At 39.2% G+C, this 879,071-nt stretch overlaps 12 protein-coding genes, 2 long non-coding RNA genes, 1 other non-coding gene and 2 pseudogenes across 39 annotated transcripts; 11 read left to right on the top strand and 6 right to left on the bottom strand.

The window, feature by feature from the left end:
• Positions 1 to 19,080: 19,080 nt before the first annotated feature.
• On the top strand, positions 19,081 to 75,560 carry BOLL (boule homolog, RNA binding protein). Its single transcript, XM_004262886.4, has 11 exons — positions 19,081 to 19,685; positions 23,374 to 23,517; positions 26,061 to 26,152; positions 28,214 to 28,268; positions 29,516 to 29,591; positions 33,101 to 33,228; positions 39,231 to 39,302; positions 43,750 to 43,797; positions 44,593 to 44,721; positions 50,022 to 50,120; positions 73,887 to 75,560. The coding sequence occupies exons 1-11, from the start codon at positions 19,665 to 19,667 to the stop codon at positions 73,908 to 73,910; spliced, it is 888 nt and encodes a 295-aa protein (XP_004262934.1). The 5' UTR covers positions 19,081 to 19,664; the 3' UTR covers positions 73,911 to 75,560.
• A 23,445-nt stretch (positions 75,561 to 99,005) lies between these two features.
• MARS2 (methionyl-tRNA synthetase 2, mitochondrial) lies at positions 99,006 to 101,307 on the bottom strand. The gene has a single exon (XM_004262888.2). The coding sequence runs from the start codon at positions 101,252 to 101,254 to the stop codon at positions 99,473 to 99,475; it is 1,782 nt and encodes a 593-aa protein (XP_004262936.1). The 5' UTR covers positions 101,255 to 101,307; the 3' UTR covers positions 99,006 to 99,472.
• Positions 101,308 to 111,244: 9,937 nt separating this feature from the next.
• Positions 111,245 to 173,086, top strand: RFTN2 (raftlin family member 2). The gene is made up of 9 exons (XM_012532604.3): positions 111,245 to 111,921; positions 124,677 to 124,860; positions 126,604 to 126,718; positions 130,428 to 130,707; positions 134,101 to 134,304; positions 142,990 to 143,111; positions 144,671 to 144,774; positions 158,495 to 158,573; positions 171,625 to 173,086. The coding sequence occupies exons 1-9, from the start codon at positions 111,783 to 111,785 to the stop codon at positions 171,895 to 171,897; spliced, it is 1,500 nt and encodes a 499-aa protein (XP_012388058.1). The 5' UTR covers positions 111,245 to 111,782; the 3' UTR covers positions 171,898 to 173,086.
• LOC101288857 (40S ribosomal protein S3a-like) lies at positions 170,019 to 171,263 on the bottom strand. Its single transcript, XM_033430686.2, has one exon. The coding sequence runs from the start codon at positions 170,840 to 170,842 to the stop codon at positions 170,048 to 170,050; it is 795 nt and encodes a 264-aa protein (XP_033286577.2). The 5' UTR covers positions 170,843 to 171,263; the 3' UTR covers positions 170,019 to 170,047.
• Positions 173,087 to 184,708: 11,622 nt separating the features above from the next.
• HSPE1 (heat shock protein family E (Hsp10) member 1) lies at positions 184,709 to 224,751 on the bottom strand. 3 transcript variants are annotated; one of them, XM_033430704.2, is made up of 9 exons: positions 224,613 to 224,751; positions 223,860 to 224,024; positions 207,431 to 207,493; positions 197,526 to 197,626; positions 193,982 to 194,024; positions 193,707 to 193,793; positions 188,386 to 188,465; positions 186,907 to 187,018; positions 184,709 to 186,775 (listed from the first exon to the last, which is right to left on the bottom strand). In XM_033430704.2, the coding sequence occupies exons 1-9, from the start codon at positions 224,613 to 224,615 to the stop codon at positions 186,644 to 186,646; spliced, it is 786 nt and encodes a 261-aa protein (XP_033286595.1). In that variant the 5' UTR covers positions 224,616 to 224,751; the 3' UTR covers positions 184,709 to 186,643. The 3 variants fall into 3 exon arrangements, with proteins under 3 accessions (XP_033286595.1, XP_004262939.1, XP_004262941.1); XM_004262891.4 differs by lacking the exons at positions 223,860 to 224,024; positions 224,613 to 224,751 and adding an exon at positions 210,965 to 211,112; XM_004262893.4 differs by lacking the exons at positions 184,709 to 186,775; positions 186,907 to 187,018; positions 188,386 to 188,465; ... (2 more) ...; positions 197,526 to 197,626; positions 207,431 to 207,493 and adding exons at positions 222,576 to 222,741; positions 222,821 to 222,910.
• Positions 218,902 to 235,527, top strand: HSPD1 (heat shock protein family D (Hsp60) member 1). Of its 4 annotated transcripts, none has more exons than XM_033430663.2 (12): positions 218,902 to 219,072; positions 226,213 to 226,388; positions 227,430 to 227,682; positions 228,306 to 228,388; positions 229,202 to 229,297; positions 229,700 to 229,793; positions 230,882 to 231,050; positions 232,589 to 232,688; positions 233,259 to 233,504; positions 233,893 to 234,067; positions 234,313 to 234,491; positions 234,902 to 235,527. In XM_033430663.2, exons 1-12 carry the CDS (start codon positions 219,027 to 219,029, stop codon positions 235,052 to 235,054), a joined length of 1,770 nt encoding a protein of 589 aa, XP_033286554.1. In that variant the 5' UTR covers positions 218,902 to 219,026; the 3' UTR covers positions 235,055 to 235,527. The 4 variants fall into 4 exon arrangements, with proteins under 4 accessions (XP_033286554.1, XP_049568267.1, XP_004262942.1 ...); XM_049712310.1 differs by lacking the exon at positions 218,902 to 219,072 and adding an exon at positions 224,762 to 224,900; XM_004262894.4 differs by lacking the exon at positions 218,902 to 219,072 and adding an exon at positions 225,126 to 225,282.
• Positions 235,528 to 240,400: 4,873 nt separating this feature from the next.
• On the top strand, positions 240,401 to 254,488 carry LOC125965020 (uncharacterized). The gene is made up of 2 exons (XR_007478461.1): positions 240,401 to 242,929; positions 253,807 to 254,488. It is a non-coding gene; the product is annotated as an uncharacterized LOC125965020 (long non-coding RNA).
• COQ10B (coenzyme Q10B) lies at positions 243,316 to 260,452 on the bottom strand. 2 transcript variants are annotated; one of them, XM_033430757.2, is made up of 5 exons: positions 260,068 to 260,440; positions 254,983 to 255,132; positions 250,542 to 250,734; positions 245,846 to 245,947; positions 243,316 to 244,427 (listed from the first exon to the last, which is right to left on the bottom strand). In XM_033430757.2, exons 1-5 carry the CDS (start codon positions 260,187 to 260,189, stop codon positions 244,260 to 244,262), a joined length of 735 nt encoding a protein of 244 aa, XP_033286648.1. In that variant the 5' UTR covers positions 260,190 to 260,440; the 3' UTR covers positions 243,316 to 244,259. The 2 variants fall into 2 exon arrangements, with proteins under 2 accessions (XP_033286648.1, XP_033286653.1); XM_033430762.2 differs by lacking the exon at positions 254,983 to 255,132 and having other exon boundaries at positions 260,068 to 260,452.
• Positions 260,453 to 260,493: 41 nt separating this feature from the next.
• Positions 260,494 to 322,483, top strand: SF3B1 (splicing factor 3b subunit 1). 7 transcript variants are annotated; one of them, XM_004262896.4, is made up of 25 exons: positions 286,505 to 286,660; positions 298,028 to 298,194; positions 299,532 to 299,636; positions 300,009 to 300,123; positions 301,958 to 302,037; positions 303,009 to 303,179; positions 307,114 to 307,351; positions 308,479 to 308,691; positions 308,947 to 309,068; positions 310,755 to 310,952; positions 311,038 to 311,139; positions 312,656 to 312,835; positions 313,525 to 313,611; positions 313,972 to 314,242; positions 314,533 to 314,678; positions 314,787 to 314,933; positions 315,075 to 315,200; positions 315,659 to 315,880; positions 316,179 to 316,361; positions 316,449 to 316,560; positions 318,039 to 318,159; positions 318,480 to 318,611; positions 319,800 to 320,072; positions 321,496 to 321,712; positions 321,996 to 322,483. In XM_004262896.4, exons 1-25 carry the CDS (start codon positions 286,633 to 286,635, stop codon positions 322,152 to 322,154), a joined length of 3,915 nt encoding a protein of 1,304 aa, XP_004262944.1. In that variant the 5' UTR covers positions 286,505 to 286,632; the 3' UTR covers positions 322,155 to 322,483. The 7 variants fall into 7 exon arrangements, with proteins under 7 accessions (XP_049568265.1, XP_033286636.1, XP_049568264.1 ...); XM_049712306.1 differs by lacking the exons at positions 321,496 to 321,712; positions 321,996 to 322,483 and having other exon boundaries at positions 286,504 to 286,660; positions 319,916 to 320,071; XM_033430741.2 differs by lacking the exons at positions 318,480 to 318,611; positions 319,800 to 320,072; positions 321,496 to 321,712; positions 321,996 to 322,483 and adding an exon at positions 317,573 to 317,642 and having other exon boundaries at positions 286,503 to 286,660; positions 318,039 to 318,080.
• Positions 322,484 to 329,414: 6,931 nt separating this feature from the next.
• On the top strand, positions 329,415 to 369,282 carry LOC117201798 (uncharacterized). 3 transcript variants are annotated; one of them, XR_007478353.1, is made up of 8 exons: positions 329,415 to 329,641; positions 332,531 to 332,671; positions 333,589 to 333,740; positions 338,431 to 338,619; positions 338,761 to 338,955; positions 339,332 to 339,449; positions 345,175 to 345,355; positions 365,796 to 369,282. It is a non-coding gene; the product is annotated as an uncharacterized LOC117201798 (long non-coding RNA). The 3 variants fall into 3 exon arrangements; XR_007478352.1 differs by lacking the exon at positions 333,589 to 333,740 and having other exon boundaries at positions 338,431 to 338,955; XR_007478354.1 differs by lacking the exons at positions 332,531 to 332,671; positions 333,589 to 333,740 and having other exon boundaries at positions 338,431 to 338,955.
• On the top strand, positions 366,867 to 366,939 carry TRNAE-UUC (transfer RNA glutamic acid (anticodon UUC)). The gene has a single exon. It is a non-coding gene; the product is annotated as a tRNA-Glu (tRNA).
• A 3,136-nt stretch (positions 369,283 to 372,418) lies between the features above and the next one.
• On the top strand, positions 372,419 to 700,923 carry ANKRD44 (ankyrin repeat domain 44). Of its 5 annotated transcripts, none has more exons than XM_049712129.1 (28): positions 372,419 to 372,627; positions 496,866 to 496,949; positions 534,632 to 534,710; positions 551,787 to 551,857; positions 567,707 to 567,907; positions 568,270 to 568,357; positions 570,818 to 570,960; positions 571,993 to 572,205; positions 580,825 to 580,903; positions 590,929 to 591,043; positions 599,985 to 600,067; positions 601,259 to 601,322; positions 603,544 to 603,612; positions 604,965 to 605,105; positions 606,734 to 606,814; positions 609,796 to 609,907; positions 664,471 to 664,542; positions 672,854 to 673,055; positions 676,958 to 677,045; positions 678,315 to 678,432; positions 679,711 to 679,927; positions 683,474 to 683,561; positions 689,473 to 689,556; positions 690,557 to 690,702; positions 691,182 to 691,264; positions 693,283 to 693,365; positions 694,229 to 694,320; positions 697,999 to 700,923. In XM_049712129.1, exons 1-28 carry the CDS (start codon positions 372,601 to 372,603, stop codon positions 698,055 to 698,057), a joined length of 2,982 nt encoding a protein of 993 aa, XP_049568086.1. In that variant the 5' UTR covers positions 372,419 to 372,600; the 3' UTR covers positions 698,058 to 700,923. The 5 variants fall into 5 exon arrangements, with proteins under 5 accessions (XP_049568086.1, XP_049568083.1, XP_049568082.1 ...); XM_049712126.1 differs by having other exon boundaries at positions 696,678 to 700,923; XM_049712125.1 differs by having other exon boundaries at positions 601,205 to 601,322; positions 696,678 to 700,923.
• LOC105747831 (eukaryotic peptide chain release factor subunit 1-like) lies at positions 440,523 to 442,078 on the bottom strand (annotated as a pseudogene).
• A 17,654-nt stretch (positions 700,924 to 718,577) lies between the features above and the next one.
• LOC101279736 (elongation factor 1-alpha 1-like) lies at positions 718,578 to 730,885 on the bottom strand (annotated as a pseudogene).
• A 1,547-nt stretch (positions 730,886 to 732,432) lies between these two features.
• PGAP1 (post-GPI attachment to proteins inositol deacylase 1) lies at positions 732,433 to 807,037 on the top strand. Of its 4 annotated transcripts, XM_004276957.3 has the most exons (27): positions 732,433 to 732,717; positions 745,059 to 745,212; positions 747,719 to 747,894; positions 753,198 to 753,369; positions 756,546 to 756,703; positions 760,564 to 760,616; positions 761,452 to 761,518; positions 763,335 to 763,440; positions 764,115 to 764,170; positions 765,618 to 765,701; positions 769,225 to 769,271; positions 770,261 to 770,312; positions 774,064 to 774,141; positions 777,997 to 778,072; positions 782,154 to 782,227; positions 782,334 to 782,385; positions 782,876 to 782,942; positions 783,374 to 783,482; positions 785,157 to 785,195; positions 788,633 to 788,726; positions 791,903 to 791,993; positions 792,812 to 793,009; positions 793,950 to 794,085; positions 795,353 to 795,403; positions 795,882 to 796,069; positions 797,469 to 797,573; positions 798,643 to 807,037. In XM_004276957.3, the coding sequence occupies exons 1-27, from the start codon at positions 732,571 to 732,573 to the stop codon at positions 798,779 to 798,781; spliced, it is 2,769 nt and encodes a 922-aa protein (XP_004277005.1). In that variant the 5' UTR covers positions 732,433 to 732,570; the 3' UTR covers positions 798,782 to 807,037. The 4 variants fall into 4 exon arrangements, with proteins under 4 accessions (XP_004277005.1, XP_033256226.1, XP_049568092.1 ...); XM_033400335.2 differs by lacking the exons at positions 732,433 to 732,717; positions 745,059 to 745,212; positions 747,719 to 747,894; ... (1 more) ...; positions 756,546 to 756,703; positions 763,335 to 763,440 and having other exon boundaries at positions 760,563 to 760,616; XM_049712135.1 differs by lacking the exons at positions 732,433 to 732,717; positions 745,059 to 745,212; positions 747,719 to 747,894; ... (2 more) ...; positions 760,564 to 760,616; positions 763,335 to 763,440 and adding an exon at positions 765,072 to 765,087 and having other exon boundaries at positions 761,483 to 761,518.
• A 12,790-nt stretch (positions 807,038 to 819,827) lies between these two features.
• On the top strand, positions 819,828 to 821,217 carry C7H2orf66 (chromosome 7 C2orf66 homolog). Its single transcript, XM_033400334.2, is given in 2 exon segments — positions 819,828 to 819,992; positions 821,038 to 821,217. Coding segments are annotated over 2 exon segments (300 nt in total). The 5' UTR covers positions 819,828 to 819,872.
• Positions 821,218 to 827,775: 6,558 nt separating this feature from the next.
• Positions 827,776 to 858,423, top strand: GTF3C3 (general transcription factor IIIC subunit 3). 4 transcript variants are annotated; one of them, XM_049712138.1, is made up of 18 exons: positions 827,776 to 827,909; positions 828,838 to 828,949; positions 832,771 to 832,961; positions 833,474 to 833,597; positions 835,589 to 835,780; positions 836,297 to 836,462; positions 840,021 to 840,168; positions 840,711 to 840,810; positions 841,620 to 841,723; positions 842,682 to 842,766; positions 845,297 to 845,499; positions 845,845 to 845,950; positions 846,603 to 846,734; positions 848,551 to 848,788; positions 849,367 to 849,557; positions 853,595 to 853,719; positions 855,456 to 855,608; positions 857,004 to 858,423. In XM_049712138.1, the coding sequence occupies exons 1-18, from the start codon at positions 827,808 to 827,810 to the stop codon at positions 857,124 to 857,126; spliced, it is 2,595 nt and encodes an 864-aa protein (XP_049568095.1). In that variant the 5' UTR covers positions 827,776 to 827,807; the 3' UTR covers positions 857,127 to 858,423. The 4 variants fall into 4 exon arrangements, with proteins under 4 accessions (XP_049568095.1, XP_049568094.1, XP_049568093.1 ...); XM_049712137.1 differs by having other exon boundaries at positions 842,682 to 842,853; positions 855,456 to 855,602; XM_049712136.1 differs by having other exon boundaries at positions 842,682 to 842,853.
• The last annotated feature ends 20,648 nt before the right edge of the window (positions 858,424 to 879,071 follow it).

The following is an 879,071-nucleotide window of genomic DNA, read 5'->3' as shown; positions in this document are numbered from 1 at the left end:
AGCCATTAGCCCCACCAAAGAGCCTGTGGGCTCCAGTGCTGGGTCACCTCAGGCCAAACAACTGACAGGGAGGGAACTCAGTCCCACCTATCAGCAGACAAGAGGATTAAAGTTTTACAGAGCTCTGCCCACCAGAGCAACACCCCACTCTACAAACCACCAGTCTCTCCCATCAGGAAGCTTGCACAAGACTCTTAGATACCGTCATCCACCAGAGGCAGACAGCAGAAGCAAGAAGAACTACAATCCTGCAGCCTGTGGAACGAAAACCACATTCACAGAAAGATAGACAAAATGAAAAGGCAGAGGGCTATGTACCAGATGAAGGAATATAAAAGATAAAGATAAAACCCCAGAAAAAAAAACTAAATGAAGTGGAGACAAGCAACCTTCTAGAAAAAGAATTCAGAATAATGATACTGAAGATGATCCAGGACCTCAGAAAAAGAATGGAGGCTAAGATCGAGAAGATGCAAGAAATGTTTAAAAAAGACCTAGAAGAACTAAAGACAAAAACACCTAGAAGAATTAAAGAACAAAGAAACAGAGATGAACAATATAATAACTGAAATGAAAAATACACTAGAAGGAATCAACAGCAGAATAACTGATGCAGAAAAACGGATGAGTGACCTGGAACACAAAATGGTGGAATTCACTGCCACAGAAAAGAATAAAGAAAAAGAATGAAAAGAAATGAACACAGCCTAAGAGACCTCTGGGACAACATTAAATGCACCAATGTTCACATTATAGGGGTCCCAGAAGGAGAAGAGAGAGAAATGACCAGAGAAAATATTTGAAGAGATTATAGTCAAAAATTTCCCTAACATGGGAAAGGAAATAGGCACCCAAGTCCAGGAAGCACAGAGAGTACCAGGCAGGATAAACCCAAGGAGAAACATGCTGAGACACATAGTAATCAAACTGAGATAAATTAAAGACAAACAAAAATTATTAAAAGCAACAAGGGAAAAACAACAAATAACATACAAGGGAACTCCCGTTAGCTTAACAGCTGATTTCTCAGCAGAAACCCGACAAGCCAGAAGGGAGTGGCATGATATATTTAAACTGATGAAAGGGAAGAACCTACAACCAAGATTACTCTACACAGCAAGGATCTCAGTCAGATTCGGTGGAGAAATCAAAAGCTATACAGACAAGCAAAAGCTACGAGAATTCAGCACCACCAAACCAGCTCTACAACAAATGCTAAGGGAAATTCTCAAGTGGGAAACACAAGAGAAGAAAAGGATATACAAAAAAAGGACCTACATTCATTACTGATGAATATAGATGGAAAAATCCTCAACAAAATACTAGCAAACAGAATCCAACAACACATTAAAAGGATCATACACGATGCTCAAGTGGGATTTATCGCAGGGATGCAAGGATTCTTCAGTATATGCCAATCAATCAATGTGATACACCATATTAAAAAATTGAAGAAGAAAAACCATATGATCATCTCGATAGATGCAGAAAAAGCTTTTGACAAAATTCAACACCCATTTATGGTAAAAACTCTCCAGAAAGTGGGCATAGAGAGAAACTACCTCAACATAATAAAGGCCATATACGACAAACCCACAGCAAACGTCATTCTCAATGGTGAAAAACTGAAAGCATTTCCTCTAAGATCAGGAAAAAGACAAGGATGTCCACTCTCACCACTATTATTCAACATAGTTTTGGAAGTCCTAGCCACAGCAGTCAGAGAAGAAGAAGAAATAAAAGGAATACAAACTGGAAAAGAAGTAAAACTGTCACTCTTTTCAGATGACATGATACTATACATAGAGAATCCTAAAGGTGCCATCAGAAAGCTACTAGAGCTAATCAATGAATTTGGTAAAGTAGCAGGATACAAAATTAATGCACAGAAATCTCTTGCATTCCTATACACTAATGATGAAAAATATGAAAGAGAAATTAAGGAAACACTCCCATTTACCACTGCAACAAAAAGAACAAAATACCTAGGAATAAACCTACCTAATGAGGTAAAAGACCTGTACTCAGAAAACTATAAGACACTGATGAAAGAAATCAAAGATGACACAAACAGATGGAGAGATATACTATGTTCTTGGATTGGAAGAATCAGTATTGTGAAAATGACTATACTACCCAAAGCAATCTACAGATTCAATGCAATCCCTATCAAATTACCACTGGCATTTTTACAGAAGTAGAGCAAAAAATATTAAAATTTGTATGGAAACACAAAAGACCCCGAATAGCTAAAGCAATCTTGAGAGAAAAGAAAAACAGATCTGAAGAAATCAGACTCCCTGACTTAGACTATACTACAAAGCTACAGTAATCAAGACAATATGGTACCAGCACAAAAACAGAAATATAGATCAATGGAACAGAATAGAAAGCCTAGAGATAAAGCCACACACCTATGGTCAACTAGTCTATGATGAAGGAGGCAAGGATATACAGTGAAGAAAAGACAGTCTCTTCAATAAGCAGTTGGGAAAACTGGACAGCTACATGAAAAAGAATGAAATTAGAACACTCCCTAACACCATACACAAAAATAAACTCAAAATGGATTAAAGACCTAAATCTAAGACTGGACTCTATAAAACTCTTAGAGGAAAACATACGAAGAACACTCTTAGACATAAATCACAGCAAGATCTTTTTTGATCCACCTCCTAGAGTAATGGAAATAAAAACAAAAATGAGGGGCTTCCCTGGTGGCACAGTGGTTGAGAGTCCGCCTGCCAATGCAGGGGACGCAGGTTCGTGCCCCGGTCCGGGAGGATCCCACATGCCACAGAGCGGTTGGGCCCATGAGCCATGGCCGCTGGGCCTCTGCGTCCGGAGCCTGTGCTCCGCGGTGGGAGAGGCCACAGCAGTGAGAGGCCCGCATACCGCAAAAAAAAAAAAAAATGAGACGTAATGAAACTTCAAAGCTTTTGCACAGCAAAGGAAACTATAAACACGATGAAAAAACAACCCTCAGAATGGGAGAAAATATTTGCAAATGAAGCAACAGACAAAGGATTAATCTCCAAAACATATAAACAGCTCATGAAGCTCAATATTTTTTAAAAAACCAATCAAAAAATGGGCAGAAGACCTAAATAGACATTTCTCCAAAGAAGACATACAAATGGCCAAGAAGCACATGAAAAGCTGCTCAACATCACTAATTATTAGAGAAATGCAAATCAAAAGTACAATAAGGTATCACCTCATACCAGTTAGATTGGACATCATCAGAAAATCTACAAACAACAAATGCTGGAAAGGGTGTGGAGAAAAGGGTACCCTCTTGCCCTGCTGATGGGAATGTAAATTGATACAGCCACTATGGAGAACAGTATGAAGGTTCCTTAAAAAATTAAAAATAAAATTACCACATGACCCAGCAATCCCACTACTGGGCATATACCTGGAGAAAACCATAATTCAAAAAGACACATGCACCCCAAGGTTCATTTCAGCACTATTTACAATAGCCAGGTCATGGAAGCAACCTAAATGCCCATCGACAGACAAATGGATAAAGAAGATGTCGTACATATATACAATGAAATATTACTCAGCCATAAAAAGGAACAAAATTGGGTCATTTGTAGAGAACTGGATGGACCTAGAGACTGTCATACAGAGTGAAGTAAGTCAGAATGAGAAAAACAAATATCGTATATTAACGCATATATTTGGAATCTAGAAAAACGGTACAGATGGAACGGTTTGCAAGGCAGAAATAGAGACACAGATGTAGAGGACAAACGTATGGACACCAAAGGGGGAAAGTGGGGGTAGGGGAGGTGGTGGTGGTGGTTTGAATTGGGAGATTGGGATTGACATATATACACTAATATGTATAAAACAGATAACTAATAAGAACCTGCTGTATAAAAAATAAAATACAATTTTTAAAAAAAGAAACAAAGTCCTTAAGTTAATCATATTTTTACTACTGTGGGGAAATAGAGCTCAGCAGAACAACAGAACATCAACAATCAATCAATCATTGAGCTCCTATTGAATGTAGGTTTTGTGTGCATTATCTCAATTAATCTATAGACTTTTATGTGCATTATCTCAATTAATCTATAGACTGTAGTAGTAAATGCTATCATCCTTATTTGGGGGATGGAAAACAGAGGTTATATAACTCTCTCCAGGGCACACAGCAGAGTCAGAATCCAAAGCCTCACCATCACCACCACTGGATCACTATATTATAACACTACCCCCTCAAAACTTGACATCTCCCAAACTTATCATCACATGATAGTCAATGAAGCTACTCCAGATGCTTAAACGATGGCTTTGAATTTTGGTTACCTCTAAAAATTTTCAGTGCTTCAAGGAGACCCAGGCTTAAACACATCCACATATATTGTGAAAGGGAAAATACAAATTTAAAATAAGAGGCTTAATTCTCCCTTCTGAAAATAAGGGAAGAGACTTCTCCCCTTCTCCTTTTTCTTTCGGACTTTCTTTCCCTGTGCTTTTCAAATGTATGTAAATCTGTATAGTGGCTAAATAAGCCTCTTGCCAGTCTCAGAAATGTTTCCTCAAGAACCATCATTTTTTAGTGCAAATTTTGGAAATTCAAATTTCAAGAGTTATAGCTCCCCTATCTCTCAGTTTCAGTAAGAAGGTAAGAGCTTAATTTAGGTGGTTGCCTGGCTCTAATTTGCAAAACTACTTCCTGTTACAAAGATATGAGAAGTTTGTTTTTCCTCTGGATAAAGCCAATAAGATGGTCACCCCAGTTACCAGGTAAATTTGGGATGGACTGTGTGTGGTGTAATGGGTTGTATATGCTTGGCTATATAAGGGGGTGGGGGTAAGATTCTTTTCTGTCTTTGCAGTCTCTTAAGGGTGGATTGCCTGTCATGGGTACCACAGGTCTCATGCTTATTCAATAATGAAATTGTTTTCTGTCTCTATCACTTTTGTGGAGAGGTTTTCTGGGTGCAAGAAGGTTTTGTTTTTTAATTATGTTTCCCCAGCGATAACCAATATGGATGTTTTCTTGAGCATGGAACCAACAGAGGACAAACTCACGGAAAGATATTTTCAAGCCTACAGTCCTTAAATACAATGTGCAACCTGGATTTTCAGACAATCTTAGGTTACTGGATCTATGCTACTGGTATTCACTGTGATCTCTGAGGTGCCCTCTCTAAGAAAAAAGTTTGAATTTTTCCTGGAATTATTGTTTCTATCATGTGTTCCTTCAACCAAAAGCAAGCAGTGGTAACTTGCTTAATCCCATTGTGGAGAAAAAGTCACTCAATAGTTATGAAGTTACTTTAGTATATGCTGTGGTGTGCCTAAATCCACTTCAGTACTGAGCCCTTGTTCCACCAGATGTTGGGAGTGTGGGTTGTTCTCAGCTCAGCCCCTTTCCAGAAGTTGCCATAAGCTGAAGAGAGCCATCATGCCCAAAGTCAGGTCTACTCCCTGAGAGAAGGCTGAATTCAGCGACTATAGACTGTAGGGGGCGGGGGGGAATCCTGGTCACTAGGGACAACTTTGAAAGTCATCCATGCTGAGGACTTTATTGCAACATCACAATTCAACTTCTTCTGCCCAGTTCTGTCTCCCTCACTCTTCTCAGGTGCTGTTCCCAAGCACAGGTCCGCAAAATACTCCTGCCTGCAAATCTCAGAGTCTGTTTCCTGAGGAACTCAACTTGAAACACTCACCCAGATGAAAATTTTTCCAAATGTCAAGCAGTTACTTATTTCTGAGAATGTGATAGTAAAATATGATGAATATAAACCAGTGTTTCCTGATACCATCTTATAATGTGCAGAAGCTATATTTAGGCAGGGCTGCAACTGACCCATTCAGCACCTTTTTATGAATTAGAAAAAAGCTCTCCCATTGAATGGATGGGGCCCTATGGCTACAAGGTGATGTGAGTGGAGCAGCAAGGACTGGATTTCAGCCTACTCACTCCTTTGGCCAGACACCCTTACGCACTGAATAATCTACACAACAGTACATGGTGGCCTGCCTTAGGTACAAAAGATCAGTGTGCACCAAGGCAACAACTGCATGCTACTCAAACAATGTAGTTGCTGGAGGAGAGCAGACCAGTGACAATTCAATTCAATAAATGTTTATACACAGATGTTTGAAAGGTCAAGGAGAGAAGAACACTAGAGACATGACATGAGTATTGCCAAGATGCCTAAGGGTGTAAGAAAAATTCATTAAGAGGTGTCATGATTGTAGCTGTGAAAATATCGCATGCATTTGAAGGAAACCAGAATATGTCACCCCAAAATATGTCTCTTTGACGTACTAATTATTTTAATTTGAAAGCAATTAAGAAGCAGTAAATGCAGAAAAAGCCCCCCTTTTTCTTCCTAAAGAAAGAAAACAAATTCTCCTATCAGCCTAGAAGAATCTGCAAACAAATCTTGTTTAACTAACCCTTATCTTACTAGTTACTTCTTCACCACTTACTATCTCTAGCCCAAACCCTTTCATCTTGTCAATTCCTTACAAATTTATTGTTTCTTTGTGTAAAAGGTATAAAAGCTTCCTGTTCTGGTCACTTCTCCAGGTCTTCATTCTCTTGTGAAGGCTCCCATGTACATGTGAAAATTCAATAAAATGTGTATGCTTTTCTCCTGTTAATCTGTCTTTGTCAGTTTAATTTTCAGACCCAGCCAAGGACCCTAAGAAGGTCGAGAAAAACTTTTTCCTCCCTTACAGTTCAAATCCAAGAATGAGATAAGAATGGGAAGAGAATAAAAACCAGCAAACTTAGTGGTCAGGAGGTGAGGCAAACACTGTAGGACTGAGTCTACAAGGGAACAATATGTTCTGGGTAATCATTCTTGTCCTTAAGTCTTGCTGTGGGTCTTTTTTTTTGTGTGTGTGGTACGCGGGCCTCTCACTGCTGTGGCCTCCCGTTGCGGAGCACAGGGTCCGAACGCGCAGGCTCAGTGGCCATGGCTCACGGGCCCAGCCGCTCCGCGGCATGTGGGATCCTCCCGGACCGGGGCACGAACCCGCTTCCCCTGCATCGGCAGATGGACTCTCAACCACTGCGCCACCAGGGAAGCCCTGTGGGTCTTATTTTTGTACACAGTAGTATGATTTGCTCTTAAGGAACTATCTGAGAATGTTCAAAGAATTACACAGGTGAGATGTTCCAAACATGAGGTCTTTCCCTAAAAAGCAACTGAAAACATGTGTATAATTATCAAACCATACTTGTGTGAATGAATCAAGAAAAAAGTTCTCTATGGACTTGAGGACACGGGGGGGAAGGGGAAGCTGGGACGAAGTGAGAGAGTAGCATTGACATATATACACTACCAAATGTAAAATGGATGGCTAGTGGGAAGCTGCTGCACAGCGCAGGGAGATCAGCGTGATGCTTTGTGACCACCTAGAAGGGTGGGAAAGGGAGGGTGGGAGGGAGGCTCAAGAGGGAGGGGATATGGGGATACATGTATACTTACAGCTGATTCACTTTGTTGCACAACAGAAACTAACACAACATTGTAAAGCAATTATACTCCAATAAAGATATGAAAAAGAAAAGAAAAGAAAAAGGTTCTCTGGCAATGATTGACTGTTCTTCACTCTCAGTCCAGAAGGAAGAGTAGAATAGTTAGGTGGAGGGTGCAGTGAGGGTTGTCTATTAATTTAGTCTCTTATTCTATAAATATTTATGAGCTCCTACCTTATGCTGCACAACAGGTTCTACATTGTATATTCTTGTGTCTAAGTAATTGCTCAAAGTAAACAGCATAATCAAATAAACCCATTAATTTTTATAAGGAATTTTCCAATAAATCAGAAATTGCTCTAAACTATCTCTATAATATTCTCTCTACATGGAAGTATTGTGTTCCTGGTAGAAGAAAAGGAAATCTTACCTCTTTGCTTCCTTAAGGCAGATTGTTTTTCAATCCTGTCTCTCACCTCTCCTATTTCAAATATCCAACCAGCATAGAAAAAGAAAGCACCTAATAATCCTCCAAAATACAACAATAGGTTAATAGACCTTAGAACAAGGAATAAATAAAATGGAAGCAGAGGCATCTTTTAAATATGTCTTTTCATGTTGTTCTATCTACCAAGTTAAGTCACTCCCTGGTCTGGGGTATCTCTGAACCTCGCAACTCTTCTATGCTTCCACTTAGCACACTGAGTGTATAAACATTCTATTTACTTAGCTCCTTTTCCCACTAGACCACAGGCTATGGAAGAGTGAGAACCAGGTCTTAATCATTGCCATATCCCCTGCCTTAAAGGCTGGTCCACAGGAGGTAAGCAAATGGTTATCTAGGTCTATAAGCTAGAGAAGCATCCAAAGGGTTATCAAGAAGAGGACTGCTGAAAATAGATATTAGGCATTAGAATCTGAAGCTAGCAAACTTAAGAGGCAGGAACAGGAGAACTGCCAGTAAGGGAAGGCAAACAAGAAAGAGGGTAAGCTTGGGTAAATCTCTTAACAGACTGTGTGAAGGAAAAAGTTGAGGGACACTGGGACACTAGCACAAAATATAAGAAAATGGGATATTCCCATTTTAAATCGCATCAAAGAGAAATAAAATACCTAGGAATAAACCTAGCCAAGGAGGGTAAAGACATACGCTGAGAACTATAAAACACTGATAAAGGAAATCAAAGGTGAGTCAAGAAAATGGAAAGAAATCTGATGCCCTTGGATTAGAAGAATTAATACAGTTAAAATGGCCACACTACCCAAAGCAATCTACAGATTTAATGTAATCCCTATCAAATTACCCATAACATTTTTCACAGAACTAGAACAAATAATCCTAAAATTTATACGGAACCACAAAAGACCCAAAATTGACAAAGCAAACCTAAGGAAAAAGAACAAAGCTGGAGGCATAACCCTTCCAGACTTCAGACAATACTACAGAACTACAGTAATCAAAACACCGAGGTACTGGAACAAAAACAGACATATAAACGGAACAGAATAGGGAGCCCAGAAGTAAACCCACACAACTATAGTCAATTAATCTTTGACAAAGAGCACAAGAATATGCAATGGAGAAAAGACAGTCTCTTCAGCAAGTGGAATTGGGAAAACTGGACAGCCTCATGTAAATCAATGAAGTTAAGACACTCCCAAACAACATACACAAAAATAAGCTCAAAATGGCTTAAAGACTTAAGACGTGACACCATAAAACTCCTAGAAGAGAACATAGGCAAAACATTCTCTGACATAAATAGTAGCAATGTTTTCTTAGATCAGCCTCCCAAGGCAATAGAAATAAAAGCAAAAATAAACAAACGGGAACTAGTCAAACTTATAAGCTTTTGCAGAGCAAAGGAAGCCATGAACAAAATGAAAACACAGCCTACAGAATGGGAGAAAATATTTGCAAATGATGCAACTGACAAGAGGTTAATGTCCAAAATATACAAACAACACATACAACTCAATAACAAAACAAACAAACAAAAATCAAAAAAGGGGCAAAAGACCTAAACAGACATTTTTCCAAAGAAGACATACATGTGGCAAACAGAGAAATGCAAATCAAAACTACATTGAGGTATCACCTCACACTGGTCAGAATGGCCATCATTAAAGTCTACAAATAATAAATGCTGGAGAAAGGGTGCAGAGAAAAGGGAACTCTCCTACACTGTTGATGGGAATGTAAATTGGTGCAGCCACTATGGAAAACAGTATACAGGTTTCTCAAAAAACTAAAAATAGAGTTGCCATATGATCCAGCAATCCCACTCTTGGACATATATCTGGAAAAGACAAAAAGCTCTAATTCAAAAAGATACACGCACCCCAGTGTACACAGCAGCAATATTTACAATAGCCAAGACATGGAAACACTCTGATATGTATATAAGTGACTATATATATATATATATATTCCATTTATATATATAAATGGAATATTAATATATTGTCCAGTTATATATATAAATGGAATATTACTCAGCCATTAAAAAAGAATAAAATAATGGAGGAGGAGACCTTCAAGATGGCGGAAGAGTAAGACGTGGAGATCACCTCCTCCCCACAAATACATCAGAAATACATCTACGGGCCTCCCTGGTGGCGCAGTGGTTGAGAGTCCGCCTGCCGATGCAGGGGACACGGGTTCGTGCCCCGGTCCGGGAAGATCCCACATGCCACGGGGCGGCTGGGGCCATGAGCCATGGCCGCTGAGCCTGCGCGTCCGGAGCCTGTGCTCCGCAATGGGAGAGGCCACAACAGTGAGAGGCCTGCAAAAAAAAAAGAAAAGGAAAAAAGAAATACATCTACACATGGAACAACTCCTACAGAGCACCTACTGAACTCTGGCAGAAGACCTCAGGCCTCCCAAAAGGCAAGAAACTCCCCACATACCTGGGTAGGGCAAAAGAAAAAAGAATAGGGACGGGACCTGCACCAGTGGGAGGGAGCTGTGAAGGAAGAAAGGTTTCCACACACTAGGAAGCCCCTTCACTGGCGGAGACGGAGGATGGGCGCAGGGGAAGCTTTGGGACTATGGAGGAGAGCACAGCAACAGGGGTGCAGAGGGCAAAGCAATCCTCCTACACAGAGGATCGGTGCCGACCAGCACTCACCAGCCCGAGAGGCTTGTCTGCTCACCCGCTGGGGCGGGCGGGGGCTGGGAGCTCAGGCTTGGGCTTCAGTTGGATCCCAGGGAGAGGGCTACGGCTGGCTGCGTGAACACAACCTGAAGGGGGCTAGTGCGCCACAGTTAGCTGGGAGGGAGTCTGGGAAAAGGTCTGCAACTGCCTACGAGGCAAGAGACTTTTTATTGCCTCTTTGTTTCGGGGTGCATGAGGAGAGGGGATTAAGAGCGCCGCTTAAAGGAGCTCCAGAGATGGGCGCGAGCCACAGCTATCAGTGCGGATCCCAGAGACGGGCATGAGACGATAAGGCTGCTGCTGCCGCCACCAAGAAGCCTGTGCGCGAGCACAGGTCACTATCCACACCTCCCCTCCCGGGAGCCTGTGCAGCCCACCACTGTCAGGGTCCCGTGATCCAGGGACAACTTCCTCGGGAGAACACACGGCGCACCTCAGGCTGTTGCAATGTCAGGCCGGCCTCTGCCGCCGCAGGCTCCCCCTGCATCCGCACCCCTCCCTCCCCATGGCCTGAGTGAGCCAGAGCCCCCCGAATCAGCTGCTACTTTAACCCCGTGCTGTCTCAGCGAAGAACAGATGCCCTCAGGCGACCTACACACAGAGATGGGGCCAAATCCAAAGCTAAACCCCTAGAGCTGTGCTAACAAAGAAGAGACAGGGAAATCTCTCCCAGTAGCCTCTGGAGCAGTGGATTAAATCTCCACAATCAGTGTGATGTACCCTGCATCTGTGGAATACCTGAATAGACAAGGTATCATCCCAAATTGAGGCGGTGGACTTTAGGAGCAATGATATTTTTTTTTTTTTCCTTTTTCTCTTTTTGTGAGTGTGTATGTGTATGCTTCTGTGTGTAATTTTGTTTGTATAGCTTTCCTTTTACCATTTGTCCTAGGGTTCTGTCTGCCCTTTTTTTTTTTTTAGTATAGTTTTTAGTGCTTCTTATCATTGGTGGATTTGTTTTTTGGTTTGGTTGCTCTCTTCTTTCTCCTTTTTTTTTAAATTACATTTCAAATTTTTTTATTTTTAATAATTACCTTTAATTTTAATAACTTTATTCCCTCTCTCTCTCTCTCTCTCTCTCTTTCTCCCTTTTATTATGAGCCATGTGGATGAAAGGATGTTGGTGCTCCCGCTGGGTGTCAGGCCTCTGCCTCTGAGGTGGAAGAGCCGAGTTCCGGACATTCGGCTACCAGAAACCTCCCAGCTCAGATGTTTGTAATATCAAACAGCGAAAGCTCTCCAGGAGATATCCATCTCAACGTTAAGACCCGGCTCCACTCAATGACCAGCAAGCTACAGTGCTGGACACCCTATGTCAAACAACTAGCAAGACAGGAACACAACCGCACCCACTAGCAGAAAGGCTGCCTAAAATCATAATAAGGTCATGGACACCCAAAAACACAACACCAGATGCAGACCTGCCCACCAGAAAGACAAGATCCAGCCTCATCCACCAGAACACAGGCACTAGTCCCCACCAACAGGAAGCTTACAAAACCCACTAAACTAACCTTAGCCACTGGGGGCAGACACCAAAAACAACAGGAACTACGAACCTGCAGCCTGCGAAAAGGAGACCCCAAACACAGTAAGTTAAACAAAATAAGGAAACAGAGAAATATGCAGCAGATGAAGGAGTGAGGTAAAAACCCACCAGACCACACAAATGAAGAGGAAATAGGCAGTCTACCTGAAAAAGAATTCAGAATAATGATAGTAAAGATGATCCAAAATCTTGAAAATAGAATGGAGAAAATACAAGAAATGTTTAACAAGGACCTAGAAGAACTAAAGAGCAAACAAACAATGATGAACAAGACAACAAATGAAATTAAAAATTCTCTAGAAGGAATCAATAGCAGAATAACTGAGGCTGAAGAACGGATAAGTGACTTGGAAGATAAAAGAGTGGAAATAACTACAGCAGAGAAGAATAAAGAAAGAATGAAAAGAATTGACAACAGTCTCAGAGACCTGTGGGACAACATTAAACACACCAACATTCGAATTATAGGGGTCTCAGAAGAAGAAGAGAAAAAGAAAGGGACTGAGAAAATATTTGAAGAGATTATAGTTGAAAATTTCCCTAATATGGGAAAGGAAATAGTTAATCAAGTCCAGGAAGCACAGAGAGTCCAATACAGGATAAATCCAAGGGGAAACACGCCAAGACACGTATTTATCAAACTATCAAAAACTAAATGCAAATAAAAAATATTAAAAGCAGCAAGGGAAAAACAACAAATAATATACAAGGGATTCCCCAAAAGGTTAACAGCTGATCGTTCAGCAGAAACTCTGCAGGCCAGAAGGGAGTGGTAGAACATAGTTAAAGTGATGAAAGGGAAAAACCTACAACAAAGATTACTCTACCCAGCAAGGATCTCATTCAGATTTGATGGAGAAATTAAAACCTTTACAGCCAAGCAACAGGTAAGAGAACTCAGCACCACCAAACCAGCTTTAAAACAAATGCTAAAGGACCTTCTCCAGGCAGGAAACACAAGAGAAGGAAAAGACCTACTATAACAAACCCCAAACAATTAAGTAAATGGTAATAGGAACATACGTATTGATAATTACCTTAAATGGAAATGGATTAAATGCTCCAACCAAAAGATATAGACTGGATGAATGAATACAAAGACAAGACCGGTACATATGCTGTCTACAAGAGACCCACTTCAGACCTAGGGAGACTTACAGACTGAAAGTAAGGGGATGGAAAAAGATATTCCATGCAAATGGAAATCAAAAGAAAGCTGGAGTAGCAATTCTCATATCAGACAAAATAGACTTTAAAACAAAGACTATTACAAGAGACAAAGAAGGGCACTATATAATGATGAAGGGATCAATCCAAGAAGAAGATTTCACAATTATATATATTTATGCACCCAACATAGGAGCACCTCAATACATAAGGCAAATACTAACAGCCATAAAAGGGGAAATCGACAGTAACACAATCATAGTAGGGGACTTTAACACCCCACTTTCACCAATGGACACATCATCCAAAAGGAAAATAAATAAGGAAACACAAGCTTTAAATGATACATTAAACAAGACAGACCTAATTGATATTTATAGAACATTCCATCCAAAAATAACAGAATACACTTTCTTCTCAAGTGTTCATGGAACATTCTCCAGGATAGATCATATCTTGGGTCACAAATCAAGCCTTGGTAAATTTAACAAAATTGAAATTGTATCAAGTATCTTTTCCGACCACAATGCTATGAGATTAGATATCAATTGCAGGAAAAAAATCTGTAAAAAATACAAACACATGGAGGCTAAACAATACACTACATAATAACCAAGAGATCACTTAAGAAATCGAAGAGGAAGTCAATAACACCCTAGAAACAAATGAAAATGGAAACACAATGACCCCAAACCTATGGGATACAGCAAAAGCAGTTCTAAGAGGGAAGTTTATAGCAATGCAATCCTAACTTTAAGAAACAAGAAACATGTCAAATAAATAACCTAACCTTACACCTAAAGCAATTAGAGAAATAAGAACAAAAAAACCCCAAAGTTAGCAGGAGGAAAGAAATCATAAAGATCACATCAGAAACCAATGAAAAAGAAATAAAGGAAACAGTAGCAAAGATCAATAAAACTAAAAGCTGGTTCTTTGAGAAGATAAACAAAATTGATAAACCATTAGCCAGACTCATCAAGAAAAAAAAGGGAGAAGACTCAAATCAATAGAATTAGAAATGAAAAAGGAGAAGGAACAACTGACACTGCAGAAATACAAAGGATCATGAGAGATTACTATGAGCAACTATATGCCAATAAAATGGACAACCTGGAAGAAATGGACAAATTCTTAGAAAGGCACAACCTTCCGAGATTGAACCAGTAAGAAATAGAAAATATAAACAGACCAATCACAAGCACTGAAACTGAGACGGTGGTTAAAAATCTTCTAACAAACAAAAGCCCAGGACCAGATGGCTTCACAGGCAAATTCTATCAAACATCTAGAGAAGAGCTAACACCTATCCTTCTCAAACTCTTCCAAAATATAGCAGAGGGAGGAACACTCTCAAACTCATTCTACAAGGCAACCATAACCCTGATACCACAACCAGACAAAGATGTAACAAAGAAAGAAAACTACAGGCCAATATCATTGATGAACATACACGCAAAAATCCTCAACAAAATACTAGCAAACAGAATCCAACAGCACATTAAAAGGATCATACACCAGGGTCAAGTGGGGCTTATCCCAGGAATGCAAGGATTCTTCAATATAGGCAAATCAATGAATGTGATACACCATATTAAAAAACTGAAGAAGAAAAACCAGACGATCATCTCAATAGATGCAGAGAAAACTTTTGACAAAATTCAACACCCATTTATGATAAAAACCCTCCAGAAAGTAGGCATACAGGGAACTTATCTCAACATAATAAAGGCCATATATGACAAACCCACAGCCAATATTATCCTCAATGGTGAAAAACTGACACCATTTCCACTAAGATCAGGAACAACACAAGGTTGCCCACTCTCACCACTATTATTCAACATTGTTTTGGAAGTTTTAGCCACAGCAATCAGAGAAAAAATGAAATAAAAGGAATCCAAATCGGAAAAGAAGAAGTAAAGCTGTCACTGCAGATGACATGATACTATACATACAGAATCCTAAAGATGTTATCAGAAAACTACTAGAGCTAATCAATGAATTTGGTAAAGTAGCAGGATACAGAATTAATGCACAGAAATCTCTTGCATTCCTATACACTAATGATGAAAAATCTGAAAGAGAAATTAAGGAAACACTCCCATTTACCAATGCAACAAAAAGAATTAAATACCTAGGAATAAACCTACCTAAGGAGATAAAAGACCTGAATGCAGAAAAGTATAAGACACTGATGAAAGAAACTAAAGATGATACAAACAGATGGAGAGATATACCATGTTCTTGGATTGGAAGAATCAGCATTGTGAAAATGACTATACTACCCAAAGCAATCTACAAATTCAATGCAATCCCTATCAAACTATCAATGGCATTTTTCACAGAACTAGAACAAAAAATTTCACAATTTGTATGGAAACACAAAAGACCCTGAATAGCCAAAGCAATCTTCAGAAAGAAAAACGGAGCTGGAGAAATCAGGCTCCCGGACTTCAGACTATAGTACAAAACTGCAGTAGCTTTGTACAAAGTACAGTACAGTAATCAAGACAGTATGGTACTGGCACAGAAATAGAAATATAGATCAATGGAACAAGATAGAAAGCCCAGAGAGAAACCCATGCACCTATGGTCAACGAATCTATGACAAAGGAGGCAAGGACATACAATGGAGAAATACAGTCTCTTCAATAAGTTGTGCTGGGAAAACTGGACAGCTACATGTAAAAGAATGAAATTAGAACACTCCCTAACACCATACAGAAAAATAAACTCAAAATGGATTAGAGACCTAAACGTAAGACTGGACACTATAAAACTCTTAGAGGAAAACATAGGAAGAACACTCTTTGACATAAATCACAGCAAGATCTTTTTTGATCCACCTCCTAGAGTAATGGAAATAAAAACAAAAATAAACAAATGGGACCTAATGAAACTTCAAAGCTTTTGCACAGCAAAGGAAACCATAAACAAGATGAAAAGACAACCCTCAGAATGGGAGAAAATATTTGCAAATGAAGCAACAGACAAAGGATTAATCTCCAAAATATATAAACAGCTCATGCAGCTCAATATTAAAAAAACAAACAACCCAATCCAAAAATGCACAGAAGACCTAAATAGACATTTCTCCAGAGAAGACACACAGATGGCCAAGAAGCACATGAAAAGCTGCTCAACATGACTAATTATTAGAGAAATCGAAATCAAAAGTACAATGAGGTATCTATCACCTCACACCAGTTAGAATGGGCATCATCAGAAAATCTAGAAACAACAAATGCTGGAGAGGGTGTGGAGAAAAGGGAACCCTATTGCACTGTTGGTGGGGAGGTAAATTGATACAGCCACTATGGAGAACAGTATGGAGGTTCCTTAAAAAAACTAAAAATAAAATTACCACATGATCCAGCAATCCCACTACTGGGCATATACCCAGAGAAAACCGTAATTCAAAAAGACACATGCACCCCAATGTTCCTTGCAGCACTATTTACAATAGCCAGGTCATGGAAGCAACCTAAATGCCCATCGACAGACAAATGGATAAAGGAGATGTCGTACATATATACAATGGAATATTACTCAGCCATAAAAAGGAACGAATTTGGGTCGTTTGTTGAGACATGGATGGATCTAGAGACTGTCATACAGAGTGAATTCAGTCAGAAAGAGAAAAACAAATATCGTATATTAACGCATATATGTGGAACCTAGAAAAATGGTACAGATGAACCAGTTTGCAGGGCAGAAATTGAGACATAAATGTAGAGAACAAACGTATGGACACCAAGTGGGGCAAGTAGTGGGGTGGTGGTGGTGGTGTGATGAATTGGGCGATTGGGATTGACATGTATATGCTGATGTGTATAAAACTGATGACTAATAAGAACCTGCTGTATAAAAAAATAAGATAAAATTTAAAAATTTTTTTTTAAAAATTTATGTGCTTTGCCCACTGCTGGGTACATGGCGGATCAATTTCTTTTCTCCCCTTCCCACTCACGCTAGTATTTCAGCTTTGACGGTGCCCTTACCCAGCCCTGGACACTGTGCTCCACAGTGCTGTTCTCTGTACTCCCACAGGCCTTTGATCATAGTTCACGTACCACTTACCCTATTTTGTATGTATCCTATTTATTATAAGCAATTTAGATGTAATTATTTTGAGTAATTAGTCTTTTCTCTCTTTTTAGATTAAAAACACGTCAAGGACAGAGGTTTGATCTTGTTCATCTTCTTATCTCTCACTGCATATAGTATTATGTACTGAACATAATAGGAACTCTATAAACGTGTACTACGTTGAATTGTATAATTCTACATGTTTTATGCAAGTTTTAAAACAAAAAAACGTTTTGCTTAAGGATTAAAAGACTTAGAAGGAGAACAGAGAATTACCATACTGCAAATACAGTATAGCCCCCTAGCACCCAACACGGGTCTTGAAATATACAGTCAGTGTTCCCTAAATTGTGTCGGTTAAATTGTGTGTCACAGACTGAACACCTAGTATGGTGAATACAGTGTTCAAAAATAAGTGTTTTTAGTCAAAAAAGACTTGGACAAAAGAGATGGCAGTAATATCTACTTAAACCCATCATTACTACTGGAAAAAAATGCCCAAAGAAGATCAGTTCTAATGGTATTGAACAGCAAAATTATTCTGCTTTGAAACATGAGTTTTAATTTTAATAGGTTTGTAGTCTCTGTTTCCAAAGAAACTAAAACCTGAGAAATTGAGCTTAAATTGTATGCACAAATGTATATTAGGATGCTTTAGCTGAACTGTATTCAATGAAAATAATTACGTTTCCCATTTTATTTGTGGTAAATAATATGAAGAGCTAATGTTTGAACAGATTAAAAATTAAATACATAATAATTTTTAACTATCTTGAAAGTAAAAAAAAACAAACTTTTATAATAGAGAGTACGAAAGTTATTACTGAGGTAACTTTTAACAGTCGTTGTTGTTAATTCTTTAAAAATATATGTCAAAATGGTTAAGATCATGACCTGCTGTCAGAGAGACACCCGGGTTACATCTATAGCTTTAGAACTTGACCAAATTACTTAACTTAATATTAATATTAACTTAACTTAATTAACTTAATTAACTTAACTTAATATTACTTAACTTAATATTTCTATTTGCTCATCTGTAATATGAAGATAACAGGAGCATCTATTTGAAGGGTTGCTGTAAAAATGAAATGATTAAATGATACTGATTGTAAAGCACTGCGCCTGGCACCAAAGTGAGGCCTTGATAAATGGTAGCCATAATCATCATCATTATTACAGAAGTTAACCTAGTTGTAATTATTTAGAACTTGGTTATATATTTTATATACATAAAATATGTGATATCGGTGAGATATGTAAATAAATCGCAGCTACCTTCTGGCAATATATTTTACGAAGCAGTCTTCTTCCAAAGGAGATCCCAAGGTGGCTAGAGCCACTCCAGCCAAGTGGCACAGTCCTCACCCCTCGGGCGCGCGGGTGGCTCTGTCGCGGGCCGGCTCCCCAGGCTGTGCGGCGGCCGGGCGGTGCTCAGCGGGCGCGGGCCTGGGGCGGGCGCCGGAGCCCGGACTGCGCGGCGCGGCGGGCCCCGGACAAGCCTCCCGCGCCGCCCCGCCCGCTCGGCTGGGATGAGTGACGGCGACAACAGGTGCGGCGCGGCGTCCGCGGCTTCTCCGGAGCCTCCGAGTTTGGGGCGTCAGGCCCCAGGGAGTCACACTTTGACTCTGCAAACTGGCCTCCTCGCCCCGCACCAGCCTTCCGAAGTCGCCCCTCAACAGGCTTCTTGCACCTTAGTAAAGCCTGAGGTCACCTCCACCTCTCGAAACTCACCAGTCCCAGAGGCCAACTTTTCTCCAAAGGGGAGAAGGAAAGGCGTGAAGGGCGTGCGGTGCATGGAACTCTGCATAACCGTTCGCTCTCTCCTCCCCAGCCGTCCGAAAACAGGCGAGAGTGGCTCCAGAAGGGAGCCCTCGCTCCGCACACTCCACGCCCGCCCCGACCTGCTGTACGCTCTGCCCCTGAAACGGCCCAGCTCGGCGACCACGGGCCACCGCCGAAACCCGCCCGCCCGCGCCCCTCCCCGGGCTGTGGCGCCCGCCCGCACCGCAGTCCACCGCCCTAGGCGACGCCGCCTGTCCCTCCTCACCCCCCGGGGTGGCAGGTTCAGGACCCGGGTCTGAGTCTCCGGCCCTGCAACTGCCACCAACGCCGTCGCCGCCAGTGGGAGAGAGTCTCCGTCGGCAAACGTGGTGCTGCTTCCTGGGTGTGAAGGTGCTTTCAAACCTTAGGTTTCTGTTCCTTTGCCCCTGGCTTTTGAAGAACAGAGAGGAGGATGGAGACCGAGTCCGGGGCGGTGAGTACGGCGGTCATGGCCCGGAGTCCTGGGCCCCGGGGTAGTGGGGAGAAGGAGAAATGTGGACTCCGTCTGTGAGGGGCTGGAAGGGCGAGTCTAGAGCCTGCGATTTTGTCGGGAAGTAACGTGGTCAGGTAGCCCCATCGACTGCCACGAAGAGCGGCCCGCCTGCAGGCCCCGTCGGGTTGTGTCGTGGGGTCGGGAAGGTGCGGCCACCGGGCCTGAACGGGGTGTAGACGGGCTGGGAGACCTCGGCAGCGACCGGAGGCGGTGGGTGGCTGGGCCCTGTGCACCAGGCCGGGCCCAGGCTAGAGAAATAGCTTTCCCGCCGAAATTAGGCTTGCTGCGTCTTTGACGCCCACTCCCACCGGACTCCGCCCAGCCGCCCCCCTGAGGCGTTGTCCTGGCGGCTGACGCCTCCTCTCCTCGACTGGTCATTGGGGACCAGAAGGCCCGAGAGACCTGGCAGGGGGCGGGGGCGGGGCTGGGTAGCGGGGACCTGTGCCCAGGTCGGACCGGAACCTCTACCACCAGGTGCGCGCCCAAGCCAGACAGGGCTGGGCTGGGGAGGGGCGGGAGACCGCTTAGGCCCGAGGGGCTGCGGCAACGTGCCGCCCCGCCCCGCGCGGCGCCCGCCAGCAGCCAATCAGCGAGCGCCATGCGAGGCTCGCAGGGCAGGCTGCACACTAGGCCGGCGTCGGGGTCGGTGCCGTTGAGGGTTCCCGCCACTGCTGCTGGCGGGTTTGCAGGGCAAAATTTCTCGCTGGCTAGCTTTCTTTTCCCTCCCGCACTTTGGTGGGGAGGGGGTGGATCCTCGAGACAGTGATCAAGTTCATGATGACCCGAGAGAACCCAAGGGAGTTGTCGCCTCAGCCATTTCCCCCACCGCCTCAGCTTGCTGGCTTCGGAGGGGAAGGAGCACGGAGGCCGTAACTGCGACGGTTAGCCCGCCCTTTTCCTGTTGTCTTTGTTGGCAAAGTAGATGATAGATTTCGAGGTTAATTTTAGAGAGGAGGAGGCAGTGGGGGCACATTACTTTGGAGGAAATTTTAAATAAACTAGTACTAGAAGTTTTATTAAGGACCCTTACTTCTAACCCCAAAACAGCACCAATCTAAGTGCTTTTCATACGTTTGCAAAATTATTGCCAGTAGAATTTGAGGCTTTCTTAATTAACTCAGTGAATCGCTAACCTTCTCTGAGGAACTTAAAGATCGTCTCTACCTGAGCCTTGCTACTACCAAGATTAAAATATTTTCTAGGCTATTATTCATATTGTAGTCTTCAGCCCACAACCTAAGGGTTGGCATATCGTGAGCAGGAAGAAATTACTCATTTATTCATTCGTTCAACAAATATTTATTGAACATGTGCTATATATGGTCCCTACTTTAGATGCTGCGGTGAACAAAACAGGCAAAACCCTCTTCCTTCTTGAACATTACATTATAGTGGAAAGAGACAGATAACAAACATAATAAATAAATTACATGGTATTACATGTTGGTAAGTGGTAAGGAGAAAAATAAAACAGTTGGAACCCACAATAGAACAGGAGTCTTAGAAAATGAAGAATGAAGTGAGTGATATGTAAAAAGTTCATGTTTTTCCTTCCTCGGTATCATTTAACTGATTTCTCAAGATTGGAAGTAAAGCACTCTGTTCTCTTCCATTCAAGTCATTCCTCTCTCAATGAAAACTAATGGAGTTGACTTTTATTTAAACAAATTTGGAACAAAAGAGGTCATCCATTGAATTCATTTTGTTTTTAAGAAGAGAATTACATGAAGATTGATTTTTTTTTTAACTTTGCAAATAGGTAATGACTACATTCTGTAACCCGGCAGAGAGAAAAGATTGTGTCTACCAGAGCTGTTCTATTATCTCTAGCAATACAAATCCACACTTGAAAAGTAAAACTAAGCATCCCAGAATCATCCAGTCTGGGCACTATGTCTTACAAGTAAAGTGACTGAAGTTACAAATAACATCCAGATGCCCAGGGAGGATGCTGTTAGGATTCCCAGTTTCTTTAATTGGCAACTACAACATAGCAATTATTAAATATGATGACTCTGTGGTTTAAGAGATGTTTTTATGAACTCCCTTACTAGGGAGTGTTTTTCCCCCTTAAGACTAGATGGAGAATAGAGCCCATAAGGTCCAGCCTATAGCCCCATAGTCACTACTGGCCTAGTCATTTCTCTGTACATCTTGCAGAGATTAATTTAGGGATTATGGTTTTATTGGTCAATGAAGTGAAAGGAGAGCAAATGTGAAAAAGAACAACTCCATTATCTAAGTTGGAAATTCATTTTCATGAATTTGTTTTTCAGAGAATTTAAATCATCAACTCCAAGCTTTTTGAAGCACTCATTTAGGGTCTCAAAAGTCTGTTTCGTGTTCCCAGAAGGAGAATAATTAGCAAGTTCTTAAATTAGTTTCTCTTTAAAATTCTATTCTCAAGTCTTGTTTTTTTTCAGGTGTACCTGAGGAGTCTACTATCTTGCCATTGTGCGAAGGTGTATATGTTAATATATATTTATTAGAATCTAAATTAGGTCGCCGACTTAGAATTGTGAACATATGAATATGAACTCAATTCTTTAGCATAAAGAAAAAATTAGTATAAAAAATTTTAGTATAAAAATTTATACCTATGAGTTATAGGTATACAATTTTTTTTTTTTTTTTTTACTAAATCGGTCCACTTTTCCAATTGCCAAGTGCATTTTAAAAATTTGACTTTAGAGTTGAAAAACCGTGAACTTGTGTCGGAGTCTGTTTACTTGTCAATGCCCTTTAGCCAAAGACTACCACAAATACACCTGCAGTTTATTAAAGTTGGATCTTCTGAATTAACAACAAAGAAGAACATACACCATGCGGCCTCTCAGCAAGGTGTTAGAAGAACTTATTATAGGATTTAAGCTTATATTAAGCACTTTTTAGAGAGGGTTTAATGAAGAAAGCTTTACTCTGAATACGTGTTATCAGGAGGTGGGAGTAATTCTATAATTGGGTATGTTAATTCTTACCTAGGAGACAAGAAAAATAGATTGAAGCTAAAGCTGTGATTGTTAAAAAAAGGAGCAGTCTTATCAGGCAGGATAGAAGGACGTTTGGTCATTCTTGTGGTTTGGGTAATGCTTTTGTTTTTGTCAATGTACAGATACGATTATGGAGTGATCTTGTTTTTATCTTCATCCACCACAATCACAGAGGAGCCTTGCCCGATGTTGGTGTTCTGTTAACAAGAGAACACCACAGCCTAGCTGTGAGTTCCCGGCCAACTCCTAACACCAGGGCCTAGTTGGTTGTGCCAGGCCAGCTCCTAGCTGTCCAGGGTTATTCTTCTCTTTTTCAAACTTCTTTTTGAGTTTAATATTCCTTCTTAATGCTTATAATATTTAAATAGTACAGTTAATAATAACTAACATATGTATGTTTAAATAATATATTTAAGATTTAAGATCGTCTCTGTAGAGGAATGAATTCTACATTTCTTATATTTTTGTTGCCCCCAAAAGTTATTAGCTCTAATTATAATCTTCATAATATTAGCATAAAATTAAAGTCTGAAATACTACATTTTGTCAATGACTTATCTTTTTGAAGGATATATGCTTTCATCCTGCATCAAAACTTATACCCAGTACTAAGAGTTTAAAAGAATTTTATTTTACAGCAAACATCGAATCAGATGCAAACAGATTCATTATCTCCATCCCCTAATCCTGTGTCACCTGTGCCTTTGAATAACCCAACAAGTGCCCCAAGATATGGAACAGTGGTCCCTAATCGCATCTTTGTAGGAGGAATCGACCTTAAGGTACCTAATTATGCATGCAACATAGTGTATTCTTTGTATTAGAAGTGTTTTATTTCTCAGAAATTGTTTCTTCTTGCAACTTTAAAAATAACATATTTGCTATTTGCATAATGATTAGTAGGTTTCAAATTGTCTTAATACAAAGAATCTTTTCAACAACAATGTAGGTTAAATAGAGTATATATAATTGTCCAATTTCACATACAAGGAAATTGAGGCTCACTGACATATCTATAAGCTCCTAGCTACTTAGTGACAAAGTGAAAACTAGAATTCTGTTTTTCTGACTCATATCTCCACATGCTTTATTTCACCATACCACACTAATTATACTTTTTTACATAACACTCTAATAGCCCAAATAATGAGTGACTATAATTTTCAAAAGAAGACTCAATTAAGGAAAAAAAAAACAAAAACACAGCAGTTTTATGAAATCCTGTTTCTTTATCCCAACTTTCATCTTAGGCTCCTGAGTAACTTCCTAGATTTCTGTCTTTTGCAGGTTGCTTTCTATCACCTAATTTAGAATTTGGTCACTAAAAAAGGCCTGTGTCCTAGTCAGAATAAAGCATTTTAACAGTAATATGTTTAAATAATGTAATAGCCATTTCACTCTTTCAGAGAGGCATGGTTTTGTGAGATGTTTTGCAGCACCCCCATGTGGGTGGTGGTAGTTAAACACCTACAGGAAAGGCAAGCATGGATAATTTAGGAACACTCTTACTTCCAAGTGGATATATCGAAGGATTTCCAAGCTTCCATATTACATACTGGAAATTTCAGGGGGAGTTGTCTTAATAAAAAAAAAAAAACTTGTGCAATTAGGGTATGATATTTGACATTTAATACTCGCTATCTTCCAATGATCAATCTCTCACAATTTGTATGGAATTACTTTTTTCCTGCTCAAGATAAATGTTACACTTAATGTATTTGTCAAAACTGTGAGTCTTAAGCAAGTATGTGATTGGTTCACTAAAAATAAATTAAGGAAAATAATTTCTTATGAAATGCTTATTTTTAAAAAAAAATTTTCTGTTTCTGTAGCAAATATTAATAGCTGACCATAAATATTCAAGTTGAATACTCTTGTTCAGAATTTATATAATATTAGCTCAGTATACTTTTAAATAAATAATAAATGTAATAATTTATATGGCTAGGTTAGTGTAGGTTTTTATTGAAGCCAATCAGCTACAATATGAACTTTGGGGGCCATTGTTACAATACAGTCATAGCTTTAACATAACTGCTAGGGTTCTCTCCCTCATACTTACACCTTTCGCAAAACCATAGGTAATTTCCAGCAAGGAAATAGTTTACCGTAGTAGCAAGCAGTCTCAAACTTTTTAAAATTCTTCTTTTTAGAACCCTACAGCCCATCCCTTTTAATATTTAATCATCTTGACTTTCTGTGTCCTTACTTTTCAGCAAAGAAATGGAGCTGCAAAATTGAGCTAGTGATTTTTCTATCAGAGAATAGTTTGAATTAATTTGTTTTCAAGTCTCTAATAGAAACCTTATTCTGACGTTGATTCCATTTTGTGTTTATTGAAATGAGGCAGTCAGTTATTCTCAGATTAACTCAGTATTTGTCATCATCCAGTTTAGCAGGCTTTAGGTTACCAACTAAAAACCAGTAAGTAGTGAGGTAGCAGTGGAACTCAAGAAATATTGCTCTGCTGTTAGGCATGTCTTTTCCTAGATATATAAAGAAAAAATTTTTCTATGGATATTTAAAGTACCTCTTGGGGGCAAACACTTATAGCTGAACCAGAAAATGAAATTGCAATGAATTTAGTGTGAATACTCTAGAGAAAGGTGATATGGGTCTATTTTGAGACTATTTCAATTAAAACCAGATATGCCAAACTATCTTTGTAGGCATCTTGTACATGATAGTCTAATTATGACTCAATTTTTTTTGCATATCATCATAATGTCTGTATTTAGCTGACATGTATATTGAATACAGATAAAGCATCTAAAAACTTTAAATCTTGTAGCCTCTCTGTTGTTATCACAAATTGAGTTCAGGTACTTTTGGAAATATATTTCCTTCCTAAGACCTTACTTTTCCTGGGGACTCTGCTGATTAAAATAGAGTGACTGGTATAGGCCAGCATAACCTAGTTCCACTGCTATGACTGTGGGCCTCTCTGAACCACAAGAACCAATAGTAGTATGCCCTTAGTATAGTTATAGCCATGCCTAGTACATTTTATTAAAAACTGGCTAACTAGAGAACAAGAATTCCTTTAAATAGTGAGCTTTCTTTGTAGTTTTTTAAAAATTCAGCTTAAAATATTTTATTGCAGTGTAATATTTTATGACATAGTATTAACAACTCTGCATAAAGCAAAGTATTCATATTGATTTTAATAACCTAGTGGTTTCATGCACTGTTTTTATGATGAGAGGCATTCTTACATCCATATTGTTATTTATGTTACCTTTTGTGTCTCCAAACCAAGCATAGGAGTTGTTTCATCTTTTATCAATTAAAATGGTTTTTGTGTGTTTTCTTTTTATACCATTAGACAAATGAAAATGATTTAAGAAAATTTTTTTCCCAGTATGGGTCTGTAAAAGAAGTGAAGATTGTAAATGACAGAGCTGGAGTGCCCAAAGGGTTAGTATCACTATGGATAGTACATGGAATTGACAATTGTATTTTTATTGGATTACTAGGTTTTGTATACTAATTTACTTTGGTTCCATTTTTTAAAAGAGAGTTTCATGCCTTCTTCTTTCCTCCTACCTTTTGATTTCAGTGTGTGTGTGTTTGTGTATTTTGGAGGAATAGTGACACTATAATATTCCTTAATCTATTGGAAAGTTATTCTTGCAAAGGCTGAGGGACCATTCATTGTTCGGTAATAAGCACTTAATGTCAAGTAGCTCTTGTCCAGTAGCCAAGGCACCAGAAGCTAAAGGAATCTGATATTTTTGGAATTGTATACCTGCTTTAGACTAGAGAGAACTTTACCTGAAAAAGGCTGACACAAAAGAGCGTCCATAGGTTGTGCCTCAAAGACCTAATTAGGGGACTAATCTGAGAAATATAACTCTTAATGAGAATGATTTTTAATTGCCAAATCAAGGAGAATGAAAATTAAGGGAAAAAAGCAGTAGGATTTGTCTAGAACTGTCTAGTGCCCTTAGAGCTGTTTCAGTGGATTGGTATATTCAAAAGCCAAATACCAGAGAAGAAAACGGTAGTTTGCATAGGGTACTCGCTTAAGAAGTTTGACTGCAAAGTTAAAGAACTCGATGAAGGATTATGTTTGTTTTCTTGAAAAAAAGACAATATATACATACTTATAGGCATAAAAGAAGGGACCAATAAGGTGGAGGGAAAATTATATTAGTGGGAAACTACATGTAAGTATGACAGGTGGACACTTTGGAAGAGATGAGATCCTGCAGAGGTTATTTTTAAACAAATGAGATATTTCCTGAGACTGACAATCAATATTAGGATGAAGTGAGATTGTACCTCTTTTACTTGGCTTAATAGAATTTGTAATATACATTTTTTAATCATTGAAAAACACACATAGAAATGTAGAGTGTATTTTATGCTTTTTCCACTGGGTGGTATATGTGTTCTACCAAAAAAAAAAAAACTAATAATAACGTAAAAATATTTCTTTAGCCGTTGTTTAATGTTTGGGCAAAGAGAAAAAAAGAAATTCCTTTGTTGAAAAAGAAAATTCATATATAATACAGCAATTATGAATTGAAGAAACAGTAAATGTTTACTAATTACACAATACATAATTATATAATAGTAATTATGAATTGAGGAAAATAATAGTTTAGCACTACAAAGAAGAGTTTTCTTAAGTTATACAAATAGAGATTACATTTTCGGGGGATATACTTTTTATTTCTTTCATTCCTTTTTTTCTACCTATTTTGGCTTTTTGGACATGGCATACATTGTGTATTTGTGTCTTGATCATGATTTATACTCTGAAGGTAACAAGTATATATGAAAAAGCATATATAAAGTCTGGGTTGTACATATTTTTAATTGATTTTATTTGGGAAATATACTAATAGTTGCATTATCAGTTTATATATGCTGATAATAGTAAATAATATGTTTGTATACTCATTTACCCACATAAAAAATTTTATTATGTTGAAACTTTTAAATTTTTAAAGGTTTTTTTCTACTTTGATTTCTATTTAAACCAAACTTCTATCATTTTAAAAGGATATTAGTGCTCTGGACTGAAATTTATTGCATTCCAATTTGTAAACCAGAATACAAATCTCGCATGCTTTCCTGCCTTACTTACAGCTCAGGTCTGAAACTGTTTCAAGATCCCCAGGGTTTTTTTTTTCTTTTAGGCCCCTCCCTTTAAGAGGAGGTGACAGTGTTAAGCTGTGAATGGTTCTCCTAAGTTTTGCATACTGGTGCACCAAGGAAAAATGTTCACTCCTACCATGGCCCATTCTTTCTTTTTTGTTTTTTTTCTTTTTCTGGCTGCTTCTTGAGGCTTGTGGGATGTTCCCCAACCAGGGATCGAACCCATGCCCCCTGCATTGGGAATGCAGAGGCTTAACCGCTGGACTGCCAGGGAAGTCCCCCGCAATGGCCCATTCTTAAAAAAAAAAAAAAATTTAATCTTAATATATTCCAATGTAATGTTCTAAGATAATAATTAATGCATTTATTTAGGTATGGCTTTGTCACTTTTGAAACACAAGAAGATGCACAAAAAATTTTACAAGAGGTAAGATATTTTGGTGTATTTAACTTAATTTTTAGAACTTCTTTCTCTGAAACTAATCCTTTAAGGTATTAATTTAATAATAGTAGGGTTCCAGTACAATGATTGATTGCTAAAAAAAAAAAAAAAAAAATTTTATCTTCTTTGCATCTTAAGATTGACATTGGTCTCCAAAAAAATGAATTAAAAAAAAAAGATTAAAGAGAAATTTTATCTACAGAAAAACAAATTCCAAATAATTATGTAAGTATGGTTGTGAAGTTTGTATATAATTTTTCACTTTATTTGCTTAAACTAAGAATTTAAGGATGTATCTCTCCTGAAGTGTTAATAGCACTTTGAATTCCTAAAAAACACTACAAATGTAGATTCCTAGAGTGAGGTTATCTGAGATTATTTCCCTCCTCTGAAAAACTTTATATAAACTAAGAGCACTCATAGAAAAAGTCTATAGCCTGCAGTTCAATATATAATAACTTTAAATTTGGCAACTGTAACATTTAAATTTTTTAGGAAAAAATTTTATTTAAATTGTATTTAAGTCATATGCAGTCGATTCTCATTATTTGTAGTGGTGTGTTCTATAAAATCACCACGAACACTGAATTAGCAAATATTGAAGTGCTGCACCTAGAAGAATACAGGGCTAGGGTCCCACAAGCTTCTGCTCACAATATTTTCATCAGCCGATCAATACGTAACTTTGTCTTATGTGTGCTTCTGTTTAAAGATATTATATTTAATTTATATTTTTGATTCATTAACACTGAACTCGTGGCCAACAGCACTATAACTCATGCCTGAATTAAACCCAGCTAGCACATATTTTTCTCCATTAAGTCACATGACAGTCTTCTTGCACTTAGGAACACTAGCAAGCACTTCAGCACTACACTTGAGGGCCATTTTAAATAGCAAAAATACCAACATAAGTCACAAAAATGTGAAAAACATGACACTAAATAGAACATGAAAAGGACAATTGTTTACAGTATAAAAGATGGAAAAAGAAAACAGTGTCACCCTGTTTGACCTTAGCTGGGACCACGTGTGTAAGGAGACTCAAATTTTTCACCTCTCTGCTTACACACATTAATAACTAGTAAATTGTCAGATGAGGAATTAGGGCCAGAGCACTGGAACCAAGATTCACACCCAGATCTATTTAAATCCAAAGACTTTGCCCTTTCCACTATGCCTTGCCACTTTCAAAGAATGATAATAAAATAATTTATTTTTTCTTATTTTAGGCTGAAAAACTTAATTACAAGGACAAGAAACTGAACATTGGTCCAGCAATAAGAAAACAACAAGTAGGGATCCCTCGTATGTATTGAGAACTAATGTATTTTTCAGTATTTTTGCATGGTTCTTTTTTGAAATATTAGAGTTTTAATAGAACGTCATTAAAATATCAGCTTTCTTTCATTTAATAAAGTAAATTTAGTGAAGTTGGTGGTCAAATGAATATTTCTTACCACAAATTAAAATATATTAGTTTGCAGGGTAGGGGGGACTAGGCAAAATTTATATAAATAATGGTGTTTAACTATATTCCATATAGTTACATCTTTAAAGGAAAAATCTTTTATGATAAAAATATAGTTTAAAATTACAAAAGAAATTAAAAGTAGTTAATTACTATTTAGAAAATTTTCTAATTAACAAAGTAATTTAAAATTAGAGTAAAATTATAGAAAGTGAAAATATAGAACAAATATCAGAAACTCTGGTTGTATGGTACATACTGTAACCCAACCACATGTATCATAACAGAGGAAACAATCCCTAAAGCTTTAGGAACTGGCTAAGTTAGATGCCTTCCTCAAATTTTGGTAATGCTTTCGACTCTACTCTTTTTTTCCTCACTCTTCCCATTTATTAAGTTAGACATCTTTACAGTTAACTTTTACCTATAATATTTATTAAAATCTCCAACAGAATCTTTGGCTAGAAGGAGAAACTTCGCATAAAATTTGTAACTCAATTTTTTATTCTTCCTTAGCTGTGTCCTAGTGTCTACTGGGATGTTTAAAACATTAGGTGGATATTGTACATCTGTTAACAAATTAATAGATTGTGCTCATTTGGACTGTTCTGTTTTTGACTTAGAAGTTAACAGATATCAAGTTTAATTTTGACTTAGTATTTGTTAATTCAGAAGATAACTGAAGTGTCCTTAGTAAGTTGATACTCCAAAATGGAATGCAGTAAATATGGCAGAATGCTGAATATTTTCAGACTACTATTGTTAGATGCAAGAGTTAAGCTATAACATGTAATAGCAGTTCTTTAGCCCATTATCACCATCAGTAGGAACAACTAGTAATGTTCATATTATGACCCACAAGTTGCTAAAAATAGAACATAAATCAGCAGTATGCTGAATGCTTTCAAACAGATGTATAGTTATTTAAGAACTATTCAGCGCAAGGGTCAATGTTATGGGTTTTCATTTATTTCATTTAATCTTTACAGCAATCTGTGAGGTATTATTAGTTCTATTTTTGTAAATAGAAAATTCAGCTTATAAAGGTAAAGTCATTGTTTTAGAAACATTTCTGCTGAAATAATCTTAAATGTAGGGGAGAGTTAATCTGGTCATGTTGTGGGTCTTAACCCAATGGCACCATACCAGAATTATAAATTTTCTTTAAATTCTTTAATTTTCTTTAAACTGTCTTTAAAGTCTCATGGTTTATATAAAACTTCATGTGCAATTTGGATTCTGTTCTATAACACTGTATTGTTTATTAAAATGTTTCCTAAAAATAATTGTTTGAATAAGACTGATTCTATAAGAAGATCACCATGTTCAGCCTGTGCCTTTTCATGTTTCCTGACATAACCATGCTAGGCCCAAATTTGAGAAGTATGGGGTTAAATAACTTAACCAAATGGTAGCATTAGCCTTCAAATCCAGGACAGTTTGACTCCAAAGCTATTTTTACTTGTCTACAAAGAAAGGATAAGTATTAAAGATATATTTACAAAATATAAGGGATTCTTATCTCATTTTTTTTCAAATCTATCACTTCTTTTCCATCTCCATTACCAATATTCTAGACCCAGCTACCCACTTTTCTTGCCTTAATTTCTAGAAAAGCCTCCTAACTGGTCTCTGTGAATCCAGTCATGCTACCTTCCAACCTATCACACACAAGGCAGCCAGAGTGATCTTTCAGAAGTGCACATCTTATCATGTTATTCTCTGCTTATTTTGAGCTGTCCTTCTCTTTTCTTTCCATGCTTTAGCCATCTAGCCTTCCCTCAGTTTCAGAACATAACCATATTCCTGATATACTATTTTCTTTACCTAGAGTGATCTTTGCCATCCCATTCGTTCTTTAAAGCTCAGCCCAAAACAAATGTCATTTCCTCACAGATGCTACATATATACATATATATATATATTTGAAATGTTCACCATTGTACCCTATACTACCTCTTCATGTCTTTATCAAAATTGTATTTAATTAATTGTGTAATTAGCCAATGACTATCTTCCTTACCAGAACCTAACTTCTATGAAGATAGAGGCCATGGCATGCTCATTTTTTTCTTTTTTCTTTTTGGCTGTATCACTAGGGCCTAGTTCAATGCCTTGTAATAGTAAACACTCAAAATTTATTTATTTAACAGATAAACCTGTGGTTCCTTGATGATCTTTGGAGGGAAATTCATGGACCTTCTGAATTGCGTGCAAAATTTTGTTTGAATATATGTATTTTTGAGAAAAGGGTCTGTGGCTTTCATCAGATTCTCAAAAGCATTGGATTAAGAACCACTAAAATATGCTATAACAATACTAGATAAAATGTGGTGAAAATATAAAAGCTGAGAAGTAGTACTGCTATTTAGAGTGGCAGGCCAGTGCTGCTCACAGTGTGGTTTGCAGCCACCAACAGTTCACTTGGAATCTGTCAAAATGCAGTTCCTCAGGCCCTATCCCAGGCCTCCTGAATCAAAATCTCTTGAAAGAACTGGAATTTGTATTTTAATAAGCTGTCTAGCTTATTATAATGAATTTTAAATTTTGAGAAGCACTAGTATAGTGGAAGGAGGATTGCCAGTTCAGTAATTTATATAACCTGTTGGTCAAGTACTTAAATCTAACTTGGCATATAAAATTTTTAAAGTCTTTTTTTTTAATTTGGGGGGGAGGAGTATATATAACTTTCACCTAGGAAAAGAGATGAGGACCCAAAATTAGCAACATAAAGGTCTGTGGTCATGTTTGTAATAGCAGCAGTTGTAGCAAAGGGAGACTAGAGAATAAAATATAGTCATAGCATGAGTGAGTGCTTGCTGATAGTAGATCCAAAGAATTTGTAAGGTGGAACAAGTGTCTTGAGGAAAGTAGAATTTTGTCTAATTTCACTGCCTCCATTTTCTTTGGCCTTTTACAAATAGACAGTCTTACTAAGATCTTAGGAACTTCACTACAGTGTCTATAGTCTTCAGGAAACTCTAAATTGTATGTAATTTATATTTGTAATAATAATGACTTTGCTGATAATAATCTCAATTGTTAAGTTTTGTGTTTCATTATACTAGTATTAAAATCTGAATTGGTGAATTTTTAGTATTCCTTATTAAACTTGTTTCTTTTTCTTTCATTTACCTTAAGCTAACAAAAGCTCTAAGGTAGTGAGTTTGAAAATATATATTTCAAATATACTTTAACATATGGAATTTTTTAAAGAACTTATAACATTCAATTTTTACTGTAACTATATATATGTGTTAAGATAAACATCTTCCATTGTTCAGAAATTACATTTTTAAATGTCAAACTGAACATTTCAATTATTACTATTTACACTTTGTTTTAGGTCCCAGTGTAATGCCAGCTGCTGGAACAATGTATCTAACAACTTCAACTGGGTATCCTTACACTTATCATAATGGTGTTGCTTATTTTCATACTCCAGAGGTAGCTTCTGTCCCACCACCTTGGCCTGTAAGTAATTTCATTTTAGAAGGGTTTCCATCTATTACTATTAAATTTTTTATTTCTGAAATATTTCAATCACAGACAATTACAAATAATAACAGCCATGTAGCTACCACTCAAATTTAATAGAGGTTAACATTTTACCATATTTACTTAAGTTCTTTTAATAGGGGGAATAAAATATGACAAATTCAAGTAAACTCTCCTTGCCCCAATTATCTTACCCTCTTTTCCTCCTTAGAGGTTAACCAGAGTATCTTTTCTTTCCATTTTATATGTTTTTACTACAAATGTAGAGATTGTTAAACAATAGATACATAGTATTGCTTTAGGCGGTTTTTAAACACTATATAAATAATCTGGTTTTCCTAGTCAACATTATGTTTTTGAGATTAAACCATGTTGATTCTAGCATATCTAGTTCATTTATTTAAATTTTTTATAATATTCCATGGTATGAGTGTATATTCCCTATTGATGGACATTGTAAGTTTTTTCCTACAATCAAGACTACATTGAGGAAACTATACTCAATATTTTGTAATAACCTATAAAGGAAAAATTCAGAAAAAACAGTTATATATATATGCATAACTGAATCACTTTGCTGTACACCTGGAACTAACACAACATTGTAAATCAACTATACGTCAATAAAAAAATTTAGTAAGATGAAGTATTTTCAATGCAGTTTTGATATTGCATGTACTCTTTTTAAATTGCTTGTGATTTTTTAAAATTTAACCATCGAGGTCCTATTTTTTATTCTAGTCAATTTGCATGACAATGTAGAATCAAAACTTCATCATTTTATATATAAATTTTATACAGTATTATTTAATCTTTTTCATTCTTTCTGAGTTTAAAAGTTTTATAACTGAATCAATTAATTTTTTCATTTTACTTCATCACTTAAAATTTTGCCCCACTAGGGATCTGATAACTACTCAGATTTACTTTCTGCTAGTTATTCCATGATTTCATTTTACTTTATACTTAAGTCTTTAATCCGTTTGGAGCTTTCTTGGGGTACATTCTATGGTCATATTCCACAAGTTCAGAGAATCACGTGTGGAGTTTTGTTTTGTTTTTTTTCTGAACAAAAATGGGCAGAAGACCTAAATAGACATTTCTCCAAAGAAGACATACAGATGGCCAAGAAGCACATGAAAGCTGCTCAACATCACTAATAGAGAAATGCAAATCAAAAGTACAATGAGGTATCTATCACCTCACACCAGTTAGAATGGGCATCATCAGAAAATCTACAAACAACAAATGCTGGAGAGGGTGTGGAGAAAACGGAACCCTCTTGCACTGTTGGTGGGAATGTAAATTGATACGGCCACTATGGAGAACAATATGGAGGTTCCTTAAAAAAACTAAAAATAAAATTACCAAATGATCCAGCAATCCCGCTACTGGGAATATACCCAGAGAAAACCATAATTCAAAAAGACACATGCACCCCAATGTTCCTTGCAGCACTATTTACAATAGACAGGTCATGGAAGCAACCTAAATGCCCATCAACCGACGAATGGATAAAGAAGATGTCGTACATATATACAATGGAATATTACTCAGCCATAAAAAGGAACGAAATTGAGTCATTTGTTGAGACGTGGATGGATCTAGAGACTGTCATACAGAGTGAAGTAAGTCAGAAAGAGAAAAACAAATATTGTATATTAACGCATGTATGTGGAACCTAGAAAAATGGTACAGATGAACCGGTTTGCAGGGCAGAAGTTGAGACACAGATGTACAGAACAAACATATGGACATCAAGGGGGGAAAGCCACGGGGGGGTGGGGATGGTGGTGTGCTGAATTGGGCAATTGGGATTGACATGTATACACTGATGTGTATAAAATTGATGACTAATAAGAAAGTGCTGTATAAAAAAATAAAATTCAAAAATATTTTTTTAAAAAATGGGCAGAACCAACCCCTACTGATCTACATTTAGTAGGTCTGAGAGTGAAGAATATATATGTATGAATATAATTCTATAAATATAATTAATATATTGTTTATGATTATAATATATTGAATATACAAATATAATAAATACAATTATTTATTATAATACATTACCCCACTTAGAAAAGTTGCAAGTTGCATAACAGTAAATAAATAATAAACAGAGTATAAAATTTTTTTAAGCAGACTAAATTGAACATCTAGATTTTGTATGTATTGTGTGAGAGTTTGTCTAGGACAGTAATCTTCAAAGTTTTTTGCTTATATAGCCTCTAAAATTTTTTTGAAAAATTATGAATACTCTCATTTTTAAGTTGAAATCTAAAATTTACCATAATTTTAAATAATTTAGACATATTATATATTGTAGGTTTGCTTTAGATATATATTTTATAAAAGTCTGTAGCTATAGATTTCATTTAAGACTGGAAAATGTCCTACATGTAGTGATGGATGTTAACTAGACTCATTGTGGTTATCATTTCATTCTTTATATATGTATATAGTCATTATGTTATGCACCTGAAACTAGGATAATGTTGTATGTCAAATATCTCGCAATAAAAAAAAGGAAAAAAAAACGGAAAATGCCTGCTCTATAATTCAGTTAACAAAACTAGTCAACCAAATAAAATTAACCAATCAAATAAAACTTACTCTCTATTAGAAAATTCTGACTCTATTTTTTTTTCTGACTCTATTTTTAAGTTCAAATAAATGAATTAATATGTATCCCTGTGACCATCTTGTAATTTATTTTGTTCCCTGGATATGAAATAAGATACCATCTTCCCCTTAATATTTCTTATACAAACTCTTTTTGCTTTGCTCTTTCCTGTTTCTGAAGGGCATTGCCTTTTTGAATTGTCTGTTTGTTTGATGCTCTGTTAATGTTTACATTCCAGAACAAAGCATTATAGCAAGATCCAGAATGAGTGAGAGTGTGCCTTTCATAGTGAAGGGGAAAAGTGTTGTAAAAGGGGAGTTTTGAAAAGAAGAATCCATTGTACACAGATACATTCACAGACAGATCAAATCAGAAAGGAGACCATATGAAATATCTGAAAATTAATACTCTTAAACCTATTCATGCTCATGCACCACTGGAAGATTTTTGTGTTCTCTGACATTGGTCTAGGCTATGACATACGTGTACAAGTAGAATTTCACCTTTATAGACTATACACATCTTTGACTAAATGTTCCCAGATATCTTTCTAAAGTGTACCAGTATAAAGGTTAGATAACAGTTTATGAGAGCTTCAATTTCTCCATAATCTGCCAGTCCTTTAATTTACTAGATTTTTGTATTTTTGCCAATATTATTATGAAATGGTATCTTGTTTTACCTTTCATTTGCCTAGTCAGTGGTAAGATTAAACACATTTTCATATATTTATTTGCCATTTCAGTTTCTTCTATGAGCTGCCTCTTCATTTGTTTTGCCCATTTTTTCTGTTGGGATTGTTATCTTTTTCTTGAGTTCATTATATGAGTTCTATGGGTTGTAAATATGTTTTAATTTGTGGCTTGTCCATTAACTTTATGGTATTTTTTGTGATATACAAGTTTTTCATTTTAATGTTGATAGATGTATTAATGTTTTATGGTTTCAGCTTTTAGTGTTTTTTAAAAAAAAATACTATGCTGTTGCTGTTTTTCACATCTAGATTTTAAATCTGCAGTTTACATATTGACTAATCCATCCTCTTCCACTGTTTTGAAATGAATCCTCTGTCAAATGCTGAGTTTCTGTGTGTGGAGTCTCTTTCTGGGCTCTCTGTTATGTTCCATTGGTGTATTTGTTTGCCCTGCCCAATTCTGTTTTAATTCCTGTTGCTTTATAATAAGTTTTAAAATCTGATAGGGCCATAGTCTTACTCGGTTCTTTAAGAGTCCCTCATCTATCCTTAAGTCTTTGCTTTTATAAATATAAATTTCATAATTCAGCTTGTTCAGCTCTGTGAAAAGCCTTAGTTTTTGTTAGAATTGCATTAAATATATAGATTAACTTGGGACATTTAGGCATAATACTGAATTTTCCCATTCATAAACATGATTTAGAGTTTCCATCCATCAATAAAATTTTCTTTCTCTGTAAAAAAAGTTTGGCATATCTTTTGTTTGATTTATTCTTAGGTACTCTGTAGTTCTTGTTGCTTTTATGAATGGTGTATTTTTTTAATCACACTTCCTAATAGATTGTGACTGGTGTGCAGTAATGCTTTTGATTTGTAAATGTTGATCTTTTATCAGTAACCCTGCCAAACTCTCATATAGGCAATCATTTAGGACTCAGAATACTTCTGTTTCTTTCTGCTCTTCTGTTTCTCATTTTTTCTCATCAAGTTATTGACTGGCAATGTCTCTGCTACAGTATTTATATGACACTTCTTCTTAAAAGAAGAAATAAGTTCAGTAACTCACTATTAAGCTTTATATGAGTATCTTCCAAAACCTACATATATATGTTAAGATACTCTTAACCTTAACCAAGGTTTCTCCACCTCAGCACTATTGACATTTTGGGCCAGATAACTGATTCTTTTTTGTGGGAGACTGTGCTGTACATTGCAGGGTTTTTAGCAGTATCCTAGCCTCCCTACATTTATGAAAACCAAAATATTACCAAATGTTTCCTGGGGGGGGGGGGGCAGAGTCGCACCTGGTTGAGAATTATTGCCCAAAGTCAATTAAGGAAGTTACTTTTTATTCTGTTTACTAAGAGTTTTTATCATGAAAGGGTATTGAATTTTAACAATGCAATTTCTGCATCTGCTTAGATTATCATTTTCTCCTTTAATCTATTAATATAAATTACATTATTATTTTCTAATGTTAATCTGTGGTACAATTTTATTAGCACATGATAGTCTGAAAATTATGCAAAACTATGATACTTTTCTTCAGTTTTGGGGGGAGGGGTGAACATTAAAACAAAACAATGCAAATTAGATCCCATGTTAGAAACTAAATTTTAATTGCTATCATTAAAGCCTATTTTACCTATATTGTAATACAATTTGCCTGTTTTTCTAATGATCTGATTTTAAATAACCTATTTTGGGACTTCCCTGGTGGCACAGTGGTTAAGAATCCGCCTGCCAATGCAGGGGACAGGGGTTCAAGCCCTGGTCTGGGAAGATACCACATGCCGCGGAGTATCTAAGCCCGTGCGCCACAACTACTGACCCCACGTGCCACACCTACTGAGGCCCACGTGCCTAGAGCCCATGCTCCGCAACAAAGAGAAGCCACTGTAATGAGAAGCCCGCTCACCGCAGTGAAGAGTGGCCCCTGCTGGCCTCAACTAGAGAAAGCCCATGTGCAACAACGAAGACCCAACGCAGCCAAAAATAAATTTTTTAAATAATAATAATAAATAAATAAATAACCTATTTTGGGGTTTACTCCATTTGAATAATCAAGTGTTACATGTACTTTTTTAAGACGTAATAAATCACCTGTAAATTTATTGGATGACTATCTCATTTAAATATCAAAATGATAAAATAGAATTTAACAAATTCTTCAATAAATAATGTATTTGCTTTAATTGAATGTATAACAAAGGAATAGGATGTTGATTATTCATAAATAGTGGGAAATTAGTGGCAAAATCAGATATGATTATTCATTCAGTTCTAAATGCTATGTAAACATTATCTACTGCTGGTCTCCACAATGGAAATAGGCAGTGTCACCTTAAGTCCAGCTGCCATTTTTCCTCTAAACATTCTCTTAGAACTATATTTTCATAATATTTGGACTAAAAGCAACTTTTCTGGTGGTTGTTTTAGCATTACTATGGAAATGAAACCACATGGAAGTAGAAATACTGTGATAATTTCAATAGACTTAAAGTGGAGTTGTAATAATATCAATAAGAGGTGGAAAAATGACATTTCCAATCATAAGCCATAAGTTGACTGGGTTTAGGTAACAATGTGAGATAAATTTCATTATAAACTATTTTAAAGAATCTTGCCTAAAATAATTTTTCTTTTTCTTTCCTCTTATAGTCACGTTCTATATCTAGTTCCACTGTGATGGTAGCTCAGCCCGTTTATCAGCAACCTGCAAATCACTACCAGGTAAACATTAAATTACAATGAAGATCTTCTTTGATACTTTCAGTCCTTTTTTGAGTAAGTTTCATTTTAATCTTTCTCATGCAAATACTCTCGTAATTAAAAAGAGGTAGTTAAGCCTTGATAACAGTGGCATTCTTCTTTTTTGATGAGGGATCTAAACAATGTCATACAAGAAGATGGACTGTTTACTTCCTTTTATCAAATGTAATGAGGTCAGTTTTGCTCCCCTGGTTAGCATAGAAATAATTCCCAAAGTAAGATAAAGATGTTGGACCACAAGCTGATATTTGTTTAATGCTACTGTGACCATTATGTCAGTTTAATAAGTATATATTAGAATAAGTAATAGATTATGGTTTATATTATGACAGCCCCTTTTAGTTAACCAACACTCTTTTCATTAATTCTTGTGGGAGACTGAGGGTAAGTGAACTCTAATGCCAGACCATTTTGGTGTTTTGTAGATAAAGTGTAATTGGAACACAGCCATATTTGTTTACATATTGTCTGTGGCTGCTTTTGTGCTGCAGTGGCAGAGTTGAGTAGTTGCAACAGAGATATACGGCCTGCAAAGCTTAAAATATTTACCCTCTGGCCCTTTACAGAAAACGTTTGCCAACTTCTTGTCTGTAGCATTCACAAATAATATCGCATTCCTTTATACCTTTGAACTAGTGGAAGAGACTTTATTTCTGGGGGGGGGGGGTTCATTTTAGACTTTTAAAATAGACCCACATGAAATGTTACGGTTACTGGAATTATTTTTAGTGTTAGACTAGGTTTTGGGGAGGTCACTTATTTTTAAATTCTGTTACTATGCTAAATATAAAATTATCTAAAGTGTTTCATTCACTTAGTAAAAATGAAAGTAACTTAATGGCATTTATTTAAAGTATATATGTAGGGACTTCCCTGGTGGTGCAGTGGTTGAGAATCTGCCTGCCAATTCAGGGGATATGGGTTCGATCCCTGGTCTGGGAACATTCCACATGCCACATAGCAACTAAGCCCAAGTGCCACAACTACTGAGCCTGTGCTCCAGAGCCCATGCACCACAACTACTGAGCCTGCGTGCTGCAACTACTGAAGCCTGCACACCTAGAGCCTGTGCTCTGCAACCAGAAAAGTCACCGCAATGAGAAGCCCGCACATTGCAATGAAGAGTAGCCCCCGCTTGCCGCAACGAGAGAAAACCCGGGTGCAGCAACAGAGGCCCAACGCAGCCAAAATTAAAAATAAATAAAGTATATATGTTGTGTGACTATTCCTAATTCAAACTTTTGAGAGGCCTCAAAGACAACATTAAGTACCAGGCCATTTAACATGACAAGCCAAAAGTTGTGAAACCAGTTTTGGGACCCTTAGCTTATTGCCCATCTGGAGCATGTGAAAGGATGAGGTTAAAAAGGGAGATTGGTAATGAGGGCTTTTTAACAAGAGAGTTGTTAGAGTGCTATGGCATTTCCCATTCTCCTCAACCAAGTGAAGGTGACTTCAGAGAATGACTAAGAGAGTTTAATATTTGTCCCCTGAAATTTGTGAGACAGTATCACTTAGGCGTGACCTCTCCTTAAAAAAAGGCCTGAAGAAGAAGCTGGAGTGGTCTATGGAGGCAGAGCCAGAAGAGAAGCGCTACGGTAGGAATGTGCTGCACGTCTCACAGCAAGCAAAGGTTTATGTTTCCCAAGAGCAAGATACGAACCTCACAGAAGAGACTCTTTCCAAAAAACTTTAAGGTGACCCCAGGAGAGAAAAATATCTGTGTGAAGTAGAGTCCTAGAATCAAGGTCTAGATTTGCAGTCAGAAGTTCTCAGTAGGGAGATCACCAAAGGAACAAAGTACCTAACCAGAGTGTCAGCATTTGCAATCTGCCACACACCAAACAGTGATCTATCCTAATTTTTATCCAGGGGCAAGGAAAAACAGCTCAACACAGTGGTTTTTATTTGTTTGTTTGTTTTACCCTTTTCAGTTTATTTTTGTTGAAATATAGTTGATTTACAATATTATATTAGCTTCAGGTGTACAACATAGTGAGTCAAATTTTTTATAGATTATACTCCATTTATAGTTATTATAAAATATTGGCTATATTCCCTGTACTGTACAATATATCCTTATAGCTTATTTATTTTATACATAGTAGTTAGTACCTTTTAACACCCTACCTTTATTTTGCCCCTCCCCCTGTCCCTCTCACCACTGGTAACCACTAGCTTCAACACAATGCTTTTAAAGTGCCAGGGATGAGAAAGACTAAAGTTGCTTTCTTTCTGCTTGCACCTTGTGGAGACCAGCTCCTCCTTCATTAATTGATTACATATATACATACATGACATAGATGTATTCTGAATAGAACTCTGATACAATTTAATTTTATACTTTGGCTCTGGTTTTCCACTTGACACAAATTATAAAATTGGAAGTATATTACCTAGATATACTCGGGAAAGATTTTTGTACCAATTTGTAACATAGTATTTTGCAATGTAAGAAATAATTTCACTTCACATATTTCTTTACAGTTATATATTTATTCATCATCATTCTGCCCTAAAAATTGCCACTCTGATAATATCTTCCCTTGCTCTTTCTTTCTACAAATTCTGAGATTGATAGTTTTATCAATTTTTGTTAGTCAATATAAAATAGATAAATAGTGAGAACCTGCTGTATAGCACAGGGAACTCTGCTTCACTTCACTGTACAGGAGAAACTAACACAATATTGTAAAACAACTATACCCCAATAAAAATTTTAAAAATTTACAAAAAAATAATAAATAAGCAGCATCCTTTAGCAAGCAAAACAGAAATTTTTGTTAGTCAAATCAGATAATGCCTGGTTCAATCAGTATTTATCTCCTTTGTATTTCTTACTTCATAAGTAGATAGTGATTTTATTTATCTAACAAATCTACATATATGTCATTTTATTTCAGATTTTTTATTAAAATATTTTCTTAAGAGATTATACATTATCCTGCCTTTTTTAATATGGTATACAGAACATAGACCTCACGTTATCTTGGTCATCATTATAACACAGTGATGTAATCCATTAGAAATTGATGTGGTCAGCATGAAATTAACAGTTTAGATGGTAGATTCATGGTATCTTCTTTTTTTCTGTTTTTTTACTTTAATAATTTAAAAAAGCCTTTTTAAATGTGGAGAATAAGTTAAAAGTAAAACATTTATTATTAAGGAATAATACAACTAATTTAAGAAATAATAAGTCTATGTTCTATATTATCATGTTACAATAAGTACCTTAAGTAATTTGACCCTCTTTTTTTTAAATAACAGCTTTATTTAGATATAATGCACATACCATACAATTTATCGTTTCAAAGTGTACAACAGAGTGGTTTTTACTAAATTCACAGAGCTATGCAACCATACCACCAAAAAAAAAAGCTTACCCATTTGTAGGCATTCCCCTTACCCCTCCTCCCAGTCCTAGGCAACCAGTAATATACTTTCTGTCTTTATAGATTTGCCTGTTCTGGACATTATTTGGATATATACCGCATTTTGTGTATCCGTCTTACGTTGATGGACATTTGGGTTGTTTCCACTTTTCAGCTTTTACAAATAATGCTGCTATGAACATTCATGTACAAATTTTTGTGTGGACATACATTTTCATTTCTCTAAGGTCTTATACCTAGGAGTAGAATTGCTGAGTCATATGGTATCTCTGTGTTTAACCTTTTAAGGAGTGTCATACTTTCCAAAGGCTGCACCATTTTACACTCCCACCAGCAGTTTATGAGGGTTCTAATTTCTCCACATCCTTGCCAACACTTATTATCTACCTTTTTGATTATAGCCCTCCTTGTGTATGTGAAGTGATATCACAGTGTAGTTTTGATTTCCACAGCCCAAGGCTAATGATGTTGAATATCTTTTATATGCTTATTGGCCATTTTTGTATATCTTCTTTGAGAAAATGTCTATTCATATCCTTTACCAGTTTTTATATTGGGTTACTTACCTTTAACTATTGAGTTATAAGGGTTCTTTGTATATTGTAGATACAAGTTTCTTATCAGATTCTTATAATCTTATAAGTTTCTTATAATTTGTAAATATTTTCTCCAATATTGTGGGTTTATTTTCACCTCCTTGATGGTGTCTTCTGAAGCACAAAAGTTTTTCAGGTTGATGAAATCCAGTTTATCCTTTTTTTCTTTTGTTGCTTGTGCTTTTGAGGTCATAATTTTTTTAATTACCTGGTTCAAAGTCACAAAGATTTGCACCTATGTTTTCTTATAAGAGTTTTATAGTTTTAGCTTTTACATTTAGATCTTTGTTCCATTTTGAGTTAATTTTTGTATATGGTTTGAGGTGTAGGGGTCCAGCTTCATACTATCGCATGTTGATATTCAGTTTTAACCCTTGTTTATAATGTGGGTGGGTGTTTTTTTTTTTTTCATTTTAGGCCCCTGCACAGTGTCTACCAGGTCAGTGGCAGTGGGGTGTTCCTCAGGTAAATATTAATTTTTTTCCTTGTTTTTGTGAAGACTGCCTGAATATTTAAGTCAGGAGAACTAGATTTGAGACCTTCCTCTTGTATTTATTAACTGTGATACCTTTGGCAATTCATTTAATCACTTTATTTCTCAGCTTCCTCATTTGCAAAGTGGAAGTAATGATACTATATTGTTGAAAGTTTTCTCACATGATTTTTGTGATGGTCAAATAAGATCATGTAAGTGAAAGCATTTTATAAATAAGTGAGCGCTATGTAAACTGAAATGAAAATTTACTTCTTTTTACTATTAGTATTATTAGAAAATTTAGCATTTTTATAGCTTTACTTCAGATTTTGCTTGTTTTATTTATGCTCCTAAATAAGTATTCCATCTCCCAACTTTTGATAACAAATAGTGTACCATCAAAAAGATTGTTTAATGATACGTCCCACTTCCATGGGAAGTCGGAAAGCCGAGAATAGACGTTTATGACAATTTAAATACTATAGGTTATATTATTACAACCTTTAATTGTGATCTTAATGATTATCTTAATTTATATATAAGGTTCTAAAGTGCTAAGAAATTTTAGTACTTGTAAGTGATAAAGTTATTAATAACATCTACACAATTGGAATTTATAACAACCCAGAGTTCCTGGTTTGTTGCTAAGATACTTCTGTTCTGTCCCTGAAAAACAACTTTAGGAAAATGTGAAACCAATATTTCTCTTGTGTGTTGGGTAAGTCATTTGGTTTAATTGAAATAACCAATCCGATTTTAATTAGAAGTATGGTTTTGTGTTTTAGTCTCCTGCCTCTTCTGCTCCATTCTTACACCTGCAACCTTCTGAGGTTATTTATCAACCAGTGGAAATTGCACAGGATGGTGGATATGTTCCTCCTCCGCTGTCTCTGATGGAAGCTTCAGTTCCAGAGGTATGTGTTAGTCTCAAAGTAAGTTATCTATAACCACTTCCTCTTAACACTTATTTATTTTTCTTTTCTAAAGATATTTATTCAGGACCCTCATTGAGGTTGAACATCTTATGTTTTCTTTGATTTATTCACATCTCTTCCCCTTTTTTATATCTAAGAACGCTTCATCTTAGACTTCTTCACTAACTAATGCTGAACCATTTCTCAAATCTGTTCACTCTACTAGGCTATTCCCTGACTCAGTCCCCTTGAAAGAGTAAGATAAATGCTTCTCCTTCTGGTTTGCCTGTCAATCTGTATTGTTACTAACAGTCTGTCAATTAAAAGTGTATAAAAATGAAGTCAAAGAAGAAAATAATCTTTAAAAAATTCTTCCTTCAAAAATGTAAATCAAATTTATTTTATAACTGTAAACTGTAAATATTATCTTCCATGTGTTTAAATTATATTTGCAAACCATTACTAATAACCTCATCATCTATATGCCAGAAACTGTACATGGTATGTTTTAAATATGTTGTGAAAGATTGGGTACCTATTGGGTATCTATTAATACCCACGTCCCAATTTGAGTGTATTTTTGTAATTATTATTACAATTACTTTATAATTATTATTATTATTGCTAAGGTTTATAACATAATTTTTCTGGAACAATAATTTCCACAATTTTGGATCTTAATGTTTACTATCAATACTTTTACTATGATTTCTCCATTCTTCATCTCACCCTCCATTTATCACTTGGTTGACTGAATCTGCAAGCAGTCTTTGTTAAAGAAGGCTTATATGTGCTATATACTCTCTGAGTTTGTACATCCTTGTTTGTTCAACATGTTTGTTGTCTATAAGTCTGAAAGAAATTAAGACTAGCTATAAAATAGCTGCATCATACTTGTATAAGTTTGCTAAGGCTGCTGGAACAAAGTACATGAACTGGATGGCTTAAAAAATAGAAATGTATTTTCTCACAGTTCTGGAGCCTAGAAGTCCAAAATCAAGGTGTTGGAAGAATTGGTTCCATCTGAGGACTGTGAGGGAAGGCTCTATTCCAGGCCTTTCTTCTTGGCTTGTAGATGACCACTGTCTCCCTGTGTCTTCACATTATCTTTCCTGTTTCTAGGTCCAAGTTTCCCATTTTTATAAGGATACCAGTCATACTGTATTAGTTTCCACCCTAATAACCATACTTTAATTTGCTCACCTCTGTAAAGACCCTTTCTCCAAATAAGGTCATACTCTGACATACTGGGGGTTAGGACTTCAACACATAAGTTTTAAGAGAACACAATTCAACCCATAACAACACTTTTTTCTCTTAGAACTTCTATTCTACTGTTTTCTGATGTTCAGTATAGCTGTAAAGAAGTTTGAAACCAGCCTGACTTTACCCCTTATACGTAATTTGCTTTTTCTTCCTGCGTGCCTGAAAAGTCTGTCTTAACTTGAAATCACTTCACGAGGATATGTCTTGGAATTTATCAGTCTTTATAATATTTTTCCTGGGACACAGTTTGCTCCTTTGATTCTCAGGCTAGTTTTTATTTGTTTCTTTTTTCCTGTTAGAACTTTGAAAAAAAAATTTTTATGCCAGTGTGTTTCTTCTTCTTCAGGAACACCATTTATGTATATGTTAGATCTCTTTTTTGTCTTTCATATCTGTCATCTCTGAGGTAATTTATCATAGTAGTTTTTAATGTTGTTTTATATGCTTTTTCAAGACAATTATGACTATATTTTTCATTGTGTTTAGTCTACTTTTTATTATGACTAATGAAGATTTCATCTCTATTTTATTTTTATCTTTTTTATCCCAAACTCTGATGCTTTGCTTACATCATTGCCTGTAAATGTTGTCTGTTGGCTTAAAATCTTTTTGGAGCTCTTTATAGAGATCATGTTATTATAATTTCTTTAAGAGCTAAAGAATTATATTTATCTGAACTTTTCTACTATTTTCTGTAGTGATTTCTCATCTTTTTCTTTTTTTCCCCCTTTTTGCTTTTCCCTTGATGGAGTTGGAGAGGATGAGAAGAGTCTTAGGTTGCTTCCTTTTCCTTCATATCTTTACACGTCTTTAAATGATGCCAGCTATTTTTTGAAATACAGGGTAGGAGAAGCATGCTGTTATCTTAAACAGCCTACCACCAAGTCTGCTTATGTCTCCTGCTTGAGATGCTCTTCCCTCAGTTTTTAGCATTCTGGAGATCATTTGGCTCCTGGCAAAGTCTCCTTTTTTGTAGATTTTCTGTATGGGAGTGTAATAATTGTTACTTCACTTTCCACTTGCACCCTGCTTCACGTCCAGCAATGTTCCTCAGCTATAATGCAAGGTAGTAGACCACAAAATAGTGAAAACCTAATTTCTCCTTCAATTCTGCCTCCCCTGCTATTAAGTAAAATTGGATCTCTGTGAAGATCTTTCCTCCTTCTGCCTTGGCCTGACACACCCCTACACTTGAGACTCTAAAGAATCTTTGAATAGGCCTTTCAGAACATTTACCTTCAGGGAAATTATAACCTTCCTCAGGCTTCAGAATTCTCCCTTATATTGGTCCAAATTGCATAGCATTTGGCAGACATTCTACATTGTGATTCAGGATCGTGGACACTTCCTTGTTTACTTGATGATGGCATTTTAAAAATCTATCTTTTGTTCTTTTTGTTGTTTTCTGGTTTTCAAGGAGGGGAACAGTGAGGTAAGAATGCTTTTACATTAGGTTTTTAGCCACAATCTACTTTGGCACTGAACCATATTCTTAATTCCTGACATCAGGTAACTTACCAGGTTATATTTCACTATTTAGTGGACTCTAATAAGACTTTTCTGGAAATATTGCTTCTATTAGCTTATAACTTATACCATTAATTTTATAATATTTCCATACAAAATGATATAAGCATATTTTTATTTTAATATTGTTTCTGGTAGAAGATATAAGTCTAATATATAACTTAATAAATAGGGTGGGGTGGTTTATATTTTAAGTGTTTTTTCCCTAAAATTAAAAAGCACAGGGCTTGTTCTTATGAGTTTGATAGTTAGATTCCCTAAAATATAAAAATGAATTAACATTATTTCTCACTTATTTCCGTAGCTATTTCCCCCTTCACTCTTAGAATATAGTGCCTTCTACTTTGCAAAGTAAATAGAAACTACTTTGTGGAAACCAACTCAGCTTCCAGTCCCCAACATACAAACTTACCTGACTCATAACCCATCCTTAGCTTCTTATATTTTTTTAGTAACCTTTCTCTTCCAAGGTTATTTGTGCCTCTTTGCTCTGGATACTATAACTTCCCTCTTCCTCAGGGACCTCATTCCACTATTATCCTTCTTTTCTCATGTATTTTAAGACATTTTCTCTCCATTCGTTCATAGCTTCACCACTTACTAGTGTGTTTCTTTGAGTAATCACTTAACTCTTCACAGGGTTGGTTTTGTAATATCCACATTAATAACATAAAGACATCCGGAAAATCTATTTTGCAAGATTGATGCAAAGATTAGAGTTGTTGTATACAGAAAGTTCTTTGTATAGTGCCTAGCACCTGGTAGGAGATAATTACTATCCTTTGACACACCCCCACCAATGCCTTAATTCTCTTCTACCTTTCAAAGCTAAGCTTGAAAAATTACTCTACATCTAGTATTTCCACTGCCTCACTACCCATCCTCCCCTCACCTGCTGAAGTCTACTTCATTACCTTTCCACTGAAGCTGCCTTTGATAAAGTTCCTCAGTGATTCCCTAATTGCCAAATAGTTTCCTTTCTTTTCAGTCTTTCTTGACCTGTCAGAGACATTGGACATACTCCTTGAAACTCTTCCTACCTTTGGTTTCCATGATACTGCTCTCTTCTGGCAATCCTTTTACCTCCTTTCATTTTCCTTTGTAAGCTGAATTTTTGCTCCCCGTGATTTCATATTCGATTCTACATTGTTTCACCCTACATACACACTCTGATGTTATCATCCATACTCATCTCTCTAGCCCCAGCCTCACTTCTGAATTTTAGACCTGCACTCTCCAGTACAACAATAGCCATTACCACATGAGGCTACTGAGCACTTGAAATGTGTGGCTGGTCTGAATTGAGATGTGTTTAAGTGCAAAATACACACCAAGTTTTAATGACATAGTATGAAAAATGAATGTAAAATTTATCACTAATTTTATATTGAATACACTTTAGTATATTTTTAATATATTTATTTAAATAAAATATATTACTGGAAATTAATTTTACTTGTTTCTTTTTACTTTTCTAACATGGCTACTGGAAATTTTTCTTTCAGTTTTATTGAGATACAATTGACATACAGCACTGTGTAAGTTTAAGACGTACAGCATAATGATTTGATTCACATACATCATGAAATGATTATCACAAGTTTGGTGAACATCCATCATCTCATATAGATAGAAAATTAAAGAAATAGGAAAAAACTTGTGTGTGATGAGAACTCTTAGGATTTACTCTCAATAACCTTCCTATATAACGTACAGCAGTGTTAATTATATTTATCATGTTGTATGTTACAGCCCTAGTACTTATTTACCTATAACTGGAAGTTTGTACCTGTTGACTGTCTTGATTTTAATTAACATGTAGTTCACATTATTTCTATTAGTGCTGCTTTAGAGCCACATCTACAACAGCTTTTGATTGACTGTATACCTCTACTAGAAGTCCTACAAATATCTCAACTTTTATGTGTTACAAAACTAACTTCTTCTCTTTAACCCCCTCACAATAACATAAACATCAAACTTGCTTTTCTTATATTCCATATTTCACTGAATGGTGCCACCATCTGCTGGAAAAGCCATAAATCTGCTTTTGTGTGATCTGTTCCCTGCCTGTTACTCTACTGCCTCATCTTTCAGCTGTCATTCGGTGAATAATCTTCCTTCCAGCTGTACCAAACAACCCACACAGGTCTCCCAAATGAGGTGTGCTCTTAGTTGCCTCTCTGCCTTTTCACATAGTTTTCCCACCTTCTCTCCCTAATTCTTCAAATTCAAGCATAAACTCCACTAGAAAACTTCCCCTGACCCCCTCCCCAACTTTCTAAAGCTACATCAAGTAATTCTTTTCTTTCCCATGGATCCCTATATATGTGTCATAGGACTTAGGATAATTTTGACTAGTCTGTCTCAGATAAGTCTATAAGTGAATTAAAGATAGAGAATGTGTTTCTCCATTGTGTAGCAAAATGCCTAGTAAATTGTAATGCTGAATAAATATTTTTAATTAATAAATGGAAAACAATATTTTTTTCTTTGTTTTGTTATAGCCTTATTCTGGTCATGGAGTTCAAGCAACGTATCACCAGGTTTATGCTCCAAGTGCCATTGCTATGCCTGCACCTGTGATGCAGCCTGAACCAATTAAAGTAAGAAGTTTGTTTGGATTTTTTTCTGTTATTCTCAGTCATATTTCAAGTTTTCCAGATTTCTCTTCTGAAAAGAAACAACTTTGGATATTTATGTCACATTTGCAATCAGAAGTACAGAATTAGTTAATTATTTCATGTGAAGGAAATACAATTCTAAACTAGCTATAATTTCTATGAATTAGTTTTGAACAACTTATAAACCACACATGGTCAAAACTTTTTATTTACTGTAGTAAAATATATATGACTTAAAATCCTCCATTTTTAAGTGTACAGCTAAGTGGTATTAATTACATCCACATTGCTGTGCAAATGTCACCACTATCTAGTTCCAAACTTTCTCATCACCCCAAATAGAAACTCTGTACCCATTAAGCAATAACTTTATATTCTTCTCTCTGCAGTCCCTGGTAACTTCTAATCTACTGTCTGTCTCTATGAATTTGCCTAGATACTTCATATACTAAGATTTTTATTATGTTAATGGCATGTAACATTTATGGGGAGATGAAAACAGTTAATGATCTACTCTTCCAGTTTGGGAATTTTGTGCTCATGCACCTTAAATCAGATCCAGGCCAGGAGTGGTAATCTAGTTAGATCCATGTGTGTATTCAATATATAAATATATTAGGGAAATGTGACTATACCTCTAAGAACCCAAACTGATTAACTATTATGATGGTACTATGAATCTTGCTTGCAGTGTACTCTTTACAGTAAAATGATGGAGGTTAGCGATTTCACACTCATATTTTTGCTTCTGACCCAGACCATATATTGGAACTCAATACCAGGACAGTCTACTTTAAGGAGCCTCCACAGTCTTTCGAATCTCCTCACCCCTTCACTGCATTCCTTCACTGCTCTTGCCACTGTACTGCAAACATGGACTAAAATCATAATTTTGACCTAATACCAAAGCCTAAAGTGTTAGTAAACATTACTTATAGAGAGCTCATTATAGTATCAAAATCTTCTAAAACAAACTTCTCCTAATGTTAATACTTTCTCCAGATACACTTCTTTAGAAATAGCTGAAATAGCTATGCCATATTAGATAATCAATTGCAGATTATATATATATTATACACACACACATTATATATATATATAAACACAAATGATTGAAGTTGTACTTCTAAATAATTCCAATAGAGGATAGAGTGGTAGTTGGATAGGAGAAATTTCCAAAGAATATTAATGTTAAACATCCTTGATTTAAAGTTTAATTCTTCTAGTTTAAGAGTATACACTTTTCTACATTTTCTTAAATCTGTGAGTAGGTAATTCAGAAATTGTACAGAGAAACTGGTATCTTATTCTTTACCATATAAAAATTATACATATGTTGAATATAAGTCATAACAGTGGTGTGAATAGACACCTTTCTTTGTGCATATAAGCATAAAACTGGAATCAGAAATCTGCCTCTTGCTTGTCTGGAGAAATGCTGCTAAGAGGAACTTTACCCTTTCTATCCTGATACAGATCTTTGCTCTGCTGTGCCACAGGCTAAAGGCTAACAAAACCACTGACTTGTTTCTATTTGTATTTAATCTGTCTTGTTAAGGCTTATAATAATTCTGGTTTTCACATGGGATACATCCTAGGGAAGATTTTGGTCCTGACAGAGTTAAGATTTCAGGACTAGGGAAGAGTTTAAGAGCTATGAACTGTGGTTAACTAGCTTACTCCAAAGCCCACGTCTCACACAACTGTAATTAGATTTCATCGAATCTGAGCTAGCATGGATTATACAACACACCATTATTTTATGTATCACTATGAAAGAAGAAAAACTTGCCATCAATTGTAAATGTATACTGATTCAGAGTTTTTGAAATATGAAAAGATGTATATCTCAGAATCAATGAAGTTTGGCATGTTTTATTTTTATTCATTTATTTATATTTTTTGGCCGTGCTGTGCGGCATGTGGGAACTTAGTTCCCGGACCAGGGATCGAACCCATGCCCCCTGCATTGGAAGCACAGAATCTTAACCACTGGACCACCAGGGAAGTCCCTGTCATGTTTTATTTTTAATTTAGATATGCAGGATTGTAGGAAGCTTGAGTTAAGGGGAGAAAAAAAAAACGCAATTCCCCTTTTGTTAGAGATGAGGGGAAACAAAGAAAATTCAATTAAATAAACCTTCAAAATCAAAACTGCAACACAGGGCTTTTGTATAGAGTTTTATATTTCCTATTTTATCTTTCAAGGTTGAAGGTTCCATGTATTTTATACTCAAATATTTTTCTTTAGGTGATTTGATGGCACTCAATAGAAAATGGTGCCCCACTCAGCAACAGAAACTCCAAAACCAATTCTATAGTTTTCTAAAACTATACAATCTTGTAGACATACTTTACTATACAAATTTTGCTGTGTGGAAAATTATCTACTTTTGTTTATAGTGCATTTGTATTATAATATAGAAATATTAATCCACAAATGTTACTAAATCAATAGGAGACGATTGTTTCCTAAAATTTATTAAAGTAGACTAATATTAAAATATTGACAGTTGAAACATTAACCTTTTTTCTTCCTATGCAAATTTTCCCTGGTGTACCAAAAACGTTGGTGACTTAAAATTATAGAAAAGTTGGGCTTCCCTGATGGCGCAGTGGTTGAGAGTCCGCCTGCCGATGCAGGGGACACGGGTTTGTGCCGCGGTCCGGGAAGATCCCACATGCCGCGGAGCGGCTGGGCCTATGAGCCATGGCCGCTGAGCCTGCGCATCCGGAGCCTGTGCTCCGCAATGGGAGAGGCCACAACAGTGACAGGCCTGCGTACCGCAATTGTAGAAATACTCCTTGGAAGAATTTGAGCCTATTGTTTTTATAAAAAAGTGTAAGGTGTAAGTCGTTTTTAAAACTCTATTATAATTTTAAGGATGTTAATTGTATATATCCAGAAGTAGTGATTTCAGACGTCAGAACTATCTTAAAGCAACAAATCTAATCAATAAAATAGAGACCTTATCCAGAGTTCAGAGCACAAGTCTAACTGCTGTAAGTGACTGTTTGCCAGAAGCTACTCACTGACGGTAAGCCACAGGCTACTGTATTCTGTCAAATCAAACAATACATTGTAAATCAGACCAATATAGAAACTATTTATTAGATTAACATGGTATTAATTAGGGTATCATTCCCTAGTTCAGCAGAGTCACATACAGAATTAATTTTAAAGTCAATAAAGCAAAATCACATAATGTTAAAATTATCCCATTGAACTAGACTATAGGAAGGAACAAAAGGAAAATCTTTGTCTATTTGGGCATTTGAAGCTTTTAAGATGAATATCAGATCCCTAGGTAATAAGGGTGTAAGTGGAGAATTGTAAAGTATTTATGTTTCCTTACAGTGTTTTTCCATTTTTACATTAATTTAAGTGTCTAATAAGTTTATTCTTATGAGGATTAATTGAGATACTGGAAAGTGAGTAAATTATAATTTGAAATTAACCTTTAAGTTAAATGTTCTTTTTATTTAACTCCAATGTATTACTAGCTATTCATGAAAACATTTGATATTAAGGATAATATTTAACCACTTGCCAGGCTATGAGGAATTTCTTCTAATTAAGGCACTGATTGGGCTTGAATGAAAAACACAACTATTGGCCTGTTAGACCTTACTTGTTGGAAAGACAGAATGATTCAAAAGTAAATTGGAAAGGGATTTGACCTACTACCACTGTCTGTTTTTTTAGCTCAGAGACCCATAATGTGCGTTCACCTAAACATTAGCAACTATCTTACCTTACAGAAAAATTCTACTACTGTCTTCTTCCTAACCATTTCCTCATTTCAGTATCACTAACACTTCCTATAAAGCATTTAGAGATTAAAATTCCTTCATATTCAGCAGATCCTCAGGGTAGAGGAGGACAGTTGTAAAGTATTGCATTCTGGAGGGCAGGAATAGGAAAAACCTGTGCTTTGCAGCTCTGAGCATACAAGAGGGTAAAAATTTTCATGGACTGTGCATAGGTCTAACTATAGATAGCCTCAGAGGGGACAGAGAACAGTAAGGGGAGTCAAGGACTCATGAAACCAATTTTTAGAATTGTCATGGATCTCCATTCAGTGATGAATAAACAGAAAAGTACACACTGCATGGGTCTCATGAAAAATTTTTTGCATATGGCAGTACATTGAAGATAAGGATAAATAGCATATATATATATAATGTATAAGAACATATATAAGAGGAAATTAAATTAATTTTCAAAAATATATCCCATGTTCCTGGAAATTACAAACTAAAAAAGAGGAAAGATAAAATGGTTGCTAGCCAGTGTAAGAAAACACTGTATGAAACTATTAATATGATGGAAAGAATTAAATTTGTCTTTACTGCATGCTTGATATCACTGAGAAAAAGTTGGCTGGCCCTCTGAAATACCTACAGTGAAGCTCACTGACAAACCCATCATTCACAAAGAACTTCCCATTAGGATTTTAGTCTGCCCTATTAAATATGGGTGTGCAGTCACATTAGAAGAAAGCTTTCAGAATGAGAGACCAAAACAAACATAAAAAAAGAAATTCAGACGAAACATATAATTCAGGGAGCAGAAAAAAATCAAAGAAACTATAATTAATATCCTCTCAGAGATAAGAGAAAATTTATGAGAAGTGGTCCATGCATAGTCATCCCAGAAAACACTTTATTTTTTCTCAAACATCTTAGTCCTGGGCTTCCCTGGTGGCACAGTGGTTGAGAGTCCGCCTGCCGATGCAGGGGACACGGGTTCGTGCCCCAGTCCGGGAAAATCCCACATGCCGTGGAGCAGCTAGGCCCGTAAGCCATGGCCACTGAGCCTGCATGTCCAGAGCCTGTGCTCCACAAAGGGAGAAGCCACAACAGTGAGAGGCCCACATACCGCAAAAAAAAAAAAAAAAAAAATCTTAGTCCTTTTAATTTTTTTCAGCTTTGTATTCTGAAATAATTTCAGATTTACAGAAAAGTCACAGAAATAATAGTTTCTATGTATACTTCACCCTGCTGTTCTTTGACTGGAGGGCACTGGTACAGGAAATGAACCATAATACAATTCTCTTAACTATATACCTTCTTCAGATTTCACTAGTTTTACCACTAATGTGATATCTGAAATAAATTACATGTGAAAGGGTTAGACATTATAGGCAAAAGATTTTAGAAAACAGATTTTTAAAAGACAGAGGTGAATAATAATAGAGAAAAAGATAAAATCAGAAGATTAATTCAAGAAGTCAAATATTAATTCTGGAAAAAGACATAGAGAAAATGTTTTGGGGGAAATTAGGAAAAAATTAGTACAAGAAAATTCCCTAGGAAGTTAATGACAGGAGTGTCTAGATTAAAAGGGCCCAGAGGGAGATCATAAAGGTGGAGTAGGAGGATGCAGGTAGAGCTCACCTCCCACTACAAACACATCAAAAATATATCTACACGTGGAGCAATTCTCACTGAAAACACACTGGAAGTCATCTGGCAGAAAGACTCTTATACAACCAAGGTCGTAACAAAGATCCAAGATCCAGATGGAATTGGGTAGGAAGGGAAGAGAAATGATCAGGTCGGGAGGGAACAGGGAAGAGGAGAGGGATTACACAGGCTCACTCCCTGGGGAGTGAGAGGTTCAATCCACCTTTCAGGTATCCCCAGCCTGGGGGTCTGACACTGAGAAGACAAGTTGCCTTAGCAGGTTTGAAAACCAGAGGGACTGACAGCAGGGCTGTAAGAAACCTAGACTCCACTTGTGAAGACCACACACACTACCAAAACAAGGCAGAGGAAGCAGATAGAAACTGCCTGGGACTCTGGCCAGTTTCCTGCCACCACCCCGGTGTGCACCCCGGCCTGAGACAAACACCAACTCCAGCCCCACTTGCTCTGCAGTACAGCTTCACACTGGCTCATAGCCTTCCATGGCCAAGGGGAGTGCACAGCTCTGGGGGACAGAGCCAGCTCAAACACAGAAAAGCATCTGAATAGGGCAAGGGTGGCCATTTCTGGCACTAGTGGAGGCAGTGGGTCGGGAGTGGTCCAGAACGCTCACTGGTGCTGGGACTGCCACAGCTCACACCCCGACCCACACTGGGCACTCCAGCCCCACCTACTCTGTGGTGCAACTCCATTCCAGGCAAGGGCTACTGCAGCCAAGGGGAGTGCACAGTTTTGGGGAACAGAGCCGGCTCAGACCTGACACAGCATCTAAACAGGGCAAGGGCAGCCATTGCTGGCACCAGCAGAGTCAGCGGATTGGGAGCAGTCTGGAATGCAGACTGCTGCCAGGACCACCACAGCCTACACCCCAACCCATGCCAAAAGCCTGTTCCAGTCCCTCTTGTTCCAGCACTGCTCCCTTTTGGGGCAAGGGTGACAGTGCTGGGAGGAGGGAGAACACAATTAGAGGGAAGGGAGCCAGCTCTGACTTGACCCTCAGGACTTCTGCTCCAGGAACTTGGGACCTGACCCTTCCTTCAATAGGGTAGTGTTGGCCACTGAGCAGTGGAGAATCCCTGGCTCACACCTAGCTCTGGCTCTAGCTCTGTCCCCTCCATGTCCAGCCCCACCTCTTATCAAGGTGATAGCTGCTAGCATACCCTGGGGAAAGACGTAACTCATGATCACATCGGATCCAGCTTTCCCACCAAAGCCACTGGGCACGAACAGACTGTATAGGGACAGTCCCACATAAGGACACCCTTTCAAAACCACAATAGGTAACTGATTGAGCTAATTTCATAGAAATGGAGAAATTTAAGCAGAACGAGAAGAGAGAGCAGTTTGTTTCAAATGAATGAATAAGAGAATAACCCTGAAAAAACAACTAATGAAACAGAATAAATAATTTACCAGATAAAGAGTTCAAGCGTTAGTAATAAGAATGCTAACTGAATTAGGGAAAAGAATTGATTAACACAGTGACAATTGTAACAAAGAACTAGAAAATATGAAAAAGAATCAATCAGTACAGAAGAATATGATAACTGAAATGAAAAGAAACTAGAGGGACTTAACAGCAGACCAGGTGATGCATATGTGATCTCGAAGGTAGAATAATGGAAACCACCCAATCAGAACAGCAGAAAGAAAAACAAATTTAAAAAATGAGAACAGTTTAAGGGACCTCTAGGACAACATCAAGTGTGAAAACATTCACATTATAAGGAGAAGAGAGAGAGAAAGGGGTTGAAAATGTATTTCATGAAATTATGGCTGAAAACTTACTAAACCTAAAGAAGGAAAGAGATATCCAGCTACAGGAACCACAGAGGGTCCCAAACAAGATGAACCCAAACAGACCCACACCAAGACATATCATAAATAAAATGGCAAAATTTAAAGATAATGAGAGGATTCTGAAGGCAGCAAGAGAAAAACAAAGAGTCAGTTCAAGGGAACCCCCATAAGGCTATCAGCTGATTTCTCTGCAGAAACTTTGCAGGCCAGAAGGGAGTGGCATAATATATTCAAAGTCCTGAAAGGGAAAAACCTGCAACCTAGGACACCCTACCAAGCAAGATTATCATTTAGAATAAAAGGAGAGATACAGAATTTTTCAGACAAGCAAAAACTAAAAGAATTCAGCAATACTAAACCTACCCTAAAAGAAATGTTAAAGGGTCTTCTCTAAGTGAAAAAGAAAAGGCCACAAAAAGTAAGAATCTATAGGAAAGGAAAAATACCACTAGTAAAGGCAAATACATAGTAAAGACTGTGGAGCAACCACTTAAATAAGCTAGTCCTAAGATTAAAAGATAAAAAATTGTAAAACCAACTATAATTACCTTAGACAGTGAAATGATAAACATGAAATGTACAATATGACATCAAAAACACAAAACATGGACGAGGGGAGTAAAAAAATTTACATGGCCGCTGAGCCTGTGTGTCCGGAGCCTGTGCTCCGCAACGGGAGAGGCCACAACAGTGAGAGGCCCGCGTACCGCAAAAAAATAAAATAAAAATAAATAAATTAATTAAAATAAAATAAAATACCTAGGAATAAACCTAACCAAGGAGGTCAAACACCTATACTCTGAAAACTATAAAGAATTAAATCAACTACAACGAATAATCCTAAAATTTATATGGAACCACATAAGACCCCAAATAGCCAAAGCAGTCTTAAGAAAAAAGAACAAAGCTAGAGGTATCACACTCCCTGACTTTATACTACAAAGCTACAGTATTCAAAACAATATGGTACTGGCACAAAAACAGACACATAGACCAATGGAATAGAATAGAGAGCCCGGAAATAAACCTACACACTTATGGTCAATCTATGAAAAAGGAGTCAAGAGCATACAATGGAGAAAAGACACTCTCTTCAATACATGGTGCTGGGAAAACTGAACAGCTACATGTAAATAAAAATTAGAATATTTTCTCATACCACATACAAAAATAAACTCAAAGTAGATTAAATACCTAAATGCAAGACCAGAAACCATAAAACTCCTAGAAGAAAACATAGGCAGAACACTCTTTGACATAAATTGTAGCAATATTTTTTGGGTCTGTCTCCTAAGGCAAAGGAAATAAAAGCAAAAATAAACAAATGGGACTAATTAAACTTAAAATCTTTTGCACAGCAATGGAAACCATCAACAAAATCAAAACACAACCCACTGAATGGGAGAAAATATTTGCAATTGATATGACCAATAAGGGGTTAATATCAAAAATAAATAACTCATACAACTTAATACCAAACAAACCCCAACAACCCAATTAAAAAATAGGCAGGGACTTCCCTGGTGGTGCAGTGGATAAGAATCCACCTGCCAATGCAGGACACACGGGTTCGAGCCCTGGTCCGGGAAGATCCCACATGCCACGGAGCAACTAAGCCCGTGTGCCACAACTGCTGAACCAGCACTCCAGAGCCCGTGCACCACAACTACTGAGCCCGCCTGCTGCAACTACAGAAGCCCACATGCCTACAGCCCGTGATCCGCAACAAGAGAAGCCACCACAATGAGAAGCCCACACACGGCAACAAAGAGTAGCCCCCACTCGCCACAACTAGAGAAAGCCCTCGCGCAGCAACGAAGACTCAACACAGCCAAAAATGAATAAATAAATTTATTTTTTTTAAAAAAAATGGGCAGAAGACCTGAATAGACGTTTTTCCAAAAAAGAGATACAGATGGCCAATAGGCACATGAAATATGCTCAACATCGCTAATCATCAGAGACATGCAAATGAAAACCACAGTGAGATATCAACTCATGCCTGTCAGAAAAGCTATCATCAAAAAGACAACAGGGACTTCCCTGGTGGTGCAGTGGTTAAGAATCCACCGGCCAATGCAGAGGACATGGGTTCAATCCCTGGTCTGGGAAGATTTCACATGCCACAGAGCAACTAAGCCCGTGTGCCACAACTACTGAGCCTGTGCTCTTGAGCCTGCAAGCCACAACTACTGAGCCTACATGCCACAACTACTGAAGCGCATGCACTCTAGGGCCCACATACTGCAACTACTGAGCCTGTGTGCTGCAATTATTGATGTCCATGTGCCTAGAGCCCATGCTTCACAACAAGAGAAGCCACCACAATAAGAAGCCCACGCACTGCATTGAAGAGTAGCCCCCAGTTGCTGCAACTAGAGAAAGCCCACATGCAGCAACAAAGACCCAATGCAGCCAAAAAAAAAAAAGACAACAAATAAGTGTTGGCAAGGATGTAGAGAAAAGGGAACCCTCATGCACGGCTGGTGGGAATGTAAACTGGTACAGCCACTGTGGAGAACAGTATGTTTTCCAAAAGGAGGTTCCTCAAAAAATAAAAATAAAACTGCCATACAACCCAGCAATTCCACTCTTAGGTATGTACCAGAAGAAAATGAAAACACTAATGTGGAAAGATACATGCACCCCACTGTTCATAGTAGCATTATTTACAGTAGCCAACATATGAAAGCAACCTAAGTGTCCATTGACAGATAAATGGATAAAGAAGATGTTGTGTATTACATATATTTATATTTATTTATTTATTTATTTTATTTATATATATTTACACACACAATGGAATGTTACTCAGCCATAAAAAAGAATGAAATTCTGCCATTTGCAATAACATGGATGGACCTAGAGGGTATTATGCTTAGTGAAATAAGTCACACAAAGACAATTATTGTGTGTTATCACTTATACGTCAAGTCTAAAAACACAAACATACCAATGGCATTTCTCACAGAACTCGAACAAAAGATTTTACAATTTGTATGGAAGCACAAAAGACCCCGAATAGCCAAAGCAATCTTGAGAAAGAAAAACGGAGCTGGAGGAATCAGGCTGTCTGACTTCAGACTATACTACAAAGCTACAGTAATCAAGACAGTATGGTACTGGCAAAAAAAAACAGAAATATAGATCAATGGAACAGGATAGAAAGCCCAGAAATAAACCCACACACCTATGGTCACCTAAGCTATGACAAAGGATGTAAGTATACAATGGAGAAAAGACAGTCTCTTCAATAAATGGTGCTGGGAAAACTGTATAGCTACATGTAAAAGAATGAAATTAGGGACTTCCCTGGTGGTGCAGTGGTTAAGAATCCGCCTGCCAATGCAGGGGACACGGGTTCGAGCCCTGGTCCGGGAAGATCCCACATGCCACGGAGCAACTAAGCCTGTGCGCCACAACTACTGAACCTGCGCTCTAGAGCCTGCAAGCCACAACTACTGAAGCCTGCTCTCCACAACTACTGAAGCCCGCATGCCTAGAGCCTGTGCTCTGCAGCAAGAGAAGCCACCGCAATGAGAAGCCCATGCACCACAATGAAGAGTAGCCCCCACTCGCCGCAACTAGAGAAAGCCCATGCACAGCAACGAAGACCCAATGCAGCCAAAAATAAAATTTAAAAAAAAAGAATGAAATTAGAACACTCCCTAACACCGTATACAAAAATAAACTCAAAATGGATTAAAGACCTAAATGTAAGGCCAGACACTATAAAACTCATACAGGAAAACACAGACAGAACACTCTTTGACATAAATCACAGCAAGATCTTTTTTTGATCCACCTCCTAGAGTAATGAAAATAAAAGCAAAAATAAACAAATGGGATCTAATTAAACTTAAAAGCATTTGCGCAGCAAAGGAAACCATAAACAAAACAAAAAGACAGTTCTCAGAATGGGAGAAAATATTTGCAAACAAAGCAACTGACAAGGGATTAATCTCCAAAATATATAAACAGCTCATGTAGCTTAATATCAGAAAAGCAAATAACCCAATCATAAAATGAGTGGAAGATCTAGAGACATTTCTCCAAAGACCCAAAAGCACATGAAAAGATGCTTAACATCACAAATTTTTAGAGAAATGCAAATCAAAACTACAGTGAGGTATCACCTCACACTAGTCAGAATGGCCATCATCGAAAAATCTACAAACAATAAATGCTGGAGAGGGTATGGAGAAAAGGGAACCCTCCTACACTGTTGGTGGGAATGTAAATTGGTACAGCCACTATGGATAACAGTATGGAGGTTCCTTAAAAAACTAAAAGTAGAACTACCATATGATCGAACAATCCCACTACTGGGCAAATACCCGGAGAAAACCATAATTCAAAAAGAGTCGTGTACCACAATGTTCACTGCAGCACTATTTACAATAGCCAGAACATGGAAGCAACCTAAATGTCCATCAACAGAGGAATGCATAAAGAAGGTGTGGTACATATATACAACGGAATATTACTCAGCAATAAAAAAGAACAAAATAATGCCATTTGCAGCAACATGGATGGACCTAGAGATTGTCATACTGAGTGAAGTAAGTCAGACACAGAAAGACAAATATATGATATCGCTTATATATGGAATCTAAAAAAAAAGGTATAAATGAACTTATTTACAGAACAGAAGTAGAGTCACAGATGTAGAAAACAAACTTATCGTTACCAGGCATTAAGGGCGGGGGGCGACGGGGGAGAGATAAATTGGGAGATTGGGACTGACATATACACACTACTATATATAAAATAGATAACTTATAAGAAGCTACTGTATAGCACAGGGAACTCTATTCAATACTCTGTAATGGCTGCATGGGAATAGAATCTAAAAAAAGAGTGGATATATGTATATGTATAACTCATTCACTTTGCTGTATACCTGAAACTAACACAACACTGTAAATCACCTATACGCCAATAAAAACAATTTTTAATAAAATAAAAAAATGAATATAACAAAACAGACTCACAGTTGTAGAAAACAAACTAGTGGTTACCAGTGGGGAGAGGGAAGAGGGGAGGGGCAAGATGGGAGAAGGGAGGGGCAAGATAGGAGTGGGAGATTAGGAGGTACAAATTACTATGTATAAAATAAGCTACAAGGATATATTGTATAGCACAGGGAATATAGCCAATGTTTTATAATAACTTCAACTTGCGTATACTGTATAAAAACACTGAATCACTATGTTACAAACCTAAAACTAATATAATACTCTAAATCAACTATACATCAGTTAAAAAAAAAAAAACAGATTAAAACTAAAAAAACAAAAGGGTCCACCAACTACTTGGCACAATTACTGCAAAAGGAAGATTATGGTGAAATTTCAGGATAGGAGTGCAGTGGCAGGGGAGGGGTAGTTTCTTACCCTTTAACCACTCTTTGACTTTCAAAACTTTTATATATTACTTTAATAAAGATAAAAATTAACTTCAAAAGTACAATGAACACCAGATTGAGTGTTTTCAGCCAACACATGTCAGGCAAATGTGAACAACAGTAGGGGAAAAAAAAAACAGGATGACATTAATATAAGAAAGTAAATTTCAAAGTAAAAAGCAGTAGGCTTCCCTGGTGGCACAGTGGTTAAGAATCCGCCTGCCAATCCAGGGGACATGGGTTCAAGCCCTGGTCCGGGAAGATCCCACATGGCATGGAGCAACTAAGCCCATGAGCCACAACTACTGAGCCCATGAGCCACAACTACTGAGCCCGTGTGACACAACTACTGAAGCCCATGCGCCTAGAGCCTGTGCTCCACAACAAGAGAAGCCACCGCAATAAGAAGCCCTCGCACCGCAACGAAGAGTAGCCCCCACTCGCTGCAACTAGAGAAAGTCTGTGTGCAGCAACAAAGACCCCATGCAGCCAAAAATAATAATAAAAAAAACAAAGTAAAAAGCAGTAAACAAGACCAGTTTATTGTGATAAAAGTTTAAATCTATAATGAATAAGTCTAATAATGTAACATCAAAAATATAAAGTAAATCTGTTAGAAATACTAGAAGAAAGAAACGTAACTGTGATGGAAGACTTTAATATGATGATCATAACTCAGATTTGAATAAATAAGACCTAAAAAATATTATATATGAATAATACATACTGAATTTTGTGCCTTGCAATGAGAAGGCTATTTCTTTTCTAGCATCCATAGAACATTTCTAAAAGTTGATAATATTTTAGTCACAAAGTAAATCTCTATAAATACAGTAAATTGTACTGGCCATATTCTCTAATGAGTGTAACTCATTAACGAGTATATTCAAAGAAGAATATTGTGGAACAGTTATTGAGAGATTTTTGAGAGTTATTAACTCTCAGAGTTATTGAGAGATTGACTCCCTGGCAGGCATCCTTCAGGATCCTTCATTTAATCCTTCATTTCACCCTGTTGAAATGGCAAAATGGCACATATGGGTTGAGATAGCCTAGATGAAGGTGCCAAGTGCTCTGTGTCTGGACATGACACACCCCAACTCCTTCTCAAACCACAGCACAAGCTAGTGGGACTGGTTTGGCCCACTATCCACCCTCTAAGTATTTTTCTCTACCCCTGTATTACTATCTTAACTGATGATAATACCCTTAGGAGAAAACTGTCTCAAGGTAAAAATCCCAGAACATCTGAGAAGAACAACACTGTAAGTGACCAAAAAAAAAAAAAAACAGCTGAAATTTGCTATTCCTTACACATGTACTATTCCATATATATATATATATATATATATAAAAGAAGTAATTTTTTAAATAAATAATAAAACCATCAGCTTTTTGCATCTTTGAATTATCTCGACTTCACAATCATGTTTAAGTTTTTTCTCCTTTTTTGAATCTTATACATTTTTAAAAATAAAGTTTACAGATAACTTTTATATCAAATTTATGTAACGTGGAAATAATTACATATCTCAGTGGTCCACTTTTTTTCTTCATTAAATGTTTATTTTTTATAATGAAATATAATTGATATATAACATTGTATTAGTTCAGGTGACAATGTAATGATTCAATATATGTATATATTGCAAAATGATCACCACAATAAGTCTAGTTAAACATCCAAAACCTCACATAGTTACAGTTTTTTTCTTGTGATAAGAACTTGGAAGATCTACTCTCTTAGCAACTTTCAAATATACAATACGGTAATATTAATTATAGTCACCATGCTGTATATCAGTGGTTCACTTAGAAATGTCTTCCATATCTTTTGTATATCTTATTAAAGTAGTAATTTTCTGCTTACTTTTTCATTACCCAGACTTAAGATAGGAGTCTATGAATTTGAGTTTTTCTACACACAACTAAATCAGATAAAATATATATACGCCCACAAAAAGACAGTCAACTAATCTTTGACAAAGGAGCAAATATAATACAATGGAGAAAAGTAGTCTTTTCAACAAATGATGCTAGAACAAGTGGATATCCACACACAAAAAAGTGAATATAAACATAGATGTTACACCCCTCACAAAAATTAATTCGAAATTGATCACAGACCTAAATGTAAAAAAGAATATAAAACTCCTAGAAGACGACATAGGAGAAAATCTAGATGACCTTGGGTTTCACAATGACTTTTTAGGTACAACACCAAAGCCATAATCCGTGAGAGAAATAATTGATACAGGGGCTTTATTAAAATGAAAAACTTATGCTCTGTGAAAGACAGTGTCAAGAGAATGAGAAGACAAGCCACAGACTAAGAGGAAATATTTGTAGAATATTATCCAAAATATACAAAGAATTCTTAAAACTCCACAACAAGAAATTTTAAAACAATTTAAAACAAACCAATTTAAAAATGGGGCAAAGGCCTTAAGGGACACCTCACCAGAGAAGATACACAATTGGCAAAGAAGCATTTGAAGAGATGCTTAATATCATACGTCATTAGGAAATCGCAAATTAAAACTGCAATGAGATACCACTACACTACACCCACATTAGAATGGCCAAAATCCACAATACTGACAGCACTGAATGCAAGCAGGGATGTGGAAGAACAGGAACTCTCATTCATTGCTGGTAGAATGCAAAATGGTACAGCCACTTTAGAAGGTTTCTTACAAAAATTTTGTAAGTTTCTTACAAAACTTTAGGTTTCTTACAAAACTAACTATACTCATACAATAGAATCTAGCAACTGCGCTCTCAGGTATTAACCCAAGTGAGCTGAAAACATGTCCACACAAAACCCTGCACAAAGATGTTTATATCAGGCTTATTCATGATTGCCAAAACTTGGAAGCAACCAAGATGCCCTTCAGTAAGTGAATGGAGAAACAGTATATCCAGACAATGGAATATTATTTAGCACTAAGAAGAAATGAGCTTTCAAGCCATGGAAAAACATGGAGGAAACTTAAATGCATATTGCTAAGTAAAACAAATAATAATCTGACAACACTACATACTGTATGTTTCCAATTATATGACATTTTGGAAAAGGCAAAACTGGAAACAGTAAAAAGATCAGTGGTTGCCAGGTGTTGTGGGGAGGGAAAGTTGAACAGGCAGAGCCCAGAGGATTTTTAGGTCAGTGAAACTATTCTGTCTGTTAGTATAATGATAGATACATGTCATCATACATTTGTCAAAACCCATAGAATGTGTTAACACCAAGAGTGAACCCTAATGTAAACTATGGACTTTGGGTGATAATGATGGGTTCATCAAATGTAACAAATGCACCATTCTGGTACCAGATGTGAATAGAGGACGTTGTGCATATATGATGGTAGGGAGTCTATTGGAACTCTCTACTTTCTGCCCAATTTTCACTGTGAACCTAAAGCAGCTCTAAAAAAAAGTCCTTTTTTTTTAAATTATTAAGGTACCCAGGTTTCAACCCAGAACCTTTAACTATTGATTTTATACGTTAAGTACTACAGTTAGTTGTGGATGTGCCCAGTGTGAAAGAAAACATTGAAATAGTGTCAATAATCGTTTCCCATTAGTCCCTCATAGCTAATAATTATGGCAATCTTTTCTTTATACGCCTGTCTTCTAGAAAGGTAATATAACCTACTGTATAGCACAGGGAACTCTACTCAATACTCTATAATGACCTATATGGGAATAGAATCTAAAAAAAGAGTGGATATGTGTTATATGTATAACTGATTCCTTTGCTGTACAGCAGAAACTAACACAATATTGTAAATCAACTATACTCCAATAAAAATTAATTTTAAAAAAAGGTAATATAGTGACCACCTAGAGGGGTGAGATAGGGAGGGTGGGAGGGAGGGAGAGGCAAGAGGGAAGAGATATGGGGACATATGTATATGTATAACTGATTCATTTTGTTATAAACCAGAAACTGACTCACCATTGTAAAGCAATTATACCCCAATAAAGATGTTTAAAAAAAAAAAGACCTGGTGCAGCCAAATAAATAAATAAATATTTTTTTTTAAAAAAGGTAATATAATGCCTTATATGTGTATATTACATGTATCTATATATGCAGTATATATTATATATTTATATATAATATTATATAATTGTTGAGAGTTTTTGTTTTTTCCCACATAAATGGCAATTTATATCACCACACTTTACTTTTTATCTTATTAACACATTTTCAATGGTAGTATATCCTAGCTCAATCAAATTCTCTAAAACAATTAGGGAATTACATTTTTAATTAAGTTCAGAAGTTAGTTGCTGCTCTTAAGAAAATATATAGACCTGAATACTGTTGTCCTTGGTTTTCCTGAAATATTAAAATCTAATCTAAGATTGCCTTAAGAGAGCCAAACTGAATATTATGTCACTTTTTATACTTGAAATGTTAATGATGATAGTATGCAAGATGAGGGTCTATATGTTATTAAGTACCTTTGCAGCAAAAAGTGTGATATACTGATTCTTGATGATATTATAGAATAATCACCATGCCAATCATTTACATTTAATCTTTGAGTTCAAGGAAAAGAGATACTAAGATTCTGCACTGAGTTTTAAAGTTAATCTGCTCCGAAGATCCCCTCCTAAAGAGTCTGTAGATATGTGTATTACAGTATAGCTTGTTTCCCTTATAATCTTATGTATTTTATTTTAGATATTTAAAAACATGATTCTGAGAAGGGGTTCATAGGCCTCAGTAGACTACCAAAGAAGTCCATGGCACAAATATACAAAAACAATTAACTATTTATGAAGACCTCTATTGTACCTATAATAAGTATATAGAAAACAAACATTTTTAAAAAATAAAAACAGTTAACCTCTGTGTTAGAGTCACTTTATTTCATTTGTAACATAAATTTTAACAGGAGGAATTTCTTTAGCTACATGTTCACCTAATTCTAAGAGAGCTTTTTAGTCTTCCATACTAGTTGAGGTTATTCAACGAGATAAGCAGTGACATAGGAAGTAGGTTGATGAGGAATAATACCAACCAAATATTGCAAATACAGTTTACCACATTAAGTAAACACAACTTTCTACAACAAACATTATAACAAATGTAATTTTCTATTAAAAAAACACTAATAGTCTCAACGTTAAAAAGTCAAGGCCTTAAGAAGTATTAAAACTTTTTAATATTACAAGAAAGCTCTTTGTGCTTTTGTAAAGACTTTCTGACAGTAAAACATAGAATAACTGTTGTATAGATTTAACTTAAACACTGTGGTAAGTAGAGCACTAATATTTATCTCCTTTTTTGTTTGTTTATTTATTTATTTATTTGGCTGCGCCGGGTCTTAGTTGCAGCACGCAGGATCTTTTAGTTGAGGCAAGCGGGATCTTTTAGTTGCGACCTGTGGGATCTTTTAGTTGCGGTATGTGGGATCTAGTTCCCTGACCAGGGATTGAACCCGGGCCCCCTCCATTGGGTGTGTGGAGTCTTAGCCACTGGACCACCAGGGAAGTCCCAATACTTAAGTGCTTTAGGTACTTCTTATATACCTAAATATATAACCTAGTTAATCCCTGTTCTTTGTAGTCTCAAAAGCATTAGTATCAATAGCTTCTTCGTTTCTCTTAAGTTTCTATTAAACTTGTAATTTCTGATTTTGACTTTAATTAAGGTGAATCCAATATATTTGAGGGTAGTGATCATTTATTTTCACAATAGAGTAGATACACTCTTAAGGCACCTTATTAATGTTTTCTTTCAAAGATTTTCAGAAGTTCTCAGCCTGAAATTTTTTTTCCAGACTGAATAGTTTAAACCCCAGTGGTCAACAAACTTTCTGTAAAGGGTCCAATAGTAAATATTTTAAGCTCTTTAGGCCACATGGTCTCTAGCTCAACTATTCACTGCAATTGTAGCTTGAAAACAACCACAGATAAACAATGACTGTGACCATGTTCCAGTAAAACTTTATTTACAAAAACAGATGATAGGCCAGATTTAGCCTATAGGCTATAGTTTTACAACCCTTGGGTTAACCCACTGTCAGGTTCATGTATCGTCTTAAAGTGTAATGTGAAATGTAGTACAAATGCTTTGGTTATATTTCCATTTTTTTTATTGACCTATAGTTGATTTAAAATGTTGTGCCAGTCTTTGCTGTACAGCAAAGTGACTCAGTTATACACATATGTACATTCTTTTTTATATTATATAAAATATATCATATATTATATACATATTTATATTATATTTCCATTTTTAATTATTTGTTTTTGATCTATGTTTAACCTAACATGGATTATTTGACCCTTAGCTTCTAGACTGATTTAATTTCACATTGTCCATAAGTTCTTACCAGTCAGAATACTTAGTCAATGTGGGGGAAATGTGAATAAGGATAATTTGAGATATTTGGGGGGTTTGAGGGGGTTGTTTTTCTGTTTTAGGGGGTTTTTTGGCCACACTGCTTGCAGGATCTCAGTTCCCCGACCAGGAATTTAACCTGGGTCACAGCAGTGAAAACCCGAAATCCTAACCACTAGGCCACCAGCGAATTCGAGGTATTTGTTAATTAATGTGTAAGGATAGGTACTAATTGACACAGTATTCTGAGTAAATTTTGTGCTTCGTTTAGAGGGGGAACTCTGTCTCATTGTGTGGCACAATCCAATTACGTATTCCCATTCTTAGTTTTAGCACTCACTTCCCTTGCATTCTGAGTCTGTCATTCCCTCTATTTGAACATTTTTCCTCCTTTTACCCAATCTATTTTCTTTCCTCTTAGCACCCATACTACTTGGATGAGCATTTTACTTTCACGACTGAACTCATCAAACCTTAATACCTTACAGAATTGCTTCTGGAATTTTTTTTTTTTTTTTTTGCGGTACGCGGGCCTCTCCCGTTGCGGAGCACAGGCTCCGGACGCGCAGGCTCAGCGGCCATGGCTCACGGGCCCAGCCGCTCCGCGGCATGTGGGATCTTCTCGGACCGGGCACGAACCCGTGTCCCCTGCACCGGCAGGCGGACTCTCAACCACTGCGCCACCAGGGAAACCCCCTGAATTTTTTTGGATAACATCTTTCCCCACTTTGACACAGGGTAATAAGCAATAGGATTTTGTATTCCACACTTCACTAAAAATACTTTAAATTTACCTGTTTTGGAAAGGCATGAAGGAGGAATATAGGGGTATCTTTTTCACTCATGAAATTACTATTCTTTCAGTACTGAGATCTAGTCAAAGCACTTATCTAAGATTTATTGCCAAGATTTGATGATTATTAGCCAAACCGCAAGGGTCTTGTCCTAGTGCTTGTCCTCTTAGATTCTCTTTAATACAGTACTGTCAACTAACCTGTGCTCAAATTTTATTCATTCTTATATGTGACTCTCCTTGCACTCTGTTTGATCTTTCAGTATCTCTTTCAAAAAATATATTTTTTCCTTTTTTACCAGCTAATCATGGCATGATTCTCTTTGTCCTCTAAATTGTCTTCTCAGGGAGTTTTCCAGTTTTCTTCTGAATTTTAGTAGTGTTTAATAGTGATTCTGACCCTAGTGTTTTGATTCTGTCCCTATTTTAACTCTAAAACAACAACACCTGGATGGATGGTCACTACCTCCTCAAACTGAAAATCATGAATACACAATTTCATACATTTTATTTTCAGAATCCTCACCTCTTTCATTTTAGTTTGCCCATCTCCCTTATCCCCTGAAATCAAAACAATACCAGTGACTTTTTCTGACTTCTTTAAGCCACATGGTCTCTTTGTACTGTTTTGTGTCCTTTTTCAGATCACTAACTTGCTAAAAATAATATATTCATTTCTCTTTCCACTGCCAAATCCCTTTTCTAAGCTCTATTATGGACTAACCAGATTACTGTATATTTATTTCTTCAAGACTTCTCTATCTTCAGTTTCTATCCTTTAGTCATGCATAAAATCTGAATTTAGTTTTTTAATCTGTAGTTTCTTTTCCTCTTATCATTCTCATCAACTCTTATCCACATACTTCCTTGCCAAATTCCTTGCCATTGCATATTCTTCCTTCAATATTCCCATAATTATCGACCTAAATTATTCATATACAACTGTTTATATTTTTTTTCTTTGAGCTGTAATGAAGTTAGCTCCTGTTCTCTCTAGGCTTATTGAGCTTCAGTCAGGCAATTCCACATACAGAGAACAGTTTAACTTCGCTTCTCTTATTTTTTTCTGAGAGAACCAGGGCATATTGCAAGTAAAAGTTGATTAGGCATGAATAGCTATATATTACCACAGTATCTTTCATTCATTTACCAAATATTTGTCAAGCATCTACCATTTGCTAGCCAGTACTCAAGACACTGAGAATACAGCAGTGAGTTATATTAAGTGGTATTAGACAGTATTGAACAGGCCAGAGAAATCCTGGCCTGTCTATAGAGTTTAGCAAACCAGACAAGTTTGAACCCCTAGAGTCATGCTGTTCCCAAAACATGGTAACCACTAGCCACATGAGGCTAATTCCAATTTTAAATTAATTAAAATTAAATGAAATTTAAAATTCAGTTCCTCAATTGCAACTAGCCACATTTATTTTGTTTTCAATTGAGGTATAGTTAATTTACAGTATTGTTTTAGTTTCAGGTATAGAGCATACTGATTCAATACTTTTGTAGATAATATTGCATTATAGGTTATTACAAGATAATGGGTATAACTCCCTGTGCTGTATAATAAATCCTTGTTGCTTATCTATTTTATATATAGTAGTTTGTTAATTCCATACCCCCAATTTGTCCCTTCCCCCTTCCCTCACCCCTTTGGTAACCACAAATTTGATTTCTATGTCTGTGAGTCTGTTTCTGTTTTTAATATACATTCGTTTTTTTTTTTTTTAGATTCCGCGTATAAGAGCTATTATATTGTATTTGTCTTTGTCGGACTCACTTCACTAAGCATAATATTCACTAGGTCCATCCATGTTGCTGCAACTGGCAATATTTCATTCTTTTTTATGGCTGAGTAATACTCCATTGTGTGTGTGTATAATGTGATATATATATATATATATATATATCACATCTTCTTAATCCAATTGTCTATCGATGGGCATTTGGATTATTGTTTGGCTATTGTAAATAGTGCTGCTATGAACAGTGGGGTGCATGTATCTTTTCAAATTAGTGTTTTCTTTTTTTTTTCTGGATATATACCCAGGAGGGGAATTGCTGGATCATATAGTACTGCTATTTTTAGTTTTTTTAAGGAACCTCCATACTGTTTTCCATAATGGCTGCACCAATTACATTCCCACCAACAGTGCAAGAGGGTTCCCCTTTCTCCACATCCTCGCCAACATTTGTTATTTGTAGACTTGATAAAGGCCATTCTGACAGGTGTGAGGCAATACCTCACTGTGTTTTGTTTTTTCTAATGAGAAAGTATTTGATTTTTTTTTATTTTATTTATCTATTTTTTGGCTGCGTTGGGTTGTCGCTGCACGCGGGCTTTCTCTAGTTGTGGCGAGCAGGGGCTACTCTTCCTTGCAGTGCGCAGGTTTCTCATTGCAGCAGTTTCTATTGTTGCAGAGCATGGGCTCTAGGCGCACAGGCTTCAGTAGTTGCAGCATGTGGACTCAGCAGTTGTGGCTCGTGGGCAGTAGAGCGCAGGCTCAGTAGTTGTGGCACATAGGCTTAGTTGCTACGTGGCATGTAGGATCTTCTTGGACCAGGGCTCAAAGCCATGTCCCCTGCATTGGCAGGCGGATTCTTAACCACTGCACCACCAGGGAAGTCCCTCATTGTGGTTTTGATTTGCATTTCTCTAATAATTAATAATGCTGAGCATCTTTTCATGTACCTATTAGCCATCTGTATGACTTCTTTGGAAAAATGTCTGTTCGAGTCTTCTGCCCATTTTTTGATTAGATTTTCTTTTTTATATTGAGTTGGATGAGCTATTTGTATATTTTGGATATTAACCCCTTATCTGTCACATTGTTTACAAATATTTTTTCCCATCCTGTAGGTTGTCCTTTCGTTTTGTTTATGGTTTCCTTTGCTGTGCAGAAGCCTTTCAGTTTAATTAAGTCCCATTTATTTATTTTTGCTTTTACTTCTTTTGCCTTGGAAGACTGATCCAAGAAAATATTGCTACAATTTATGTCAAAGAGTGTTTCACCTATGTTCTCTTACAGGAGTTTTATGGTTTCATGTCTTACATTTAGATCTTTAAACCATTTTGAGTTTATTTTTGTATATGATATGAGAGAATATTCTAATCTCACTGTTTTACATGTGGCTGTCCAGTTTTCCCAGCACCACTTGTTGAAGCCACATTTCAAGTGCTAAATAGCCCCATGTGGCTACTGACTACCATATTTGACAATGTAGATATAGAACGTTTCCATCAACATAGAAATTTCTGTCAGATAGTACTTCTCTAAAGTAATTGGAATATGGAAAATTTTGAGCCTATACAAAATGTAAAAATATGTCATAGGACAACTTGGTTCCCTAAATTAGGAATAGACCTATGCTCAAAGTGCCAAAAAGGTGGTAGGGACTAGGTTGTTTCTTTGGCCCAAACTAGCATTAGCACAAAAAAATTCTCAGGATAACACAGATATATGGAATTACTCTGTTTTCTGTTTTCATAGGTACCTAAGTGCCTGTTCTACCAATGCCAGCTTGAAGAGTACTTTTGGGGTTTTAGACAACTTTCTAAATAGCCTTCTGCCTATCTCCACTCCCTTTTTTAGAAACATGTTTTTAAAACTCACCTCATAATGTTTTCAAAATAGAAGGAATGTTGTAACTCACTTGTTTCTCTGTTGACCTATTTCTCATTTTTATATATGGAACATTTATACTGTAACACTAGACTAAAGATTGTGTAAAATAGATTGTAAGCTCTCAGAGAGAGAGCAAGCCTTTCCTGAGTGCTGGACCCCTCCTAATCTCTACCCTCTCACTTCTTAACACTCTAATACTATTAGTACCACATGTTCTGCAAGTATTTAGTAAATGTTCGTGGATGTCCTACACTCATCTATTCTAACTTATTCTTTTTTTTCCCATTCAGGTTTTCTGATCTATGTTTTCTTTCTCTTTACTTAACAGACAGTGTGGAGCATTCATTATTAAGACAACTGGGCAGCTCTAGTCTAGCTCAACTGATTTCTTGTCCTATGATCCTTGTGTGGCCGAGACCCAGCTTCAACGAACCGGCTAGATGCTGCCCGTTGTGAAACTTAGGGTTAGTTAATACCTCGCCATACTTATTTATTCCACTATAAGCTGTCTAAATTTGATGAAATTTGCTTTTTCAGCTGTTCTACAAAATTATTTAGGTGGATGTGGCATGTTGGTTTTTTAATGTGTTGATCTAACTGTAGTGACATGTTCTACAACATGTTTTATCCATTCCATAAATAATAACCACGTTGGGAATAGTGAGGTATCTTTCATTTTCTCTGCTTTGTGTTATTTCTTTTCCTCTCAATCTTTTAGAAGTTATGTTTCATATTCTTTGATATTTATTTTAATATTTAGAATAAGAGTCATTTCTAATTCTAATAGAATTTTTAGTACTTTCATGCCTTTTATCACATATTTAATCTTAATGGCTCAGTTCTACTACTTTGTAATTCTGTCATTTTTTTGTCTATTTTTTTATTTATTTGTTACTGCTACTCCTTATTTAATTTTGCTTTTACCATGGTTTTCAGAATTTGCATAGTACTTATACTCCTTTTTAAATAACATTTCCAAACATTGGAAATACCATCAACATGATCAGTATTCTTGCCTTTTCATGTGATTAATTGACTATAGTAAATTTTTTCTCTAATATTTGAGATAATGCTCCAGCCTTCCTATAACATAAGCCATTTGGTACCAAATTTTATATAATATGGATCACCTAGTAGAGGTGTTTTGATAAAAGAAGGCTCACCTCTGACATGATCTCATAACATTGACTAATATTTTACTATATTTTGGTGTTCTTTTAATGTTTTAATCTTTTGACCTTTCCTTATGTTTTACCAATATATTCAGTTATATATGTTATCAGTTCTTAAAAGGACAATTATTTCCATTAAAAGCAAAATTATTTCTTACACCAAAGAAAAACTTTAAATTCTGATTCTAAAGCCAATTCTTATTATAAAATTGGAAAATAGGTGGGGAGGAGAAGCCGTTGTTCAAAAGTTACAGAACAAATCATAAGTGTTTTTATCACTAAAATTTATTTGTAGTATGAAAAAAGGCTTCTTCAATCCATTTGCAGTTCTTTCACTGACCTCCTAATTTTAGGCAAGAAGGGGAAAAGCCATAAATATTGGCATTACCCTAATAAATCTCTTTCCTTTCTTTTTCCATCCCCAAATATATTCCATGCTCAGCAACAGAAATAATAAGACTTGGACCCCAAAGTTTTTCCTCGTGAGTCAAACAGGGAGTTTCTTTTGAAACCGTAGTGAATGTGCTTGCCAGTCAAATGGTTTCATGAGAACAGCAGGACCATATGAAATATATACTAGCATATGAGGATTCCATGTACACTAATTACTCTCAGTTTTTAGAAATGTAAAAAGACTAAAGTCCCACAATGAAATTTCAAGTTTTTTGTTCTGTAAGTAAAAATTATTAACTACCAGTGTTAGAGATCTTCTTTTAATAGTACTATCCTTGAGAACAAAAAAAATTAATGTTTTGATTTTCAAAATGTTAAACATGATGCTAAACAAATCCTGGACTGTTAATAAAAATTAATGATGTATTATTGGATAAGGAATTTTGAGAATTATGCATACCCAGGCGTGTTTTTCTACAGAGCTATATAGATTATATGTATGCACACATCTAATATATATACATAATATGCATACACACGTACATATTTTATATATATAGTGCATATATAATTCATACATATAGACTTTCTTAGAATTTAGCTTTATTTTGAGAAGCTAATCAAAACTGTAGAATTTATTGAAACCTAAATATATGGAGGATATCATCAACCTTCTTCATGGCCTAGCTTGATAGCCCACACATGTTTTTCTAAAGACAGATTAGGAGGATGAAAATTCTCCCGACATATACTACATAAAGCTCATTTTATTTTTTTCCTTTCTGTAGGTTTTTTGTTTTTTTGTCTTTTGGGGTTTTTTTTTGCCAGCGCCGTGCGGCTTGTGGGATCTTACTTCCCCTACCAGGGATCGAACCTGGGCCACAACAGTGAAAGCTCCGAGTCCTAATTCCCTGGCAGAATTCCCTGTAGTATATCTCCTATAGGTAAATTTGAAAAGAAGTTTTTACTTACTTAGTACCCATTTTGAAAAGCCAATCTTAAGACAGCTGCAGTTCACTCAGTTTTAGAATGAAATGGGTAATACATTATTAGTCCCTGTACCAGAATCACAAGGGAATAAATTTGCAACCTATTTTCCTAAAACCTCTAATACAATCAGAGATAGAAAGATGGTAGCATGTCAAAAGATAAAGCATCTTGGAAAATTAAGACTTTAACTTCCTCTCAGCTGAGTTATCAGGATAGCTTAGAAAAAGATGTATGATTTAGTTGATAACATTGCTTTATAAATTTCTGCCAATAATTACAGTACATTATTTTCAAACACGTTTATACATGATAACTCCCATATGTTAGGAGTGTGTTTCCTGGATTTATGCTATATTTAACTATAAAATAATGAATCGGGGTCACACAAAAATTCTTTGTATTTTTTCCAGAAGTAGTGCTTCAATAGTATTAAAATATAGAATCAAAGAACTAGAAAAAATTTTAGGAGGGCATCGAATTCAACGTTGATATCATGCTTCAACATGCCCTATTGTTATAATAGTAAATTGCTGGACCCTGAACCTATACTTCGACTAAAATGTACTCTGAAATCCCTATAGACTCAGGGGGAAAGAGCCAAATTATACACAAAGGATGGATATAATATTCATCTTTGGTACTGTTTCTTTCAACCCTATTCCGTGTTTTCATTCCTGTATATAAATTCCTAAAACTATGCTATCAGCTTCTGTACTTGCATGTTGAGTACTACTCTCTGATTAACAGCTACAGTTATTGCTGTTGTTGGACCTGCTATGTGTGTTTCTGTCTCTCTGCTTTTATGTATTGCATAAATTTGCTAATATTTTCTGCATCCTCCTGGTTCCTCTCAGAAATCAAGTACCATTCAAGATCATTTATTTAACATTGTCATTATTTCTCCTTTCCATGTGACATAATCCTTCTTCAGTTTTCTATATACAAGATTCATGGTTATCTTGATGGTAACTGCTTTCTGACCTGTGAGGATCCACAGATATAAAATAGAAGGTGTAGATTTCAAACTAGTGAAATAACAGATTAAGGATTTCCCATTTTATCATTCTTTTTAGGCATGGTGCTTAAAATAGTATCAACTAATATAATGACAAGCCTGAATCTATCAAAGTAAAGATACATAGTAACAGTATGAATAGTCAATTAAGACATTTTACTTAGGCTAGTGAGTGATACCATATTGACATCTGACTTATTTTTAAAACATGTAATTTTAAAATTTTCCATTCACTGATTTGTCAGTTTTCCTCATTTGGTATGTATTTATTAGTTAAAAGAAGCCAATACTTGATTATTTACTCGTATTTTGGTGCATAATTTTCTTAGTGAAGCTAGTATGTTAACCTCAGTTTTGCATTTCTGTCAAGGTGTGTACCCATGAGTAATGGTCATTCAGTACTACTCTAAAGGTGATATAAGTCATAAATATCGTTGTGCACTTTCTCCCCTTTGGAAAGAAGGGGTGTAAGAAGCCACCTCTCTATACACAGGGACTAAAGTCCTTCTCTTCCTCCCCTGCTAAGAGTCTTTTCCTCAATTCAGCCCTCTTATTTGTTGGTTTTTGTTCCTCATCAGAGAAAACTGCGGGGACTCTAGATCCTCACACTCCTTTGGGATGTATGTACCTACAAGATTCCAGTACGCTCTTAGGCTTAAAGAGAGAATTTCTAAAAAGAGGTTTTTTTATTAGACTCTTAACTTTTTTCTTCATTTCTTTTTTTGTGGAATAGAGAGGGTAAAATACATCTCTGAGAGTTTTTCTTTCCTGGGGAAAATACACTTTCAGGAAATGGTAGTTCTTTTGTGTTATTTTGTTATTTAAAGTGACTCAAGTACAAAGGCTTCAAAGGAAATGTCTCAAAGTTTTTAGCATTTATTTTCCTCCCATTACTTACCATCAACAGGTTTTGTTGCATTCTCTCTAGGCCTTTGTCTTTAATAGGTTTCAGTGTTTTGCAGTTTTCCCTTTGGAAAATTACGAGTGAAAAATCAAACTACAATTAACCCTTAAACAACACGGGGATTAGGGACACCGACACACACACACACACACACCCTGAGTATAATGCATAATTATGGCCCTCCATATCCACCATTCTGTATCCGTGGTTCCTCCCTTGTTCCTTATCTGTAAATTCAACCTATGGTGGATTAGTACTGTAGTTATTTATTGAAAAAAATCCACCTACCAATGGAGCCTCACAGTTCAAACCTGTGTGTCGTTCAAAAGTCAACTATATATTCTTCCTGTCCCTTGAATTCCCTAAGCCTACCAGTTGTACTCTTTCAACCTGGAAACAATTCACTGTCTATTCACCTGAATATCTCTTTTCCAACTTGTTTGCCAAGTACCATATCCTTGATGTTTGAATCAATTAAAAAAAAAAAGAAACTGAGTGTGCTGGCCATGAGAAAGACCTCCCCCTCCATCTGGCTTTCCCCCTCTGGCTCTTAGCATTCTGAGGACCTCTATTTTCTATTTTGGATAGAATTTCTCCAAATTTTTAGGGACCCTGAGTCTTTTCTTATCCACCCAATTCAATTAATTTTCTTTTTTTTCTTTCAGACAAACATTTTTTTTTAATGCATGCTCTCCTGTCTTTTTATGGCTGCGTTGGGTCTTCATTGCTACATGTAGGCTTTCTCTAGTTGCCGAGAACGGGGGCTAACTCTTCATTGCGGTGCGCAGGCTTCTCATTGTGGTGGCTCCTCTTGTTGCGAAGCACAGGCTCTAGGCACGTGGGCTTCAGTAGTTGTGGCTCACAGGCTCTAGAGCACAGGCTCAGTAGTTGTGGCACACAGGCTTAGTTGCTCCGCAGCATGTGTGATCTTCCCAGACCAGGGCTCGAACCCATGTCCCCTGCATTGGCAGGTGGATTATTAACCACTGCGCCACCAGGGAAGCCCCCAATTAATTTTCATTGACTGAAAATGATAGAACTTAAGTATATTTTCTATGTAGTCATTATATGTACACTTTCACCTCTGCTTTCATTTTCAAATATGGCTCTAAAATGAAAGAAAAGAAAGCAATCAAGCATACTTAACTTTGGAAGAGTTTTGCCAAATTCCAACCATATTACTGATGATATTTAAATTCACAAGATAGTCCCAGAAAAGATGTCAATATTGGGCTAAGTACGTAATCTAATAATACTAACCTGAATTCTAGATTTGCGGAATAAAAGAAAGGGAGAAAAAAGGATCTTTCTCCTCCTTGACTTCCCTAAGAATAAAGAGAATGTTAGTTAATGCAAACACTCAATCCAATTTAGTAGAATTTCCAACAGTATAATGTAACATGAAAAAATTCAAGCAATATGGGAACGATGTTTTGGCTTAAGGAATCCAGCTTACAAGTAGCTAATTCATACTTAAGAGAATGTCATTCTTGGTTTTCACAGCTTCCTTCCTTCTTCCATTTCTGAACCCCTTGGTACTCTTTTTTTCTTTTTTTTGGCTGCATTGGGTCTTCATGTCTGTGCTCGGGCTTTCTCTAGTTGCAGCGAGGGGGGGCTACTCTTCATTGTGGTGCACGAGCTTCTCATTGCAGTGGCATCTCCTGTTTCGGAGCATGGGCTCTAGACACACAAGCTTCAGTAGTTGTGGCACACGGGCTCAGTAGTTGGGGCTCACAAGCTCTAGAGCACAGGTTCAGTAGTTGTGGCACATGCGGCATGTGGGATCTTCCTGAACCAGGGCTCGAACCCGTGTCCCCTGCATTGACAGGAGGATTCTTAACCACTGCACCACCAGGGAAGCTCCCATTGGTAATCCTTTTTTCTTTTTTTTTTTTTTTTAGCTGTATTGGGTCTTCATTGCTGCACGCGGGCTTTCTCTAGTTGCAGCGAGCAGGGGCTACTCTTCGTTCTGGTGCGCGGGCTTCACATTGCGGTGGCTTCCCTTGTTCCGGAGCATGATCTGTAGGCACACAGGCTTCAGTAGTTGTGGCACATGGGCTTAGTTGCTCTGCAGCATGTGGGATCTTCCCGGAACAGGGCTCGAACCCGTGTCCCCTGCATTGGCAGGCGGATTCTTAACCACTGTGCCTCCAGGGAAGCACCCCCCATTGGTACTCTTAAAGCTCCATATTGTTCACAATGCTTCCTAATAATAACAGAGCAAGCACTTTGGAAGTATGAAAAAAAAAGAGAGAACCAGGATAGCTTTTGCTTGAACGTGGAATGTTTTATCCTTTTCTTTCTTTTGCTTTATGTATTATAAACATTATAAAAGGAAACTTTGAAAGATGATGATCAACCACAGTTATGTTTGTGTCTAATTCCTAAAGATCAGATGAAATTAGAAATGATGATAGTTGACCAGAGGGCAGACAGCAGAAGCAAGAAGAACTACAATCCTGCAGCCTGTGGAACAAAAACCACAATCACAGAAAGACAGACAAGATGAAAAGGCAGAGGGCTATGTACCAGATGGAGGAAAAAGGTAAAACACCAGAAAAACAACTAAACGAAATGGAGATAGGCAATCTTCCAGAAAAAGAATTCAGAATGATAGTGAAGATGATCCAGGACCTTGAAAAAAGAATGGAGGCAAAGGGCTTCCCAGGTGGCGCAGTGGTTGAGAGTCCACCTGCCAATGCAGGGGACACGGATTCGTGCCCCAGTCTGGGAGGATCCCACATGCCGTGGAGCGGCTGGGCCTGTGAGCCATGGCCACTGAGCCTACGCATCCGGAGCCTGTTGCTCCACAATGGGAGAGGCCACAACAGTGAGAGGCCCGCGTACCGCAAAAAAAAAAAAAAAAAAAAAAAAAAAAAAATATGATCATCTCAATACATGCAGAAAAAGCTTTTGACAAAATTCAACACCCATTTATGATAAAAACTGTCCAGAAACTGGGCAAAGAGGGAAGCTACTTCAACATAATAAAGGCCATATATGACAAACCCATAGGAAACATCATTCTCAATGGTGAAAAACTGAAAGCATTTCCTCTAAGATCAGGAACAAGACAAGGATGTCCACTCTCACCACTACTATTCAACATAGTTTTGGACGTCCTAGCCACGGCAGAGAAGAAAAAGAAATAAAAGGAATACAAATTGGAAAAGAAGAAGTAAAACTGTCACTGTTTGCAGATGACATGATATTATACATAGAGAATCCTAAAAGTGCCACCAGAAATCTACAAGAGCTAATCAGTGAATTTGGTAAAGTTGCAGGATACAAAATTAATGCACAGAAATACACTAATGATGAAAAATCTGAACTAGAAAATAAGGAAACACTCCCATTTACCACTTCAACAAAAAGAATAAAATACCTAGGAATAAACCTACCTAGGGAGACAAAAGACCTGTATGCAGAAAACTATAAGACACTGATGAAAGAAATTAAAGATGATACCAACAGATGGAGAGATATACCATGTTCCTGAATTGGAAGAATCAATATTGTGAAAATGACTATACTACCCAAAGCATTCTACAGATTCAGTGCAATCCCTTTTAAATTACCAATGGCATTTTTTAAAGAACTGGAACACAAAATCTTAAAATTTGTATGGAGACACAAAAGGCCCCGAATAGCCAAAGCAATCTTTTTTTTTTTTTTTTGCGGTATGCTGGCCTCTCACTGTTGTGGCCTCTCACGTTGCGGAGCACAGGCTCCAGACGCGCAGGCTCAGCGGCCATGGCTCACGGGCCCAGCCGCTCCACAGCATGTGGGATCTTCCCGGACCGGGGCACGAACCTGTGTCCCCTGCATCGGCAGGCGGACTCTCAACCACTGCGCCACCAGAGAAGCCCCAAAGCAATCTTGAGGGAAAAAAACGGAACTGGAGGAATCAGACACCCTAACTTCAGACTATACTACAAAGCTACAGTAATCAAGCCAATATGGTACTGGCACGAAAACAGAAATATAGATCCATGGAACAGGATAGAAAGCCCAGAGATAAACCCACGCACCTATGGTCAACTAATCTATGACAAAGGAGGCAAGGATATACAATAGAGAAAAGACAGTCTCTTCAATAAGCGGTGCTGGGAAAACTGGACAGCTACATGCAAAAGAATGAAATTAAAACACTCCCTAACACCATACAGAAAAATAAACTCAAAATGGATTAGAGACCTAAATGTAAGGCCAGGCACTATAAAACTCTTAGAGGAAAACATAGGAAGAACACTCTTTGACATAAATCACAGCAAGATCTTTTTTGATCCACCTCCTAGAGTAATGGAAATAAAAACAAAAATAAACAAATGGGACCTAATGAAACTTCAAAGCTTTTGCACAGCAAAGGAAACCATCAACAAAATGAAAAGACAACCCTCAGAATGGGAGAAAATATTTGCAAATGAATCAATGGACAAAGGATTAATCTCCAAAATATATAAACAGCTCATGCATCTCAATATTACAAAAAACAAACAACCCAATCCAAAACTGAGCAGAAGACCTAAATAGACATTTCTCCAAAGAAGACATACAGATGGCCAAGAAGCACATGAAAAGCTGCTCAACATCACTAATTATTAGAGAAATGCAAATCAAAACTACAATGAGGTATCACCTCATACCAGTTAGAATGGGCACCATCAGAAAATCTACAAACAACAAATGCTGGAGAGGATGTGGAGAGAAGGGAACCCTCTTGCAGTGTTGGTGGGAATGAAAATTGATACAGCCACTATGGAGAACAGTATGGAGTTTCCTTTAAAAACTAAAATTAGAATTACCATATGACCCTGCAATCCCACTACTGGGCATATACCCAGAGAAAACCGTAATTCAAAAAGACACGTGCACCCCAATGTTCATTGCAGCACTATTTACAATAGCCAGGTCATGGAAGCAACCTAAATGCCCATTGACAGACAAATGGATAAAGAATATGTGGCCCATATATACAATGGAATATTACTCAGCCATAAAAAGGAACAATATTGGGTCATTTGTAGAGACGTGGATGCATCTAGAGACTGTCACACAGAGTGAAGTTAAGTCAGAAACAGAAAAATAAATATCATGGCTTCCCTGGTGGCGCAGTGGTTGAGAGTCCGCCTGCTGATGCAGGGGACGTGGGTTCGTGCCCCGGTCCGGGAGGATCCCACATGCCGCGGAGCAGCTAGGCCTGTCAGCCATGGCCGCTGAGCCTGTGCGTCTGGAGCCTGTGCTCCACAACGGGAGAGGCCACAACAGTGAGAGGCCCACGTACCGCAAAATAAAACAAAACAAAACAAATATTGTATATTAACGCATATATGTGGAACCTAGAAAATGGTACAGATGAACCAGTTTGCAGAGCAGAAATTGAGACACAGAAGTAGAGAAAAAACGTATGGACACCAAGGGGGGAAGCGGCGGCAGGCAAGGGTGGTGGTGTGATGAATGGGAGATTGGGATTGACATGTATACACTGATGTGTATAAAATGGATGACTAATAAGAACCTGCTGTATAAAAAAATAAAAGAAAATTTAAAAAAGAAAAAAAAAAAGGATGTTAGTTAATATTCATTTTTTTGTAAATCTGTATCATACTAGATTTCAAATGGGCTGTCCTGTTTCCTCAATGGATCTCATAAGTATAACCCTAGATAATGAAATACAGACATTTTGCTTTGTAGTTTAACAGATTTGTTTTTTTGTTTGTTTTTTTGTTTTTGTTTTTTTGGGTTTTTTTTTTGCGGTATGCGGGCCTCTCACTGTTGTGGCCTCTCCCGTTGCGGAGCACAGGCTCCGGACGCGCAGGCTCAGCGGCCATGGCTCATGGGCCCAGCCGCTCCGCGGCATGTGGGATCTTCCCGGACCGGGGCACGAACCCGCGTCCCCTGCATCGGCAGGCAGACTCGCAACCACTGCGCCACCAGGGAAGCCCCAGATTTGTACTTTTGAAGTTAAAAACTTTTTAATCCATTCACTTGCTTCTTGAAAATTACTTTCTAAATCATCACCTTTGCTTAAATTTTGTATACCCATTACAGAGAATTCAGCTTCCCTTATTTTCTTCTAAATGATGAATTATTGGGGAAAATATCCAAAATTCACTCTAAAGATCATCTCTTCATGTAAATCATCCAGTTGGTCTATTTTCTTTATTAAACATCCTTCAAACCAAACATCTTTATACACTCTAGGTAAAGGTAGCCAACAATATAGTATTCACAGACATGATTTAATCTCTGGTCATGCAGTTTCAAGACTCTTGTCTCTATTGTTAATAAATACAGTTTGTTCTAATAAGACAAGCTTGTCATTAGAGCTTGTCTGAATAAAGTCAGGTGTAAGAATGTAACTTCATCTTTTCTCAGAGATAATTACATTCTCAGCAACTTGTCAAGTTCCAATATGAATATCAGCTTAACCTTCTCTGAAATATGATTATATGGATTTAGAATTATGAGTCCTTGTCTCTAGCACTTATTTCCTCTTGAATCTCACTCCCACCTTCATTGATGAGCAGCAGACAGACTTGATTTGATTATCTTATACAAATGAAAGCCATTTACCTATAGACAAGATCCTCTGATGTTTTATCAATCATATCAAGTTCCATTTTCACTTCTGCTCCTTGTAGTAGTCAGAAAGTTCTTGACTTTGCTCATCTCTGCTCCAAGTTCTTACTAAATGATATGTTTATCATTCAAATCAGGACACTTGAAAGGGGACACCAAAAATAATTTAAATTACATAATTTTTTAAATATGTACTTATTGACCAACAAAGAAGTTTATCACATTAATAAATCCATTAAATCATTCTATTCAAAGGCTATTTTTCAAAACTTAAATTCTAATATTACAAAAGGCATAAACCTAGACTGTCCCCAGGAAATCAGAATGTAGGTAACCCTATTAATACATTAAAAAAATTAAGATAATATTAAACTAGGATCAAAAAATATAGTCTGAAAGACATTAAGCCATAAGGAATAGGTGTGAACTCTTCTATTACTTTAACCCTTGAAGCTTTATGGTTTCTGGCTTAGCCATTGATACAGCTATATAAATAAACTGAATTATGTTTAGGTATAATAAGCCTGTTTCCCTGTGTTATAAACATGAAATCATAGAATCATATAACCTAAGGACTACAGGGTCTACAACTGTGGAATAGCCTTACAATGTTAGTCTTAAAATATTGGTAACTTAACCTGTGTAACTAAATTTGCTATATAATTTCTAGGTAGTTCTAAAGAAAAGCTTCGGTTTAGTCACTGAAGATTGTTTAAAGTCCATGATAACATTCCTTATAAAAACTGCCTTAACTTTGTTGATGTTGATGATAATCTGCTATAAAATCATGCTTAGAATATCACGTTTTTGCTTACTATATTTTTCTAAGAATAACACCTCATATTTATATAGCACCTTAAAATTTACGAGCACTTCACATAATCTCATTTTATCCACTCAATATTTTTGTGACATAATCAGGCAACTTTTTACAAGAGAAGTGAGGCTTAGAAAGGTTAAGAAAATTGCCAAAGATGACATTACTATTAAGTGATAGAACCTCGAACTTCTGATTACTAATTGTCACCTGTAAGGAGGCAAGTGGGAAGTGGTTGGGTGGGGACCTGAGAAGATCCTTAGAGAACACAATATTTTTCAGAAATAATTTTTGTCTTATTCAAGAGTTATAGACCATCTATCGTTGAATCACTAAAATTAAATCTTAAGACACAAATAAAATGTCTATTCTAATCTCTTAATCATCTTGGAGTCAGGATCAAAAAATATTTCAATTCTAAAATAAATAAATTGTAATAAACCTGAAACTGCTTAATCACACTTTTATCAAGTAACCTAAGTGTGAACAGTTTCCCAACCAAAACAGGAGTAATAGAATTACCCTAGAATTTAATTTTTTAGATTGTTGGTCAAAATTTTTCTTTAAAAGTGTTGTGCAATTCAGCACTCTGGGAAATATAAGGAACACAAGGTGAGAAAAGCCTTCTAAGTATACCAGAAAAACTTTAATCCCTCTGAGAGCGAAAGATACCCACCTATAGGCAGTGCCATCTACTCTATATTTTGGGAACATGGCACATTTCCACATGTTTTTGAGAACATAAAGTCCACCAACAAAAACAAATGAACCTTTGGTTGCTTTTCTTCTTCCTTTCCATTCTTCTTGCTAGTAACTGCAATATAGGCATTTATCAGTCTTTGTACAGACCCTCCATGTAGTGTTTGCTATTTGGGGTAAGGGTTATTCTTGTTTAGTTATCTTTTTTTACATCCTAATGACAAGTACCAAACTCATGCTACTTTTTATACTGATAAAATGTGTGATTCCAAGACAAATGGATCACTATCATAATTGCCTACTGAAGTCTCCTTAGCTCAAAAATTCTAACAGTGCCCACAGTTAAATATAGCTTAATGTCACTGAAATGAATTTTCTCACAACACTTACTTTGGTAACTATCTTTTAACTTATTTTACAATACTTTATAAATGTTTCTTTTCTGGTTAGGAGACTATTTTGTACCTTCACAAAGTATCCTTAAGTGATACAGTAAACTCTTTGTGTAACTGCACAATTTTAAAACATTTTAAAATGTTTTAAACATTTTAAACATTTTAAACATTTTAACATTTAAACATTTTAACATTTTAAACACTTTAAACATTTTAAACATTTTAAAATGTTTTAAACATTTAAAAATGCACAATTTTAAAACATTTTAAAACATTTTAAACCCTAGAAGCATCTAGGTCTGATATGCCATTAAAATATTACCCATTGTTTTTATGACTTACTCCTGATAGTTAACTATTCTAGCGTTGGTAAATTGTTTCTACTAAATTGTTAGTAGACATGCTCAGTCTTAAGTCAAAAGAATGGCATATATGCCCAAATCCTGGAAAGTACAATAGGTAATCAACCATGCCTCTTTAGAGAAATGGGGCTTATCTTAGAAGCTTTAGTTCATTTCCCTGAACTAAATATAAATTGCTAGTTTTTAGAAGAACTACTAGAACACTTGTACCATTTCTGTTGTCACATTCAAGCTGGGCAATTGATTTAGCCTACATGCTACCTCCAGTGTTTTATTCAGCTTTATGAGATAAACTTGGGCTCCTTGATACATTCTTCTTGAATCACAATATTTAAACTCAAATCATCTAAAGCAGGCAGAGCAAATGATGAGTTTTTTTTAGACAAAAGGATTTGTCTAAACACTGATGCTCTGAAGTAGGCATTTAGTCATTAGAGATGCCTTAGCTAACATTTTCCTATTCTCAAGTGCATTGAGAAAAGCAGTATCTCCAGCAATCCTTATGTTCAGCAGTGAATGAAATAAAAATCATTTGTTGGGACTTATTCTATCCATGGAAGTTTTACTTAACAGTAGGAATGTCACTCTATTAACACAAAAGTTTATTAATAATTACCTGATTTTCTCTAGTTAGTCACTTTCTCAACCATAGGATCTGCCTTCTAATTTTGTATATCACTTGAGTACCTAAATCTTTTTTTTTTTTTTTAACAAATCTTTACCAAAGTTCAGGGCTGGCACAAAGAAGGAAGTATAACCTAATAATTTAGAAATACCATTTGATGTGGCTATTCTCAGATCCTTTGTAGTGAGTCTTTTTTATAGCCCTAAGATGCCTCCCTGTCTAGCAGTAGGTTATAAGGTAACCTACTCTTTCTAGTGGGAATTTCCTAAAGTACACCTTCTCTCCTCAGAATGCAGGACCAGTTAATATTATTTTTTAAATCTTCCCCTTAGGTAATAATAAAATAAGAGCCATTGAAAGTGCATTAAAACCATTATTTTCTTTAAATCTCTTAATAGGAACCAAGGTTACATTCTGTGAGAAGAAGCTTTTCTCAACCTTCATCTGTAGGTTTGAAACCTCGATATTCTCGAAGCCCACACTTTCATCCTAGAAAAGATTTCAGAGCAGAGGATTCAATTCTTACTCCACCTTCCTCTACTGATTCTGTTAAGTAGAGTCTTGGATAACTAGTTCATCCAATAATAGAAAACAACTAGCCCCATGTGTGGTCTGGTAACAAGTATGAGGTTTTGGATGTACTTAAGGTTAAATGTTTTTGCTTTTTTAAGGGAAGTAAAGAAATCTTAGTAGCCAGAACACTGGAGTTACAGGATAAAATCATGGTTTCCTTTATTAATTCACACACACTTAAGTAACACAGACTTATAATCTGTAACAAATAGAACAAAGGTTATATCTATAAAACAAGTATCTTGATAAAGTGTGAAAAATTTGGTCATCATCTGGCTATCTTATCAACATGATAATGTCATATACAACCACTTAAAAACGTCTTTGGTGTTTGGATTTTACAGTTTTATTCCAGATGTTTTATAGTTTTTAGACACAGCATGGCATATACAGAATATACATAGCAACAAACCATTTGTTGTAATAAGGTAAATTCAAAACAACACTATTTTGATAATTAGGGAGATAATATGTATAGAAGATTCTAGCTTCCACAGTACTTTGTTTTCAGTATATCTAGGTTTGTGTATATTTTACTTATATTAAGTGTTTTTGATAAAACATTTCAAATTCTAGGTTTACATTAGAAATTTTGCCAGATATTGATATATATATATAATTTGTATATATAATATCTGGAAATCTGTCATATTATGACCACTTATTTTATATTAATTACTATGGCCAAAGTTGATACAATTCTTAAATATACTTAAAGATATCTCCATATTTATTTCTGGCCCTCTTGTTATTCATACAAGAAGTATAAGGGTTCTTATAGCATCTTAGCAAGTATAAGCATTCACTGCATATATTATGTCCGATTCAAGATATATTTCTTCCTTTAACACAGTGACACTGTCAATATTCCTTTTTATCTTTCATTCAGGTCTTAGTTTGTGAGGTCTTTAGACTTTAAAAACATTAACTGTGACTAAATAAAACTTAACCACAACATTATTTTTCATCTTTTAAATACAAAGCTTGAAAAAAACAAAATACAAAGCTTGATTGCCTGCTCTTACAGAATTGGAAAAGTTTATAATTTTAAGAAGTGCCACATTAAGTAGAACTTTTTAAATTAAAAAATGGTCATGCCAACTTTTCTTTAAATGCTACCTGTTTAATATATATCCCAACTTTCTTCTGCAAAAACATTATATTCCTTTTATAGAAGGTTGGGCTAATAATAAATAAAAATTGTTATATAAGTAAGCAATATTTAAATTGACTACATGGAAATTATAGCATTTATTTAAATTTGATTGCACAATGCTAGGAGCCTTATTTTTTTCACTATTTTAATTTCATGTCCACTCAAAGAACTAGAGTTGGTTTGCACTTCTGTTAGGAAAGAATAAGAATTATTTTTTTTAATTATACTTTAAAACTTTCTTACAATATTAGATAACCCAGTTATAACTTGAGTTAATTTTTTTTAACCCTGTCTCATAAAGAATAATGAACTATCCATTGATGTATATATTTTTGGAGTATATCACCAAAATGTTTCTGGGCTAAAATATTTATGTTGAGGAATAAAATGTAATAGCACAGTTATAGAATAAATAATATAAAGAATATTCTGGTACAACCAAAGGCCAGTCCACCTATTGAGAGTATTTTATTTTGCTACATTAATTTTGAAAGTAGCATGCTGTATGTTATGGTCCAGTGTTCTATAATTAGAGCCCTAGTCAAAAAGATCATAAAACAGGGGCTTCCCTGGTGGCGCAGTGGTTGGGAGTCCGCCTGCCGATGGAGGGGACACGGGTTCGTGCCCCGGTCCGGGAGGATCCCACATGCCGCGGAGCAGCTGGGCCCGTGGGCCATGGCTGCTGAGCCTGCGCTCCGCAACGGGAGAAGCCACAACAGTGAGGCCCGCGTACCGCAAAAAAAAAAAAAAAAGATCATGAAACAATATAATACTCCACCTGTCTGGTGTTTTCAGTATACATTTTAATCCCATATTTATAATTCAGGCTTATTCAGTATATAACAAGGCATTTTTGTTCTAAAACTTTTATAAATTTCTAGAGTCCAAGAATAATTGCATTTTGCTTCAAAAAAAGATTTACATTGGTATTTTTCTTAGCTAATATATTGTAGGCAGTTGTGCTCTTTACCAAAATGTTTTGATGTATTTCCACAGTGCATTCATTCAATTCTGTAAAGATTATATTACTTCATTTTTCTCTCCAGATATAAAATACAGAAAAAATGGAGGTAGTATGAAAGTTAATGTACCCAAAAAAACCTGTTCTGCTTACATTGTGATGTTTTCCTCTTATTTTATAGCTAATATAACATATCCATGATAGCAAAAACAGCTTTAATAAGAGATCAACGTTTTAGGTTTTAATTATCAAGGTCCTTTTTATTATGCCCTGATATAAAAATGAACAAAGATAAGGAAACTAAACCCTCATGCTTAGCCTCATATAGTTCTGAAACAACCAATGACAGTACATAAAGGAAATAGTATTACCTAAGAAATCATATCTCTTTTTTTCCTTTGGTATTTTGGAGAAAACATCTAAAGGATAATAATTTTAAAGTATACACTAACAATTTGAGGTTATTTTTAATACTTTCAATGTGTTTCTTGCTAATCATATTTAGGATTTTTGTTTTTAACATGTCTAACTTTGGTACCAAAGCAAAGAAAGCTACACAATATCCACTTACATATTTTTAGCAACACATAGAGCAAACTTCCTAAAATCCTTATTAGTATCTGATCTATTATGCAAACTATTTTTTAAAAGATACTAATAGATGTAAATTTTTCCTACCCTATACATACCCAAATACTGACTAGTAAAGTCAACCTTAGGGTTATTTTATTCAGGCAATATCCAATTGTTTGTGAGAATGGCTCTCAATAAAATAACACATTTAATATCCTAATGTCTGTGACAAAGGAAAAATGAAAATAAACTCAGCAACAATCCTATGTTTACCAAATACATTTTTATGCCTGTGCCCTAGCTGTGTGTCTGTCTTTAAAGAAAGACTTGTTTAAAACTCAAGCTCAGACTTACCTGCCTTCACATATTGAATATTTAAAACACCTACCTCTACAAACTTACCAATGATGGGTTTTGATAACTTAGTTGAACTTGGCTAGCCCCCTTCACACTACATTAGATGTTAAGCAGTAAGTTTTCATTATTTTTCCTTTGTTTTTCTGTCTGAGATTAGGTTGATTTCCTAATTTTTACACTTAGCTACACAGTTATATATTTATACTGGTTTTTGTGCCCCATAACTCACAGCTTCACTTCTAGATGGTCTCCATGAACTATGGAAAAAGGAAGAAGTGCTATATACTCTCCTTAGGCTAGAAAACCAATTTTATGACATTATTTACATCCAAAAATGTTTTATTTAAAATTTGTTAGGAATTAACTACCTTCTAGAAGCTGATTTTTATGTGGACAACATTTTAATAAGAAAAAACTTTATTCTTTGAGGATTGATTATTAACTAATAGTTTTTTTTTAACTGAGTCAATGTCATAATGAATGTTAAAAATATTTCCTTTATACTCAGCAAAAAATACTCCTTCTAAATCTTAAAATGGTGTGAAAATCCAACCATCAGCTTTCATGCACTTAACTATATATATTTTCAATAATTCATTTTATTTTAGTACTTAATGATCTTCTATAACACCAAAATGGGCTTCTTATACATTGTAACTTGATTTATTTAATTACATTCCAGTAATGAGCTGTAAAATGAAACTGAACTCAGGACTAAAAAGTTTTGCTTTTTAAAAATGTAGCGAGTTTCCATAAAATAATTTTTATAGAAATTTAAATATAAAAAGTTAATGCAATAATTTCAGTTTACCAGGATTGAAGGTTCTTTGCTTTAGGAATGCCTATATAAATTCCTTCAGCAAGTGATTTTTAAAGGTAATCTTAAAAATGCTATATGTAGGGTATTTTTTATAATACATCAGTCTGATTCTATAAGCAAGTCATAATCTACCATGCAAAAAATACTGGAAAAGTACCCATCATGCCTTGCTAACTATGGGATTATATAGCTTGAATTTAAACAGAGTTCTGAAGAAATTATTTAAAACGTAAAATAAAGGTGTAGATGTTCTTAGCTTCCAAGTTAGCAAGGACTTTAATACCTTTTGATACATTTTTAAAAATACAATTCAGATGATAGCTAAGAGACCTATATACACATAGGTTTCATCCTGAACTTCTTCAAGGTGTAGCCCATGTCCAACTTTAGCTACATTTCATTTAAAAAGTAAAATATGACAGAGTATTCTTTATGCAATTCATAATAAAGTCTCTAATCTGTGGAAGTTAAAACATGTCTTGACCATCATATATGACATATATCAGATATAATTTACCAGGAATTATCCAGTATGTGGCATTTTAGCTAACAGGGTGGTATTTGCTTTGGTAATAACTAGAGTCAAGGGCATTTAATCTGGTTTCTGCAAGCTTGTTAGGAAAGATGTCATAAGAATATAGTAAGAAATGTTCAGTAAATTCATAGAACTTAAATTGTCAATAAATAGATGAGTCTTTTAATTAGTTCATTTGTATTAAAACTGTATGTACGAAATGAAAAAATTTCAGTGTTTGTGACCTCTAATAAAATTCTCTGGCTTATTGATATGTTTTCATGTTTAGAGATAAATATATAAAGTATTGATTAGTAAAATGTTATTTTTAAATACTTAGATTTATGAATTTATGACAACATACTTTCACTTAGGGAACTGTTGGATTCAAAAATTTGGAACACTTCTGAAAATAAGAAACACAATAATCTTAAGGAAAAAGAAAAATAGAGACTATAGAGTTATTTAAATTTTTAACAATTTACACTAGAACACATAAGCAGGCTTCAAATACAAAGGAAACTATTGAAAGCAAAAAAAGAAATATATTTCATGATAAGGTAAGCATTTTTTCTAAGTTTCATTTTTGGCACTCTTATGTTTCATAATCTAGCTATCAAGAACCAATTCCTCTTCTTGAAACACTGAATGTATTTTAATTAAGTGTTCTTATTTAGACTTTTCATCTTCAGATCTTTGGATCTGATTTTACTGCTTCCTCTTCCCCACAGTACAGCTCCTTCAGTATACACTCAGGGATTGTTGTGGTGTTGATGTTAAGGATGGTGCTGAGGCTCTGGCACTATAACAAGTTTGAGTCTAGGCTCTCCTGTTTTATAAGCTGTATAACCTTAGCCAAGTTACTTAATGTCTCTGTGTCTCAATTTCCTATCAGTTAAACAGAGTTAGAATAATACTTCATAGGGTTGATGGAAAAAGTAAATGAGAGAACACAAATAAGGAACACAGAACTGGTTGGTCCTCTTCCTTCACCTTCATTTATCTTCAATTAGAAGATTTCTTCAATTAGAAAATTTGGCAGAATTATGGCCATGGGATCCTCCCCTTTTAATAATCTAGAGAGGACTCATTGAACAAGTATATTTGCTGACATTTCTATTCAAAAAGCAAGTTATTATTTTCGCAGAAGCATGTATAGAAAAGATAAGGTTTTAGAGTCACAAAACCTTACCTGCTATAAATTTTTCATTTTTTTCTACCCTTAACAGTGATGATACACTTGGGTAGTGAGCATTAAAGACTGAAATGCTAATGTCTAGTGTAAGTTATTAATTTTTACTTTCTCATTGCCTGGTTTCTCTGAACTCACAAATGGCAGTCTCATTTCTTTCCAAATTTGAACACTTCTTGTCATTTTCAGTTTTAACTTTTTATATTTTGAGGCTGTTGTTAGATTATACAAGTTTAATTGTTATAACTTATTGGTACATTATTCCTTTTATATTAAGTCTCACTTCATCTTTAGTAATGGTTTTCCCCTCAAAACAGATTGTCTACTATTAATATTATGATACCAGCTTTCTTTTGGTTAACATATGCCTAGTGTTTCTTCATGTCTTATTTTGTTATGTTTAAGTATATACCTTTTAACTACATATAGCTAACTTTAAGCTTGAATATTGCTGTCTTCTGACAGAAAGTCCATCCTATGATATTTTGTTTTATTATAATTACTGATATATTTATATGCATTTCTGCCATCTTATTATGGGTTTTCTTTTACCATATTTTTCATTTTTCTTTGCCCTTTTTTTCACCTTCCTGTCTTCTGTTGGACTGAGTTTTTTAAACATTTCATCTGGCTAAGAAGAAATACATTCTAGTTGTATTATTTTAGTGATTAACTAAATTGTGTAATATTTACACAATATTTATTATTTAATTATTTAATATTTATTATTTAATATTTACAGGCTTTTAACCCGTAGACATTTCTAGATTAGTTCAAAGGAAGTCAGATTACTGAAACTATCATATTTAATGTGTTCCAGAGTAAAGGTTATTACCCTTTTAAAAGTATTTTAATCAGGAAAAAATGTGTAATGAGTCATATTTTTATTGAATGTATTAAATTAAGAGAATAGAACAATGATTCCAATCTGTAACAGTCAACCATAAACTAGTTTTTGAAGGTTCATCTTCCTGTTCAATCCCACAAACCAGTGACTGTCAACCAATGAGGGGGTATATGTACAAGGCATGGCCTTAAGAGTGGTAGCATAGGGAGGTTGGTACCATTTTACCCCTACCATACACTAAGAAAATTAGCAACATCCATTCCCACAGTTATTCCTAGAGCTGTCCCTCCAGCTTACCCAGTGAGCCTTCCAGGCCCTCTGCAGATGTTTCATCCAAAAATCCTTAATGAATTGAAGGCAGAGCTCATCTCTCCTTGGAGTTATTTTCTTCTTGCAGATCATACATTTGGTTTCCTGAAACATTCTGACATCTCATACCATACTGTTCTTAAGTGAGGAGCTGTGTGGACTTGAAAATCTATGGTGAGTAAACTGTGTCATAAACCAAATGGGAATGAAATAGTTCATAGCCAAGGATGGAACTTCTATAATATAGTCTCACCTTACTTTGGTGAAGCTCCAAGTAAGGCTGAAGCTCCCAGTAGCTATTCATGAGAAGAGGCACCGTAGAGAGGATATTGTTTGTAGTTGTCAAGGCCATAGGAAGATCCTCTTGGTGTGTACCTCTTCCCAATCCCCTTTACTCATCATGGAAATTTAAGTAGAAACTGATTAATGTGATATAATCTTAAGCAAGGTATTTTACATATGGTCAACTATTCCGTTAGATGGTTCCCCTTAATTCAGAGGATCTATAACTGGGTAACCCAGGACTACCTAAAAAATAAGTCAGTTTCACCTCTAAGGTTACACTAATGCAGGCCAACACTGGTTAGTCCCTTCTTCTCCGCTCAAAGTAGTTCTTGATGATAGAAGAAAGCAGCTTAGGCTGGGCTTCTCCTATCCTCTATCTCAAAAAAGAATAAGACCCTCTTCTTGAAAGGCGAAAATCCCCACTAATTAACCTTAATTAACTTGGTTGTTACTATTCTGGCCCTTCCAGCAATGTTAACCTCCAAATTTAGTGTGTTCCTATTGATAGAAGTTAACCAGTCCTATCCAAAGCTCCTACAAGAAGGGGCAGGGCCAGCTGTGTTGTGCTGAAATTACATATTTCATACTGTCTTAGTTTTGCAAGGGGCTCCAAGGCTTTGTTCTAGAACTGAACCCCCTAACTTGTACTCTTGGTTACCTCGACCTGTGCCCTAGCTCCCCCCAGGCTCTCTGAACTAGGTAACTTTCTCAGCAAAAATAGACACACGACTGCCAGTAGGTCCATACCTTTTCAGATCCACTGATATTACTCATTCTGGCAAAAGATGAGGGCAAGGACCCATCAAGGTTTACAGCGTCCCAGACCTTACCAGCAAGAACAGTTGTTCTCCATCTGGTAGAACTATGGATAGCGGGGGACTGCCTCTAGGAGGCAATTATAGATTCTCAGGCAGCAGCTTTATAGACCAAGTTTTAGTCAAGAGGCATGGCTGCTTCCCCACTGTAACTCAAGGTTACACTAATGCAGGCCAACACTGCAACTACACACTCACTTAGGGGTGAAACAGCCATCCAGGAAACCATCCCTACCATAATGCCCAAGGAGTAATCTGTTGAATGGTTGGTACTGCCACCTGCTACCCAAGCTACTTCATGATTATAAGTCTTCCTAGTTGGAGGCCCACAACCTGACCAACTTTACTTCAATTTCGGAACTTCCCAGATCTAAAGAGTTATGTGCCAATCATAGATACGGGTATAGGGGAAAAAGAAAAAAGGCCTGTGCCTCAGAGCCCATGTCTCAGCCTATGCCTTCTTGAGCGCATCAACTTAAAATTCAATTTATCAGGCTCTTCTCAGCCCTTATAGAGTCACACAGGTGCTTAAGAAAAATAATGAGGCCTACTTCCAGAGTAAGTGTGAGATTTCAATGAAATGAGACTGTAACTATTTCTTGTTCCTGCCTATTCTTGACCTCCACATAGCCATAGGTCTTCTGACTTCTGAGGTGCCTAATCTATGAGTTCACTTGTGGAATAGCCCTCTAATATACAATGGTGCCACACATATACATTGCCCACAACTTCTTGCATGACTTCATAGTAGACTGTAGTCTACTGGGTTGACAGCTTATTATTACTTTAATGTGACATTCCATGAACACCTGAACAGTGCTCTATCACTCATGCAACACTGCCTCCAAAAATACTCGGAAATGAATAGTTGACAGCCTTAGGGTAGTACTTGGGAGAAACTTTCTTTCTGGTCAAGGAACCCACAAGATGCCAGATAAGGTGTTAGCAATTCTGGAATAGGGGACTTCTTAGATGTCTACAAGTTTATCATCATCTTCTCCCACAAGTGGTTAGGATGTCCTCTCTTGGAAGTGCATCCCTGCCAGCTTTAAGTCTCGCCTATCCTCCACTTGCCACTCTTAAACTGCTGGATTAAATAACACATCACCTCGGTACCCAAAGGGTATTTGCTTTACCTGTTTTGCCTCCTACAGAGAATCCAACTGGTTCATCTTCCATATCACCACAGAATAAGTCATATCCAACTTACCACACTTCTTCACTCAAAATATCCTGTCTTCTGTAAAAATTATGCCCTCTCCTCTTTGGTTTCCCTGTTTTCCTGCGTCCTCCAGTACCACAAATACTCTGGTAGAAGTTAAGTGCCTACACAAATGACAGACTGCACAAAAGGAATTCTATTAACACCCAGCAAGCCAATGTCCAGTGTATTGACCAGCATTAGGCTATAGGTAAGATCATTCAAGTGGAAGACACTGTCCCTCCGTTCATGATAGGAACTGTAAGACTTATAATGGCACTTCGAAGGCAGAAGTTATCAATGCTGGTTTTCCAAGTCTGTTTTCCTTCATCCATGTAAACACATCCCATCTCTTTCACTACTCTGCTATCCAGTGCTGAGACATTACACTCCATCCTAGGTCCCAGTAATCTACCCTAGTAATCCCAGCAGGTAACTGGAATATGTCATATGGAAAGCCCAGGATTCCATTATGAAGAATAAGGAGGATCTAAAGGAACTGGTAGAAATGGTCCTTCCACCTTTAGAATGCCTTCAAGCATTCTTTTCTAAGCAATGTTTCCAAGTAACCAGAAATCTTTTGCCACACCAACTAATAAACAGAAATTGGAGCTGAACAGTAGCGCCCAGAATAAATCTGGGGGAACTACCAGCACAGTTTACTTCATGGTGAGCCCTCTCTGCTTGCTACCATGCTTAGAATGGATATCTCAAGGCAAGTTCTCATTTTAAACTTTGCCCTAGCTGTCCAATCACCTATGAGATATAATGCTGGCTTACTATGTTGTAGTCATTGTATAAGTTGATACCTTAACATCTTCTCTGTGATGTTCTCTTATGGAGCCTTGGAGAGATCCCTAAATCCAGTTTGAGATTCCTGGAGCATTGATCATTTCCTCCCTTCACCATCACCTTCAACAAATGCAACAGAAGAGATCTGGATAAGGTACTTAGAAACTTTTAAACTTTAATAAGTTAAAGGAGCAAAGGGAAATTAGAAAAAACTACTTGAAAGTAAATGTATTAACATTTATATTAGCTATTCCACAATTTCTATAGTGTATTATAGATCCTGATTGACCAAAAGAAATCATATAAGGTAAATTATGTATGTGGATAACAAAATTAAGACCAAGAAATATAAAGAAAATATTGCCCTTTTGAACTATCTACAGATTTTTAAAATCATACCTATAAACCTAATGTTATTAAACTTTAAAAAATGTTTAACATACCAAGTACCTCAAAAGAGCTTTATAGGGGCTTTCCTGGTGGTGCAGTGGTTGAGAGTCCGCCTGCCAATGCAGGGGACACGGGTTCATGCCCCGGTCCGGGAAGATCCCACATGCCGCGGAGCGGCTGGGCCCGTGAGCCATGGCCGCTGAGCCTGCGCGTCCGGAGCCTGTGCTCCGCAACGGAAGAGGCCGCAACTGTGAGAGGCCCGCGTACCATAAAAAAAAAAAAAAAAAAAAGAGCTTTATAATTCATCATAGTCCAAACAAACGTGATACCTTTACTTATTAGCTTACTAAACATTTAATAGAGTAAATGTCCTTTTTCAGTAGTCTGAAAAAAACTAAGGATTCTGATCTTTCTATTGCTTACTGTAAAACAGCAGTGGTTGCAGTTATCCTTATTTTAAGGAAAGCAATAAAATTTTTTCTTTAAATTTAAATTTTGCAAAATTAGGAAGCAGAAAACCTATTCTAAATATTCTGAAACCTCAATGTTAAGTAATTAAATGTGTGAGACTAGAGCCACCTACTGGTTAAAGTGTAATGTTACAAAGCACAACTACTGGATTATTAACTAGCAAAGCAGGGAGTCTTAACAGGGAGTTGTTAAGAATTGAGAATATAAACATAGGCAAAAATCATCTAGTCTAGGACACTGGTTTTTAAAGGTTTAATGAAACAACCTCTTTTTAACAGGAGACCCAACATATATAACAAAGTAAAAACTGAGGGAGGGGGCCTCCAACCCCCACACGCACTAATTTGCCCAGCAGAGGCCAGGCCAGTGACAAACAAGCCGTGAGAGGTAGTCTGGGCAAATAACTGTGGTTTGGACAGAGGCACAATGAGAAGGAGTAGTATCAGCAAAGTTGTCTCTTACCCACCTTTCCCCTGGAGACATCTTAGAGACACTGGGGTGCAAAGGACAGTGGTTAATGGACACAGAGAACTGAAGAGTAGGGAGTAGGCTCCTGAAAGGCTACAAACCTCTTTTCACAGGGACATTACTTATGTGCTCATTTGATGCAACACTTCAGAAAGCATTACTATAACTTTCCTGAAAATGAAAAATAAGAAAATAAGATGTTTGCTTTTTTACCACAGCTAATAAGAACTGAGTTTCTAGGTCTTATGGGTTTTTACCAGCCAGGCCCTGGACTGGTCCAGTCTTGGAAACAAGACCCCAGTTTCAGGTCCCAGCCTCCTCCCTTCAAAAGGGCATGGATGTCCATAGAATCGAGGCAAGAAATGGAGCTCTCCAAGGCCCCTCTCTGTGGCAGAGACCCCCAACCTAGACAGCAGCTTGTCAGCTAGGCTTGGGGTGACAGGCTGGAGCAAAGTTCCAAAGACTCGCAAACATTCCAAGGCCACATGAAGCACAGTACCCAGCCAGGGAGCATCCACTGGGCTCTCCCAGTTCAACTTCCATGGTGCATGCCTTTGGACAAAGCCATTAGTTTGCCGGACACAGCTGGATACTGCCTCCAGGGCCTTATAGATCTGAAAGTTATCATAGTGGTCTGCCACCTGCTTGGGCAAAGTGGCCACTGCGCTCACCAGAGCATAGTCCTCTGCCTGAGCACGACCTGATGGCCCCACCAACCCTGGCTCACTGGGAAAACAGGTAGTGCAAAAAGCCGGATAGGTCCCAGAAGGATTTATTCTGTTGGCAGTGCATCGGTTCAAGAGACCTCCCAAAGCAAATGCCAGCTCGGAATCCAACAACTTAACCACCTTTTCACCATAGTAATCACAGTCCCAGTTGGGGACGCCCTGACGAAGGAGAAAGTAGCGGAAGCCATCCACAGTATAGCGGTCAAGGCATGTCCTGGGATCCACCACGTTGCCCAAGCTCTTAGACATCTTTTGACCACAGACCGTCCAGTGGGAGTGAACATAGATGCGGTGTGGTGGGCTCATGCCGGCCCCTAAGAGGAGGGCAGGCCAATAGATAGCATGGAATTTGAGAATGTCCTTGCCTATGATATGAGAGGTGGTGGGCCACCAAGATTTGAACTCAGCGTTTGGGTAGCCAATTACAGTAAGGTAGTTGACCAAGGCATCCAGCCATACGTAGATGGTCTGCGAATCGTCCCCCGGCACCGGAATGCCCCAGTGCAAGTGGCTACTCCTTCGAGAGACGGATAGGTCAGGCAGCTCCTCTTCCAGCCACTGAAGGACTGCGTGATGGAATGGCTCCGGGGTGATGGCCTGAGGGTCGCCCCGCAGCCACCGCTGGAGCGGCTCCCGGAACTGGGAAAGCCTGAAAATGTAGTTTTCTTCCTTGGTCCAGGAGACGGGATGCCCGCTCTCCAGAGATACAGGACACAAATCCCCCGACGGGCCGGGCTGCCTGGTGACCTTGGCTTCAGGCAGGAAGCACTCGTCCGAGGCGCAATACCAACCTTCATAGAGCCCCTTGTAGAGAAGACCCCGAGCCTTCAGCACCCCCCAGAAATGCTGCACAGCCATCCGATGCCGGGCCTCAGTGGTGCGGATGAAGTCGGTGGAGGAGATGTCAGCCTCCCGGAAAAGCTGCTGGAACTGGGCAGAGACTCTGTCGCACAGCTCGGACGGAGCCAGGCCCGCAGCGGCTGCTGCCTGCTGAATCTTGAGGCCGTGCTCATCGGTACCAGTGGAGAATCGCGTGGCGGCGGCGCTGGGAACTCGGAGGCGGTGGTGTCGGCACAGGGCGTCAGCCAGTAGCGCCGAGTACAGGTGCCCGATGTGCGGCGCCGCGTTTACGTAGAAGATGGGTGTGGTGAAATAGGCGCGCGCGTCTCGGGTATCGTCCCGGACACCGAGAGGGTCAGAACTGTAGTGGCGTAAGCTAAAGTCCTCCAGGAGCGAGAGCCTACTCGCCCCCGTGCGTCCTAGCAGCCGAAAGGCAGAAATCCGCAGCATGATGCCTGCGGAGATGAAGCGGCGGTGGGGGCGTTCTGGAAGCACGTGTGAGGGGCGCATGCGCAGCCGAGCCGCACCGCCGCTTCCGTCCAGAGAGCCAATGAAGTCCGGCCCCGAGCGCCGGCCCTCCGCCGCTCCGCCCGCGCTCCCCCCTCCGTGGGCCTCGGTTACAGCGGTTGTGAAATGTGGGAGCGAGCGAGAACGATAGCTTAGAGGAACTGGCTGAAGGAGAGGTTATGAAGCAGATAAATCTTTATCTTTCTATATCATACTGCGTGTCCTGCTTTATAATTTTATATTTATGAATCTGGGTTTTTTCTCCAGAATGAGTTGCTTGTGGGCAAGAATTTTGTATTCAGGCATTTCTGAAACACCAGCCAGTGGCTGGCACATTGCAGGAGTGTGCCCTCTACGTAGGCTCTGGTAAACGTAGGGATCTGAAATATCATATACGTTTCCTCTCAGAGCTTAGTGGGCACAATAAATCCAGAAGGGAGGGGGGAGATGGGAAGGAAGAAAACCAATGACCTAAAGCACTTGAGTGAAGGATAAGAACTGAAAAAGTAAGAGAAATCCTTTCTCTAAACGCAGTTTTTGTTGAATCAACAAAAGAGGTAGGCTTGTGATGTTCCCAGTCTTTGCAAAGATTACTGAGATCCAGAAAGCTGGAATGCAGTACGTTGTCACTCTGCACCTAAGGAAAAAGCAGTCTTCAAATTTATTTCTCAATGTTGTTGTTAGTAATATTCTTTTTAAATGGTCTTGAAGTTCTTCTAGAGCAGTGTTTTTCAAGTTTGCTTTAGTAAGGGAACCCTAGCTCTTTTCGAAAAGGATGACTTGGGAGCCCAGAATTGGATTAATATTAACCCTTGCTTCTTGACATACTCTCATCTTTGGTCTATCTTTTTTTTTCCCCCATTTAACTTAATAATTAAAATAATAATAATTTAGTAATAAAATAATTTTATTTGATTAATTTAATAATAAAATTTAATAATAAAATGGAATGGAACGCCTGTGACCCCACAAGCCAACCTAAGAACTAGAAGTGGTTCTCTAAATGTGGTCCCAAAAGAACAGCCTTAGCAGCACCTGAAACCTTGTTAGCAATGCATATTCTTAGGCCCCACACTCCCCTCCTGAATCAAAAACTCTGGGGGTGGTACCCAGCAGTCTAGGTTTTAATGAGTTTTCTAGGTGATTCTGATGCACACCAAAGTTTGAGAACCACTGAACTAGGAGATTACCAGTGATTTAGATCTATGTGCTCCGTTTCTCCTTGTCTTCCTGTCTTCCTCCCAGAGGTCATCATTGTCCTGAATTTTGTACTTTTGCATTTATGTTATTACATATAAAGTATGTCTAAGCAACATATTGTTTAATTTTGCTTGTATGAAACATTCTAAAAAAGGATATCATGGGAATTCCCTGTTGGTCCAGTGGTCAGAACTTGGCAGTGGCTGCAGTAGCTAGGGTTCAATCCCTGGTCCGGGAACTAAGATCGCAGAAGCCACGCGGTACAGCCAAAAAACAAAAAAAGATACCATACCACGTATAGTGTATTCATGTTTTTGCCTGTAACTAGTTAATTCATTTTGACTGCTGCATAATAATTTATGAATTGAGGCATATGGTAAGTTGGATCTGATTTCCCTGGTGATATAGAAAGTAGACCAATCAAATGCTCTTTAGGAGTTACAATAGATACAACAAATATCCTTTGACTACTTAGTTAATGTGCTATTTGATCCAGCAGTTTAAGAAGGGCAAGAGAAGGATAGATAAAACTTAAAACTGGAGGGTATGTACGGTACCCTCCAGAACTACGAGACAAACCCAGTTTAAGTATCTGAGAAATCAGTTTCTCCAGAAATTATTTTTTTTCTCCCCCAATTCTTTTTTTCACCCTTGTCCATGGAATCAATTCTTCCGTGTACAAACATGCTATTTTTTCTCCCATCTTAAAAAGAAAAAAATTCTCAATCTCCACTACTGCTGCATTTCTTTCCTTTCCTTTATAGCAGAGCTTCTTAAAAGAAATGGCTGGTAATGCACACTTGAGTGGTTCAAGTTTTTTGCTCTTAGAAATCGTACTGCTATTAACTTTCTCATCTACATATATCTCCTGGTACTTATATGCTAAAGTTTCTCATGGGTGTATACCTAGGAGTGCTATTGCTTGATCATAGAGGATGTGAAAGTTCAGTTTCACAAGATAATGCTGTTTTCCAACATGATTAAACAAATTTACATTCCCATCAGCGACATACCCTTAAAGAGGTCTCCCTAATTCTTGATATCATCTACTTCTTAATTTTTTGTCAGCTCAACTAAGTATAAAATGAGTTATCTCACTAATATTCATAGAAACACTAGTCTCAATAACCAAAAGACAGAAACAACCCAAACATCTATCATCTGATGACTAGATAAACAAATGTGGTATTGAATATAACCACGCAGTGGAATATTATTCAGCCATACAAAGTACTGAATGAAGTACTGATAAATGCCACCACATAGATAAATTTTTATTTTTTTAATTTATTTATCTTATTTTTGGCTGCGTTGCTGCGCGTGGGCCTTCTGTAGTTGCGGTGAGTGAGGGCTACTCTTCAATGTGGCGTGCAGGCTTCTCATTGCGGTGGCTTCTCGTTGCAGAGCACAGGCTCTAGGCGCGTGGGCTTCAGTAGTTGTGGAACGTCGGCTCAGTAGTTGTGGCTCACGGGCACTGGAGCGGAGGCTCAGTAGTTGTGGAGCATGGGCTTAGTTGTTCCGCGGCATGTGGGATCTTCCCGGACCAGGGCTCGAACCCATGTCCCCTGCATTGGCAGGTGGATTCTTAACCACTGCGCCACCAGGGAAGTCCCTAGATAAATCTTTGAAAATAACCAGACACAAAAGACCATATGTTTTAGATTCCATTTATATGAAATATTCAGAATAGACAAATGCACAGAAACACAAAGAATATTAGTGGTTGTCAGGTGCTGGAGGAAGGTTGGAATAGAGAGTGAATGTTTAAAGGATATGAGTTTTCTTTTGGGGGTAATAAAAAAGTTCTAGAGCTAGATAATGATGATCATTGTACAACACTGTGAATGTATGGTTGACTCTTGAACAGCATGGGTTTATCCACTTGTATGCTGATTTTTTTCAATAAATACATACTACTGGGGACTTCCCTGGTGGCGCAGTGGTTAAGAATCCACCTGCCGATACAGGGGACACAGGTTCGAGCCCTGGTCCAGGAAGATCCCACATGCCACGGTGTGGCTAAGTCTGTGCACCACAACTACTGAGCCTGCACTCTAGAACCCACGAGCCACAACTACTGAGCCTGAGTGCCACAACTGCTGAGCCCGCACACCTAGAGGTGGTGCTCCACAACAAGAGAAGCCACCGCAATGAGAAGCATGTGCACCGCAACAAAGAGTATACCCCGCTCACTGCAACTAGAGAAAGCCCGTGCGCAGCAATGAAGGCCCAATGTAGCCAAAGATTAATTAATTAATTAATTTTTTAAAAATTATCTTTAAAAAAATAAATAAATACATACATACTACACAATCCACTGTTGGTTGAATTCACAGATGCAGAACGACTGATACAGAGGGGATACAGAGGGCTGACTATAAAGTTATACTCGAATTTTCCATCATATGGAGGGTCTGTGTCCCTAACCCCCATGTTGTTCAAGGGTTAACTGTACTTAACTCACTGTACACTTTAAAATAGTTAAAATGGTAAATTTTTTACTTGAATTTTACTGCAATAAAATGTTATCTCACTTTGGTCTTGATTTGCATTTCCCTAAATAGAAGTAAAGTTAAGCATCTCTTCATATATTTATTAACTACATATGTTTCTTTGCCGGTGAAGTGCCTATTTATATTTTGTGTCTATTTTTCTATTGGCTTGTCTTTTTATTTATTTGCAGGAGTTCTTTACATATTCTTGATATTGTTCCTTCAATGGTTGACAAATATCATCTACCATTTTGTATCTTGTCTTTTCACATTAAAGAGGCTTAATGAATAGAAGTTCTTAATTTTAATATAGAATTTATCAACATATATCTTATGGTTGTCACCTTACAATTAATCATTTAGGACTATTTTATGATTATCTTTTTGCCTTAAAAATACTCTTAGTACTCTGATGTCAATAAATATTCATATTTTCATATAAAAGTATAACAGTTTTCCTTTTGATGTTCAAGTTGTTTCTGTAGAATTGAAATTTTTATATATGATATGAGATGGGGATCCAATTTCTCCTCCATATAGATAGCTGATTGTCCCAGCACCATTTCCCCACCATCTGCCATGCCACCTCCATCATATGTTAAATTTCCACATACGTATGTTCCCGTTTCTAGGCTCTTTATGCTGTTGGATTGGTTAATTTGTCTATGCCTTGCTAAAAATAGCTTTAATTACTATGGCTTTATAATAAGTCTTAATATATAGAGAACTAACCTCTCCTCATTCTTCTTCAGAAGTATCTTGGACCTTCTTGGCCCTTTTATCTTCCACATAAATATTAAAATCAACTTGACGAATTCCATGCAAAAAAAAAAAAGCCTGTGGGGTTAAGGTCACCATTGTATTAAATCTATAGCTCAGTGACAGGTGTTAAGAGCTGAGAGGGAGATATACTTACAGTATTTTTTGTTGTTGTTGTTGTTGGGGGTAGGAGTTTATTTATTTATTTATTTATTTTTGCTGTGTTGCGTCTTCATTTCTGTGCGAGGACTTTCTCTAGTTGTGGCAAGCGGGGGCCACTCTTCATCGCGGTGCGCAGGCCTCTCACTATCGCGGCCTCTCTTGTTGCGGAGCACAGGCTCCAGACGCACAGGCTCAATAGTTGTGCCTCACGGGCCCAGTTGCTCTGCGGCATGTGGGATCCTCCCAGACCAGGGCACGAACCCGTGTCCCCTGCATTGGCAGGCAGATTCTCAACCACTGCGCCACCAGGGAAGCCCTGTACTTAGAGTATTAAGTGTTCCTAAAAATGACTATGCATATCGCTCCATACGCTTAAGACTCCTTTAATGCTGTTATAGTTTTATAATTTTCTAAGTGCAAGTCTGGCTTATATTTTGGTAGATTTATTCCTAGAAACATCATAGTTTATCAATAATGCAAATGGTGTCCTTTTCTGAAAATTATGATTTCCTTAATTGTCTGTTACTGGTATATGAAACTGATAAAATCTTAAGATATTCTGTTTGAAGAAAGAGTGGCAGGGGGACCCAGAGCCCTGCCTGCTTGGCCTCCCCACGTGATCAAAGCCTGTTCTCTTCACCAAAGGTGGCACCTCTTTGGAATCAGAAGGCTCTGTCATACATAGTTTCAAAACTTCTGATCTAGAAGAATAAATAGTCAACATGTTTTAAAGAATAATAATATTGTCAACTGCTGGACATTGAAAGATTATAAAGCCATAAAAAAATTTAATATGTAATGCTGAGAAGCCCAACTATAGAACAAAATGAAAAGTCAAAATATAATTCTTAGTCTATATAACTATTACATATGTGATGAGTGTAGGATTTCTAATTATTAAAGAAAGAATGGCCCTTTCAATAAGTAGTGCTTTCAATAAGTCATTACTTAGGAAGTTTGACTACATTATGAAACTAATAGTACTTTAAATAGTTAAAACTCAATGTTGGTTTGCTAGCTTGTTAATTCTGGAGAGCATAAACTGGCTTTTTCATCTTTGTGTCCATGTAGTGCCTTACTATATAGTAGGCACTCCATAACACTGTTTAATTTATTTTTTTGGATCAGAGCCACATAAAATAGATTGGATTCAAAAATTACTATTGTGCAAAAACTTTTTTCTGTAGGGAATGGGTTGAATGATACGTATTATCTCTCTCTTTTTTTTTTTTTTAGAAGATATTGGGGGTAGGAGTTTATTTATTTATTTACTTACTTTTACTGTGTTGGGTCTTCGTTTCTGTGCGAGGGCTTTCTCTAGTTGTGGCAAGTAGGGGCCACTCTTCATCGCGGTGCGCAGGCCTCCCACTATCGCGGCCTCTCTTGTTGCGGAGCAAAGGCTCCAGACGCGCAGGCTCAGCAGTTGTGGCTCACGGGCCCAGTTGCTCCGCGGCATGTGGGATCCTCCCAGACCAGGGCTCGAGCCCGTGTCTCCTGCATTAGCAGGCAGATTCTCAACCACTGCGCCACCAGGGAAGCCCCATATTATTTCTTAAAAGCTTTAAGACTTTGGTAAACTCAAGTGTTCCAAACTTGAGTAGTTACTATGAGAATAATATGCTACCAGTTATGGAGAATGTTTTCATAAGGTTCATTCATTCATTCAAGGACTAAGTGAGCTCATACTAGAACACAGATAAGAACTGGTACTATATCTCCATCATATCCAGCCACATAAGAGTCTGCACTTGGGGAAACCCCCTTTACAATACAGAACTGAAAGCTGTCCCTGAAATCTACAATTGGCAGCAAATGTAAATCAATACTGAAATAATGACCAATGTTAGAAAACATTTATTCCAAAAATTTATCCTAATTACTGTAAGTACTCAATATACGACAAGCCTGGGGACACACGATTAATAAAAGATTTTCTATGAAAACAAATGTAGTTGTGACAGCTGGATATCAGTGTGCGGGGGTGCGGAGAACAGACTTAGATCCACATCTTACCGTGTGTACTACAATTGCCAGATACATCAGAGTTAATTTAAGCAAGAAGTAAGGGTGTGATGAATAGGTGGAGCACAGATTTTTTTAAGACAGTGAAAACTATTCTGTATGATTCTATAATGGTGGGTGTATGTCAATATATGTTTGTCAAAACCCATAGACGGTACAACACCAGGAATGAACCCTAATGTAAACTATGGACTCTGGGTAATAATGATGTGTCAGCGAAGGTTCATTGATTGTAACAAATGCACCACAATGGTGCTGGATATTAGTGGAAGGTTGTGCATGAGTAGGGATAAGGGGGTATGTGGGAACTTTCTGTATTTTCTGCTCAATTTTGCTGTGAACCTAATATTATTCTAAAATATCAAGCTTATTTATTTAAAAAACAAAATAAAAAAACAGAAAACAGACATTTGTTTCAAATGGAGAAATATGTTATTGAAGAAATGTACATATTTCTGGAGATGCAGAAAAATTTTTGACTAAAAGTATTTGTCTAAAAATGTACAAGCATTAAAGAGGCATGGAGCAAATACATGTGATAACCAACAAAATCTTACTGCCCAAAATACAGTTTTAAAGGAAAAAAAAAAATCTGGGACTTTCCTGAAGGTCCAGTATTAAGACTCCATGCTTCCAGTGTAGGGGGCACGTGTTCAATCCTGGTGAAGGAACTAAGATCCCACCTGCTGCAGAGTGTGGACAAAAGAAAAAATAATAATAATAAGGTTAATATCTTAAACAGTTTATGGCCAACCACATATTTATGTAAGTAATGTAAATGAATTATTTACCCATTAGAATACATTTTCTCTGCTTATTACTTTCTAACTGATTTCCTTGTATGTAAACTCTTTCCTTTGACCATTTATGAAGTAAAATCTAAGTGTTTAGGAAATAATCCAATGTGGAGAAAAAAGTAATCTTTATAAAATTCTTTACCATGAAACTTTGAAAATAGCCAAAATGCTGCTTATTAAACATAATATTAATACAATGAAATCCCATATAATTGTTAAAATAGAGGGAATGTGTGCCATATGGACATGGAAATGTGTTTTAAGACATCATTAAGGGTCAAATAAAATTTTATTTTGTTGGATTTTTGGAGAGAAAAATGATTAAGTGATGGCTTAGTTGTGAACAAAAGGAAGTACAGTTCCTTTCACTAGAGATAAAAGAAATTCTTTAAGGACATAATAATGCATCCTATTCATTCATTTGTTCAGTCATCAACTCAACTGGACTACTGCAATACTCTCCTGAATGACTAGTCTCCCCCCATTCTTGCTCCTATTAAGACCATCTTCCTCAAAGCAGCCATAGTAACCCATCAAAAACACAAACTTATGTCACTTGCCTATTTCAAGCTCCTCGTTTGAATTTTCCATTGTATTATTTGATTCTCATTTGCTGCCTACAAAATAAAGTCAAAATTCCTTTTATGCAGCATATACAACCCATTACAACTGGCTCTTACCTCCCTTATAGCTTAGTCTTCTTTCAAAGAAGACTACTAGAGACATGTTCTAGTAATTATGTTACTAGATGTGTTCTAGTAATTATGTTACTTCTTTATGTTCTAGTAATTCTCAACTGCTTCATGTCCCTTCAAGTTCATGCCATACTGTTTCATGATTCCATAACATTGCTCATGCCTTTCCCTTTTCCTGGCACATGCTCCCCACATTTCTTTATCTATCTTATGCATATTCATCCTTCAAGACAGCTCAGATATCATCCTCCAAGCTGAGTTAGAGACCCCTTCTAGGGTTTCTATAGCAACCTATGCATACTTCTATCTTAGCAGCTACCAAATCAAATTGAAATTACCTGTTTATAAGTCTGTCTTCTTCCCCATTAAGCCTTAAGTTTCTTTAGGGCAGAGGCCATGTTTAGTCAACTTGTGTACCCAAACAGCATCTAATTTAGTGCCTGGAAAATAGCAGGTGCTTAATAAATATAATGAATATTTCATAAATAATACTCCAGGCTCTGCAATAGGAACTAGTGAACTTCAAATATTCTATTTCTGCCATCCAGAAGCTCACAGCAAAAGAGGACATGAAAAATGACAGGCATGGAAGCACTGGGAATAGTCAAATGAGTCACACTAGGTCAGAGTCTGCTGTCTTTTTAGCCAAATTTACCCAGAAATTGCTACCACCAACCATGCTCACCCTTGAGAATGAAGGACTATGGAATTTTCCTCTGTTAAAAAACACTTCTGAAAAGTAAATTGTTTAAAGACAAGGAGGTGGAAGGAAGAGACAAGAGGTCATAGTGATATACAAACTAAATAATCCATACCCTTTTGAAAGTTTTCATGTGCACTCTTCAATGTAATTGAAAAATCTTTCCAGGCTTGTGTTCTATAAAATCTGAAATGTGAGATTTATTTTGTAAATAATGGGAATGGTGGCAGAATCACTTCCCTTCTACTACTATTCTCAACACTGTTTTATAATGTAAGCACATTAACAAATTTATGCTATTGGCCAGGCATAATGTTAAGATATGAGATAAGATTATCTCATTCAACCTTCATAACAAGCCTATGAGGTAAGTATTATTATTAACTCCATTTTATAGGGGCGGAAATTGAAACCTGAAGAGGTCCAGTAAGTTGCCCAAGATCACGTCTCTAGTAGGCATTAGAAGCAGTATTTGAACCCAGGCGGTATGATTTCAGGGCTCACAGTTTTGATGGGTACACCACACCACATGACACGTAAATAGTAAAATACAATAAACACTCATTACAATTGTTCCATTAGAAATTGTTCTTGATTTCAGGTAAATAGCAATTTATAACACTGAGTGAATCAAGTTGTCAGTTTTGTTGTTGTTATTGTTGTTGTTTTTAATTAATGATACTCTGGGAACTGTGGAAATGTTACTAGTTATTATCATAAGCCTTCTAACGGTAGAGTTTTTTAAACTTTATAAATGTTAGGGAAACTAATTATCCACATTACTGTCTCTTCTTTGCAATTAAATAAAGTCTTTTTATTATGATATTTAAATATAAACATTTTATATGTGGCTGTTTAACTAGTACATGATTTTTCCAGCCAAAAAAAACCCTTCATTTGGAAAGAAATCCTCAAAAATGCTATCTAAAGACTAAAAGTGGGTTGTTGTTTTTTTAACTTTAACTTTTCTCCTTTTAGACTCCAGAAACAGTTTCCTGACTTCCTTTCTGGAAATGATTTTTGTTTCCAACCATATTGAGAATCTTTTTTTTTTTTTCCCCATTTTCTCTCTCTCTCTCTGTCTCTCTCCTTTTGCTTTCTTGGTAATAGCAGGGAGGAAGGGGGGGCAGTGGGCACAGGAAAAAGGGAAAAGAGAAAACAGAAAAAGAATTGCACACCACTATGTCTGAATATAGCCTCTACTTGTAGATAATTCCATCTGATTTGCACTTTTGCCTTTTTATTTCCGTTTTTGGACACCTCCTTTATCATCCAGCTAACTGGGATAGACAAAGCACTGTTGGTGCCCTGAGCGACAGAACTCTGGTAGGGGGCTGGCTGTAAATTGACGTGGCATGGAAATTCTCCGCTAAGTTGTAGCAGCTTGCATGTTTCTCCTAAGATCAAGCCCAGCCTCCCGGAGCTGTAGCTTAATCATCATGGGTTCAACGACTTTACAGAAAAATGGATAGAAAAATTCTTCAGCTCCTTTCTTTGGACTCAAATGTTTTCTTTTTGAGTATCTATGGTTTAGCTGAAAAAACCAAAGCAGTTAAGTCTGTAACTTTCTTTTTGCAGCTTAAACAACAGAATTTGCTGGTCTCCCTCCCCTATCCTGCAATTTAATTCCTTACAGATTTTGCCATGGGGTGCGGACTTAGAAAGCTAGAAGACCCTGATGATAGCAGCCCTGGAAAAATATTTTCTACCCTGAAGAGACCGCAAGTGGAAACAAAGACAGAATTTGCTTACGAATATGTATTGCTGGATTTTACTTTACAAGGTACTTTTTGCTTCTATTTTATTTGTTAAATGAAAGATTTCAGAGATAAGGGACTTCTAGTTTTTTTAAGTGTTGGTTTGTGGATTTTTAAACTGTTCCTCATAATCAGATTGTACAATCAATCTAACAATAATGCTTTGTTTCTTAATTACACTCTGAAAGATTTTTGTTCTGTTTGGTTTTTGTAAATTTGGTTCATATGTACTTTATAAAATTAGAAAAACTGCTTGGAAATAGTCCTTTCATTTTTAAATCAAATGCTTATTTGTAGAAGGACACATGAAAAATGTTCGCTTTCCAGCCAAATAGGTCTAGCCTTAATGACAGTTTGTGTTTTGAAAAAGATCTGAAAGGCACAAGAAGGTAGCATGTAGGAAATATTACTTGCATCATGTGGAAGAGTATTTGCTAAGACAATTCTGAGGTTTCCAACTGTGTTAATGTTGTGATTGTGGTAGTCATTTGATATTTTTGACCAAACTAAATTTGAAGTTTGAAAATACAGAAAAAATGATAGTCTTCTGTAAGATACTTCCTTTGCTTGCCCTGTCCCTAACAGAGAAACTCCCTGTTCCAGAAAGTTGGAAACACAAATAAACAAGCCCAGATGGCAGCCCTGTGTAAGGAACAGAGGCAGCTCAACTTCACAAATACTTTACCTCACTTCTTTTGGAAACTTTACTGTACAATCGCATTGATAAAACTGAGCTTTTAAAAAGCAGAACTATATCTTTAATTACAGGGTATTAAAAATGAAATTGAGGGTCCTGCTTGCTGTTAGAATTTCCAGATGTCAGTATTTTAAGTTCTTATCACAAAGTCATGCTTTTAATTCTAATAAGCCGCACGTTTTATCAGTTAATAGAAAATTTATACTAAGTAGATTATGTTGGATATTAATTCCTTGTCAGCTTAAACACAACTTCTCCATTTGTTTTGGTTTGCTCTGTGAACAGTGCATCTTTGTGCAAGAAGCAAGAGCAGCCCATTTTTCTTTGTCAAAAACTGAGCTAGCCAGCAAGCAAGCTCCCTTCCAGAGACATACCCAAAGTCTGCACATACACTTTTAACATACTTACATTTCCATTTTTACCTAAGGCTAAGGCTACCAAAGGGGAAAATGTCAATATTCTTAATTTTCTTTTTAATTATGAAAGTTAAAAGTAGATTAAAAAAAAATAGTAGATTAAGATAATGGTGACAATCAGAGAAGTAACACTCAACTGAATTTTTTCTATACTTTTTCAAAAAACATCATTTGAGAAAATATTTGTGATGTGGTCCTATGTTTTCTCCATTGATCGTCCTTGTCAATTGTCTTTTAGGACAAGTTTTTGTAAATCCACAGGATGCAAACACGTATTTTCCTTAACCTCAAAACCTTGTCTATTCATAAAGATTAGGCCAGAGCCATTTTGATCTGTGCTTTAAGATTTGCTGCACAACCCCCATAGGTTTTAAAGTAACTTGAATTTTTTTTTTTGATTTATTTCCACCCAACCATGTTAGCAATCTCAAACAAATTTGTATAAATGCAGCCATCATTGAATCAGAAGGATCTACAACTTTCTTCAGAAGTCATTTTGGTTTTATTATTATCAGAAGCCCTCTCTCTGTGAAAGGAGTAAAATTTCTACCTTCCACTCTAGGTGTGTGGAGGAGGTAATAGAGTATTACACTATAAAGTGTAAGTATGGGCATAATTTGCAAATGTTAACTCAGTAAGCAGGCACATATTTTAAAGTTGCACCTGGTTCCTATTTGGTCCAGGGGCCCAGTCTCCTGGTGTCCCTTTTCTCTACAATTCTTCCACATGTTTTTTGTTCTGTTTTGTTTTTGTCTTTGCCTTTGCCTCTGCCTCAGAAGCCAAGACTCTGTATCAGCCCAGCTCCACAAACCACCTTCCTCTCTTCTGTTGTCTCTGACGCCCACCTATTCCTCCAGTGTGTAGAGAAGTGAGTCACATGGGGGTTAAAATATGCCAGCCTTCTTCGTATAGTCCTGGCCATTCTGACCTGGGGTTGCTGTGAGGACTACTAAATAGTGGCATCTCCTGCCTCTCAGAGACCACGTGCAGTGAGCAACCTTTCAGGAAACAAATTGGTCTAGTGACAGCTGTGTGTGCTCACGAAGAGCCTGTCTCTTACCTTGTTTTCCTCTGTTTTTCCAAACAGAGGACATGGGACAGAGAGTCAAGTCCCAGTGGGGCAAGAGGAGACCCTTTGAAATTTCCAGTGCCCTGTGTTATGGTGGCTATAGTTATCTTGAACAATTTATTGATTTTCCATTTAGTTCCATTCTCTGTGTGCATGTGTGCATGTGTGCGTGTGTGTGTGTGTGTGCCTTTCCCACACTTTTTTTTTTTTTGGTGGGAGTACTTTGAGCCATTACTTATATATCTCTATGGGAGAAATAATAGCCTAATCATTAATTGCATAAGGCTCTGGAGTCAAGTTCCTGGGTTCTGAATCTAGGCTCTTTCACTCATTAACTTGGCAAGTTTATAAACTTTGCTGTATCTCAGTTTCCTCATCTATAAAATGGGGGTTCTGATGGTGCTTGCATAATAGAGTTATTTTAAAGATTAAAGGAGATTATACAAAATAATCTCCTTGAAAAGATACCTGGCACTTAGTAAGCACTTAATAAAAGTTAACTATCCCTCCTGGCTTTATGCCAGATCTACTAACCGCACTAGTGAGATTTCAGCACAATTTTTGTGATAAATTTTCTGGATTATTGTATAGTAATCTATACATGTGTATGTATGAGAGTGTGTCAGCATATATATGAGTACATCATAGAGTTTCTTGGTGAAAAGTTAAATTAACTCTGCAAATAATCCAGAAGGGTTGGTTTACCTTCTTGTGCAATCCCAGAAAACAATCTGAATAACCATGGCCTTAAGGATTTTTAGAGCATGTATAGCTTTATGATTAAAAAGAAATTTCTACAGTATTAAAAACCCAATAGAAGGACAGATGGTAACTTCCTTATTTGACTTTCTAATAGAATCATGTAAAACACATTGAGTAAAATTTTCCTGGCCCCTAGCTTGCTTTCTTATTATGAGAACAAGAAACTCTCATTGTCTTTTACCATCACTGTAACAGTAGTAAATACATTGATGTATGGATTCTGTAGAAGATGCTGATAAGTAGTGAAAACACAAAAAGGAATAAGACATAGTTTCTGCCCTCCAATATTTTATATTCTAATTGGTCAAACTGGACAAGCTCATGAACTCCTCAAGGTCAGGAACTATGCCACATCCACCTTTGCACTGCTGTGTTTTGCACAGTGTTTGGCACATGACCAGTGGCCAATAAGTTGTGTTGAAGTAATGAATGAAAAATTGCAATACGAGATACAAGAGGTATCAGGAAAAGGAAAAATCAATTTTGAATAGGATAAGTTGGAATTCAAATTAGGACTTTAACTGAACCTGAAGAAAAAAATAGGGTTTATATAATCAGAAAAAGATTAAGAGTTTGAGGTACTTTCAAGGGCTATTGAAAGGAGAAGTGAGGGGGCATCCCTGTAAGAGACATTACAAAGAGGGACTTAGCCTGTGGCTGGCTGGATATGAAGGGAGAGAAAGAATGAGGAATCCAAGATGACTTCCCTGTTCTGAGCCTGAATAACTGTGGAAATAATGATGCCTCTTACAGTAGGAGGGGCGTCCCACAGGGAGTCAGTTGGTGAAACAGCAATTCCATTCCAGGCACGTTGCATGTGAGGTGGCAGTGGAACATCCTGGCAGAGAGAGTTACAGGTGCACGGCAGAGATGATGACTTCCAGGAGGAATTGAAGTAGATAAAGTCTTAAAGAGGAGAATATGGGCAGAGCATAAGTGTCTTGGGCTGAATCATCAGGCATATTTAGCCATATTTAGGACAACTCAACAAAAATGAAATAGAATGAGGACAATTGCGACTGTATAGCACCAGAGAACACAAGGAAAAGGAGGGTTTCAAAAAGCAAGAAATGGTCAGTAATCGTAAATACTAGAGAACTTTCAAGAATAATGAAGATGCAGCACTGAAGAGAATGCATTTAAAAATCAACAAGAGATGAATAAAGTATCAGAAATGAGGGAAGGAAGGAAAGAAGGTCAGTCCAGCTAAATTTTCTATGTCTGTCTGAATCTAATAAGTTCTTGAGTATTTCCTCAAGCAGTCAAAAGATTTTCAAATGTAAAGTGCTATGTAAAAAGAAATTTATAATAAAGATGACTAAATTTACTCAAGCATCAACATAATCTCTGTCAGGTAAAAAAACCACATAAGGACTTTCCTTTATTTTTTATTTATTTATTTATTTTATTTATTTTTGGCTGTATTGGGTCTTCATTGCTGTATGAGAGCTTTCTCTAGTTGTGGCAAGCGGAGGCTACTCTTCAGTTGCAGTGTGCGGGCTTCTCATTGCAGTGGCTTCTCTAGAGCATGGGCTCTAGGCAAGCAGGCTTCAGTAGTTGTGGCACATGGACTCAGTAGTTGTGGCTCTTGGGCTCTAGAGCACAGGCTCAGTAGTTGTGGCAAATAATAAAACTTCACAATTTCGGACTGTTGGGGGAAAGAAAGATCCCATTCTGACCTGGGGGATAGGGAATCTCTGAAAATAGCAAACAGTTGACCCACTTAAATAAATATTGATGTTGGGAGAAAATACATTTCTACTGGCAATCTACGTTATATTGGGGGTTTTTCTTCCATCTGGGTGGACATTTATTTATTCTTTTTTAAAATTTTTATTGGAGTATAGTTGCTTTACAATGTTGTGTTAGTTTCTACTGTACAGCAAAGTGAATCAGCTACACATATACATATAGCCCCTCTTTTTTTGGATTTCCTTCCCATTTAGGTCAGCACAGAGCATTGAGTAGAGTTCCCTGTGCTATACAGTAGGTTCTCATTAGTTATCTGTCTTATACATAGTGTCAATAGTGTATATATGTCAATCCCAGTCTCCCAATTCGTCTATTTATTTTTTGAACTAACACTTACTGAGCACCTACTGAGCTCCGAGTGAGGAATAAAGCCTAGTCCTTGACTTCTGTGAACCTGCATCCTAGTGAGCTTCCTGTTGAGGAGCCCTGATGACTAATCATCTGTTTACAGTGCTTACACTCTATGCTGTGATACAAACTTTGCTAGAAGTCTGAGAGTTATAGAAGCAGAAAGAAGATCACCTCCACCTGATTGGTGGGATCCAGAAAGACTCCTTAAAAGAAGTGCCACCTCATCTGATCTAAAGAATGAGTGAGACTTAGACAAAGATTTATGTCCAGAATATACAAAATACAACTGAAGATCAAAAAAGGAAAAGACAACCCAATAGAAAAATGGACAAGGAACTTGGACAGGTGGCTGATGAAACAGGAAATCTAAATTGTCAATAGACATATGAAATGGTGCTCAACCTCATTAGTAATCAGGAAAAATTCATGTTAAAACCACAGTGAGAAACCACTACAAATCATCCAAAATGGCTAAAATGTCAAGCTAATACCAGGTGTTGGTAAATTGGCACAACCATTTTGGAAAAACAAAAAATGCTTTGTCATTACCTAGTTAGCGAAGATACATATACCCAGTGGAAGCGTGCACACGCATGCACTCTGCAGCACATACAAGAATGTTGATAGAAGTGCTATTTGTAATAACCCCAAAAGTGTGAACAATTCAGAAATCCACGAACAAGAGACTGGAAAAATAAATTGTGGTAAATTCATACAATGCAACACTGCACCACAGAAGTGAGCCAACGTATTCTGAAAAGGGCCAGATAGTAAATATTTTAGGCTTTGTGAGCCGTGTGGTCTCTGTCACAGCTACTCAGCTCAGCCAGTGAAGTGCCAACATACCACATGCAACAAAACAGGCCGTAGGCAGTACTTTGCTGTCCTCTGCTACACTGCAGTGAAAACGAACAAACTACCACTACACAAGCTGCCCAAGATTAATCTCACGACCTTAATGTTCAGTGAAAGAAAATAGACGCAAAATACTGTATGATTCCATTTATATAAAGCTCACAAAATTGGCAAAACTGAACTGTAGTGTTTGCTTGCATTCTTGCATAGTAAACTAAAAAGAGCAAGGAGTGAGGACCACAAAAGTCAAGGTTAAAAAAAAAAGTCAAGGTAGCACAGAGCAGGAGAGGGGGATTGTGATTGAAACGGGCAGGAAGTGAGGCTTCTGGCGTACCCGCCATTTTCTGATTTTTGAATGGATGGTGGTTACCAAATGCTGGCAGTTTTAAGTATGTTTTGTGCACCCCGTTTGTACGTTACATTTCTACCCCCACACAAGATGTTTTTAAAGGTTAAAAAAAAAGGCTGAGTAAGGAAGTGGGGGTAAGGCAAACAAGGCTGAAAGACGAGCTGTACAGACTCAGAAACGAGAAAAAATCTCATGGTTTGTCTGGGAACTACAAGTAAAACCGAACAGGCAGAGTGCAGCACATGCAGGAGACAGCGGTGAAACACAAGGCTGCAGGAGTTTTCATGGTCATAATGCAATCTTTGCATATCTGCCTGTAATTATGAGCTCTGTCATGCCTTGGAGTTTGAGTGCATTTCAAAACCACAGTTGTATGACTTCAATTAAATATATTAATGAGTGACTACAAAGATGGCACCTTTATTGAAAACATAAAATTTTATGTAATTTGGATGTTATTTATATAGTAGTTTATCTTTCTAAGTAACTTAAAACATTTTGATAAGTAGAGTAAACCGGATACTCCTTTTAATATCTATACATTAGATTGATTAACAATTTATAGTAGTCAAAAGCTTTAGCTCAGCTCATGTCTGAATCGTCACAAATTCTGAATTAGCAGTGATGCAAATCAATGAAGCTTTACTTTCTTGTCGGTGCTCGGATGTACTGGCTCTGGAGTCATTCTGTCTGGTTCAATTACAGCCTTACCGCTCACTAATAATTTGGGCAAGTTATCAAATCTCTCTCTTCCTGAGTTTCCTCATCTGAGAATAATGATAATATCTGCCTTGTGGAGTTTTTGTAAGGGCTAATTAAGATTAGGCATGTAAAGCACTTTGCATAGTGCCTGGCACAAAATATGTACTTGGTACATGTTACTTATTATTTTTTACTATAATTGCTAGATATAATATGGGGTTTGACAGTCTGTTCCCTTTTGAAAATATGGTAAAATTGCTTGCCAGTGTTTGTACATCGTGCTTTTATCTGAGGAAACAATGTTTCATAAATATTTCTAAAATACATACCAATCTTCAGAACTAAATTGGTGGAAAGAACATATATATGTCTTGGACTGGTTTCATAGTTACATCATCAGAGCAAACCTTTTGACATTGAACAAGTTCTTAGCTTTTTACTAGAATGTGACTTTTTTCTATTTTTAAAATCTGATCTTTGTCTATGAAGCTTTTAAGCAAAGGGCCATAAAAAACTCTACTGATATTTTATTTTGGAAACTATGAGGATGAATGATAGACTTGCTTAACCTTCAGCACGTTTCAGTTTTAATCAGAAAAGTCCACGCTGCATGTATATAGTTTTCAAAGCAACTACAAAATACTTTCCTTCACCAGTTCTTCACAATAGCCTTGTAAGGTGTAATAAAGCTTTTACAAATCGAGTAGCATTGATTGAACGGCAACCAACCCCACCCATTAATGCTGTCAACAACACCATTTGTTCCTTCTCCCAAGGAACTCGCAGCGGTTGAGGAGCTAAGAAGAGCAAGATGGCTTGCAGCTGCTGCTAACTGCCTGTGCTGTTCAGTTCTAGCCAAAACAACCACACCTCCCCCCTAATTTCCTGTGTTTAAAAAGTAATAGAGTCTCTGATATTACTGCCCCAGTGTAAGGACATCAAATCAAAGGCTTGGCTTCAAACACCAAGCCTATCTTGGAGACATAATTATTCACTCTGGTGAGCACTGATGAAAATGCCTCACTCTGTGTGCACAGCTTGCCCCTTCCTCACATCTCTAAGCTGAGTCAGGCTGCCAGTCTCTTTTCAGCACAGTTTAAAACATTATTAAGAATCGAGGGGATTACCTGAAGGGAAGTTCTCAACAAAATTCCCAGATTTATTTCACCTTTCCTTGCCTTTCACCTTTCCTTTACCTTTCTTGAATGACACTGGCATGTTTAAAATAAATCACAATGTAGGATAAGAAGGGCAATTTGTTAACAGAATGAACCCCAGCCCTCCTATCACCATCATCCTCCTGTCCCCACTAATGAGGAAGATTTGGATCACTTTCTGTGTCCTAGGATATGCTGAACACTGTCTAAGATGGTCCAGGTGGCCTGGCCTGGACCTAGGCAGGCTCTGGTCTGCAGAATCCCTGGGGCAACCCAGAGGAGAAGCTGCAAACCAACAAGACATGGGCCATATTCAGCTTTTAGACAGGTCTCGCTTGGTGTGTATAGTGTTAAGATATTTGAATTAACTGTCACTTTTTAAAGTTGGGAGATATTACATAAGACTCTGGATTTGGGGGTTTTCTTAAAAAAATAGAAGATCCAGCAACACTGGGCCGACATGACCACATGGCAGCACTGGACCAGGGCTGCTGCACTCTTGGATAAGGTATTAAGTCTTCCCCAGGTCCCTCCTTCAGCACAGCCCCTTTCCTTGTTTTATCAGGCTGATACCTTTGGACATTTGAGTCTGGGACTCAATGGAACAGATCAGCGTGAGGTAGGGACTGTTATTTGGAGTGAGTTGGCAGGGGGGACACCTAATCTATAGGGTGAGTTAGGGACCTGAGATCTAGAGCATGAGTTAGGGGCCTCTGATACAGAATTCTACAGATGGTGAGCCAGGCTGGGCTTTTGGAATAAATCCAGATCTCTACAATGATCTTCCTGGAGATTTTTTTAAACCAACAATGACATCTCGGAGGGCAACTTCATTCGAAACTATCTTTCTAAGCTGGGCCACCAACAGACAGGCACATCACTGATATTTGAGTGTTTACTTTGTACCAGGCCCTGGGCTCATGTTTTACAATTACTATGAAAGCAACTCTATGAAGTTAATACCATTGTTTGTCCCTGTCTCAGACAGGCAAATTAACTTGTTCCAGATCTAGTAAATGGCATGAGTTGAGCCCAGGTGATTTGCTTCCAGATCCTAATGCTCTTAGAATAGTGTGCTGCCTCTCGTTCCACAGGGGAGGACTTTATTTAACAAAGCAGTCAATAGTTGTATAGCACATGCTACATGCCAGATACTTTCTAGGAACACATATAAACTTATTTAATCCTAACAACCCTATAGAGTAGACTCTATTATTATTCTTACCTTGAAGATGAGGAAACTGAGGCACGAGGGTGCAAAGTACCTTGCCAGGCTAGTAAGTGGCAGAGCTGAGATTTGCATCCAGGCAGTCTGGTCCGAAGGTCTTTTTTTTTTTTTTTTTTTTTTTGGCTTGTGGGATCTTAGTTCCCCCACCGGGATTGAACCCCGGCCCTCAGCAGTGAAAGCGAGGAGTCCTAACCACTGGACCACCAGGGAAGTCCCCCTAGAGTCTATTTTCTAAACTACTGCTCCATGAGCAACCTGGAGCTCTGTTCACTGAATATGTTAATGTTACAACCAATTTTTCATTCAGTGGGTCCTTTAGCAAGTGTTTTTCAAGCACTTATCATAATTATCATGTCTATGCCGAGTGCTATTTATCAAAAGACACAGACCTCCAAATAGAAGAACATGCACATTTGAGACAGTTGAATAATTAATGTAAAGCACTGGGCCCAAAATGACATGATCTTTACAAAAACGTATGTGTAAGATGTGCTTATTAGTACTGATGTACAATTTTTTTTCTCCCTTTGTAACTTTACTGGATTTCTCAGTTTGTAATTCTTCTCAAAACTTCTGTGTGTGTGTGTCTTTGTGTTTCAGGCATTAACATTTCTTTTGCATTGAACTCAAGACAATAACCTTACTTTATTGAAAGTGCAAGAGGATGTAGATTAGACTAGAAAAGCTGGATTTGTTCCACTGACACAAAATTTCTCTGACATCACCAGAGAACAAGGTGTTCCTTAGAAATACATTCTCTACCTGAACAGGAACCTCTTTAAACACCAATGTCCTTCTGTTATAGCTATCTTCTTGTAATTCTATTTAACGTGTTACAAAATTCTGCCTTTGAGAACCTTGTTCTGAAACAATAGAACGGAGGGAATGATTTCATTATCATTATCAATCGGGCCAATGAAGTGTAGAAAGTCCTTTAAGAGACCTCAGGCTGTAAAGTTTTTACAGTTCTTTTATCTACTTTTATAATTCATTTTATTCCCTCTGATGTCATCTGTCCCCCTTGCTGCCATCACTGTGTCCTTGCTACTTCTATCCCAGTAGGGGTTCCAAGCCTCTACCAAAAGACTTAGCACTAGACCTGAGATGCTTTTAAGTTGTACACACAAACACAGAATTAATAACATTGAATCTCATAGTTGGAAAGCTGTGCCCTTTTCAGTTCTTTCTAAGCCTTCCAATCAGTTTGGAGTTACTACGTCTTTAACACCTCTCTAATGGCTAATTCTCCCTTTCAACAAAGAGAGAGCAGGGCTGTGGCTCAGTCCTTGGCAGATAACAGTATCCAGCTAGAATTTGATACGTATTTTCTTTTTGTTGTATTTATTTGTATGTAATTTTCTACTTAGGGTAAGTGATTCTGGTTTTATGCCTTTAAGGAATTCTCAGTCTAACAGCAGAGACAAACACATAAACAAGTATCTATAATACAGATTGATAAGGGAACTAGTAGAATGCACAGCACAGAGGAAGGAATGATTAACCCAACTTGGGGAGCAGGAAAGGAAACGAAGTTGTGGCAACATGAAACAGTGTGCCAGGCTCAGGAGCTCCCGTAGTTCAGTCCTGCCAAAGCAAGATGTACAAGGAAAAGGATGACAAGAGTGAAAGCTGAATAAGTAGACAGAGGCCAGACTATGAAGATTCTTTCGTATCATGCTAAGCATTTCCATTTTCTACAATAAGCAATGAGATCCATTAAAAGACGGAAATTTTCTTTAAAGTTTTGTAGGATTAGTATATAGTTCTAAAAATAAGTTTAGGCTATGTTTCATTCCTTAGTCTTAACAGTTTATTCTAGTTTATAGTTTTTTAGTTCCTTTGTTTGGAAATCAGGGTTGATAGTTAAAATACTAAAAAAGTAAGACCAAATGAATCACCGAGTGATTGCCACACAACCATGCAGAACTGGGTCATTTTGCAATGAAATCCAGCTGTTTCTTCCAAAACCAGGATCAGTCTCTTTGTTTTTATTCCTATTCATAATGATGAAAATATATTGTAGATTAGTTTAAATCCAAAAGAGGATGAAAATTTGAGTAACTGGATTCATGCTGGTTTATATAACTTTTCTTTGAGTGCTTTATTTTCATTTGAGAAGTTGGCATGAACCCACGTGAATCCAAGTGGTGGATTTCTGTTCCATCACGGGGATATTAATGTAAGAGGAGGTAGGGATTTCCTCTGACCCTTCTTCCTTGTCTGCTTCTTAACCTACTTCCTGTGTTTGGGCAATTAACAGCAGCTATTTTCTGGACAGCACTGACCACACTGACAGAAGGCCAACAGCCAGCACTGCCCCTACCTGGAGTTCATTTCATATGTTTTGTTATTCAAGAGATAGCCAAACTGCAGCTCCATTTCTAGTTATTAAGTCTTGGTTGTTTTCCAGAAAATGAGAAATATTGTCACAGAAAATGAAGTTGTTTTTAAAGTTAATACTGCTAGAACATTCATTTTCCCATATAACACACCCTTTTCCTTTTACTAAAAACTATACAGATTGTACTATTCTACAGTTTCTACAGATTTGCCCTGCTTCAAAGGAATGTTTCAACTGCATATAAATGTTGCGTTTAAATTTCCTGTGTATTTAGAATTCTTACTTATTAAGAAGAACTTCTGGTTGCCTTTACTTTTTCAATTTCTTTACTCAAGTATTTATATAAGTGCCATAAGAAACCATATTTTTACTTTCCCAGAGAAACTTAAAACACGATTTTTTTGAAATGTAATTAGAAATAAGAAAGCACTTGACAGGGACTTCCTTGGTGGCGCAGTGGTTAAGAATCCACCTGCCAATGCAGGGGACATGGGTTCAATCCCTGATCCGGGAAGATCCCACATGCTGCGGAGCAACTAAGCCCGCGAGCCACAACTACTGAGCCCGCGTGCCCTAGAGCCTGCATGCCGCAACTACTGAGCCCACGTGCTGCAACTACTGAAGCCCACACACCTAGAGCCCGTGCTCCGCAGCAAGAGAAGCCACCACAATGAGAAGCCTGTGCACTACAACGAAAAGTAGCCCTGCTCACTACAACTAGAGAAAGCCCATCGTGCAGCAACGAAGACCCAACAGAGCCAAAAATAAATAAATGTTTTTTAAAATAATAAAAAAATTAAAATGTGTCTTTAAATAAATAAATTAATTAAATAAAAGTGCCTTATTTGAAAAATATATATAGGGCATTGTATTTCTACTTTAAGTCATATTGGTAATACTAAATATCTGACAGCTGCTAAGATTACTTTTGCTTTTTCTGAAATTAAATTAGAAAATATATAATACCTGTTAGTATAACTTTATTTGAGATTAAATCATATGGATATGTTTCCTATTCATTAGTATTATCATACGTAGATAGAAATAATACGTAATTCAACTTTATGAATGTGCAAATCTCTCTTTGCATTTGATATTTCAGCTTCGCCTAACCCAGAAGTAATCAAGATAAATTCAATTCTGGATATAGTAACAAAAGTGGAAGACTACTATCTTAAAGGATATATTGTTGGGGCTATTCATCCTGTTATACAACCTGTTGGGCAGCAAAAACACCTGCCTGCAAGTTACCTATACAGGGTGGTGCTATCGCGCTTGAAATTAAGGTAAGCCTGACGCTCCAGAAAACTGTCATACTAAGAAGCTGTTGAGAGAGACAGTTTTCTTTGGCTAAAAGCAAAGCAAGTTTGAACAAAGTGATGGAGAATAAAGGATAATTCGGGGTTTTGGCTTAAGGCACATTTTCCAGCAGTTGAACCTCGATTGGGAGAAGGAAACTTAAATCTCCTTCCTTAAAACTTCTCATAGGGGTGGGATGGGGAGGGTGGGAGGGAGGGAGACGCAACAGGGAGGACATATGGGAACATGTGTTTATGTATGACTGATTCATTTTGTTGTAAAGCGGAAGCTAACACACCATTGTAAAGCAATTATACCCCAATAAAGATGTTAAAAAAAAAAAAAAAAAAAACTTCTCATAGATTTAGCCCCTTGCAGACAAACAGGTCCTAGGTAAGGATGTCAATGAAAAATGGGAAAGGAAAATAGACTCAAGAAGTACCTGAAAGCTGATATAGCAACTTCAGCAGATGAGGGGGTATCAATTAGCTATATCCTATCACTGGGCTAAAAGAGCTGACTGAACAAGTCCACTTTCACTGAGCGTTTTTTTTGAACTGTCCTGTATTGCTTTATTAATAGTGGCAACAGAAACTATCTCTAACTTGCAAAACTTTTACAGCAAAAAGGCCTACATGCCAAGTTCTCACAAACTGGATAGATCTCTTATCAGCTTTTTCCAAAAAATAGGATGGGAAAGCCAGAAAGCCATCCATTTTAGGTTCTTTTTTAACTTTTTTAATAGCTGTTTTTCCAAACAATACTACAAACGTTTTTGCCAACCAAGCTTGTATGTTTCATAATATTCAAAATACTGTTACTCCTTCCAGTGAAGAATGAAAATAACCAGACCAATGTCTTTGATTAACACATTAAATTTTTTTTACACAACTCTCCAACTGTATCAAAATCATCTCAAAGACCAGGGTAAAAACTGTGTTTTCTCTTTATAGCGACTTTAACTATGAAAGGGCTAAGCTGAGAAGGGAAAATGAAATAAGAGAAAAAGAGAGAAAACAGGAAAATTGGGAAAAAAAGGAGAGGCTTTAAAAAATCCCAGATGTGCTTTTTAGGGACACTGTCTGCTACTAAGTAACTAACTGCCCACTTACACATGTCTGAGAGGGCGTGTACACAAGCAGCTTTCACCATGACAGGGCACCTCATCAGATATTTACTAGTGCAAGCATTACTAAGTAAATATGCCATTTACCACACCATAGCAACACTTATGTCCTAATTACAAATCTTACAAACCAAGGATAAATTATTTTTCTCTTTTCGCATTACTTCAAATAGATTTAGCAGTGCCCTGCCAGGGCTAAGAATAATCAAGGGGTGAAGATCAGAAAAGAAGAAAAAGGAAAAAGACAGGACAATATTTATCTGCACTTAAATAGGATTGTTACTTGTGCTTTTGTATAATAATGAGATATAACAGTGATCTAAAATCGTTTCTCATAACTTATCAAAACAACAGACGCGGAGCTTTTCTTTCATGTTAAATTAGAAATTAAATTAATGGAGGTTTTAATTAAGAAAATCTAAATTAATAGAAGTTATTGTGTTTTTCCAATATTTTTACGTAAGAAGACAGCCATTAGAGTCGAAATAACAAAGAAAACGGATTGCCTTGAACTTACTTGTGAGTTACTCGCTCATTTTCACATGAGCATATTAGCTGAAAATCAGCAATTGGCTTCCAACCATAAACATATTCTCTGTTACAGCACGAAGCATTCGACAGCACCCAGTGGACAAAGACGCCCAAGGCTTGTGATTGAGGAATGTCCTCTAACTTTTGAGACACAAACAAATGACGTAGCAAAAGAACTGATAGAAAAGGTACTAAAAGTATACATTTTTTCATGGGATATTGAGAAATATTTCATATTTCTTCTTCATCAATTTCCTTTCCTACTTTAAAAAGAACAGGAAAATGATAGGTGACTTAGTCTACCAGAATTTAAAACAAATTGAAGCACAGGTACCAAATTGTAGAGTTAAAAACAGAAATACAGGCCAGTGAAACAGAATGGAAATGCCAGAAATAGATTTATACATATATAAGAAGTTTCATAACAAACCTGATGAAATAAAATGGGGGAACAACCATTACCGCGTAAGTACTGCTGGGAAAATGGGCAATTGTTCTACAGAAAATAGACTCCACACTTTTCACATGAGTTAAAGAGGTAATTTTTTCAAGTGCAAAAAATCTGAAAGAAAATGAAAGAGTGGACATATTTAATTATGACTAGATTGAGTAATTTGAGTTTGAATATATAAATATAAGTTATATACTAGGAAAAAAAGAATCGGGGGGAAATCTGCAGCAAATGTGTCTTACAGAAGCTTCATTTTCTGAATATATATGAAATGAATACAAACGCATGAAAGTATATTCAGTCTTGAATGGACAGACAGAATCCATGGACAGAAAGGAAACACAAATAATAAAGAGACATTTGGCAAAGGCTTCAACCTAACTAATAATTTTTAATGTAAATAAAAACTGAGAAGTAATAATTTACCAGTATTAACTGAGAAATTAAATTGAAAATATTAAATTCAATGTTGGAAAGACCTTTAAGAAAACATTCATATACATTCATATACAATGCAATTGGCATTGTAATAAATTAGTACAGTGTTTCTGAATACCAGTTTGGTAATAAAAGTCATAAATCTTGTTTTATTTTGTGACCCAGTAATTTCCTCTTTAGGAATCCATTCCAAGAAATTAATTGAAAAGGGAAAAATCATGTTTATACAAAGATATTTTAATCAACAGTGAATAGGGGCCAAATTCTCAACAAGTGGAAAACTGAGAAGGAAGCAATGGTCTATCAATATGATAGACTATTTTATGGGCATTGAACATGACAACTATCTTAACTGTTGAGAGAAAAAAGTCTATTCAATATAACTTAATTGAACCTTAAATGAAAAATTGAACACTATATGTATATTGATTAAAACCAAAAAAAAAGGAATTGTACATTCATAAGTATTCTAAACTGACAGGATTTGATGGTGAAAGTTTGGGTTTTTTTTTAAATTTTAGTTGCATTGTCATATGTGTAAGGTTTAGCTTTTATTTAAATGAATACTGCCAAAAACCTAAGGCATTTCCTGTCAAATAAGAAACTGTGAAATTTGTTCGCTGTTTCTATTTTTCCCAAGCTTTAAATGACCCTGTGTGTAAGATTATCTGTGGTTTGTGTTTAGCCAGTTAGAGCTGCCATTGATACTTCCCATTTAGATATAAAGTCACCATTTAATAAGGTTTTTCAGGAACAGCCTTTGAAACTAGATTTTTATAAACAAGGTACACATACTATTTATTACTACTATTCTGGGAAAAAAAATTTTTTTTTTCTGGGAATAAATCCACTCCAGAAACAAAAATCTAACTGCTAATTTAGTCTTAATAGATCATCATGAGAGCATTCGTTTTGTATTTGACTTCCTGGGCACAAAGATCTATTTAAACAGGAAAGTACTGTTATTTCAGCAATTAGAGTAATGGGGTATTTTATGAAAAGAAAAGCTTCAGGAAAAATAGCACGTGAAATATTTGAACATTGCCCCGTGTATGAGCAAGAGCAATAGATGAGTGCCAAATATTATTTTTGAACGGCTGCCTGATATAAAGAGTTGATTGTTAAACAGCTAGATTTTAAGTCATTTTAACATTATGTCAATGTTTGCTCTTTTTTTAAATTTAGATTTACAAATGTTTTCCCCAGGATTTTTAAATAAAAATCACATGAAAAACATCAATCTTGCAACTTAAAAAACGGAAAAGACAGTAATACTTTGTATCATACCAGCTTTTCCAGATAAAACTTTTTAGTAATAGAGAAAGTCTTCTGCAATTTTCCCCGCAAATCAACAAATAAGACCTAGAGAAAGCACTGACATTAAATTTACCGGTTTTTACCTTCCTCCTCACTACCTCCTTCTCCTCTCCCGGGAAACCTGATATAAAGGACAATTTATGGTTATTTTTAAGGTTTCTTGCAGTGTCACAGTCTTAATGTGTTAATTTATAGGAGTAAATGATATTGTGCCAGCAGTGTTTGTCCAAGCTCCATACACCCACACCCTCTGTCCGTCTCAGCTAAGTTACAGCAGCCTCCATTGCTGTCTGGTTTCACCCTGCTTCTTCCTGGCCTTTTTCATTCCATTTTATTGCTGACTATAGACGTTTGCACTTGCAACCTCCATCATAACTCTTTCTTCGCCTCCCAGGTGAATTTAAAACATTTAAAATGTTTAAAACAGTGGCCGTATAAAAGATGTTGCTATTTCTTCATTTTAACTTATTTAACGAGTACTTATAGAGCACCTGTAGGTACAAAACATTGCAACACAAAAGTGAGTAAGATAGTGCCTGCCCTCAAAAGAATGGTCAGCTTAACACAGGAGAAAGACGTGGACACAAAAAGAACAAAGAAATGATGAAAAAGCAGAGAAAGAGAAAAGTGTTGAGCATGAAAATAATCACTCTTAGGGTCTCAAATTATTTCACTGGCATTATTTCATGTGCTTCCGAACCCTATTCTTTAACTGATAGGACTGAAGCTAATCATGTGTATTTGGCCCAGAAAGGAGATAATAGTACCAAGATATAAGCAAATCAGAAACTTCTTAAGAGTGGTAGTATGAATTGGGCTTATGCATTATATGTATGCATTTGTCAAGAATTAGTCTTTTAACAGTTTTCTTTACACACAAGCAAACAAGGCTGTATGTTTTCTGCTTTTAAATTAATGTCCCTTCTTTATTATTAAGATGTATTTGGTTTTGTTTTTTTTTTAAATGGAGGAGAAAGAAAGAGTGGCTTTATTTCTTTGCCGGCAAAGAGGGTACACAGTAGCCTAGCGCCTCAAGAACTCTGCCCCCCTCCCTGGGGAATAGGAAGCAGTCAGTAATGTTATTTTTGAGGATTTCTTGGGATAGTTTTGAATTTTGCTTCAACTAGAGAAACCATTGTTAACAGGGCTGCAAAAATCATGCTATAGAATTATCAGTTCTTCCCAAATAGTAACCTCTTGGAGAAAATACAATTTTAAAATTAATTAATTAATTTACTTATTTGTTTGTTCGTTTATTTATTTATTTTGTCTGTGCTGGGTCTTGGTTGCGGCACGCGGGCTCTTCATTGCGGCGCAGGCTTCTCTAGTTGCGGCACGCGCGGGCTTAGCTGCAGTATGTGGGATCTTAGTTCCCCAACCAGGGATCAAACCTGCATTGGGAGTGCAGAGTCTTCACTACTGGACCACCAGAGAAGTCCCGAAAATATAATTCTTGTTTTCACAGTTTCTAAAATGTATCAGTTCTGTTTGAAGAAACCACCAACATAGTGTGACAGGGTTTTAGGATTCTTGCTATATTAGAGGTCATTAATTTGTTTATGAATGGGTCTTTACTGGTCCATTTACTCCTTTTCTAATGGATTTCCTTAATAAGCCTGAAGGTTAATTGATAAAGCAATCAATGCAAATGAAGTTTACATTTTGTTCTACCGTGTCTTTTTAAACTTCAGATTAATGGAGGTGCTAAAAGAGGAATGAAATTTGTTGGATTCATATCACAGCACTGTCCACCACTTAAATTCTGCAATGGAACCAACCAGGATGGAGATACAGAATCAGCACTACACGTGAGACACAGTTCAGAGGAAAACTGTAAAATTTGGAATGAAGGAACATTAAGTGGGCAATCATCTGAAAGTGGAATTGAGGAAGAACTACATCATGAAAGTGGACAGTGTCAAATGGAACGAGATGGCAGCCCCAGTTTCTCTAAATCAAGAAAGGGAGAAGGTAACAGACAAGATGAGTAGAAATAGAAATATTAGTTTAAATTTAGCAGAAATATGTTTTTAAGGGTTTTTTAACAAATATGAGGCAAATTAAATCTCTAATGATTATAAAGATGAAAAACTAGTATAAACTTGTCTTGATTTTTTTAAATTATTGCACCTGGAATAAGGTAGGGCAGTTTTCCGAACAGTTATCCCTAGCATGGTCATACAACACCATCCACATAACGAAACTTTGTGTTGAAAATTGGTTCCCATTTAGTCATACACCAACTCCTCTGTAAAATGGAGGCTGTGCATGTATACCAAAAAAGTGATTCTGTAAAGAAAGCTGTTCTGATTTATGTTTCTCCCTATAAACAGTGTGTGAGAATTTTAGTTTTGGCCTTTCCCATTTCATGGGCACTTTTCACCTTTGAAGTTAATTGGCTTTATTTGATCACCAGTTAGAATATTAAAATGCACATCATGATGAAACAACTAATATAACAATAGTGCCTGCATTCTTCTTTTTTTTTAATTTATTTTGGCTGCACTGGGTCTTTGTTGCTGCACGGGAGCCTTCTCCAATTGCGGCGAGAAGGGGCCACTCCTCGCTGCGGCACGCGGGCCTCTCATGGAAGTAGCTTCTCCCGTTGCAGAGCACGGGCTCTAGCCATGCAGGCTTCAGTAGTTGTGGCTTGTGGGCTCTAGAGCACAGGCTCAGTAGTTGTGGCTCACGGGCCTAGTTGCTCTGAGGCACATGGGATCCTCCCGGACCAGGGCTCGAACCCCACGTCCCCCATATTGACAGGTAGATTCTTAACCAATGTGCCACCAGGGAAGCCCGTGCCTGCATTCTTAAATAACTTTAAACAATAGTTTTATTCTTCTTTGCAGCTAGCAAGGCTTCCAAGAAGTTGAGAGTATTTTTTAATGTATTTCGGACTGTTCTAAGTTTTCTGATACATTTACAGACACGCTTTAAAAAGCACTAATAAAGAAAATCAAAGATTATGTACACCTTAGAGTTAAGAGTCTGCAGCCAGACTGCCTCAGTGTCTTTAATAGAAAGGGTGTTGTTGTGAGTAGACATGAGATGTCTACAAAGTGCTTAGCCCAGTGCCTGGCACAGAATAGACTATTAAGTTAGCTGCTGTTAACTGATCCTTTGATCAGTGTTGGTGCTAAGGCCACACACACTGGTGGCATCGGCTTTCTGGGTTATGGTGAGATTGCTCAATATTCGTGCATGGCAGAGACCCACTGGACCACGGTCAACACAGCCTCCTTAAGAAAGGACCCAGGGCTTCCCTGGTGGCGCGGTGGTTGAGAGTCCGCCTGCCGATGCAGGGGACACGGGTTCGTGCCCCAGTCTGGAAAGATCCCACATGCCACGGAGCGGCTGGGCCCGTGAGCCATGGCTGCTGAGCCTGCACGTCTGGAGCCTGTGCTCTGCAACAGGAGAGGCCACAACAGTGAGAGGCCTGCGGACCGCAAAAAAAAAAAAGAAAGGACACAGAGCATTTCCCAACTCATCATCTCACCACCTCACCACCACCAACACCCTCCCATTTTTCTACCAGTTCCCTAGCTAACAACCACGCTGATTTTCCTGCAGAGTGCAAAATTTAGGAATGTAAATTTAGGAATGTAAGAGTTGTTGGAGTTGTGGCCAGAGAGCTACCCACTATATTCCACCCACAGCTACCTATAAACTCCTGCTGGTTCCCATCCTAACTTTGATTAGATCAGGTGTCTGTTCCAAGTTTTTTAAGTTTCAAATCCAGTATGCTACTTAATTTAATTATCAGTCTTTAGATTCTGCTTTCTATTTATTTTAAAACCCTGTATTTTTTCATAACTTTTCTATGGCAGTGGTTGGTTCTTAACTTTTGGTGCTGGGGGATAGGAGTGAGAGCAATAGCAATGGGGGCTGGGGGGAGACCAACAAAAGACCTCTTGGAGAGTCTGGTGAAATCCATGGAGACTCACCCAGAAAAACACACATAACACACATACCCCTAATACTCTGTGACACAAGTAGTGTTAGACTTCCTAAAACACAACCATAAATGTGGGTCCATAGACCCCCAAGTTAAGAATTTGCTAACTTGTAAAGTATAGGATCCAGCAGTTCCATGTCTAAGTATGCATTCTAGAGTCACTCTCACATATGTGTCCAAGGAATGAATAATGTTTGTAATAACAAAAATTCAGAAATAATGTATATGTCCATCAACAGGAGAAAAGTAAACGGGAATGCTATATAGCAGTTAAACTAAATGAATAAGATCTATATGTATTAATTACACTTCAAAAGCATAATGTTGAACAGGAAAATCAACTTATAGATTGATACATACAGTATAATACCATTTTTTAAAAACTTTTTAAACTGCAAAACATTGTTTTTAAACTGCAAAACATCATTTATGTGTAAAGAAATGTGTATTAAAAGAATAAAAGAACTTGCATGAGAATAATAAACACCAAATTCATTACAGTAGCTATTTCTGGAGAATAGGATTAGGGGAGATACATCTTTTTTTTTTTTTTTTTTTTTTTTTAAATATTTTATTGGAATAATTATTCAATTGTTAGCATGATATTCACGATAACATTATTCATAGGGTGATTCTTTCCACTTTAAGGAGATCTATTTTTATTTTATTTATTTATTTTTGGCTGTGTTGGGTCTTCGTTTCTGTGCGAGGGCTTTCTCTAGTTGTGGCAAGTGGGGGCCACTCTTCATCGCGGTGCGCGGGCCTCTCACTATCGCGGCCTCTCTTGTGGTGGAGCACAAGCTCCAGACGCGCAGGCTCAGTAGTTGTGGCTCACGGGCCTAGTTGCTCCGCGGCATGTGGGATCTTCCCAGACCAGGGCTCGAACCCGTGTCCCCTGCATTGGCAGGCAGATTCTCAACCACTGCGCCACCAGGGAAGCCCAGGGGAGATACATCTTGAGCCTCAAGTACATCCATGTCTCATTTCCTTGAAAAAAATCTGAAGCAAACCTGGCCCAATGTTAACATTTGATAAAGCTGAATGGTGGATAATTTTATTATTCTGTATGCTTGTTTGTGTGCTTGAAATAGCTCATGATTAATTTAAAAAAAAAAAATTTTAGGGCTTCCCTGGTGACGCAGCGGTTGAGAGTCCGCCTGCCAATGCAGGGGACACGGGTTTGTGCCCCGGTCCGGGAAGATCCCACATGCCGCGGAGCGGCTGGGCCCGTGAGCCATGGCCGCTGGGCCTGCACATTCGGAGCCTGTACTCCGCAACAGGAGAGGCCACAACAGTGAGAGGCCCGCGTACCGCAAAAAAAAAAAAAAAAAAAAGAAACTATTTTAGGAATCTTTTCAATAAAATTATAGTTTTCCCCTTTTTTCTTCCTTCTGAACACCTATCCTCAGATAACAAGTTGTATACAGTCTTCAATGATTTTGAGGATGAATCAACCTGCTGGACCTATCAGGAAGGCATCTTGTCAATGAAAGTAACGAGAAAAGGCTCTGTCGTTAGTACACTTGATGCCGATTGGCTGGAGTTAACTACATTTTATTATAAACAAGGCTTGTCTTTAATCGATTCTTTTGTATGCTGGGAAACATCTAAAGGTAAGTTTTATATTATGATATGTTGATATCTAAAGAATTTGACCTTGTGTCAGAGTTGGTGGAAATGTTTTTGCCTCTCAAGTTCAATGGCTAAAAGGACAGATATTATTTTTTTGAATTTTATTTTATTTACTAATTTCTTATACAGCAAGTTAAAAGGACAGATATTATTCCTAAGAAAATAGATTCTAATTATTACACAACTCTGTAGCTTTAATTTAGAAGCTTAACCATCCTATGTGGTACTATTATAATGTGATATTTGCTGTTGGGTTGTGACTATCAGAAATGGACAAACCACTGTGTGATTAGTTAGTAGGATTTTCCAAATAAGATGTACTACAGCAGCCCAATCAGGAGGTTTATGATGACATTTGACAATTACTATCCAAATTTATTACACTAGCCCAATTTTGGAGACTACCTACCATGCCCTCCAGTCTAAACCTGACTTCTTCTAAAATTCGTATAGAAAAATAAACTTTGGTTCAGAAAATTATATTGATCTATATTTATTTATGCCTTCCCCTTATCTTTCATCTTTATCTAACCTTCTTCTTTTAGTTACAATGGGATATGTAATCATTCATGTCTATCATAAAAACAAACAAATCTTTCCAAAAATTATTTCTAAAGCAAGTGTTTTTTAAAAGAGATTAGTGCTGGGACTTCTCTGGTGGCGCAGTGGTTAAGAATCCACCTGCCAATGCAGGGGACCCAGGTTCGAGCCCTGGTCCGGGAAGATCCCACAAGCCGCAGAGCAACTAAGCCTGTGTGCCACAACTACTGAGCCTGCATGCCACAACTACTGAAGCCCACGTACCTAGAGCCTGTGCTCCGCAACAAGAGAAGCCACCGCAATGAGAAGCCCGCACACCTCAATGAAGAGTAGCCCCTGCTCTCCGCAACTAGAGAAAGCCTGCGCACAGCAAGGAAGACCCAACGCAGCCAAAAATAAATAAATAAATAAATTTATTTTTTAAAAATAAAAGAGATTAGTGCTAAAAAAAAAAAGAACAAAGATAGTAAGGAGACTGGAAAAATGCATTAGGAAGGATGGAGGTTATGAAAATCAGGATAGTTAGGGACCATGACTCGAGGTTAGAGGAAGGAATGAAAAAGAAAATAAAATGAGATCTCAATAAACCCTATTATTATTAAATAAGCCTAGTGATACCTTAACTAATACAACTAAAGACTTTGGATGATTATTTAAAATTATCGAGTCATGTTCCAATAGGTCCCTTTAAGTAGCAACCAAGAGTAAGGATCTAGCTCATTGGAGCACCCCATGGAGCACCCCAAAAAACATCACCTTGCATAGTGCTTGGCACTTAGCAAGTGCTCAGTAAATATTTATTAGTATTTTTGGTTACTGGAAACTTCTTCCAAGTTGATCTTTTATGGAAACAGCCGGACCTGATATGAAGCGCATGGACTTCAGCATCAGACAGACCAGGGTTTAAATCCTGTGTCCTCTACTTAGAGCTGTGTGACCTGGGGAAGTTAGTTGAGCTCATTGAGTCTCAGTTTCCTAAAAGGGGGATAAAAACACTCCTACTAACTGTTGTGAGAACTTAATAAGATATAGTACGTACAAAGTAACTCCCACGTGCCTTGCCCACTGTCAGAGTTCATTTTCTGGGGTTGATCTTTTCTCCTGCCACTTGCTAGATGCACTTACACTACTTTTTTTGTTTTTTTTCTGCAGGTTTTCCTTTTTTTTTTAATTAATTAATTTATTTTTGGCTATGTTGAGTCTTCATTGCTGCACGCAGGCTTTCTCTAGTTGCAGAGAGCGGGGGCTACTCTTTGTTGCAGTGCTCAGACTTCTTATTGCAGCGGCTTCTCTTGTTGCGGAGCATAGGCCCTAGGCATGCGGGCTTCAATAGTTGGAGCACACGGTAGTTGTGGCACACGGGCTTAGTTGCTCCAAGGCATGTGGGATCTTCCCAGACCAGGGTTCGAACCTGTGTCCCCTGTATTGGCAGGCGGATTCTTAACCACTGAGCCACCAGGGAAGTCCCTACACTACTTTTAGTATGAATCATCTCTTTAAAGGTCAGTTTATGCTTCATATATTCCCTCCCGCCCCATCTCTTTCTCTTCACTCCAAATACTCTAAGTTAGAGCTGTTCAAAACAAAGAGAGGGGGGCGGTGATTTCCTGGTGGTCCAGTGCTTAAGACTCCGCACTTTCACTGCCGTGGGCCCAGGTTCGATCCCTGGTAAGGGAATTAGGATCTCACAAGCTTCAAGGCACGGCAGAAAAAAAAACATCCATTCCAAATTTTGGATTGTGACTAACTGCTGAAGGAAAGACAAAAAAATCCTCCTTTGACAGTGTCTTTCAGGCACCCCTGCCTTGGGCCTTGCCTGATGATGAAAATAAAATTAGCCACAGCAGTTGCCAGCCAGAGACTCTAGGGCTTTTGTTCTCAAAGCCTCAGAAGCTATTTAGAGAGCCCGGGGGAAAGTCTTTCCCTCTCAGCAGCCCTGGAATGTCTCCTTAGACGTTCTGCAGGCCTTGCCAAGCCCTAACAAGCCACGAGCCACGGTCTGTAAAGTCTGGCAACTGGGTGTGTCACTCGGGACTTTCCTGGGAGTACACAGGGAAGCTGTGGAGGGGAAATTGTGACCAATGCCTGTGTCACTGTGAGAAGCAAGTCAGAGGAAGCAGGGCTGAATCGGTCGCTTTGTTCCGGGATATCTGATGCCTGACATCTAAAGCACATAGGGGACAATGCATATTTTGTTTTGTCTTGCTTCCATCCTCTTCCAAAATATTGTCAGAAGTCAGCCCACCATGAGGAATAGAAGTAAAACACCAAACGTTGCTCAGAAATTTAAATATATTACTCCACACATCTCATTCTATAAATCTCACTTTATAAAATTCTCTGGAGACAGAGGGGGAAAAAAACTTTTAAAAGTTTTCTCCTTCAGGAAAGTCATGGTGGAAAAGTTGTAAGGTTTGTGAAATTCCTCTTCAGTGCCCTTTCCTACCCATTTTCAAAACCTTTTCTGCTTTGAAAAGTCCCATAGGCAGAGGCACCCAGGGACCCTTTTGCTGTTCGTATGGCCTGAGGGTTCTCACTGCAGTGGCCTCCTGTTCCTGACCTTCTCCAGCACTGCCCAGCCTTCACCAAACTGGTCTGCAGCTGAATTCTCTGCACACTTACAAAAAGCTCCAAATGAACCCAAAGGAGGCTACAAGAGGCTTACCCAATTGAGCCAACAGAGACAAAACACTTTATTCTACCAGAACATATAGAGATCCAGGGGGGCAGCTGACAGGGATGAGATAAGCAACTTTGCCAGGTGATAAAAAACACACACACACACATACACACACAACACTTGAGGTTCTCACACTTCACTGGCCTACCAATGCCCCCATCACCCTCAGAGCACAGCCTCTTCCCACCTTTAGTATACCCACATCTGAAGGCTACATTTTCATTTTTTGTGAATTCTTTTCAGACTTCAATTGATATTCATTTCAATCTCTTCACTCCTATAAAAATGCTTGTGTGGAGTTGGCGGGGGAGATGTATCAGAATGAGCAGTTAGAACTGGAACATGTATGCGTTCATTTCACATATATGTATATGCCAGGTCCTAGGCCAGGCATGAGGGGTTTACACGGATGAGCAAAATGGACATCTTCCCTCCTCTCAAAAAGCTAGCCACGGGACTTCCCTGGCAGCCCAGTGGTTAAGACTCCACGCTTCCTCTGCAGAGAGTATGGGTTTGGTCCCTGGTTGGGGAACTAAGATCCTGCAGGCAACGCAGGGCAAGGCCAAAAAAACAAAAAGTCACATGGCATCAGGCTGTAATGGACATCAAAACATATATACCTAATTTCAAAATTGAGAATAGTGTGTGACGTTACCCAGCAGGATATTGTAATGAGAGTAACTGGGAAGAACAAGCTTAGATGGGTGGTCACGAGGTCCCTTCTGACAGGGTAACAATCACACTGAGACTGGAAGCCTGGAGAGGGCTGGTGTTCAGGAACCAGAGGAAACGCCCCCAAATGTAAAAAAACCCAGGATGCGAGAGAGGAACTGGGAAAGGGTCTGTGTCGCTGGTGCAGGGTGTACAAGAGAGAATGGCTCCCGACAAAGTAGGAGAGGTGAGCAGTAGCCACGCCACCTAGATTTTAACAATATAAATGATGCAACAGGCACTAACACATATTTGTACTTACTCTATGCCAGCATTGTTCTAAACACTTCACAGTTATTCACTCATTTAATCCCCGCAGCAACCCTATGGGGTAAGTATGATTGTTCCCCTTCTACAGATGAAGAAACTGAGGCACAGAGATTTTAAATAATGGACTCATGTTCAAGCAGCTAGAAGGGGTAGGAGGTAGGTGGAGTGTGTGCTCTTAACCAACTTGCCATCCTGTCAGGATTTTTATTCCAAGTCATTTGTTGAAGATTTAAGGAGGGAGTTATGACCTGACCTACATTTAAAAAATAACTTACTTGGCCTCACTTTTGGAAACGGATCATGGAGGGCAAGCATGGAAGTGGGGAGGCTGCTAAGAGGCTGTTGCAGTGATCCAGAGAGATGATGGTGGATGGGTAGCAGTAAACAGGCTGAGATGCATTCTGGAGACAGAATGCTCATAAAAGAGATACAGAATGAGAGTTCCCATATGTGCCTGCCCTCCACTTCTCAGACGTGGTCCCAGGCCCACCCTCTGGGCAGTTTAATGCCAAAAATGACACTTGGCCCCAAATACTAAAATGGGATGTTACATTTCCTCACATTTACAGAAATGTCAATGTCACATCTAGCTGAAATGAATGTGTAAGATCACATTTCCAGACAAGTAAACCATTCCCTGGAAATTCTTTAAACTTGTGCTTCGCAAACCAGGGTCAAAGTACCCTAGGGGTATGCAGCTATGTGCCAGGGAGTACACAACTTCACAGGATAAACCTCTTCCTAGAGTGTCAATATTCCTTTAAGATTGGGGGTAGGAGAAAGCAGAAGAGGAAATATTGCTTTTTCACGTCATATGAACATATTTGAATAGAATGCAAAATTTGCATGGGTTTTTAAGATATAACATTAGACTTTAAAGAAAGCTTATGCTTTGCCCCAAGTCACTTCAAACTGTACCTGGAGACCATCCTTCAGTGATACAAGGGTACTTTCCTTTGCTATTGATGGTATTTGGCCAAAAAAAAAAAAAAAAAATTTGAGAAGCAGTGGGTCAGACCAATGCTTTGTTACTTTTTCATATTATGCATACATAGCAAATGGTAAAATTGCAGGGCACATGGGTACAAGCGGAAAGGCTGCTCTGGGCAGGAGGGGGTGCCCTGTGCCTTAGCACACCTGTACACCTTCTAAGTACACCAATAGGCCAAGGCACACAAGGTGGGAAGCTCTGAGATAAGTGATGTTAAGAGATGACTCAGTTCACGGGACTTCCCTGGTGGCGCAGTGGTTAAGAATCCGCCTGCCAGTGCAGGGGACACGGGTTTGAGCCCTGGTCCGAGAAGATACCACATGCCGCGGAGCAACTAAGCCCGTGCGCCACAACTACTAAGCCTGCGCTCTAGAGCCCGTGAGCCACAACTACTGAGCCCAAGTGCCACAACTACTGAAGCCCGCGCGCCTAGAGCCCGTTCTCCGCAACAAGAGAAGCCACCGCAATGAGAAGCCCCCACTCGCCGCAACTAGAGAAAGCCAGCGCAGTAACAGAGACCCAACGCAGCCAAATATAAATAAATAAATCTTTAAAAAAAAAAAAGAGATGACTTAGTTCTGGACAGTTATTAAGTAATTGTTCAGAATTATCACCTCACCCCAATACCTGGAAGATTTAACACATCAAACACCCAAATGGTCACACCCCCCCCAGCCCCCATGAGGCCTTGCCTGCCACCCTCCTTAGCTGCCACTTCTGTTAGGGAGAATTTCTCAAGAGAGAAATACTCTCTCCTGTGGAAGTATCATTCTTCTGTGGCTCTAAGGACTGGCATGGTCCCTAAGAAAGCTAGCCAGGGAACCTGGGGAGCTCTAAAGTGAGAAGGCAGGTCTTTTGTTTTTAACTGAAGTATAAGATACATATAGTAATGTGCATTAATCTTATGTGTACCGCAGAATAGAACACAAATGTTCAAGATAAGAACATTTCCTTATATGTCAATTATATCTCAAAAAAACTGAAAAAAATGAGGAAAAAAAAGATACACAACATTTCCAAAATCCCAGAAGGCCTCCTCATGGCCCTTCCCAATCAATACCCTCCCACACAGAGACAAGCATTATTCTGAATTCCAGCACCATAGATTAATTTTGCCTGTTTTTGAACTTCATGTAAGTTGAAATATACAGTGTGTATTCTTTCTCATCTCACTTCTTTTGCTCAACATGATATCTCTGAAATTCATCCATGTTGTTGCATACCGGTGAGTCTTTCTTTTTTATTCTTGGTAGCATTGCAGTGTATGAGTCTACCATACTTTTATTCTTTTAAACCAAAAGAAGTTTAGAAGTACTAGGGACTCTCAATACCAAAAACAAGAAAAACACAAAGCCACAAAACCCATAGTTCTCCAATTATATAATCCTAAAGTGAATAAGAAGCAGATTACAATTAACTACATAATTATCACAGTATATAATTATTTTTAAAGTTTATACCCCCATTCTAAAAAAGGACTTGAGGCAAATATACATTTTTTAAAATAAATTTATTTATTTATTTATTTTTGGCCGCATTGGGTCATCATTGCTGCCCACAGGCTTTCTTTTAGTTGCAGAAGAGTGGGGGCTACTCTTCCTTGCGATGCGTGGGCTTCTCATTGCAGTGGCTTCTCTGTTGCGGAGCACGGGCTCTAGGCTTGTGGGCTTCAATAGTTGCAGCACGCGGGCTCAGTAGTTGCGGCACGTGGACCCTAAAGCGCACGGGCTTCAGTAGTTGTGGCAGGCAGGCTCAGTATTTGTGGCTCTTGGGCTAAGTTGCTCTCCACAGCATGTGGGATCTTCCTGGACCAGGGATCAAACCTGCACTGGCAGGCAGATTCTTAACCACTGCACCACCAAGGAAGCCCCAAATATACAACTTTAAAGATGGTCTTGTGATGCTCTAAACTTACAATCTAAAACAGATTTAGTTCCACCGGTCACTTTGGTATGACAGTAGACAAGTACATTAAAGGAAGTGGAACATATACTGTAATTAGAAAAACAATTCCAACAAGTCAATTAAACTTTACTGGATTGTTGGGGACCGCTCTGAATAATGTAAATTCTTCATGATATTCTGCCCTAACTGTAACTGATGTAAAAATACTAATAAGAGTGATTTTCTCTTAAAGCCTATAGCCCATTAATAAAAATGAAAACTAAAAATTACATTTAAATTACTTTTGTCTGTTTTATCTTTAAGCTTAATAGATCTTTTGAAAACTTTGTAGGTTATTATTTAGATAATTGTCAACAAGGGAAACTTTGATGTGACCTTACGCTGTATGAAACCAGAATGCTTAACCAGCACATGACCATGGGAAATTGTCTCCTATTGCAAAATAGGAGACAAAAGAACTTCCATAAAATCAGTTTAGTTTTGGCCAGCTGGTTTTTGTCAGCTATTCAAAAAAATGTCAGAGAGGCCCTCCCTTAAAACTTCCTTCCCAGCAGGAATTCTTTTGACAATGACTTCTGTTTAGGATCTTCCTGTTACCATTCTTTTTTTTTTTTTTTTTTAAGCATCATTGAAGCAAAGAATTGTTCTGTGTTTATATTTTTTTAAGTAATCTTACGTCACCTTGGTTTTAATATCACACCTGTAATTCCAAGGATTAAGATTTTTGATGTTGTTTCTCTTAATAGTATAATTAACACACATACAGCATATAGAACAGAAACCAAAATTTGATTTCAAGGTGAAGGTCATTTCCAGATGCTTTTTAAGCTTAGGAAATCCACTTGCTTCTCACTGTATGATATTATTTTATCTTGTTTTTGTTATTGTAGTCTTCATGTTTACAGTTTAATTTTAATTCAGTTAAGTATAAAACTATCTTGACCTTTGAGGGACTTCCTTGGTGGTCCAGTGGTTAAGAATCTGCCTTCCAATGCAGGGGGACGCAGGTTTGATCCCTGGTCGGAGAGCTAAGATCCCACATGCCATGGGGCAACTAAGCCCACCTGCCGCAACTACTGAGCACTCAGGCCACAACTAGACAGCCCGCATCTAAGATCCGACGCAGCTAAAAATAAAATAAGTAAATAAATATTAAAAAAAACAAACTGTCTTGATCTTTGAAAAAAAATTACCTTCAAGGGAGATGTCATAGATTCACCTAAAACAAGTGGGGGGTTTTTGAAGATTTTTTTTTTTGATATGGACAATTTTCAAAGTCTTTATTGAATTTGTTACGATATTGCTTCTGGTTTTTTTCATGTTTCGGTTTTTTGGCTGCGAGGCATGCGGGATCCCAGCTCCCAGACCAGGGATTGAACCCGCACCCCCTGCCTGCATTGGAAGGCAAAGTCCCAGCCATTGGACCTCCAGGGAAGTCCCCTAAAACAAGTGTTTATTAGGTGATATGTTTTTCCTTCAGCTTCCTACAAGGGTTATTTAAGGTTTTAGATGATCCCAAGAGACACTGAGCATTTACAACTCTTCTTAATTGTATGTTTTTCCTCACAGGGGACCATTTGCCGAAATCTTTGGAAGGATTCTTTATCTATGAAGAAGAAGGCTCTGGAGTTCCAGGATTCAGCAGGAAAGGAAATGATGCCATCGTAGTAGAACAATGGACAGTTATTGAGGTAAACTGAAGTTTTCTGACAATTTGGCTTTACTATTGCATTTAGTTTTACATGTTAAAGGTTTTCATTGCCTAACACATACAGTATTCTTCAAACACATTTTTATTCAATGTTCAGAATTTCATCAGAATGCATCACAAACTTTCAAATTTGTTTAAAGGTGGTTTGTTTTACTCAATGTTCAGCTTTGTTAAAAGATAGCAAAATAATTATCTATACATAAATAACAGTAGATTCCCAAAGATTTAGCATTCTAGTCCTAAACAAATTCCCCTGGCACTGAGATTCTCTTTACACAATGCCATGACAACTAGCTGAAACTGGAAAAAAAAAAAAAAAAATCAGTCAATTTTATACCCAAGCAACCAATGTGACTGACTTTTTTAACCATGTGAATTGACTTTCAAAGGCAAAAATATCCAAAGGTGTTCTTTCTCTCACCAGGCCAAATATGTACACACAGCATTGTCCTTCCTAATCAGAGATGACATTGCTGCTGTTGTTGTGCACTCTGAATTCAGATGTCACCGAATGGACTGCCGTTGAGGTGTACAGACTGAATTCAGGTATACTGTGCTGTGTGCACGAGGCCCTCACTGACAGCCTCTCTCAAGGACACTTCTGCCCTTTCTGGCCTTGCAAAGGTTAGAGAGACATAGGTCATTTTCAAAGAAATTGGAAATCCGGGGTTCCCTGGTGGTGCAGTGGTTAAGAATCCGCCTGCCAATGCAGAGGATGCAGGTTCAAACCCTTGTCCGGGAAGATCCCACATGCCACGGAGCAACTAAGCCTGTGCGCCACAACTACTGAGCCTGAGCTCTAGAGCCCGCAAGCCACAATTACCGAAGCCTGTGTGCCTAGAGCCCATGCTCCGCAACAAGAGAAGCCACCACAATGAGAAGACCGCGCACCGCAACAAAGAGTAGCCCCCGCTCACCACAACCAGAGAAAGCCCGCGCGCAGCAACGAAGACCCAACAGAGCCAAAAATAAAATTAATTAATTAAAAAAAAAAAAGAAAAAGAAACTGGAAATCCCATTGAGGGGGAAAAAAGGATTTGGGGTAAGAGATAAAGCTCCAAGTAAGAATCAATTCCAAGTGAGTAAAAAGCAGTGAAGATTCTCTGCTCTTCTCACCTTTCACTCCCCAGTGCTCACTCTCTATTCCTGTCCTCACTCCCAGCCCCTACACCAGTGTTTCTGAAAGTGTATGGACTCTACTTGGATCCAAATCACCCAGGGAGCTTTTTAAAATGCAGATTCCCAGAGCCCCCCCATATTAAAGTTTGATGCCCAAGCAAGACCGAGGGAAGGTAGGCCCCAACCTTAGAGAACCACATGGAAACCTCTCTCCGCTCCGATCCCCAGTGTTTCTAACTTGGTTGAATGGTTGGAAGGCAGAGGGAGCAGAAAAGAAGCCCAGGAAGACTGCAGCCGGTGAAATTGCACTTAATGGAGCGTGAACTCCCCTTGTCCTAACACTTCTCACCCTCATTGTCATCACTTGTGTAGCTGGTTATCTTTGTCACTAGACTATGAACTCTGTGCTTATTCACACAGGGCTGTGAAATCAAAACGGATTATGGCCCTCTCCTGCACACTCTGGCTGAGTTTGGATGGCTCCTGACAAGCGTGTTGCCCACACCTATACTGAGACATGACAGGTAATGCCGAAAGTATCCTGACACACTCTCATCTCCTTGTCAAATAGAGTTCATCTGTTAGATAATTCAACCTAACAATGCTCATTTAATGCCTACAAAAAGCGTTTCACTGAACTTCTAATCTGATTTCATGTGCCTTGGAGATCAGCAAATCTAACGCCCTCGAGTTATATACATCCCTCAGTATTCATGAGGGATCTGTTCCAGGACCCCCATGGATACCAAAATCCGGGATGCTCAAGTCCCTTATATAAAGTGGCATAGTATTTGCATAGAACCTGCACACATCCTCCCGTATACATTCAATCATCTCTAGATTACTTATAGTACCTACACAATGTAAATGCTATGTACATAGTTGCTGGAAAATTCAAGTTTTGCTTTTTGGAACTTTCTGGAACTGTTTTCTCAAATATTTTCCATTCAGCAGTTGGCTGAATCTGAACTGCAGATACAGAGGGCTGACTGTGTATGTACAAGCTATTAATTGCATCTCCTTCCCAAGGGCATATGAGTTCATGAGGACAGAGCCAGAGCAGGGGCAAGGTAGACCAACTCCCAACTCAGTGCTGCTTCCAGCACTCAGAAGGCTGCCTCTCCCCTCAAAGACTGTACTACTATACCTTCTTTTTTCCAACTTGAGATTCCGATTCTTCCCTAGCGTGAAGATTGGGCTGATGTGAATCTGCAAACAGAAAATGCAGCCCCTCTGTAGGACCCTTTGTCCTGCTCTTCTGCCCTGCGTGTGTGAAACTGTCTTCAGGCCAGCACGCAGCTGGGGTTAGGGAGGCAGCAAGGCCCAGAGCGTGGCATGGAGAGGCGTCAGTGCTTCCGCTTCCATTCCTCCCCTCCAGTGTGGGGGGTTAGCTTTCCCCTGAGGCATGGACTTGTCAGCTATTTCCACTAAAATAAATACCTACATTAGAGCCAAAATGCCAACACTTCACAAATATTGGCTTTTTCTTTTCTCCTTTTCCTGAGAAAGGAAAAGACTGAGTTGTTATTTTTTGTCTGTTTGTCTGGAAAGAGAGAGAGACCAATTAAGCCCTCTGTATAAAGTGCTTTGCTGTGCCTTGGGCTCAGAAATGTTCCCTCTGCCCTCTGCAACATCCCTCTGCAACATCCCTGCAATGTTCCCTCTGCAACATCCAGAAAATGACTGACTGCCAAGGCTGCCCTGCCTGGCTGGTACTACCTGCAGAGGACAGTATAGTAGAGGACAGTACAGTAGAGGACAATAAAGGGCCTTCCCTTTAAGCAGAGTCGACCACGGTTTAACATTGATTGTCACGTAGAGCTAAGGGAAGCAGCTCCCCTTTCCTCAGTCTCATCTACCCTTTAGTTTAGCAATTTTACCCCTGGCCAGTAACCCTACCTCCCCACAGACTTTAAAAACATTTGATGGACATGGCTCTATAATAAAGCCACACCTTCTTCAGGTGGAGAGAGGGATAAGAATGGATACAGAGTAAAGACACTCAAGCTTTAAAAGGAGGGGTTAGAAGTAAGCAAAGCAATTAATCTGCTTTTCTTCTCAGAGATTTATTGGTAACTGTTCTCAAACTGTGAGTGACAACTCTCTGAATTATTACCCAACTTTTAAAAATCTGTGACATACCTGTCAGATCACAGTACAGCAGTAATTCTCAAGATCTGGTCTTCAGACCAAGCTATATGAATGCTCTGAAGTACCTAGGAACACACCCATGCCAGAGGCTCATCCCAGAGGGACAGTCAGAAGCTTTGAGGGTAGGGTCCGTGAATCTCCATTTTCACAAGCTTCAGAAGCTCAGCAACATTTGAGGATCTTTGCAGGAGGGAGAGAAAGAAATCCCACTCCGCTGCCGCCCCTCATCTTCCCTCTGCCAAGCCACTGGTCTATCCCACTCCCTACCCTCCCTCCGAATAACTTGTGTATTTGGCCTCCTCACCTCTTTTCGGTGGTTCTCCTAGGTGTACATTTAGGGTTTCATTGGCCCATTACAGTTAACCGTTTCTAAAAGTGCTCTGAGTTCTGAACCTTTCATGTTCCTTTTTCCCCAATGAAAAATATATTTTTCATTCCTCCCTCCTATCCACTCAGGGCTTCTGTTCCCATGAGTCTAAATATTTCCTAAAGTGACGTGAATGACTCACTAGGCACTAGGTTAGACGGCAAGACTAACAGGCTGGATGCTGAGCCATAGAACACGGGCTGGCACTCCTTGAGCATCTCCTGCTTGGTTTGGGAATGAGAACAAGACTGAGACCAAAGGTGGGAAGGAAGAGGTCTCAAGTATACTGTGATGGGGAAGGGTGGTGGAGCCTGGAGCCATGCTTGGCTTGACCACCTTGTCCTGCGTGTCAAACTGCGTAAGGTCACAGGCTGGACCAAGTGATTAGGCGGCTCACTGGAGTGAGGAGTGGCTGTATGTTATCCTTGGAGCAGAGGTAGCACCACTGCCTCACCACCATTCCCAACTTCTTCAGTACCCCTGGTATCCACCAAGACACCGTGGAGGCAGAGTGGACCTTTCAGGCCCTCCTTGTGAAGACTCATCTTATGTGCAATTAAAATAGCAAAGGGGCAGGAATTCCCTGGCCGTCCAGTGGTTAGGACTCAGCACTTTCACTGTGGTGGCCCAGGTTCAATCCCTGGTCAGGGAACTTGGGTCCCAAAAGCCGTGCGGGGCACAGCCAAAAAAGAAAAAAAAAATTAGCAAAGGGGCTACCAGGACCCTCCAAGGCCCTGCAGCTAGCAGCCTCATCACCTAGCCCCACCCACCAGTGTCTGGCACAAGCCTCCACACAAGGCAGGGCCTTTTTATTCTTGTCCAAATATGCTGACCCTATGACAGTCACATGCTGGTCTTAGCTGCTCCAGTGCACACAGGATAGGAATCACCTTCAGCCAGGTCATCTTTTTTTTTTTTTTAACATGGGAAGTAAACATTTCTCAACATTTAATACCACTATATATAATAACTATAAAATAACCAATGATAAAAGGCTGATACATATTTTTCCAGACTCTTCTCTAATCTAGAAGGTTGTGAATTCTTAAGAGCCAGCATCCAGAAGAACTGACCCTGATACTGTGAACTATGGAACATTTTTCTGGTAAACTGCAAGAGTCCTGCCAGGGGACCCCTCAGGGATGCAGGGCTATAGGGCAGGTACCACAATACTTTCCACCACAACTTTTTTGTGCAGATGATATCAGGTAAAAAGGAACACCGAGGGCAACTTCTGGTAAACCCTTTTTTGCACCATAGTCCTGTCCTGCGGAATTTGGGGTTTGAGACATGGTTTTCTTCTCTTTTTCCTCTTCATCCATTTTGTCCCCTTGCTGCAGCTCCATGTCTTTATTTGTCTTATTTTTCCCTTTAATACACTCTTCAGATGGACTGATTCCTTCTTCAAAGATGGTTTATCATTTCTGTGAGTTCATGGACCACAACCAGCATTCTTTCATGAGCCAGGTCATCTTTAAATGTAAATAAAAATATTACGTGTGGGCTTCCCTGGTGGCGCAGTGGTTGAGAATCCTCCTGCCGATGCAGGGGACACGAGTTCGTGCCCCGGTCCGGGAAGATCTCACATGCCGCGGAGCGGCTGGGCCCGTGAGCCATGGCCGCTGAGCCTGCGCATCCGGAGCCTGTGCTCCGCAACGGGAGAGGCCACAAGAGTGAGAGGCCCGCGTACCACACACACACACAAAAAAATTACATGCAGTTCATCTTGGTCCAGGTGGGGGATATTGCCTGAAAGTTTTTAGTTTCTGAAACTAGAAGAATGGTCCAGGCTTTGAGCTAAGCAGATCTCATTTGAATTACACCTTCACCATTTACCAGCCATATGATTTTGGGAACCTCTTTGAGTCTCAATTTCCTCATCTGGAAAATGATACAATATCAACCTCACTGGATTATCTTGATGATTAAGCAAGATAATGCAGGGCCTGTGCATACTAGGCTAATAAATTAGAGCTATTAGACAGGATTTAATCCTTTCGCAGAACCAGAATCCCTAAGAAGTTGAAGCCAATTGTAAAAGCATGATGGCTTGGCCTGTCCTAAATCAGGATATTTCAGAAAATGTCAGTACTGTAGTTCACTGTATACAAAATCATCACTGAGTATTACAAGTCAATAAAAGGGACAGAAATAAATAATGATGCTATAAAGATACATGCTTACACGTTATGCTCATACCCAGAGAAACTAATGTTATCATCTTTCTTTTTGGGCCCACATGTCTTAAAACATAACTTAGAACTACTGCCAGTGAAAACTTTCTTCCTTAAATATTTTTGACTCATATAAAACAAAAATGTCTTAAGTCATTTCAATTTTTTCTACTCTTCTGTCACCTAAGCCAAAACTTGAATGGTCTCTACGTAATGTATTTTCCTCTCATTTCTTTCCTTACGCAAATATATCCTGTTAGATATAGAAAACAAACTTGTGGTTATCAAAGGGAAGAGGGAAAGAGGGAGGAACAAATTAGGCTTATGGGATTAACAGATACAAACTGTTACATTTAAAATAGATAAGCAACAGGGATATACCGTATAGCACAGGGAATTATACCTGTTACCCGAAAACTGGGTTCGCCTCCTGGTAGGTGTCAAGCCAAAATATACAACCAAGCCAAGATCAGGAGAAGGAAGGATTTATTACTTGCAGCAAGTAAGGAGAACATGGGGGATCTTTCCCAAAGCAGTGTTCCCCCGAACAGCAAAACTAGGGGAGTTTCAAGCTAAGGGTACATGTGTGTTCATGAAGGGGCTGGAGCAGAGGAGAATTCTGCATAGAATTGGGGGGAAGGTTAACCAGAGTTTAAGCTTTAGTTGATTGACATCACAAGAGTCAGAAAAGGTCAATGTCATCATTCCTTAGGTTCTGACCAGGCTGAGGTCATAGCCTGTAGTTACCATACTCCACCTGGGTGGGGCCTTAGTTCCTGCAGAACTCAAAGATCTGTATAAGATTGTTATGGACATCCCTTGAGGAGGACCTAGGACTGTTTTGTTGCTGAATTCTTGTTTCATGACTGCTTTTCATTTGTTCCTGCATTCCTTTTTTCCCTTAAGGTCATTATTTGCTGAGACCTGTTCAAGGGCAAGCATTGCGGACAGGCTTAGATCACAAAATGGCCTCTCTTATGTCAAGAAAGTTGTGCCTGGTTCTCTTTTTCTGGGGACCCCCCAACCACCCTATCTGCTCACATACTCATTATTTTGTAATAACCTATAATGGAATGTAATCCACAAAAACACTAAATCACTGTCTGTACACCTGAAACTAACACAGTATTATAAAGCAACTAGACTTCAATAAAAACAAACAAATACATCCTGTTATCAGATTGCAGAAAGTTGTTTTCCCAGAGTGTCCTTTAGGTTAAGGTTGTTGGCTCCATTACCTTAGGCAAGATCATACCACTGAGGTTTAAAGCTGTGTTACCATGGAAACATCAAGATGTGGTAATCTGATACCACTACCTTATTCAAGGGTTATTGTTATCAGCCCTGAAAACTTGCCAGAATCCCTTTTTAATCCTTATCACTATATAATTAACTATACAAATAGGCCCAATCCTTTTCAAAAAAATCAAGGTGAAAATTTACATTAAATTCTTCAGGGCAAATCTGGTAGAGGATCAAATTAGCTGAACAAGCAGCTAATATTGCTGACCTTAAAATAATCTCCAGAAGAAAATGGAAGGAGAAGCCAAAGTTCCCTCTGTTTGGCCACCTCAGATCAGCTCCCCTCTCCCCAGTAATAATCTGGGGTGGGCAGGGAATGGGGAATGTGCATTTTAACAAGAATACAAGGTGATTCTGATGCACGTGCAGAAATATGGAATTATAACCTAACATTGAAAGAGAAAGCATTTTAGAACACAAGATAGAAGAAAAGTGTACACCCTCATTTATATCTCAGAAGACAGAATTTAAAGGCGGGGGCTTTTGGTACAATAAATCAAGTTATACTGTACAGAGAATATTAAATAGCCTAGTCATAGGGCTTCCCTGATGGCGCAGTGGTTGAGAATCTGCCTGCTAATGCAGGGGACATGGGTTCGAGCCCTGGTCTGGGAGGATCCCACATGCCGCAGAGCAACTGGGCCCGTGAGGCACAACTACTGAGCCTGTGCGTCTGGAGCCTGTGCTCCGCAACAAGAGAGGCCGTGATAGTGAGAGGCCCGCACACCGCGATGAAGAGTGGCCCCCGCTCGCCGCAACTAGAGAAAGCCCTCGCACAGAAACGAAGACCCGACACAGCCAAAAAAAAAAAAAAAAAATCTAGTCATAAAGGACAAGATGTGAACAACAAAAAGAGAAAATCCTCTGCTCACTGTGGTGTCAGGCGCCCCGCCCCCTCTTCCATTTTCTGCAGCCCCTGAGGGAAAAGGCTCCACAGCTCTGTGGTCACCACAGGTCAGAAGCACTAGAAGTCTTTGCAGTTATTTGAGACACTTAAGTGCACAAATAAGTTCCTCTAAGTCCCAAGTGGCAGCCAAGGCAGGAATTGCTTATTTATATACAGTAGAGGGAGAGTCGAGGGTTTCACGTTTGGTCCATTTTCATGACAGTCTCTTCCCTTTCTAATTTAACTTCTGTGGACAGAGTATTATGTAATTCCATTGTGAGTTAAGCTTGTAGCAATCTTGCAGTGAGCAGCATTTTTATAAGGCCCACGTTTTTTAAGAAATAGTCAATTTGTCTATTACATATACTTCTAGTTACCACACTTCTTTATCTGAACTTAAATTTCTAACATTTTGTCAGGAGGAGGGGATGGGAGGAGCTAAATTGTGGAAGTGCCTTTTTTTGTCTTTAACACGTGCACTGATACCTGAGAAACAAATGAAGATCATAAGGCAAAGGAACTTGGACTAGCTTACAAAGGTGCAAGCTAAACTTTAATTTTATAATTCTACTTTTAAAAAGTAAAGTTTATTTGATATTTTTAAAATAAATTTATTTATTTTTAATTTTTGGCTGCATTGGGTCTTCGTTGCTACTTGTGGGCTTTCTCTAGTTGCAGCGAGCGGGGGCTACTCTTCGTTGCGGTGCGCGGGCTTCTCACTATCACGGCCTCTCTTGTTGCGGAGCACGGGCTCTAGGCGCATCAGCTTCAGTAGTTGTGGCTCACGGGCTCTAGAGCACAGGCTCAGTAGTTGGTGGCACACTGGCTTAGTTGCTCCGCAGCATGTGGGATCTTCCCAGACCAGGGCTCGAACCCATGTCCCCCGCAGTGGCAGGCAGACTCCTAACCACTGCACCACCAGGGAAGCCCTACTTCATATTTTAAAAGCAGGATTTTACTCATTTATTTCTAAGTTGTGTTACCGAGCCAAGGGCTCATGTGCCCATGGTGCAGAAAGCCAAGCTAACAGCAGATGTTTGCAGCAAAGTAAGAGTTTATTTGCAGGGTGCTAAGCAAGGAGAACATGCTCCAAAGACCCGAACTCCCCGATGGCTTTCAGGCAAGGGTTTTGTTTTGTTTTGTTTTTGCGGTACGCGGGCCTCTCACTGTTGTGGCCTCTCCCGTTGCAGAGCACAGGCTCCGGACGCGCAGGCTCAGCGGCCGTGGCTCATGGGCCCAGCCGCTCCGCGGCATGTGGGATCTTCCCGGACCGGGGCACGAACCCGTGTTCTCTGCATCGGCAGGCAGACTCTCAACCACTGCGCCACCAGGGAAGCCCACAGGCAAGGGTTTTAAAGACAGTGTTAGGAGAGAGGGTTGTAGGATGCATGATCAGCTCGTGGACATTCTGATTGGTTGGTGGTGAGGTAACAGGGCGATGTTTTGGGAATCTCAACCTTCTGGTTCCAACCAGTCTGGGGTCTCCCTGCTTGTGGTCAGCATGTGGCCACTATCCTCCACCTGGGTGGGGGGTCTTAATTTCTACAGAACAACTTAAAGATATGCATCAGATATCCCTTCTGGAAGAACTAAGAGTCCTGTGCCTCTTGTCCTAATCTTTAACTGCTTGTGTCTGATCTCTAGAACTCAGGAAAGACCTAGAAAACTAAAGCCTTTTGTTCTACAAACAAGAAACAGGGGACACAGAGGGGCTTTTGTACCTAAAAGGCCCCACAGGGTCCTGCTTGGTTTCAACCCCCCTTTTCTTTTTATTTTACAGATTTTATTTATTTATTTGTTTGTTTGTTTGTTTTTTGGCTGTATTGGGTCTTCATTGCTGGGCACGGACTTTCTCTAGTTGGGGCAAGCGGGGGCTACTCTTTGTTGTGGTTCACGGGCTTCTCATTGCGGTGGCTTCTCTTGTTGCAGAGCACGGGCTCTAGGTGCGTGGGCTTCAGTAGTTGAGGCACGTGGGCTTCAGTAGTTGTGGCACGTGGGCTTCAGCAGTTGTGGCTCACGGGCTCTAGAGCACAGGCTCAGTAGTTGTGGCGCACAGGCTTAGTTGCTCTGTGGCATGTGGGATCTTCCCGGACCAGGGCTCGAAGCTGTGTCCCCTGCATTGGCAGGAGGATTCTTAACCACTGTGCCACCAGGGAAGCCCCCCTGCCCCTTTCCTTGATATGCCTCAATCCTGAGGGGAACAGGGTTGGGACAAGAAAACGAATGAAGTTTTGGGTAGAGAAATTAATCATAAACTCAGTAAGGGAACTCAGTTTTAAACCATGGCAATTAATTAATGTATAAGATGATGCAAAACTAATCAGAAAATACAAATTAACCTAACAATTTTGTTTTCTCTAGTCTAATGGATTTTGAAGCCATATATGGAATCTGTTTACAAGATGTTTATTTCACAAGTGACTAAGCACTTGCAAATAAGCCACTCATTTGAAACCAGCTCAGTTTGTATTCAAACCGATTCACGTTCTTGCATTTTATTTTAAACAAAGTTCTTTCAGTTCAACTCAAATATTTATTGAGTGCCTGGTATGTATAAGGCAATATTTTACCTGCTCCAGGGGCAGACCCTGGCTTCCAGGAACTCATAATCTACTTGGAGAGACAATACAGTCACAAATAACGAATGTGGAACAGTGGTCTAGAGCATATATTCTCAATAGAGGTGACATTACCACAAGGGGGTGAAAACTGGTTATGGGGGAGGTGAAAAAATCTTAGATATTACAAAGGTTTGTGGCTCTCCAGAAGGTCACAGTACATAGACATATACATGGCATATCTTTGTTATTAAAATTTAATGGGGCAAGGGGAAGGAATTCGGGAGAAAATGTATAAAAAGTTTCCTTGGGGAAGCAATAATGAAAAAAGTTGAGTGTAAGGCAGGTGAATATGGTAGAGGACATTAGTGAAAGAGGAGAGGAGGTCTGTGGAGGCTGAGAAGTCTGAGGTGCAGGCACCGTTACGAAAGAATAGAGCTTCCAAAAGTAGTTTTAGAGAGAATATTTCTGGTGGCAGATAGGGCTAACCAGGAACAATAAATAGGTGTCATCTCACACAGCAGCACTGGTCTGTGGGTAGTGGCTGCCTAAACACCATAAAAACAAGGATTCTAAAACCAGGATCAGCAGAAAAGAATGTGATCAGTTAATGATGTCTGCTATGAGCACAGAAGATGTAAAGTGGAAGTATGAATACCACAAAGTATCTCCTCTTTCTGGCAACCATAAGCACATAGCATAGTCAGCAAAGTGCAGGATATATTCAAGGAAAAGTAGGTACAGGTGAATGAATTCTTAAAGACCTCTCCTAATTTAAAACTCATAGGTCTAACAAAAAAGAAACAGACTCACACAGATACAGAGAACTAGTGGATACCAGTAAGGAGAGGGGACGGCGAGGGGGAAGGGGGGGGGAGGGGCAAGATAAAGGTAGGGGATTAAGAGGTACAACTACGACGTATAAAATAAATAAGTTGCAAGGATATATTGTACAGCACAAGGAATATAGCCAAGTTATTTTATAATAACTATAAATGGAGGATAGCCTTTAAAAATTGTGAATCACTATGTTGTACACCTGAAACTTATATTGTACATCAACTATACCTCAATTTAAAAAAAAGTAGAATTCAATACAGATTTTACCAAAACAATAAATGTAAAAGGGGAGGGAGAATTTTTATCATGTATAAATCCACAACCATTCTCCTACATATCAGCATTACATATACTCTTAAAACAATTTTGTTAATAAAACACACATATAGAAAGTGCATAAAACACAAATGTGCATAATTATAATTCTACAAACACTTGCGTAATTACCACCGGGCAAGACAGAGAACATTGCTGGCACCCTAGAAGTACCCCATGTGTTTCCCTATCACACCCACTCCCTTCACGCAGAGGCAATATTACCCCAACGTTTAAGATAATCACTTCCTTATCTTGCCTAATAGTCTTACCACTCACCTTTGAATCCCTAAACAGTACGATTTAGTTTTGCCTGTTTTGAATTTTTAAAAATGGAATTATATATATTCTTCCACATGTTGCCTCTTTCACTTAACATTGTAAGATTACAAACAACTATGTATAAAATAAATAAGCAACAAGGATATATTGTGCAGCACAGGGAAATATAGCCACTGTTTTGTAGTAACTTTAAATGGAGTACAACCTATAAAAATATTGAATTGCTATGTTGTGCACCTGAAACTAACATAATATTGTCATATAATCAACTATACTTCAATAAATAAAATAATAAAATTTTAAAAATTCAATTAAAAAGAAAAGCATTGTAAGATTTATCCATGTTGTGTGTAGGTATGAGTTTCTCCAGGGTGTAGACCAGGAAGTGGAATTGCTGGCTCACAGGGCACTTCTTTAGCTTTATTAGATATAAATGCCAGACTCTTTCCAAGTTGAATATTGCAGCTAACTCTCCCACCAGCAGGATGTGAAAGTTCCCATTGCTCCAACAAAAAATTGGTCATACTTTTAAATTTTGTCATTCTGGTAACTGTATAGATAGTATGATCTCAGGGTGGTTTTAGTTTGTATTTACCAAATTGCTACTAAAATTGAGCTCATTTTCATATGTCTATTGACCACTGAGATTTTTCTTTTGTCAAGTACCTGTTTAAATCTTTTGCCCACATTTAAAATTGTACTTATAGGAGTTTTTAAATAGATGTTGGATGAGACTTAATTTATTTGCTACATGTGTTGCAATGATCTCTCTGATTCTGTGGCTTGTCTTTTTACTCTTTATGATGTCTTTCGATTAGCAGAAGTTTTTAATTTTAAAATATGCAAATATATCAATTTTTACCCTTTTTGGTGTATTGTTTAAGAAATCTCTCCCTTCACTGAAGCAATGGGGGGAGGCAAGGAGTGAATTGTTTTTAAATTTGGGCATAACATGGGACATTTTAATTTTTTTAATTAACATAAAATTTTGTAAGCTAGAGTTGTTATAGGCTGATGTGCCTGAGTAATACGTTTTGTGAGGAGGAGAAGGAAGAGCTAAATCTTAAAAGATTCATACTGAGTGTCAATGAGCTTCGCAGAGGTAAAAAGACCTAGGAAGCCTTTTGTCTTCTCTATTCTTGTGTCCCCTTTCCCTTGACTATTCTCTCTGGAAGATATTCTTAATTCTGAGATATTTTCCTCCCACTTAACCCACCCCACATTTCATTAAATGAATGGAGGAACTGGAGGGAAATCCCATTTGCTGTGCTCCTTCCAGTGACAGGCACGGTAGAGGCTCTTCATACACACTGACTTATTTAACCATCACAAAGGCCCTGATAGGAAATGTAAGAGAATTTTGAAACTTTGCCAAAGTCACCAGCTATGAGGTGGTATCGTCGGCTATTGTAGTGTCAACTGGAAAAAAAAACCCAACATGAAATGAGAGCTGTGAGTTTCAGTTTTATTTGGGGACTTACTAAGGACTCTAGCCCAGGATACAGTCTCTCAAAGAGCTCTGAGGAACTGCTCCCAAGAGGTGAGGCGGGCAGGTCAGTATATATTTGTTGGTTTGGAGAAGGGTCACGTGCAATCAGACACACATCAGGTAGAAGGTTAGTCATGAGGAACAGGTATCTCAGTTAATGACATTAGATCTTTTCTAAGTATGGGAAGATGTAAGAATCCAGGTTCATAAAAAAATTTCTCCTGAAATATTTCTAGCTATGTAAGGGCTTGTTTTTCCAGAGCACCGAGTGCCTTCACCGGAATTCCTTTCACGGTGAATTGTAGGTTAGCGGCTGCAGTGGCTAGTGACTTGATTCTTGTAGAACTGGGTGGTGGGCAACATTCTTTGTTTTACAGTAGAGTTGAGACTTGAACCCAGGGCTCATCTGGTTCCAAAGCCACTGGCCTTTCGAGTATCCTCCCAGCCTCCCAAATAAACCAGCCTGTTCTATACACCGCTAGTCCCTACCTGTGTCATAACTGATGTCTCCTGATGATTCAAGTTGTTCCCAAAAGTTAGGATATATTTCATAACAAGTCTTTTCTTCTAATCAGAGATTGAGTCAAACTAAAATAAGATTAGACTAGAAGCAGTCTTTTTAAAATAAAGATAAAAAAGAAGCCGTCTCTCATTACCACTTTGTGGGAAGATTTGCGGTTTCTCAAAATTCAATAGTATCAGTAAGTTTGGGGTTTTCAAATGGTGTGGGGTTGACCACTAGGGCCAGAGTTTCAATGTTGCATTTGTTTTCCAGAAAAGGAGCTCAGCATAAAATGCAGCTAATAGTGAGGTTTTGTTTGGGTTTTTTGCATAATAAAAGTCGTAACTGAGCAACATTAACTACAGACACTCCTCCCCATAAATCCATGGAGACTGTGAAAAGCATTTCAGAGAAATCCAAACCCCAAGTAGTCTTTGGCAAGGGGTAATTTGCCATGATGGTAGTTAAATAAGGAGAATATTGAGTAGCTGACTACAAAGAAGCATCTGAAAATGAAAATAGCTGTGGCTGAAGTCCCTCAATGGAAAGTGTATATAAAATTTCTCACACGTGGCAGCCCACACTGGTCTCTTCTTTTTATGAGACAAATTTGACAGTGCATACCAGGGAGCTTAAATCATACCCTTTTGGCCTAATAATCCCACTCCTGAGAATTTATCTCAAGGAAATAAGTCATAAAGAATAAGGAAGACTGTACATATTTTTATAACAGCATTATTTATAATTAGCAGAAAACTGGAAACATCCTAATTTTACAATAATAAAGGAAAGGCTTAGTACATTTTGGTATCTTAATTCTTTGGGATATCATGCAGCTATTAAGAATATCATCCTACTGTACAAACAAGAAAAAGGATAAGCATAGAATACAGAATGCAAATACGCAGAAGTTATAGACATGCAGAAATACGCATGTTGATAAAGGGTAGGAGGTGACACAAAGAGATGAAACTAAGTATGTTTGCACAGTGAGATGACAAGTTTTAAACGTTAAAATTTTCTTTTGTGGGGCTTCCCTGGTGGCGCAGTGGTTGGGAGTCCGCCTGCCGATGCAGGGGACGCTGAGCCTGCGCGTCCGGAGCCTGTGCTCCGCAACGGGAGAGGCCACAACAGTGAGAGGCCCGCGTGCTGCAAAAAAATAAAATAAAATAAATTCTTTTGTAACGACCATATTTAGTTTTTAGGGATTTTTTTCCCCTGTTTTATCTGCTGCAACTTATATAGAATCGTATTTCCTAGTTATTGTTGGATCAGAAGATTATTCTACAAAGGACACATGGGGAACATTCTAGCCAAGTGTGAAATATAGAGAGAATTACTAATTTACAAATACTAATGCTATTGTTTTAATTTGCAGTGAAGGGAATTTGGCTACAAAGCAGGTTGTGTTCCTTCAGAGACCAGTTATGTGGAATTCAGCCACTCAAACACCGGAAGTGAGTAAAATTGATGCTTTATGAACTAAATGTTACACTGAAGCATTTAAGCCTTAAACTCTCTTTGTAATTCTAAATGGTGAACAGATGAGGAAGTGTGGAGTTGATAAGGAAACAGTCTTCTGAACCAGCATACAACAAGGGAAATGTGCCAGCAAACAGGCATGTGAGACAGTTCTGAAGGGGATCAGAATATTACTCTAAAATATGCCACTTGGGCATAAGGGTTACTATTTTGAGCTAAAGGCAATTAAAAAACAGCAGACACAGGAGGACCTCTCTACCCTCTCCCTTTCTGACAAAAGCAGAGCATAAATTTCCCTTTTAAAAGGTGACAGAAATTTCCATTTGTAAAGTTGCCCCCCTCCCCTGTACCAGAAATGACTCTTATCACTGGAAACAACACAGACTGTAGTCCCCACAAACAAACCTTACTAAAGCCTTCTTTTCCCTTAGTTTCCCCAAATACTTGCCTTCCCACAATCTACTGTCCCTAGAAGCCCAAACCCCTTTTCCTTTGTCTAGTCACTTCACCACAATTTATCACCCCTTGTAAAATGATATATAATCTCCCGGTCTAACTGCCTGTTTGGGTTTTCACTTTTCTGTGCAACCCCCATGTGCATCCAAAACAAACCTTTTCTCCTATTAATCTTTTTTTTTAGTTTAACTTGCTGGTCTGAGAGACTGAACATAAGATGATAGAGGAAAAGTTTTTTCCTCTCCACAGTTATAAGCCTTATAAGTGAATGTGCGTGATATCTGTGTGATCTTGACTTCTGACAGCACTTTTGTATTGTCTCCTCAAGGTCATAATTTTTCAGCCCTTTGCTGAGCCTCAAGTCACCTTACCCTTAATAGACCCCTACTAGATGCACACCTAGAATAGTATCATTGAATGAAGCAATCTGTGCATTAATTAATTAAAGCATAACCTTCAAAACAGGAAGTTTGCAAATAGACCAGAAAATTATTTGCAGTGATTCTTTTTCTGTACATCAAGAAAATATTGTTTTAGAAAACTTTAAAGTTTTCTAAACTAGCAAAGCTAGACTGACAGTGTATGTAATGCAGCCATGCTACGTTGTCTCACATTAATTTTGGAAAGACTCTAGCTGGTTCCATAGGTAAGCAGGTAGAGAGGTGGAAAGGTGGATAGGATATTCCTCCCATGGGAGGAGAGCAGAGTGATCAAGTACACAGATTTTAGAAAGACTGAATTAGAGCCCACAGGTGAGCAGGGCCTCCCAACCCCGGTGAGAGTGGCTCAGGTTCACGAGTTCATTAAGAAATATTCGGTTAAGAAGAAGCAAGGTGGATCTATGTAAAGAATGGCCAGAAAAGGTTTTCATTCTTCTTTCTCCTTCCCCAAAGCAACTTCTCACCATGCTACAGCCTTTTCTTTTCTCTTTCTTTTTTTTTTTTTTTTTAACATTCTGCAAACAGCCATCATTTTTGAGAAAGATCAACAGAATTCATAGCCTCATGGGATTTTGACTAACTGAGGGCCCTGGAATTGGTGTTTGTGAAGATATAAGACCCAAATTCAGCTGCTTCATGGTCTCCCTTCTTAGGGTTAGATATCAGTTCTCTGATTCCCTGAAACTATTTGAGCTTTTTTTGTTTAACTTTAAATACCATTCAGTAGTCTAGTGGTAGCTTTTCTTTGGGTAATCTTTATATTTATATCCATTGTAATATAAAATTTCTGGCTCATTTATATAATAGTAAGGAAGTACATAAATGGTAAGTTTTCATCAATGAGAAGCCCAGGAGTAATATATTTTATAGCTTAGAATTCTACTTCTAAACGGATTTACTATTTCTTCCTTTGATAAATCTTTAATTTTCCTAGCAGGAAATCTCAGAGTATTGAGATTATTTCAAGGCAGAACATGTAGGTGGTTCAGTCTGGAGCTGAAGTATGTAATAGCTATAATAGAAAACCAATTTGTAAATTCTTTTAATTCTCTCTAGTGGAAATAATTTGTTATTTTATCTCAAGAAGGTAGTAGACTATCAGTATTGCCATAGAGTTAATTTAGCTATCTCGTATATATTTTGTGAAAGTTATACATTTATAACATGTCTTGAAAAAAATTTTTATGTAGTTGTAGGTCTGTAATGGCACTATTCTTTGCTTGTACCTTGAAAACAGTTGTTGTTTGGGAGGGGCTGATAAGGGGATTGCTTCATTTATAAAGGTTTTCAAAGAATTATTTCAAAGGTGTTTAGTTCTTTTTTATTTTTTTTATTATTTATTTATTTATTTATTTGGCTGAACCGGCTCTTATGCGGCAGGTGGGCTGCTTAGTTGCTCCTTAGTTGAACTCTTAGTTGCGGCATGCATGCAGGATCCAGTTCCCTGACCAGGGATCGAACCCGGGGCCCCTGCATTGGGAGCGTGGAGTCTTATCCACTGCGCCACCAGGGAAGTCCCTAGTTCTTTTTTAAAAACATAAATTATTTTATTTTATTTTTGGTTGCGTTGGGCACGCAGGCTTTTCTCTGGTTGTGGCGAGTGGGGGCTTCTCTTGTTGCGGAGTACAGGCTCTAGGCGTGCAGGTTTCAGTAGTTGTGGCTCATGGGCTCTAGAGCGCAGGCTCGGTAGTTGTGGCACACGGGCTTAGTTGCTCCGCGGAAGGTGGGATCTTCCAGGGCCAGGGATCGAACCCGTGTCCCCTGCATTGGCAGACAGATGCCTAACCACTGTGCCACCAGGGAAGCCCAAAGGTGTTTCGTTCTAAAAACCAGTTGGTGGAAATTTGAGACAATTACAAACATTGCCCTAGGATCGTTAATGAGTTTTCAGTAAAATGATAAATTTCACGGGCTGGTAGAAACTGATCTAGGGTTTAACCCTTGAAAAAAAGAGTTATCTCTTTTACTGAGATTAATGTCAAGATATATAAGACTTTTTGTAGTCAGCTGCACTCAACATAGAACAGTACTTTTATGTTAAGCAAAGCCATTTCATGCCTCTGTATAGGGGAGGGAATTGAGAATCACATGATGAAGAAAGCATATTGTTGGAATTTTTTCTTCTGAAGTTATAAAGACCTTTACGTTTGGAATTTGTTTATAGTCCACAAATATGTTTTTATACAATATTCTAGATAGCTTGAGAATTTTTTTAAATACGGAAAATATCAATTCAAAATATTTATACTCCCAATTACTGCCTCAATTTTCTTTAAGCTATTGAAAGATAGTTTGTTTTAGGAAAATTAGAAAAATTTTAGAAAAAAATTAATAGGAGAAAATCTTCTGAACTGGAGCTAAGCAAAGAGTTCTTAGACATGACACCAAAAGCATAATTCATTTTAAAATATTGATAAATTAGACCTTATCAAAATTTAAAACTTTTGCTCTGTGAATAACACTAAGAAAATAATAGAAAAGCCACAGACTGGGAGGAAAAAAAACCTTTGCAAATCACGTGTATGACAAAGGACTTGTATCCAGAAGGTATCAAGAACTCTCAAAACTTAAAAAATAAATAAACAACGCAGGTAAAAAATAGTTAAAAGTCTTGGACATCTAACCAATGAGGATATGTAGATGAGAAATAAGCACATAAAAAAACATTTAAATCATTAGTCATTAAGGGAAATGCAAATGAAAACCATGATGAGGCACTACCATACATCTACTAGAATGACTAAGATTAAAAAATATTGACAACACTAAGAACTAGCAAGGATGAGGAGCAATCAGAACTATCAAACGCTGCTGGTGGGGATGCAAAATGGTGCACCCGCTCTGGAAAAGAGTTTGGCAGCTTCTCATGGGGTTAAACATACACTTACATACGACCACCAATCCCACTCTTGGGCATTGACCCTAGAGAAATAAAAATTTTCGTTCACACAAAAAGCTACACATAAACGTTTATATGTTCTATCCATAATCTCCAAAAACTGGAAAAAATCCAAATGTGTTCAGCAGGTGTATGGATAAACGGCTGTGGTACTTCCATACAATGAAATACTACTCAGAAATAAAAACAAATGCACTCCTCGTATGCACAATGGCGTGGATTAATCTCACAAAGCATGCTGATTAAAAGAAGCCAGTCTCAGGGAGTTCCCTGGTGGTCCAGTGGTTAGGTCTTGGCACTTTCACTGACGGGGCCTGGGTTCAATCCCTGGTTGGGGAGCTAAAAAAAAAAAAAAAGCCAGTCTCAAAAGGTTATAGACTGTACTATTCTCTCTCTTTTTTTTAAATTTATTTATTTTTGGCTGCATTGGGTCTTTGTTGCTGCATGCGGGCTTTCTCTAGGTGTGGCGAGCAGGGGCTACTCTTCATTGTGGTGCGTGGGCTTCTCATTGCAGTGGTTTCTCTTGTTGCAGAGCACGGGCTCTAGGAGCTTGGGCTTCAGTAGTTGCAGCACGCGGGGTCAGTAGTTGCAGCACTTGGGCCCTAGAGCGCATGGACTTCAGTAGTTGCGGTGTGTGGGCTCAGTAGTTGTGGCTCGCGGGCTCTGGAGAACAGGCTCAGTAGTTGTGGCGCATGGGCTTAGTTGCTCCGAGGCATGTGGGATCTTCCAAAACCAGGGATCGAATCCATGTCCCCTGTATTGGCAGGCAGACTCTCAACCACTGCACCACTAGGGAAGTCCCTGTGCTATTCTATTTATATGACATCCTCAAAAAGACAGAACTGTACTGTGGATAACAGATCATGGCTTGCCAGGGATTTGGGGTTTGGGGAAGGGTGTGATAAAGGGATAGCATGGGGGGTTTTGAGCGGGATAATAGAACTGTTCTGTGTCCTGATTGTGATTTGTACACAAATTTATACACATGTATTAAAATTCATAGAACTTTACACTTTTACATATTTACTTTTAAATTTAAAATTTAAAAGATTGTATGCTTTATAATTTTATTTTTTTAATTTAAAAATAAAATAAAAATGTTATGAAAGATTGCATGCTTTATAAATCACATAGGCTATATTTTTTATACCTTTGTGCTTCAGTAAAAACTCTCCTTGGATAATGGAATTTTTATGAAGTATAATGAGATTGTTAACCTCCATTTCCTCTACATGAAGCTCTGTAGTATAAATGAAGCAAGGTTCTTTTTTTCTTTTTTTTGGTGGGGGGGCCTGTCACTGTTGTGGCCTCTCCTGTTGCGGAGCACAGGCTCCGGACGCGCAGGCTCAGCGGCCATGGCTCATGGGCCCAGCCGCTCCGCGGCGGCATGTGGGATCTTCCCAGACCGGGGCACGAACCCGCATCCCCTACATCGGCAGGCGGACTCTCAACCACTGCGCCACCAGGGAAGCCCCGAAAGCAAGGTTCTTTTTATCTTGCTCTTCCTTTTATCTATTTAAAAATTTGTTTCTTTATTTTGGGGGGAGGGCTCTTGATAGACTCAAGGAAGTGATTGCTACGCTAAGCAGGGTAAGAGACTCTGACCAGGATTTTACCTCCATCTATTAAATGTTCTCAATTTTTCTTCGAAGATCTTCTCTCTTAACTTTTCTGTTTCTTTGAAGACTCAAGTAAAAAACTCATCAGATTTTTCTATTACCTAAAAATCTTTATTTCAGTTAAATTCTTCAGCCCATTTCCCTTTGATAATTATTTATAAGAAACAACAGGTCATTTAAAAGTATTTAGTTTCCACTGACAGAGTAGGGTTTCCATCCAGTGGTGTTCTTAGGGGTAGACAACAAACCATGAAAGGGATTCCAGGGGATGGGTGTGTGTGTGTGTGTGTGTGTGTGTGTGTGTGTGTGTGTGTGTATGTATGTGTGTGTGTGTATGTGTGTGTGTGTACAGACAGCTTCTGCCAGGCTGTCCAAGCCTCCGTGTCCTCACCTGTGAAATGGACAATGTTAGTACCTACCACAGGGTTGGGAGGAGGATTCAGTTAGAAAACACGTAGGGGGCTGGGCACAGCACCTGGTCACATGGAATGTTGCTTTTGTTTTCATAGGAATGTTTTTCTTTCAATACTAGATGATTAAACACTAACTCTATGGAGAAACTGAAGAAAAAATCCAGAAACTCCTAATGACCCTCCATTTTCTCCAGCTAAAAATTATCTTCAGCTAATATGTAGGAATGTAGTGCATTGATGCTTTTTGACGTTCAAAAAAACACACATGAACATATATATATATTTTCATATTTATATATATATAAAGCAAATATGGCAAAATATTAACAAGTTTTGAACTAGGTAGTAGGTTCATTGTAGTACCCTTTAAACTTTCTGTATATTTGAAATTTTTCATAATTGGAAAGTTGGGAAAAATTAAGCTAAAAAGCATTAGTTGCCAACAATTTTTTTCTGTTAGTTATTAAGTGGTAACTAATTAGTTACTAAGATGCTATGCCAAAAAGACCAATTAGAATGATTTAAATACAACAGAAGGGTCTCTCTCATAATTATCTAAAGATGGGCAGGCAATCCAGGGTGGGCAAAGCTCTGCCTCATGACTGGTCAGCTCTGCCACCCTCAACATTTGGCTTCTGCCTCTGGACCCAGGACTGCTTCTTCACTCATTGCTGTGTCCAGCCAGCAAGAAGTAGGAAATTCCAGGCATGCTTCTAAGGCACTGACCCCCAAGTCACAGACATATTTCTTCTCACATCACATTGGCCTGAACTTTATGTCACCACAAGCATCTGCAAGGGAGGCTGGGAAATGTAATTGGGGCAACCATGTGCTTGTACCATAGTGAAATACTACATGCCCAGCTAAAAATTGCAAGGCATTGGTGGTGAGGTGGGTGCAGAGTTCTGTTATTAAAAGAAAGAGAGAATAGACCCTGGGAGACAGGAGTCAAATTTAAATGGTTCCAATTTACATTTGTTTTTCTCCTTTAGAGAAGTTTTGCATTCAAATTATTTTCTTATCTTTAAAATGTATCTCAAAACGAATGATTTCAAGTGGTAAAGACTTCTTGGGCACATCTATTGAATCATTTCTCTAATACAAACCCAGAAGTGAAGGAGCTACAGTCACAGAAATGTTCTGAATTAGATCTTTTGAAGGTAACTATAAATAAAATCACATGGGGACTTCCCTGGTGGCACAGTGGTTAAGAGGCCGCCTGCCAATGCAGGGGACCTGGGTTCGAGCCCTGGTCCGGGAAGATCCCACATGCCGCAGAGCAACTAAGCCCGTACGCCACAACTGCTGAGCCTGTGCTCTAGAGCCCGCGAGCAACAACTACTGAGCCCATGTGCCACAGCTACTGAAGCTTGTGTGCCTAGAACCTGTGCTCTGAAACAGGAGAAGTCACTGCAGTGAGGGGCCCGCTCACCGCAACAAAGAGTAGCCCCCGCCAGACACAGCTAGAGAAGGCCTGTGTGCAGCAACAAAGACCCAACGCAGCCAAAGATAAATAAATTCATAAATTAAAATAATAATAATAAAAAAATAAAATCACATGAATACTAAGAAATATTTAACATACACATTAACTTCTTTCCTTACTGCATGGTAAGATAATTATTTAATCAAACTTTGTTCTTACTTTTCCAGTCATTTGAAATTATTGGAAAGTCATAGGGTCATATTTCATTCACTAGCTGTTAGTATCCTCAATTGAAGCCTATGTGAAATCTAATTTGGTGCCAGTATAAATAGAAGATGTCAGGTACCTCAAAGAACTTCATGTATAGATAAAAATGAAAGCATTTTGCTGTTATCATTAATGAAGTCCTTCATCTAGGGAATGCTTTTCACTCAAAGCAAATGGGCTTCTTACTGGTGTGGGCAAAAGGGACGAGGGCTCAACCGCAGCCACAGGGCAGTGTTCAGGCTGGAGAGCAGCCCTCTTCTGGGCCACCCACACTTGTTTCCACATGACTTATTGGTGTCCCTTGGGGTGTAAGGGACAGAAACCCTGCTCAGATTAGCCTCTGTCCATAAGGGAATTTATTGGCTTCTAGGTGGGAAGGATTCTGGCATAGCTCATAATATCAAAAAGAGAGCTACCAAAAACAGTGCCTCAGGGACTGATTCCAGAGATTCAACAGCCCCAGGATGTTCTGTTTGTTTCAGCTTCTGCGTATGTATGTGCAGAGGGCTTCTTATGAGGTGGGTATGGCCACCTCATCAAAAAGAAAGAACTTCTTGAAATAACTCAGACAGAGAAAGACAAATACTGTATGTTATCACTTATATGTGGAATCTAAAAAATAAAACAAACAAATGAATATAACAAAAAGAAGCACACTCACAGATATAAAGAACAAACCAGTGGTTACCAGAGGGGAGAGGAAAGGAGGGGGAGGGGCAGGATAGGGGTAGGGGGTTAAGAGGTACAAACTACTATGTATAAAATAAATAAGCTACAAGGATATATTGTACAGCACAGGGAATATAGCCAATATTTTATAATGACTTTAAATGGAGTATAATCTATAAAAATATTGAATCACTGTTGTACACCTGAAACTAATATAATATTGTAAATCAATTATACTTCAATTTTTAGAAAGAACTTCTTTATCCTAGAGTCAATATAGCAATCCCAGGGAAGGACTCTGATTGGATCTGATTGGGTCACATGCCCACACTGCAGTAGAGAGGAAGGTGGATAGGAAAGCTAGCTGGAAAGATGGTTGTCCACGACACCTTTTTCCCTTCCCAGGTTTGAATGATTTTGACATCCCCAAGCTTGGATGACTCAGGAACATATTCTGTGAGCAAGAAGGTTTCTCTGCATGATTCAAAAGCTCGGACTCTTCTAACTGGTACTGGAGTCACACTTAGTCTTACAGTGGCTTCCTATTCCTCTTTCAACCCTGAGACACACAAGGAAGAGAAATCTTGAATGTCCACTCCATGTTTTTATTACTTTATAAACCATATTTTTTAACTACTCTTCCACTCTATCCATCATAACACTGTCCAAGACAATGCAAAGTCTTACGATTGCTGGTATAATTCTGACTTTGTTCTTTTACTTTTGTTTTTAAGATGTCAGCAGTGGAAAATGAAAGATACATTGGTAGGACAGCCTAACTGAGACTGGTTTGTCACTGAGTCTCGTGTATTTGAAATGGGTCATTCATTTTTAGTAAATGAGGATGCTTCTCAGAAGTTGATTGATTTTATCAAAGGGTAGCATTAGATCTGCATGCAACTCTTGGTAGAATCTGCTCTCATTCTACAGTGAAAATATCAGAAGAAAGTGAGACCCTATATGAATAAGTCTGGCAATGTTGCATGAAAAATCTCTTTATTGACATAGTGAAATACTCAAAATATAGTGAGTGTTAAGTGCAAAAGTGAGCTAGCTGTACACATCCACGTGTGCATATGCAAATACATAGTAAAACATGCCAAATTTAAACAGTGGTATCTCTGTGAGATGGGATTGTGGGTGGGTTTTGCTTTTTTCTTTATTTTTGCCTGGTTTTCTACACTGAGTGTGTACTATTTTTGTAATTGGAAACTTTTATTTGAGAAACATACAAATCTTTGACCACAAATCTACTCATATTTTTGCAGAGCAGATAATGTGAAAAAAATAAGGTAAGACACTCCGGCTCCAGTTCAAAGCCAGCTACTCCCTGACCTTGGACAAATACCATCTTCCGTCTGGGTCTTACCTCTGTACAATGAGGGATTAAAGTAGATGATCTCCAAGGACTTGGTCATGTTTCAGTCTCCTACACTCTAAGTTATAAGAACATTGCAATTTGGTTTGTTGGAAAAGCTATTATTTCATGTAGAGTGAGGGAGGCGACATCACTGCTGAACATGTATTTATTAAAAGTCACTTGGTAAAAAAAGAAAAGAGTTTGTTCTGAAATCTTTTATAGAGTTAGGTATTTTGTCATCTTCTAATATTTAAATTTTGGTGGCTGTTTACTTATTAATACTTATTTAAAAGTGAATTACTGTCACTATCTTATTTAATACCCAATTTTTATTAAGAAAATTCTCATTGAGTATGTGAGAGCTGGCCTCTATTGGCTGATGTACAAGAAGGAATTTATTGCAAAATTCACCTTTGGCCCTGGGGCTGGTGAAAAAGGAAAGATCCAGGCTGCCAAGTGCTCCCAGGCTCCCCCTCCTTCCCATTTCATTCAGTCAACAGGAGAGGTCATTCAGGAGTGAAAGCATCCTTTGTGCCTGTGGGAAAGGAGCCAGTAGCTAGGCTTGAGAAAGGAGCAGTACCGGTCAGCCCTGCCTGCAGCCAAAGGCTATATCCTCACTGACCAGCGTCCCAATGCCAGGGAGAACGAGACATTCTCAAGTCCTCTACCCTGAGAGTAAGTCTGTCAGGTTCCACTGCTTGTATTAAATTCAGTACATTTGATGAATGGGAATAAAAAGCAAAAAGATTTGAGATCTGAGACTTGCACTTGATGAATGCAAATGAAAATGTCCCTACCATCAAGCTATGTCTGACTTGGGCTGTGAGAGTGGGCCTTTATTGAGGCAGGACCCACTGCAGACTTGTTCCTTTCAACTTGTCCAAGGACTCCAGTAACTCAGCCAAGAAAAAGATGAGCTGCCAACACACTCCTTTCAATGCAACACACTGAGGCCTGCATCTTCCTATACAAACAGTGCCATCAACCGTGGTTACGTTCCACAGTAGCCCGCAAAATTCAGTTTAATACCACTGTTTGCATGGTATATTTGCCATGAAAGCCAGTATGAAATCCTTTTACTTTTATTTTTTTTTAATTTTTTGCCCCACCGCACGGCATGCGGGATCTTAGCTCCCCGACCAGAGATCAAAGCCACGCCCACTGCAGTGGAAGCATGGAGTCTTAACCACTGGACCGTCAGGGAAGTCCATGCATTTCTATTTTATACACTATAGTTCAAGAAACCTATGGATTAACAAACTTTTGTAAGACTAGCCTAGGCATCTGACTTCTATATATTTTTCTGAGTTTTTTTTGAGTAAATTTAGTTCTCACATTTGAGAAAATGTAATCCTAGTTCCCAACTAACATATAAATGAGCTTTAAGCAAATAAACTCTTTGTAATCTGGGAAATTACTGGGCTTTTTAAATGTTTTTTAAATTTTATCTTTATCTTATTTATCCTTACTCAGCTTTTGTGCTTGAGTATATGATCATGATCTAATATCTGTCATGTTATCAGTATTTTTTTTTTTTTTTTTTTTTAAATTTATTTATTTATTTATGGCTGTGTTCGGTCTTCGTTTCTGTGCAAGGGCTTTCTCTAGTTGCGGCGAGCAGGAGCCATTCTTCATCGCGGTGCGCGGGCCTCTCACTGTCGCGGCCTTCTCTTGTTGCAGAGCACAGGCTCCAGAGGCACAGGCTCAGTAGCTGTGGTGCACGGGCTTAGTTGCTCCGTGGCATGTGGGATCTTCCCAGACCAGGGCTCGAACCCGTGTCTGCTGCATTGGCAGGCAGATTCTCAACCACTGCGCCACCAGGGAAGCCCAGTATTTTTTTTTTTTTTTTTTTTTTAATCACAAATGAGGTCTTTATTTGTCACCATTAAAAGTCTGATTTTTAAACAGATTCCTGGACTGGTGGCTCATGTCCATCAACTCGTTCAACTTTAGCACCTGCCTCGTCCCCAGTAGCTTTTCCAGAACTACTACCTTCACCATGTAGCTCCATGAGTTTTCCCAATTCAAACCTGGGCTTCTTCAGCATTTTTGCTTTTCTAACAAAGACATCATGGAGTGGATAAATAGATTGGCAGGCCTTTTCTATGTCTTTTCCAATGCTGTCTGGAATCAGTTTATTGACCACCTCTTTCAAGTCATTTGTCTGCACCTCTCGGGTCATGATTTCCATCATCTTCTTGCGGATCTGGCGGACCTGCTGGTGCTGGGCATAAGAGGTCTTCCGAATCTGAGTGTTGCATTTTTTAGTAAAACCCACCCAGAAGAGACGAAGCAAATAACCATCGGTAGTCTTGACATCAACGTGAGCTTCAATCATGGTCTGCCATTTTTTGACCATGAAGCACATTTTGTCACGGGTAAGATCCACGCCATGGAAATTAGTCAGGCAGTTTTTGCCCTGAACATCCTCAGTAATAAGCTTGAATTTTCTAAATGCAACTTCATCATTCTGCAGATCAGCAAGGCTCACTTCACACACACGACCCTTGAGGCCATCAGATGCGATTTTGGTTCCTTGAGTTCTCGTGACTAGTGTTTTCCCAATATTTCTTATATTGAACATAGCTGGCGCTTTCACATCATACCAATCTTTCTTAGAAAATGGGTCAACCACTTCCTTCTTGGCTTCCTTTTTACCGCCTTTCGTAAGGCGCTTGTTCCTTCCGACCGCCATGGCGCTGCTCCGAGAGCCAAAAGGATGTTATCGGTATTAAAGAAGCCCCTGTAGTCTCATCAGGAGTCTGAAGATCCACAGTTCTCTCCCTGAGCTCTCCTTCTGTTGACTTAGTTATCTTAGTTTCACTTAAGTTACCTTGGCGGAGACCACGTCTCTCTACTGCGAACCGCAGCAAGGATGAGGTCAGGCCTCAGCAATATTTCATAGTGAAAATAGCCGCAGCTTCTCTGACAGTCTGCAGAAGGAGCTGGTCCCGCTGCTGAGCAATCCCACTGTGTCAGGCAGAAGCGGCTTGTAGCAGGACAAGGAGAGGGGTCTGCTCCACCTAGAAAGGTGCCCCTTATTCCAATATGATCTCAGTCTGAATCACCTGTGCAGTCTATTCCTATAGAAATGGGGGAGAGGTAGCCTCTGGGGCACTTTTTCTGCTGCTCAGATCCCGACAAACACCTAGAAGGAAAATGGAGGTTTTAGCGTATCTCTCTACCTGCTTTGCTCCCCCAAGTAAGATCTCAGCAGGTCCCTCTCCTCAGAGGTGTCATTGAGGACCCAGACAGGGGCACACAGCCCGCCCGCCGATGAGGAGAACGATGGGCCAGGAAGCCACCAAGTGGTGTGAACAGAGAGGGGAGCGCACCTTCGCTTGGAGGGCGGGGAGGAGGGAACGTGAAGGGCGGCCCGAGCTGGCCCTTGAAGAGAAGCGGGCAGGGAACTAGACCAGCGGGACAAGGCGGTGCCCATTCTTTTTAACTCCTGGTTGCCAATCTCTTGTGTTTCAGAGGAAAGGCGGCCGGCACGTGAAAGGTGAAGACAGGAGCAAAGTCACGAGTAGGAGCGTCGGATTGGACACGGCCCTGTCACACCCTGCAGAGGGCTGGAGCCCGCCCGAGGCGCGCCTCCTCGCTCCTTCTCGAGAATGCTGGATGAAGGAGAAGAGGCCGGCCCAGCACAGCAGCTTCTCCGGGTTCAGCAACAGTGACAGTGTCCTGCGGGAAATAGATGATGGACAGTTTGACCAGGAAGATGGAGTAACTCAGGTCACTTGTATGTGAGCAAAGAAGGAACAGAGGCCTTGTAAATAATTATTAAAATAATTGCCAAGTTACTTTATTGTATTGCTTTATCTGCATTTATGGAATGCTTTGAATTTTTCCAGACTCAGGCTTTCCTCTAATCTACGTAAACTTTGGCTCAACCTTCCAGGCAAGGAAGAATAACCAACATATTTGTAAATTTAGAATCATGTTTACAGTTTTCTCAACTAAAACATCTGTTTAAGCAGATGTCTTATGAGGTTATTAACCAATATACTTCAGTGTCTCATGAATGTGTAAGGTACACTTTTCTTACAATTCCTGGTAAGACAACTAAATATCTCAACCAGTATTTTCACTTAATTAGAAAATTCTCAGGTTAGAGCCTTACTTAAGCTGAAAATTCTTTCTCTCTCTCTCTCTCTCTCTCTCTTTCACACACACACACACACACACACACACAGGGCTAATTAATAAAGTACCTATTTCCTGAATATAACAATTAATCTAAATTTTGTCTTTAACTATGGCAGGTATGTACAAAGCAAACCCTTATTTGTTAAAATATTCTTTGAAAAAAAATCCTTTTTGTATGTCTTTGGTTTTAAAGGGTCACCATGTTACCAACCTCGTACTAATTCAGTGAGCTTAAACTTTCTTGTGTCTGATAGCCTAGAAACACAGCAAAGCACCATCCTTTAAAATTCAATATGAGAAGAACCCACAATCTCAATATTTAAAAACCGTAATAGACAGAATTAATTTTCTTTCTTTTAAATTGTAAATAGTCTGAAAAGGGAAACATCAACTTTAAATGGAAACAAGTCTTTTATCAGCCTAGATATGAATTACGCTTTTATTTTGATTGCTAAAGCATGAAGAATGTGGAAACCCAGAATTTTCAGTCCTGCAGGAGTAAAAAGGTGCTCATAGCACATGCAACGTGTACAGTGACTTATCTGTTCCATCTCTGCTTTTCTTGCTCTGCTAGTAGGGATGCCTTTGCCTTGCCCAGCCTTTAACAGGTAAAGATTAAAATTTTACAAAATAGAGGATTTTCATTTATCTACGAAAGGCTTACTTTGAAATGTGGTTTACTTCAAATGAATTACAACTGTGCCATTGATGAGTTCAGCCTATTATATATTTTTATTAGCATTGGTGTTGACATTATAAAGTCATTTGAATAATAAAATGTCATTTGTAATTGGGCTATTGTTTTATTGAACACAAATGCTCATAATGTTTTACACATATGACAGATATGTATTACATGTTATCAAATATATAGTGTAACTAGGGACTTCCCTGGTGGTCCAGTGGTTAAGACTCTGCACTCCCGATGCAGGGGGCACAGGTTCAATCCCCGGCTGGAGAGCTAAGAACCTGCATGCCGCACAGTGTGGCCAAAAAAATAAATAAATAAAGTTTTTATGTAAATCTGTTATGTAAATGTAAATCAACCATATGGTTGACATGTAAATCAACCATACTTCAAAAAAAAATGTATGGTGTAACTAAACTATGTTGATCTCCATGAATTGTTGGTAGGATTGACATGGAATTATTCTACTTCTACCGTGCAGAAGCATTACCTTTATAGGTATAAAGGAACTGAAGAATATTATGCTCCGTATTATTCTATGGAAATAGCTATCAACAGTATTTGCAGAAGTGCTTTTGGTTTTGACTTTTAGATGAACCTGAGTTCCATATTCATGAGTTGGTGAATTTTTGGTAGAAATAAATACTACTTCTGGAGCCCACGAAATGCCATGAGTTATGAAACACAGGTAATGAACTCAGAAAGATCAGACAGTTTTTCCTAATGCCAGGGTCTACAACAGGCAGAGATTCTGGTATATTCTGTTAGTGTAAAGAAGGGATTTGAAGTATTAAAAACAGAGAAAGAAGGGGCTTCCCTGGTGGCGCAGTGGTTGAGAGTCCGCCTGCCGATTCAGGAGACGTGGGTTCGTGCCCCGGTCCGGGAGGATCCCACATGCCGCAGAGCAGCTGGGCCCGTGAGCCGCTGGGCCTGCGCATCCGGAGACTGTGCTCCGCAATGGGAGAGGCCACAGCAGTGAGAGGCCCGCGTACCCCCCAAAAAAAAAAAAAAACCAGAGAAAGAAATTTATATCAACTAAAGGAAAACTCAGAAATCTCTTTTAATTTTTTAAAAATTTGTATAAGAATACTTTCTTTTCACAATTTGTTTCTGTTATTTCTTCTTATTAAAAAAATCTTTTTATTAGGATAAACTTAGTGGTCATACCCTTAAAACCTATTTTATAAACAGTTACTCCAACGGTTACCCTTAAGTTATGTGGCAAATTTGTATGATAGTGAATAAATAATGACCAAATGGTTCTAGAGCATTTTAATTATATATAAGTAACTCTGAGTCTCTTTTAGAAAACAAAAAGTAACAAAACTTGGACTCTATATGCCTAAGAAGTTAAATGTGAGTAACCTTATCATTATCTACCAGTTGTACATTCAGTTCTTTTCATAACGCTGTGTAATTCCTTAGGGGCTCTGGCATGTGAATTTTTAATACCTATAAATTATGATGATGAAAAAATATGCAGATCATAGATGTGGGTGTGAGGTTCTGCCATTCCCCTTGGTACAGCATCTATGGCACTTGTCTTAGGTTTCCATAACCACCTGTTAGTTCCATCCCATTTGGGTTGAATGTCACCTGCTATCTCCATGGACAGCATTTAGCACCTAATTACCAGAGAAATTGCCACTGAGCTGGGGAGCAGCTCTATCAATGTCACTTAAAGACAACAGAAACATCACTCTTTTTAAGAGACTTGAGGGCTTCCAGGAGCCTTCAGACACCTATAGAAGCAGGAGGCAGGGCTGTGGTAAGTCCAAATCACAACTATCATCTCCAAATCATTTGTTTTATCAGGAGCAGGTGTTTGTATATTTGACTATAAATATACCAGTTGCATTTTCATTTCTTTCATTCTGGAACAGCTAAGGAACTGTCTCTTTTCCCAGCCCTTCCTCACTACCTTAACTCCTCGCTACCATTCCCTCTAGGCTAGAAGGACTGCGGCTCTTTCAGCATTAAGACTAAAAAGGATTTCCTTCTCTTGACTCCTCAGGGCCCCAGCAGCCGCCTGTATGGAAAGACTAAATTTCAAGTGAGCACTGAAATGGAGTGGTGCTAGCAATGGGGAGAGTCTATAACTAAGCATTTCAATTCAAAATACACTGGTGGGTATGTAGGAAAGCCAGCTAAATGCAAGCCATCAGAACCATTTAAATAATATTAATTATAGCAATTTATCATACCTTGAGAGTGAGTTTTACTTGTGCAATAGCCCAAAGTTTATAGAGCCAGTTCTGACAAATGATTATACATAAACATAAGATGACCAGTGGTGAGTTTCTTGGTTTTATTTTTGCCTCATGTATCTCAGACTTGGAAGCTGAAGAAACCAGCAATCAGGAAATGCCAATGTTGCAGACCAAGAAAACCCTAAGAAAAGCCTAGAAAGACGGCACATATTTACACAATAACTGTTCTACTCCAGCCAAACACCACCACAGAAAAACCTGTGACCTCACCTGGACCTACAACAGCACAGACCGAGTGGAAAGCCTAGATTTCCACCCTCACAAGGCTATACCAAAGGGGCCCAACACCGCGGCCAGGGTGGTGTCAGAGAAAGACAGTAGGGAACTGGGGATTTTATCCCCGCGGGCCAGTCAGAGGCTCCCCACCCTCACCGCACAGAGTTAGTGGAGGTCATGTAAGAAGTTTGGACTTCACCCCCATCCGTCGTTGTTGTATACCTAGACAGCAGCTTCAAAGGAAAATCAGTTCTGGTAAAATGGTAACATTTTTTTTCTTTAACTTCCTTTACCTGTTGAGTCATTTCCCTGCAAAACAGTATCTCAATTGCTGAAAATGAAGTTCCAAAGTGTACACTAAGGCATAAAAGGCCAGTGAAGCAAACCAATAAGAAATGGAAATCAAGTTACTCTTATCTTCTCATCAAAAATGTAATCACTAAATAAAACAGCTGGGGGAATTAGAAGATTTGCCTACATGGAAAAAAGTTTGAATTGACCCTCCATGTTTCAATCAAGTGTTCACTCTCTCCTCCCAGTTAATCACTGCTGTGCCTGAGCTGCCAGGAGACCTGACTCTGGGCAGACTAGCCAAGAACCACCCACACGGACACCTGGGAAATCTGAAGTCCAGGCTTTCTAATGTAAGAATTTCTTTGGTTGGTTATGCAGAAAAACTGTTAAATACACACATTTCAACTCCTTTGTGTCTTAATGGGGATACTAATCCTCAGGGACAGAGTCGTTTTCAACATGTTAAAGTTTCAAAAGGAGAACCACTCACATCATTGTAATAGATGTGGTTAGTAAAATGACTTTTTATTTAACACAAGAGAATATAGCATGTCTTCTAATTTCCGTAAATTAATAGAAAACTGAGACACACCAAATTTGGATATTTTACTTACATTTCCTTTATTCTTTCTCAGACTATAGGCATAGTTGAATGTTTATACAGCACACACAAAAAGTGGGTTTTAACATTTCAATATTTTTTCCTGTAAACATTAGTTCCTTAGCCACATGTCATTCTTCTGAATTTGTTCTTTTGGGAAACCATGTGACTCAAGATTTTTCTCCTTGTCTAACCCCCTCCAAAAGTATTAGTTAAGATTCCATTTTTTAAAACTTCCAGCTTTATGGTATAGCTGCAGACTGACATTTTATGTATGTTTCTCCCTTTTTTCCCACCTCTTCATGTAAAGAGCTACTGCCACAGACTTGAGTTAAAATGAATGGGATTCATACCTTATTCCAAAATATCTTACAGATGAATTAAAAATTAAATATAAAAAACAAAACTATAAAAATACTGTAATAATATATGAGCAAATATTTAGAGCATAATTCAAAACCCAGAAGCCATAAAGGAAAAGACTGTGTAAATACTAAGACTGCACATTTAAAACCTGCACACAGAAAAACACTCCATTAACATCATCAAAAAGTAAACAAAAAATTGTAATCAAGAAATGATCAAATAGCAAAGGGCTAATATTCTAAGTATACAAAGGATGTTAATAAAAAACAGATGTACAACCTAGTAGAAAAAACTGCAAATGACACAAATAAGTAGTTTATTTAAAAGTCTTTTTTTTTTTTTTTTGGCCACCCCGCACGGCTTACAGGATCTTAGTTCCCCAACCAGGGATTGAACCCAGGCCCTCAGCAGTGAGAGCGCAGAGTCCTAACCAATGGACCGCCAGGGAATTCCCAAGTAGTTTATTTTAAAAAGAAACATAAACAACCAATAAACATGCCCTGGTTTAAACTCACTAATAAAAAATTGCAAAACAACAAAAAAAGAAAATGCCTTTTTTTGTTTTAAATTGGGTTAGCAGTTTTCAAAAGATTGCTAATACCCAGTGTGGGCCAGTGTGTGCAGCCCGGAGGAGAGCAGCCTTCTTATAACCAAGAAATAGCCGTGAGGAAGGTGGCCATGCCCCAAGGATGGTGGGATGGAAAGTCAGGAAGAGCCTGGGACAGCAATGAAGGACCCTGGAGCCACTGCACAAGCCCAGGACTGCTGACCTCTGGCCTTGTTACAAAGAAAAGCAAAACCTTATTTGGTTAAGCCACTCCATTCCAACACATGCTGCCTAACACAATCCTACTCAACATAAGAATTAAAGAAGTCTCCCAAGCATAGGTAGCAGGCAATATTCAGAAACATATGAAATAGCAGATCAAAACAGAGAAGGCTGAGCTTTGGAGCCAGGACTGAGTGCAGACCCTGGCCCTGCTACTTGTTCCTGTGGACACTGAACAGCTACTTTGAAGCTCAGTTTACTTATGTGTAAAGTGGGGATAGAAACAAACAAATTTAATCGTATGAGGATTTAGTGCAATTATGTGGGAAATGTACCACAGTTCCTGACACCCGGTTAGGTGCTCAAGAAACTGAAACCATTATTTTTTTTCAAAAGGTCCAGTTTTAAGTTTGCAAAGTTCTTTTTAGTGAGGTGAACAATCCTATGTTTGGGGAAACTCCAGAACAAATACAGGGCATCATTTAAATATGAATATAACAGCTAAAGATTTAAATATATTTCTATGTGGTAAATCAAAAGATTCACCACTACTTTGCCAAGTATATTAGGTAGTAGTTCACAGGGTCTCCAGAAGAGCCAGAGACCCAAGACCGGACGCTAAGCAGCCATTATGTCTGCGGAAGACCATGCTGCTACCTCTACAGGTACAGATCATGCTAAAGGCAGATATCCAAACAAAAGGCAGAGGAGGGAGGATATATTTTAAGAATGCTTTTTAGTTTTCAGCGTTCAGTCTCTTGTCAGTGATGAAACCCTCCTCCTGAAACAGACATCCTGTGAGAAGATGCAGGTTCACTCTCTCACCCATTCGTTCCTTTAACAAATATTTCTTAACTCTTGGTCAGTCTTGCACTTATGGAATCAATAGGCTAACGGAGGAGAAAGATAGTGCATGAACAGTAATAGAAATAATTATGTAATTATAGTTGATGTAAATACTCATAGGAAGCAAAGTTTGCTAGGAGGGCATGTAACAGATGAACCTAATATATTCAAGGTCAGGGAAGGCTTCCCTGAGCAAATGATATTTGATAAATAATAATATTCTAGTAATAGATTGTGTTTGTGTTATAATATTATAAACAGATCATTTTAGTGAATTTTTTAAAAATACTTATTTATCTAGGCTGCTCCGGGTCTTAGTTTTGGCACGCGGAATCTTCACTGCGGCATGCGGACTTCTTAGTTGCGGCATGCATGTAGGACCTAGTTCCCTGACCAGGGATCGAACCGGGTCCCCCACATCGGGAGTGCAGTCCTACCCACTGGACCACCAGGGAAGTCCCATAAGCAGATCATTTTAAACTTGAGGACCTATGAACTTCTCAGGGGTGCTCCAAAATATTTGAGACGTGTTAAAAAATACATTGGGGCTTCCTTGGTGGCGCAGTGGTTGAGAGTCCGCCTGCCGATGCAGGGGACACGGGTTTGTGCCCCGGTCCAGGAAGATCCCACATGCCGCGGAGCGGCTGAGTCCGTGAGCCATGGCTGCTGAGCCTGCGCGTCCGGAACCTGTGCTCCGCAACGGGAGAGGCCACAACAGTGAGAGGCCCGCGTACCGCAAAAAACAAACAAACAAAAAAAATAAAAAATACATTGGCTCCAAAATATGAAAACTGCCAAACTGAAATATTTAAATAGCTGTAATAAACGTAATATATATAAAAACGTTATTTCCTTTCATATTCATAAAAATGTTAACTTTGAACGTAACTTGTAGATTAACTTTTCTCACTTCCAAGGCATATGTGATGATGGATGAGAAACACAGCCAATTGTAAACTAAGTGACCAATGGCGAGACAAATTCTTAAAATCAATTACAAAAAGCTGTTCAAATTTATATTTTTTCATATACAAATAATATTTAATGTGAAATGGGGATACATTTTAATATATTTGGTCTTATGTGGGGGTGGACTCTACTGCCCACAAAGGTCTGAAAATTGTCTGGTTTTAAGGTCTTGGGAAGCTCGGGGCAAAGCATCTCAAACCTCAAACCTTGCAGAGCAGCAAATGGTGTGCCAGGACCTGAGTGAGATTGGGGGTACAGATGGGCTCTTATCAATAGATCTAGGGTGTCACAGGCATTGGGAGAGAGTAGGAAATAGGGAACTCAAAGATGAAAAATTCTTCTTCTGTAGGTCGAGAGAACATCTGCATCAGGAGAAATCTATCCTATCTGTCGCTCTCCACCTGGCCTCCCTTTCACCATCATCACTGCCTTTCTAGGTCACATCTTGGCCCCTTTTCGCACTCCATTCTGATTCTACACGAGTAATGATTTTTAATTCTCAGTGAGTATATGAACCCTTGAATCTCACACATGAGTGGAGTCTGAAGAGTACAGAGGAAATGATATCTTGGGTTTGGAGGGCTTTGAGAGCCAGAAAGACACATTTGAGAGGCCTCTCCTTCTGACACTTAAGACCTCACTTCACAGACTGTGGCCTCTCCTAACACCCCAGAAATGTGACACCAATCAATATGGTCATTTTAATTGGTATTATCCTGCTAAATCTGAGCTTTCTACTCTGTACTGATGGATTCTTCCCATAGTGATTGCTCTATATCTGGGAACTGGTATTTAATTAAAATAACAAGGACTTAGTCTCTACCCTTGCCCTAAAAGTTGGCATCTTATTCAGAAATAGCAAACCCCACTCATTCCAGCCATAATCCTCTCACCAACAACTAAGCTCATTTTGCCATGCACCATAACATTTCCCCTGCCCCAAGCAATGTTTGAAAAACCCCTCTCCTCCTAATGTCCGCAAATCATCACGAAGTTATTTTAAATCCTTTTGTATTAACACATTTAACTATGTTCAGATAATCAAAATAACTACACATAAAGACAGCACTAAACAAAAACCTTCATTAATTACTAAAGACAGGTTGTGAATATAGCTTAGAAAAAACTTAATGTGAATAAGCAAAACGGATGTTTTCACAGATGTTGTTGCCAAGACTTAACAGCTTCTCTAACTACATATGACATTAATATAAGCCATTATTATAAAACACAATTTATATGTTATCCAGTGAAATGTTTTTAACTTTTTAGAGACAGTTTTCACAAAGTTAACACTAAAATGTAGAATTGAAGAACTAAAAATTGTAAGATATTCCAAATTTAGTTAGGAAGAAATTGAAAATCTATAGTTAAAGATGTACTTTTTTAAAGCTTATTCCTCTCCTGTTAAGGTCACAAACATCACATTTTCCTTCTTCTCCAGTAGTCTCATGTCTAGCTTCTAGAAAGCAGTGCTCTAACAGCTCTTCTAGAAAGCTGTTACCTAAAGTTTATTTTCTAATTTGCATCCAAAATCATACTCCTTAAAATGTTTCATCCTCCATCTCTCCTACTCTGCCTTTCACAAACTGGTAAGCAAGGTTTCTGAACCACAGAATGATCAGTTCTATGAGTCAACTAAAAGATCATGCCAAAAATTTAGCTATCAATGGATCAATACAAGGATGTAGTTAATGGTAAGCTACAAAAAATGATTTCAAGTTCAACTTTTTCAGTCAGAGACTTAAATCAAGCATGTGTGACTGGGAGGCATAAAGAAGTAGGTAACATGCAGGAAATAAAAAGAACCACCATCAGAGTAAAAGTTAAGTCCATAGCATGCAGAACTTTTTGACATTAATAATATGAATTCAAGAAGACTGCTGTGGTAGGCTGAATAAAGGCCCCCTAAGACAAATATGCTACTTTATATGGCAAAAGGGACTTTGCAAATATGATTAATGATTTTATTATTTTTTTTAATACTTATTTATTTGGCTGCACTAGGTCTTAGTTGCAGCATGTGGAATCTAGTTCCCTGTTCAGGGATAGAACCCGGCCCCCCTGCTTTGGGAGTGTGGAGTCTTAATCATTGGTCCACCAGGGAAGCCCCTGATAAATGATCTTGAGATGGGGAAATTAGTCTGGATTATCCAGGTGGGCATAATGATGCAATCACAAGCATCCCTAATTAGAGAGGTGGAGAGAGCTATCACTACAGAAGAGAAGGCAATAAGATTATGGAAGTAGAGACTGGAATGATGGGGCCACAAGTCAAATAATACCAGCAGCCTCCAGCAACTAAAAGAGGCAAGGAGCACATTTCCCCTGGAGCCTCCAGAAAGAGACGGAAACTTAATTTTAGCCCAGTAAAACTTATTTTGAGCTTCTGACCTCAAGAACTGTAAGAGAATAAAGCTGTATTGCTTGAAGTCGCTAAGTCTGTGGTAATTTACTAGAGCAGACACTGAAAACTAATATCATCACTAATATGGTTCTCAATAATCAGAATCCAAGGTCTGCATTTTTTTTGTAAAGTGTTTTTTCTTTTTTAAAAAAATATTTATTTATTTGTCTGCACTGGGTCTTAATTGCAGCATGTGGTATCTAGTTTCCTGACCAGGGATAGAACCCGGGCCCCCTGCATTGGGAGTGCAGTCTTAACCGCTGGACCAGCAGGGAAGTCCCTGTAAAATATTTAAAAATATAAAAGCACCAAATATTTTTTAAGTGATTTAAATACTAATCGAAATCAAGGCAAGAACAATTTCTCTCTATAAATATACACCAGGTTTTAAAACATGATTTTTTTTTTTTTTTTGTGGTACGCAGGCCTCACTGTTGTGGCCTCTCCCGTTGCGGAGCACAGGCTCCGGATGCGCAGGCTCAGCGGCCATGGCTCACGGGCCCAGCCGCTCCGCTGCATGTGGGATCTTCCCGGACTGGGGCACGAACCTGTGTCCCCTGCATCGGCAGGTGTACTCTCAACCACTGCGCCACCAGGGAAGCCCCATGATGACATTTTTTAGGGGAGTTAAATAAGGATTTACCCTCAAAAAAGATTCTTTTGAATTTCTGGAATTGGATGAAGGGGCTATCTCATTGCTAGTGCAATAACGATCATACCCAATGTTTCCTCTTCTCTGGGGTTGCCTTGTTCCTTGGACTCCCCTCAATCTATCTCTGAGGGAGGTAGGGGAAATAGGAGCACAAAATCCTATCATTCCTACTTCATTTACCCCCTTTTAGAACAAGGTATAAAGCATTTTTGTTGTTATTTTTACAGAAACTAACATTTTCTTCTAGACACTAATAAAACCAAAAATATTAAGATCAGCAAATGCTTACAAAGATGTAGAAAATTCTTTTACATAAAGTATCATATTAAATGAGAATGTTTCTTTGACATTGTTACAAAAAAAGGCAGAGAAAATCCTATTATCTGTGACAAACTACAATTTTTTTTGTTTTGTTTTTTTTGCGGTGCGCGGGCCTGTCACTGTTGTGGCCTCTCCCGTTGCCGAGCACAGGCTCCGGACGTGCAGGCTCAGCGGCCATGGCTCACGGGCCCAGCCGCTCCGCGGCATGTGGGATCCTCCCGGACCGGGGCACGAACCGGGTCCCCTGCATCGGCAGGCAGACTCTCAACCACTGCACCACCAGGGAAGCCCCAAACTACAATTTTTAAGTGAAGATTTACAATTGTTACATAAGATACAGATGGCTTACATGAGGTCCACTCAAAATAAAGTGGCAAATACACTATTTATGGAATTATAAACTACTTTTACCAAGGTTTATAGCAGAAGTCCAGATCAGGATAAAATGCTGATTTCATTTAAAAATGAATAAATATTTTACTAATTTTTGAATGGTGATGCTGTAATTAATCATGGACTCTATCTGACATAACATTTGACATACTATCTTCATAGATATAAGTTCAGGATGTCAGTTGTATTTCTCTTTTGGAAATTTGGGTTATTATGAAAACTCAGTAATCTCTTTGCTTAATTACAATAGGTTCTCATACTTGATATAAAGCGTTGCGTACTATAAAAAGAAATGTAAATAGCAGAAAAAAATCAAATAAATGAAGTATTGTAATTAGATTCTTAGCCCAGAGAAAATATCCATGCATCCCCAAATGTTAGGAGTGAGGCTCCTAATTAAACCTTTTAGATGAGTAATCTAACCCGCTAGTGAATTCACTTGGTAGTTACCTGGTTTTATAGTGTACCCTACACTATTAATGCATATTTTTTCAGAAAAAAAATTTGGATGTTTTGACAACCTCAAATAAATTGCTAAACATGTTGTACCGATACATCCATAGTTCTGCTTAGTGAACAATTAGCTGCATTCAAAAAATGAAAATCTTTCATGCCTAGCATGGAAGAACTATACCAAGAAACCTTTAGTACATTCAAGAAGTAGCTAAAAAATGAAGTATATAAAATGTAGCATTTAACTGTGCAATAAAATTATAGGAAGCCTGTAGGAAAAACTAGGGCAGAGTACCCAGGGAAAAGTTAATTAGTTCTATTACAATGAATTTGACATCAGTCAGTAAATGTGTTTGAGACCGTAATACAGTTCTTGCTAACAATGCAATTAATCATAGACTTTAAATTTTATGCTGATACTAAGTTAAAATTTTAGGGAACTCGTTAAAAATTTAGGGAACTCCCTGACAGTCCAGTGGCTGGGACTCTGCGCTTTCACTGCCAAGGGCCCGGGTTCAGTCCCAGGTTGGGGAACTAAGATCTCACAGGCTGGGTGGAACAGCCAAAAACAAAAAACAAAAAAACCCACAAATATATATATATAACTGAGAAACTTGTTTCTAGAAATACAAATTTAACACCTCAAGTCAGAGAAAAGAAAATGTACACACACAAAAGAACTGTAATACCCATGGGAACATAAATTATTAAAAATCAGCTACTTTCCCAGATATGATAGGGCAAAAAGAATGAGTCAACTATATGAGTCAAAATAATTTTATAAAAAGAAAATTTTAACTTTTGGATCTATACTGGGTAATCCAAACAAAAAGTGGAGCCTAACTTCCTTATTGCACAGAACTGTGAGTTTTCTATTCCCCCCTTCTTAGAACACTTACTTCATAAATCAGAGGTTTGCCAGGCTAATCAGTTTTTTTAATACCACCTAAGTACATACATGTATATTTTCAAAATTCTGTAATCAGTATTAAGGAAAAACTAACTGTTTCATTTAGGTCTTACCTAAAGAAGTGGGTCAACTTTACAGTGCAAGAGTATGAATGAGATATCAATATGAATACAAAAGCAAGACTACAAACTGATGTTTTCTTTGGGGGATTTTTTTTTTATGATCAATTCCAAACACACAGTACAGGGAAGATGGAATGAGTAAGAAAAAAATCATATTTTATTCCCCTAGTAACACCGAGTTATATTATTCAAAATATGTTTCAAAGTATTTAGCCAGATCACCAATCCAAGCCACTGCCTTAGTTCAAATGTTCACTAAGAAAATAGTCAAGCAACAGAAATCCATTGTGAGACTTTGTCTAGAGAGAACAGCTACATTATACTATATATAATTTATTAACTTAGTAGTTTAGTCTCCCAATATTTAGCAAGTTTGTGTGAAAATTACTATTCCCACTGGTTCATAGTAACATTAATATAAATGCATCATTTCAAAGTCAATATTCCTTTCACTGTGAACATAAAACTTCTTAAAAGTTAGTTATGGGTTGGGGTAATGACTGGCTGCTGGGATAGCATTGTTCAAAGCCAAATATACTGGCAGGATTGGAAGGCATAAATATATATACAAACTCTCAGGACGGTACTGTTTTCCACATTTTTGCTGTACATACTTGTCTCATAATATGGTATAAATTATTTCCTCCAATTTGAAAAAAAAATCAAGATGACTACATTTTAATCTTCATTTGAAAATAACCCACTCAAATGAAAAAGAAGTTCATTTGTTAATTCTGTTCAAAAGATGGATTTAAATATATTCTTCACTACATGTACAATTTTTTTTTTACCCTTAGTGCCTTGTTACAACCAGTTTAGCAATTAAGACCTCCAGTGCTTTTGTAAAAAATTGCATTCAGTAGGTAAGACTGTAAAATCTACAGTTGAATCCTTCTTAAGACGCTGAATTATAACAAAGTCCAAAAAACGTATAAGCATTCAGCAATACCTTTGGAACCTGTGAATTATTGCAAAAAATCTTACATGTGCATATAATTCAAACATAAACTTTGTGGGGAAGGGGTGTAAAATAAATACTACAATATTTTTCAACTCTGTTTAAGTGTTGCCTAGATGGTTAGAAGAAAAGATTAATATTACTAATAGTAAGAGTCAAACTATTTTAAAGACTGTTCTCCAGGTAGTTAGAACAATTTCACAAAGCAAAGATAAGCACGAGCCTATGCCAGTACATTTTTTCCTGTAGTGTAACTGCTAATATGAGGTATAATCTGTAGGCAATTAATACAAATATAAATAGGTATAAGCCACCACTAAATCACAGTCTGGTGAAAAGCTTCTCAGCTAATGTACTTTGGGGAGAGAGTTAAGGGAAATGAAGAGAAGGGAAGGACAGGGCAGGTTTCCAGTGGGAACATCAATTACACGCTTTTATCGTTATCATCTTGTATGTAACAGTCCACTGAACAGAAAGATAAATCCTTTCCAAGTATGCTGGTCTAGAATATACTTTATGTAGCATAGTAAGATTATTTAAGTATTACTAATGCTTCATTTGCATTTATATTTGGACATACACATAATCATATATATATATCAAAAAGTATAAACAGAATTTAAAAACACTTTTATCTCACTTTGGAAAACTTAACAGTTAAGACTGAACTATGTGGTACAGAATTTTCTAGAATATCAAAACTCAGGTATAAAACCAAAGGAAAACATTACTATCTCTTTAGTAAATGGCTTGTGTGAAACCTCAAGCTCACTCATCTTTTTCATAGATGTGTTTATTTGATGAGGATTGTGATCCAATGATTGTTTAGCAGCAATTTTACCAAACTGTAAATTCTTTTATTAACGGGCATTATAAACAGATAATACTAATCTTATTTAAAAACGATGAGTGCCACACCAGTGAATATACAGCTCATGAATAACTTAAAAAGTATTTCCCATTTTAAAAGGCAACACTCAGCATACAAAAACCTATACTAAACAAAGAAGCTATAATATGGATACGTGATTGATGTGTCTAAAATGATATATATACAGTACATAATTAATGTTAATTATGTGATCAGTACATTTTTTTCTATATGATTCCCTTCATGCTTCACTTTCCCCAGAAACTGAATTCTGAACTTCTTCTTCTAAAATTGGTACAATCAGGTTATCCTTGGACATCAAATTATATTTCATCACAAATTTAGTAAACCGATGACACAAAAATGTTTCATTCTGTAGAGAGGGGAAAAAAAATATGTCATTTCAATTTACTACTCAAAACCAAATAAATGAGACATAATATCAACATTTATTATTGTCATTCTGATAAGAATGTATCAGGACAATTAGTGAAATATACTTACTTCATATTCATCAAATATCTGCCGGTGATGAAAATAAGCATGTGAAAATATTCTGTAAATCCTACGGCATACTGATCCTAGTTTTGCTACAGATGATTCCTTTATGCTAACCCTAGAAATAGATAAGAAATCATAGATTTATAGAGCTGGACAGATCTTAGGAACAGTATAGTCCAATCTTCTCAATTCACAAGTGCAGAAACTGACACCAGAGAAAGTAAGTGACCAGTCCAGGTCACAGCACTAGTAAGTGGCAAGGGCAGGACTAAAACCCCTGTTCTTCACTCCTGGGGCAGTGCTCTTTCTACCTAACCACACTGCCCAAGAAATTCAGTATTATAGTTCTGAAACTTTGTTAAAGTTTAATGCAATTAAAACAAATCCTGACAAAACAAAACTTACTAAAATATATGTTTATGACATTAACACTCTGTCCACTAGAGCTAATTAAAACTACTGAAAGAATTATTGTTTTATTCTACAGAATTCAATTCTTTTTCGTGTGTGTGTGAGAAATAAAAACTGCCTACATATTACTGATTTTTAAAAAAATGTACATAGGATACCAAGGCAAAAACTGTTATTTTTTACCTGTTTTATATGAGCCCTTTGAAGTTAGTGATATTGGGGAAAAGTCTCCAAATCTATCCACCTGGTAATAAATATCTTAATAGAATAAAAGGCCAGTCACAAACCTCACCAATAATATATTACAGTATGCACACACTACCTCTCAGATCTTAAAAATCTGAAGGCAAGGATAAGGACTCCTTCAAAAATAAGCAGTCCCAACAGAGAAGAGACTGGTGGTTGCCAAGGGGGAGGAGATTAGGAGAGGGATGGATTGGGAGTTTGGGATTAGCAGATGCAAACTGGTACATATATGGAATGGATAAACAACAAGGTCCTACTCTATAGCACAGGGAACTATATTCAATATCCTGTGATAAACCATAATGGAAAAGAATATGAAAAAGAATGTATATATATGTATAAGTGAGTCACTTTGCTGTACAGCAGTAATTAACACAACATTGTAAATCAACTATACAATTAAAAAATACTCTAGAAATACATAGAACATACTTAGAAAAAAATATATAAGCAGTCCAACTTAGGAAAATCTGCTCTTTAGGCATGCTAAGAGCATGCCTCTCTCTACCACAGAGATTCAAGTAAGCAAGTGTGTAAAAATCCCAACTCTAAAGCATGAAGGGAGAGCCCTGGAAAATGATGCACAGCAGCAGGAACTGAACTGGCCTGTGAGATTCAGGAGCTGAGTCCTGATGCCTTTAGTTTAACCACAATCTTAATTTCAAAACTTGAATAATTCTGAACAAGCCAAATATATAATAGGTTAAAAAAAAACAGTTTAAAGAATACAATGTATTAACAAGCAAACTAGTTTTAGTTTTAAAAACAGCAATCTTTAAAATTAAATCCAAAAAGTTTAGCACCATGTTTAAAAGTTTTGTTTACCTGCTGGGAAAATATTTATTGCTATTCAGAAGACATGCAGCACCATCAAGTGTGTGTCTAGTATAGTCTATAGCAGGACACTATAAAAGAAAGGATATAAAAATGCATCAACAAAGAGCTCTACCTCTAAAATTAGGTATATTTATTACTTACGCATCTTATTCCGAAAACCCTGAGCATAGTCTAAGAAAAAGTTCCTTACAATATCAGAATGACTGTAAAACTCAATGTTATGTCAATAAATAAGGCTTTATTATCCCCTTCAACTATAATACCTGGCTTCTAGAAAATAAGTGAATCAGTCCCCCAATTTCTCACTCTCAATATTGTACCTAGAAGAAAACAATGCTTAGAGCTGGGAAGAACACCTGATTATCTAATCTAACCCTCTGGCTATGAGGAAACTGAGGCTGATCAGTTTGCAGAATATGCACAGGTTTCTTGCCAGATCTTAAAAGTCTATAGGCAAAGGTAAGGAATTCAAAAAACAAGCAGTCCAACTTAGGAAAGTCTGCTTTTTAGGCATGCTGTCTAAGAGGAGGCTGACTCTGTAACGAAAGAGATTCAAGTAAGCAAGCATGCAAATATCCCAACTCTGAAGCATGACAGGGAGAACCCCTGAAGAATGATGCACAGCAACGGGGACTACCCTTGACTATTGGTCAATGACTTATGCAAGATGATACAGTTAGGAAGAAGGACTTAAAAACCGTAACCCAGATACACCGATTCCTAGTCCACTGATTTATACTTTACCAAGTGGCCCAGCAGCCTCTTTCACTTCACAAATACCTACAGAGATCACTGCCTCCTTACATCTTAAAAAGCATGCCTTATTATGTTGCTGGTACCCTGTTACCAATCTAGCCGCTCTCTCAAAAATTTTCTTCCTTTGCAATTTAATACGAAATCTGAAGTTCCTTTATATTTTAATAAACCTGTCTTAGTACTATTTCATTTATCAGAAACAATGAAACCTATTTGTCTCATGGCAAATCAGCAAACCTATTAAAGGAAAAATAAAACTATAAAGTAATTCTCCTCTTTCAGTTCTTCTGAAGGCAGAGAGGGAGAAGCATCAAAAGAAAGGAAGACTGAGAATGAACCAGGGAACGAAGAAGGAAAAAAAAAACTAGAGAAAGAAATAAAAATGACTCTAGTTCTACCTAGTAATTAGAATATTTTTCAACTGTTGAGAATGAAACTGGTGTTTAAAAATGCAGTAACTACTAAATATGGCTTAGTATAGTACATGGCAAATAGATAAAGATTATCTAAACCAAAAAAAAAAAGTATTTTTCTAACTATACATCCACAGGAATTTACAGCTAGTAGACTCACTGCCTAAAATAGGAACATGAACAGTATTTACTGAAAAAAGTATCTTTCTCCATATATATGATTACAGGTGACTTGGTCAAAAACAAATATCCCAAGTCACTGTGTTTCTCATTCATATTGGTCATTTGGGTGTACCATGGGACACTTTTACAACCTTTAAGTCAGCATGGAAGCAAGCTACATATTTAATTTAAAAATTTCTAGGGACTTCCCTGGTGGCGCAGTGGTTAAGAATCCGCCTGCCAATGCAGGAGACACGGGTTCGAGCCCAGGTCTGGGAAGATCCCACATGCCACGGAGCAACTAAGCCCAAGTGCCACAACTACCGAAGCCTGTGCGCCTAGAGCCCACGATCCACAACAAGAGAAGCCACCACAATGTTCTAGAAGCCTGTGCACCGCGATGAAGAGGAGCCCCTGCTCGCTGCAACTAGAGAAAGCCCGCGCACAGCAACGAAGACCCAACACAGCCAAAAATAAATTAAATAAATAAATATATTAAAAAATAAATAAAGTGAGAATAATGCATCTTTACTATTTGCCAAAATGAAACTAGCTTTTTGGATTCAGTTTCCTAATTGGAATTATCACATCATTTACTATACTATGTAGCCAATTTCAGTGAATTATCAATGAAACTGCTATGATTTTCCCAGACGTAGAATGATACACAACCTTAACACTGCTTCAATTTATTAACTCAAAAAAAGTAACACCATGAGTGAAGTCAGTCTTAAAAAATAAGTACTACTAGCTTAGGTATCAGATACTTCTTATTTTGGAGGATTTGCCTTTTCAAACAAAAGAACATAAAATATTGATTTTCCAACTAGAGAATTACCTGTCTTTAAGCCTTAGAGGTCTGTCAATATAATGATCACTTAAAGGTCTATAATCCTACAGCACAGGCCTAACTTAACTATTTTCAATGAGTCAATGTCAAGCAAAAACTAATTACTACAGATTAAAAGGGAATGCAGATCAAAGGAAATGCAATGCATAGTTTAAACAAACCAGTTGTAAACGACACTTTTGAGACAACTAAGGAAAACTGAATGTGTACTAGGTGTTAGATAACATGAAGGAATTATTTAAAACAAAAAATGTTCTCTAAAAATTGCTACTTCCTATACTCTCGCCTTGACAAAAACTAAATAAGGAGAAAATAACATGAATAAGTTTTTCAAGGTAAGACCAATTATGGAGAGGAAAATCATTATGGTAGGTTTCAAATACGTAGTAAGAAATATTAATGAAATGTAGAGAAAAAATATTGACCTATAAAGTTCAAAAGTAACATTTCTACTTGACAGACTAAGAATCAACTAGTAATCACCAACAGTTATTCCTATCAAAAGACATTAAGACTAAACCAAAAATCTGAACTAGTGCATCTCATCCATTACACACCATATGACAGGTGTTATTCTGTCATAGCCAGTGAATCATAAGTTCTAGCCCATTCAATTGTCCAATTATGAAAAATGATACTACACAAACAAATGGAAAGATACACTGTGTTCATGGATTGTAAGAATTATTACTGTTAAAATGACTGTACTACCAAAGGCAATCTACATATTCAATGTAATCCTTATCAAAATACCTATGGCATTTTTCACAGAACTAAAACAAATAATGTTAAAATTTGTATGGAAACACAAAAGACCCCAAATAGCTAAAACGATCTTAAGAAAGAACAATAAAGCTGGAGATATCAGGTGCCCTGATTTGAATCTATATTACAAATCTACAGTAATCAAAACACTATGGTACAGGCACAAAAATAGACATATAGATCAATGGAACAGAATAGAGAGCCCACACTTACATGGTCAATTATCTATTACAAAAGAGGCAATACATAATGGGGAAAAGAGAGCCTCTTCAATAAATGGTGCTGGGAAAACTGGACAGCTACATGCAAAAGAGTCAAACTGGATGACTTTCTCACACCATATACAAAACTAAACTCAAACTGTATTTAAGACTTAAATGTGAGGTGGGAAACCATAAAACTCCTAGAAGAAAACATAGGCAATACACTCTTTGACAACCAGATTAAAAAATGGGCAGAAGATCTGAATAGACATTTTCCCAAAGAAGACATACAGATAGCCAACAGACACAGGAAAAGATGCTCAACATCACTAATCATCAGGGAAATGCAAATCAAACCACAATGAGATATCAACTCACACTTGCCAAAAAAGACTATTATTGGGGACTTCCCTGGTGGTCCAGTGGTTGAGAATCCATCTTGCAATGCAGGGGATGCTGGTTCAATCCCTGGTTGGGGAACTAAGATCCCACATGCCGTGGGGCAACTAAGCCCGCCACCACAACTACAGAGCCCATGTGCTCTGAAGCCCACACACCACAACTACAGAGCTTGTGCGCTCTGGAGCCCGCGTGCCACAACTAGAGAGCCCGCATGCCGCAACTACTGAGCCTACACACTCTGGAGCCTGTGCACCACAACTAGAGAGAAGCCCACACACAGCAACAAAGAGCCCATGCGCCACAACGAATGATCCTACTTGCCGCAACTAAGACCCGATGCAGCCAAAAAATAAGTAAATAAATATTAAAAAAAAAAGACTATTATCAGGCTTCCCTGGTGGAGTAGTGGTAAAGAATCCACCTGCCAACGCAGGGGACATGGGTTCCAGCCCTGGTCTGGGAAGATCCCGCATGCCGTGGAGCAACTAAGCCCATGCACCACAACTACTGAGCCTGCACTCTGGAGCCTGTGAGCCACAACTACTGAGCCCATGTGCCACAACTACTGAAGCCTGTGTGCCTACAGCCCGTGCTCTGCAACAAGAGAAGCCACCACAATGAGAAGCCCACACAATGCAACAAAGAGTAGCCCCCACTTGCCGCAACTAGAGAAAGCCCGCGCACAGCAACGAAGACCCAATGCAGCCAAAAATAAATAAATAATTTTTTAAAAAAAATGACTATTATCAAAAAGACACAATTGGCTATACTCCAATATAAAATAAAAAGTTAAAAAAAAAGACTTAAAAAAAAAAGACAACAAATAAGTACTGATGAGGAGAAATGGGAACCCTCACGCACTGTTGGAGGGAATGTAAATTGATACCACTATGGAAAACAGGATGGCAGTTCCTCAAAACATTAAAAATGGAACTGCCATATGAGCCAGCAATTCACTCCTGGGTACTTTTCCAAAGAAAACAAAAACACTAATTCGAACAGATATATGCACTCCCATGTTCACTGCAGCATTATTTACAGTAGCCAAGATATGGAAGCAACTTAAGTGTCCACTGATTAGATGAAAAGATAAGGAATATGTGGTATGTATACACACTAGCATAAAAAAGAATGAAATTTTGCCATTTGTGACAACATGGATGGACCTAGAGGCTATTAAGCTAAGTGAAATAAGTCAGACAGAGAAAGACAAATACCATATGATTTCACTTATACGTGGAATCTAAAAAACAAGACAAATGAACAAACAACAAAACAGAAGCAGAGTCACAGACATAGAGAACAAAGGTGGTTGCCAGAGGGAAGGTAGGAGTGAAATAGGTAAGGAAGATTAAGAGGTATAAACTTCCAGTTACAAAATGAATGAGTCACACAGATGAAATGTACAACATGAAGAATACTCTCAATACTATTGTAATAATTTTGTATGGTGACAGATGGTAACTAAACTTATCACGGTGATTATTTTGTAATGTACAGAAATATTGAATCACTATGTCATACACCTGAAACTAACACAGTGTAGGTCAATGATAATTTCAATTAAAAATTTTTAAAAAGATACTAATCACAAGAAACCCTAAAGTAGCACTGTACCAATGACCTTAAAGCAAAGAACTCTAAACCAAAGGGCAAAATAAACAGTGACCTAAAAAATCAAAAAATTTGTCTACCACCATCTTAAAGAGATTTAGGTTATGATGATTTTATTAGTCATTCTATTTCATAAATTCTCACCTCTTTTGGTGTTTTATGAGCTGCACAAAGAAAAATCCATTGTTCAGTTGCTGTCATCTGAGTGCATGTATCTGGATGGCATTCACTCTGTTAAAATAGTTACATTTATTAATATGTAAAATAATAATGAAAAAGTTTATCATCTGAGTTGCTACATTTCATGTAAAATTCTAGAATAAATTAAAAATTTGGGTAAGTCTTTTTAAGCACATTAATTTATAAAAACAGGAAAAAAAATCAGAACTTTCAATTATAGCTTTAACTTAAAATATTACCTGAAGTTTGACAGCAAGTCCATTTAGCTCAAGACAGAATTGCCTAAAAATGTAAATATATAAATGAAAAGTCTTATCCTCCATATTATTTTTAGAATATTAATTGTAAAAACAGAATCCCATCAGTACCATTCTTCCTCCATCATCATCATTATCAACACCACCTGAACTTACATGGCACATTCCTTACAAAAACATACACATTAGTAAACAAAACCCAAAACTAACAACCCTAACAATAATGTTCAATATCAGAGTTCAGTGAGTTGATTACTGTTACACACTGGAAATTGGTACAATTTTTCTGAGAAATACTTTGAAAATATTTACCAAGACCCTTACAAAGTATATATATTTTTAACTAAGTCATTCTCCTAAGAATCTATTCTAATGAAATAATCAGAACTGCAATGCAGACATATGTATAAAGATGTTCACTGAAACTATATACATAAAAAATTTCTTTGAAACATTATAAATGATTAGCAATTGGAGAGTAGTGAAATGTTGGTATTACATAAACATACAAACGATATATACTTATATTCACAGTAAGATTCCAGTTATGTAAAAATTCATGTGTGTGTACATATCTGTATACAGATAATCAGAAGAAAGACTAGACATTTTATATTCCTATACATTATACAGGTTTTATTCTGATTACAAACAACATGCTCCTTCTAAAAACTCCAAACAGGACCAAATACAAAATATAAAACAGGAAAGTCCTCCATACTTCCATGACCTCTTCCCAAAAGATAGTTATTGTTTACATGCAAATCTGATTTTCTCTGGATAGATTAAAATATATTGGAATCATATCATACACAATTTCACAACTTGCTTTTTCATCACTTAATAGATCTTGGGCATTTTTTCATGACTTACTTTCCCTCTAAAATTGTCAAACTGAGAATTATAAAGCCTAGAATAATGCTTGGATTGTTCCTACAATAGTTAAGTGCTCAAGAAATATTTTTGAATAAATGAAAAATGGAGCAAATTACATGACATTTAGATCATTTTTAGACAGACTTGCTATTTGATATGAAAAGACAATTAATCCTTTATGTCATAAAGATACTTTATGTTGTCAAAGTACTGAATGTGTTCCCTCTAAAAATCTATCAAATTAATCGCTATGTTTCCCCATCAAACAAATGAATACACTTTGGTTCCGCAAATATGCAAGGCTAAAACCTATAATTAGAAGATAAAAGAGAGTTCCAAAAGAAAAACAAAAAACCCAAAATACTGCACATATGTGAAAGGAAAACTATATTTATTTATTTATTTATTTATAACATACATTAAAATAGAAGAAAGCAAATTAAAAAACAAGGGTCAAATTTTCAGTTGTCTATAACTGTACTTCCTTTCCAGATGCCTAATAATGCTGTTCTTAGATTATACAAATAACACTATTTCTGAATCACCACATAGTCCTCTACTGCCCCATATCTGTAAGTCGCATGTTATGTGTTTCTGAGTTGTTTTCTACTAAGTGGTAATAAAGACAGGTGGTGATAAACACGTTTCTCATCTAGTCCAACCTACTTATGGCCAACAGGAAAATTAAGCTAACTGACTTGGCAGTGCTATAGGTACAATCGGAGGCAAATAGTGCAAACCTAACAGCTTCAAGTTAATTCAGTATAGGACTAGCACACATAGTTATGCAGCTGAAAAGACAAGCCAGAGCTGAAATCTAGTCTACACTCTAGTCACTAAGCCATGCATACTAGCATGGGATTACAGCCACTCAGAGGAAGGGGCATCTTTTCCTAATTACAAATATTCAGTAGGTAGTAGTGGGAGATTTGACTGAGGTCATGATTCAATTCCCATTAACATCATAATATAATCAACTGCATTAATCAGTAACAGCAAGTATTAAGCCTCAAATCAGTAACATTAAGCACATGCAAAAAAAAATCAAACTGCTTTTAAAACTCTTCTTGGTCAACTATAAAGATGTATACACTATAATAAAGAGACAAAAGAATATATATGTCATATATAATACATAAATTAGACAAAACAAAAAAAGTGGTTAATATCAAAAAGCCCCAAAGGTAATAACAATAGCACCAGGACAAATGGAATATGAATAAGAAAGATTTTACAAGTTTTGTATAATGCATATTTCATAGTCTAAGTTAAATAGGGAGGAAAATGTCTTTCTTAGATCTGAAATAAAAACCTTGTAAATTAAAATTGGGCTTCCCTGGTGGCGCAGTGGTTGAGAGTCCACCTGCTGATGCAGGTGACACGGGTTCGTGCCCCGGTACGGGAAGATCCCACATGCCGCGGAGCGGCTAGGCCCGTGAGCCATGGCCGCTGAGTCTGCACGTCCGGAGCCTGTGCTCCGCAACGGGAGAGGCCACAACAGCGAGAGGCCCGCGTAACGCAATAAATAAATAAATAAATAAATAAATAAATAAATAAAACGAACCCTCACTTTTTAGGAATTATGCTTACAGTGAAAAAAACACACTTGCTTATTTTCATCACTAATCCATAGGTAAGGAAGTAGTTATTTTCAAAGCTGATTAAAAAAAGAAAGAGGATATATTATACTAAAGTGCTCTCTATATTTATAAGAATGGCATAACATCTACATACTCATGCTTTCAATTATCATGCATCGAGATGTATTAAAAAAAAAAAAAAAACTCGATCAAGTAGTCAAGTGACTTGCCCAAGAAAATGGCAGATTACAAAGAAGTCTCAGCATCCTGAAACTGCTGAACGGTTATGACAAGACAGTGTCTTAACAATATCTAGACAAGCCTATAGCATCAAAACAAAACAACAGAAAAAGTACCTTGTCTACAAACTGAGGCACTCATCACAGGAAATGGTCTAATTTATTCAGGAAAAGTCATATCTCTACTCCACCTTATTATCTAAAAATCAACTCACAGTAACAAACTCTGATCAACACATATCTCATACAACATCCTCTTTAATGTATCAACTCATCCTAGCTCCGATTTACAATGGAAAGTTTATAACTTCAAGAAATAACCTAGTAGCTTCAGAATACAAGTGCTTCTAAAGTTAACTCATGATTCATTAGAAATCAATTTTCTCATTCAAAGGATATTATGAAAAGCTCTAAAACTTCTTACTTCAGGATAATTAATCTCCATTTACCAAACAAAAGACTGGAAGTTCACAGTAGTTACCAGGTAACTCGTCAGCTACCAAGTCTAGACTAGGACCTCTAGAGAGAAATAAAGTAGATGAATAGTAGGTAGTAGAAATGAGTAAGTACATGGAAATAATGCATCTGTGATTAAATGATGTAATTAAGGAAAACCATGTAAAAAGATAATAAGGCCCAAATCCATAAATATAGAAAACAATGAGTAAATAACAATGTTGAAAACTTTATAACGTAAAAACATAAAAGCTTTAGAACTTTGCTTTTTGGTCTGTAGTTAACTAATTTATGATTCATAATCATCATTAATATTAAAGGTTATTTTTTACTACTAGGAGTACATTACTATTTTGATACATAATAAAGACCTACCTTAAATGTTCATACTTCCATACACCTTCATCTTGGCCTTCAGGTGGTTCAAGAATTTTGTCAATATTGGAACAATCTGCTCTTATGTTCTGTTGAATATACTACAAACAAAGAAGTTCTTACAGTTAATTAAAATATACTACATGGTAAATCTTATGAGAGTTATTATTGTTTAACGGGTACAGAGTTTCAGCTGGGGAAGATGAAAAAGTTCTGGAGATGGAGGTGGTAACGGTTGCACAACAATGTGAATGTACTTAATGCCACAGAATCGTACACTTAAAAGTGGCAAAAATGATAAATTTTATGTTATATATTTTTTACCACAATAAGAAAAAGCAGAGTAAACACCGAACAAGAAAATCCAAAGAAATCCATGCTCAGAGGTAATCAAACTGACAAAAACTAAAGATAAAGAAGCCAGTGGGGGTGAGTGTGTGTGTGTGTGTGTGTGTGTGTGTGTAAAGAATCCAGCGAAAAGAGAGACAAATGACCTATAGAAAAAGGATTCAAATGAGTGCAGCTTTCTCACCAGAAAACACAGATGACAGGAGGAAATGGCAGAACACGTTTAAAGTGCTGAAAGAAAAGAAATGTCAACCTCTGTATCTAGCAAAAATACCCTTCAGGAATGAAGATAAAGATATTTTCAGAGGAAAGAAAACTACGGAGGTTTACTGAGCTCTGCCCACCAGAGCAACAACCAACTCTACCCACCACCAGTACCCGCCATTAGGAAGCTTACATATATTTAAGTGATATATTTAAAGTGATGAAAGGGAAGCAACTACACCCAAGATTACTCTACCCAGCAAGGATCTCATTCAGATTCGATGGAGAAATGAAAAGCTTTACAGACAAGCAAAAGCTAAGAGAATTCAGCACCAACAAACCAGCTCTACAACAAATGCTAAAGGAACTTCTCTAAGTGGGAAATGCAAGAGAAGAAAAGGACCTACAAAAACAAACCCATAACAATTAAGAAAATGGTACAGGAACATACATATCGATAATTACCTTAAACGTGAATGGATTAAATGATCTAACCAAATGGAATCAAAAAAAAGATGATTCTTTTTTTTGGCTCACTGAATGGATACAAAAAAAAGACCCATATATATGCTGTCTACAAGAGACTCACTTCAGACCTAGGGACACATACAGACTGAAAGTGAAGGGATGGAAAAAGATATTCCATGCAAATAGAAATCAAACAAAGCTGGAATAGCAATACTCATATCAGATAAAATAGACTTTAAAATAAAGAATGTTACAAGAGACAAGGAACGACACTACATAATGATCAAGGGATCAACTTCAGAAGAAGATATAACAGTTATAAACATATATGCACCCAACATAGGAGCACCTCAATACATAATGCAACTGCTAACAGCTATAAAAGAGGAAATCGACAGTAACACAATAATAGTTGGGAACTTTAACACCTCACTTACACCAATGGACAGATCATGCAAACAGGAAATTAATATGGAAACACAAGCTTTAAGTGATACAATACACCAGATTTAACTGATATTTATAGGACATTCCATCCAAAAACAGCAGATTACATTTTCTTCTCAAGTGCACACAGAACATTCTCCAGGACAGATCACATCTTGGGTCACAAATCAAGCCTCGGTAAATTTAAGAAAATTCAAATCATATCAAGCATCTTTTCCAACCACAATGCTATGAGATTAGAAATCAATTACAGGGAAAAAAACTTAAAAAACTCAATACATGGAGGCTAAACAATACGTTACTAAATAACCAAGAGATCACTGAACAAATCAAAGAGGAAATCAGAAAATACCTAGAGACAAATTACAACGAAAACACGACGATCCAAAACCTATGGGATGCAGTAAAAGCAGTTCTAAGAGGGAAGTTTATAGCAATACAAGCCTACCTCAAGAAACAAGAAACATCTCAAACAAACAATCTAACCTTACACCTAAAGGAACTAGAGAAAGAAGAACAAACAAAACCCAAAGTTAGTAGAAGGAAAGAAATCACAAAGATCAGAGTAGAAATAAATGAAATAGAAACAAAGAAAACAATAGCAAAGATCAATAAAACTAAAAACTGGTTCCTTGAGATGATAAACAAAATTGATAAACCTTTAGCAAGACTCATCAAGAATAAGAGGGAGAGGACTCAAATCAATAAAATTAGAAATGAAAAAGGACAAGTTACAACAGACACCACAGAAATACAAAGCATCCTAAGAGACTACTACAAGCAACTCTATGCCAATTAAATGGACAACCTGGAAGGAATGGACAAATTTTTAGAAAGGTATAACCTTCTAAGACTGAACCAGGAAGAAACAGAAAATATAAACAGACCAATCACAAGTAACGAAATTGAAACTGTGCTTAAAAATCTTCCAACAGGGCTTCCCTGGTGGCACAGTGGTTGAGTCCGCCTGCCGGTGCAGGGGACACGGGTTCGTGCCCTGGTCTGGGAAGATCCCACATGCCGCGGAGCGGCTGGGCCCGTGAGCCATGGCTGATGAGCCTGCGCGTCTGGAGCCTGTGCTCCACAACGGGAGAGGCCACAGCGGTGAGACGCCCGCGTGCCGCAAAAAAAAAAAAAAAAAAAAAAAATCTTCCAACAAACAAAAGTCCAGGACCAGATGGCTTCACAGGTGAACTCTATCAAACATTTAGAGAAGAGCTAACACCCATCCTTCTCAAACTCTTCCAAAAAATTGCAGAGGAAGGAAAACTCTCAAACTCATTCTATGAGGCCATCATCACCCTGATACCAAAACCAGACAAAGACACTACAAAAAAAGAAAATTACAGACGAATATCACTGATGAATATAGATGCAAAAATCCTCAACTAAATACTAGCAAACAGAATCCAACAACACTTAAAAAGGATCATACACCACGAGTGGGATTTATCCCAGGGATGCAAGGATTCTTCAGTTTACGCAAATCAATTAGTATGATACACCATGAAGAATAAAAACCATATGATCATCTCAATAGATGCAGAAAAAGCTTTTGACAAAATTCAACACCCATTTATGATAAAAACTCTCCAGAAAGTGGGCATAGAGGGAACATACCTCAACATAATAAAGGCCACATATGACAAACCCACAGCAAATGTCATTCTCAATGGTGAAAAACTGAAAGCATTTCCTCTACGATCGGGAACAAGACAAGGATGTCCACTCTTGCCACTATTATTCAACACAGTTTTTGAAGTCCAAGCCATGGCAGTCAGAGAATTAAAAGAAATAAAAGGAATACAAGCTGGAAAAGAAGAAGTAAAACTGTCACTGTTTGCTGATCACATGATACTATACATAGAGAATCCTAAAGATGCCACCAGAAAACTACTAGAGCTAATCAATGAATTTGGTAAAGTTGCAGGATACAAAATTAATACACAGAAATCTCTTACATTCCTATATACTAACAATGAAATATCAGAAAGAGAAATTAAGGCAACAATCCCATTCACCATTGCAACAAAAAGAATACAATATGTAGGAATAAAACCTACATAAGGAGGTAAAAGACCTGTACTTAGAAAACTGTAAGACACTGATAAAAGAAATCAAAGATGACACAAACAGACAAAGAGATATACCATGTTCTTGGACTGGAAGAATCAATATTGTGAAAATGACTATACTACCCAAAGCAATCTACAGATTCAATGCAATCCCTATCAAATTACCAATGGAATTTTTTACACAGCTAGAACATAAAATCTTAAAATTTGTATAGAGACACAAAAGACCCCGAATAGCCAAAGTGGTCTTGAGAGAAAAAAACCGAGCTGGATGTATCAGTCTCCGTGACTTCAGACTATACTACAAAGCTACAGTAATCAAGACAATATGATACTGGCACAAAAACAGAAATATAGATCAATGGAACAGGATTGAAAGCCCAGAGATAAACCCACGCACCTATGGTCAACTAATCTATGACAAAGGAGGCAAGGATATACAATGGAGAAAAGACAGTCTCTTCAATAAGTGGTGCTGGGAAAACTGGACAGCTACATGTAAAAGAATGAAATTAGAAAACTCCCTAACACCATACACAAAAATAAAATCAAAATGGATTAGAAACCTAAATGTAAGACCGGACACTATAAAACTGTTAGAGGAATACATAGGAAGCACACTGACACATATCACAGCAAGATCTTTTTTGATCCACCTCCTAGAGTAATGGAAATAAAAACAAAAACAAATGAGACAAAAAAAAAAAATGAGACCTAATGAAACTTAAAAGCTTTTGCAAAGCAAAGTATACTACAAACAAGACAAAAAACAACCCTCAGAGGGGGAAAAATATTTGCAAATGAATCAATGGACACAGGATTAATCTCCAAAATATATAAACAGCTCATGCAGCTCAACATTAAAAAAACAAACAACCCAATCAAAAAATGGGCAGAAGACCTAAATAGACATTTCTCCAAACAAGACATGCAGATGGCCAAGAAGCACATGAAAAGCTGCTCAACATCACTAATCATTAGAGAAATACAAATCAAAGCTACAATGAGGTGTCACCTCACACCAGTTAGAATGGGCACCATCAGAAAATCTACAAACAACAAATGCTGCAGAGGGTGTGGAGAAAAGAGAACCCTCTTGCACTGCTGGTGGGAATGTAAATTGATACAGCCACTATGGAGAACAGTATGGAGGTTCCTTAAAAAACTAAAAACAGAATTATCATATCATAGAACAGTATGGAGGTTCCTTAAAAAACTAAAAACAGAATTATCATAAAAACAGAATTATCATTGATAATTATCATATGATTATCAAACAAATATCATATGATCCCACTACTGGGCATATACCCAGAGAAAACCATAATTCAAAGACACATGCACCCCAATGTTCATTGCAGCACTATTTACAATAGCCAGGTCATGGAAGGAACCTAAATGCCCATCGACAGACAAATGGATAAAGAAGATATGGTACATATATACAATGGAATATTACTCAGCCATAAAAAGGAATGAAATTCGGTCATTTGTAGAGATGTGGATGGATCTAGAGACTGTCATACAGAGTGAAGTAAATCAGAAAGAGAAAAACAAATGTCGTATATTAACGCATATATGTGGAACCTAGAAAAATGGTACAGATGAACCAGTATGCAGGGCAGAATCAGAGACACAGATGTAGAGAACAAACGTATGGACACCAAGGGGGGAAAGTGGCAGAGGGGTTCATTGTGGTGGGATGAATTGGGAGATTGGGATTGACATGTAACACTAATATTTATAAAATAGATAACTAATAAGAATCTGCTGTACAAAAAAATACATAAAATTAAATTAAAAAAAAAAATTAAAGCTAAGGAGAATTCCTAGTCAGCAGACGGCTCTAAAAGAACTGCTAAAGGAAGTTCTTTAGTTAGAAGGAAAAAAATAATACCAGAAAGAAACTTAGACTATCAGGAGCAACAGCAATTATATTAATATCTGGGTATAAATATATATTAGACCATTCTTCTCTTGATCTTTAATATATGTTTGGCAGATGAAAGCAAAAAATATAATATTGTCTGGTGGGGTCTTCAATGTATGTAGATGTAATATAGATAACTAAAGCATAAAGGAGGAGAGTAAAATGGTCCAAATGATGACAGTATCTACATTTCAATTGAAGCAGTAAAATATTGACTCTAAATAGACTGAAGAGTTAAGCATGAACTTAGTAATCTCTAGAGCAATCATCAAAAAAATTATATGAGATACAATCAAAATCAGAATAAATTAAAATAGAATACTAAAAATGCTCAAATAACCCTTAAAAAGGCAGAAAAAGGAAACAGAAAAAAAAGAGGAAACCAAAAACAAGTAATAAAATGGTAATTCTAAATCTAAACATATCTATCAATAACCATATTCACATTAAATGGCCTAAATATACCACTTAAAAGACAAGGACTGTCAGAAAGAACAAAGAAATATGACCCAACTATACTGTTTATGAGAAACTTACTTCAAATATAATGATATAAGTAGGTTAAAAGTAAAAGGATAAATTTGATAATGACACTGTTTCCTGATAATAAAGGAACTGCATCAGAAAAAAAAAAAAAAAGTAAAAGGATGGAAAAAAATATATACCATACAAACACGAATCAAAAGAAAGCTGCAAGGAATGAAAGGTAGTTCAACATTTAAAAAAAAAAATTAACCAATGTAATACACTTCATTAATATACAGAGGAAAAAACACAAGCGTATCAATTAATGCAGAAGTCATCTGACAAAATCCAACACCCTCATGACAAAAACAGAAAACTAGGTATATGAGAGAACTTCCTCAATGTGATGAAGGGCATTTTGAAAAACCCACAGGTATGATGTTACTCATACTCAATGGTGAAAGACTGAAAGGTTTCCCTCTAAAATCAGAAATAAGGGGGCTTTCCTGGTGGCGCAGTGGTCAAGAGTCTGCCTGCCGATGCAGGGGACACAGGTTCGTGCTCCGGTCCGGGAAGATCCCACATGCCGTGGAGCGGCTGGGCCCGTGAGCCATGGCCGCTGAGCCTGCGCGTCTGGAGCCTGTGCTCCGCAACGGGAGAGGCCACAGCAGTGAGAGGCCCGCGTACCACAAAAAAAAAAAAAAAAAAAAATCAGAAATATGGCAATTCCTTGATGGCCCAATGGTTAGGACTCTGTGCTTTCACTGCCAACGGCCTGGGTTCAATCCTTGGTCGGGGAACTAAGATCCTGCAAGCCACACAGCATGGCCCCCCGCCAAAAAAAAATCATAAATGACACAAGGATGCCTGTTTTCACCACTGCTATTCAATACTGTACTTAAATTCCAGCGAGAACAATTAGACAGTAAATAAATGAATAAAAGGCACAGATGACATGATCCTATATAGAGAAATCCCAAAGAATCCACAGGAAAGCTCATAAAGCAAAGAAATGAATTCAGTGAAGTAGTAGGATACAAGATCAAAATACAAAAATCAGTTGTGTTTCTATACACCTTCAATGAACAATTCAAAAAGAAAATTAAGAAAGGAACTCCTGGGCTTCCCTGGTGGCGCAGTGGTTGAGAATCTGCCTGCCAATGCAGGGGACATGGGTTCGAGCCCTGGTCTGGGAAGATCCCACATGCCACGGAGCAACTGTGCCCGTGAGCCGCAACTACTGAGCCTGCGCGTCTGGAGCCTGTGCTCCGCAACAAGAGAGGCCACAATAGTGAGAGGCCCGCGCACCGCGATGAAGAGTGGCCCCCGCTTGCCACAACTAGAGAAAGCCCTCGCACAGAAACGAAGACCCAACACAGCCAGAAAAATAAATAAATAAATGTGGGGTTTAAAAAAAAAAAAAGAATTTTAAAAAATTAATCAAAAAAAAAAAAAGAAAGGAACTCCTATATATTGATATATCTACATCTAAATATAACTAAATCACCTTGCTGTACACCTGAAACATTGCAAATCAACTCTACTTCAATAAAAAATGATAATAAAAATTAGAAAAAAAAAGAAAGCAACTCCATCTACAATAGTATCTGAAAGAATAAAATACCTAGGAATAAGTTTAACTCAGGAGATTAAATACTTGCATACTGAAAACTTCAAAACTTGCATAACCTAAAGCAATCTACAGATTCTGTGCAATCTCTATCAAAATTCCAACAGTCTTTTTTGTAGAAATGGAAAAGCTGATTCTCACATTTATATGTAATTGCAACGGGCACCAAATAGCCAAAATAATCTTGAAAAGAAAACACAAGTTGGGGGCTTCCCTGGCGGCGCAGTGGTTGAGAATCGGCCTGCCAATGCAGGGGACAAGGGTTCAATCCCTGGTCCGGGAAGATCCCAAATGCCGTGGAGCAACTAAGCGCATGCGCCACATCTACTGAGCCTGCACTCTAGAACCAGGAGCCACAACTACCGAAGCCTGCGCACCTAGAGCCCGTGCTCTGCAAGAAGAGAAGCCACTGCAATGAGAAGACTGTGCACTGCAAGGAAGAGTAGCCCCCGCTCACCGCATCTAGAGAAAGCCCAAGCGCAACAACAAAGACCCAACGCAGCCAAAAATAAATAAATTTAAAAGAAAAAAGAAGAAAACATAAGTTGGAGGATACAGACCTACCAATTTCAAGACTTACTACAAAGCTATAGTAGTCAAAATAGTGTGGTACTGGGAATTCGTTGGTTGTCCAGTGGTTAGGACTCTGAGCTTCCACTGCAGGGGGCACGGGTTCAATTCCTGGTTTGGGGAACTAAGATTCCCCCACGCTGTGTGGCCAAAAAACAACAACAAAACAGTGTGGTACTGACATAAGGATACACATATAAACCAATGGAACTGAATAGAGGAACTAGAAATAAACCCTCACATATACAGTCCAATGATTTTTGACAAGGGTACCAAAACCATTCAATGTGGAAAGGTTAGTCATTTTAACCATTTTTAAGTGTACGGTTCTGTGGCTTACTTGCATTCACAATGTTGTGCAACCAAAGAAAAGCCCTGGACCTGACGGCTTCACTGGTGAATTTTACTAAATATTTAAAGAACTAACATCAATCCTTCTCAAACTCTTCCAAAAAATTGAAGAGAAGGGAATACTTCCTAACTCCACTACAGCAGCATTCCTAATACGAAAGCCAGACAAAGATACTCTAAGAAAACTAGAAACCAATATCCCTTATGAACACTGATGCAAAAATCCTAGCAAACCAAATTCGGCAGCAAATTAAAATTATACACCATGACCAAATGGGATTTATTCCTAGAATGCAAGGATGGTTCAACATACAAAAATTGATCAATATAATATACCATGTTAACAGAATGAAGGGAAAAAAAATACACAATTATCTCAATTGGTACAGAAAAAGCATTTGACAAAATTCAACACCTTTTTATGATAAAAACACTCGACAAACCAGAAATAAGAAGAAATTAACTCAACATAATAAAGGCCAAATATGAAAAACCTACAGCAAACATCATACTCAACATGGAAGACTGAAAGCTTTCTGCTAAGATCAGGCACAAGATAAGGATGCCTGCTGTTGCCATGTCTATTCAAAATACTACTGCAAATTCCAGCCAGAGCAATTAGGCAAGAAAAAGAAATAAAAGGCATCCAGACTGGAAAAGAAGTAAATTTAGTTGTTTGCACATGAAAAAATCTCATATGTAGAAAACCCAAAAGATTACACAAAAAAATTGTTAGGACTAATAAACAAATTCAACGAAGTATCAGGGCAAAACTCTACTTTTAAAGGGAAAAATATGTGCACATTTTTCCTCTTAATTTTTGCCAATTTCCAGGCATAGAGCTCCAGGTTTATATTTCTGTATCCTCCACAAGGCCTATCTCTTTGCTAGCCCATTAAATATTTGCTGATTGAACAATACATTCTTTTTTAAAATAAATTTATTTATTTATTTATGGCTGTGTTGGGTCTTCATTGCTGTGCACGGGCTTCCTCTAGTTGCAGTGAGTGGGGGCTACTCTTTGATGCAGTGCACAGGCTTCTCACTGCAGTGGCTTCTTGTGTTGTGGGGCACTGGCTCTAGGCATGTGGACTTCAGTAGTTGTGGCTTGCGGGCTGTACAGTGCAGGCTCAGTAGTTGTGGCGCACAGGCTTAGTTGCTCTGCGGCATGTGGGATCTTCCCAGACCAGGACTTGAACCCTTGTCCCCTGCATTGGCAGGCAGATTCTTAACCACTGTGCCACCAGGGAAGCCCTAATATGCCATCTTAAAATGAGGTTTGATAAAAGTTTCAAACAGGTATCCCATTAATTCCATGGATTCTGGTTTGTGCTAAAAGTTACAGGAATATTTAACTATGCCAAAAGAAATAAAATGCTTAGGTTATTAGAGTTGCAAAAGTAGCTATTGTTATTACCTGCTGAACAGCTAGTGTACTGTCCATTTCATCAAAGGATTCATCAGGCCAATTATAGAAATCCTATAAAAAAAATTTCATGATTAAAGCACGTACAAAGTTACAAAGAAGATGCAATACTATTATGATTAATTTCAATTCTTAATAAAGATCCGAAGTTATACCAGAGAAGAAAAGCCCTCATACGGTAAACAATGTGATTATTAGTGAATAAGTTAAAGGAATTTTATTCAATGTTTTAAATGAACACCAAGATTTTATTTAATTGAACTATAAGCTATACTTTTTTCAGTCACAAATCCCTCAAATATGGCTCCCATAAACCTCTCATGTATTACTTAATTGATAAGCCTATCATTTTTTTGTTTGATAGTTAAATATTTTTCTAAATGTTATACTGAAAAAAAACAATCTCCAGGCAGTAAAAAACTGAATCAGTTTTTACCCAAAGAGAATAGCTAGAGTTAGTAATAGTTACTACTCCATAAATATTATTTAAGACAGACATTATAAATTATAATTCCAATTCCAAATGGTGTTTTAAATTTCTAAATCAAAATATGAGCTCCATCAAAAAGCAGTCATCTAAACAGAATAACCTTCTCTTAAAGGGAATATTTCTGTGGATCACTTTGCACTGGTTCTGAATTTCTCTATAGATAGTTCAGTTCATAGACGTTCCCCTAAGTGGTTAAGAACCTTTCCATTTGACTGCTGAAATATATCCCTTGTATGTGCGCATTGTCCAACGCATTGTAGGTACTCAATAAATGTCTGAGAAAAGGTAGTAGTAAACCAACAATCCATAACCCTGTATCGATCAACATGGATTAAGTCTCCAAAGGCCATGAGCAAAAATTGGAGCAAGCTGCAGAATACAGTGCATGATACCACATGAATAAAAGTTTAAGAAAGTGCAAAACATACTTATGAATATAATGCATATATAATAAAAGTATAAAGGAAAAAAAAGGAATGATAATCACCATTACTGGCTGGGAGTGGGCAGAACACAGAATATCACAATACAGAGGGATTTAACTATATTAGTAATGTCCTAGTTCTTAGAGTAGGTGATGGGTATGGTACACCTTTTTAAGTGTCTTAAGCATTTCATATCTTTTTTTAAATAGTTGCCTTATCTGAATGAAAATGAACTTTATTTTAAAATGTCAAGAAATAAAAACAACTTTCTGGAAATTGTTCTAGGATGTCTTTTCCTAGACATCATCTACATATCACCAGAAAGTAGTTTTTAAATTCTTCCTTTCTGATTTGTAGTGAAAACTGTTTCTATCAATACGTTTTGCCTATTCTTTCGTTTAAAAAAAAAGAAAAGATAGTTTGTAGAATATTTTGTTTTTAAAATATTAGAAAACACATATAGTGGTACACAGAAAAGATGTAAAAAAGTTAATTGGAAATTAAATGCTTTGCCTCATCATAACTGTGATATACTTTAAACACTTAAAAGAGGAGCCAAGGGACTTCCCTGGTGGCACACTGGTTAAGACTCCACGCTCCCAGTGCAGGGGGCCTGGGTTCAATCCCTGGTCAGGGAACTAGATCCCACATGCATGCCGTAACTAAGAATTCACATGCCACAACTAAGGAGCCAGCGAGCCGCAACTAAGGAGCTTGCCTGCCACAACTAACACCTGGCACAACCAAATAAATAAATAAATATTCTAAAAAAAACCCAAAAAACAGGAGACAAAAATCCAGCCTAATGAACATTCTCATCTAATTCAGTTAAACGTTTACTGAAAACCAACTTTGTGCTTATAACCCAATCTAACCAATTAAAAAAAAAAAAAGGAGGAAGATACTCTACCTACTCTATTATAGTTCTAAATAAATCATTTTAGAATAGACCCCTTTCACTGAAGGAAATCAGTGTGATAGACAAGGGATATGACAGAATGCTGCTTAAATAGTCCTTTTTCTAAAAAATCTTAACCTTTTCTAATACATTTTATTTAACAACCTTGATCTATGACCATCTGGAAAAAAGCAAAGAGTTTTCTTATAGGTGACTTACTCATAACAACACAGCAAACAGGTGTGTTACAATATTGAGTTAAAATCTATGATTCTCTAACCTTTCAAAATTAAGAACTTTTGAATAAGTAAAAATGGATGATTCTCAGAATGTGAGTACAAAAGTCCATTTCTGAATTTAAAAACATAAAAGTTGATCACTTAAAAGAATCAGAAATAATGCTGCCACAGAAAAAGAATTAAAGGTATCTGAGAAAAGATCATTTATAAAGAAAGAAAGTTTAGAAACAGTAAAAGCATAAATAATATATAAATTCCATGTAGTATGACCACAAAATTGCCAATAGAACTGACACATGTGACTTTATAAAAAAAGGCTTCCCAACTAAACTCTAAAATTCAGTACTAGAAGCAACTTGTTAAAAAGAAAAGGTCACTAATGAACTAAGAATCGAATCTGGAGACTGGGCAACCTTGAGCAAATGCAGTCTAATCTCTGGGCTTCAGTTTCCTTTTCCGTAACATGCATCTAGGAAGCTGTCTGGATCTAAAAGTTCCCTTTGAAAGAACTCCCTTTCCAAAATTCTGTGCAAGATATTAAAATGTATTCTCTAGCATACTGTCATAGCTCTACGGTTGTTTCTGGTTTCCTCCCCCTCCGTCTCTTTTTCTTTAAAATTACATTTTTAACACATCTCTTCCGATTTTGGAGTCTGTACTCAATCGCAAGGCATTTTACCTGGCAGATTAATCAGATGAGGTCTACTTGATTTTTGTAAGAATGTGAAGCATCCCGTCTTTGGCAAATCCCAAGAATCAATACTGAAATAAGCACCAATTCACCCCAAGTACTACCCTACTAAAAGGTGATAAAATTATAATAAGTTCATTCCCTATGCTTCACATATAGTAACAAGGAAATTCACAAGGAATGGCATCTAACAAGTCCCAGCCTGATGATGAAAACTTGCTGGACCAGAGAACAGCTACGGAAAGAAGTGGTCAATGGCAAACAGCAGGAGGAGGAGGATAAAGTAAATTATCGACTCCCGGATCCGGCTAGACAAGCTGGATGGCAGAAGTCGGGCACGTCACAGGCCAGGTAGGAAATGGAAACCAGGACGAGGTAGGCTGTTGTTTACCCCTCCCACCCTGGCAGCCCCGACCCTCACGGAACCCCGGGGGTCTCCACCCGGCCGGCCGCGCCCCTCCCCGAAGCTGGTCACTGGGGATCAGGGGAGAAGCGAGGACAAGCAGTCACTGCTGACAGGCTCCCAGTCCCGGGCCTCGGCGGCCCCCACGCGCCCCTCACGCCCACCGTCCAATTGGAGCTCCGCAGGCCTCGCGGGCCGCCGCCGCCTCAGCCAAACCGAGGGGCTGAGGCTCCGGAAGAGCAGGCCGGGCACCAGTGCCCCTGCCCGCCCGCCTGTCGCCGCGGCCCAACCTCCTCGCAGAAGCATCCACCTTCCAGGTGCGGCGCAGCTCGGCACCAAGAGTTCCCTCTCCCCTCCACCAGAGGTGCAGAGATGGTACCTGGGCCTTGGTGCCCGGCCTGTTCCGCCTCAGCACTGCCGTCCCCTCCGCCATGACCATAGTGCCAGAGTCTGGGCGGCTGGAGTCGGTACCCGGATGTAGGGGACGGCTGCCTGCGCGGGGGGCGGGGCGGAGCGGCGCTCTAGGTCCGGGAGAGGGGGAGGGGCGACGGCTGACGGCACAGCCGCAGCCTGCGCGGGGCAGGTTGGGAGGAACCCGAGGAGGCCGGGAAAGGACCGGCGGGCGGAGGGAGGGGCACTGGAGAAGGAATATCCGACGACTCAATGGCGGCAATGTGGCGGGAGGGAAAGACCACGCCGCGGAGGCCGGGAGTGGCTGCGAGGGAGTTCGCAGGCCAACGCAGAGAGCCGCTGCGGGAATGCGCAAGTTCGGCGTAACGCGTTGGTGCATCTTCTTGGGCTTAACTGTAACGTTGGTTACCGTCGGAAAGACAGAGTTTGCACGATGGCGACCGTTTCAGTAAACTCTTGTGCAAGCAAATACCTAGAGAAGCGTAATTCTGTCCCGAAATCTGCCTAGGCGTGCAAAGTGGGAAACAGGCCAGCAGTCTGGGAGAATTCCACAGACCCTGCATGAAATCGACCCAATTTCAAATCAGACTCGGGCTTAAGAGTGTGAAATGATATTTCCGCTATCCACTAACTTCAAAACCAAGGGCTTTTCAGTATCAAGTTTGTGTAGACAAGAGACCCAGATGCCAATTATCTGAGATAGAGTGGACATCTGGTATTGTGTGTCAAGCAAACAAAATTAGCTTGTAAATTTTGCAAGTCAGAATCAGGAGGAGAAAATGAATGCCCCTTGATAGACAGTGGGAGTTGTGCATCTTACAGGATTTCAGATTTTCTTTGTTGCAAGTTTTAAGTGTTCTCTTAAGTCATGAAATCACAGTAGCATTGGCAAACTTTTTTTTTGTTCCTGCTTGGAAACCTTAAATCTTTGATTTGGGATGAGGGAGGCTATATGTTACCAGATGCGAAGATAGTTAAAAGAGTAAACAGTGTATATACAGTAGGGTGATTTCCAAGAGAGGAAAACATCAGGTATCCCATCAAGTACACATAAAGGTGTATTGAGAATGCTGAGAGATGTAGCAGAGGCTCCAAAGATGGAAGGGAGGAGTGGAGGACAGGTTGGTTAAAATGAGTGAGTGCAAAGCTGAATAACTCATGACTTGGAATTTTGTTCAAAAGCATTTAACAACGGGAAGTCTGTTTGCCTTTGAGTAAGATTCTTTCTATCGGGAAGATGTAGAGACTGGTAACTTTTTTTTTTTTTTTTTTGGCCTGCGTTTGGTCTTCATTGCTGTGCGCGGGCTTTCTCTAGTTGCAGCGAGCAGAGGCTACTCTTTGTTGTGGTGCGCTGGCTTCTCATTGCAGTGGCTTTTCTTGTTGCGGAGCACAGGCTCTGGGTGCGCGGGCTTCAGTAGTTGTGGCACCCGGGCTCAGTATTTGTGGCTCGCAGGCTCTAGAGCGCAGGCTCAGTAGTTGTGGTGCACGGGCTTAGTTGCTCCGCGGCATGTGGGATCTTCCCGGACCAGGGCTTGAATCCGTGTCCCCAGCATTGGCAGGAGGATTCTTTTTTGTTTGTTTGTTTTGCGGTACGCGGGCCTCTCCCTGCTGCGGCCTCTCCCACTGCGGAGCACAGGCTCCGGACGCGCAGGCTCAGTGGCCATGGCTCACGGGCCCAGCCGCACCGCGGCACGTGAGATCCTCGCGGACCGGGGCACGAACCAGTGCCCCCCTGCATCGGCAGGCGGACTCTCAACCACTGCGCCACCAGGGAAGCTCAGGAGGATTCTTAACCACTGCGCCACCAGGGAAGCCCCAAGACTGGTAACTTTTCAAGAGCAAGGACAATTCCATCACTACCTCATAGACAGCAAAAAATTTATTCATTCAACGAGTATTTATTAAGCCCCAGTACGTGTTTGGCACTGAGGTAAAAGTATGAAAAGGCGGCATCCTTAACCATAAGTTGCCTAGAGTCTAGCAATGGAGACAGCCGTGCAAATCACCAATTCTCTTACTAAATATAGTGAGGATCTAAGGCAAGCGGCACCTAAATACTGCCTCCCTAAGAGAGATAAGGGTGGGTCTGTAGAGAGCAGAGTCTTAGGTCTGGACAACCTCGCCTCATTTACTCCAAGGATTCAGTTAACATTTCCCAGATTGTGTGGTAGTCCCCGAGCTGTAAATATCAGTTACCTATAGTTGAAGGGGCTCATCTTAATGTTCTCTTAAGTCCAGATTTAATAATACTTAAGTAATACTGTTACAGCTCATCTGAAAAGAACAAAAGAAAAAGTGAATAAGTAGATGTTAAATTAAGGAACAAAATACGTATTCATCTCTTTGAAAAGTCTAATCAAGTTACATTGTGATGTCAATTCTGGCCTTGTTCACAGGAAGAACCTTTTTCTTTAAGGCTGAAATGTTTCTAGCTCATAACCTTCACATTTTAATTCCTCTATCAGTCTGCAGATTATGACCTCCAAGCAAAAAGTTTTATAACCATGATTAATTTAGGGGATGGGGGAAGAAGAAGAAGAAAAAAAAGCATGATCAGTACCATAACAGTTACATGTAATAATGGGTTACTTGAATATTTTGGTTAAAGAAGGAGTAGTCTTTTTAAAGGCAATATGGACAAATGAAAATAACTTTAGACTGAGATTCAAGAAATCTAAATTCTCTTGCTTGTTGACTGTAAGACTTTGAAAAATATCAAATAAAAGGGTTGGGTTTTTTCTTTTTTTTTTTTTTTTTTTTGGTAATGAAACTAGTGCACAGCAGTTCTTTCCTTCTGCCTCATAGAGTATGAAAGTATAAAAGTAAATACTCCTGGAAGTCTCTTAAAGTTTTAGAAGAAAATATTTTGTAAATCCAAAGAATCATAAGTAATTTCAAAACCATCTATCCAATACGAAATTCTCTTTGGGGAGTTCTAAAATCCAAGTAAAATAGTGAGTGCCCATTGTGTGTAAGGCACTGAGCAAGTGCTAAGAAACATGAATAAGATGTATAATCTATCCTCAAAAAGCTTAAAAATGAATGGGAAAGGAGGATATGTAAATTACTATACTACAAAGCAATATGTCTTAAGTGTTAAGCAGCCCCTGATGGTTGCCTACTTGCTATCCATACCCGTTCACTCATGTTCTTTGCAAACAGACTTTGATCTTGCTCAGTATCCATCTCTCCGAATTTGAGCAGAGAAAGGTAAACCCATCTCTAGCTGCGGGATAAATCCTCATTGGACTAAGCCAATGTTTAGTTAAAGGGTGAGCATGTGACTCCCTTTTAGCCTGAAGAGATATGAAAAGATATCTGATGGAGCATTTTAGGGAAGGGTTTTCTTAATCTTGACGAGATAATAAAAGAGATGGTCCCTTTTTTCTGCCAGTGAACCTTGTTAAGTCTGAGGCTGCATCAACCGTCTTGGCTTGAAGGAAGCCAGCCTAAGAGCAAAGCTGATGCAGTGAATGATGCATGAAGTAGTTGAAATGTGCTATAAAGTAACATTTATCTGTGGAGTTGCAGGAGATTTCATTGTGGGCCAAGTAAAGGTGAAGCAGCAGTGAAGTATGGAGATGTATGTTCATAGCTGAACAAATTAGTTGTATATGTAGCTTTATACATTTTCAATGTATTATTTGAAAATTAATTTCTCTTTATAAAAATCATTATAGACAAAATTTTTTTAATTTATAAAGTTCAAACTTAGACAACATTGACTACAAATGAGTGAGAGACTGAACTCCCACTGCACTTCATTTTTCTCTCTAGAATATTTGACCAATTAGTGATTGTGGTAGCCAGATGCCAAGATGGCCCCCAGTGATTATTATCTCTTGGTATTTACACCTTTGTGTGGTTCTCTCTCACGCCGAATAGGGCTGACCTGTTTAACCAATAGATTCTGTGAAAATGATGTTGTGTGACTCCTGATGTTAGGTGATAAAAGACATTGTGCCTTGCTCTCTTAGCTCACTTGCCCTGGGTGAGAAAGCTGTCATGTGTGAGGACCCTCAAGTAGCCTATGAGGGATCTGCATGGTGTGGAACTGAAGCTCCCACCAAAAGCAAGCATCGACTTGCCAGCATAAGTGACCATCTTGGAAGTATAACTTCCAGCTCCAGTCAAACCTTTGGATGATGGCAGCCTCATGAAAGACCCCAAACTAGGACCACCCAAATAAGCTGCTTCCAAATTTCTGACATACAGATACTGTGTGAGATGTTCATTGTTGTTTTAAGCCACTAAGTTTGGGGTGATTTGTTATGCAGCAATAGATATCTAATACAGTAGTTCCTGAATTTTCAGGAAGATGTGATCAGAAGAGACAAGTCACAACAGACTGTTATCATTTCCTCTTTTTAACAGGGGACCTCATGTCTTTCATGAAGTTAACGGCATTTTCTACCTTTATTTTCTTTTTTTTTTCTTAATACTTACGCATTTATTTGGCTGCGCTGGGTCTTAGTTGCTGTGTGCAGGATCTTTAGTTGCAGCATGAGAACTCTTAGTTGTGGCATGTGGGATCTAGTTCCCTTACCAGGGATTGAACCTGGAGCCCTGCATTGGTGGCACGGAGTCTTAGCCACTGGACCACCAGGGAAGTCCCTACCTTTATTTTCTAGATGACAGCAATCTCTATCTAAAATTATGCTATTACTTTAGTTGTTTACTTCTGCCTCCCCCATTTTATTCATCCCTGTATCTCCAGTGCCTAAGACAGTGCCTGACACATGTTCAAAAAATAATGAATTACTTAAAAATACTATAATAAACTGACCTTTTGAAATGACAAGCCAGATAAGTGAGTACCCATTCATGTTTTTTCCAAGTCAAGTCTGCAGGCTAAATGAGACTGAAAGAGCATTTTGTAAGAGTTTGGCTAAATTTTAACATGTCTTAAAGAACTAGGCTTAATCTGTAAGAAGAAAGAGGGTTTGGATCCATTCCTTATCTCTTATAACAGGAAAATCTCCATAGAAGCCAAGATTGGAAAAAAAAAACACCCATAAACTATAAAACCAAAAACTATAAAAATACCTAAAGAAACCAATGCAAGAAACTTATATCGGAGAAGACTTTTCAGAGTTTGAAATAATAACCAGAAGCTATAATGGAAAACATTTATTCAACTATACCAAAATGACTTCCTGCAAATTCAAAGCATAAACAAAATCAGAGCCAAATTGATAAACTGGAGGAAAAAAAATTTGTCACAAAGAAACAATTCCCCTGATAGATAAAGATATCAAATCATAAAAGGCCAGTCACCCAGTAGAAAAATGAGCAGAAGATATTAACCGTCAATAGGGACTGTCAGTTAACAGTAAAGGAAATAGAGATGGCTCTTAAACACATGAGATCCTCACCATCATTCATAATGATAAATTAAAATTATCAGTTTGGCAAAACATAAACTTTATAACATCCTGTATTATTGAGAGTGGGGAGAAATCAGCAGTCTCATACATTGCTGGTAGGACTATTAATTGATAGAACTTCTGTGAAGGGCAACTTGAAGGGGTGTGTGTGTGTGTGTGTGTGTGTGTGTGTGTGTGTGTGTGTACACATATATGATTAAAGTCCACATACCCTTTGACATAGCAATTACATGCCTAGCAATTTATCTTACAGATATGAAATTTATGCAGAAATTTTATTTTTTGCAGAACTGTTTCTAATAGCATAAGTTTAGAATTTAAATGTCCATCAATAGGAAATGCTTAAATAAATTTTGGTCCATCCAAATAATGAAATATCATATAGCTATAAAGAGAATGAAACTTTTATGTACTTTATAGATTAATTCCAAAGACAAATTGTTAATACAGAAAAAAACAAGGTGCCAAATGGTGTGTATGGAATATTTTATTTTTCAAAAGGAAAATGAATATATATGTATATATATTTCATATGCACAAGATACATATGTTTATACACACACATATACATATGTATGCATAAAACACCCCTGACAGGAAGAATATAAACTGTAACACTAGTGCTTCCAGGAATGGAACTTTGTGGCTAGGGCACAGGGATGGGAAGGACTCTTACATGCATATTATCTAGTTTAAAAAAAATTAAGGAAAAAAAAATAACAGGCTTGGGCTTCCCTGGTGGCGCAGTGGTTGAGAGTCCGCCTGCCGATGCAGGGGACACGGGTTCGTGCCCCGGTCCGGGAAGATCCCACGTGCCGCGGAGTGGCTGGGCCCGTGGGCCATGGCCGCTGAGCCTGCGCGTCCGGAGCCTGTGCTCCGCAACGGGAGAGGCCACAACAGTGACAGGCCCGCGTACCGCAAAAAACAAAAACAAAAACAAAACAAAACAAAAAATAACAGGCTTGACTCAAAATGTTAAGGGACGTCTTGTGCCCTCCTTTTACAGTTAATTCTTAAACTAAGAGGGGTTAGATGATTTGTCAAATGTCACTTAACTAGTATGTAAGTAACACGGGATCCAGAGCCTAGGTTTTAATGAGCTCTCTCATACAGATTGCTTAAGGGTAAAGAAAACATTTAAATAGTCTTCACATAAATAAATAAAAAGCTCAAAACTCCATTTCTGTGTGGGTGCAGAGAAAACAGCAATTAGGTTTCTGGATGAGGCATGTCTTAGTATCATGCTGGAGAACAATCTGGCAGTCCTTGCTGAGAAGCTTAAAAATGCTCACAGCTAGGTAAGTATTGTTGAGAGTAAATTGCTGTATCAGATATCAAACTTAAATATAACAGTTTATATTTATATTGAAAACACTGTGATGGAAAAGAGAGATCAATGAAACAGACTATCAAATCCAGGAATATGTTTATTTAAAACTTTAATGTATGATAAAGGTCACATTTCAAATTTGGGGGCAGGGGAGTGGTGGTGGGGAAGAATGGATAATGCAATAAAGTTGAGACAAGATAATCATTGGTTAAAAAAAAAGTCAGACACATATACTATACACTAAAATTATGGATCAATTAATTACTTACATTTCCAAAAGAAAAATGTACTAGAAGAATGAGATTTGACTAGCTAGAAACAAAACTGCACATCAAATTAGGAAACAAATGTGACAAGTTCACACCTCTATTATATAAAACCTTATGATCCATGTTGGTGGGAAAGCAGAATGGTGTGGCCACTACGGGAGACGGTGTAGAGGATCCTCAAAAAGTTAAAAATAGAACTACCCTACTTCTATTCAGGAATCCCACTTCTGAGTATTTATCTAAAAGAACTGAAATCAGAATCTCAAAGAGATATTAGCACTTCCATGTTAACTGTAGCACTATTTACAACAGCCAAGATGTGGAAGCCTAAATGTTCATCTGCTGGATGAATGAAGAGAGAAAATGTAGTATATACATATATTGGAATACTATTCAGCCTTAAAGAAGAAGGCAATTCTGCAACATTTGACAACATGGAATGAACCTTGAGGACATTAAGCTAAGTCAAATAAGCCAATCATAGAAGGACAAAATACTGCATTCCACTTACATGAAGTATCTAAAATAGTCAAACTCATATAAGCAGAGAGTAGAATGGTGGTTGCCAGGGACTAGGGGGCGGGGAAAATGGGGAGTTGCTAATCAACAGGCATAAAGTTTCAGTTAAGTAAGATGCAAAAGTTCTAGAGATCGACTGTACAACATTGTGCCTATAGTTAACAATATTATGATGTACACTTAAAAGTCTGTTAAGAAGGTATATCTCATGCTAAGTGTTCTTACCACAATAAAAATGAAAACAAACTTTGTAATCCCGATTTTTAAAAATAAGAACTTTTTGTAAAGCATACAGTTTCTGGAGCAATAGAGGAAAAAAATCATAATCTTGATAATGGTAATACTTTCACAACAGAATAGCTCCCTGGTAACTTTAATTTTATTCTCAATTTTTCATTTGTTTTTGTATAGAATTGTGGAAGGCAGACTTTGAAGTCAGACAAACCTGAGTTCAATTCCAGCCTATGACTTAAAATATATTTCACCTTGAGCAAGTTACTCTACCTCTCTCTGCATCCTTCACCTATGAGGCAAAGAACACCTGCCTCACAGAGTTGCTATGATTACACAGGTAAGCAAGATTATATGTTAAGTGCCTAGAACAGTGCCTGGCAAGAGGTAAAAAATGGTAATGTTATGAAAACTCTAGTCAGAATTTTACCTACTTTACCGTTCTCCTTACAATTGATATTTTCCTGTTGAACAAAAGGTAAATGACAGCATGCTTTTTTTTTTTTTTAATTTGTTTTTGGCTGCGTTGGGTCTTCATTGCTGCGCCCAGGCTTTCTCTGGTTGTGGCGAGCGGGGGTTGCTCTTCGTTGCAGTGTGTGGGATTCTCATTGCGGTGGCTTCTCTTGTTGCGGAGCATGGGCTCTAGGCATGCGGGCTTTGGTAGTTGTGGCACATGGGCTCAGTAGTTGTGGCACGCAGCCTCTAGAGCGCAGGCTCAGTAGTTGTGGCGCACGGGCTTAGTTGCTCCACGGCATGTGGGATCTTCCCGGACCAGGGATCTAACCCGTGTTCCCTGCATTGGCAGGTGGATTCTTAACCACTGAGCCACCAGGGAAGTCCCAACATGCTTTTCTAAAACACATGGGTCCACATCCCCAATACCCATATTTTTGGCCCAAATTTCTCATGCCAAAATCCTTTTCCCTATTAATTCCCAATATAATCTCACAATCTAAAGTTATTTCTTTAGCAGTTCTGCTAGACGAGGACAATTTCCGTGGTACAAAAAGAATTTTCCCGTCCTTCTGGTTTAGTAGGTTATGGAAGGAGCCCTGAAAATTTAAGTATAGCAGGTAACTCGAAGGATGAACCAAGGTTTGGAAACTCATCTTAGATCTCAAAACTTATTTGCTTGGGTCTTGGGGAAAAAAATCAGTAATAATGGGGAAGCCATAGCCTTTGACTGGATTCCTAATTGCAATTTACCAGCTACATGGCCTTGAACAAGTTTCCTCTTCCCCTCCGTCAGTTTTCTCATTGGTAAATCAGAGGGAAATATGTGCTTACAAGGTTATGACCTCCAAAGCCTATTAGCTGTGCCTGGGGCACAGCAGGAAATTGATGAGCCACTTGGGTTCTGTAAAAATAGATTCTTTTTATTTGTTTATTTATGGCTGCGTTGAGTCTTCATTGCTTCACATGGGCTCTTCTCTGGTTGTGGTGAGCGGGGGCTACTCTTCGTTGTGGTGCGTGGGCTTCTCATTGCAGTGGCTTCTCATTGTGGAGCATGGACTCTAGGCGCGCGGGCTTCGGTAATTATGGCACGCAGCCTCAGTAGTTGTGGTGCACTGGCTTAGTTGCTCCGTGGCATGTGGGATCTTCCTAGACCAGGGCTCAAACCTGTGTCCCCTACACTGGCAGGTGGATTTTTTTTTTTAACTTTTTTAAAATTTATTTTTTACACAGGTTCTTATTAGTTATCTATTTTATACATATTAGTGTACATATGTCAATCCCAATCTCCCAATTCATCCCATTGCCCACCCCCACTTTCCCCCCTTGGTGTCCATACGTTTGTTCTCTACATCTGCGTCTCTATTTCTGCCTTGCAGACCGGTTCATCTGTACCATTTTTCTAGATTCCACATATATGCGTTAATACACGGTATTTGGTTTTGAATTATTTCACTCTGTATGACAGTCTCTAGGTCCATCCACGTCTCAACAAATGACCCAATTTTGTTCCTTTTTATGGCTAATATTCTATTGTATATACATACCACATCTTCTTTATCCATTTGTCTGTCGATGGGCATTTAGGTTGCTTCCATGACCTGGCTATTGTAAATAGTGCTGCAATGAACATTGGGGTGCATGTGTCTTTTTTGAATTATGGTTTTCTCTGGGTATATGCCCAGTAGTGGGATTGCTGGGTCATATGGTAACTGTATTTTTAGTTTTTAAGGAAAGTAGGCGGATTCTTAACCACTGTGCCACCAGGAAAGACCAAGAGTTTCTAATCTTTTTACCCAAATATGACAAAAGCCTTATATACCAAATGGCACTAACGCATACATTAATGTAAATACACATACGTAATATTTTACTGATGGGGACGTGATCAAAAGTTGAGACCATTATTCCATGTTACTTAAAACTTCATCTAGACTTTGATTACACAAGAAAAACATGCAACACAACTTTTAAAAGACATGATCATAGACTAGTTTATAAGCAACCAAAACTAGGCAACAAATTTCACTGCAAGGCAGAAAGAGCTGGTAGCTGAGAGGTAGACATGTTTAGGGGTTGGTAATCAACTTTGTTGTAGGATTGTTTGGGTTCAAATCTTAATTCTCCCTGGCTGCTATAGCTAAATCAAGCTATTTATCCAGTTCTGTCAGTTTCCCATTTGTTAAACTCAATAAATTGTATACTAGATACTTAGCAATTGCCAGACACTTTTAGATAACCCCTCCCCTTTTCCATAGTCATTATCACCAGGACTGAAATGTGTATTAAGTACTTAGGATTGGCTGACAAAGTAGCAGAGGCCATAAAGGATGAAGTTTTAGACAGCATCTGAATGTGGACTACCTATGTCCAAATACTGGCTTTGCCACTTCCTACAGTGTCCCTGGTTATTACTTAACCCCTCTGTGCCCCACCTTACTTATCTGCAAGACACGAACAGTACCTGGCTCATATGCTGTTAAAAGATTAAACCATCCGCTATATGAAAGTACCTACAATGGAGGCCAGTACCTGGAAAATGCTTAAGAGTTAGCTATGGGGACTTCCCCTGTGGTGCAGTGGTTAAGAATCTGCCTGCCAGTGCAGGGGACATGAGTTTGAGCCCTGGTCCGGGAAGATCCCACATGCGGCAGAGCAAGTAAGCCCGTGTGCCTAGAGCCCGTGCTCCACAAGAGAAGCCACCACAAGGAGTAGCCCGCTCACCTCAACTAGAGAAAAGCCCGCACGGAGCAATGAAGAACCAATGCAGCCAAAGACAAAATAATTAAAACAAACAAAAAAAGGAGGCCATGGCCGCGGAGCCTGCGCGTCCGTAGCCTGTGCTCCGTGACGGTAGAGGCCGCAGCGATGAGAGGCCCGCGTGCCGAAGGAAAAAAAAAAAAGTTAGCTATGCCTGGCATATAGAAGGCACCCAGCCAGTGTGAGCTATTATACCCTACCTTCGAATTTTTGCTAAGTAAATTATGTAGTAGTGTTGTTTTAAAAACTGGAAGTGTTAAGTTTTTCAAAATATAACTTAAGAAATAAGACATATGAGACTAGATTTCATAAACAAACTACACTGAAATGTTTGATATAAATGAGGTCAGAATGTTGCTATTTGTCTTTACCTTCTTAAAATGTTAAGTAAGTGTAAATCTATGGCTTTCTATCAGCATCAACTATATATGTAAAAAGCCAGCTTGCAAACTGAAAACCTGTTTCCCTGAATTCTCTGCAGGTTATTTCTAAAAAAAAAAAAAAAAAGCCCCATAAACTAAAAACCATCTTTAAATCACTAAATAAAGATAAACCATTCATTTATATACTTTTATTTGGGAATGTTTAAATCAATACAGAGAAACTAAATTTCAGAGACACTGAATATCATTAGTTTGGATATCATTACTTTATTATAAAAGAAACACGGGAATTATTTACATGATGAAAGATTTCAGAACTTCAGTGGCAGCTTCACGTGATGCCATTTCAATAGTGACTTATTTTAGTCGACGTATTTTCCAAGAATGTCACCATCTCTAAATAAGAAATAATCCTGCAAACAGAGAAACGGTTAGTTAGGAAAACTAACAGCAAATACTTAGCCTCTCCTTAATAATATGAAGTTTACACACCTTGTCATCTAGAACTACTTTGGTGCCTCCATATTCTGGGAGAAGAACTTTATCTCCAACTTTCACACTAACTGGTTGAATCTCTCCACCCTTAAGAAAATAAAGATGTTTATTAGTAAAGACATCTAGTTGACCAAATATTTACACTTTTATTAATCAACTGTGCTCATTCAAATCAAATGTTAAAAAAGGACTTTGTGGCCAAATGATATAATTTATACAACCATAGTTCTTCACTCAAACATATCACTGTAGAGTTACACTTTGAAATAATGCACATGCAGTAGCTTAAACTAAAACCTGATTTCAGTGTAAAGGTTCAAAGAGTTATACTGGAAAAACTAACTGTAAGCTTTTTGATCGTTAAATATTAACATAACCTCTCAAGTATACGAAGTAAACCAGTTTTTAAAACTACATGTACAATGGTCATGTTTAACTTCTTTCAACACACAAAAACTTGAGTCTTCTTTCTGACTTTGGAACATACACTTCTTTTGAGATTCAACTTCTGTTCCTCCAAAGCAGATTTGGGGAGAGGGATTGAGGCAGAGTGCCCAAAGCCTTCCTATTCCTAACTCCAGGATAGCTCCTTGCTAGACCTTTCTTAGAGGCAACTGGAACAATGCAATTAACATATTTGACCCCCAAGGGCATTTATTGCGTATTCTAGTTGACACTTTCAGAGGTCTGAGGTCTAACCCTTAATTGGAGAATGACTACAATAGCCCAGCCAGCTCCTTTTATATGCTAACCAAGGCCGAAAGTGATTAAAAGGATTATGGCAATTTCAGTGTTAGAGGTTAGACCAAGAGTTCAAATTTGTGCCGTCTGATTTTAATACTGTGGAACTCCCCATCATATAAAAGAAGCGATTTTTTTTTCAAAATCATTTTTGCTGAAAGATGAGGTGCGAACCCACTAGGGACTGATCTTTAAAATAACAAGCTACCTAAAAGGCTACTTTTAACAATAACCAGTGTTTTCCCCCCCCCTCTCCTTCACATAAAAAATTAGTTCCATTTCAGTCCCCATTTACCTTTCCTTTAGAGCCTGATCCAACAGCTACTACCGTTGCTTGCAATACTTTTCCTTGTGATTTTTCTGGAAGCATAATGCCTCCCTTGGTTACAGTTTCGGCTGCACTTCTTTCAACTAATACTCGGTCAAAGAGGGGAAGAAACTTTCTAAATGCCTGTCCTGCCTATAGAGAGAAAAATGTTAGATTTGAAACAATGTATTCTGAACAGGCCACAAATGGCTTTCAAAGTTAACGACAAAACTCAGATTTTTTCATTCAAAGGCAACACCTCTGAACGTTCAGCTCTAAATTCCGAGTTTAATTTCCCATTCCCTATGTGTGTTAGGGATCACTGTTGCTCCTTTGGTCAGCAGCCAGACGAGCTTCCAGGACAACCTTAGTATCTCCCAAGGTCAAGTATTCTCCTTCGTCGGATTTTTCTGTAAATCGTCAGCAAACATTGAAGTCCCTCGGCCTGGAGCCGTGCTTTTTTCAAAGCGATTACACACCCACTAATGTCCCGCAAGAGACGTGGGTCGGCCACTGCGCGTGCGTCCGGATTCCCATCCCCTGACACACACGCTGCCTCACACGCGCGTGCAAAGAGCCCTCCGAGGTGGAAAGGGTCGGGGGGGGGGGCCCTCGCCTCTCCAGGGTTCGGGCGGGCGCGGGTCTCTGAGTGGCCCCTACCCCTCCCTCCAGGCCCAAAGGACTCCCCGTGCGCCCCAGGCCAACCCGGGCCCGCCGGCCTCCAGCCCACGCGGGACTCACCATGACTCGGGTTGCAACACTTCGTACTCTCGCTCTCTGGCCGCCGCCGAAAGGAGAAATCCGCAGTCCGACCCCCCTGCCACGTGAACTCGAAAAAAAGACCTCCTAGCGCGCAGGCGCGCTCGTCCTCGCCCCCGGCCCCTCCCCCAGAAAAGGGGCGGCCGCACCTGTGCGCGCCACGATTCGTTTCCCGGCCTCTGCGCAGGCCACTGACGCGCGGACCGGTAGGCGGAAGGAAAGAGGAGCTCTTTCTAGGCTTTTCTAGGCTTTTCTAGGCCGCGAGCCGAGGTGAGAGTACTTACCCTTCACCTCCCCTCCCGGAAATGACGTGATTTGACCCTTGACTCACACAGAGCCCGGCGCTTCCCGGAAAGTTCTGGAACGGCGCGCCGCCCGGGAACTAGCCTAAACCGGCCGGAGAGGGCTAAGCCAGCTGGCCTGGCCCGGCGCGGTGGGGAGGGGCGGGCCTGGCGCGCGGCGCGTGCAGATTGCAGGGCCCGGGCGGACTGGACGGGGGTGGGAGCCGCCTGCGCGCGCGCGCGCTGCGGAGGGGCGGGGGGAGCGGCGGAGGGAGGGGACACGGGCTCATTGCTGTGTGCGACCTGCGCTCTGTCCCTCACTCGCCACCGACGGCCTGTCTCGTCGCCCACTAGCCGTGCCGCTGCCCCAGGTACGCGGCCGCACGCGCCGTCTCATCCATGCGCCTCGGACCCCGGAGCCGGCCTTCCCCCGCTGCTCTGAGCGGGCTGGCCGGCGAGAGCCAGAGCTTCCCCAAGGCGCCGCAGGCCTGGGCTCGCTGAGCCAGGCCCCGTGGGTGCATGCAGGGGCCCATCACGTGCGGCGTGGATCGCTCGCCCGGGCAGGGCGCAGCTGGGAGGGCTTGCCCGGGGTGGGGTGTGGAGTCGGGGAAGTGTATTCACATGGTCCCTCCGATGGAAGCCACTTTGGCCGGGTGTAGGGTGCCGCGGGGTGGGGGCGGGGTGGTCGCAGCGCGTGGAAACGGCTTTTGGCCCCGCGAACAGATCGGGTACGGCGCATCTACCCTTGACCTTGCTGGGGCATCCTGATGGAAAGTCGCGTGGGGCCGCCCGGAGTGGGCAGAGCCGCCGCCCCCAGCTTCGCGGCCTTGCCTGCTGCACTGATGCAGTAGCCCCGAGTGGATACATGAAGACATTTTAGTAAGCGGATTTTAGCACCGTTAGGAATATTTTCATTCTCCTGGTCACTTGGGTTTGTAAATTGTCCCTTTCCTGTAGGCTTGGTTTTTCAGGGGACATTTGGAGCTGATTTGCCCCCAAGGCCATTTTAGCGCTGAAAGATTAACTCGTTTTTAGCGTCATGGGTAGGTGGCCGTGGGGAAGAAGGGTGTGCTTTTTGCTAGTGCTATAGGTCAGGCGTGGGGCGGCCACTTAAGGCTTGCGCTAGCAGCTGGTGTTTTGGGACGGTGGCGAGTTTCGAGGCCCAGCTGTAGTGGCTGGCAGAGGTCAGCCCAGCTCGCTTCTAACATTTCTTGTTCTGATGCACGGGTGTTATGTTTGTGTTGTAACACACCAGGGGTAGCGCTAGTATTGTACTGATGATCTGCTTGTTTCTCCCTCAGAAATGCTTCGATTGCCCGCAGTCCTTCGCCAGATTAGGCCAGTGTCCAGGGTACTGGCTCCTCATCTCACTCGGGCTTATGCCAAAGATGTAAAATTTGGTGCAGATGCCCGAGCCTTAATGCTTCAAGGTGTAGACCTTTTAGCTGATGCTGTAGCCGTTACTATGGGGCCAAAGGTATCAGTATTCTTACTTTGTTGTAATTTAGAGTATTGTTAAAGGAGTAACATTTTGTTGATGGCGAGAGTCACGGCAAGCTTTTGAACAGTGCTTTGGTATTCATAAACTGCTTCTGCCAAAGCAGAAGGAATTTTATTTTGTACAATGTGTGGTGTAATCCAGTGGTAACTCCTAGCTCAAGACGGATTGGTAAACTCGAGGTGGAATTAATCTCGTTTGCCTGTTTGAGTTAAATTTTGGATCCTTTCCCAGTAGTTAGTACCAGGCATAGAGGGAAAAATACAACGTCCACAATACCTTAAGTATGTGCTGGTAGGTGCTAGTTTAACCTAATGTTTTTCTACTGTCCCTTGGTTCCAAAGCACATTTAAAATTTTAAGTCTCACTTAGCAAGAGATTGATGAGTGAGGGGTAATAAGTAATTTGAGGAGACCTTTTTGAGGGTTGTGCACGGTGAAGTGATGCTTCATTTCAGGTTGAAGCCAGTACAAATATCAGAGTGATACAAACTATATAAAATATAGCATATGAATGCCTCACAAGAAGCTTTGGTTCAAATTCAAAAGCTGCCAATACTATTTGCACCATGTTTAAGATTTAATGTTGAACAACTCTGAAAGTGTGTATTGTACTTGTTAGTATTTTAGAAACTAAATTTTAAAACAAGTTTAAAAGTAAGTTTTCATAGTATTATTACAGCAGGTACTGGACAAAACTTAAGTATGAATTTTGTGAAGTCTACTCTGGAATTTCATTATAATCTACCAAAGTGGTATTGGTTCATCTTGTATCATTGTATAAGAAGACATCTTTTAAGTCTCTAAAATTGTTATCATCCAAGGTTATGCACTTAGCAACAAAAGTCATTTTGTCTGAACTAAGAACATTGATGAACTTGCCCTTTAGATTCATGCTGTAGATCTGATAAAAATTGTCAGATGTTGCATTAAGGCTTTGAAGTAATTGCCTATTGTGAAAACTGCTGTATTGTAGGCTAAATAGTACTTACAGTGTGTGACTCTGTTTTCTCTGCAATAGGGAAGGACGGTGATTATTGAACAGAGTTGGGGAAGTCCCAAAGTGACAAAAGATGGTGTGACTGTTGCAAAGTCCATTGACTTAAAAGATAAATATAAAAATATTGGCGCGAAACTTGTTCAAGATGTTGCCAATAACACAAACGAAGAGGCTGGGGATGGCACCACTACTGCGACTGTACTGGCACGCTCCATTGCTAAGGAAGGCTTCGAGAAGATTAGCAAAGGTGCTAATCCCGTGGAAATCAGGAGAGGTAGGAATATCTCTTCATTGTCACCACAGTGTTTTGAACTGTCTGTTAAATTGTATTAGAAAGTTGACTCTTTCTTGTTTCTCTTCTCTCCTAAAAAAAAATCTTTTAAAATCTTAAAAAAACAAAATCACTGAGTAGTGATCGAATTCCTATGTGGTGGGCACTGTGCTGGGTGGCAAAGAGGAAAATCTGACTAAGACGTTGCCTGTTGTCCACAGTCATCCATCCCTGTGTCTTTGTCCCCTGGTCCGCTTCTCCCACAAACCAAGGTTATTGGAAGTTACAGCATGTACCATTCACCTTGAAAGTAATAAGTTTAATGGGGATTAGAGCAGAGAGAGATGATACAGTTTTGATGTTTTACTTTAGTTATTTGGAAAGTAGGGCTAAACGAGGAACCAAGTCACCCAGGATGTCAGATGGGGTTTTTTAAAACAGTTTTTAAAGTTTCTGTTTCAGTGCATGCCATCCAACTCCCATGTGATTAGGAAAAGTACTGGTACAGAAGCAGTGCATAAGTGTTAAGGCATTGAAACACTTAACATGAATCAGAATTTTTACTTGATGTGGAGCCACGAGAGAATAAGCATATAATTCAAGAATAATATTTATTCTTGAACCAGGTGTGATGTTAGCTGTTGATGCTGTAATTGCTGAACTTAAGAAGCAGTCTAAACCTGTGACAACCCCGGAAGAGATCGCCCAGGTATGGATTTTTTATAACATTTTATGATAAAGTTAGAATTTTTTTCTAGTAACGTGATTTTATCCCATAATTACACGACAGTATCAGAATAGCAACATTACCCAGTCACCAACATTGGAAGCATTTTTCTTACTGCTAATGCATTTGGAAATTTCCCCGACCAGGGATGGAAGCCATGTCCCATTTAGTGGAAGTGCAGAGCCTTAACCAGTGGACCACCAGGGAAGTCCCCATAATTTGGCTCTTAATGAGTTCTCGTTTTAGTTCTACATGACTGAGTAAAAACTCATTTGTACGTGTAGAAAATGTTCTTTGGCCATTTATCAAAGGTGCATAATTTTGTCATGTTCTAATATTGCCACATTTGCCAAGGGGAAGAAAGTAACAGGGTCAGCTTCCTTCTTTTCTCTTTTTCTTTCTTTTTTTGTTTTTTTGGCCACACCACGTGGCTTGTGGGACCTTAGTTCCCGGACCAAGGATTGAACCCGGGTCCCTGCAGTGAAAGCTCCAAGTCCTAACCACAGGACCACCAGGAATTTCCTCTTTTCTGTTTTTGTTTAAAAGAATAATTGTGTGTTTATTTCATATCTTTCAAAAATAATGTGGCCAAATACTGGATTTTTTAAAAAATTGAAAACAGGATCAATACTTCATTACAATTATTATGCCATAAAATCCCCTCCCTCTTTCTCACTGCCACCATCACCCTCCCTCTAGCTTCCCACCAAGGATCTATCAATTTGGAAGTTACTGAGAAAAGGGAGGGGAGTTGATTGCGGACAGTAGCCTTACCTTTCAATTTGATTGTTTCAGGTTGCTACGATTTCTGCAAATGGAGACAAAGAAATCGGCAGCATCATTTCTGAAGCGATGAAAAAGGTTGGAAGAAAGGGCGTTATCACAGTAAAGGCAAGTGTGTTTTTAGTGACACATAGGAATGAGGTGTCTGATAATCTGAGTTTTATAAATATAAAAATTTGATCTATATGTGTTTCCAAAAGTATATTCCGTATAATTCTTTCATGTGTAATATTGGCACCTGTATAGAATAGAGTGCCTTCTGTATTCTGTGTGAAATATTAACCTTTGCCTTCGGGAGTAAATCAGTCCTAACTTAGATGATACTGCCTTCTAGCTGTAAAAATTAGTTCAAATGCATACATGTATTCTTGCAGAAGTGGAGTTGGATGCCCTGGGACATTTGCATATTCCTATCTGGATTCCTTATGAGAAGTGGGGACTGTTAATTGGTCTATACAGTTTTTGTTTCTTTAATGAAATTCACATAACGAATTCTCTGACTTTTCATAGGATGGAAAAACACTGAATGATGAATTAGAAATTATTGAAGGCATGAAGTTTGATAGAGGGTATATCTCTCCATACTTTATTAATACATCAAAAGGTAAGAGCAAATCAGTAACTAAGTTTTTTTTTTTTAACATAGTTTGCTATGTGACAACCTGAGGGCATTAGTGTCAGACCTCAAAAGTAAATTCATATGTTCCTCACATTTCTATGGATTTCTTGCTTATGATGCTGTCGACCACTCAGCATTTTCCCAAAGTCGAGCTCTGAAACACTAGTTCTGTAGAATGTGAGCAAGTTTCTATTCTATGGTAAAGTAAGTGTTGGACATGCTGAGTGAACAGAGTTAAACAATTTCTTACTGTGAGACTTCTAGAGGCTTAAAAATGATCGTATATAATGTGAGTTTCCAAATAGGTGATGTAGAATGTGGATTTTCTTAAACTTACTTGATTACAGAACACTTTTCTCATGGTCTTTCTCTTGGACTTAGAGTAATATGGAACACACTGGAAAATGCTACACGGCTGCACCAGTGTGGACTGGCGTGAGCAAGAAGTTAGACAGGTTTTGAGGGTGAGCAGAGAAATAGAAGTTTGATGTAGAATAATTATGACAAGATGATTCTGGAATAAGTTATCTACTTGGAACAACTTACCATTAAGCAGAAAGGAGCTGGTGCCCCTAAACTAGACCGCCACACATCCATTGCATCTGAACAGGGATGAGGAGAAAAATGCAAATTGGAAGAAAGCATCATCAGACACAATGGAAAAGGTTGTGATCCAACACCTTTAGAAGCAGACTGAGAGCTCACCAGGGGACTGGGGCAGTAATGGCAAATTCACTTATGTATTATTTATAATAGTTATATATTTATTTATTACTCTCTTCTCCTACTTGAATGAAAACTTCTAAAGGGCAGAGTTTTATTTTCACTTTTTTTCCCACAGATCTACCTCAAGAGTCTAGAACAGTGCCTGGCACTGGCACCCAATCAGTGATGAATAACAGTGAATAAATAAATAAAAGAAAGTTCATGTATATGAGAAATGAAAGGAAAAACATGAACTCATCAATCACTTTTAAAGTGTACTGGAGCTTTGGTTTAGAGGTTTTTCTAAATTGCAGTCATTTTCAGGATAATGTTCTAAAGTTGGTTAGAAATGTTCTTTGCTTTTGCAGGTCAGAAATGTGAATTCCAAGATGCCTATGTTCTGTTAAGTGAAAAGAAAATTTCTAGTGTCCAGTCCATTGTTCCTGCTCTTGAAATTGCCAATGCTCACCGTAAGCCCTTGGTCATAATTGCTGAAGACGTGGATGGAGAGGCTCTAAGTACACTTGTTTTGAATAGGTAATAGGCAGTGGTATTTGGTTTACGTTTCTGTGTGGAAGGCAGTTACTTGTATTGATGTTTGAAATCTCCATTATGTACCTTCACATTGAACTACTTGTGTTTGTATAATATTAGTGTGAATCATGAACCCTTAGTCCAGTTATGATTCTGTCTTTTTTGAATGGGGTCCCAGAGTCCTTAATGTTTTGTGCAACTTTCTCATAAGATAGCCTAAGTGTTTACAGTTGTTTTGAAGATAAATGACTTGAGTTTTATTCTTTTTTTTTACAAAAAGACTTCTGGAAAAAAATATTTTCACAATTACAATTTTTCATGGGAAGAGGTAAACAACTACCATTCTGAATAATCTGTTAAAAGGAAAATTTTGTTAATGAGTAGTCTGAAATAGAGAAATTGGTACTCAACCTAAAGTAAGTTGAGGTCTATTCTTTTAATTTTTTTAATCTATAGTTTAATGTATTACTTTTTACTTTAAGATAGATAGTGTTAACGCTATAAACAGAATTTTAGGGCATTGTGAAAATACATATTATTCCTAATCTTAGAACTGAGGTACATTAGAAATGAGTCTCCAATTTTCATTGTAATGGAAATGCACAAATGAAATAGGTATATATTAGAGAATTGAGTACTTTGACCTAAGTGAGTTTACTTATTCTGGAATGTTTGTAGACTGGATATGCTTTTGGGATTATGAAAAAGCCCTAGAGATTGTGGGATTTGAAGCTGAAATAGAAAAACAGTAGGCCTGAAGAGTTTTCATTGAGCCATTTTACTGGTAGCTGTAAAGTTGTATCTCCAGTTTACTTCGCATATCATCAGAGGTTAAGTAACCCTCTGATTTTTATTTGGCTCCTTAATAAAATTGACCAGTTCTTAGTTTGTACATTCCTTCCATTTCAGTCTGGTCTCAAATGGGCATTTTTAAAATGTATATTCTGAGTATTCATTACCTGATTAAAATGTAGGTAAGCTTAATGATACTCTCAGCAATATTTACATTTATAAACGAACTGAATTAAAAATACTGCTTGCTCGGAATATAGCCAGTATTATATAACTATAAATGGAGTATGTAACTTTAAAAATTCTGAGTCACTGTGTGAAATATATAGTATTGTAAATCAACTACAATAAAAAAGAAGAAACTGCTCAATCTTGACTTTAATAGCAACTTAATCTAATACTAAATGGAACCCATGGGTTAAGGGTAAATGCTGATTAGATGATCTCCAAATTTAATATATAGTAATTCTGATTTTCACAAACTATAAAATAGTTATCACTATTTACATGTTTTCAACTGGAAAGGTCAGCATGTAAGGTTAACAGTTTATTAAGAAGGTAAGCAGATACTGGCAAATATGGATAAATGGAAAATTGCCCTTTCCTGTCTCAACTTGACCAAAAGTTGCTAGGGAGCAAAAAATAAAAATCTTTTTAAAGTGTAGTTTCCTAAGTAACCTTAGTTGTCAGAACTTGAAGTAGACAGACATTTTTATAAAATTTAAATCTTATTAATAACTTCTTAACAGGCTGAAAGTTGGTCTTCAGGTTGTAGCAGTCAAAGCTCCAGGTTTTGGTGACAATAGAAAGAACCAGCTTAAAGACATGGCTATTGCTACTGGTGGTGCAGTAAGTAAAATAAATGTGATGTTGGTTTACTGAATGTTATTTATACATCCTGGTCTGAAATTTATAGGCAGAATTCACATTTTCATAGTCAGATACTACCATCTGAAATGTTTACTTAATCTGTGTTTTTATTAGATGTTTGGGAGGTAGAGATTGGGTTAAATAGTGATAAGGTCCCTTTTTAACTCGCCAAGAGTCTGGCCCAAGAATGGGCTTACTGACTAAACTGTTTTCAAGAATGTAGTAGAAAAGACATGGATGGGATCTAAGAGTTAGGCCTAGGGTCTAGTTTTGGTTGCACCAAAAGTATGGCCTTAGGTGAGTTTTCTGAGTTCACAGTTTTCTCAAAGTTAATAATTGAGAATTAAGTGAGAAGTTGGAAATGTCATGAAAGACTATATTCAGACTGTTTAGTCTAGCTTTGGTCTCGAAATCTCACATTTCAAAGAAACACAGTATTGCAAGATGTTTCTTTTATCAAAATACCTGTAGGATATATTACCAATGAACTTGGTGTAATGAAAAAACCTGTAATCTGTAATTTGTTCATTCTTTAAAATGTTTTTGTAGGTATTTGGAGAAGAAGGACTAACTCTAAATCTTGAAGATGTTCAGCCTCATGACTTAGGAAAAGTTGGAGAGGTCATTGTGACCAAAGACGATGCCATGCTCTTGAAAGGAAAAGGTGACAAGGCTCAAATTGAAAAGCGTATTCAAGAAATCATCGAGCAGTTAGATATTACAACTAGTGAATATGAAAAGGAAAAATTGAATGAACGTCTGGCAAAACTCTCAGATGGTGTTGCTGTGCTAAAGGTAAGATGCATTGTTATAAATAAGCTTCTTGGGTTCTAAGCCCAAGATGACTGTTTCTGTGGTATGTAACCAAAATACTTAGGGAATCAACTTCCTTGTGGAGATATTTATTATATAAAATTTCTTTACTGAAACATTCCTTCCTTAAAGCCAGAATTGAACTTGTAGTGGGTGAGTTGTGTGGGAACAGATGTTTTGTTAATAATTAGTCTAGAGTCTGACTTGTGAGACACTATTAGCTGTTTAATCACGTAGTTACTTGTAACAAATAGGCAACCTTTTTAAAATTGCTTTTTAAGTAAACTAGGTGCTTTTTAATGACTCTTTTGGCGGTCAGCTTCTTGAATGGGAGAAGACATGCTAACTGGAATTCTTTTTTAATCTTTAGGTTGGTGGGACAAGTGATGTTGAAGTGAATGAAAAGAAAGACAGAGTTACAGATGCCCTTAATGCTACACGAGCTGCTGTTGAAGAAGGCATTGTTTTGGGAGGGGGCTGTGCCCTGCTTCGGTGCCTTCCAGCCTTGGATTCAATAACTCCAGCTAATGAAGATCAAAAAATTGGTAAAAAGTTACCTTAGTAATGAGTTTACTTGTAGCCTGATTTTAGTCTTTCTGTTGTTAGAATTATATTGTTGCTGCCACTAGATGGAATAAGAAGTCATAAAGCAATTTCCAGAATAACAAAAGTAGAATAGCACTGATGTCAGAGATCTTTCAGCGGGAATCTGTACTCTCACAAGTAGAATTGTGCTATAATAATTACAAAGGAAAGAACTAAATTTGCTAAAAATTTATTTTCTTTATAGGTATAGAAATTATTAAAAAAGCACTCAAAATTCCTGCAATGACCATTGCTAAGAATGCAGGTGTCGAAGGATCGTTGATAGTTGAGAAAATTTTGCAAAGTTCTTCAGAAATTGGTTATGATGCTATGCTTGGAGATTTTGTGAATATGGTGGAAAAAGGAATCATTGATCCAACTAAGGTAAATAGTTCACCAGTGTCTAAAAATACTTTCAAGAACTCTTCATTAAGTCTTGTTAATTTATTTCTTTTTAATTAATTTATTTGGTTGCGTCGGGTCTTAGTTTTGGCACACGGGATCTTGCGGTGCAGTGCGCAGGCTCTTTGTTGAGCACAGGCTTCTCTCTTGTGGCACATGGGCTCCAGAGCATGCAGGCTCAGTAGTTGCGGCGCATGGGCTTAGTTGCCCTGTGGCATGTGGGATCTTAGTTCCCTGACCAGGGATCGAACCTGCGTCCCCTGCATTGCAAGGCAGATTCTTTTTTTTTTTTTGCAAGGCAGAGTCTTAACCACTGGACCACCAGGGAAGTCCCAAGTCTTGTTAATTTTTTACTAAGGAAAAGTAATATTTTATCAAAACTTTTTTCCTAGGTTGTAAGAACTGCATTACTGGATGCTGCTGGAGTGGCCTCTCTGTTAACTACAGCAGAAGTTGTAGTCACAGAAATTCCTAAAGAAGAGAAGGATCCTGGAATGGGCGGAATGGGTGGGATGGGAGGTGGGATGGGAGGTGGCATGTTCTAATTCCTAGAATAGGGCTTTACCATCATTAATGAGCTGTGAGAGGAAGCTCGAGGCAGCGTTCCTCACCAATAACTTTGAGAGGTCAGTTACAGGAGATGACTGAAGAAAAGGCTGGCTGATGTTTAAGAAAATCACTATAACCATCAGTTACTGGTTTCAGTTGACAACATAGAATGGTTTACTGCTGTCATTGTCCATGCCTACAGATAATTTATTTTGTATTTTTGAATAAAGACATTTGTACATTCCTGGTAAATGAGTATAAGAGCCATGCACCAATGTACTGCTTTCAACTTAAATCACTGAGGCATTTTTGCTACTATTCTGTTAAAATCAGGATTTTAGTGATTGCCATCAACAGATGAGAAGTTAAGAAGCAGCCTTTCTGTGGAGAGTAAGAATAATTGTGTACAGAGTAGAGCAATATCCAATCATGTGACAACCTTTGTGTAATAAAAATTGTTTAAAGTTAATTGTGTTAGCCTTTCTGTGATCTAGAGGATATGAGGAATGAAAGAAAGCCAATTGAAGAGGGAGGGGTAAGGTAAGGTTTGACCCAAGTGTTAAAATGTTATTCTCCCTATAGTTTCCTTATGTTTCTCTGTTTATCTTTGCTGCAGACTGGATTATATTATTACATTGGTAATGGGGGAAATTTTGAAAGGTGACAACTCTGAATGTTGTATGTGTTGAGGTTTGGCCATAAAGAAAAGGGGAGCTTGTTTCTTTTAAGGGTTATGGTTACTGTTCCGGAGTCTCAGCATCACAGATAAGCAGTGGGTTCCCTGCTAGGTACCCACAAGTGAGGAGGGCAGGGTTTACAGTATGAGTGTACTTCAGTGGAAAGGAGAGGTGTGCCATTCAAGCATAATGAATAGCAGGGAAGGGCATCCACAACTTGATAATGCACAGCCCAGTGTGATCACCTTTATAAGAACTTGAAATGGGTTTCAGTCTCAATGCACTTGGTCTTTATTAGATAAAACAGTATAGAAGTATGGCTTTTAAAACAGCTGTGTGTGCATCCGTGTGTGTGTGTGTGTGTGTGTGTGTGTGTGTGTTGGGGACAGATACTGATTGGCAAGATAGAAAGAATGTTGCTTTCTAATTTAAAGCACAAGATCTTATGCAACAAGAACATAAAGTTTTTTTACTTTAACCTGTGTCAAGAATGTAGTCTTATCTTGGAGCTATAGAATCGATCTGCTCGGTGGTAAGGAACTCCAGTCTGTTGCTCAGTTTGGCCCTGGGGTTGCTGCTAAGAGGTCTGGTATAAGGTAGGCACTGAGGCAAATGTTTCTACTTTCCTTATCTAGTATGAATAGTTTGGACAGGAATAGAAGGAAAAATAAAGTCCATCACAGATCAAAAGTCAAAATCACTTGAAATCCTGTACCTAGAAATACCTTCGCTTTGTTAACTTGGTTGGGTTAGAAAAAATGACAAGAGATTAGAGGGGACTGACTGAACGAATAAAAGACATTTTAAACAAAACTTGTCTAGACTGTACTTACGGTTATTCAAGTGGCAAAAGGCAACCTAGCTAGTAGTATCAAGGGTTGGAGGAAAAGAGAAACCATGGGGAATGGTTTTATATAGTTTGTATTTTAAAGGCCAAACGAAATGAGTAGAAGAATAGGTGTAAGAAATGAGAAACACTGGGACTTGAAAGATTTCTAGGTGCTTTTTTTTTTTCCTGGTTGCTGTTTGATCAGAGAGAATGACTAGAGCCTAAAGAGATCAACAGGAGAGGAAAATTTACTAGGTGTTATGTGCTAGGCCCTGGGCTAAGTCCTTGGATTTTTTTTTTTTTTTTTGCGGTACGCGGGCCTCTCACTGTTGTGGCCTCTCCTGTTGTGGAGCACAGGCTCCGGACGCGCAGGCTCAGCGGCCATGGCTCACGGGCCCAGCCGCTCCGCGGCATGTGGGATCTTCCCGGACCGGGGCACGAACCCGTGTCCCCTGCATCGGCAGGCGTACTCTCAACCACTGCGCCACCAGGGAAGCCCAGTCCTTGGATTATTTTAACCCTTAGAACAAACTTGGATTAGGAATTACTTATCAAGCCTATGCTACAGTTAGTAAACTGAGGCTCTGAATGGTTAAGTAATTTACACAAAGTCTCAGAGGTATTAAGTGGTAGACCCCAGATTTGAACCAGGGTTTAATTGAAGAGCTTAAACCAAAGAACAAGCCTGGAATGAACCCCTAAGCCAGGATCTAGGCAATTTAAAAAAACCCGAAAGCTGCAGCCAGAGAAATCAATACAGATAAATGGGGCAATTCCCTTTTCCCTTTGACTAGAATAACTGCACAAGGTGATGGCAGTTTTGGAGAGATGACAGAGAGGAGCAAGAGTATCAAGGATCAAGATGGTTCCTTCAGGTACCATTTGGTCAAGACTAAAATCCTGTACCTAGAAATACCTTGGTATAAGGTATTTATACCAAGAGTATCAAGGATCAAGATGGTTCCTTCAAATACCATTTGGTCAAGACTAAAGATGCTAGTGACTAGGTGAGGAAGCAGGAATGGTAGATCTCAGGATACCTGCACTCATGGAAATCCCTTGGGAAACCACACAAAATAACAATATAATGTCCAGGCCCCAATTGCCTTGCTGTGAAAGCGAGCAGGATTTATTTGAACAGCACAGGCTTTTCAAGGCAAAAATTTTGCAGGAGTGTGTTACAAATCTATGAGCCTGAGAGAGAAAAGGGGCATGGAGGGGACACAAACACACCCAATATTTAGCCCTGACCATGGAGGTGAACTTTTATAAAGACAGCCGGATCTGCTTTAAAAATGGATAAAGGAGTAATCAAGGAAAAAGGAATGCCACTATGAAGTCAGATCCTGCTATTTCAGGAAAAGAGTTGAGAAAATAGATTTTTTCTACTGCAACCTGGGCAGTTCCAGGTAGGCTTAAGTGTTAGAGAATCTCAAACCTAAAACACGTCTTGGGGCGCATGACTAGAGGTATCTCCCTGGTCCTTGCAAACAAGAGCATCTCTGAACTGATGATTCTCGAACTGGGTTAAATATAAGGGACTGTCTATATTGGAGTAAGTGGTTGATGAAACCAAAAATTTTAAGAAAAATGGAGTATAGTTAACTACCAAATTGAAGATAATCATTGTGAATTTAGTAGCCTTCAAAGATCTCTATCTTTGAAGAATTCCCTGGTGGTCCAGTGGTTAGGACTCAGCGCTTTCACTGCAGGGGCCTGGTTCAATTCCTGGTCGGGGAACTAAGATCCTGCAAGCCACAACACGCAGCCAAAGAAAAAAGGTCTCTATCTTTGTCACCAAAAAATGGCCTAACGATATCATTGACAGCATTGGTGCCCATCACCAATTCCTGGGCACATCCGTAGCACCTGATTTTTGTCTCTAATACTGGTTTCCACCAAACGGGAATAGGATTCTTTGAATAGCAGTGGAGTCCATGCCTTGGGACAGAAAAAAAAATCAGGATGAATCTGGAACACCCTGTCGCTGCCTGACAGCAAGAATACTTTCAAAAATATCCAGGGCAGTTTTTTTGTTTGTTTTTAAACTAACCCAAAGGGTTTCCACTGGCCAAGTTAGGACATTTTGAGTGTCAGTAATAACAGATAATGATAGTGAATTAGAACAAAGCCAAGAGTTCATGATGATATTCAAAAGAAAGAAGTGAATGTGAAGACTAGAAAAAGATACTTCCAATATAAACTAGTGAATATTGTATGTTTAATGCCCTACTGATGTTACGAAGCCAGAATATATAAGTATGTACCTGGTTATAAAGTATAGATTATATTTGTGTTTCTATACAAGTAAAGACAGGAAGGAGTAAAATAATAGAGAACCAAAGAAAGAAAGTAGGAACTGAACCAAGGGTAGGAAGAACGAGCAGTATTGGTAGTCTCATATCATAATCAGTAGAAGGGGAGTCCAGTAACCAACTAGCACTGGTCATGAATAATCAAATGAAAGAACATCCAAAAATGGGTTTTAAGATAATAAATTTTCCAAATTCCCCAGAATTTAAAATTGGAAGTTAACCTCCCAAAGAATGAAACATTGGAGCTGAACTCAAGAACCTCATGAATGTTGATACATTCGTGAGACATTTTCTATTTATACTGACAAATCGGGTCAAAATATCACAACACAAGTTAGGTACTGACAACCACACAAAACTTGAAGAGTACTTCATTTCCAGGAAAGATACCAAGTTTCTAAGCATTAAAATCTCTGAAACACAAAGGATGTAAGAACCTCATGATGTAACAAGTTTTGATACAAAAAGGATAAACAACAAGGTCCTATTGTATAGCACACAGAACTATATTCAATATCTTATGATTAAACCATAATGTAAAAGAACATTAAAAAAAGAATGTGTATGTGTGTGTGTGTATATATATATATATATATATATATAACTGAACCACTTTGCTGTACAGCAGTAATTAACACAGCATTGTAAATCAACTATACTTCAATTAAAAAAAAACAAACAGAATTCCCTGGTGGTCCAGTGGTTAGGACACCTCGCTTTCACTGCCGAGGGCCAGGGTTCCATCCCTGGTTGGGGAACTAAGATCCCACAAGCCATGTGGCACAGCCAAAAAACAAAAAAAGAAGGGACTCACCCTAAGATTCAAGGCTCAGAATCACATTGGCCTGTGCTGCCAGGTTACACATCCCCACCAAGAATCTAACAGTCGGTTACCAACATCCTGCAACCTCAGCTGGTCTAAGATGGTGTCTTCTTGAGTCTAACTAATATACTGAATGTCCAGAAGGATATAAAAAACTCTCAAACAGGCAACCTCAGGAGAAATAGAAATAATAAATATAAGAAGCTGAAATAGTAACACTCATATCATTTATGTGTAAATATTATTACTATATCATTATAACTGGGGGGTTTTCTGTCTCAACACGTTTAAGACATTCAAGAGAATCTGATATATTGAATTTGCAATTTTAATTAAATGCAATTTTAATTAATTAGAAGTCTTTGAATCTATAATATTTAAATGTTCAGGGAAATTTATTTTAATTTCATACACTCAGATTGATCAGTTATATAAGCAGTATGTGAATATCTAGAGAAATGCTATTTAATTTTAAAAGAAATTTCATTAATAAATTCATAGGTTAATAAATTAGACATTAAACAAGGTACAAATAAAAGTATTTTACCCCTTGCTGCAAAGCCCCTCTGACATTTAAAAGAACAACAAACTCAAAGAATGGTCCTTACCAACATGTAAGGAATTCCAGGGCAACTGAGGGGAAGGAGTAGATGAGGGATATCAGTGGATCTATAGGAAGTTAGAAAGTTGATGGATAAGTGATGTGACTTAGAGTTGATATAATTATAACCTAAGAACCTGAAGAAGTAATACAAGAAACAAGGTACTTAGTACCACAGAACTTCCCCAGAGATTTAGCATTTGGACTCATTGGATACTGGGAGTCTAGGGAATCAGGTAAGGCCAAGTGTGGGAGTGGAAATGAGGGTGAAATTAGCTGAAGGATTACTGAGATATTGGACTCCTAGGTCTCCTCCCGTTTCCCACACCACCAGGTAACTATTGCCTACAGTTAATTCTCTGTGGAAATTGAATAGGAATGAACCTCAGCCTGGGACACCAGAAAGAGCAGAGAGCTGGGGTAAGAGAGGGACCTAAAAGATTAAGGGAAAGCCTACATTCCAAACTGTGAGACCCTCAGTCCCTTACTAAACTTTCAGAATGCCAACAGCCAGGCATTATTTCTACTCCATCTGTCCCTCTTCCTATTCCCAGCCCCATATTTCTCTAGGGCAAGAGATAGAATCCTTATGTAGGAAAACCGTGAAAAAAGACCTCTAGATTCTGCCATTTGGGGAGTCTGCCAGTGAAAAGGCTGGCTCACCCGGTCACCTCACAGTGAAACTCACCAGTCAATATGCCCCCTCTTAATTCCAGTAAACCGTATAGTAACTTGCCTTCAAATATTAACGGACAAACAAGAACCATTAGACAGTCGAGGAAGCCTTCAATGTGAGAATAGCAAAACCCAGAAGGGGCCTAAGGGAAACTTAGTATCTTAAGAAAGATGAGATCTTGTTTCCTTAAAAGAAGAAAGCTATGAAATAAAGGAACAATTAGAAAACAAACCAAAAAAATCTTGGAAATTAAAACTATGGCAAATATAAAATTAACTGAAAGGTCTGAAAGACAGAATTGAAGAAATCTAAAAGGCAGAAGAAAAACAGATGGAAAATAGGAGGAAAGAAGATACAGATTTAACACAAGAAATAAAATGTCTAAATACTCAGGAATTCCTGAATGAAAGAACCAGAGAATATGGATAGGAGGAAATTATCAAACAAATAATTGAAGGAAATTCCCCAGGACTCAAAGAAATGAGCCTGTGACTGAAAGGATCTGTAAGTTGCCCTGCACAATTAATAAAAGACAGGGCAACACGACCGATCAGCATGCATTTCCAGACTACCCAAGTTAAAGAGTAGATTTTAAAAGCTTCTAGAGACCAAAAAAAGGATGCTAAAACGAAGTACTGGTTATAAGAATGGCATCAGACTTCTCAAGAGCAGCACCAGGTGCCAGAATACAATGAAGTCAGATTTTCAAATTATGGGGGATGGGAGGGATTATTTTTAATGTGGCGTTCTATACTCAATCAAGTGTGAATATAAAACAATGACATCTTCAGATACTCAGGGATTCTAAAAATTTAGCTCCCATTCGCCCTTTCTTAGGAAGCCACTAGAGGATTTCCTCAGCATTTTGAGAGTTAAAAAATAAAAAGGAAGCCAAAGATCCAGGAAATAGGAACCCCAAGAAGAGAGAGGTGAAGGGAAATCCTAGGATGATTAGGGAATTACACTTGCACAACAGCAACAGCGTGGAGAGCAACCAGTTCAGATTGGAGCAGGATGAAAGGGTGGCTGCAAGTAACTGAATACCTAACTCTAAGTGACTTAGACACTCAAGGTCTGTTATCTCATGTAACCAGAAGTGCCCACTACAAGGTTGGTTCATTCAACCCTTGATGTTAGGGTTCTGAATTGGCTTTTCTGGAATCATCGCCTTTTCCCTTTTTGTGAAAAGATGGCAGATGTAGCTGCAAACTTCACATCCTCACGCAACCAGGCAAAAACCAAGGAAGAGAAGTTTCTCTTCCAAGTTTCTTTCCACAGAGATAAAAATCTTATCTATCAAGTCCTATCCCATCAGTCTTCCCCTCAGATTTCACTGACCAGATGCCAATTCAAGAGGTTTATAAAGGTGGTGGTGTTTTCCCTCTTAAGATATGGAAAGCACAGATGCCAAATTTTAAGTCCACAGGTCACAGACTTCAGAGCAAACACAAGAGCATACATATTTGAGCCAGAATGCATGGGTTTGTCTCTACCACTTACCAAGACTTGTGTTCTGACAATACTTGGGGAACCTCATGGGTCAAAGGGATGGCTAGGTCAAGGCAATATTTGGGCATTCCTGGGTTCCCTAACCAAAATACCATGTACATACTATGATAATACCAGTCCAGTTACACCCAACCACTAAGTTAGATTCTAAACCTAAGTCTACTTTATGGCACTTTAAGAATAGTGGTAAAGTACAAGTTCTTATTTCCATTAAAAGTGTAGTAATACTGTACAGGGAAAAAGAGAAAATATCTGGGGTCTTATCTTTGCCACTTAAAAAAAAACTTTGTTTTTTAAAAGGTGCATAATTTTTTTTTTCTTTTTTTGGCTGTGCCGCTCGGCACGCGGGATCTTAATTCCCTGACCGGGGACCAAACCCACGCCCCCTTGCAGTGGAAGCGCGGAGTCTCAACCACTGGACCGCCAGGGAAGTCCCCAAAGGTACATAATTATATACAAACTACTTATGATCTGGGAAGATACCTCATTTATACGTGGAGAAATACTTTACCTGTGTGAAGGCATAATCAAGCTCCATGTGAGTAGACTGTAAGAATCCTTCACCACTGTATACCCACCATGTGGCAGAGAGCAGCTACTCACAACAGATTTACTGAACAAATTGATGCAAACACGCATTCGTGTAGGGAACGAACTAGTAAGTTCCCTTGCTGATCTGAGGAAACAAGGGAAGGGTAATTAATGCCAGAGTGTTGTTGGGTATGGAATGAAGGAAGGGAAGGGAATCAATATTGATTAAAGGAAGACTGAATTTTGCCCAGATTTTTTTTCTGTGAAAGTATTTTAAGACATTTCAATAACCAAAATAACTGTACAAAAAATAAACAAATTAACTTTATTAAGTTACCACTTCAATCCTTACATTGATTTGTTTACAAAAATATCAGTTTGAAATGCATTACTGAAAGTGAGTACACACAATAAATAGAAAATAAGGATGCATGGTGCTGGAGACATCTCAACCAACTTATCTTCATCTACTGCCCACTGTTGTAGACAAAATTGGACACCAACTTATCATCCTCATGTACTGCCCACTGCTGTAGACAAAATTTGACACGCAAACAGCATTTTTGAAAGAGCAGTCGAAGTACCGGGGAGAGGGCTGCAAACTATGAGAAAAGTAGCTTAAAACTCTGGACCACTCACCAAAAAAAAAAAAAGAAAAATCACTATCTGGAAGCTAACCTCAGTATAACAGCGAATTATCTACTACTACCCACAAGAACAATTTAAAAATAAGAAAAGTGCCACGGAACCTTCATTAACAGTATTTTTAAGTCAAAGTTTTTACTTTAAACATCTGATGATTACTCAAATATTCTAAGCCATGAGGCAGACCCTAAGACAATAAGTAATAAATAGTCTGAATTTAATAACTTAAAAGTGATATGGTTAATATAATACACACTGCATGAGTATCTCAACCAACCTCTTTCAGGTGAGGTGATAACTAAAAGGTTTAAATTTACAGTTTCAATTTCTGTTCAGAAGAGTGATGTCAGTATTCTAGCAATAGTGATGACATCCCATTATTGTAAATATGCTAATATACATATTACTCTGAATTACACTTGACTGAATTCTATGTACACGTGGTTCCATATTCCAAGTGCAAATTTTCAATGGTACGGGTTTATAATCAAAGCTGGTTTGACAACTGCTTTCTGACTTCTGAAAGCAAATGATGAAAGTACTTCCTAAAAGTGAATAAACTAGTTACAAGTAGGTGACCATTTCCTTTTTCTCTTTACGTGTGATGAACTTCATGAAGCATTAATTCCCGAGGTATATTTGTTTCTGGACCATACAGCTTACATGCTCTTCTTTCAAAGGCAGCTACCATCTGCTTTACAACTTCATCGAAAAACAATGTGGCAAGCTGAGAGTGTAGAAGTGAGCGAAATTCAAAAGAAATCTGTAGGAAAATGTTAATAATTATTTTAGAAAGATCTTTCTTTTACTCAATCTCCACTTAGGGTAATGGTGTTCACACTGTGAAATGTGTTACTTGGCCCAGTACCTAAGGCAGAGCTCTATGGGTCCATCTAGATGAGATTTTAACATCCCTCAGAAGAGGGAGATTTGTTTACTGCAGTAAGCACAACAGCGGCTAAACAATAAGCTTAAGTAAACAAGGCCAATGAATCTCATTTTGGGGCAAAGAGTCTGCTTTTACTAAGTTAAAGAAACCTGGAAAAAAGCTTTGCTAAATACCATGTTTATCACTTTGCCTTCTTATTAATACGCCCCTTTTCGAGCTACCTTACCTCCCAAAAGTAAATAAGGGAAATGATCCTTCTGATATGGTATTCCCATGAGAAGTAGTAGCAGAAAGATGAGATTAACCCACAAAATAGATGGTGAAGGTGGTTCAATCTTAAAGTAGACAATGATTTAGAACTAACTTTATATCCCCTCAAGACAGAATTCAAGGCAACCCAGTTTAAGAAATAATATCTTAAGGACCTTAAATATCCATTAACTTCTGAATGTTTTAATTTTAAAATAATTTGATTTATAAAAAAGTTGCAAAAACAGTACTAAGATTTCTCATACACCCATCACCCAGATTCCCCTATTTCAATGTCTTATATAATCACAGTACAATTAAAACCAAGAAATTAACAGAGAGAGTTAATATTACTAGATAATAATGCTATTATCTAATCTAGAGAGGTTTCATTCAAATTTCCCCAACTGTCGCATATATGCCCACTAATTTTGCAATGAAAGCAACTTAAGAGCTGAGAATAGCATACAGTAATTTACTCAAAATTATAACCATTTCTTCTTAAAATATTTATTTATTTGGTTGGTTGGTTGCACTGGGTGTTAGCTGAGGCTTGCAGGCTCGTTAGTTGTGGCACGTGAACCCTTAGCTGCGTGTGTCTTATAATCTATGGACTTGTAAAAATTAGAAAATAGAGAAGGGATGACTATTCAAGGTTTCAAGGAATAAAATAGAAAAAGAGGAAGGGTCATTAGCATTCTTTTCTTTTTTTTGGCTGCGTCGCACAGCATGAAGGATCTCAGTTCCCCAACCAGGGATTGAGCCTATGTTCCCTGCAGTGGAAGCACAGAGTCCTAACTACTGGACTGCTAGGGAATTCCCCTAGCATTTTTTCTTATAAAATTAGTGCAAAAAAAAAAAAAGTGCAGAAAAAGGTATTCAATACTCAGAAATTTGAGATTTTTAAAAAAATGTCTTTCAGTAATTGCTATGCACGTAGGTTATTAATTATGACATCTGGGTTCTAATAAAAATGGATTACTCCTTCTTTACCAACCTCACCTGATGTTTGGAACAAATAGAGGGCTTTATGAGAGACTTACTGAAAAATCCAAAGTACAAGTTCTTGGGTAGCCAGGAAGACCTGGGCTAAAACGCCATACAGTCTCCAAATGATTGAAGAGCTTCCCATCAGTACAGGATGCCTAGAACAAAATGAAAAAAATAAAACCACAGTTAAATACCATTTGGATTGTGTCCAGAATCTACAACTGAAGATGATTTCTTTGAGAAGTAAATATTTTTATAGGTCAGACCACAGGTGACAAAAACATCTCATTGTTAGCTTGGTACTAGGAAGTGATCTCTGGCCAATATAAGCCATTTTCCTTTCTCCTGGGATCCCCAAGATTGCCACCTGTTCTCTTCCACTGCTGTCACCCACTGGGCTACTTAGAGTTCTCCTCCCACAACAAAACAGGGAGTGACTACCTGGAAGTTTATTTCCAGCTCTGCCACTTATAAGTGATCCTGAACAAGTTAATTCCCTGTACTGTATTTCCTTAATCTGTAAAATGAGTATAATGCCTGTCTTATACCATCAGTACGGGATGGCTAAATTTAACATTTGTAAGGCATTTGGCACAGATCCCTAGAACAATTCTATAATTCTTCTTTGCAACTCAAAGATTTTCTATCAATCACATTCAGTCTTTCCCTAACTCATTATTCTTTATTTCTAGAGGCCTCTATGGTTCCAGTTTTCCTGAAAGTGTGGCCCTGACCCTTGTCCCTGACCCACTGCTTTCTGACCTCTCTTCTGTGCTCATGTTTATTTTACATGTGTGTGTACACATTGAAACATAATACACAGTAATACTATGTGCAGTGCATCCTGACATTTCCCATTCTATATCATTAAAAAATGTTGGTTGAGACCCATTAAAGAGTTGCCTCCTGCAGTGTGAAAAATGGTGGCCAGAACCATAGTTACTAGTCCATTGTTAGGACATGTTATGACCTTGAATGAAGTTCAGTTTCAGGGCTTCCCAGGTGGTGCAGTGGTTGAGAGTCCGCTTGCCGATGCAGGGGACACGGGTTCGTGCCCCGGTCTGGGAAGATCCCACACGCCGCGGAGCAGTTGGGCCCGTGAGCCATGGCCGCTGAGCCTGCGCGTCCAGAGCCTGTGCTCCGCAACGGGAGAGGCCACAACAGCAAGAGGCCCGCATACCGCAAACAAACAAAAAAACTTTAAAGAAGTTCAGTTTCTTTATTTACTATCCTAAGATGCCATCTGGGCCTTATTATACTAGTAGACAATTGACCTCAAGAATATCTATCACCTTCCCTCAGAAGCAGGCTATTTTTTTAAATTCTTGTTTCAGTCTACACTCCCCTCCTCAATTAAGCCTTAAGTTTTCAGCAATTCTGGCAAATCCTGGGGCCGATAAATGATCAAGCCCCTCTACCCCCTTTCTTTTGTATAAGTTATCCCCCTCAAGAATTTAGACTGTCCCTCTCCTGAGGCTACACACTACAAAATATATTGCAAAATAAGGACCTGCGTAGGTAAACTGTTTCCCCCAAAGTAAACAGTCATTTTTTCTCCCATAGCTATAGCCTACCTAAACACAGAATATAGGATTATTTCTCTGACTATATCTGGATCTCTCTAAAGATGGTTCAAACTGGGGGCTAAAGAGCTAAAAATCCATTTGCAGTTTATTCCTCACTTCCTCTTCATCTAAACCCTTTTGAATTAATTATCAGATGGTAACACGGTAGAATCATTATAAACTGCATCCATACTAAAATGCATTTAAAAAGATATGCTCTAGTTACACATTTATAAAAAGAACATATTATTTTAATTTTTAATATGGAAACCAGTGAATGTTTTAAAACTTATTTAGACACGATAAAATAAGTCATTAAAATACTAACTACTTTAATAGCTGATATGCTAAGTCACTGGGGAGAAGTAAAAATTTTCTTCAAAGAGTTTGGCTTTATATATAGTTCAATAATGGCCATCCAATTTTTAAAACCATCAAAAGTCTACAATAAAACCGTATTGTTTCAGTTATCCAACTTTGTTTATTTACTTTTTTTGTTTTTGGCCATGCCTCACAGCTTGTGAGATCTTGTTCCCCAACCAGGGATCAAACCCATGCCCCCTGCGGTGGAAGTCTGGAGTCTTAACCACTGGACCACCAGGGAAGCCCCTGTTTACTTTTATTTTTAATTTTTTTAAACTTTTAATTACCCAACTTTAAGATAATGCATTCCACCTTTCTTTACAACCACATAAGAAGCTTATAGGAAATTTAATAGTGAAGGAGAAACAGCTGTTGGGAATAATCACTATAATATAGCACCTTCCTCTGACCACTTTTTCACAAAATGTGGCAGTGCTATACTCATATCAATAATCCAGCTCAAGGACCCATGGATTTTTACTGGTTTTTTTTGATGTTGGGGGTAGGAGTTTATTAATTAATTTATTTATTTTTGCTGTGTTGGGTCTTCGTTTCTGTGTGAGGGCTTTCTCTAGTTGTGACAAGCGGGGGCCACTCTTCATCGCGGTGCACGGGCCTCTCACTGTCGCGGCCTCTCTTGTTGCGGAGCACAGGCTCCAGATGCGCAGGCTCAGCAGTTGTGGCTCACGGGCCTAGTTGCTCCGCGGCATGTGGGATCCTCCCAGACTATTGGTACGTTTTGATAGGGACAATACTGCCAAAGATCTCATTCCTAACAGAGATACTGAACACAGTAGGAAGGTTTCTGGCCATTACAGATTCAGGTAGACTAGAATCACTGACATGTTAAGTCACAGGCACATTTGGGGCAGCTAACAATTCACAGAAAATGTCACATGGCTTCTGCTGCTTCCTCAGTTATAATAATTTTTATTATATGTCACATATGTGTATCAGGTATTAAAATCCAGAACCTGAACCCAGGGAAAATTGAACATAGAGAGTTGTGTGTTATTCTCAAATATGTCTTTAAACAATAAACTAGCACACTAAGTGAGACAGCTTATTTTAATGGAAAAATAGTTTTGGAATCAGACACACACAGTATGAATTTGTGTAGGGCTCTTAATTTCCCTAAGCCTCATAAAATTGAGATAGCAATGACTATCTAATACATATTATTATAATTTAAAAAAATAGTTTCCTCCCTCCTTGGCAGTGTTAAAAGTTACTGAAATTATTATGAACATCTGTGGATCTACAATAACCCAAGAACACAGTAGTGAGAACTTCATAAACAAAGAGGCCTCATGACTCCTGTCATTGTAGTACTGGTGCTGAGGATACAGAGATGAAAAAGAGGATCTTCCATTCTCTCAAGTACCTCGATTTTGTCAAGCAGAAATACAAATGAAGAAAGAAATTACACTACAGAGTGATAAGAGAAATAAATAAAGCACGTGCAAAGCCCAGAGGAATCACCGAGGTAGAACTAGTCATCTATATGAAAGGAAAGGGAGAAAGCAGGTTGGAATTTGAAAGATTAACAGGCAAGGAATTTTCATTATAGGTAAAAGAGGGAACAATATGCAAAGGCACAGGGCTGTGGAATAAGCACTATATGGTTCATTCATGGAAGCCAGGGAAGGGAAGAAAGCCAGGAGGAGAAAATGAGACTTTAGAGTTCTTTTAGTTAGATGCAGGATATGTTAAGATCTAAGTTATGAGAGTCTGAATGGTAAGAGACTGAGGTCAGGGGACTCAATTTTAAGATTACAGAGATATTTGCTGCTGTCAGACAGACTAGAGTCTTGGCTGTGTAACCTTATCTAACTCTTCTAGGCCTTAGTGTACTCAACTATAAGATGGAGAATAAAATTTGCATCTCAAAGGGCTGTTGTGAAGAGTAATTCAAGTAAAGCACTATAAAGAGCTCAATATGTTAGCTATTTTAAGTGTAGTATAGGTGAAAACTCCAAAACTATGAGGCAAACAGGTGAAAACAGTCGTAATAACGACAGAGTCCCACAGTGGTGCACAGTCTTTTAAGTGGAGTTGAAGTTTTGAGATTGTGACTAGGGTGGACTCCAAGGTCTTAGCTTCACTGGACAGTATACTCTTTCTGGTATGAGAGTTGCTCCTCCTCAATGCCTGACAAAGAGGTGACGAAGGAATTTAGCTCTGGCCAATTACCAAGAAATGATACCACCACTAAATCCTGTGAGCACAAAACACAATTCAGCTTTGAAAGTCTTTGGTCATCACATCTAGAAATTCAAAAGAAATGGGCATTACTCTATGGAATTCTGCCTTTTTGTGTGTTGGAAGTCTGGGTACCTTTTCTAAATGTGTACCCTCCTCTGAGAAGAGTAAGATGCTTAATATATGCATGCAACAACACTTGGCATTTCAGTACCTGGTACATGGCAGGATGACTTCAATAATGTTTATGTTCTCCACATTTATATCTTTTCTACCTTTCTGCATCCTCTCACCACTTTCCCTTCCTTAACTTAAGAAAAAGTAGTGCAAGTATTAAAACATTTCTCACTTGTGCGGCCAAATCCTTCCTGTGGGTCAATAGTCCTCAACAGAAGGACAAAAGAAAAAGCTTCTAATTTCCATGTTCTAGTTAAATTTCTATTTGGAAAGAATAATGCTAATATTGTGTAAAATAACATGATTTAAGAGATATAATAAATAGTTTGTTTTTTCCCTCCTCCTATTAGTTTAGGGAAGTCTTCTTAATGCTATTATACTTTAACCCATTTAACATAATATTTGAGGAATATTTAAAAACAACAAAAAACAAAACCATTACCTTTACCAAATGTGGTTTCACCAAGGTTACCACTGATGTATAGCGCTCCAATACAGGTGGAAACCCAATTTCTAATCGTGTTTTGCAGTATCCAGATCTCCTTGATATTACATCTGATTTTTTGCACCAAGGAACAAAATGCTTGTAATCCTCCATTCCTGATACTACATCATACATTTCCTGCATAGAATATCTTAAAAAAAAAAAGGAGAGGTGTTAACTGCATCTATTTATATGGTATATGTACACTTTAAATTGAATATGAATAAGGTTTACTATGTATGAGGCAATAAATCATTTGGCACACATATAGAACCACACTCTGGGATGAATGTCTTTAAAACACAGAAAATAAAAGGATAAAAGGGAGCTAAACATATGTCTATAGCAGAGCTTACAATGTGGCAGACCACAGGTTGAATCTGGTTTGCAGATATGGTTTTTAAAATTTTAATTAGTAACCAGCATTTAAAAACTGAGACTTTGAGAGAAAAAAACTAGAAGCAACCTAAATATTTGGTTGATAAACATTAATAATTGCTTAATAATAAATGGTTGATGAATTATGGTACACTCATACTGTGGAACTCTATCAGTTATCTAAAGGGATTAAGATCAGATGTACAGTTGACCCTTGAGCAACACAGGTTTGAACTGTGTGGGTCCACTTATACACGAAGTTTTTTCAGTAATATTAGTACCTGTATTTTCATTTTACCGATCTTTAAATTAAATGTGAGGGAAAGTTTGTGTTCAATTAGAGATCACAATATGTGGAATCAAAACAACTAGGGTTTGAGTCTTGATTTTATTTTATTTTATTTTATTTTTTGAGTCTTGATTTTATCCAAACTGTTTCATCAGCTTCCTGCCTTTGGGTGAGTCATTTAACAATTCCTCGTTTGGAGACAGAAATAGCAGTATGCAGATTTTTTTTACTGTGTGGGGGTCTGCACCCCCTAAACACCCCACTTTTCAAGGGTCAACCGTATACTTTAGAGCAAAGAGGTTTACAATATATTGCTATGTGAAAAAAGGCACACTAAAGCAGATGGGATATATATGATTCTATTATCTATTTGAGAAATATTTTAAGTGTATACTATATTTCCTCAATTTTAAACATTCGGGATTTTTTTCGTGAAAATAATTATGTTAATAGACTGTCTGTAATGAAAACACATTGAAAAAGTCCTAGAAGGATACAGATTAAACAATTACCAGTTGTTAATTCAGGAAAAAGAAGTAGGAGTAAAAATAGACTAAGTCTTTTAGTATACATATTTCTAAATTGTTAAGTTTTTATACAAGTATGTGATGATTTTGTAATTAAGAAAAACATCTATTCTATACCACAAAAAAAGGAAACCTCTCATTCTTTTTATGAGCCAGCATAACATCTGCGAACCCAAGCCTCACAAAGCACATAAAAAACAAAATCTATAAACCCACATCACCTGTGGCAAAACTTCTACATATCAGCAGATATAATAGAGCAATATATTTTTTAAAAAATACAACAATCAAATGCAACTCATTTAAGGATGTTTGGATGGTTTAATACTAAGAATTATATTATTATAACCATATTAATTAGTCAAAACAAAAACATTATATGATTCCCTCCATAGATAAATACCAGAAGCATTCCTATTAGAGTTAGAAATAAGACAAAGGTGCTGTATATCATCATTGTTATCTGACATTTTTCTGAAAGTATGTCAAAATAATTAAATCAGAGCATGAAATATGAGGCACATGTGTGGAAAAGAATTAGGCAAAATTATAAATTGGCAGGTGATATGACTATCAAATCAGAAGCTAATCAATTCAGAATTTAGTTATGTAGCCTGTTGAGAAATATATAAAAAATAATATCGTTCCTATACTAACAAGTAGAAAACAGTAGCATAGAAATGCAAAATACATAGAAATACAACAAAAAACCATCAGGGTTTAAATGAAAAACCAAACAACAAAAACATTGTGGATACAAGTAAAAGACAACTGAATGAGAACCAGACACATATAATTCTTGGTTATAAAGACTCACACTGTTAAAACATAATTCACCTCAAAATGATATAGTAAACAACCACATTCTAAAGTTTAAAAGGGTATTTTTGGAATATGACAGAATGAGTGTTTATACATATTTAATCTTTATGATCATGAAATGAGGCCCACAGCAGAGGGGGGGAAATAAACCTACCCTCCCCATGTTCTCAGACATTTGGAAATAAATGCCAAAATAAGTCCCATGAAGTATGAAACCTGGTAGTCTGGAAGCTAATTGTCATAAAAGTAGTCTGCACTGACTAAGAAAGCAGTATAGCATAGCAGTCAAGGGGATGGACTTTGTAGTCAGAAAGTACTGTGTTCAAATATCAACTCTAAAACATAGTGAGTCATGTGACCCTGGCTAGGCTGCTTAACCTCTCAACTTCATTTTCTTCATCCATAATTGAAAAATACCTGTACAGGTGGTTTTTTTTTTAAATATTTATTTATTTCGCTGTCCAATCTTCATTGCAGCATGCAGGATCTTTCACTGCGGTGCTCCCTTGTGGCGTGCGGGTTTCTCTCTACTTGTGGCATATGGGTTTTCTCTTCTCTAGTTGTGGCACGGGCTCCAGAGTGTGTGGGCTCTGTAGTTTGTGGTTGAGGTGCGCGAGCTCAGTAGTTGTGGTGGCGGGCTTAATTGCCCTGCCACATGTGGGATCTTAGTTCCCTGACCAGGGATCGAACCCACGTCCCCTACATTGGAAGGTGGATTATTTACCACTGGACCACCAGGGAAGTCCCTACAGGGTTCTTTTAAGGGTTAAGTGAAATAGTTTTAGCATAATGCACAATGCTTACTAGGCACTTAATAAATGGTAGCTATTATGTGTTTATGTCAAATATGGGGGAAGATGAAGATCATTAGATAAGACCAATTTGTAATAAAAAGAATTTTAACATCAGAAAGAATAAGGAAGAAAGAAAGAATAAGTAAATATGGTGGGAAAAATAAGCTTAGGAGTCATGACACAACATAATCTCTCTGAGCTTCAGTTTCCTCATCTCTAAAATGGGAATAATACCTAGTTCACATGGCTATTGTGAGAATTAAATGAAACAATAAATATAGAGCCCCCAGTAGTGCCTGTCAAATGGCAAGTACACAGTAAAAGGAAGATGTTATATTTCTGATTCAAAAGGAAAGCAGACCAGTTCACTATTTGATTTCTCATCCTTTTGTTGCCATGTCTCTTTTCAACAGATACCAGCTGATGCAAAGATGTCTACCTATCCAAGTATTTACACTTGCTTTACGTGGCATAATTGCTGGCCACCTGGAGGCTACAATTACATAGCTGTAACATGACTAGTTCTTGAGAATAATATTTGAGAGTAAGCACTGGGTGTCACTTCCAGACCAATATGATTAAGAACCACGTGTATCTTTTTAAGAGACTCTGAAGACTAAGGAATTACAAAAGTCACAAGTTGGATGGAGCCTGGCTTCCTGAATCACTACTCGAGGATTGCTGCCCATGGATTGGGAATACCCACTTCAACTTTACATGAGAAAGAAATAAACTTTTGGGTTTTACCTGTATGGTTGCTAGCATTACCTTAACTAATACAGTGACTATCCAGTAATAACGGTCGATTATGTGACAAAAGTTATGAGTATGCCCAAAGTTCTTTACTGCAGAAAAATTAGAAGGGAAAAAGCAACTAAATAAAATGAATGAAAAGTACTTTTAGAAGAATTCATGTAATATTTAGTGGCTTGTTGGGAATTAAGACCCCCTTGTAGAAATTCCCATATGAAGGACTGCTTGATTTCTGGTTTAGCAGATCTGCAGACTCTCTATACTCTGCTGTATATACCCCTAGATGAGGGGCCAAACCTGGCCTGCTGCGTGGCTCTGTAAATAAAATTTTATTAGAACACAGCCAGGCCCATTTATTACATATTGTCTATCGCTATTTTTGGGGTACAGTGACAGAGTTGAGTAGTTGCAACAGAGACAGTATGGTCCACAAACCTATTTACTAACTGGCCCTTTACAGAAAAGCTTGCCAACCTCTGCTCTAGATGGTAGGGGCCTCTTAGCATGTTTATATGTACTTACCTAGGTATGTGTGTATGTGAGGGAGCTATACAGACATATCTGGCTCAACATATCAGTAATGTTGCCACTATAAAAAAGAACAGTGTACAAAAAATGCAGGTCATAAACAGTTTAATTATTTCCTTTAAATGTCAAGATTTAAATCTATCCTATAGAGTTACCACATGACTACATTCAACAAATATTTATAAAACGGCAAGGGCTAGAAAATTAGAGCTTAGTCTGTAAGAAGAGAATCCAGAAAAAAAGAGGCATGATGTTCTATAGAAAATTGTGAACACGCTCTTTTAGTACAACTATTATTTTATACAAACCCTATAATTCTCCTCTCTGAATATTCTTTTCTTTTGTTTATTAATGGTGCAGCAATTCTGAAGAAAGTTCTTGCATATATCTCCTTAGGCAAAACTGAGGTATGTAGTGGAAGAGTTCTGCTCATCAGTATACCACAGGAAGCTAAATATCTAAAAAGACAAAAATTACCTGATTAACATTGACAATTAAGAGAAAACACAAACTATAGAGATTGTAAAATAACTTTTACTTTAGAAGACTGTGCAACCTTAGAATAGTCCTGAAAAAATACACACACACACACACACACACAAGCTTCTAAAGCACCATAAAGAAACTAAAAAGGGACTTCCCTGGTGGCGCAGTGGTTAAGAATCTGCCTGCCATATATATGGAATCTAAAAAAAAAAAAGGTTCTAAAGAACCTAGGGGCAGGACAGGAATAAAGATGCAGTAGAGAATGGACTTGAGGACAGGAGGAAGGGGGAGGGTAAGCTGGGTCGAAGTGAGAGAGTGGCACGGACATATATATACAGTACCAAATGTAAAATAGATAGCTAGTGAGAAGCAGCCGCATAGCACAGGGAGATCAGCTCAGTGCTTTGTGACCAGCTAGAAGGGTGGGATAGGGAGTGTGGGAGGGAGGGAGATGCAAGAGGGAGGGGATATGGGGACATATGTATACATATAGCTGATTCACTGTTATACAGCAGAAACTAACACACCATTGTAAAGCAATTATACTCCAATAAAGATGTTAATAAAAAAAGAATCTGCCTGCCAATGCAGGGGACATGGGTTTAAGCCCTGGTCCGGGAAGATCCCACATGCTGTGGAGCAACTAAGTCCGTGCACCACAACTACTGAGCCTGCACTCTAGAGCCCATGAGCTACAACTACTGAGCCCACATGCCACAACTACTGAAGCCCATGCGCCTAGAGCCTGTGCTCCGCAACAAGAGAAGCCACCGCCATGAGAAGTCTGCACACCTCAACGAAGAGTAGCCCCCTCTTGCTGCAACTAGAGGAAGCCCACGCGCTGCAACTAAGACCCAACGCAGTCAAAAATAAATAAAATAAATAAATTTTATTTTAAAAAAAGAAACTAAAAATACCAGCTTACAGTTATGGTTAGAAGCTTCTAACAGAAAAGGTATCTCTCCCAGAAGTTGGCTTTTAGTCTGCAGTCATGTTTTACAACGTATTCTTACCCTAGGCTTTCTAGGATATTCATCATCCAATTTTCAACTCATCTACTCAGCTTGTTTTCCCAGCTGGATCCACTGGGATCCACTGATCTACTCTATGAGATTTGAAATTAGGTCTTGCTCTCCCACTGGATATCTGGCGGCCCTGTCAGACCTGCTGCTCAGTTATCTTTTACCTTCCAATCTCCATTTCCATGTATATATGTGAAAACATATGTCAAGGTAACTAGAATGTTAACTGTTTGGGTGCTTTGTAATACAGATGCCTGATATGCTCCTGTTCACCTAAATGTTTTCAGCCTTTATTCTAATAAGATTATTGCATAACTGTTTTACACTACTATTCGTGCATTATTAGTTCACATACTTATTGAGCGCCTATTCTGAGCTAGGCACTAGGGATATAATGGTGAATAAAACAAACATGAAGATTACATTCTAGTTGGGGATTCAAAAAGAATCACTAAAATAGAAATGGGTGTGGGGAGATGTAATTAAGACCTTCTTTAGACAGGGTGGTCCAGGAAGTCCTCTCAGGTTGTATTTCAGCTGAGAAATAATGGATAAGGAGTCATTAGCCATGCTAATAGATATGTATGTACATAATAAATGCGTGTGCACATATATATAAAATCTCTCTCACACATACATGTGTGTATGTACGTGGGAGGAGAGGTAGATACAGAGCATTTCAGGTACTAGGGGAAGAGTGTGGCAGCATCCAGACACTAAAACAGACTAACAGTGTAACAGCAGTATAGCAAGCCAGGGGGAGAGCACCATGAAATAATGTTAGAGAGACAGGTTGGAGCTGGATCATACTGGGGATTATTGGTGAGGATAAAGCAATTTGGAATTTATTCTCAATGAGATGTTCTTGAAGTGTTCCAAGTAAGAGAGCAATATTTCATTAAATTGCATCTTCAAGTTATTTTTTAAAAGTGTAATGGAGTGGCCTGGTGAAATCTCATGTTATCATATATGAAATTTGATTTATATAAGATATGATTTACATATAAATAAAATTTCTTTAAGGACACTGAGACCCTACAGTTTGGCGGGAAGAGAAAATCAAGTTAAAGAATGATTGAAGAAATTGGCGATATTCAGCCAGAAGATAAGAGGTGATACTTGAGACTATGGCTCCAAAAATACAAGAAAAAACTTTTGAACTATTAAAGCTGTTTATAAAAATTGGGTAGACTCATTCCAAAGGTAATGAAAGAAAGGTCAATGAAAATAGTTAAGCTAAATGCTTCATGACTATGGAAAAGAATCAAGCATATGAACTGTATGAATGAACTTAAGTCTCTTTTAAGACAGATTCATCTCCTAGAGAGAATAAGGGTGTCATGTGTTCCTAAAGATCTTTAAAAATATGATGTTATGTGAATTTTAAAGGCAGTGATAATATTTTTAAAAGCCTACTGTAATTTTTTTGAGTAAAGCTATAGCGTTTGCTTTAAAGTGGAATTATGCCAATAAAAGTGCCTGACAGTTATTCTGCTGAATGAAGCAGAACAGTGGAAATTAAATAGTTAGGCAGGGACTTCCCTGGTGGCGCAGTAGTTAAGAATCCCCCTGCCGGGCTTCCCTGGTGGCGCAGTGTCTTGAGAGTCCGCCTGCCGATGCAGGGGACACGGGTTCGTGCCCTGGTTCGGGAAGATCCCACATGCTGCGGAACGGCGAGGCCCATAAGCCATGGCCACTGAGCCTGTGCTCCGCAACGGGAGAGGCCACAACAGTGAGAGGCCCGCGTACCGCAAAAAAAAAAAAAAAAAAAAAAGAATCCCCCTGCCAGTGCAAAGGACACTGGTTCGAGCCCTGGTCCAGGAAGATCCCACATGCGGTGCAGCAACTAAGCCTGTGCGCCACAACTACTGAGCCTGCGCTCTACAGCCCGACTGCCACAACTACTGAGCCCACGTGCCACAACTACTGAAGTCCGCACGCCTAGAGCCCGTGCTCCACAACAAGAGAAGCCACCACAAGGAGAAGCCCACACACCACAACGATGAGTAGCCCCCGCTCGCCACAACTAGAGAAAGCCCGTGCGCAGCAATGAAGACCCAACACAGCCAAAAATAAATAAAATTTAAAAATTAATAATAATAATTAGGCAGTTAATTTAGCTTCCCCCTTAAAAAAAAAGGACACAAAATATAATTTAGAATCTCTGGTAGCCACACAGATTATAAAAACCAAGCTTGGTGTTCAAAATGCCTAATCACCCATTTCCCTTCTAAGACATTCTTTAGATGTCTTTAACTGTTTTAACAGTTTTATCTATTTCGCTCACTTTTCATATAGATACCTTCTTATCTATTATTGGAAGCCAATTACGTGGCAGATACTATGCATAATTATGAACAATTTTCTGATAAATCAGACCAGAAAAAGCAGCATCTGAGATAAACCTTTATTAAAAAAAAATAATAAGACCCTTGCTTCTGAAGAGGTGAACTGGGTGTTTTGGAAACTTACTTTTCACTGTATATGGTTTTGAATTTTGTACCAGGTTCATGTAATACGGTCCCCCTATCCCCCGAAAAAGAAACACACAATCTGATTATAATCATAAGGGAAATGCCTGTGTTTAAAGCAAGTTAACAGGCGTCTTCTGATCGGTCTGCATACTATGGTTACAATGCCCTGGACTGCCCATCTATTTTCACATATTATCAAGAACAATATGTCTTCAACTGCAATACGAGAACCATACAATCGTATATATGGTTAAACCATGAAATGAAAACTGGACCAGATGAAGGACAGTTTTTTGGTCACTAATCTTCCAATACTACATCCCAAATACTCTACTATAATAAAGGCCAGAATCTATGTTAATGCTTCAGCCTTGCAATGAACTCGTAAACTCTCTCCCTCTTCATTATCATAAACAGTAAATATTTTATCCTGGAATTTAAGCCTTAATTTGATCACTACAGCAATTTTTAGTTTTGTTTATTTGCAAGCCAGCATTTTATAAGAATAATACAAAGCAGATCTAAAGCATGATACAGTATGTTCTGCTTAAAACTTTTTCAACCAATAAATGTCTAAAAGGATTTGGAGTTGGTTGGGTTGTTGGTATTTTAAAAAATTCTTCACTGAATCTAAATGTCCTGGAGCTCAACCAGATTTGTGCTTTCTCCCTCTACCCCGTAGTTTACAACTAAATTAATTTTAAACGTTAACTTTAATTTTCGAGCATAGTTTATTAAAATGGCATTAATAAAAGGAGACTAAGTGGTAGAAGTATGGAATCTTTCGTGTCTCCACCTCCATCACCTACCGAAAAAGAACCAACCAGGAAAATCGAAGGCAGACTCTGGTTCAAGGTTACAGGACTTCTAAGTTACAATGGCATGGAAAAAAATCCAAGTCCCCGGCTTCGGTTTAGTTTAGCAAGCACCAAAGGGCGGGGGCAAAGACCGCTACCAGAAACTGGGAAAGCACGTCTGGCCATCGGATACGCTGGGGGAACAAAGGGGGCCTTACTGCCAGGCCACAAACTCCCACACGCCCATCAACCCGCAACTCCTGCGCCGCAAAGTTATCACTTTCCGAGAGCAGCAGCCGTAGGCCACGGGGAGGAGGCCGGAAGAGCCCAAAGGCAACCCGGCCGAGTTGCTTTATCAGCTGCTTCAAAGTCGCTTAGCGGATGATTCACCGCCTCTCGCGAGGGCAGCGAATCACTCCCGTGACAGGCCGGCGAGCCTCCGGCCAAGGGGGTGGGGGGAAACGCGCGGCCCTGAGAAGGCAGGAGACCCTTTCTCTCCAGAGACGAGGAAACGCATCCGGTCCGTCTGCCCCACCCTAAATACCCCCAGTCCCCTTGCTCAGCAGGCCTGGGCTGAAAACTACCCTCGCCGCTGAGCCCCAGTTGTTCATTACCTGACGTTCCGCGCAGGCCCCTGCACAGGAACCGGGGCTCCGGCCGCTGCCGCCGACTTCGGACGGCATCGCGAGACCACCTTTTTCAAGGCCCTCTGACCGGTCCGAGCTGCCATCATCATCTGACTAAAACCGGTCGCCAGTAAGCCGGGACCAGGCCCACGGCACCGCCCTCCTCCGGCGGCCCGGGCCACCCGGCGCCGCCGCCATCCAGCCAATCGGCGGGCCCCCTGAGCGGTCAGACACGCCCCTTCTCCTTCCCCGATTGTGCAAAGCTGACGCACGCTCCCACTACCGCAGGGCCGACTGTAAATGCGTTCGTCATCCTGCCGGCCAATCAAAGGGAGCGCAGGGCCGCCTAAACGCACCCCTCTCCGCCTGCGGGTCTCCACTTCCCGCCGCGCGCTCTGGCCCCTTACGTAAGAACCACCGTGACCTCTCACCTCACCTCCCGCGCTGGAACTCTTCCCCGGATTCGCCAACTGCCGCGGTTCTCTTGGGTGCTGCTTCCGGTCGCGAGGCCTGCCACGTGATGCCAGCCCAGGGGCGGGAGGAAGCCCGAGGTTCTGGCTGTTGATTATGTAACTGTCCAAACCGGTGAGTGCTGGGCGGGACCCGCCATCCTTGCCGGCTGCGAAGTCTGGCCGTCAGTGTTGCTGTTAGTGACTGTACCTGACGTGCTTACCCTGTGAGGTTGTTGTGAGGGCACCATATGGTCACGGCCTTAGGGAAGAGACTCGGTTCTATTTGCCTTCTTCCTGTGTGGCCAACATTTTAATTGGTGTCCGTGTATGGTTTGGGTTTCCCTTCCTCCATACAAACCAGACTTTGCTTCGATTTACCCATTTCAGGAATCATTCATCAAGTCTTGATATTTTTTTCCCCTTTGTTTGTTCCCAGGTACTTATTTAATCTTTATATGTCATAGTTTTCTGTAAACCGTAAAGTGAGAATAGCAATACTACTTTCTGCATTCTGCTGCTTAAATGTAGTCAACAGATATTTATGGAGCACTCACTGTTCGCTGTTTTAGGTGCTGGATAAGTGACCAAAAGTCTTTACTATCATAGAGCTTATATTCTAGAGTAGGGGAAATCAATATATTAAATCAATTAATATAATACAATGTCAGATAATCGTATGCTGTAGAAAAAAGTTAAGCAGGGAAAGGAGATGGAGAGGAGTAAGGTGGGGTGCTGTTTTATATAAGGTGGTCAGATGGGCCTCTGAGGAAGTGATAATGAACAGAGGCCTAAATGAAGTGAAGAGGTGAACGATATGACTGTTTGAGGGGAAAGTATCTTCAGGTGGAGGGAACAGCAAGTGCAAAGGCCCCAGACAGAAACATTCTTGCCTTGTTTTATGAGGAGCAAGGGCTTTGGATCACAGTGAGTGAAGAGAGTGGTAGGAAATGAGATCAGAGGTAGTGAGGGCTTTTTCATAGTACTTGGGAGGCCGTGGTACCAACTTCGGATTTTACTCTATGTGTGAAGGGAAGTCATTGAGGTGACTTGATCTGATTTACATTTACATAAATATTCCAGCTTCTGTGTGTATGTATGATTATTATTTTATACTCTTGCTTTGTTCATTGCAGTCATCCCTTACGAGATGCTTTGTGGAGTGAGTTGAAATCACCAACTACAAAGAACGTCAAGCACTTTTTTTTTAAATACATTTATGTATTTATTTATTTATTTTTGGCTGCCTTGGGTCTTCGTTGCTGCGCGCGGGCTTTCTCTAGTTGCAGAGAGCAGGGGCTACTCTCCGTTGTGGTGCATGGGCTTGTTGCGGAGCACGGGCTCTAGGCGGGCGGGCTTCAGTAGTTGTGGCGCACGGGCTAAGTTGCTTCATGGCATGTGGGATCCTCCCGGACCAGGGCTCGAACCCGTGTCCCCTGCATTGGCAGGTGGATTCTTAACGACTACACCACCAGGGAAACCCTGTAAAGCACTTTTCAATACAACACAGGATGTACTTGTTGATTGAGGTCATTCTGTAGCTGCATCCAGACAATTCTATATCAGATTACCTTCAAATACACAATCCCTGCTTTTCTTGCCTTAAAGCTTGAATATTACCAGTAATATCTTCCTTTAAAACACATCTTTACTATATTACTCCCCCACTCAACATCACAGTGGTTACAAGTTGCCTACAAAATATAGGCATTACACTTCCACATCCTACGAAGTTCTATTTCAAACTATTGGTATTGTTAACTAGAAAGCCTGTTAAACATATTTTTCAATACAATACATGATGTACTTGTGAACTTAATAGAAGGCCTTCTTTTATTAAATTTACCAAACATTTTCTTATTGAACTCTTCCAAGACATAAGAAAATATCTACTGAATTGGGTCACCCAATTGAACAGTTCCCCCCCACTAAAAGAAATTTTTTTAAGGCAGATAAAGGCATCTTTGCAGTAGATGACAATGTATGGTACTTACTGGACTTCTCAGCAAAGAGTAATATGTCAGAAGCTTAAAAGTGATAAGAAATTCTGGTTCAGTTTTAGTAGATGACAGTGCTTCCATAAATTGTGGGCTAAAAATCTGTTTATACAATAGGAAAAGATTGGTAGTAAATTAAAATTCAGCAGAGACCTGTGGGAAGCAGTACCTTAGAGTCCAGACCAGTTATGCTCCAAAAATATATTTGATACAATGCCACCTATTAAACATTCTTGCCAAAATAATTGAATCTGAATCTAGTCAAGCTTTTAGGTATGCCAGTTTAAACAGGAGATAGAAGAGCATGTTAAATGACACCGAGGGGATATAATCTGCCAAATACAGAATATGGGAAATTCTGTAGGACAAATGAGCCAATTTCTTCAACAAATAAATGTCAAGTAGAGAAGGAGGATTGGGGGTGGGGGGGATTGTTGTAGATTTATAAGATTTAGGAGGCATTGTTTAGATTTTGTTTTGAACAAACCAAATATTAAAAGACATATACAAGACTGGGAAATTCAACTGAAATCTTTACTTCAGTAAAGATTTGTACTGAAGATTACAGGTGAAATATGTTTGTGATTTACTTTAAAATGATCCAGTGGGGGTAGAGGAATAGAGTGTATGAAACAAAATTGATCATTTGTTGATAATTACTGAACTGGATATGGATAATTGGGAGTTTATAATAGTATTGTATCTAATTTTTGTGGATGTTTGAAATCTATATATATATTTCTTCTATCTTATGTGTATATATACACATATATTTAATGTGTATATTTAATTTCTGCCTTTCATGTGATCATTACAAATGAAATTTTCCTGATTGACTTCCACGTAGAAATATACTTTGACCTTTTGCTCACTTCAGAACCCTGAATACAGACTGAACAGAACCAGAAAGTCTTCAGGTAAATAGAGATGGCTATGACTTTGTGTTAATACGGTTTTTAATCAAGCCTCTGGTCGAAACAAATATAGGATGAATTTTAACCACAGAATAAGACCTTTAAACATCACTTATATTTCTCTCCTGAAATAAAGCAAGCTTTCAAAGTTAACATAATCTCATTATTGGCACCTTTTTGATCAATAGAATAATCTTCCCAGCATGCTCAATGATCTCTTACAGGGATTACCTTTGTGAAGTGTTTGGTTGAAAGAACACCTTCCTTGACTGAATCAGGAACTGAATTACGAGAGATTATTGTAATTACAGATGTTAGTTTCTAATAAAAATCAGCTATCAAAGGGGATTAACTAGACAGTTTGTCCTTACTGATTGGCTGTGTCAGTTAGGGACCAATCAGGGAAATTATACCAGTTATTTTAAACAAAATTTAATATAAATACATTGTTAAATAGTGATTGGAGAACTAAGGTGACATGCTTAAGTCTTCTGACACAAGTTCTGACAACATGTGTGAAATGTTGCCAGCCAGAGAAGCTGAGAATCAAGAGATTCTGTGCAGGGACGTCCCTGGTGGCACAGTGGTTAAGAATCTGCCTGCTAATGCAGGGGACACGGGTTCGATCCCTGGTCCAGAAGATCCCACATGCCATGGAGCAGCTAAGTCCGTGCGCCACGACTACTGTGCCTATGCTCTAGAGCCAGTGTGCCACAACTACTGAAGCCTGTGCGCCTAGAGCCCATGCTGTGCAGCAAGAGAAGCCACCACAATAAGCCAGCACACCGCCACGAAGAGTAGCCCCTGTTCACTGCATCTAGAGAAAGCCTGCACACAAGCAACGAAGACCGAGTGCAGCCAAAAAAAAAAAAAAAAAAAAGACCATCTTAGATTAAAAAAAAAAGACTCAGTGCAGTACCAGGGTTTTTACTGGGGGCTGATCACACAGGCACCCTCTACCTGGGTGCTAAATTTCAGACTCTCCAAGGAAAGCTGTTGTTTGGCATAAGCCATATTGCTTGCACAGTTTAGGCACAGTGAGACAGCCTTATCGTTTCTGGGAATGTTGGAAACTCACCTGAAATCCAAGTTCCCAAATGCCAGCGAAGGGCCAGCCTTGTAGGCAGGTCTTTCAAAGGATAGCAGGCAGGCCTGACTCTTTGCTGCTCTAGGGCTGGGGGAACAAGGAAGAAGTTGGTGTTATTAGAACTTAGAAACTTGGTGGAGGGGTACCAAAATGAAGGAACCCCAATCTCTAAGGGGGAGGGCACTGCTTGGCTGGTGCCAGTGCCTAAGAAGCATAAAGGAGACACACCCGCTACTCCCAAACCCCACGAACTAGGACTCAGATCTCTGAGGAGGAAGCACTAGTTGATATTGGTGTATCTGTGTTGGTGCAATGAGGCCTTTTTGATTCAGTCCTTCAGCACATTGACTAAGACCTTAGGAAACAGGTTTAGGGATGTTAAGTAACTTGCACACACTAGAAAGCAGCATAGCCAGCAAGTAAACCCTGTCTTTGACTTGAGTCAGAGAGCTGTTTTATCCTGCATGACGTCGTGAAAGATGTAGCAACAACCTTGTAATACTAAAATTTTAGATCTGTTTGTTTTGGTCGCTCCATGCAGGTTGCAGGATCTTAGTTCCATGACCAGGGATCAAACCTATGCCTCCTGCAGTGGAAGTGTGGAGTCCTAACCACTGGACCGCCAAGGAATTCCCATAGAACTGTTTTTTAAAACAGGTGAATTAGACTGAGTCAAAACTAGAAATTTGAGCAAGAGAAAAGAGGATAATTGACAACCGGGGGGGCCACAAAGGGTGACAGCCTAGTTTAGGGGCTCTTCTCAGCTTTCCAGATCCAGAAAGTTTTAGTTCAGGGCATTCAGAGTTTATCAAGAAAGCAGTTTCTTCCTGGTTATATGACCAACCTTCTGATCTGACCCTAGAATTCCCCTTTTGCTGCTCCCTGCCACATACTGTAGCATCTAGCCACATAGAACTGCTTCTAGATCCTCTACAGACACGGTGGTGTTTTTTTGCCTACACTGCCCTCTTTTCCTAAAGGTCCTCCTTCCTATTCCCACCCCATCTCCTCTATTCCCTTTCATCTGGCTTACTCCTTTTCATCCTGTGAGACTGACCCAGTGTCAGCCCACCTAGGAAGCCTCACCTTAGGGATTAGATACATCTATAGATAGCATGGTTTGATACTTCCGTACTATCCTCCTAAAATACCACAAACGTATCTAACTACTCTAACCATTTTGTATTAGAATTGTTTCTAATACAATTAGAATTGTAATTAATTACAGTTAGAATTATAATTGTGTCTATGTGCACTGGACTACAAAGCAACTGAAATACTGGGGTTTCTATGGCGTTTCTATAACACGTGAAGCCAATAGAATAAATATTTTATATTAGGATTACCATTTTAAAAATCTGAGACATAATGTCTATTCTCCTGTCTCCTCTTTTTGGTGTGAAACATTATTTCTTTAGTCAGTTTGCTTAATGTGGGTTTCAGATCTTTCATATCTTGTGTCCTCCATCACAAATAATACATTTTGTTGAGATTGCTCTTAAAAGTGCTTTTGGTACGTCAGGAAGTTCTTTTGGGATGTGGGATGTGGTTGGTTGAGGCCAGGACACCTGCCCTCACTTAAAGCTGTCAGGTACTCTCTTACTGTTACCTTGCCTCATTTAAATGAAGCCCATTTCTGTTTTACTCATATTTTTTTCCTTTTAGTTTTGGGATTATTTTTCTTAATAGAAAACAAAGAAACAAATGAATTGGGGAGTTCACTTTGTCTTCTGTTAGATTGAACCATCCACCTCAGAATTGGTTTTATTATTCTTGCTCCAAACAAGAGCTTTTTTATTTATCTTAGTATTTCATCATAAGCCTCAGCTCACTGAGAGTTTTAGCCTTTCTTACACTATTGTTATAGGTGTTTTTCTTTTTGTTTTTTTTGTGGTACACGGGCCTCTCACTGTTGTGGCCTCTCCCGTTGTGGAGCACAAGCTCCGGACGCGTAGGCTCAGCGGCCATGGCTCAGGGGCCTAGCCACTCCGCGGCATGTGGGATCTTCCCGGACCCGGGCACGAACCGGTGTCCCCTGCATCGGCAGGCAGACTCTCAACCACTGCGCCACGAGGGAAGCCCTGTTATAGGTTTCTGACACTTTTAAGTTTCTTTTTTTTCCACTCAAGAAAATTTTATTTTATCATCTTTATAAGTTACTAAGTTTATAACCTGCTAAACATTTTACCCAAGTATGGGAAAACTGCCTGGAGATGCAAAGCACAGTAAAATAATTACTTGAAAAGTACAAATGAAAATACCTGTTAAAGTTGCTGTAGGTAGCAGCACTTAAAATTGGTAATTGGTATTTTTTTTAAAGTGCATAGCTTAAAAGAAAAGTTACATAGCTACACGATGATTCATTGTTGATTAACTGTTTAGAAGTTTTATTTAAGAGGACACAATAGATTTAATAAATTGCAATTCAGTAGACAATCCTAGATTTGATTAATTAAAATGTAATTATGCACTTGATTTACTCTTTGGACTGCATCCTGATATTGTTAAAACTTTAAAACTATTAATATCTTTTAGCTTTCTTATGTAGAAGTTTATTTTCCACTCTTGGGGGGAAAAAAGAAGAATTGAGATCATGGTATACATTCAGAGAATGTTTTACTGCTTGATTACATTTCTTGGTTCACATTTAAGACTTATTTATAAGAAGTAAATTATGTAGTCTTCAATTTAAGAATAGATGAATGCAGAAACATCATGTTGGGAAAAATAGAGATCCCAAACTAAAAAAACACAACTAGTTGCACAGCTCTGAGAATTTAATAGTAAATCAACTTTTAAATCAGTTAACTCTGGCATCTGAATGCAAAATGTTTATCAGTATTACCTATATAGATGACTATTTAGAGATATGCAGCATTTTCAAAATCCCTGTGTGTCCTTTATATGCAAGTTTGTTACACTGAGTTCTGTGGTAATTGTACTCTTTTCAGCAATATATTTTTTCCTGTATGATTGTTTGTCTCCATGTTCTTGAGTCTCAGAGGACTCAGATTTCTGGCTGAGTATGTCTTCATTTTTGTTTTTGTTTTACCAGAGACAGATCTTCACATCCTCTCTGTTTTTCAAGCACCTTCAAAAGACAAGAAAACCTATAAGACAGGAATCTGATGCTTAATCTGAAGGGTGCTCAGGCCAAGATCTATTGACTCTTGACCCTTGAACACCTCGGGGGTTAGGAGTGCTGACCCTCATAGTCTAAACTCCGAGTATAACTTACAGTCGGCCCTCCCTACACTTGGCTCCTCTATATCCATGCTTCTGCATCCTCAGGTTCGAGCAACTGTGGATGTGGATTGTGTAGCACTGTAGTATTTACTATTGAAAAAAACCCAGGGCTTCCCTGGTGGCGCAGTGGTTAAGAATCTGCCTGCCAATGCAGGGGACACAGGTTCGAGCCCTGGTCCGGGAAGATCCCACATGCCGCGGAGCAACTAAGCCCATGTGCCATGACTACTGAGCCTGCGCTCTAGAGCCTGCGAGCCACAACTACTGAGCCCATGTACCACAGTTACTGAAGCCCGCGCGCCTAGAGCCCGTGTTCTGCAACAAGAGAAGCCACCACAATGAGAAGCCTGCGCACCGCCAATGAAGAGTAGCCCCTGCTCACCGCAACTAGAGAAAGCCCGCACGCAGCAGCGAAGACCCAAAGCAGCCATAAATAAATAAATGTTTATTTTAAAAAAAAGAAAGAAAAAAACCCCTGTAAGCAGACCCTTGCAGTTCAAACTCATGTTGTTCAAGGATCAACTGTACTTCAAACCATTCACTGATGCAGCCTTTATGATATATGCATAGACAAGGCAGTCGTGCTATAGTATCTCTCTGCTACAGGTCTTCAAGGCATATTCCACATTCCCCTGCATCTTTACTCAGTATATCCTTAGATTACCAGTTGATTATAGAAGAATATTACTCAGGAATATGGAGTCAGATGGAAGAAATGCTTAGGGCAAGGTTATGTGGGAAGGGACTTGAAGCGTCCATCTCGTTTTTTTTTTTATATATATATATATTTATTTATGCTTGCATTGGGTCTTTGTTGCTGCGCACGGGCTTTATCTAGTTGCGGCAAGCAGGGGCTACTCTTCATTGGCGGTGCGCAGGCTTCTCATTGTGGTGGCTTCTCTTGTTGCAGAGCACGGGCTCTAGGCGCACAGGCTTCAGTAACTGTGGTACATGGGCTCAGTAGTTGTAGCTCGCGGCCTCTAGAGCCCAGGCACAGTAGTTGTGGCGCACGGGCTTAGTTGCTCCACGGCATGTGGGATCTTCCTGGACCAGGGCTTGAACCCATGTCCCCTGCATTGGCAGGCGGATTCCTAACCACTGTGCCACCAGGGAAGCCCTAAGCTTCCATCTCTGAGTGTGCCACTCTCCCCAATCTCCATGTATTCACTGACCCAGAAGCTACTGATTTATTTTTCTTATGTAGGCCTCCTATCATCTTTTGACCTTTTTTAAAGTCTGATTTTATCAAGATGCTTCTTATTTATTCATACTAGCATCTTTGTGTTTGAACTCTTTCCTTTTTGGAATAATTTGTGATTTTATAGTATGTAATTTCTGCCAACATCCCCCTTCTTAAACAGTCTTCCTTTTAAGAATCTGGTGTAAAAATTAAATAATATATATACTGAATGTGTTTGTATATGTATAACATTAATTAATGAATACATAAAATACACTTAACCATTGGGGAATGAGACATGTGAAGTAAGGCTTTTACTTTTCATTTTATATATTTTTTGGGGGTACTATTTGAATAATTTATAATATACATTGTTTTTTGGAATCATAACTAAAATATTCATGACATTGGATTTGGCAATGATTTCTTGGATATGACACCAAATGCTCAAGCAACAGAAGAAAAAAAAAAGATAAGTTGGACTTCATCAAAATTAAAACGTGGAGAATCAAAAGACACTGTCAACAGGGTGAAAGTCAACACATAGTGAATTAGAAAACCTCAGTTTCCCACCTATGTATTTCTCCTGTGTGTCTCCTTTGCTACTCATACAAAACAATTCACTTTTTGTCACCAAATGTGTGGAGGTTTGTCCCACACCAAGTAATTCTCTTTGACACCAGCTGGGTGTCTTACAGTTTAACTCAATTCTAACACTGTCTACCCGGAGATAGTGTCAGATCTCACAGGCTAAGGGCTTAGTCCCACAAGACTGCACCCGCCCTACTTCATATGCCAATCACAAGTAGTAGGTTCCCAGGTTACCCACAACTTCTGTCTGGTTTGGCTACAAATCAGAGGTTCCCATAACCCTCTACTCAGGTTCAATTAATTTTTAAAAATTATTTTATTTATTTTCGGCCACATCCCATGGCATGTGGAACTTCCCCGACCAGGGAGCAAACCGTTGCCCCCTGCATTGGAAGCATGGAGTCTTAACCACTGGACCACCAGGGAAGTCCAACTTTGATTAATTTTTTTGAGAGGCTCACAGAACTCAGGAAAACACTTATGTTAACTAGTTTATTAAAGGTGTGATAAAGGATACAGATGAACAGCCAGATGAAGAGATACATAGGGTGAGGTCCTGGAGGGTCCCGAGTGCAGGAGATTCTGTCCTCATGGAGTTGGTGTGTGTCACCTTCCCGGCATGCATGTGTTTGCCAACCTGGAAGCTCTCTGAACCCCATACTATTGGAATTTTATGGAGGCTTCATCACATAGACATGATCAATTATTTACTCCATTTCCAGCCCCCCCTCTTTGGAGAAGTGAGGAGTGGATGACTGGAAATTCCAAGCTTCTAATTATGACTTGGTCTTTCTGGTGACAACCCCCAATCTAGTAGCCATCCAGGAGCCCTCTCAGAGTTGCCTCAATAGAATAAAAGATGCTCCTAGCGCTCTTCTCCCTTAGGAATTCACTAAAGGTTTTAGTAGTTCTGTTTCAAGGACACTCAAAGACCAAATATTTGAACAGGAGATGCTCCTAGTGCTTTTATCACTCAGGGTTTTACAAGGGCTCAGGGGTTTTAGAAGCTCTGTGCTAGGAACTGGAGGCAGATTTATATATATATATATATATATATATATATATATATATATGTATGTATGTATCTGTGGTTAACAATAACCACACACACAAAAAAAACCCAAACCCAACTCAATTAATAAATGGGCGAAAGACTTGAATAGACATTTCTCCAAAGGAGATACACAAATGGCCAATAAACATATGAAAAGATGCTAAACATCCTTAGCCAATAGGCAAATGCAAATTAAAACTACAATGAGGGGCTTCCCTGGTGGCGTAGTGGTTGCGAGTCCACCTGCCAATGCAGGGGACACGGGTTCGTGCCCCGGTCCGGGAAGATCCCACATGCTGCGGAGCGGCTGGGCCAGTGAACCATGGCCGCTGAGCCTGCGCGTCCGGAGCCTGTGCTCCGCAACGGGAGAGGCCACAACAGTGAGAGGCCCACGTACCGCAAAAAAATAAAAAATAAAAAAAATAAAAACTGCAATGAAATACCACTTCACACCTATTAGAATAGCTATGAAAAGAAAGTGTTGGTGAGGATGTGGAGAAATTGGATTCTTCATGCATTGCTAGTGGGAATGTAAAATGGTGTAGCTGCTTTGGAAAACAGTTTGGTAGTTACTCAAAAAACTAAACATAGAATTATGACTCAGCAATTCAATTCCCAGGTATATATACACCCAAAAGAATTGAAAACAAAGACTCAGCAGGTATTTGTACAACAGTGTTCACTGCAGCATTATTTATGATAGCCGAAAGGTGGAAATAACCCATGTCGATCAATAGAAGAATGAGAAGAATGGATAAACAAAATGTGACATTTATATATATATAAAATGAAACATTTCTCAGCCTTAAAAAGAATGAAGTTCTCCATGTTCTTGGATTGGAAGAATCAATGTTGTGAAAATGACTATACTACCCAAAGCAATCTACAGGTTCAATGCAATCCCTATCAAACTACAAATGGCATTCTTCACAGAATTAGAACAAAAAATTTTACAATTCATATGGAAACACAAAAGATCCCGAATAGCCAAAGCAATCTTGAGAAAGAAAAATGGAGTTGGAGGAATCAGGCTCCCCAACTTCACACTATACCACAAAGCTACAGTAATCAAGACAGTATGGTACTGGCACGAAAACAGAAATATAGATCAATGGTACAGGATAGAATGCCAAGAGATAAACCCACGCACATATGGGCACCTAATTTATGACAAAGGAGGCAAGAACATACAATGGAGAAAAGACAGCCTCTTCAATAAGTGGTACTGGGAAAACTGGACACCTATGTGTAAAAGAATGAAATTGGAACACTACCTAACACCATACACAAAAATAAACTCCAAATGGATTAAAGACTTAAATGTAAGACCAGACACTATAAAACTCTTAGAGGAAAACACAGGAAAAACACTCTTTGACATAAACCACAGCAAAATCTTTTTTCACCCACCTCCTAGAGTAATGTAAATAAAAACAAAAATAAACAAATGGGACTTAATTAAAATTAAAAGCTTTTGCACAGCAAAGGAAACCATAAACAAGACAAAAAGACAACCCTCAGAGAGAGAAAATATTTTTAAATGAAACAACAGACAAAGGATTAATCTCCAAAATATACAAACAGCTCAATATCAAAAAAACAAACAATCCAGTTAAAGAATGGATGGAAGACCTAAACAGACATTTCACCAAGGAAGACATACAGATGGCCAAGAGGCACATGAAAAGATGCTCAACATCACTAATTATTAGAGAAATGCAAATCAAAACTACAGTGAGGTATCACCTCACACTGGTTAGAATGGCCATTATCAAAAAATCTAGAAATGATAAACACTGGAAAGGGTGTGGTGAAAGGGAACCCTCCTGCACTGTTGGTGGGAATGTAAATTGATACAACCACTATGGAAAACAGTATGGAGGTTCCTTAAAAAACTAAAAAATAGAACTACCATATGACCCAGCAATCCCACTACTGGGCATATACCCTGAGAAAACCATAATTCAAAAAGAGTCATGTACCACAATGTTCATTGCAGCACTATTTACAATAGCCAGACATGGAACCAACTTAAATTTCCATCCATAGATGAATGGATAAAGAAGATGTGGCACATATATACAATGGAATATTACTCAGCCATAAAAAGAAACAAAATTGGGTTATTTGTAGTGAGGCAGAGTCTCTCATACAGAGTGAAGTAAGTCAGAAGGAGGAAAACGAATACCGTATGCTAACGCATATATATGGAATCTAAAAAAAAAAAAAAAAGGTACTGATGAACCTAGTTGCAGGGCAGGAATAAAGAGGTAGACATAGAGAATGGACTTGAGGACATGAGGTGGGAGGGGGAAGCTGGGGCGAAGTGATAGTAGCATCAACATATACACACTACCAAATGTAAAATAGTTGGATGGTGGGAAGCAGCAACATAGCACAGGGAGATCGTCTTGGTGCTTTGCGATGACCTAGAGGGCTGGGATAGGGAGGATGGGAGGGAGGCTTAAGAGAGAGAGGGTATGGGGACAGGTGTATGCGTATGGATGATTCACTTTGTTGTGCAACAGAAACTAACACAGTATTGTGAAGCAATTATACTCCAATAACCATCTATTAAAAAAAAAGTTCTGACATGCTGCAACATGGATGAACCTTGAAAATATGCTAAGTGAAATAAGCCAGACACAAAAGGACAAATATTGTATGGTTCCACTTTACATGAAATATCTTGAAAAGGCAAGTTTGTATAGACAGATTAGACATTGCCAGGGACTCAGGGGAAGGGGGAATAGGAAATTGTTGCTTAATAGTTACAGAGTTTCTGCTTGGGGTGATAAAAAAGTTTGGATATATATAGTTGTGATAGTTGCACAATAGTTTGTACTTAATGTAGAAATGCATCGAATGTACTTAATGCACTGAATGGTATACTTAAAAATGATTAAAATGGTATTTTTATGTTATACATATTTTACCACCAAATATAAAAATAAAGATGGCAGCCAAATATGGCTGATGGGCCAGAGTTTGCTGTCCCTTGCCATAGAAGACTGTGGCATGAGAGTCCGTTTAACCCTGCTTTAGCTCCACCCACCTGAGGATTCCCAGGACCATTTATGTTGACAACCTAATAGCAAGATACCTCTGCTTGTTATCCTTGCTCAATGTCTAAGTTAAGAGTCCCTCTAATAGTCATTCTCTCCTTTAGCCTCATTATTATACAGTTGAGTGCTTCCTCTTTCCTGATTTTCACTCTTAAACCTTTCCTTTATGCCTCTGGAAACTTTAACCTGTGATTCATAAAATCTCCTACTCCTCAATATATCTTTTTATCATAAGCATTTTTCTTTTATTTATATTTCAGTTAGGGTATTGATATTTCAGAATGATCAGGTTATATTCTCTATGATTTTTATTTCAGGAGAATAAAGGAGGTGTTGCATCCTGTGGCGTTGAGAACAATTGCCTTGGCTGAAGTTTGGCTCCCTGTAAAGCTCTTCTGTGCTTTTTCTCTCATATCGATGCTGCTTATTCTTTCTCACCCAAAGGCACATTTTATCTAAAAGTGGGTGGGGGTGGGTGGCTGCTGAACACTGGGTACATTTATTTCTCTTTCTGACCATGGAACATGGGAGATCTGTCTGCCTTCACCCAGAATTCAGATATAGATGAGAAAAGAGGCTTTGATATGCAGTGTTTCTCAATGCATGGTAGTAGGCCACCTGTAAAGATGATCAACTCTTGGGCTTCACCTCAAATTCACTGAATCACTCTCTGGAATTTTGGTTTATAACCTACACTTTTAAGAAGCTCCTCAGGGGGACTTCCCTGGTGGTCCAGTGGGTAAGACTCCAAGCTCCCAATGCAAGGCGGCCGCGTTTCATCCTTGACTAGGGAACTAGATCCTGCATGCACGCCCCAACTAAGAAGTCCGCATGCCTTAACTAAGAGTCCACATGCCGCAACTAAGAAGTCCATGTGCTGCAACTAAAGATCTCGCATGCCCCAACAGAGATGGTGTGTGCTGCAACTAAGACCCAGTGCAGCCAAAATAAATAAATAAATAAATATTTTTTAAAAAAAGAAACTCCTCAGGGACTTGAGTGCTCTTAGAGTTTGAGAATCACTGCATTAGTGGGAGAGAAAGAAGGTTTCAGAACTGAGAGCATGTGCATGTTCTCACCCCTCCAATTTCCACATGTAGAGACTCCTGGAGAGGCATAACTTGATAAATTGCCATGAAGAAAGAAAAATGATTTTAAAAATTATTTTCAATTAATCACCATTCCAAGAAAGAAGATGGTTTTTGAGAACTTTGGGAAGGGGCATTTGCCAACCCATCTACCACCTGTGTACTACCTGTGTACCTCAAGGTCAAGAGAGCAGGACCCTTGTGTCCATCACTCCTCACTACTGCTTTCAGACCATTATTTATCCACTTTTTGTGAAAGCCCAGTCTTCTTTGAGGTTCACATCCTTAGGGGATAGTGTCATCCTCTATCTGGCTGCATCATTGTCATCTCATGGAAGACACGTTTGTTTACTTGTAGTGGATGCTATAGGCTGCCCAGATTCCTTTCTCTCTCCTCTCATAACTAGAGCTGTTGGAAGTTCTTTGGGTGACAGCCCTCTGATGCATCCCTCTCTGGGTATTGCTCGTAGTTAAAAGAAAGCTGCCTCTCCCAAGGTCATGCCCTCTGCCCGGGGAAGCTCACATCCAAAATCATGTTGATATGGGAGTATAAAGCCTCAACTCCCTTGCCCCAATTTGGGACAACTCTAAAGGGCCAAAACATCTACAGAGTTCCCCATAGAATTGAGGTCTTTGTTGCAACTGAGTGGCAGTTCAGCTGCTGCTTCTGCCCGATTCTGATTCCCTCTGGATGCAAATCTCCATCTCAGAGTCTGCTTCATAGGGATCCCAACCTGTGATCCAAGAAAGAAGACTCTAAAATGGGATTTTTTAGATCTGGATCACCTGCAGTCTGGCTGACAATGAGGACCCTCTTACTGGTGGTAGGTGGAGCGCTAATAGCTCCTATTGAGATATTGGGAGACAGACACTGAAAGGCTGAGACTGATTAATCACTAAGAAATTGTTAAGTGTTAAAGCTGGAGGGCATCATTGGTAGTATATAAGGAGAGTCTCATTGTCTCTGTCTCCAGCCAGAGAGCAAAAAAGGCTGATGGTCAGGTCCAGGACTTAAGAGTGGCAGGGCTTCCCTGGTGACGCAGTGGTTAAGAATCCACCTACCAATGCAGGGGACATGGGTTCGAGCCATGGTCTGGGAAGATTCCCACATGCTGCAGAGCAACTGAGCCCATGTGCCACAACTACTGAGCCTGCACTCTAGAGCCCGCAAGACACAACTACTGCAGCCCACGTGTCGGAACTACTGAAGCCCACGTGCCTAGAGCCTGTGCTCCTCAACAAGAGAAGCCACTGCAATGAGAAGCCCGAGCACCACAATGAAGAGTAGCTCCCGCTCGCCACAACTAGAGAAAGCCTGCATGCAGCAATGAAGACCCAACACAGCCAAAAGTAATAAATAAATTTTAAAAATAAATAAATTTATTTTAAAAAAAAAAAAGTTGCAGAACTCCAGGAACTTCCTTGGTGGCGTTGTGGATAAGACTCCACGCTCCCAGTGCAGGGGGCCCGGGTTTAATCCCTGGTCAGGGAACTAGATCCCACATGTATGCTGCAACTAAGAGTTCACATGCCACAACTAAGGAGGCTGCATGCAGCAAGTAAGACCCAGCGCAACCAAATAAATATTAAAAGAAAAAGAGAAAAACTCAGCCATTTCTGCAAACTAATAATAATTTTAAAAAAAGCAGAGCTCCAAATGTGGACAAAATTTTCAGCCTCAGCATTCCTTTTATACAAAGTGAGGGCACTGATTGGGAAGGATTTCAATCAGGAGAAATAGGATCAGGGCATCTGGGTCAGTGCACCCAGGCAACTTGAAATCCTAGGTTCCCCTGAATCCTCTGGGCCTACAGATGTGGCCTAATCCTCTCTGTGAAAAAGCTAGTGCTCCCTCTTTGCTTGAAGAAGATACAGAAACCTTTGACTTATTAGAAGACAGGTGCTCCACTCAAGAATTTTCCTTCCTGGACAACAGACCAATAACTGCGGTTAAGTCACACATCACCTAGCCAAGGAAATGCTGGGCCTGCTAAGGGAGGAGAGGGACACCTCAAAGGAGTCAAAGGACCTAGCTAATATGTACCAGCAGGAGCTGGAGGATGACATAAGGAACTAACTTTTGAGGGTCTCAGATCAAGGGGTAGGGCTGGGTAGCAGAAGGTAATGAATAGGGAGGATTTATCAATATGGGAGTACTATCCCATTATATGGAATACGCTGACAAGGACCAGGGGAGGCAGTGCTAACACTCTACTGGGATGACTCACATTAAGTGGTGTAGAAGTGGCAGAACTACTGTGGAAGATTGTGGAAGAAGGGATCAAAAGGCTCAGAGAGGTGGGTATGCTAGAGTAGGTATTCTACACTAAGGCTGGAAAACTTAGAAGGTGACTGTGCTCCACGGGAAGGCTCAGAGGATACTCTTTTCCCTAAAGCAATAAGAAATGTGAAAGGGGCAGGCACCAGCATCACTGAACAGGATTGAGGCCTCAGGTTCAGAATTTAAGGGGGTGCCAAAAATCTCAGTAACCAAGATAAATAATATTTTAATATGGTATTTAAACAATAATACTAATGCAGAAAAGTGCATGATGAACAAATGTCAAAATTTTAAAGACAGGATCAATATTACTGATTTTTCCTTCTGCCTCAGACTGCAACATGGCTCAGCACAGCACTGTTACTCATGGTAACTGTCCTTTACAGGCCCCAGGTGATAGTAACAGAAAAAGTTACATAGCTTGGCTCCATGAAAGGAGTGGGGATGATGGGATCCCAAAATAGAGGCCAAGTGGTGATGCTTCACCCTCAGAAGCAAGGTGGGTACAATTATAATTAGCACAAGGTCGAAATGGCTGCGTCGGGGGTCCTGACCTGGGGAAAGATACAGAGATTGTTAATGCAACAGGGTGTCCTTAGAGGCAAGATTGATGGGCAGCCTACAACGATGTTGCTCAATCTATACAACCAAGAGAAATCAAGGTTGGATGTTCAGGAGCCTGAAGGCAGCTATTCCAGTAAAAATTTTTCAAAAACTGATCCTTTAATAGTTTCCATGCCTGAGCTAGTTTTCAGATGTAGAACTCTGATTTGAGACCATTTGATTGAAAGAGAAGCTAGGTCCCCAGGAAGCAGGACCATGTAACACTATGGTAAGGATGTGTTAATGAATCCCCTCGTACTTCTCCAAAGGCACCTATCATTTGCTCTGGTAACTGTTCATTGGGAAAAGTGGAATCACCAAATGTTTTGAGTGCTGTGGACCCTGTACAAGTTGACATTGATACCCAAAGAGTCGTAATAGTCCCTGTTAGAGTGGGAATCTAGGGTTATAAATGGAGTCTGGGCCCAGGTCTGGTTCATAGTGCCAAGTGTCATTTCCCAAGTTCCCAAATGTTTAATTGGAATGAATATAGTTAGAAGTTGGCTAAACTGTCGTATTGGTTCCTGGAATAAGAACATAGTAGGGAAGGCTAATGAACAGCTTCCCTCACACTCTGCCATGATGGTAGATAGAAAACATTATCATACTCTAGGAAGTATGGCAGAGATTAGTGCCTTAAAGACCTGAAGAATGCAAGGGCTGTGGTCCTCATCATGTCTAAACTGAAGTCTGACCCTTACAAAGGCTGCACAGACCCTGGAGGATGACAGTAAACTATCACAATTTCAGCCAAGTAGTAGCCCCAGTTGCAGTTGCTGTGCTAGAGGTGGTAGCTAGAGCAGATTAATGTGACTTCAAGTACATGGTAAGCAGGTACTGATTTGATGAAAGAGTTGTTTTCCATCCCTAACAATAAGGATTTATAACAGTATTCATTTTCTTGAACTGCACAGGAGTATACATTTTAGGTTTTACTCCTGGTTTAACTCTCCCATAATATGGTCTATCATAATAACTCTATTATAATATAGTCCTTTTTTAAAGTTTTTCTTTTTTAAAAAATATTAATTTATTTATTTGGCTGTGCTGGGTCTTAGTTGCAGCACGTGGGATCTTCATTGCCACATGCGAGATATTTAGTTGTTGATTGCGGGATCTTTAGTTGCAGCATGTGGGATTTTAGTTGCAGCATGCGGGATATTTAGTCGCTGCATGTGGGATCTTTAGTTGCGGCATGTGGGATCTTTTAGCTGTGGCATGCTGGATCTAGTTCCCTGACCAGGGATCGAAACCAGGCCCCCTGCATTGGGAGCACAGAGTCTTAACCACTGGACCACCAGGGAAGTCCCTATCATAATATAGTCTTAAAGGACCTGGACAGCAGAACGTCATATCAGTCCATCATATGGATGGCATTGTGTTAATCATGTTAATCAGACTAAATGACCAGGAAATGGTAGGTACATTGGAGGCCTTGGAAAGACATACATATTCCAGAGGGTAGGAGATAAACCCAATGAAAATTAAGGTCTGCTTCGTTAGTGATATTTTTAGGGCAGGATTTCCCAGGGTGGCACTATTGACATTCTGGGCCAGAAACTTCTGTTGTGGGGAGCTTTCCTGTGGAACTTATGATATTGAGCAGTATCCTATGCTCTAGATGCCAGTAATTGCTCACTTTACCTTGCTTTAGGTGTTACAAGCCAGTTCAGGGAGAAAGACACATAGAAACAATTATAATACAAAATGGCTAGAGTAGTTAGAGATGTTTGTGGTATTTAAGGACGAGGGCAGTATCAAAGCATGCTATCTATATCTCACTCCTCCGGTGAGATTTCCTGGGTGGGGCGACACTGGGTCAGTTTTATGGGATGAGGAGTAAGCCAGGTGAAAGAGAGTACAGGAGATGGGGGTGGGAATAGGAAGGAGGACCTTCTAGGAAAAGAGGATTAGGTTGTGACAACCAAAAATATCTGAAGACATTGACAAGTATCCCTGGAAGACAAAATCACTCCCAGTTGAGAACCACTGTGTTAGGGGCGTAGTGGCCTGGGGCATCCCTGGACATCCCCTCCAAAGTAAAGGACAAGCTATTGCATCTTGTACCTCCCATCACTAGGAAAGAATACTCTGCCTAGTAGGTCTCTTTGGGTTTGGGGTGACATCAAAAACTGCCAGCTTTGTACTACTATTGTTGTTATTACTGCCAACATATCTAGGTTGACTCTGGTACCTGCCTACAGCAGATCACCTGCCAGCTTTGTACTACTATTGTTATTACTGCCAACATATCTAGGTTGACTCTGGTACCTGCCTACAGCAGATCACCTGTCATTGACCTAAGGACCCTAGTCTGTCCAACATCCCTTACCCTCTTTCACAAATCCTGTTTCTCTGGTCCTGACCTCCCACCTCAGCCAGTTTCTTAGTTCAGCTAGTGAAAACAGCCATCCTAAGCTGAGTCATTAGTGACAGTGTTTCCTGCTCTTGTTTGGTACATCTATCATTGAGAATCCCGTAGCAAAAATTATGTGGCAGGTCTCTTTGTAAGCTAGCAGAGACAGTACAGAACAGGAAAGTTTGGCAGATTCCTTCATTCAATATTAATTTAACCATTCAGCAATGTAGTATTGCCAGGTACCACAGGTACCTGGCCTCATCTTATGCTACTCTTCTCCCCCTTACTCCACTCTAGACACACCAGCCTTCTTGCTGTTCTTGGAACACCCCAAGTTCACTCTCACCTTGGAACATTGGCACTTGCTACATCTGGCATACTCATTCCCATACTTCATTTAGGTATCTGCTCTGATGTCATCCTCACAGACATCTTGCCTTTTCTGTCTATCCTGCCACCCTGCCCACTCCCCCCTTACTTTGCCTTATTTTTCTTCATAGCACTTGATAGTATCTGAAATTATATAATCACACATAGATTTTTAATCCCTCTCCCTCAAAGAATCTGATCTCCGTGAGGAGAGTATCTTTTTATTTATTTATTTATTTAGCTGTGGTGTGTGGCGTGTGGGATCCTAGTCCCCCACCAGGGATGGAACCCGCGCCCTCTACAGTGGAAGCACTGGAAGTGTGGAGTCTTAACCACTGGAGCGCCAGGGAAGTCCCAGTGAGGACAGTATCTTGTTCAACATTGTATTCCCAGCATCTAAAGTAATGTCTGATACATGATGGGTTCTTGCTGAATATTTATTGATAGGTCTTCAAATATTTTTTGAATAAATGAATGGTGAAATTTACCTTTAGCATTTGTTTTAATGAGGGTTCAACTGGATAAACAGACCAGTAGGAGATACATATTAAGACATTTATTGCAAGGAATTGGTTTACACGATTGTGGGCACTGGCTAATAAGCAGGTCCAAAATCTATAGGGCAGGCCATCAGTAAGAGCAGGCTGGAACTCTCTGGCATAGGCTGAAGTTGCCATCCACGGATGGAATTTTCTTATTCAGGGAAGCCTCAGTTCTGCTCTCAAGACCTTTCAACCAATTGAATTAGACCCACCCAGATTATCTAGGACAATCTCCTTTACTTAAAGTCAGTTATTATGGACTTAAAGCATATCCACAAGGCCTTCATAGCAACACCAATGTTAGTATCTGTATGAATAACGGGACTGTAGCTTAGTCAAGTTGACACATTAGAAGACCATCACAGCATTCTAGGTATCTGATGCTTCTGAGACACAATCCTCTTAGCTATCTGGAACACCTACTTGACTTATGCTCTGAATCTAGGTATTTCACTACTATGAATCAAAGACAGCTCTCAGCTGACTTTTAGCTAGAAACAGAAGCTAGTTAATGAATTCACACATATTTTTGGGGGGCTTTTTTGCTTTTATTTTTTTAAACATCTTTATTGGAGTATAATTGCTTTACAATGGTGTGTTAGTTTCTGCTTTACAACAAAATGAATCAGTTATATATATACATATGTTCCCCTATCTCTTCCCTCTTGCATCTCCCTCCCTCCCACCCCTCTAGGTGGTCACAAAGCACTGAGCTGATCTCCCTGTGCTATGCAGCTGCTTCCCACTAGCTATCTACCTTACGTTTGGTAGTGTATATATGTCCATGCCTCTCTCTCGCTTTATCACAGCTTACCCTTCCCCCTCCCCATATCAAGTCCATTCTCTAGTAGGTCTGTGTCTTTATTCCTGTCTTACCCCTAGGTCCTTCATGACATTTTTTTTTCTTAAATTCCATATATATGTGTTAGCATACGGTATTTGTCTCTCTCTTTTTGACTTACTTCACTCTGTATGACAGACTCTAGGTCCATCCACCTCATTACAAATAGCTCAATTTCGTTTCTTTTTATGGCTGAGTAATATTCCATTGTATATATGTGCCACATCTTCTTTATCCATTCATCCGATGATGGACACTTAGGTTGTTTCCATCTCCGGGCTATTGTAAATAGAGCTGCAATGAACATTTTGGTACATGACTCTTTTTGAATTATGGGTTTCTCAGGGTATATGCCCATTAGTGGGATTGCTGGGTCATATGGTAGTTCTATTTGTAGTCTTTTAAGGAACCTCCATACTGTTCTCCACAGTGGCTGTATCAATTTACATTCCCACCAACAGTGCAAGAGGGTTCCCTTTTCTCCACACCCTCTCCAGCATTTATTGTTTCTAGATTTTTTGATGATGGCCATTCTGACTGGTGTGAGATGATATCTCATTGTAGTTTTGATTTGCATTTCTCTAATGATTAGTGATGTTGAGCATTCTTTTTTTTTTTTGTGGTACGCAGGCCTCTCCCTGTTGCGGCCTCTCCCGTTGCGGAGCAACAGGCTCAGGACGCGCAGGCTCAGTGGCCACGGCCCACAGGCGCAGCCGCTCCGCGGCATGTGGGATCTTCCCGGACTGGGACACGAACCCGTGTCGCCTGCATTGGCAGGTGGACTCTCAACCACTGCGCCACCAGGGAAGCCCATGTTGAGCATTCTTTCATGTGTTTGTTGGCAGTCTGTATATCTTCTTTGGAGAAATGTCTATTTAGGTCTTCTGCCCATTTTTGGATTTGTTTGTTTGTTTTTTTGTTATTAAGCTGCATGAGCTGCTTATAAATTTTGGAGATTAATCCTTTGTCAGTTGCTTCATTTGCAAATATTTTCTCCCATTCTGAGGGTTGTCTTTTGGTCTTGTTTATGGTTTCCTTTGCTGTGCAAAAGCTTTGAAGTTTCATTAGGTCCCATTTGTTTATTTTTGTTTTTATTTCCATTTCTCTAGGAGGTCGGCACACATATATTAATATATGCTCTTCTGTTCTAGTTAGGCCTGGTATAGCTGAAAGGAAGAGCAATCACCCAAGCTAGTTCAAGAAAAGCAGTATTATTTAAAGAATGAGCCTTTGGAAGCTTGGAGCTGGAGGTGATTCTGGATTCAAGGAAGTGGTGGGGACTCAAGCAATAGGAGTTCATGATTCTTCAGAGGAAGTGACAATTTCCTCTGATTCTTTCTGTTTCAATAGCAACTAGCAAGTTCATTTCATACTTCAAGTTAAAATTTCCAGGAGAAGGAATCTTGGCTTAGCCAATAATTTCCTTTGTTTATGGACAGGGTGTACACACTGTATTCCAGGCCAGGTTCTAGGTAGCTGGCCAGGTGCCTGTCTCTTCCAGAACAACCCAGTGCTGTTCCCCTAAATAGAGAGTTTGGTGAGGTCAGTTGAAGCTAGAAGGGAAAGTCAGGCATGACAGGCACATTGACTGGTATATTCAGAACTTGGCATATTCAGAAATAAAACTATAGTTTTGGAAGTTTAGACATAACTGAAAGGCAGATGGAAGTAGAGTTTTGGCCTGGGGTAGGTAGAGTCTGATGTCCCTCTGATATAGATTTCTGGAAAGCTCAACATTACACATTAAGATTGTGGTCCATTTATCCTGTGACAGTCCCTTTATCTCTGAAAAGATGGGCTTGATAAATTGTCACTGGTTTTCCAATAGCATGGAGCTTCCAGGCCTTTGTAGCTTTATCTCCAAAGGTAATTTGTGCAGTTACAGCTAGCACTTAACATTCTGAAAAATTATTGTATCTTGGTTTTTGTCCAGAAAAATTATGTATACTTGCTACTTTGCAATATTTTTTAAAAATAAATTTATTTATTTTTGGCTGTGTTGGGTCTTTGTTGCTGTGCGCGGGCTTTCTCTAGTGTGGCGAGAGGGGGCTACTCTTCGATGCAGTGCGCAGGCTCCTCTTTGTTGAGGAGCAGGGGCTGTAGACGTGCAGGCTCCAGTAGTTGTGGCTCGTGGGCTCTAGAGCCCAGGCTTAGTAGTTGTGGTGCACGGGCTTAGTTGCTCCGTGGCATGTGGGATCTTCCCAGGCCAGGGATTGAACCCCTGTCCCCTGCATTGGCAAGTGGATTCTTTTTTTTTTTGGGTTCGCGGGTCTCTCACTGTTGTGGCCTCTCCCGTTGCGGAGCATAGGCTCCGGACACGCAGGCTCAGTGGCCATGGCTCGCGGGCCCAGCCACTTCGCGGCATGTGGGATCTTCCTAGACCGGGGCACGAACCCGTGTCCCCTGCATTGGCAGGCGGACTCTCAACTACTGCGCCACCAGGGAAGCCCGGCAGGTGTATCCTTAACCACTGTGCCACCAGGGAAGTCCAATAGTTTTTTGAGATTAGGAAAAGCAAGCCTGCAAGTGTCCTTGATAAGAAAAGGAAAGGACTTTCCTTTTACTTGGGTGTCATCATTCTCAATGGTTTAGGTTATAAAAGGGAGGGGAGATAACCCCTTCTGACTTTTGAAATTAAGAAACCTTACCAGAAAAGGGTAGGAAATCCATTTTAAATAATATCTGATTATTATTTATTAATTTTGGAAATGGAAAGTAAAGGGTACTTATTAAAAAAACTCTTGTTTCTTACTGTGTAAAAATCCAAGTCATTCTTTTATTAAAGACAATTCATCTTTTAGAAGATTAAGAGAAGGGAGTCTCACTTGATCTTTGGCAAAGTCTCTCATACCTCACTACCCAATATATGTCCTTGCCCTACAAAAGTAACTTAATACCGAGGAACCTAGAGAAATATGCACATAATACAAAGTGGCCAGCAGGCACAGCTTTTATCTTGGAAAGACAAAGGACATGTGACAAAACATAGTGTTACAAATGCTTTTCATTTATTTTTTTCTGTTTATAAAGATAATACATGCTCATAGCGGAGTATCTGGAAAATACTAAAAATTATAAAGAAAAAAACACTCAAAATTCCATCATTCACAAATATCCACTATTAACATTTTGGTGAATTTCCTTTTCATATATTTTTACATGACTGTGATTGTCTTGTATAAACGAATTTAAGATAAAAAATCATGAATCAAGAAATGCAACATACCTGCAATCTTTTTGCCAACATGGATGAATTCTTTTAGCTTGTTGGTTATTGATGGACATATAACACCCTTTTCTAATTCATTATTTCTTATTCATTTTCTTTTATTATTTTAAAATATGCTATTTTGTATCTATAAAAGAATATACGTAATCTATGTGTAGGTTATAAACCATTTAAGGAATGTTTGTGGACCCTCTGACAATCCAAGAACTAGAACTTACCAACAATAGGCATAATCTACATGTTCCTCTCTTATCTCATCCCCTTCTTCCTCCGGCTACTGTTTAACCTAAATTAAAACAATTAAATCAAACAAATGAAAACTTTAACCCATCAAATTGATTTTTTCATTGATGCTAATAAAAAAATCTCACTTTTTTGTTACTAAAGTTTCTACTACATATTTGTATTGAGTCAGTCACACAGCAAGGTAAACTGTTTTCTTTGTGATAGCTATAACCTGACCCTTACCTGCTTTACAAGGCTGCTTCCAGTACCAACTTCCCTCTTAAGTTCTTTTGTTCTTCAGAGTCCAAGGCCAGTGTGACAATACAAGCTTATGCTCTGCTCGTATAGCTGATGCTTAGAAGAAAAAAGACCACTGTATTTTTTTTAGCATATATTTTATTTATTTATTTTTCACATCTTTATTGAAGTATAATTGCTTTACAATGGTGTTAGTTTCTGCTTCATAAGAAAGTGAATCAGCTATAAATATACATATATCCCCGTATCTCCTCCCTCTTGTGTCCCCCTCCCACCTTCCCTATCCACCCCACCGCTGTATTTTTATCTTTTAAAAATTCCTGATTTAGGAATGACGTTTAGGATTAAGAGAGGCATTTCATTAGTGTTAATGCTGACAATCAGGGCTTTTCTAAGAACTCAGAAAGTTTAAAGAGGCTTTAAAAGACTGGCAGAGTTCCTGCTGTGTAACTTAATAACTGTGTGATATTGCACAATTTATATATACCCCCCGCCCTAGTTTTTTCTCTCATTTCTTAAATGGGATTAGCCACAGTTTATCCACTTTATGGGATTTATGGAATTAGCAACAATTTACCAACTTTATGTGAATTTCAGTAGTGTTTGGGAACGTATATTGTAGACGAAACTCCTATCCAAATGGTATTTAGAAAAAAAGAAAAATGACCTTGAATTACAGCGCGAGGGATGAGACTGTTGTAACTGTTTCTGCAACTAAGCACTGCAACATCTGAGACATGCTAAAGAAAGCTTTTGTTTGGCTCCAGAACGCCGGTCCGGTGAATTTGGAGGAAGGGATTGAAGGCCTGAGGCTTCTCCCAGCCCTGAAACCGTAATGTTTCTTTCAGTGACTGTTTTTAACTGCCCTGGTATACCCTGGTGTAATCCACTTTACTCCAGGGCAGAGTTACTCACATTAAGGAACCAAGGCTCACCTAACCCTTTTCTGGTTTACCGGGAAAACCGCCTCCGGACCCCACCCTGGCTCCTCCCTCCACCCACAATGCACCTCTCTGTTCTATCTAGGTGGCTGTTCTGTCACGTGTCATCGACGGAGCGCGCTCCCGCTTGGCGCTTGCGTGGAGAGCGGCCCCCAGCTGTTTTTCTCCGTGGCAGCGGCGACGAGCGGAAGTTCTTGGGAGCGCCAGTTCCGTCTGTGTGTTCGAGTGGACAAAATGGCGAAGATCGCGAAAACCCACGAAGGTAAGCGGTCTTTTCCTTGTTACGTAGGTTCTCCGCTGCCCAACCTGCTAAGACTTTGGCTTCCTAGGTTTTTGCCTCTTCCTGTGGTTCCTTTTCTGGGGGCCCCAGCCCGCTCTTCAGGGCCCGCGTCGTCTGCTCGGCGCCAGCGGCGCAGGCCACTGCCCCGCGTAATGGCGTCCTACTCGTACACCCCCGACAGGCGCTTTGTTCAGTGTTCGGGAGCTGCTGCTTCAGCGTTGCTTTTTTTCTCTGACCCGGGGGCCTCGTTAAACGGCTCTCTGAGGAAGATTCTTGGGCAAGGGAGCGGGGAAGAGCGCGTGGGAACAAAGTCTTCCTCACCTCTCGGAACTGCCGTTGGCATAGTTTGTGCATGGGAGAGCCAGAAAAGCACTGAAATACGGCAGCCGCTTTCCGGGCAGCCTTCAGTCGAGTTTAGTCAGACTGAGGCCCATTACTCTTAACCTTGGTTAATCTGCATGACTTCAGGCGTCCAAGATACTTACCTCGGTTTTTTTTTGTTGTTGTTCGAAATGATTTGGGAATAAAATCTGGTAGTTTTTCCCTCCCTGGATCACTTTTAGTATAATATGGGTCGTTTTCTTCCTCCAAAGAAAGCAAAGGGCTTTTTCTTCCTACCATATTATAGGTGGAAGAGAGAAAGGCACGTTAATGGCCAAAGCATTTGAAGTAGTTGGTCGTTTTGTGGAATACAGAGTATGCATTAGGAAAATGTTGGGAATAGGCTGGAGTCCCCCGTCAGGGAGTATCCAGAAATGACAGGAAGTAGGGTCACTGTTGAGAAAAGATGAGGCATGGGAAGTTGGAGCTGCATTCCTTGATTTCTGACTTGGAATCTGAAATTTTCATCAAACACGAGCTTCCAAGAGTCACTATTTCACACATCGTTTCTAGGTTCCTGGCTCGGGGTTAGTCTGTGAGAGGTAATGAAGACTAAGGCCATCAAGTTTTACAGCCTAGTGGGGAAACAGATATGTATACATCTTCATTTTTATATGAGGCAAATGAATGCTTAAAAAAAGTATAAGCAACATGTTCTGGGAACCTGGGTAACGAACGGAGTAATTAATTTATACTTAGGGCTGTTTCATAGAGGAGGTGAGGTGTCCCTGGTCTAAAAGGATCAATCGGTTTTAAATTAGGGGAGGACATTTGAGTCCGAGAGACCATCTTGTACCTAGGCAGTGAGTCGTGAAAGATGTGTTTGAGTGGTTGGCTGTAGCAGGAAAAGAGAATGCAAGGAGGGAAAAAGTAGATGCATCTGGAAATGTTGGTTGGGGCTATTAATAATTGTATCACCTATGGGAACTGAAGTCTAGCTTTCTGCAACTTAAGAAACAGGCTAATGAAGTGGCAATAACTTTAATATTTTTATTATTCTTGTTAGGTATTTGGGATTTAAACAGTGTTTTAACCCTGAAGTGTTTTTTAGGCATTTCTGTCTTTAGACTATCTCAAACATACTTTTTGCAAAATAATTAGAAAAAGTAAGGATGTTGGCTATTCTTGTTTATTCAGGAGTAGATTATTTATTTGGGGCATTTTGTGGCTTTGATTACTTGTTTATTGGTATCTTTATCATAAGATACTTTTGGATAGGAAAATCAAAGTTATGATTAGTTTTCCTGCGTTTTAGAAACCCAGTTGAAAGTTTTGGTCTACAGAAGATTGCAATTCATTTACCAAAATTGCTCTTATTTGGGATTATGCTTCCTATCAATATGAATTAGCTGAGGCCATAAAGAAAGTATTGGAGCATTCAGTTTCACATCTGAATACCGTCTGTATACAAGATATTGTCCATCACTTAGGAGTATAATACAGTGGGATGAATGTTAGTGATGAATGTTACGTAGTTTCTTGCTCCTTCCTCATGACATTTTCCTGGAGAACGCTAGTCCTTCAAGGTCCATCTCTGTTTTCACTTGTTAAGCCATCTCTGATAACCTGGAGCAGAATTAGTTTCTTGGTGTTTGTTTTTTGTGCTGCTACTGCAGCACTCTATAAATCGTTATTACTTAGAATATTCTATTGTGTTAAGGTTTTCTCTTCCACTTTGAAGTTGTGTACAGAAAGTGTACTTTGGTATCGACAGTACCTTGTGCGTGATGAGTGCTGAATATTTTATCAACACTTATTGAGAGATTAATTTATACCGTAAGTATTAAGGGTGTCACAGAAAGGGGACACAAACTTGAACGATTGGGTAGGTTTGAATACATCTGTTTGGCTAAGATAGGTGGGAAGTAGGACTTATATTTTGGGAACTCCTGAGCTCAGAGGAGGAAATGTTAGGTTAGCATCAGATTAGGGAAGGCTTTGGACGCTGAGCTAGGTTTCGCTTTGGCCTTCGGATATCTACAGGATAAAGTGCCCTCCTCATTCTCCCAGGTAACAGATTACTTCTGTGATTTAGGAAAGTCATTGGTTGCAGAGTGAAGGATGACCTAAAGGGAGTAAGGGCAACTTCTTAGGCTCTTGAAGCAGTTGAGAGGAGGTTTTGAATGTGAACCTCAGTGGAGCAACTTTTTTTTTTTTTTTTTTTTTTGGGCTGTGCTGCTCAACTTGCGGGATCTTAGTTACTGCACCAGGGGTTGAACATGGGCCACATCAGTAAAAGTGCCGAGTCCTAACCACTGGACTGCCGGAGAACTCCCTGGAGAAACTTTTTACAATGTGTAATACTTGTTTAATTTTTGTCTTAGAGTTGTCTATCATGTTGCCTTTTTAAATAAAGATTATATAATCTTTTTGTTCTAAATAATGTTGCTGGTAAAGACATTGCTCTTGTACCTTATAATTTATTGTTAAATTAATGGCTGCATCAGTACTTTGTAATTGAGTCTTGTGAGGTAAGTAATACTGTCTTTAAACTGAAGTAGGTTATTGTTGTACCTTCCAATGTGGTTCTTTTCACAGACTATTACTTCCCATCATTGAACCAAACTGATAACTTTTTTTTCTTGTTGTCATGTTCCTTTCAAATATTTCTGTTAAGATCAAGCCTTAACATCCTCTTTAACCAACCCAATTTTTTTATCCTGGGTCAGTGTGGCTTATGCTTTCCAGTGTTGAAATATAAAAAGAGCTGGACTTATTCAAGTTGAATATAATCCCTTTATGCATGTTAAATTGTGTCAAGGGTATATAGTTATTAATGTGCATAATCTTGCCATTCAGCAGTTCTTCAGCTGTTGGTGATTTTGGCCCATGAGAGAATACACACTTTTCTGTTCGGAAAGGAAAATAGATGGATTATCCAGAAATCCCATATATTGGCTTGTTTTGCCACTATCCCTTGAATGGATTTTGGGGGGCATCACAAGGCTGAAAAAGTTTTCTCCCTTAGTCTCTTGCTTGCAGAATGGCTTGGAATAATCATTTTGTTACTCTGAATCTTCTGAGATTTTTATTTTCCTGTGTCCAGAATAGTTACTGTTTTGGTTTTGTAGATATTCAGGATGAATGTTGCTAGTCAAAATAAAAAGGAAAAGAAATTGCTTAAAGATTTTGAAAAAAATTTTTCCTGTAGAATTATTTAAGAATTAATTTCATTGATATTAGTTAGGAATTAATCATTTAGGAACTGTTATCTGTAGTGTTTAGTAAAATAATTTACCGTTATAGTTAGTTGTCCTAGTGGGGTTTTGTTGAAGGAAAAGATTGAGAGTTGGTATACAGAATATACTTTCTATTTTTCTGGATGTCTTTTGGAGGTCTCATATTTGAGAAATCCTTGCTCACCACCTGCTTCTGATTGGTGGAGATTAGATGTCACTTATGGGCCAGACTGAAAGGTGTCAGTGAGTGATTAACATCCAAAGGCTGTGTCTGTGTAACACATAATGAACAGTAATTAGAACGTTGCAAATAATACAGATTAAAAATGAGGAATAAAGATTATCTTTATTCCTCAGGAGGAGGAATAAAGGAGGAGGAAGTGCTGCAAGCTGGACTTAGCAATGTGTGAGACATAGAAGAAAGAAAAGGCACAGAAAGGGAAACCAGTAGAATGGAATTGGTGGGGAGCAGTTAAACAGGTGTATCAGATGTGACCAGTGGTGGTTTATCTCAGAGTTTGATATTTAGGTCTTAGTTTAAAATACAAACAGTAGGTTAGATGTTGCCCAACTTTTAAAAGACCCCTAGTTCCAGCAGTACTGTCTTTTGATGTGAAACTCAGTTCCCAGATAAAACATTTGAGTTATTTATGTCAGAAAAATGTCTATAATTTTAAATTTTAAGTTATCACATTTTTTGGATTATAAAAGTAATACAGTAATTTTTAAGTAAATGAAAAGTGGAAATTTATTTATTGAGTGAATTGAGATTTCAAATGGGCCAGTTCACAAATTTATTCATTAATTCACACTTAATTAATTTTTATCTCCTAGGGAAGGATTTGTTCTCTGATAGTTGAAAATATTCCTAGGATCAGAATTCCTCCCCAAAAAGAGGGGTTTCAATTGAATAATAACATTTATTTTTTGTAGCTCATTGGAGCAAATTTAGTTTTTAAAATATATATATTAACATTTAGAAGATTTTACGTTACCATCATTTGCAAGATCAGTAAGGCTGGAAAAGAAAGAAAATGACAAAGAAAAAGAATTGGAACTTTTAAGATTAAAGTTATTACGTAAAAGAACTAAAAAAAACTCTGTTTATGTGTAGCAGAGGACTCCATTTCAGAGAAGAGAGAGCTTTTATTTTCTGTTGCATGGGGTCAGAGGGTGTGGTTTCAAAGGGTTAGAAGAAAGGAGAACCAAGAATGAGGAAAAAGGGAGAAACTTAAAACTATGCTTTTAAAAAATTTTAACTTTTTATTGAAAATTGAAAACATATACAAAAATAGAATAGTAAAATAAACCCCCACGTTGTGCCCATCATCTAATCATCTTGCTTGAACAGTTGTAAAGGCAAGGCCACTTTTGTTTAATCTCTTCACTTGTCTTTTCCACCTTTCCCATTATTTTGAAGCAAATCCAAGATGTATCATTTTATCCATACATTTTTCAGTGTGTATCTCTAAAATGTAACAACTTTAAAAAATACCATTGTTGGGAGTTCCCTGGTGGTCTAGTGGTTAAAATTCTGTGCTTTCACTGCCGTGGCCCGGGTTCAGTCCCTGGTCGGGGAACTGAGATCCCACAAGCTGTGTGGCGTGGCCAAATAAGAAAAAAAAAAATACCATTATTGCACCTAAAATTAATATAATAAAATATCCATCAGTGTTGGGAATCAAGTTCCAAATAAAGTTCATACATTGTGATTAATCTTAAAATCTTTGTTCCTCCATCTCTTTTTCTTGCCATTAATTTGTTGCAGTATCTTTGTCCTGTAGAGTTTCCCACAGTCTAGAGGGAAAAGAGAAGATGGCAATAAAAACACTCACAACTTTCTCTTAGACTCTCCCACCACTACTGCTGCAGTCAAGGTGTCAGTAGGCCCACAAGCAAGGGAAGCTCCAAGAATATTATTGGGTTTTGAAGTGAGCACAGTTCTGAAATCATACTTCAGGTTTAGGTTGGACTAGCCATGGCAAGGAGCTCTAACAAAGGACTTGCAAACTCAGGTGCCCGTCCCATTATAATTTTAATGGCAATGAATATAATCTCAAAATTTTCTAATAAACTTAACTACTACCTGAAATAGTTTTTTGTGTGTGTGTCATTTTTTTTTTTTTTGGACTCCCAGTGATAGACATGCCTTAAAATACGAATACCAACTTAAGAAAAACCCCGTTTTGACCCCGGTCAAAACCCCTTGACCGTTTACCCTCAAGGATCCTCCTTTAGTGAGGCTCTTTCAGGCTCTTTGGTAAATAAAAGTCTAATACTTAACTAGTACTTTGATTTCTTGCCTAAGGCTTTTTTTTTTTTTAACCACTTCCAACTCTGGGTATTTGAAGGACTATGCATAATTTTAATTTTAGGATTCCAAATCTGCTGTCAAGATAAGGAATCCCTGCTTTCTTTTTAAGTGTTCAGCATTAGTAACCAAGAGTCCTACTATAGAAGCCTCCTTCCCCCTCAGTAGACTTTACTGAAGATGGGGGTAGGGTTGGGTGGAGAACAGAAGTGAGGCTTTCATTCAGATAATCAGATAACTTAGAAATCCATATTAGATGTTTCTACCTTCTGTTACCCTTTCTTTAACACCATAAAACTGTGGAATTTTATAATTTTACTTACCCCAGCTTTTCTTCATTTTACTTGTTCTCTTAATTCCTCTTCTCCATTTTATTTCTCAAAATTCTTCTGTTGAACAGAATAATTCAGTTCTCCTCTGTCCTTAAACTTGCTTAAGTAAACCAAGAGTTTGTGATAAAATGAAACAAATACTTGTTATAAGACCCGGCCATCCTGCTCATAGGTATTTACCCAAGTGGTATTAAAACGTGTGTTCACACAAAAACCTGTACACTGATGTTTACAGCAGCCTCTACAAACTCAAACAACTTGAATGCCCCATAGAGAATGGGTAAACACGCTGTAGTACAATGGAATGCTACTTGGTAATAAAAAAGCGCAAACTTGATGTGCACAGCATGAAGGCTGGAATATTTATGGTTTTGGGTGGATTAGAGTGCCAGCTCTTGGCAATCATATGTGTGGCCACTAGGCGGTCCTAGTCTATGGTGTCTAGCAGACAGTGTTCATTTTTTTAATTTTCACATCTGAATGTCTTGAATTACAGAGATGCTAAATTGGAAAGGGATTAGGTGGGGACAGATTAGCATAAACATTTCCTTCTTTGTTTGCCTCCTCAAGTCTTTTATTAAAAAAATTTTTTTTTCCTTTGTGTTGGATCTTCTTGCTTTGTGCGGGCTTTCTCTAGTTGCAGCGAGTGGGGGCTGCTCTTCGTTGTGGTGGCTTCTCTTTGTTGTGGAACACGGGCTCTAGGCACTCGAGCTTCAGTAGTTGTGGCACTTGGGCTCAGTAGTTGTGGCTTGCAGGCTTTAGAGCGCAGGCTCAGTAGTTGTGGCGCACGGGCTTAGTTGCTCCGTGGCATGTGGGATCTTCCCGGACCAGGGCTCGAACCTGTGTCCCTTGCACTGGCAGGGGGATTCTTAACCACTGTGCCACCAGGGAAGTCCAAGTTTTTTATTTAATATCTTAGACCTCTGGTTATTCTTTTGAATATATTCCACCTCATTTTTTTTTCATACTTGGTATCAAGTCTTATGCGTTCATCGTTTGCTATCAGAAATTATCTATTTGATTATTTTTAGTTCGTATTTTAAGAAAGTACAGGAATACCTGCATATCAGTAGCTGTAATTTAGTGTTAGCTTTGAAAGTAAGGAGTTAAAGACAACTTTTTTCTCTTTCCCAGTTTTTTATAAACCCTTGCTGGGAGAAAAATTAGAAAATTTACTTTTTTTTTCTTTTTTTTCTTCTTTTGCGGCACGCGGGCCTCTCACTGCTGGGGCCCCTACCGCTGCGGAGCACAGGCTCCGGACGCACAGGCTCAGCGGCCATGGCTCATGGGTCCAGCCGCTCCGCGGCATGTGGGACCATCCCGGACCGGGGCACGAACCCATGTCCCCTGCATCGGCAGGCGGACTCTCAACCACTGCGCCACCAAGGAAGCCCAGAAAAATTACTTTTAATGACTTCTACAGATTGAAAGTTACATTTTTATTATGAAATATAATACAGGGAAGTGTAGGAAAAAGTGTTATGAACATAGTGTAACGCATTGCCCAGCTTTACCAATTCTTAATATTTTGCTGTATTCCACAAATTTTATTTATTTTGGAAACAAAACAAAGTTACCTTATTTATGAACATATTGATACATTTGTTTGCTCATAAATATTTGATTGTATTGTGTTTGGTATTTTGGCACAAGTTTTATTAAGAAATAATTACAGGGTTTTCTAGTTTTTAATTCTGTCACTTGTATAACTGCTGAGTTTTGTGGAATCTATTGTAATTTTGTGGATAACACGATTTTTGTAAATGTGCTGCAGTTTACAATGCAAAACAAAATCCACTAGCTTTTTGGACTTTAATCCATACAGACAAAGATACAGAAATAGTAACTGGTTGAACTATATACATAACCTGTTGAAATTTAGTAATGAACCTCGCCCTCAGAATTTAACCATGAACAGCTGCCTAGCCCCATTTGATTCAATAAGTATCCAGTCACAGTTCATACAGGCTTTATACAAATGCTAATTCAATATTTGTGTACCTTTGTAAGAAAACTGTTCCTGATCAGTAAGGACATAAAATCAGTAGGTAAAATTCAGTAGATGAAAGTAGTTCTGAATAAATATATTATCCAAAAAAGGATAATAGCTATTGAAAACTTATAATGGACAAGTTCTTTAGAAGGAAAATAAAACTGATGTGTTGGTGGGGCAGCACACTGCACAATGATAGGTGTGGTGTGATGCAATTTTTGTGAAACAGTTCCCCTTCCTGGTTTTTTAGTTGTATGTGACCTAGAAGAAAGTATAAAATTGGTGATTCTGGTGAGAGTGGGCTGGGGCTGGAAATGGAGGGATGACGGGCTAGGTATGAGTTTCCTGGGGCGTTTATTAATAATGTGGAAGCCTGGGCTCATACATTGGAGGTTCTGATTTAGTGTGTTTGAGGCTTAGGAGTCTGTCCTTGTAACAGGTGCCCCAGGTGATTTCGATGTAAGTGGTCAGTAGACCACGCTGATGCTGTAGAGGGGAGATGGCATACTATTTGGCTGGCCTGATTGACCCGTTTATGTTTCTTGCCTGGATCCTGATGGCGGTAGCATTTGTGGTTCTTTAAAAGAACCTATTTACTTAAAAGTGATACATGTACCTAGTGGTTGGAAAAAAAAAAAGCTTCAAACATTGCTGAAATGGAAATGCTCAAAAAAGGAAAAAAAGAAGGGTAGATCTCCACTCACCCTTTAGCCAATCTGCTAATCCCTGAGAGGTTTCCTTGTATTATACCAGGGGAAAAAGTGTTCTAGGGGGTGAGGGAAGGGAGCAAATATGGGTTAGAACTTACATATATATATATATGTATATGTATAAATACTTAAAACAGAAGCAACAGTAGAGAGAATAGTAAAATGAATCAGCCAGCTCAAGTGAGGATATTTCTGTTTGTGATTAATCGTGGTGGAGGCCCCTGGCTGCCTGTGCTGCTGTAACAGTTTTGGGGAGAAATGCAGGAAAAATGCGTGGTGCTGGCGGTGCTGTGACACAGTATAAAAATTTTGAGATGTGTTTACAAACTGGGACTGCTAATTTCAGTGTTAACCCTATTGCATTATATTGAATTTCTGAGACTTGCTCCCACAAGCTGTGCCTCAGACTAGATAATGTTATTACATTTTCTACTTTAAACCACACCCCATCTTGAGGAACTAGAGAAGGTTTTCTCCCTTAGCTGGGGGAGGTGGTTGGCCATTTGTGCCACTTGAATTTTTTCCTTTTGGTCCTTGCAAACTAGTAAATGAGCTTTTAAAAGCTTTTTAAATGACTTAATTCAGTTGAAGGTAATGAGCTAGCACAAGCTAGCACAAATTGAAACATCTATTTGTTAGGCCACAGATCACTGGCAGTAGAAACTCTTTCTCTTTACACATGTATATGTTATTCATATTATTAAAATGAAACGTTAGTTTGTAATTTAAAGTTATCTGTTGTCTGGAAAGACTTAAAAAAAGGTTGGAAGACTAGTCAGTATTCAAAGGAGACTGAAGAGACATGACAACTAAATGCAATGTGTGGTTCTTGATAGGATCATGGATCAAAGAAGGGACCATCTATGAAGGATGTTAGTAGGACCATTGGGGAGATATGAAACTGGATTGTATTTTAGATGATGTCATATCTAGGTTTAATTTCTTGAGCATGTTAATACTGTTGTGCTTATGTAGGAGAATGTTCTAGATCTGGAAATACATGCTGAAATATTAGGGGTTTTAAATGGTTTAGAAAAGTTGCATGTACACACACGTATTTGTTTTATGTCTTATATACATAAACAGTTGATGAATGTAAGTGAAGAGTGTGGGTGTTCATTGTACTGCTTTAATTTTTTTCAGTCTTGAAAAATTAAAAAAGCAGTTGAAAAGAGTTGATACTTCATTCACCACATTTGCATCTTTTTTTTTTTTTTTTTTTTTTTTTTTTTTTTTTTTTTGGCTGCTTTGGGTCTTCATTGCTGTGCATGGGCTTTCTCTAGTTGCGTCGAGCGGGGCTTATTCTTTGTTGCAGTGCGCAGGCTTCTCGTTGGGGTGGCTTCTCGTTGCAGCACATGGGCTCTAGGCGTGTGGGCTTCAGTAGTTGCAGCACATGGGCTCAGTAGTTGTGGCTCCCGGGCTCCAGAGCTCAGGCTCAGCAGTCGTGGCTCATGGGCTTAGTTGCTCCACGGCATGTGGGATCTTCCCAGACCAGGGGTCGAACCCTGCATTGCAGGCAGATTCTTAACCACTGCGCCACCAGGGAAGTCAACCATGTGCATCTTCTGAATGTCAGACCTATGGCTAGACATGGTGTTTGGGGAGTGAGACATGGCAAGAGTTAATTCATTGTTAATTCATTCATTGAATGCTTAAGTGTTTCATGTTCATTATGTCCTTCAGTCCTTAAAAGAAAACTTTATGTTGTAGGAAACTGAGATACATAGGTTAAATAACGTATTAATTAGCAGAGAAAGAGCCTTTGAAGGCATACATTTTAAGTCTAAAGCTCAGACTCTTAATCATAAATCTAATGTGATGGTGGTTGCAGCCAAACTGTGTAGGGCTCTGTATTACGTGTTTAAGAATTTAGATTTTATCCTTTATTGTTTTGCTGTTGAAAATGTTTAGGACATCACCTAGGAGCTTGTTAGGAATGCAGAAACTTGGGTCTGATATGATATAGGCCTGCTGCATTCTAACAAAATCAGAACGTGTAGATGATTTGTTGCCCATTTAGGTTTGCGAACCACTCTCCACAGTACTGTTTTTACCTTTCTGGTAGTGTTGAGTTTAAATAATCTTCAGTGTTGTACTTGGTCCCTTAATCAACATTAACAGTATTATTTTTTCAAGCAGGAAAAGCTTAGAATTCAGCAGTAGTATAATGAACTTTGGTAACCCATTCTTAAGGTGAGAGTAACTTGTAGTTGGTGAAGTAGTAAGCACCTCCTCTGTGTGCATAAGTATTGTCTGTTGGGTGGAGGTGTATTAAATTTATTAAAAATCAATACTTTGTATAGTTACTCTAACCCCTTATGGAATGATTATTTTGAAGTTTCTGTATTTAGAAGAGTTTTTGATAATACTCAGTAGAAAAATGCATTGTGTTGAGTGCTCTTTGGAAAATGAGATTAAGAAGATTTTATTAATTTTGTTATAGATATTGAAGCACAGATTCGAGAAATTCAAGGAAAGAAGGCAGCTCTTGATGAAGCTCAAGGAGTGGGCCTTGATTCTACAGGTTATTATGACCAGGAAATTTATGGTGGAAGTGACAGCAGGTTTGCTGGATACGTGACATCTATTGCTGCAACTGAACTTGAAGATGTAAGTTACAAAGTATATAAACAGTCCAAGCATTATTTTGAAGGAGAGCAAGAAATATAAAGGAATCTTCTGTTTTGAGTCATCTGGTTTAATCTGGGGAGACATCTTAGAGATTGGGAGATCTTCCTTTGGGAGGATAAAACTGTTGAAAGCGTCCTTCTCTTCTAAGAAACTTCTGGAAGTGCTCAGTTCTGAATCTTTATGTTAAAACTAGTTTGTTTATCCAGCAAAGCACCTGGAAATCATTAACCATTGTAAACTAAATCCTTATTGTTACCTACTGAGCTCTATCTAGAGTAGCCCAGTGAGAAGTGACTTCATTTTAAACAGCCGTCTGTGCTTGTGACTTTTGATTTCTGACTTGTTTCCAAAAAACTTGGTGCTGTTTTTTCCCCCCTTGGCATCTTAACATGAGTGGACTCTTTCTTGTTACTCATATTAATGGGCTTTTCATGCCTAATTTAGTTACTCTGAAGGGGGACTGCCTCTCATTTTGAAATACATCTCTTAAAAGTGTTTTCATATAGTCCACATAGCTTATACTTTGTCACACCATTTTCAAACATCCAAATTTGGTGAAATAGCTGATCATTTTCGTGTGGTTCAGTAATCTATGTACATAGATTATGAAACTTGTTATTTTTATGAAATTCAAGCCATATTTAATTTTATGGTTAGAACTTTTTTTTAAGAAAAATTTTAAAGTTCTAAAGGCAAAATTTCTAGAAGCTGATCAGTCTTATATTTGCATTATCGTACCTTAATGGTAAGAGGCAGTGATGGCTCTGTGTTCCAGATGCTGAGCGGGAAGTTGTCATTTCATTTTTGAATAAAATTAATGAGCTGTTAAGATCTTGAGATCTATCCATTGTTGCACTTCTTACCTTAGTAAAATAATAATATAACATTGTTCTGTTTAAACGTACTATTAGGGAAATAAATACATTTATAATTAATTACATTTTACTTGTTTCTGTGGTTAAATCATGTTTTTTAAAAAAGTTAAAAAGACAAGGAAACTGGAGAGTTCTAAATAAGCTGTTTGTATTTTCCAAATTTGAAAACAAATTTCATCATGCGCTCTGTGAGAAGATGAAATGCTCAGGTTTTTCTAGTCCATACCTACTTTATTTACAGAAAGGATTCCTTGTTTAGTATTTTTAAAAGAATATAGAGAACTAAATTTCTTTATTAACTTTTTGAGTTGAAAAAAAAACCTAAGTGTTAACAAGTTTCATCACGTTGTCTTTTGATTTCATATTGAATCTTTGTGTGTTCTTTCTAGTTTTTAAGTTCTGACGTTTTTGTTTGTGGCTTTCTGGGGGCATTCGTTGCAGGATGACGATGACTACTCATCATCTACAAGTTTGCTTGGTCAGAAGAAGCCAGGATATCATGCCCCTGTGGCATTGCTTAATGATATACCACAGTCAACAGAACAGGTGATTTTTTTTTTTTTTTAAGTCAAAACCAAAGTTTATTCAGCTAAAGAAAACTGAACGTCTTAATTCCAATGGAAAGTCACATATTTTAGGAATCAAGTTATTACAGTGTCTGAGGAGAGTTGATTTGGGAGAATTAGAAATAGTAGTTTATTTCAAAAAGGTGATCATTTCATGAAGGATTGAACTATGGAAATTGTCTCATTTCCATATGCCTTATTTTTTCACATTAGCATTTATCTGAAAAATGATACATAATATTAGGTATTTATTAAACATTTTTACATGTTTTATAATGTTCTGATTTTTGTGTGTGACATTCTCTTTGGTTATTTAATAAGTGAGTGTTAAGTGAGACATACCTCTTTTCAGTATGATCCATTTGCTGAGCACCGACCTCCGAAGATTGCAGATCGGGAAGATGAATACAAAAAGCACAGGCGGACCATGATAATTTCCCCAGAGCGTCTTGATCCTTTTGCAGATGGTAATTCTTTCCCACTTTTCTATAAGTATTCAGAAATTTATTTGTGTTAAGTTGTCTTTAGCCCTTTGATTTTTTTTGGCATGCTTATGAATTTGCTTTTCTTTTTAAAAATCCCCCTTATAGATTTGTATAGATTTGGTTGAAGTCACAGATGCCATATTCTTCATCTTTATAATGCCAGTTTTCTTTCCAGGTAGAAGGACAAGAAACTAATGAGCCAATGCCATAGAAACGCAAAGGGTTAAAGGTTTTTCTTTTACTTTTGTTTTGGGTACGCTTTCTTTACTTTGAACAAATGTGTTTTTCTGCTCAAAATACTTTCAAATTATTGAAAGTTTTCATTCCAAGTCTTAGATTTTTAGGATTGTTACTTTTGAGAAACTGTTTCCACATTAGAGCTCCCCTCATATTGCTCTAAATATAGTTTAGTAAATGCACCTACTTTGCTCTAAGCATACTTAAAGTTAAAACAAAAGTATGTATACAAAGACTTTGATATTTTTAATAGTTGGAGTCTGTTTTGCTAATTTTAGTGTGCAGGTCAGCACAAGGGGCATAGTGAGCCTGATGGAAGCTTTCCTCAGGTGAGTGAGTTTCAAGATCAAAGTTAGGTGCCTGTTTCTTAAAATTAGATTCTGCTGCAGGTTTACAAATTAGACTTTCAGCCTGCATGAATTAGTAGGGATATTCTTTTTTTTACTTGCATAATTGTAATTGATTTAAACATGTATGTCAGAATTCACAGGCCCATACTAACTGTCCTTAATTTCTTTCCTACAGCAGTACTGCTATATGCCAGTCCTGTCTGCATTCTTAAGGGTGCAGTTCAACACATCCTCTCTAGATTATGGTGAAAAAGTATTCCAAAGGAAGTCTTATCAGAGATAGTGTCAGAAAGAATGACACTACCAATTGGGCATGATCTTCAGCATAGGAAATGTCTTAGACCTTTATTAGTTTTTCCTAAATTGTGATGCTATACTACTTGTATAGCTAATTATCACATTTCTAAAACGTAGTGTGCCTCTGTGAATCTTGTTATATATTGTTTGGGCTTCTTTAAGATATTTTGAAGTTTGAAAAGCAAATACTGAAACTTTAACCAAGAGACTAACACATCTCTTTGTACACCACTTTTTTTCTGTATGCATCATAATAACTGGTAGAAGTAATATATTTCAAGTAATATGTTTCCAGTTATTTATACTTTCTGAGAAAATAAAAATATGTTTCTGGGTCAACAAAAAGTAAAAATCATGAAGCCCTTTTTAGTAACATGACATCAGAATAAGATTAGAGGTATATTTTTAAAAATCAGATTTTCTAAACTATAACTGTTTTAGAACATTGTATGAAGAACTTATCTAGTCATAGTTACTTGTAGTCAGGATTTTAACAGCTTGCAACAGGTAATGTTTTGAATATAAATATCTTTCCAAAGTGTTACTAATGGTAAAGAGATAATTTTCTAGGCTTCTATTCTGCTGCTTGAAGTCAGAACTGCTGATGGAGACAAAGGCACGAAAGTGTACGTATTCCGGATTAGCAACCCAGGAACCCATCACTTCTGAAGACTCTAAACTGTGCTGTCATTTTGTTTTTATATGCATAAAATATTTGTTTTAAACTGCTGTAGATATGTTTGTGTTCAAACAGGTTAAATTGATCAGCAAACTCAATAAAAAGTAAGATGTGTAATTATTAAAGTTTTCCATCAAAAAATAAATTAAATGATTATGGAATAATGTAATATTAGAGCAGGGAAGATAAATCAGTTGAACCTAATTATCTTTTATTTATTGTACTCTTGTCCTGTTGCTGTTCTTTTCTGCAGGAGGGAAGACCCCTGATCCTAAAATGAATGCTAGGACTTACATGGATGTAATGCGAGAACAACATTTAACTAAAGAAGAGGTCTGTGAACCTGCTTTTTATTTTAATGGTGTTGAAAGAATGTAAAGAAAGTTGAGATTAAGAGACTTTCATGTTTCTTTTTTATTTGCTGCACAAGTAATATTTTAACATTATTAATAAAAATTAAGTTGAGAAAGAACCTTATTCAAAATTCTAACACCTCCCAAATTAAGCTTTTCATATTTCTATACTATCCTTTTCTAGTGCCTGGCCCCTTGGCCACAGGTATATGCATATATATCTTACAGTGGATATATCTGGGGGTGGATTGATGGTGTGTGCCTGAAGTCAGTGTGTAAGGGAAAAGTCAAAGAGTAAAATCATTTTTTGAAAAGCCTCTAATTCTTCCATAAAATTTAGTTTGAATATGGGTGGAGAATTCTAACGAATTCCTGCTGGCCTGCAGAGATTGCGGTGTTTTGTTCTAATAGTTAGTTTTCATAACTTTATTATAAATATATAATAGATTTGTTTGTTGGATGAATTAAATGCGGTAATGGAACCCTACTTTAAAATCATAGGCTAAATAAATGTGTATTTTTTGTGACTATATTATATATAATATTTCATAGTTATAACAAAATTTTGAAAATTTCACTTTTATTGCTTTTCTAACTTATTACATAGTCTTAATTACTATTTATATGAGTTTTATGTAAAACTGTTTTTCATTGGAAGCATTTTGGTTCACTACCATTGACTGAAGATTTTACTTCATTAAGTGTATATAAAGCAGTGCGCTCTACGTAATAAATTCTGTATTTGCTCATTTTATATACTGTGCGGAAAGACAGTATATAAAACTTGAAAATACAGGAAAGAGGGAAAATAAGGAATGGGTCCACCAGTAGCATAGAAAGGAGAATGAGTGAAAAATAAAATGGCATTATATAGAAATGACTCTGCTAATGATATAAGAATATATTGAAAATGTTTTAAAGATGCTCACTGTTTATTCAAATATTTTTCAGAGAGAAATTAGGCAACAGCTAGCAGAAAAAGCTAAAGCTGGAGAACTAAAAGTCGTCAATGGAGCAGCAGCATCCCAGCCTCCCTCAAAACGAAAACGGCGTTGGGATCAAACAGCTGATCAGACTCCTGGTGCCACTCCAAAAAAGCTATCAAGTTGGGATCAAGCAGAGGTAATTTCTTTTTTTTATTTTTTATTATTACTATTTTAAATTTATTTTTCTCATGGAATATATTAGTCTGCTTTTGTTGACACAACAAGATAACCACAGACTGGGTAGCTTAAACAGAAGACATTTTCTCACAGTTCTGGATGAAGGTGCCAACCGGGTTAGTGTCTGGTGAGAGCTCTCTCTCCGGCTTGCACACATCTGCCTTCTTGCTGTGTCCTCAAGAGGCCTTTGCACACGTGGAAAGAGCGAGGGAGCTCTGGTGTCTCTTTTCCTATAAGGACACCAGTCCTATCAGATTCATGTCCAACCTTGTGACCTCATTTAGCCTCATTACCTCACTAAAGGTCCAATCTCCAAGTACAGTTACAGTGAGGATAAGGGCTTCGACATGACTTTTGGTGGAGACATAGTTTAGTTCATAACATGGGGTAAAGGAATGTTCCTTTTGGAATATTAATTATGGATATGTAAGTATGTCACGTTATGTGGAGGTTGAGTATAACAGTGGTCTTCCTCATTTTTTAGATGGATTATTTAAGTCTCTGACCACAGGTGTCAGATACATAATGCTACTGCGTTTCCTTCATCAGTTGATTTTCCTAGAAACTTTTTTTTTGGTGGTAAAATGTATATAAAATTTACCATTTTTAACCATTTTTAAGTGTTCAATTTGGTGGTATTGATGACACAGTGTGTGTCAAGTACCACCATGATTTATTTTCAAAACTTTTTCATCACTTCAAGGAAACTCTGTGATCATTAAGCAATAACTCTGTCCCCCTCCCCTTCAGATGACTTTTTTATGCTTTTCTCTGTGAAACCTGTAGTACCTCCTTAGCTGCTGCTTTTTTGGGGGGGGTGGTGGTTCGCGGGCCTCTCACAGTTGTGGCCTCTCCTGTTGTGGAGCACAGGCTCCGGACGTGCAGGCTCAGCGGCCATGGCTCACGGGCACAGCCGCTCCGCGGCATGTGGGATCCTCCTGGACCAGGGCACAAACCCGTGTCCTCTGCATCGGCAGGCGGACTCTCAACCACTACGCCACCAGGGAAGCCCAGCTGCTTCTTTTTTAGTTTATGACTTTGCTCTCTATTTCCCTCTCACCCCAAATAAGAACAATTAAAAAGAAAAAAGTATACATATTCCCACTGTGAAATCTACTGGTATGCCTGTATATGTTCTCGTCTTTGCTTTTCCTTCTCTTATAATGTGAACTATTGGTACAGGTTGACCATCTAAAGCTAACCCATCTGCTTATGTGCCATTTCCCATCTCTTATTACTCAAGGACTCTCATGTAACATCAGTTTTTTTCTCTGTACTCTAGGTTATTATCATGAGCAAACACATTTTACTGATCTTCATCTTTAAAAACAAAAAACAAAATATCACAAGAAATCTTCTCTTGACCATAACTTCCCCTTCCAGCTACCATCCCATTTCTTGCTGTTTTTACCACAAAATGCTTTGAATGAGTTGTGTATCTATACTTGTGCTCTGGTGCTTTTGCCTGCACTGCTCCACCAAATCCTCTTTTGTCAAGATGACTTAACCTCCTCATTGCTAAATCCAAAGATAAGTCTCAACCCTCATATTACACAGCATATCAGTAGCATTCGACATTCTTTGATACCCTCTTAAACCAAAAAAAAAAAATTTATTTATTTACTTATTTATTTATTGGCCACGCCTCATGGCATGTGGGATCTTAGTTCCCCAACCAGGGATTGAACCCACGCCCCCTGCTTTGGAAGCACAGTCTTAACCACTGGACCACCAGGGAAGTCCCTTGGTACCCTTTTCTTTCCTAGCCTCTGAGCTTCAGTCTTTCTTGATTCTTGTAATACTCACTTCAGTGACTGCTGCTTTTTAGTCTTGTTTGCTGGATCTTCCTCAGCTTCCTAAAATTTGGGGTACTCTAATGCTAAGTCCTCAGGTCTCTTTTGCATCTAAACTAACTCCCTAGGTTCTCATTCCTATCTTTACATACTATATTTATAAGACAACTCCCAAATTTACAAATCCATCCATACTTCTCTGTTCTTCAGACCTGACACATTTACTTTGATATGTATTTGATAGGCTTTTCCGAATCAGTATTTATAATAAAATTGATTTTCTGTACTCACTCCCTCCAGCCTGCTCCCATGTCTATTGGCTCAAACCAAACCCTTAGAAATCAGTTCAGGGTCATCCTATACTCCTCTTATTCTCTTCCCTGGCATCCTATCCACAAATGCATTTTGTTGGCCCGACCTTTAAATATATTCAGGATCTACCCACTTTTCATGACCCCACCACCCTAGTCTAAGTCACTGTTGACTCTAGCATAGGCTACTGCAGATTTATTTACAAATAAGGAAAAATGTGTCAGGCCATGGCATTGTTTTCCCAAACCCAGAATTGAGATACACTAAACCTAGCACATAATTTCCAAACAGTTTAGTTTTAGATCTTGAGGAGTCTCCATTTGCTTGCTGATATATGAGAGGATTTGGTTCTGTATAATATGGTATTACTAACTTAAATTCTGTGGTTGACATTCACTGCAAATTTTAAAAACTGACATTCAGTGCAAATTTTAAAAACAGAGAAAGAGAAACTTGTCCTTTTGGTATCTGTTTAACTGAAAAGGAGACCCAAGAGTTGATGTCTATCTCATAAAAGCTATAGAGAGTCAGACCATGTTTTCTTTCACACTTCTCATTTAACACAACTCCATCTTAATTATGATTGTGGGAATTACAGCGGATACTAGGAAACATCTTTTCCTACCTGATTGAGCAGGAAGAGCAGTTGCTGAAAATGAGACTTTTGAACAATTTATGTTCTTTACTCATCTAATTGAGAATTTCTCAACCCTGAGTAATATATAGAATCTTTTTTTTTTTTTTCTTTTGCGGTACGCGGGCCTCTCACTGTTGTGGCCTCTCCCGTTGCGGAGCACAGGCTCCGGACGCGCAGGCTCAGCGGCCATGGCTCATGGGCCCAGCCGCTCTGCGGCACGTGGGATCTTCCCGGACCGGGGCATGAACCCGTGTCCCCTGCATCGGCAGGCAGACTCTCAACCACTGCGCCACCAAGGAAGCCCTATATAGAATCTTTTGAAAGGAAGAAATACTGAGTCTTATTTGCAAACATAAAGCTAAATAGAACTCTTGGGTTGGATAGAACATCCAACTTTAAAAGAAATATGTAAAAGTATACTACAAAACTTACAGAATTATTTAAATACAGATTTTGTTTTGCTTCACTAATTCACCTGCTGTTTTTGATATGATATTGTCTGCACTCTGCAGGTTCTTTTGCTTTCGTACTGTCTGATGTCCTACATTGCTCACTACTTGTCTCTATTCAACTACCATGGAACCTTCAATCATTTAAGTCAACTTCTAATCTTTTTTCACTAATCTTGCCAGCATCAGAGCAATAGTATTATAGATGTGATTCTAAATATAACCTCTTCTCAGGGATTTGAAATAATGTCGCAGTATCTAGTTATAATTACCCAGGTGATCCAAAACATGCTTAAATTAATTAAACACACACAAAATTGAACAAAAACAAAAATATTCTTAGTGGGAACTCATGAGTCTCTGTCTCTAAGACCCAGTTTTGAGATGTGCTGATATAATTAAAGGTGAAATTCTTGAGATCTTGACAGAGAAACCTTAATGTTTTCCCAAAGTTACGGAGCCATTAGTGGCATAACCAAAATACATTGTTTTTTAAATTAGGGCTTTTTTCATTGCTCCAAATTAAATCTTTAAGTTATTTTTTGTCATAAACATATTTGCTAGAAAGTAGGTATCTTTTAAGCAGAAGGATAATCTATTCTCTTAATCATGAACTAAAACATTTAATTTTTTTTGTTTGCTTAGCAGGTTTTCTAATTTTTATGTGGGTGTATGAAATAAATTTTTTTTTGCTCTGTTAAGACCCCTGGACATACCCCTTCCTTAAGATGGGATGAGACACCAGGTCGTGCAAAAGGAAGTGAGACTCCTGGAGCCACCCCAGGCTCAAAAATATGGGATCCTACACCTAGTCACACACCTGCGGGCGCTGCTACCCCTGGACGGGGCGATACACCAGGCCACGCGACACCAGGCCATGGAGGTGCAACTTCCAGTGCTCGTAAAAACAGATGGGATGAGACCCCCAAAACAGAAAGAGGTACTTCTAGTGGAGTTTGGGTGTGTACTTGGGTAAAATGTTGATTTGATGAGTGGTATGTTTATGGCCAAAATCTGTTCTCTCTGGTCCTAGGAAGACAGATAAATAAACAGATGCTTTTGAGACAGGTAAAGAACTGAGCAGATGATATACCTAATTCTTTTCCCTTCTTGAAGAGGTTTAAGATTTATTTTAGGAAGAACATTAGAAGAAAGTAAAGTTTGTATGCCATAATCTCTTTTTTATTGTAGTATAGTATATATAACATAAAATTTATCATTTTAACCATTATAAGTGTACAATTCAGTGGCATTAAGTATATTCACAGTGTTGTGCAACCATTACCTTTATTCATTTCTAGAACTTTGTCATCATCCCAACAAAAACTGTACCCATTAAGCAATAACTCTCCATTCTTACTTCTCCCAGCCTTTGGTTACCTCTCATTTACTTTGTCTGTGTAAATTTGCCTAAATACCTTGTTTTTTGTGTAAACTCTCTAAAGCTGTATTTCATTAACTGTTTATGAGATTAGCGTTGGGAAGTTAAGATTTAACATTACATCTGCTATATTAAAATTTTATAAAGAATTTTTAATGATTGGGCAGAGTGCTTAACATGAAATGTAGGGAATTCCCTGGTGGTCCAGTGGTTAGGACTCGGTGCTTTCACTGAAGGGGCCCGGGTTCCATCCCTGGTCGGGGAACTAAAACTAAGATCCCACAGGCCGCATGGCGCAGCCCAAAAAAACCCGGAAAAAAATACAATGGATGAGAGAGGCAGTATAGAATTGTACATGCAGAGTAATCTCACTCCATGGAGAAATGAAAAGTGGCCCAAGATACATAAACTGGCTGTCTATGGGTTGTATGTTGTGGGTAGTTGAAAAAATCCTTTGCTCTGTTTTCCTGTTCCTCGATGGTTATCATTTATTGTTTTTGTAATCCGTGGAAAAGATACAGTCAAGGAGAATAAATATGAAATGAAACATTAAAACTTAAATGTGTCTCCATTTTAGGAATATCCTGTTTCTGAAATTGATCAGTTTAAGTATATTAGTTGTCTGAAAATAGTCATTTTTTGACAGTGGTTAAAATTTTAGGCTTATTCACTCCTTTTCTTTAAAGATACTCCTGGACATGGAAGTGGATGGGCTGAGACTCCTCGAACAGATCGAGGTGGAGATTCCATTGGTGAAACACCAACTCCTGGAGCCAGTAAAAGAAAGTCACGTTGGGATGAAACACCAGCTAGTCAGATGGGTGGAAGCACTCCTGTTCTGACCCCTGGAAAGACACCAATTGGCACGCCAGCCATGAACATGGCTACCCCTACTCCAGGTAGAAACTTTATCATTGGAAATAATTTTTTCCCCTTGTTAGTATTTTGAATTTTTTCTTTGTGGTTTTTCTGTGTGCCATTAATGCCTATTTTTAGCAAGAATAACAGGATGTAAAAAGAAGTCTTGGTTTGAGTTTATAATATAAACAATTAAATGTTAGAATGGATTTTAACTATCTTATATCCCAAGGATCTGTGTAATGATAAAAGTCTTGCACTACATAGATTGTTACAGAAATTTGCTTTTTTGGTAGGTCACATAATGAGTATGACTCCTGAACAGCTTCAGGCTTGGCGGTGGGAGAGAGAAATTGATGAGAGAAATCGCCCATTGTCTGATGAAGAATTAGATGCTATGTTCCCAGAAGGATATAAGGTAAAAACAGTGAATATGAGTGTGGTGGTTTTTAGGATAGGGATTTTTTTTTGGCCACGCTGCGTGGCTTGCAGGATCTGAGTTCACCAACCAGGGATCGAACCTGGGCCCCAGCAGTGAAAGTTCCGAGTCCTAACCACTAGACTGCCAGGGAATTCCCTGGATTTTATTTTAAATATTCTTTGAAAATACTAACTGGTCAAGTTTGCATTGGCCTTGCTCAAATTTACTATTGCCGTTTCATTCTTTAGCTGTTTCCAGGTATATTTCATTTCCAACATTAGATCATGGTTATTTTACTTGGTGTCTCACAAAATCTTGTGTATTTAGTTCATGGGTTGCCAGTGGACACGAAGAATGTTATGTTCTCTCTTTACCATAGCAACTTGAAGTTCATTTTGAACTACAAAATCGTCTAGGTACCTGTTACTCAAGGACCTTTTGCTGGTCTAAAAGTGGTCATATAGCTGATGTTATAACCAGGGCTGGAACCTAAGTCATTTGATGGCCTTTACAGAGCCTTTTCTGCCAATGCCTATTGCTTTTTTAACAGTTTTTATGTATGTATTTCCCCCTACCCCCTCATTAGGTTTGTATTAGAGTATTTGTTTCAAGTATGCATGAACTTACTGCTTTATAACTTCTTGTACCCTCCGTGTAATGCTGTGGGTATAGTCACTCTCCAGCCTACTATTGACTGGCTAAGTGTCTGTTACAATTGCATTCATTGATTGGTTTATCAGTAGGAGGGGGAAAATCCTCCTTTGTGAATCTTTTTTTTTCTAATACAAGTTTTTTTCTTTTTTTTTCCTAAGAGGATAGTCATTACATCTTTTTAAAATTTATTTATTTTTGGCTGCATTGGGTCTTCATTGCTGCGCGTGGGCTTTCTCTAGTTGCGGGGAGCAGGGGCCACTCTTCGTTGCAGCGTGTGGGCCTCTCACTGCGGTGGCTTCTCCTGTTGCGGAGCATGGGCCCCAGGTACACAGGCTTCAGCAGCTGCAGCACGTGGGCTCAGCAGCTGTGGCTCGCGAGCCCTAGAGCACAGGCTCAGCAGCCGTGGCGCAGGGGCCCAGCTGCTCCGTGACATGTGGGATCTTCCCAGACCAGGGCTCGAACCCGTGTCCCCTGCAGTGGCAGGCGGATTCCCAACCACTGCGCCACCAGGGAAGCCCTCCTTTGTGACTCTTGAGTGAATTTTTTGGGTTTAGTCAAATGTTGTGTATTTACAGGGCTTTGGTGAATATTTTGGTTGTAGTTTTTATGCAGTCACTCATTTTTGTAGAACGACTTAAATATTAAGATTTGTTTTTGTAGAGATTTACATGAATTTTTAATTTATTATTAAAATATAATATTTTATACATTATGTGCACTTTGAGCTTATTTCAATTTATATGACATTGGTTCACCAACATGTTTATATAGACTAATGTTTGAAAGTGATCAGAATTTGTAAGCCCACTTTGTGTATCCTCATTTCCCCATACTTCTAATACACTTAATTTAAATTTGATGAGAAATAGTAATACTTGTGTATTTTAAACTTATAAATAAGATAGAAAAATGGGATTGTTAATTCTTGCCTCTAAGCAAAAAGCATCTTAACTGCAAATATTGTTCATTTTTGTTATTATTTACTATGTAAAGTTAAGAAAATCCTAAACTGTCTTTTAACTGTATTAGGTACTTCCCCCTCCAGCTGGATATGTTCCTATTCGAACTCCAGCTCGAAAGCTGACAGCAACTCCAACACCTTTGGGTGGTATGACAGGTTTCCACATGCAAACTGAAGATAGAACTATGAAAAGTGTTAATGACCAACCATCTGGAAATCTTCCATTTTTAAAACCTGATGATATTCAGTACTTTGATAAACTTTTGGTAAGTGATAATACCAGAAATAAAATATTACTTTTTATTTAGAAGTTACAGTATCTCCACTAACCTTTAAACTTTTTACTGTTAGGTTGATGTTGATGAATCAACACTTAGTCCGGAAGAGCAAAAAGAGAGAAAAATAATGAAGTTGCTTTTAAAAATTAAGAATGGAACACCTCCAATGAGAAAAGTAAGTACCAGTTTATTAAATCATCATGTTCATTATAATTTTAGAGATTCTCCATTTTATCATCAGAGCCTTTAAAATATGCTGAAGATTCTAATACAATTAGTGGAATTATGTGGGGTATTGTATTAGTATCATATGTGGCTTGAAGATGGTTGATCCTTTAGGAGAAGTTAAGGAGTTTTATATTATACTCTGTGACTCTTTCTATTAAATTACCCTTTTTTAAAATTTATTTTTTATTGAAGTATAGTTTACTTACAATGTTGTGTTAATTACTGCTGTACAGCAAAGTGACTCAGTTATACATATATATACATTCTTTTTCATATTCTTTTCCGTTATGGTTTATCACAGGATATTGAATATAGTTCCCTGTGCTATACAGTAGGACCTTGTTGTTTATCCACTCTATATATACCAGTTTATATCTGCTAATCCCAGACTCCCAGTTCAACCCTCTCCCACCCCTCTCCCCATTGGCAACCACCAGTCTATTCTCTATGTCCCTGATTCTGTTTCTGTTTCATATATAGGTTCATTTGTGTCATATTTTAGATTCCACATGCAAGTGATATCATATGGTATTTGTCTTTCTCTTTCTGACTTACTTCACTTAGTATGATAATCTCTAGTTGCATCCATGTTGCTGCAAATGGCATTACAGTAAGTCCCCTACATACTAATGAGTTCCGTTCTGAGGGTGCATTCATAAGTCCAGTTTGTTCTTAAGTCCAACAAAGTTAGCCTAGGTAACCCAACTAACAGAATTGGCTAGTTATGTAGTACTGTACTGTGATAGGTTTATAATACTTTTCACACAAATAATACATAAAAAACAAAAAATAAAGCAGTTTTAATCTTACAGTACAGTACCTTGAAAAGTACAGTAGTACAGTACAATACCTGGCATACAGGGGCATGTTTGCATCTTTGAAAGTTCACAACTTGAAGGTTTGTATGTAGGGGACTTACTGTATTTTATTCTTGTTTATGGATGAGTAGTATTCTGTTGTATATATGCACCACATTTTCTTTATCCATTCATCTGTCGATGGTCATTTAGGTGTTTTCCATATCTTGGCTTTTGTAAATAGTTCTGCCATGAACATGGGGAGGGGTGCATGTATCTTTTTGAATTATATTTTTGTCCAGATACATGCCCAGGAGTGGGATTGCTAGATCATGTGGTAACTCTATTTTTACTTTTCTGAGTAACCTCCATACTGTTTTCCACAGTGGCTGCACCAACTTACATTCCCACCAACAGTGTAGGAGGCTTCTCTTTTCTCCACACGCTCTCCAGCTTTCAGTTACCCTTTTTGAATTAACTGAAAACATTGAGCCTTTAGCCCAAGAGTTCAGACTTCAGAGTAATTTTGATGGGAATGAACTCATGCTATTCTATGTAAGGTGTCTGAAGTTTACACTAAAATATTCAGTTACAGAAAACCGTGGAGTAATTAATTGGCTCATGCTTATAATAAAGAAATATGCCTATTACTCTTTTCTCTTCCAGGCTGCATTGCGTCAGATTACTGATAAAGCTCGTGAATTTGGAGCTGGTCCTTTGTTTAATCAAATTCTTCCTCTGCTGATGTCGCCTACACTTGAGGATCAAGAGCGTCATTTACTTGTAAAAGTTATTGATAGAATATTATACAAACTTGATGACTTAGTTCGACCATATGTGCACAAGGTTTGTTCTCAATTTGTGTTTCTAATGGTTTGATTTTATTTATTTATTTTATTTATTTATTTTTTTGGTTTGATATTTTTTAAGTAAAAGGAGTTAGTGGATTTTTTTGACCAGCTTATTATTAGGTGTATTTGTGAAATTTAAAAATTCTAAAAAAGTAACAGCTGATGTTACACATTCACAATAAAAAGGGAAATTTCAACCCCTTTAAAGATATTCAGTTAACCAATGTTAAATTTACATGCCCTCCCAGACCTTTTTCTTTGCACAAGCATACATACACAAATACATGTGTAAATAGATGTAACTTTTTGCCATCTTATATAGTGGGTTCATATAATTCATATTTTAAAATTTGCTTTTATTGATATTAGAATGAGAAAATGTATGTTTCTATACCATGCCATTTACTACTAAGAAGCATCTTTTTGCTGATGGTAATTATGGTTTAGAATTGTAAAATGCAGATGGGCGTGTGTGTGTGTGTACTGTGTGTATTTTATAGTCTGTGTAGTTAACAGTGCTCCCAAATACTCATCTTTATGTGGGGTTTCAACTTGTGTGATTAAAATTCTTAATTTGTCCCTTGATTAACAAAGTCCTGGTAATTATAAATTCCCTTACATGTACTGTTACTTGAGCATTGCATCAGTAATTGCTGTGAAAATGTAGCTCCTTCTCTTTTTCAGATCCTGGTGGTCATTGAACCATTGTTGATTGATGAGGATTACTATGCTAGAGTGGAAGGCCGAGAGATTATTTCTAATTTGGCAAAGGTATTTATGTTTCTGGAGAAGAAAGTTTTATATATGTTGATAGGATTATTTGATTTTATTATTTTTTTTAATTTATTTTTTTTTTTTTGCGGTACGCGGGCCTCTCACTGCTGCGGCCTCTCCCGCTGCGGAGCACAGGCTCCGGACGCGCAGGCCCAGCGGCCATGGCCCACGGGCCCAGCCGCTCCGCGGCATGTGGGATCCTCCCGGACTGGGGCACGAACCTGTGTCCCCTGCATCGGCAGGCGGACTCCCAACCACTGCGCCACCAGGGAAGCCCGGATTATTTGATTTTAGAATGGAATGATTGAGGGTTAATGTTATCAACTCATGACTGTTGCTTTTTTCTTAAACTTTCAGGCTGCTGGTCTGGCTACTATGATCTCTACCATGAGACCTGATATAGATAACATGGATGAGTATGTCCGTAACACAACAGCTAGAGCTTTTGCTGTTGTAGCCTCTGCCCTGGGCATTCCTTCATTATTGCCTTTCTTAAAAGCTGTGTGCAAAAGCAAGAAGTCCTGGCAAGCAAGACACACTGGTATAAAAATTGTACAGCAAATAGCTATTCTCATGGGCTGTGCCATCTTGCCACATCTCAGAAGTTTAGTTGAAATCATTGAACATGGTAAGTTGTAGTATAACTGTCTTTTGTAAGACAGTTTCCTGAAATTTAGGCTACTGATTCTTGGAGAGAGAAATGGAAGGTAAACTACACAAACACCATATAGTTTATGATTGGATTTGTAATATTAGCTGCTAATAGGCTGTGGTTCATACTGGCTTTTGCCTAATTTTGTCTAATGGGAACAGATTCTGCAATTTGACTAAATAGCTAGATATATTTCTAGAATCTGCATGATGCTATGGAAGTTAGGTAATGTTGCTTAGTTAAAACCTGTGTTTGGTTTTTTATAGGTCTTGTGGATGAGCAGCAGAAAGTTCGGACCATTAGTGCTTTGGCCATTGCTGCCTTGGCTGAAGCAGCAACTCCTTATGGTATCGAATCTTTTGATTCTGTGTTAAAGCCTCTATGGAAGGGTATCCGCCAACACAGAGGAAAGGTAGATTTACCAGTTTGATTTCATTTTTCTTTTTATTTCTACTCATTGAAGTTCAAGTGACTTAAAGCTAATTTACTAAGTATATATATATTTTTTATTTTAAAATAGGGCCTGGCCGCTTTCTTAAAGGCTATTGGGTATCTTATTCCTCTCATGGATGCAGAATATGCCAACTACTATACTAGAGAAGTGATGTTAATTCTTATTCGAGAATTCCAATCTCCTGATGAAGAAATGAAGAAAATTGTGCTGAAGGTAATTGTTCCAAATTGTTGCTGTTCCAGATTTGTTAATCTAAATGTGTTCCATGGTTCAAAGAGAATTTTATATCATTTTAAAAAAACTTGTGTATTAAACCAGGACTGTGATTACTATTATTATTTTTTAACATTTTAGGTGGTAAAGCAGTGTTGTGGAACAGATGGTGTAGAAGCAAACTACATTAAAACAGAGATCCTTCCTCCTTTTTTTAAACACTTCTGGCAACACAGAATGGCTTTGGATAGAAGAAATTACCGGCAGGTAAGCTTTTATCATAAAATAGTTTCAGAAATTCTTTCAACTGATCCTTTAGTCAGTTTGAATGCATATTACATAAGTTATTTTTTGCCTTGAGAAACTCACAGGTTGTTTGTGTTTGATTGTGAAAGGAGATGGATTTTAGTCAGCCAGTTAACTTCCATTTTGCTTTTGTATTCTAGGATAGATAGCCAACTATGAATTGACATTTTTGTCTAGTAAATGAACTGCTTAATCTGGCTAGGTGAAGCATGAATACAATCGTAACCTTAAATCTCCTTGACTTAGACTCATGTTTAAATGTTTTTGGCCACCTTTTTCTTAAAGTTTTAATAGTAGGAGCCATCTGTCCTCAGCATGCTTACTAGCTAAATAGTATCTTTAGAATATTCCATTTTCATGATGTCTCTTTATTTCCTTGGAAAAGCAGTAAATTAAATGATTTTTCCTCCTCTTTTTAGTTAGTTGATACTACTGTGGAGTTGGCAAACAAAGTAGGTGCAGCAGAAATTATATCCAGGATTGTGGATGATCTGAAAGATGAAGCTGAACAGTACAGAAAAATGGTGATGGAGACAATTGAGAAAATTATGGGCAACTTGGGAGCAGCAGACATTGATCATAAACTTGAAGAACAACTGATTGATGGTATTCTTTATGCTTTTCAAGAACAGACTACAGAGGTAATGATACTAATTATTAGGCAAGTTGCCACTGACTTTCATATTTGTAAAACATATTTTCAAGTAAATATTATCACCAAAGAGTAATTAAATTTGAAATAATTTTTAAATGTTCATGTTCTCATGCAGTTGGCTACAAAGAAATACTCTTCTACCTCAAATTTTTAGGTTAGATTTTTGGAAACGGAATATAATTATATTTCAACTGTTTAGTCACAAACTGAATTCTTGTTCACATTGAATGTAGGTTTTAAATTTAACTTGGCTTTTTTTTTTTTTTTTTTTTTTTTTTTTTAAGGACTCAGTAATGTTGAACGGCTTTGGCACAGTGGTCAATGCTCTTGGCAAACGAGTCAAACCGTACTTGCCTCAGATCTGCGGTACAGTTTTGTGGCGTTTAAATAACAAATCAGCAAAAGTTAGGCAACAGGCAGCTGACTTGATCTCTCGAACGGCTGTTGTCATGAAGACTTGTCAAGAGGTAAACTTTTATATCAGATTCTTATTTCTTCACCAAAAGGAGTAATGTAAACAGTAACATTTCATCATCATCATTTTTTTATTACAGGAAAAATTGATGGGGCACTTGGGTGTTGTTTTGTATGAGTATTTGGGCGAAGAGTACCCTGAAGTATTGGGCAGCATTCTTGGAGCACTGAAGGCCATTGTAAATGTAATAGGTATGGAATTTGTTGGTCATGTAAGAATTTTTTGTTTTGTATTTTAAAGTTTCTTTGGTATTTTGAGAGTAAAATAGAGAATCCTATTTAGGAGTTGACTAATGAATGTCTGATACTTTTTTTTTAACCACTGAAAATTACAGTTAAGTTGGGATGTCACAAGAATCTTATCTCCCAAAGTCTATTTATATTTTACTTTAAAAGAGAGAAAGAGGGCAAGTTTAGGACCTGCAAGAGAGGAGGAAGTAGTCACAACTCAAAAAACTTTGAAGTCATGGGATAGAGGGCCCTAAAAAAATTGTGTGTCACCTGAAATATATGGGAGAGGAGGTGGTGGGTGGAGAGAACTCTAAAGTTTTATATATTTATTCAACCTTGAATTAGTAAATGGTTATGGTAGGTTTTCCTGCTTGCTATTAAGTTCAAGGAACAATAACCAGAGAGAAAAGTGAATTGATCAAGTGACCTCATTTTTATTTAAATCCAATTCTTTTAAACTGTCCTTTCAGTTCTTTATTCAGAGTTAAAACAGAGGTGTATTACAAACGCTCTTGGGTGTGGAGAACAAAGCTTTTCCTCTTTAAGGGCATTATGATGGAACAAACAAATGGTCTCCTGTTTTATCCTTCATTATAAGTGAATGTAACTATTGCAAAAGTAACTTCTACGGAGTTTAGAGGGACAGAAATAACCTATCAAGAGGTCGAAATAGCTGGCTGTGATAGCCACTATTTTTCTCATTTTAGTAAGGGGTTTTTATACAGTATAGGAGGTCTTCAAACCATCACATTTACATATAATCCCCAGTTCAGCCCTTTCCTCTCTCTCTACTTGGAGATACTTGCCAAAAATCAGTTACTTGGCCACTTGTGGGGCTCTGGTTTGCAGGGAATTGTAAACCATATTGTTGGTCAGAGAAACATGGGAAAAGCAATGGAGAGAGAATCAGAGCAAGCAGTTCTAGTTAGAGCAAGAGCCCCTGCCAGCTGCCTCCTTTTTTCTCTCTTCATAGGTGTAAATACCATCCAAGTATGCCCTGCATTGCAGGGAGACTGGAGATCTGTTTGTTTTGCAGTTAAAGGGTAAGGGGGCCCTTTCTGGAAAATTTTGCTTTAATTTACATGTCTACCTCTGGCTTATATTGTTGTGTATGGCCGGAACATAAGCTGTCCCCATATTTAAATGTCAGTGTACAAATACATTTCAGAACCAAATAAAACTTTTTTTTGTTGTTGAGTATCCATCATTCTTTAAATCACTTCACTAATTTCTTTCATTTTTATGCATAATCAGAAGTTGTTAATAAAAAGTTAAAAATTCTGCGTTTGATCTGAAGCTGGGGCTTTTTCTTTCCATAGGCAGCTGTAAGTTTGTATTTATGCCTAGTCACGTATATTACATTGTTAAATAAAAGGTAAAATGAACAAAGGTTGCAGTTCACGTGTTAATTGATAGTGTGTTTGACTTCTGTTAAATAGGTATGCATAAGATGACTCCACCAATTAAAGATCTGCTGCCTAGACTCACCCCCATCTTAAAGAATAGGCATGAAAAAGTACAAGAGAATTGTATTGATCTTGTTGGACGTATTGCTGATAGGTAAGCAGATTACCTAAACATTTTAATAAGCAGTATTGTGTTTCACATTTAGCCACTTTTATTCACTTTGCAAATTTGCTTATTGTTTCTAATGTAAGTATATATGGTCAGGCTAATATTTCAGTAATATTTTCAAATTTGAATGGTAATGAGGGAGTGGCAGTATATTTTTAAAACTAAACCATCCTTTCTGAGCAGTAATAATAATTTTATTTAATGCTTAAAATGAATTGGTAATCATGTTTTGAGAACTGAATTTGCAGATTTACCTTTTAAAACTTATTGTTACAAAAAATTTAACTTTTTTTTTTTTAAACTAGGGGAGCTGAATATGTGTCTGCAAGAGAATGGATGAGGATTTGCTTTGAGCTTTTAGAGCTCTTAAAAGCTCACAAAAAAGCTATTCGTAGAGCCACAGTCAACACATTTGGTTATATTGCAAAGGCCATTGGGTGAGTATTATTTACTTCTGTGTATTTTTTTTTTTTTTTTTTAGTTTGTAATAGACCCATTGTAGTGTTAAAAGGTGTTTCCATTTCTGTAGACTCTCTTTTAAGGCAAGGTATGAGTAATGCAGTTAGAATAGACTTTATTTATGTTTTTTAGAATAGACTTCAACCACTGACCTTCAGTTTTTGAAATGTTTTCTTAAATGTTAAATTGAATTAAAATAGATGGAACAGTTTAAAATTTCATTTAGTCACACTTCACTATTTTCAGAAGAGGGAAACAGTACCATTTCAGAATAATTTCAAATTTTGTTGGTCCTTTTAGGATATTGCTTAAAATATTAAGGCCAGTTCTTAGTAAAACAATTAACATAATTCAGTTTTCATGTTAATGCTTTATGTGTTTTAAAAATATTTTTCTAAAATTAATCCACAGACAACTGAATGATAGCTATTTTATTAGATAACCTATGGTTATTTGCTTCTGCTCCACCAGAACCAAACTAGAAGAAACAGTCATTGTAGAAAATGAGATACTTATGTATATGTGGCTTAATAACTAAATATTTTCAAGCAATAAAACGTAACAAAAGTTGGATTATTTAATTAGAGTCTCCCCACATGCCTTTTGGTAGCAATAATATTTTTTCATCTGTGATGTAGTTAAGAAGTTGGCAATGAATAGCTGTTGTTAACTTTTTAGTTCCTATGTCCCTTTAAATTTGTGGTAGAATAAATGCTTAAAGAAGGAGAATAAATGTGGTAAAGGTGTGTGGGAGGGAGGATTTTGGAAAACAGATTTTGTGTGTTGTGGCATTGGAGACCACAGTTTATATACTACTGTAAGGTTGCCTGCTCTAGTGGCCATGTTCTGACCACTCAAAGAATTATTCAGTCTAAACATTTAATGAAATTTCTTTTTGTTTCAGGAAATATACTAAAGACTGTAAATTATATTTGAAAATGAAGCCATTTGAATTTTTTCATTAAAATGAACACTTTAATTTAAATGAAGTTCTTAAGTAGAAACCGTAATGCCAGTGACTTGAAAGTATTGCATTTTAGCATAAAATTACTAAGTTCCCAGTAATTACTTAGCATGAAGTTCCATTCCTTTGATTATTTTTCTTCCCTCCAAAAAAATTTTGACTTGTAAACTAACAGTTTGCTGACACATTTATTTTTTTCCAGCCCTCATGATGTATTGGCTACACTTTTAAACAACCTCAAAGTTCAGGAAAGGCAGAACAGAGTTTGTACCACTGTAGCAATAGCTATTGTCGCTGAAACATGTTCACCCTTCACAGTACTACCTGCCTTAATGAATGAATACAGAGTTCCTGAACTGAATGTTCAAAATGGAGTGTTAAAATCACTTTCCTTCTTGTTTGAATATATTGGTGAGATGGGAAAGGACTACATTTATGCTGTAACACCACTCCTTGAAGATGCTTTAATGGATAGGTAAGTGACTTGAACTAAATGCAAGAAAATAGTTATAATTCTTCTTTTATTTTAGAACTTATGGAAGTAATTATTATATGACCTATTTGTTGTGATGTAGTTAAAGAAGGGACTATTAGTCTGAATTTTTATGAAACTATAAATAAATTAGGACTATTATCTCTAAATAAGATAGATGCTATAGTGGTTCCCCCAATTTTTTTTCCAAGTGCCCCCTCCCTGTTTTAATAGCCCCCCGCCTTTTGGCCACACACATGGCTCACAGGATCTTAGTTCCCTGACCAGGGGTTGAACCTGGGCCCCGGCAGTGAAAGTGCTGAGTCCTAACCCCTGGACCACCAGGGAATTCCTGATCAACTTTTGTTTTAAAAATTAAAGTCAAATATAATTAGAGGAAATGTTGAGCATGAGCTTATCGGTATGGCAAAGAGACCCGATCTTTTTAGCTTTTTGTTACGGCAGATGAAGCAGAGGTTTCTATAAGGCTTTTGAACTACTGAACATAGCCTGCCAGAGCCACACTATTCCCACTGCAGGCCCCCAGTTATTCAGGTGGTGACCACCGATAAAGTACTGCTTGAAGTGATTGATAGAGTCCTGATACCAAGAAACATTACTTTAGTTGGGAAATTTACTAAGGGGGAATACAGCTTCACTTCAGTCTATGCCTAATAGATTATTACAATAAATAAGAGAAATAAGGATGCTAGTAACTAAGTTCAGATGTTTTTTTCTCTTATACCTTTAAGGTACTCTTCCTGCCTTTGAGGGTAAAGAGTGTGAACTTGTTTTTATACCCTTCATAGACCCGTTATCTGATGCTTGTAGTCAGTTGAATAATTGTGGAATAAATAACTCAATGACTTGTCATAAACATAAGTTCATTTAAAACATTGGAGGTGATAGGAGTTCTTATTTCTGGGTTTGAAAAAATTATTGGTCCTTCTCTTCCTTTCCCTAAATTGAGTTCTTGAATGAACCTTTAAAAAAAATTGACAAGGGAAGAGATTTAGTCTCAATTTAGTTATCTGTTGTATTGAATTACTTTCAAAGGTTTTAAGTTTACAGAGTTTAAAATGAGATATTACTGTTAATCATTCGTATGTAAGAGTCATGTGTTCTCTCTCATTTTTAGTAGCATATAAAATGTACACTGTGCTCGGCTTTCTTGCTTATATTACTTTCAAAGAAAAATATGGTTTATTTTTGAGCCAGAGTGAGGTTTGAGTCGTTAAAGCAAAGTTCTCAAGTAGAATCATTAGTCACTCTAAAAGCATTCTGTATCAGATACATAAGGTGTGGGGATGACTCTGCATCCATTCCATGCACTGAATTTGTGATTTAGTTTCTAACGGGCAGGCATGTATCTTCTGTGAAACTAAGACTGTATCTTAACAAAGAGCTTTCTCCCCCTCTGTTACAGGGACCTTGTACACAGACAGACGGCTAGTGCAGTGGTGCAACACATGTCACTTGGGGTTTATGGATTTGGTTGTGAAGATTCACTGAATCACTTGTTGAACTATGTATGGCCCAATGTGTTTGAGACATCTCCCCATGTAATTCAGGCAGTTATGGGGGCCCTGGAGGGTCTGCGAGTTGCTATTGGACCATGTAGAATGCTGCAGTATTGTTTACAGGTAGGTCAAAGATTTTTAAAAGAGTACTCATTGAAAAAAGTAATTTTAGTTGAATTAAGTCACTGTTCCTAATTATCAGTAGGGTGTGTTTTTGCCATATGGGAGAACAGTTGTGAGGGGAGGGAGGGAGGATTAGATTTTGTCTTTGCCCTCTGCAGTTTTGTGCAATTGCCATCTTGTTTTCTCTCTCAAAGGGAAATGCTTGCAACCATATCTTTATGGTTTGTTAGTTGTCTTAAGGTTGTGTATTTCTTGAAGTAATGTAGCCTTTTAATTTTTCTAGGGTTTGTTTCACCCAGCCCGGAAAGTCAGAGATGTGTATTGGAAAATTTACAACTCCATCTACATTGGTTCACAGGATGCTCTCATAGCACATTATCCAAGAATCTACAATGATGATAAGAACACCTATATTCGTTATGAACTTGACTATATCTTGTAACTTTATTGTTTATTTTGTGTTTAATGCACAGCTGTTTCACACCTTAAACTTGCTTCGATTTGGTGATGTAAACTTTTAAACATTGCAGATCAGCATAGAACTGGTCATAGAGGAAGAGCTAGAAATCCAGTAGCATGATTTTTAAATAACCTGTCTTTGTTTTTGATGTTAAACAGTAAACGCCAGTAGTGACCAAGAACACAGTGATTGCACACACTATTCTGGAGGGCTTTCATTTTTAATTCATCTTTATGAAGATTTAGAATTCATTCCTTGTGTTTAAAGGGAATGTTTAATTGAGAAATAAACATTTGTGTACAAAATGCTAACTTGTGTGTGTTTTTTGAACATGACTTGTAAAATACGGAACTTTGATAAAGTACTGGTTTGTGTAGAATAAGTGGCTTTATATCATTTTCTGTCACCTGGTTTATAGAAAGTAGCAGAATACAAGTGATATAAAGTGATGGCATCTTTGTCAAAATTCCATTGTTCTGTTGATAATGACATTGAGAAGAGTAGCTTTGGGGGTGTTCACCTCAAACTAGTACAACCCTTCCATCACCATAGAAACTATAGCATCTTTGCTGAACTGTCTTGAATAATATTATTTTGCACTTACATAGCGCCTTTCATCTCTTGATTTCTCAAAATGCTTTATGAACATGCTTAAGGGAAGTGATTCAAGTCATATCCAACTCTTGATGATTCTGTGTAGAACGTGGGGCAAGTGTCTTTACTTTAAAACTGCCTTGTACCTATTGGGAGTGAGGCTACTACCTAAGTAATGCTAGTTAGAATAAGACAATCTTTGGGCTCTTTTCCCATGTCATAAGCCACTATTCAACAATATATTTAGTAAATACCTGTTAAGCACCTACTGTATACCAGCCAGTGTGCTTAGTTGTAGGGATGCAAAGGTGCTTTTGACATGCCCCTTGCCCTTAAGAAATGCAGTATAATGGAAAAGGGGAGACATCTAGTTACAGATTAGTTATGTACTGATATTATACAATGGTAGCAGCTGAAATGTCTAGGTTTGCTTAGTTTTGCATTTAGTAATCAGATAATGAATTGATCTGTAGGTGTCAAGCATAAACTGAAATGCCATTTAAATCTAGAGGAACCAAGCATTAAGGCAGTAATTTTTTATATATAATAAAGTATATCTTCAGTTTTCCCTAATTTTCTGGCCAAAAATTTCTTAGTCCTTCACTTCCCATAGCTGTTTTATTTTGTCTCCTTATGTAATAGTATTGAATACTTCTGTGCAGTCTAATGGGAAATGAGCTTCTGCAGCAGCCTAAGCATAGGATGACTCTGCCACAGTAAGTAAAACCAATATACTGAGACTAGGAGGTTTATTGATTGAACTGTTAATACTTAGGGCTCCCTGTTGTGGAGGCTTACTTGAGAAACAGCTTATAATTGGCTGACTTGTACAGAATTGATATTGAGCATTAGCTGACCCTCCAGGCAGAATTTGTAACTCGTTTCTTGTGTGACATAACTTTGTGACAACATGGTAATGTGTACTAAATTTCCAAAATTATCTTTTTAGAAGTTTTTGTAATAATAGCCCCCATACAACTTTAAATCTTGCTTTTCTCTGTATTCGATGTCAGATGACCTTCAGTAATTACTAATCATGAAAATTGAATACAATGGATTTCAAAGGGAAAATTTGGTTTTAAACCAGTCTTGGGGAAATTTAGTTACATTTTCGCTTCAGGTACTTGTATAACTTGAATTTGCTTGGGCCCTTGCTCTTTATGTAAAACATCTGTGCTTTGTAGTGGCAGTGTGGAGCAAAGGAGGCTTTACCTGTAAGTGACTTTTTACTGATACAAATTTGAGGACAGAGGTGAGGCAAATACTGAGGCCTACGATCTTGAAAGTTGGGACCAAATCGAGGCTCACAAATGTTTGGATTATTTTACATACTTATTTGAATAAGGAAAGCATTTTGTGAGGTACTCATGTGAAAGACGCTATGTGAAGTTTTAACTATCTTTCAAAGACTTTTTCTTTTGCACTTTCCTTTGGTGTTTCTTAAAGCCAGACTTAAGCAGGAAGAAATTAATGTTCTTAAGGGGACAGTAGGTGGGTCTTTCTGTGGGCTTTTGCTGGTTTTTCTGTGGGCCCTCTAATGGAAATGATCTCTTTGGCTGTTCAAGTTTTTTCTTATTGTATTTTTTAAATTTGTTGTATGGTGCCCTGTGAGCATCAAGTACCACCAGATGAATAAAACTTCTTATATCTAAAGTCTTAGAGCAGTTTTTAATCTTAGTTGACTTTGTATTGTTCCTGTACTACACTCTGTTGTGGTTGTGCCATTTTAATAATATTGAGCTCTTTGGGTTGTTTTCCAAATATGGGAACTTAGTATGGAAAAACCGAAGAACTTTTTCTTTAAAAGAAACTGAAAAAGACAATTGCAGTCATGTAGGCTCAGTTGTTGGGTTCTTTGGTGTTCAGTGCTTCTTAAATCCCACAAGGTTACATAAAGCAGGAACTACAGCTGTCACAGGGTTTTTCAACCTTGGCATTATTGACATTTTGGGCCAGACACATCTTCATCGTGGGTCACTGTCCTGGGCATTGTAGGATGTTGAGTAGCATCCCTGACTACCCAGTAGATGCTAATAGCACTCCCACCCCAGTAGTGATGACCCAAAATGCCTCCAGATATTGTCTCGTACTCTGGAGGACAAAATCTCCCTAGCTTGAAAACCATTTTGAAACTTGTTTAAGCAGGACTCAAATATGTCTGGTAAACAACAAAGCATGATATAAAAAGTGTTTCATTTTCGGCAGCAGTTACCTAGGAAGGAACTAGATTTAGTATTTCACAAATACTTAAACACCTACCTTGGGCAAATCTCCGCATCAGACCTGGGACCAAGAAGCTGAAAACATGCAAAATGTGGACTGCTTTCTGGTCCTCAGAGCATCTTGTGGCCGAGTTGGAGCCAGGTGCACAGCACTGGGGCAGGAGCGTCAGCTTCTTGGTGCTCTACTTTGAATACAGTTGTTCAGCGCCCTGGTTATCACCTGTGAGAGGTGGGGTGGGTGGTATGGCTGGAGGAGGAGGGCAGGCAGGAAACGGAGACCCTTGGTTCTTCTTGTTAAGAAAATGTGGATAGGAAGCTGTGGAATGTAAGGTGACTCATGGTGAATTTAGATTTGCGATGCGGTCATGAAGATTTAGTAAATGCGAGAGAGTAGGTCAATGACGTTTCTAGTGTTCGTGCTAGAAAAGCTAAGTTTTAAAAATTTATTCTTAACAGTTTTATCATTTTATAATACAAAAAGATTATAAAAGGACATGCTTGCATGTCAGGTTAGACAATAGACTTGTTAAATTTTTTTGGAAGTAAATTTTTTTGTTTTTTGTGGAAGGAAATTTTTAATGGGCAACAGGCTCTGGAGGGAATTTGTGTTATCGTGGAGTATCTTTGTGCTAGGAAAAAACAATAGGAGAAATTGTTAATTGTTCCTGTATCTAACTCCCCGCCAAGCTTAAAAATGTACAAATATTGAGAAAAGTTGAAAGAATAGTACAATGAACACCTGTATATCCACGTAAATTGAGTAGTTAAAATTTTGCTGCATTTGCTCTCCTTTTTTAAATAATGTAATTTCATGAAACAATTTTCTGTCAGTATTACTGCAGAGAAATTTGGGACCAGATAAAAAGGAGGCTGGTTAGCAAAAGAAAACAGGTAACTGAATGAGTTTCTGATGAGTTGGAAGTCAGGGCACAGATGGAGGAATTTTCTTGGACAGGAAGAGAAACATCTTTCCCTGAGTCCATAAGGAAGACAGCGATGTGGTGGGATGTAGGCATGAAAAGTTTGTCCATGGCGTATCAGAGAGCATCGAAATATAGAAGTAGTTTTACTGCTATTTTAGAAACAAGTAGACATAGTAAGGAAAATCAGACTTACAAAAAATGCAAAGCCCCCCAAATTTTAAAACCTGGTAAAGTTTAACAACTGGTGTCTGTAGTATATAATGTGTACACTGTGTAATATGCAACTGGGTGCTCTGTATAGTTTTTGATCACCGAGGCATAATCTACACACTTGGGAAGAAAATCAGTTAGCTCCAATATGGTCACCAAGGGAAGACTTCAGATGCCAGATGTCTAGGTCATTGCTACTGAAAGTGTAGTCTGGAGATCAGAAGTATCAGTGTCCCTTGGAGTTTTTTAGAAATACAGACTCTACCCCAGACCTCCTGAAAGGATCTGCATTTTAGTAAGATCCTGAGGTGACTTACATGTACATTAAAGTTTGAGAAGCCATAGTCTAGGGTACCACTCCATTCCTGATGTGGTAATGATATGGAAATAAGGACCAAAGTTCCTATTATAGGTATGAAAGCAAGCTGGCCTATAGACACAGATAGCCAAGAGGTGATCAGAACAACCCCACGATGGTACCTTGCTGAAACGTGGGTGAAATCAAAAGGGAGGGAATGAAAGAAGGAGAAATGTTTGTTTTTTATGGTAGAGAATTGCTTTTTCTAATAAGGCTGTGCTATGGACTGAATGTGTCCCCCCAAATTCATGTGTTAAAACCCTGATCCCTAATGTGATGGAGGTAAATAGGTCATGAGGGTGGAGCCCTCATTAATGGGATTAGTGTTCTTATAAGAAGGGATATGATGACACAAATGAACTTATCTACGAAACAGAGACAGACTTACAGACACAGACAACAGACTTGTTGCCAAGCAGGAGGAGGCGGGGAGGGATGGATTGGGAGTTTGGGTTTAGCAGATGCAAACTATTATATACAAAATGGGTAAACAACAAGGTCCTACTGTGTAGCACAGGGAACTATATTCAATATCCTGTGATAAACCGTAATGGAAAAGAATATGTGTGTATGGGTATATATATATCTGAATCACTTTGCTGTACGGTAGAAATTAACATTGTAAATAAACTACTTCAATAAAATAAATTAAAAAAATAAAAAATAAGGGATATGAGAGCTGACCCTCTCTCTGTCTTGTCAGGATGTAATGAGAAAATGGTTATCTGTAAACTAGGAAGCAGGCATGCCCTCACCAGACACTGAAACTTGCTCACACCTTGATCTTGAACTTCCTAGTCTCTAGAACTGTGAGGAACAAATGTTGGTTGTTTAAGCCACCCAGTCTATGATATTCTGCTAGAACGACAAAAACTGACTACGACAAGCCGGTTAGGTCAATGTAATAGGTGTATATCCATATTGCTTCTCCTACTTACTGGTTGACATTGTAGGAGAATCTTGACCTGAAGAGATGGAGGCTCACTCTAGAGGCCCATATGAGCTGGACTGGCACAAGAGCCAGACAGCCTGTTGAGAATCCTCTTGCTACCTTTACCATATTCTATGGGAAAAGTAGAACAGGGAATCAACATAGTACAGATTTACAGTTGGCTCTGGAGTTTATACTGGGACTTGGATTTATAACCTGCGTATGATACTTAGTGGCTCTATGACTTTGGGCAAGTTATTTGACCTCTCTATGCTTCAGTTTCCCAAATTCAGTTTCCTAATTTGTAGAAAGGGGATGATAATAGTACCTGTTCAATAAGTGGTGGACCTTGTGAAAATTAACTGAGATAATGCCTTTAAGGTAAAATGCCTAAGCATAGTGCTTAATAAATGTAACAGCTGTTGATATAATTTATTATTTTTATTATCACGAGGGAGGAGACCTCTTTTGTCATTGCTAAAATTGGAGGGGATGGAGATTGGTAGGTATCTTGAGGAGAAGACTTTGGAGAACACTTGAGGGAGAATGGAGACCTTTAGGATTTAACTGATAGCCCCACGGAATTGCAGAATGTTCTCTAGCATTGCTCAACAGCCCAGGTGGATGGCGAAGGTATTTGGTTGGATTGATCTCAGGTGCAGCAGAAAAAGCGAGAGGATTAGGGTATTGGCCTGAGTGCCGTTGAAGACCTGAAAGCATAGGTTTACTGTTCAAATCTTCAAATCATTGTAGAAGGAACTGGTGTCACTCAGTGGTTAGAATCACACTCCACTTCTCAAATTTTAATTGTTTGGAGACGGTGACATGCTTCTGCCTCAGATACTTAACTGATGAGATATGCAATGCAATACATTTTCATTTTCTGATGGCCATTTTTATATATTCATTGCATTAAATAACCTTGAACAAATGACCTATTTGGTTTTTAAGTTTATGAAAGCATGGATTTAAGGGGATTTGAGAAATGTATTCTCAGCGGTGTAAAAGAAGTATCTGTAACTTAAGTAACGAGTTCACTCATTCATTCATTCATTTGACAAACATTTACTAAGTGCCAACTATTACAAGGCCAGCTGCTTTAAACATAGTTGAAAAGGTCCTTCCCTTAAAGATGGTGAAGAAAATATTGACATAATGGTAATAGAGAAGATAATGCCAAAACAAAGCTGCCCATCAAGTTCTCAGTGGGTTCAGAGGACAGAGCTTCCTTCATGTGGGAGAGAGAGGAGTGCTTGACCTTAAATTTGAGGAGAAGTTAGAATTGCACATATGGTGTTGGAAGGAAGGATGAAAAGGTTTAACAAGTAGTGGAAGTTTGGGTTGTGTTGAAGAAAGTGTGGGCCAGTGGACGGCTCTAGTGATACGAAATAGTGGAAGATCAGATGTAGCCCCAAGAGGTTTGGGCCAGTATCTGATAATGTCTGCAGCACCAAGTATAGTTCCTTCCTTACCAGGTACCCAATACATATTTATTGAACAGATGAATGAAATGAGGTGAATTTTATCTCAGTTTAGGGAGAACTTCCAAGGCCGTTCTTTAAACTTTATAGACAGTGGGTAACCACTGACTATTCAACATTCATTTAGTCAACAAATATTTACTGAAGGTTTTCAAGTAGGGAAATGGCATAAATTTGAACTCTGCTGCAGGAAGATCAATATTCCTGGTTCACTTCCTGGATCTACAGCATAGATGTATATAAAGAGTTTGTCCAAGAAACATTCTCAGGGCAGAGTTAGTTCAAAGAAGACACTTAGACTGATTAAATCAAAGACCCCACCCAACACCTTTCTCCCACCTCCTTTACTGTGACACTGTGGCCCTGCAGGTCGCTGTCTCATCGCTAGCCAACCACTGCAGAAGAAATTGGCCAGTTGTGGAAGGAATTGATACAAGCTGGTTTCATGTTTTTCAGTTGCTTACTTGCTTGCTACTTTCTCTAGATGTCCAATCTTTAGGGGTCTGGAGGGTGTTAGAAAAATGATTTTTTATACCACAAAATAGAATATTCTGTATCTTTCAGGCAGAAAGGATTAATAGTGAACCTTCCGAAAGACTGTGGCTAATTTGACTTGCATGTTGAGCGGCTTCCTGGACATTTTCCACAGGAGAGTTGGGATTGATGAGCTGTCACTGTTATTCCTGGAGCGGGGCACTGAGGTGCTCTAGCCAGCCACCCCACAAGATCATGTACACATGTCATAAGAGGGTAAGGAAACAGAAGCAGTTAATGCTCTGCAGATTTTAATATTTCTCTGTCTCCACCTTGAAATTATACATGGATCCTACGTTTTAGTATTTTTCTTAGAGGAAAAAAATAGCCTCTTCTTGCTCTAATAAGAAAAATAAGTTTGTAATTAGCTGTTAATGGTATCAATCATCTCTGCCCAAGAAATATTATTAAAGGGGATCAAGCTACTTAATCCCTTTATTGCAGTTACTGAGTCTAGTCCATGGATGTTTGCCATGGCCTACCAGAGTTATCTGTCTTAAAGAGTCCCAAACAATTTGGACTTCTGCAAAACAAAAAAGTGGCCTGAAAAGGGATGGATAGTAATTACTACTTAATATTACTTTGGATTAAAAAAAACATGAAGGAAAATCCTTTTTGAATGCAATGCTGTTTTCTTATGTGCTGAAATTTTTGTCGTGCTAGTTTTAACAAGAATTAATTAACTGGGGCCTAGAAGAGAGAAGGAAATCATTCCTGATCTTGGCAAGGTCCTAAAACAGATATGGGCAAATAAAGAATGCTGTCATGATTAGAACCTTGGTGTTCAAAGGAAAAATTATGAAACCTGCATTTATTGAATAAACAATTATACAAGCCTTACATTTGATTAATATTTCATAATTTCCAAAGTGCTTTAGCATCAGTTTCTTCATTTGTTTCTCACAACAGCCTTATGAAGTAGGTATTTATTATGCCAGTTGTTCAGAGGAGAAAATTAAAGGTCAGAGAGATTTAGTGGTAGTGCTATCATTTGAACCATGGCTGGTCTGACCCCAAGCCGGTGCTCTCTCCACTGGTGCATGTATTCAGTGTTTGTTTTCTTTTTAATTTAAAAATTTTAAATACAATTATTGGCTGTATTCCCCGTGTTGTGCAGTACATCCTTGAGCCTATCTAACACCCAATAGTTTGTACCTCCCACTCCCCCACCCCTATATTGCTTCTCTCCCCCCACCACTGGTAACCACTAGTTGGTTCTCTATATCTCTGAGTCTGCTTCTTTTTTGTTATATTCACTAGTTTGTTGTTTTTTTTAGATTCCACATATAAGTGATATCAAACAGTATTTGTCTTTCTCTGTTTGACTTACTTCACTTAGCATAATGCCCTCTAAGTCCATCCATGTTGCTGCTAATGGCAAAATTTTGTTATTTTTTATAGCTGAATAGTATTCCACTGTGTGTTTATGTGTGCGTGTGCGTGTGTGTGTACATCTCACATCTTTATCCATTCATTTGTTGTTGGACACTTAGGTTGCTTCTATGTCTTGGCTATTGTAAATAATACTGCTATGAACATTGGAGTGCATTTATCTTTTTGAATTAGTGTTTTTGTTATTTTTCCGATATATACCCAGGAGTGGAATTGTGGGGTCATATGGTATTTCTATTTTTAGAAACGTCCATGCTGTTTTACATTTTACATTCCCATTCAGTGTTATTTTTAATGATTTTAACTATTGAAATTAGTTTTTGACCCTGTTCTTCTAGACTAATGAGAAATACATTTTTTTTTTTGGAAGGGTATCATTTTTTTCACCAAAATCCTTCAGGACCAATAAAGTCAAATAAGTCATTAGGAGACCAGGAGAATGGAAAACATCATTAAAGAGTATAGAAATAAATGTATATTTAATATTTGATAGAGGGTAAACTAAAGGAAAAGGAAAGAATAATGGAAAAATTTTGCCAAAAGACTTCTCAAAGGGAAAACATATGACTCACTGAAAGATGATGCACTAAATGGAAATGAGATAAATAATGGAAAACTAAATGATTAATGCCTTGGTACGTGTGTATTCTGACAAAGACAAAACTGCTTTCACAAGGTGAAGCAATATGCCCAGCACTGAAAGGAAATAGCGGAAATGAGCATCAAATTTTAAGTGTCTCCCGTAGGTTGTTTTCAAATCCCATAGATGATCACTGTTTTTTTTTTTTTCCCCTTGATTTTGCTTTCGGTTGTCTTGCGAAAAGTATCTCTGATCATGTGCAAGTCTTTATTGACAATTGAATGGCTTCCTTTCCCGACTCAAGTCTTGAGACAGTGTCCTTAGCTAGCTAACAGAATATTTCACCTCTTGTGGATGTAAATCAAATGCATGCAGAACACAAGGCAGATGCTGGTTGGATATCCTGCTCAACTGACCTCCTTGGGAATCCCTCTTGCTCTCCTTTGTCTTGAGCTCTGACCCAGCCATACTCTGAGGCAATGAGATAAAGTGGCTTCGCAGCCAGCAGTCATCAGGCAGAGGAGTGACAGCTGGGCTGCTGGGAGTAAGCTCATCACATAATTCAGTTCCTTTCTTGCTGTGGCCTGAACTTGCCACCCTCTTCTAGGCTTCCCTGCCCTGGCAGACACAGTTGCCACTATCTGGAAAAGCCCTTTGCTTTCTTCTTCTCTTGGCTGGCTCCTGCTCTTTCTTTGAGAATGGGTCCTTTTACTTTGTTTGGAACCCACTGGCTAAGGTGCTGCCTCGGTGTGCTTCCTCAGCACCTGGTACCCACACACCTCTCCTCACTCCGTGTTGAAGTTGTCCGTTCACTCATGTGTCTTCCCCAGTGGTCTGTGAAAGGCGTGAGCCTGTGGACTGGGCCCAGCACCTGTCTGCTACTCAGTGCCCACAGGCTGAGGGACTCCATTAGTGACAACCACCCCAAATTATTTCAGACAGATTATTACTGCTGTGATTATTATTACTGTTGTGAAAGAACTTCTAGACAGCAAAGCAAGCAGGTGCATTTTAAAACAAATTATTCTTTGGTCTTAATTCACAAGGCATGGGCATATCCTATTTTATCATGTGATTGAGAAAACCTTTGTTCAAAAAATTCTATTTCCTGTAACATCCCTAGTTTCTGACAGGGGGCAGCAGAGACCATGAAAACAAAGGCTGGCCCTTCAACTGGTAGCTTACAAAATTTTGGAGCCAGACGTTTTAACAACTTTCAGCAGGAACTAGCCCATGATAGTGGACAAACCTCACTGTGGAATAAAGACTTCAAGGTAAAGACTGGCTTTTATTAATAATATTCCTTGAAGGCAATATAAATAATTTACAGGTTTTTTTTTTCTTTTGCTGTACGCGGGCCTCTCACCGCTGCGGCAACCGGATGCGCAGGCCCAGTGGCCATGGCCCACGGGCCCAGCCGCTCCGCGGCATGTGGGATCCTCCCAGACCGGGGCACGAACCCGCGTCCCCTGCATCGGCAGGCGGACTCCCAACCACTGCGCCACCAGGGAAGCCGTACAGGGTTTTTTTTTAAAAGAAAAAATAATTTATTTTTAATGCAAATAATCATCTCCCTCGTTTTATTACTGAGTAGGAAAAACTCTCTTCCTCATATGTGTTTCCCTTTTACCACTCACACAGAGCACTTCACTTCTGATACTTTTGGTCACCAAATGTGTGTGGGTTTTTTTCCCTGCCCCCAAGCAATTCTCTATGACACCAACTGGGTGTCCTATAAATTCAATGCTGACATTGTCTACCTGGAGATAGCATCAAATCTCACAGGTTAAGAGCTCAGTCCCCACAAGACTGATGCCATGCTCCCAACTTCAGGTGCCAATCTCAAGTCTCATGTTGTCACCTGTATTTCTGACCGACTGGCTATAAATTTTTGTTCCCATGACCCCCTCCTTGGGTTTGATAATTTGGTAGAATGGCTCACAGAATTCAGGGAAACAATTACATTTACTGGTTTGTTATAAAAGGGTATGATAGAGGATCTAGATGAACATCCAGGTGGAAGAGGTGCAGAGCTACCATGCTCCCTCTGAGTGCACCACTCTCCTAACACCATGTGTCACCAGCCTGGAAGCTTCCCGAACCCCACTTACATTTGGGAATTTTATGGAGGTTCCATCACACGGGCATGATCAACCATTAACTGCATTTCTAGTCTCTCTCCCATTCCTAGAGGATAAGGGATGCAGCTGAAATTTCCAAGCTTCTAACCATGGCTGACTTTTCTGGTGACCATCACCCATCCAGGAGCCCTCCAAGCTTTGCCTTCTTTCACCCAGGAAATTCAAGAGATTTAGGATTCTGTGTCAGGATCTGGGGGCAAAGGTCAATATATTTTCTATCATTTCATAATTACAAAAATCTTTAAAAAGATAGGTGCTTATTTTTTTGCTAGTGACTTGTAAAATGATGCTAGAGCATGAGATATTTCCAGTTGGTCTTAGGGAGAGTGTCAAGATTTGCAAATTATTACCAGATGCTGGGGTTACCTTCCCTTTCCCTGCCTTGGGAAAAAAAGACATAAAGTAAAGAAGAAAACAAACAATGAAAGCAATTGAAGTAATAACTAAAGCAAATAGCCGGAGCCTAAATCATCCCTCCCCCACCCATCATGGCATGGGGGCCAGTCTCATGCCTCACGTACTTTTTATGTCTAGTGCCCGGTACAGGGCCTTTTTATGTCTAGTGCCCAGTACAGGGCCAGGCAGGTGCCCAGCAAACGTGTGGAACTGAACAAGCATCTCTGGCCTGATCACATGTTAGTTCTCCAGGGGAGTTTCTGAGTTGTATCTCACATCTAGTTGTCCCATAAATACAAAAGGTGAGGAATTGGCATTCAGAAAGGTGATCACCCTAGGTCTAAATTCAGGGACTCTGTTAATGTTCTGTTATTTAAAATCATGAAAAGCAGAGTGGGGGAAATAAAAGGAGCGAGATTCCATGTGGTTGCCAGATGGGTGTGCACAGGTAAGAAACATGCAGGTGGGCTGGGTCTGGTTGTCAGAAAGTTGATGCTCAGTCCACATGGTCAGCTTGAAACTAGGAATACAAAAGAAATTGGCCGTGTACCCTAAGGTTCTCTGCTGTCCTTCTCCCTTTTAGTCTAGAAATCCTGGGTAGTTCAGTTCTAATTCCCTCATGTCCCTCTTTCCAACATTGCTGTAGTACCTTTGTTAATTGGAGCTTCCCAATTTTTTATTATGATGGTAGTTAGACCTCTTCCCCATCCCTGTCTGCTAAGTTCTGTTTGTACTTCTTGGAGGCAGATTTGAAAGCTGGGCTCTTGGCAAGTAATAAGAGCCTGGCCTTTTTTTTTTTTTTTTTTTTTTTGCGGTATGCGGGCCTCTCACTGTTGTGGCCTCTCCCGCTGTGGAGCACAGGCTCCGGACGCGCAGGCTCAGCGGCCATGGCTCACGGGCCCAGCCGCTCCGCGGCATGTGGGATCTTCCCGGACCGGGGCACGAACCCGTGTCTCCTGCATCGGCAGGCGGACTCTCAACCACTGTGCCACCCGGAAAGCCTGCCTGGCCATTTCTTTTCATAATAACTCAGAGGCTCTTACATTGGCTTTCATGGTTCATACTGTTTGTAGAAGACAGCCATTCTCTTAAGGGACAGGACAGGTATTAGGAAACCTCTCCTACTAGAAGAGTTAGATGAGACTCAGAGAGGGGAAATCCTGGCCCTGTTGGTCACCTCGATTATTACTGGCAGAACCTGGATGAGAATCATCTCATTCAGACTCCCCTGGAACAGCTCATCATGCTCATTCATCAGTGGGGCCTAGTTTAGTGATGGGACAGGGGAGATCCTGAAACATGGGATTAAGGGAGGGCATGCGTACTCACGTTTAGCACAGTGTCTGGCTCAGTGCTGTCTTCAGTACATGGTAGACTGCTATGATGGGGATCATGGGGTGGCCCAGCCATGGAAGCAGTAGACAGTGTGGAGGATATAAGGGGAAGGCTTTTTTTTATTATTATTATCACATTATTTATTTATTTAGGCTGCGTTGGGTCTTTTGCTGCTGAGCACGGGCTTTCTCTAGTTGCGGTGAGTGGGGGCTAGTCTTCATTGCAGTGCACGGGCTTCTCATTGCGATGGCTTCTCTTGTTGCGGAGCATGAGCTCTAGGCACACGGGCTTCAGTAGTTGTGGCATAAGGGCTCTAGAGCAAGGCTCAGTAGTTGTGGTGTATGGGCTTAGTTGCTCCGCAGCATGTGGGATCTTCCCGGACCAGGGCTCGAACCCATGTCCCCTGCATTGGCGGGTGGATTCTTAACCATTGTGCCACCAGGGAAGCCCAAGGGGAAGGCTTTTACTGGAGGCAAACATTTCCACAGAAAGGGATATGGGTGGAGACATACCCAAGGAGATGGTGATCAGGGGAATATTCTTCCAGGGGAACAGGGGATCTTGGGGTGTCTTCTATTGGGCCAGGCCAAGCCTTATTTTATTCCGTTGCCACAACAGCCTTGGAAGTATTATTATGCCCATTTGTCAGCTGGGACTACAGAGTCACAGGGAGGCCAAGTAATTCCCAGGATAGCTGCCCTGAAGACCTCTAGGAACTCCATTCACATGAAGTACCATGTGAACAAGCCCCCTGGAATTATTAGAAGGCAGAGCTCACACCTAGGCTGTTTGGCTCCACAGCCCGGGTTCTTAGCACCTCTTCATACTGCATTTTCCAGACAGCCTTTTCTGGAAACCAGCATTACCCAGTCAGGCCCTCATTCATGTATGTCTCCAATCTAACAAGAGAGAACATTGCATAGGTTATAGCTGTTGGGGAGAAAAATGATCTCTGGACTCAGGGTCAGAGGCTGGGTTTGAGTCCTGGCTCTGCTCCTGACTTGTGTGACCTTGGCCAGTCACCTCACCTCTTCACACAGTCATTTGCCATCTGTAACATGAAGAGAAAGGTGTACACTTCTCTCAGGCTTACGGCGAGGACTCTGTGAGATTAATGAATGTGAAAGTGCTTTGTAAGCTGTGAAGTTCTGAACAAACGTAAGCGTTCGTACAAATCAAGGGAACGAATGGGGCCAGCAGGCAGCCATTTATTATGTGGGCTGATATGTATGCAGAGTATGGACTTTTTATGCTTCATTTGCTTCTGTGAAAAATGTACAAGTGACGATGTCCTGAGTCTGCAAACAGAGGATGGGGCCTTTGTGTGTGCTGCGGATGTTGCAGAGCCCGAGGTAGGGGGCCAGGAAATGAAAACCATGTGGCTCTGAGTTGGGCCTTGAAGCTTCAAGCTTCCCCACAGGGAAGAAGAGAAAAGAGCATGCTAGATGTTCTTGGGTGATAACAATGAGAAGTATGAACCCAGCCTAAGTTCCTTGGCTTCTTGTATTTCTCTTGAGCAAATGTTTCTGTTCTTGAGGCAGCTTAACAGCAAAATCACCTTTCATTTGTTGAAATATGACAAAATTGGGCAGAATCAGAGGCTCAGGATGCTGTAAAAACGAGCTATAAAATTTAAATAAGTCTTAAGTGAATTGGCCTCGGGCATTTCCTTGAGTTGAAAAGAAGAGGAACTGTGTGAACATGAATCTTGCTTTTTCTTACCATCCTCTACTATGGGGGCCATGACTGTATGCAAAAGAGCTCACGCTTACAATTCTAGTCTTTAAGGAGAAAGAGCAAAGCAAGTTCTTTTTAACCCATCATTCCCCCCCCCCCACTGTTATAGGAAGCATCTGGCTAGGTTGTCTAGAAAGGCACACTCAAAAACTTCCATCTGTAAAGATCTATAGTCTGAGGGATGCAAGGTAATGATGTTTATCAGACTGTGAATAAAGAAAACAGAATGGATACTAGTGAATCGGATGGAGCTACTAGGCAGGACGGAAGTCAAAAGATTTTTGACCTCAGTTTGGAAAACTGAATTAGCTAGAAGGATCATAACACATGTGTGCATATATATGGGCGTGGGGGAGAGAAAGAGAGAGAGGTTCCGGGAAGAGAGAAAATTTTAATAGCATACAGGTGCTATGATCAGGCATGAACAAAAAATAGCTCTCACATCAAAAATACTGAAGCAGAGGAGAAGTACTGATATTTGTCATGTGAAGCTCTCTAAACAGATGAAAACTACATCTCTGAATTAAAGGGGCAGCTTCTCAAACATCTACTTTAATAGAGAGCTTTCACCCCACGTGACTGAGATTAGCAGCAAACCCCTCGTAAAATCAAATTAATGAGATGATTCCTGGTTATTGAGAAAAGGAACTGGAAAAAAGAGGGAAAGTGACTTTTCTCATAGGAATGGTCAGTGTTGTTTCTTAATTTAATTTATTTAATTCACTTTATTTTTGGCTGCATTGGGTCTTCATTGCTGCGTGGGCTTTCTCTAGTTGTGGTGAATGGGGGCTACTCTTTGTTGCAGTGCACAGGCTTCTCATTGCGGTGGCTTCTCTTGTTGTGGAGCACGGGCTCTAGGCATGTGGCTTCAGTAGTTGTGGCACTTGGGCTCAGTAGCTGCGGCACGCAGGCTCAGGAGTTGTGGAGCAGGGGCCTTTTTGCTCTGCAGCATGTGGGATCTTCCCAGATCAGGGCCCGAACCTGTGTCCCCTGCATTGACAGGTGATTCTTAACCACTGTGCCACCAGCGAAGCCCTGGTCAGTGGTTTTACATTCGAATTTTTGAGAAAATTCATTGACTCTTAGGAGTTGGAATAATTTCAGAGATTCTTTCATCCAACCCCCCTCAGATGAGTAAACTGAGACCCAGAGAGATTCAAAATCTCACCCAAGGCCCACGATAGGAAAGGGGCTGAGCTAGCCCACGCTCCAGGCCTCTGTCTGCACCCTGGATAAAAAATCACATTGGCGAGGCTTCCTCCTGAGGCTGGGACTTAGGATGTGGGGGCAGTTGCTCTGGGATAAAAAGAGGCCTCTTTTAATATTCCTTCGTTTTAAAAGTTTGAGTTTAACATCTGCTACAGAGAGAGGAAAATAAATTCCAACTGACTTCCTTTTCCATTTTCTTTTATTTCTCATTTAAGAGTGGAGGTGGAAAGAGGGGCTCAAAGTTGAAGGCAGTAATATGAGCCATGAAAGCACTGTGTGATCCACAGTTAGAAAGTGAAATGCTTTACAGATGCCACCAAAAAAAAAAAAAAAAAAGGAAAGAAAAAAAGAGGAAAAGGCAGTCTTGAACCAGGGCACACCTCTTCACATTCCACATCAACCAGGTAAAAGGAATCAAATGCTAATAAACCACATGTCCACTAGAATCCTTCTTGAGTATTTATTCACTTGGCACAAGTGACAGTAGTAGACTATATGTAACATATGTTTTTTATTCAGAAGATTTCTGTGCTTCTTCATCCTAGTTCCGAGCTAATCAAAGTGGACATCTGTGTCCTGGAGGTTCTTTCTTCACAAATCTAGAATCAGACTCAGAATTCCAAGCATCTAGAGGGGCTGGTATGTGACTAGTTGCTGTCAAAGTCCTGGGACTTGAACTTGGCGCCCTAGTCAAAGCAGATGAAAGTTCATTTTTGGGTTTGTCCATCCCTTTACACCAGGTACTCACCCCCTCCCTATTCAAATTCTCCCTATAGTTAGCTATCTTTCTCAAAAGACACTTAAAAAAATTAAACCAAAACAAATCTAAGAGAAACCTGAAAGATCAGGATAGATGTTCCTTGATGATATCCTGAAGGGATTTATAGTATCATCGATATTTCCCAATTATTACTGAACTTGGACTGGTATACTTTGTTCATTTTAGATTACATCATAATAATGGGCATTTTATTTCCCTAGAATATTGGTGACTTAAAGTGTCTCAGTTAAAAATTCATTTGGCCACAAGTAACAGAAAACCCAGTTTACAGAGGCTTAAACACATGAGTTTCAATTTCTCTTTTTTTTTTTTTTTTTTGGCTGTGTGGTTTGCAGGATGTTCTCCATGACCAGGGATTGAACCTGGACCACAGCAGTGAAAGCCCGGAATCCTAACCACTAGGCCACCAGGGAACTCCGAGTTTCAATTTCTTACTCAACAGGAAGTCTGGAAGTAGGCATCTGGTGGTGTTTTGGTGGCTAAAGATGGTGGCCACTGTCCTGGTAAATCTCTTGGCCTTCCCTCATCGTTGCAATACATCAAATAGTAGTCAGCATGGCTAAATACAAGGCAGGAAGAAGCAGGGAAAGGGGAGGCCAGCTATGTCCAAACTTTTTTATCCAGAAAGCCAAATCTTTCTCACACCATGCTCCCAAGCAGATTTCTGCCTATGCCTCATTGGCCGGAAGTGGGTCATATGGCCCCTCCACTTGCATAGGAAGGTAGTAGAGGAAGAAAAGATTATAATGATTAGTTTAGGCCAATTTTGATCCACCTGAGACTCCTGGGTACATTGCTTCTCTGAACCAAATCAGGGTTCAGTCAGCAAGGTAGAAGGTGGAGGATGGTGGAGGATTTTGAGTAATCACTAGCAGCGAGGATCATAAATTGGAGTTCTAACTTAATACATTTGTAAGTGTAATTTTTACTGTTAATAGCGAACAAAGATATTTAAAATGCAAAGGGTTTTACTACATTATTTCCTCTTGCTTCTTTACCTCTGTCTTGATGGTCTTATAGTTTCCATATAATTTTCTTTGAAGTGGCCTTTGGCATCTACTTTCTTAAAAGAAACATTGTTGAGCCAAACCCCAGCTTTGCCTCCAGAGTTCTGACATGCGCAGAACTACATTAGTAGTACATATATCTTCATGAACAGCTGGAAGTAATTTTCAACCTAAGCATTTCGTATTTCATGGATGGGTGAAATTTACAATAACTTTTGAAGCAACTATTCTAAAGCTCATGCATCTTTGATTGGATGCTTGACTAATCCCATCCATTTCACTGGTGCTAAAATATTTTAAAACTCTAAAAATGTCCTTACATGGGTTGTAAAAGAGATACAAGAAAGGCACCAAGAAAAAAAAAAAAATCATGTCTTCTCTGGTGCCTCACAGTACATTCAGTGTATTCTCTACAAAACAGCCAAAGTGATCCTGCAAAAGGAAAAGTAGGCCATGTCACACTCCTGGTCTCAGTCCTCCAATGGCTTCCCATCATCTTTGATGAAATCCAAAGTTCTTACGATATCTTTCTGGGCTCTGTGTGACCTGGGCCCTGCCTGTCTCTCATATTTTCTATCCCTTCTCACTCTGGGTGGCTGCAATGTCCTTCTTTTTTGTCCCCCCAGTAAGCCAACCATGTTTTCATCTCAGGCCCCTGCCCTTGCCTTTCTTTTGACCTGGGATTCTCTCTTCTTGGGTATTTGTGTGGATTTTTGCTCCTACTATTCAGGTCTCTGCTCACATGTCACCTCAGAGAGCTTTCTCTTGACCGCCCTGTCTTAAGTATCACCTCCCTCCATCATTCTCTATCTGCGAACCTGCTTTATTTTTCTACAAGGCCCTTATTATAAGCTGACATTATATTACATATTTATTGGTTGACTGACTTATTTATTATGTGTTCCCTACTAGAATGTGAGCTCAACAAGGGTAGGAACTCAGTTTGGTTTACTTCTTTATCCTCAGTGCCTAAAATGGTATCTGGTACCAGTAGGTATGCAATAAATATTAATAAATATTTGTCGGATCAATGAATAGAAGTTTTAAAAAACTGGTTCTACTATCACATAGTCAGAAGACTAATGAGTGGGTCAGAGCTAGTTATGCAGTTATGGTTTTTTCCCATGTCTACACTGGTATTTTATTTAATTCGCAAATACAAAACTTAATAAAAATGCTCAATTAAATCAAAGGATATTACATTGAAATGTGGTTCTTCCTGAACCATTCACTCAGCAAATACTTACTTTGTGCCTCTCCTTTAAGGAAGTACCAATGATTTTTCATATTTTATGTGTTACCTATTTATTTCCCTATTAGAGTTAACTCTAAATAAACTATTAATAAAAGGGACCAGGAGAAAGGTTCCTGAGGACTCAGTTTTTGGCTCTATATCATGAACATGTTTTATTGATGACACAAATGAAGCTACTGAAGGCTCTTTGGCAAATTTAGTAAATGAAAGGGAACTACTTACCTCAGTGATGTTATAGAATTAGGATCCTAAAATGTCTTGACCAGCCAGAAGTAATGAGATATCCCACCAAAGAAAATAAATCAACTGATAAGAAGACTTGTAAGAGGTGAACTCAGATTTAACAGTAATATATTGGGAAAAGATTTAGAATTTTAATCACTGTGACTCAGTAGTGTGCTGTGGTTATCACTAAAATGAATGCAAGCTTAGACAACCAAATATAATCATATTACTGTGTTATTAATATCTAACATAGTATATGTATATTGTCAAAGAAAAAAACAAATCCAGACTTAGGAAGGAGACACTTTATTTGAAAAGGATTATTGCCAGGAGGGGAAAGAGATTACTATATTACAATAGGGAGAAAGCTTTGACCATGAGATCTGCAAGCTTCTCAAAAATCAGGCAAAAAGATTTTTCTTTTATAGAGAAAAGTAAGCAAAGAAACAGGTGTAGGCGAGTGAGAAGAGAGGTAGCATGATCAGATAGCAGTTCAGAGGATGTTCTGAGGCCAGTCTCTTCTTAGCAGGGGCTGTATGCTGGCTCAGGCTGAGGAGGGCTAAAGTTTGGGGCCCTGGAAGAAAAAGAGAAGCCTAACCAAAACTTATTTGGGAAGAGCAGTTCAGCTAATCATTTATGAGGCAAAGAAAGGGAATTTTGGGGGTCTATGTTTGGCCTTGTAAACAAGGGAGGGCATATGTGAGTCTTATTGACGTCGTATTGGGGAAAGGTGGTTCTTTGCAGTAAACTGTTCTTCAGAACACAGAGGGGAGGTTTTTTTCTTTTTCATAAAAAAAAATATATATTAAAAAATTGTTTATTGGAGTATAGTTGATTTACAGCATTATATTAGTTTCAGGTATGTGGTACAATGAAATGATTCAGTATTTTTACAGATTATACTCCATTTAAAGTTATTACAAAATAGTGCTATAATTCCCTGTGCCATACAACATATCCTTATTTCTTATCTATTTTATACATATCAATTTGTATCTCTTAATTCCATACTACTATCTTGTCCCTCCCACAAGAGGGGAGGTTGCTTTCCATGGTTACAGAGCTTAGGTAAAATTCAACATTTATACAATATATAAATTATATAATGCATAATGTACAAATTATAATTATAGTATAAAGTTATTATATAGAAAATATTATAAACTATACAAAACACAAAAACTTAATGCCTATAACATATAATATTATATATACATATGTATATATATATATATATATATATATATGCACAAACACATATAATAGCTAGTTTAATATAATGCCAGCTGCCTCTTTCGTAGCAGGGAGGTGACAGTCAGCTTTACTTTGGTCAGCTAACAGGTGGCTCAGAAGGGCAAATATGGCTTACATGCTCCAATATTATTTGGCCAGCACATGGGTTTCAAGTTTTAAATATGAAAGCCTTATGTCAGGGGTTAAGTCCAACTCCTATCACTCCTTATGTCTTTATACTGGGCCATAGCCACACATTTACGTTTAGTAGGGTCTGGTCCCTGGGAGTGTCTGAATTTGCAACCCCTAATCAAGAGCACTGTGGGCCCACCCTTTGAGGAATGTGGACAAAGTGGATCATAGTCAGGAAACACACACACATACACACCACACAGATGGCAAGGTATGAGAAGTTTGGAGATGTAGTCTAGAGGATATGAGGCAGGGAAGGATGAGAGAGGCCATCACAATTATCTCCAAATACTAGAATAGTTGCCATGTGGAAGAATTAGACTTGTTCTGTTTGGTTCCAGAAGGGTAATAGTAGGACAAGTGGGAGGAAGTTGCAGGGAAATAGATTTGTGTGTCAGCATAAGGAAGCCCTTTCTAACAGAGCTGCCTTCAGAAAGTGGGGCTCTCCCTGTCACTGTATGCTTTGCTGCAAAGCTTCATTGTGGAGCTGCAGGAGGGGATCTGATTATTGAATGGGTGTGTTGGAATAAGCAGTATTGAAGTTTCTTTTCCACTGTAAGACTCTCTGATTCTGTGAAATAAAGTAAAACCCCATTATTTTGGCCTTGATTGATTGATTGATTTTATAAATTTATTTATTTATTTATTTATGGCTGCGTTGGGTCTTTGTTGCTGTGCACGGACTTTCTCTAGTTGTGTCGAGCGAGGGCTACTCTTCGTAGCGGTGCGCAGGCTTCTCATAGCTGTGGCTTCTCTTGTTTCAGACCACGGGCTCTAGGCATGCGGGCTCAGTAGTTGTGGCTCGTGGGCTCTAGAGCACAGGCTCAGTAGTTGTGGCGCACGGGCTTTGTTGCTCCACAGCATGTGGGACCTTCTCGGACCAGGGCTTGAACCCGTGTCCCCTGCATTGGCAGGTGGATTCTTAACCACTGCACCATCAGGGAAGTCCCAAAGCCTTTACTGATTTAGAATTAGTATAAATCCTGTTAGTGGGGCAGGATGAATTTTTTCTTTATAATATTTTATGATACATTATTATTTTCTAATATATAAGAAGTGTTTTCTATAACACTAGGAAAAATGTTTTAACTACCTAAAGTCAACTAATAAAGTAATAGTTTATTGTTGATTATGATATATGACACTATTCTGGGAGTTTTATGGAGCAATAACAGAATACAGAGGGAAAATACATTCTCCTGGGAAAGACATGGTTATATGGGAAGATCTGATAACCCCATGAAGCAATAAGAGAACCAGAAATTATATTTATTTATCTCTTATATATTTACAACATCAAGTGAAATTAGACAATAATAATGTGCTAATTGTCAGGAAAACTCATTAAGAGTAAGAGGTGACCAGGTGAATATAGTGAGCATGGTTTACGAACAAAATATCAGAACACAAATCAAAGATTACTAAGTAAGTATTTGAAATCAGGCTGTTAGAAAAAAACAGTCTATAATAACTAAACAAACACATTGAAAAGAGTCATCATGGACAACTTTAAGTCGGAGGAACTTCTTGTATTTGTCCTTGACTGTTGGCTGTGAGAACAAAGCAGGCTGGAGAGGAGTGTAGAGGTGGGAATGAGGAGGGTGGGGATCAGAGATGTCGTGCAGATTGTCCACTTGAGAGAGGTGCACGCCCAGGAGTGGAGGGGGATAGGATTATTGGGTGGACTCCCTGTGACGTTGAAAACAGGTAGGGAGGTTTGTGATCAGTGCAGTAGGGAGACAAAAAATAAAATGATGTGAGAAATTTTAAAAGAGCAGTTTCTAGTTCATTCACCAGATATTCACTGAGCACTTTACTGCACACCAGGCATGTTCAAGATGCTGAAGATCCCCTTACCCTCAAGGATTTACAATTAAATGGGTGAGAATGACAAGAAAACAGCATTATAATTCCACGTCATAAGTCCTGGAGAGAGATCAGAGGCTGCACGTACTGCAGAAGAGAGTTGGATGGGGTTAGCCCCACTCCAGGTGGCAACTGGTGTAATGCCATGGAAGGCCTTCAGGTGAAATAATAGCTGAGCTGTGTTTTGAAAGACAGGCGTAAGAGGTTTGGAGGACAAGCATGTTAGCAAAGCGAGCAACACATGCAAAGTGACCTGGAGAATAAGTGGGGAGGGGCTGTAGTGCAGGACACGGTGGGGTGACTGGTGAGGGTGAGAGGTGGGCCGGCCAGGTGAAGAAGACTTACATAATACCAATAACAGTGAATTAGTTGTTTTTTTTTTTTCTGTTTTTTGTTTTAGGGTACATCAAGCCATAGGAGTGAATGAGACTGTGGAATGACTGAGAAGTGAGAAGGCAAAAAAGGGGAGCCTGGGGAGCCCCCTGGTTTCCTTTTATATACAGATAATCATCTCCTGCATACTGACCATCTGCTGTCAAAGCAAAATTCCAGTGGACCTAGCTTTAAATCTTCATACCAAGGTAACAAATTATTCATTTTCTTGTTTTTGTTTTTACTACTGAGAATTGGTAATATTTCTATTAAGGTTAAAATGCCTTCCCAGGATTGGTTAAGTAAATGTGGCATAGTCTTACACTAAAATACTTATTCTTAAAAATGATGCCATAGGACAATATCTAATGACGTGGGGAATCGTTCATGTTTTATAAGTGGAAAAAAAAAAGCTGCTCTCTATGATCTTATTTTTTTAAAAAGAAAAACAAACAAACAAAAAGATTACTCCTTCCTTCTGAGTCTCATTTTCCTCTTCTGTAAAATAAATGTATTAGATTAATGATGTCTATGACGCCCTCTAATTATAAAACTCTGTGACCTAGAAAGAATACCATGTTTTCCATTTGCCTTCCTATGGGTTCTCTCTTCTTCTTTCCCATTTTACAGATCTGGAAAATAAATAGTAGTTCAGTAATAAAATATTTATTTCATATAGCATTATTTAATGTTGAAAAATTCTGTTATCTATTAGTAGGTTGTGTGCTCTGTAGAGATAAGGATTTGAGTATTTATTGCATACTTAAAACTTTGCTAAATATTAAGAAGTCTACGAAGAAATTCTGCCTTCAAGGAGTTTATGACCCAATTGGAAAGAAATGGAGATTCATGTATAAACTGGTGAATAAAAATAATAAGTGATAGGGCTTCCCTGGTGGCGCAGTGGTTGAGAGTCCGCCTGCCGATGCAGGGGACATGGGTTCATGCCCCGGTCCGGGAAGATCCCACATGCCGTGGAGCGGCTGGGCCCGTGAGCCATGGCCGCTGGGCCTGCGCGTCCGGAGCCTGTGCTCTGCAACGGGAGAGGCCACAGCAGTGAGAGGCCCGCGCACCGCAAAAATAAATAAATAAATAAAAATAAGTGATAAAAAACAGTACCAAAAGTATACATTTCATCACTGCATAGAAACCAGAGAAGGACCCATGATCTTAGCACATACACAGATTTACTCCTGAGGTGACTTAATCAACAGAGGCCCCACCAGGACCACTGAAGCCCCACCAGCCCTCCCAAAGCTTTGAGGTTCTGGTGAGGATGGCCATCCCACAGGCTGACTGCCCCCCACTGCACAGTTGGAGGAAGCTGGCCTGGCCTGTAGGATACTCATCTTTAGGCCTCCTCACTCCCTGAAGAGGATCCTGCCTTCTGTATCTTCTCTCCTCCCAGCCTTACCCACCACTCCTCCCTCAGCACAAAGCCAGGTGTGGACCGTGCCTCTGGGCCTCCTGCTGCCAAGTGCTGAAGGATCTCATGCTAGGGAATAATAGTTGCTGATTTTTATGGCGTCATCAACCAAGAGCAGAGAAATACCAGCAAGGTCTGCCCTTCACAGGTGATTTCCCTTTTCCCTTCCCCAAGTTTGTTACCAGAAGGGCAGGGCCTATTTATTTACTCTTAGGCCAGCTCAGAGGAGCAAAGATTAATTACTAATAGCTCATTGGCTTATCTTGATTACTAAAGTAGTAATCTAAATATTGTGGCTAGGTCTTGTTAACCAGTACGAAATTATCTCAAATATACTCCAAACAATATATTTGAAACTAAAACATAAGAATGACTCTAACTTCTTTTTACCAGGCCAGATTATAATAGCTAAAATCTTAAAGTACCCACTCTATATAATTATATGAGTTCTTCATTTGTATTTATATTTATATAAGTAACATTTATTTATATTTATTATATATATATTTTAAAGTTTATAATAATAAAAATGCCAGAAGTCTGTAGAAAAATGAGCAAAGGACTCAAAGAGAGTGAGTAAACCATGTGGTTAATAAGCGAATATAAAGATGCTTAACTAATGAGGAACTGAAGAAATGCAAAATAAAACAAAGTGACATTTTCAACTACTGGTAAAGATTTATTTATTTATTTATTTTTTGGCTGAGTCACATGGCTTGTGGAATCTTAGTTCCCCAACTGGGGATCGAACCCCGGCCCCTGGCAGGGAAAGTGTTAAGTCCTAACCACTGGACCACCACGGAATTCCCAAGATTTAAATGTTGATGAGACTATGAAGAAAGATACTTTCATACACTATTGCTTAAATTATAAATTAGTAAAAACTTTCTGGAAGGCAATATATGTTCAGTTAAAAAAATCTGTATACCATATTTCCTAGACATTCTATTTCTAAGAATTTCTAAGGAAATAATTAGATAAAGGCACAAAGATGTAACTACAAGCATGTTCACTGTAATAGTATGTATAATAGTGAAAACTAGTACTGAATGAGCATTAATATAGGATGAAGAGGCATATTTTAAAGACACAGACAGTGTTCGGCTTACCCATTAGCTATAAATTGTGATGATATTTTCCATAAAAGCTTTGCTGAGCATTAGATAATTGGGGCAGAAAGGTCAGTGAGAAATGTCTCAACTGCTTTACCACGGTGACTATGTAATAGGCACTTAATGGAAACACAACTTGCCAAAATATATAACTCTCTCCCATAGTCCTAGAGCCTATTTGTTTTTTAATAAAGAACGTTTTCAACTCAGAAATGGTAAATTTAGTACAAAGCTTTCAGTTGTTTTGGAGGGGGAAAAAAGAAACCCTAAACGGATTCAAAGAACACAGGGACTAGAATTTCTATTGAAACCAGATGTTCTCATTGTGGTTGTATTTTAATGGTTATCAGCAGTCAAACCTTAAAACCCACATCTTCAACATGGCCTGGCTAACGTGAGTCATCCACTAATGACTGGGTAAGTTACAATTGCCCTCCGTATCCAGCGGTCGGCATCCATGGGTTCAAGCAGTTGGGGATAGACTATGTTAACGTTGTTGTTGACTTATACTGTGAGGTTAGGCCTACTATGGTTGTGTCTGTATTGAACAGGTACAGACATTTTCTTGTCATATTCCTTAAACAATACAGTATAACAACTATTTCGTAGCATTTACATTGTATTAGTAATCAGTTATAAGTAATCTGATTTAAAGTATATGGGAGGTGTGCATAGGTTTTATGCAAATACTATGCCATTTTTATAAGAGACTTGAGCATTTGAGGATTTTGCTATCTGTGGGGGGTCCTGGAACCAATTCCCTACAGATACTAAGGGATGATTGTGTCTTTTTTTTTTTTTTTTTCTGTGCACAAGAAACAGATTACTATACTGGCAGCTTTTGTTTGTGAAGAATTTGCGATGTGCTGGTCCCCATGTGTAAGCATCTATCCATCTTATTGCATTTAATTCTAAGAAAACTATAGGACCAAGTGTTTTCTGCCTTATATAAATGAAAACGTTGAGAGTGTGAGAAGTTAATGGCTTGCTTAAGGTGATCCAGCAGGGATTCAGGCCTATGGCAGACTACAGCCTGGCTCATGTTTTCCACATCGTACAGTCTTTCCACATTGTACAGGGAAGGACAGATGTAGAAGAAAGGGTCATAGCAGGTCTGATATTCAACTGGTAAACACCAATGTGGCCACAATGATTTTCTAAATGTTAAAATATTTCCATACTAATTGGTAAATAGCTGCTATTATCAGCCCCTCCCTGCCCCCAGTGCTCTTCCACTTCCCTCCTACGAGACCCCTGCCCCATCCCCCCAAACATGCAGCAACTAGAGGGGCCACACCTGGCCCAGGAGGGGGCTTCAGGGGGCCTTCTGTTTGGGCAGCATGGTGATTATTAAGTCTCTGCACATCACCCCTGAAGAGAGGAAATCTCTAGTGAGGATAGGGCAGAGACAGCAGCTGTAGAAATTACAGCTTTGTTTGTCACGTGCCATCTCTAGCTACTCTTTTTTTATACATTAAAAGTTTCCGGGGGCTTCCCTGGTGGCGCAGTGGTTGAGAGTCCGCCTGCCGATGCAGGGGACACGGGTTCGTGCCCCAGTCCGGGAAGATCCCACATGCCACGGAGCAGCTAGGCCCATGAGCCATGGCCGCTAAGCCTGCGCGTCCGGAGCCTGTGCTCTGCAGCAGGAGAGGCCACAACAGTGAGAGGCCCACGTACCGCAAAAAAAAAAAAAAAGAAAAGAATCTGCCTGCCAGTGCAGGGGACATGGGTTTGATCCCTGGTCTGGGAAGATTTCATCGTTAGTGTATAGGAATGCAAGACATTTCTGTGCATTAATTTTGTGTCCTGCTACTTTACCAAATTCATTGATTAGCTCTTGTAGTTTTCTGGTAGCATCTTTAGGATTCTCTATGTATAGTATCATGTCATCTGCAAACAGTGACAGCTTTACTTCTTCTTTTCTGACTTGGATTCCTTTTATTTCTTTTTCTTCTCTGATTGCTGTGGCTAAAACTTCCAAAACTATGTGGAATAAGAGTGGTGAGAGTGGGCAACCTTGTCTTTTTCCTGATCTTAGTGGAAATGGTTTCAGTTTTTCACCATTGAGGACGATGTTGGCTGTGGGTTTGTCATATATGGCCTTTATTATGTTGAGGTAAGTTCCCTCTATGCCTACCTTCTGGAGGGTTTTTATCATAAATGGGTGTTGAATTTTGTCAAAAGCTTTCTCTGCATCTATTGAAATGATCATATGGTTTTTCTCCTTCAATTTGTTAATATGGTGTATCACATTGATTGATTTGTGTATATTGAAGAATCCTTACATTCCTGGGATAAACCCCACTTGATCATGGTGTATGATCCTTTTAATGTGCTGTTGGATTCTGTTTGCTAGTATTTTGTTGAGGATTTTTGCATCTATATTCATCAGTGATGTTGGCCTGTAGTTTTCTTTCTTTGTGACATCTTTGTCTGGTTTTTGTATCAGGGTGATGGTGGCCTTGTAGAATGAATTTGGGAGTGTTCCTCCCTCTGCTATATTTTGGAAGAGTTTGAGAAGGATAGGTGTTAGCTCTTCTCTAAATGTTTGATAGAATTTGCCTGTGAAGGCATCTGGTCCTGGGCTTTTGTTTATTGGAAGATTTTTAATCACAGTTTCAATTTCATTACTTGTGATTGGTCTGTTCATATTTTCTATTTCTTCCTGCTTCAGTCTCAGAAGGTTGTACATTTCTAAGAATTTGTCCATTTCTTCCAGGTTGTCCATTTTATTGGCATAGAGTTGCTTGTAGTAATCTCTCATGATCCTTTGTATTTCTGCAGTGTCAGTTGTTACTTCTCCTTTTTCATTTGTAATTCTGTTGATTTGGGTCTTCTCCCTGTTTTTCTTGATGAGTCTGGCTAATGGTTTATCAATTTTGTTTATCTTCTCAAAGAACCAGCTTTTAGTTTTATTGATCTTTTTTTTTTTTTTTTTTTTTTTTTTTTGCTGTACTTGGGCCTCTCACTGTTGTGGCCTCTCCCGTTCCGGAGCATAAGCTCCGGACGCGCAGGCTCAGCGGCCATGGCTCACGGGCCCAGCCGCTCCGCGGCATGTGGGATCTTCCCGGACCGGGGCACGAACCCATGTCCCCTGCATCGGCAGGCGGACTCTCAACCACTGCACCACCAGGGAAGCCCCAGTTTTATTGATCTTTGCTATTGTTTCCTTCATTGCTTTTTCATTTATTTCTGATCTGATCTTTATGATTTCTTTCCTTCTGCTAACTTTGGGCGTTTTTTGTTCTTCTTTGTCTAATTGTTTTAGGTGTAAGATTAGGTTGCTTATTTGAGATGTTTCTTATTTCTTTTCTTTTTCTCTTTAAAGGAAGGAAGGTTTTATTTATTTGTTTATTTATTTACTTGTTTGTTTATTTACTTATGGTTGCATTGGGTCTTTGTTGCTGCGGGTGGGCTTTCTGTAGTTGTGGTGAGAGGAGGCTACTCTTTGTTGCTGTGCATGGGCTTCTCAGTGCGGTGGCTTCTCTTGCGCAGCATGGGTTCTAGGCACACAGGCTTTAGTAGGTGTGGTGCAGGGGCTTAGTTGCTCTGCGGCATGTGGGATCTTCCCGGACCAGGGCTTGAACCCATGTCCCCTGCATTGGCAGGTGGATTCTTAACCACGGCACCACCAGGGAAGTCCTGTTTCTTGTTTCTTAAGGTAGGATTGTATTGCTATAAACTTTCCTCTTAGAACTGCTTTTGCTGTATCCCATAGGTTTCAGATTGCCGTGTTTTCATTGTCATTTGTTTCTGGGTATTTTTTGATTTCCTCCATGATCTCTTGGTTATTAAATAGTGTATTGTTTAACCTCCATGTGTTTGTATTTTTTACAGATTTTTTCCTGTAATTGATATCTAGTCTCATAGCGTTGTGGTCAGAAAAGATACTTGATACGATTTCAATTTTCTTAAATTCACCAAGGCTTGTTTTGTGACCCAAGATATGATCTATCCTGGAGAATGTTCCATGAGCACTTCAGAAGAAAGTGTATTCTGTTGTTTTGGATGGAATGTCCTATAAATATCAATTAAGTCCATCTTGTTTAATGTATCATTTAAAGCTTGTGTCCTTATTTATTTTCGTTTTGGCTGATCTGTCCATTGGTGAAAGTGGGGTGTTAAAGTCCCCTCCTATGATTGTGTTACTGTCGATTTCCCCTTTTATGGCTGTTAGTATTTGCTTTATGTATTGAGGTGCTCCTATGTTGGGTGCATAAATATTTACAATTGTTATATCTTCTTCTTGGATTGATCCCTTGATCATTATGTAGTGTCCTTCTTTGTCTCTTGTAATAGTCTTTGTTTTAAAGTCTATTTTGTCTGATATGAGAATTGCTACTCCAGCTTTCTTTTGATTTTCATTTGCAGGCAATATCTTCTTCCATCCCCTCACTTTCAGTCTGTATGTGTCCCTAGGTCTGAAGTGGGTTTCTTGTAGACAGCATATATATGGGTCTTGTTTTTGTATCCATTCAGCCAGTCTGTGTCTTTTGGTTGGAGCATTTAATCCATTTCCATTTAAGGTAATTATTGATATCTATGTTCCTATTACCATTTTCTTAATTGTTTTGGGTTTGTTATTGTAGGTTTTTTCCTTCTCTTGTGTTTCCTGCCTAGAGAAGTTCCTTTAGCATTTGTTGTAAAGCTGGTTTGGTGGTGCTGAGTTCTCTTAGCTTTTGCTTGTCTGTAAAGGTTTTAATTTCTTCGTCAAATCTGAATGAGATCGTTGCTGGGTAGAGTAATCTTGTTTGTAGGTTTTTGCCTTTCATCACTCTAAGTATGTCCTGCCACTCCCTTCTGGCTTGCAGAGTTTCTGCTGAAAGATCAGCTGTTAACCTTATGGGGATTCCCCTGTGTGTTATTTGTTGTTTTTCCCTTGCTGCTTTTAATATTTTTTCTTTGTATTTAATTTTGATAGTTTGATTAATATATGTCTTGGCGTGTTGTTTCTCCTTGGATTTATCCTGTATGGGACTCTCTGTGCTTCCTAGACTTGATTAACTATTTCCTTTCCCATATTAGGGAAGTTTTCAAGTATAATCTCTTCAAATATTTTCTCAGTTCCTTTCTCTTTCTCTTCTTCTTCTGGGACCCCTATAATTCGAATGTTGGTACGTTTAATGTTGTCCCAGAGGTGTCTGGGACCTTTTCATTCTTTTTTCTTTATTCTGCTCTGCAGTAGTTATTTCCACTATTTTATCTTCCAGGTCACTTAACCATTCTTCTGCCTCAGTTATCCTGCTATTGATCCCTTAGAGAATTTTTAATTTCATTTATTGTGTTGTTCATCATTGTTTGTTTGCTCTTTAGTTTTTCTAGGTCCTTGCTAAACATTTCTTGTATTTTCTCCATTCTATTTCCAAGATTTTGGATCATCTTTACTATCATTATTCTGAATTCTTTTTCAGGTAGACTGCCTATGTCCTCTTCATTTGTTAGGTCTGGTGGGTTTTCACCTTGCTCCTTCATCTGCTGTGTGTTTCTCTGTCTTCTCATTTTGCTTAACTTACTGTGTTTGGGGTCTCCTTTTCACAGGCTGCAGGTTCGTATTTCCCGTTGTTTTTGGTGTCTGCCCCAAGTGGCTAAGGTTGGTTCAGTGGGTTGTGTAGGCTTCCTGGTGGAGGGGACTAGTGCCTGTGTTCTGGTGGATGAGGCTGGATCTTGCCTTTCTGGTGGGCAGGTCCACATCTGGTGGTGTGTTTTGGGGTGTCTGTGACCTTATTATGATTTAGGCAGCCTCTCTGCTAATGGATGGGGCTGTGTCCCTGTCTTGCTAGTTGTTTGGCATAGGGTGTCCAGCACTGTATGCAACTTGCTGGTCGTTGAGTGGAGCTGGGTCTTGGCATTGAGATGGAGATCTCTGGGAGATTTTCGCTGTTTGATATTACATGGAGCTGGGAGGTCTCTGGTGGACCAATGTCCTGAATTTGGCTCTCCCACCTCAGGGGTACAGGCCTGACACCTGGCTGGAGCACCAAGACCCTGTCAGCCACACGGCTCAGAATAAAAGGGAGAAAAAAAGAAAGAAAGAAAGAAAGAAAAAGGTAAAATAAAATAAAGTTATTAAAATAAAAAATAATTACTAAAATAGTTTAAAAATTAATAAAAAACAAAGAAAGAAAGAAGAGAGCAACCAAACCAAAAAACAAATCCACCAGTGATAACAAGTGCTAAAACTATGCTTAAAAAAAAAGAAAAAACAAAACAAAACAAAAAATATGGACTGACAGAACCCTAGGACAAATGGTAAAAGCAAAGATATACAGACAAAATTACACACAGAAGCATACACATACACACAAAAAGAGAAAAAGGGGAAAAAAAAAAATATATCGTTTCTCCCAAAGTCCACTTCCTCAATTTGGGATGATTCGCTGTCTCTTCAGGTATTCCACAAATGCAGGGTACATCACGTTGATTGTGGAGATTTAATCCGCTGCTCCTGAGGCTGCTGGGCGAGATTTCCTTTTCTCTTTGTTCGCATAGCTCCCAGGGTTCAGCTTTGGATTTGGCCCTGCCTCTGTGTGTAGGTCGCCTGAGGACGTCTGTCCTTCGCTCAGACAAGACAGGGTTAAAGGAGCAGCTGATTCGGGGGCTCTGGCTCATTCGGGCCGGGGGGAGGGAGGGTTACGGAGTGTGCAGCGAGCCTGCGGCAGCAGAGGCCGGCATGACGTTGCACCAGCCTGAGGCGCACCGTGTGTTCTCCCTGGGAAGTTGTCCCTGGATCATGGGAACCTGGCAGTGGAGGGCTGCACAGGCTCCCCGGAAGGGGGGTGTGGATAGTGACCTCTGCTTGCACACAGGCTTCTTGGTGGCGGCAGCAGCAGCCTTAGCATCTCATGCCCATCTCTGGGGTCCGCGCTGATAGCCGCGGCTCGCGCCCGTCTCTGGAGCTCCTTTAAGCGACGCTCTTAATCCCCTCTCCTCGCGCACCAGGAAGCAAAGAAGCAAGAAAAAGTCTCTTGCCTCTTCGGCAGGTCCAGACTATTTTCCGGACTCCCTCCCTAGCCGTGGTGCACTAACCCCCTTCAGGCTGTATTCCCGCAGCCGACCCCAGTCCTCTCCCTGCGTTCAGACTGAATCCCGAGCCTCAGCTCCCAGCCCCGCCCGCCCCGGCGGGTGAGCAGACAAGACTCTCACGCTGGTGAGTGCTGATTGGCACCGATCCTCTGTACGGGAATCTCTCTGCTTTGCCCTCCGCACCCCTGTTGCTGTGCTCTCCTCCGCAGCTCCGAAGCTTTCCCCCTCCGCCACCCGCAGCCTCCGCCTGCGAAGGGGCTTCGTGGTGTGTGGGAACCTTTCCTCCTTCACAGCTCCCTCCCAGTGGTGCACGTCTCATCCTTATTCTTTTTTCTCTGTTTTTTCTTTTTTCTTTTGTCCTACTCAGGTACGTGGGGAGTTTCTTGCCTTTTGGGAGGTCTGAGGTATTCTGCCAGCGTTCAGTAGGTGCTCTGTAGGAGTTGTCCCACATTTTGATGTATTTCTGATGTATTTGGGGAGAGGAAGGTGATCTCCGCGTCTTACTCTTCCGCCGTCTTGAATCCCCTGTCGCAAATCTTCTATGTTAATGTAATTAAATATTTTAATTTTTTACCTTTGTGTTTTGGGCTTTTTATGCCTTTTTTAGAAATCTCTCCTTTTCTCACAGTCTTAAAGATATTCTTCTGTATTGCTCTCTAATTTGTTTTAAAGCTTTGATTTTCTACTTGGATATTTACTCAACCTGGAACTGATTTCTTGTGTATGGTGTGAGGAAAGGATATAACTTCAGTTTTTTACTATACAATAACCAATTATTCCAGTGCCATTTATTGAATAACCAATCTTTATCCCACTGATCTGCAGTGCCACCTCTGTCAAATTACATGTTCCATAAATGAATGGGTCTATTTCTGGGGTCCCTATTTACTTTGTGAATCAATTTATCTGTCTCTTTATCAATACTATATTGCCTTAGTTACTATTATTTTACAGTAAATCTTGACATCTGTTAAGGTGTGTCTCCCTTCCTTGTTCTTCATAATTGTCTCAATTATTCTTAGCTTTTTATTCTTGCACATAAATTTTGGAATCAGGTTGGCAAGTTTCATGAAAAACCCTGTTGGTATTTTGGTTGGAGTTACATTGAATTAATAGATTAATTTGGGACTATTGAAAGGTCTGAAACATTGACTTTTCTCATCCATTAAGATAGTGTACCTCTTTCTTTATTGAGATCCTTATTGTCTTTCAATAACGTTTTACAGTTTTCTCCAAATAGGTTTTGTACAAATTTTGTTAGAGTTATTCGTAAGTGCCTTCAAGTTTGGGTTGCTATAGTAAACAGTATCTTTTCCTTTTAAATAATGTTTTCTAATTTTTCATCAATGGTGTGTAACAGGAGTTACACACTATATGGCCTGTGGACCAAATCCAGCCTGCAGTGTTCTTTTGTAAAGAACACAGCTGTGCCCATTTGTTTACATATAGTCTGTGGCTACTTTTGCACTATAATGGCAGATTTGATTAGTTAAGATTGAGACCACATGCCTTCAAAGTCTAAAATATTTACTACTTGGCTCTTTATAGAAAAATTTGCTGACCCCTAATGTATAGGAACACTATGGATTTTTGTATATGTACCTTATGTCCAGCCATGTAGGTGAACTCTCCTATTAGTTCTAAGGATTTTTGGGTTAATTCTCTTACCTTGTTTATGTAAACTATCACATTATCTATGATTAATGATATTTTTTTTCCCTTTAGCTTGACTCTTTTGAAAAATGTTGAATAAAAGCTGTGATAACTGGCCTCCTAGCTTTGTTTCTAATTTTAAAGAAAATTCTTTGCATTAATTAACAGGATTGCTTTTAATTTTTGGTAAATATCAAATATCACATAAGGAAGTTCTCTTCTAATTTTTTATTTTTAGCTTTAAGAGTTGTTTTGTGATCACCATTGGGTGCTGAGTTTATCAAATGCTTTTTTGTATCTATTGATTACCTATTGATCACATGCTTTTCTTTTGATTCTTTGACCATTGTGTGTTATAAATAGTATGAGGAATCCTTAGAACAAATAAAATATATTTGTATTTTTCTTCCTGTTTTTAAATTTCCTTTTCCTTCTATCCATCAACAATGAGATCTCAATTCTGTACAACCACACAAAATTATCAAATTAAAAGGAAGCTCTTGGTAGTAACTATAATGGATGCTTCTGGCTGTATCTAAACTGAGATAGATTAAGTAAATTGATAAATTCACATTCCACCACAGGTGGTTTCCTAGAGCCAGAGATGGGAGTGGGAGGATAGCATACTACTTGGCTTCCATCCCCCCAGCCCCAGGCAATAGTTGTGAACTTTTTGGAGAGAAGTATGGTATCTGCATTTCTGCATGGAACACAGCATGGTGTTGGCATGGTGCATCCTGAAGAGGAACCAATGGCACTTGGCACATTGAAGGTTTTACAGGTTTGGGAGCACTGAAGTCTGTGCTATGGGCAGGATATTTTCCCTGTGAGCTTCAGCAGAACATTGCAAAACAATGGGACTGGCAGCAGATTGCCAAAGCTCAGCAGACTCAGTGGATAACCAGCAAAGCCCTGAGAGAGAGTAGAAGCACCTCATTTGTGTTGATTCATTCCTGAATGCATGTGAAACATCCTTGTGACTTCCCAGAGTCACTTAGGGTCTGGACTGGAAGTAGGGGGCACTTAGCCAGGAATACATTTGGGCTTAAAAGTTAAGGTAACCTGAGGCTGTTGGGCTGAGGAAGTGGGGCTCCATAATCCTACCTGCACTATTCTAAGTGCCTGTTTACTTGGATAAAAGCTTTTGTATGACAAGAAGAGCTATTGTAGACCTTCATTAAGGCTCCCAAAGACTTGTCAGTGAACTATTTGGTGGATTTGATATTTGCTAGCTTGTTTTTCACCATGGCCCATGCACTGGCAATTACACTGCAGAGAAATAGTAAATGTAAAACATGCAAGCACATTTTTAGATTCTTTTGCTGTGTTCTTGATTTCCTTGTTAATGATGCATCCAACTGACAAACTGCCAGACACTAAATCTTAATTCTTCTCTGTTTCTACAAAAATTGAGGGTACTTTCCTATGGGTTCTACCATCGCTGTCTGACGGCTATGCGTTCTGCACACTGGATGGGAAAATCCAGCTGTATCTTTGTGTCTCTGAATGTCATTAACTAATTCTCAAATATTCAGTGAAACCACAGATAGACGAGGTCAAGCACTTTTCCCCCTGAGTTTTTGAAAATGTGCACATTTTAAGAAATGTATTGCATGTTTCTTATTCAGTTACTGCTAACTGTTCCAAATCCTGCATTGCAGGAGTTAGACACTGTCCAAAGAGCTTATTTTTTTAAATTAATTAATTAATTCATTAATTTATGGCTGTGCTGGGTCTTCGTTGCTGTGCGCGGGCTTCCTCTAGTTGTGGAGAGCGGGAGCTACTTTTCGTTGCAGTACGTGGGCTTCTCATTGCGGTGGCTTCTCCTGTTGTGGAGCACGGGCTCTAGGCGCGCAGGCTCAGTACTTGTGGTGCACGGGCTTAGTTGCTCCACGGCATGTGGGAATCTTCCTCAACCAGGGGTCAAACCCATGTGCCCTGCATTGACAGGCAGATTCTTAACCACTGCGCCACCAGGGAAGTCCCCAAAGAGCTTACTGAACCATTTTTGAAACTGTTCTTTTACAAAAACAGAAAGTCACAATATATCAAATGTCAAGTAAATTTGAACTTGAGAGAAGTCGGATTAGGTTCAAAACATTTGAATTCATAAACTTGAGCAGGTTCTAAATCAGAGCATTGATGAGTCCCCTGGTTTCTAATTATTTTTCCTCTTTTATGTTTGTGTGTGTGTGTGTGTGTGTGTGTGTGTGTGTGTGGGCACGCATGTTTGTTTATACAGTGCCTACTTCATATGTACTCTGAAATGCACTGATGAGAAGAAGAAATTTCTCTGTTTTGATTACATTGGATTTAGGGAGGCAAGAAAAACAATCCTGAGGCTTCAGACTTGGAAATTCAGAATGCATATTTAATCGTCTATGAGCGGTGTGACTTTAGTACTGTTCTTTTTTTTAAAATTGAAATATAGTTGACATACAATATTATGTTAGTGTCAGGTGTACTACAATTGATCATTATAAAATGATCACCATGATAGGTCTAGTAACCATCCGTCCCTATAGCAAGTTATTACAGTATTATTGATGATATTTATTATGCCATATATTACAGCCCCATAGCTTATTTATTTTGTAACGGGAGGTTTGTACCTCTTAATCCCCTTCATCTATTTCACCCACACCCACACCCTCTCCCCTCTGGCAACTACCTGTTTGTTCTCTGTAACTATGAGTCTGTATTCATTTTGTTTGGTTGGTTTGTTTGTTTTTATATTCCACATTTAAGTGAGATAGCATGATATTTGTCTTCCTCTGTCTGACTTATTTCACTTAACGTAATACCCTCTAGCTCCATCCATGTTGTCACAAATGGCAGGATTTCCTTCTTGTTTTTTGTAATTTTTGGCCCCACCGCGTGGCATGCCAGATCTTAGTTCCCCGACCAGAGATTGAACCTGTGCCCCCTGCAGTGCAAGCGTGGATTCTGAACCACTGGATCGCCAGGGAAGTCCAAGATTTCATTTTTTTAATGGCTGAGTAGTATTTCCTTATATATGTGTGTGTGTGTGTGTGTGTGTGTGTGTGTGTGTGTGTGTGTGTATACATACATATATATATGTATATATATCTCACAACTTCTTTATCCATTCATCTGTTGGTGGACACTTAGGTTGCCTCCATATTTTGGCTATTGTAAATAATGCCGCAATGAACATGGGGGTGCATGTATCTTTTCCAATGAGTGTTTTTGTTTTCTTTGGAAAAATACCCAGAAGTGGAATTGCTGGATCATATGGCAGTTCTGTTTTTAATATTTCATACTGTTTTCCATAGTGGCTGCACCATTTGGTCCTGTTTGTTGTCATTTGTTAAAGCCACTGAAATAGGGGACATTTACACTTAGTGATTTTTTTTTTAAGATATATTTCACAGATTACTTAACATATTATTGAAAAGAGTGCTTTGCAAAGATAATTAAAAAGTGTGTATGGTTTATTATTTTATATGCTAATCATATATATATATATGTATATATATATATATATATATTTGTTGTTGTTGTTACTGTTGGGGGACAGGAAGGAGACTTGGAAATGTTCCAGGACCTGAAAATGGCAAAAAACTGATATAACTGCTATGCTCTATATTTCTTTAGTGGCTGATGAATCTGTTCAAGGTGACTTAGAGAAGAATTTTTGGAGTATGAAAGAATTATCTTCTTAACAACATCTTATACATCAGAAGATATAATTTTAGTTCAGTTAATAAAAATTTGACTGAGTGAATATTATGGGACCAGGCACTGAATGTGCTTGAGATAAAAAGATGAATTTGAAATGGACCTGCCCACAAGGAGTTCACAGTAGAGTGAGATACAAACAAATCATCAATATTTAAAGTGTTAGACCAAGTAGTAAGAGGTTAGATAAAGTACAGGAATCATACAAAGGGAGGCAGGATTAAGTGTGTCTGGGGTGGTGAGGGATGATGGTGAGGGAATGTACAGCACCTGGCACTGTGCCTGGTATATAGTAGAGGCTCAGAAAATGTTAGTTCCCTTTTCCCCTTCCTTTAGATATAATATGTTGACCTTTATATGCAAAAATTATGATTCTACTGGCCAAATGTCAAGGGGATATGGAGTTCGAATTCTTTCCTTGTTAGTGTTAAGTTAGTATGGATTCCGCTGCATTAAAAATTTTTTCGATTCTTCTGGGGACTCGTGACCAATATTTACAAAATTGCTGACCAGTGCAACGGGCAAGCAAGGAGCAAAGAACAGACACACAAATCAATGCTCAACTATAAACTTGTGGTAAATGAACTGACCGTAGTTGCTGAAGATTCTTCTGTCTCTGTTTCATTTCAGCAGTATGGAAGCCTACCAAAGTTCTAAAAGCAGTACTTATTAAACTTTTCCTAAGCATCCCAAGAGCATAGCTGGGTAAAGACTTACTCCTAGGGTTTGGGAGTGTGGAGATTTGGTAGGGGGAGTGAAGGGAGACAGTGTGGGACTATTGTCCACTGGAAGTACAAAATGTTTGAAGTCTTAGGTTTATTTAAAAGATGTATGCAAGTGCTACAGTCCAAGCTATAACATACCCATTTATTTATATAAATATGAAAATACTGCTTCAGGTTACTTACCAAGTAAATGATTTAACTTCCTGAATCACCAAGTAAAAGTGATGTTCCAGGAAGAAGAACTGAGTTTATCCTGTGATTTCCTGAACCCTGGGTACACCATTATGAACAGCTTGGTCTTCAAGAAAGAAATAATTATTTGTATCTCACAGATCGTATGACCAGTTAATGAACTGATACAATGGCTTCTTTACTACATTCCTCACTTCCCACTTGTTGTCTCTTTGAAGCACTATGGCTGCTCGTTCTAATTTAAGACAAGGCACAGAATCTGTGCTCACTTCAGCAGCACAGGCATTAAAGTCTTACACATGATGGAGTGGAACGGTATGTCTCATGCCTTTCCTTAGAATCATCCCTTTCCTTGTCACTTTCTCTTTATGGTAGTGCCATGACAATTGTTCTCTCTCCCATCTCTTTATTTCTTTCCACTTTCAAAGCATTTTTCACATACATTTTGTCATATTGTTCTGTAAAATATTGAGGACAGACATTCTTAGCCTTATTTGACCAGCCATAAACTAAGGTTTAGTTAGGTTAAACGATTTACCCAAAGTTGCATTCATTCAAAAGTATTTACTTTGTATCTACCAGGTGCCAGACTCTGTACAATGAACTAGAGACACAAAAGTGAGTAAAACAGTCCCTGCTCTAAAAGAGGAGTCAAGAAAGTAAACAGACAATTATAGGATCAAGGGATAAGTACAAAAATAGAATTTAAGCAGAGGGCACTAAACATAAGCCTTAGGGAAATTCCTATTCCAAAACTGGGAGACAGTGTGAGTAAGGGAGAGCTTTGTTGGTAAGTGATATCTAAATTGAGATCTAAAGGACGAGTACAATTAACCAGATGAAGACGACATGGAGTTGGACAAAATTATAAATGGGAAACAGCGATAAGCAAAGGCTCAGAGTGAGGGGAAATACGATGTGTCAGGGAAGCTGCTTTTAGCACAGTATACGAAGTGTGAGAAAGAGGCGAGGCTGCCATGTTTAATCTCACAGGTTGTGCACTGCACTACTCCAGCAGTCATCATTCACATAGACCAGGATGGAAATGGCGGCTCCAGAATTGAGCAACCTGGCTTCCCTGCAAGAAGAAGGGTGGGTGGGGAGAGTGCAGGACTTTGAAAACCAAGCATGCTAAGGTGTTTGCCAATAGCCTGAAGGTAATGGAAAGCCATTGAAGGAGAGTGACTTGATTAGGCTTGCAGTTTAGAAAGATTGTACTGCCTGTGGGATGGAGAATAGATCCAGGGAAACCAGCTAGGAGGCTGCTCCAATAAGGTGGGTATACATGGAGACTGTCCTGAAGTGAAGTCCTGGAGATTGGGATCAGAATAAGTGATAGATTTAAAAGATATGACAAAACCAGAATTGATCAGACCTGGAAGAGCCTCAGCTTTTGTGTTTAGACCAAACTAGGTCCATGGTAGTGTCATTTACTGAGATGGAGACACAGGAGGAGGAATGGGTTTAGGGGAACATTATTAATTCTTTTTGGATATGCCGAGTATGAGGTGATTTTGCCACATCCGAGAGAGGAGTTGGATGGTATGGAAATCAGGAGAAATACGTTGCCCTGAGACACAGAAATGCATTCTGGGCCAAAGACAAAGTGTTTGTCAGCATGTGCCCGAGTGGAGCTGGTCAGAGCTGCTATGTTTTCAGGGGAGTGGCTCAGGGGAGTTGGAGAGGGATGTGGAGGTGAGGAAGGGGAGATAAGAATAAAGAGACGGGCTTCCCTGGTGGCGCAGTTGTTGAGAGTCCGCCTGCCGATGCAGGGGACACGGGTTCGTGCCCTCGTCTGGGAGGATCCCACATGCCGCGGAGCGGCTGGGCCCGTGAGCCATGGCCGCTGAGCCTGCACGTCCGGAGCCTGTGCTCCGCAACGGGAGAGGCCACAACAGTGAGAGGCCCGCGTACCGCAAAAAAAAAAAAAAAAATACAACAACAACAACAACAAAAAAGAACAAAGAGACATCCCTTGTGAGAAGTTTGGCTGTGAAGGAGAAGAAAGAGGGGCAGTTAACAAATTTTGTGAATTTGCATAATCATTTTTCTGGAGGAAGGTTGAGAATGGTGCCTCGGATTCTACGGCGTCCCAGTGAAGCTGAAGGACCACCACTGCATGTTAAAATGCCCCATCAGGAGTTTCTCTTTTTTTTTTTGCGGTACGCGGGCCTCTCACTGTTGTGGCCTCTCCCGCTGTGGAGCACAGGCTCCGGATGTGCAGGCTCAGCGGCCATGGCTCACGGGCCCAGCCGCTCCGCGGCATGTGGGATCTTCCCGGACCGGGGCATGCACCCGAGTCCCCTGCATTGGCAGGCGGACTCTCAACCACTGCGCCACCAGGGAGGGGTTTCTCTTTTAATGGAGATACCTCCACCGACTTCACCTCTTTGACATTTCTTTGCAGCTTCTCTTCTCTCCTTTATTGCCCATCCCTTTGTATTTTAAGGTGAGTCTTTCTCATCTTCTCTTGTTTTTGATTTGCTTTTCCAACACAGCTGTCTAAAAAAGTTGAAAATAAATGGAATTTTAGAAACCACAGTAAACAATGGAAGCCTTAACCCAGAGCAAACGCAATATTCATTGTAGCAACCCCTCACAGGAAAACTTTAAATACTTTGTTTCTAAATCACTGTAATAACTTAGCTCTTTCTACTTTGTTCTACATCTGAAAAGTTTTTTGTGTTGCTGACTTTTACACTTTGGGTAGGAAAGTAGGATTTTGAGTAAGTATTTAAAGAAAAAAATCTTAGTACATATTGAGTAGAATTACTACATTTGCAGCTATCATTCCCTCCACTTTCATGCTTTTAACATCAGGTAGTGTGCCATTATTTATCGAATTTGTACTTAGTAGCCAGCACTATAGGGCATACCGAAGAAGTATAAGCCATGGTCAGTGCCCACTAGAAGTTTCTAACATAATGAGGGAAACAAAACAAGTACAAAATAAAATATAAAAAGTCATTAGAAAATTGATGCTCACAAAACAATTAAATACAATAGATGAATAATAGCAAATAAAACAATGAAATACTACACTGAATGCTACTGATTACACGTGTGCTAGAAGGTCAAGGACAGTAAAGAACAAGAGCTGCGGAAGGCATTCCCTGGTCTAAAGAACATAACTTCCAATAAATTAACACCGAAAATAATTTTACAATATTTATTTTAAAAAACTACTATATTTCTTCAATTCTAAGATGTCATCTTTCACATTTTACAACAATAGATATCATGGCTAGCATTCATCTTGCACTGACTCTGTACAAGGTACTAAGTGCTTCACATGTGTTGACTCGTTAATATGGATCATTTAATGGGGTGGAAATATTTCATCTCCTCCCTGAAAAAGTGCTATTAAACCATTGGTACAAACATAAACCCCATGGCTGTTTAGAATCCAGGAAGTATGGTGTGTGCCGAAATAAATAGCGCTTATAAATGAAAATGTATAAAAATACACTGACAACACTTTCTAGTCTCCTTAGCCTCGACTGCTAGGCCCCGGGTTGTGCTCTGTGGGGATCACCTGTAGCCCTGATACCCTGGAACCTCCTGTAGCTTAACTGTTCCATCAAAGACCACACCAGCTTCAAAACTGAAAAGTCTCCACACTGACATAGTGAGGTAACCTCATTCAAAATTTATCCTCGTTCGGCAGTCATTTACACAGCTCTGCTTGTGGCTTTCACCTAGGCTGGGAGGGTGGCTCTGATTTTTTTACAAACAGGGGATCAACTCTCTAAACCACCAGCGTCAAGTCAAAATAGATGATTACATTGGGTTGGGTTTCTCAGGAACAGTCTCTGAGGTGGAGATTGGCATGCTGGGATTTATTGGTTTTTAGGGTCACCACCTGTGGGGAATGAGGGAGAAGCTGATCTGCTATGAAGTTGCAGCATAGGCCTCAGATGATCCCGGGGGAGCTCTGGGGCTAAAGTGTCCCACATCGAGGTTAGGGGGCTGGGCCTCTGTTCCCTTCCACTCACTGGATAGCAATACCTCCAGGGAGGTGTTGTAATCTCGGGTGAGGCGATTACACTGGGCTGAGGCCAGTTCTTATGGGGAAGACAAATGCAGGCTGTCAGCAGGCAACATTCTCAGGAGTTGGGGGAGCGAGGGCTTTGGTCTTGGAGGTAGGAACTGGGTGGCACACCACAGCGTCCACTACAGTGATATATATTATACATTCATATGTTTTGTATATTCACAGGCATATATATTCATATAGACATACATGGGTATATAGGCAAGCATATATTTATGTGTGTATTTATATTTACACAAGTTTAAGATGCATAAGTCAGGGGACTTCCCTGGCGGTCCCGTGGTTAAGACTACTATGCTTCCATGGCATGGAGCACGGTTCGATCCCTGGTTGGGGAACTAAGATCTCACATGCCACGTGGTGTGGCCAAAAAAAAAAAAAAAAAGCATAAATCAAGTAAAGAAAACAACCACGGTGAAATGTGACATAGTAAGTTGGGTGGATTTATTAAAATCATAGGTAGTGATCACTGCAGTACAGTAGATCTGAGGGTTGCCTCTTAGGGAATATTTTTGAAATTTGAGGGAGTGTATTTGGTTGTCACAAAGAGTAGGGAAGTTCCAAGCATTTATTTGGTGGGGATCAGAGATACTAGGTGTCATGCAATGTCGAATTTCAAATGTCCCACTGAATATTCATGTAGGTGAAAAAAATCTGTTTTTAATTATCTTAGCCTAGAGCTTAACCCACTTTACATGTAAACATAATATTTTTGTTTTGTTTTATATGGTTTTAATATTCAGTGATTTTTTTTAATTTCAGGGATGCACCTCTGTTGTTGTAGCAGACAGGATCTAGTCGGGAAAACAAACCACAGAAATAATTTAATATGGAGCATTGCTGAAACAGGTGTTGGAGGACTGAAAAAGCAAAGAGGGAAGCAGCGGCGTCAACTGGGCTGGGGAACAAAGGGAAAAGTTTAGTTACCAGAACTAAAAGTGTGCAAGACTCACACCTTCATTCCTGAAGGGTGTGAATCTACTTTTAAACTCTTTTAAAAAAAATTATAGTAGCTTTCCATTAACTTTTAGTATAGGACACGGAAGTGCTAAGAGGTATCACAGAAAATCAAGAATGCACCCTTTTTTTTTTTGCGGTATGCGGGCCTCTCACTGTTGTGGTCTCTCCCGCTGCGGAGCACAGGCTCCTGATGTGCAGGCTCAGCGGCCATGGCTCACGGGCCCAGCCGCTCCGCGGCATGTGGGATCCTCCCGGACCGGGGCACGAACCCGTGTCCCCTGCATTGGCAGGCGGACTCTCAACCACTGCGCCACCAGGGAAGCCCAAGAATGCACTCCTTTTGTCCCCATAGTCTTCCCTGTCCCCACTGTGAAGCAGCAAAGCCAATTTCCTCTTGGCAATTGGAACCAATCACCCCAGCCAGGACAGCACCCCCTTCTTCACCTGATTTTTTTCTATAGTATGAGGAGCCCAAAGTGCCGAGGTACCATCTCAACCTCAACCTCAGTGGAACCATAGTTGTGATCCCTGGTGGAAATATTCCTCTGTTGGGAAGTAAAATCTCCAAACCATCAGGGCTCAAAGTTACAGGAACTGGAAACAGAAATTGTGTGAGTGGATTATTGGGTATAATGATGAGAGGAACCACTTCCACTTTCCCCACCCCTTGATTCTTGAACCTGTGTATTTTGAAAGAAACAGTACTATGTATTGGCACTGACTCAAAGCATATACTGCATCCTATACAACGGAACTTCAGTTTTTAACATGTTATTTCCTAACTGGCACCAGAACTCAGTGGGCTATTCCATCATCCTTCCAGGAGCTTCTGGCTGGTGGGGCATATGATAAGACTAGCAAATTCCAGGGAATTCCCTGGTGGTCCAGTGGTTAGGACTCTGCACTTTCACTGCAGAGTACCCAGGTTCAATCCCTGGTCAGGGAACTAAGATCCCATAAGCCGTGCAGTGTGGCACCCCCCCCCCTCAAATTCCATTTGCACGAGTCCATTGCTGCATTTATTTTACTATGAAATGAGTTCCCTGGAAAGAAGTAATATGTAGAATATCATAACAGTGAGTAAGGTATAATGAGTTCATGGTTGATAATAATATCAGAAATATTCTGAGCATAGAAAGCAAATCTATATCCAAAATATGTGTTTATTCCAGTAAGACAAATAGCTGTCCCTTCCATGATGGAAGGGGTCCAGTATAATCAATCAATCTGTTACTAGGTTACTGGCTATTTTCTCCTGGAAATAGTGCCATATTGGAACTCAACGGGTGATCTCTGATGTTGGTAGATATGAACCTTACTGTGGGGAAGCCCATGTTCTTGAGCCCATGAATATCCTTTGCTCCTGACTGCATGGCTACTTTGTGCAAGCACTGCAGTAGGTGGAAAAAGAGGCCAACTCCATCAAATGTGTCATCCCCCTGATTTTGAAATCTGAGTGGATGCCCTTTGGTGTACACAAATATCCTCACACTTTGTGCCCACTCTGAGAAGTGCATCCATATACCTCTTCCCTAGACCTCCTTGTCATCAGTCTCCCAATCTTTTCTTTCCAAGTTATTCACCGTTCAGGAAAACCATCAGCTATTGCCCATGAATGAGTGTAGGTCTATACCTCTGGCCATCTCTCAATCCAGACAAAGTAGACACCCAATGCACTGCAGGACATTCTTTGTGCTGAGAGAATTTCCCTTCAGTACTACCATCAGGGGCATTCCTCATGGGAGTTCTAATGCTAGAACAGACCACTTCCAGCTTGTGCCAGTGTATTGAGGAGAACTGTATGTAAACCAGTTAACTGATTGAAGATGATGAGGAGGCAATATACCAGGAGTAAGAATCAAAGGAATCTAAGTCACTGGCTAAGGCAACTTGTGCTTTCTGGACCAGCTCAAGCTGTCTCTTACATACCACTTCCATTTGATGAGGGATTGCTCTTGTGCATGCCCAACCTTATGGGCTGATGGGTCAGATAACATCCAGTTCATAATGGGCAGCTGAGGTTGCATAGTCACTTGATGTCTCATGGCCAGTCATTCAAATTCAGTAGCAAGCTAGGTACAGTTTCTCAAATGGAGAATTGTTTTCTGCAGAAGAGGGCATGGCTTTGCTGTGAAACTAAAGAAAGCTGCATTGTGGATCTTCTATTAGAGTTTGCCAGTGGCAGATGTATATGTATATGTTTGCCACAGACACTTCAAGTATCATGGGATTCCTCTGGATCATAAGGTCCTGTTACAGAGTCTTCTTTTTCTTTACTCCTGATAAAAAATGCCAGCCTTATGAGTTACTGGGTAGATGGGTCAGAGCACCACACTCAAATGCAGTATTTATTTCTTCCAAAATCCAAAGAGGCCCAACAAGTATTGTGTCTCATTTTTAGTGGTAGGTGGTACAAGGTGCAGCAACTTGTTTTTCACCTTGGAGGGATATCTTGATATCTTTCAGATCACTTGGATCTCCAGAAACTTCACTAAGATGGTGAATTTTAAGACTTCCCTGGCAGTCCAGTGGTTAAGACTCTGCACTTCCACTGCAGGGGGCACAGTTTCCATCCCTGGACGGGGCACTGAGATCCTGCACATCGCGTGTATGGCCAAAAAAAAAAATAAAGTCTGAAGTATTTGTTACTTCCTGTTTATTAGGTCTAATCAGCTTGACGAATCTAACATAGTGATCAAGATCTCTGCAGACTAGATTATGACAGAGAGCAAAGGAGTTTATATCCCACAGACAAGACTATAAGGTATGCTGCTGGCCTCGCCACATAAAAGAAAATAGATTTAGTGCAAATTGGAATAGATGAAGACAGCACATATAGAATTGCAGTTGCAACTGGCATTACCATCTGATTAAGTTCATAACAATTCATAATTATTCTCCAAAATCCACCTGCCACTAGATAGGTCAAACAGGTGTGTTAAAAGTGGGAAGTGATAGTATCACCACTTTTGCATCATCCACATCTTTTATGGTGGTCCTAATTTCTATATCTCTCCAGGGATATGGTATTGCTTTTGGTTTTCTATCCTGGTAGCAAGAGGAAATTTCCAGAGGCTTCCACTTGGCCCTTCCTACTACAATAGCCTTCACTTTGTAGGTCAGAGAAATAATGTGGTGATTCTGCCAGTAACTGGGCATGTCAATTCTAATTATATATTCAAGAAGTAGGGCAGGGGCTTCCCTGGTGGCGCAGTGGTTGAGAGTCCGCCTGCCGATGTAGGGGACATGGGTTCGTGCCCTGGTCCGGTCCGGGAGGATCCCACATGCCGTGGAGCGGCTGGGCCCATGAGCCATGGCCGCTGAGCCTGCGTGTCAGGAGCCTGTGCTCCGCAACGGGAGAGGCCACAACAGTGAGAGGCCCGCGTACCGCAAAAAAAAAAAAAAAAAAAAAAAGTAGGGCAATAACCACAGGGTGGGTCTGCAAACCTACTGGATCCATGGTGATATATACTTGGGTGAAAACTCCATTTACCATCTGACTACCATAAGGCTGCACTTTGATTGGTGGACCCAGTGATATTTTTGGATCTCAGGAATTAACATTAATTCAGAAACAATATCAAATAATCCTTGAAATAGATGGGTACTTCCTTTTTCCCAGTGTATGGTCACCCTAATAAATGGCATCAGGTTCCCCTGGGGAAGGCTTGGATGAAGATTTGTAGTATATATTTATGGCAATGCTGCAAGATTCTTCTTCAAGGGGACCAGCTACCCTTTCAATCAAGGTCTGTGTCTGTGAACTGGCTGAGGTATGGAAACTGGATGAGAAGAATGATTTCATTTGATGGCTCAAGTCAGGTTTCAGGCAGCAGACCTAGAGTTTTACTTGTTAAAGAGATCAAAGAATATTTCAGAAGTCTCTCCATATATTTCATTCCTGTGGCCACCTAGGGCATTACCAAATATCCCTGTAGGTCAAGACCTTTGAGTACCACTTTGTCCCTGCTACCCAGTATAGTAAGTGTCTGCCTGGTCCCTGCCAGTTAAGTGCTGCCACTTGGCCTTTGACATCCCAGGATCCCACTCTCGCAGAAATCAGGGAGTCGTCTCAATGGAAGCATTTCCCACCATCATATCCAGTTACCACAGAGCTTTTCTGGTGCTCCCCTTACTAATGTATTTTTCTTTTTAAAAAAATTTTATTTATTTATTTTTGGCTGCGTTGGGTCTTCATTGCTGCACGCGGGCTTTCTCTAGTTGCAGCAAGCAGGGGCTACCCTTGGTTGTGGTGCGCAGGCTTCTCATTGCGGTGGCTTCTCTTGTTGCGGAGCACGGGCTCTAGGCACTCAGGCTTCAGTAGTTGTGGCACGCGGGCTCAGTAGTTGTAGCTCGTGGGATCTAGAGTGTAGGCTCAATAGTTGTGGCACATGGGCTTAGCTGCTCCGTGGCATGTGGGATCTTCCCAGACCAGGGCTTGAACCTGTGTCCCCTGCATTGGCAGGCGGATTCTTAGCCACTGCGCCACCAGGGAAGTCCCACTAATGTATTTTTCAATGCCTTACTGTAGGGGTTTATAGTTTGGGGGTGGGTATACAGTATGCATGATAAAATCACTCCAACATTCCCGTCTCCATAAACCTTTGGATTTTTTTTCCTGTACATTGTACCAGGGACATTCTGTCATCTCCATCTCATCAAATATAGACCACCACCTAATTTAGGTAGAGAAGTCAGTATCCTGTTCAGTTACAAAGCCATGCAGGATGATATTAATAAGTAGACATACCAACAACAGCACTGAAGAACTGCTTCATAGATGCAGCAAAAGCAAACTATTTTGTGTTTGAGGGAGGCCTTGGAGTGGAATTTTTTTTGTCTCTGTGCATCACTGAGGATAGTGGAGTGGAAGCCAGGAGAGTGCTTTCTTGGTTCCCCTTGCCTGTGTGACTGAATTCCAAGCCCATGGTTAGATAATAAATGGGAGGATACTAAGCAAAAGCTACCATCCCTCCTCTCCTTTCTCACAGAGACTCTTTGGGGAGGCTCTGAAAGTGGGGAGGAAGAGTCCACATTTGGTTTGTGAATGAAGGGTAGATACTGTGGTTTTGGTTTGCCGTTCAACTGTAGGTTTGTTCCATGGCATGCCAGGGGCACGTGGGGCTGCCTGGGAGCATCACCCCATACACTTGCCCACTTAACCCTTTCTCCTGAAGAATCTCAACTCTTGTCTCTTTCACAGGGAAGCCCATCCTCACCTACCAGTCTGGCCTGATTCCTCTGTCATGGATTCCTTCACAAGTATTATTTTCCCCCTGTGATCCCTTATCTCATTCTGTAATTACATTCATTAGTGATGACTATTTATGTCAGAGACCTCCTAAGACTAGGTATCTTAGATGTTTATGCTCCCCTTTACATACTGTGTCTAGCCAGTATCCGGTACAAAGTCAGCAGTCAGTACATGGTTGTTGAATGAATAAGCGTTTGCTTCAGATTCCACAAGTATTAACACTTTACTCTGATTATGACTATTACCGTTGTGCGTGTATCCCATGCTGTTTGACAGCTGGGTCTTCTATCTGTTGAAGAGCATGGTAACTGGATTTTGTAGAAATGAATGGGTCAGAACAGGTGGAAATCCTCAAAAGCCCAATTAATGCGGTAATTTAAGACCTCTTTTCTTCTCTGGTAACTCCGCTCCACCTCCTTCCTCCCCAAATCAACACCCAAAGTTTGAATTTAATGATGGGGTTCTGCGCGTGTCCAACTGGGAGGTAGCTGGAGAACAAGATGCAAGGGCCAGAGCCCTTGTCCCCACCCTCCAAATGTTTGACAAACACTCGCTAAAGAATTAGCGTCGGGGCCTTCCCGTATTACACAAAGAGAGCATCAGCATAGTGGCCCCTTGCCCAGGTGGGATAAGTTGAAGTGCTGTGCAGTCTGATTCCGGATTAGGGGGAGAGGTTTAGGGGAAGGCGTGTGATCCAATCTCCAGGGTTGAAGTTGGCTGCGTGTGAGTGCAGCCTTTCTTGTCCCTCGGGGTGTGTCCACAGGGCTTGCTCGTCAGGTTGTGTTTGTGGGTGTTTGTGTGAGACAGGGCGAGGGTGTGTGTGGGGGTCACGATCAGCCCCCCGGGAGAGGGGCCTCTAATCGTGCATGCCCTGGGTGGGGCAGCGGGGGCAGCCACGGGCCCCGGTCCCGCTCACCCCTGCGCAGAGTGCAGGTGCGGAAGCAGGCGACAGTCCGGCCCCACGGCGGCGCGCCGGGGGCGGGCGCGGGCGTGGGCGGGCGCCGAGGGCCGCGGGCTGCGAGGCGCGGCCGCGGGCGGCAGGAGGCAGCGTCGGCCCAGGCGTCGAGGCGGCAAGCGAGGCAGCGCGCGGTGATGTCAGTGGCGGCCCGGCTGGCAGCAGCCGGTACTTCCTGTATAAAGGCGGGCGGGCTCGGCTGCAAACCCTACTAGCCAGTGTCAGCCTCTCGGCGGGAGGAGGAGGAGGCGGCGGAGGAGGAGCAGGGGGAGGGCTGTCAAATTCGGGAGCCAGATTTTTTTTCCTTTCCCCTGGCAGTCCCTTCCGCTTCCCCGGCTCCTGGCGTGACATCTGCGGGCCGGGGACCTGTATGTGTGTGCGCGCCAAGGAGCAGAAGAATGGCAGTGCTCAAACTCACCGACCAGGTAGGGGCCGGCGGCGCCGGCGCGCGGGGCGGCGCGGAGCCGCGGCGGGGGGATGGGGGCGCGGCGCGGAGCGTGCCAGCGAGCTGTTTACTCGCGGCGGAGGGGAGGAGTGTGTGCGGCCGCCGGCTGCTCCGAAAGCCGGCGGCTGCAGCTCTGCTCCCCGGCTCGGTCCCCGCCCTGGGCCGTCGGAACTGCGCGCACGGCTCGGCGGCCGGGGCGCCCCAGGGGCTGGGGAAGGGGCGGCGGGGCTCCCGCTGGCGTGCGGAGGTGCGCGGGAGTGCGTTGTCCGAGGGCCCGGGCTGGGCAGGGGGAGGGGAGGCTCGAGGTGCTCCTCCGGCTCCTGTGGCGCTGCGCAGCGTGGGCTCCGCCAGCCCCGGTGGGCCGAGGGGAGGCTGGTCCGCGCCGCCGGGAGGAGGACCGTGGATGGAGAGGGAGAAGGGATGGCAGCCTGGGACAAGCCAAGAGACCCCCCAGCCAAGCCGGAGACTGGCCCATACCGCGGCTCTCGTGTGGTCGGGCTGTCTTTACCCTCTTGACATGACATCCTGACTTCCTCTTTAGTAGCCCAGAGGCTGTGTGTGCGTGGTGCGCGATGGGGGCCCTTGGCGCGGCTCTCCCAAGAGGAGTGAAGTCCGGCCCGGGGCTTCACTCACAGACTGTGGGCTACCGCACAGGGTAGCTCTGGAGTCCTTTGCTCGGAAAGGTGGGGCTATTTGCTGGCTCGGTTGACAGTCCTCACTTCAGGTCTGTGGAATGGAAACACCCTACCTTTGCGGACTCCGCTGCTCTGAGGGCATTGACACTCACAGGCGCCCAACCAAGTTGCATGACAAAACTCTGCAGCTCGTCCTACGAAAAAAGGAAACAGCTTGCTTTTTTTTCTTCTGCTATTTATTCATGGATAGTGAAATGAACATTGTTTTGCGGTCCTGGTAGGCGGCAAGGCAGTCTTGACTTTGACACACACGGTCAAACATGCCAGTCCTTGGTGTTAAACATCTCATACTTATCCAGTGGGTTGCGCCTCGTGCCTCGCTGTCCTCAGTATCCAGCCAGAACTTCCTGCGACTTAAATGCAGTCAGTCATCACGATAATTTTTCTCCTGCCTTTAAAGTTTTGCTTTGCTTTCCATAAGTATTTTCAGGCTTTTAAAATTTTCTTTTCTGTGTGGGGGAGGGATCACTGAATTAAAATTCACGTTATCGTTAAATTTAGCAGGGGGAGCACCAGCTGGTAATCGTGATGAATCTACTTGTTCGCATTGGTTCCAGAGCATTGAAGAGTGCTTGTAAGTTGATACTAGTTTAGGCTTCCCCTCAACCTTTTGGTCACATACTTAACAACTGTTAGACATTTGGTTGTTTTAAATCTTCCAAGTTTAGTCTGCCTTGGTCTTGTTATCTTTGCCAGTGCAAGTTACTATATTTCTCTGTTAATGCCTAAATCTTCATCTTCAGAGTACAAAAAATGCTTCTAATAGGCGTTGTCATTTTCACATACACAGAGGAATTTCACATAGAATTTTAGAGCTGGAAGGAATGCCAAAGACGATCTTCACCCAGATCCTTGATTTTTTAAATGAAGAAACTGAGGTATAGAGAAGGGAAGCATGTCTTCCTCAAGGACCCAGCTGTTGACTTGTAGGGTAGAGATGCACTCCTGGCTCCTGCCTTCCAGGTTCCTGTGCTTTCTTCTAGGGGTTAAGACACCTCCCTCCATCTTGTCATTGGATGTGTTGGAAAGCTGACAAGAAGGCATCCTCTCCTCAATCAGATCAACACTAGTGAAAAGTGTACTTGGTCTTAGAAAGAAAGGAAGTTATTCTCCAGGACTTATCACAGTAGGACTTTCAAAGATAGTTTCTCTTTTAAAGTGTTTCTGAATACATCCCAACCCTTCCCCCAACAAACTAGTATTACTGTGGGGGGAAAGAAGTTGTATGACCTTCATTTGGTTCCATTTACTGATGCATAAAGGGAAACTAAGGAGTTCTAAGATTCAAGAGCATCTACAAATTGCCAGCCTATCTTGGGGCAAAACCGCAGGGAGGTTGGGTGAGGAGGTAGACTGGGTGCCATGGAGTGGTGAACAGTGATGGTTTCTGCGAGGCTTTAGGTCCAGGAAGTGTGTGGTCTTTCTTGCCTTAGATGGTCTTACCTTTCAGTTTGAAACTAAATTCTTAGAAGCTGGTTCTTAACCTCACCAGAGGCTTCAAAACCCTTTGCTTAAACTCCTGTTGCAGGAGCTTTGCTTCACTATTGTGGGTAGGGAGCCACCTGCTTTGAATCTGGGCCTTAGAGTTTGTAGAAGAGTGCCTAGGTCTCCACTCAGCTGTTTGTAAAGCAGTCACTTGTTAATTGCCTCTCATCTGTTTAACACCCTATTTGCAAGGTGGATCTTATTTTTGCCAGGGTTCTTGGATTTTTAGTTTGAGGACACATTCTTGCTGTTGATAACCTGAATCACTAGTTGTTTGTTTTATTATTTTGGTTTTGTTTGTTTTTTTGAGTTTTATTTTGTTATTTTTTAAAGTGAGGTAACATTGGTTTGTAACATCATGTAAGTCTCACGTGTACATGAAAGCAGGTGACGTTTCCGGTCCCGCTGAAGCTGGGTGCGGGAGCTTGCTGGCGATGACGGTCAACACCTCAACAGTCAGTCCTGTGCTGACATCTCCATCATGCAAGAGGAGGAAAATGCCTTTTCCTAACTCTGTTTTGGGAGAGTAGAAAGAAAGGGGGAAGGGAGAGGCAAGTGTGGTGGTTTTTTTTTTTTCTTTTTTACTATGAAAAGGAACTGGGAGCTATTGCTGCAAACAGACTTCGCATTGAGTACTTCTGCATTTTAACTGTCTCTTCTGTTTTCCCCTTCACAAAACACACATCAATTTTCTTGCAGCTTTAGGGGGACCAGTCTTCCTGGTTTGCCAAGGACTGAGGGGTTTTCGAGGATGTGGGACTTTTGGTGCTAAGACCAGGACATTCTAGGCAAATCAGGTCAAGTTGATCACCCTATACAGCACAGCACACACTCACCTATGTAATTAACATTAATAATGTAATTATTTCCTCATAGATGGACGTTGGGAGGTTTATTTATATCTTTGGTAAAGTGAGGTAATTTTAAGTTTGGGAAAGAAAATTTCATTGCATCCAAATGTAATACATTTTGTTTGAAGATAGACGTGAAATTCTTTGCAATTTTATTTGATATTGAACTTTGCAGGGCTACGGGGGGTGTTCTTTATGTCATGTAGTGAAGGCACTGCAGTGATTTTAAGAGTGTGGTCATATCTTTAGCCTGGCCCCCCCAGAAAAGTTTTTCAAAGTTCTGAAGCAGAATGGTAAGTGCTATTGGACCTTTGAAATATTCACTCTTCTTCCTGAATTTGCTAGTGACAGCGGAATGCCATCTCCATCTCGAGGGTTGCCTGTAGACAAACTCTTTCTGCAGGGGGCCCTTTTTGGAGCTTCCTGCCTGGAGGCCTTTTGGTTTGGTGTCCTCTTGCCAAGTCCTATAGCTCACACTTGAGTCACCCACCTCCTTGCCAAAGGCAGTGGCTGGCAGCCGTGGCAGTGGCAAGAAACTAGAAATCCTGTAACTTTGAAAGAAGCATTTCTAGCCCGTAGTGTGGGGTCTTGGGACACGTTACATATTTTACTGGGCTGCCCTTGTCCTTCCGGGGCTCCTGGCAGCACTGGGCTTACAGCAAACTCTGTGTCCAGTCCTGACTTCAGCAGAGAAGAAGGGAAAATAAAGGCTTTATTCCGTGGACCCTTCTCTAGTTGTCTTGGGATGCAGTCACGTGGTTTGGGGAGGGCACTTGAGGACTGGTGTTTCATGGCAGAGACCTAATAATGGCTTACATTATTGTGATCTTATTGTATGCTGGGCCCTTGCCATGAATCGTCTGTCTTAATCCTCACAGCCATGCTAGGAGGTAGGTGGTTGTGTGATTCTTACTTTACAGATGAGAAAACAGGAATAAAGAGGCTAATTGACTTGTTGAAGGTCACACACCCAGTAAGTGATGGAGTGCAGTGTCCTACCCTGGCAGTCTGATTGCACAGGTGGGACTCTGACCACAAAGCTATACTTACGATAGTTGAAAGGGCAGTGCACCGTAGGACTCACAGATGCCTGTTCTTATTTACCGGGAAGGCTCCGGGTGAGCCACACTCCCGCATTCCTCCAGGCTCGGGGGCCAGAACCAGGTCTGGCAGAGTCAGGAGCTGCTCTGAGGCCTCTGCTCCTGCCACACTGGGGCCTGGCTTATCCCATTTGCCTTTCACCTCCCTACCCTGGAGAATGATGTGTTGGTTGGTAGCTTGGTGATTTTTTTCTTGGTCATTAACAAATAAACTGTGGTCATTGTAGAAAAATCAGAAAGCTAGATAAGCATAAACAGTTAAAACCCTCTGAAGTCTCTGTGCTCAGAGAGACCTACTCTTGGCAGCTTGATATATTTCCTTCTAGCTTCTGTCTAGGTAGCCAGGTAAGAATTTTAAACATTCCACATGATGATATTGGTATCTTTCTCTTGAGCATCAACGTGATACCTATGATGTCTAGACCAATGGGTTTTCCAAATAAACTGAATTTATGCCTCTCAGTTAACAACTGGCTGCTTTAGTGTAAATCCAGCAGTGGTGCACAAGGTCTAGCCCTGGATTGATTGAAAAAATTTTTTTAAGGTTTCAACTTTTACTTCTTCTTTTCTTCTAAACAGAGAGTAAATATAAACTCAGAAAGGCACACTTGTTTGTGCCAAAAATAGGCCTAAAACATTCTTTTTTTTTTTTGCGTTACGCGGGCCTCTCACTGTTGTGGCCTCTCCCGTTGCGGAGCACAGGCTCAGTGGCCATGGCTCACGGGCCCAGCCGCTCCGCGGCATGTGGGATCCTCTCGGGCCGGGGCACGAACCCATGTCCCTTGCATCGGCAGGTGGACTCTCAACCACTGTGCCACCAGGGGAGCCCAGCCTGAAACATTCTTTAAAAAGATTTCTATTTCAACAATATAATGTGAATTAAAAAAAAATTTTTTATTGGAGTATAATTGATTTACAGTGTTGTGTTACAAGCAATTATTTATTTAAATTTACTTTTGGCTGCATTGGGTCTTTGTTGAGCGCGGGCTTTCTCTAGTTGCGGCGAGCGGGGGCTACTCTTCGTTGCGGTGCGCAGGCTTCTCATTGCGGTGGCTTCTCTTTGTTGCAGTAACACGGGCTCTAGGTGTGTGGGCTTCAGTAGTTGTGGCACTCGGGCTCAGCAGTTGTGGCTTGTGGGCTCTAGAGCACAGACTCAGTAGTTGTGGCGCACAGGCTTAGTTGCTCCGTGGCATGTGGGATCTTCCCAGACCAGGGCTCGAACCTGTGTCCCCTGCATTGGCAGGCGGATTCTTAACCACTACGCCACCAGGGAAGTCCAATGTGAATTTTTATAGGCGAAACTATAACATGAAATTTAAAAATAGGGGCTACAGAGATCTTATAATCCTGTGGTTTCCAAAATTGCATAAGCTATGGCTCTCCTTTTTGTTTTTTCCCAAGGAAAATTCCGTATTAAAGCTCAATATATAAAAGAGGTTGATGAGAGTAGTGGTCCCTGAGGCCCTTTAAAAGATTATTTGGGTTTAGTATTATTTGAAAGTGTTTTGCAAAACTGCTGGTGACTGGGTCAGTGGTTCTTTTCCTGACACACTGTGTACTCAGAAAACAAATAAACATTTATAAGTGTTTGTAGGTGATTAGGAGGTACATAGAATTTGGATGACCATATCATGTTAATCCAAACTGGGACACCTTTGAGGATGATAGGGGGTACCATTAAATATCACACTGAGGAAACAGGTGTGAGTCAGGGCTGTCCCAGGTAAACCTGGACACAAGGTCACATCACATAAACTATGTTTGCTCACTTCAGTATTGAAATGACAGTAATAGTGAACTAGTTTGGCTAGTAGACTAGTCACTGTCTTTCCAGTCAGATTTACACGGGAGCTGGTATGATAAAGACTGTTTTATAACCTTATGCAAGGCCCGAGTTGCAAATTGGCTTCTTTCTCACACATCAGCTCTGACCAGTTGGTCAGGGGTTGCAGGAGCAATATGTCAGGAGCACTGTGGCTCTTGCAGCCAGAGATGGGGGAAAATGTGATGATTGATAATCCGTGTTTGCTGTGGGTATAAGATAAAGGAGAGGTAGCATATATTGTGCCTTAGCCAACCCTTGGCCAGTCAGATTACCCTCTGTGGGCCTCAGGCTCCTCTTTGTAAAATGAAGAGGTTGGACTGGGCGCCTTTCCAGTGCCTGGGCTCCACTCTCCCTCTGTGACCCACCCCTGCATGGGTGTAGTGGCTGAGAAGGGTGTGTTTGCAGATGAGCTCTAACTGAGCTCCCCAGGTAACGAAGTCAAACAGTTAATTTCTGGCTCCAGAAAAGAGTTTTAACCGACGTCAGTAATTCAGGAACTGATTCCTGCCCTGTCCCCCGCTTTCATTTTATAGATAACCCAAGATTATCTAAGATTCTTCATTTTATAGATTATCCATTTTATTGATTATTCCTTTACTACCCTTTTGCCAACATCATCTTCGCCCTCTGCTCTGCCGTTGGAAAGTTAGTAGAGCAGGTATTTTCTCTTATCAGTGTTGATGCTTCTGAAAGAGTTGGTCGCCCAAGAGGTTGAAATGAATGATTCATGACTCTAATTTTTTATGATGATATTCATAACTTTTAAGGATCCTTTCACTTGTCTCTCCTTTTGAAAACTGAAAATTTGTCTAGTACTCTATGAATTGGGCCAAGCAAAGAAAAGAAGCATGTAATCCATCTTTGGGCCATTTCAGGCTTTACTAAGCCAATGTTTGCTTGTATTTCTTGGTTTTCATTTGTCTCTTATCCCCTCGAACACACCCTCATGAGTCATAAGCACCGCCATGTAACTTTCTAAGGTATCTTCAATGCCAAGAGGCCATTTTGCCCCAAGGGAGCCCCCCACCCCGACCCCAGCCAACTCCTAAAATTAGAGGTGTGCAGAAACATCTGAGGCCTAGACACGCAACATTTAATCACAGTTCTAACCTGTTTCTAAAGATTTCCATGTTAAATTGCTTTAGTTTTGCTTTCACTTATTTTTAAAATAACACTTGATTGGGAATCCGAAGATCCGGATTCTACTCATGGTTCTTTTTCTAATAGTTGTGTTGCTTTGGGCAGGTCCTGGCCTTAGTTTCTTTGTGAAATGGGAGTGGGTGGGTGGAGAGTCCTCTAAATTCTTTCAGCATTCTAATGTTCTAAGAGAGCACCCCAGGTAATTTCAATGTCAACCTCTTCTCAACTCTTGGAATCTGGTTTCAAAAAGTATCTGCCTTCCATGAACTTCTGATTTTCCCTCCAGCACCCACAGTTCTGCTTGAGTCAGGGGTCCTTTCCCCCAAAGTTCCATCTTCTAGTGTCTCCAGGAGCTTGGTTTTGGGGACCCAGAACCCCTGGGGCTTTTCTCAGTGTGGCCTTTTGAGACTCCCTTGAGCATCTTGCAGGGCAAGGGGAGCAAACTTTCAGACCCCATGTTTGTCTGTTGAGAGCTGTGGTGAGCTGGGGGACCCTCTGTAGCCTTCCTCAGAGGGGCTGCTTTAGCAAACAGCCTGGGTTCTCTCCTTAATCCTGTTTTATTGAACTCCACAATAATATCTGGGTCTAAGAAGTCTGTTTCCCAACCATTGGCCCCAGATACTGGGTGCAGTTGACCCAAAGACCATCAACTTTCACAAGGAGGGATTTCTTGCATGAGATCAACATGTGTAGATACACTCCGTCTGTGGAGGAAACTTGTTTTGGTATCTAAGACTGGCAGAATGAAGAAGAAGCTAGGAAGTGAGCACAGGACAAGTGTCACAGCAGAAGGCCAGGCAGAAATTCAGGTGAACTGAGACAGATCAGCCAACCAATTTTTGTTAAACAGTGGCCTCCTAAAGAGGACGGGGGGCACCCCCACTCCAGGGGTGAACAGGATGCCTTACTTTGAGAAAGAATTTTAAAATTCTTAAAAATTTTGTTTGTGTGTACTTTTAATGTATATTATATGCTAGTACTATAAAACCCTCTTAGCTCTACTTTCCGCTTTTGGCCACCTTGGCCAAACCACAACTTAGATGCCTGCAGTGGCCTTCTGACTGGTCCTCCCCATCCAGCCTTGGCCCCCGCACTCTATCCAACATAGCTCTCAGGGTGATGGCTCTCAGATCATGTAGCTGACATCCCACAGTGGTGCCCCGGGCCCTCTCCTCCCAGTCCTGCCACGCACCTGTCCAGCGTGTCTCTTCCAGTCTCTCCCTGGCTCCTTGGCTCCAGCACAGCGGCCTCCTCACTATTCAGTGGATGTGCCAGGTGCGCTCCTGCCTCAGGCCCCGAGCCTCCTGCTTCCTGTGAAGCTCTTCCCCAGGTATCTGCATGGTCCACCCTCACCTCTCTCAGATCTTTGCTTGAATATTACCCTCTTGGTGAATTCTTTTCTGGCTGCTCCAGTTAAAATGCCCACTCCACACACTTCTTGCCACTGTTTCTTTCTTTTCTCCATGGTACATATCCTTTATACCATATGTTATATATATATATATATTATATACATATTTTTTAAATAAAAACTTACGTGTAGGAGAGCCACAAGTAACAGGGCAAAGATATATATTTTTTTCATTTCCTTCTGTATCTTCAGCACTTAGAGCAGTGTAAGGCACATAGTGAATGCTCAGTAAATATTTGTTAAGTGAATGAAATAAATAAGTATGTATGTGTATATATTTGTATGTGTTCAAATGTTTTTACTTATGAGGTACTCAAAGAAAAAATTTGGAAAAACTTCCGTACACAGAGTTTCTATCTGTACACTGGGATATTGAGTTTCCATTCAAACAAAATTCGGAGTAAATTTTTGGCCCCATCAGAAGATAAAAGATCACTTTTGGTCTTTTTTTTTTTTTTTTCCGGTTGTTTCCTCTCTTTTTAAATTGGGATGAAGATGGGTTAACACTGTATTTAGTTCTGAGCAAGTTCCATTTCTTTACAGGGGAAGTATCAGGGTGACACTAGGAAAAGGGACCCTAAATATGTTGGGAAGGGACACTCACACCCATGGCAAAGTGGATCTTCTATGCATTCAAGCAATTGAGGAGTGTTTAATGAACTCCATCTCCATGGCAGTGACTCAGCTGGAGTCCTCTCCTCCCCCTTTCCACAAAGCATAAGAACAGGTAAGACTAGGTACAATACAATAGAGACCAGACAGAGAATTGGTAATAAGGAGACAAGATAATACTCACGCTTTATGTGATTTGATCCTAACAACATATCTGTGAAGGAGTGGCTATTATTCTATTTTACAGATGATGAAATTGAGAACTGAGAGATTAAGTAATTATTCAGGGTCACATGACTCTGGGGTTCACATCTGGGCAAGCTTGACTCCAAGGTGCACATTCTTAGCCACTGTGCTTCTGGCCTCCTGACATAGGTGTAGCACCACAAGAGACCCTTTTCCCTGTGGAGGTCATGGTCTTGTTAGAGATGACTGTGAATGCCTTGTGTGTGGAAGGCCCACCTCAAATCTTTGTTGAATACATGTGGTATATGAAACAGCTCTCAAACCAGCCATAGCGCAGGTTTAGACTGTATTTTGGGGTACTGATTAGGGACTTCAGGAGTCCAGAGGTGGGCAGAGTTATTAAGAAAGGCTTCAGGGAGCTGGAGGGAGCCCAACTGGTCATTGAGGAAAGGAATGATTTAGGCAGCAGATGGGAGTGGAAGGTATCCCAGATGAGTGACGTGCCATGTACCTGTCGGGGTAACCTGAGGACTGTGAATTTACTGAAGCATAGGGTTCATGCTAGGAAGGCAGAAGAGCAAAAGGAAGAAATAGTTAACATGCAAACTTGGTAGGAGAGGTGTTTGTATATTAACAAATCTTTCTCACTTGAGTTCTTCTGATGGGTACTACGTGTCCTCTCCTGGAGACCTAAATTAATGAGTTTGTATCTGGACAGAACTCATTATTCCCATTTGTTGCTTAGGCATGAACTTTTAAAAACTAACATGTACCCCACCTTGTTCCAAAAAGTACTAAAGCATAAGGTAAGGTGTTACCTATGGGTTCTTCTGTCTCCATGACACCCTCTGCTTGAATAGAATGTTGCATATATTACTTGCATGGCAACATTTTGTGGACAAACATGTATCCTGGAGTAGCATGGACTTCATTGAAAGAGGCTGGGTGGTCATCATGCTGCAGGACATTGGTGGAAAAATGTAGTAGGTCTAGAGATGGCCTGTTTTTAACCTAACACATTTTTAAATTAAAAAAAAATTACTTAAAAAAATAGAGACTGTGGGGATTCTACAATAACAAGATCCCATTTCTTTAAAGAAAAATTGCAAGAAAAAAAAAGATGGAGGGGAAATATGTAGATTAAATGAGAATTAAGACTAATTGGATTCTGATGCAAACACACTTAAAAAACACACTTCTGAGAGACAGTTGGAGAAATTTGGGTGCTGACTGGCTGGTGACTTAAAGTATGAATATAGTATTGTGATTATGTTTAAAAAGAGAATCCTTATCTTACAAAACAAGAAAAAGCCCCATGAAACCTTAGCATTTGCCCAGGGCACTGAAATATTTTAGTTGACTCACTCTTTTTTGGAAACTGTTTCTCTTTCTTTTTACTTCTTCCTGCTCCTTTTGTTCTCCTCCAAGCCCTTCACTCTCACTTGATAGAATATCTTCAATAGAGTTTTTAGAGTCCTTTCTGATTGATTGTCAGAAAAGCACACAATTCTGCTAGTTCTGTTGCCTAAAGAAATACGCTTCTGAATTAGTTGTGAGGTTCACCCGCCTGTTGACTTAGTCTAAGCGGCGCTCATGACTCCAGTCAGATATTTGAGTGTCTGCCTTAAAAATCACATCTTGTGTGTGTAAGGAAGACCTGGATTTGGCTGTCCTTGTGAAATATTTCAGGGTGAGGTTTTTCCAGGGGAATTCAGATATTAGAGTTGCCAAGAAGTCATTTTGTTATATTAACTTTTTAACCCTGTTTCTATCTAGCCCGGCTAGTTTTTAAAAACAGCAAGCAGTTATAAGGTCTCAATTTTAATGACCCTGCCTCCTCCCCTCTCTTGTTACCTGAACAGGAAGTGGGTGTTGGTCGTTGTCCCAGGGATTTCAGTGTTGCTTTACGCATGCTGAAATATCTTCGTTTATTCCTACGAGTGTGAAAATCTTTCCATATCCTTCTTAATGGAGTCCAGATTTCAGACTAGACTGTAAGCTTGAGAATTGGCCAACTGCAGCTTGAGTAAATGATAGTGTCATGAGTTATTTAGAAGCCAAGTGAATAGGGTTTTAGGTGCCTTGGAGCCTCAGTACAATTATGTCTTGGGGCCTCTGAGGCGAGTGTAACGTTTAGTTGCTAATGCTCCATTTCTTAGCAGCCAAGAAGGAACAATCTTGTTTTGAGAAGCTCTGCTCTTTAGCAAAGAGTCTTAAGTCAGGGTGCTAGGGTACTCTATTACTGTGTTCGTAATGTTTTAAAATATTGTGGCATCTCAACAATAAATGCTGGAGAGGGTATGGAGAAAAGGGAACACTCTTGCACTGCTGGTGGGAATGTGAATTGGTTCAGCCACTATGGAGAACAGTATGGAGGTTCCTTAAAAAACTACAAATAGAACTACCATAGGACCCAGCAATCCCACTACTGGGCATATACCCTGAGAAAACCATCATTCAAAAAGAGTCATGTACCACAATGTTCATTGCAGCTCTATTTACAATAGCCAGGACATGGAAGCAACCTAAGTGTCCATTATCGGATGAATGGATAAAGAAGATGTGGCACATATATACAATGGAATATTACTCAGCCATAAAAGAAACGAAATTGAGCTATTTGTAATGAGGTGGATAGACCTGGAGTCTGTCATGCAGAGTGAAGTAAGTCAGAAAGAGAAAGACAAATACCGTATGCTAACACATATATATGGAATTTAAGAAAAAAAATGTCATGAAGGACCTAGGGGTAAGACAGGAATAAAGACACAGACCTACTAGAGAACAGACTTGAGGATATGGGGAGGGGAAAGGGTGAGCTGTGACAAAGCAAGAGAGAGGCATGGACATATATACACTACCAAACGTAAGGTAGATAGCTAGTGGGAAGCAGCCGCATAGCACAGGGAGATCAGCTCGGTGCTTTGTGACCGCCTGGAGGGTTGGGATAGGGAGGGAGACGCAAGAGGGAAGAGATATGGGAACATATGTATATGTATAACTGATTCACTTTGTTATAAAGCAGAAACTAACATACCATTGTAAAGCAATTATACCCCAATAAAGATGTTAAAAATAATAATAATAAAAAAAATATTGTGGCATCTCAATGAACAGTTTCCAAAAATATTACATGGGAGTGGCATAGTTAAGAGAACACTGAATTGATGTCTGGAGATCTAGGCTATAAGCACATCTCTTCTCCTAACTAGCTGTGTCATTCTTCCTGTGACATAACTTTTCTCGATTATAGAATGGGTATAATAATACTTGCTTGATGGGAAAGTTGTGATAATCAAGTGGGAAGAGTCTTTGTCCAGCAAGTGGCTCATGGTAGGAACTCAATAAATAGTCTTTGAATCTCTAGTTGGTTCCTCATTTGTCTAATTAAAGAGACTAGCTCTCTAGGATTAATTTCAGCTCTATAAGAATATGATTTTAGGGCTTCCCTGGTGGCGCAGTGGTTGAGAGTCCGCCTGCCGATGCAGGGGACGCGGGTTCGTGCCCCGGTCCGGGAAGATCCCACATGCCGCGGAGCGGCTGGGCCCGTGAGCCATGGCCACTGAACCTGTGCGCCCGGAGCCTGTGCTCCGCAACGGGAGAGGCCACAACAGTGAGAGACCCGCGTACCGCAAAAAAAAAAAAAAAAAAATATGATTTTAGGTATGTTTTGTTTTAAGTTTATGCCCATTTGTCTGGTCTTCCTTCTCTCTAACTTAAACAGCATTGGTAGAGAGTGTGTGTTTGTTTTATTTTTGTGTGAAATTTCCATCGGTAGGTTTGAATTGTAGCATTTTGGTCCCCCTACAACTTTAGGAGGTGTATTTTTCTTTCATTTCATTTTAAACAAATCGATTGACTTAGTTTATTTGACTGAAGAATCTTATGTTTAGATAGGAGAATAACTCTGCGTTTAAAAAATTCTGACGCATTTGCAGTCATTCTTGATTTAAGTTGTCAAAAAGAACTGAAAATTACTTACGAGAACGCCATTTCCTCTTCGCAGAAGTATATAATGGTGTCTTTTTGAGGAAGTAAGAACAAAATAGTTGATAGAGCAATCTCGATAAAAAAAAAAATCGTGGTGTAATTTCTGAAAAACATCAGTGTAAAACTTCAAGCCTTGAATGAATACATAACAGGATAGGAAACCCTAAATTTCTCTGAAAAAAAATGTGGTTAAAAAAAGTCAGATGACAGATCCTGTGTAAAAAGTCACTTTAGAGTCCTTTTTTTCTTAAAACTGCAGAATGCTATTTAGGAGAGGAGCTAAGTTAAACATCATTGGATACATGTGTGTATTAATTTTAAAGTGTATTTCAGTTTGAGTTTATACCCAGTGAAGGTGTAGGGCAAAATAAAAAGGGTCACAGGAAAATGAAAATAAGAATTGGTACGGAAAAAAAAGAAAAAGTAGATTAAAGAAAGAAAAATAGGAGAGAAACATATTTTAAAAAAAGAAGGAAGGAAGTAGGAATGGGAGGGAGGCTGAGCATGTTGCTTTCTGAGGTGAATGTTGGAGATGCTGTTGAACGTAGCTTGAGGTAGTCGTCCCTGCTCTCTCTGTTCTTTGAAATAATTTTTAACATCGATCTCTGCTCTTCAGCCACCTTGACCCTTATTTCTTGGAGTTCTAGAATCAGAGTAACCAAAGTGGAGGTTGTTACTTAGGCTGCAGAAGAAATGAGCAGAGCTATGTACCCAGAAGAGTGGAAAGAATCAGGCTGAGGGGTATCTGGCTCATCCTTTGGTCCTTGCTGCTGATATAGAGCCCTCAGAATCGGTGCAGTGGCCGGCAGGTGATAAGTTGTTTTACATAGTGGGCAGGCAGGTACTGAAGGCTCCTATGACTGGTGGCTAGTTTCCTGTGACGTCTCTGGTGTTAAGCACCCAGGGCCCGTCCGTGTGAATTGAACTCAAGGACATTTCTTCATCACTGCCATACCTTTTCAATGATCCTTCCCAGAGATCTAATTCTCAACTCCATTTCTCCCGTGAATTGGCAGGGAGACCCTGGCAGTCATCACACCTCTCTGGGCCTCAGTTTCCTCTAAGTGATGAGGATGTTGGCTTAGGTGAGCCAGCTGCCACTCTACTCTTCTATGACTTTGACCCAGAGGCTGGCAGACCACTCACTGTGCACAGGTCAGATCCAGCCTGCCGCCTGTTTACATGGCCTGTGAGCCAAGAATAGTTTTTACATTTTTAAATGGTTGAAAGAGATCAAAAGAATAATATTTTGACACATAAAAATTATATGACATTCAAATTTCAGTGTCCATAAATAAAACAGAACACGGCCTCCCTCATTTGTTTATGTACTGTCTGTGGCTGCTTTCAGGCCCTGAGAGCGGAGAGGAGTCCTTGTGACAGAACCTGTATGGCCCGCGACGTTGAAAATATTTACTATCTGGCTTTTTGCAGAAAGTGTACCATCCCCTGCTCTAACCTGAGCACACACTTGGGACTGTACTCTTCAGAAATTGAGTGCTGCCTTCTTACAGCCGTACTATTACCTAAACTGAACTTTGATCTAGACTTAATTAGATTAAGATGGGAGAGTCTTGCCTTTATTATTTTCTCCAGGAGAAAGTAGAAGCTTAGTTAGCTTTCTTGGTATGCTTTTAATTAAAAAAAAAAATCCTCTTTAAAACAATATTTTGTTTGTACTCAGACTTTTTTTTTTCTCCCTCTAGGAATCACTGTAGAAAAGGAAGCCGTAAGTTTATATTTTAAATCATTTGCCTTGTAAACTGGATTTTTAAACTCCAGATGTGGACTCAGAAACAGTTAAAATGTACTTTTGATGCTCTCAAAGAGCTGAGATGGGAGAGGAGAGCTTTACCACTTATATATATATTTTTTTCTTCTTTTTTTTTTTAACATCTTTACTGGAGTATAATTGCTTTACAATGGTGTGTTAGTTTCTGGTTTATAACAAAGTGAATCAGCTATAAATGTACATGTATCCCCATATCTCTTCCCTCTTGCGTCTCCCTCCCTCCCCCCTTCCCTACCCCACCCCTCTAGGTGGTCACAAAGCACCGAGCTGATCTCCCTGTGCTATGTTTACTGCTTATATTTGAGAGTGAAACAGAAATCTTAAGATTTTCTATTTCCCACTGTGTGCTGAAAATGCTATTTTTAGTTTCTTTGAGTAGGGACTCCATATTAATGTGGGGATGAAAATGGTTTTAATTTTTATGGAAAGCCAATTTAAACAAATACATTTAAAAGATACACTTAATTATTATACATGGAAATCATAAAATTAAGAAATAAATATCAATAGTATCTACTTATCTAATGTTTCTCCTTATTCTAGGAAGTTCTCTCTGAAGCTAAGTCTTGTAATTTCTGTGTGAGTTATGAGTGTGGGTGAGTGTGTGCGTGCGTGCGTGTGTGTGTGTGTGTGTGTGTGTGTGTGTGTGGTTTCCAGTATTCATGTCATTATAATTGTAACGAGGATTTGCCTCCCACTCTTGAGCTTCCAGAGTCATCTGAGTTATTCTAAAACTCCTCCTAGGCCGGGAGTTCCTTTTGATCTTGGGAGAAGATGGGTACCTTGAAGTGGTTAGTGAGGAGCAGAAGGGCAGTTAATCAACACACGTCATCTTTCTTCTAAAAGTGAGCTTCATTTTTCTCTTCTGAGCCTACAGAGAGAAAGAATTAAGACTGAAGGGACTTGCTGATAAAGATTTGAAAAGAAATTCTTGTAGTGTATAACTTTAGAAAACATTGACAGTGACTTCGTACCTAAAGTACCTGAAGACCTCCAGCATTTTCTGAACAATATTATAAATCCTCTGGGGGAGACAGGAGGCGAACACGAGAATCCCCATTTTTCAGAGGGAGAAACCGAGGCCAGAGGCTGTTCCTGGGCTTGCAGACTCTCAGTCGGGTTAGAGCTCTTGTTTTTCCTCTGGCTCAGTCTGAGGTGCATTTCATTTGCCTGTCCTGTTCTTAAACAGCACTTGTAAAAACATGTGTTGTTTCTACAGTTATATTTAGGATACAGCTTGAAACACTGCATAAACACCCCAGGATAGAATACTGAAGTCTGCTGCCTGGTAATTGTTATGTGGTTCTAGTGGCATGTTGTCTGTGTTATCCAGATGAGAACTGGATCACCCAGTTTTAAGTTGGTCTAGAAGAGGGAGCCCCTTGTGTACAGGGCCGAAAGGATATTGCCTCATGGTTCCCCTTTGGGTTAAGAACCTTGTGATATACAGAAGGCCGTGGAACTTCATCCTTGTTTGAAAACACTCGTAACTGGGAAAAGTGCTGAAATACTAAGGCTTTCCCACGCTCTGACCCCCAGAATACCTCCACAATGTGCTTTGTTTTCTTTTTTCGAATTTCCTGAGAAGTATCTGAAATTGCCATCTGAAGGGCATGTTTGTCACAGAACTGCTTAATCTCTAGCTGTGTCTAAATGCAGATGTAGTTAACGAGTACTTTCATTTTCCTTCTTACGTGGACAGGGGCGAGTTTCTTGGTTGAGCCTCTCACTTCTGGTTTCAAGCCATGTTTAGCTCCTTGATTAGTGTGCGGCTTGGGAAGGTGGGCGCTAAGCCGTTCGTTTACTCTTCACTTCGGGGGGGTGGGGGGAAAGTGCTTGCACGCCCACTTTTTAGTATGCAGGGCTCTGGTGAACCTGATATTAGGTTATCAGTAACTACTAACTGAATGAATGAATGATCCAGTGCCAGTTTCTGCTGCTATGTTTTCTCCTTCCCCACCATCCTTCCCAGTTCCTTAATATTTACTTTCTTTCCTCTTCCTGAAATCATTAAAATGAAGCCAGAAAGGTCAGGACATGATTAATATTTTGTTATATAAATAGCTCTAGTAAAAGGATTGGTGGTGGAAAATATTGTCAAGTTTTTTGGTGGATTTTCTTTCTTGGTTCTCTGTTAAATATGTATAATCAAGAATTGTGTGACTGATAGCTCATTGTGTCATGACACGAGCATATCTAATCAGCCTCCCTCACCCCCAGTCAAGGAAATAGCACAGGAGGAAATGTTCAGTTATCATTTTTTTTATAGTTACAAGATTTTAGATGGGCTTTAACTGAGACAGGTCTTTAAAGACTTGCACAGGGACTTCCCTGGTGGCGCAGGGGTTAAGAATCCGCCTGCCAGTGCAGGGGACACAGGTTCGAGCCCGGGTCCGGGAAGATCCCACATGCCGCAGAGCAGCTAAGCCCGTGCGCCACAGCTACTGAGCCTGCGCTCTAGAGCCCGCGAGCCACAGCTACTGAAGCCCGTGCACCTAGAGCCTGTGCTCCGCAACAAGAGAAGCCACCGCAATGAGAAGCCTGCGCCCTGCAACGAAGAGTAACCCCCACTCACTACAACTAGAGAAAGCCTGCGCACAGCAACAAAGACCCAACACAGCCAAAATAAATAAATAAATAAAATAAAATAAAGACTTGCACAGGAAGTCACTGTTAATGTGGGTGCTTGGTACCAAGCTTATATGGGCCCAAAGGAGGCAGAATATGATTCCCACCATTGATCCTGGGTGGACCAAAGGGAGGGCCAAGCTGGGCCATCTAACGATGCTCACGAACAGCTCTGCAACATTTTTTATCCTCAACTTTCACCTCTGAAAGATTTTTACAACTATGTATTCCCTTGCACATTTTTTAGGTTTTCATCATAAAGTTAGAAAGATACAAAGGATGTGATTACTGGCATAATGTAAATATTGACTTTTAAAATAAAAATGTTATATCACTGTTTAAAATGTATTGAATGGAATTTAAACACTGTTGTGATTTGATATGTCCCATCATCAAAAATACCTGAGCAAGCAGTTCTTTAATAGAAGGAACTTTTTTATTGTTCTTTTTTCTCCTTGAATTCATACTTTCATTTTACTTCCTCACACAGAATTTTACCCAAGTGTAATATGTCAAAAACCCTGATTATCCAATGATACTTTGCAATAAAAATATGATCCCAAGGTGGTAAGAATTATATACATTTCTGGATTGAGTTTATCTGTATAATAATTATTAACAATTTGTCAAACCTTAAATATCAATATAGTACAAAGTTGGATACATTATTAACAGAACCTGCAAAGTAAGACACTGTTTGAAATGCCTTTCTTAATCTCTGGATGAGGCTTGCTTTCTTGTTTTAAATTAGTTTGAGTATTTGTGGAGAATGTAACTTACTGCTCGGACGATACAGATGTTCTTTAAAGGAAGTTCTCCTGACCTGTAGTATTTTGAACGTGCCCTTTCTTTGGCACCAGCACGTTTAACACCTTGCGGGCAGTTCCCTTGGTCAGAATCAGAATGGCGGAGAGGTAAGTCTACCTTTTGTCACGTGGGAGAAGAAAGCTCCCCAGGAGAGATGCGTGAAAAAAGCAGCAGCAGGTCTCCTGAACCGATGCCTTTTAGGAAGGTGGACGTTTGCAAGCTGAGGCTGTGGATCGCGATTCCCACACACAGCCTGTGTCTGCAAACCCCTCACAAAGGCTTCCTGTGCTCCAGGGGGTGCAGGGCCCCTACGTGAAGTCACAGCTCTAGAGAGGCAGCCCTAGAAGAGCTGATGTCGTCCTGGAGGGCAACCTGCATTCCTGTGCCCCCCTGGAGTCCCATCAGTGGGCCAGCTGGGTCACCAGGTCACCTCAAGTGTGAATGAGACACATTAGTCAACTCTCATAGGCAATACAGATCTTCTTTGAAAGCTTGTGCTTGCAATTTTGAAACACTAGGCTCATATGTGTTAAAACTTTAACTTTTGAAGGTAAGGTAGAGGGATATGTAATAGGGCTTTAGATAAATTCTCACTTAAAAGATATTTAAAACTAATTCACCCAAATAACATTTCTTTCATGATTTCTGTGTTTCTGAAAGATAATTCTAGTAACTAGATCCTTGATGAAAAGTCGGTTTCATGTGTATGGATGTTTGGACAACTTATCCCTCCGACATGTGAAACTTTATTTGACGCTTGGGAAGCCTTCCTCTCAGATGTGTTGAATCTGGTGTCTATATAGTACCCCTCCTCATATTCCACTCTGTGCCATAATAATCATGGGATGTTAGCAATGGTGTTTCTCATTAATTTTTTTTTTTTTTTTTTTTTTTTTGCGGTACGCTGGCCTCTCACTGCCGTGGCCTCTCCCGTTGCGGAGCAAGGCTCCGGACGTGCAGGCTCAGCGGCCATGGCTCACGGGCCCAGCCGCTCCGTGGCGTGTGGGATCTTCCCGGACCGGGGCACGCACCCGCGTCCCCTGCATCGGCAGGCGGACTCTCAACCACTGTGCCACCAGGGAAGCCCCTCTCATTAAATTTTAAAATTTAATTAGAATTCAGTGTCTTGGAAAGCTCATTTCTTATATTTAAAGACCCAGATCCTGCTCTTATAAATGATTTTTGGCAAACCGGCTGCTTGTGGGAGGACATCTGACAGCTACTTTGGTTTGTTTGTCAGTTTTGGAATGAGCTGTCGAATCCCCTGATTCCCTAAGTTGGAAATAGATATTATATCTGGGCAGTTACTTTACCAGAAATGAGGTGAAATAACGAGACATCAAATTAAAAATGATGTATTGTTGTATGTATGTGTCGAATGGCTTCATCTGGCTTTTCTGTGCAGTGTTTCAGCAGCATCAAACATGGTTCTTTAGAGAGAATGCTGATCTCTGATGACTAGTGTTGCTGGTTCCTCTCTCGCTCATCTCTAGGCCAAACAGAAACACATCCTCTCTGCCAGGTATTCTGTGATGTCCCAAGGCAGGCCCGACAGCCCAGCGGCTTTTCCTTTTCTGGCTGCAGGAGGTTTAACCTCTTCCTCAACTCTTCTACCCATTTTTTTCAGTTGGAGGATACATACTATTACATTATTTAGGATATTCAGTACTGTTATTTCTTTTTCAAAAAACAGATTTTATTTTTTAGAGCCATTTTGGGTTCACAGCAGAAATGAGCAAAAAGTACAGAGTTCACTTACACTCCCAGTCCCCTACCTGTACAACCTCACCCACTCTCAACATCTGGAAACAGAGTGGTACATTTGTTACAATCCCCAAACCTGGATTGACACCTCATTATCACCCAAAGGCCATAGTTTACCTTAGGGTTCACTCTCAGTGTTGTGTGTTCTGTGGGTTCTGACGAATATTTAATGACAGGCGTCCACCATTATAGTATCATACAGAGTAGTTTCATTACCCGAAAAATCCTCTGTGCTCTGCCCATTAATCCCTCCTCCCTAACTCCTAGCAACCACTGGTCTTTATATTGTCTCCATAGTTTTGCCTTTTCTGGAATGTCATATAGTTGGATAGATTCTTTTTAAAAAAGAAATAATAGGATAAGAGAATTTGGGAACTTTAAGGAATCTTAGACTGTTTCCATTCGGTGGCCTTTTCATGCTTACCAAAGTTACATATTTTTTAACAGTTCAGATAAAAACCAAATGTTCAGCTTCACAAGCAAAAGCATACTTTACATTGTTTAAAGGCAAGTTAAATATTTCTAGGAGAAGTAAGGAGAAGCGTTAAAAAAAAAATCAAGGTGTAGGAAGTAGAAAGAGATTCTTTCCTTAAAAACTCCTTAAAGAATTCTTACACCAACTTTGGTTGCCATTTTGATAGCATTAAGGGAGATCTTTGATTAAATAAAAAGAGATTGCTTTCAGATTGAGAGAACTAGTATTAAATAGAAATATGTTCAGTTTTATTGCAAGGTGGAAATGGACTCTATTGAGGCAAAAGACGTTTGGAAAGGATAATGTGCTTTAATAGTGTCATGGAGAACTCTTGTAGAGTGGCAAACGACTATGTTGGCCAGCCAGCTACAATGACCAAATGGAAGAGTTCTCTTCCTTGTGCCAAATAATTGTCCAGCTTGCCCCTTTACTCTGTAAATTGTGGTGGTAGTGCTATCAGACTCACCCAGAATTAGCTCTGGGGTTCAGGCATTTAGTGTGGGAGGTGGTATTGTTGAATCACTTCCACTAGTGCCCAGTGATAAAACTGGCAGCCTTGATTTTGTCCAAGAGGTGACCACATCGACGTCTCTTCTTTTCTTTAAGCATCTGATACTGTATTATTTTATTCATTTCGTTAAGCTCTGTACAGGTTCTTTGTCAGCCACAAATGGGATTTTGTGTTTTCTTTCCTTTTTGTTTTTCTGTAATCTGTTTAACCAGGGTTTATTTTGCAGGAACTTGTGATAGGGGGCATATCTGAGACTAACAGGCCAAGTCTTTAGGGCTGTGACACTAGGCTGTTAATAGCTTAAGAGCCTCTTCGTTATGGAAGTAAGTCATAAAGTCACAGAAGGATTTAGTTTCTTGAGAAAGTAAAAATCTACTTAGCATGTTTATGAGGAAGGAGTGAGAGTCATTACCTCATTAGAGCCAAGCATTAAAGCTCCAACATCCAACTAGAATATTTCCCATAGTTTGGCAAGTCACTTTAACCCTTGGCTTCCTACACTTTGATCCTGTTTCTCCAGTTGCTCCATCACAGGCAGGCTACTGTGTATGGATCACAACCCAGAAGAGGAGCAGAGGGGAGCTTGATGCCACAGGTAGCATTTTATGGAATCACACATGCTCCATTGACTGACTCTTGGCTTCCATGGTTCCAGATGCATTCCTACAGCAGGAGGATTTGTGGAACTAGTTGATGGACATCTTGCAACTGGAACTCACCAGGGCCTACAGGTCTTGCACAACTCAAACTCCCTCACTTTTCATCGCTTCCTGCAGAATGTTTGTAGGTGGGCCTAGGGATTTCACTAGAGACTAGTGAGTGATATATTTGTTCAGGGGTTAAAGCTCCTGGGTGGGCTTCGAGGTGTGCATTGCTCAGAGTGCCACAAAATTGGAAAATCACTGCTTCTGTCATAAGAAAAAGACGCTGCTCAACTAGAAGAAAATATATTTCTATTGTAAGTAGTTAAAATTTAACAATCATTTCTAGAATTTTGTTTAAATACACACATGTAGTTTTTGAGTATATGTTGCCTTCATTTCTTGTGAGATCATGTGGTGGTAGGTGCTAAGATTTTAGAGAAATTAATGGGAAAACTTTAAAAGAATAAATGTCATATCTATATGACACTATATAAAATTATTTTTTTTCCTTCTAAGAATTGGGAAAAAGACTCCATTGTTTGGTTTTCATGGTGAGGCAACTTGGACCTGGTCATAGAACATGGGTAGCCTGAGGGACAGTAGTTGGAAACCTCTAGATCAAAATGCAGGGGAAATTCCGAGGAATCCTGGTAGCCTGTCAGAAGCCTGGGAGACCTTCGTTCGTTCTGCGTGTGCAATTCTTTGATATTGTTTGCAAATGGATCTCACTAAAGTGAGTTCCATCTCTTAATGTCACTAGGTATAGATGTCTGTCCACCTTTGGAAGTACTTTGGAAGATGATCTCATACCAAATGAACATGTTACATGCCTGTTCATATAAGGCCTGATGCTTTATTTTCTCCAGAGTAAAATGTAGATATTTCAAGATTGTAAACTCTACGAAAGCACTTCAGTTTTAGTTTCCCTGCACCCCTCAATCCAGCAAAGAGACAATGTCCTGGACCTTTTTGGGAGATAGTTGTCCGACTTTCTATTCATTTTCTTCCACATCACCAACTGGTAATTACTTCACGTAATTGAAACTGGAAAACCATTGGCAGCCCTCGTATAAGGCACCAGCCCCTAGGTAATATATTCTATACTATGAGACTTACTGGTAGGTGCTAGTTCTAAAGGTGTTCTGTCTAAAACCCTCTAAAATGATTCTGATACAAATACGGAAACTGCAGTGTCTACCATGTTTTCCAATGAAAGTCTTTACTTGGAGGCATTAGAGAGAAGAGGCTGCAGTGAGGGGCGGTTGTTGATGGTGTGCGTGCATCTTGAATGCCGAACTTGGCAGTTTATAGTATTGGGCTGGTACAGGGTGTGTGGCAGTGTATGTTTAAGAGTTTGAGGATGAATCTGGCATTTGGATATAGGTAAATTATTTTATTTTATTTTATTAATTTTTTTTGTGGCCATGCTGTGTGGCATGCAGGCTCTTAGTTCCAGGAACTAAGATTTCCTTACAGTGAGGCCTATTAAATTAAAAAAAACCATTATGATGAATTACCCTAGGAACAAACAGAATGGAATACAATTCATTTTCCACCAGTAAATATTTACTGAGTCCTATAAAATTTTACACCAGTCTGTGGGCAGAGCACTTTGATATGTCTTTCAATACCTGTTGTACTGAAATTTCAGTATTAATCTCCACGTTCGCATATAAAGCAATTCAAGTAAAAATTAAGTGAAACTGTCGCTAGCGTGATGTAGTAAATCCAAAATAATCGTAGTCTTAATAGAAACCTAACTGTTGAAAATGCGACAAGTTAAGTACCTGGATGACAATAATTATCAAATCAACGTATATTTTAGTATAATATCATATATGTTAATAATATATTTTAACAATTTATGGGATGGTTTCTTTAAAAAGTTTAATGTAACAGTGAAGTCATTGGAATCTCTGTTACCGAAGTGGATTTTTAAAATTACATTTCCCTCTTGCAACCATTTTACAGCAATAGGCAGGGGAAGGTAAGGCTTGGGCACTGCATCTGGCTGGAGTAGGTCAGGGTGCCGTCTGATAAGGGAGGGGTTTAGATTTTGGTGTGGAGAGATTTCTAGTGTTGCACTGTTTCAGAGAGTAGCTCGGTGGTATCGGTGTTCTTATACTTAAATGGGCACCAGATGTGGAAGGGTTTTATCAAAGGAGGAACCCCATTAATTACCTTTCCCGTTTTTCAGCATCTACTTGTGGACAGTACTCTGTATCCTCAGTTCATCGAAAAGAAGGGAATATTATTTTGGAAATATTTTTATGAGCTTAGAGAGACAGTGTTGTGCATAGAACCAGGGCTTAAGACTTTAGGGTAAAGAACATTCTAGTAGTCAAGAGACTTTATATAAAGAAAACCAAAATCTTAGCTGGAGAGATTTAGGAAGGTAGTAGCAACATAGAATACAGTGGTCCCCTCTTATGCGCGGGGGGGAATACATTCCGAGACGCCCAGTGGATGCCTGAAACTGCAGGTAGTACCGACTATGTTTTTTCCTATACATACATACCTATGATAAAGTTTATTTTATAAATTAGGCACAATAAGAGAATATCTGAATTGCCAGCATCACTACTCTTTGCTCTGGGGCCATCATTAAGTAAAATAAGGGTTACTTGAACACAAGCACTGCGATACTGTGACAGTTGATAACCCAGATGCCTACTAAGTGACTAGCTGGAAGGATACGTAGACAAAGGGATGATTCATGTCCCAGGCAGGACAGAGCCGGATGGTGCTAGATTTCACTGCACTACTCAGAATGGCGCTCAATGTAAAATTCAAAACTTACATATTGTCTATTTCTGGAATTTTCCATTTAATGTCTTCTGACTGCTGTTGACCTTGGGTAACCGAAACAGCGGGTAGGGGGACTACTGTAATGGAGAAAGAAAGGCTAAGTATGTTGGGTATCGATTGGTAACATGTGACTGTTAATTGGTAAGATTAATCTCTTAATTAGTGATTGACTAACATGGGTAGCTGTGTTTCTCAAGTGATGCTGCTATACCCCTGGGCAGCTGTTACCTTTTCAGCAATCAAATCAACTGCACAATTCCTGGTCCACCACACTGTCTTCAGTGAGGACCATGGATGTTGTCTAGCTGTTGTTCAAAGCCTCCACACTCCGCCCCTACAGACCTGAAATGGTGGAGTCAGCTTGAGATCTCTCCATTTCTGTTAAGTTTGTGGTTCAGGCACAGGTAACTGAAAACAGATGTGCTGAGTGAAAACTGCTAGTTTTCTTCTTGAGTTTTGGTGATTGGAGGCGGGGAGCTAAATCTGCCCCTTACAAAGCCTTTGTGCTTTCGTTTCATGTACAGTTTTCCCATCTCAGCAGTGTTTGCCCAGGTACTGTCCAGATGCTTGCTTTCTTTTTTGTTACTTAGAGGGATTGCTGACGGAGGTGGAGAGGAGCCATAGCCTACTTTTCCTTTATGCTAATCTCTTCCTTGTGTTGCCTGTTTCGTGTCTGCAGACCGAACATGGCCCTGTGGGACCCAGGGTGATTTTCCGACCTGGCAGTCGCCTCTTAGGATTCTTTCGTTAAACACTCATTAAGCTATTTGACAGTCCTAGGGACAGAGTGAATCGGCAGTCCTGTCACATGCTCGGGCCAAAAGAGAGGGCAGTGATGGGACAGCGAGGAAGAGAAGTAAGATGATTTACAGACAGAAGTATCTCATAAACCGTAAGCCCCAGGGAGGACCCAGATAGTGGTGATTGCTGAAAAGTGAGGGCAGCAGACTTCTCGTGAGCATCTGCTGTGTGAGGGGAGCAGGTGATGCTGGGGAAGTCGGTGCGGGAAGCTGTGCCCAGGAGCTGCACCGTCCACCTGGGGCGGGTTCCGGGATAAGGGAATAAGAAACCCACGATGCACAGCACGTACAATGCCAGCTGATTACTGTCATGGTAACTCAGGGAGAGAGAGAGATCCAGGGCAGGACATTTCCTGAAATGCAGTTTTGTGGAGGATATGAGTGTTGGGCTGGTTTTTACATGCCTCATGGTAGGAGCCTGACAAACTGGGAAGAAGGAGGAAGGGGGCATTTGGGACAGAGGTCAGCAAAGCAAGAGGAAAAAGGAAGCTCTGTGCTGGGTTTTCAGGAGCAATGACATCAGTTGACTGAAGCCAAGCGTTTGCACTGGTGACTGTGGGAGATGGATTGGAGAGAATGGGCAGCGCCCCAGAAAAAACACTGAGGAGTTTGGGTTCCATGGGGAGCCGTGGAAGACTTGATCATGGCTGTGATGTGTGCAAAGTAGTGTTTTAGGACAAATAATCTAACCACGATGTAGAGCACCAAGGGCTTATTTACTGCCTTGACTGTGTGTTTCTTGAGCTATCGCTCAGTTAGAAATGCATTTTTATTGTATGCAGGTGGGCCCCCTGGCATTGTATCAGGAACTGACCCTCATGATCTTGTTAGGAGAGGGAAATGTTTTTATTACCAGCTTCTCTTAAATCCAAGGAGGCAATATCAGTCCTTGAAGTGTGGGCTGAATGATGGATATGCAATCGACTCTTAAATACATCACTGCTAAGCTCAGCCCTGCAGTCGTGAAATATTATCCAGCCTGAAACCGTAAGAAAAAAACCCTCTTAGCCTGATCTACTCACAACACACAATATGAGAGCCTAGTCTTTGAAGGGATGTGGAAGAACTGGAGAACCGCTGACTGCATGCAATGCAAATGAGAATTCCATGTGGAGGGATTCTTAGAGTTGTGGAGGAGGTACATTCGTTCTCTTGAATGTTGGCTCCAGAGCACACCACCTGTTTGTTTCTGCTCCGAATGTTTCCAAGGCCAAGGGTCTCTGCCTCGCAGATTTGAGGCACTTGCTTGCTGCTGACCCACATGCCCTTCCTGAGGGAAGGGAAGAGGATGGAGGGGAAGAGCTGATGGGCAGAGAGCCTTTGGTCTTTTGGTTAATAAAAGCTGGGGCCACAAAGTAGTGCTTTCCAGAAGCATTTGGTCTCCAGACAATGCACCTGGCAGTTGGGGAGCTGTGGGAATGGGGTGTGGTACATTGGTGTTGCACCAGCTCAGCAGGAGAAATCCTCATTGCCCATGGTGATACATGGAATAATTGGTCCTGCCCCACCTGCATCGCCTCTGCCAGGTTGGTGAAGGCTGATCCAAAAGAACCTGAAGTTTGATTTTGCCAATGGGTGCTGAATCTCGGTCAGACCAAGATTTCATTCATTGCAGAAGCCTGGTCCTCTTCCAGCTGTGGACCCAGGGTTATCAGTCATAGTGGGAACATAGGTCGACACTGGGAAGGAGCAATGTAGAACCAGTGAATTTTCCTTAGAGTCCTGTAGACAGAGAAGTAACCACTCAGCTATCTTGGATCTGGGACCTCTTGTCCCTGGTGACGTATTCTGACTTCCCCTTTGATGAGCCAATCTCTTTTCACATCTATGAAAAGTGCAGGCCTCCACTGTTTTCCTTGCCATTTCGTCCTCATTCTCCACAGACATGTGGCAGCCATTATGCTATTGCTTATAGTTATAGCCTCTTTATTCTTAAACGAAATGACAAATCATTGGTTTAAAGAGTACATGGAAGCTTCCCTGTGTTATTAAGGGTACCCTCGGTCGCTTGCTGAGATCGCCTCGCTCCCTCTCCGCCCTTCAGCTGCTCCTTCGTTCTCCCACCCCCTCTTCCAAATGGCTCCTGAGGCATTCTGAGCAGTGGTTCTCACAGTGTGGTCCCCAGATCAGCAGAAACAGCACCCCCTGCAAATTGTTAAGAAAGGTAAATTTTAGGGCCCTACCTAGGATCTACCCAGTGGGAAACTCTGGGGGTGGGCCAGCCATCTGTGTTTTCACAAGCTCCCTAAGTGATTCTAAACGCATGCGAACTTCCCAGTGTCTGAGTTTGAGAAACGTTTGGCTTGGCTTACGAAGAGCCTTGATCTTTCCCTGTGAAGTGTTAAAAAGTAAGTTTTGTATCTACCTGGATGCACACCTAGGATGTAAGAATAAGAACAACCGGATGCATTTCATCTTCATTTCTATTCATTGTTGACAGTTTCTGCATTAGAATGGGGAAGCTTAGCACTTGCAATTTAACAGCGATAGTTAAAAACCACTTAACCCCTTAGCACTAGCCAATCGCTTTTCCTCCGAGCATGTTTCCACCCCCGCCCTTCCCACCAGTGCCCTGCTGATTGCTGCAGTCACTCACCATTAGGCCGATTCGCAGCTCTGGGAGACGGGGCCACGATGGCCCCCTGGTTAGGTGGGAATTGATTAAGCGGAAGCTGCTTTGTGCTGTTGCTAGATCAGGGGAAGCAACCAGAGAGCTTCTTATTCTGAGCCTCCTCCCATTTTGCTGTTGCCTCAGTCAAGTTACTTTTCTGTGCTTCGTGGCTCATTAGCGTGGTGACTGCTGAATGCCTGTTCTCCTAGGGTGTTTCCAGCCTTATGTGAATGATACGTGTTCAGAATCCCTCATCACGGTGATATCCTTTTGCCATCCTGAATGTTGGTGACAAGGCAGATAGCAAGATGGAAATGCAGCTTTTGAATAGAAATCATCCTTCTTGAAAATCCCTGGGCCCTCCCCCAAACCCACCTCCTTTCCCCTGGGCCGGGTCCCAAGTGTTAGCTGGATGGTTAAGCCCTGTCCTCTGGGGCTGCAAGAGCTGAGTTTGAAACCTTACGTTACCTGACTTCCCTGGGCCTCAGTATCTTCTTCTGAAAGACCTGGACAGGAATGATATTTACCCACAGGGTAGCCGTGAGTATTGACAGAGCTAATTTTATGTAAAGGGCTCCTGCAGTGATGCTCCCCAGAGATGAGGCTCCAGGGATCACTGTTTTTCAGATCCCCACGCCAGTGCGCCCTCTTCAAGACACCTCCCCCAGGCTAGCATCTCCCTTTCTTGAATTCCCATAGCACTTTGTTAGTACACATTTGCCGATTAAGTGCCTAATGTTATGGTTACACCTCCAGGCTAGGTGATGGCTTGGTGTCCCCTCTCTCCTCCATAGCTGTGGCTACAAAGCCTGGATGAGCATCAGAATCACTTAAGGAGCTTTGAAAAAATACAGATTCCTGGGTTCTAGCCCCAGAGAACACTGGTGAGTCTGGGTTGGAACCTAGGAACCTTGATTTTTTTTTTTTTTAAATAAATTTATTTATTTATTTATTTTTGGCTGTGTTGGGTCTTCGTTTCTGTGCGAGGGCTTTCTCTAGTTGTGGCAAGCGGGGGCCACTCTTCATTGCGGTGCGCGGGCCTCTCACTGTCGCGGCCTCTCTTGTTGCGGAGCATAGGCTCCAGATGCGCAGGCTCAGTAATTGTGGCTCACGGGCCCAGTTGCTCCGCGGCATGTGGGATCCTCTCAGACCAGGACTTGAACCCGTGTCCCCTGCATTAGCAGGCAGATTCTCAACCACTGTGCCACCAGGGAAGCCCGGAACCTTGATTTTTTTTATGAACGCCAGAGAAGTTTCTGCTGAGGGTGGGTCTCACACCCCAGTTTTAGAATCAATTCTATAAGCCATCAAACCTAACATCCCCTTTTATATATTTTGTAACATCCTCTTTACTTCCTGAAATGAAACTCACAGATAATAGGCCTCACTTACACACAGTATAAACAACAACAACAACATAAGCCTCTAACTGGAATATAGAGAAGTAACATGAAAATAATTCATAATAAAATAGCTTATATTTCAATATGTGCACAGTTACATTAGAAGACATAATGAGAGAGATATTTGCTCTTATAATAAATCAGTTTGGATTTAAGGGCTAATTCAATTGAATGTTATCAGAAATCATATATAAAACCTTAGAAATAAAGGCTAAATAAATCTTTTTGTTTATCACTAAGACTAAGATAGCTACAAATACAGACCAACACAGGTATATTATAGAGGTGACTCAATAATCGTAAGTGACACTCCTGAAACTGTCATGACTTTTGGAGATGATAAAAAAAACACTTGGTAAAGTCCTTAATAGAATAAAGTACACCTTTCCCTCGATTTATAGGATAATTGAATTCTTAGAAAATTCAGTGTATTTAAAACTGAACAAAACATTTTTATGAAATGTAGAGTTGAGATCTAGATTCAGATGATGATACAAACTTTTGTTCTCTTTTTTGAAAGTCGTGTGGGACATGGGACAATCCATTATCAAGAGGGACCTTCTGGAGCATTGTAGGCATTTAGCATTTCTGCTTCCCCATCTGCAAATGCCAGCAGAGCCCTGCAATCAGTGTAACAACCCAAGCTGCTTACCCAATTCCAAAGCCTCTAGGGACATGACACCCCACCAAGAGCCACACCAAGGAGATAGACATCAGCCCTAAACTATAATCATTACAGAGCCCTTGTGGCCCCTAGCAGGTTGGCCCCAGGACATGATGTTGTGTACACACGTGGTGAATATGAATGAATTACCAGACTTGGAATACTTTGAAATAAATGGCACATATGCAAAAAAAAAAAAAAAAAGTTTATGAGCATGATATATTTTTTTCTTCCTAAACCAGAATTGGCCTTTGCTCTTTGTCGCATTATGGAAGCTGTGAGGTACTGTAGACAGCCCAAGGGCTTTGTTGCAGGTTGGGTTCTCTGGAAGCAGATGCATGGAATTTGGGGTGGAAGATGCTCATTAGAAACTGGTACCCAGGAAGGGAAAGAAGCAGGATTGGGCAGAAGAAGGGGTTGAGAAGGCCTCAGCCAACTTGGTGGGAAACCCTGGGGTGAGTACTTGCAGTCATGGTGTCCTGCTTTGGGCCAGAACTGCTGGGCCTCAGTCATCAGATGCAGATTGTCTCAGGCCCAACAGGGAGGGCATGATCTCATGGGAGGCATCTCTCTGCCTGTGAGGAAGACCCTGAAGGAGCGGGTGGCTGGAGGCCTTGTACGATCACACTGCCCATAGTTGGGAGGCAAGTCCTTCCCTGAAGGGGGATCTGGGCAGCTCACCTTCGTCTACCACAGGCTTTCATGTATATCCTCATTTGTGTCTCACAGTAGCCCTAGGAGAGGCACAGTTATCATTCCCATTTCATAGATGAGGAAACTGAGGCTGAGAGAATGTTCACTAATTTCCATGGTTTAAGTACCTACCTAGTATCTCAGTGAGGATTGGATTCTAGGCCTTCTAAATGTCAGGTCCCCTCAGTGATGTCCACGTGAGCATGATGATTCTCATTCATTCTTTTTTTTCTTTTGTGGTACGCGGGCCTCTCACTGTTGTGGCCTCTTCCGTTGCGGAGCACAGGCTCCGGACGTGCAGGCTCAGCGGCCATGGCTCACGGGCCCAGCCGCTCTGCGGCATGTGGGATCTTCCCGGACCGGGGCACGAACCCGTGTCCCCTGCATCGGCAGGCAGACTCTCTACCACTGCGCCACCAGGGAAGCTCCATTCTTTCATTTATTCAGTCCCATTCATTTGGTTGATGTGAGGTGCCGTGCCCCATGCTGTGTGGGACAGGTGAGCTGCTAAAGCCTCTCCCGTTCATACTGTTTCTTTCATGGCTGAGTAGCGTACAGGTAGATTAGCACAGTGAGGTAGAAATATCTGAGTCCTTTTAAATATCTAGCTTTATCACTTGATCAGCTTAAGGAATTAATTAGAAAAATCCTTGATGTGCTGGAGAGCTTGTTTTGTGATAAGATTTTCCTTATAGGTTGTTTTTGGCAGAGACAAGGACCTTTGATTTAGGGCCTCTTGAAAAGAGTGCCTCGGGCCTTCCAGATACAGTATCACTTCCCAGTCTCCAGCCAAGTGGAGAATCGGTGGCTGGCAGCTGCCTTGGGAACCTGACATGCACACAGGAAGCTCTGGCCACTAGGTGCGCCGGCCGGGTCCTCCACCCTTTGCTCTCTTCCTCTCTCTTTGCTGGGCACCTTCGGTTTGGACTCTCAGTGGCCTATTGAAAAGACTTTCAGATTATTTCCAGGTCCCCCAGGGGGAACTATGGTCTTTAATCAAAGGCAAGACATTTCTGCTCCAGGGTGTTGGAATAATTTTGACTTTTTCACAGATCAAGTGGGAGATGACTAGGCTACGAGGTTGGCCGTAGGCAAGTCCAGTGAACCCTTAGGGTGGTCAGCCTTGTTAACCCCAGCAGGTGGAATAAACACAAAGTATGATAGTTTAATATTCTCGAGGCCAGAATTCTTTTAAAATAGTTTAATTTTTTAAAATTACAAAATATAAGCTCACTTTAGCAATGAAATCTCCTGTCCCCTCCAATGCCATCATACCCTTAAGGCTATCAGTATTAACATTGTGTACATTTCCTTTCCTACCTTTCCCTGTGGTTATTCAAACATGTGCAACTCTACGGACCACATGGGTTTTTCCTTTCCTTTTAAATGAAAGTATGATTCTAAATATTTTATAAATTGCTTTATCCACAAAACAATATATTATGGACATCCCTCCCACCCCAGGTCAGTATCTAGCTTCATAATATTCCACAGTGTGGATGTGTCATGATTTATTCAACCGTTTCCCCTATTGATGGGCTTTCAAGATTGTTTCCAGTTTTTGTTACTAAAACAATGCTGCAGTGAAAATTGTTAGTCCAAATAGTGCTTCTACAGGCATCTCAGAGCTGGGAATAGGGGGTGAATGAGAGAAAGGGTAGGGGGAAGGGGGAGGGAGGGAGGTGCTCCCTGCTTTCTAGAAGTTTACATTGTGGTGGTGGGGAAGCTATGTATAAACAGGTAAAGCCGTTCATAAAGTAGGAAATAGCAGAGAAAAGGGCTCTGAGTAAAATAAAGCAAGATTCCATATTAGAGCAAAGGCCTCTTTCAGGAGGTAATTTATGCTGAGACCACAGGACCAGGGAGACAGACCCACAGTGAGTGGTGCATGTGAGGAGGTTAGACTCGTATCCTAGGGGTATCCGTTACTGGAGCCTGCCACCATGACCTTCTGCAGAAGTTCTAGCAATGCACACTCCACCCAGCAGTGTCTTGGAGGCCCTGCTTCCCCATACCCTCCTTAGCTCTAGGGGGGTCTTTAGTCTTGCAACATTTTGCCAATCCAATATGTGAAAAATGGAAGTTTCCCTGAGTGCTGAGGAGGGCAGGCAGCTTTTTATACGTTCATTGACCTTCTCTGTTTCTCTTCCTTGGATTGCTTATTCACTGACTTTGCCATTAAAAAAAATGGGGTTATCTGGCCTCTTCTGACCATTTTGTAGCAGCTCTGTGTCTATCACAGTCCATTCCCTCTTGTATTTCCTGACTTGTTTTTCTCTTCATCTTTCTTCAGTCTCTCCAGACTTCTTTCCTTAAGCCCCAGAGACATCCAGCCTTCGTTAATCCTTAGGAATTATGAGCCTTGGTCCTGTGAGCTTTTCAAAGGCCTAAAAATATGTCTGAAATCAGGGAAAAAAAAAGAGTTTATGTCGGCCTCTTGAATACTGAAAGAAAACTTTAAAATCAAAAGTTATCTATTTTTGGGGACTTCCCTGGTGGCGCAGTGGATAGGACTCCACGCTCCCAATGCAGGGTGCCCGGGTTGGATCCCTGGTCAGGGACCTAGATCCCCCATGCATGCCGCAACTAACAGTTCACATGCCACAACTGGGGAGCCCACCTGCCGCAACTAACACCCGGTGCAACCAAATAAATAAATATTAAAAAGGTAATATATGTTTAATCAAATGCCTATAAAACGTAACATTTACGTCAATTAGTCACTTGCAACTCAACTCAATATATAGTTATAATGCAGATAAAAGTAATGTATATTTAATGTGGGAGGTGGGCATATTTTTACATGTTTAATATGGTGGGGAGCAGGGCTTCTAAGTGAAAGAATGGTTGGTGGTCTTGGAAGATTTTTACTCACCCTTGAATCTCCCAGAATTCTTAAAAAGAAAACATTTACCCCGTTCTGCTTTTCCTCCAAGTTCCTTGATCTCTCCTTTTTGTGTGCTGTCTTTGATTTCTCCGCTTTCTGTCTTCCTGGTCCCTTGGCATCCTGCACTCACACTTCTCCCACGTGGCCCAGGACTGATATAGTTCCTTCTCAGTGGCCTCAGGATGCAGCTCTCACCTTAGCCTGATATTCTCTGGGGCTCTTGACCTCATTGACTACTCCCTTCTGGAAGCTCTTTGGCTCCCTTGATTTTGCCTATTTTTTCTTAGTTTTCCTTTTACCTTTCTGGCCATTCCTCCTCAATGCCCCACCTCCCAACTCAGTGTTGGTTCCTAGTGAATCCTTCTCTGACTTTCTGCTTCCCTTGGTTAATTTCAGCCATTCCTTTGTCTTCAGCTACCCTCACTATTTTCTGTATACTGCCTCAAATTCTTTGTGGAGGAAAGAGAATATAAATTTTCAAAAGAATCTGCACACCCCTTCCACCACCGCAAACAAAACAAACAAACCTTTAGTATTGACTTACCCCAAGAGAGTATTTTAAAACTGTGATTTGCAACCCAGGAGTGGGTTGTGAATGTAATGGTCTGGGGGAAAAAAACTGCATTAATAAAATAAAATAGAACAGAAAATATAATTTTATATCGCATGTGGTTGGGAGATACTGTTTTATGAAACTTTGGTTAAAGGTATTTGTATGTGTCAAGATTGCCCTCATAATTTGCGGGATCCTGTACAACATGAAGATGGGGGACCTTTTGTTAAAAAATTACTGGAGATTTCAAGATGGCAACAGCAGAGCGCGTAACCAAGAGGGGGGCCCTTCTGAGCGCGGGACCCTGTGCAGCTGCCCAGCTTACACGCCTGTGTAGCCAGCCCTGGTGTGGATGTTTGTGTCTAACCTGGGTTCGGATGTCAAATTATTTTCTTACTGTGAGTCACAGGCATATAAGTTGGAAAGCCACCGTTCTAACACGTGCCAAGATTCGTGTGTAAGGGTGGCTGTAGACACTCAGCGACGGGGAGCTGGTTCCAAACCACCTGTATTCAGTCATTCCATCTCTAGTCTGCTCACCTCCACCGGCCACCTGGCTCTACTTCCTTAGCTCCTGCCTGCCTGTGCCTGGTTTCTGCTGTGTTGCCCACGTAGTTATGCCTGGCTCCAGGCACTCAGCTTTCTCATCTGCAGTTGCCCCTCTCCCTGGCTTGTTTAGCAACCTGGGGAACACTCCTCCTGGGGGCCCCTTGAGGAATGGCTTGGAATGGCTTAGCAAGTAAATGCTAAGGTTTCTCTTACTTCCAGCCCAAATGTCTCCCCCCAGCATTCGTCTATTTATTACTTCTTAGACCTTCCGCCTGGATGTCACTTGTGTGCTTCAGACTCCTTTTCCACCTCGCCTTCCCATCCCCTCCAGCCCTGCTCGGACTCCTATAGTCATCCCTTTGGTTAGTGCCACTACTGTTTACTCAGTTGGCCCAGCTTAAAACTGCGGGGGTTATTCTTTATTCTTCCATTCTTCCTTCTTCCCCACCTCCTCATAGCCCGTGAGCTGCCAAGTCTTATGGGCTTGGCCTCCTACGTAACTACTTTGAATCTGTTGTCTCTTCTCCACGTCTGGCAGACAGTCTGACTCCTTGGCAGGGATGCAAGGCCCTTCAGTCTGGTCCCCACCTGCGCCTTACCCTCAGCTCCCACCCTCCCACCCATCCCAACCCCTGCTCCAGCCACGCATCTGTTTTCCTAGGTTCTTGGGCTTCTCAGCTGCGAGCATTAGCACACCCGCACTCCTTGGTACCTTTAGAAATGTAGGGGGCGTTACATTAGTTACCGTAACGGTTGGGATTAGCGGGTAGGGTCAGAGATGGCAAATATCCTGCAGTGTGTGGGACATTCTCTCAAAGGGGAATTGTCCCACCCAGAACTGCAGTAGCCACCCTGTTGAGAAGCAGAATGGGGCTGTGTCATGCCTCTGTCCTTTGTACCTGCATTCCCTTGGCTTGAGACGCTCCTCCTCGACCCCAGCCTGGGGAACTCCCACATATTCTTTTAATTCTAGTTTTAAAAAGATGCCACTTTCTCTCTGAAGTCTCCAGCACCCATTTCATGCTGAGGGTAGTTGGTTCCCTGCTTTGTTCCAGGCACTGGTACCTCGAGTGGAGCACTTCTCTGAGCATGCCTTTCCCTGCAGAAGGGCCAGTCTTTTTTTTTTTTTTTTTTTTTTTTTTTGCGGTACGCGGGCCTCTCACTGTGTGGCCTCTCCCGCTGCGGAGCACAGGCTCCGGACGCGCAGGCTCAGCGGCCATGGCTCACGGGCCCAGCCGCTTCGCGGCATGTGGGATCCTCCCGGACCGGGGCACGAACCCGTGTCCCCTGCATTGGCAGACGGACTCTCAACCACTGCGCCACCACGGAAGCCCTAGAAGGGCCAGTCTTATACAGCTTTGCGTTTCCTGCATCTGGCATGGGGTTGGCAGGTACTACCGTGAGGTCACCATAAGGTAAAGAGGGCGGATTGGCTGAAATGAATGAATCCCAGAGCCTGGCAGCCAGTCAGTCGTTAGATGGGCTTTACTTGCTGCACTTGAATTTCATCTTCTCCTTCCTCCGTCCCCGCCTCTCTCTCTTTTTTCCTTTCTTTATTGCAGTCTCTCTAACTCTGGCATGCGCTTCTTCATTACTACAGATCTGCCGTCTTCCATAGTTACAGTCATCTGCGGTTCCTCGAGGCATCTAAGAATTGAAATAGATCTTGGCCATCTTTGCTCCTGAGGTGTGATTGCAGTAGTTACAGCTCCTGTTTCCAAGGCAACAGCCTTCTGGTTATGAGTAGAGTGCTTCTCTTAGTGGATCTCCATTCGGAGAGAGGAGTCTGAATGGCTTCTATCTCCATATTCAAACTTACCCTGCTTTATTGCTTATAAAAGGCCAGTTTACATTCGAATAGGGCGAGGATAAACTATTACTCTGCTCTGACAATTTTAACACTTTTTATTGAAGCATACTATACATATAGAAGAGAACACGTATAAGTGTATATCTCCATGAACGCACCTGTGTACGTAGCACCCAGATCAATAAACAGCACCTCAAAGCTTAATGATTTTTCATGGAACTGTTGGATTTTATTCTAATGTGCATTTCTTATTGATGTTTTATCTAAGAATCACATTTCTTTCCCAAACCAATACTAATCTAAGACCCTGTAAGATGGGGCCTGATTTAAGACCCCGGGCATTCAACCCACAGGTTACATAGGGAGCTTTAGGTCATTCCTATTTAAAATACCATTTAAAAATGCTAGTTCTCTGGCATTAGGGAGGTTCCCTGTGGATCAGCTGCTTCAGTCTGATGGACTCACTCTGTTCTTTGAAAGCAATGCATGCGAGGAAGGCCTCAGTGCAGGCTGTTTCCTCAGTGCAGGCTGATGGTTCACATGAAACAGATGCACACAGACACAGAGCCCCCTCTCCTCACTCCATTCCTCCATATTTTTCTCCCTTCTTTCCTCCCTCCCTCCCTCCCTTCTTTCCTTCCTTGTCATGTCTCCTGTATATCACTTGGTGCGAGTGGGATTTAGGAATCAGATCATTCTGGAATAAATCCCACCTGTCACCCATGCTGTGTGGCAATTCTTTTCAACCTCTCTGGTTTTCAATTTCCTCATCTGTAAAGTGGGAATAATATACTCCTCTTGTAGACTTAATGTGAGGAATGAATGAGATAATGTGAAACATACCAGCATTTTGCTTGGTTCACAGAAATAAGCAATAGTTCCCTCTCTTTTCTCACCCAAAGTTGAAAATCGTCAGAGCTTTCATCACGTTATTCCTGGATAACTGTTGTCACCTATGTGATCTCTTTGCTCCTGCTTCCCCTGCCCCAATTCATCTCCAATGCTTGTCCCTCCAGATTTATCTTTCCAAACCCCTACTTCCACTTTTGCTCTTCCCTTCTCAAAAAGATCAGTAGATTTTCATGGTATGTATGCTAAAGCCTGGCTTTGAAGGACTTCCTAAGTTGCCCCTAGAGCCTCTGGCTTATCATTCATAACTGCCATGTTGAGAACTGTGTTATTTCAGGGAATAAATGAGGTTACTGCACTGTAATGCATGTAGAGAAGTGTTTGAGTGACATATATAGTATGTTTGAGACAAATATAGGTGTTTGGGAGACATATGTAGCTTCCTCCAGGCTAGCCAGTTGTCCCTTTGGTGTGCCTTAGGTTTTCCTGCCCCTGTATCACCCACTGGCAATGCCCTCTTATAGGTCACCCATTTGGGCATATCAAACACAGAGGCCACTTTGCCCTGGGGCCCTGGAGAAGGTGATGCCTGTGGACCATGGAGAAAGGGGTGGTTGGCAGCCCCCTGCCCCTGTTTTCCTGACATAATCTGCTGGGTTCCTCAGCTTTGCCACAACCTGAGACATTTGACCCCTACCTGTAGGTCCTGTCCCATTTGGCTTTGAGGATTTAAGGAGCTTCAGCTGAACTCGGGGACGCTGTGTCACGTTGGAAAATTGGGCTTTTTTGTTTTGTTTTTCTAAATTTATTTATTTTATTAATTTTATTTTTGGCTGCGTTGGGTCTTCGTTGCTGTGCGCGGGCTTTTCTCTAGTTGCGGCGAGCGGGGGCTACTTTTCGTTGCGGTGCGCGGGCTTCTCACTGCGGTGGCTTCTCGTTGCGGAGCACGGGCTCTAGGCGCGCGGGCTTCAGTAGTTGTGGCACGCGGGCTCAGTAGTTGTGGCTCACAGGTTCTAGAGCGCAGGCTCAGTAGTTGTGGCGCACGGGCTTAGTTGCTCCACGGCATGTGGGATCTTCCTGGACCAGGGCTTGAACCCGTGTCCCCTGCATTGGCAGGCAGATTCTTAACCACTGCGCCACCAGGGAAGCCCTGGGCTTTGGTTTTGTTCCTAAGTTGTCATGTCTACCTTGCACCCGACTCTGATGACTCTTTCTCAGCTCCTCCCTTTTCTGGAATGACTTCCTCCCTCAGAACCCCAGTGTCGAGAATGGGGTTTCCACTCCTGACAGACAGGCTTCCCTGCACTCCAGGGGTTTTGTTTTGGACACCCCCATTCCAGCCCTAGACAGCTGCTTACTCAGATAACCACCAGTTATCTGGGGCCATAATTTCCAGATACCCTGCCTAGTGGAACAATCGCCTCTTAGCCCCTGGAAATGTCGTACTGAAGTAGCATAAGTTCATTTAAAATGCCCTTTTTGGAACTTGGCTTTCTGGCCTCTTACCTATCCAAAATAAGGTGGAGAGTCAGGAAGTAGTCTGAAAACCAGAGCTTGAGATCAGGCACACCTAGATATTGCAAGGTCTAAGGATTCTTTACTCCCAGGCTCTCACTTAGGGCCTTGTGCTTTTACTTGAGACATACTGCTGTGGTTGATTGCCTTTTAAGTGTGCAGTAACCCAGAAACAGCCAATTTTAGGCTGTTTACAATAGGGAGAAATGATAACCCAACAGAGAGCGAAAGTAAGGAAAAATGACAAAAGCATAAAATAACTGAGAAATTGCATAAAAAATGCTGGAGTGATTTAGTATTTTAAAGCATGCTAAGAACATCTTTGAAGTATAGGATGTATATAACGGTGACCTTCTGCTGTCGGCAAAGTGTGCGATTACTATCTTTATAATCTTTTAAAGAAGGTAGGAGAGGGTGCTACTATAGTACACATTTTAAGGAAATCTCCACCTGAAATGGCTAAAATAAAAAGCATTCCCACATTTATGAGGGCTAAACTTTTATTCATTTGTTCATCTAATATATAATGAGCACCTATTATGTGCTGGACACTGTTCTAGGTGCTGAAGATATATTACAAAGCAAAATACAAAATCCCTGCCCTCTCCCCTCTTGGAGATTAATCTAGAAAACTAGGCTATCCAGAGTGAATAATTCTCTATGACTTGAGAGGGCCAAGCCTTTTCCTTTATTATTTTTAATAGATTATATGGGAAGTTTTTCTATGTTGTAAATAGATTAAATGGAAGAGATTATTTCTAAGACTTTCAAAACTGGTTGCATGAATGTCATATACCATGTTGAAAGTCTCTTTGGAGCTTGACTTACCCTAGTTATTTTTCATCACAACAGGAAGTACGAATTGTGGTTTGTTTTTTTGCAGGTGGGGAAATGGCAGAATGGAGAGGTGTAATGACTTGCCTGAGGTTATACAGGGGTTAGTGACACTCTTCAATGCTCAGACTGGAAGATTTCCCACTTCCAAGTTCAAGTTCCTGGGTTGGGACCATTGTTCAGTTGTGTAAAGAATAAGGGGTAAAAAAAAAAAAAAATAAGGGGTAAAAAAGTCCAAATTTTAAATATGAAAGGTTAAAAAAAATGGAGTGATTTAACGTTCATGTAATCAGTCCTAAAATGAATTCCTCACCCATGGCTTGTACATTAGTGGCTTAACTGGATCTCTGAAGGATATAATTTCAAGTGTAATTTTCCTTTTGCCCCCCTTCCCTCTGGCAATGTTATAGAAATCTCTTAGCTGTTACTTGGGGCTTTCTAAATGATCAAAATGAAACAGCTACCGCAGCTTTTATTTTGATCCTTAATCAGAAAGAACTGAAAATGGTGGTGTTTGATGGAAAATTTTTTAGATGGTCACCTCTGGTTGGTCTCCAGGCAGCCACCATATCCTCAGATAGGTTCCACCTGCCCGAGCAGTCACTTTGCTGCCTTCATGTACAGCTTTTTCCTGGCCTGCATCCAGTTTGTGACTTTTTGCTTGGAGAGTGAGCATTTGATTTCTTTCTTCTTCTTTTTTTTTTTTTAACTAAAGTTCATTTTTTTTTTATACAGGGATATGTCATATGCTTTATGGAGTATAGATTCTAGATGGATTTTTAATTACCTCAAGCCAAATATGTTTTAAATTTTAGCCCTTGGAGGGTGTGATAAAATACTTTCACTACTGGAGTTCAGTTTATGAAAACATAGGTGGTTCGGATTAGAACTCTTCTGTTATGCTGCTAATAAAGCCAAAGGGTTGAAATAGGATTAAAAAACCATTTATTTTGTTTTTAAAATTTAAGTGTAGTAGATGTACAATATTAAATGTTACAGGCGTACAATATAGAGATTCACAATTTTTTTGAAGGTTATGCTCCATTTATAGTTATTATAAAATATTGGCTATATTCCCTGTGTTGTACAATATTGTCTTTTTTTTTTAATATCATGGAATCATGTGCTCTTTCAAATGTTAAAGAAAAGTGATACCTATTGGTTTGTGGTATTCTCATGGCAACATTTAATGTGCTCTGTTCATAAATGGTCTCAATTGCAGTACTCTCTGCATGTGAGATATCCCACACTTAGGAGTTAAAGAGTCACAGAACAAAACACTCAATCATTTTTATTAGACAAGGCAGGGGCAGTAAAGAAAAAAAAAAAGGAGACAACGCAAGCTTTCATTTTAAGAAAGCTTTTACTTAAGCAAGTGCATTTGCATTTCTGTGACTAAAATAAGAAAAAGCTATCTGGTGTGTGGAATGGGTTAATGATGTGTTTGCCCTTAGTTGGGTTTTTGGCTAGAGGGAGATTAGGGGTTGATATAGGACAGAACAATTCTATGAGGACTCAATTCTGCAGGAGTCTTACTGGGTTTTCTCAGTGTTTTTTTTGGCTGCTGACTCTTTCACCCTTCTTGTCATTGAGCCAACTATCATTTTCATTCTGTAAGTGGTAATGACTACTACAAATTTGAGAAAGTTTAGTTTCTTTTAAAGCAGAGTGTGTGTGTGTGTGTGTGTGTGTGTGTGTGTGTGTAGAGAGAGAGAGAGAGTTTTTTTTTTAAAGAGCAGTTTTAGGTTCATAGCCAATTTGAGAGGAAGGTACAGAGATTTCCCACATACCCCCTGCCCCCCCAACACGTGCATAACCCCCATTATCAACATCCCCACTGAGTGGTACATTTGTTACAACTGATGAATCTACATCGACATTATGATGAATTTTTATTTTTAAAGAACCTATGAAATCTGACCTGTTAACTTTATCCTAAGTATTTTGTCCTGTTATCTGGAGTCATGGATTTTGACTTCCTGAACTATAAAAAGGTGATTTTTCTCTTTACCCTCAGGGGTCTGGGAGAAGTTAAGATAAGGTTCTCATTTTCTAAAAGATGTGAAGGAAGTCCCCAGGTGTTTCCTACCTTTCTCGATGGAGGGATGATGAAGACAATATGAGATTCATCTTATATGGATGAGATGGGTGCCAGGTAGAAGGAAAGACTTTCTCCTTCTGAGTGTATTGTCATTCGTAAGTTGAAAGTCATTATACTTTCTTTAAACGTTCTTTTGTGGAAAGAATGGACTCATTTTGGCAAGTTGGAATTTTCACAGAGAATTTCCATTAGTGCAAATCCATATGCATCGAAGTGAGAAAAGCCTTCAAAGGACAACCTCTGGGGAATGGGTCAAAATTTTTCATTCGGGATGGGAATTTGATTCTGCAGTTGTTAGTGGTCTGTAATTAGGGCTGACTTGATTATGCAAATCCTAGGAATGGAGCCAAAACATTACAGACTCATTTATAACTCCCCCACCCCCTGTGAGTAACCATATTAATAAGTAATTTTAGGGTCTGGGTTCTAAAGTAATTTTATTAAAACATAAGAGTGATGTTTCTTGTTTTTTCTACAAGAAGATAGTGCCAGAAAGCTCTGCCGTTTCTTCTTTCTGGCTACTTCCTGTCTGGATTTTGCTTCCTGCTCTCTGCCCAGAATGCTCTATCAGAGGGAACTACTGTATGGTCAGGAAGGTTGGTTTGTATAAAAGTACGTGAATATTTTGTTCTTGTCGGTAGGAAGTGAGCCGTTGCTGATACCTAAATTCTTACTGCAAAGCCTGGCACATACCATACGTTACAGATTTTTAGTTGAGATTCCTAGTGGTGTGCGTGTTTGCATTTTGCCCTTGGGTTTTCTCTTATTTCATCACACACAGCAAAGGTGGTTTTGACATCTGAGCTTCAGATTCTGTTTTCCTCGTAAGGGTGAACTAGACTTGCAGGCTCTCTCTTCTGGCCATCTATGAAAAGTTAGCAGGCCTTTTCTCTTGTTTGATACGAGGCAAGTGTTCTTGCTGGCTCAGTAGTAGTATATATTGTGTCTCCAGCTTTGTTCTGGTCTTTGGTTTGGCCGTGAAGTTTCAGAGTCTCTAGGGTTCCTTGTTGTCACTCCACCTTAAACCTTCTTCAGGAGACTCAGCGGTAATGACAGCTACTACCGAAGAGACAGGGTATCAGCTGTCATCAAAGTTTCCTCTTTAGCATAGAGACTTTGGGTGAAAGTTTTTAGAAAAGACTGTCTATGTCTTTTTGATTGTTGTTGTTCTTACCAAGAAAGCCTTTGATGAATTTCCTTATAAAAGACTGTTTGGTTCAGGTCTCTGCTTCCAGGAAAGGTATTATTACCATTTTTCTGGGGAGGCCGCCGAGATGCTTGATTTTGCTCAAGGACCTATAAGGCTGCATGGCCTTTTTATTGCACCACATTATTTTTCAGTGAGTTATAGTATAAGTGACCCTCTGTTTATAGGTGAACAAAGAGTGGTTATAAGCCCCCAGAGATACTTGAGGATTTTAGGTAAAGTAGGAACCCAGAGAAGGCAGACATCCTCCATGGAGAGTCCTTGCTGCTCGCGTCATGGTATCACCAGCACCAAGCTCAGCCTCTAGCACACAGGGGTCTGCGGCGTATGCATGTTGCCCGTGGAATTAAAGACTGTGGATTGGAGGACAGTTTAATAAAGAAAAAGGAAGAGAAAAGATGTGAAAGGGAAATTTTCTCAGGCAGCCTAAAGACAGTTAGGTTAGCTTAGATGAAGAAGGGAAGGAGAGATTATTTATAGGATTTGCAGAGTCATGGCGGGCTAGACAAAGAGGGACCCAGATGCAGAGAATTTCACAAGGAGTTATCTCACAGCAGGACTTTTAATTCCAAGATCTTTTAAGTGCCTGAATTTGTCTTCGCGTCTCAGGTTTACGAAGTTACTTTTATAATGAGGAGGTTGAATCTATTGCTGGGTTGTGTTGTTAGGCCGTGGCTTTGGGAGGGGTGCCAGAGAATGCATGTGTGCACACGTGAACACACGCGTGTGCATGCATGAGCAGGAGCTGATCAACTAAGGCCTCGGGTAGGAGTAGGAGTACCTGACTCAGCACACCAGCCTCATGACCCCAGAGCTCTGGGCCCATCCTGCTTTCCTCTCACTCAGCTAGCTAGTTAATCTCCTTGACAACAAAGACATTATTGGCAATATAGGAGGACTGTGCTGTTTTACCTCGTCTTTAAGAACCTGGAAGGAATTTTTGGAAGTACCCTTTATGTCCAGGCCCCAGGGATTTGGCACTGGTTGAGACCTAGATAATGGAAACTTTGGCTTCTTAGTTTGAGTGTGTTGGAAGTTTTTCAGAGCTCCCAGAGCATTTCATGATTATCTACTTAGAGCAGTGACTACATTTCTGTCATATAGAAAGAGATACCGAAACAAAATAAGAAGACGTATTTTGAAACACCATTTAAAAGAAACTGGAACGGTCACTAATCACTGGGGAAATGCAACTCAAAACCACCATGAGATATCACTTCATACCCATTAAGATGGCTGTTATCAAAAGAAAACAGAAAACAGTAAGTGTTGGTTAGGTCACAGAGAAACTGCAGCCCTTGTGCATTGCTGGTGGGAATGTAAAAATGGTACAGCTGCTGTGGAAAACAGTATGGCATTTCCTCAAAAAATGTACCATAGAATTACCATTTGAGGACTTCCCTGGTGGCACAGTGGTTAAAAATCCGCCTGCCAGTGCAGGGCACATGGGTTCGATCCCCGGTCCCCGAGCCACAACTACTGAGCCCACATGCCACAGCTACTGAAGCCCGTGCGCCTAGAGCCCGTGCTCCGCAGCAAGAGAAGCCACCGCAGTGAGAAACCCAGGCACCGCAACGAAGAGTAGCCCCTGCTTGCTGCAACTAGAGAAAGCCTGCACGCAGCAGTGAAGACATTTGACCCAACAACTCCGCTTCTGCATATATATCCACAATAATTGAAAGCTGAGACTTGAACAGATAGTTGTATACCAATGATCAGAGCAGTATTATTCACATAGCCTAAAGATGGAAACAACTCACATGTCCATCGACAGATGAATGTATAAACAAAATGTGTATATACATACAATGGAATGTTAGCATTCAAAAGGAATGAATTTCTGAAACATGCCACAACATGGATGAATCTCGAAGACATTATGCTGACTGAAATAAGCCAGACAGAAAAGGACAAATATTGCAACATCCCACTTATATGGTAGTCAAATTCGTAGAAATGGAAAGTAGAATAGTGCTTACCAGGGGTAGGGGTAGGAGGCAAGGGGGAAGTTGTTGTTTAATAGGTACAGAGTTTCCATATAGGATAACGGAAAAATTCTGGAGATAGTGGTGATGGTTGCATAACAATGTTGTTAATGCCCCTGAATTGTACACTTGAAAATGCTTAAACTGGTAAAGTTAATGTTATGTATATTTTACCTCAGTAAAAAATATTTGTGCAAAAAATGTGTTTTAAGATACTACAAGAAAAAGAGCAGGAAAATGGAACTGAAGAAAGTCATGAGGGTTTTTTCCTAAAGATTTATAATAGTAAAAAGCAGACTAGTATTGTGTGTTGATTCTAAGTTTTATCAAGTAAAAATATTCTGTGTGGCTTTAACTTTTTTTTAAAAAGAATACTTCTTAAAACTATTGTCGAATCATGTTGAACTGGCAAATATCCAGCTTTCTGTGGGTCTGCATTGGTACCCATGTTTGGCTAACTGACTTCCTTTGCACAGTGACCTAAAAGAAAGCTGACTACCTTGACTGTAAAGAAATCTGCAGTTACTGAAGCTGCCTCCAAGCCAGTCCCAAAATCTGCTTAAGCTCAGGCACCTGCATTTTAAACCCTAAACCTGTGCAAGCGGTGTGCTTGTTTCTTAGGGGCTGGATTCATGTTTTCACTTTTTCCTCCATTTTTATGAAGGCAGGCTGCTCTCTGAGATTTGGAGACATCTACTGACTTCTCTATTTTCTACACCTCCTGAGGCACCCACAGCATGAGTCCAGTTTTTTTTTTTTCTTCCTCTCTTTGTATAGTCTTTGTCTTTTTTTTTCCACCAGAGACAAGACCATATTTATTTATTTATTTATTATTATCATTATTTTTTAACATCTTTATTGGAGTATAATTGCTTTACAATGGTGTGTTAGTTTCTGCTTTATAACAAAGTGAATCAGTTATACATATACCTACGTTCCCATATCTCTTCCCTCTTGAGTCTCCCACCCTCCCACCCTCCCTATCCCACCCCTTTAGGTGGTCACAAAGCACCGAGCTGATCTCCCTGTGCTATGCAGCTGCTTCCCACTAGCTATCTATTTTACCTTTGGTAGTGTATATATGTCCATGCCACTCTCTCACTTTGTCACATTCTGTGTTGAAAAAAAGAAGGTTGAGAAGGTTTGAAGTCCCTCACAGCACAGTTCACTGTTTACTGGGGATGCATGGAAGTCTTGTACTAGGGGCATGTGGCTGCTCAAATTTCATAGGAAATAATTGGCTCAGAATATGAGCTTCTCGATTTGTTATTTATGTGTAGAGCCTTATACCCCCTTCTTTTCTTGTGCCATTTTCTGAAACACCTAGGCCTTTGCTTTAAATCCATTCTACGGGAGATTAGTGATGTCTTCAGAAATAATGTTTTTTTTTTTAACAAAAAAGTCATTTAATAGAAGAATCCTTTTAAGTTAGGAGCAATTAGTATCTCCATTCAGAATGAGTCTTAAAGTGTATTTTTTAGAAAACTTGAGCCTGGAAGGTAGATGAACTTTAGGAAATATATATATATATATATATATTTCCTAAAGTTAAACATCTACCATATATATATGAATATATAAATATATAAATATATCTATATCTATCTATCTATATATATACATATAAAATTTCCCCTTTGTCTTCCACAGGCTGATTTATTTCCTGATGTAATGACTATAATGCACTTTGGTTTTGTTAACTTTGTTGTATGTAGAGGCTGTATTCAAACTGTCTTACCTTTGGCTCTGTTGTGCCTACATGTACCTTTTGTAAAACTGTTGATATGTGGAGAATATCTAAATGTTGGTTTTAAAGTTAAAGTGTCTTTTAAAGGCACACAGTTAAAGACACAAAGACAGGAATCTCTTCTACCGGTGCTGCTGACAGGGGCTAACTGTCCTAACTGTTTTAAGTTCACACTCCTAGTGATTTAGAAACCAGCCTGGTCCAGCCTGGTCCACTGTTGGGCATTTGCTAGAAACTCGTTCTTTATCTGAAATCTCTCTTTTTTAAATTACTTTCCCCATTTGTCTTATTTTCTGCTGTTTAGAACAATAAGTGAAAGTGGTATGAATTCAAAGACTCTGTATTTTAGATTTGAAAATGGGTTCAAGTTATAGGTCATCCATACATTTTCTCTCAAACCATGTGTACAAAAGACAGCCCCCATTACAAAAATATAAATTCAGAATATGATAAGAATTTCCTTCAGTCATTTTTCTTGATTTAGAACAGATGGATTAAGATTCCTTACTATCTTTTTGTGGTACGCGGGCCTCTCACTGTTATGGCATCTCCCGTTGCGGAGCACAGGCTCCGGATGCGCAGGCTCAGTGGCCATGGCTTACGGGCCCAGCCGCTCCGTGGCATGTGGGATCTTCCCGGACAGGGGCATGAACCCGTGTCCCCTGCATCGGCAGGCAGACTCTCAACCACTCTGCCACCAGGGAAGCCCCCTTACTATTTTTAAACTGTACTTAGTAACCACCCATTTAAAAGGTCTCCTGCAATGAACACCACAGACGCATGATGAAGCATTTCTCTGTTTGGTGGGTGTCCTTCCATTAAGCATGGTGTCTGCTCTGGCTTCCATGATGTGACTGGAGGAGGTGCACTATTACTCTTCATCAGCTCTCTAGCCCTGCTTTCTCTGGCTTTCTTGTGCTGGTGGACACGTGGCAGTCTGTAGTGGGGTGGCCTCTTTGCACACTGACGGTGCTGACAACAGCAGAGCACATAACAACCTGGAGAAAAGGGAAGTTCATAGATCTGCTAAAGACTAAGCACAGGCCTGCACTTCTTCCTCTTTTTAAAATTTTTATGCTCCCAACTTATAATTTATAGATTATCAATTCCAAAACTATGAAAGTTTAAGGCAAGGCAGGTTAGATTTGTTGCTTCTTGCTAGGTAAGAAGGAATACCTAATTTCTATCCAAATAGGAGCCTGTCCGGTTACTGATTTAGTTTTACTGCCTTTGTGTCTCTTTGTTTTAAATTTTTTTAAATTAAGAATTGCTGTTGGACCAGAGGGCAGACAGCAGAAGCAAGAACTACAATCCTGCAGCCTGTGGAACAAAAACCACATCACAGAAAGATAGACAAGATGAAAAGGCAGAGGGCTATGTACCAGATGAAGGAACAAGATAAAACCCGAGAAAAACAACTAAATAAAATGGAGATAGGAAATCTTCCAGAAAAAGAATTCAGAATAATGATAGTGAAGATGATCCTGGACCTCGGAAAAAGAATGGAGGCAAAGATCGAGAAGATGCAAGGAATGTTTAACAAAGATCTAGAAGAATTAGAGAACAAAAAAACAGAGATGAACAATACAATAACTGAAATGAAAAATAGACTGGAAGGAATCAATAACAGAATAACTGAGGCAGAAGAATGGATAAGTGACCTGGAAGACAGAAAGGTGGAATTCACTGCTGCAGAACAGAATGAAGAAAAAAGAATGAAAAGAAATGAAGACAGCCTGAGAGACCTCTGGGACAACATTAAACGCAACAATATTCACATTACAGGGGTCCCAGAAGGAGAAGAGAGAGAGAAAGGACCCGAGAAAATATTTGAAGAAATTATAGTAGAAAACATCCCTAACATGGGAAAGGAAATAGCCACCCAAGTCCAGGAAGTGCAGAGAGTCCAATACAAGATAAACCCAAGGAGAAACAGGCCGAGACACATAGTAAAATTGGCAAAAATTAAAGACAAAGAAAAATTATTGAAAGCAGCAAGGGAAAAACGACAAATAGCATACAAGGGAACTCCCATAAGGTTAACAGCTGATTTCTCAGCAGAAACTCTACAAGCCAGAAGGGGAGTGGCATGACATACTTAAAGTGATGAAAGGGAAGAACCTACAACCAAGATTACTCTACCCCGCAAGGATCTCATTCAGATTCAATGGAGAAATCAAAAGTTGACAGACAAGCAAAAGCTAAGAGAATTCAGCACCACCAAACCAGCTCTACAACAAATGTTAAAGGAACTTCTCTAAGTGGGGAACACAAGAGGAGAAAAGGACCTACAAAAAGAAACCGCCCAAAGTTAAGAAAATGGTCATAGGAACATACATATCGATAATTACCTTAAACGTGAATAGATTAAATACGCCAACCAAAAGACAGGCTTGCTGAATGGATACAAAAACAAACCCATATATATATGCTGTCTACAAGAGACCCACTTCAGACCTAGAGACACATACAGACTGAAAGTAAGGGGATGGAAAAAGGTATTTCATGCAAATGGAAACCAAAAGAAAGCTGGAGTAGCAATTCTCATATAAGTTATATATATATATATATATATATATATATATATATATATATGTATGTAGTTTGCTTGAGTGCAGTGTTTTTTGTTTTCTGTACTGAATTCATTAGCATGGGTCGGTATAAAATTTAGCATAGGTCAATATGTAATTTGTAAACTAATAAGGTCTTAAAAGTGAGGAATTAAGTCTTTTAAATTTAATTATTTATTGTAAAGAGCAGAATAGCATACATAAACAGGTGCCTAAGGAAAACTTGTATTCTAATATGGAACTCTCATGAACACCTTTTTTTTTTTCTTCTAACGGTATGATAGTAGGCCATTTGATTATTTTTATGGCTTTAACTTTACAACAATGAAATATTCGTAAATTTTAAAAAGTATTTTTCTTTATTTGATGCGGGTGGGATACTGGAGAAATGAAAGGTCAAACATCTATTGAGGAATCCATACTTGTCTATATATTGTGTACTTTTATTTCAAGAACTGATTTAAAATTCCTAAAAGGATGCTATAATAAGTTATTATGCCATTTTACAGACTGAATTAAGTGAATTTCAGGGAGGTATGAAACTTGCCTAAGGCTATCCAGCTACCAAGCGGTAGAAGTGAGAATTAAATCCAGGTATACCTATAAAAAAAAATTAAAAAAAATAAAAAAAAAAAAAAGAAGGCGAGGGCAGCACCAGGGTATGGGGTTGTTAGTTTTATAGGGGTGAGTAATTTCATACGCTGATGAGTGGGAGGAGTATTCCAGCTATTTTGGGGAAGAGGTGGGGATTTCTAGGAATTGAGCCACCGCCCACTTTTTGACCTTTATGGTCATCCTTGGAACTGTCGTGGCACCTGTGGGTGTGTCGCTTAGCTTGCTGATGTGATACAATGAGTGTATACTGAGGCTCAAGGTCTAGTGGAAGTAGACTCGTCCGCCATCTTGGACCTATTTTGTTCTAATCAGTTTATGTTGTGTCCTCGGGCTATGTAATTCTTTTAAAGGTTGTGCCCTGCCCCCTTTCCTCCTGTTTCATATTGAATATATAATATTTACCAGAGTATGTTTTAATAATTAATACATGATATATTGTATAATTAATTTATATATCATATATATAATGATATCTATAGGTATTTGTTCTAATAAGTCATTAAAAATAAATGAATATTCTTTTTCTTTCATAAAAAAAAAAAAAAAAGAGGGAGAAGGAGTTGGAATCTCTAAGAAAGTATTTAAGCTCCTGTCTAGACTAGTCAGGCCTTATTATTTACTGTTCATAGTTTGAAAATAAGTCTTTTCATTTCCTCATCCTAGAAAATTTGTAAAATACCAAAAATATTTAAAAAAGAAAGTTACCTGGTAACTTAAAAATTTCCCCTTCTTCTAAAACAAAGCAAAAAATTCTAGTACCCTGCAGAAATGTGGACAGTTCACAGGTGTGTTCAAACTTTTGTGAATTCTTTATATGTTCTTTACTCATTTTTCCTTGGAAGTGTAATGTGTGATTTGAGCAAAAACTTGCTCAATAAAGAGTGTTTTATGTGTTAAAAAAAAAAAAAAAGAAATAAATGAAATAGAAACAAAGAAAACAATAGCAAAGATCAAAAAAACTAAAAGCTGGTTCTTTGAGAAGATAAACAAAATTGATAAACCATTAGCCAGACTCATCAAGAAAAAGAGGGAGAAGACCCAAATCAATTAAATTAGAAGTGAAAAAGGAGAATTTACAACAGACACTGCAGAAATACAAAGCATCCTGAGAGACTACTACAAGCAACTCTATGCCAATAAAATGGACAACCTGGAAGAAATGGACAAATTCTTAGAAAGGTATAAACTTCCAAGACTAAACCAGGAAGAAATAGAAAATATGAACAGACCAATCACAAGTAATGAAATTGAGACTGTGATTAAAACTCTTCCAACAAACAAAAGTCCAGGACCAGATGGCTTCACAGGTGAATTCTATCAAACATTTAGAGAAGAGCTAACACCCATCCTTCTCAAACTCTTCCAAAAAATTGCAGGGGAAGGAACACTCCCAAACTCATTCTATGAGGCCACCATCATGCTGATACCAAAACCAGACAAAGATACTATAGAAAAAGAAAATTACAGACCAATATCACTGATGAATATAGATGCAAAAAACCTCAACGATGCAGAAATCCTCAACAAAATAAATACTAGCAAACAGAATCCAACAACACATTAAAAGGATCATACAGTATGATCAAGTGGGATTTATCCCAGGGATGTAAGGATTCTTCAATATATGCAAATCAATCAATGTGATACACCATATTAACAAATTGAAGAAGAAAAACCATATGATCATCTCAATAGATGCAGAAAAAGCTTTTTTTAATTAATTAATTAATTTTTTAACATCTTTATTGGTGTATAATTGCTTTAGAAAAAGCTTTTGATAAAATTCAACACCCATTTATGATAAACACTCTCCAGAAAGTGAGCATAGAGGGAAACTACCTCAACATAATAGACAAACTCACAGCAAACATCATTCTCAATGGTGAAAAACTGAAAGCATTACTTCTAAGATCAGGAACAAGACAAGGATGTCCACTCTCACCAGTATTATTCAACATAGTTTTGGAAGTCCTAGTCACAGCAATCAGAGAAGAAAAAGAAGTAAAAGTAATACAGATTGGAAAAGAAGAGGTAAAACTGTCACTGTTTGCAGATGACATGATACTATACATAGAGAATCCTAAAAATGCCACCAGAAAACTTCTAGAGCTATTCAATGAATTTGGTAAAGTTGCAAGATACAAAATTAATGCATAGAAATCTCTTGCATTCCTAATCACTAATGATGAAAAATCTGAACGAGAAATTATGGAAACACTCTCATTTACCATTGCAACAAAAAGAATAAAATACCTAGGAATAAACCTACCTAGGGAAACAAAAGACCTGTATGCAGAAAACTATAAGACACTGATGAAAGAACTTAAAGATGACACCAACAGATGGAGAGATATACACCATGTTCTTGGATTGGAAGAATCAATATTGTGAAAATGACTCTACTACCCAAAGCAATCTACAGATTCAATGCAATCCCTATCAAATTACCAATGGTATTTTTTTTTACAGAACTAGAACAAATCATCTTAAAATTTGTATGGAGACACCAAAGACCCCGAATAGCCAAAGCAGTCTTGAGGGAAAAAAACGGAGCTGGAGGAATCAGACTCCCTGACTTCAGACTATACTACAAAGCTACAGTAATCAATACAGTATGGTAGTAGCACAAAAACAAAAACATAGATCAGTGGAACAAGATAGAAAGCCCAGAGATAAACCCACACACCTATGGTCAACTAATCTATGACAAAGGAGGCAAAGATATACAATGGAGGAAAGATAGTCTCTTTAGTAAGTGGTGCTGGGAAAACTGGACAGCTACATGTAGAAGAATGAAACTAGAATACTCCCTAACACCATACACAAAAATAAACTCAAAATGGATTCGAGACCTAAATGTAAGACCGGACACTATAAAACTCTTAGAGGAAAACCTAGGCAGAACACTCTTTGACATAAATCACAGCAAAATCTTTTTCAATCCACCTCCTAGAGTAATGGATTTAAAAACAAAAATAAACAAATGGGACCTAATGAAACTTCAAAGCTTTTGCACAGCAAAGGAAACCATAAACAACACGGAAAGACAATGCTCAGAATGGGAGAAAATATTTGCAAATGAATCAACGGACAAAGGATTATTCTCCAAAATATATAAACAGCTCATACAGCTCAGTATTAAAGAAACAAACAGCCCAATCCAAAAATGGGCAGAAGACCTAAATAGACATCTCTCCAAAGAAGACATACAGATGGCCAAGAATCACATGAAAAGCTGCTCAACATCACTAATTATTAGAGAAATGCAAATCAAAACTACAATGAGGTATCACCTCACACCAGTTAGAATGAGCATCATCAGAAATTCTACTAACAACAAATGCTGGAGAGGGTGTGGAGAAAAGGGAACCCTCTTGCACTGTTGGTGACAATGTAAATTGATACAGCCACTGTGGGGAACAGTATGGAGGTTCCTTAAGGAACCTAAAAAAGAATCACCATATGACTCAGCAATCCCACTACTGGGCATATACCCAGAGAAAAGCATCATTCAAAAAGAGTCATGTACCACAATGTTCATTGCAGCTCTATTTACAATAGCCAGGACATGGAAGGAACTTAAATGCCCATCGACAGAAGAATGAGTAATGAAGATGTGGTACATATATGTACAGTGGAATATTACTGAGGCATAAAAAGGAATGAAATTGGGCCATTTTAGAGACGTAGATAGACCGAGAGACTTTCATATAGAGTGAAGTAAATCAGAAAGAGAAAAACAAATATTGGATATTAACACATATATGTGGAGCCTAGAAAATGGTACAGATGAACTGGTTTGCAGAGCAGAAATTGAGACACAGATGTAGAGAACAAATGTATGGATACCAAGAGGGGAAAGCGGCGTGTGGTGGGGGTGGTGGTGTGATGAATTGGAAGATTGGGATTGACATGTATACGCTGATGTGTATAAAATGGGTGACTAATAAGAAAAAATAAGTAAACATTAAAAAAAAAAAGAATTGCTGTTTGAACAAAGGTCGCACCCACAGCAAAAGTGATTTACCTTATGATGAACAAGGTCCTGGGTTGCCTTTTCCATCACTTTAGCTCGTGTTTCCCAAAGTGCAGTTCCCTGTGGCATGCTGAGGTGAACTACTCAGAGAGCTAAGCTTCCAAATTGATGGAGTCCAGTTCCAGGAAGGTTGGCCCCCCTGACTGGACATCTCGGGGACCCAGGTGGCATTTTCACTCTACCTCTCGCCTCTGCTTCTCTCTATTTTCTTCATTTGCTGCCTTTCTGAAGACCACATTTCTTGTCTCCTCGGATTACATAGGGGGACACGTGGCTACAGCTCCAGCCAAAGAGAGAGACGTCTTGCTCTCCATCTCCTCACATTCCCTGGATGGGGAACCTCCTGGTCCCCCCCTGGGCCTTGTGGTTCGGTTAACACGGTGAGGGCCTGGGGCAGCATATTGCACAAATGGCTCTCAGGAACTTGCTTTGTGGAGGTGGTTTGTAATTGGGAAGGGGAATGTTTTGAATAAGGCAGACAATCTGATGGGTGTGCACCTCACTGGGTACACGAAGTGCTGTAATACATCTACTTCCTCCTTCTGGAGTATCCATTTTTCCTAGAGTTTTAGAAGAAACATTATTTGCTATTAAAGCAAATGCATAAATACAACAGAGACTAAGATGGAACCTATACAAGACATCTTAAGATAACCCCAAGGGAGAGTAATTTAATTTTGTATTTGGGATCTGCTCCTCTGCTGTTAGGATGCTTCAGTAGGATAGTTCAGGAAGCACCAAAATTTCTGGCTGATTACAGGCGGGAGTTGAAAGCTTAACATGAAACCATGGAGGAAGATACTGAGTGCTTTTACCTGTTTTAGTTCAATGAGGCCAGAAGATTTGCAGCCTGCGTATTATAGAATTGGATAGAGAATACTCCCACTGGGGGTGGCTGAGCTCAGAAACATTAATCTTTCAAGGAACCCCTGCTTATTAATATTGTTTCTGGAATGAGGCTGAATAATAAGACTGAGTCAGTGCAGGAGGCCACGGTTAACCCTTTTGCTTGTCGACTGTAGGACCACATAGTGTTGCCCTTGTCTGCCAAGCGTCCACCTAACATAGTGTGACTTTCTTTTTCTTGGCTACAGAAAGAAGATAAAACTCTAACCACAGGGCCTTTTCTCCACCCAGCTGAGGCTGCAGCTGAAGTGATTTTCTGTGATTTAAATACCTATGTGGAAATACGCTGGAGAGTTAGTAAAGCACTGACTTACGAAGGCTTCTGCATTAACATTCTTCTGGTTTTCAAGTGCATCCAAGTTTCTCTTTATATACATATGTGGAATATATACATATAGAATAGCTGATATTCATAGAATAATGCAGAAATCAGCATTACTGAAGGCATTAATAAACTATCCACTGTGCTTTGGGACATCTTAGAATAAGATTCTAATAATGCCTGACAGCAGAGAGAATTCAAAAGGAGCCAGTGAATAAATGGGGAATGCCACCTAGGTTTTTTACGAATCCCCTTTCATTTTCTCCTGAAACATAAAAAATAACTTCCCCATAACATTAAGGAAAAGTTTGAAAAAATAAAATTACTTACGGTTGACTACCCTCATACAAGTTGATTTAGGTTATTTATAAACAAGCAAACAAAGAAAAAACAATAACAAGCCCTTTGCAATAGGACTAAGGATTCCTGAATACTTCCTTCAGGAAGCACTATGAGGGTAAATTGGTACCAGTGTTTGTCCTGGATACCACGTGATCCTTACCTTACCTTGCAAAAAAGGGCTGAGAGTCAAAAATGTTTGTCTCTGGCCTCTGCTCTTTCTTAGGTAAAAGGTGAATTAAGAGTGTAAATTATCTTTCAAGAGCTTTTTCCAAAACACTACAGAAGTAAATGCAGATCTTTTGCTTAGCAGGATTTAAAATCAATTTAAATATTAGCCTTATGGTTCTTGTTAAGAGTTAGTTTAAAATGAGATTTTTGCAGCTGAAAGATTTGGAAACTTGGGGAATATTTTAAAAGTATAGATTATTAGGCTGCAGCCCCGCAGATTTGGGGCATGGGGCGGGAATCTATATTTTTAAAAGGTTCTCTTAGTGATTCTGGTTTGAGAATAAATATTTAGGTAACAGAAGGAGATAAGAGGCAGAGTGGTAGAGTCTAAAAAAAGTGTTTATAACAATGTGCCTTATGCTTTTACTTTTTCTTTTTGTATTGAAGTATAGTTGATTTACAATGTGTTAGTTTCAGGTGTACAGCAAAGTGGTTCATATATATATATTATATATAATATAGATATACTTTTTCAGATTCTTTTCCTTTACCGTAGGTTATTACAAGATATTGAATATAGGTCCCTGTGCTATACGTTAATCCCAAACTCCTAGTTTATCCTTCTTGCCCCTTTTTATGCCTTTTCTTTTTTGCTAAAAGATGATTGAAGAGTTTATTGTATATGTTGTTTTGAGGAGGCTTTTTTTTCCTCTTTATATACTTAAGGAAAACAAAATCTGAAAATACTGTTTTTTTTTTCCGCTAGGGGTTTGCACCTACCTAGCAATTTTGGGATAAAAGGACAAAAGAAATCTTATAAAGGCTATTATCCCATAGTGAAAGAATGATCCTTTATCTGCAGAGTGTAGTTGACAATGAAAACAAGGATTGATGTATATATGTTAATATTACTCTTAGAATTTTTGAGTGTAGTGGTCTTAATATGTATCTTGGGGAAAAAAATAAGCAGTGGAAACATTCTTGTTCATATTTTTATCACTAAGGTGGACAGTTATGCCTCAGTTGTTGAAATCTAGGAATTCTGGGAAACAAGCTGGAATTTGGGTTCACCCAAGTGTAAGTCTAGATAAACCAGTCATTTAGTCTGCATGCAGTTTGCAGAAATGAAATTAAGCCAACTTTGTTTTGGAATATGTGAATCACAACAGCACTAAAACCCAGAAAGATTAATGGGCAGAAAATAGGAACAGGTTTTTTACAGGAAGAAATACTTGCACACACGCCTATGGGGAAATGCTCCACTCCAAATCAAAGAAATGGAAGTAAAAAAGTAATGAGAAACCATTTTATGGCTACTTAATGAATACAAATATAAATAAAACAAAGCTAATGTGACCTGAGAAAATGAGTACATTCTTACATTTCTGGCAGCAATGTTAATAGCTCAGTTCTTTTTGAAGCCCATCGACAGTGGATGTAAAAAGTCATACAAATGGTCAGACCCTTTGACCTGGCCATTCCACTTGTTGGAACCTATTCTAAAGACAAACTGCTAAAGAAGAAAAAAGCTATAAGAAAAAAAACCCATTTATTGTATTGTTATTTCTGATGGTGAAAAATTAGAAGGAATGTAGGTGGCCAACAATCGAGAGATAAAATTGGAATTTTCTTTTAGCTATTCCAAATGATATTCAGGAAGACTGGAAATGAAAAATATTTGGAAGAAAGCAAAGTAAAATGTATGTGTTTATATATTGTAATAAAATATGTAAAAAGATTATCAAGAAATAAACAGTTTTATTTTATGGTGTTGGCAATATATGTGAAATTTAAAACAAAAAATTTTAGCAATAAATAAAAGATATTTTAAGAGGAGCATTCTAAAGTGGAACGCTGGAATAATTTTTCTTCCTTCTTTGCCTTAATGCAGTAAAAATGGGTGAAATAAGAGTGAAATAAGATGCCTTTTATTTGAAATTTGAGGGGTTTTAAAACTTTTCTCCTTTTAAAAAAATATTTATTTATTTATTGGCTGCGTTGGGTCTTTGTTGCTGCACGCGGGCTTTCTCTAGTTGTGGCGAGTGGGGACTACTCTTCATTGTGGTGTGCGGGCTTCTTGTTGCAGTGGCTTCTCCTGTTGTGGAGCACGGGCTCTAGGCGTGAGGGCTTCAGTAGTTGCAGCACACGGGCTCATTAGTTGCGGCACACGGGCCCTAGAGCATGCGGGCTTCAGTAGTTGCGGCGTGTGGGCTCAGTAGTTGTGGTGCATGGGCTCTAGGGTGTGTGGGCTTCAGTAGTTGTGACTCGAGGGCTCTAGAGCACAGGCTCAGTAGTTGTGGCGCACGGGCTTAGTTGCTCCGCAGCATGTGGGATCTTCCTGGACCAGGGATCGAACCCGTGTCCCCTGCACTGGCAGGTGGATTCTTAACCACTGTGCCACTGGGGAAGCCCCTAAAACTTTTCTCCTTTTACTAGCTTACCACCCCAGATGAATTTTATAGCCACCTCAGTTGTCTTTTCTGCTTTAAAATTTTTGTAGCCACCCAAACCAAGCCTTTGCTGACTGTGGGGTCAGACTGTCTAGAAATAGGATTTCAGTCCTATTTCTATTACTTACCTGGAGAAACTATATGACCACTCTGTGCTTTGGTTTCCTCATCTGGAAAATGGAGATAATAATGGCCTCCCCCTGGTAAGAACTAAATGATATAATGTATAAACAGTGCATAATAAGGTGAGTGGTACTAAAAGCATTCAATAATATAAGCTATTCTTTATCCATCTTTGGAAGTGACTCTTGATTGCCCATCCCGCTTTCTCCTTTGTTAACAGAATCCCAATTTTGTTCAGGCATCCGGCTGCAATGTGCCCAACCCCAGGGGATGAATGAAGACCTCTTAGCAGATCATGGCAATGCTATTCCCATTTGGCACAAATTCGTTTAGAAGGGGTCATGTGACTTCATTCTGGTTCAGGAGATTTACTGGAAGACTGGGGGCTTCTGGGAAAGATATTTCTCCCTTATAAAAAAGAGAGAGGTTCAGGGAGTACATACTCCTTACCTCTCCCTGCCTCCAGTGTTCCTACTTTGGACATTCTTGTGTGATGATGTGTTGTTTGGAGCTTTTGCCACCATTTTGCAATCATAAGGAGGTGGTCACCAACTACCAAAGATGCAGAGCAAAAGGATGACATCACTGAACCACTGACCTACTCAGGCTAGAACAACCTACCTCAAAAGGTTTTGCTAAGAGATATATAAATGTCCAGATTGCTTAAGCCAATTTTAGTTGTTTTTTCTGATGTTTGCAGCTGAAAACATCCCAACTGATAGATAAGTTTAACTGTCATTGTCTAGTGTAGTGATTTTAAAGTTATGCCACCAAAAGAAATTGTTTTTCATGAGTAGATTAAAATTTCTGAAATAAGTCAGCATTCTCCTATTAGTGTTTTATTGTAGGTACAGATTTTCATTATGGAAAGAATACTTTTAGAATTTAACCTTAGTTAATACCTATTGTATATTTTGGGCCTAGAAACATCTTTGAAAACTACTTTGATAATAAAAGTGAAATGTATGGGGACTTGTATGCTTTTAATTATCCACATGAAAAATATCCTCAAAATAAATACTGTAGTGATGTAGACATTTTGGTGAGAATGAATGTAAACCTGTAACTCGACAATTGATGATCCAGCTGCAGCTGTGATAGGATTATGGCTTAAATATTTTGAATATCTGTTTAAAAATAAACTTTAGTGCAGCTGATGAAGAGATTATGTGTTTTAATGGTTGTGTTTGCTTAAATTACATATCTAAAACAAATAGGAAGTTGTGTTTTCCCTTTGCTCTGTCATAAAAACTTTTTTTGTTTCCCAACATACTGTTTGAATAAAAGTATGCTGGTGGCCACTTGATTATTCCACACATAGAGCAAAATTGGGAAGTTCTTCCTCTTTCATAATGTGAATCTTGTCCTCTTTTAAGAAGGTTAAATTGATAAAAATTGTCAAGTATGTTTTCTATTGGGATTTTTATAATCAAAGTGAGTTTTAGACCACATTTTTCTTACATATTATGTAATTTTCAAGAATAATAAACTTTCTCCTTGTATAACTAAAAATGTTAGTTCTCCCTAAGCAAAAATTTTCTCAATTCCAGCACCCCTCCCGTCATTCCTCAAAGTACATATACATCAGTACTTCCCTCCACGTGGACACCACATGCTCTCTCTGCTTTGAGTTCCTTTTCATCATCCCAGAGATCCTTCTTCATTTGTAGCAAAGATCTGCTCCCATAATATTCCACCATTGCCAATTGGTCCCTGTGTTCGTCATGGTTCTCCAGAGAAACAGAACCAATGGGAGATAGATATATATATGTATATATATATATCACACACACTATTTTTTTAATATATATAAAAATTATCTATATATATATGATCTGTCTATCTATATGGCATTTTTAATAAGGAATTGGTTCACATGATTATGGAAAGTCCAAAATCTGCAATGTGGGCCAGCAGCCTGTATACCCAGGGGAGCTAATGCAGCTCTCACTGGAATGGCTGCAGCTCCAGTCCCAAGGTAGTCTGCTGGAGAATTGCCCCTTGCTTGGGGAGGCTGGTCTTTCTGCTCTATTCAGGCCTTCAGCTGATTGGATGCGGCCCACCAGCATTATGGAGGGCAATCTGCTTTACCCAGAGTTCACCCATTTAAACATTAATCTCATCCAAACACACCCTCCAAGTTGACACATAAAATTAACCATCACAGTTCCCCTCCCATCCCCCTCCCCAGGTTGAAGGTAATGAGGCTCTGCTCTCTGCTCTTACTGCAGCATTGGGTAGGAAGCCAGGAGGGACAAGTGTGGATGTTGCTACTTTCTTCTTTTCTGCTTCTGGGTTGTTCAGGTATTTTGGGGAGCAGGGAGGAGGAGGGGGGACAAGGAGGAGGAAGGGACCCTGTCCAGAACCATTACTTAGCATGTACAGTTGATGGAGCCAATGTCTTAAGCCCGCAGAAACCTGTTGCCAGCCGTTTCCTGGTTCTTCTTGGGTGCCTCTGCTCCTCAGCTTGGACTCTTGTACTAAGTTGGGCAGAACCTTTCTTTATCATGGAAGAGGCTGTATATAGAGGGAAGGGTCTGTTAGAAAATAACTGCTCTTCACACCTGGGACCCTCAGGCTGGACTTGAAGAGAGAAGACTTGGTCTCTTGTCTTTTGTGTGGTTTTGGGTACATTACTCATCATCTTTGCACTCAGTTTCCTCCTCTGCCAAATGGGGAGAATAATAAGGCCTCAGAACGTTGCCATGGGGATGATGTCAGAGGTTATGTGTAAGTGGTTTGTATCCTGTGAAGTACTGTATGAATTAAGTTTGGGTTTTTAGTTTATCCTACTTGTTGGCACCAAGCAAAACCTAATTTATATAAAGCAATCGATTTTGCTCTAGGTACTCAGGATTATTGCCAGTATGATTGCCCTATGATAGATTTGATAAATTTTCTTTCAAGGAACAAAAGGGTGTATTGTAAGGAGTTTGTTTCCTGGATTGGGGACCCATATTCAACAACCATGCCCCACCCTAGTGTGGCTTGTAACACGTCTGGGTGTAGATCTGTTACCGCTGCCTTGCTTGGAAGCCCTTGCTGACAGTGAGGAGATGAATAATTAACCTAACACGTTCTTGTGCAATTTCTTTGTTGCCTGGTGTCATGTTCAAAGATTAGATTTCCTGGGAAGACGCTGAAACAATTTTTTCCCCGTGACATTGAAAATAAGGAGCATGTTTGAATGAAATAAAAACTGACTGATCATTCATTAGCTTGGACATTTCATTCAATCAACACGAATTCATCACGGGGACTGCATCGTGCTGTGCCAGGTAGTAAGGAAGAAACGAAAGGGAAGAGATGGAAATAAGACTGGAAAGATACGGAGATGCTTGATGGCGAGGCCGGAGAGTTTGGATTTTATTTTGTTGGTGTTAAAACATGGGGGTTGTGAGTGTTTTGCTGTATCCTAGCTGTGTAATTTTGGGTAAATTATGAAACTACTCTGTGCCTCAATTTCTTCGTCTGTGAAATGGAAAGAATGAGAATATAGCTCATAGCACTGTAGTGAGGATGAAATGAGATAATGCACGAAAAGCCCTTAGCATAGTGCCTGACCCTGGGGAGCTGCTGTAGGCGTTCGAGCTCTAGAAAATATGTGTCGGGAAGCAAATCTGGCAGCAGCATGAGGGTAAGGTGCTACAATGGGAAGGGCTGACAAGGGTGGTGATGGGGAGACTGTTACAGTAAAAGCGGGATACTTGGCAGCACCAGGGGCCCAGGAATTCAAGCTCCCTTTGTAGGCTGGCTGGGCGGAATGGTTTAAGAATGTAGGAATGGTTTATGTGCGGCAGGGCATACTTATTCGTGGCCTTATAACTGGACTTCATATTTTGCCTGTTCTCTTCCTTCCTTTTCCTTCCTCAGAGCCTGGCCTTCATCAGGGCTCATGTGGCTGCATTGTGTTCACGTTCCTGATGTCATTTTCTGGTTTGGGGACAGAACCAAACAGTAGGAATGGAGCATTGGGGGAGAATCCAAAATACTCCTCCCTTTTCCCATTTTTTCCCCTGTGTTTTCTATTTCCATTTCAATGAGATAAAAGAGGTTGCATGATCATCTGAGTGCCATATTAGGGAATATATTTTATTTCTCTTGCCTTCCTAGTTTTTAAGATGTTCCTGGAGGAATTTAGGTACAACTTTGATTTGAATGGCCTCGATGCTTTTAATTTTTCCTGAACGGGAAGACATTCCCGTGTCCTTAGGAGTCACAGTCAGTTGTGATGCTCCAGCTGCCTCCTGACTCGAGTGATGAGTACAGAATCGTCGTGCTGATTCTCATGGGGCGGCCCAGCAACTGCTACCACTGTTACGAAAAATAACTCCACAAACAACTTTGCTCTCAAGTTTCCTCTTCCCCTTGACCTGATAAAAAACTATAGCAAACAGCCTCTTTATTTTGTAAGGTAAATGAGCACCCTTGAGTTAATCTGTTTTGTAATTGGACATTTCCATAGATTTTCTTAAAACAAGCAGTGTGTGTAGCCAACCTGTGGGTAGCCAGCCTTCAAGATTGGCTACCCACAGACTTACCCACCTATCCATGTATTTTTACCAGGAATGGAGTGATCAATCATCTTGATAGAGCAGGGGGTTAGCTGAAGAGATAATGTGCGTCACTGCTTGAGATGTGGAGGTGGCTTTCTTTAAAAAATTGTCAAGCCAAAACTTTGTTGAGGGTAGAAAGCAAATAGTAAATAGTCTCTGTACATGTTGTCATTTCCCCCATTTTCTGTTTTTCTATCTCCTCAGCAACCGTTTCAATTAACATAAGAGACACACACGGTATTCTTTCCCACCTCTATCCTGACATATGCCTGGTGGCAATGAATAGAAATGCTTATTAGCAAATAATATTAGAAGCGTTCTAAATTCTTCAGAAAGACGGGAGTAAATAAAAATTACTGCCCGCTGCTTAGATACTGACCAATCTGAGGCTGACACATTCTTCTTATCTGCTAAATTAGTAAGAGAGTGGGAAGCAATTTTCTCCTAATGCTATTGTATCCCTTGATGTACAGATTTATCTCAATTTTCCCATTATACCATGGGTAGTTGCTTAAGAGAGTTGTGCCCAAGCATTTAAACAATTACCCTGTTTTTTAATGTGGCTGCTGACATGAGCTATTAAGAAACTTGAAACTTTAACAGCAGCTGCTTCCTTTGTCATTTATAGCCACCTAAGTTTTCTTGAATTTCTTTTCATTTTTAAGATGTGGCTCCCATGTGTGAGAAGCATTTGGTTATTTTGATATTTTTGCCTTGGAGTATACAATGTCAATGACTGTTCGCTAACTTTTATACATAGATCATTTCATGTCTGTGTTCGTGGGTGACATAACAATAGTTCTGTGCCTATTCATAGTGCTGTTTGATTTCTTAACTCCCTTGTTTTGGGCCCACAAATATTTCCTCTTTGTATGTTTTCTGGGCCTTCATTTATTTGTTTTAACAAGTGAGTTTTAGGAAGCCCCAACTAGCTTGAACTTATTAACATTGATTCAATTAACACAAAATTTAGAGTTTAGGCCCAAGTTTCTCTTACTTACAAAACAATTTTTTTTTCTTTTTTTCGGTCTTAAAAAGAAGTTGTACTTCTGAGGCACTGGATTCCTTGTTTCTTAGGCTCTCTAGGAATCCTTTTTTTTTTTTTTTTGTGGTACACGGGCCTCTCACTGTTGTGGCCTCTCCCGTTGTGGAGCACAGGCTCAGAGGCCGTGGCTCACGGGCCCAGCCGCTCCGCGGCATGTGGGATCTTCCTGGACCAGGGCACGAACCCACGTCCCCTGCATCGGCAGGTGGACTCTCAACCACTGCGCCACCAGGGAAGCCCTCTAGGAATCCTTTTGAGCTAGTCTTACAGACTTTCTTGCTGCTGTTGACATCGTAAGACAAATTCAGTAGCGTGAACTAGAAACACATTGCATATTTAGTGAATATATGTGTGTAGTAAATACTCAAAAATGGTAGACTTAGTTTATTTTTGTTTTGCTGTGGTTTGATTTGTGGAAATTTATTCCTCTAAATGGCTTTTCTAGTATGGTGGTGTGGGTCCACTTTATTCATTGGAATTCTTGCTCAGTGAAATTGAAGGAAATCTCAGCACTTTCTAGAAACTCTGTTCCAGCAGAGCTGTAATTAGAGCAGGGCAATATTATTTCCCTGAGCAAATAAGTTTGCTGCTTATTTGGCTAGTCACAAAATTTAGGCCTCTTTATTCAGGTCTCGAAGCAAAGGAACTTGTACCTATTTGTGGCCCTTCCATGTGTGATTAACCTGGTGGACTGAGAATTTCCACACTGGGGCTTCCAGCTGACATAATTTCCCTGGGTTCCTCCCGTTTGAGTTGTAGAGAGACTACACAGAGGTTTTCTGGTCTCATCGTGGGAGATGACATAAATAGAAGCATGTCCTTTGTCTCCCTTGATGGGTGAATCAAGTCCCAAAGTCTGCCTACATTGGAGTGTCCTGTTGACCATTCTTGACCTTCCCCCTAGCTGAGAGGAAGGGGGTCATTCCCAGAACTGTCTGAAAACATTCCATGGGAAGAATAGCCTGGAGGGGTTAGAAGAAGAGTTCTTTTCTTCATGGTGAACCTGGAGAGGTGGCTTTGCTAGTTTAACCTAGTCACTGTGGTTGTAACTGGGGACAGAAACGCCTTAACAAGTAAGTGGTTTGTAGAATTGCTGAAGATGGACTTTGATGCCTGGCTCCTCCTGTCTCTTTTGCTAAACGTGGCATAACTGGAAACGTAGGAAGCCTTAGGACCAAGCATACTGAAATTGTTTTCTTTTGGCCAGAATTAGAATTTGGTTTTACTTTTCTGGATAGTCCAGGTTACCATGATTATCAAACTGAAAATAAGACAAAGCAACAGATCATATCATAAAATATTTGCTACGTAGGTCTGTTATAACTTTAGTTACTCTATGCTAATTTTTCTCTTTCTAATTTTATAAATAGTATTAGATTTATTTAGATAATAACCTGCTAAAATAACTAATCATGAAGAAGGACATGCTTTCATGGAATTCTCCAAGAATAATCACGTATTTCCCAGTATGTAATAAGCATTTAATAACTTGATGAAAGAATGAATGATAGAGTTTAAGGGTCTATTGATAACGTTTTATTTCCAATTCAAGTTTTTATATATAGGGTACTGTTACAAAATAAATCAAGAGGTTATATTTAAAGGAGATCTTTTAAATGATTAGGGGGAAAAAGCACAGTAGCATAAATGTATATTTTTATATTGATATTGTACAAGTATTTTTATTATGTTTGCAGGCTTTAGTTTATTTATTAGCTCATAGTGGGAAGACCTTTGAAGAGTTTCTTTTCGTCTTTCAGGCTACTGGAACTATGTAGTGAATCATCAAAATAAATTCTTCCTTTTTATTACTCCTACATTAGAACCTGGCATACTGGAGGTATACAGTAAATCTTGAAGAACAATAAGCACCTCTGTTTCTTAAAAGAAAGAAAAAAAATCTCCCTTTCAGTTACTTCTGATTTTTAAAAATATTAAAACAATATAGATTCAAATGTTAGTTTTTCTTTCTCATCCTTAACTTTTTTCAGATTGTAAAAGCAATAGCAATTCATGATAGAGAATTTAGAGATACAGAGAATTAAAATTACCTGTAAACTTTATTACCCAGAGACAGCCCTGTTTAATCTTGATACATTTCTTTCCATTCTAGTATGTTGCCATGTATATTCTACAGAGCATTTGCCATATAAGATGAACAAGAGTTGAAGTAGAAGATCTGTCTACTGTGCCCCTCTTGGAGATCCATAATGCATATTGGCAATATTAAAGGCTCTGAGAAGGTCTGCAGGAAAGAAACCTTTCAGTTAGTGTTTCCTAAGCGTATTTGACTCCTAGCACTGTGTGTGTTTGTGTGCGTGCGGGCGCATGTGTAATGCCTATTGGCATCTTCACACATTGACAGATTTAATTCTATTTTCCTTTTCTCCTTTTAAGTCATGAGCTTTTCTGACAGACTTCCCTGGCAATGGGAAATTCTCCTCTAATTTTTCAGACCTGATGTCTTGGTACACCTCAGAAACAGGACCGAGATTCAGAAAGAGAAAATTTGTCCTGGAAAGGAGGAGTAATCTTCAAATGCATGACCATTGTGGGCTGTATAACATGATTTTGCATACCTCCAGTCCAAAAAATCAAATTTATTCATGGTCAAGAGGATGTTTCTGAGTCTTTGCCAGCTGTGGATTATGTATCTGGGGAAAGCTGATGGAGAGGGCTTTGATCACAGGCGGGCTTGTTGTAGAATTTCCTGACTGCAAAGAGCAGACAGTTACTTTTAAGAGAGGATGGGTGTGTGTTAGGGTGGGCTGGAGAATGGGCCAGAAAATTGTGAGGTTTGGTTATTATGCAGTATACCATGTCCTCGGATCTGTCTTTCTGAGATGACTTATCTGCAGTAAAACATTACCACATGCTGCTGTGGTTAATCAAAAAAACTTACTTTAAGACTGCTGTAGCCACACTAAATCTAAACTGGGCACAAAGCGTTGTTTCTCTCAGAGAAGGACTCGCTGGAAACAAGTGAGGTCGAATCTAGCAATTTTGTAAAGGTTTCCTTTACGCTTCTAGCAACTGTCACTGGTGTCACTAACGTGCCGTTTTTAGAACAGTTTCGGGGATTCCCATCTTGCTTCTTGCCCAGCTCTTCCTCTTAATTTCTGAAATACCTCGAGTTTAGTAGTTGAAGTCTGACCAACTTTTTTTTTGCGATACGCGGGCCTCTCACTGCTGTGGCCTCTCCCGTTGCGGAGCACAGGCTCCGGATGCGCAGGCTCAGCGGCCGTGGCTCACGGGCCCAGCCGCTCCTCGGCATGTGGGATCTTCCCAGACCAGGGCACTAACCCGCGTCCCCTGCATCGGCAGGCAGACTCTCAACCACTGTGCCACCAGGGAAGCCCTCTTTTTTTTTTTTTAAGAAGGTACCAATCTGGTTTGACTTACCTCTTGAGTATATTTTTCTATGTAAGTTTTATTCCATAATTAACAATTCAACCATTGGTATTTTAGGAAATGCAGAAGTCATATGACCCCAAATGCATATATTATAAGGGAGTGTGTTTGAGAGATTAGCAGAAAAATGAAAAGCCCCTCTTCTGACTGAAAACCCACATTGAAGCCATTTGAGAAGAATTAGACTGATTGTATTTGGTATTTTTTTCTCCAATATTCACCACATATATTTCCTCTTATGCAGTCTAATCTGAGGATGCCATGTAAATGGGTCACTGTGAAATGCAGCAATTTAATTTTTCTCCAATCGAACGATCTCATTTCTATTAACTTTTGAAGGTTTACAGCAGTGAAAGTATTTTTGCTTCTATGTATGAAGTTTAAAAACATCATTTTTTTTTCATAAAATACAAGAGCAGCCAATTTCACTGTCGAATAAAAATAAAAACTAGGATTTAAAAATTAGCCCAAAGTGGCATTTAGGAACTTAGCTGTAGGCTGCTGTGCTGATACCATGACAAACCAAAGTATAGGGTTGGGTCAGGTTTTGTTTCAGTTTTCTTTTCAATATCCAGTGCTCGTGGATTAAGTTCTAGAAATGTTCCAATTGTAAGGCAGGGATCTGTTTGGATTCCATCATGGGTATGTTCCTTGGGTTGGATGCTGGAGGGTGAGGCACGTTTCGCCAGACCCATGTCAACTACCTAGTAATCATCAAAGTCAAAAAATTCATTGTCTCCTCCTTGGTATTCCATTCCCTGGAAATCTGCTCGGTACTGCAAGATACCTCCAATTGCACCAAATCCTTTCACAAACTGGGATCCTTCTTGTGCCTTATCTGCGACAATTTCCAACATAGCTCCAATTTTTTTTTTATAGTTGTCAGCAAACCATTCCAACAGGGGCATCATGCTCATGTTCTTGTCGTGTCTGTCTGTAAAATGAGATTTATCCTTCTCTTTCTCTGGAGTTGATAGAAAATTTTGTCCTCTTCTGTGCTTTGCCAATGAGCAACATCTCTCTGGCTGACGTCATCAAAGTATCGCTCTATTAATTTCTTCTCTTGAATGAGCTTCACGTTGGAGAGGACTTCAGTAGATATCTCAATACCTTGGTTGAATCCACTTTTACCACCGTAGGATGTATCAACTAATTTAAAAACTTTTGATTGTAACCTCTGATCAAACATACCAGATAGACTTCGTTCAGTTTTAGTCAGCTGATCCAGCTAAAGCGAGACCAGTCACATTCACTTTGTCCCCAGAAATAAACAGCTGCCCCGCAGTCTGAGCTACTTTCCAGATAGAGTTAGGTCACTTCCCATTCTTAAATGGGCAAGATGCAGGCTGGTTGACCTCTTCCACCATGTTTCTTTGGGAGAGCCACAGTGAATTTGTGCAGGACTTCTCTTGTATTTCCTTGGAGTGTGCCAAAAAGTCACCACTACCATCTGTTACAATGATGCCAGCTGGCTGTCTTCTGGAAGCAGTGCTGTAAGAGCCTCTGGATGGAATTGGTTGTCCCACAAATACAGTGACGTTATCAATTGGTTTGAAAGGTTCAAAGTCAATGTTGACTTTCTTTTCCTTTCCCTCTTCTGTTACAGTTGTAGCACGGTAAACTACCAGGCCATTTGGATGTACTTCGTTATAAAACTTGAGTCTTTGTTGTACAGATGTAATGGCTCCCAGGACTGAAAGGCGGTTTGCTAGTAACTTAAAGTAACTTAAAGTTTGCTAGTAACTTAAGGTAACTTAAAGTAACTTAAAGTTCCAAACTCCTCTGCTAACATTTTTGCCACTCTTGAAATCTGGTCTTTGGGAGGGACGGTCAGTGATATCATGCCTGTGCCTTTGCTGCGGGCGGCCTCCAAGCTCTTAATGAGCTTCTTACCCTTCCAGATCTCCATGTTCCTGTCGGCAGCGCTGGGGTCATCTGCTGTGTTCTCGCTGCCGTCTCCCTCAGGGCCCACTCTTTGGTGGCACTTGTTTGTTCATATCAAGGCTCGAATTACATTCCGTTGTTGGGCATACAGGTTTCTTTCTCCCGTTTGGTCGGTCTTACTTGCTTAAATGACATTCATTTGAGGAGGGACCTGCTGTTACCAGGAACAGCAGACGAGATCCTCTCAAATATTTTTGCAATTTGTGGCAGAAACTACTGATTGTCTCCCAGTATCCAGCCTTCCTTTCTTTGTTATTAATATAAACTTCTTCTAGAATACAGACTATATTTTCTAGCTTCCCTTGCCTCTAGGTATGGCTGTATGACTGCATTCTGACTAAAGGACTTATGTGTGAAATTTCTAGAAAGGGGGAAGCCTTTTTACCTCTTTCTTTCTTACTGATGCCTAGAATTGGATGGGATGGCTGGACTTGAGCAGCCTTGGTGGATCATGAAGTAGAAGCATGAAGTAGATGCTAAGGAGAGTTTTGCAGCAAGATAGATGGAACCTGGGTCTTCTCATTGCAGATCACTGTAGCAGTCCTGGGTAACTTCGTATTTAGACCTTGTTTACAGTGAGGGAGAAATATGCATCTATCTTGTTTAAGCCACTGCTGTTTGGGATTTTCTGAACTACACTGCTGAACCTAATCTATCATATTATGCTATCCTTAGGACTAAACCAGTTCTTTGTCAGGGTCATGACCATAGCATAGATCAAGATAAACTAAATTCGCCAAGAAGAATCTACTTACTAGCACTATGTCAAGCTGATTGATCAGACAGTTTTCAGAACACTATTGTCTTCACTTCATCGTTATTTGGCCTGACCATTTATATGGCAGGGTGTCAGGACATGATGGGGTTTGCTTACTAAATTCATTCAGCAAATTGAGTGCCTACTATATTCCAGGCATTGCGTTAGGCTCCAAGAATCCAGTGAAAGCAAAACAGCCATAGTCTCTGTTCTGACAGGGCTTAGAGTCTGGTGTAGAAAGATGGATATTAGTCAAATAACACACACAGTTACATAATTACTCTGCAGACTGATAAGTGCTCTGAGGGAAAAGCACAGGAAGCTGCAAGAACCTATGTAACAGGGGCATCTCATCTAGATGGGACAGTGGTAGGGTGGGGAGGGAAGGGTGTTTTGGACAAGGGCCTTTTGAATTGAGATCTGGAAGGTGAATTGGATTTAACTAGGTGAGGAAGAGTGTATAGAATGTTCTAGACAGAGGGAATTGTGCAGAAGCTGTGAGAAGGGAGAGGGCTGATGCATTTCAGGAGTGGAAGGGAAGCCACTGCATTCCCGTGCATTACTGGTGCACAGTAAATAAGGGAAAACGGCGGGAATAAACTAAGCTTATTTGGTAAGGATGTCACTTTTGTAAGGAATTAAGTATTATCTTTTATTACAATATTATTGTAGAGGATCTGATCACTTAATTCCAAATCTATCACAAGATAGATAAAACAATCAGACCTTTTGTATCTTTGGAGGTGATGCTCTGGGACATGTAATTAAGCTCCAGGTTTTTCTGCATGATTCTCTTTTGCAGTGATTTATATATTGTTTATCAACTGTCATTTAGACATTTGCACAGGTGGACAGTAGACACAAACAGAGCCAGCATTAAAGACATCACACCCATTGACGCTTCTAATGAGAACACTAATGCTGTGAGATATTTTTAATGAGCATAGGCTCCCTTGAATAGAGCTTCATTCCTAAAAAAAAAAGGGAGAGGACCAGAGTGGCTTGAATGCAAGTGAGTTGATAAGTCTCGTTTTTTGAGAAAAATATTGCTGAAATGGTACCCACCCCCTTTTTTTTTTTTGCGGTATGCGGGCCTCTCACTGTTGTGGCTTCTCCCATTGCCGAGGCCCTCTCTGGATGCGCAGGCCCAGCGGCCATGGCTCACAGGCCCAGCTGCTCCACGGCATGTGGGATCTTCCCGGACCGGGGCACGAACCCGTGTCCCCTGAATCGGCAGGCGGACTCTCAAACACTGCGCCACCAGGGAAGCCCTGAAATGGTACCTTTTAAGTTAATGCTACTGAAAGTAAAAACAGCAGAGGCAGGAAAATATTTGTTTTCCAAACACATTTTATTTATAGGTTGGTGAGTTCTTAGAAAAGATGATTTAATAATTGATCCCTTCTTTGTTTTGAACAAATATAGTGTTTGGTGCCTTTCTTAAGCGCCGTAACTAGTACTGAAACATTCAAGAGTGCAGTACTATATGAGAACAAAGGTCTATTCTTAGGGGAAAAAATCAGCTATTATATGAGACTCACAATCGATGGCAAGCAACTTAAAGAAGTCGAATTTGCTCCAAAAATGAGTCTATGCTGCCTCTCATCAGCTCAGTTCTACACTGTTGCCATCTTTGCTGCTGCCAAGCCATCAAAGAACACTTTGTTTTGCCTATTTCCTTGGCTTCTAGTGAGAGACAGTCAGTAATGTCTTGCTTCTCTCTATTTTCCCTCTAGTATTTCTGAATGCTGCTATGCCTTTGCTGCTTCTGTAAGTCGTTTTAATTACAGTATAGTGTATTTCTTCTTACCATGTGCTCTGTACAAACTTGGACTTGATGTGGTACAGCAGTTCTCTTTTTCTCATAGCTACTGTAAAATTTCTTCCTTCCTTCCTTCCTTCCCTCCTTCCCTCCTTCCTTCCTTCCTTCCTTCCTTCCTTCCTTCCTTCCTTCCTTCCTTCCTTCCTTCCTTTCTCTCTCTCTCTCCCCCCTCCCTCCCTCCCCCTCTTTCTCTCTTTCCTTTCTTCTTTCTTTCTTTCTTTCTTTCTTTCTTTCTTTCTTTCTTTCTTTCTTTTTCCTTCCTTCCTTCCTTCCTTCCTTCCTTCCCTCCTTTATTTTTTTAGTCATTTGTTGAGGGGAGATATTGGCAGTTTGGGGCTTAGATCGAGGCTACCTTTGTGATGAATGGAGAAAGAAAATTGAAACTTATTTAAAAGCTCCATTAAAGGGATACATAGATAGACAACACTTCTGTCCATAGAGTTGAAGGAAACGACTAGGCCCTGTGCATGATAAGGCTCAACACTGTAAGAATCAGCGAACACAAGAAATCTTTTGTAATATCCTCTTTTTATTGGCCTACAGAAATATTTTTTGCATATGTTCTCCTGTTGCTCCTTTTTTTCAATGTGTTCAGGCTCTACTATTGATTAGCTGGGGAGGTGGGTTCAGTTGTTCAGATACTTGTGAACGCTTTCAAGGTAAGAACGATGTGTCTTCTTAGTCTGCTCTTAACTTAGGCAACAGACACATAGTAGATGCTTAGTGATGGTTTTTGAATGTATTTACATGCAGTCAGCCTTCAGGAGAGGAAAAGTGCCTACAACTTAAATTCTGATCCCGCCAAGAAAGCTTTGCAGAGATAGTGCTTTGCAGCCTCTTTGACCCATAGAAGGGGCAGGGGTTGGGAGATTCTGGATAGAGCTCTGGGTCTGTATTGAGCATCTAGGTGGCATCTTTTGGGTTTTCACCTATTGGAGCATTATTATGTCCTATTTCTACCAGATGTGCCCTTATACTTCTATTCATTTGTCCAGGAGTGTCTTAGACTCAGAATTACTATTTGATGGTCATGTAACAGATAGCCCTCATCAATTGACTCTATGTTTCAAGCCCTCACTGCAGTGCTGAGGGCCCTATTCAGACTGAATTGTGTGGTGTTACTCCCTTGATTTACTGTCCCTGAGAGCTCCGCCTGGAGCACCATTGCCTGAACCATTCATTTGCTCAAATGAATGACTTTGGACTACTTTGCATTGCTAGTTACTTGTTTTATTCCTGTAAACCTCACCTCCCCAGCTGTTTTATAGCTTCTAGAAGGCAGAGGTTGAATCTCAGACTACTTTTGATCCCCTCTCAGCATATAGTAGGGAATCAACAAATATTTGAATTTGGAAATTCCAAGTGAAGATAGTTTTTCTCTTGTGGAAAATTCTAGCAATATCATTCTATTTAGTTCTTTTGTAGAACCCAAGACCACGCTTAACTGGGTAAACAATTCCATATAGCTTACTAAGATTTTCACATGCAAGCCTTCCTTCTTTCGTCTTAGCATTGTGTGTGTGTGTGTGTGTGTGTGTGTGTGTGTGTTGAGGCTGAAGTTTGTAATGCTTAACATGGAAAGCCCGTAGGTGTAGGCCCATTCTCTCTGAAGGTGAAACGTAGGGCTAATTGAACAAATGCTGTTAGCAATGAATAAGGAATGAAGTTTGAAAGATTCAGCATTGAGTATAGACTGCTAACCCTCTCTTCAGCCTTTTCTTAAAATGACTCTATTGAAAGGAGATATTAGAACTTACTGGAAGTGGCTTTTAGGTGAAATTTGGAGAGAGGTAATCAAATGGAGATTTAAAAGTTTTAAAGTTTAGCAAAGTTTTGTCATTTTGGAAATCGAGGACCATTAAGGTTAAGTCAAGTTTGGGGTATTTACCTAACAGAAAACCATATGCTATTAAAAAGATGAGGTGGATAGGCATGGATGACATGGGAAAATATACAAAAAGTCAAAAGAGCAAGTTGTAGGACAGCTCTTAAAGTATGATCTCTATTATATAACAAAACAGAATAAGAGATTTCTGTATATAAACACATAGAGCTATTTGCAGAAAGAAGTCTGGCAGGATGCACACCAGACAGACTGATGGCTGATTACCTCTGGGGAGTGAAGATGGGTGGGTTTTTTGGTTTACTCTATATTTTTGTATCGTGTGAGACTTTTAAACAGATAATATGTTTATATATTATTCATTATGAAAAAAAGTACATCCAGTGGTCCCAAGACATTCCTCTGTCATTCCAGTTTTGTGGTGTCTTAGGAGAGAAAACTGAAAGAACAGTGTATGGTTTTGAATTGTTTCATTGCATTAGTTATCTTGGCCAAAGGTGAGTGCAGTTACACTTGAGTTATTGCTAAACAATGAGAAGCTGTGATATGAAAGAAAATATAAGCAGTTTCTGTTTATTCCCTTTGTTAAGTCAATGTAGAAATCATCAGATATTGGTTGAAGAAAAAAGTACAGCCCTTAGTTTAATAATATCATTTATGTGATCTAATTTGTACTTTCTAGCAGTTCAACCTTAGTCAGAGACATTCAGTGGCTGAGAGGCATATTAATCATTTCTGGGAAGAAGCTAGGTCACCACATTACAAATTGCTTTTGCGTGGTGTATCCCACTGGATCCTTTTAAGAGCAATGGATGAAGTAGCACAGGAGGCACTGATTCTGCTTCATATAGGAGGAGATGGTCCCAGAGAAAATGATGACATAAACTGAGCCATAGAGCTGGTAAGTGACAGAGCATCAGCAACTGGATGGAGCCAGGCTCTCTGGTTTCAAATTTTGTTCTCTTTCCACCCAGCATGAGGGTGTGCACCATAGCAGAGCTGCCCAGGGTAAAATATACTGGGACCATGTTTTGTCCCAGTAAAGCTTCAAACCACTGAAAAGTGTTGTGAGAGAATATTAGGCTAGAAAGAAGAGGATGAGGGTCAAATAAGATAACAAATATGAAAGAACTTTCCTGGAAAACGTTTTTCAAAGTGAGGTGGTGTTTTGGTGATGAGTGGTATAACAACACGTTCCATCTGTCCTTGACATGCTTTGAGATGTACCCGAGAGCTCTACTGTCTTTTTTTTTTTTTTTTTTTTTTTTTGTGGTACGTGGGCCTCTCCCGTTGCGGAGCACAGGCTCCGGATGCGCAGGCTCAGCGGCCATGGCTCACGGGCCCAGCCGCTCCGCGGCATGTGGGATCCTCCCGGACCGGGGCATGAACCCGTGTCCCCTGCATCGGCAGGCAGACTCTCGACCACTGCACCACCAGGGAAGCCCTCTACTGTCTTTTAGATTCAAAAGCTGATGCAGAGGATGGGGACAGATGAGGAGGGAAGAGAACCAGGAAAGGAACCTCATGGGATGACTTCTGTTTGGATCAGTGGACTCACTGCCATTAAGGGAAGCTACTTTCTAGAAGGAAGTGGGCCTTACTCCAGACCTTAGGGGCTCCTCTTCTCTTCTCTTGTGTGGACAGATTTTGAATGACAAACAGTTTTCTCATTGTGCCCATCCCCATGTGCTGTGATTGGAGCTGGAATGGTAGTTGCATATACGGAGCTCAGATCAAATGAAGTTCAACAGACAGCTGCCACATGGGTGCAACTTCCTATATCTTTGGGTCTGGATGAGGGTTTGTGAAGAGCTGACTTATGAAGGTGAGGCTTTGTGCTTCATTACCAGCCTCTAAGGCCATGTGCTCCTTTGAGCATTGGATTTCTTAAGGACAGACTGGATTATCACCTCCTTCTTGTTGTTTTGTTAGGTTTTCAAAATGGGAAGTCTTGAGAACCAAATACCTTCATTTATTCAGAAGGTGAGAGTGTGGGACACAGTGATTCAGGGTCATCCATCCATCTACTCATTCAGCATGTATTATATGCCTAATATTAGTGGACACTGGAGGGTGGTGATGGATACAAAAACCAATTCTGTTCTTACCCTGAACTCATAATCTGGTGGGGAAGGGGAAGAAGAGACATGGAAATAACTATTCCATTACAATGTGCTAGGTGAAGCACTGGGCACATACTAGGTACACAGAAATGGCCCATGAATGGAAGTATTATAATAGGTGTATGAACAAGACCCTAGATTCAAGGCCTAGAGCAGAGCTTCTTAACCATGGTGCTATTGACATTTTGGGCCAGGTAATTCTCTCTTATGGGGGATTGTCTTGTGCACTGTAGGATATTTAGCAGTATCCCTGGCCTCTACCTACTAGATATCTGCGGCACTCCTTACGCAACTGTGACTATCAAAAATGTCTTCAGGGGCTTCCCTGGTGGCGCAGTGGTTGAGAGTCCGCCTGCCGATGCAGGGGACACGGGTTCGTGCCCCGGTCCGGGAAGATCCCACATGCCGCGGAGCGGCTGGGCCCATGAGCCATGGCCGCTGAGCCTGCGCGACCGGAGCCTGTGCTCCGCAACGGGAGAGGCCACAGCAGTGAGAGGCCCACGTACCGCAAAAAAAAAAAAAAAAAAAAAAAAAAAAAAATGTCTTCAGGAGTTGCCAAATGCCCCTGACAGGGCAACATCACCCTTGGTTAAGAACCACTGGCCTAGAGGAACATGGGGTTACCATTCCATGTTTGGCAGGGCTAGGGAAAGGTATTCATGGTAGGACATTCTTAATTGATTGATAATTCAGGTTCAGCTCAGTTTACCCCCAAGAAGTATGGCTGCTGACAATGACTTAGCTAAAGGCATTTTTGTCCAAATCTGGATTGATTTCCTTCCTTCTCCTCACCGCAGAGAAAATATTCCATCAAACCCTGTATTCTTTTCTCTCTGGGTCCAATTTTCCAGTCTTCCTTTCAGTTGGGTGGGGCCAGGTGACTGAGCTCTGGCCAGTAGAACGTGGTCACTTTCTGGCCTCGTCCCTATAAAACCTCCCACATGTTCCTTTACTTTGTCTTTCATGGCTTGTTGACTGTAAGCACAGAATCCAGAAGAGGACCCTGAGGTCCTGGAAGGTGAGGGAAGCCCTGGAGGAAGAGGCCTGAGACCCTGAATGGCCACGTGGATCCCTGCCCTCTCCTAATCTGCATTGGACTGTAACACGAGAAAGAAACAAACTTACTGTGCAATAGTACTGACATTTAGGGGATGTTTGGCATAGTAGTTAGCTTTCTTGATTAATATACTCTCCCTTGCTCCCTCTCCTTTATTGGGCACCTCTCACATGTCATAAAAATACTACTTAATGTTACTTCTCTTTGGTCACTCGGTGACATGCACATGTCATAACCTAGGATATAGCCTTGTCTTAGCAGTACCTATGATATAGTTAATTGTATACCTTCTTATCTCTCATGCTTTTCCTTTTCAAAATCTTCCTTGGAAGGGATGAGTGTTTGAATCTGCCTCTAGTGCTCTCTGAGACTCCTGGGACCTGGTCATGGAATAGGAGTTTTGGTTGCAATCCAAGCAGAAAATTCTTCCTGAATGCTGAGTTCACATAGTAGCTTTATTCCCCACACGGTTCAAATGGTGACATTCTGAAGGCAGAGGAAGAAAGAGGACAGTCAATTCTTTTATTTAATTTTGGCAAGACTACGGGTTATGGTGCTCTGGGGAAATGCAGCCACAGATGCATCAACCTTTTTAAAAATTCTTGGCAGTTTAACCCTTTACGTCATAAACCTAAACACAGACAGTGCATCCTTGAAGAAAGCTTGTATTGGCTACATTTGTCAACAGTATCCCTCCTCCAAGATCATCCTTCCATCTGTGCTTGTGAAATGCAAGTTCTGTTTACTTTAATCAGTATTTATTTGCTACATTATTTGGGTTATGATTTTCAACATGTTGGACAGTTTTATGATTAGCTTAGCAATCCCTATTTTATATATCATTTGCTGCCAAGTTATAGATAAGCATAAGGGAGTTTTTTTTTTTTCTAATCGTGATAATATTGTATCTACAGTGACAATATTGTATCTCTATTTGAGAGGCAGCATAGCAAAGTGGTTAAGAACGTGGACTCTGGAGCCCTACTGCCTAGGTTCTAATCCCAGTTTAGCATTTTACCTACTGTGTGACCTTGGGGCAAGTTGCTTAACTTCACTGGGCCTTGCTTTCAGGACAATAATTGTACCCACTTCATGGAGCTATTATGAGAACCAAAAGGGTTAATTTGTGTATGGACTTTAGGTGTGTGCCTGGCACAATATAAGTGCTTTATAAATGTTATCCTTCAGTGTTTCTGTGCTCTGTATTTTTCATATATTTTAATTACATGGTAATCAAAAGGAGAAACTAGTTATTATTTAATTCATTAGGTCTTGAAACTTCCTCTATGCTTTTAAAGGACTTAATTAGCTAGAGTTATTACAACTCAGTTTGGAGAAAATTTTCTATTTTTATATATACACAGACAGGAGGAAGTATGAAAAAATGAATTCCAAAATTTCATAGCATCATCTCTGGGAGGTTTGATTATGGATAATCTTAATTCACTGAAAATTTTCTCATGTGCATTTTTCTAGTCTCTGCACATGAGCCTATATTACTTATAGAGTTTGTTATAACAGAAGAAGGACTAACATTTTTGACATTTCGTGTTCTATAGTCAAATCCTATTTTTAGGAATTTAGTACTCCTGAATGTTTTATCTTTTTATCTGCTGATGTAAGTCTCTTTTCATTTCCTTTGCTCTTCCCAGTAATACTTACATTTATGTGCAGTTTTTTTTTTTGGTACGCGAGCCTCTCACTGTTGTGGCCTCTCCCGTTGCAGAGCACAGGCTCCGGACGCGCAGGCTCAGCGGCCATGGCTCACGGGGCCCAGCCGCCCTGCGGCATGTGAGATCCTCCCAGACCGGGGCATGAACCCGTATCCCCCGCATCGGCAGGCGGACTCTCAACCACTGTGCCACCAGGGAAGCCCTTATGTGCAGTTCTATAAGGATTTCTTCTTTTTTTTTTTAATCTTTGGTTGAACCATGTACCATTCTAAGTGCTCTACATTACATATACTATCTCACATAATTTCCCAACAATACTACTACTATCCCATTTTACATATGAGACAAGAAGTTAAGTAACTTGCCCAAGATGACACACATATATATATATATTTTTCTATGTCATAATATTGACATTCAGTCCAGTAGTCCTCCACTGTAATAGCTTCTTTACTTTGCAGTGAAAATTGATTTGTATATTTTTTGCCTCTGAGTCCTTGTGGGATTTTTTTTTTAAATTCAAACAGAAAGTCACAAAAATTATAATCATCCTCATCAGTTCACTCAGTCCCATGTAATTAACTTTTTTTTCACCTTGATCTTTTGTTAGCACTTTTATGAATTCATCAGTTTTCCATTAGAGTTCTGAAAATGCTTATTCACTCAGTTCAGCAGTATAGTCAGTTACCAGAAAACTGTACTTGTCAGAGTCTTTTCCATGAATTCCTTGAAGATGAAACCCTTTTATAGGAAATGTTTGCAAAAGCATCAGAGTACACCCAGAACTGTCTGTAAATGATAAAAGACTTAAAAATGACCACGGTTAAAGATTTGATGAAAGTTCATAATAATGCAATTGACAAGGAAATTTAGTTATTTATGATATATACATTTTAAAGTAATAACTAGAATTATGACTTATGACATTATACCAGATTTTTAGAAATTTCATGTAATGTCTGAAACATTTATATTAACATATTTCCATACAAATAACCCAAAGAAAGTTTAGTATTAGTTGGTTTTTTCTGTTTGTATTTTTATACTGCAGATTCTTATTAGTCATCAATTTTATACATATCAGTGTATACATGTCAATCCCAATTGCCCAATTCATCACACAACCATCCCCACCCCACCACGGTTTTCCCCCCTTGGTGTCCATACGTTTGTTCTCTACATCTCTGTCTCAACTTTTGCCCTGCAAACCGGTTCATCTGTACCATTTGTCGAGGTTCCACATAATGCGTTAATATACGATATTTGTTTTTCTCTTTCAAATTACTTCATTCTGTATGACAGTCTCTAGATCCATCCATGTCTCAACAAATGACTCAGTTTCGTTCCTTTTTATGGCTGAGTAATATTCCATTGTATATATGTACCACAACTTCTTTATCCGTTCGTCTGTCTGTGGGCATTTAGGTTGCTTCCATGACCTGGCTCTTGTAAATAGTGCTGCAGTGAACATTAGGGTGCATGTGTCTTTTTGAATTATGGTTTTCTCTGGGTATATGCCCAGCAGTGGGATTGCTGGATCATATGGTAATTCTATTTTTAGTTTTTTAAGGAACCTCCATACTGTTCTCCATAGTGGCTGTATCAATTTACATTCCCATCAACAGTGCAAGAGGGTTCCCTGTTCTCCACACCCTCTCCAGCATTTGTTGTTAGTAGAATTTCTGATGATGCCTATTCTAACTGGTGTGAGGTGAATCCTCATTGTAGTTTTGATTTGCATTTCTCTAATAATTAGTGATGTTGAGCAGCTTTTCATGTACTTCTTGGCCATCTGTATGTCTTTTTTTGGAGAAATATCTATTTAGGTCTTCTGCCCACTTTTGGATGGGGTTCTTTGTTTCTTTAATATTGAGCTGCATGAGCTGTTTATATATTTTGGAGATTAATCCTTTGTCCGTTGATTCGTTTGCAAATATTTTCTCCCATTCTGAGGGTTGTCTTTTCATCTTGTTTATGGTTTCCTTGGCTGTGCAAAAGCTTTGAAGTTTCATTAGGTCCCATTTGTTTATTTTTGTTTTTATTTCCATTTCTCTAGGAGGTGGGTCAAAAAAGATCTTGCTGTGATTTATGTCAAAGAGTGTTCTTCCTATGTTTTCCTCTAAGAGTTTTATAGTGTCCGGTCTTACATTTAGGTCTCGAATCCATTTTGAGTTTATTTTTGTGTATGGTGTTAGGGAGTGTTCTAATTTCATTCTTTTATGTGTAGCTGTCCAGTTTTCCCAGCACTACTTATTGAAGAGACTGTCTTTTCTCTATCGTATATCTTTGCCTCCTTTGTCATAGATTAGCTGACCATGGGTGCATGGGTTTATCTCTGGGCTTTCTATCTTGTTCCATTGATCTATGTTTCTCTTTTTGTGCCAGTACCATATTGTCTTGATTACTGTAGCTTTGTAGTATAGTCTGAAGTCAGGGAGTCTGATTCCTCCAGCTCCGTTTTTTTCCTCCAAGACTGCTTTGGCTATTCACGGTCATTTGTGTCTCCATACAAATTTTGAGATGATTTGTTCTAGTTCTGTAAAAAATGCCATTGGTAATTTGATAGGGATTGCATTGAATCTGTAGATTGCTTTGGGTAGTAGAGTCATTTTCACAATATTGATTCTTCCAATCCAAGAACATAGTATATCTCTCCATCTGTTGGTACCATCTATAATTTCTTTCATCAGTGTCTTATAGTTTTCTGCAGGCAGGTCTTTTGTTTCCCTAGGTAGGTTTATTCCTAGGTATTTTATTCTTTTTGTTGCAGTGGTAAATGGGAGTGTTTCCATAATTTCTCTTTCAGATTTTTCATCATTAGTGTATAGGAATGCAAGAGATTTCTGTGCATTAATCTTGTATCCTGCAACTTTACCAAATTCATTGATTAGCTCTATAAGTTTTCTGGTGGCATTTTTAGGATTCTCTATGTATAGTATCATGTCATCTGCAAACAGTGACAGTTTTACTTCTTCTTTTCCAATTTGTATTCCTTTTATTTCTTTTTCTTCTCTGATTGCCGTGACTAGGACTTCCAAAACTATGTTGAATAATACTGGTGAGAGTGGACATCCTTATCTTGTTCCTGGTATTAGTGGAAATGCTTTCAGTTTTTCACAATTGAGAATGATGTTTGCTGTGGGTTTGTTGTATATGGCCTTTATTATGTTGAGGTAGTTTTCCTTTTTGCCCACTTTCTGGAGAGTTTTTATCATAAATGGGTGTTGAATTTTGTCAAAAGCTTTTTCTGCATCTATTGAGATGATCATATGGTTTTTCTCTTCAATTTGTTAATATGGTGTATCACATTGATTGATTTGCATATATTGAAGAATCTGTGCATCCCTGGGATAAATCCCAGTTGATCATGGTGTATGATCCTTTTAATGTGTTGTTGGATTCTGTTTGCTAGTATTTATTTTGTTGAGGATTTTTGCGTATATATTCATGAGTGATATTGGTGTGTAATTTTCTTTTTCTGTAGTATCTTTTTCTGGTTTTGGTATCAGGGTGATGGTGGCTTCATAGAATGAGTTTGGGAGTGTTCCTTCCCCTGCAATTTTTTGGAAGAGTTTGAGAAGGATGGGTGTTAGCTCTTCTCTAAATGTTTGATAGAATTCACCTGTGAAGCCATCTGGTCCTGGACTTTTGTTTGTTGGAAGAGTTTTAATCACAGTTTCAATTTCATTACTTGTGATTGGTCTGTTCATATTTTCTGTTCCTTCCTGGTTCAGTCTTGGAAGGGTATACCTTTCTAAGAATTTGTCCATTTCTTCCAGGTTGTCCATTTTATTGGCATAGAGTTGCTTGTAGTAGTCTCTTAGGATACTTTGTGTTTCTTCAGTGTCTGTTGTAACTTCTCCTTTTTCATTTCTAATTTAATTGATTTGAGTCCTCTCCCTCTTTTTCTTGATGAGTTAGGCTAATGGTTTATCAATTTTCTTTATCTTCTCAAAGAACCAGCTTTTAGTTTTATTGATCTTTGCTACTGTTTTCTTTGTTTCTGTTTCATTTATTTCTGCTCTGATGTTTATGATTTCTTTCCTTCTGCTAACTTTGGGCTTTGTTTGTTCTTCTTTCACTGTTCCTTTAGGTGTAAGTTTAGATTGTTTACTTGAGATTTTTCTTGTTTCTTGAGGTAGGCTTGTATAGCTATAAACTTCCCTCTTAGAACTGCTTTTGCTGCATCCCATAGGTTTTGGATCATCATATTTTCATTGTCATTTGTCTCTAAGTGTTTTTTGACTTCCTCTTTGATTTCTTCAGTGATCTCTTGGTTATTTAGTAACGTATTGTTTAGCCTTCATGTGTTTGTGTTTCTTACGTTTCTTTCCCTGTAATTCATTTCTAATCTCATAGTGTTGTGGTCAGAAAAGATGCTTGATATGATTTCAGTTTTCTTAAATTTACTGAGGCTTGATCTGAGACCCAAGGTGTGATCTGTCCTGGAGAAGGTTCCATGCGCACCTGAGAAGAAAGTGTAATCTGCTGTTTTGGGATGGAATGTCCTATAAATATCAATTAGATCTATCTGGTCTATTGTGTCATTTAAAGCTTCTGTTTCCTTATTTATTTTCATTTTGGATGATCTGTCCAGTTGTGTGAGTGAGGTGTTAAAGTCCCCCATTAGTATGGTGTTACTGTCAGTTTCCTCTTTTGTAGCTGTTAGCAGTCACCTTATGTATTGAGTTGCTCCTATGTTGGGTGCATATATATTTATAATTGTTATATCTTGTTCTTGGATTGATCCCTTGATCATTATGTAGTGTCCTTCCTTGTCTCTTATAACATTCTTTATTTTAAAGTCTATTTCATCTGATATGAGTTTAGCTACTCCAGCTTTCTTTTGATTTCCATTTGCATGGAATATCTTTTTCCATCCCCTCACTTTCAGTCTGTATGTGTCCCTAGGTCTGAAGTGGGTCTCTTGTAGACAGCATATATATGGGTCTCGTTTTTGTATCCATTCAGCAAGCCTGTGTCTTTTGGTTGGAGCATTTAATCCATTCACGTTTAAGGTAATTATCGATATGTATGTTCCTGTGACCATTTTCTTAATTGTTTTGAGTTTGTTTTTGGAGGTCCTTTTCTTCTTTTGTGTTTCCAACTTAGAGAAGTTCCTTTAGCATTTGTTGTAGAGCTGGTTTTAGCTTTTGCTTGTCTGTAAAGCTTTTGATTTTTCCATTGAATCTGAATGAGATCCTTGTCAGGTAGGGTAATTTTGGTAGTAGTTTCTTCCCTTTCATTACTTTAAGTATATCATGCCACTCCCTTCTGGCTTGTTGAGTTTCTGCTGAGAAATCAGCTGTTAACCTTATGGGAGTTCCCTTTTATGTTATTTGTGGTTTTTCCCTTGCTGCTTTCAATAATTTTTCTTTGTCTTTAATTTTTGTCAGTTTGATTACTATGTGTCCTGGCGTGTTTCTCCTTGGGTTTATCCTGTATGGGACTTGCTGCGCCTCCTGGACTTGGTTGGCTATTTCCTTTCCCATGTTAGGGAAGTTTTCGTCTATAATCTCTTCAAATATTTTCTCGGGTCCTTTCTCTCTCTCTTCTCCTTCTGGGACCCCTATAATGTGAATATTGTTGTGTTTAATGTTGTCCCAGAGGTCTCTTAGGTTGTCTTCCTTTCTTTTCATTCTTTTTTCTTTATTCTGTTCCGCAGCAGTGAATTCCACCATTCTGTCTTCCAGGTCACTTATCCGTTCTTCTGCCTCAGTTATTCTGCTATTGATTCCTTCTAGTGTAGTTTTCATTTCAATTATTGTATTGTTCGTATCTTTTTTTGTTCTTTAATTCTTCTAGGTCTTTGTTAAACATTTCTTGCATCTTCTCGATCTTTGCCTCCATTCTTTTTCCGAGGTCCAGGATCATCTTCACTATCATTATTCTGAATTCTTTTTCTGGAATGTTGCCTATCCCCACTTTAGTTACTTGTTTTTCTGGGATTTTATCCTGTTCCTTCATCTGGTACGTAGCCCTCTGCCTTTTCATCTTGTCTGTCTTTCTGTGAATGTGGTTTTTGTTCCACAGACTGCAGGATTGTAGTTCTTCTTGCTTCTGCTGTCTGCCCTCCGGTGGATGAGGCTATCTAAGAGGCCTGATGGGAGAGACTGGTGGTGGGTAGAGCTGACTGTTGCTCTGGTGGGCGGAGCTCAGTAAAACTTTAATCCACTTGACTGCTGATGGGTGGGGCTGGGTTCCCTCTGTGTTGGTTGTTTGGCCTGAGGCAACCCAGCACTGGAGCCTACCTGGGCTCTTTGCTGGGGCTAATGGCAGACTCTGGGAGGGCTCACACCAAGGCGTACTTCTGCTGCCAGTGTCCTTGTCCCCACGGTGAGGCACAGCCACCCCCTTCCTCTGCAGGAGACCCTCCAACACTAGCAGGTAGGTCTGGTTCAGTCTCCCCTGTGGTCACTGCTCCTTCCCCTGGGTCCTGAGGTGCACACTACTTTGTGTGTGCCCTCCAAGAGTGGAGTCTCTGTTTCCCCTAGTCCTGTCAAAGTCCTGCAATCAATTCCCTAGGCTTCAAAGTCTGATTCTCTAGGAATTCCTCCTCCCGTTGCCGGACCACCAGGTTGGGAAGCCTGACGTGGGGCTCAGAACCTTCACTCCAGTGGGTGGACTTCTGTGGTATAAGTGTTCTCCAGTCTGTGAGTCACCCACCCACCAGTTATGGGTTTTGATTTTACTGTGATTTCGCCCCTCCTACCATCTCATTGTGGCTTCTCCTTTGTCTTTGGATGTCGGGTATCTTTTTTGGTGAGGATCAGTGTCTTCCTGTCGATGATTGTCCAGCAGCTAGTTGTGATTCTGGTATTCTTGCAAAAGGGAGTGAGAGCATGCCCTTCTACTCAGCCATCTTGGTTCCTCTCTGGGCTAGATTATTCTATAAGGATTTCTTAAAATATAAATTATCTATTAAATTATCTGCTTGGTCTTCATAACCAACCCATCAGGTGTGATCCCAGCTTTGCCCATGAGTAAAATAAGCTACTAGAAGTGGACTTGCTCTGGGACTTCCCTGGCGGTGTAGTGGTTAAGAATCCGCCTGCCATTGCAGGGGACACGGGTTTGAGCCCTGGTCCGGGAAGATCCCACATGCTGCGGAGCATCTAAGCCCATGCACTGCAACTATTGAAGCCCACATTGCTTGAGTCAATGCTCTGCAACAAGAGAAGCCACCGCAATGAGAAGCCCGTGCAACGCAATGAAGTGTAGCCCCCGCTTGCCTCAACTAGAGAAAGCCCAGATGCAGCAACGAAGACCGAACGCAGCCAAAAAGAAAAGAAAGAAATGGACTTACCCCAACATATGCCACCAGTAAGTGGCAGGAGCAGGGCTGGAACTGAGGTCTTCGGACCCCTGGGCCAGTTCTCATTCTACTCTGCTGTGGTTCTGACCCCTCTTTCTCACAGGTCGGCTGTCTTTTTCTTCCTGCCCCAAGAGGATAACCTTTGGTTAAAACAAAAACATTTTCTTGTTTTTTGTTTTTTTTTGCGGTACGCGGGCCTCTCACTGTTGTGGCCTCTCCCGTTGCGGAGCACAGGCTCCAGATGCGCAGGCTCAGCGGCCATGGCTCACGGGCCTAGCCGCTCCGTGGCATGTGGGATCTTCGTGGACCGGGGCACAAACCCATGTCTCCTGCATTGGCAGGCGGACTCTCAACCACTGCGCCACCAGGGAATCCCTTTCTTGGTTATTTTTAATAGGTAAGCAGGATTGGGACATGCACATGGGATCAGGCAGGACAAGCAGAGGAGACTGCTTTCCAGGGGTTTTCACACCTTAAGTTGTGTGAATCAGGAGGTATTCATGAAACCCCAGGTGGGGTCATTGTGCTTATCCCTTTCCAGAATCTGGAAAGGGACCAGCGATGCCACATGACACCCAGCTCTTGAGTAGCTTGGCCCATTCTAGCTCCATACACTATTTCTGCAGTCCCGTGTCAGCTCTTCCTGAAAGCAAAGCTTCAGACCACCCATTAGCAAATAATTTCTTTTTTTTTTTTTTATCTTTATTGGGGTATAATTGCTTTACAATGGTGTGTTAGTTTCTGCTTTATAACAAAGTGAATCAGTCATACATAAACATATGTTCCCATATGTCTTCCCTCTTGCGTCTCCCTCCCTCCCACCCTCCCTATCCCACCCCTCCAGGCTGTCACAAAGCACCGAGCCAATATCCTTGTGCCATGCGGCTGCTTCCCACTAGCTATCTACCTTACTACGTTTGTTAGTGTGTATATGTCCATGACTCTCTCTCGCCCTGTCACAGCTCACTCTTCCCCCTCCCCATAACCTCAAGTCCGTTCTCTAGGAGGTCTACGTCTTTATTCCTGCCTTACCCCTAGGTTCTTCATGACATTTTTTTTTCTTAAATTCCATATATATGTGTTAGCATACGGTATTTGTCTTTTTCTTTCTGACTTACTTCACTCTGTATGACAGACTCTAGGTCTATCCACCTCATGACCCAGCAATCCCACTACTGGGCATATACCCTGAGAAAACCAAAATTCAAAAAGAGTCATGTACCAAAATGTTCATTGCAGCTCTATTTACAATAGCCCGGAGATGGAAACAACCTAAGTGCCCATTATCGGATGAATGGATAAAGAAGATGTGGCACATATACACAATGGAATATTACTCAGCCATAAAAAGAAACGAAATTGAGCAGATAATTTCTTTTTCAAGAAGTTGCCCCGAAGCCATTTCTTTACGTGAAAGCTTTTAGTTCTTCCCTACCCTAGAAATTCAGTTTACCACCAAATGAAGTTTTTTAGAGGCGGTTGTTATTATTTCTTTTAAAGAGAAGTATCAGGACAGGGGTTGATGGAAGCAATAAAGAAAACCATTAAAATAGATTGCGAATTAGGCTGCTGCTTCCTGGTGAAGATGGCAGCAGTGGGCGTTTTCCAGCTCACATGGTGATGTGGTTGTTATAACAGTAGCCAATGGCTGGGCGTCCAGGCCACAGTTAGACTGACTATTGTGTAGCTGGTCACTGGAAGCTCTCAGGGAATTGGGTCCAAATTGGGATCCCTTTTTAAAATCAGACTCTGAGATCTAATTTCATAAGGAGAAATAGAGTTATGAAAGAAAGTAATGTAATAGAGAAGAATCTGAAGACATGGATTCTAACTCCCACGTTATTATGGGCTAATTACCTATGTGACTTTAGGAATGTCACTTCACAGCTCTGGGCCTCAACTTCCTGACCTGTAGAATGAGGTGGTTGGATCACATCTGTGGTACCTGACCCTCACCATGCATCAGGATCACCTGAGGAGTGACTAGAAAAATACAGTACCCCAGCCTCATCCATAGAGACTCTGATTTAATTGCTGTGGGGTACGCCCAGCATCGGTATTTCTAAAAGTTGTGCAGGGGATTCAAATGTGCAGCCCAGTTGGATCAACTCTAAAATACCCTCTAGCCGTAACAGTCTATTCTAAAATATATATAGCTGGTCTCTTACCAAGGGATTTATAAGCTACACAACAGCTTGTAAATGGGTTTACTATAATGAAGAACACTGATCATTTTTGTCTTGAAAAACATAGAAAAGTTATTAAAGAGTCATTGAAGCTATGTCATTGATTTGTACAATAAGCTAATTCTGCAGGGGAAGCCATAAAAGTTTTCTTCTATGAGGCATGGAGGATAGGAGAAAGAGAGTTTAACATAGCCAGAAGGGAGGAATTGCTGTTTTTAGGTAACTGAAAGCGTTTTTCCTCAGAGTTTATGTTGGGAGAACTGGTTCATAGGCCTAGAAGAGAATGTTTGGGTTGCAAATTACTTTTAAGGTAAGCGCAGTAATTTCTAACTGATACCTCTTTTTAAATCCCAAGGCAGAAATCATCTTTTTATAAATGCCAGATTATTAGGTCTGGTTTGGGGTCAAAATTCCAGTCCTTGCTAAAGCAAATTACCCTTCCTTGGGAATCAAATTCCCCCAAACCAGATTTATTTTTAAAGGCATTGCACTGGAAAACATAAGATTAATTGAACATTCCTTTTATTTACTTAGTTTCAAATAATTAACCATATAGGAATTGGGCTGAATGATTTCCTAGTTTATACTTGGATATCAAAAGAAAAATTAAGAGACGTGGCATCAAATTTGATACTGAAGGTTTCCTCACAAGTACTTTCTGTTCAAGCCTTTGGTTCCTTGGATCCCCAAAGGTGGTTATCATCCAGCACATAAGCCGGTCATAGTAAATCCAAAGCCCAAGGTCACCTCTCTTCCGTCCCTCGCTCCCTCCCCACCACACACATAAAAAGCTCTGGCTATGTAATCCTCTTTTGTGTCAGAAGAATCTAGGCAAGATTGAGAACTGTTGTTTCTTGCAAACAGGAAGGCACCATCTATAGCCATGATAAACTTCACATTTGTTTTGAATTTAGAGCCTGTGAGCTATAACAATCCTATACCAGGAAAGGATAATAACTGACCTCATGTGGCATCGGGTAGGAACAGATATAATTAGATAAGAGGCACTTTTAAAACTATCAACGTTTCTACGTATTACTAGCCATTGACTCCTTTTCCTAAAAAGAAAATTGAGTTTGTATTTGAAAATTCTATGAGGCTTAAAAAAAAAAAAAATCAGGTGTTAGTTTTTTAAGTACAGAAAAGCATAATGAAGAAAAGAAAAATAACCCCAAATTCATCACCCAGGTAATCCTGTAAACATTAGAAACTCAAATGTCCAAAACGGGCACAAAAGACTACTCCTTAGATATCTACTTTTTTAAAAAAAAATAAGTATAGTTGATTTACAATATTCTGTTAATTTCTGCTGTACAGCAAAGTGATTTGGTTCTTAGAGATATACTTTTTTTTTTTTTTTTTTGCGGTACGTGGGCCTCTCACTGTTGTGGGCTCTCCCGTTGTGGAGCACAGGCTCCGGACGCGCAGGCTCAGCGGCCATGGCTCACGGGCCCGGCTGCTCCGCGGCATGTGGGATCTTCCCGGACCGGGGCACGAACCCGCGTACCCTGCATCGGCAGGCGGACTCTCAACCACTGCGCCAACAGGGAAGCCCTTAGATATCTACTCTTAATAGATAACTTTTTTTTAATTTAAAAAATGAGGCTAGAATATAATAACAACTAATTTTTTTTTTTTTTTTGCCCACTTAGGTGCCAATTCCTATTCTAACTTCTAATTCTCTAACAACTATTACAAGGTAGATACTATTATTATCCTCACCTTACAAATGAGAAAAGATGCTAAATAATTTATCCAAGGTCATGGTTAATATGCAGCAGGGCTGAGATTTGAACTCAGGTCACCTGGCTTCCAAGGCCCAACTCATAAACCATTTCTCTATGCTGTATATCACAGAATTTAGGGGACTTAAACTGTAGAAAGTTCTCATTATGCTTGCTAAGTAGCTAGACTGCTATGAAAATTGTGAATTATTATCTGAGGTTCTGAAGAACTCATCTCAAGACCATCTCCTTCTGCTCCTTTTCCAGAACTGCCCTTTGGGATCAGCTCAGAAAAGTAGAATTTGTTTTGTTTTGTTTTAATTGGACTAGAGTTGATTTACAGATTTTGGTTTTAATACCCGAAAGATTATGCAACTTTATATATATAGTGTTTCAGATTAAAATTAATATGTTTATAAGGAGGAAAATGCCAATTGTGCATACAGTGTATTGAAACTGATTTTCCTGTTTGTTCTCCTTCCTTTTTCATTTATTCAGTTTTTTCTCCCCCTTAATTCTCTTTAAACTATGGTCAGGATTTAAGCCATGGAGAACCACTTCCCTCAGAGCAATGACAGTGGTGGTGGTGGTGTTTCTTGTACTCTGCCTGTTGAAGCCTAGGATGAGTTGCCTTCTAGAATGCAGAATGTGCTCAGGGAGCAGTTTAAGGGACCAAGATCCTTTCTCTAGTTGTAATCAATATCTCAGAAGCCAATATTTCATAAATACAGATAGAACATTCTTTTCCTACATGCAGTCTATTACACATGTGGAGGTGCATCCCCCACTTTGGGGGGCTTGCTTACACATTTGTAGAGTCATAGATTTATTCGTTCATCAGACTTTTTTCTTTAAAATTTTTTTTGGAATTCAAAAACTTATTTGTTTTATAAGTAATAAGGGGAAGCGTGCATTTGTTGTATAAGTAATAAGTGGAAACATACAAGTAGACATAACCATCAGATTTACAAGAATTAAAATCTGAAAATAACAAATGTTGGAGAGGCTGTAGGTACACAGAAACTCTCACAATACTGCTTCTGGGAGTGTAAAGTGTTACAACCATTTGGAGAGTAATTTGGAGATGGTCAAGTTGAAGCTGTGTACACCCTACAACCTAGCGATTCCATTCCTGGGTCTATACCCATAGGAAACCCTTGCATCTGTGTTTAAGGAAACAAGTACAAGAATGTTCACCACAGCATTGTTTGTAATGAAAAACAGACAAACTGGAAACAAACCTAACTGAAATGGAGAACTAGAGTGGTTATTTTTCATGCAGTGGAATACTATACAGGTGTAAAAATGGATTAAGTAGAACTGTGAGCACCAACATAAGTAAATCTCCAAAACATTATATTGAACGGAAAAGGCAAGCTTCAGGGGTATATGGATACTGTGACTCCACATAAACCTTTAAAACATTATGTTGTTCATGGTTATAAACACACCCAGTAAATATTTTAAAACGTGTATGGGATTGATGACTACCGATATCAGGGTAGTGGTTTACTGTGGAGTGGAAGATGGGTGATGGGTGTGGGGCTTTACTTAACATCTGTTATGTTTCACTTCTTAAACTGGTTAGTAGGTCTGTAATTATCTAAATTGTTTTGTATGCTTTAAGTATGTCACAGTTTAAGAATAGTAAAGAAAACAAGTATCTTGTACAAGTACATTAATTTCAAAGTAATTTATACAGCACTGACTTTTATGCTGACATGAAGAAAAGTGCTCCTGGAATATTCCTCCTGTTTCTTTTTTTTTTTTTTTTAACATCTTTATTGGGGTATAATTGCTCTACAATGGTGTGTTAGTTTCTGCTTTATAACAAAGTGAATCAGTCATACATAAACATAAGTTCCCATATGTCTTCCCTCTTGCGTCTCCCTCCCTCCCACCCTCCCTATCCCACCCCTCCAGGCTGTCACAAAGCACCGAGCCAATATCCTTGTGCCATGCGGCTGCTTCCCACTAGCTATCTACCTTACTACGTTTGTTAGTGTGTATATGTCCATGACTCTCTCTCGCCCTGTCACTGCTCACCCTTCCCCCTCCCCATAACCTCAAGTCCATTCTCTAGGAGGTCTGCGTCTTTATTCCTGCCTTACCCCTAGGTTCTTCATGACATTTTTTTTTCTTAAATTCCATATATATGTGTTAGCATACGGTATTTGTCTTTTTCTTTCTGACTTACTTCACTCTGTATGATAGACTCTAGGTCTATCCACCTCATTACAAATAGCTCAATTTCGTTTCTTTTTATGGCTGAGTAATATTCCATTGTATATATGTGCCACATCTTCTTTATCCATTCATCCGATAATGGGCACTTAGGTTCCTCCTGTTTCTTACCTACACAATTATTTGTGTAGGTAAGGACAATAAACAGGGCAGCTTTCTAAAGCTTGTTAAAATAAAGGGAGTCTTTTCTGCTAAGCTTTTACTCTCTTTCGTTCCTTCCTTCCATATTCTCTAAGGCTTTTCCCTGCTTTAGGAGATTTGTCTGTTTGGCCTGATTCTAATTTCCTCTGTAGAATATCTTCCCTTGGGAGATGAGATGCAAGCTTCCTTTTTGTGTTAGTGCTTTCTCCTATTACATATATAAAAGCAAAGAATCTTCTTTTTAGCGATTTACACTACATGATCCATTTGGTTAATTGTCTTCTGGTCTTCCCAGACTCTGATTATTTTCAAGAATAATCAGGGTCCCATTTGCTTTCACAGTGCCAGAAAATTTTGTTTTATTCATTGTTTTTTAAAAAACCCTCATATCCTTTATGAATTTCTTGTATTTATCACTCTATACTCTGCATTTATTTATTAGTCAGGATTTTGTTGGATGCAAGTGACAGAAATCCCTCTCAAACTAGTTTAAGCAAAAATGTTACGTTTTGGAGACGGATGGTAGTGATGGTTGTAAAGCAGCGTGGATGTACTTAATGCCACAGAACTGTACACTTTATTTATTTTTTGCAGTACGTGGGCCTCTCACTGTTGTGGCCTCTCCCGTTGTGAAGCACAGGCTCCGGACGCGCAGGCTCAGTGGCCATGGCTCACGGGCCCAGCCGCTCCACGGCATGTGGGATCTTCCCAGACCGGGGCACGAACCCGTGTCCCCTGCATCGGCAGGCGGACTCTCAGCCACTGCGCCACCAGGGAAGCCCAGAACTGTACACTTTAAAAAAGTGACTTTATGGGCCCCCCTGTACTGGGAAGTCTAGAAGGGCTTCAGGAAACTTTTTTTTTTCATTTTATTCCTTGGACACCCAATGTTTAACTTCTCATCATTTCTTTTTTAAGTTTCAGAAGTGCAAGTTTCCTTCCGTATGTGACAGATTCATGTGGGAGGTGGGAGTGTACTGTGGGATGGGTCCCAGGTGATTTCATGGAGAAGCTGGCTACTGAACTGTGGTTATTGGCTTGGGAGCAGTTAAAAGAAAAGTTCTCAAAGTAAATTGATCAGCTTGAGCAAGGGTGTGAAGATGGGAAAATTCAGGAAAATAGTCCACTTTGGCTCTCAAATGCCCTGTACCATGTGTGCAGAGTGAAGGGGTGTGGTATAGCTGAGTTCAAGAAAGGTGGCCGGGAATAGCAGTGAGTCCCACTGGTATTTTAGACACCCCCGGAGGATGGAGGGTGAACACGAGGACTGGGATAGTGGCCTCAGAAAGAAGGCAGAGACTCCTGCTCTGGGGAATTTTTCAGGGGAAGGAGTGTTGGAGAAGGATCATCTCAGTAAACATTTTTCGTTCCTTCTATTCAAATGTCTTTTTTATGTTTTCATTTATAGGATAATCTTTCCATGTCTCTGCCATTTTACAGGATCTCTTTTAAAGTATCCCAAGCAAATAAGAATCCTTCGTCTTCTGGTGTCCTGATCTCAAGAATGATTCTTTCCTTCTCATTCTCGTGTTTTAACTCTGCCTGTAAATTTTCTTATTTATAACCTAAACCCTCATGCTATTGCTAATCTTATTTTATCCATCCATAGGAAGCAGAGGGAATATTTTAGTCTAGGAGTGGAGGGCTTTGTTGCTAAATATTTTTTTCCTTTGGGGACAATTACTCAGATGTTTTTCTGGAAACTCTGTGGGAAATGTGTTTTGAGTTGAACTGTAGACTCTTTAGATGTGGAAAAGACCTAAAAAACAAAACAAAACAAAACAAACCTCAAAAAAAAGCCCCTAAGCCAACCAAATGTAAAATAGATAGCTAGTGGGAGGCAGCCGCATAGCACAGGGAGATCAGCTCGGTGCTTTGTGACCACCTAGAGGGGTGGGATAGGGAGGGTGGGAGGGAGACGCAAGAGGGAGGGGATATGGGGATATATGTATATATATAGCTGATTCACTTTGTTATACAGCAGAAACTAACACACCATTGTAAAGCGATTATACTCCAATAAAGATGTTAGAAAAACCCCAAAACCCAAGCCATCCAACCTGCTCATTTAACAGATGAAAAAACTGGACCCCACAGTGGTTAAATAACCCTATCATATGTTTATTACCTCAAAGGATAAAAGTCTCAAGGGTGCACCTAGAGGAAGAGCAGGTGAATGATTCAGAGCCATTATTGCTCTGTCCCAAAGTGGAAAATACGCTCTCTGGACTTGTTATCTGCCTGTTTTCCTGTTGCTTAATTTCTCAATTGTTTTACACAACAATTTCAAGTATCTCTGAGGTACAGAGTCGAGTGTGATACTTTTGCTGCCTCTCTGCAGGAGAGTCTATTATGTCATTTAAGCAAGTACTAGACTTTCTCTGGTTGAGTCACTTGAAGTTTGGTGGGCTGGAATGACACTAATATTTTCTGTATTAAAGAACACTAATGTGTTCCCCTATTGAAATCTGTTTGGGGAGCCATCCAACCTTAGTGAAAATCTGTATCTCTGCATGGTTTTAGAGCCTTTGAATGAAGTCCTGGTGGTATTTACATCATATCTGGCACCCTGGATTTTTCTCTGCTTCTTTATGGGTTTTTACGGAAAAGTATATGGATCAGTCAGGAAACAGGAGGTAATGGTGATTATCTAGTTAACCTAGTAATGTGGAAGATAATTGGGCCACGAAAAAAGTGGAAAGAAAATGAAATGATCTCTATTCATCAGCAAAGCCAGGCTCACTTGGCAGTGATGAGAAAATAGTCATCACTTCTTTATCTTAGGCATGGGAGCTTTTACAGATCAGCCAGCTCTGCCTTTTTATTTGTGATGGTGTCTTTTTTTTTTTTTTTCAATCAAGAGTGATTTTGGTTGGTTGTTTTTCTATCAATGTACTTGCTTACACTAGCCACTGGCTGCCTTAGATTTCATGCTATTTCAGGGCAGTAAGGTAGTGTTTCCTAGAAGTTGATGCTTGTGATGGCAGCAGTGCTTTTCTGCTGGAAAAAAGCAAGAAAAGGTAGTTTTGTGTGAGGCGATGTTAGGCAGAATGGGATGTCTACTGTCTTCCAGTTAGAGAAGGGCAAGAGGAAGATGGTGAAACGTGCCTTTGCTCAGTGTCTTAGAGAGAGGTCACCCTTGTTCTCCTCCCAGGATCCAAATCAATTTCTAAAAAGAACTCTGACTGGTCAGCCTGCGTCATGTGCTTGCCCTGGTGGTGAGGACAGCTGAGGGAAGTGTTTTAATGAAAAATTTCATTGGAATCACAGGGATTTAGGAGGGACGGTTCCTAAAATTGGAGGAAGGTAGGACAGACTAAAAAAGGTCCCGGATTTTCCCTGCAGTGACACTGATCCTTTGGAGGGCATCGAATAGTTCACAGTAGGTAAGCCTCAGAAATTTGTTGGGTCACTTATAGGATGAGCCAAGGAAATAGTGTGTTTCTGCCCAAGTGAGAGACTTTCAGGGTGAAGTATCAACTCATCTTCTCTGTTGAGTGGAAGTACCATTCTTGTAGATTACTTCCAGATCAGGACAATAGTTTTTGAGAACGATACCAGACACACTATATTTTCAAGGATGATTTTGTGCTCTGTACCTTCACATGAGTTACAGCCAGAAGAGCTAGGTGATTTCCTCTCGGTTTTAGGAATAAAGAAACAGGCAACAAGGGGTGAAGTTTCAGAGGCGGCAGGGGGCTGAACAAATCCTTGAACCCAAGTCTGCGTGACTTTTTGTGTTCTTTCCTCTACACCCTAGCTGCTTGTCAGAGAACCGGTGTGTGCTACTATTAATCAAGATTGTGAATTTAAATACAAATTGAGACTGGAGTGTGGAGGAAACAGCCTCATAAATCCTGACACAGAAGTTTAAGGCTTTTAAAATACCTTCAATATGTCTTGGCTCTTAGGATCTCTCTGTTTGTTGTCACATAATTAGGACCAAAGACCTAATTGCAGGTTGATTTCTGAAACTGCATGCCCCTTGCCAGTAGGATTTATGTTGAGACATTTACTTTAATTAAATGGCTACTTAGTAACAGGGCTTAATATGTATCTTTTAAAGTACCAGATATTTTTTTCAGATACTTGGTCAACCAAGAGTATGTTTCTTCCTCATTAACAGTACATAGACATGTTTCTTTCTGTTAATTGAAGCCATGTGAGGCCATCATAATTATTTGGGGAGATGTTCTCTAATCTGTGTCTTTTAGGGATGGGTTAAATTGGAAACTGTGGATTCACTGCCTCACACTTTCCCCTTTCAAGTGTTAAAACTGAGGTATTGGTTTAACCCCGGCACCAGGAGACCCTTGTGCTGCCCAAACCTGAGGTTTCTGTAGTCCAGCTGATGCCAGACAAAATGGCCTTTTCTCACTCAAAAGCAAGAAAAAGCTTCAGTTGAAAAACTGGAGCTGACTATTTACTTCTTAGTGTTTTTCAGTGAACAGAGTGAAATAAGCTATCACATTTTGCTTAGATTTAATATATCACCCCAACATAGAAAGTTCTGATGCAAAACTAATGATGGCGTATCAACTTGCTTTTTTTTTTTTTTTTTTTTTTTTTGCGGTACGCGGACCTCTCACTGTTGTGGCCTCTCCCGTTGCAGAGCACAGGCTCCGGACGCGCAGGCTCAGCAGCCATGGCTCACGGGCCCAGCCGCTCCGCGGCATGTGGGATCTTCGCGGACCGGGGCACGAACCCGCGTCCCCTGCGGACTCCCAACCACTGCGCCACCAGGGAAGCCCCTCAACTTGCTTTTTAAATATAGCTGTTGGTTATTCTAGTCCCTGAATTCTGGTTTGGCCTGACTTGGAGCATCCATCTAGGGAGAAGCAGCCCTGATCTCTGGTCTGAGGCTTTGCTTCTGCTGTAGCTGTTGATGTCACCGGGCTTCTGTGTTCTAGTCACTCTTCAAAAATTACATTTAAATTGCAATTTCATTTAGACATCTGTTTTCATGTTTAGGGTTTATAATGTTTCTTTTCTCTCTCAAGTATATCAGTGATGGATATTAACTGTAAATTTAGAATATACACATGAGAAAAAGAAAAAAAGGAGAAAATAACTCATCTGTAATCTAATCACTAAGAGAAATACTATTGACTTGTTGATATTTTTCCTGTTTTCTTTATACTTGTTTATGTGTATATGTACTTTAAAATATAGGCTTGCTATTTCATTGTATGTGCTACTAAGTGTGACAAAATGCTTTTTGCATGTATGCCGTGTGCCAGGGCTTGGATATGGTTTTGTTTACCTTTTTTCTCAATCTTATATAACAAATATTTCTCCAAGTCTTTAAAAATTCTTTGAAATATAATTTTTGATAGCTGCATAGTATTCTACCATTTGGATGTGTGCCATATTTTATTTCATTATATCCCTAAGATTATTAAGAAGATTCCAATTATTTTCTATAATAAACAACGCCCCAATCAACATGTCGAACATAAATCTTTGTGCTCATCCCTGATTGTTTCCTTAGGGCATTTTCCCACAAGAATTACAGGAATAAAGGATGTGCAGATACGTGCAGCGCATTCAAGTGTACCCTTCAGCTGTAACCTCCACCTTATTCTATGATTCTTTGTCCCCTAAAGTGATGTGGATTGCTTTAATGTGATCCTAACACTTACATAGCATTAAAAAAACCTAAACTATGCTTTAGGAAAGATTCTGTACTCCCAAAGATACAAGCATTTAATCTCTTAAAGTGGCTGTGGTTGAGATATGTTTCTTTACTTAGGAATGAAAGTGTCCTAAGTTTGTTTACTCAAAAAGTCTATTAAAACAGATCATTAGAAGTGCTGGAATTGTCTTGTTTATGAAAACTTACAGTTGATTTCAATTGACCATTAAAAGATCGTATGAACCAGTCGCCAAAAGCTTAGCAATGTACGGGCCCAATTCCATTATTTGCTTAATAACAGATTTTTATGCTGAGGCTTAGCATCTACGGCTGATAATTGTGGCATCATAAGACTGCGTAGTGCTCAAGTGTATAATAAGCCTTGCTTAGCTGAAGTAGAGAAATATTTACCAGTGCTCTGCTAATGAGCTGTTCTTTATATCATTTAATTAGCCAGATTTATTTTAGCTAAGGTTAAATGTGTTTAATATATTTAAAAGAAGTTTTAAAATAACATGTGCTGAAATCAGTTAGAAGAAATGCAGAAAAATTCCAGATAGGCTTGCTGTGGAGTAGTCACCATGCAGATATTATTTTGGTTCATCTTAGAAAAACCAGAAAACTGGTTGGAAGAAAATGTACTGAATCCTAACCCATGCCAAAAATAATATTGTCTAGGGGTTTCCCTGGTGGCGCAGTGGTTGAGAGTCCGCCTGCCGATGCAGGGGACGTGGGTTTGTGCCCCGGTCCGGGAGGATCCCACATGCCGCGGAGTGGCTGGGCCCGTGAGCCATGGCTGCTGAGCCTGCGCGTCCGGAGCCTGTGCTCCGCAGGGAGAGAGGCCATGGCAGTGAGAGGCCCGTGTACTGCAAAAAAAAAAAAAAATTGTCTATATTATCAGCCCTTCTTTTTATAGACCACTTGTGGAAGCAGATGTCCAGTCCTCTCCTTTGGAAGGTACTTCTTATTCAGCCTACTCTTGTTGTGGGTGATGTATCGATCAGGGCTTACCAACTGAGTAGATTTGTGAGTGTGTATAGGAGGCAGAAGTCATGTAAAATCAAAATTACCCTTGAGAGTCTCTTTGGAAGGCCCCACCTTGGAGGCCAACACAGCCAGTTTTGCCTGCAGAGTTGGAATTCACTGCTGTTTCTTTGAGCACCAGACAAGCAGTTGGCTTGAGTGTAAGGTATGAAGAATATATTTCCCACCAGGATCCCGCTCAGGTCTGAGATGTCCACACTGGGAGGAACTCACTGGGATGAGACTGACTGAGGGAGCTGAGGAATGATGTTGCCTTCTCTTCCTTACCCTGGGGCGTGAGGTCATTGAGTGGGTTGGCTGGTGCGTGTGTCTGTCTGTCTGTCTCCCTCCCTCATGGTAGGTGTTATTGAATTCTTTTGAGAGAAAGCATGTGTGACGTGACACCACAGCAGTTGCCATGATGCAGAATTTTTACCCATGGAGAAGTTCTTCTGTGAGACCTTCCAGTGACCTTATTGTTCAGTACACACTATGAAAGCAGAGTAGAAGAGGAAGGAGGAAGGAATGTGTTACTTTGCAACTAACCTATAATAATACTATAACTTTCCTTTCCCTACATTCAGTGAGCAGAGATTTATTGAGAGCCTACTACGTGCTAGGACTTAGGGACACAGTGGGGACCATCCCTGCTCTTCTGGAACTTATGGTCTTGGTAGGTCCTTGAGAGCGTGCCTTTGCCTAGACAACAGTGGACTGACTAGATAATCATTACACCTATAAGGACTAAATATTTGGTGCAGAAAATGCTTATTTGGGGTTCTTGATTTGGGACTGTATGATGAACGTGGTTTCTTTGAGAGCTATCCATTACCTAAGCTTACACGGCTACTGACATAATAACCAACCTCAGAGGCCAGTTGACCTTCCTGTCTGATGCCAGTGTGCTCTCACTGCATCACTACCTACCTGGTTTCAAACTCAGCTCAAGTACCGCCTGATCTCTGGCATCTTCTGTGTCCACTGGCACCAGCAACTCCTCACTCCAGCTCTTCAGTCTCAGGATCTGCATACCTGTCATATCTCCTCTGCTTCTCCCTAAGTGGTGGTGTTAGACTGTGTGTGTGTGTGTGTGTGTGTGTGTGTGTGTGTGTGCGCGCGCGCACATGTGTACGTGTGTGTGTGAGAGAGAAGCAGGCTCAGCGAAGCACATTCCTGTGCATGAGAGTTGACTTGTGATTACTGAACTTTCATCATTAGAGTGATGGTTGCACACCTGGAGAAGAGGGCAAAGTGATTGGGTCCCCATTGTGTGTGTTCCTTTGGCTCTCTTGCTGTTCACCTTTCTTGGGGCTTCCTTGTGCCGTGTCGTCTCCTGCTTGCTGTCTCTCACTATTCTTCTTATCTGAGTTATGGTTTATAACCTCCAGTCCTTCTAAATGAACACCTGGACCCTCCAAAGTTGGTAAAGAAGGAGAATCTCATGGTGGGGTGGGGCAGCAGGACCGTGTGGCCCTGACTTGGTCCAAGATTCTTGTGTCCCTCAAGATGGATGCCAGGATGGATGCCTCAAGGTATGCCAGGGTCCACATAATCCACAGGATTAACATGATTTATCTTCCCAGGCAGTTTATTGTTTTTGTCAGTCACCTAAAAACATTATTTTTACATTGAAACAAGCATGGATATCTTAAGGTATAGACTACGAAATTTACACGAAGTTTTTAAAAAATTTTATTTATTTATTTCTGGGTCTTCATTTCTGTGCGAGGGCTTTCTCTAGTTGCGGCGGGCGGGGGCCCCTCTTCATCGCGGTGCGCGGGCCTCTCACTGTCGCGGCCTCTCTTGTTGCGGAGCACAGGCTCCAGACGCGCAGGCTCAGTTGTTGTGGCTCACGGGCCTAGTTGCTCCGCGGCATGTGGGATCTTCCCAGACCAGGGCTCAAACCTGTGTCCCCTGCATTGGCAGGCAGATTCTCAACCACTGCGCCACCAGGAAAGCCCCCTACACGAAGTTTAAGTTAAATTGTTTTTGAGGCAGACACCCAGAGGGATACGTTCACTCTTGTCTTCTGTTACAAGGACTTTGGAGGAAGAGTTGAAACAGGCCTGGCTGAACCCTGGCTCCTTGGTGCAGTTGTTTGAGATGTAAGAAGCTCACGCAGTGCATGTTGGTTGCCCTCCCTCCCTGGTCCCTGCTGCCCCCAGCTGCCCCCTGTGTTATCACTCGTGCCGGAGGTGCTCTGCTCCTTGTGTCACCCCTCGTGCATGCCTGCCCGGTCCACAAGCGCTGCGGACATTAATCCTGGGTTTCCTCGGACCTGCTCAAAGGGCAGATCCTGTGGCCCATCAGAATGCTGGACGCGAATAGTGTGGGAATGAGGCATGTGAAGAGGGATGGAGAGCGGCTGTGGCCAGCTTCGTGACATCAGAATGGGAGGCATCTGCCTCCTTTAGAGAAGGGGCCAGCGTCCCCCTGGCCCGACACCCTCTCTTGGCATCCAGGCATGCAGTGGAGCCTCCTGCATGTGACGGGGTGTCTCTAGTCCCTAGGTGAACCCACTGATGGAGCAGGCCAGGATTAGCTCATAGGCTACAACACAGACCAGAGCAGATTCCATCCTGGTTGCTTTCTGCTGCATCAGAGGCTGCAGGAAGACATTTGTCCCTTGACCCTTTCATTCTTCTCTACGTGGAGCTGAGGCCATGCTCAGCTTCTGTTTCTGACCTCCTTTGAAGCTGCATCTCTCCATGCAGGAGGAATGATATTTGAGCCGAAGGAAGCGGACACATGCCATTCCAGTCCGCATAGCCCTGGCACCCTAATCTCTCCAAGACAAGATGTTCCAACAGGTGGGCAATGCTTCTCTTTTAAGACCTATCTTATAAGAGGAGAATTTCCTTCCTTAATCTCTGGAAGAAGGCGATGCAGTAAGACAGGCATCAGCCTTAAGGAGAATTTCTGAGTGTGCCAAGTGTGTCTTTGATGCCATTCCAAAGGACGCAGCTCAGTGTAGTGGGAAGGGCGCCAGTGTTGGAACTGCACAGATCAGGATCTGGTCCAGCCTTAGTCCCTTGCTACCCTTGTGTCATTGGTCAGGTTACTTAAATTTCTGAGCCTCATTTGCCTCATCTGTAAAAGGATGATGTTAATAATAACTCACTGTTAGTGATGAGGAAGAAGCAAGATGATGTACGCAAAGGGCTTGGCATGTAGTAGCCAACTGAAAAGTGCCCCTCACGGATGCTCTACAGTCCCCAAGCCCAGCCTTGGGTACAGGGCAGCCCTTCTCAGGAGGCTCCAAATCACATTTATTCTCTTTCCTTGTCTCTATTGAAAACACTTATCCTCCCCTTACTGCTGATCTCTATTTCGGAGTCAAGGGGAAAAAAAACCTAAATAATTCTCCATAAGATGTGACTAAATGATAATCTAACTCGCTCAGAGGTGATTTCAGCCTAAAGGGGAAACTTTAACTCAAGGGAATTTCTGTTACTAAGAGAAGTCTTTCAGGTAGTAGGCGTGGGTTCCCATGGTTTCTGAGCAGTTTTCTGCTTTACCCATGTTCCCCCAAGTGAGGCCCCAACGTGCCCTCTCTCCCCTGCAATCCTCACCTTGTAGCTGTAGCCCTGTTTTCACTCCCTCTTGGACTAAAACTCTTTTTTTTTTTTTTTTTTTAAAGAAGATGTTGTGGGTAGGAGCTTATTAATTAATTAATTTATTTTTGCTGTGTTGGGTCTTCATTTCTGTGCGAGGGCCTTCTCTGTGCGAGGGCCTTCTCTAGTTGTGGCAAGCGGGGGCCACTCTTCATCGCGGTGCGTGGGCCTCTCACTATCGCGGCCTCTTTTGTTGCGGAGCACAGGCTCCAGACACGCAGGCTCAGTAGTTGTGGCTCACGGGCCTAGTTGCTCTGCGGCATGTGGGATCCTCCCAGACCAGGGCTCAAACCCGTGTCCCCTGCATTAGCAGGCAGATTCTCAACCACTGCGCCACCAGGGAAGCCCTGGACTAAAACTCTTGTCCTGATAATTGGTTCTCCTGATTCTTAGTCCTCCTCTTGGGCTGTGTGCTGAGGCAGCTTGCTTATCTATTCATCTTACAGAAATCAGAAGTAACAGTTTTAGCGTTTAACTCTTTCTAGCTTTTCATGGTGATTTCCATAAACTATTCCACTTCTTAGAGGAAAAGAAAATAAATAGTTAAATAAAAGACTGGTCAACTTTTTGTCTTTGTCTATCACCAGTGGATTGTCTAGCTTTCTCTTAAACCAGAGTGACAAACAGGCCAACTGTTGTTCTTGGTTGTTAATCATTGCCTGGGGTACTTGAGTGTTGAGAAAGCTTCTGAGGTTGTGTCTATTTGAGATCGAAAAACATGTCATGCTTGATTAGTGATGTCTGCTAGAGGCACAGGAAGGGAAGCGCAGTGCTGACTACATTATTTGTCATGCCTCTCTTCAACTCTCTAGACATTAGTCATTTCATCATTTCTCTCTTCATTTGCTCTCCCAGTTGAGTGCGGTTGGGGTATCAAAGAAGGTACTTGCAAGCCAGGTTTACTCTGGTAATGATTTAGCCTGGCTGAAGCATGATGCCAACTAAAACTTATTTTCTGTAGATTTCATAATTATCCTATTCTTGAGGCCCATTCATATGAATAATTAAGAGTTCTTATAAAGTCAGGGTTTTTGGATCCTGGGGTCCATAAACAGCATCAGGATTTGGTTCATTCAGAGAAACTACTCAGAAGATCTTGCCTTTTCATCTCTAAAGAGCCGTGAGCATGTGAACCGTCGGCAAGGAAATGAATTGCATTCATGAATCACTTGAACAGCACAAAGCAAACCAAAGAGCTGCCTCTAATAGTATTGGCTGTTGTATCCACTTTGCCTTTATTCTAAATGCCTGTTTTCCAGGTAGCCTAATGGATGAATCACACTATGTTCCGAGAGAAGCAGAAAAACAGCCTGGAGAAGATGGTTCACTTATGTGGGGTTTCGGGTTATTCTTCTCCAAGGTTACCATTAGAACCCATTTGAAAACATTAAAATGAAAGCCATTCTTGAAAAATAGGCACCCGGTGTGTGGTATGGCTTCGCTTTGCCCGCTCACCTCTCCCACTGGGAAACTGAACCAGTCTTTGGATGTTGAAAGTCGAAGGGCTTAACAGCTCTTCCCCCAAGTGTTGTTTATCCTCTTTTCTTCCCTAGGGTGGGAGGAGAGGTGGGGTGGATACTCAGATAAGTTTTTCCGTGAATTTAGGAGAAACTGGCCAGCTCTCTCTGACCTCCATTTTTTCCTGCACTGTTGGCATGTCTGTGGGTGGTTACTGGTACCAAGTGTTCTCCGCTAGGGTAACTGCAGGCAGGTTTAGGTCATACCTTGGTTTTGAGGCTCTTCTGTGGAGTTACTGAGAAAATATCTAAAATACTTAACAAATCTTGAGCATCTCTTTGAACATCCTCCAGAGTAAAATATATATTTAGAAAGTTTGAAGAAAGCAAATTTTTTAAAGATTATCAATACTATCCAAGACTACTGTGCAACGATAATCCAATAATAGCAACAAAACTCCCATCACCATTTGGCATCTCCTCTTCCTCTTTCCTTGCTGTATAGTGTATAAAAGGGGGAGGGGGACTTTAACATCTTACTTTTAGGAGTCTGATATATTTTTTATAAGCTGATTCTGCTTGGAGGCAGGCTCATAAGTACCCAGGGAATGTATACCTCATCCTCATTTCTGTTCTCCTCTAATTTGCCTAAATGTTGCCTAGTTTTCCTCTAAAATGCAGAGGTTAGGATTATTCAACCATATGGGGCACCAGTTCTTTCTTTCTGTAACATTTCTGGGAAAGCAGATTTTGACTCAGTACTACCAACCAGCAGTATATGAGCTCCTTTGCTGGTGGACCAAGGAAAGGTGTATGACAGGCATGAAAGATCATCATGGCAAAAGAAGAAACTACAAGAGGGCTTTCTCAGTGACCTGACCTAGGTGTGAATTACCTGAGCTGGTATTTAAAAAGGGAGAGGGGAGGGAACACATTCATTTGATAACATACTTTTTTTCTTGCTAGAATGCTAAAAGATCAGAGGAGACATCCGAGGAGACACAAAGAAATTAAAATCACCTCTAAAAGAGAAGCAGCTTAATGTGCCATCCACAAGCGCAGCTGTTTAAGCGAGGGTCATTCTTGTACTGGAATCAAGTAAAGGAATGAACAGAATGTCGTGGCTGTGACTTAAACCACAAGGGCTCTCTGGTAGGAGCGTCCTGACCTCACCAGTGACCTGAGACTGAGCAGACTTCTGGAGACCATGGGTCAGAGCATCGGGAGTCCCCTCCAGAACTGAAAGGCCCTGAGTGGGGAGAACCTTCAGACAACCCCCACCCCGTACACACACATACACACAAGTCGTGACTCTCTGGTGGCTTGTTCCGTGGTCTGTTTTTGGATAACTCCAAACTTGTTCCCAAACCACCTAGCATCTATCCCGAATACAACAAGAAGGGTGTTCATTTAATTTAGTATGAGGCCACATTTAGTAAATTGTTAATAATGCTTCTGATTTATTAATTTAATATGCCATTCCCATTTTTTTCCTCGTCGATCATTTCTGTTCAAGGAACGATGTATTAAAATGGGGGTAAGTTCTTCTTAACTTCGCATGAATGAAATACACCGAGAGTAGGCAGTCTGCTTTACATTCTCGCGTATGAATATTAGAAACATAATGCTGAAGAGTACTGGCTTGCTGAGGATATAGCTGTTTAGGGTTATCTTACGGGGCTCTTATACTTAATGACTCTTTCAGAATTGATGATGGAGGAGGGAGAAGGCAGCCCCCTAATGTCCTTTAACTATTATATTATTATTGATAACATACTCAACCAGTCTACTTTTTGTATATTATTTAATACTTTAGAAAATACTTCCACAAGCATCTTTTGCCCGGCAGAGGGTGAACTCCACGTCAGCAAGACTGTGTTTGTTTTTGCCCATCCTTGTACATCTAGCTCTGGCAGAGTGGCCAGTACATAGCCAGGGCTCTGTAATATTGTTTACAGAAAGAAGGAAGGAAGGAGGCAGGAGGAAGGAAGGGGCACAGTCATCTCTCTGCTTCACAGCATCTGCCCTGCCACCATCTTTGTAAGGATGACCATCCCCTCTTAGCTGAAATTATTGCCCCAGTCTTCCGTGTGGTCCCCCTGCCTCTAGTCAGTCCTGCTCTGCCAGTCTGTTTCCACACCACAGCCAGTCGGATCTTTGTTAAGATGTGATTCTGAATATATCACTCCTTTGTGTTAAGCCTCAACCCTTTCTGTTTCCCTGAGGGCAAATGATGAAGTCTTAGCGTGGCACACAAGTGCTTGGGGCTCTACCCTGCCCACTTGGCCAGCCCCAAGTCTTGCCACTCCTTTCCTTGCATCCTTTTCTCTAGCCACCATGAACTGCTCGCATTTCCCCACACGTGCTAGGCTCTCGCTGGCCTCTGGGCCTCTGTAGATGTTGCACCCTCAGCCTGGAATCCCTTTTGTCTGGTCACCTTAGGACTCTGGGTTTGATGTTACCTCCTCCTGGAAGCCTTCCCTGATAACTCAAGGCTGGGTTGGGTACCCCTCTCGTGTGACCCCCTAGTTCTCACTGAGATGTAATTGCTTACTTTTCTGCCTTGCTAGATTCCAAAGCTTCCTGAGGCTGGGGACTGTGTCTTAATCATTGCTGAATCCCCTCAGCCATTGCCCTGCCTGGCTCCTCAGGGGCAACTGAGAGATGTTTGTTGAGCTGGTGGAAGAGGGCACTGTGGTGGAGTTCAACTAGTATGTGAATCAGAGCCGGAAAGATCTTCTCAGTAACTAGCAGTTAACTTGGATCATACTCAAATTCCCCAAGCCTCGGTTTCTCTCTCTGGGAAATGGGATGGAGGACATCGCTTCTGACCTCCAGCAATCGTTGTGAAAATTCCATGAGATGACATAAGAAAGCATTTAGCACAGAGCCTGTCCTGTAATGAGCTCCAGTAAGTTGTTCTTCCTTCCTTCCGTTCCTCCCCGCCTTCCTTGCCAGCTAGGTCAAGCCATGGATTAGTCATAGAATTCCCACATCAGAGTCAGGTTCACGGCGGTGGTTCTAAACCATCTGCCAGGCGGCTAAGACACCTTTTAAAAGTACACACTCCGGGGCCTCACCCCATGGTTCTGGGATGGGGTCCAGGAATCTGTATTTTTTTCAGATTGCTGGTACTCAGCCATGATTGGGAACCTTTGACCTAGTCCAACTTGTGACCAATAACAGGAATCCCACTTACATAGCCCTTGCTGGAACACCTTGGGGATGGGCAGCTCAGTGCATTTTGGAGCTCTGTTTGCTGTCGGGCAGCTCCTTGAATGTTAGAAACCCTCACTTATCTACTGGGCCTAATTCTGCTTCCAAATGACACCTAGCCTTTAGTTCTGGGTCTGCCTCCTAGAGACAAATGGATTAAGTTCACACGTCTTCCCATAGCCATTCTTCAGATATTTGAAGTTACTACCATGTCCCTTCAAAGGTTTTTCTTTTCCAGGCTAAACATTCCTGTTCCTATAAACTGGAGTTTGCTGACTGGCGCCTGTGGGCTACATCCGGTCCACAGATGTGTTTTGTTTGGCCTGGGGTGTTTGAAAAATACTGAATAAGTTTCCAACGTTGAAAAATCAGGGCATTTGCCGAAAAGTCTGGAGCTCTAGCATCTCTCGAAAACTCAAAAGACCTGGAGCCGCATTTCCAGCTTTGGGTGGGATGTAAGGTCTCCAGATTGTTGCACTCTCAAACACTCCATAGTTTTGTCTCACCCCCGCTAATTAAATCATTACATCATGGGTTTTTCAGACCTTTCGTTACTCCTGTTACCTTTTCCTATCTGTGCTCCAGAGTGTCAAGTGGTCTCATTTTTTTTTAAAGTTGTTTATTTTTATGATTATAAGAATAATATTTAATAATAATTGAATGATATTTAATAATAAAAACAATAGGAAATTTGGGAAATTATGGAAAAATGTAAGACAGAAAATGTATCTGTCCACATACCCTGTGGGACAATTTTATACAGTTCCTTCCAGCGCTTGTTCTTCCGTGCATATTTCTATATTGTGAAGCTGGGATCACACTAGAAGTAGTTTCATAGAGTGCTTTTTCCATATTTTCCGCATCTCATTAAATTCCCTCACAAGATCAATTTTAATAACTAAAAGATGCTGTTTTATGTATTGTGCCTTTTTCTGATGGTGGTAAAATACACATAACATGAATAAAATGTACCATTTAAACCATTTTATTTTTTTATTTTTATTTTTGTGGCCGTGCCATGCGGCTTATGGGATCTCAGCTCCCCGACCAGGGATTGAACCTGGGCCATGGCAGGGAAGGGCCGAATCCTAACCACTAGGCCACCAGGGAGCAACCTTTTTAAAGTGTACAGTTCAGTGGCATTTGCAGTGTTGTGCCGCTAACCCCACAACCCATTCCAGAACATTTCCAAAAGGAAGCCCCGTCTCCGTCAAGCAGTCACTTTCATTCCCTCTTCTTCCCAGTCCCTGACAACCACTGATCTGCTTATTCTCTGTTTGTATTTGCTTAGTCCAGATATTTCATATAAATGGAATCATACAACGTGTGACCTTTGTGGCTTCTTTCACTTAGCGTGATATTTTCAAGGTTTGTCCATGTTGTACGATCTATCACTATATGTCATTCCTTTTTATGGTTGAATAATATTCCATTTTACGGCTATACTGCATTTTGCCTATCTATTCACCAGTTGATGGACATTTGGATTATTTCCACCTTTTGGCTATTGGAATAGTGCTGCTATGAACATTTGTGTACACGTTTTTATTTGAATGCCCATTTTCAATTCTTTTGAGAATACATCCCGGAATGGAACTTCCAGGTCATATAGGAGTTCTATGTTTACCTTACTGAGGAGCCTCCAGGTTAGTTTCCACGGTGGTTACACCATTTCGTACTCCCATCAGCCATGTTCCAGTTTCTCCACATTCTCACAAACGCTTACTTTTTGTTTTATTTTGCTCTAGCCATCCTAGTGTGTCTGAAGTGGTGTCCCGCTGTGGTTTTGTTTTGTATTTCTCTGATGACTAACGACGTTGAGCTTCTTTTTGTGTGCATGGTACCCATTTGTATATCGTTTTGGGCCTTATGTTTTGTAACTTATTTAATAATTTCCCTAGCTTTTACACTGGTTCCTTTCGAACTTTTGCTCTCATGAATATTGGTGTTATTAATATCTCTATATAAAAATTGTGTGCATATCTAGTTATTTTTGTAGGATGGCTTCCTTGAAGTGCGATTATGGGGTCAAAGGTGTGCTATTTCTAAGGTATTGATACGAAGGATCAGATTCAGTCCTGCGTGTTTGAGGAGCACATATAAGTTGCCTGGAAAGCCTTTTCAAGTGCTTTTGCTAGGATTTCCATTTCTGACTTACTGCATCAGGCTCATTGGGGTATGACCCACTTTCCCAGGAGATTCTGATATGCAACCCAGCTATCACTCATTAGCCAAATTTCTTCTGCACCCATGATGTAGGTCTTTAAAAAAAAAAAAAAAGAAGAAGCACTTGAGAACTCCACACTATTGACTGTCCCAGTACCCTGACCAGTTAGTTCCAAGCAGACTGGTCCTGCTATTTCCCCAGCTGTGAGCAACATGGTCCATTGGCAAAGTGAGCTTACCATCACCTGAACCCCCTCGGTGGATTTTTTGCCTCGTAAAATCTGGTCTTCCCCTTCTTGTTCTTTGGGAGTTGATTGTTTTGAACCCATTTGTTTCTGGTGAGGAAGCAGAGGTTTCTGTTAGCCTTATGACTTGCCCTAGTTTTATAACACCTACTCGCCAGAGACAAAGCAAAACCAGGCCTCTGGCTTCTCAGATAATTTTTCTACTTCCCTCAGTGACCTCGTTTCGACATTTTTGATTGGTCATGATCCAAGAAGTCAAATGTAGTCGCACATGCCAAATGTACTCAGAGTCTGTAAAAGAGGGAACAGGCTTCAGCACGTCTGGGCAGGCCGTGTCTGTCACACGAAACCCTGGTTTTACTGCCTTTGGCCAAGCCCAGTTCTATCCCTGGGAGGAAGAAGGGCAGCCAAAAGTCCTCCTCGGCTGGGACAGCGGGACTGTGATCTCTAAAGAACCATGATCATATGGTGCCTTTTAAACCACTGGAGCGTAATGTGGTAACTGGGTAACGGTTGCGAAAAGTTTTGATGTTAGATGTGCAGGGCAGATTCCCAAATCTAGATTTCATCTCCAAAGACACTCATGAGGTCTCCATAGCATTTAGTGCCAATGTCAGGGAGAGTGTTGGTGAGGAGAAGGGAGTGTGGAGGCACCAAGAAAGACACCACCTCAGTTACCGTCATTCGGGCCATAGGAGACATCAGGACACTGGCTGCCTCGCTGGTACCCAGACTCAGACCTCACTCAGTTGTCTTTGTGGATGGGCTGGTACAGTGGAGGTCAAAGGCTTTTTTTGTATTTTTTCCTACTGCTAAATAGAAACACACAGCAAATTAGGTTTTATTTAAACTCAATAATTCCCTCTCCTTGTTAAAAACCCTTATTTTCTGTGCTATGGCTGTCAAGATTATGTCTTTGAACTTGGCATTCAAGTTAACATCCTGGGAGTGAATCTTGTTTTCCTAAAGTTTAAAAAAATATGTTCAAAGCTAATTGTAGACCGGGAAGGGTAGTGAAAACAAAGAAAATTGTAGATGTCCCTGTGGCTCCACCTCCGTTAAAAATTGCTTGTAACTTTTAAATCTCAAGACTTTGAGATGAAAGGGACATTAATTTACGTATGCTGAATTCATTTGCAAAATTGTGTCACAGAGCCACTCATATTCAGTATCAAGGCATAATACCTATCTGGCATACACATGGAACTCTCAAATCTTAGTTACCAATATGATAAAATTTAAAACATGGTATTAGATATATTTTATATTTAGATGAACTTGGTAAGTTGCAAACGTAGCATTGTAGCATAGAGTCAAAGACTAACAGTGTAGTGGTCAGTTTATCAATAACAGCATTTTTTTTTTTTTCGCTACACGGGCCTCTCACTGTTGTGGCCTCTCCCGTTGCGGAGCACAGGCTCCGGACGCGCAGGCTCAGTGGCCATGGCTCACGGGCCCAGCTGCTCCACGGCATGTGGGATCTTCCCGGACCGGGTCACGAACCCGTGTCCCCTGCATCGGCAGGCGGACTCTCAACCACTGTGCCACCAGGGAAGCCCAATATAACAGCATTTTTAATAGGGTTTTTGATTCTCAAAAGAGCTCAGTTTTTGGGTTACACTACAGTCACTTCAACTTCATTATTACTTTCTTCCATGTTGCTCATGTTCTTTCCCAGATGGACAGGAACAGTTTAAACAACTGCTGTTGTTTACAGGGCACAGAACAACGTGGGGTGTGTGTGTGTGCATGTGCAGGGCTGGGGAGGGGTGTGTAGAGGATGGGGAGAGAAGAGACCTGGGGAGTATTTTCAAGCTTACGCTGGCTGGAAGTAGTACATTTAAATCAGTGTTAGTGTAGTGCTCTGTGGCAGCTAAACTTGGGATTTTTTTATGTCTTTAAGCAGAGGCTGGGTGGGCGTAGAGGAATACGAGAGGGCATGTTTGGAAATGCAGTGACCTAGAGAAGGGCCTGCTTACTGTCACTCTCCTGAGCATATACATGGCTCACGTCAGTGCTGTACCCTGGCTCATTTGTCTCTGAGATACAATTGCTTTTTCTCCATCCATCTAAACTGTTCTCAGGCCTTGGTCAAGTACTGCCTCCTCTGCAGATACCGCCTTGATTTCTTAGCCTTTCCTGTTTCCCCCTTTTCTGAATCAGAGACGCTTCCTAGAATGTTAGGGCTAAAGGGACCACCGAGCTATCGCTGTGCTGGAGGAAAACCTGGCATCCACTTGTGTGAAGTCTGTAGAACGTGGCTCAGTCCCGTCTTACACGGTTTAATTGTTCTGTGTGGGCTAGGCTTACTTCCTCAGCTATATTTGGCATTCTCTGAGGGAGGGACTGTCACACATTTCTTCTGCATATTTCATAAAAATAGCCTGTAGTAGGTCCTCAGAAAATGCTTTCCGCTCTGGTAGCACTCTTCTGTGAAATGCACTGGCCAGGATGGACACTGATAGAGGCTGTTTGCTGTGCCACCAATTAGAAACAGCCTGAATGCGCAGCCACAGGGGAGTATATTATGATCTATCCATATCGTGGAGCATCACATAGCTATGAAAAGAAATGAGTTAAGCCTATAGCTAGTGACCTGGGAGATGTCCTCAATATATTATTGTCCTTGCAAATACCAAGAAAGGGAAATAGTAATATCTCACCTTGGAGATAACAGTGTAGCCTCCTATATCTGTATCTATATTTTGATATATCAGCAAGGACTTGGGGAAAGATGTGGAAGGTACACATTAGGCTGTTAATGCTGGTGACGGAAAAGGTTATTACATTTTTTTCTTTACCCTGTCTTTGTATTCTTGCAACAGGGAAACTACTAATATTAAAAACTAGCAAATAGGGCTTCCCTGGTGGCTCAGTGGTTGAGAGTACGCCTGCCGATGCAGGGGACACGGGTTCGTGCCCCGGTCCTGGAAGATCCCACATGCCACGGAGCGTATAGGCCCGTGAGCCATGGCCGCTGAGCCTGCGCGTCTGGAGCCTGTGCTCCGCAACGGGAGAGGCCACAGCAGTGACAGGCCCGCGTACCGCAAAAAAACAAAACAAACAAACAAACAAACAAAATTAGCAAATATAAGACAAAGAGAAAATGCATACAGGTTTTTATGTATTAGAAAGTCCCTTTCCCGTAATACTTCTACTTTTCAAACTTTGCATGATTAAAAAAATTAGTTTTATTCTTTGACTAAATTTTAGAATTAGGAAATAAAGACAGCATTATACTTAAGTTGGGTGTTTTTTGTTTTGTTTTTTTTGCTTTTTGAGCTTATGACATAAAGATAAGTTCTCTTTTCACCAAAACCTAAACTATGAAGGTAGCACCAACACCGAAAGCCTGGCGCTCTGGTTTCTGTGGTGGAGTGGGGAGAGAAGTAGCAGGTTGGTTGTACCGATGTAGGATGCCAGCTGACTTCAAAGCCCTAGGAACTTCCTATCCCAGAGCTGAACAGAACAGAGTAGGCAACTAGAGATGCTTGCACAAGTGGAAAAGGGAAGGAAGCAAATGCTGCAGAACTTCCGGTGCTCCTCTGCCGATGGTCGGGGCAGCTCTGCTCCAGAGAGCCCTGCATGTCACCCAGGAAGTTGGTGAGAGCCTTTCTGAATGGAGACGGCCATGCTTGAGCTGGCTTGTCCTTGTTACATTAAAGGTGGAGGTAGCTCTTTTACCTTTTAGTCCCTAATAACTAAGGGACTCCATCCCAGGACCTCTCACCCAGACTGTTGTTGTGGTCTCCTAACTTGTTGAACCACTCTAGTCTTTTCTTCCAGTTCATCATACAATCCATTTCCAGAATGATTGCTCTAAAGCACAGCTCTTAGGTAAACTCCCTTGCTCAAAAACATGCATGGCTCCCCAGCTCTAGAGAGGAGAGTCCAAATCTCTAAACCTGACATTCAGAGCCTTCTAGAATAGGATCCCCGTCTACTTCTCAGCTTACCCCACTTCTCTCAGGCTCCGGCCAAATGAAAGTGTTCCTGTGCATGTTCAGTCTTCTGTTCACGTTCTCCTGAGGTGGGAGCACTCCCTTCCCATTCATCCATCTCTACCTGTTTAAATCCTCTCTAAGTTTCAATATTCGTTTTAAAGGCTACATCTTTCAGGAAGCCAGGTGTGACCTCTTTCTCTTTCTTCTTCATGTACTTCTCCTATGGTACTTACCTTACACTCAGGTTGTCTACTTCTTCTTGCACCTTGGTAATAACTTCATCAAGGGGGAGACTGGCTATAACATCTCAGTGTCTGAATTTCTTACCCTTAGTAAATTTCCTACATTTAATCAATCTTTGTTGACTTGAATTGAATGTGGTTGTTATCTGAAATGTACCAGATTAATTTTTAAAAAACACATCATTCATTTCTTGTTGGCAGGGTGCTGTGCAGAGAAATAAAGGAAATATGAACTGGGTTGGTGTCCCTGCAAGGAAACACCATGTGACTCTCCTTTTTTGCAAAAGTTCCCATTTTATATTATCTAATGTTTTTCAGTCTCTTGGACTGCTTTCTCCCTGCCGTCTTATCATTTCCCTTTGATATCTGTCACAGAGTGCCCTTGCCATGACACTGGATGGGGAAATTGGAAAGATGCCTCCAAGAAGACTACCCTGACAGGGTCCCTTATAGATTTGCATTCCTTGTAACTTTCCTGGTTTTGTGGGCAGCAGGGGACCCTTCAGGCATCTCAGGCAGAGACTAATGGAGGTCCTGGTCAGCCCACTGCCGTAGATTTGAGAGTGGTTTGAGCAGCCAAGGCCAGGAAGGTGAGTCCGTTTTGCACATCTCCATAATCCCTCACCTGGCTCCCTGTGGAGAAGTGGTGAGAGTTTAACTGCTGTCTCCCTTTCCGAGGAATGAGTATGGAATTCAAAGAAAAAGGATTACAGAAAGGAAGGAGAGGTTTAACGGGAAAATCTCATGGGCTTTGGAAAGACTTGATTGGGCAAAAGGTGGCTTTTGAGAGAATCCAGGTTCTAACGAATTAGACAAACCCAATTTGGAGTTTGCCCGAATCATGAAGAACTTTATGTGATTGAGTTAATTCATATATCTCATGTGTGGTCATTCCATCCCCCTCAAATAGAACAAGAAATTGCCACCTTCCTGATGAATGCCTTTTATTTCTACACATCGATTTTGTTTTTAAAGGCTGCTTGGATTGCTTTATTTAGCTTCCAGTTTCCAGTAATTCTCAAAAGTTATTATTACTCTAGATCGCAAGAGAATATTACTGTAATTAACCTTCTGTCATGTTTTTTCTTTAGGAATACTATTTTACCATTGCCCTTATGATAAGGGATGTACATACCAGATATTAATAAAAAGTTGTGTTTGTACAATGCATCCTAAAACTGAGAACCGCTTTCTGTATCTGAACAAAGAAATTACACTGAATACACTTATCACCCTGAAAAACATCTTCTGGCCATATATAATTTTTTCCCCACAAAAATCACTAAAATGGCTTTTATTGATTAACATTATTAACTCACCCCACATTAAAAAAATATTTGAAACCACATTAATTCAGTATACTCTAAGATACAGTTATACAAAGAATGTAAATAAAACACTAAGATAGGAAATAAAACCGCTATAAAAATTTCTCAAAACAAGAAACTGTTGTAGAAGTATGTTCTTTTTGTTTCACTAAAATTACATTGATTTAAATACGCTGCACACACTAACCTATTGGATCCAGTGTGCTCTTGCTTAAATTAACTTTTTTTAAAGGTTAACTCCTGAACACTGTTTAATTAACTTAGCTAAAGTTGAGATTTGGTCTCAAGCCATTTCGAGCTAGACGGAGTGAAAAAAGATGTGGGGAGTTGGCAGCAGATCCCAATACAAATATGGCATTTGGCAAACTATGTCTGTGCTGTTTTGCTTTGCTTTTCTCTTTATGGTTGTGGCCTATTTTTGAAATGCTATGATTTAAATTCAGTGCCCAAGTGACAAGTCTGACGAAACAGAACTTATTTCCCTGGGGGTTCTGTTGGGGGAAAGGTGGAAGTGTTCCAGGCACTAAAGGAAGTAACCTCAATTTCACCTGGAAACAGTAGTGTCTCGGGGCAGGAGATTTGGGCTATAAAGGAAAGTGGCGCAGCTGCTGAGCCAATTTTGAATCCAGGAACAGAGCAACATCAAAGAACTAAAAACAGTATCTGTCGTTTCCACTATATCCCTGTAAGTTGTAATCGGGGAGCCCGAGATAAATGGAGATCGGAAAGTTCTCTCCTGAGATGCCTTGGATTGTGGCGATGGTCTTCTAACTGGGTTCTCTAACTCCACTCTCCTCCTCCAATGCTCAGCCCACACTTTGGCCAGATAAGGGTTTGCAAAGACTCTGTGCTATTTTCTTGCTCAAGACCTCCAGTTCCTGTTTGCTCAGAAGATTAGGTTAAAACTCCTTCTGATTATGGCTGAGTAATATTCCATTGTATGTATGTGCCACAATAGACCTAGAGTCTGTCATATAGAGTGAAGTAAGTCAGAAAGAGAAAGACAAATACCGTATGCTAACACATATATATGGAATTTAAGAAAAAAAATGTCATGAAGAACCTAGGGGTAAGACAGGAATAAAGACACAGACCTACTAGAGAACGGACTTGAGGATATGGGGAGGGGGAAGGGTAAGCTGTGACAAAGCGAGAGAGAGGCATGGACATATATACACTACCATACATAAAATAGATAGCTAGTGGGAAGCAGCCGCATAGCACAGGGAGATCAGCTCAGTGCTTTGTGACCACCTAGAGGGATGGCATAGGGAGGGTGGGAGGGAGGGAGACGCAAGAGGGAAGAGATATGGAAACATACGTATATGTATAACTGATTCACTTTGTTATAAAGCAGAAACTAACACACCATTGTAAAGCAATTATACCCCAATAAAGATGTTAAAAAAAGATTAAAAAGAAACAAAAAAACCCCAAAAAAACCCCAAACCTCCTTCTGTTGGCTGCATGACACAGGGAGATGAGCTCCGTGCTTTGCGACCACCTAGAGGGGTGGGATAAGGAGGGTGGGAGGGAGATGCAAGAGGGAGGGGATATGGGGATATACGTATGCATATAGCTGATTCACTTTGTTATAAAGCAGACACTAACACAACACTGTAAAGCAATTATGCTCCAATAAAGATGTTAAACACAGATCTCCTTCTGCTGGCATGGAGCTTCCCCTAAGCCAGTTATTTATTTATTTCTAACCTCATCATCTACTATTCTCCAGCATGAAAGATATTCTCCACAGTCTCATTCAAAATCCAGCTTAATACCTATGTCTCCTTTCTGATAACTCAATCCACACGGACTGCCCCCCCGCCCCAAGTTTGAAAGATCGTAGCTATTTGTTTTCTAACTTTTGGCAAGATTGTTTTATTGTTAGTTATTTTGTTAGGAGTGACTGTATCTAGAAATACATATACGTATGTCGTCACTATATGGTGTATACACGCACACATAGAGAATAGATATGGTAGCATTTTCCCTTAGTGAGTTGTTAGGTGTAAATTTCTCCATAGAAAGTTCATGAAATTGAGGCTGAATTACTGGTTAAGAATTAGATATAATATATTCTGTATTAATTGTATTATATTGTATTTATTGTATTGTATTAACATGACATGTGAGAGAGAGAAAGTACTGAAGTGGGAGAATCTGGAAAACTAAATCCTGGTCTCAACTTTGCCACTAACAGGCAAATCATTCGACCCCCTCACAGCTCCAAACGGGATTAATCTCCTTTATGACCATCAGGAGAGCATAAAGGAAAAGTATAATCGTGCTTATTTACAATAACCTTAAATAGTAAAATTATGATTTCACGTCCCATCCAGTGGACATAAATATGCGGCACAGCGGATTAGTCAAGAGAGATGATGTATTGTTCAGGTGAGTTGCCGTTCTTTTGGTTTTATAGATTAGACCCCTGAGTACAGAGAGGTTGTGCACCATTTTTGAGGTTGGCCAGGGTAACAAAGGTCAAATCAAGCTCGGTGTGATTTTTACTCCCCTTCCTGTATGTAAACGCTTTTTTCCCCAGCATGATGGGCCCCTCCGCTTTACTGGTGGTGTTGAGTGGGTTGTCATCCACACTTGATTTATATGCTCTGTAATTTTTAAGGAAATCTCCCTGGATCCCTTATTTTTCCTACTGTAGGATGGATGGACATAAATGTACTTGTCTATGAAAGTTTTTGAGCTTGTTACCTCAAAATCCACACTGATCGCTATTTTTATTGAGCATTGGCCCTGTACAGGAGGCACTGCATATATTATGTCATTTCTTAAAACACATCTTATAAAATGGCTACAGTAGCCCTATTCTGTAGATGAGGAAACTATGGCTGAGATTTAATCCCAAGTCAGTCTGATACCAAACATAGGAGGAATCTCCCTCCTACGGCAGAAAAAAAGAGAGATCTCAGGTATGTAAAATCAACATTGCTTCCAGATTTCAAGTTAACCGATACTGTTGTTTCGTCATTTCCTTTTACCTAACCTTTTGTGAGTAACTAGTAGCAAAGTTGACACGCCTGGGTTTCATTTTCCCTCGGACCAGCTCTCCTCTCGTGAAGGTGCTAACGAGTGCTCTTAAAAAGCAGAGAAATAGCCAAGGAGGACCTCAGGAAAGGAAGGTGCGACAAGGATGTGAATTTTCCAAACACTGAATAATTGGTCCTTGAATAACTATATCATAGTCAATGCCTATGTGTTATTTTCATTTTGGAAAAGGTTAGATAAATTAATTTTTCCACTTTCTGATTAAATATAGTTCTTCTTTCACAGTATTTAAGTATAAAGTTAATAAATAGCTACCTATAGGGAGGGTATTGCTGATACTTGGAATTTTATGCTTCTGTTTTTAATAATCGGAAATATTATAGACACTCTGCAGCATAGTTTGTAGGAGGCATTTTCAGACATGTAGTCTTGCATTAAAAAATGTTTATGAAGACTCAGTATATTTTGTACAGTTCTTAAGGGAAGCAGATTTTGATTTTATTATCATCATTGTCTTTCTATGATGGAGTGAACTTCTCCCCAAGTAGAGTGATCTGTATTCAGGAAGCACTCAATGGCATCCTTTCAGTGGATCACACAGCAGGAGCCACATGAGTAGAGCTAACAAGTTCTGTCCGTTAAATCTAGTGACTTGAACAAATTTTTATTATCCTTTTGTAAAAATGTAAGCACTGCCTTACACAAAAACCAGTTGTTACCTAGTGAAGTATTTCAACATGTTCATATATGTTGATAGTTTCATACGGCCAGATTATTGCTGCATCAGCTATTAGCTACTAATAACATGCTCCCATCCTGCTCTAATGACATTCTGTACTCAGAATACTTAAGTGTGGACAGATGTTTAGGAATATCATTTTTCCCTCTTGGCTATTGATTGACTCCCAACACCCACTCTTGATTAGAATGCAAGATGTTTTCTTTTAGACTTGGAGTCTTTAATTACCCAATCTAATTAGAAAAAGACAGGCAACACACCAAGAATTTGGAATGTAATGCGGGAGCATCTTCTTGGGCTTCTTACCATGGACTGTATTTCCAGATGCTCAGTGACAGCCTTTGTCACTCTGTTTATCTTCCAAAGCCAAAGTGTTAGTAAAGAACACGCAGCTCTGACAAAGAGAAAGTGAAAGGCACTATACAGTGGTTTTAGCCAAAATCAAATTGTTGGTTTCATTAGGAGATTTTGGAGGGGTGACCCGCGACCTCATTGCAGGACAGGATGGAGTGGATCCTCAAACCAGCTGTGCTTTCTTCATAGAACCCCTGATGGGCTTTATTCCTAAACCAGTGGCATATTTGATGCCACTAGTAGCACTTTTTAAAAGTGAAATTGAGGAAATATTGAGTTTTGGTTTTTTTTTTTTCCTTTTTTTTTTCTTCCCAGACCGGGGCACGAACCCGTGTTCCCTGCATCGGCAGGCGGACTCTCAACCACTGCGCCACCAGGGAAGCCCGAGGAAATAATTGAATTGGGTTTTGCACATGATGAAAATAATTCTTTAACACCTGGGTTTTAAATGGCTTTATTCTTACTTCCTAAAAACCTGGACCCTCAGGAATCAATAGGAAAGGTTTTAAAATTTTTGTTTTTGGGTATAATAATGTTTGTGTTTACTTATTACTAAGTGCTCTCTCAGAAGCTTAAATTCTTTTATGTCTTGAACAAAGTGGATCCTCCAGCTACCTTATTCCGCAACCTGAACATTTACTCTTATCTCCCAGGTAACAAATTACCGTCTTGCTCCCCCTAGTGGAATTGTAACTCTACTTCAAAGTTTAAGAACACTGTTATCAGTACATGTTTGATTTAGCATCTTATTTTGGGGAATTGGATATTTTCCTAGTTTGTTCTCAAACACTGAGAATAAAATAGAAAAATATTGCATTGAGTGGGCCGATAGGGGATGTGGGTAGCAAAATTGGCGTTTTGCTGATAAATTTTCAGTTCCTAGTGTCAGCAAGGTTGGCTACTTCGTTCATAGTGGCTGCCAAATGCAAGCAGCTTCTGCTCTGCACTTCTGTCTTAGAGGGGTCACATGTCATCAGCCTGGAAGACAGTCACCTCTAGAAGGCAGCTGTTAACACTCCTGGCAGAGATGGTACAGTGCTGAGAGTTGGTGATATTGAAAGACGAGGACTGGTCCCATCTGAATGGTGACTCCCACTTGTGCCATTGGTAAAGTAGGCCCAGGAAGTATCCTTCTACCTTCTCGATCTACATGAGGGACTGTGCCAGTATCCACAGCACGTGGCAGTCATTTCCAGTGTACAGCTGCTAAACATGCTTAAAAAATTCCAGTAATTGAAGCTGAAATTACTGTATATCTCTTCTTATGAATTTAAGTTTCTTTAGGGAATGACAACCCATGGTTTCACCACATCAGAATCTCTTTTTCCTGCCCCTATTTGTTTTTCACAACTTTGACCCTTGTAATAAATTTGTGTTTATTCAAATTTGCACACAAAGCGCTCCTATTTTGTATATGCTAGCGTTGAAATGTGTGAAACTTCTAAAAAATTTTTGTACATGCCAAGGCTTAGGACTCTGTTCTTTTGCAGGTAAGGCCTTGTCAAGGTCAAGGTAAAAGGTGTAAAAGATACAGTGATCGCCAAATGAATAGTCAACAGAATATAAGTACTTGGTACTTATGAGCAAGAATATTGTATTTAGAATATCCCCCCTTTCTTAAAATCATGTAATAGCGACCGTATTTAGAAATATTTTTCAAAATATTTATTCTCAGGGCAAGTGTTTACTTAGGGAAAAATAAAAGAGCAGGATCTGATTAAAATCCCAACAAAAGGGAATGCCAAAGTGTTCTATGGGCATGTTTTATTTGGGAGTGTGGAGAAAAAAAGCAACACCTGTACTGTTTGTTTGTTTGTTTGTTTTTTAAATACCACTGGCTCAAGAGTTACAGAAATTTAGTTCAAGAACTACATCCATGCAAACACACGACTTCCATTCAAGCAAAGCATGTATCTGTGAAGTTCTGGTTTGGAATCTCATAATGCCTGGATTAACAGTTGTGAAGACAGAGATGTCACAGTGGCCGCACAGCCCAGCTGGGGTGGAGATGTCCATTTAGCAAGACTTCGGGCTTTGAGGAACAGGCACTTTTCTATTCCACAGGGAGTGTGAGGGATTCGCGAGTGAATCAGCATGTATCTCTGTGTATACGCACATGAAGGTAGCTACAGATGTGTACATACATGTACAAATGTAGGCATGTACATGTGGGTATATTCATGTATGTATGTGACTGCAGCTTTGGAAGAGTTACAGCAATGGCTCAGCTTCTTCCCAATGGATGCTAGGAATTCTGGGCGTTGACAATGCTTCCCAAAGCAGCTTTTAGCAGAGGGAAGCTGGGAGGCACTGGGGAAGTGTGCATACCATTCTCTGCTGGGAATTCTCTGCACTGGTGATACCCTTCCAGCAGTCTCAGAGACCGGGACTGGGAAGCTCCACATGCCACTCCCTGAAGAAGGACTGTGCTGGCATCTTTGTCTGGCAGCATTACAGGGTGGCTCTCCTTGGGAACATTCCAGCCATAGCTTGGAACCCTTGTCTTTCTCGAGAGGTGTGAGGACTGAATATCTTCACGCATTCCTTAGACTCATGAGTGAAGAGAGGCTTTGCTTCCCTAGCTCTGTTTCCTTCAAGTGACTGACTAGTGGTGCATTAAACTGGGATGGGTTTGTTTCTCAGGATCTTAACTTTTCAACTGTTGATTGACCACTGTTGACTCAACACTAAAATCTTGTCTGCCTCTGCTTGTCATCCCATGGTTATTGGGGTTTGTTATTTGCTTTCTCTTAAGGTTCAAAAAGGCAGAAAAGTATACACAAGCATTTGGCCACAAGCAGAGCAGATAGAGAATTATGAAATAGATATCCAAGGTTCAATATTTTTGTTGAAATCCTGACATTGTGTGACTGCCTTTTTTTACATGAAATATGGTCCTTGCCATGGGGCAGATAGCCTGGAGACGTGGTTAGCAGGTAGTCAGCAAGTGTGGGAAGGAAGTCCTTGTCTTGGGCAGAGTGCCAGCTGACACCAAACTAGTCAAACCTGCATTCTTTTCAAGACTTCTTTCCTGCTACTTAAGTGTTGGCAATTTGAGAAACTATCTTTGAATCATACACCTTGGCAAGAGGGTAGGATTAAGAGCGTATTGGGGACAAAAAAGAGATACAAATGTCCACTCGCTGGAAACTTTAATGGCAGAGGGAAAACTGTGGACAAATTCCTGGCCTATGGAAATATTTATCTGCAATTTAACATTTTTTATATAATGTTTCCTCAGGGAGTCTTACTATATTCCTACTGACAGTACTTATATTGGTCACCGCAAATAACAAGGAACACCTTCAAAACATGTAAGAGAGGCAACAGGCAGGTAAAAAAGAGAAAAGAAAGTTTGTAGGGAAAATCAGGACTTGGAGCCTCACATAGATTGCACGGGGAGAGGTTGAGGCAGGTAATGCTAACCATGTCACCTTAGGCCAGTGCTCTGCAGTTCCCAAGAACTAAGTGGGTGTTTTTTAAAAATCTGGGTTCTCAGATCCCACCCCAGAATCTCCAGGGAAGGGATCTGGGAATACAGTTTTAACAAGCATCTCAGGGGATTCTTAGCGTTGGACAAGTTTGAGAAACTGCCGTCATCCTATTGCCTACTAGGACTAAAATATTTCCAAAAGTTGTGTGTGTGTGTGTGTGTGTGTTATTGCCAAGGTTTTTAAAGTTTGAAAAAAAATAGTCAAATATTGCCGTATTGGCATTATAAACATTTCTTAGTGAAAACATCTGTTATTTGTGTAGGGTTGTAGAGTTACAGAGGGTTTTCTCATATATTGTCTCATTTGTTCCTAATACCAACCGTTTGAGGGGCTGGGCAACAAAGATCATGTTCGGCCCCAGATTACACATGGGAAGTGTGCTCCACATGTAGCTGGCAAGTGGCAGAACCGGCTCTGAACAGGATCCTTCACCATGTGGGCAAGCCCAACACCGACCTCTGAGGCCACGCCTTTTCCTCTTTTCCCCCCACACCCTGGTCACCAGGTTGATGGCAGCGTTTGTAACATGGATTTGCATACCCACACCTTTGCACACCACGATCCCTCTGCCTACATGTCCCTCCTTCCCTGTCTGCACACTCAAACCCATTCATTAAGGTGCCTTCCAGGAAGCTTCTCTGGATACTCTTCTCACCCTACCACCCAAGCAGAGACAGTTTGTCTTTCAGCTGGGTTTCCATCAAGCTTTACAAATCCTTCTACCATATGTTGGGTCTTGTTTAATATAGGTGAGTTCAATGATACCTGCTCAGTAATGCCTCCCTTCTTGCTCCCCACCCTGCCATTGTACCACTTTATTTATTTTTATTTATTTATTTATTTTTTATTCTACTACAGATGACAAACAGAAATGTTAGCGTTGAAGCCACTTACTTTAAATAGATGGGAAGTAATCACGTCTAAAACACTCAGTGCTTGTTGGCTAAAGCTATGGGAAGCATTCAGGAATGATTTAAAGGGTTGTCCAAACATTGACAAAGAATCATTCAGGAGGCCAGAAACGTGGCCATTAACATCCTCTAGGAACAGAATTGTTTCAAGGGACCAGGCAACATTGTCTACTGAGAGATGGGGGGAAGGACAGGGGACTCTATGCACAAAAGCATAGATTTGGTAGTTTCCTTGATAGGTAATTTAAGGGCCTTGCAAGGACATCTTCAACTAGGGGTGATTTTCATGTTATATTCATAGCCCCAGGTTAGATGTGACTGTCTGTCATGGCTTTCAAATCATATTATAGTTAGTTCTTTGTGCAAATACACCCCCTACTAGACTTCGAGTGAGCCTGAGCCGTATTCATCTTTGTCTGCCAATTGATAATTGTTGAATAAACTTTTGGGGGAACACATATCTTCTAGCCATCTGCATCTGAATGCAATCCAATTATTTAATTATAGTTCTAATTCAAATTCTCCTGTGTTTACAGCCACCATTGGTCCAAGCAATCTTCAGCGGTGATCCAGAGGAGATACGGATGCTCATCTACAAAACGGAAGATGTGAATGCTCTGGTAGGAGATGCTCTGGCTTTTCTGGCTCAGACCCTCTTATCCCTTTCTGTGCCATGGACCTCTCTGATGTCTGGTGAAAGCCCTGTCCTGCTTCTCAGAATTCTGTTTTTAAATGCACTACATAAAATATATAGGGTTCGAATGGAAATCAATTATATTGAAATTCAGTTATCAAATCAGATTTTTCCTATAATAATATATGTGTTTATCTGCACATTTAAATGGCAAGATACAGTCGGAGATCTAATAGTGACCATAATTTAAAAATAGTGGTGAGCCTGATGAATATTTTGTGCTACCTGCTACCACTCTAATGTGGTATGAATGTGATTTCTGCTGACACTACTGAGGTTTGCTGCCCGCATTCATAATGTGAAGAAACGTGGAGTTTCCATTAGAAGTTAGTGAAAATAGAGACAGAAAATGTGTACATCTAGAACCCTTGCCCTACAGCAGGGATTGACAAACTATGCTGTGTCACCTGTTTTCGTGCAGACTACCAGCTAAGAATGGTTTTGATTTTTTAAATAGCTGAAAAAAGAATGAAAAAAGAACACTTTGTGACACAGGGAAACTCTATGAAATTCAAACTCTGATATCTACAAGTAAAGTTTGGTTGGAGTACGGGCAGCGCAGCCTTCATACTGCAGCAGCAGAGTTGAGTCGCTGTGACAGAGACAGTATGTGGCCTGAAAAGCCAAAAATATTCACTCTTTGGCCCTTTAGAGGGAAATTTTGCTGCCCTCTGCTCTGGAGGGTCCACGAACCTGGAATCAGTGGATAGACGTGGCATTCTGTGTGCACCCTGAAATCGTGTGTAATATGTGTGTGCACTTGTGGACGTATTTTTTTCTGTGAAAGGGTCAAGGCATTTCATCAAATTCTTAAACGGGTCTATGACCGCCCCCCAAAAGATTAAGAACCACTGGATCTGGAAGTTCTTGAAATAAAGAAACCTGCAATGAAGAAAGGTGAAAAGAGTTAGTCAATCATTCACCCTGTTAATAGTTTTCTAGACCTAGATTAAACAGGCAATTATGTACAGTACATGCTACTAATTTTCTTAATGTAACTCAATTACTTAAATGCTCCAGTCCATCGGGGAGAGGAGTTTTCTTTGAAGTCTCTAGTGTTCGGTAGGAACAACAGAGTCAGATGCATCGGGGTAAGAAGAGCTTTGCCACCGGGAAATGAATTCTGTCTGAGGTTGCATCACTCTCCGGTTGGCTGATTGCTTTATTCAGAAGGCGAGTCATTGGTGCAGCCATTGTTCTGTGGCAGTGTAGGTTGCTGTGGCTTTTTGAAAAAGCTTTGGGCCACTTCTCGCCAGCTGGCACTGAAAAGAACGGAGCAATGTGCTGTGACATTTTTGCAAGGTAAGCACAGATGAGGCCAGGGCCAGACTACTAGAGAAGGCAGTTGGGCGCTTGTGCAGGGCCTGCGGGGCCCTGTACTTCTGAGAGGAGGCGAGGCAAGGAGGCTGATCATCTATGGTTCTGACATCACCAGAATTTGCCCAGCCTGTTTTGTGGCTTTTCCTGAGGATCATGAGTAAACAGGACTTTCGTTCAGTCATACATCCCAAGAAAGATTGGACTGTCCTCTGAATGGCCTTTATTTCTCCTTAGGAAAGTGACAAATGTCCGCTGGCTGGTAAAGATTAGGGGAGCCTAACTTGAGTTGTCACCTAACTGTGTGACTGAATTAGAGAGGTTTACTCCTGAACACATAGATTCCTAAAGTGTCTGATGGCTCAAACATAGGAGAAGGTCGATTTTCTTATGAACAGATGAGAGAGGTGGCTCTCTTCCACATAGAGTCCCAGGTATCAACATGTAGCTTCTAAGGTCACTCAAGGGGTTTGTCTCTAGTCCAACCAGAAGGGAACAAAGAGTGTGGAGGCAAAGCATGGGAGGATTTTCATGGGTCCGCTTGGCAGTGACTTAATCACTTCCACCCACGTCCCACTGCCCAGAACTCAGTCACATGCCAAACTTACCTATAAGGGAGGTTGGGAAATTAGTGTAGCTGTGGCCCCAAAGAGTCAGAGAACAGGGACTTGGGTGAACAATTAGCAATTTTGGCCACACCAATTTTTGGTCTTAGAGAATTCTAGGGAATACCTCTTACTTGTCTGTACAGTGTCTTGTTCATTCGACAGTTATTTACTGAGTTCGGACCCTGTGTTAGGTGCTAGGGATACAGCAGTGAGAAGATAGCTCTTTCCCTCATGAGCTTACATCGTGACAGAGAAGCAACAAATGAGAAATCATACCTTGGTGTATTTCTGAGGGAAAATCCAGGGCACTGTGTAGGGGCCTAATCATGAGCGATTAATGAGACTACTGAGGAAGTTGATTTTTATTTGTAGCCTGTTGGATGTGTGGCAGCAGAAAACGGTGGGATAAAGGGAGGAAGAGGAATATATGAATGAATGAGTGGTTGAATGAGTGAATGAACACACACAAGGGGAGCCTGAGTTCCTTATTTTGATCACGTGGCTTTTCTGGGTCCACAGCCCCTTTCCTCCACTCTCACCACTTAAGACTCCCTCTTCATGTCTCCCGTTCCCTTCTCTCAGGTGAGCATAAGGATCATTTGCTCCCCTACTCTGTTATCAGGTATGTTGGAGACACTGAGCTGTCCTCTTCATGTCACGATCTTCCTTTGCCAGCACTCCGTAGGGATCAGTCACAGGGACTGTTTGTGGGAGGTGGATTAGGCAGTTTAGGGGAAGTGGTTGTTAATAAAGGGCATAGGGAGATGGAAGATAAATAAGGATTAGAAATCTAAGCCTAGAGGTTCATTTTAGGATGCAAGAGAGGCTGCTGCAGTACATTTCAGTGTCAAGGAAGGGAAATAAATCGCCTCTTGTTAGTGGGAAGACAGTATTTGTCTTCCCTTCTCACCTTTTGCTTTTCTCTCTTTACCCCTATTTATTCACTTAATTTTTCCTTTCTGCCTTAGGCTCTGACTTTTTTGCCTTCTTTTTCCTTCCCCACCTTTCTGTATCTTTGGATGGGTTGCCTGTTCTTTGGTATAAATACCCTTTGATTAGCTGATCCTGATAGAGGAAGAGTCTCATCCAGCTTTGCCTCTCTGTGTGTTTCCAAACTTTACTTCCCAGTAGTCATATTCATGGACCCTATGCGTCAACCAAACCAAATTACTCAACCCACTGGTATTTTATTCTTTTCTCACTTCTCCACTGTTCCAATCTCACCTGTCCTTCCAGGCCTACTACTTCCTCTGGTAAGTTGGCCTGATTCTCAGCTTCCTTTCTGCCGCCTCTGTACCACCTCCCAACTCCCATAGCTCTTTGCACCTCACTGATCACTTGACTTGAGTTATTTATGTCTGTGTTTTACTTCTGAGAAACTATGTGTTTGATGACATGATTGCTGTGTCATTCATTCTGATTTGCTCAGTGGCTCAGTCCAGTCCTTGCAACACTTGTCGAGTGAATGACTAGGCCTGCTTTATTGCTTATGTTGAGCCAGTTTGTGGTTGCCTATTTTTCATTTCTGCCAATGAGGACAAGTTGCCAGATAGTTCTGGCTGAGTTAGTGGCTCTCAGTTCTCAGTTGTAAGATTGAAAGTTCTCTTCATAAGATTGAAAATCTGTAGATGGATTTGAGGAGCCACTGAAGGATCGGGAAGGGTACTCTGAGTCTTTTTTTGTGGTTTCTCTGGCCGGTGGCATGCCAGGGGCTGGAAAGGTGGGAAGACAGTTATATGTTCTGAGAAAGCCATTGGAGTTGACCCAGCTGTAGCTGATAATAGAAAGATTTAGAATCCTCCATCAGACTAATTAAATTGAGGTGGAGCATGTGAAGTCTAAATGAATGCAGAGAGTCTGAAAGCCAAAATTTGAACTCAATAAAGGCATTTTGGGGATCATGTCCTGACAACATGACATCAACAGACCATTTTACCAGGCACCGCACTGAAACAAGGACAGAGACAAATCGGTGCCCGTCAATAGCGAGGGGTGAAGACAGGGAAGGAACCATGCCCAGTGAGGAATGGCTGAAGAAACTGGTGATGTTTTAGACTTGGGAAGGACAGGAGAACTGTCTGAAATAGTTCAAGCACTGTCAAGTTAAAGTGGAGCTCTTCTTATATGTCTCGTGGCTGTAAGCTGCAGAAAATAAGATTTCGGGTCAAAATATAAGACATAACTTCATAGAGCTGTCTAAAGAAGTAATGAGTGACTTGACAAGTATTAAGTTCCCTGAAAGACCACTAGACTAGAGATTCTAAAGGTAGCTAGTAGTAGTAACACACGTTGCCCCATTCTCCTGTCTTGTGCCCTTGGCTGGCATTGCTAATGGTTCATGACCTTTTTTTCCCCTCTTAGTCTTAAAGGCCTAAATTCCTTCTCAGGATAGCTCTATTAAATTGGAATTGGCCTATAAATTGAAATCTTCTTCCCATGCCCGGACTAGGTGATGTTTATAGTCTCTTAAAACCGTGAAAAACTACAATTCTAAGATTTGTAAGTCCCACGTGATAGCAAACCCATGGAGTTTATTTCTTTTTTAAGGTATCACCAACAGATAATGAACACACACACACACATATACACACACACAAAATCATTGTCATACTAAATAAAATTCGCAATAATTCCTCAGTATCACCTAATATCCAGTGCATATTCAATTTTATTTTGTCCCAATAGTTTCAGGAATGCCTTTTCACAATTGGGTTGTCCCTGTGTTCATTAATTTAATGCATCTATTTTATACAAAAAAAAAAAAAAAGCTTTTGCCAAGCAGTTAATGTTTATTATTTGCCATAATAGGATCTGGCCCAAGTATAGTGGTGCATTTTGCTTACTCTCTTCAGCTCCAGGGTAGGAAGGGATGATGTGTGCATCTACTAGAATAAATCTTGAGATGAAAGCTAAGCTTATGTTAGCAAAGTACTTAAAGTGAAAAAAGGGGAGAAAAGCATTAAAGCTGTGGTTCTTGACTCTGGGCATTAATTCAGGGGATGGTGGCCTGCTAGTCTCAAGATCCAAGTGAGAAAAAAGAAACTGTATCAACATTGTATGATGAGGGGATTTTTTTCAATAAATAAGACAAATTATCAATAGTAAATTTATAATTTGTTCTCATGTGTGTGTTACTATACCTACAAAAAATACATCATACATAGTTACAAAAAAATTTTTTTATGATTAGAACTTTTAAGATCTACTTTCTTAGCAACTTTCAAATGTGCAATACAGTATTATGAACTATGGTTACCATGCTGTACATTACATCTGCACGACTTATTTATTTTATAACTGGAAATTTGCATTATTTCTTTTAAAAATAGAGTATATCTTTTGAATCCATCCAGAAGGCTGCAATCTGACTCTACCTAAAGAACTTTGAGTGATAAATTCGATGTCCTCTCTAAACTTTTCTCAGCTTCATTCTATCATGTCATGAGAACATGAGAAATACAAACTGTAGAGCACGGGCTTTTACACGTCTAGATTTTTGTGTATTTTCCCTCACCTACATATATCTTACTTGATTCTTTCTTTTTTAATCAGGAATTTGATATGGTAATAAAGACTTGAGGTGTTTTGTTAGCTTAGAGACCTGTACACCCTCTAAATTAGACCTAAATCAGAAACTGCTTGGAGTAAGGAGGCTGCAAGCAAGGGTAGGGGGACAACCCCCAAAGCAAAGTCCCATAAATATAGAAGCACACTGTCACTGGGGGTGATGACCCTCTCAACTCTCACTGAATGTTCCTGCACAAGAATGCAGGCGCAGCGTGGCCCAGACTTAAGTTTTTAAGAGAAAATACAGGAACTCTCTAAACTGTTAAATGTTGGTTCCAAAAAAATGATCCAACATCATTCAGGCCAAAGAAAACACATCTGTGGGCCAAATCCAGCTTGCTGGCCACCGTTTTGCTAACTGTGGATGAGATCAGCAAATATTTAGCAGTTAAGGTTTCTCTGGCCACCTGCATCTGGAAATCTAAAGCATGGTCCTGAGGCAGAGGGTCCGGGGTTCTGGGGAGAGCAGTGACCCGTGTTCTGCAAGCATGGACAGCACTTCTGGCTCCCTGGCCCATGGGTAGGCTGGCAGCCCCTTCACAGCTCTGGGAGGGGTGCTTTTTGTCCTGAGGGTGGGTGCCCATCTCTCAGCGTATGCCAGGCAATACTGTCACCCTGCTCCTTGTTGGACCACTGCCCAGGATGTGGGGCTGTGGTTTGGAAGTCATGACCTATGTCCTGTAGAGGATGATTCATGAACTCCAGACGGCTCTGAGCAAGCTGCAGCGATGTGGCTTCAGGGCATTTACGATGTGTGAAGGCGGGTCTGCTTAGCATCATTCCTAATTGTCCTCCGGGACGCTTAGCAGCTGAGGCCCCATTTCTCCAGCACTGGCCTTGGAGGCCAGAAAGCCATCCTCTGTGAAAGAGAAATCTTATAAGGGTATTCGACGTGCACCCTCCAGATAGTAGAGATGGGTATTTTGGAGCTATGGGAAAATTCCAAGTATAATGGCATTAGTATTATTTTACAGTTGCTAGACATTTTTACAGCACAAAAAAGTCTTGAATTAAAAGATGTACTTTGTAAATAGCTTGAAAATGTGAACATCTCTAGGATAAAGGGTTATGGTTTTCCACGTTAGCTGTTAAGTTTGGGGGAAGGATGAAAATGTGAATAAATGAGCTACATCATTCTCAGATGGAAAGAAGACTCACTTGTTAGAAATTAATGTGTAAATTCAGTGCATTTGATTTGGGTGGTAAGACTTGGATTGGGGAAACTTGACAAGATCATTTTAAACTTTATCCAGAGGAATAAATATATGAGGAAACTCTTGAAAAAGAAAATCAGTGAGGAGAGAATTTCACCAAATATAGTAAAACAAGTTACAAAAGTATAAAAATTAAAACAATGTGTTAACTGGCATAGGAATAGAAACAGTGAAACAGATATAGTGAGTCCAGAATTAGACTCAAGTGTATATGGTCATTTGGTATAAAATAAAGGAAGCATTTGAAACTACTAGAATGAAATGGATTATTTAATAAATGGTGTTGAGACAACTGGCTGGTAAAAAGCTGAATCCTTCCCTGATTTCTTATACCAAGATAAATTCTAGAGGTAGAAAATAAAAAGATGAAAGTAATGGAATACAAGGGGGGAAATACTTTTTTAATCCTGGTGTGAGGGAGGACTTTCTAAGCATAATAGCAAAGATAGACATCATAATGGAAAAGACATCTTTGAATATATAAAACCTGTAAACTTCTATATATTAAATCTCCATAAACAAGGTTAAAAGATAAACTAAAGGTATGTACAATATATGTGAAAAGTGTTAATGTTCCTAATATATATAAAGAACTCTTGCAAATTATTTAGGAAAAGATAAACACCCAAATAGAGAAATAGGCAAAGAATATGCAGAGGCCACTCACCAAAGAAACTGTAGATAGCCAACACGTATATGAAAGGGTGTCCAGTCTCAATCTCACCTGAGATCTAAGAATTCATATGACAGCCATACGGTGCCATTATTTACTTGTCAAATCAGCAAAGATGAAAATAAGATCTCAAGGAGGGTGTAGACAAAGGGACACTTTGATGCCTTTTTGGGGAAAGTGTGATTTGTACTAGCCTTTGGAGGGCAGTTTGACATCTGTATCAACATTCAACAGAGTATATCCTTTGACAGAGCAGTACCATGCTGGGGAATTTACCCTAAGGGAAATCACTGGACAACTATATATACAAAAAATGCTTGTTGCTCTGTGGTTTATAATAACAGGAGATTAGAAATTACCAGTAGTTTATTTCTGAAATATGTTACAGTATATCCATATGTGGTAATATCATACCATCTTTTAAAAGGGTGATTTGTATCAATTTTTACCTATTACATATATTTATTGATGGGTAAGATCTTCAACGTCTATTTTTTTTTTTTTTTGGCTGTATTGGGTCTTCGTTGCTGTACACGGGCTTTTCTCTAATTGCAGCGAGCAGGGGCTACTCTTCGTTGCGGTGCGCAGGCTTCTCATTGCGGTGGCTTCTCTTGTGGAGCACGGGCTCTAGGTGCGCAGGCTTAAGTAGTTGTGGCGCGCAGGCTCAGTAGTTGTGGCTCGCGGGCTCTAGAGCACAGGCTCAGTAGTTGTGGCGCACGGGCTTAGTTGCTCCGCGGCATGTGGGATCTTCCCGGACCAGGGATCGAACCCGTGTTCCCTGCGTTGGCAGGCGGATTCTTAACCACTGCGCCACCAGGGAAGTCGCTCAAGATATATTTTCGAGTGAAACAGCCAGTTGCTAAACAGCATATGTCATGTGTGCATATAAGTTTAAGAAGAGGTCCAAAAGGTTAATTATGGTTGAATCTGGCTAGTAGGATTTCCGCTTTTTTCTTTATTCCTTTATGTGTTATTAAGATTTTTTACACTGACCAAGTATTGTGTTGATAAATGATAAAGACTAATACATTTATATCAAGAAGCCACATGCACAGGAAAGCCAACAAACCTGGTTCCAGAGTTGTTCACATTTAGTATATGACTGCTAAAATGCACTTGTTTTATTTGTTTGAATAAGTATAGAGCATACTTCAACGGTGTGGTACTTACTACCCATAGTGATAAGCAGAGAGGTGCTCCCACCTTTTATTACGTTACAGGGGCCTTTCTCGTGGTGGTGGGAGATGTTGGCATCTCAGTGGAGTCCATTTCTTCTACCATCATGCTTCCTTCTTTGGAGGAATTTCAGGGAGGACCCCATTCATCGGCATTTAAGACCGGAAGTGTGTATGAATGAGATTCTAGAGGGCAATATCATATAATTTCATGTCTTTTTACTTAGGTTTATGAACCACATGTCATATCATAAATTACGGAAGAATAATTTTCGATTGCTAGTTTCGATTAGGGTAAAAAATAAAGTGAAAGTTTCCAGGTGCTTTTTGGGCTTCTTTATTTTCTAATTTCTTTTATAATTAGAATATACTTATAATCAGAAAAAAACATTGAAAGCTTTGTTGAAAAGAGCTAACTCATATTTAAGATGAATTGGGCAGAGATAACCATATGCCCAGATCATTCTTAGGAGATATACGCAAATTAAAAGGGTATAACATATATTTTAGATCAGTTAGTTGTGTCAGCTGTGATTTTTACCAAGGAGATATTGCTTTTGGTTTCAAATGTTAAATAACTATCTAATTATGACAGCCAGAGGACTTTCCATTTGTAGTTTTATAGATGTATTATCATTGCAACTGACTTGAAAAGAAAAGAAATGCAAAGAGCTTAAATGTATGTTTTATTTAATTAGGGTAGAAGCCTGGGGGGCTGGGTGGGATTTTTTCCCCAGGAGGTTGCATAGCTGGTTGTAGTCAAGTCAGTTGCCAACTTGCTGCTTAAAGAGATGTTCCTGGCAGTCAGTCTAGGGCAGCTATGGGTTTCTTGCTATGTACTTTCCGAAGTCACCCTGAGTGTAACACAGGCCACATTCTCCTTCTCCTTCAGCCCCTTCCTAAACTCCTTCCTGGCTTTCCTACTCCAACACGCACCTGATCAGAATTTTTGATGTAACACCTTCACAACCAACCCTTATATGTCCCTGCTTGATATACTTTATTTGTAGGTACCTAATCCCTATCAGTCACACCAAAATGCAACTGTGGTGTAGGGAAAAGGGTACTAAGTTTAGCTCAGAGGCAGAAACCTTGGGTTCTGTGTGTTTTTGAGTCAATTAATCTACTCTGGGCTCAGTTCCCTGTCTATAAAATGAGTATGATAACAAACTTTTTATAAGGTTTTGGTTGGAGAGATGCTATGTGTATATCTGTTAGGATTAGATTTGGCTGCATTAGAGAGAAAATAGATAATAGTAAAATGGTAGCTTGTAGTAAAATAAAAGCTTATTTCACTAAAATATAGCGGTTTTGAATAAAATAGAACTTTATTTCCTATGTGCAAGTACAGAGACTGTCCAAGACTAGCGTGGTACAGGCATACCTCAGAGATACTGCGAGTTTGGTTTCAGATCACTGCAATAAACCAAGTCTCACAATAAAGCAAATCACATAAATTTTTTGGTTTCCCAGTGCATAGAAAAGTTATGTTTACATTATAATGTAGTCTGTTAAGTGTGCAATAGCATTGCATCTAAAAAGCAATGTACATACCTTAATAAAAAATACTTTATTGCTGAAAAGTGCTTAACCATCGTCTGAGCCTTCAACGAGTCATAATCTTTTGCAGTAGTAACATCAAAGATCACTGATCACAGATCACCATGACAAATATAATAATAATGGCAAACTTCAAAATATTGCAAGAATTGCCAAAATGTGACACAGAGACATGAAGTGGGCAAATGCTGCTGGGAAAATGGCACCAATAGACCTGCTCAACTCAAAGTTGCCACAAACCTTCAATTTGTTAAAAAAAAAAAAAAAAGCAAAAAGAAACTCAGTATCTGAAAAATGCAATAAAGCAAAACATAGTAAAACAAGGTTTGCCGGTACTCAATGATGGTAGGAGCTAGTCTTTGTTTCCTTTTGTGCTGCCATCCTTGGTAGGTGGCTTCCATCTCACTGTCAAAAATGTTCACTTGAGCTCCAGCCATCACATCCAAATTCCAGATAGCAGGAAGGTGGAGGAAGGGAATTCCACCCCCACCCTACCCCAAGGGCACTTCCACTGAGGAAACAATTGCTTATGTATCGTCTACAACCTCATCATATGTTCATGTACTCGGCTAAAAATAATTGTTTTTTATGAAAGAAAGAGATGTTGGGGCAAACCAACAGTCTTTGCCATGACCTTTGAAAGACTTTTGTGACCTGGGAAATACTCTGAGTCCAAAGAACTACATTATTTATGTAATATGACTGTGAGGCAACCGCATATACATTCATCCATTCACCAAATATTTATTAAATACCTGCTAGAGGTGTAGCACTAGAGCTGACACCCCATATGCTTTCTCACATTTTCTTAGTTTATGTTATTTCCAAAAAAGGGTTTGAGAGATCCATTTAGCTGTGATTCCCTCCCTACTTCCTGCTTTGCTGTGCATGTGGGAACATAACGTCACTAAGATACCATATTCCTCTATTTGGGAGAAGGGAAGGAGAAGGGTGACATTGGAGCATGCTGTAAATGGCAGCTTTCTAGCTCACCAGTACAGACACTGTGTGTTTTCCCCTCCAGTTCTCAGAGGTCCTGTCTTTCGTCATCAGTGCTTCATGTTGCTTTACATCTTGTGTCCCTACTTACTTTGTGTATATGCCTTTCCCTCTATTTAAAACAGATGTGCTGGATTGTCTCGTTATCATCTGCCCTCTCCCTTTCAAACAGGGAACACTCTGTTTGAACAAGCCTTTGTTTTATTTGGGAGGCAAAGATGGATGGATGGATGGATGGATAGATAGATCAAGTAGTGGGCGGGTGGGTGGATGGGTATGCAAGTAAGCATGCATAACCTAAAGGCCAGGCAGCATTGTCCAGTACTGGGGTTATTACTGTTCTCAGGGGACCCCGATGTGTGCAGGATCCCTAAGGAAATAGGATCTGCAGTCACAGGCTCAAGATACTCCATTTGGAAAGGATCTGGAAATGTCTGACATCCTTCCTTGTAATCTTTCAAGAATTGACAGTGGTGGGCGGTTTTTTTTTTTAATCTTCTTGTTTCTTTTATTATGAAAAATTTCAAACATTCAGAAAACAACCACGAGCCCACTACTGAAATGGAACAAATGTTAACATTTTGCCATATTTACTTAAAAATGAAATTTTATAGCTGTAGAGTTTTCCTCATATAAACACATGCTCCTTGTGTCATTCATGTCTTTGCATTAGCACCACCTTATCTGAGACACCGTCCCCGAACTTCCTTTGTAAAAGAGCCTCGCTCCATCAGCCTCCAGCCTCTCTTGCTAGCACTTTCACCACCTGACATGTACAGTGCATTTTTCTGTCTTCTGTCTGTCTCCCTCCTAGCGTGTCTGCTCCGTGAGAGCTGGGACATGGCTTTGTTCCCATTGAATCACCCTCATCTGGCATCAGCTAGGATCAGATGAACAGAGATGAAGCCTCTTTTAGGCTTCCTGACCCATCATCTCCCTCCATGTCTCTCTCCCCAGGGGGAACCACTGTCCTGAAGTTTAAATACCCTTCCCATCCTTGTCTTTATATACTCTAATTTTATTTATACCTTTAAACCTGTGTGTGTGCATGTGTGTACATAGATGCCAGAACAATAGATGGTGTTGTGTATCTTTAACTACATTAACTAAGCAAGCTGTTTATATCCTCTGTAACTTGCTTTTTCTTGTTCGACGTTATGTGTTCGAGATTTATCTATGTGGATACATGCCCACAAGAATTTACTTCATATATTTCATATTCCTACAATATTCCTTCTAGGATTTTATCACAGTGGGTCCACAGCCTTTTAATAATGGCTATATTACCCTTCTTTTGTCAGGGACTCTGAATCTGAATCTGATCCATGGTAACAATTGCACAAATCCTAGAAATGGGCTAAAAAATTAAGATGGTAAATTTTGTTATGTGTATTTTACCACAATTTTTAAAAAATTTAAAAAACTTATTAAATTATACATTTAGGAAAAAATAAGTTAGAAGGGGCACCAATAAGGCTTGTATTCTTTGTAAAAGTAAAATCATTGTTAATGGTAATTTTAGAGACTTAATTTTACTCACCGTTGAATACATTTAATTATAACAGTAGCTTTTTCAAGGAATTGTGATTTTGTTCTTTATACCTTAGAAACTAGAATTCCCTCAAAGAAGACATACAAATGACCAACAGGTACATGAAAAGATGGTCAACATTACTCATCAGGGAAGTGAAAATCAAAACCACAATGAGATATCACCTCACACCTGTTAAAATGGCTATTCTCAAAAAGACCAGAGGTAACAAATGCTGGCAAGGATGTGGAGAACAGGGAACCAACCCTTCTATACTGTTGGAGGGAATGTAAGCAGGTGTAGCTGCTATGGAAAACAGTGTGGAGTTCCTCAAAAAATTAAAAATAGACCTATCAATATGATCCCGCAATTCCATTTCTGGGTGTATATCCAGAGGAAAGGAAATCATCGTCTTGAAGAGATCTCTGCACTCCCATGTTCACAGCGGCATTATTTACAGTAGCCAAGGTGTAGAAACAAACTTAGTATCCGTGGATGGGTGGATGGATAAAGAAAACATGTACATGTATGTATGTACATTGTACATGTATGTACATTGGAATCTTATTCAACCTTAAAAAAGAAGGAAATCCTGTCATTTGCAATAACATGGATGAACCTGGAGGACATTATGCTAAGTGCAATAAACCAGATAGAGAAAGACAAATACCACAGGGTATCACTTACATGTGGAATACAAAAAAAAGGTAAATATGTGAGGTGATAGATGTGTTAATTAACTTGATGGGAGAATCTTTTCACAATGTATATCTATATCAGATCATCTCATTGTATATTTCAAATATCTAAATTATTGTCAATTATATCTCAATGAAGCTGGAAAAAAATAGAATTCCCTCAGAGATAAATCACATATTTCAATATATAGTTCTCCCATATTAGAGAACCTTTAATGGCTTTCCTCCTAAGGAGAGAAAACTTGAGAACAAATATATTGAGTTGCCCTAAAGTAATAGAATTCTTGGCTTTTGACAAGATTTTAAATGTTCAGGGAAGTCTGTTTTTGCAACAGCATGACAACTTGACTTCACACATCGGTACAGATTAACTGAGTGCCTGGGTTTTCTTTAAGACATATTCAAATATTCTCTTTCCACGCTTCCTATTAAAAGCAGACTTGTTAGAGGACAAAGCTTTATTTGTAAAGCATTTTGCAGATATAATTATAGGTACAATTGGAAAAGTTAAGGAAGATTTATCACCCATAATTTTGAATAATGACTCAGTAGACCTTGGCTAAATGTGAAACTGTTCTAGAAAGATCACAAGATTGACCCTGTTTTTCATTTTGCTCATAAAAATCCATCTGGGCTGTCCCATGAATGTCTTGTTTCTAGAGATACAGTCAGATTTAATGAGCTATTTATCAGTTTCAAAACAGGTCCTGTTACTACATTTCTTAAATTTGATTGGTATATTTCCCCAAGCCCTACTAAACTTGAATACTTAAAAACATATTTGGCAGTTAAATTAACTATCTAACTGTGGCTGTTTCACTTCAGTTCAATCAGCAGATGTTTATTGAGCATCTACCATGTTCCCAGCACTGTGCCAGGGCTGGGACTATAAGATGAATAGAACAGGGTTCTGGTCCTCCTGGACCACATAATCAGGTGGCTGAGACAGATATTTATCCAAGTTATCAAAGGAAATGGTCAATGCTACAATAGAAGTAGAATCGTCCTGTTACTGCATGCTCCCTGTGTGGCCAGGACTCTTAGAGCAATAGATTACTACCCTCAGCAACAGTGCCAGGAAGTGCATGGGCAGGTGTGAAGGTGGTGATGGGAGGAGAGCTTTTAAACCTACCCACCATCTTCATCAACTTCCTTCTCCAAGCTGCCAATAATAATAATGACGGTAGTTTTTGATTTGGGCAATTGATCTTTTCTCAATCTTACATAAAGTATGACTAAAATCATCTATAGAAACTTTTATTTTATTGAATTAAAAATAGACTTTATTTTTAATAGCAGTTTCAGGTTCACAGCAAAATGGAGCAGAGGATACCCTCTGTCCCCACATATGCACAGCCTCTCTTGCTGTCAACATCCCCGGACAGAGTAGTACATTTATTACAGTCTGTGAGCCTGCACTGACATTCCCCTCAAAGTCCACAGTTTACCTTAATATTTACTCTTGGTGTGGTACATTCTGTCGGTTTTGACTAATGTATAAGGACATATATCTGCAGTTATAGTATCATATAGAACAGTTTCACTATCCCCCAAATCCTCTGTGCTCTGCCTATTCATCCTGCCCTGTCTCTGTTTTATTAAACTTCACATATAACCTAAGTAAGAGCAGTTGGCCTGAAATGCAAAAGCGGCTCCAACTAGACTGTCACACCAAAGCCCTCCCAAACACATTCTGGAGTCACTGCTATGTTACTTCCTTTGGTCATCCACGCCTCTACGTGAGAGCTGCTGTGTTTAGCGCAAATGCTCACAGTTTATGTTAGAGTCTGTGGCATTAAATTCTGCGGTTTCAGAACCATTGAATGTGGTAGATGTGTTCATGGTCAACTTTTTGTTCACCATCCTCCCTTTCCCATCACACTTTGACCACCCTTGTCTTTATAAAAAGGTTGGAAGTCTCCAAACAGAATCGCCTTTGTACTGCTGAGGGTTGGGGGTCTTCTGTGCTCCAAATGTCTGATTACAGTATAAACAGACCTATTTGCTTTTAGGGAAGCAAATGTTTTCTGTGTCCAACTGAGCTTGTAAAATTTCATTAAGAAGCTAATCATTAGCCCTGATTAAGTAAACAGTGGATGTTTGGCATGAATATTTTAATTTTCTATTTCCAGGCTGGCTTAGCCTTCTCAAGGTTACTGATGGTCAGCTGGCACCGATAATTTTTCAGTCACCTGTGCAGTTTTCCACTCCATCATCAGAGAATCTCCTCCCCTCCCCCATTCAACTGGGGAAGAAAACCAGGGCTCTCCTAGAGTCCCAGACATGAAGCTGGTTCTCTGATGCTCATTAGAGGACTTTTTTTTTTTTTTTTTAACATCTTTACTGGAATATAATTGCTTTACAATGATGTGTTAGTTTCTGCTTTATAACAAAGTGAATCAGCTGTACATATACATACATCCCCATATCTCCTCCCTCTTGCGTCGCCCTCCCACCCTCCCTATCCCACCCCTCTAGGTGGACACAGAGCTCTGAGCTGATCTCCCTGTGCTATGCGGCTGCTTCCCACTAGCTATCTATTTTACATTTGGTAGTGTATATATGTCCCTGCCACTCTCTCACTTCGTCCCAGCTTACCCTTCCCCCTCCCCCTGTCCTCACGTCCATTCTCTGTGTCTGTGTCTTTGTCTTTATTCCTGTCCTGCCCCTAGGTTCTTCAGAACCATTTTTTTTTTCTCTTGCAGTTGAAGTAGTGAATCTCATTGCTGCCTACTCCAGTGCAGGACAAGACACCAAACTCTGCTCTCTTTCTAATTCAACTTGAAATTGCCACCATTTCTATCCCTCCTTATTTGCCTTTATAAACATTTCAGGCTTTAACAAAGATCAGATTTCCTTTTACTGATACTTACAAATCAGTAGGAAGATGTGCTTAATATTACGCTTTTATTTTCAAATCTAGGAAAGAGCATAAAAGATAAAGATGAAAAAAGCTTAAAGCAGTTACCGCCAGTGACTCAGACGTTATTAATATCGCTGTGGGCACAAGGAATTGGAATGGTGTTAGAACGATTTTCTCCGGGGAAGAATGCATCATGACAACATTTTCCAAAGTATGTTTCTCAGAGGCCACAATAAATTTGACTAGTGTTTAGAAGGGGGAAGAAAGATATTTTGTGGCTAAATAAAATTGGGAAGCACTTCTACTGCAAATTTCCTTGTTTTAGTGATTTACAATGTGTATTGCTATATTAAAGGCTCTGGGAATTCCTGCCATAAAAACCTGTTTAACTTTCTTCGACACAGTGTTTCAAATTCACTTGGCTTCAAATGCCTACTTTTTTTTTTTTTTTTTTTAATTTTAATGTAACACCTGGAACCAACCCTCAGAGCCAATGGGATATACTTACACTTCGGGATATCATGTTGTAGAATGAGAGTCGCTGGAATAGTCTCTGTGGCAGTGGTTCTTGAACTTGAGTGTGCATTAGAATCCTGGAGGACTTGTTAAAATACAGGTTGCTGGGTCTCACCCCCGTAGTTTCTGATTTGGGAGGTCCAAGGTGGGGCTTGAGAATCTCTTTTTCTAATCAGTTCCCAGGCAATGTTGTTGATGCTGGTTGGGGGCCACACTTTGAGAACCACTAATCCACGTTCAAACTGGAAGGAAACAAAAGTTATGGGGGATGGGGGTGGTACCACAGGTGTGCTGCTGTACAGTATACGAGTTAGTGTACTTATGCAAGGTATACTGATCAAACCTGCTGTGTGTCAGGCACCATGCTAGGTGCTGGAGATGATCCTTGCCTTCAGGAGCTTACAGTATAGTGGAGAGATAGACAGTAAATGGCTAAAGGAAATGAGTCATAGGTCCATATGAATTGAGAAGACTTCTGTGAAGGAAGCCAGCAGTGTGTGTGCTATGATCCTGAATAAAAGGTGGTCGAGAAAGAGCTCTCTGAGGTGGCAGGGACATTGCAGCTGAGACTGGCCGTGAGAAACCGGGGGGCCATGAGAAGATGGGGATGATGTTTCAGTCTGGATAAAGCCATGAGCAAAGGCCCTGGGGGGTGGTGGTGGTGGGGAGAGAGTAGCAAGTTCTGGGAATGGAAAGAAGGCCAGGATGGCTGGAGGACAGTGAGAGAGAGAGAGAGAGAGTATGGAAGAAGAAGAGGTTGGAGAGGAGACCAGGAAGGGCCGGGTCACTGGAGCTGAATGAGGCAGTTTGGGTTTAATTCTAAATGCGAAAGGTTCTGGTGACTATTGTAAACAGTCACTCTGGGAGTTGTGTGAAGGAAGGATTGTAAGGGGAAGAGTAAAAGCTGTGAGACCAACAGGAAGACCATAGCTGGAGTCAGGGTAGAGATGATTTGCCTGGGGTAGGGCAGTGGTGGTGGTCAGGCAGCCACATACTCATGAGCTCTAGGGGGCGCCACTGACAGGGATTACTCGTGGCTGTTAGCAGTGGAGAGATGTAGATTGCTTCCCAGCATATCTCGGAGGTAGATCATCCCGGATTTGGTGATGGGTTAAGTTGTGAGGGGCAAGGAACAGACAGGTGCCAGGAATGACTCCTGAGCAACAGAGAAGGGGAAGAGCTGCAGGAGTAGGAACCAGTTCATTTCAGAGAGCGAGGAGGGAACTAAACAGTTACTTTTCAGGGTGACAGTGAAGTGACCACAGCCCATTATTCTGCAAATATAGTAATCGGCTGTTTGCTGGTACACAAAAGAAATGATATTGGGGTTTAATAAATACTCTTATGAGAGAGTTGCTCTATATGTTGTGTATCAGTGGTTGCCTGGTAGCCCAGAATTAGAAAACAAATAAGGCCATTTAACACTAAGCATAATGTTGTCTTTCTCTAATAACTCAGAGAGCACTTCAGAACCTCACAGAGACTGTTACTATTGCTGTGTAACAAACCACCTCACAGCTTAGTGGCATAAAACAGCCATTGTATTATGCTCATGGATTTTGTGGGTTAGGAATTCAGACAGGGCACAGCGGGATAGCTTCTCTCTGTTCCGTGGTGTCTGGGCTCAGCTGGAAAGACTTGTCAGCCGGGGGGACTTGACAGATGGGGGCTGGAATCATCTGGAGATGTCTTCACTCACGTGCCTGGCAGTGATGCTGGATGTTGGCCTGAGCACCTCCACGTGGGCTCTCCACATGGCCTGGGCTTCCTCACTTCTCGGCCCCTACACAATCGTTGAACTTCTGACATGGCAGCTCAGGGCTCCAAAGGCGAGTCATCATTGCAAAGATCTTGAATGTTTGAATTATACGAAACAGGTTGCTGAATTCATGTTCTGTTTAATAGAATGCTAGATTAGAAAGAGATTGCCTTGCTTGCATGCTGCCTCGGGGATAATTTGGGAAGAAGAGGCTGCTTTAGGGAAAGAGCTGGCTGTTTTGCATTAGAACAGATGACAAGGATATTCTCGCTTTGGCTGTGAGCCAGTCATGTGATAAACAAGTATTTTTCCAGCCTCTTCTACTTGCCCAGCTCTCAGGGGTGAAGCAACCGAGCATAGTTCATGCTTATCGGATAATAAGAGGATGTTTATAAACTAGGACATAGAAGAACTGGTTTGGAATTATTTAAAAACATTACGTGGATTCAGATTTCTCAAAACCTCTATTCATAGATCCATTCTGGTGAGTTTCATCCATGAAGTAGCAAGGCACAATGCTTCCTTAGAAATGGTTCTTGATGCAGATCTTGGGTAGCCCTTGATGACTAGAAGACACCAGTCTGAGTTGGATGGTCTAACCCTAAGATAAAATCCTTGGTCTAAGGCAGTGGATTCCAAAAAGGGGAGTATAGGCCTCCCAAGAAGTGTTCAAGTTGATCCATTGAGGGCAATGGAATACCTACCTCTATTTCTTAAAAAAAAAATTTAATATATATTTTGTGTGTGTCTTATAGAATATTAAATATGTAATGCAGGTATGAAATTTATGATTGGTTAATTAAAAAAATAATTTTGTGCTCAAAAAGTTGTTTTTTGCTGATGGAGGACAGCTTAAAGGCGTGTTTTATCACATTTATTCCTTGTTGCTAATGCTTTTCAAACTTTATTGTGAAAATCACCTAGAGAAACTTGATTTTTCTCAGCTCAGTGCAAGAGTGATTAGAATTTGGGGAATTGATTCACACTAAGCTCACAAGAGAATGATTTATCAACCAAAATGCCAAATTTATTAATTTCCAATAGCTGGGAAACTAGACCTATCATTGATACATGTTATGCTTTTATTCTTGGACAAAGTGATTTATCTCAGGATATGAAGTATCAGAAAGCTATGTGTCTTCTAGACGCAGAACTGCATTTTCTGAGCTTCTCTAGTTAGGACTCTTCTTACATATGACCTCCTGGTTACCACTTCCTATTCCTAGCTCACCTGGCTCACAGGTGCTCACCCTGCTCACAGGTGCTCACCCGGCTCACAGGTGCTCACCCACGGGAAATGAGATGCAGCATGTGACCCACTCGCTGTGGTTGGTGTTCAGTCCACCTTTCTGGCACCCTGGTAATTATAGGTGCCTGTGGCAGCAGTCAGATTTTGTTCACCAAAGATGGAAAGCTCGTCTGGTCAGCTCCTCTGTCAGGTGACACCTCCCGCCATGTTGTCATATTTTGATTTCGTTCATCTGATCCTGTGCATCTCCAGTCACAGAGTCTACTAGAGAGGATGTTTGTCTGGCCCTTGGACATCTTGATTACCCTGGAATTTAGGTGAGGCTGGGTGGGACACCTTATCCTTCCCCACCTCTGTCCCACCTGACTTCTTTCCCTCTTCCCATCAGCCAACCAGAATGGGGGAAGGAGTAAAAACATGGATTATATAATACAGGCAGTGTTTGTTGAGTGCTAACCATATACTAGCAACTGTTCTTTATTAGCATCATTTGATTCCATCTCACAAATTCCCATTTTACAGACAAAGAAATGGAGGCTCCAGTAATTTGCCTGAGACCACATGGCTCTGGGTGTCAGGGCCGGGATTGGAACCAGATCCCTCTGCTTCCAGAGCCCACTGTTGCACTGTCATCCTTAGAGATGGCTAAAATCCAAGGCAGAATCAACTGAGTACAAACAAATTTCAGGGACCAGGGAGGGGAGGAACTACTGCTTTTGAGAGATGTTGCTGGGAAGGCATTGCTGAGAGGGCCTGGAGGAGGTTGAGGGCTATGCCTTCTAAAGTTAAGACATCTTAGGGGTGGAGAGACGCGGGGGAGGAAGGCGGTTCTGGTTAAGAGGCAGGCCTGATTGAGCAGAGGTCTGGGGCCAGGAAAGCCAGTGCTCTGGGACTGAGAGGGTCCCTTGGCAGGGAGTAGGGGTGAGAGGTATGCGGGGGTTGGGGGGGGGGGCGGGTAGGGGCAGGCTGCAGGGAGGGGAGCAGTAGGAGGTGAGAGAATCCTGCGGCAGGGCGACCGTCACCCTCCCATAGAAAGCTGCCTCTCCGAGTAGGGATGACGTCATCACTGCGCATGCCCACTGTGGAGGCAAAGCCTGCCCTTCCTTCTTCCACCAAGAGACCACGCTGCGGGGAAGGGCTCTCTAGAGAGCTGCTCTTCGGCTGGAGGAAGTGCCTGACCTGCCTGACCCCACAGCGTGGCTCCGGAGAACCAGAACCGAGGGAAAGGGCTTCCCGTGTCAGGCCGCCTGGGAACTCCAGGAACACAGCAGCTGTACTTCCTTCCCTCTTCCCCACACCCTTGACCTCGTGCTGCCAGAGAGGGGTCTGATACCCAGACACAGCTGGTAGCATCTGAGACCAGACCTCCAGTGACCTGAGGAATGTGGAAAAGTCCCCGCTCAGCCAAGTTGGAAATCAAGTCGGTCTCACCCCTGAATAAAATTTCCCTAGCAACTCCGGTCCTAGCTGAGGGACATGGCTGGACTGGGATGTGGATCCCCCAATACACCTCAACCTTTTTGGGAAATCCATCCTTCTGGGAAATTCTTGAGGGATTGAGAAGCGGTGGGTACTACCTGTGACCCACTTCCTTTACTTGTCCTTCATAAAGCACTTTGAAGGACCCGCAGCCCCGCTGTAATCTCTTCAGCCGTCTCCTTTTAAGAAACAGTGTTGGTGTTCTCCGTCACCAGCATGCCTCCCCAGCACTGGGCCTGCACTGGCCTGTTAAGGTGACCAAGGACTTCCCTGGTGGCGCAGTGGTTAAGACTCCACACTCCCAATGCAGGGGGCCCGGGTTCGATCTCTGCTCAGGGAACTAGATCCCACACGCATGCCACAACTAAGAGTTCGCATGCCACAACTAAGGAGCCCATGTGCCGCTACTATGGAGCTGGCGAGCCGCAACTAAGGAGCCCGCCTGCCGCAACTAAGACCTGGTGCAACCAAATAAATAATAAAAATATATAAATTAAAAAGGTGACCAGCCCACGCCTTCTCCTTTCTATGCCTGTCCCAAACAACTAGATTTCCTATGCCTGGAACTATCCACACTAGTAGTTTCATTTTAATAGGAGCCTCTAATAATTTCATATACAGGTTTGGGTTAGCCAGAGACAAGGAAATAAATGTTCCACATTTTTAAAAAATTCAGTTTTGGTCCCCTAGTTCTACAAGCCACTGGGTTCCCAGGAACTGGTATTTGTGGACTGGCTGTGGACATGAATGTCCCTCTCTAGGTCTTATTGTCTCACAGAAACCAGAACTGCACAGCAGGCAGCCCTCACTGGAGGGGGCACAGGTGAGCTTTATTGATAAGAAACGACGCTAGCTGAGCCTCATAGCTTTTTGTTACCACCTTCTTAGCAAGCCTTCTCATCCACTGGGTGAGTGAGGTACAAAGTCAAGGCCCTATTTTGAGAGCAACAGAATGGATAGGAAGTCTTAAGGGCTGAGGGGTCCTGGGATGGTCAGGCAGCTTTGAAACAAGGCCAGCCCCTACCTGTGATGGACTGAGGGGGTTGCTATCTTCAGTCAGTGTTAGAGGTGGATGAGAGCCACAAACAACCATGCCACACACCCATCCAGACTCTTTGGCATCCCTATCCCCCTGCAGACAGCAGTTCTCTGCCTCACCACAGAAACCTGCAGGCTACCCTCATCCACACCCTTTTCTTGTTGGAGTTTAGGTTTTGATAGAGTCTAAAATAAATCAAGACATGACTCTCTCTTATTCCTCCAAGAAGTGTATATTGAGCACCTACTGTATGCCAGATGTGGTACTAGGCTGATACAGAAATGAATAAGACTATCTCTGCCCTGAGCTCACAGCCTGGTTAGTAGGAGTCAGGAAAAAAGGAGGGCAGACAACCAGCTGTAATGGTGCCACGAAAGAAAATTGTAGAATAGAGGGGGTGGGGTACAGAATCAGAAGAGGTTTCAGAGGAAAGGTCAGTTGAGCTGCATGTGAAAAGACTCTCCCAGGCAACTCCAAAAACCCAAATCAGGGGCTCCCTGTTTTGTGATATTAAAATAAATGTTGCCTTATGTTACGTCAACTGTCCCTGCTTCTTCTCAAGGGGGAATGTTTTGTGTTGACTGTCTCAACGCCCTCACACTTCCACATCCTTGCCAGCTCTTGTTATTTGTGGTCTTTTTGATACTAGCCAACCTCATGTCCTCTTTTGTTATCTTGTCATTATTTTATAATTCAATGGAAAAAATAATAAATTCTACACAATTTTAACGTGTAGACCGCTTTCAGAAACACATATGGTATGCAAAGCAAGATCATTTAAATTAAAAATCATTCCCTTCCATGAATACATAAGGTCAGTAGAGAAAAGATAACACTTGCAAGCAAGGAAACCAACCAAATATGTATTAGTGTTTAACCCATCCATGGAATGCCATATCCCCATGTCCTGTGGTGTTGAATAGGGTATTTGAGATCTTCTGGGGGAAGACCCCATTCTTGCCTTCTGTATACTCTCAGAAGCCAGATTTTCAAGTGAGGATCCTAAGGGGCTCTTAACTCATGTGAAAAAGTACTAGTTAGTCTGGAAATACTAAGCAATTTGAAGTTGGGGGAAAATATCCCCTATAGTCCACGGTTACGAAGGCCAGTTGTGTCCCCAGTGACCTTTTTCTCTGATGGTTGTTCTCAAGTGGTATGGGTTTTTTTGAGATTGTCCTGAAGGTGGAGCGATGCATCTTCTCTTTCCCTTGTCTCCAAGAAGTGCTGTTATGTAACCATCTCCACGTTCTGGGACCACTCACATCAGTCTCTAATTAGAGGGCTTGGGAGGCCTGCCATCTTGCAGCCTTCCCTCACTAAGCAGAATGCTCTGTACTGAATCATTGCAGTGTGTTTGGCTTTCCGTACTATTAGCTCAATTTAGGAAGGGCGTAGATGAGTGCTCCTTTGCTTTTTGTTGTAGAAAGTGGCCCCCTGTTTATTTTCCTGAGTACCTTTAATGATTCTGTGGTGGCTTTACTTCTAATAAGTTAGTAAGGGAGACTTTGATTAATAGCGTAGGTGTCTTGGATAGCAGAACTCTCCTGTCAAGTGTCAGAAAGGTTTAGTGAGCTTTCTAGCTTGGCGATGCCTTGTTCGAAGGTTTTCAGCTTTGGGGGAGGAGAGAAAGGGCACAGCATCCAACCCCCAAGGGCAGCTCCCATCTGTCTAGGTTGCTGACTCTGCTGAGCTACCGAGACTGGATGAGAAAGGAGGCCTTCATGGCAGCAGAGATACATTCTCAGCAAGGGTTTAGAGCTGCTGGGGGGTGGGGGGCGGTAGGTGTTTTAGGTGGTTCTACGAGAGGAAAAGACTCCACTGTGGGTCCCATGAGATGAAGGACGAATTATGCGAGGCCCGACTCTGGAGTCTGGGAGAAGCTTTGGTTACTTTGGTTGAGGTGGGACAGGTAACAATGGCCAAGCCCACCGAGTTGGCTGCTTTAGGCCGGAGAGGAAGCAGGCAAAGCACTGCTGTGGGCCAACTTTGAGCAGGCATTGCCAGCCCTTCTTCTGGTAAACAAATACCATTTCTTAACAGTAAAACTGTTTCCCCAGAAACTGTTCTGAATCTCCTTATTTAGTCTAATCACCAAGGGGAGCTAAAAAACCTAGGATAAGCCACAAAGATGTCAGCAATAATAGTAAGATGGCTGATATGTATTGGACATCTGATCTGTGACTGCAAGGGAGGTGATCCTGTTTTCATTTTACAGAAAAGGAAAATAGGTCTCAGAGAGGCTGATTTATTTGCCCAAAGTCACACAGCTCCTAAGTGGCAGAGGAGGGATTCAAAGTCAGGTCATTCTGACTCCAGAGTGTATGTTCTTTAGGCCACAGGAGGATGCCTCTAATGAAAGTGTGTGTGTATGTGTGTGTGTGTGTGTGTGTGTGTGCATGCGTCCATCCCTATCCTGCAGGTCACTTGACAGGAAAGGTCAGAGTAGGACCAAAGGTCCAAAGTGCCGTGAGGAGGGTGGAAGCAGGTTCTTCCTTGGTGAGGAATTCGTACCAGCTAGTACAGCCCTGTGTAGTATTGTGAGAGAACACAGAGAATGTGGAATCAGGACACCCAGAGTCACCAGAAGTTGGTGTGTGACGCTTGGCAAGTCATTCAACTCTCTAGGTCGGCCTTGATTGCTGTCCTGTTAAATGGGGATAACAATACCTACTTGATCAGTCTCCCTGACTTTTCCCGTGATGCATTGTGTAGGATGATGCTTTGGCGACTCTGTGGAGCATTATACAAATTACGGTTTTTCCAGGTTTATTCATAAACATAATATTTTGTCATTTGCAAAGAAACACATTTGCATATCAATTATTTAAAACCTTACTACAAGATAACGAAGGTTTTGGACAGGAGATAACGTCCAGTGCTTTGATATTTATATTTAATTACTTACAACTAGCTCTTGTTAGAGCAGGCCTGTTTTTTTTGTTTGTTTGTTTGTTTTCCTGTTTTGTTTTTTAAATAGGAAAGTCTTTCTTATTTACAAAAGGAATTCTGGTTTTTCTGTTTCTAAACTGTGTTAATATAAATCTTGAAATACAGGCAAAGAAAGAAGAAAGTGAAGAACACCCATAATATTCTTCACCCGGAGGTTATCATTGTTAACAATGATATTGTTATATCATTGTTTATTGTTATTTATTGTTATATCATTGTTTATATCATGGTTTATTGAGCCAATCTGATATCTTAGGTCCTGATAACTACATTGGTGATTTTTATAATCGGTATTGTATATTAACTCAGTTTCTATAATATCCACCTGGAGGCTGAAAAAAAAAAACTTGTAAAGAGATACTAATCATTTTAGTTAAGATGCTTTTTTTCTTTTTTGTTATGATGATTTTTTGTGGACCACAGAAACTGTTTTTATAAGCTTTTGCGGTTAATTCCCCTCCCACACCGCCAAATAAAAAAGAGAGATAGCAAGAAACAGACCCAGTAACTAAGAGTTATTGTTGTGTCCAGAGTAGCTTCCTTTGAGCATTGTCTCCTTTCATGCCACACTCCTTCTTTCTCTGTTTGCCATTTTCTAACACTGCCGTAAGTGTGTCTGCTCTTTGCTGATGGGTGTGATTAATCTAATATTAGTCCACTGTGGTAAATAGCCCATTGTCGTAAATAGCCTGGAGCCAAGAAAGTGAGATTCTTTGAGGTTCTGTGAAGGCAGGGACCCTCTCTTGAATGCTGCTGCATCCCAGGACTGAGCATTGTGCCCAGCACATAGTAGGCTCCAGTAGATATTTTGTCATTTGTATGAATGAAAGGTTCCACCACTGCCATTAACAGCTATGTGACTTCGGGCCAATCAGTTAAATTCTCTGGATGTCTGTAATACCCTTCCACTTTAGATATTTTATAATTCTAGGCTTCCTCTCCTGAGATTTTGATTCTGACACTGTGTGGTCATATACCTGATGACAAACTTTCACCATTGCTATCCCCTTAAAGATGTGAAAACCTAGCAACTGCCTTCTCTCCATCCTTTTATCAATAGGAGATAATTTTCCAAGTAATGAACTGATTTTCTTAGTTATCTGCCTCTCTTATTAGACATCTTTGTTTGTTGAAGAAATTGGTTAATGATCTAATTAAAAGAGACAGGAAGCCTGGGGTGGGGCCCTAACAGAAACTAGACTTCTCATGTCATTGGTTAGCTCATTGGAACCAAGGTCAGTTCCAAACTGTGGGCTCCCTTAAATATCCTTAGCAGTAAAACTTTCCCACCGTGTATACAAGAGTTATGGTTTCTCCATGAGAAACTATTTACCCAATGCATTAAGTTTAAAGACACTGCTTCTTCTTATACTTGGGATGCTGCACAGAGCATCTGTGAACTTTATTAGCTTTTAGGATGCAGGGGGAGGTAGTGCTGGGAAGATCTGCCTTGGTTTCATCAGAAGCTCTGGATGATTGCCTTTGCAGTGGGTGGATGTGTATTACTGTTTCACTGGCAACAAAACCCAAGCATGTTGGCCGGTTTTCCAATCTGTAGGACTAGAGGACTAGAACCCTTTTCTATGTTCTGTTTCCACTGACTCTCAAGAAATGTTTCTGGCCAAATGAAATCAGGGCAACAGAATAAATAGTTGATGCCCCATCAGTTTCCCCAGGCAGAGTCTGCCCTAAAAGGACTTCTGTCACTTGGAAATTTCTGAGTGCTGTGGTAAGATCCCAAGGGTGCTCTGGTCATCTGCTGGTGACATGTTGCAGTGGACCCACAGGTTAGGCATAAATCATTCACTTTCATACTTGTACTTAGTTTTCTAGATTTATTTTTCTACATCCTTACCCAATACACATTTGTCAAAGGTTTCATTGAGGAAATGTAAATGTCCTAAGAGATTTTGCAGAGAAATCTTGCTTGTGCCTGTTTTTAAAGCATATAGACTTTAATCCAACACCCCCTTCTTTTGCCAGAACTTCACTTTTATGTCTATACATGAGCAGGACATAACATGAATTGCCTCATTTCCTTTCATGACTTTGCCATTTCTTTTCTTCCTCGTAACTGAATTGTTGCGTAGGTGTATTTTTTTAACTCTTAAATTTAGACTTCTTTAGGTTATGCAGAAGAGAATATGTTTCATTTGCCTGCTTGTGTATTTTAAAAGCAGCTTTATTGAGATATAATTGACATACAGCAAACAAAAATTTGCAGTTTTGACATGTTTACACTCATGAAACCATCACCACAATCAAGATAATGAATACATCCATCACCCCCAGAAGCTTCCTTGTGCCCCTTGGCAACCCCTTCCTCCCACCCTTTCCAATCTCCCTTCCAGCCTCCTCAGGCAAACCCTGATCTGCTTTCTGTCACTGTACATTAGTCTGCATTTCCTGGAATTTTATGTAAATGGATTCATACAGTACATACTCTTTCTTGCCTGGCTCCTTTCATGCAACAAAATTACTTTAATTCATCCATGTTGTAACATGTAGCAATAGCTCATTCCTTTTAACTGCTGAGTAGTGTTCCATTGTATGAAAATACCACAGTTTGTTTATCCATTCATCTGTTGATACAGATTTGGATTGTTTCCAATTTTTGACTATTAAAACAAAGCTGTTACGACTTGTGGCTACCAAGGGGGAGGGGGCTGAGGGAGGGATGGATTGGGAGTTTGGGATTAGCAGATGCAAACTGTTGTATACAGAATGGATAAAGAACAAGGTCCTACTGTATAGCACAGGGAACTATATTCAGTATCCTGTACTAAACTATAATGGAAAAGAATATGAAAAAGAATATAATATATACATAAGTGAATCACTTTGCTGTACAGCAGAAACTAATACAACATTGTAAATCAACTATACTTCAATAAAATAAATTTTAAAAAATAAAGCTGTTACAGGCATTCATGTACAGGCCTTTGTGTGGACGGATGCTTTCTTTTCTCTTGGGTAAATACCTAAGAGTAGAATATCTGGATCATATAGGTCGAATGATCAATGTCATTGAGCATTACTTCATGTGCTTATTTGCTATCTGTATATCTTCTTTGGTGAAATATCTGTTCACATCTTTTGCCTACTTTTTGATTGGATTGTTTTCATATTAGTGAGTTTTGAGATTTTTGGGGGGTATGTTTTAGATAGAAGTCCTTTATCTGATATATACTTTAAAATATTTTCTTTCACTCTGTGGCTTGTCTTCTCATTCTCTCAACAGTGTGTTTCAAAGAGCAGAAATTATTATTTTTGATGCAATTCAATTTATCAATTTGTACTTTTATGGGTCATGCTTTGGTGTTATATCTAAGAAATCTTTGTCTAACCTGAGGTCACAAGGGATTTCTCCGATGTTTCCTTTAGAATTTTAAGTTTTACATTTAGTTCTACGTTCCACCTTGATTTCATTTTTGTCTAGTGTGCAGGGTTTGGGTTGGAGGTTTTTTGTTTGTTTTTGCTTATGACTATCTAATTGTTTCAGTGCCATTTGTTGAAAAGGCTGTCTTTTCACCAGTGAGTTGCCCTTGCACCTTCTTTGAAGATCGTGTGTTGTCCATATATGTGCCTTTGCACCAAGTCCAGATTGTCTTGATTACTGGAGCTTTATGATAAGTCTCAAAATCAGGTAGTATTCATTCTCCAACTCTATTCTTCTTGCCTACTAGTACTTTTTACTTATGAGAATTTTGTTCTTAGGTCTGGAGTATTAGGGCAAGAGTACCAATTCTAACAAACAATAACTTTCACTTTGTTTACTTATAACTATTCAGAGAGTCAGCAAGAGCATGAACAATGGAATCAGATCTGGTTCTGAATCCTGGTTCTGCCACTAATTAGCTGTGTGACTCTGGTCAAGTTACTTATCATCTCAAAGTTTCAGGCTCCTCCACTGTAAAATAGGGATGATAATATTTACCTCACAGTATTGTTTTAAGGAACAAATTAGAAAATATAAAAATCTCTGATATAATTTTTGCTTAATATACATTAATTTAGTTAAAAAATTAATGCAATAAAATATATAGTATTTAGTTACCTAAGGCACATATAATCAAAATGTCTTTGGCATTCTCATTTCTCTTATTTCATCTTTTTTTTTTTTGGCCACACAGCTTGCAAGATCTTAGTTCCCCGACCAGGGATCAAACCTGGGACCTGGCAATGAGAGCACCAAGTTATAACCACTGGGCCAATTCCCGCCAGGGAGTTCCTATATTTTATTTAAAGTCTTTTAATAAGACTTTAAAATCTCATTTTAAAGTCTTTTGAGTGATTATTGTTTAGTTTCTATAATTAGGTATAGTTTTGAGGTTTGAATTTGAACTTTTTTTTTTTTTTTTTTGCGGTACGCAGGCCTCTCACTGCTGTGGCCTCTCCCATTGCGGAGCACAGGCTCCAGACGCGTAGGCTCAGTGGCCATGGCTCACAGGCCCAGCCGCTCCATGGCATGTGGGATCTTCCCGGACCAGGGCACGAACCCGTGTCCCCTGCATCGGCAGGTGGACTCTCAACCACTGCGCCACCAGGGAAGCCCTGAACATTTTTGATATAGCAAAATGTACTAGTGTTTCCCATACATCTGTGTTACATTCAGATGGATGGGTTGAAATACCAACAGAGTGATAGTTGAATGAGGTTTTTCAATGGTGCGGGTGTATAGGGGCAGAGATTAACCATCACTTTTGAGGCATAGAAAATTCCAGCCAAGGAAAATCCAGCTCCATGGGATCACTCATGCATGGAAGAAGAATGACGATTGTAAATCTGAATTTTTCTCTTATGGTGACTTGGGGTAGACATTGACCCATCTCTGCTGTGTCTAGGTGAAGGCATAACGAGTTTTCATTGAAAGTTGAATTAAGCAATATTTTAAAAAACCCTCTGCACATCATAAGAAAAAGACTAATAACTGAATTTGGAAATGGATAAAGGATATGTACAGGCAGTTTGCAGTTGAAGAAGCCAGAACTTTTAGTAAACATATGAAAAGAATCTTAACCTCACTTGTATTTAGTGAAATATAAATCAAAGCCACAATGAAATACCATGTTAGGTATATCATATTGGCAAAGAGTAATAAGGTTGATAACAGCAAATATTGGCAAGGATATCAGGGATAGGAACTAATTAATATTTGACTGGTGGGAGTATAAATTGGTGAACCATTTTTTGAAAGCTATTTGGCAATACCTAATAAAGTTGAACGTGAATATTCCCTAAGATCCAGCCCTTTGATTTCTTGGTATCTGCTCTAGGGAAATTCTCATACATATTCCCAGAGACACATGTACAGAATGTACATTGCAACATCGTTTGTGGTAGTGAAGAACTGAAAACTGCCTAACCTAACATGTCTCTGTTTCTGTGTCTCTTTCTCTCTGTCTCTCTCTCTCTCTGTCTCTCTCTCTCTCTGTCTGTCTGTCTGTCTGTCTGTCTGTCTCTCTCTCTCTCTCTCTCTCTCTCTCTCACACACACACACACACACACACACACACACACACACACACACACGTTATTTTCAAGACCATTTGCAAGTCACAATACTCATGACATTTTACCCCTAAAGCTATTTTTTAAAAACAGAGTTCTGAAGCAGATGTAAAAAATGTTAACATGTTTGACATGTTTGATTTTGCTGGTGGGAACATATAGATCTGGTATTTTCTGTACTCCTCTGTATTTGTGAGATGTTAAAAAGAAACATGATTTTTGTTTCCCTCCTTTGCTTTCTTTTCTTCTTCACAAATTTCTTTTAATTTCCCACCTTCAGACGAAACATCTTTCCCGTTCTGCATACTGTTTGATTTAAATCTTTAATGTGTCTTTGGCTCTTTTCCTCATATGATTTGAAGTATCTCCAAGGTACCTATTTTGTGTCCAGAGTTCTTTAGATATCTGCTTGCTTCTAGTGATCTCCATTCAATATCACATACGCTGGTTGGGCCTAAGTTAGTTATTTCTTTGCTTCTTTGGTATTGGTGGGAGTTTGAGTTGACGATTGGAACTTAACTTTTGTATTTCATGACAGGAAAGGTTTGCAGAGTTTGTTTTCTAATATTGCTACATCTGCCCGTCTTGGTATATAAGCTATTTCTTTGTAGGGAGGGATGTTTGTTTTAGTATATGACAGATACTTACAATGAAGATTAGATCATGCACTTCTAGCTGAGAATTTCCAAAGCATGTAATAAACAGTTCTTAATCTTCAAAAGAGAGGCTGGGGGTGCCCTCTCAGTCGGCCTGCCTACACAGTATTTTCAGCTGCCAGAACGGACTCTCTGCCCATGTCAAGCTCACTTTACATGGACATACTTCTAGTTCCCTATTTTCTTTCATCTGCTTCTTTGGTAAACAGACGACAGAAACTTCCTCTGCCTGATCTTTCTGTGACATACTGCAAATTTAGCTCAGACGCCAGCTGGCTGTGTGTCTTTGGCTATTCATAGAAAGGGAGGGTTTACCTTCCTTCCTTCTGAAGAAACCTGATTTTTTTCCATGGGTCCGAATCTGTTTGCCAAGGGCTATTTGGAATGGGAGCTCCTGGGGAATGGGAAAAGATCTCTCTTTTTGTGGTACTTGAACAGTCTATTTAAAAACTACATTGATGAGTTATTTCTAATCTGTGCTTGCTTTTGAATTGTTTTCTCCTCTTGTATTCCTGGGTGTTGTAAAGACCTACACAACCATTCATGAGCTATTGGTCATCACAGAGAATCCACTTGGGTAACAGAAGTGAATGCAAATGGTGCAGAACATGTAGCTCGGCCACTCTGCCCGAAGGCTACTCTGGTCCTAGCCTGGTCCTAGATTCTGATTTCGATCCAGAAACTACCCCTAAGGCAGCCTATAAGATACAGGCTGGGCTCTGTGACTGACCTGCAAGTCTGACCCAGGGCTTCCAAAGTTCCCATTTAAGCTGGAGCCAATGGGGCCTCTCGAGAGTCCTGGGCAAAATTTGTTTACTTCCCAGTTCAGGAGAGACTTTTTTTCTTGTCGGTTTAGACTTCCTGCCCAGGTTTGGACAGGTTTTGGGGCAATATTTACTACAACATTTGTCTCAGTTTATTTTCACAAATGTTTTAACATCACGAGTATCAGTAATTACCATGTCCCTGCTTTTGTTTCTGTTCTGATGTCCTAAATTTGGAAGCTGGTAACTGGACTGTGTCTTTAGGGTGAGGACTGGATGTTTTAAATTTTCCATTCCTAACATCTACCACAATGTCTGGGAGATAATACCTTCTCAATAAATGTCTGTGTCTAGAAAATATGGCTGAATAAATGGTTGTAAAACATATCCCAAAGTCACTGTACTTATTTTATCCTTCTCCAATTTTCTTTTTTTACTTTTGTTTTCATCTCTCTTAGACCAAAGCCTTACATGGTTTCTAGCATCATTTGTACTGCTTCCTGTAACTCTTCCTTCATACCTCTTCCCCCAAATTTTGTTCAGTTAAAAAAAGAGAAGGTCTTGTTTTCTCCCTTGGGCTTTGTCCTTCATGTTTAAATGATTTTAGACATTACTCGTATCTCTGCCTGCTTCTTCTATAATATTATCTCAGGCTCTTGCTGGCTGTTATGCCTGCTAACCCTGGCTTATGGGAAATTAATTGTTTCTACGTGGGTCTGTGGTTTAGGCTGGTGAGCTCATCTGCAGCGGGGGTTTAATATGCGGGAATCCTGGATTGCTTGGATTGAGGGCACATCTGTCCAGATAGATTTTGTTTCTTCTTCTTGGCACCCTAGGGGTATCCTTGGCTTAGAACCAATTTTTATGCCGATTTTTTAGCTTGAAAGTTTCTAGACTACAAAGGTATTGTGAATTCAAAACCCCAAACCACACGAGGGCAGACTCTGGGGACGTGGGTGCTCAGCGGGGACACTTTTGTTCTTCCACCAAGAATCTAGGCCAAGGCAGCGCTTTGCCATCTGCCCATGGAGTGTCTGGCTTTTTCTCGAGCCCACCATTGTACTTCAAGGATCTTTCTTCAAGACCACTTCATGGGTCTTCCAGTTCCAGTTCTCTACCTCACCTCCCATCCCTGAGCAAGTGTTCAGTCCCAGGCTCCTGGGGTATGACTTCTCCCTGCAGGGCAGTAAGCTCATGTGCTTCCAGCTTTGGTTCTCACTTTACTCTTCATTTCTGGCCCCAGACTATTACTTTAACTTACTGTAAGCTCATTTAAATGAATGTTTACTATATGTGTGTCACATTTTCCCCAGAATCTCTTAGGGATTATAATGGAAAGTTTTTTAGACTCTCAAGGCAACTTCTAAGATGATGTTATTACTTCCATTTTTATAAAGAAAACAGTTTTAGGTTGGTAGCCAACACACCTAATTCTTTGACATCAGTTTGCTGTGTTGGGCAAGTCATATAATCTAGGGGTCAGATTCCCTATCTTTTAAATAGTGGTAACAAGACTTAACAACACAGTTCTGAAAGGTGTGTCTCCTCTGATAGGGATATTATGAGATTTAAGTAATAGAAGACATGAAAAGACATTTTGAAAAAAAATTAAAAGCCCTGCATAAGTACCAGATAGGTTTTTTTTTTTTAACATCTTTATTGGAGTATAATTGCTTTACAATGGTTCCGCTTTATAACAAAGTGAATCAGCTATACATATACATGTATCCGCATATCCCCTCCCTCTTGTGTCTCCCTCCCACCCCTCTAGGTGGTCACAAAGCACTGAGCTGATCTCCCTGTGCTACGTGGCTGCTTCCCACTAGCTATCTGTTTTACGTTTGGTAGTGTATATATGTCCATGCCACTCTCTCACTTCGTCCCAGCTTACCCTTCCCCCTCCCCGTGTCCTCAAGTCCATTCTCTACGTCTGCACCAGATAGGTTTTCTTTCTTCTTTTAGATGCCATAGGGGTATCATTGGCCTAGGACCTATTTTTACTAGTATTATTACTAGTATTCTGTTTTCCCCAGAGCCTTCCCCCTCCTTCTTCTAGCATTGCATCTCCTACTCCATTTGTCTAGCTTATGGCAAGTAGAGTGGCCCTATACTTAGGCAGAGGATGAACTGCAGTTGGTGAAACCTGGCTGGTTTCACCTTATTGGGTATGGTGATGAATGTGGCTCTGTTATTCACCCCTCAACTCATGATCCTGTACATCACTCGGGTTCCTTGCTAGAGAGCAGGTGTTGGTCAGTAGTAGTAATGCATTGTTATTTTGGATAAGGTCTTAATAGCACATGAAATGATTTATATGATTCTGCTGCTTCAGCGAACCAAACAACTACTTCCTGAATACAGATCTTCTCTGCAGTTACCTGTCTATGGCTTGTCACTGAAGGAGAGTGTCAGTTGGCATAGATGTTCAGGAAGCTACAGGAAACCTTTAAATGCATATTAACAGGAACACTGGGATTTACAATCAAGGAGTTTTTACAATATGATCTCATGTAACACACCCATTTTATAATATAAAAACTTCAGTTTGGACAAGTCGTGTTATAAAAGGGGCTGCAGAATGAGCAAAGCCAGTTGTATAATGATGGACCAACCAGATTTGGATATTGGTGTTTTCTTGGCTTTTATTTGAGGCCAAGTTCTCAAACAGAGCATTGACTTTGCTTCAGGTCAAATTAAAGTTATAATTTGCGTGGGGTTAGTCCTTGTTTAAATCACTTAGGTGAGGTTTAATTTTTGAACAAAACTCTGGAACCAGTTCAATTCACGAAAGAACATATAACTATATAACTTTTATCCTAAGACCCAAGAGATACTTTTCAGTTGATATAATGAGGATTCAAAGGGAATATGAAGCTAAAAAGGAAAGTGCTTGTAGAAATATCAATAGAACAAATAGAAATAGAAGACATTTGTGAAAGTCTGGTCTCAGTTATTTGTATAGTTCATTGCACAAATTAATACACTTGATTCTCAAAGAAGCAAACATGTTTTTAAATATTGAAACTTTATTTTCACAGAAAGGATGATATAGCAATAAGGGGGTTAACCATGGTTGTATATCTTACTGAATTTTCCAAGGCACACCATTATTTAATATGGAATAGTTAACATGACTGCCCTACTTCCTCTTATCTGTAGTGATTGCCTGCAGCATACCTAGACAACATAAATCCCCAGCCAACTCAAACCCCCTCTTTTGATCCACTGAAAAGTTAGTTAATCCATTCATAAAACCTCCTAACCAGACCTCCTAACAAATAGACGGGTCTGAAGATCAGTTCTTGTCATGTTCCCTGCCTGCCATCTGTTTTAGATATTAGTGAGTCATGAGATGCCTACAAGCTATGGTCTGAAAGAGACTGAGAGCAGAGGGCCTGAACTGTCCACAAAGAGAATAACAGAATCCTTAGGCTACAAAGACTGTTAGGTATATTGTCTAATCAAGTGATGATAGGAATAATGATTCAAATCAGTAGTGAATCCACAAATCTCGAAACTAAAATGCATGCTAGTTTCAGGAGAAACCTCTAAGATAGCATATAGGCTTTGGTTACTGTTGTTATGGGACAGTTGATGGAAGTTTGTGGAAGAGACCACACACATAGACTAGTTCAGTTTGGTCAGTTTATGCTGAGCACCTACTGTGCTGCTACTGTGGGGAGAGAAGGGAGTAAGACCTGTTCTTTACTCTATGAGAGTTCTCAGTCTTAGAGGGAAGATGTAACCAAACCAAACTTGGGTCTGCTCGCCTACATGCAGTAAAGACCATCTACTGATACTGGGCTGTAGTGAAGGAAGGTGCAGCGTTTATCACAAGACCAAGCAAGGGGTACTTGCCTTAGCAAGGGGTGGCTAATGCTCAAAATGCATGCACTCCTCAATGGCTTTCGGGGAAAGGTTTTTAAAGTCAGGGTGAGGGAGACGGTTTTGGGATGTGTGACCAGCTTGTGGACATTCTTCTGATTGGTTGGTGGTGAGGTAATCGGGAATCAACGTCATCAACCTTCTGGTTCCAACTTATCTGGGGTCTACGTGCTTGTGGTCAGCATGCAGTTAACTTCTTCCTCTTGGTGGGGGTTTCAGTATCTGCAAAACAACTCAAGGATGTGGCTCAGGATATTTCTATAGCACTTGAGGAGGAACTAAAGGTCCTAGACTTTGTTTAATGGCTAAACTATTATTATTTTCTCTTACTTTTCTTTGTTTCTTTCTTTCTCACTTCTTTGATTAGATTTATTCTTTGGAACTTGGGGAAGGCCTAGGAGGCTAAAGTTTTTCTACAAACAAGAGGCAGGTAGAGGACAGGGACGTGGGTCCTGTCCCGGGAAGGCCCCATAGGGTCCTGCTGGGTTACAGTATCACACAACTATCTATGCTGTGACGATAATGGCTACTACGGAGCACTTGCTGGGCATGCGCCAAGCCTCATGCCTGCCTAGGACTTATTTACTTACATTGTCTTGAATGTTCTTATCAGTTCTCTAGGGAGAGACTATCATCTCCAGTTTACAAATGGGAAAGCAGTATTTCTTCCCCTGCCTGTTAGCATGCTGCCTCTCAGCACAATATGTTAAGTGCCTTGCCGAGGACTGAGACTGGAATCTGACAGGCGAAGGTCTAATCTTGACTCTGCTATATACCTATGGGGTCTTGAGGACATTTCTTAATTTATCTGAGCCATAGTTTCTCATCTATGAAACAGTAATATCTACCTCACCTCTCAGCTTCAAGGTCAACATCCTCTGAAAGGCCTTACTCAACCACTCTAAGGACTCTTTTTCCCATCTCCCCAGTCACTTGATCTCATTATCCTGTTTTTATTTTGTTATGGCCTTTATCACCATCTGAAAGGATCTCATGTGTCATTGGCTTACATGACTATCGTCGGCCTCCCCACATGATTGTGAGTTTCATGAAGCCAGGGACTGGGCCTGTCGTGGTCACCCTCCCTGTCCCCAGAATCTGGCTTCTGGCACCTAGTAGGCATTCAATAAGTACTACATGAATGGGCAGTTGTCTAGGCAACAGTTGATGGAAAATGTCCTTGTGAACAATTCCACTAGGTTCTCTTAGAAAGAAAATAAATCATTGAAAGCTTTGAACTATGCTGTTAAGGTAGGTAGAAAGATTTGAATTTTTTTTTTTTTAACCATACTGAAGGTTTAAAAATAAGTTGAATTTCATCATCCAGTGCATGATGGTCCATCCTTGACCTGAACTGGGCTTCAATAAAAGGAGCAGGGAGGCAAATACGACACACAGACACAGAAATCGGGATCTTTCGTACACGTGACTGTGGGAGATGCTGAGAGAAATGTGTAACCAGAACTCACCTGAGTAGGTGTTTGGCCTTCACTCTCTGTCACAAGCATTAATCTCAGAGTGAGTGACATGTCGTACTATAACTACAAAAGATACCTCCGGCTGCCACTGACTTGTTTATCTTTGCCATTGTTTCAGGATTCTGAGAAGCGAACCCCGCTTCACGTGGCTGCGTTTCTGGGAGATGCAGAGATCATTGAACTCCTGATTCTGTCAGGTAAATATCAGCTGTACTTAAAAGTCAACTGCAGATAAAAATTTAAATGACCAATTTACTGGACTGACTACTACAATGAACCCAAACAAAATTTCTTTACTGTGCTCGTGGAAGTTTATTTGATCATGGAGTTTATCAGTAGACAAGGGACAATGCAAGACCTTCTTCTTATTGAAAAATGACTTCTCTAGTGACACTTTTATATTGCTTTGAGAGTCTGATTCCTGACTGTCTTACCAGGCCCAGTATTGTGAATGAATTCAGTACATTTGGATATCTTTTAATTTTTTTTCATTGTAAAAAAACAAAGAACAAACAAGAAAGCTGTTTTCTTAAGGTCTACATGAACACACGTAAATGTGTATGTGTATTTACATATATTTAAATTGCATTACAAAACAATACTATGTTTTGCTTATGGATACATGACTGTAATGATATAATCAAATAATAAAAATATGGAAGGAAAAGAAACATATCCATTTCTGGATAGTGGTTACCTCTGAGGAGAACAGCTGAGTGAGAGATGTCTTCAGAGGAGGGTATGAAAGAGACTATAACTCTGTAAAATCTTTTATTTTTTAAAAATTGGAGTAAATATGACCAACACATGTTAAATCAGATTTGTGTGTGTACTGGTCTTTGTGATATTATTCTCTCTAGTTTTCGATGTATTTTAAATATTTCATCAGATTTTTAAAATGTCAGTGTTTTCATTTTTGGAAACCTGTATGCTTGGTACATCTCACCAAACAGGTTTCCAAAACCAGTATGTGCTTTCTCCCTTGAGTATTTGCTAGACAAATCCCCAGAATGAATCTGAGCACGTGCACGTGTCTCAGTGTGGATTGTATGCAGGCCAGCTGGCTTTCTTCCTCCTTCTTTCGGTTTGGGGAGATTCGGATCTGGAGGCAATGCCTCTTCCCACAGACCATGCAAAAGGCCTATAATAAGGTTTTACCTTTGTATGTAGTAGGGAAACTGTAGAATTCTAAAGTCATCTATGCAAAGGTAGGAACTGACATGGTAATTCGAGCAGATGTGGAGAACATTATGAAAAAGGAGCAAGCATTGTGCTGTGATACACGAAGAAGACTCACGTTGCCCTTATTTTTGTTGAGTTTGTGTCCTTGAGGTGGGTTTTCCCAGGAAACAAATATTTTGTGCCTTACAATGTTTGTGCCCCGTGCTCTTGACAATCTCGTGGAACTTAAGTTAGATTCCACGTAGTACTTCTGGTGCTCTTGAGAACAGGCCTTCATTCTGATGATTCTAAAGATGTTTCAGGGCTGTGTTCCAAGCAGAACATGTGCTGCTTGAGGCTGGCACAGTCTATGGCTAACAGCCAGCGCACACCTGGCTGGTCGCCCCAACAGTAGAAATTTGGCCCGTGGAAAATTATAGGCAGAATTGGTGAGGGTGAAAAATAAAGAGTTTTGTGGTATGACACCTAATGGTCCCGACCCGCTGTACTCACCATCTAAATGTTGTATTAAGAGACAGATCTGGGTCTCAGAGGAATGTTTGATTCATGAATGTACAAATTCAAAACCTTGTTTTAGATCCCCAGCTTTGGTTTTTTGGTTTTTGGTTTGTTTCTCCACATTCGAAGGGGAAGGTTTTAATTCTTCAGCATGAAGGACCCATCTGTTTTTTTTTTCAGGCATCTGGGGCCTGGTGATCAAGAAACTTGATTTCACCTCCCCTTCATGTGGGCATGGAGTACACCAGCCTCTTTTAAACGGGGCTTATTCAGTAGAGCCGGGAGAAACTGTTCTGTATATCTAGATCTGTACACCTGTTCTCTTAGCCCAGTCATCTAGGAAGAATCACTGGCTATTAATGTCTCTAGTATAATTTTGGGTGGCACATGCTATGGAATTTTTCCTTCTTCCCTCATCAAATTAGGAAGACCAAGGGCATGGGAGAGCATTGGGAAAGTTCTTTAGAAATTTTATTCAGCTGTGGAAACTTAGGCGAATTCTTGGAATTCTCATGGTTTTAATTTCCCCAAAAGGTCCTTTATTCAATATGTATATATTCTAAAGAAATGTCATTGTAAGAGCAATGATTTCATCTCTGAGCTTACATCTGGTAGCTGACCCTTTAGGGAATCCAACCAAACTGTTTTCCAATTTAATAATGAATGAGGTGCTAACAATTCCCACGTTGGACAAATCACTTGGCTTTGCCAGAATTGCCCATTACAGCTGTGTTCTGCATTGTTGTATTAACTTACAGAGCACAGTGTAACCCAAGCCCGCTAAATTCCTACTGACATTATCTCCTGTTAGCCAGGCAGATGGAACCCTGAACGCCTCTGAGCAGACAGCGAGGAATTTCAGGCCTTGCAGATTTCCTCTTCTTCTAACTGTCAGTCCACATTCTGGCTTTGTTTTCCCCACCTGCTTCTAGCTTCTGTTCTGGAACTGGACGAGTCAGGATTAAGGCAAATACAAGGTCAAGAGCTTGCTAAATCGTTTGCCTGGAGATGGATGAATGAGATCAATGTGAACCAATCAGTGACCGAGAGTTAAGAGCCTAGGCTTGAGATATAGGAAACAGAGCGCACAGAGAAACAGCCACAGTAACGAGACCCTGTAGTGAAACTCTGGAGACATGCAAGGGTTAGAGAGTTCTGGGCTGAAGGAAGAAAACCAGAAGTACCCACCCTCTAAAATGGGAGTGTTTGTGAGGGTGTTTTTAATTTACTAATTAAAAATAGTAAATTTATTAGAACATAGGCCACCAAACAAGTGGTATTCCTGTAAAATTATTTCCTGTGATTGTTCAAAATGTGATTACTATTCCCAATGCAAATTGCCTCCAGAGCTGGTAGCAGGTCATTCTTTTGATTATCTCATGCATAACAAATATTCATCCTTTGAGGTTGGATTTGATTTTTTTTTTTTTTTGGTCTAGAGAAAGAGGGGTGATTAAATGAGTCAATGCTGATTTTGGCCTCCAATGTAGTGCAATTATAAAGTAATGGGCCATTTGCTGATGGATATATAAACTGGTTCCAAAGGCAGCTCCAAGGGGAGTTTTTAAAATGCTTTGGATAATGCTACATACATGGAATTATCATACACTGTTCCAAGGTCATTGCTTTGAAGGACAGTGCTCCTGGGCTGTAATAAGATTTGGTCTGTTTGTTTAAAAAAAAAAAATCATAAACAAGCTGATCTCACTGTATTATAATCATACTTCATATGATCTTTCTTTCATATTTCTTTTTCTTTTAAATTAATTTGTTTATTTTTTTGGCTGTGTTGGGTCTTCGTTGCTGTGCGTGGGCTTTCTCTAGTTGTGGTGAACGGGGCTACTCTTCTTTGTGGTGTGCGGGCTTCTCATTGTGGTGGCTTCTCTTTGTTGCAGAGCATGGGCTCCAGGTGCGTGGTCTTCGGTAGCTGTGGCACGCGAGCTCAGTAGTTGAGGCGCACAGGCTTAGTTGCTCCGCGGCATGTGGGATCTTCCTGGACCAGGGCTCAAACCCGTGTCCCCTGCATTGGCAGGTGGATTCTTAACCACTGCGCCACCAGGGAAGTCCCCATATTTATTTCTATAATTAAAAGCGAAACATTGGCTAAACCCTCCTTAAGAGTCAGTTGTTCTCTCTGGCCTGTAAGAGTTTTAGTCATTTGGTCTACCTTTTTTCTTTATTCAACTTCTTCCTAGATGACAGGGCTAAGAGAACAGAAATACTGCCTCTGGAAAAGATGCCCAGAGTTCTCTTTGCTCCTGATATCTATGAAAATAAAATCAAGTGTTAATAGGGATAAGATTAAAAAAAAAGGTACTTAATTTGTAATTAGAGTTTATGCCTGATAACTTTTAGTTGTGTCTTTGTTTCTGCAGAACCAGCATAGCCTAGTGCTTTAAAAAAAAAATGATAAGCTTTAAAATGTCCTTGGGGAAAAAGCATTTGCCTTTAAATCATGAGACATGCAGACTCTGTGTCCTTCAGTGCACAATGGTGCCCGACAGGCAGGTAAATAAAATGAAGCTTCCTTTAGAAAAATCAGTTATAAATATTCAACTCAAAACCATCTGATGTCTCCCTCTGACACGTAAACAAGACTCTCAGACAGACGGAGGAAGAGGATGAGGAAGCCGGTCTCACGGGATGACACTGATGAAATACTGCGTCCCCATTCAGATAACTCTGCTTTTGTCCTCATAATTTTGTTGTTCTGGGAGAGGTTTCCTTGGCAGCTGCCTCTTCAGCCTTTTGGAGGAGGATTAGTAGAGGAATGGAGGACTTAAAGAGTGACTGAAAGAATCTACTTCCTAGATTTCTAATTATCTTTCAATTCCTCAAGTGACCCCAAAGCTGCACGAACACAGTGCTGGTGTTTGTTACACACGGGGCATGTGTTGCTGTATGCTGCACAGCGAGCTCAGGGTCAAGGTGGAGGGATGAATCGGGAGATGGGGATTGACATATATACGCTAATATGTATAAAATAGATAAGTAATAAGAACCTGCTATATAAAAAATAAATAAAATAAAATAAAAAAAATAATAACAATACAATATGATTGTATACATATAAATTATAAGAAAAACATAGTAGAAAAATAGGAGAAATAGGCAAAGAATATAAATAAATGGTTCTCAGAGAATGAATTATAAATGACCAGTAAACAAACATATTAGAAGATGCCCAACCTCCCTGTTAAACAGGAAACACAAAAATGTGAGACCATTTTTCTCCAATCAGATTTGCACGATTTTATTTTATTTCTTTATTTTTGGCTGCATTGGGTCTTCATTGCTGTGTGCGGGCTTTCTCTAGTTGCAGTGAGTCGGGGCTACTCTTCGTTGTGGTGCGTGGGCTTCTCATTGCGGTGGCTTCTCTTGTTGCAGAGCACAAGAGCTCTAGGTGCGCAGGCTTCAGTAGTTGTGGCACTCAGCCTCTAGAGCGTAGGCTCAGTAGTTGTGATACACGGGCTTAGTTGCTCCACGGCATGTGGGATCCTCCTGGACCAGGGCTCGAACCCGTGTCCCCTGCACTGGCAGGCGGATTCTTAACCACTGCGTCACCAGGGAAATCCTGCAATATTTTAAATAACTGATAATATCAAGTGTTGATGAGAACGTGGGGAAATTAAGCAATCATACACTGTGATTGTGTACACCGATACACTTTGGAGGGTTCAGACTATGAAAACCAAAAGTGTGCATGACTGTTGACACAGAAAGTCCGCTTCTAATTATCTATCCTAGACAAATACTTGCACATTTGCGTAAGGAGTCATTTTCTGGATGTTCATAGCAGCATTGTTTGACTAGTGAAATACTGGAAACAATTGAAATACCCATCAATAGAGAGGATGTCTAAAAAAAATGTATATTTATATGTTGGAATACATGTGGAAAATAAAGAGAATGGACTCATTCTCTAAGTTTCAACATAAACAGATATGAAAAATGTACTATTGAATGAAACAAGGAAATTCAGTGTTATTACAATATGACACATTAATGTAAAAATATACTTATGAAATACTGCTATAAATTTTTAAAAATTGTGTAATATTTTAAAAAACAAGAAGACTATTGTATTGGCCACTCAGCTTAATTCTCTGATTTTCTATGGGTACACGTATTTGTATATGAAGACATAAAAGAAACCAGAAGCTCACCAACCAAACAGAGTAGTAGTTTTCTCCAGGGAGTGAAGAGAGTCCAGCATTGGGGATGATTCTCAAGGGGACTTTACCTAAATCTTTCTATCTTTTTTTTTTTTTTTTTGCGGTACGCGGGCCTCTCACTGCTGTGCCCTCTCCCGTTGTGGAACACAGGCTCCGGACGCACAGGCTCAGCGGCCACGGCTCACGGGCCCAGCCGCTCCGCGGCATGTGGGATCTTCCCGGACCGGGGCACGAACCCGTGTCCCCTGCATCGGCAGGCGGACTCTCAACCACTGCGCCACCAGGGAAGCCCAACAATCTATCTTTGAAAAGAAGAATGTATTCATGTATTACTCATATGATCAAAACGTGAAGTAAAATAGGTCTGCTGCTATTCATGGTGATAGGCACATTTTCATACCTCTGGTTCAAGCCAGTTCAGTTGAGGAGACATTGCTGGATCTCTATTTTAACCAGAAAGCATCCTTCATGTGGCAGCTGTTAACTAAGGTCTGAGCTCGACTCAGAACTGTGTCAATGGTAGATACCCCGGTCTCTATCCCTTAGTTCCTGACTCTACTTCGATAATAGTTAGCAAGCAAGTATACAGTGTTTACCATGTGCCAGGAAGTGATCTCAGGGCTTTTGTGATACATCCTTCTAGAATGTCTAATGTTTTTACAAAAATGGGTTCATTCATTCATGATGTTTTAGCACTTGCTTTTTGCGCACAACCATAGTTTGTGAACATCTGTCCACATTATTAAGCATTCTTACAAAGCATCGCAGCTACATCATGTGGCTGTATGGTAATTCCAACCCTTTGTCTAATGCCAAAGTTGTTTCTAGTATTTTACTTTTATGACTAACCTTTCTTAAATCATCCTTAAAGATTAGTCTTAACATTTACCTAAAGTTATTTCCTTACAACAGAGCGTTCTAGTACACACATACAAAGACAAAAATAGGTTGTGTATATGAGAGAGAGAGGGAGGAGGGAGGAGAGAGGAGGGGGAGACAGAGGGAGGGAGGATAAAGAGAGGAGGATGGAAGGTAAGATTTTGGGGGTTTTTTGTTTAACACCTTTATTGGAGTATAATTGCTTTACAGTGTTGTGTTAGTTTCTGCTGTATAACAAAGTGAATCAGCTATATGCATACGTATATCCCCATATCGCCTCCCTCTTGCACCTCCCTCCCAATGTCCCTATCCCACCCCTCTAGATGGTCACAAAGCACCGAGCTGATCTCCCTGTGCCGTGCAGCTGGGAAGGTAAGATTTGAACCTGCAGTGGCAAAAGCAGGTAGACACAGGTCAGGCATGTACTACACACATGTCCTCTGCCCTTGTCAGTATGCTGGCGGTTTGGCTGGTGAGGGAGCTACTGAGATGAGATGCTTAGATTCAAAATGTGGTGATAAAATGACATGTGGAAAGACAGCAAAAGATGCGCTAAGATTCTAGAGCCCTCGCACCTTTGGGTAGGCACAAACTTTTTTTTTTAAATTTTTTTTTATACAGCAGGTTCTTATTAGATTATATCTATTTTATACATATTAGTCTATACATGTCAATCCCAATCTCCCAGTTCATCCCACCACCACCCCCGCCCCCACTTTCCCCCCTTGGTGTCCATACATTTGTTCTCTACAGCTGTGTCTCTGTTTCTGCCTTGCAAACCAGTTCATCTGTACCATTTTTCTAGATTCCACATATATGTGTTAATATACAATATTTGTTTTTCTCTTTCTGAGTTACTTCACTCTGTATGACAGTCTCTAGGTCCATCTACATCTCTACAAATGACCCAGTTTTGTGCCTTTTTATGGCTGAGTAATATTCCATTGTATATATGTACCACAACTTCTTTATCCATTCATCTGTCGATGGGCACTTAGATTGCTTCCATGACCTGGCTATTGTAAATAGTGCTGCAATGATCATTGGAGTGCATGTTTCTTTTTGAATTATGGTTTTCTCTGGGTATATGCCCAGTAGTGGGATTGCTGGGTCATATAGTAATTCTATTTTTAGTTTTTTAAGGAACCCCCATACTGTTCTCCATAGTGGCTGTATCAATTTACATTCCCACCAACAGTGCAAGAGGGTTCCCTTTTCTCCACACCCTCTCTAGCATTTGTTGTTTGTAGATTTTCTGATGATGCCCATTCTAATTGGTGTGAGGTGATACCTCATTGCAGTTTTGATTTGCATTTCTCTAATAATTAGTGATGGTGAGCAGCTTTTCATGTGCCTCTTGGCCATCTGTATGTCTTCTTTGGAGAAATGGCTATTTAGGTCTTCTGCCCATTTTTTTTTTTTTTTTTTTTTTGTGGTATGCGGGCCTCTCACTGTTGTGGCTTCTCCCGTTGCAGAGCACAGGCTCCAGACGTGCAGGCTCAGCGGCCATGGCTCACGGGCCTAGCCGCTCCGCGGCATGTGGGACCTTCCCGTACCGGGGCGCGAACCCATGTCCCCTACATCAGCAGGCGGACTCTCAACCACTGCGCCACCAGGGAAGCCCTGTTGGAAGATTTTTAATCACAGTTTCAATTTCATTACTTGTGATTGGTCTGTTCATATTTTCTGTTCCTTCCTGGTTCAGTCTTGGAAGGTTATACCTTTCTAAGCATTTGTCCATTTCTTCCAGGTTTTCCATTTTATTGGCATAGAGTTGCTTGTAGTAGTCTGTCATGATGCTTTGTATTTCTGCAGTGTCCATTGTAACTTTTCTTTTTTCTTTTCTAATTTTATTGATTTGAGTCCTCTCCCTCTTTTTCTTGATGAGTCTGACTAAAGGTTTATCAATTTGGTTTACCTTCTCAAAGAACCACCTTCTAGTTTTGTTGATCTTTTTATTGTTTTCTTTGTTTCTATTTTATTTATTTCTGCTCTAATCTTTATGATTTCTTTCCTTCTACTAACTTTGGGTTTTGTTTGTTCTTCTTTCTCTAGTTCCTTTAGGTGTAAGGTTAGATTGTCTATTTGAAGTGTTTCTTGTTTCTTGAGGTAGGATTATATTGCTCTAAACTTCCCGCTTAGAACTGCTTTTGCTGCATACCTTAGGTTTTGGATTATTGTGTTTTTGTTGTCTTTTGTCTCTAGTTATTTTTTGATTTCCTCTTTGATTTCTTCAGTGATCTTTTGGTTATTTAGTAACGTATTGTTTAGCCTCCATGTGTTTGTGTTTTTTATGTTTTTTTCCCTGTAATTTATTTCTAATCTCATAGCGTTGTGGTCAGAAAAGATGCTTGATATGATTTCAATTTTCTTAAATTTATCAAGGCTTGATTTGTGACCCAAGATGTGATCTGTCCTGGAGTATGTTCCATGTGAAGTTGAGAAGAAAGTGTAATGTGCGGTTTCTGCATGGACTGTCCTAAAAATATCAATTAAATCTGTCTGGTCTGTTGTGTCACTTAAAGCTTGTGTTTCCTTATTAATTTTCTGTCTGGATGATCTGTGCATTGGTGTAAGTGAGGTGTTAAAGTCCCCCATTATTATTGTGTTACTGTCGACTTCCTCTTTTATAGCTGTTATGTATTTGCCTTATGTATTGAGGTGCTCCTATGTTGGGTGTATATATATTTATAATCGTTACATCTTCTTCTTGGGTTGGTCCCTTGATCATTATGTAGTGTCCTTCCTTGTCCCTTAGAAAATTCTTATTTTAAAGTCTATTTTATCTGATATGAGTATTGCTACTCCAGCTTTCTTTTGACTTCCACTTGCATGAAATATCTTTTTCTATCCCGTCACTTTCAGTCTGTATGTGTCCCTAGGTCTGAAATGGGTCCCTTGTAGACAGCATATAGATGGGTCTTGTTTTTGTATCCATCCAATGAGCCTGTGTCTTTTGGTTGGAGCATTTAATCCATTCACATTTAAGGTAATTATCGATATGTATGTTCCTATGACCATTTTCTTAATTGTTTTGGGTTTGTTTTTATAGGTTCTTTTCTTCTCTTGTGTTTCCCACTTACAGAAGTTCCTTTAGCATTTGTTGTAGCACTGGTGCTGAATTCTCTTAGCTTTTGGTTGTCTGTAAAGCTTTTGATTTCTCCCTCGAATCTGAATGAGATCCTTGCTGTGTAGAGTAATCTTGGTTGTAGTTTTTTCCCTTTCATCACTTTAAATATATCGTGCCACTCCTTTCTGGCTTGTAGAGTTTCTGCTGAGAAATCAGCTGTTAACCTTATGGGAGTTCCCTTTTATGTTATTTGTCGTTTTTCCCTTGTTGCTTTTAATACTTTTTCTTTGTCTTTAAATTTTGTCAGTTTGATCACTGTGTGTCTTGGCATGTTCCTCCTTCGGTTTATCCTCCTTGGGACTCTCTGCACTTCATGGACTTGGGTGGCTATTTCCTTTCCCGTGTGAGGGAAGTTTTCAACTATAATCCCTTCAAATATTTTCTCGGGTCCTTTCTCTCTCTCTCTCTTCTCCTGCTGGGACCCCTATAATGCAGATGTTGGTGCATTTAATGTTGTCCCAGAGGTCTCTTAGGCTGTCTTCATTTCTTTTTTCTTTATTCTGTTCTGCGGCAGTGAATTCCACCATTCTGTCTTCCAGGTCACTTATCCGTTCTTCTGCCTCAGTTATTCTGCTATTGATTCCTTCTAGTGTATTTTTCATTTCAGTTATTGTATTGTTCATCTCTGTTTGTTTGTTCTTTAATTCTTCTAGGTGTTTGTTCTTTAATCTTTTAGGTCTTTGTTAAACATTTCTTGCATCTTTTCAATTTTTGCCTCCATTCTTTTTCCAAGGTCCTGGATCATCTTCACTGTCATTATTCCGAATTCTTTTTCTGGAAGGTTGCCTCTCTCCACTTCATTTAGTTGTTTTTCTGGGGTTTTATCTTGTTCCTTCATCTGGTACATAGTCCTCTGCCTTTTCATTTTGTCTCTCTTTCTGTGAATGTGATTTTCGTTCCACAGGCTGCAGAATTGTAGTTCTTCTTGCTTCTGCTGTCTGCCCTCTAGTGGATGAGGCTATCTAAGAGACTTTTGCAAGCTTCCTGATGGGAGGGACTGGTGGTTGGTAGAGCTGGGTGTTGCTCTGGTGGGCAGAGCTCAGTAAAACTTTAATCCACTTGTCTGCTGATGGGTGGGGCTGAGTTCCCTCCCTGTTGGTTGTTTGGCCTGAGGCAACCCAGCACTGGAGGCCACAGGCTCTTTGGTGGGGCTAATGGCAGACTCCGGGAGGGCTCACACCAAGGAGTGCTTCCCAGAACTTGTGCAGTTGGTGTCCTTGTCCCTGCAGTGAGCCACAGCCGCCCGCTGCCTCTGTAGGAGACCCTCCAACACTAGCAGGTAGGTCTGATTCAGTCTCCTATGGGGTCACTGCTCCTTCCCCTGGGTCCCGATGCTTTGTGTGTGCCCTTCAAAAGTAGAGTCTCTGTTTCCTCCAGTCCTGTCGAAGTCTTGCAGTCAAATCCTGCTAGCCTTCAAAGTCTGATTCTCTGGGAATTTCTCCTCCTGTTGCCGGATCGCCAGGTTGGGAAGCCTGACATGGGGTTCAGAACCCTCACTGTAGTGGGTGGACTTCTGTGGTATAATTGTTCTCCAGTTTATGACTCACCCACCCAGCAGTTATGGGATTTGATTTTATTGTGATTGCACCTTTCCTGTTGTGTCATTGCGGCTTCTCCTTTGTCTTTGGATGTGGGGTATCTTTTTTGGTGAGTTCCAGTGTCTTCTGTCTATGATTGTTCAGCAGTTAGTTGTGATTCCAGTGCTCTCACAAGAGGGAGTGAGTGCACGTCCTTCTACTCCGCCATCTTCATCCCAAGAGGCACAAATTTCTGAGGTCCTGCCTTTCCTGCATGTGCTGACTTGCCTCTGTTCAACAGCTGGGGAGATCAGCGATAGTGATTGTGGGGAGAGGACAGCATGAGAAAAAAATGACAATAAGACAGCAAATAACACGTTGTTAACTTGAAATTTTCTTATCAAAATGGACTGTACAAATGAGGTCATCTGCAAATCCAACAGCAGCTCTTACTCGTCTTTCCTTACTCACCTTGGGTGAGCCTTAGGAAAGTCCTGGAAGAGACTATGAATGGGCCATTTTGTATGAAAGTGTCATTTTTCTAACAAGAAGGGCGACTAACCAAGAAAACAGTAGTGTAAGAAAAAGCAACTTAATCCCCCCTGAACCATTTTCATTAAGAGACATAAAACTTTAAGCGTACTAGCGTTCTTAAAAGTATTTTAGGGCTTCCCTGGTGGCACAGTGGTTGAGAATCTGCCTGCTAATGCAGAGGACATGGGTTCGAGCCCTGGTTTGGGAAGATCCCACATGCCGCGGAGCAAGTAGGCCCGTGAGCCATGGCCGCTGAGCCTGCGCGTCCGGAGCTTGTGCTCCGCAACAAGAGAGGCCACGATAGTGAGAGGCCCGCACACCGCGATGAAGAGTGGCCCCCGCTTGCCACAACTAGAGAAAGCCCTCACACTGAAACGAAGACCCAACACAGCAAAAATAAATAAATAAATTACTAAAACTCCTACCCCCAACATCTAAAAAAAAAAGTATTTTATTAGAAAATATTTCAAATGTATAGAAAAGTATGGAGAATAAGGTAATTAATACCCATGTATATAAGCTTTAAGAAATCTTAAGATTTTTCTATACTTGCATTATATCTTTTTGAAAAGGCAGTAAAGCATTGAAGACACAGTTGAAGCCCATTGTATCCTTTCCTTATCCTTTCACACCCTCCCTCCCTAGAGGCAACCACTAGCCAGAATTGGTAGTTGTTTTCTTTAGCCATATTTATTACTTTTTTTTCAATCTGTGCATCTATAAACAACATATTGCTTTGTTTTTGTAAATTTAAAAACTTTATGTAACTGGTATTAAGCCGTTGGTATTAATCTGCAACTTCATTTGTTCATTCAATGTTGTGTTTTTGAAGTGCATATGTTTATATATGTAACTTCAGTCTGTTCCTTTCCATGACAGTGTAGCATTCCATTGTACAAATATACCACAGTGTATTTTTCCATTTTCCTCTTGATCACCATTTGGGATCCCAATATCTTGCTGTTACAAACATGCTTCAGTGAATATTCTTGTACATGTATGAGAGTTTCTCTAGGGTATATGATTGGGTGGAATTGCTGGGTTCTAGGGCACACACATCATCAGTTTTATTAGGTAGCACCACCCTGTTTCCAAAGGGGGTTGTACCAATTCACACTCTCACCATCTGTATCTATGTTTCCCTGTTGCTCCATATCCTTGCTAACTCTTGGCATTTCACACTTCAAAATTTCCCCCAGTTTGATGTGTGCAATATGCTTTGTTAATGTTGCTTTCATTGGCTTCTCCCTGATGAATTTTGAGAAGTATCTTTTCACATGTGTCTTACCATTTGGGTTTCTTCTTCTTGCATTAGCTTTTTAAGTTTATACACAATATTTACTCTGTGAAAGACCATGAATAACAAAATATATATTTCTGTTCCATATTATTATAACCGGTGTTTGGAACTAGAAGGAAAAATATGAGAAAGGAGGAATGAAATCACGGGGGAATATATACATATGTATGAAAAATATATACATGAAAGTGGAGAAAGAGGGAGAGAAGAGTGACTCTAAGGACCGGAGAGAAAGATGGGGAAAATGGAAGGGAAATGCAATCAGTGTTAGTTGAATGCTGTGTGAATGTTGCTAGTTTTGAAGTGAGGCACACTGCCCTAGAGCTTGGCTTTGAAGTCAGACTACCTGGGTTCAAATCTACCATTTCCTAGCTGGGTACCTGGAGCATGTTATTTCTCATGGCCTTGGTTCCCTCATCTATAAAACTGGCATAATAAGAGTATCTCCCTATTAAATGGATTACACGTACGTTAGTATAGAGAGTCAGCGTTCAGATCACGTTAGCCATTCTTAACACGGCTCTTAGCAGTTTCACAGCTCTAATGGTAGAATCATAGCTCCTTAGAACTGAAGAGAGCTACTCAGGCAAACGAGTAGCCAAGCCTGGGCTCTGCCACCTAGCATTTAGAGCTGCGCTGTTCAGTATGGTAGCCACACTCCAGCTGTGGCTGTTGAACACTTGAAGTGTGGCCTGATTGAATGGAGATGTGTTGTGAGTGTGAAATACACATGGGATTTTGAAGCTTTAGCATAAAAAAAAGAATGCAAATTATCTCAATAATTAAAAAATTCAATTACACGATAATATTTTGGATATATTGAGTTAAGTAAGTAAAATGTATTACTGAAGTTAGTTTACTTGTTTTTTATACCATTTTTAGTGTGGTTACTAGAAAATTTTCAGTTACTTGGTTCACATTATATTTCCATTGGGCAGCACTGATTTAGAGGCTCTGAGGCAGAACTGATATGCTACCCATAGTGGGTATCAATCTGTCCCATGTAGCATTCCTTCCTACAAACGTACTAAAGTGTTGATAAGAACATCATGCAGACAGCCAGGTGAAAATTCAAACCCAGAAACAGAGGGAACTTATGGCCAGATGTTCTTCATCTCAGGTGACTGATTTGACTTCGTGACACGGAAGTCCCTTAAATGTGGACAGGGAATCTGAAGGGACACCCTGATACAGCCATCTCTACTGGTAGGGAATGAGGCTTGAATCCAGGTCTTCGTGAAATCTGGGTGATGTTTGTGACGTGTCAAAGAAACAGCCTAGGATTAAGTAACAAATATGCATTTGAGTTATGAGAGAGAATAAAATGTCCGTCTTCTGATATGCAGGTATAAGCACAATATGGTAAAATAGACATATTTATGACCCGGGTAAAGGCCTGACAAAAAGATGGGTAATTTTAGAAGGGTTGAATAGCTGAATGTTGGAAGAAGAAATACTAGGACCTGAGGGATAAATACTGTTTGTTTCTAAACCAGAAAGGTAGGCTTTGTAACAATCATCTGGTGCTCCCTTGGAACTAAGACTTAGGAGAGGAAAGCTAAAATTTGTTTTTTGGTAGGGAAAATTTTGTTTTAAAATTCACAATATTTTCTGCTCTCAATTACATCTGGGTTTCCTCCTCCTTGGCATTCTCTAGCATCTGAGTCTCTCTTAATCTTCAAAAGATACCTGTTTGTGCAATCTCTAGGTGATGGTTCTTTGCATTCTTTTTTTTTTTTTGTGGTACGCGGGCCTCTCACTGTTGTGGCCTCTCCCGTTGCGGAGCACAGGCTCCGGACGCGCAGGCCCAGCGGCCATGGCTCACGGGCCCAGCCGCTCCGCGGCATGTGGGATCTTCCCGGACCAGGGCACGAACCCGTGTCCCCTGCATCGGCAGGCGGGCTCTCAACCACTGCGCCACCAGGGAAGCCCTGCATTCTTAAATCTATATGTTTGACTTCCCCCTACTTTCCTGGGCAAAGAATATGCCTCTCACTTCCTTGAAGACCTGAGTCATAGATTTAGAAGTAAATATGACATTAGAGGGGATTTGGAAATAAGAACTGCTAATATTTTTCTAGTGCTTTGCAATTTACAAAGCACCTTCAAATTCACTTGATTCTCCCAATCACCTCATAAGGTGGGTAGAGAAGTATTATTATGTTGTTGTTGTTAGCCTCATTTTACAGAGTAGTGGCTTTTGGTAGCTGGGCCAGTAGGTGCTGAAATCAGAATCAAATCTGGGTCTTCTGACCATGAATCCCACTGTCCTTCCCAGACCTCATTCATTTCACTCCAGAGCATTTAGCCCAGGACATCCTGCTACTGGGGAGTGAGATGTCTGCTGCCTTGGCGTCTTAGCACCACCAAACTGATTTTGTTTGGTTCTTACTGATGTAAGGGGCTTGAACCTTTTCAGGTAAGCTGCCTGGATGAAGTTAGTAGAATTAGGATTCAACTAATTTTAAGCTTGATAAACTAAGCAACAATTTACCGGTGGCTCTCAATCTTAATAGCCTATTACAATAACCGTGGGTCCTGGGGAGTTTTTTAAAAATACCTGTGCCTGGTCCCACCTCCAACTAATGAAATCAGAATGAGGGGAGAAGAGACACTCTCTCTCTTTGTTTTAGGGATTATTATGTTCTTGTTTTCTATCACTAGTATGGTTGATGGTATTTCTTCTTCAGTTAAAGAGAAAAAACAGTGTAAGTTCTATGATTAAATTAAATTTCTAGCACACATTTATCCATGAAAGTCTCCTGCTGCCTTTTTGTCTTTTCTGAACACGGTTCCTGTTTTTTAGCTGTCAGCTGGCCTTGGCCTCACAGAGATTGGTCAGCCTCTGCTTACACTTGACTCACTTTCTCGGCCCTTGTCTCAGAGCCACCTCCTTTGCACTTCCCCTCCTCTGCCTTACTTTCTAGTTTCTTTGAGCTTCCTTCCTTGTTGTCCTAAGGCTGAAACAGGCTCCTCTCATTACATCTGCAAAGATATCATAGATATTTTCTCCTCCTCTCCTTTTGCAGTCCTTTTATAAAACTTTCCATCTCTGACCAGAAGACTGATCAAAATCCAGATTCCAAAAAAAGGAAGCTCATATTGGGTGTTGTAGTGGTTCAGTTGTAGCTTGGTGGACGTGTACGCATGGAGAACTGTGCAGGTGTCATGGGCGGAGGGCATACTCTACTTTCCGGGAATGTGTTCCTGTGGAGCTTCTGCTCCGTGATTGTGATGTGGCTCCCGGGGAGCTGAGCACGGGCACCTCCCTGAGTATGACCGGGCTCTGGCTCTTGTGTCAGCCTGTATGCCCACCCCATAGTATGAGCGAGCCGTGAGCAGCCTACATAGGCTTCATGTTGTGTCTGTCCAAAAGCTCCATGGAACCTGGCTTCTTCCTACCAAAGTATTTTGCTAGTTCCAGAGAAATAATTGGGATTCTTGGATAAAACGGATTTCTGCTAATCCCTTTAGCCCAGATCAAATCTCATCAGAACTCAACTTCACTGGCCTCTAATATACACTTGTTGGAAGGCTGCTCATCGCTAACAGTTTTCCAAGAAGGATGTTGTGTGCCCTGTGAGATAAATACGCTTAATGACTAAAAATAAAATAATGTATATGATTCTATATTTTATATTCAGGAATATAACATTCAGGAACACGAACACACACACACACACACACACACACACACACACACACACACACACGCATACACACCCCTGAAAAGTTCTTCATTCTTCAGAACCTACATTTCTATAGTTCTGGAGAATCTCAGCTTTCTTACAACTGTATCTCCTACCCAGTGAGACACTGTTATTTCTCATCTGGTCTTGGCCCGATTCTTGTGACATCCTCAGCTCCTGACCTTGCTCCTTCTACTGCATTCAATGTCTTCTCCTTGTTTGGTGGCTAGAAAGCACATGACTAACAGAAAGGAAAAAACAAAACAAAATGTGTTGGTTGTACCCGGCAAACGAGAGCACAAGTAATAGCATCTGACTTCACATCAGCAGAATTGCATTATGCTTCTAACCTGTGCTGTTTGGTTCCAGGAGCTCGTGTGAATGCCAAGGACAACATGTGGCTGACCCCGCTGCACCGGGCTGTTGCCTCCAGAAGTGAAGTGAGTGATTATCTTATTTAATCTAGCACCTCCAGTTCCTAGAAAGAGAAAAATGCTTTCTGCTGAATTAGGGATTCTCACTGGTGAGCAAGAGGCTTTTACTTCTAATGCAAGAGGGTTACCAAATTGAACAGCTGTTTGTTTAAGCACCTCCTGTGTGCCAGGCATGGTGCTAGGGGCTGACTGGGGTGGTCCAAGATGGACGGTGTGATCCTTGACTTCAGTGAGTTCTCAGTCTGAAGGGGGTGCAAACAGGTAAGCAGATCTGTACAGTATCATAACTGAATTGGAGGAGGAAGCAAATAACTGTCTTCTTGAATAGACGAAGTCTTCCAAGAAGACATGTCAATTGAGCTAGTCCTTAGAGGATGATAGGGACTTACCAGGCCAGGAAAAGGAGAGAGGGCTGAGGCAGGAGGAGAAACATGCTGTAGGACAAGGGTCATGGAAGTGATTGAATGGTGGGTTCAGTTGGATGTAGCTGGAACACAGGGTGTAGTAGAAGATAAGTCTGATAGTAGAGGCTGGGTCCAACAGCAGAGGGCTGGGTGTCCTCTGAGCAGCAGGGAGTGTTGACAGCAGAGATAAGTTGTGAACCTGACAGGATTTGGAACTTGTGAGGGTGAGATGGAAAAGAAGCCATTGGGTGAATGGTAACACCATTACCATTGGTAACCCAATAGAAGGCAGAGGCAAAGGAGCAAGGGTTGGGGAAGTTAATCATTTCTGTTTGAACATGCTGAGTTTGGCAAACATGTCACTGGAATGTAAGCACCATGATGGCAGGGATTTTGTTTTGTTTCCTGATGTAACCCAAGCCTGGTACATTGTAGGTGTTCAAGAAAGAATTTATTTTGAATGCTGGAAATTTGGGTGAGGATGGCAAATATGTCTTTTAATTGGAACATTTTGTCCATTTACATTTAAAGTAATTATTGATAGGTATGTACTTAATGCCATTTCATTAATTGTTTTCTGGTTGTTTTTGTAGTTCTTTTTTGTTTTTTTTCTTCTTTTGCTGTCTTTCATTGTGATTTGATGACTTTGTTTAGTGTTATGTTTAGATTCTTTTCTATTTTTCTACGTGTATCTGTTGTAGGTTTTTGGTTTGTGGTTACCATATATGTATATGTTGATGATCTCTTAATTTCAAACATATTCTAACAACTCGGAATTTTTACTCCCCCTGCTATATTTAATGTTTTTGACATCATATTTTACATCTTTTTGTTTTGTGTATCCCTTAACTACTTATTGTGGATATAGATGATTTTGCTACTTTTGTCTTTTAGCCTTTCTACTAGCTTTATAAGTGGTTGATCTACTACCTTTAGTTTATGTTTGCCTTTACCAATGAGATTTTTCCTTTCATAATTTTCATATTTCTACTTGTGGCCTTTTCTTTTCCACTAAGAGAAGTCCTGTGAACATTTCTTGTAAAGCTGGATTAGTGGTGCTGAATTCTTTTAGCTTTTGCTTCTCTGTAAAACTCTTTGTCTGTCCTTCAAATCTGAATAATAACCTTGCCAGGTAGAGTATTCTCAGTTGTACGTTTTTTCCTTTCATTGCTTTGAATATAAAGTGCTACTCCCTTCTGGCCTGCCAAGTTTCTGCTGAAAGTCAGCTGATTATCATATCCCTTGTACATAACTAGCTGCTTTTCTCTTGCTGCTTTTATTTTTTATTATTATTTTAAATTTTTTACTATATTTTTAGAAATTTATTTTATTGAAGTATAGTTGATTTACAATGTTATGCTACTTTTTGCTCTATAGCAAAGTGATTCAGTTATACATATATGTATATATATATACGTTCTTTTTCATATTCTTTTCCATTATGGTTTATCACAGGATATTGAATATAGTTCCCTGTGCTATACAGTAGGACTTTGTTGTTTATCCATTCTATATATAATAGTTTGCATTTGCTAATCCGAAATTCCCAATCCATCCCTCCCCACCCACTCCCCCTCCCTCTCCCCCAGCAAGCTATTGCTGTTTTTTGTTTGTTTGTTTGTTTGTTTTGCGGTACGCAGGCCTCTCACTGTTGTGGCCTCTCCCGTTGCGGAGCACAGGCTCCGGACGTGCAGGCTCAGCGGCCTTGGCTCACAGGCCCAGCTGCTCCGTGGCATGTGGGATCTTCCCAGATCGGGGCACGAACCCGTGTCCCCTGCATCGGCAGGCGGACTCTCAACCACTGCGCCACCAGGGAAGCCCGCTATTGCTGTTTTTAAGATTCTCTTTTTTTCTTTAATTTTTGTCATTTTAATTACATTGTGTCTTGGTGTGGACCTCTTTGGGTTTGCTTTGTTTGGGATTCTCTGGGATTCCTGGACCTGGATATCTGTTTCCTTCCCCAGGTTAAGGGAGTTTTTAGCTATTACTTCTCTGCCCCTTTCTGTTTCTCTTCTCCTCCTGGGACTCCTATGTTGGAAATGTTAGTACACTTGATGTTGTCCCAGAGGTCTCTTAAACTATCCTCATTTTTTTAAATTCTTTTTTTCTCTTTTCTGTTCAGCTTGGGTGATTTCCACTACTCTGTCTTCCAGGTTGCTGATCCATTCCTCTGTGTCATCTAACCTACTGTTGATTCCTTCTAGTATATTTTTCATTTCAGTTATTGCATTCTTCAGCTTTGTTTGGTTCTTCTTTATATCTTCTAACTCTTTGTTAAAATGCTCGCTGTGTTCATCCATCCTTCTCCTGAGTTCATTGGGCATCTTTGTGATCATTACCTTGAACTATTTATTGGGTTGATTGCTTATCTCGACTTCATTTAGTTCTCTTTCTGAGGTTTTGTCTTGTTTCTTCATTTGGAACATACTCCTCTATCTCCTCATTTTGCCTAATTCTCTGTGTTTATTTCTATGTATTAGGTAGGTCAGTTACATTTCCTGATCTTAGAGAAGTGGCCTTATGTAGGAGATGCCCTATGGGGTCCAACAGCATGCTTCCCTCTGGTCACCAGAGCTATATGCTCTAGGGGTGCCCCCATCTGGGCTGTGGGCCCCCCTCTGTTGGAGCGGGTCCAATTATTGTGGGTTTGCTGGGAGGCGGGGCTGGCTCCCACTTGGTAGGCTGTGAGGTTCTGCCTCATGGAGTAGCTGTGGGCCCACTGGAGGATAGGTAGTTTCCCCAAGCAGTTAGCTGTGCAGCCTTGGGGGTGACGGGCTGGTGCTGGTGGGCAGGTAAGTCCCCCAGCACTAATAGGCTATCAGGAGGATTCCAAAATGGCACTTGGCCAGTGCTGACATCATTGTAGAATGAACTCCCCCAAATGGCTGCCACCAGTGTCTTTATCCTCAGATGGAGTCTCGGTTGCCTTCTGCCTCTCTGAGAGGCTCTCCAAGAATAGCAAGTAGGTCTGACCCAGGCTCCTTTTAAACTACTGCCTCTGCACTGGGACTTGGAGTATGTGAGATTTTCTACATGCCCTTTAGGAGCAGTCTGGTTCCTACGCTCTCTGGCTCTCCTGAACACAAGCCCCACTGGTTTCCAAAGCAGAACTTCTGGGAGCCCATCTTCCTGATGCAGGATCCTGGGCTGGAGAGCCCAATGTGCGGCTTGGACCCCTTGCTCCTTGGGGAGGACCTCTGCCATTGTGATATTCTTCCCACTTCTGGGTTGCTGACCCAGGTGTATGGGTCCTGAGTATACTGCATCTTAGCCCCTCCCATCCATCTCATTGTAGTTCCTTCTTTATATCTAGTTGTGGGAAATCTTTTCTGCTGTCTTCAGGTCATTCTCATAGATAGTTGCTCTGTAAGTAGTTGCAATTTTGTTGTGCCTTTGGGAGAAGGTGAGTTCAGTGTCTTCTCACTCTGCCATCTTGGCTACATCCCATCCTTCCTTTTGTGAATTCTATCCTATAGCCATTACTTTATGCCTCCCCTAAAAAATAGCTGGGGAAAGGGAAGCTTGCTTGAGAGGGGAAGAACAGAGAAGGTTTGGGCTGGTCTTTTGGAGTTTTGCTACTAACACTTGCCAAAGAAGATACGTGTGTTCAGTAAGAGAGCTGGCACATCTGTCTATTGCTTAGACGGGGCAAACAGTGATATTCCTTACACAAATATGTTTTAGAAGCGATTTCTTCATTGAAAGGCTTATAAACTCTATATTGTCTTCAAAACCCCTGTGCTTCTAAAATGTGGGTAATTGATCTCTCTCAGGGCTTCAAGGTTCCGGGTTCAATCAGGGAAGCAGAACCACAATGAGAAATATAGATAAGAAATTTACTATAGGAATTAGAGCTTACACAACTGTGTGAGCTGCTGAAGAAGTTTATGTAAGGCTATCCCCTTGGTTTCTGTGTGGTCCTAAAGTCACTGTAGGCCAGCAGGGTCTGCAGTTGAAAAGAAAAGCTAAACATGAAATGGGGGAAAACAGGGATAAACTGGAACCCCTGTCTGTCTCTCACTGCCTCTGCATCGTGGATGTGGGTGCCTTGCAGAAGAAGCTGTGTGCTTCACCTCTGAGCTTGCATGCACCTGGCCCAGGAATGGGAGAAACTGAAGAAGATATGGCAGGATCTGAAGACGTATCAACCTGGTACTGCCCTTTGCCAACACAGTGGTGCAGCTGGTCAGTGACACCGTGCACAAGCTGCCTCAAACCTGGCACCCAACATGCCAGTCAGTCTGTGGTTTCACGTATGCCTTCCAAAACTCATGCAGATTTCTCCAGCACCAACCCTAAACGGAACAGTACAGCGGAGGGAACTCTGCAAAATGTTGCTCAGCTTGGCTAACTTAGCACAATATCAAACTACCATTGAAATTGTTTTTCTGTTTTAATTAAAAAGATCTTCTAGGCAGTAAGTTCTTTGCAATGAGTGGCATGCCTATTGCTTGTCATTGTATGTTTAGCATCTAGCCTGCACAGGAAACAATTGTTTTTTGAGTGATTCCTTAAAGACTGGGTTTTCCACTTAAGCTGTGTTAACCTGGTTCTCTGTAAAACTGCTAACGTGGAGCTAGTATACAGCACAGAGAACGCTGGTGGTAATCATCTTTCATGCATGCGAGGTAAACTAACTTGAAGTTTGTTTATGGGAGCATGGCACTAAAAGCAAGTTAAGCCACCGGATCCTGCAAAATCAGAACAAGTTTCAAAAATAGTGTGCAACAAGATATCAGGTTAAGTCAACGTTATCAGTATACGCCAACATTTCTGAGCCTTCTTTCCATCAGGCAAATTTCATGTTTGGATTTCTATGCCTGGAAAAATAATGTTCATTTGCTAAATTCATTTCCTGAGCCTGTTATTGCAATAGGAGTGTCAGGTCATAATACTGATTAAACATCCACCCATGCTTGACATTATAAAAGCTCCTCTGTAGACAAGAAAGTAGATCAAGAAATGGTCATATCCCTTAAAAACTGTCCACAATAGATTGGGTTGTGGAGATGAACCTTTAAGACTTAACTTGGCACTGACCAGGCTGCATGTGTGCTCCCTTCTAGGCCCAGTTCCCTCCTCCTCCCGCCACCACCTGCTCCCCATGCCTGGGATTCCCAGGGAGGAAACACCAAACAGATAATCGGAGCCCACCAGTGCTGTGTTCTCACTGACCCTCCCAGGCCACCATTCATCCCCCTCTTTCTCTGACTGCTCCCACAGCTGTGAAGAAATGAAGAGAGTCTCATGTGAAAGTATTAGGGAAACTTATTTTGCAATGCTAGATAACATACACGCGTAAGATTTGGGGCTGCCGGGGAAAATTATCTGAAGTGCTGCTGTGAATTATTTCATATCGTTTCCCCTGTTTAGCTTATTCTTGTTGCTTTTTTGTTTCCCGTGGAAAAGAACAGCTGTAGGGGAAAGGAATGAAATGCATACCAACCTGGAGGGTTTGACACATGTTTATTGAAGCCCACTCTGTGGAAGGCGCAGTGTTAAGTGTGGACTTTAAGGGGGTACAAAGTGTCCCTTCTTGGACACTGTGTGGAGGGCAGACAAACAGTACACAACCAGTACACAACCATAGAGCCTACTGTGGCCTGTGTCCAAATGCGTTTGACCTTTCACACATGCATTTTCTTCTCCAATGAACTGAGAGTAGCACCAAAGGATTTGCTGAACTTGTCACTTTTCTGTTCTGGAGACTATTTTGTGGTTAGAAATGTTGAAAATAGTTGTATCCTGTCTTTGGGGTGTAGAATTGAGGATATTGTGTTCAAATATGTATTGTCACGGTGAACATTTATTGAGCACTTACTGTGTGCTAGGCTTACTGTGTGCTAGGCAGTGTGCTAAGCACTTTCTGCACATTATTCCATTTTAGCCTCTGAATCACTCTCTGAGATTGACACCGTTATTAATCCTAATTTAGGAAACATGATCTCAGAGAAGTTAAGGAACAAACCTAAGACACCACAGCCAGCAAGTGGAGGAGGGTGTACCCGAAAACCTGCTCTCCTAACTGCCGTGCTCCACTGCTGCCCTCACATCACATGGGCACCCCTAGGGATACTGGTCCAACTAATAAGATCCATCTATTTTTGTGTCTGTGCAGACAAAAGTCTGACAGGTTAAAAATGTTTCCCAGATCTGATCAGGACAAGCATTTTATTTTATAGCTTAAATTTTAAACATCACATTTTCCCCTTCCCTCTGAAATACGTTGTCATTATGGTGGGCTAAATGCTAATAGACAGGAGAATTGGAAAAATTATATGGGAGACTTGAATGTTATTGCTTTCCATAAATTATCTTTCTGATTATAAAATGATGATCACATATAGAACATATATCGTACCTGGAATGGGAAGAAAGTAAGCATCTTATAACCTATTAGAAGGTAGATGAGTAGTATTCAGATTTAGTGTGCATTGAGATCATCTGCAGTGCTTGTTAAGTACCTGTTCTAACACTGCTATATATAAAATAGATAAACAACAAGGACCTACTCTATAGCACAGGGAACTATACTCAATATTTTGTAATTTCATATATATATATAGCTGAATCACTTTGCTGTACACTTGAAACTAACACAACATTGTAAATCAACTATACTTCAATCAAATAAATAAATAAATAAAATTATGCACACACACAAAGTACCTGTTCTAGAACCTCACCCCCCAGTGATTTTGATGAAGCCTGTAATTGAGCCTGGAAATCTGTATTTCAAAAAGAAGATTCTGATGCATGTGGTCTACATACCACACTTTGAGACCAGAGATTAAAGATTGGAAATACTTTAGTATCTGGCCTTCCCAATGTTTAAAGCCAGTGGTTCTTTTTTTTTTTAATACTTATTTATTTTATTTTATTATTTATTTTCTTTATTTTTTGGCTGCGTCTGGTCTTAGTTGCGGCACGCGGGATCTTCGTTGAGGCGTCCCGGATCGTTTTTGCTGGGGCGTGTGGGCCCTTCCTTGCGGCACGCAGTCTTCTCTCTAGTTGTGGCGCGCCGGCTCCAGGGCGTCTGGGCTCTGTAGCTTGCGGCACGCGGGCTCTCTCGTTGAGGCAGGCGAGCTCAGTAGTTGAGGTGTGCGGGCTTAGTTGCCCCGCGCCATGTGGGATCTTAGTTCCTCGACCAAGGATCAAACCCGCGTCCCCTGCACTGGAAGGCGGATTGTTTACCACCGGACCGCCAGGGACGTCCCCCAGTGGTTCTTGAACAGTTTGAATTCTTTCACATCCCCAAGTCTTCCCTTTGTACTCCTAGTTCTTAGAATAATTGTACTCTAATAATAATTATAATAATAAAGTGCAAGTTTAGTTTAATAATAGGTACTTTTAGAAGAATAATTTGAACAAATTAGGCACCAATTTATACAATTCTTACAGGATATGAAATTACTATAATCAGTAGAGGGTAAAATCCCCAACTGGTTATTATTTTACATTAATAGAGTGAATGCCTTCGGGACTCGAGTGCAGCCTCAGGGACCTTAGCCCATGTAAATGTCTTGTTAATTTTCCTGCTGTATATAAAAAAAAAGTCATGTTAGTTTTTGCATATTATTACTTAGAGAGTTTGCTAATGATTTTACCAATATATTTATTCTACCCAAATTTATTGAATATACATTAGGTGCCAGATACCTGCCAGGCTTTGTGGCAAGTATAGAAAATTGTATGAGACTCAGACCCTGGTCTAAAGCAACTTACAGTTTATACAATTTGACATTGTTTATGCCTACCAGGACTCTGTATAGTCATAAAGCATTACTTTTCCATGAGTAATTTATGATCACTTAAATGCAATGCACATTTGAAAGTAAGAAAAACAAATATTGGAGGCAACAGTTTTTAAGGCACATGTATCCTATTTCTTCTCATCTTTTCCATGTGCCACAGTGTATGTTTCTACTTCTTATACAGGGTTGGAGTGACCTTTTACAAAAGGAGAAAGTCATAAAAAGTAGAAATAAAATGACTGCAGATGCCATCTCCAGTTCCCTCCTGTGTCACATCCCGTGACAGTTCCTCCCTCTGTCTGTTATTTCTGTGTCTCATATAGGACAGCCTACTGTGGAGTGTAATCCAACAAGGCCTACAGTCCTAAGGGTGAATGCTAACTAGGCTGATCCCTCCACTCAGGAGAAATGCCGGAATCCTCACACATGCTTGTTCATTAAAAAAGAAATCAAGGCTTTGAAGCAGCATTGCTCACAGTGTGGCTTGTGACTAGTCTGAGTCTTTTTGTCTTTCCTTTTGTGACATGAGTGAGCATTTAGCAACTTTTAGAGAAATTTGATAGAGTAATTTCGTGCCTGCTAAATTAAATGATAAAATAATTGAGTTTATAATTTGTCTTTTTTTAATTTTATTATTCTTCTAATTACTCATGATGAATCTGAAATAATAATAATTCAAAAAAAAAAAACTGTCCCTTCACCACAGATAGTTTGAAAAGTACTGTTTTAGTATCCTTTCTTGATTCAGAAATTGTTCAGCTTCCCTTCCCCCACATTAGCTTCTTTTTAACCTTGTAAGTTTCTGTCAGCGCAAACTCCTAGCTGTTAATTTTTTTAGCCAATGTGTGATACAGGAAAAGAGAGACTTCTTTTGATTACAAAAATCAGTAATTCCAGCTACATGTAAAAGTATGAGATTAGATCACTCCCTAACACCATGCACAAAAATAAGCTCAAAATGGATTAAAGACCTAAATGTAAGGCCAGAAACTATCAAACTCTTAGAGGAAAACATAGGCAGGACACTCTATGACATAAATCACAGCAAGGTCCTTTTTGACCCACCTCCTAGAGAAATGGAAATAAAAACAAAAATAAACAAATGGGACCTAATGAAACTTAAAAGCTTTTGTGCAGCAAAGGAAACCATAAACAAGACCAAAAGACAACCCTCAGAATGGGAGAAAATATTTGCAAATGAAGCAACTGACAAAGGATTAATCTCCAAAATTTATAAGCAGCTCATGCAGCTTAATAACAAAAAAACAGAAAACCCAATCCAAAAATGGGCAGAAGACCTAAATAGACATTTCTCCAAAGAAGATATACAGAGTGCCAACAAACACATGAAAGAATGCTCAACATCACTAATCATTAGAGAAATGCAAATCAAAACTACAATGAGATATCATCTCACACCAGTCAGAATGGCCATCATCAAAAAATCTAGAAACAGTAAATGCTGGAGAGGGTGTAGGAAAAGGGAACACTCTTGCACTGCTGGTGGGAATGTGAATTGGTACAGCCACTATAGAGAACAGTATGGAGGTTCCTTAAAAAACTGCAGATAGAAAAAAAAAAAAAAAAAAAAAAAAACAACTGCAGATAGAACTACCATATGACCCAGCAATCCCACTACTGGGCATATACCCTGAGAAAACCATAATTCAAAAAGAGTCACGTACCAAAATGTTCATTGCAGCTCTATTTACAATAGCCCGGAGATGGAAACAACCTAAATGTCCATCATCGGATGAATGGATAAAGAAGATGTGGCACATATATACAATGGAATATTACTCAGCCATAAAAAGAAACGAAATTGAGCTATTTGTAATGAGGTGGATAGACCTAGAGTCTGTCATGCAGAGTGAAGTAAGTCAGAAAGAGAGAGAGAAATACTGTATGCTAACACATATATATGGAATTTAAGAAAAAAAATGTCATGAAGAACCTAGGGGTGAAACAGGAATAAAGACACAGACTTACTAGAGAATGGACTTGAGGCTATGGGGAGGGGGAAGGGTAAACTGTGACAAGGCGAGAGAGAGGCATGGACATATATACACTACCAAACGTAAGGTAGATAGCTAATGGGAAGCAGCCGCATAGCACAGGGAGATCAGCTCGGTGCTTTGTGACCGCCTGGAGGGGTGGGATAGGGAGGGTGGGAGGGAGGGAGACGCAAGAGGGAAGAGATATGGGAACATATGTATATATATAACTGATTCATTTTGTTGTGAAGCTGAAACTAACATACCATTGTAAAGCAATTATACTCCAATAAAGATGTTAAAATGAAAAAAAAAAATCAGTAATTCCCTAAATAGCCATAGAATTACTTCCTCTTAAAACCAAGTTAAAATGCTTACAAGATTAAAATTTTTGAAAGAGAAATGCAACTTTGAAAAAGGAAATTGTAGTCTTTTTAAATCAAAGCTTCGTTTTTGTGAAAATATTGTACTACATTTCTATTAAATGTAGGAAGCCAGTTTGTCAGGCTAAAACTTCAGAGTTTAAAAATGTAAATAACTAAGGAGAATTAACATTTCAAAGTATTTATGTCAGGGTGCTTGGCTGTTACTGTGTGCTGAGTAAGCTCTGACCTAGTAGAAAGTGCATGAGCCCTTAAACCCAGGCTGGCAAACCATCTTCAGCCATCTTCCCTATAAAATGAAGCTGCCTATCAAATAAGGGGGCAATCCAGATGACCCCTGAGGCCTTTTCTACTTCTAATATCTGGTATATCTGTGAATTTAATTCCATAATCATTTTATACTTGCATTTTCATTTTTTTAAAAAAGGTTAATCCTTGGAAATTGAATAAGAACCCCTCCTTTGTATACTAAGTATTCCTTGATAGAGTCCTTTCGTCAAGTAAGATGAAAACTGTTCAATTCACTATATAAGCAGATATAAAAGTAAAAATGGAGAATGGCAAAGTTAAAACATTTTATAAAATTGGAGAAATAAAAGTAACGGTCATTCTAGGTGTCCTTGAACTGTGAAAGTGAGTGTTGGTACAAAAGACACATGGTGTAGGCTTCCCTGGTGGCACAGTGGTTGAGAGTCTGCTTGCCAATGCAGGGAACACGGGTTCGTGCCCCGGTCCGGGAAGATCCCACATGCCGCGGAGTGGCTGCGCCCGTGAGCCATGGCCGCTGAGCCTGCGCGTCCAGAGCCTGTGTTCCGCAACGGGAGAGGCCACAACTCTTGTTCTTTCCACGTACCGCAGAAAAGACACGTGGTGAAATGGGCACTCACGTGGGAATTATGTAAAGTTCACATGGAAAGAAATTTATTAGAGACCCTACCCACTTCTTTTTTTCCTATCTGATCAATGAACTTGAACCTTTTCCTTTTCTAATTTTCTAGGTATAACCCAGATGTTGGTCAGGGGCATCTAGCCTTCTAAATGGATATGACTGACCGGAAACCACTTGTTCAAAGTCTGATATTCTCCCAACAATTCCAGAGAATTCCTGGAGATTTAAGTTTTGGTTGCCTGGCTCCACAAGCCTGCTCTTGCTAAGTTCATTGGGTTTATGCTTCAGCTTTCTCCTCTTCCCTCTTGGCCTGTTGACTCTGTTCCCACCCAGACGTACACCTCCTCCCTAGAATGCAGGGCCACGTCCTCTCTCCAGTCTCTCTGTCCTCATCCCTTCCTTCCTGCCAAGCTCTAAATGCTTCCCACTCTATTATGCAGAGCAATGCAACTCTGTTTGGCCCCCTCCCAAAATTCACTGTAGACCTACTATCACAGAGCAAGAGCTGAACTCAGAGGCCCCTGACTCTTTTCATAGGACCTGCCCTCCTTAAAAGACTATTTGGACTTAAAAATAGTATTTTTTCTTACTGGTAAATAACAAAATTTTATTTTAACCAGATTTGATCATTTATACTTTGTGGTAATTCAAACAGGGAGCTTAGTCCAGGGGGTCTGCAAACTTTTTCCGTGAAGGGTGAGATAGTAAATATTTTAAGCTCTGATGGCTGCATGTGGTCTCTGTCACAAATACTCAACTCTGCTGTTATCATTTGAAAGCAACCATAGATAATATGTAAACAAATGAATGAGGCTGTGTTCCAATAAAATTTTATTTACAAAACCAAACCAAAATTTATCTGATTAAAATATTTTTAGGGGCTTCCCTGGTGGCGCAGTGGTTGAGAATCTGCCTGCCAGTGCAGGGGATATGGGTTCGAGCCCTGGTCTGGGAGGATCCCACATGCCACGGAGCAACTGGGCCCGTGAGCCACAACTACTGAGCCTGCGCGTCTGGAGCCTGTGCTCCGCCACGGGAGAGGCCGCGACAGTGAGAGGCCCGTGCACCGCGATGAAGAGTGGCCCCCGCTTGCCACAAATAGAGAAAGCCCTCGCACAGAAACGAAGACCCAACGCAGCCAAAAATAAATAAATAAATAAATTTATAAAAGAAAAAAATATTTTTAGAAGTATTGTCTACTTAAGAATACATTTTTTTCCCCACAAACTCCAAAAGCACTTATTTATATATAAACCATAACTGGCATATGAATGTATATTTTCTTTGCTTAAAGTATTGCTGTGTGTACAATGCAAATCATTCTTAAATATTCGTTTAAAAGTAGGGCCTCTCCTAGGTAATATCTCATTCACCTAGTCGCAGTTACTCTAAGAGCAATCACATTTTGTTACCTTTAAAAAACAAATTTCTCATGAATTGGTCTTATAGTATAAAGTTGTGAAATGTTCCTGTACATTTTCTGTTTTGTTAGTCTATCCTGAATTTACATAATATTTAATGCAAAGCAAGAATCTGTACAAGTACAGTAAAATAATATACAAAGCAAAGGTATTAAAGAGACAGTATGTATTGTTATTTTGCTGTGAATGTGTGAAAAGGATATATACCGTTTTTTATAGTACTGCTTTTGAGATGGTTATCTCCAACCCTTTTGGCCACGTATCTGCAAAACGTTTTCAGCATGCATCTCCAGAATATGCATCTCATTTATTTATAAATTATATATAAGAACTACTATCATTAGATAATATTTCAAGGCACAGGTGAAATGTTAAAGTGAGGCTTTTCATTTGTCCTAGTCTTAAATAACCATATAGATAATAGACTTTTGTTTTATATATAAATTTATTTGTTTATTTTTGGCTGCATTGGGCCTTCGTTGCTGCACACGGGCTTTCTCTAGTTGCGGCGAGCAGGGGCTACTCTTCCTTGACGTGCGTGGGCTTCTCATTGCAGTGGCTTCCCTTGTTGGGGTGTATGGGCTCTAGGCTCATGGGCTTCGGTAGTTGCAGTACGTGGGCTCAGTAGTTGTAGCTCATGGGCTCTAGAGTGCAGGCTCAGTAGTTGTGGCGCACGGGTTTAGTTGCTCCATGGCATGTGGGGTCTTCCCAGATCAGGGCTCGAACCTGTGTCCCCTGCACTGGCAGGCGGATTCTTAACCACTGTGCCACCAGGGGAGCCCTAGATAATAGACTTTTGGTGATTTCTCTGTTTTTGCCAAGCTCTTGTCAGATCTGATTAAATTTGTCATTACTTTTACCTTGTAATGTAGGTGATAGAAAGCTTTTACGAGGAGTAGAGGTGTCAGCTCTGTGACTTTCACATCATTTATGCTTGCATTAGTATTATTATTATCTTTAATCTGTGGGTTCCTTGCATAAATCTTGTCCATTTTAGGGTGTTTTAGGTTAAGGGTACGTATTACAATCTGTAAATGGACTCGGCAGGCCATCACTCTGTATTTCAGTGCACTCAAAGTGAATGAATGGAGAGGGCAAGCCCCGCCCCCCCAGCACTGTGGAAGCCCCACCCCTCCCTGAGGGCATCTCCAACACTGTGAGGCAGGATCTTCCATGGAGCTAACTGAGGGCAGGACGCCAATCCAGAAGTTAAATACCAGCTTAAATGCTTTCCTTTTTAAAGAAATAAAATATAAATGGAGGTTCCAATATTTTCTTCCCGTATCACAATTGACTGCACATCTACATAAACTGCCTAATTTATGAGATGAAAGTTGATAAAAATATTATTTTTCTCTTATTTAAATCTTAATGCTTATATTGTGATCTAGCTTTTCTTTTCTTTTTTGTTCACCCACCTAGTTTTTAGGATAGAGACTGACTAATGTTTCCTTCAATCTTCCATAGTTCTAACAGTGTTTTTTACATAGTAAGCGAGCATTAATAATACGTGTACACATGTTTCACTCTAAAATGGGCTCAAGGACTATTTAATAGTCATTATCATCAGTTGTGCTGAGGATGGGTGGCATATATCTTTTTTTTTCCTTTTTGGTAATCTTAACAAATTGATTGTTTGCCTGGATCCTATCAGTTTATTGCCCTTTATTTATAGCATCTAAATGGAGCCCCATTGTTTTCTTAAAGTGTATTCTCTAATTTGCAAAGTTAACTTCTTTTTGCTCTCATTCTACTGTTCAAGTTAGCCATTCATCTCAATATGTTGCCACTACTGATTCATGGAACATTTTTTTTATTTCATCCTATATGTCCCTGGTTAAAATGTTAATTCTGAGAGTTCAAATCATCTACTTTTTTGCGATTCTTTATACACCTGCATGATAAAGTTGATAGACAGCCCAGGTCTTTGGGGATTAAGGTGGACACGGGTAAGTTCTTTGTCCATGAAGGGTGGCAGGAATGTGGTACTAATGCCTTTCATTGGTCTGTTGATGCCACATTGACAAGGTGTCCATAAAGGAGCCAGGGACATCCAACTGGTCTCAGGGATGTCTCCAGACATAAAGAGAAACAACCGACAGCCGTTCCTTTCTCTCGAGAGAAGCTATGTCCTTTACTTGACTAAAGAGAAGAGTGTCCTCAATCCTGGCTGCATAACAGAGTCCTCAGGGAGCTATACAGACATTCTGAGGCCAGTTAGAATCAATACAGAACCGTCACGTGTATTTTTAAGAGCTCCCCAGGTGATTCCATTGCACAGCCAAGGTGGAGAGTTATAGTTCAAGAGGCTAATAAGATGATTAGGTCAATAGAAGGAAAATCAAAAGTGGGAGGCTCAGGAAGGGTGAAGGGACTCAGTAGCGAAAAAAAGTCTCATTTTAACATAGAAAAGATTGGGGAAAGAAGGAACAATTTCATAACTTCAAGTTGATGGTGGTAATAGACATCCTCTACCCTTGACCGCTTATTGATCACACAGGGAGGGTTGAGATTTGACCAAGAGAACCAAAGATTTATAAATTGATCCAAGAATGTCTGGAGAGCTTTGGGGCCTTTGGCTTTGGAAGATGGAGGCTTACTGACCAATATGGCTAACCTTGGGGGATCTTTGGGGGCCCTTTGGTCTATGGCTGTTGTAACCTGCTGTGCACACTTGCACATGAGTGCTCTCGTTTGGCCTAAAGATACCTTATATTTCGTAAGGAAACCTTACACTTGGAAGTTTATTTGGTTTTGGAGTTTTGCCAGGGCTCTTGGCCTAACAGAGAAAGGGAGAGTGAATCTGTTTTAATCTGTGCCACTCTTTTCATCTTCATCCCGTATGACCTTGCTTGTCTCAGAAGAATATATGTCATGAGCCAGCCTGTCATGAGCCAGAAAGGGAGCCTTTCCCTTTCTGTAGTTCCAGGGTCTGGTGAAGCATCTTATACGCAGTAAGGATTGACTGAGTGTGTGTCAGTGACCCCTGCAAATTCTGCTTTTGTTGTAGGAAGCAGTGCAAGTGTTGATTAAGCACTCGGCTGACGTCAATGCGAGGGACAAGAACTGGCAGACCCCGCTCCACGTGGCAGCAGCCAATAAGGCTGTCAAGTGTGCAGAAGTCATCATTCCCCTGCTGAGCAGCGTCAATGTCTCTGACCGAGGGGGACGCACAGCCTTGCACCACGCCGCTCTGAATGGCCATGTGGAGGTCAATGTCCTCATCATTGAGAGCAAGAATCCTCCCCACAGACCCTCTTAGCCCCATGGGGAACCTAATCTCATTGCTGAGGCTTTTAGATAATGTGACAATAATATTTGTACACCAAACTTTAGGCAACTGTACCAATTTTTAAATTTAGAGCCACAATGAATTGAAAAAGTAGCCGACACCTCAGTCTTTCCCTCTGACACACATGCCGCAGGTTGGCCGTGGTGTCTTCCTACTTTGAACTTCAGATCTCTGACCCGCCTTTAGATTGGACATTAATTTGGCTCACATCACCTGCTGAGGGTGAGGACCCCTCACCATTACAGAGTATACGCTTGATTTCACTGTCGGTTATCTTTCAGATGGTTAATTTACTCTTGGCCAAAGGGGCAAACATCAATGCGTTTGACAAGAAGGACCGGCGTGCTCTGCACTGGGCAGCTTATATGGGTAAGGATTCCATGAATGGAGAGCAAAATGCAGATAACTTGAACTAAAAAAGCCCCGGGTTTCTCACTGACCACGCAGGTTTTCTCTTGGGCGAGCCTGACTTCTTTTCAAGCTTGGGATTCAGTAGAATTAAGATTCGGTCCTTGTACTGGCATGCACAGAGCACTCTAATTGGGCAGTTGCTTTGTCAGAGATTTATTTATCCTACAAAGAGCAGGAGGGATGAATCATGGCATGGCCTTCATTGAATGTGTTTCAATCTGGATTGGAAAGCGGCACAAATTGTGCTTATTTTAACTTGTTATGGCAGCAAAATAAGGTGTTTAAAGAGAAAGAAGGACGGGCTAGCAAAGCAAGGATGTAAATTTCATTTGTCTTTTTATTTATAAATATTCCTGAAAGAAACAAAAAGGAAGGAATAAAGGACAACACCCTGACTGTCGTGTAGGTGGAGGTGCCCAGAGTCACTGTGGGTGACTTTGCTACTGCACTGCCGACAGAGCTGGGGCTTGCTCCCTGTTCCTGCCAGCTCGGGTGCGGAAGACAAAGGAAGACATTACATTTCTATGCTTTTCCTCTTCACTTTTGTTGGCACTAGTACCACTGACAAATGAGAGCCCTCATAGAGTTTATTCTCAGTGTTGACTCTTGGGAAATGAAGAACTAAAAGAACTAAGATCCTTCCTTTGTGTTTCTAATTGGAGAACATCCTGCAGTTGGAAAAGCAGAAAAGCAGGATTCTATCAGCACCAAGTTATAAACACCCTGACTGCCCATCACAACACAGGAGATTGTGAAAGATCTACACAGTGGGACACTATGCAGTAACTACAGTGATGATATCATTAGTATTTTCTTAACATAGAAAGTTTCTGTGATATGTTAAGTGAAAACAGATCATAATACAGTATGAATAATACAATCCTCATTTTTGTTAAAAATATCTATAAAATGAAAACAACCTGGGTTGTATTAAACACTGAAATTATTAACTGAGTATCTCAAGGGATTGTGGATGATTTTGGTTTCCTTTTAACACCTTTTTGCCTTTTCTGAATCCTTTTTAATAAGCCTACGGACCTTTTATTATCATAAAAAATAATAATGTTAATTGTGGGGAGAAAAAAGAGAATGGGTTCGGGCAGGGATGAAATAAATTCTGTGGCTATAGATAGGCCTGAATGAATTATTGGACTTTAAAAAAACAGAATCTTAAGATTTTGCACGCATTATCCTTTTTTACAAGGGGACATGGACTTTCGAGTTGTTTGAAGCAGGTTGGATGTCTGCATGGTCCCTGCGGGACTGGAGCCAGTGAGCGTTTGCCCCATGATGTTTAGGCAGAGCACACACTAAGCTAGTGTGACGTGGGACTCAAAGAACCTGGAGTTTCACGTTTGTTCTTTGCTGATACATGGCTAAAACATATGTGTAGAATTGCTTTAAAGCAGTAAAGTTACATTTTTGTGTGTCATCGGGATACATGTAGGAAAACATATACAGATGACTATCTTTAGGGACTAATGGACAAAACCAGGGCAAAGAGCTTAAGATAGCAGCACCAGTAATTCAAAATAGTTTTTTTCTGTACATAAGTCTTCATAAAACTAGCCAAGACAAAACTTTGTCTCTTTTGTACACACACACACACACACACACACACACACACACACACACACACACACACACACACACACACACACACACACACTTTAGGCCCTGGAGCCAGTACTCATCTTCTACCCTTCAGTTATCAACAATGTTTAGAGCAGTGATCTTGAAGCATCGAACAATCTTTAGTCAGGAAATAAAGGTCAGATACATTTATTGTTGTATATGTAGCAAGATAGAGAACAAAGGAAGATATTCTAGAAAATATGCCAACAGGAGTTGAAACTAGAAGGGTGTTCAGTTTAGCCAGCAGCTCATGAGAACTTGAAGTTGAACCATATGAAGTTGCCATTTTTGTGGGCCCAGAAAAGGGTCAAACAGCAGCAGTTGCATATGATTTAACAATAATCTGGAGTTGTTCTGATTAATTGATCTTTTTTTCTTTCATTAGTTTTTCCAAACCAAATTGTCATTGTTAGACTTTTCAGTGAAGAATGGCAATTGGTTTCAAAAGCATTGCTTTCATTTGACGTGATTTTTTTTTTAGTCTCTGGTTCTGACATATTGGCAGGACCTCCACATTATTTATTTGTAAACAGGCATCGATCTCCTTAAAGAGAAGCCTCACATGTGAATCATCTTCTTTCTTCCCACAGCACTTACATGATGCCTGACACATAGTACGTACTCCCTAAATATTTGTTGGATATTTGCCATGAAGCAGCTTTTTATAAACAGCTTAGCAAGATGCTGGCGGCAATAAAAGCTGATGGTGATAATTCAGGTGGAATGAATTGTCAGATTGTCCTATAAAGGCTAACGATGTTTTCTGCTGCTTTGTTTCTACAGGCCACCTGGACGTTGTGGCTTTGCTCGTTAACCACGGCGCGGAAGTGACGTGTAAGGATAAGAAGGGCTACACGCCCCTGCATGCCGCGGCCTCCAATGGGCAGATCGGCGTTGTCAAGCATCTCCTGAATCTGGGGGTGGAGGTGAGCTATGATTCAGGCATCACCCCATGGTGCATTTGTGGGTTTTCTGTTGTTCGGAAATGAAATCCTGTGTCTTTGTGGGTTTTCTGTTGTTCTGAAATTAAATCCTGTTTGCATTTTAATTCAAGAGGGGAAAAAAAAACAACCCTCATTTCTTACCATCCTGTCTTTTTTGAGTTTACATGGGCAACTGATGAAGGGCAATGGGGCATATGCTAAGTCGTAGAAAGCCAGAAACAGACTAACTTTCTATATCCACATAGAGAAATATTTTAACATCTAGGATATGTATCCACCAGTCATTTTTAAAAGACTGGCGAGGTTTCATCATCCCACCTTTAGAACCTAGCCTTCTAAATCGTGGCTTCCAAGCAGAAATGAATGACAAACATGCTGAGCTGGAGAAGTAGACCTCACCCCCTTCTCCTTAGGTAGCAGGGTGGGAGCAGTAGTGAGGCTGTCCCGGAGGAAAGGAAAAGCGAGCTGCGATAGTGAGATGGTGATAACAGCAGTCAGGGCAGGTCTGGGAGAGCAAGAGGGAGCTGGGGGCTAAATGACCAGGGCAGCTCCACAGCCCAGCCACCAGAATGTGGCCTTTTGAGGTGTCAGCAGAGCGGGTTCTGAGTTCAGGCCCCACAGCAGCTCCCTGAGCACCTCCCACCCTTTCCTCTTCTGTTCGCTGTTGAGATCCGGGCTCGTTTCTTGCTCCCCTGATTCAGTTCTCCTCTGGCGTTTTGAGGCAGCTTTGCCTCTCCCTTTTTGTCCCTTCCCTAGCTGAAAGATATCTTGCCACAAGTGGAAACCTCTCACTCTTCCTCCCAGCTCACTTTTTGTCACTTTCACGTTTTGCTGAGCTTTACCTCTGCGTGAGAAGCCTTCCCAGGATGACCATGCTGGGGCAAGAGTAAGCTCTGAATGATCACACTGACAGATGGGTATTTCCTTTCTCCAGCACAGCCGGTAGGCTTTTGGTGGGAAATGGAGTACATTGGCTTCAGTGCTTTTAATCACCCATGTTGGACTCATTTGCAGATTGATGAAATCAACGTGTATGGAAACACGGCCCTCCACCTGGCCTGCTACAACGGGCAGGATGCTGTAGTCAACGAGCTGACCGACTACGGTGCTAATGTGAACCAGCCCAATACCAGCGGGTTCACCCCGTTGCATTTTGCTGCTGCCTCCACACACGGTGCTTTGTGTCTTGAACTATTAGTAAACAACGGGGCGGATGTTAACATTCAGGTATGACTCTCTCTCAGTCTCCCTCTCTCAGTGTGAAGTACCTTTGCGTTGAGCCTCTGTTTGAGCAAACTCACCTGCTGTAAATTACAATTAGTGAATTGTAACTCTAAGCATCCTGATTCTTGCGGACTTATCCTATATTGTCCTGATGTGGAAACTTCTGCAGCATTGGTGGTACCAGTGGATGACACTGAGGTTCTAGCCACGTGCCCTCGGTAGCTTAGTGAATATATGGGAGCAAATACTGGGTCTCAGGGATGTGGACTTGGCCGAGATTCTAATACTGAGGTGAATGTTGAGCTGATGGGGCAGAGATGCTGAGCATGAAAAGGAAGCCTAACCTAATGATCTCAGGTCTGTTTCCAACCCGCAAGGCCCTCCAAGGAGTTTCTCAAATGGTTTCCTGGAGTAAACCCCAGATAGTGGCTTCAAGTATATGATATTAATCTGGTTTTAATGGTAATTCCTTTACCTAGCAAACTTACTGAGGACTACCTAGTGCCCTCTGTTTGGTACTGGGTGTATACTCCAAGGTGCCCTCAAGGGATTTACGATATGGCAAGGAGATGATGTACTCAGATAATCATGGGGCAAGAGAGAGTGTCATGAGTGGCGTGAGAAATGAATAAAGTGCTGCAGACTATAAGAAGTAAGTATTGACTTGCTTTTTGCTTGGGCATCAAAACTAGAGATTGCTTTTGAGCTGCAGATTGATATCAGTTGAGATGAGGAGGGATAGAGAGAATTTGAGAGAGGACATTCCAGATACATAGAATGGCAAGCAAAGGAGTTGAGAGGTCTCGATAGGTAAACTTTAGGTAACTAGTCTGCTCACTGTAACAGATAACCAAGAGGAGCTTCTGCAGGTAGCCTTCATGATCCAGGTTACATCACTTGGATGCATTTAGATTGTAGCACAATATCCTGATTTATACCAAGTGACCTTGTTCGCATCCTCAGCTTCCCTTCTCCCAAGCACACAGGAATCGTAAAGCAAGGTCCCAGTGTATTCTGTCTCTGCTTTTGAAAAATTGTTATTTCCAAGATTTAATTTCAAGAATATTGGATCAGTCTATTTTAATGATCTTCTCTATTCACTATTAAAGTCCTTTTATATTTTTTCATTTAATTTATAATAGTGGGGAAATATGAGACAAACTCTCAGAATAGCGATTTATTGTGATTGGAGTACAAATCATATGAAAGAAAGGAGCCAGGAACAAGCTGAAATGTGACCTGACCAAGAATGAGCACTTATCTACTGCCCAAGGAGTTGGGGCCTCTATAGGGTGTGGGTCCGCTAATCATTATAGAGGCCACATGATCAGAACTGAGCATTAGAAACGGTAATCTGGCCACAGAAAACCAGAGACAGAAAACATAAAGAAAAAAATGTATATATGACTACATAAAATTTTTAAACTTTTATATAACAAAACAAAACAACAAAAAAGACAAAAACAAAAACCTTAACATAAAATTGAAAGGGGAGCAACTTGGAAATTTTTCTGCAATATACATATAAGCAAGGAGTTAACATATTTAATATGTAAGAGCTCATAAAAATCAATAAGAAAAAGTCTGATAGTCTACTAGAAAATATGGGCAAATGCAGATCACAAGAGAGAGAATACAATATCCATTAAACTTATGAAAAGATATTCAGTATTACTAGTCATTAGAGAAATGCAAACTAATACGTTTATAATACTAATACATTAATATTTGCCTTTAAAATTGGCAAGTATCAAAAAGACTAGCAATGCCCAGTGTAATCAATGAAAAATTAAAATGCAATAAGTAAATATGATCCAGTTTTATAATTTCAAAAAGTATGTGTCTATGTATGTGCATAGAAAGAGAAATATCTGGAATCTACATCAGTATCCTAGCAACAGTTATCACTCCAGCGAGGCAAAATTATGATTTGGATTTTTAGTTGCTTTTCAATATATTTGTTTTAATCTTCTTATTGTGATGCCATAAGTATGTGTTATTTTTATATCCAAAAGAAAAAGAAAAGCTATTTTCATTTTTATAAAAAAAAAATTTCAGATATAGTGGACCTAGGGAGGGGACAAGTAGAAGATAACTGGAAATCAATGAAATGGGTCTGGATAAGAGGTAATGACGACAGGGGGATGGGGACAGCCAACGGAGGGAGAGGCTTTGCAGAAAGGAAATCTCTGGGATTTCGTTGGACAAGAGATGGAGGAGATAAAGATGAGTATAAGAATTGAAATCTGGGCTTCCCTGGTGGCACAGTGGTTGAGAGTCCACCTGCCGATGCAGGGGACACGGGTTCGTGCCTTGGTCCGGGAAGATCCCACATGCCGCGGAGTGGCTGGGCTCGTGAGCCATGGCCTCTGGGCCTGCGCGTCCAGAGCCTGTGCTCCGCAACAGGAGAGGCCACAACAGTGAGAGGCCCGCGTACCACAAAAAAAAAAAGGAATTGAAATCTGGCTGAAGAGGTAGTACAGCATAGTGATTCAATGTCCAGTTCTGTGTCTAGACTGCCTAGATTCTCATCCTTCCTTGACTTTTAGTAATTATATAATCATAAACAACTTCTCTGTGTGTCTGTTTGTTTATCTGTAAAATTAGGGAAGCAGTAGTATCTTCCTCATGGGACTGTTGTGAGGATTAAGCAAGTTATCTCACATAAATTACTTAGAACAATGCCTGCCACATAGTGAGTACTCCATAAATGATTATTGTTATTAAGAGGGATGTCAGGAGAAAGAGTAGGCTTAGAAGGTAAAACCAGTGGGTTTAGTTCTTAAGAGACTGATTTTGAGCCTTTGACACAGCCAGTCTGAGAAAACCAATAGTGCAAAATGTGATTCTCTAGCATGGGAGAGCAGTAGAGAATAGAAGAAAACACCTAGGTTGTCTCATTCACATAGAGGTGATTGATAGTTGAAACTGGGACAAAAGGATGATGAGATCACCCATGGAGAGAGTACCTCATAGCATGAGTAGAGAAGGGGCTGTAGGACTCCAGTAACCCTTCACTCTTAGGATCAGGAGGAGGAGGAAGGCCAGAGAAACGGATGAAAAAAGAAGAGTTAGGGGGCTTCCCCTAACACAGTGGTTGAGAGTCCGCCTGCCGATGCAGGGGACACGGGTTCGTGCCCCGGTCCGGGAAGATCCCACATGCCGTGGAGTGGCTGGGCCCGTGAGCCATGGCCGCTGAGCCTGCACGTCCGGAGCCTGTGCTCCGCAACGGGAGAGGCCACAACAGTGAGAGGCCCGCGTACCGCAAAAAAAAAAAAAAAGAAGAGTTAGGGAAGATAGGAAGGAAACGAAGGGGATGGAGTGTCTTCATGAAGGTAGAAAGCAGGCAGAAATCAAAAAGTAAACTAGCTGAAGAGAATTTCAGAGTTCCAGATCTTGTAAGGGGACCCCATCCAAGGTCCTACGTGGAGGTAGGATGAAGGTCTTTAAGGGCAACAAAGCAACCAAGGTGGGGAAAGAGCCAACATGTGGGGTTAGAGTCTAAGAGGAGGGTGGTAGAGGACAGGAGGCAAACAGGTGGCTCAACCGTCAGTGTCCCCAAGGCTTGTGACACTTTTCTTGCCATCCTAATGTCTGAGGGACACCCTGTGGATCCTCTAAAGGAAGGAACATTATTGAAGTTAGATAAAGTATCTCTATTTACCAACCTTAATTAATTCACGAGGTTATCTGATGCTTTCCATTTCCTCTGTAAAACATGCCAACTGATGCTTTCAGTGTGCCCGATACTGAGGTTAGAAGGCCACTTTCTGGCATACCTACCTACTTCTCCCAGGTAACTGACTAGCAGCCAGTTCAGATCGGATAAGAGGCTTCAACTAGGTATGGTGCCTTGGTTTATGGCAGCCTTCTCTTCTCCCCCACAAAATGGACATGGAAAGCATAGCTACTTAATTTTAATAGTTAATTTTTTCCTGTAGACTGCTAATCATCAATAGAGTATAAGAAGCACCATTAAAAAAAAGTCTGAGACTTGGGTTTACGTATTACCTAATCTGTGTAAATGGGATTTTGAATCCAATCTAGACTTCTCCCTCAGTCTCCCCATCTACTCTATCTACATCCTAATTCTCTTGAATCTTTATGAGTTAACTCTGGATGCATGGATCATCTAACATTTCTGTGGAGCCATTCGGTCTGACTGGAGGTTGTTATCTCTCTGTACCACATTGCCCTTGGATTTTGAAAGTGTTTGTAGATTGCAAGACAATTTGTATTTGTTTAGATTTTCCAAAGTTAGAAGAAAATAGCAGATTGAAATGTAGCCAATACCTACTCACGTGTTCACTTTGTTTTCCTCTGTCCTCACAAAACACAAAAAGTGACATCTTCATGAGAAATTGCAAGATGATGGAGAGGGGAGGAAGGTTATGTGTCCTGCATGCATTTTACAGTCCCTCATTTTGCTTAGATTGACCGTGGCCCTGTCCTTGATTTCGAATATTGTGATATCACAAAGTTTAATTATTATAAAATAATAGAGACACAATACTTAATACAATAATCTGTTGAAAGTTTACTTTTTTTTTGCAAATAGGAAGAGCATGAGGAAATATGAAATAATTTCCCTTCTCCATCAGAGACCACGTTGTAATTTTTGTAGCATCTCAAGGCTCTTTTTGGAAGCACTCAAACTAAGCATTAAAGAAGACAGTAAACACGTGGCCATGCTGGATATGACTTAGAAAGATAGATTCAGAAATTACCATTGCCTACCTAACATTCCGCCTGCCTGTGGTCTCAGTTCTTTTCTGTGCACGGGCCCTTTAGATCACTTAACCCTAAGAGACTGGAACTGAAGCCCATCACACATTTACTGAAGTGGACCAGCTCCCTTCTTTGTATGTACCAGGACCAAGTTATATTCTATAATTGCATTGCAGAGGTTGAAGATGAAACTGGAATAGGCAAGAGTAAGCAGTAATAGCGACATGGCCCTTGGATCTTAAGAGAGGAAATGAGGAAAGGAGGGGGGTGAATGTCTGAGCCAACCACGTGCCATCTCCAGCCTTTAGAAGCATTAAAAAAATTAGACTATATATGGCTTTTTGCACACCAGGGTATTAGATTGCTCTTCCATTGAATTAGGAAGCCCTTTGGGGTTTCTGGCTATATTTATTTTATAGAGACTTTATTGCCCTCCACCAGAGCCACTGAGCTTTGTGGCGCCAGGGGGCACTGTGCCACAGAGAACACAGTGCCTTCACCTTCCTGGGGAGTAACTGTATTTAAGTTTAGAGAAGGTTTATGGGAGGAGGAGGAAAGAAAGCATTAGAAGTGGAAGAAAAGAATGAATGGATTTCTGAGAATGGAAACGCTTCATTAATTCAAGGATTAATCTTCCTTGGATGATGGTGAATTCTGCCCTGAAAGAATACTAATATTTGTCATAAAGTATTCTTAGTCCTCACTGGTTTTCTTTCATGACTATGGCTGAACCATAAGTCAATAGGAGAGCTATTAAGCAAGTTCTCAAGGTCACAAAATTTTCCAAGCCCTGAATCTGCTCTGGGAGAATGCACCTAGCAATTGGAAGGAGGCTAGAAATGAAGAAGTTCTTCTAAAAGCAAAGCTTTGAATAAGTGGGAGAACTGATCATTTCTTCTCCTTTGAGCATTCAGGGAATGTTTGGTATCTGAAGTTCTAGGGCCAGCAGCAGCAATGGCAAGTTCCCCGCCACCCGGCCCCACCCCCATGTGAAAAATTTCTCAGGCAGATAATGAAACTCAGTAGGATCCTCAGTCTCAACCTGAATATTCTGAGTTCTAACTTGTAAAGGCTAAATAAAAAGTACTAGTCTTTTGACCTTCATTGGTTTTCAATGGCTTTTTGAAATGAGTTCCCTTTACACCTATACCATATAAACAAAGCTGCCCAAAAATGACTGCTATGATACCCTTAATGCTTCCTGTCCCCAATTCCCGACCTCCTGCCACCCGTATCCCAGTGAGAAAAAAAAAAGTCAGCTAAGGTCTGTCTTCAGTGGCATGTGAACTCAGGCAAAGATCTGCAAGGGTAGATCTGAAGCAAGCATCACCATTGACCATATTGCCATCCTTTTCATTTAACCTAACTTTGGTCATGTCTGTTTGTCCCTTTACCAAAAGCACAAGCACTCCAAGGGAGGAAAAGGGTATGGTGTTTACTGTCCTTGAAATGGGACCAGCTTTGTAAACTATATACTGTAGAAACTGGTGACGTCTGCTTTGGCTCTCTGGCTGCATTTAGTTAGTGACCACCAGGTTGGTGGTTACTCCTAGCCTTTAAGCTCTTTTCTAGGCATGGAAAAGTGCTTGGTTAAATATTTAAAAAGATATTATCTAAATGCTGAAATATTTACAGCTTTATATATATTTAACTAAATGCTAGTAAGTTATGTTTTCATCTTAAATTTAAGAGAAAATACTGGAGCAAAATTTAAAGAAATAGCACCATCTAGGGACAAATGAATGTCAGCTCTGCAATTTCTGTTTTCTCTCTCCTTAAGAGCCTTGGGCTGTCATCACTTTTTTGTTGGAGGGAGTATGTCTTAACTCCTTATTCCTAAGTGGTTCCCAGACTTTTTAGTCTTTTGAATTGTCTGCATTTATCCCAGCTAAGACCCAGGCTCTGGAATCAGAAAGCTTTTAGGAGCTCTTCTTCATCATGTCTTATGATTGGTGATGGCATCATATCCTCATTTTCTTGACTAATTCTCCTTTTCCCTAAAGACGTAATTTCAGTAAAGCTTCAAGCTTACTTCCATCTTCCTTTCCTTTCTCAATCTTTTCTAATTCAGGTTATAATCATACAAGATTAAGATGGAGAAAAAAATCCTATTTTTTTCTCCATCAGCCTGAGAACCTTTCACTATAATGATTATTTACTTCACTCAACATGCAGTTACCACTCTGACTAACTCTTCCCTTGGCACAGATTGTGCATAGGTCCTTTCTTAAGTCTAAGGAATAGACTTATAGGATATAATAAATATTCTTCTGTTAAACCTTGTGGTTTCATAAGCCATTCCAGTGGCTCCTAAACTTTAATGTGCTGTGAAAGTTAGAAATGAAATCAATTCTGATTCAGTCTAGGTCTGGGTTAGGGCACAGAATTCACATCTCTAACAAGAATCCTGGGTGATTCAGATGCAGGAGTCTGTGGTTCACTCTGAGAAATATTTAAGTGATTATTTGTTTTCCATCGTAGAGTTTTTGAAAGAATCATTTTAAAGCACACGTATTTGAATTTCATCACAAAAATGAACTTGTGTTTTTGAAATCTCATATTTTAACCTCAGGCTTAGGGAAACGTTTCTTCTGAGACTTAGAAAAAGAATAGTTACATAAATTTCTTTATTTTCTTTTCTTTTTTAAATAATATCTGAATGAAAGAATACATAATATATTCTCTCAGTTGGGGATACTTTGGGTCTTTCTTTTCTTTTTTAAATAATATCTGAATGAAAGAATACATAATATAGTCTCTCAGTTGGGGATATTTTGGGTCTAAAATAACAGTAATATTTTTGTTTGGATATCACTATTTTTAGAAGAAATTCTGTAAATGATTATTTCTTAATCAAATGTGTAGGACTTTGGTATTTGGTGTAATGATGACTAATGTATGGATTCTGTACATTTTTCATCTTTTGGCTTAATCTGTGAGAGAGAATGCCATCATTTATATCTTGAATAATAAAGAGATGTATAAATTCAGCGCATATTTCCAGATAATCATTAACATGGCAATTTGCATATCTTAATCCTATGATTTCTAATGAGTTAAGTGAAGCAAATGTTTCTCTTTTGGAATAATCGAAAGTGGTGTTTCTCTGTGGAATTAGAATGTAGAGAATGGTGGAGGATTTCAGGTCAATTTTGAGAGTTGCAGTGATTTATAGCAATTTAGTCACCTTCAGGTCAAACAGGGCCAAACAAGTTAATACATCATTTGTCTTTTTTTCATGTACTATAGACAAAAGGTGAAAAAAACACTGTAATAAACCATACATATACTATCCATTATACTGTATAATGGAAAAGAATATGAAAAATAATATATAATATATATGTATAACTGAGTCACTTTGCTATACACTGGAAACTAACGCAACATTGTAAATTAACTATACTTCAATTTTTTTTTAAAGTTGAAAAATAAAACAACTTGAAGGAAACCTTCACCAGTAGATCACAGGAGATGAAAAAATGTTTTGGATGATTTCCTCAGTTTAAACCAGGGTAGTTTAAAAATTGTCCGTGTAACTAAAAATTTCCCATTTCTTCTCTAGAATAATTTCCACGTCTCGAAGCTTCTTTAAAATGTGATGTTATAGATAAATAACAGGACCTACTGTATAGCACAGGGGACTATATTCAGTATTTTGCAATAACCTATAATGGAAGTGAATCTGAAAAAGAATATATATATGTATAATTGAATCACTTTGCTGAATACCTGAAACTAACACAACATTGTAAATACTTCAATAAAAAAATGTGAAGTTAGGCAGTAACTTGCGATATCACATACACTTTATTGAGCATTGCTGGCAATGTCCATAGGAATGTTTCAGATTGATGTCACTGGCCCATTGTTTCTCTCTCTCTCATTTTTTAGAGTAAAGATGGTAAAAGTCCTCTGCACATGACAGCTGTCCACGGAAGGTTCACACGGTCACAAACCCTCATTCAGAATGGTATGTGAGATTCTTCTGCAGTGTCATTACTGGAACAGTTTCCTGATGTGACTGAGTTTGGTTGTCCGTCATTTGAATGTGAAATATGATGCTCCGTTTTAGAGTTTATTAAGCTTGGATTTGTACTGTCCTTTGATGAACTTTGCTAAAAGCTCTTAGACATGTCATCACCAATTCACTTAAGAGTGAGCACATAAAAAAATAAATAAATAAATAAGAGTGAGGACGTAGAGCCACTAAGTTTCACAGTCAATTCCCAGTCAGTCAAAGAACATGTGAGTTTTGAAACTGGAAATGATCTACTTATATAGGCTCAAGATCCTGCATTTTTCACTCTGAAACTAATAAAAATAAGTATCAGACATTTTCTAGCAGCAAATCTGAATTATTTAAAAATTTTTGAATTCGCCATAGTTCCATAAGTTAAAACTCGTTAAGCTACTTGGGCAAAAGGTAAGAAAAATGAGTGACTCAGAGGAAAAACGGGTACGTACATGATATAAAGGATCATAAAATCACAGGCTTGATAGAGACCTTGGAAAATCACATAATCTAGTAATTTCCCAGGCTTACAATAAAGGTGTGTTTGAACCACTGGGTTGTCTCTGCAACCAAAGTACTAGGGAGTGTCACTTCACAGCATGGTTCACGTTACTATTAGAGGGTCATGGCCAGAATCTGTGAGTGGATTGACTCTGACAACGCAACTTCTATTCTTTTAGCAAATGTTAAAGACAATTTTAAAAAAAACAGGTTTAGTTCAGATTTTATGCTGACATTCCAGGTGAAGCCAGCAGTTCCTAAACTATCTTTAGTTGACCCACATTTCTAGTTCTCAAAATTCTGGCATTAGTCAGTTTTTTTAGACCTATCTTTTTCTCATCTGTAAGAATACTGGATGACGTACACTTGAATTGTCAGTGGTACTAAGTTATGTCTTAGGCACTGAAGTCGTAAAACTAAAAAGTCATTTGACATTTGGATGGAAGACCAGCCAGGGAAATTATGCTGAGGAAGCAAAATACCTGCAGCAAAGCACAGGAAATTTATAAGCATTTCAGTGAAACTGTAGAAGAAAAGAAATCGCAACAAATTTCCAGTGAGCAAATGCAGGTAAATGAAAATGAACTGTACAACACCCATTAATTCTAGTTTGAAATATGTGATATGCCTTTGTCATTTACTTTATTGAAAGGCCACTTTGTTTTGTTTTGCTTGAAGTAAAGAGGAGGTGGGGAGGGACCCTAGCATCTCTCCTCTGCACGCTTTCCTCATCCCACTGTATTTCTCAACTGTTTTTCAGAAACAGTGTCCACTGCCTTAAAACTAAACAAAACTAGGGAGTTATTTGGTATCCATTTTTAAAAATTTAATGTGAACATCATCACCAGGGCTTAGCTCTGTGGCATTAAAAAGCATTGCTCCCTGTTAGAATAATTTCAAGCACTAATGACCAGATCAGAGAAAGAGCAGTTTTTCACCTTGTAAGCACTGCCTTCCTACAGGTCCATCCCCGCGGGCCAGACCCGTGTCATGCTAGTGTGCTTACAACAGTCTTGGGGGTGCTGCTGGCTGCTTTGACCTCTCTAAAAACCATCCCTGTGGACTTGAAGACTTCCATGCCCTCTCTGGACATTCTTGCTAGACTTTTGAGTTGGGACGACCCCTGAAAGAGACCTGATGTCTTGTCCTCTGTGATCAAGGAGCTGGTCTCAGAGCCTATCTCATTCTTGGCTGGCCTGGCATCTTGCTTGTGGGTTGAGTGGGATCCTGGGTCCTATAATGCTGAGGATATAGTGGCTATAATACATAACTTATGTATAATGATAAAGCTAACATTGGTTGAGTGTTCTTCACATTGTGCCAGGCACTTGGCTAAGCACGCCACATAAATCCTTCCAACCACCCCATGAGAAAGAGGTGCTATTATTATCTCCATTTCCAAGATAGGGAAACTGAGGCAGAGAGGTTGTCACTTCTGCTGGGATACATGGCATGTATGTTGAGGAACAGAGATTAGAACCCAGGAAGTCTAACGCTGGAGACTGAACTCTCAACCACTCTTCTCTGTATGAACAATGACAGGTTAAAATGGTTTTTAACTTGAATTCTATTTACTCTAAGAGTCGCTTGCATTTGGCAGAGTTATTTATCCCTGTATAAGGATGATTTGGCATTCTCTTCTCTCAGCCGACAGTTCTTTGCATTCATTGCAGATGTGAGAACTGCGAGTTCTTCCATTTGACTTTTTTTAAAAAATGCCCTGGGGCTTCCCTGGTGGTGCAGTGGTTGAGAGTCCGCCTGCCGATGCGGGGGACACGGGTTCGTGCCCCGTTCCGGGAGGATCCCACATGCCGCGGAGCGGCTGGGCCTGTGAGCCATGGCCGCTGAGCCTGCACATCCGGAGCCTGTGCTCCGCAACGGGAGAGGCCACAACAGTGAGAGGCCCGCCGGGGGAAAAAAAAAAAAAAAAAAAAAATGCCCTTAGGGACAAGAATAGGAAGCTCTTTTCTTTCCTCCTGTTTGTTGGTTTCTTTCTGGGAAAAGCCCAGAGGCTCACACCCCCAGGGCCTGGTGTCTGTCCTCCAGAGTGGGTAACCACACCACAGGACCTGGAATGCCCGTCCCCCATGGGGACATCACTTGGCTCTTAAGACCTGCTTAGGAACATTCTTGATGTTTATTTATTTGTTTTGTTAAATGGCTCTGATGTTTGGACTTTGTGCAGTATTTCTCTGCTTCTCTGACTGATCTCTAGTCAGGGTTATTAATTCTTCATAATGACTTTTTTTTTCAGAAGCATTCAGCTTTGGTAAGGTGATCGTTTAAGACAAAAACCCAAAAGACTCTTTTCTTTTTTAAGTTAATAAGCAAAGACTACCTCTGCGGTTCAGTCACGTTGTTTGTTGTCTGAAGCTGTGTTGTAAGAGCCAGAGAGGGAAAGAAGTAAACGAAAACACAATCTGATATCAGAAGGCATTTGATCTGGCCTTTTGCACAGGCAGCTGCCTCAGATGCTGTCCAGCAGGTTACAAAAGTTCAAAATGATGTTTTTATTTTCACAGAAGCTTTAAAAATAAAAGTTTGAGAAGGAAGAGTGAAGTGATAGGATGATTCATTGTGAGGTTTTTGACCTTTGGGCTCACAGACTTTCTGAGGCAACTTAATAAGATAACTATTCTTGTTTGTGCAATGAAAAACTAATTTCAGATGAATGCCTAGATAATGCTACATAAATCATCCCTTCTGACATGCTCTGCGTATGTCTAAACTCATGATATTTATTTTCCTCACTAATAATCAATGATCGATAACAAGTTGCAACCTTCAAATGAATAGTAAAGATATTTAATTTGCTAAAAAAAAAAGATAACTAATAAGGACCTGCTGTATAGCACAGGTTGCTGTATTACATTACTCTGTAATGGCTTATATGAGAAAAGAATCTAAAATAAAGAGTATGTATATGTAGAACTGATTCATTTTGCTGTACACCTGAAACTAACACAATATAGTAAATCAACTATACTCCAATAAAATTTTTTAAAAAGATATGTAATTTGCATTCCAAGCAAATGAAGACGGAAAGGCTTCAGGAGTGACTATAAGATAGAAATTCATTCATCTAGAGGTCCTACTTTAATATAAAACATATTTCTAAATAACAAATATTCTCTTTTATTTTTCTACTAAGTTATGATGTTTTCTAGAAGTATATCTTAAACGACCAAGATAATTACCCATATTTTTACAGTTTTAAATTGACTTATGAAATGACAGTAACAACAGGAAACTTTATCAGCTCAGACCCTCTGTTCCATCGTTTCCAGTATTTTTCACTCTTCTCTTTTCCTATCCAATTTTTGGCATATTTGAGGCTGGTAAACATGGAGCCCCTACTCTTGGCTGGGAAGGACATGAGCAATGTAGTGTTTGAAAGACTTCTTTGAAGTCTGGGGATCTGTCTCCCACAGTTCCCCGCATCAGCTCCGTGGGTGGACCTTTCAGGCTGACCACTGTGGGCAGCTCTCACATGGATACATGTACCCTGGATTGCTCTGAGGTATCCATGGAGACCAGGTGGCTGCCTTTCCCCAAGGCATAAAAATGATCTAAATTGGATACTTCTAAATTTAGGTTACTGTGAACTAGTTCTTGAGTCCCTAGAAGTTTTTAATAACTAATTTTATTTTAATTTTTCTTGATTATAAAATTAGTACATGCTCACTGTAGAATAAAATTATTAAAGAGATTCCCCCATGACCCCCATCAATGTGTCTCCGTAACCCCACCCCAAGAATTTCTATTGACAGTTTGGTGAAACTTCCAGATTTTTCTGTATTTAAGAATGTATATATAAAGATACATAATTATTACTTTTACAGAAATGATTGTAGTCCATTTATTTGAACAACTGATTTTAAAAATCACTACTGTGCCACAGACACAAAGATATGAGGAAAGATCAGCATTTGTATTCAAGTGGCCATTTATATTTCTCTGTGACAAAGTTAAAAAGGGATTACCTTTTTGTAAACAGCTATTAAGTTGCAAACTCCAAATGTGCACATTTATTGGCAGCAGCTAAACTCTACCTGCCAAAGTCTTGGCTGCAGAGTGAAGCATCTTAAATCCTGTGTAAACATATGTACTAATTGGAGTTTGTTTTTTTTTCTTAACATCTTCCCCTTCTACAAAGCTCACACATATTTGTAATTATTTCACTTTTTAGGAGAGATTCTCGTTCATTAACTCTGTTGTGCCAGTACACCTGGCTAGAAAATATATTGTTTGTTGGAAATAAATCTTAGGGAGTTGGTGGTCATAGTTAGGATTCATTAGAATGAAGGACCATACAGATATTATTGTGAAGATGTTATAATGGTCATATTATAAGAAATAGTGTCTTGGCCTGGAAGTTAATGCTTTTTCCTCAGATCTGAAAAGACTCTCAATGGCTTCCTTTTGGTACTCAAGTATACCTCTGATGGGTGTGCAAATGGGCACAGCCTTTCTCAAAAGCAATTTGCCAGTGTCCATCAAGAGCCTTAAAAACATTCATACTTGTGATCTAGTAGTTCTACTCGTAAAAATATTGCTGAAGGAGATCGTCTGAAATGGTGGATAAAGATTATGTATAATTATGTTCGTTCCTGTGTTTTTCCTAATGGCAAAATTTGGGCATAGCCTAAATGCCTAGTAATTGGGGACTTGTTGAGTGAATTCTCTAAATACTGATATCATGTAGTCATTTACAGTTGTGTTAATGAAACTAATTAATGACGTGGGAAGTGTTTGTGATATAATATTAAGGGGGAGATGGGGATACAAAACTCTTTCTACCCTATGATCTCAACCATGGGAAATGTCTTCACACACAAATGCACACACACATACAAACAACTGGAAGAATATATCCAGAGTATTAATACTGATTATCTTGGATAATCAGTGAATTTATAGATGACTTCTGTTTTCTTCTTTGTATTTTACTGCATCTTCTAAATTTTCTACAGTGAGAAAATTACTTTCTCAGTAATAAATATTATTTAAAGTAAATGCTTAATATCTTTTTAGATTGATCTAAGCCATTTATATAATATTTGCATTTCTCAGGATTTTGTATTTCTTATTCTGGAATATATAAATGTGTATGTGTAGTTTAGATATATAAACTAAACATTATAGTATTAGTATCTTAAAATTATGTATTTTAGTTTTAAAATATCAGCTTACTTTAGTCCAATATAATTGATGATGGGAGTAAAGCTTAAGATTTGACCTATTCTAAAGTACCTGATATCTAAGAGCATGAGCTGACAATTCAATAACTTAACTGCTTTCCATAATGATGCAGAGATTTGTTTATGAACAGGATAGTCAGGAAATAAAACCTTAGAATAATTTATATTCAGTGCCCCAATATCCTAGGTGCTTTCTTTTATTAAAAGCATAAGTGTGTGTGGGCTTACATAAGCAAGAGTACACACTATGTGATTTTTCTCCTTGGTGTGCTTCCCTGTCCTTTACTCCCTCCCCTTTTCCTACTTTCTTCAGGCCCTTCCTTTTTGACTGGGATGTAATTCATATACTATAAAAGTCACCATTTTAAAGTGTACAGTTCAGTGGATTTCAGTATTTTCACAAGGCTTTACAACCATCACCATTATGTAATTCCAGAACATTTTCATCACACCCCTTCAAAATCTTTATCCCAGTTAGCAGTCACTCCCCATTCCTCCCTCTCCTTGATTTCTCCTTATTTCATGATTTTCAAGGACTCTTAAACTACTTGGAAGCTTACCCAATTATCACTAATGCATGTAGCAAATATTTTCACATATGTCAGTTTCCTTATTGCTAGGATATGGGGAAAGCCTTTTTAACTACAATGCAAAATCTAAATACAATAAAAGACATAAATTACGAAAAAGAATTTTTTTCAGGGTAGAACACCAAAGACAAATGAAAATCTAGGCCAAAAATATTTGCAACATGTATTACTGATAAATGGGCAATCTCCCAAATATTTTAAGAACCTTTAAAAATTAAGGAATAAAATCTCTCTCTCTCTCTCTCTCTCTCTCTCTCTCTCTCTCTCTCTCTCACACACACACACACACACACACACACACACACACACACACACACTCTTAGAAAAATGGGCAGAAGTCATGAAAAAATGGTTCATAGAAAAAGGTAAACAAATGGCCCTTTAATATATTAAAAGATTCTCAACTTCCTTAACAAGAGAAATGAAAAGACTACAGTGAGATACCAGTTCTCACTCATTACGTGGTATATTTTCAAAAGCCTGACAAGGCTGGGGAGGAGAAAAGGCACTCTCATACATTGCTTGTGTGAGTGCAAAATTGCACAGCACCTAAAGAGGGAAACGTGGCAAAATCTAACAAAACCACATACTCATTTCTGTGACCTAGAAATCCCCTTTCTAGGAATTTATTCTGAAGATAGACCCAACAAATACAAAACACTTGCAGAATGAGGTTATTCACTACAACATTCCTGATATTAGCGAAATGATTTTTACCACCTAAATGCTCAACCATACCCGACTGGTGTACTTAACTAATACATCCATGCAATGAAAAATAATTAAGCTGTACAAAAATGAGGAAGATTTCCAAGAAGGGATCTCTAGGAGTGAATTCGAGGGTATGTTGTTAAGTGAAAAACAACAAAAGAAGCATGGTGTAAAAGATTCTATTGTGCTTGTTTTTGCAAAGAGAAACACAGAAAGCATAAACCAAAACTAAAGAAAGTGATTAATTACTATAGGAAGTGGTTGAGGGTGAAGTGAAAGGGATAGAAATGAGAGTGGGACTTTTTAAAAGTGTAGAATTTTTGACTTTTGACACGTGTGTTACATATTAATAAAATAAAATTAAATCAAAGCTGGTAAACATTTTGAAAACAAAATCCAATGAACCTGTGTATCAAATTGATAATATAAGCACACAGAATAAAGAATTCAGATAACTTTTGAACGAAGTACTCGCTGTATATGCTAAAATCATTATAGGAAACTTTGTTGGGAAATAGAGTATTTGCACAGTCTGGAAGTATCGCCCACAAATTCCTTGTTAATTACAAAAGGGGAAAAGACATTTGTACAGTGGAGAGTGCTGGCCGGCATCTCTTGTATTTCTTATTCTGGAAGACATAAATGTGTATGTATAGTTCAGATATACAAACTAAACATTATAGTATTAGTAGCTTAAAATTATGTATTTTAGTTTTAAAATATCAGCTTACTGATATTTTCTTACTGATAATCAAGCCTTTTTTTTTTATTGTGGTACAAAAACTTTACCATTTAAACTACGTTTAAGTGGCACTAGTAAGTACATTCACATTGTTGTGCAGCCATCAACACTACCCACCTCCAGAACTTACTTTTTCATGTTCCCAAACTGACACTCTGCACCTATTGCAAGTAATCAAAAGTTGCATCACCCAGTAATGGAAAAACTTGACCTTATGTATGTGCTGTGGAGATGTGATGGGAAGTGCAATTCAACTCTGGGGTATTCTTGCCAAAATGTTTAGCCTGAATCTAGTAATGAGGAAATAATCAGACAATTCCAGAATGCAGTATATCCTACATGACTCCTGGCATGGTCTCCAAAAATATCAATGACATGGGAGATAAATATATAAATACATAAAAGGCAGGAGGATTGTTTTAGATGAAAGGAAACTAAAGAGACATGACAACCAAATGCTATCCGAATCGTTGACTGGATCCTGGATTTAAAAAAAAACAGTTATAAAGCACATTTGGGGGAATAATTGGAGAAATTGGAATATGCACTTATATTATGTAAAATTATGGTATCAGTGTTATATTTCTTGGATATGATGATGAAATTATGGTTGTGCGGGAGACTGTCTTTGTTCTTAGGGGTGAAATGTCATGATGTCTGACTTATTTCTAAATGGTTCTTCAAATGAATGAATAGACTACTTATCTTTCATTATATATTATATATAACTTTTCATATATATATGAAAAGTTGAGGGAAAGAAAGAAATGTAGTAAAATAAAAATTGGGGAAAAAGAAGGCAAAATAAAATAAGATGTTTACTGTGTTACTAAAGTGATGGTTAATGTTATAGTTTTAATAAATGCAGATTTTTCAGTTTATGGTTGATGCTTTTACTCATCAGCATTTAGATAATCAAACTACATAAAATCTTTTCCTGAACACTCTATTCCTTCTGGTTCTTATGTTTTAGCATAAGGTTTATTTACATAGGTCTTTAATTAAGCAAGTAAAACTAAAATTGAATGTGTCTTCAGAGTTACATTTTGTGGAATTTGATTACATTATTTATTCAGAGGGAATCTAGTTGTAAGATTTTAGAACCTTAAATAAGACAATGTGAAAAGGTTTTTTTTGTTGTTGTGTTTTTTAATTTTTTGTGTGTGGAAAGGTCTTTTAAAAGCATTTCTTTTTGTTGTTGTTGTTGCATGCATCTTTTTTTTTAGTAGATCTTTATGGGAGTATAATAGCTTCACAATACCGTGTTAGTTTCTGTTGCACAGCAAAGCAAATCAGCCATATGCATACGCATGTCCCCATATCCCCTCCCTCTTGAGCCTCCCTCCCACCCTGCCTATCCCACCCCTCTAGGTGGTCACAAAGCACGAAGCTGATCTCCCTGTGCTATGCAGCTGCTTCCCATCAGCCAACTATTTTACATTTGGTAGTGTATATATGTCGATGCTACTCTCACTTAGCCCTCCCACCCCATGTCATCAAGTCCATTCTCTATGTCTACCTCTTTATTCCTGCCCTGCAACTAGGTTCATCAGTACCATTTTTTTTTTTTTAGATTCCATGTATATGTGTTAGCATACGGTATTTGTTTTTCTCTTTCTGACTTACTTCACTCTGTATGACAGACTCTAGGTCCATCCACCTCACTACAAATAATTCAATTCGTTTCTTTTTATGGCTGAGTAATATTCCATTGTCTATACGTGCCACATCTTCTTTATCCATTCATCTGTCGATGGACATTTAGGTTAGTTCCATGTCCTGGCTATTGTAAACAGTGCTGCAATGAACATTGTGGTGCATGTCTCTTTTTGAATTATGATTTTCTCAGGGTATATTCCCAGTAGTGGGATCGCTGGGTCATATGGTAGTTCTATTTTTAGTTTTTTAAGGAACCTCCATACTATTTTCCAGAGTGGTTGTATCAATTTACATTCCCTCCAACAGTGTAGGAGAGGGTTCCCTTTTCACCACACCCTTTCTAGCGTTTATTGTTTCTAGCTAAAAGCATTTCTCATAGACTTCCCTCCATGCATATTTAATAATACTACTACCTCAGATGGTAACTTGTCCCCTTAAAAAGCATTCTTGTCCTTGAGAGCAGAGATGCACAGAGTAGAAACGAAACCAACACTTGGTAACGTGAGTGACTAGCATAAAATGTAGTATCTGCGTCAACCTGAATCCTTATGTAATTCTGTATTAAAACGTCTTTTTCAGGAGGTGAAATTGACTGTGTGGATAAGGATGGCAACACTCCTCTCCATGTGGCTGCAAGATACGGTCATGAACTTTTGATTAACACCTTAATAACCAGTGGAGCTGACACAGCCAAGTAGGTTACTGCAAAAATATGGTGGAATAATTTCCACATGTGGGAATACTGCCAAAGGGATTCTGCCATGCCGTAGATAGTTCCCATTTATCCAGATTAAGTAGATCTTCACCATTGTGCTAAACACAGATTAAATTTGAACTAAATTTAGTGACTTTTAATGACAGTTGCCAGGAAGAACCAGTTTTATTTTTCAGCTGTATCAGAAAGAGGCCTATTTCAGTGGTTTTAATTAAGGAAACTTGGACTTTGTTCCTAACTCTGCTTTCTAATATTCTTCTGTTTTTTCCAATGTGCAGTGTTAGTTAAACAGGAAAAATAAAGCATAATTGGGCAAACTCAGAATTTATTCAGGGTGCTGTTTTGCATGTATTAATGACCCATATTAATGATACGCTTATACGGTGCAATTGAGTAAATCTGCCACACCGGGAAGGGGGGACCTGGCTTCATTTTGTACTTTAATTCAACAAGAATATATAACGCATCTATATGAGTCTGTTGCAATGTTAGGTGCTGTGGGAAATTTCAGAAGTAAGTTAACTGGTTGGTACCTTCCAGGAGCTCATAATTTTGTTGGAGGCCCAAGGCCCACTTAAGACAAAGAACCATGCAAGATAGTATTTAATAAAGTTCAAAATGAAACAGGATTTTAATGGCAAAATGTTTGATGTAGACAGGAAGGATAGAGCTCAAAGGTGGCCACAGTTGTCAAGGAAAAGGTGAATTTTAGGTAGGCTTTGAAGGATAAGAATTATGTGAGTAGAGCAGAGAGTGGCAGACATCCCAAGCAGGGAGGCAAGCAGGAACAGACCCAGCTCCGGGAGGAGCTTGGCCTGGCAGCCCTGTTATATCAGTGCGGGGGACCCAGGCTTTCTTGGGCACTAGCTGGGCTCCAGTCCAAGCTGCCTCACTTGTGAGCTGTGTGACCTTGAGCCTGTTGCTCAATCTGTCTGTGCTTTGGTTTCCTCTTTTGAAAAATGGGAGTAATAATAGTACCTACCATAGGTTTGTTATTGAAGATTAAAGGACTTAATCACCATTAAAACTCTCTGGTATATGTTAAGATCCGTGTGAGTATGAGTTATGTAAATACATCTGCTTAGGTTATTCAATAAGATAATCCACGTTGAAAGCTCTTTGAACAGTGCCTGGCACATAGTAAGCTATCAATAAATGCTAACTATGGTTTTACTACTTCATAATAGGCAGGAGAACCAAATTAAAGAGGGCCTTAAATGCTTAAATAGTTTGGCCTTATTATAGAGACTGGGGGTAGCAATAACTGAATCTTTAGGAAAGGCAAAATATGAGGGCAGTATTACATTAGGAATTCTAATTTATTTTGTCAAGGGTTGTGCAACAGAATTGAAAATCTTGGTGGAGAATGAGCCAAAGTTTAAATGGTCCAGGGAGGGCGTGGTGGGTTCCACTGGCCCTCGGGGCTCCCAGTCCAGTGGTGGAGATACGATCAAGGGCAAATGTGACTGCAGCATCATGAGATGTGTTATGATGGAGGTTTGGATAGGGCAACACTGACTATCTCTAGGTTCTGCAGAAGAGGTGACATTTCATCAAGAAGGATGGATAGGAGTTTGCCAGCTGGACAGAATTGTGTGAGATAAAAAAGATAGAAGGGGAAGCAAAGAAGGACATTCCAGGAAGAGGGAACAGTATTTACAAAGGCACAAACATGTGAATATGTTGAAAGCAGATTCCCAAGGCCGGGTTATCTGACATGTTAGGGGGAGTGGAAAGAAATGAGGTGGAAAGATAGGAAGAACCACATTTCAGAGGACCTCGAATGTCTTGCTAAGGAGTTAGATTGCATTCTGAGGCATTCGGAAGCTGTTAAAGAATTATAAGTGGGTGTAGGGTAGGTTGTGTCTAATGCTCCCGTTTGTGTGTAAGAAAGATCGCTCTCATAGCAGTCCAGACAGATTGGAGGTGGTCCAGGCTAGAAACACTTTGCAGCCTCTTGCAAATGTCCAGAGAAGAAAAGATGAGGGCTTGGGCTAAGGACAAGACTGAGGGTGGACAGAGGGGAGGGGGCATACTGACAAAGAGCAAGAACAGTGGGTTGTCTCAGAAGAGAAAGGAATCTGCTTCAAGCCAATGGACCTTTTTGACTGGGAGGTTGCAAATCAAAAGAAGCAGTTCGGGACCTCCCTGGTGGTCCAGTGGTTAAGACTTTGCCTTCCAATGCGGGGGGCACGGGTTCGATCCCTGGTCGGGGAGCTAAGATCCCACATGGCTCGTGGCCACAAACCCAAAACATAAAACAGAAGCAGTATTGTAACAAATTCAGTAAAGACTTTAAAAATGGTCCACATTAAAAAAGAAAACAAAAAACCTTGAAAAAAAAGAAGCAGCTCAGTTTCCTGGAAAGAGCCGTGTACTAGGATTCAGGAGGCTTTCACCAGATTCTAGAGTTCCCAAGCAGGCCATGGCTACCCAAAGCCAGAGATTTTAAACCCTCAGTGTCAGTTAAGCAGAAATAAAATATTAGGCACAAACCAGCTTCACCTATGGTATGTTAATATTTTCAGTGATGTTTTTCTTTCAACTCTGGGTTATTTGGGGAGTTTTAGCCAAAGAACCACGAATTTATGATTTTCTTTCAGATTTGAACTCGTTTGAGGGATAGAGATCAACTGGGCCCAATACTTACATAAAATGTCTGAAAAAACACATTTAACTCAATAAACACAAAGTCTGTTTCCTCGTAATTATTTTCCCTTCAATTTATGTGACTACAAACTTTGTGGCAAAAATGCCTTAGGGATGACATTGTTGTTCAAGTAGCCTTTCCTTCCATTGACGATGCTGTGTCCTGGGGACAATGACAAGGGAAACATTGTCCCAGACTCAAAGAGCCACATACATATGCTTTCTTCTGTCACAGCGTTATCTGGGGTTAAGGCATGCTCCCTTCAGTAACAGTGGTTCCTTAAAGCGGCAATTGTGTGTGTGTGTGTCTGAGTGTGTATAGTGTGTGGAAAGGGAAGTCATCTAAGGAAAAAATATCCAAGTGAAGGGGAGGAGAGTTGGAGAAGATTAAGTTTGCTAGACTCCCCAGAAAGTCACTGTTTTCTGGGCTCCTTGTAGATTTATGTAGGGGAGCTCCTTAAAGAGGAGAAAAGCAGGCCTTTCCTTCTGTAAATAAGTGAACAAAGAGCATTTATGAAAATAACCCATTTTCATTCATAAACAATATGGCCAATGTATTTTTAAAGATCTCTTTATGACAAGTTTTATGGTCATTACTTTCTGATGAACTTATTTGCATCTTATTCTCAGGCCTTGATTGAATGTTCTTTGTTATTCTTTTTGCTTCTCTGAACTTTAAGTCAGAGAAGTTTCTGCAGCGTGACTCAGTGCTTACGCAACTTCACGTGGTATCGGAGCCATTGGGTTTTTTCTTCTTTAACTTTGTTAGGTTTGGGGTGCTTGTCTCTAGGATTTTAATTTGTCTTCCATCTTACCAATTATGCTCTCACTGCTTTTTCTGCCTCAATTGCAGCAGAATTAGCAGTATTGTAGTTTTACAGGTAACTGGTTCTGACATTCTTATATTCGCTAGATATCTGTTGATAGCTTGTTAAGTGTCACCCACTGTGTCAAGTTCTGGGGTCACAGAGCTCCCTGCCAAGGAATTGATAGCCTACGGAGGTGGGGGAAAGAAGTAAACAGGCAATGACAATCACACGTGCTAAGTGTGATGCCAGAACAGTCGCCAGGTGCCCCTGGGATCCAGGAAAACATATCTGGGAGATAGCAGGGCCAGCAAAGCTTCCAGGAAGAGGGATGTTAACTTGTAGGACAAGTAGTGATTAGTTACGTCATTGAAAGTCTTTCAGATCCCAAGCATCAACTTAGATTATTTTTATTATAATGTTTGAATATGTATAAATATAAGACTAGATAGAAACTCCTTAGGCTTTTGACTCTAATATAGCAATAAATCAAAAAAAATTACAAAATACATGCAAACAGAAACCACCAATGTTCACATTAACTGCACGGGACAACAATAGTAACAAACACTCATGAGTGCTTACCTATGCTACGCCCCACTCTGAGAGGTTACATTTAACTGTCACAACAACCCCATGGGGTAAGGGCTATGATTATGCCCATCTTACAGGTGAAGCAAAGGAGGCACAGAGAGGTTCAGTTACCTACCTGAGGTCATAGAACTAGTGGGCAGAAATGGGGCTCCATCCTCGGCTGTCTGGATCCTGGGCAGGAGGCTTGCTGCCCTTCTTTGTAGTGGATGATGTGCTATTTCACATTTTGCATGGGATTATGGTCCTGGTGGCTAAGGTGCTGAGTCTTTAGGATCCAGTACACACCACGGGAGTGGAGGTTTTGCAGTGACTTACAGTGGTGGGCAGTGGACCCGTCACATGGCGCAGAGATCTTTACTCAGACTCCTGCCAAGTTCCGCGCATCCAGGAGGCTCAGTGTGCTACATTATCATTGGCCCTCCCTAGACTCAGACATTTCATTTTCTATTAAGTCCACCTTCTTTTCTCATTAGCCCCTGGCAATTAAAGTCGGACTACCAGCACAGCTGTGATCCTAAGTGCAAATGTGGGCGCTGAAATTTGACAGAGGTGTGTGATGATATGGTGGTCCTTCAGATGAGCTGAAATATGCTTTGATGCCGGCTGTTTTAGATTACCATCAAAAGGAAAAGACAATTTAAAAATTGCCACAGAGGGCTTCCCTGGTGGCGCAGTGGTTGAGAGTCCGCCTGCCGATGCAGGGGACACGGGTTCGTGCCCCGGTCCGCGAAGATCCCACATGCCACGGAGCGGCTGGGCCTGTGAGCCATGGCCGCTGAGCCTGTGCATCCGGAGCCTGTGCTCTGCAACGGGAGAGGCCACAACAGTGAGAGGCCTGCATACCGCAAAAAAAAAAAAAATTGCCACAGAGACCTCATAAAAGCCCTAAGATATTTCCAGCAACCCTCAGAGATGCACTGACTAGTTTGAGAAACACTGGGAGAAGCAGGAGAGAATGGGAAGAGTTTCAGGGGGGCCCTGCATGTGAAAACCTAGGGCTGGGCAGAGCCTGGCTCTTCCAGGAGGAATGAACAGAAGGTCACAGAGATTAAGCAACAGTCAGATCCAGAAAGGGCCTTGTAAGCCACGTTAGAGTGTTTGGACTTGATACAGAAGGAACCACTGAAAATGTCTGTAGGTCGTAAACAGCAAGGACCAGGCCTCATTGTTGTCAGTTATCCCAAGTGCCTATAACTTAAGGGTGTGTGATAAATACTTGGAATGGCATAGATAAAATTAATAAGAAGTTTGTTTTAGGGTTTGGTGTGATCAGTTGAGTAAGAATCATAAAATCATTTGATGATCGAAAATCATCAAATTTTTTGTCTCGCCCACTTGGTGGGCAAAACTAAACCAATCCCACCTTCCCTGGGAGAGTTGAGAGATAAGTATTGTAAAGCATTTTGAAATATATAGAGAGAACAGAAATGCTAGTTGATCACACTTCATTCTTGGGTTTTAAGGAGTCACACACCTGATTTTAAGGAAGTACAACCTGATTACCACTTCAAAACTCACAGACTGCTGGTTATCCAACTAAGCTAATAATAATTGCAAGGGCAAAAATACCACTAACATGTATGGTGAAGGCTTAACCGTGGGTCACATGTTCTATTTAGCACTTTATGCACATTATCTCAATTAGTCCTTACAATTGTTCTATAAGATTGACACTGTTATTATCTTTAGTTTCCAGGTGAGGGAACCCTTATGTATTTGCCAAAGATCAAATAGCTAGCACATGGCAAAGCTAGAACTGAAACCCAAAGGTTCTGACCCCATCACCTTAACCACAGTGTTTTTTACCATATGGCCTAAGGGAAGGCTCTAGAAAAGCCTGGATATGGAAAGGGACAGCCATGTCCCCCGATGCCAAGGGGAAAACTTAAAAAAACTGATATTCTAATGGTGCAGAAACCCGTTCCTCACCTCTGATGGCTCTCTACAATTTATTCTGACCTCATTTATTCTGAGATAACTGGGTAGGAGATGCCAGCTAACAGCTAAATTAGAAATAGCTAATACAAACATGTTCCATTAATTTTATGACTGCTCAAATAAATGTAGCAAATTAACTGGAATTGGTCTTCCCTTTCCTGTAATTTATGCATTGTTAAGTTTAGTGTTATCTGACATCTTTATTTCTTGATCTTCCTTGATGTAGACCTGATGAAATCAGAGCGATGCTTCTTATTTGACTGAGACAGCCAAATCCTAAGTTTCCTGCTAAAGGTTTTAAGATCCTTTCTTTATAAGCAGTCTTATTTTATAACAACAAAGGAGAAATTTTATTTTGAAACGCATGAATCATTTCTGAAGTGATTCAGAGATTCTGAATTCTACTTTTACTTTCTTTCCCATCTCGGCCTGATACTTAGTTTTTCTCTTTGAACCAGAGCATCATATTCAAGTTCAAATGCCAATAGTACTTGAGTCTCAATTAATATGTTTCAAAACCTGCATTGAGGTAGTGACTTTTTATTAACTGTGGAATAAAAAATATATATCAAAGAGAATTTTTGTTAGGCCTTTTAGAGTTCTGCCTCCCTTACCTTCTCAGGTTTATAAGTAGCAGCAGAAAAAAATGAAATTATTAGCTAATGTAGAGTGTGACAAATTACCTAAAGACAATGGTGTTAAATGGTAAGGTTGGTTAGAAGTGTTAATAATGAAGTTTATGAAATATGTTATACTGAGGCTGTTAAAATATCTCATACTTTATGTTTTTCTTGATTGTTTTATTAGAGTTTGATACTCTTCTCTAATTCATTTGCTTGTATTATTTAATATAAAGTTGTATATTTTATGTACCTATATAAACTATATCATAAATATTGTGTCTATATATGTGTGTGAGTATGTGTATGTGTATAGAAAATATTAAAATATTTAAAATACTAGAAGTATTTATATTTTTATACATATTAAATATTTGTGTATACATGTATATAAAGAATGAGGAAGACTCAAAGAAATCTTGACAAATCCACTCCTTGTTTTAGGCATGTTCTTACAGGAACTCACAACCATCCTAGAAAATAGTCTATCCATTTTCTTCTTGCAAATGTCCAGAAATATTTAATCAAAGATTTTTGCCTTAACTCCCCCAAACAAATAAAATGGTTAGGTAAAATCCCATTAGCTTAAAGTTCCATTTAGTAAAGAGCTTTTAAAACATGTTATACATCAAAAAAAATTACTGTGTTTCATTGGCATAGGGAGGGAACAGTATAAATAGCAGCAAGAATAATAAGCTTCTCTCCCATCCCCCAATTCTCTCTTCCTTTTCTCGAGCATCAAGGTTGTCACTGATGCGATTGCTTTTCAGAATTTTTTTTTTTTTTTGTAAATGACAAGAGAGGCAATTACAAGCAGTTCTCCTCCCCGTGACACTACCCGGAAGACAGGCAAATTGCATCTCTTGATGGATGCCAGCTATTATATACACTGGGTTGGAAATCTCCATATAGGGAAAGGAAAACGAACAGAGGGAAGACTGAACAAAAACACCAACAAATAAAAAGAAGTTTTCATGCAAAGCGAGAGGCGGTTAATTGCTAGCAGACTCGAATTTTGCAGAACACTGAATACCATGAACTATCTGTGAACATGTATATACTTTCACATACTCACGCACATCATAATAACTTTTGAGATAGCAAATAAAATTCATGTGTCTCAAGCTTAACCAATTCAAATCACATGTAGTTTTTCATTCAGGATAGAATCTGGAAACGGGCCACTTTGTGCTAGGGAAGAAACTTAGATGATTCATGCTGCAGGTGTAAATATAAATAGTCTCATACTCCTTGTGTTATGTGGAGGATTTACAAAATCTGAAATATATTATTTGAATAAAATGAGATGTTATGAGAAGGGATCACTAACACGCTTCGGAGTACACAGGAACCTCCTGATGGTGCTGTTTGATTTGAACTACGATTCAGCTCACGACTTTGACTTTGGGTCCTTGTTTGGGGAGAGGGGATGGGCAGGAGGAGGAAGATTTAATTCTAAGGGAAGATTTAATTCTAAGGCCCAAAGCACTGCCATCAGAAAGCTGCCTGTCTCTCAGGGCGTTGTTCCAGGGACTGTGTTATTGCAGGGGTCAGTCTAAGAAGTGGAGTCTTTCTGTAATGCTGTTAGGGAAAATATGCTAGATTTATGAAATATATGCAAGATAGCTATTAACTATTTTGTGACTGTTATTCTTGTGTGGGTTAACGTGCAAAATAAAAGGCTATTAGGAAGATGAAGTTTCACTTGCCGAAGGTGAATATTTATACATATTAAATATTTGTGTATACATGTATATAAAGAATGAGGAAGAATATGAAGAATGAGTTTTAATTCTCATCCAAAATTTTATTTCCAGTAATACAGCCATTATTGACTCTTAGCAAAGTGCTTGGTACATAATAGGTCAATAATAAATATTTGCTTATCAACTCAAGGAATAGAACAGGTTGCTTTTCAAAGTCAAGGGTTTGTCAGTTTCATGTTTTCTCCACTTAGCATGGTATCTGATGCTTATGAAGTGTTAAACAGATGAATGAATGAGTGAATGAATGGGACAAAATTGCTAAGCTGAAAGAAAAAGAAATTAATTTTAAATGCTTAGAGTCACTGTTTATGTGAAATGTTTTCTTAAAAATATCTATTTCTATTGTTATGGGCTTTTCGTTGTGGTTTAGGTCCAGGATTTTATTATTTTAAGATAGAAATGATTGCCTAATTATTTCAGCCAAGAGTCCCTAAGCAAGGTCTCATGGGTTTAATTTTCATCAGATAACTTATAGAAAGATCATCCCCCTTCTGTGGGTGTCTTGAGATCTGTTAACCGTGAGCTGCTCTGTTTTCTTCCTCCTCAGGTGTGGAGTCCATAGCATGTTCCCCTTACATTTAGCTGCCCTCAATGCTCACTCTGACTGCTGCAGAAAGTTATTGTCATCGGGTAAGTAACTCCATTACCACAGATCAGGCCTAACATGTCCTGTAAATGAGCCGTGTGGCTTCAGGTGTCTGGTCAGCATGAGCGGCTGCCTGTGCTTCATGTCATCCGTGACCCGACGTAGCAGGATGAGTTGTGTCCACAGCTAACTGCATGTGACAGCTCCCAGCGACTCATGGTGTTGAAGCCGTTTGAATGTCAGCATTCCTGCCCCAGAATGAGAGTCTTGTCTGTTTATCAAGTTAAAGCTCGCATGGTCCAGAGTGAGAGGAAGGCAGGGATGGCCATAGCTTACAGGAAGTTTCTCATAAAAGGAGAAAACATCTTTGAGGATTAGATTGGTGGCATAACATTTCATATTGTTCAACAAAGGGAAAAGGCCGAATCCCCTACGTTTTAATGGTAGAAAATGTCAAATTACCATCCCACTCCCTGAGCTCTGAAAAATTGCTGTGGTTGATACCCCTCCAACTAGGTTTCATTTTAATTTTTTTAATGCGGGTCTATTTGGAACCAAGAAATTCTTTCTGGTTTGGAGCTTTGCTAATCTTTCTTATCACTGCTTCTGCCAACCTCCATGTATTTAGAAGTTCCTGGCTTTCAAAGGTGATAGAGGTCTGCAAGGCAAAGATTGCTTAAGAATTCATTCAACAGATATCCCAGAGGGGTTTTTTTGTGTTTTTTTTTTTTCCTTTAAGTTCTTTACTTATGATTGATTCTGCTTTCACTGCTTTTGGCATGTTTAACAATAACCCCTGCATGAAAGCACGTTTCCCAAATCTTAAACCAACTGAAAGCTAATAATACACTTAAGAAAATATCTCTTCTAGCATGCTACGATTACTCCTTTGCCTTCCATGTTTTCTCTATGTGTTCTGTCTGCCTGTCTATTGCCCTACTTATCTCAAACTGGTTTCATAAATTTCTATCCTGGGATTGAAATGTGGGGCTGTAGTTCACCCAGGGCTGAATGTGAAAATAAATTCTTCTTGACTTCACGGTTCTTCCTATAAAATTGCCAAGCTTGAGCAGTTACCGATCGTTTCCATGACAACCTCTTTCTGACTACAGTGGCTTGCGTTCTGGTTTTTCTACTAACTGATTTTTCTGTCTCTGCAATGTTTCTTGTGGTTTAACTAGGACAAAAGTATAGCATAGTATCCTTGTTTAGTAATGAGCACGTGCTGTCTGCAGGCTTTGAAATAGACACCCCAGATAAATTTGGAAGAACGTGCCTTCACGCTGCTGCTGCAGGAGGGTGAGTAGTTAACAATTTTAGTTGTTATCTTATGAACGAATTACTAATTCATCTTAACTGACTTAAGTTGTCTGTGGATCAAAGGCAACTTCTTTAGTAAAACGGGTAAGAACTCTTTCTACCAATACCAAATATCACTGTGTTGAATTTCCAGATTACTCGTGTGTTTGTTTTTCCAAAGAAAAAGTGTTAGCCCATCTCATATAGAAAATATTTTTTCTTTTGTTTTCTCTTCTCTCACTCTTTTTTTTTTCTTCTTATTTTAAATTGTAGGTCTTTAGCCTATAGAATATATACTTACTTGGTACCTCTTCCACCAAAAGAAAATAATTTGAGATTTGTTCCTAAGTTTTTCCTCTTTTGTTGCTGGAAGGTGGTTGATGATCAAGGGAATCCAGGGTTGAGTTAATTCATGTTCATTTACAGACATTTTGGTCCTTATTTCAAAACTGATTTTTAAGTCCTTATAATGATTAAATGTGAACAAAGGTCAAGAAACCCAAAGGATAGGCAAAACGTGAATTAATCCTTGCCTTTTTTTTTAAGTTGTAAAGAGAATTTTTCATCAGATACTCTTTTTCATATAAGTGGTTAGATTAAGGCTCTGATCAATATATTGTTGACATATGACCACACATTGGCCAAACATGGTTTCCTTTGGATGTCCTCGTTTGGATAAGGTGTTGGTTCTTAATCAGTTTCCTAGTCTTAAGGAACAGCAGTGCTTCTCCATGTGTCAACTGTATATGACCAAAGGTATTACCTATTTAACAGAGGTGGATTGACTGTGAAGCTTTAGGGCCCTTTATTTGCATGGCTCCCTTCCAAAGTCTTGTATCTAGTTTTTTGGGTTTTTTCCCGGTACTCAGGCCTCTCACTGTTGTGGCCTCTCCCGTTGCGGAGCACAGGCTCCGGACGCGCAGGCTCAGCGGCCATGGCTCACGGGCCCAGCCGCTCTGCGGCATGTGGGATCCTCCCGGACCGGGGCACGAACCCGTGTTCCCTGCATTGGCAGGCGGACTCTCAACCACTGCGCCACCAGGGAAGCCCGTTGTATCTAGTTTTATATTCATAATTTTGTTATTATTTCTTTAAAGAGAACCTCCTTCTCCTCACCCCATTTCCTCAAATTGTATGAACTTCCTGAGCCACGCAACTTGGATCTGTCTCTGTCTTTGATCCTTTGGCTCAAAGAGACAGGTGCTTTACATCAGCTGACATGTTACACCAACACATAATAACCTCATAAAGTTCTTATATTTTATGACTTAAACTAGTCGCTAGTTCTCTGCGAAAGGTGGCTATAAAAGGTGGAAGTGGGGTGGGGAGAGCCCTCCTCACGCTTATCATTAATGAGATCATTTTTCTTATTTAAACGATAATAAAGTCATAAATCCTAGGCCACTTCTTAGCATCCTAAGTTTAGAACAATGATGGATGAGTGTCTCTTTTTATGCCCCCATTGTAAAAAATATCAGACCTGTACAGAAAAGTGGCAACAAACCATTCTGGATTCATGTCTGAAACCCCTATTAGGATTAGTGTTTAGCTATACGCCCTTCAATAGGAAAATTCACTTCAATGGGTTCTTTTCTCTCTACTAAACATGATTTATTGCTTCTGCAAATGACAAAGAAGCTTTGGAAGATCACTACGCTCCATTACATCATTTTCGGCCTTGGTTCTGCACGTTCATTTACCTAGATTACCAAGACAGGGAAATGCTGCTGTTTTATTTTCCATTAAGGAGAGTCTGGGTCGAAAATGGTTATCATAGTGAATTCATTCTGCTGTGATAAAAGGTAATGCTCATCCATTCTGGCTTATTGTTTAAAGGTGACATGAAATTATTCTAGGTTTAAGGGGTTGTTCCATAAACTCTTGATGGTTTTGAAAGAGAATTTTAGGGTAAATGATGAAAACCATCACTGAAAGGTTTCATCACGTAATAATCATTAAATTCTTTAGTCATGGAATTCAAAATGTTCCATCAAGCTCTCTAACGTATTGATATATTAGCTTTGAAAAAGGAATTGTGGGAACTTTAGATCCTTACGATATGGCATTACTCTAATGTGTTCAGGTTATTTTTGTGTTAGCAGAATTTAAAGCTAGTTCTCTCATTTCATCTGGGCGTGCACTCTGCAGAAAACAGCTCTTTCTGAAGATAGCCCAGCAGTTGACCGCCACCATCTTAATGATGTTTTCCCTGTCTTTCTAGTAATGTGGAATGTATAAAACTCTTGCAGAGCAGCGGAGCAGATTTCCATAAAAAGGACAAGTGTGGGAGGTATGTAAACAGGGAACTCTGCTTCAAGTGCCTAAATAAAAGGAGTGGGGAGCAGTCCATCTGGAAATCGTGTTATGTTGAAATGGTAAACAGCGAAGCTAGCTGGGGAGATTCCATTCTCAGAAGGAAACCCCTTCTACACCAACAAAGCAGGCACAAGGCACGAGGAAAGAATCTCCTCTCCCTGCTTCTGTTTAGAAGTGCCAGTTGTTTCTCTGATGCTTCCAATATATATATATAACTGTATCCATGTGGAGGATTACATATTTTATATGTGCATATATATTTGTATCTGTAAAATATGTGATTTCCCACATGGATATAGTTTAGAAAATTCTGTCTGTAGCAGAGTAGAACACTTCAGCCCTTCCAACCCAGAATTTGGTCACAAGATCTGGAGCACTTTATTGTATTTATTGAACATTTCATTTTGGGATAAATCTTTAGACACATTTAAAACATGAATCATAACTAATGAGAACCTGCTGTATAGCACAGGGAACTCTACTCAATGCTCTGTGGTGACCTAAATGGGAAGGTACCAAAAAAGAGGGATATATATATGATTCTCTTCGCTGTACAGCAGAAACTAACACAACATTGTAAAGCAACTATACCCCAATTTAAATAAATAAATAAATAAAACATGAAACACACACAGGCCACCTATAGCCCCTTTGGCTATTGGGATGGGTCATAGAACTTTTCTTACCTTATTTGTCCTTTGCATGCATAGCTAAATCATGCCATAATACTAGCTGGTACAGGGAAGAAAACAGCACGAGGAAAGGTGGAGGAAGTGAGGACATGATCAAGAAAACCTCAGGTCATTCAGTTTGGAAACAGCATTAGACACATTTAGGGGAGAGAGAGAGACTTTATAAAGATAGACCAGGGCTAGCTTGGGAAAGTCTTCAATTCCAAACTAAAAAATCAAGGCATTGTTCACTGGGGTGGACTGAAGGTTTTAGTACAGGTTTGTTATATGTAGGTATTGGACCTTAGAAAATCCAGTTCTTCATTGATGCCCACTAAAAGTTACGTGGAAGTTGCATTAGGGCAGAGGAGGCCAAAAGGGGTGGTATTGCAAGAGTCCAGAGGAGCAGTAATGTAGACCTGAACCAGGATAGGCACTAGGAATGGAGAGAAAGGAGAGATCTACAGGTGGGTGGCCTTGTCTGAAGCCACCATCTTTGTAGCCTTCGTTGTAACATAAAGTCAGAGAAAGTCATGTGTCTTGGCCTCCACACTGAGAGCCAACACCCCTAGGAATACTGCTGTCTGTGCTGGTGTAGTGATGGGCGTCTGTTTTGCAGACTGAATGAAGTCATAGACTGCTGTTTGTTTTTCAGGACCCCTCTGCACTATGCAGCTGCAAATTGTCATTTCCACTGTATTGAGACATTAGTGACCACAGGGGCCAGTGTTAATGAAACCGATGACTGGGGCCGCACCGCTTTGCACTATGCTGCTGCATCAGACATGGATAGAAAGTAAAAACAGCCTTACTTCTGTTTCCTCTCAGGGTGGGGGAGGTGGGGGGAGGTTGCTAAGTTTTCTTCCTACCGCCTCACAGAGAGTGTGAATGAAGAATCCCTCTCACGCAGACCTGAAGGAGTTAGAATTGCTTCATCCCTAGCCCCGGGTTTCCCATTCTGCTCTCTTTACGTTTGATTAATATGTGTCACTGCACAATTACTTCTCCTCTCTGTTCTTTGGGTTGAATGCCAAGTGGAGCTGTCAAGCCCAGGTTTTCAATTCATTCAAAACCTGTCAAAATTTGTTTTGTCATATACTGCGGTTTTCATCATCACCACTTACACGCTTCATTTGCTGTAAGACTTACATTTGCTAATAAATACGTCATGTGTCAAAAATATCCATCTATGCATAATCCTGATAGTCTTCAAATGCAGCATCAGTATTTTAAAATAGGCACTGTTGTTCCAACCTGGGCATGAATACTCTTTCAGGAGCTGGAATACAGAAAGTTGGGTACCCTGATCATATGTGGATTCTAGGTGGCTAGGAATGGAAAGCAGAATCAAGTGAACCAGTTCAGGGGGAAAAGGTGGAAGAGGTACCCACAGTTTATGAGCCTGTTCTCAAAGACTTGAGGACCAGGCCTTCCTTCATAGGAATACTTTTCGGTGATCCTGTTTGGAGAACTACTGAGTTATTTGCTGCCCTGTGCTATGGAGTTGCTTCTGGGTCAGTACTAGCTCCTTTTCTTGTAGAGCAGTGGCGTTCAAATGCATTAGACAATGACCCACACTAAGCAATACATTTTACATCATGACCCAATACACACACTCACATATATATGTTTTATACATATGTATGGAAAATGGAAACAAAGATTTCATAAAACCATATTTACTTTTGCTGTGTGGGATGCATTTTGATATACTTTTATTTCATTAAAAAAACCCTACTGACTTCAACCCGCTAAATTGATTTCACAATTCCGTAATGGATTATGATCCGTATTTCCACAGTTTGGAAAACGCAGCTTATTTTCCTTCATATAGTACCGGCAAGACTGTTGTAGCCTCAGGATCCCAGGGCCGCATGTTATTAATTCGACAAACATTTATTGAGCATCTACTATATGCCAAGCTCTATGCTGTTCGCTTGGAATAGAATGGGAGACAAGTATACTTCATCTGTTAAGAGCTGGCAGAGGAATCCTAGATAGTGAAGAATTGCTCTGGCACATAAGGGGTGCTTAGGAACCCATTTATTCCTGGATAAATGAGATGCTCAACTACCAAGGAGGCAGCAAGGAATGTTGTAGAAGCCAGGGACGTTTAAGCTAGTCACTTCCTCTTTCCGTGGGGAGTTTAGAATACTCATGGAAGGGTGGGCAGCATAACTGCTGTCTTAATCACTGATACCTCGGTGGAAGTTTTAGGAAAGTCATGTTCTCAGTCGGATTCCTTGGGAGAGAACAGACTTACTGGATGGCCTTGGGGAGAACCACGTATATCCTCCATGAAAAATCAGTAGCACTTGCTTCTTTTGAGTCGGGGGAGAAATTGTTAAGATATAAACTGCACCAAAATCATTAGCAACTTTGCCACTAATTGTAATTTTTTTTTCTTTCCCTTATGCTGAGAAGTAAGACTATCTTAGGAAACGCCCATGAAAATTCTGAAGAACTTGAAAGAGACAGAGAGCTGAAAGAAAAGGAAGCTGCATTGTAAGTTTCTTCTCAGCTTAAGAACAAGGTGTAGTTACTGATGCTTTGTCTGCTGCTCTGGGTTGCGCATGGGCCAGCCTTACTATTTCGGGGTCTCACTTGGGCTCTTGCAGAAGTGATGTGGGCTTGCCTTTGTTGAAGAAGAAACTATTCTTTTAATATATCCTTCAAGTATGCTGTTTTCACACAAGGAACTCTTTCTAAAATTGAAACCTTTACCGTGACCATCACTGTGCTTGGTCAGCAGTTTTTAGGACTAGGTACGTTAAATACAGTTTCTCACTCTGCCATGTAGTATGCCTCAGGGGACACATTAAGCCTCCTCTGAGGGCCTCAGTCTCTCGTTTTGTGACCTGAGGATAACAATTTAGCAGATTCTATGAATAAATGTTTTGAGATTTTGGTGTGAAATGCACCAGTCGTACTCTCCCCTTCTCCCCAGAAAACACCCATCAACTTACAAACAGCTCCTTGCTTCCTGCAGACAGCTGCTCTGTCACCCCTCATCCCACCTGCCCTGCTCTGGTATCTGACAGAGATTCAGCTATTACTGTGATGGAGTGATTGCCAGCACCCAGGGCTGTGGATAACGTGGGAACCCCTAATGCTTCCTCCTCTGAGAGCCCTTCGTGCACTGGAAGTGGCAGTGAGAAGGTTGTGCTCTGCCCAGTGCAGTGCCCAGTAGGTAGCTGGTGATCAGTAACTGTTTGTTGAATGAATGAACACTTGAATAACTGGTGCCCACAGTTTGTGTCCTGCCCCTGTGAGGCTCAGTGGATGTAGTGCTCTAAGAGTCTGCACACACACAGTCCTTAACTTGCTTATTCTCTTCTCCTGCTGTCAGAGGGACCCGTTTCTCTCTGACTTGAATGCTCATGTCCACTCTGGGGTCTTCCCACTGCCCACTGGGCTCTCCTCCCATGTCCAGACCGTTGTGGAAAGGTGTGGTTAGAAAGTGAGGCCCCAGTGCAAGTTGTGGGGACATAACTTTGACTGTTCCTGGGGTGAGCACAGGAAACACCGCTGTGAGTAAATCAGAATAACAAAGGTTTTGCCCTAATAGTCCAAAATTAAAATAATGGTATTCAAAGACTGTAGAATTTTAAGCCACCTCAGCAGATGCTCCCTTCTCCAGTGAAATGCAAGCTTGTCCTGGGCCAGAGCAGCCCTCTCTACATCTGATGGAGAGGGAAGGAGCAGGAGAGGCAGGGGAAGGCAGGGACCAGCCTGCTGGAGATCTGTTTCATGCAATGAAATGCTACTCCCCTTGTCCAAATACACCCCTGACCTAATGCGCCTCTCTTGATTTTGCAGCTTAGGTGCCAAAATTACTAGTCAGGGCCCTGGGTGGTAAAGAAGACAAGCATTCCCAGTTAAGACTGGATTTCATTTTCCCTTAGGAACAATGTGGAGAATATTCACGTTCTGTACTATTGTTGTTATTTCTAATAGTACTGTTGACAGTTACAGTTCAGCTGTATTCTGCATTAAATAGCTCTTTGGGAGTAATCCCAGTATTTTCCAAATTACATATTAAATTTATCAACTGATTTTTAGAGTATAATCCTTTCAGAAGCTGGGAATTGTGTGTCCACTAGAACGCTATTCCTACTGAGTGATTTTATTTCAGGAGCCAAATTCAGTTTAAAATGAGTCACACCTAGGATTCAGTCCATGGACATTTAATTACAAAAATAAAAAAAGACTTCCTTTTAAGGTATAAATCACCAAGGACAGCCTGATACATCAGCACTCCAATAACAGTTTGATTTATTACAGAGAATTTTATGGATGAATCATGTGATATGTAGGTATTTGGTTTAAAAAATTCCTCTTTCATCAGGTTTTCTAGAAATTAAAATGTCTGTTTTCATTTCTCTCTGTGTGTGTGCTTTATTTACTCCTTTTGCCTTAGGTAAGTGTCATTTTAAGGTTTTTGAGTAAACTACAGAAATTGTCCATTGGAGGTCTTATTTAATATACAAGCTTATATTTAGGATCTTACAGTTTTGATTTGAGTATGAAATTGAATCACCCTGGCCTTGTAGAGGACGTGTTTGTCCCACTGTCACAGAAATAAAACCGAAATCGTGGAACGTTGCTCCCTGTCCCTCTTTGACCAGCAGGATGGTCCCATTTGCAACACGCCCTGAACAGAAAACATTGCGTCCCCGAGTACCTGTGTCTTGGAGTCTGGGGCTCTTCAGTGGAGGTGGCGCCACTCCCCTTCCTCTTACCTATTGCAAAGATGGTGTTTTTTTCAGAAAAATTACAACTGTGTCAGAAAAGGCTTTTATTACTTTAAATATTATTTAAAATTTTATTATTATAAAATTTAATATTATTTTTCCAACCTTTTGATCTCAGAGTCTCCAGTAGCAAGGTTAAAAATAAACACCCCTCTCTTGAGGTTTATCCCATTGCAGTATCTTGACCACTTCTTTATTATGCTGAGAACTTGTCTTTTGGACGTGGAGCTCTAAAACTTATTATTCAGTAATCTTGATGACAGGCAGGTTCTGTACCTAAAGATGAGAAGGGAAAAAAAAACCTTAATTACCCTCTAGTTCCTAAAGCTTTTCCTGACTTCTAGAATGGCTATTTTAAGCTGAAGGAGGGGACTTCCCTGGTGGTCCAGTGGTTAAGACTCTGCGTTTCCACTGCAGGGGGTGCAGGTTCAGTCCCTGGTCAGGGAACTAAGATCCCACATGCAGCGTGGCTTGGCCAAAAAAATTTAAGTTGAAATAAAGATAGCTGCAGAAAACACACAAAAAACATCCAGTACATAAACCCTCATTGCTGTAGGATTTTTAAAGAAACACTTCAACTCACAAAGTGCTTTGTGGAACACTTATAATAAGAGAACATTTACATTAATTATCCCTTTTGGTCCAGAGATGTTTTCAGAGAACATTTACATTAATTATCCCTTTTGGTCCAGAGATGTTTTCTGAAATAACATCTCATCTTTATACTTACAGATGTCTAGAGTTTCTGCTTCAACATGATGCAAATGCATCTATCCGGGACAAGGAAGGCTACAATAGCATACATTATGCTGCTGCCTATGGCCACAGACAATGTCTGGAATTGGTGAGCTGTTTTGTCTTGATTTGTTCTCTCTCACACAAACACACATACACCCAAACCTGAAAATGCTGGTCTTCATCTCAACAAATGTGCCCTCACTGCCTAATTCAGTCCCCACGGGAACTCACCTGGAAAGATATTCTGTGGTAAGCTATTAAATTGTTTCCCTTTACAATATGTTGGTCTTTTTGTTCCATTTCTGCCCATTCTAATCTCAGAGCTGACTAACAATTGATTCTTTTCCGCATTAACTTGGACTAGGAATTTTAGACCCTGTTGTGGACACAGTTTGTATTTTGAAGATAATTTGGATGTATCAAATAAGCTTAGTATATATTTCCAGAGTCACACTTAGCACCCCAATATCCAGTAACAGTGTCATAAGATGACTTACAGAACCATTAGGCATATGGGTTTGTTATAGTCCCACATTTGTGGTTTAGGAAAAGAAATCGGCAAGGGTATAACAGCAGAATTTACTGGAATTTCTAAACCACCCCAAATTTCAAACCCATTAGTGATCAAGAAACACTTGATTTGGAGTCTGAAACTCCTTTCTTGGTGTAGGTTACCAGATGCAAACTCAAATGTCTACAGGCACAGGAATATAAAAAACAAGCGAAGTGAGCCCAGGTGTGGATAATAGGGAGTGGTGGGGACTGTGGCAAATAGGACATGTTCTGTCTGAGGGGAGAAACAGCTAGTCAGCTGCAGCTGATGGAGACCAGATGGTACTGCAGACCCAGGTTTGCTAGAATTCCACTGTTTCAAGAGAAGCTACAAATCTAGACTTTTTGTGTGGAATTTCCTGCTTTGAAAACACTGGGTGGGTTAGAAAGAAAAATTATGGGTTTGTGGCTGAATCCTGACTGCAGGCCATCATTTGCTGTCTTCTGAGCACCACCCTTGATTCAGCTTCACCAGGATACATGGGGTATCCCAAACTCACCATCTCTGGTCCAATGATAGGTGCCACCTTCCTTACTGGACTCCAACTGTTTTCCTTGTTCTTTTAAAGGAGAAGCCCTACTTTTCAGAGTTATTTGAAGGTGTGTTTGGTGAAACACTTGCCCTTCATCAACTGCATAGTTTATTGAGAAAGGCATGAGGCAGAGAGCCCGCAAGCAATGGTGTGAGCGCCTACATAGAAATGACTCGATGCCCCAGTGAGGCCCTTTACCTTTGGCCTTGCTGCTGGTTTTTCAAATGGTTCCACTTATGGTCTTTCTTACTATATTTGTTTTAACTATGAATGTGGGAAAATGTTCATAAAGATCACCCAGTTTGGAAATAAAAAGGTGATTATTCTGGTATTGATTTTTGTGACATTTATTGGTGAATTGTAAGTACCTTCATCATTTCTGCGGACTTCCAAGTCTGCTTTTCCTGAGGTTCTTGTGGATGATAAAGATTTCTTTGCTTGACCTTGGGGGTGGCATTTTTTCTCTCTCCCGTTTTAATTCCATCGTGGTTCCTCTTCCAGTTACTGTGGCTGCATAACAAATTACCCTCAAAGTTAGTGGCTTAAAACAACACTAATCACTTATTTGTTTCTGGTCAGGAATTCAGGTGTGGTTTAGCTGAGCAGTTCTAGTTAATACCCTATGAGATTACAGTGTCGGCTGGCATAATCTCAAAGGCTTCTTCTCTCATTTGTCAGTCACGTGGGTAGGAAGAATCGAATTGCTGACGTTCCTTGGGCCTTTCTCTCTGTCTCTATGTGGTTCCTTTTTGCGGTTTTCTCTAGCATGGTGTTTTCAGAATAGCTGGATATCTTACCTGGTGGCTCGGATTGCTAAAGGTATCTGCCCTGGGAGAGAGTGTGAGTGAGAGTGAGCAAGTAAAAGAAAGAGACCATATTACTTTCAACGATTTAGCCTTGAAGTTCACATTTCTGCGGCATCTGTTCATTGCCGCAGTCACAAAATCCAGAGGGGTGAAGTAGATGCCGCCTTCCAAGCGCAGGAGTATCAAAGAATTTGTGGACATATTTTTAAACCACCCATCTTCCATAGGAAGATGTAGGAAGCCAGTGACGTTAGAGCCTTTTTTAAGAATTTAAGCCTTTTTTAAGAATTTAAGCCTTTTTTAAGAATTTGTGGACATATTTTTAAACCACCCATCTTCCATAGGAAGATGTAGGAAGCCAGTGATGTCAGAGCCTTCTATAAACTGAATTTAAAGTAGAATCACAAGTGGCCAAGGGGCAATCTCTTATCTTACAGATGAACAAACCAAACCACAGGGGCATTTACTGGGTTGTCCAAAGTCATAGCTCTGGTCAGTAGAGGAAGTGGTACCATGAATCAGGATCCCTGATTTAAAAAAATATATATATTTTTTTACCACATCATGCTGGCTTCCATTGCTGGTCAAAGCTCTACCACCATCCAAAGCTTTTCAACATAGGGCAAAATCTTGGTAGGACTTGGTTAAGATATAAGGCAGTAATCACTTCTTCCTTCTAACACCAGCAATGGAAGTTGATCTAGACCTATCAGCAAATAGGATTTGTGTTTAGATCCCACAAAGAAAGGGGTGTTTGTGTGTGTGTGTGTGTGTGTGTGTGTGTGTGTGTGTGTGTGTGTGTGTGTGAATCAGTGGCAGAGTGAAGGTTTACTACTGTAACTACCCATATGAGCCTGCATTCCAAAGTTTACTTAAGACACAGCTGTCTTTAATTGGTTTTCTCTATGAAAACCATATGTCATCATTGGACATATGAACTTTTATTTCAAGGATTATTATAGTCTTGATAACTTGTGCTGTTTAAAAGTACTTTGGTGAGTTATCTTTAATCCCATGGTATAATAACTCTGATAATGATTTACCCATAACACCTTTTTTTCTATGTAAATGATATATGGCACATTATTTTCCTTTTTCAGGGAAGCCCTTTCAGGGCCATTATGTCTGTTATCCGATGAAAAGGTTTTCTGTCTACAGAACGTTTCACAAGTGCTATATGATAATGAAATTATCCCCTCGATTAGGTCAACACTGTGATTTACAAAGCAATAATGATTCTTGGAAATTATGTACATACTTGACAGACAGCACTGTATAATTCTAAGGTGTACGCATAGTGACTTGACTTACATATATTGTGAAATGAGTACCATAATAAATTTAGTTAACATCAATCATTTCATATAGATAAGAGAGAAAGAAGGAAGGAAGGAAGGAAGTAGAGAGAGAGAGAAAGGAAGAAAAAGATTTTTTCCTTGTGATGAAAGTAAGGACTGCGTTTGAACAATAAGAGCTTTTTGAAGGGCATCTTTTCTAACTTTAACTTTCTCTCTCGACTAGGACCTCAGTGCACTCATGCTCCTTAAAACTCCCATTTCTTTGAGGACTAGGTGTTAGGAAAGCAAGCCACTTAACCAATATGCACTAGGAGGTACGTACCTAAGACTCACTACCACCATGCCAATCTTCTCCCTTATCTCGTGACACAAACACCTCAGTCCTCCTAGGGGGTTATCTGTTTTACAAGTTGGTCCTGACTCTGTGTTAGATGCTAGAATTATGACAATGAAATACATGATTCTGGTAGCTCTGAATGGCTTACTTGAGCCTCTGAGCAAGAATTATTCAGGGAGACCTTTTTTTTTTTTTTTTGGCCGCACTGCACGGCATGCAGGATCTTTGTTCCCCGACCAGGACCAGGGATCAAACCTGTGCCCCCTGCAGTGAAAGCACAGAGTCCTAACCATTGGACCACCAGGAGATTCCAGGGAGACCTTTCTTTAAGTCACATTTCCTAGCCTATGTCTCTGGCCTGTGGAAGGTGTGGAGAGAGTAAATGAGTATTTGTGGCCCCTGGGCCTCCCGTAGCAGACCGGGGCCTTTGTGCTTTGGAGTAGGAGTAGGATTAAAAAAGATGGGTGGCATCAGAGACAGCTGATTTGTGAGGTTGGTAAAATTTGTCTTTTGCCTCTTTTCCCAGAGAGCAATTACTGTGATTATGCATATCATTAATTTTGATGCATATTTTATTTGACTCTTAGTGTGTGTTTACTTGGCATTCGTGGTTTACGGCTCCTGTCTGTGATCATAAGCTTAGAATTTGTAAACCATCCTTTGTGTTCAGTCCATTTTGCTATAATCAAAAGGGAACAGAAATTATTTAAGTTGTTTTCATTCTATTTCCCTTATATAAAGTACTATTGAATTCATTCAATGAGCAAAAAACTTCTAGAAAGTAGGGTGAACCCCTTAGCCTTGATAGAACAGGTTCAGAATTCTGCCACGTCTGGCTACTTAGGCCAGTGTTTTCAGCTGGGCTTGATCAAAGATGTACGTACCATGTGTGCAAGCAAAAATCTGCCCACAAGTGTATGCTGAGAGCTGTCATCAGTCATATTCAATTGGGATCAAAATATCAAAGTGGAACAGAGGAGACTTGGCTAATAAAGCATCTTGTGTCTGAATAAGACTTATGTTTGAGTGGAGGAAGGGAGTTGGCAAAGGAGAGCTCTGTGCCTCCCTTTTCCTTTATCTGGAATGCATTCTTACCGACTCTGGAGAGGAAAATCAGAGTCGTGCCCCTACTTGGAATTTGTGAGTTTATATGGGCACACTGTTTTTCTCTTACAACATTAAAAATTTGTCTGTGAAAGAAATATCTTTGTGGCTTTGTTACCAAAATGGAAAAATGTATGTGCCAGTATAATTACATAAATTATCTACGGAAATTTAGAGAGATTGTTTGAAAACTCTAGGCCTCTGATTAAATTCAGTCCAAGATTCTACCATGCCAAATCGCTTGGAATTTGGCTGCTTCCTTGGGACCTTCTCTCCCTTTCACTGTTATGAGATAATTTGAACTTCAACTGGGAGAGTTTATGGGGGTGACAAACGCCCCTGTGTGTATATTCTAGGAATTTCTGGGATTCTCTGAAGACAGTTGTATCTTGGGCAACTGAACACTGAAATTATGCTGCTTTTTAAATGTGTCTTGTATTTATCATAGGGCTTTAGGAAACCGTTACCACCTGGCTTTGTATAAGATGTACTCACATTGGCAGTGTCTAATTAAGCTTCTCAAGACTGAGAAAGTAGAATATAGAAGAGGGGTTTAAAAAAAAAAGAAAAGGAGAGCTACTTAGCAGTCAGCTGAGGACACGATGAAAACCCAGTGAACTTGAACCCCAGCCCCAAACAAGTCTCTGATGGCTTTTCTCTGTCCCCAGAGGTTCTGCTAAGAGATGGAACTGGGGGTGAACATGACCTCCCAGTAGGCGGACTTCCAATGGGCAGTGGAAACTTCAACAATGCTAGTCTTGTTTTTTCTTCTAGTTAATTCAGTTGAAGAGAAACATAAAATCTTATAGAGAACTCTCATTAAGGGAGGGAGCAGAGGTGTGGGCACAGATTCTTTGATGCTGTTGGCAGCCTCCTCACTGCTGTGAGTAAAAATATAAGCCCACAAGTTTTGAATCAGAATTTGGATGTGAGTCTATGTTCAGAACACTGGAGTAGACAATATTTTATGACAAAATGTTCCACTTATCTCTTTGTAATAGAGCAAAAAAGAAATTTTTTTGGCTTTACCATGAATGAATTTGGCAATTGATGAAAGAACCATTCAATAGGTTGTATTAAAATAAACAATTTCAGTTTCACCTTCAGTTGAGTGCTCAGGACAGTGGAGCCATTGCCCCCACGTTTCAAAGTCAGGTACTAGTTCTCAACCCATGGCCCCCTTGCCCATTTAAGAGATCAGAGAGCAGATTTCTTTGGAGATAGTTCTGCTTTACGTCCCATCACCGCTCCCCTGCCCTTATAGCGCTGGAGAAATCCTCATCCCAAGCCCAGTGAGAGAAGCTTCAAGGAGATTGCTTGGATATCTGATATGAATTCCACACACTTTAGGGGGCTGAGTGGACTGGCATGTGATGAATCTAAAGACTGAATGGCTCTGATTAGAGCTTGCTTGCTGGGAAGTTAAATAAAAAAGAGGGCTGTGGTTGAGAAATACTCTACCCCCACCAATGATAGGTCAAGAGTGTATGTTTCCCAATGTCCAAGTGTGAGCCAAGGGCCAGAGCTGCCCTGGAGTTCTCCTGGCTGCGACTCAAGAGGGCTGCCTGGAAGTATGGGGAGGTGTAGGATGCCTGGGGTTGGGGAGAGGGAATGTGAGCTACCAGCAGAGAGGGGCAGTCACCCAGGGAAGTTGGGAAGTTGTTGGAGAACCTAAATAAGCATCCGAGAGACAGTTTTAAACATCTGACCCAGTCAGAGGATCACTGCCAGGAGGGTGCCGGTCAGTAAGACCATTGTCCCTGTACCCTTGGTGTCCTCCTTTTCCCTCTTCTCTTTAGTCCTGAGGGAGGCAGAGGCAGCCAAGAGGGGAAAGGAGGAGGAGAAGCCATAGTCTGGGAAAGAGAGAGGTCAGCCTTGTCTCCTTCCCCACTGGGGGAGGCGGAGAGGAGCTTCGGTGCTAAAAGGCATTCAGGGTTTGAATGTAATAATAGACATTAACAGACATTGTAATTACTGACATGAAGTTATGTAATAACAGACAATAACAGACATTGTAATTCCTGACATGAAGTTATGTTTGTGACTAAAGTGCCTGGAGAACTTTTTATTATTTGTTGGAGATTTTATCTGAGGTGGCAGGAAAAGAAGTAGTCTCATAAAGATTATACCAGGTATAGGAAAGGGAGAATAAAGTTATTGTTTGATTATACCCCATGACTCACTGGTTCAGTACAGAGTCACACATTTAGAGTCATTATTTTAGGAAAGATTAACACTCAGCTCTAAAGAAAAAAAAAACTTACCCTTTAAATATATGCGAATTTAAATATCAACTTTATAAGACATAGGTTCTAGTAATGCCAAGCACTTATCAGGTACCAGATTGTTGAAAAAATGAATCACACTTGTGAATGATAAAGCCTGACTTAGTGATAAAACTTAAATGCTAGTTTATAAGTATTATGGTGACTATCCTGTTAGGAAGGTATTTCATAGAATCCACAGGTGAGAGAGAAAATGAAAATGTACTGTTCTGTAGCTTGGCCTTTTCTGTAGATTTGATTACTTCCCAACACCAACTCCAAATTTTATTGCAACCTCTCCTTTATTTATTTTTTTTCAAGATCTAAAAAGCTATACTGATGCATCAAATTGGTATGAAGACATCTACAAAATTAAAATTACACGCACATACACATGTATACACACTTCCTGTAATTTCTTATAAATAGCTAGTCGGCACTAAGGGATTCAAAGAAGAGGAATCATTGCTCCTGATATGGGAGCTTTAAGGACACAATGATGTAGCAGAAAGGAAGATTTCTTAGAGAATATAACTTAAACGTTAGCCTAAAAGAAGTTTATCTGGCCTTCCTTCCTTCCTTCCTTCCTTCATTCCTTCCTCCCTTCCTTCCTTCCCTCCTTCCTTTCTTCCTCCTTCCCCTCCATCCCTCCCTCCTTCTCTCCCTTCCTTTCTTCTTTTCCTCCTACGCAATTACAGACCCATTAGGCAGGCCTGAGGAGGGTAGGAAGGCAGTCCAGCTGGGGCCCAAGGAAAAGGATATCAGGAAAGCAGCCCAATAAAGATTGGAACTTATTCAGGGAGAGTGTCCTAAATGTATATACACTAAACAACAGACTGTAGTATATATGAAGCAAAAACTGATAGAACTGAAAAGATGGAGAAATCCACAATTAGAGTTGGAGACTTTAGCACCTCTCTTTTAACACTTGATAGAACAACTAGATAGAAAATCATCAAGCGTATAGAAAAACTCAACAATACAATCAGCCAAGATGACCTAATCACCATTTATAGACTGTTCCACCCGGCAACAGAATGCATATTTTTTTTCAAGTGCCCATGATATCCTGAACCATAAACCAAACCTCAACAAAACTGAAAGAATTGGAATCATATAGAGTGTGTTCTCCCACCACACAATGAAGTAAAACCAGAAATCGATAACAGAAAGATACCAGGAAAATCTCCAGTACTTGGAAATTAAACAACAGACTTCTAAATGATCCACGGGTCAAAGAGGACATCTCAAGGGAAATCCCCCAAACTACACTGAACTGAATGAAAATGCAACAAATCAAAATTTGGGGACACATATTAGTGCTGAAAAAAATTGTAACACTAAATGCTTACATTAGAATAGAGGGAAAGTCTCAATTCAGTAAGTTTCTACCTCAAGAATCTAGAAGAAAGCAGAGCAAAATAAACTCAAGATAAGCAGAAAAAGGAAATAATAGAGATAGGAGCATAAATAAATAAAACAGAAAACAATGGAGAAAGTCAATGAAACAATGACCTGGTTTTTTGAAAAATCAACAAATGAAGTAGGGTATATTACTACAGACCTTGCAGACATCAAAAAGATAATAAAGGAATATTGTGACTAACTCTACGCAAAGAAATTTGACAACTTGGGTGAAATGGACCAATTTATAAAACAACACAAACTACTACAATTTACCAATATGAAGTACTGATCGTTTGAATAGTGTATAACTATTTTAAAAGTTGAATTTTAAAACTTTCCCCAAAGAAATCTCTAGGTCTAGATGGTATCACTGGAGAATTCTACCACATATTTAAGGAGGAATTAACACCATTTCTACCCAATCTCTTCTGAAACATAGAAGAGGAGGGAACACTTTTTAATTCATATGTGAAGCTAATACCCTGATACTAAAAGCAAACAATGGTAGTACAAAAAAAGAAGTGTATGTGTGTGTGTATATATATATATATATATATATATATATATATATATGCAAAAAAATCCTTAAATATTAACAAATAGAATTCAGTAAGAATTATATACCATAACTGAGTGGGATTTATTACCAGGAAAGCCTATTTTGATATTTGAAAATCAATGTAATTCATCATATTAACAGGATAAAGAAGAAAAATCACATGACTGTGTCAAACGCTGTAGAAAAAATGTTTGACAAAATTCAACAGCCATTAACAATTTTCAAACTCTCAGAAAAAAAGGAAAGGAGGGGAACGTCAACTTGGTAAAGAGCATTTAACAACTTAATAAAGAACAGCTAACATTGTACTTAATGGTAAAAGACTAAATGTTTTCACCTGAAATCAGGAAGAAGGCAAGGATGTCTGCTTTCACTGCTCCTACTTGACATTGTGCTGGAAGTTCTAGCCAGGGCAATAGGGCAAGAAAAAGCAGTGAAAGGCATAAAGATCAGAAAGGAAAAAAAAAAAACAACTTTTCCTCTTTGCAGCTGACGACTGTCTACATAGAAAATCCCAAGGAATCAAGAAAAAACAACTAGAAATTATAAATGATTTCAGCAAGGTCACAAGATGCAAGACAAACACACCAAAATCAATTGCATTTCAGTATACTAGAAATGAACATGTGGACATCAAATTAAAAATACAATATTATTTACAACTGCCACCGCAAAAATGAAATATGGGATTATATGCTGAAAACTACAAAATGCTGATGAAAGAAATCAAAAAAGATATAAAATAATGGAGAGACCATGTTCATGCATTGGAAGACTCAGCATAATAAAGATGTCAGTTCTCCCCCAGTTAATCTGTAGGCTTAATGAAATTCCTATCAAAATAACAGCAAGGTTTTTTATAATAGAGGTAATATTTTTCTAAACTTTTTATGGAATGGCAAAGGAACTAGAATAGCTAAAACAATTTTGAGAAAGAAAAAGTGGGAGAAATCAGTTTACCCAATTTCAAGACTTATAGCTACAGTAATCAAGATTGCCAGGTATTGGCAGTCTTAAGATACATAGATCAGTGGAACAGAATAGACAACCCAGTCATAGCCACACACAAATATGCCCAACTAATTTTGACAGAGGTGCAAAAGGCATCCAATAGAGGAAATGTAGAGTTTGCAACAAATGGTGCTGGAGCAGTTGGACAGCATAGGGAAACAACAATGAGCCTTAATCTACGTCTCACACCTTATATAAAAGTGAACTCAAAATGGATCACAGACGTAAAGGTAAAACATACAACATAGGAAAAAATCTCCAGGATCTAAGACTAAGAGTCTTAATACCAACTAAAAGTCTTAATAGGCAAAGAGTTCTTAATACCAATTTTTTAAAAAATTGATAAATTGGACTCCATCAAAATTAAAAACTTTTGCTCTGTGAAAGACCCTGTTAAGAGAATGAAGAAGCAAGCTGAAGGCTGAAAGAAAATATTTGCAAACCACATGTCTGAGAAAGGACTAGTATCTAGAATATATAAAGAATTCTCAAAAGTCAACAGATAAACAAACCCATTAGAAAGTGAGCAAAAGGCACTAACAGACATTTCACTGAAGAAGATAAACAAGTGGCAAATAAGCACCTGAAAAGATGTTCAACATCATTAGCCATTAGAAAAATGGCTCCACTGCACAGCACAGCCCACTCAGTTGCACACTCAAGTTCTCCTGGAAGAAACTTCCAAATCTGTATCTCTAACCTCAATCCTCTCCAAGGTCCAGGCTCATCTGTCAAATGGCCTTATAGATACCCCCATCCAGAGGTCCTTCTGGAACCTGAGTGGGTCCTGAACTTTATGGCACCAAATTTCATGGAATTTTGACCAAAAATACAAGGTCAACAGACCCTCGGTCCTTGAAAGAATCAATCCCTCACGCAAAACAAAGCCCTAATTCTCTTTCAAAGCCTTTTCTCATGGGGGACAAGTTTAACAACCATGGCTATTTTTAATAAAGTCATAATAATGGACATTTATTGTAAGCATATTGGGCTAGACCCTGTGCCTACATCATCTCATTTAATTCTCACAACAGCACTGTGAAATAACTCCTGTTTTTAATCCATGTTTCACACGTGAGTATCCTAAAGTACAAAGAAATGGAGTAACTTGCCCTGGGCCTTACAGTTGGTGTGATATAGAAGCAGGACTCAAATCCATGTTTATCTAACTCTAAATTCCAGGCTTTTAACCATATGCTCTACTGTCTGGAGGACTGGCAAACTCCAGACTTTAAAAGACAAAGCTGTCTCAGAGGATCTGAATTCACATCAACCAAGAGAGTGATGTCCAAACAAGATATCACTGAGATGAGCAGTGTTTCAGCTTTGTCAAAGGGAAGCGGGAGGACCTCAGACAGTACCAATATCGGTTATGTCTGTGTCATCCATTTCTCTGGAAAGCCTTGGGCAAGGCAGTCTGCATTTTCCTTTTGTGTCAGGAGAACAGAACTACCTTATAGCATTCCCTATCCTGCGATGGGTAAAAGCACCCTAGCTACAGTTCTGAAGTACGTGCCATTATTGGAAATCTGCAGCGCTGACCCCTGGACCTCACGTATTTTCATAAAAGCACTCTTCCTTGAGCCCAGCCTTCCTCCTGAAATCTCTGTTCAGTATGTTTGTAACAGCTGCTGTCAGCTTGGCCTCACTCTTCTTATGATAGCAGCTGCCAGGGATGACCCTTTCCAGCTGGGGGTGGAGTGGGTGGGAGTGAGGGGGAGGGACTTCCCAGCAAGATTGTTTCTCCAAAGACACTTTATTTTTGGCAGCCGCCAAGGACTCCTGGCTTGTGAGGTCTAGACCGGGTCCCTCTGATAATCGCTTCCCTTCTTGACCCTCATTCAGTAACAGAAAATGTAGAGGCCCGAGCATTTTTAAATCAGACTAAGTGCTCACATACACACCTGTGCCTCCAGGTCATGGGGTGGTGATGCTCACAAAGAACCAAGAGCCCTTCTGAGATTCCAAAGAAGGGTAGAGGCCCAGCCATCTGTAACAGCTGAAAGGAATATTTAGAAAAACCAAACCACTCGGCAATAACTAAGATTTATTTTCTCTTATGAGCAGATCCCTATAACCTAAGTGATAACATCACTGGATTTAAATTCTGTGGGCCATTCTGTACTTGGAAAAGTAGTTTTGTTAATGGTAAACAATAACATTCACTTGATCACTGGGAAGCCATTTAGTATAGAGTGACAACTTCATAGCATTTTTTCCCCCCAATTCAAGGATTCAGCCAGCTGCTGCAGGTCATGTAGTCCTGTAGTATGCATTTAGTGAAAAAAGTCCACGTATTACTGAACCTGTGCAGTTCCAACTCATGTTGTTCAAGGGTCAACTGTATTGTTGGTCTGTTAGGATTTTGTATTTTTGTTATTTTTATCATTATCTAAAATAAAATGTGATCTTCCAGAAGAGTACAGGTGCTATGCTGTGAGAGTTCAGGGGAGGGCACATCCCATTCTGGGTTCAGTGGTTAATGAGAGATTACCCAACACTCGTCAATGCAATGCATTTGCTGTGTTTGTCTCTCTAGATTTCTTGTCTCATCACCGCCACCCCCCCTCCCCATTTGTGTGAATGTGGGATAGTAGCACCAAACCTGAAATGAGTTGAATGATGGAGAATGTGGGTAGATGTTTGGGCTTGGTTAGACCAATTGACCAACATGTCATTTTCAGGATATCAGAAGTTTTCATGATGGTTTCTTTCCTTTTGATGATATTTGCATCATCCACTAAATAGAAAAGTTGTCACTGACATCGTACATTGGAGTAAAGGGAAAATGGATACTGTATCTCAAATTGTGCTCCTGAATCCCATTACCATCTGGGATCAGTCATTCATAAAAGATTAAACGTGAGGCAGGCACACATCTGAATATATGTGTGTCAGTCTCTCCCATCTGTTTTAATTTTGCTTAAAATAATAACAGCTTTCTTTACCCACTTAATTGAATCTGCGTTGATTCTTTTAATGTTCATTAGCCAGAGGTAGTCTGTGGTGTTTAGCTAGAGTTTCAGAATCCCACCAAGATTAGCTTTAATTGAATCAGTAGAAATTTTCTTTAAAGCTGTATATTTTAATGACTGAGCTAGAATCACTAAAATGTTAATTGATGCTTAGAGTGGGTAATTTATACTGTAATTTAAGATTAAAAATGGTATCTGAAGATACATTTATGTTGGTTTACACAGCTTTTGTGGGGACTGAGACCAGGTAAGCAAAATGCCTTTCTGAAGCAGGGTACTTTTACTATCACATAGTTTTTTTAATTATTAAAAAAAAAAGTGTATTCAAATCTAGTATTTCCTTTTTTCTCTTTTTCTGCAGTTTTTAATCATATTACCATGTCCCTCAGATTTTACATCCCTCTCCAACCTACCCCTGCCTCTCAAATAAAACCTCCCTTGTCCTAGGCAAATAAATTTCACCTTGTGCTGAGGCAGAAAGTAAATTAACACAATGATAATATAATTTAGGGTAAACTAAGAATATCATCTAGAAGAGAATTACTTAAACTTAAGAATTGCTCTCAGAAGTCACCATGGAAACATGAGGGCAATGTTACTGTTTTGCCCGGTAATACACAAAGAACTGGATGTGCTCAGCAAGTGGAATTGATCAAATGTAACACCCATGACCCTGAATATTTTACAGGGTTGACTACTTGTCACCATTTCAATATGTCTGTCACTTAATGCAATCAAATGTTTTGCAGTGCAGAACTTCAACTGAATTAGCTCTCACATGAGTATTTTTGTTGATAGATAGGTGGATAATGGATAGGGGACTGAATGCATTTTAAATAGTATGAAATCCAGGAGACCTGCTGCCTTTTTGTTTTAGATGCCAACTTATAGTGGTGATTAAGCCCCAGAGTTATATAAAGACTCTCTAATAATCAAAGCCTTTGTAGATAAGCATTCACATTTTATCAATGAACTAATAATACCCTGGGAGGTAAAATAATTAAGCAGACTGACGAAATCTAGGCTACTTTAATTTTCATTAAAATTATCGATTATCTCTTTTCATCTTGTATGGTATCCCTTCTCTGTTTAAAAGGTTTTAATTTGCAGAACACGGCAATAAACAATTAAATGCTGGGAAAAAAAAAAAAGATTCACAATCTAAATGTAGAGAGAGCATCTCTCTGAATCCCGCAGTTCAACTCTAGTGCTTTTTTCTGTTAACTTTAAGCCACATTGATTTAAATATTTGGTGACTTTGGAGACCTGCAGTGTCAAGGATGAGATGAAGGAGTAGATAGTTATTAGTATATGCATAACTACAATCCCAAGACATTTTTCCAGATAGTACTTAAAAAGATAACATTCTTTACTGTTGAACGAAAAATTGGACTATCACCTGCAGTGGCACCATCTGGTGGTTTCATTTTCAATTCACTGCATGTTTATTGAGAACATATACTATACCGGCTACTGCTCACTATAAAGTGGACCCAGCTCCATCCCAATGGACTCAGCATATGTTGTGAACTGCCAAAAATGCAGGCAATAAATGAAAGAACTTTTCTGGTGGAAGTATGTGGTTTCTATAAGATTCTTTGTCTTATCTCAACCCTCAACATGTTTCATTTCATTTAGATAAAGATATCACAAAAAACTTTAGATAAAAGCAAACAAAACTGTTAATGTGGTTAGATCACTGTAGACAAGATTCAGAATAATATAAAGGGCTTGGGGTTAAAGATCTATTCTTTTTTTAATGTTATCTACAGTTCTTATGTTGCTTAAAGTAGATTTTTTTAGGCTGAATATTTTTTAGACTGAAAACATCCATTCAAAAGTACTGACAATCCTAAACAAAATGTTGGCAAATTAAATGCAACAATGTATGGAATAAGAGAAGACCTGCATCGTAATTGAGATAATTGAGTGGGAGTATTCTAGGGATACAAATGTAGTTTAGCATTAGAAAATCAATCAAGGCAATTTACCACATTAACAGAAAAAGAAGAAAAATATCAGATAAACATCTCCATCAATGTAGCAAAAATATTTGGTAAAACTCAGTGTCCATTTATGATTTTTAAAAGTCTTAGCAAACTAGGAATGGAAAGGAACTTCATTAATCTGATAAAGATTATCTGCAAAATGTCTATGGCACACATCATACTTAAGAGTGAAATATTGAAAGGTTTTTTTCCTTACAGTGGGAAACAGACAAATATGCCTGTTGTCTCCCCTTCTATTCAACATTGGACTGGGAGTCCAAGCTGGTGAAATAAGGGAAGAAAAGGAATTAAGTGTGGTAGACAGAATGGCCCTCAAGTGATGTTCACGCTCTCATTCTTGAAACCTTTGAATATGTTACCTTACGTGGTAAAAGGGTCTTTGCAAATGTAATTAAGTTACAGATATTAAAATAGGTGGCAGGTCAATTGCATATGCCTATAGGGAGAAATGAATCTTTTCTTCTACCTCACACCACATACAAAACTCAATTCAAGATGGATTGAAGGACTTCCGTGGTGGCACAGTGGTTAAGAATCTGCCTGCCAATGCAGGGGACACGGGTTTGAGCCCTGGTCCGGGAAGATCCCATATGCCATGGAGCAACTAAGACCGTGCACCACAACTACTAAGCCAGTGCTCTAGAGCCCACGAACCACAACTAAAAAGCCCACGTGCCACAACTACTGAAGCCTGTGTGCCTAGAGCCTGTGCTCTGCAACAAGAGAAGCCAACGCAATGAGAAGCCCGTGCACCGCAATGAAGAGTAGGCCCTGCTCACTGCAACTAGAGAAAGCCTGCGTGCAGCAACAAAAACCCAACACAGCCAAAGATAAAAATAAATAAATTTATAAACAACAACAAAAAAAGATGGATTGATAAGGGTATAAGGTCAACATACAAAAAGCAATTATATTTCTATATACCAGCAACAAAATAAATAGGATATACACATTTTTAAAGATATCATTTACAAAAATATTTTAATTTGCATCAACATCTAAAATGTTATGTAAATTATCTTTCTATAAAAACTATAAAACATTATTAAGAAAAATTAAAGATGACCTAAATAAATGCCCTTATCTTACCATGTATAAGGTTAATATGTTAAAAATCAATTGCTTTTCTATATCCTCGTAACAACAAACAGAAAATGAAATTTTAAAAAGATACTACTTTAACAATTACAATTTTCAGTAGCATAAATATATTAAATGCCCATACCATAAAATTTACTATACTTCAAAAAAATTAACTGTACTTCAGTAAATGGAAAAATATATTCTTTCCATTGATTAAGGCTCAATGTTGTAAAGATAACAACTCTCCCCAAACTGACACAGACTCATCAGACTCCCTGTAGAGCTTTGTACATGTGTATAAATTGAAAAGCTGATTTAAAATTTTATATGGAAGTGCAAAGGGCAAAGATTATACAAGGCAGTCTTGAAAAAAGAAAAACCTGGGGTCTTACACTTTCAGATATCAAAATCTGTTATGAAGCTATAGTAATGAAAATAGCATGGCTTTGGAGTGAAGATAGGTAACTTACAATGGGACAGAATGGAGAGTTGAAAAATAGATCCACACATATAGTATCCTGATTTATGATAAATGTGGCAAAAGGGTCTTTTCACTAAATTTTAATTGAATATGCATATGGGGAAAATGAATTTTTTTATCATCTACAAAACAATTCAAGATGAATTGCAAATCTAGATGTAAAAGTTACAATAATAAAGCTTTTAGAAGAAAACATAGGAGAACTTCTTCATGACTCAGAGGAAAAGATTTCTTAAATAAGACACAAAACTAATAAACCACAAGGAAAAATTGGATATATTGGAATATATTAACATTAAAATTTTGTTCATTAAAGGACACCACTAAGAGAGTGTAAAGGCAACCTTCAGAGTGCAATATGAAAAAGGTCCTGTATTCAGAATGTGTACAGAACTCTTATAGAATATATAAAGAAGCCTTAAAAACCATTAAGAAAACAATAGGAAACCCAATAGAAAAATGGGCAAAAGGTGTGAACAGGCACTTCAGAAAAGAGGATATCCAATAAATACATTAAAAGTTGTTCAACTCTATTAGTCATTAGGGAAACCTAAATTAGTGTTCTATTGTATTAGTGTGATATAACAAATTACCACAAATTTAGTGGCTTAAAACAACACAAATTTATTACTTTACAGTTCTGTAGGTTAGAAGTCCAACACAGACCTGACTGCACTAAAAGTGTCAGTAGCACTGCATTCCCTTCTGGAGGCCCTAGGGAAGAACTCACTTCCCTCCCTTTTCAGCTTCTAGAGGCTGCCCTCATTCCTTGGGTCTACCCCCTTCCTCCGTTTTTAAAACCAGCAATGTTGTATCTCTCTGACCCTTCTTCCATCGTCATATCTGTCTGTGTCCACAGCTGAAAAAGGTTCTCCACTTTAAAAGACTTGCATGATTAGGTTAGGCTCACCCAAATAATTCACAATCATCTCTCAATTTCAAGGTCCATAACGTTAATCACATCTGTGTATTCTCTTGTGTCATGTAAGGTAGTATAGTCACATGTTCTGGGAATTAGAACATGGACATCTTCTGTCTACAATATGCTTACAAGTTCACACCCACCAAAATGACCAAGGAAAAAGAAAATACCAAGTATTGGTAAGGATGTGGAACAAGTATCACACTCATACAGTTGTTAAGAGAAAAACCACTTTGTCTTAAAAAGCCCTTTTGTTCACCCTTCATTTTTAAAGAGATTTTCACTGGTTATAGAATGCTGTATTGACAACTTTTTTTATTTCAGTACCTTCCTAGTGTCACTCCATGGTTCGGGCTCACAAAATTTCTGATGAGAAATCTGCTATAATTCTTTGTTTCTCTGGATGTAATCTTTCTTTTTTTCTCTGGTTGCCTTCAAGATTTTCTCTTATCTATAGGTTTCAGCAGTTTGACTAGCAAAGCAGTGTGTTTCCCCTGCTTTGATATTTAAACTGCTTGAAATTCTCTGGAATTCTCTGCATTTTTTGATCTATGGTTTTTTGGGGGGTTTTGATCTATGGTTTTTTGGGGGGTTGTTTGTTTTTCAGTTTTGGAAAATTCTTCAAGTATTTTGCTGGCTCATTCTTGTTTCATCTTCTGGGACTCCAGTTACATGTATGTTAGACTGTTTGATAGCTGTTGATACTTTGTTATTTTTCTCTTTCACTCTTTTTTTTTCCCCTCTATTTCAAATGTTTGGATCATTCAGATTGACCTATCTTCAAGTTCACTGATTCTTTCTTCCATGGTATGTATTTAGTCTGCTGATGAACCTGTAGAAGGAATTCTTCATCTCTGATATCATGACTCTTTGTCTAGTATTTCCATTTAATTCTTTCTATAATTTTCATCTATCTGCTGAAATTCCACATTTATTCATACATATTTCCTACCTTTTCCACTGAATTCTTTAACATTAGTTAACTTAGGTATTTTAAAGTCCATACATGATAGTTTCACCCATTTGGGTCATCCGTCTTTGAGTCTGGTTCTGTATTGCTTTATCTCTTAAAAATAGGTTGAGGGGGTGTTCTTGCCTTTTGTATCTCTCATAATTTTTGAGTGAATGATCAGCGTTTTGTGTGGAAGAGCAGTAGAGACTGAGGTAAATAATCATCACAGCTGGAAATGGATAGGCCTCTTCTTCTCAGTGTTAGTGTGGGCATGCATCAATCTAGTCAGGAACTGAGCTGGGTTTGAGTTTTGTTGTTGGCATGGTTATCTTCAGTACACCAGAGACCTAAAATTCCTCTGGAACAAGCCATTGCTACCTTGAGCTTAAAGTGGAAGCTGAGCTGCCAAAAGGTTTTTCTCAGTATTTCTTCTTCACTCTCACCTTTCAGCAGTCCCTGCATGCCTGTTCCACAGGAGTGGTCCTTTTCCATGCTGTTACTTCTGCAGTAGATTGCTTTTTTTTTTTTTTTTGGACCATGCTGTGGCTTGCAGGATCTTAGCTCCCCAACCAGGGATCAAACCCAGGCCCCCTGAAGTGGAAGCGCAGAGTCCTAACCACTGGACCACCAGGGAATTCCCAGCATTCCTACTCTTCTACCCTTTGATAGACAAACGCAGCACTGTATCTATGGTGGTTCTTGAGTAAGAGAGAGGTTCTTGCCACTCCCTGAGTGATAGCAGAACTCTGCTTTTTGTAGATATAACATATAGGCCTAAAAGGAGTTTCTGCCGTCCCCAGGGGCAGAGGATTTTTGCTTCTGCCCCTCTTCAGAGGAAGACTGATTTGCTTTTACCCCTCCACCAGAACTAGTAGAATATTGTCTGGGTCCTAGGGATGAAAGAGTTGTCGCCCCATCCTGCTGGCCTAAGACTTTTACTCTGTATGAGAGAAGAATCCAGGGAAACAGGCAGCGTTTCCTGTTTATCTTGCAGTGGCAGCCAATCACCTCCTCCATACCTCCTCCACCAAGGAGGGTTCTCCTTGGTCTCCCATTCTGCCCCCAGTCTTGCTAATGAGCACCCAGTGGAGACCTATGGTAAAGAAATTTCAAGTTGAGTGCAAACTCCCCTTGTGTCTGATATTCCCAGCTATTCTAAAAGACATTCTAAAAGAATTCATTAGAAATTTGAGTTGATTTCTTTTTTCCTGCTTTTTTATGGACGTCACTACTTTCACACATGCTGTGCCATAGGTGAGACAGTTCATGTGTCCCTTTTCTCCTTGGATGGGCTTATTACTCTTCTGAATTAATTTACTTAGTTGCCTTGTGACCTCAGCTCTCTGATGAGCTCAAGAAAAGTGATGATTGTGTAGACTATCTTTTTTCTCATTGTTAGGGTAGGAGCAGTGTGCTCTTGTAGCTTTCAAAATCCTAAGTGAAAGCAGAATGATGAAACCCTTTAGAAAACTGACAATGTAAATTAAAGCTAAAACTATGCATGCCCCCTGACCCAACAATTCTACACATAGGTATACACCCAACAAGAATGTCTAAATCTGACTACCAAAAGACATACAAAGAATGTTCAGGAAGTACTATTCATAACAACCCCAAACTGGAAATTACCCAGTGCCCTTCCACAGTAGAATGGTAAAATATACCGTGGTGTAGTTAAAGTGAGATACTATAAAGCAAGCAGAGAATGAGTGATTTACAGCTACACATTGCAACATGGGTTAATCTCACGTACATAATGGTGAGCAAAAGAAGCCAGATACAAAAGAATACATGCTTTATGATACCCTTTAAAAAAGCTCAAAAATGAGCCAAGCTAATCTATGTTGTTAGAGGTCAGGATAGTGTTTACTCATGGAAGGGATTCATGATTGCAAGGCGGGGCATGAGAAGGACTTTGAATCATTAGTAATGTTGTGTATCTTGATCTGTGTGCTGCTTGCATAGAGTTCTTGATACTGGAATGATTCTGCTGGGTCAAGGCATTATGTTTCAGTTAAACTGAAAATTAATGTCCTAGAAGGGAACGTATTACTACCTGCTGACATCTGAGCTCTGAGACAGCAAAAGCTTGAGAGAATGAGAAAAAGGACATAAATTTTGCTCTGTGGGGGAGACTTGTGCAGCTAGAGGCCAACGTAAGAGCATCGAGAGGATGAGGGAGTACTGGTCCAAAGTATTAGTCCAATTTTTCCATGTCTACCTCAGGTTGATATCACCCGGACCCATATCTTTTCCATATTCTGTGACCTCAAAACATCTGTCACCATAGTATCTGTACAGAAGGCATTCTGTAAGTGATGCTTTAACCACAAAGTTACTAGGACTATTACTTTAAAAGAGCTCTGGGAATATCCATATGGCCCTGTAGTCATGAGGAAATTGTTATAAATCAAACAAGAATTCCCCATTGTTTTGGGGTTTTTTTTTGAATTTTATTTTATTTATTTTTTTAATACAGCAGGTTCTTATTAGTTATCCATTTTATAAATATTAGTGCATATATGTCAATCCCAATCTCCCAATTCATCCCACCACCACCCCTGCCCCCGGCTTTTCCCCTTTTGTGTCCATATGTTTGTTCTCTACATCTATGTCTCTGTTTCTGCCTTGCAAACCAGTTCATCTGTACCATTTTTCTAGATTCTACATATATGCATTAATGTACGATATTTGTTTTTCTCTTTCTGAGTTACTTCACTCTGTATGGCAGTCTCTGGGTCCCACCACGTCTCTACAAACGACCTAATTTCATTCCTTTTTATGGCTGAGTAATATTCCATTGTATATATGTACCACATCTTCTTTATCCCTTCGTCTGTTGATGGGCATTTAGGTTGCTTCCATGACCTGGCTATTGTAAATAGTAGTTCAGTGAACATTGGGGTACATGTATCTTTTTGAATTATGGTTTTCTCTGGGTATATGCCCAAGCATTCCCCATTGTTAACACTAGAAATAGCTAGTTAGGACAGGATCGCTTACCTGCTTCCAGGATCATTGTGGGCATAATTTATTGCTCACTTATTGACTTATATCAAGAAAGCCTCATTAACTGAGTGGTAGACACAGGTATTTTCTTCAATTTGTATTGATACTTACACAGGAATTTCATTGTCTTTTGCTTAACTATCTGGACTTTAATTTTAAGAGGATGTATTTGTCTTCAGTGGTAATACCTATTAATGTTTGATGTGGCTCTGCCTTTGAACCTTAACTGTTGTTGACTTTTTTTTTTGAGGTCAGATTGTCAATTCTTGCTTTGATATGCATAAATTCAGTCATTTGAGTTTTCTTAGGATGATAGCACAACAAATACTTTCTCTTAATTCTCTAATGACCATGAAATTTAGGTAAATCTGTGTTCTATATTGCAGAATTTTTTGGTGCTTTGCTTAGGCCACCATCAGACACCTTATATCATCAATGTATCAAATTATTTCATTGAATGCATACATTGCATACAACTTGGGACACTGAGCTAAAACATAATTATACTTCAGATCCTTTTCAAGGTTTGAGCCTCATATCTTCAGTATGTCCTATAATTGGCCTGGTTGTGACTCTTTTCTATTTTCTTTCATCCTTTCCTTCTCACTATCCGTTGCCAGAATATAAGGGTATGTGTACTGTGGAAGATAGAATTTGAGAGGTCCTTTGATAAACTAGTTCTTGAGTAACATGTTAACATGTTACCCACTAAACAACATGTTATACAGTCAGCTCTATAAATAGGTAATACTGGGTGAGATTTTCATCTGATTTGATCTAGTATCAATGGTTATTTACCCTTTTTCAGCATAAGTACTCATGTCAATATTTAAAGGATAGCAGTGGAGGTAGAATTGGATTATAGTTAGGGAATGGAATAGAAAGGCATCCAGGTTGTTTTCTGATTATAAAACTAATATGTGCTTAATTGTAGAAAATTTGGAAACATCATAGAAATATAAAAAGAAGCTTGAAATCCCCTGTAATCCCACCATCCAGAGATAACCCCTGTTTAAATTTTGGTCTGTTTTCTTCCAGTCTTCTTTCCCATGTGTATGCAGATGTGTGTGTGTGTGTGTTTGTGATGTTTTAACTCTCTCAAGGTCTTCAGAACAACAATAACAATAAAACAGGAAATCATTTTAAAAAAGGAATTGATTTAAATTCTTACTCAGGAGTGGGGCAGTCATGCATCAGTTTAATTTAAACTTCGGCAAAGGAATATTTTATTTGGAACTTGGCTAAAGGAGACAAATTGGGTCCATCTGGTTTTAATCCCCCCTTTACCAGCTGAGACGAGCAGCTCACCTTCTCCCCAGTCTTCTCTTCCCATGTTGTTTGGCAGAGCTGTACACTCTCTGGCATGATTACCAAAACAAATGAATGCTTCTTAAGTCTGCTTGTAATTAATAACTCCCAACAGAACATGAGTCTTCCGTAGGCTTGGAATCTTGCCTAATTTTCTCTAAGATAAGTAATTAGATGCTGAGGGCTGATAAGGCTCTTTCCTCTGAGCATCTGCCAGACAGCCGGTATCTGTAATGTGGGTAAGATGATTAAAGTCTGAAAATAGCTGGAGGTTTTCTCCTGTGTCACAACTGAAGATATTTATTTGTACTCCATCCTCCAAGCCCAACACAGCCCCAAAGGAGAAAAGATTTAAAATGGATTTTTAAAAGGCTATACCTAAAGTCTTTTAGATGGTTTAGTTAGCCTCTGTTTTCTGTTTTCTTCTTCATTCAACTCACACATTTTCTGTGCAAATTAAATGTGAAGGATGGGTTTCTCACTAGTTATGAACACTATCAAGTTAATGATTACACTTTCTCTGGAGCTTGGTCTATATGCCAGTGGATTCAAGTTTACTAAACTCCTTTATAAGAATCTACTAGGGCACTCCCATCATAGGACTTCTATTTAGAAACTTGTCTTCCTATTAGGAAGTTCTAAGTCAGATCTCTATACTTCTTGGATGGTAACACTTTCCAGAGGTTCAATGGGAATACTTTTCTTTTACCTGCTTTTATTTCATTCCCTTACAGCAGGCTTTCTCAACCTTGGCACTGTTGACATATTGAACAGGATGACTCTTTGTTGTGTGGCCTATCCTGTGCATTGTAGGATGCCTTGTAGCATCCCTGGCTTCTCTTCACTCAACGCCAGTAGGAACCAATGCCCCCTCTAATTTTCGACAGTCAGAAACGTCCCCAGACATCGCTAGATGTCTGTTAGAGGTTATAATCAGCCCTGTTGAGAACATCTGGCCTACAGAACAGTATTCATGTGTCAGTGGTCACAGTAAGTTAAAGTAGATCTTTATTTATCCATGAGCTATAGCTGGGATTTCAAGCTAGTACTGGGAAGAGATGAATGCATCTCTTCAGCAAAGTTACTGTTAAATAATTCAGAAGGCACATGTGGAGAGCAGTTGACTGAACACATATTCTGATTTAAACAAGCTGGTACCTCCTAGTAGCTGGATTTGGTAGAAGCTTACAGTTTTGAGAAGCTTGGGTCCTACTGTTTATGAGTCATCAGCACTTTACAGATACAAAAGGGAGGCATATGAATAATTCCACACATTGAAGTGCTCATCCCAGGGGCTCAGATCTGCTTCTGAGAGGGCTGTGCTCTCACAGAGCCCAAGCACAGCTAGGAATAACCGTGGTTTATTTATACGACTTTCTGTAGGCAAGAACTTTCAAAAAATAACCTGGTGGTTTGCCAACAGAAGGAGGCTCGAATTTAATTGGCCCAAAGTAACTAATTATTTGTGGAGAAAGGTTTTAATTGCAACAAAGGGTATTGTGAATTGGGAATGAGGGAGAAAGAGGATGCTTTGTTATTGGTGGTCAAGGTGTGTCCTGGCCAAGATCCAGAGAAAGGCCATTGGATTAGTTTAGAAGGGAGAATAATGTATGTTAAAAAGGAAAACATGCTCCAGGAATCTTCTTTCTTCCTTGATTAAAATCACTGCTAAGGTCAAATTCTTAAGGTAGGAATTCGGAAGAGCATCTGGTTATCCTAAGGTGTATATAAAGCAAGAACATTTGAAGCATAGCTGGCAAGAAAATATAAAATTTAGAGAGGGCAGACAGCAGAAGCAAGAAGAACTACAATCTTGCAGCCTGTGGAACAAAAACCACATTCACGGAAAGATAGACAAGATGAAAAGGCAGAGGGCTATCTACCAGATGAAGGAACAAGATAAAACCCCAGAAAAACAACGAAATGAAGTGAAGAGAGGCAACCTTCCAGAAAAACAATTCAGAATAATGATAGTGAAGATGATCCAGGACCTCGGAAAAAGAATGGAGGCAAAGATAGAGAAGATGCAAGAAATGTTTAACAAAGACCTAGAAGAATTAAAGAACAAACAAACAGAGATGAACAATACAATAACTGAAATGAAAACTACACTAGAAGGAATCAATAGCAGAATAACTGAGGCAGAAGAACGGATAAGTGACCTGGAAGACAGAATGGTGAAATTCACTGCTGAGGAACAGAATAAAGAATGAAAAGAAATGAAGACAGCCTAAGAGACCTCTGGGACAAAATTAAATGAAACAATATTCACATTATAGGGGTCCCAGAAGGAGAAGAGAGAGAGAAAGGACCAGAGAAAATGTTTGAAGAGATTATAGTCGAAAACTTCCCTAACATGGGAAAGGAAATAGCCACCCAAGTCCAGGAAGTGCAGAGAGTCCCATACAGGATAAACCCAAGGAGAAACATGCCAAGACACATAGTAATCAAACTGGCAAAAATTGAAGACAAAGAAAAATTATTGAAAGCAGCAAGGGAAGAACGACAAATAACATACAAGGGAACGCCCATAAGGTTAACAGTTGATTTCTCAGCAGAAATTCTACAAGCCAGAAGGGAGTGGCATGATATACTTAAAGTGATGAAAGGGAAGAACCTACACCCAAATTACTCTACCCAGCAAAGATCTCATTCAGATTCAATGGAGAAATCAAAAGCTTTACAGACAAGCAAAAGCTAAGAGAATTCAGCACCACCAAACCAGCTCTACAACAAATGCTAAAGGAACTTCTCTAAGTGGGAAACACAAGAGAAGAAAAGGACCTCCAAAAACAAACCCAAAACAATTAAGAAAATGGTCATAGGAACATATATATCAATAATTACCTTAAACGTGAATGGATTAAATGCTCCAACCAAAAGACACAGGCGTGCTGAATGGATACAAAAACCCATATATAAAAAGACCCGAAGACTTCCGGGAAGATGGCGGAAGAGTAAGAGGCGGAGATCACCTTCCTCTCCACAGATACACCAGAAATACATCTACGCGTGGAACAACTCCTACGGAGCACCTACTGAATGCTGGCAGAAGACCTCAGACCTCCCAAAAGGCAAGGAACCCCACACGTACCTGGTTAGGGCAAAAGAAAAAACTAAACAGAGACAAAAGGATAGGGACGGGTCCTGCACCAGCGGGAGAGAATTGTGAAGGAGGAAAAGTGTCCACACACTAGGAAGCCCCTTCGCGGGTGGAGACTTCGGGAGGCGGAGTGGGGGAGCTTGGGAGCCGCGGAGGAGAGCACAGCAACAGGGGTGCGGAGGACAAAGCGGACAGATTCCAGCGCAGAGGATCCGGCCAACCGGCACTCACCACCGAGAGGCTTGTCTGCTCGCCCGCCGGGGCGGGCGGGACTGGGAGCTGAGGCTCCGGCTTTTGTCGGAGCGCCGGGAGAGGACTGAGGTTGGCGGCGTGAACACAGCCTGCAGGGCGTTGGTGCGCCGCGGCTGGCCGGGAGAGAGTCCGGGGAGGGGTCTGGACCTGCCGAAGAGGCAAGAGACTTTTACGTCCCTCTTTGTTTCCTGGTGCACGAGGAGAGGGGATTAAGAACGCTGCTTGAGAGAGCTCCAGGGACGGCCGCGAGCCGCGGCTAAGAGTGCGGAGCCCAGAGACGGACATGGGACGCTAAGGCCGCTGCTGCCGCAGCCAGGAGGCCTGTGTGCGAACACAGGTCACTAGCCACACGCCCTTCCGGGGAGCCTGTGCAGCCCGCCACTGCCAGGGTCCCGGGATCCAGGGACGGCTCCCCCGGGAGAGCGCTCGGCGCGCCTCAGGCTGCAGCGTCACGCCGGCCTCTGCCGCTGCAGGCCCGCCCCGCACTCCGTGACCCTCCCTACCCCCCGGCCTGGGTGAGCCAGAGCCTCCGAATCAGCGGCTCCTTTAACCCCGTCCTGTCTGAGCAAAGAACAGACGCCCTCCGGCGACCTACACGCACAGGCGGGGCCAAATCCAAAGCTGAGCCCCTGGGAACTGTGAGAACAAAGAAGAGAAAGGGAAATCTCTCCCAGCAGCCTCAGAAGCAGCGGATTAAAGCTCCACAATCAACTTGATATACCCTGCATCTGTGGAATACCTGAATAGACAACGAATCATCCCAAATTAAGGAGCCCTGTGGATGAAAGGCTCTTGGTGCTGCAGCCAGGAGCCAGTGCTGTGCCTCTGAGGTGGGAGAGCCAACTTCAGGACACTGGTCCACAAGAGGCCTCCCAGCTGCACATAATATCAAACAGCAAAAAACTCCGAGAGATCTCCATCTCAACGCCAGCACCCAGCTTCACTCAACGACCAGCAAGCTACAGTGCTGGACATCCTATGCCAAACAACTAGCAAGACAGGAACACAACCCCACCCATTAGCAGAGAGGCTGCCCAAAATCATAATAAGTCTACAGACACCCCAAAACACACCACCAGACGTGGACCTGCCCACCAGAAAGACAAGATCCAGCCTCATCCACCAGAACACAGGCACTAGTACCCTCCACCAGGAAGCCGACACAACCCACTGAACCAACCTTAGCCACTGGGGACAGACACAAAAAACAACAGGAACTACGAACCTTCAGCCTGCAAAAAAGGAGACCCCAAACACAGTAAGATAAGCAAAATGAAAAGACAGAAAAACACACAGCAGATGAAGGAGCAAGATAAAAACCCACCAGACCTAACAAATGAAGAGGAAATAGGCAGTCTACCTGAAAAAGAATTCAGAATAATGATAGTAAGGTTGATCTGAAATCTTGGAGATAGAATGGACAATAGAATGGACAAATTGCAAGAATCAGTTAACAAGGACCTAGAAGAACTAAAGATGAAACAAGCAACGATGAACAACACAATAAATGAAATTAAAAGTACTCTAGATGGGATCAATAGCAGAATAACTAAGGCAGAAGAACGGATAAGTGACCTGGAAGATAAAATAGTGGAAATAACTACTGCAGAGCAGAATAAAGAAAAAAGAATGAAAAGAACTGAGGACAGTCTCAGAGACCTCTGGGACAACATTAAACGCACCAACATTCGAATTATAGGGGTTCCAGAAGAAGAAGAGAAAAAGAAAGGGACTGAGAAAGTATTTGAAGAGATTATAGTTGAAAACTTCCCTAATATGGGAAAGGAAATAGTTAATCAAGTCCAGGAAGCACAGAGAGTCCCATACAGGATAAATCCAAGGAGAAATACGCCAAGACACATATTAATCAAACTGTCAAAAATTAAATACAAAGAAAACATATTAAAAGCAGCAAGGGAAAAACAACAAATAACACACAAGGGAATCCCCATAAGGTTAACAGCTGATCTTTCAGCAGAAACTCTGCAAGCCAGAAGGGAGTGGCAGGACATATTGAAAGTGTTGAAGGAGAAAAACCTGCAACCAAGATTACTCTACCCAGCAAGGATCTCATTCAGATTTGATGGAGAAATTAAAACCTTTACAGACAAGCAAAAGCTGAGAGAGTTCAGCACCACCAAACCAGCTCTACAACAACTGCTAAAGGAACTTCTCTAGGCAAGAAACACAAAAGAAGGAAAGGACCTACAATAACGAACCCAAAACAATTAAGAAAATGGGAATGGGAACACACATATCGATAATTACCTTAAATGTAAATGGACTAAATGCTCCCACCAAAAGACACAGATTGGCTGAATGGATACAAAAACAAGACCCATGTATTTGCTGTCTACAAGAGACCCACTTCAGACCTAGAGACACATACAGACTGAAAGTAAGGGGATGGAAAAAGGTATTTCATGCAAATGGAACCCAAAAGAAAGCTGGAGTAGCAATTCTCATATCAGACAAAATAGACTTTAAAACAAAGACTATTAGAAGAGACAAAGAAGGACACTACATAATGATCAAGGGGTCGATCCAAGAGGAAGATATAACAATTGTAAATATTTATGCACCCAACATAGGTGCACCTCAATACATAAGGCAAATACTGACAACCATAAAAGGGGAAATCGACAGTAACACATTCATAGTAGGGGACTTTAACACCCCACTTTCACCAATGGACAGATCATCCAAAATGAAAATAAATAAGGAAACACAAGCTTTAAATGATACATTAAACGAGATGGAGTTAATTGATATTTATAGGACATTCCATCCAAAAACAATAGAATACACATTTTTCTCAAGTGCTCATGGAACATTCTCCAGGATAGATCATATCTTGGGTCACAAATCAAGCCTTGGTAAATTTAAGAAAATTGAAATTGTATCAAGTATCTTTTCTGACCACAACGCCATGAGACTAGATATCAATTACAGGAAAAGATCTGTAAAAAATACAAACACATGGAGGCTAAACAATACACTACTTAATAATGAAGTGATCACTGAAGAAATCAAAGAGGAAATCAAAAAATACCTAGAAACAAATGACAATGGAGACACAACGACCCAAAACCTGTGGGATGCAGCAAAAGCAGTTCTAAGGGGGAAGTTTATAGCAATACAAGCCCACCTTAGGAAGCAGGAAACATCTCGAATAAACAACCTAACCTTGCACCTCAAGCAATTAGAGAAAGAAGAACAAAAAACCCCCAAAGCTAGCAGAAGGAAAGAAATCATAAAAATCAGATCAGAAATAAATGAAAAAGAAATGAAGGAAACAATAGCAAAGATCAATAAAACTAAAAGCTGGTTCTTTGAGAAGATAAACAAAATAGATAAACCACTAGCCAGACTCATCAAGAAAAAAAGGGAGAAGACTCAAATCAATAGAATTAGAAATGAAAAAGGAGAGGTAACAACTGACACTGCAGAAATAAAAGAGATCATGAGAGATTACTACAAGCAACTCTATGCCAATAAAATGGACAATCTGGAAGAAATGGACAAATTATTAGAAATGCACAACCTGCCAAGACTGAATCAGGAAGAAATAGAAAATATGAACAGACCAATCACAAGCACTGAAATTGAAACTGTGATTAAAAATCTTCCAACAAAGAAAAGCCCAGGACCAGATGGCTTCACAGGCGAATTCTATCAAACATTTAGAGAAGAGCTAACACCTATCCTTCTCAAACTCTTCCAAAATATAGCAGAGGGAGGAACACTCCCAAACTCCTTCTACGAGGCCACCATCACCTTGATACCAAAACCAGACAAGGATGTCACAAAGAAAGAAAACTACAGGCCAATATCACTGATGAACATAGATGCAAAAATCCTCAACAAAATACTAGCAAACAGAATCCAACAGCACATTAAAAGGATCATACACCATGATCAAGTGGGGTTTATTCCAGGAATGCAAGGATTCTTCAATATACGCAAATCTATCAATGTGATAAACCATATTAACAAACTGAAGGAGAAAAACCATATGATCATCTCAATAGATGCAGAGAAAGCTTTTGACAAAATTCAACACCCATTTATGATAAAAACCCTGCAGAAAGTAGGCATAGAGGGAACTTTCCTCAACATAATAAAGGCCATATATGACAAGCCCACAGCAAACATCATCCTCAATGGTGAAACACTGAAAGCATTTCCACTAAGATCAGGAACAAGACAAGGTTGCCCACTCTCACCACTCTTATTCAACATAGTTTTGGAAGTTTTAGCCACAGCAATCAGAGAAGAAAAGGAAATAAAAGGAATCCAAATCGGAAAAGAAGAAGTAAAGCTGTCACTGTTTGCAGATGACATGATCCTATACATAGAGAACCCTAAAGATGCTACCAGAAAACTACTAGAGCTAATCAATGAATTTGGTAAAGTGGCAGGATACAAAATTAATGCACAGAAATCTCTGGCATTCCTATATACTAATGATGAAAAATCTGAAAGTGAAATCAAGAAAACACTCCCATTTACCATTGCAACAAAAAGAATAAAATATCTAGGAATAAACCTACCTAAGGAGACAAAAGATCTGTATGCAGAAAATTATAAGACACTGATGAAAGAAATTAAAGATGATACAAATAGATGGAGAGATATACCATGTTCTTGGATAGGAAGAATCAACATTGTGAAAATGACTCTACTACCCAAAGCAATCTATAGATTCAATGCAATCCCTATCAAACTACCACTGGCATTTTTCACAGAACTAGAACAAAAAATTTTGCAATTTGTATGGAAACACAAAAGACCCCGAATAGCCAAAGCAATCTTGAGAACGAAAGAAGGAACTGGAGGAATCAGGCTCCCAGACTTCAGACTATACTACAAAGCTACAGTTATCAAGACGGTATGGTACTGGCACAAAAACAGAAAGATAGATCAATGGAACAGGATAGAAAGCCCAGAGATAAACCCACGCACATATGGTCACCTTATCTTTGACAAAGGAGGCAGAAATGTACAGTGGAGAAAGGACAGCGTCTTCAATAAGTGGTGCTGGGAAAACTGGACAGCTACATGTAAAAGTATGAGATTAGATCACTCCCTAACACCATACACAAAAATAAGCTCAAAATGGATTAAAGACCTAAATGTAAGGCCAGAAACTATCAAACTCTTAGAGGAAAACATAGGCAGAACACTCTATGACATAAATCACAGCAAGGTCCTTTTTGACCCACCTCCTAGAGAAATGGAAATAAAAACAAAAGTAAACAAATGGGACCTAATGAAACTTAAAAGCTTTTGCGCAGCAAAGGAAACCATAAAGAAGACCAAAAGACAACCCTCAGAATGGGAGAAAATATTTGCAAATGAAGCAACAGACAAAGGATTAATCTCCAAAATTTATAAGCAGCTGATGCAGCTTAATAACAAAAAAACAAACAACCCAATCCAAAAATGGGCAGAAGACCTAAATAGACATTTCTCCAAAGAAGATATACAGAGTGCCAACAAACACATGAAAGAATGCTCAACATCACTAATCATTAGAGAAATGCAAATCAAAACTACAATGAGATATCATCTCACACCAGTCAGAATGGCCATCATCAAAAAATCTAGAAACAATAAATGCTGGAGAGGGTGTGGAGAAAAGGGAACCCTCTTACACTGTTGGTGGGAATGTAAATTGATACAGCCACTGTGGAGAACAGTATGGAGGTTCCTTAAAAAGCTACAAATAGAACTACCATATGACCCAGCAATCCCAGTACTGGGCATATACCCTGAGAAAACCATAATTCAAAAAGAGTCATGTACCAAAATGTTCATTGCAGCTCTATTTACAATTGCCCAGAGATGGAAACAACCTAAGTGTCCAACATCGGATGAATGGATAAAGAAGATGTGGCACATACATACAATGGAATATTACTCAGCCATAAAAAGAGACGAAATTGAGCTATTTGTAATGAGGTGGATAGACCTAGAGTCTGTCATACAGAGTGAAGTAAGTCAGAAAGAGAGAGACAAATACCGTATGCTAACACATATATATGGAATTTAAAAAAAAAAATGTCATGAAAAACCTAGGGGTGAAACAGGAATAAAGACACAGACTTACTAGAGAATGGACTTGAGGCTATGGGGAGGGGGAAGGGTAAACGGTGACAAAGCGATAAAGAGGCATGGACATATATACACTACCAAAAGTAAGGTAGTTAGCTAGTGGGAAGCAGCCGCATAGCACAGGGAGATCAGCTCGGTGCTTTGTGACCGCCTGGAGGGGTGGGATAGGGAGGGTGGGAGGGAGGGAGACGGAAGCGGGAAGAGATATGAGAATGTATGTGTATATATAACTGATTCATTTTGTTGTGAAGCTGAAAGTAACATACCATTGTAAAGCAATTATACTCCAATAAAGATGTTAAAAAAAAAAAAAAAAGAATGAAAAGGTACTTATCCCATTGGTTATTGGGGAAATTAAAATTAAAAAAAAAAAAAAAGACCCATATATATGCTGTCTACAAGAGACCCACTTCACACCTAGGGACACATACAGACTGAAAGTGAGGGGATGGAAAAAGATATTCCATGCAAATGGAAATCAAAAGAAAGCTGGAATAGCAATACTCATATCATATAAAATAGACTTTAAAATAAAGAATGTTACAAGAGACCAGGAAGGACACTACATAATGATTAGGGGATCAATCCAAGAAGAAGATATAACAATTATAAATATATATGCACCCAACATAGGAGCACCTCAATACATAAGGCAACTGCTAACAGCTACAAAAGAGGAAATCGGCAGTAACACAGTAATAGTGGGGGACTTTAACACCTCACTTACACCAATGGATATACCATCCAAAATGAAAATAAACAAGATAACAGAAGCTTTAAATGACACAATAGACCACAATAGACATTCCATCCAAAACACCAGATTACACTTTCTTCTCAAGTGTGCACAGAACATTCTCCAGAATAGATCACATCTTGGGTCACAAATCAAGCCTCAGTAAATTTAAGAAAATTGAAATCATATCAAGCATCTTTTCTGACCACAACACTATGAGATTAGAAATGAATTACAGGGAAAAAAACCGTCAAAAACACAAACACATGGAGGCTAAACAATACGTTACTAAATAACCAAGAGATCACTGAAGAAATCAAAGAGGAAATCAAAAAATACCTAGAGACAAATGACAATGGTAACATGACGATCCAAAACTATGGGATGCAGCAAAAGCAGTTCTAAGAGGGAATTTTATAGCTATACAAGCCTACATCAAGAAACAAGAAAAATCTCAAATAAACAATCTAACCTTACACCTAAAGAAACTAGAGAAAGAAGAACAAACAAAGCCCAAAGTTAGCAGAAGGAAAGAAATCATAAAGATCGAGCAGAAATAAATGAAATAGAAACAAAGAAAGCAATAGCAAAGATCAATAAAACTAAAAGCTGGTTCTTTGAGAAGATAAACAAAAGTGATAAACCATTAGCCAGACTCATCAAGAAAAAGAGGGAGAGGACTCAAATCAATAAAATTAGAAATGAAAAAGAAGTTACAGTAGACACCACAGAAATACAAAGCATCCTAAGAGACTACTAAAAGCAACTCTATGCAAATAAAATGGACAACCTGGAAGAAATGGACAAATTCTTAGAAAGGTATAACCTTCCAAGTCTGAACTAGGAAGAAACAGAAAATATGAACAGACCAATCACAAGTAATGAAATTGAAACTGTGATTAAAAGTCTTCCAACAAACAAAAGTCCAGGACCAGATGGCTTCACAGGTGAATTCTATCAAGCATTTAGAGAAGAGCTAATACCCATCCTTCTCAAACTCTTCCAAAAATTGCAGAGGAAGGAAAACTCCCTAACTCATTCTGTGAGGCCACAATCACCCTGATACCAAAACCAGACAAAGATAATACAGAAAAAGAAAATTACAGACCAATATCACTCATGAATATAGATGCAAAAATCCTCAACAAAATACTAGCAAACAGAATCCAACAACACATTAAAAGGATCATACACCACGATCAAGTGGGTATTATCCCAGGGATGCAAGGATTCTTCAATATACGCAAATAAATCAATGTGATACACCATATTAACAAATTGAAGAGTAAAAACCACATGATCATCTCAATAGATGCAGAAAAAGCTTTTGACAAAATTCAACACCCATTTATGATAAAAACTCTCCAGAAAGTGGGCATAGAGGGAACATACCTCAACATAATCAAGGCCATATATGACAAACCCAAAGCAAACATCATTCTAAATGGTGAAAAACTGAAAGCATTTCCTCTAAGATCAGGAACGAGACAAGGATGTCCACTCTCACCACTGTTATTCAGCATAGTTTTGGAAGTCCTAGCCATGGCAATCAGAGATGCAAAAGAAATAAATACAAATTGGAAAAGAAGAAGTAAAACTGTACTGTTTGCAGATGACATGATACTATACATAGAGAATCCTAAAAATGCCACCATAAAACTACTAGAGCTAATCAATGAATTTGGTAAAGTTGCAGGATACAAAATTAATGCACAGAAATCTCTTGCATTCCTATACACTAATGATGAAAAATCTGAAAGAGAATTTAAGGAAACACTCCCATTTACCATTGCAACAAAAAGAATAAAATACCTAGGAATAAACCTACCTAGGGAGACCACAGACCTGTATTCAGAAAACTATAAGACACTGAGGAAAGAAATTAAAGATGATATGAACAGATGGAAAGATATACCATGCTCTTGGATTGGAAGAATCAATACTGTGAAAATGACTCTACTACCCAAAGCAATCTACAGATTCAATGCAATCCCTATCAAATTACCAATGGCATTTTTTACAGAACTAGAACAAAAAATCTTAAAATTTGTATGGAGACACAAAATACCCCGAATAGCCAAAGCAGTCTTGAGGGAAAAAAACGGAGCTGGAGGAATCAGACTCCCTGACTTCAGACTATACTACAAAGCTATGGTAATCAAGACAATATGGTACTGGCACAAAAACAGAAATATAGATCAATGGAACAAGATAGAAAGCCCAGAGATAAACCCATGCACCTATGGTCAACTAATCTATGACAAAGGAGGCATGGATATACAATGGAAAAAAGACAGTCTCTTCAATAAGTGGTGCTGGGAAAACTGGACAGCTACATGTAAAAGAATGAAATTAGAACACTCCCTAACACCATACACAAAAATAAACTCATGATGATTCGAGACCTAAATATAAGCCCGGACGCTATAAAACTTTTAGAGGAAAACATAGGAAGAACACTCTCTGACATAAATCACAGCAAGATCTTTTTTGATCCACCTCTTAGAGTAATGGAAGTAAAAACAAAAATAAACAAATGGGACCTAATGAAACTTCAAAGCTTTTGCACAGCAAAGGAAACCATAAACAAGATGAAAAGGCAACCCTCAGAATGGGAGAAAATATTCGCAAATGAATCAACAGACAAAGGATTAATCTCCAAAATATATAAACAGCTCATGCAGCTCAATATTAAAGAATCAACCCATTCCAAAAATGGGCAGAAGACCTGAATAGATATTTCTCCAAAGAAGACATATAGATGGCCAAGAAGCACATGAAAAGCTGCTCAGCATCACTAATTATTAGAGAAATACAAATCAAAACTGCAGTGAGGTATCACCTCACACCAGTTAGAATGGGCATCATCAGAAAATCTACAAACAGCAAATGCTGGAGAGGGTGTGGAGAAAAGAGAACCCTCTTGCACTGTTGGTGGGGATATAAATTGATACAGCCACTATGGAGAACAGTATGGAGGTTCCTTAAAAACTAAAAATAGAATTACCATATGACTCAGCAATCCCACTACTGGGCATATACCCAGAGGAAACCATAATTCAAAAAGACACATGCACCCCAATGTTCATTGCAGCACTATTTATGGTAGCCAGGTCATGGAAGCAACCTAAATGCCCATCGACAGACAAATGGATAAAGAAGTTGTGGTACATATATACAATGGAATATTACTCAGCCATAAAAAGGAACGAAATTGGGTCATTTGTTGAGATGTGGATGGATCTAGAGACTGTCATACAGCGTGAAGTAAGTCAGAAAGAGAAAAACAAATATCGTATATTAACGCATGTATGTGGAACGTAGAAAAACGGTACAGATGAACCGGTTTGCAGGCAGAAGTTGAGACACAGGTGTTGAGAACAAACATATGGACACCAAGGGGGGAAAGCCACAGGGTTTGGGGATGGTGGTGTGCTGAATTGGGCAGTTGGGATTGACATGTATACACTGATGTGTATAAAATTGATGACTAATAAGAACCTGCTATATAAAAAAATAAAATTAAAAAAATTTAAAAAAAATTAAATAAGCAATGAGAATGTTCCTTAACAGCATAGAACTTAAATATTAGCGTCTGGTTGTATGGATGTTATGGAGGGTAAAACAAGGATTGCTTGCTGTCATGCACATATTTGGAAGATCCAGCTATCCTTCATAGTAGTGTCCTGTGAACTTGTAAAGATTATGGAAAAATCCTTTGCACCTAAATTTTTAGAAGATGAAAGATCTCTATTGATTGGATACATGAAAATAGATCTATTTAGAAAAGCACAATGTAGGGACTTCCCTGGTGGTCAAGCGGTTAAGACTCTGTGCTCCCAGTGTAGGGGCCCGGGTTCCACCCTTGGTCAGGGAACTAGATCCTGCATGCCACAACTAACAGCCCACAGGCCACCACTGAAAAGATCCCACATGCTGCAATGAAGATCCTGCACGCAGCAATGAAGATCCCACATACCGTAACTAAGACCTAACGCAAATTAATTAATTAATTAAGAAAAGCACGATGTAGACGATAAATTATTTCATAACTTACAGGAAGTCCATGTAAAATACTTATTCATAGAGCTAAAAGTAAGGTTTAAGATTTAAGTTCTTAAAGGAGTAGCTAGAAGTATTTCAACAAAGAAATTGTGCATGAGTGTTTTTTTTCTCTCTTGAAGGCAGATATTTTTAGTTCCAGAGGGCTTTTCTCATAGGCATTCAAAAAATTCACTGAAATCACTCTTCAATTCTTCCCTCTTACCCTACCCTCTACTTTTTGGAAAAGGTTTCAAGTCCTTCTCTACTAAGTTCTTCTAAAGCACACTGAGTATCTCTGTCATTACTAGAAACATTGTGGCACTAGTCCTATAAGATAAGAAATTCTTTTTTTATTAATTTATAGTGGTTATTAATAAAATGAACAAGCCATTTAATTACTCAAGTGACCACTCTGAGCCCAATGTGTATATTTTCTAAGAATAGTTAAGGCTAAATTTTAAATGCAAGTAGCCAGTTAGATGCCATATTATTTTGTGTCCAGTCATGTTTGAGAGGATTGCATTTTGGTTATCATCTTAAAATAGCAATTCTAAATATTTTACCAACTGGAGATGAATGTTTAAAGAAGATTTTGATAGTCTTCTAGAGACAGTTATTCATAGATAGCCATAAATTCTGTTATTTTTAAAGAAAGGCTACCTTTTTATTCTTTTCTTGCAAGTTGAAATTTATTTTTATTAAACGAGTGGAAAATATCAGGTTATGTTTGTTTTAGTTTAAACATGAATAAATTCACATTTTACTTCACTTATTTTTTTTTTTTTTTTTTTTTTTTTTTTTTTGGTACGCGGGCCTCTCACTGTTGTGGCCTCTCCCGTTGCGGAGCACAGGCTCCGGACGCGCAGGCTCAGCGGCCATGGCTCACAAGCCTAGCTGCTCCGCGGCATGTGGGATCTTCTGGGAACGGGGCACGAACCCGTGTCCCCTGCATCGGCAGGCGGACTCTCAACCACTGCGCCACCAGGGAAGCCCATACTTCACTTATTAAGGATGAACACAGTCAAGATTAGAAAAGTTGTAAGAGTACAAGATTCATTTTAGAATTGCTACGAGAAAAAGAATTGAAAGACATGTACACTACACCAGCTGGGCATGAAAGAACAGCTGGAAATACCCATGGCACTGTTTTTAATGAAAGAGATACAAGTTTCCTGCCCTCTCTGAGGGTTCAGTAACTGGCTCCTTGGTGAATGACTGCTTTGATGAGCCTTGAAAATATAAAATCAGAGATAGGGGTAAATAGTATTGGAAGCGATGAACTAAGACCCAGCAAAGCTGCAGGCACTGTACCTCAAGCTACACCAAAAGTTGATTTAAATTACCAGAAAGATTTTGCCAATTACGAATCAAAACCTTAAATATTCTGCTTCCTGCAGTTTATCATCAGGAAACCGTCACGAACATCCATAAAGATTCAGCCACACAAATGTTCATTACCTGTTAATAATAATAATAATAATAATACCAAGAAGGGGACAACCTTAAAGTTCAAAAATAAGGGAGAAAGGTAAATTATTGAGAGATTATTTTACTGATTTACTGAATGCTGTGTAGTCATTAAAATGACATTGCAAAAGAATATTTAATGTGCGCACATATATTCACTACATGTTAAAATAGCACAAAAAGGAAAATTATAAAATAATACATACATCATGATTTATGTGTGTTTATGAGCTGTTATATGGCTAAGAGGGCACATACCAAAATTTATCTGGTTATCTCTGGCTGTTGCCATTACAGTTTTTAGGGACCACATTTTGGGGTTTTTTTGGTGTGTGTGTGTGTGTGTGTGTGTGTGGCTTTTTGACTTACATTTTAAAGATTAGTTTACAGTTCTTTCATTTTTTTAAATTCATGCATTGAAACAAATTTATTGAATACCTCCTCTGGGCAAGATACTGTTCTAGAGTCAGGCACCATGTTAAATAATGCATGCCTTCCTGAGTACCTCTTCTTTAAAAATTATATGTTAAAAGTCAATGGAGGGTTTCCTCGGTGGCACAGTGGTTAAGAATCCGCCTGCCAATGCAGGGGACACGGGTTCAAGCCCTGGTCTGGGAAGATCCCACATGCCTCAGAGCAACGAAGCCCGTGGGCCACAACTACTGAGCCCGTGTGCCACAACTACTGAAGCCCACACACCTAGAGCCTGTGCTCCACAACAAGCAAAGCCACCGCAATGAGAAGCCTATGCACCGCCCCAAAGAGTAGCCCCCACTCGCCACAACTAGAGAAAGCCCGTGCGTAGCAACGAAGACCCAACGCAGCCAAAAATTAAAAAATAAATAAAATTTTTAAAAAGCCAATGGAAAAAAATTTCAAAACTTAAAAGTTGACTTTAAAGGAAAATTAAGCTCATCAGAGTGACCAGTGGTATCTAGAAGCCTGTCTCTCGACAGAGGAAGAATAACAAAGACCTGAACTTCGAACTCCTTCTCTCACCCTTCCTCCTCCTGAGGATGCTTTTAGGCTACCTGCCAGGGAAAGTGAACACAGGGGTGGAGATAAACACCACACTGCAGGTGGGATTATCTCAGAGTTATGGAGGAGGATTTTAAGTCCCTGTTGTTAAGGGATGGATCCTGTTAAAAATAAAATACCTTCAGAGCATTGTAGATTGCAGTAACCTAACCTCATTAATGTAGCAGAGAAAGCACAACAGTACAACTTCTTTACTGCAATTGAGGAAGGAAAGTAAAATGAAGACAGAATCATCAGCATGTGGAGGCATAAAAAGAAGAGCTCCTGTACATTCAGCAGAATAAAGAGAAGATGGCTGTGAAAGCAACATAGCACAGGCTGACAGCCCCACTGATAGAGCTGCTCTGACTTCCTATTGCCTAAGTGGAAGATCAGAAAAGAAAAAAAAAGAAAGAAAGGAAACAAATCCAAGTGATGGTTCAAGCTGTGCGACTACTTGTGAAATTATTAGATAATTTGATCATTCTTTTGGCATTTTAATAAAATCTACCATTAATATTTAATTTTAATACTTTTGAGTTAATCTTTCCAATCCAGCACTCTCCCTGAGCACCAACTCAGAAACTTTTTTCAAAGCTGTTTCAGCAAATAAATGCTAAAATTAAGGTATATTTAAATTGTTTTGCTTAGACCTAAAACTTCCTTCTTATACCTCTTTTATGGCAGAGCTAGGAATCTGCATAAGCTATTGATGAATTGATGGCTTACTTTAATATTTTAGGACCAGGTGAAATCTCAGTCTGTGCTTTGGCATGTTTGGGCATTTATCAGGATCATGTCACATACTTTTCAGGCATATACTTCAAAATTGATCATCATAAATAAATGTAAAGCACCCTCCTGAGGAAAACATTCATTATGGGCCAGACTTTAAAACTGCAACATGCAACCAGAAGCTACAGGAATTGGTGTGCAATTTAGCACTCACCATGTTTATCAACCATTCAGATAATTTCAGAGCAATTTGGTATGTAAGAGAAATTCTGAAAAAAACACCTTTTTACTGTGGTAACACAGAGGTCTCTCCCAAATTTTTATGCAGTTATGTTCAATTGCCATTTGTATTAGTCATTAAAACTCCAAAGGATATAGTGAGTAAACAAAAAAGATACAAAACTTAATTTTAATCAATAGTTTCACCTGTCTTCTTAATCCCTTTATTGAAGGTAACAGCAAGCTGTGAGAATGGTCCCTCTTAGAACTGTGAGGACCATATCATGTACTTTACGTAATTAAATATCCCACCTCTCACACCTTCTGTTCAAAGAGCTAATTAACAGCTAGAAAGAAAAGACAACAGATGGGAAAGGAGGCATAGACACTCCCAAATTGATGAAATGGCTCTCTTTGTATCCTGGTGGCTCAAATTCACAAATTTTAGCGTGTTTTAGCTGTTTGCTGAAGATGCTTCATTCTTGCCATCAGCTGAACATGACTAATTTTTAGAATTGCTGGGTCTGTGAAAGTAAAAGGCAGATAAAATAGTTTAGGACCTGATTTTAAAACTCATTAAAATTCATGAGTTATCCATGGGCTCTCTGGGTTTTGATGGCAAGTTATATTTTGTATTGTGGTGGTGGATGGGAAGCAAGGTGCATGTGTTCCCCAAGACAATGGTGGTTATTTACATATGTGCCCTGGAGGCAGGAAAGGGGTTTTGGTTTTCCTTGTTGTAGTGGAGGGGGAAACTGTGGAATGGGAGGATGAAATTGAAAGGAATAGGAATTAAGCCCTAAGTACAGGGTCTTTCCTTCTCTTCCAACAATGTTGGCTGCTCTGGAAGGAAGGGTCAATATCTCCTGTCCAATAATAGCCAAAGGACAAGATAACAGGAGTCAGGCTCAGATGGGTAGATGGCCTAACACCTCATAGAAGGAGAATCCAGGAAGGCTAGATTTGCCAAAATGCCAGCCTACAGGCTGCCCCCAGCGACCCCTTCAATTAAGGGTAGAGTGTGTGGCTAAGGTGGGGTCCACAGCGGAAAGACCCACAGAAGAAACCATTTTTTAAACTGACACACAAAAAATCAGGCTGAGGAGCATCATGATTTCATTATACTAAAGAAAATAGAACTTTGCGATTTTTGTGTCTGTTATACCTTCTGTAAATCTAAAATCATAATTTTCTTATATTTTTGTAATTCCTATACCAATAAAATAACCATGGCAGAACAGTCATCTTACATAAATGAAAACAGGATTTAATGAAATGAAATTTTATGAGCTTTGAGAGAAACAATTCTTTGAATTATCTTACTTATTTCGCCTAAATGAAATTAATGTGCTCTTGCTTTCAGTCGTAAATGATCTGTGCTTTATTGTGAATTTCATTTTCTTCTGCAGAGAGATTTATTTTAAAAGAGAGGTGAGATGGAGGAGGAGAGAGGGGTCTGCCTCTTGGGTTGTAGGTGATCTGAGGTTTATGTCTTACAGGCGTCTGCCTGGGGGTGAGGCTCCCTGCAGTTCTGCTGAAGATTCTAAGTCAGGAAGGAGGCCAGAAAGAGAGAAGAGGTGGTCCACTGTGAGACCCCCAAAGTGTGCTGAAGGGACATAGCCCTCCAAGGCTATGCCTCCTCTCTTAGACTGGGGGGGTGAGAAGAGGGCAGTGTTGGTATATGGCAACTCCAGTCTGTTCCTGGGATAAAAATGAGCAAATGCAGACCATAAGGCCTTCAGCCCAAATGAAGAGTTCCTGGCCACCACCATGATTCTCTGGATAAAGTAGACACTTGAAGAGCGGAGGGGAGCCCATGATTCCTCAGTCTCAGAGCCTGAGAAGGGTTCATTGGAAATTCAGTGGGACTGATTTTCTGATCGTGGGTCAGCATAGCTCTGTCTGCCCTGTATCTGCACAAGTTTCTTTGGAAGGAGAGGAAGGCATCTTTTCAAGTTCTCTCAGTGTTCCCATGGAGAGTCCATTGTGGAACGACATTGACCGGGGAGATTGTTATAGGCATTTCCAAAGGATATTAAGACTTTTGAGGTCTTGTATTAAGATTGGAGCCGATGGGTGGTGTCAAAGTATACTTCTCAAAAAATTTAAAATGAGACTCTCATAAAAGGAGAAAAAGAACATGTGTTAAAGATTTTTATAAAAATCTCATTAAGTAATGATGGAACCACTAAGATGCTAAAGTTTATTCAGGGATCATTTGAGGAACAGAGCATTTATAGAGACTTTAATAAAATAATATTAGAGTAAGCTAGGTAAGATACAAAACTTGTTACCATCCAAAACAGCAATAAGCTATAATTTCTAGAGTTATCTTTTCTACCACACAGAAATAATGTGTATTTCTGCAGGAAACAGATCTACAAGTTAACATGTAACTTCACAGAGACTGCGCCCTTAATTAACATTTTACTAAAAATTAATCCTTGGGTGGACCTGTTAAAACAGTGCCTCAGTATGATTCTTAAAAGGACATGGGGGCTTCCCTGGTGGCGCAGTGGTTGAAAGTCCGCCTGCCGATGCAGGGGACACGGGTTTGTGCCCGGTCCGGGAAGATCCCACATGCCGCGGAGCGGCTGGGCCCGTGAGCCATGGCCGCCGAGCCTGCGCGTCCGGAGCCTGTGCTCAGCAACGGGAGAGGCCACAACAGTGAGAGGCCCACGTACCGCAAAAAAAAAAAAAGGACATGGAATTAGCCTCTTTGCCTTATTTACAAGTTTTGGATCATTTTTCTGAACAATAGGGAATCTTGTCTAGTACCTCTTGATATTAATCCCTCTTGTTCTTTTTCCTTAAACTCATGTTATCCACGTGTGATTGTGGTTGAATAGCACAGACGTTTTGCTTTTATCTTCCTCCCCTGTGCCCCTTTACTCACACACACATATCCCAGCATCACCACAACACACATGTAATGCCAGGATCCAAAAGAGAAGAGTCAGGTGGCTCTGACTGAATACACCAATTGAATTGAATATACCAATGCGTTGAACTCACTGCTGATATAGAAGGGTGAACTTAACTTTTGAATTATTCTGCAAAATTCAGGAGGTTGTAGGCATGGTCTAGGCTAATTCCTTTACTATGAATATCAAGGGAATAGGCCAAGTTTTTTGTTGTACAGAAAAGTCCTTGCAGTAATTATTGCTAGATCCAAGAGGGCTTGCCATACTCACTATCACATCCCTAGTGGATATATTAAGGGTATCCCCAGGGCATACTTTGCTGGTATCAGCAACCTAGGCGCACACTTTATCTGAGATTCCTGCTTCTGGAATTTGCTGGTGACTGCAGCCTATTCCCTCAGAGATTTTCTTAAGGACCCTTTTCAGCTATCTCTCTTTTCTATCCTGTCTCAAAGCCATCAGCATTCCTTCCCTCTTTTGGCTCACTGCCCACACAAAAGAATGAAACCAAATTCGGTTATAGAAAACTGTGGAACCAAAGAGAATAATTTCTTTATTATGGTGAATTATGCCTTCTGATTCTATTTAACCCAGATATAGTCATTTCATATTTTTTATCCTGCTTAGGAAAAAGTGAATTTAGGAATTCTGAGCATTAGTTAAATCATTTAAATCCAAAGCTGCCAGGGAACCTCGAAAATAATAGGGAGCACTTTGATGATTTTTTCACATTTGCGATAGCTTCTGCAGCGATTCTTTGCAACTCCTTCAGTGGGTTAAAACCCTTGTTCTCTCCATAATCAGTTTTGGCTTCAACCTTGGATAAGTCCTTGTGTTTTCAGGAACCATGGTTATCTTTTCCCTAAAGAGAGTGACATTTCTTATGAGTTAATTTTAATGCTCTTCCTTATCTAGAAGGCTCACTCATGGCAAGATGAAAAGAATTCTACTGTTTCTTTATTTCAAAAACATATTATCTGGCTTTCTCTGGACTGATTTAGGTATTTACAACCAGAAAATGTGTTTCGAATTCTTTTACTAGTATCTTACCTTCTTCATAGTATTGGTACATCGATCGTATCAAAATTTAATTTGACATTAGTCTTCTTTACTTCCTTATGACAGAAGGCCAGAGTGTCACCTCAGGATGAGTTCTACCACTACCTGGCAACAGCAAACTGACATCCTGGTTTAGAAAGACACACTTAGCCTAGAGCATTTTTCAGTTACAAGACCATGTTCTATGAAAGGTCAGGTTTGTTTATTTGTTTTGCTGGTTGGTCGATTTATTAAATGTAGCAATGCATATGGTATTCACATTGTTTTTCTAAAGGGAAAAATCCATCCAAAATATAAGATCCCAGTAATGTTTTTGATAGTTCTGCAGTGTCAAGGCAGCAAATATGTTATCACCCTGTAATTAATTCCACTAGTGCTCTCTCATTCACTTATCAGATTTAAATTAAATTCAATAAACAGTATTGAATACCACCTACAAGATATAGGTAGTCCCTGCCGCTAAGGAATTTGCAATTTAAGGGCCATGAAGGAATGTACTCAACCAATAGTAATACTAGCCAGAATGGTGTTATTGATTTAATAAGGATATACCACTCATGGTCATGAAAACATTGACCTCCCCCTGCCTAAATTTTGACTGGATAGGATGCTAAAGGGACCTTGGAAATCATCTGACTCAACCATCTCACTTTTAAATAGAAATTTATGTTATTCTTTATTAATCTATATTTGTTGTAGAAAGTTTAGAATATGTAGAAAAGTGGAAAGAAATCAAACACCCAAAGTCCCTCCACTACAAAGCAGTTATTATTAACTCTTTTGGTATATTTCCTTCCAGTCTCCTTCTCACATGTTTTATTTTTTACATACATGAGATAGTATTAAATATGCAATTTTATGCATTGATTATTTTTCCATAAACTGTTCTGACATGATCCTTTCCCAGTGCTATTAAAAACTCTTGGTAAACATTTTTTTAAGCTAAATAATGTTCAACTGTTGGATCAGTCATAACTTAGACATTCTTCTATTTAGGTTGTTTATACTGTTTCACTGTTGGATGGCTTCGGGCTTAAAACTTTCTCAGGATAGAGTCTGAAGTAGGTTTATGGGTCAAAGTACATGAACATTTTTAAGGCTCTTGCAAGATAGTTTTTGAACACCACGCATTTTGTACCTTGCTTTGGCCTTTATCTTCACAGCAGGTTTCATTAGCCTTCCTTACCCATACTACAGGCTCTTCTGCCTTTTAATTGGCAAGGAAATCACCAGGAACTGAATATACACTGGAGGGAGGAGATAAGCAGAGTTATCAAAACCGGCTCCCAAGAAGAGTTGGAAACTTAATCTAGCTAAGCTTCTAGTCGTGCCCTCCTCACAAATGTGTTATCTCCTTTTGAAGTTGCATAGACCTTGACTTACACAAGTATAGAAAGTTAATGGTTCCTTACTTACGGAATTGAGTGGAGAAGGCAGAAATTAGATTAGATTCATGCATTTCTAGGAACCACTGAGTCTCCAGTAATTGTTGTTACTAACAATTTCAAGCAACACGGCTTTCTCTAATCGCTGTGAAGGGGTGCGAGCAGAATCCTGAGGAACAGTCCCTGCTGTTACCGAAGTGGCATCACGGAGGGAGCTAGTTTATTCCGGGCTAGGCTCAAAGGCCTGGCGCCCACTGAGGTCCCGTATGGCCTGAAACATTATATTAAGCCTGAGACTGGAAGACCTGTGGGATCCCCCGAGCTCTATCCTGTGCCCCTGGGAGCCTCTGAATGGAGGGTTGACATAGGCTGGGTGGTCTGAAACTTCTGCAGACTCATCCCCCTCTTCTGGCCTGAGCCAGAGTCAGGTCACAGCACAGTGGACTCAGGATCGGCCTTGAGGTTGCCTAAACAGCATCTCATTCTCAAGCACAGACAAGTGGAATGTGAAATAGAATTTCTGACAGAGGTGCCAACTTTCCAGGGACCTTGGTCTGCTTCCAGGTCTTTGACTTGAAGACTCATAAATGTCCTCACTGCTAAAAGATAAATAAATCCATTTTTAAAACTTTCCTCAGAGCACCTCGTTGACATGGTCCCCATGGATATTTTCTGCTTGGTTTTCTAACTCCTTTTCTCCCTCCTCACCTGTGGAAACTAGTTATGTAGTCCAAGTTTAACCAGCACTGACAAGAGCAAGGGTTACCTCACAGACCCACTGGCTACACCTTTCCGTTTTTATATTCCGAACCATACTTGGTTTCTGCTTTCTTAAATAGCACATTTAGAAACTGGTTTAGTTCAGCTGAAGGTCTCTTGAAATCCCTGGATTTTTTCCTGCCATATTTTCAAATAACTAGTCATAAGCTATACCACTTACAAAGCTTGGGTTCCCAGCTAGAGGGTAATATGTGTGTGTTTCCTTGCCATTTTGGATCAGATCACTGTTTTGTTAACCTAGCGGCCAGTTGGCTTATGGTCAAGTTCATATTTATTCTTGATTTTGTTATCACAGATTCACTTTTTAGAGAAAGAGGCTTAAACTTGGCCTTCTATTACCTCTGCTGTTTTAAAATCTAAGACGTTGAGCTGTTCTTCGTGTGAGTCCTCCGGTCCTGTGAAAATGCCTCCCAAAATTCAGAAAATGTCCTATGAATTGTTATAATCTTAAATACAATCGTTTTCTCAGGCCCCCCAAAGTTATAGAGCATCCCAGCCACCCCCCACCCCGAGCTGAACCAGAGAGTTCACGTTTTACGAATAAGATGGTTGAAAAGCCTGCTTGCTCTCATCTTAGCTTTCTTCTCTCAATTCCCACTTCAGATGCCCATCTTTACTTGTCAGTGGGGGTTGGGAGTAGCTTGAATCTCAGACCTTCTGATTTTTTCAGCCAAGAGAGTCTTGGCAAACGCAAGGTGGTAGGAGGACGCTGTGGGAGAAGAGGTAGAGGTCAAGCAGTGCTAGATTCTCCATACAGGGTTCATAAATGATTGATCAAATGAGAAAAGAAGCAATTCTGGGATTTTGGAGATAAAAAGGAATAAGATTAAGTAGTCCAGATAAAGGCTTTATTAAAGCAGCCATTTTAATAGATTTTTTAGGCAGAGGACCAAGTCGATCCTTGGAATGAGTGCAAATTTTTTATTGAGCCAGTAGAAACTGATGGTGACATATTGGACGTGTACATTGGATTTATGAGTGTAATTCAACATGAAAACTAGCATGTGAATGCATGGATTGTGTAAATGTTACGTATAAATTATATTCTTTGATTTATAACTACAAACTTTATGTGCAGAACTCATTGCCTTTTTGTGATGCTGCTTGTTTGGCATGTATTCTTAGCTGTAACTGTGTTTCAAAAGAGCCATTCTATTTCGGATTTTGACAAGGTAGGTTGCTGGTGATCTCTGTAGAGCAATGTTATTTTCCAGTAATATTGCCGACCACAGGCTGAAGTACGAGTTTGTATAATGAGTCATGGTAGGAGCTCTCTGTCTCCCTCCGGCCCCCATATTCTTCCCCTGAGTCGTTTGTGCAGAGTCGAGTCTCTGAGCAGTGCTGTGTATCTGCATCATCCCTTGGACTCTGTATGTTTAGAATCAATTTTAAATTAGAAAGAAAATTCTAAACATAAACGTCAATTTTGAATGACTTACAAATTGCTTTTCTCCCCACTTTTTTCACATTGCCTTCTTAACTAACAAAGAAGAATCGCTAAAGGAAGAGGCATATTAGAGGAGCTAGATTCCAATTAAGGTCCCCTGTGACTGCTGTGTAACTAAAATGACTACTTACCACTCCTAGGAAACAAAGAGGAAAATCTCAAAGATCAGAGGGAATTGTTGAAGTTAGAGACATAAAAAAGACCCACATACTTTAAAAACACACACACACATGCACACACACACACACACAAAAACTCTTCTTGTCTCCTACCCTCATCCCTGTTGGGTTTTTTTTTTTTTTTAATATCAGGAAAAAGTTTCAGCTTATCAGTTGATAGGAAGACATTGTTTTGTGAGGTAGATAACGTGGGTTTTGAATTAGACCTGGTTCAGTTTCCTCATCTGTATTTTCCAGGCTGTGTGAACTTGAGCAAGTTACTTAATGGATTACTTGAGGATAGATTGAGGTGACCCATGGAATGCTCAGCTCATAGTAAATGCTTAGTACCTTCCGGTTGTCATCAGTGAGAATCTTCATCATTATCACTTATCACCACCAGCACCTTCCTATCATGGTCATCACAGCCTCCACCGCCACCAGTCACCATCACCATCACCATCACCATCACCATCACCATCACCATCACCATCACCATCACCATCACCATCACCTCCTCACTCTCCTGGTTTTCCTTCTACCCCTCTGTACCCTCCCCTCCTCACAACCCCTTTTGCAGACTCTCTTCCTCTTCCAAACCCTAAATACTGGGATTCCTGAGGTTTACGTCCTCTCTCACTACACATTCTCCCTGGCAGCCTCATCCACAGTGGGGGCTTCCTGTCTCAGCCATTGCTGATGATTCCCAAATCCATTACTCCAGCCGAGATCGCTCTTCTAAGCTTCAAACGTTATATCCATCTGTCCACTGGACATGTCCCCTTAAATGTCCCAGCAGCACTTCAGACTAAAGCTCCACACAATTTCCCTCCCCTGACCTTGTGCCTTCTCTTTGTTTCTTATCTTAAAGAAGGCATCACAATTCACCCTGTTACCAAAGCAAGAAAATTGGAGTCATCCTTGACTCTACACTTTCCCCTTCCTCCACTGTTCAGTCGATGAATGATGTCTGTTACACCTTCTAGGCTCTCAGGTTCATGTGGGTAAGGACCATTTTAGAACTGGAAATCTCAGTGCCTAGCACAGTACTCAATAACTATTGAATGAATGAATAAAGGAGTGAATGAAAGTCCTGAATATCCCCACTTCCTTCCATTTCCTCTGCCTCTTCTGTAGTATAGGCCACCGTCCGTTCTTAACAACTTAATTCGTAATTTAGAAATCCCATCGTTGAAATATCCTAACTGATCTCCCTGCTTCTAGGGTTGCAGTCCTCACCCCCAGCACCACTGCAGCTCATTTACCACACTGCACAGAGAGGTTTTCATGAAACCCAAGAATCTGATCGTGATCATGCCTCTTCCCGGCTGAAAGCACTGCGATGACTCTCACTAATTATCCTGATTTGATGTCCTGGCTTACAGCTGTTATCCCGGCGCAATTGTCAATCTCATAAATGTCCTGAATTGGGCGATGATGATATGATCACCCTATACCTAATCTGTCGTCTGCTTACGTTTCCAGCCTAATTGCTCCTCATTCTTTCCTTACCCCTACATGCTATCTAGTCTTGTTAAACTTAAAGCTTTTCGTATTTGTTGTGTTCTCACATGCTCTTCCTTCTGCCTAGAAATTCCCTTCTCTCTTTGCCTCACAGATTCCTACCATCCGGGTCTCAGGCTAAACCTTCCTTTACAGAAGAGTCTTCTCTGACCCCCAGGGTTATGTCAGGTACCTCTTCCTTCATGTTCCCATAGCATCTTGCATCCTAGCTCTTGCCTCACTGTTTTCACTACCCGTTAACTTCTGTGGGTTCCCCACTAGCCTCTAAGTTCTCTCAGGTCAGTGACCACATCTCTTCGCTGCACAGTTGAATCCTGGTGCCTAACCGAGGCTCCCTGACAGAGATGACATTCAGCAAACGTGTAGTGAATGACTGAAGTAAAAATCACATGCTATTAGAATGATCAAAGTACACGTGTGGAAAAATCTGCCACAATAAATCTTCTGGGAATATGCCTAATTTTTGACTGTAAACAGTACATTGTCTTCTTGCCTCTGTTCATCGTGTTTGTGATAATGGTGGAAATGATTCTGTGTTCCTTTGATTAAAAGTTCATCCTAGGACAGGATTTGGAGTTGGTACGCACTGTCAATTCCAGGAACTCTTGCAGGTGATAATGTTGCAAAACAAAGCAAAGAACAGCTGTTTTCTAGCCTTTTCAAGCAGTTGAAGCTACTTTTATTTCAACTATGTATGGCAGATGGTTTTAAAATTATTAGTTTTGAAGTTAAAATTAAATTTGTTCTCATTATTCTAATGTATCCTAGATTGCTTAAGTTCCAAATTCTATTCTCGCACTAATAAAAACGAACATAAAATGTCTCATACTTTCGATATAATTATTTGTATTGTATTATTAGAAAACTTGAAATTGTGTGCTTTTAGATGGTAAATTTTACACTGTTACTTGATCTACCAGAGAATGCAAACATTTTGTTTCACATGCATTGACTAGAAAGGAGTTCTGGACCTATCTAGGGGTCTGTGTACATCATTCTGTTAAGTGAAAAGTAAGGTTAATGGCTTTTATTCCAAACAGAAGTAGCTTTAGTGTTTTTATTACAAAAACAATTCACAGGGCTTCCCTGGTGGCGCAGTGGTTGAGAGTCCGCCTGCCGATGCAGGGGACGCGGGTTCGTGCCCCGGTCCGGGAAGATCCCACATGCCGTGGAGCGGCTAGGCCCGTGAGCCATGGCCGCTGAGCCTGTGCGTCCGGAGCCTGTGCTCCGCAACGGGAGAGGCCACAACAGTGAGAGGCCCACGTACCGCAAAAAAAACTAAAAAAACAAAAACAAAAACAAAAACAAAAAACAATACACATTCATGGCCAAAAAAAAAATCCGGAAAGATAAAGAAGAAAATGAAAATCATCTGTATTCCCACTTTTAGGTTACTGTGTTAAACATTTTAGGGTATATATTTCTCGTCTTTATTTCTGCATGTGTAGTCATATCAATACAGTTTTTTAAATGGAAATGGTATCATTCCACACATATGGCTTTAAAATGTGTTTTTCCACTTGACAAGTTTGGGACTTTCCGGGAGAAAAAAATGGGTAAAGAGCATGTTAGAAAGTTTTGCTTTCTAGTGTGTTGGGTGGTGTAATTTCCCCTTCACCATCCCCATTAACAAACTTAAATAATCTGTATTACTTTTTGAATCAGTCCGGGTGCATTTGAAGGAAACAGAAGCAATGCTAGCTGTTTTAAGCAAAAGAAGATTTGATTTTTTTAAAATAGGTGTTTATAGGGCTTCCCTGGTGGCGCAGTGGTTGAGAGTCCGCCTGCTGATGCAGGGGACACGGGTTCCTGCTCCGGTCTGGGAAGATCCCACATGCCGCGGAGCGGCTGGGCCTGTGAGCCATGGCTGCTGGGCCTGCACGTCCGGAGCCTGTGCTCCGCAACGGGAGGGGCCACAGCAGTGAGAGGCCTGCGTACTGCAAAAAAAAAGGTGTTTATAATATTGTTGGGAGGTCTAGAAGAGGGTGCCCTAGGCTGATCCTCCAGAAATAAACCTAAACTGCACTTGGACTGCCAGGGTGGCTGCCCCTTCCTCATGATCAGGGAGATGGGGAATCAGAAAGCAGCCCTGGAATGGCTGCTCCATAGACACACCACCCCAGCTGACGTACGGGGACAGACTTGTCACTGCCACTGCTACTGGCCCTAGAGCCACACAGCATCTGCTTAATCCACCTGTCAGAACGGATGCCTATATCCCTGTCTTGCTTCTCTACCCTCACGAAGATAGTAGCATGCACACAGGAAGCTAAAAGACAAGCTAAAGTCTCCATGACTCTGCTTACCATCAGAAATCAGAGATGCCGTCTGCTCACTTGTCTCTCAAATTTCAGACTGCATCCAGTTGGCAGAACCTAAATCAGATCTGAAACCCTAGTTCAAGGGAGTCTAGGAAATGTAGTTTTGAGCTGTCTAGTCTCTGCAGTATAGGGCAGCCCAATCCCATCAGTCAGGAGGCTGGAGTGGACATTGAATACTGCCATATTCACCACACATCAAGGCTTTGGGTGTTGGGTTTTTGTCCCTTTTGGATGCATCACTATACAAAGAAGAACTTAACAGCAACATAAAGAGGGAGAGCTTATCAGAAGTGGTGATATATACCACTACAATTTATTTACTCCATCCCTATTGCTATGTATTCATTTTCTGTTGGTTGGGTTTTTTTCCCATATAAACAGTGTCTTGATAAACTGCTCTTAGCAGTCGCTAATAGCCTCCATGTTCCTAAACCCAATGGGCAATTCTCAGGCCCCATTTTACTTGACCTATCAGGACTTTTGACACGGCTGTGCATTCTCTCCTTAAAACTCTTCCTTCACTTGGTTTCAGAACCTCCTGCTCTCCTGACGTTCTTTCTAGCTCACCTGCTCAATCTGCATTTCCCTGCTGGTTCCTTCTCATCTCTCTAGCTCTTAATTTTGGGTGCCCAGGATCCAGTCTCCCTTCTCTGTGTACTCCCTGGCTCATCTCATCCAGCCTTATGGCTTTAAATACCCTGAAGTCCACACCCGTGTATCCTACAGCTGCCGATTAACATGTACTTTTGTTTTTTTTGCGGTGCGCGGGCCTCTCACTGTCGTGGCCTCTCCCGTTGCGGAGCACAGGCTCCGGATGTGCAGGCTCAGCGGCCACGGCTCACGGGCCCAGCCGCTCCGCATCATGTGGGATCTTCCAAGACCGGGGCACGAACCCGTGTCCCCTGCATAGGCAGGGAGACTCTCAACCACTGCACCACCAGGGAAGCCCTAACATGTACTTTTGATGCTTTAAAAACATCTCAAACCTAACATTTCCAAAATCGAACTTCTGCTTTTTCCCACTACATATATTCCACTCACTTCTCCATTTCAGTTCGTGGAATCTCCATCTTTCAGTTTGCTTACAACAGAATCCTGAGTGTCATCCTTTACTTCTCTCTCACACATTCACATTCAATCCATCAGCAAATCCTGTTGACTCTGCCTCCAAAAATATCCACAGTCCAATACTTTTCTCCGTCCCCACTTGCTCCCTGCTGGTCCAAGCCACCGTTATTTCTCTCTTGGACTTTCGCCCCAGCTCTTCAGTGGTCTCTGTGCCCTCCCTAGAGTCTAAAAGTTAGAACATGTCACCCCTCTGCTCAGAGCACTCCAGTGAAATTCTGTCTCACTCAGGATAGAAGTCACAGACTTTTTACAACAACCCAGAAGGCTCCTTGTGATACTACCACCCACAGTGCCACCATCTTTCTGATTTCCTTTCCTGTCATTCTCATCCTTGATCACCTTGCTCCAGTCTCACTGATGATCTTAAGCATCTCTGTCGCTAAAGGACTTGGCATTTGCTGGCCCCTCTGCTTGGAATGCTCTTCCCCCAGATACCCACAAGGCTCTCTCATCGCCCCCAGATGTTGTTCAGCCATCACCTGCTCAGTAAGGCCTTTCCTGATCTCTGTATTTAAAGTTGCAAATGGACCTCTCCTCCAGCCTTCCGAACCCTCCTTCTCTGTTTTATCTTTCTCCATCGCACCTACGGCCTTCTAATTAATTATATAACTTCCTTTTTCTATGGCCTGCCCTGCCCCCCATGAAAAAATTGATTTTTAAATATATTTTTTATTATTGAATCGGTGCATGGAACAGTATCTGGGCACATTGGTAGTCATTCATCAAGTGTTTGTTGAATGAATATATTTCTTTATACATGTGTCATTGTGCACTTGTCTAATTATTTACTGGGGATTAATTCCTAGGGTCAAAGATATGCACAAAATTGCCCGGGAAGGTTTTAACAATTTGTTCTCCCAACAAGAGTCAATGAAATGTCTTTTGCCTGACACCCTCACCAACATCATACCCTAGTCGCACTATCTGTTCCATTCCTTGAACTCACCGTGTTCATCCCCACTTGATGCATTTGCCCTGACTCCTTCCTGCTCCCAGAATGCTCTCCTGCCACATTTTGACTTGATTTCACTCTTCTTATTCAGGTCTCACTTGAACTGTCATCTCCTTGCTTGGAGAGGCCTCCCCTGGCCATCAGCTGTAGAGTAACTTCCCAGTCACTCCATTTCACATCAGCCTACTTTACTTTCATTACAGCATATTTCACTACCAGATACCTTCTTATGTGTATGTTGTTTATTTGTTTGTCTGTGCTTTCCCGCTCTAGAATGTAAGCTCCGTGAGAACAAGAGCTTCCTAAGTCTTTTGCAACGCTATCTCCATAAATGTGTGTTTGATAATGGAATAGACCCGGGGTATTGTAATTTTCTCGTTGTGACGATCTGCTGGGTGGGAAGTGGATTTAACATGAATTATTTGCCTAGATTGGTGAAGCTGAGCAACTTTTCAAGTATGAAAGCTTTCTTTTGAATAACAAATGCTAAGATGACCTAGAAGTTGAAATATTCAGTTAGCATATTTGTTTTAGATATGCTATATCAGATTTCTTATGTTTCTGAGAAGTTGCATGATTTCTTAAGTTTCTGAAGCCTCCTTTCTCATTTATGACAACGTTTGTATCCATAAAGTAGGATTCCTTCTGCAAATTGCACTCACGTACTGTTGTTTTCTCTGTGTCTCCACAGCTTTTGGAAAGAACCAACAGTGTTTTTGAAGAGTCAGATGCTGGTGCTACCAAGAGTCCGCTCCACTTAGCTGTAAGTGAGATGCTGTGGGCAGCTTCCCCCGTTACAAAAAGAACCTAAGTGTTTCTAAAACTAGGCTGCTCTTAAAAGGGAAGCATAGCAATGCATAATAACTCATAATGGAAACAGTACATGGGTGAAGGCTGAGGCTGCGGTGAGAAAGCTTGTCTCAAATTCCAATCCCAGCTTCTCACTGGTGACCTCAGACACATGACTTACCCTGGCTGAGCCTCGATTTCCCCATCTGTGAAGTGAGGATACAGGAAAAGAGACAACGTGCCTGAAGCCGTATCACAGTGCCCTTAAGAATAATGGTTGTTATAAGTTTTAAGTCTCTCAATTATTATTATCTAGGAGCTAAATCAGTAAACTGAGGAAATGTTTTATTTTGGTTTTAGAGATTTAAGTATAGACAGCAAGAACTGAACTTACAGATAATCGAATGCCACAATTAAAAACTTGAGATATTTAAATACAGACTTGTGAGAACAAGATGAAAATATGCATAATTCCAACTCTGCTGCTTCTGCCTGGGCTTGGAATCGGGGTCTCAGAGGAGGTATCAGGGGCTGATTGTTGTACTGGGTGAGATCTGGGAGGGAGGGGAACAGGAATTTTTCTGCCACCAGTAAAGCTTCCTTTCCACATCCCAGTCATTGAAGAGAAATGCAATAGCTCAGAGTGAGGATCCCCAAACTCTCTCTGAGGGTGACCGAGCTGGGAAGCTCACTACCACTCTACTTCAGTTAAGGTCTTGCTAACCATCGATCAGCAGCAGCTGTTCCCTAGGCACCTCTCAGACTGGCAACAGCCAGCTCACCTACGCAGGGCTCTGCTGAGCTGTGAGGCCTCGGTCCAGGGCCATCAAGAAGGTGTTTGGATGCACCCAGAGACTGGATGTTGGGAAGAGTAGGATGCTGGGTCTCTGTGTTTAATGGTTATGACATGTCACTCAGTACCACGCACACATAAGCACTTATTCAGTTTCCTTCTGATGAGAAATTGAGATGGAGATTTTGGAGAGCAGAGAGGCGTGTTTTACTGATGGCATACTTAAGCAGTCAGGCAAGGTAAGAAGGGATGAGGCCATCCCACAAGGATTGGGATGAACCGATCACACTCATGGAGCCCTCGCTTCTTTGCCAGTCTCCCCACATACTCACCAGCACACCTGATAACGTCCCACTCACCACCCTCGGCCACATCTACCAATGCAGGACTATACACACGGACACACGCACACACTGAGTCCAGTGAAATCAGGCTAAAATGTCCGTTCGTCTTTCTTCCAGATATGGGCTTAGAGTAGAAAAGGTGGATGGAGGGCGGGATATTTACATGTATACAATTTCATACCAGTTGGCTTTTAGTACAGGTTGCTCTAAAGGTTGACCCTAGAATCTTTGCCCAGCCATCTGCTGTGCCTGGGGAAGTTACCCCAAAGCTGGGAGAGGCCTATTGGAAAGGTTATCTCAGGTAGAATTCTCATGCCCTATGAAGGTGGGGCTGATTGCATTGCTAAGCTTGCTGGTAATATGAGAAGAGACTTTCCTAGCTTCCAAAAAATTCTATCATCTCTCATTCTTTTTTTTTTTTTCTCTCAAAAATTATTGTTGAGTGCTTACTGGGTGCCAGGTGGTCTGCTAAGTGTTGTGGGTTCCCAGTCCTGTAAAGACAGGGTGGTACCATATCATTGGAGAGAGTTGGGCTTTGGTAGTTCTACACCTAGGGGATCCTAGCCACCAGTCTTCTCATTAGCAACTCGCCTGGACGTGGTTTTTCCATCTGTAAGTTAAAAGGAGTGAGTCAGTTAAGGATCCCCAAACCCTTTCCAATTTGTTAATTTATTTAATTGTTTTTTGTATGATCTTGGCCAAGTACCTAACCTCTTGTGTCTCAGTTTTCCCACTCATAATACGGGGAGAATAGCAGTACCTCTGTCATAGGGCCACTTGGGGGATGACCTGGGTTAATGCATGTAAAGCAGTTAGAACAGCACCTGGCACTATCATCCTCGCTATTAGTAACATCACTGTCATTCTTTCCTTTGACATATACTGACTGTGCGTGTACCAAACGCTGTTTCGGGAGCTGGAGACATGGCTACAAACAAAACCCAGCCACTGTCCTTGTAGAGTGTGCAGTCTAGGAGAGACAATAGACAAGGAAATATACAACGTGGCAGGTGGTCAGAAGTGCTGCTGCAAATGGGAGCAGTGAGACAGAGAGCATCGAGGTGGCAGACTGGGCGCTGTTTCCCACAACATAGCATCTCACGTTTGACCGGGGATGCGACGAGCTAACCATTTACTCTCGGACAGAAGAATGCTCTGGGCAGAAGTGCAGAGTCCCCGGGGTGAGAGCACACTTGGCATGTTCCCAGAACAGCAAGGCCACCATGGCTGGAGCACAGTGATGAGAGAGGGTGGTAGGGGTCCGAGTGTTGTAGAGGGGGCAGGGAGGCGGGGGAGGGCCACAGACTCCAGGGGGAACTTTGACTTCTTCACTGAGCAAAAGAGGAAACCGTTTGGAGGGTTTTGAGGAGACAGATGTTGTGATACGACTTTTATCTTAGAAGGATCCCTTTAACGTCTGCATTGAGTTTAAATTGTCAGGGAACAAAGCAGAAACTAGACAACCAGGCAAGCGATGATGGTGATAACTTTGACCAGGGTGATAGCCGTGGGTCAATTCTAAAACTATTTTATGTTTTCCCTCTAAAAGCTAATACGTTTTAAAGAAATTATTATTTGCTCCAAGAACCCCGCAAGTATGCCCATCGCCCTCCCCAGGGCCCCCTGTAGCAATTAACTTGATTAAAACCCAAGGCACATTATTTCTTCCGTGGAAGATTCTACAGTGAAAGAGAACCAGATGCCCCCAAACCTTGACTACCCCAAGAAACCTGACCGGCCTTGAGTTACTATTTCCTGGTTGAATGAGTCAAGTCTCCAGGGTTATCTGCCCAGTGAATTTCATAAGCATTTCATCCACTTGAAAAAAATTAAATCAAGAAACACGGCTATGCAAATGAAAGGCTCCAGCTGTCGAGATTTCCAGATGGACCCATTGTTTCATGGATTCTGTTGAGATCCCAAATTCTTTCTCCTTGCTGCCCTCAGTTCCAATCTAAAAAGTTCAAAGAAATTAATTATGTTTAAGAAGTATTTAAGTTACTTAAGGAGATTTTTTAAAGTCTTTTGTAAAACAGATTTGAAATGTTTGCCACCTCTAGTGAAGGCTTAAACTGGGTTGTCTATCGAAAGCCAAAATACTACATGCTTTTTGAACCAGCATATTTGCTCTTTTGTGTGATTACTTCTTCCTGGAGATATTTTAGACTTACCCACTTAACACCTGATTTAGGATGGGAATAGACCCACTTACCCACTAAACACCTGATTTAGGATGGGAATAGAAAGAAAAATAAGACAGTGTTCCTCATGCACTGCTGATATGAGAAAGGTCTTCTTTCCTGACTACCTGAGTCTCTTTCAGAGAGTTTAAAGCTTTATTTTATACTTTCTTATAGACTCTAAGAACCACATAACTGCCTAAAGACAGAATCATGCATTTAACCACAGAATAGAATTCCATATTATATGGTAGTTTGTTTCTAGGGTTAAGCCCTAAAGTGTGAAGGTAAGTGAAAATTCTTGTATTAGCAAAATTACCTTTATGATTTCCCTTAAATTGCCCTGGAAGTATAGTATACATAGTTTTATGTCTTCAACTCCATATCGTAATGCTTTTGGATACTGAAATTCAAGAGCTGCAGGCTTGACTAATGGAAGAAACAAAGGGAATTCTATATATAAATCTGGCCTTTCAATCATCCTGTCTGAATTTTTAAGTGCCTGATATAGAAGAAAATATCGATTGGAATTCTGAAGCTTTCCTTCAGCAGGGTTCACTCCATTTTATTTTAATGTTAAGCCTCTTTAACACGTTCAAACGGGTTTATTTTTTGTTGTGAGAATTAAAGGAGAAACTGCAGGGGTCTTTTACAGGAGTTAAGTTCTTAAGTCAGCGCCTAAGTTAAGTGCCCTTTGATGTGGCTCTGCTGTCCTGAACAGTGCTGATCTGTCTACATCACCTTCCTTCCTGAATATGTTTCTCTTTGCCCTGGGTTTTCTCTTCATTAAAATCTAAATATGTGAGCCATGGTGCTTTGTAGATATGCATGCAGTTTATAGGTTGCCAATTCTATTTTCCTAGGCTAAGTCAAATTGACAGATATTGTAAATGTTTACTATCCTTGTCATCATAGTAACTGCCACTGAAGGAACGAGCATTTGCAAATAGCATCTAGAACAACCTATTATCTACATGGACTCATTTCCCTTTGATGTAAAGTCAGGATTTCTACATAAGCTGAATCAGTCACTACCATTACAATTTAAAATTAGAAGAGGTGTTATGCAAAAAGAAGCCACAGACTCAAGCCCAGAGTCAAATGAGATAGACTGACTTACACCCTGATGCAACCCTCCTGTTGCCACAGCCCTTTATAGGAGGATAGGTGCTCCCAAGTTCGCTTAAAATCACCAATGGCGAGTTGATGATGGCCGAAACTAGGTGATGGGTATTTGGGAATTTGTGACACTATCCTCTGTTCTTTATATAAATTTGAAACTTCCTGTAATAAAAAGTTAAGCATATATCTTATGGTCTTGTTGCATCCTGTCCATAGTAGGAGCTCATGAGAAGCCCACAGCTCAGGCTCTGGGATCTGACTGGTCTGCCTTTGAATTCCAGCTCCACCACATAAGGCTGAGGGCTGAGTAACATCTCAGCCTTCCTGTGTCCTTGTTGGTGAGATGGGGATAACGATAGCATCCAAACCACGGCTTGTCGTAATAATTAAATAAGGTGCTACGTGTCTAGTCCTGCCTGACACACAGCAAGTACTCAATGAAATTAACTATTGCTTCAGAAGTTAGGATAGACTAAAGGCTTTCCATCCTAGGTTTCTGATTCAATATTTGTTATTAAGCTCTCTGAGCCATTATACATAGGCACAAAAGTATTTTGCTTGAAAGTCAATTAAATGGAATTCCTGGGAAAAATTATAAGACATTGCCTAAAAACATAGATTCTAGTGGTCACAGATTGTGGGTTTCAAACCTGACTTTGTCACTTACTAGCTTCAGTGATCTTGGGTGAATTAATTAACATTGCTTGTTTTGGTTTTTTTCCATCTATAAAAAGGATGTTTGCAAAGATTAGAGCTCAACACAGTGCCCTCAACAAATAGTTGCTATTTTTAAAATATATTCTTATCACTAATACTAATAAATGATAATAGCAGTCATTATATTCATTCATTTATTCATCAAATAATTGTTGAGTGTCTGTGCCGTGCACGAGTCTAGAATACAGCAGTGAGCAGTACACATAAAGTACCTTCAGTCTTAGATAACAAACAAATCAATAGATATGTAACAGATATCCAGTGATATATAAAGCTATAAAGCTAAAATAAAGCAGGATAAGTGGCGTGTAGAGTATCCGATATGTTGAGGAGAAGGGTAGTGGGCTATTTTATATGGGCTCTGAGAAGCCGCCAGATAAGGGCACAGTTGAAGCAGAATTACTGAAAAAGCCTTGTGGCTCTTTGGGGGAAGGGCTTTCCAGGCAGGGGAAACAGAAAGGACAGATGCAATGGCCCAGGGGAGGACAGGCATTACTTAGTCATAGGGGGTGCAGAGGGCAGGCTAGAGTGGTTGGAACAGAGTGAGTGGGGGGCTATGCTGATGGACAGGGTCGAGGGAGGCCACATCCTAAGGGCCTGAATGGTCATGAGAAGTTTGGGATTTTATTATCAGTGAGGGAATTATCAATGAGTTTTCATCAGGGAGTGCTATATCCAACTTGAGTTTCAAAAGATTTCATCCTGTGGCTGCCCAGTAATCGTTTGCAGGAGGGTAAGGACAGAAAGGGAAGCTTTTGCCATAATCCTGGCAACAGAGGATGTGGTATAGTGAGAACTGGATAGATTCTGGATATATTTTAAAGAAAGAGTAGAGATGATTATGGCTTGGAAGTAGAGATGATCGTGGCAATTGAGGGCTGCTACTAGTCACCCAACACCTGTGTGTGAATTACAACAGGGATATGGATAGATATTTCCTGCCGGATGCCCGAGAACCTGATGACACCTCTGTGTGGTTAGCAGAAGTGTCCGTTCCTCTCAGCAGACACATCCCTGTACCAGGGCATGGCAAGGCAGTGGGAAGGGGTGGGGAAGCTACTTGTTAGCACCCCCTTGCCCCAATGTCCCAGAGCCCTTGTGTAGGGCTACAACCCTGGGCTTAAGAGGGAAGACAAAAGAGGACTCCAAAATATTGGGCCTGAGCAACTAGAAGAACAAAATTGCCATTTACTGAGATGGAGCTCAGTTCGGGACATGTTAAGCTTGAGATGCATATTAGGTATTCAAGTGGAAATTTCAATAGACAGTTGAATATATATGTCTTGCAAAGTAAAAGAAGTAGTTAGAACTGGGATATAAATTTGGGATTCATCAGCATATGAGTTATTATACTACATATATATGTTTAATATGTAGCATAATAATCATAATCATTTACAAAAATAATATAATGAGAAAGTTTTAAAAACAGTTCCTATCAGCACTCTTAAATCTTGTGGGTCCTTTTAATTTAGTTTTTGTTATTGTTGTGGTTGACATGTACTTGGGAAAAACATTCAAATGTTTTTCAAAAATTTCAAAAAACATTCAAATCTTTTTTAAAAGATAAGGTGAAATGAGTCCACATGTTCACTACTTTACCTCCCATTTCTAGAGGTAACCACTGTTAACAGTTTCCTTTGTATCCTTCTAAAATTTTCTATGAATACAGAAATATACATAGATACAGATATGTGTCTATCTGGATATATTTGCTTTTTATAAAATTGTTATATGTACTATTTGCAACTTTTTTACAATTTTTGATAGATTTTTGTCAAATCACCCTCCACAAATGTCACACCAGTGTATACTCCCACCACCAGAGCATAGATTGCTTTTTTTCACCATGTCTTATCTAATACTGGACATGCCCAAACTTAATCATTGCCATTTGGTAGTTGAAAAATAGTACCCTCAAAATTTACATGGTTTTTTTCGTACGTGTATTGACCTTTTATATTTCTTTTTCTGTGAGCTGCCTTTTCAATGTCCTTTACACATTTTCCTAGTTTTTAAAATGGTTTGTATAAGTTCTTTGTGTATTAAGGAAATTAGTCTTTTGTCTGTGCTAAGCCGCTTTTCAAATAAATCGTGCCTTGAGTAATTGCTGCAGTAGAAAAACAGAAAGTGCAGGAGACATAAGAGGAAACTTTGGCTGCTGACGACACTGGGGACAGGCTTTTCCTCTGTCTCCTTCTTTACTTCCCTCCACCAAATCCCCACCCCCACCATATCCTTATCTGTTTTCTTTCTTTTATTTCAATGTCCTTAGCCTTATATGTGTATTTACATTTTTTTTAACCTTATAGACTTAGTAAAAATTACCTTTCGGACTTTTAGTTTTGTGTTTTAGTATGAAGCCTCCTAACTTTAATGCAGCATAAGACTTCACAATAGGTCTGAACTTGGCACTGATGTATGGAATATACTTCCATAATTGGTTTTATGTTTTCATTATAATCAGTGGAGGAAACAAAGGAGAGAAGAGGAAGCATCAACTATGTATAAGACACTGTGCAAATCCGGTGCAATGTTATCTCTTCTCGTCTTCTCTGGAAGGCAGCTTTTATTGATCTCACTTATAGATGAGGAAACAAAGTCTAAGTGAAATTAAGAAACTCACCTAGGATCACGAGGTTGAAATTTAAAATGTTGGACTGTGGCAGAAGGTCACTATGCCTCTGTTGAATTACAAAGTCCACAGTGTTTTTAGTGGTTTTTTTCCCTCGAGGTTTAACAGAAAAGCCTCCTGAAAAAATATTCTGATTGTGTTAATAGGTTTAGGACTGAACTAGCAGATGAAAAAATATATTAATTCATTCAGCTATTAGTCTTCATTAGATTATTAGATCAATAGATATAAGAATACATTGATTTAGTACCTTTGGAATAAATTATTTGACAAAAGAGGAAGAACATGAAGAAATGCGTATGTAACTGTGAGGTCTGTGCGTTATTTCCACCTAACTCTGGTTTTGCCTGTGTTTCCATAATTACTCCAAGCATCTTTCCGATGTGCTCTCTGGAGTGGTCTCCATGTGTGATCTGAGAGCCTCAGCCCCTCCCGTGGATTGTTGTGGGGTTTAAGGTGAGCAAGCATTTGAGCGGTTGGTTTCTCCCTTGCAGGCCTACAATGGGCACCACCAGGCCTTGGAAGTCCTCCTGCAGTCGCTGGTGGACCTGGACATCAGGGATGAGAAAGGCCGCACTGCTCTGGATCTGGCTGCCTTTAAGGGACACACAGAGTGTGTGGAAGCGCTTATTAATCAGGGTGCATCCATCTTTGTGAAAGACAATGTAACCAAAAGAACCCCACTTCATGCCTCAGGTAGGTCTTGTCAAGAGTCTGGTTACGCTAGTTCTGTGGCCCACTTATAAGTTCAAGTAAAAGGGTGGCAGCGTTTTCTTTCATCCCAGTTCTTAAAATATCTATTTTCTTTCTACATCAGACATGCCTACACTCTTCCAAAATGCTTTTGGCTTACTATCCACTTGGTGATAACTGGTATTCTATGGCCAGAGAGGCTCTGGCCTTCTTCTTTAAAGACAGTTTTTCTTTAGAGCAGTTTTAGGTTCACAGGAATATTGAAAAGAAGGTACAGAGATTTTCCACATACCCCCTGTCTCCCACATGTGCATAGCCTCCCCCATGATCCACATCCCTCACCAGAGTGGAACATTTATGACAATGGATGAACCTACATTGACACCATAATCATCCAAAGTCCATAGTTTACATTAGGGTCCATTCTCGGTGTTGTACATTCTATGAATTTGGACAAATGTATGATGGCGTGTATCCATCATTCTGCCCTAAACATGCTCTGTGCTGCATCTGGCCTTCCCCTTAACTCCAAAGAGAGTTCCGAACCTTTGGCCAATGGCAGTCACAAAACTTTCTGAAAAAAGGGCAAGATGTATTATGATCTTCAGACAAATTACATAGAGTAAAATCACACGGCATTTTGAAGCACAAAATTAATGATATTTCACAGCTACTTCATAAAAGGAGTTGTCAGACAGCAATCTACTCAGTACCTTATTGTGCAGCCTAAACGGTACTTCTTCACTTTTGCTCTGATTCTTGATGCATCGGGTCTAAAAATAGGGACTGTTAAAAAGTGCATGTATTTTTCAAGAAGTAAGTAATTTGCCTTTTCTGCGACTTTTCTTCAATATACATTAAAAAAAAAACTGTGTCCATACACTTCTAGACATATACACAGATGTAAAGGTAATGTGGAAGAGTTTCTAGCTCAGCTAAGGCATAATTTCCTTCGGACTCAGGAATTCAATGATAATGGCCTTTGATCAGGAAAGCAGATAGCATCTTATAAAGAGAAATAACCATGAAATAATGGATGTATTGAGGAAGAAAAGGAGTGAATGCAGTTTTCGAAAGACTTTATGATTCTTGTACTTGGGAAAAAGTTCTTGGAATGTTAGATTTTGTGGAAGTATTGCCATCCACATCCCTGAATTTCCAAACCACTGAAGAAAAACAATATGGAGATTGAAAAACATGGTGTTGCCTAAATATCTGGAAATGATTGTTCCTGGAAAAAACTTTAGCAATGTTTGGTATGGTTAAGTTATAAATTCTTATTTCCCATCATCACATTTAGTCTTTTTGGTATTTATAAGTATTATTATAAAGTTTGGTATTCTAGGCTTTCTTGGTATTAAAGTTTACATTTAGTTCTCCTTTTTAAAGAGTAGTTGCCTATTATTAAGGAAAGCATTGTGCTTTAGTTACCATGTACTTCCTGACAATTACAAAGGGCCTGTTTTGATTGTGGAAAATCACCCTTGTGGACAGGTAAACAATGAAGAATAATCACTGTCACTCATTTGCCACTGTGATATTGGTTGCGGTCCAATGGAGCCCCCTAGTGGTCAAGAGGACTCACTCCTTTTGGGTTTCCCTCGTGTCCTTCATTAAAAAGATGCAGGCTGTCATTTGACTCTGTTCTCCACAAAATGTCTGCTGTGCAGAAGCTTTAGCCTGTGCTTTGAGAATCTGCTTTTCCAGAATCTTTTCCAGCTCACTTGAGATGCCAATATTTTTGTTTGTTTCAAATCCTGGGAGTACTGTGAGGAAGACGAACCAGGATGGATTTTAGAGGGTTTGGCACAGATAGTTGTAATGACAGTTGTAGTCTTTGAGCAGCATGAGAAATGGCTGTCACTCATAGTCAGGGAGAGGCTGAGCTAGTCTGAAACAAAGCTGGACTTGGCAGTGCACAGCTAAAGGAGCTGGTAGCATCTTTTTGTTGGAAGGCAATTGCGGAAAAGCATAGTTTGTGGGAAGCCAACGAGAATCCTAGGGTAGCTACGCTTTCACGATAAGGGGGAATTATATTTACTGAGGGCTATTAGCTAAGTTCAAAAAGCTACTGTACACGGCCTCACCTCCCACCCCCTCACTGCCCCCCCCACAAAAAAAAAGACACACTACTGAAGAAATTGGTTTGCTCTCCAGCATCCTGGATGAGTGATATGAACTTAGATGACTTTTCCCCCCCTTTTTCTGTTTAGGCAGAAATCAAAACCCTTGGAACCATTATGATTATGAGTATTTAAAGAATATCAAATTGCTCTAGAAAGAGGAATCAACCAAAATATGCTGTACCTCCATTTCACGAGCATTATAAAATACCACCACCTGTAGTATTAGCCATCAGTCCTCTGCTAATTATTTACTTTTGAGCATACATTAAACCCCTTGCATATTTCACCACTGGTAACAGATTTAATGTAATTTTTAAAACAAAAAGCAACACAACAGCGACAACAGTATTTCCACAAAATTTCCTCCTGAGGTACATAAATGGGATGTTGCTGAGCGTTCGCTGAATGAAATGTCTACAAAATGCGGGTATTATTCCTGTAGTGAATTTGAGTGGTGTCGAGGAATGTGAGCTAATCCTAATACGTATTGTCCCTGAAAAATGTGTCCTTGTTAAATTAGCCTTCTCTCGTAACTGGCATGCAATAAAAAGGGCTGTAAAACGCAGCTCTTAGAAGAGCCTCTATCAACCTAACATAGCTGCATCTATTCCCTTCTCTCTCCACATCCATAACGAGGTTAATGCAATGTATTTTATGGTGTTCTCATTGTTCAGAGAGGAGAGAAGGTCACGTTTGGAATTTTAAACACATTTGTTCCTATCCTACTCCCTGAATGGAAAGCCATGCCTTTTGTAAGGCTGTGGGTTCCATTTAGCGAGCTGGAGGAAAGTACCTCACCTCAAGGATTGTCGTCCCGGAGGGAGGTTTGCTTCCGGGTCCTGGGGCACTGCAGCTCCTAAAAGAAGCATCTTGCCTTGTGCTCGCCCTGCCCTGTGTGGGTTCTGCCCTGGCCGGTCAAGGCCAACCCAAGGTTGGGGCCACACTTCCTGCCCCTTGCCAGTCACTACCTGGGCAGCTGGGTGATGGAGGGGCAGGGTGAGGGCCTGCCACACCCCAGTCAGAGCTTGGCAGGGAAGGAAGCGGGGGACAGAGGCGATGGGGGGTGGGGTGGGGTGGGAGGCCGCCGGGAGAAGGCAGAGAAATGAAGGCTTTGATTTGAGGAACTCACATGGAGGAGTCCTCCAGCTACTGGGGGTCCATCTGTGAGTCTCCTGGGGGTGCCAATCAATGAGCAGTGAGCCAATGGCTCGTGTACACCTTGCTGGCTTGACGTTTTGCTTTAAGTCACCACTAATCAGTTGGGGCAGAATAACTGCTTCAACGTCTACCTCAGAATGTAAAATGGTGGGGAAAAGAAGTGAGATCTGTTCCCGTCTCCCTTCTTCCCCTCCTCTGCTCCCCTCCCCACTCCTCTTCCCTTCTGCCTTCTTTTTACAAAGGGCTGGAGGCAGGCTAGACACAGGATGATTATACAGAATTGAGAGGCTCTCTTAGAGGAACAGAAAGGATAACTGGAAAGTGGAGAGAGATGATCAGTCCCATAGGAGGAGATAAGAATGTCCTGTTTAGGGAAAAAAGCCTGTATACAGCAACCAGGGAAAAAAGTTAGTTGAGGACCAAAGTGCCCTATAGGAAGAAAGGGGAAGATGGGTTGGTAACATACACATTGTGTGCTTTGCCCAGCAGCTGGCACGACCTGGAAACCTGGAGATGTCTGTTAGCAACAATTGAAAACCACCCATTTGAAGTCCCAGTAAAGTTCACTTTGGAGGGATATGTGTGGTCTGTTAAAAGAATGTCCATTATTTTCTTTTTCAGTAATTAATGGTCACACACTGTGTTTGCGGCTATTACTAGAAATTGCAGACAACCCAGAAGTGGTTGACGTGAAAGATGCCAAAGGACAGTAAGTGTTCATATGCTTGGGGTTGACATTTCAAATCACTGCAGGTGACTGGTTAATTTATTAAATAGCTAGGAGGGCTGACTGCTGAATTCTAGGTTGGGGGTATATATTGGGGTGAAATTCATGGATGAGGGTCCTAGAATAATGCAGTGGCTTTGCACTGGAGTGTATATCCAAGAAAAATGTGTGTGTGTGTATATCTCGATGAAAAACAGCCAACTTTTTATGTCTGTAGCCATGTGCTCTGGCCTTTTTAAAATATTCCCTCCTTTGTTCTTTTCTATCCATTTTTACCCTCTTCTGAAGCTGCTACAGTCTCTTTTTTTTTTTTTTTTTTTTTTTGCGATACGCAGGCCTCTCACTGTTGTGGCCTCTCCCGTTGCGGAGCACAGGCTCCGGACGCGCAGGCTCAGCGGCCATGGCTCACGGGCCCAGCTGCTCCACGGCATGTGGGATCTTCCCGGACCGGGGCACGAACCCGTGTCCCCTGCATTGGCAGGCGGACTCTCAACCACTGCGCCACCAGGGGAGCCCTACAGTCTCATTTTTTAAATTAATAATGTAATAGGACAGACCTCAAGAAGTTATCTCCACTGTAAAAATCCTTCATATTTTTATCCTTCCTGAGTTTGTTTTTCCCAAGTATTTTCCATCTGTTAGCCCGTTCTCCCACCCAGTCTTCTCTTACAAGTAGGAAACACAGAGCAATAAAGCACTAGTGACTCACCCCAGATATATGAGTTCATGTTGAAAGCCAAAGCTGGAACCTCGCCTTCTGGATCCCAGCACTTGGATCTTTCGTCTCTGGGCTTGTCTGACTTTTCTTTAAGGCAATGAAGCTTTGTTCAAATAAAATCTTGAGCCAAAGTCCGACGTAGAAAACCATGAAAGTAGAGCTGCCCTGATAGAAGCAAGAGCATCTCTTACATATACACACTCCTTACTCAATTGATATTTGGTCAGTGCTACATAGTTCTGAAAATGATGGAATTCAAATGAACATTTTGAGGTGGAATCTTCCTGTGCCCCACCCGTATTGATCAGTCCACTGCCGCCATTCCATGTGGCCATTAGAGACCAGAGGCAGATAGCTTGTTCCAAGTGACAGATAGCAAGTTGGGGACCCTCAGAAAATATCAAGCAATTGTCAAGAGGGGAGAGAGACTGAGAAAGAGAGAGACAGAGAGATGGAGAGAGGGAGATCCTCCCACTGGAAGTGGTGAGTATTTTTTAAATCTTTTTAAAAGCCTAATTTCCCTCTTTTCCTAGAACCCCACTGATGCTTGCAGTAGCATATGGACACATTGATGCTGTTTCGTTGTTACTTGAAAAGGAAGCAAATGTGGATGCTGTTGACATCATGGGCTGCACAGCTTTACACAGAGGGGTATGTGTATTTTCCCCAGCTTCAGTCAAGCAATTTCATAGTGAGCTTGTTTCTTCTCCCCCTGCCCATATGAATTTTTAGTAAGAAAATTGTTTCCTGAGATAACCAATTAACCTCAGTCAGCCAAAAAGAAATTACAAGATCTTTTGCAAAGGTAAAATAATGGCAGGTACTCTTAGGTCCTGCTCTTGAGTTGTGGCATTTGATTGTGATAATAGATACATGAACACCTACTGTTGGTAGAATTGGTTCTTTCTGATTGCATGCACATCATAGGAGATTTGCAAAAATTTTTTTAAAGCACAAATAAGAAAATCATAATCTCTAGTAATCCCACCTCCTAGAGATAACCACTTTTTGGTGTATATATCACCAATCTTTTTTTCTAAATATAGATTTGTTTTAAATTTTAAAAAGAGAGAATACTGAAGATGCTATTTGGAACCTGCTTTTTCTTCTCTTAGTATATCAAGTACCTTTTTCCATATCACTAAATGTTTTCCTGCCCTATCATTTTTCATCCTCCACTGTGTACGGGTGTCATAATTTATTCCAACGGTTACCTAGTCTTGAGTAGCCGTGCTGTTTTTAATTGTTCTTTATACAGTGTAGGCCCATTCCCCACCTGAAATATGTATCCTGTGGGTAATTCTTCATACGCACCTGCTGAACTGTTCTTTAAAGCATGTCAAATAATCCAAATGAAACAAAAGTAGAAATCAGAAAATTGCTATTTGAAGCTGGTGCTGACCACCATGATCAATGAAAAGAAGAGGAACTATGAGCGGTTAACGCCATAGCCATGGATCTTATTTCTTGGGTACTTCCTGCGGGCCGCACAGCAGGCTGAGAGCCTTTACAGATCTCATGAGTCCTCAAAACAGGCTGTGAGGTCCTTATTACTCTCCCCATTTACAGGTGGGTAAAGTGAGGCATAGAGAGACAAATTGACTTGTCCAAGTTTTATAAGAGGGAGCCAGAATTTAACTGACGTCTTCCTGATTTTAAAGCTGATGCTTTCCACTCTATCACGATTCCCTTTCACGGTTATGTTTGGAGAGTCAAGAGACGTTTCTAAAATGCTGGTGTTCACACAGACCTTTCTGTTACGAATCCTGCTAGGTTGTCCTGCCTCTCTCCTCCCAAGTAGGATAGAGTCTGTTTCCCTTAAGACCCCGGCGTATGTCCACTCACTCTGAGCCCAGCCTCCCTTAGCCACCTGCTTCGCTTCCTGAGTCTTCTCAGATTTGTGTTGTGTTTTTCATTGCGATGCATCAGATTATGACAGGCCATGAGGAATGTGTGCAAATGCTGCTGGAACAAGAAGTGTCGATTCTGTGTAAAGACTCCAGAGGGAGGACACCCTTGCACTATGCGGCTGCTCGTGGCCACGCCACGTGGCTGAGTGAGCTGCTGCAGATAGCACTTTCCGAGGAGGACTGTTCTTTCAAAGATAACCAGGGCTACACGCCGCTGCACTGGGCTTGTTACAATGGTGAGTTAACTGTCATTGGGCTGAATTCCATCAGACTTCCTGCCCCAACACCACTGTGATCTCAGAGGAGGTGGGAACAAAGCATCAAGCTGTAAACCAGGGTTTCCAATCTTTCTGCATTCAGATACCTCAAAAAAGATACCTTTTTATTTTTTTGATATTTTTCCCTCCGTGGCTACCATGATGCCATAATGGAGTGAAAATTCACTTTACTCTTTTTGTTGATCAGTAACCTGTAACTCCTAATCAGAACTTCTGATGAACTGAAGTAACCAGTTTTAATCAGGGTTTCTTCTCTATATGAGACAACCAGGGATCCTACAAGGAATTAAAATAATACAGCTAAAAACAACCAAAACAATATGATGTAATAATCTGTCACAATTGACAGCTGGTAGATGCATGATTTATCTTTCAGTATTTCCTTTTTATGTCTCACAGTCCCCATTTATTTAGTTACACTTGCTACTTAGGAGATTTAAAAATTTGTGTTTCGCTTATTTGAGTAGAAGAGTAAATGCATGCTAATTGTTACATTTCAAAAATACTGAGGCATCTAAGGTAAAATTGTCTCCATTCCCAAACTTACCTTCTGATGTAATTTGGTGTTTATCTTTCATAATTTTCCCTTGAGGATGTAAATAAATACAGATGTATGTGCATCTATTTTTTTAAAACTAGAATCATGTAACAAATATCATTCTGTAACTTTTCTTGTTGTTGTGTACTTAACATTCTATTGCAGATATCCTTACAAGTCAATGTGTATCAGTATACATTGATCTTTTTAATAGTTGTGTATTTTGTATCAGATAGATAAATAGGTATAGACATGCATGAGTCTGAGTGTGTAAACCAGAATTTAATATTTATTCAGCCAGATCGCTGTTGATGAACACTCAAATTGTTTTCAGGTTTTATTCCTATTACAAACAGTGCTGCAGTGTGTGTGTTCATATTATGGACCTTATATTCTGTCAGATAAGTTTCCAGAAGTAAAATTATTGATGAGGGCTTGTATATATTTTTTAATTTTAATAACTTATACCATATTACTTTGGTATATCATAATTTTTTACTCCACCAAACATGAATATAAAACTACTTTCCCAAACTTTTGTCAGCCCAAAATGATATCATCTTTTTAATTTTTGTCAATTTGAAGGGCAGATAAAAGGTATCTCATTTTAATTTGTGTTTCCTTGTCTAATAGTGTATTGATTTATGTATTTTCATTTCCTCTTCTGGAAATTACTTTTTCCTTCTGTTGCTCACTTTTTCTCCTATTGAGTTGTTTATCTTTTCTCACACATTTGTAGGAGCACCTTGTCTTAGGATATGAATCCTCTGTGTGTTCTGTGTGTTGCAAACGTTTTCTGTCAATCTACCGTTTGTCTTTGCTCCTTGTTGATGATGTCTTTTTCCATACAGAGATTTTTGAACTTTTATGTAGTTGAATCTGTCAGATTTTTCCTTTATGGTACCTGGGTTTACAGTCTTGCTTAAGAAGGTCTCCTACCCCTAAGCGAACATGAATATTTTCCCATATATTACTTATTCTGCTTTTGTTGTTTTATTTTTCCATTTTCAATTCTTCTATTAAAATTTGCACTCAGAAACTATGATTATTGGGTCCACAAAGGTTTTATGGTGCCTTTTATGGTGCCTTAATTTAATACCTTTCATTATGTTTTTATTACAGTCCTCCTTTTTTCATTGGTTCTGACCTCAATAAGAGTCAAATCCTCTACTTGTTCAACTTTGTTTTGCTCCCTCACTACCATTGGAGGATTGTGATTTTTTTTTTTTTTTTTTTTTTTTTGCGGTACGTGGGCCTCTCCCGTTGCGGAGCACAGGCTCCAGACGCGCAGGCTCAGCGGCCCAGCTGCTCCGCGGGATGTGGGATCTTCCCAGACCGGGGCACGAACCCGTGTCCCCTGCATCGGCAGGCAGACTCTCAACCACTGCGCCACTAGGGAAGCCCGTGATTTCTTTTTTAATTTACCTGCTCATGGGCGAGGTCTCCCTAACCCCCATCGGAGTTAAGCTGTGAGAGCTATCTGGCACTGGAAAACCTACAGAAAGGGGAAGACGCAGTAAGAGTATTGATTATAATGGCAGGTGGAAACCCTGCCACAAACCACATTTTCTCCCCTGGAGTTGGGTGGGGTAGGTATGGCAGGTCTCTCTGTTCTTAGGCCTCTCAAGGTACAAGCAGGGGAGAGGGAACAGTCCTCTCCTAAACAATTCACCTTTCCAGTGCAGTCTTCCAGGTCTGAGGTTTAAGCTCCCCTCTCCCCAGAATCTCCTTCTCTGAGCACTTTGAGATACTGAAAGTCGTTCAAGGATCCCCAGTCCTACCTACATAGACCTTTAGATTGAGATTCATATAGTCTCTAAGAAATGGTTTGGGTATGTGCTGCCCTAAGCTAGGCACTTTGGGGGAATTCATACTAATAAAGGGGTTGAAGTGTCTGGAACTGTTTGAGTGAGTGTTGGGTATAGTTGGAAAGCTAAACAGTATAACTTACATAAAGTTAGGGGATTTTTATATTCATTACTTCATATGCTTCTCCCTAAAAGCAGTTTCACCTTTTTTTCTATATAGGTACAAGAAAGGTTTGATTTTATTTTAATACTTCAAATTGTCCAATCTATATCCTTTTGGGGTAGATTGGAAGAGAACTCTAATTTAGCACTGAACTCGGCCAAGGAGAAGTTCCAGGGCAACAACCTATATTCCAAAGCCAACTAGCTTTACCTTCTTGCCTTAACCAGTTAACATTGCTTCACAAACCTCATTTAGGTCCTTCATCAAGTAAAGCTCCCGTCATCCTGTGACATCAATAGGGCATGTGTTCCTGCTTTAAGTTTTTCTATGTAGGAAACTGAGGCTCACAGATCACATAAACACTACGCTGATAGAGCTGGGGCCTAACTTAAATTCAGTTGACTTGAAAACTGTCATTTTGTTGAAAATAGTTATTCACATTCACTCATCTACCTATTAAAAAATACTTATTGGGTACATACTATTTGCCAGGATCTATTCTTGGTGCCATTTGAAATACTCTATAGTGTTTTACAGTCAAAGCCCTTTCACTGGCATTATCTTAAATACTATTTTCTCTCACTCACATCTTCCCTTCCCTAGGGTACATAATTATAAGTGAACCTAATCATATGGGTGAAAGGGAAACTTTCTATTGTAAATATGGGCAAACTGAGGCCTACCTATGTTAGGCATCTATCTATTAAGAGCTGAGAGTAACGTAGAATTATTCTGCTCGTAAATGAGGTCTCTTCTCTTTCTCTCCACCAGACCATATGGCCTTCACTGTTTTATTTGTTCATTATGTCTCAGAACACCTGTGAGCATAGTTAATAACATTTTGACATTTGGTGAATTTTATTCCATGGAGAATGAATGTTCAGCTAATTCAGGAAAATTCATAGGCCAGAATTCAATACTTAATGATAAAAATAGATTGAATTAAACAAAGTTTCTTTCTTGGAAGCTCCCTAAATTCTTTTGATTCCTTGCAGGTAATGAAAACTGCATAGAGGTACTTTTGGAGCAAAAATGTTTTCGAAAATTTACTGGTAATCCCTTCACTCCACTGCACTGTGCAATGTAAGTAGAAATGCTGGAAGTTAATGGTGTTGCTTGAATTCTTTAAACTACATGTAAAGAAATTGCCTTTCAGGGAAGGAGAAAGGTTTTAGATTATAGATAAGACCAATATATTCCATTTCACTGCTAAAGGCAAATAGATCTGATAGCAAAGTGCAGTCCATAACGTTAATGATTTTCTAGGAAATTTTTGTGGAGTGCCATGGTTCCCAGGTGGCTCACAGACCATCTAGGGAAACTGCAGGAAGGGGTGGACTGAGGAACACAGTACACACCTCCTGAAGAATTCTTCAGATGTACCTCACATCTGTCTGCCAAATTCTAAAAATAAGTTGGGGTTAACAACATATGCCTGTGGATGATTAGAAAGATATTCTGTACCAGTAAGACTTTTCATATATGGTAATTCTTCATAATGTTGAAATTCTTTTTTGGTAAATGTAATTTTTGCTCCAGTCTCATAGTGTGAACCATTATTTAGAGAATACAGTGACTTTGAGACAGACTTCCATGGTAAGCTTGGGGGGAACATGGTCACCTGGGCCTGTGTTCATCTGGGGGTCCATGTTCACCTGGGCAGTGATGGACAGCCTGGGGGCCCAAGACTTGGGAGAGCTTTGTCTTTGCCTCATCTCTGTGCTTCACATGAAGCTGGGTCATTTGATTGGAAAGACATTAGAGGTATAAAGTGGATCAAAAAAGAAGAGATAAGAGATTATGAGTAGGAGTGATTTTAAATCTGAAGAAACATGTCTTCTTCACTTTGGTGTATCTCCAAAACACCTAACATGATGCCTTGTGTAAGTGGCGTGCAGTAAACTCCTTCCTGGAAGTAGGAGGTTCTGAAGAAATGCTAGCGGTTACAGAGTGTGTGCCTTTAGAACTGTTAAAATGATTAAAGAAGACTATTGAAGCAAACTTGATTTTACACTTCATGAAGCAGGCAGTCTCCACTCTCAAGAGTTCAGAGAGCTGCAAAGTGGGGCAGGAGACAGGAAGCTTGTACAGATGAAAAATAGGGAACAAGGAAGAGCAGGAATAAAACTAGCTGATTGGCTGGGGTTACGTATCTGGCTTTATTTGAGGTATCATAGGAATAGGGCAATCACCCATATAACTTGGCGCTCATGGACGGGCTACCTAGATGGTCTGACCTCTAGGCAGATGGAACATTTACAAGAACATGAAAACTAAAAGTTAAGTTTCTTTTTGCGGACGTGGTTTCTCAGGATCAGCAGCACCTGGCCTACTGAGGAAAGGTTAATGCAAGATCCTTTTGACAATTCCCCCTTTTGATCAGCCTCTGGCCAAGCAAGAGGTTTGAGCAAAGATGGTGCTGTAAGTTATTCTCAGTTACCATTGCCTCTTTGCATTTCAGTATATATTTCACAGGAAATGATATCAGATTCATCATTCCAGTTGGAGAAAGACCATTTGTTGACTGATTGATGGCTGCGTACACTCACCTAAAACCTTGAGAGAACACAACAGACCAGAGAGATAATTATTATTAATAATAGTAAAAGTATTCCTAAGGTTTGCAGGTCAATCTTAAGCCAGGGTCCCCATGAACCAAACCAGCTAGAATCAAATACGTCAAGAAATGATCCCAAAGAGGGACCTACTTCTTTAAGCCAGTTGGTCTATTTTTATATTCCTTGCGACTCTGTCTCCATTTCCCCAGAATTGTTTATTCAGTGAGTTCGTTCCAGGGAAACTGAGGCATTAACAATCAGAGGGAAGTTTCTGTAGGCAAAACCACAGGATCACCAGCATTGTAGCAAATCCAATAGGTTGGAGGTTAGATTACCCCCCTTTGCAATGGCCTGACATATGTGAACAATGATATATCTTTCCAGGCAAGGGCAAGGCAAAGGTGGATAAAAAAAATTATAAAGACCTCCATGGTGTAAGAATAAGGAAAAGGATGGCCAGAGAGGGGAAGAGGAATGGAAAGAAACATTCTTGATCCAGCATCTTGGGAGGAAGCAGTTTACTTCGGTGTTAGCTCCTCCTGGTCAATTTGATTTTGAGGTCTCTGGCATTTGCCGAGGACTAGGTGTCAGGTGGAACCTTCTTCAGTTTTGAAATATGCACTCAAAGTTCAACACTTTGTAATTTGGCAGCAGCGTCAGGGGTCAGGAGTACTTGGTAGGGTCTTTTCCATGAATCTCTTTTGCAAAAGCATCAGAGTAAAACAATTAACTGTCTACAAATGACAAAAGACTTAAAAATGCCTGTGGTTAAAGATCTGATGAGAGTTCATTATAATGGAATTAACAAGAAAATTTGGTTATTTCTGTGACACACAACATTTAACTGGAATAACTGGATAACTGGAATTATGACTGATAACATTATACCAGGACATACCAGATTTTTAGGAATTTTATACAATTTCTGGAACACATATAGATAACATAGACCCCTACAAATATAACCTAAGAAAGTTAAACATCACTTCTTATTTGACAATGCCTCCTATGTAATTTAACATGTCAACTAAGCATAATTAGTTTAACATTTCTCTTTTGATAAAGAAAGAGAATAAATCTTTTGAGATATTCTAGGGGCCCTGTGGAAAAATCCCAAAGTTAGTTTAAAATTTTATTTAGAATTTGATTATAGGAAGTTTATCAGAATATCAAAAGCTTTTAAAATGTTTGATCAAATAGGATCATAGGTCACTGTGAAACAATACTTAATTATCCATTTAACCAAAGTGACCGTTAAAGACTTCAAAGGCAAATATAGAACATTACATAGCAGTTAAAAACAAAAACAAACACAAACCTTAGTTCTGTTAATATTGAGAAGACTGGTTTTTCTTAAGTAAGACCGGGTAAAGTCAGTGTGAAGCACAGTAAATTATTTTGGTGAAACACAAAATCTTTGCTTTTCAGGCAGATTATTTAAAAGGTAAAGAAAAACCTTTGTTTATAATTTCTTATTAAGAGCACACCAATAATCTTTAAAAAAAAAACTTTGTCTTTTTAACAGAGAGAAAACCAAATTCTAATTTTGCTTTACTATACTTTTGATATTAAAACTCATTTTTTATGGTAGTGTACATACGGACATATGTACACTACCAAATGTAAAATAGCTAGCTAGTGGGAAGCAACCGCATAGCACAGGGAGATCAGCTCGGTGCTTTGTGAATACCTGGAGGGGTGGGATAGGGAGGGTGGGAGGGAGGGAGACGCAAGAGGGAAGAGATATGGGGACATATGTATGCGTATAACTGATTCACTTTGTTATAAAGCAGAAACTAACACACCATTGTAAAGCAATTAAACTCCAATAAAAAAGTTTTTTAAAAAAAGAGGATCATAAAGATTAAAAAAAACAAAACAAAAAGGCCTCATTTTTTAAAAATTTAAGTCTATTCCAATCTTAGCCAACTCAACCACATGTAAATTTTCTTTTCCAAGATTCCTTTCCACAAATCTTCTACAACTTTCTTACATCCAGTCAGATTTTGTCCTATTTTTCCAATTCTGGAATAACCAGTCATTTTACTTTAAGACAAAGTTACTTTCTCTTTTCCCTTACCAAAACAAAATAAAATGAACAAACGATAACAAAAATGTCCTTCATACGTTTTCTTATCCAAAAAATATATTCTGCTTTCCTACCTACTTTTCATATACAGTTGTTTTCTTTCACCCTTATTTCTAATTAGTTTTAATTGACTAAAATTATTAACCCTTAGAATCCTTAATTTTAAATCTTAAAACTAAGAAATAAGCAATTGTGGTCTGTGTTACACTAGTACTCTGTGGATTGGCAAATATATGAATACACTTCATAATTTTTAAAGTATATTCTTCCTTATAGTAAATTTTTCATCATGGCACAAAACATGTTTACTAATAGAACCAAATATCTTAGGTCCTCTGTAAAAGGAAGCCAAAAGTGGATAAACTTATGTTGAGTAAGTTTCAGTATTTTGTCTTATTTGGAAATGATCTAGATATTCAATGAACATCCATTATTTAATTTATCTCAGTGTAGCTTTAAGGTTTCAACTTACCAAAAGCATTTTGGAAACTATTTAAAGTAGACATACCATAAAGCATACTTGTTGAAAAGTTCATTTATAAACTTTTATCTTACTTACATCTATTTAATTTACAGTTCTTAACAATTATGTTTAGATTACTCATGAAAATTTCATGAGACATTAAACAACTAACCATCATCTTAGGTTATTTTTCTTGCTGACAGATTCTGTAACAGAGATAACATGGGCTTACTTGACTTTTAGTAAACCTAGGTAGAATAAAAGTTGTATGTCTGCCTTATATTTAATTCTGATAAGTCTAAAGACATGCCTGTTTTAATTAAACCAAGGATTTGCATAAAACCTTCTAGGACAATCTTTTTTCCAGTTTCCCTGTTGATTGCAAATGAGACACCAATCTCTGGTGTTTTGATGACCCTGCAATGGTGTTTTAGGTTTTTGCCCTTGGAATTGTTGCAGCTATAAGGCCAGTAACTTTGAGAAGACTTTTGCTTATGGTCTTGTAGCCTCTTCAGAATGGAAAGGCAATTCAGGTAGAGGATCAGTAGACCCTGAGTACTCAGGTAAAGGAGGGCAGAGGGGTGTAGTAGGGTCACATTTGTCTTATAGTCTTTTGTTTTAGGTACCTCTGCATCTTTAATTTTTCATTAGCCTTTTGCAATAAATCTTTCAGTAAGGCTATTTTGGAATCTTGAAGCCTTCTGGGGGCTTCTGCATACCGATTAAAATAAGTATTCCATTCTGTTTGTTGATTTGGGAACCCTTGCTTTCAAGTGCACTTCTTAAACGAATCATCTTGTCTAACTGGAACATATAGCGTCTAGGACCACAGTTCTTAGACAAAATAAGCAGGTGTGCTGGAAGGTAGAGCACTCAGTGTTTTGAAACTTGAGGATTCTATTTCTTTAGCTAAGGCTGAGTTTCTTGGAGCCAAATAAATACCTAAGAGATGTGCTGCTGGGTTGGGGATTTTGTGGTGTTTTACAACGTACTTCATAGCATAGAAATTTTCTTGAGGTTTTTGGGTGACCTAGTGTCAATCTAAACCATTCCATGACCAGCTTAACCCAGCACAGGAGAATTAGATTTAGGTGCCAGCCCTCTAGCAGCTTTTCAGTGCTTGATCCGTGCCCACCAATTTTGAGGCTTTGGCTTCTGAGATTCTCATTAACGATAGATCTATTGCTCTTTTCACGAGAAGATTCCTTTATCGTGGCAGATGCTCTAATGGCTTTCAGTGGTCTAACTTGTGCCCACTGAGATGTTGATGTGCCATTGGTCAAGACAGTCTGAATCCCTTATCTTATTTCCCCAGGTCCCCCAGTGGTTTATGCTATGGAAGCTCTCTGGAAACTTTAATAAACCCTTTCTTTTAATAATTTTTGGGTAAAGTTTGTTTGGATTGGAAAGCTGCACGCAAGTGAGCAGAGCTCAAGTCTACGAGTGACTTACCCGTGGCCCTCGGTAATGACAGGAGGAACAATGAACTCAGAGGGTTCAGCAGGCACCTTGCCTGTGTGTCTTTCTTGCAGGCATTTAGTAGTCAGCTTTGAATCTCATTCCCATCGGCAAAACTGTTAAAATGATTAAAGAAGACAATTTAGGTGATACAAAGTTTATTTAATAGTTCCTCAGGCAGGCAGTTCTGGGAATTCTTGAGAGTAGAGACGACCCACTTCATAACGTGTTAGAGAAAGTTTATTTGTATGACCTAAACTGTCTTCTTTAATCATAAATTAAACACAGACCGCAGATATTTGCATCAGTTTTTTTTTTAATGCGTCAGATTATTAAACATATAGTGCATAGGAAGATGGAGTAGGAGGGGATATATAATTTTTTAGAGAGCAAGATTTTAAAATTTGAAATCTATTTTCATTTTAGAATAAATGATCATGAGAATTGTGCATCATTGCTACTTGGGGCCATAGATTCCAGTATTGTCAATTGTAGAGATGACAAAGGCAGGTAAGTGATCCTAGGATGGCATGGCTCTTGTCTTGATGAATCTTAGTCTGCTTTGTGGTTGCAGAGTGGCCAAACGTCTATGTTTTTTTAATTGAAAAAGTAATATAAAAGCATGGTTTTAAAAATTAAGTATAATAAACGATATATAATTTAAAGAAATTACCCTCTTAGCCCAGAAACCCCAGCCTCTTCCACTGAGAAATCCACTTTAAACTGTTCTTTCTAAATTTTTATATTCTCCCAGATATTTTCTAGACATAGCTACAATATATATGCTTCTGTTCTTTTTATGCAAATGAGAACATTCTGCAGAAATGCTCTGCTTTCAGCATATCTTGGAGATCTTTCCATACCAGAACATATGTATTTACCATGTTCTTTTCAAAGCTGCATATCATTCCATTGACTGGATATGTTATAATTTAATCAGCCTGTTCTGCTTTGAAGAATATTTGGTTGTTTCAAAACTTTGGTATTTTAAAGAGTGGTGCAGTGAACAGTCTAGTACATTTGTCTGTTCACATGACCAAGTGTATCTGGGAGATAAAGTCCTAGAAGTGGAATTTTTTGGTTCAAAGGTCATAGTGTTTAATTTTGATAAATCATGCCGAATTGTCCTCCCAAAGGAATCAACTATTCACGTTAAATGATGTAGGCTTTTTTAAAAATAGCCAATTGTCTATACATTTAAGGCTTAATTTTGGAAGTATGTTTATCAAAGATGAGAGAGAAATCACTGGAACTCAAGATTAAAGGGTCTGTAAAGATGCTAATTGTATTATCAGGGCCGCTTCCTATACCCCCCAAATCTGGTGGTGCTGTTCACATCGGTGACACTTCACTGTCCACCCCGAATGGCCTTTGGGGAACCTGATCACCATTTCTGTAAGCTGATAAGTTTTAAATCCCTAAGACGATACCACGCACATGTTTCTCAGGCATATATAGAAAGAGAGTGTGTTTACAGCAAGTTAAAATCATACTTGTTTTAAATCGTTAGGACACCACTTCATGCAGCAGCATTTGCTGATCATGTGGAGTGCTTGCAGCTTCTTCTGAGACACAACGCTCAAGTGAACGCAACAGACAATTCAGGGAAAACAGCACTGATGATGGCTGCTGAGAACGGGCAGGCCAGCGCTGTGGGTACGTGCTTGACTTGTGGACTTCGAGTTTATGCCTATCCAAAACCAAAGGCATGGAAAATCGAGCAATTGGTCATCCTCTTGGTTTATACATGTGAAAAAAGACCGACGTTTTATTTAGGCCACCTGATCTACCTGCTAGTCATCTTCAGTCCCCTGTTAACTTGGTTATTGATGGATTTTGTCAAACCGAGCCAACCTTTCCACAGTGAAATCTCTCAACATTTAGAAACCAAATAGAACAGGATCATTTTATCTGGAAATAACAAAATTGTAAAGGGAATTAAAATTAATGCCTATGGACCTTGGGTTTGAATAGAATAGCTATGGCAGTAAATTGCTCCTTTTTTCTTCAATAATATTAAATATGATTATGTGAGCTGTACAAATTTAAATGTGTTATTGTTTTGGTAGTAACTTCTCCAAAATGCATGTAATTAACGTGTAGTCTGAGTAACTTTCTTTTGGCTTTTTCTGCAGATATTTTGGTGAACAGTGCCCAGGCTGACCTGGCTGTAAAGGATAAGGACTTGAACACACCCTTACATTTGGCTAGTAGTAAAGTATGTAAATGAATTTGAAACACTGTTATTTAGAATAATAATAATAATGATAATAACAATAATACCTAAATCTATCTATCTCAGAAGCGTGTATCGTGGCTCTTAATTAAGATGTCTGTTGTCACTCTCAGTGGAACTGAAAGGGGGAAGCAAAGGGCAGACGCACACAAGGGTTGAAGGGCTATGCCTTTCATGGCATTTGCCACTTGAAGTCTTGCCACAGTCTGGCTTGATGCTGCCACTGTATTTGTCTTCATGGTTGTGGCACCACATTTTGCTTTTAAAAACACAGGTTAGGAGCTCAGTTATCAGTTCCGCATGCTTTCATTTGGTTCCACCTGAACACATTGTAATAACACAGCCAAAAAATACTCTCCTATGAGGCAAATAAATGTGCTCATGTATGCTTCTATTCTCCCCTTTTTTCTGGTGCATAGTTCAATGCAAAGAATGTGCTTGTTTTTTTTAATAGCATCGTGTTCACATATAGCTCAAGGTTCCTGCTTCTGTAAAAGATAAATGTGTGATTTTATGAGAGTGGGATCATACTGTTTGACAACCTGCTTTTGTTACTGAATCATATATTATGAATATCTTTCTTTTAGACATCATATATTATAGTGTTTTAGAAGATGTGTGGTATTCTGCCTTAGGGCTGTGCTGTCCTTTATTCAACCCATCCCCTATTGTTAAACATTTACTTGTTTTCAAATATATGCTGCTATAAATGATGCTAAGTGTAGATAATAATAATCTAAATAAATTCCTATTTATGAAATTAGTGAGTCTAAGGCTATGAACATTTTTAAGACCAAATTGCCCCATAATAAGGTTACAACCATTTACCCTCCTCCAGCAGTACATCAGAATGAAAACTCCATGGACACTTCTAAAATTATCTTTAAGTGTCTCTCTTATAAGGCATTATAATATGATGCCAGTTATCACCAGTGATGGTGGTTTGTTTCAATATAGTTGTAGTATTTCATCTACAGTACTTGCTGTAGATGAAAATGGTAAGTGGAAAAAGTAAGCCGTTACTGCAGGTACCTCGCAATACCCAGTGGTACCAGAAGTCTCAGCTATTCCTTTCATTGGTTGCATTTTCTCATTTCATGCTCTGAGAAGCCTTTGGAAACCACAAAATGTGCTCAGGTTCATGAAATTCATTTCAAGGTTTGTGTTTTTGTGAGTATAAGTACAGTGCTTCCCAGACTTTATTGTGCAAATGAATTGCCTGAGGATCTGGTTAAAATACAAATTCTAACTTAGGAGGGCTGGATGGGAGCCTGAGATTCAGCATTTCTAACTCCCAGGTGAAGCTGATGTTGCTGGTCTGTGGGCCACATTTCGAGTATCAAGGGTTTAAGAAGTGGCGACCCCTTAACAGGGCACTAGGCCTGAAGTTATGAAAGTGTCTCTGATTCATCAGTTGATTTTTAAAAAGTTATCAACCATCATTAGTCATAAGATAACAGAGGTATCTTCTGGATGAGGAAGAAAAGAATGACCTTTCCTGAAAAAGATTCTCTTCATAATATAAGGCAGCCAGTGATGATGAATGATACAGATAACAGATACAATGGGAATTCCAGTGATGGGATCACTGACGTGGTATTTGAAGGCTTGAGGAAGGATATGGGACTTGACTTGTGTTTAAAAAGCATTGTTGAAGAATTTAAAGGACACTCCTAATTCTACTCTCTGTTTACCAGCTGACCTAGCTGAGCTAGCTTCTGCTTCAGCTCTCTGGACATTAATTATAAAAGTTATCTTAGAAATAACACTATTTTAGATCAGATTTATATTCATCAAGTCCTAATAGACCTTATTTAGAATCTTTGAAAATCTAAGGCTGTTTAACCATTTGCTTTCAGAAGAAAAAAGAATTACTCAGAAAATAGCCTATTTTGTTATTAGACGGGGCATACATTTTAACTTTAAAGCATAACGAAGTGATTCTTCCAGAACTTTTCTGTATCTCTGTCCCATGTTTTCTTATCTTTTTTTTTTCACAGGGTCACGAAAAATGTGCCTTGTTAATACTTGACAAGATACAAGACGAGAGCCTTATTAACGCAAAAAACAATGCACTGCAGACGTAAGTGTAGCTACTAAAGTTTGACCAAGTCCCAGATTCATAGTCATTTATTCAACAAACAATAAGAATTCGCTGTATGCCAGGCTAGAGCTGGGAGCGCAGTGGCGAAAGGCACAGACCTGTCTTCTCCTTCGTGAAGTTTGAGGTCACATAAACTACAAATGGAAAACAAGTTTTATAAATCAGGTTCCCAGAATACATTTGAAGCATTTCTAAGCTATTTTCTTAATTATATTTTAATATAATTCAGTGTAATCCTTACCGTGAAAGACCCGAAAGCTGCTTCATTTTCCATTTTGGGAAATTACCTATGCATTCGTTTTAAGGGCAAAGGAATATGAGGATTTTTTTTCAGTAAGATTCTTAAGCAGCACAGCAGAATATATTGGGTATAATATTATTCTTTAAGGTGTTCTAAATTCAATAAAACATCATTTAGTGCCTTTAGTAATAACAGGGAGGTTTAAGATTATGTAATATGGGTGATCGTGATACCAGTCATACTGATGAACTGTGTGAAACAGTGATTCAAATGCTGACCTAGAAAGCAAGGGGTAAAGAACCTTCTAGAAAACACACCAGAGCTTGAGTTCTTCTTCTGGCTTCTTGTGTCCTGTCACTAAGGTTGTTTGAGGTGTAGAGTATTTGTAATATCTGCAGAGAAATTTGGGCCAACGTGGAAGAACAGTTGGATCATTAGTACCTGGAAAGGATGTGGTGAACAAATATCTTTTTTTGAAAAAGTAAAAATATTCATGTGCTATTTATAGATTCTCAAGTCTTTTAGCCACTCAGACTACCCAAAATGCCACATTCTCACACAAATATATATCATAGTTGATGCTCGCTGTTATCTTTTTTAGACCCCTCCACGTTGCTGCACGCAATGGCTTGAAGGTAGTCGTTGAGGAGCTGCTAGCCAAAGGGGCTTGCGTACTTGCTGTAGATGAAAACGGTAAGTGGAAAAAGTAAGCCATTACTGCAGGTACCTCGCACCTGCGGTGAAGCCAGAGGAAAACGAGAAAGCCAGGAGCTAGATAAAAAGGCAGTGAGAACTCTCTTCCCCTTGGAAGTTCCCTGTGTGTGAGCAGTCAAACAAGGATAATTTGTCCTGTCTGTCGTTGTAAGACATATAGTCTCCCTGCAGCCCCCCAGTGCCTTCCATGTGCATGTAATGTCAGCAGCTGGTCTCAAACTCCTCAGCGTGGTGGTTAAAATATGTTAGACACACTCAAAAACTTTCAACTTGGCATTCAAACCCAATTCTAACTGCATATGCTGAAGAGTCAGGGATCATACATGTCATGAGTGCATGCTCAAGGGCTCGAATTAAAACAAAATCTTTGTATTTCAGTTCATTCTGAGATCAAACCTCTTATTATTATTCTTTTAAGAACAGATCAGAACTCATATTTCCGGTATGGATATTTGGGGAACATGAATAAAATTTTTAAATTAACATTTAGGCTTGAAAGGCTTCTTCTGATCTATAGCACGTTCCGTTTCTAAATGAGCTAACTCTTAACAGAAGCTTTCTACTCTGCTTCCTGAAAACTTTTGAAAGCTAATGAATACTAGAATTGTATTAAACTGCCGTGCCTTTGAACCTTGGGGAGCAAAAGAGGAACTTCTGGTTATTTATGAATTAAGTAATTTTTTGAATGTGGCGTTAATTGTAGCATTTAATTAAAGTATTTTAAAATGTATTAACGTAACTCAATTAACTGCTTATTACAGGTATTGGAATTAGCAGCTCATGCCTATTTCTCAGAAGTAAGCAGCCATATGACATCATTAGCTAACTCCTATTAGTTTTGGTTTTGCAGCCCCATTTATCCTAGCATGTACCCCGCTCTGTCCCCAACCTGACTCATGTAGGAGGTGCAGAAAGTTCTCTATTACTCCATCTCCTTGGTCCTCCTGCCTCACCCTCCCTCACCTTCTTATCACGACTATATATATACATATATATATATATATATATATATACACACCTTGGGGTTGGCATGTAGAGGCCCACAGTTTTTCTGCAAAATGACTAAAGAACTAGTGTAAGTCTGCTGTATCTGAAGCTTGTCCAGCCCACAGCAACCTTAGGAACAAGAGCCCCAGGCCTATAGAACTGCAGCTTGTGTCCGAGCTTAGCTACATCCCAAAGGTCTAGGAACATTTGGGACAATTTTGTACGGCACTACAATCTTAATTCCTTTACTCATCACGGACCTTTGTGGAATGGAATGTTAAGATATCTGTCCATTCTTGTTTGTTTTCATCCCAGGGAAAGGAATCATCTGTTAAGGGGGGGAGAAGAGCAGAAATCAGGTCAAATGCTGATAACACAGCAAAAAATTAAGTTGTATTGAGCCAGTGCCTCTGAATAAATGAGCGAGTGGTTAGTAGGAAGTTTAGCCAGCACAAGGGGCTGGAACCCCTTTCCAGCCAGTAGAATAAAGGGTGAATAAGAGTAGATGGAGTCAAAAGACTTTATCTCCCTCCCCATGGCACCTGCTTCGTGAGTTGAGATAGTTTTCTTTTCTGGACTGGACCCATCAAGTCCAAATGGCAGAGAATGACAACTCTATGGCAAATAGCAATTTCCACACATCTGTTACATTTAGGACTTGGGACTTTGGCTGGTGGTGCTGATATTACTTAAAATGCTGTTTAAGTTTCTTTTAAATGATAGTACATTTCATCACATACAGCAAGTGCTTTCCTGTGTCTGATCTACTCAAATGATTCCATTTCTCCAGAACCAGTTACCTGTGCATACTTTATAGAAAGTATATATGAAGTGACAGAAGGGTGTTACTGACTCTTACAGACATCTGATTCTTGACATCCTTTCTAATCTGACACACGATTACCTACAGTGGAAAGTCATTGTTCTCAGAATGAGAGTGCTCTGGCCCCAGCCCGAAGCGCATGGTGTGTGCGTGTGCTCTCAGGTGGAAACATCTTTCTGATTGTCCTGTGGCTGTTTCTTGTGGAATTGTGTCCCACCCCCGTCCCCTCGTGTTTCTGTTCACTAGACGAAGACTGAAATTCTGCCTAACTTCCGATAATATAATGCTTTGTTGTTGTCATGTAAGCAGGAAAAAAACCCGAAACCTTCCATCAAATGTCTCCCACTCCCAGTCCCCTCCAGCCTCACCCTAAGCATGACTTGTGGGAAATAACTCCTTTGCCTGGCATGATTTCTAACTTGACATACATCTCTGCGTGTGAGGTCGTTCGAGATGTACTGTGGGATGCTCACACCACCTCTGGATTGCCTGGACTAACCACTGCCTTGTCTGCATTTACGCCCAGGTCATACCCCGGCCCTGGCTTGCGCTCCTAACAAAGACGTGGCTGACTGCCTGGCCCTCATTCTGGCTACCATGATGACTTTTTCTCCTTCCAGTACCATGACGGCTGTCAACTTCGTTTGTTTTAAAAAAGACAGTTTGAGCAGGACGACCCTCTCCAACCTGGGTAGCATGGTTAGCCTGTGCAGTAACAACGTAGGCTCGGAGGATGGGTACAATGAAAATGATTCTGATTCGGAAACGTTTTGACTTTGGACCGTAGAAGCTTTTCCTTGATCACCCATGTTGGAGGAAGGGAAAGAAGCTTGAATTCCAGGTTTATGTTGTGTTCAAGTATTATTATGGGCCCGAGCTTCCAGAAGCCAGTAGAGAAGGAATTAATTAAACCGAGGGAAGGCAGCTAGGCTGTAGGGCAAAGCACTCACACAGATGGGCCTCGATTTTGCTTTGTTTCATATTTTCCTTAGATCTGAGATACTTCTGTGAAAGTCTACCTCTCATTTTAAGTAAGGAATAAAAAAAATGCATTTAATTCTTTTTCTTTGTGGATAGTGCAACTGAGAGGGAACTGGTCTCTAAAAGATTTTTTTTCGTGTACTCACTCGGCGGTGAGTTCTCAGAAGTGTATCAATATGATATTCATGTCCCCCAGGAGGGGAGGGAATGGCTGGGTAGGAAATGCCTCAAACCTCTTCTCACTTTGATGTTTACTTCCTTACTAGAAGCCAAAGGTAGAGGTGTTCATCTTCAGAAATAATGCCTTCATCTTCAGAAATAATCTTTTTAAAGGAGTCCAATTATTCATATCCTATCTATAGTAAGCACTTAAATATCCAGAACTTCTTTTTGAGGATTTTTGTTAAAGTTGCCAGATGAAGGGAAAAGTTCACGGAAATTGAACTTGCTTTCTTCGTTTAACATAAAGGTAGCACTCAGTGGTCCCCATAACAAGCCTGTGACTAATTTTCACCCGAGTGATCGAACCCAAATCGCTCCAGTAACATTTCAGGTGAAAATTATATTGCACCAAAACTTTGAGACATAATGCAAATATAATATGAAACTACCCTTTATTAATTTGTCTGTAAATCAAAATACCAACTTTATGAAAACATAAGAACCATCAGTATTGTTCATCAGTAGTAAAATGTTAAACGAGCTTCTCGGTCAAAGTCATGCCCCAGTGAGTGGAAGTGTGACTCCAAAAGGGAACAAAGTGAAAGCACGATGTAGAAATGGGCAATGTGGAAATTAAGGCCAATTAAAGTTGCTTGATGATGAAGTCACCGTAGTGAATACTGTGTCTGCTCCCTCTGCCAAAGCTTCTAGGTCAAATGGACCCCGTTCCACACCTGGAATAGCTGTACAAAAAGAAGAATGAGACTTTTTAGATTATGCACATACACATGCACACGTATATGTATGTATTTATATATATATGTCTGTAGTTCGTCAACCAGCTATCCACGAGGACCAAAATGCTTCAGTCTAAAATGGAAGATTTAAATTGTTTTCCTTCGAAGTGGAAGTGAGAACTGAAATAGCTTTTCTATGGAGTTAAAATGTAATCTTTTTGCGTAACAGTCTTTGTTCTGTTTTATATTTCTTATGACACAGATTTCTAGTTGATGGCTTAACATTTGTAACTGATAATGTGTTGACTACAAGCTTATTTTTTTGCCAAACTAGAGAAAATGTTCATATACTTTTGATGTAAATGTGTTTGTATTTATTTGAAATGAAACAAATGCCGAGGAAACATCCATTGTTTGTTCTCTGTTTTAATTCCTACTTGTCTTACTTGGAATCATGAAAAAGCCGGAAAATACACAGGACTCTCCCTGGGCTGGCCCTCAGTCCTGGGGCCAAGCCCAGCAGCATTTCCACTCCTAAGGTTTCCAGCCAGCCCTCAGGTTCTTCCACGTCGGTCGGAAAGGGGTAAAACATCAGTGGCTCAGCCCGTGTGTAGCCAGCTCAGAGCTTAAAAGACACTGCAGTCCTGTGATCTTCTGCGAGATGAAAACTGAAGTGTGTACTGGATCATATGCCCAAAAGTGGCCCAAAGAAAGATATAGAAATTATCCTGAATGCGCTGAAAAATCTCACATGATCCCAGCAACCTAATGGGAAACTATGTCAGTGCGTGGGCACATGTACCAAGAAGAGAAATAAAAACCACCAGCTCATGCTATTTTCCACTTGAGGAAGAGACAGGAAAGAAACATGTTGCATTAAGGTAGTGCTCTCCGACATTTTATAATCGATTCCATTTTCACCCTGAAAATTTCTATCTTATAATATATGTGAGATATTTTTAAAACAGTGTTCTATCATGTCTGGATCAAATACAGATACTGTATTATATATTTCATCTAATTGTAAAAGACTTTAATCTTACTCTGTAATATCCTGGATTTAATTAAAAACTCATGCTGGGTTCTTCACAAATGAGAACTTGTTCAGAGGACTTCTAAGAACTGGTATTAATTTCACTGAAAAATTTTGACACCACCATATTGTTTTTTTAATTCTTGGTGTTGTGTTCCCCTCCTCCCTCTGTCCTTTCTGTTTGTTTCGAGAAGATGAGTTTCGAAAAAGTGGATAAATTGCTAATGAGCAGTAATGACCTTATCTTTACCAAAACCCTGAAAATAAGGGAGATCTAACACTGAAGAAGCACGATATACTGCGGAGTCTTTTTCTAGAAGTGAATGGAAATCTTGCTCAGTTGGCATTTAAAGCAGGATATGCGATGCCTGCTTTAATGGTGAAGCAGCATTAACATTTTTCCCCGGAGAGTAGCACAGAGAACAAGAAACATTGCGGCAAAACAGTGGCAGCCACGCGACATTATCTCCACGGAGCTGCGTTCTGACTTCTCCCCACTCTTTCACTGCTAGAAAGAAGGAAGACAAAGGAACAAAATGAAATCATGCTATGAATTGTTCACTGAATCCATCTCTCGCCCCCGCTCTCTTTCTCCCTCTTCCCCAGACCAATTCTTTTCCTTTAAGAAACGACTTTAAAAACTATGAGTTCTGCTTTTCACATACATCTCTTAGAAATAAAGCTAGATTTTCCACATAGCTTTCTAAGAAAAACAAAAACAGAAAACATTGTGCTTTTACCTTAATGTGTTCTTTTTAGACTGTATTTTAACCACAGCCACGGGGATCATGTTTCATCGCACTTACCTATTCGCCGGTGTCTGCCTATCCTGGGTAAATATGTTACTATCTCCAAATTGCCTAAAATCTGCTATGATTCCACAGTAAATAGCTCAGGGGATTTCTATTTATCACTACTAAAAGGGCACCATAGTATGTTTTGGTACTTTAGGCAGTAAACAGCTGCTTGGTTTATTATTTTATTATTAAATTAGGACAAGAACATCAAATGGATTTGCTGCACTAGTAATTCTTCGTACTGTTGAGCAACTAGGTTTGCTTATCTGTTGTGTTGGTTGAAGAACTCATCCCTTTTTTTGTCTTGTAATATGAAGTTAGAGTGCCTTTTTATATTTGTATATTCTGAAAATGTTCTGTGAAATGTTTGGTATTTTTTTCATTTGAGTGTTATCAGAGCAATATAATACCAGTGAGTTTTCATTTCCGCCTTTCTTTGAATGTATAAAGTGTCTTTTTCCTCCTTCCCCTTTTACCTGCTTTGAAATGAAAATGAAGATGCAAAGTTTTCTATAGGAATTGTTTGATATTGCAGTGCTAAACTGCTTTCTTTTTACAGAACTGTAAACCATAGGTCAGTGTTATAGGGCAAGAGCATTTTAAGATAGTGACAATCTGAGTGTGTGTATAAAATGTAATTCTCAGCGTTTCTTATGCAGTGATCTAAAAATTCAATGCAAATATCTTTTGTTTGGTAGTTTTGTCTATATATTTTATGCTTTAGCATGTGCAATATATCTTTGTAAAGCACGATGATACAAATCTGGTGCCAGTGTTATATTTTGCATAACATATTTGTAACAGCATAAAATATTGTTTGATGATTTCAGTGGGATTTTTGTCTGTAATGTTTTCTTACGTAAGTTGGAGTTGAATGACTCTGGTAAATGCCATGACTGTAAAAATGAGGAAATGACTTTGAACCAATCTGAATCTTCTCAAGCACAGTTTAATACTTTTTCAACTACTGAATGCTAATAATGTAATGAAGTACTTAACTGTAATATACTATGGAAATGCATTCAGATGGTTATTTTTACAAATAAAAGCGGTACAAATATTGTTGCAATTTGTGTTGTCTTTAATTTTTCCAGTTATGCTAATTTTACCACTTATTCTGCTAACTTAAACCTTTGTCCCCTGCCAAAGCCAAATAACCTTAAATTTTGAAAATAATCAAGATAGAAGTATATCTCCATATTTTCTATTTCTGTTTATATAATCACAATTAGAGCAAAAAATTTCAAACAGATATTTTATGTTTATTTTACCTGTTTATGCCTCCAACATTTTCCATAAAAATTTAAGCTGGCTTGCAACAAAGACATGTGAAACTAGAAATAGAAAAATTAGGACAAGGAAAAAGAATTCAAACAAATATGGGAATCCTGAAATTTAATGCAGCGGCTGTAACTGAACTTGAATTTGGTCTAGACTTCCTTACAGCCAAAGTAAGAGGGAAGTGTGATTAACTCTATAGATCACTATATCAGAAAAGAAGAAGCCTGATAGGTCCTCAAAATTGTGAAATCAACCACGCTTACCTTTGTTGCTGCCACCACTACTCCTCAACTGCTCTGTAGTAACACAAGACCCTACTTCTCAGCACTGTCCTTAAAGATATCCATAGAATTACTCCTCCGTCTGTCTCACCATTCAAAATGTCTCCCCTTGGGTAGTAACTCAGGAACAGTCCCTAGAAGAACTAAGGAACAGCTCCCTAATTATGGGGTTTCCAGCTGATGAGAAAGAGATTTGGGGTGGGGGGGTGGCTTCCCCAGTTCCTCAGATCACAGTGTCCTAGAATGTTAGCAGTTCTCACAGTCTAGCCCAATCCCATCACCACCTTTTTCATGAAAACGTCCAATCCCAGAGAAGTTATATAATTGCTCAAATTTGTGTAATTAGTGATCTGAATACACACTTGTGCCTATAGATGTTCTCTCCTCTATGCTGACCTGCCATACAATGTTTTGTGGGGTTTTTTTTGTTTTCTGCTAGAGATGTTCAGGGAGGTTTTGCACTACCCTGCCTTGCCTACTCCTTATTCAAGTATACAGACCTGAGTGTTTCTCAGTCTTGAAGACTATAAAGCATGAATTAGACTGCAGATGAGTATTTCCTGTAGTTTGGAGCAGACTGGGTGTATTAGTTATCTAATGCTGTTTAACAAATTACCTTAAAACTTAGTGACTTAAAACAACGAGTGCCTATCATGTAACAGTGTCTGTGAGTCAGGAGTCCAGGCATGGTTCAGTTGGGTCTTCTGCCTCAGGGTCCCTCACAGGCTATCATCCCAGTGTTGGCTAGGGAAAGCTCCATTTCTCAGTTCACACATATGGTTATTGGCAGGATTCTTCATGGGTTGTTGGACTGAGGGATTCAGTCCCTTGATGGCTGCTGGAATTGTATTGTTGGACATCGATGTGGTGCTTTGTCTCCAAACTGCTTGTCAAAGGATTCCTCTCCCTAATGCCATTCAGTAGGTTTAGATCCCTATACATCTGTCCCTCACTTAACACACTTAATGTGTTCCAGAATTAGCTTGCAAGGCCAAAGACATTAAGCTCAAAGGCTCTTAACACAACCTAAGAATATTGTGGGTAAAAGTACTGTATGAGTTGTCTCTTTAGCAGATTTCATACTGAAGGTACATTTGCTGTAAAATAAGAAGCAGCAAAGATAATGGCTGTGCCATTCATTCATTTTCAAGCACTCCAGGGGGTGATCGAAAAGGTGTGGGCATTAGTGGTTGGCACAGTGACTGGGGAGTGGGAGGGCTTGCTACTAGCATTTGGTGAGCCAGGGATACCAAATGTCCCACCCAGCCCAGTGTACAATCCCCCCACCCCCAATGCCCATGCATCCCCACCTCACTGCTCATATACTTGCTCTCCTCTTTTTTCTGAATCATTCCTTCATCAGTGTATTACTTGTGAAGCCAGCCATATTCTAAAATCTGTTTTCACAGGGAATTGCATGAAGATGCTCTACTATGCATCCCCTCCTAAAGAGCGCTCCCAAGCTTAAGAAAAAGAACTTCAGAAGGCAATGTCGAGTCCATGTTCCCTGGTTGTGTATTTCTCCAGGTGAGATCACATGCAGGTGAGTGGAGGAAAGTGCTACACAGATTTGAAACAAATACTTAATTCCTTTGTTGTTAAACACAAAAACACAGGCCTGCACAGGTATATTTCTTGTCTTAAGCAAGGGATGATTGCATCCTCTTCACAGTTGGGGTAACCCTGCTCATAAAGACAGAAACATTTGGCCCACAGTCCCATAGCAAGATCTGGCAAGAAACCACTGTTGGCACACGTGGTTCTCTGGGCACTGGTAGACCCAATTTCTAGAATACCATTTTCTACCTTTAAAAGACAATTTAATGAAGTATATTTAATATCTAGAAGAGTTTTATAATTTTCAAAAGTAAAAAATTGAAGCAGTACCTAGAGCACAAAAATCTTACCTGTGTTTCTGTTCAGTTGATAAAGCACCCAGCAAAATTGAAAACTTGAATAACTCATATTCCTTTTAGTTGGGTTCCCTGAGAATTACAAATGTCTAAACTCAAATCTGAATGTGAAGGAAGTGGCCAGCCGTATAGAGATCAAAGGAGGAAACAGGGAGAGGGAACAGCCAGTGCCAACAACCAAAAGCAGGAATGGGCTTGGCATGTTCCAGGAACAGAAATGGGGCCAGTGTGGCTGGAGACTTGTGGGGTAGGGAAGGGTGTTGTGAGATGAGATCACGAGTGGTCTGAGGCCAGATCTTGTAAGAATGTTTTGAGCCAGGAGAAGGAGTTTCTATTTTATTCTTAATGTGATAAAGATCCACTAGAGAAATCTAAGCAGAAAAAAATGGCTGTGTTCCTATTTCATTTTTAAGAGGCCACTCTGACTGCAATAGGGAGGCAAGAGAGGAACCCTACTGAGTAGTTAGGTGGCTACTGCGCTAGTCTAGAGGAGTAACAACATGGTGGCTTGGATTGGTACAGCAACAAGGGAAACAGAGTGTGGCACAGTTTGGGTACTCTTGAAGACAGAGTTGACTGACCTTGCTGATGGTTTTATGTCAAGTAAACAGTCTAGAGTTTGGGAGAGAGGCTGGGGCTGAGGTCAATGAAATTATAGATGAGCAGAGGAGCTTGCCCTGGGAGTAAATGTAGAGAGAGATGAGCCCTGAACTGTGGGCACTCCAACATTCAGACGTCAGGAAGAGAAGGTCTAACAGAGAAGACCAGGAGGGAGTGGCCAGTGAGGCAGGAGGAAAAGCAAGAAACCTAAATGTCCCTGAAACCTGGGAAAGAAAGAATGTATGAAAGGAGTGTCAGTTGTGTCTCCTGTCTCAGTTGCTTCTGGGAGGTCAAGATATGATGCAGCGTGACCATTGGATTTGGCAACATAGAGTTTATTAGTGACTTTTGCAAGAACAGATGCATCAGAGTGGGGGGGGGGCAACAATCCAAAGAGGATGGTTTAATGAGGGAAAGAAAGGGGAGAAGGTAAAAGGAAGAAGAAAAATAAGGCAGTAGCTGGAGGGATGTGAAGACCAGAGAGAGTATTTGTTTTTTAAGATAGGAGATGCTGTATGTAGTATATCAATGCTAAGGGGAATGTCTGGGAGTGAACAAGAAGAAGGTGTGAGAAGGGATGGGAGGGTAATTTTAGAAGGAACATTTTAGAGCAACAGAGGAGGATTGCTGAGTAAGGCTTGGCACACTTGAGATTTATGACCATGAATTTTAAGTGGTACCAGTCATCCTGGTGGGTTTTTTCATCAATGTTGGTACAGGCGTAGAGTAAGTAGATAGTGGAACTTAAACAGGGATAGAGCTTTGCCAAACGAGCCCAAGGGGAGTTATGGAACTGTGGTGTTTTCAATAGACATGATTATATAGATCATGGATTCTAAACCAGGTAAGGAGGGAAATGAAGACATGAGGGAGGTGATGGAGAGTGAGAAAGTGGCCCAGTCACTGGACTGAAGGGCTTGGTAAGATGGAAGAATTGTTGAGTTGTAGCACCAGAGTTGGTAAGCAAAACATGGGGTGCTTGAAGTAAAGATTTTAGAAGTGGTACAGTTTTGATGTTGACAAAGTCAAGAACATAATCACAGGAGTGGGTGGTTGAGGAAAACTGAAGGAAAAAGCACTGGAGATAAAGAAGAAAAAACTGAGGAGGCCAATATAATGAATGGCTTGAAAGCCATTTAAAATAGAATTTGAGCAGAATTGATGAGAAAATTTGGCCACTTCAAAGCATCTGTTTTTCAGGTGTTTTACTTTAAGACACACACTCAAAACTGATTTATTATCAGACTGATGTTTGGTTCCAGGATTAGGATGAAGCTTTTGAAGAAGTGAGAATGGTCAAGTGCATTTCTGTTAAAAAACAACAACCAGACTTTGACTCTAATACAATGACAGGTTTTATGTCCATATGGTTTAACCTAAATGTGTTTATGAGGCTCTCCAGAAAACAGGACAGATGGCTAAGAGCTGCAGAGTGAACAAAAGGAGTGTGTGGAGCAGACAGTCTTAGTGACAACAATGAAAAATTGAATACTTCCCAGTGGGCCTTCCACAGAGGACAAAACACTAAATTCACTGGAATTCTGTATTGCTCTTTAAGTGAAAACTAAATTTGCTTTAAAATACTCACTTATCCTGAAATCTCAATTTTTAAAACAACAACAACAAAAACCAGAAAGCTGACTTGGGTTTATCGTTCCCTTTTGACTTTCTTTTTGCAGAAATGATTTCTCCAAGTCCATCCCATGATTTTATGTTACTTGCCATGTTTTATGTTCTTCAGGCCTGAGATTTATTCCTTGCTATTTTATGATTACTTAACATCTGTAGAAACTTTGTTAGAGGCCTGTTACCTGATAATTGATGGGTTTTCTACTTAACTTCATTCACAGGGTCCACACAGGGTCCACACATTAGCAATGTAAATTTTGATGAGGCTGCTGGGCCTACTTCATTTTGGCATCAGTGCTAAAAAATCTGATAACGGGCTCAGTGGGCGCCATCTGGGAGCTTGCTTTGTGATGTCACAGCTGACACTAGAAATTAGATTGAGAAAACTAATTAATTTCCCACAACATTTCAGATATTGAAAAAGAAAAGCCTTTCATGATGCTAACAACATTTCCTAGAGATAAGGACATATTTTCCAGTATATATTAATAATCCATCTTAATTTTCCTTGCTGCTAGCCTCATGACATGAGAGTAACTTGGGTAGTACAAAGCAGAGGACATCTGTTAAAATTCATATTTATGTTTATAGGTGTCTATACAGTGTAAATGTATACGATCATGGACAAAGATACAGCAGGATTTAACCCAACAATGTTGAAGGAGGAGGGTATAAGGAAGTAGGGAAATTGTAGTTAATTGGGAAAATGTACTTGATATAATGTTAAATTATAAAAATATAAAATGTAGAATATACATTGTTTTATATTACAAAAATAGGTTAAAACTGAATATGTTTATGAGCAAGAGCTAGAAGGTAACGTAGGCAAATGAAAACATTGATTTAATTAAGTGACAGAATTGTGGGCAACTTTTTCTTTCTTATTTTTTGAATTTTATTTTATTTATTTTTTTATACAGCAGGTTCTTAATAGTTATCCATTTATACATATTAGTGTATACATGTCAATCCTAATCTCCCAATTCATACCACCACCACCACCACCCTCCCCCACCACTTTCCCCCCTTGGTGTCCATACGTTTGTTCTCTACATCTGTGTCGCTATTTCTGCCCTGCAAACTGGTTCATCTGTACCATTTTTCTAGGTTTGTGGGCAACTTGTGCTCTGAATTTATGTTGCTTATTGTTTTTGCAGTACAGATTTTAAAACAAAAAGAGACTGGAATGTATAAATAGGAACTTGGAGGTATATTAGTCATTCTAATGAGTGCTGGGTTTATTCTGTTCATTAGAACCAGCTCCAAACTCCCTAGTTAAAGACGAATGAAGAACACTTGGAGATGCTCCAATAAAAACCACAGATACATTAAGAATTGAAGAATACATCCTTTTAGGAAGAGTAAAAGGAACTGAATTTAAACAGCTTAAAGGGTTCCTCAACTGTAAAAATATGGAGATTTGAGTCAGTAACTTCTCATATCCTTCCAGCTCTGACTTTTTAAATTCTTAGACCAGATCCATTAGTCAACAGAGTAACTGCCAACCACCTACAGCATCTGAAGCAGTAGAGTGGGCATATGCATATGCTTGGGAATAAACATGATTGAAGGCTGACTGCACTAATAGTCCTTCCACTAATAGATGAAGAATTTCTTTTAGACAGAAGAGATTAAGGAGATGTGCCCTTCCTTCTCTGAGCAAGAAAATCAATGGGCTTTAACTACAGCAAAACAAATTTAAAGTCATGAAAAGCTATCTTAAAAATGTGTAGTAAATGTAGACATGGTTCCTACAAGACTGATTGTAAAGTCCCTTCACTGAAGACTTTCAGACCATCACCACTCCAGGATGGTGTTAGAGAGATGTCAGATGGCCAACGTGCTCCATAGCTTAGAACTCTGAAGCACCATGTACACTATCTCCACCAGTTTCTTGTTCCATAGATACTCAAACACACTTTTTGTCCTCTCTTCCTTGAGCAACCTATAGTACCTATCATATTCAGTAGCATTAAAATTCATCCTGTGTCTCCAAGCTGAAAACAAGACAGACATCCTAGACTCCTCTCCTTTGCTATCCTTATCCAGTTGGTTAGGAAGTCTCCTTCCTTCCGTGTCTTCTAAATGTCTTTTGAACCAGTTACCTAATTTCTTTATCCACTACTCCTATTTCAGACCCTCATTGTAGGATACTGCAGTGATGTCCTGGCTAATCTCTTTGCTTTCAGTCTTGCCCTTCTTCAATCTTTTTTCAAAATTGCTGCCAAAACTATGTGTTTTTTAAAGTTCAAGCTCTGTAGCCTGAAGAAGCGTCTGCCCCATCTCTTCATTTCCCATCATTCGCACCCCTCATCCACCCTGCACTGTAGACGTTTTGGAAGGACTGAGGTTCTCCTCTTTCATATATTCCTGCCTCCATTTCTGTTAGTCCTTCTACCTAGAATACACCTCCACTGTTATGCCTGTTGAACTCAACTTTTCAGACCCAGATCAAATGTCCTCTTCTCAAGTGTTTCCTAAACTTTTATCTGCAAACAAAAGGCAGGAATAATGATTTCTTCCTCTGTGTTTCCAAGGTACCCTGAATATGCCAATAGTAATGTTCATCATATTACCTTCCATTGTAATTATATGATTATATATGTGATAAAGATGAAATATTCTTGTGTCTATGCTCCTTACTCCCCATCTCCTCCCTGCCACATGCCAAAGGATAGTTTGGATCTTTTCTGGGTGAAAGAACAAGGGATGATTTAAAAACAGGAAATAAAAGGGAGAAGAAAAACCTAGGGGCCTAGGAGAAAGCAGCTAAATCTATCAATAACAAAGAGTTCGGAGAAAGGTAGCATTGCCATCAGGGGGGATTTAATATATGAGGCTCTGGGTAATCAAAGTCTGTACGTATGAGGAATTGAATTGAGACTGCTTTAATATTATTTGAGAAACATAAATAAATACTGAAATATATTTTAATTACTACTTGGAAACTAGACTGTGCTTCCCACACAGAGACTAAGCCACTTGGAGCCCTAGCGTTTAGTTACATATATCTGTTGCCTCTTATTCTACTCCATGTTTATTTCAGTACCTAAGACAGTGCCTGAATAACTTAATAAGTGAATGTATGAATTGTATCTGGCCCTTCCAAGAAAATGCCACAGGTTTCCAAATTAGCAATGATGAGCATTTCCAGATGGTGTCACTTTGCTGAATCCTCAAACACTAGTGGTCCTTGAGGCCTGGCCAGCAGATGAAAGGACTGCCCAGCAGTTGGAATATAGGCAGAGGGGCCTGAGTGAAAGCTCAGGATGGAAGGACAAGATATCAGGGCCATCCAGAGTCTCCAAGGCAAGCTTTAGGGTGTGTTAAACCTCTGGTGCCCAATGTCAGTATACTGGAATCATACTGGTAGGCACTGTATTCTGCACTGTCCCACACTTGCAGGAAAAAAAAGATGATGCAGTAAAAATGAGCTCTGAAGTAAGACACAAACTCCCTGGTTTTCCACCTTTCCAGCCAATGGTCCTTTGAGGGACCCGTTCCTGGACCAATTTCAGTAGGATCCTTGAAGAAATCAAGTATTCTCGGTAAACCAACTCCATTCCCACATTTGGTCTTTTCTATTCTTCCTTAATTAATTTTCCTCCAGGATAAGTCTTTTAAATTGCTATTGCCTTGGTATAGAAAACAACATGAAAGTGTGAGAATTTTTTTTCAGATTCTTTTTTTTTTTTTTTTTTTTTTTTTTGCGGTACGCAGGCCTCTCACAGCTGTGGCCTCTCCCTTGCGGAGCACAGGCTCCGGGCGCGCAGGCTCAGCGGCCATGGCTCACGGGTCCAGCCACTCCGCGGCATGTGGGATCTTCCTGGACCGGGGCACGAGCCCGTGTCCCCTGCATCGGCAGGCGGACTCTCAACCACTGCGCCACCAGGGAAGCCCTTTTCAGATTCTTAATTTTAGCCGTTTCAATCTATTGAATATCTTTTCCAATATATATAATTCTACTGCATGCTCAGCTTTTATTGCCATTGTATAAAATTGGGTTCTATATTGTTTATTACATGCAATTATTTGTGTAGTTAGTTTTTAAGGATCTAGTTTGCATCAATTTAAATCAGGCACTGGTATCATGTTTCTGTACATATTTTCCTTATTTGAGTATTTCCCATCCTGCATTTTGAGAAAATTAATACAATTGAACGTTTTCTTTTTCTTTTCTTTCTTTTATTTTTCTAAACAGCAATCCAGGCTGTTAACCCTTCGGGATCCGAGACCATGGGTCAGCTGTATAATAGGAGCCCTGAGGGACCAGTTATGAAGCAGAGTGTGCTTTATCCCAGCCATGGCATGCAAAGGGTTACACTGCACACGCTACAGGGGCTGTGGTGGGGGAGAGGAGCGAGTTTCCTTGCCCTTCTGGCCTGGGAGCACTTACCCTTTATCTGGCAGCAAGGTACTGGAAATTCCCCTTCCACTTTTAAAATAAAGACAAGGGTGCTTGCTGTGGGAATTAGAACGGGGTAGTATTTATGGAACACATTGGAATTCTTTAAGGGTAAGTGTTAGAAGAACACAAGTAATTTCTTTTATTTTTATTTATTTATTTATTTATGCGGTACGCGGGCCTCTCACTGTTGTGGCCTCTCCCGTTGCGGAGCACAGGCTCCGGATGCGCAGGCTCAGCGGCAATGGCTCATGGGCCCAGAAGCTCCGTGGCATGTGGGATCTTCCCGGACCAGGGCAAGAACCCGTGTCCCCTGCATCGGCAGGCGGATTCTCAACCACTGCGCCACCAGCGAAGCCCTATTTCTTTCTTTCTTTCTTTCTTTTTTTAAAATATTTAATTAATTTATTTATTTCTATTATTGTTATTTTTTACATCTTCATTGGAATATAATTGCTTTACAGTGGTGTATTAATTTCTGCTTTATAACAAAGTGAATCAGTTATACATATACATATGTTCCCATATCTCTTCCCTCTTGCGTCTCCCTCCCTCCCACCCTCCCTATCCCACCCCTCTAGGTGGTCACAAAGCACCGAGTTGATCTCCCTGTGCTGTGCGGCTGCTTCCCACTAGCTATCTATTTTACGTTTGGTAGTGTATATATGTCCATGCCATTCTCTCACTTTGTCACAGCTTACCCTTCCCCCTTCCCATATCCTCAAGTCCATTCTCTAGTAGGTCTGTGTCTTTATTCCCGTCCTACCCCTAGGTTCCTCATGACATTTTTCTTTTTCTTAGATTCCATATATATGTGTTAGCATACGGTATTTGTTTTTCTCTTTCTGACTTACTTCACTCTGCATGACAGACTCTAGGTCCATCCACCTCATCACAAATAACTCAATTTCGTTTCTTTTTATGGCTGAGTAATATTCCATTGTATATATGTGCCACATCTTCTTTATCCATTCATCCAATGATGTACACTTAGGTTGTTTCCATCTCCTGGCTATTGTAAATAGAGCTGCAATGAACATTTTGGTACATGACTCTTTTTGAATTATGGTTTTCTCAGGGTATATGCCCAGTAGTGGGATTGCTGGGTCATATGGTAGTTCTATATGTAGTTTTTTAAGGAACCTCCATACTGTTCTCCATAGTGGCTGTACCAATTCACATTCCCAACAGCAGTGCAAGAGTGTTCCCTTTTCTCCACACCCTCTCCAGCATCTACTGTTTCTAAATTAAAAAAAAAAAATTTTTTAAAAAGCCTAGAGGGCTTTCTCTAGTTGTGGGAAGTGGGGGCCACGCTTAATCGCCGTGCGCGGGCCTCTCACTATCGCCCCCTGTCTTGTTCTCTGTGGAGCATAGGCTCCAGACACGCAGGCTCAGTAATTGTGGCTCACGGGCCCAGTTGCTCCCCGGCATGTGGGATCTTCCCAGACCAGGGCTCGAACCCGTGTCCCCTGCATTGGCAGGCAGATTCTCAAACACTGCACCACCAGGGAAGCCCATGTTTCTAGATTTTTTGATGATGGCCATTCTGACCGCTGTGAGATGATATCTCATTGTAGTTTTGATTTGCATTTCTCTAGTGATTAATGATGTTGAGCATTCTTTCATGTGTTTGTTGGCAATCTGTATATCTTCTTTGGAGAAATATCTATTTAGGTCTTCTGCCCATTTTGGGATTGGGTTGTTTGTTTTTTTGTTATTGAGCTGCATGATCTGCTTGTAAATTTTGGAGATTAATCCTTTGTCAGTTGCTTCATTTGCAAATATTTTCTCCCATTCTGAGGGTTGTCTTTTGGTCTTCTTTATGGTTTCCTTTGCTGTGCAAAAGCTTTGAAGTTTCATTAGGTCCCATTTGTTTATTTTTGTTTATATTTCCATTTCTCTAGGAGGTGGGTCAAAAAAGATCTTGCTGTGATGTATGTCATAGTGTGTTCTGCCTATGTTTTCCTCTAAGAGTTTGATAGTTTCTGGCCTTACATTTAGGTCTTTAATCCATTTTGAGCTTATTTTTGTGTATGGTGTTAGGGAGTGTTCTAATCTCATACTTTTACATGTACCTGTCCAGTTTTCCCAGCACCACTTATTGAAGACGCTGTCCTTTCTCCACTGTACATTCGTGTCTCCTTTATCAAAGATAAGGTGACCATATGTGTGTGGGTTATCTCTGGGCTTTCTATCCTGTTCCATTGATCTATTTTTCTGTTTTTGTGCCAGTACCATACTGTCTTGATTACTGTAGCTTTGTAGTATAGTCTGAAGTCAGGGAGCCTGATTCCTCCAGCTCCATTTTTCGTTCTCAAGATTGCTTTGGCTCTTTGGGGGCTTTTGTGTTTCCATACAAATTGTGAAATTTTTTGCTCTAGTTCTGTGAAAAATGCCAGTGGTAGTTTCATAGGGATTGCATTGAATCTGTAGATTGCTTTGGGTAATAGAGTCATTTTCACAATGTTGATTCTTCCTATCCAAGAACATGGTATATCTCTCCATCTATTTGTATCATCTTTAATTTCTTTCATCAGTGTCTTATAAATTTCTGCATACAGGTCTTTTGTCTCCTTAGGTAGGTTTATTCCTAGATATTTTATTCTTTTTGTTGCAATGGTAAATGGGAGTGTTTTCTTGATTTCACTTTCAGATTTTTCATCATTAGTGTATAGGAATGCCAGAGATTTCTGTGCATTAATTTTGTTTCCTGCTACTTTACCAAATTCATTGATTAGCTCTAGTAGTTTTGTGGTAGCATCTTTAGGATTCTCTATGTATAGTATCATGTCATCTGCAAACAGTGACAGCTTTACTTCTTTTCTGATTTGGATTCCTTTTATTTCCTTTTCTTCTCTGACTGCTGTGGCTAAAACTTCCAAAACTATGTTGAATAATAGTGGTGAGAGTGGGCAACCTTGTCTTGTTCCTGATCTTAGTGGAAATGCTTTCAATTTTTCACCATTGAGGATGTTGTTGGCTGTGGGTTTGTCATATATGGCCTTTATTATGTTGAGGAAAGTTCCCTCTATGCCTACTTTCTGCAGGGTTTTTATCATAAATGGGTGTTGAATTTTGTAGAATGGTTTCTCTGCTTCTATTGCGATGATCATATGGTTTTTCTCCTTCATTTTGTTAATATGGTGTATCACGTTGATTGATTTGCGTATATTGAAGAATCCTTGCATTCCTGGGATAAACCCCACTTGATCATGGTGTATGATCCTCTTAATGTGCTGTTGGTTTCTGCATAGACACATTTTTGTTTCCATTTCCATGATAGTTCTAGCATAGAGGTTGAAAGAGAAGAGGAATACTGTCTGCTGGGATTTGGGAGAGGGTTAAATGGCGGAGAATTAGATACATTTCTGATAGTCCAGGTTAGAAGTCAGAGCACAATTTAGCATAGAAACCATGTGATTAAATGTGTTAAATTTTATACTATTTTGTGTAAATGTACTGCATTTGAGGTGTAATCAAAAGCTAGTGAGCCTCCTTAAGAAACTGGAAATTTACCATGCAGGCTGAATTCCAAAGGACTTGCAAGCAAACTGTGCTCCCAAAGTTCATTTGTAAATTGAGGACTTTGTTTTCATCAAATCAAGATGGAAGGGCAAGTGAAATAAAACACCCCTTTGATGATGCATAATTAGAAAAATAATCCTTAAAAGTAATTACCAGGGTAGCATGAAGACTTTTCACCACACACACTTTATATCCATTGAATTGTGGACCATGTGCATGTGATAATTATTCCCCCAGTAAGATTTATTTTAGTTTAAAAGTGTTAGAAAGAACTGCCAAATTACATATTTAGAACATTTCTCTAGAGAGCAGGTGGACAGATACTATTTCTTTAAATTCTGGTGTCTTTCTCTGTTCTACTGTTGAACTTGAACCAGCTTTGTTATGGTGCCAATAAATCTCAAGTAATCTACCATTACTGTAAAAGTTACTCTGCATGCTGGCTACCCCTCCCTGTAAAAATAATTATACCACTATGGGGGTAACTGACTTTGCCTTAACTATAATATGGCTATCTTTAGCGGGAACACTTATTCCCCACCCCTGGTGTTTTCTTCCAGCTGAAGAGACATCAATTAGAGTAATTCTCTCCATCCCTACACTCTATCCTAGGAAGGAGGAGTGACCTGCCCATGAATCTGGGAGCAAGAACCGGGCAATCAAGGCACCACTCCTCCACCTCTCCTCCTCTTGTGGACCAGCTGCCCACAGGAAGCATCAATGTCTGCAAGCCACAGTATTACAGGACTAGACCCTGCGGAGGCAGCCAGTGGTGGTCCACACCTGAGTGGGGTGTCAGTCTAATTCTGGGGTTCAGTATAGCTCACAGACGTAAACCACATTCTCCAATATCTACTTTATCAGTAATCAAAACGATATGTCAATCTCCATCTATCTTACTCCATACCTACCTCATCAAAACTCATGCAAGAAAAGCAGGAGTGTTTTGTACCTGTCCCTGTGGATATCACCTGCTATACCTTTCTTCAGTGATGCCCTGAAGAAAAACAATTAGAAAAAATATTCAAGTAAGATGCATTGAAGACATATTAGCATTGGAAAGTAATTTGGAAAAGAATATTAAAATGAGGAAAATCTAATTTCACTGAATTTCCTGTGCTTTGTTCCTTCGTTTCTCTCTATTTTTGTCTCCTCCTACTATTTCCTGGCTGTAGGTACACTCTTATTTCCATATTCGGTTTTTCACTCACTACTCAATTCATCCATGTAGCAAATGTTTAGTTAACTTCTACATGCCAAGCACTGAGGATACAGAATTCCAAGATGACCAAAACAGAACCTAGTGGGAGAGATAGACAGATTGCTATTTAATATTGCTATGAAAGTGTAATTGGTTAAGTACGGTGGCAGAAAAGTGCACAGGGAATTATGGGTGCATCCAACCAGAGGGAGTCAGAGAAGATGAAGCCCTGAGCAGCAACTTAAAAGATGGGTGGGAAAAATGAGTTCTTTTAAAAAACTTAAATTTTTTTCATTGCTTCTTTTATCTCCAAGAGGGTACATTTGCACAAATGATATTTAAAACAAGTAACCCGTGCACCATGAGTAAACTTTTCAAATGTGAGATCTGGCTCTGTCATTCTACTGGTAGCGGATGCTTTGGTGCACCCTCAGCCTACTTCTGGTTTCAGCCACAGCTGTGGTGGACAGTTCCAGGCATGCTGGCAGGATTCACCTCCTGTACCACGGTATGCAAAACACTTTTCTGCCTCTGGGTTTCTCCGAAAGCCTTGAACCTTGTCCAAGTGCAAGTTCAGCCCAGAAGTATTTTTGCATCTATGTTCATGCATGTGATTAAGCTGTAATTTTTTCCTTTTTTGTACTGGATTTCATATCAAGATTTTTTTTTTTTTTTTTTTTGGTTGCATCATGCAGCTTGTGGGATATTATTCCCCGACCAGGGATTGAACCTGGGCCCTCGGCAGTGAAAACGTGGAGTTCCAACCTCTGGACCGCTGGGGAACACCGTCAAGATATTTTAATATCATAAAATGAACTGAGGAGTCTTTATTTCTATCCTCTGGAAATATTTGGGTAAGGATTGAAATTATTCTGTTTAAGTCATCTTTATCCTTATTGATTTTTTTCTGCTTTTATATATCTATAAATTATTGATAGAATTGTGATATTCTTCCACTAAGGATGGATTTTTTTTCCTCAAAATTGTTGAATTTAGTGTGTTTTACGTATATAGTAAGTATTGAGCATGTGGCTTTATTTTTAGCTTGTTATATTGTGTTTTTTATTTATTCCACTTGAATATTTGCTAAAAGTTTTCTGGGTACAATGCTTTTCTTTCTGGAGCAGTTTTAAAATTCTGCTTTAATTTTTTTAAGGGATATAAGACAATTCAGCCTTCCTCCCTTTTGTGAGTCATATTTATAAGTTATATTTTTCTAAGAATTCATTTATTTAATATACGTATATTTCATATACGTTTTCAAATTTATTGTATAAAGTTCATATGAAGAAACTAATATTTATTGAAGATATATTATGATATATTAAGATATATTATGCATTGTATTATATACTATACACTTGTGTTCTAGATTCTATTTTTCTTTTTTTTTCTTTTTTTTTTAAAATTTATTTATATTTATTTTTGCTCTGTTGGGTCTTCGTTTCTGCGCGAGGGCTTTCTCTAGTTGTGGCAAGCGGGGCCACTCTTCATCGCGGTGCGCAGGCCTCTCATTATCGCGGCCTCTCTTGTTGCGGAGCACAGGCTCCAGATGCGCAGGCTCAGTAGTTGTGGCTCACGGGCCTAGTTGCTCCGCGGCATGTGGGATCCTCCCAGACCAGGGCTCGAACCCGTGTCCCCTGCATTAGCAGGCAGATTCTCAACCACTGCGCCACCAGGGAAGCCCCTATTTTTCTTTTTTAAAGTTTTTTTTTTAACAGCTTTTTCAAGATATAGTTGACAGACAATAAATTGTGCACATTAAAGTGTACAATGTGATATGTTTTGACATATGTAAATATCCATGAAACCATCACCACAATCAAGAGAGTGAAAATATCCATCATGGCCAAAACTTTTATCGTGTTGCTTGGTAATCCCTTCAGAGTACTCCATCCAGTGTCTGTGAACTATGAGATTTTTCCAAACTGGCTGGTGGTAGCAGGCACTATTCCTGGCTCTTCGTGAACTCCCAGCCTGCTTCCCTTAAGGCCTTCATATGCTCTTCTCTGGCCTCAGGTAGTTTCCTCACACTCATGTGCAGATGTACTAGGTTCTCTCTCTGCAGGGTTCTCGTTCTCGAGTGCTACTATCTTGCAAACTCTAGCTTCTTTAGTGTCCCTGGACTCACAGCTCTGTACTTCCTGCCAATCAACTTCTTAGCAACTCAGGGAACCTGCTGCGCTCCACCTTGATTCCCCTTCCGTGCACCACCATGACCTGGAAATGCTCAAGGTAGTAAGTTCCAGTCATAGGGCTCTCCTCATTCGTTTTCCATCTCTTAAGGAGCACTATTCTTTGTTCTCTGGTGTCCAGTGTCTTGGAAATCATTATTTCATATATATTGTCTGTGTCAACTACAAATTGGCAGTTGCCATCTACCTCTACGAGAATTACATCATGTGCTGCTACAGCTGCTGACTTTCAACACCCCCTGAAAGGAGCTCAGGGTGGAGAGCAGAAACGAGGCACTCTGTGCTCTGGAAAAAACTGGCAGAACAGGGCTTCAGATGGTTAGATATTTTCAGGAGCTGATTTTATGAGCCCAATTCTTATATTTCCTCATATTTAGAAAAGCACTAAAATCCTTCATGGTGACAACTGCTCCCCATGACTAGCAGAAACTTTCTGCAAAAAAATATGTGCTTGATTACGTGTACTCCCTCTTCACCAAAATCACATATATACTGACCTTCCCCCCTACCTCTCTGGAGCAGTTTCTCAGAGCTATCTGAAATGCTGTCTCCCGGGCTATAGTCCTCATTTTGCCCCAAATAAAACTTAACTTGCAACTCTCACATTGTGCATTTTTATAAGTTGGCATCTGGCTTTTTGGTTGTTTTAGACAGGATGATAAATCTTGTCTCTGTTACCCCATATTGGCCAGAAGTGGATCATAATATCCTTTTTTTTTTTAACATCTACAGCATCTTGTTTGCTTTTTCATTTCCTTTATTCCTCCTCTTTTTCCTCCCTTGATTAAACTTGCCCAAGGTTTGTCTAATTAGTCATCTTGAGAAACCAGCTTTTGTTTGCTGATCTTTCCTTTTATATGTATAGTTTCAATTTCATTCATTTCAGTTCTTATTTTTATTTCCTCCCTTTTATTTCTTCATTATTCATTCATTTCTAATTTAGATTCATAATATCATGTCCTCCTTATATTCTGGTATAAGCATTTAACACAATAAGTTTACCTCTCAGTAACATTTGAGCTGCATCTCATAAGGTTTGTTATGTATTATTTTCATTGTTCAATTCTAAAGATTTCTAAATTTTATCATGATTTTCTTTGACTCATGAAGTTTTAGAAATGTTTTAAAACTTCTATATGGATTTTTCCTAGCTTTCTTTTTATTATAAATTTCTAACTTAGTTGCTTTGTAGTCAAAGTTATCTCTGAGATATAGTTGATAATAAACTGCACATATGTAAAATGTATAATTTAATAAGTTGTGGTATATGTTAACACCCATGACACCATCACCACAGTCAAGATAGTGAAATTATCCATCACTCATAAGATTTCTCATGTTCCTTTTTAATCTCTTTGACCAGGCTTCAAATAGATCAGGCTGAATAACAGAATTTTTTTTTTCTCTTTAAACTCTGTTTTAATGGGTCCCAAAATTCTGTAACAGATTTTCAATAGGTTGTTTCCATTACAGAGTATTGATTTTAGAAATAATAACTTAAAACTGCCACACACATACGCACAAAAAAAAAAATGGTCCACAACACATTCTCCTTTTCTTCTGAAGGTTTTACAATGCATCTGTATCATTAATCAGCCTTTCACTTAAATGGCCAATTGACACAATCAGTTCTGAGACCATCCCCCACCACTGACTAAGACAGAGTGGCAGGTATAGGGATGATATTCATTTAGCCTTCTGAGCTTCCTGAGCAGGCAGGTGACCCTGCAAGCACCAACCACCTTCTTGTCCACTTCTTTGGTGACACTCACAGAAACCATCTGTCTCATGTCACCAATAGGAAGACGACTCAGAGGAGGATAGTCAGAGAAGTTCTCAACACGTGTGGGCTTGCCAGGAACCATATCAATGATGGCAGGATCATCAGATTTCAAGACTTGGGGACCATATTCCATCTGTTTCCTAGAACGACAGCTAATCTTCTCCTTCAGCTCAGCAAACCTGCAAGCAATTGAGCTGTGGGACAGTCCAGCACTGATTTGGCCTGGGTGGTTCAGGTGATCACCTGGGCTGTGAAGTCAGCTGCTTCCATTGTGGGCCATGTTTGCTGTCACCAGCCTCATTGCCACAATGAACATCTTTGACAGGCATGTTCTTGACATTGATAAATGTGGACATCTAGAAGTCCACACTGTCCCCAGGAAGAGCTTCACTCAAAGCTTCGTGGTGCATTTCAACAGACTGACTTCAGGTGAAATGCCGACTGGAGCAAAAGTGACCACCACACTGGGTTTGAGAATACCAGTCTCTTTGAATACTTCACCCAGTCAAGGATTGGTATCATATAGATGACTGTGAGGATAATGTTGTGTACAAGTAACAAAAATCTAACTTAAAATAGGTAAAGCAATAGGGAAATTTTACTATCTTAACAAGGAGTCCTGAGGAAGGGTGCCTCTAGGGCTACTGAATTCAGCAGCTCAGTGACATCACCAAGCTGTTGGGACTTTTATATCCTTCTAACCTTGCATCTTTTAGGCTAGCTCCCTTCCTGGTTACAGGATGGCTGCCTCTTATCCCAGTTCAGATGCAGACATAAACAAGCCCAGCAGATGAAGAGCTCGTTTCATTCTTGTGTGCCCTTTTAAAGAGTGAGGAATAGGGGCAGGACAGGAATAAAGATGCAGACGTAGAGAATGGACTTGAGGACATGGGGGGAGGGGGAGGGTAAGCTGGGATGAAGTGAGACAGTGGCATGGACATATATACACTACCAAAGGTAAAATAGATAGCTAGTGGGAAGCAGCCGCATAGCACAGGGAGACCAGCTCGGTGCTTTGTGACCACCTAGAGGGGTGGGATAGGGAGGGTGGGAGGGAGACACAAGAGGGAGGAGATATGGGAACATATGTATATGTATACCTGATTCACTTTGTTATGAAGCAGAAACTAACACACCATTGTAAAGCAATTATACTCCAATAAAGATGTTAAAAAAAAAAAAAAAGTGAGGAAGTGTCCCCAGCAGACTTCCCCTCATCTCATCATAGCCAGAATTGTGTCACAAGCCCTTGTCACATGCCAATCTAAGATAAGAAATACACCCCATCCCCTTCCTTCACAGAGTTGGAACTGGGACTGGCCTCCCTGAAGGATAGGGCTATGTGGAAGAGAAAAGACAGTTCCCAAGGAAAGAAGGAAAGTATTACAGGTAGCAACGAAAGCTATCTGCTACATGAAGCCATCCAAAAGACATAATAAAAAGAGGAGCCATTTTTTGAAAAGCAAAAATATCCCCAACAACTCCAACCCTTAGAACACCATAGCCCGCTTGTGTATCCCTGGGGAGTGCACTTATGTAATGGAACCACATCAGTGCTCGTTTTCTTACAGGATTAAGGGGCAGGTGTAGGGGGCAAAGGTGTGCATTCCTCTAAAAGTTTATAGCATATAAACTAGCCTTGAAGCCTTGACCCAGAGTGTTCCCTCGTGATACAGTCAGCCCTCCTTATCTGTGGGTTCCGCATCCGCGGATTCAACCAACCTTGCTGACTGTAAGGGACTTGAGAGCATCACAGATTTTGGTATCCTCGGGGTGACCTGCAACCAATTCCTGGTGCATTTTGGGAGAGGACTGCATATTTAAGAGAAATGATTAAACTGATCATTTCCCAACTACTATAAGTACACCCTCTAACAGAAGAGAACTAAAATTAGTCATTTGTTGTATTGAACTTAAAACTATTCTCTTCCCAATTTAATAATCTTTATTGAGTTTACAGGTAATTTTTAAAATTGCATTTCATACTATCAGCTGGTTTCAGCTTTTCATCACAAATTAAAGGACAGAAACCCTTTGCTTCACTTGAACACTTCTAGCCCAGTACTATGAATACAAGATACTGAATAATATTGCAATTGAAAACTAATTAATTCACTCAGGAAACCTCCTGATTTATTGTTCTCCTCCTCTAGTAACCACTGGAGGGAATACTCAAGGATTAAACATTTCCATAAAGACAATTTATATCCTTATATGTTTGCCTACAAATTACCAGCCACAGGATGAAACGGTTTCCATGGTAAATGGGGAGGATCATTGTGGTAGTTTATTATCTTGGCTTTGTTCCTAAGATTCAGATTTCAAAAGGCTATACACAGTAGTGGAGAGGTAATTGCGACGGGCACAAAAGTAGCAGAGATGGATGCAAGGTTGCCCAAAACAAATGCCTGCTACATTTTCCACGTGCCATGGTACTGTGCTAAGTCCTTGTACGTGTATTAACAATTTTATCTTTCCACAACCTCACTGGGTTGGTCCTATATTATTCTAACTTTACAGGTGAGGGAAATATCTGTAAAATACCTGTAATAGGGGGTCGTAAAGGTTAAGAAACTTGCCCAAAGACACACTGCTAGAAAGTGACCCAGTCCTAGTCTGTCTGACTCAAGAGTTTACACTCTTAACTACTGCATTAAGAGACCAAATGGTAGACAAGGTCTACCTGGATTTAAATATTTTCGGTCCCTTACTATAGTTCTTGCTTTGGGCCTTCCTTTTAAAGCATTAAAAAAAAAACTGCAACCAATCACTAATATTCTATACCTCTTTAATTCTAGAGCCATGGTTCTTATAGTGTGGTCCCCAAACCAATAGCATCTGGCATCACCTGGGAACTTGTTAGAAATGCAAATGTTCAGTTCCTAACGGAGATCTACTAAAGGAAAAGCTCTGGGTGTGGGCATAGCAATCTCTATTTTAACAAGCCTTCCAGAGGATCCTGGTGCACACAAACGTTGGAGCACTGTTCTAGAGAAAGCATATAGACGTTGTTTAGGCCTCCTTTCTCCTACAGAGGGTGACAACAGCTCACAGGTTGAGGGGGGCTGAGGTCCGTGCTCAGTTTCTCTCTCTAGTCCTGTTTTGTCCCACAGTCTCTTCTCTGTGGAGCTCTTCTGCCGACAGATTATCGTGCCTTAAAGTTGCGTGGTCCTTGTCGTCTGCTTGTTGCTGGGGGTTCACAGACTTCAGTAGAAAGCTACTGCTACACTTCCTTCTTTTTCTTCAGATTTTATGTCGCTTTCTACTTTTCACTTCTGTTATCTTCATTTCCCCCTTTCCTCTATTTTTCTTTTCAGATTTTTCCTGAGCACATTGCATTCTTCATGACACACTATCCTAACCTGCCTCCTTTCCCTTTCCTGTTCTTTTTCATAGTAAGATGTACTCTTAATTACTCCTTCGGAAGCTATCATTTTGACAGCAAAGTCCTGGCTTCTTGGTGGTGCCAAAAGGAAGACACTTCCATTTGTAAGCGATTCTAAAACATCCTGAAACTATCTTTCGATACTTTCTCTTTCCTGAGAAAAAGAATCATTTGATTTCTCACTAAACTGAAAATGCTTGGAGGACAGGATTCATGTCTAATTCACACCAGTTACCCATTGCTATGAAAAGTGATAATCCTCCAAGGCAATCACTCCCTTTAAAAAATTGTGGTAAAATACATACAACATAAAATTTACTATCTTAACCTTTTTTTTGGTAACCATTTTTTAATGTACAGTTCAGTAGCATTAAATACATTCACATTGTCATGCAACCATCACCACCATTCATCTCCAGAACTCTTTTCATCTTGAAAAACTGAAACTCTGTACTCATTACAGAGTACTCTTCCCCCCTCCCAACCCCTGGTAACCACATTCTGCTTTCTACTGCTATGAATTTGACTACTCTAGAACGTCATGTAAGTGGAATCATATGGTATTAATCTTTTTGTGACTGGCTTCTTTCATTTCACACAATGTCTTCAAGGTTCGTCTATGTTGTAGCAGGTGTCAGAATTTCTTTACTTTTTAAGGCTGAATAATATTCCATTGTAGAAACACATATATTGTGTACACACACACCATATTTTGTTTATCCATTCATCTGTCAGTGGACACTTGGGTTGCTTCCACTTTTCGTTACTGTGAATAATGCTTACATGAACATGGGTGTACAGATATGTTTGGGGACCATCACCCACTTTTACACATGATATCAGCACCATTAATCCATGAGTGCTCCCTATATTTACGATGGACAGGTAGATATGGATGAGGAAGGGTAAAAGGCAGGCCCATAGGGGCATATCTAGGGCCTCCAAGGCATGCTGGCATCTGACCACACTGCGAGTCTCTATAATCAACTTAACTATATTTTCAGTTCCCGTGCTCTTGTTTCTCTGCCAGAACCCCCCAGGAATCATCTTCGTTTTGTTCCTTAGACTCTGGTTCTCTCCTTTTCTTCTATTCAGACTTGGAGCCTCTGGTCGTTGTCTTGGTTCCTTGACTCTGTTCTGTTCCTCACTCTGCTTTTACTGATTACACTTTGGCCACTTGTCACCTCCTCAGTTTCTGACCTCAGTCTTGCCCCTACTTTTTGGATTCTTTTCACGAACTGCTTGAAGGGACCCATCTCAGCACCAGTTGTGAGAAAAGAGGATCCGTTATCTTCCATCCGGCTAGGCATCAGGGTAAGTCAGGAGCACTGGAGTAGGAGATGTTGGGCTAGACTGAGCAGACACGGGTACCAGTACATACCTGTCCGCCTAAAGCTCATGGCATGTGACCCACCCACAAGACACAGGAAAAGATAGACTGAAAATCAGGCTAACCCCTCCCAGACAGTCTGCTGGCTCTGGCTCTGTTCAAAGAACTAAATGGGTGTTAGTCACGCGGACCCTCTCAGAGGAGAGTTCCTAGAGGCTTTTTAATGTGACTCTTTGAATTGAGGGTTTTAAGAACAGCAGAGCCAGGGACCCTTTCTGTGTACCTATCTCGACACTGGCCTCTTTTGACATCCAGCGAAGTGAGCCTGGGATCTTCCCATGTGTTTCATTTCTTGGGGTCTTTGAAGCAGGGCTTTAGCAGCTGGCAACTGCCCAGCAGAGAGGGCTTAAGAAGCATAACAGCAGCTGTAGGTTTGCAGTAAGCCTTGCAGTAGCAGAGGGAAAAAGTGTCCACACAGCTTTAGGAAGAGCCACTAAACAGAAAAACAGACACATGCTGGACAGCTGCCCTGGACCATAGGTGTGATAGGGGTCCAAAATCAACTGTCCACAGAAACTCTGTGCCTTCACTTGGGGAAATGTGCTTCCCTTGGGGAGACTCCCTAGCTCCTAAAAGATAGTGCATCTTTCTGCTGCCTGTAAGTAAAGTGTACTCGTTTTTCCTTTTAAGGACTTCCCACCTTCTTTTTTTTTTTTTTTTTTTTTGGTTCTGTACGCGGGCCTCTCCCATTGCGGAGCACAGGCTCCGGACGCGCAGGCTCAGTGGCCATGGCTCACGGGCCCAGCTGCTCCGCAGCATGTGGGATCTTCCCGGACCGGGGCACGAACCCGCGCCCCCTGCATCAGCAGGCGGACTCCCAACCACTGCGCCACCAGGGAAGCCCCCACCTTCTTTTATTAAGTTTCTATTTCTGAATGTCAGTGTGGTGTCATACGTCATGTTAGCCTCTTTGACAGATAGAAAGATGGTGGTCCTTATGTTCTGTTAGTTGTGTACCATTAGTCTTTCTTTTTTATTTTTCCTTTTGGTGCCAGGAAAGTCTCTTTGACTTTACTGGGGCTAGTACTAGTTTTTCTAAATAGCCAAGTGTTATGAAGCTCATAGTAATACTAGTTACATTTTTTTTGAGTGCCTATTACATATCAGGCACTTTACACAGATATTTGTAATCTTCCCAGCAATCCCCAGAGTAGAATTATTCTTCCTATTTTTCAGATGAGGAAACTGAGGCTCAAAAAAATTAATTTCCCAAGTCATAGAAATTGTGAGTCAGAGATAAAAACGGAAACAGGCCTCCTTACATTAAGCTATTAGTTGAGAAAAGTTCGTTTTGAAGTTTGGACTCCTTAGAAACTCCCTCTGCTGCTTATCAGGTCATAAGTAATTTAGCATTAAAAAGCTAACTAATCAAGGAAAACAAGATACCCATAACAATTCTTCCTAGAAATGTCAGTTTGCTTCCAGCATCATCTCCCATTTACTGAGATTATCTTAAACAGGAGTTTGTCCCTCAAGTTCAATAGAAACCCTCTGCTCACCCTGTTTTTACCATAAAAAATATTTAAACGTGATTTTTTATCTCGGTAGTCTATCACCAGGACTAGGAGGGGGTATGCATTAAGAATTTTGTAGATGAGACACTCATGGTAAGAAAGGCAACAGTAGAACTTTGTGCAGGCTTAGGTTTCTAATACTGCTCTATAAATGACCTAGCGTATGAGTGGCTATTACTTTGGTCTCTATCCCTCTAAGAGGAAACTTAAGAGTCATAAAAACAAATGGTATTTATTTTGCCTTAAAGTTCCTTAGAGAGATTTCTTATATCCATATATGTTTGAATACACTTCATAAAATATATTAGGTAGTTATTTAAAATGGATCTATTAATAAGATTAGTCATAATACTATATCAAACAGCGTCACAATATTTCATATATATATGCATGGTGATATTGAATAGAGAGAACTCTGGTTAAATTGACGCACATTTAGCTAAAGTTCAAATAACACTTAACACCTAAGTTTGTCTGCTATCTCACCATTAATCACAGTTCTTGACCAATGTCTAATGAGTTTGGAAAATCAGAAAATCTGCATTGGCCAATGTTAATATTCACAGGTATAGAATATTGAATCTGGAATATTGAATTGGAAACTTCTAGCCCAGGGATCAGCAAACTATGGCCAAGAGGCCAAATTTGGCCCACTGCCTGTGTTTATAAATAAAGTTTTATTAGAACACAGCTATACTTATTCATTTACCTATATTGTCTATAGGCCCATTCATGTTACAACAGAAGAGTTGAGTAGTTGTGACAGAGACTTTACAGCCCACAAGGCTGAAAATATTATCTGGCCTTTTACAGAAAGTTTGCTGACTCCTGATTTAGTCCATCCTCCTCAATATACAGATGAGGACACATTTCCAGATCCTTTGCTAATATTTCTATAGGTCTTATCAAGTTCCATACTTTGCTTAAATATATGAACATGTCCTTTAGCCAAAACTCACCATCTTTTCCTATGTGCCTTACTGTTCTCAAGATAAGTACATGTTTGTTTCACATGTTGGTACTGTATTCTCTTTTAATATAAAGACTTTTATGTTAGCTAAGGTAAATTTCTGGATTAATATTTTATTCTCCAAGTCTTTTTCAAAAACTTTTTCAAATATTAAGAGTTGTTTTACAAAAAGTAGTGTACTTTGGCTATTAGCATTTACAATTAAAATGTGTTTGAATACCACAAATTCTGCATTTCATAGTAAAAGACCCAAATGTGGCTAAAACCTTTATTTAAAATATAGGGTATTAGTAAATAAATAAAAAATATTTCTTCAAAAACACTTATGGAAGAATACCTCCAATTACTAGGCCCTGTACTGAGCGTAGGTATTAAAAATGATCAAGACCCTTGTATAGGCCATGCCTTTGGAAAGCTGGAATCCTTTGGGGGAAATAGACATATAAGTAGAAAACTGATGTAAGGAAGCCCCCAAACAATGATATGAATCATTCGTTCCCATTAGAGCTATTATCTGAATTTCAGTATTCATTATCTGAAAATATTAATATGCCATCTAAAGCCTCTTAAACTGTACTTCCATTAAAGCAAATTTCTATTGTGCACTTCACCCCAAAGAGAATCCTCTGGCTTTAACTACATTTTTTTTTGGTTTTTTTTTTTTTTTGGTTTTTTTTTTGCGATACGCGGACCTCTCACTGTTGTGGCCTCTCGCGTTGCGGAGCACAGGCTTCGGACGCGCAGGCTCAGCGGCCATGGCTCACGGGCCCAGCCACTCCGCGGCATGTGGGATCTTCCCGGACCGGGGCACGAACCCGTGTCCCCTGCATCGGCAGGCGGACTCTCAACCACTGCGCCACCAGGGAAGCCCTTTAACTACATTTTTAAATAGAGGAATATTGCTTTTTATTCCCCCAGCTTTATTGAGATATAATTAACACATAACGCTGTGTAAATTTAAGATGCAAAATGTGTTGATTCGAGAGGAATACTGCTTTTATAAAACACATAGCACCACTAGGTAAGATGACAATGCTAAATCAAAATTTTGTTATCTATAGCTATCTGTATTGTTCCAGATCATGATTTTTATCCACAGTAGATACAAATATGTAGAACAAAGAACAATGTTATAATGGTATTTTGCTCTGTTGAATGGAAACCCAATTATTTCCCCCTTGACTCCTATCATTTTTTTAATCCTGTCCTCTCTCTCTTTCTTATTTCTTTAAATAAAACATTTCATCCTAGAAGTCTTTATCCTTTTCCTAGAAATTTTCATTACTTACTTATATTATTCCCACGAAATGTTAAATCTGAGATCAACAATTTAAACATTTGACAGTTTTGATGCAAAAACATATTGTTATTCAGCAAATGTACATAGTACTTTATATTCAAAAGGTATTCTTCATCCTTGTGAATGAGTTTAACTCTCTAGGAGAAAACCAACATGTAACCCAAGAGATTAAATTTTTTGCCTGCTTTTAATAGCAAGAGACGCACAAACAGAATCAAGAATCTGAATTCCAAGGCTGAGTTTATGTTGCCTTTCCTTCTGCAGCAATGGAGACTGAACTGGTGAAAAAAGGGTAATCAGGTTGAAAATCCTTACTTTGTTTTTGATGATCTATTCTCTGTTTCCTTGGAAACAGAGCTGGCAGCCACAGAGTTGCTGGCATTATGTTTTCTTTTTAAGCTTTGAAGCATCAAAGAAGAAGGTGAGGTTTTATGACTGTAATTCATAGAATCTGAGTTATTGTCAAGTAAATTAAAAACAGGGCTTCCCTGGTGGCGCAGTGGTTGAGAGTTCTGCCTGCCAATGCAGGGGACACGGGTTCGTGCCCCGATCGGGGAAGATCCCACATGCCGCTGAGCCTGCGCGTCCGGAAAAAAAAACACACAAAAAACCCACATTCATCTTTTTGGGGCTTCCCTGGTGGCGCAGTGGTTGAGAGTACGCCTGTCAATGCAGGGTACACGGGTTCGTGCCCCGGTCCGGGAAGATCCCACATGCCGCGGAGTGGCTGGGCCCGTGAGCCATGGCTGCTGAGCCTGCGCGTCTGGAGCCTGTGCTCCGCAACGTGAGAGGCCACGACAGTGAGAGGCCTGTGTACCGAAAAAACAAACAAACAAAAAATACAAATATTATTGAATGCCTATTACATATAAGGTACTAGGAGGTAAAAACTAACACGTTTGAGAAAAAGTTTTAAACCAATTGAGGGGAATAAATCTTAGTTTCTAAGAGCCAATCTATTATATACATATTTTTTAAGAAAAAGAGGAAATAAAGCCTATTTAAAAACCTATAGTGTGAGTGTAGTACATTGAGATCAGTATAATTTATTGAAATTAATTTTAGAAAGAAAATAGATTCCCACACCAAACAGCATGATTCTTTCTTTCTGTATTCAAAACTAGATAATACGGGGGTGGTTACCATGTGTTGAGAGGACAGTTTTTGCCTCCTGTAAATAAAACAGACAAAAGCCCAGGGGAGCTTAAGCAAATCTAAAATGTTTCCTAAAAAACTGATATATTAATGAATTTATTAAATATTTCAGTCGACGGGTAATTGTCAAATAATTATAATATGGTCATTTCCTTTATGAAAGTTGCATTAATTTAAGTTTAAAAAGCCATACCTTTAAAAGCCCTGACTGAGATGAGAAGGCAAGAGTTACAGGCAATAGTTGCAGGGAGGATTTTTCTTTTTATTTTAATAAGAGCTAATGCAAATCAAAACCACAAAGAGATATCACATCTGTCAGAATGGCTATTATCAAAAAGACAACAAACAAGTATTGGTGAGGTTGTGGTACTGTTGGTAGGAATGTAAATTGGTGCAACCACTATGGAAAACAGTATAGAGGTTCCTCAAAAAATAAAAATAGAACCACCCTATGATCTGGCAATTCCACTCCTGGGTATTTATCCAAAGAAAACAAAAACACGAATTCAAAAAGTTATTTGTACCCCTATGATCATTGCACCATTATTTACAGTAGCCAAGATATGGAAGCAACCCAAGTTCCCATCAATAGATGAATGGATAAAGAAGTTGTGGTACACACACACACACACACACACACACACATATGTGTGTGTGTATGTGTGTATATATATATGTATATATACACACACACATGTGTGTGTATGTGTGTGTGTTTATATATATATATATATATGTAATGGAATATTACTCAACCATAAAAAAGAATGAAATCTTGCCATTTGCAACAACATGGATGGACCCAGAGGTATTAGGCTAAGTGAAATAAGTCAGACAGAGAAAGACAAATACTGTATGATTTCATTCATATGGAATCTAAAAAAGCAAAACAAATGAACAAACATAACAAAACACAGAACCACAAATACAGAGAACAAACAAGTGGTTGCCAGAGGGGAGGTGGGGTGCAAGGATAAGAGAAATAGGTGAGGGAGATTAAGAGGTACAAACTTCCAGTTACAAAATAAATAAGCCACAGGTATGAAATGTACAGTGTAGGGAATATAGTCAATAATAACATAATGTCTTTGTATGGTAGAGATGGTAACTAGACTTATCGTGGTGATCATTTTGAAATGTATAGAAATATCAAATCACTATGTTGTACATCAGGAACTAACATAGTGTTGTAGATCAATTATACTTCAAAAACAAACGCACAGAAGAAGAGACCAGATTTGTGGTTACCAGAGGCTGGGGTACAGGAAAGGGGAATTGGACAAAAGTAGTCCAAAGGTATAAACTTCCAGTTATAAATAAGTACTAGCGATATAACATACAACATGATAAATATAATGAACACTGCTGTATGTTACCTATGAAAGTTGTTAAGAGAGTAAATCCTAAAAGTTCTCATCACAAGGAAAAACACTTTTTTCTATTTAATTTTGTATCTATATGAGATGATGGATGTTCACTAAACTTATTGTGGAAATCATTTCATGATATATGTAATTATGGGGTGCACCTTAAACTTAAAACTGCTGTGTCAATTATATCTCAATAAAACTGGAAGAAAAAATAAAATTAATAAGATCTAAGCATACTTATATGTTTCAGGGGAGAGAGAAAAGAATTAGAGAGATTGACAGAGACTTTAACCTGATAGAACGAATTTCCTGAAGAGAAAGGAAGGAATGGGAACTAAAACACAACTAGAGGGATTTGCTTTTGATGTCCTCTAACGACATCGTAATAATATTAATGCTTCCTATGTGCCAAGCATTGTTCCAAGCACTTCAGATGTATTAACTGAATTAGGACTGGATGGAGATAATGAACCTGGAAATGAAGAGTTGAAAGAATGTGCACCTGAAAATCAAAATTATCACTGTGAATATGAATATGAAGATAAAATTATGTACTGATAATCTGCTAAAAGAGAAAGAAAAGATGGTGTAGGCAGCCTAAAAAGAGGTGGTTTGAGGACTAGGAGAGGGAGTTGACCAGAAACATATAAAAGTATTTCTGAACAGTAATTCAAGTGACTGTGTCATTTTCTCCAGCAGTGCTCAGATACACTGGTGTCAGAGCTCAGAGCCAGACTATATTGACCCAGGGTTGGACGTTTATAAGCAGAGTAGGATTGAAAGACAAGGGTTCAGGAAGTCGACAGCACTGGCAGAGGGTGGTTAAGTGATGCTCTGGGTTAGGTTAGACATGAAATGAAGTGAAGCCAGGAGGGGGATAATAATAGGAAAAAAGAAAGTAAAAAGGTAGTGATAGAACAATTACAAACATAGAGTCCATTGAGTCTCTCTCCTACTCCTTTCTGAGTGTACCATCAAGGCAGCAGGTTACCACAACTCATGAAAGCCACCAGAACAGTAAGCTCTGTCATCTTCAGGTTCAGGGGTTTCTCCACGGAGCAGAGTCCTCGGGAAGGATAAAATCCTTGCTTCTCAAAGTGCACTTGACTGACCAGCATCACTAACATCACTCAGGAGATGGTCAGAAATGCAGAATCTTGGGTTCCACTCCCAAACTGAATCAGAATCTGCTTTTTAAAACAGAATCTCCAAGTGACTCATATGTACATTAAGTTTAAGAAACACTGGGATAAACAGATGAGAGTGTAGCTTCACCCTTGGTTTATTTGTGCTGAGCGTGATACGCTAGGGGAAACAAGGCGCAAACATCCTGCCTGTGATGTTCTTGAGATCCCAGACTATTGAGTATTCCCTTTTTAATGTATAATTTAAATCCTTTCTCAAATGACTCCTGATGCCCTGCACAAACTCCTCCCTAATTCCACCCTGGACCCCAGGTGCTCTCATATCTGAACATCACAGTATCCTATGAGATAAACTATAAGCTTCCTTTTATTTTTAAAATTATTTGATTTTATGTATCAGCCAAATTTCCTGTGCACAGAAAAATTACTAGAAAATCAGCCCAAGGGAAATGAAATTCAGTCAGTGCCAAAAATAATCCTCAGAAGAATTCGGCAGTTAGCTACACACACGCACACACCCCATCTGCTGTTGGGTCAGCTTTAGAGGGTGCTACCGTGTCTTTCTAACTCCTAACAGACACTGTTTTGAAGCTGCTATATGTGATTGTGAATGGTTTTTGAGCTGCTTTTTACCCCCTTTTTGTGCAACACCAAACCGAAATTCATCTAAATGAATTAAGTCACTTGAGGGAGTCTGAGTGGAAGCTTGAGCGAATTTGCCTCCACATGTTAATGTGGAACCAATTTCCAAAGAGGTGGAGGAGATTCTGAGGAGTAAGGCAAGTCAGCGATAAACGGATCACGCAGTACCTATCGGGAGCATCAGTGTTAATGAAAAATTTGGTAACGTTAAAGACTAACGATGCTTTTTGTGATTCAGGCTTTCATCTTATACCAAGACCAGAGTCTCGTCGACCTGCTGGTGGTTTTTAAAGAGTCCGTGCTTTTAAGCGCTGTTACCTACTGGGCCGGCGTCGGCGGTCAAAGAGGGGAAGGAAAATGCCATTTGTTCCCTGTTTAAGCTAACTGGTCCAGAGAGCTGTGAATGTGCTCCACCACCGCTGGGAGAACCGAAATCGCGGAGGCCTGAGGCGTTTCAAAATGGAACGGTTAGGGTTTTTAAGCTGCGCAGGAGAGGTGTTCGCGACGTGACAGCTGATGGTCTCCGGGCTCTGATGTCCCCCCTCCCGGTTGGCTCACCATCATTAATCGCCTCCTCGTCTCCAGGTTAGCGCCCCCGACGCCCACCCCCAGCCCCTCCCACTACTCGCTTGCAGGACCCCGCGCTCCGCCCATCCTTCGCTAGTACCCCCCCGCCCCCCCTTCTTCTTCCTTCCCTCCAGCCAGCCTCTCATTGCCCTTCCCTCCCCTTTCTCCTTTTCCTTTTCCTCGCGCCCTTCCCTCTCTCTCCTCACCCTCCAACCCAGCCCACTTCGGTTTCTCCCTTCTCGGCCCTCTCATTCGCGCTCCCCCAGCAAACGCCGCCTCCCTCTCTGCAGGCGGGAGGCGAGCAGAGAGGCTACGCGCAGGCGCACTGCGCGGCGAGCCCGCGGGCTGGCCGGGCGTCCGCGCACGCGCGCGTGCTTGGACTTAGCTCCCAGGCTGGCAGCCGGGCGTTCTTCGGCTCCCTGAGTCAGGGCTAGGGATCCCGCGGCGGCGGCGGCACCATGTTCCTCCACTCCGTCAATCTCTGGAACCTGGCGTTTTATGCCCTCATGGTCTTCATGGCGACCCTGGGGCTGTGGGACGTTTTCTTCGGATTTGAGGAAAACAAGTGTAGTATGAGCTACATGTTTGAGTATCCGGAGTATCAGGTGAGCTTTCGCCCTCCCTTCGCTGGGCGCTCCGAGGCTCGGGCCCCTCCAGCCTGGCCCTTCTGTGTGTTTCCCCTGCGTCGGCTCCCCGCGCCTCTCCTGCCCCCTTAGCCCAATCTTGTCCCCGCTTGCTTCGACCCGGAAGACTCCGCAGCCCCCCGCGGCCCCTTTCTCCTGCCCTTTCTCCTGCCCTGTCCTCTCTCACGGTGACCCCACCGGGCATGCTTCCCGCCCCCCTCGAGGTTGCTGCCCTGTTCCTTCGCGGTCCCAAATCCCAAGCACAGGCTCATCAGAAGGGCCGGGCCCAACGCCCCTCATCCCCAGAGATTCAGCTCCAGTCCCTCTCCCCAAACCCAGACCCCATCCTCCCCGCCTCCCTGCCTTAACAGGTGCCCCGGGCACTCCTTTGCTTCCCACGCGCCGAAATTCTTCCCCTCCCGCCCAGGTGTTTGCGCGTCAGCTCTCGCTTTTCTAGAAAGGAACCGAGCTTCTGCAGAGCGTGTACTGGCTACACAGTTCCCAGGGTTGCCTTAGAGACTTAAGGGGTTTACGTCTGAAAGGCTAACCTGATGAGTAAATAAATGGGGAACTAGCGCAGTTCTCTCCTGTGAAGGTTTTGCGGAGCCCTCTTGTTTTCTAGGTCGTGGGTCGGTTCGTGTGCATGCATCCTGGTTGATGCGTGTCGCCCCTTACCAGTTGCATACAAAATCTATTTCATGGTGTTATTTTTGTTTTCTCAACTGTGTTTGCAATTGAAGAGAGACCCGGCCCTTCTTTCTCTTCCTGTCTCCGCCCCCACCTCTTTCGTTCCATTTTGGATATTTTCAGTCACAGTTGCTTTATCAGTTCAGCATAGTAGACGCTAGAATTTCATTCATGACCAGCTGTAAAAAGAGATGGTGACAAATTGCACAACCGTCCAAAGAAATTTCTTCCGAATCATTCTTTTCTTTATAAATGCATCTCCTAATTATGGAATATGTATTGTAATGATAACTCCCTACCTTAGAAGTTTGTGTACTATAATACATATTGATACAATGCATTTAAAACCATAGCAGATTTATTCTTTGAGGTGAAGGATGCATATCCTGATTGTTTCCGTGTACAGGTCATTATGAAGGAGCATATTATTTGATTATCCCGCTGTTATTTAGATCTTAAAACTACTTAAGGTTTAAATTGCTGAACAGCATCCTTTCCCATGGGCAAAATTCGAATTTAGATTTCATTTGTTTTGAGATCTTTACCTTGGTTTTGCATCAGTGCTTATGAGGAAGTGGAAGAATTTGATATCAGATGCTATTGAAGGAGCACATTTTAACATGTTACAGTTGTCTCTTAATTTCTAAATGAATATGCTGGTTTATGTTTATCAGAGGCCACATATAGTTAAATATATGGGCTTTTAGTTTAGATTTTTAAAAAGACTGAAAATAGAGCCCTTATAATCGCCTTTCATTTTTCTATGGTTTAATAATTAGGAAACTCCCAATAGATTGAAGTAGGTCATTTTAGTTTTGTACTGCATTGAAGAGTTTGGTTAAAATAAAATCATTTTGGAACAATACAGTACTAATTCCCGTTTATTTTTGGATTACCCACAATTATTGAAACTATTTTAATATTTGCAGTAGTAGAAATCACTTAGTGTTGGGAACAAAGCATATGGACCTCACAGATACATTTCGTGCCTCATAAAATTGACTGGAAAGACACAGAAAATTAGTGTAGCTAATGCAAAAGAGCTATTTGGGTTTTTTGGTGTTGTTAGGTAGTCTTATTTAGTTAATTTTGCTGTTTTGAGGTTTTACACTTCTGTGAATAATATGTTAGCACAGTAATATTACAGTGGCAGGAGTTTTTGATACACATTTTCAGTAAATTTTTATTTTTATGATGTAAAAAGTGTTTATTCACTACAGTATTTGTCTTTGACTCTTAGTCTTTTTATTGTGCACACTAGGTTGAGTTATTTGACAAATACAGTTAAAAACTGCCTACAGAAATGATTCATTTTGAATATAATGTGAGCTTTCTGGATAATTGGGGTCAGCCAATTAAGAACCAATGGTTTGTTAAAAGTGTTCTAAACATGTTTTTTATATTGCTTTTAATTATATTTTATAGTAAGCTCTAATTGTTCACAGGTTGGTATTCAGCATATGGGATGTCCTGGTTGTTGGGTTTTCTTCTCTTTCTTGATGCTTTTCTTCTTTTTTACTGCTCGTTTGCATATTCTTTAGCAGAATTTTAGAGGCACTTGAAAGGTTAGTTGAAACATGCTCAATTTTATTCTCCATTTTAAAAATAAAATGTGGGACAGGAATTTGAAACTCTGAAAAAATTGTTTGAATTTTAAATTGTTTGAGTATCTTTATTACTCCTCTACCTTTAGTTTTCCTAGACTCACTTATTCAGAGTTAATTGAACATCTCACACACCTACCAGGCAAAATACACACTATCCTTTAAAGCTTCTTGCCTTATTATGACAGCAAGGCAGAGCTTGTATTTGGTAGCAAACAGTTTTAGGCAAATTGTAGAATTCGATAAGAAAACATCTGTGCTGTGTTTTTTCATGCAACAGTTTGTTTGGCTCTCTTTAGATATGTGACCTGACAATTGCCCTCTGAAAGGAAATGTTGATATTGGGAAATATGACTCATATATTTTGTTATTAAGTATGATGTTTATTTAGCATATAATTTATTTCATGACTTCTCTGTGTAGATATATTCTAGATCCTGGGTATGGTTGAGAGGGAATTAGAGATGAATCACACCTTGTGCCTTTAAATTTATGTTTTTAAAATATAATGGGGGGAGACAGGAGTGAAATGGATAAGTAAAATATAATGTGTTAAATGTTATAATTTCACTGTAAGAGAGTGTGTACGAGGCTCTTCACAGAAGAGAGCAGCCGTGTTCGTCTTGGGTAGTCAAAGGCTATCGAGAAGAGGTTGTGCACTGGGCAGTGGAGGGTATGTATACAGTTCACAAGGTGCAGAAACAAGAAAACTGCAGGAATAAAGAACAGCATTTGTGAAGGTGGGTATACCAGGATACATTCCATAAGTAGTATTTATAGTATGTTATCATTTATATAAAAAGGAGAAATAACCTAAAACAAATTTGCCTGTATTTGTATATATGTAAAATATTGGTATTTCTGGAAGCACAAACATTGCTAACATTGGTTACCTTCTGGGTAAGGAACCAGATAGCTAACGAACCAGGGGTAGGAGAGCCTTTTCAGTATATACTCTGCTGAATCTTGAATTTTGGAACATATTAAAAAATCTAAAATGTGGCATGTATAAATTATAAGGAAATAGGTAAGAATAATTAGAGTGAGGTTTTAAAGAACCTCTCTCTTAAGTGTTTATCATCTGTGTATGCAGTGAGGAAACACATAAGGTGTATGTCTTAACAAGGTTATTTCTTGACAGCAGTATGGACTATGGATTGTTTAATTTTTGGGAAGGAGGGTTCTCATTTAAAATAATATAAAATAATTTAAAATATATTGGAGTCCTGTTACTATAAATGTGTTTTTTTAAAACCCTTTGACCCTCTTCTGTATCTTTCATCATTATCCTTTTCGTATGCCTACATCTTTTCTGTCCTCAATCTAGTCAATAGCTTTACGGTGGTGTGTTAGTGTCTGCTTTATAACAAAGTGAATCAGTTATACATATACATATGTCCCCATATCTCTTCCCTCTTGCGTCTCCCTCCCTCCCACCCTCCCTATCCCAACCCTCTAGGTGGTCACAAAGCACCGACTTGATCTCCCTGTGCTATGCTGCTCATTCCCACTAGCTATCTATTTGACATTTGGTAGTGTATATATGTCCATGCCACTCTCTCACTTTGTCCCAGCTTACCATTCCCCCTCCGCATATCCTCAAGTTCATTCTCTAGTATGTCTGTGTCTTTATTACTGTCTTACTGCTTCAGGTTCTTCATGACATTTTTTTTCTCTTAGATTCCATATATATGTGTTAGCATACGGTATTTGTCTTTCTCTTTCTGACTTACTTCACTCTGTATGACAGGCTCTAGGTCCATCCACCTCACTACAAACAACTCAATTTCATTTCTTTTTATGGCTGAGTAATTTTCCATTGTATATATGTGCCACATCTTCTTTATCCATTCATCCGATGATAGACACTTAGGTTGTTTCCATCTTCTGGTTATTGTAAATAGAGCTGAAATGAACATTTTGGCACATGACTCTTTCTGAATTATGGTTTTCTCAGGGTATATGCCCAGTAGTGGATTGCTGGGTCATATGGTAGTTCTATCTGCAGTTTTTTAAGGAACCTCCATACTGTTCTCTATAGTGGCTGTACCAATTCACATTCCCACCAACAGTGCAAGAGTGTTCCCTTTTCCCACACCCTCTCCAGCATTTACTGTTTCTAGATTTTTGATGATGGACATTCTGACCGGTGTGAGATGATACCTCATTGTAGTTTTGATTTGCATTTCTCTAATGATTAGTGATGCTGAGATCCTTTCATGTGTTTGTTGGCAATCTGTATATCTTCTTTGGAGAAATGTCTATTTAGGTCTTCTGCCCATTTTTGGATTGGGTAGTTTGTTTTTTTGTTACTGAGCTGCATGAGCTGCTTGTAAATTTTGGAGATTAATCCTGTCAGTTGCTTCATTTGCAAATATTCTCTCCCATTCTGAGGATTGTCTTTTGGTCTTGTTTATGGTTTTCTTTGCTGTGCAAAAGCTTTGAAGTTTCATTAGGTCCCATTTGTTTGTTTTTGTTTTTATTTCCATTTCTCTAGGAAGTGGGTCAAAAAGGATATTGCTGTGATTTATGTCATAGAGTGTTCTGCCTATGTTTTCCTCTAAGACTTTGATAGTTTCTGGCCTTACATTTAGGTCTTAAACCATTTTGAGCTTATTTTTGTGTATGTTGTTAGGGATTGTTCTAATCTCATACTTTTACATGTACCTGTCTAGTTTTCCCAGCACCACTTATTGAAGAGGCTGTCCTTTCTCTACTGTACATTTGTGCCTCATTTATCAAAGATAAGGTGGCCATATGTGTGTGGGTTTATCTCTGGGCTTTCTATCCTGTTCCATTGATCTATATTTCTGTTTTTGTGCCAGTACCATACTGTCTTGATTACTGTAGCTTTGTAGTATAGCCTGAAGTCAGGGAGCCTGATTCCTCCAGCTCCGTTTTTCGTTCTCAAGATTGCTTTGGTTATTCTGAGTCTTTTATGTTTCCATACAAATTGTGAAATTTTTTGCTCTAGTTCTGTGAAAAATGCCAGCGATAGTTTCATAGGGATTGCATTGAATCTGTAGATTGCTTTGGGTAGTAGAGTCATTTTCACAATGTTGATTCTTCCTATCCAAGAACATGGTATATCTCTCCATCTATTTGTATCATCTTTAATTTCTTTCATCAGTGTCTTATAAATTTCTGCATACAGGTCTTTTGTCTCCTTAGGTAGGTTTATTCCTAGATATTTTATTCTTTTTGTTGCAGTGGTAAATGGGAGTGTTTTCTTGATTTCACTTTCAGATTTTTCATCATTAATGTATAGGAATGCCAGAGATTTCTGTGCATTAATTTTGTATCCTGCTACTTTACCAAATTCATTGATTAGCTCTAGTAGTTTTCTGGTAGCATCTTTAGGATTCTCTATGTATAGTATCATGTCATCTGCAAACAGTGACAGCTTTACTTCTTCTTTTCCCATTTGCATTCCTTTTATTTCCTTTTCTTCTCTGAATGCTGTGGCTAAAATTTCCAAAACTATGTTAAATAAGAGTGGTGAGAGTGGGCAACCTTGTCTTGTTCCTGATCTTAGAGGAAATGCTTTCAGTTTTTCACCATTGAGGATGTTGTTGGCTGTGGGTTTGTCATATATGGCCTTTATTATGTTGAGGAAAGTTCCCTCTGTGCCTACTTTCTGCAGGGTTTTTATCATAAATGAGTGTTGAATTTTGTCGAAAGCTTTCTCTGCATCTATTGAGATGACCATATGGTTTTTCTCCTTCAGATTGTTAATATGTTGTATCACATTGATTGATTTGCATATATTGAAGAATCCTTGCATTCCTGGAAAACCCCACCTGATCATGGTGTATGATCCTCTTAATGTGCTGTTGGATTCTGTTTGCTAGTATTTCGTTGAGGATTTTTGCATCTATGTTCATCAGTAATATTGGCCTGTAGTTTTCTTTCTTTGTGACATCCTTGTCTGGTTCTGGTATCAGGGTGATGGTGGCCTCGTAGAATGAGTTTGGGATTGTTCCTCCCTCTGCTATATTTTGGAAGAGTTTGAGAAGGATAGGTGTTAGCTCTTCTCTAAATGTTTGATAGAATTCATCTGTGAAGCCATCTGGTCCTGGGCTTTTGTTTGTTGGAAGATTTTTAATCACAGTTTCAATTTCAGTGCTTGTGATTGGTCTGTTCATATGTTCTATTTCTTCCTGATTCAGTCTTGGCAGGTTGTGCATTTCTAAGAATTTGTGCATTTCTTCCAGGTTGTCCATTTTATTGGCATAGAGTTGCTTGTAGTAATCTCTCATGATCTTTTGTATTTCTGCAGTGTCAGTTGTTACTTCTCCTTTTTCATTTCTAATTCGATTGATTTGAGTCTTCTCCCTTTTTTTCCTGACGAGTCTGGCTAATGGTTTATCAATTTTGTTTATCTTCTCAAAGAACCAGCTTTTAGTTTTATTGATCTTTGCTATTGTTTCCCTCATTTCTTTTTCATTTATTTCTGATCTGATCTTTATGATTTCTTTCCTTCTGCTAACTTTGGGGTTTTTTTGTTCTTCTTTCTCTAATTGCTTTAGGTGCAAAGTTAGGTTGTTTATTTGAGATGTTTCCTGTTTGTTAAGGTAGGATTGTATTGCTATATACTTCCCTCATAGAACTGCTTTTGCTGCATGCCATAGGTTTTGGGTCGTCGTGTCTCCATTGTCATTTGTTTCTAGGTATTTTTTGATTTCCTCTTTGATATCTTCAATGATCGCTTCATTATTAAGTAGTGTATTGTTTATCCTCTATGTGTTTGTATTTTTTACAGATCTTTTCCTGTAATTGATACCTAGTCTCATAGCATTGTGGTCAGAAAAGATACTTGATACAATTTCAGTTTTCTTAAATTTACCAAGGCTTGATTTGTGACCCAAGATATGATCTATCCTGGAGAATGTTCCATGAGCACTCGAGAAAAATGTGTATTCTGTTGTTTTTGGATGGAATGTCCTATAAATATCAATTAAGACCATCTTGTGTAATGTATCATTAAAGCTTGTGTTTCTTTATTTATTTTCATTTTGGATGATCTATCCATTGGTGAAAGTGGGGTGTTAAAGTCCCCTACTATGAATGTGTTACTGTCGATTTCCCCTTTAGTATTTGCCTTATGTATTGAGGTGCTCCTATGTTGGGTGCATAAATATTTACAATTGTTATATCTTCTTCTTGGATCAATCCGTTGATCGTTATGTGTGTCCTTCTTTGTCTCTTCTAATAGTCTTTATTTTAAAGTCTATTTTGTCTGATATGAGAATTGCTACTCCAGCTCTCTTTTGATTTCCATTTGCATGGAGTATCTTTTTCCATTCCCTCACTTTCAGTCTGTATGTGTCTCTAGGTCTGAAGTGGGTGTCTTGTAGACAGCATATATATGGGTCTTGTTTTTGTATCCATTCAGCCAGTTTGTGTCTTTTGGTGGGAGCATTTAATCCATTTACATTTAAGGTAATTATCGATATATATGTTCCAATTCCCATTTTCTTAATTGTTTTGTTTGTTATTGTATGTCTTTTCCTTCTCTTGTGCTTCTTGCCTAGAGAAGGTCCTTTAGCATTTGTTGTAAAGCTAGTTTGGTGGTGTTGAACTCTCTCAGCTTTTGCTTGTCTGTAAAGGTTTTAATTTCTCCATCAAATCTGAATGAGATCCTTGCTGGGTAGAGTAATCTTGGTTGTAGGTTTTTCTCCTTCATCACTTTAAATATGTCCTGCCAGTCCCTTCTGGCTTGCACAGTTTCTGCTGAAAGATCAGCTGTTAACCTTACGGGGATTCCCTTGTGTGTTATTTGTTGTTTTCCCCTTGCTGCTTTTAATATGTTTTCTTTGTATTTAATTTTTGACAGTTTGATTAATATGTGTCTTGGCGTGTTTCTTCTTGGATTTACGCTGTATGGGACTCTCTGTGCTTCCTGGACTTGATTAACTATTTCCTTTCCCATATTAGGGAAGTTTTCAACTATAATCTCTTAAAATATTTTCTCAGTCCCTTTCTTTTTCTCTTCCTGTTCTCAAACCCCTATGATTCGAATGTTGGTGCATTTAATGTTGTCCCAGAGGTCTCTGAGACTGTCCTCAGTTCTTTTCATTCTTTTTTCTTTATTCTGCTCTGCAGTAGTTATTTCCTCTCTTTTATCTTCCAGGTCACTTATCCATTCTTCTGCCTCAGTTATTCTGCTGTTGATCCCATCTAGAGTATTTTTCATTTCATTTATTGTGTTGTTCATTGCTGCTTGTTTCCTCTTTAGTTCTTCTAGGTCCTTGTTAAATGTTTCTTGCATTTTCTCTATTCTACTTCCAAGATTTTGGATCATCTTTACTATCATTATTCTGATTTTTTTTTCAGGCAGACTGCCTATTTCCTCTTCATTTGTTAGGTCTGGTTGGTTTTTATCTTGCTCCTTCATCTGCTGTGTGTTTTCCTGTCTTCTCATTTTGCTTATCTTACTGTGTTTGGGGTCTCCTTTTTGCACGCTGCAGGTTCGTAGTTCCCGTTGTTTTTTGTGTCTGTCCCCAGTAGCTAAAGTTGGTTCAGTGGGTTGTGTAGGCTTCCTGGTGGAGGGGACTAGTGCCTGTGTTCTGGTGCATGAGGCTGGATCTTGTCTTTCAGGTGGGCAGGTCCACGTCTGGTGGTGTGTTTGGGGGTGTCTGTGGACTTATTATGATTTTAGGCAGCCTCTTTGCTAATGGGTGGGGTTGTGTTCCTGTCTTGCTAGTTTTTTGGCATAGGGTATCCAGCACTGTAGCTTGCTGGTCGTTGAGTGAAGCTGGGTGTTGGTGTTGAGATGGAGATCCTTGGGAGACTTTTGCCGTTTGATATTACGTGGAGCTGGGAGGTCCTTTGTGGACCAGTGTCGTGAAGTTGGCTCTCCCACCTCAGAGGCACAGCACTGACTCCTGGCTGCAGCACCAGTATCCTTTCATCCACAGGGCTCAGAATAAAAGGGAGAAGAAGTAGAAAGAGTGGAAGGGAGGAAGGGAGGAAGGAAGAAGATAAAATAAAATAAAGTAAGATAAAAGAAAATAAAGTGATTAAAATAAAAAATAATTATTTAGAAAAAAAATTTTTTAAGAAGTAAAAAAAAAAAAAACTGAAAAGAACGGATGGATAGAACCCTAGGACAAATGGTGAACGCAAAGCTATACAGGCAGAATCTCACCCAGAAGCATACACATACACACTCACAAAAAGAGGAAAAGGGGAAAAAATCATAAATCTTGCTCTCAAAGTCCACCTCCTCAATTTGGGATGATTCGTTGTCTATTCATGTATTCCACAGATGCAGGTACATCAAGTTGATTGTGGAGCTTTAATCCGCTGCTCCTGAGGCTGCTGGGAGAGATTTCCCTTTCTCTTTTTTGTTCGCACAGTTCCCGGGGCTCAGCTTTGGATTTGGCCCCGCCTCTGCGTGTAGGTCGCCAGAGAGCGTCTGTTCTTCACTCAGACAGGATGGGGTTAAAGGAGCCGCTGATTCGGGGGCTCTGGCTCACTCAGGCCGGGGGCAGGGAGGGGTACGGATGTGGGGCGAGCCTGCGGCGGCAGAGACCGCCCTGACGTTGCACCAGCCTGAGGCGCACCGTGCGTTCTCCTGGGGAAGTTGTCCCTGCAGGGACCCTGGCAGTGGCGGGCTGCACATGCTCCCCAGAAGGGAGGTGTGGATAGTGACCTGTGCTCGCACACAGGCTTCTTGGTGGTGGCAGCAGTAGCCTTAGCGTCTCATGCCCGTCTCTGGGGTCCGCGCTGTTAGCCGCGGCTCGCACCCGTCTCCGGAGCTCCTTTAAGCAGCACTCTTAATCCCCTCTCCTTGCGCACCAGGAAACAGAGGGAAGAAAAAGTCTCTTGCCTCTTCTGCAGGTACAGACTTTTTCCCGGACTCCCTCCCGGCTAGCCGTGGTGCACTAACCCCTTCAGGCTGTGTTCACGCCGCCAGTCCTCTCCCTGCGCTCAGACCAAAGCCCGAGCCTCAGCTCCCAGCCCTGCCCACCCTGGCGGGTGAGCAGACAAGCCTCTCAGGCTGGTGAGTGCTGGTCGGCACGGATCCTTTGTGCGGGAATCTCTCCGCTTTGCCCTCCGCACCCCTGTTGCTGTGCTCTCTTCCGCGGCACCAAAGCTTCTTCCCCCCTCTGCCACCCGCAGTCTCCGCCCTCGAAGGGGCTTCCTAGCCCCTTCCTACCTTTCCTCCTTCACAACTCCCTCCCACTGGTGCAGGTCCCACCCCTCTTCTTTTGTCTCTGTTTATTCTTTTTTCTTTTGCCCTACCCAGGTACGTGGGGAGTTTCTTGCCTTTTGGGAGGTCTGAGGTCTTCTGCCAGCGTTCAGTAGGTGTTCTGTATGAGTTGTTCCACGTGTAGATGTATTTCTGATGTATCTGTGGGGATGAAGGTGATCTCCGCGTCTTACTCTTCCGCCATCTTCCCCGCCGTCTGATGCCTTCATATTTTTAAATGTACAGTGTCTCACTATGAAATTGCCTTTATAATAGTAGGTTATGAAATATATCAAGTAATATTCTTTTGCTTTTCTGTCTCCAGAGAATTAAATATTTCTTTTTCTATATATTTGATAGTTCCTGTTCTTCTGAGTTAATTTTCAAGTAGTTCAAAACTTTTTTAGTTACTGTCCTAAAAAGAATAGTGATCTAATACGCATGTACTGCTATATCAAATGGTGTACTAAATTGAGAGGAGTTAAGATAACTGTTCCCTTTTTCTCTCATCTTTTCTTTTTGCTTAATTTGTACCTAAAGAAACAAAATATTACATCTATTTTTTGATTATTTACTATGCATAATTAATATTGGGACTAATTTGAATCTAAGTCCATGTACACATATAAAGCAAATAGTGGGGTTGGTATCTCTGTATTTTGAATATTTGAGGAGATAAAGTTGCTAGTATCTTAAACAATAAGGTCACAATCTCTAAAGATGTTTTCATGGTGTTAGTGGCACAGATTGTTTATGGTACTATCCTCAAAGGAATATTCAGGAATTTGCATGAATGATCAGAATTATGCTTTTTCTAGAACAGTGATTTTTTTCAGTAGTCATTATCCATTTACAATTTTCAAAATTCATTCAGTAGTTAAAATTTTTACCAAGCACGTGTACATTACTGCTAGATCATTAAATCTATTGATGTGTACTTAAATAAAATCTACTCTTCAATGTAACTGGTTTCATTTTTAACAGTCTCCATCCCTTCGGGGGAAAAAAGGAGAAGAACTTATACTTTACTCCCACTTTTATAGATGCCTACCTTTTGGGGATGACATTAAGACTTCGTTTGTATTTTGCTGAAAGAAATGTTATGTGAATTACTGCCTCATTTGGTATACAGTAATATGAATTGCAGAGTAGTTTTAGGCTTGCTGATAAACCATGCACCAAGTCCATGAAAACTGAAACAGATGCTAATTCACTGGAATGTTCATGGTGAGAAGAGTGTACATGTCTCAACCAAGACATGGCTGTAAGGTTCAGATTAATTTGTTAAGCACATTGTAGGTCAAGCATATTAAGTTGAGAGGTCAGAAAGCTGCATTATAAAACAAACTTACTTTCCTTTGAATGATGTAACAGCTTGGAGTATATAGTTAGGCCTGAGTGAAAGGAGAGAGACATTACAAAACAGTTTAAAATAGCAAAAAAGAATTCATTTGATAATGGAAAGCTTTTATCATTTCTAAGTATAATTGATAACTGATACTAAATTAAATGCATTTTCAGTTATGTTAACATGGAACTTGCTGACATAAACCAGTGTTTTTCTCTTGCCAGTAGCTATTCTGAGTAATTTGTATTTATTAGAATTTCAAGTAGTCCCATTTTATGCTTTCTTGAAGACTACATGGTTTAAAGCTCAGATAACTCAAGACTGAGTCTTCATATGTGTAAACTAAAAGTAGAACTTGTGCATTAAGTGTAGTTTTATCATCAGTAATATTTTTATATTGTACTATTTCAAATTCAGAATTGGGTACGGTGAGACTGAATTGTATTAGTAAAACTGATTAAAGTGAAGTTGCTTTTTTTTTCTATAGAAAATAGAACTTCCAAAGAAACTGGCAAAACGCTATCCTGCATATGAATTATATCTTTATGGAGAAGGATCCTATGCTGAAGAACACAAAGTTCTCCCTTTAACGGGTATTCCTGTTCTCTTTCTTCCCGGTAATGCTGGAAGTTATAAGCAAGGTAAGTCTCAAAAGTAAATTTTGAACGCTGTGAAATTCAATTGAAGAATTTATCAGACATGTACTCTGTGTTAGGTATTAACGCTAGGTATACTGGGAGACACAAATATATGACATTTTGTCTGAGAGAAGCACATGTGAGAAGTACACAAAAAAGAATAGCTGCAAGCCACTTTGCAAAGAGTAAGTAGGAGAAGATAAGATGGAGCGGAATGATAAATAGATGACATAGGGATTCAGGAATCAGCAGAAGAAAGAGGTTTATGTTAGAAGTGGAGGGTACAGAAAACAGAACCTAAAGCATTGATTAGAGAAGTAAGTCAGTGGTTTATGTTATTGCTGCACAAGAGAGGAGACTGGTTTCTTTGTTTTGGAGCTATTTAAATTAGGTCTAGAAATACTGAGGGAAACACAGAAAGGTGGGGGTAGGGAAGTTATATGTACAGATTCCAAATTGAAATATAGCAGTTATTTTTGGCCTAACAGTCAGGCAATCTAGAAGTAATTTCAGCTAAAACCTGCTCTTTTTTTTGTTGTTATTAAATGGTGTATTCTTTTGTATAATGAGAATAGAATTATTTCAACATTTAGTATAATTACTTACATGTTTATCTATTTAGCTAGCAAATATTTATGGGGTACCTACCATGAGCCAGGCAGTATTCTAGATATTCTAGATATTAGTATGCCAGTAATATTAAAAGTTAGAAAGAAAAATAAACCAGAGTAAGGGATAAAGGATAAACAGGGTCAGGAGGTGGCTAGTTTAGATGAAGTGGCCAGGGAAGGCCAGTATGAGGAGATGACATTTTGAGCGGAGGCTTGAATGTAGCAAGGGACTGAGGTATGTGACTATTTGGGGAAGATCCGGAGGCAGGAACGTGCTTGGTGCGTTCAAGGCCACTGAGACTAGAGAAAATGAAAAGAGATGAGGATGGAAAAGTAGCCATAGGCTATGTCATAAAAGCTGTGGAAGAGACTTCGAATTTTGATCTAAGTGTGATGAGAAACTATTGGAGGGTTTGGGTAGGAAATGATACACTCTGATTTTTTAATTTAATCTTTGTGTTTGAAATATAACACATATACAGAGAAATGCATAAAATATGGCTATTAGGTTAAAAATGATTATAAAGTGAGTACCCATGGAACCAAAACCCAAGTCAAGAAGTAGAAGGTTGCCAGCACCCTGGAAGCCTCCTGTGTGCCCCTTCCTGATTAAAACTCCCTCCTTTCCTAACTTTAAGGTAGTCATTTTCTTGACTTTCTTTATAGTTTTAGCATCTAAGTATGCATCTCTAATATAGTCTACTTGTTTGGGGCTATTTTTAAACGTCGCACTATAAATATAATCACTCAGTACGCATTGTTCTGTGTCTGGCTTCTTCCACTTAACATTGGGTTTTTGTTTTTTTATCTAGTAAAAATAACTTTTACTGTTTTTATTATCATCTTAGATTTTTTTTAAATTGAAGTATATTTGATTTACAATGTTGTGTTAGTTTCAGTTGCACAGCAAAGTGATTCAGTTCTATATACATCTATCTATCTACCTATATATATATATGCATGCATATGTATATTAGTGCTTTCTAGGAATTAGAAGGAGAAGAGGAATGAGGAGTAACTGTTAATGAGTACAGGGTTTTCTTTCTGGGGTGATTAAAAAATGTCTAAAGTTAGATTGCAGAAATGGTTGACTACACAAAATATCATTGAATTGTACACTTTACACAATGAGTTGTATAGTACATGAGTTATATATGTTAAAAAAAAAGGAATGCCAAACAGCTATTTTGTTTGCTAAACCCAAAACCTAGAGAGTACAAATGCAGGAAATGGGAATTGCATTTGAAATTAAGAGACCAGCAACTTAAAAAAAAGTTTTATATATATGTAGACTACTTTATCAAAACCTAAAACAGTGGAAACAGAGAGACCATTTAGGAAACTGTTAGAGTAGTTCAGGCAGGAGATGATGGTGCTTGGATTAGGAAGGTGGTGGTGGAAATGGTGAGAAGCCTTGATTGGGGATATATTTAGAAGGTAGAGCATGACAAGATTTACTAATGATTGGATGTCATGTGTAAGAAAAAGAGACAAATTATGCATGAGTATTTACACCACTGTGATGAGCTGTAATGAGCAGACGTTTCTTGTAGGAATTTTCTCGTTCTTAAAATCCTGAAGTGTGACAAAATTCCTATTTCTTATTCTTCAAGGAATCCTTCCTTCCCTTTTAGCTATTGTTGCCCCTACTGAAGGGGAAGCAGGTAGAGAATGAATGAACCATTCACGTTATACTTAACTTAAAAAAATTTACAGGACAAGACACACAATTGCTAAGTTGGTTTGTTTTTCTAAATTGCTATTGTTAAGGATGTCACCCTGAAATAGGTTGTATTCAGAATCTGGGATAAAGTTATTTGTTAAGAGACTTTGAAGCAAGAATAGATGAAACTTTAAAAATTTTTGTTTAATGTGCACTTCACCTTTTTCCTCTGCAGTTCGTTCTATTGGCTCTATTGCACTTAGAAAAGCTGAAGACATTGACTTCAAGTACCACTTTGACTTCTTTAGTGTGAATTTCAATGAAGAACTGGTGGCACTATATGGTGGAAGTCTTCAGAAGCAGACCAAGTTTGTGCATGAATGCATTAAAACAATTCTCAAGCTCTATAAGGTATGAGATAATCATACAAATAAATAGTGATCAACCTATTGGGTTTTTTTTTTTTTTTTTGGTTAAAGGGACTCAGCATATTTTAAATTATTTATTTGTTTGTATGGAAGTTGAAGCAAAGGTGGCACAAAGGTATTTGTGTGTGGGACTCTGTCGTTTTGAACTCAGTGGTGGGTTTTGAAGTTCAAATTCAATTTACAAGAAATCTTTCTTGTGAAGTTTGGAAAAAATTTTTTTTTTACTTTATGTATGAATTAGGAGTGCAGTGCATTTCCTAAAGCCATTAGTATGGATTTCTGCTTCTAGTTTTGGCTAAATAACTGGTACTAGAGTAGACTACTTCCATATGTAAACAACTATAAAACTAGCCAAGGTATCTGAAGCACATGTTTTCAGGTGTTGGACAACCAAGTGGTAAAGGACTGTGACCACTGAAAGAGGGGAAACATGTGAGGTGAGCTCCGTGAGTGCCCGGCTTTCTGCCTGGAAGCATTTTCCAGACCATGGGGTAAATTTTTAGAGGTCAAGAACAGCAAATTGATATCACTAAGCTGAAGAAGGCAGAGATTGGAATTTGGGACTACTGAAATGGCTAGATTTGTGGTCAGGTAGGAGAAAGAAGAGAACTAGGCAGAGACGGGAGCTCTAGAAATTTGAATCCTTCAGTCTTTGAGTGCTGTGCTACGTATGCACAGGGCAAGAGGCTGCAAGGCAGTAGCATACCAAGGAGGAAGTGGTGGGGTATGTCTGCTTCAGGTGCAAGGAATAAGGGGGAATATGTGTCCCTAGAGAAATTTAAAAGAGCAGTACAACAGACTCAAATTCATCTGTGCCAGCAATTCTAAACAGCGTCAGGGATAATTCTACTATCTACTAGGATAAGTCATTTCCTCCCTTGGTATACCATTGTGCAAGTCCTGGCAAAAACAGCTCGTGGGGAATTGTGGGTTGAATTGAGATTTGAGAGGCCACTTGGTGCCCAGGAGCTCTGACCAGCTAGTTAGAAAGACTTATCTGAACATTGGGCATTCATTTGAGACCCAAGAAAGGACACGATTTAGGAATAGAGCTACTCTAGCCCTAAAGTAAGAGCTACTGTAGGATCCACCTTAACAATGCTTCCATATAAGCCTCAAAAACATCAGAGTTAAGGATTTAGAATAAAAGATGCAAACAACAAGGGAACAGATGAGGGAGCTCAGTAGAGACATGGAAACTATTAAAAAAGAAAAAGGACAGAGACTTCCGTGGTGGCGCAGTCGTTTGGAGTCTGCCTGCCAATGCAGGGGACATGGGTTCAAGCCCTGGTCAGAGAAGATCCCACATGCCACGGAGCAACTAAGCCCGTGTGCCACTACCGCTGAAGCCCGTGCCCCTAGAGCCCATGCTCCGCAATGAGAAGCCCACACACCGCAACGAAGAGTAGCTCTGCTTGCCACAACTAGAAAAGGCCTGCGTGCAGCAACGAAGACCCAATGCAGCCATAAATAAATAAATAACGAATAAAAAGGAAAAATTGAGAACTGAAACAATAAAACAGAAATGAAAAATTTAGTACATAGGCTTTAAGCAGGTTGAACACCGCAGAACAAGAGATCATTGAGTTTGAAGACAGGACAGTTAAAAACTATCCAAAATATGAAGCACAGAGGATAAAAGGATGGAAAGGACAGAGCCTCAGGAATCTGTGGGACAATACTAAGTAGGCTAACACATACATAACTGGAACCCCAGAAGAAGAGAGAGAAATATAAGAGGAAAAAATATTCAAAGAACTTGGGCGTCCCTGGTGGCGCAGTGGTTGAGAGTCTGCCTGCCAATGCAGGGGACACGGGTTCGAGCCCTGGTCTAGGAAGATCCCACGTGCCGCGGAGCAACTAGGCCCGTGAGCCACAACTACTGAGCCTGTGCGTCTGGAGCCTGTGCTCCACAGCAAGAGAGGCCGCGACAGTGAGAGGCCCGCGCACCGCAATGAAGAGTGGCCCCCGCTTGCCGCAACTAGAGAAAGCCCTCGCACAGAAACGAAGACCCAACACAGCCAAAAATAAATAAATAAATTTATTAAAAAAGAAAGATAAAATTCAAAGAACTAAAGGCCCCAAATTTACAATTCTGATTAAAATTTTCAACCGACAGATCAAGAAGGTCAATGAATGTCAAGCAGGATAAACACAGAATCACACCCAAGTTTATCCTAGTCAAATTGTTCAAAACCAAAGTAAAGAGAAAATCTTAAAAGCAGCCAGAGAAAAAAAGGCTCTTTACGTACAGGTAAAACAATAAAAATTATTGCTGGTCTCCATCAGAAATAATGAAAGCCCAAAACAATAGAACAGCATCTTAAAGGTTTTTGGAGGATGATGGGGTGGGAGGGGACTCTCAACTTAAAACTGTATATCTAGCAAAAATGAGGACAAAATAAAGACATTGTCAGAGTAACAAAAACTGGCAGTTTTGTGATTAGTAGAAGGAAAGAGGGAAATAAAAAATTCCCGTTAGGTGAACGGCACAGTAATAATTGCTACAGACAAGATTCATCATGGGTGCTAAAATCAGTAGGTGAAGGTTTGAGGAGGAAAAGGATATTCACATGGTTTCACAGTATCTTTTCTAAAATATTTATTACCTACAAAGGGAAAGAACTTCACAATAAGAAACCTGGTAGACATCATCTTAACCAAGATTAACATTACCAGTAATAAGACATATTGATATCATGAATCTCCTGACACGCTGCACCATAGTTTCTGTGGCATTATTGTCAAAAATGCATAACCTCATTCTAATCATGGGAGAACTTCAGACAAACCGAAATCGAGAGACATGCTATAAAATAACTAACCAGTACTCTTCAAAAGCATCAAGGTCATAAAAAATGAGGAAAGACTGAAGAACTGTCACAGATTAGAGGAGACTAAGGAGAAATAACAATAAATGCAAGGTGGGATGCTGGATGGAACCCTGAAACAGAAAAAGTACATTAGTGAGAAAACGGGTAAAACTTAGATTAGGTCTGCAGTCAATTCTGTTGCTGCACCAATGTTCATTTCTTGTTTTGGATAATTGTAGTAGGGTTATATTAACTGTTAACCTTGCGGAAAACTGGGTGAGAGGTATATGGGAACTCTCTGTGCTATTTTTCCAACTTTTCTCTAATTGGTTCATAATTAAAAGGTTAAAAAGTTTATTTTCAGTAATGAATTCCTTATGAGGTTTATAATTTATTTAGAAGGAAAATATATACTAATGGTGAAAAGGATGGGAAGAGGAGTAAATAGAATTATTCCACTGCCGTAAGAAGTATAATATTAATTCTGGTAGATAAGTTAAGGCTGTATATTGTAATTTCTAGAGTAACAACAACAAAAAAGCAAATGCAGCTAAAGAGCAAATGGAGGAGAAATACAGGTATACCTCAGAGATATTGCGGGTTCGGTTCCAGACTGCTGCAATAAAGCAGATAAGACCTAAATATGAGGTCAGACACTATAAAACTCTTAGAGGAAAACATAGGAAGAACACTCTTTGACATAAATCACAGCAAGATCCTTTTTGACCCACCTTCTAGAGAAATGGAAATTTAAAAAATGAACAAGTGGGACTTAATGAAACTTAAAAGCTTTTGCACAGCAAAAGAAACCATAAACAAGACAAAAAGACAACCCTCAGAATGGGAGAAGATATTTGTAAACGAAGCAACTGACAAAGGATTAATCTCCAAAATATACAAGCAGCTCATGCAGCTCAATATCAAAAAAACAAACAACCCAATCCAAAAATGGGCAGAATATCTAAATAGACATTTCTCCAAAGAAGACATACAGATGGACAACAAACACATGAAATGATCTCAGCATCACTAATCATTAGAGAAATGCAAATCAAAACTACAATGAGGTATCATCTCACACCAGTCAGAATGGCCATCATCAAAAAATCTAGAAACAGTAAATGCTGGAGAGGGTGTGGAGAAAAGGGAACACTCCTGCACTGCTGGTGGGAATGTAAATTGATACAGCCACTATGGAGAACAGTATGGATGTTCCTTAAAAAACTACAAATAGAACTACCATATGACCCAGCAATCCCACTACTGGGCATATACCCTGAGAAAACCATAATTCAAAAAGAGTCATGTACCAAAATGTTCATTGCAGCTCTATTTACAATAGCCCAGAGATGGAAACAAGCTAAGTGCCCATCATCGGATGAATGGATAAAGAAGATGTGGCACATATATACAATGGAATATTACTCAGCCATAAAAAGAAACAAAATTGAGCTATTTGTAATGAGGTGGATAGACCTAGAGTCTGTCATACAGAGTGAAGTAAGTCAGAAAGAGAAAGACAAATACCGTATGCTAACACATATATATGGAATTTAAGAAAAAAAAATGTCATGAAGAACCTAGGGGTAAGACAGGAATAAAGACACAGACCTACTGGAGAACGGACTTGAGGATATGGGGAGGGGGAAGGGTGAGCTGTGACAAAGCGAGAGAGAGGCATGGATATATATACACTACCAAACGTAAGGTAGATAGCTAGTGGGAAGCAGCCGCATAGCACAGGGAGATCAGCTCAGTGCTTTGTGACTGCCTAGAGGGGTGGGATAGGGAGGGTGGGAGGGAGGGAGACGCAAGAGGGGAGAGATATGGGAACATATGTATATGTATAACTGATTCACTTTGTTATAAAGCAGAAACTAACACACCATTGTAAAGCAATTATACCCCAATAAAGATGTTAAAAAAAACCCAAACTTATTTAAAAAATAAAATATGTAATTGTCAGTGAATAGATGTTGTGGAATGCTGGCTTCCTTTTAAACCCAGGCACACAATAGAGAAATAATTTGATGAGATAGGATATATCAGTATGATGAGGTAGTATATTGCTGTGGCAGTTGTAACTGTTCTGGCTTTTTTGTGCTATTTCAAGTTTCAAATAAATGATTTGACTTTATGTATCCTATGAAATCTAATATTCTGGTATACACCAAATATAATTACACCTCTTACATACAATATAACAAATGGTAAAAACATGATTTGCTAGACCAAGTGTTCTGATTTTGGTTCAGAAAACCAAAGCCTAGCTGTTAAAAATGTTTGCAAAACACAAAATATGTATACACTAATTACAAATATATGAAAATGTATTTCTGTATCTTATTATGGGAGGTTATATAAATAGTTTAATTTTCTTTTTTCTATGAAATTGCTCATATGTAGAGAGAAGTATTTAGTATATTTATTATAATATTAATCCTTAATCATGCCTTGGTGATTTTTTAAATAGGGTCAAGAATTTGCTCCAAAAAGTGTGGCGATAATTGGTCATTCTATGGGTGGCCTTGTTGCAAGAGCATTGCTTACGTTGAAAAATTTTAAGCAGGATCTGATCAATCTTCTTATTACACAAGCAACACCTCATGTTGCTCCTGTGATGCCATTAGATCGTTTCATTACAGGTGAGTCCTGTTACATAAACACTAACTGACCTCTCCATTGTTGTTTAGGATTAAACAGATCCTTGCAGCTACTACTCCCTTTAGAGTATACTGCAGGTTTATCCATGTGTGAAGCAGCTTAGGTTTAAATCAGCACCTCCAATTCTGAGCATCTCTTTTTGTGACTTTCAACTTAGGCTCATAACTGAAACTGCTGTTAATTTTCTCTGCCTTTTGCATCTTAACATGGAAAACATGTGTCTTATAACCCCTAGGCACTTGAGCTTCATTTTAGTTATTCTTGAGGATGACTCTTGGTCTCTTAAAGTGTGTTTATACTTCCTTTTTTTGTTAACTCCTCTGGGTACTTCATTCAAAATAACCTTATATTTAAGTAAAATAGTAGAAATGCCTTGTTTTTTTTTTTAATAAATAGGTCTGCTAACACTTTATATGATGAGGTAAGGTAGGATTGCTAATCTTTATAGAGCTCTTATTATATTTTGGATATTGTGGTAAGAACTTTACATGCTTATTGTATCATTTCATCCTTATGGCCGTTCTTTGAGGTAGGTACCATTGTTATTGCCATGTCCATGGACAGAAAAAAGAGGCCAAGATAAAATTCTTGCCCAAAGTCACATGGCAAGAAAATAGTGGAGCTGGTATTTGACTCCAGCAAGCTTGTTTCTGGGCCTGTGCTTTTAACATTTACGTATGCTGCCTCTGAATTGAGTTACATTACGATAACAGAGGAAATAAAATTATGGATAATACTGTAATGTTGCAGGGAATTTTAAGTGAACAGTAGGTGTTTATGATTGTTGTCATCTAATTAAATAGTGATAATGTCACAGAATAAGAATTAAATGCCTACTATCTCAACTTTTTATTAAAGAAAGTCAAGTATTCACTGCTTTTTGGAATGCTGTATGTGTAGAAGAAAATCTTTAGAAAGAAATCATTATTTTTCCTAATCAGTAAATTTACACAACTTCTTACCCTATAAAAATTTGCATTATCTTAATTGTGGTGAAAATTTTGTTTACAGATAAGTGAGACATATACCCTAGTGACTCCAAACCAAAGTAGTTTTCCAAAGCACCCATCTTAACATAACATTGCCAAGGAGTAACTTACTTGCTGGAATATCTGGTGCAGTAGCACTTAAAGAGAAGTTTGATTTTTTTCCTTAGTACATTTAAAACTTTGCCTGTAGAACTCTTCTGATAAAAATCTTTAGTTTTATTATTGAAGTTGGTTAAATATGCTTTACTGATTCTAATAATTATAAATTATTGTTTATAATAGGTTTAGGAAAAAATTAAAGGTATAGACAAGCCATAATACTTGTCACCACAATTGAGGATTCTTTCCCTTACTGCATTTTATGTGGTATATGTAGATGAGCCATGCAGGCTAAATTATAATTACTCAAAATGCATTTTAAAAATCTCTTTGAGGAAAGAACTGTCAAGAGAGTCAGGTTTACTGTTTTTGAAGGATACTGATGGTCTGTCTCTAAATGGCTTAGGTTGAAAGTGCTTCTTAGGGTCAGGGGGCCTCTCCAGTAATTAGCAAGCTTCTATGCCTTTTAGTCTGTATTTATTTTTTATTGCATTAAGCCATAATTAGAATGAAAAAACAAAAGTTCAAGGGTGGATTTTAAGTTTTTAGGAGACCCATATGACCTCCAGAAGTAGATTCCCTATTTATACTTGGTGGAAATACTGTCCTTAAATAGGGGAAAGGAAGCCTTGCACTGAGCTCTGTACTTCAGAGGGCCCTGCTCTCGTGTTGCCATTCCCCACAGGGTGTGGAGTGTACAGGCCAAGCAGCCTCCCCACTTACAGGCTGTACCTTTACTTCTGGACTATGATCCAGGTAGCCAGTCCTTCAGACTTTTCTTGCCCATATGCCTGAAGCCCACTCCCTTACTCTTACTTGGATCTATCCTGAGGACAGGTATGTAGAATCCTGAGCTTGAGTTATGGCCAAGGGGTGGCTCTGCATGAGGTACAGACAGAATTTTGATGTGCACAGGAGGTCTTTCTGATGCAGGATGGAATGTGGATGGGAAGAAGAAGAGAGCACAGTGATCTGTTCCCCCTTTGCTGCAGATCTCCACAGCAATCTGTGGCCAGAGATATGCTCTCTCCCTATGCTGCCATAATCTGGTGTCCAACTCTGAGGTGTCCTAGAATTCTTAATTTGAACCTGGCCTTCCAGGTTATTTCAATGATATATTTGTCAAGGTAGGCAGAGAAAATACATTTGATTTAAGTTTGTTAGCTGGAAGTTTGACTTTTAAGTATTTAGACATATGGCATGTATACCTCATTGGAACTCTTATCCCAAGCCCTGGAGTTATTAGGAATGGGTCTGCTTTGTCTCAGTCTAAGTGAATACTACTGAAATCTTTAATGAGAAGTTTGCTGTTCCAAAATGTTAAAAGCCATCAATGGGATCAAATGCCAGGATAAAAAATGCAATAAGTTTTGATAATCAGAATAGGAAATGAGAATTCTCCTGCCCTGGCCTCAGATCTTCAACACTAAATTTTTCTCATCTTCCATAGATAAAGTGGAAAAATTGTCTGCACCACTTGTTACACTAAATGGATAGAATCTTCTTAAGCATCAGATTTTCTGCAGCAGAGAGTCCCAAGACTAATGTGACTGTCATTGTCCTGATAGATTGTATTTTAAGAACTTAAATAGTACTTTGTTTGGTCACCAGTACTACAGTGGCTGCAGTAGAGAGTTGCTAAGCCCTATAAGCAGGGACACAGCCATGATTAGGAAGAGCTATTGATATAACTCCTTAGCATAGTAAACTTATATCTTTGGAAGAATTTCAGGGGTTTCTTTCTATACTATGTGGCTCATAAACAAGCAGCATCCTTGTGGAATGTAGAGACCTGTTTGCTATGGACTTGTCAAAGCTAATGAAATTGGGTTATCTTTTTTCTTTATTGATACCTTTACTAACTCTTAGTATTTGTACTCTGATGGGGAAAGTAGAGTATGTGTAAAGATACTGACTTTACCCAAAATAGAGAAATGTGGATGGCATTGCTTATAGACAATTCAGATGGCTTAAACAGAAATTCAGTTTAATATTAGTATTATAGATGGGTTATTGTTGCAGAGCATGGTTACTGATTTTTAATGTATGTCTTTTTTATTTCCCACCAGATTTTTATATGACTGTAAACAACTATTGGATTCTGAATGCTAGACACATAAATTTAACCACACTGTCTGTAGCTGGAGGATTCCGGGATTACCAAGTTCGTTCAGGACTGACTTTTCTACCAAAATTAAGCCATCATACCAGTGCCTTATCTGTTGTGGTAATCTTTTTAAAGATTCTACTAAAGTAGTAACATGATGGACACAGTGGAGCATGAAAGGAGAAATGATATGTAATCGGTTAGAAATGATTCCTGAGTTGGTCTGGTATACTGTGTGTGTGCAAGTGTGCATGTGTATGTGTATGTGAGAGAGACAGAACATGAAACAATGAATATGAATATTTGGGGAAGACAGAGGCATGGATACTTACATCCGTGGAAGGTGAAAAGGATCTTAGAAACTTTGTGCAAATGACTCTTATTTATGAAGATGATTGTTTCTTGTTCAAAATAAGTGCCTATCCATTGATTAGAGTTTTAAGTATAAAAAAGTATGGACTGAAGTCCAGGGGCCCCGGGTGTATCTCAGTGGTATGCTGTATACAGTGGTAATGGAAGATCAAACATTTCACATACTCTTGAATTTTAAACTTGAATGAAGATTTACTGATTTTAAAATTTAAAAATTAGCTTTGATAGTATAGATAGAGCTCTGATTAATTAATTTGCTAATTATTCTTCCCTGCTAGGACATCAAGTATTTGGTCTTTAACTGGGATACACAGCTTCTGTAAAATAAGTTCAGGTTTCCTTTTAGGACTTATTTTTGTATGTTTAACCTTTAAGTCTTTAGTTAAGAGCTTAACTTTTAAACTCAGTATACACGTCATCTCCACATATAACTTAATTTCTAAAAAGAAAATTTATAGCATTCCTTTTGCTTTTTAGATGATAGTTCTTTGTTTCATAGTTGTTCTCTTAATAGATACTCCTTTGCTCAGTTCACCTACTGCTGTTCATTCAGTAAATAGGTATTACTGAATGCTTGCCATACATAGAACAAAAATTATTAAGCTATTCTGCTCTTATCCACCATTTTCTTATAACTGAAGGAGTTGTGATATAACCATAATAGCTTTGGAAGTAATTAGTACTAATTTACTAAATCTCTCAAACCTCATCATCGGTAGGAATCTTGTTTTTTGATGCTGAATATTTTGGGTAGATATGTGCTAGAAGTTCTCAAAACTCTAAATATGAACTCCTTAGTATAAAAATAGATGGTTTAGTCATATAAAATTGGATATAACTTATTTCCTAGACTTGGTCTGGAGCTTGATGCTGTATTGATACCCTTTCCTCCAGCTTTTAAAGAATTTGGTCTTTTTAATGGTGTGTGGCAGGGGGGCGGACGTGTCCTTCCCTCTTTTCCAATCCATTTGATAATGTATTGTGTTCAAGGCAGCTTATATATCTTTATCTCTGATGAAAATATTATTTTACTTATTATGGAACTTTCTCAAAGCTGGTTATTGTATAATCTAAGTTTTATTTAGTTTTTAAATATTTAATTACTTAGCTTTTAGCTCTCAAATAATCTACAGACTTTTATATATGTATGTTCTCTTTAAAAAAACAATTATTAAGAAGTAATTTTTTTAATGATTATCTCAAGAACAGTTAGATGACATTAAATCCATTGGGACTAGAAAAATTGTTTAAGTTAGAGACTTTAGTTATATTCATAGGGTAGGCTGAACTACTGTAATATTCACTCATGCAGGCAATGGCACTTAAACACAATAGAATTTTATGTTTCACTCATATGACTGCCCTAGGTGTGCGTTTACGTGGCGGGTGGTTTTTGAGGAGTCTCACTAAGGGACCCAGGCTGATAGTAGGCTCCCCCTTCTTGAATGCTTTACTTCCGAGGTTGCTCTAATCATCACTGTTTCAATCCACAGGAAGGGGGAAAGAGCATGAAGGAGAGCAGTTAGGCCTGGAAATGGCACACATCACTCTTTTTCACATCCCATTAGAGAAAACTTAGTCACACCATAGAATAAGAGAGGCTGAGACATGCATTCTAGTTAACTATGAAAAAGGAAGAAGATTTTGGTGGACATTTAACAGTTTTTATCACAAAGGTCATGAGCAACTACCTTTTTTTAAAATTTAATTTAATTTAATTTTTTTTTGCAGTAACGCGGGCCTCTCACTGTTGTGGCCTCTCCCGTTGCGGAGCACAGGTTCCAGATGCGCAGGCTCCAGACGCACAGGCTCAGCGGCCATGGCTCACGGGCCAAGCCGCTCCGCGGCATGTGGGATCTTCCCGGACCGGGGCACGAACCCGTGTCCCCTGCATTGGCAGGCGGACTCTCAACCACTGTGCCACCAGGGAAGCCCCGCAACTACCTTTATAATGTGTGTTGACTTTCCTTTTTTCAGTTCTAACACAGATGCATTCGTTAGACTGAATGAAAGTAAACTAGCTTTTGTCCTTGTTAATAGTAAATGATGTCTACTGTGAGTTCTTACTTTACTGAGCATCTAACCTTAGAACCACAGTGAACTCTGGTTGTCTTAATTTTTTAAAGTAAGTTGCCAGCAGCAATTCCTAAATGAGATAGCTAATGCTTATAAGTTCAGTAAGTAATCTGTAGATTCCTTCAACTTTAGAGCCTCCAACCCAAATATACATTGATATTTGCAGAGTACAATGGTGACAATGACTCAATGACTCCTTAGAAGTTATAAATTCCTTTTTTTGTTACAAATACCTTTTTTTTTTTTTAATTAAAGAGGCATAGGGCTTCCCTGGTGGCGCAGTGGTTAAGAATCCGCCTGCCAGTGCAGGGGACATGGGTTTGAGCCTTGGTCCAGGAAGATCCCACATGCTGCGGAGCAACTAAGACCATGCACCACAACTACTGAGCCTGCGCGCTAGAGCCCGCAAGCCACAACTACTGAGCCTGCATGCTACAACTACTGAAGCCCGCGCGCCTAGAGCCTGTGCTCTGCAACGAGACAAGGCACTGCAATGAGAAGCCCGTGCACTGCAACGAAGAGTAGCCCCTGCTTGCCGCACCTAGAGAAAGCCCACGCACAGCAACAAAGCCCCAATGCAGCCAAAAAAAAAAATAAATTAAATAAATAAATTTATTTTTAAAAAACAAAAACAAAGAGGCATGTTAGGCCTCTAAGTTTTCTTGCATACAGCATTGTTAGTTTCCTATTTTCATTTTGTTTTGACAGTTCTAGTGAGGGCATCTCAATGTGTCTTTGACAGTGTAGAGAGAGAGATGACATGAAAAATAATACCAGATTTACTTAATGTTTCCCCATTGTATGTAAGATGCTGTTCACAGGGAGGTCATTACCCTGTATAAATAGAAGTCTCTAGTTCTTGGAGGGTGCTGTGCCACTGTTAGGAAGCCTTCTGAAAATAGTTATATTTTTTGCTAGGCTTTTGCCCTTCTGTCTCTAACCAGTAGTATATATGCTAATCATCTAGGGATTTTTTTCCAAATAAGTCTGGACCCCACTTACAAGAGTCCGATTTGGTAGTTTTGTGATTAGGCATATTTATTTTGAAAAATCTCCTCAGGCCTAGGTATCTCTCAGGCACAGGTATCTCTCAGGCACATCCTGATTAGAATTAACATCTTAGAACTTATTAAATGATAGTCTAGTCAGAACTAAAATTACTGAAATATCTATTATGATTTATATATATACTATGATTTATTAAAGAATCATAAACTTAACCTCTTATTAGAGTAATGAAGAGTTAGACAGTAAACTTCAGTAAGTAATCTGTGGATGTTTTAATAATTTTAAGGGGTAATTTAAGCTTGACTAAGTAATGACAAAGAATTATTTTACGCAGGGAATATTCAATATCTTAATATTTTTGGATCACCTTTTACAAGAGTGCATTGTTTAAAAATTTCTGTGCATCATAAAATAGTGAAACTAATGTTACATGTTTCTAAATATTAGCCTATAAGGATTTCAAGCCTTTTGGAGAATAACAAGTGCATTTTTCTTAAGTATGATTTTTGTTTCCTTCCATTTAGAGTTCAGCAGTGCCTAAGACCTGGGTTTCAACAGACCACCTCTCCATTGTATGGTAAGTTAATATAACTTATTTTGGCAATTTTTGGTGGTCCTTTCATCAATGAATTGATTGGTTAGTTAGCTTTCTTAGAGCTTTATCCATAAATAAATAAGGATTTGGGAGAAAGATTAACTTAGGGGTTTAGAACTTCAGCCTTTGTTCTTGTCTCAGTTTAACCAAGGTGTCCTTGACAACCTATAAAATCATCTCCTGAAGAACCAGTAGCATCAGTCTCAAATGATAATGTCAGAATTTTAGAATTTGTCATAGCTGGGCAGAATCAAAGATACTTGTGGTAGGACTTTCTGAGCTCTTGGCCAATCACCAAACTCGGGCTTGATTAATGCAGCATTGCCTATTCTAGAGCAGCACATGGAAAACCAAGTAGGAATTAGATTTACCCTTAATATAAATAAAGAAATAGGTTAAATAAGGGTCAAGAAATACATAAATCCTAGTATTTTATCTCTGTATGCATTGGCTTAAAGATTCTCTTTTCATCTTCCTCTGGCTGTGCAATCAGTAGTGTTTGCAAGAACCACAACAGTTCAGACCTATGAAGGTGGGGCAGACAATATGTCTGTATCTGGGGTAGACAGGAAGATTTAGGGAAGACGGGGGCCTGACACTTATACTCTCAAATATCCAGGAAGATTTAATTTACTTTATTTTTATAGGTTTCAGCTTTAAGATGTATGCTTAATAATGATAATTTGTTAAATAATTTTAGAGTTTGTAGCATTAAAGGAAATTCATATATTCCATTAAATAATAGAATTATTTATGTTTGTATTAAAAGTATATTTTTAAAGAAAGTTTCATTTGTAACATTTATTTTATTCTTTAGGTGTAAACAATTACAATTGACCACAATTCGAGCATTCTTTGATCTTATTGATGCTGATACTAAACAAGTATGTATTTTTAAACTAAAAGTTATTTCAGTGAAGTAAAAGCTTTTGTTAGAGCAGTGATAGATTTAATACATTTTTTTACTTTGATGAAAATAGAAGCCTACACCTTATATTGACTGTAATTAGTTTGAAAATGGAAATATCTGTATTTTTATCTGTAATCTTTGGTAACTATTAATAATTAAGAATGCAATAAAAATGAAAAAGTGAAAGAATACCTTAAATCTTCCTCAGTTCTTCCCCTTTACTGTTTAAAATTTAATATATGTCCTTCTGACTTTTTGTTTTTTTACCTTAAGGGAAATACTTATTACAAATATCTTTATGCAGTAGGATCAAAATATCTACATTCATTGAATAACACAAGCTCACCAGAACTTAAATTATGTACTTCTAGAGTCAAACCTTTTCTGTATTGATATTTTACATATAAACTCTCCCAACTAGTGATTTTCTAAGTTGTTCAGTTAGCAGGATACCTGGAAATCATATTACTCATTCATCTCTTTCTTGTCTGCCAGCAGATAAATAGTAATGGGCACCAAGGATTTCAGCAAAATTCAGAGAATTCTATTAACTTAATTTTTTTTTTCCCTGTGAATTGGGAACAGATTGCCATTATTCATCATAAGCAGCCTTTCACCTCAGGTCACTTTGCAGTGCATCACTGTTCCATAGAAGCATGTTTTGAGAACTACAACTCTGGCTTCTCCTTTTGGAGAAAACATTCCTTGTATTTTTGGTAATTTTTTCCATTATGGCATATATTTTTGGATTCTTTTTCCTGGAGGCCCCAGTTCTTTGAGAGACTATTATGTGTGGCTTCTTTCTCAGCAAATCTCTGGGTAATGCTTCCTTATCATTGTGTCTTAACCTTGCTCCTAAGCATTCTCTCTTAGGAGTAGGGTAATGTCTATATTTTTTTCCTTAACCCTTCAGGAAGCTGCATAACTATTATTAGGGAGAGATAGATATTTAGCTCTCTCCTGAAGAATGCAGTAAAAGAGAGACACAAGTTGATCTGTTTTACCACATTTTAAACCACAAGGTACCATATTTAAGTTAGTATATTTATTAAAGTAAATCAGCTTCATAGAGTTAACACTGTTAACATTGGAATCATGGAGTCATGGAATGTAAATGTTTTTCAGTTTTTCAGCCTTGTTTTAATTGTGACTCTATCGCCAATGTGTTTAATCTGTTCAACTATATACAACAGTAGAATCAATTAAAATTTGTATTTGACCAGTTTGTATTTTAAATGACATTTGGTAGGTTTAGGAAAAAACCCCATTTCAACTAATGAAGAACAGGTGAATCTCAGGTATATTATTTAAAAATTATACATCAAACTAATTTTAACAAATCAAATCTTGTTTTCCATTAAATTCTAAGGTAAGAAAATGCTAATACTAGCATGTAATAAATTATAATTCTGGATGGATAAGTATTTTACAGATACATTTTAAGGGACAAATGAGAAATTTTTGACTAATACTGCTAAGAATCAAAATGATATGAAACTGAGCTCTCTTTCCCAAACTCAGTGTGTATGATATACTAAACTAAATATTAGACAATAAAATGTTAGGATATGATTCCTACTCCTCAAGAAGCATATAGTTGAGGAGGAGAAACAAACATATATACAGGGAAACTAACTCAAAACATAGTTAGTCCCATGTTAAGTACTTAGAACAGTGCCTGGCCCACAGTAAGTAACTGTTGGCTCTTATTATTATTACTTGAAACAAAGTTTCATTAGGTCATCACAGTGGATATAAAAGGATACAGAATGTATCAATGTTCTTTCTAGATAACTCAAAATCCCAAGAAGAAATTGTCAGTTTTGAATCACCACTTCATAAGACACCCAGCAAAACACTTTGAGGAAAATCCATCAATAATTTCTGACTTAACAGGTCGGTAGTAATAGCATGTTTTAATTTTAAGTAGAGTTTTGAGTATTATTTTTAGGTAAATTTGTCATTAGCAGACAAATTCTTTGAAACTGTAATGCTTCAGGTATTATAATCCTATTATATTTTATTAATTTCCCTATGCTGTTTTCTTATGAGGTTCTTGGCTAAGGAGGGGAAAAGTAAAAAATGTAAAAGCAAAAAGATGTTGCTGATAAAATTTTGTACTGAAAATAACATGACAGTAGAAACATTTAAAAGCGTTAAATGTCTCTATTCTCCTGACAGCCACGTAAAATAAATTCTGTATTATTCTTGACTTAGTTTCTCAGTATCATTCTTCAGTCTTTCGGTTTAACAGCATATCTTTTGCTAGTACATTTTGTTTTTATATGTCTCTGTCATGCTCTACTTAGTTTGGAAAATGAAATATTTGTTTTCTTCTGTTGATACTTCTTAGAGTTAGACATCAGAAAGATTTTAAATGCTTTACATGATCTGAATGCTCCTTGGTGATGAGCATATAGAGAACATCTCATTAGATTTTCTATTTTAAAATAGCCAGTGTTCAGGAAACTGCTTCTTTTTCAAATCCTGTTGTGATTGAGAAGGATTCAGTAAAAGAAATCACTTAATGTTTTTTAAAAAGCCAAACAAATTAATTTCTTTTACCTTAGGGACATCTATGTGGGTTCCAGTAAAAGTGTCCAAATGGACCTATGTGGCTTACAATGTAAGTATACCCCCAATGGATTTAAAATTTTTTTTCAAGAATATTTTAGTATTTATTTTTCAAAGCTAGACTTTTTAAAGAAGATAACGTTATTTTCCCATACTAAATCAGTTTAGTAATAATTCCTTAATATCTAGTCTGTTCAATTTTCCAGTTTTATCATAACTGTCAAATTTTTTGTTGTTTCTTTGTTTTCCAGTTTGTTTAAATCAGGGTACAAACAAGGTGTACGTATTATTTGTTGATATGTCTCTTATTCCTCTTTTAATATCTAATACTTCCTTCACCCTTTTTTTTCCTTGCAGTTTATTTGTTGGAAAAAAAAAAAAAAAAACCTAGTCATTTGTCCTATAGAGTTTCACACAGTCTTGATTTTGCTGATTGCACTCCTGTAATGTCATCCAGTATATTCCTTTCCCTACTCTTTCCTGTGACTTGGTAGCTGGATCTTGGATCTAGATGCTTCATCAGATTCAGGTTTTTGTTTTGTTTTTGTTTTTACTAGACTCTCTCTCTTTTTGTGATGTTAGCAGCTATTGATGAAGAAGGCCTAGAGTCATTAATAGGGAGTACAAAAGCAATGAGACTCCGATTATTCCTTCTTCATTTATTAACTGAAACACTATATAGAAAAACTTCTCATCTACTAAATTTATCAAAAGTAGAACAAATTACAAAGGAAAAAAATGATAATTCTTTGGATCTTATATTTACTGGTTTTTAGAGTAGTGAGTTGGCTCACAAACACCTTCCATCAGGGACCATAAGATGTTTTGGGGGGTTTTTCCTCCAGTGTTATTATGAGCTTAAACATTTTTGTGTTTCTGTCTAAACTAAAATACTAAAATTGTTCTATCTTTGATACTAAAATTGCTATTAAAACTGTTCTGTCCTTGACCAGTGGAAGCCATTTCAAGGTAGGCTCCTGAATCTTTTTGATATAGCTGCTCTTTAGTTGTCTTTGATATTTTCCTCACTGTCTAGTAAGAGAAAGTATTTTAGCTCATTGTGTATCATCTCCTGTCCCAGACCTTGAATCTGCTTTTTCTCAAAGAAGCTCTTCCTATTATTTGGGAAACAGTATCTGCAAACCATAATTTGGGAACTAGAGATGTTTATGGCTAGTAAGTTAGCATTTCTAAGGCCTTTTCAGTAAACAGAGCTAAGAAATGTATTTTATCTTGGTCATAAGGCCAAAAACCAAGCCCAAACAAAAAAAACATGCATTCATACTGATACTTCCAAGACAAATTCAGGTCTACAGGGTTTATACCTGATCTATCTTGCATCTGTATCTTCTTCCCATTCCTAGATTATTGGTTCTCAACAACACCAAGAATGATAGAATTAAAATAATTAATTAGAATAATCATTCATTACTTTATCTGAATTTTTGAATGATGAAATTATCTACTCATAATTTATTGTGTTTTCCCTCTTTTTTTAGGAATCTGATAAAATATATTTTACATTTCCCCTTGCAAATCATAGAAAAATCTACACTCATGTCTATTGTCAGAGCACCATGCTGGTAAGATAATTGATACACTTTATGTAAATTTAAAAGGCTAACTGTTGTTTATTTTTAAGATTCAACTAGTATCTAGTAGGTATCATCTTTAGCTATGAACTATTATTGAATCTAATTAGTTGAAAAACATTTATCTGGAACAGAGTATTGATTGAAAAGTACTAATCAAAATGCTTCTGTAACTGATAATATATCTATACTATTAGCTTGTACCTTTGCCTCTAGTTTAGGTTTTTCTACTTTAGTTTCACTATGTTTAGGTTGAAGGAATTCAGTTCAGAGCTCCTTTAATTCTAAAATTCTATTAGTATTTTAAAGAATAGATATACTTAAGCAAAGCTATCCTTTGTTTTATAAAGTAAATCCTGTTTTTCCCATGGCTTCCATACTCAAATTTGCAGTACTTTTTATACCAAATATTCTCTAAAATAGTATAGTAACTTTTTGTTAACAGTGTTGTCTGGACTTACAGTATCAGTATGATGATTTTGTTTGTGTATTTCTTTCTAATGAGTACCTACTATGCTAGAAATATGTTAGATGCTTTAGCATGCTTTTGTTATATTAGGTCTGTTTAAGTAATAATTTATCAGCACTTCTTACTTTCAGGAATTTGTTTCCCAATTTGGGTTCCTTTCTCTCTATTCTGATTTTTTCCCCCTCATGTCCTAGGATTCTTCACTTTATATTTGCATCTTTCATAATTTAAGTTCCCTCGTTTCCCTTTTGTTGGATTATTTGTATTTTTTAGGACTAGGATCTACTATATTACTTAGTTGGTTGATACCACCATTTGATATATAGTAAAGTCTTTAGAAAAGATGGTAGGCAGGCACTGTGGGCTAGGTGCTAATGAATACTAATTTTAGTGGAATTGCCACAGTTTTGCATCTCTTACCAGAGACAGACTACCATCTCTCAGCCTAAAATTTGGATGAGTAGTTTATCCCAAGAGAATCTGGCCCTGAGAGTGATGGCTTAAAATATCCACACTCCTACTAAATTCCAAATCAGAATGTCAGTATTATATTGAGAAAAATCCTTGCCAAAGTGCAAATTATCCATTTGGCTTATTGGAGGATCCCTTTTCTGTAACTAAGGTCCATGGGTGAAGTATTACTAGTCATGTGGAGAATTTGTTTTAAATGTTTTCAATTTTTATCATAGAAGTTTTCAAACATACAAAAGTAGAGAGAGAATATAATAAATTCTTACTTAACCATCACACAGCTTTAACAGTTATCAATATTCTGCCATTCTTACTTGGTTTATCCCTTCCTCACTTTTTTGAGTGAAGCATTTTTAAAGCAAAATCCAGGCATTTTATCAATATATATTTCAGTATGTTTTTATAACAGATAAGAATTTTACATATTATTATAATACTAATAATATTATATAATAATAATATTATTATATTATTTTATCCAACAAAATTAATTACTTATTCCTTAATATCATGTGGTATCCAGTCCATGTTCAATTTTCCTCTGTTCATTTAAGTTTTAAGTTAGCTTGTTTGAATCAGAATCCAAAAAGTACATACATTGCATTTGATTCATATGTCCTATGTCTTTTTTTAACAGCCCCCTCTTTTTTCCCCCATGCCATACATTTGTTCTGGGTTTAGTTGATTGTATTCTTGTGGTATCTTTTAACATGTATTTCTAGCCATTGTTTTGTGTAAACTGGTAGTTAGATCTAGAATCTTGAATAGATTCATTTATTTATGGTATGAATGTTTTATAAGTAGAACTGCGTACTTATCGTATCGGGAGGTATATAATATCTGGTTGTCCCACTTTTAGTGACAAAAATCAGTGGACTGATATATCAGTAGACTCAGGTCATATTGGCATGATCCATTCATTATAAAGTTCCTATTCAGTCTTTCACCTAATGATTTTAGCAGCCATCGAGGATGTATTTTTTACTGTAGATAGATTTTTTTTTTTAGATCTATAAATTTTATAATCAAGTAGCATTTTCTTTTCTGTGCACTTCAGGAGTTAGTAAATTCTGAGTGACTTTTTCTAAGATTTTTAATACAAGTTTTAAAATTAGCTGAGTTAGGGGTGTTTACTAGATGACCTGAAATTGTTCTTTGACACCTTCTAGGTTATAACAACATGGTGTTTTAGGGTGGATTTGAATAATACTTTATTCAGTCTGTTAGTGAATGAATCAGAATCCCCTAGACACCAAAGTAAGTAGTGTGCAGTATTGGCAATTTTCATAATAAGGGCTGTCTTTGAGTTGCAATAACTGCAAAAACCTATTACAAAAGTGAATTGGATCTTGAGAGGTTGCTAGATTCTCTTTGTCTAGGCTATGCAGATCTGTTCTGTTGCCTTGCTTTATAATGTCACGTGGTGGTTCTGGTAAACACAGGTAACTGATAAAAGAGTTTACTGAAGTATTTTGCCAGCAGTGGAGAGTAGAGAAATACCACATTGTATTTGTTTTCTTTCAGCTTGCTTTTTTGAATTCTTGAAAAATATCTTAAAATTTTATTTAAGCTTGATGAGGGCAGAGGCTGTGTCTGCTTGATTCATCATTTTTCTTGAGGGCTTAGCATAATTCCTTGGCCCTGGAATGGACTTTATAAATATTAATTGAATGAAAGGATTGATATTTTTATTGTCCTGTCTGTATACTAAGGAAAAATGTATGTAGCTGTCTCAGCAGTGTTTCTCATTCTCTTATGCCCTGGTACGATTTCAGTAGTTGGATCGTTAGATCTTGGAGCATTGCTCTTACTACTGCATTAAAAGTTAGAGTGAAGATCTTGGGTCATACTGCTTTTAAATGACTGAAGCTGAATACATAATATTGTTAAAATACCACAACCATCTCTGCAGCATTCCCAGTCTGCGCTAGTAAAGTAACAACTAGCTTTAGTCTTAAACCCTTGGAATTGTGCTTCAATCCAAGCACATTCTCAGTTGCATAAAAGTTATCTGCCTAGTAATCAAATGAGCACTTAAATGATAAACTAAAAAGCTGTACTTAGATTATTTTTAATTACTTGGCTCTGGATTTTTTTCTTTTTCTGTTTGTGTGAAAGTCTACCTCTAGTTGTTCTCTTCTAGTTTTGTTAAAATATAGGTTACTTTCTATGTAAGTACCTAATTAAAGTGTGGACATTGCTGAACTCTAAAAGTGTTGGTTCAGAAATGAAAATTGCTTAGCAGTATGCTGTGGAGAGATAACCTATCAGGTTACTCTCTCATACTGCTGCTCCAGGTTACTTGCTTTACCTGTCTATGTTGACATTAGACTTCTTTGCCTCACCTTGACCTGTTTGACTTTTGAGAACATTTTGAATACGTTTCTAAACAATAAGTTGTTATTTTATGTTTCCATTGTGCCTACTGACCTAATGATTTTAGCTTTGTGTCTTTTTGTGTCTTTAGCTTTTGTCTTTTTTAGCACCTAGCCCACATAAACAGTGAAATGCCTGTTTTATATAATTATTTTCTACAATATTTAGTGTGTTTTATTTTGTGTTATTAATCAATAGGATACAAATAGCTGGATTTTTGGCTGCATAAACAGCACTTCTATGTGGTAAGTGTTTTGAACATAAGGCCCTCTGTTCATTTTTCTCAACATAAGATATACTCAAGTCACACTTTCAGAATAGCTTCAGATTTTTTTTTTTTTTCCTGCGGTACCCGGGCCTCTCACTGCTGTGGCCTCTCCCGTTGCGGAGCACAGGCTCCGGACGCACAAGCTCAGCGGCCATGGCTCATGGGCCCAGCTGCTCCGCGGCATGTGGGATCTTCCCGGACCGGGGCACGAACCTGTGTCCCCTGCATCGGCAGGCGGACTCTCAACCACTGCGCCGGACTCTCAACCACTGCGCCACCAGGGAAGCCCCAGATATTTTTTTTTTTTTTTAAGCTTAACAGTTTGCTTTTTTCTTTTTAATATAAATTTATTTCTTTATGGCTGTGTTGGGTCTTTGTTGCTGCGTGCGGGTTTTCTCTAGTTGCAGTGAGTGGGGGCTATTCTTCGTTTTGGTGTGCCAGCTTCTCATTGCAGTGGCTTCTCTTGTTGTGGAGCACGGACTCTAGGCTCACGGGCTTCAGTAGTTGTAGCTTGCGGTCTCTAGGGCGCAGGCTCAGTAGTTGTGGCGCACGGGCTTATTTGCTCCTCAGCATGTGGGATCTTCTGGACCAGGGATCGAACCTGTGTCCCCTGCATTGGCAGGAGGATTCTTAACCACTGTGCCGCCAGGGAAGTCCCACTTCAGATATTCTTAAGCTCATTTTGCTACTAAACTAAATTATAGTATTGATTTTAAAATTAAAAATAAAATTAACATACTAGTAATTTTTGCAAACATTGATAGTTGGTTGCTAGGAAAAACTACGTTTTGTTCCCCAAAGGACTATGTGGATAAAGTGTATTGTGTTAGACCTATTAGACTTGAGTTCATTAGAACCGTCTTTGGTAGGTCTACAGATGGTTTCTTTTTGCTCTGAAGCTCATTTTTAATTTATAATACTTTAATATATTTGTCCTTTAATTATATTTTCATATTTATTTCCAAGCCGGCAAGGGGTTGATTTATCATGGAAAGCTGAACTGCTGCCAACAATTAAGGTAAATTGTGGATTTAGAATGTTAATATCCAGGTGAAAAAATATTTGAGCATATAGGCATGTACAGTATGGTCTTTGATTAATTCTAGGTATTAAATAAACTTGAAATTTGCTAATATACATTTTAGAAATATTTTCTCTGGAAATACATTTAATGGAGAATAACATGCAATTATTTTTTAGCTTTCAGAGGTGAAAACTATAAGTCATCAATCCTAAATAAAATTAAATCTATATGTTATAGCATCATACTAAGAGATAGATAAATTTTTAAGATTCAATTTGAGGGTTTGTTTGGAATGGTCTGTCTTAAAATATTAAGTTGAATATACTCAGAATTCATTTTGGGGAGGACCTACAGTAGGGAAGTAAGCATCTCAAAAAGACACAAAGCAATTTTCAGTTTCAGTGTCATCTGTGGTTAAGCACTTCAGTAACTATCTACTTTTATATAGTACTCCATGGAATTTATTTAATAATTGTTAATGATTTCCTTAAGCAACTGTGGTAGGTCAGCACATCTTTACAAAAGGCTCATTTGCACACTCATAAAATCTATTGTTGAGAAAATAAAACAGTTCTAAAATTTGATGAAAATATCTGTTCTAATTTTCAAATTGTATTTATTATAACTGATAATCATATGCCAGTTGATAGTTTTTAGTCTTCAAGTATATCTATACTTTAGAATATATTGTCATGATGAATACTATATTCATAGGGTTGAATGTGAAGTCCTCTGGTTGGTCCCGATCATCTCCCAACTCCAGTTAGTTATTTGTGCTCATGAATGTTTATTTATCTGTATGTTTAGTCAGCTCTGTCCTATACCAATGAGAGGAATGATGACAGGATGAATAATTGCAAGTCACTTACACTTGACTTTGGAATGATTGCAGTTATGTTTTGTGTCACCTTGGTCAGTCTTACTTTGTGCATGTTCTTTCATGTGGCTTTGTATTGATAAGACAAATAAGTGATTTGACTCATAAGAACATTTTTGAGGTCTCTCACTAGTTCTATCCTAACTGTCTAGGCAGGAGCAAAGCAAAAACAGAAGTATTAGGGTATACTTACTGATCAATCATTCATAAGATATATTAAATATTTCCTTGAATTTCCAGTTTGGATATCCTTTCCGGTCTGTAATTTAAGAGTTAGGAAGAAATAAATCATAAAAAAACCCGATAAAATGTTACTTTGCTACTATTTTTAAAAAATTATTTCTTAAATCATAATATCCTTTCTTTTTTTTAAGTCTCAAAGATTTAACAATGTATTCGTCTAGTTTTAGACCCCTGTGTTGTTTTTTCTAAGTGTAAGAAACAGCTGGCTGAGTAGTAGAACAAGATCTTCCAGCTGATTACTTTTTTTTTTAAATTTATTTATTGTATTTATTTATTTTATTTTTGGCTGCGTTGGGTCTTTGTTGCTGCGCGCGGGCTTTCTCTAGTTGCGGCGAGCGGGGGCTACTCTTCGTTGCGGTGCATGGGTTTCTCATTGAGGTGGCTTCTCTTTGTTTTGGAGCATGGGCTCTAGGCACGCGGGCTTTAGTAGTTGTGCATGGGCTTAGTTGCTCCGTGGCATGTGGGATCTTCCCAGAACAGGGCTTGAACCCGTGTCCCCTGCATTGGCAGGCGGATTCTTCACCACTGCGCCACCAGGGAAGCTCCAGCTGCTTACTTTTTATAGTGGATACTAGAAGAAAGTGCCAGGCGGCATTAAAAGCCTACTGGAATTTAGGGGGAAAACTGGAAGAGAAAAGTTAGAAAATGAGGATTATAATACTCTGCTATCTTAAGCATTCTCAGTTGAAAAGGATTTTAATTATTAAATGCAAATAAACTTTTCCATTGTAATTAAAATTAAAATTATATATATGTGTGTTAGCCCATTTATAAAAAGCACACAAAATTATTTTGCTATGAAGTTGAAGGGAAAGGAAAGATTGAAGTGAAAAAATCTTGTGGGTTTTATTCATATTTATATCATCTCAACAAAGGTAATGTAAGATGAGAATCATACCACCTTTGGCACCTCTGATGACTGAACTGTTAATAAATAGATGGAATCCTCCAGCAAAGCACTTGTAAATTCGGTTTAGGGCCTTAACAGCATCAGTCACATGGAACTTTTCTGTCATGGTACAATGAAGACAGAAACCACAGCAGACCAACAATTGGGTAAGCCCAAATGGACTTATTGCTAAAAACAAACAAAACAATTAACTTTGAAAAGAAATCTAAGTTAATGAGAAAAATTACCTAGTCACTATTGTGCCTAGATCATACTTTAGCACCACAGCTTTGCCCTACACACAGCAGCAGAACTTGAAGGGTTTCTGACATCCAAACGCTGGTGTTTGATTTTCTGTGTGTGTTGCCTCAGCATTAAGGTCATTTTCCCCTTAAAACACTGAAAAATTTCCAAACTTCATATTAACCTTACCTGTCAGTGTAACAATTTCATGAATATTATCTTCCCAAATTCCTACTGACATTGTAACTATATGGGAACTTAACTTTATAAGTAAATGTATTTTGACACACTGATATCTTTTTAAAGTATTCTGATCCTAAAACAAAAAATTCTTGAGGAAAAAAATTATTCTTGAGAATAAATAACAAAAGTTCTCAGTGGATAGCTACACAGAGTAACCATGGTTCTTTCTAATTAATTTATCTTTCATATTGTCTACCACCTGTCTGGTTGGTTTCAGTTGCCTTTAACTTTGGTTTCTGTGGCTCTCTTAAGGCCCTTTAATTTACATTGGAATATGTAAGTGTGTTGCAGAGACTTTGCTGACTAAGTTGAGGTGCAGTCCAGGAGTTTAACAAGCACTCCCAGGTGAATCTGGTCAGGTTGTTTGAGGACCACTGGTTGACAGTTCTCTTTAGAACCTCTATCCAACTTGCCCACATTGGTGCTTCGGAAGAACAGTGGAGAGTATTACGTGCAGAAATTTCTTAATGTACACGGATTGTCACAGCATATAACTACTCACACCCTCGCCACATCTACTGTCAGGAAAAAAAAAATAAAAGACTTGAAAACTGTATTTGGTGGCCTGGGTTTTCATTAGGTAGACCAGTCTCCAATCTGTTCATTCCTCAAAATATGGACTGTAAGATAAGGTCTTTAGTTTTAAGAAAAGAATAGATGCTCATTTGGTGAGGTGCATTATTAGACTTACTGTGTTCATGTCACTTACTGAATACGTTCCAGGGAATGATGTTCATACACATCATTAGCCAGCAACTGTTTATTACTTGGGCTAGATCAGAATCATTTGAGATTAAGTTGCAATTCTTCCATCATATTGAGCATCCATTCATTCCTCAACTGTTGAATGCTCTTTGTCATATACTACCAAGATAACTGTAGAAATCATACTGTAACATTATACAAAACAAGTAGACAAATTGTAAGAAACATCAAGTCTGGAAATAATTATGTAAAATAATTAAATTTAATGTTAAATGTCATTTATCTTACATGAAGGGATACAGTTCAAGGAATATTTTTGGCAGTCCATATTTACATAATTATTAGAAATTTGACCTTCAGCAGGCTCATTGACCTGAAAATGTAAACATGGGCATTTTATGAAGTACTGAGCATAAAGTTTGAAGTCAGTTTTTTCATGACTTACTAGGTAAGAAATAAATGTTTGTAATTTATCTTTCTTTTAACATGCTTTAAGCTCTATATATCCTGAGAAATAAAATCAGCTTTTTTTCATCCTTTTTTAGTCTCTGACGTTAAGACTTCAAGACTATCCATCTTTGTCTCATCTTGTTGTTTATGTACCATCTATTCATGGAAGTAAGGTAACAAACAAATTAAGGTTGTTTTCAGAATGTTTTGGGGATACTCATGCTAAATATTTAAAATTATTTTGTGATGAATTCTTCAGCTTAGGGCTTATCTGAAACAGTGGCCAGGCTGGTGATCCACCTAAGACTGTTTAAAGCATTAGGATCATCTACTCTAACTTGAACTAAGCAGAATAAATCCAAGTCTCTTTGTTTCAAGTGGGAATTAGTTCTACTTTATCAGTCTTTCAAAATCTGTTAATTATTTGTTTTTCTTTTTGTTTTTGTTTTTGCGTTACGCGGGCCTCTCGCTGTTGTGGCCTCTCCCGTTGCGGAGCACAGGCTCCGGACGCGCAGGCTCAGCGGCCATGGCTCACGGGCCCAGCCGCTCCGCGGCATGTGGGATCTTCCAGGACCGGGGCACGAACCCGTGTCCCCTGCATCGGCAGGCGGACTCTCAACCACTGCGCCACCAGGGAAGCCCCAAAATCTGTTAATTATTGAGTACTCTCTTATGTGCAAGACTATGTGCCAGGAATTATAGGAGGCACACAAATGAGAAAGACATGAACCCTGTTCTCAAAAAGCTACCTACTGTTGGGCAGCGGGAGAGAAATATATTTGGTGGCCAGGGAAAGGGTGAGAATGAAAGAGTTATCCAAAGTGTATAAAACAAATCAGAATATAGCAAATCCATGAAAAGTGTTAAAGGGGGAGATATCTCTGATTGATGAAATAAAAAAAGGCATTATTATGAGGTGGTATTTAAAATTGCCTTAAAGGTTAGTTAGGGTTTTTATAGGTAGAATGAATATTCTAGACCTGGGATATCTAATATAGGAGCCACTAGCGCATGTAGCGATTTCAATTTAAATTAATTAAAATTAAAGTAAAAATTCAGTTCCTTAGCTGTATTAGCCACATTCCAGATGCTCAATAGTAACATCATTGCAGAAAGTTACAATAAACAGCACTGTTGAGACAAAGAAATAGTAAGAAATAGTAAGATCCAAACATGGACAGTGTAGAGTACGTTTGGAAAATAGTGAATAAGTAAATAGTAGTTTTAAAAGGATGGCTATCATGGGTAGAATAGTAGCGGAAGAAAAGTCTGGAAAAGTAGTTAATGGCCATATTCTGGAGGGCCTTGATTGGAAGATTCAGGACTTTATAGAATTCAGGAGTCAGTAGGGAAGTGAAAGATTTTTCACCATAGTAGTAATGGGATCAGAGTTATTTATTTTGGAAAATGAATCTATTTATGGTATAGGATAGATTAGAAGAAGAGAGAACAGGCACCTCATATAGGATTATGAAAGCTTGTACTAGTGAAGTGGGAGTAGAAATAAAAGGATGGTGATTTTTGAGAGAAGTAGGCAGGGAAAGAAGAAGATGGAGGTAAAAGACCCTCTACTCCCCTTTCCACATTTCACCCAGCAAACTTACCCTTCAAAATCTAGCCGAAGTGTCCCTTGTTTTCCTTTTCTAGACTACTCCAGTAACCTCTTACTTATTCCCAGGATATTTTGTTTATAACTTCTATGAGGACTATATTATACCGAGTTATAATTTATTTGTTTACGTCTTTATTGCCATCACCATAGTATGAATTCATTCAGAGTAAGGACCAGATAGGTTTTACTCTACTTTGCATCCTCAACCTTTAGTGACTACCACATAAATGCTCAAAAAAGTGTTTTTTGAATGAGAAAGTTAATGAGATTGGGGGCCAATATCATAGGAAAATTTAAAGGAAAAAAGAAAAGGGGATGTAGTTAGGAGAAGTCTCAAAGATTGAGTCTCACGAGTACCTTATAATGGATTCATTGTTTTGTTTTGCTTAGCTCAAGTGAGAGGTAATTCAGCATCTTCAATACTAAAAGCTCTCTTTAAGGGTTTTTCTTTCAGGTAAGTTGGTTTTGAATGAATTTAACACTTCCCAAACTTGGAAAGGGCTTCCTTGGTTATTCCAAGAAATTAATGAGCGTTTCGCAAATAGCCAGTCTTAGTGGCCTAATAAATACTTAATGTGTCTTAACGCTCTTTGGAAAGTAACACTGCTGACTCTAGTGTTGCATACCCAATCTCACAAGGATGGTAACTTAGGCCTTTCATAATTTTTATGTGTCTGTTATAGCCCATCATCAGAAGGATACATATATTTAAATGTATATATATATATATTTTTTTTTTCCCCTGCGGCACGCGGACCCCCCACCGTTGTGGCCTCTCCCGTTGCAGAGCACAGGCTCCGGACGCACAGGCTCAGTGGCCATGGCTCACGGGCCCAGCCGCTCCGCGGCATGCGGGATCCTCCCAGACCGGGGCATGAACCCGCCTCCCCTGCATCGGCAGGCGGACTCTCAACCACTGCGCCACCAGGGAAGCCCAGGATACATATATTTAAATAGGCAGTTCAAAATTTTCTTAAGTCAACTAATCATCTTAATATAGTTTTCCAAGTGTAAATATGGAATTACTTGCATTTTTTGATGACGGAAAACAAAATAATTAAGTCCATTAGAAATTTACTTACATTGTATATTTCAGAGACAGACTCTTGAATTCTTTCTTTTTTGGGTAAGGGTTTATTCCATAAAGAAATGGCCAAATTTTTAAAGCAATAATAAAAGTTGTATTATTTTAAATACATGTTAAAGTGATGTAAAATTGCTTCCCTGTCTCAGGCAATGTGTCACCCAAAGATACTTGTAAAAATATAATGAATTATCCTGTTGAATAAATGATTTCTCTATAACAGCTGTTTTCTGTAGTGAAAATATCTGACAGTGTTCTTTGCTTTCTAATTAAAGAGGGAAAAATAAAAGCAGAGCCCCTTAGTTTTTTTCTTTTATTCCCTCGTGTGTGTACATTCTCATTTTCCCTCATCTGTTTTTCATTTTCAAAAACAGTCAAAACTCCACCCAAGAGGCAAACAACATAACACAGCTTAAAGTACAATCCAAGGTGTAGTTACTGGAAAAGCCTAGGATAGACCCCACTGACTTTCCACTTATTGTAGACAGCAAACTACTTGCTAGCTACAGTTAGGCATCGGATTAATTTCTTCCTCAGCTCATATAAATAGATCAGAGTAATTTGGTTGGATTGTGGAAATGATTTTAATGAAACTGTTCTTATTGTAGACAGCTGAGAGCAAGGTTCGTTATGCCACTGTAGAAATGTTATTAGATAAGAAATGCCATTACAGAGATTGCAGTGATGCAGATGTCACATTTTAGGTTCACTTTTTTTGAGATAGTGTTTTTTTTTCCTTTGTACATAGTGAATCTCTTTGCCATTTATTATAATCTCTGTTTAGCCTGAAATAATCTTACATGAATAACATTAGCCATCTGTAGATGAATGGCAGTATGTCTCCAAAAGCCTTTTGTAGTCTAATTAGACTGCTGAAACATACTAAATATGCAATTTTTGAAAAGATGTAACAAAATCACATTTCTTTTTGAGTATGAAAGAATTCAGAGATATATTACCTAAATTCTTAATTATCTTCAGTTAATCTTGGCTCTTAATGCTTTGATCCATCGTTTATGGTCCTTCTTCTATAAACACCTAAAACTAGCTGCAAGAAAACTTTGCTGTACATCTGCTCTTACAGAAATGACCCTCTAATAATTTATCTATTAAGTTAAGCTTTGTCACCAAATTCTCTTAGCTTAGCATCTCTCCTTGAGGAATTCATGCCCCCTAAATTTAACCAGGGTTAGAGTGTAATAGATAATAAATAATACCTTCTTCAAAACTGAAGTTTATAGATTTTTGTTTTCTACTCAGATATCAAGTGAAGATATTTTACTATAAATTTAATTCTATTTTTTCCTAATAAATCGATGTTTTATATTCCAGTTTGTTGTAGATTGTGAATTCTTTAAAAAAGAGACAAGATCCATACAGCTTCCTGTAACTCATCTTTTTTCCTTTGGTAAGTACTTTGATTTTGGAAATCTTAAGAATTGCTTCTATTTTTAAGAGTGTTGATTTATTTTGCCAGTTAGTTGCAATAATGCAGAGCCCTAACATTAAGTGTTTTTTGTGTATTTCAAGTGTAGTTCTTAGAATAACCACGTGATATGGCTTAGTGGTTTGATTTTTAAGTAGGCCAGCAATCATTTTCTGAGAAATGAACCTTATTTTTTTAAATAGACTTTATTTATTTATTTAAATATTTATTATTTATTTATTTCATTTATTTTTGGCCACGTTGGGTCTTAGTTGCAGCACACAGGATCTTCGTTGAGGCACGCAGGATCTTTCGTTGCGGCGCCCAGGCTCTTCGTTGTGGTACACGGTCTTCTCTCTAGTTGTGGCGTGTGGGTTTTCTCTCTCTAGTTGTGGTGTGCAGGCTCCAGGGCACGTGGGCTCTGTAGCTGTGGCGCACAGGTTCCAGAGCGTGTGGGCTCTGTAGTTTGCAGCATGTGTGCTCTCCAGTTGAGGCATGTGAGCTCAGCAGTTGTGGTGTGCGGGCTTAGTTGCTCCACGGCATGTGGGATCTTAGTTCCCTGACCAGGGATCGAACCTACGTCCCCTATGTTGTAAGGCGGATTCTTTAGCCCTGGACCATGAGAGAAGTCCCAGAAATGAACTTTAAAATAAACTTATCCATGATCATATACATTTGCAGGTAATTGTCTGTGTGTATGTGTTTTCACATGAACTTATACTACATATAGGCCCTTTTTATAAAAGGTTTATTCTAAGATATAAATTACTACCTGCCATCTGAAGGTTTCAAGATTGCTCTAAATATTTCCCTTTTTTTTTGTTGTGGTAACATACACATAACTAACTATTCCTTTAAATTTTATTTTGAAATAATTTTAGACTTACAGAAAAATCACAGAAAGAGTAGAGATCCCACATAGCTCTCATTCACCTTAACATAAACGATAAAATTGTCAAAACTAAGAAATTAGCACTGGTACAATACTGTTAACTACAGTTTTATTTGGTTTTCATTGGATTTTCCACCAGTGTTCTCCAGGTTCCCATATTGCATTTAGTTGTCATGTCTCCCAAGTTTCCTCTGATCTTTGATAGTTCCTCAGTCTTCCTTTGTCTTTTATAACTTTGAGGCCCTTGAAGAGTATTGGCCAGTTATTTTGTAGAATATCTCTCTATTTGGCTTTGTCTAATGCTTTCTTATAATTAGATTGAGGTTATGCATTTTGGGCAAGAATATCACAGGAGCAATGTGAACTTCTCAGTGTATCATATCAGAGGATACATGATGTCACTGTGTGTAATTACTAATGATGTGGACCTTGATCACTTCTTGGTTAATGTGTTGTCTGCCAGGTTTCTCCACTGTAAAGTTGCTGCTTTGCTTTTCTCTTTGTGATTAATAAATATCTTGGGGGAGATACTTTGAGAATGTGTAAGTGTCCTGTTTTTCTTCAAAATAACCCACTAATTTTAGCATCCATTGGTTTATCTAGTCTGAAGCAATTATTACTGGCATTCTATAATTATTGGAATTCTTCCTAAGGGAAAGTTGTCCCTTTTCCCCCATTTATTCATTTTTTATTTATGTCACTATGGACTTATGGATATTTATTTTATTTATTGGGATATAATGGAATATTATTGTCACTTTTTTTTTTGGTTTAAGTTGCTTCAGCTTTGGATGTTGGGAGCTCTTGTTAAGTTGGCTCTTGTGCTCTTTTGGCATGCCCAATTTTTTCAATATTTTTCTTTTGTATTCCATTCGTGAAAAGAATCTGTTACTTGAGAGAGGAAACTTCCTTTAAGATTTTTATCCCTCCCTCACCTTTTTTTTTTTTTTGGTTGAAGAATACACAGAACAATACAGAAATGACAACTCTAAACCACCTACCTCATTAAAAATAGCAAGCTTGGACTTCCCTGGTGGCGCAGTGGTTGAGAATCCGCCTGCCAATGCAGGGGACACGGGTTCAAGCCCTGGTCTGGGAAGATTCCACATGCCGCGGAGCAACTAAGCCCGTGCGCCACAACTACTGAGCCCTCATGCCGCAATGACTGAAGCCCGGGAGCCTAGAGCCTGTGCCCTGCAACAAGAGAAGCCACCGCAATGAGAAGCCCCCGCACAGCAATGAAGAGTAGCCCCCACTCGCCGCAACTAGAGAAAGCCCGCGCACAGCAATGAAGACCCAATGCAGCCAAAAATAAATAAATAAATAAAATAAATTAAAAAAAAAAAATAGCAAGCTTATAAAATAAGAGATCTACCCTCCCTTGCTCAAATTTTTGTAATTGTGACTCCATGATTACACATACCATATTCAATTCCATGTTCATTGAGGCAAATTCTCCTTGTTTTAATTTATGCTCAGGTAAACTGATTAATACTGTATAATGATAGGAAACCGCTTTCCTAGACATAATGGATATAGGTGCTTCTGGAATATGCTAAGCAATTTTAAAGTTAATCTATTAAAAGAAAAATGGGTCTTGATTTCTTCAGGTGACAAAATGAAAATTTTATTGTTGCTAAAATATACTCTGACAATAGTATGTAACTGATGTCCACCAATACTTTTGATATCTTAGATTTAATAATAAATTAAGACTTGAACTGTTTTAAAAGTGAGAACATTCAGGGAAGTTTATGCTTTGATTACTGGTGAATGTCTCACATTTTAAATTATAACACAGTCGAACACTTGTGGCTTATTTGTTGATGTTAAACAATCTTCCAAATGGGCCTACCAACATTTTGTTTTTGTTTTTGTTTTTGTTTTTTTTGCGGTACGCGGGCCTCTCACTGTGTGGCCTCTCCCGTTGCGGAGCACAGGCTTCGGACGCGCAGGCTCAGCGGCCATGGCTCACGGGCCCAGCCGCTCCGCGGCACACGGGATCCTCCCGGACCGGGCACGAACCCGTGTCCCCTGCATCGGCAGGCGGACTCTCAACCACTGCACCACCAGGGAAGCCCCAACATTTTAATAATGATGTTCTTTCTAAAATCTTCAAGGTGTGAGTCAGGCTAAAAAAAAATTTTTTTTTAATTAGTAAAGTGTTCAGCTTCTGATTTCCCTTTTGCCATAGTGGAAAGCAAAATGTTAAATTATTTCTTACCTCCTGTTAGAATTTTTTAAACACCCAAAAGTTAGACCATCTTACTTGTGAAGAAGGGTACCACAGTGAATGGTATTTTAAATTAGATTAAGTAGAATGTGAAGTATACCTCATATTTACTAGTTTTTCTCCTATTCATTTTGAGGTGCCTTAAATTCAGTGCTGTATTTTAAAATATTGGTTACATTAGGTACTTATTAAAATGGTTTGTAGTTGAATGTGTAAGTTAGCATTGTGTTTTAAAAGTGATTTATTAATCACAGATTAATGGTACACCTTGTACTTAGCAAATTTGTTTACATGTTGATAAAATTTCCTAAGTCTTTTTTTTCTTAACTCCAAGTATACATCCTATAATATAGTTATGATAATGCAACATTATGAAAAAACTGGTTATGTGTTTTAACTGGTGCTAAATGTGACTGACAGAAGAATCTTAACATCATACAGTATTTATTTTTTAATTAATAGAATTTCAGTGATATACTTGGTAGAATGTTTCAAGCCTTTTCTGTCTATTGCACAGTGGAGGTTTGTCTTATTGTTTTCTCTTTTCAAAGAAGCATCTGAACACTTGCATTTGCATATTCTTATCCAAAGGCATTCACATGTAAGTGCATGCAATTTTTAAAATTGTATTAAAATGTTAAAAAAAAAACTACCAAGAAAGCATACCTTTTTGAAATTGGAAATGTAGTGATTTTTTAAAACACATAAATGTCATTGAAAGTCATTATAAATGTTATGCTTTGTTCAAAATTTATTGAAGAAAGATTGGATTTTTAGGAGTTCACTCCTCCATACTGAAAGCAAGAACCTATAAACTATTTTCTAATGTTAAAAATCTGTTGGCATTATTTTAGACATTGTTTAAGCAGTCAGTACTTTTGTACTTAAAAAAAATTTTTTTTGGTATTCTAAGTAATACAGTACTTTTAATTCAATAGGGTTGTCTTCAAGGAAAGTGATATTAAATACAAGTGGCCTGTTCTATAATATAGAGCTTCTGAACTTTGGACAGGTAATTAATTATCTTGACAATAACAGGACTTGATTTTACTTTACTGTTTAGTTAAACAAGCTTATAAACTTGTTTTTTTTTAATTTTTGTGGTCAAACTCTATTAGATATACCAAGCTTTTAAAGTCAATGTGGTAAGCAAGTGCTCAGGAGTGAAAGGTAAGTGTATTTCTGAAAAAATAGTATTGTCATTTGAAGAATCATTAGGTCTTCACTTGAATTTTCTGTAATACTTATTTTTCCATATATTTTATGTAAATTAATATTAAATATATAATAGAAAAGCTGTTTATATTTCCAAATGGATTTAACATAGACCCTTTCTTAACAGTAAGCATCTTCATCTGTTTCAGTTTAAATATCCACGTTTTAAAAATACTGTATATCTTGCTGTTTTATCGTAGTAGTAATTGAGATTTAGCTGTTTAATGTTTTTCCAGTTTCTTATACTTCCCATATGCTCTAATATCTTGTTGTAGGTCTAATTAAACGTTATTATTAAGTAATTCTCCATAATTTATTGTGTGATATAACTCTTACTGATTATTTTTTAATGAAATGAGTATTGTGTAAATAGTTAGGTATATTTTATAGTAGTAACCTTAGTAACATAAGGTTAGTAATACATATTTCCTTTATGTTCCCACAGAAGAAATTACTAGTATCTATAAACTTCATATTCCCTGGTCTTATGAAGATTCACTAACCATTGCACAGTAAGTATATGAAAGAATTTACCTTAAACTTTGTTGTTTTTGAATAATACATATTCTACTTAGTCTGTTTATTTAAATCATAATAAAATTTTAGAGAAATTATTACAGGGCCTCTTAGTAAAATGTAGGTATCCTTTATGTAACATTGTGCCCATAAGATAATATAATATTATAAGATACCATATAGTATTCTTATTTAAGCGATCTGGAATTTAAACCTTACTTGCTTCAGACATGAACCCCTTTCCACCCTCTCCCCCAATTTCTGTGTCCTAGAAGGAGCTGTGATACGACTGGAAAAGTGTCAATCCATAGTAACATGTGTGGCATCTAGCCTCCTTACGTTATTTCACTGTGTTGTGCTGAGGATTGACTTAGCCATGGTTATTTCACAGCATTTTGTATTTGAGAACTGATGTTTATCTTTTCAGGGTTCCATCTTCCACAGAAATTTCTGTGAAACTCCATATTGCTCAACCAGAAAATGACAGCCATGTAGCATTATTAAAAATGTATACATCATCAGACTGTCAATATGAGGTAAGTTATATGTTTGCTTAGTTTTTAGGATTTAGTTATAGACTAAACTGGAAATATATTTTTATATTTGCCTCAGATATATGGTGATGCGAAAGCCAATTAATATGAGAGAGTTAGTTACTTATGATACTTTAAATAGTCTCCATTTTGCCTGTTAGCACCACCTCAGTATTTCCTTAGCTGGACCATTGAAAGTATGTATCTTAATAAGTAATAGAAAATAAAATACAAATTGAGACTGCAGATTAACCTTCTCAGTTTGGAAGCCCAAGTCCAGGATCCTCTATAAATTGAAGAACTTCATGAAATCAGCTGACATGGCTATACTGCAGTAACTGGCATGATATATATTCTCCAGCACTACTGGATAAGCTTAAGGATCTTATTTTCACTCATTATTTTAAGCTCTATTAATCATTAATATGTGCAGTTTAGTACCTGTTGGGTTTGTTTTACAATCACAGTAGATCTCTGCACTGAGAGAAGGGAAATGGACTCAACAGTAACATTTTATTTACATATAGATTCATGAACTAAAAGAGTTCCTCTTTGTATAAGAACATACCAGCTTCTAAGGATTCCAGATTTAAGTGCTTGAAGTATATATTTCAATGGTGGTTTTGGTTTATGTGAAATATCTTATTTCTACTCAGTTGCTTTAATTTGGATTCTTTATTAGAGCTAACTTTCTTAGGGTAAACTAGAATTGGTAGGTCAAGTGAATATAATCTGTCCTACAAGCTTCAGTTTGACCTATATTATGAGTTATTTTAGATTTCATGGAATTTATTAATGCTCTGATATCTTGCTTTCTGTTTCTAGCATTGAAGGATTTTGCAGGGATATAATGGTTTTCAGCTTGTGCCTTCATATTTCTAATATTACTGTAGAGATAGAAAGAATTGTGTTAGTAATTTGGCTGTACTGCACATTCTCTTAACGTCCATATTTTTACAAATACTTTATTTTTTTTAAAGTCCATGTATTGACAAAATATAGTTATTTTACAACTTCTCTATGAAAGATGAATTTCCTTTTTCCAGACTTCCTAATATCAAAAGAGGTATATTTATGGCAGAGATAATTAATGATGAATTTCTTTTTAAAATGTTGTCTTGGCTCAAATTTTATTACATGTGATCTGTTTGTTCCTGGTATTATATCATGTGAAACCTATTTTTATGAAATTTACTCAGAAGTGGTTTAGCTTAACTATATTTAGTACCATATGATTGCAAGTTTGAGATTTTAAAGTACGAGTTACATAAGTAAGTTGATCAATTTGTGCTTAATTTTTCAGCAAACATATGTATAGTTTCTGACTCAATCATTCAATAAATTCCTTTAGCTTGTATGATCTGGTAATAAGATATTCTGATTAATTAAATATTCTAGTTAGTAAAGGGTTACCACGTATCACGGTATCATATGATACCACGTATCATAGCATTCATCCAATTGGGAAAGAATTAGATTACAGAAAAAATATTGAACAGCAAAACCACAGTTGATACAAATTAAATGTTGATGGTTCAGAGAATTCTTTGAAGATCTTGAGTACCTTTAGGTTCATCATTATAAAAAAATTAATGATTATGCTTAGTGCTCAGTTTAATAAAATGTGAACTAGAGTTTAGGGAAAATAACCTTTTTTTAATAATTGTTTTAAACTAGGTGACAGTTAAGACTTCCTTTTCACAAATACTTGGACAGGTAAGAGAGACTCCTTGTCGATTATTTATTGCCTTGTGAATAGAAACTGTAAGGCAGGGGTTGTAAACGTTTTCTGTAAAGCACCAGATATTAGTATTTCAGCAGACCATATATAGTCTCTTGCCACTGCTGCCACTACTGCAGCTACTTCTTTTTTCTTCTTTCTCCTTTTTTCTTCTTTTTCTCACATTAATAAAATCTGAAAGCCATTCTTGGCATACAGGCCATAGTTGGCCACCCCTGGCTTTAAGGTGATGCTTTCATGTTTGATACTTCCTAAAAATGAAAGTTGATTCCTGATTTTCAAGAAAATTAATATTTTTGGCTAAATGGATATCATATTAAGATTTCATGTTGCTCATATGATGCTATAATTCATAATCCAATAAAATCTGTGGGCTCTGTCATATAAATGAGCTTTTTCCAAGAACTTTTTATGTTGTGCAAGCTCAGTTTGTAAAAGGTAAAAGTAAATTATATTAAAAATAAACATGCTGAACTAGGTTAAATTCATTTGGGGAGTATCTTAAATTCATAGGCAAATAGTGTTACAAAAATAATTTATCAAGTTGTAGAACTACTATATTATTATTCAACATCATTATAATTTGCAGAATTGTGCAATCTGGACATAAATAGATAATACTGATTAGTCAGAGAAATTATAGTTTTAAAATTCACTAAAATTTTATTGTGTCTTTTATTACTTTCACTTTATTTTTTTGTTATGTTTTGCAGTCTAAGCATAGCAGAATTTTTAAGTCATTTAATTCTATAATTATAATAAAACTCACAAGTTAAAAGTAAATCAGAAACTTTTAATGTATGTTATCTCATTTGATCCTGAAAACAACCTGGTAAGAACTAGATTGTGATTATTATTAAATTTGTGAACATTAGAAAATTCTAAGCTAATACATAAAAATTTTGTGCTACATTAGAAAGAGAAGATTAAATGTTAGTGTAAGTTGGAAAATAGCATCATGGATAGTTATAATAAATACTCTAAAATGTTAAGAGATCAATTATTAAGAAAAATTGTATCTTGGAATAAAAGGGAAGAATTCATGCTATAGTATTTTTAGTATGTCACTGTACATGGTGGTATGGCTGAGGATATAACACACTCTCTTATCCATATCATCCCTGGGGCTCATAATTCAGATTAGTGACAAGAAAAGTCAAGTTTGCTTGATACTGTATAATCAGGTGTAATTACATGTACACCAAAAAAACCTAGACTAATAGTCTAGTTTAGACATGGAAATTTTTCTAAAAAATGATGATGTGGGTGTTGCAGGATCAGAGGTAGGTACTTTTTTAAATGTTGAAGAATTCATGGCAATTTAGTTAAGTCCTCAAATGTTTGGAATGATATAAGATGCTCTTCCTTCATGTTTGTTTCAAAATTTAGCTTGAGAACAGTAGGAGAATGAATTTGATTTTGTATATCTTATTTGTCTTTTAAAAATCATACGTATTTTCAGTGTTAACTGATTCAGTCAAAGAAGACTGGAAAGAGGACTAAAGAGAAACCACTTAGGAGAATCTTTAGCCTTTGATTAGATAACTTTTTCATAAAATTAATTTTTTTTTAAAAAAAGGAAAGAGGAAAATATACTTACATATTGTTTAGTCTACTCTTATGAAAGAGAGGACAGAAAATAAACTGAAAGTTGCTTTCTCAAGAGAATTATTTAAACTCTTAATAAATCATTTCCATGTAGGAATGAAGCCCAGTGTTGCCCAATCTTTAGATTTTAAGAGAAGCTAGAAATCTGAATTTTTAGATAAAATATTTTAATTTTTCAATGTTGGCATCTAATTCAAAATGTAAAGAAATACTATGCCAAAGACTAAACCAAATGAAGCACATATACAATTTGAATATGACCCATGGAGGCCAGTTTATGGTTGTTGATTGTTGTATCTGTGGCCCAGTATCATGTTTACTACTCGTAACAATGACACTCAGTCATTAAAAAGAAATTTTATGTAGGACCTCTTACAAGATTTCTGAAAACAGTGAAGAGCATTAAAGGTTAATAATAACAGTGGACATTTTCTGATCACCTACTTGTGCCAGTTACTATTCCAAATGATTTACACAAATGAATACATTTAAGCCTCAAACTCCCTGTGAGATAGTGCTATTTAACTCCATTTTACTGATAAGGACCTAGGGAGAAGGAGGGGTAAAATAAGTTGCCTAAGAGCTAGTGAAAGGCAAAGCTGTAGTCTGAACTCAGGAGTACGACTCTGAGCCTGTTATGCTACTTAACTACCTTTCCAACACACTTAATAACTAAAGTATGCTGTATATTTCCTAGCATGTCATTAGCAGGCAGTGAGCATCATTTAGTAATAGGTAGGAAAATGACCTTTTCCCTTTCACTCAACTCTCCTCTCCTTTCACTCAAAGCTACAAACTATAAATCATGAGTATGAGCTTTATGTTTTTTGAGTCTTATCAATTTTAATCTGGGAATCCACAGAGGAGCTTCAGGGAGGCCTTGAACTTGCTGAAATTTTACTTAACATTTTGTGGAAGCATTCATTTCCATAGTTTTCATTAGATTGACAGGGGAGTCTGTACATTTTTTTTAAAAGTTCTGTGAATTGGAGAACATGCTTTAAAGTAATTTCCTTTTAAGACTTTAACATTAAAAGAAGAACTTACACTATGTTTTTGTTATATGTATGTTTTTTAAGGAGATTGGATCAGCTGATAGAATGACTTGAGGTGCTATAACATAGTGGTTATGAACTTAGGCTTTGAGTTAAGTTCCATTCCACAAGATTTCCAAAGATGGTGAAGGACATAAAAGCCTAACAATCGCAGCTCATATTTTTGATAGTTTATCATGTTCAAGTTCATATTCTAAATGCTTTACACAAATGAACATGTTTAAATCCTTAAAACCACCTATAAGGTAAGTACTATTATTGTCCCTATCTTACTGTTAAGAGCAAAGAGAGGTAACAAGGAAGTAAGTAATTCGCTTGTCTCTTAATTGTGCAAGTTACTTGGGCCCCCTGTACCTGAATTTCTTCATCTGTAAAATAGGGATAAGAACTATATGAAAGGATTTTGGGGAGGAGAGCATGAGATAATGCATATAAGATGTTTAGTATTATACCTGGAACATATTAAATGCTCAATAAACATTCCTTGTAAAAAATTTTGTAGCATGTGCTACACAATTATATATTGCCTCTATTATGCCTTTGATGAAAAATTCAGGTAACATGTTTCTAATATGTGATATATTCTTAGCCTTTATTTTGCCTAGAATTTTTATACCCATTACTCAAGATATCTTTTAGTCATGTCAGAAAATGTATAAAGTGAAAAACTTTTTTATTTCATGTGAAAGTATATTTATTTCATTAACATGAACATTCAGAAGTTGCCCGTTGATTTGCCTGTTTTCTAGGTAGTTAGATTTCATGGTGGAGCTCTTCCTGCCTATGTTATATCTAGTATCCTTCTTGCTTATGGAGGACAGTTATACTCTCTTTTCTCAACAGGTAAGAATGTTTCTATTCCTCCCTCCCTCTCTTCCTTCCTCAGTGCTTCATTACTACTTTTTTTATCCTACGTGTAGCTAATGAAGACACATCTATTTCTTGAAACTTCACAACCCTTCTCTCCCAAGGTTACAGGAGTTTGAGATCCTCTTAAATTTTAAGAGATTACCAAGAAAATTCCTTACTTGTTTTCTGCATTTTATACCCTTGTGTCTAAAGTTTATTCCTTCTGTTCTGAGGATCTCTTAAGAGATAGAAGCTGGTTGACAGGGATTTTGTCCTCCATTCTATTCCCGGTGCCTGACATAGGGCCAAGCACATAGTTGGCATTCAGTGTAATATTTGGGCTGTATCAACTGTATCATTTAGGTCTTGTACACTGAATGGAATAATTAAGAGTTTAATTGAAGGGACTATTTCAAAGGTATGTATAGGGTTAAGGGAAACCAACAACAAATGATAAAATACTAAATTAGCAACAGAGCCATCTGATACTCCTAGGTATCAGGGCAAGGGAGGGAGCAAACCTAGAGAGCTGTAGGAGAGAGCAGCAGTACTGCACCTGAGCCTTGGGTACAGAAATGCTGTGGCCACTGTCAGCGTGTGGCTCAGCAGGGAGAAGGCAGGGAAATAAATACACTAGCTTTATTTCCTTCTATCCTCCTATCTGCCAGTGCTTATTCACTGAACCCAACTAGAAGCCAGTTCATAAAAGTCAGCCTCCCAGAATTCAGAGCAAAGTAAAGGGTAGAACATGGATCTGGAGAAGAAAATATAGACTGTATAGTACATTGGACAAAAAGCCTTCTCTAGAGTATAGCAGTTAGAACAATTTCCCAGGAGCCTCACACACTTGCTGGGCTTGTACAATGATAATCAGAGGAGGCAAGAGGGAAAGAGAGTGGGGACAAAACATACAAAAGCAGTCCAAAAATCCCCTCCACCGTTTCCATGGTGCCAAATCCTTTCACAGCTACTCGTTTCCTTTCAGTGACTTTTTTGCAATTTCAAGTCTGCCGTTAGTGTTCATTTTAACCTGATTTAACCTATTATATTCCAGGAAGAAGTAAGCAACATTTAATGTGATGTGCTCAGATCCAACCTTTTAATTAAAAGATTATTCTGGCAATATGACATCTCCTATACTTGACTATAATTTTTGGAAATTTAAAAGAGACACCTCATTCTTCTTAGTTTTAAGTGACTTGACAATTGATTTTCAAACATTTGGGATTTATATCTAGATAGTCCACAGAGACCCTGGAGATATATGATATTGGTTAATCTAGAGGACTTAAGTATGGGATTGTGTCCCAAATCAATTAAAGAAGTAGTTCTGAACCAAAGATGCTTATTAGAAATCACTGGAATGGCTATAATAGAAAAGACAGATAATAACAAGTGTTAATGAGGATTTGTAGAATTGCAACCTTCTGTATACTGTTAGTGGGAATGTAAAATGGTATAGCTGTTTTGGAAAGCAGTCTGGCAGTTCATCAAAAGGTTAAACAGAGTTACCATATGACTCAGCAACTCCTGGGTATAGACCCAAGAGAACTGAAAACACACATCCACACTAAACACTGTTTATAATAGCCAAAAAGTGGAAACAACCAAAATGTCCGTCAACTGATGAACAGATAATGTGCTGAATGCTACAAGATAGATGAATCTTGGAAATATGCTAAGTTGAAGGAGCCAGTCACAAAGGACCACATATTTTATGATTCCATTTTTATGAAATCTTCAGAGTAAGCCAATCTGTAGAGACAGAAAGTAGATTAGTGGTTGCCTAAGAATGGGGAGGCATTGGAGGTGACAGTTAAGGGGAACAGTTTCTTTTGGGAGTAATGAAAATGTTTTAAGACTGACTGTGGTTGTTAATGCACACTCTATGAATATACAAAAAACCACTGAATTGGATACACTTTAAATGGATGAATTTTGAGTTAAAAGAATTATATCTCAGTAAAACGGTTTTTAAAAACTAGCTCACCTGTGGAGCTTTATAAAAATACAAATGACAAAACCATAGCCTTGGCTTCCTGAATTTGTTTCACAAATGATGATTGACTATGTACTTTTGTATGAGAACCAGTAAATTAGAGTAAATTTTTATGGTAGGTTTATGTTTATTTTTTTTCTTTTTTTTAACTTTTTAAAATTGATGTATAGTTGATTTATAATGTGTTAACTTCTGCTGTACAGCAAAGTGATTCAGTTATACACACACACACACACACACACACATACATATATATATATACATTCTTTTTTATATTCTTTTCCATTTTGGTTTTTCATAGGATATATAGTTCTCTGTGCTATACATTAGGACCTTGTTGTTTATCCATTCTATATATAAAAGCTTCAATGTGCTAATCCCAAACTCCCACTCCATCCCTCCCCCAACCCCCTCCCCCTTGGTAACCACAAGTCTGTTCTCTATGTCCATGAGTCTGTTTCTGTTTCATAGATTGGTTCTTTTGTGTCATATTTTAGATTCCACATATAAGTGCTATCATATATTTGTCTTTCTTTTTCTGACTGACTTCACTTAGTATGATAATCTCTAGTTGCAGCCACATTACTGCAAATGGCATTATTTTGTTCTTTTTTATGGCTAATATCTCATTGTATATATGTACCACATCTTTATCTATTCGTCTGTTGATGGACATTTAGGTTGTTTCCACATCTTGCCTATAGTGAATAGTGCTGCTATGAACATAGGGGTGCATGTATCTTTTTGAATTAGAGTTTTGTCTGGATATATACCCAGGAGTGGGATTGCTGGATCATATGTTATTTCTATTTTTTAGTTTTTTGAGGAACCTCCATACTGTTTCCCATAGTGGCTGCACCAATTTACAATCCTACCAACAGTGTAGCAGGGTTCCCTTTTCTCCACATCCTCTCCAGCATTTGCTATTTGTAGAGTTTTTAATGATGGCCATTCTGACCAGTGTGAGGTGGTACCTCATTGTAGTTTTGATTTGTCTTTCAAATTAGGGTAATTTTTAATCTTTTGAGAAGAGCCTCTGTGGTAGTAATAAAGACCCTTGCTTTCTATGACATGAAATATGTTGCTCTTACAAACAATGCAGCATATAATATGTCTCATACTTAATTACTGTGAATTCTCTACTACATATAATTTTTTTTTTAATCACTAGGTCACTGCTTAGAATATGCTGCTATGTTGGATAAAGAAGCCAAACCATACAAAGTTGATCCTTTTGTAATTATGGTTAAGTTTCTGTTGGGGTAAGTTTTATTATCTGTAATAATGATTTTGATTTTGTTTTATATATAAAGTATTATGTTTGGCTCAAATATGAAGGATAAATTTCCATACAAATAAGGCAATTGACTTGTTTTATTAAATGGACTTTTTCTCTTAGGCAAAGGCCTAATAAGTACATCAACATTTACTTCAATAGTTTAGAAGTAATTATTGAACTTATATATATAATATATATATATATACACATATATCAGTCTAAACTTAGACTATAAATATACCAGGACTTTAACATTTTCAAAAGAATGTATGTGGTACATGAGCTTTGGGTATCCCAGATTCATGGACACAAAGCAATGTAGGATATTGGTGAAACAGTGCCTCAGAACACTTTTTATTACTTCCCATACAAAGTATATTTTAGATCTCTCTACCCTACTTAACATCGCATTCTTAATTTATTCAGGTTTTGTTTTTGTTTTTGTTTGGTTAAAAACCATTACTTAGATGTCTTTTCTTCTGTCTTTATAACTAGCTATTGGCTTTCTAACTTAAAAAAAAGACCAGTTATTACTTCATTACAAGGATCAATGAGAGCAGTAAAGCTGCATTGAGACTTGAGACTCAGATCCTTGAAGATCACTAGACTCAGTAGTTCCCTACCAGGAATTGAAGTTTGTTTTTTCAGTATAATTATAAATGAAATATCATGGTACTCTGGGGACTGTAGTGAATGGTCAAACACTTCAAATATTAAATCCTTTAATGAGAGTTGTTGGGGTTTTTTTGCTTTTATTGTATTATTTGCTTTTATTTTTTGTATGTTTTCTTTTATCCACAGATACAAATGGTTTAAAGAATTTTGGGATATGTTATTGTTACCAGAATTAGATGCCATCGTTTTAACTAGTCAGAGTATGTGTTTCCCCCTTGTATCTTTGATTCTTTTTCTGTTTGGAACATGTACTGCCTACTGGGGTGGCCTACTCTCTTCTACATCTGTGAGACTCCTTTCTTCATTGTGGCTGACTTTGAAAAGGTAAAGAATGAATGACGAAAACCTTTCTTATTGCTCCTAAGAAAAAAACTGTATTCTGAAAGGGAGCCTTAAAATTAACTTGCTTTCACTAAACTATAATTTCTGAGGAAAAATGTATAACTAGCAAAACATGGAGTTAGTGTTCAAACTCATGTTTTTGTCATAGGTTACCATTTATTTCAAGTTAAATGCTACATTTGATTTTGACCATAGTGCTCAAGAGTTAATCAAAAAAGTTGGACAGATTACACAAGTATTTTTAAATTTCACTGTTGTAAATCTTTCCAAGGGCAAAGTGTTTCTCTGGCAATGCTTTTATATGTTGATTTTCAATCAAACCTGAGACTCCAATCTTGATATTTAGGATCAGATTAGATGAAATGTATAAGAGCTCCAAAAACATTGCCTAGAGGTTTATTATGATCCCAAGACAGTTTGAAGTTGCTGGTATGCGCTTTTGGTAAACCAGTGATCTAGTTTCCATTTCCTCACCAGCCATGTTATGCGATTTACTGTCACAGAGGGGATTATGGAATGATGCTTCTTCCTCCACCCTTCTGAGGTGCTTCTGACATTAACACCATCACATGTCTGAGTGACCTCAAGACTTTAAGAACAAAAGTATTTCTCTTCCTATCAAGATTGGAATTGTATGGCACAGGGCCTATAATTAATAATTATCTTTAATAATACTTTTTCTTTTTTAGTACACGTATTACCCATAGTATATATAAATGCAAGAGAAACTATCACAATGTATAAAAGAATTTTAAAATATGTGTCACCCCTCACCTTTATTTTAAAAAGCCTGTTTACCTTATAGTAATACTTGCACATTAACAAGGAGAGCCTGGCAGAGCACTGTATTGTTTTCTGCTTATATGTGACTGTGTAGGTAACTGTTAATATGCTTTTGAAAGCTTTACTCTTGTTTTTCCAGGCCCTCTGAACTTCCTAAAGATATGAAGATAATATCACCAGACTTGCCCATTTTGACAGTTGTTTTGATCATAGTTAGTTGGACAACTTGTGGAGCATTTGCCATCCTTCTTACTTATCTTTACTATGTGTTTAAGGTATGTCAAATCAGTAAAGTCAGAAGGCCTGAGCTTTGTATCAGACAGGCATAGACTTTCCCATGGGTGTTGTTAAAAAAATTTTTTTGATCACTGCTGTTATGTAACAGACCTACATGTAAAGTTTTTTTTAACATCTTAACTATTTCAAATATATATAGTTAACTGTAGAACTGAAGTTACTAATCTGAGTGGGTTTCTTTGTTAAAAACAAAGGGAAGGGAGGAGATTTAATCTGTTCCATATTGCTTGATGCTCTGGCAAGTAATGTTAACTTCTTAAAAAACATTTTACTAGAATGGTTTTTATTCACACCTCCCTTTCAACATGGATAATAGACAAAACAAAAAGTTATGTCAGTGGGATCAGGCTGTCAATCATGCTGAAATAATGTAGAATGTTACAAATGTTGCTGAAGAATGACAAGACACGATAAAATTAAGCTGACAATTTTACTGAGGAAATGAAAAACACTTCTAAGAAGGCTGACAGCTTTTCAGGAAAATCTACCTTATACAACTGCATGCTCTCCACATTAATCTTATGTAGAGACAGTTGATACTGGAAAGGATAATAATTTTTTCCTTTTTTTAACAAAGGTTTATTTGCGTCTGCATTTAACACTAATACATGCACATTATAGATTACTTTCAGTTTACAAAGGAAAAATGTGTCCATCAGAAAAAACTATTTAGAATTATTTTGATTTACAAATATAAATTAATTTGATTTATAAATATATTTTTAGTTTTTTTAACTGGATATTTCAAACAACTGACACAATTAGCAGAACTTTCTCAAATACTTAAGCAAACCTAGTAAATTTATAGACTTTCTCAGGTTCTTGTAAACATTTCACCACCCTATATAATTGAGTTCCAGATTTTCGAAGATTTAGAATATATAACACATGTTAAACCCTTTATACTATGCTGAATAAAATCAAATTTTTGACTCACATGACACTTTAAGTTGCGATAGCAAGGCACCATTCAAGGATAGGCTCACACAGTGTGGAAGATATAGCATTATATCCTGACCCCAACATACTCTGGAATTTTGTATTATTTTGTTTGTCTTTTAACCCATGATAGCAAGCACATGTAGTTATTATTTATCTTTTCTAAAAGAATGTGTTTAAGTGTTTAGATGAATTTTTATTTAGGTTTTTAAAATTTCAAATTACAGTGCTTCTCAATTTCAGTAAAAATGGTTATGTTTTTTGTTTCAAAATAAAAGTAAAATTAAAGTCTTTTCTTTTTCATAGATTGTTCATCTGCAAGCCAGCTTAACAACTTTTAAAAATAGCCAGACTGTGGTAAGTTTTATTTTCAAAACGCTATATCACTTTAGTATGAAAGAACATGGAAAAATATAAAAGTTTATTTTTGTAAAAAAAGGTTAGAACTTTACAGTATTTAAAAGGTTTTATGAATTTAAATAACTTTAAGAAAAGCGAGCCTAATGAGTATTAAAATAAGACTTAGATTGTCATTTAATTTGATCTTTGTCAGTCCTTAGTTGTTTTTATCACAATTATCTTTTAAATTTTATTCAAGTAATTACTTAAGGGGATATATTCTTAGCAGTGGAAATAACAAGTCAAAGGAATAAAAATTGTATAACTGATAACTGCTTTAAAATACTTTCAAACAAGATAATTCAGTATTTTATATCAATTTGGTAATGGAAAGATGTATTTATTTAGCTGTTAGATAATTGAGTATGATTCTAAATAAAATAATAAACTTAAATTTTACTTAATATCTTGATATTTTAACTTTATTGCTTTGTAGAACCCCAAACACTCTAGAAGAAGTGAAAAAAAATCCAATCACCATAAAGACTCTACAGTATACCACCTCCGTTTATCTGCCAGTGATGCTGAAGACAGTCTTCGCATGCACAGTACCGTGATTAACTTATTAACATGGATTGTATTACTCAGCATGCCATCTTTAATTTATTGGCTGAAGAATCTTAGGTGTGTTTTATTTATATAATTATAATTTATGTGGTTCAAACTATAAATATCTGTAAGTAGAGACTTGTAGGATTCCTAATGTTTCATAAAACTTTCTCAAGAACAAGAAGATATCACCTGAAATTTATTTTCAACATATTCACATTTTCTTCTTTTCCGTGAGAATATAAACTTTCCCAAAATCTGCCCAAAAGGGGAGGGATTGTATTTTCTTTAACCTTCTTTGAGTCTAGAAATATGTGAAAATGTGCTTTATTTTGCTGACTTATAGTATTCATAATGCTAGTGCTTTATATATTTTTCAATTCACGATCAATTTTATATTTTCTTAGATTTGAGGGGAAGAAAAATGATTACATTTAAAATAATAGAAATAACGAAGGAAGTGTGTACTTTTCTGATGTGCCCTATATGTTGAACTAAAATAAATGATCAGCTGTTTTACTAGAAAACTGTCATTTGCTTTGTTACCTGATAAGTGTCCTAGGTTAAATGAGAGCCTAAAAATGCTCTCTAAGGTTATTTCTAGAATATTTAATTATTGGTAAATTGTCTTTGAAAAAACCACGTTATCCAGTTAATAGTTAATCCCTGCTTAATATAGTTTTTAGAAATGATGTAAAACTTTCAGATTATCTAAATACTGGAAGTTTTTTTTTTTTTTTAAGTTGGCTGAATCAAAATAAGTTCAGTAAATTAAATCACAGGTCACCAGATATTAATATCCTTCCTTTGTCCCTTATTTTAATCAAGGTGCAAATTTTTGTCCACAGATTTGGGGAGAAAATTACTTGAGGAGCACAAATTTATGATTCTAGAAGGCTGTAGACAGTTACTTTATATAAACCTTCATTTTTTTCATCTTTTTTAAATAGAGCAGTTTAAATATGTTTTAAGTAATTCGTTTTATAAAATATTATTTATATATGACCTTTGAGGCATATACTTATTGTAAAAGGAAGTGCTTCCAGATGGGATATTTTCATTTCCTTTAGTAGTTTCTGAACATAATTCTGCATATAAAACCTTGAGTATAAAGATGATGTAGAGGGCTTCCCTGGTGGCACAGTGGTTGGGAGTGCGCCTGCCAATGCAGGGGACGTGGGTCGTGCCCCAGCCCGGGAGGATCCCACATGCCGCGGAGCGGCTGGACCCATGAGCCATGGACGCTGGGCCTGCATGTCCGGAGCCTGTGCTCTGCAACGGGAGAGGCCACAGCGGTAAAAAAAATGTAGAGCAAAATTTATTTATCAATGATTTCTTGAGCTGTTTAGAGCTCTCTTATATCCATATCGCTATAGGAACGTTTTGAAGTGTATTTAATTGATTGATTCTGAGAATTTAAAATGATTGGCAATGCTTTGTTGATTTATGTTTTATTTTTTTCTTTTTGACATAGGTATTACTTTAAACTTAATCCTGATCCGTGTAAACCTTTGGCATTTATCCTTATTCCAACTATGGCAGTTCTTGGAAATACTTACACTGCTTCAATAAAATCAAGGTATAGTATTTTAATCTTTTTTTTTCTCACATCTGTTCCTGGTCTTTATCATACTTTCATGTCTGAAACATGTCTTTCGTTCCTAATTACTTGGACTATTCCTGAAGGTAAAGCTATAATAGTAATTATAGTTTATGTGCAAATACAGTTTATATGCAAATGTATTATATTTGTGTCCTTAATTATGCATTTTATTTGTTAGGATATAATCATTTTTTTTCTTTAAAAAGTTAACCCTTGAAAGATATGATATCTAAGGTTTGCTTCCAAAAAATACAGGAGGAGTGGAAGTGGACAGTAATATAGGTAAAGTAAGATTGGCCATGACTTGATGATTTTTGAAGCTGGTTGATGGGTCCATGAGGTTCATTATACTGTTAATCTACTTATGTATATGTTTAAAATTTTCCATAATAAAACTTTACTTTTCATTGACTGCTTGTTTGCTCTGGGAGCCTTTTCAGTTAATTCTGGCAGATAGTTGCAGATATTCTAAAGTCAGGCAGATCTGGGGTTTCAATCTAAGGCTCTGTGTCCTTAGGTAAGTTTCTTAACCCCTCAGTTTCTCTGTTTTCAGAGTAAAAAGGTGATAGCCTTTCCTGATAGTATTTTTCTTTTAAAAATAGTGTCTTATCCTACACATGCTCCTATTAGGAATTAAAGATGTTTCCTTTTTTATTTGGGTGAAGTTTTTTGCTGATATTAAATAGGGTGAAAATAAATATTTCTGTAGCTATATCTTAGTAAACATTGATTTTTTTCTTATTAGGATAAATCTCTAGAGGTAGCATTGCTGAATAAAAGTCCAACTAGTATTTTTCTGTGGTTAAAATTTAAAAGAATAAACAAAAGTGGTTATTTACTTACTAGAATATTTTTCTCTTTTCTAGCCAAAATTGACTTGTATTGATCTTTTAAAAAATTTTGGACAGTTAAATTCATTATACGAAAAATTACTTTATCTAAAATCACTTAGAACACTTTCTCAAAACTGTATAAAAGATTGACATGTTCAGTTTTTGTTCACAATATATGTTACATTATAATGTGTATTTCTGTCTCTTTACAGTAAATTGTTGAAGACTACTTCACAGTTTCCACTACCTCTGGCTGTTGGTGTGATTGCTTTTGGGTCAGCACACTTATACAGGGTTCCATGCTTTGTCTTCATTCCTCTTTTACTCCATGCATTATGCAACTTTATATAAGATTGGATTTAAGGAATGATAAAGATCAGTTATGCCTTTAGGTCCAGTAATAAGAGGGAACACACAGATCCATCAGTGTGGGCAGCAAGATCCTTTGGAGAAGACAAGTCTATTTTTACAATGTTGAAAATAGGAAATTAGTTTTGTAATGCTTGAGGAAAGTAGTTGAAGCATGGTTTTGTTTTGTGGTATGACATCTGTGTACTAGTCATTATGAAAAATCAGTAAAAGGATATGGTAGCCTCTGTCTTTGAGGACTCTGCATATCAGCTAGTCTGCTTGATTGGCCATACCAAGATCTTCTCCTAAACACTCAGAAAATGTAGCACTGTTTGTATCCTCACCTCACGTATTCTCATTTCATGAAACTTTCTTCTGAACAGTGGGTTACTTTGTATTTGCTACAGTATACATGTTGAAAAATAAGTCTTAAAAGATTAATGAAATTTAAACTGTTTGCTTTCTCAGAAATGAAATAGCCACAGTCTTTAGTCAGTTTTTGGCAGCCATAGTGAACAAAATAGATCTTTTGTTTTCTTACACCTATGAAAATACAACTTTAAATTCTAAGGAGACATGTTTTCTTGGTAACCAGCAGGATTGATGAATGGAAATGTAATTCAAATTCAAAACTCAATGAAATTTTCTTGGTTCTTTTCAAATAAGAATCTTATTTTGTATTCTTAGTGAATATCAGGAGACTACTGAAGAGATGCATTGCTAAATTTGAAGAAAATTTTCATAGATATTTACTTATAGGCATTGGAGCAGTTCAGTCATTCAGTCTGTACCATTTTATTCAATTCACTGACCCCGTGGTTGTCAAAAGTGCCTCGGGTCATGGTGGATTGTTAAAATAACTAAATTCCAGTGGTCAGAAGAAGCTCTACATTTGCATAGTTTTTATCTACTATGGAAAGAAAATCAGCATGATGAAGTGCAGTACCACATTAATGTATAAAATTATACTATTAATGGAATAACAGTGGAAAAACTGTTACCCCATTAATAGTATAAACAATGAATACCTGAATAAGTTGTTTAGCCACTAGGTTTAATAGTGGAATCTTAATTTACCAAGGTGATTACTATTTGACAGATAGAGAGTAATATTTATATTTCATTTCAGATTTCAGCTCACTTTTTGGAAGTAGGTAATGGAGCTAGGTATCTTCGCCTTAAGATAGGATTCACTGAAGGCTGGGGTTTACCTGAGTGATAGAGCCCTTCCTTTAGATGTGTATGCTGTAAATATCCAAAACCTTGCAAGTGTAGTCCTTAAGTCCCAGTAGCTCCACAGTTGTATCTGTGAACTTGTGTCCTTGTTAGTGCCCAGGGATGTCCTAGAGTACCAGGTTCATTTTACGTGCCATTGCATCTGGATTCCATTACAGCCTCTCAGCTGTTACTGCCTATTAGAAGGTTACTCCCACTTTACTGCCTGTAGAGGGTTATCTCACTTCTTTTCTCATTTGTTCTTTGGGTTCTTGCTGTTTCATCATCAGTTGAAGATGGTCTTGCTATCATCTATGAGAGTTTTAAGTTTGTTTGATTCCATTGTTGTCTTTCCCAGCTTCATGTTCAGTATTCATATGTTCACTTACTGAGATCGTTAAAGGTAAGTGATAACCTCGTAGTAGACATGGCAGGCATACCAGGCTCTTGTTTGTTTGATAGAAGCAGCAAAAGGGATAAAATACAGAATACTTGTGTGTTCAAACCTGGAAGGAAAGAGAACTTACCAGGTTATATATGCACTTTCCCATGGCATACCACATATGTATTTAAACAAGGACACATCTGCCTAGGTTTAGCTTATACATATACTCATAACAACTTTTGTACATATGGTGTTGTATTTCAAGTTTTCACCCATATGTAGTTTTATTTCAAGTTACAGGTTAAATATGTCATTTAACTATTTCTGAATTTGAACTTAGGTCCATATACAGAACTTAAGAAAATTCATTAATTTGAATCTTCTATTGACAGCCATAATCAATGTGTTTAGATGATCTAAAGTCTCCTTGTTTAGTCATTACTGCTCATGAATAAAACGTAACAAGCTTAAATTTCTCATTTGTGAGTAGTACATTAGCTTTTTAAAGCAGCAGACTAGGCACATTAGTTTCCATGAAAATAATTTCATGTGAGTGTCATTATCATCAAGTCCTAAAGTCTTATTTGTTCCAACAAAATATTTTATTTTAGGACTACAAAAAGGATTCTCATTAAACATGTTATAAACAGCAGTAGTTTGGGGTTTTTTTACACATATTTAATATTATAAGTATATGTATACACACACACACATTTTGACAGAGTCTTCATCAAGTCCTCATGCACTTTAAAACCAAATAACTACCAGAGATGAGAAAGTAGGCTCTGTCTGAAGATTAACAAAACTGATGTTTCTATCACTTGAGAAGAGGAAAGTCCTTTGTCTTTAAATTCACATTATTTCAACCATGCCTACAATCTATATTATTAGCTGGCAAAGCAGCACAGGTTTATCAGAAATGTTACCGAAAATGAAATTGTTCATTGGCAGTTAGGGATTATCTAATTTAGCAAACTTCTGAGCTCTATTGTTATGACATTTTTATTTAGATTTTTTTTTTGAGTTTTGAATAAGTTTTGAACTTATAAAAATTACTCCTGGATCCTATTGTTGATACCTAGACCAAATATAGACTGGACAGGACAAACAGTGAGTACTTTCAGTGTCTCTAAAGAGTCCTCTGGAGTTACTACTATTATAATTTGGAACAGATAATATGATAGAAATCATTAATGCTCTCTTTTCTTTATCTTTTCCATGTTGGAAATTACACAGGTTCTGCTAGCTCTTTTCTTGGTTGTCACCAGAATCAAAGTATTTAAAACAGTAGTCCTAAAAAAACACAACATTTGTGCCTGGTTAACACTGATTTTGAGTCTCTTCAATATATATATTGATCATGTGTTAATTAATCTTTAATTTTTTCATATTTTGCTCAGATAAATTCAGATGTATATAATGGAATACGTTTTCTTGTTTGAACTACACTATAATATCTGCATGATTATACAGTAAGGAAAAGAAATAAAGAACTACAGTAGGCCTAGTAAATGTTCGTTGTTGATTATCCTGTCACTCATGCAGATGGTACACATTTCCGCCACACACACATACTTACATGAGGCAGATTGTCTGATTTGTTCATTATCTAGTTCTCATTCTTTTCTAAACTCTTCAGACTTTTCACTTATAGCATAGTGTATTCTTTTTACCTCACTGCTTATTAGCATCTCTTACAGAAGGTGGTCAAGGGAAATAAAACTCAGTAAAAGGTAAAACTCAATTTTCAGTTTATTCTTGAGAGCTCTGGGGAAATAGGGTAAGCACAAAGATGATGAGATAAACTAGGGCTGTTGATTCCCAAATCCCCGGACAATTCAATTAGCCTGTATTTTCATCTTAAGCGTTAGGTCTAAATTAGTGTAGTATCTTGCTTTATTATGAGGTTTAGTGCAAAACCTTACAGTGCTGCATTTGCAATTTTTTAGGAACTTGTTATGAAAATCAGTTGGGAAAATTTTTTTTAATGTGTTGAGACCTTCTACGACTAAGGCATTTGTTGATTATTTTTCATCATCACTTTTTTCTCTGTGTTTTATTTTTATAAATTTGTTTTATTTATTTATTTTTGGTTGCGTTGGGTCTTTGTTGCTATGTTCGGGCTTTCTGTAGTTACAGCGAGTGGGGGCTACTCTCTGTTGCGGTGCATGGGCTTCTCATTGCAGTGACTTCTCTTGTTGCAGAGCACGGGCTCTAGGCACACAGGCTTCAGTACTTGTGGCTCATGGGCTCTAGGCACGCAGGCTTCAGTAGTTGTGGCTCACAGGCTCTAGAGCGCAGGCTCAGTAGTTGTGGCACACGGGCTTAGTTGCTCTGCGGCATGTGGTATCTTCCCGGACTAGGGATCGAACCTCTGTCCCCTGCATTGGCAGGCGGATTCTTAACCACTGCGCCACCAGGGAAGCCCTTCTCTGTGTTTTAGATTTGTGAAATTACAGGAAACAAGTTACCTTGTGTAGTTTTTTTTTGGGGGGGGTCAATTTGGAGAGTATAGCACTCCCCAAGAAAAAGGAAGCAATAAAAGTATCTTTGTATTATGAAATTAGACTCAGACAGAAAACTTCTTGCCACATAAGGTAAATGTAGAAAATACTATTACAAAATAGTAAGATGATTGGGAGCTGAAATTTTATTTCAGTCTTTTTGAACAAAGAACATTTCAAGTTCTATAATGAACTTTTACTTACACATTATTAATCATGCATTATTTCACAATATATTTTAACAGCCTGAGGAAATAGAAAGTTTATGAGGCTACTCACATTCTTTACTTTTTTTTTTTTTTTTTTTTGCGGTACGCGGGCCTCTCACTGTTGTGGCCTCTCCCGTTGTAGAGCACAGGCTCCGGACGCGCAGGCTCAGCGGCCATGGCTCACGGGACCAGCCGCTCCGCGGCATGTAGGATCTTCCCGAACCGGGGCACGAACCCATGTCCACTGCATCGGCAGGCGGACTCTCAACCACTGTGCCACTAGGGAAGCCCCATTCTTTACTTTTAATAAGGATAATAGGAAAGAAAAGTCAGACCCGTAATCCAAATCCAAGTATGTATACTCTTAAATGCTCAAGAATTCACATTTTTGATAAATAAATTATATTATGAATACAGACGACTGAATTTTATAATTAATAACTTAGTCTTAAGAATGGAATAAAATTTGCAAATAGTGAGAATAAACTGTTATTTAATTTACAGTAGAAATGTAACAGTACCCCTGAATTGGTAATGTTGCTTTCAAAAGTTAGGTGATATTCTGAGCTACATCTTGATTTCATTGTCTGTAGTTGAAAAATTTTAAATCAAATACAGTACTTTCTAAAAGTGTTTGGCATATTACATTGCCAAAAATGACTATGTTTTAAAATACCAAGTAACCAGTTAATTTCTGATGACTTTGTGTAGGACTTGATATATGTGAGTCAGATTTATTCTGTACTCATTCTGTACATTGTAACTTTGAACACTTATGAAAAACTGTATCTGTTGATGTAGTTTTATTAGTTAGTGTAAATTTGTTTGCATATTGGAACATTAATCTTAGTTTAGGAAATCTAAACCTAACCATTTTTGTAAGGTTCATATGCTATTTTTTTCAGTAATATCTTGGTTTTTAGTATTTATATAGTAGAAATGTTACTAGTAAAAATTTATAGACAAAGCATAGAACTATTAACTGTTCAAAAGCCTAAGTGTTAGGCATATTTTGTATTTCATGTTGCACTTGTTTTGTTTCATATTGGACTTTTTACATCCCTTTTTTAGGAAAAAAAAGATGTGTTTGAATTTTTTTTAGCATAAAACTCTACATTGGAAAATAGAACTGTTTTCATATGGTTAGCAAAAACACACTTTGCCACCAAAGCTAAATGAAACTGTAAAATACCTCCAGATATTTGTGCCAATGAACTTTTCTTACGATATTGGGATTAAAGCAAAAATAATCTTTTCAGTATTTTTCTTCTAGGACTTATATTAAATACACATCATCAAAACTTATATTCCATATCCTAATTTTTCTTTCAAAATATGTAAAGCTTAGAGCATAGTGTATTATATTTTTTCTGATTTCTGGAATAGTGTTTTCTGGTTTTATTGAGTGAAAGTTAGTTTACCCAATAATGATCTTTCAGTAATTAGTTGAAGAAATCATTTAGGTAATCTTGCTTCAGATTCATTCTGTAAAACTTTAAATTCCGTTGCCCGGATCATTTTTAGTACAGGTGTCTCCCATTTATGTAATAGAAAGTTTATTGTGGAATTTCTATTGTTTTCTATGTGTTTCCATTCAGTCCCTCTATACAGTCACATGTTTCATAGGCGAGAATTATCCACTAGAACTAAACATAATACAATGAAATAAACATTGTAAAATGCATCTTAAAGGAAAATATAAGAACAAGATGTTAATGCTAAAATGTTAACATTGATGTGGTAGTGTACTCATGAGAGAAAGCAGAAATATGATAGATTCAGAAACTGTTGTGTTTATATGGTTGACATTCTTTAATTTCTCTCCTACAGAAATTTTCAGAGGGAATTTCAGTCCCTCATATTATGGTTTTTCTCATAATTTAATGTCACTTAACTGTTTCTCTGCCCAGTCATGTTGATGTAGTTTGCATAAGTAGCCTTGGAAGTAAAGAGACAGAAGAGAAAGCCAAACATTAAAATGTTTGGCCTTGATTTAGTTACAGTTTATCCAACTATCTGGTAGGGACATGGATGCTATTAATAAAAAGATGATATACAAGACCTTAAAATTCAGTGAACATTATTTTTGGAATGAGTTTGTCCTTTTTGTTGAATAATTTTATCCTAAGTAGGAGATGCCTGTATTTAACATAACTATGCTTTCTACATGAGCAGATAATGTATTTGTTGGAATATTGGTAGAAATAATCTTCTCTGCCTCCACTATGGAAGCGGAAAAATCCAATTTTTAGTGTATATAAATTAGGAAATTGTATTGTGTATTTACATTTTTAAAACTGTAAAAATGACTTAGATATATTATTTTGAAGTGATTGTATTACCATTTCTTAAACTTATGACTAACTATAAATGTAGCAACATACCCATGAGAAACCAGACCAAAATTGAATGCATATTTTCACTGTGACCTTGAACTTATAGTTGTTTGGGATAAAACAGACTGTGCCTTAAAATGATGAAGGAATGCCCTGCAGTTTTATAACTATATATTTATTATGTGTGGTCTTCTCAAATTGGCCCCAAATTCTTTTCTTTGAGGTTGGTGAAGTAAAAATTTTAAATAAAAGTTGATCAGTATTTCCCTTAGTATCTGCTGAACTATTGCTCTAGAGGCCTCCTTTAGTTTCCACAGTTCCCATTTCAGATTAAAATTGATTTACACTTCATAGGTGTAGAAAATCAAGTTTGGTTAAAGTTTCTGAAAATAAATTTATTTTAGGAGAAGGTGCTGGCACTTCTGAACTTATTACACATGGAAAAATTAATCTTCAAATGTAACTTTTTGTCTTTTTAGTGAATACTCTATCAAAAACATGAATTCTTCCCTAAAACCTGGACTTATTGTTCCTCAGATTATTGAGGCTTGTATTTGTATATCAAATAAAGTTAATTTAGTCAATAATAATTTCTCAGTAGTTAAATATAAACTCACATTCATGTATATTTTTAAACATTTTCTCTTTTACTTTTTCCTTCCTAATTATTTTTAAGGTATCAAGAGAGAACTGGCTTCAGATTTTTGTGGGTTTTTCTTTTAATGTAAAGACTGACATTTTTACTGTGCTTATTTAAAATAACATACAATTTCTATCAAAACAAATTATTCCATTCATAGGACATTCATGGTCTCGGCCAAAAGATGCCCACATCTCTGTGTGGCATCTCAGAAGTTTTTTGTATATTTTTCAATTTCAATTTTGAACATAAACTCCACACTTTTCTTTCTTCTCATTTCACCTCCACTGCCTCCCATCAAAGACAAAAATATAGGTTTCTCTAAAAGCATGTAAAAAGAAAACATGTCTTTCCTTAAAGCATGGTCAAATTGAGGTGGAAATAGTTTGGGGAAGTGTATGTAATACAATAAAATACATGGCTGTCAACTCGCATCAGTTTCTATATTATAGTTAAAAGTTTATAGAGGACAAACTATGTGTTTTACTGAGACAGACTCAGTAATCATTTATTTGCAAATCAATAATTTTACTCTCATCCAGAAAATGCAGTGCATAGTAATTATACTTAACAGTAAAAACAATTTGTCCTATAGTATATACTGAAAAATGATTGTCACCTTGCAGATTTTTCTTTTTAAACATGCATGATCTTCTCCAGTACTTTGTACAATGTATGGTATACTAAATACATTTATGTGTAATTTTGTGTGTATTTTTTTATGGTATAATTAACTTTATGACATTTAACTGGTTGTAATGCACAAAAAAGTGCTATTTATTGTACTCTGTAGAGTGTTGTGAATGTTTTTATCTGTGTTTCAACATTATGGTGTAGGGTTTAATAGATGAATATTTGCCTTTAGTCTCCACTCAGGTATTAATGTGTAGCAATTTTTGGTGCTTTCTTTTTTATCTGTCATAATCTGGTGTTCGGAATGTTCAACAATAAATTTGGTGAACAAGAACACGTGGTGCAGAATTGCTTACCAGTTCACATACTCCACAATACCATCTCAGGAAAAACCCTTAAAATGATTTCTTTATAGCATGTCTAGCATTTCAGAAGTTTGAACGCCTAAGCATGGGACATGATAAACAAGATACATCACAGGTAAATATTGGAAGCAAGATAATTTCTAGTATTTCCCAACTTGATATCTTGTAGCTTCCCATATGCATTTGTATGGACATTTTATGGTTCACGTTCTATTTTAAAGAATTGCACAGTCATGTTTCTCCCAGAGACCATGCTTTCCACTTTTCTTATGCTAACTTAATATATATTCTTGGGTGCCCCATTTCCCAAATTACGCGAGAATAATTTAGACATTTTTTGAAAACAGATTCCCTGGTCATCTTAGAAGTACTAAATTTGATCTGTGGGGAGGAGACCTGGGATTCTGTTTTAACAACTGCCTCAAACATTGCTTTAGTCAATAAAATTTAACTTGTTAGAACTCCTAGAAGCAACTAGAAAGGCTGTCTTTAGGATTACAAGATACTAAAGTGACGCTACATAATTTGAGAATTTAGTATAGATCTAAACTTTATTATAGAATGGATGACAGGAGTCAAATGGGGTAGGACATCTTTTGAGGGGTTAGTGTCTTCTTACACATTGATTAGAACAGTGTTTTCTAAATTATTTTAACCAGCATCTCTAAATATATGAACATTTATAAATTATCTGCATGTGTTAACATTGTGTATATTATTAAATATACCCCAAAGGGTAAATGTTTAAAGATGAGAAATATATAACTAGAAGCTTTAATATTGATATTTTCCTTGGATACTTAGAGGAGAAATACTAGAGGAGATACTAGAGGAGAAAAGCCTCGTAGGCCTTTCCCACTAGTTTTTCTTTAATCAATTCCCACTTCATCTTCACTTTCTTTCTGTAAGATAGATAGATAGGTAGGTAGGTAGATAGATAGATTACAAATTTAACAGCTTAAAACAACACCTATTTATTTACTCACAGTTCTGTAGGTCAGAAGTCTGGGCACAGACCAGCTGGGTTCTCTGCTCAGAATCACACTTCTGGAATCAAGGTAACAGGACTGCAGGGCCATCTGAGACTCATTCAGGTTGTTACAGGTGGAGGTTCCTGTTTTCTTGCTGGCTGTCAACGTCTTAGCTCCCTGTGTCTTTCCCTGCTGTGTAGCCCTCCACTAAAGTTCGGTTTACTCCTTCAAGACCAGCAGGAGAATTCCTCTCACATTTTGAATCTCTTCAGCTTCCTTTGTCTCTGACCTTTAGACCCAGATTTAGAGGTCTCTTGTTAGCTCAGATCCACTTTAGATAGTTTCTCTTTTGATTAACTCAAGGTCAACCTTAATTATACCTGCAGAATCCTTTTTGCCATATAAGGTAACATCATATTCCCGTATACACATTGTCCGCTCACACTCAAGAGGCATGGATGATACAAGGTGTATACACTAGAGTGAGACTCTTGGGGGCCATTTTAGAAGTATGCCTACCATGCAATATTAGGGAACTAAAGTCTTTTTCATAATTGCTGTGCTTAAATAATATTATTCCATAGTTTTAATTGAAAGAGCTGATAAATATAAAATATTTCAGGGAAAGAAAAGCCCCTCAATTCTTGGACTGAATTTTAAACAACCCTTAGAGATGAAAACAGTCTCCCATCCCTGGGTTAGTGTGTGTGTGTGTGTGTGTGTGTGAGATTATAATTAGTTTAGAGATTGTTTTCTTTCCAACAGTTAGAACTTGGATATGGCCTGAAATTAAGGAATAGTAGACTAGTTTACCTTATCAAGTGAAGGGAAACATTTTACTGTACTTAATAGATATAAGTTCATACTGGGTATAGGTCAAGAGTAATGATCAACTCAAACAACATTACATAAAATATTAAAACTGAAATTTTAAAAATACTTCTGGTGATTTGCTTTTCTCTTGAATATGTTTGGAGAAAGAATTGAGTTTCATTAGACTTCCTAGATGTGCTTAAATCGTAGTATACTGTGTAAATGGAAATCTTCAGGTTTTGCAGTTGTGTGCTCATTTGAATATCCATGTATGTAAATCAGCCTATCCTTCAGTATCAAATCGTTCTATAAGGTATGTTCACATGCTAAAAAAGGTTCAATCATTATGCTTTTTACCCTTAGTATTTGTGCCATTCTGATCAAGAAAGAATTATAGAAGGTTGAGAAAAACAGCTAGAATGATCTAGGGACTGGAGTGTAAGATTTGACTGAAACAATAAAGGCCTTTTTACTCTGGAGTTGCAGATATTTAGTTAGAAGGTGTTTGAAGAGGAAACTTCATGATTCACACTCTTTTTGTTCCCTGGCTTACAGGAAAGAACAGTATTTTATGTGGTTACAGAGATGGTTGGTTGCCCTTAAGAAAATGATACAAGATTGGGATGGAGGAGAGAGGAAGAAAACCTTTCTATAAAACGTTTGACCTACTGGAGAAAAAAGGAATTTAGTTAAGAAAGGAACTTGGTTTACTCTTTTTAGAAAACCAAAGTGTGCAATATAGTTGTATTTTAAACTAGGAATGTGTAACAGTCACTGCACTTAAAAATTCTTTGTTCTAGCTAATTTTTAAGTAGAATAAATAAAAGGTTTAGTTACATATATAAATTACAGATCCACACAGTACTGTAAAAGGAAATATGATTGTTTTGGACAGTGATCTCCAAACTTTTTTGATTGCACACCCTTATCATTAAAAAAGTTTGAACTTTACCCCCATAAACATACTACTACTATAATAATATGTAAACTTTAATTATATGTAACTTTTACATATAATTTTATTGTATATAGTAATATATGTAATTTTAATAGAGGAATAACTTACCAGATATGGTTAAATTATTGTTTTTAATTCTTTTTTTAAGATTTATTTATCTATTTTTGGCTGTGTTGGGTCTTAGTTGAAGCATGCGGGATCTTTCGTTGCGGCACGTGAGCTTCTCTCTAGTTGTGGCATGCGGGTTTTCTCTTCTCTAGTTGTGGTGGGCAGGCTCCAGGGTGCATCGGCTCTGTAGTTGTGGTGCACTGGTTCCAGAGTGCGTGGGCTCTAGTTGAGGCACGCAAGCTCGGTAGTCCCGTGGCACGTGGGATCTCAGTTCCCTGACCAGGGATCTAACCTGCGTCCCCTGCATTGGAAGGCGGATTCTTTACCACTGGACCACCAGGGAAGTCCCTGTTGTTTTTAATGCTTAATGAGCCTGACAAAAGAGTAGAAGTGTAGACACTGGTAAATTTTCTTTTGTTGATTTGCATTAATGGTATTATTTTCAAATTTTATTGTAAGGAATAGTGTATTGTAAGGTATATTTTTAAGCTGCTTATTCATTTTGTGATAGTTATGTTAATTAAAACTAGATAATATGATAAATACTTAATATAATGCATGGATTTTAACTGGCTCATAGATGTTACCTTGTCACAATATGCTTAAACAAGTGAATGAAAAAAACTAGTGGGGTGCCCTGTCATCCTCCAACAAACTGTAGAATTCCCACTCTTCTCTCAGAATATATCTCACGCTCTATGTATGATCAGCTATGAAGAAGGCTGAGTAAGGGCATTGGTATCAATTCATGTATAAAATGCTGGTACACTAATTTGTTAGATTAAAAACATGAAAATGAATTGTTTTCCTCCCACATCCCAACATGTTGCCTTGCACACCACTTAGAATGTACACAACCCCCTTCTGAAGAAACTTAGTTTAGAATATATTTTTGTAAGCCTTTGAGGTTGTCTTTAATAGGTTTTAATAGCTATATATTATCCTGAAAGCAAAAAAATGAGGTTTCTGGATCAGGAACCAACTATTATTACTTAAAGCAATAACCATGGCAGTTCGCCTTGCCCCATTCTTCCCCCTTGAGGGCAGTGTGAGGGGGGCCAGGTGAACCCTGAATGTTCAAATGAGGTTTTCTGTTTTGTTCTGCACCACAGGAAAGGAACTCTGAAATTATAAATCTGGGAGTTTATATAAGCTACGTGCTGCCCTCTCCCCCTCCTGAGAGAGGAAGTAAAGCCTTTGTTCACAAATGTTTTACAGTCTTTTCGAATGTAAACAGATGGCTCCAGGTTTCATCTTCCCATAGAATGTAAGCGTGTGGCTCTACCAAACAGGAGGCAAGGGGAGGAAGAGCACTGGAGAGTAAATGTTTCTGGGAAAAGGAGACATGTCTTTATAGCATGTCAATTTCCTTTGCTCAGGAAGCCAAACCATGCAGAAACATGAAAATATACATGAGGCATTGTTTCCCTGATAGCCTTCTTGGGTTACAGAAATAATGCCTCGCTCCAAGCTGGCTTACTGTTAGAAACATTTAATGACCAAAGGAATTGAGTAGGGCACCTTAAACGTCATGACTTACAGTCCTTCAGCTGTGATCTATTGGGTAGGGTAGACAGGAATGAAACTGGTAGAGCCAGCATTGGGGAGTTCTTTTCTGATACTGAAGTTTGTAATATCTTTGTGTGTAAAAAAATTAATGGGAATAAAATACGCAGGATAGAAGGGAAGTAGGTGAGACAAGGAGAAGGAGATCATTTATCAAACCGCTACAAAATTTGGAATACTAGTAATGATGATTTAAACTAGGTTGGGAGCCAAAAAAAGAGTGAAACAATGTAAGGGGACTCTTTAGGGGTTAGCAACTAATTGGATGTGGTAGACAAGCCGCTTTCTGTGTTAGATTTGACGTGGGACCTTGCCTGACTCCCTGTGTGTAGCATATTATGAACACAACCAAAATGTCTTAAGTTGCTGCCAGCCAATGGCCTATCTTAATTTTCATTTTTCCCAAGATCCTAGGTACCTTAACTACAGCGGACCAAGTGGAGAATGGATTTTCTGAATCTCCATTTTGTTCTTTCTTCGTCTTGTTGCAGTACCTTATAGTTTTAAATTAACTTTTTTTTATTGTTCCAGTGAGACTAAAATGCAGTAGGATCTTTAGGTGCCAAAATGCAACTAACTGGAATCCTTAATCAGAAATATACTCTGTAATTCAACTTTGAAAGAAAAGAAACAAATCATAGAAAAACTGAAAAGTATAAGCAATTTCTTTCAGTAAAAACATTCTAGATCATATTGTGGGGTTTCTACAGACCACCTTGTCACCTATACTTTATTCTTTCAGCAGACATTCACTAAGTACCTGTTGTACCAGAATCCATGCCAGACACATTCACGTTCAGTTTCTCATTTCATTCTCCATAAAAACCTTTAGAGGGAGGATTATTATCCTCCATTACAAGAAAAGAAATAGTCTCAGAGAAATTGAGCATTTTGCCCATAGTAGAATTCAAACCAGACTGTCTGAGTTCTGCAATATGTAATTATCAATACTAGTTCACTTCCTACTCTCTGAAAATTTTTCTGACCATACTAGTTACTCCTTTTGCTTTGGAAAAAAATGTTTCCAATGATATGCCCACAGCTTTCCTTATTACTCTTTCTATATTTTCCCTTAGAGATTTCATCTGTGGCTTCAGTGTTATATTCTTGGTTGATGATTCACCAAGTCAGACAGACTTGCTCCCTCAGTTCCATATCTAAGTATTTCTGAATCAGTGGTAAGGTATTTAGCCTCCCTAAGACTGTATCCTCATCCATAAATTGTGACAATAATATTATCTTAAATATTACCATTAAATGAGTTAATGAACCAAATGCATCTGACACCTTTGTGTACAAGAAATGATAGGTGCTTTCTTCCAGCTCTCCAATCTCTAGTTTCCTCCAAACTAAACAAATTCAGTTGCAACTCATTGTTGAAATTTAACCTTATGATTTCTCTCCCTCCCTAATTAACAACTCCTTTCAGTTTCCAAATTTCTCTTAAATCCTCCAGCTACTAAAGTTGAACCTCCATTCATTTTGATTATGTCTCCTTTGCTTACCATCTAGTTCCTCCTTGCATACCACAGGCCCTGAAGAGTCCAGCACTTTAGGGCCACCCTTACATTAGTTCACTCTTTGCTGACTCCCACCCTAATTCAGACCATCATTACTAGTATTCCTAATTTTGCAGCAGCTTCACAAATGATCTTCTCATTGTCTCAGCCTCTTCCTTTTTCTCCTGCATATTCCCATTAATCCTTTTTTAAACAGCAATTTAGCATTATCACTCTCTTTTTCAAAACCTTTTAATCTTCCCCCATGTTTGATAGGAAACAGTCTGAACTCCTTGACAGTTTGATCCATTTCCAGCCTTCTCTCCTACCGTTTCCTAAAGACACCCATCTCCTCCCCACACAGGCTGTTTCAGTTAGGATTAGTTTGCAAGAAACAGGAAGCCTGAGAAATAGTTGCTTAAACAATCAAATTTTCAGTTAGAAGGTCCAGGATAAGACTCCATGAAGTCATCAAGAACCAAGTTCCTTCTATCGCATTTGTTCTCCATCCTTAATGTGTGGCTTTCATAACAAGACCGTGGCTGCATGATATTTCCATTCCAGGATGGAGGGGAAAGGAGCAAAAGGAATTTTGCCTTTTATTTGGAAAGGATTCTCCCTCTCCTCTCCCTTTCCCACTCTCAGGGACTTCCATTTACAGCTTACAGGCCAGAACAATATCGCATCATCACTAAAGAAATGCAAGGGAGATGGCGGAGTCAAGTTTTTAAGCTGGGTTTGTGCTACCCCAAACAACATCTAAGAAGAAAGGTGTATTTCTTGGGCTGCTATAATAGGATTCCACAGACTCCGTGGCTTAAGCAACAGAAATTTATTTCTTCAAGTTCTGGAGGCTGAGAAGTCCAAGATAAATGTGCCAGCTGATAGGGGGTTAGGACTTCAACATATGAAACTTTGGGGGGAGGGGAATACAATTCCACCCATAACAAAAGGGATAAAAGGAAACAATGAGCCAAGTCTGCCACACATGCAAACTTGGCTACTGCATCTCCTTTGTCTTCCTTTTGCTACTTCACTGCCTTTGCTCAAGAACTTCTTCCCACATCTTTGCTGTCAAAATTTTCTCCGTAAAAAACCTACCAATTGCCAGTCAGGACTAATCTTATCCCTACTTCTAGCTCTTGCTGTCATAGTTTCATATCCTATGAAACTATGAATCATCACATTAGGTCACATTATGTGCAGTTCTTAATAATGGTGACATTTAGCATCTACATGTCAGGTGCCCTTTATACGTATCATTTCTAAATCTTACAACAACACTGCAAAGTAGGGTGACTTCACAGATGAGGAAATTGAGGTGCAGAGACATTAATATTTGCCCAGGAGAATGGCAGAGTCCAGTTTTGAACATGGTTAAATTTGGTTCTGAAACTCCACCACACCATGCTGTTTCTCCATATAGATTGTTTGCTCGTAGCAGGCAGGGATCGTGTCCCTTTCCATACACCTATTTGTAGTCCCACACTTAGCAATGCGTATTTTACATGGTAGAAACTTGTTAAATATTTTTTCAAATGAGTAATCATAACAGTGATCCAAGATAATTCAAAATCCTGATTTAACAACAACAAAAATTATGTCTGTAACAAAATTGCCTATGTGTTGATAATTGTTGAAGCTGAGTGATAAGTACGTGGACTTGCATTATTCTTTTCTCCTTACTTTTGTATATATTGGAGTTTTATATAACAGAAATTTTAATTATGGTCCAGTTATTATATTTACTAAATAGATTAATACATTTAGAAAAACTTTAAGAACTAATTGAAGTTTTTCTTTTTACAATTGACCCCAGCTAATTTTAAAGTATTATTACCTGTGGTTCCCTATGTGTAAGATTACATATTATAATCCCTAAAGCAACCATTAGAATAATAATTCAAAGAGGTATAGCTAGAATGCCAATGGAGAAATTAAAATAGAAATTTTAAAATATTTTTAAAGCCCAAATCATAAAAGACAAAAATTGATGAATTAGACTTCACCAAAAATAAAAACTTCAACACTGTTCAAAAACAGTGTTAAGAAAACGAAAACACAATTTGCAAGTGAGAGAAAACCAAACATACATCTGATAAAGAACTTGTATCTAAAATATATATAAAGAATCTTCAAAATTCACCAACAAGAAAACAACTAAATTTATAATGAGCAAAATACTTAAACACTTCACCAGAGAAGATACATGGGTGACAAACTAAGTACATGAAAAGATGCCCAACATAGTCACTAGAAAAATGCTAATTATAACCACAACGCCTAAAATAAAAATTTTCAGAAACTGGTGATAGTACTGGTAAAGATTTGAAGCAACTAGAATTCTCATACATTGCTGGTGGGAATGCAAAAGAGAATATCACTTTAGAAAACAGTGTGGCAATTTCTTAGAAAGTGAAACATACCTTTAGCATATGACCCAGCAATACCACTTGCATACGTTTACTCAAAAGAAATGAAAACCTATGTCAAAACAAAGACCTGTATGTAGATATTTATAGCAGCTTTGTTAATAATTTCCCCAAACTGGAAGCAAACCAAGTGTCTGTCAACTGGTGCATGGATAGAAAATTTGTGGCACATCCATAAAATAGAATATTACTTGGCAAGTAAAAAGAAGTGAACAGCTGATATGTGAAATAATATTGATGACTCTTAAGCTCAGTATGCTAACATGCCATATTGTGTGATTCTACTTATATGAGAGAAAAAGGAAAAACTGTAGTGACAGGAAACATAAGAGTGGTTACAGGGGAACTGACTCCAAAGGGGCTTGAGGGGAATTTTGGGGGTGATGGAAATGTTCTAAATCTTGATTGTGATGGTGGTTACATAGCTATACAAAATTTGTGGAACTTTTTACTAAAAAGGATATATAAGTTACATGCTAATAAACCTGACTTAGAAAAAGTAAAGCTTCCCACAAAGAAAACTCCAGGCCCAGTTTATTTCAGTGGTGAATTGTATTGAAGTTTTAATTCTGTTGAACATCGGGTAACACCGATGTTGACAACTCTTTTGGAAAATAAAAGAGGAGGGATCGCTTCCCAAATCATGTTATGAGGCAAGCACAGCCTGATATCAAAGCATGACAAAGAAATTACAAAAAGTTACTGACCAACATTCCTTGTTAACATAAATGTGAAAGGTCTTAATGAAATACCAGCAAATCAAATCCAGTAATTTATAAAAGCCCTCAGGAATATATAAATCAACTACTAGGACTGGTATGGTCACAGAATTTAAGGTCAATATACAAAAAATATTTTCCATATTCAAATATCAAACAACTGTAAAATAATTTTTATAAAATGCCATTTATAAGATACTTAGGAATAAATAAAAATATGTACAAGGTCTCTCCACCAAAAACTACAAAATATTGCTTAGAGAAAATTTTAAAGCCCTAAGATAAAGAGAGATAATATTCATTGATAGGAAGACTCACTATTTTTAAGATGTCATTTTTCTCCAAAATGATATATATATTAAATACAATCTCAATAAAAATTCCAGCAGGCTATTTTTCTAAAACTCTACAAGCTGATTCTAAAATGTATATAGAAAAGCAAACAATTTCAAATAGTCACAACAATTTTGGAAAAGAATCACACCACTACGTGACTTCAAGACTTACTATAAAGCTATGGTAATCAAGACAGTGTGGTATTGGCAAAAGGATAGATAAGTAGTAAGTACATCAGTGGAACAGAACAAAGAGTTCAAAATTAAACCCATGTGTTTATGGTCAATTGATTATTGACAAAGGTGCGAAAACATTCCAATGGGAAAAGAAAATCTTTTCAACATACAGTTCTGGAGTAACTGGATATTTATATGGGAAAAAAAATAAGCCTGGAACCTTCCTCACATCATATACAAAACTAACGAGATGAATCATAAACCTAAATGTAAAAGCTAAACTATAAAGCTTCTAGAAGAAAATATAGGAGAAAACTTTGAGATGTGATGGTAGGCAAATGTGCATAGTTAGGTTAAAGAAAGCAATGACCACTGACATTTAAACAGACTCAAGTCTTAACAATAAAATCAGCACCTTCCCCCCACACACACACACACAGGCAAACTTCTCAAGAGCTTGATGGATTCATTCTCTCTTTCCTGTCCATCGAGTCCCTTCTAATCTGACCTTCACCTCCATCTACCCAAATATCTCTAATGCTCTATGGATCCTTTTAAGTCCTCATTTACCCAATTTGTCCCTTCTTGAAACATTTTCTTCTCTTGCTCCCATCCTCTCCTGGTTTTCCCCCTACCTCCAGGGTCTCCTTCATATAGATTCTGGTTTAGGGCTGATTCATGTTAAAATTTCTCAAAGCTCAAGTCCTACGTCACCTTTTCTTCTCATTTGCTAATCTTCACTGAGGTAATCTCATCCTTTCCATGCCATATTTACAACCCCCATAGTTACATCTCCTTTCCAGACCTCTCCTCTGAGCTTCAGGCCTGTGTATCCAACTGTATACTCCCCATCCCCACTTGGAGATCTCCAAGGCTCCTCAAATTCAACGTGTCCCACCTGGAACCCATGAGCCTCATCTCCTCATGCCGGTGTTTGATATGTCAGCTAATGGCACTGTAGTCTGCTCAGCTGCATAATCCTGAGACCTAGGGATTGGCCTTGAAACTCTCTTCCCCTTAGCTCTGCCTCCCATAGTATCCAGTACATTATCAGTACCTTCTAAATATCTCTCAGATCCATCCACACCTCTGCATCTGTGCTACCACCCTAATCCAAGTTAACATCTTGTCCTGCCTGGACTATTGCAGTAGCCACCTAACTGGTCTCCCTCTTTTCTAGCTCAGTCTGTCCTCCAACAGTGCAACCAGAATAGCTTTTTAAAATTGCAAGTCTGTTATCAAGTCACTTGGATGCTTAAAACTTTTCAATCAGTTAGCATTGTTTGCAGCAGAAAGATCATAATCTGACTACCTCTAAAGGCCCAAATTGCATCAGCCCCCCACCTTGCTCCTTATAGTCCTCAGATACTGACTTAATTTCAGTTGCATTAATTTGCCATGTTCCTTCCAGCCACAAGGTCTAGTACAGTTGTTCACCTTGTCTGAACCTCTTCTCCCTCTGTCCTCCCTAGGTTGCCTAGGTAACTCTACTCATCTACCAGATATAAGGTCACTTCTTCACAGAAGCCTTACCTGATCCCTGAGACTGCATCGAATCCACCTCTTCTACCCTGTCATAGTGCCATAATCTCAGTAGAAATTATCATCATTGATATTTATACACTTTGTTATATAATGGTTTGATTAACGTCTGTCGTGCCCACTAATCTGTTAATCCCATGAGGGCAGGGAATCTATTATTCTTACTATTTTATCCCCAAAGCCTTGTGCAGTGCCTGCCACATAGTAGGCACTCAGTAAAAGTTTGTTGAATAAACAAAGGCGTGAATAAATGAAGGTCACGATGACCCTCCCAAGGTCAAAATGGCAAGACTGAGAATGTAGCCAGGTATTCTTATTTCCGGTCCAGATTACTAGCCTTCTCAACAAAGAGGTTGTTCTGGATTGTTCTGAACTATTGGAACCAAAGCAACTTCAGTTCATCAAGTCCAATTTCTCAACCCTTCCATTTTCTGCAGATGCCATTTATTTAGCAAGGGGATGCTATAGGTGAGGTAAGTTTTCTTTTTTCCACAAAACATGTGCTATCTTTTTGCTCTATTTTGAAAGGGTATTATGATTAACCATACCACTATTTAAAACTTGTAAAGCTTCTTGAGATTCTAAGAAGAAATATAAGGTATGGGTCACAAAGAGCAATTTTGTCTCTTGCAATAGAATTTTCCGTTTAAAAAAATGTGATTAATTTGAAAGGCTGATAGCTCCAAAAGAGCATTCTGTTAGGTGGGATAATCATTATCATATTCCCAGCTGCTGTGTATATACCTTCTCTTAAAAGTGAAAAAAGGAGAAAGCCATTTTGCCGTGTGGAAGTGCCTTGTGTGTTCTATAACATCCAAATGAAATGTTCAGTGGTTGGAGGAGAGTCTGCTGTATTTAGGACAAATATCTTCACTGTTAACCCTGAAGAAGCCTGAAGATGTGATTCTCAAGGGTCTTTGTGCTGTGGATGAAAATGGAATCATTATTTTTGAGCCCCCCACCCCCGCTCACATCAATGACTCCCACCTGCAGCCGATCCACTGGTTATAAGTAGCCATGAATCGCCTTGCAGATTGTAGGCAGGGTAAACAACCAGGGCCAGGCAAAACCAAACTCCTGGTAAGCTCTATTAGCTCTTTCTGTGTGTTTCATTTCCATTTCACACCTTGGGGTGGGATACAATCTCTACTTACACTGGTGTGGTGTGTGTCTGTCTCAGACCTGTGTGTAAGGTGCATCTTTCAGTTCGGGGTGTATATTTGTTTCTTTTCTCTCTCTTTTTTTTTTTAAGACTGCTGTCTTAACACTTAAAGTAATTTAAGATTGGTTGTTTTTTCTTTTTTTGTTGTTATTGTTAAGAATTGCAGTTTCTTTGGAGACAACAAAGTGCAATTTTTTTCAGATGAAAAGGCATACTCACTTTCTAGGTTGTATTCATAATTGCTTTGTTTATCACTGTATAACATTCTCCTTATCATGGACTCCTTTAAGCTAATAATTGGTTTTAGGGGGGTTCATTAAGAAATGAATGTGGAAAAAAAGAGGGCTGCAAAATTCAGGTGAACCAATATACTATTTCTTCTTCCTTGTCTCCCTTTAAAAATGTTTCCTCTTTCTCTTTTCTACTTTTGCCCTCCCTTCTCCTCTCTCCCCCTCCTCTATATCTCTCTCCCTGGCCATTGACATTTCCCTGGTCCTTCCTTTCACTCAGCTTCCTTCCACAATGCCCAAAGCACTCCTGCTGCTGGCTGTTGCCCTGGTGCAACTTGGGCTTGTGCATGGAGCCGTGTTGAGAAACGAAGAAAAATAGAAGCCCCTCAACAATCCTAGAAACCGAGATCTGGTAAGAACAGCCACTGGGACATGCCAAGCTGCAGGGTGAAATTGGCATCTCCTTGGAGTTATGCACACTGCACTCTGCTAGAGCACGGTGGAGAGGAGGCTGCCAAGGGCTGAGAAGATTCCCCAGCAGGACCAGAGAAGAATTTTGCTAGCCTAGTGGCCAGTGTTCTAGCCAATTTACACTTGTTTCTGTACGGAGAAACAAATTTATATTTAGAAATGACCTTATACACACATAGCACATTACATTTGTAAATATTATATACACATTGACTTCATAGCCTTAATTTCTAATATATTGATATATACAGAATCAAGAGCGTACCAGGGAATTACGTTTTGCACAGCTTAGGTTGAACTGATAACAAAACAGATTCTCACATAACCAATACTTGCAAAGCTCCATTGCAAAAACTGAAAGTCGACCTGCATTCTTTTCAATTTGCTAGGCATTCTTTTCCACATAACGTTATCTAGGAAATAGAATTCAAAATACCAGTAAAACTTCTCTTTTAAAAATATGCCAAATACAGTAAACATGATGACATTACGATTTCAAAATATAGTTTTTCTAAAGAAAATGATGTGAAATATACCAATATAGGATTAAAACAATCAAAGAGCACTTTGCACAGCTTCTGTGTATTCACAGAATACACAGCTGAAAACCCCATGTCTGAGATGACTGGGATCTATCTCACCATCAATTGGAGAGGAGACACCTGAGCTCTGATCACGGTGGAGTTCGGTTTCATCTCTGACTTCAGTACTCAGAGATGGCCAATGAATCTTCTCACTGTGGGCTGTTAAATAATTGATATTCAAGAATGGTGAATTATCTTTGTTTAGAGTTGAAATGTCAGGTAGAAAGGAGGGGGAAGGGGAGAAGGAGCCACAGCTTGTGTTTCTGAGTTTTCCACCTCCTGCCTCCTGGGTTAGCTCTAAAGTCCATTTGGGGGGGAAATGAGAGGGGAAGAATACTCATCTTTGAGTATTTGGAGTGTTTAAATGATAAATGACATTGAACATTTTCTTTCTCTCTTCAGTTTTTCAGAACTCTTCAGGCATATTTTAAAGGAAGAGGTCTTGATCTTGGAATGTTTTCAAATATTTCCTCCATGAACGAGAATCCCAGACCTCTCTCTTTCCAATCAGAACTTATTGCTTCTGCATTTGCAGATTATGAAGAACAGAAAAACTCCTTCCCCAATTACCTCAAAGTCTGAATGTTTCTTCTGAGTGCAGGTAAAACTCATCCCTTTATTCCCAGCATCTATCTAAACATACAACTCAGTCATAAAGTCATAAAGAGGTTTAGAAAATATTTATTTGAAAAATGATTTTATTTCCTCATGTAAATAACTGCTCAGTTCTGATGATACTCATCACTGTTAATACTCTGATTTGGTTCATATATTTTACAGTCTGGTTTTAAAAAGAAATGACAGTTATGATTTTTAAAGCATAGTTTTCTGGGGAGAGATATATTAAAATAGTAGAACTATCACTCAATAGAATTATGAAATATAATTAAAAACCACATACTTATACCTATATCTTTTTACAGACCAAGTCATAGAGCTAAATTATGTGGAAAATTATCTGTAAAGAAATATATTGAGCTGTACAGTTGGATTAAATGGATAGTAAAAATTTTAAAGAATGGTTTCTTTTGGGAGAAAATATTAAGCATATATTTGAGCTTGAACTTCCTCATCTAGAGGGGGAGAAAGAGTAGAATATTAGTAAAGATGGCCCTTCATAGGAAAAAAATTTATGTCTAAGATTTGAATTTTACTATTCTTATTACTTTAGCATTCCTGTCAAATAAATACCTACCATTTAAAAAGGAACAGGTATGGTGCAGTCGAAGAAAATATACTATGATTCTAGTCTGTTAGCTTTTCATTTGGCTGAATAATAAAGGGAACCGGGGCTTCCCTGGTGGTGCAGTGGTTGAGAGTCCGCCTCCCGATGCAGGGGACACGGGTTCGTGCCCCGGTCCGGGAAGATCCCACATGCCGCGGAGCGGCTGGGCCCGTGAGCCATGGCCGCTGAGCCTGCGCGTCCGGAGCCTGCGTGTCCGGAGCCTGTGCTCCGCAACGGGAGAGGCCACAAGAGTGAGAGGCCCGCATACCGCAAAAAAAAAAATAAATTAAATAAATTAATAAATAAAGGGAACCGAATCATAATTAAAATCTACTCCCATTCTTTCATGGGCATAGGATGAAATTGTGAGGCAGCAAACCATTGTTGCACTTCATTATGATTGTGAAAGGATTTTGATGATTAGCTCTTTTAAATGGGATGATTTTTTAAAAATAATGATTGTTATTCTAAGAGGATGCAATTTACCATGTGGTATATGCACTTGAGAACTGTCCTACAATGAGAAAATAAAATAGAATAAACACAAGTATATTAATGAAGGAGCCCTTGACTATTTTTCACACTCAGGCCCTAGGGTAACAGACACTAAAACAGAATAATTGTTAATACCAAGTACCTATTTCAGTACGAGACAGTATTGCATACAAGTTGTTTGTAAGCCTTAGTTTATTCATCTATAAATTGCATATATGGATTTCTAATAAAAAGTATCAGAGAAAACATCAAATACATACTTTTGTGTGAGCATGAAACAAGGAAATATTTAAGAGCAGGAAAAAAGAGAAAGCACCCAGTTAGTGATATTGTAATATAATAATTATTCAACTTTGCAAAAGAAGCAAAGTTTCTGATTTGGAGAATATTTCATAAATACAAGCTCTCCTTTCCTAACAACTCTCATTAGGAAATGAAGACAAGAAGAGTTTTCACTGAACTATGTTGATCTTTGGGTCTTTGTGTTAATCTTCATTTTCCATTCGTTATAATGTTTTCTTTCAGAAGTCTGGTGGTTTTAAAACTACAGACGAAGCTTCTCATTAGAAAAATTGATTCATGGTCATGGCTAAACTTTTATGTGTTTTTTCCCTCCATTTTTGTTAATTTGTAATGATTTTATTCTACATTTTAGTCTACATAGCTCACACTATGTAAACAGCTTGAGCTTTGGGCCATACGTGACTTACGTGCATGGGTTTTTTTCTCAGTCAATAACCATAGATACCACTGTAGAGCACGGCATATATTGCAAGGATTACAGAAACACCATAAAGTCAAAAGAAATGATCTTCTAAATTATGTTTCCTTTAAGCTTGTCTTCTATGTTTCTTACCTTTTATCAATCTGTTTTTATTTGAAAGGGACATTGCTCATTTTTACTTTAGTTCATTATATGTAACAGGAATTTGGGTTTTAAATTTATCTTTTTCCTAAAAGGAAGATGCATTCCCATGGTCAGCATATGCTATTGAAAGATCTCACAGTCTTAGTTACATATCAAGGGAGAGTAAGTGATGAATATCCACAATTAAGTTGAAATGGAAGGCAAAGAAACGTGGGATTTTAGGAGTCTCTTGGGCATCTGGGAGATGTTCTCTGCCACGATGTTCAGAGGTAGACATTGTGCTACACCAGATATCCTAGCCATGCCTCACCTCTGGCTCTTCCACATACAACCTCAGGAAGGGAGAGGAGAAACAGGTGGATTTCCCTTCTTTCATAACCAACCCTCTTCCTCCACCCACCCCTCCCCAACTGAGGCTGTATCATTCTGATTCTCATATTCTCATCTGAAATAGCTACTTTTCTTTATGAAGAGCTGCATCATTTTCTCTGATTTCTGCAAAAGGAACACTGTACTAGAAGGAAACAGTGTAATCCTAAAAACACTAGTCTGTACATTCCAAAATAGTTTTCTGTGGCTTTTTTGTGGATGATTGATATTCAATATCAAGAATAAAATATTTATGCAAGAACAGATTCTATATCTGGTTCAATATGTTCTATTGTAATTAGTTGTATAAGTGTTTTCCCTGGAGGGTTGTGAGATATTTGTGAGCCAAGATCATATATAAGCCATTTTTATTTCTCCAGCACCTAGTACAATGCCTTGCATGTAGCAAGCACTCAATAAATACTTAATGAATTGAAATAAATGTGTGTTATTTTGCTATTAGTCAGACAGTAATGGAAGCTGCTTCTAGTTAATGCCAGACTTTTTTGTTTTACCATTTAAAAGATATGTTATTATTTATAATTATATTTTATGTTTGGCTGCGTTGGGTCTTCGTTGCTGCATGTGGGCTTTCTCTAGTTGCGGTGTGTGGGCTTCTCATTGCGGTGGCTTCTCTTGTTGCAGAGCACGGGCTCTAGGTGTGCGGGATTCAGGAGTTGTGACATGCAGGCTCAGTAGTTGTGGCTTGCAGGCTCTAGAGCTCAGGCTCAGTAGTTGTGGCGCACGGGTTTAGTTGTTCTGTGGCACGTGGGATCTTCCCGGACCAGGGCTCGAACTCATGTCCCCTGCATTGGCAGGCAGATTCTTAACCACTGCGCCACCAGGGAAGTCCTATAAGTAATTATTGATGAGCTATTCCTCATAAAAATAAGCCTGTTCAGATAAATGGTAGAGTGGTAGGGAGTGCTTCACCCCTGTCCAGTTCCACTCAAGTACCAGTGACTGGCTTTCCCTTTCCCTTTCACCACTCCTGCTCTGGTTGTCAAGAGCTCCACAAAGGGAATGTTTATTAGTTTTAAGGCCTCTGAAAAGGAAGGGCATCCACAGGGGACTTTTAGCTATGAGCTTGCAAAGTCTCAGTGCAGGACATGCATCCTTCTGCTGGAAAATTCCTCACAACTGGCAGGTAGCTGTTGATGGGAGGCCTACACTCCTCTAGACTAGAGTTTCTTATCAGTGATGGTATTGTCAGTTGGGGAAGGACAAGTCTTCGTGGTGACCATTTAGCACACCTGGTCCCCAGACAATGTATAGTGGTATATTAGTGATTTCCCCACCCCTGCGCTATTATTTTGACCACCAAAACCTCCCTATTCACATTTCTAAAAGGCCACTGGGGAAGCGATTTTGTCCTTGGCCGAGAACTGTCGTTAGGAAAACAGCAGAAGTGTAGTGTTTCCTGCAATGAAAATAAGTGTTCTGCAGGTGATCTAGGCTCCCAAGGGGTCTGTGGTCCTTCTCTGCATAGGTCCTTGACAGCCTCTCAACACTGACTCTGCTCCTCTTTGATGAGCATTCCATTCCCCATCCCTAGGACATGGCCTATTGTCCCCTATCCTGGGTCTAGTGTGGTCAAGAACTATTAAGGGTGTGAGATTTTACCTGATTTGCAAGCTACACACTGGGTGCTGCAATTTCACAGATCCTGGTGGGCCCTGAGACCAGTGGGTCTAAGGCAATAGACTTTATTATTCATGGCTCAGCAGGCAGCATGTGTTTTACATTCCTGTTGGTTCTCCTTGTCCCCCAAGTATCATGGGGGCCATGTGGAGGTGAGTCCAGGTGTTTACTGGGCACTAGTTGGTTTGTGCCACAGTTGAGGAACCCCAAACTTAGGAAATCCCCACTCTTACAAGGGGGCTACATGCCCAAACATGCCCAACCTTTGCCCCAGAGGGAAATATTATCATACTGGTCAGAAAACAAATCTGCCCTCTGTCCCAGAGGGAAACAATATCTCTATCTTTCAAGGCTGTTTGTTCTCCAGACATCCTTGAAAAGATAGTCCAGAGTGAAAGCAGTCACAAGTTTTTGCAAAAAAGTGAGAGAACCATGGGAAAATTGTCTCCCCAAAAGTGTCACACCCCATCCTGGCTCCTCCCCTTGAGGAAGGAGGGAGTCATTCCCTCCCTGTGTACTCTTCATGCTCTCGTCATGGTATAAATTCAATGTTCTGCTTTCTTCAGACATTCCATTTTGATTCTCAGAAATCAGTCTGAAAGTCTGAAAAGTTTCTTCTTGCTATTTTCATTACTGCTATAACAATTCCACTTCATCTCAAGGTAATGTGGATGCCTCTGACTCACCAGGGGACACATCACTTACAACAAAGTGGAGAAAAGAAAAGCAGAAAGATTCCAATTTCAAGACCTGTTGCTACATTCTGACCTGTAAAAAAAAAAACCAAAAAAACAAAACTGTCACATCATCAAGGTGTTCCACAGCAGAAAAAATGTTCTCCCACCCCTTGCTTCCTGCTGCAAATCTCTGCAATGTGAATCTATATCATCACAATTGTTATTCCCATATTCCAGGCAGCCAATAACAAACAAGCTAGTCTAAGCCATCTGGGTCTTAGGAGAACATTCTCCTTACCAGGTGACCAGATTTGCTCCTTTTGATTTCCTTCTTTTCTCCTAAGGACTAGAGACTCGACTTCCTCTCAAATGCAATTCCCTGACAGCCTGGAGAAATTCAGGGGGGAATTTACCTATTAGGGATTTCTGTGGATTACCTTATTCCAACCCACTCACCTAGCCTCCCATATTTTATACCCAGATAGGGCCCTGAGGATCCTTTATCATGAGAAAGGAATGACTTCCAGCTGGAGATTTTTTCTCTCACCTGGAAGTTCCCCTCTTACAGGTCCTGGCCCCTCATTCTCCCATCCAACTGTTGCTTTTCCTCATTTGGATTGTCATAAAGAGGCACCAATGGCCAAGCCAGGTGATAGGCTCCCTGTAACTTGTCCCTAACCTCAGCTGCACTGAGCTGCATTCCGTACCTCTTATCCCTTGCCCATTCCCAAGGCACTTTCAGTTCCATCCAGCTGAATTCATAAATGTGTTTTGAGCATAGATTACTAGCCTACAGAGGAAAGTTCACAAAGATGTATCAGGTAGTGCTGTTCTCAAGATGTTGACAGCTAGCTAGTGTCTTTAGAAGAGGACAGCAGAGAAATAGTTATAAGACAAGGTAAAATATAAACCACAGGAGTGTGTAGGAGCTGAAGAAGTGTTCCACTGAGGAGAGGCAGTATATCATATTAATTCCAAGTATGGGATTTGGAGTCAGATAGACCAGGGTTTGAATCTTGGCTCTACTACGTATTAGATTCAGAACGCTGGCATTAGGAATAACATAAAATAATAAAATATAATCCAAAAGGATTATTTTGAGATATGAATGTAATATGCATAAGACAGTACACAGCCTGTATAGTAAATGGGCAATAGTGTATGCTAATCATAGCAAATATTTGATTCTCTCTAAAAGTTTAACTGTTAAGAAAAGAAGAAAATTTGGGTGAGAATTAGAGGTGGGACGTGAAGTCTAGATGACCTAGTTACAGACTGAGAAGGAGTCTGAGGAAAGGGACAGCTTGAGGATTTGTGGAAGAGGGGAAAACTGATGGTGCCATTGATTGGAGGAGATGAGAGTTAAACCATAAATTGTGGGAGGACTTTAGCTTTCTGTGGCAGGGCAGAACTGGAAAGTGGAACGTGCACGTGGCAGAGGAAATGGTTAAATTAAGGAAAAAAATCACTACACCAATGATTAAATTAATTTTAAAAACAAACGTTCAAAAAAGAAATGGATTGAGAGTCAGAATTTTAATGGAGAATTGCGGGAAATGATGTAGATAAAGGAACATTTTCTTAAAGCACGTTTTTTTTTCCAACTCCTTAATAAGCTTAAACCGGAGGCCTGAGCCCGGCGGCAAGCGCGGCGACCCGGAGGGTCAAGCCGCTGTCCAGTCCGGGTCCTGCCCACGCCCACGTCGCCAGGAAGAGGCGGGGCCAGAAGTTCCTGCGGAACCCGAGCGCCGCGGTTGCGGCGCAGGCCGGGCAGTTTTCCCGGAAGGACTACGGGTCCTTGTTTTTAGCGCCTCGGCGTGGGGGTAGCGTCTGGGAGCTTCTGCTCTTCCGTTTCTCTGTTTCGGTTTCTGGAACTGCACATCAGATCCCCGCAGACATGTCGGGGTTCAGCCCGGAGCTCATCGACTATCTGGAAGGGAAGATCTCCTTTGAGGAGTTCGAAAGGCGGAGAGAAGAGAGAAAAACCCGTGAGAAGAAAGTGAGGAGATAATGGGCCAGGATGCTCCCTACTATCTCGTCTCCCTAAAACACTTAAGAGAGATGTGGGGGACCCAGTAACCCTGTTCGCGGTGATGGGGCGGGCCGGGTACTTCCAGCAGTTTCTTCCCCTTATTACCGAAACTCGGGTTCTCACCTCGTCCCTGTTCTAAGCTCCTCTTCAAAACATTTCACCCACCAAAAAGCTTTTGTCTCGGTGGTAACCACTTACCTTTTTTTCTGTTGCCAAATAGTGCATTTTTTATTTGAGGGTAGCATAACGCTGGTAGATTAAATGGGGGGCGTGGGGAGTAGAGTTTGGAGGCAGTATCTGGTTCTAGTCCTAGCTTTGCCACTGTCTTCTTGCGCAACTCACGTCTCTTCTTTAGGCCTCAGTGTCTGTTTCTAGACGGAGTGATTTGAGCTTCCATTTTTGAGGAGTCTCCCAATGGTGTGGTGTAATCTTCCACAGAAAAGAGTGAATTTTTTTGTCTGATAACAAAATCTCTGGGACATATTTTTTTAGACTTATGAGGAAATACGTGAACTTTCCATGTCTTCTCACTTGAAGTCCGAGGGAAAACAAAAGTAATTACACCTTTTGAGATTAGCTGTTGGAGTCCTTCCTAAATCATGCAACTAATAGGGCCCCATCTCTTCTCATTTAAAAAGCAAGGATACAACGTGTAGATTAATGAAATCATCAAGGTTTTAAAAATTATTTTTTACAAACGACTGATTCAGCCTGAAGGATGAGACCTAAGTACTATGAAATGCTTTGGCTATATTCAAATTTAGATTCCACATAGTATGTATGTGTTCAGAGCTCAAGTCATAGAAATAGAGAATGAGGCAGATGCTGTATTCTCAACTGGGGAGTGCTAAATGTGCACTTGATTTTGGAATCATTAATTAATTTTCAATCTCAGAGTCTTCAGGAAAAAGGCAAGTCATCAGCTGAGGAAAATCCAAATGACTCTGCAGTTCCATCATCATCAGGAGTTGACTGTACCAAATCTCAGGACGAAGATGTCAATGAAGGTATGTTAAGATCCCTACCTTAAATGCATTAAATGTTAAGGGTACCTAATAGTTTAGTGAAAGCATTATTATTATTTTTTTCCTGCAGTGGTGTTCTGTCATTGATACCTGGCTTATTAGGAGCATAGTACTTGGTGTGTAAGAGGTGCTCAATAAATATTTGTTGAATTATTGATTATGATGATGGTTAGTTTAGTGGGTTATGTTTGTGGAGAAGTGTTTCAGATCGACATCAGCGTTTGTTTGGGAGCCATTTAGAGTCATTATTCTTTAAATTGACCCTCTCACTTGATTACTAATTCTTCTAGACTATACTCCCCCAAATTGTAATGAATTATACTTCTATACAAAGTGGCTTCCAAACCACTTTTTTAATTATGGGAGATAAGATAGAAATGTCAGAGTGGAAGGCCAGTTGGCTCCATATGGGACCTCACACACACAAGAGGTATCTTGGTATGTTACCTCATGCCAGGATCCAGTCCTCAGCTCTGCATGACCGGCTATTACATTTGGTTGCTGCACCCAGAGTAATTAAACTCATGAGAGCCTAAGTGATGAATTATTATGCAAATCTATTAATTTCTGGTGATTGATACACCTTTTTAGTGATCAGAATACTGATGATAGTTCATGGTATCCATTTACCCATGTCAGGTAACCTGGGATACTGAACTATCAGTTAGAATTTAGCTTTGGGTGTAAGGTCTGACTGAGAACTTAATTAAACTTTCTAGTCCTAGTGGGTAGAAATAGAGGCTGGTTCTTTTCCCTCCAAACAAATAAGACTTGACACAGAGAAAACACTAGTAGGGTGGACAGAAAACGAACAGGCTTTGTTACTGCTTCCTTGGACCAAGTGGGGAAGAAAGGGTAAAGAGGAGAGAAAATTGGGGTTATATAGTTTCTTACCTTGCCAGGCAAGTGTGGTGAAAAATGGGGCTGAAATTGTTCTAAAACCTGTGAGTCCTTCCTTATCTGCTCAGAGTAGGAGCTGCTCTTCCATCATCGCATCTTTGAGGTGCAACTGTAGTACCAGACACCATGGGGTGCCTGCCAGTTTTCTTACCTAAAGCTGCCCCTGAGAGGTGCCCATTAGGCCCTCCCTAAAAAAAGGTGGTTAGTTGAATCCCATTCTAGCTCCCCATGAGCAGTCAGGCATACTAGCCTCAGCTCAAGTAATCCCATCAGTCCTTTTAAGATATTAAACTCCCAATTTCCCAGGAAGGTATTGTCCCAGAACTTTACCAAGACCTTTGGTAACTGTGAACATGTATTCAGAGCAGAGGAAGGGGTCAGTTTTGAACAGGTAAAGTCTGCTAATTGGAATATATGGCCACTAGAGTCATTGTCTTTTTCCTCCTATACATTGGTGAATTCCACTGCAAAATTCTTATTCTTGAGCACCAGGCAAATAGGGACTTCTTTTAATTTCATTTTCAGTTAATTGTTGATGATATAAAAATTGCAGTTAATTTTTGTATATAGACTTTGTATCCAGGAACCTTGCTAATTCATGAATTCTGACAGTTTTTATGCAAAGATTGTTTTGGATATTCTATGTATATAATCATGTCATCTGTGAATGACAGTTTTATTTCTTCCTTAATCTTTATGTCTTTTATTTCTCTTCCCTTATTACATTAGCTAGGACCTCCAGGACATCCAGTAAAATATTGAAAGGAGCGGTGATATTAGGCATACTTGTCTCATTCCTGATGACTTTGAATAATTAACCGTTAACTGTGTTTGTGGAAAATTTTCTGTAGGTACTGTTTATTAAACTGAAGTATTCCCTTCCTTTTCTAGTTGACTTAAAATTTTAATTAGGAATAGGTGTTGGATTTTATCAAATGCTTCTCTGGGGGAATTCCCTGGCGGTCCAGTGGTTAGGACTAGGCGCTTTCACTGCCAGGGCCCAGGTATGATCCCTGGCTGGGGAACTAAGATCCCACAAGCCATGCAGCATGACCAAAAAAGAAAAAAAAAATGCTTCTCTGTATCAAGATGATCATATGACTTTTCTTTTTTTTTTTTCTGTACTGTAATAAATTTTATTGATTTATTTTACACCGTTTTTTCATATTTACTTTGGGTGTTTAGAATTCTTGAAGATGATCATTATGACTTAATAATAATAATTACTATTTGTTGCTCAGAACATGTGGGTTTTTTTCATTCTCTTCTTCCTTAAGTATATTGACTATCTCATTTATCCAGCATCTTTGGGATTTGAGGTATTTCACATAAGTGAATAAGCTTAAGGATTTTTGAATATATATATATTTAAAATTTTAACTGTTGTAGCTTTTCTAAAATATGCTACTTGTCTCTGCTTTAACAGAAAATTGGCTTCTCAGCTTAACTTTTCCCTTTTTTTTTGTTTTTTTTTGTTTGTTTGTTTTTGCGGTACGCGGGCCTCTCACTGTTGTGGCCTCTCCCGTTGCGGAGCACAGGCTCCGGACGCGCAGGCTCGGCGGCCATGGCTCACGGGCCCAGCTGCTCGCGGCATGTGGGATCTTCCCGGACCGGGACACGAACCCGCATCCCCTGCATTGGCAGGCGGACTCTCAACCACTGTGCCACCAGGGAAGCACCATCAGCTTAACTTTTCTTGATCATTCAAGATAATCATTATGAGGGCTTCCCTGGTGGCACAGTGGTTGGGAATCTGCCTGCCAATGCAGGGGACATGGGTTTGAGCCCTGGTCCGGGAAGATCCCACATGCTGTGGAGCAGTTAGGCCCGTGCACCACAACTACTGAGCCTGCACTCTAGAGCCTGTGTGCCACAACTACTGAGCCTGCGTGCCACAACTACTGAAGCCCGTGCACCTAGAGCCCGTGCTCCACAACAAGAGAAGCCACCACAATGAGAAGACCTCGCACCACAGCGAAGAGTAGCCCCTATTCGATGCAACTAAAGAAAGCCTGCATGCAGCAATGAAGACCCAATGCAGCCAAAAATAAATAAATAAATACATACATACATTTATTTTAAAAAAAAGATAATCATTATGAACTTACAAAAATCATTTTACTGTAGTGATATCCTCAGATACAGATGAAATATGTCATGTTATTTTGTTCCTGAAATAATAATAGTATTTTAATTTTAATAATAGCATTTATTAAGCTCTTACTATATGCTGGGCATTTTTCTAAGTACATATATATAAAGACTCATCTCATCCTCAGAGTTACCCTATAAGGCAGACATTATTGCTCCCTTTTACAAATGAGCAAACTGAGGTACAGAGAGCTTCAGTAATTTGCCCAAGGTAACACAGCTGGTGATAGATGGAGATGAAGTTTGAAACCAGACAGCTTGGCTTTAGAGACCTCACCTTAAACCACTGTGCTATACCCACTGGTTATGTATCACCTTAAACTACTGTGCTACACCCCCTGGTTATGTACCACCTTAAACCACTGTTCTATACCTCCTAGTTATGTACCACCAGACTTTTTTAGTTCTTAGGTCTATGTCCTACAATTCTTTTATTTTTTTTTTCCTCTCTGCTTTTAACAATTACCGTGTGTGCTTCTGATTTCCCACTAATTTTGCCTGTATGTCTGGGTAAGGCCTAAAGGATGAGTCAGCACTTCCTGCAGAGTAAAATACATGGCTTTGTGTCAGCTTTCCTCTTTGGATTGTTTTTTTTGGGGAGTGTTCATTTGTCTGTGTTTTTTTTTCAAGTTTGGTATTGCTGGGGTAGAAATTTATATTCCAGAAAATACTGTTTGTTTTTTCTTGCAACTAGTAAGTATGCTGAAGCTTGCTTTTTTTTTCTTTTTCAACCTCAATGTCTTTGTCTTTAGGAGAAACATCAGATGGAGTCAGTAAGTCAGTTCACAAGGTCTTTGCTTCCATGCTTGGAGAGAATGAAGATGAGGAGGAGGAGGAGGACGAGGAGGAGGACGAGGAGGAGGAGACACCTGAGCAACCCACTGCAGGCGACGTGTTTGTATTAGAGATGGTTCTCAATCGTGAAACCAAGAAAATGATGAAAGTAAAGTGTTTCTTATTTTCGTATTTATAAATGGAATGTAAACATGTGATACAGAAATTGAAAAAGAATCTTTAAATTATACATATATTCTGAAGGAATTCAAACTGTAAGAAAGGAAACACTATGAGACAACTACTGTTACTGGTTTCTTATGTTTCATTTTAGAGATTTTTAAATGTAAAACTTTAATTATTGCATGTCTCAAAATGTACTGTCGTTTTGCTATTAAAAGGTCCATATTGTAACTTGATATTCTTTTAACCAAGTTCATTCTGAGTAGATAAGTTTGAAAGGAGAATCTTCAGTAGATTGCGTCATAAATCTCCTGACATATAAATCCATTTTATAGCATCCAGTTCCACATTTGTTCTAATTAGTAATTTAGTAATGCCTGACCAGTTTGATTTTTGCTTTCTTTAAATATTTTACTGTGATTTGAACTTGCTACTGTAGGAAAGTTTTGTTGGATTTGTTTTTTGTTTGCATCTAAATGTCATTTTTGTTCTGTACAGGAGAAAAGGCCTCGGAGTAAACTTCCCAGAGCTCTGAGAGGTCTCATGGGTGAAGCCAACATTCGCTTTGCTCGAGGAGAACGTGAAGAGGCGATATTGATGTGCATGGAAATCATAAGACAAGGTGTTTAATGTGGGAATTATTGACAATAGCAGTTTAATAGTCTGACTTGTTTTTTTTAATAAATGTATTTATTTTTGGCTTCATTGGGCCTTCGTTGCTGTGCGTGAGCTTTCTCTAGTTGCAGCGAGCAGGGGCTACTCTTCGTAGCGGTGTGCAGGCTTTCATTGCGGTGGCTTCTCTTGTTGCAGAGCATGGGCTCTAGGGCCCGTGTGGACTTTCGTTGTGGCATGTGGGCTTCAGTAGTTGTGGCGTGCGGGCTTAGTTGCCTCATTTGAACCTGTGTCCCCTGAATTAGCAGGTGTATTCTTTTTTTTTAGCAGGTGGTTTCTTAACCACTGCACCACCAGGGAAGCCCTAATAGTCTGACTTTTAAAACAAACGGAGGAGCACCTCACTGTGCTATTTGGAAAATATATTCAGAAGCTTGGAGGTGATTGTGATAACAGTGATTTACCACTTTTCACATTGAATAGGTATCATTGCCAAGAAAATGAAAATCGCAGAGTATGATTCAATGAAATATCATTAATATTTATTGAACTCTTACAGGCTTTTTTAAAATTTGTGTGTTTTTGAATGTTTCATTTTAGGAGCTTTAGGCTTTTATAGTATTAGTCTTTTTAAAATATGGCAAACAAATTATTTTAAAACCACTTTTGAAGAGTATTCTTTTATCTTCTATTTTCCAAATCAGACAGTGTTAGATTATTTTAATCTACTTTTTGATAAAAGACAGTATATACTTGTCATCTTTCCATTAAACTGCAAACCTCAGGCATACTGAAGGATATCTTCAGAAGTCACTTTTTGACTAATCACTTATATTTATTATTTTGCTCTCCTGATGTGTTGCCAAATGATGCCCTGCATAGTGGCAGGGATAGTTGTACTAGAGTGAACTTTCAATGTATCTTTTCAGTATTTTGGCATTTCCTTTCATTTAGTCTAGGATCCTTTTAGAAATCTTGTAAGATTCTTGGATTATTCATTAGAGTAATTTGAGGGCGCTGCTTTTCCTCTTTTACCCCATCAGAAATAAGATTAATCGAATTTTTTCCTTTAGGGTATTTTGTTTGGTCCCTACTTTCAGTATTATCTGTTCTTTTATTTGTTTATAATTGTTTATTTTGACAATTACCTTTGATTTTAATCCCTTGTGATCTTAGAACCTCAATTCAAAAACATTATTTCAGAAATGTGGATTAACCTTTCACTTTGATAATCTGGATTTAGGTGCTACTTATGTATCTTCTGTGCATTAATCCCATACTCCTTCGGTGTGGAAGCCGGATCATGAAGATTTAACCCCACTGATATGGCTGATGCTCATTAGGATGAACTTGCTGAGTTAGTGAGCCTTGTTTAGCCTTAGCAAAGGGGGATTTTCTTGAAGGGGGCATGGTAGAGAGTAGGGTTTTTCATGAAATTACACCTGCCTACAGAAAAGAGTATCTTAAAAATGTGAAAATATACTAAAGCAAATATAATCTGTTTATTCTTTTTTTATAAATAAATTTATTTTATTTATTTATTTTGGCTGCATTGGGTCTTCGTTGCTGTGTGCAGGCTTTCTCTAGTTGCGGCAAGCGTTGCGGTGTGCAGGCCTCTCATCGCAGTGGCTTCTCTTGTTGCGGAGCACGGGCTCTAGGCGCGCGGGCTTCCGTAGTTGTGGCTCGCGGGCTCTAGAGCACTGGCTCAGTAGTTTGTGGCGCCTGGGCTTAGTTGCTCTGCAGCATGTGGGATCTTCCCAGACCAGGGCTCGAACCCATGTCCCCTGCATTGGCATGTGGATTCTTAACCACTGTGCCACCAGGGAATCCCCTCTACTGTTTATTCTAAATTCCATTAAGTGGTTTGTATAATTCTGCTCAAGTTATTTAAAAAGTTTAAATATTAGAGAAAGGATCCATAGTGTGAAACGTGGAATTGACATCCATGTTTCAAGCCTCTTCCCTCAACCAATGGAATTTTTTTTTTCATATTCACTATAGCTCCTTTGGCTTATGAGCCATTTTCTACTCTTGCTATGATATATGAGGACCAAGGTGACATGGAGAAATCACTGCAGTTTGAGTTGATTGCTGCACATTTAAATCCCAGTGACACTGAAGAATGGGTTAGATTGGCAGAAATGTCCCTGGAACAAGACAATATTAAGCAGGCTATTTTTTGCTACACAAAAGGTAATAAAAGTGTTTTTCTCGTTTCCTTTGATAAAATGTTATATAATAGGTTTTTTGATCAATGTACTTGCTCTTCTGGAGTGATGTTAGCTGAAATATATTTGTTCCTTATATTCTGTTATACCAGAGGTAAGTATTTGGGTTCCCTGTATTTTCATGTTTATCAGCAACTTTCTTTATATTGTGAGCTAATATTTGCACAAAAGTTGGTTGAAGAACAGGACCTTCAGTTTCCCACCAAGATCAGTGTTGGTTCTAAGCTGTTCCTTGAGGGTTAATATTAGACTTCAGTGACCAAATGGAGATTAATATGGAGATTTCAGGTTCTATTTGGTCTTAGATCAAGCCTAGTCTAGAGTTCCTGTGAAGGTAGATTTATTCCAGAATAACCCACTTGGTTGTATTGGAGAATTAGTTTAGAGTGTTTAATAGATTTTCTGAAAAGAAGGTGGGTCACACCCAGGTACCATGAACCTCTTTTTATGATATTATTTATATTCCTTTTTTTGTTTTTAGCACTTAAATATGAACCTACTAATGTCCGTTATCTGTGGGAGCGATCAAGCCTTTATGAACAGATGGGAGATCACAAAATGGCAATGGATGGTTATAGGCGTATTTTAAACCTTTTGTCTCCGTCTGATGGAGAACGATTTATGCAATTGTCCAGAGATATGGCAAAGTAAGTTCAAAGTGAAATATATATAAATGCCCTCATTAATCATCTTATTTTAGAAATCAAAGCATATATTTGATGTGAATATACTTTTTATTGAGGTTCAGTGAAGTGTTTTGCTTCTTGTATTTCATATTGTGCTGAAATATAGAGGTTTTCCCTCCCCAGTACTTTTCTGTTTCCAAGTCAACTGTGTGATTGTTTAGAAAAATTTGGATATATGATTATCTTTCACATGCTCAGAAGTTTAAAAATGGAGCATGTTCTGAAAGGATGACTAGGTTCCCAGGTTTTCATAATTTAGTTGAAGTTAGGTACATTTGCAGTAATATTAAATTATTGCAAATGTGCTATTGAAATGTTTGTGCTCTGAGATCTTCTTTAATCATTTTATCTTGAGCCTGTACTAGAATAACATTTTTTTTTTTTTTTTTTTGCGGTATGTGGGCCTCTCACTGTTGTGGCCTCTCCCATTGCGGAGCACAGACTCCGGACACGCAGGCTCAACGGCCATGGCTCACAGGCCCAGCCACTCCACGGCATGTGGGATCCTCCCGCACCGGGGCACGAACCCGTGTCCCCTGCATCGGCAGGCGGGCTCTCAGCCACTGCGCCACCAGGGAAGCCCTAGAATAACATTTTAAGATGAAAATTTTTCTTTAGATTTGGCACATGCTACTGACTATGGTATATATTTTATTCTAAAATATGCCCAACTACATTCTCTTCTCTGATATGCTGTGCAGCAAAACAAAGCAGGGAACATTCTGGCTACATAATGCCTTGTATGCTTTCTCTTCTAGGATGTCTACTATTTCAGCCTAGGATTAACCATGTTAATCTATGATCTGGGTATTTTAGGTTAACCCTGTTAATTCCATGGCGATTGTCATGAAGATGCTTAGCCGTGAGATCACTCACTGTGCTTCAGAGATGGGCTATGTAGGAATACTGGAAGTGTTTTTAGGAAATTTGTTGAGGGGAGGCAACCCTTCCTTAATTGATCCCTGATGTATATGATGAACTTTGAGGATCTTCCCAGGTTACTTTCTTTTAGTCACATCTTTGGCTGTCATACTGGTTAGCCCAGTAGGCTTCTACTTTATGAATTGTTAGATGGCCTGTGAGAGTAAATTTGTTTTCCACTTGTATATTTAACCTTGTCAGGAAAGGGTGGTAATGAACAGTTCTGCCACTGCCATAGAAGTCTTTCCTACATGGAATTCTGTTACTATAACTTCTGATTGATTAGACTTTCTCTCAGTCCCTACTTTCCCTCCGGAAATAATTATTGAATATAAATTAGGTATTAGGTAGGCACTGTACAGGGCACCAGGAGATTCAGTATTGAATGAGTTTTACAATTTCCTGCTGTTTTGGAGCTTACATTCTAGTTGGGGGAGACAGGCAGTAAGCAAATAACAACTAAATATGTCGTATGTCAGATGTTGGTTAAGTGATATTAAGAAAGATGAAGCAGGGAAGAGAGATAAGTTGAGGAATAGGAGTGAGTTATTTTAAATAGGGGGATTAGAGAAGGACTTAATTCTTTGTGTTATGGTCATACTGACCTGAAAGTGAACTGAAGGAGATACGGGAATAGATATTAGGGAAGAGTATTATAGGCAAAGGAAATGGCAAGCACAAAGGTATGCTCAGGGAACAACATGGAAACTGAGGGTTTAGGGGGAGCACTGGAAGGGGTAATGTTAGAGAGGTATCAGGAAAAGATCCCTCGGCCCTTGTGGGTCATTATAAGGTCTCTGACTTTTAATCTGAATGAGTTTGGAAGCCATTGGAAGTTTTTGAGTAGAAGAGTGACTTGATCTGACTTAAATTTTAAATGCATCAATTTTGGCTGCTCTTTTGAGAATAGATTGAGTAATGGGAAGGATAGAGCAGGGGGGAACAGTTAGGAAATTATTGTAGTAATTCATGGAAGGGGTAATGTAGCTTGGACCAGGGTAAAAGCTGTAGGAGGTGGTAAGAAATAACCAGATTCTGGCTGTATTTTGGAGGCTGAGCTCTAAGGATTTTCTGATGTATTGGGTATGAGGGAAGGGGTGTGTGTGTGTGTCTGTGTGTGTGTGTGTGTGTGTGTGAGAGAGAGAGAGAGAGAGAGAGAGATGGGGGGGGCAGGAGGAGGGGAAACAGAAGGAGTTCTGAGAACTAAACCCTGAGGCACTACAGTGTTTGGAAGTCAGGAAGATGAGGAAGAAACAGCAGGGAGGCTGTAAGGAAATGGACAGTGAACTTGGAGGAAACTAGGAGAACATGATATTCTAGAATTTTTTACTGAAGGAAGCACTTCAAGGAGGAGGGATGACCATCTGTGTGAAATACTGCAAGTAGATCACATAAAATGAGGACTAAGTATGAACATTGGAGATGGGTTGGGGGAGTCTGGGGGATAGGCAGCTCTTTGGAGAAATTTACTAGGGGAGCAGAAGAATGGGGAGGTAATTGGAATGGGTTGTAGGGACAAGAGACAATTTTTAAGTTGGGAAAAATTACAGTATATTTGTATTCAGGTGGGAATGATCTACAACCAAGGGACATATTGAAGATTCATGAGAGAAGGGACAATTGCTTGATTGATATTCTTGAATAGATTGGAGGGAATGGGATCTAGTTGAGGGTTGGCCTTATGATAAAAGGAGAAGGCAGAAGATATGGCCATGGGTATGGGTAGGTAGTAGTAGGTAGATGTGTTGGGAGTATGTGGGATGTCTGATTTGATTCTCTTTGTAAAATAAGAAGTGAGGTCATCAGCTGAGAGTGAGGATGGGAGACTTGTGGGTTTGGAGAGGAGAAGATGTGAAATAGCTGTCTGGGTCCTTGAGGTCTTGCTACCCCACAGACCGGAAGCATTTGTATTACCTGAGAGCCTGTCACAAATGTAGAATCTCAACCCTGCCCCAGCACTACTGGATCAGAATATGCCTTTTTATAAGATTCCCAGTTGACTTGTGTGCACATTCAAGTTTGAGAAGTACTGGACTGGTAACTGTAGTAAGATTGCTGACCAGCACCATGGGCCCACTTGAGGCTAGTGGTCATTAATTTAGAGTTTAGTGAGCATGGGCAGCTGGGCAGCTGGTGGTGAAGGCATATTTGGATTAACTAGGGTTGGAGTTTTATCAGATGATTTTGTTAAAGGGAGAGAGGAGCAGGAGAAATGAGATGTGCAATGGAGTAATTATAATGTTGGATCACAGAGAAGGAGGAAACTGAGGACAGGAAGGGTGCAGAGACAGTGAAAAAATGGTAGGATCAATGCTTTGTAGATCCCATTGAGGTAGGAAAGTTGTTGGTATTGCATTACAGAGGAAGTGAGCTAGAATGATATGAAGTAGCTTTGGGAGACTGAGATGCTTAATGTTATGACATTACACATTTTTCTCTGGATCAGCTCTGATTATGATTTTAAAGAAGAGTTTTTTTCTTCCTCCCAAACTTTAAGAAGATGAAAATCATAGTTAATAGTTAGAGGGTCTGTGTAAGAAAACGAATTTTATAATCTGAATTAAAAAGCTCTCATCCATTTTGCCATTATTTTTTTAGGAGTTACTATGAAGCCAATGATGTTATTTCAGCTATTAACATAATTGAAGAAGCTTTCTCAAAGCACCAGGGCCTAGTCTCCATGGAAGATGTCAACATTGCAGCTGAACTATACATTTCTAATAAACAATATGACAAAGCTTTGGAGGTAGGAACACTTATGTGTTTCTCTGTTAGGTTTTGAACACGTTTCTGTGTTCTAGAAATTCTTACAAATTGACAATTCCCCATTTTAGTTATATATATTAAATTACTTATATTTTAAATTATATATTTAAAGTCTGTATGGGCACATTTAGATTTTATAATAGTCCTGTATGAAATATAAAATGTAGTTGCCATATAATAAAAGCTATTGCCGTTATCATAGGTACTAGATATGTCTGTCTTTCAGGGTAGCAGGACTCAGCAGCCAGACTGATTGCTATGATTCATTTCTTAATCTGTTGGGAAAATTAGATTGGTTTGATATAGAGAAATTATGTATTTTCAGTTAAACATTAGTTAATATGATATAAAAATGTTAATATTTCACAGTGGTGCCCTATTTTAGAGAGACATACTGTTGCTTTTTATAGCCTATTTATGTTTTGTAAGGATTATTTGAATTAACTACAAATCTTTGCATTGTGAAAAGGTTTTTCATACATACCTATCATATTATTTCCTTTTCTTCCCCCATTCTTTTAGGTAATTACAGATTTTTCTGGAATTGTGCTAGAAAAAAAAACTACAGAAGAAGGCACTTCAGAAGAGAATAAAAGTTGTAGTTTCCTGTGCATAGGAGAGTGTGCGTAATCCTCTCTTGTTCATAATGTGGCATTTTGAAATTGATAGTTAGTGTTCTCATAACAAGTTTTCCCAAGGAGCAATTTTTGTAACAGAGATTCCATATCTTTTCCTTGTGAGTATTCACTCACAGGTAATCTATTTTTTTTAAAAAAAAGTGTTTTCAGTCCCTTTTATTTCTCTATACATCCATTTGAACTTGGCATTTGTCATTGACCCAGGGTCCTGATAGTGCTATGTGAAAAAACGAATGAATTACCGAGCACCTTATCAAAAACCTTTAGAACTGAAGCAGTTTACTTTTCAAAAAGGGCTTAAAATGCTCTCTACTAATTTATTTCAAACTTAAGCATTGAAAAAATTCTACTTGAAACATGAGCATGGGCATAAAATGCTGCTTCAGACTTAAGCACACTATTTTACTTTATCCCTTTCTCAGCCTCTTTGTAGTGAAGACTAAAAAGAGGCTTTTGGATTCAAGAAGAAAAAGAGAAAGTTCATGTATCCGTATTTGTCACTTTTGTTTTTTAGTTCTTTGTAGTTTTGATAGAAGGTGTGGGAGTTTATGTAGGTTTTCAGTAAGCGGTTAAGGTATTAGGAAAAGAATAGGAAGGATAATTACTACCAAAGGACAGACCGAAAGAGGTGTAAGAACCTAGAACTAGAGTTGGCCAAACTTAGAATTGACTGTAGAATCATTTGCTTTGAGTGAAGTAAATGAGATCTTGCATAGAAGGTACAGTTTGCTTCATTTGCCCCACTTTCTAAGATTACATATAGGAACTTTTTGTCTGTCTGTCTAATCCACAGCTGGTGAGAATGTTTCCTGCACTATACCGGATGGTGTGCCAATAGATATCACAGTGAAGTTGATGGTCTGCCTTGTACATCTCAACATCCTTGAACCACTTAATGTAAGTAACATTAAGATTTGTACTTAAGATACTTTAGATCAAATCTACAATGTTTAGATAACAAGAAATTTTAAGTTGACCCTAGATTTCATATTAATAACCAGGAAGTCACAGTAAACATCAGATTATTTTGTGTGAATGTCTTTTAAAAGCTAAGTGTTTGGAAATGGGCTTATAATAATTTGTTGTTCTTTTAAAATGAGAATAATCCAGAGATCAGAGTGTGGGATTGGGCCTTTTAGACAATTGGCAGTTTCTGACAGCTGTTCTCTTTTGCCGACTTTGGACTAAGTATATCATTGAATAAAAAAATGTATTGGGCATCTACTTTGCAGACCTTAGGATAAAGTGTTGAATATAATATACAAATCCCTGTCCTCATGGATCTTTTGTTTTAATGGGATTAGATAATAAAATAAATACATAAAATATAGGATGTTAGTTGGTGATCAGTGCTCTGGAGAAAAATCAGAGAAGAATAGGGAATACTGGGGGTGGGAGGAGTTACAATTTTATTAAATTGGTCAAGAAGAGCCTCCCCTGAAAAGTGACATTTGAATAATGACCTGAAGGAAGTGACGAAGTAAGCCAGGCAGGAACCGGAGGGAACAGCTTTCCAGAAAATCAGCAAACACAGAGGCCCTGAGGCCTGGGCGTTATTGACTTGCCAGAGGAAGAGCACAGCAGGTCAGTGTTGCCCTAGCTCCTGCAATGCCTGTCTTGTAACAGGCCTTCGGAAGCAGTGTGCTGAATGAGTGAATGACGGCAGTATGAATTCTTTTTAATAGAGACTCAGAAATGAATTTAAAAAGTGATTATTTAAAGCTGTTTTTATTAAGCCTTTCTCCTCTTAGATTTGCCTCAGATAACTTGTATATATGTTAAAAAGAGAGATATAAGTAGATGAGCGTATTTGCAATGACTGTTTGACTTCCGGCTGTTAATTGTTGGGGTCTAGCCTCTCTTGACAACACTCGTGGAACAGAATCCCGAAGACATGGGAGACCTCTATCTCGATGTTGCTGAAGCTTTTCTGGATGTTGGTGAATATAATTCTGCACTTCCCCTCCTTAGTGCGCTAGTCTGCTCTGAAAGATATAACCTCGCAGTGGTTTGGCTTCGGCATGCAGGTAATACTTTTTTGTAGGAAGGAGAAGTTTTAATCACATAAGCAGGCAAGAACTTATTTCCCCAAGATGGTAATAATTATTATAAAATGTTAATGTCTTAGTGAAAGTGTCTCTGGTTTCAGGGCAGTTTTTTGAAAGTCAGTATTTTAAGTTGTCTTGGTTTACCGCTAAGTGATTTTCCCTCACTAATATATTGGAGGAATGATTCACTTAATGGTACCAGAGTGAAGTAGAAAGACTAACATATCCCTGTTAAAAATACCTTAAATACCTGTCTTTTACCTGTCTTAACCACAGGCTCTGGTTTCTAGTAGTAGATTGTCAGACTTGGGATGCAATCTAATTTTTGAAGAGCTTTTAAGGATTTATGTTTAATGTTATTTTGAGGAAAAAAAAGTTAATATATTTTCAATGTTCTTTGAGCTGAAAATATGCTCTAGATTGGATTTTATATGTCATTTTATTTCATTGCATCTAAATCCACAGTAATCTGAAATAAATCATTTAGAGTAGGAAAAGCAGCTTGGGAAAAACAACTAAATCTCTTACAGAAATGTATGAAAGCCAAAAATATTCTCATAGGATTTCCTATTGAATCAACATAAGAGATGCATTAAAGTTTGAATAGTCTTTGTTTCCAATATTGCATGATGGCAGAAAGTTTTTTTTTTTTTTTTTTTTTTTTGAGGTACGCGGGCCTCTCACTGTCGTGGGATCTTCCCGGACCGGGGCACGAACCTGTGTCCCCTGCATTGGCAGGCGGATGCTCAACCACTGCACCACCAGGGAAGCCCCAGAAAGTTTTAATATTTTCTTAAAATATTACATAATGGCAGAAAATCCTCTATAACTAGAGTAGCATTGATTGATATTCTGGGATATTTTGACACATATCACAGATATGAAATGGCAAAGAGAGCACTTAATGATTAAGATAGCACGTTACTATTTGGATGAGTGAACATGAATACAAATGTAATACCATCATAAAAAGTTACATTATTTGTAGGTTTTGAATTTTAAAGACATGAGCCAGGAATTGAAGTTTTTATTGCCTTCCATAAGGCTGTGGTATTTATACTGCTCCTGTTACTAACAGTAGACATTTTTAAATCCTCTTTAATTATGATCGTGATACTGATACATGCTTTTTCCATGTTGAGCCTGTGTAGCTTGAGATAAGTGGAAGGTAAAACCTCAGAATCATCTAAAAATCATAAAGAAATTTGGAACAGTAGATAAGAAAGATCATTAGAGGAATTTAATGCTTGTAACATAATAACAAAATATCTTTTAAAGTGAGAAGTGAAAAATAATGAGAAATTCCATCACGATGATCCATCCACATTTAGTAGTCTTCCTTTATTACCAAAGTTTAACCTAAAGATAGTGATCAGGAGATAATTTGAGAAATCTGAGATTTGAGAAAACAATTGGAGGCAAAATACCATCTTATAGGAGATCATTGCAGTGAAAAGCAAAGAGGTGAAAGGGCTTAGATTAGTGAGTGCTGTGGCTATTAGGGTGGAAAGAAGAAATGCTTACCAGGAATTCATCTTCAAGTTCAAATGATAGGACTTAATGATTGATTGGCATAAAGTGTGAGGAATAAGGCCCAGTAGCCTCACTTCTGAGAACTTATCCTGAGGAAATAATTGAGTGAGGTGAGGGGAGGTGGTTTATATTGGAGATCACAAAACTCAGGAGCCTGGCATGTAACAAAAGTGAATAAAGTAGGTAAGTGAGAGGCCCAGGGCAGGGTGAGAACTGGAGACGCCCGTCTGAAGGGTGCTGCTGTTTCTCAGCATGGCTGATGCACCAAGTGGGAATGAAGGGACTCGCTGTTGCCAAATCCAGATTTTTCAAAAGAATCCAGTAACTTGGATTTCATAAAAAATCCTAGCTTTTAAGAATGTAGACAATTCACTGTTTTTAACAGCACTGTGGCCTAACAAGGCATATCTGTAGGTTAAACTGGTCTGCCAGTTTGTGAACTCTGGCTTATACACATGAAGATATCTACTGTGGTGTTATTTATTAGAGTAAAAATTTGGGATAACCTAAATGTCAAATAATATGGTTAAGTAAATAAGCAATTTAATTGAATATTATAATCAGTCAGAATGCCAGTGAAGGCATGGGAAAATGTTGAAAGCATAATAGTAAGTGAATAAATCAGAATACCAAATTCTGTGTGTGTGTGTGTGTGTGTGTGTGTGTGTGTGTGTATATATATATATAAAAAATATATACTGATTACATCCTTGTAGCATAGATAGAGATTAAAAGGGATAATTGTTTTAAAGTACTGGAAGTATGCATATATTTCTTTCTTGTTATAATTTGTTTGTATTGCTATAATTTCTTTTAAAATGGAGAAATAATTTTGGCCCGCTTACAAATCTGTAGTTCATATTAATGCTTTATTTTAACATCATTTTAGAATGCTTAAAGGCCTTAGGCTATATGGAGCGTGCTGCCGAAAGCTATGGCAAAGTGGTTGATCTGGCCCCCCTCCATTTGGATGCAAGAATTTCACTTTCCACCCTTCAGCAGCAGCTGGGCCGTCCTGAGAAAGCTCTGGAAGCTCTGGAGCCAATGTATGATCCAGATACTTTAGCACAAGATGCAAATGCAGCACAGCAGGTAGGCCATGTAACATAGAAAGAAGTTTTTCTCGGTGGATTATGTTTTAGAACTTTTTCCTCTGTTAAGGATGTCCCTACAGCTTATATCCAAGTTTTATTTTAGTGTATTAAATTCAGTGTTCTTGAAAAAGTGATTTTGAGTCTTAAGTTACAGCAACTTAACATTATGATTGTTAATGTTATAATTTATAGTTTCTAAAACATTGGATTTTAATTATTGTGAGAGATCATAAAGCAAATGTTCTTAAGGTTTGGTTTCTAAGACAAAACTTTTCTATGCAAACAAAACAATTTACAACAAAGGAATCTTGTCACACTTATTATCATGTGCTTATTTACTTAGGAACTGAAGTTGCTGCTTCAACGTTCTACTCTGTTGTTTTCACAAGGCAAAATGTATGGTTATGTGGATACCTTGCTTACCATGTTAGCCATGCTTTTAAGGGTAGGTAATGATCTTTCTTTATATTAGCCTTGTTGACTTTTTAAATGTTTAGAATTTGGTTTAAACATAGATTATAGCCATTTCGTAATGCTCTTTTACTCTGTTAAACTCAAACTTTTTAAAGTGAAAATCAGATAAAAGAAGACTTAGAGATTAATGGTATATAATTGAAAGTTCTACATGAAAGTGTAAACTTTACTATGGATTGTACAATAAAATCTTTGCTAGTACATATTTAGAAAAATGAGAGCCATCATGGTATCAGTTATTGGCTCTGTAGACACTGCCACGTGCCAAAATTGTTCACTTTGCAAAAATGTTTTCCGGATATGACATCCTTTCTGAGTCTGGCTTTTTTGCAGGTAGGTGGCTGTGTGTGTGTGTGTGTGTGTGTGTGTGTGTGTGTGTGTGTTATAAACTTAATATGAATTGCTTTCTTTTTCCTTACTAAGGTGAGTAGTGTGACCCAGATTGCTTTGTTAAGGAAAAAATAAGTCTATTCATTCTCTTCTAGGCGTTTATATACACAATGACTGATCTTTTTTTTGCCTTACTAAAGAAGCTTTCAGGCACACCTGTGACACTTGTTTCCCATAGATTTTCTCTAAAAAATTATGTGACTAAAAAATCTCATTTATCATCTTTAATTCAGGTAGCAATGAATAGAGCCCAGGTCTGTTTGATATCTAGTTCCAAATCTGGAGAGAGGCATCTCTACCTTATTAAAGTGTCAAGAGACAAAATATCAGACAACAATGACCAAGAGTCAGCAAATTGTGATGCAAAAGGTAATTACCTTCATTTGCTTTGTTGCACAAAACTTGGCTGAGTTGGAAAAAAAAACTCATGAAGTAATACTTGACAATAATCTAATTGAAAATATACCCTTTTTGAATAAAATGATATTTTCTAATCTAGATCCCTCAGGTAAAATAAACTCTTTTGGTGTTTTTAAAAAAGAAAGAAAGGCTATACGTAAATACTTCAGTTTAAAAAAATTAAAAGGCAGGCATCTGCTTAGATCCTTCTGTGAAAAAACTAAAACAATCTTTTAATTTTGACTTTTTAAGAGGAAAATATACCCTATTTTAAGAAATTTGTGATGATTAGATGATAATACAGATTGCTTTGTCTAGTCACTTCAATTACATATATTCCATTCTCTGTTAAACTTATTTTTGACAAATGTAGCAATAGTCATAAAAAGTCTGAAAATAAGTTGCTTTGACCCAATCTCAAGTCATGTGACTTTGCAAGCCATCTATTTTTAGCTGAAAAAGGATCAAGTATGTTGGGTGAGGTTATTAGTCAGAGAACTTTGGAAGAGACCTAGGCTATAAACTAGAGATATCAATCTAGCAGAAAATTTTTTCATTGTTAATCAGGTCCACAGATACTAATTAAATCATTGTTTACTGACATGGCAGTATGCAATGGACAGGGTTTTAGAATCCACAAGAGCTGAATCTCTGTTAAGCACAATATAAGGACATAAGCAAGATGTCGCGGGGGAAGAGAGTCAGAGGATAGGAGGGTGGGCTCAACTGCTCACAATCTAGCCTCAGAGCCCTGCCATCTCTCCAGTTTATTGATTCTGGGCTTATCCCAGTGGCTTCTGCCTCTGCAGACATTATTTTGGACTGTTTCCTTAACATATTTTTCTCTGTATCTGACCCAGGCTGTTTTCTCTTTCAGTATTTCCTCATTTCAGGTCCATTGTTGGTTTTTCTTAAGCTCATAAGGTTTTTGTTTTGTCAGTTAATTTCATCATGGTGGGGATCACATTACACCAGTGCATCATGGTAGGATTATCTACAGCTCTTTATGTTACATGCATCTTTGTACTGATTTTTTTCACTCAACATTTTCTCATGTTCTGTTCTCTTTGTAGCTGTTATATTTAAGGAGTGTGTAATATTCCATTGGATAGCAGTTCCATAATTTAATCATTTCCATATTATTTTTTGATTATATGGTTGCTTTTGACAATTTTCTTTTCTAAATAATACCATAGTGAGCATCCTCATGCCTATAGATTTATCCATATTTCTGAGTAGTTGTTTAGGATAGATTCCCAGGAAGAGAATTACTGGATCAAAGACAGTAAAAAAAATTTTATGGCTTTTGGTATTTTTCAAGGGCGATAAAGGGAGGTTTCTTACAGACAAATAAGAGAAGATTTGTTAAGTATGAATTTGAAGTCCTTTGCTTAGCAAATATTTGAATGCCTTGTAGGTGTAGAATCCCATATCTGACCTCAATCATGGAAAGCACACTCGCTCTGGAGGAGCATATATTCTAGCTAGCACTGAGAAACACAAATGAAATAGCTGGACTTTACAATCAGAAATGAGAATTACCTAGGACTGCAGGTTGTTAGGTAGGCAGAGCAGAGGGGGGTCATGTTGAGGGAGTGGAAACAAGCAGCTCCCTCCTTCTCATCATTGTCAGAAGAGTGTTGGCAAGAATTCAGTCCCATAGGGCCATGGTTATTAAATTTAACCCTAAATTTAACCATTAAAATTGGTCATGTGAATTTTCTTTCTAATACTCCTATTTCTGGAAGTGCAGTGTCCTAACTGATTTTCATTGGTCTCATTTTAGCAATATTTGCTGTACTCACGAGTGTTTTGACAAAAGATGACTGGTGGAACCTTCTTTTGAAGGCCATATACTCCTTATGTGACCTATCCCGATTTCAGGAGGCTGAGTTACTTGTGGATTCTTCATTGGAATATTACTCATTTTATGAGGACAGGCCAAAACGCAAAGAGCTAGAATACTTTGGTCTCTCTGCTGCAATTCTGGACAAAAATTTCAGAAAGGCATATAACTATATCAGGTGATTTTCCAATAACTTATTTTAATTAGATTCTTTGATGGAGCATGTATATTTACTTTCACGTAGTTTCTCATGTCCAGGATTTAATAAGCTGTTTTATTTTAACTCTTGTCACTTACAGATTAATTTGTTCATTGATGATTCTCAGAAGCAGTATATGAGAGCATGCATTCTCATTTACTTAACCTCTTGTGCCTCAGTCTCCCCATTTATTGTGATAAAACAGGCATCATAATATTACCACCTTATAGGATTACTGTGAGAGTTAAGTGAGTTGTCATATGTAACACCTTTTAACAATGTCTGATATACATTATTATTATGCAGTGTTCATTGTTCTGCAGCTGTGAGAGTGGGCTGGGAGAGAAAAGGTGAAACTTAAACCTCTTGATTCTGTTTTGTGGTTTAAAAGTTTCGTTGAAAAGCAGAAACAAGATGTAGAAGCACTACATCCCCCTTGTTGGGGGCAGTGCATTTCAGTGTTGGTGGGACACCACTGAAAGGTTTCAGTCTTAAAAATCAGGAAGATTTTTCTTTTTACATTATTTTTTACCCTCACCCTCTTTCTGCAATTTTAGGATAATGGTAATGGAAAATGTCAATAAACCCCAGCTCTGGAACATTTTCAATCAAGTTACCATGCATTCCCAAGATGTACGACATCACCGCTTTTGTCTCCGTTTAATGCTGAAAAACCCAGATAATCATGCCCTGTGTGTCTTGAATGGACACAATGCATTCGTATCTGGTAGTTTTAAGCATGCACTTGGTGAGTGTCCTGGCATATGACTTTGTCTCTTTCCCTCTGCCTTAGTTTCTTTATCTCTGAAATGGAGATAATAATTGGACCTACCCTGTAGATTATTGTGGAAATTAAATGAGTTAATATAAAGTACTTAAAATAATGCCTGGCACATATAGTAAGTGGCTATAAGTGTTCTCAGTAACTATAATAATTAATATTTATTTTTCTTATGATGCTTTGGTTTCAAAAGGTTAAAGTAGGTCTTTAAAGTAGGACTTTGTTTTTTTGAATGTTTTTTTTAATTAATTAATTTTGGCTGCGTTGGGTCTTCGTTGCTGCATGTGGGCTTTCTCTAGTTGCAGCAAATGGGGACTGCTCTTCGTTGCGGTGCATGGGCTTCTCATTGCAGTGGCTTCTCTTTGTTGTGGAGCACAGGCTTCAGTAGTTGTGGCATGCGGGCTCAGTAGTTGTGGCTCACAGGCTCTAGAGCACAGGCTCGGTAGTTGTGGCACACGGGCTTAGTTGCTCTGCGGCACGTGGGATCTTCCTGGACCAGGACTCAAACCTGTGTCCCCTGCATTGGCAGGTGGATTCTGAACCACTGCGCCACCAGGGAAGTCCGAAAGTAGGACTTTAAAGCTCAACAACTCTCCCTGCTGAGGCTTGTTCGTTCTCAAAATAATTTTCATTAATTATGGATGCTTTGCTACCTGATTTTAATTTGCTATAGTAACAAAGAGGAACTTAAGATTTGCTGATAGTTCACTCCTTTAGGACTGTGGTCCCGAACCTTTTTGGCACCAGGGACCAGTTTCATAGAAGACAGTTTTCCCACGGACCAGGGGTGGGGTTGGGTGGAGGGGGGTGGGGGTGGGGATGATTTTGGGATGATTCCAGTACATTACATTTATTGTGCACTTTATTTCTATCATTATTACATTGTGATGTATAATGAAATAATTATACAAATCACCATAATGCAGAATCAGTGGGAACCCTGAGCTTGTTTTTGCTCGCCACTCACTGATAGGGTTTTGATATGAGTCTGCATCAGTTGATTTATTATGGTCTCTGTGTAGTCAAACCTCTCTGCTAATGATAATCAGTATTTGCAGCCGCTCCCCAGTGCTAGCATCACTACCTCAGCTCCACCTCAGATCATCAGCGATTATATTCTCATAAGGAGCATGCAACCTAGACCCCTCGCATGCACAGTTCACAGTAGGGTTCGCGCTCCTATGAGAATCTAATGCTGCCACTGATTTGACAGGAGATGGAGCTCAGGCAGCAATGGGAGCGATGGGGAGTGGCTGTAAATACAGATGAAGCTTCACTTGCTCGCCTGCCGCTCACCTCCTGCTGTGTGGCCCGGGTCCTAACAGGCCATGGACGGGTTGGGGATACCTGCTTTAGGAGACAAGTCTTTTTTTTTTTTTCCCTTTATTTATTTATTTACTTACTTATTTACATATACATATATCTCTTCTTTTTCAAATTTTTTTCCCATTTAGGTTATTACAGAATTTTTTAAAAAATATTTCTTTGTTTTATTTATTTATTTTTCTTTTTTTGGCTGCATTCGGTCTTAGCTGCGGCACATGGGCTCTGCGTTGTGGTGTGCAGGCTTCTCTCTAGTTGTGCATAGGCTCCAGGGCATGTGGGCTCTGTAGTTTGTGGCACACAGGCTCTCTCGTTGAGGTGTGCGAGCTCAGTGGTTGTGGCGCGTGGGCTTATTTGCCGCACAGCATGTGTGGGATCTTAGTACCCTGACCAGGGATCGAACCCACGTTCCCTGCATTGGAAGGCAGATTCTTTACCACTGGACCACCAGGGAAGTCCCCTATTACAGAATATTGAGTAGAGTTCCCTGTGCTATACAGTAGGTCCATGTTGGGTATCTGTTTCAAATATAGTAGTGTGTATATGTCAATCCCAAAGTCTCAATTTCTGCTTTGGTACCCTAAGTTTGTTTTCAAAGTCTGTGAGTCTGTTTCTGTTTTGTAAATACGTTCATTTGTATCTTTTTTTTTTTTTAAGATTCCACATATAAGCAATATCATATGATATTTGTCTTTCTGTGTCTGACTTACTTAGTATGATAATCTCTAGGTCCATCCATGTTGCTGCAAATGGCATTATTTCATTCTTTTTAAAGGCTAAGTAATATTCCATTGATATGTACCACATCTTTATCCATTCATCTGTCAGTGGACGTTCAGGTTGCTTCCGTGTCTTGGCTATTGTAAACAGCGCTGCAATGAACGTTAGGGTGCATGTATCTTTCCAAACATGGTTTTCTCCAGATACGTGCCCGGGAGTGGGATTGCTGGATCATATGGTAGTTCTATTTTTAGTTTTTTAAGGAATCTCCATATTGTTCTACATAGTGGCTGCACCAATTTACATTCCCACCAAGAGTGTAGGAGGGTTCCCTTTTCTCCACACCCTCTTCAGCATTTATTGTTTGTAGACTTTTTTGATGATGGTCATTCTGACTGGTGGGAGACAAGTCTTTATATTAAGATTTATTTACATAGCTCTTACTAATTCTAATTAAACTCAGGGAAAATTTAATCATTTATAGGAAATTTCTGTAATAAGGAATCAGGAGCACACAAGTAGAAAAATACCTAACCAAAAGTTTAGGTGAGACATGTATCTCCTGCTGCCTGAAAGCTAGTGTTGCCAAGTTCGCTTCTGAATATACTGTGATTTTGGCTGTTTAATCTTTCATGTTTCTTTGTGTATGGCTGCTGTTTTTATAGTTGTTCAGCCAGTAATCTTGAACATCAGACACTGAAACTTTCCTTCATTGTGTATGCTTTTTTGGAATTGTTAGTTTAATATTAAGAAAATATAAAATAGAGATTTTATTTTATTTTCCTATATTTAGAAACTTTTACACTACACAAAAATAGGAAGTCCAAACGGCAGGCTACCATCTGTGCTGCTAAAGAGATTTTACAGTGCTGTGCCTTCTGGAATAGAAGTTTTCTTATCTATATGATAAATTAGAGATCATACATTTATAAGAAAAATTTGCTTAAATTCCTCTGTCTCATACAGTTAGGCATTTGATATGAGACAATTATATATATAGAATACATGGACTTCACAAAACCATGAATTCTTATTTTATTATTAGATACATTTAGCTCTTCTCAGGAAAAACAAAGTAGTTGCTATGTTTGGGAAAATAATACCCATAACCTAAAAAACAAAACAAAACTATGTTTCTTTTTCTCACCTCCATGATCCATCACATTGAATTTATAAGATAGGTCTCAATTAATTTTATGAAAGAATTCACCAAAAGACACATTCCCCCATTGGCTTTAAAAAGATTTAAGGTCATAAGATATATTTATGATCACAATTGATACATTGTTTATTTTGGAAGTACTGTTCTACATGGAAATGTCTTAACTGTACCTTAAAAAAGTTACTTTTATACTCATATTTAATCTTCATGGTCAGGATATACTCATGGGTAAATCCTTCTAATTTTGTTATATGTTATATATTATTTTAAAATTCAAATTAATGTGCACCTGGTTGATATTTTTAAATTTTAATTAATTAATTAATTAATTTTTGCCCGTGTTGGATCTTCGTTGCTGTGCGCAGGCCTTCTCTAGTTGCGGCAAGCAGGAGCTGCTCTTCACTGCAGTGTGTGGGCTTCTTATTGCGTTGGCTTCTCTTTGTTGTTGAGCATGGGATCTAAGCACGCAGGCTTCAGTAGTTGTGGCACACGGGCTCAGTAGTTGTGGCTCAGGGGGTCTAGAGCACAGGCTCAGTAGTTATGGTGCACAGGCCTAGTTCTCCGCCACATGCGGGATCTACCCAGACCAGGGCTCAAATCCGTGTCCCCTGCATTGGCAGGCAGATTCTTAACCACTGTGCCACCAGGGAGGTCACTGGTTGATATTTTAGAATGTACTCCTTGCATATGTTAAAGTAACAGTAACGTTTGTTTACCTTAAAATATATTAGAGTGAGTGTTGAAGAAATAAGGAACTATGTTTCTGTCCCACCATCTGACATCACTGTTCATTTTTCAGGACAGTATGTGCAGGCCTTTCGCAGCCATCCCCATGAACCTCTCTACAGCCTCTGTATAGGCCTAACCTTTATTCACATGGCATCTCAGAAGTATGTATTAAAGAGACATGCTCTTATTGTGCAGGTAATTCATTTGGATTCCTCATTACTTGATTTTATGTTCTTTAAAAATGAATACACTTAATGCTTTTGTTACTCTGCTTCAAAAGTAGCACCTGCTTAGCACACATGTTGGGAGTACCCAACACCTATCCCTATGTTCAGCACTCATGGACCAACATCTAGGGGTACTCCTGGCTAAGACTTATGCAACCATGTAGAAAAGGGTGCGCAGCCAGATCATAAATGAAGACGACACAGGCAGAATCTTAAGGAACCCTGTGCAGACTTCCTTATATTCTGGAGCCTCAGAGGCTTCCAGCCTTCTAGGTCCTTAAGATTTTTTAATTAATTTAAAAAATATAATAATATATACATACAATAAGTATGAATACGTGCCTGTGTGACTGTTTCCTTACATCATCACCACAGTGTGCTCTTTTAAAGTCTTTTTAGTTCGTAAAGCAGTTTGAAATTACCTTTTTGTTTTCTTGTTTACTTTTTTACATAACTTGTCTCCTCTAGTAAAAATATAAACTCCAAGAGATCAGAGATCTTATCTGTCTTGTACACCCCTGTATCCTCAACACTTTTGCTTCTATTTCAGTTTTTATGTTTATATATTTGATGCATGTATATACCTGTTTTTTAAGTAGTTAGGAAAGGAAAGAAAACGTTCTCTCTCTCAGATTTTTGTCTTTAAATTTCTCATTTTTAAATAAGAAGTTAAGATATTTCTGAGATTGTCTGCTGTTACTTAACAGAGAACCATGTCAGTGGAGTAGAGGTCATATTCATGTACTCAAATGGGTTCATTTATTGTGCAGAAAGTATGATTTGTTTACTGAGCATAATTTTTATTCCTAGAATGTATTAATTCTAAAGAATTCCTTAATTTTTATTATGAATTTATGAAGGAAAATTTGTGACCATTTATTACATAGCAGATCACCCAGGAAATTTGCATTTTATTTTCTGTACGTACAAATTAGTTGACTTACTCTTAACTCAGGTAATATATTTATTTAATTACTTACATCAGATACTTGCACCTTGCAACTTGAAGCTTTGCGTGCATGATAAAAGTTGAAGCTGCATTAAAGGGGAAAGTGAATACAAAAAGAAGTGAAGAAGCAAGTTGCTTTTTGGACACTGTGACACACAGGGAGCCTGCATCATCACAGTTAGGCTCTGAAATAACCAGTTTCTCCATAAAACTATTGAGTCAGAAGTTTTCAGAGGGAAAAAAAAGCAAGTTTTTTAAGGTTAAGAGGTTATTAAGGTTCTGAGAGGTATATAAAGGGTACCATTTACCCAGAAAGGTTAGATATGCTCAAGTGAGTTCGCTCATAAGGATGAAACTTTCTGAATTGTCATTGTAAGGGCTTGGATTTTATATTTTTGTCAAGTTTTTAGACATGTATCTCAAACCTAAAATTTTACTGGCCTCTAATGCCACAAAAGCCAACTTGAAACCATAAAAATATATATTCTGTGTGCTTATAGATTACAGATCTTTAACAGCTAGTTGTAACACTTGGCTTTGTTTTCTATGAATTCTTTTGTCTTTAGTTTAAAAAAATCTCTCTTCTACACCTTCAGAAGAGATATTGACTATATTGTCATATGACACTACACCACAGGCATATATTCTTTTAGGGTGGCACTGTCTTTCTGAAAAAAAAGGTTTGTATTCCTGTACCTGGCGCATACTGTCAAACGAGTGAACTATTGAATTATTTATCTTTTTCTTTTTGGTAGGGCTTTTCCTTTCTTAATCGATACCTCAGTCTACGTGGGCCTTGCCAGGAATCATTCTACAATTTGGGCCGTGGCCTTCACCAACTGGGGCTGATTCACCTTGCAATCCACTATTATCAGAAGGCCCTGGAGCTCCCTCCATTCATGGTAGAGGTATTGTATGATTTACTCTAAAAACTGAGGAGTCACCTCATTTCATCTGTAGATAAGTGCAGTTAGCTCAGTGTAGTGGTCCAGACAGTGAAATTAATTGTAGCTTATATATTAAAATATATTTTCCCTTTATTGAATGCACTTATTTAATTATGTTCAGCAACAAGTAATTCTTTGATATCCTGGCCTTAATGACCTGATCAGCAACCATGTGGCCATATATGACTTCTGGTTATGGCCATTTCAGTTATCCTAAGATAGCCCCTGTGGTTAACAGGTGTGAGATGGTAGACAGGAAGCCTGAATATCGAGTAATGTAGCCATTATTCATTTCCAAGTTCAAAAGTGTAACTAACATACTTCTTTATAAAAATGAAAGACCAATATAAATGCAGTTTTGTTTAAGATAATGTAATGTAGGGTGAAGTGTTGCCAATACTATGATAGTCTGTGTTTAAAGCCTGATTTTTAATTTCTGAAGGAAAGTATGTTTTCACAGTTAATTTTTTTAAGTTGCACTCATAATCCCCACATTCCCTCACAACTGTTTTCTATTACCCTTGTTCAAGTTTAGCCGTTAAGCAAATGAATACATATTCTTACAGTTATGCTGATGAAATACATATACTTTTGTGTTCTTCATTTCATAAGTACTTTATGTATTGCTCCTTAAGCTTTATAGGTATCATTTTTCATTGTTGCCGATGTTTTTTCAGTTGACTACAAAATTTTGCATGGGGAAGATTAGGAACATAGATCTAATCTATTCCATTGAGTTCATTGCTTTGTTATTTAAGTAGAAAAAAAGGTAATAACACTCATAAGGTAATCATTATAATCAATTTGGTGTATGCCCTCCTAGACCTATTCTTTATATGCCTTTCTGTTATATAGTACAGGTATTTTTTTCCCATCTGGTCATTTGTTTTATGATTTTTTTTTTTGCATGCAGAAGTTTTACATTTTTTATGAAGTCATATCAATCTTTCTCTTTATAGTTTCTACTTTTGCTGTTATACTTAGAAGGGCCTTTCCTACCCAAGATTATATTGTTGTATTTTTCAACGGTATTTTTCTTTTATGGTTTCACTTTTTTACTCTTAAATCCTAATTCATCTACAGTTCATTCTGCCATGTCTTGCGGATGAAACTTTTTTCTTTAACTTATTGGTTACACATTTAAAAATATTTGATGATACAGTTACTGTAACAATTAACTGAATCAGCATTACCTAATAAAAATTTAAATCCAAGGTATATGTCTAGTTTTATAATTTTTTTTAGTATTATGAATTTTAATAGTTTTTTGAACACTTACAAAACTATTTATTTGCCATAAAATTGTCCTGGTTGTCAGTTTGAAATATAACTCATTCATATATTTTTTCCCCCTAGGGTATGGAAGTTGACCAGTTAGACTTACGAAGAGATATTGCCTACAATTTGTCTCTCATATATCAGAACAGCGGGAATATTGGAATGGCTCAGAAGCTTTTATATACTTATTGTTCTATATAAAGCCCCTCAGCTGGGTAAGTAGCTTGGGCAGCTGCTGTGCATGGACCAGTATTTTCTGTCTCAGGGCTTATTATTAACCCAAAAATGGACATGATAATTTCAGAATTATCCGTGTATTTCATTTTTAATATATGATAATAATTTTTTGGTAGATATGCAAAATTATCATTCCTGCAAGAATTTTATATTGGTCTGTCATTTTCCGTTACCATTTTTTGGTAAGTTGTCCCCCAAGCTGAAATGGACAGTATTAGCCATTGAACCAGCATAGAGTTGAATACATTATTTTTTTCACACCATTTATTCATTTGTGTATTTAATACTGTATATTAAACACCTACTATGTACCAGGCACTGTGATAGGTGTTTGGAATACAGTAGTGAGAAAGATATTACCTCTCAATACAGTTCTTTAAATACAGACCTTGAGCATATATTTATTTGAAAGAAATGTTTGCTACATTTCTACATATATCATTGTTGTCAGCCATCCATTTCTTAGTGCCCTGTTACTATTGCCATTAGTTTTTCAAATACATAGAAAAGGAGGTTGCTTAGTAGAGGAAAGACAGATTGGGACTCTTAACATCAGCACAATTATGTAATTCACTTAGTTCCTTGCAAACTTATTTTAAATGGTTATGTGGTAGGAAGACAAGTAATGGAGTTAATCTTTTACTTTTCACCTGCATGTATCTTAGCCATAAAGACTGAGAGCTGGGAGGCTGGGCTTAATTCATAGCAAACTGCTCTGAGGCAAATACAAAAATGCATTATCAATGTTTGGCTTTCTGACCAAAAGAAAAAAAGAAAAGGTGACTAGGTTCAATAGCCATGACCTGGTTTTCATTTCAAGATCACTAGGAGTGTAATAGGAAGACTAGGGAATTGTATGTATGGAATAAGGTGTTACTGATGAAGTCGAAACAGATAAAAACCTTTTACGTATCTCAAATATTACATATTCTTGGATCTAAGATAACAGTACTTGTTAGATATACTTGGTTTAATAAGAGCTTTTTAGAGTTTCTTTGTAGGGGGAAACAAATACTATAATAAATGTACATATGGATTATAAGACCCTGTCCAACTGTGGGAGGAAAACAAGTATGAGACGTAGGATGAAAGAAGTACAGTGGGGGCTTTTTAGGAATTCTTACCACTGTTTACACTGTATACATAACTTTGTAGTTGAGAAGCAGAATTTGTATGTAATAAGTAAATGTATGGTGCACTCTGTATGTGTGTATGTGTGTGTATATATAGAATTTAAATAAACTTTATTTTTGTAATTAAAGTTGTTTCATATGCTTATATATATATTTTATTTCATGCCATTTGCAGGTAATAATAAAGCCGACTGTGATAGAGTGATCAGGTAGATTTGTGTCTTGGAATCCTGTGGAGTTGAGTACTCTGTGTTCAGAATTTCTCTCTTGAATTAAAGTCACTGTGCTGTAACTCCAGTATCTGCTGAATAGCCTTGGAGGACACAATAAATCTCTCTAGCAGTCTTCTAAGAAAAAAAAGCTGATAATTGCATGAGTTTGTTTAACATTTAAAATCATAACTACCATTTGCTGAGTGTTTTTACTATGCTACTGTGTTCTAAGTACAGTGCAGGATATTTTAGATTCATTAACTCTGATTCTATCGGAGAATCACCTGCAAGGTAGGTGTTGTTGTTATGATCATCCCCATCTTATTTATGAGATTAAATACCATGTTCAGGATCACTAGCAAGCTACTCCTTGCTCAGAGATGTTCCTTTGGAGGAACATACTTGCTACAGTTCCAAGTAACAACATAAAAATTGAGCATAAATTTACTTTAGAAAGAAGGAGATGAGCAGTTATTTTTTCTATCCTCCAGGCCTTCTGCCTATTTTTTTTTAATTAAAAAAGTTTTCATTTTATTTTTCCTATTTTTTTAATTAAATTTTTATTTTATAGTTGATCTACAATGTTGTGTTTTAGGTGTACAGCAAAGTGATTCAATTATACATATACATATATCCATTCTTTTTCAGATTCTTTTCTCATATACGTTATTACAGAATATTGAGTACAGTTCTCTGTGCTATACAGTAGGTCCTTGTTGGTTATCTATTTTATATATAGCAGTGTGTATATGTTAATCCCAACTTCCTAATTTATCCCTCCTTTCCACACGTCCCCATTGGTAACTATAAGTTGGTTTTCAGAGTCTGTGAATCTGTTTTTGTTTTGTAAATAAGTTCATTTGTATCAGTTTTTTAGATTCCACATATAAGTGATATCATACGATATTTGTCTTTCTCTGATTTACTTCACTTAGTATGATCATCTCTAGGTCCATCCATGTTGCTGCAAATGACATTATTTCATTCTTTTTTATGGCTGAGTGGTATTCCATTGTATATATGTACCACATCTTTATTCATTCCTATCAGTGGACATTTAGGTTGCTTCCGTGTCTTGGCTATTGTAAATAGTGCTGCAATGAACATTTGGGTATCCATATCTTTTTCAAACTACGGTTTTCTCCAGATATATGTCCAGGAGTGGGATTGCTGGATCATATGGTATTTCTGTTTTAGTTTTTTAACATACTTCCATACTGTTCTCCATAGTGGTTGTACCAGTTTACATTCCCACCCACAGTGTAGGAGGGTTCCCTTTTTCCCACACCCTCTCCAGCATTTATTGTTTGTACACTTTTTGATGATGGCCATTCTAACCAGTGTGAGGTGATACCTCATTGTAGTTTTGATTTGCAGTTCTCTAATAATAAGTGATGTTGAGCATCTTTTCATGTGCTTATTGGCCATCTGTATGTCTTCTTTGAAGAAATGTCTATTTAGATCTTCTGCCCATTTTTTTGATTGGGTTGCTTGATACTGAGTTGCATGAGCCGTTTGTGTATTTTGGAGATTAATCCCTTGTTGGTCGCATCATTTGCAAATTTTTTTTCATAATATGGGTTGCCTTTTCATTTTGTTTATGATTTCCTTTGCTATGCAAAAGCTTTTAAGTTTAATTAGGTCCAATTTGTTTATTTTTGTTTATTTTTTTCATTACTATAGGAGGTGGATCCAAAATGATATTGCTATGATTTATGTCAAAGAGTGTCCTGCCTTTGACATAAATATGTCAAATTTGAAAATATGATTTATGTTGTCCTCTAAGAGCTTTATAGTATCCAGTCTTTTTTTAAAATTTATTTACTTTTTGGCTGTGCCATGCAGCTTGTGGGATCTTAGTTCCCTGACGAAGGATCAAACCCGGGCCCTCAGTAGTGAGAGCACACAGTCCTAACCACTGAACTGCCAGGGAATTCCCTATATTATCCAGTCTTACATTTAGGTCTTTAATTCATTTTGAGTTTATTTTTGTGTATGCTGTTAGAGAATGTTCTAGTTTCATTCTTTTACATGTAGCTGTCCAGTTTTCCCAGCACCACTTATTGAAGAGACTGTCTTTTCTCCATTGTATTGTTGCCTCCTTTGTCATAGATGAATTGACCATAGGCACATGGATTTATTTCTGAACTTTCTATCCTGTTCCATTGATCTATAATTCTGTTTTTGTGCCAGTACCATACTGTTTTGATGACTGTAGCTTTGTAGTATAGTCAGAAGTCAGGGAGTCTGATTCCTTCAGCTTCATTTTTCCTTCTTGGGATTGCTTTGGCTATTTGGGGTCTTTTGTGTTTCCATACAAATTGTAAAATTTTTGGTTCTAGTTCTGTGAAAAATGCCATGGGTAATTTGATAGGGATTGCATTGAATCTGTAGATTGCCTTGGTTGTATAGTCATTTTGACAATATTGATTCTTCCAATCCAAGAACATAGTATATTTTTCCATCTGTGCGATCTTCAATTTCCTTCATCGGTTTTCAGAGTACAGTTCTTTTGCCTCCTTAGGTAGGTTTATTCCTAGGGCTTTTATTCTTTTGAATGCAATGGTAAATGGGATTGTTTCCTTAATTTCTCTTTCTGATCTTTCATTGTTAATGTATAGAAATGCAACAGATTTCTGTGTATTAGTTTTGTATCCTGTAACGGTACTGAATTCATTGATGAGATCTAGTAGTTTTCTGGTAGCATCTTTAGGGTTTTCTATTTATAGGATTATGTCATCTGCAAACAGTGACAGTTTTACTTCTTTTTTTCCAATTTGGTTTCCTTTTATTTCTTTTTGTTCTCTGATTGTCATGGCTAGGACTTCCAAAACTATGTTGAATAAATGTGGTGAGTGTGGGCACCCTTGTCTTGTTCCTGATCTTAGAGGAAGTGCTTCCAGCTTTTCATCATTGAATATGCTGTTAGCTGTAGGTTTGTCATATATGACCTTTATTATGTTGAGGTAGGTTCCCTCTATGCCCACTTTCTGGAGAGTTTTTTTGTTTTATCATAAATGGGTGTTGAACTTTGTCAAAAGCTTTTTCTGCGTCTATTGAGATGATCATATGATTTTTATTCTTCAATTTGTTGATGTGGTGTGTCATACTAATTGATTTTCAGATATTGAAAAATCCTTGCATCACTCAGATAAATCCGAATTGATCATGGTGTTTGATCCTTTTAACATATTGTTGGATTTGGTTTGCTAGTATTTTGTTGAGGATTTTTGCATCTTGTTCATCACTGATATTGGCTTGTAATTTTCTTTTTTGTGGTATCTTTGGTTTTGGTATCAGGGTGATGGTGGCCTCAAAGAATGAGTTTGGGAGTGTCCTTCCTCTGCAATTTTTTGTAATAGTTTCAGAAGGATAGGTGGTAACTCTCCTCTAGATGTATGATAGAATTCGCCTGTGAAGTCATCTGGTCCTGGACTTTTGTTTGTTGGGAGTTTTTTTGTTTTTGTTTTTGTTTTTTGCGGTATGCGGGCCTCTCAGTGTTTTGGCCTCTCCCGTTGCAGAGCACAGGCTCCGGACGCGCAGGCTCAGCGGCCATGGCTCATGGGCCCAGCTGCTCCGCGGCACGTGGGATCTTCCCAGACCGGGGCACGAACCCATGTCCCCTGCATTGGCAGGCGGACTCTCAACCACTGTGCCACCAGGGAAACCCTGTTGGGAGTTTTTTAATCAGAGTTTTAATTTCAGTGCTTGTGATTGGTCTGTTCATATTTTCTATTTCTTTCTGGTTCAGTCTTGGGAGATTATACCTTTCTAATAATTTGTCCATTTCTTCTAGGTTGTCCATTTTATTGGCATATAGTTGCTTGTAGTAGTCTCTTATGATCCTTTGTATTTCTGCAGTGTCTGTTGTAACTTCTTTTTCATTTCTGATTTTATTGATTTGAGTCTTCTCCCTTTTTTTCTTGATGAGTCTGGCTAATGGTTTATCAATTTTGTTTATTTTTTTCAAAAACCAGCTTTTAGTTTCATTGATCTTTTCTATTTTCTTTGTTTCTCTTTCATTTATTTCTGCTCTGATCTTTATGATTTCTTTCCTTCTATTGATACTAACTTTGGGTTTTGTTTGTTCTTCTTTCTCTAGTTGCTTTTGGGGTAAGGTTAGGTTTTTTAAGTTGAGATTTTTCTTGTTTCCTGATGTAAGATTGTATTGCTATAAACTTCCTTCTTAAAATTGCTTTTGCTGCATCCCATAGGTTTTGGATCATCGTGTTTTTATTTTCATTTGTCTCCAGGTATTTTTTGATTTCCTCTTTGATTTCTTCCGTGATCCATTGGTTGTTTAGTAACATATCATTTAGCCTCCACGTGTTTTTATTACATTTTTTTTTCTTGTAGTTGATTTCTAATCTTATGGTGTTGTGGTCGGAAAACATGCTTGATATGATTTCAGTATCCTTAAGTTTACCAAGGCTCGCTTTGTGGCCCACCATGTGATCAGTCCTGGAGAACGTTCCATGAGCACTTGAGAAGAATGTGTATTCTGCTGCTTTCAGATGGCATGTTCTATAACCATCAATTAAGTTCATCTGGTTTAATGTGTCATTTTAGCCCTGTGTTTCCTTACTGATTTTCTGTTTGGATGATGTAAGTACTGTCATTACTCTGAATTCTTTTTGAGGTAGATTGCCTGTCTCCACTTCATTTATTTGTTCTTCTGGGGTTTTATCTTGTTCTTTAATCTGGGACATATTCCTCTGCCGTCTCATTTTGTCTAACTTTCTGTGTTTGTGGTCTCCATTCCTCAGGCTGCAGGATTGTAATTCTTCTTGGTTCTGGTGTCTGCCCCCTGGTGGGTGAAGTTGATCCAAGGCCTTGTTCAGGCTTCCTGGTGAGAGGGACTGGTGCTTTCCTGCTGGCAGGTGGAGCTGGGTCTGTCCCTCTGGTAGGCAGGGCCATGTCAAGAGGTATGTTTATAGGCAACTGTTTTCTAAGGACAAATTTAGGCAGCCTGTCTGCTGATGGGTGGTGCTGTGTTCCCATCCTGTTAGTTATTTGGCCTGAGGCTTCCCAGCACTGGAGCCTGCAGGCTTTTGGGTGGGTCCCTGTCAAAATGGCGACCTCCGTGAGAGCTCAGGCCGATGAGTATTCTCTGGGGCATCCACTACTAGTGTCTTTGCCCAAACAGTGAGCCACAGCTGACCTCACCTCCTCCAGAGACCCTCCAAGATCTGCACGTAGGTCTGGCCCAGGCTTCTGTGGAGTCACTGCTTTGCCCTGGGTCCCAGTGCACGTGAAACTTCGCACCCTCCAAGAGTGGAGTCTCTGTTTCCCCCAGTCCTGTGGAGCTCCTGCACTCGAGCCCTACTGGCCTTCAAAGCCAAATGCTCTGGGGGCTCCTCCTCCCAATGCCAGATCCCCAGGCTGGGGAGGCTGATGTGGGGCTCAGATCTCTTAACTCCTATGGGAGAACCTCTATGATATGATTATTTTCCAGTTTGTTGGTCACCCATCCAGCAGGTTTGGGATTTGATTATACCAGAAAAGCGCCCCTCCTACCATCTCATTGTGTCTTCTTTTTTGTCTTTAGGTGTAGAAGATCTTTTTTTGTAGGTTTGAGTCTTTTTTGTCAATGGCTGTTCACCAGTTAGTTGTGATTTTGGGGTTTTTGTGAGAGGAGGTGAACTCAAGTCCTATTCTGCCATCTGTGCAATTTCTAGAGACCATAGCTGTGCACCAGAGAACAGGAGAGAAGTAGTTTCTTACAATTCCTGCCTTCAGAAATTCATTTGTTCAGTAGATATTTACTGAGTGCCTACTTCTTGCTAAAACTGGGCAGTTGAGATTTAAAGAGGTTTTCTCATGTGGCGGAGGCCCAGTGCCTGTGGTATGGTAGATGGGAGGGGGATGGGGGGAGGAGTTGCCCCTACCCCCTCGGCTCTTGGTTGAAGGTGCCCTTCTGCCTATTAAGAGCCTGGAAACATCTATTGGTGTGTCTTTTAAAAAGCTAATAATTCATCATCCTCACCCCATCCATGGGATCCTGATAGCCACTTTATGCAATGAGATTCTTTTCTACTGGTCACAGTTGATTCAGCAGGGAGTCTGCCCCTGAACCAAGTTGGGCCAGTCAAGAGTTTACACCCCCCTTGCCTGGGAATTTTAGAATTGAGATAGAGCCTTTTGTGGGACTGGAACTTGAGAGCTATGAGGACATTTTCTGCTTTCCTTGTGGGCCAACTAGAAGTTAACCCATTCCATTGACAAAAAGCCTGTGCATTAATAGAAGCAGAGATGAGAGATGGAGAGAGCACTCCCTGGGTCCCCAGAGATTGTCCATTCCCATGTTCTCCATTCCCATCCTTTGTAAGGCTGCATTCTTACCCTTGGGTTCTTTCTGTAAGATAGCCCTGATTCTGTAATAAATTTCACCTTAAAATTTACACTAGCTTGAATTTGTCTGTTATGTGCACCCAGAAAAGTCCTAACTGATCCACGATTATTCCATCTTCTTTTTCATTTAACATTCATGCTTTTCAGCTTTTTTCACAAGAGGGAAGGACATATAGCAACCAGGGACGATGTCACTGAATTGTAAGTAGTATTATGAAGTCTAATCCACAATAGAGAGACTTTAAAAAACTTCAGAGCAATTACAGTAGGAATGTGCCTACTGTTTGGTGATGTAAAGTCAACATAAGACCATAGAATTGTCTGACCACTGTGCTGCTTATAGTAGTTAATTCTGTAAGAAGCATTAATACTCAACAAGGTAGAAAAGCATGGAAGAGAAGGGGTTAATGCCCAAGTAGTTAACAATATGATATGGATAACTATAAATGAGTTTCGTCTCCAGGTCCATAGTCCCCAAAGCAATTGCTGTTATGCTCTGAAACTGCAAATTGTAATTTTTGAGGCATATTAAAGAAGAAAATCAAATGAACTGAATTTTTGAAACAGGCAAGAGGAAATGCTGGAAACCATTTGAGCATGATATTGACGTGATTCTAGCCAATTTGTGTACGTGTAGAAGAGATGTTCTTTAGATGTGCTCCCTTTCCTTGGAAGGGGACTTGGTGGCTCAGGGGACTACCATAACTTCAATCTATCTGGATTTCAGCAGTATTTGAGGAAGCCTGTGGTAATATGCTTATGGACTGAATGGAGAAATGCAGCAGAATGACCAAACCTGAAGAATGAATCTTGATAGGCTGATGTCAACTGGAGAGAAATCACGAATGATAATATGCCACCAGGTTCCTTAACATCAACAATTTAGATAAAGATATAAGAGGTTGTCAAATATACATGTGAAAAAACTAAAAGTTACAATAAGTACCCATATGAATCAAGAATGAAAACTAAATGAACTACAAATAAGAGTTTAGAAAAAAATAAGCACTTAAGTTCAAGAACATCAATTTTAAAAATGCAGATTGAAAAAAAAAATGCAGATTGTAGCTAGTTTACTAGTAGCTCATTAAAAGTAAGAGTCTCCTTCACTCTGATCAGATTCTACTTACATAAAATCTCTCCAGAAAATGACAAATAGGAAAGTGAGGGTTCTTTAAAAAATAATAAATGGAGAACTCTAGAAAGAAATTAAGATGCCTAGCCTAGACTATAGACGACTCAAAAGGAAACATGATAGTTATTTTCAAATAGTAAATGGCAGACATGTGGGAGGGTGATTACTCTTTTTTCTGGGTGACCCAGAATAAATGGTATTTCTCTTTTTTCTGAATCTAGCTCATAAGACATATCTACCTAATATTGTCCCTCATTTTCACCTGTACAATCACTGGCAGATGGCATCTGCCTAGCAGTAACATCTTTTTTGGATGACTATTAGCTCACACCTCCTCCCTCTATGGAAATGGCCCTCAATTAGTACTAAGCCCTCCTGGCCACTGCTAATTGAACTTGACTCAAGTTGGGCCAATCATATTCTCTCTTCCTGATATTTTGAAGCTCAGCCTTGAGAGATGATGGTGAAGTTCAGTGTCCTTGGAACTAAATTACACCAATGCAGAGCCTTAAAGGAAAGTCGGGCCGAGTCCTGTTGCTGAGGTACCTGGAGTGCTTCTTCCTTCACAAGTGAATTCTTCATTTGATTCTCTAAGATAACTCTGTATCCTTCCAAGAGATTCTCTTTCTTACATAAGCTAGCATGCCAATTGCATTCTCTAGGAAGCAGGTGTTGAAAACAAAAGGTGTATTGATGAGTAACACTTGTGAGGAAAACAGGCCCAGGCCTGGGCAGGGGGAGCCATCAGACTTGGATGCAGATGACACAGTCTGAGCCAGCTCAATGGGGAGCTCTGGAGCACAGACTGCCCATTGGAAGAGTTCCTTAATGATGGACACAGCTAGGCCCTTGCGTTCCAGCTTTCCTCTGTCATTGCCTAGAATTCAGCAGAGACGAGCATGATCTGGGTTATTTATCTCCACCTTGCTCAGTCATTGGCTGGGGGCCCCCGTGAGAAGAGCATGGCTTGGCTCCAAAGCTGAGGCATAGCTTGAAGTCGCTAAGAGCTGAAAACAGTCAACTAACTGGTCTACAGAGACACCCCAGAGGTTTCAAGATCAAAAAACAAAAAATCCAAAAAACCCAAAGACAAAAGCAAGCCAAACAAAAAATACAGCATAAACTCAAGACCACAGAGAATAAAAGACAGGCAGATGAAATAATTTTGGAAAGTAAAAAGAAAACAGGCAATTGGCAACTGAACATGCCAGAGGAAAATGAAAGCGAAGTGCCCACAGGAGGTGGTGGAGAGGCAGTCGGATGCCAGCTGATTCAAGCCCTGAGAGGCTCACGCATCAGAGACGTCAGCAACCTCCAAAGGCAGGTGAGGTGGGGCTAAAAACAGGTGGAGCAGTTGAAAGTCTGTTAAGCTGTTAGATCTTCTCAGTTGCCCTATTCACCTTAAGTAGGTTACCACTTCACCCCTGCCCTGCAGAACACCAGTGGTTTATTTTCTGGAGCTGTTGAAACAGGATCTCTGGATGCAGGAATACCAGGCATAGCTGAAGACAGAGTGTTACACCAAAAGCAGAGGATTAAGTAAAAGTCTACACACGGAACAGTGATCTCAGTATCCTTCTCCTATTAAACTCCCAGAAAACTGGCAGCCAGGTTAATATCCTCCAAGCCTCCAAGGATTAGAGGATTCCTCTCAGGAAAACCTGGCCCAAGATAAAAGACCTGTAGATACTGACAGCGGGGGGGTTCCCAGTGAAACCTGCCAGTGGACAAACCCCTCCCACTTTCACTGTGCCCCAGTCAGCTTGGAGGTACCTTGATATTCATCTGAACAGGCAGCTAATGATCATTAGACGTCTGAAGAAAGCCTCTGAAATGACAGAGATTCATATAAGCGAATGGGTAGGGGATGGGGGGGAAACTCAAGGGAACAGAACTAGTGCAGGAAGTAGAAAACTAAAGAAAATGTAATTAATATTCCCAGATGAGAAGGTATTGTATACATGAAGAGAAAATGCTATAAAAAGGAATATTCAAAGAATAAAAGATTTATCAAATTAAAAATGTAACTGCCAGAATTAATTCCATGAAAGGGCTGGGGAAAATAGAATTTAAAAAAGACAAAAAGGAAAATTGAAGAGATGAGAAAATTAAAGGTTACAAAACAGTCTAATACAAGTTCTTTGCGGCAGTTACCGTATTTCATAAATTCATTTATATTTCAAGGTATGTGATTGCTTGATTATAAATAATTCCAGTAGGAGGAACAATGATTTTTTTATATGCAGTAGATGGCTGTACATTTTATAAATTTAGAATTGTACTTCATCATTTCATGGTCTTAATACAGTTATGCCAGCTTTTAACATTTTTCCCCAAAATAAGCTTAATTATTTTTACTTGAAGAGAAAAAATTGCAAAATCACTCTCCACATTTGGGCAATCATATCCGCAAAGCTCTGTTCCTTTGCACTGCTCTCCATCACCATGGAGAGGACAGCTGGAGCCCTAACATGTGTTTCTTGCTGCCCATTTTTTTTGGTCTTGAGCAAAAGAATGTCTAGGAACTATTAAGGTACCCACACCATGCACGAAAAGAAATCTACCCTGTTTTTGGACTCAGGATAAGCAAACTAGGATCAGAGTGACCATTAGCAAGACCACTTGGTATTTTAGCAAAGACACTCAGGTGTTTGTATTCAGAAAAGGGAGTTCAAGCGAAAAGAGGAAAGAGAAAGCTGATAAACACAGCTCTGACTCAGGAGCCCGCAGCTGTGTCAAGAGGGCCTGAGGAAGTCACTCCTGGGATAGCGAGTTCTAAGGATGTCAGTTGTTGCCTCTTTCTAGAGCTAGGTAGTGGTGTAGACTAATTTCAGTTTCTAGTTTCAGAGGGGGTTGAATGCAGCAAAACAAGTGTTTCTTATTTAAGCCCACCTGCGTACCTACGGACAGTTGAAAGAGGTATTTTTCTAACAAACACTTTGCAGAATTAGTTCTGCCTTGTTAGGAGATGCTTGGTAAATTTGTGCGTGGGTGAGGCGCGTCTTCCCCGTTTCAGGTGTTTCTCTTCTGTGATTAAAGGAGAAAGGTAGGGACTCTGACCACTAGAGGGAGCATGGTATTTATAGACCTTCCCAACCGCGAGAATCTTCCAGTTGGAGCCGTGCTGATCGCTTCGTCAGGCCTTGCGGAGGCCAGAGAATCCTGGAGCCGCCTGCGTGCCCTACAGATAGTGCCAGTTATCGTGTGCCACGACGTGGAAAAGGTTGGAAAGCACGACTTTCGTGCCATTTTTGAGGCGCAGATTAAAACCAGCTACGGATGAGTAAAGAACAATTCACATTGATTTTTATTGCCGGGAGATTATCAAAAGGTAAAAATATCCTGACAATTTCAGAAGTGTTAAATTACAGGACGGGGTTTTTCCCCTCTCCTTAATCTCTTCCCAGCCCTACTGTTTTTCTAGAGGGCCTCTGGTAAGCCTGAGAAAAGAGACAGAGCCGGTTAGCGTCTTAACACATTGAAGTTCTGCTGTGTCCGGAACGACCTAAACTTTTCCTCTAAGGATGCAAAGGACTTGTAGTTACTGATTTAACCCTTCCAGGGGAAAAAGAAAAGAACTGTGCTTGCCTCTCTGTGTATAGTCAGAATAGTCAGAATCCTCGGGTAAATGCTACCAAGCTGCACTCCCAGGTGGCTGTGTTGATTGTGCGAGGTTAGCTGTCTCCCCCTGCCCACTTCACACCCGATATTTTTTTCCCAATTGATAGGACAAAAATGGTTTTTGCATTTGCTTACTACCAAGGTTGAAATCTATCGTCTTATATTTATAAACCTTTTGGATTTTTTTTTCTTCTCTGAATTGCTGAATTTTCTTCTCTTTTTTCTTCCCTGAATTGTCATATCCTTTGCCCATTTAAAATATTGGGTTCGGGGCTTCCCTGGTGGCACAGTGGTTGAGAGTCCGCCTGTCAATGCAGGGGACACAGGTCGTGCCCCGGTCCGGGAAGATCCCACATACCGCGGAGCGGCTGGGCCCGTGAGCCATGGCCGCTGAGCCTGCGCGTCTGGAGCCTGTGCTCCGCAACCGGAGAAGCCGCAACAGTGAGAGGCCTGCGTACCGCAAAAACAAACAAACAAAAAATAATAATAAATTGGGTTCTGTTTTTCTTATTTAATTGTAGGTATTCTTTAATCTGGAATTAAATCTTTGTCTTTCACTTGTTTTTTTTCACTTTATGGTGTCTTTTTTTAAATTGAAGTTTTAAGTTTTCAGCATAATCAAATTTATTATAATTTTTTCCTTTTATGGCCAACATGAAGCTTCAGAAGAAAGTTGGACTGTGTTTATGAAAGTCAGGAAGATTCTGGAACATCAGGTGGAGTTCTTAGGAAGATCCCAGTAGAAGGCAGACTAACCCCACCTCCATCTGGACTGACAGGAGGTAGGGAACAAATGGTGGGACCACTGAAATAGCCTGGGTGGAAAGCTGGTGGGTTCTGGAAGCAGAAAGTGGGTGCTGGGGGAGGGAGAGGCGTCTATAGAAACACGGCTAGACTTCTCAGAGACTAAGAGACAGAGGTGGATTTTGGAGGATTTACTAGGCCCTCCTGGAGATGTAAGAATTAAAAATACGGAGAGGGTACATGGCCCAGGTACTTGCCTGCTAAAGGGCTTTATAGCAAGCTTTGGCTTTGCCTTATACAAATGATTCTAGTCTCATCACAAGCCAGAGGTCTTCTCTAGGAAGAGTCAAGAACTTACATATGTTTTTAAAGGCAGTGGAGATGGGGAGGCCTACTGGCTTCTGTGGGCCAACTTCAGGCATCTCAGGAAGCAAAAGAAACTCCCGAGATTCTTCTTATTGTTAGTTCTGAAGGAAGGAGGGAAAGCGGGGACTATACTATAGGGAATCAGAGAAAACCACACAGGGCAACTCCCATCAGCTAGCAGAATACCTTGGAGCAGGTGAGGCAGAATTGGCCTTGTAGGTGTGAGAAGAGATGTTAATAATCCATTAAAGGCAGTAGGAATCAGAAACCTATAAGCCTCACCTGTCCAGAAGAGACCTTCCATTTGAGGTCATGGGGTTTTCTTTGATGGGAATCCTTTATGACTGACTGGTGGCAGAGTCTACCTACACAAAGGTGCACTCCCTTGGTAACTGGAAAAGATGCAGAAGTGCTGAGAGGCTGCCAGGAATGGACTGGGGGTCCAGACTGACCCAGCATTACCTCAATCTCTACTTGGCTCCAGGCCATAAAGCAACTCCTGGCTGTCTTCTAGATGGGGTGGGGGGGGTGGTGAAAAGCTGTCACAAGGGGAGCCATGCCAAGAGTTGTTGGTCCCAAATAACTGCCTTTTACTAGTCATTCTATGAGCTAATATTTATAAGGTCTCTGTGGCTTGAAAATAGAAAGTCACTGATACTTGGGATACCCTGTGATGCGCTTGTTAATTTCCAAGCACTTTGCGGAGGTAAGAGAAGTTGTAGGCATGCTGCATTGTCGTGCCAGGGATCCCTGGGCTCACAGCAACAGGGGAGCTGATTATAACCAGCTCCCAGAACTCGCTGTTGTTGGCAATAGGCTAAGGAAGGTATCATACACATGCTTATGTCCCCTTTGTATGGTACAGCCCTTCAGTGTTCCCCAGAATTCCTGGGAGCGGTGAGGTCAGGGTATTAAGAGCAGGGTAGTGCTTTGTGCTCCCCCAGCACCCAACCTAGAAATGGAAAGAAGGTTAATATGGAAGTTGAAGTCTAGGAACAGGCATGTCATCTCACTACACCTGGGAATTATAGAAGCATAGACATTTAATGAATGTTGGAAAGAGTTTGGGCAGAGATCCATGGTTTAAGGTAGTGCTGTCCAATAGAACTTCCTGTGATGTAAATGTTCCATGTCTGTGCGGTCCAATTTGGTGGGCACTAGACACTATTGAGCTGTTGAAATGGGGCTAGTGCGACTAAGGAGCTGAATTTTAAATTATACTTAATTTTAATTTATTTAAATGTAATTTAAATTAAAATTGAAATAGCTTTGGCTGCCATATTGGACTGTACAGATTTGAGGGACCATATTAAGACATTCTTAATTAATGCCATTATCTGAATTTTAAAGTTCTTAGCATTTTAAATAGTCTCCCAGTGGTAGAGGCTGTGTATGAATTACAGGTACTGAACAAGCAAACTTAGATTGATCAGTTCATTGTGCCCTGAGTTCAGGATGCCCTCAACTGCCAAACAGAACTAGCGTGTCAGGAATAGGGGATCCCAGATGCCCACGGTGGAGAAGAAAGAGAAGACAGCTCACATTTGCCGGTACAGGGAGTCACTGGAGAGTGGTTGGGATATGAAATAGTTGGTGGTGCTACTGTGGGTAACGATTCAATGATGTTGAAAGGGCTTTGGAAGAGCATGAGAAACAGGTCCCTGAACTGGTGGCTCTCCTGCAGGAAGTAAGAAATCTGTCACTTGAAAAGCATCATTTCTCTTGCACTTCAGAGAAGTATGTGAAACACATCACTTTTAATGAGCGTCGGATTCGAATAGATTTCTTCCCTGGTCCATCAGCTGCTGAGAACTAAGGCTATGTTTTGAGTTTAATGGGTATGATAGGTGGTTTGTTGGAGACAGTCCTGAAATCACCCACCATTCACCAATTTGACTAGAGTAACTTGGCAGCAGGAGGACCTCTTCTGGGTCTGGAAATAGGGCAGAGCACCTGGCTGTGGATGAGAAGCAACCCCAGTGCTACCGGAGGCTTTGCAACCCCCCCGAAGTGTAGCTTATCACACACCTTTTTATTTCAGGAGGATTTGGGGGAAAGAAACCTGTCGCATTTGCCATGGTTGTTCATCTGACAGTGAGGAGGCCTTGTGTATCCTCTGTGAGGTTCAGACTAAAGTGGTCTCTCCCAGCTGTAAGCCAGGACCCGTGTGGGTGCCAACTGACTGCCCGGAGGTGGGGGCCTCATTGCCATACCAGGTGGGCCACAGGTGCAAGACACAGGTAGACGAGGAGGAGAAAACTCAGTGGGTATGTTGTTGGCTTGTCAATTTTGTTTATAAAATAAAGGACTCTTTTTTCTAGTTGTTTTCTCTTTTTAATTTATTTTATTTTTGGTTGCGTTGGGTCTTTGTTGCTGCGTGGGCTTTCTCTAGTTGCGGCGAGCGGGGGCTACTCTTCGTTGCGGTGCGCGGGCTTCTCATTGCGGTGGCTTCTCTTGTTACAGGGCACGGGCTCTAGGTGCACAGGTTTCAGTAGTTGTGGCTCGCGGACTCTAGAGCACAGGCTCAGTAGTTGTGGTGCACGGGCTTAGCTGCTCTGCGGCATGTGGGATCTTCCCGGACCAGGGATCAAACCCGTGTCTCCTGCATTGGCAGGTGGATTGTTAACCAGTGCGCCACCAGGGAAGCCCTCTAGTCTTTATTTTTCCCTATAGGTTTTCTGTTTGGGGTGTCATTCTTAGAAATATCTTTCTCTCCACAAGATGACAAAACTTTCCACTCATATAATCTAGTACTTTTATGGTTTTGTCCCCACCTTTTAAAAATGTGGTTAAATATACATAACATGAAATTTACCATTTTAGCCATTTTTAAGCGTATAGTTCTGTGGCATTAAGTACATTGACATTTTTGTGCAACCATCACCACCATCATCTCCAGAACTTTTACATCTTCCTCAACTGAAACGCTGTACCCGTTAAACGAGAGCTCTCTATTCTCTCTCCCCCAGCCCTTGGCAACTGTCATTCTACTTTCTCTCTCTATGAACTTGAATTTGACTACTCATATAAGTGGAATCATACCGTTTTGTCCTTTGTGACTGGCTTATTTTACTTAAAATAATGTCTTCAAGGTTCATTCACGTTGTAGTATGTGTCAGAATTTCCTTCCTTTTGAAGGCTGAATAATATTCCATTCTATTATATACCAAATTTTATTTATCTATTCATCCATTGATAGGCATCTGGGTTGTTTCTACCTTTTGCTATTGTGAATAATGCAATGAACATTGGTGCACAAATTTCTGTTCAAGGTCCTGCTTTCAATTCTTTTCAGTATATACCCAGATGTGGTGTTCTTCCCCTTTAAGTGTAAAATCCATCTGAATATAAAGGCTGGTACTGAGGTAGGATGAGGTGGAAACCCACCCTTGTTTTACTAAAAGGCTGACTAAACAGTCTGTGTCTCGATTGACTTTACTGAATAATTTTTTACCACTGTTTTGAAACGCCACCTGCAATGTCCGGTCTGCTTGACTAGCACAGTGACTCAGTCCAGTGGGACACTCACAGTCACACGACCAATAGGCCACACCTGGCATCAGCCTCATTTAGATCTATAGAAGGATACAGGACAGGAATTACAGCATGTCAGCAGAACAGCATCAGATGTGTCATCACCAGGGGTCCTTACAGAGTCCAGGAACTAGACTTTTGGCCTCCAAGGAGCAGCACAGGTATAACGGAACAAAGCCACACAAGAACCAAGACCACCGTAGGAACGAATATTGTTTGTAAAAGCTCATGAACATCACTTCCAGGGCCCTGCATGGAAGTATGCACTCGCTCACAGAGTGAACCTCATAGTGAAGCCCCAGGGCCCTGCTTCCCACCAGGCATTATAAGCCTCCCAGTCTAGGTGCAATTTACTCATTAGGGGGTCATTTTTACTATAAGCAATGCTGCCTGGTAACACAGCTGACACCCTACCCTATTAGGTTTCCAGGCAAATAATGCTGGGAGAAGGTGAATCCAAGGTCTTTTCCTTTTGGAAAAGGAGAAAGGGTTTTGTTAACTCTTTATTCACACCATCTTAATTACATAGCAAATTCAAATGGTGACTATTTCTGGACTTTCTGTTTTGTTCCATTGAACTGTTTGTTTCTGAGCCAGTACCAAATTATTTTAATGATTATAACTTTACAACACATTTATTTTCTTTTTTTTGAACTTAATTTTTATTTTATATTGGGGTATAGTTGATGTACAATGCTGTGTTAGTTTCAGGTGTGCAGCAAAGTGGTTCAGTTATACATATACATATATCCATTGTTTTTTAGATTCTTTTCCCATATAGGTTATTACAGAATACTGAGTAGAGTTTCCTGTGCTATACAGTAGGTCCTTGTTGATTATTTTATATATAGTAGTGTGTATATGTTAATCCCAACTTTCTAAATTATCTCTCCCCTCCACATGTTCCCTTTGGTAATCATAAGTTGGTTTTCAAAGTCTGTAAGTCTGTTTCTGTTTTGTAAATAAGTTCATTTGTATCATCTTTTTAGATTCCACATATAAATGACATCATATGATATTTGTCTTTCTCTATCTGACTTACTTCACTTAGTATAATAATCTCCAGGTCTGTCCATGTTGCTGCAAATGGCATTATTTCATTCTTTTTTATGCCTGAGTAATATTCCATTGTTGTATATATGTACCACATCTTTATCCATTCCTCTGTCAATGGACATTTAGGTTGCTTCCATGTCTTGTAAATAGTGCTGTAATGAACATTGGGGTACACATATTTTTTCAATTATGGTTTTCTCTGGATATCTGCCCAGGAGTGGGATTGCTGGATCATATGGTAGTTCTGTTTTTAGTTTTTTAAAGAACCTCCATACTGCTCTCCATAGTGGTTGTACCAATTTACCTTCCCACTCACAGTGTAGGAAGGTTCCCTTTCTCCACACCCTCTCCAGCATTTGTTGTTTGTAGACGTTTTGATGATGACCATTCTGACCAATGTGAGCTGATACCTCATTGTGGTTTTGATTTTCATTTCTCTAATAATTAGTGATGTTAAGCATCTTTTCATGTGCTTTTTGGCCATCTGTATGTCTTCTGTTTTATTCCATTGAACTGTTTGTCTATTTCCGAGCCAGTACCAAATTATTTTAATATTTATAACTTTATAACACATTTATTTTCTTTTTAAAAATGGCTTATTTAGTGAAAGTATAATATACTTAGGGAAAAGGGCTCAGATCATAAGTGTAGGGGCCATTGAATTATTTCAAAGTGAACACAACCATGAAATCACCACCCAAATCAAGAAATAGAATGTGACCAGCTCCCCTACAGGCTACCTATACTCATTGCTGGTCAGAATGTGCGGTTTGAACTGTGTCAGTCTAATTACGCTGGAACTACATTTTCCATAATTCCTTTCTCTGAGTGGTTCCATGTTAAGGTTGGCCTGGGGAGTGTGTGTGTGTGTGTGTGTGTGTGTGTGTGTGTGTGTGTGTGTGTGTGTGTGTGTGTGTGTGTATATGTAATTTATGTTTGTGCAGTTGACTGCTCCCCCTAACCCCACCCCACTGCATTAGAAAATCCATGTGCTGCTATCTTTGCCTCAAAGACAAAGGAATTGATAGATGCCTCACTCAAGGACAGGAAGGTAAAACCGTTTGTATAGAATCAGGACTCAAATCCTAGTTTTTTTGATTCCACATATTGTGATCTCTAATTGAACACAAACTTTTCCCCACACTTAGTTAATTTAAGGTTTTGTGAAATGAAAATACAGGTACTATATTTATTGAAAATATTTGCTTGCAACTGGACCTGTGCAGTTCAAACCCATATTGTTTAAGGATCACCTATGTGTATATATACACACACACATATATATGTATATATAATTTTATATAATATATTTTATAAACATATATATTATAGATAAATAAAGTGAAATCTGTATTTTTATATATATTTGCTCTTGTTAAAAACTCTCAATTCCTATTTTCTTGAGTATTTTTATCTTCAATGGATGTTGATTTTTATTGCAGGCTTTTTCAGCATCTATGAAAATAATTGATTTTTCCCATAGATTTTTAATATTTTTCCCTTTTGGTTTTTAATATGGTTTATGATATTAACAGATATCCTAATATTGAACCAACCTTGCATTCCTAGAATACATCCCCCTTGGTTATAGTATATTGTTTTCTTGGTATGGTGTTGAATTCTGTTTGCGGATTCTTTAGTATTTTTGCATGAATATTCATGAGTGATATTGCTCTGTAGTTTTTTTTTTTTATCATCTTTATCAGGTTTAGGTATCAATGTTATACTTGCCTTAAAAAAGGTATTAGGAAGTTTTCCTTCATTTTAATGCTCTGGAATAATGATGAAGCCTTTGGGTACCAGACTTCGAAGGTTTGGTAGAATTCCACGTTTATGTTAGGTAATTTCTTAATAACTTTCTCTATTTCTTCTACAGAAATTAGTCTGTTTAAGCTTTCTATAATTAAGAGCATCAATTTTGATCATCTGTATTTCCCTAGGAAATTATCCCTTTCATCTAAGTTTTCAAATTTATTTGCAGCAAGATGTGCAAAGTAGTCTCTCATGACTTAAAATTTCTTCTGTTTCAATGGTTATTTCCACCTTGTCATTTTTCAGTATTTATGCCTTTTCCCTTTTTAATGATCAGATTAACTAGTGGTTTTGTCTATTTTGTTAATTTTTTAAAATAGGATTTTAATTTATTTACTAGATCTATTTTTTAAATTTTCTATCATCAATTTCTGCTTTTATCTTTATTATTCCCTTCTTTGTATTTTCTTTTGGTTTACTTTGTTCTTTCACTAGTTTCTATGAGCTTGAAACTTGATTTATTGGTTTTCAGTTTTTCATTTTTATTGATAAAAATGTTTAGTGCTATGAATTTTCTTCTGATCACTGCTAATATTTTGGTAAGGATTTTTGCATCTCTGTTCATCAGGGATATTGGCTTGTAGTTTTCTTATGGCATCCTTGTCTAGTTTGGTATCAGGGTAATGCTTGACTCATAAAATGAGTATTGGAAGTGTGCCTTCCTCTTGTAATTTTTGGGAGAGTTTGACAAGGATTGGTATTCATTATTCTTTGAATGTTTGGTAGAATTCACCAATGAGGCCATCTGGTCCTGGACTTTATTTTGTTGGGAGGTTTTTGATGACTGATTCAATCTCCTTATTACTTTTCAGTATATTCAGATTTTCTATTTTTCATGATTCAGTATCAAGGGTTGTATATTTCTAAGAATTTATTTCTTCTAGGTTGTCAAATTTGTTGGTGTGTAATTCTTCATAGTAGTCTGTTATGATCTTTTGTATTTTTGTGATATCTCTCTTTTTTTCTTGGTGGGTCTAGCTTAAAATTTGTCAGTTTTGTTTATCTTTTCAAAGAACCATCTCTTAGTTTCATTAATCTTTTATGCTGTCTTTTTAGTCTCTATTTCATTCATTTCTGCTCTGTTCTTTATTTCTTTCCTTCTACTAACTTGGGCTTCATTTTTTTCTTTTCCTAATTCCTCGAGGTGTAGTGTTAGGTTGTTTATTTGTGATTTTTCTCATGTCTTGAGGTAGATGTTTATTGCTATAAACTTCCTTCTTATAACTGCTTTTGCAGTATTCCATAAGTTTTGGTGTGTTTTATTCCCATTTTCATTTGTCTTAGGTATTTTTTATTTCTCTTGTGATTCCTTCTTTGACCCACTGGTTGTTCCGTAGCATGTTGTTTATTCTCCACATATATGTGAGTTTTCCAGTTTTCTTCTTGTAATTAATTTCTACTTTTGTACCACTGTTGTTAGAAAAGATGCTTGATATGATTTCAGTCTTCTTAAATTTATTAAGACTTGTTTTGTGGCCTAACATATGATCTATCCTAGAGAGTATTCCAAGTGCACTTGAGAAGAAGGTGTATTCTGCTGCTTTTGGATGGAATGTTTTGTGTGTATCTGTTAAGTCTATTTGATCTAATGTGTCATTTAAGGTCTATGTTTCCTTATTTATTTTTCTGTCTGGATGATCTATACATTGATGTAGGTGAAGTATTGTAGTCCCGTACTATTATTGTATTGCTGTCTATTTCTCCTTCTTTTTAGTCTGTTAATATTTGCTGTATATATTTAGGTGGCTGTTATGTTGGGAACGTAAATATTTATACCTGGTATATCCTTTTGTTGGACTGACCCTTTTATCATTATCTCCTTCTTTGTCTCTTATTATAGTCTTTGTTTTAAAGACTATAATATTTTGTCTGATATAAGTATAGGTAGCTCAGCTTTCTTTTCGTTTCTGTTGCATGGAATATCTTTTTTTATCCCTTCACTTTT

The sequence above is a fragment of the Orcinus orca genome, chromosome 7, assembly GCF_937001465.1.
Source record: "Orcinus orca chromosome 7, mOrcOrc1.1, whole genome shotgun sequence".
In the NCBI taxonomy this organism is placed as follows: Eukaryota; Metazoa; Chordata; class Mammalia; order Artiodactyla; family Delphinidae; genus Orcinus; species Orcinus orca.
This window is presented reverse-complemented; position numbering and strand designations above follow the sequence as displayed.

What these genes read in the sequence shown, in the direction of transcription:
- BOLL (XM_004262886.4), top strand. Translation starts at nt 19,665, where the DNA reads ATGGAGACCGAGTCCGGGGCG. An exon ending in CACAAAAAATTTTACAAGAG is followed by an intron (nt 28,269 to 29,515) that starts GTAAGATATTTT and finishes TTCTTATTTTAG; the next exon opens with GCTGAAAAACTTAATTACAA. An exon ending in ACAACAAGTAGGGATCCCTC is followed by an intron (nt 29,592 to 33,100) that starts GTATGTATTGAG and finishes ACTTTGTTTTAG; the next exon opens with GTCCCAGTGTAATGCCAGCT.
- MARS2 (XM_004262888.2), bottom strand. Translation starts at nt 101,254, where the DNA reads ATGCTGCGGATTTCTGCCTTTCGGCTGCTAGGACGCACGGGGGCGAGT.
- RFTN2 (XM_012532604.3), top strand. Translation starts at nt 111,783, where the DNA reads ATGGGGTGCGGACTTAGAAAGCTAGAAGACCCTGATGATAGCAGCCCT. An exon ending in GCTGGATTTTACTTTACAAG is followed by an intron (nt 111,922 to 124,676) that starts GTACTTTTTGCT and finishes TTGATATTTCAG; the next exon opens with CTTCGCCTAACCCAGAAGTA. An exon ending in AACAATGGACAGTTATTGAG is followed by an intron (nt 143,112 to 144,670) that starts GTAAACTGAAGT and finishes TTATTCACACAG; the next exon opens with GGCTGTGAAATCAAAACGGA.
- LOC101288857 (XM_033430686.2), bottom strand. Translation starts at nt 170,842, where the DNA reads ATGGCGGTCGGAAGGAACAAGCGCCTTACGAAAGGCGGTAAAAAGGAA.
- HSPD1 (XM_033430663.2), top strand. Translation starts at nt 219,027, where the DNA reads ATGAGGCAAAGAACACCTGCCTCACAGAGTTGCTATGATTACACAG. An exon ending in TCCCGTGGAAATCAGGAGAG is followed by an intron (nt 227,683 to 228,305) that starts GTAGGAATATCT and finishes TTCTTGAACCAG; the next exon opens with GTGTGATGTTAGCTGTTGAT. An exon ending in TAATGAAGATCAAAAAATTG is followed by an intron (nt 234,068 to 234,312) that starts GTAAAAAGTTAC and finishes TTTTCTTTATAG; the next exon opens with GTATAGAAATTATTAAAAAA.
- HSPE1 (XM_033430704.2), bottom strand. An exon ending in GTACACTAGCTGTTCAGCAG is followed by an intron (nt 197,627 to 207,430) that starts GTAATAACAATA and finishes CTTTGTTTGTAG; the next exon opens with TATATTCAACAGAACATAAG. An exon ending in TGGAAGTATGAACATTTAAG is followed by an intron (nt 194,025 to 197,525) that starts GTAGGTCTTTAT and finishes TTACATTTTTAG; the next exon opens with GCAATTCTGTCTTGAGCTAA.
- COQ10B (XM_033430757.2), bottom strand. Translation starts at nt 260,189, where the DNA reads ATGATGATGGCAGCTCGGACCGGTCAGAGGGCCTTGAAAAAGGTGGTC. An exon ending in GGGCCTGCGCGGAACGTCAG is followed by an intron (nt 255,133 to 260,067) that starts GTAATGAACAAC and finishes TTGTCTTTTTAG; the next exon opens with ATATTTAGCTTCCTGTGGTA. An exon ending in TGAAACCACATTTGGTAAAG is followed by an intron (nt 245,948 to 250,541) that starts GTAATGGTTTTG and finishes ATTTTGTTCTAG; the next exon opens with GCATCCTGTACTGATGGGAA.
- SF3B1 (XM_004262896.4), top strand. Translation starts at nt 286,633, where the DNA reads ATGGCGAAGATCGCGAAAACCCACGAAG. An exon ending in CAAGTTGGGATCAAGCAGAG is followed by an intron (nt 303,180 to 307,113) that starts GTAATTTCTTTT and finishes TGCTCTGTTAAG; the next exon opens with ACCCCTGGACATACCCCTTC. An exon ending in GAACACCTCCAATGAGAAAA is followed by an intron (nt 311,140 to 312,655) that starts GTAAGTACCAGT and finishes TTTCTCTTCCAG; the next exon opens with GCTGCATTGCGTCAGATTAC.
- ANKRD44 (XM_049712125.1), top strand. Translation starts at nt 372,601, where the DNA reads ATGGCAGTGCTCAAACTCACCGACCAG. An exon ending in GGGCGGATGTTAACATTCAG is followed by an intron (nt 572,206 to 580,824) that starts GTATGACTCTCT and finishes CTCATTTTTTAG; the next exon opens with AGTAAAGATGGTAAAAGTCC. An exon ending in CACGCTGCTGCTGCAGGAGG is followed by an intron (nt 601,323 to 603,543) that starts GTGAGTAGTTAA and finishes CTGTCTTTCTAG; the next exon opens with TAATGTGGAATGTATAAAAC.
- PGAP1 (XM_004276957.3), top strand. Translation starts at nt 732,571, where the DNA reads ATGTTCCTCCACTCCGTCAATCTCTGGAACCTGGCGTTTTATGCCCTC. An exon ending in GGACCTATGTGGCTTACAAT is followed by an intron (nt 764,171 to 765,617) that starts GTAAGTATACCC and finishes CTCTTTTTTTAG; the next exon opens with GAATCTGATAAAATATATTT. An exon ending in CATCAGACTGTCAATATGAG is followed by an intron (nt 783,483 to 785,156) that starts GTAAGTTATATG and finishes GTTTTAAACTAG; the next exon opens with GTGACAGTTAAGACTTCCTT.
- GTF3C3 (XM_049712136.1), top strand. Translation starts at nt 827,808, where the DNA reads ATGTCGGGGTTCAGCCCGGAGCTCATCGACTATCTGGAAGGGAAGATC. An exon ending in GAAAAACCCGTGAGAAGAAA is followed by an intron (nt 827,910 to 828,837) that starts GTGAGGAGATAA and finishes TTTCAATCTCAG; the next exon opens with AGTCTTCAGGAAAAAGGCAA. An exon ending in GGTTTGGCTTCGGCATGCAG is followed by an intron (nt 842,854 to 845,296) that starts GTAATACTTTTT and finishes ACATCATTTTAG; the next exon opens with AATGCTTAAAGGCCTTAGGC.